Source organism: Peromyscus eremicus, chromosome 5, assembly GCF_949786415.1.
Source record: "Peromyscus eremicus chromosome 5, PerEre_H2_v1, whole genome shotgun sequence".
Taxonomy (NCBI): domain Eukaryota; kingdom Metazoa; phylum Chordata; class Mammalia; order Rodentia; family Cricetidae; genus Peromyscus; species Peromyscus eremicus.
Window position 1 is genome coordinate 26,949,474 of NC_081420.1, and position 1,002,500 is coordinate 27,951,973.

A 1,002,500-nucleotide genomic window follows, 5' to 3' on the forward strand; every position below is an offset into this window, starting at 1 on the left:
TCACGGTGTGCTCACATGATCTCTCCTTTGAGCACACACACAGGGACTGCGAGCAAGGGACCTCAAAGGGTCCCAATTCAGTGTACAACCTGAAGCTGAATCGACTGGGACAAAACACAAGGGAAAGTCTACTTGTTGTTGACCTGAACAATTTTGTCTATCATCCCAGAACACAGAAGGCAAAATAAAAATAGACAAATAGAATTGCATCAAATTAGCAAGCTTCTGCACAGCCGTAGAAACACAAAGGTTGGAACTGAAATGGCCTCCAGAAGGGGGACATTTGCAAAAGGAGTCTGTGTCCAAGCTACTCAAAATTCAAAAGCAAGAAAAAATAACCCAATTCAAACAAGGGCAAAGGAACTAGAAAGATTGCTCAGTGGTTAAGAGCAGTGGTTGCTCTCCCAAAGGAGCCAGGTTCAATTCCCAGCACCACTTAGAGGCTCACAATTATCTATAACTCCAGTTCCAGGGGATCTGACACCATCTTCTGGTCTCTGCAGGTACACACACAAATGGCACACAGACACACATGCAGACAAAACATACCTTCACATAAAAGAAAAAGAAAACTGAAGAGTAATACTTGCTATTCGGTTAAAATAAAAAAACACCATAGACAATTCTCAAAAAAAATGGCAAATAAGGGACTTGAGAGGTGGCTTAGCAGTTAAGAGGATAGATTGCTCTTCCAGAGAACCTGAGTTTGATTTCCTACCAGCCACATGGTAGCTCATAATCTCCTGTAACTCCCAACTCCAGGAGATCTGACACCTCTGACGTCTGTGAGAATCCACACTCATGTGTACATACACCTAGTTAAACACAAAAGAAGCTTTTTTAAATGGCTTACAAAGAGTCAACAAATATACGAAAAAATATTCAGCATTTTCAGAAAAGTTCAAATCAAAACCCCAATGAGATGTTACCTCATCCATCACTCACTGGACTCTAAAAATGTAGTCTTATTCAAAGCAAAGCTTGGCCATGCTGATAGGAAAACTAAGAAAAACAAAACCATTACGCTGGGTGTTCAGCACACGTTTGAGTAACAGAGAGGATGGACACACAAAACCTCACGGTGATATGAACAGCACAAGCAAGGAGGAAGTTGACGCTCTAATCACTTATGGGAAAAGTGACATGAGGAATATTCTTTTGGACTAACCACATAAAAATTTCCACTAAAAGTGATTGAAACTGTGCAGCATACGTTTACCAGATGCAGACCAGCTCAGCAGTTTCTAGAAGGTGGCACTAGAAAAAGCAGAGAAGCACCACCCTCCTTTCCACGTCCTTTGCCCCATACCTCAATTCCATATGGCTGACTATCTTTCGTGGGAAAGAAACAATCATAAATAAATGTCCCTCCCCTGAGTTCTATGAGCCACTCTTGCAAATTTACCAAAATCCCAGGAAGGGAATCAGAGCAACCCTAAATTTATTGGCAGTTGTCAGAAGCACAGTGGATGACCCACCTCTTACTCCTGGCACCTGAAGTGAGGACAGTCGAGTGGGATTGAGCCCCTAACCTGTGGGGTCTGATGCTTTCTCCAGGTAGCTAATGTGAAAATTGAATTGTAGGATGAGTATTTGTGGCTCACTGGAGAATTTTTTGGTGGGTGGAGGAAAAAAAAATCTCACACTTCTGGTCCCAGTAGTTTTGTGTGACTCTGTTAGAGTAGAAATAACAATTCGAGAAATGTCCAAAGGCAATCAAATATCTCACTTAGGAGGGCTATTTTAACATAGATGAAAATAAAACAGACGGTAACAGTCGGTGAGTGTCTAGGCTGTGGGTAGAGGTCATATATAAATGAATAGGCGGTATTGTATTGATGTTGAAATTATGAACATAAACTAGTGGGTTTATATCAATAGCATTTTTACAAAGACTGCCCAGATACAAAAATGGAGATGTGTGCATGTGTGGACTAGGACACCACTGTAATCTCAGAATATTTCTCCACAATAAAAAGGATTCATCAGTTACAAAAGAGGAAACAGTGAATCCAAGGGATGGCTCCACAGATAAAGGTGCCCTCTATCAAAACTGATAACCTGAGTTCAATCAGTTCGGTCTCTCCTTTTAGGGAAAAAACTGACTCCCAAAAGTGTCCCCTGAGCTCCACACTCAAGAGTAAGAGAGGTAAAAAGAAACAGAGAGATGAGGTGGGGGCAGACACCAACCCAAGCTACCATCATTGCTGCAGACCATCAACATGGTTATGAGAGGTACGGAAAACGCAGCTTTGGTGATCTGGGGTGATCCTAATATAATGGCATGATCACAGAATGTTAAAGAGGGAACGTGAGATGAGCCACATGGGGGATTATCCTTGAACCCTCTGGTCTTGAAAACCATCTTGTACCAGGATTTTTCTTCTGGGCCACCAACAAGTTCTCAAATCACAACATGGACATGGAGACTTAGTTTTGAATGCTTAGCCTAGCTAAGGCTCGTTTCTGGCTGGCTCTTTTAACTTAAATTAACCTGTTTCTCTTTATCTACGTTTTGCCTCAGGGCTTTTTACTTTTCTTTCCTTCTGTATGTCCCACTTTCACTGCTTCTCATGTCTGGCTGCCTGGCAGCTGCCTGGCTTCTTGCTCCGGGCATGTCCCTCTCTTTCTCCTCATTCTCTTCTCTCCTCCTAGATTTTTCCTCCTACTTATTCTCTCTGTCTGCCAGCCCTGCCTATCCCTCTCCTGCCTAGCTATTGACCGTTCAGCTTTTTATTAGACCAATCAGGCAACTTAGGCAAGCAAGGTGAAACAAATGCAACACATTTTTACATAATTAAGTAATTATGTAAACAAATGTAGCACATCTTTCCATCATTAACAAAGACAGCAGAAACAAATGTAACACACCTTTACACAGTTAAAGTAATATTCCTTAGCATAAACAAGTATAGCACAACTTTACATAGTTAAATATTCCACAATACCATCTAGGACCTGAAACACATGAGATGCTTTTTTTAAAATGTTAAGCCAGTTTCACAACATTGTTGGATTAAATTGTATGTGCTTTTTCATCCATCATTGTGTATGAGAGGGGTTGCTTTAAAGCAAATGGTTTGGGAGGACTTCTCAAATTCTTGACAACAATTTTTTAGACTTTTGAGATGTTAATTTATTACAACATGTAAAATATCTGAAAAGTACCCAGTATATGACAGCAATTATTTTTTCTTTTTTCTCTTTTTTATTTATTCTTCTCTCATATATTACATCTGACTGCAGTTTTCCTCTGTGTTCCCAGTCCCTTCCCACCCCCCAGATCCACTCATCCTCATTTCGCTACAGAAGAGGGTAGGCCTCCCAGAGATATCAACCAAATATGGCATATCAAGTTATAATAAGCCTAGGCACATCCGCTCATATTCAGGCTGGATGAGGCAACCCAGTGGGGGGAAAAGGGTCCCAGAAACAGGCAAAAGTGTCAGAGACAATCCTTACTCCCACCGTTGGTGGTCCCACAAGACGACCAAGCTACACAGCCAGAACCTATACGCAGAGGATCTAGGAGAGTTCCACACAGGCTCCTGATTGTCAGTTCAGCCTCTGTGAGACCATATGAGTCCTGCTTAGTTGATTCTGGGGTCCATTTTCTTGTGGTGCCCTTGACTCATCTTCCACAGGATACCCAGAACCCTGCCTAATGTCTAACGTGGGTCTCTGCATCTGCTCCCATCAGTTGCTGGATGATGCCTCTCTGATAACGATTATGCTAAACTCTGGTCTACAAGTATAGCAGAGTATCATTAGAAATCATTTCATTGGCTTTTTTTTGCTGCCAGTCATGTTTGGTTCTATCCTAGGTCTCTGGGCTATCCAGACAACAATTATTTATGTATTTTTAACATAATTTTTTATTGATTCTTTGGGAATTTTACACCATGCACCCTAATCCCACTCATTTCCCAGTCCCTCCATATCTGTCCTTTACCCTTGTAGTGTCCCCACAAAGAAAATTTAAAACTAAATAAAAATTAAAATTAAAATTAAAAACATACAAGCAAAAACACAAAAAACAACAAAGCAAAACAAAAACAGACAAACAACAACAACAACAAAAAACTCACGTCACTCCTCTATTTTTCCCACCTCCCATCATCTCTTCCTTCATATTAGTGGCATGGGGAGCTATGGTGTGTCATGTAGTAGACCCTTCTGTCCAAACAGCTTTACTTACAAATGTTCATTGAGTAAGGAGTTGTTGGTGAGGTTCAAAGCCTCTGGCTTCTGGTATACCATAAATACTGGACCCTCTAGGATATCCTGCTGCTGCCCCAAATCATGGAGATTGTGTAGCTGTTGTTCTACTGAACCAGTCCCTTTGAGCACTCCAGCAGGTCATAGATTGGGTAGATGCTGGGGTGTGCCAACTCAAAGCCCTGGATGTGTGTGTGCCTCAGAGGTAGCTGAGTTGGTCAGTACAGGCTGCTGGGATCACCTCCCTCAGACAAGGTTGGGACCATCTTTCTCAAGTGCAGGGGCCCAGCTCTCCTGTGAGGGGCAGGGCCAGCTCTCCCAGGGCCAGTAAGGGCCAGAGCCAGCTCAGCACAGCCCTCAGACGTCAACACGCATGGTTCACATGGGCTCCTGTGTTAACATGGGCAACAGCAGCTGTGTGGTACCCAAACTCCAATATGGCCTCAGGTGGCAGCCCAGCCCCTAAGCATCTGCATGACCTTTAATGGTAACAGGAGCCATGGACATCAACACAGAGCCTGGCTGTGGTAAAGCCACGGACCCAGACATGGTCCTCAGCTGCCGTTTGGGCCTGAACATCACCACGGCACCAGGTGGCAGTACAAGCTACTCAGATCTGTGTGGCCCCAGTGGCAGCATGACCCTGGGATACTAACATGGCTACAGGTGGTAGTCCAGACCCCAGGCATCTGCACAGCTTTTGGTGGTAACAGGAGCCATGAATATCAGTCAACACTGGCTGTGGTAGGGCCACAGACCTAGACTTTACACTCTCTTGGGGCTGGATGACACTATGGCCCCTGATGGCAGCATAGGCCACTCAGATAGGCATGGCCCCAGCTGCAATGGAGCCCTTAGACACCAACCTGGCCCCAATTGGAGTGTGGTCCTCGGACACCAACTTGGCCACAGGTGGTGGCCCAGACCTAGGGCATCCATGTGGCCTTTGGAGGCAACACAGACCATGAACACCAACACAGACCCTGGCTGCTGTAGGACCACAGACCCAGACATGGCCCTAGGCTGCAGCTCAGGCCCGGAAGTCACTATGGCCCCAGGTAATGCAAAGGCCACTCAGATATGAATGGCCTCAGCAGCAGCATGACCCTCAGATACCAACATGGCTTCAGGTGTCAGAGCAGATCCTGGGCATCTGCATGGCTTTTGGTGGTAACAGGAACCATAGATCAACACAGACCTTAGCTGCGGTAGGGCCATCTACCCAGACATGACCCTCGGAAGCGGCTTGGCCTGGATGTCAACATGGCCCTGGATGGCAGCACAGATCACTAGATCAGCATGGCCCTACTAGCAGCATGGCCCTCAGACACTAACATGGCCTCAGGTTTCGACCCAGACCCTGAGCATCTGCACAGCCTTCAGTGTGCAGAACCACTGACATCAACACAGACCCTGGTGGCAGGAGGGTCATGGGCCTAGCCTTCACCATGGCACCGGGCAGCAAACAGGCCACCCACATCAGCCACTTCCTCACTGCCTTTATCTCTTCAGATCTGCCTCTCTCCATAGCACATGAACCGTCCTCTCTCTCTCTCTCTCTCTCTCTCTCTCTCTCTCTCTCTCTCCCCCCCCCCCCATTTCTCCACCATAAATTCACTCACCATAATGGCACACATCTACCCAATGACACAATGCATAAGGCAGGACCGTGGGTGTCGTCTACCTGTCCAGGACTAGTGGCACCAGGCAGGCCTATGGGTGCCCTCCACCCTCCCGGGCCTAGTCTATTTTTATACATTAATCCTTTGAGAATTTCATATAACGCATTTTGATCATGTTCATCTCTTTCCCCTCAACTCCTCCCAGACGTCTTTTCCACATCCACCCAATTTTTGTCTTCAGAAAGAAAGAAGGAAGGAAGGAAGGAAGGAAGGAAGGAAAGAAAGAAAGAAGGAAGAAGGGAGGAAGGGAGGGAAGAAGGGAGTAAGGGAGGGAAGGAGGGAGGGAGGGAGGGAGGGAGGGAGGGAGGGAGGGAGGGAGAGAGAGAGAGAGGGAAGGAGGGGACCCATCAAGTCCAATTGGTACTGCCTGTATACTTGAGTATGGGACCATCCACAGGAGTGCGATTGACCCACCAAGGGCCTCATTCTTAAGGAGAACTGACTCACCCTCTATTGGACATCAAGTGCCAATAGCTTCACAGCTACAGGTGAGATTTCCTGCCCTATCTCTGTCTCCAAGCTGGGTTTGGTCTGGTTTGAGCTTGTGCAAGCCTTCTGTGTGCTCTCACAACCACTCTGAGATCATATGTGCACCTGCCCTGTTGTGTCTGCAGTCATCCACTGCTCTTCTCTCTTACACTCTTCCTTACAAGGATCCCTGAGCTTTGGGAGGAGGGTGTATAATATAAATCTCCCGCATAGGCCTGAGTGTTCTAGTGTGATATTCTATGCATCCCGACCAGCTGCGGGTCTCTGTGTTAATCTCCATCTTGATATCAATTTTTGTGATTGTAATTTGCTTTTTTCATTTTCTTTAAGGTGCTATTGAACAAAAGTCTTCCATTTATTATAATCAGATCAATACTTTTCAGTTCACAGTTTTTAATGTTTTTTAAGGCCTAATCTTCATCTAGCTGAGTGTAGTTGTGCATGCCTATAATCTTAGTGCTCAGGAAATTAAGGCAGGAAAATGGCACATTCAGGACAAATCCAAGCTGCATAGTAAGTTCCAGACAGGCTTGGACTAAATATCAAGATCCTGTCTCAAATCAACAGAGCAAAAAAAAAAAAAACCCTTCATCTTATATGGCAACTTGTATTTCAAAGTTTTTGGATAGTTAAGTCTCTATATTAGTCTATTTATATTACTATAACAAAACACTAAGAATGCTTCTTCTTATAAGCAGAGACTGAATATGGAACAGGGTACCAATGGCAAGAGATAGGGAATTTTGTGTGTGTGTGTGTGTGTGTGTGTGTGTGTGTGTTGAGCATATGGTATGTGGTGTATATGTAGATAGATAGATATGGATATAGATGATATAGATATAGATATAGATATAGATATAGATATAGATATAGATATAGATATAGATATAGATATAGATATAGATATAGATATAGATATAGAAAGAGTCCTCTAGTTGGTCTCTCTATGAAGCTAGCAGTATTCATTCATGAGTCACCATGATGATTTTACCAGATCCCAATCACTTCCCAAAGGCCCAGTCTCTAAACATCATAGTTTCTACTACTCTCTTAATACCTCATTACAGTGATTAAATTTCAATACAGAAACCATTGAGGGACACACTAACTTTATGAAAACTGTAACAAAGGCTTTAATCACCTAGAACTGATTTTTCACTTTTATTAATTTATTTTGAAATAACTTCAAACATTAAAGAAAATAATGCCAGGGGAAAACAGAACTCAAGTCCCCTTTCATTTCCCCAGCTCTTGACATATTACTGTGTTTTTACCATGCTATTTATTTGCCTGTATTCTAGCTGTTCTTTTCTGAATGCTGTGGTCCCTAACACTCCAGGAAACCACCACCCAAGCACACTTTAGTCTACACACAAGTCTCCAATCAAAAATCAGCGCTCACATAACATTGTGTCACTCATGGACCTCATTCAAGTTTTTAACATCTCCTTCTGATCTAGGGATCACACATGGGAATACAAATCACACTTAATCCCCATTTCTCTTCCAGCTGGTCCAGTGTGGAGAGATGTTCACACTGTCACACACCATGCAGATGTCACCATGCAGATGTTCACCTCATCAAACACACAGGAGCTCTGCACAGCCTTGCCTTGTGAGTCATTCTCTACGTACATTCCACAACAATGCTTACTTTTAAGAGGAGAGCATTTACCTCCAGAATCCAAATGTATGCATTAAAACCAAGTTTCCTCGGTCGGCCATATGTTTCAAGTGTAAAGGTTTCATCTAATTTTGGAAAGTTTCATGACCTACAGTGGAAAGCCACCTTACCAAGGAGTAAACACGAGGGTGGAAGAGGCCTCCTAACAGGAATTCTTTCTCTCTCTCTCTCTCTCTCTCTCTCTCTCTCTCTCTCTCTCTCTCTCTCAAAGTTTTTCTTTCACATACAAGACAGTGGTTTTGTTTTACAGATGTAATCATTGTACTTTGCTCATATTCGTTCACCCCACTATTAACCCTTCTTGTCCCTATTCACCGACTCCCTTTTTTCCGGTACATAGACCCCCTCCTTCTGCTTTAATCACACACACACACACACACACACACACACACACACACACACACACTCTTACATTTTACATATGAGAGACAATTTGTAACCTGTGTCATCGCCTCCACACACACACACATTTTCCCCTTCCCACCTTACATGGAGTTTTATTGAGAACTCAAATGAAATAATACCATACACAAATTCACTTTCCTCCTAGCTTAAATATGGAATAGTTATTTCAATGAAAAGAACTAGTAGTACACATTTATATTCATACTTTGATTAAAGGTTTTGGTTGAAGGTTAAAAACAATGACAGATTGAATTTAGGGAGATGTATTGTTAGGTCAATCCATTCTAGTACAACATTGGCTTTTTTTCTGGCCTAGAAGACAGAGATAGAATCTCCCACTGGCCCTGGCAACTGCTCTTGCAAACAATTTCAAGGGGATGTGTCTGGAGATGGCAGCTTCTGGGAAGTCCATGAATGACTGACTAGTAGAGGAAGCTGGGAAATCAACTCAGAAACTGTTCAGCCAAACTGGAGTGGCCCAGCCTGAACTGAGAAAGAACCTGGATGCTTTAAGAAAAAGGAATTCCGTCTGCCTGTCACTTATGCACACCTACTTTAGGTGTTCCCTGTCTAACCTGCAGACCCAAACAGCAACAGGGGCTTTCTTCTTCTTCTTCTTCTTCTTCTTCTTCTTCTTCTTCTTCTTCCTCTTCCTCCTCCTTCTTCCTGAACTGTGTTTGTTTCTCTAACTTGTAGGGAAATTACTAGTTATTTGAAGAAAAAAAAAGCTCTGCCTCTGCTGACCTATGCCAGGCATTCTGGCATGGACCTTATGCTCTGGTGTTATGTGCATCCCCACTTCCAGGCATGTCCACACTATTCTAGAAAAGCTCTGGTTCACAAAAAGTCAAAGCTGAAAATCCTTTGGAGATTAAATCATAGGCACATCCTCCTTGTTTTCAGATTAGGAGAATGCAACCTCAAGCCTTCTAGGGACAGCCACGGTTGCTTGGAGGCCAGGGCTGTATCTGCCCTCCTACATGGCCATCTTTCACGTTAAATAGGACGTGGATAGGCTTTACGAATTAATAAAAGAGGAAATGTCCTCCAATCCAGCCCCAACCATGGATGCTGCCTCTGTGATCTCCATCACCAATGCACATGCTTTGCCATCTTGGCTTTTGTTACCCTTCAATTCAGGAAGTGGGAAAAAACAAAGCCGGTCTGGGCCTAGACTGCAGAAAGACCTGTGTGATTTAAAAGGTTAGAAATTTCAAAAAACGAAAACATCGTTAGCATCTGCTTTCAATTATTCATCCCCCGGATTATTTATGGGCAGTACCTCTGCCAGCCTCTCACTTCACTTTAGCAGAGGGGGCCAGTGTAAAGGAAAGGGCCAGCAGGGGCGTACGCGGAACTACGGAGGCCTGCCCACGCACAGAGGCTTCACTCGGCTTTATTTAGTCTTTCAATTCACCCTCCTCACTCAAACCCTAAAGCCTCAAGTTCCAAGTGAGAAAGGATGTATTGAGTAGGATCCCAGGGCACCCACAGAAAATGTTCTAGAAGGTCCCTATGAGTGAGCAGGAGGAAGGCAAGGACGTTGAGGGCACGAAATGTAAATCCATCGGGTTCCCGGGCTCTGAAACTATGGAGCGGAGAGGGGAAGACTCGACTCAGAGCCACGGACGGGGGTGGAAGAGGGGGAAGCCGGGCGGCCCCGCGCGTGGATCCCTGAAGGGACCGGGGATACGGGGGCGGGCTTCCAACCTTGAGGTCCCGCCCCTAGCCAGCCCCTGCTCTACCATTGGAGGGTGTCGGGGGAGGGTCTGAGGGACGCCCCCCTCTCGCCACCCGTTCTCGCCCCGCCTCCTTTCCGCCCACCTTTTCTGCTTTTCTGGGAGCCTCTGAACACTGGAACAGGAAACCCCCGGCGCCGCCACTGGGACCCTGGAAAGTGCGCCCCCGCCGTCCCGCCCACCCACTGGTGACATCACCACGGGGCGGGGTACGTGGCTCCGCCCCCAGAGCCGAGGCGGCCTGCCTAAGGGGTCTGTGGTTCTGCCCCGCTGCCGACCTGGGTCCCCTCGGTGGGTGCACTTCTTGTTACACCGTGCGGCAGTCAGGACCCCCGCGGTCCTCCTCAATTCCTCTACAGCCAGTCACCTGACTCCAATTTTGCATCTTTCTGTCCCTTTCTCAGTCTGTGTGTCCAGATGGCTGTGTGGGCTCCCAGTGCAGGGGCCTGGAGAGGCAACTACAACGGACGCCCTACCTCCCTAATCCCTTTGCGTTTCTGCTACTAACTTGATAGCCTAACGCGGTCACCCTGCAGTCTTGCAAAATATGAAGGTTATTTTTTTTTAATTTTCTCCTAATTTTCGTTTATCTCTTCGATTGGCTTAAGTAATGAAGTTAGCCAGTGCAGCCTTGGACATTTGATCAAAGACGTTAGAATTCAGGCTGGGGAAGAGGGTGTGGTGCATTGCAGAAAAAGAAGAGAAAACCAAAACTTAATTGCGTTTAGGAAATAGCCCTTTCCATTTTACACGACCCACTACAGGACCTTGCACAAACGCAGCTGAAGAGACATTTCGTTGCTGCACAGTATGTGCTGGATCATCAAAAAACAGCGCAGGTGTGTGGGGGTCCGTTTGTGCGTGTGTGTACGTGATGGACGTGGGTGCGTGTGTGTAAACGTGTGAGTGCAGCCCAACAAATGACCCCAGGAGGCTCCCAGAAAACAGCCTGCACACTGGAGCTTGCACTGGAAATTTCCTAAAGCGCTAAGAGTTTGTAAATCACAAGAATCCGAAAATCGTCTTAGCCAAAGCTCATTGCCCGGTGCTTTCCCCACCCCCTAAAATAGCTGTCTCTGCGTCTGGTGTAGCGGCCCCTCGGGTGGGTGCAAGTCGCCAGTGGCGAGATTCACAAGAGGGCACGCGGAGTCTATTTCTGGGGCCCCAGGTGTGCACGAACCCCTGGGGCCTGGGCGTGTACGCGCGCTCGCGTGCAGTGTGTGCGGGCTGACTCGGGGGCGCTCGGCTCCGTTCCCGGGCGTGCGCGTGTGTGCGGGTGCTGGGGGCCGGGTGTTGTGTTCACGCGCTCCAGGCTTCGCCTAGAGCTCAGCTGAGGGGCTGGAGAAAAAGAGGATAGGCAAGTGTGGGGTCTGCAGGCCGTGGAGGGGGAGGGGTGCGGCGATTGTTTCCCCCCCAGGCCAGAAGCACCTGAAACCTCGCTGCAGGGTTGGAAGTGTCTAGGTTCGTTGTGGCGCCGGTGGAGGAGGGAGCAGGTTGAACAATCGAGTGGGCGCGCCAGGACTCCCCGGCTCCGGGCGGGGAGAGGAGAGGGAGCCCCGATTCTGCGCAGGGAGGGGGCGGGGCTGGGGGCCCCTGGAAAGAGGAGGCGGGGGTGGCCACCGGGATGGGAAGTGGTCACCCCACAGAGGCGAGATTTCGTTGAGATTGCACATTAATTGGAGATAGCTGATTAATTCCAGAGTCTTATGACTATAAATGGCGATTCTCTACCAAGGTGTCTATATTAAAAAAAAAAAAATCAATCCGTGTCATCCCCCACGTCAGGCCTGCTCGTGGGCGTGAGGCTGTACTTCCTCCGCCCCCTCCTAATGGAGTGAACCATTCCCAGCTCTCCCCCCCCCCAAGCCTCTCACTCTCTCGCTCTCTTTCTGTCTCTTCCTCGCTCCCTCTCTTTCTCTCCTCCCTCTGCCTTCCCAGTGCATAAAGTCTCTGTCGCTCCCGGAACTTGTTGGCAATGCCTATTTTTCAGCTTTCCCCCGCGTTCTCTAAACTAACTATTTAAAGGTCTGCGGTCGCAAATGGTTTGACTAAACGTAGGATGGGACTTAAGTTGAACGGCAGATATATTTCACTGATCCTCGCGGTGCAAATAGGTAAGTGGCCGCCCGGTCCGGCATGGTAGGCGACGGGAGATTGCCAGCCCCGGAGGCGCCTAAGGGGACTTGCTGGCCGGCGTCTGCCGCTGCATTCAGAAAACCCTGCAGACACCCGGGGTCGGGGCATTAGCTGTTTGGGACTCTGGAGTCCTGGTTCGGTTTTCCTAAAGTAAGGGACTTGAAGTGTGTGCGGCAGGCTGTTTTCCAAAGGGGTTTTCTCCCTTCTCTCCAAAGCGCACATCCATTTTTACTACCCTTTCCCGGGTTAAAGCAGGGTCGGAGCGCTCGTGGCATGTGGCCCCTGTTATACTGCAAGGTACTATTTTGAGGGGTCGAAATGTGAATGCAGAAATTAGATGGCTAGGCAGCTAGGTCTGAAAAGTTTATTGCAGAAAGCAAAGATATTCCAAGGCTGCCCTCAAACTGCAGCATTTAGAACTTTGTCCTTCCCCCGCCCCTCCCCCATATCCTAGCTGCAGCGTTTGCTCCGGGCACCGCAGACTCCGCCGAGGAGGATAAATCAGCCAAATATGCACCCATACACTTTTCCAGGCTCCCATGTGTCTGTGGCTTTACATATTAGCATCTCTATTATTTTTATATAGGAAGGGGTTTTACGTGTTTGCAATATGTCGTTTCGTGTGTTTGTTATTTTTGTTTGCAGCGGTTTATAGAAGGACTAATTCGGTCCCCATTTTATGTTAAGGAATGTTGAGTCTCAGTTACACTGTCAAAAAGCTTTTTTAAAGTTCATATTTCTCCAACCAAAATGCAAATGTTATAAGTGCTAAAGAATCCGCTTGTCTGATGTCGGATGGGAACACTAATTAATGTAGCCGAAAAGTGAAAGTAAAGCAGCTTATTAATAGAATGGACAAGAGGGAAAAAAATAGAAACTCTCCAATGGGTTTTCTGGAGATGGAAGGAACTGCTGTCATGTCAGGCTGTAGAATTCTTTATGGGCAAATCTTGCAGTATTTCAGGAGTGCGTTAGGGAATTTGTGTGGGACAAGAAAAGGAATGCTTAATATTTTTTTCTTCATAAGAAATGTAGAGGAATCAGTGTTCCCAGGACATTAAAATTGATTCTTTCCATCGGGGTCTATACGCATTTGATATGATTTTGGGGGATTTTTGTCATTTTGCAGAAACTGGGATTTTGCAAAGCAAGGGCCGTGTACGGGGATGTTGGCTTTTCCTTTAATTTTAGGAAATGACTTAATGCTTTGCATCTGATGATTTTGTGCCTTTGACACCAGTTCAAAGAGCTGCAACAATCCTAGGACATAGATTCCCAAGGGCAGCAAATTCTTTACGTGTTGGAAATAAGTGACTGTGGCATTTTGCAGTTAGCCTGCAAACGCTTCTAGATCAGGAAACAGTGATGGTTTTAAGACAGGGGTTTCACCTGGAGGATGTTTGGGGGCTCTGTTTTCCTTGTGGGTGAGAATAGAAAATAATGAAATAGTGATTGCAAGAGGAATGCATTTGATTAACCTCAGCCTGAAAATGACCAAAATACTGGCAGTGGAATTAAAATGTGTATGTTCCCAAATGTCCACCACCACCATCCCCTTTTTTTTGCATCAGAGCCTCAGTCTTTATTAATTCATGGATGGAAGCTGTCCCAAATCACTGACATTTGGCAAGAAAAGTGGGGGTTGCGGAGGGGCGGGGAAGTAGAGGATGGTGAGCGAATAAAGATGCGCCGAGAGGAAGTTTGGAATGAATGAAAGAGGTCCAACGAATGAATGAGCAAATGAAAACCGCACTGGATAGGGATGTTAGAGAAAACAGAGGAGCTGGGGTCGACTGCCTGGGGGTTACAGAAACCAGGTTCTGAAAGAACTCAGACTTGCGCAGAGGCTTGCGCCTGCAACCTCTGTCCCCTGTCCCGTGCACTGCTTCCGTCTCTCCAGTGAAAGCTGGATCTCTAGAAGCCACAATTTCGAAACACAGAAATGTTCCTGAATTCGTATTTTACACACGCTCACACACATGCGCGCTGCAGGATCTGCTCCAGCAACGCCTGGGAAAATAAGGTGACAGGAGCGCTTCCTGCTCCCGGAAAGCCCCAACACCCCTTTTAAAAATCGTCGTGGCATCTTTAACGACTCCGAGTTTGGGGGGTGAGGAAGGCCCCAGGGCCAGGGAAACTAGGTTTCGTTTTGTTTCTTTCCTGCAAAGGCGTGTTTGTAACATGCATTATAGAGGAAGCTGTGTAGGGTTTCTTCCATCGTGACCGAGCCACATTAGAACAAAGATTCGTTTATTCATAGGTCGCGATGTCAGTGTTTAAAATTTGCTTTTGTTATAGTGCCGAGGGCTTTTAAAACTAGGTGTGAAGGAAGCTAGGTTTATGGAAGGTTATGTGTCTGCCCCGGCTGAGGTGGAAGTTAACCTCGGTCCCTTCCGCAGAGCTTCCCGTTCCGGATTAGGAAGCACTAGTCCCGCCTAGCTCTTCCTGCGGCAATCTGCCTGACGCGCAGCCCGCACGGAGGCTGCGTCTGGCTGGGTCACCTTCCCCCGGGTCTGCAGTAGCCTGGCGTTCAGGGACAGGTGGCTGCGGGAGACTGAGGATGCTGAGTGTTCCACCCCTCCGGGATGCTTTCAACAGGGATAGGTGGCAGAAGAGGCCTGCGCCCAAATCCCCTAGAGCCGAAGGCCCCTTTCCCTTCTAGGATTCCCCTTCTAGTATTCACCCTTCCCCGCCCCCACGGTGGAGATTTGATCCTCCCTCGAGCCCTTCGGGTACCTCAGGTGTTTGGGGCCTTTTTGCCCTCTATTTACTGAGCCCCCAACCCGGTTCGTTTGCCACCGGATGGGAAGAAATGGCTGTTGCGCCGCCCTAGTCTGCCTGGAAGCTAGTAGCTCTTAAATCCAGCGCTTCCAGATTTGGTTGGCTTGAGTTTGGGAGCTAGGACCCCAGCGTGGCCTGGAATTTTTCCTTCTCTCTGCTGCCTCTGGCCCAGCTTCTACCTACTTCAACCCCACCCCGCTCCCTAAGAGCCAGAGCCCTAGGCGGCAGCCTATCTGGCGCCTAGCAGGCTGGCTGGCTGCAACCTTGAGAGGAAAGGTCTGATCTCCTGCCTGTTTCCAGGGACATTAAGGGGGAGTGCAGAGGTGAGAGATGCGCAGAAGAAAAGGAAAAGAAACAGGACACACACACACACACACACACACACACACACACACACACCAGCTACTGAGACCAATCCTCACCTCAGGTAGGTCCCAGAGCATTTAAACTGCCCTGCTTTAGAGCGGCAGGGAACTGTGCACCTAAGGGTCTCACAAACAACAGACTTCATGCTGGGCAATCGGTCTTGTGATAAAAAAACATCCCGTCTGCGTGGCCGTTGCGGTCTTCCAAAGACTTTATTCATTCATTCATTCATTAAGCAATATTTGCTGAGCGCCTGACAAAGACCCAGCTGCCCGGTGGTGGCTGCGCTGGGGGTGTGGCGCTTGGTTCAGCCGCGCAACCCCGGACTCCACACCTCTCTGGCCCGCCCGGCCGTTTTGGCCCCCCCAGCACTCTACTTCTCAGACCCCCTCTGTCACCACAAAAATGGAAGATTGCACCGCGAGACGTGACAGGGTTTTTGGTGGAGGAAGTGTTGAGAGACAAGGAGGGAGTGAGGAAAAAAGAGTAATAAAGGAGATGAGGGAGGTGAGAAGAGGGGGCGATGAAAACAGAAAAAGAAATGGAGCTCAGTTGGGGGAGCGAGCTGGAGAAAATAAATGGACTTACCTCCCTGCCACCCATCTGCACTCACCCACGCTCGGATCCCGCCATCTGCACCAGAGGTGGGCCCAATGCAAATAGGTCATTCCTGGGCCACTTCGCTGAATTTTAAGAGAGACCACCCCAAGGGGCCACAGGGTCAGTAGTGGGGCCTGGTGGTGGCAATGCTGACTGGTTCCCTCCTCCCCACAGCTTACCTGGTGCAGGCCGTGAGAGCAGCGGGCAAGTGCGATGCAGTCTTTAAGGGCTTTTCAGACTGTTTGCTCAAGCTGGGTGACAGCATGGCCAACTACCCGCAGGGCCTGGACGACAAGACCAACATCAAGACCGTGTGCACGTAAGTGTCCTCTCTGACCCTGGGTTTCCCTTCTGGGGGCGCTGCTGAGGTCGGAGTTCCATGCCACTCCCCACCCCCACGCTCTGCCCTACCCCCTCCCCTCCTGTGCTTGACATTCTACTAGTGAGGATCTGTCTTTCTGCCTTCTAGCCAAGGCTGCTGACAGGCCCTCTGGCTCTGAGGCCCAGGTCCCTGGTTTAGAATCTGCACTGTCTAAGGGGACTTCATGGCCTGAGGTCGGCTAAGGGAGAGAATTCTCTCACTAACCTAAGTTTTCCAGTCTTAAGGGCCTGCACCCAACAGGCATGGACATTTTAGCAGTTTCTCATTCCACAAAATCTCTGTTTTGAAATGATATCCCGTCTTTCTTCTTGTGAGTAGGTAGCCTGCCTACTACTCTGAACAGTTGACTCCAGTTTAAGAAAAGCTGGGGATAATACGAGATTTAAGAGAAGCCCCCCTCCAAAGCACACTAAGCAAGTGCAGGAAGGGACCACGGGTCTCCTTGTTTCCTAGAGAAAGTCTGAAACAATAGTATGTGTCGGTGACTTTGGGGCTTGGCAGGTTTTGCTAAGTTTGCAGTCCATTCCCAGGTTTGCAGTAGCTACCCTCCTTGCTCCTATCACCCCTTCCCCTTCCCATATCTGTATGATCTCCCCAGATGGGGGCAGCTGCGGGTCCACCGGCGGGCGAAGAGGCCTTCATTGCCAGGCTCAGTGGTGTTTTCTCAGTGGTTGGCTAGAAAGCCTGCTTCTGGCCATAAAGGAGGCGTCCAGCAGAGCCCCACTGCAGTGGACCTCCACATCTTAGCTGCTGGAGGCCTTAGAAATGCTTTCAACTTTGTATTGGACCATTCCCACAAAATGGCCTTGTAATAAAGCTAGGGCAAGAAGCACTCTTTGTTCCCAGAAGTCAAGTGCCCATTTTCCATAGCATATGCATGGTTCTTCTCTTCCTAAATAGGGGAGAAGGGTATTCATTTAAGCAATGATCAAATGGAGGGGTCTATCTTGCTAAAAAAAAAAAAAAAAAAAAAAAAAAAAAAAAAAAAACCACTTTACTAAATACCTCAGCACCCACTAGGAACTCCAACAAGTAAGTGGCTGGTATCTTTCTATCATAAAACAGAAAAAAAATTATTTAATTCCAAACATCTGATAAAAATGAATCTGCAAGGCAAGGCAGGTTTGCATACTTCAAAACCTCCAGCATTTGCTAAAAGCATGGTATATTCCTAGCTACCTTTAATTTTTTTTTAGCAAGACTCAGGTCCTGGAAAACATAGACAAGAGAAGGGCTGCCCTAAGGCTGCAGGCAGCTGGATCCAGAACCTACTGTGTTAATAGTACCCATTGGTCAGCAAGTGGGTGAAGCTAACCTCCCCCAGCCCCGGGTGAACATTTGCTCTTCTCCACACCCCATATCAAAGAAGTGCTCAGTCCCTATCTGGGATACCTTAAGAAAGGAGCAGTCTGTGTGTCCTTTGCTTTCCAGGTGCAATTGCCTTAGAGTCTGCAGGGGAGTTGTCCCTTGGGGCTTGCAGTGTCTGTAAATCTTAGTATCTATTACCAATTGTGGAGCCTGGAAGTCCTGTGCCCAGGTCCCGGAGCCCTAATAATTCAGAGAAAGGAGGAAGTCCTTAGAAGGCAGCCTAAGTTCCAAGAACCCCAACAAGCGTTTATATATAACTCGCTGTGAGCCAGAAGCCAGGTTTGAAGTGGAAGCGAAGGTTAAGCTTGCCTTCAACAAGCTTACAGTCCCGATGCGCGAACAGAAAGGAAAGAGCTGAGAAAAAAAAAAAATGCACCCACACTGCTAAGAGTAACTGCTGACCCTGAGCTCTAGATCTGGGAGCAGTGGGAGCCAGACGTGCAGATCGACCCACCTCCAAAAGGAGACAGAGCCTTAGGAATCGATCACGGCTTGGGATTATATTTAGTTTCGGGATCTATTTTGGGTTTCCACAAGAAAGGGGGACAAATTAAAAAAAAAAAAAAAAAAAAGACAGGTTGGATGAAGGTTGTGGGGGCGGGGCTGAAGCTGAGAGGGAGAAGAGGAAGAGGCTGAGTTAATGTGAGCTGATTTGAGAACTGTCCCGAGGTGGGGGATCTGGAGCCCGGTCCGGGAGGGAACAACATAGGTGTCCATCAAGCCCACTATAGAGAAGTGGGTACAACCTGGAGGTGGTAGGTCATAAACTCCGGGTATTCAAACCTATGAAAAATGCTAGGGAGAAGGTTAGAGGGAGAATCCACCTCGCAGACCTGGAGCCACAGAGGTTTGCAAGAGCTGGAGAAGGCTCCACAGTCTACTCAGGTGCTCAGGCACTTAATACTTACCGACCTGGGAATGGAGAGAAGAGCTGGCGGGGGTCCCCAGACGCCTTTTGGAGGACCGGACTGTAGAAAGGCAGGATGACCTCGGAGGACCAAAGCAAGCGGGAAGCGCGGAAAGGAAGAGAGGGGAAAAAAAGAAAGGGGATATGAGGAAAAACTGGAAACAAAAGGAAGGTGTGGGGGCTGGGTGCAGAGAAAGAAGGAGGGCGAAGGAGAAAGGACCGCGGCGGGGAGAGGAGGGAAACAGAAGGGACGAGGGGGGAGGAGAATGTGAGAAGCCAGGAGGGGTGGGCCTGGCTCAGAGCAAGTCACCCATCTTGCGAGCTAAGAGGCATTAATGGGCCGCAGCTTGCAAGGCTTAGTGCTGTTTTCTTAGCTTTCCCGGAGGAGGGTGAGCAATCTGTTTGCGCAGGCTGTGGTGCCAGTGCCACGCAGCGGGTGCGACCCCGCTCCTGGCTGTCAGGTCCCCTCTTGGCACCGGACTAGGGAAATCAGACAGGGAAAGGAGAGGCCCACACTCTGGGACCCGGTGTTTAGGATGAGCTAAAGATCTGGCCGGTCGTTACCCAGTGCGGAACAGGTCTGGGAAAGGGGAGGCGGGCGGGGAAGAGGCGCTCTGGGAGGTTGGCAAGGGCGCAGTCACCGGGAGCGCAGCTCGGGGGTCCTCCTGCGCCCAAAGTGATCCTGCTTCTTCTGTTTTGTTCTGTTCCTCGCCAGATACTGGGAGGATTTCCACAGCTGCACGGTCACAGCTCTTACGGATTGCCAGGAAGGGGCGAAAGATATGTGGGATAAACTGAGAAAAGAATCGAAAAACCTCAACATCCAAGGCAGCTTATTCGAACTCTGCGGCAGCGGCAACGGGGCGGCGGGGTCCCTGCTCCCGGCGCTTCCTGTGCTCCTGGTGTCTCTCTCGGCAGCTTTAGCGACCTGGCTTTCCTTCTGAGCGCGGGACCAGGTCCCCCCACCCCCACCCCCGGCGCACCCACCCACACTCACTCCATGCTCCCGGAAATCGAGAGGAAGAGCCATTCGTTCTCTGAGGACCTTGTGATTCTCTGTGATGTTAAAAACATTCATATGGGATTGTGGGAAATCCTGTTTCTCTTTTTTATTTCGTTTGATTCCTTGTATTTTATTTGCCAAATGTTACCGATCAGTGAGCGAGCAAGCACAGCCAAAACCGGACCTCAGCTTTAGTCCGTCTTCACACACACAAAAGAAAACGGCAAACTCACCCCCATTTTTAAATTTTTTTATTTTTTGGCAAAAGAATCTCAGGAATGGCCCCTGGGCCACCTACTATATTAATCATGTTGATAACATGAAAAATGATGGGCTCCTCCTAATAGGAAAGCGAGGAGAGGAGAAGGCCAGGGGAATGAATTCAAGAGTGGCGTCCACGTGGGAAGCATCTGGTGAATACTCACACTCACGTCTTTCTTCCACAGTACCTTGTTTTGATCATTTCCACTGCACATTTCTCCTCCAGGAAAGCGAAAACACACAGTGTGGGCTTTGCATTTTAAGGATAAGAGAGAGATGAAAACAGGCTGGGTGTAGTGGGAAAGGTGGTCAGAGGAAATGCTATGGTCACTGAGGGGCTGGCTTCACCTGCTATTGCCGATGCATCTTTCAGGTCCACTGCCTTTATTTTCCCTCTCTCTTGTTTTAGCTGTTACACATACAGTAATACCTGAATCTCCAACGGTATAGATCACAAGGGGGTTAATCAATGTTAAATCTAAAATATAGTTAAAAAAAGATTTTGACATAAAAGAGCCTTGATTTTAAAAAAGAGAGAGATGTAATTTAAAAAGTTTATTATAAATTAAATTCAGCAAAAATTTGCTACAAAGTATAGAGAAGTATAAAATAAAAGTTATTGTTTGAAATGGGGGTGTCATTTTTTTTTCCCCTCCGCCGAGTTCCCAGAATACCTAGAGGAACGCACACGGGAGCCAAGCGATTGTTCACCAAACATCTGGATGTCCTTGTCTTCACGGGAACCCTCATCAGTTAAGACGCTTGGCTATGTCTCTCAGATTCGGCTTATATTTGAAGAAAAAAAGGGGGTCGTTTTCAATTTCATTAGAGAACAGAGGCCTTCACTAAGTGTGCACTGGAGACTTTCACACGCAGATGCAATGACCGTGGTCAGCCCGCTGCCCAGCCCCCAGGTGGGCCTGAGCCCTAACCTAGGTTCCTGCAGGTCAGGCCCTAACTGCCACACACCTCTTCCTCTGCGGTGGCTAGAGGCAGCTTGCAAAGGAACCGCCATTAAGGGCTCTGCAGAGGGGCAGAGAAACTGCTTTCCCAGGCGGGAATCAGGCGAATCCTTTCATAATTAATAAGACGGCTCAGCTGAAATGGCGAGGAGACGGGGCCCTATTGATCTGCCCGTCGATCTGCTTCCACCTCTCCTATTTATAGGCTCCTCATGGCTTTACAGATTAGTAAACAGCCGCAGTGGAGACCCGGGTCCAGGGTCTGCATACATGGTGTAGGCTGGGGGAAGAAGAACTATACGCATAGGCTCTTGGGTTCATTGAAATCAAAATCTGATTTCACTGTAGGTAGGGATGGGAGGGAGTTCGCGGGTGCTCCCTAGGGTACGTGGAGGGGCGGGAGAAGGATGAAGGCTGATCCCGATGCTGAAGCAGGCTCCCACACCCAACAGCCCGCCGCCCGCGGCGGGGAGGGTGTGCCAAAGCTCTGAAATGCAATGTGTAAACAATCGCTAGTGTAACAGTTCATAAATCAAACCCAGTGGGTCGCAGCCCAATCTGTATTCCCCCCACGGATTGAATTCCAGCAACACATGCGTCCTTGCGCCCCGAGCGCTGGAAGCTGCATGGATTCTTAATGGCAGCATACATTACTGGCTCTGGTTCACGCACGCGCCTCGCGGGGCCACTCTGGGGAACAGTTCCACACGCTCCCCGCCCCCAACCCCTCCTCCTCCCTCGATCTGGATCTCAGCCCAAACCGAAGGCGATCCTGCTGCCTGGGCCGGGGTGCTCGCCCGCGCCGGATCGCACATTATTTTGGAAAACAGTTGGAATTTGTTCGTAATTTCATTCTGATGGTATTTTCAAAAAGTGTAAATAGACAAATGACCAACCTAAGCACAACCGCCAGAATTTAAATGAAAACATCTAAGCCTGTCGCAAACATCCATCTATTTAATGGGGTGCGGGTACAAGGAGAAAAAAAAAAAAAAAAAAAAAAAAAAAAAAGGATCTCCTCAGGTCCTGTTTTTTTGTCATAATAGCTTGCTGCCCACGATCTTTTCCCTTTGCGAACTGGGGACGATCCAGTGCCCACCACTGAGTTCCTAGCTTGTGGAAACGAATCCCACTTCGTGTTCTCTGTGGGCTTTGGGGAAAAGGCTGACAGGCAAACTGGAGTGGCTCCTCCCTGCGAGCTTCCCACTAGATCCACCTCCTAGAAGACCTAAGTGGGCGAGGCTGTGGGAGGAGACAGAAGGGATCGGGGGCGGGCTGACTTGTTCACCTAACAGGGTTCCTTTCCAGGAACCCCTTTCTCTGAGTGAGGTTCCAACGGCTCCCCAGGTGGAACTGCTTTACCTAATTCCTCTGGCGTGCCTACTCCAAGCGGTCCCTCGGGAAACAGGAAACACCGGCTTACTGTTTGAAGCTATCTTACTCGGTTAGGGGACCAAGCTCACATGTGCTAGGAGAGATCTCCAGGAACGTAAGGCGAGTCTTTGAAACTCGGGCTTCTGGATCTGGCTCCTCACAGAACGTTTCTTTTGTTTGTGATTGTTTAGATTATCATCGCTCCGTCTCCAACTATCATGTGCTGTTTAATCTCGATGACATCTCCATCTCCATATGTTGGTTGGTGTAACTGTTTTTAAGCTGCAACGCAGAAGTCCGGGTTGCCAGTTCTGGGAGGTGGTATAATTAGGGTGGATCTGTCCTAGCACTGTGGTGAAGTGGTTCCAAGCACTGTGGTGAAGTAGCACCAAGTTCAACACACCTACCGCTCCAGACCTGACCTGTGAGCATCCTCATAGGCTCTCCACACGGTCCACTGGCGCTGGCTCCCAGCACTTGAAGAGGACCTCCTTCACTCTATCCTAGGCAAAGTAGATTCAAGACATGCTAGTTCACTGGAGCATCAACTCCATGTGAAAATGGAGCCCCGGCCTCAGTCAGGAACTTGAGGGCTGGTAGGAGAGGAGGGAGAACGAAGGAGGAGACAGGCCAGAGAAAGGCGCCAGCGTGGGAAGTGGAAAGCTGAGGAAGACAGATCCAGAAAATGAGGGTAACGGCGGGGGGGGGGGGGGGGGGGAGGGGGGCGGAGGCGATTTGTAAAATAAAGAAAGAGCATAATAGGGGAAATTAGAGCGGAAGAGATAAAGCCCGCCTTGGAGAAAAGAAGGCCGGGGTGAAACCCTTAGCTTTCACTTAGGACTCTGGTGAAGCGAATGTTACAAGTGACTACTGGGACTTTCTTCCTGAGGATCCGAAGAGTTTTTCGTTCATTGCGATGAAGAAGATTTTTCACTTCCGATGGCTATGGTGTAGGTACCCGCTGCATCTTTGCTCTGGAGTGCCCATCCCCAGCACTCACAGCTCAAACCTTCAGTGTTGGACTCCTGCCTCCTGGAAAGCAGGCAGAGCGGTTCCCATTTCCAGAGGGCCCCTACAATCCCTGCAGAGGCTTCTGGGAAGGTCCTCCAAGATCCTTTGCTTCTCTTCACACCCATTTCGCCACATGCCAGACTCCCCCCACTCTGGTGATACTCACCTTGTCTGGTCTAGGACGCCGCGGGGGGGCGGGGGAGGGTCAGTTTCTGGAACAGCCGGCACTCTAGCCAATGGGCCCTGGAGGGAAAGACCAAGGTCCCCGCTTGCCCTTGCTCCCTAACACCTACCAAAGAGAATCCACCATCTATGTGCTGATCTCCCCCATCCCTTGCCTCTGACATGGAAACCAGAGTAGGAGCAGGGGTGGGGGTGGAGGTGGGGGGAGCAATGAGTTCACCAGCTGCAGGGGCTGAAAAGGGGCCTTCATTTTGCCCCTTTCCTTGCATCCCAAGTCTTCAAGTTCCTAGGTCAGGGTGTCAGGCAATTTGTAATGACATATGGATCCGGATCCGGTCCCACTTTCCAAACTGAACAGCCTGAGCAAGGTGGTGCAGGGTGTGTGTGAGTGTGTATGGGTGTGTGTGTGTGTGTGTGTGTGTGTGTGTGTGTGTGCAGTCTCTCAATGCCCTTCCCCAACACAGAGAAGGCTCTTCGCCCATCAGCTGGCTGGGGTGTTCCAGTCAGATTTGTACCCTAGAGGGAAGTCACCTTTAGCTTGGCTTCCAGGAACCAGTACTCGGGCACCTCCAGAGCGATACTCCCAGTTGTGACAACCTTAGACACAGTGGCTGAGGCCCTTGCAGCTGCTTCTGAATGTCAGCTGGGCACAGCAACACTCTGTGTCCCAGGATTGTACCTTCCTGCAAGCTGACCATAGCGTTAGTTTTTAATTTAACTTCTTCTTGTTTGGTTTAGGCTTTATCTTCTGGAACTCGCAGAATTCTTCAAAGTAACCTCCAGGGACAACCCCATTCCGCCTTTTAAAATGTCTGGAGAGTTTTTCTATTAGTACTCCTAGAGGTATAGGTGCTCTGTGCTCCTCCATGACCTTTTCCAAGGATAACCTGGACAAAGTCCTTGGAATAAAGTTATCAACTTATGGATGACTTCCCCGAGACCACTCCACCCCACCTGGCTGTGCCCAATCCCTTACTGTCCCAAACCATATGACCAGCTGCATCACTCCTGTCATGTACAGAAAATTCTCCCAACAGTAAAAATGTAAAACAATTATCCTTGTAGCCAACAATGTGATTCAAGGGGACCTAAAGGGAGAAATTTAACCTTGCATTCACTCACAGTGTTTATAGGGTGATGACTGTGTGTCTTTCACAGTGTGCCTATAAACCTGTGCTGACAGATATCCATGGTGAAGGTGAGTTTAGGCTTTTCCCATGGCATGTGTATTTCATTTCAACAAAATCTTTAGATGAACATCTACATACATAGTGCCTTCTTTTAACTAGTCACACACTATTCCACAGAATGCTATACTACAGATTACTGTTTATTTGTTTGTTTGTTTAACATATATTGATGCACATCATAGGTTTTGTTTTCTTTTGTTTATGATGCTCTACAAATGTTACTGTCACAAATATTCTTGTTCAAACAACACTCTGCACTAGATTTTTATTTCTTCAATAGCCTAGAGTTCCCCCACCATCACTCAGATTGGATTGCTGGGCAGAAAAGTCTATATGCTTTTACTATGAAAAGATGCTAATTAATTATCGAAAGGATCCAGACTACCAGTTTTTCTGCATCCTCACCAACACTGGATGTTAACAGTGCTTTGCAGCTTTCGAGGAGGCCACCTTTCCTGGCACTTCACTAGATTTTGTGCATCTCTCTTGGACCCTGAGGACCAGAGCACATGTCTCCAGGGACAGGGAAGCTCCAGCTAGACTTTGGGTCCCTGCTCCAGACTGTGGCAAGAGGCAAATAGTCAATGATTTGATTCAAAGCTGGGAGTAATTAGTCCTGGAAAACCCTGGCTCACCACCCTTAATTTAATCAACAGGCATAGGGAGTCTAGGGCTCCTGAGGGCTTGGTAAGTGATTAGAAGGCTCAGCTGAGGACCCCCTACTGCACCTTCTCTTGTTACCTGGCACTCACCCTGCAGCATGCCAGCTCCCAGTCCCAGCTGAGGCTGTAGTCCCCTGGCCTGGCTGCAGTGGGTGGCAAGCAAAGCACACGGCATGGGACACAGATAAGGAAGGCTGCAGCTGCCCAGTGGGTCCTAGAGGCTCCTACAGGCAGGATCCAAACCACATGAACACCCAGGAGGACTGAACCATCTATAAGGGAGATCACTGTATAGAATAATCTCAATTCTACTCTGCCCTCTCCATCCTTCCTCCATTTACTCTGACCTACTTTAAAAAGTAAAGTCAACTGTCACTGAGTCCTTTCTACAAGTCAAGTGTTATGCCAAAAGGTTGAGTTTCCTTAGTAAGCTCAGTAGATGAATTGCATTATCCCCATTTTACAGATGAGAAGCTGGGGTTTAGAGAGAGGTTAATAATCATTCCAAGGTCAGCAGGTATCAAGAGAGGGAGCTGAACTGGAAAGCCCTGATCTAGCTTAGGAGTCAGTTTTACAGTCACTTCCCTTTGCTTGGTATGTTACTACACTGAACGAAAAGAGTGAACAGAAGTAAAAAGACAACAACAGCAAAGAAATGTAAGTCCCCTGGCAGGCAGAATAAATGGCCTGAGAGATGTCTATCCATTTCCTAATAAAGCTCTGGAACCAGTGAGTTTTGTAGTTGTTGGCAAAGGAGAATTAAGGGTTGCAGATGGGATTCTGCTGCCAATGAGCTGACCTTAAGATGGGGACATTTTTCTGGATTGTCCTGGGGATCAGTGTACTCACAAGGTTCTTAATTCCCAAGAAGAAGGCAGACTAGAACAGAGTTATGGATGGGAGAACTCAGCCCACTTTTGGTTTTGAAGTCCAAGGAAAGAATCTCTGCCAAGGAAGTTGAAATGGCTTCCAGGGAAGACTAAGAAAAAAAAATGTTCTTCAGGGCTTTGGAAGGGAATGTGGCCCAGGGATTTCTGCCCAATAAAATCCATGTCAGATTTCTAACCTACAGAACCTAGCATCAGATAATAAGGTGTTTAATTTACCGTGTTTGTATATTTGGTTATAGCTGTGAAGATTTGAAGAGAATGCTAGTCCAATCATAAATTATATTGTACTGATTTAGTTGAGAAGGCACTTTTTACCAAAAACAAACATACAAAAAAAACCAAAAAACAAAAAACCCAAACCAACCAACCAATCAACAAACAAAAAACATGCCCTTCAGATGTAAACATGCTAGAGATTTTTCTCAGGGCTTCCCTTCATTTACGTGTGTGTTGGAGGAGGTGGCTGATCCATTTCTGCGGATTTTAGGAGGCAGACTATGCATCAGAGAATGTGTTTCTAAGGGACAATACCACTGCTCACTGGTGTCTCAGCACAAAGACTTTCACATGTTCATCCCATTTCTATCCCTTCCATTTGCAAGAGCCTCCTGTTCATCTCCTTTCCAGCCAGTAACTCAGGAACATGCTAGCAGGTATTTTTGGCTCTATAATCCTCATGGGCCTGCCCAGACAAGGAAAGCTCATCATTTGGAGCCATGCATTCATGAAATAGACCACTGTGTTCTTTTTCTCTTGATAATTCACAGGAACTAATATTAGCCACATACTTCATCACCTAGACAAAAATCATATGTTGGACTGATTTGCATGGTGGTAGCATTTCTAACTCTGCACTTTATCCAGACAACATAAGGAAGTGGGTTCCACCTCTAATAGAATATCTGGAGTGATTTGCTTGCTATCAACATCCTAAAAAGGAAGTTCTCTTTTTTTTGGGGGGGGGGGGAACAAAGCAAATTTAGACAGGCCTCTAGTTGTGACTGTCCTCTACACCCAGAGAAAGCTGTTGAAATAGTCCTAACACAGTGAACAGGACAAAGAGAAACATATAGTTACTGATCCTAAAGGACTCGAGGAAAGGATGGCAGGCACAGGCCATTAAATCCAGATTCACTGAAGGTTTGCACTGGTTCCTCAGGCCCACACTGCTATGTCTCTATGTGTCCTCGAGCAGTTGGCAAGCTTAGGTAAGTGACTGTGAAAAAGGCTCAGGGACCCTCATGGTCCTCTGGTCAGCTCATCTGGCTGTCGTTTGATGTACACTGAGTTGAGGTCTCAGTAGATACAGAGAGAAATCTCAATTCAAATGATCAGTTAGCTTTATCCAAACACAAAGTCTTCAACGTAGACCACTTTGAAGTGTACACTAGAGGCTAACACATCAACCAGTGTGTAGGGTGAAGACTCCGAGTTGGGGGTCAGCCAGGTCTCCCCAAAGATTATATCCACCTAGTGAGCTGGTAGGCATGTCTGTGTCACATGTCTGTTCCACCTTTTACACAGCAGTCTTGGAGAAACTTTTGCCATATTATGATATTTTCCATTCTTGAACAGAGACTGCCTCAGTTTCTCTGTATGGAATACTGTCCTGTTCTACTTCTGAACAACCCTTAGACATTTTTACAGAAAACAAAACGACGTGTTCTTGGCCGAAATATTTATCTTCAGATCATTCTATAAGGTCAAGTCTAAGACATACATGTATGGACTCACACAGGTAGTGCAATCATGTATTGTTTAATTAACATTTCCCAGGACACACAGAATCACACAGATTCGTATGTGCACACACCTGCACATACGAATACATCCTTGACCTGTAAACCTCTGTTTGGCTTTTGAAACTTGTCTCCCATCTAGTAGACTATGATCCCTGTTTTGAGTTTCATCCTCCACATGCTCTTCCCTCCCTGTGCTCTTCCCTCCCTGTCTACACTCATCTTCTTTCTGTCCCTGTGACAAACAACTGTGAAGGAAGAAAAGTGACTGGCTCCTGCCACAGAAGTTTTAGCCCACAGCCACTTGTCCCACCATTTTGGGCCCGTGATGGCTCAGTGCATCATGGCAGGAGAACGTGGCACAGGACTCCACCTATATTGTAGAACAGGGGAACAAAGGAAAGAAAGAAAAGAGGGTGAGGTTCCATTTCAGTGGCATGGTGGTGATGACCTAACATTCTCCAGCTGTGCTTCACCTGTACATGGTCCTGTCACTTTCAGATAGTGTCATGAGTTGACGATCAAAACTTTAGACCTTGAACCTTTAGGATAATGTAGGATCCAAAGCATGATATTGTTCATCTTGTGTGTTTCCCTATCATGCCCCAAGAGCAGTAGCCACAGAAGATATATAGTAAATAATAAAGGAAGAATCAGGTCCAGAGATAACAGATGGGTAGTAGAGCACAAGCTTAGCATGGACACAACTCTTGGAAGAAGTGTGGTGTGGTGTGGTGTAGTGGTGGTGGTGGTGTGTGTGTGTGTGTGTCCACATATAGATCAATAAAAATATTAGCATGTGTGACTACATCTATGTGAGATATTAGAGAAGATGGTTTACTCAATAAACACCTGTGCCAGGCATAGTGCTATGTATTGTGGGATACTTGAAAGTGAGGGGCATTTCTTGATTTTAAGGAACTTAGGATTTAGATATTGATAACTTTGTTAACACACGAAGAATGGACAAATATGCATGAATAAAGAGTACATCAGTAACATCTTCATCCATACTACCTGAGTCCATTTCTGTTGCTAATAAATTATAGAGAAAGGTTTGTTTTGTCCATTGTTCTGGTCCAGGGTCAAGACTCTACATCTGGCATGGCCTTCTTGCTGGCGAAATCCCAAGGTTGTACAGCATGTCACATATAGCCTGAGACAGAGATCACACTAAAGATGTAAAACCAGCCTGGCTTTTACACCAGACCCATTTCTGAGATCTATCAATCCATGAGTCCATGTAGAGCATGTATCCCTAAACATCTTTTAAGGGTCCCGCATCCTACTATCTCATGATAGGAAACAATGTAACTTGAGTTTTGGAGGACACAGTCCATAGTCACTCCTCTGCTGACTCCCCTTCTAATCTCCAGAGCCAAGTTCTGTAGACACTGCAATTAGCCCCTTCTCCTCTGCCTCATTTGTGTCTTACCTTTAAAAAAATTTACTTATTCTATTTAAAAATTTTTTTATCAAGAATTCACACGCACACATACATATATACACACACACAGCAAGAAGATTGGAAAGTGCAGGTGATATAAAAGGGAAAATTTAAATAGTTATAATTTCTTCAACCAGAGATAATCATTTTTGACTTAGTGTCTCTTGCATTAATCACCTCCTTTTTGCATGGGTATGATGATACTGTCTCTCTCCTCAAACATATTCTCTCTCTTCCCATGGCTAAATCGTTGCTGAGTGCTTCCCATTGTGGAATATTAGTTAAAGATGTGTTACATTGGTTTATACTGTGGAATATTTGTTTAATGATGCAAAGGTGTGCTGCGTTCTTTTATGTTCTATCTGTTTAACTCTGTAAAGCTGTGTTTCTTTGCTTGCTTAAAACACCTGATTCGTCTAGTAAAAAGCTGAATGGCCAATAGCTAGGCAGGAGAGAGAAACTGGCAGGGCTGGTGGGCAGAGAGAATAAATAGGAGAAATCTAGAGAACAGAGAGAAGAACAAGGAGCGAGAAAAGAAAAAAGAGAGGAGGACACCAGGGGCCAGCCACACATCGAGCCACAGAGTAAGAAGGAAAAAAAAGATATATAGAATAAAGACGGGTTAAAAAGCCTAGAGGCAAAACATAAAGAAATGGGACAATTTAAGTTAGAAAAGCTGACTAGAAACAAGCCAAGCTAAGGCTAGGCATTTATAAGTAAGAGTAAGTCTCCATGTATTTATATGAGAGCTGGGTGGTGAGCTCCCCAAAAGTAAAAACAAAAACAAAAAAAACCAAACCAAAACAAACAAACAAACAAAAAAACCCAAACTACAGCTTTCAACTCCCTGCATAGAGCTCATGACTTACCAAGATCTTGTCCCATCTCATCTCACCAGCCTCTTTTCCACATACAACCCTCTGCATACATCGCAGCCATATTGAATTCCCCGACCCTCTTTGAGCCGACATTGTCTCTTTCACCCAATGCAATCATTTTTCATTATGCATCACTGCTGATCCTATGTGACCAATACGGTAGACTACAACTGAAGTTGCACTGAGTGGCTTCCAAGACAAGGTCACAATGGATATTGCAGCTGCTTTCTCGTTCTCTTGGATTGCTTTCTTCAGCCAGCCGCCTTGCCATGAGGACACGTAAACGCTTGGAAAAAACCCACAGAGAGAGGAAGTGAGGCCTTCCACCATCGGCCAGCACTGTCTTGCCAGACACATGAGTGGCTGGAAAAGCAAAATTCTCTATCCCCTAATAGAATTTCAGATGCCTACCGGACTCAGTTCACCTCTGTCTACAACTTCACGGATTCCTGTGCTAATCTACCCAGTCAACCTGCTTCCAAATTCTTTACCCAGAGAAACACCGATAAATAATAAATGATTTTTTTTGTTTGTTTAAACCAGTTTGAGAATGATGTGTGGAGCAAGCTACTCAACAACAGATTAACAACTGTGTCTGGAATATTTCTTCATTTTATTCTTCCATGTTTGTTAATTTTTCTGTATATGTTCCCATGAATCTGTAAGTCCAAAATACCTTGAGCATCTAAATTTATTAAAGAATGATTTCTGCCAACTATGAAGTCTTTTGGGACTGTATTGCTAAAAACACATACAGGAAAAAAACAGTCTAAATATTTCTAATACAGGTAAATCTATACAGATGATTAGTTAAAGAAGATTAAAAAAAAAAGCAATGTTACCTTAATTAGGAAACCATAGCAAGACATTGGTGTGAGAGCAAATGAGGAAAATGACACTTCTCTGGCCCATTAGCAATTAGCACTGAGCTGCTGCAGCTGCTACAGAGCTGGAGACACCCCAGGAGTCAGAGGGAGAAAGCTAGTCTCCCCTTCTAATCTCCTACAAGGCCTCCCATTGGCCAAGCTGTTAGGAAGAAGTAGACAAAGGAGTCTGGGAAATGTAGTTTGCAGACTTCCTTCCCCGCTATTAAAGAAAAGATATGCGTAGGGAAAGTGAGGCTCTGGGAGCTAATAGAGACAATTCATCATGTGAAACAATAACAGATAATGAAACAATATAAGCGCATATCTGACAGGTCTTTCTTGAAGAAATTAAACAGCCAACATGCATGATCCTCCTCTGACTGGAGAAAATCAAATGTTATTATGTTCAGCTCTAACATCTATCCCAGAGCTCACCAAAATACTGGGCCCCACCATAGGGGCACATCTCATTCAGAAAAGCCTCCACAGTAAAGCCCTAATAAGAAATAACACGCCGAGAGAATGGAATGGAGCAATCTTCTTTTCGACTGTAAACTCATGTGCCTCCCACAGCCCTTCCATGGAGCTGGTCCCGGTGTAGTGTGTTTGACAGGTGAGCCACCTCAGCTGTAAAAAAATCAAGTCACACAGATGGTGAGTGGCAGAAACTGGGTCCAAATACAGTAAATGGGATCTAAAGAATGTGTATTTAACCACTCGACTACTCTGCTTCTTACTCTTTATCACCGTACCTGAAACGTGGGAACTACTGACCACTTGCTGCACCTGTACAGCAAAGATTAAAAGGTACTAACAATGTAAAAAAGCAGGAATAACAGAGCCTGTGGAAACTCAAGCCCTGAGCCACAGGAAAACCTTTGGACTCAGCCTTTCCAACTGTGAGTCTACTGTAGATCAACTCATACATTCTAGAAAGGCCATAGTAGTTGAATTGTCTAGGACATTTCCCCCCCCAAGGCTCTGAATGGACCTTTAAGTCTAGAAATGACCCCCTCTCCCAACCCAAGCATATGGGCAGGTTAACAGCTAGTGCTGGGGAGATCCTGGGGTGTGGCCATGTGTCAGGCCAGTGATGAAAGCCCATACAGAACAGTATATCTGGGCTACTCTTTCTTGCTAACACCAAAGCTGAAGTTGATGATTCTAGTTACTTGCTTAGGCTGTTGATAGAGAGGCAGAGGGGGAAATACTTGGGTCAGTTTTTTTTTTTGTTTGTTTGTTTGTTTTTGTTTTTCGAGACAAGGTTTCTCTGTGTAGCGTTGTGCCTTTCCTGGAACTCACTTGGTAGCCCAGGCTGGCCTCGAACTCACAGAGATCCGCCTGGCTCTGCCTCCCGAGTGCTGGGATTTAAGGCGTGCGCCACCACCGCCCGTCCCAAGATATTTTTTTGAGGCTACTGTGAAGATAATACTTTCTTGCTTTCTTTCTCCATATATTTGTTACTTGTATATAGGAAGGCTACTGATTTTTGTGTGTTAATTTTGCATCCTGCTGCTTTGCTGCAAGTATTTATCATCTGTGTAAGTTTCCTGGTGGAATTTTTATGGTCTTTTATAAATAAAATCATATTGTCTTCAAATAAGGATACTTGGAGCTGGGTGGTGGTGGCATACACCTTTAATCCCAGCACTCGGGAGGCAGAGCCAGGTGGATCTCTGTGAGTTTGAGGCCAGCCTGGTCTACAGAGCAAGATCCAGGACAGGCATCAAAACTACACAGAGAAATCCTGTCTCGAAAAACGAAAACGAAAACCAAACAAACAAACAAAAAAGATACTTGGATTTCTTTTCTATTTGTAGTTCCTTAATCTCCTCCCATTATCTTACTGCTTTCATGAAAACTTCATTTACTGTACTTAACAGGTCTGGAGAGAATGTCTTGTTCCTGATCTTAGTGGGAATGTTGGGGTGCATTGTACAAGTCTAGCCAATGAAGCCCCAGCTTCCCTTTCCTGAGAGGGAAGCCTGAAACAGAATACTAATGTGAAAACAAGAATTATACAGCTGTGGATACATGTATGTTAAGAAGTTGACTTCAATATAATTTATGAAATAATGTTGATTATTTTATAATAATCCACTTACATACTTGCATAATAAGACAATCTGGTTTGCCTTGACAACATTTTATCTAGTTCATGGCCAATGGAGAAAAATTGGGCTACTCAGAATAAAAAGGAAAATGGCCTGTTATTCTGATGACTGGTACCAAGGTGTGGTTGCAGATAAAGGAAATAATTAAAACACAATAGCTTTTCTCAAAATGAATATCTTGTTTTAGAAAATGTGTTTATTTCCTCACAAGTACAGAGCTACTGTAAACAATACTCTGCCAACGTCTTGCAGGACCATTGTGAATGAGCCATCTTCTCTTACTCAGAGGACATGCCACAGTGAGCTCTGCCCCCAAATACCAAACATCCAACTCAGGGATGTGGTATCTCCAAAACTCATACTTCCTTACATACCTAGAGTAGAAATTTTTGGTTCTCTCTCTCTCCCTCCTTTCCCTCCCTCCCTCCCACCCCACCTCCCTCCCACCCCCCACCATCTTTTTCTAACATGGCTCTCATCATGAAGAGAAGGAAGCCAACACCAATAACTCCTAAGGGCACGCTGATCCAAATGGAAGTTTCTGAGCAGGTGCAACATGAAACAAGTAAAGTCAACCAGATCACAAACGTATGTCTGTGAGACGAGGGAGACAAAAGAAGAGCCCAATAGGCAGAGCATCTTCACCTGCTGTATCTTTACCTGCTGCATCTTCACCTGCTGCGTCTTGACCTGCTGCATCTTCACCTGCTGCACCTTCACTTGCTGCACCTTCACCTGCTGCGTCTTCACCTGCTGCATCTTCACCTGCTGCATCTTCCCTTGATGCACCTTCACTTGCTGCATCTTCACCTGCTGCACCTTCACCTGCTGCATCTTCACCTGCTGCATCTTCACTTACTGCATCATCTTCACCTGCTGCATCTTCACCCTGCTGCATCTTCACTTGCTGCATCTTCACTTACTGCATCATCTTCACCTGCTGCATCTTCACCCTGCTGCACCTTCACCTGCTGCGTCTTCACCTTCTACATCTTCACTTGCTGCATCTTTACCTGCTGCACCTTCACCTGCTGCATCTTCACCTGCTACATCTTCACTTGCTGCATCTTCACCTGCTGCACCTTCACCTGCTGCATCTTCACCTGCTGCATCTTCACTTACTGCATCATCTTCACCTGCTGGATCTTCACTTGCTGCATCTTCACCTGCTGCATCTTCACTTACTGCATCATCTTCACCTGCTGGATCTTCACCTGCTACATCTTCACTTGCTGCATCATCTTCACCTGCTGGATCTTCCCTTGCTGCATCTTCACCTGCTGCATCTTCACTTACTGCATCATCTTCACCTGCTGGATCTTCACCTGCTACATCTTCACTTACTGCATCATCTTCACCTGCTGCATCTTCCCTTGCTGCATCTTCACCTGCTACATCTTCACTTGCTGCATCTTCACCTCCTGCATCTTCACCCTGCTTCATCTTCCCTTGCTGCATCTTCACCTGCTGCATCTTCACTTACTGCATCATCTTCACCTGCTGGATCTTCACCTGCTACATCTTCACTTGCTGCATCTTCACTGCTGCATCTTCACCTGCTGCATCTTCACTTGCTGCATCTTCACTTGCTGCCATGCAACTTTTGAAACTGCAATTTCTGAAATGTTCACATTGTCATCTACTTGCTTTGTCGCTGACCTTCCTTCTTTCCAACACGTTCTCTGCCACAGACAGCATAAGTCCCAACACCATTGCACTTAGAGTTTCTCTGCCTTGCATCAAAAATCTTTAAATGGAAGTCTCCTTTCTGTCATTCAGCTTCAACATCCGCATCCTGCATCAGAGTTAGCTTCTCTAGCCCATCCATGAAGCACTGAGAGCCACCATGGCTGGTAACTGCTCCCCAGCAGACAGGCACTGCCTAGTTTTGCTCTGTTCACAGCTCTGACCCCTTGAAGTTTCATAAAATCACTACTTAATGTTGTTGCATCCTCTAATGCACTTGGGTGAAGCTGTGCCCAGCTCTTGATGAACAGACACATTGTGTGTAGTTCTCTGTCTCCTAAAGCCCCTGAGTGGTCCCTGGGCCTCTTCTCAGATCCTTTCTCTGAGTTTTTTTCTTCTGAATCTAAACATCCTGATTTTTTTTCTCCTGCATCACTCGCCTCACATCTTGATGCCTCTTGAACTAATAATGAGCAAATCTCAATAGATCAATATTCATTTTTACCCATGGGGGTATGTTTCAAGAACCCTAGTAGATGCCTGAAACTCTAGATTGTATCCAATCCTATACATACTGTCTCTCCTCACATCTATTGCAAAGGTTGGTATTGATTATCAACTTGACAGGATCTGAAATATCCCCCCAGGCGCAACTGTGAGGGGTTATTTAGCTTAGGCTAACCTACCAGCCCACCTGTGTGAGTGCTCTTGATTAAATTAATTGAGGTGTGAAGACCCACCCTAAAGGGGGGGGGGCATCATTCCCGAGGCTTAGGTCCTGGACTGTTCCAAAAGGAAGAAGCTAGCTAAGTATTCATTGTTCTCTGCTTCCTGACTGTGGCTGGAGAGCGACCAACTTCCTCAAACTCCTTCTGCCAGAACTTTCCAGTTGTGATAGTCTGTACCCTCAAACTATGAGCAAACATAAACTCCCCTACCCCTTGCTCTTGTCTGGATATTTTATAGCAATGACAGGAAAAAATAGAGACCTATGAAAAGAGTCACTGATTTCTGTGGTATGTCCTAATTACCAGCTTCACAGCTCCTGTACTTGGGGGGCCATTAAGTAAATAGTGTTATACATGCACAGGTGGTTGATACTAGGGTATATGCACTGGTTATTTGAATAGCTAATAAGTGGCTAGTGCACTAGTAGCATATACAGTGAGGACACACTGGAGGAAGGGATGAATCCCATCCCAGGTGGGGATGGAGAAAGCATTCACCAAGTTTCTCCAAACAGAATGTATTTTAAAATTCATGAGTTATTTCTGGAATATTTCATTTAGTGTTTTTAAACTGTGTTTGGCCTCAAGCAATTGAAATAATGGAAAACAAAACCAAACATAAGAAAAGACCTGAGTCAGAACAAGTAGCAAGTGCTGGGTGCAATCCAGAGGATCCAGTGTGGCTACTCTTGACCTACATAACCAGGAGATGGTGGGGCTGAGTGAGCTCCGTGCTGGAGACAAAGGTGCTGAGTGTCTGGTGACCACAGGGCTCTGCTGAGTAGATCCTAACCACAGTTAACACTCCAGAAACTGATATCCCACTGCAACAGAGTGGTCCCATGAGATAAAACACCTCTTCATGCCTTATACTGCTTTCATTAGAATGTCTTATCCCAGCAACCAGACAAGTAGCTCCGACAGCTGTGATCAGGTGAGGCCTTGCATGGTTTTCACTTAAAGGAGACACTCTGTGGTGTATCCTGATTGCCAAATTCGTTCTGAGAAGAGACAGGGCTCTGTCTAAACCACTCCCCCTTCAGCTGTCACCTGCACAAACACAGGGGTAGTCAAGGAGACAGTAGCATTTATACATTAATATTCTCTTCCTGGGAAAGCCTACCTGTTTAGAAAGAACTCATATGGTCACCTTTAAATAAATTTCATTCCAATGGTAATGGATTTGTAATATGATACAATATGTAGCAAAATGCCACTTTTCTGAGTAAAACCAAACCCTGGCCCTTCAGAGTTGTCAATGGAGGGATGACCCACCCCTTCCCTTATCCCTCCATTTTTATTTCAAAAGATCGCCACTCTACTGAGGATCTCTGGGTGCTGTTTACACCACTACTAGGCTGGCCTCAGAGGGCACTGGTGCATGCTGTAGGCCTCTTCTCAGTCCTGGATGCAGCTGTTATGGTTTGATTCTGAAATCTCCTCACCAGATTCCTTTTTTAAATACCTAGTCCTCAGCTTGTGGTGATATTTTAGGGCTGTAGAGCCTAGCTGGTAGAAGGCACTAGGTTTTGACTTTTGAAGGTTTTACTGTAGAAGAGCCTTCTTCACAGGCCCCTGCCTCTATGACTTCCCCATCATGATGGACCCAAATCTCTCTAAAACCATAAGGCAAAACACGCCTTTCCTCCCTTAAGGTAGTTCTGTTGGGAATTTGGTCACAGCAAGGCAAAAGTAACTAACTGGTGCCCTCCTTCTCCTTCAGTCTATTGGAGGGAATGTTTTGTTTTGAACTTTCCAAACACCAGAGGTGTGCTCTGGGATCTGACCAGTCCTATCAAATCCAAAGGTCAAGTAGAGGACTTACAAATCTAGTTTTGAAGACTTCACAGATGATTTCCCCCCAGAGTCGGGGCTGTTGCTAAAGTGTAGATGTGCAGACTCTAACCCATCCCCTAATCCACTATTAGGCAGCATATACATTGACAAGAACCATTTGAAAAGACATTATGAAGACTTGGGGAGAGAAAATGCATGGAAACAGTAACACTCAAATATATGAGCGATGTTACACCTTTCTTCTCAGAGGTCCCCAACTGCATCCGCAGAGAAGGAACAGTAACACAGAGAAACTCTGTTAACATTCATAGACAAAAGAAGTCCCCATAGCCAAGGAAGTTTGGGACATGCTAAATACATGCTCCTGGTCCTGACACTCATGGTGCATGCTGCATTTTGAAATCTTTTACAGGAAAAATCTCACTGAGATCTGTTAATCTGCAATTACCTGCACATACATCACCACAGAAATTCTGCTAAGCAGAGATATCTAAGGCACCTCTAAGTATTTGCAAGCTTGCAGTCAAGGCTGTCCTCAAGACACCTCCAGAATTTCTCTTACTCAAGGACCCTCCTCATCTTCTGACCAATTAATCTCTGACTTGAGTTTGCATTACTGTGGTGGAGTGTTTACCTAGCATATATAAGGCTCCGAGTTCCATCCTCAGCACCAAAAAAATAGATATCCCTAAACACAGGGCTGATCCCAGCCACAGGTCAGCATCTGGTACCTTTGGGCTCACTGTATCTATTGGTTCTGTTATTGGATTCAACCAACACAGATTGGAATTTTGGCAGAAAAAAAATTTGCCTTTAGACTGAACATTTACATATCATATTCTTCTTTTTGGTGATGTCTCAAACTCACCATGTAGTCAAAGATAGTCAAAGATAGTCTCGAACTTTAATCCCTTGCTTCCGTCTCCCAGGAGCTAAGACCAAAGGCATGTACTACCATGCCTGGTTTGTGAGATGTTTGGGATTGCACTCAAGGCTCTGTGCATGCTAGGCAAGCACTCTACCAGCTGAGCTGCATCCCTAGTCTATGCACACTTTTTTCTTGGCATTTTCCTCTATACAATAAGTATAAAAACTATACCTAGATTTGTCCTGCGTTGGTAATTTTAAGTCCTCTGGAGATGACTTGAAGTACATGGGAGGGTGTGGTGAGTCCTTTACAAATACTGCCATGAATAGAAGAGACATGAGCATCTAAGAATTTTTTTTTTATATCTTCAAGGGCTGGACTCCATCCCCTGTGGATACTGGGGGACATTTATTCACCAGCACTTGTATTCAAGAGAGACACACACTAAGATAACAAAGAAGACTTTGTTTACATTCAAAAGCATTGCAGGTAATTGTCCAACCAGAAGATGGGAAGCCCATTGACCTAAGCCCTGTTCTTTCTAGCCAGTATTGTGCTTCCAGACTCATGACTGCCCTAATAAACATGAGTGTGCAGCTCTATTTGGACATGACTGAGGGCTGTAGCACGAATCTTAAAAGTTCTTATTAATAAAATCAAACCTGAGCCGGTTATTGGGGTGAACGCTGGAAGATCAGAGAGACAGAATAGGCCACAGCCACCTCACCTTGCCAGTTCCTCAGCAGATCCTGTTTCCTCACACTGGAAGCCTCTGAGTCCTCATCCAGAATGAATCTCAGCTGAACTGCGGCTCCAAAGCCTGAAACCTTAACCAGCTAAAAGCTTCTAGTTTCTGGTCTTCATGCCTTATATACCTTTCTGCTATCTGCCATCACTCCCTGGGATTAAAAGCATGTGTCACCATGCCTGGCTGTTTCCAATGTGGCCTTGAACTCACAGAGATCCAGAGGGATTTCTACCTCTGGAATGCTAGGATTAAAGGTGTGAGTGCCACCATTCTCTGGCCTTTGTATCTCGTGGCTGTTCTGTCTCTGACCCCAGATAAGTTTATTAGGGTTCACAATATTTTGGGGAACACAATACCACCACAGAGGGTAGCCATGCAGGTTCTGACAAAATGATATAGGAGGCAATTTGTTTAGGGGCAACAGCTCTTGATGGTCCCCATTGGTCCACCTGGAGGCTAGGCAAACCTCTCTTGGAATGCAACTCCTTGAGTTCTCTTCCTTCCCCTGCAGAGTAATATGGAGGGAAAGAAAGGGAGTCCATAGCACAGGACTGAGATTAGAAGACAAAGGAGAATGGGAATAAAGGGATAGCTCAATGGGTAAAGTACTTGTACCACTGGCATGAGGGACAGTCTCCAGAAGCTCACGGGTCAAGCTAAGTTAAGAACAAAAGATTTTGGAAGTTGATTGACCAGTATGCTCTTTTCATGAGACAGTGTATTGTAAGCTTTTACTTAGTCAGATGACAGCTGTTCCATGGCTTATCCACAGTAACAACACGATACCTTGATAATTTCCTTGTCAGCACTAAGTGTTAGTATAACAAACCTTTTAATATCTCAATTTGACCCTAACTAGGCTATAAGCTAGGAGAACTTTGCCTGATCTAGAGTAGATGCGAAGTACACATTTGCTGAGTTACTGAATTCAAACAGCTAGCCATCGCCCGGTGATTGAAAGCAGAGTCCTTCTTTCACCCTTAGGTCTACACTCACCTTGCCTGGCCTAGATCTTTGCATCTAGAAAGTACTCACTAACCCCTGAACACATGAATCAGTGACTGCAAACAGATGAATGAACCAACAAGTGGGTAACAGGAACTAGTTTCTCTCTGTCCTGCCATGAGAAGTATTTAAGTATGTATACTATTGTGCTCTGGGAAAAGTTTAGAACATGTGGTGAGATCAGGGGGCTTTTTTGTTCTACACTCCACATTCTCCTCTCTAGAACTTGTTCTTTCACATTTATGGGGAGGAGACACATCTGGCCCTCAGTATGTGTGGACTCTGCCTCTGTAGATCCAAGCTATCTTAGATCAATAATGTGTAATACATTTAAAGAAAACTTTGTTTGTTCTGAGCACATACAGATTTTTGGTTATTTTTCCCTTTAAAGCTGGGAGTGATGGTGCATGCCTTTAAACCCAGCACTTAGGAGGCAGAGGCAGAGACAGGTGGGTCTCTGAGTTTGAGGCCAGTCTGGTCTACATAGTGACAGCAAGAGCTACATAGAAAGTCCCTATTTCTAAACAAACAAACAAACTAATTAATTAATTAATTAATTAATTAATGGAAGGAAGGAAACCACACATATCAATGCATTATATCAAGCATTGGCATCATCTGAGATGATTTTACCATGTACTAACACTTTGGGTTAGCACACAAAGTAATAAGCTTCATCGTAGCATCCTTAGACATGTCATTCTTTGTTCTGCTTCCTCCTCTTCCTCCATCTTCCTCCCCCATTCTCTCTCCAGCTGGTTCCCTGCTTTCTCCTACTGGTCCCCACCTTCTGCTTTCTTACCAATAGAAATGATTTGAAATATCTGGGAAGACACAAGTAGGTTCTATACCCATCATTCTGTATGTTTACATCTGACAATGTGATGCACACAGGGATTTCTGGAAACAATCTTCCATGGATGCTGAGGGACGACTACAGCTTGAATTCTAGGGACAGTGGCTCCTAATTGGATTTTGAACCAAACTGAAAACATCATGTCACCACGACCTCCCAAATCACTTCCCAAGAATGTTTTGATATCTGCCATCAGAGAGTGAATCCTTCAAGCTAGTGACTTGATAGCTTAGAGGGGCCCAAAACAAAGCAAAACAAAAGGTCTTGTTAGACACGTTTCTCCTCCCTGGTCGTTTCCATGAATAACATGTTGGTTTTTATGAGCTATTAGATTTTATAAACTTCCTTTCTAGAGCAATTTGTCAGTGTCAACAGTTATTACTATCCTGCAGTCCCCAAATTCCTCTCTTGTGAGCAATAATTTAGCTTAATTTTTTTCTCTGTGATAAACCTTTACATGATGATCAAGTTTCTAATTAAGGATTATGGTTACCTGGGAGGTCCCTCCAAAGAAACAACCAACAATTTCTGAGTAACAGACCAAACACAAGAGAGAGAAGGCAGTTTTGCAAATTGTCCCTCTGATGTCTCCCACCCCCTCCCCCAACCAGAATCCAATGGAGGATCGTGAGCCTCACACACTTGTCTCAGACACACTTTTTTTTTTTTTTTGGCAGTAATGGTGATTGAACCCAGGACCATGAGTTCTAGCATGCACTCTAATTCCCCAGCTGTACTCCAGAGTTCTTCCTTAGTCCCCATTAATTAAAACAGGTCTTTCCAGAAAGTATCATAAATTAGATGATGCTTGCACTCTCCAGGCATATCAGTTTGATCAATAGGCAAACTTTTAATCATTATCTTAGGACAGAAAATTAAATTTCTGGAAGGAGGGTTCTCAGAGCAGTATTTTGCTTTTAAAATAATAAACATTTTGGTATCCAAATGTCAACAGAAGTTAAACATATTCAATACATGAGGAGGTTGTTAATGCTGTTACATCTAGAGTGCTTCCCTATATTTGAAACAGACTCCACACTTGACACTTTAGCAGGTGGTGTCTTATTGTTTATGTCGCTGTGCTGATTCCACGTGACAGCCTAGCACTCACATGCTTATTGACCAGACACAAGGGCAGCGTTGTCAGAAATGATACTGAGATGGGCATCAATTGTTTTGTTAATAAAGGCTAAACAACAGATTTTGGTTGAGATTGAAGGGCCCTCAGCAGTATTGTCCTATGCATCTCCCATGCTAGCCCCACCCTTCAGCCCATCTTTTTGTCCAACCATACTGAATGGTCACTATACTAGTATTTGCTCCACCCATGACCTTGGGCAGTTCAATTACATTAGGGATCAGGAAGCAGGGAGAAGGGACCTTGTGACTCCTCTCCCTTTCCTTTTAAGAGGTCACTACAATAGCAAGAAGCACCACCTCCTTCAGGCCATATAGCCCAAGGTCATGAGTGGAACAAATACTACTACAGGCCACCTTTATGCAAGCAGAGCACACAACATTCATACATTCAGTTTGGGAGCATGAGAAATTTGACATGCTGTACGAAACTGTGGGTCAGAGGGAGCTGAACATGGGCATACCAATGTTCACCATATCTCCCTTAGGTGGATGATTCTGAGCCACACTCCACATCTTTTACTCAAAGCTCCTAGCATCATAGAGAACTACTCATTCAAGGGGTAAGTTAGCATGTCCAGGATGTTACAACATGTATCACAGACTGGGTGGCTTGTAACAGCAGAAATTTATTTCTTATAGTTTTGGGGACTGGAGATCGAAACCCACAACACCAGCATTCTTCTGCATGCTTACAGAGCAGGAGAGGGCCAGAGAACTCTCTGTGGATTCTTTTTACGAAGTCTCTATTCTTATGGTCTAACAAACTCCAAAAGGCCCCACATTCCAGTTGAATCACCTTGTGAGGTGTGTCAGACATCAGAGTTTTGGGAGAAACACAAACATGTAGTCCATAACAGAGACCAAAAGAATTCACCCTTGCAAGAACCCAGGAAGAAGAGATGGAGAGATGGCTCAACAGTTTGCTGCTCTTATAGAGGACTCAGGTTTGGTTCCCAGCACCCACATGGTGTCTCATGACCGTCTGTGGCTACAGATCTGGGGGACCCAATGCCCTCTTCTGACCTCCACAGGTACCAGTCACACACGCAGACAAAGCACTCACATGCATAAAATAAAATAATAATAATAAAATAATCTGGTTTTTTAAGAAGAAGAACCCAGGAAGAAACAAACGAAAAGTAATAATTAAAAGAAAAATGTGATTTTTATTTATTTGTTTTTGTTTTTTTTTTGGGACAGGGTTTCTCTGTGTGACCTTGGCTGTCCTGAAACTTGCTCTGCAGACCAGGTTGGCCTAGAACTCAAAGATCTGCCTGCCTCTGCCTCCTGAGTGCTGAAATTTAAGGCATGCACTACCACTACCCAGACTGAAAAATGTGACTTTAAAAAGGGGGTGGGGGTGGGGGGCTGCTCAGGTACAGATCACTCCAATCAGAAGAACAAAGACTATCCAATGGACCAAACAAAGGCCATGCTAACTTCCATGTGGGGGACCTGCCCCTACTTTTCCCCCCAGGATACTCTTGGGCAGGGAGAAGTAGAAAATATTTAGATAGAAATATAGAGGAGAGATGGATAGAAACATAGAATAGCCTCGGGAGGGCCTGGATCAAAACCCACCAGCCCAGGACTTTATTCAAGGGAGCTTTTTATAACAATGCCAAGGGATGCGGCAAAAAGACCTCCCCCTGCTAGGTACAACCAAATGTAGGCCCTTCTAAATACCTGGTAACCAGGCCCATGGCCCAATCATTCTCTTATGCAGTCCTGTTGGGTACAGCCACTAGGAATCCTCAGTGGGCTCCAACACTTCCAAAAGTCCAGCTCCCAACTCTGACAGAGACTCTCTGCTGGACCAGAGGTCACAGTGACCCAGAAATACAGACCACAAAGTCCAGAAGACCAAAGAGGAAACAGAAACAAAGATAAAAAAAACACCTATCCAATAAAGACAAACTCAGAAATCAGCACCTAGACCTATAATCATCCCAAACCCAGACACCTACATGCTAGAGTAAGAATACATTCAACAACATCCAGGGCAATATGGCACCCCAAGACCCCAGCTATCCTACTACAGCAACCCATGGATATTCCAACACAGCTGAAGCACAAGAAAACAACCTTAAAATCAATTTTAAGAAGATGATAGAGGTCTTTAAAGAGAAAATGAATAAATCCTTTAAAGAGACCCAGCAAAACACAAACAAACAACTGGAGGAAATGAATAAATCCCTTAAAGAAAGCCAAGAAAAAAACACAAGCAAACAAGTGAAAGAAATGAATAAAAGTGTTCAAGACCTGAAAATGGAAATAGAAGTAATAAAGAAAACACAAACTGAGGGAGATGGAAAATCTAGGTAAGTGAACAGGAACTACAGGCACAAGTATTACATACAGAATACAAGAGAAGAAAGAGAGAATCTTAGGCATAGAAGATACAATAGAAGAAATTGATACATTGGTCAAAGAAAATGTTAAATCTAAAAAATTCCTGATACAAAACATCCAGGAAATCTGGGACAGTATAAAAAGATCAAACCTAAGAATAATAGGAATAGAAGGAGGAGAATCCCAGCTCAAAAACCCAGAAAATATTTTAAATAAAATCATAGAAGAAAAATTTCCTAACTTTAAGAAGGACATGCCTATAAAGGTACAAGAAGCTTACAGAACACCAAATAGATTGGACCAGGAAAGAAAGCCACCCTCATTGCCCACCACATAATAATAAAAATACTAAACATATAGAACAAAGGAAGAATATTAAACACTGCACGGGAAAAGAGCCAAGTAACATATAAAGGCAGACCTATTAGAATTACACCTGAGTTCTCAACAGAGGCTCCAAAAGCCAGAAGGTCCTGGACAGATGTTTTGCAGACACTAAGAGACCATGGAATGCCAGCCCAGAACACTATACCCAGCAAAGCTTTCAATCACCATGGATAGAGAAAACAAGGATATTCCATGACAAAGTCAACTTTAAGTGATATATATCCATAAATCCAGCCCTACAGTAGATATTAGAAGGAAAACTACAACCCAAGGAGGTTAATTCCACCCATGAAAACACAGAAAATAAATAATCTCACATCAACAAAACCAAAAGAAGGGTAGTGCATATACACGCACACACACACACACACACACACACACACACACACACACACACACACACACTACCACCACCACCAACAGTAAAATAACAGGAATCAACAAGTATTGGCCATTGATATCTCTCAATATCAATGGACTCAATTTCCCAATAAAAAGACACAGGCTAACAAAATGGATGCAAAAAGAGGATCCATCCTTATGCTGCATACAAGAAAAACACTTCAACATCAAAGATAGACATTATCTCACAGAAAATGGGTTGGAAAAAGATTTTCCAAGCAAATGGACCTAAGAAGAAAACTGGTTTAGTTATTCTAACATTTAACAAAATAGACTTCAAACCAAAATTAATCAAAAGAGATGGGGAAGGACACTTCATACTCATCAAAGGAAAAACCCACTAGACAACAGGAGGGATCAGGTGGGGAGGGTGGAGGGTAAGAGTACCGGGAGAGAGGGGGGCATTTGGGAGGTGAGGTAGAAACCTAGTGCAATAGAAACTCCCTGGATTCTATAAGGATGACCCTAGCAAAGATTTCTGGTAACGGGAGATACAGAGCCTGAACTGGCCATCTTCTGTAATTAGGTCAGGCTTCCAGGGGAGGGAATGGAACACCAACCCAGCTACAAAACTTTTGACCTATAATCTGTTCTGCCTACAAGATGTACTGGGGTAAAGGTGGTGGAGAACTTTCAGGAGTGTCCAACCAATGACTGGTCCAACTTGAGGCCCATGCCATGAGGGAAAGCCCATGCCTGACACTGCCTGGAGGGCTAGGAACCAGAGGCTGGATGGCCCAGAGACCTAGGATAGAACCAAACATGACTGGTTAAAAAAAAAATAAAAGCCAATGAAACGATTCCTAATGATACTCTTGCTATTCTTGTAGAATGGAACCAAGCATAATCATCATCAGACAGGCTTCATCTATCGACTGATGGGAGCAGATACAGACACCCACAGCCAAACATTAGGCAGAGCTCTGGGGATCCTGCAGAAGGACAGAAAGGATTGTAGGAGCCAGAAGGGTCAAGGACACCACAAGAACATGGCCCACAGAACTAACAAGGCAGGGCTCATAGGGTCTCACTGAACCAACAATCAGGGAGCCTGTATGGGACTGACTGAGGTCCTCAGTTTATGGTTGTGTAGCTTGGTATTCTTGTGGGACTACCAACAGTGGGAGCAAGGGCTGTCTCTGACTCTTTTGCCTACTTTTGGAACCCTTTTCCTTCTACTGGGTTGTCTCATCTAGCCTCGATAGTAGGCATGTGCCTAGTCTTACTGTAACGTGTTATGCCACATCTCAGTTGACACCCCTGGGAGGCCTGCCCTCTTCTGAAGAGAAACAGAGAAAGAGTGGATCTGGGGAGAAGGGATGTGGGGGAACAGTTGCTGGGAGGAGAGGAGGGAGAGGAAACTGGTTGGGATGTAATATATGAGAGAGAAATAAATTTAAAAAGAAAAAAACAAATATCAGAAGACTTGGGGTGCACATATTCCACCATGGACAGTCTAGAGAGGAGGCAGGACAGAGAGTTGAGGAAATAAAAGAAAGTTTCCATCTTAGGAAAAGCGCCATTGTTGTAGTGAAAGTGATTCGTTTAGATAGAACAGATTCTTTTTCTGTGTTTCTGTAGTGCTGGGGGTGGAACCCAAAGCCTGACATACTCTGGGCAAGCCCTCTGACACTGAGCTGTATGCCCAGCACACCACAGTGTGCTAAGCAGTAACATTGTTTTGTGAGAAAGCCACATAGAAAATAATTTGTTTTGCATGGCTATGCATTACCTATATTATTCTAGACTCCCTTCTCTTTCCCAGATCTGATTGTCACCAAGCATCACACAGTATGTTCAACTGATAACACAAAAAGCTCTGTTATAGTCATCAAACCCACCCCCAGAATTACACATTCATGTATACCTCCACATGTGCTTGCTTTTGGCTTTGTGTTTGTTTGCTTTGGCTGGCTTAAGAAGAACTCCAACACTATTTTAGAAAGGGACATAGGAAAGCAAAGAAAGGGAGGAAAAGTAAAAAGGAGGCTTAAATGAAAAGAGAAAGAAAAGAAAGACACATGAAAACTTAGTCGTTGAAAAATAAAACTGGTCACATACTTCACAGGGGAGACAAGTGGCCACAAGATCAGGACGCTGTGCTCCCAACCACTGGTGGTGAAAACCTTCAACAGATCTCTCTGGACGGAGCTCTTTCCACCTATGGCGGTCATGTGGTTGTCCGGATGGGGTCTGCCGTTATCTCAAGTTCAGCCTTCCCACCTTCCAGGCTCCTGAACTAGGTCCTGTCTCCAGGAGAAGACTTCCTCCAGGTTGTGTTTCTCAGAGTTTAACCAGAACCAAACATGGGTGCTGCCTACATCACCCAGCAGACCCGAGAATGCTGACAGCTGGTCCGTTCTGTCTGTGTTAATCACCAGGGCATTGCCCACAGCCCCTCCCTTCTCCTTCGCAGAGCTCTTTCTGAGTGCAGAATCTCTCTGGATTGGCTCTTTGTTGCATGTTTGGGGCTGTAATTTTCTGTGCATGTGTATTATCTGTCTCATACCACTCATTTTCTGTCTTCTTTCTAAGAATTTCTCAGTATTTCTGGTCTTCTGATGATGGCTTCATTTCACATTTTCTCTGATTGTAAATTTATTCCTTTAAAAATATAGTGTTTTTATGTTAATAGACTTACAATTAGAGGGAAGGTGACAGATTGTGTTGTTTGCCATCTTGCTCCAGTATCATTTATATGTGCATATTACACAGGCATACATATATCTGCTTTATACTTTAAATTTGCTTTACAATATAGAAAATTATACTGCAGAATATATAATCATGTTGTATGTATTACTTGTAGTCTCTTTTTCAGTTTCAATCAGAATTACATTTAGAATAATTCTTTATGAAATAATTAATCAAATCTTTCTCAAGTGTAAAGGACAACAGCATTTAACATGTGAACTAGAAATATATAGGACACCAAAATTCAAGATCTGCTAATTAATAAAATACATTTTTTTCTTTATTGATGTTTGATGTTAAAACATCTGGATCTTACCAAACTCAAAGCAGAACAGATTATCAACATATTTTTCAGACAGCTGTTTGGAAACCCCATTGTTTCAGTGTAACTTGTATCTACTTTGCAAGAACTCAGTGATATAAAACAAGACATTTGTCCTGATAGGGTATTTTCAAATCTGTAGCTATACTCTTAGCACAAGGTTGAGATACAATGAAACCCCACAACACATCTCTATTTTAAAACTTCCTAATGGGAAAATCATCATGTGAGGACCATATACAAATCTATAAGTTTAGAGAAATGAAATAGAAGGTGAGTGAAAAGATTTTCTCTTCTTAAGATGCCTCATTGATGATATGGACCCTCTACAATGGACCTGTCTGCAAGAAAGAGAACACACATACTCAAGAAGGAAAAGAAACTTGAATTATACTTGGTGATTTGATAGAAAGGAAAACAAAGAGTATAAAAGATTAAAATAGTATTGATGTTCTGCATAACGTTCACTGGAGACTGATGATGGTGCTCTCTGGGAGTTTACTAAAGTATAGAGTTCTCCAAGAAATGCCACTAAAGTGTTTAGTATCAGGAGTGTATGGCAGAGAATTTGTGTGGATGTCTGTTTGGTTCACAGAAGTGCTTCCTCAGTATACCAAGGAAAAATCTTACAGGTACCCCTCCTATATCAAACGATCATTTTCAGAATAGGCACGGTAATGAACCCCAAGGATGTCTACCATTGAATCCTGAAATATGATAGTTTGCATGGTAAAAAGGACTTTGCAGTTATGAAAGGCAAAAGGACTTCAAGAGAAAGAGAGATTGTCCTGAATTGTTCATATGTGCCAAGTCAATTCACATGAGTCCTTCAGGGTAATGAATATTTCCAGTCATAGCCAAAGAGATTATTCTACACAAGAGGGATTCCATCCAATATTATAGTCTTTAACGTCAGAGAGAGGATACTATGAGTCAAGGAATGCAGTGGCCACCTAGAACTGGATATGGCCCTCCCTCACAACTGCAAAGAAATAAATTCTATCAGCAGTCCCCAAAGTCAGAAAATGGAACCCCAATCTTACTCTCCAAAACCTTTAAAAAGAATGCAACCATCGCCATCTTGGTTTTAGCACAGTGAGATAAACATTGGTCTTCTGACATTCAGATCTGTGCTGTGCTGGTCTCACAAAAGCCACGAAGCTTCAGCTTTGGTTAGCTGTTCTCTACTGAGCAAGCCTAGACAGATAAAACCAAATGCCACTTGGCATCTCCACATGCAAATGCAGATGTTTGTAGCCAAAGCATCACTTCCAACTGCAGAAATTTAATTGTGGGCCAGTTGGTATGGTTGCCCCTTTGACAAAGTCAAGATTGAAAGTCAGAAATGAGGGTGATGCTGGCCCTACTTCTGCTCCAACTTCATAACAAACAAGGACTTCTCTGTGGTCCTCCCACTAGTCCTACATCAGCATGTTCTTCCACCACCTGATTCTACTTCTTGTCTTCTGCCCACACAGAGGTTATATTCTACTTCTCTCTTAAAGAGAAACCAGTCTTCAATGAGAGTAAAATCCCATGTGCTCTGAAGCTGAGTCCATGATATTGCCCAAGGATTCACTACTTGAGGGCAGTTGTGTCACGGTGCTGGAGGAAATGAACAACCACATTCACAAAGCTTAATTGTCTTGACTATTGATCTTTTCTTGTATTTTATCTGTCCCAACCCCCACCCACCCACACATGCACATGCATGATGTATGTAGAGAGATTATAGAGATAGTAAACAGAAAGGCATACTTGTTTGGGTTTTGTTTTTTTATGTAGCCTTAGCTGGTCTTAAATCCATAATCCTCCTGCTTCAGCCTCCCAAGTGCTGGGAATACAGGTGTATTCCATCACACCTGGATGAAATATTTTGATTACCATATTAATTAGACAGTGTCAGTTTAGACCTAATTTCTAAACTGATGTTTCTTTTCATAGAAATTAATACAATTCATAAATTATGCAGATACTATGTGTGTCAATCACGTTCTCATTTTCAGATACTAGTAAACTCAGTGTTGTTGCAACTCGAGCTCAGGATGATAGCTAACAAAACATCCCCACACCCCAGAAGGCTCAACACGGCAACAGAACTCGGTTTAGATTATTATTCTCATCATTCACCTTGTTTCATTGAAAAGATCCTGATATCTAGCACAGGATGGTCTTGAACTTACTATGCTTTCCACTTTAGATTTCAGGTGCTGGGATTACAAGTGTGCACCACCATGCCTCACTCCCTCCTGCCTTTCTTAGTCTACCTTTCTTTCATTACTTACCAGTATTTATTCAGTCTGCACTGCGTTATAGATTGTGTAGGTGCCAGAAATTCAATTAATTCGCGAATCTTATATGGTTTTTGTCCAGGTAGGGTTTAATATGACACCACAATGTTAGTGTCATATTAAATAATAGCACCAGCGTATACGAGCACACTGAAATCAAAGTGTTTAAGTAGAGGACTCAATAGAAGGGTTAGAATGCCTCAGGCTGGTCAGAGAAGGCTCCTGAAAGATGAAACAGCCTGTACTATGAAGACTACGTGGGAGACTCCTAAGTGAGGACAGCTAATGCAAACGTCCTGAGGATAGAGTAAAATGGAGTTCTTGAAACTCCAATAGAGTCGTGGTTAGCAGAGAATGGGAGGAGAGGCCGTGAGTGGATAAGGCCCAAGTCCACATGCCCTCCAGGCCACACTCTGGATTTTCATTGTGATCCAAAATGCAAAGAGAAGACATTGAATTATTTTAAATATAGGAAAAAATAAACTCAGATTTTAGGTTTTGAAAAAAAAAATCTTAGTGACTATAGAGAGTAGACTAGAAAGGCCAGTAGACTGGATGAGAAACAGTGGACTATTGAGGTGGGACTAGTGAATGAGGAACAGGTATGTGCCCAAACTCCCTTCCAGGTCTCAACATTCACATAAGAGGAGCAATGTCAAAGAGAAGGTGTGGGGTCACATTTGGCTATGGTGATTTGGAGATATGAGAGGACGACTGAATACGAGTACTAAGTGTGGAGGGGACATCTAGATTTTTAAGTATCATGAGCAAAGAATGTCAGTGAATGCATGGATGCATTCTAGCATGGCTTGGTCCTAGAATGCTGACTAGAGTATGGAGGGAAAGAAGAAAAGACAAACACATGGATACACAGATCAGACGATGGTAAAGCTTCAGCACACTGGAAGCTCACCGTGTTTGTTACAGATGGTTGAACAGGGAGGCAGGGTTGCTGCATACAGCTGAACATGGAGGTGGGTTTAGCTGATCTCAGGAGGAATAATCTCTGTAGGAGCAGACTTCAGGTTGTAAGCATCAGGGGGAGAAAGCTACGGCGGGCATTTTCTGCACACACTGCCAATATTCACATCAGAAGCAAAGTCCTTGTCATTCCCCCCAGCCTAGCCTGGGGAAGGTTTTGCCATTTTCTCTGTGGGTCTGAAGCTTTGGTTCATGATAGAGCCATGCCTATGTCAACAACTAACATCCGGTCAGGACTTCAGACACTCAGGGTGTCCTCTGCTTCCCACAGATGCAGATGAAATCGACTGAAAAGCAAGGAGGGCTTCCGTGTGGTCTGGGAGTCTAACCCTTTAGAGGCAGAGATAGAGGAGGATGCGCCCTGGCAAAAGAAGCTGGGAAGGAGCAGCTGGAGGTGGGAGGGGAGCAAGGAAAGTAGTGACTCACAAGCCAAAGACAAGAGTGTTTCCATGACAGTGGACCACACATTGAACACCAGAAAGAGGGCTAGGGCTTCTAAGGAAATGACAGAGATTTGGCCAATTATTGCTAGCATATCTAATTAGGATGGTGTGAAATGCTCATTTATCACCTGAAGGTCACTGGTAACTTAGATAGAGACAAGTTTTCTTCATTATGGAGAAGTTACATTACAATGGGTCAAGACATTTATGAGAAATGTGGAAATGGAGGCACTGTATCCCCTCAGCCCCAAGACCTCAATAGGTACTAAATAATTATACTCATAAGTATATTAAAATCATTCCTAGAAGTAGGGCCTAGTGCCAAGGGCCTACAATCCCAGCTACCTGGGCTGAGACAGGAAGACTGCCAGTTCAAGAAGCCTGGGTAACTAGGACCCTATCTCTTCAATCTTCACCACGGGATATATTTCTGAGGAGAAAACGTGTGTGTGTGTGTGTGTGTGTGTGTGTGTGTGTGTGTGTGTGTGTGTGTACATAGGTATGTATATATAACTGTGCATCTCAAATTTTATGTATTGCTTGGGCTACTTTATGGAGAACAGGGCAGAAGATATTAGGCCAGCCTGCTTCAAGCTGATAGAAGGCAGAAATTGGTGGCCCAATTCACTTCCATACATCTTGCATTGTCTAGAACTCAACCAAATAGCTACAGATAGCCACAAACACAGCTAGAGCTCAGAGGCCAGATGCACACCCAGGGAGATGAGAAAACAAGTTCTGTGGACCACTTATCTGTCTCTACCCTAGAAGACCAAGATGTGGCACAAAACTGAGTGGTAATGATGGGAGAATTAAGAAGAGGTTAGATTTGGAGATATTCTGATGACAGAATTGGGATCTATGAAAGGCTGGAGGTGGATCATATGGGAAAATAAAAGGCCAGTGTGCAGACTTCCAAGCATGAGTGACTGTAAGCATGAGGCCATCAAGTAAGATTAAGAAGGAGCAAGTGGAAAACCCTAGGCTCATTAAACACAAGCTCCCCACTCTGCCAATTCCTAATCTCTACTCTGTCTTTTATCTCTATATATCTAACTCTTCTAAGGATTCCATGTATCTAGAGTCACATTGTGTGTGCCCGTTTGTGGCTCTCTTACTAAATTTAACATGAGATTCCTCTGTATCATACCATGTGCCAGAGTTTTTCAAGCTGAGTATGGCATGTGTAGATGACATTTTGCTTATCCATTCATCTCTTTGTGGGTTTATGAATCTCTTACATGCCTTAGCCATTTTTGAATCATGCTGGTATATACAAGGAAATAAATATGTCTTTGAGACCCTGCTGTCCAATATCTGAGTACATACTTGGAAGTGGAATTGCTGGATTTTGTTGCATTTTCAATTTCTTGAAGAACTTCTGTACCATCTACCACTTGGGCATATCATCCCTCAGTCCCATGAACATTGTACAAGGAGTCCAATTTCTCCTAGTCACCAACTTCTGTTTTGTTGCAGAAGCCATTCTGGTGGATGTGAGGGGATATCTTGCGACTTTGTCTTAAACTTACGTAATTACCAGTGATGCTGAGGACTTGTTGGTATTCTTGTTGGCCATTTGTAACCTTTCTTCTGAAAACACATTCAGTTTTAAATTTAAAAAAATTATGTGTCTGAATGTTTTGCCTGCATGTGTATATGTGCACCGTGTGTGTGTCTGGTGCCTGTGGAGGTCAGAAGAGGACATCAGATCTCTTGAAACTGGAGTTACAGATGGTTGTAAGCTGCCATGTGGATTCTGAGAATCAAACCCAGTCCTAAGGAAAAGCAGCCAGTGCTCTTCACTGCTCAGCCATCTTTCCAGCTCCCTAAATAGATATTTTTTAAACTTAGGTATTCTGGATATTAGTTCCTTACCAAACATATGATCTAAAAATCTTTTCTCCCATTCTGTGGGGAACCTTTTTACTATGTTAGTAGTATCTTTCGGTGTTTTTAAACTCTTATGAAAGTATCTGATTTTCATTTTTTTCTTCCTGTCTGCACCTTTGCTCTTGTATCCAAAGCACACATTGTCCAATCCAATGGTCCCTCTTTAGCCATCAGGAAAATGCAATTTAAAATTATAGCAAGATTCCATCTCACCCCAGTCAAAACGGCTGTCATCAAGAACGCAAACAAAAATAAATACTAGTGAGGATGTGGGGGTGGGAATAGAACACGTTACACACTATTAGGGGTGTAAATTAGTGCTATCTCCAAACAAATATATGGAGGTTCTCTCTCCCAAACTAAAATGGTGATATCATGGTATGTTCTGTTATCCCAGGGTGTGTCCCTGGGGGAATCAAAGTCAACATACAAGAGACATGTGTGCACATCTACATTTATTGCGACACTGTCTCAGTTAACAAGTAATAGCCTCAGCCTAGGTGCCTTTTAACAGAGAATCCGATAAAGAAAAAGTGAGATACATATATATGTATACAAACACCCACAATGGAGCATTAGTCCGTTACAAAGAACAAAATTATACCATTTCCAGGAAAATGGGTGGAATGGGGATCAACATGTTAATCAAAACAAGCCAGATTCAGAATGACATTTATCACATCTCCTCCTTTATGTGTAATCTCAGTTTCACAAAGGATGTGAAATGGGGCAGTTTGGGGGAAGCAACTGCAGGGGAGATGGGGGCCTGAGAGGGCAACAGAGGATGAATGTGATCAATACATCTGTGAAAATGTCATGGTAAAACTCATTATTTTGTACAATTAACAAACCCTGAAAAATCCAGTATGTGAAATTTTTATAGTATGTTTGCTTCTAAGAATTTCATGGGTTTAGATTTTATATTTAAGGAATATATACAATAATCCAGTTGTTCTCAGCCTGTGGGTCACAACCTCCAAAAGATCATCGAAAAACACAGTAGCTGTGGTGGTTTGAAAGAAAACAGCCCCCAATGGGAGTGATACTATTAAGGAGGTGTGGCTTTGTTGGAGTGGATGTGGTCTTGTTGGAGGAATGTGTCACTATAGAGACAGGCTTTGAGGGTTGATATATGCTCAAGCCATGCCCACTGAGTCAGACTACTTCCTGTTACCTGCAAGATGTAGGAATCTCAGCTGCTTCTCCAGTGCCATGCCTGCCTACACACCACCGTGTGCCACCATGATGATAATGGACTGAACCTCTGAACTGTAAGCAAACCAGTAAGCAGCACCCTCCATGGCCTTTGCATCAGTTCCTGCCTCCAGGATCCTGCCCTGTTTGAGTTCCTGTCCTGACTTCCTTCAATGATGAACCGTGATGTGGAAGTGTAAGTCAAATAAACTCTTTCCTCCCCAGCTTGCTTTTTGATCATGGTGTTTTATCACAGCAATAGAATCCCTAACTAAGACAGTAGCAAAATTACAGTTATGACATAGCAACAAAGTAATTTTATGGGTCGGGGTCACCACAACAGGAGGAACTGTATTGAAGAGTCATATCATGAAGAAAGTTGAGAACCACTATAAATCGATCAATTAATTATCAGATATAGCTTTAGGTAAGCATTCAACTTCATTCTTTTACATGTTTCCATCTAGTTCTCCCAGAACTATTTGTTGAAAAATTATTTTCTTATTGCTTACATGGTCAAAAACCGTCTGCCCATGTGTACAGTGTTCATTTCCAGGTTATCCACCCCATTCTTTTGGTCTAAAAGTCTGTATGCCAGCACCATGCTATTTTGATGACAGCAGCTTTGAATAATTTTGAAATCAGGATAGAGTGTTTTACCTATTTGGGGATTCTTTGAGGTCCATATAAATTTTAGGAAGGATTTTTCTGTCTCTATCAATTGGGTTTATATTGATCTGATCGGCAGTGGTTTCTTAACAATATTGTCTTCTGGTTTGTGGACATATGTATCTTTCCATTTATTCTTTACCTTCTTCAGAAACAGTAGTTCCCGTTGGACAAGTTTGCATTTCCTTGACTAAGTGAATGTCTAAGATGTTTATGCTATTGTAAATACAATTGTTTTTTCAATTTCCTTTTCAGAGTATTCATTGTCACCTTGTTGGGGCTACAACTGGTATTTGTGTGTGAACATTCTCTCCTGCTACTTTATTGAATTGTTAATTTGTTTTTTTAAAATTTTTGCGTGTGTGTGTGTGTGTGTGTGTGAACACTTTTGTATGAAGAGTGAGCTCATGCCAAATTCAGAAGAGGCCAAAGGTGTCATGCTCTGTCATAATCTACCCTAGACAGTAGACCTCTAGATGAACATGGAGCTAGGCTGCTGACCAGACAGCCACAGCATTCCTCCTGTTTCCATTCCTTCCCTGCTCCCACAAGCACTAGAGTTAGAGGCGCTTCTGACTAATCTTCCAGCCTCAACCTCCTGAATCCTGGGATTGCCACACAGGCTCTGCCATGCCCAACTGACCTTTCTATTAGTTTTGGCAGATGTTTTTGTGGAACATCTAGGTTTTTATACACATATGATCATATCATTTGCAAACACAAATGGTTTTTTAAATATTTAATTTTAAAATTTAAGTGTGTAGGGGAGTAGTAATGTTCCCATGAGTGTGGGTGCCTGCCAAGGTCAAAGGTGTCAGCTCCCCTGTATCTGGAGTTGCAGGCAGTTATAAGCCATCTGACATGGGTGTTGCGAACCACACACAGGCTGCCTGCAGAATTGGTGTGTGCTGTTAACCACTGACCCATCCCAACAGTGATTCTTTTACATCTCCCTTTGGATTTGGGTCCTGCTTACTTCATTCTCTTAACCAACCATTCTAGTTGGGACTTCCAGCACCATGTCAGACACAAATGATGACAACAGCCATTTGTAAGGCTCTCAGTTTCTCTCAGAGGAGAGTTAGCTGCAGGTTTTTCATCCAGGACTTTGGTTATATTGAGGCACTTTCCTTCTCTTCCTCTTTGTTGGGCTTCCTTTCCTTCTAAATCATGCAAGGTATTGAATTTTAGCAAATACTTGTTTCTTCATCAATTCAGATGGCTATGTGAGATTTTAATTTTTAGTTTATGAATGTAACATACTGTTTTCATCAACTTCCCAATGTTATATGATCTTTGCATCCTAAAAATTAGTTTCACTTGGCTTTGGTGCATAATCCCCTTACTATGTGACTGAACATGGCTGCTAACATTTTTGACAATTTTACAACTATGTTTGTAACAAAGACGCTGATCTGTAGTTCTCATCTCTCTTCCTGTCTCTGTTTTTGACACTAGTATGATACTGGTCCTCCCAGAATGAGTTAAGGGCTTTTTGGAAATGTTTGAAGAGTGGTGGACATTTTCTCAATGTTTGCTAGGATTCCCTGGCAAAGCCATTGGATGTAGGGCTTCTCTTAGTTGAGACAGTTTTGATCACTAGCTTCATTTCCATCTACTTACAGGTCTATTCAGTCTTTCTAGGAATCTCTCTGTTTTGTGGAGGTTCTCCAATGTGTGGGCATATGATTGACCATACTACACTCTTATAATGTTTTCTATTTCTGTGAATTATTAATAACGTTTCCACTTTCACTGTAACTTTCCTCATTTGTGTCTCCATTCTCTTTATTTGCAGTCCAGCTAAGCAAAATTCTGTCAGTTTTGTCGGTACTTTAAAGAACCAAGTTTTGTCTTTATTGATTTTCCTCTATTTATTACCTATTTTTATTGATTTCTTCTTTATTTACATGTATATGAGAGAGTGCTTGTGTGCTAACATGTGTATTCAGCGGTCAGAGGATAACCTGTAGGAACTGGTTCTCTCCTTCTTCCACGTGGCCTCCCAGGGATCAGACTCTGACCATCAGGGTTAGTGGCAAGCATCTTTACTTGAAGAGCCTTCTTGCTGGCCCTATGCTAGTCTATATTAAGGAAATATTTTGGGGGATGTAGGCTGAGACCAGGTCTCAGTATGTAGCCCAGGTTGGCCTGAGCTCACTATACAGCCCAGACTGACCTCAAACTCACTATTGTTTTACCATCACCCCTTGAATACTGGGATTACAGATGTTTTAAATGTGAGTGAAATACAAACAACAAACAAAACAGTGTTTTTTTTTCTGATACTAATGAGCCACACAGAAAGGCCAATGTAGCAAGAGAATTTTTGGAAGACTCATTTTCATTTGTTAGACAGCATGCCATTCAGTATGAAATGATGAGAGCCTTTCATAAGAGTGTTCAAGGACATGGGTAAGAAGACTGACCGTGGTTGGCTGAAGGTGGGTCACTCATTGTGGAAGTCATTGTTGATGTAGGAAACTTGTCTCTCCTCTCCTGCCTAGCTCTCTCCATGACTACATCCTAGGGTAAGATAGATAAGAAACAGAATGTAAATTAAGAGACTGGTTTTATTGTTTCTGTGGCTGGGAAAATTCCCAAGATCCACCCAGTAATCTACAAGGGGCTCTGGGTTAATGTGGTAGAATAATGCACATATGGGGTCACTTTCTGACACTGTGATACTCTCATGTGTGGATGTTTATTAAATATACCAAAACCCTAAACACTGATGTGACTACAGTGTATGTTTACAGTTTGGTATTCTCTTCTTTTTATTAAGTGGCCCCAAACCATGGAACTTTCTTATCCTTTTGCCCTCTAAAATCCACTCACATGAGATGCAGCCTTGATTGTCTTTTCCACGATGTATTACACTGCATCGTGATAGAAGCTGAACCAATACCTCACTGACTTGTTACAAAAGTCCTAGAGCTGTACAGGATTGTCAGAGGACAGGCTAGAACCCATGTCCCCTGCCCAAATGCTCCATTCTCTTATACCAATGAGGGACCACTGCCATTTAGCATACCCATCACTTCCTGGATCTGGAACTAGGTTAGATCCAGGCTCTGTCTTAGTTAGGGTTTCTATTGCTGTGAAGAGACAACATGACCATGGCAACTCATATAAAGGAAAACATATAACTGGGGCTGACTTACAGTTCAAAGGTGCCTCTTTCTAAGCAAGGTCCTGTGGACTTTCATTCCACAGCTTTAATAGGTACTGGTGGTCACCATCCAGGTCTGTTCTTTTTTTATTATTTTATTTTATAATTTAATTTAATTTTACATATCAGCCATGGATTCCCTTGTTCTCCCCCTCCCGCTCTCCCCCCCTCCCACCTTCCCCCCAGCCCACCTCCCATTCCTATCTCCTCTAGGGCAAAGACTCCCCTGAGGATTGAGTTCAACCTGGTAGACTCAGTCCAGGCAGGTCCAGTCCCCTCCTCCCAGGCTGAGCCAAGTGTCCCTGTATAAGCCCCAGGTTTCAAACAGCCAACTCATGCACTGAGTACAGGACCCGGTCCCACTGCCTGGATGCCTCCCAAACAGATCAAGCTAATCAACTGTCTCACTTATCCAGAGGGCCTGATCCAGTTGGGGGCTCCTCTGCTATTGGTTCATATGAGTGAGGTAACCCAGACTCGGAAAGACAAACATGGTATGTACTCACTCATAGGAGGATACTAGATGTAAAACAAAGATGACTAGACTGCTACTCATAACTCCAGGGAGGCTACCTAGAAAATAGGACCCCAATAAAGACACAGGGATCGCCCAATGACAGAGAAATGGATGAGATCTACATGAATAACCTAGACGTGAGTTGGGGTAATGAAGGGCGAGGGTCAGGTCTGTTCTTTTAATGAGCTTTGCAAATAGGTGCTTTCCTAACATTCCTCCCCCTTGATTATTTATTGAGATTTTTATTTTATACAAGACTTCTTCTCATTGACTATTTGGTTGTCTAATAAAGTGAGCACAGGTAAGGTGGGGTAAATGCTTTATTCTTTACTTTTATTTGTCCATCTCCAGAATAATGAGTTGGTGCCTTGTAATTTCCAAAGGTAGTTAACCAGTCAACTGTGAAGGGCTATATTGTTTCGTTTTGTTTTACTGTGAGAAAAAAAAAAAAAACTTGTAGTTTTTGTATGCTTGATGTGTTCCCATACATCTTAGTCATTCTTCTTCTTCAAGTTGTCTCATCCTCCATAAGTTCAGGTGGATAGTCTTTCTTTTTTATTTTAATTCCAACAGTACGGTCTTTGTTGCTTTCCTTCTTGTCTCAATTGTACATTTTTTTATTACTATTTTTTTTGCTCCAGGTCTGGAAATGGCCACTCTCCTAAGAAAACCTAATTTCTTTTGATCATAAAGGATGTCTAGAGTGCACAGTCTGTAGATTTTAGAGCCTTTCAGCTTTTTCTCTAGAGTCAGCTTGCTCCCTCACGGATCCAAGGTTGGGCATTGCCAGATTTCCCCCGAAATGTGGGTGGTGTATGTTGTCTCACTCTTAACATTTTCCAACAAGCTTGACTACAGCGAGGATACAGCCCTCCACGTGGGCCTGGAGCTTAAGGATTCCTACACCAGGCTCTGCTCTACTCTCCCCGCAGCTCTGCAGGGACTCCAGGACTGCAAGAGGTAGTCCCAGCTCTTGGAGAAGTTCTTGGGCACCCGCCTTAGTCATCACGGGAGCTGAGCCAGAAGCTCTGCCAGAGCGTGAGTGGTCAGACACACAGGCACCAGGGTTGGTCCTTATCTGCCCTTTACCAGCACTGTGATCCAACACGTCACCTCCACTAAAGGCCCCAGGCTTCCCATGTACCAAAGGAGATGACGGCAACAGCTTCATGGGGTCCTGGGAGGGTTAAAGAGGAAGACGCACAGCACCCAGCCTAGGACTCTAAAAGATGACAAATGAGGGTTCCTTGCCCTTCCCTGGATCACTCACCCTCTGTTATATAATCAGACGGGCCAGATCTAAACATTCTGAGCCCTTCCTGAAGTACTGATGCTATTTTTACCTGTCCTTTCACAAAAAGGTTACAGCCCTGTCCCGTTGTCGGGGAGAGGGCAGCCCTGAGTCACTTCCTCCCTTCCTGGGTTGGTCCTTCTGTGCTAAGCTGGCCCAGGGCCAGGCTGCTCCCCGAGAGCTGCGTAAGCTACTGGGGCTTGTGCTCAGTGACATTCACAAAGATTTAAAAACAAAAAAATCTACCGGCTTTGTGGGGGACTGGGCTGACCTCCCACTTCCTGAATTGATCACGATTTTCACTTTCCAGACATCCTCTTCCTGAAATGGATGAGTGTTCCACCCCACAGCAGCAAACATTAGCAGGTGGCTGATATTCAAACTTAAGGCTGGCAACTTCAGACTCCACACAAGTAACGTGATTCTCTTTTCTCTTAAAATGTTGATGAATTTCTATTTTGCAGTATAGAACCCAGTATAGGTAGAACCCAGAGCCTTGAACTCACTCAATCACCAGGCAGCACTTTGTTTAATGACAAGAGTGAGTTGAGGCTGTTATTTGTAACCCTAGCCATGCCTCAGAATGATGAAAAGAATCAAAAGTGCCAATGGCTTGGGATGCAAGCTGGTATTGAAACAGTTGGTAAATGTTAACGCTGAGCATCCAGTGACAGGTGAGTAGTATTGGCGAATGCCAAGGGAAGTGCAGGCTTCCTGGCCAGAGAGTTCAAGCTGCATTTCCCAAGCATTAAGACTCTCTAGGTCCAGTGTACTGTAAGTGTCATTCACAGAAGGCCTACATCCATACAAGAGGGCTGAACTAGTACCCTGTTGGAGGTTTTCCAGCAGATTGTTGTCTTGACCAGATTGACATAACAAGGAATGTTACCCAGAAGCACTTGGGGAAAAGAACTGGAGTCAGGACGGACAGGTAAGACCAGCAGATCCCAATGTAGGATATTGGGAGTTGGGCAGCCACCAGGAGCAATGCAGAAGGCCAGAGCATGGAAGCCAAGGAGAGGGACTTTGCTGCCTTCCATGGTGCCTGGTCTTGGACTCTCAATCTCTATACTGAGCCCCTTGACATTGGCTCTTGGCTTGTTGGAGATTTCTGATACAGGCTTCCATCTTCTTAATCATAGTAATGACTCATATTTGTTATGCATTTGTTATGCCTCAGGCACATAACTAAGGTTCTCACCTTCCCATTAAGAAAACTGAAGCTTAGAAAGGTTAAGTGAGCTGTCTAAGGCCATACAGCCAGTGGGAAGTAGACTTTAATAGAACTTTTAAATGATCCCATCTCCCATTTCTACCCTAAATGTAACCATGTGGGAAGCCTGTATCCCACCTGGACAAGCATCCATTCAGCTTTGGGTTTACTGAGGCTCACAAAGTATTCATCCTTCTCTCCAGCCTCAGTTTCCTGCTTCCAAATGTAAGATGTCTGAAGTTCTGACCTTACTGTGCTTCTCTGACCAGTTTTCTACTTTGCAAACCCTTGTCCCAGTCTATGGTGTCAATAAGCATCAAGGTCTCATTCATAAAAGTGAAGAACGATCAACTCCATCAGAGGTTGCTGAAGAAAAGGTAGCAATCAGCATGAGCGTTGGATAGCACTGAGAGTCTGAACACTGGGCTTCTCCTGTCACCCTGGGAAGCCAGGCAACCTCCAGGCACCAAGTGTGCTCTTTTGGGGACTCCCATTCATCCATATGGCTTTGTCAGGGCCATGTGCTGGCAAAGTTATTCTTTGAGGTGGTCAAATGTATCCTTAACCCTGGAAATTTCAATCTTATTTCATATTTGAAAAGACTTTTTGGTAATTATTTTGGGAAATCTCAGAACTACTTGATGATGTGAATACATTCCTCAGTTCCTTTGGGGGAATTTTTATGTAACCTGTTATTTGAGTATAGCAGTTCTATGCTTCTGGCAACAGAATGATGCAGCTTCTCTGCTAGAGGGGGACACCTGTGGGCACTAGTCACCCTGCTTAGCTTGATGAACAGATGAGTAAATAAACCAATGCTTACATTCCAGGACCCAAAGAGATCTGAATTCAAAATACATAGCTTTTACCTTAAAGAAATGACTGATTTGCCAGGGTCTCTCCATGTCTCTGTCTCTGTTTCTCTCATGCTGTGCATTTGTACACACACACACACACACACACACACACACACACACACACACACACGTGTGTGTGTGTATCTCATTTATCTTTCAAATGTACTCTGTATTTAATAATTTCTTCTAATACTGAGGAAGGTATGGTAGAAATAGTTATACATGGCCACTGATGATTTCCAGTAGGATTTATGAATAGATAATGTAAAAGATGGTATGTGAACAAAGGCAGGCCATCACAAAGGAGTAAAATAGATCATGAGAATTTTTCTAGTTCGTTTACATAAAACTGAAAGAAGATTCTCTTCTGGTTTTATCATAATGAAGAGATTTGTAAAAGGTTCAGTGTGGTATTTTGCTGGGTTCATTGAAATAATATACTCCAGCACATTTTATAACATCTGAGTAAAAGAATCTCTTCACTGTGGATGTGAATACTTCCATGCCATCTGTACCAACATGCATACATTCTGAGAGGTTTTGGTTAGCAATTTTATCCTCATGTGAACATTATACTGCTCCATGCAGACCTAGATCCCATAGGTCAGTCACTCAATGTGGCTTCGTGATAAGGTCTAGAGATGTGCTTGAAGTAAAATGGATGAGGCTGCCACTGGTATCACAGGGCAAGCCATCTAATAGTATGAGGTAAGAAAAAAAAACAAATATGTAAAACAGGGACCTAGCCATTGCCTCTATCAAGTACTACATATTTTACGTAATTATGTTATCTTTATACAATGAGTAGTACAGTTCACTTGTAACATCAGAATCACCTCAAATCCATGACTAATGTGTGGCAATGTGATCTTATGCAGGCTACAGTGTCACTAGGAAACAGGAATTTTTTTTATCTCTGTTATAATGTAACACCACTGTCCTGTGCATGGTTTATCATTAGCTGAGGTGTTATTCTGTGGTATAAGATTATGTGGAAATGGCTCTCTGAAGTTCAATGAGTTCTTGAATTACCACAATTGATTACCCAGAAGATCTTTCAGGAATCACCCCTGTTTTGTGCAGGATGGACCTAAAGGTGTTTGGGTTTTCCCCTGGGGTGGACAGAAGAAGTACATTTTTAGGATCAATCTATCAGACAGAGCATGATATAGTAGTAGTTTTAAAGCTTAAATATGAGAAGGGATGATATACTGTTTGCACTGACAGCCTGGCATGCCCCCAACTCCTTCTACATAGTGCTGTGTGTTGCTGAAGAAAACTCTGCAATTTTCTTCCCATCACCATTAGAGTTTTCAATAAAGAACAACAACAAAAAAATCTAATGGCATCAGGCAGTTGATAAAATTGGCTGCCGTGTTTGGGGAGTATCTCCCAAATACACACACTGTGGAGGGTAGCTGTTTATTGGAGGCAGCTAGCTGCCCATGGCTTTGAGAAGCTCTTATGAGGGTCTTGTGCTTTGGTGCTCCAAGACAGCTGCAATCTAGCTGGGAGTTTCCCCAAATTTCTGGCTTTTGTAGATTTAGTGAAAGTCGATTCTCTGACCTTGGCTTTCCCTGCCCTACTCAGCCATCATATCCTCTTTGGATTAAATTCTTCCTGCTTGAAATGATGAGTGTCTTTCCCCCTTCCCCCCAGAATGAACCCTCATCGTTCACCATCTTCAGCAACTTCAGTTGCAAATGATCCCAAGTCCAGGGGTCCAACTGGCTTGGAACAGAGGGTTGAGAGGGAGCTCTCTGGTCTGCGAGCAGAAACAGAATTCCTACCTTGGACAGCACCAGCACACAACCCTCAAGGGAATGGAAGGAGAGTGAAAATAGAACTGAGGTGGGGTTGGCCCTAAGAAACATGTAGAAACAGGGCCCAGGAGTTATTAGAATAATTACAAAAAGGGGCAGTCTCCTCTAGGACACTTCTGAGTGGGAAAGTTGGCTGTAGGGGCTGTGGATCAGTTCTCAAGGACATTGCTTTGGCCATGAGTGGGCTTGCATTATAAAGAAGCAGACCCCAAACCAAGAACATACATTGTCCTTTTGGAGAAGCAGCAATGAATCAGGCCAATGCCCTTTACATAACTAAAATACTGTGCTGTAAGTATAAGGGGTGTTAAATTGCCATGCTTCTTCCTTCTTTGTAGCAGCGCTTGACGGTGGCATACAGCCAGGGCATCATGGCATGAAAAAATGTGCTTACACATTCTTTGATTTGGAGCATAGTAATGTGACTTCTTTTGGCTAAAGGGAGAGGAAGTATTAATTAGGAAAGAACCTAAAGGTGTACTCACAAGGTCAGGCTCATTCTCTTCACATTTTCTATCACTATGAAAGACTATATCTTAGATATCTGATGCCTTGTTAGTCTCACACCCATAGGCATGACCCACAGGCTCATTCAAACCCTATTGTTTCCCATTACAATTCCCAGGTGTTTATTATGCAGTAGATTCATGATAATAGCTGCCTGATACAGTTTGTACACACATCACAGATACCTTTCTTTATGAAATAATTTTAAAATTTGAGGGTAGCCTTGATTGTGTTGCTTTTATAACCAACATACCCACATCTGTCTCATACTCAAATGTAGGATGAGATTTTATCAACTGTTTTCAATGATGACTTGATTTTATTCTTGGCTCACAAATGAAAATTCTGCTAGTTTGTGGTAGCTGTGGTCCTGGATGGTTTCTGTAACTATGTGATGAGCAGTTAGGTTTGAAATCGATTTGGACCCACACCTCTACAGCTGCGTGTCTGTAGGAAGTCTTCTTCTCAGCATCTGACACCTCCATTTCCAGATGAGTTTAGATAAGGCTGTTTTCATTCTCCATTTTACATCTCGGTGAAATTTACAAGGCAGACACGTGTCCTTAGGAATGAACCAACTTTTTTTTTTTAAAGGCATGAACAAACTGAGAAATATACATGATCATTCATTTGGCACCATATTCTTGGATTTCACACATCAGGAATAAGCAAAATTAGTATAATTTGCTTCTTAAATTGCTTGCTGACAATGTGAGTGAGGTGCAGAAGAGAATCAATTTCCAAGGGAATGTGACAAGACAATCTTCCCAGGGTCTTTGTGAGTGGAGTGGCTCTGACCCCAGCACTAAGACTCTTACTCAGGAGATCTCACCCACCTGACCCATGCTCCTCTTTGCCCACAAATGCTCAGATTCTGGATGGCCAAGGGGCAATAGTATTTCAGTCATAGAGTTTCTTCACTTGCTTTTTGCTATCTAAATTAAATGTCAATGGTCAGTTACCATTTTGGGAGTAGTTTTCAAGACAAAGCACTCTTTTTATGAGGGTAGAGATTAGGGAACATCATGGTTGTCATGGTTACATACTCCTTTCTTGATCTCAAGTGGTACCTATTGGTACTGCAAACTTTCCATCAGAGAGAGTGAAGAAGTTTCCATAGCCAGTTCTTCACTGTCTAGGTCAAGGGAGGGACTCAAAGCATCCCTAGCATGACTCCCACACGTGCCCTTGTGTCATCCAGCCATGCTTGGTTTTGCTTGTCACTGATCCTCACTTCATTCTCAGGTCTTTCGTGGACACTATTTAGTGTGGAGAGAAGCAGCACAGGACACTCTGGGTCTGAGTTCATGCCTCAATACTTATTGGTTGAGTGCACCAGTCCATCTTGTGTTACCATAGAAAATACCCAAGGCCTAATCATTCATATATATTCATATAAGACTATAGAATTCATGTGTATGTGTGCATGTGTGCATGTATGTATGTATGTATGTATGTATGTATGTATGTATGTATGAATGTATGTACGTATTCTGGAGGAACAAGAGCACATCACCAACATCAGTTTCTTCTAAACATCCCACAGCAGAGAGGACAAATGGTGAGAGATGAAGCACAAGATGGACCCAAGACATACAAGCTGGTTTTATGACCATCTCTTCGGGAAATGAACCCAAGTCCATGAAGAGTCCACTCCCTGAAAAAAAGCATTAATCCCTTTCAAGACTGACATGGACGTTAGGGAGACAAGTCACATTCAAACCACATCATAGAAAACATGGGCAGGAGAGTCCCTTGGTTTAGACTTATCTCATTTGTGGAAAGGAGACAATTGTAGCGCCTACGTTAGGGGAATATTGTGAAAATTAAGTCTTAGAATAATGGGTCAGGATATGCCATCACTGTGTGATCCCTGCTATTTCAGTGAATGATAGTTGGTATCAAAAGAGAAGATACCAGGGAGACTCAGCCATATCTGAGTAGAGTTCCTCTCTCACAACCTCGGCTCACCCCACATCAGCATGTAGAAGCTGCAGATAGGATAGCCATGTTGTCAGAGGATGGGAGTCCAGTACCCTGACCCTTCCCAGGCCTTAGTGGGTTCTTTTACTCTTATCAGAACCAGCAAGCCCAAGCTCTGTGGTGGACAAGGCCAGCACGTGTTCCATAGATCCAGCCAATGTCCCGTTCTACAGGGATGAGACCTGAGGCGGGAATGACATACTCAGCACTCAGAAGCCGATTCGTGATTTGACATCTTATTTCAGATTTTCTGTCACTGCCCCGTGCTCTCGCAGGCTGCTGTCCTCAGTAGTTTGACAAGCATGTCTGTCATCATGTACATGCCATTTGGGGCTTCAGCGACCGGCAGGGCCATGTCAGTCTGAGCCACACAATGACACTGCCTTTAGCAGGCACCACATACAGAAACGTGTGCAACAGTCCTCCCATTTCTGTATTGTGTCCAGCGCCTGCCCCCACATTTTAACACATGACGTATCTACTTTACCACTCTGCTCCCAACTCACTGTTTGAAGGGTTCCTGGTTCCTTGGAAAGTGCTTTGGAAAGTCTCCAGGTCACATGGTGTGTGGACAGAGGTCCAGCAGCTGAGCAGGGAGATTACACCAGTTGCCTCACTTGACTTGGGGAGACAGGCTTGGCTTCCTCACCCAGTACTCACTTTCTCAAACTGGCCTGGAAGTGTATTCACTAATTATTTCATCCCAAGTGGATGGTAGGTACAGGAGTCCCTTCATCCTGCCAATGGATTTACTCCAGGACTCCTGCAGATATCAAACTCCAAATGTTCAAATCCCTTAGATAAAATGGGGTCATATTTGCAGAGAAACTGTTTACAACCCCTTTTATCTCTAGATGACTTATAATCAACACAACGTGCATTCTATGTAGTAGCTGTTTCGTAGTATTTAGAGAATTACAAGGACAGCCACTTGTATATGTTCAGATTTTTAAAAAAATATTTTCAATCATTGGTTGGCTAAATTCACTAATGCACAACACTCAGCCACAAAGGGTAATACTATTGTGACAAATACTAGTGCACACGACCCTGCTCTGGAGTCACTGAGAAAGTGTGCAGGACTCACAGGATGGGGTGCTGTAATGTTGGCTAGGAGCTGTGGTGACGTGGGGATGGAACGGGAAAGGAAAGCAACAGCCAGGAAGTGCCTGAGGTCAGACACGTGGTGGACAAGCAGCCACATGGCTTCAAGGAGAGCTTTAGAGAAAGGGTAAGGAAGTACCTTAGTATTTAGCCCAAAGTACTAGAAGCCTTTAGGTTCTGCTTGTCACCCAACGGGATCTCGTGGCAGCTTATAAGAACTGCTTGGACCAAGCTCTAAAAGAGAAAGAAACAGAAGGAAGGAAGGGTGGGGAAGATGAAGGACAAGAAACTGTGGTGAGGAAGAAACGTAAGAGTGATAAGCAGCTGACACTCCAGGAAAGACCACCTGTCCCCATTCTCAACAACACACATGGCTTGCTGTATATCAGCACTAACCTGCCTCTCTGGTGACTAATTCAAGCCCTCAAGATGCAGCTGACTTTCCAATCCAGTCTCTAGAGAAAGGCACTGATACACTCATGAGGATGGAGCCCTCACGACCAAATGGTCTCTTAAAGGCTTCCCCACCTGTCAACACTTCAAGGCTGAGAATTAAGTCCCAATGGAAGTTTTGGGAGCAAGGTACATCGCAGCCAGAGCACACATACCCTTGATGAGGTTCTGGGAAGAGCGAGGCTGGAAGGGAGGGTTCAAAGTAAGTTCAGATACGGGCATTCCTGATGGGTCTTCAGGGCTTGGGACACCTACTAGGCAACTTCATTAGGATGTGCAAGGTTGTAGATACACAGCTTTGCCTCACTTCTACAGCATCAGCTCCACTCTCTGCTGCAACATTCAACTTACTCATTTTGGCCATGGACTCTGATGACCCTCATGGACTGAGATACTGGCTTATTTACCCATTTAGCAGAAAGGCTTTTTTTTTAATTTTTTTCAAGTGGTATCAATAACAGTTGTCATTTGCTCATGCACCAAGTGTCTTTGGGACGTAGCTTATGCTTAATAACACTTGTCATGTCATTATTAAGTGGCTAGCAATTATGAAAATTCAAATTGGGAAGGGCACTAATCTTACATAGTTTCACTAGGGAGCCCTCTGTGCTTTGTTGATTCATATGAAGCAGACGGTGGAGGGAGGTGAGAAGTATGCCCTCCACAATGCAAATGTCCTCAAGTGCCCCCAGTCCAGTCATGTTCCAATATCTTTTGGGAGGGCCTGGCTCTGCACATGTCTGCTTCTCATTCACAAATCTGTTTCAGAGAAAAGTAAAAATCTCAAGAAAACATCTTTTAGAAATTTTAGCACAATTGTGGACACATTAAAAATCAAACAACAGGCAAATTGACTGAGAGCAAAGAAATATCGTTGGAAATAACTGGGTTTGCATCATGCAATTTTAGCTACAATCTTAAAAAGATTGTCTTTCCCATTTAATAATTAACCTGTGCTTCCTTCTTTAAACGAATTACATAATTCTTGGTTAACAAACTACAAAGTAGTCTGCCTGCTGTGTGGTTTCAAATGGATTGTGTAATCACAGACATTTGGGATTTAACTACTCATTATGGTGCTAAAGTAGGCAAAATGGGGTTATTTATACGATTTTGTTGTTTTGTTTCCAAATGGCCAGGAAAAAGAAAGGGTTATAGATCTTCATCATAAATAATGCACTGTGAGGTAGACTGAAGACATTTAAACAAAGATGGTGTTTACAGGTTTGTCTGCCAGTCTGCCACATAAAAACAGCCGGCTAGATTGTCATCAAGTACACCGGGTATGTTTGGGACAACGTGACAAAATAATGGCTGCCTGGCATGGACTAAATTCCATTTGGACATTTAGGAAGCATTGATGGAGACAAACAGGCATTCTCCTAACCAACACAAACAGGTCAAATTAGAGGAACCTGTGACCAGCCATAAGAAGTGACATATTATATGTTATTAGGATGGACTGAACTGGAAAAATTGAAATGAAGTGATTTTACAGATAAGTCCCAAATCAAAAATCAATGGGACCGATGCACCCTGATGCTGAAGCTAATTTGCAGTGGAAACTGCTTCTCGCCTGGGGATGCAGTGCCGTACTGGGTGACCAGCAGAGCGATTTATTGATTTCATGATTAATCAGGTTCTGCTGTTAGCATGAAGAAGCCCAGCCAGACCCAATAAATCAAAGGCAAACTGGTGAGGAACATCCCTACCTGGCTCCTGTTTAATTTTGTGTATTTTCATATGCTGTAAAGACTTTGGATCAGGAAGATACAATGTCAGATTTCGTGGAACATCTCTTGAGGCGCATGTGCAGAGCGAGCCTAACGTTTATGTCCCTCATTAGCATGTTCTTCGTTACTTTCTTATGCTTCAGACTAACTGGCGCCTGTTGTGAGAGTCGCCGAACAATATCTGACTCAGAATGTAAACGAGTGAAATCCAACAAATCTCTTGGCAATTTAGCCCAGCAGAAATAGGGAGGAGTCATAAGGTTTCTCTGCACTTGAGCAAGCACATGTGTTCCCATGAGATGTGTTCATTTTCTTCTATGGTCTTGAAGACTTGTTTGGATTATTGTTGTTGATTTAATTTATGAGGCTGTGCTGAGTTTATCTGCAATCTGCTGCATGTGCATGCAGATGCCTGTGAAGGCCAGAAGAGGGCATTGAATCTCCTGGAACTGGAGCTAGAGGAGATCGTGAGCTGCCTGATGTGGATGCTGGGAACCAAACCAGGGTTCTCTCCAAAAGCAGTAAGAGCTCTTAACCAATGATTCATCACTCCAGCCCCTCTTCTATGGTCTTAATAACTTGTTTATTTACTTATTCATGTAAGGAATATATTTCACATATCCAAACACTGAAAAGTAAAAACACATTGTAAAAATTCTGCTTCTTACCCTGTCACCTAGTGTCCTTCCTGCCACCAGCTGTGACAATCATGGGATCTCCAGCAAGAGATTTATTATATACATTTAAACAAAAATATACTTGTGATTCCTTTGTTTATTGCATTTAACACATTTTGAAGATCAATCTACATCAGTATAAAAAGAGATGGGTCATTCTCCTTAATGTCTGCACATCAATTTGATTAGGATACCGCTCATAGAGACGTATCCCATGCCTGTTACTGGGATTTTCATGTAACAGCCTATCATTTCTGAAAGCAGGTATTCATGTAGGACATTATCCAAGTAGTGCAATTCTGTTTAAACTCCACTTTTTCTTTGTCTTTGTTAGCTTACCCATCATCAAGTTTCCTTCTGATTTTTTCATACATTTTTAGTTCTAGTTCATCCCCTTCATCATCTTCTGCTAGTCATCATTTTCCTGCTCACCTTTCCTGTTTAACATCCCCTGCAAGATCCAGGACATGGGATTGGTCCAAGGTGACCAAGTCCAAGGACACCTGGAATGATAACCACAGCTTACATGTGTGATGAATTCTATGAGCCAGGCAATGCTCGGGCATTTTTATTATATTGATCATTTAATCCTTACTACCACATAAAGACCTAGAGCCTATTGTTTTCCTGCTCTTATAGATGGGGAAGCTCAGTAAGAACGCTCAGATGTTGAGTGGCAGAACTGGGATTTAACTCAAAAGTCTGCCATTGAGAAGAACTAAAGGAGCCACAGAATTGAGACAAAATGTCACATGTCTGTGAAGCCTTTAAAGTGTTTCCTGCTTAGGCAGGGGCTTATCTCATCTTTTGAGCATCTAGGCAGTAGATGGCCATAACTTGATGAAGAGAAGAGTGATTCAGTCAACAAGTGGGCTTGGGTACAGCCTTCCTTTTGTTTGCATGAAACTCATCCCCAAACTGTAGGTGAGGGACCTGGCCTTGTGCTCTATCAACTTATACTAGTATAATTACAACTATGCATGGGAAAGTTGCTTGTTCTTTTTTGTCTGTGCTAGTGACAGGGAACAAATTGGGCATCGTTCTCCCAGCCAGACACTGTATTACCAGTGGCCACCCACTGTAAGGGCTACTGAAGCATCCTGGTCCCTGCCACCTAGCCTTGGACACTGAAGAAACCTGCCTACTCATGTACCACCAGTACCCTTTTTTAACAACACAATTATCCCTAACCCAGGTTTGCCTTAAACCTGATATTTAGTCAAGGATGCCCTTGAAGTTCTGATCCCTATTTGTCTACACCCCAAAGGTGGGATTCCAGGTGGTCCACCACCACAGCTAGTTTACATGATACTGGGGAATGAACCTAGAGCCCCACGTATACTCGGTAAGCACCCACCACCTGAAGTGCATCCCAGGATTTAGACCTTTAAAATATTTGCTAACAGTGCAGACAACCTCAAAATCGCATCTTCTTTACTATAACACCTCCTCTACCTTTAAGAAAAGGATAGAAAGGAAATGAGTAACCAAAGTATTGTAGAATTCTTTGCCACAACCACAACTGCCTTACTAATGACTAGACAATTCTCATAACAGTCCAGTTAAGACAGGAAGTAAATTCCTTCTGACTTTTTAAAAAAATTATTTATTTTTATTCATTTTACATACCAACCATAGTTGCCTTTCCCTCCCTTCCTCCCGCTCCCCCCACCTCCCCCAACCCACCCCCATCCACTCCTCAGAAAGGGTGAGGCCTCCCATGGGGAGTCAATAGGCCTGGCATGTTCAGTTCAGGCAGGACTAAGCCTCCTCCCACCCCTGCATCAAGGCTGAGCAAGGCATCCCACCATATGCAATGGGCTTCAACAGAATTTGCTCCTTATGAGTTTTTTTTCCATTAGTTTATTCTCCAACACTCTCATACATGTATGTAATACATTCTGGCCATACTCATTTCCCACCCTCTCTTATGCCCCTCCAACACCCACCACCTCACACCTTTCCTCCCAAGACTTTACCCAAGCATCATGTCTTTTTGCTTGTTTTTGCTTTTGCCTTATTTTAACCACTTCTGAGGGCACAGGTACAGAGTTACCCACTGGAGCATGAGGAGGTCACAAGAGACCACATCACTAAAGAAAATGACCTCTGCTCCAGACTCCACAACTACCAATGCATCCCGTGAGCAGGCAGGGCTCCACTAGTCCCCTCCACATCGATGACTGAAAGTTTATTAGCTCAGTCTTGTGGACGCCTTATGCAGGCAACTTCAGCTGTTTTGAGTCCATGGATGTTTGAGCTATGTCATGCCCATAAGACAGTATTTCACAACCCTTTCTCCCATTGTCTGGCTCTTACACTCCTTTTTATCCCTCTCTCATAATGTTCCCTGAGCTTTGGGGAGGGAAATATGGGTGTTCTATTTAATGTCGAACATTCAACAATCACTTGCTCTCAGTACCTTAACCAGTCATGAGTCTGCATTAACAGCTGTTCATGGCAAAGAGGCACTCTTTGATCAAAGCCGAGGACAGTACTAGCCTATGGGTATAAATATTTAACAGCCAGTTGGACAAATGTCTACTTAGCAAAACAGCAGTAATAGGTTCACCCCCAGTGCCTATAGTCTCCACAACATATGGGTCTTGGACCAGGTCTACAGGACCAAGCATGGATCCCTCCTGGGGAGCTGGTCTCTGATCCAATATGAACTCAGTTGATTACCCCCATGTTAGCCATGCCACTGACGCACCAGTAAGCACCTCTTGTTTAGTACGTGGGTGTTTGTAGCATGCAGGGTATAAAGCTAGGGGAGACTACTGCTGACTTCGCTCCTTTGCCACTTACATAGCAACCTGAAGCACTATGAAAACTAGGTAGGAAGCGTCCAGCTTAGTTCTAGCATGGCTTCTCTTTACTCTACAACCAAGGTCTGTGGTGCCCTCAGCAATTAGGTCTTGATGTCCAGTACTTGTAGATGATCAAGGACAATAACCATGATCTCTATAGTTTCGGGAGCCTCTGTGCGCTTTCCAGCCAACAATTCTAGGAAGGCACCCCACATGTGGCACTGAGATTTTCATTTAATAATCCATGGCTTCTGCAATGGCAGTCCCCATCCATGATGGCATGTCTGCTCCAGATGTTTTTAAAAATTTATGTTTTAAAATTAGATTTATAAAGTGATACTAATCTTGTGTTATATGTACTATGGCCAAGATCTTCTCCAATTCTGTGGGCTGCCACTTCCTTAAATTGATTATTTCCTTTTGTAAAGAAACGTTTTTAGTTTCATGAAATCTCATTTGTACACTGCTGGTCTTATTTCCTATGTTCCTGAAATCTATTCAGAAAAGTCCTTAGTTGTGCCTTTATGTTGAAGAGTAATTCCTATTTTTACTTTGAGAGCCTTGATTCATTTGGAGTTCAGTTTTATGCAGGATAAGAGATGAAATTCGAGTCGTATTCTTCTACATGTTGATATCCAGTTCTCTGAGCACTATTTGTTAAAGATGCTTCTTTTTTTAATGTGTAGTTCTTTGCATCCTTGTAAAAATTCAGGTATTTATAGTTGTTCACACTTACATTTTAGATCTCTATTCCATTCCAGTGATCTGTGATCTGTCTGTATGCCAGTCCTATGCTGTGTTTATTCCTATGGTTTTGTAGTATAACCAGAAATCAAGCATGGTGATGCCTCCTGCAGGATTTGTTGTTGTTGTTGTTCAGGATGGCTTTGGCCTCCCTTGAGCTTTTCTGTTTCCACATACATCTTAGAACACGTTTTGTTCTATGTCTAAAAAGAATGACCCTGGGATTTTTATTGAGATTATATTGGATTTGTGGAGTGTTCTTGGTGAAATGGTTTCTGACCCATAAGCATTGGAGCTGGATTATTATTATTATTATTGTTGTTGGTAGTGGTGGTGGTGGTGGTGGTGGTGGTGTCTTCTAGTGTCTTTTTCAATTTATTTCTTCTGTGTCTTATAGTTTTCATTGTAGAGGTCTTTCATTTCTTTGGTTAGATTTATTTCTAGGTATTTTGTTTTATTTCTGTGACTATTGTGGATTTAATTTTTCCCTGATTTTTCAAAAAGCATGTTTGTTGTATATGTACATAGAAAAGCTAATAATAGCTTTAATTTAATTAAAATATAATTACATGATTCCATCCTCCTACCTCTTCAATGCCTGCCACCTGCTCCCTCCCAAATTCACAGCCTCCTCTTCTTTAACCATTGTTATCACACACACACACACACACACACACACACACACACACACACACGCACACGCACACGCACACGTGAATAAACCTGCTGGTTATTGTTCAGTGTTCCCTGTGTGTATATATTTCTAGGGCTGGCCACTTTGTTTCCCTCTGAAATGTCACAACCCTGGGCTCTATTGTCTGCATTTCTCTCAGCATTCTATCTTCCAAGCTCCCACAACAATAGCTTCCTAAGCTATGCACATTCAGCAGCTTCTCCAGCTCAAAGCTCCAACTGCTTATACACTCTTCCTCCAACAGCACACGGTCAGGCTCATCACAGCAACAACATTGCTCCTCTGTCCCAATTTCTGTATTAGTTACTTTTCTATTGCTGTCACAAAACACCCCGTCGGAAGCAACTTAAGGAAGAAGGAGTTTCCTTTGGTTTACTGTTCCAGAGGGCTAGAGGCCATCACAGTAGGGAAGAGATGGCAACAGTCAACAAAAGTGTGGTGGTAGAGGCAAGAAGCAGAGAGAAAGAACGAGAAACAGGGCAAGGCTGCACACCCTCAAACCTACCCCCAGTGATGCATTTCCTCCAACAAGGCTCCACCTCCTAAAGTGTCCATAACCTCCTCACACAGCACTGCCAGCTGAGAACCAAGTATTCAAATGCATGATCCTATGGAGGACAGTGACCATTCACACCACCACAAGCAGCCTGTCTGAAAGTTAGACCAATTGCTTAAATTAGATAATCTGACTATTGTCTACTTCTCCCACACTGAAATATCTACCTCTCCACAGTTTAAGGTAAGCAAGGTAAGCAAGACAGTTGCAGGGTATAAGTCAAGGGCAAAAACACCTAGTTCATTATGAGGAGGGTTGTATCAATAAGCTAGTACCAAAATAATGCCAGGTTTTAAAAATAAAACCTCTTTTGTGGACACGTATAATATGTATTAATTTATTAACACACACACACACACACACACACACACACACACACACACACACACAATTCACTCACATTTGTAGGTCCAAAGCCCAGTTCAGGTAGACACAGTGGTTTGGACTCTGATGAGGCTAGAATAGAATATGATGGAACATCATTGCAAGAACATATATAGAAGCAAAATGGTTACAATTTGAACTGAATGAGAAAGAGAGAGAGAGAGAGAGAGAGAGAGAGAGAGAGAGAGAGAGCAAGTGAGAGACAGTGAGACACGCAGAGAGAAACTAGGGCCCTGCAATTTCTTTCCAGGGCATGCTCCCACTAGGCCCAACTTCCTAAAGGTTCATGGAATCTCCCAACCCTTCATACATGAACTTTTTGGGTCACCAACTAAGTCTATAGCACTCAGAATTTAGTTTCCTGAAAGTATATTTATTCTCCTTGGTCTGTAATTTAATTGGGCAGAATGTCTACACCAGGATCCAACTGTGGGTATAGCTCGATTTAACCGAGTAGCTCTGCTCCAAGTGTATTCAATCAGAACCAAAGAGGTAGGCATCACTTAGAAAAAGATCATCATGCCAGGTGGTGGTGGCTCATGTCTTTAATCCCAGCACTCGGGAGGCAGAGGCAGGCGGATCTCTGTGAGTCCGAGGCCAGCCTGGACTACAGAGTGAATTCCAGGAAAGGTGCAAAGCTACACAGAGAAACCCTGTCTCAAAAAAAAAAAAAAAGAAAGAAAGAAAAGAAAAGAAAGAAAGAAAAAGATCATCACATGGAAATGGCAAAACTAGAGCAATTCCAACCACACATGTGATTCTCACTAGGACCACTTCTCATCTGTGTCATTATATTGTCTACAGCATCTCTCATGGCCAAGCCCCAAAGCCAAGAAAAAGGAAGTATATTTTTCCCATGATGGAGAAGACCAAATGGAAAATAATATTTGTGGATGCTTTTCCCTATGTTTTCCTATAGGGCACATTATTATGGCCTATGAAGTCAGTCAGAGGAACCAAACATTATCTAAAGCACAATTGTTCTGAGATCAAACACTACTAAATTCAACAGAGTATGGAATAAATTTAATCCCACCGAAAACCCTCATCAATAAGTTAGAGGTTAGAAAATGTCCCCTGGAGGGCTTATTATTTCTTTCTGTCTGCTATATCCAAGTCTCCATAGCTGCTTCCAGGTAAGCAGTGATACTTGATTTATGAGTATGTAGACCAAATGGTTAATTGTGCAAATTATAGAAAGGTCAACCATAAAACACGTAATTCAATCATTTATGAGTTTTCTACCAAAGTATAACTCCTTATTCAGTTAGCAATATAAATATTTAACTTCTTGCTATGGAAGAAGTAATTCTGTATTTGGTTTCATCTGTTATTAATAACTATTTAATATAACTCTGGTTTTAACTTCCAGATTGGAGGTTAGAACCTTTTGAGATGAATTTCTGACTCTCAGAGTTGGCACTAGTATTAGGGCTATGGTAGTTTGAATGAGAATGGCCCCCATAGGGTCAGATGTTTAAGTACTTGGTCCCCAATTGGTGGAACTTTGGGGCAAGGATTAGGAGGTGTGGCTTTATTGGAGGAGGTGTATCAATGGGGGAAAGAGCTTTGAGGGTTTTTTTGTGTCGTCCCCATTCCCTATTACTTGTGGATCAAGATGTGATCTCTTAGGTGCTCCTTCCCTGCACCTTTACTTCACCAGCATGGACACTAATCCTGTGAAACCATAAGCCCAGTTAAATGATTTCTTTTATAAGTCACCAAATGGTCATAATGGTTTGACACAGAAATAAGTAACTAAGACCCTTAAGAGTATTAGAAAAGATTTCTCCCCTCTGTTCTTGCCAGTTCCCTGCATTTACAATGTCTTCCTTTTCTCTGTGATAAGGACACCATTCCCAGCTGGGCGCAGCAGTTTACACCTGCAATCCTAGCGCTCAGGAGGCTGAGGCAGAAGGTTTGCCGTGTGTTTGAGCCATACATACTGAGGATACATACTGAATTCCATGCTAGCCTGAGGTAGGTACAGTATGAGATCTCATTTGAAAACAAGCCAACATCAACTTCCCCCATTACCTCATGAAAGTTTCCATGCAGTTATAATCTGCCAGCCTCAGAGATGGTTTGGTTCATTATACCATCACTGTGAGCAAATTACCCAGAGAACAATTTAAGAAGGAAAGAATTACTTTGGCTCCCAGTTTCAGAGGGCTCAGGTCATGGTTTGATCCCAAACTTGGACAGGGCATCATGTCAGAGAGGGTCTTCAAGTCACAGAGGACAGGAAGCAGAGAGAGAGAGAGATATGCAGGAACCAGGAACAAGGGACAGTGTTTATAAGCCTCATTACTCAAGTTTCCAGAGCCTCCCCAAACAGTGCCACCATCTGGAAACTAAGTATTCATTACACAAGGGGACATTTCATATAGAGCAGTGGTTTTCAACCTTCCGAATGCTGTGACCCTTTAATACAGCTCCTCATGCTATGGTAACCCCCAATCATAAAATTATTTTCATTGCTGCTTCATAATTGTAATTTTGCTACTGTTATGAATCGTAATGTAGGTATCTGATATGCAGGATATCAGGTTGAGAACCACTGATATAGAAATTATAGCCATACCTTCAAAACATTTATAAGAGACCTTAGGTGTGCTGCCAATTTTTTAAATAAATGAGATTTCAAGTCAAATTTTAGTTTTCTGGATTTTCTTGAAATGGGAAGGTATCTGGCTAATCCTGATTTTTATTTGCAGATTTGTGGTATCTGGTTGGGACCCAGAAGTGCCTTGGGGAAATCTGGGCACACTCCACAGTTCAGCCCCTGGGTTGGGTCTCTACCACGATAGCTGCTGGCCTGGCCCTGTGGAGCACTTTGGTTTCTTCATCTTTGACCATATTTGTGTGAATAATGGCCTCTCCCTCAGACCTGCAATTCTTCTCTGTGCGCAGCTCCCTCTCTGCCAAGAGAAGTGAAATTGATCTACCTCACCCCTCCATCTCTTCCAAGACTCACCACATCTATCCTCATAGAAGAGAACACTGCTCTCTGTGTCAGCACAAAAAGCCAACGGGGGCCATTTTGTAACCTGAAAAGCATCTCCTGGCCTCTGTCCACCCATCTTACCACCCAACCTTTGCTGTGGCCTCTGAAACTTGGTGTATTTCAGACGACATACCCACATGTCTAAAGAAGGCTGTCTACCCATTTCCAGTTTGTATTAAATAGTTCCTAAATGAGACTTGTTTCTTTAAAGCAAAATTATACAGCCATTTTCTTCCTGTCTACATTGTAAATTGTTTTCTGCCTTCTAAAGTTATCCGCAGACAGCCCTACTGAGCATGTGTGTGCTGAGGGGGTGGGGGGAGGCTACAGTCCTCCTCTGATGACCTTTGGTGGTTTCTTCAAGTTGCAAAAAATTTTAAGCCATCTTTTAACTAATTTTCCAAAATGTTTCAACTCAGTATCCAAATATTTCAAGGAGGATTCAAGGACAAGGACAAATATAGGATGGTGTACCTTGACTGCTCACTAAATGTCTCTTAATCACAAAGCGAAAGACTAGATCAACATAATTCTAAGGGTGGAGGAAAGCAAACAAGTCAAGGCTAGTATTCTGCCTGGTTGGAAATGGAGGCAATCATTTTTATTTTATGGAAGAATTGCATGTGTGTATTGGGCTTCCACTTGTGAACAAACCATGAGCCATTCTAGCAGCCACTGAACCACATTGCTATGGGAAGCCCCAGACTCCTCCCAGGTGAGGCACACTTCTAGTAGAAGAGTCTTAATCTAGTTGTTTAGACACATCTCATGCTCCTGAGGACTCTAAGGCTGGATCTCAGTTTCATTATAAATGTCAGAACATGATATAGTTGTGATTTTAAAAGCACTTTTATCATAACTCCTTCTTAGACACTTGGAGTTTTGTTTTATTTTGTTTGTTTGTTTCAATAAATTGCCCTTTGAGGATGAGACTTCTTCTCATCCTATACGTGTACTGGTATGGAAAGCTTACCAAAATCCAGGCTGCCTTATTTTAAAACCCAGCAGGTGTCCACTGCCAAAGTCAGGGTGAGACCTACTTTGTGTAATCTCAGTATTTATGGTCTCATTTCTGGGCTTCTTATTCATCTAATTAAAAGAAAGCAAATGGATATAAGAGGAAGAGGGAGAAGGAAAGAATTCTGCCTTTGTTATTCTGGTATGCAGGGAGCCTCTGCCTTCCATTCTTCTTCTGCCCCCCCCCCCACACACACATACTGGCACATTTATAACCCAAATGGACACTCCAGCTAGAAGCAGGACAGTGAACGTAGAGGGTGGTGGTCTATACAATCAAAGCCAAAGGAGAGAATCATTTACATTTACAGGTAGCAGGGGATGTCCATGGATGAGAGAGAGAGAGAGAGAGAGAGAGAGAGAGAGAGAGAGAGAGAGAGAGAGAGAGAGAGGATGGAAGGAGAGAGCGGGAGAGGAGAGAGAATGCATGCAGGAAGCAAAGCTGAATTAAAATGCCAGTTCCAGGGAGATGGAGACACTGTCAACATCTCTGGAGTCTGGAATCGTGAGTGGAGTTTGAGGCAATAAAACTGGAACAGAATTCAGACCAGTGAAGTGCTGGTTGTGGGAAGGGCTGCCACGGATCATCACTGGAACTTACCATTATATGTAAAATTTGAGGACATTTTCCAAAGAGTTACCAGCAATGAGAAGAATTTAAGACCCAAAAGAGCTGATTCCAGACATCAGTGTTCATGATCCTGCCATATCAGCTGAAAATGCATGGGCTTGCGTGTCAATGTCCTTAGCAGAACCTGGACATCTCACCTGTCCTGAGTCTAAACTCCCAGTGAGTGCTTGGAGACAAGTGACCTCCTATGTCATTGCCCGGTTATTTAACCATCTTTTTGCTTTGGGAGGAAGACTTTGAAATTCTCTACAAGACAGGCTGCAGACAACTAGTGGTTGATTGCCCTGTAGAAAGTATACAGGGTTGCTGAGTTCTTTGAATTAAGGATGATTTTTTGGTTAAAAACTGGGATGTCTGAGCATCTGGGATGTTGCGCATTCCCCTCAATGAGTGGGTGGAGTAAGTGAGGCTGCAGGGCTCTTGCCTTGCATCACCCCAGGTGCTGTGCAGACCTCCTTACCGCCAGGAGGGAAAAAAATCTTCCTTCCACCCTGGAGGTTCTAATTTCTTCTATATTCTGTCTCCTGCCTTCCCTGCATGTGTGGGTGAATGGTAAATGCCTTTGACACGTTCGAATAGACCTGTGTTAGGAACGAGTCTCCAAGGCTTTTCAAAACCACCCACGAAACAAGTCTTTCTCACCCCAGTAGAAAATTCCCAACTTTTTAATAAGCTATCAAGCAAGGAAAAGGGGGCCACTTTGGGCTTCTCTAGCAATGAATACCCAAGGACTTACTTCCTGTCATATTTGTAATGCTAATAGACCTTCAGGGTCCCTAAACATTCTGTAAAAGATAACTTGCTGGATCTTTGGGGTTCTCACAGGACACAGAGTATTTCAGTTAGAAGGTTCTAAGGCCAAACTAATATAAACAAAGATCACAGAGTCCTGGGCGGGGGGAACATAAGGAAGAGGTTAGCAGGCCAAACTCCCCCATAATCACACCGGCAGTCCTCATTAAAACAAGGATGACTTAGATGGTGTTTGTCTTAGTTAAGGTTTATGTTGCTGCAATAAAACACCATGACCAAAAAGCAAGTTGGGGAGGAAAGGGTTTATTTGACGAGGGAGATAAGCCTACCTGAGAGTCAAAATTCAAGAATGTGGTGTTCAGTATGGAAGAGGGAATGCTGGTCACATAGCACACAGCCATTACTGTTGCAGTAACACCAGGAGTTGGGTGCTGCATTCCAATGCAGAAGATTGGTGTTGCAGAGGCTCCTTGCTCAGGCCTGAGTTTTAACTGCTTCTTAGCAGCTGAAGACTTCTCCTGACCCTTGGTCCTCTGCTACCAGCTCACTTCACAGTTGCATATCTTGGCTATGGTGAAGTTAGAATTCCTCTAGAGCTGTCTTATTTCTGGGCTACCCAGAGGTCACGAGGTCAGCTATAATCAGACTCATCCATTTATTTAAACGAAGTGCTCTCTTCTTTTTCTGCAATGCTGGGAATTGAATTCAGGACCTTCTGCTTGCTAAACTACTCTGCTACTAAGCTATGCCTCAAATCCAAACAAGTATCTCTTGAACAATGTCTGCATTCTAGCTCTGTGGGGAAAGCAATGAATAGGATACAATCCATGTTACATCGCACTTACTGTCTTGCAGACAGTAACTAGCTAACTGGACAATTAGGATTTCTTATACCTATTTGTGATCTAATGAGCTACTAGATTATGAGAAAGTTTTTCAAGTAATGGCCCAGTTTGATTTGGGGCACCAACAAAAGTTGTTCTTGAGAGCTGTTCCACCGATTCTAAGATGCCATCACCTGAAACACACACCATCATTGTATGTGCTACTACAAAAGGAAAAATTCCCTCCAACTAAATATGACACATTGTCTTTTTAGAACTCAGAATATCCCATTTGCTTTATTTGACTTGGATTTTTATTAAATATCATTGTATGCACAACCAGGAGAAATCTTAGGGTGAAAGATCAGTTCTTCAGTTCTTTTTTTTCTTTTATTGAAAATAGATTTTTTTTCATGCAGTGTATTCTGATTATGGTTTCACCTTCCCTGATTCCTCCCAGTTCCTCTCCTCTCCTTCACCATTCGATCCATACCCTATCTGTCTCTCCATAAAAAATGAACAAGCATCTACAGAAGAATAATAAATTAAAGTTAGATAAAACAAAAAAATCAGAATAGAACAAAACAAACAGAAATAAGAGCCAAATAAGAAACACAATAAACACAATCACACACACACACACACACACACACACACACACACACACACACACAGCCACACAGTAGGGGGAATCCCATAAAAAAAACAAATCAGAAGCCGTGATATATACTCAAAGGACCTGAAGGGGCAAGGCAGGGGGAAGGTCCAGACACAGCATTATGAGATGCCAGCCAATGAATTAATTTTGTGTTGTCTGTCTATTGCTGGGAATGAGGCCTGCCCTTAGTGTGATTTGTATACCCAGTAAAACTCTATTAGAGAAAACTAAACTATCCCTTTGCAAGCAGTTACTAGTTGGAGGTAGTTGTTGCATTAGGGATGGAGGTATGTGTCTACTTCTCGCAGCTCTAGGACCTCTTCTAGTATAGACACAAGCAGTCAGTCCCTGTGTATGTTGCTTAAGTCTCCGTGATTTCATTATGTGCATCAGTCCTGTTGTGTTTAGAAAGTCTTGTTTTCTTTTTCTTGCTGTCCTCCATCCCCTCTGACTTTTACACTCTTTCTGCTTCTTCTTCTACAGAGTTCCTTGAGCCCTATGGGGAGGCATTTCATGGAGACCCCATTTAGGGCTGAGTATTTCAAGGTCTCTCACTTTCTGCACACTGTCTGGCTGTCGGTTTCTGTATTTGTCCCCATCTGCTGCAGGAGGAAGCTTCTCTGATAATGGTTGAGCAAGGCACCACGGATCTATGAGTATAGCAGAATGTTGTTAGGAGTCATTTTATTGCTACAGTGCTTTATTAGACCAGTAGTACTTTGGTTTTCCCCTAGGTCAATGGCCTACCTAGTCTCAGGTTCTTGGCCACCCAAGTAGTGTCAAGTATGGATTCCATCTCTTGGACTGGGCCTTAAATCAAATCAGATAGTGGTTAATTACTCCCTAAAACTTTATGCCACCATTGCACCAGTGTGTCTTGTAGGCAGCTCCCCATTGTAAAGGCTTTATAGCTAGGTTGGTGTTTACCTTTCTCCTTTGGTAGCATGCAGAGTACTTTCGAGTACCATGAACGCTAGTCTTTGTGTTCAATGAGTTGTGTAGGTGTTGTCTTCAGTAATAGGACCTTACTATCAGTTTGTAGTGAGCAACCAACAGCCTTGGCCATAGCCTGGATTGCTTGGGGATTCCCATTGGACCCCTTTGGCCAACAACTTGATTAGATGGAACCCATTCTCAGTACTGGAAGTTTCATTTGATAAAAAGAGATGTCCAGCTGAGGCTCTGTCTCCTCCATTACTTGGTGATTTCCTTTAGATCACCTTCATACACGTATATACTTTAAGAAGCTTCTACTGTATTCAGATTTCATACAACCCCTCAAATGGCTCTTAGTTTTAGCTTTTACACTGTATCCCCCTTTCTTATCTCCCCTCTTTCCTCCCCTCCCTGTTTAATCCTCCCATTCCATTCCTACCCCTCCTCATTCATCCATAGCTGTCTATTCTATTTCTCCTTCCTGGGGAGATCTATCCCTCCCCCTTAGTCTCCTACTCTATACCTAACACTGTGGTTACATGAACTGTAGCTTATTTAACCAAGACTTAACAGTTAACGCACAGATATAAGTGAACACCTACCAAATTTTTCTTTCTGGGTCTGGGTTATCCCATTCAGGATGATATTTTCTAGCACCATCCATTTACCTGTAAATTTCATGGAATCATTTATTAATGATTGAGTGATATTCCATTGTGTAAATGTAGCACATTTCCTTTAGCCATTTACAGAAATCTAGGTTGTTTCTAGTTTCTGGCTATTATAAAGCAGAATGAGCATGGTTAAGTAAGTCCCCCTGTAGTAACATGAGTTATTCTCTGGATATATGCCCAAGATATACCTGGATCTTGAGGTAGATTGATTACCAGCTTCCTGAGGAACTGTCACATTGATTTCCACAGTGGCTGTACAAGTTCTGTTTTCTTCATTTCATTCTAATTTTTGCTTATATTTTATAGATTTTTTAAATATTTTTATAGATTTCATTAATAGATTTATTCATATCCTTTTAAAGGACCTATTATGTTCATAATAGCTATTTTGAATTCTTTGTGCTTCAGCTATATTGCATTTTTCCAGGCCTACTATATAGTAGGGTTGCTGGGCTGTAGTGAGGACAGATTGTCCTGGCTGTTACTGGTTGTGTTTTCACGTTGGCATCTAGGCATCAGGGTTTGGGATGCTTGTAATTTTAGGTGCTGCCATTTGGTCTTGTCTTTGCTGGTAATGCCTTTGTGAGTTGGCAGCTGAGACAAAGGGATGGGGTGGTGGAAGTCTGTAGGAGATCTGGGTGATGTGCTGGGAATGGGGTCAGAGAGCATAGATAGGTTCTTAAGGAATTCCTAGAATCTCTTTATACTGAGTGCATCTATTACTTCCATCACAGAATGGTTAATGTTGATGCTTTTTCCACACGATATCGTTTTCTTCACCATTAAGAGCACTGTGATGTGATATTTCTGAACAGAGTCCATAAAAGAACTGAAAGCTATTGGGACTGTGTTGTAAGCCAAATGTGCAATTATGCCCGAATAACCTCTTTCTGACTTTGGCTTGGAGAATGTTGCTTAATAGGTCTGATCCACCACCCCTTACTTCCCCACCACAATCATTTACTTCTCAGGACGTACGAGAGTGAGCCACTGTGTCTTCAGGATTCGCAGGCAAACCGCCAGCCGCATTCTGCATGTTGTGATGAATGCCTCCACAGCTGATGTGGGCATAGACACAAATGAACATGAGCAACAGCATCCCGACAGCTGCCAGATAACAGCCCACACCCATGGATGCACCCGGACTGAGGTACCCCAATTCAGAGTTGTTACCATGTAGACAGTATATTTGAAAACAAAACGTGGTAGCTTCTAAGATGAGATCATGTAGATGAGTAAAAACCAGACAAATGAGAAAGGGAGTGAGAGGGGGTGTTTGGAAGAGAGAGGGACATCACTGCACAGGCCCGAGGTGACAGAGTGTGGTGCCTTCCAGGAGACTTCAAATCTTGGCTCTATATACGTGTTTATTGATGCACTATTTACAGTAGCTAAGAAGTGGAACCAACCTAGACATCCATCAATAGATGAATTAATAAAGGAAACTTGGGGCATAGACACAAAGGGGCTTTATTCAGCCATAAAGAAAAATGAGATTATAACATTTGTCAGAGAATTAACAAAACTAGAAATTATTTTGCTACATGAAATAAGACAGACTACTAATATTGCACATCTTCTCTTAGCTGTGGATCCTGGATTTATAGATATGAAACCAGAAAGAGGACCATTAAAGGGAGAAAGAGATACTAATAGGAGAAGAGTAATAGAATGCATGTGAAATGGAAGCAGAAGAGAGACCACTGGAGTCAGAGTATCACTGGATCTGAGGGATGGAGATGGGTAGAAAGAGGGAACAGAGGAGGAGGTACAAAAACGAATGCCAATTAAAAACATCGCCACATATAAAATTAAAATGTTGGAGCTAATAAAAGGAGTTTATGTGGTCTCCATACATGAATGACAAAAGTCATTTGAGGTAATGGTCATGCTTGTTATATGATATACATATGTTGAAACATCACACTGTACTCTGTAACATATGCATTGTGTGTCAGTTAAAAGCAACAGCAAGAGTTAGAGAGACAACTCATCAATTAAATTTGTGCACTGTTCTAAAGGACTGAGTTCGATTCCAGCAGCCTAATCAGTGGCTCACAACCTCCTGTAACTCAGGCTCCAAGGGATCTGCTGCCCTCTTTTGGCCTCCGTGAGCACCTGCTCTTATATGCATATACCTGCACATAAGACAACCACATATATATGCAATTAAAAAAATAAAACCCAACATCAAAAGTCATTGTGTCTGTCACACAGGAATAGAGTTAAGGCAGCCAGGGATAAGGGTAAGTCTTGTGATGCCTGTGGAATTTTATTCCTGAAGCTTGGAAAGGGCTTTCGGCAAACAGTGACCAAGAAAGAGTGAAGTACAGATCCACTGAACGGTCAGGTCTGGAGAAAGGACTGGGGGAGAGTGAGGAGGGTGGGGTCAGCCAAAGGCTGTGGCAGCCACACACGTAAGCTGTGGAACTGGAACGCATGGCTGGACTGGTGGTGACGGAAAGAGAGAGGCACCGAGCACAGTTGTCTGGAAGGCTTTTACACTCAGGCTCCATGTCCTGAGGCAGCAGACATGGCAGCAAGACCAGAGTTAGACGTGGGTGTTACACGAATTGCTGGTTGATCTTACAGTAAAAAACTCGATACCAGATATTGGGGTAAATGCTGAAAGATCAGAGAGACAAAGAAACAAGCCACTGCCGCATCTCACCTCGCCAACTCTACAAATCCTCTGACTGAAATCCTCTGAGTCCTCACCTGAAAGGCTCCAGCCAAAAAAGCCTCTAGCTGAAAGGGATGCTTCTGCCGAAAAGCCTTTAGTTCCTGTCTCCTCACGCCTTATCTACCTTCTCCACCCAGCCATCACTTCCTGGGATTAAAAACATGTGTGCTTCCCAGTATAGGTACTAAAGGTGTGTGCCACCACTGCCTGGCTCTGTTTTCTCTCCTAGACTGAGTCAATCCCATGTAGTCCAGGGTGGCTTTGAACTCACAGAGATCCTGGATCTCTGCCTCCCGAGTGATAGGATTAAGGGTGTGTGCTACCACTGCCTGGCTCCTATGTCTAATCTAGTGGTTGTTCTGTTCTCTGATCTTCAGGTAAATTTTATTAAGGTGCACAATGTATCACCACACACGAGGACAGCACTATCTCACCTCAGCCAAGTTTCATCTGAGGTTCTGAGACACCTGATGGAGGTGCTTCGTGGAAAGAAAGATGGGCAGGCCTGCAGCTCAGAGCAAAGGTGTGGGATGGAGGAATGCATCTAAATGTTACCAGAGCATACCTGGTAAATGAAGTGAGGTGTGTACAGTTTTTCCAGCACCTCCCTGGGAGATTATCTAGAGGGAGACATACAGAGGCCCAAGGCTCTGTCTTGCTGCAGCACCTAGAGCTGGATGGAGGATGTTAAATCATCGGCAGAGCTGGAAGCAACAGCCACAGAAAGCGAGAAGCCAGAAGAGCAAGGAGTGAACATTGCCTATTGTCTCCCCGGTGGCTCCTCCAGAGTCAGTCCCTGACCCCACAGGAACTCCTTACAAAAATGGCTTCCTTCCCACTCCCATGGCACCCTTTGCCTCCTCTAGAAGGTGTTCTGTTTCTAACAAGATTTATTTCATTTTCCTTCATATGGAAGAATATATGCCCACCCATAACCTCTCAGTTTGAACAGTTTTAACCACGTTTTTGGCAAGGTCATTAATTAGAGTCCTATTTATAATACTACTCAGTGCTCCGGGGGGAAGAAAAAAGGCAACGAGGAAGGGGGTGGGAATAAAGGAAGAGAGAAAAGCAGTCTGCGGAGCCACCTGTCCATGGCATTTCTTGAGGATTTCTGCTCCATGCAATTCAGTGTTTGACAGGAAAGTAAGAGACTCAGAGAGGCTAAATAATTCGGGCAAAGTTACTTAGATAAGGTGTTTTACTCGCAGAGCTCAGGGCTCCCAACTTTGATCTACCTACTGGACATTTCCCTCTGGTCAATCCCTTGCAGGAAGCTCCCAAGTACCTTTGAGACGCAAGCAAATTCTCTGAGAAAGAAGACTCCAGTACTGGTTAACAGCAGAAGCGTAAACATGACCCTGATGGATGACCGCCGTGAATAAATTTGTTCTCTTTTCCTCCTTTAATTATATTGGCAGGTTGGACTCTGGTAGAAATAGCTGTGGCATGATGGATGTATTGGTGGCAATTACGTGTGAGAAGGTTTCTCTGATAGGTCCGTTTTAATGGGAACACCAGGCAGGGACTTTAACAAGGACAGGCCTGTTTGTTTCTCTGCCTCACTTGTTAGCTCTCCTCAGATCAGGAGGAAACTGCTGTCTAGTGTGGCTCAGATTCCCTTCAGAACAAAAACAGGGTCTTCACAAATCTCATTACGGTGCCTCGGGGTAAAGTGTAGGGAACAAGGGCTGCCTGAGGTCACTGAAGAATTGTACCACCCATCTCTGCTACCTGGGGGGAGTGCTGCTCTGTGCTAAACATTCTGGGAATTAATGAATAGCACATATTCCTAAAAGGAGTCCAAGGGAGCCAGTCCCAGGCTGTCTTGCCCACCAGGCAGGGAAGTGTTATGATCAGAGAAGACGGCTTTGGTCCATGAAGCTGCTTTGGGGGAGGGATGGAAGGTAACTTGTTCAGGGTGACATGTTCAGGGCAAAAAGGAACAGCAAGGTTGACTTTCACATAGGTCAACAATACCGAGACTTATTAGACATCTCCAAAATGAGGGTTTTGTTTGTTTTCTGTGGCACCCTTGGCACCACATGACAGGGATTGATATGACAAAATGTGACTTATTTAGAGGTTCTTTTGCCTGTGCTCAATACAGGACCCTTTGGATTTGGAGAGAACGTTTAAAATGAACCTGAGGTGGGCATCACCTAAATGTATCCACTATCTGCATCTGCCTCAGGATTGTTTTTCTTCTGTGTTTGAGACTGAGTGTCAATCATAAGGTCTTTCTGCCCCTGGGATTATAGACATGGGCCACCATCCTTAATCTAGAGACCTCTCAAGACTTTCTACCTCCTTTTTGCATCCCTGTTCTTCCAACAAATCTAGGCATAAACACCAAAACGTTTAAGTTAAGAGGAGAAGCTGATGCAGGAGCCTGGTCTCAACCAAAAGATCCCAACTGTTTGTCACCAATTTGGAAATACTGTGATAGAGAATCTTGATTGTCAACCTGATAGGGGCTAGAGTCATCTAGGGGCCAGTGGCTCTGGGCAGGTCTGTGAGAGAAATTCCAGGAGATTTGATTGATTGAGGGGGAAAGACTCAGTGGCTCAGTACTGCCTTTCTGCTTTTGGCTGCCCTGTGTGTTTATCCTTGTCTTTGATGATGATGATGATGGTGGTGGTGGTGGTGGTGGTGGTGATGATGATGATGATGATGATGATGATGCCACCGCCATCTTTGCTGGCACTAAACATCAGATTCTTTGGCCTTTTCACGTAGACTGAGGACCCAAAGTTCTCCAGGAATCCTCAGCACCAGAAGGGGACTCCTGGGGCATCTAGCTTTGTGGACTGTGATTCTCGTTTTCTTCATTGTATAAATAAACACGGTTAGACTACCTAGCCCTTAGTATATCACCAGGCATTCCAGGGATGCCCCTTTCATTTTACACATGCACATCATTGGTTCTTTTTCTCTAGAGAACCTGCCTAGTACAGGTGCTGAGGTACAGGCTTGAAGTGGGAACTGAGCTAGTTTCTCTTCCTGGGCACATAATCTGTCTTGGAGGAATTCATACCAATGGAAACTGAGCAGGTGTTCTATGCACCTGCCAGTCTGAAGCAGGTGGCTATGACTAGATCATCGTGGGATGTCCCACTATGTCCTCATGGGTCCTTAAATGCAGAAAAGGATTCAGAAGAGCCAGAATGATGTCACGTCAAAAGCACCACCAACACTGTTGGCTGTGGGTGAGAAGACAGGCCAGGAGTCAAGCTGTATGAATAGCCTCCTGAGCCTGGAGAAGACCAGAAAACAGAATCACCTTCAAGCCTCCAGAAGGACTGTAGCCTGGCTGACACTTTGTCCCCCTTTGGCCTCTCGAACTCTGAACCTTGAAGAAGACAATGAATCTGTGCTGTTTGAGGCACTGAGTCTACAGTAATTTGTTATAGCTGCTATATTGGAAAATCGTGTACTTTAGATTCTAAACAAAATAGAGAATACAGGCTACGAACACAGCACATAATTTACTATAAGGAAGGATAGAAAAAGGAGCATTTATTTATTAGTTTTTTTTTTCACTTGTATCTAGTTTTTATACACAAACATCCTCCCTGGTAGAGCCTGGGGCTCCTGTTTCTTTAGTATTCAACACAGAAGGATATTACATAGGGCAGGTGCCCAATAAACAAGAGGTTAGAATTCATGGTGGATGACAATAAATATGCCCTGTATGTGTGGTAGAGTCAAGCCACACCAGGTACTAGCCTGGAGATTTGGGGGGTAAGTTGAGGGGAATGCTAACACATGGAAATAACATGGTTATGTAATCAACTCTCTCTTGTTACTGAGTGGCTTGGGGTCACTGGATCTCAATGGCAGCATCCAGACTTCTGTGGCAGGAAGGACAGAGCTAGCACAGAAAATGCCCAATGACAAGCCTCCTATTAGTCTCTGACTCTCGCCTACCTGGTCTGCGGTGGAGCTGGTAGCAGGTAACCAAACCTGACAGCTTTGAGTTTCTGCTCATCTCCTCTTTGTTTGCAAAGGACAGAGCTATGAGGAAAGGAACACTGAGGGGTGGGCAGGAGAGAGGGGACAGACAGTGACACTAGGCTATTTTAAACTTCTGGTAATTGGTTCCAGAATAGTCGGGAATAGACGTGTATTTTATATAATACCCACATCTAAAGAGGATTATTTTCCAAAGGGGAAGAATTATTAGCAAATGTAAAATGTTATAGATAACTTGAGAAAGAATCTTTTGTCTTTTCCATGCATGACTTCACTAGTGCAGACATTTTCTCCTTCAATGTAGGCTGTATGCAACTCAAACTCACTTGAAGGCATTTGTCTGTTAATAACTTTAACGTTAGCTACCAAATGAAGTCATTGTAAGAATTAATGACATTAGGGATTAAGTGTTTAGGATGGTGCCAAGTCCATAGAAAGCAACACTCAGAAGACAGTGATCATCATAGTTCAGTTGTGATTAACCATCTTACCCAGAATTCCAACAAGAAAAAGGAAGGTGAGCCTTGCCGTCGAGGCAATGGCACCCCAGAATTTAATGGGTGGGAGGAGGTGGGTGGGATCCAAGTTAAGTTTTCACAGCTTCTCAGCAAAGACAGAAGAAACCAAGTGAAGTGTACCCCTCAGGGGATCAGGGTGGAGACAGTCTGATTCCCTGTCCAGATGGTTCCACCAAGCAACCAGTTCAGTCCCTAGTGATGTCAAAGCAGGAAGCCACACAGCTACAGCGTGACTGTCCTGGATCTATCAGCACAAGTCACACAGCCTACAGAGGATGTCCTGATAAAAATTTCTGGATTAAATGAGTGATCTAATGGCCCCCTCTACACACACACACACACACACACACACACACACACACACACACACACAATTCCCATTCTGTAAAGTAAAAGTAATGAGTTTCAATTATCCATACAGAGTATCTCAGGACTGTTGACTATTTGGGGGAGAATCCTCTGAAAATCATTGAAAAATAACACAAAGTCAAGCGTGGTGGCACTCACCTGCAGTTCCAGTGCTCAACATGCTGACACAGGAGAATACTGAGTTCAAGGTCAGCTTTGTCTACATGGATAATTCTAAGCTAGCCTGGACAATACAATAAGACATTAGAAGGAGGAGATGGGAGGGAGGATGGAGGGAGGAGGAGGAAGAGAAGTGAGAAGAAAGGTATTTATAAAGCAAATTGAAACAAGGTCAAGCAAAGAAAGGCCCAGCCACCTATACCACAAACCATGGTCCTTGTGAGAGTTGCCAATCACTGAATCACATGTTACCGTAATCTTAGTAGTTTGTGTACTTACTATCTCCCAGTGTCTAGGGGTTAGTAGCCTAGGCCTGGCCCCCAGATTCTGCCTGTGATGGTGAGTCACTGGACAGCATGCTCATCATGCCAAGAGAGCCAGCCTCTCTTTCAAGAATGTTTACCTCATTAATTCAGCCTCATCCTGTTTATGAAGTTACAGTCGTCAATAAACTAAATTCAGACTTAAATCATGTATGCAAAAACAGACACCCTTTCTGGGTTCCTCAAAGCCCATAGAGGCAGTTAAGGGCCACTACCGCAATAAAAGACAGTGCTACCTAAATCTGTAGCTACTAATAGAGCATCACCCACCCTGTATGTATCAACAGCTGGTTTCTTTGTATTGAAGGATAGCTGCCTTGTCTCCAGTTTAGGGTTACAAGCAGCACAGTACCACAAGCATTTGCAAAGAGGTTTCTGTGTGGACATGTATAGGTGCTGAGGATTGTAGATGGTGAGTGAGTCTTTGCATGTCTGTTTTAAGGAAAATTCTAAACTGCTTTTCCAAAACGGTTGGTGTCTACTTTCCACTAAGACAAATGATAAAGCTGGTGTGCCCTGCTCTAAACCCTGGTGCTTTCACTTCTGTGCATTGTATTTCTGACTATATACCTTGGGCCCAACATCAAATAAAATGTTTGATCTCCCAAATACTATTTTGTGAATTCTATCCCAATATTCCAGGCTTTAAGATCTTTAATATCTAATGTCTCTCACCCAACATATTGAGTATGCTTCTGGCTTCATTTTTTTTCTGTGCACTATATCCATGTTTAGTAAAGATTCCTTAATATGAAGCCCAGGAACAAAACAGGACAAAACCCCAAAGCATTGGAGACAAACTCATCAACTGTAAACAGCTGCCATGCATCTTCTTCCTCGCCTATGTCAGCAGCATTTCCAAAGGCTTTCTCGAGTCCAGGACCTCGTTTACACAGAACTTCCATCTAAATCCATCCTTTAAAAATAGAAACCTTTAGCTTCTTCAATCACACTGCTTCGCTGTGAGCACACTTTACTTCTTAGTGACAGATGTTTTCTTCTCTCCGTTAATAGAGACAGACCAGGATACTAACAAAATCACTTTATCATAGTATCTCACACAATTGATGTAGGGCACCAAGGTTTTTAAAATATGGAAATTACAGGGGGGTGATTGGTGGTGGTGGTGGCGGTGGCGGTGGTGGCGGTGGCGGCGGCAGCGGCGGCAGTAATAGTGTGGTGATAATAGTGATGGTGATGATGATGATCTTATTGCTGCTGATTATGCGATTAATGATACTGGTTTGGTGGTGGTAGTGATGGTAGCAGTGGTGATGGTGGTGATGGTGATGATGATGTTATTGATGGTGGTAGGGAAAGTGGTATTGGTGATAATATTATTGATAGTGATTATGGTAGTAATGGTGATGTTATTGCTGGTGATGGTGGTGGTGGTAGGGGCAGTGGTGATGATGATGTTATTGATGATGATGATGATGGTAGCAGTTCTGGTAATGATGATGATGATGATGGAGGTGGTGGTGATTTCAGTTAACATCAGCAGCACAATGACTATATGTCAAACAATGCTGAGAAACATGACGGCTTCATTTTTATAGTTATATCACTTTGACCAATGTTCATGTTACTCAGTTCACGTATAAACTTGAGGAGTATGGATGTCCTCTTTTGAAACTATGCATAGCAGCCCGACACTTTCATTTCAATCTCTAGTTTGGGTTGTATCTGAACTCTTAAACGAAAGGGAAATTAGATATTATAAAAAAAAATCAAAGCCAAATAAAATTTTTGATTAATTTTATAATTCGTGGGACATTATAAGGCTTGAGAAGTCTGATTATCTTGCTTTAATTTACTGTATATTATATTCTTAGGTCATGTATATTTATGCCCTTTCCCATTTTAGCTAACAAAGTATCATAATTTAAAATAAGAGAATTAAGCGGGGCAATGGTGGTGTATGCCTTTAATCCAAGCACTCAGGAGGCAGAGGCAGGCAGATCTCTGTGAGTTTGAGGCCAGCCTGGACTACGAAATGAGTTACAAGACAGCCAGAGCTGTTACACAGAGAAACCCTTTCTCATAAAACCAAAAACCAAAAACCAAAAAAAAGGAAAGAAAAAGAATTAATATCTAAAATTAAATAAATAAATATTTTTATTTCATGGACAATTGCCTTAGTATTCATTTAATTCTCAAGGAATATTGGGTTTACACTGCACTGTTCAAGAAAGAAATATAGAGTTTAGAGACGTAATTGACTGTTGAGAACACAGAGGTGTGATCCAGTTAGCAATGTTAAGAGGATGGTGCAGCTGAGCTTCAGGAGTCCAGTGGAAGAGAAGGAAGAGGGATTCTATGAGCAAGAGGCATTACGATCATCATGGGGGAACCTACAGAGACAACCAAATCAAGCTAGTGGGAACTCATGAACTTTAGACCAACAGCTGTGGAGCCTCCATGGAACTAGAGTAGGCCCTCTGCATAAACGAGACAGTTGTGTAACTTGGTTTGCTTAAGGGGCCCCTGGCAATAGGATCAGGATCTATCCCTGGTGCCTGAGTTTGATTTTTGGAGCCCATTACCTATGGTGGGACACCTTGCACAGCCTTGATGCAGGGAGAGGGGCTTGGACTTGCCCCAACTGAATGTACCAGGCTTTGCTGACTCCCAATGGGAGGCCTTACCTCTTCAGAGGAGTGAATGGGTGGTGGGTTGTCAGGGTTAAGGCTGGTGGGTAGGGGAGCAGGAGGAGGGAAGAGAGGGGAATCTGTGGTTGGTATGTAAAGTGAATAAAAAAATTCTTAATAAAGAGAAAGAAGAAGATGGTACATGCTGGGAAGATGATTCAGGTAGGTGAAGTGCCTACTGTTCAAGTATGAGGACCCATGTTTGGATCCTTGGTACCTATGTAAAAAGACAGATGTACAAACAATGCTGATATGAACATAGCTGAACAAGTGCTCTTGTGGTGTAGTTGATCATTCCTTGGGTATATGCCCAAGAGTGGTATAGCTGGATCTTGGGGGAGATGGATTCCCAATTTTCTAAGAAAGCGCCATATTGATTTCCAAAGTGGTTGTACAAGCTTGCATTCCCACCAGCAGTGGAGGAGAGTTCCCCTAGCTCCACATCCTCTCCAGCATAAGGTGTCTTCAGTGTTTTTGATCTTAGCCATTCTGACAGGCGTAAGGTGGTATCTCAGAGTTGTTTTGATTTGCATTTCATTGTTTGTAATAGCCAGAACATGGAAACAACCTAGATGCCCTTCAACTGAAGAATGGATAAACAAAATGTGGTACATTTACACAATGGAATACTACTCAGCAGAAAAAAACAATGACATCATGAGGTTTGCAGACAAATGGATGGATCTAGAAAAAATCATCCTGAGTGAGGTAACCCAGACTCAGAAAGACAAACATGGTATGTACTCACTCATAGCAGGATACTAGATGTGGAACAAGGATGACTGGACTGCTACTCACATCACCAGGCAGGCTACCTGGAAAACAGGACCCTAAGAAAGACACGGGGATTGCCCAACGACAGAGAAATGGAATGAGATCTACATGAACAGCCTGGACATGAGTGGGGGTAGTGAAGGGCGAGGGTCGAGGGAAAGAGAGCTTGGGGGAGCGAGAGATCCCAGCTGGATCAACAACAGAGAGGGAGAACAAGGAATAGGAGACCATTGTAAATGAAGACCACATGAGAATAGGAAGAAGCAAAGTGCTAGAGAGGCCCACAGAAATCCACAAAGATACCCCCACAACAGACTGCTGGCAATGGTCGAGAGACAGCCCGAACTGACCTACTCTGGTGATGGGATGGCCAAACACCCTAATTGTCGAGCTAGAAACCTCATCCAACTACTGAGGGATCTGGATTCAGAGATCCATGACTAGGCCCCAGGTGGATCTCTGGGAGTCCAATTAGTGAGAATGAGGAGGGTTTATATGAGCGAGAATTGTTGAGACCAAGGTTGGATAAAGCACAGGGACAAATAGCCAAACGAACGGAAACACATGAAATATGAACCAATGGCTGAGGGGTCACCAACTGGATCAGGCCCTCTGAGTGGGTGAGACAGTTGATAGGCCTGATCTGTTTGGGAGGCATCCAGGCAGTGGGACCGTGTCCTGTGCTCATTGCATGAGTCGGCTGTTTGAAACCTGGGGCCTATGCAGGGTCGCTTGGCTCGGCCTGGGAGGAGGGGACTGGACCTACCTGGACTGAGTCTACCAGGTTGATCTCAGTCTGCAGGGAAGGCTTTGCCCTGGAGAAGATGGGAATGGGGGGCAGGCTGGGGGGAAGGTGAGGGGGGCGGGAGGGGGGAGAACAAGGGAATCCGTGGCTGATATGTAGAACTGAATTGTATTGCAAAATAAAAATTAAAAAAAAAAAAGACAGATGTAGCCATGCACACAGGAGGCAGAAAGGAGGATCCCTGGAGCTCACTTGCCAGTCACTCTAGCAAATCAGTCAACTCCAGCTTGAGTGAGACCCTGACTCAAAAAGTAATGCTAAAAATGATAGAAGAAGAGAATCTTTGGTCTCCACATGTGTGTGCCAGAGTTCATGTAGCTATGTATACACAGGTATACACATACCCCCTACACACACACACACACACACACACACACACACACACACAGAGTGGGAGAAACAACAGCAACATCAATCACAAAGACTCATAATAATGGTTTTCCTAATTTAACTCTTTTATCAGCAAAAAGGTTTTTTAAAAAGATAACAAAGTCTTTTTAAAATGTTGGAATCCAGCCGAACTTTTGGCACCCATTTAAGTAGCCATGGAAGGTGATAGCCTGCATAGTATTAGAAGACAGATGCTGTAAAGTGTAAGATATTCCACTCACATGGAGGAAATAGCCTCAGCTTTAAGCGAGTGCTCATTCCGCCTCACACTGTAATGATATTCCAGAGTCAGATCGAGATATCAGTCCCCAAATGGGATTTCTTAAAAAACAAATCAGTTGTTGGGGGAAGTCATGGTTGAAACATCCATCTACTTCATTAAATGCGAAGAGCATTGTGCTGCCACTATGGAGCCCAAACCTATCGTCACCAGGGAAACACTGTGCTATTTTTGATATGTACCTTCAAAGCAAATGAAGCCAGTAAGTCAGTTTCAGCACAGAGAACAATTGTGAGACAAGGGGATACTCGTGCTTGAGAACTTAAATGCTCTTGTACTTGATTTACCATCACTCTGAAGAACAGTTACTGGTCATGTGACCTTGGGTGAGTTTCCCTAAGCATCTCCAAGACTCATTACCTGGATAAATGACTATAAAATGGCTGCCTCAGAGGGTGTGAGGTGGAAAGCTTCCAGGGCAGGAGGCAGAGTAGCTTTGGGTAACTTTTTGGATTATAATTGATGACTACTCTATATTGAGCATTTATGATGTGGTGAGGATAATTGTTCTCTTTGTGTTAACTTTCCATCACTGTGACGAGATGCTTGAGAAAATCAACCTATAAAAAGGAAAGGTTTATGCTTTGGCTGGGTGCTTTGGCAGTTTAATCTGGTCACTTTGCCATGTTGCTTTGGGCCTGAGGTGGCACAATGCAGCATGGATGGAGCATATGGCCATGGAAGTTACTCACCTGACGGTGAGGTCTAAGGCCACATCCCTGGTTTCCTCTCTCTAGGTACCATCTCCTAAAGGCTCCTCTACTGCCCAACAGCACTGTCAAAGAAGACTGACAACTCAAACTACAGCACAATCAAAACTCTGTGAGGAAAACACCTTATTTTATTTCACTTGCCAGCATGGGAACAAAGACACAGAGACTAAGTGGGTGGTTTGAAAGAAAATGGCCCCACAGGGAGTGGCACTATTAGGAGGGATGGCTTTGTTGGAGTAGATATGGCCTTGTTGGAGGAAGTGTGTCACTGTGGGGGTGGTCTTTGGGATCTCCTATGTCAAGCTACACCCAGTGACACAGTTCACTTCCTGTTGACTATGAGTCAAGATGTAGAACTCTCAGCTCCTTCTCCAGCACCATGTCTGCCTGCATGTTGCCATGTTCTGCCATGATGATAATGGATGAAACCTCTGAAACTGTAAGCCAGCCCCAATTAAACGTTTTCCTTTATAAAAGTTGCCATGGTCATGGTGTCTCAGCAATAGAAACCCTAACAAAGACACTAAGAAAGTTGTCAAATATTAGTGATTGAAAGGGGGCTGATCTCATGTGTAAAGCTGGTCAGTGAGAAGCATGAATTGAGGGCTACATCACCTTTCTCCATCCCCGGCATAATGAGCAACATCCTGGAATAAGTGACTAGGGTACTAATTTCCCCAATTTCAGACTTCTCTAAATTCATTATGTTTTCCTTATTGTAGCAAACAAGTGTTTATTAATATGATGTTATGTCTTATAAATTCCTAGTAGATGTTTTTAAGCACTTGACACATGCCTTGTTTTAAACAGTCACTCTATATGGCCCTGTTGTCTGCCAGGACCCTTTCTAGACAAATGATATACCAGGTAGACCAAAATCTGCCCTCCTGGAATTTTGCATCAGACACCATGGAGCTAGAATTACAGACAATTGTGAGCTGCCCAATGACATGGGTGTTAGAAGTCAAATTCCTAACCTCTAGACAAGTAGGAGGTGCTCTTAATCACCGAGCCACATCTCTAGCCCTAAGGAACTTTCCTAAAACAAAACAAAACAAACAAAACCCACTAACAATGGTAATGATGGTTGACTGTTCTGTCATAAACAAGACCATCCCCTGTAGGTCCCGGGGAACATTGTAGAAGAGGGAGTGGAGAGAATCTATAAGAAGGCAGACTAGAAGAAGGCTATGAAACATAATGTTCTGCATAGACACAACAATTGCAACCAGCTGTGAATACACTGGATCTGCACAGCAGTCAGGCATAGATGAGGAAGGGCCTCAGGGAGGTCTACCCACCCCTCACTGAACAACTGGCTGTGGGTAGATTCTAGAAGAAAAAGAGGAGTTAGTGTCTTTATGTGTCTAACAACCAGTGAGGTCATCAGACTCTAGTAATAACTCCTAATCAATGGTTGCACAGATGACCTTGGTAAAACTCTGTGGGTCATAAAATAAATTTAAAAACATAAAGGGAGTAAAGGTACTTGTTGGTTAAAGGATGTGGTGGTTTAAAGAAAATGGCCCCAATGGGCTCATAGAGAGTGGCATTATAAAGTGGTGTGGCCTTGTTGGAGGAAGTGTGTCACTGGGGGTAGGCTTTGGGGTTTCAGGTGCCCAAGCCAGAGCCAGACTCAGTGTCATGCTCTCTTCCTGCTGCCTACAGATCCAGTTGTAAAACTCTCAGCTACCTCTCCAGCACCATGTGTGCTGTGTGCCACCATGCTTCCCACTGTGATGATAAAGGACTGAAGCTCTGAACTATGAACCAGCCCCAATTAAATGTTTTTTTTCTTTATGAGAGTTGGCATGGTCATGGTGTCCCTTCACAGCAATAAAACCCTAACTAAGACAGAAGTTAGTACTGGGTGTAGGGTATTGTTGTGATAGGACAGTCCATGCTTTTCTTTTGAGGAATATGGAACACTTTGGGCCTTTGGACTAGAAAAGCTGTTGGATTCTTTAAGTGGGGCTTAATGGGCCACCCTAGTAGGAGCATGGAAGACAGTGATGCTGAGTGTGCTTTGAACTGGAGGCCTTACTCAATAGGTTTCAGAGGAGAATAATACTAGTATGTGCCCTAGAGAATGGTCTTGTGATACTTTGGTGAAGATCGTGGCTGCTTTCTTCCCTTATCCCCCCCCCCAAAAAAAATCTATGTGAAGATAAATTGAAGAGTAATGGATTAACATCTTTGGCAGAGGAGGTTTCTAGGCAGCCTAGTACTGACTGTGTTTCTTGCTTATTGGTGGCCAGTATTATGCAGATCTATAATGAAAAGGATCATTAATCTAAGCAAGGGAAAATACAAAATGTACATTTTGAGGAGAAAAAAAGGCCCTAGGGAGTATAAAGAAACTAAGTCCCATGTTCAAGGCTACAAAGATATTAAAAAAAAAGTCTGATGCTAAATGGAATGTAGGGAATAGTGAGCTCAGGGCAAGATCCCACACAGCTAACTAAGCTTCCAACTTGTGAAGAGAAATTAAAGAAAAACTTAGGACTCACTGCAATGCAGCTCACCTTTAATCCCAGCACTAGGGAGGCAGAGGCTGGCATATTTCTGAGTTTAACATCAATCTGGTCTATAGAGTAAGTTCAAGGGTAGCCAAGCTTAGGCAGTGAAGGAAACCATTGAAAACAGAAAGCTGGTGAAGACATATTTGAAAGAGGAGTCCATGCTCCAGCCCCAGCAAGTAGCAGGACTTGGCAGCTTTGGCTACATGGTTTTAGCTTTAGAGTTAAGAATAGAAGAAAGGAGTTATGGGATCTCCCTCTGCAGACTAAGGGAAGCCACTGAGGTCAGGCATGTGTCAGGGGTGTCCCCACATGGAGGCCTAAAAAAGCCATTGTGTGAAGCTGTGAAGGTGAAACCTAGATTGCCTTGGAGACCCCAAGATGTTAGAGATGACAGAGCCATGGGATACCTGTCAAGGAGAGCTGCTAACAGAGAGTGGAATCAGCCCAGGAGAAAGAAGTGTGCTGCCATCAACAAAGCTAAAAAGAGTTAGAGATCTGAAGAGCACTTTGACATCAGACATGGAGATTCAGAGTTCGGAATTTGCCTGGCTGTTTTTTGGTCTTGTTTTTTGGTCCAGTATTTCCTCATATGCTCCCTTTTCTCCATTTTGGAATGGTAATATATGTCCTATGTATGGTATGTTGGAAGTATGTGATTTGCTTTTCAATTTTGAATTTATATGAGATTACAGTTCAGAAGAGACTTTGAGCTTTGGGGTTTTTTTGTGTGTTTGTTTTGTTTTTTGGGTTTTTTTGTTTGTTTGTTTTGGGTTTTTTGGTTTTTTATTGTTTTTGTTTGGTTGGTTGGTTTGGTTTTTCAAGACAGGGTTTCTCTGTGTAGTTTTGGTGCCTGTCCTGGATCTCACTCTGTAGACCAGACTGGCCTCAAACTCACCAAGATCCACCTGCCTCTGCCTCCCGAGTGCTGGGATTAAAGGCATGCGCCACCAGTGCTGAGACAGAGATAGACTACAGGAACTTTTAAAGTTGGACTGAATGCATTTTGCATTATGATATGGCTATAAGCCTATAGGGGCTAGGGAGAAGAATGTGGTGATTTGAAAGAAAATGGTCCCCATAAACTCATAGAGAGTGGCATTACTAATTGGTGTGGCCTTGTTGGAGTAGATGTGGCTTTGTTGGAGGAAGTGTATCACTGGGGATGGGCTTTGGGATTTCAGCAACCCAAGCCAGGTCCAGTGTCATGCTCTCTTCCTGCTGCCTGTGGATCCAGTTGTAGAACTCTCAGCTACTTCTCCAGCACATGTCTACCTGCATGCCACCGTGCTTTCCACCATGATGATAATGGATTAAACCTCTGAACTGTAAGCCAGCCCCAATTAAATGTTTTCCTTTGTAAGAGTTGCCATGGTCATGGTGTCTCTTCATAGCAATAGAAACCCTAACTAAGATAGGGGAGCTTGATAGGGATGAAAGGGAGATAAGAAAGGTTGACAGGGGGAATAATCAGAATGCACTATATACTGTATGAAATTACCAAAGGAAAATTTTAATTAATAAAAAATTAATAAACAAAATCAAGGAAAGAAAGGAGAAAAGGAGAGAGAGAACAAGAGAGAGAGGGAGAGAGAGAGAAAGTAAAAATAGAGTAGCATTGGTTTCAGGTATTTATAATGGAGCCAGGAGGCATTGTTCGATCAGGCCTTGTCTTTGTATACATGACCTTTTGAACTGGGTCTGTTTTCAGATGAACACTGATCTTTGACCTGTGTCAAACCATAGATTTCTCAAACATATTTATTAACCTCTACTTATCTTCTGTTCAATGAATACTTTTCCCAAACAGAGACCAGGACCTCATCCAACTTGCACAACAGTTTAGCTTTCACCAGCACCAACCACAACACCCAACAACAAGTGATGTGATGCCTAACCACACTGTGGTTTAAAGCGGTGACTGTAACTGTCATTTCATGAAACCTCAGAGCACTTATTCTGTACAAACAATTGTGTTTTTCAAGTGGCCACCCTCAGGTTGGGCTCAAATAAATCTTTTGTTTCTATAGTCAGTGTGCTTCAACTTGCCTCTTTAGGCAGCATACATTTATGCACAAGGGTTTTCTTTGGTGGGGGAGGAAATTGGGAGCAATGTGTTTTCTCATCTTTGAAATTTCTGAAAGTAAAATTGTTACTAGAAATTCTACAATGGTAATTCACTGTTCAGCATTTTAAGGAACAGTCATATCATCTCCCAACATGGCTGCATCCTTTTCAGTCCCACTGGTGAAGTGTGAGGGCTGTGGGTTCTCTGCATTATTGACAGCACTTGTTGCTGTGGGTCTTTTGACTACTACCATTCCATAAATCGATGCAGTGTTGGATTGTGACCATTAATTTTGGGACAACTTTTTCTTGTCCTTCTTTGCCATTTATACCTTTGAAAAAATACCTCTTCAAATTTTTTGTCCATTTTAAAATTGGATTGTCTTTTTGCTAAATGCTTTTTATGAACCGTTAGGGTTTGAATGTAAGAAGTGCCCCCAAAGGCTCATGCATTTGAGCAGTAGGTACCCAGCTGCTGGTACTGTTTTGGGTACACCTAGCTAGTGGTTGTCAGCACTAGAGGTGAGCCTTGAGGGTCATAGGCCAACTCCACTTTCCATCTGTCTCTGCTTCATTTCCATTAAGAGGTGAGTATGTCAAAAGCTCCTGCTGCCACAGATTAACCGGCTCTCCCACCATGATGGACCGCAGCCCTATAAACCAAACCATGAGCCAAAATGGCCCTTGCATCCCTGAAGTCACTCTGTCAGGGATTCTGTCACTGCAATGGGAAAGGGAATGACTTTGCGTGTGCTAGATTTGAGCCCTTTGTCAGAAACAGAACTTGCAATCTTAGTCTTTAGTTCTAGAGAGTGCCATCTCACTTCCCTGATGGTACCTTTAGGAATACAGAAGGTTTGTGCTTTCAAACTTGTTTTGAAACGTTTTGTGGATTTACTTACTTACTTGTAAATTGTGCTAAATACATTCAATATGAAATTTATTATTTTAAACATTTTCAAGTGGTTCAATAGTATTAAGTACATTCACATGATTGTATAACTACCTTCTACCATCCATCTCCAGAACATTCTCATTCCAAAACTTAATCCATGTAAATACTAGATAATAATTTCTCCATCTCCTTCATCTTCCAGTCCCGTGAAACTACCATCCTACTTTCTGTCTCTATGAATCTAACTATTTCACATACTTTATGTGAAAATAATCATACAGCCTTTGTCTTTTTATGACTGGTCTGTCTCACTTAACACAATATCAAGATCCTATTAAACTGTAGCATATACCAGAACATTTCTCCTTTTAACACTTAATAATATACCATGATATGAATATACCAACCTTTCTTTAATTCATTTATCCACTGATGGAATTTTTAAATTTAAATAAAGACAATTTATGTATTTTCTTATATGGCTCAGACTTTCAGTAGCATAGCTAAGAAATCACTGCCCAGACAACATCACGAAAACTTACTCAGTTATTTTTCCCAAGAGCTTTGCAGTTCTGTGTGATTTACCTACTTCTTCTTGTTCATTCACTTCAATGCTGAGGACTGAAATTTAGAATCTGTTTTCTGAGTTGCAGTGCATCTCAACCTGGATTCATTGTATTTAATTTTTAGATTGCTGTGAATTGCAAATACTTGATATATGTATGTAGTACAATGTGTTTTATTCCTGTATGTATTAGATACAGACCAATTCAAAGTAATTCACATATCCATTGCCTGAAACTTCTGTAGTTTCTTTATAGAAACTCTTCTCTCCTATGCTGAGACAGAAGAGTGCCACATTCAAGCTCGTTATTGCTGTATTCACCCTGCTGTACCATTTACCTTTAACGACCTATTGGGTCTAGGTCAGTTACCACCTGTTTTGCTGATAAGAATCATGTTTGATACTTTTTAAAATGAAAATTCCCAGATCTGTCTCCTGGTGATTCTGATTCAAGGGGTATTGAGATGGGGTTGGAATCAGCTCCTCCTGCAGTCCTCCTCAGCTTAGCCGGTAGAAGAACACTTATACAGCTGCTTGGGATTCAAAGAAGAGTTCCTCTGCTACAAACCAGAAGTGTCCTTACCCAGATACTCTACTCCAGGCCCTGACCATAGTAGAGGGGGGGGACTGAGAAGCTGAGAAAGAAGGGTACTTTCTGCTGTTTTCCTGTGGGGAAGAAGGGTGCATTTCCTACTGTTTTCCCGTGGCTTCCTGAGTGTTGTTATTCTGTGATTATTGATTACTGTAGCAGCCATAGCATTCCACCACCAGCAATTAAATCAAATTTTCAGTTTTAAATCTATTCTTAGTAATACCTTTGTTAAATTCCCAAATGAAGACACCCAGGCCTACCAGCCAGCACCTCCCTTTGGATATCTGGGTTCCAAGCCCTTGGGGCACTGCTCCAGATTTGGAAATGTGGCACCAATAGAAGCAAGCAAGGCCTCATCGTACATCTAGGTCTGGGCGCCACAGGGCTACTTCTCTAAGTTCCTAAGTTTTTAATCATCTCAGTTTCTTCCCTGTGCTCAACAAACCTTTGGAATGGTTTCTGCTTCCTGCACTTGTCTCTTTCATTATACTTTAGAGTTTTATTTTTAGCCATTAGTTTCTTACACAGTAACTAGTTGGTTATTTTATGCATTAAGTTCTTTCTTTGAGTACACCCATTACAGGAAAGAGCAACTTGCTTGGGAACTGCTCTTTGGTCAAAAAATTGTCATATAATTATAGACCCTGAGAGAATAAAAAAAAATGTAGGGGATGAGGAGAAAGAACAACTCTATAATTGTTCTTATTCTCTACTTGTGGGTAATTTCTACTCCATGGGACAGAGAAGGGAATTCAAGTTAAATCTGATGTTTTCACAAAGATGATGAAGCCATGGCAGATACTTAGAGATCCTGAAGAATTTGCCAAGTACCTGAAAGGAGGTAGCTACAAAGCTCTAGAACCCAAGTAATCCCCCTGAGTCCACTCCTCTGACTGTGTAGGGTGAAATCCACAAAGCCAGGCAAGGAGCTCACAGAGCACTGATCTGCAAATGGAAAACTCTTAGGGTAGGGAACATTCAGGTTCTAATTGACCTAAATGGAGAAAAGCAGTTGAATATCTGTGGCTTTTGTAGAAGGAGCAAACATAACAGCAGAGTTTTATTATCCTCTAAAGCCCTTCTAGATACATGATCGTAAGTATAAAAACAAAGCTAGAAAGGATCAAGACTATCAGCAGGGAACTAGTTGTTAAAAACAGGTACTTTTCAAAGAAGGTAGTTCAGGAGAGGAAATTAGTCAGTAGAAACAGTGTGATCGAGACTGTCCAAGAAGCCAGGACCAAAATAATATTGAATGTGCAAGTATTTTATTAGAAGTGTGTGTATGTGCATGCGCATGTGCGTATGAGAGAGAGAGAGAGAGAGAGAGAGAGAGAGAGAGAGAGAGAGAGAGAGAGAGAGGCAGAGACAGAGACAGAGTATAGAGGAGTACTCTAGTAACCCATGGAATAGCATCAACTGTCCAAGTGTTCTAAGGCATGTATAATTGGTACCTCAAAAGGGTAAATAATGGAGCAACAAGAACAAATGTCTGAAGAAATGGTGGTTCTTTTTTTTTTTTCTATTTTTCTATAAGCCACAGATCTAAGAAGACCAACAAACTCCAATCAATGCACCATAATGAAAAGTATATCAAAACACATCAGAGTCAAATCAATGAGAAACAAAATCTGGAACCAGCCAGAGTAAAGGAACATTACACACAAGTGAACAAAGATATAGACTGAATAGTTTGTGGGTTGTTTGCTTGTTTGTTAGAGACTATGCACACCAGAAGGAAGGGATGATACCTTTGAAACATTGAAACCAAAGTCTTTCAACTGGAACTCTAGAGTGAAAATAGTTTTCAAAAATAAACACAGCAGTTGGTTTTATCACAAAGCAAAAACAAAAACAAAAACAAAAGACAGAACCGCCATCACCAGGAGACCTATGGCACAGGACATGCTAAAGAAAATGTCTCCCTAAGAAGGAAGTTTCTTGTCTTTTCTTTCTTTAATTAGTTCTTGGGGAGAGTTTCATACATTGTGTCTTGATGATATTCACCCTTCTCCCAACTCTTACCAGAGTCACCTCCACTGTCCTGACTTCACCCTTTTGTGTGATTTTAAAAAAGAAAATAAAAACTTACAAGATCAATTTGTATTGCCCACATAGTTTTGGTCTGGTGAAAAGGAACCATTTACAATAAAGTCCTTTAAAAACTGGGAAGCTCACAGTGCCAGAGGATGCTACACAAGTTGTGAAAGAATAATTTGCCAAAAATTCTCTGCAGATGCAGACACCTGTGTGCCACTTGACTAGCCAGCCCAGCAAGAAGTGCCCACTAGTGTAGCAGCAGCGAGTCAGTAATGGGGGTAGCCAACTGTTCTCTGATTGCGTGTGAGGTCCCCCTCCTCTGTAAGGAATCCATATCTAGTACTATGCACCTGTTCAAAAGCCTATGGCTCGGGAAATCATAAGCCCCCAGTGGGGAAAGTACTGATATTGTTTTGCTAAATGTATAAGTTATACCTGTTAATTTCCCTTCCAAATAATACTGCTTATAAGCATATATCAGTGACACCGCTTTGGTAAGAGGTGCTCCTTTTTGGGGTGTCAGTGAAAACTGCAGATCTTCACACCTGGTCAAAGTGCTGAGAGTAAGAGACTACAGAGTACTCAGCCATAAGCAAGAAGCCTGTATCACCCTCCCGGAGGCTCAGAGAGCATGGAAGACCACACACCATGAAGACTCAGAGTCAGAGGAAGGAGTGGAGTAAGAAGAATGCTGTCTCCAGAACACAACATTGTGACTGCATTCTTGATCCCACAGCAGCAGTGATTGACTGGCTAAGTGCAAGACTGGGCCTGCTAACAACTGCCGTGGGGGTTAGGAAGGCCCATGACCCCTTCCCACAAACTGAGGACAGCTAATGGTAATTGTGGGAGTGAGTGAGTGAGGGTCCATGAGTCTTATAGATCCTTGAGGATATGTAGGCTTTTAAAGGTCCCTTTCTATAGGCAACCCTAATGAAATTCATTGGCTCATCAATAAATGAATAAATAAATACAAATATACCATAAAAGTAGAACTTCAATTTGTGTTGCCCACATATTTTTGGCCTAGTAAAAAGGAATCATTTACAATAAAGTCCTTTAAAAACTAGGTAGATCGCTGAGTTCAAGGCTGGCCTGGTCTATAGAGTGAGTTCCAGAACAGCCAGGACTACACAGAGAAACCCTGTCTCAAAAAAAACCAAAATAATAATAATAATAATAATAATAATAATAATAATAATAATAATAAATGAAAAAAGCAATGTACCCAAGAAGATAGAAGACTAGATGGACACTTAGCTCAGCTCTCATAAGGAAAGAAGAATGCAAAAAATGGACAATACAGGTATGGTGGTTTGAAAGAAAATAGCCCCCAAAGGGAGTGGCACTATTAGAAGGTATGGCCTTGTTAGAGTAGGTGTGGACTTGTTAGAGGACGTGTGTCACTATAGGGGTAGGTTTTGAGGTCAGCTATGCTCAAGCTACACCCAGTGAAACCGACCACTTCCTGTTGCCTGCTGGTCAAAGTGTGGGACTCTCAGCTCCTTCTCCAGCACCATGTCTGCCTGTATGCTGCCATGTTCCTCCATGATGATAATAGATTGATCCTCTGAAATTGTAAGCCACTCCATTAAATGTTTTTCCTTTATAAGAGTTTCCATGTTCATGACGTCTTCTCTTCACAGCAATAGAAACCCTAACTAAGGCAACAGGTATATAAAATAAACTTATTTTTTTGTTGTTGTTGTTCTTAAGTTTCTTTAAACTCTGCTCAAATGATTGACATGTTGCCTGTCTCTGGTTTCATTAGGCAAGCCACACCACTTCCTGGTCTCCTGGTATTCTTTGAGCTTGAAGGCTTTTTATTACTATTTCAATCTCCTTGTTATGGGTCTGTTTAGATTGTTGACCTCTTCTTGGCTTAATTTTGGTTGTTTGATTTAATCTAGAAATTCATACATTTCTATTAGGTTTTCCAGCATAACAGAGAAGAAGTTTTTAAAACATTCCCTTATAATATACTGAAATGCTTTGGTGACTGTGGTAACATTCCCTGTTCCATTTTTATTGCTTATTTGGGCCCTCTCTTTATCTTCATTTTTTATTTTATTTTTGGTTAGTTGGACAAAATGTCTGTCAATATTGCTTATTTTCTCAAAGAACCAGCTCTTAGATTCATTGATTCTTTGTATTGTTTTCTTTGTTTTCATTACATTAATTTCTGCCCAGTATTCTTCTCAAAACTATAAAACAAAATGAGACTACTTTTTGTTAACTGCGTTGTACAATCTAACAACTGCTTTTCTCCCAGGATTATCCTGAAATCCAATCCCCTCCCTTCTCTGGCTTGGCCCTATTATCTTCTCCTCCTTCATCCCCTGATCCTGCCTCCTTGCTCTCCTCACAATCATATCAGACTTTTTGGTTCTTCAAATACTTTCAGTTTTTCCCAACTTTGGATCCCTCTTGGTCCTTCCATAGCAGGTTCTTCTCTCAGATGCTTGCATGCCTCACTCCTTCATATTAATGGATCTCTGCTTGAGTATCACTCTGCCAAGAGACATTTCCAGCCTCTGTCTCAAAATGAGCAACCTCGTTGAATCTTGTTTCTCTTTCCCATCAATACAATCACTATTCACTTCTATTCAGTTACTCTGCTCACTTTCCTTCAAAGTACTACTACTGGTCAATGAAATAAATGTTCATTTAAGCCAGGCATGGTGGCTCATGCCTTTATTCTAGCACTCAGGATGTAGATGGCAAATCTCTGTGAATTTGAGGCCATCCTAGTCTACACAAGTTCTGGGAGATCAGGGGCTACATATTGGAACACTGTCTCTGAAAAAAAATTGTTCATTTGTTTCCCCATTAGGTCTTTAGGTCTTTGAGATCTCTGATATATCAAGTAATGGCTTCCTGAGGTGTCCACATTCTAATCCTAAGTCTGTAGTTTCTGAGTGTCATCTTATGGCCAGAGATTATTAAGAACCTTGCCTAGGCAAGGTAGTATGCACCTGTAATACTAGCACTTGTGGGACAAAGGCAGGAGAGTTGCCATGCTTCAAAGCCAGCCTAGATTATACATTAGACCTTGTTCCAAAAAATGATAGTAAAAGTGAAACAACATCAAATGAATTAGGGGTCTTGAGATGATGCACTTATCTTGGATCTTTCAGGTGATGCAATGCAATCATCAGCATCCTTATGGAAGGGAGCCAGGAGGGACACACATATGGATGGTGATGGCACAATGAAAGAAGAGGTACTGAAAAGAGATGTGCTGCTGGAGTCAGGGGCTGGAGTGATGCCCTCTGAAGACAGAGGAAGACCCACAAGCCAAATGATGCAGGTAGCTTGCAGAGTTAGAGATAGTAGAAAGACTGACTGCCCAACTTGGGCAGTGTTTCTTTGCTGGGCCAGTGGCCACACCAGCCACCAGAACTCCTGGTAGGTTGCCTGTCCATGGACCTCTTCCACTCTCTTGGTGCCTGCCCCAGGACTTTATCCCCAATACCTCTTCACCTCCTTATCCCCAACTCAGATGGAGACCTCCTTGCCTGACAAGAGATCACACTGGCCACCAGAAGTCCAGCCTCCAACTTGAGTTGAGACTCCCTGCTCAACCACAAGAAACACTGGCAAGATGACCAGAGAGGAAACAGAAATCATGGAACAAAACACCCATCCAACAACGACAAACCAGGAAATCAGCACCTAGACCTCTAATCACCCCAAACCCAGATGCCTAGGCTTTAGAGTAAGAACACAGTCAAGTACAGTGAGGGTAATATGTCACCACCAAAGCCCAGCTATCCTATGACAACAAGCCTCGAATATCCCAATCTAGCTGAAGCACAAGTAAAATAACTTGAAAGCAATTTTATGAAGATGACAGAGGTCTTTAAAGAGGAAGTAAATAAACTCTTTAAAGAGAGAGAGTAAAAGATAAACAAAAAAAATTGAAGGAAATGAATAAATTCCTTAAAGAAAGCCAAGAAAAAACAGTTGAAGGAAATGAATAAAACTGTTCAAGACCTGAAAATAGAAATAGAAGCAATAAAGAAAACACAAACTGAAGGAATTCTGAAAATGAAAAACCTAGGTAAGCAAACAGAAGCAAGCTTCACCAACAGAACACAAGAGATGGAAGAGAGAATCTCAGGCATTGAAGATATAATAGAACAGCTACATCAGTCAAAGAAAATGATAAATCTAAAAAATTCCTGGCACAAAACATCCAGGAAATCTGGGACACCATGAAAAGACCAAACCTAAGAATAATAGGAATGGAAGGAAAAGAATCCCAGCTCAAAAGCCCAGAAAATATTTTAAACAAAATCATACATGAAAATTTTCCTAACCTAAAGGAGAAAATGCCTATAAAGGTATAAGAAGCATACAGAACACCAAACAGATTTGGACCAGAAAAGAAAGTCCTCTTGCCACATAATAATCAAAACACTTAACACAGAGAATAAAGAATATTAAAATCTGCAAGGGGGAAAAAGCAAGTAACATATAAAGATAGATCTATTAGAATTATACCCAACTTCTCAATGGAGACCCTAAAACCCAGAAGGTCCTGGATAGATGTCCTGCAGACTCTAAGAAACCACAGATGCCAGCCCAGATTACTATACCCAGCAAAACTTTCAATCACCATACATAAAGAAAACAAGATATTTCATGATAAAGTCAAATTTAAACAATATATATCTACAAAACCAGCCCTACAGAAGATACTAGAAGGAAAAACTACAACCCAAGGATGTAGCTAGAGTTTTCTCTCCAGGTCCAGCCAAGCCCCAGCAGTCTGACAGCCCACTTATAAAATAAACACACAGACGCTTATATTATTTACAAACTGTATGGCCATGGCAGGCTTCTTGCTAAATGTTCTTATATCTTAAATAAACCCATTTCTATTAATCTATAAGTTGCCACGTGGCTCGTGGCTTACCGGCATCTTCACATGCCGCTTGTCATAGCGGCAGCTGGCAGTGTCTCCCTGACCCAGCCTTCCACTTCCCAGAATTCTTCTCCTCCTTGTCCTGCCTGGCTACTGGCCAATTGGTGTTTTATTTATTAACCAATCAGAGCAAAACATTTGTCATACAGAACATCCCACAGCACAAGGATGTTAATTACACCCGTGGAAACACAGGAAACAAATAATCTCACATCAGCAAAACCAAAAGAAGGGAAGCACACACACAAATACATACACACACACACACACACACACACACACACACACACACACACACATACACACACACCACCACCACCAACAACAACAACAATAACAAAATAACAAGAATAACCATCACTGGTCATTAACATCTCTCAATAACAATGAACCCATTTCCCCATAAAAAGATACAGGCTAATAGAATGGATCCAAAAACAGAATTCATCCTACTGCTTTATATAAGAAATACACCTCAACATCAAAAATAGACATTACCTCAGAATAAATGGGTTGGAAAAAGATTTTCCAAGCAAATGAATCTAAGAAGTAAGCTGGTGTTGCCATTCTAATATCTAACAAAATAGGCTTCCAACCAAAATTAATCAAAAGAGGTAAGAAAGGATACTTGCTACTCATCAAAGGAAAAATCCACTGGAGAACAGGGGAGACCAGGTGGGAAGGGTTGAGGGTAAGAGTACTGAGAGAGAGGTCTGGAATCAGGGGGCATTTAGGAGATGGTAGAAGCCTAGTGCAACAGGAACTCCCTAAAATCTAAGGATGACCCTAGCAAAGACTCCTAGTAATGGGAGATACAGAGCCTGAACTGGCCATCTTCTGTAACTAGGTCAGGCTTCCAGTGGAGGAATTGGGACACCAACCCATCTACAAAACCTTTGACCTATAATTTGTCCTGCCTGCAAGATGTGCTGGGGTAAAGGTGGTAGAGAACTTTCAAGAGTGGCCAACCAATGACTGTCCAACTTGAGACCCATGCCATTAGACAGAGCCCATGCCTGATACTGCCTGAAGGATCAGGAACCAGAGACCCAGGACAGAACTAAACAAGAATGACATCATGTGTGGGCATGAATGAGTTTGACTTGGAAAGATCTAAGAGAAGAAAGATTAATTCAAATCCTCCCTGCCAGTCTCAACTGAGCAGCTCTTTGGGCAGCTAGCTTAATTAAGCAGCATTATTATGGGGAAAGCCAAACAGAGAAAAATTATCATGATGTCAATTATCTGCCTAGTCACTGAGAGGATACTAAATGAAGTCTGAAGTTTGTTGACATCTCAAAGCATAGGCTGGGGCTGGTCTAGTGGCAGATGTGTGTGTGTGTGTGTGTGTGTGTGTGTGTGTGTGTGTGTGTGTGTGTGTGAGCTGAGACCAATACAAGCACAGGCTTGATCAACTGGTACGAACAATTTCTTTGGATAATGTAGATGACTATCCAGTATAATTTTCTTTTAATGCTCATAAGAGATCAGATCCAAGATACCTCTGGAGTACTGTGGTGGTTTGAATGACAAGGACCCCCAAAGGCTCATAGAGAGTGGCATTACTTGAAAGGATTAGGACATATGGTCCTGTTGGAGTAGATGTGACCTTATTGGAGGAAGTGTGTCACTGGAAGTGGGCTTTGAAGTTTTAGAAGCTCAACCCATGCCCAGTGGCTCACCTTTCTTCCTGCTGCCTATGATTCAGATGTAGAACTCTCAGCTCTTTCTCCAGCACATGTCTTACTGTGCACTGCCATGCTTCCTGCCATGACAATAATGAACTAAACCTCTGAACCTGTAAGCCAGCCCCAGTTGAATGTTTTCATTTATAAGTTTCTGTGATCATGGTGTCTCTTCACAGCAATAGAAACCCTAACTAAAACAGGTACCAAAAATTGAAGATGCTTGGATTCCTTGTATAGTGTTTGAGCATAGCTGGTAGGTATCTTTCTATACACGTGGCTTCACCTCTTGATTACTTATGGTACAGTGATGGTCAATCTTGATTGTCAACTTTATGGGATTTAGAAAGATCTAAGGGACACACCTCTGGGTGTGCCTATGAGGGTGGTTTTCAGAAAGGTTTAACAGAGCAAAGATGACCCACCTTAAATGAGCAGCAACCATTCCATGGGTTGAGTCTGAGACTGAATAGAAAAGGAGAAGTGGGCTGAGAATCACATTCATCTCTCTCAACTCAGAGCATAATGTGGCCAACTGCCTCATGCTGCCACAGGCATGACTTCTCCACCATGCTAGACTGTACCCTCCAACTGAGAGGCAAAATAAATCATTCCTGGGCCTGGAGAGATGGATCAATGGTTAAGAACACACACAACTTTTCAAGAGGGCCCTGGCTCAGTTCTCAGCAACCACTTTGGGAGACACAACCACCTATAAATCTAGCTCCAGGAGACCCAAGGCTTCTGGCCTCCAGGAGAATCCACACACAGGTAACATATACAGTCACAAATACACATGTACACATAATTAAAAGTAATTTTAAAAATTTTAAGTAAAAAAAAAACCCAAAACCTTCATTATCTTGGAAAGTTGCACTGTCAAATATTGTAGCAGATAGTTTTTGTTTGTTTGTTTGTTTGTTTTTGTTTTTATTTTTTTAACTATTTGTCAGTTCACAACTGTTCATAATCCAGCTCAAGGGGATTTGACACCCTCATACAGACATAAATGCAGGCAAAAAATTATTTCTTTCTATGACAGTCTATACCCATTTTCTTTTTTTTCTTAAGCCTACATACATTGCTAAACATACTGTAGAGGTTTTTTTTGTCTGAACCTCTTTTACTGTGTATCCTTTAGGCTTTTTTTGACCATGTGAGCAAATTTTGTTTGTTTTTCTTTCTTCCTTTCTTTCTTCTTCTTCTTCTTCTTCTTCTTATTATTATTATTATTATTATTATTATTATTATTATTTAGTTTTTCAAGACAGAGTTTCTCTGTGTAGTTTTGGTGCCTATCCTGGATCTTGCTCTGTAGACCAGGCTGGCTTCCACCTGGCTCTGCCTCCCAAGTGCTGCAATTAAAGGCATGTGCTACCACTGCCCGGCTCATGTGAGCAAATTTTAAACTGCTAAGCTATAGCTGGGTCCTCCACAGGTCTCTAGTGGCTGGCTCCACCCCTTTCTTGGGTCTGTGAAAGCCAAACCTTAAACTTATGGCCCGGTTTAGAGATGCATTTGATAAGAAACTGCATTCAACCCCCCAATTCTAGGAAGTGAGTGTCCCACACTGTGGCAGGCATTTTTACTTTCCTGTTTTTACTTAGCATGAAAAAGGCTGTTTAAGTGCTCTGTTGTATGGCAGAGTTTCTTAAAGGAGCCATATCTCTTCTTTAATTTTTATTTTTTTCTCTCTCTTTTTTTTCTTTTTCAGCTTTCTCAGGCCCTACATGAAAATAGAGGACCCACATTGGGTGCCAAAATGTAGGGGTTTTGTTTTGTTTTGTTTTTTTGTTTTCCTCTTTGGAAGGCCCACCACTCAGATCACAAATAAATACATAGAAAGTTATTCTTACTTATGAATACCCAGACTTAGCTTGGTTTGTTTCTAGCCAGCTTTTCTAACTTAAATTATCCCATTTCTCTTTAGCTACATTTTGCCGCTGTTTTTTTTTTTTTTTTTTTTTTTTACATTTCTTTATTCTACATATCTTTCTTTCCTTCTTACTCCATGGCTGGCTGTGTTGCTGGGTAGCTAGCCCCTGGAATCCTTCTCCCTTTCTTACTCCTCCCTCTCTTCCCTAAATTTCTCCTCTTATTCTTTCTTCCTGCCAGTCCTGCCTATTTCTCTCTTCTGCCTAGCTATTGGCCATTCAGCCCTTTATTGGACCAATCTGGTGAAAAGTAACATAGCTTTACAGAGTTAAACAAATGCAACATAAAAGAATGCAACACATCTTTGCATCATTAAGTAACACATCTTAAACTAATATTCCACAGCAAGGTATTTTGCATAGCAGAGAGAAAAGTAACTGATACAGATCCACAACACAGTGTGGAAGTAGATGCTGCCTGAATAACTGCATTATATTATACAGGGAAAGATGACAAGACAAAGCCTGCATGTACTCATCACAGCTGAAATTCTTTTCAATCTTTGGTTGGTTGAGACTCCATAGAACACACAGGTATGGGAAGGTGACTGCAGCTGGGGCTCAATACATAGACTGTGGAGTCTGACTGACCCAAGTTCAAAGTCCAGAGCCACCAACTAGCCGCATCCCCTTAAGCGCATACTTGACTGCACTTACTAACAGAGCTACTTTGTTAAGTGCTCGTGAGAATTATGTTGAAATTGAAATGTCTACAGAGTATTTGCTTCTGACATGTAAGAGGCACTCCATAAACAGTCATTCTGGTAATCATCATTCCTTTTTCAAAAAATGGCTTACTCAGCTTTGCTTCTAAAAAGAGTTGTTGGGACCTACAACACAGACCCCATATTCAATTCCCGAGAATTGACCCTCAGACCCTAAACCTGACCAGACTGCTGATATCTAAAAGTGTTCCAACCAGCTACTCATATGAGTACCTAACAGCCTGTACTCAGGATTCATGGCTAAGGGGTGGCACTGGATACCTACCCTGTCACTGATTGTCATGCTGAGTGACAGAACACAGACTATATTCTAGAAAGACATGCTAAGTGGATCCCTAGAAGAAAACTCTTGAATTTTAAGAATGGAATAATATGGCCTGCCAGCTGGAATTTCAACATTGGCATTTTGATTCACAAGGGAAGCTGCATCTGCAGGTGGTTCCACAGGTGTTTTGTTTTCAGCCCTCCATGGCCAAGACTGTAATGTTTAACATGGAGTAGGAGTCAGTTTTGTAAAGTGCAAATCCCAGGCAAAATTGTGCTTTTAGTAAAGTTTTTCAATAACTATTGAGCACACACACCCTGCTATCAGAACACTTACTCTGGTATGAGCAGAAGAGGTTGGCAGCACAACTCAGTTGCCCTCTACTCACTGGTCTTATCTTTACATGGTACTACTATGCTTCATCTGGAGCTAGAGACTCTTGACAGGGAGTTATCAGCTACCAAATGTCTTGCAAAATTTGATGTTATAGAGAAACCCAAGACCTTACCAGCCATTTAGTGAATGTCATCCTTATAAGGAAAGATCACAAAGATATGATATGATCGTCTGAGGGGCCCCAGCATGGCACAGTATTAAGAGGGTGGACTGTGAGCTTAGGAAGAGGGTTGAGAAGGGAAGGATGGAGATGATGGCTGAGAACAGGATGCAGGTGGATAGAAAAACAAATCTAATGCTCTACAGCATGGTAGAATGGCTGTGTTTGAAACGGTTAATTGAATATTTCAAAATAGCTGATGGAGAGGATTTTGAATAATATATTTTGGAGGTACCAATCATACTGGTCACTAAACACTGTATACATATAATGAAACATTGTATATACATACATATGTATACATATAATGTATCCTTACAATGAATATATACATATAGACACACTGTACTCCACAAATATGGACAATCACCATGCATCAATTTAAAGTAAAAATGTATGAATAAAATAAAACCTGAAGAGCCCTTATGGAGCTGTTATCAATTTCTGAGGGGGCTCTTACCTACATGTGAAGAGCTTCCTGTGAACCAGGAACCAGGTGCATAAAATACTCATCTTGCAAGTACCTCAGACTCAAACTGTTGGTGTCCAGAACTCTGAGCAATAAATGTCTGAGGTTTGCAAGCTAAATGAAAGCTGGGGGTATGAAATGTAGCTCTAGTTTTCATTCTCTGTGTGAACGAGGTCACATCACTTAATTTCTTGGCACCTCGATGCCTTTATCTGTCAAATCTGATGAGTGTACCTAATGTGCTCTGTGCTGCTCAGGAGCATTGGCCATCATCACCTAGAGGCTGAGACTTGTCTGAAGAGTCATGATCCAGTTTCTGGACTAGTTTTGGAAAAATACCACTGCCACTTTTAAGGAAAATTAGTCTGAGACAGCTGTCCCTCAGTGTTTATGGGGGAACCTGTGCATATCAAAACCCACAGTCCTCAAATGTAGCATTTGAATGTGACCTAACACATTCTGCCATAGGGAAAGCATCTCTGCATTCTTGTAATGTTGAACACAGTGTAAATGCTACATTAGTTGATATGTTGTTTAGATAATAATGGCTAGGAAAGTCCAGGCATGTTCCCCCCATGTATAAGTTTTCAAACTAATTTGGGTCTGTAGTTGCACAGACACATACTCAAGGGCTTGGGTTGTAGAAGATCCTCTAGCTTCTACCTTAGTTGAGCATTTCTTCCCCACGTTTTTGGGGGGAAATAGTTGTCTGATCTTGAGGACATTCTGGTGACCCTGCAATGAAACCCACACAGTGAGGAGCAGAACCTCCTATGAACAACCACATAGGTGAACATCAAAGCAGGCTCTGCCTCTGACAGCTGGCCTACCCTCCAGAGATACCCTAAGCCAGACTCCCTCAGCCATGGAAGATCTTCAAAACAGGGAGAGAATCCACGTTTGCTGCATGGAGCTGCTGGGATGGGAAAGCCTTTGTCTCTCAGCAGCAGGTGAGTGCTGCAGCCTCTGATGACAATCGGGAGGATGAGATGCTACATGGTGCAGAGAAGCATTGGAAGAGGCTGGTCATGTTTAATGGTCCCATCCACAGAACACACCACTGTGTGTGTGTGTGTACAGGAGGCCCGAGGGGCTGTTTTCCAGGAGCAAGGAAGAAGAAATCCTTCTCATGCAGACCTTCGCTCACCACCACAATCAACCCCTTCCTCTTGTGTCTGTTGCCACCCACCAATTGTAATCATTTTTCCTTTAATTATACAGACAGGATGAAATTCTTCCTACATAGCGTGGAGAATGTCTCAGGCTTCCTCACAGAGTGGAACCCATTCCTCTGGGGGCTTAGAGAGAAGCATGGACACTATGCAACACAAATAAACCTATGGACGACCACAGGTTGAGAAGGTCTGTGTGCAGATCCATGGCAGACGCTGGAGTGGATATACCTTGGCGAGGGTTGATAGTTTGAACTACCCTCCGTCATTTATATACATGGCAGAGCTTCTGTGTGGGAGGCTGAGGAGAGGCTGTGTCTGGAGAAAGGCCAGTAATTCTTAGCAGATAGCAGGGGAGTAGGCAGACGATGGTGACATACCTCAGTGTCCAGGGGCCACTGGCTCCAGGACACTCATGGGTACGAAAGCTGCAGAGGCTCAGGTCTGTCACAGAACGTAGTGTTCGCACAGAGTCCACACACACCCTGCTTGCACTTTAAATCATCCCTAAATGATAGACTACCTAACACAGTTATATGCTGTATAAATAATTGTTATGCTGTATTATTTGGGGAATAAAGACAAGGAAAAAAATCTGTAGTGTGTGTGTTCAGTGCAGATTCAATGTCCCCTGCCACCAGTATTTTCCATTCATGGTTTATCTGTGACTGCGGGCCCTGCAGACAAATAGGGCTGACTGGCGTGCTTTTACCTGCTCTAATGTTTTTAAAGATCTACTCACTTTTATTTTATGTGTATGGGGGCTTTGCCTGCACATATGTCTTGTACCGTATGTGTGCCTGGAGTCCTCGGAGGCCAGAGAGGGCAACTCGTCTCTTGCAACTGGAGTTAGAGACTCTTGTTAGCTGCCGTATGGGTGCTAGGATCAAACCTGGGTCCTCCAGAAGACCAGTGAGTGTCCCTGGCCCCTGAGCATCTCTCCAGCCCCCTACCTGAGATATTTCTGAAGGTCTAAACAGAGTGGACAGGGGACTGTGACAAGACCCCAGAGTACCTGCTGTTCGTGAATGAGAGTCTTGGTCAACAAATTATTAAGGACTTTTATTTTGGGTTTTTGAGATAAAATCTCGGGTATGTAGCCTAAGCTGGCCTTGAATTTACAGTGATCCTCCTGCCTCAGCCTTCTAAGTGCTAAGATTATAGGCATGTGTATACCTGGTTTTATTGTACTTTTTGAGAGTGAAATAGGAAATAAGATTTGAGACAGGTCGCCTGTCTGACCACAGCCCTGACCCCAGGCCTAGCTCCTAGAGGATTAATGCTGCCTGGCTTCCCTGCTGTGAACTAGCTATCAACAAAGGGCTTCCGGGCTGCCACCAGCTCCACAGGGGCTTCAGGAGACCAAGAGGATGTAAGGGTTGTGGGGGAGGGGGAGCTGCCCCAATCGATAGACTGAGTGGTTCAATAACTCATTTTGCTGCGGATGCAGTGAAATAAATAAATAAATACCTGGTTGGACGTTGAAACTGCCCATGCTCTGTGCTTCTCAGAGGCTGACTTGGTAGGCTTTAATAGCTTTGCTCGGCACAGAACACGGGCTGACTGTCCCAGCAGTGTGCCCTCTGTTTCCTAGGTAACCAAACTTGAAATCAGATGATGGCTGGAACTGAGGACCAAATCCATTTGTCCGAGGTACAGATGCGAGAGCGCAGACTTCACATAGCCTGAAGACGGCCGCCTCATTTACTGTCCCTTCAGGTCCTGTGTGACTGCTGCTCCTTTACTTCCCACCCAGCACTGCCAGCCCCTTCGTCTTGACCCCAGAGCCCAGAAGAAAATGCCGGAGTTCCAATTGTGCTGTCGGAATCAATACGAGTGTGCTTCTTTCCAGGTTGCTTGTCAGGAGAGGATCGGATGAAAAGAGCGGGCGATGCGCCTGGGCAAAGCTCTTTTGTGTGATACAAGGCTGAGCAGCGAGTTGCTGCCTGAAGCCAGGATCTTGGACCTGCTGTGCAAATCTGGCACTTGAAATGATTGTTCCAGGACTTTCCTCGAGGGAGGAAGAGTCCCAAGTACTGTAGTAGGTCAATCAGCAATTCTTCGCCTGTGCCTGGCTTCAGCTGAGAGTTACAGTAGTTAGCACTGTGACTCCAAGCAGCTAAGTTCGGAAGACAGGAGGCCCCTTTCCAGCATCTTGCACCGCGCGGGTCCTAGCAATGCTGTTGAAACTACCTAATAATACTCTGTGTTGGTTCTCCTGTTATAGATGGTGTAAACACGAATGGATAAATTTGAATAAATAGATGAGTTTTAATGGAACTAGCGGTGAAAAAAAAATCTCTCTGCTAATGTAGAATGTCTCTTTCCCACATTGAGTCTCTATTCTCCAAAGTTACAAGGGAGAGAAATACTTTCTCCAATCTCTGAACCCCTTGGACCCCAAAGGAAAAGCATCACCCACAAGTCTGACATAAAACTGATAATAAATGCTCTCCGGGTGAGCAGTAATATCATCACGCAACATAATTTGGCCTTATTTTAGAAATAGCTTTGAATTTCTACCTTTTGTATCATCAATGTGGTAATTCAAAAAGCTTTCATTCAAGAAGTTTATCATTCAGTTTATCATTGCAGATAGGCAACGCTTTTCTCTACAGACCCAAATAGTATAAAATGTTATGCTTTCCAGTCCATGCGTTGTCTGTTACAACTATTCGTTGCTGTCAACTGCAGTGTGAAACCTGCTCTAGACAGCATTTGAGCTGGCAAGGCTGTAGTTTAATAAAACTTTATTTACAAAAACAGGTGGAGAGCCAGATCTGGCACATGGACCATAGTCTTCCAACTCATAATCTAGATGAGTCTATAGTATCAGGCACAAGAAATCGAAGAGGGAAACACACTGTAAAGCCAGCCATTTATTCTTTTTCTAGATTGGGTCCTTCATTGTACAGTTTCTCTACTCCACTTAATGACAGTACCATTTCTACATAAGGCTTCAAGTGTTTCTGCAGTGGGAGAAGAGAGGACCAACAATTAAGCACTTGACCCAGACACATCACCTGACACGTCATGGTCCAGAACTCATCACCTGACCACATACCTCTATATTCAAGACTAAGGAGAATTGTAATCTGCAGTCAGACAGGAAGTTAGGAATAGTGGGTCACAATAATGTCTTCCTCATGACATTTCAGTTAGACCTGAGTTCTCTTCAGGAGACAGCTGTTAAAAGGGCCTCTGCTCTACCCCTTGACTGAGACCTCTGCCCTCTGCAGAGACAGCAGGCAGAAGATCACTGGTAAGACTGCCCTTGGCCCTGAACCCTGTCATAAGTTTGAAGCATGGTAATAAACATAAAACACACCACACAACCAGGGAGAAGGGCAGGAACCCCAACTCCTCCCATATGTAATGGGCAATGTAAATTCAGATGACTGTGGTATAGTCAAGTGTTCTTGGGGCCCAAATGGGAAGAATGTGAGCCTTTTGAGGATACGGTGGGAAGCAGCAAACACAGCCTCCCATTGAGCAAAAGGAGAGTGTACATTTAAGATGTAATCGGTTACTTAGACAGCAGGAGACGGCTGCCTAGGCATTGGCTCTGCTTTATCGCACTGTCCACTACATCAGCAACACCAGTGGTCCTCAGTTGAACTTCCCAATAACCCTAGGAGGAAAATAGGAGATGAATTCATTTACTAAAGAGGGGAAACTTGGGATTTGAAAAGCCTGGAGTGAAGCTGGCAGCAGTTGCTAAGAGAAGAGGCAGATGCACCTGATAAGCTGTGCCCTGTGCCATCCTGCCTCCACACCCTGGAGGGATGTAGAAGTCGCAGGCCAGCCTGGTGCAGAAAGAATTCCTGGAGCTGGTGCTGCATGGGGCTTGGGGAATGGGGACCTACTTAATGAAACAATCCATTTTGTCAGTTCTTAGGAATACTTACCTTGTCCCCTGAGACTTCCAAGAACTAATTAATACTAAATGCTTGTCAGGCCCTTTGCCAATGGAAAGGATTTGTTTAACCTGAAAGGCCAGAGTAAGCACAATAGAGGACTTTGGCTTTATTTTATAAACACCCTACGTGATGATGCAAAATGGCCTTGGCATGTGGTGTGGGGATGACCCTTTCCTGTAAAAGGCACAGCAAGATATGCACTCGCCTACTCATGTCCAGATGCTTAATCTGTCTGGAACCACATGATGATGTGTAAAGCTCCAGCATCCAGCTAAAGGCAAGAGCTGTCTCCTCCAAGAATCACCCTCAGTATCTGCAACAGACCTTAACATCATGATGTGTGTCTACCCAGAAGGCAGCAGTAAAGAGGGTTCCGTGCCCATATATGGTACAACCGTTGCTCACGGACCGTTTCAGCATCCACACGTGACAATGCACAGCAAAGCTGATGTCTAGAGTGTTACATGACCAGCTGGATGACCTTTACCTCCAGTACCCTGGAAATCCACCAAGGGCCATCCCATTAACATAAACGTTCAGGGGTGGTGGAGGAGGCTAGCCATGAAAGACAGGCTTTCTTGTTACTGTCACCCAGGGAAGTCTACAGGTTTCAAGATCAGATCACATCTGGAAGCAAGGGACAATAACCACATCTCTGAATAAACCCAAATTCCTTATTATATAGGCTCTGGAGGAAAAGAATAAAGCCCCATTGGATTTCCTTGGGGAGTTTGCTGGGGACAGAGGGATCTAGGCAGTGGTGGACTAAAGGGATTTGCTTATCCTTGGTAGATAAGACAGTGCCCCTATCCTTTCAGGATTGTGTACTATCCCAGAACATGACTCCAGTCCTGGACTTTCTTCTCTTTCCTTTCCACCTATAATCTCACTCATCAATAGCTCAAGAGCTCTTTCAAGCTTCAAACATTTTTTTAATGTGTGACAGTTACACACACACACACACACACACACACACACACACACACACACACACAAATGGCTACAAGCAAAATGGACTCTCATTTGTTGCTAGTGGGAAGCAAGCTGCCACTTTGGAAGACAGCTTGCTTGGTCTCTTTAAACTAAACATTCTATAAACATTCTATTAGCATGTAATCCAGCAATCAATACTGTCCAGCAGCACTGAAACTTATACCTACACAAAAACCTACACATGGGCGCCCAAGAAACTTTATTCACAATTGCCAAAGCTTGGAAGCAGCCAAGGTATCCTTCAACATGTGTCATGACAGATAACCAATTATCACTCATGACTTAAGAGACAAACGCTTTTAAGCCATGGAGGAGCCTTAAGTGCATATTACTACATAAAAGAAGCCAATATAAAAGGTTTGCAGGCTGCCTTATCCCAACTATATGGCACTCTGGGAAAGAAAACTGTGGTGACTGAGTAGGTTCTAGGGGGTTGGGGGAGCAAGGGCTGAACTAGTGGAATGTAAAGGATATAAAGACAGTGAAATGACTCTCTATGAGATAATGATGAACACAGGACACCACAATTTGTACAAACTCACACAACGTAGCATGCCAAGAGCAAGCACCAGGTAAAAACTGAGGTCTTGGAGTTACTGATAAGGAAGAGGAGGCAATGAAGGCTTGTTATGGGGAACAAATAGGTCACTGAGGTACAGAATGTTGTTAATGGGGGATGAGCCCAGGGGTGAAGTGAGGGGTATGTGGGAAATATCTGTGGCTTCTATTCATTTGCTGAGAATTCTAAAAATTTTCTTAAAAGTAAAGCTTCACCAAAAAATAGCTGTAGTGTCCTTGACATCCTTCTTCTGAGAAGTAGGTAGTCCACAAACCCTTCACACTAAATCTGGGTAGGCTTGAGCATGCCTACCTTTTGGGGCTAGGTCAGGAAAGAAATGTCATGCCTTCTTAGTTTCCTAGGGCACTTGCATTTATGACCTTAAGCTACCAAGTAAGGAATGTCACTACCCTGAGACCATCATTTTTGCAGAAGCCCAGGTCACCTGGAGAGCCATGATGAGTATTCCAACCTCAGCCCAAGTTAAGTCCTAACTGACATCCAGCAACATTCTCTGGCCATTGAGTGTGGATGCTTCCAGATGGTTCCAGACAAATCCAGTCAACCCAGCCATGCACCCTTCCTTCTGAGGTCCCACCCATGGTAGAGCATATGCAAGCTGTCCTTGTTATGTTAAGGCCAAATTCTTGGTTCAGTGAATCCTTTTACCCACAATGTCATGGGGTTGCGTGTTGTATATTCTGATAAGTCACTGTTTGGATAGGGAGTACACATGTGCAAAAATCCCTGGCATTGCTCGAAGTTGATATGTGGGGGACTGGTGCTGTCTTATCCTGCTGCTGTTAGAATATCTCAATGCAAGGATTTGGGGAAGCAAATTGGCAAGACATATTGGAAGCCTTAAAAATATATGTCCTGTGCTGAGAATTTGTTCTAAAGCGTAAGTTATGTTTCATCCAAAAGGTTTTATTCTTTCTTTTTATTTTTGGAGAGTGGGAAACCCCCCACATGATCTAATAGAATGAGGATAAAGTAGAAATAAGCAGATGCCAACAAAATACACCATGGTCTATCCAGATGTGGCTGCAATGCTTCAGCCAACCAATGTCAAGCAAGAGCTTGCTGTGTGCCAGGTGCTGCTCCAGATGTGAGAAAGCGAAGCACTGAAGAGGCAGATGTCCTTCCCTTGCAGAGCTCACGCACGTGGGCAATAGACAACCAGTGCCACCCCTGCTCCATACAAACGTGTGTGGTTCCTTGAAGAATGGTATTGGGCTGCAGAGAAACATAAACCAGGGCAGAAAGACAGATCATACTGGGATCATGGAAATACTAGACAGGGTAGATGGGTAAGAGCTGCCTGTGGGATTCAATGCCTTGGATGAGATTGAAGCTACAGAAGACTTCTCTCTATGTTGGTAAAGGGAGAGCCAATGGGATTTGTCACTGTGTTGGGGACAGGGCGTGATGAAAGGACAGAAGTCAGAAGAATGAACTACTCGGAATGATGTGCAAGAGAAAGTGCAGTGGCCTGAGAAAATATTTAGGAACTGTTTCTAAGTGTTAAAGCAGGTTATGAAACAGCATGGCCAAAATGATTTTAATTTTGGAAAGGAAAACACATGTGTGGGCAGACACAGAAAATGTGCTAAAGGTTCTCAACTTAACTGTGGTTCCTTCTCAAACAGGATTTCAGTGACTTTTATTTTCTTGTTTGCCTATCTAGTCACATCCCACAGGATGACATTTTAAGACCCCTAAGATCTTGTCCCCCCATGGTATCATAGTTATCTTCTACAAGCATACTCAATGGTGTTTGCACAATGACAGAAACCACTTTCTAATGTATTTCTCAGAGCATCATCAGGCATTTCCTGACTTGATTTAGTTTCTATTTTTCCCAGAATTGCTTTAAGAAACAGGCTGGCTGTTCTGCCTGCTGGCCTTGAGTTGATAGGCCTGGGGTAGGCTCAGGTGATTTTCCTGCTTCAGTCTCCCAACGCATGCCCCCACAGCCAGAGGCGCTGATTTTCAACTAAGAAAAGTAAACCACTTATACTTGCTTTCCCCTCCCTGTTTTCCAAACTCAAATCTGTCCAACTAGGGCTTTCTAGGATTTCCTTCATTGTGGTTTTCTCTGTTTTATTAGTGGTAATTATGGCTTTAGAACTCCCACTTTTTCTTCTGTTCCAGCTTTAATGGAGACAGAAGACAGAAAACATTTAATAATTCTTGTTTCTAGAATCAATCCAAAGCAGGAGTGGAACTATGACTCAGGAACTCAGGGTATGCAGTAAAAACAGTTTTAGTAGGGGCAAACTGAAATTTCAATTCACACCAAATGATTAAACATCAATGCAGTGTCCAGCCTGGCATCCAGAACAAGGGTGGATCTATTTGGAAGCACCACACTATTGCTGCTATTGAAGGTGTGTTCTTTGCTTTATTCGGTAAGGCATGCATGGAGAAAAGTAAGGAAGTAGACGATGTACTTTACACCATTGAGGTAACAGGTTGGTGGTGGGAGAGTGAGCGGGGAGGATGACTCCAAAAGTTGTGACAGCTGACATCAACCTAAAGGACAAAAAAGGAAGGATAACGGTCCCTACAGAGAAGTGAGAAAGACATTCCAGGTTATAAATGATTCCAGCTTCTTTGGGGGAAGTCCTCGTAGGGACGGACATTCAGCCATGCTCCTCTGAGGCTCCAATACCTCTAGTGGAGTAATCATTCTCCCTGTTCTCTTTACCCATGGAAATTTCCTCTCTGTCTAACGTGAAAGTCCATTATATCTGGGGTCACGTAACTAACCCTCTTCTCAATGAACATCTGAAAGTGAAATCTTTAAGTGGCATGTATGATGATGTGTATGTGTTCAAGAAATTAATTTCTTCAGCACAACATTTTTACATTGCTAGTCTCATAGTTAGTAATTAAATAAATGGCTTCTACTTTGGTATTTAGTAAATATCTCTTTCCATTATCATTTATTCCCTTATGGGAGCCATAAATGGTATCATAAACCCAGATGATAGGTATTTTTGTACCACCATCCCCCCCAGGTTTAATCTGAGCAAAGCATTCCAAGGTGACTCTCAGGAAGGGGATCAGGAGAGAAATCACACGGCATTCTAAAGGGGGTGGTTTACATACCCCGTAGGAGCGTGATGACATGTGTAGGGGTGATGACATGTCCCAAGAAGGGTTCATGCTGTGGTGAGCTTTTGGGCCGGATCTTCAGCCACTACTGCAGAATTGAGTTTTCAGAGGTTTCTCTGAGAGGGCAGGATTTGGAGGAGGAGGAGTGGGGGTGATCTATAGGCACAGGGCAATGCCACATCCTCCCAAACTGGGTGGAACTTGACTTTTGGCGGTTTCTCTGAGAGGGTGGGGTTTGGGGAGGCAGGAATGGGGCTTTCTCAGCTGGGGCGAGCTGTTCCAGTCAAACAGCAGCACAGAGAATGGATCTAAGTTTGTTTTATGCAACAGTTGGTAGAGACTCCCCATAGCATCCATTGGGGGAAATAGTGATTTCTTTCGTTTTTGAAAAAGTCTGTATTCATATAACACACATGAAGTGAGCATCTCACACTCTGGACCTGGGTCTACCTAAGTTCCCGAGATTTAGAAATAGGTGTGAGGACAATTTTCTACCCTTATGCAACTCTAGAGCCCCTGTCATTACCTGCGCAGTGGAAGAAAATCATCCATTGAATAAGACTGAACACCTGACACCCATGAAAGTCTGCATGGATGCATGAACTTGGGGGTTAGTGGGGACCAATGAGCTTCCAGGAATGCCACGGGCTCGGGGTGGCGGGGGAGGCACTGAGTCCAGATGCTTCTCCCTCACTGACCACAGTGTCACCAACAGCAATATTCAGCAAATGGTCCCTGCTCCATACTATAGAAGTGTGCTGTGCTTCATACTCCTTGGGGACACAGAGTTAACTCAGTCACCCATGTCAAGATTTGTGTATAGGAAAGTGGAGACTTCCTCAGTTCCTGTCCCCAACACATGCTTAGTCTCCAGTACCTTCCCTGCCCTAGATTTGGTTCCAAAACACTGCTCACCATCTGTATGAAACAGGGTTCTCTGGAGAAATAGAACTGATGGGTTATATACAGATAGACACAGTGAAGAGGGTAAGAAAAGAAGATACGGCAGTTTGGATGAGAAATGTCCCCCATATATTTGAACATTTCGTCCCCAATTGGTGGCATTACTTGGAGAGGTTGTGGAACTTTGGGGACATGGAGTTTTGCTAAAGGAAGTACTTCACTGTGAGTGAGATTTGAGATTTTATAGACTTACCAGTGCTTAATATCTCTGCTTCCTGTGTGTGGTCAAGATGTGATCTGTCAGCTTCCTGTTCCTGCCACTCTGCCTTCCCTACCATTTTGAACACCTAGCCCTATGAATCCACAAGCCAAAGGAAACTCCTTTTTAAGTTGTCTTTGGAAATTTATCACACTAATAGAAAAGTAACTAATTCAGAAACCAAGAAGCCCCCTGACCTCTCATCTGCAAGTCTGGGAAGCAGGAAGGTGGGTGATATAACTCTGTGTAAATCTCTAAATCTTAAGGCCTGCAAGTATGTCCAGTGGTTTAGGGCCTGGTGCCAAAGGCCTGATGATGAAAGGAAGGTACTTTAAGTACCAGAGTCCAATGGGCCAAGGACCAAAAGCTCTAATGAAATACAGAAAATGGGCATCCTCACTTAAGAAGTGAGAGAAAAGATTTACCAGACCGCTACATTTTTGTTCTATTTAGACCTTTAATGGGCTGGGTGATACCCAACCACATTGGTGAAGCTAGGTCTTGTTTACTCAATTTACCAATTCAAGTGCTAACCTGATACAGAAACATCCTCACAGATATTCCTGGAAATAATATTTTACCAGTTACATGGGAAAGCCTTAGTCTTGTCAATACGACACAAAGAATTAACGATTATGCCATCTGTTTTATTTAAAATCTACCTATGTTATCTTGCTTAATGTCTGTCTTCCTTCCTGACATGCATGCCCCATTAGGGCAAGGACTTTGACTATTTTGTGCAATGTACTTCACCAAGTACACTTTCACTCAATGAACATTCAGTAAGGAATGAATGAACATCATAATGCTGTGCCTAGATAATCACCTTCAGCACAGTAGACATGTCCAGGTGCTCTTCCTGACTGGCAGCCCTTAAACACAAGCCTTGTAATGTTTAAACTAGCGTATAACAATTGGGCAAAAATATGAGTTTCAGTACATTTTCATTCAAGTATATCAGGTGCTCTGACCATCTTTGCCCCTTATTTCGCCTTCACCTCCCCCACCCACCATTCCTTTCTTCTCTTCAAACAATCTCCTTTGCTCTGTGTGTGTGTGTGTGTGTGTGTGTGTGTGTGTGTGTGTGTGTGTCTGTGTGTGGTGTTGTGTTGTGTAAGGGCTGTAAACAAAGCTTTGTACATTTTGTCTCGGGTAAAAATCCCACGTGATAGGAATACACCAACTTTATAGAAAAGGAAAAGGAGACCAAAATGTGTAGTAGTTTGACCAGGGTCATGTGAACAGAGTGAGAAAAAGGCTGGAAAGCTAATGCAATCTAATATAACACAATTATGCCAGCCTAAACAGGACTATTTAATGTGGAATTTGGAAGCAGATCCATTGAGAATGCATAGATTTATTGATATCTACATGTACATTTAATTACAGCTTGTAAACACTAGTGATCCAGAAAGAAAAATGCCTAGGACCTAGTCTAGGTTCTCTTTTGTATTTCTTTACCTGTTTATCCTCAAATGACTTCTGCAACATCAAAATGTGTTTAATAACTATTTATTGAGCCTCAATGATGTGTCAAGCTTGATGCATCAAGATACATTATTGAACACAAATTATCCTGTGCTCATAGGGTCTATAATCTTACAGGGGAAAAAGATAATGAACAATAAATATAAGAGATAAGTACATCATATGTAGAAACATATGATGGAGGTAGGGAGCTGAGAAAGGTGAAGGAGTCCAAGAGTACCAGAAGGAGGAAATGAAGAGGAACTCTAGGCTGAAGGACTTACCCAGAGCAAAGACCTAATTGTAGAAGTATGCTAGTCATGCTTAAGAGTGGCAGGAGACCTGCCAAGGAGTGACCAAAGGAACAGAAGTAAGAGACAGCCAGTGATGTGAAGGTACCCCCAACGGCCCCTGCTTGAAGGATTAGTCACTAGCTGACTGGTGGGAGATAGTAGAACTTTCAAGGGGTGTGCCTAGTGGGAGCTAGGTCACTGGGAATGTGATCTTGAAGGGGATGTTGAAATCACCGATGTTTCACATCTGACCTGTCCCAGGGTAATGCCCAAGTTCTCACTCACAAGGTTGACAGACACAACGCTGTAAGATCGTGCCTTCCTTTCCTGATGGTGTTGTGACCCCATCACTGTGACAAAACACCCAACGTAATAGATTTAAAGGAGAGAAGGCTTGTTTTGACGTCTTCTTTCAAGGGCCACAGCCATGGTCAAGTGGCCTCATAGCTTTTGGGCCTGTGGTGACATAGTGTATCATGGTGGGAGCACCTGGCAAAGGAGGTGACTCATCTCTTAGAAGCTGAGGAATAAAAGCAAGTTGTGAGTCTAAAACAAGCCTGGGTAACCTACTGAGACCCTGCCTCAAAAAAGAGAAAAGAAAAGAAAAGAAAAGAAAGAAAAAGAAGAGAAAAAATGGATGTTCTACATAGATACTATAGACCCTGAACACTCTAGTCAGAATTAGGTATCATCACTGCTGAGTTTGAGGACCTTGAACCAGCCTCCTGCTATCTGCACGCTACCAAAGGTATTCAGCAAATGGGGTCACTTACCAGACAACCCTGTCCTCCACAAGATCCACCTTCCCCTGCTCCTGCAGTCCCCAGACCACTAGAGCTCATTCTCAGCAGAGCCCCAGGGAGAGAAATTCAGTGATGAAAATGATTCATTTAAGGTTTTGAAGGGTTCAGTATGAACCCATGAGAACCAGAGAAACTATAGGAGTGAGCCTTGAGAGGTTTGGACCAGTCAGTGGGTGGCTCACAAGAGTGACTAGGGCATGGTTCACCCACTCTCATCTGTAACTTAGTGTTCTTACAAGGACAAATTTGTCATCCCTAATATGCTGGTCATGGACCACTTAAAGCTTGAACATAAGGACAACGTAATCAGAAAAAGGTCCCATATATGGTTTAACATGGCATTGAGGAAAGTGTCAGAGGTCTAAGAAAGTCCAGGGATAGTTTATACACAATACCAGAGACCTTGAGCTGCTCCTGGGAGACCTGGAGAACACATCCTTTATGGAATAGGAACCTCCCAGGTGAAGGGTCATACATATGGGGCATACATAATAGTAAGTGCCACCACCAGTAAAGAAGGAAGCACTGTGGAGTGCCACAGGCCAGGGAGCAGAGCCCAACACTCAGAGGCAAGTAAATAAAGTGACCATAATGAGCAGCAAGGCCAGAGTGGCTCAGGGCTCTGGACAGAGGTGACAATGGATGGCTCTGTCTCTAGAGGTGATGTGGATGAGCAGACAATAAAGATCTTTCTCTACTCCTATAATCAGAATATTATGGAGAGAAGGTGCACAGAGATCTGATGTCAACTACCAAAGGGAGCTGTTATCTCTCACCACTCATGGCTTGGGGATTGGAGGGAGGCTAGGTTCCCCTGAGAAAAAACTCCACAATATCACAAACCTTCCTGAGGCACTGTGTAACCTCATGCTAGGAAAATGGAAATGCCCCAAGTTTTTAAGCATACAGAATCCAAACTGCCATCGTTACCAATAAAACCCAAGGTGCCGTGATGGCTGTGGTCAGGAAGGGGAGTGCGAAAGTCCCACAATGGATGGGTTTCTTGCAACAGCAGGCTCCACAGTGGACCTGAGGGTCTGCGGATCATCCTGTGGCTATTGCCTCAGTTCCGGATGCATCATTGAGATGGGTGCACTTAGAAGCCTCCTTGACCTCTGGGGTAAGATTGAAGAAGGCTGGAAGGAACGGGTGGACGAGCCAGAAAGTGCTTTTCTTAGCTGAGATGAGAGACAGACAGTACTCCATTCCAGGTGGAATGGCTGATCCCAGCACCACTCTTGAAAAGAAGCAAATGCAGGGGTGGACAATGGCAGCCTTCCCAAAGGGCTCAAACCTCCCACCACATTACTAGGTCACTCTAGCAGATGAACAACCTAGTTAGCACACTACCAAGAATGGAGGAAATATAAACTGAATGAATAATGGATAAGGGTTTTTAGAGCTAGGATTATAGAGCTGCAAACACTTTCAAGAACCATGCGAGGTTGTCCTCTTTATCTGGAGTTTATATAACTTTACTGATCCACAATTCATCAAGACCCAAATTATTAAACGGAAAATTCTAGGAATAAATGACTTATAAGTTTTAAATATGTGTAATCTTCTGAGAAAATGATGAAAGCATATACTGAGTTTTCAGCACACCTTTGTCCAGTGTATCTATGCTGTGTATGCTACCCTCCTGTAAGTTACTGAGTAGCTGTCCTGTTTATCAGATCATCAGTCACAGCATACCTGTACGTGTGTTCAGGTGGCCCTTACACAGTAGCTTAGGGCTGTCATTCACTTCATTCACCATGCCACATCCCATCACATAAGTAATATATCATATCAAACCACTGTGAAATCAAGTGCAGTACAGTAGGATACTGAAAGAGAGGCTACATTTATCTAACTTTATCATTTGTATTTATATTTTAGTATATTGTTATAATTGTTTTATTACTGGTAATTCTCATTAATATCTTACTCCCTGATTAATCTATCCAATGGGAGTGTATGTACTGGGGAAAACAGCACATACATGGTTCACTACCATCTTGGGTTTCAGGGATCCACGGTTTAAGGGTCCTTTGTCCCGTGGACAGTGGGGCATTGAATTACACTTTGAAAATCTGAAATAAGCCAACCGCCGTTTCTAGAAAGTTCTCCACTCAGTCATCTCTAGCAGACAGAGTCCCTCCATTTTTCTACAATACTCTGGGGGGAGGGGGTCACCTACACATAGGACCTTGTAAGGTGTTGTGATGCTGTACCACTTGACAATGCTGTCAATGCTTTCCAGCTGAACATCATTCCTAATCTCAGCAGAACTTGTAAAAGTTGACATGCTTTTATGTAATCCTTTTACAAACCTTAAGCTAACTGGTAGTTCTTAAATTAGATCAGGCTCTTGATTAATAGGAATTAAAAGGAACCAAGGATAGATGCAGTTCTTAATTGCAGTGATTTGTGCATGAAATTTGTGTTTGCTGCTCATGCAGGTTTATAATCTCTACTGTATTTTTCTTTCCGCAAGGAGCTGAATTGTTTGCCTCATGCTCCAAAAAGATGAGGTCTTAACTCCCACTGACTCATAATTTGAATATGTCTGGAAGTGGGACTGTTGCAAAATGAAGATGAGGTGACCCCTAAACCAATGTGACTGGCATCTCTGATGGTGAATGCTTTTGTCAACTTGATGGGATCTGAAGTCAGCTAGAAAGCAAGTTTGCAGACACACCTGTGGGGGGTCGTTTAACATAGACGAGCCCCTAGGCATGTGTTTGAGAAAGTCTCATGATTAGATAAATTGAGGTAGGAAGATACACCCTAAAAGTGGGCCACACCACTTCCTGGGTTTAGGTCCTGAACTGCACAAGTCAGAAGCTAGGTGAGGAAGAGCATTCATGGTTCTCTACTTCCTGACCGTAGATAGGACATGACCAGCTGACATCAGGACTTCCTTACCATGCTGGACTGCATCCTCAAACTGTGAGCCAAAATAATACCTCTCTTTTAAGTAACTTTTATCAGGGTATTTTACTATAGAAACAGAAAAAGTAACTAAGACAGTGTCCTTACAAAAATACAGTGTTTGTGAACACAGACACACATGGGGAAAATGCCAAGTGACTGCATAAGCAGAGACTGAGAAAACAGACTGGAAGATGGAGAGTCAAGGAGACCCCTGCAGCTTTTGGAGAGGGCCAAGCCCTGCCAACACCATGGTCTTGAACGTCAGACCTACAGAACTGGACGTGTTGTTTTAAGGCTTCTGTTACAGCAGCCGAAGAAACAAATACATATGTGTGAATGGTTTATCTCTGATGGAATACCTAAGATATATAGATCAGGATAAAAATGTGTCACTGATTCTCACCCATTTCCTCTCTTTTGAGGGACTATGGAAGTTTCTGAGTTGAGACTACGGCAGAGAATGATGGTACATATTTCCATCTTGGATGTATTTAGTTACAATTATAAAGGAGTAGCACTGCTTACAAACAATCCATCCTTATCCACCTGGGACTCAAAGGCTACCAAACTGAAACAAGCCCCTCCCTCCGAAGGGCTCAATAGATGCCCAGTTTTTTCCAAGAATACAAGAACATCATTATTCTAAAATTAAAATAATCACTAAAGCTGGGCGACAGAATACCTTTATGTGTGGCCTCTGCAGGCTCGGCTGTGCCAAATTTAATTAAGGGGCTTTATCTGCATCAATAAATTATTATCCAAGGTAAAATAAAAGTTATTCGATTTGTTCACACTCAATTTCATTTAGGTGTACAATTAGTGGTTTATGTCTGTTGCAAAATAATTCAACCAAGAAATCAATTTTAGCACCTACAAAAAAGCTCAGCCAAGCTATAATTACAACCTTCCAAATGCTAATTACATACAGTTTTGGATGGAAAAAAATATATGTATGTGTATACGTAATATCACTGTTTACCACCAAAAAAGTCTACTTGCATAAAACATGGGGAAATTATTTACATTATTTATGACTCTCAAAAGATTAAGATATTCCTCTTAGCGTCCCTTTTGGATCAGGCCACATTCATAATTAATTGTTCTCCCTAGCTGTATTTGTGCATGTACTCATCCTGTGCAGTCAGGAGAAAATAGGCTGAGGCAGAGAACTCCATAGTGAGTCAGCAAGAATCGGAGATCCAAGTGGGAACAGGGACGTCAGGAGAGCTCAGGATCCAGGGTTCCTGCTGTCCACAGCATCATCTTTGTTGGGTGGTCACCTCCCAATGCCACCATATTTTGCTTGTGGCTTATCCCTTCCCAAACTCATGTTGACACCATTAGGTTAAAAGGAATTAATGCTGTCTTATGGTAGTTAGTTAACTTAGACAATAGTAAGCTCTCCTGAGTGGGACTGGTTAAAGGTTGCCCTTCATGCACTGTCTCTTCCACTAGTCTTCTGTTTTCCTACCATGGGATGCAGAGGGCAGTTCACACTGGCAGTTCACAGATGGCGCAGCTTATTACTGGACTTCCAGCCTCTGAACCACGAACTAAACAGAAGTCTTTCCTTTAAAACTTACCCAGTTTCAGCTATTCCATAATTCCTAAGACAGATTAGTGACCAATAGACTGACTGATGAAAACAATATTTGGTTCCAAATAGGAAATTATATATGTATTCCAGGAAGTCTATGAATCGACTAGATTTGATGAGGAGCCATGAAAAAGAAAAACCACATTGCACAGGTTGTTCTGGCAGTCTTAATAGCTTCTAGATCATTCTGGGTAAATCATTTGGAGTAACCTAAGAATACAAAGTCAGTACACACTGAGTTTTGTTATTTCAGCTATATTATTTGCCAAAGTCAAATTCACTGTGACAACCCTGACCTGCCCTGGGGTAGCAGGTCACAGTTTTTGAAGATCCAGCACTGGGAGGTAGATTTGCAGGTGGTTGTTCCTTTCATGCTCATTTCAGAGTGGAAGTGATGGAATGAAAAAGGGGGCTGGAGAAGTGACGTGCTTCCTCCAACCCCATACTGCTCCAGTTCAGCCCGAGATACTGCGAGGCTGACATTGACACTTCACAACAGTGTAGTAAGCACCATGCATTATTGCTGTAGACTTGTACATTGGACCTTCTTTCCTAGGCTCTAGAAGGCCCTGCATACCCCCCTTCTGTCCTTCTATGGTGCTGAGAAGAGAGCCCAAGCTCTACACCGTCTCTGAGCTATATCCACAGCCTGAGAGAAATGTTTGAATCTCTTACAGGGAACTGCTGCTTTGAAGATTGGGGAAGTTGCCAATTTACACCTATTTTAATTTTAGAATTTCAGGATTTGGATACTTCAATCCATGAAAATACGAGGTGAGTATTTAAAGTGAACAGCAACAAGTGTCTGTGCTTAAGTACTAGACACTGGTCTAAGCATCTGCAAGTCTCCCAAAACATCCTGTGAGATTCACCACACTGCAAAAGATGAGGCTGAGGCTCAGGCTGTGGAGAAAACTGGCCTGTCGTGGGTAGCTGTTCCAGCTTTGACCAGGAAGTACCACCTTCTTTGAGGCTCCGGTAACTGTCACGCCTACAAGGTGGGGCCAAGAGAGGACCCCTGAAGACACCTGAAGACCCCTGAAGACTCTCTCCCCTGAAGAAATCTGGATGGGCAAGCTCTCTTGGTTCCTGGACCCTGGGCGCTGGAGGTAGACTGAGCAGAGTTCTCCAGAGAACACCGCTGGACTGCGCTACACCTTTTTCCAGACCCTGTAACCTATTCCTTCACTTGTAAGTTACCCCACAAAATAAACCTCCCTTTTAACTACATGGAGTTGCCTTAATATTTAAACCAATACTGGCTCAGCTTCAGAATGGCTTGCCAGGTGTCTGAATAAAATCTGTCCCACAATACTGATACAGTGAACAGTGAGACAGGCATTTAAACCTCAGTTTAATTGATCATAAATAGTCAAGCAATAAAGATGCAGTAAATAAGCAAAGATGTATAATCACTAAAGGACTACTTCTATAATCTGGCCAATGGGTGTGCTTTGGCTGTCACAGTTCTCTGGCTGAAGAACACACAAACCCAGTGTCCTTATAAGTGTCTTTCTTAGTTTCTTACAGATTCACAAGTTCACCTGATACAGCTGCTTACTAAAAAACCAACCTTGGGTACCTCCCTATGAGCTATTTGTCAGGCAGAGTCCAAAGTCCCCCCAGATAGTGCAGGCTGTTGCCATTTCTCTTGGTTGTCCACCAGAACTAGATGGTAAGACCCTATTGACTAAGACACTATACCACATCGGATACAGCACATGGGGAAATGAAATTAGAACTAACCAGAAACTTTCTTCCTGTTGGCTAGCTTTCATAGTGCTGGAAAGTGCTATGTAGCCTACTGGAGGAGAAATGTCATCAATGGTATTATAAAGTGATGGACCCTCGTTGCTACAATACTGACCAGCCAGGCAAGATGGCCCACAGTGCAATAGGGGTATGAAGGTTATGGGAGCAACCAACCACTTCCTGTTTTGACTTGAAACTTGCTCCACTAGAGCAAATGTAGGTGAGTGGGTGAAGTCCTAAGTGAATGTGTATCTCCAATGCCTCAGACCCATGGGAATTGGCAAAGACTTCTCTGGGTGAGACTCAGAGGGTTGACAAAACCTTCCTCTGGTCCAAGTATGAGTGTTTATGAATAACTGACCAATGTGCATAACAGCAGCTTCCTCCTGATGGATGATTGCAACCTGAGTCTATTCCCCTACAGAGAACCCCTAATAAGATTAGCAAGGCCTGCCTCCTTGTTCAGCTTTATACAATAAACCTGCCTTTTTAACTCATATGTATGAGTTATATGTAAACAGGCTGCTGTTGTAGTTGGTGACCTCCATTAGATCTAGACAGCTCACCTGACCCTAGCTTTTCTGTACCTATCCATATGACTTTTCTTTCTTCATTACCCGGTGGCTCCAGTCAGGTCAATCCCTGAAGCCATGCAGATGTTATCAAGAGAATTCATGCTTGACACTGTAAATATGGTCAAAAGCCCATGGAGATCATAGGACCCAGTGGATGGATCAACTACTGTTATTTTGCTAAATGAACATATTGCCAAACTGTCTTCTAAATATTTATGCTTGCACCCATAGATGATCAGTACTCCTCTCAGCCTTGGCTAGAGCAGCTGCTTTACTCAGTGAGTAGCAGTTAATGTAGAGATTTATAAAACTGGTAAGAGTTCTAAGAATAAGTGACAGTTGAGTATTCAGTCCTAAATAGGATCTCTACACCATGCTTCCCTGCTCATCAAGGCTCAGAGACTATCACAGAAAAGGGAGTGGAAAGAATATAAGATGAGGGGATTGGAATGCTTAATGAACATGGCATGGCCATTGGAATCATGAACTCATTGCAGCTGTGGTTATCTATGCAAGACCTATATAAGATCAAGCCAGCAAGGTAAGTCAACGTTCCAAGCTGTACTAACTAATTACCACCACCACTCCCCATAAAAGAATATGGCATTAAGATGGGAAAGCAACATGTTGAAGAGGTGTCTTGGAGAAATGGGAAAGGGATACTAGGGGTAGATAGGATCAAGATGCACCCAATTCTTCAAGAAAGCTCCTTGTGCCTCTCTTCTCTTCCCTTGTGTTCTGTTTGTGGTAAGATCCTTTACCATGAAGTTGATCTTTATTACACATGTAAACTGTGTGCCACAGTATGGCTGACTCCAGGCTCGATGCTATGGGGTAGATCCCGCTAACCAGTCTTCCTGGTGTAATTGAAAGTTCACATTAACTGCACAAAAGCTTCCTGTTGCCTTCTCCCCCACCCCTAGTAGCCACCGTTCCATTGTCTCTTCTGTTCTTGGTGCCTCACGTGACTGAGTCCTTACAGTACTTGTTCTGTGCTTAGCTTCTTTCACTTGGCCTACAATCCTCTGGTTCACCCATCTCGTCTCAACGGTGGTATTTCTTCCTTTTTATTTCTATTTTTATTTATTTATTTATTTATTTTTATAATTGCTTGTTTATGTGCATATATGTCTGTCTGTTTGTCTCTATGTGCACCATATCTGTGCAGTTCCCCTGGAACTGGAGTTACACACGGTTGTGAGCCTCCCCAATTCACTGTAGGTACTAGGAACCAAATCTAGGTTCTCTGCAAGAACAGCAAGTGCTCTTAACCACTGAGCCATCATTTCAGCCCCTGATTTCTTCCTTTCCAAAAGCTGGATAACATTCCATTTTGCAAATGATCTATCTGTTGTTTCTTTCTGTTGTGAACAGTGTTGCTGTGAGCTCGATGGGAGTGCTGAGGCTTCACCACTGTGATTTCAATTCCTTTGGGTTTATACCCCAGAGTAGATTGCGGGACCATGTGGTGCCTCTCTTTTTACCTTTGTGAGGGGCTTCCACGCTGTTTTCTATGGCAGCTGCATCACTTCGCCTTCCCACCAGCAAGAGAGAGGGGTTCTCACTGTGGAATATTCTCCCCCAGCAATGCCCTTCTTCCCCAAACAGCACAGGCCACCTCTATCAGCACCAGCCAGTTTTCAGTCAGTTTAGTATCTGGGAGCTGTTTATCCTCTCAAAGCTCAAGAGCTCCCTTCTAAGGGGGCCTACAGCCAGCATCTCACAGCTGTTCTTCTGTCTGATATTCATTTCTGTAATCCAGCTATTAGATTAAACACAGTTGATTCACTCAAAACAAGAATTCAAAGCAAATCTAATTCTCTTCGTGTATAATTTTGAACAAAAATATACAGCAGGATCAGAACAGGTATAAATAATGAAGCAGGTAAATTGATTATGTGGCCAGCTGCAGGGGTTCATCCCAGGGTTCAGAGGAGGTAGCTCACGTGTTCAAAGAAAGTCAAGTGAAGAAGAACAGGCCATGGCCCCCTGCTGCAGTGGCATCTGACCCAGTTAGGCAAACAGCAGCAGCTATTACAACAGAACATAATATATATGCTAAAGGACCAAAATGAATGTTTCCAGGAACAGATGGAAAAAAATGTAGGTTGGGTAACAGAAGTGTTGGGTGATTCACACATAACTGGTTGAACAAACATACCCAGCAGGGCCTATTAATGAACAAATGTCAACAGATAGTGAGGTCTCTATCAGTTCTGCCCCCTGGTAGGATGCTCCAGCATTGTGATAAACGACCTGGGGAGGAAGAAGGACGGTGTAATTGATCAATCTGTGATAATATGAAACCAGGGACCATTATAAGTCATCAAATAACAGAACCAGAATCCTAGACACCTGTGATATGGTCCCAACTGCCTGAACAGTCCACAGCATGGCATGTCCAGACAACAGGAGGAAATGTGCTTGGCATCACCAGACTGTATGTGTCACACGTATGGCGAGCCTACTAGGACAGTGCTTTCAAATGGGAATTGTAAAGTAGAGCAGATTCTGTAATGGGACCAGTGAATCAGTGTAGCTAATGAAGCATCTGGCAGCTTCATCTCGGGAAAGCTAGCTAGGCACTCAGTGTAGACACACCCATGTGAAAGACACATGAGCTAAGAAAGACTTCATCGGTTGTCCACAGGTATGTGTGCACATGAGGACATAAGCCAGTGTCTTCCTCTACTGATCACCACCTTAGTTTTGGAGACAAGGGTCTCTCACTACACCTGGAGCTCATCAATTGGCTGGGCCATAACAAACCCCAGACATCCACCTATCTCAGCCTCCCTGGTGCTGAGATTCCAGGCATGCATCACCACACCACCTAGCTTCTTGTGTGGATGCTCAGATCCACATGCTTGAGTGTCAAGTACCTCACTGACTTGAAGTATCCCACCAGCCCCTTGACTAAATTTGGAATTACCTTGGAAACACACATATGGGGTTATCTGTGAGAGCATTTCCAGAAAGCTTTAGCTGAAGAAGAAGGGCCAACCCTGAATGTGCCCAACACCATCTACATCTTGATCTGCAGGTAGAAAATGAGACTGGGCCTGTCATGGGCATTTAAAACCTCAAAGCCCACTCCCAGTGACACACTTCCTCCAAAAAGGCCACACCTACTCCAATAAGGCCACACCTCCTAATCCTTCTAACCCAATCAAGCAGTTCCACTCCCTGGTGACTAGGCATTCAAATACATGAGCCTATGGGAGCCATTCTTATTCAAACTGCCACAGGCAGGCTGCTGGCTTAGGATAGCTCCACAGCTGCTTCCTTTTGACAACATCACTGAGATATGTTTCATGTATCACAGAATTTGCCCTCTGAAGTGTATGTTTCAGTGGTTTTCCTGATATTAATAGATGTGTGCAAACATGTTCACAGTCAATACAGGACAATTTCTTATCACCTCAAAAAGAAGTCCTTTAATTCTCTATTACCTCCGCTAGCCCCTAGCAACTACTAATAGACTCTCTGTCTCTTTAAATTTACCTGTTCCAGACATTTCATAGGATAGACTCATCATGCAATATCTGCTCCTTGATGACAAGCTTATTTCCCTGAGTGAAATGTCCCCAGGTTTCATCCATATTGTTTCTTCATTTTATGATTTACTAATACACCATGGTGTGGACAGACCATTCCCTGATTGATGGACATTAGGGTTTCTTTGACCTTCTGCTATCATACATAATGCCATGGTTCTATTCATGTCAAAACTCCCACGAGTTCTTCCTGTATCTCACATAGTAATCTAGATAGCTGACACCTTGGCCTTGGCCTTGTAGGTATTTCTTTCCAGAGCCTCTGCCTCTCTCCCAACCTGACCACAGAGAAGCACAGGGGTCACAGGCAGACCAGGGCTTTAGAAGCAGACCACACTTCCCAGCTGCTGCTGGGTTCAGCCAGGCACAAAACCAGCAGCCCCGCCTGAGAGTTTGGGGAAAGAGTGAGGCCTCTTCTACCTTAGTTGACTGTCAACAGGGAGTCTACTGTGTTTGCACTGTGGTCACACACATCTGCATGATGCCTTTCTCCCTCAGCAGCTACCACTGTGCTGACTTTAGACAATTCAGCCAACCTGGATCAGAAAAGTTTTTAGCAGAGAATACTCCCAGAGCAGCAGAAGAAAAGCACCACCGCCCCGCAGCAGCCATTTTTCCCAAAGCAAGCCCTCTGTCTTAAGGAGATGCCCCTCTACCCTGTGGCAAGCCTCTTTACATTCCTGGGATCTTGAGTTTCATTCTAGAACTGGCTGCTGCCACTGTGACAAATGGCCACAAATGTAAACTTAGATATCCAGAAATCATGCAGGCTCTAGAATTCTAGAGGTCAGGAGCCCCAAAGAGTCTCCCTGGGTTGGAGTCAAAGCTCTGACAAGGCCATGGTCTAGCCTGGAAGCCGTGGAGGAGATGATGGTTTCTGGCTTCCTCTAGCCCCTCACGCTGCCCATGTCCTTAGCTCCAGCTCTGAGGAAAATTGTCTCCTTGAGCAAACGCACCAGGATCCTCTGGGTACTCTCCACAAGGCCTCCTCTTTGGTCTGTAGAGCTGAGAAAACACTACACAGTTGTGACAGCTCAAAGCACCTTTCTAAGATGACCTTCACCCTCTTCTGAAGCACCTGCCTGAGAAAACTCACAGCTGGCCCACATCTCCCAGCCTTGGTTAGAGGAGATCTGCCTCCAGCAATCACACAGCTGTCCTGACGGCTTGTGCACAGATGAACCCTTAGTTATTTTACTTTCCTGTCTCTGTTGAGAGCCCACATGTTCCCCTTCTTCTTGAACCCCTTCATTCTGCCTTTAAAACGCCCGTCCACCTCTACACAAATCAGAGCTGAGTTCCTGGGGCATGTTCCCTTGTTGCGGTTGTTACTGTTGATTTAAATCTGTCCCAAATGCTCTAGTTCACGGTCAGCTCTGTGTATCTTTCTTAGCCCCGTTCCTCCAAGACAGCCACAGCCGCTCCAGTCTTTCTCCTGTCTAATTAGCCTGACTCTCTGAAATTGCTACCACATCCCTGATTCCCTGCTTGCCTGTTCTACTTACAGGGAAGGACCCTTGGGATCTCATGGTCCCCACCCTAAGTAATCACCCCTAGATAATTAGTGCTCCCTGTCAAAGTCTGCTGATTAGCAACTTTAAGTCCACAGGCAACTAATTGACCCTTTTGGAATAATGAGAGCCACAGATCCAGGACTAGAACATGGACACCTTTGATGATCATTTTTCTTCCTATTATATCAGCCCCCAATTTTATTAAGGTGTAGTTGAGGATTAAATATTATACATAGTTAAAGTATACTCCCCAATGATTTGCTCTATGGATACCCATGAAATAGTCACAGCAAAAGCCAGCAAGTACACCCTGCCCCTCATAGTTCTTGTATTTATTGGCATGGTGAAAACCAAGGTCTACCTTCTCAGCAAAGTCAAGCACACAACACAACCCTGCTAGCTATAGTTACAATTGAATTCTGGGATTTACTTTACACAACTAAAACTGTGTACCTCTTGTTCAACATTCCTCCACACCCCTCTCCCTTCTGCATCTGGTAACCCCTTCTACTCTGTTCCTACAAATTTGACACTTTGGGATTCCTCATAGAAATGAGAAGATGTGCTGTTAGTCTTTCTGGTCCTGGCTTATTTCACTCAGCACAACATCACCCATGTTCCATGGTCTGCAGGCTGCAAGAGTTCCTGCTTCTGAGAGACTGACTTTATACATATGAGTTAGTAGATCACAGTGTGTATCCATTTTCTTTATCCATTTGTCTGTGAATGGACACGTGACTTGCTGCTTTTTGTATGGCATGACTACAGGGTAAACTCCTATGGTGAACATGGTATTGCTTCAAGATACCAATTTCCTATCTTTTGGACACATATATACACCTAACAGTAATACTAGATGCCTGGTTCAGGGAGGATTTCCATGTTTTCCAATAATGGTCTTTCGGTTTATATTCTATTAGTAATACAAAGAGTTTCCTTGTCCTCTTACTCTGGCAGCCACCCAGGCCTGCTCAAGGTGTGGTCTCATTGTGGTTTGGAATTCAGCTTGGAGCTCCAGTGACAGCCACATTTGTGTACACAGGTGTTGGCCATTTTTTCATCTTCTTAGGAAAAGTTAACACAGATATTTTGGCCACTTTTAAATCCAGGCATTTTTTTCTATTGAGTTGCATGGGTTCCTTATATGTTTTGGATATTAATCCCTTACTTTGTATATTGTCTGTAGATGTCTCCTTCCAGTTTGCAGGCTGCCCTTTCACTCAGGTGATGACTCCTCTTGTGGTCCAGAATGTGTTCAGTTTGGTGCAGCTTAACCTGTTCATTTGGATTTTGTTACCTCTGTTTTTAATGTCATATCAGTTATTACTGGGGCTGGGGAGAAGGCTCAGTGGGTAAAAGTACTTGCCAGGCAAGTATGAGAATCTATCAAATGTCCAGAACCCACACAAAGCTGAATAAGCACCTATAAATGCTGTGGTGGTTCTGTGGTAAGATGGGAAGTGGAGGCAGGAGAATCCCTGGGAGTTTGTGCACCAGCTAGCCTGATGTGCACTAGAAGTTGTCCTTTGACCTCTACATGTGCATCCCAGCACACTCACACCCTCATACTCATGAAGGAGTGTACGCACACACATACATACCTCAAATGCATATTGCACACACACTTAAACACAAAGATTTAAAATAATTAGTATAAAGTTAAATATATTACCAAGATCAATTTTGGGGAGAGTCTCCCACATGTTTGTTCCAGGAATTAATGTTTTTCAGGCCTTACGATTAAGTCTGTCAGTCATCCTTATGTATGATTTAAAATAAGTATCTAGAGGCTAGAGAAATGGCTCAGCAGTTAAGACCACTAACTGCTCTTCCAGAGCACTCGCAGGGTGTCTCACAACCACCTGCAACTCCAGTTCCAGGGGATCTGATGCCCTCTTCTGGCTTCCATAGACACTGGCATGCATGTGGTACATAGACATATGGAAGGCAAAAAACTTTGTCTTAGTTAGGGTTTCTATTGCTGTGAAGAGACACCATGACTATGGCAAGTCTTAGAAAATAAAACATTTAATTGAGGTGGCAGATTACAGTTTCAGAGGTTTAGTCCATTATCATCATGACAGGGAGCATGGCAGCTTGCAGGCAGACATGGTGCTGGAGAAGTAGCTGAGAGTCCTACATCTTGAAGGCAACAGGAAATGGTCTCAGTGTCACACTGACCAAAGCTTGAGCAAGAGACCTCAAAACCTGCCCCTACAGTGACATACTGCCTCTAACAAGGCCACACTTACTTCAACAAGGCCACACCTCCTAATAGGGCCACTCTCTTTGGGGGCCATTTTCTTTCAATCTACCACACACTCATACACATAAAATAAATCATAATTTTTAATTAAAAAAATGAAATAAGTAGCCAATCAAGTTTGGGGATTTTATTGTTTTTGCATGTGAATATCTAGTTTCCCAGCACTGTTTATGGAAAAGACTATTCTTTTTCTACTGTGTATTCTTAGTGCCTATGCTGACGATTACTTAACCATCTATATGTGTTGATTTCTAGCTGTCCATCCTGTTCTGTCAGGCTGTGTGTCTGTGTCATGCTATTTCAATTAGCATAGCTTCTTAACATACTTTGAAATCAGGAAGTACGATGCTTCCGGCATTGTTCTTGCCTCAAAGTTGTTTGATTTGTGAAGTCTTTTGTGATTCTATTTGAGTTTTAGAATTATTTTATCTGTTTATGTAAAACAAAAAAAATACTGTCAGTATTTTAACTGGTATTGCATTGAATCTTTTGAATAGTATTGACATTTTAATATTAACTCCTCCAAAGGACGTGGTGTGATGGTGTTCTGGTTTGCTTTCTCTTGGTGTGATAAATAATTTTCTAACCAAAAAGCAACTTGGAGAAGAAAGGGTTTATTACATCTTACAGGTTACAGTCCATCATTTGGAAGGAAGCCAATCCAGAGACCTGGAGGCAGGAACTGAAGCAGAGACCATGGAGAAATGCTGTTTACTGGCTTGCTCCCAGGCTCAGCTACCTCTTATGTGCCAAAGTTCACTTCCTTGGGGATGGTACCCCCCACAGTGGGCTGGGCCTTCTCATACCAATTAAAAATCAAGAAAATGACCTACAGACACACCCAGAGCCCAATCTGATAGAGGCAATTCCTCGTTTGAAATTCCCTCTTCCTAGTTTTATTGACAATGAAATTTAGCCCTCACAGATGATTAGTTTTGATGGTTGAGAACAAAAACAAAGTGTAATCGAAAGTTCCTCTCCTACCTGCCAGTTCCCAAATAACCATTCATAGACTCAATATTAATTATAAATGTTTGGCTGATGGCTCAGGCTTATTACTAACTAGCTCTTACACAACTTAAACTAACCCATTTTTGTTAATCTATGTATTGCCATGTAGCCATGGCATTACTGGTCTGCTGGCATCTTGCTCCTTGGGCAGCTGGATGGCATCTTCCCCCAACTCCATCTTTCTTCTCCCTGTATCTTCGCTTGGATCTCCTGCTTGGCTCTGTCCTGCCTTGCCATAGGACAAAGCATCTTTATTTATTAACCAATGAGAGCAACATATATTCACAGCATACAGAAAGATAACCCACATCAATAAAGAATCACTTTTACACTCAGCTCTGGTTGTCTCTTGGCTACTGAGTCTTTCTCAAATGATCCAGTCTTCAGTCCCCAATTTCTGAATGTCCATTTAGTTTATCATCTGTGACTTTTGTTTTACATGTGTTTTATATCAACAATGAAATGTGAAGTCTGTAAAAGTTTGGGCCACATCTCAGCCTCTTGGAGGCAGATGATAGTGTGGCCGGTAGAAAGACAGGGTATTAGGAACTCAAATCTGGAAAACCCAGAACAAGTTCCCCAACACCTTTGATCCTCACTCCTTCTTTACAACAAGGGGTCAATCCATAACTCTAGTCAAAAATAACATTATGTAACAACCATAAACCAAAAAACTCAACTGCAAATGGACAAGGGAATTAAATACACATTCTCTCCAAAGAAGATATACAAATGCCAGCCTCCTATTAAAAGACAGTGACATCACTAGTCATTAGGTAAACACAGTTGCCACCACAGTGCGATATCACTTCTCAGCAGTTATCGCGCCTACGTACAAAGATATTGTGGTTCCAATGTGAAACGGCCCTCATGTGGCTGGGCAATGGCTCTGTAGGTGAAGTGCTTGCCTTGCAAGCATGGGAACCTGAGTCTGATTCCCAGATTCCATGTAAAAAAAACCTGAATGTGGTGGTGAATTTGTAATCTCAAAACTTGGGAGACAGAGCTAAAAGAATCCCTAAGGTTTGCTGGCTAGCTAGACCAGCCTAATTGGCAAGTTCTAGGTTAATGAGAGATCCTGTATCAAAATAATGAAAGATAGATAGAAAAAAGGAAAGAGAGAAAGAAAGAAAGAAAGAAAGAAAGAAAGAAAGAAAGAAAGAAAGAAAGAAAGGAGGAAAGAAAAAAGGGAGGAAGGGAGGAAGGAAAGAAAAAAGGAAGGAAGGAAATAGATAGCATTTGGAGAATGAAAAGCAGTAATCAAGGTTGCCCTCTGACCTCCACATACATGTGTGTACATGTCCATGCACATCTGCATGTGCACACACATGTGCAACACATGCACGCACACATTATCCATACCACATCCCTCATAGGTTTATGCATTTGAAGATTTGGTCCCTAGTTGGTGTGGCTGTTTTGAAGGTTGTAGGATATTACTGAGATGGAGCCTTGCTGGAGAAAGGATGAAATGAGTCCATGGGGTTGGCCTTGAAGTTTTCTGGTCCAACACCATTTCCTCTCTGCTTCATAACTGCTGATGCAGTGTAACCAGCTGCCTCATGTTCCTGGAGTCATGTCTTCCCCACCAAGGTGGATTGTATCCCCTCAAACTGTAAGTCAAAATAAACCAAGGAATTTTTGCCAACAACAATAAATAAAAATAACTAACAAGGAAAGCAAAGTAGAGAACAGTAAATATAGAGGATCATGGGAAAATTAGAGCCCTCACCCCTTGCTAGTGGGAATGTGAAGTGGTGATGTGGATCAGCTGCTGTGGGGAAATTATGGCAGGTTCTAAAACAATTCATAGAATTCTTGTGTAGCCCAGAAGTCCCACTTCAGGTTAGGTGCACAGAAGGACAGGAAGCAGGAGCTTAAGCAGACATCCACACACTCATGTCTGTAGCAGTCTTGGTCATAACAGAAAAAAAATGGAGGAAACTCAGATGTCCATCAGTGAATAGCAGGTAAACAATACCATGTGCTCTTTGCACACAAATATTATTCGGTCTTTCAGGGAAGGAAATACACATGCTACAAGACAGGTCACATGGAAGACATCATGTTAGGTGAAATAAGCCAGTCACAAAAAGTCAAATACTGTGTAACTCTACTCACATGAGTCCCCTATAATTGTCAAAATTACAGAGATACAAGAGCATCATGTTGGCTGAGAGGGGCTGAGAGAGAAATGGGGAGTCAGGATTTATGGAACTGGGGCTCCTGCTGGGAAGAGGAAAGATCCTAGAGCTGGATGGAGTGACAGTTGTACAATCCTGCAGACATTCTCAAAGCTCTAAAACTGTACACTAAGAATGGTCGGGAAGGTCCATTTTATGCTATGTATATTTCGTCACAGCAAAAATAACATTTGTACAATACGAGGTGGCATTATTTCTGATGCTGTCACCTCCCCCTCACACACCTGCCCCTACTCCCATGCATATCCCTGCAAGAAACTGCATCCGGATCTGCAGAACACTGCCTCCATCCTTACTCTTTCCCCTCACATCTGTCAGTGAGCGTAGTAGCTGGCTGTCTGAGCTGCATACACCTTTAAACCATGCCACTGTGAACATTTTTAGTCAGACAAAACATGGAGATGGAGAAAGCCAGGGAGAGAGATGTGTGTGTCTCCCGCATTCATGGGTTTGTATTTATCCCAAGTGATGTTGTTATTTTTAAAGTCTGCTAAAAGCTGGTTCCACCTGCTGGTTTCTTTGGGTGACCCAAATCTGTGTATGCATTCGCCATATGCTTTGGAGTCAGCGAACATGGACTGTGTTGGTCTCCTGGCTGGTTTGATGCAGGAGAGAGGGACCAAACAGAACCCACGACAGGTAGGGCTGGGAGCCCCAAATCCCACACAGCGCTGTGAGCTGTGCGCAGGAGCAGAGGGAAGCAATAAGACCTAATAACCTCCCCCATTCTCCTAATTGCTTCCTTCTCCTCACAAAAGAACCACGCCAGCAGCTCTGGAGGCCCTCAGGGAAATCTCTGCTTGTTATAAGGCCGGTGGGCAATCCTTTCATCACTGTGAAATACTGGCAGTTTGTGTCAACAAATCCAATTTCAGTCAATCAATAGGCAACTGGGCCTCTCAGCCCCATCCTCCCAGCTGGGCAGAGCTGCAGAGCCCACTGCTTCCCTCTGCTAGTGCCCAGGAGCCCAGGAGCCCTGGAGCCCTGGAGGAAGGGCCACTAGCTGGAAGTGCCCCTCCCCACCCAGGGGGGAACATCAGAATGGACATGGCAGAGAGCAACTGACAAGGTTGGTCACATCAACAGAGGGTTGCACAAGATACCCATCTTGGTGCGTAAGATGGAAGGAAGGAAGGAAGGAAGGAAGGAAGGAAGGAAGGAAGGAAGGAAGGAAGGAAGGAAGAAAGGGCCAACTTTGTGCTGTGAGACCTGGGCACAAGATCTGTGTGTGCAAGGTTCAGAGTCTGGCACTGTACTTTGCGGCTTTGAACTCCAGCTTCCCACTTACAAAGCAGGATGCTTCTGCTGCCTGTGGACTGGGAGGGATGGTAAGTGTGCAATGGATGCTGGGCACTCAGCCTTGTCTTCAGTGTGTGCGCGAGCACAAGTGCACATACACATGCACGTGCACACACACACACACACACACACACACACACACACACGGGTGGAGGGCCTTGACGCACTGCTATAGTCATCATCAATGCCATCATCATGTCCTGTTTGCACAGAAAACATCTCAGGACTGTGCCCGTATGGTGGGGAACAGCATGGTGGCCCTGCCAAGGCAGGCTGAGAACCTTCAGCCTCTAGCTCATGAAGGTCAAAGTGCCTGTCAGGTGACATCAATGGGTAACAGAACTTTGCAAACTGCAGCGGCCTCATCAGAGGGCCATGGCCACTGGATGAAGGTCCCTTCCAAGGAGCAGCACTCAGGACTGCACAGCCAAATGAGCAGGAGAAAGGCACTCAGCAGACTCCCCAGGATTTCTGCATCCTTAGGAAGCAAAAACGAAACAAACAAAAGACCACCCCAGAAAATCAGCAGCTCACTGGTTTCTAAGGGAGATCACAGCTTCATGGAGTACAGCTATTCCCCCTTGGGTGCTAGAGGTCCCTACTGGGCAACAAAGAGTTACAGCTAAATCTAGTTCTTGCCTGCAGTTGACATGCCTAATAGATGGAGGTGAGACACAGCATAAGTCTGAGTTCCCAAGATGAAGGCGGCAACAATAACCCTTGAGAAGCTGACAGAGAGGGACAGAACAAAGCGTCAAGATGAACATGCTTGATCCAGGGGCTCCTGGTGTGGGAAGAGCATGGCATTCATGAGCACTGAGGATGCCAATGCTCCTCCAGCAGGCAGCAGGGAAAGGGGCCTCAGAGCACGTTTTTGTGGCTGTTGTTCCTGTGGCTCTGGTTTATTTAATTGGGAAGGGACAGAGAGTAACTCAAGGCAGTTTTCAGGAGCAGAAACCTCTGGTGTTACTGGCTTTCGTGAGAGGCCCCTCCATATTTGTTATTTCTCTTGATTCATCACAGAGGTGGGGGTGTGTGTCTCTTCTGTCCACTGATGCCAAGGTTCAGAGAAAGCCAGAGGCTCAAGGACCTGGCAGCAAGCACCGGCTAGTGGTGGGAGTCTGGCAAAGACTTGTCTGGGGTCACACATCAGGAGGGGGACTAGAGGGGCTGGAGAGATGGCTTCTCTTTTACGAGCAAGGACTGCTCTTGCAGTGGTCCTGAGTTCGGTTCCCAACACCCACATGAGGCAGCTCACAACCACTTGAACTCCAGTTCCAGTGGAATCTGACACGTTTGACTTCTGTGGTCACTTGCAAATACTCTTACACAGAGATACACATATTTTAAAATTATACAAATAAATCATATTTTAAAAGGAGAAGATTTGAGGCCAAGTGGTTCCTAAATCCCTCTGCTTGCTCCATGCCTACATGCTCAGAGTAGGAGACTGAGAAGGCCCTGACTAGGAAGGCGTTTTGGTTCATGGAAGGAAGTTCCAAATGGGGAGAGAGGGAGCTCAGAACAACAGACACACTTTGCTACATATCTCAGACAGATCTTTCTAAACATTCCCTCTCTCAGCTCAGATATCTGGGGGGGGGGATATCCAAAGATTCTGAATTTCAAAGCAAAAACATAAGCCCCAAGCCAGCAGACTACAAATCATGTCGACTATGAACGGCAACTGGGCCTTCATCACATGGGACCTGAGGTCTTCCTAAATCTATCCTAATATAATGGCAGTGATAAAAAGGGAAGAGAGAAAGTAAGAAAGCAAACAAGAAAAGAAGATGGTGAGATGCTCAGCAGATAAAGGTGCCTGCTGCCAGACCTGACCTCTTGAGTTCCATATCCAGGATGGACATGGTATAAGGAAAGAATCAATTCTCAAAAATTGTCCCCTGATCTCTACACACATGTAGTGACACTCATACACACACACACACACACACACACACACACACACACACTATAATAATTTTTTTTTAAAGAAAGGACAGAAAGGAGGGGAAAGGAATGGGGATAGATGGCTACAAATGTTTGGGAAATTTGGGACTAAGACCACAAATGTGGTGGGAAGATTCCTGGCTCCTAATTCTGGATGAATAGGGATATGGAAATCTTTGCTTCTAACCCAACTTGAACTTGACACTAACATGGCAAATGGTCCTAGTGTGATCCCTCTGGAATGTTCCAGGAAGGTAGAAAACAATGCATAAAAACAAATGCATTGTTTGACCTGCACCCATGTTGCCCACAGAGAGCAGTCTGTCACCTTCTTTACTGAGGTTGGCAGCATCACCATTCCCTTGGACTATCACAGGAGTGTCCATCTGACCACTGTGCTGAATCCTCTTGACACCACCAGGGCTCCATGACAGTTTGCTCCTTCAGAGCAACCTCCCTCTCCTTCATAGACCATTGCTTCGAGAGAGCTCTTTCTAAAAGCCATATCTGACCTTAACAACATATGACAGAGATACCTGCACAGTCAACTTTCTTGTAGCACCATTCATAATCATCTTAGATGATGGTCAACAGGTGAATGGGTAAATCTGTGATACACATACACAAGGGAGTTCTAGTCAACCACAAAGATGAATGAAAATGTATCATTTGCAGGAAAGTTGATGAACTGGATTTCAAGGAAAGCCCAACTCAGAGAGTTTCTCTCATAAGCAGAATCTAGAATATAAGACACACACACACACACACACACACACACACACACACACACACACACACAAATGTCTGCCTTCTTATAGAATACCAACAACTTGGGGAACAATTCCCCAACCTGGGGAACCAATGAGTTTATTGGGCTTACTTATAGATCAACAGTAATGAGTTACTTACAGGAGTGTGAGGGACCCCAAGGCATCCACACTTCTAGAAAAATCTCACACTGACATGGATGATGACTTCTTCATAGCTGTGTAGATGGAAATCATAGATGAAACCCTTTCAGTTAACCTTTCACAGGGTATATGGTCTAACACCCTCCAAGACCACAAGGCTGAACGCAATTAAGGCAGAATTACATACAAACGGCCTGGAGGTGCAGGAGGGAGAGACTGAAATCTCAGCTGAGGGTCCAATGGCCTTCCCTAATCCCCCCTTAAATAGAGAATGTCAACAGGCCAGATCTTGGGGTCTTCTGTAAGCAGTCAAAGCTGCTCTCATGATGATGATGGCTGGTATGTTCAGAGTTATAGCACTATAATCATGACATACATGGATGAAATAGCCATAATAAAATGCATTATTTTGTATGTATTCCCCTAAAGGCTTCAGACACACACACACACACCACACACATTCCCAGGTGGCTAGATCTCAAGCCAAGGCGTTTGGCGTTTGCATAGCATGAGAACTTATGCGTTTCTCAAAGATGGACAAGGGCTCCTGTTACGCAGTCTAGACACAAACACCATTGCAATGACTGAGTTTGTGTCAACATTGTTTTCTAGGGCAACCATACAAAGTGCCACAGGCTAGTGTGGCTTGGACAACAGAAATGGTTTCCTCCCAGTTGCAGAGGGCCAGAAGTCAGAGGTCAAAGCAGGTTGGTTGGTTTCTCAGAGGCCTCTCTCCTGGGCTTGCTGCCTCTGCCCAGGCAGCCCAAGCCGCTGTGTGTCTCCAGGTGTTCAAAGTACAGTGGTCAGATCAGATCCAGGTGCATCCTAACAGCTTTGTTAAACTTAGTTCCCACTTTGAAGGCCCTAATTTAAAATAGTCACATTCTGGGACACTGGGATACAGAGGCGAACAAGATTCAGCTCACAGCACCTGAGACATTTTCCCCAAATCCAATTTAGATACATTTGCAGTGTTTCTCCCTCCACAGTATGGGTGGGCCTAGTCCAATCAGTTGGGACCCTAAAAGCCTGGTAAAAGCCTGCCGGCAAACTCCTGAGTAGTGCCTCAATATGCAGATTTCAGAAGTGCCGGCCCCATGATTACATAAGTAAGTAGTCCCTGTGGCAAATACACACACACACACACACACACACACACACACACACACACACACACACACACACGTTTTCCCTGGCTTTATTTTTGTTGTGGGTTTTTTTGGGGGGGAGGCGGGGGGCAAGGTCTCATTTTGCTGCCTTGGCTGGCCTTGAACTCACAGCAATCCTCCTGACTCAACCTCCAAAGCGCTGGGATTACAACAGACATCGGCCAGAATGTCCAGTTTATACCTGGTTGATCACAACTTAGTCATATCTAGTTACGAGGGAACTGGGAATGCAGTCTTCATTCCAGAAACAATATACCCAGCTCAACTCCGAGATGGTGGTTGATGTAACTCTAAAATGCGGCCAGGAGACGCACCACACCACACCACAGCTCTAGAAGCAGGTCCCCAGCAATGGGCGCAGGGACCAAGTGCCTTGGAAGTCTGCAGAAGCCCAGCGCCACACGTCCCCGCAGCCACCACTGGTGAGCGCGGACTCCGCTGCCATCCTGCGGCTGCCCAAGGCTCACGGGGCGCTCGCAAAGCCCCGGGCTCCCAGAGCTCTGGGCTGGAGGCCAAGGGCACGCGCCGGGCATCTCGGGGCGCGCACATAGCGCTGCCCGCACCGGACTCCGCACCGTGGGGAGGAGCGGGGAGCCACATCTCCTCAGGGCAGATAGGCCAATGGGCGGCCTCGCTGATGCTGTAATGCTCCAACTCGGCCTTTCATTGGCCAGCTCCGCTTTGGCCTCGAACTAGTTATTGAGGGTTTTGTTTTGTTTTTCTGTTTGGCTTTTTTTTTTTTTTTCCTCCAGGAAATTCAAATAAGAGGAAACAAAATTCAAAGCAAAAGCGGGGGTCCCTGAGCCCAGATCTCGGGGAGCCAAGGATACCACACCTCTGCGGAGCCTTCTTGGCCCCTCAAGGCCCAGGTACCTGCCAGGCTTTAAGGTCAGAAGACAGAGTGGTTGTAGTTCACGTTTCTTACTGTGGGGTCGTTCAGAGCCAAAGGTACTGGAATAAACTGGCAAGAGGGCAGAGACTTGCAGGGAGCTGTGCAGGCCAAGTTGGCTGATCTCTGAACCGTTTATTCCCAGTGTCCCACGGATCACACTGAAAATGCTCTTGGGAGGACAAGGCACCGCAGTCCTCAGCTGGCTAGCCAAGCCCCACAGGCCTTCACACTGGGCTTTCCAGGCAACACCATGCCAGGATGGAGCCTTGTGACATAACCAGGCTGTTGCTTGTTGCCGGCTCCCCAAACCCTAACTGGGGGTGGGAGGTGGCGGTTGAACAGTTGAGCAGTACCTCCCACCCTCCTCTTTGCACCGGGTTTCTTCTGTCTCAGGTGGTCAGATCCCAGCCAGCCTAGCTTTCAGGACAAAGTCTTTTCAGCACTGGAGATGACAGGTCCTGGACACAGTTCTGCCCAAAGTGACCCCTGAGAGGACCAAGAGACAGAGAAATAAGCAAGTGTGCTGGGTACAAGAGTCAACGGATACCAGGGACGGTGACACCTCTTAAAAGGGGAAATGACAGTCTGTTGAGAGGATCAAAGTAAAGGAGAAGAAATGGCCGCAGAGAGGAAGGACCGGAAGTGCAAAGACTGAGTCAGTGTGGGCTTGTTAAAGGAGCTCATTCCCCTCAGGGAGCTTTGTTTAGGCAAGTGCCACGTGATCAGAGGCCAGCAAGCCCTTCAGGCCCAAGTAGGAAGAAGTAGCTTGCATGGTGGTGGGGCAGGGGTGTCCTTGAAGCTGGGGCCTGTGGCTGAGATGGTAAGAAGAGTCTGGAGGACAAGGATGAAAGAGGTAGGGGGTGGGGAGCATACCTTGATGCAGTCCCAGTACCTGTGGGTATTAGGAGCCCTTCATTCTGGTCCCAGCTTCCCCATCATTGCCGGGGTGACCTTGGGCCAGTCATCTCAGCTGTGGCCTAGTTTCCTCACTTATAAAACAGTCGGGGAGGAGCTTTGATTGATAAAGTCCCCTCCTCTTCGGACTCAGTAAGCATCCTCTGTTTGGGGGAGGCCTAGTCCCCTACTACTTACCTACTGCAGCTGGTACCACGGTTGAGAGGCTGGGCAGATGGCTGCAGATGGCACAGTTGTGCTCATGGGTGGGGTGGGGGTGCTGACACTCAGGGATGACTCAAAAACGGTGCAGCACGAAGCCCTCTCTCCCTTCATCTTTCCATATCTTGCTTGCTGAGACCCCAGGACCCAGTGACTAATGGGACTGTCTCCCCGCTTGGCACAGGACTGTCCTGTGGCAGCCTCTGCAGGCTCCACCTCTCTCTGCTGGCAGCAGGCAAGCAAATTTTAGTAGGAAAAAACTCCTGCTTTCAGGAAGGTGAAGTCAGACTCCGGAGTGAGGCCAGGAGACCAGAGATAGAGAGGTAATTTTCCCAAACGCGGGAAAAGGGGGTTGGGCCGAGGAAGCCCTGCTGTTCCTTCGCCCCACAGACTCCCAAGTGGAAGCCCGGGTCCTTTGCTCTATCTTGCAGCTGTTTCTGTGTTTAGCTAAGAATTTTTTCTTTAAAAAGAAATCTGACGTCAAAGCAAAAACAAGACATTGTCCAATAGCTATTTCTTGAACAAGGCGTGTCGAATGCAACATTAGGACCTGGGTGTAGGCTGGTGGCTCAGACAGACCCAGCCTCTGTTCCATAGACTTTGATTCAGTAGGGGAGGGCCTTTGTAAGCTAGTAAATATTTAATGAACTATTGTGATCAAGGTAATGAAGATGAAGATGCCTTGGAGGATGGCCTTTCATTTGCATGGTCAGGAAGGAGTATTTTGGTCAGGTTGGGATATCCCTGCTTCTAGCTGGGCGCCTTCAATGTGAAAACTGAGTACATGGCCAGATTGGATCCCTGGGAAGCTGAAAGCACCTAGGAGAAATGAGCAGCCAGTATAGGTAGATGAGTCAGTGGTAAAGTGCCTGTTTACCATGTATGAGGCCCTGGATTCAATCCCCAGTACCCCACCCCACCCCCCACCAAAAGTAAATGGGATAGTGAGCTGTCTTCACAGTGGTATGATTGGCGTCCCTCCCCATTCAACTGGAGCAATGGCTTTTGCCCTCTTCCCATAGGCTTGCCAAAGCACAACTGTGATTTCATGTCAGAGACCAAATGCAGAGATTTACACACAACATTAAAGGTTGGTACCCAAACAGGTATCAACAGACACAACAAAAGAATGAATTTATGAGTGAGGAAGCAGCTCATATTCTAATCAGAGCAGAGAGGCTTTAATCCACTTACTTAATATCTTAGAGAAATATGGGAGGGCATCTATGCATCAAACTGTCATGACTCAGAAAACAACTAATTATGAAAAAACAATAACAGATTTTAGAAGTGGGAAACTTGATTATTCAAAAGTCATTCCAGCCACAGTGTAGAGAATGAGCTGCCAAGAGGCAAAGAGTCGTGGCGGCCCAAGAAAGCGAGAGCTGTGACTCTGATGGAAGCAGAGGGCTTGGAAGAGACCGAGCACAACCACACGCAGTCTGCAGGGCTCGCTAACTATCTACGAGACTGTGTGTGAGGTGAGGGGTGGGGAGCACTCAGGAAGGCATCTGCTCCGGGGCTTGAGCATTCCAGCTCCCTGCTGAGACCCCTCTGTGTGCATCAGAATGAGGTGGCCCTGGCCATCACCTCAGCCCCAGCCTGCACTTTGGAGGCCTTGCCCTCTCTCTGTCATTGGGAAAGCGTTTCCCCCAGAGAGCTCGAAAGCAAGAGAGCGCTGAGTGCACACAGGCTGTGGCTGTGTCCCCATTGCTGCCTGCAGGAGTCCAGGCTGTGGAGGAAGGAGAGCATGACTGTTGCAGATCGGGTATCTGAGAAGTAGACTCCCCAATGGAGTGCTTCCTGTATCGTGTTAAGGAATCACCCCTACATCAGTGAAGAGTAACATGCAGAGAAAGACAGAACCAAAGCCACCCTTGTTCAACCCCACTGTGGTGGACCTTGACAGCCCTGATGCCTCTCAGGATTGTTGCAAGCTGGATTGAGATGCTAGATCTTTCTGCACAAATAGCAATCACTAAAATGTGACCTTTCAAAGACTCTTTCTCTACAGCATTCCATGCCATCCCTGTACTTCCCACTAAAGGGACAGAGAGTCCATATTGATGGAGAATCTGCGTGGTACTAAGGGTACAGTTGCCCTGCAGGAGGCTTTAGGCTCAGCCTAGTACATACCTCACTGTGTTTTAAATATGGCTGCCTTAGGGTCATTTGGGGATCTATTTCCAATCTTTGGAAGAAATTCGAAGATCCCAGGCCAGGCCTAAGCAAAAGCAAAGAGACCTACATTGGGATAAAAGAGAAAGGAACGGCTTTCTACATGGTCAGCATCCAGCTGGCAGCAACTCACCTGGGGTAGACTGTGTCATCTCAGCAAGAATCTTTGGAAATGCATCATCTACAGTCCAAATTCTACAAGTTCACAATATGCACCTCCCATCGAGAGAAGCATGTCTGGCTCAGTTGACAGAAATGATCCTCTATGGAGATGTAAATTCTGTTTTCACGTGACCCGTCTGGTCCTGGCTGAACCCAGTCTCTCAGAATGCCTTGATGCACGGGATGTGGGTGGGTGAGCTGACAGAAGACATCTTTGTGTCCACAGGCCACTCAGGCCCCATATCCCAGCAAAGTCTCCCTTTGTGGTCTTTTTTTTTTTTTTCATGGAATAACTAGGGTGGTAGGGAAATAGGAATGCGACCGAAGATGCAGCTCTTCCCTGCAGTCCAACAGGGACAGGAAACTTCAAAAATTCTGATTCTGCTTTGAGGTTGGTACCTCAGAATCTGGCTCTGAGGTGAGGACTCCTGAGAAGTGGCTTTGGGGGCAGGAGTAGTTTATTAAGAAGTATCTCCCGAGGGAAGAGTACAGAATAGAAATGGGAAGAGAAGGAAGCTAAGCAAGGTGGCTGAGCCAGCCAAGGCCTCATGCTTTCAGAGTGACTGGCTTGTCCCATGAGGAGGTCTGGAGACCTACAGCCACTCTACCTACCATCTAAGGATTTCTGTTTGACTATGGCTTGAGTATGTCTCCCGAGGGCTGATGTGTTGAAGGCTTAGTTTTTGGCATGGCAAAGTTGTGAGGTGAAAACTTTGAGTGTCTGTGTCTATTATTAGTTCTTTTGGTGTCACTGTGACCAACATACCTGACAGGAGCGACTTAAGGGAGAAGGGGCTATTTTTGGACACAATTTTAGGGGAGTTTCGGCCCATCATTGTAACAAAGGCATAGTGGAGTTTATGGCAATATGTGTGCGCGGTGGGGCCTCTTCACATGGCAGAAGACCCAGAAGCAGAATATGCGGGTTAAGACTGAGGCTGGCAGAACTTTCATAGGCCTTCTCTCAGTGACCTACTTCCACCAGCTAGGCCCAACTTCCTAAAGTGTTTACAGCTTCCAAAAATAGCACCGCAAGTTAGGGACCAGGGTACAAAACATGAGCATGTGGAGTACATTTCAGATTCAAGCCACAGCAGGGCAGTTGCACTGTGCTCTCAGAAAGGACAAGATTCCAGGCCCCTGCAAAATTTCCTCTCTCTCTCTCTCTCTCTCTCTCTCTCTCTCTCTCTCTCTCTCTCTCTCTTTCTCTCTCTCTTTCTCTCACTACACACACACACACACACACACACACACACACACACACACACACATGAATACATATGTGTTATGTGATATTTTGTTTGTGTTCTGACAAAGTTTGCTTGGAGTCAGAGGGCAGAGCTAGCCACTAGTTAACCATAGAGGTCTGGAGGTCTATACAGAGAGGAAACAGGAAGTGATAAGGTGGGGCAGAGACAGGATTCCAAGAACAGAAGAGGTAGGAAGTCACTGGTGGCTACTCTCTTGCTTTTCTAATCTTTCAGGTTATCACCTGATATCTGACTCCTGATTTTTATTGATAAGATAAATTAGATTTATGCTTCACATGTACTTACATACATAGCCTGGCTCATGTTGACAATATGCCCTCTAATCTCCAGAATTATGATCTGCAAAAACCTCTTTCATTTATAAAGTAAACCCACCTCAGGTATTTTGTTGTAATAATGAAAAACAAACTCACACAAGAGCTATGTCAGAGAGCTGTATGCTCCCAGGCACTTCCCATTTTTACTTCACACAGGCAAAGAAGCTTCCAGAAACTTGAGAAGAGCCCTCAAACAAACAAACAAAAAAAGTATAGGTTCTAGATACTGGGAATGAAAGAAACTGGGAGCTGAGGGGATGAAGATAAGGACACAAGGACGTCAAGGAGAAGATCTGCTGTGAGTATGGTCCACTGTTTCTGAACCAATACCTGCTGCACCAGTACCATGTGTGATATTTCTAGGAAGTCAGACTTCATCACTCTGGTTAGTAACAGACTATTTTCCCTCAACACCTCAAACCACCATGTAGATTCCTGAGCTCCTAGAATGACAGACAATGCTTATGATTTTGAACATCTACAAACTATTAGAAAATTGAGAATGACTGTCTTTTTGAACATACAGTACTATTAATAGTAATAACAATAAAAATAGTGTGCCTGGACTTGCATGGGTTCTCCTCATCGCTACCTGAACATACAGCTAAGTTATCTCTTCCAGTACCCTTGATTCAGATATAATTTGATGAGGTCCTGACTCTCAACCATGAGGCTCTTCCAATACAAGCTAAGCGAGTATGACTATCCTTCAGAAACCTCAGAGATTGTGTAGTTTTTATTTGTTTTAAAGATATACTTTATTTTTAAAGTGTGTGTGTGTGTGTGTGTGTGTGTGTGTGTGTGTGTGTGTGTATGTATGTATGTATGTGTACATCAGTGTAGGTACCCACAGAGTCCAGAAAAGGGTGTATGATATCCCTGAGCTAGAATCCAAACTCCGGTCTTCTGCAAGAGCAACACATGCTCTTAATCTCTCTAACCCAAGACTATATATTGAAGGCAATGGTGCCACAAGATAAAAAAGTAGGATCTTTGAGTCCCTGGAGCCACCTGACCAGAATCATCCACACTGGGACTCAGTATTAGTGAGAAGTAAACATTTATTATTGAGCTACTGAGATTTCAAAGTTGTTGGAAATTACCTCGTCCTAATACAAATAACAATAACCACAGTATCCATGGCCCATTATCAGTGTCCTCATTTGTATTTGAGGAAACTGAGGCCTAAAATAGTTGGAAGATGGAGGCAGAGCTGAGGTTCAGAGTCTGCTTTTTAATCCCTAGTGTGTGCTCACTGGTCATGCAAACTTTATATGGATTATATTTGATGCTTTGATAGAGCAGAGAAGAATATAAGCACATCCTGGGTGTGATGATAAATCTTCATTGTCAGCTTGACTGGATCGATCATCATTGTGGAAACACACATCTAGGTATGTCTTTAAGGATGTTTACAGAGATTTAACCAACAGGAGACTCACCCTGACTGTGGGCAGCACCAGCCCATGCAATAGAGACCTGGACTGAATCAAAAGGAGAATGCAAGCTGAACACCAGCATCCAGTGTTCCCTGCTGCCAGCCTGTGTGTGAAACGTGACCAGTTGTCCCATGCTCCTCTCACTGTGCCTCTCCCTCCCCCCATGATAGACTGTATCCCTTCTTAAATTGCGAGCCAAAATAAAGCCTCCTTCCCCTGGTTGCTTCCTGTCTGGTATTTTGTCACATCGATAAGTAGAATAAATCATATACTCAGTCTCTTGGGCAAGACGTGAGTGGTGAGGAAGGTCACAGAAAGGAAAGACTCCCTATATCAACAGTCAAGTTTAGATACCCTGCAACTTTTCTAAAAGCATTCCTACATGTTTATATGTGCTCTGTCCCCCAATAATCTGAGTGTGATCAGTGTTTACTACATTGTGCTCATTTGTCTGAAATGATTCTGACTGTTTGCTTGCAAGACAAATGAGATGACCAAAGGGTCAGTCTCTAATCCCCAAGACTGTGCCTCTTTAACCTGGTGTGGTGGTTTGAAAGAAAATGGCCCCCAAAGGGAGTGCACAATTTGGAGGTGTGGCCTTGTTGGAGTAGGTGTGGTCTTTCAGAGGAAGTGTGTCACGGTGGAGGCGGGCTTTGAGGTCTCATATATGCTCAAGATACCTCCCAGTGTTTCAGACCACTTCCTGTTGCCAGCAAGATGTAGGACTCTCAGCTACAGCTCTAGCACCATGTCCCAACATGATGATAATGGACTGAACCTCTGAACTATAAGCAAGCCATCCCAATTAAATGTTTTCCTTTTTAAGAGTTGCCATGGTCACAGCAATAGAAACCCTAGCTAGGACACCTGGGCAGAGGAAGCAGACAGCTCTGTGGAGCTTGAAGAGTTGGTTACCTTCACGTTTTCTCCATTTGTTTTCCTGCAACTAGAACTCTACCTTTGTTCATCCTGTCCAAGTTACAAAGTCCTTCATGGAAAGCTAGGCTGTCTGCTTACCTGGGGCTGCGAAATCATGGCCAAATAATGTGGAATCATTTCCTTGGCTAATGACTGGTTTGGGGGCATACACATGGTGTGCAGTTGTCTGAGTCAATGAAACTAAAAGAGATCTGCATGGGAGGATCCTGCAGAGGTTTCTATTGCTAAATAAGTAAGTAAGTAAGTAAGTAAGTAAGTAAGTAAGTAAGTAAATAAATAAATAAATAAATAGTGACTTGAAAGTAAGAATGATACATTTCTGCTTTCATGCTTGAGACCACTGTGCTATTCCTGAAATGCTAGCATCCATCTATTAGCAGAGCAGCGATTAGCATAAGCCAAGTATTTAGGATGGCAGAACAGAAAGATGGGAAGAGCCTGCATCTGGAGCCATCAGGGAGCTGGTGGACTAAACAGTCCTGGAACTGATCCTGCCAGACTTGTTACCATGGGAGAGAGCAAAACAGCTGCTTCTTCTGATTGAAGTGAATAAGGGATTCTATGCCTTGCAGCCAAATGCCTCCCAAATGATTAAAGTGACACTTTGTCAGATGCTCTCAAGACAAGCTTGGGCAGTTCAATATTAGATCATTCCTCTGCTGTGACAGAACACCTGACCAGGACAACTTAAGGAGAGAAGGCTTTGTTTTGGCTCACAGTTCAAGGGCACAGTCCATCATTGTCATGGAAAGTCATGGCAGCAGGAGTCTGAGGCAGCTGGTCACTGTAGGCTGACTTTTCTTTCCCACCCACCAGTTCCCAAATAATCAACATGGAGACTTAATATTAATTATACATGCTTGGACAGCCCATGTCCCCCACCCCCCACCCATCACTGCCTCAGTTGCAGGCCAGCAGGGAAGACTCCTATGGACAGGCTTCCCCACCAACACCCCCTCATCGGACCCTGCAATCTGCAAGACCCACTCCCTACCCCAAATCTACCCATCTCCCTGCAACCTCAGCAGCTTTCTGAGACACAGAATCCACCAACCCCAATTAAACCAAGAGCTGCAATTGGACTAAGAGTGGCCCCCTGAGACACAGACATAGCAAGCACAGATTGGAGCAAGAGCAGGTCCCTCAGACACAGAAATCTCTTGCACCTATTGAGGAAGAGATGGGTAGATGCCAGTGCAAAAATACATACAACAACATAAAGAGCAATATGGCACCACCAGAACCTAGTGATTCTACCACAGCAAGAACTGAACATCACAATGTAGAAGAAGCAGAAGAAAATGGCCTTAAAAATAACTTTATGAAGATGGTAGAGACCTTTAAAGATGAAACGAAAAATTCCCTTGAAGAAATTGAGGAAAAGACAAACAAAAAATTGGAAAAAATCAATAAATTCCTTAAAGAAAACCAAGAAAAAGCAATTAAACAGGTGAAGGAAACAACAGAATATAAGAGATAGAAGAGAGAATCTCTGGCATGAAGGATACAATGGAAGAAATGGATTCATCAGTCAAAGAAAACACTAAAGCCAAAAAAGTCATAACACAAAATGCCCAGGAAACCTGGGATACCATGAAAAGGCCAAATCTAAGAATAATAGGGATCAAGGAAGGGGAATAATACCAACTCAAAGGCACAGAAAATATATTCAACAAAATCATAGAAGAAAACTTTCCCAACTTAAAGAAGGACATACCTATGAGGATACAAGAAGCTTATAGAACACCAAATAGACTAGACCCTCCTCCCAAAAGTCCCCTTGCCACGTAATAATCAAACCACTAAACATACAGAATAAAGAAAAAATATTAAGAGCAGCAAAGGAAAAAGGCCAAGTGACTAATAAAGGCAGACCAATTAGAATAACACCCAACTTCTCAATGGAAATTCTCAAAGCCAGAAGGTCCTGGACAGACATAATGCAGACACTAAGAGACCACAAATGCCATACCCAGAAAAACTTTCAATCACCATAGACAGAGTGCACAAGATATTCAAAGGCAAAACAAGATTTAAACAATACCTACCCACAAATCCAGCTCTACAGAAAGCACTAGAAGGAAAAATCCAACCTAAGGAAGTTAGATGCATCCATGAAAACACAGGCAATAGATAACCACAGCAGCAAATCCCAAAGAAGGGAAATACCCACACACTACCACCAAAAGATAACAGGAATTAACAATCACTAGTCATTAATATCCCTTAATATTAATGAACTCAATTAGCCAAAAAGACACAGGCTAACAGAATGGATATGAAAACAGGATCCATCCTCCTGCTGCATGCAAGAAACACACTGCAACTTCAAAGACAAACACTACCTGAGTAAAAGGCTGGGAAAAGATTTTCTAATCAAATGGACTTAAGAAGCAAGCTGGTGTAGCTATCCTAATATCTAACAAAATAAACTCCAAACTAAAACCAATCAAAACAGATCAGTAAGGACATTACATATTCATCACAGGAAAAATCCACCAAGATGAAGTCTCAATTCTGAACATTTATGCCACAAACACAAGGACACCCACATATGTAAAAGAAACATTACAAAACCTTAAATCACACATCAAACCCCACACACTAGTAGTGGGAGACTTCAACACCCCACTCTAACCATTGAACAAGTATGCTAGACAAAAACTTAACAGAGGAATAAGGGATCTAACAGATGTTATAACTCAGACGGACTTAATAGATCTCTACAAAACATTTCACCCTAACAAAAGAACATACCTTCTTATCAGCACCCCATGGAACCTTCTCTAAAATCAACCACATGCTCCATCACAAAGCAAATCTCAACAGATACCAAAAAATTGGAATAACCTCCTGTATTTTATTGGACCACCAAGGTGTAAAGTTAGATTTCAACAACAAAAATTATAGAAAGCCTATACTCTCATGGAAACTGAATAATGCTCAATTGAATAACCAATGGGTCAAGGAAGAAATAAAGAAAGAAATTAAAGACTTCCTAGATTTCAATGAAAAGGAATGTACAACATACCCAAACTATAGAACACTATGAAAGCAATGCTAAGTGGAAAATTCATAGCACTAAATGCCCACATAAAGAAGTTGGAGAAATCTCTCACTAGTGATTTAACAGCACACCTGAAAGCTCTAGAACAAAAAGAAGCAAACTCACCCAGGAAAAATAGATGCCAGGAAATAATCAAATTGAGGGCTGAAATCAATAAAATAGAAACAAGGAACACAGTACAAAGAATCAATGAAACCAAGAGTTGGTTCTTTGAAAAAAATCAACAAGATAGACAAGCCCTTATTCAAACTAATAAAAAGGCAAAGAGAGAACATCTAAATTAACAATCAGAAATAAAAAAGGGAGATATATCACGACAGTTAGGGTGTTCGGCCATCCAATCACCAGAGTAGGTCAGCTTGGGCTTTCTCTCGACCATTGCTGATGGAAGCAGATGCAGAGATCCATGGCCAAGCCCCAGGTGGAGCTCCAGTAGTCCAATTGGCGAGAGAGGGGAGGGATTATTGAGACCATGAGAGCAAGAGATATTGAGACCATGATTGGAAAAAGTACAGGGACAAATAGCCAAACTAGTGGAAACACATGAACTGTGAACCAATAGCTGAGGAGCTCCCATGGAACTGGATCAGGCCCTCTGGATAAATGAGACAGTTGATTAGCTTGAACTATTTAGGAAGTCCCCAGGCAGTGGGACTGGGACCTGTCCTTAGTGCATGAGTTGGCCTTTGGAACCTAGGGCCTATGCTGAGACATTTTGCTCAGCCTTGGTGCAGGGAGGAGGGGATTGGACCTGCCTCAACTGAATCTACCAGGCTGAGGTGAATCCCCAGGGGAGACTTTGCCTTGGAGGAGGTGGGAATGGGGGGGGTAGATTGGGGGGAAAGCTAGAGGGTGGGAGGAGGGAGGACAGGGGAATCCGTGGCTGATATGTAAAATTAAATTAATTATAAAATGAAATAAAAATAAAATAAAAAAGGGAGATACAGCAATGACAATGAGGAAATCCAGAGAATCATCAGGTCACACTTAAAAAAAAAAAAACCTGTACTCCACAAAATTGGAAAACTAAAAAATGGACAATTTTCTGAATAGGTACCACATACCAAAATTAAATAGAGACCAGATAAACAATTTAAATAGACCTATAACTCCTAAGGAAATAGAAACAGTCATTAAAAGTCTCCCAACCAAAAAAATCCCAGGACCAGATGGTTTCAGCACATAATTCTACCAGAATTTCAAAGAAGAGCTAATGCCAATACTTTTCAAATTGTTCCACACAATAGAAACAGAAGGAACATTACCAAACACTTTTTATCAGGCTACAGTTACCCTGATACCCAAACCACACAAAGATGCAACAAAGAAAGAGAATTACAGACCAATCTCCCTCATGAATATTGATGCAAAAATACTCAATAAAATACTGGCAAACCAAATCCAAGAACACATCAAAAAAATTATCCACCATGACCAAGTAGGCTTCATCCCAGAGATGCAAGGATGGTTCAACATACGAAAATCTGTCAATATAATGCATCATATAAACAAACTGAAAGAAAAAAACCACATGATCATCTCATTAGATGCTTAAAAATGCCTTTGACAGAATCCAACACTACTTCATAATAAAGGTCTTAGAGAGATCAGGAATACAAGGAACATACCTAAACATAAAAAAGCAATTTACAGCAAGCCTACAGCCAACATTAAATTAAATGGAGAGAAACTCAAAATAATTCCACTAAAATCTGGAACAAGACAAGGCTGTCCACTCTCCCCATATCTATTCAATATAGTACTTGAAGTTCTAGCTAGAGCAATAAGACAACAAAAGGAGATGAAGTGGATACAAATTGGAAAGGAAGAAGTCAAACTTTCACTATTTGCAGACGATATGATAGTATACATAAGTGACCCCAAAAATTCTACCATAGAACTCCTACAGCTGATAAACACCTTCAACAATGTGGCAGGATACAAGATTAACTCAAAAAAATCAGTAGCCCTCCTATATACAAATGATAAATGGGCTGAGAAAGAAATCAGAGAAGCATCACCATTTACAATAGCCACAAATTATATGAAATACCTTGGGGTAACTCTAACTAAGCAAGTGAAAGACCTGTATGAAAATAACTTTAAAATAACTCTGAAGAAAGAAATTGAAGAAGATATCAGAAAATGGAAAGATCTCCCATGCTCATGGATAGGAAAGATTAACATAGTGAAAATGACAATCGTAACAAAAGCAATCTACAGATTTGATGCAATCTCCATCAAAATCCTAACACAATTCTTCACAGACCTAGAAAGAACAACACTCAACTTCATATGGAGACACAAAAAACCCAGGATAATGAAAACAATCCTGTACAATAAAGCAACTTCTGGAGGTATCACCATCCCTGACCTCAAGCTCTGTAATAGAGCTATAGTAATAAAAAAAAGCTTGGTATTGGCATAAAAACCAACATGTGGACCAATGGAATTGAATTGAAGACCCTGACATTAATTCACACACCTATGATTTTTGACAAAGAAGTCAAAACTGTACAATGGAAAAAAAGAAAGTATCTTTAACAAATGGTGCTGGCATAACTGGATGTCAACATGTAGAAGATTGCAAATACATCCATATCTATTGCCATGCATAAAGCTCATGCCCAAGTGGATGAAAGACCTCAATATAAATCCAGTTATACTGAACTTGATAGAAGAGAAAGTAGTAAGTAGTCTTGAACACATTGGCACAAGAGATTACTTCCTGAATATAACACCTGTAGCACAGACACTGAGAGAAACAATTAATAAATGGGACTTCCTGAAACTGAGAAGCTTCTGCAAGGCAAAGGACACAGTTAATAAGACAAAATGACAGCCCACAGAATGGGAAAAGATCTTCACCAACCTCACATCTGACAGAGGGCTGATCTCCAAAATATATAAAGAATTCAAGAAAGTCAACATCAAAATACTGTACAATCCAATTAAAAAATGGACTACAGAGCTCAACAGAGAATTCTCAACAGAAGAATCTCAAATGGCCAAAAGACGTTTAAAGAATTGCTCAATATCCTTAGTCATCAGGGAAATGCAAATCAAAACAACTCTGAGATACCGTCTTATACCTGTCAGAATTGCTAAGATCAAAAACACTGATAACAGCTTATGTTGGAGAGGATGTGGAGCAAGGGGCACACTCCTACACTGTTGGTGGGAGTGCAAACATGTATAGCTACTTTGGAAACCAGTATGGTGGCTTCTCAGAAAATTGGGAATCAATGTTCCTCAAGACCCAGCTATACCATTCTTGAGCATATACCCAAGGGATACTCAATCATACCACAAGGATACTTGCTCAACTATATTCATAGCAGCATTATTCATAATAGCCAGAACGTGGAAACAACCTAGATGTCCCTCAACTGAAGAATGGATAAAGAAAATGTGGTACATATAAACAATGGAGTACTACTAAGCAGTAAAAAAAAAAAATGATATCATGAAATTTGCAGGCAAATTGGATGGAACTAGAAAATATCATCCTGAGTGAGGTAACTCAGACTCAGAAGGGCAAACATGGTATGTACTCACTCATAAGTGGATACTAGATGTAAAGCAGTGGATAACCAGACTACAACCCACAGCTCCAGCTCCAGAGAAGCTAGCTAACAAGGAGGACCCTAAGAGGGACACAAGAATCACACTGGGAAGGGGAAATAGATGAGATCTCTATGACTAAACTGGAGGTGAGGGGGAACAATAGAGCATAGGGGGTGGGGGATGAGAACATAAAGGAGTGGGATGGTCAAGCTGGAACAGGGACGGAGTGGGAGAGCAGTGAAAGAGATACCATGATAGAGTGAAACATCATGAGGATATGAAGAAACCAGGTGCTAGGCAAGTTCTTAGGAATCCACAAGGATGACTCCAGGTTAGACTACTTGTAATAGTGGAGAGGCTTACCTCTGTAGTGAACTGGCTTACCCCAGTATTCAGATCGGTGAATACCCTAATTGTCATCATTGGGCCGTCATCCAGTAACTGATGGAAGCAGATGCAGAGATCCACAGTGAAGCACCAGGCCAAGCTCCAGGTGTCCAAATGAAGAGAGGGAAGAGGGATTCTATGAGCAAGGGGGGTCAAGATCATGATGGGGAAATGTACAGAGACAACCAAACCAAGCTATTGGGAACTCATGAACTTTAGACAAACAGCTGTGGAACCACCATGGGATTGGATTAGGTCCTCTGCATAAGTGAGACAGTTGTGTAGCTTAATCTGCTTAAGGGCCACCCATGGCAGTAGGATCAAGATCCATCCCTAGTGCATGAGCTGGCTTTCTGGACCCACTACCTGTAGTGGGACACCTTGCACAGCCTTGATGCAGAGGGAAGGGCTTGGACCTGCCTCATCTGAATGTACCAGGCTCTGTTGATTCCCCATGGAAGGTCTTACCTTTCTGGAGGAGGGAATGGGGGTGGGTTGGGAGGGAAGGCTGGGGAGAGTGGGAGGAGGGAAGAGAGGGGGGTCTGTGGTTGGTATGTAAAATGAATAAAAAAATTTCTTTAAAAAAAAGCAAGAAAAAAAGAAAGTTACAGATACAGTTTAGTATAGACACACACACACACACACACACACACACACACACACACACACACATATATATAAAATTTTTATTGAAAATAAAAATGAATCCATGAAAACACAAAATAATTATAAATGCTTGGCCAATAGCTCAGGCTTGTTGCTAGCTAGTTACTTACAACTTAAATTAACCCATTTCTATTAATCTACATTTTGTCATGTAGCATTACCTCTTTTTCATCTTGTACTTCCTGCTTCCTCTGCGTCTGCTGGTGATTCCTCTGAACATGCTCTCTGCCCTGAAAATTCTGCCTAGCTATTGGCCAATCAACTTTTTACTAACAATGAGAGCAACACATTTTCACAGTGTACAGAAGTATTCCACAGCAGGTCATGTTGTATTTGCAGTTGGGAAGCAATGAATGCTGGTCATCTCTCTTTTCAGTTCAGTCCAGGATCTTAGCCCATGGAATGATGGCATCTACAGTTAGGGTAGATCTTTGCACCTCAACTAACTCAATCCAGAAACTTACTCACAGACACCCAAGGAGGTTTGTCTCCAAGGAAATTCTGGATTCTGTCAAATTGACAACCAGTATTCACCATCATAGTTCCTAACTGCCCCCACCCACCATGGAGTGGCTCACAGATATCTATAGGGATTCTTAGTTTACACCTCTGCTGTTCTCCACCCCTTCCCTCCTTCATGCCTTGACACATCTTAGCCCTTCACATCAGAGGTAATTTTCCCCAAATTCTAGGATAACAAATCTTTGCGTGTATCCTGACCCCTGCTTTCCTGGGTTCCATTCTTAAAGTTTTCAGCATAGATGTTGAAAGCCATGAGCCCAGTTGCTTTGAGAGCCGTTTTCTTAGGTTTCTATAGGTGAGGAACCATGAAGAAAAGCTTGTTTTCATTAGCCTTAATTAACCCACACAAGGTCATTTGTGAATTTTACATTTTAATTAACTTTTATTGAGCTCATGTTCAAAATGAGAAGCAAAAAAAAAATTCATTAATGTAAATCACAAGGCTTTTTGTATAACAGTGTGGCTATTTCAATGAGACAGGAAATTGGAAATCTTTCCCTTCTGCTCAATACACAGTAGTATCTTGTAATTCCTAATTTTCCCCAAACACATCCATCCCTCCTTCAAAGAATAAGTAGAAAAAACACTGAAGTCATTAATTGTCTCAAGATGCCTTTCCCAAAGCATCTCTTCTGGGCCCCCTCTTAGGCCACCTACAAGGACCCCATTCTCTTACTCCACTGTAAATTGGTATGACAACCACCATATTATCTTCAAGTTAACACATTTCTCCCACAGTATTGTGAGCTCCTTGAAGGTAAATTCATGTGTTGTTTATATTTTATCATTTATGATGTTACAATTTACAATACATAGCATACAGCCACCTATTCAGTATAGATGTGTTCAATAGATGAGAGTCAAGAACATTTATCTGGGTTTTGTTTAAGTTTTTCATTAAGAATGAATATGTCTGGCTGATGAGGTGGCTGAGAGAGTAAGGCACTGGCCACCAAGCCTGACAGCTTGAGTTCCATCCCTGGAACCTACATGGTGGAGGGTGTAAACCAACTCCTACAGGTTGTCCTCTGACCTCCAAATGCACACTGTGGCATGTGTGTGCCCACCTCACATACATACATATATACATACATGCATACATAAATAATGTAATATAATATAATAAATATGTCTTATTTCTGTATTTCAGTGTATAAAATGTCTCACAAGAGGAAAATATCCTTTTGTAGTAGCAGCCATGGACAGCAAGACTTGCTTTCATTCTAGATTTAAAGGGCAGTTGGTGAGGAACAGACAATGGCTGGACCACTACCTGAGGTTTGAACTTAAGGCAAATCCAAGTCCTTTGCAGCTAGGGTAAGAGAGGTCCCAGAGCCTTGAGGCATGCCTCCTGGGTGGCTTCCAGAGGCACTCCGATTGCAAGTTTTAGCTCTTCAGATTGTCCTCAAAGTAAACACAGACCTGTCCCAAGCTCTAGTAGTCACTCTTCTACTTCCAACTTTCCCTCCTAGTTTTCACATGCAAGAAAAAGTATGTGGTGTGGTCTTTGTTCTTCTGTGTCTAGTTAGAGTACACACTGTCCCCTCCCCTCTTCCTACTCCAAAGGGATATAGCCCCACAAAGAGAATTCTTCGTCTGAAAGTCCAGGACAGTGAATACCTAAACCACCTAGAGGAAGGATGGATCATGTGGCCTTTGAGGATGGTGCTGGGTGGACTCAGGGTTCTATCTCTAGTGTTTAGGCATCAAACACTGTTGCAGGAGAATTGTCTATACAACCAATCTAATGTGCCAACCTTTAATCTAGGGCAGAGTCAGCAATTTGCTGACTGGGATTACCCATAAAGTTCTTAGAGGACTTTGTAGGGTGGCTAGAGAGGACAAGAAGAGACTCAAAAGGAGTTTGGGGGAATTTGTGGTACTGGAGGTTCTGGAGAACATGGAGAGAGGGTTGACCAATCATTCAGGTCTTTATCTCAATTTTTGACTCCTGAGTTTTTATTGTACTAGAACAAATTAGATAGGTGGTCATTTTGTCTGGCAGCTACAAAACACAAATATTTTCAGTCCTCCACAGAAGCAGAGCATCCATCTCAGCTCAGAGTAATCAGCCAATAAAACATCACCTTCCAGTCAATCTTGAACAAGGGTCAGTGCCTCCCCTCCAAACCCTGCGGTCACCACACCTTGCTCATAGGATAATGTCTATCCTAGTTTATTTTGTCATCTTAACACAAACTGGAGTTATCTGGAAAGAAAACCCTCCACGAAGAAAATGCTTCCTCACATTATGTCTTAGTCAGTGTTCTGCTGCTGTAAAAAGACACCAAGACCAAGGCAACTTTTATAAAGGAAAGTATTTAATCTGGGGCTTGTTTACAGTTTCAGAGGCTTAGTCCATTATCATCATGGTGGAGAGTAGACAGGCATGGTACTGGAGCAGTATCTGACTGCTTTACATCCTGATCCACAGGCAGCAAGCAGAGAAAGAGATACTGGGCCTGGTGTGGGCTTTTAAAACCTAAAATCCCACCCCCAGTGACACACTTCCTCCAAGAAGGCCACACCTCCTAATCATTTCCAAACAATTTTACTAACTGGAAACTAAGCCTTTAAACATATGAGCCATTCTCATTAAATCCACCACAGATTGCCTATAGGCAAGTCTGAAGGACATTTTATTAGTTAATGATTGATATAAGAAAGCCCATCCCTGCTGTGGAATAATCCTGTACACTGTGGAAATGTGTTGCTCTCATTGTTAATAAAAAGTGGATTGTCTAACAGCTAGCCTGGATTTTCAGGGCAGAGAGAATGATGGGAAGAAAAAGGGTAGAGTCAGAGGAGTCACCTGCCAGATGGAAAAGAAACAGGACATGCAAAAGAAGTAAAAGCCTTGAGCCTCAGGGAAACACATAGATTAATAGAAATGGGTTAATTTAAGTTGTAAGAGCTAGTTAGTAATAAGCCTGAGCTACTGGCTGAGCATTTATAATTAATAATAAGTCTCTGAGTGGTTATTTGGGAAGCAGCTGGTGGAACAGAGCTGATCACAGTCTAGATAAAAAACAACTCCACCTTCACATCCCACTGAACAACTCCACCTTCACATCCCACTGTGGGCAGAACCATCCCTGGGTAGGTGGTCCTTGGGTGTATAAGAAAGCAAACTGAAAACTTTGAGGAGCAAGCCAGTAAGCCAAATTCTTCTGTGGTCTGCACTTCAGTTCCTGCCTCCAGGTTATTGTCTTGAGTTCCTGCCTTGGCTTCCCTTGATGGCAAGCTGTAACCTATAAGCTGAAATGAACCCTTTCATCTCTGTGTTGCTCTTGGTTGTGGACTTTATCAAAACAACAGAAAGCGAGCTAAGACAGCATCTGACAAGTAGGATCCACTCATTAATCACAACTGTTTTTCAGTTTTTCTTTCCTAAGACAGGGTCTGACTCTAGTTGAGGCTGGCCCAAAGATCTCTATGTAATCTAGGCTGGACTTGCACTTGACACAATTCTCCAGTCTTGGCCTCCCAAGTGTTGTAATGACAGGCAATTGTGAACCACTATTCCTGACAAATGTTTGTACCCAAATGGTCCTCTAACACTTCAGTAAACTCACATGGATAAAGAAGCAGGGGAGATGTGTGTGTGTTTGTGTGTGTGTGTGTGTGTGTGTGTGTGTGTCTGTGTTTACAAAGCTAATAAGTTCAAGAGGCAGGGATTATACAGGCCAGGGCTAGACACCATTCTGTGGGGCACGAGTTGCCTTGTCACTTGCAACCCTGTCACCACCCCAGGGGATGGAGGATCGGCTCTGGGCTTGCAGTGCTCACAGCCTGACCTGTCCCTCCTCACTTGTGGATCACCTGACTCCTCACATCATCTTAAAGCGACCTCATCATCTATCTGCACATCACGGTATACTGTCCTCAGCTGCTTCTGAAGCATTCAGTGCTTGCATCGAGGTTTCAGTCATTTTCTCCTTGTTTTGACCTCTTCTGAGGCAAATGTTCTCATGAGTCTGTGCTGCTGGTTAGCATTCATTTCAATAGTCACTTAACAGCCGTGGACTGGGAAACATCCCATTCCCACATTAGCCTCCTCAGAGGCGAAACTCTGATTCTTTACCTGCCCCTCCCTGGCCATTTCCCTCTTTCCCCAACCCTCCCAGACAAGTCCTTGTGACCTGAACATTATTTTTTACTTCAAATCATTTCATGAGTACAGAAAGGTCTCCACTCACCCTCTAGACAACAAATGGCCCTCGGGCAACTGCCTAGGAGGAAGCCTTCCTAGGACATAAGGGTTGGTTTCTTGGAAGCCCTGAGCAGGGGACTAACTCTTTGGGAGCTTCATGAACACTTTTGTACTCTGCACTGGGGACATTTGCAGGCTAGGGGACACCAAGACCCACAGGCTCTCACCCGGCACAAGCTGCAGCCAAAGTATGAAAATACCACGTGACAACACAGATAGGCCTAGAGACATCATGAAGTAAGACAGGCACAGGAAGGCACACACTACGTGATCCCACTCATGTGTAGAACCTGGTAAATGGGTCTTGTGCAATTTAAGAGTGGAACGGTGACAGCTCAGACTAGAAAGGTTGGGGAAATGGAGAGGGGTTGGTCAATGAGTTCCAAGTCACAGTCAGGGAAAACAGATCAATTCTGGGTTGTGATTGTACCATTGGGTGATGACTACAGATAATAATGACATACTGAATACATCAAAAAGCTGAGAGAGAAAACTAATATTTTCACTAGCAAAAATAAAGAAATGTTTTTGGAAGTGTATTTACTGAGAATTGCTTTTAATGTTTCCCCCTGTGAGATAGGGTGTCAGAGTCCAGCTCCGACCTGTTGAAGGGTTCTTGGGGGGAGGAGAGAGGAATGAGGAAGTATTAGATAGAAATATAGACCCAGACGACAAGAAAGGCAGAGACACAGGATAGCTTCAGGAGGGCCCTGGGTCAATACCCCAGTTGCCCAGAGTTTTATTCTAATGGGCGTTTTATACAATAACAAGGGGAAAGGCAAAAGACCTCCCCCTTTCAAGATCAAAGCACCATGTACAGCCAAGTTGTAGACCATTCAAAAGACCTGGTAACCACGCCCCTGGCCAAATCATCCCATTGTGCAGCCCTACTGGGTAAAGCAAGCTCAGATTCTCTGACCTTGAGTAAGGCCTTACTAGGGAGCATCTGTGGGCCCACACAATAGTCTGTATATCCTAGACTGTTCCCAGAATCACTATGTAGCCTATGCTTGCCTTGAACTTGCCATGTAGTAGGGTTTGCCTTGAACTTGCTATGTAGCCCAGGCTGACCTCAAACTGACCATCTTCTTCTCTGTCTTCTGAACGTTACAGTTATAGGCATGCACCGCCACACATGGCTTGTGCACCTGTACTGAAGCCTCTCATGGCCTCCCATCATTATGTACAATTTCAAAAACACAAACAGGTTTGTTTCTAGTCTTCAGGTGTCAGGATAAAGGTGCATGTCTGAGGAGGCTGCAATCAGGGGCAGAGCCAGACAGAATGGGTTCATTGAGTTGGAACATGGACTGCACTTTGTACTCCTGACTGGAGAGGATTCCTGGCCATCTCCCTCCAAGATGCAATCTTCACTGGAGCAGCAGTAAAGGGGTCTTAGGCCTGGCCCCTTCTGGAGTCTCCCAAGCTTCCAGGCCCTCTCTTGTTCTGAAGGGCCTGGCTCTCCTGGGCTTACATCTGAGCTTTCTTCAATGAATATTCATGAGACTCTCTCCAGGCTGCTTTCACTTGAGCAGATTCCAATTATTATTATTAAAAAGAAGTACTGCCAGGTAGAGAGCAGCCTCCATTAATGACTCCTGTCCCCCTTGGGTGGGGGGTGGCTGTTATTCTCACCACCAGTCTCTTTTATAAAGAGGAGGAACACGAGCCTAGAGAGGTTCCACAGCATCCCTCAGGTCACTTGGCCCAAAAGACTCAGGAAATCCCTGTCCAACAAAGGAGTTCAGAGCCCTGCCGGTGAAAACCCTGCCAAGAGCCCACCCTGCAGCTTATGGGTCCTTCCACAGCTGCTGGCCTCTGGAGCCAGTTCTAAGCCTGAATAATAAGGGAGCCCAGGAGATCTCCTGGGGACTCCACTCCCTCAGCATAAGTGGGAAGCTATCCTCCTGGGTGGAGTTAGTAAAGTGATGACCACAGAGACACAGCACTGTGTGACATAGAGTCCAGTCAGTAGTCAATGTGTCTTCTGCCCACCCCCCCATGCCCGTGGGTTAGCTGTGGGGTAGAGTCTGAATGGTGAGGTAGGACGGCATGGACAAAGATCCCAAGCTCCCTGGCCCTGGAACACATCCAGATAGCATTCCACTCAAAAGCATGCATACAGAATGGTGACTCTGTCTTCCTCTGAGCTCTCTGCCCTTCTCTCCAGCAGCAAAGCCTCTGAATATGTGTATGGCCTTTCATCAGCAGCACAGAGATGGAGGAAGGCGCCATTGCCTCCTGTCTGTGCTCAAGTGACAGAGACTAGCATGCTTCAGTAGATAGCAGTCTACACAGCCAGGCAACCACAGTAGCACTCATTACCTTGTTACTTTTCCTATTGATGTAATAAAATATCCTGACAAAAGTGGCTTGAGGAACAAAGGGCTTATTTTCACTCAGAACTCAGGAGTACAGTGTATCATGGAAAGAAAGTCATGGTGGCAGGAGTCATAGGCAACTGGTCACACTGTGAGGAAGCAAAGATCCATGAATACTAACCTGTGCTTAGCTCACTTTCCCCTTTTTATATAGTACAGGATTCTAACCTAAGGAATGGTACCACCACAGTGGGCAACTCTTCCCACCTCAGTTAATCCGATCGAGACAGCCCAGAGGCTCTTCTCCCAGGTGATTCTACATCTCATCAAGTTGACAAATGAGGTTATACCAGCACATCTGTCCATCAAATAAGATTCCCTTTTAACCCTAGAGCTGCAGTTCTAAACCTGTGGGTCATGACCCTTTTGGGCACTGAATGATCCTTTCACAGGGGTCACATATCAGGTATTTACATTACAGTTCAGAACAGTAGCAAAATTACAGTTATGAAGTAGCAATGAAAATAATTTCATGGTTGGAGTCATCACAGCATGAGGAACTATATTAAAGGGTCACAGCAATAGGAAGTTGAGAACCACTGATCTAGAGGAAAGAGATTTGGTGATGGGGACAGGGAGTAACAGCCTTCAGGAGAAGGAGGGTTACATCACTTCTCAAGGACGTGCAACCCACTCCCCTGTAAACCCAGGCACAGTCTGGAACAGCCCTCTCCAGAGGGCTTCAGATACAAGCACTAGATGGACTGCAGCTGCAGCAGGTACTTTGCTTATGAGCCTGGCTCTACCCTATTGCAAGTGTGGATTGCAAAACCAAGGGGCTGGGGGCGACAGTAGCGCCCTCCACTACCCATGCTTTCTACTTGCCCCTTCCAGGCCTCTGTCCCTGCCCTTCCTCCCTCATTCCCTCCCTGCCAGAAGTGCAGATGCTCACAGAGGCATGGATGTCCTCACAGAGCGCTGAGCTCACAGTTGCATAATCTAACTTTCCCCAGGCCCTGCCTGTCAGTCTCCACTCCAGCCGCTTAGCTGTGAGGACAGGACAAATTCATTTGCAAAGGACAAGCATAAAACCTCCAGTGAAATGCAATGTACCACAGTAAGTGGGAGCAGCTTTAAAAAAAAAAAAAAAGCACAAAATCCATTGGGGACCCTGTTGCCATAGGAACCAGTGTTATAGCTTGCTTCTGATAATTAATGGAGGGTTTTGCTATCACAGTCTTCTTGAAACTTCACTTTCCCCTGCGCTGAGCTGCAGAATGCAGCATCCACTCCCCATTCATAAATATTTCATGACCACCGGCTGCTGCGTTTCATCACTGTGGATAACACTGGGCCTAAGCCACCCCTTGCCAAATTCCTGCTGTCCTGTCAGAGAGCGGTTTCAGTTTCTTCAATTCTTCCACGGTCTTCATGCATCTGCTTGGAAGTTCTTCACAGTCCCAAAGAACTGTGGCTTTCACGGTGGCTTTGCTCTAGGAAGCTACACATCTGTCTCCTGGGCCTGTCTTGTTCTCCTTAAGGCAGAGCCGCCCTTCCCTGGGGATGTGGCTCTGCTCAGGCCCCTTGGGACACTGACTTTGAAACTCAGTTCTACAAAGTGCTGCCTCAGCCTTGAGTCCCTCACTGCTAAATGGAGAATGGAGATGCCCACAGCCCTGCAGGGCATGGAGGCTAGAAAGAGGCTGTGGGCCACAGAACACTAAGGCCATACCCTCTCTATCTGCCGGCATTGTTGGTGGTTAAAACTCATGGTGCATTGTTCCCACAGATATCTTGTTTCGGTCTAAGTGAGATAACACCCATACTTTTTTAAATTAAAAAATAAAAATTGTATATATTTGGCATGCAGCATAACGTTTTGATACATCCACACGTGGAATGGCTAAATCAAGTTAACATAGACTCTGTGGTAGAATAAGAATGGCCCCCATAGACTCATATGTGTGAATGCTTGGCTCATAGAGAGTGGTATTATTAGAAGGTGTGGCCTTTTGGAGTAGGTGTGGCCTTGTTGGAAGAAGTGTGTACTGTGGGGGTGGGCTTTGAGGTCTCTTATATGCTCAGGCTATGCCCAGTGTGGCACACAGTCTTGTTCTGTTGCCTGTGGATTAAGATATAGAACTTTCTGCTCCTTCTGTAGCTCCGTGCCTGCCTGCATGCTGCCATGCTTCCCACCATGAGGATAACAGACTAAACCTGTGAAACTGTAAGCTGTCACCTCAATTAAATGTTTTCCTTTATTAGAGTTGCCATGGTCATGGTGTCTCTACAAAGCAATAGAAACCCTAAGACAGGCACTTACCTCGCATAGTTCATTTTTGTCATGAGAACCCTTACAGTCTACTCTCAACTAATTTCAAGCCCACCATACACTGTTCCTGGCTACACTCCCTGTGTAATGGTACCCCAGGACTCTTGAACTTCCTTTCTAACTGAAAGCTTTTATCTTTGAGGCAGCATCTTGTTTCTCTTTTCATGGCTCCTGGAGAAAAGGCTATCATTCTAGTTTCAGTATCTGTTAGTTGAACCTTGTAGAATAAACATGTGATCATCATGTGATATTTGTTTTTCTTTACCTGGCTTATTTCACTCACCACCATCTCCTCCACATTCACTTAGATTGTCACAAATGACAAAATTTTCTTTTTGAAGGCTGACTAATATCCCTCCCCCACTGTGTGTGTGTGTGTGTGTATGTGTGTGTGTGTGTGTCAAACATTTTCTTTATCTAATCATCCATTGGTAATTCCATACGTATCTTGGCTATTGTGAACAATCCTATAGTAAACATGCATGTGCAGGCTCCTCTTCCCCATACTGATTTCAACTACTTTGGATATACATGTACACACATGCACACAAGCACGCACAGAGAGACAGACTTGAAGAGTGAGCTGTTTCTGACAGTTGCTGCAAGGGAGAGCTTTGAGGGCATTATCATAGTGAAATTACATGGTCACAGAAGGACCAGCACAGCAGGAGTCCACACACATGAGGTTCCTGGAGTTGTTAAATTTGCAGACAAAAAAAAAAAAAAAAAAAGGACAGGCCTCCAGAAGTCCAGGAAGAAGGAAGCTGCTGTCAGAAAGGTGCAGTTTGGGACTGAGGAATGGAGACTGTAGCATATGCAGAAGAGATAGTTGCCCAGCCACATGAATGTCCTCAATGCCAGGTCCAGGAAGACTCTCCAGACAGTCAGCAAAGTGATGGGGATAGGACAGAAAGCTGGAGGGACAGGAGGAGGATATAAGAGCATCTTCTTTTGTACACATACTCCATCTGCCATCTGTGTCGCTCCAGGAGGAGCCCATCCTACACTCATTGTGTTGAGAAGTTGCCTGCTTAGACACCCTGGTACCTACTTCTCATTTGGGTCTGAATTTGGTGGAGCCAGTTTCCCCTAGAGCAGAGGAAGCTGGTGAGCCCATGTGCCCGGGGCTTAACCTCCAAAAATGCCATCCCCTGGCCCAAGACATTACATGTGCCTACAGGTTCACTCTGCCATCTGAGAGCAGGTACTTCCTGCCTCTGAATGCGTCTGTTTTTCAGAGCTAACCTGGGGCAGAGGACAAGAGCACAAAGGAGGACAGAGATTAGAATGCAAGGGGAAAGGTCACAGTGATGGGCAGTGTAGGGAGTGAGGAACATCACCAGCAGAGCAGATGTGTATTGAAGCTTTATTCATAATTGCCACAACTTGAAAGCTACTGAGATGTCTGACATTAGGTGAATAGTTAAATAAACTGTGATGTGTCTATGTCTATAAATAATGTAATATTATTCTGCACTAAAAGGAAATTAAATTCATATGACTAAGTGAAAGAAGCCAATATAATAGACCTACATACTGTAGATGACACTCTATAAAAGATGAAAAAACATGGAGAGAATTCAGAGATCAGGATCCCAGGGGTTGTGGAGGAGGCACAGAAGAACAGATGAAGCCTAGAGGACCTTTAGGGCATGGAACTGCTTTGTATGATGCTATAATAGTATATCTGTGTTATCCACTAGTTCAAACCCATAGAATATACTACACCAAGGGTAAACCTTAATGTAAACTATAGACTCTGGGTGATGAGGATATGTCTATGTAGCTTCACCAACTGTATTAGTTACTTTGTTCATTAATGTGACAAGAAGCAACTTTAAGGGAGGAATATCTTGGCTCACATTGTGAGGGTATATATAGTCCATCATGGCAGGTGCAGCATACCGGCAGGGGTGTGAGGTGGCTGGTAACATGGTTCCATACTGTAGAAGCAGATAGAGATGAATGCTGACACTTAGCTTACTTTCTTCTTTGTATTCAGTCCCTAGCCCATGGTATGATGCTGTCTGCATTCAAGATGAGTCTTTCTTCTTCAGTTGAGCCTCTCTGGAAATGCATCAGAGACATGTTCAAAGGCATGTTTCCATGGTGATCTTAAATTCAGTCCAGGTGACAATGAAGACTAACCATCACATCACTTGTAACAAATGGACCATTCTTGTAAAGGATATCATAAGTAGGTAGACTGCACACATGTGAAGGCAGGGGTTAGTGTTTGACAGAGATATATCTACATTTTTTTTCCTCGAGGGCAGCTTCATCCCTGATACACCATGAAGTTGGAAGTAAACTGGTCTGGCCAATTGCTGGTCACCAGGACTTCTTTTAACTCTAAGAAAGTGTATGAGATCACCACCAGTGGTCCCTTCACAGACAGACCTCAGCTCCTTATTGTACATGTTCCAGTATGATTCCACCCCCATAAAGTCTAAGACATCATCAATGGAACACCTATCTCCATCCTCTAGGAGCAAGATCCTTCCAGCAGCAAATGGGTGATACTGATGCTATATTGTGAAATTCACTGACATCTTCCATAACTTGAAAAGGCTGGGGCTCACTTCAAGTGAGGAGCCAAAAAGGTCACCATCCCTATTGTGGGATATTTGTTTACATTGTGTAAAGTTGTATTGCTCTGATTGGTTTAGTAAAGAGTTGAATGGCCAATAGCTACACAAGAGAGAATAGGTGGAACTTATAGGCAGAGATAGGAACTCTGGGAGGAAGAAAGGAGGATTCACCAGCAAGACACATAGAAAGTTGGATTACATTATGGAGGAGAGGTAACAGCCATGTGGCAAAAAGAAGATTAATATAAATGGGTTAATTTAAGATATAAGAGCTAGTTGGGAATGAGCCTAAGTTAAGGCCGAACTTTCATAATTAATACATCCGTGTCATTATTTAGGGGCTGTCAGTCCAAAAAAAGTCCTGCAAGAAAGTCCAACTACATTTGTAACCCAACGTGGGGCATGTAACTCCACATAGGGCCTGAGAAAGCTGTTAAGTTCCTGAACATGGAGTTGGATGTGGCTTCCTGGTGACCGCAGTCTCTTGAGTAGGTCCAGTGTTTGCAGCATACAGAGATGCAGCTCCTTTAAGAGGCCTTGCTGTGCAGCCAAGCACTTGAATAACTGGTATTCTACTCAGCCCTAGGTAGCACAGGGTCAGCAAATTGCCAGAGCTGGAGCAGATAAATGTGGCTCCCAGCCTGGGCCCAGGGGCATGAGGCTCAGCTCTCACCAACCTGGGGGGAGAGGGGGAGGCAGAGCCAGCTGCCAGCATCATGTGCTAAGCAGAGCCATGCAGCAGATAGCCTAGCTGCCACCTAGCAGATTAAGGTTTGGCTCACTCTGTCAGAGAATACTGCAGATGTGGTGGGGAAAAAGTCCAGGTCCAGGCCAAAAAAAACCTTCTGAACAAGTACAGTATGCTTTAAAATGTGCTTAGATGCAGAAGAAAGAAAAGAAAATGGGTACAGACAGTCATAGAAAAATAAATAAATAGTTTAAAAATAATGAAGTGAAGTCTTTAAAGAGAATAAAGTAATATAAAAAAGAATAAGCCACATAAGATGGGAAATACACAGGATGTCTGGATCCTGTACAGTGCTTTGTTGACTTTGGATTTTTTTAATGCTGATGAGTGAAGGGCAAATGCTGCCAAAGGGCAAATGCTGCCGAGAGACATTGGATTTAAAAAAAAAAAACTGCTAAATTAAAACAGCTTATATATTTCAAGGATGTTTTAACTTCAGAATGGAAGTAAGGAAATGTGTTGCATAAGGGGAGAGGTTATGCCTTTGTTTCCACAGGAAACAAAAAGCTATGGATTCCTTCAAAGTTAATAGAGATTAGATTTGACCTGGGGAGAACTCTTGAAAATCTTCGCTGCAGACATAAAGGGAGAAACCAAGAAGAACTACAAGACAAGTGATGTATAAGCTGATCTCTCTACAGGGAACAGCTCTGAGACTGGATGAGACATGATAAGTCTTGTTGGCTCCAGAGTCCTCATCCTTTCATATGGCATGGATGGAGATTTATATTACAGTTTGGTTATACAGTCCAAATGGACTTATAAAGTTGACAGATGTCTTTTACCTGCTCAAACATAGAGCAGAGAATCATCTTTAGCTGATTTGTGCACACCACACATTCCATACTTGTGTATGTTACCTTTAAAAGTTTGTGTGTTTACAGAAAAAAAGGGACCAAACACCAATGAAGACAAGTAACCAGGTGATTCAGCCTCTCAGAATGCCTCTATTGAAGTTTCCACAAAAATCTGCATCCAGAACAACTTCAGAGTGGTTAGCTGAGATGATACAGCCTCACAGACTACTCTATCCAGGACTTCAGTTAAGCTCTACACTTTCCCATCAGACAGAAACTGGACAACAAATGACACAGCTCTCCCAGGACTTGACTCTTATCTCAATTTTCTTAGAGTCCCCTCAAGATGTTGTTACCCCCAGACAGCAGGAAGTAATTTTAAGAACATGATGCACACATTCCCAAGAGGTAGGGTGGGTGGTTTTTGTCATTCAGTGGATTATGAATGTTTATAATCATTTGGGGGTTGAAAGATATTATTGGTCATGGTAAGGGAGGAAACTAAGTAAAGAAGGTTAGATTCAGGGATTTCTCTTTAAAAAGATAAAAAGAGGGGATATAAGAATGATAGCATGAAAGGGTAGATTATTCAATCTAGTTTTTAAACTAAAAAGCAACTCATAATCTCAAGTGTTTTACATTGGTATTGATTTTTGTATATTGATACAAATTTAAGATTACTTTCATTACAACATACTATATATACATTTCTATTCTTGTTTAAGGTATTACACCTATGCAGCTAATATAAAAATGTAATGTAAAGTTCTAGTCCTTGGAAGCCATTATTATAAACTATTTAAGATAATTAAGAAATGCAGGTGAGTAGTTAGTCATCTATAACAGTCAAACTTGTAGTCATGTTAGATATGTTTTCAAGGTCAGATAGATATCTTTTAGACAGTTAGATGATCTTTAAACACTTTATTGACCTAAAGAATATGGCATTAAACGATTTAATAACATAAGGCTTTCCATGACAATGAGATATGTCAGCTTCTGGCAGCACCAATATACTTTAGAGAAGATGATGGGCATTGAAGAACCTCCATATGGAGTTTGTTTTCACTGTGACAATGTTACTTGCCGAGCAATTAACTACCCTTGCCTTGACTGCTGACAGTATGCTATCCAATTTGGACAGGCAGGACACAAAAGAAGGTGACTGCCAAACTTTGCCAGGACAAGGTAGGACTGTCCTTTTTGAAGAATAGTTCTTCAAAAATTCCTGATTCACAGAAAAGTCTGTAAGCTATTCTAGACCTATAGGTTAAAGATGGATGCCCCAGTGTTACAGAGGAGCCTTGGATGACTGTTAAAAGTAGCCAGATGTCTCTGTTGTTTCTATAGTTTGGAAAGTTGTTTGCCCTGTACTTCCTGTTTGCTCAGGTAATATTATATCCTTCTCATGTCTCTGAAGGGGTTGAAGACTAGACAGTTACAGCTTTCATTGTTATCAAATTCAGAAAAAAAAAAACCTCACAAAAGAGATGTAAAGTATGTAAGTTTGAGGGACATAAAAACTTAATTTGTTTATATAAGAAAATGTTTTAAGGTCTAAAAAGATATTTCTAAGTTATTAATACAAGTTATGATAGAAAGTGAGTTAAGCACAAAACTTTGAACTCACCAAGATAGGATAGATAATAGAATATTTTCTCCAAATTTGCCAAATACAAATGGTCTGGACATTGTAAATGTAATTCTTACCTGATAATTGTTCTTATTATATATTGTTTTACTGTGTTAGAGTTAAAAACATTTCCTTTTCATTTAGACAAAAAGGGATAAATGTTGCAGGATATTTGTTTACACTGTGTGAAGGTGTAATGCTCTGATTGGTTTAATAAAGAGTTTAGTGGCCAATAGCTAGGCAGGAGAGAACAGGCAGGACTTCCTGGCAAAGATAGGAACTCTAGGAGGAAGAGAAGTGGATTAGACAGTGAGACACATAGAAAGTCAGACATACATTATGAGGGAGAGGTAACAGCCATGTGGCAAAAAGTAGAATATAAATGGGTTAATTTAAGATGTAAGAGTTAGCTGGGAATAAGCCTAAGCTAAAGCCAAGCTTTCATAATTAATAATAAATATCTGTGTCATTATTTGGGAGCTATCAATCCAAAGAAAGTCCAGCAAGAAAGTCCAGCTACACATCCTTACTTTACATCAAGTGTAGACCCAAAAGGTCACTGTCTCTGCCTCTTTTTTGATGTCCTCACATCTGCAGTGACATAAACCATGAGAAGTATTTCAAATTCTTTGAGAGTGTTAGCAATACCTCCTGTACCACCAAACACTTGGGCCCTGGTCTGGCTAGTTTTATGTCAACTTGACACAAGGTAGAGTCATCTGAAAGGAGAGAATCTCAGTTGAAAAACTGCTTCTATAAGATTGGGCTCTAGGCAAGCGTGTAGGGCATTTTCTTAATTAGCGATTGATGTGGGAGGGCCCAGCATATTGTGGGTGGTGCCACCTCTGGGCTGGTGGTCCTGGGTTCTATAAGAAAGCAGATTGAACAAGCCATGAAGAGCAAAACAGTAAACAGCACCCCTCCATGGCATCTGCTTCAGCTCCTGACTCCAGGTTGCAGCCCTGTTTGAGTTCCTGCTTTGGCTTCCCTCAGTGGACAATGATTTAGGATATATAAGCCAAATAAACCCTTTCCTCCCCAACTTGCTTTTTGGTCATTGTGCTTCATGACAGCAATGGTAACCCGAAGACAGACCCCTGGCTAAGGTTGCTGATTGTTGTTAGTTAAGTTTCTCATTGTGACTAAATACCAAGAGTGAACCAAATGTAAACAAACAAACAACCCACACATGTCTACGGGGATTTTTCACATCCAAATTATAACATTGACCATGATTACCATCCCTCTCATTGGTGGCTTCTCTAAGAAACTGATGATGCCCTGGATGTCATCCATTGGCACTACTAAAGCTGTGTCAAGATCATATCATTATTGTGTTGACTAGTGTCCTCACACTCCACATGTGGGTCATAGATCTTTTCAACTGGTGAAAGTTACACCAACAAGGTGACACAGGAATCAGCAGAGGTCTTCCAGCAGAGTGCCCTGGATCATAGTGGGGACTAGGTTGTAACCTACAGCTGTGATGATGACATTATCTTCCCCATTTGATGCTTAACTCTGGCCCCAGAGACCACTTTGTCAAGTAGGCCTAGTGGAGGAAAGTTAGATCACCAGAGGGCATGTCACAGAAGGGGCTATCTGGAGTGCACCCCACTTCATGCCCTTTGAATGCTTTGAGTTGAGCAGGTTTCTTCTACCAAGTGCTCTCCACGTGACATTCTGTGTCCACAGGCCCAAAGCAACAAGACCAAGCGATCATGGACTAAAGTCTCTGAAACCATAAGCCAAACAAGCCTTTCCCTCTTTGTGGTGATTGCCACAGGTGTTTACCACAGCAGCAGAAGGCTGACCAGCACACAGAAAAGTCAAAACTCAAGGCAAATGGTGAGATCACGCATCTAAGCCCATCACTCAAATCACAATTATTTATTGGCTTGAACAATGGAGGTTGTCACAACTTCTGAAATAGCATGTCCTTGGGGATAAATATTTTTTATTTTAAATTTTTTACTTATTATTTTGTGTTATGTGTGTGCAATGATGTATGTGTGCCATAGTGCACACATGGAGGTCAGAGGAAAATTTTGTATGATTGGTTTTCTCCTGTCTTTATGTGTCTTCTAGGGATGGAACGTAAGTTTCCAGGCTTGGCAGCAAGCACCTTTACCCTCTGAGCTCTCTTCTCACCAGGCCTAAAGTTTTAATTTATCACCATCATCATCATCTCCATCATTAGAGAGAGAGGGGAGAAAGAGAGTTTTGTTTGGCACCATTAATTTCAGGCCCTAACGGTCACTTGAAGCTGCTGTCCTGAGGTTAGAATCCTGCACAGATGGAAGCTGCCAGCCTGCACCAGAGGATGCCTGTGAATCCACGATGGAACAGGAACCTGAGGGAAGATGGGTCCCCATGAACATCTCCTTTGGCTTCTGCTTTAGCACCGCTTGGCTCCACAGAAAGCACATGGCAACAAGGCCCCTTATAAATAGACTCCTCCGGATCAGACACTTGTCAGCTTCAAGCAATTCGTTAAAAGATACAGCCAGCACGGCAATGCTGGCAGAAGTCGAGGGCTTTCTTTCTTTTTTCTTTCTTTTTCTCCTTCCCAATTTTAACTGTTAAAATTCGTCTCCGGCATTGCACAAACGGAAGAAATCAACAGCTTCTTATCAGATCCCAAATCTGTCAGCCAGTGTCTACCAGTCGCCTAGAGCCAAGAGCCTCTTAGCACATGTGTGACTTGAGCTGAACAGGGACCGGGACAACAGTGCAGACAGTTTTGTTCTGGCACCCTCGTTCCCAAACATTTGCTCTTTTGGAGGCCAAGAGGAAGCCATGCCTCCGCTGCCTTCCCTCTCCATGCTGTGGGCTTCCAAGCATAGCTCAGCGTCACTCAGAGATGCCTCGGTGTCATCTGTCTGTAAGGACCAGTCTACAGCGGTAGTGACAGTGGCCAACTCTGTTCTTTTCCTACCCTTCTACATATACCCAGGTCTCCAGAGGGTTGGAGGAGCCAAAGCTGGACAGAAGCCACAGTCTTTGGACCAGTTGGGCTGATGGAGTAGAGGAAAAAGCCCTGTCGTCCCTGGGACAGGTCATTCCTACACCTACCTTGAGTTGAGGGCTTCCAGCACTTGGACACATAGCAGGACATGTCTTTAGTGGCTCAGTGGCTGGGTTGGAGCAGCTGCCACTGGGCATCTCACCAAGACAGTGAAAAGGAGACATAGACATGATGGAATGTAGCCTCCTCGAAGCAGGTTTGGGTTAATTCAGCTGTGTATTCCTGGGGTTAGCACACAATGAGTCCCAACAATAATAAGAACCATAAAGCATCTATAATATGCTGGGAACTTTATATGTGTCATCTAGTAGAGGTAGACACATTTATTTTTGCAGAAAGTGAGAGGAAAAGCTAGAAAGCTAAGGACATTTCTTGAAGTAGCAAAAGCAAAAAGCCCCAAGTATTTTCCCTTTATTCTCTTATAGTAGCGATTGATAGAGTGAGTGAGTGAATAAATCCATTAGATAGGGAGAGAACACGACACAAAGGAGAAGTCAGTCTGTCTATCAAAGCAGGGTGCTCCTCTAGTTTTGCTCTAGTGAGAACAGGGGTCTCCAGGTGAGCTCAGGAGGACAGTAGAGGCACCATTACATTTCCTGTAGTTCACAGCACCCTTAGCACTAATGGGATGGACAGCTGGAGCAAGGCCTTTTAGATGCTTTGGCATCCCAGCACAGACAAAGGAAATGCTTAGACCACATTCTGCTGCTATGACAGAATACTTCAGGCTGGATAGTTTGTAAATAGTAGAAGCTTTGTGCTCACAATTCTGGTGGAGGCCTACCTGCCGCATCACAACATGGCAGGACATGCGAGCACACAAGACAGAGAGAAGGAATTAGACTGAATTCATCCATTTAGCAGGAATCTACATCCTCAATGACTGGCCAGCTCTCAAAACCTCAGTGGTACTACACTGGTGAGGGAGAGTCCTCATGACCTCATCACTCCCTAAACGTCCTGCCTCGCCACACTGGTACAATGTCAACTAACCTAACACGCATTTGGGAGGGAGTATTTAAGCCATAGCAAAAGGGAATCTCTTTTTTTTTTTTTTTTTTTGCTAAGGGGAAAAAATGGTGCGTGGCTGTTCACCTCTCTTCAGCACAAGAGGCACTTGATGCTCTGACAGCATCTTCCCCAAAAGATTGCCCCTCACAGAAGAGTAAGCCTGGTTTATCCTCCATAAAATGAAGCAGAGGGAGAGAGGTAGGTGCAGAGGCTGTTGTGATTGGCCCATCAGCTGTCTGCTCCTCCTGGACGACAGTAATTCCTTCCAAAGGGAGAGAGAGCATCCTTGATCTAATCACCAGCCACCAGGCTCTGCCTTTTAAAGATCCACCACCTCACAGTACTTGTCCATCAAGGACCAAGCTTCCTTCACATGAACCTTCAGAGGACACCCCCAAACCACCGTGCCTCATGCTCCCATCTCCTGATTTGGAGCTTAGGCCATGGGATCCCAGCACAAACCCTTGGGGATCTAATGAGGACAGATCTCTAACCCAATGGTGTGGGAGCAGGAAGGCATTTGGTTCTCTTGGTCTTGAACATTCAGAATTTAAATAGGATTCCCTGTCATTGTAACTCTTCACATATTTTCTAGGTGCCTTTATGCATAAAATTAGGTTCACATTTTTCATTATTTTTATTAATTTTTTTGAGAATTTCACAGATGAATACACTATATTTACATTGTTTCCATCTCTCCCTCCCCACTCTCAACCCCTGCTGTCTCTCGCCACCCCCTCTAGAATTCATGGCCTCTTCTTCTATAATTATTGTACACATATCTACAAAAACTACTGAGCCCAATTAGTGATGCTTGTATTTTCCCTCAAAGACTAGGAACTATGTGTACATCCCCAGCTCTGTGGATCCCAAGATGATGTTTTTCTTTCCACCTAGACTCTTAAACAATTCATCTTCATACATCAAAAATAAATCCAGATAATAGTTCCCTTATTGTCTCTTCATTTTGCTACTCATTTCATGGCTAATTCAATATTTATTAGAAAATATTTTGAAATATTTAGCATACACATAATGCATATAGAGATTCAAATTCAAAGAGCTACTAGCCACCCACCCACCCAATGTGAGAAATGAGACATTACAATCTCTCTGAATTTCTCAGCTCCAGTCCCTGGTACATAATGTGTCCTCCACAAATAAATACAGCTCAGAACTAGAGTTTATTGCTGTGGGATGTTCTGTATGGCAAATATGTTAATAAATAAAACACTGATTGGCCAGTAGCAAGACAGGAAGTATAGGCGGGACTAACAGAGAGGAGAATTGAGAGAACAGGAAGGGAAGGGAGAGACTGCCTGGAGTCGCTGCCAGGACAAGGAAGATGTAAGGTACCAGTAAAACACAAGCCATGTGGCAAAGTACAGATTAATAGAAATGGGCTGAATATAAGAGTAAGAGCTAGACAATGATAGGCCTGAGCTAATGACCAAGCAGTTTAAATAATATAAGCGTCTGTATGTTTATTTTATAAGTGGGATAAGGGACTGCTGGGGCTTGGCGGGACCCGGAGAGAAAACTCCAGCTACAGTTGATATAGGCCATGCTTTTCTTTATAGAATTGGTGCATATACTTGCCTCTCCACAGAGTCTACGGCACTCTTTTTCATGTTTTATACGTACCATAAGTGAGTCTTGATATTTGTATTTCAATTAATTATAAACCAATCTTCACATATATTGTTTTGTACCTTGATTTTCTACATCAGCATCACAATTTTGAGATTTATATGTACATATATATATATGTATATATGCACACCTACATATATATGTAGATATGAGGTATGTATATATTTGTATATGTATGTGGCAAAATCATTGGGTCATAGTGATACATTGTCACTGCTGCATAGTACTCCCTTGGATGATTGACTGTATCATGACTCATTTACGTTTTCACTATTCTACTAGTGACCATTTAAACTGCTTTTACTTGTTTTGTTTCTAAATTCAAACAACACTGCTATGAACATTCTAGGGCCTGCCTTCATCACCTTTCAGTATGTCATCTCCATTGAGCAGTATGGTACATTATCTCACCAGCTTTTCCTCAAGTTAAGACATCTTTGGCTTCTTGGGCTAACCCAGCCTAATCATGATGCATTTGTATTTTTATAAACCTCTGAACTTCATTGGAAATGTATCACAGAGACCTGTGGGGACAGGTGGCCTTTTTTGTTAGGAGTTGGGAAAAATCCTTAAAGTCTCATGAAACTTAGGGTGGTTGGGACACCCGTCCCACCCTGCCTGTCCCAGGCCCTCATCCCGAATTTTCCTTTGCTCTCCTCCTTCTCAGAGACACTTCCAACCCCATGATGTTTGCTCACACATGGAGCAGAGAGGGAACCAGGCACAGGGAGCACAGGGAGCACAGGGAGCACAGGGAGTACGGGGAGCACAGTCAGCACGGGGAACACAGGGAGCACAGGCAGCACGGGCAGCACAGGGAGCACAGTCAGCACAGGCAGCACAGTCAGCACAGGGAGCACAGGCAGCACAGGGAGCACAGGCAGCACAGGGAGCACAGGCAGCACAGGGAGCACAGGCAGCACAGGGAGCACAGGGAGCACAGGCAGCACAGGGAGCACAGGGAGCACAGGCAGCACAGGGAACACAGGGAGCACAGGCAGCACAGGGAGCATAGGCAGCACAGGGAGCACAGTCAGCACAGTCAGCACAGTCAGCACAGGAAGCACAGGGAGCACAGGGAGCATAGGCAGCACAGGGAGCACAGAGAGCACAGGCAGCACAGGGAACACAGTCAGCATAGGGAGCACAGGGAGCACAGAGAGCACAGGGAGCACAGGCAGCACAGGGAGCACAGGCAGCACAGGGAGCACAGGGAGCACAGGCAGCACAGGGAGCACAGTCAGCACAGGCAGCACAGAGAGCACAGGGAGCACAGGCAGCACAGGCAGCACAGGGAGCACAGGGAGCACAGGGAGCACAGGGAGCACAGTCAGCACAGGGAGCACAGGGAGCACAGAGAGCACAGGCAGCACAGGGAGCACAGGCAGCACAGGGAGCACAGGCAGCACAGGGAGCACAGGGAGCACAGGCAGCACAGGGAGCACAGGCAGCACAGGCAGCACAGGGAGCACAGGGAGCACAGGGAGCACAGTCAGCACAGGGAGCACAGGCAGCACAGGGAGCACAGGGAGCACAGGGAGCCACCCTTTCCCTTCTCCAGCAGGAGTTAGGCTTGCAGCTCCATCTTCTCTTTCGTACGCTCGAGCCACAAGCACGGTTTAGTGGTAAATTTTGCTGTTCTGTCTCATCAGCCCACATCTGTAGAGGGGGCTGTTCCTGGTTCGTGACTTAGATTGACAGTGACTTGATCAGAACCTCCAACACCCAGAATTGTGCTCTTGCAAAGTCATACTTGATAAACAGCATCCACCTGCCTCGGGATCTCATTCTCAGCCCCCCCCCCCCCCCGGCTAGCTTTCAGGGTGAGAAAAGCCAATGGGGATGTAGAAAATCTAGTAAGAGCAGTGGAGCCTTCCGAGCTCTCTGTGAGCAGTTAAGAGCAATGCCCTGCCAGGTCCCCGAAGTCCCATTGTGGTGACCGGTGGCCATGGAGCCCTGCTGGGATTCAGCATGAGGGGCTGGGCTTCCCTGTTCCTAGTTTCCACAAGGCCTTAATAACCACTCTGCTACTTCACTGTTCCTCATCAGAGCCTGTGAGCTCATGAGGTGGGGATATTTGCCACTCTACGGGCTGTATGTAATTAGACGCATAGAGACACAGGTGGTCCTATCTTATTAAAGTAAAATTAAAACAAATGCAGCTGAGAGGAAAGATCAAACCACGAAGCTGTACAGAAAAAGGAACGGGCCAGAATGTTCTTTGCTGTGTATTTGGTGCCGATCCCTGAGGTTAACAGGTAAAATGTCTTTTAAAGCCATTTTCTCATTTTCTCCCTATGTTGAACTGATTCTATCCAGACACCCAGCACAGATTCAGTACTGTTAACCTGGAAAAGAGGGGAGACAGGGAGGTCTCCTTGGTAACTGTCTGTGCACCGTCTGGAGCTGCTGCCTGAGGTGGATCTGAGCCCAGCGCTTTCCCATCGCTCCTGTTGCTCAGCTCAGCCCTCAGCTCTGCCTGAGGGCATCCAGAAAGGGTTAGAAAAGACAGGCACCCAACAAGCCCAGTTCAGAGGACAGTGTCTGCAGGTGACACAGCCCCTGCTTCTCCCTCGGTGTCACTCATTACCATCTGCTGCAAATCTGTTCATTTTTCTACGTTACCCCCATCCCCATCTCCTTCTGATCATCAGAAACATTTCTGTAAAAATGAAATAGCACCTATTGACTCTGAAACTGCCACCTGGGAATCTAGCTCAAACAAACTAATCCATAAGATGAGACAAGCCTTGTGCATGAAGGGGTTCACTGTGTGTTTTGTCCTGGTGACTGACAGCCACGGCATATAAAACAAAAAGTAGGTGGGCTGATGTAAATTAAGCCATTGAGTAGTCCACAAAGTTATCACTCAGTAGCAACACAAGACAGCATCTCACAGTCTATGGATGAATAGTCCCTCCCCAGAACCTGTGTGTCCAGTGATTATTGGTCTACAGCCTGTGGTATTTGGAAAGCATGGGATCTTTAAGAGGTGGGGGCCTGCCCTTGAAAGGACTATGAAGTCTCTCTCTCTCTCTCTCTCTCTCTCTCTCTCTCTCTCTCTCCCTTCCCCTCTCCTCTCCTTTCCCCCTCCCTCTTCCCTCCCTCCTTCCCTCTACGCCCCCTTCCTGGCCGGCACAAAGCAAATCGCCTCCTCTACTTACTTGCCTTGCCACAGGCCCAAAAGTAACGTGCCAACCAATGGTGAGTCAAATTAAACAAACAAATCAACTGCTTTCCTTCTGTTGCCCTAGCTCACAAGAGCTCCGTAAGTCTTTCTTCTCCTCTTCTGTTCCTTCGGGTAAAATGCCAGTGTTTGTTATCATTTCAAATTTAAAAGATTCTGCTGCTTCCTGTATAGCTTCCGGTTCATTATTATTAATTTCATTATTCCTCAGGTACTTCCAATGGGAACAGAAAACCGACTAGGTATGCAGTAAGTCAAATGTACATTTGCAGTACAAAGGGAAGGAAGGACAACGTAAGACTAGCTGCCCTGTGAGGCCGATGGCTCTAAGCAGGAGCTCCTTTCTGCTTGGGTGACAACATTGGGTACTTTTCCTGCAACCCCAGAAAGGTGGCTTAAGGAAGGACTGGTTTTCTATGGGGCACAGATGGAGCATGTTACAGTCCATCATGGCAAGGTGATCATGGCCGCAGGGACTTGGAGGCATCTACAACCAGGAAGCAGGCAGAAATGGGTGCTTGTACACTCCTCACTTTCTCCTTCCCCCCTTTTTATGCAGTCAAAGACCCCAACCCACCTGATGGTGTCATATGCATTTAGAGTGGCTCTTCTCTCCTCAGTTAAAACTCTCTGGACCCAAGTTTAGTCAAGATGAACTTGATCTAAACTGCAGTTGGGCCCTTCTGCAGCTTCTTCTGGAAGTGCTCCTCTTCTGGAGTGCCCTCTTTGGCCTCTGAGTTCACCTTAGCCAGAGTCTTGGCAAGCTGCTTCAGCAGGAATCCGCTGCTCCTGTCAGGCATGGTCAGATACACAAGCAATCCCAGCACTTGGGAGGCAGAGAAATGGGATCATGAGTTCCAGGCCAGTGTGGAATAGATGGTGACTTCTAGGCTAGCCTGAGCTACAAACAGACTCTCTCATCCAAAGAAAACATCAACTACAGCATGAACCCTTGGGGAATTCTTTTCTTTGTAATATGATGAATAAAGCTGGAGAAGAGAGTGCAAAGTGGAGAGAGCCAGGCACAGAAAGACAATGTGTGGCATTGCTTGTATGTGATGTCTAAAGAAGTTGAACTCGTAGAAACAGAGGGCAAGGTGGCAGCTGAAAGACACTGGGAAGGAGACAGACAATTTGGGAGACACTAGTCAAAGGTAACATTTCAATCAGACAGGAAAAACAATGAAGAGATGCACTGTGCACCACAATGACTATAGTTAATAATCACGTATGACAAAGTTGAAAACTGCTAAGGGAGTAGATCTTAAATGAGCTCATCACATACAGATAATATGTATATACAAAATGAAGGATATGGTAATTAATTTGAATGTGGTAATTATTTCAGAATATAGACATATATTGTAAATATCACAGTGCTTGCTATAAATATATACAATTTATTTTTATCATTTATAAGTAAATAAAGCTTGTGGAGAAAAGATTTAGCTCAAATGACAGATTGTATATACACTTCTTCCTGCTTTTCTTTTCTGCAACAGGGACTCAGGCTGGCCTCCAACTTGTGGTCACCTTGCCTCCATTTCCTGAGTCAAAGTTGAGGTTACAGATGTGTGCCCCACAACTGATATATATATTATGGAGGGGGATACTTTACAGGATGACCAAGAACTCACTAAGTGGCATGGGCTAGCCTCAAACTCACAGTAACCCTCCTGCCTTCTTTTCTTGAGTGTTGGAATTGCAAGTGTGAGCCACCACATTTTTTTTTAATGATAGAACATGAAGTCCTTTTGGGCCATCTGACAGATGAGTGTGCCCAATATTGCTACTAGTTTTAACTAGGAAAAAGAAGTGTGTGGGGATGTATGCTGGTAATTCCAGCTCTAGGGGGACTGAGGCAAGAAGACCATGAGTTCAAGGTCAGTCTGAGACACATAGATAGAGCTCTGAACAAAACAAGATACCCAAACCACTACAAAGAAGACTAAAGCAGTTGATTGAGCTAAGGCAGAGCCAGTGAGTGTAGATACTAGGAGGAGACGATTATGGGTTCTTCCTCCTGTCAGGAGCTGCTCTTCAACATTTGGGTATTATCAAAACACAGGGAGCGAGAAGTGTCCCTACTTGACTCTCTGATCTGGTTTTTTCCAAGTCTTGGCACCTGCTTCAGGGGAAAATACTCCATTCTTTGCTAGATAACACTTGCATTACTATCTCAAAGTGATCAATGTTGAATTGTGGTCCTGGAATTCACATCTTAGAACCAAACACTGTACCTCAGAATGTGACCATATTTGGAAACAGATCAGATGGAACCAGAACACCAGCAGATGAGAGAGAAGATGACAAGTAGACTCAGAGAGAAAGTGGTCATCTATGAGATGTGGAGAAAGACTAAGACAAAACCAAACCTTGTGGACCACAACTGTGAGAAAATGAAGGTGCTGTATAAGCACCCAGGGTTCTGGTTTGAACGTAATAAATAACCCAAGACTTATGTGTGAACACTTTGTCCCCTGCATGTGGCCATGTCAGAAGAGCAGTAGATGACAGTTGACTTCAGGGTGTCAGCCCACCAAGAGGAGAATCCCTGATGGATTAACCTTAGACAGGCAAGGCCCGAGACTCCAGACTCCAGAATGTCTTTTGCTTCTGCTGTACCTTTACATGTTTGCCGCTGCCATCTTTCTCTAGTGTCTGGTATGCTATGAATGGGTGTGGAGAGATCCCCACTGCCTGTAGTGTAGTGTGTTTATCTCATGGAAACATCCCTTTCTACCGGGTATTTTTACCTATAGACTATTATGAAGATAATTTCTTCCTGTCTAATTGATGATAATAATGTTAGTTTAAATAGAGTTTTGATGATAAAAAACAAAACAAGGAAGTGCCACACAGCTAGAACACATGGGTTTCTATTGAGGAGCCATATAAACTGTAGCTTTTATTAATGATTAAGAAAAACAATTAAGTTGCAGTAGACCAGCTAGTTTAAATTCTAAATTCTCTTCACAGGTTTCAGGGTGCAACATAGATGAAACAAAGCTTTGAAAGTAACTTAAAGTTAGACTAAAATGTTTTCGTCAAATAGCTTTGAGGTAAAATACCCAAGAAGATAATCTAAAGTTTTAGAAGGGCACATAGTTGAATGAGGAATTCATTAAGGTCAGGGAACAAGCAAAGCAGCCCAATCATTATTAGCTGACGTATCTTTCTTGCTAGGATTGGTTGATGACCAAAGGTGATAATTAATTCCTTGTACCCATTATTATTATTTTTTTTTTGGTTCTTTGAGACTAAAAATACAGAGTTTCTCTGTATAGTTTTGGTTCCTTGTACCCATTTTTCCCTCAATCTCTTGATATAAAAAACTATTGATGAGTGGATATGTACCCTAAAGATTTAAAGTAGAGCTGACTAATTCTTTTTCATGTGTAAAAGTTTAGGTTTGTGATTCCATTAAGATTCCTTATAAGATTACCTTTCAAGATAAGTAATAAAGTGATTGGTCCTTTCTTTGTAACTATAAAATGCAGTCTGCTGGTAAAAGAATATCTTGCTTGCTTACACTCTGTTAATCTATAACAAGTTGCTTGGGTATGAATGTACATGGGTTCTTGGGATAATTTGTTTTTCACCTGTAATATGTAAAATGTCTAATCATGTAAGGGATATGGAAAACATGCTGTTTTTAATTTATATTCATTGTAATCATTCACTTGAAAAACAGGATGTAATGACATCATAATTTTTATATTGCTTGAAAGATTTTGCTGGGGTATATAGTCTGTAAGAGAAAGAATAAAGATAAAGTTAAAATGAGTTAGAAGGAAAACATCTAGAATGAGAGACTTAGGAGGAGAACATCAAGAGAGTTAGAAGAAGGAAAACATCAAGAGAGAGGGACATTTCTGGATAGAGATAAGAAAAGAAAATAGAACACAGAATGAAGAACACAGAAGAATAAAGAAGCAAACCATCAAGACAGTGTGTGAATGTCTTTTTCCCTAACCCCCTCAGACAAAAAAGTCTAGTACACACCAACTCTGGATTTCTCTTTGAGCCCTATGCTGCTGGAGGCTGGTTCCCCAGGCAACAATAGTCCCCAGTTAGGGACACTATTTGTTTAGGGGGTGGAGTCTAGCTGTGAGAAATATGCTGTTGATGGGGCTGGCCTTGAAGGGTACAGTGTGGTCTTACTTTCTGTCTGAGCTGGCTCTGCTTTCTGACCCATCAAGGGGCAAGAAGCCATGCCACAAGCTCCCATTGCTGCAGACGAAGCCCTTTCTCTGGCACGGTGGACTGTATCCTGTTCAACTGTGAGCCAAGTCTTTCCTCCCTGAAGTTGCGTCTGTCAGATACTGAGTGACAGAGTGAAAAAGGTAATGGATACGCCCAACCCATGGTATTTCCTTACTGCAAACTAACACCTCATCCAATCGAGGTAGACTGTCTTTTCTGAACACTCCTGAACTATGTCAAATATTTAAAGACTGTTTTATATAAACTACAAGGAGGTGTTTCAGCAAAGTTTTCTTCATTATACACTTACATGCCTGTGACTCATTAGCTGACATATTCATGGGTTTAACCATATGCTATTCAGTTCATTTTGTGTGTATCTTTAGTCTCATCTCATGCAATTCTTGAATTATTCACGTTCACTCTAAAAGGACTTCTTTGTGCATCGGTAAGAAGAAACCACGAAATAACAGAGAAATGAACGACTGAATCCAGCTGAAACTGGACATCACTGGGTTGGAGGTCAAGTTTACTATGTTCAGCGTGGTGGTATAAATTGGAGAATGGGACACCACCAAGTTACCTTCCTGGTTATGTACAGGTATGTGAACTGACATATATTCTGGGCTAAAATCATCAGGGCAGTGTGAGTGGAGCAGCATGAGTGGAAGCTGGGGAATCACAAAGTCTGTGTGGAAGGACATTTGTCTTCCTTTCCAGGAAGTGATAGAGAAATCCAGTCTCACTGACCTGAGTTCTCAGAAAGGTCTGACTCCAGAAAAAGAAGGAAGAAATATCAAACAACAGGAAGTCAGGAGGAAAGTCCCCAAATTTTCGTAAGTTCCTTCCTAGCCCTTGACTGGCACATGTGGAGGAGGGGCCAGGAAACCCACAAGGAACACCAGCTGAGGGGATAAAGGCACACAGTACACTGTAAAAGTCTGTCATTTGTGTTCTATGACCACAGTGGGATTAAACATTCTCTACATCCCTAAAAAGCTATAACAGGCATTACAGGGAGCATGGGTGAAGTTGGAAAATGAACTGGTTCAGGTGACTGTGGTGGGTTGAATAAGAATGATAAGAATTGTCCCCATACGTCCATATATTTGAATGCTTAATCACCAGGGAGTGGCATTATTTGAGAAGGATTAGGAGGTGTGGTCTTGTTGGAAGAAGGGTATCACTTGGGGTGGGCTTTGAGGTTTCAAAAGTCCATGTCAGGCCCATTCTCTTTCTCTTTCTCTGCACCTAGATCAAGATGTAGCTCTCAATTACTTCTCCAGCACCATGCCTGCCTGCATGCTGCATGCTCCCTGCCATGATGATAATGGACTAAACCTCTGAAACTGTAAGCAAGCCATCACTTAAATGCTTTCCTATATAAGAACTGCCTTGGTCATGGTGTCTCTTCACAGCAATAGAACAGTGACTAAGGCAGTGAAATACTAGTCAATATCCAGCCTCCAGATTTTGATAATTATCTTGAAATTGTGTGTAGGATTGTTCTTGTTTTGGGGAAATACATATAAGGGAATTTAGGGGCATAATGGCAGGAATCAAGTAGGGTGAGGAAAAGAAGATAAACATTGATACAAAAAACAGAGAATGAGAAAACAAATCAGATACAACTCTAAACTGTTGGTGAACCAGGTAAAGGGTATATGGGAGAGTCTTCTATTTTTGCAGTTTTTCTGAATGTTGAAAATCATAGCAACATAAAACTGGAAAAAAATGTCTCTGATCTTATCCATGTCCTCCTCTTACATTTCTTTCTTGACTCTCTGTGATAAAGATTAGGGGCAAGTCTATCAAAGGTCCAGTGAGTATTAAGTTGGGGACATAGCTCCGGTGTGAAGGGCAGTCTGGGTCCCCACAGCTCCCATCTACTTCTAGACACCATCTCATGGTTATTGGGCATTGTGATAGTTTGAATGAAAATGGCCCCAATGGGCTCATAAGGAATGGCATTATTTGAAAGGATTAAGACATGTGGTCTTGTTGAAGTAGGTGAGGCCTTATTGGAGGAAGTGTGTCACTGGGGGTGGGCTTTGAGGTTTCAGAAGCTGAAGTCAGGCCCAGTGGCTTACTCTTTCTTCTTGCTGCCTGCCATCCTGATGTAGAACTCTTGGATCCCTCTCCAGCATCATGTCTGCCTGCACAATGCCATGCTTCCCTCCATGACAATAATGGACTAAATCTCTGAATGTAAGGCAGCCCCAATTAAATGCTTTTAAAAATAGGAGTTGTCCTGGTAATGGTGTCTCTTCACAGCAATAAAACTCTAGCTAAGACAGGCATCTGAGTGAACAACAGCCAGACTGATAGTCAAATCCCAGAGAGCAAAGGCAAGGGTTAGTGTCCCCTCATCAAATGACCAACTGCTATGATCATCTTGTAAAAAGTTTGGAAGCCTCCCAGGCCCAGATATCACCATGGTGCCAGGTGACTGTGCAGGTCTCTCAGATCAGCATCACCCTGGCTGCAAGATGGCCCTCAAACAATAACATGGCCCTACGTGGTGGCCCAGACCTCGTGCATCTGCACAGCCTTCAATGGCACCAGGAGCCATGGATATCAGGACAGGCCATGGCTTCAGTAGGGCCATGGACCCATACATGGCCCCTGGCTGATGCCACCAGGGCCCAGATGGCAGCACAGTCCACCCCAATCTGTACGGCCCCAGCTTTATCTTGATCCTCCAACACCCATATGGTCTCTGGTGTGTTACCACAGAGGTCCATGTGAACCATGTGTTGAAACATGAGTTGAAGAACAAGGGCCTTGCTGACCTGGTCCTGTCCCTCACTGGCCCTGGAGAGATCCACCTTCCCTCACCGGAGAGCTGACCCCCAACACTTGCCCTGGGATAAAGGACCCAGATGATCCCAGCTTGAGAAAGCCGGTCTTGCCTCTAATAGGAGAGTTGGACCGCCACACTTGGGAAAGATGGCCCCAACCCTCACCATAGGCATGGGAGAGCTGGGCACACCCCTCACCTGAGGGAGTGGTCCCAGTGGCCTAGACTGACCAACTCAGCAGTCATCTACGTACACATTCAGGTCTTTAAGCTGGCATACCTCAACATCACCCCATCTATGACCTGCTGGAGTGTGTGAAGGGCTGGTCCTGCAGAGCCATGGCTGCATGATCTACATGACCCTGGGCAACAGCAGGACGTCAGGGGAGTTTCCATGGGGGTCCAGTGTTGATGGTGTGCTGGAGGTCAGAGGCCTTGAACCTGACCAAAGACACATTACATGATGAACACTTGCAAGGAAAGCTGTGTGGACAAAAGGGTCTACTGTATGACACACAGCAGCTCCCAGTGACACTAAGATGAATGAAAAGGCGGTGGAGAGTCAAAGTTGGAGGAGCAAAGTGTTTGTTTCATTTGGTTTTTTTTCTTGGTTTGTTGGTTTTTTTTTAAGTGAAATTGATACTCTTATTTCTATTTTTTACTTTTTATTTATTTTTATATTTTATTTTATGATTTGTTTTTAAATCCATCTTATTTTTATATTTCTTTGTTGGTTTTACTTTGGAGGGGACATAACAATGGTGAGGGGCAGATGCAGAAGGACTGGAAGTGGGGTGGGGATTGGAGCACATGCTGTGAAATTCCCGAAGAATCAATTAAAAAAAAAAGTTTGGAAGCCTCTAGATTGGAAAGATGAGCCAGCATTGTCTTTGAATGATGGTTTGCATGTGTCAAGTGTTCATATGTTCTAAAGAGGATAACAATGGGAGAGACGGGTGCCTTCTTCTAAGTGTGCTTTGAAGAATAGTATTTGTTGGTGATTCGCTTCTCTCGTACTTCACAGGACCGGCCCATGCCTGCCAGTGTTTCTTGCACATCTGTTGTGTATCAGCACATTAGCTGTGGTCACACTATCTGTGAAGTAGGCATTGTCTCTGAGTGCCCTGGACATCTTAGGCCCCTCCCCTGTAGCCCTTCCCTGGAGAATATTGGACACGGAAGCTGACTGCCAAGTCTTCCTTGAGGTGTGGAGTGGGGCAGGGCTCAGGCTCACCCGGCCAGAAGCATCTTCTCTGACTTCTTTCCTGCACATGGAGCAGCCACAGGGGACAGAACCCTTGGCAGAAGCACAGGTGATGCCTTCACTAGGGCCACTAGGGCCACCAGGGCCTGTAGCATCTGTAGTGACTGCTGCAGGATGGTCCTTGGGATGGGTTTAGGAATGGCTCTTGCTGGAACAACATTCTATGACTTTCAAGCATAATTTGAAAATTTTAAATTATGGCCTCTAATTTTTGTATACAGAGTACTACTGTTTTTATTGTTATGGTAAAATGCCTATAACTTTTATCATTTTAGTATTTTTCAATTGTATAATCCAGTTCTTGGTCACCACAACTGGAAACTCCTGTGTCTACTAAGCAGTGACTTTCCAGTGCTCCTGTCGTCCCCCCGCCTCAGTCTAGGACTCTAGTGTGCACTGTGTTTCTTTGGATTCACCTGTCATGGGTATTTTATATGAGTGGAATGAAACATTCTGTGGTCTTGCTTCTCTCCTTACCATTGACCCACACTATAGCATGGACCAATGCCATATCCTTTCTCATAGGGAAATACTGTTTTGCCGTGTGTATAGACTCCATTTTGTTGATTCCTTCATTGGCCAATGAACACTGAGCTGTTTCTTGCTTTCTGCAGTCATGAAGAGAGCTTATGTGTATGCTGGCACACATGTTATGTTTGAACACCTATTGTCAATTCCTTGTGGCTATGGTTTTGAGTGTGCGGTGTGCCCTGCCCTCCAACCTGTGACACTGGAGAGTCTGTGGAGCCTTTAGGAAGTGGGGAGTTTAGAGGAGGAAGTGGGTTACTAGGGGACAGATTTTAGGGTTTACAGCCCAGGCCTGCTTTCTCAGTCTGAAGTCTTTTTTTTTGCTTCCTGGGGTGATGTGAGCAATCAGCTGCCACACCCCTACCACCCCAGAGCTTCCAGTGGCCATGCCTTCCTTCCCTGCATTAGTGTACTGTATTCCTAACTGAGCCCAAACTCCAAAACCCCCTTCCTCCCTTAGGTTCTTATAGGGTATTTGTCCTTGGTGATAAGAAAAGTAATGGGTAAACTTGTGACTATATACTATAACTGGGACTGTAGGTCACAGGATAAGTTTATATTTCACTTATGGGGAAATGACAATCTCCTGTCTCCAGTAATTTTTTTTTCTTTTTGATGGGGAAATGACAAACTCCTTTCCCGGGTATGGTTTTGTTTGTTTGTTTGTTTTGTTTTTTGTCTTTATGTGTATAGGTGTTTTGTCTGCATGTCTGTGCACCACTTGAGTGCCTGGTGCCCGTGGAGGTCAGAAGAGGACAACACATCTCCGGGAACGAGTGTCCTCTGGAAAAGCATCCAGTGCTCTTAACCACTGAGCCGTCTCTTGAGCCTCATTAGTATCTTTTTAATACAACATTTTCCCTGTCATATCGGTGAAATTTTTTTCAATGAACCCCAGTGAAGATATCTCATTCCCTTTTTACATTTGGGAAAACTGAGGCCCTGGGAGACGAGTAGTTTGTCCTCAGCTCTGGGTTGCTGGGGTTTGATCCTACAATACCCTAAGACAGAGATCTCTTTGTAATTGTGACGTCTCCCAATAGGAGTCCCCAGAGGCCAAAGGCTCTATGAGTTCTCAGGGGTCTGGGAGCTATCTTGATGGTTTGAGAAGCTGTGGTAGATAGTCTGTGTTCCTACATTAAAGCTGCTTGGGGTATCTACTTGCTTCGGGCCAGGGTTAAATCACCCCTGTGGTCATAGACCTACTGCTGCTGCAGGGGACCCTGGCTGGCATGTATACCCCTGACTAGTGTTTGGAGTGGGAAACGAGTAATTGATTATCTGACAGTTGCAGTTGTCTGGTAAATGAGAATCTCTTAAAAGCCAGGATTCTTGGGAAGAGATATTGCTCATTAGTGTCTTGGTGGTAAGAAAACAACAGGTACAATGGGCACAAGTCCTCACCTAGGTGCCTGGGGCTCTGGGTCTGGCCTTGCTTCTGCCACAGACATCTGGGAACTTGCACAACCCGGGTCAAGAGCTGGCACGACTCTGCCAGCCCTTTCCCTCCCACGCCACCGTCTTCCCGCAGCCTGGCCTGAGCCACTAGGAGCTGCGCAGTGTCCTGATGGCTGCTTATTCCACGCTGCAAGCCTCTGGGTCACCCATAATTGCTTTCTTGACATTTAGCTTAAAAAAGTGACAAAGGGCTTAGCATTTTGATTTCTGGCACTAGATCCTGTCCCTGCCAATGGTACTGGAGGCCCTGTAGGGGCTCTGTGTGCAGCTGGACCCATCCCTACACCTCTCTGGGTGGGGAAAAACACTAGAAATGGCAAAAATGTTTCCCATGGACTTCACCTTGAGTTACGGGCATAAATAAATTAGCCTTTGTAAAGAGCTCATAAACACTGCAAGGCAAGGCCCCTGGTGGCATGTACACATCTCTTCAAACTGCCAGCCTCAGAATGCAATGTTTCATGCTGGCCACCACCTTCAACAGACCCAGAAAGAATGTGGGGAAGGCTCGGCCATTAGTTGACTCCTTCCTTGGGCCCCAGGAGTCAACCCTGAAACACTTCTCAACTGTCTGTAGGCCCTGGGACATAGAAGCCAGAAAACCAACCGCCACACTGCTCAGTTTGGACTCAGCCTTGGCTGCCTGAACCTCAGTTCCACCCCCACCCTATGCCCTGCTCAATGAGGACACAGCACAGGGAAGGGGTTGATATTTAAAAATAGTGCCAGGCCCAGAATAGACAAACAGGGCTTGCTTACTCCTAGCCAAACACACTGGCAGGGAAGGGTGAGAGATGTTTTCTATGTGGCGGAAGACACTTGTGAGGAGACGCTAAGATGCCTGGTGCTCTCCCTCCCGGAACACAGAAGGTGTCACATGGGACATGTTGCTTGTGCTCCCCCAGGCCCACTGCAGCCCTGGAGGGCCAACACACCATAGACATCAAAGCTAAAATATGGGGAGAGCCTGGGTCTCAGTGGTAGTGTGGTTCCTCTGACTTTTGGTTCTATGGGATACTAGATTAAGACACTGTAGCTGGGTTGGGCATTTGAGCCTCACAGCCAAACTATTCAAATAATTCAGCCAGCTGTTTTATACCCATGGGCTTTAAGGTGGGGGTGCTGGACGAGTCCTACAGTTTCTTTCGGGTCAGACCTTCTGGTACCACATTTTACAGATGCCTCCCTACCCTTGTAATCCTTCAGTGGGGATGGTGGTCCTCTGGGACTCTGCATCCCTCACTGTCCAATACCAGCAGCTATGGCATGCACTGCCATTTAATTCTTAGGGTGAGATGGGGCCCCTTCCGCAGGTGTGGCTCTGTGCTTGAACCTCCATTTGCCACAGTCCAGTCAGGGTTCTTAGTCCCTTTGTGAACGTCCATCTTGACAATGCACCTTCCATGACCATCAGCCTATTTCCCATCCATGATGCTGCGCTGGACAAAAACTGGAAACATTCCCAGCCCCTCTCCTGGCCCAGGGTGAGTCCCTATAAAACTCAAGCTACAGCTTGCTGGATGGACACAGAAATGGACAGCCATCTGCAGGCTGGGCCCAGCTGGAATGGCACAGCGCGACCTGTCAGAGCTGGTCAGCCTGAGGCGTGAGGCAGGAAAGCCTGTGCTCTTTAGCTTTCGTCTACTGGGGTTCTGTGGTGGCAGAGCTATAAAGACAGAGAAACTCCCTGTACTGCAAAGAGGCCCTGCAGTCTGTGCTCGCCAGGGCATGGAGGTGATTAATGCACAGAGACAAGAGTGGAGCCAGCTGCCCTGGCAGAGGAACCCTGATTTACCAGGTGCTGTTTCTCTCATCAGCGGGTGACAGCAGGACCTGCAGCGCTTCCCTCTGGTGGGAGCTGCAGCTCACATGGCATCCTAAGGGTCTGAATATGCAGGCTAGGGCAGCCTCCAGGGTGACAGCAGGAGACAGGAAAGGGTAGGCAAGAAGAGAGCGGGCGAAGGAGAGACCACATAGAACGGCTGGAGGAAGAGGAGGGAAGGAAGGAAGAAGGAAGGAGAGGCCTGGGGGAGGGAGGGGAGGAAGAGAAGATGGAAGGGAAGGATGGAGAAAGAGTGAAGGGAAGGAGGAGAAGAAAGGCAAGGGAAGGGAGGGAGAGAAGGACAATGTTCTGGCCTCTGGACCAGGGATTTACTTTGAGGGCAGAGAAACAGGAGGCAAAGGAGGTGATCTATCATCCTGACTTTCCTGTGGCAATCAAGACTTCCTTTTCCTTGGCCAGTCAGGGGATGCTATGATGGTGGCAGCTGAGAGAGCTGAGTGATACCAGCTTCACAGGACCCACTGAACCTCTTGTCCAGATTCCTTAGAGCCCTGGGGCCCTGCAGCCCTTGAGGTGTTTCTCACTAAATATTAACCAGGCCCAGTTCTGCTGCACTCCAAGATCAGAGATCAGGCACTTTCAGGAGTATGGCCCCAGACTTTGGACTGGAGATGGAAACCTGGACCTCATGCACTCTAGGAAAGCGCTCTGCCACTGGGCTCCACTGTTTTCACTGTTTCTGTTCGTTGACACTGGGTGGCAAGTTCTTGGAGATTCCAAAGGGGGTGTGTCACCTAACTGTGCAGACACACGTTTGACCATCTGTGAACTGCTCTTCTTGTCATGGGTGTCAAGGATAGTCCATGTTCTTTTGCTACTCATGCGCTAAGATCATCAATAGGCACTACACATGGCCAGGACACTCCTGTCATGGACAGGCCTTCCTTGCTTGGCTGCCTTAGTTCAGTACTTGCAAGTTTGGAGACCCCTCTGAGTCTCAGCTATATGGCCTGGACCTCCAGACAGACCCCTGACCCTTAACTGATGCCCATGCCATATACCTCTCAAGAGACTGCCAGATGAAGGGGTTCGTAGGAATCATGTGACAGCTCAGTGTCTCCTGGCTAGGTTAGCTTTGCAGTCCCATCCCTATGTAGGAGGAGGAATCTTAGGTGTGAACCATTGCAGTGTCTTAATAAGAAAGGGAAGTAGCGGCCCTGTTTTGGGTGATGAATTAGGTTCTAGGGACTGAGATTACAAAGTACCCTGTGGTAGTTTGAATGTAATTGGCCCCACATTGACTCACAGGGAGTGGCACTATTAGGAAGTGTGGCCCTGTTGGAGGAAGTGCTGCCTAAGAATCAAGATGTAGAACTCCCAGCTCCTTCTCCAGCCCCATGTCTGCTTGCATGCCACCTGCCATGATGACAATGGACTAACCCTATTAACTTTAAACCAGCCCCAATTAAATGTTTTCCTTTATAAGAGTTGCCATGGTCATGGTGTCTCTTCATAGCAATAAAACCCTAACTAAGACACATCCCAAACTAAAAATGTACTTTCTCAAAGTTCTGGAGGACAGAAGTCTAATGTCAAGTGTTGAGTAGATCTTTGCACCCCTTTGAAATCATAGGGGATCTTCTCCCCGTCTTCCATGGCTTGTCGACAATCACTGGGAATGCTGAGCTCACAGAGAGCTTTACTGGTATCTCTGCCTTCATGTAGTCCTCTTCTCAGAAGGACAACAGCCCTTTGGAAAAAGGTTCATTCACCCAGTAAGATGTCGTTTTAGCTACTTCTATCTGCAATAAGCCTGTTTCCAAACACAGTCACACTCTGAGCAGCTGATAATGCTTGCTGATTATGGCCACCTCTCATCAAATATTTATCCCAGCACTCAGAGTCTTCCATCAGCCTCCAGCACCTTGTCAGGACTGAAATCTGATTATTAAGGCTGGTCATGAGTGAAGCAGGCAGACTACAAAGTGCAGGACGGAAAGGGGAAGACATCAAAGCCCTGTGCTCTTCCTTAAAGGTCGCCATCCTTCTGGAATTGGAGGCCTCCTGCTGGGAACAACCTGAGGAGGTGGCCCTGTGTGTCTCCCGGACCCAGGGCAATTCTTGCTCCTTTCCTTCCATTGCATGAGGGCAGAAGGCAGGGAAGTCCAAGCTCAGGGCCAATGGGCTGGCCCCTGGCCTTGCATTTATGAAAGCAAACAGCTACCTTGCCTGGCTCAGAGATGTGGCTCTCTCCACTTTCAAGGGAAGCCCTGGCATTTCATCAGTGGCCTCTTTGAAGCCTGCCCTTTGCAAAACAAAGAAAAGAAGGGAGAGAGGATGGCCCAGATTCAAAGGCTTCCTGGACAGGATTGGTTGGGGGGTGATGATCTGGTCCAGACCACTGACAAAGTAAGTTCATCACGTAGCAAGTCACAGGCATCTTTTGGTTTTCCAGCGCATACCGAAGTACAGGCTTACCTGATAACTGTCTCTGTGAGGTGCACAATAGATTTATGTTCAAAAAGCCCATATATTTACCCAATTAAATAAGAACAGTGCCAAGAAAGACTAATGATCATTTGAGTTGAAGGAAAACGGAGGACGACAGGCTTGCTCAACACAGGTTGCCATGAACCTCCAATTTGTCAAAATGCCGGATCTGTGACCTGCAGCCAAGCAAGCACACAAAAACTAGGCATGCCTGTACAATATCCAGTTTCTGAGGCCCTTCTCTGTGGCTTCACTCATTACATGGGTGGAAGAGCCTGTCAGGCGAGAATCATGCCTGGTGCTTAATGGAACCCAGGGACCAATTAACCACGCCGAGAGCCAATGGGCCAAGCATTTCTAAACGGATAGCAGGGAACTCTTATCCCAGTGCCTGCTTTCTCCTTCCCCCAAATAAAAGACAAATGCTATGTCAATGCTTCTCAAAAGTGATCCTTTATTTCCTGAAAGTCCTAAAGCAGACCCATTTATCAAAAGATGACAGATACTCCAGTCCACAAGCGATGTGTTTCCCCTTTTCCAGCGAGTCTTGGAGCTCCATGAGGGCTGCAGCCTGGGTAAAACCAGGGCATCAAAAACGGCCCTCCACACCCAGCAGCTGCACGGCGGCCTCCTGTACAGCCTGGTGGACACTACTGACTTCTCTCTGGGACAGTGTCCGCTCCATGTGGCGGTAGGTGATACGGTAGCAGTGGCTGGTCCTGTGTGTCCTGGAGACGGGGAGAGAATGCAAGTAGGTGAGCGAAAAACACGTCTGCACAAGGATTGAAAGCAGGAGGGCTTATTCTTGTCAAACAGCTGCCATATCACAATGGTATGATATCACCTGCTAAGAGCAGACCTAGTGGGTCAGGATCCAGTATCTGCCATGTATCACCACACAAATACCACTTGCCACTCAGGACCACATCGTTTCAGTGTGTAGGAGGGTAATGGTTAGGGAAACAGTAGCTTGAATAATGGAGAAGCTGGTTCCTTCATGTTGGATGCACCACAGTCTCCAAGGTAGGTGCTCCCCATAGGTTTGATGTCCTGGGCTAAATAGAGAGTTTGATTGCAGGACACAGGACCTGGAGTTCTGAGTTCTTTCTGACTCCCCAGGCATTTCTGACTGTGTAAGTATTGGGAGTCAATGCTAGTGGCCTCCACCTTGCCATGGTATGGAAAAGAACTATGTAGACCACACTGCACCAAACAGTGCCAGAGACAAGGCTGGGAAGTGTCATCCCCAGCACCCCCGTGGGCTGCTGGGTTGACCTCTACTTTACTGCAGCAGTGCTGACCTGCTGGTTTGGGGATCGCTCTGCTCAAGGGGCATGGTAGCAGCAGTATGGTAGTCTCATTGGGAAGACCAAATGGTTACGACTTGTGTCACTGACCCTCTCCTGGGGTGTCTCTCACTGGTTGTGCGGATGGGAAGGGTCTGAACAACCCACTTTGAGAACTTTAATTTCTCTTCTGCATAATGAGAAGCCATGACAACTCCTGTTTTCCAACCCCAGTAGTAGCAGAGCCAACCCTGGGTTCTCAGGCAAAGAAGCTCCAGCAAAGAAAGTGGCCCCCAGGGGGCGCCCCTCCTAACGATGTCACTCATCTGTGAGCCTGACCAGGAGAGGCCACAGTACCTCCAGTAGGTGAGTAAGGGCTGGGCCTTCAGTCATGCAAGAACCGGGGACAAATGGGTTTCAGGTGGGCTGGCACCTTGGGGAGCCCCTTTACGGGAAGACAAAATAATTCCCCTGTGTGGCCACCAGAGCCTAGAGCCTCTGCTTCCAGGGCCTTCATGATGTTCCGGGATCATTCTCCTAAGAGTGCTCTCTCCCTTGTCTCCCACCTGCTGATTTTAGGTCAGACCTGGAAATAGACAGAATATGCTTGGGAAGAGAAGTGTCCGTCTCAGTCCCAGCCTCTGATATCTCCTTGTCTCTTCTTCCAGCTCTCCTTCCACTCCTTCCCCACCTAGCTTCTCCACTTTACTCTGCTTCTCCCCGCCCCCACCTTGAGCCACACTTGGGAAGGGTCAGCTCCTAGGACCCTCTGCCATTCCAAGCCAGGCACAGAGCCCCCATCTGCAAAGAGCAGCAGGAAGGAGTCACCTCCAAGGTGCTCATGTTCAAGGCTAGCTGGCATGTCCCCGTCCTCTTTAGCCTCAGCAGCCTGTTTTAGGCGAGGGAGAACTGGCCTTCCTTCAACCCTGTTACTTTTCCACCATAGCCCAAGTCACGAATTGAGAACAGTCACGAAAAGGAGACCCAGGTCTATTCAGCCCCTGAGATTCGCAGGGCAAACCAAAGGTTCACAGAGCTGTGGCCAACTGCCAAACATGTAAGAAACAGGACTCCGTGAAGGGAGGGATGGCCTTGTGAGGAGCCCAAGGGTTCGGCCCAGAGCTCTTTATTGTATCACACCCTACATGGCAGCCCTGTAGCCTACCTAGTGCTTCCCAGCCTTCCACTGGACACATAAATTCACTCCGACTGACATCTTCACTGAGCAGATAACATCACTGTGCCTGGGATACATCTGTGATCGCAGAAGGCAGAAGGGACTTGTCCAAGTTCAAACAGCAGGACTACGTGACAAGACCAGAATTCCAGCCAAGCAATGTGGTAGGAATATGAAACATATATGCTGCTGTGGAAAGGGTTAGTGGGTTTCCAAACATTAAATGTATTATTACTACATACTCCAGTAATTCCTAGGTATATGCCCCCAGAGAACAGAAGGCTCCCACTTCAAGTCAGACAAAAACTTGCTGCTGAGTCTCTTGATCAGGCCTGTAATCCTGGCTACCTGGGGAAGCTCAGCCAAAAGGATCACAAGTTCAAGGCCTGCTTGGATTACAGAGTGAGTTCGAGGCTAGCCCTAGCAACTTCATGAGACCCTGTCTCAGAATGAAAAGTAAAAGGAGAGCTGGGGCTATAGAGCTCAGTGGTAGAGTATTTGCCAAAGACGTGTGAAGTCACAGGTTCAATCCCCAGCAACACACACACACACACACACACACACACACACACACACACACACACTACACTTTCCTAAAAGCTCTGTTTAGTCATTACCAACTGATGAATGGGTATCAATAAATTTAATATAGCCAGAGAATGGATTACTATTTGGCAAAAAAAGAAAAAAGAAAAGAAAAGGAAAGGAAAGGATAGTTTACTAATACTGATGAGTGGAAACTAGGAGAACTTCAAAACCAAAGTATGTAGACACCACACATATCTGAAACATCCAGACTAGAGAAGTGCCCAAAGGCACTGAACTGTACACTTTCAAAATGACTAATTTCATATTCAGGGAATTTTATTTCAATAGAACAGAAACACACCCTGGCCGATCTGGTTTCAGAACTCAGCCTTAACCACGGCACTCAGGAGCTCTAACAAACACAGCCCTCCCTTTCACATCCAAGCTCTTGCTGTAGTTTGGATCCTGGATCTCACCAAGGGCCCCGGCTACTGGGCGGTTGTAGGGCCTTTAAGATATAGGGTGTAGTTGGGGGGCTGTCTTGAGTTACTGGGGGCAGGTTTTAGAGGGGGATAAGCAGACCTCAGCCCCTTCTTTCACTTTTCCACACCCAGCAACAGGGTAAATGAGTCCCTTTGATCATGTGTTCCCACAGGCTCAAACTAATGAGTCAACTGGTCATGGACTGAAGGCTCTAGACTATGGGCCCAAATAAACACATTATCTTTTCTCAGGTATTTCTCATAGTAACAGAAAGCAAATACATCCAGCTTCCTCTAAGCAGTAATATAGTTTTAAAATAACCAAGAAAGATCCATAGTGATCCCTACCCTGCATTCCTTTCTGTCTCAGAGAGGACACGGCTGGAGGCAAGGATGACCAGGATGCTCTTTGATTGGGACACATAGACCAGGAACATGCTGATAAGGATCTCTCCTACTGTAGTACCATTAAAAGGTGGACAGTCGGCAGCAGGCAGCTGGCTGGGAAAATAGGGCCCAGAGAGCAGGAAAACAAGGCAATCCTGGGGTTTGGGCATCAGGCAGTTGCAATAGCTTTCTATCCAATTCATAGGGCCCAGCATTCAGGACGAGCAGAGTGGGCTATACAATCTGGAGAGTCATAGGTAAATCAAAGTTCACTTTTACATACCTCATAGTTTCCATTCATGAGACAAATAAGCAAGATTATCTATTGTTCAGTTAAGGAAGTCAAATCCCCTTGTTGACAAGATGGAAGAGAATGAAAAATAAAAAACACTTAAAAACTTTCACTACCCTGCAATACTGGCTGACTGTAAAAAGAGCTGGATGCTGGGTAGAACCTCACTTTTTGCTTTTTTTTTTTTTTAACAGAGATTTTGATGTAAGGGTCTTACAGTGTTTTCAACTAGGACTAGTTCATTTATAGACTGCTTCAGTCATTCAACAAACAGCATCTTACAGGCACTGAGCTGGACAGAGGAGCACAGGGAGAGAATGGGCAATCTGCTACGCAGCAGTGGGCCGTGCAGCAGCAGCAGCAGCGGCGGACCGTGCAGCAGCGGCAGACTGTACAGCAGCAGCAGTGGGCCAGCAGGCAGCACGAGAGGCTGCCAGTCACTTGGCAGGGAAGCCGGCTGTGCCACACTCCATACAACAAGAACCTTTGAGTTTCTCCTCTTCAGCAAATGGTATTTCCATGCGTACTGGCATGGTGCTGTTCGTCTAGTTACAGAGTTGAGCACTGTAGAAATCATACAAGAAATCTGGGTCACTATGCCTTTTGACACTGAACACAAGACAGCTACATCTGACTGTCCTCGTCTGCTTCTGAATGACTCACGGTGCTTGTGGTACCAGCGCTGCCACTTTTGTGCTTTTCCCAACCAGCCTGCCATCCAGTCCCCTGTTTCAAGGTCCAGTCCAACTGGGGGAAACCAGAAACATGGCTTACTTTCTCAGGGTCCTGTTCCCTGCTCCACTGTGAACGCCAAGGCTTACCCAATTCCACCGCCTACCCAAGTCCAGATGCTCAGGCAGAAACTGAGAGCTGGGATGGGCAATCCCATATGAGCCCTGGGGAGAGCTGGCAGGACAGTGTGGGACAAGCCAACAGAGAGGGATTCCATTTTAGTGCCTCCTCCTCCCAGACTCCTAACTTTAGACCAAAGATAAAGCTGTGTAGGAGTTAAGAACAGTCAAGTCTGGATCAGTAAAGGACTGTCAAGTCTATGCTTAAACAGGCTTAGCAATCCACTTCTGGGTGTGCATCCAGAAAGTATATGGAAATTTTAACCATTGTGTTGAGAGGATGCCTGTACGTACCCCATGCTCATAGGCACACTATTCATAAAGTCGAGATATGGGATTACCACAAACATCCATCAATGGATGAATGGAAGAAGGCGGCGGCACAGGGAGCACATATTCAATGGAATACTAGTCTGTCTTTAAAAAGATAAGATCCTGTCATTCGCAGCAACATGCATAATCACAGAAGACATTATGCTTAGTGGAATAAGACAGACAGAAAAACACACGCTGTATGTTCTCTTTTATGTGTGGAGCCTGAAGAAGCTGGTCTCACAAAAGAAAGAGGGAGGCTGCCAGGGCTGGGGTCGGGATGATAAGTCGGCAGGGGCAAAGTTATGAAGATGCGAAGAGCAGGCTCTGGTGATCCATGGCAAAGCAGCTGACTATGGCTAGAAATTCTGTTTTGAATATTTTAAATCAGCTATGAGATGATAAATGTTCTTAACACAAAGAGATGGTTGAGGTGACGAATATGCCAAACACTTTATATCATTACACATAGCTAAAAATATTACACTGTACCCCATAAATATGCGTATTTGTATAGCTCTTAATATGAAAAAGCTGAGCAAGAAATATCTTAAAACCAAACACAATAGAAAAAGTGATAAAATGGTCCATTATCAAAAGTACTATGAAGAGTGACTAGTGCTCCTCAGCTCCGAGTATGTCAGTGGGGATTTTTGGAAAGGAGGCAGGGCTATGGAACCTACTGGAAAGAAGGAACCATAATGGGTCAGAGTGCTGGTAAGGGTGGGAAGAGTTCTATTATATAACCACTTGGTTCACCGTGGCAACCAAACTAGCTCTGCACTTGAAATAAAACCCTCCCTCACGTGCAGCCCAAACCTAGCTCCTACAGCATCCATAATAGTATGCGTTTCCATCTGTGATGGAGCAGCTAGTCCATGTTCTTCGATGGTGTGCCTGACACCTCCCAGAATAGAGCAGGTATGACCAGTGGGCACTGCAGACACTGCCTATCCACACAGAGATTACTCAATGGAGAAGAGATGCTGTCCACAGAGCTCCATTAACAAAGTGAGAAAGCTGGGTCCTTGGCTTCATCTTCAACTGGTTCTTGCTTGTTAGGGACACAAGGTCAATCTGAACTCCTGTGTCATTACCACTCTGCTCAATGGAGAGAGTAAGTTCATCCAGTACTTTCATAGGCTTGTTGAACTGGGCAAGAGGCACAGGGAGGGGAGACAGCTCCATGTCACTTCCAAGAATAGAACTGAGAGCTGATGGATGTAGGAGAGTAGAGAAGAACTTGACTTTGCAGTTAAGAGAAACCTGGTTCCAATTCTTACTCTCTTTGCTGTGAGATCTAGGGCAGTTTGTGTGACTTTGTGTGCCTCAGATTCTTTGCCTATGGAGTAAGACCTCCATTTCCTTCTTAGGCTCCCTGAGGACTGGATGGGCACTATACAGCAGTTATTTCAGAGTCTGGCTGTCACAAGTGATGTTCAATACTGCTATCCACTTATTGGAGGGGACACATTCCAAGACCCCCAGTGGTTCCAGAGAGAGGCAACAAACACTACAGATACATTTTCCTAAGTATATATGGTATTGATGTTTGATTTAAAATTTAAGCACATTAAGAGGCTAAACATAGTGAAATAGAACAACTGCAAATATATAACACAAAACTTGCCAGTATCACTACTCAAGCTTTGGGCCATTATCGAGCTAACGTCTACTTGACTCAAGGACTTTAATGTCACACAGCTGATCTGATATATGAGAAAGCTACTGATGATTGATGGGTGGGTATGTTGCATAGGTAGTGTACACAGGATGGCTATGTTGGAGAACAATGGGTGAGGTGGCACAAATTTCATACTGCCAAGCAATGTGAATTAGAACTTATGAATTATTTACTCCTGGAATTTAATATTTTGGATTATAGTTGACTTCATGTAAATACGCTGCTGGAAGTGAAACTAAAATGAGGAGTCCTACTCAGTTGTTCCGTTTTTGTCTTTTCCTCATGTAATTTACTGGAGAAATGACTATAGGGCGCTCTCTCTCTCTCTCTCTCTCTCTCTCTCTCTCTCTCTCTCTCTCTCATGCTTGATCCCAGTTTATCAATTTTTAACCTCCTTTAATGAGTATGGAATCAGACATTGGTCTGAAGATAGCCAGGGCTACTCCTGATAAAACCCAAAGCACAGATTTGGGCCTGGTCTGAATAACTGATCCAGACACTAAGTAAACCAGACTCCTGCTCCCCTCCCTGCTATAAACAAACACAGAGAGGAGATAATGAAGACATTCTGGTAAAAAGACTTGGCGGGTGGGAGGTGGAGCCCAGGCAAGCCTGGGCGAGTGACCTTGCCTGGTCTCATCGTCCTCAGCAGTGAGAGAGGTGGGCTAAGTGGACTTTAGGGTTCTTCTGGCTCTGACAGCCCGAGAGTAAACATGAGGGAAGGGAGATTCCGGAGGACTCTAACAGCTGCATGGAATGAAATGGAAGGGCTGAGGTGGACATGAGCTGCACCCATTCCTGATGTGAGGATACTAGGAGAATGAAGAGCAGTTGGCTGGCTTCATGGGGGTGGGACAGTTATTGCTCACAAGACCAATGAAAAGAGGTATCCTGTAGCCAGTGGGAGGGTCTCCAGCCATCCAGCAGCTACTATGGCCTCCTATTCCCCCATTCCCTGGCCATCCACATCCCCCCTCCTCCTATAGCTGTATTAATCACTTCTGCATAGCCAGAACCAAACAACTGACAGAAGCAATAGAATAAAAATTTGATTGGCTCATGGTTTCAAAGGGTTTGGCCCATGGTTACTTGGCCCTGTGTGATGGGACAGAACATTAGGAGGAGGAGGCTCATATGGTAGCCAGGAAGTAGAGAGAGGAGTTAGAGGAAGGGGCCAGGGTAGCCTGAAGGACATGGCTAATCTCTTGGCTTACATCACCTTCCAATAGTGTCATAATATAAATATATTAATAGATTAAATCCGTGATTAGGTCAGAGCCCTTAGAATACAGTCCTCCAAAAGCCTGGCAATGAAGCCCCCAGTACATGAAGCTCTGGGGGGCATTTCATACCAAACTGTAACAACAGCTAAGAGGTCTGCCACCCTATTTTCCAACCTTTTCTTGACCTGGTGCCCCCTGGAGGCCCTTCTGAGCTGTGCCTCTCTGTAGTTCTCAGCTAGCCAGGGAGCTAGCCTCAGGTAAGTGTCTCACCACCACTGCCAAGCTTGCTAACTCCCAGAGGGATGTCTGCTCCTTGGAGTCAGTCATAAGAAACTGGACCAGCTGGCTCCTCTGACAGTTTCTGCTTGTGGAAAGACAACTCACATGCAGGCTTTCATAGAGGCAGGGCCAGCAGCTGGGAAAGGAACTGAGCTGGGCCACCCCCACTGGCCCACTCCCTGGTCAGCCTCAGTCCGCAACTTAAGAGTGCTATAGAGACACATTTTACAGGCAAGAAGTGCTTTTGAACATCAAACACCTGCCAAGTCCTCTGGGAAGTTCAAAGCACCCCCAGGTTTTTTTTTTCCCTAACACTCCCCATAACTTTTGGTACTCTTGAGCAGTGACTTCTGCCAAGCAGGCACGGGGAGGGAGGTGGAGTGCTGGCCTCCTGCAGGGTGGGGCTGAAGTTCTGGATCTTCATCTGAGTAAAAATGAAAATAACTACTTTGGGAAGTCTTTTAATGGTCTCTCTTACTACTGCTTCTCAGCTAAAGGCTCTGGGGCCAGTTTCTAATTTGACGAGGTTTTTACTCTGCACTATAGACTCGTGGGGATTTTGAAAGGATTGAATGAGACAAACAGACCATTTGTTGGTACATTTCATGCTTACTGTGAACAACTGGTCTTACTGGACCTGCAGGCAGCATGGCAAGGCCTTGCTTTGGCCTATGCAGAGAGGCCCAGGTGACTGCACATGTTACATGTGACAACATGGATGAATGTTCTGAGGACACAGTGCTCAGGGAACAAATGATACACAAAAGACCAGTATTCCATGACTCTGCTGTGCAGGGTGCCTAGAAGTCACACGTACAGACAGACAGCAGGTGAGCACTGAGAGCTGGTTAGAGGGCACCGAGTTGTGGTGTGGGGAAATGAGAAAGTGCTGGAGATGGATAGAGGTGATGGTTACACAGCGGTCATGTGCTTAATGCCTCTGACCTGTACACTGGAAAGACACAGAAGTGGCAAATGCCATGTAAATTCTACCATGAGAAAAAGGGAAATTCAAGGAGTGTTGCCTAAAATAAGCCAGAAGTTAAGAATTCGCGTTCTACTTATCTACTTAAATCAAAACCCAAACAGCAGAGAATGGTTCTGGATTCCAGTTGTGTTCCACTCTGAGCTCTGCCCTGCTCAGTGGAGTGCTTCCAGAATTCCATACAGAACAGCCAGGATGCCCTGCATCTTACAGAGATGATTTTTAAAATCCTCCCTCCACAATACAGCAGGGTTTTTCCCTTATTGGACAATTTTTTTTTCAATTGTTCTACAGTCCTCCAAGCCATCTTTCACTTCTAACAGAGGTGAAGTAACATCCCATTCTGTACAGATTTCCAAAGCTCTATGATTGTCAATTGTGTGGAAGATTTGGAGGTGATTTTAAGTTTCCTCTCTGGCCTAAATCTGCCAAACCCAAGTCAACAAGGCCAGTTTTAACTACGTGCTGCTACAAGGCTGCTTCCTGACAGTACTGACACAGGTCACCAGGTCTGGTTACAAAAGATCTGTGGCAGGCAAAGTGCTAAAGTTCCAGCTCAGCCCATTGATCAGCAATTGTTTATTCTGTGCAGCTGGTTGATCAGCAACTATTTATCCTGTGCTGAGGTATGCACTGTGGGAGATACAGACATGTAAATTAACTGCTTGATCAATACATGAATATTCATACAGTGGCCACTCAGCCTGATACAATGGTAGTGTAGGAATGTCACAAAGCATTAGAAAGAGGGATGCCACTGCATAATGACATGTGGTCAATGACAGACCACACACACAGTAGCACTCCTGGGAGTCTGTATCACATAGTGATGGCACATCCACCTTCATTTATGGGATTAGACTGTATGTTTGTACAATAACAAAACCATCTGATACTCATTTCTTAGAATGCAACCATGACATTTTAGCAGCACACAACTATATTATAATCCATTTGGATGCTAGGACATTGGTACATAAAAAGAAAGCAGGCAAGACATAGTTACTAATACTCAATAGAAAAAATGGCATGAACTATAAACTCAGAGGTCAAAAAAGACTGAGAAGCAATGAGAGTAAATCTAGATCTTAGAGCACAAACGGGATGGTGACAGGTGAAATCAAGGCTCTTGGTCCACCTGGAAAAACCCACGAGTGGTGCTGATAACAACAGGGACGTTAGTGGAATTTTCCCCTCTCATTTTAACTAGGAGAGGCTGAATGTATGCCCCAGGTTTTAGATGGAGCTGTGAGGACCTCCCAGTAGGTCACATGCTTCATCTACTGGGAGAGGACATGTTGCATACACTCACAGACCAAAGCTGGTTAGGTAGGTATAGAGATGGTGGAGCTGCCCAGGAGACTGCAGTGATCTCATGAGCTAACAGAAAGGAGGGCACAAGAGCTGGGCATACGCATAAATGCTGCAGAGGAATGGCCACTTCTGTAAAGCATGCCAATAGTTCAGGAAGTGAGTGTCAGAGTAGCCAGTGTTTGGGACAGAAAGCAGAGTACAGAAATATGTGTGTTGGAGCTGGGGTCACAGAGGTCCGCTCATGTTTCAGGCTCAGAAGCCTCAGACAAAAGTCCATCTTTAAGCCAATCAAAAAGCCTGAGTTCAGACTTGGCTTCTACAGGAACCTTCTAGAAGGGTGGAAAGGTGTTGTGGCCTTGACATGAAATGTCTCTTGTAAGTTTGTGTGTTTGAACACTTGGTCCCAGGCTGGAAATGAGCCCTGAGGTGGGGCCAAGCTAGAGTAAGTGGGTCCCTGGGTGGACCTTAATGCTTCTTACCTAATCCCACTGACAGTGTGACCAGCTCTAGTCACCATGCCTTCCCCACTGTGATGGACTGTGCCCTCTAACCCTGAGCCAAGATCAACCCATCTTCCCGTAGGTTGTTTTGGTCAAGTATTTTGTTATACCAGGTGAAAAGGAACTAAAGTAAAGGCCCTTATTCTGGACAGCTTCATTGCATACAGAGGCTGGCTAACAGCAGCGCTTATCAGGGGCTTTCAGTCCATACAGTTCTACCAGGTGTTAATAGCTACCATTCGAGCATGAGTAGATGTTCCCCATCCCCACTGCTCAGGAGTAGAATGCTATGTTGTACAGCTTTTAAGACTCAGGACCATGTTTGAAAGAATCACACATTAGTAAAAAAAGATTTACAGACTTTTCTAATGACTTTATTTTGCAAATATATTTTGGAAGAGACTCTCTGGGTCTAATCTATAGTGCTACTTCTTCATAAGTAGGAAGTCAGAGATTAAGGGGACAAAATAGGGATGTGCTTGGCAGGACAAGCATCATCAATCTATGATATTCTGGGTTGGAACGATGCAGTGATGGCTTCAGTATTGTGGCACAGTGACACAATTTATGAACTCACCGGCTTGAGGATGACAGACCTCAGAGCTCTTCTGACCCATGCTTGTGTTCTTTCTACAAGCTGTGACTGCTTCAATGGGCAGCCTGTCCAAGGCTTCCACGGTGTACGCTGAGAGGCTGTGCCCTTCACGCAGAGTGGACAAATGTGGCACGTGATTCTCTTTGCTGGTCATGGATATACTCTGGTCTCTTTCTTCTATGGCAGTTGGCTAAACTTCATTACTCAATCCCAGCACTCAGGAGGCAGAGGCAGGTGGATTTCTGTGAATTTGAGGCTGGCCAGGTCTACAGAGTGGGTTCCAGGACAGTCAGGACTATACAGAGGAACTCTGTCTTGAAAAACCAAAAACCAAAACCCAAAACAAACAAAAACAACCCCATAACTCATGACCAGCAGCAAAATGGCGCACTGATCCTGGCTAGGGTATGCAAGGCCCATCAGTGGTTAGAGAGGAAAGAGATCTTGGAGGGAAGGGTGGTCCATGTCATATGCAGCATCACTGCTTCTAGCGTCAGGAATATAGTATTGACCCATCTATCCATCCAATTCATTAATGGACTCACTCAGAAAATGAATAGTGTACACCCAATCCACTCTCTGCCACGCATTCTGCAAAGTGCTGAGAACCTAACAGTGGCATAATCCAAACCAGACTTGAGCATGCCCTTGTGGAGCTCCGAGCCTAGTGCAGGAGATAGGTACTAATCAAAGAATTATGAAAAAATGTAAATTACAACTATGATAAAGGTTATAGAGAAGAAGTACATGGCACTATGAGGCTACATAAAAGGCCCATTAACTTAAAGGTCAGAGAAGGTTCCCTGTGCAAGTATCAGAGCTGAGACCCGAAAGAGGATGGGAGCCAATGAGGTGCTTGAAAGGGGAGTGGCAGGCATGGCCACGGATAAAGGCCATGGGATCTACATGCAAATTCTAATTTCTCCCCTTCTGAGTGACACAGTCCTGCTCAGATCCATCACCTTCTCTCGTCAGTTTCCTTTTGAGGAAAGACTTCTTTCTGCCTGTCACACCGGAAGTTCTATCTAGGCACCACTGCCCCCGGTGTTTAGTTGTTCTTTTTAAGAACCCCAATTTCTGTGCCACATGACAGCCTGAGAGCGTGTATCATCTACACTAACAGTTCGTGTAGCACAGTGGAGGGCAAAGCTGCTCTAGCGATGGTGGCACAGGATCCCACCCATGCCTGTGTTCTTGCTAGGGGTCGCCCCCAGTCAGATTCCAAGGGCTTTACCTACTAATCAGGCTTTCAACACAGAGGAAAGCCAGGCTGACAGAGGCCATGCTTTGCCTGAATTTTTCCCAGAATGTACGAACCTGAGTGAAACATTAAGATGTGACAGGAGCTCATTTTTGGGAATACATTTTTCTAAATAATGAAAGAGGATAATGAGGAATAATGCCATGCATGATCCTGACGTGTGACCACTGTCTCAGTGGCTGATCTGTACTGCTCTCCTCAGGCAATGACAGTCTGGCTTGGCCATGTGTAGAAAACAAGGAACAGCCAGAGAGATGAAGTGACAGGTGAGGCCACAGCTAGAATACAGCCCAGCCTGGACTCTGTCTGCTCCCGTCACTAACCTGCTGTGGCTTGTCCAAGCTCCATTCTGTTCAGCTTATTAATGTCCACAGCTGTTGCTATCAATTGCTTGTAACAGGACTCACATGGTAACAGTTACTTACCAAGCAAATTTCAGGATGTTTCCAGAAATACGACTTTATCCCCAAAGGGAAAAAAATAAATCCAATATGAAATATTACTTAGAACAGAAAGTACAGGGACTGAGAAGAAAAGGCAAAAGAAGAAGAAAATATTTTAAAGGGCAAATGATCTATTATGAATGAAGTTGTAGGTGCTTGAATGACCCTAATTTAGGCTCATAACCAACAGGAAACACAAACAAGGTAAAAAGTCAGAGGAAGAAAAAAAAGAAGGGTGGTGAGGGCAGGAGTCAAGCCTAGAACAACACAGAGTTGCTGGCTCTGCGTTTGGACAGTGCTGAAGCAGGAGAAGGAAGAAGGCTCAACGCACTCCCTGGTTCACTTGCCAGAGAGGAGAAAACAGCAGAGAAATTTAGGGAACTTCTAACATTCTAAAAGAACTTCTTGGGAGGGGGTGTGTGAAACAGAAGCTTATGATTAGTAATGGTGAAGATCTGTGGATCACTTTCTGTTATTGAAACACTAAACTGAATTTACACTCATTAAATCATTTAATTCTTACAACGGTTCTGACATGATGGGTGGTGTATGGGCATGCGAGTGTATGCACAAATGAGTCGTAGATCAGAGAAGTTCAAAGTCCACCCGAATATCAGGTAACAAGTAAGGTGTCCAGGTGCCTTGAAATGCTCTTGTCCTGCATGGGACGTCATGTGATGTCAGTGGCCAGTGTCTCAACCGCATCCCTATTTCAAAGCACCTGCAGCTTTCATAACTCTGTTCCCATGATGAAACTTGAAGGATCAACTTCAAACCCTATCTCAAGATCTTATAAAAAAGCAATTTTGCTTGGTGCAAGGGGGGTGGCTGGGACAGGCTTATTTTTTAGTTGCCTCATCCTTGCTTCTTGGATGAATCTACAGATCTCTCCAGGTCTCAATAAAATAGAAGCAGTGTTATTTGTTCCTAAATATTCCCTCAGTTAGGAAGAATTGAAGTCATGTAAGCAAAGCCTTGTCAGCAACTTGGAACGAAGTGTTAATAAAGTAGAAGTCAGAGTCAATAGAACATCCAACAGTATTATTGACTTGCAGTTGTCCACGTTCAGACTCAGTTAAGAAAAGTGCTCACTTTCTGTATTTTCTTACTTCAAGGAAAGAAACATTTTTTTAAGGCTTAGATTTCCAGTGTATAGGAGAGAAACATGATCAATTTTCTCAACTTGAATTTGTCCATTAAAAGTGTTTTGGAGAAATTCAGGAGGCGTCTCAGGTAAGGGTCCAAGGGCACTGCCACACATCATGGCATGAAGCTCACACTGGTGTCGTCTATGTGTTTATGCCCCTCGATTGAGGCTGAATTTTTCTGGGTCAAGGAATGAGCAAAGATCAGGCAGAGAGACCTGGTAGGACTGCTGGAATGGGTGACTGGAGGATGTGTCTCTTTCCAGTCTCCACCTTCTCTATGCGTGGCACTCAGTTTGACATATGACATGATGACCAGAATAAGATGACTAAAGAACCTATTGCTATGTGCACCCACACGTGCCAGAGTGCATTGAAGGACAGTGACTGTTTTAAGGAAATGACGGAAGAGGTAAGATAACAAGAGAGAAATTCCCAGGTACCAAAATGACAAACAGAAATGGCAGCAGGTGTCTCCAGTGTTTCCATCCCAAAAGTGGAGGACAGTGTCAGTCACCGAAGCCTGGAATTTATTTTTTTATTCACCCTAGAAAAGATCAAGACTGACATGAAATCAGAAGCTATGGATATTTGGAAGATTCCTGCCAAAGTGGATTCTGCAAAGGGTTGGCTTCCCAATGTAGCATACACTAGGAAAACAATATACTCGTGAAGCTTGGATCTGTGTGGATTCTGAGGACGTAGGGAATGAGGCAACCCTGAAAAACCAAACCTCCAAATGCAGCTCATATCTCAAGCTGATTCATGAGCCACCATATATAGTACCTAGGGCTAAAAAGCCAAGCATAAAATTGGTCCTGGAAAGTCTTAACCCTAGGATAACTAGCAAAAGAAAATACAGAAGCTGTCCAAGGAAGAAGGCTAGAACGAGGGATCACCCAGTAAATGGTCCAGTGACTATAACCTCAAAGCCCAAACTTACACACTGCACAGTGGAGGCAAAGGCCAGAGGGTTGCAAGTGTGAGGTCAGCCTGGGCTACATAATAAGGCCCTGCCTCAAAAGACAAAAACAAACTGTGTGTGTGTGTGTGTGTGTGTGTGTGTGTGTGTGTGTGTGTGTGTGTGTAACATTTAGGGGAAAAGATCAGCAAATCTAAAAGAAGATTTACATAAAATATGTAGAAATAAAGTTGTAGTTATGATTTACAAGAAATAGAAGGGTTAAATGACAGATTCAACAAAGAGCAGTGAAGTGGAGGACAGATCTGTGGGACCTGTTTAGAAAGCAGTATGGAGAAGCACGGAAATGAATAATATGAGAGGAGTTAGTGTAGGCCTGAAATTCTAGCACTCAGATGCTGAGGCCGGAGGATCTTGAGCTTGAGGCCAGCCTGGGCTACACAGTGAGCACTCCTCTCAAAAACAAAAAACCAAAACAACAACAAACCAAAAACAAACAAACAAACGAAAATGCATAAAATAACACACGTGCTAGAAGACTACAAAGAAAATAAAGATAAGCAACATCTGAAGAGGGGACGAGATAGTAACTGAGAAGTTTCCAGAATTAACGGAATTCTCAGGAGGCATAGTAAAGTTCTGAATGGGGAGAATTTAAAAAACAAAGTCTTTATTTTCTACCCTGAGCTACAAAGAGATGGCTGAAAATAAGTAGGGATCAAAGGCCTGGAAGGGAAACAGATCTTCCCACATCCACAGAAAGGCCAGGCTATGTGATTGAACACCAGCAGAATGCTTCCATGCTCTGGCCAGCTGAGCTGCCACTCTGGGACAGAAAAACTAAACTATACTCGGGATTCCCATGACTTCAGTGAAAGATTTGTAAAACTATTTCAGGAAGGAGACCGAAACAAGACGGGGAAGCAAGAACGCAGCAACAGCAGTATGATGGCGGAAAAGACAGCAGTGGACGTGCTCGTCCTGTCAGGACTGTTGTCCCGCCATCGTTTCAGAAGCCAGGTAGTCCAGAGACTCTTCCTGAGTTGGCACGAATAGCTGAGGAAATGTTGGTGATCTGCCCTAGTCATTACTCACTGCTCACTGTGTCCCTCTCTGAGAAGCCACAACTGAAGGGCTGAGAGCAGCTGGCAGGCTACAAAGACTAGTTCGCAGCACACAGAAGGTGATTTTGTTTTTTCAAATTACTAAATCTCTTTAAGCCTCAGCTTTGATAATTTTAAACAAAACTAACACAACATACTGTAAAAAGTTGTACATCACTTATTAGTAAGGGTATATCTTGGGAAATGAGTCCTTAAGTGATGGATTTTGCCATTGGTTGAACAACATCATACAAACTAAGATGGCCATGACAGTGCTGAGGGGAGACTTCCTTCACGTGTTAGCCTAACATTCACAGAGACGTGACTATGCAGCAAGTGACTGCATGTGTGTAAGATCTAAACAGTAACTACCACAGAACAGTCAATAAAAGAGAGCACAGTTGGGATGATGGTTATTACAGTCATAAGCTTGATTAATTCACTTGCTTAATTAACAATACATACATTCATTTTGAGAAAAAGATGTGTCCCAGGATTTAGTTACAAAGAAAAACAAAACAGTAAGAGCATTGATATTAACTGAAATTTAGGCACCAGGTGACAAACACTGGACAACTACTTCCCACAGTCCCTCCAAGTAAGCTTTCTAAGCACAGGACAGCTGGGCAGGTCCTCTGTCAGCACCACCATGACTGGTTCATGCTTGCTCCCAGAAAGAGGTGTAGAAGCTACATCCCGGTTGGTGGTGCTCTGTGAATCATTCTCTTTATTAATGTCTAGCCACAGGAAAAACCAAAACAGGGCAGCGGATGAGGGACTAGCCCCATAGTTTCCTTTTCAACAGACAGGACATGATCATGAAATGCAGCTCCTGTTGTATGGGAGTTGATGGATGGCAGATGAAAGACAGGGTTGCTGCCAGCTCCATGCCATGCTAATCACTTCTGCAGTTCAGCAAACCCAGAATTTACCGCTGCCTCCAGGGGCAGATAGAGGCCTGTCCCAACAACAAAGGCAGCAACTTACAAAACACAGGCATGTGTCCAATGAGGCACCGAGCAGAGCTCTACAGCTGGAATAGTAGTTCAAATAATAATCCTGGACCCCCAAACAAAATCATCCAAGAAGGCACCCTTTCTCTCGGTTATCAACCATATACATTGATATTCTAGAGACCCTTCTGGCCACCATTTTTATTCAATGTTTGGAGGGAGTGACTTTGATTCATAATACTTTCCTATAACACAGATGTTCTCTTGTCCACTTTCTTCTCTCACTCTGTGCTTCAAGGCCTCCAAACTATGAAGGGATCTCTAGCCAATGAACATGAGAGTCCTACTCAGTTTGGGGACATGTCTACATAGCTATCTCATATACTCAAATGTTTACCTGTCCTATTACTTTCTTAGTAACAATCAGCAAGCATAACCAGGAAGTGTCCAGTTTACCCACTTGGCCCTGCTAGATGGAAGAGGGTCTGCTGAAGCCCCTCCTTACCGTGTTTATGCTTCCTTGGATGGATCTGGCTCTGGGTGGTAGACACGGGGCACAAGGAAGGAGCAATGCCTGGGGTCAGGAGGCTGGCATTGCAGTGACATGGAAATTCCATTTATGCCATCCTGAGCAGGTAGCTAAGGTTCTGGGCCTCAGTCTTGCACTGGGATTAGATGACCAATCACTGAGACCCCTGGCTCCCCAGTTCGACACTCTCCAATCCCCTCTTAAACTCTGGTAAGCACTGACCAGAAGTTGGCAAGGTGGGGAAAATGTCTTTTCTAACTCAACAAGGGACCCCACATTTGTTCTGTCCCTCCTTGGCAAAGGTCACTGCTGGTAACAAGTGAGAGGGCTATGGCCTGGAAGACCTGGCTGTGAGGGTTCACAGCCAGACTTTGAGCTGCCTTCTCTGAATAAGCAGCCAAAAAGCTGCTAATTGGATTTGGCAAGCTGCTGAGTCACTGTCGTGTAAGATCAAATCGCTGCATGCTGAAGACGAAGCCCACCCTGTCAGCAGCCGAGAACATGTCTTTGTGATTAAGAAGAACGGGGTGCACAAAGGCACACTGGATCAGCTTTCACAATTTATGACGAGTAATTAAAATCTAACAAACCACAATTAGAAAGCACCCACCACAACCTTATTTTGCCATTTGTCTTTTAATTAAACGTTTCCTATGATTTAGCTGTAGCTCTGCACACAGAGCCGGAACCCTGATGTATTGGTTGCAACATCTTGGAGGAGGAGGGCTGAGAGAGGAAGCTTAAGTGTTTCCTTTAAATCACTGATCTTTCCTGTCTTGGGATCTCTGTACATCACAAGGGAGACAGTAAGTGAGGCTGGCCCTTCACAATACCAGGGGATGTGCCCAGGGGAATCCTAAAAGCAGAGCCAGGACAAAGCCAACTGGAGGATGGTTTTTAATTTGCTAACAATGACAAGGTGATAAGTGGAAGAAAGGGACCATTATGTCATAAACAAGGAATATTTAGGAGGACACTCTGGTATAAACTAGGACAGAGGGAATAACTTCTAAGTGTAAAGAAATTCAGAGTCCCCTCCATGTTAGCAAAGGCTTATCAGGAATGAGAAATGCCCTTGTGTTTGCCATGTCCAAGGTCACTATGGAATTAGAGACAGGGTACTTGAGTAAAAGGAGTGATGGTCCTGGGGAGGATATCTTCCTGAGTACAACTTGGAATGCTTTAGGTAGTGCTGGCTTGCTGTGGATATCATTCTGTATAAATAAAACACTGATTGGCCAGTGGCCAGGCAGGAAGTATAGGCGGGACAAGGAGAGAGGAGAATTCTGGGAAGTGGAAGGATGAGTGGGAGAGAGACTGTCAGCCGCTGCCATAACAAGCAGCATGTGAAGATGCCGGTAAGCCACGAGCCACGTGGCAAGGTATAGATTTATAGAAATGGGTTAATTTAAGATATAAGAATAGTTAGCAAGAAGCCTGCCACAGCCATACAGTTTGTAAGCAATATAAGTCTCTGTGTTTACTTGGTTGGGTCTGAGCGGCTGTGGGACTGGCGGGTGACAGAGGTTTGTCCTGACTGTGGGCCAGGCAGGAAAACTCTAGCTACACCGGCTCCCACCAGGCCAACTAGGGAATTGAGGCAGACAGAGGACTGATTATTTAAAGCTGGAAATGGGGGAAAGGTGTTCCACTCTAGAAGATTAGGGAGGGTCTATGCTTAGAATTAGGTTTAAAGGATTTCACACCAGTATAAATGCTGCTTGAGGACAGATGTGAAGGAGGTCAATATGACAGCTCACTATTGAGCTTGCTTTCTGCTTGGCAGGAAGTTATCTGTTGCTTGCTGGGACCAGCTATCAAGTGTCCAGGAAAGCAGCACTCTACTTTTAGGTGAGATGATGCCATTGTCTAGAAAGCTAAAGGCTGCATAGGTCCAAGTGTATTTGCTGGGGCCAACACTGGCCGCCATTGGTTGACTTCCCTAGACTGAGGTCAATGAGTTCAACCTTTACAATTTCCCAAATAACTTAGCACCCAAGGAAGGGTCTTTATGGAGAAACAGGTTCCAAATACCATTTGTAAGACTTGAGTTTGGACCACAGCACATCTAGAAACATGTATGGTCAGGATGTCACCTAGCCCCTCAAAATATACCTAACTCCAAATGTTTGTGGCAGTCATCTCGTTGTTGAAAATTAAGCAACACATTTTTAAGTAATTATTTTTTCCTCATTTATTTTACATACTAACCACAGTTTCCCCTCCCTCCTCCCCTCCCATTCCCTCCCCTGATCTCCCATCTACCCACCCCTCATACATCCCTCCTCCATCTCCATTTAGAAGGGAGCAGGCCTCTCATGGGAGTCAACAAAGCACAGCACATCAAGTTGAGGCCAGACCAAGCTCCTCCCCCTACATCAAGGCTGGGTGAGGTAACCTAGCATGGGGAACAGGCTCCCAAAAGCTAGTGCAAGTGTCAGGGACAGGTCCTGATCCCACTATTAGAGGCCTCACAAATAGACCAAGCTACACAATTGTCACACACATGCAGAGGGCCTAGGTTGGTTCCATGCAGGCTCCCAAGCTGTAGGTCCAGAGTTCTTGAGCTCCCTTGAGCTCAGGTCAGCTGTCTCTTTGGGTTCCTCCATCATGACTTTGATCACCACCCTACCCCCACCCCCCACTTGTACAATCCCTCCTCCCTCTCTTCGACAGGACTCCAGGAGCTCGGCCCGGTGCCTGGCTGTGGATCTCTGCATCTGCCCCCATCATTTATTTACTGGATGAAGAAGCAACACACACAAGAAGCATTACCCAAAATGGTGGCAAAGAAAGGCTGGAGAATCCTACAATAAGACCCCAAATTAACCAACCAACAAGAAAAACAAAGTAGACTTGCCAACAAGGTGCTTTGAGATAACCTAGAAGGTGGAGGGAGCCCATCTTCAACCCATCTTTGAAGATGGCCTTCTTCCAGAATGGAAATTTCATCAATTTCCTGCCAGCAAACTTGCAACTGGCCCTGGAATCACATCTTTTAAAAGTGCATTTGGCCATTACATCCCTCAGCATGCCTCAGATTCTCTGGGAACTTGTCTAACCACATCCTTACTCTCCTTGTGCCTGCCCCTCCTCACTCCTGGGCCCTTTCCTCTCCACAGTGGTATTTTCACAAGCTGGAGTTGAGTCCATCTCAAAGCAACACACTCTCCACTAGGCTTCACCACTCACTGTCCAATTGTCATTTGCCCCTTTCACAGCCAAACTTCACGAAAATGTGTATCCTCAACGTGATCACTACCTTGTGTACTACAATCCCAGCTAACCAAGGGAGAGAAAGGGCTAGAGTCCAGCTGGTGCTGAGTCTGGTCCCCAGGGTAGTCTGCATCCCACAAAAGGGCATCCTGTCAGTGCTCCTACTTGGGCTAGTTCAGGGCTGCTGAGAATGCCATGCTTTTGGGTACTTATAGCTGTACAAATGGGTTTCATTACCACATTTTCACACATGTATGTCATAATTATCTCATATTCACCCCTTCCTTCCCCCGTCTCCCCCCAAATTATTACTTGTATGCTCTCATGTTATATGTATATGTTTACATATGTATTTAAGTTTAGGTCCACATAAAAGAACTTGTGACATAATGTTTTTCTTCTCTCCCTATTTTTCTCTTAACCTCTCCTCCTGTCTTGGACCCCTTCTTCTACTCTCATGTCGCGCGCGCGCGCGTGCGTGCGTGCATGCGTGCGTGCGTGCGTGTGTGTGTGTGTGTGTGTGTGTATACACATCTAGATTCCACATAGGGGAGAACACACATGATATGTCTTTCCGAGTTTGACTTACTTCACTTAGTATGATGATCTCTAGCTCCATTCACTTTCCTACAAATGACAGAATCCTATTCTCTTTATGGCTGAGTGAAACCCCACTGTGTATATACACCACATTTTCTTTGCCCATTCATTTGATGATAGGCTTCTAGACTGATTCCACATCTTGAGAATACTGCTCTCTCTGCCATATGTGCCCCCGCACTCTAGTTCACTAACTTCTGCTCATTCTGCCGCTGCCTACAGAAGAGGTCCCTGTCCCTCTCTCCACGTGCTCCCCTAGTGCCAGCATGTCACTGCGCAGTGATGGCCTGGCACTAACTCCGAGAGGTTAGAGACTGAATCCCTTGTGTGTGCTGTTCTGTCCTCGGTACCCACCATGATGCTCTCCCGACAGGCGCTCAGCAGCTGTGTGCTGGATGGCAGATGAATGCAGACCTTCTTACTCCACAGAAGGCCTGCAATAAGCAAACTCACTGAAGCTCTTCCATCAATGGGGAAATGTGTTTCTTGTTCTGTCAATCACACCTGCACTTCTGCAGGGGCGGGAGGCAGAAGCGGCCCGCACTGCTGTCACAGCCGTGAGATGCTTAGCAAACTGTTAAGATGCCGGAAGGAAGGCATTTCCACAGTGGGGATGGAGCTCCGAACACACTTTCCTTGGGAGCTTTGAGCCCTGAAGGCTCAGGCCCAGGTTGTGGCACATGCTTGAGAGAACTACCTGCTTGATCTCCTCCATGGCTATGTCCATCTCAACCCAGGTTAGGACTTATCCTGCCAACAGCAGGCCACACAGAGGCCCTCACCAGAACCTTCCATCCAGCCTGGCCTGGTGTTCAGTGAGCCACTATGGTCTCCCTTTTTATGATCCTTCCCATCCCTGCAGCTGGCCTTTTCCAACCCACTCTTCCTCCATACCTGGAGGATCTTTGAAAAAAATAAAAATCCGACGACGCCACATCCCTGGTTAAGAAACTTAATTTTCTGCTATGAAGAGAAAGTCCCTGCAGGCCTGGCCTTCATGTGTGATGTGCTGATGTTACCGCAGCTCCTGCCACTTGGAATCAACAGTCTTCTGGCTTCTCCAAGGTGTTCATCATGCTACCCCCGCCCCCAGCCTGAGCTGTTAGAGGGTTAGTCTGGGGAAAGGGAGGAAGAACAGAGAATACTTGGCTCCACCTTCACAGATCTCGGCCTTTCGATGAAGGGCTATCCCTGTCAGGGTAGGTTGGGTACAGATTCCCAGGAAGGCAGCCTCAGGAGCCAGTGAACTCGTTCAGCCTTGTCAGAAATAAAGCTGTACCGTGGCTGTCACTTGTTCCTGTATCTGCTTCTCAGTTACATTCAAACTTGCAAGAGGAAGGGGGGTCATTTGTAATGGACCTCTTAAAACAGTAGCAAACCCAAACGGTCGCCGGTTTAGACTCACCACGTGTAATTAGAAAGCAAAATGCCAGGATCCAGAGAGTCTTTCCCAAGTCAGCACTTAGGCTGTATCTGTTGACTTCAAGAATGGGAAGTACTGCAGACTGGCTCGTGATAGCCGAATTAGATCTTGGTTACCGTTCTAGGCTCTGTCAGTATCAGGTGGTGTTCTGAACAAGTTACCGCTGAGCCTCAGTCATGCTGGATAAAACGACAGTGTGCGACACACTGGCATCCACCAGAAATCAGTGCTGGCCATTTTCATTAGCACTTTTTACTTTTGTCTCTCATGACATGGTGCCTGGCTGCTGCGTGGCTAGCCTTCGATATTCTTGGTGAGGGAAATGGTCAAGATCAGCTGGAGGTGGCCAGGAGTCAGGTGCTGAGATTGCCAAAGCTCTCCACATTATCCCTTCTCACTGTCTCTGCCTTTAAGGGTGCTGGGTCCTTTGTATATCTACTCCATATGAGTCCTGTTTTGTTTTGTTTTTTAGCTTTTGCTCAAACAGGAGGTGCGGTTTCTCCCAACCACGAAGAAAGGGGTCCATTTTTTGGGAAAGGAGTGACAAGGTGGAAGGCCAGAACTTCCAGAGTCAGATGTCAGCCCTGCTGAAATGACAGAGACTGGAAGCTGAAGGCAAGAATGGGTGGGGAGAGTGAAGAAGGGAGCTTTCTGAGGATGGGACTGCTTGACAGGCAGATTTTGAACAATTTTTATGAAATCTTTGTCATAGAAAGACGTAATCTTAAGAAACAGTCTAGAATGAAGCACATAACATTTAAGGAAAGAAAGAGCTGGGAATTGGAGAGAATGGAGAATTTGAATATAGATTTTAAAAATCAACTGATATCTAGTCTCAATAATGAAGAAAGAGGTGTCTTGGGGATCTTAACAATGGGGTGATGACTATTTTAGTAATCAGAAAGGATTGTTTAGCAGCACAGAGAAGGTGAACAGGTGGTTCTCTACCGACTTGGCCATATGACTCTCAGGATGCTGTGTGCCTTCAGCAGGTGACTTACCCACTCTGAGGCTCCCTACCTGACACTGGTGGCCACCTCAAGTGTCCATTCCACTCATACCCACCATAGTATCTGGCCTCTAAGGTGGGTCCAGGACTCCTGCCATGTGGTATCCATGCTCCTGTGGCATTCCTTCCCATGCTGTACCATGACCCTGGCCTATGTAACCATGGAATATCGCAGACATGACAGTAAGTTATTTGTTTACACCCCAATAGGGACAGGTAGTCATAAAAAAGGCATAATCACCATTGATCCTTAGGTGGTGTATGGAAGAGGACAATTAAAAAGCAAGTGGGGGGGGGCAGGTGGTGGTGCCGCACACTTTTAATCCCAGCACTCAGGAGGCAGAGGCAGGCGGATCTCTGTGAGTTCGAAGCCAGCCTGGGCTACAGAGTGAGCTCTAGGAAAGGCTCCAAAGCTACACAGAGATATAATAACCAGAAATAACCAGAAAAAAAAAGCAAGTGGGGTTGGAGAGATGGCTCAGTCAATAAAATAGTGTTGGCCTTACAAGCATGAGACCCTGAGTTTGATCCCTAGGACCCAGCAAAAAACACTGGGAGTGGTGGTACACACTTCTGAATCCAGTGTCTGGAAGATGGAAGCAGACGGATACCTGAGACTTCCTAGCCAGCATGCTCCAGTCTGGTGAGAGACCCTCTCTCCAAAAACAAGAGAGATGGTGTCTGGACAATGACAGCCAAAATTGTCCTCTGGACTCCATATACATGCATACACATGTACATTCATGCTCATAAAGACAGAGTAAGAAAGGTGTGCACATGTATGTGGGTGCCTGTGCCTGTGGGTCCCATCATAATCTAAACACTCCACAGATTACTCGCTGGTTTTATGAATTGCCACTTCCCACTGGGATGTAAGGCTCTGACTTCAAAACACACCCAGGCCTGGCAAGATGGCTCAGGGCAACAGTTTTTAACCTGTGGTCACTGATTCCTTTGACAACCCTCTATCTCCCAAAATACTTACATTATGATTTGTAACAGTAGTAAAATTACAGTTATGAAGCAGCAATGAAAATAATTTTATGGTTGGAGGTCACCACAACTTGAGGATCTGTATTAAAGGGTCATAGCATTAAGAAGGTTGAGAACCACTGAATTTTAGAGTGAAGGGGCCTGATGCCAAACCTGAGGACATGAGCTTGATCCTAAGACCTTGGTGGAAGTAGTAGTGAATCCTGTAAGTTGTTCTCTGACATCCACACTGTGGTACATGGTCGGGGTTGGGCACACACACATTCACATACAAACACACAGGTAAATTATAATGTAATTAATATAATAATATAATATAAATATAATATAATCTTATCTCATCTCATCCCCTCTGTTACTAGCACCTAAGCTTTCACAATCTGCATTTGAATTTCCACAATGATCCATTGTACCTTTGCATTCTGAGTAGGCAAAGCTCTAAGTCATGCTTAGTCATCTCTGCTCTACATCTTGCAAAGCTTTCCCAAACGGTTCAGAGTAAAAGTCAGCCTTTCAAAAAGGCCTACCAGACCCGTGTGATCTAGACCCCATCTGCCATTTCTGACTATCTCCTGTACACATAACCATTTAACTTGCACTAACTAATGTGGGCTTTTGGTTGGTTCCCACTATCTATCCATCCAAGCTTGGGGCTCTCAGCCTTTAAAACTTTCCAACTGCTCTTTCCTCTGCTGGGAATGCCTTTTCTCAGGTCACTCTAGGGATCATTCCTTCATCTCCTGCAAGTATTTACTCAACTGGTACCATCCCTCCACAGCCCTTCTTGATGCCTGGATGGAACCCACACTACTCCCCATCACAATCTAAACAATCTGTGTGCTGCTCATTGATTTTATGCCTGGCCTTTTCCCACTGGGCTGTTAGCTGGGTGCATGCAGTACTTCCTTCTCAGCTCTTCACCACTGCAGTCTCGTTGAGCCTGGCCAAGAACAGGGAATAAACAGTAACAGACAGACATTGATCACTACTGGTATTCAGGAGACAAGGGAGAAGAAGACCTGATGCCGCCCCTGGTCCCCATCTTGTGTAGTTTCATCTTGGCTGGCCCTGGTATCTTCACTAAATCCTGCTTCTGCTCAAAAGCTGGGCTACCTTTTTTCTGAAGCTGCTGGTCTGATCAGGTGTTATTTGCAAAGAACTTTGGTTTGAAAATGCTAGGCACTATGCCAACCTCTGTGGCTGGGGGACTGAGTGGCAGGATCTCAGTGATATGGGGGTGAAAGCCACTGTCTGATTTATCCCCAAAGTGTCCACAGACTATGTCAATCAGGCAAGACCCTGACAATGTCAAGCTTATAAACTACATACCATCAACACTGAAGCTGAGTGTATGCGAGTGTGTGTATAGGCACGTGTGTATATAACACACCCTTTTAACTTTCCCCTTCCATTTAATGCACTGTCTTTGTTCATAAGGGCAGGCACCTAGCAGAAGGCCTGGCTTTGGGCTGGTCTCAGCAGTGTACAAAACTAATTATGTGGTACTTGCCTGGGAATGCTTGGTATCAGACAGATTACCTTAGTAATTAAAAAAATGAAAGGAGTCATCTGGGCTGGAAGATATGTTTTGTTTCTGAAGTTGAAGACCTGAATGAAGAGCTAACATATGAGCAGGCGAGGACATCCTGATTAGCCTTTCTCTCAGGCAGCAGCAGCTGGGGAGGACTTGTCCTACATCATGGGAACTCGGATTTCTGTCACTGGTGCACTTTCCCCAGGGATCTGCCTGTCCCATACAGACCAGGGAGGGCTCACTTTGGTACAAAGGTGCCTCTAAAGGCTCCTGATGTACCTCTTTGCTGGCTTGCATCAAGTGGACATTGTGTGTTATCTTCAAAAAGACTTTTTTATTCTACTGTCTTGAAAAGAGCCAATAAAGGCTCAATGATAAGAGACATACACAGATAGAAATTGGCCCTTACGGACGTGGGATACTTAAGAAAAAGAAAAGATCCTTGAAGCCCAGGCACACAGAGAAGTGTGTCCAATGAAGATGGCCCCTCCACACATTTTGGTGTGCCCTGGCCCTCATAGGAAAGGCCAGGATTATGTTCCAGGCAGAAAGATCAGGGTCAAGAGCAAGAACATGTTGAGAAGGACAGTTATCTCTTTTGCTTAACCATTTAAATGTTATATTTCCTGGAAATCTCTTCAGGGCACATTTCCCCCAAGAACTTAGCATAGTATGAGCCTGCGTGTAGAACAAGGCTAATTAGAGCTCTGCTGCTGCCATTGCCCTTACCAGAAAAGCAGTTTTATGTTTCTAATGGCTCCTTTCCAGAGCATCCCTTTTGTTTTGTAAAGACATAGTCTAATACAGCTTGGGTTGGCTTTGAACTCACTATGTAGTCAAGGCTGGCTTTGAACTGCTGATTTTCTCACCTCTGCCTTTCCAGTGCTGGAATTATAGTTATGTCATCCTGGGAGCCAGGCACTATTTTGTGGGTGTTATCTGTAGATATTCATTATGGTCTCATGTATGGTATAAAAACTACAACTTTCCCTAGAGAGTGCAAATGCTGCAGATACCAGGGCTGGGGAAACACCTGTGACAATCATTTCCACTGATGATATAATTGCCAAATCTAAATAGATTTTGACTGGGGCATTACCTTTATGATGTTCATTATACTGTATATTTTATGCCCCTTTTCTGTAGGTAAGTTATATGTGGTAGTAAAAAGGACTAAAGACTTAATGGGCTGCCTTCTGTGCAGTTCCCATGGCTACACACCAACTACAGGACTACCCTGGAGCTGGGAGGCTCAGGGCAGAAGCTGATGAGCTCCTGTTCTGTGCTCTGGTCTTCCTGTACTTAGGCTCAGAGGCAGAGTGGTACTGTGCTTCCTCTTGCTTCCCAGAAAGTGAGCGCCTTCTGGGTGCATGATGGTCAGGATTCAGGGATGGATGGAGAACCTCAGGGAGGAAGGTTGTGTAGGAATAAGGCAGAATGGGTTTGTACTCAGCTTTGCTAACTACTAGTTCCAGACTCAAGACAGCTGCTGAGCCCCTCAGCTTCCTCCACAGATAAAGGCTGTATGGTACTGATCTCAAAAGAGCCTTATTGATGGGTAGTATGCTCACACACTGATCAGTGTCACTCAGATGTGCTGTTGGTTACTACGGAATCCCAGAATATGACAGCCTCTAAGACTGCAGAGCAGTGTTGGATCACACTTATGCTGGTGAGCAGGGCAGAGAGAACACTGTCTTACAGTGGAGGCCCTGGCTCAGATCCTCTGCTGCTTTTCCAGGTCTGTTTTTTCACACAATGTGGCATGGTCCTCAGATCTGTACCAGTGAGTCCAGGTTCTCACCCACAGGACAACACACTCTTCTGAGCTATTCTTTAGAGGAGGACACAGGCCTAGCTACCAATATCTAATATCTTAGGTCGCCACTCCTTCCTAAGGCAGTTCCTGTCATATCAGAACTGCTGTGCACTGTTGGTTTGGCCCCAGTAGAAAAACAGAAGTCAATGGTTGAAATAATATGGTTGGTATACAATAAATAAGAGAGAGGCTGTTGAGGGGGAATAGACAGTAAGAGTTACACAGACATAGACACACACTCAGTATTCTTAATGTTTAGCTGTCAATGAATGGAAATATGGAAACTTATTACTGTTTAATAGTGTAAGTAATTGACATTTCTGATGCCTGCTGACAGAATACTTTTTTTTTTTTTCCCCTCCGAGACAGGGTTTTTCTGTGTAGCTTTGTGCCTTTCCTGGATCTCACTCTGTAGACCAGGCTGGCCTCGAACTCAAAAAGATCCTCCTGGCTCTGCCTCCCAAGTGCTGGGATTAAAGGCGTGCGCCACCACCGCCTGGCTTTTTTTTTTTTTTTAAACATCCTCCAAGGAACACTGTTACATCCCTAAACACACAAGTTGGTCCCAGACAATGGTGCTACTGGGAGATTATAGAAACTAGAAAAAATGGGGATGAATGGGACACAGGAATCTTTCTTTCTCTTCTGGCTCCAGACATCAGGTGAATGGCTTTACTCCACAATGTACTCCCAACATGATGTTACAGTTGTATGTCTCGTTATACGGTATATATCTTGTTATAGTTCTGAAAGCAGCGGGGCTAAGCTGAGCATGGACCGAAACCTCAAAAACTGTGAACCAAAAGCAACTTTTCCTCTTTATACCTTGATTATCTCAGGTATTTTGCTATCATCTTAGGAAGTTGACTGACATAAGAGTGACATAGCCAACATTTAAACTCAGCATGTTCTCAATGAATACACTTTCTAGGGTATTTACCAATAGTGACCTCTCTTATGAAGCTACCCTAAATGTGAAAACAATTCTCAGTGTGAGCATGAGCCTCCAATACCTGCACTAGTGGGAACATTTTTTTTTCTTAATCTATGTTGCTAGAAACCTACCATGAAACTTTTAGAAGGTCATGATAAAGCATGGATTTCACCTTCTAATATTCAAACCAATATTTTATATAGTGGCAATGAGACAACAAAATTAGAAGCATTGGTCTCAAGTATTCTGAAGACTATAATATGCACAAAGACCTTTCAACTACCATAAGAAAGGTCATGTGAGCTTCTGGCCTGATCTGCTGTTCTTTAGGATGGCAGTGCCAGTGCTTAGGGCTAAGGTGGAGGAAGGAAGGTCTCCATGTTTTCCATTGTGGCATTTTGAAGGACAAAAGTCACCAAGTTAAGGGTCTCATCATGAGATGAGAAAAGTGAAAGGTTTAAACAGAGCTTCAGTTGTCATTTAATATGATATTGGAATCCTTAAAGGAACCATCTCAAGGTTCTTGAGAGGGGTTGGGATTACTGCTCGAAGAAAATTGCAAAACTTCCATCACTAGATATAACCCGTAAGGTACCAAAGATGGATGATGTTATTGATCCACTAGGCCCACATATCCTGCCTTTGCCTCATGATCCTCATACAGTCCTTTTAGATCTACTTCCTAGGCATGGAGTCATACACAGTCAATGAGGTCTGAAATAATACATGGAAAATTCTAGAAATAAATAATTTATGATTTTTGAATAAGTTTCATTACAGTGCATCATTCTATTTGCATTATTAATCTCTTATTTTGCCTGACTTACCCAATTAACTTTGTCACTGATATGCATAGAAAGGAATAAACAGAGCCTGAGTAAAGGGTTCAGTGTGATTCATGATTCATTTACCTGCAGAATTTATAGAATACATGCTTCCCTAAAGGAAGAATCTTTTATTTGCCCCACTCAGACACACACACACACACACACACACACACACACACACACACACACACACACACACCTGGAGGTAACTGGTTGGCCATTGGACAAAAGCACACATTCTCTTGAGTGTTGTGACCCCATTTGTCAGCAGGAATGTGGTTATTTGCTTTGTTTCTATGTTCAGGAGTTCCTTGAAGATTGTTTTTCTATTATAAAGTAACTACTGTGAGATAACGAGTTTGCTTTCTTGAACAATACTACCTGCTTCTCCTCTGGTGACTCTAATACTCTTTAAACGCATCTTCCTCTTTGCAGACATTGAAAATGCAGGGGGCACATGGGGAGGGGAAGTGGTGGTGAGGCTCTGGAAAGGTAGGAAAAAGCAAGCAGGCAACCAAACTAAGGAGGAAAAAGTTCTCACAGAGAAAAAATAAAGGGGAGCTCTGCACTGGTGGGGAAAAAAGTTTAACCAGCAAAATTCTCATTGAGGCCAGAACCTAGAAAGTACTACACATATTGAGGGAAATAAAACAGTTAGCAATCTATTGGAATTCTTATTCCATTAGTGTGTCCATTCATCTTCCTACTTTAATTCTTTAGATGTTGTTCTTTTGTACAAACTATGCTTAGAATGAAAGGGAAGAGATGAAATACACGACGATGGTGACGGAATAAGGGATGGGAAGAAAGAGAGATGATTAAACACAGTTCTGGGAGGGTGAAAACCTCCCAGATTGGATCTATGGGAAGGAGACACCAACAAGTGCCCTAGGAGCCCACTGTATGTGAGCATCCTTGTAGCAAAGGCTAGGAAATGATTTGGGAACCAGCAGACCTAGAGAGACTTTCAAAGAAACTTGGGGGACAGGGCTGGCTGAAGGTACTCATTAATCTTAGACCTGAAAGACTTGGGACTATCTTTCCCAAAGCCTCTTTCTGTCTGGAGCAGAGTAAAGACAGGCTATTGTGGTTGAGTTCACCCAGAATACAGCCCAGAAGCCCGATGAATCTGGAGACTCTTGACACCTACAGAGAAGTCCCCAGAGTAGTCACACAAGGAGGCTGTAGTAGACCCTGGATGCTGGTGAACAGTCACAGGGGTGGTAGATCCATAGTACCTATAGGTACAATGGAAGTACTCATGAGCTGAGCCATGATGCTGGAGATGTTCCCAGCTGTTTGGAATCTCAATCCTGTGCACAGTGTGACTGAATCAGGAGGAAATACAGGAACACAAATGGAATGTGTAGAAGGCTGAGGGGAGGTGATGTACCACAGTTCAAACTGCTGCACCAGTGCTTGCCATTACATTACACATGAATCTCAATCCCCTCACCCCCACCCCACCAGCACAGGGCATCTCTGCTCAATTGGAGGGTAGCCCAGAGGCAAGTGGAAGAGAGAATGTTGAAAGAGGTTCCGTGAACCCTGGTCACAGCGAAGAGGAATGAACATCAAGTATCCTGGTATAAGGATGTGCTTAGAGGTGGTGCAAGTGTCTGCATACTCAGGGCCTTTGGTCTGTTTTTCAGTTTAGACTACAAGGCTCTAGGTGCTTTTAAACATTGTGTCAAGTCTGGTTTTGGTATCTGATCTTGGTAGAGTTTATTTTTCTAAGCCTTAATTGCTTTTCCCATAAAATGGCACGGGTGGCAATTATCTACTTATAGAGATACTGAGAGCACCAAATCAGACAATGCAACAAGTACATTTAACAGACGTTGGGAGGAGGGCTTTGAGGAGAGGGACAGAGGGACTCCAGCCATCACGTGAAAATGCTGTTGGAACAGGCAGCAGGTAGGATTCTTGTCTGATATGTGCAACATCTTGAAGGAATTTCAAGGGAACTATGCAGTGTAGAAAACCCACTGCAGAAGGTTACATGTAGTATGATGACATGCATATCAAACAACAAGGTCACAGAGACAGAAAACAGATGGTGGGTGCATACTAAGTACACTGGGAGAGGGAGTGTGGGGGTAGTAGCCACAAAGGGGCTGTTTCCCCTGATGGACGCTCTGGTACCCAACATTTCTGCTCTGGAGAGGCAGGGCCAGGTGCTACCTGTTGTTAAATACTTTGAATTGAACTTCCCATCTTATAAGCGTTAGTTTTGGATTCTAGAAAAGGAAAACAACAACAACAACAACAACAACTGTTCATTGTCCATGGAAGTTTTCTTTCAGGAGTCCTGAAGCCTCAGCTCTTTTCTTCTAAATGTAGGGTCTGTGATAAGTATTTTGGATTTAACTGTTGGAAAGAAATCCAACTAGCTTCGTGACTTGTAACCAGCTCCTCTTGCTGTTACCATATGGTGTTTCCTTTAATAAAAACATTTTGCAGAAATAATGATAAAATTTACTTTAAGCTTGTATAAAAGTTTGAGGTTTCTGGTGATAACAACACGTAGATAGCTGTGTATCTGGAAAACCTCCACTCCCCTGGCTATTTTCTCTAAGACTCTGGCATTTACTCTTGTGTCATTCAGTCTCGGTGTTCCGACTCTGGTTCACTGACCTCACTGTAGACTGCATCACGTATATTCGGAGCTCCTGCTCTACTCGGGATCCAACTTCTTTTATGAGTTTCAGTAGAACGACACATCCCAGCTCTGCACAGCCTTGGCACACTGCATCATTTCTGATCAGTTCAGTTACATTCAAACAACACAAACACAAAACTGACATGGCTTGAACACATTCAAAATAATCTGGAGGTGCGCAGTCCAAAGAAGCTTTTGTTGTGATGAGGGACCACCTTGAGCATGCACATATGTTCCCTAATGGTTGCAGATGGCCAAAGAGCCACAAATCAGCACTGCACAGATAATAAGCTGCATGGGAAAAGGTCATAGGTGCCTGCCAGACCAAAAGCTCCTAGGACCATGGTTCTCTACTTTCCTAATGCTGCTAGCCTTTAATATAGATCCTCAAGTTATGGTGACTCTAACCATAAAATTGTTTTCATTGCTGCCTCATAACTGTAATATTGCTACTGTTATGAATCATAATATAAATATCTGATATGCAGGATGGTCTTAGGTGGCCCCTGTGAAAAGGTCATTCGATACCCAGGGGCTGTGATCCACCAGCTGAGAACCACTGCCCTAGGGACTCTTCATAGAGACCTCTGCTCATTCTCCTTAGCCAAAACTGAGTCTCCAGGCTATGTCTAGAATGAGGAAAAGGAAGATGTGGGATGAAGTCAGTTCAGTCACATGGTAACATCCTGACTTACCCTAGTCCAAAAACGGAAAGAGGGTGGGTTCCCTTGCCTCCCTGTGGAATGTGAGGTTTGATGATACTTTATTTCTTGTTTTTCCCTATTGCCCTTTAGGAACTCTTGGTGTGGCTCTGAGTTCTGTATAAGGTCTTGGCTGTAACCATGTGGACTTCCTTTATGCTACCTTAGCTATGTTGCTGATGTCTGGATCCTACGATGTTTAATTTCATTCCCTTCCTGGAAGATAAGGGTAATGTGGCAACAAAGTACATTTAAACCACTATCTTCACCCAGAGTCATCTGGCTCAGTGTGGAGGGCAGGCAGGCGGGTGGAGACTCCTGTGTGAATGGGGTGGTAGGGCAGCTAAGAGGCGTGGGCTGAGCGGTGCAGTTTCATAAGCAGCTAGCATAGACTGGCTTGCTAGTATTCAGCCTCTTAGATAACTCGTCCTTCTGGATTAAAAAAAGAAGCGTTCTAGCACCTATGATGGTTTTACATTGAAAACAGAGCTGAATTCTGTGAGTCTATTTAAATATCTGCAGCCATTTCCATGGTAAACAGTGAGGGGACACGCAAGTGAACAAGATCCCTTGAGGTTAAACCACAGACTCGAGTTTCCAGCTTTTATTTTAAAGCTATAATTATCAGTAGAGTGTTTTCCACGAGGCTCCACACAGTGAACTATGCAGATGACCCAGTAAATGTGGAATGAACCTTCTCCAAGGCTTTAGAGCCATTTGGGAGGCACTTCCTAGAGGCAACAATTGGGAAGAGGAGGAAAAGAACCAGTAGGAAGAGCAGGCGAGGGCCAGGACAGCTGTCCAGAGAAAAGACTGTCCCATCTCCACTCTCCATCCCCCTGGGATTCCTGCCATGTGTGGGCTCTCCCACACTACACCAGGACTACTGTGTGGATAGCACAGCAGGGCAGAAAAGATGGTGTGAGATCTCTAAGCTAAGCTATGAGGGAAACCATGGCTTCTGTATTGTATTCTCTCTTTGGTGGCTCCTTTTTGGAAGTCAGTGGCTACCTGACCTGTGGTGAGGAGCTGAGCTCTCCAGAGACTGCACAGCTGAGTGTGAGAGCTTAGAACAGGGTCCTCTGGCCCAGGTGAGCTGTCAGGTACCTTGCTGCCCTTGATGACAACTTAACTAACCTCATGAGACAGAACTAGCCCACCTGGATGCTCGTCTACAATTCCTGGCTATGAGCGCTGTGAAGGATCAGGATGTGCTGAGGGTAAGCCACTCTGTGCTGAGTGACACTTCCCCACAACAACCTTCCCATAGCAATGGGTAACTAGCTACATTTTCCTATCCCAGTGGTTAAAGAGAGCATTTAAATCTTCCTGAGAATAGTTTCCTACCAAAAGATCATCATCAGCTATCAGGACACCTAACCTTCTTGGAAGTTTTTGGAAAGTTAATGTGAAGCCACAGGGTCCCAAGAAGGAGCAGGCACATAAGGTACTCTCTAGCTTTGGGGTAGAGGACACCACCTGACTGTTTATTTGAAGGTTTGGAATATCACCACTACTGGTTATAGCCATTGACAGTGACAAGAGTCAGAATTACACAGTAACATTCCAGATTTCACAGTGTTACAGTATGCTCAACACTCTCGATCCAAAAACCAAATTCTAAACAGTTCTAAAATCGGAAACATTTGACAACGATATAAATTTGGTAATGCCATAAGTCTGATGATTCAATGTAAAAACTTTGTTTCATACACACAATGATTAAGAACACAGGAAGCAGGAGAAATGGAGCAGTTCATAAAGCAAATGCCAGACAAGCGAGAAGACCTGATCAATGTACCTACCTAGAAAGCAAGTGTGGTGACACACGCTTGCAGTCAGTGCTGGGGAGGCTGAGAACGAAGGATTTCCGGGGCTAGTTAGCCAACCAGTTTAACTGAATCGGTGGGTTCCAGATTCAGCGAGAGACCTTGTCTCAAAAAAAATAAGGTGGAGAGCAACTGATGAAGAAACCCACCATTGACCTCCGGCTTCCACACACATGCACATACACACTTGTACACACACATGAATACATATGCACACACAATACTGTATGCTGAATGTAGTAGTTGTACATATCTGTAAGACAGCACCAGGATGCCTGAGGCAGGAAGAGCATGAGTTCAAGGCTAGTTGCAGATACAAAGATTTCTTTTCCAAAACACAAACAAAAACAATATAAAATGTTTTTCAAGCTATGTGGATTATATATATATATATACACACATATATACATATATATATGTATATATAATAACTTAAGTCCCATCTCCCAAATATCTCATTATGTATATATGTAAATAGTCTTAAATTAAAAAAAACCCTAAATCTGAAATATTTCCCATCTTAAGCATTTACAATAAGGGATGTTCAACCTGTCGTAGTCGATGAATAACTACTCCTGGGAGAACAGTATTGTATGATATTTTGTTTGTGTTTTGACAAATAAATCTTGCCTGGAGATCAGAGAAGCAGAGCAGTAGCCACTAGAAACTTCTTACCTCTACAAATCCTCAGACCTAGTGGGGCAGGAGATCCTGTCTCCACCTGCCTTATATTCCTGTCTCCACCTCCCTAGTGCTAGGATTAAAGGTGTACACCACCACTGCCCAGCTCTGTTTCTCTTTTATACTGGTTCAATCTTGTGTAGCCCAGGGTGGTCTTGAACTCCTGATCTTCCTGCTTCCTCCTCCCAAATGCTGGGATTAAAGGTATGTGCTATCACTGCCTGTCTTCTATGGTTAACTAGTGGCCAGTTCTGCCCTCTGATCGCCAGACAAGCTTTATTTGTCAGAACACAAACAAAATATCTTACAACAGAACAGAGCTAGGAGTGTACCTGTGTTACTAAGCACAACCCTGATGATCCTATCTGTGCCATGGAGCTGATGGAGCCAGAAGCTGAGCAGAAGCCACATGCTCTTACCATTGAAATTCTCACATTTCCCTTGGTACAATCTATTGACAAGATCTGGTGATCCACTCATGTCAAGTGAAGTGGAGGATCATGGAAGAAACACTTAGAGATAGATAGAGCCAAATGGTTTGAAATATTGCAGTTTCACCACTAACCAGCTGTATGACCCTGAATAGGTCATTCATAGATAAGTATGAGAAGCAATACTTCTGTGTTATTAAATAATGTGACTGTTAATATTGTTATTAAGATCTAGAATTATCTAGGAGACAAACCTCTGGGCATGTCTGTGAGGGAGTTCTAGCTTGTGTTAATTAAGGTGGGAAGGTCAACCTCAAATGTGAGTGGCACTGTTCTATGGGTGGGTCTTGGGCTGAATAAGAAGGGAGAATGAGAGGTGAGTACCAGCCTTTCTTCCTTTCTGCTCCCTCAGTGCACGTGCAAGGTGACCCAAGCTGTGTCCGTCACGTGTTCCTATTATTGATTACATACAAATCAGGTACTAGAACTTGCCCAGAGGTGATGACTATTGTCTCTGACAGGCTGTTGCAATACCAAGTCCCTCATCATTTTTTGAATCCCATAACTTAATAGTGATCACAGTATCTGGTTTTTCTTCTGGCTTATGACCTAGACTTAATTACATCAATTCATTTAATTCTCAGAATAGTTCTGATGACAAAATTATTCTGAGTCCTATTCAATACAAAAAGTGACAATCAGAGAGGTTTCTTCTTAGAGTTACACAACCAGGAACTAGGCAGGGGTCAAGGGTCCAGGTATTTAGTTTCATAGCTACATACTCCCCTACCCCACAGTAGGGACCATGGTACAGAGCAGCCAGGGGCTCTCCTGGCTTACAGTTATATTCCAAATTGTGGTACAAACCACAATATGGGACAGGCATGGGCTCCTTGGCTTCATCTCCTAATTGAAGAAAAATCTGAAGGGGGAAACAGTGAAGGCTCCATGGTCTGACACACCCAGCTCAGGGCTACAATGCTCCTGAGCAGAGGTGACAAAAGACTGGAGAGTCAGTGTGACTACAAAGATCAGGGCATGGCAATCGTGAGCAGGGAAAACCATTCCTGGGATAGTGAGAGATTTTTGGCATTTAGAAAGAGACAAGAGGGGGAGACACCCCATCATTTTAAAGTACAAATTTTCCTTCTTGGTGATACTGCAAAGATGAATGTTCTGTGTGACCCCAGCTACATCTGAGGTGACTCAGGACCCAACCCGCATGTGAGAGACAGTACTCTAATCTCCTCCACCAAAAACCAAATCCCATTTTCACTTGTGGGTATTTCATTCATCTTTGCTTTTTTGCTTTTTTAATTACATTGCACAAGTGTGACTGTAATTTCCTCTCCATGTCATGACGGCAGCATTCATCAAGAAGCCTTTAATTCTCCACAGCAATCACTTCTTTCCCCAACTCCGATTCAATCTCTGCCCACGCAGAAGGGCAGGGCATTTTGACCCTGAGGTTAATTATCTGCAAATAAGTTAAAATTACACAAACCCTCATCTTGGGAGAAGAGAAGCTATCCAGCCCAAGACTTCCCTGTGGCTTGTCCTCTAAAGGTGGCAGCAGGGAGGAAGGTCGGGCTGGGCAGTCACCCTGTGAGGTTGTTATCTGTTACAGAAAGGAGCTGGGTGAGGGGTGGGCTGTTTTGATGTGGCTGTAGTTTTGCGAACCTAGTATGGCACTTGGCATAATTCCAAACTGTAGGAGTGGCCGCTAACTCGGGGCTGTGAATGAAAGAATGGGGCTTAGAAAAGATAAATGTATGACAATCCTATTTCTGGGGGTGGGGGGTGGGAGAGGAAAGAAGGCAGCAACGGAGGCTTACCAGGGGCCATGAAGGAACTGACTCCTTCTGGCTGCTGGAGGAATCTGCTGCTTCATGGGAAGGGTCTTAGATGTCACAGGACCTGGCCTATCCCTCTGTACACCCCCCTCCTGACAGGACCACCTCCACATCAAGAATGTCTGCTCACCTTTCTGTCTTCTCAGATCCTCTTGTGATGAGCACAGCAGTTATTTACTTGAATTTCATTTACCCACCTCCCCTCCCTGTGTGCATGCAGGAATGCACATAGACATCAGAGGACAGATGCACCAGTTCTGGGCCTTGGTTCTCCCCTTCCACTAGGGACTGAATTCAGATGATCAGGTTTGTGTGGTACGGCCTATTGGAAAGTTTGTAGGGTATTTTATTGATTGACAATCGATGAGAAAGGGCCCAGCTCACTGGGGAGTGTTGCCATCCCTGGCAGGTGATTCTGGAAGGTATAAGCATGTGGCCGAGAACGTCATGGGGAGCAAGCCAGTAGGCAACACTCCTCCATGGCTTCTGCTTCAGTTCCGCTTCGTTCTGCCCTGAGCCCCTTTGATGATGAACATGTGGACATGTAAGTCAAATAAATCCTTTCCCCCTAAGTTGCTTTTGGTCAAGGTGATTTATCTCAGCAATAAAAACCAAATAAAGACATGTAACAAGTGCTTTTACCCACTGAAACGTTTTACTGGCTCTTACTTGCAATTTTGTTACAGTGCCTTTTGAACATTTGACCATATACTTAGTCCTGTCCATGGCCTAATGCTGGAATTCAGAGGGAGAAGAGAATGACAGCTAGCCACTGTCAAATGCCTTCTATGTGCCATGTGTAACTGTTTCCCAAACCTTAACTCATGGAGTCGTTCGCTGTCTTCCTAGGAGGCTGAGCACATAAGGGAGTCTCTGCTCTGAGGAAACTGTGTGTGCCCGGCTCCGGGCCTGCACCATGGGTTGACAGGCCTGTCACTTCTATTGACTGTTCACTGACTTTGGCATGATCAGCATCTAGCATGGTGGCTGGCACATGACAGGACTAAGGCAATGTTTGCTTTACTATTGAAGTGCCTTTAAAACCAGCAAGGATGGGCACATCCGTAAGAAGCAATACAAAGATTCACTCAGGGAGGCTCAGAGGGCAGTTCGGGGTGAGAGAATGATACAAACAGATCCCAAGTCGGCGTGTCTCTGAGATCCTGTCTCTGTGATGGGGTTGACAGGATCCCACAGGAGGTAAGAAGGAGATGAAGAGGTAGAGGCAGGAGGACAAGCCAAGAATCTATCTGGGGGCAGTGCTCTTCCAGATCAGCCTGAGACTCCTGTGGCATGGGCATATAGGACCTTGATGATACATAATGTGGTAAATCACATTAGGACTTTGATCAGGGGAAGGGTACAGCTTCAGGTAACATTCTTTGAGTCCCCAAAAGGGACCGAGGGGCCTATTTTTATGCTCTTCAGTTTTTAATGAGAAAGGATGTTGAAGACAGAGCAAGATCAGAAAGCAGTCATAGCCTAGAATGGAATTCCACTGCAAAGGGGCTTTGAGCTCCAAGTTCACAGTCTGCACAGCTTCTGCCTCCCACGGCACCATAACACTGGTGGCTCCATAAGGGATGCTCGAGAGATCACAGGCTAAGATGGCAAACACTGTTCATTAAAATTGTTATACTCCCACGTGTTAAAAGGCTCAGCTTTGGGCCCTCTGCCTTTTAATGAGCCCATGTGACAAGCATCACGAGGGTCAGTATATCTTACTTTCTGAGGACTGGGATACAGCCCAGCAGAGGTGGTGGGTCTGGAGGGCTCCATGTCTTGAGGAAGAGAAAAGGGAGATGAGACAGAGGAAGGGGGTGTGAGGAGAAGAGGACAACAAGAAAGGAGGCAGAGAAGAAGAGGGAAGGGACTTAATCTTCTGGGTTCCTGGGAAGCTGTCCAATTAACGTGGCCTCCTTCCCCAGTTCCTTCCTACCTCACAAGCCCAATCTCCAGGTTCTCTGAAAAGCCCCAGTTCTGCCACCCTCTCAGATGCTAGTCACATGAGCTGACTTCCCAAGGCTCTTCAGCCATGGTAGCAAAGCAGCGGGTCACGGCATGCACTTCCTAGCTCTCAATCACGTCTCCAGATAGACTAGCTTCTGATCATTTGAGCTAGGCTTTCAGAGCCAGGGGTGTGGGTTTGCAACCCAGCTGTATCACTTGGGAGCTGTGTAATGTCTGCCAAGTTTCTTAACTTTATTGGGCTTCTATTTCCTCATCTTTAAATGGCCACTTAGGACAAAGAGGATCAACAGAGTTGATCCACGTAAAGCTCTTAGTACAGAATTTGGGACAAAATATACACACCCTAAAACCAGCAATTGTCATTACCAATTCCCAGCAATGGGAGGAGGTAGGATCACGGCTAACAGGAGAACCATTCAGAGGAGCAAACAGCTGAAGCTTAGCTCATGGCCCCTGAAAGGTTGCCAACTCTTGCGTAATCTGTCCCTGGTGATAAATATTTTTGTCACTTGGAAGGAGGCTGAATTTCTCTCTTGGTCCTGGGCTTGGACACAGTCACTGATGAAAACATATTACCACCCTTTGATGTCTTCAGAAAAGAATTTCCCCCCAAGCCACAATTCTCGTTGGACAAAGATCCAGTGATAATCTAGTGACTCTTACAGGCTCCTAGGACTGGGGTTAACGGAAGTGCCCATCCCCACCAGACCCGACCCCTCTCTTTCCCACCCTCCTTCCCCACTGGTCTCAGCAGCAGCTGCTGCCGCCTACTTGAGTTTTCCCTGGATTCTGGCTCCTGCCTCTGCTCTGGAAATGGACCCAATCTCCCCTTCTCTGAAGGAAGCTCACATTTCTTATAAATACGTATTTATAAACACATCTAAAGGCTTCTGTCCTGTTTCTCACCTTTTCTAAGCAACTTCTTTAAAAGATACAAGTCTTAATCTCTACCATCTGTAACCAAGGATGGGGCCCCTTTGTACTTTTCCTATAACTACAAGCAGAGACCTTCTGTAAATCTTCAGGGATGTGTTTCTCCCACTTCCCATCTAGATCTTTGGATGTGTGGTGACCCCCAACTTCCTCTTTTGAACCTCTATCTCTCAGCCTCCTGTGGTTTTAGGTTGCTCTGGGATAATGCCAGACCACTGCTTCGTGGGCTCAGCATCCACCTTTGTTTCCAGCCTCTACTCCATTCCCCTGCACAGCTTACCTGGGTGTGAGTGCTGTCAGAACTTGCCTCTGACTCTTTCTTTCCCCCTTTGCTCTAAGTACATGGTTAAGCAGTCACTGTAAGGAGAATGCTACACTGACTATTCCCAGAGCCCACATTTCTAAATGCTGGCAAAACACCTCCAAGAACTTCCTGCCTATAGGGCTCAGATCAACCTGGTTCAAACTCAACCCATTACCTTCCCTCTTGCCTACTGTGTTCCCTGGCTCTATTATTTGATCACAACGTGGACTTTCCCAAGTCACTTGGATGATCTTGTATCTTCCAGCCCCCACCACACCTTGGCATGTCCTCAGTAAACACATGCCAAGCACTGGTTCTTGGCTTGCCTTTGCTCTTCACTTTCTATTCAGAATCTAGGTTTTTCTTTTGTTTGCTGTTTTCTCAAGTATTAGGGGTTGAAGCCAGCTTTTTGGACAAGCTAGATAAGCATTCTGTCACTGACTAACAGCCTGGTGCCCTAATGATCATCTCTGCTTTTGATCTTCCCCTCCATTCCATCTTGTGCCCACAAAGCCCAGTCCAATCACAACCCTGCTCCATTTCCCACTTGGTGGGTATTGCTTCCTCCTCATCTGCAAAAGGTCAAGTAAGGATCAGAGCAGTTAGTCATAGAGGGCAAGTGTCTAGATCCAGTAGACTACTACTGTCCTGTGGTTGGCTGGTTGGTACCATAAACAGACAGGTAGACGAGTGGGTATAGGGAAAAGGGGCCAGCTAGAGAAACCCAACCTGACCCTGGAGCCCAGAATCAGTGAAAGAAACACAGCCTACATCTGGGACCCGAGCCAGAGAAAGGAACACTTTATCCCTGAACCTAGAACCAAAGGAACATGCCCTGACTCTGAAACCAATGCCAAAGAAATATACTTTGTCCCTAGAATCAGAGCCAGTGAAAGAAATAACCCTGGTCTTAGAATTAGAGCCAAAAAAACTAAGAAAGGCCAGTGAAAAGAAACATAGTTTAGCTCTGAAATCAGAGTCATCTCTGCCCTGACCAACAAAACTAACCAATCCCTGAATGGAAAAAACGAACCAATCCCTGGACAGAAAATCTTCTCCCTGGAGAAACTCCGCCCCCAAGAGATCCTATATAAACCACCCTGCCTGTTTAGTTGTGGGCTGTTCTTTTTCAACCTGGTAGAGGCAGCCACTCTCTTGGACTCCTCCTTCTCAAATAAATCTCTTTCTCAAAAGAGTCTTGTGTGTGAAGATCTTCATTTGCTGGCGTAGAGAAGAACCTTGCTAAGACGTCCCTTAGGGGACTGAGCAAGGTGGAGCAGAAAAAGTAACAACTTTACACCGAACTGGAGGAGATTGCTACATTTCTGCAGGGGTTTCCCCTTTAACAGAGTGAAGCAAAAGCAACATCTTGGGCTGGAGAGGAAGTAGAGCTCTGCTGTGAAGCCCCCTTAAGTGGAGGCTGAGCAAAGCCCAGCTGGGGCAGCTCTCCAGGAGAGGAGCAGGACTGCTATATCCTGCGGGGAGACCATCCCCCACTGTACCCCAACTCCAGGCATAGCCTGACTCCTGAACAGTCAGGATACCTTTCCCTCTAGAGCTGAGCTGTCTCATTGCAGCTCCAGCTGTCAGAGCTGCCCTAGCAGCTCAAGGTAGTGCCTGACTCCCAGAACAGTCAGGATACCTCTCCCCCAGAGTTTTACAACCCTCACAGTGGGTATACAGAAGACATAATTGAAGAGACAATGTGGGTCTAGAATGTTCTCCAATGACCATGGCTAAGGCTTGGTCCTCAGCCTGTTATACTATTGAAAGTGCTAAAACCATTAGGAGGTGGGCTAGTTGACCATATCAGGTCTCTGGGGTGACCTTCAAGTGGAACTAGGGATAGTGGCCACTTCTTACCTCTCTTTTTACTTCCCATCTGTGGTGATAGATTGTGTACCCTAATAAACTTTGCCTGAAGATCAGAGAACAGAACAAGCCAAGATAAAACATAGAGGCCAGGCAGTGGTGGCACACACTTTTAATCTTAGCACTTGGAAGGCAGAGATCCATGTGGATCTCTGTGAGTTCAAAGACACCCTGGACTATATATGAGACTGACTCAGTCTAAGAGAGAAACAGAGCCAGATGGTGGTGGCACAGACCTTTAATCCCAATACTTGGGAATCACACACCTTTAACGCCAGCACTTGAGATCTCATGCCTTTGCTTGGGAAGCACACATGTCTTTAATCCCAGGAAGTGATGGCAGGGTGGAAAAAGGTATATAAGGCGTGAGGAGACAGGAACTAGGGGCTTTTTCAGACTGAGGAGTTGATGAGGTAAGAGGTGGTGACTGTGGCTTGTTCCTTTGTCTCTCTGATCTTTCAGCATTTACCCCAATATTCTGGCTCTGGGTTTTTATTAAAAGACAAATTAGAAATTTGTGTTACACCCATCCTCCATAGAGAAATAGACCTCCTCTGACATGCACTCAGCATGTTGTATTGTGTTGATATAGACTCAATGCAGGGCCAAGAGATCATGAACTACAATTGTGAAACTGTGAGCCCAAATTAGTTGATTAAACCCTTCTTGCTTGAAGTTGTTCACATAGCTACTTTGCCATAGTGATGAAGAACTGACTGGTACCTAATGGATGAGTAAGAGCAGCTCATGTACCTTATTCAGGTTGGCTCATTCACAAGGGGTGCACTGCTTTCAGGTGCTCCTGTAGACCAGTGGTTTTTTAACAGAGGAAATGTTTAACAGGGGAAATGTTTTCCTTCGGGGACATTTGGCCCAGAGGCATCTTTTTGTGGTCATAATTGGAGGAGAGGGGATGCTGCTCTTGGCATATAGTTGCTAGGGATCACAGTGTCTGCTGAATACCCTGCAACACACAGGAACACCCTGAATAAAGAACGATTTCCGACATGGCAGTTGTGCTAGGTTAGAAGGACTCAGGAGTCACCCTGGGAAACAGGCAGGGGTTTGGATAAGTGAAGGAACATATTGAGTCATTTTACATTTGGAAATCTCAAAAGCAAACACACTCAAAAGAACATCAAAAGCATTGACACCTGCACAATAAAATGAGGGCACAGGTACTTGTGTTTAAGCAGTATGTCTAACATTCAGCAGGAAAGAGTCTGGGAAGGCCAGAAGCTGAACTCTGAATATAGAAGGGTCCAAAAGTATTTTATGAAATCGTCTAGAAATCTCCGCAAGAAAAGAGCAACATGAGTGCAAACCTCACATCTGACAACACATACCACCAATGCATGCTGCCTTTTCTGAACAAGCTCCCAGCTCTGGCATGTATCTGCACCCTGCTACCCTGCAGCCCCTCCCCAGATCCTTTCCACTGTCTCCACTCCACTCTAGTCTCACTCTAGAAGGCCCTGTCCCAGCATCAGGGGACAGTCTGTTGGTCTAATCAGGTTCTGGGGCCATTTATTAGCACAAACTGTTCATCAGTTACCGAGAGAAGGTAGGTCAGTCAGTGCAGGCTTAAAACCAATGCCAGTGACAGCCGCCGAGGGCCGGGCTCTTTCCTGCAGTGGGAAAACCGATGCTGCCTGAACTAAACGCTTGCTTTGTTTAAGTGTCTCTTTCTGTGAAGTTGTGAGAAATAGAAACAACAGCCATCTGTGGATGAGTGAGCACCACAAATGCCCACAGCCATTGGACCTCACCAGCAGCTTCCTGGGGATGTGATGGCCTGGCAGCCTGCTGGGCAGGCCACTGTCAGAAGCACACCAGACACTGATGGAGACAAGGGACGTTTCCTCCCATGGTCTCCAAAGTCAGTGGGAGAATGGAGAGCTTGGGTAGGGTTTTGAGAGTGGCCCAGCCTCTGCATAGTGGAGGGAGGAAGGGCAGGAGGACAAGGGTAAGGCAGAAACGTCTGCCTCAAGAACAGTTTACCCTGGGGCAAGCACTCGGCTCTTTGCAGGAGAAAGCTCAACTGTGCTTGAGGGTTTTGAGGATTAGCGGGGCCTGCTGTACACCCCCAGCTCACACTGTGATTTAAGCCTATTCGCTACCAGTTACAGCGATCTGCAGCGCACAGTGTTTTTCCTGTCACTTAGTGCAGGCAGGGACTCCAGCGAATATATTCTCAGCTTTGCCAACAGCAAAAATCATTTTGAAGAAGTCATTCTTTCTAGAGGAGCAGAATTATTCCCGTTACCTCCTTGCCCCCCACTCACATGAATAAACAGTGATTTCGGCTACAGAAAACCTCACTTCAAAATAAGCAAAGCCCAAAACAAAAGAATAAAACAAAACAAACAAAAACCCAATAAAGCTGTAATGCTCCGAAATCCATAATTTCCCTCCAAATGTCACCATACAAAAACACCGAGTTCCTTCTAAGCACATTTGCAAAGCCGTATCAGGCCATTCCCAGATGCTGGATTATTCTGAAATACACTCAAATTAATGGGTAGACTCACAAGCCAGGCATAATTCCTCCATTTATGTTGCTCATGAAAGTGTCCTAGGACTGTAAACTCCTGCCCCATCCGCAGTGAACGAAGAAGAATGCAGCCCCACTGCTGAGATGGTGACGGCCAGCGTGCAAGTGTTCCAGTGCCTTCCGGTCATGGCAGGCTCATCAAGGCAGCTTCTGCCCATCTCTCACTTGATTTCATTCTCACTTGATTTAGCCTCCATTAAGTGCCTGGTAGATTCAGCTCTGGGCCACCCTTTGCCCCTGCTCCAGTCCCTCTAACAGTTTCATTCATGGGGTGACCCTCTTAACAGTATGAGCAGACTGACCTCTGCCTCCAGACACACATGTAATTTGGAAAGAACTTTGTTGGAATCCCGTTGCTACATTTCCAAGTGCCAATGTCACATGGCAACAATGTGTGTGAGGGTGGGGTGGGGTGACAGGAACCCCCAGAAGTTCATAGCTGTCACATGCACCAGAGGGAAAGGTACTAAGATCTTGGTGTCCCTAAGTCTGTAAACTCCTCAGACTCCTTGAATCTGCACTTAAGTAATTAGCTGGGGCACTTATTAAATATATAACAAATGCCCACACGGCACTAAACATTGCTTCTCTGGGAGTGGGGAAGATGGAAGGCATTGGATAGAGGACAAAGAAATGAAAGGTTCAGGAAGCAAGTGCTGAGCAGACCTGAGACTCAAGCCAAGTTCTCAGCACAGAGATTCAGGTGAATGTACTTGTTTTATAGCTACATGAGACCTGTTGGCATAGCTCTTCTGGTCTTAACAGAAGCCCCTGACCTGGCCTTTCTATGTCCTGGTTATTTGTCACTCTGCCTCTACCTCTGAAAGTGGTAACAAATATAAAGGACACTGCTGTCATAGGGAAGTAGCAGATGTCAATGGAAGAGGCATGAATATATTGTCTCCAGAGCCCGGATAGGACTGAAGGCACTGGAGAGGAATGGGGTTCAACCTCAAGGAGGAGAATGAAATCGAGCTGCCCAGAATGAAAGTGCTTTAGGAATACCAATGTGACAATACCAACCCTATCCACCTACAGCAGCAGTTGCTGTAGCCTCCCTGTTCACTGAACGGCTTCCTGGGTGCCACCCAACACACTTTTGTCTTTCCTACTAGCAAAGAATCAACGAAGAAGAAATTGTCACTCCACATTACAGATAGCAAAAGTGAGGCTCAGGGAGGCCACACAACTTGCCCAAGGTCCCTCGTTTGTGCATGATAGGTACAGCTGGTCCCAGACATTTTAACTGAGCCCATCAACCCGACAGTCAAAGGAAGCTATTGTCAGTCCATGCTCCCTAGAAGGGTTGTCCATGTGGAAGGGAGGACTCACAGTCTCTGAGGGAAGCCGAGGAGTCACTGAGGAGTCACTGGCTAGGGATTGCTAGTTAGAAGATGGTGTGTTCCAGGGTGACAGAGTACACAGGGGTGCTCAGCTCCGTACACCATGCTGGTTCCTCCACACATGCAGCCCCTCTTTTCTGCTGAAAGTACAGCTGTTTAGCAGAGGGCTTCCTGAGGTCCAGAGGCCTCTTGGTAACACTCTGTCCTTAGTCCTTTCTACCTTTATTTTATTACAAAAATATTAATGGAAAACCATTATTGTGGCTAATCAAGCACCACCTCCTTGACTACCTCCATATGTCTACCATTCCCAATGGGTCGACCTTCAAGGACACCACAGATTCATATTTTTATAGCCACACAATTTTAGGTTTTATCTGACTTGACATTGCAGCCTAAATACTCCCCCTGCTGCTGGACTGTCCTCACTGTCAATGTCTCGCTGGGCCACAGCCATGAAGTGTGCACTTTTAGCACTGAGACTTGCCAGGGCTTGAAACTGCTTCCCAGAGTCACCTGTGGGAAGTGCTTTACTAAATGTGCACATCTTTGTTCCGCATCCTGATGAAGGGTTGTGGCATGTGATTAATCCCAAGTGATGGTTTTGAAAAGGCTTTAGAAAGAAAAAATAGAGTTTCTATTTGTGAGAGGAAACACGGAGCAGGTGCCGTGTGGCGGGCAGGTGCAGCACGTCTAGTCTTTTCACGTGAGGTCCTGAAGTGCTGATGTGTCCCACTGTGACAGTCACTTACCTGCTGGAATTTACCCACCTGTCTTGCAATTAATGTTCCTAAAATAACGACACTGATGATGATGATATTAATAGCAGCTATAGCAATGGAGTCCCCATCACTGTGGCTTGTTCTGTCTCTACTAGTTCTTCTTCTTGGTTGGGGGACCCCAAATCAGTCTATAACTCTTAAGTGTGGCATGTGAGGCACTACTCCCTGGCACACTGGTCTCTGCTGGCTGACAGGCCTGGGTTGGCCCTGCCTTCGGAAAAAGTCTAAACTATTGCTATGGTTTGGATGTGAAAATGTTCCCCACAGGCTCATTTGTTCTAACACTTGGTACCTGGATGTTGGTGCTGTTTTAGAATAGAGGATCACAGCCTTTCCTGCTTCAGGTGCATTTCTGTTTTCTGGCTGGCTGAGCAATGAGCCCCAGACACATGTTCCTGCCACCATTAACTGGCTGTGCTGTCCCCGAAATGGTGGACTGACACTCTGAGTCCAAACTTAACTCCCTCCCTTAAGTTACTTCCTGCCAGGTGTCTGGAGACAGTGATGAAAACAATAACTACTGCAATTATGGAAAGAGACGAATCAGGTAGATTCCAAACCTGCTCGAGAGAAGTACAGCCATGCAGGCTGGGGAGAAGGGCACTAAGAAAGGCCTTGCCTGGAAGAGCTTTCGGGTCCCACCGAGACCCTTTCTCTAGCAGCCCCACTGCTCTGCAGGCTTCTGCACTCTTGGGGGAATGTGCCTGTCACCAGCCGGCTGCTCAGCTGAGGCTGCCCACTGTGGATGCTTCTAAAATTCATTTCCAGCCATATTTTTGGCCCAAAGCCCTGAAGCTTCTTTTCAGGAAGAGAGCATGGAGCCTCCCAATTTCATTTTGCTTTCTTACTGCTTGTTCAAAGAACAATCATCTAAGATAAAAATATCATCCTCAGGCAAAAAGAATTTAATTCAAACATTCTTAAGAACAGATTCAACAACTTTTTTCCTCACAAACAAAGCAAAACAAAACACAACACACAAAGCTGCTTCATTCTTGGTCCCTAGTTACCTTAACAATGAACAACAACAACAAAAGGGTAGAGGGACAGTGTAGTCAGGAGAGACTTTCTACCAACTAGGAGACTCCAGAGTGACAGTGGATAGACTGTATCCCAGAAAATGATCTCAGTAAGTAGTCCTACAAGGGAAATGCCACTAGTCCTCACTGCAGATGACACTGAGGCCTAGGGGGATCAGCAATGTGCCCTAGGTTGCACAGTTGGTCTCAAAGAAAGTCTCAAAAATCAAGCAGCCTTTCCCCAGGACCTATGTTCTGACCCACAACGCTACACTTGGTATTTGCATATTGCTATGATCCAAACAAGCTAGGAAGTTAACTCCTGGTGAACAAGAAGCAAAATGTGTCCGCATCTGACAGCTCTCTTCTCTCTCCTTTCTTTTGTTTTAGTGGGAATGGTGCTGGGGATTGAATCTCAGCTCTGTTCATGCTAAGCACATGACCTGCCGCCAGTGAGCTGCACTCTCCACCCTTCTTATGTTACACCCCACACACTGCCTGTCATGAAGTACAGCTCCCACAGCCAGCTGGTCCACTTCACAGTCTGCTTCCCTTCACTGTTCCTCATGAGATACAAAATACCAGCAAAGTCACTGGATATCACAACTTAAAATTTCTTCCCTCTGGAGTTGCCCCAAGCCATTGTCTGGATGCTTCTCTCTGAAAGTTAACATGGTTCCCTAGACTTTCTTGCTTTTTACCTTACCACAACTACCCATAGTTTATGACTTGGTTTTTATTTTATAAAATAAGTATTGTGCCATATATAACCTTTGGGGATTTTCTTTACACTCTATTTACAGTGTTAGAACTTTGAGTCCAGCTATGGCCACTTGGAGAAGAAAGGAGGTGGAGGGGAGGGAGATACAACCTCTTGCTTTTTTTTTTTTCTGAGGGAGGACTGTTGTCCTATTGTGACAAACTTTCTCAAGAGCCTCCTGGGGCACTTGCAATAACATCAGGCTTTGACTTGGTTTCTGAGCCAGCTCAGGTGGGGCACAGTACCTCACTGCTCTTCCCTCTCCTCACTGGGATCAGAACCAAGCACTCCTTTCTGTGTCCAGAACATCCCAAATGTCCTCTTTCCTTGGCACCTGAGCTAGCTGTTCTGCTCTCTGCTCTTAATTAACTCTCACCTCCCCTGAGAAGCTTCTTATGAGCATTGGGTAAGCAGCTGCTGGGACAATGCTCCCTGCTTTATTCAGCTTGCAGAATGCCTAGCATCTACTGATTTCTAGCTCTCTTACTTTACAAGAAAGACCAGAGGATGTATCTAGTGCCAGACAGCATCCCATAGGCACCAGAGGAGGCCCAAACCTCTTCCTCAGAGATCCTTAAGGTCAACACATTTTCATAGTATTCCACCTGTTTCTCTGTACAGGAGTCACAGGTGGATGAGACTCACATTATGCTACTCCAGAGCAAGGCAATGAGGATACATAGTTACTAGATTTTCTTTTTACTGTTTTCATATTTGTGGGGGGGAAAGTATAATAACAAGTTTCATCCAATAAATCCAATGAAAAAAAGGATTTTTGAAAATTTATCTTAAAAGCAGTGAAAGTTACCTTGATTAAATCTCCCATCTTGGGCATTCATTTTTTCTTAATATTTTGTGTGACTAGATGGGAAAAAAACCACGTTCATGTCTACACAATGACATATCAAGTTGTCTCAAAGAAAACCAAGCTGAGCTAGCAACTATTTTTTTTTTTACTTGAAATGAGTGTTGTGAGGCCCAAGATGGCTGAGACTTCTAATAATGAGTACAATGAGCCTGCTATTCATGCTCAAGTGAAAATGTGAGTTTTGGAAAACATGTATCCACCAATAGTTAGGACACTCCTGGTAGAGTGGTGGTGTGGATAATGAACACATTTTGTTGATCTTGGATAATGGAATCCGTCAGCATTTGGAAGAGACTACAACGGAGGGAACCAGCATTTCCACCTGATAATGCGTTATTTCATGAAATCACACGCTTGTAGAAGGTTGGTTCAATTTCAATAAAGGATAATGGAGTGCAATGTTAAAAGTAAAGTTCACTGACGCTGGTTCAGATTTCCTAGTGCAGTGAACTTCGTGAAAACTACAGGTCAGTGGAAGTATTCCATCAGTGAAGAATAACCAGTCTCCTCAGAAGCCACTGGACACTCTCTCGTTTTAAACAGCATGTTGGCACCACGGCTGGGGTTCTTCATCTACTTCAGCAAGAGCAACTGAGAGCATCAGCCCGAACACAGAAGCAGCTATGTAAGCCAGCGGTCAGCTAGGCCCAGAGACTCATAACTATAATCTCAGCACTCGGGAGGCCAAGAAAAAAGGATTGCCAGGAGTTCAAGAACAGGCTGGGCTATGTGGTTCCAGTTTGGCTCAGAATATAGTATAAAACCATGTTCCCTCCCCACTCCCCAAACAAATAAACAATAATAATAATAAAAAAACCCAAAAGACAACAAACAATCAAACAAAAAAACCCAAGAAAGAAAGAAAAATGATGCCAGCTGGGTTTTTTTTTTTTTTTAAAGGAGACAGACATTAAAGAGGTCTGAAAAACCAATAGATAAATCCTGTATAAAGAGGAAGGACCGAGTAGTTTGAAAGTGCACAGAGCAGAGCAGGAGGCCAGAAACACAGGTGGGAGTTGATGTTCCTTTTTGAGCTAGAATTTCTACAGGAAACCTCCACTTCTGCTCTTTAAGCTCAAACATGACAGGAAGTGGCTCACTGGCACGGCGGAGGTAATTCTCTTAGAGTATACTAATTGTCGATATTAATCACATCTACAAAACACCTGTACAGTGACAGCTACATCAGTGTTTCCAACGCAATGATTGAGTACTACCTTAGCCAAGTGGAAACAGGTCAGAGAAAAGCTGTTGACATGGTTTGATCTGTGTAGATCTGCCTCCCTGAGAAGACACAGAGAGGAATAGAGGAGGCTGAGGGTAGGGCAAAGGGAGGGCGGAAGCTATCTGGTACTTTAATAGCCATCTGTGAGGAAAAGGGTCCCACAGTAATGAATCCTGGGAAACAGGGAGCTAAACAAAATAAAATCAATCATTTTTCTGGCAAAATGAAATGGAAAGGTATTGTGAGCAGGAGAGATGGGGTATTCATAGTTCTCAGGGTACTTGATGAAGTCAGTATGTACAAAGTACACATGGGTTTACATACCTGGACAGAGATGTCCAAGTGGATAGGCTGGCAAGGGACCACTGAGTGGAGGAGACTATAGGCTAGGGATTGTATTCAAAATTCAAGGCATGCTGGGTGGTGGTAGTGCACGCCTTTAATCTCAGCACTTTGAAGGCAGAGGCAGGCAGATCTCTATGAGTTCAAGGTCAGCCTGGTCTACAAAGTGAATTCCAGGACAGCCAGAACTGTTACACAAAGAAACACTATCTCGAAAAACAAACAAACAAACAAACAAACAACAACAACAACAACAAATCCCATTCTTAGAATGGGGGTGTCCTTCTTGAAATAATAATTAAAGGAAGCATCCATGCTACTCCATACAGGATGCTTTGGACTAAAGCCAAGAAGCAGAGAAGCGAGCAAGGATTTGGACGATTACTGATGGACTTCTAAGAAGCAGAGAAGCGAGCAAGGATTTGGATGATTACTGATGGACTTATGGCTACAAATTACCTCAGAACTTGGGTGGGAATAAAATGGAAGCAGGAAAGCCAAGAAATGTTGCAGACAAAGAAATGCTTAGAAGCAAGCAGAAAACAGAAAGTGAAAGAGAGAATTCTGAAGTTGGGAATAATTACAATGCTATTTCATCATAAAGATCTAAGATGTTCATGCAGTCCACCAGACTCCCATCATCAAACAGCTCTTCCGGTCTCAAGAAAACGTGAGAGGCTCTTTATGTGAGAGGTTGAAAGGGCTTCACAAGCCCCATCCATTCCATTGTACCACTGGAGAGCCACTTCTCAGATTAATGTGACAACACAAATCAAGTTGCAGCAGCGTCTCAAGGAAAAACTCAGAATAGAGACGTTCCACAATGGGGTAAAGTAGTGCCATTGGCTGTGCCATTAACTGCCACAGGCTGTGCTAAAAGATGCAAAAAGGGGCTGTCTTTAAATGAATGCCACAATCAATGGGAGGCTACGTATCCCAGTGAGCAAACCATAGAAGGATCCACAGAAGAAGTACAAAGCACATTTGTATCCAGAAAGTTTCCTTCTCCTATCTTGGCAATGACAATATCATAGAACTCCAGGAAGCTGCATCTTTTTCCATCTCATCCGCCAACCACAACACAATCATAAAACTGCATTTCCTCCTATAGCTATTTTTCATGGTTGTATATGCTAATTACCAAAAGCTTCACTGTTAAGTTTAAATGAATTAATGAAACACTAAGAAAAACGATTATGGCTGTAATTTTTCAGGTAGCCATTATCTGCAGCTATAACTTCAGTAAACACAAACTCTTGTGGTCTTCAATTAACTTTTAAGGATATGAAAGAGGGTTGGGTGTAATCCTAGGACTTGGGCTCAGGTGGGAGAATTGTAACTTTGAGGCCAAACTGGCATAGTGAGAGTTACATATGAAAACTGTCACACACACACACATACACACACCACGCACGCAGCAGGAAATAAAAAAGAATGCAAAGGGGACCTAGAGACTCCTAGCTTGGGAACCACAGTTCTACTATTTCCTACTTGCCGAGTACTGGATGAACATTGGACTAAAGATATTTTCTTTGACATATGTCTCCTTTTTGAAACTTCTCTCTTTAACTTACTCTTTGCTTGCTCCCCTTCCTCATGAGTCCTGCAGTTTGAACAAATGCTCACAAATGTAAATAAGACAGACCTCTCCCGCCCCAAATGCAGATACACACTTCAGGATCACCATGAATGTCTGCAGCTATTTTTGTCATCCTTGCTTTTTTCTTAAGTGCCTACGTCAAGACACTAATTTTAAAGCTAAGTTTTACAAGAATATAATGTAATTGCTTTACTGTTCATTACAGTTTTACAGTATTTTTCACTTTCCACATTATGAGTAGAGGGCAAAGAAGCGACAGTATCATTTTATAGGTTCCCTCTCCACAGGGCAGCACATGCCAAGTTTTAAAAGCAACTCTCGAGCTCCTTTCTGGAATAGAAGGGACATTGTAATTGTAGCAATTTCTGTGTAAAACAGAGACTCCACACAGTGTCACACTGCAAGAAAGCCACGCTTAAAGGAAAGCCAACTATGAACTTTCCAAGATTATTTCTGAGTGAGCTGCAGAATTTGAACTTGGAGTTACCTTGTATCAGGGAATGTGCTCTCTCTGTTGGTGAGATATGAATGATGAACCACTGCCAACCTCAGCTCTTGGCGGCCCATCATCAGAACTTCTGTGGATTCCACATAAAGTTCAGCTTTGTGCACAAGCCTGAGAGAATGCTTACATATGGGTACTGAGAATGCACTCACATGGCCTTGCCTGGATTTTACAAAACAGGACCTGTTTCCCAGATGCTGGGTTAGTTAGCATCTAGATGCTGTCTTTAAGGTACAGAGAACTTTGTCTTCAGACAAGTCTAGCAGAATCAGTAGTGAAGGGGGTGAAGCAGACCTCAGACCCTAAGAGGCAAATGTTGATTTGCTTCAGATAGGTTGTAAGCACCAGGAACTAGATAGGCAGTGATTCAGAAAAACCAGACTCAGCATTAACAGGAAAAGTCCCCAGATGTGATTTCCTTGTTGTTTAAAACACACTGGCCTGAACTTGATAATCAGAACTTAATGAAAATTTTCATTTAGATCCAAAACAAGCAACCACAGCCTTAGGCTGAGAGTTGGATTCCTCCAGATGAAGGGGAATAGGTTCTGTCTTCTAAAAGGTATGTGGCCCACAAATTTTCTGGTTTAATTAGATAAAAGAAGTTTTGGTTAAAAAGAAAAAAAAAACCCATAGCCTGCATTCTGAATTGCAGTCTTGGATTTGATGGTCCAAATGTCACTGTGTACATCAGTGTGTGCGGCCCCTGTCACCTGGATTGATATTTACAGGGCACTGGCAAAGTATCCAGAGAGCTACACAAGTTCTAGCACCAAGGCTGCCCAGTTAAAGAGCAGATACAGGAAGGAGTACCCAATCCTCACTCACCAGCCTCTACTAGTGAGCCCTGCCACAATCCAGGCTGAGCAGGAGGTTGAACTGCGGGTCTAGAAGTACACAGCAGATCTGCTGCTGACTCTCCAAAGTTCACAGTCTAGCATGGAAGAGCTGAGTAAAATGACTACATAATTAGCATAAAAAAGAAAATGCTCCTTTAATTATCAATACCTCACCATCCCTGCAATACAAGGGAACTAGCAGTATGGTTGAAAGATCACAGCTGCATTCTCAGGAGGCACCTGGTTGAGACTGATTAGGAAAGCAAGCTTCCCCAGTGAATATCAGGTCTAGGCAATGCTTATGAATGACTGCAAAACTTGCTAACGCAAAAAAAAAAATGGTGGATGGATGTGATGGTTAGTTTTGGTTGTAAAACTGGCTACATGAAAGAATGGATGCCTAGAGAACTGGTTAGGTACACTTTTGGGTATATCTGTGAAAGTTTACAGAGAAAACTAGCATGTAGGCCAGGGATGAATCAGGAAAACCTATTCTCCATGTAGACAACACTATGATGATTACTGTTGACTGAGAACTTGAGAAAAGTTAGAATTACCTGAGAGGTGGGCCTCTGGGCAGGTTTGTGGGAGATTATCTAGATTATTTTGATGGAGGTGGGAGGACTCCCTTTGGGTGGCACTATTCCCTAGGCTAGGGACCTTGGACCAAGTACGGGTGGAAAAAGCTACTTCTGATCATGGATATCACGTGACAAGCTTCTGAGTCCACCTCTTTCCCACCACCAGGGACTATAACATGGAATTATGAGCTACACAAACTGTTTCTCCCTTAAGTTGCTTTGGTCAGAGTATTTTATCACAGCAACAAAGGACAAAAAAAAAAAAAAAAAAGAGTCATGTAATAGGCTGAGGTTGACGGAACAAACAGCTCAAGACAGAAACTATCTTTGACTTGTGTGTGTCCCCTTTGAGTGGTACATTTTCTGCTTCTCATGGACATCGGGTTCCAGGTTCCTCAGTGTTTGGATTTCGATGTGCATCATGGGCTGGCTCCTCAGGGTTTGTACTAATTGCTTTGCTGCTGCTGTGATAAAACACCATGACCAAAGGCAATATGGAAACAATATTTTATTTTGGCTCAATTTTCAGAGGAATGAGTTCATCGTAGTGAGTAGTGATGGCAGCAAGCGGCAGGTGCTGCAGCTGGAGCAGAAGGCCGAGAGCTGGGATCCTTAACTTCGAGCATGAATCCCAGAGAGGGAAGTGGAAGCAGGGTAAGCTATCCAACCTCAAAGTCTGCTGCTTGCCGGTGATGTACTTCCTCTAGCAAGGCTGCACCACTTCAGCCTCCCCAAACAGCCCTACCAAACAGAAACCAAGTGTTCAAATAGCTAAGCCCATGGAGACAATCTCATTCAAACCAACACAGGACAGGTCTTCCAGGTCTTCTGCCTTGGACTGGGACTACATTAATGGTTTTCCTCTGATGCTTCCACCTTCTTTGATTAAGCAGTTTCCCTGGCTCCCTAGCCTGCAGATGGTCACTGTAAGATTATCCAGGGTCTGATCCTATGAGCTAGCCTAACAAATTCCATCTTCTATACATGATGATGGCCTTGCTTCTCTGGAGAACTTGAATACAGGGGGATTTTATAACACACACCTTATACAATACTCTACTTAACTAACTAACCTTTTTTTTTTTTTTTTTTTTGGGGTTTTCGAGACAGGGTTTCTCTGTGTAGCTTTGCGCCTTTCCTGGATCTTGATCCATAGACCAGGCTGGCCTCGAACTCACCAAGATCTGCCTGCCTCTGCCTCCCGAGTGCTGGGATTAAAGGCAAGCGCCACTACCACCCAGCCTTTAACTAACTAACCTTAAAGGCACAAGAGACAGGGATGTATGAGCTCTGATAGACAAAGTCTTGTCAAATACACAAAGTAAGTTAAATCTGATCAATCCTCTAGATTCAACTGCTTGCTTGAAGGAAATCAGAAGACAGAGAGCATGTGAATGACACTACAGGGGATGCACGTGCAGAATTCAGAACTGGAAAACTGTCGAAGTCACACAACCTAACCAATCACCATAGGATTGTGCAGTGGGGAGGGGAGCTTATAGATTAAGAGATCCAACAGACATTAACTGAAGGCAAGTGCTGGCCTTGTTTAAATGATGAAACAAACAAAGAATATTACAGAATCTGATAGTTCAGAGGTTTTTTTGTTGTTTTTTTGTGTTTTTTTGTGGGGGTGGTTTTTTCGAGACAAGGTTTTTCTGTGTAGTTTTGGTGCCTGTTCTATAGACCAGGCTGGCCTTGAACTCACAGAGATCCTCCTGGCTCTGCCTCCCGAGTGCTGGGAATAATTCAGAGATTTGAAAGCATTGACTGCAACGTGGTGGTTGCATAACTTACACATCTAAGGCTCGGAGAACATTGTGGAAGGTCTGCTTGGAAGAGGAAATAGTTTGTCAGTCTCTCAAGTGGTTAAACATGAAATGACCTGATGACCCAGGAATCCATATTCAAGAGAAATGAAAGGCATAGGTCAGCAGAAAACTTTGATAGAAGTGTTCAGAGCATTATTATCATGATAGCTGACATAAATCAGCAAATATAGTATTTATTAAATTATGGTTCAATCAATCACTGGAAATACATACCATGAATATTCAACCATAAATAAAGAATGAAAGGGGAGGGTAAGTGGAGTACGGAGGGGAAATACACTTGAAGTACGTTTTATACTTGCATGAAAATTGCCTTATATAAAACTGAATAATAAAAATGTATATACAATAAGCTATCAACATGCTTTAATATTTATTTTTAAAAAGGACATCCAGATAGATGCCATAAAAATGGACAACCCTAGAGAGTAGTGGACAGGCAGAAGAAGCTACATGTTATAATACTCCTCATATATGAGCTATCCAGAGTAGGCAAACCAATAGCAACAAAAAGTAGACTAGTGGTTACTGGGGTGGAGTAGGATAGGGAAAAACAGGAGGACAGTGATTGATCCAAGGGTTCCCAGATCTTCTGAGAGGCAGTTCAAATGTTCTAAAAGTGATGGTAGTAATGCATCCCTCTAGGAATGGCACTAGAAAGCATGGAATGGCACACTTACCCAGAGAACAAAAAGTACTGAGGAAAGAAGGTAAGGACACCGGTGAGCTACAACAGACCACATGACAATCTGTTTACGTATGAAGCCCTACATCAGGCCCTCTGGGTCAAATCCTGGCTCTGATCCTGACCAACTGTGTGACCTTGAGAACACAAGCATCTTGACTCTCAGTTTCCTCAACTATAAAGTGGGGAAACATACAGATTGTGTGGAAGCCTAGCCAGACTATGGCACCCATGAGAGAGATGCTCCAAGAACACAACGATCATGTCCGATTGTCACCTGGCTCCTACAGGGCTCACTGCCACCATGGGCACACATAGAGGCTCACACAAAGCATCCTGAAGTCTCATGCTAGGTTGGTCTTTTAAAATTGTTATGATCTCTTTACCATGGCATTATTTTCAAAAGGTTCTGAATTGTTGCGACTTAGTTTTCTTTTTAGCTCACACTACAGATGGAGATTTAGGGAGAGTGGAAAAAGATGTAAAGAGACCCTTGGAAGCAATACAAAAATCTCTGCACCAGACAGCTTGGCTATCCTCACCCAATAGGCACGAGTGAACCCCAGGCTCTCTCATTGGGTGGAGAGCTGAGGAGACCAGCTTAACCTAGAAGTGACTGTGTGTTATTAACATCAACAGGCCTGCCTGGATTTGAACGTGGTCTCTTGCCTTGCACTCCATTTTTTTGTACGTCAACAGTGGCCTCCTAAGTTAGCAAAGTGCTCTGATACCTCAATAGCAAAGGCATTATGTACATCTAATCAATGAAACTATGACAAATATCCGGTAAATGACATTCTGAAAGGAGAGTGTACATGTACGTGCGTGTACACACACACACACACACACACACACACACACTACATGCTCACATATGTTCTCAAAACAGAACTGCAGTATTTTATATCATTCAAATTTTCTTCAAAATAGACTTCTTAAATTTTTTTCTTGTATTATGTGTATTAACTGCACAGGGCAATCAGTCAATGAGACATTTAAGCATATGGACTAAATTTCATGGCTTTCGAAAACACAATAGAGCTAGGCAGCAATATGCTCTTCAGCTCTGCATCCTGAGAATGCTACTCTGCTAGGCAAGGGGCATGTGACTCACCTGGCCCAAGTTCACAGCAATGGCTTGTTTAAACATGCCGCACACTGGGGGCACTGGCTAAGAGTGAGGGACTCAGGGATAGGGGCATAGCCCTATGAAAGCTGTTCAAGGAGTGCTGATCAGTACTTCAGAATGCTCCCTCACAAGACCTTCCTATAGATATTCTGGATTGGTAAGGCAATCAGTAAGCTCAGAGGTCAGTGCATGTTTGCATCTGACATGTGACCAGGACAGAGACTTCTATTTAAAGTGAAAAATAAATGTGGTGGTAATTCAGTAGACATTTGTTCCAATTTATAGGTAAGCAGGCATATCCTACTGAAGAAGAGAGCAAAACACCCTTGATTTTTAATAGTTATAATGTACATATTTATATCAGTTGCCAAATGAACAATGTTCTTCCTATTTGCCTGCACAATCTCCTTGGCTCCCTTTGGTAATTGAAACAGAACTGTGAACTGTGTTGCTTTTCAGAGACAACATCAGCACCAATGTTTATAACTGAAATGCACTTCTGCGTGCACAGTGTATCCTTGTGGAGTCTGTAATATAGCATCTGTTCCTGTCCAGCAAAGGTAGAGGCAAAGTTTTAAAAACTACTACCCAGCAGTTCCACCATATGGCACACTGCCATGGCCACTGAAGGCTTATGATGGTTCACTGGAGGCAAAGGGGCATGCCATCTGTTGTCATTTGACCTGTTCTCTAGTTTCCAAGTATCACAGTGAGGACTGAAGATTCTGTCGTACTCATTTTAGATCTTCATTTAGGCTCAGACATAGGAACAGGTACAGGTCTAGGACCAGGTATAGTTAAGGGCATCCTAGTAGATTCAGGACTATGCACTGATAGTAGCAGACTTCTTGGGGCACAGCTATGAGGATGTGTGTCTGCTTAGGGCAGCTGTATGTGGGGTAGCACACCAGAGTACCGGGTTCTTACCCTAGTGCTTGCTAGGCAGGCCAGCACTACAAACCAAGGTCAAGGACTCAGGTTGGTGGGCAGGAAGCTGGGAGAGGCATGTACAGGTTGTGTGGCTCCAACAGTAACATGACCCTTTGAACTTTGACTCTGCCATTTGCTGGCTAAATGAATGGGAGGAATTCACTTGAGCCCCAAATAACTCACAAGAGAAATGGTCCATATTTCAGAGCGAAGATTAAAAAAAGCCAACAGTTTGTGCACAGTATGGCAACAAAGGTTGCAACAGAAAAGTCAGTTACAAAAGCCAGTCCTGTGCTCTCAGTGCCTAGCCTCTCCCTCAGGAGCCTGGGGGGCCCTGCAGGGAACCACGATGGTCCCTGAGACCTCAAGGCTCAAGATTAAAATATGAGTTAGCTTGACTTAGTTTCATAATTGAGTAACTTGGGTTTCTTTAAGCTAATTCTAATATATTGCTAGACCTCTCCAGAGTCACTAACTCAACTGAGATGTGAAGAAAGCCTTTCAGTGATGTGGAGGGGAAAGAGGAAGGACAAGAGATAGCTTCTTCAACTGTGCTGGCTCGTGGGACAACTTAGCTCTAAACTGTACTTAAATGCTACTTAATTGTACATTTGGATAAGCCTTTCTTGATAAACTTTGCATTTGTGAATATTTCAGACTTAGCTGTTACATTGCCACCTCACAGTGTCTCCTGTTATTAAGCTCCCATTAACTGATAAACCAATATCAATCCCTATATACTATTTTCTCTAAAGTCCATCCTTATGAAGATTTTATTTATTTTTCCTTAATGTCTTTTTTTCTCTGCCCAGAATCCTCCCCAACATGCCCACTGAAACTGAGGTGTATGCTTAAGATTTCTAAGAAAAAAGTTAAAACTTGGAAATTTTTACCAAAGCAAAGCAAACTATTTCACTGTGATTTCCCGTCCACTGGAAAGTGAAAATATGGCAAAGGAAACTGTCTCCTGGAGCACACCGGAGTCCCGTTATCAGTAGATGATCTTGTGGTTTGCAATACGGTGATACCAAGATACCTCAAAGAACTATGTGTAGGCTCCATCCCAGATGGGGTGTCCCCGCAGCATCTTTGGCTTCACCCCATCTTCTGTTCCATGCCACACACCCCACACTCGTACCTTAAGACCCAGGCAAGGCAGAAGAAACAAATAGCCCTCCTCAGAGAGGCCGGCATGGGGCTCCTGGCTTCTGACTCAGAGTTCCCTCAAGACTTGTTTACTTCATAGCCAGTGACAAGGGTTCTGTTAAGGCAGATAAGGGCAAGTAGCCGGCTTTTGAGTTATTGATTTGCTGCTTTTTAAAAGGGAAGGGGTGAGGTGCATGTAGGGGTGTCCTGAGCTCATCTGCCACAGGAAGCCTGCCTTGAGCTGGGCCTAGGTTCTCTACTGATGAAGTCAGGGTGCCTCCAGTGTCCAGTATTTCCTTACCCACTCCCAGAAGGCGACCACAGGGGTCCTATCTATAGAGCCCCGCCTCTAGGAGATCACAGAACAAGATGGACCTTAATTAGCACCACTGTTAATGACTAAAGCTGAAAGCTGGGACAGTGGCAGGCCAGCTGACCCCACACTCAGGAATAAGAACAACAGCACCCAGTGCAATAACAATGCATACTGAGGCTCAGAACACGAGGGAATCCCACACCTGGGGCAACTCAACAAAATTAAGCTGATGTTCTCCACACTGATAGCTTATTTCCTCAAGGACAAAGCCCTTCTGCCCCGATCCCCACCAGATTGCTCACTGCTCAAAACACACCCCAGACTCAAGACACTTACTCCCAGGTCTGCACATTTTCATCCTACCCTACCCTACCCTACCCTACCCTACCCTACCCTACCCTACCCTACCCTACCCCTCTGCTGTACCTTGGGAAACACTCATTCCTCAAGGTTCTAGTTCCATGTCACTGTTATGGAATATTACTCAAACTAGGCAGAGATGCGTTATATTTGTTTATGCTACATCTGTTTAATGATGTAAAGATGACTAAGGCACCTGATTGGTCTAATAAAAGTCAAACCACCAATAGCAAGGCAGAGGAGAAATAGGAGGGGCTGGTGGGCGGAGAGACTATAGGAGGAGGAATCTAGGCTCCAGAGAGAAAGAGAGAAGGAGAGAATGAGGGAGAAAAAGAGGAAGACCCTGGGAGCCAGCCAGACATGGAGTAGGACATACAGAATGAAAGAAAGGGAAAAAGCCATCTCTTCATAGATGAAGAGAAACAGGTTAATTTAAGTTATAAGAGCTATTGGGACAAGCATAAGATAAGGCTGAGCATTCACAACTAAAAAATAATAAGTCTCTATGTCATGATTTGGGTGCTGGTTGGTGGCCTAAAAGAAAGCCTGTTACATGTTACCCTCTGTGTGGTTCTCAAATGTCCAATAACACGTATGATGGCAATGCAGAACTAACAGCCAGAGCTTCCCCTACCCAGGTTCCCACAGCTGCACCCTGAGTTCTTGCTAAGCTTTCTTCTGTTTTGGAGTATGAAGTGCTGGGGTAGAGAATATGATTCACAAATCTCTGGGATCCCATGACTAACAGGCATGGTGGGAGCTCCCTGTGATGTGCGCTGGGTATAGACAGGACACGAAGGAAAACGTGCCACTCTGTTGGCAGGTTAATGTTTTAAGGGAGGCTGGCAGATGTTTTGTTGCATATCTGCCCATGGGAGGCAGGACAGGTATTCTCATGGCCCACTCACAGGGAGACTGTGATATCCAAAGCCTTGGTTATCCCACCACGTGCTCTCAGTGACTCAGAGCACATCTACAGGCCTGGCTGGTTACTCACTGTTTCTAACCATGTCTCTGCCTCTCCTTGGGTCATGTGGTCTGACGGTGAAGATTGATCTAGCATCTGGGTTTCCTGATGCTTGGCAGCTCATCGAAGGCCCCGATGCCACTTTATTCTCAGATGCCAAATTTGTGTTTCAAATCTGTGCAGTATTGGAATAATGGTTGTTGCCCAGCTGGCAACAAGAATATGCTTTTATGAGTGATGCATGCATTACCAGCATGGCATGGGGCAGCCCGTGCTGTGGACTGCAGGCGGGACCCACAGGAAACTGCATGGACACACTTGTTTCTTTCAGCAAACATGGCAACAAGGTGATGATATCCAGCAGGCCTCTAATCAAAGGAAGAGGAGAAAGGACACAGAGGAATAGGGGCGAGCAGAGCAAACAAGCACGTACAGGCCCAAGCTGACTGCGCCTCTGCTAAAACAAAAACAAGACATTTTGGTTCAGTGGGACACATGGGGAAAGCTGAGTTGCGTCTGCTTGGGCTTTAAATATGGCTCTGCTCCTGGACACATGAGCTTCGAAAAGGATGCAAAGACTACAACCTTAAATACTACCTCCAAGTCTAATCTAACAAAACCCTTCTCTAAAGGGCTTTCTGGCTATTGCCCCAGCAACATCTGGTAAATGGCAAGGCTGGAGACAAGTCACAGAAGTAACAGGAGTTGCTGAACACATTTCTCTGCTCAAACACGTCTCAATACAGACAGTTAAAATATAGCCTGCAATTACCAACTGGTTTGTAGCTGAAGGACTCACACAGAAGCAAGCTAAACGTCTTCCAAGCTAGTTGGAAAGTCAGCCGTGTATGCAGCCTTGGGGTTAAAGGAAACTTCTGGGGCTGTTACTGTTAGGACTCCTGGCAGGGTCTAATACTAGATGCCAGCCAGCCCTAGGACCTTCAAGTCCCTAAGAGGTCAATATCACTTGATGTGGGCTGGGACAAGCCCTGAAGTGACCATGGCAGAAATGACCAGTGGCCAGCTGTATCATAGAGAGATGATGAGGATCAAGACATAGCCCCTGGCTACCAGAGAGCTGTCATCTAACAGAGAAAAGACCAAGTGTCACTGCTGAACACAGAAGATAAGGATAATGATCGCCAATGGAGTAAACAGCACAGTGCCACTTAGGCCTGGAGACAGGAGTGAGCACAAACAACTGTAAAACTGAGTGGCTGTGGCTGTGGCTGTGGCTGTGGCAGGGACACTCAAGATGGATGAGCTCAGATTTGGGGAGTATGACAGGCATTTAAGAAGTGGGGACATTCTGAATCAGTTATGGAGAAACTATGTATGTAGAAAACAGAAAGAAAGAAATATTATGGGACCACTGGGGTCATGAGCACCGGACCGAGCCATTTGGTTTAGTAAAGAGAATGAGAAGCACTAAGCATTCCCACAGGAGGCACTAGTCCTGCATCCAGGAAGAAGAGCTAGACAGCCACTTACAGGATGGGCCAGAAAACACAAGCCCAGGAAGGCCAGCAGGACGAAGGAGTGGCTCACACAGGGAGGAACTGATCAGGGAAGAAAAGGTGGAGAAATCAGTCGACAGCACGGGAGGGGGGGGGGGACAGTGGGAAGGTGATGTTGAGACCCCATGTCTGGGTTAGACAGAACTCAGGTGGGCACACGGTAAACCCCGGTGTCAGCTGATCAAGGCCAGAGTGGGCAGCAGGCAGCTGAAGATGAGGCTCTAGGGTTAGAAGAGAAGATGGCTTTAGAAACAGATCTAGGAGGTACCCTGGTGGGTATGATGGAGGATGAGGGATGAGGGAAACCAAGGCAAGCATCCCATGAAAATCTACATTCAGGAGGTGGTGGGCAGCAGACAGACACATGGGCACCTGGGTTCCAGGCACACATATCTGTCGGGAAGGATAGTGCCATGGCCAGGTCCCTCAGATGCAGGTCTGAGTGGATCTTTGCCATGTGTGCTGGAGAGCTCCTAACAGGGGAGTGGGCAAGGGGTGTAAGGCACACGGACACAGGAAGGGGTCTTCCTCAAGGGCTTCATTCACTTCAATTTTCTTTTTTTGAGACTGAGTCTTCCTAGGAAGTCTAAGTTGGCCTCAAATTCATCACCTTTCTGTCTCAGTCTCCCAGAAGCTAGGATGACAGGCATGTTCCACACAAGGCTACTTCAACTGTGATAGAAGAAAGAAACTATCTTCTATGATTATCATTTGCTAGCTCCAGCGAACCATGACTTTTGTGACCAGGCTGGAGTTTCTCGGCTTCTAAGGACCAATTGATTGAAGGGCATGTGGTACACACATGAGCTGGTGTTATTCAGTGATTTTTTTAAAGGTGACTACACATTGGATAAGAAAAATGCAGGCATTCATAAAAAACTATCACCTTTGGCTGCCATGAGCAAGGACATTGCAATGAGCTGTCTTGTGGCACAGCTTTCTGGTTAATGGAGTCAGTGTCAAAACACAGCCACAGACCCTGGAGTCTCTGTCACAGTGCATGTCATGGCTTTGTTACCTTGGGCAAGTCATTGAGCTCTCCATGGTTCCATCTTCTCAATTAATGTGCACAGAGATAATTAAACCCACTGTTACAGGAATGTTACCGGGAATGTTCTTGAGGAAGGGGAAACTGAGTCTCAGAGAAGGGTTTGTGTGTAGTGAGATGAGGGCATGCAGTGACAGCTATCACTGTGACTCCCACTGTCAGAAACTCCAATAGTGCTATAAAAAAGCAGCTAGAGCCATGTTTGGCGGCTTTGTTGGAAAGCAATAGTCATAGCCATCCATAGACAGTTCACCGTGAGCCTCCTCAGAGGAAACTACAATGGGAGAAGTCAGATCTTAAGTTCGGAGCAAAAGGTGCCCTATTCCATAGGGAAAAGAGGACTTGCCTCTGAGGACGGCAGTGGTGGGTGGATTCCTGATCCTTCCCTTATTGCCTGTTTCTACAGTGTTTTGTCATGTCCTACAAGTGCTTAGTAACTATGACCTTCCTGATTTCCTCTCAAATGAGCAAAAGGAAACTCCAAGGAAAGATGAAAGTCTTGGGGATCCAGCTGTGTGCACTTCAGTTCAGCTGGCTGGTTGATGTGGATGAAGGCTGTGGTCCTACCCTCTAAGTTAGAGTGTGATGTTACTGTGATAGGTTCAGACTATTCAATACTGAGTTCATCTCTTTATCTTATTAAGTGGGTCCTTGAACTCATGTAAGGGGGTCTCTACTGGCACTAGCACTGTTCCAAAGGACACTACCTTACTTCAGGCTCATGAGGATAATAAATGCAGCTCCACTTCTCTGAAGCTCAAGAACAAGTCAATACCAACAGATGTGTTACAAATCAGGATGCTTGTTGCCTTGGAGTACTGGGTGGCGTGAGAGGATGGATTCCCTCACAGGGAAAGGGCATAAGGGGATTTTCTAGGGTGACTACCTAGATGAGTGCAATTGTTGAGTTCATCCAACTGAACAAGGAAGATTGGTGTGTCTTGTCTCCACAAAAGTTAAAGTATTTAAAAATAAAGAAAATCCATGTGAGTATCCCGTCGTTTCATGGCCATGGGTTCAGGGATAGAATAAGGAAGTGTAGGATCCACTGTCCCTTCTGCATGGGTGCTAGATAGGCCCAACCCACTGCCATCCTTTCTATTTCAACATCTGAAGGGAATCAAGGAATGTCTGGTTGCTCCTCCCCACAGGCCTTGCCAATGGTTTGAGCACAGTCTCTTTCTTCTGAGGAGTTCCTTCCTTCTGGCCATGTTGGATGATCCCTGTATTCCTTCCAAGACAGCATTCCTGGGAAGAAGTCATTTAACAGTTTGGGCGTGAAATAAATACAACAGGTAGTTCCCAGGATCTCACCAGAGGCACCGGCTATGTGGGGAAGTATGTCAGCAGAAGGCAAAGCAGGGTGTCCTAGGGTTTCTACTACTGTGAAGAGACACAGACCACAGCAACTCTTATAAAGGAGAAACATTTAATTGGGGCTGGCTTAGAGTTTCAGAGATTTAGTCCATTATCATCATGGCAAGAAGCATGGTGGCATGCAGGCAGACCTGGTGCTGGAGAAGGAGTTGAGAGTTCTATATCCAGATCTGCAGGCTGCAGGAGGCGACACTGACACACTGGCATGGCTTGAGCATCTGAGACCTCAAAGCCCTCCCTCAATGACACACTTCCTCCAATAATGCCACAACTACTCCAACAAGGCCACATTCCTAAAAGTGCCACTCCCTATTGGCCTATGGGGCATTTTTACTTAAGCCACCACCCAGAGTATCTGCTAACACCACTTACTGGGCTTGCTCTATATACAATCCATATTTTGTGGCCTCTGTGCTATCCCCTAGAACAGGAATTCTGCCAATAGCTCACTCTGCCTTTTCTCTGAGCATAACGTTAAATCAAAACATATGGATTTCCTAATATTGAACCATTCTCATTTTTTAAATGGCAATTTTATGTTTTGAACTATATTTCTTATTTATGATACATGTTGTCAGAATGTAACTTAGGCCAACTTCTGCAACTGTGAGGGACGCTGCTACAGTTTTGTTCATTTCTCTAACATTAGCCATAAAATCTGTCCCTCATGCACCAAGAACACTGTTTTTAAATCTCTAGAACAAAACCAACCCATGGGTTTATAGTTAGCTGTTGATAACACAGACAGCACATGCATGTGTCTACAGCATCTTACCTATATGTATTTCCCTTTTCCTCACAGCGCTCTGAGCACAGGTTTTATTATCAGATGAGTTCCCCAATAGGTAATGGCCAACGGCCAGAGTGGAATGGTTCTCCAGTATCAGGCAGTCTGAAGTGCTTGAACACAGTCCCTATGTATGCTTTTCTTTCTTGACCACTGGTGCAAATGGATCACCCGGTTACATCAGAAGCCTGTTTCAGTTTCATGCCCTATTCCTATGATAAAATACCCTGAGAAAAGCAACAGAGAAGTCAGGTTACAGTCCATTGTGAGGAAGTCAAGGCAGCTGGAAACTGTAGCAACTGGTCTTACCTCATCCAAAATCAAGAAGCAGAGAGGAATGAATTAATACATGCATGTTTGTCTCAGCTCTCATACAGTCCAGGAACTCTTGTCTGGGGATTGTACCTCTCATGGTAGGCAAGTCTTCTCAATTCAATTAATACAATCCCATTCGCTCCCTACAATTATGACCACAGGCCAATCTGACCTAGACAGTCTCTCACTAAGACTCTTCCCAGGGGGCTATAGATTGAGAATAATTGAAAATTAATCAGCACAAAACTTGTTAACTTCACTTGTGTGTTGGATCCATTTCTAGGATTTGAGTATCAATCCCACTTTGTTTTAGATCTCTAGAAGGATTCTGAAGCCCTGATACAGTCCCTGACAGGAAATGGCTAATTGGGCCTAATAGACAGTAGGCACGCAACACAGTGAGAACTGGACTCATGATGTTTGACTCACAGCCATGGCACTGGATGAGGCTTGTCATTCATGTAATGACAGTGTCATAACACATAATCCACTGGACTCCACATATGTATCAGTTTTTTTTTTTTTTTTCGAGACAGGGTTTCTCTGTGTAGCTTTGCGCCTCTCCTGGAACTCACTTGGTAGCCCAGGCTGGCCTTGAACTCACAGAGATCCGCCTGGCTCTGCCTCCCAAGTGCTGGGATTAAAGGCGTGCGCCACCATCGCCCAGCTATGTGTCAGATTTTAACAACTAACTCCATTCTGTTTGTTGAGATTTTGACAGAAAAAAACTTTACTTTCATGAAATCTTGCTTGTGGGAATGTTCAAGAGTGAGCATCTCATTTTCCTTTGAAGCAAGCAACAGGATCTCAGAAAAGCCAATGTCTTTAAATCAAAGCCCGTCTCTCTCTCTGTCTCTGTCTCTCTGTCTCTGTCTCTGTCTCTGTCTCTCTGTGTGTGTGTGTGTGTGTGTGTGTGTGTGTGTGTGTGTGTGTGTGTGTGAGAGAGAGAGAGAGAGAGAGAGAGAGAGAGAGAGCGCTGTGCTGAAGTCCTACCACGGGGGTTCCTCTGCGGTCCCACGGGAGACTGGGAGGTGAGCAGCATCCCAAGCTATGCAGAACGGCAGGTCTGGCTGGTCACCTCTGAACTGCTCATCTGCCCAACCTGGCCAGGGTCCTCCATCCCGTGCCTCCTCTTACTGTCAGCTCAGTATGGACAGGAACACGGCAGTGCACAGGGAACACGGCAGTGCACAGAGGGAACACGGCAGTGCATAGGGAACATGGCAGTGCACAGGGAAAACGGCAGTGCACAGGCAGTGCACAGATCGGAACACGGCAGTGCACAGATCGGAACACGGCAGTGAACAGGGAACACGGCAGTGCACAGAGGGAACACGGCAGTGCACAGAGGGAACACGGCAGTGCACAGGGAACACGGCAGTGTACAGAGGGAACACGGCAGTGCACAGGGAACACGGCAGTGCACAGAGGGAACACGGCAGTGCACAGGGAACACGGCAGTGCACAGAGGGAACACGGCAGTGCACAGAGGGAACACGGCAGTGCACAGGGAACACGGCAGTGCACAGGGAACACAGCAGTGTACAGAGGGAACACAGCAGTGCACAGGGAACACAGCAGTGCACAGGGAACACGGCAGTGCACAGAGGGAACACGGCAGTACACAGGGAACACGGCAGTGCACAGAGGGAACACGGCAGTGCACAGGGAACACGGCAGTGCACAGGGAACATGGCAGTACACAGGGAACACGGCAGTGCACAGAGGGAACACGGCAGTGCACAGGGAACACGGCAGTGCACGGAAGGGAAAGGAAATCCAAACCAAATTCATCAAAAACCTTAATTAACTATAAAACCTCAGCAAACCGTCCCTAGACAAGCTGTATGGCCTTAGCTTCTAAAACTCTGCTGTAATTATTAACCTCCATCAACCCATTAGTGAGTTGTCTTTTTATCACGTTCTGGACACACTGATGACTACAGCACACTCCAAAAGGATTCCTATTACCATAGACTAAAGCTACATTTTATTCGGTCCTTTCAAAGGCACGAAACATGCATCACTATAGGAAGACACCGGCAGGAGACACATCGGCGCCTGCAGCTCAGCACGGTCCCTTCCTACCCTGCTCAAGGCCCCGGGTTAGAGCTCCAGCACCTGGGGACAGTGATGGATGGTCTAGAAATGTAGTTTTCTGATTCACTCTCATTAACTAGGGCTGCTCAGAGCTGACATTATTACCTTTGCAGTCACTGTCCCTGCCCAAGAGTTGCCCCCCTCCCACTACCAAAGAAACTGGCTGAGTATACACTTGGCTAACCAATTACTTTCAGTTCTGGGATTTCAGTCCAGAAGCACAAAACCACTGCTATCAGTGAGAAAAATGCTACTGTTGTTTTCGTTTTGTCTTTGTTTATGTGCTTGCCTTCAAATGAAATATTTAAAAATCATCTCTAGCATTGGCCTTCAAAGCCCTAGCTTTTCAGCTACTGTGCGAACCAAAATTCCAATCTGAGGGTATGTCGAGAGCAACAGTACAATAAAACAGAAGGCAGAGAAAGGCTGGACTGTCCTAAAAATAGCCAGTATAAATCTGAAAAAAGTGTGAAAACACATGTACACAGATTGCTGTATTTTGTATCTGACAAGTCATCCATCTATTTCCACCTACATTACCACTTCCAAGGTCTATTCTAATATTTACCATGTTAATAAAAGTAGTTAATGAAGAGACCTACAACCCACATGCCACAGGCACCCATTAAAGGGCAGTATAATAAGAACTTTGTATTAGAGAACAATGAATTTCAACGAGCCTTCTTATTTACATGATCTGAGTTAACCACACCAGGCTTCTCATTTATTTCCTACTAATGACTGCTCCTCCTTTGTCTCCAGTGTTCTTTTAGGGATTAAGCCAGAGACTATGAAAAACAAAAGGGTTGCAACACTAAAACTGGGGTCCTTGGTGTCAGTGCATACGACAACTGTCTGTGAGACTGCCTGTGTCTGGTTTCTGAGGCTTCATTAGTCTTCAATTCTGCACCTGTCCAAAGATGTGTGCAGCATCCCTGTTCCCAGTAAAAGCCCAGCCCAGAGAGGTACAGTGCAGTCGCATTCACATTCATGTGTCTACCACTGACACCTGCCCCACACCTCCTGGCTGCCCACAGCCAATGACAGTGACAGCCCCGAGGGAGAGATGACAATGTGGCTCCCAGGCACACCGCTAATACCAGTTTTCTGCCTGTGACCAAACAGCTCTTGTGGAGAAAGGCACACGGGACTCTGACTCTGCAGGCTGGGTAATCTGGAAAAGTGGATCCTGTCTCCAGGGACTGGGTCTGCCACAAATGCACACTTGTCACAGGCTGGCAGGTCATTTTTCTGCCATAGCCCACCAAATCCCACAGATCCTGCTGGGTCCTCTGCAATGAGCTCTTTATACCTCGACTCTTATTTAGTGTTCACACAGAACAGCAACTATACGTGGTGTGATCATAAATGTCCCATAGAAAATTAACAGCATATGTGGGTGAAAACATGAAGGAAGCCATTTATTCTCTTCTGAGGCTATTTGGGAAAGAAAAAAAATGTCCCCGTGAGCTCCAGTCTAGCACAGCAGGTGCTGTGGTGACAGAGGGGGCCCCTTCAAGAAAGATGGGGAGCCTGCATGTGGCAACTTCATTATAGTAGGAAAGGTTTAATGAGGTCAAGGATATTTACACCTGTCCCTAAATCTGAATGTCTCTCAAATATGTGTCACTGATCATGAGTTGACAGAGTGAGAGAAATAAATGAAAATGACCACTGCTAGTCTACCTATCCACTTATAAATTTTAAAAGCCTTCTCAGAGTTAATGAGATACAACCAAATACATTATTTATTCCAATTGTCTATGTTATTTGTTTTTGTAGTACTGGGGTTTTAACTCAGGGCCTCCTGAGTTCTAGACAAGCATTCTATCACTGAGTTAGGACCCCAGCCCTACCTAACATAGTTTTGAATGTTCAATCGTGAATAAGACAAGAAACTGTGGTAGTACAATGGGTATCCTTAGGCAATCATCCGGGGAAAATCAAGAGTTAAATTTTATACATCTGGAAAATACTAACAGTACAGTTTAGTAAGTGAATGTATTTGTATCCATGGTACTTGGACCTATAGTATCTTTAAATGTGGCTGTCCTAAGAACTCTTCAGTCTTGGAAAGAGGCATACACTGGAGTGCTGGGGTAGTTTACTATTAGAGTATTCTGTCAGTATGTGTGAGACCCTGGGCTTGATCCGGCACTTAAGAAAGAAAGTATACATATTGTTTTGTGACTTCTGAAAGAAGCTAAAATACTTCCTTTAAAATCAGCACAGAGTGGTTTTGGGGACCAAAGACCAGTTGGTAACACTTGGGAGGGGAGATGGCCCTGGGAGGTCCTGGGCCACAGTAAATGCCTAAAAATGCTGCTTGAGAACAGCAGGGAGTCTCAAATGTTGTAGCCTGACAGTCACCTGAGCTGAGCAAATCTTGGTGGAAGGCCTCACTCCAGACCTGAGGACTGGGTATTTGCAATTTGCATTTTTTTCTCAACTCTCCAGGTAATTAAACATGCTGACAAATTTGAGAACCAGCACTCTGGAGACATAATTTTCAAACTCTAATGTACACACATCTCCTGGGCTATCTGCGCAATGTGATCCAGCAGGCTGCAGTGCGGCTCAAGAAGCTGCATTAAACAGACCCCAGCTAATGCCAAGGTTGCAAATCCATGCACCAGCTTGAGTAACAAAATTAAGAGACAGTAGGAAAACTCCAGATCTGTGTGATGGAGTGATGTTATAAAATTGAGTTTTCCAAAGATCAGCTATGCATCCTTTAGCATGAGGAGGGGATGTATTATGGGGAGGGGATGAGACAATAGACCCCAGGGCTCTAATGAAAAAGGTAAGGCTAGAGAAGCCTGAGTGAATCTAGGAAGCAAGTGAAAGTAAACCTATGCAATATTGCCCGACAAGGGGCTGCTGCTATGGGGTATCTTAAAAAGACCCTCCAGTGGTTGGAAAGTCCCCATACCACTGCAGCCTTTGCTAGGTGTTCTGTGCCAGCAGTCTGAGTCACCACCCAGCAAGGTGCAGTATGGATGCTGGTGTCTGTCAGTTTCTGCCCAAAAGACTTTATCTCCCACATCACTTCCTGTCTCCTTGTAGGCATGGTGGCCAGTGCCTTGCCTTGCCCTCTGTCCTGCAGTTGGGAGGGCCCCTGATTGCTTCTGATCACTGCAGTGTCTTTCTGCTCTGCACTGCAGGATGAAGCAGGAACAGTACAGAATGAAGAGTTTCCATAATCCTGGCATGGAGGGGCCCCAGCCACAGATGCTCATAGCAAGAAATAGACTTACTCTGTTAAATCACCAAACTTTCTACGTTATTTGCCACTCTACCATGTGTCTGGCCAGTCCATGTGACAGACACAGCCACTGACCCTGTGGCTTTAAGACCTCTAGTGTGATTCCAGGAACCCAGAAGATATGACTTGTGGCTCCCAGTGCCTGTATATCCATTGATATGGGGAAGCTGATTGAAGATTCTGACAGTGACTTCCCTGACCTCCAGCCCCTGGGGGAGCTTTACAGGGCCAGAGCTTCCAAAGGGCTGCTAATGATGTCCTTCTCTTCCCGTCCCCTGTAACCACAACTTTACTATGCAGCTTTTGTGTCCACTCTCCACATCAGTCCAGACTCAATTCTCTACAGGCAGAGTTCTAACTAAGGGGCAGGGCATAAATCTGTTAAGATTCAAATACTATCAGATGGCAGTTTTGATTAAAAAAGCAAGTGTTGCTTTTAAGTTGAGAATATAACTTGCTAGTCTCCTCAGACCTTTCACTTTACACCAAACCACAGACAGTTCAGAGGGCGCTAATGCCACTCAGCTCAAATGTACCCTAAAATGAGATGTTTGAAGTCTGCAAATGAATGGAAAACATGTTCTCTTTGAGCAGAGCACTAAAATAATGACACAAAGCCCTTTCAAAGGTGAATCTTCGGTTCTGGTCTTATTTCATGGCTTGTCTTTGTTGAAAGCCAGACCCATGTCTCCAGTGAATACTGAACAATGCTCTAGGAAAGCATGCTTGCATCACACAGTGTCAGGGACTAGGAAGAAGGCTGCACAGCACACTTGTGTTTTTAAATGGAGTCGATAAACTGGACTCACATTTCTCTTTGGTAAAGTAAAGAAGCCAGAACTCTTTTAGTCTCCAAATTCCTATGCGACAATGGTTTAGGAATCCCTTTCAAAGCATTTTGAAAGAATGACTTCAACCCTCTCACACTATTAACTAATTTTAAAATATTTATTTATTCATTTTTGTATATACTCATATGGAGGTCAGAGAACAACTTGTAGGAGTCAGGTCTCTCTTTCCAGCATGTAGGTTGCAGAAATTGAACCCAGGTTATCAGTCTTGGCAGAAAACACCTTTACTCACGGTACCATCTCTCACACCCTCCCCCAGGCCCCTTTATATACTGCCATTCACCATCCTTTTTATGTCTCCTATAACTCAAGTAAAAAAAAAAATCATTCTAATTTATCATCAACTCAGCCATTATAGGTTTTTTTCACTTTTGTTAGGCACACTTTTGTTATCTGTGTCTAAATCTACAGACTGTTAGAAAGAAAACCCAAGAGAACTTACTGTGATTCTCCAACTTCACTTAGGTAAGTAGGAAAAAGAGCTCAGAAAGCATCTTGTCAAAATTCTTGTGTTTTTCTAATATCTACTAGCCTGAAAAAGTCATCAAAGCCAGTTAGCTTTGCTACTTTTCTCCTCTCCTGTATGAAGTCACTACTGTCTGTTTTCCACGGTTGGTGAATTCTGTCTTTTGGCATGCAGTAATCCATTTATGCAGGCTGTTTCCTGCACCCAGGGTCCTGATAAGTGATGGCTCCCATACTGCCTTTGTAAATGAGTGCTTCTTATACAATGTAATGTAGGCATATCATAGTAAAATATTTAAATTGTAAATAGCTCTATTTTCAGAGATAATTGTTAATGATTTCCTTTCTATCCTTTGTTTATGTTCTAACAAGCACAGAATTTGATAATAGTCAATAGCCCGTTGTATAACTGGATTCTTCCAATCAATCTGTCTTTCCCATTTGCTGGTATGTAGAATACATCATACTGACTGCTAGGATCCCATACTATAAACGCTCTAGGATTTACTCAGTTCTCCACTGGCAAGCAGTTTCTGGTACTGTATATACCACTGCAATCAATGTATATACACACATCTTTGAAGGTCTGGGTTAAGATTTGTGGGAAGCAGGTGTGGTGATACACGCCTGTAATATCAGCACTCTAGAAGCTGAGGCATGAAGGATGTTGAGTTCAAGGCTAATCTCAGCTATACAAGGAAACTATCTCAAAAGAATCAAAGTAAATTAACTCTAGTCAAAGAGTAAGTGTAATATGTGTGTGTGTGTGTGTGTGTGTGTGTGTGTGTGTGTGTGTGTGTGAGAGAGAGAGAGAGAGAGAGAGAGAGAGTATATATAATATATGTAGATGTATCAGTCTTATTAAATAAGAAACACAGAGCCAAATACAGAGTTAAAAGCCCGAGAGGTCAGAGTAGTAGCTAAGGGCTGATACTAAAAACCCTTTCTTACCCTTCGCTGCCATCTTTCCCCTCAGAAGAAGACCTACTTCCTGTGTATCTGTTTTTTTATTGACTTTCTGTTCTGCCTTCTCATTGGTTGTAAACCCAACCACATGAACTCCTCGTCACTGCCTGTCTATACAGACCTCCAAGTCTTCTATGGTTGGTATTGAGATTAAAGGTGTGTGTCTCCATGCTGGCTGTATCCTTGAACACACAGAGATTTGCCTCCTAAGTGCTGGGATTAAAAGTGTGCACCACCACCGCCTGGCTTCTCCTATGGCTTGCTATTAGCTCTGACCCCCAGGCAACTTTATTTATTAACATACAAATAAAATCACATTTCAGTACAAATAAAAATATCACCATATTTCCCCTTTTCTATTTTAATAAAAAGAAAAAAGGAAAAAAGTTATAACTAATATAAGAAAAACTATATACAAAAGTACAATAACTATATACCATACATACAAGCAATAAATACCTAAATAATGTCTAGTCCATTTGCATTTGACAAATTCAGAGAAAATAATTCCATTATCTATCCTATTTTGGTAAATCCAAATGTACCTGATTCACTTTCTATCCTAACTTATATTACTACCAGAACTATCTTATAACATCTTTCAAATTTATACACTTACACCTCTTTAGTGAGTTTCTTTTCTATACACACACACACACACACACACACACACACACACACCCACCCACCATGAAACAGCTTTCCAGAAGATTTGTCTGGATTTTCACTTCTACAAATAAACAGGTGAATAGCATTATTCCACACTGACATCACTGAAGTGCAGCCCCTTGAATCTTAGAAGATAGGTTCTATGACGCTCCCCCCAGACACCTAAATCCACAACTATCCATGTCTCTTATATAAAATGGTACAGTATTTGCATAGAACCATGCATAGCTTCCCATATACTTCAAGTCATCTCCAGATGGAGTATTTTCTCTGAATTTGTTAAAGGTTAATGGACTGGACATTGTTAATATAATTCCTGACTATATATATTATATAAACTTATTGTACTTATTATATAGTTTTTGTTATATTAGTTATAACCCTCTTTTATTATTTTAGAAAAAAAGGGGAAATGTTGTGATATTTTGTTGTACTCTAATAAAATTTGCCTGAAGATCAGAGGACAGAGCCAGGCACTAGATTAAACATAGAGGTCAGGCAGTGGTGGCACACACCTTTAATCCTAGCACTCGAGAGGCAGAGATCCATCCGGATCTCTGTGAATTCAAGGCTACATGAGATTGATTCAGTCTAGGAGAGAAAACAGAGCCAGGCAGTGGTGGCACACACCTTTAACCCCAGTACTTGGGAAGCACACATGCCATTAAACCTAGCACTAGGAAGGGTGAGATAAGAAGTAAAACAACTTGGCAGAGAAAGGCCAATAAGGGGTGAGGAGATGGAAACTAGAGACCCTTTGGGCTGAGGACTCAGAGGCATTCAGTCTGAGGATTCATGGAGACAGGATCAGCTGAGAAGTTGGCAAGGTGAGAAGTGACTGTGGCTTGTTCCTTTGTCTCTCTCATCTTCAGGCAAGTTTTATTTCTTAGGAGTACAAATATCATCACAACCCTACCCATTAATATACCATTCACTATCACTCTGTGGGAAGCAGGTTTCCATCCATCCCACCCTCAGTCAGAGCTAAGTGTTGGATTCCTCATGTATCATCAAGCAGCTCCAGGGTCAGCATTAAGAGGGAAGGTCTGCTGAGGGCTTCCCATAAAGGAAAAAAAATATTCAGCCCATCTTGTGAGGGGCTTGTCACATGCTGCAGTTGTTACCATAGGTTCCCCCTAACATTTCACAGTTGTCTCCATGGCTGTGTAAGTGTAAAACCACCTTTCCAGAGGCAGTGCAGGATAACTAACTGTCAGGCATGGTTTGCTATGTGTAAGCTAAACTAATAGGATGTTACTGTGTCAAAACAGCACAGTGATAACTCCTTGTTAATATTTATTCTGCAAAACAGATGAAACACGAGTTCTCTGCTACAAGGCCTAACCCAGAACACTAGGACAGGGAAAAACTTTGACACCAATTAACCTGCATCTGTGAGGATCCTCATTTCTGATGGCAGAAACAAACAAGAAAACATAGACCCATGTACGCACGCCTACACCCATGCATGCATGCACACACCCATGTACACATATGCATGTGCATACCAGGAAGGGGAATAAAGAGCCAGGAGACTAACTTCTAGATTTGGGAAGGTAGGCAGCAATCTAGTGGCCTGGTTACAGAGCCATAGGTATGGCCAATTATGACAGGTTGAACATCAGGACCAGCATGTAAGAAGATGAAAGCATACATGTGTCAGACCCACATAATCATAGGATGGTAAGTTCAACGTATTAGTACAGTATGCGAATAATGTAGTTCATGCCATCACCTACTACAGACATTTTATATATTATAAAATCATTTTATCAGTCCTCTATTAACATTGTTTAGGAATAAAGCTGTTACAATTCCCTTAGAGCAGTGGTTCCCAACCTTCCTAATGCTGTGACCCTTTAATATAGTGACCCCCTAACCATAAAATTATTTCATTGCTGCTTCATAACTGTAATTTTACTACTGTTATGAATTATAATGTAAATATCTGATATGCAAGATATCTAATATCTGGTCCCTTGGGGTTGCAACACACAGGTTGAGAACCACTGCCATAGACTAAGTGGGACAATGTTTGAGCCCAATAACTTATATGTGCATCTGTACTTCAATGTTTTCAATAATCCCATTGTGAAGACCAAGTGTGACTTGCCAGTACCTAGGCCATATGTGGTAGTGGCTGAGTACTTTGATGGTATTTTTGATAGACAAGATTGGAACCTAGATGGCAACAGAGAGTGTACTGCTTGATAAAAGACAGACCTGAGGCTAAATCTAACAGACAGTCAGAGAAGGTCATGGAAGCCAAGCCTGCTACTGTAGATGATGGAACCTGCATGCCTTCTTCAGAAAGCTGAAAGCTCACTCCGGCAAGGAACAGGGGACATAGGAGAAATGAAGACCAGCCTCAGTACTCACCAGTTTCCTGGTTATACATCTGGCTGCTCTATGTTCAGCCCAGGTATCATTCTCTCCATGTCACGTAACATGCTAGTTTCTAACCCTCAGTTCTAACTATAACCTCTTGAATTTATGTGGTCAGTTTCCTCTAGGATGAGGAAAAAGGAAACAGAGCACATGCCTTGATCATGAACATGAGCTGCTGACATGGGCCAACATTTGGCAAAAATCTTAAGAGTGACACTCAAATCTGATGCTCAAGATTTATCAGACCACTGCTGGATTTACTCATGGAGGAGTCTTTCCTCACTGTGGGTTCCTGCAGAGTACTGGGGATGCAGCCCAAGCTAGCCAGGGCTGGCGTGAATCAGGGCCTTTATTTGTATATCTGAGCCAGTTCATCACAGATGGTTCTAAACACAATGTTCACTGCCTGGGACTGAAAGTAATGGTGTCACCACTATGGATCTGCCTCTGGGGGGCAGATGGGCAGACATGCACCAAAACTGCATTGGGAAGGCTTGAGTAGGTGTCTTTGGTCACACTGCTGTGACTGGCAGAGGTGGGCCGGACTAGAATGGCAAGCTCTTTCCATGGAGACTCCCTTTCCATGCCCTGAATATACAGCCACCAACTTCAGGGAAGTAGCAGCTGCTTCCGGGTAGAGCCAGAGATCCCCAAAACTGTCCCTCCATCTCAAAATGCCACCATTTCATCTTCACCATTCCCTTGGCCATCCACTCCAAGTGGGCACCTACCCTATCCCCTGGCTCCTCAGTACCCCTCAGCATATCCTTTCTCCTTGGCCTTTAGCATGACGCTCACTCCTACCCCATCACTCTATCACCTTTACATGGCCAGGCTCTGATTGTATCCTCCACTGCTAACAGGCTCTAGCTGACCCTCCTCTCCCCAAGTCTCTGATAGTCCACTCTCTCTGATGAACCATCTTTGAAATGCCTGAACTTGTTCATGGTGCCGAGGACTTTCCTTATTGTGGCCCACTGAGCCCTATACTTCCCAGCTTTGGCCCAGCTACCTCAGCTCATTTTCTCTAGCAAACACACTAACCCTGCACCCATGCCTCAGGGGTGGTGCCTTTGTACATGTTGTTCCTGCTGCCTTCCTAGACTTTATGTTGCTCTCTCCTTTCTATCTACGCCACCCTAATTTTTTAAAACTTACTTTTATTTTATGTGTATGGGTGTACCATATGTGTGCATGTACCTATGGAGGCCAGAAGAGAGAGTCAGATACCCTGGAACTGGAGTTAGAGATGGCTGTTGGTAACTATGTGTGCTGGGAACTGAACCCGGGGCCTCTGCAAGAGCAGCCAGTGCTCTTAACCTCTGAGTCATTTCTCTAGCCCCTCACTCTCCTTGCAACAGCTCAGCATCCAATGCTCTGCCTCTGTGCTCACTGTTATTCTTGTTCACTGCAGCTGACACTGAGCTCCCAATGAACTTGCCTGCTCATGTAGTGTCTGTTTTCCCCAACATCCTGGAAACCCATCAGGGAACAGATCCTTGCCATCCTAGCTGCTCTATGCTGCCCAACCCCGACAGAACCTGGCACACAGCAGGACTCAGCATCTGTTGAGTGCATGGGTGAAAGAACACCATGGAAGTTAGCAGGCAGATAACCACACTGAGAGCTGCTGACACACCGAACTCCAGCCCAGGCACTGTGCTTGATCCACTGTGCAGGAATGGTGTGTTACAGGTCCTTCTTGGTTGAGTCCCGGCTGCCCTTAGGAGCATAAAGGAATTCCACTACCACACTTTACATTGCTTTAAAATTCAACACAGTAAGAAACTTTGTTAGAAAAGCACACAGTCTATCAAAGTTCCAGGTGAGGTGACTGCTCAATACTTACTACTGAATTACTAACATTTTCCTCTTCCATTAAATTATTTTCATTTCCCATGCTTCCTCCATATCCTTCTAATACAAATGGGCATTTTTACAATGCTTTAATGACAATCAGATATAGTACTTTCGATTTTTCTTTTGTAATGCTTTTTGATGCTGTAACCCACTTCTTATAATTCTTAATGGCTTAGTAGTACTCCACCATGGTGATGTTCTACTGTAGGTTCCTCATACATTCTCTCTTAAACAGTTACCTAACTTAGCTATTGAAAGTTCATGGAGAATAAAAGTGCTGCATAAACCTAGGTAGTATGGGAAGTATCCTTTTAGTAGAACTCAAACCACATTTTAACCAGGCCCAAAAGAAAGGCATGCACAGCCTGTCACTGGCAGTCTTATCTTGCTAGTTTATAAGAACAAATGGTAGGCTGTTGCCAGGAAGCTCTAAATCACCTCACAAATTATTAATGAAAGAATGACTTCAGCTACTGACTGAACGTAGCCACAGACTTAGGAAAAGGCACCAATGGTAGGAAGGAGGAGCAGAAGACAGCAACAGAGGAGGAAGCTGAGGAGACGTTACAGATCCAGGACAGAGCTGTTTTCCTTTCTGGAGGTCTCGAGAACAGTCAGCAGCTTGTGAGTAGATGGGTCGGTGAACCTAAGTCAGAGGGGAGGACAGGGCTTGGGTGTCCTGGGATTCCCCAGCTTGCATTGTAAAGATGTTCCATAAGTGGCTGCAGTTCCTTGTTCATTTCTTAGGACAGAATTTCATGTAGCTCAGGATGCCTCAATCTCCATGGACCCAAGAAGATTGGTTTCCCTACCTCCACCCAAGTATGGTAGTATAGTTGTGTGCCACCACCCCAGTCTTCTTTGGCCTTTCCTATTTTAATTACAGATGGAAAATTGAATCACTACTATTTTAAACTGCATTTTTATGATCACTAATGAGTTTGAACTTTTAAGTTTTGTTTTAAATTTAGATTAAACTGCCTGGTGAAGTATTTTTATTTTACTGCTCATTTTCCTAGTAGAATGAAGTGTGCTTCCATTGATTACTTGAGCTACTGTAACACTACTTGGAAGAAGCAAAACAAACAAACAGCACATGTTTATGCCTAAAAAAAGAAATGGAAATAAGACCAGAGGAAATCCTCTGAAGTGTTAATTATGGGTTAGGTGATGGGAGTGGATACTTGAATTTTCAACAAGTATAATTTAAAAGGTATACCATCTCCCACGTTAGCTCCACATGATGATGATGCACAGAAAATGGAGAGACAGTAGCCCTGTGGAAGATGTTTTCTTTGCCCAACTTTCCATCTCCTTATTCAAGGCCTTCTCTCTGTCTGCCTCTGCAGAGACCCTCTCCTCTCTCATCTGTGGACAGGGCGGTGGCTGCTGCTGCTGACACAGACAACCACACGTGACCCACCACACCTTTTCCCCTGGCTATGAGCACCTTAGCACTTGGACTAAAATAACTGTTTAGTTACTCCACATGCAGGCACTCACTAATGCTGAGAGTACAGTCACCAGGCCTAAGGATTTAATCAAGGCCCCAACTGTCCCAGAGCTACATTGCGACTCAACTTTCCCTCATGTACCAGGAAGGAAAAGTTTTGAAAAAATAACACTTGCTACAGCTGCCCCATTAGGCTAGAGGGTACATTCAGTTGTGGCATGATATCTGCTCTTTAGTTTTGGAAAGTGCTCTAGTTTCTTCCTTAGGGGGACGAAAGCTTTGCAGAGCTGGGCAATTGATGCTAACTGAGCTATATAACTGAGTCCAGGTATCACTGTGCAGTATTGTGAAAGAGAGGGAGTATTGAAGCCTGTGAGTCAGGTCAAAGTCACAGGAATCTCAGAGAGACTAGGCACTCACTTGAGGGGGCAGGAAATTTGAGAATCCTTGCTCTAGCAGGCTGTCGTGGTGTGGCCTTAGCTGTAGGTCAAGGATGGTCTGTGAGTGTCCGTGGTGACAAATCACTGCAAGCTGTCAGATTGCTCTACAGAAACTCCACTGTATATGGTGTCTCTCTTATTGAAACATAGAAAATAACCTTCTGAAAGCCACTGCACTTTTGAGGGGCCCTGGGGAAGTAGGGAGTTGAAGTGATCAGTCCACATTGTGAAGTTAACACCAAGGCAGGGAGGGTTGACACACGGGGATTAATAGATCAAGGAGTCCAGAGGAAAGAGTGAGAGTTGGAGGAACAGAGCACAAGCAGCCACAGGCAGACCAGAAACACTCAGCAGGGATGCTGGTGAAGGAGGGCCTACTGTTTGTGTCTGATTTTAAAGGTAAGAGAAAAGGCTGGAGACTCTAGTGTGCACTGCAGTCACAGATTACACTGCAGTGGCCTATGTGAGCCCTATTAGAAAAATAAATCTGTGAGGCCATTTCCTAGGAACAGGCATCTGGCTGGATGTTCCTAGAGCTTAGCTTGTGATTCTGACCATGGATCAATGTGTTTTGGGCATTCCTTTTGATCAGAGATGCACCAATTCTGGGCGGAGACAGCTTGTGGCCTCATTGATTGGTTTATCAACCATGGTAGGCAAGACTTCAGGGCAGGGTATGGCCAAGAGTGCTTCCTGTCACCTGTAGAACTTTCACAGATGTTCACAAAGCTTGTTAGAAAATTCTGGACAATTGAGGTAGCTGGGCTAAGAGAGCCAATGAGAGGGCAGAAAAGCAAGGCATATAAACCCTGGGTAGACAGGAAGTCACTCCATTTGGAAGCTGCAGAGTTGGTGAGATAAGGTTGGCTGGTGGCTTTTCACATTTCCTTGATTTCTCTAAGGCTTCAACCCAAATTTCTGGCTCTGTGTGTGTGTGTGTGTGTGTGTGTGTGTGTGTGTGTGTGTTCTGTTTTTTTATTTAATAAGACCATTTAGAAATTCAGCTATAGACAATGGGGGAGGGGGCACTGAAATGATCAAATGAATTATTTACCACATTCTCATAGTAACTCACTGTAAATAGGGTTACCATTGCTGTGATGAAATACCATGAAAAAAAAAGAAACTGGGGGAGGAAAGGCTTAATTTCGCTTCAATTTCCACATCACTGTTCATCATAGAAAGAAGTCAGTGTAGAAACTCAGAGCAAGAATCTAGAGTTGGGGGCTGATGCAAAAGCCATAGAGGAATGCTGCTTACTGGCTTATTTCTCCTGATTTCTTACAGCACCTAGGAACACCAGTCCAGCGGTGGCACCACCCACAATGGGCTGGGCCCTCCCACAACACTAATTAAGAAAATGCCCTACTGGATTGCCTACAGCCTTTCTCAGTGGAAAATTTCTCAGCTGAGGTTCCCTTCTCTGTGTTGAGTTGACAGAACACTAGTCTGTACACTCACAGACTTAAGGGTCAGAGGCAGAGCTGTTCCCTCCTCATTTACATGATGCTCAGCTAAGACTACTTTGGTCCTTCAGAAAGAGGTAAGAAGGGGAGATGTCTGAAGCTACAGAGGTTACAAGAGACAACAATGGTGCCCAAGCAAGCAGCCCTGATGATTCAAAACAAAGGGTGCAGCATGAGCCATTAAAGTGCATCTTCTTGGAGTGGATACTGGGTGTCTCTGAGAAACACCAAGGCCTGTGGGATCTACAGTAGGTACAACATGACAAACACATATACAGACAGACACATGTTTTGGCAAAGCATTTATTCTGATTTACAAACTATACTCATCTTTGGTTATATACAAATTAATTATCCTTGATTTATTTAAGACTTAGAATATTTAAATGTTTTCAGTCAAAAAATAAATTTGATGAAACTACTTGGGTGTAAATGTGTGGGCAATATACAGACAGCTGTGAACTCGGGAGTAATAACGATCTCTTGGATGTTCCAGCAATGCCCATACTCTGACATCCTCTAACAGAACTGTGCTTACTCAAGTCTGTCTATATTGACTGGAGGAAGCAGCAAATACCAGGGCAATCCCTGAGCAAGGAAGGGAACAGTGCAGTCACAGGATGGGGCCAAAATTTAAGATGGGCTACAAGATTTTCTTTTTCTAATACAGACCAAAAGTACACACCAAGCCCTATTAAGTTCAAGAGCATTTAACAGATAATTGAACAAAATGAAACTTCCATATTAAGAAATATGACTCCATATAAAATATGCTGAGGCTCTGAGACTCTATCATATGAAATCTGATTGCAATGATGTACTATCACAAGGCAAGGGGCACACACTACTGCAATGTGACATTGTGAATGTCCTTATGCTATCGCTGCTTTCTGCAATGGTCTTATTAAAGTGTTGTTGAGAATTAAAGCAGATCCCAAACTAGGACACCACAGGCATGTGCAATGAAATATATTGTTAGTGTCATGATTTCAAAATGGAAGATCAAATAAACCTGAATTTCTGGATGTAGATCCAGCCTGAGAGGACCAATGTACCTAGCAAGTGCAAAATGCAACTGAAGGCTAGTGCCTAATCTGAGGAGGGAAGAGAGAAAGAACCAAAATAATAAAATCATTACAAAAAGACGTACTCACCTAACACCAGATGAAGTAAATTTCTTACACAGTAAAGCCAACATCTTTAAGAGGCACTAAGAAAGGCTCCGTGCATACCTCAAGGTGCTGTGTTGGACTAAGCCTGTCACAAGCCTGAGTTAGGTTGAGTTGACGGCTACTCATTAGTTTTTATATGAGTCTAACCAGATTTAATATCATTTGTCTTTATTTGAATTCATATTTTAAATGCCACTTTCACCCAGTAAAGTAAAATTTCCATAGGTCTCTCCCCAGAGGTCCATGTGGCACATGGTACAATTATGACCAAGATGCTGTGCAGTACATAGGGAAGGCGATCAGGAGAACACTTCTTGAGATATGAAAAAAAATGTACTCCACCGGTGCTAAACAATGAAAAGCACTATGGGAACAGCACACCATTTGTAGCTTACTTATGGATTAGTTCTGGTTCATTTTATTGTCTTCTCTTAAAGCTTTACTTTGTTTGGATTAAAAACCAGCTTTTCCTGCCATTTACACTGTGCTGCTCTTAAGGTTTCCTAACTTGGCCTTTCCACATGAAATATGATATGAAAAGCTTGGAAGCACTAATCTCTCTCTTCATCTTTCTATTTTATGTATGAGTGTTTTGCCTGAATGTATGTATGAGTACCACACATGTATTGTGCCTAAGGAGACTACAAAAAGGTATTAGTGTCTCAGGAAATGGAGCTACAGACAGTTGTGGTTGTGAGCAGTCATGTGGGTGCTGGGAATTAAATCTAGGTCCTTTTACAAGAGCAGTAAGTACTCAACCACCGAACCATGTCTCTAGCACATTAGGTGACCACTAGTTGAAGTGCTTACACTTGTCCTATGATTGATTCTAATCTGGCAGGGATCTTTTGAAACACTCTACTTGGTAGGCATGGAATAGTAAGGAACATGTTCAGGACTAAACAGTTACTGTAGACAATGCTGCATTGCCATCATGCTGGTGTGCATGGCTTTCACACCACAAATATTCTGGTAAATCATCAATGAAAAGGAGCATAACATATTATGCCTTTCTCCCCAAAACTCGCTGTGCTGACAGAACATGAGCTGTACCTTCCCTGTGTGGTTTTATCTAATCTATCTCTCTATCCATCTGCTGGCCTAACTTGTTTGGCTGTCTAATCCTACGTATTTTATCCTATCATTTTAATCTAGCAGGCAAGCTTTGTATACCCACAAGTTCTTTATCTATCTATCTATCTATCTATCTATCTATCTATCTATCTATCTATCCATCCATCCATCCATCCATCCATCCATGTTTGTGTTACACACATGTTCATAAAACACTTTCTTCTAAAAATGTTTACTGATGATTTGTGCTGTAGGCAGATCCTCTAATCTTTACTTCTTTTCCCTCTAAGAACACAGACTGTGAGACTTTCTTTTTCTTTTCTTTTCTTCTCTCCTCTCCCTCTCCCTCCCTCCCCCCCCCCCCCCCCCTCTCTCTCTCTCTCTCTCTCTCTCTCTCTCTCTCTCTCTCTCTCTCTCTCTCTCTCTTTCCCCCTGTGCTGTGGATTAAACACAGGGCCTTGTGGGAAGCACTTTACCTTGGAATCAAACACCTAGTCTGAAAAGGCTTAAACTGTCTCCTTAACTCCCCATAATTATTTGGAAATCTGAGGTGAGAAGCACTGAGCATCAGAAGTGAAAAAGAAAAGTGGCTTTGGCTTAGCTGTGCTGCTGACCAGACTTGGGTACTTTCCTTGACTGTGTTGGTGTCAAAATTTCCACTTGCATAATGAAGGGACCAGACCAGACAATATCTTAAAAAAAAAAAATCCCAAGTACAAAATACCACAGTTCCAAACATGGAAATGCTTTATAATGGTAGAAACTGGCAAAAATAGTTCTTCCAGAAGAACTGAGCAATACTGATCTGATATAGACTATAAGCATTCCTACATGAGAAGACAAACAACATTTCACACACACTCTCCCCTCTAAGAATCTGAGCCTAAGCAAGTGAAATCAGATGTTCACAGAACTGTAAGTGAAAAAAGAACGAGTGATCATGAACATATGCAAATGTAAAAGACAACTAGTAATCTCGGACTGACAGGGAACAAGAATCCCCAGCTCTAAGACTAGATAGCTTCTGCAGAGCGGAAGCGTCCACACCCTCCTAGTGTCCATTCACCAGGAACCTTTATGTGGTCAACTAGAGTCCCCATCCTCCTAGTGTCCAGTTACTGGTTCCCTTTATGTGTCAGTCAACTAGGGCTAACACCTGAGCAGTAGGGTTTCCTCTTAATTAGGACATTAGCTGTATGAAACTAGCAAGAAATAGAGAAAAGTGGGCTATCCAGGTCTCCCTAATTAGAGGTTTATTAAAATGAGGCAAATTAAAATGAATGGGGTGAATCTATCAACAATTTCTCTGATTTACACCTCCACCTGCCTGCTTTCCTCCCTTCCTTTTCCCCCATCTCTTTCTTCTTCCCCTTCTCTTCTTTCCTTCCTCCTTCATCCCTTCTTTTCTGTCTTTCTTCCTCCAATCCTTTCTTTCTTAAGAGTGCATTGAATGAAAATAGTCACTTTTCTATGGTTTTTCCCATCATGATTCTGACCACAGAAAAGTGACTATTTTCATTCAATGTAGGAGACTCTGGACTGACAGTTGAGGGGCCTGCATGGGACCATGCTAGGCCCTCTGAATGTGGGTGAAACTTGTGTGGTTTGATGTGTTTGTGGGTCCCCTGGTAATGGGACCAGGACTTATCCTGAGTACATGAACTGGCTTTTTAGAGCCCATTCCCTATGGTGGGATGCCTTACTCAGCCTTGATGCAAGGGGGAGGGGCTAGGTCTGGCCCCAATGTGGTATGCCAGCCTGTGTTGACTACCCAAGGGAGGTCTTACCCTCTATGAGGAGGGAATTGGGGTGGGATGGGGTTAGGTGAGGAGGAGCGGGAGAAGGGGAGTGAGGCATAACAGGGGTTGGTACGTAAAAGGAAAGAAAATTTTTTATTAAATAAAAAAATTATAAAAAAAGAAAATAGTCACTTTTAATCTGATAAAAGGAAAAGGAGGATATATCTTCAGGGTGAATGGTTTTAAAGTCAGTATTTCAATACCACACATATATAAATCATTGGCAGAATTGCCCTTTGGTTTCATTTTAACATTCTGCCTAATGTTTTGTTGGGATGAAAAATTATACAATAATTCATATGGATGATTTAAAGTTAAATAAGCAATAAAACTAAAGAAGACCATTGTCCACAGATCCAGAGACGAGCCTGTCCTTCTAGTTTCCTGGGATGATATATACCTCCTAGTTATATGTTCTAGTTTCCTAGGAATATATATCATGTGTTTCTGTATCTCAAATTAATCCCATAACCCAGACAAACCCAGTAGTTCGGAGAGATCACAGTGTAGGCATGCCATGCATGTATGCCTGTGTACTAAATTGCCTGTTGGGATCTCTGCTCTCCACTGTCTGTAAGTCAGTGTTCATCAGAGATAAACACCAGCATGGCAGTGAAACTTCCCATGTTTCTTCTCTCTGCCCCTCATTCCCTCAGAACTAGCATAAATTCAAAAGCATATAGCCAAATTCTGCACAAAAGTCAGGGAGAATTCTTTGCTGCTCAAGTTCCATTTGGAAAAATAAAACCACTCCAACAGTACCCCTGCTAACACAGATACCTACATCATAGTGGAGAGGCCCAAACTTGTGGCTTGTCACTGAAGTCCTCTAGAAGGAGCTGAAACAGTGTCTCAACAGAGACCTCCTGCTGACAGAGATAGGGGAGCCAAGCCTGCAAGCAGTGTCAAGCTCATTTCAGTCCCAAATTCACAATGGATCCTTTAAGTATGTACCAGCAGAATCAGATGTGGTTCTGTCCTTATGATGCAGACCTGGAATTTGGAAATGGACATGGGACCTGCACAGAGCCTCTTTATTTTGATTGGTTTCTCTCATGCTCTCTTAGTATTATTTAGTCATTTGTCCATCTTTATGTAAACCACATTACTAGGACACAGGGAAGATGCATAGATGTGGGGGACTTGATTCCAAGCTGCAGAGGTAGATGGACAAATTTCCTTTGTAGTGACAAGATTCATAGCTCTTACATTATGTTAATAATTCATACCTTCCTCTTATAAATGGCTAGGAACTCTGTATCACATTGGAGCCACCAGAGGGACATATTAATTGTGGTGGATCATCTCACCCCATTATGATCACTACGCAAAGATACTTGCTCTAAAGGTAAAATATGGTGCCTCCAAATTCTGGGGTGAGAGCAAAGAAGAACACATGTTGGCAGTGGCAACCAATCTTAGCTTCTATTACCAACTACTGTGGCCTGATTCTGACAGGTTCAGTTGCAGCCTGGCCTTGAGTCACACTCAGCAATGACTCAGCCACAGGTAACCTTTAGATCAGGGTCAACCTCCCTAATGCTGTGACCCTTTAATACAGTTCTTCATGTTGCAGTGATCTCCCAACCATAAAATAATTTAGTTGCTACTTTATAACTATAATTTTGCTACTGTTACAAGTTGTAATATAAATATGCAAACCCCAAGGGTGACCCACTGTTCTGCATGCTGTTTGTAAGGGTAAGTAGAGGGCTGCATGAAGGGTGGTGGTAGATAAAAAGCTTTGTCTCCCCCTTGAACTTTCTTGAGGTTCAGCTAAATCTCTGTGTTAAACCAGTTACACCCCTGAAATTACATCACCCATAGCATTTAGCATTCACATTGCTCTTGCTGTCAAGGTTGGAAACCACTTTTGTGGCCAAACTGGGCAAGACAGAAAAGAGTTTTCAGAAGAGCCTGGGTCCCAAGGTTTAGAATCAGAACCCCCTGCTGAGGTAAGCTATGCTGTCCTGGGACTGAATATACAGGCTGTTCCCAGGCGCTGTGTGGTAGAGCAGATGCCTCAGCTGGAGTCTCTGGGTGGCCTCTTCAGTGACAGGCACTGTTAGATTTGCTGTGGATTTTATAGATTCAGTGTTCTCCCCCTCTTCCTCTTCTTGTGAATGGGCTTTAAAAAGCTGTTGTAAAAAGCGTGCACTTGAAGACACATGTTGCCCCTTCTTTCGTACTTGTCCTTTTCTGAGATGGAAGCCTAGGAAAAGCTAACACTCAATGGGCTCTACCGTACTGCAAGGAAGGGGCTGAAAGGAGGGAACCCCTAATCTGCTGAAAAGGCGTCCATATCATCCATTTTGGCCATCATGGTCCCTTCGGTGACCACAGTGAACAAGAACTAGGCAGATATATCAACCTAAAGCTGAAATTCCCTCTCATTGGACCATACCAAGCCAATACCTCAATGGGTTATTAGCAAACCATGTGGTGATACTGTGTTCCCCAAAATATTGTGCACCCTAATAAACTTATCTGGGGTCAGAGAACAGAACAGCTACTAGATATAGAGGCCAGAAAATGGTGGCACACACGCCTTTAATCCTAGCATTCCTGAGGCAGAGATCCGCTGGATCTCTGTGAGTTCAAGGCCACACTGGAAACAGCCAAGCATGGTTACTCATGCCTTTAATCCCAGGAAGTGATGGCAGAAAGCAGAAAGGTATTTAAGGCGTGAGGACAAGGAACTAGAGCCTGGTTAAGCTTTTAGGATTTTGAGCAGCACAGTTCAGCTGAGATCCATTTGGATGAGGACTCACGAGGCTTCCAGTCTGAGGAAACAGGATCAGCTGAGGAATTAGCAAGGTGAGGTGGCTGTGGCTGGTTCTGCTTCTCTGATCTTCCAGTATTCACCCCAATTAACTGGCACCGGGTTTGTTTTTATTAATAAGACCTTTTAAGATTCCTGCTACAAAACCACTTTCAGCAACAAACACACCCGGCTGGGGACAGGGAGGACAAGAGGGAGAAAGGCCCACATCATGTTCTGCAAGCTCAGCTGGGCAGCCACATTCTTCTTTCTCAGAACTCACAGCACTGGAACAAACGTTCTCCCGCTCAGCTGTTGGCCAGCAACAGGCTCTAAATTAGCTAAATTTAACTATAATAAACACACTGCAAATGAATTCTATTTAACCCTAGCATCCACCTCAGGGCTTGTCTTCAGATGGAATAATTTTAGTTTATGCTACCCCAAGTCCCCTAACTATGGCAGAGAGTAATTACCCAAGGATTTACCATAATGAGTTCACTGACACTCATTATTTATTATAGTATGGGGACAGTCCAGTCATTACATAGTTAGGAATAGACTTCAGACTTCTGAATATATAGACTTGGATGGGCACTAACAGAGCACTGAAAATAAAGATGTTCCAGGTACTTATGATTTCAGCTAAGACTCACCACGACGAGTCCCCCCTTAGCCTGGCAATGTGAAGGGAACAGGGACTGCCAGAAGCACGAACAGTGCGAATCACATGCCAAGCATTTGGAGAGAACGGACCAAAGGGAAACACAGAGTGTGTGTTAAGAAAGGAAAGAGGGCTGGAGAGACATCCCGGAGATTAAGAGCACAGCAGCTCTTCTGGAGGATGTGGGTTTGATTCTCAGGACCCACACTGCTGCTCAAGGCTGTCTGTGGCTTCAGTTCCAAGGAATCTGAGGTTTTTTTCTGGCCTCCTAGGGTCCCAGTACCCCTATGGTGCACAGACATACATGTGGTGCATAGATACTCACACACAAAAAATAATGAAATAAATCTAAAAATAATTTTTAAAATAAAAAACAGTAAGCAAACTTCAGAGCTGTGCCTGCTAGTGAGGACTAAGGAGCCTTTGGCGAGGACAGTGTCTTTCAGAAGCACCTAGAAGCAATGGCAACTTGTCCAACAGGTCATTTCTTATAAATACTATGACATTTTACATTTCACTATTTTAAAATATATTCCCATTAATATTTAAAAAAAATTCCTTCTCTCCCACCCCTTTATTGAAAATAGTCTTTCTCATACAATATATCCTGATTAGTTTCCCCTTCCTCTACTCTTCACAGTCCCTCCTCACCTCACCTCCCATCTGTCTCTCATTAGAAAAGAAGAGGCTTCTAAGAGATCACAACAAAACATAACAGAACAGAAAATATACTGATATAATAAATATACAATATCATATTATGATTGTTATAATTATATAATATAATAAAATTTATAAAATATAATAAAACCCATCATATCAAAACTGGACAAAGCAAACCAACAAAAGGAACTTAGCCCAAGAGAAGGCACAAGAATCAGAGAACTACTCATTCACACACTCAGGATTTCCCAAAAACACTAAATTGAAGGCTATAATATGTACACAGAGGACCTGATGCAGATCTGTGTAGGCCCTGTGCTTGCTGCTTCAATACTGTGAGTTCCTATGAGCTCTGCGCTGTTGATTTAGAGGGACTTTTTCTCTGGTGTTTATCTAGTCATCTTTTACATATTATTGCACATTAGTTGTGGGTCACATATGGTAAGAATAAAGACTTAGACAAGACATGGGCTCTGTTCTCTGGAGGCTAGAACTTTTGTTGGGACACAGCCCTGTGAATGAGTGATTTCCCAAAGCATGATATCTGCATTCGTTAGTGGTAGATACTGCCTTATGTATATCAATTAATTGGTTGTGATTGATTTATACTGAGTGGAAAAACCTAAATATAACTTGGCCAGTGATCAAATCACCGATGGCCAATCTTGGCCACTGAATGCCCCTTGTGTACTAATGCATAATGCCCAACCTTGGGTGCATATATCATTAACCTGCTGTGTTTGATTTTCATAAAATTATACTTTGTCTCACTTTCAAGGTGATTTAAAGTGGCTAACAAAAGAAAAATATGTAATAAAATAAGGCTTGATGGTAAACAAAGAACCAACTCAAGGGAGTGTCTTTGGCATTTTACTGAAGCCAACTCCCTTCTACCCACTTCTTTCTCGTCCCTTTCAAAGGTCATGAGCCATATAAGCATGTAAAGTCACCTGAAAGTGTAGGCTTAGAAATGGTTCTTAAGCTAGTTCAGTCTCTTCTCTTTCACCAACTCCTTCATTCACTTGAAATTAGAGTCAGGCCTGCGCTCTTGTGGCTGATGAGGAGATCTTCAAAAGCTACTCTGTTTCAACAGACTCAATTCCTGGGAGTTCATAGATGCTGGGGTGACAAGAAAGACGTTAACTTCTTGAGTGGTAACTACAATACTGTTATCAACCTTGCATACAACACATGAGGTCAACATTAGTACTGCTGAGACCAGGGAGAAAAGTAATGCAAATTGCAAGCCTTGAAGGCTGACACAGAATCAGCAGGGTCTCTCCCCAGCAAAAGGGACAGGGAAAACAGGTGCAAAATGCTTAATATTAACTTTACCTGCACCATGAAGAGAGCTAAATTCTCTCACATTGAACTCTTAAGAAATTTCTCACAGAAGGTCTTATAGAGGCTTCCAGTGCTACAAGGGCAAGATCCTGAGCAAGTTTACTAATGAGCCTGTAGTAAGCAACTTCCTCTGTTTTTTTTTTTTTTCCTTCCCTTAGAGGATCTGTTGATAGAAGCCAAGGTGCATAATCCTGGAGAACCATAATACTGTCCATGCTACCAAAGGCTACATTACGACAGCTAGTTTGATGTTAATAAATGACTTGTGACTTTTTCCATCCCAGCATTCCCCTTTCTTCTGAGGAGGAAGATTAAATAGCTGCTGGTATTTGCAGGTACAATGGAAGGTATCTTATTAAACTAGAACCTTCCTGAAAATTCTGTGTAGTATCACCATCATCACCACTGGAAACATTTGAAGCCCAGAGATGTTACACAGCCTGTTAAAGTTTATATACCCATGACAAAGACCGCCAGGATTACACTAGAGATGTCTTCAAAACCATCCATTCAGGCCCTGGATGTTCCCACATGGGAAAAACAAGAAGTGATCTGTCTGAATGAAGCCACGAAAAACATGTAGTAAACATCAATGTGTTCAGTTAATAAATTTTAGTGATCCCATTCACTCTGGTGTCTTTGGTTGTTTGAACCGACAATGGGCCAGCTCCTTTCATGATACGTGTTTATCTGTATAACACCAGAATTGTGCTGGATATCCACCAAGCTTCCAATGGCCATGAAACACTACACTTTCATTTATGTTCCATCTGATAGAGTGAAAATAAATTAAACATTTGCTTATGTGGTTGCTTAGAAAAATACATATGAAACAGAAGACAGCTCACATTACAAAAGCAAGTTATCATCACCGTTTAGAAGTGAAATGCAGCACAACAGAAGCTTTGTGTGCCCAGATCGTCCCTGGGGAAAAGGTAAATTTACACACCTCTCATCTGTTTTCTGAGTTTTTACTGTTGGAGAGCAGAGACTTCTGAAGGGGCCAGACAGAGGAACAACAAGGAAAAGCACTCTGATGGTGGGCATTAAAGGATCGTGGGCTGCTAAGCATCACATGGGAGTGTGTGGAAAGCCTCCGTAGCACAGGAAACCCCCCACGCCACAGACATATCCCACATCAATACTACAAAGTGTTTCTTATGCTCCACGACCTGTCAGCAGCAGCCAAAATATCTTCAGAGAAAACAGCTTGTCTTTCTCAGCCCAGTAATATTGAGGTGCATTTCCACACTACACACACTGCCCAAGAGAAGGGTGGCCAAGTGCCTGCATCCCCACCTGTGAATGACTGATTTGAACAGACTGTTCTAGGGGCTTGTCTTGCTCTGATATTTTGTTATTCTGTGAATTTTAGCTGCTGGCTCTATAGTTGATATTTTATAGGATTTTCTTTTCTTAATGTCAAATGACACTTCTTTTTCATTTCTAAAGTTTGATTTTGTTAGATACAATCTTTATCTTATTCTATTGCCTCTGTCTCTTTGAACTGCACAGTCCTGGTCCATAGAAATCCAGCGTGTCCTCAGTAATGAATTTCTCTTGGCCCTCCAGCTGCCAGGTTTTTTGGCACTCCAAGCACCATACAGGAGAGAAGTCAACGCTGTCCCCGTACAGCCATGCTGGCTACTTCCCTGAAGTGAATTCATGGGGCATTTGGGTGGGACCTCCTCAACTCAAAGTGCACTTGGGGAGCTGCAGTGGTCTTTTGCCAGGAAGTGTTTGCTCTACGCAGTTACAGACTCTGCTCTGTGTAAACTGAAGTACACAAGCAAAGGAAGACTGATGACCTGATTGTGCCTCTTCTTAGTAAGCAGTAAATGTACCAGGTTAAGAGAGTTAGCAAATTCTCTGTACAACCCACCATCCCTAATTCAGGCCACTGTACACAGGAGGACCCCAGAGTATGACAGGGCTAGTTGAATGCAATCAATCAAACTCACAGCCTTTTAAATAAGTGCAGCACTCCAGAGGCCATGAACCTGCCATTCCTCCTTCTAGATTCTACCATGGAGCATTGTGCACTCTGCACACAGGGCTTTCAACACCAACACTTCTAGCAACCCTCTCCAAACTTCTTAGGCTGTAACTACACCAGTTAGTTCTTAACCTCGAAAATGAGGAGAATTCCTTGAGAGAGGAAATAGGAAGCTCTCTCCTGCAGGCTGCTGCCAGGCTTTTTATTTACCCTATCTGAGTTCTGTCAGGGCATTTTGTGAAAAAAACTAGAAAGGCAATATTCTAAGTTAACCCCTGAGAAAATACTTAAAAGAATGACAGAAAACACATCCATGATTTTTCTGAGTAGCACCATGAACTTTCTCTTCTTGGTTGCTACCAGCAGTGTGGTTCTGGCTCACCTTTCCCAAGTGAGGGAAAATGAATTCAGTGGGAGGTCTTAGGAGCAGTCAAGCACCTCAGTCACACATAACCATGCCTCTGTATCTCTGTGTCTTCCCCAAAGCCTTCAGGGATGTGTGCATCAAATCTCTAGAAAATCAAGTGGCATCACAGCTTGTGTGCCCACTCTGCTGGCACCCCTGAAGCAGGGCACTACAGTGAGATGGCAGCCTGGCAGCCTCAGGGATTAAGAAGCCATGGCCTCTATGTAACCTTGTGCACTCTGTCTCCCCATTCTACCATTCTGAACTAAATCTCCAGATGTTGATACCAAAAGGGGATGCCAATGGAAACCATAAGCAACCCAGTCAGCTAAGAACTGGGGTGGGTATCCTCAGGACGATAGCCCGTGAGTGACCACCTGACTGCTTATGTGTTAAGAGTTCTTGCTTTCTTACAAACAACTTCTTCCTAAGTTTTCTCTGAAGTTAAAAGAAACTTTTTGTAATTTTCTTCTTCTGGTCCTAGAAGCCTCCAGCATACTCCTCTTTCATCATGCATTGTCTCTTTAAATAAACTAACAAATGCTTCGCAGTGTAAGAAAAGAAACAGGAAATAACAACTGGTAGGACTAAATGAAAGCAAGCAAACAAAACCAATTAGACATTTCATCCTCTCTTTGTGTGGGTGCCCTGAGGCACTGTATAGCAGACCCATGTAGACCTCCAGAGAGCACAGCCCTAAGTCCCTCAGGTATGTTCAAACAGAGCCCAATCTGAGGAAGCTTCCATGCTGGTGGCCACAGTGCAAAGGTGACTGTGGTGAGGGTCCCATCTCTTGACCTTAGAACCAAGTGCAAACCCCATGCCCTGACTCACACACACAGTCATGGATCGGAGGCCACTCCACGCTGTTGGGAAGATGCTCTGATGCACCAGTAAGCAGAGTCAACACTGAGACTGGAATCTGCAGGGACCTGCTGCAACGAAGGGAAACATCCACACTTGCCAGGCTGAGGCTGGCAAAGGAAGCCTCACCTCCTGAACTCTCCCTGCCCTTGCCCCTGGGGGCAGCCTTGGCTGCTCAGAGGACATTTCTTCAATGGGAAGGAACGGAAGGTTCACTGGATTATCAGTCACTCAGATGGTCTTTGACTCCCAACCCCTTTCTGTCCTCTCTGCATAAGCAGCTTCTGTTTTCAGCATAAATTAGCATAGAGATGAAAGTATTCCGGGGAACTCAGAGTGAATTGACACAGGAGATATTAAGTTTTCCATTTCTAAAATGAAAAAAATTTTTTTTGGTTGAAACCCCACACTGCCACTTAATTTGTGTTCAGATTGTGCTTCCACGGTGAAGCTGTGCTGAGGAAGCATGCTAGGAGGGCTGAAGAGGGATGAGGGCAGAGGAGAAGGGCTGCGTGGAGGGGAGGAGGGGACTGAGGAGAAGGGGTAAAGATGGAGGAGGAAGGCTAGGGGGAAAGGAGGGGTGAAGGCAAAGGAGGAGGGCTGGGGGAGCAGGGAGCTGAAGAGGAGGGCTGAGGCGGGTATGGAGGCAGAGGAGGGCTGAGGGGAAAAAGAGGGATGGAGTAGAGGACAAGGAAAGGAGGAATGGGTGATAAAGGACTGAGAGAGGAAGAAGGGGTAGACAAAGGAGGAGGGCTGATGTGGGGAAGAAGGGTTGGAGATAAAAGAGAGGGATGGGGCAGGTAAAGACGAGGCAGCAGAGCAGGGCTGCAGGGGGGAAGTAGTGAGGGACAGGAAGAAGGCTGAGGAGGGAAGGAGAGTTGGACAGAAGAGGAGGGCTAGGGGGAGGAGGAGGGATGGAGCAAAGATGGGCTGTGGGGGATAATGGGGCTGAGGAGAGCAGGGGTGAGGGAAGCTGGGGACTGACAAGGATTGAGAGACTTGTGTGGAGGTGCCAAAGAGGGAGGAAACTTAGAAGGGCAGAGAAGATGGGGGCCCAGGAGGACAGCGACTGTGGGCATGGACATCTACAGTGGACGATGAAGTGTCCACTGACAGACCATCAGGTGGACTCAGGAGGACAGTGACTGTGGGCATGGACAGGGCCATCTACAGTGGATGATGAAGTGCCCACTGATATGCCATCACGAAGGGGGGGGGGGGCAGTCCATCCTTTGCCTCCCAAGTAAACAAGTGGGTGTGTCTAGGAGCAAGCATTAGAAATGGAGAGAAACTGTCTAGAGGTTTGCTGGGTGGGACTTGCTCCAGCTTAGCTCCATGTCTGTCTTTGGCTCCCTCAAATAATTTCAAAGACACCTTCATTGCTCTTTTGCCAGGATTTCTTACCTCTCTTGCCACTGGGGAAATGTTCTGGGCTGGGAGAGATGACAGATCTGCCCTGTGCTCGCACCAGCTTCCATCTCTTCACAGGGTTTCCACATCCCTCCTCTCAGCTATTTTAAGCTCTCCAGTTCTTTCCACCCGTTCTTCAGTGGATTGCTTCTGCTCTCAGGGGAAAACATTCCCCACCTCATCACTGATAAAAGACTCTATAGAAGGCTGGCTTCTGGATGGCCAGGGGGTAGACCTGTCCAGGGCCAGTATCAGGGCCTTTCAACTAAGGAGGAGCAGGGCAGCTTTGAACAATGCCACATTCCTACAATAAAGGATTCCACCCTAAATCTAAACTTACTATACTAAGAATTTTATTTTTTTAAATTCAAATTTTATTCCATTGTTAAATGGTTAAAATGACTAAAAGCAAGTATGTTTATCAGTGCCAGGCTGGCTGGAAGATGTTCCCCGCGTCAAAGGTGTGTGTGTGTGTGTGTGTGTGTGTGTGTGTGTGTGTGTGTGTGTAAGGCAAAGGAATAAATGCATAGGTAGATAGACACTGTGAAAAACAAGGTCCAATGAACCAACTTTCAGAGCTCTATGTAACAAAACCAAAGAGCATCCTAAGTGAAATGGCCAGCAAATAGTATAGGGACACTGAGGGCCCTGGGAAACCCCAGCACGGTGTCTAAGCAGATACACAGGTAAGATGTTGAAGTGTCCATTATGCTTCAGGTGCTGTTCCACAAGCTCCATTAGAATGAACTCATTTAACCCCATGATCACCAGGTGAGAGGACAAGTATTCTGTGTGTTTTACAGAAAAGAAAACTGGGGTACTATGAAATTATAAATTGTCCATGTTTACAAAGGGCCAGGCAGTGGCTGGCTCATCATCCAAACCCAGGACATGTGACTGGAGGGTCTTTCCTCTGACCAATGCATGTCCAACTGCTACTCACACAAGAGCTTCAAAAGTGACCCCTTGGCATCACTTTCTTAAATATGCAGTTTTGAAAACCAAAGGAAAATTACATTTACAACACCTGAGTGAAATATACACTGCTGCTCCTGAGTTATTCAAAAGCTAGCTGAGGAGTGTGACTTTGGCAAGCAATGTCTCCTTCTAGGGCAGGATGGTGACTTCCCCTAGGCTGGGGCAACTGCAGCTTTGGAAGGGGACAGGATGGGTGGTCACTTCTGGAATGCGGTTTGAATGGAATGCACACACAGCACTGGGGTATTAGGAAGGTTTTGTATCTCCTGAACTGCTTGCTGACATTTACAGAGACATCTCTGCAAAACTAAAGGAACCAAACATTCCACACAGGAAGAACTGCTGCTGGCAATAGGCTGTAAGGGCAGCAAAAGCAGAACAAAGGAAGGATCCAGTTCAGAACAACAAGAGCTGCCAGAGACGAAGACTGGAACAAAACTGTGCAGTGAAAACAGGAGGATAACCCATAGCAAGATAGCAGGGAAAATTAGACTGGCCTAGATCCATGTCAAAGGGAAGTCTGGTAAGAACATAGCACAGTCATGTCCCAAGGCACCAGGGAGGGGTTTGTGCTAGGAGAGATGGAAGGCCCCATGCTCCTCACCAGCACCCAGCTGACCTTTACTCTATGCTGTTTCTCTGCTCACCCTATTTTTCCATGTGCTCCCCAACGATTTCAGATATTCTCCAGTGCCCTCAGCCTCTTCCCATTCTACTGTGGTCCAGTCTTTCATCTATTAATATTGAAGTCTCTGCGTGGACTTCAAGAGAAAATAGAAGCCACCAGGTGGGAACTCCATCCCCTTCCAGTGGCTCAATTGACAGCCCTACAGCTTTGGTTCCTGACTGCTTTGGTTTGAACTTTCTTCAACTCTTAGAGTAAACCGCTTCTACTTTTCTGGAACTTTTTTCTTGCTTTCCCATACACTGAAGCTTTTTTTTCCCCCCAATAACACTTATCTCGATCTGCACATTTACTCCAACTATGATTTCATCTCCTCCTTCCTCAAACTCACTATACAATCTCCAGTTCCTCTACTCCCTCCTTTTCTCTACCTACTCTAAGCTTCTTTCTGTCCCCTAAGAACAAACCTTTCCCACTATAGCTACTGAAGACTCTCACGTTCCTAAGCATGGTGGCTGTCTGCCATTTCATAGTTTCTTGGTAGTTTTTGACGTGTTGGTTACTCTCACCATCTTGAAGTCTACCTGTCCCTGGCTTGTACGGCTCACATGTTTCTAGCCCCACATGCTCCATTCAGGTTCATCATCCTCTATCACCTCTAAATGCTCAGGTTCTTCAATACTCACCCAAGACCCCTTCTTTTTCTCACTCGACACTTCCCAGCACCTTCTCTATGCTTCCAGTCACATATATATTCCAAATGAGGAATACACTAATTTATACATCAATTCTCACGCACCCCTGAGCTCCACGTGACTTGAAATTGCCTTTGCAGCATGTTGACTCAGGATCCATGGACCTGTAGCCCTCCCCCTGGTCCTACAATGTTACTTTTGAAAACCAAAGCTGACCATATCACATCCTGATATAGCCTAAGGGTCCCCCAAAGGCACACATGTTAAAGAGTCAGTTGCTAGGCTGTGGAGCTGTGGGAGGATCTAGCAGTTTAAGTCATTGGGAAAATGCTGTAGAAAGTGATTATGGGACTTTGATCTCTTCCTCTCACTTCCCATGAGGTCAGTACTTCTTCTACCATGTGTTTCTCCTGTGATGGTACATTGCCTTACCACAGAGGAGAAAGATATGGGGACAAGTGACCAGGGACTAAACTCTCTGAAACCATGAGCCAAAACAAGTACTTCTTCTCTATAAGTTCATTATCTCAGTTGTTTTTAGATGACAGTGGCAGAGAGCTAACACACATATCTTTTGCTTTCAACATTTCAGGGGAATCTTTGCCTGGAAAATGTCTCTCCAGCCTCATCACCAAGCTCGCATTTTCCATGACTCAACTTGGCCTTTGTTCTGAGCCTCTGATGCATTGGATTTCCACCCCCCACCCTCCCCAAACCACCTTGCTCCTCATCTGACTGCTCTTCTCTTCCCCACCTCATGCTCAACCTTGGTGTCATTTAACATTTGTGCCTGTTGTTCGATTAAATTTTGTTTTGCTAGAATAGACTCTAGGCTCTTGGAGAACATCAACCATGTCTGTCTTTGCTTTCTGTATTATCTTCAGCACCTGGCACCCAGAAGCCATTCAGATGAATGAACAAACAAAAGAGCTAATGAATGATGTGAGCAAAGGAACACAGGACCCCAGACTTTCCTCAAGCTTCATTCATACTGTCTTCCAGCAGGGCCACTTTTAGAAGCCACACACTCAAGACACACTCTCCAACTTCTGAGGAGAGCAAAGTCTATGTGTGGTAGTGTACACAAAGGACCGACTAAGATCCCCTTTAAAATGGAAATGCTTTGGGGAAGGCACAGTGCAAACTTAACTCTCACACAGGAAGTATCTGTGAAGACCCCAGGAGGATTTAGCAGGAATGAAACTGTGCCTTCCATGTATTGTGCCATATTTATATCATAGATCTTTTAACACATTTCTATATTTTATTCTGTATGTTCCTGCCTCCTTTAGCTAGACTATAAATTACTTGAAGGCAAAGACCAGGATTATGCCCTCAGGCATATGTAAGTAACTCAGGTCCAGCATAGCTCAGGTACTCCTGTATTTTTGATGAATGACTGATAGAAACATGAATGAATAGATAATTAGAGACAGTCATCAAAACACAAAGTGCTTCACTTTACAACAGTGTGGAAGGTCAAGCTGAAAGAGTTACCCACCCAGTGTTTACAACACTCTCCACTGCAATGGAGAACAGAAGCAGTGGCTGGGCACTGGACAACTTGTTATTGTTATCTGCTCACCTGTCATTGTATCCAACGGTGAGTTCCTCAAGCAGTACTTTTTCATTTATTCTTTGAGTTTGCTTCTCTTCCCCCCTAGTTACTAGATGAATTAAAAGTTTAGTCCTAGCTGGTGCACATAGTGTTTGAATTAATCTTGTCTGTAAAATTGTTGTGTTTTTAGGCTTACTATAAAACAATAGGGCCACATAACTTCAAAGATCTTACTCTTGGCTTTAACATGTGATGAATCCTTAACTTACCATTCAAACAAGCAGAAAAGATAGGGGGCCAGACAAGGACTACACAGTAGGTTATCTACGACTCTACAAAACCTTCCAGATTATTAGTCACTCCAGACACTGTTAGTAAGTAAAGAAACAACTAACTCACTATGGGCAGTTTGCATAGAAATCTCCCAATATTCCAAAATGCTACAGAGAACAGTCAGGAGACACAGGAGTGAATGAACATCAGTGTTGGGTAGCCTGGCAGTGAAGGGTTCAGATAAAATGCATTGAAAATGTTAACCTGGCTGAGAATATGCACCAGGTACTTTTACCGTCACTGTCCACAGAAAGGGTGGTTAGACAGTTTGAAGTGGATTTTCAATTACCTTCTAACTTGGTTTTATCATTGAGGAAAACTGCTAAAAATTTTCTCCTCCAAAATTTTTGTGACAGAAATTGAGTTCTATATTTGGCTAAAGATCTATTTCATTCTGGAAAAAAAAAAAAATCAATTCTTGAATAGAAAATTCTTGGTGGCATTCCCCCAACCCAGGGAGGTAATAGCTTTATGACTATGACAATGCAGTTCTGGGCTGCTGTACACTCTTCAAGGAGTGAGGTGTTGTAGCTAAGTACAGCTGGAGAATGAGAGAGAGCATGCTGGAGTGTACCCCAGAACACACTCATCACCACCTGAGATCCCAGGACTCAGTGCACTGAACAGCACAGTGGTCACCCAGATTTACTGAGGATTTAACTCACAGGGACTAAACCCTTGAAAGATCAACTCATGCTTCAAATCTACGACACGGGATAACAATACTATTGTCAAAACCACCAACATAAACTGAACCACTCTGTTGTGCCATGCACTGAGTATGTATCTCACTCACACTCTTTTCAACAACAGAGAACACCATACTTATTATGATTCCCTATTTCACAGAGGACAAAACTGAACTTAAGTGATTTATCTACAGCACCATGGCAGCAAGTCGGTGGGAGTAAGACTTGAACCCAGCCATTCTACTCTGGGCCTCTCTGCTGAGCCATAGTCAGCATTGCTCATTCACAAACAACTCGCCACCACATAAGCCTGGACAGAAACTAAGAGTTACACAACTGAATGTGATTTCTGAAAATGGTCTATCATACCTTCTAGTACTCTGTATGCTTTCAAGAACTGTCAAAGCAATTCAGGCCTCATGTGGCTACACAGTATAAACCCCAAAGGAACATACAAGCCTCTAGGACTATAAAGATGGCTGGCAAACATTCAGGGGATCTGAAGGGGAGACAGGACTAGAACCCTTAGGTAACTAATGTTTTCTAGGCTGTTATTCACAGAGGATATATCAGGATGACATCTTTCTTTTCAGATTAAATATACTAAGCATCAACTCTAGAAACCATTAAAATCGTAATTTAAGTCCTCTGAAGTCATTATTGGCTAATACTAGGAAAGGATGGAAAAAAGCCAGAAGACCCATGGCCTGTCAGGAGGAATCAGGGATGTGTGGCAGGTAGAGTGGTCCAGGTAAGGATGATGCTATCATCCTTTAAGACAGATGACTCTGCTTGACACAGCTGGGCTTGGTATCCCTGCATTCTCAGAAGAGTGCATCTGCCATTCACCTAAAGACTGTGGCTCAAGTCTGACTTAGATCCCATGGTAAATGGTCTGGACTAGAATGTGTACCTTCTATGGATACCACTCACTCCACGAATTATCAGATGGTTTCAGGGAATCCAAGGCATCAGTGTCCATGCTGGCCATGTCTAAGACCACCAAGAAAATGGTCTTGCCATTTTGAAGTTAAATGCTACATGTGCATATAAAACACACAATAGAACAATAGGTCAATAGAACTGAGGTCACGTTAGAGTAAAGGAGATGTAGCCCATTCCTGTCCAATACCCTTACCTGTGCTTCTCTGAAGCCAGAGCTTTGTTTCATTCACAGCCACATCCATATATCCGGAGAGACCCCAACACATACCCGCTTTGCATAGGCATTGAGAGAATGAATGGATGCATGAATATAAGAGCACAGATCCCTAGGAGTCAATTCATTTTCCTCTTCCTGGGCCCTGAAATGATATTTCTTTCCCACCAAGCTCCTAGGACAGTCTAATTATTTCTTTCTTATGCAATTCTGGTGAGACTCCCATTAGTGTCATTCAGCTCTAATGACTGTCCTCTTCCAGATAAGTGCGTAAGGGCTGAAGGGTGAGCCTGCTTCATTCGTCAATGTAACCAGGGAAGGTGGCTCAACGCCTCTCATTCAGTGGGTGATCAATAACTACCAGTAGATTTAAAGGACTGAAACATCTTTTCTCCAATTATTTTTCCGGAGTGGTGGGATTTGCACACACAGGATTCACATGCATTCAGGCTAGCATGAACTTCATACTGAGACCCTGTTCACAAACAAAACACAACAAATCTTTAGGAAACAAAATCATTATGTTGAAAAAGAAAAATATAAAAAGGGTTTATTATTGAACAGAATATTATGAACATACTATTTTTCCAAAACTGACTTTTATAATTAGTCTATAATAGGAAGAGCTATAGGTTGGCCATTTTAAACTGAAAATTCTGAAATGATTTAAATTTTAAAAATTTTAAAGTAGCAATGTGATGTCACAAGTGGAAAATTATACATAAGATGAATTATAATTAAATATATTTATATTAATTTAATTATAAACATAATTATAATTAAAATATAGGTGGACTAAAACTATCACCTAAAATTACCTTCAGGATCTCCACATAAGGTACACATGAGGCAAAAATTAGTTTTTTTTGGGTCTCATCCCTAAGGTATCTCACTATGTGTATGAAAATATTTTGAAATCCAAAACACATTTTGTCTTAAGCATTTCAGGCAAGAATTAACTCAACCTGTGTTTTCAAATACTGGGAGATACTTCAAGAAGACTAGGGTTCACCAAGGCATGAGGTCCAAGAAATTAAAAGTATTTTAAATTGAATTCATCAATATATAAACACTTAAGGTAACACACATATATATGTGTATGTATATAACTTGATTTACTAATTAATATACTTTCCTTGTCTTTGAAGAAGAGATAAAAATAAAATGGCATATTGCATTGAACATGTGGCATATGGCATGCTTTATAAATATGCACACTGAGTCTTCTCTCCTTCCTTCAATACACAAAACCCAGACTGTATCTTATGGACCTGACCTCTTGCTCTAATCCAGAACCCTTGCTCTGGACATCTCTGAGGTTCTGCATGCCATCTTTCCTGCCCGGGGGATCTTATCATTAGCACTAACCAGGAGGGCCCTGCATGCTGGACCCTGAGAATGTGTCCAGATGCCTTCCATCACCACAGAGGTGCCTCTGACCAGATCATAAATCTGGCCATTGTCTGAGTCCCAATCACACACCCAGCAAAGTCCATGGACACTAAGGAGCAGTCATCAGTGTCTGCCCCCAGACCTCCTCATCTCTTCCCTCTTCAGTGGACATGAGCATCTAAGACACGGAAGGGCCAGAGCCACCCGGCAATTCTGACAGTTGTATGTCAGTCAGCCCAGCCTGATGCCCATCCCAAATTCCTGTGTGCAACATGTCCTTGTCCTGGAAAGAAAGAGGAAAGAAGAAGACTAACATTTGCTAAGTCCCCGGGAAGAATAAAAAAAAAGTATTTTATAATGGTACCACCAAGTATTTATTCCTTTCCAAAATTGCTTATCATTTTTTATCAAAATTATATCTGCACACATTTGAAAGGTCAAATATTTCTAGAAATTTATACATACAGAAAGACTGTAGCTTCTGTTCCCTCTTGTCAGTTAACTTCCCAGAGAAACTTGTATTTAGTCCTTCTAGATCATTCTTTTAGAAGTTATCTTTATATAGTCTTATTGTTCCTTTTTTCCCCCCCTAATTTAGACAGTTAAGTGTTGCTTTACTTAATGATGCAGGTACAATTCATAAATATGCTGTCAAGCAGTTTTGCCATTACTAGGTGACATAATCTCGCATCTTCTAAGCAGACTGCTATTGGCTGGAATAATATGCATTCTGACGGTATGCATCCCACAGAGCTTCTCTATTCTAGAAGAATAGGAATTGGCGTTTCACACATCACTCCCTGATCCCATACCATCCCCTGTCCACGTTGTGTCCCACCTTTCTAGTGTGGTCTATAAGATCACCAACCACATCATCACAGGTTCACAGCTGAGCCTCACATGGCCAAAGATTTCTTTCCCTTGTCTGTGCAGCTGCTGACTTCCTCCTGACTCTCCTCTGTCATCTACTTTGTTCCTCAGGTTGTGAGAGACTGGTGGCTGTGGTGTGGGGGTTGTAAGCAGGAACTGTTCGGGTACAAATCCGTTTTGTCACTTACTAGCACATAACGTGCAAGAAATTACTGGGCACTGAGGGCACCAATTTTTTCATTTGTTACATGGAGACAATGACTGTCTACATACAATGCTACTAACAGGAATTGTTGGCACACAGGGGTACTTAGTAGGTCCGAGAGGGGAGGACTACGGCTTGGTACTTAGTGTTTGGTCTTCTGCAGAGTCTTGCCTGCAGTTATCCCTCTGGACTGTGCACCTGCTGCTTTGGGGCAGCCTGTGCTTTTTTTCTTCTGATTGGTGTACTACCTCAAAGGTGCAAGCCTGGCTAACTTCTCAGTGTATCCTCTGCTTAGCTTTCTGCACGGAGGTTTCCAGAATTCTACTAATGAAGGTTTACTTGTCATTGGGGTGAGGGGTCCTTCTGCCGCCCAGAACTGGGGAGAACATCTGAGGTCCTGCTTTGCAAATGCATTTTCCCTGGATTTGCTGGCGTCTATCTCGTTCTACTACAACCTCCACAGGAAGCAAGCCAGCTCATTCCTGGAGCTTTGTGGGGTGGTGGCAGAGGTTCTGGAGGTTAAGCTGGGTTGAGTCTTAGCTTCTTCCACTATCCAAGCCTTTAAGGTGGTCACTACTTTTCCATTAGTGTTTTGGCTTCCAAAACGATGTTGCTGATTCTCCCTTGACTTTCCCTCAGCCCATAATTAATTTATGCCTGGAACACATTACCTCACTTCTTCTATAACAGCAGCTTGAAGGCAACTGAGGTTAATGCTGTGCTCAATCTGCTGTCTTTAATTAACAGTCTATTAACCTTAGTTTTCTCCAGGAAGGAAAGTGAAGGAGAACGTGAATGACTGGATGAAGCTCAGAGAATCTGTTACTAAAGACCTATCCCTTCCACCTCTCTAGGAACACAGATATCTTCCAGGTAGAGTTGCATATCACTTGAAAACTGATGCCAGGATAAATACCTTCAGATCTCTAAGACATGAGCAACATCTCTCAGATTTCTGATGAACCTCCCTGCATTCTGAACGTCCTGGGATTGGGTTTGAAGGGTTTTTTACAGTGAAATGGATGGTCTAACAGAGAGGCCCTTCTTTTTGCTTACTGAATAGCTATACTACTGGTTTCTTTATGTGTTTCTCTGACAAAATACCTGGCAAAATCAACTTGAAAGAAAGACTGTTTTTTTGTTTACAGTTTTAGGACACAGTCCATCATGGTAGAGACGTCATGGTGGCGGGAGCATGAGGCAGCTGGTCCCACTGCATCTGTAGTCAAAAAGTAGAGTCCAGCTGTAATACCTCAATGTTTGCTTCCAGTAACCCATTTCTTCTAGCGATGCTCAAACTCCTAAAAGTTCTACAACCTTCCAAAGGAGTGCCGCCAGCTCAGGACCAAGTACTCACATACATAGAGCATTCGGGGACTTTCACGTGTAAACCACAATGCTTGCCCAATGACATGACTATTACCTGAAAGCCATCTGTGATCACAATACTTGAAAATCTTAGAAGCCCTTTCATGAAAAAGTCTGGGACTCTTCTGACCAAAATGCCAATGGAAGGGATGTTTAGAGGCATTATTCACCAATAACCTAGACCACATGTGCCCAGCTTGTCCTGTGGGTCACTTCAGAACTGCCCTGCCCTGTAGAGTCTAATGGATAAGAAAATGGTCCAGAACCACAGGGGCTAGGGTTCAAGTTCCAGCTTTGTCATTTACTGCTTATATGGACCTTGGGCAAGTTTCTTAGTCTTCTAAACCTTCATGTTATCATCTATAAGATGGTAACAGTGAAGAGATTTATCTTATAGAGTTATCGATTTAAATAAGGTATTATACATTAAGTACCATAATATGTAGGCTGATGCCTGGCAGGTCAACCGCACGGGTGTCCTGTATGGCAATTCTTAGACTGGAGCCTGAGCACCTGCACATACAGTTCTCAGCTTTCATGTCATTCTGGAGTCCAAAGACTTTCCAGGACTGCCCCCAGATACTTACTTCCCATATAAGGCATACTGGGGACAGAAACTTTGGATATGTAAAAGTTAAAAGACTGAAATGATGCAAGCTACTTTAAGGATACCGGAGATAAACGATCTATTTATATTTTTATGGTGAAGACATAAATAGAAAAAAACACAGCACCCGAAGAAATGTTCCTTAAAATATATGTACAGCATGGTTGAGAGATACACGCTGAACACACAGATGCTAAGTAGATACCTTTTCACATCAGCTATAACTTTACAAGACACATTAATTCAAGGAGATTTACCAGGCACTGATATAATTATAAAAATGAACTGTCTGACAAACTGGGGCATGGGGTGCTTCAGTGACTTTTTTAGAAGCCATTATGTAATCAGTCTGTTGGAACAGAATAGTGAGGACTTCCTCAGTCATGGCCTTGATTCCTGACCCACAAATATTATTATTAAGCAAGGACACATGGTTTTATCTAGCATCAATCCAGTCAACAACTGTTTACTAAGTGCCTACTGAGCACCAGCCAGAACCAGCACTCTGGGGAGAGAGGAAGAACAGCAGAGATCCCTGCCTCCATAAGTGACAGAGATAGACATAAAACATGACCACGCTTGCTGAAGTCTTCCATTAAGCAATAAAGCTGTGGGGCTTGCTAGTTGGCCACTCAAGCCAGACCATCTGAGTTTAATCCTGGATCCCAGGGTGAAGGAAAGAACCAATCCCGAAAGTTGTTCTACTGTTCTACACACATGTCCCCTGGTTCTTGTGTGTGTGTGTGTGTGTGTGTGTGTGTGTGTGTGTGTGTGTGTGTGTGAGAGAGAGAGAGAGAGAGAGAGAGAGAGAGAGAGAGAGAGAGAGAGAGAGAGAGAGAGAGAGAGAGAATTTTGATGAAGCTAAGGCAGGAAAATATTCAAATCAAGATACAGCTCAATTTATTTTGCTTATGATTCTAACTGAATAAATCTAAAGTCACATGTCACTCCTGGCTCACAGCCTCGCCCAAATCCTCCTTGGACACTTGGAACACATTCCGGCTGTTTCAATTCTGTCTGCATGCAGGTAAACACACTCTGTCCAGTCCCTAATTTTGTCCCAGAGGCACAATGACTGCCATTTGCTGCTTTAGAGGCAGCTAATATTTACTGATGGATGAAAGCTCTGCAGATGAAGTGTCTAAGAGGAATTTAAGCATCCTTGAAGATAGGGAGGGTAGTACTGTCCTCATTGCTCAGTCAGCCTTTACAGCAAAAATGCTCAATATGCTATAGTCCTGTGGCTTGGTATTACTTCCTCAGACTCACAGAAGCTGGGAATTGAGCAGGTTTTCTATGTCCTGTTAGGAGAGTCCTTAATGATTCTGAGTGCATAGCTATTCCCGTTTGTAAACATCTTCAGAGAGAATGCTATAATAAACTACCAATCATTCTAGCTTCTCTCAGTTTTTTGGAAGAAGGTAAGAAATTTAAAAACTGTACCCTTACCAACTGGGAGGAGAATAAAGGGAGAAGAATAAGTAAGCTGTCGGAGCTGCTGAATTAGAGTGGGCGGATCATGCATAGAGCCTCACAGCCTGGCTCTGGGGAGCATCACCCAGCCTCTCAACAGAATCTCGTGACTAAAGGTGCTGAGTGAGTCTTTAAGACTACACGAGTAGATCTGCTGTCAGTCTGTAAGCTGCTGAGAGAGAATATCAAAGGTACCTGTACATGCTGGAAGTCATGTAAAGGAAGCATGTGTGAGAGTGTCTGTTTGTGTTCAGTGGAGGAAGAAATCCTTTGTCTTAATGACTAGTAAAGGCATCACCTCTACAGGAACATAGCTTAAAGCAGGTGTAGGGGTGTGTGTGTGTATGTGTGTGTGTGTGTGTGTGTGTGTGTGTGTGTGTGTGTGTGCATGTGTGCTCACTCCATTTTTATCCACTGCTCTCAAGAGCTACAAAGCTAGTTCTCACACCAGAGTGAGCACTCTGCCCTCCTCTGTAGAGATCAAGTGGTCTTCACCACCACCATGTTAGAATCAATCCCATTTTCATTCCCTTTTCTAGGATTCTGGTGCCTCTTTTTGATTAGAAAAGCACAGGTATATATAGCTGGGGCTGGTGGCCTGGGGCAGACAGTCTGTGCTTGAAAACTGGCTTCTAACCACAGGGGAGAGGCAACTTCTGTTATAGGGCACAGTTCCCTGGGTGTGCTTGGGTCCCAGGACAGCTCTAAGTCCCACCACATGCCTATCTCTGGCCATTAGGGCAGTATATGCCAACTTACCTTATTATGGCTGCAGATGCTATCAGTGATGCTGAAGACAGGCAGGAAATGTTTACTGGGTAAACACAGGAACACCAGTGCTGCTGTCTGCAACAGCCTTCCCGCTCATTAAATCTCCCCCAGCCTGTGCAGTTGAGCTTCTGCTTGAGAGTTTTCCTTCTTATATCCATTTTATGCTCCTCTGATCTCACATCTTGTTTCTAATCACAGCTCCGAGTGAAACACGTGTAAGGTAATTACTCCTTGGCGTACAGTGGTAGTGCTCATTGATTAGAAATAATTTTCAGAGTGAACACCATAGCAAAGAACTTTGATCAAGCTGGGTTATTATTTCAGTTCTTTTCTCAGTTATATACATCTGCTTCTCCCTGTAAGAAAATGTGTGTGTGTGTGTGTGTGTGTGTGTGTGTGTGTGTGTGTGTGCGCGTGTGCGTGATACCTGCCTGTGTAGACAAATCATGGGGCAGTTAAGAATTGTGCCATCCCCCGACACCACCCCACCACACACCATCCTTCTGCAGGGTCTCATGTAGTACAGGTTGGCCTTAAATTCACAATTAGCTGAAGATGTCCTTGAATTTATGGTCATCCTGTCCCTACTTGTTTTATTTTTATTTAATTAAAATAAAATTATATCTTTCCACCCTCTCTATCTGCCTCCTACTCCTCCCATGTCCACTCCCACCTCACTCTCTTTCAAATCCACAGCCTCCTCTTCTTTAACTATTGTGACCTATAAATTAATAAACCTATAAATACAAACTGCTCCATCTGCTCAGTGTTACCCAAATGCACGTTTCTGGGGCTGACCACTTATTAGATGACCAATTAGGGAGCTCACCCTCTCTCTGTAGTTGCTAATTGCTTACAGTTGTTCATCTAGGGTAAGGGTCTTATGAAATTTACCTCATCTATGTTGGGATGTCAACTGTTGTTGGAACTGTTCATGTCTTGTTAGGCAGCCACCTCAACAACATGGCTGCCTCTACTTCATAACTGTTGGAATTACAGGACATGCCACTAAATTTCACTATTTCCTTTTCTTTTATTTTAGGGGGTGGTGGGTATCACTCTGTAGTCCCAGCTGGCATGAAACTCATGCTGGAGCTTGTGACTACTCTCCTGCATTCTCTCCTAAACTCTGGGATTATAAGTGCAGACCACTAGGCTCCACACTCCAGTAAATATATCTAACAAACAAATCCTGGACTTGTTTCTTCTTCAAGTTCACATTCTGAACCTTTGTGTCATCCTGCTTAGGCTGGTCTCTGAGATGAGCTTGTGTTCAGGTCAAGAGTCAGTATGTTACAGAGCTAGAAAATCTAGACAGTGAGACTCCAACCTCATTAGGACAGTGGGTGCTGGGGTATTAGGTCCCAGTGGGAAAACTTTTGGACTTCACACAGGCTGTCCAGGTTCTGAGGCCTTCCGTAAGGTGGCTTATAGGTCTAATCTTTATGAACTTTCTCTATGAGCAGAATGAACTCTAAAAAGATGAGAATCCACTTTGAGTGGGGCCGTCTTTGCAGGTGTGTATACTGTACATTTTCTCACGGCAGAGCTACATTCGAGGTCCGCAACAGAAGTGGGGGCAAGATATACAGGAAAAAGTTAGAAAGTTCACATATATTATAATATTATATTAGGCTATTATAACATATATTATATATGAACACATATATATTTTAAGAAGTATCTTCCGTTCTTCTTGAAGTTCTGTGTTAAAGTCCACATACAGGGAAAAGGTAGGATGTTCTATAATGTCAACTCCCAGTTCCTGTTTTAGATGGGCAAAGAAAATAAGACATTCTAGAAAGCTTTAAAATTATTTTATTATTACTTAAATTGTGTGTGTGTGTGTGTGTGTGTGTGTGTGTGTGTGTGTGTCTGTCTGTCTGTCTGTGGGTTTGTGCATGTGAGTGCAATGTCTATGGAGGCCAGAAAAGGGTGTCATATCCTCAGAAGCTGGAGTTATAGGCAATTATGACCCAACAGATGTGGATGCTGAAAGTCAAACTTAGGTCTTCTACAAGACCAGCTGAGCCATCTCTCTAGGCAACCCTCCTGCCTTTTGGAGCAACAGTTTTAACCAGGAGGAAACTATCATAAGTTATTAATCCAAGCAGCCAGAAAGCTTAAGCAACAGACAAGAAACTTAAAACAAGTCAATCAGGGATTTTACAATATGCAGAAGAGTACTTGGCCATGATTATCCTGTATCAAAAGAACTATAGCTCTTATTTGTGTACCAGTCTTTACCATTCTAAAGAGTCTATGTAATTATGCAGTGATAAACTAAAATATGTACTATGTATGTGTTATAATACACAGGAATATATTTTCACATCTCTATCTACATGTATACTGGTGTGAAACAGCAATTTTAGTAAATATTGACTGACTGTCCAGTTAAATCAACCGATTTCCTGTCTGCAGGGAGTTTATCATTCAGTGGTTAGTTCATGGACCTATATGCAAGCGAGGAACACCAAACATGGCTGACTCTTTGAAGGACAGGAGTATTAAGGACCATTCTCTAAAGACTGCACCTTCAAGTTACATCTGTCCAGTGGCCTTTGCATGTGAGCACACTGAAAAATCATGACTGGTGAGTGTGGTGACTCACAGATAAGCATGTCTGGTAAATGCACATCTTCTACATTGGCTCCCTGGGCTAATCCTGATGTCAGCAACCTGCTTAGTGGCAGGGAATGCACCTGGGAGAGAGCTGATCACTTACTACCTAGATGATCTTAATCCAGGAAGTCATTTCTAGCCATGCCCTACCATGGTGCTTCACTCATGTGCACACAGAAACATCACACACACACTCTCATACACTCACACACACACGCACACTCATACACTCACACACACACACACACACACACCTGAGAAAAGTTACGTTATATGATATCAGTAAAAAGAGACTTAAAGACAAAGAAATGCTCAACCTTATTATAGGAGTACTTAACCTAACCTCAGATCTTCGATCACCAGAAACTGAGGCAGGAGTACATGTGTTTGCTAGCCTCACTGCATAGTAAGATTTTGTTTCAACAACAAAACCAAAACCAGCTTGGTTCTGTGAAGATGTATGCACATATATTTAATCAAAGGCAGTTTAGCCTGACAAGGGCCCATGTTTCTGGAACCTTCCCCTTTGTGCAGACTGGCCACTCCTGTCAGATTATGAAGCTGTGATTCCAGAAATGGGATGAGTCAGTGTCTGACCTATGTTAGGGATAAAAGCCAGAGGCCATCTTGGCCTAGCCTGTAACCTCAGGACTTGCTAACGGAGGGATGCACTCAGGCTAACACAAGGGTCTCAGGAACAGAAATGGGACTGACCCTCAGGATGTCTCTGCTGCACTCCAAGGGTGTGGACCTTGAACGGATCAAGGCTTAGCATTCCTCCCCAAGACACAGGAATGGGAGGCCTGACTGCTGCTTGGACTCTCCTGACTCCCTTCTCTACTTCCATCTGTCTGCTCCATCCTTTTCAGGTTGCAGCAGAAGGCAAACAAATGATGGGAAATATGCTTCTATGAAAAGAAATATGGAGGGTCAGGAGAGATGGCTCAGCTTGCCGGGCAATCACAAGAACTAGAGTTAAGATCCAGGACCCCTTGGAGGGAATACAGGCATGTGTATAGGCACTTCTGCCCAGACACCCACATGTAAATATGCTCACATAGACACACATACACCTAAAAAAGAAAGAGTGAGGGAAGGAAGATGGAATCTGTGTTATCACTACTTGTTCAGTTCTCTTCTGGAGCCAAGGATCTTAGTCCAATGGGATAATTCAGGGTAGAGGATACTTCAGGGCATAAGATGTCTGTCATGGCCACTGCTTAGTGCCAGACAGGAAAAGGCACTGAGCTGGTTGAGGTCCCCAAATGGTGGTAACCAGACAACCTGTCAGGCCACAGCTGTCAGAGTTCAGAATTCTTTAGTCAATTTATCTCAATCCCATTATCACATGGGTGGCATTTCTTCACAAAGATTTTGACTTCCTTTCAAATGTTATCATGTTACAGCCAGGTGTGGTGGCACAAGGCTATAATATCAGCAGGCAGAAGAGTGCTCTTGAGTTCAAGCCAGTATGGACTATATGGGAAAACACTGTTGCAAATAACCAAATCAAATAAAGAGTTGCCACTGTCTTGGACTTTACCCAGCATTCTAAATTCTAAATGATTTTATATTTGGAATGCTCAAAAGGCTGAAATAAACTAAGGGCCATCTGAGAGGCCATATAGAAAACTACCACAGTAAAAGTTTCTTAATAAATACATGAAGGAAAGAAGTCTAAATGAAATCATGAAAACAGAGACAAAGCCCCAATCAGACATCTCTTGCTACCAGTGCCACAAACACGTTACATTTAATTAAGTTTTGGGGCAAAGGGACCCCATGGAAACCTCCAAACAACTCAGATTTTTGCCAAGGCTATTGGTTGCTTTCCACAAACCGACAGCAAGGCCTATTGCTGACGACAACACCTACATAACTCATTGAACACAGAGAAATTGAGCCATCACCTCTACTGAATAGTGTTCATGGTACTGGAAGGCACTCTGCATGTTACCAAAGGAGAAAGGTAGACATCAATCCAGCTATAAAACCTGTGATCTCCAATGGTGACCTGCATGCATGATATGCTGCTGCAATAGTGGCACAAAAGTTGTAAGAGTTACCAACTACTGTCTGATTAGATTAAGGCTCAGTCCATGAAATGGAACCCATGCCTGACACTGTTTGGGTGGCTAAGAACCTGGGATTAGATAGGCCATGGACTTAGGGGAAAACCAAATACTACTGTTCTGCTAAAGAAGTATGTCAACGTAATGACTGCTAACAACATTACATTCTGTTATACCCGTAGATCAGTGTCTTGCCTGGCTATCATCAGAGACGCTTCCACCTGCAGTAGACAGGGACAAATACAGAGATCCACAACTGGACAATGTGGAGAGAATGAGAAATCTTGGAACTCCCAGTCCTATAGGGGATGTTTCCATAAAATCCCTCCCCACAGTACTCAGAGAACTTTGTGGAGGAAGCAATAAGATTGTAAGAACCAGTGGGGATGGGAACCACCAAGGAAACAAGACCTTCTAAACACAGCATGACTTATGCACATATAAAGTCATAGAGACATTGGCAGCATGCACAGAGTCTGCAAAGGTCCAAGCCAGATGGGGTCCCAGCACTGAGAGGGGGAAGTAGACACACTCTCCCATCCCTAACCAAGAAGCTGTTTCCAAATGACAACTACTTGTAAAGGAAAATTTAGTTTGCTCCAATGGAGTTTCACTGGGTATACAAACCACACTCGAGGGCCCATGTCCAGCAGTAGATGGCTAGCTCAAAATGAACTCAATGGTATTTTGGGAGTGTTGTTGTTGTTTTTTTTTTTTTTTTCTCATAATACTTTGGGCATTTTTTCTTTTGGTTTCTAACTGTACTGGTCTTCTGCTTACATACATTACAGTTTCCAGTTTTGTGTTTTTATGGGTTTTCAGTGTACGTGTGTGCTTCTGCTGCTGTTTTATCTTTGTATTTTTCTGTTTTCTGTTTGTTCTGTTCTGTTTTTTTTTATTTGTCTGTTTGACAGAGAGAAGGAGGGAAGGAGGGAAGGAGAGAGGGAGAGAGGGAAGAAAGGGGAGGGAGGGGGCAGAGAGAGAGAGAGAGAGAGAGAGAGAGAGAGAGAGAGAGAGAGAGGATGTGGAGTTGGAAGGGTCAGGAGGTGGAGAGGATATGGGAGGAGATGAAGGAAAAAAAAACATGATCAGAATATATTGTATGAAAAAAAACTACTTTCAATAAAAAGTACATTAAATTAAAAAAAGAAAGGAAAACAATAATCAGGCATGAGGGCACATGCCTAGCTCTAGGGAGGCTGACAAAGGACCTTAAGTTCCAGGCCAGCCTGGCCTACTTGATGAAGGCTTGTCCCAAATAAGAAACCCAACCCATTACACTTTCTTAAAACCCTATTTCAAAGCATTGCTATTTGTAAGTCAGTATAGCAATACTTTTTAAAATAACTGGCTAGGAGTTGATGTCTGAGAAATCACTTTACCACAAACTATATTTTGGATCACCAATAGGCAATGACAAAATAGTGTCATTTCTTGAGAGTGATTGACAACCCTTGTTCCAGAACAGTGACAGCAGCAACTACTTGGTATTCACTCACATCATCAAACAAACTGCTCACTGAATTCCAAATCTGACCTGCGAGAGCCATGAGTCTGTAGGTCCCTCGGTTAATGAGTCACTATTGGGTAGACATTGGGCCTGAACTAAAACTTGAGAAACAAGGGCCCAGGGCCCATGCTGTGGGTACTCCTCAGCCAAACCTTCCCAATCCCCAGTGGTAGTTCCTTCCTCCCTTCCAGGTCACGCTGCAAGTACCATCAAACACCACTCTGCACAGTGGTGCTGGCCGCAGGGACTGGTTCTGTCCTTGTTTACCAGAGGCACCCAGTGCTTTCCTTCTATTGCATGTACCCTCAAAAGTATGCCACCCACATGGTCACTGTGCTTCAAGAAAGAAACAGGCATGGATTTCCTTATGGTATTACAGAAGTCCGCTCACAGATCTAAGGCCACAGCTTGCGTCTCTCTGTCATTCTCTTGTCCTGCTTTATCCTTTTCTTCTTTCCAAAACAATTATTTCCTGAGAAAGGGACTGTAGCATGTAGAGTGAACTATCAGTGAAGCAAATTGATGCCTATTTTGAATATGAGCTCTATTACAATGATCAGAACTCTGATGTATTTGGAAGGTACTCATCCTGACTTAGAATTCGTTTCTCCCAGAAGAAATTCTCCTGTAGGATTTTACCACTGACATCAGTAGTTAATGTTTCTTGGACACTGGTGTGCCATACATAGCCACAACTGCGTAAATGCCTCTCAGTCCTGAGTGGTAACACCTTTCCTTCCTTCCAGGGCTTAGTAGGATAAGACAGACTACAACAAGGTCCCACAGTGAGGCTATGTGGCCAGGTTAAGTCTATCTATGATGGCAGAATCCCAGGAACTTAGCTGTCCAGTGGGTCAAGGGACAACCAGGTGTTGCCCTCTATCGCCTTTGGCAGCATGGTTGTCTGAACAAAGGGACTAGGGAATTTAATGGGACCACTCTGGTATGAAGTGTGAGTGAGGTGTCTTTTGGCAAAGACTGGAACACATGAAGGCCAAGCCAGAGACAAACCTGCTGTACATACAAGCTGGTGTCTGGGGTAACTTTAAAAATGTTATGTGGAATAATTGGCTTTATGTCTTTTGAAAGAGATTCATTTATTGCAAATGGTTCATCTTATAAGTGGCATCAGGGAAATTGTTTAACTACTTAGGAAAATAGAAGTGTCATATTCACATCTTATGATACAGTGGCAAAGCCAAGATGAAACTGGAAATAAACAGTTTAATAGTAACTTGAGAAAATGTAAAGTGGTATCTACACCATCTTTTAGGAATGAAGGACTTTCCATCTGTAAAAGCAATGGAACGAATGGGTGAAAAACATTACTTGTGATGATATGAAAATATCCCAATGCCTGGAACACTGGAAAGGAAAGGAAAGGTAGGTAAGTACCTGAAAAAGATTGGGAACAAAGATGGAGGCATCAGTCTAGAACTCTGGGCACATATAATAGCTGACAATAGCGGGCATGAGATGCTACTGTTTGTACAACCCCAAGAGAAAAAAAGTGGAGACAAAACACTGGAGGCTAAGACAGGCAGAGAAGGTCCTGTCTAGAGAGACTCTGTTCCAATGCCTCCTGGGGGCTGCTGGTATCTACCTTCCCATTGAATTTTAACCAGCAGAATTTCCAACTTTTCTTTTAAATTGGGAGGTAGGGAGAAAAGCAGTGTTAAAAACATAATCCAAAGACTCCACTGATAAACAAATACAAAGTTTGGGGGAGATGTGGGTCAAGAGGTACCGAGTAGCAAGAGAGCAGGATGGCAGCTGGAACATTCTAGAACGCAGCTTTGGACCCACAGGCGATGCCAGTGCAGTGGGGCAGGGAGGGGAGAGTTCTGAAGAGTAAGTAGACATGCAGCCTGGGAACCACAGGTGATGCCAGTGCAGGGCAGGCGGGGTTCTGAGGAGTGAGTAGACTGCAGCTGCTCAGGGGAGAGATGAGGAGCCAGGTGGATGTGTTCCTTTGTTTCGGGATGGAAACCACTTTAGTATAAATGAATGCCATGATGTGATCCTGCAGATCTAAGGTATACACAGTGAAATGTACTGAAAACAGTGTCAGAATGGTTGACTGCTATCCTTTAAAAACTAGGTAATTATAACTGACTTGTTGGTCTCAAATCACAGCATGAAGTAGAAATAAAACCTAAGTAAAAATATTATTTAAACTAGCAGAAGTGAGTGATGACAGCTCCTCAATGCCTGCCTTGAGCACATCAGCACGTCGCCCTTCTGACCAGCACAGCACATGGCATAGGCGTGTATGGCAGGCCAGTGGTCTAAGATGACAGCCTGGAAGACAGTAATGGCAGGTCAGTAGTCAGGCTTTAAGATAATGACAGCCTGGAAGATGGTCATGGCAGGTCAGTGGTCAGCTCTAAGAGGATGACAGCCTGGAAGACGGTAATGGCAGGACAGTGGTCAGGTTCTAAGATGATGACAGCCTGGAAGACAGTCATGGCAGGACAGTAGTGAGGCTTTAAGATGATGACAGCCTGGAAGACGGTCATGGCAGGCCAGTGGTCAGGTTCTAAGAGGATGACAGCCCGGAAGATGGTCATGGCAAGACAGTGGTCAGCTCTAAGATGATGACAGCCTGGAAGACGGTCATGGCAGGACAGTGGTCAGCTCTAAGATGATGACAGCCTGGAAGATGGTCATGGCAGGACAGTGGTCAAGCTCTAAGAGGATGACAGCCTGGAAGATGGTCATATTCAGAAAGGAGACAGGGCCTAGGCAACTGCTTGGAAGCACCTGGTTCAAATCTCTGAGACATCTGTCCTCCTGAAAGAATCTGGACTCAGCTTTGAAGGTTAGGGGGACCTTGAACTTGAGTTCTGGACTAATGATGAGAATTTTCATCTTGAATATCTATATTGATCTCCTTTACTCATACAGTGCTAAGAATAGCACCTATTCACACCAGTCTTCTCAAGAATTTGATCTGTCTAATATTGCAGGTATATTCCTGCATCAGACATGGTATAACATTATTTCAGATTTAAGCAGGCTCATGAGCAGTAGGAATCCCAAAACTAAGATGTGGGAATCCCAAAACTAAGATGTTCTATGGAGAAATACTCACCACTTCAATCCAGGCTAGAAAAATCTATAATCACCCCTCTTCTTTCTCTCATCTTGGGGAGGCAGTTTTTGGCTGGAGAGGTGAGCAGAGGTCAGGCATAACTTCAAGAACCACATGTACTTTGCATTGTATTTCACTTTGGTTCCCGAGACACGGAGGTGAAAATTCCACACGGCAGGTACACAGACTCCCCTGCCATGTAAGGCAGTTGGGAAGTATGTGCAATTTTAACAAGGTGGGGCTTTTCTTTGTCTCCAATTTTGAGAAATGCTGATCAAAGTATGGTTCAAATTCCATTCATATTTTCATTTGCATGCCATCCTTTTAAGATTAGAGACATAGCTAAGCGTTATGAACTGGGTTTAGTGAATAATGAGACTTGGCTTAGGTGGATCACCTCAGTGCTAGGAAGTCGTTCTCTCTCTCCGTGAGATTCATTTTATTTCATGTAATGAGTGTTTTGCTTACATGTATGTCTGTGCAGTCACGTGTGCCCAGGCGACCAGAGGAAGGCATTGAATCCCCTGGGACTGATACTAGAGTTACAGATGGTTGTAAGTTACCATGTGGGTGCTGGGAATCAAACTCAGGTTGTCTGCAAGAACACTCAGTAGTGCTCTTTTTTTCCCCCTCAGAGACAGGGTTTCTGTGTAGTTTTGGTGCCTGTCCTGGATCTTGATCTGTAGACCAGGCTGGCCTCGAACTCACAGAGATCTGTGTAGCTGGAGAGTTTATGTAACTGGAGAGTTTCTCTCCAGCTCCCAGCAAGCCCTGGCAGTCCCGCAGCCCACTTATAAAATAAACACACAGACTCTTATATTATTTAAACTGTATGGCCTAATGGCTCAGGCTTCTAGCTATCTAGTTCGTACACCTTAATTTAACCCATTTCTATAAACCTATACCTTGTCACATGGCTCGGGGCTTACCAGTATCTTACATGTTGGTACTCATGGCTGCGGCTGGCAGCGTCTCCTGACTCAGCCTTCCTGTTCCCAGAATTCTCTTCTCTGCTTGTCCCGCCTATACTTCCTGCCCGGCTACTGGCCAATCAGCATTTTATTTATTCAGAGCGATATCCACAGCAGATCTGCCTGGCACTGCCTCCCGAGTGCTGGGATTAAAGACATGCGACAGCACCGCCTGGAAGTGCTTTTAACTGCTGAACTGTATCTCCAGCACAAATGTCATCCTTAAAAATTTTTAAACAGGTATTCATTTAGTGTGTGTGTGTGTGTGTGTGTGTGTGTGTGTGTGTGTGTGTATGCACCATGGTGGGCACATTAAGGTCAGAAGACAAGCTGGGGAGTCAGTTCCTGCCTTCCACCAAGTGGGTTCTGGGTACTGAACACAGGTTGTCAAGCTTGGCAGCAAGCACTTTCACCCAGTGAGCCGTCTTGCTGGCCCAGAATCTAATCCAGCATCTGAGTAATTCATGCCCAGAAGGGGACTACAGATCCATCAGCTGTCCTTTCCTGACCTTTGCACGAGCTGTCCAAGGATGGAAATAAAAACAGGAATTACAGGAAAAGGGAAAAGTTCCCACAGCATTCTTTCAAATGACACTCGGGGACATGTAACAAAGAAGAGGTAGGTCTAGTTTCCAGTCAGAATACACTGGCCCACAAAACCCTGGATACATTTATGCATACATACATACATACATACATACATACATACATACATACGACAAGAATCCTCTCATCACTAACACTTGTGTGGAAGTGAAGGCACACCGTGTGGTGTCCCGTCAGAACACTTTCTATCATTAGACTGAGCACAGAGGACCTCAGTGTCAGAGCCTTGCTATCAGCTCTGTACTCTAATGGATCTTGCAAAAAGGCTATCCCCCAGCCTCCATTCCTTCATTCACACTTTCTCTCTACCCTCTGTTCACCTTGATGTTTCCAGAATCCTTCTTCCTTTGGTTTTCCCAGCCAGACACTCACAGGCCCCTGGGTCTTCTCCAGAGGACGAGCTGCTCAGTCAGTATGCCTTATTGACCCTGCCTCTTTCCAGGAGCTCTTGTGGCCACGTCCCTGAATTCAGAAAGTCTGAGATAACCTGGGCATTGTTTCCTCTTCTCTGTCTCCACCTCACTTTCAAACACTGCTCTTGTGGTCACACAATCAGGTGATACTTAGGTCCATCACTTCTATATCTTCCTTGAATGGCTCTCCTTTCCTATGGATTTCATCTAAATATTCTTCCAGTTAGCTTCTTCCACAGGATTTGACCCTGTCTTAGCCCAGACTCTTTTCTCATCCATATTCTTAAAAAAATTGATTTTAATTATATGATGTGTGTGTGTCTCCATGTCAGCATGTGCATGTGAGTGCAATGCCGTGGAAGCCAGAGGACGTTGGTTCCTCTGTAACTGTGGGCGCAGGTGGTTTGTGAACTGCTGATGTGGACACAGGGTACTAAAGTTAGGTGCTCTTGCCAGAATGGTATGTGCTTTTAACTCATAAGCCACCTATCTAGGCACTCACTCAGATTCTTGAGGTGTGCCTCAATCTGGTGTGGTGGTATCTGCTAGTAACTGCAGGAGGACCTCAGTGAGTCTGAGGCCAGTCTGGGCTGTCTAGGGAATGCTTGTCTGAAACAAACAAACAAGCACTAAAGATTAGGTTACCTAATTACTCCAGATTGTGTAAAATGGTGTTTTTTCCAGGTTGCACCTGGCCCCCAAGGGACTCCACTTTACAAGCAGACTTAAAGGAAGGACAGCTCTGCACCAGGGTGGACACACAAGCAGCACCATTTGTTTGGCATGGTACATGACTTATTTCTAGGAGTAAAAAGGGTTCTGTTCTTTTTTTTTATAATGGTGAATTTTAATTTTAGGGGCATACTGGCATATTAAAATCGTATTAGAGAAATCGAGCCCAAGAACTTATCAGATATAACCTGATTGAGGAAAGGACCTAACTCCTTCATAAATTACATAAAAAAGTAGATACCTACCACTAAGAAGACATGGCACCCCAATGACCAATCATCTGACACCCAGTGTATATGTCACAGACCATGTACATCAAGAAGCAGTATGTCAGTCAAGGACCAACACATGGAAAATTAAAGCCCGTCCCTGCTGTTAACACAGCCTACTTAGCCGCTATCTTGCTCGCCCTCCTGATGGCCTATCTGGACCTGCCTTTCATCCAATCACTGGCTGTGGCTTTGAACCTGGCCCTGCCTTTTCACCTCGAGGTTCTCTGCCCAGACTACAGCAGCATGCTTTTTCAGAGAGTTCGTGTGGGTTCCTTATCTTATCAATACAGTTGCAATACATGTCTATCAGTACTCCTGAAATCTCTTAAAACAACAGTTGCATCTTTAGCATATATAAATATATATAAAACATTACAGATATATATCTGTATATATGTATAGTATATGTTATATATCATAGATATGATATATATGTTGCAGAATGAGTACAGAGGGATAAAGAAATATATATGTGTACTGTGTGTCATGTGATAAGAATTAATATTAGAAATTAAGATAGAAATAAAAGATTTTATGTTCACCTTGACCAGATTACCAAAGCAAGTAGGATTATCAGGCAAACTGTTGCCTGTAAGGGCAACTTACATTGTAAATTTGTTATTCAGTACATTCTGACATAAGGGAAAAACACAAGAATGTTATTCTGTTTCTGGAATAGTATACTTAAAACAATAACAAACCGGACAGACAGACAGACATCCCTCTACTTATTTCCCAGCCTCACTTCTTCTTCATGGCCAACATTGTCCCCAAAGGAATGACAGGAAAGCCTTAAAAAATGGCAAATAGAATTAGATCAACAACTTTCCTGATTTTCTACCAGAAAGGCTAACAGTTTTGTAAGGAAAAACAAGTCATCTGCTGTGGTTTGAGTGTATACTCCAAAAGTTCACGTGTTAGAAGCTTATCCTCCATTTCACAGCTGATGGCATCTGGAGGTGGCGTCTCTGGAAAGTATACTGGCTAATCTTGATTGTCAATTTGACACAATTCAAACATTGCCACCACCAGATTGGCTCTGTGGGGGCATTTTCTTGATTGCTAACTCATGGAGGAGGACCTAACCCATTGTGGGTGATGCCACCCTGGGTAGGTGGTTCTGGCTAGAGCAAGCCAGAAAGCAGCATTCCTCCATGGCTTCTGCTTTAAGCATCTACCTTGGATTCTTTGATGATGGACTGTAACCCATAAAATGAAAATAAACCCTTTCCTCCCCCAAGCTGTTTTTGGTCAGTGTTTTATCACAATGACAGAGAGTCAAACTTGGACAGGAAATAATGGTGATCAGAGGAGATGGGGAAGGAGGAGTCCCATAGAGGGATTATGGCTCTGTGAGGAGTCAAGAGACAGCACACTCCTTGTTCCATGTTACAATACAGTGAGAAGGCCCTTGTCAGATGTTGGCACTGTGCTCTTGGACTTTTAGACCTGAGCTGTGTAATAAGTAGATACCCGATCATTATAAATTAACCAGCTATTCCTTTCTAGTAGCAGGAAGGGACAGAGGCAGCCTCTAGCCCTTCTGAGCTTGGAGCTGTTTGCCTGCACATTTCCATGCTTGTGTGATGCTGCTCACATCTCTCTTTCTCTCTCACACATTCTGTTCAGTCCCCTTGGGATTTGGGGGAGGGGGGGGCTCCACTTTAAGCTCCATTTGTCCTCAAGATTCTGCTGACCATGACCTGCAAAAGTCACTTGAGGATTTAAGGTAAAGTAGGTGCCATCCTTCTTGAAACAATGGTGCTTGTTTATTTAAGGCCTTTCCCTTAACTTTCCTGAGAACCAGAGCAGGGCTGAAGGTCATCCTACATAATCCTTTGGACAACACTGATGTGCTACAGAGACCAGGCGCTGAGGGACTAACTTAACTGTTTCAATTTGGCTGATGCTGTGAGCAAAGAGGCCTGCTGTGTGAAGGTAATGTGATGGATCCTTCATTGAATGTTGGAAAGGGGCAGCTTGGGGAAAGAAGGAAGAGAGGTAGAAGCCAGTGTCCACACTAAAAATAGTTCCTTAGACTTGCTTTCCAGGCCATCTGAAGCACAACAAATGTTCCTCGGCCTGCAGCGGCACTGCAGTAGAACACAGAAAAGGAAAGAGGACAGGTGAGTTCAAAGGCAGACCTGCTGCCTCTGGCCATCTCTGTGGTACTGCATGTTGTCATTTTCAAGGGTCACAACTTCTGACAAGCTTTCTGCACCCAGGGCTCTCCTAAGATTATCAGACTGTTTATATTATTACTAGTATTACTATTTTGTTACTATTATTATAATCTTCATAAAAGACTGCCAAGGATTCTTTAAGTTCAGATAGGGCACTCACTCGGTTCCATCACAAGACAAGGAATGACAAGCAAACCAGAGAGCTCATCCCACCTGCCTCTGTCCACAGCATTTGCTCCACCCAGGACCCAGGGAATAGCGACGTGGGTGCACAGCTCTGCTGGCCAGTACTGAGGCCACTTCACAAAGGTGTTCCCCCCCATTTAAAAATCTACTCAAGCTGCAGGGTGAATGCACATCACTGGCTGGACAGTTTTACTCCAAGTCCAGTCCTTCTCACTCCCAGAGCCTACAGTCATATGGACCTGGCTGCCAAACCCAAGACTCACAGCTATACCAGGAGTGTTTAGAAGGTACTGTTTTTGTTTTTGTTTTAAACAAAACAATAACAGCTAATTATCTCAATGTATTTCATATACATAGCTCTATTTTAAAGCAACTACTTGAAGAAAATATCACTTCTAATAGCAGATGAGGAAATGAAAGCTCAGAACAGAATATTAAACACGTGAGTTCAGGACTTGATCTACAGCTTCCAACTACATGTTCTAGGCTGCTTCTACTACATCCCTAGCCTCTGCTTCTATTAAACATGTCATACACTAAGAACTCTTCTGAGAAACAAGATTAATTATCCACTCATCAAGCACGTTGAGTGAGGATAGTAAGGCTCTTGCCACCATTACAAACACTGAGAGAAGACAGAAGTGAGCTATTCTTGCCTTAGTTTATTTTTGCTTTTATAACAAAATACCTTAGGCTGGGCAATTCATAAATAATATGAAGTAATTCCTCACAGTTCTGGGAAGTATGAGATGGAGATGGCAGCAGCTCTGGTGTCTGGTGAAGACTTGGGCTGTTGGTTTTGTAGAGGCTCCTCTTACACACCCTCACAGGGCTGGAGGGACAGCAGGCTATCACGACAAGACTGTGTCCTAACACAATGGATCAGAAGCATAGGGCAGGCACTCAGAATCTTCCTCTAGGAGGGCAGGAAGCTCACGCATGAGGGAAGGCCTCATGACCTGCCCACTTCTCTAAAGGTCCACCTCTCGGTACTAGCGCAGTGGTGATTCAACTCCAGCATTCCAAACATAGCGTCTACTATGCAGTGGCCCTCAAGGAGCGACCAATGTGAAGCAGTCACAGAGTCTGCACATGGACAACCTGGACAGGGAAGGGAGGCAGCGCTTGTGGGTTAGTTTAAAGAAACTATCCTGGCAGCCCTTCAACTTGAAATTGTGCCGGAGAGTACAAAACAGCCGGCTGCTTGATGAGTGGTCCCCAGCAAGCCCAAGACCGGATTCTGGCCTCATCATGGGCACCCACAGACTGTGTAGAGCCCCAGAAGGCAGCCCAATCAAAGCACTCTGCCCCAAGGTGGTAGTACTAAACTCCCCAATTGAGCCACCCTGGAATAATGGAGAAGATTGGCCAGGGAAAGCTGTGGATCATGAGGGAGACAGAGGTTAACATGTATGTATGAAGTGGGGGAGCTGAATACAAGCCTGCTGAGAAAAGGAGGAAAAGTGAGAGTCAAGGTATCCAGATGTGGAGGGTCTCTTCCCTTCAGATCTGTCTCAGTTCCCAACACCCTTGCAGTTAAGATTCAACTAAATCCTTAGATAAACCCCTTCTGTCCAAAGACAGCCAGGCTGCCACCCTGAGGAAGTACTCCTCCCAGAGAAGGCCCCTTCGGAAGCCTGTGAAAATGGCAGTGTTTGGGTATATCCTCTATGACAATTTAGTAAGTGAAATGATAGGTTGCAGAGGCGGGCTATAGTCTCTAGAAAGCTAAGAAGAAACGTGACACTCATCTTGAGTGACTCACAGGACAGGATTTATCCCTCTGGCATCACAGCTCTGACCAACAAGGTTTAGAAGACCCCACAGTGACTACATGAACAGTGGCAGTAGTGCAGTCCCAGAGAGACTTGTGTCCAAGAGCAAAACCGGGGTGGGGACATCAGTGTATCTACTGCAGAGACCTGCAGTTTTACCACCATGCACTTCTTAAGTGTCAACCCAAATACGTAAAAAACAACAAAATTTTAATTCTCTCAAAACACGTCTTAAACTCAACCCAAATCACCCTATTTGAGGTTATTTTACTTTATAATTTATCTCTATAATTCACAATAACCTGCTACCATCTCCAAATAGAGTCTGAGCCTGAAGAAAATGGTCTGGTTTTCCTAGCTTCTCTTTACTCTTTCTCACGCCCCAGGCTAGAAATATTTTGAACAATTGTGTTGCAAGAAAATAAACTTGGCACTATAATTCTTAAAGCTGCATGAACTCAGAGGCTAAAGATGACTGATGCCTCCTAAGGGATCTGAAAGCATACACAAGATGACTTATGATTTGCCTTCATTAGACAGGACATGCCTAGAGAGCAATAATCCACAGAGGCCCGGACAGCGACCCTACCAAGGGGTGGCCACTATGGCATTTGCTGTTAGGTTAAACTTTTGAACTGCAGAGTCCCTTTAGTACATTAAGAGGCCCAAAGAGGAAGTCACAGTGAACCTCTGGAAGAAGGTTCTGAATGACCAGCTAGAACCAAATGCCATTTTCTCCTAAGCCATGCATCCATCTTCCTGCAGGGGACAGACTGTTATCTGTAATTGAGACGAAACTCCTCCATTTGTTGAACATTATGAAATTAACCTCATATTCAGTACATTATGCTTCCCTCAGACATCCTGAGATGTGCTCTTGTTCAAAACACAATATGCAATTTGTTCAACACTTATTTATCTCTGAGAGCAGCCTTTGTGCTTCTTTCATGTTGCTGTGTTTTGGATGTCAGACAGAGAAAGGGTCCATGCTCCTTTGTAGTGTCATCACTTACGTCTGCAGAGAACGCTCAAGGTGGGCACTGGCAAGTTCAGTCTAGGCAGCCCTTTCCTCCCCACCCAGCCAGGGGCCTTCTGATAGGGAGAGGGGTGCAGGATGTTCAAGGGGCCTTCTGATGGGGAGAGGGGGCGGGGTGCAGGATGTTCAAGGGGCTTTCTGATGGGGGGAAGCAGTGGGGTGCAGGATGCTCAAGGGGCCTTCTGATAGGGAGAGGGGGTGGGGTGCAGGATGTTCAAGGGGCCTTCTGATGGGGAGAGGGGACGGGGTGCAGGATGCTCAAAGGGCCTTCTGATGGGGAGAGGGGGCGGGGTACAGGATGCTCAAGGGGCCTTCTGATGGGGAGAGGGGGCAGGGTGCAGGATGCTCAAAGGGCTTTCTGATGGGGGGAAGCAGTGGGGTGCAGGATGCTCAGGAAGGACAACCTCCCAGGCCAGGGCTGCAGACTCAGAGTGGGGTTTTGAGTCAGCAAACTGTAGCCTACAGGCCAAATCTGACTCCCAGGGCAGCCTGAGGCACAGCCAAGCCTGGACTGTGCACACTGTCTATGGCTGGTTTCTCAGTGACAGTCAGGTAGTGTGGAGAGACAAGAAGGCCCACAGAGTGAAAACTCTTAACAGTCTTTATATTTACTGAAGAAAGCATGATGACCTCTGCCTGCAAGACTGCTTGAGAATTACTCCGCAATGAGCAACACGGTTAAAGAGTATCTTTCCTCAGATATGTTCCTCAGCAGTATGCGTTATGTTTAACTTTGGATGTGAACCACAAACACCTGCATTCAATAAGCGGCTTCACTCTCACCTAGGGCTAAGGTGATACGCCCCAGAGCCAGGGTTGGGGCTTCTATGTTACTGCTCTCCTAACAGCTTCACACCTTGTTATAAAAGAGCTGCTAGAGCACCAGACATTGCATCTCAGCCAGGCACCTTAGTCAAGTTAGGAGGCAAGTAGCACGGGTTCCCAAAGTGGAAATCAAGTAGAAAGCAAAAGGATGGAGGAAAGAAACACATACAATAGCTTATCTCAAAAGACCCCAACAAGGAGCTCTGCTTTTATCCGAGAGCTGAGGTTTATAATCTGAGGTGCAAAGGAAGCATCAGTAAATGTCCATCCATTCTGGGATAAATAAGAGTGCATCTGTTTTGAACAAGTATAGAATGGAAGATGAAGCTGGACCAGGCAGTGTAAGTTTGTAATCCTAGCCACTCAGGAGGCCAGGATGGGAAGATCCAAGTTCAAGTTTGCCTGAACCAGAGTGAATTCAAAGTCAGTCTGGGCAACATAATGAGATCTCATCTCAAAAAGCAAAAATAAGTCAGTGGTAGAGTGCAAGGCCTGGGTTCACTCTCCAGTACTGCAAAAAGAGTTGGTTCTTGGGAGTAGAGGGGGAAAGAAGCCGTACTGGTGTAACAAGTTACCATGAAGGAAGACCTGAGTCTCCCCCGGCCAATGCCCAACCTCCCCTGGCAAGCCCGTGCAGGCACTTGGTCTAGGAAACCCAGTGCATTCAAATGAGTGCAAAAAAGGCAATCACACTTCTACCACATGCTCATCAATCAAGACAGAGTGGAAGGATGGGGAAAGTGGTAGAAAAGCTTACTAGCAAGAAATCCTAAGAGGAGACACTGCTGCCTCTGCAGCTCAGACAATTTCTGACTAAGTATTTTGCAGTGACTTGTTAAAACCAAGAGAAGCAATTTCTCTCTTAAGAAAGGTGATAAAGCAGACACAGGGAAGTCGGATGGTGGTGGCGCACGCCTTTAATCCCAGCACTCAGGAGGCAGAGGCAGGCAGGTCTCTGAGTGAGAGGCCAGCCTGGACTACAGTGAGTCCGAGGACAGCCAAGGCTACACAGAGAAATCCTGTCTTGAAAATTCAGAAAAACAAAACAAAACAAATAGGCATAGGGAGGAGATGGTGAGGTTAGAGGAAGAGGATGTGAGCCCTCAGGACATCACACAGGGGCACAGGGAGGAGATGGTGAGGTTAGAGGAAGAGGATGTGAGCTCTCAGGACATCACACAGGGGGAAGCAGTAACTGAAGATGGGTACAGATGTGTGGACAGGAGGGGAGACAGAAAAGATACACCTGGGGCCAGAGAGTATCATGGTAAGGAGGCCTAGCAGGTGAAGTGGAAATAAAGAGCTTTAAAAGATGAGAGAGACAAATGATAGAAACAGAATCAGATAAGGACATTCTCAGAATGAAAATATAAAGATACAATTTAAGAAAACTCCCGCAAAGCAAAAGCAGAGTCAAATCTCATTTCTGAAAGATTGTACATGGGCAAGAGCAGGTTCCCACGGAGGGGTATCCTGGGCAAGCGAGCCAGCTTTTTAGATAACGAAATAATCCTTTAGGAAAAAGTAAAAACAGTCACATGTGGCCTTAGATTTCTCTGTACCAAGTTAAACTCAAGAAGTCAAGAGAGTAACACTATACGTTATGTCTGACCCAAGTGACACTCATTTAGGCATAAACAGACTGCCAGTTTTAAAAACACACAGGGTCATAAGATACTGCTTCCATTACTCTTTGAGCAAACACTGCCCTTGACAACGAATTTTAGGATGTCTAAAGAATGGGGGAAATGAGACAAGAGCTGAAAATGAGAGTACCAAATACCTTCATCTGGGAAAAGAAGAGTTAAAAAAACAAAACAAGAAGCAGAAAGAGGGAACATGTTTAGCAGGGTAGAGAGGAAGGGCAACAACATGGGTGTGACACGAGTGTGAATACCAGGAAGTAGGGAGGGGTGCTAGGCCAGATTCAGTGACCATTCAAGTCTCCAACAGCTGGGACTGAAGACGGGACTTTGCAGAAGGATGAGCCAGGAAGGTGAACATCTTTCCATCTCTCCTGCTCATGAACTTCTGAAGTTTCCATCACAGCTAATGCAAAATCCAAGGCTCAGGCTTTGCACCTTCTGGCCCTGCCTGATCTGTGGATACATCTCTGCCTCAGAGTCACCTCTTCTCATTTACTTCCCCTAGAACTTCTAGTCACATGTCTTTGCTGCCTTCAGCATCTTGCATGTGTCACTGTCCCACTAACAGAGGATTCTACTGATTTCTATTTTGTTTTATGTAGGTTTTTTTTTTTTTTTTAATAGTTTGAGACAGGGTCTCACTCTGTACCCCAGGCTGTCTTTGAACTCAAAGCAATCCTCTTGCCTCAGTTTTCCAAGTGCTATGATTATAGGCATGAGCTATTACACGTAGCTTTCAAGTCTGCTTTCTGGAATGTTCTTTTCCCATTCCTAGACTGCTCACCATACTTTTTTTCTGAGTATTTTCTATGGCACTAGAGATTGAGCCTGGGACTCACACATGCTAGGTAAATGCTCAATCACAGAGCTGCATCCTCAGTCCTTTTTTTTAATTTTTAAAATTTGGGACAGGATCTCATTAAGTTCCCAGCCTGTTCCCAAACTCTATAGCTCAAACTGACTTTGAACTTGCAATCCTCCTGCCTTGGTCTCTGGAGCAGCTGGGATATTATAGGCAGGCACTGCTAGGCCATTGCTCACCATGTTTATCTGCTTACCTTCAATATCTTCAAGAGCTGATCCAATCCCCCATCTGGCACGAGCTCTTTGATTGATTGATAATGTGTTTTCCCTCATCAGACTGCAAGTGTGTGGTTATTTATTTAACATGTGCCTTTCCCACAAGGCAGCAAACTCGGAGAAGACACTGGTAGGAGCACAGTGAGTATGAAGACCCACAGTGGATCTGGGTCACTTCTAAATGCGCACTAAGGTGTGCCTCCCCGACTTTCTTCCCGTCTCATCACCTCTGCCCCTGCAGGGTGGTATGGCTGGGAACCACCTCTCAAACAAAGGACCTTTCAAACATTCTGCTTCATGCACTTCCTTCACCAAGGCAGAAAAGGACAAGGATGCATTTTAGGAAATCTTCTGAGAGGACTGATGCAAGTTTTCACATACAGCCTCCCTTCCAGCACAAATTCAGAAGACATTGTGTCTTGGCACACTGGGTTTCGAAGAAACTCTGTTGTGAGTTTCCAGGTCCCATTTGTCACACAGAGATGGTAAGGGATAAAATCAGAAAGCTTTTCACTTACTTTGGGTGTTCAAACTTGTCTATAAGATCAACCTTTTCCACCAGGTCTCCTCCGACTGTTCGGACGATGTCGTAGAAATCATTCTCTGTGTAATTCTCGGAGGGCAGCCAGAATGAAATGTCATTGAACACAGCAGGGTACTTGCTAAGAGGCTAACAAAAGGAGAGAAGAAAAGACGCACACTTGTTAGTTGCTGAGAATACATCTTTTCATGGAAGATTTCAGTTGGGCAATTAGGAAATACTTATAAAACATTACTTTAGTGTTTGAATTTTCAGAAGCAAAATGAATTTAAAAGACAAAATCAATGTTCAAAATTAGTAAATTCCAGTTTGAATGCTACAGATTCTTACCACATTCATGTATAACACTACCATATATTATATTTACTTTTGTCACTAACGGTCAATTTACTAAAAAGCATTTTGAATGTGTTGTGTTTCAGTTTTTTTATTTGACTACCCCAGAAAAAAAAGAGTTCAAATGTAATTAACATGGGATTCATTAACTTCTTGTGGTACTTTCAGGAACCATCTTAATAGGGAAATAAGGGCTTGTCAAAACTGAGATTTCAATTAGTAAAGCCATTCTTTGTTATAATTTCTAATTATGAAAACTAGGGCCTACGCTGTCATCATTTAGAGATTATTTTTTTAATTATGTTTTAAAAATGTGATAAACACAAATGTGTCATTTCCCCATTTTATTCCACTTATTCTTGCTTTAACAGTTCAGTCATTCATCATATTAAATATTTAAAATTAGCTACACATGCTTTGAAGATGCTGCATTTGTATTCATGCCTTTATGTATGTATAACATAATTATATATATATAGACACACGCATATAGACTTTAGTCTATAAGTAATACCACAATGAGAAACACTGCAGCACGTAACTATGAAATGTTACAGGAATACCTGCTAAGCCTGTATATTTTCTAGATGGGCAGATGTATAAATTGACTTATGCTAAATCTGGTATTACTACAAACCCTTTGGTGAATCATTGATTAGAAGAAATGTAAAATTTTTAAATGGCATAGTCTCTGAAGAATGAAAGACTCATACATAAGTGATTACTGAACCTGAAATGTCAATAAAGTTGTCAAACAAATGAGTCAGTTTGGAACACACATTTCAAACAAGTGTGACAGAGCTGCAGTGTGGCTGCTCTCTGCAGAACACCCTGGATCCCCAGAAGCTCCCTGTGCTTTCTCTCCCTGGAGGGAAGTCAGGATGTTGTAGTCACAACCCAGGGACAAGGAGAGCAGATGGCACTTCTGTGGCTATGCACGAGGCTTTCCCTTTTATTGTCCCCACTCTTAAGAGCCATTGGAATTTAGGGAGACAAGAGACTGAGACTACAAGGACTGCCATAAAATCTTCTCTTCAATGGGTCCAACCTGAGGTACCACCCTTCCTGAGTTCTGATGAGAGGTGAGGTCATAGAGAAATGGGACTAGCAGCCTGTGGATAAGCCAATATAGTGACACGTCAGGAAGAATACCTCCCCCCCACAGATAAGTAAAAAATACAGATTATAATAAATACGGCTTCAAAACTTACCCATTTAAAAGTAACAGCCCACACAACTAACTACTTTGTAATTTATTTTGAAGCTAAGAAACGTAAGTCTAAAGTACAAAATTAACTAAATGGAGTATGAAGATTGGTGCTGCAACTTGACAGAATCTAGAATCACCTGTGAGAAGGGCCTCTGGGCACCTGTGGAGAATTACCTTCACGTGTTAAGTAGGAGGACCTGCTAATGTGGGCAGGACTATTTCTATTCCCTGGCTTTGAGCCTGGGCTGTATAAAATGGAGAAAGGAGCTGTGCACAGTGCTCCTGATTGTGGATTTGATGTTGGCAGCTGCTTGAAGCTTCCTCCACCTTGACTCCCCCTTCATGATGGGCTGTATCCTTGAAGGGTGAGCCCAAACAAACCCTTTTTCCCTTAAGTTGCTTTTGTTAGGGTGTATTATCACAGGAACAGCAAAGGAGACTAAGACAGGGAGTACTTATCTTACTAACTGGCAGGTATCAATGGGACACCTAGTGCTTATCAACAGGAGTTTAGTTCTGCTTTGTAAATAAGGACAATTGCAGAGCCATGATTCCCAAGATGTGGGTCGATCTTCAGGTGCTTAACCACCAAAATACTCGGGTAGGGGTGGTGAGTAGGTCAGTGGTAGAGCACTTGTAAGAATCAGACTCCTTGTGTATTTGTCTCCAGGGGCAGGCAGCCAGTCTGTTTTGAATTTGTTCTGAAGTCTAGCAAAATGTATAAAAGGCTGTCTTTGTGACTGAGAATACTGTTACTTTCCTGTGTCAGTTATGAAAAATACTCTAGTATTATTTCTATTCATCAGAATTATACAGCTTAAACAGAAATCATCTTTCTGACCATCCACAGCTATATGTGTGCCCAGAAGTTGGAATATTTTCTTGAGGACAACACACAAGCAATGGGGAGACTATCCATAGCTGTTATTAGGGAAGAAATGTAGTGACATGAGAGAAATTAGACAGGAACAACTGGTCAGTGACTCCACAGCCTTGCCAGGTGGAGATCTCAATCAGAGAGTTATTTATTCATTGGTGGGTTGACTTGTTACATACTATTTGTAACCTCCTACATACTCCCATGGCCCAAGGCACATGAGGATAATGAACTGGAGTCCACCTAGAGCTGCACAGCAGATACTGTCTCAACAGTGCCTCCCTTCCTACCAAATACAGAGAATCACAAAAGGCTGTAAAGATAGACAGATGAAAAAAACAAAATCAATAAATAGAAAATAATAACAATTATGGTCCTTACTAACCTAAGTATATAAATTAAATATCCTAAACATGATTTAATCACAGAAGGATTGTCAGAGTAGATCAAAATTCAAGGATCAGTTACATGTGGGGCCTACAAGAAACCTACTTTCCATGGTTACTCTCAATTGTCAAACTGATGAGATCTAGAATCACCTGGCATATTCGAGGGAGGTTATCTTGGTCAGGTTAATTGGGGTAGAGGGCTTCATCATCTCAGGCAGCCATACTCCTTGGGTTAGGAATAGCTGAGGAGCCCCCATGGTACTGGACTAGTCCCTCTGGATAAGCGAGACAGTTGTTTAGCTTGAACTGTTTAGGGGGCTCCCAGGCAGTGGTATCGAGACCTGTCCCTAGTGCAAGAGCTGGTGTTTTGGAGCCTAGTGCCTATGGTGAGACACTTTGCACAGCCTTGGTGCAGGGAGGAGGGGCTTCAACCTGCCTCAACTGAATGTACCAGGCTCTGCTGACTACCCATGGGAGACCTTGCCTTGGAGGTAGTGGGAATGGGGGCAGTGGCTTGGGGGGGGAGGCTCGGGGGTGGGAGGAGGGAGGACAGGGGAATCTGTGGTTGGTATGTAAAATGAATAGAAAATCTCTTTATATATATATGTGTGTGTGTGTGTGTGTGTGTGTGTGTGTGTGTGTGTGTGTGTGTGAGAAAAAAAAGAATCAGACTCTGGCTTTGGCTTTCATCATAAAAAGGGGGGGAGGAAGAAAAAAAAGAAAAAAAAAAACACTGGTGGTAGTTCCTAGGATTGAGTCCTAAAAGTTAAAACGATTCCTAAAAGCTTCTACCTATTTGTGGGTTCTCCACATTCGGAACTGTAACAATACATTTTTCAAAAACTTGGATTAAACAGACAATATCTGCTCATGACAGAAAATCCACAACAGCAACTATGGATCAAATGAAGTCATTTTTCAAATCTCCTTACACCAAGAAGTTAGACCGATGGTTCACAGTATGGTTTTATCAGGTGTTTAAGGTAAAAGAACTGCTTTCTGTATATAAAGCATTTCATAAAACCGAAGGAGGTAAGCCGTACATATTTTATGAGGTTTAAAGACAAGATCAGACAAGCACAGTACAATTCCTAAGAAAATTGTCCATCAATTTATGTTGCAGCCTACATGAAGAATCCTGTCTTCCGATTAGTAAATACAGTTAAAATTTATGTTAATATAAAGTTTCAAGATGGCCAAGAAAAGATTATTCTAAAATTACAGGAGTGACTTCAAGCCAAAACCAATTAATATGCAAAGAAAAACAACCCATGATTATTTCATAAGGAGGATGTATTTGATAAATTCATTATTAATTCATTATAAAGGAAAACAATCAACAAATTAGAGACAGAAGGCAACTTCCTTAGCCAAAGTAGGTCTCTTCTACAAACTGGCAGCAGACCCCAGATTGAGCCATATCATTTCAGGAGCATCTCCAAAGGTTAAATGTAAGAGTAAGAAGCTCCCCTCACCACTGCCCTTCACATAGCAGACCACACCCAAGCAGGAAAGAATTAAAACAGGCTGGGGACACGGCTCACTGGCTAAAGCTCCTTCAGTACAAGCATGAAGACAAGAGTCACACAGAAGTGCTGGGAGGGTGTGCTACCCCATAATCTAGCCTGGTGGAGCCAGGGCCCAGAGCAAGCTGGCTAGTAAGGCTAGCCATATTGGAGAGCTCTGGATTTCATTTAAAGGCCCTGACTCAATGAATAAGAGGAAGGAGTGATGGAGGATGATTCTAGACATCAATCTCCAACCTACACATACCAAAACATTCATATACACAACCATATGAAGAACAGAAAATGAAATCAAAGGGTCTAAAAAAAATAATTAAAAGCTATGGCCTGAATTTCAAGAGGCAAAACTGTGTGATCTGGAGTTGGCTTTTTACACAGTGACTTAAAGACTCACACACCAGTATCAGGCATTCATGACACACCACTGCTCATCCTTATTTTATATAATGGCTGCTGCTTATAATGGGCTTGGAACAAAATCCTTCTCATTAGACAATTATTGTTCTGCCAACTATTGGTGCTTAGCACTTCTTCTTGTTTTTTTTTTTTTTTTTTTTTTTTTTTTTTTTTTTTTTTCCAGAGCTGAGGACCGAACCCAGGGCCTTGCGCTTGCTAGGCAAGTGCTCTACCACTGAGCTAAATCCCCAACCCTGGTGCTTAGCACTTCTGAGAATGCTGTTCATCCTTGCTTCATGCAGAGCAGGGAGATTATGGAGTTGTGTGCTTACCTGGCCCACCCTAGGCCTCCGATTTGGTACCTCTTGAGTTCATGTTTCACTCTGTCCTCAGGATACCACGCTTTGCCCATCTGTGCAGCCTAGCACCCTCTGATAAATGCCCCGTCAACTCTATTGGAATCCATTGTGCTATAGGGTGCATGCCCATGTCCCAAGTCTCCCAGTGCAGTTTGGACTCTCGAAGTAGCAGTTCTCCACGCTATCTGGGCTACATGAGCTCAGCTTCTGAAGAGGATGCTGTTTCCCTTCTTGCTTTCTTTGAGACAGCAAAGCCTCAAAACACACTTTCTCAGTAACTTCCACCCCAAGTCTATTTACCTTATTCCAGTTTTTTTCCTCTTTATTAAGGGCTGATTCTTCTAGGGATGCACTCCCCAGATTTGGGGGAGTCAAGAGTTCAATTTCCAGACACCAGGCATTAAATGGAACATAAATGAAAATGTGGGCAGTTTTTTTTTTTTTTAAATCTCAATTATTTCTCTCTCTCTATTTTTAGATAGAGTTTCATCTGTAGCTAGGTAGCTTCAAGCTTGAGCCTCAAGTACAAGCATGCACTAAGTCTGGCTTGATTTCTCTTGTCTTCTTGTTTCATTGGTTTCCATCTGTTCTTTTTCTATGTGAAAGATTAATTCACACCTTTAAAGGCTTTCTTCCCCTTAAATAAGAACATGTCTCTCTAAAACCTCTTTAGATATACTGAACAGCTTAATGTGGTATTTCCATTGTTCAGCTTGAAATATTTTTACTTTATATCACTTTTTTTACTTTACATGGCAATAAATTCTTTTAGTTTTCAAATACATGCATTTAAATATTTACATCTATTATAAAATATTTACCTAAGTATAGATATATTCCTTACTGGGGATCAAATCCCAGCTATCATGGAACTATCCTCCAGTTTTAAAAATAACTGTATTGCTAATTTCAAATTTAGTTGCATTGACATTGAAAAATAGATTGTAATTATTCCTGGTTTTGTTGAAACTTGCTCTATAACAGAACATGGTCAAGTCTGCACATGTTTTCAGTGTGCTTGGAGACTTGACCAGCTTCATTTTCACATGGAGTTTTAGTTTTACACACACACACACACACACACACACACACACACACCCCTCCTCCTCCTCTTTATTGCACAGTTCAAATCTACATCCCTTTCATATTTTATGTGCTGGATTTTTCTTGTTTCCAATAACAGACAATAAAATTACCCACTACTGTCACTGCATGAACTTTTCATGGTAATTCTATCAGTTTTGTTTCATTTTCTTTTCATCTATGCTGTTAGGTATGCAATAGCTCATTCTGTTCTCAGTAGCTGAGAGAACCCAAGTTTGTTTCCCAGCATTCACATAGGGAGTTCATGTTTACCTGCAACTCAGCTCCAGAGATCTACCACCCTCTTCTGTTCACAGGCACCTGCAATCACGTGTACAGAGCCACACACAGACATGTGTATATGAATAAATGAAAATCAAAATCTTTAAAAATAACTCGAGATAAATAACTTGCTTTCTGTGTGTTTCTTAAATAAAACTCAGGACAACTGCCTTAAAGAACACAAGTGTTGGAAAGGGGTTGCTGAAGAAAATGAAGATTTTTGTATTATTTAGGAACCCGAGTAGAAGCACTAAACACCTGTACTTTAGGTTGAATATATAAAAAAATATGAACTCTTTAAGAATTTCATACATGTGTACAATGTATTTTTATCATATTCATCCTCTATGCCTTCCTTATCCACCCCCCCCCCATCTTCCCAACTCTGTGCCCTGTTCCCCCAGGTTGAGTTGCTCATATACTCATGGACACAGGGCCATCCACCAGAGTATGGCCAACCTACCAGGGGTCAAGCCTTAAAGAAAACTAGGAGCTATTAACTATGTATAGCTCTTCAATTTGGGGTAGGACTCATGAACTCCTCTACCCCTATGCCAGAACACTGACTGGCCTGGCCTTGTTCAGGCAGCAGCTGCTGTGAGTTCATGAGAACAGCAAGCCTATCATGTCTAGAAGAGGTTTCATTGCATTCTTCCTAACCTTTGGCTCTTACAATCCTGGCCCCTCTTTCAACAAGCTCCCTAAGTTTGTGGGGAAAGGGACTGAAGCAGATGTCCCATTTGTGGCTGAGCATTTCATAAATACTCTCTGCTCTTTGACTAGCTGTGAGTGTTTGTGTTAACCACTAGCCATTGAACAAACACCTGCACTAATCTCTGTATGGGCAGAAAGACATGAATATCCAGGGCAGCTTGATACATGCCCATATCCATATACACTTCACAGTTTCTTCTGTCCCAGAGGGAAAACTATTAGAATAGTTTTAAATTAATCCAACCAGAAGAAGCTGACAAGGAGAAAATACGAAGGCCCACACTGATCACAGCCTTTCCAGAGTATCATTAAGGAGTAATGGTGTGATACTATCCTCACCAAGGTCTGGTTGTGTGCGTGATGAAGGGATCACACTCATGGCCTCATGCACACCAGACAAGTTAGGCAAGTGCTCTGCCACTGAGCTACACTGCCAGCTTGCATAGCACAGGGCCTTGGTAGATACCTGCAGTTGCTCCTGGGGTGAGATGGGGTGGGAAGAACAGATTTGTTTCCTCAGCAGAATGACAGTGACAGTGTTTGGGAACAAAAGTGGAAGTCTGATAACACTGCCACACCTCAATAATGGAGAGGAAAACAAGTGACCAAAAGTGAACAACTGAAATAGATGATGGTCCCTCAGTGTAAAGGCTTTCATGACCCCGCCCTACAGTTCACTCATGGAGTTAGGGATGGGACAACCAATGGGAGGAGGACACTCCTGCTGCCTCTGCTGAGAGTAAAGGAGTCCTCTGGCCCTGAGGAGCGCGTCCCTGGCATTTGGTTCATGTCCATGAAGCTAACCTGCAAGCCTCTCTAGGTATTGACGCCCTTCTTACCTTTCCCTTCTGTGACATGATAGAAAACGAGGGATGGTTGGCTTTGGCTCATAGTCTCAGAGGTCTCACTACAGGGGTGCTTGGCCCCCTTGTCTTTGGACCCATGAAAGACAGTATGACGTCATGGCAGGAGAAAGTAAAAAAGTAAGCTGCCTACCTCATGGTAGCCAGAGAACAAAGAAACAGGAAGGGCTGGAGTCCCAGTATCTCTTTCAAGGATACTTTCCCAATAACCTAACTTCCTCCCACTAGGTCTGACCTCCTAAAAACTATGTCCCAGTAGATCACAGGATGGGGGCCATATCAGTGACACCTTGGCCTTTTGGCTGTTACCATATAGCAAGCACCTGGTTTTCTCCTTTGCTCTCTTTGATGAATATCCTTGAATAGTTTGGTTGTTATTTTTTTTTAATTGAAAATAAAAGTCCATGGCAGGCAAACCATCCCAGTATTTACATGTCTAAAGGCCCTCACACTTAAGTAATTTGGCAGTGCACAAAACTGTGGGCTTATGGTTGTTTCAGCTCAGCACTTTGAAAGTATTTTCCTGGTACCTATTAGTAATGATGACAAGTCTGCTGTCAGTTAGTGCTATTCCTTCACAGGTAATGTGTCTCTTCTTTTTGACAGTTTGGAAGGCTACGTACGTCTCTTTCCCTTAGGCTCTGCCGTCTGGCTCTGATGAGGTCGAGTATGCATTTATCTTTATTTATTCTGCTCAGTTTGTAGAGGGTGCTCTCAATCACAGAACCTGGGTCTTGTTCTAATTCTGAAAAATTCCAGCCACTATTGCTCAGTCATTCCTTCCATTGTTTTCTGGAACAGCATCATGACTTTCTGTGGAGCTTCTGTGTTTCTCTTCCACTTCAGTTACATGACCATCTGAGGATTTTATCTGTGTCTGCATTGTGGGTGACTTTTTCAACAACAGCATCTTATCTGCGTCTCCTTAACTGAGAATCATAGCACCCATGTACTCTCCCTCTTGGCTTCAATGAATCTATGGCTTGGTTCTGAGATTCCAATCTATTTTCTTCTCTCTACTCCTCATACTTCATTTCTGCATAGTTCTGCCCCCTATTAACACTTTCCTGCTGGTTTATTTGTTTTATAGTTATTGTTCCTCCATCCTTCCTTCCTTTGAAGATATGAGGCATTTGTTTTAAATATTGCTTTTGACTTGACTTCAACGAAAGCCTGGCTGTTGATGTACAAGGCTGACAGGCCAATGTAGGGTATCCTGAGAAATGTGTGACTTGTGTACACAGAGACAGCTCCTAATCTTCTGTCTGTGTTCCTCCACTTGCGACTCTGAGCTGTAAATGGAAATGACCATGGTAGTCGGAGTCTCTGCCAAATGGTCCCTGCTGATGCCACTGTGCCCACTCACATCAACCCTGGTGGAAAAACCTTGTATCTGTTCAACTCTGTTACTGGAGTCAAGGCTCCACGTAAGCTAGACGCCATAGGTGACAGTAGTTCTCATCTTCCCTCCTGTTCAAGCAGAGCACAGGTACTGGAAAAGCAAGCCACACTCAGCCTGCCCAGCCGTGGTGCACATAGGAAGAGCTACGCCACTGCCCATGTGACAGCGCTGGAGCACACATCGTTTTCTGCTTCATACTCTGCTTTGTGTTTGAGTTTGTCTCTGGCCCACAGCAATATGTGATTTTTTAAGTGGGGCTGGGGGACAGTGATTTGACTTTTTAATTTTCTCTTTTTAGATTTTAATCAGTTCTGTGTGTTTGGAGCAGGCAAAGAAGTGCAGCCTATGAAGGAGCATCAATTGGACTATTCCTTTATGCAATCCCTCTGTCTATGGAGTAAGAGGGCACAGGGCTCTGAAAATATGATATGCAGTTTAAGTCCTGCTTCCATAAGGAACTTATTTTCATAATGCAGATGGAAAAGCCCGGTGAGTTTGACAGTTTGGAATAAGAATTAAGTCAATGTGTGCGCTGGTTGGTTTGTCAACTTGACATGAACCTACACTTACATGAGACAAGGGAATCTTTTTTTGGGAAAATGCCTCTATAACACTGGCTTGTAGGCAAGTCTGCAGGGCAATGTCTCGACTAATGGTCAATGTGAGAGGGTCCAGGCCACTGTGGGCAGTGCCATTCCTGGGCAGGTGGTCCTGGGTTGTATAAGAAAGCAGACTAAGCAAGCAAACCAGTAAGCAGCACTCCTTCATGGCTTCTGCTTCAGTTCCTGCATCCAGGTGCCTGTTCTGCTTGAGTTCCTGAGCTAACTTGCCCCAGCAATGGACTGGTTATTTGGAAATATAACATGAAATAAACCCTTTCTTCCCTAAGTTGCTTTAGGTGCTGGTGTTTTATCACAGCAATAGAAACCCTAAGTCAATGTACATAGTCACAACTGAGGCATATCATTGAAATATAGATGTCTGGGATGACTAGATTAAGGGAATGAAAAACTAAACTTCTACTCTACTAACAATCCTATTTCCATGGATACATGTATCTGCTATATAAACAACAGGACCTGAGTTTGAATCCCCAGCACCTACATAAAAGCCATCTATATTAGTTAGGGTTCTCTAAAGGAACAGAACTGACAGAATGAAATAAACAAACAAACAACAAATATATACTGGGGATTTATTAGATTGGCTTAATTCAATATGACTGGTACACATATTAAAGGAGAGATCCTTAGTTTAGACACAGGTACACATGCAGGAAGAATATCATAGGATGATAATAACAGAGATTGGGACCACGTGCCCGAAAGCAAAAGAATGTCACAGATGGCCAGCAAACCATGAGATGCTAGAAGAGAGGCATGGACTAGACCCTCAGAAGTCATCAACCGAGTGATTATATACTTCTAGCTGCCAAACTCTGAGACAATGTGTTTCTGATGTTTAGCCTGCCCTATCTGGTTGCTTGTTATGCTACATCTGTGACAGTTCATCTCAACTGTAAACTTGATGACTGTAAACATTGCTAATCACCTGAGAGACTGCCCTCTTGATTAGGTTAACTGAGGTAGGAAGATGTACCCAGTTTGGGTGGGACCATTACCTGTGATGGATTCCTAGACAGTATAAAAATAAAGAGAGGTGAGCAGAGGCACTCATCACTCCCTGCTTCCTGACTGTGGGTGAATAGCTGCCTAAAGCTCTGGGTACCAGGACTTACCTACCATGTTGGACTTGACTTTACAACTGTGAACAAAAACCAACCCCACCTTCCTCAAGTTGCTTTCCTTAAGATGTTGTATCACAGCAACAGGAACTACAACACACCCATTCACCATACTTGGTTTTGCTGTAGTCCTTTCTGAGAGAATGGGCAGTTTTAGCTTGTCTTTCTCTATGTGTAGGTAAATGAAAACCATCCAAGTCTCCAGGTAGCTGGCTGGGTCCTTTCCTGCCAAATCAAGACCATTCCACAGTGGTACAGACAACCCGAGTGACATCATTCATGAACACACATGCAGTGGCTTTTTGACTAAAATATTGATTGGGCATATAAGTTTCTAGATGTGCATGGGCAGTTAGGAATTTTAACTTTGCCAAAGATGCAATGAAAGGTCTAAAGGTGAAATTCTGTTTAACACTGCTCATCTATACTGCCTGGCATCGGCTTCCAGCTCACCTGCCCTCACATCTAAAATACAAAGGTTACAGAGTCTTCTTAGGTCACAATGCTCAAAGGATCTCCTGTTTTCATTCTATAATAAAATCAGAATCTCCAGCTTCTGTGAATCTGTCACAAGTACTCTCAAAGAGGATCACCTGTGAGGTCAGCTGGTAGCACTGCCTGGTTTGTTTCTACATGGAAACCACCCACTTATCTTATGTCCCTCTCTTTCTTCACTGTTCCAGAGACAGGACAGAGCCCCGCCCTCCACTGTACAGTTTTGCCTGCTCTCGTCAATCATTAAGTCCACCTCCAAATTTTCTTTCATTTAGGCTGAGCTATGAGGCTTGCTTTGGGGTCTAGGGATGGGAATTAACTTTGATCAGCAATCCAACAGAAAAGGGTCTTATTCCCACAACAAGTTCTCCAGAGTTGGGCATCTGTCAAGATGATTTTCAGTTAGCTTTTGACTTTGCCAAAGATGACCCCTTGAATTCTAATGTGATTATATTTTTACCTACCCTTAACATCCCTGGGGTGCTGTGGGCCAAGCAGGTACTTTATTAGCGTTGTCTTATTAATGCACAGTGCAGTCCTCTAAGATAGCCAATACAGCTATTCCAACCATGCTCCTGAGGGACCTGAATCACAGAGACTTAACTACTTTGCCTAAAATCAAACGTCCAGTAAGTGGCAGATCCAAGGTCAAATGCACATCTACCAGAGTTAGGCTGTATTGTTAGCACCTAGGTTGTAAGGCCTTTCATTTAAAACTGAGGGCTCTGTCTTAGCTGTGGCTGCTGAAACCAAAATACCACAGCCTGATAGCCTAAACAACAAACACTTTTTCACAGCTCTGGAAGCACAGTGTGAGGCTGGAAGGCTACCTCTTTTTTCCTTAGCACCCCCTCCTCCTGTGTGTGTGTGTGTGTGTGTGTGTGTGTGTGTGTGTGTGTATGTGTGTGTGTGTCTGTGCGCACGCACGAGAGAGAGAGAGAGAGAGAGAGAGAGAGAGAGAGAGAGAGAGAGAGAGAGAGAGAGAGAGAGAGAGGAGAGACAGACAGACAAACAGACAGACAAGAGAGAGAACAAGAGAGATAGAGATTGAGAGAACACATACCACAAGCACGAAAGCCAAAGCTACCACTCTCTACCCCACTGTTTTGAGACAGTCTTTTACTGAACCTAGAGCTGGGCTGGTGGCCATCAGACCCAAGTGATCTCCCATCTCTCCAGCCCGACCCCACCCCACCAGCCCTGGTGATATAGTGTGTTTGGTCGTGCCAGGAGTTTACATGGGTACTGGGATCCTACCTGAGGTCCTCATGCTTGTGAGTGAGACCTCTTACTCACTGAACCATGTCTGCAGGCCTCCTACTCCCATTTCTGGACCCCCATTTCCAAAAATCATATATGAAGTTAGGATTTTAACCTATGGATTCGGTAAAGACACAAACATTCAGTCTACGACAGGCTCACAGGAAATGGCTCAGTTCCCTCTACTGTTTCCAGAACTCTATTCAGCCTAATTAACAATTATGTAAATAAGACCAAATCTAACATTTATCCCTGTGGTGCCTTCCCTGACATTTCCTTTTCAAATGATTCATGTACCTCTTAGACTAATTATCCTGACATACAAGTACTTCCAGTCTGTTTACTGTCCATGAGACTGTGTTCTTATCCAAAGTAACTTAAAAATCACTTTTAGTTACATAAATAGTATGTGCTATCAATTATTTGCTTTTACATTCAAATGTTTGACAGCCCTTATTTTAACTCCATCTAGTCATTTAGTAATAAAAACTGTTTATTAAATTTGGCTAGCAGGTTTTGTATATTATGAATGTAGACTTTTTAACTCATGACTCTGTTGCCTTGATCTTTACAGATTTTCTTGCTTTGTTCCAATATTTTGGTTTGAATCTGCCTTAATTTCCTTGAGTTCCAGGCACACACTATGGTCAGAGGCAGGCACAGTTCCTACTCAGGCAACTTGGCTTCTGTTTCTTTACCAAGAAACTGCGCTAGGCTCACTGAGTTCTCAACATTCTTTCCAATGTGGGGAGGAAGCTTCTGTATTTATTGTTACCTTGTCAAATAATTTCAGTTCTTTCTGAAGATCACAGAAAATACAGTGTTTCCATTATGGAGTCATGTGGAGCAAATACTGTGTATTCAATTAACTCCCAGAGTATAACACGGTCTCCAATTCTCTAATGAATGCCAAGAAGAGAGCCAGAACTTCAAATCTTTCAGAGCTCTCTCACACTTACTTTAAACCCTGGAAGGCTTTATTTAGAACAAATCATAAAATGCCACCATTTGGAAAGTGAAGATTGGGTGTGCTCCCCTTGGTAAATGCTGTAGATGGGTAGCCCAGGCATCTCAGCACATTTTGCCATAGTCTGTGGGTCTTGGACATCCAATACAAATTTCAAGTTCCTTGTCTGAATGTGAAGCTCTCTAACTTAAGGGAAAACAAAAAATAAAAGAGAAGAAGGCTTAGATACCATTGTTCAAATATCACATACAATTTTAGCTAAAGAAGTAACTGCAGAAGAATAAGGGCCTAGAGCAGAGAGCTCTCATTTGCGGCCTCAGAGCATCCACAAATAAAAATGCCAAAAAAGTTAATATCTTTTGGAGTGATAAAAATGTTCTAAAATTGATAGTAGAGACGTTCATGTATCTCTGTGAACACATAACAACCCCACTGAATCTCAGGCTCCAAAGGGTGAAGCACCGTGGACTGCATCTCAGTACAACTGCTAGGGAAGTGGCACATGAGCAGACATATTAACAGAAGTAATCATGCCCTCCCCAGGAGGGATACCCCTTTTCTTTTCTTTTTTTTTTTTTTTTTTGGTTTTTTGAGACAGGGTTTCTCTGTGTAGCTTTGCGCTTCTCCTGGAACTCACTTGGTAGCCCAGGCTGGCCTCGAACTCACAGAGATCCACCTGGCTCTGCCTCCCGAGTGCTGGGATTAAAGGCGTGCGCCACCACCGCCCGGCCCCCTTTTCTTTTTTATCTCTTTAGATCGACTTTCAGAACTTATCAGATGTTACCCCCTCATTATTTTTAGGTTGAACAATCTAGCTTTTCTAGAGGCAGGACTGTTTCACTCTCATCGAGGTGAAGTAGCTGTGGAAGGTTTGTCTCATTGGTTAAGTCCTCCACCGAATTTCTTGTATGCATCTCAATGGACGTATATCATCATTGTATTTTAGGCAACTCTGCCTCAGTAATCATGCTTACCATGAGACAAGAATGAACCTACCATCTGCTTCCTTTAAAGTGAGTAGAGAAGTTAGGTTTTAAAAGAACAAAAGTAATGGGAAGCTAATCTGTGACCCTCTGCTATGGACTGAACATGGTCTGTCCTTGCTAACACAGTGCTGAAGCTTATCCCCAGCGTAAGAGTATTCGGGGGAGGTGGAATGCCGAGAGCCGGGGCATAGGAGTAGGAAATTTAGTCAGAGGTGCAATCTCACAAGGGATTAGTGACTGTCTCGAGGAGGTGGGTTAGGTTACATGCAACTGGATTAGTTACCAAGAGAGTGAGGTGCACTTTCTTCTGAATCTGGTCACTGCTGCTGCATACACTCCTGCCACGCACAGCCTTTTGCCTTGTGATGCAGCCAGAAGACAATACTAGTACCATTCTGCTCGGACAGCACAGACACCAGAATCACAAGTCAAATGCATTTCTTTTCATTTTAATGTAAACCTTCTCAGGTATTTTGTTACAGCAACCTCAAAGGTTAACACTTGGTTCACATTCTCATTCATATCATTTTACCTCCTTCACATTTACGTCATCCCAGTTCCTACAAAGTCCCAAATTCTGACAGAGACTGTTTCAATCTGGAGGTAGAAATGGGGACTAACTAGGGAAGTTGACTTGAACATGCCTGAATTCATTCAGAGGGGATTTCGCCACTATCCAGTCCTCAGAGAAAAATGAGCAAAACAAACATGAACTAGAGTTTAAGCACAGTTTTCTGTTATAGAATATTTTAAAGCGTGTTATTTTTGTTTAGGTTGCATTTGTTTAACTCTGTGAAGCTGTGTTACTGTGCCTGTCTAAAACACCTGATGGGCTAATAAATAGCTCAATGGCCAATAGCAGAGCAGGAGAAAGGATAGGCGGGGCTGGGAGCTAGAGAGAATAAACAGAGGGAGAACTCTGGGAGAAGGGGTGAGAGAGAACTAGCCAGGGATGGAGGAGGACATCAAGGGCCAGCCACCCAAGCTACACGGCAAGCCACAGAACAGGAAAAGCCCAGAGGCAAAAGGTAGATGGAATAATTTAAGAAAAGCTGGCAAAAAATAAGCCAAGCTGAGGCCAGGCATTCATAATTAAGAATGAGTCTCCATGTGTGATTTATCTGGGAGCTGGGTGGTGGGCCCCCAAAGAGCAAAAACAAACAACACTTTGGCACAGCTCCCCCGCCCCAAAGAGTAAAAAGCATACAACAACAGTTTGCAATGGCTTTTTCAAAGTTGAACTAAAGAAGCAGCTTGCCTTTGGGAGGACTCCCTTGGTCTGACTGCCTCACCCTACCCTCTCTGTATGGGATGAGATCCCTCCACTCGTGTGGACCTTCCTCCTGATGCCCACTCAGTCTCTGAAGAGCCTTGTCTCCACAGCCAACATCTACCCTGAGTCTGTTGGCAGTTTTGTTCTCTATGACAGCTGAAGGCAGATATATGTAGGAAAAAGTCTGTTTAGCTGAATTAATTACTTTTAAAACATTTACTAATTTAACAATTCTAGAATAGTCTAATATCACCTAAAAATTCAAAGAGTAAAAAGGGAGGTGAGACAAAAACTAAACATGAGCACTCAAATTTCTCAAGGAAAATGAACGCCACAGCTGCTCTGGGCAAGGACAGAAGGTCTCGGGATGGAAAAGTGGGTGAGAGGGAAGACAAGACACATGAGGGTAACAGACCTGAGACACTTGTCCTTCTTCACTGGCATCCACTGCACCACAATGCTGTGTGACTTAAATATTTGTATTTTGTAAACAGCAAATATTACATAGAAGAGACAATTACAGGAAAAAGGTATTAATACTTACTCACAACCTAGGAATATTATAAAGTGGTTAGGGAAATTGAGCTGCAGTCTATGCAGCTGGGCTTTCCTTCAAATCACTATTTCTTTACATAGAATTCCAGTTGTTAACATTAGAGTTGGGTCAACAAACAACAACTGTCTTACTTTAGGAACCAATGTGAAGTATGGTTTTCTTTGGTGCCACATTCAAAGAAATCTAACACTTCAGCAAACTTTATAGAAGGTCTTAGTTCAAAGAAGATAAAAGTGAACACAGGGTTTTATGAGGCCCCACCCCTGAGCAGTGCCTTGCCTGTGCTGCTTGCTCTGACCACTCAGATTTCACTCCTACCTCCCAAGAACCAACTGACCAGAGTGAAGGGGACAAAACAAATGCTTGGTGTAAAATGTGATATGTGCAAGATGTGTTCAAGCCCCTCGGGCATAGGCCAGGTTAGCCAGCACTGTAAACGTCACAGTTGCTATTGGTTCTTCGACTTTCTTCTCTGATTTCCAGGGGCAACTGCACCTTCCAGACAGAAAATAAAGTCTCCTTAAGGTAAACTCATTCGAAGCACAAACCTTGGGGACATAGTCAAGAGGATCTGGCCCACAAGACCTGACACTGAGAAAGAAACAGCCAATCTGTTACTTCCAGAAAAAACTGTCCCCATATGGTGCATGGCTCCTTGGTCAGACCTATGTCTTTGACCCACGACAAAACATCAACCCTCTGCACCCAGGGCTTCAGCTGCAAAGGAGGGTGCTCACATGCTTCTGTCCAGTGAAAACTGTCCCAGAGAGTGGCAAGAGGGTACTTGGAGAGTGCCAGCCACTGTCCAGTGTATCTGAGAAGCACTGGGTTAAACAAGTTAGGCAGGAGAAGCCAGATGAAGATTACAAGGAGCTTGTCCTTCCTAAATTTTAAATTGAAAAGGTCAAGTGAAACCCACATTTTAGGCCCCTCTAGATACCTTAGTGCTGCCATCCTGCCTGTCAGAGGACAGAAGAGACATCAACAGGGACATTTGGTGACTACACTAGTCCTGACTTCTAGAGTGCTCTCAGATCTCACTTCTACTAAACCCTATACCTGCCTCTCCAAGGACCCTGAGCTTAGTGACAGTCTCTCTCTCAGTTTTCTTTAACTATTTACAGTTAGGAAACAGCTTTTTAGAGTTCTATCAAATTCTCCGAGGCTCCCAGTAAGCCAGATCATTAACTCAAAGGTGCCATGCCAGGCCCACTAGTGACTAATTTCCCCTCTTCAAAGTGTTCACAATGAGTGTCACGTACCCAGGATCAACCCTGAAGCCACATGTTCAGATTTCGTCTCTCTCAGACTTGCCCAATATGCCGGTTACCTCCATAGGATTCAACTCTCACTTTGCAGCCTCACGGTGCAGCGTGGCAGATGGTGCGATCCAGATTCTGCGGATGGGGAAAGGGAAGCGCGGAAGCCGCCGTGCTCAAGGGTGCATAGGAAGAGTGAGAAGAGAGGGGATCCACACCTAGCATGTGATTCCCCATCCACCCCACATCCATACATCACAGCACACCCCCAATGTGTCCCTCTCCCTGAAGCCCTCCCCAGAGCTGCTGGTCCCACCATGGTTGTGCTGTTTCTTCTGTCTCTCAGGCTCCCTCTATTTCTTTAGATGGAATAAACTTCTTATCAGATTATTATGAAAATCAAATGAAGTAAAATACAGACAGGTATTCTTCTACTTCTAATGAGAGTTACAGCCTGATAAACCCATTATAAATGGAACATATCAGAAGTGGAAAATGTAATTAATTAATACAACAACTGAATATCCAAGCTTATCAACCCAGTGTGTGCAAAGCATCAGTTGTTTCCCTTGGTGACTGAGAAACTGGCTATATGAGTGGATCTTTGCTCAGAAGAACCAGAGGATTGGACAAGATAGTGGTAGAGGGAAAATATACAAATTCCAAATTCAAAGCAGAATTATCATTGAATGCTCACTGTGACAGCTATTAATCATCAGTCCATACTAAAACCCCTAATATATTAGAAAATGCCAAACAAGGTTGGTCTTTCAAGACAGGGTTTGCTCTGTAGACCAGGTTGGCTTCAAACTCACAGAGATCCACCTGTCTCTGTCTCCCTAGTGCTAGGATTAAAGGCGTGTGCAACCATGACCTGGCATAATTGTAAGCTTTGAAAACTGTCCATCTAATCTGATGAACAAGACAATGCCATGCTGCTTACTCTTCACTCTATGCCAGTTTCCTCATTTAATCTTCAGATAGAACACAGGCAGGAAGTCACTAGGCTGTCACAGCTTGCTAGTTTTTTTTTTTTTTTTTTTTTTTAATGACTTTGGGCAGTTCTTCAGTCCCCCATCTGCAGTGGGGATAATCATCCTAGTACTCCTTCACTAGCACTGCCACAGGGTCAGATGTATGAGCATATAGAGACCACATGATGATACATGTTTACTGTTTGCACTCATCCGTAGACTAGCTATGAGGGAACGCAAACCTAGGTACTTCTCCTACCCCTTCATGCTATTCCATTCTCACCATGGTCTATAATCTACAGAGAATGAGTGTGCATGCATGAGTTTGTGCATTTGCGTTCTCTGGACAGGGACCACATTTCATCCTTGTTTCTATTAAACAGTGTGATGCTCACAATATACAAATGGCCAATGCCTACGGAATAGATTTAAAAAGCTGTGTGGCTCTCTCAGCTTCACTAACCTAGATGTAGTGGTGGAATCAGAGACTAGATCTGTGGTGGTAAGGAAACAGGCAGCAGAGAGAACTTACTGGAAAGAGCAAATAATTGGAGGAATAGGCAGGACACATAATACATACCCCCTCCCCCAGTACACCATTAGAGGATTAGGGGATAGCTCTCCCCTAGCAGAGAAATGAAGGGATTAAGAAATTGAAAATTGGAGGGTCTTTGTACTTGTTCTGGAATGTCCAACAGTGAAACACTGAACTGGAGAGCAAGAAGCAGACAAAAAGCTTTATGCTCAGCACAGCTTTGAAGAAAGATATCAGGGTTTGCTTTGAGAATGATGAAGCCAATCATCTGTGGTCCAGGTGCTAACCTCCTACCATACAGATCCAAGCCCACCGATGTTAGAAGTAGTGATGGGCTCTGCAAACCATGTTTCAACTTTGCCAGGGTTGCTATCGGGCTCTGCTAATGGAGCTACAGGATGGACTTAGGCAGAGGAGCCCATTCCTCCCGTTGGCTTCCTATCAAGAGTCCTCAAATACCATATCTGTACAGCATCGAAATCAGTGTGGCCATTAGCAGCAGCTGAACTCACTGTAGTTTTCCTAATTCCTGCAGAACTGACCTCACCTGAGTCAGGTCCCAGGTCGGAGAGTCACTCTGAGGGAGCCTCCTCCAGGATGCTAATGAGATGCATTAATGTCAGCCTCTTCTTTGGTTACCTCATTTCTTTAGAAGAGTATCCTTCTGCACCTGCAGGCCCATGATTCCTAACTTTCTACTTCCTCCCTCACAGGTTGATACACCTTTAGAACAGATTCTTTATACCAAAACCCAGTCATTGATATGGTCTCTGCCATTTGCTTAGACCCCAACTTCCCCAGGAGAAATGGACAGAGGCTAAGTAGGGTCTGTAGTCGCTAGCCTTGTTAGCACAGCTGATTCAAGGCAGCAACAGGAGACTCAGAAAACCCAATTCACAGCACCAATTTAAAGAACAAAATGAAAAAAAAGGCAGTACTGGTAAGTTGTCCAGGGAACGGCCAAGCTCCCTCCAGCACAAATCTTTTGGCCATTTAAAGAAATTTCAAAAATACCAACTCTGAGCCCTCTTAGAACACTAAACACTCTGTAGGTCCAAACCCCGTTTTAAGGTGCCCCACCCCTGCAAAGGAAAAGACCACACCCAAATTTTCTGCTAGACAGAACCAGTGATGTCAGACGCTTCAGGGGGAAAGGGATGCAATGATGAGTAACAGGAGAGCGTGAGGATGGAGTAGGGCTGGAGAAGGTCTCACTTATGCCTGGCAGGTAGAAATAGCTCCTATCCACGGGTCCTCAGCCAGGGATTTGTCCATTGCAAATCCATCTGTCTGCTGCCCGAGAGCCACTGTTAACAGCAGTGACAACATGCAGCCCCACACCCCTATTAGCCCAGGATTCTTCCGCTTCCCCAACCACAGCCTCTTTGCTGCCTGGCAATGTCATGAGAAATTTCGCCTAAGCCTGAATAGAATGGAATCAAATAACTTCCTATAGGCCATTTCTCAGAACCTCCTCCCCAAATAACCCAAGACTCAACATGGTTTGCAGCACTTCACTGTTAGCCCCACTGGACTCTCTGTTCCTAAGCCTGACTCTGATGAGGCTGTTAGGACAAAATTTCTTTTTGGCAGTTTTCCAAGGCCCTTTTATTTTACTCTTGTCTTCTTTTTTCTTTCTCGTTCATTCTTTTTTTGGAGATGGAGGCTGTGGAGGGTGGGGAGAACGGGAGGCAACTGCCTCCTCCTTGCAGTTGTAGAGGCGGTCAGACCTGGCTTTCCTTGCTTCACCTGCCGTCTCAGTCTCGGAGTTAGGAGAATCACTGTGCTGCTGGGCAGAGACCAGGCAGGGCAGAAAGCTGGGTCCTGCCTGGAGGTACCCCAGGGGAAAGTGTTCCCAGAGAAACCAGATGGCACGGGGCTAGAAAGCCTTGGATTTCCTGAGTTGATAAGCTGTCACTTGCTTAGCTGTCCTCTTATGTCGCTTATTTTATGTGCTGTGAAATGAAGCAGAACCATGCCAGTGCTCAGGAATGCTCTGGTTGGCTCACTCTTGGCCTGTAACGAAGAGATGAGGTGGAAAGTTGAGGTGGGAGGAGGGAAAGAGCTTCAAAAGAGAGGCTTGAGAGCTGGGGAAGGGGCAGAGGTATGACAGGCCTGAAGAAAGCAGTGTGATGGACAGTCCTCAGAACGCCAATACCCACTCATGTACCCACTCCACTGTCCTTTCTGGGCTTCTTGGGGACCTGCAGTGGCCTGCCAGGATGCTGACTATTGGGAACAGGGAGCATTTCCTGGCTATGGCAGGTAGGGAAGACACAAGCAGACTGTCAGCATTAGGAATGGTCTGCTCTGCCTCTCACTGGCTCTTCCAAGTGAGTGGCCAAGACACATATGTTCACCTATTGCTGCAATCCCAGCACTGGGAGGTCATGACAGAAAGGTCTCCTGTTGAAGCCAACCTGGAAAAAATGACTAAACACAAACAAACAAACAAACAGTAAAATGCTCTCTTAGCTTGAAGCAAAGGCACTAGAAAAATCTAAAGAATCAAGGTCACATCGAGGGGCTCAGTGAATCTTCCAGGATGGGATCTCATTACAACATTTTCTAACGTATTATTTTTGAGACAAAATCTTTCTAGGTAGCTCTGGCTCGCCTCAAACTCATAACATTTCTGTCTTTGCATCCCAAATGCAGGGATAACAGGCATGCATCATAGCACCCCAATGAATATTAGATACCTTTCAGACTTGAGTCGATAAAAACAAAGTACCATGTTCTAAAAGGCTTGAACGGGGATATAAAAATATAAATATGATTCAATGTGCTTTTCCAAAACACTTTGATGTCAATTAACCCAACTTAGTCTTTCTTATCTTTATTCATCCAAAATGTATTTTTATTTTTATGCAAAGAAATGTGAAAGGCACATAAAAGATAAAAAAAATTAGTAAAATACTCTTGTTCAGAAGAATTACAAACTGATGAGGAGGTAAGCATAGGCTAAATTAATTTAGATGTCAGTTAAATTGGAAGAAGTACAAAAAAACTCAGAATTCAGGAGGAACATGAGTAATTGGGATGCAGGTGAGGAGAAGCTATAGAATCTGAAGAGGAGCCAGGAGAGGGTCCTCAGAGCAAGAATGTCTATCATCAAAAAACAGAAAACCACAGAGGCTCCTTCAAGCACACGGACTGTTGCATAGTTGAACCATGTTCAGTGTGTTGACTTTAAAATACAAACAGGGCAGCCATGTAGACACGGCTAGCCAACACACACAGTGCTTATCCTGAGGGAGATATGAAAAGAGAGCCAAGCTGTGGAGAGCTTAAATCCTGTCTGCCATCCTCAGATTGGTTAATGTAACTTGGAGATACAAGATTTCCTGTCATAGTCAATGATCTGTCAAATATGAGATACTGGTCATGTAGCCCAGGATCTGTCAGTCCCTCTGGTTCCCTCCTCCTGTGGCTTGTGAACCCCTAAACTTCAATTAAGTATCGTATTATCTTTCCTGATTTCAGGAAATGGACCTTTATCACACAAGGTTGAGGGTTTTCTTATCCCAAGTTCAACAGCATGAGCCCCAGAGTCCCTTCATTCATTGGAACGTTTCAGACTGCAGCTGTCCAAGTGTTCTGTTGCGTCTGTGTTTGCTCTCCCTATCTGTGTTGCTACAGACAGGCCCCACTGGGAGAATTTAATGATACCAGAGTAAATTCTCATGGCTGCTATTGATGGCTGGTAAGTCTTTTCACATCAGTAATCCATTTCCCTAGAAATCTCACTCATTTTAGAATTTGCAAAGCAATGTGTTAGCTATGAAAAAAATTTAAAATAGCCGGGCAGTGGCAGCACCTGCCTTTGATCCCAGGACTCAAGAGGCAGAAGCAGGCAGATCTCTATGAGTTCAAGGCCAGTCTAATCTACAGTGAGTTCCAGGACAACCAGGACTACAGAGAAAGCCTGTCTGGAAAAGTCAAAAAAAAAACCAAAAAACAAAAAACAAACAAACAAACAAAAAACAAAAACAAACAAACAAAAAACAAAAGTGAAGCAAAGTCTTCCTTCTTCCAAAATAAAACAAAACAAAAAACATTGACCAGGTCAGTACAATTTATAGAGTTAAGTTACATGGCTGTTGAGTAATAAAACAATGAATAGGATGAGACTTCCATGTAGGGAGTTTAGGGATAAAGATGTGTCTGACCAGTGCATCAGTCCCATCTCCTGTGAGCAAACTGTGTACTGGGAATATTATTCTAAAGGTAGGAGGTGGAAGTGGATTTGAATGCACACTAATGCACCTGGCCTGCCCTTCCTCACCGAAGGGAGATCTCTGTGCTGGAGATGATGGCCCTGACCTAATGAATCCAGAACATGTGCCAGGGCTGAGTTCTTAACTGGCTTGTGTACTTGAGCCCCCAATCTGCTGGATCCATCTTGGAGCAGGGAACATTCAGTATTTGTCTTTTCTGAAAGATGCTCAAGAAACCCCAATGTGTTGGGAGCCAGTGTACAAGGCTAAAGCAGTATGGAATCACACTGTTCATTTGCTTCACATGCATCCGCTCCATCGTCATATCTACCCCACAAGGCCCAGTTATGTAGGACTGTCACTTTTAAATATACTAAGATTTTCTATGCCCTTTCAGTGTGCTAAGTACTCAGCTAAGGAGTCTGGACATACTTTAACACACAGCAAGCAAAATCCACCTTAGGAGAAATCAACTATGGTTTCCTCAGAGTTTACAGAGGAGAAAATAGTGTGGATTGTTTTCACTAAAGTCACACAGCTTCTAGGTGGAGCTGGGCCATGACCCCAGCCTGTCTGACATCAGAATCTGTGCTTCTAACCATTAAGATTTGCCAGCTCCCTTATATCTACAGTATACTCATTTTTTTTCAAATATGTCCTGTATCTCCACACATAGAGCTTTTAAAATCACATTTATCTATAAAATGTAGAAAATAAAATTTCACTTGGAAATGACTTGTCCAAAGGATATATATATGCAGCATCCAGACTGAGAAGAAGCCCACTGGCACTCTCAGACACGGTGTATCCCACGGTGCTTCATCTAAGGCTTACCAGTCACTGCAGGATTGCTGCAGCCTGGCACATCTGCAGAGGTGACCAAAGCCAGCCTACAGATTGAGCAGGCGAGGAAAAACAGGACACTGCTGAGTGAAGCTATAGGAGTTCTTAAATTTGCTGTTTTCAAATTTAAAAATGATTCTTCTATCGTTGTGGTTACTGGCAAAGACAAGCCAGTGCTGCTCAGTATTATATGTTACCGTACAACGATTAATCTCCCAACTAACGAGAGCATTTACTGTGTGCTGACTTTGTGTAACATGCTGTCCACAAAGCCCACCTCAGACCCCCACTATGGATGCTGACATGGAGCAGAGAGGCTGAGGGGCTTGCTAGGATTGCATTCAGGCAGTGCAGAACAGGGCAGGCACTGGGCAAGCCAGCTCCAGTTCTCGGCTCTTCGTATACACACAACCCTATACACATGAGCCCTAACAACATCTTGGAATATATCTGACCTAGAAAGTCATAACTGGCCTCACCAGCTTTACAGAGACTCAGGGCATTAACAGTATATTACAATAAAGTGAATTTTATAATGAATACCTCTCATATATTCATAGATGAGTATTTTGTAAACATGATGAGATTGAAAAATCATAGAACATCTGAAAGATGATGCCAACAACACAGTCCCCAGTAGAGTGTAGGCTGTTTTGACTCATGACTACACAGATCACTAGGGTTGTGATTCCTTGATGCTGCCCAGCATCACAAGAGAGGATCTGAGTGCACACTGCTAGCCTGGGAAGAGATGCAGGGCTGGATATAACTCGATGGTAGAACACTTTGTCTAGCATGTTCCCCGGCATCATGAGAGGCAAAGCAGAACACACACACACACACACACACACACACACACACACACACACACATCACAACTATGGTTTCTGTTTTGTTTTGTTTTGATTTGGGGACAAGTTCTGATTATATTACCCAGGCTGGGCTTAAACTGGCAATCCTACTGCCTTAGCATCCTTAGGGCTGGGATTACATGTGTGTGCCACTACACCCAAACTAAGGCAGTTTCTACTGAATATACATCACTTTTGCAGCACTATGAAGTCAACAATCCTACCCCAAATCACAGTAGTCCAGGAAGGTGTGTTCTGGGCTCTATGATAGCAATGTGACAAAGACAAACACAGCTCATGAAAAAGTTGAGAAATATCCATCACAGTAGACTGCCATCAGGGCCAGCTCTCTGTCTTAGTCTACAGGAAAAACATAGAAAAGGTTAAGCTGGTATGCTATAAAAAAATAGTTTGTCTGATACAGTATCAATTCCTAGGAGAATTAACACACCAAGAACCCATGTCCAAGGTTCGTAAAGACAAAGGTGCACAAAAAGAGACAGATGTGCTCTTAGGACACAGACAGACCTCAGTCAATGTGGTAACCCCTGAAGGTCTTCAAGGTTGCTCAGGGATTACAGTAATAGATTGGTAGATCCTCACAAGGAATTACTAGTAAAAGGATCTAGAAAGTCTGTTATCTACTGACAAATAAATGTTGATTACTGACAAGAGATACTCAGAGTAAAGCCTCCTTAATCACAACCCTAATGATCTGTGTAGTCATGAGTGGAAACAGCCTACACTCTACAGGGGACTGTGTTGCTGGCATCATCTTTCAGATGTTCTATGATTTTTCAATCTCATCATGCTTATAGATATTCATCTATGAATATATATATAAAGAAGTCTAGTAGGCAGAACCAATGGAACATACTGATTTAAAGGTAGAAACAGACTTTCCTTCTAAACAAGGGAAAGGGCAGATGTAAGAGAAAAGACAAACAGGAAAGCTGGCTAGCACCAACAATCTCACCATCAGGGTGCTTTGGTTTTCATACAGAGTTTGATGATTATTTCATGTCACAAGTCATACAGCTATCAGTTAGGCATATATTTTGATTAATTATATTCCTTAGTTATAGTGAGTTTCATGAATATACTAACAACTCTTCTAAACAATGTAGTTTATATAAACTATAACACCAGGATTTTTAACACACCAAGAAGCCACAGTATCAATGGTCATTAATACAGAAATGTTATCAGGCAAACACTTGAAAAAGAATTGTCACCCCTTCCCAAACTCTTCAAAAGTAACCAAAGGTAACCAAAGAACTACTATCAAATTCGTTTTACAAAGCCAGCATTCTCCTCAAAACCTCAAGACAAAATAATAATACTAAAAAATAAATAAAACAAACAAAAAGGATACCACAAAAATAAAAATTATGGGTCTGATACACCGCTAATAAATATGGATTCAAATTTTCTTTAAAAAAAGTACTATCCAGTTCACTTAAATAGCACATAGTAAGAACTGCTGGATTGGTTAAGTAGGGTTTGCTTGGAATACAAAAATGGTTCAACATATGCAAGTGGACCAATGTGGCAGACTGCATTAACAGAATGAAGGATAAAAATCACATTACAGTTTCCAAAGACACTGACAAAATCATCCCTTCAGAGTAAAAAACACTACGATTTAGGCATAGAGTCTAACAGAAGAACTCAGCGTCTTCTTTTCATAATCCTTTCCCTGTTCTTCCCATGAACTAGCTCTTTGGACTTGGTATTCTAACATCTAAAGAGAAGCAGATGTGAAACACACACACACACACACACACACACACACACACAGCTCGAATAAATTGACTTGTAAAAAGTAGTGTGTTAAGGAAACTTCACCTAACTCGAAGAGGTCTGAGTCAACATGACTTTCAAAGAAAAAGTTAAGAGGCTGCATGCTGACAGCTCCAAACAAATCTGCTAATCTATGCTTCAAGTTTCTTGTTTTTGTTTGTTTGTTTTCCAGTACAATGATGAACAGTAGATGATCCATGGTCTGGTAACAAAAGGAATATATCTCAACATATATACTCTTATCATATATGAAAAGTCCACAGCTAATGTTATAATCAACGGTAAAAACATGAAAAATATTCCTCTAAGATGATCTGCAACAAGACAAGGATACCCTCTCTCATCATTCCCCTTCAACAAAGTACTAGAGCTCAAACTAAAGCAATTAAGAAAAAGAAATCAAACATATCCACACTATGGTGTGGAAAGAGGAAGCTGTTTTTATTTGCAGATGACAGTATCTTACATACTAAAAAATCTAAAAGTTTCATTAAAAACTGTTAGAGACAATAAATGAATTAACTCACTGAAGTTGAAGGATATTATATTAGTTGACATTTCTGTTTCTGTGACAAAATTTTTTCAAGGAAACCCATGGAAGAAAGAGTTTATTCGGGTTTGCAGTAGCAGACTGTAAAAGTCAATCATGACAGGGAGGCACAGCTGCAAGTGGCCCACCCACGTGGCAGCAGAAGCAGAGAGCAAACTGGAGGTAGGCTAGGCTTTCCACTCTAAAACCTCACCCCCATGGCCCAGTGATAGACTCCAGCCAGGCTGTACCACTTTAACTCCCCCAACCAGTGCCACAGACTGGGGATCCAATATTCAAATGCCCAAGACTACAGGGGACATTTCTCATTCAAATCACCACAAATACCAAATCAACATACAAAAACTCATTATAGTTCTGTAATAACAATAAATTGCCAAAACTAGAGAGAGAGAGAGAGAGAGAGAGATTGAGAAAAGAAGGGAGGGAAGGAGGGAGGGAGGGAGGAAGGAAGGAAGGGGAAAAGGAAAGAAGGAACAAAGTCCTCTACATAATATCAAAGTAAAATATTTTGAAATTAAATAAACCAAGGAGATGAAAGATATAAAAACTAAAATAAACTGAAGAAGACACAAATAAATGAAAATCTATCCACCCTGTATTCAAGGATTAAAAGAATATTTCAAAACATTCACGGTTGTGAAAATGATCTGTGGAGTCAATGAATTCAATCAAAATTCTAATAGCACTTTTTAAAGAATTAGAAAAAAATACTAAAATTGATATATACACAAAAGAACAGAAGGGCCATATCATTATTGAACCCAAAGAACAAAACTAATGAAATCATACCATCTGTCTTTCATACTACATTATAAAATGATAATAATCTAAACACTATTGTAGCAGCATAGAAACAGAAGAGATGAATGGAACAAACAGAAATCTCAGAAACAATCTTACTTAGATGGGTTACTCTTTGTCAAGGTTTCCAAAAATACACACTAGGGAAAGCACAGGCTTTCAGGTGTTAAGACAACTGAATATCCACATGCAAAGAGAATGAACTTGAAAGTTTATCTTACTTACATCCCATACAAAAATCAACCCCAAATGAATTAAAACCTTTTAAGATTTGAAACCTTAACTTTCTATAGGACAACACAGGAATAAAATTCTCAGATGCAGTTTTATATATATGTATAATATACAACACTAAAATTATAGGTACAAAAACAACAATAAAAATATTGGACTACATCAAAAAGCATGTCACAGCAAAGAAAAAATAACAAAAGGGCAACATATGGATGGTAGAAAATATTTGCAAACTTTTATCAAAGCAAAACTCTACAGATCAAGGAACCTCTGCCAAATAGGCTTATTGAGCCATTACAGATTCATGCCAGGAAATGAATGAATGAATCAATGAATGAACTAATGAATGACTTGGTCCTGGGACAAGATTCTATAAGCTGCCAGAGGCATAAAGCCAAGATTTCTTATAATCAACCTTGGAGGCTGTTTGTAAATTAACTTCCCTTATCCGTTCTTCCCTTTACCCTCTGACCTTTGTAATTTAGGAAATCTCAATTTTTTTTACCATTATATATGCAATAGGGAATTAATATCCAAAATACATTAGGAACTACACAAAAGTAACAATGCTAAATGACTCAGTTTAAAAATTAGGCAAAGGACATTTAATGAATAAGCATTTCTCCAAAGGAAGCATATGAATCTCCAACAGTATTTGAAAGGATGCTCAATGCTAACCATGAAAGGCAATGAGACATCACCTCCCATCTGCTATGATGGCTATGGCAATAGGGAGAAAGGGAAACTTACTTGCTGTGGGTGGGACTGAAATTGGTACAGTCATCATGGAAAGCAGTACAGAGGGGCCTCAGAACTGAAAGAGAGCTACCTTGTGCCCCAGCTATGACATGTCTGTGAACATCCCAATCAGGATCAGAAGTCACAATCTAGAACCCCATCTTCATTCTTACAGCACTACCACAGCAGCCAAGCCATACTACCAACCTAAGTGTCATTAACGAATGAACAGATAAGGAGAATATAGAGTATGTGCATACACACACACACACACACACACACACACACACACACGTACCTCTGAACAGTGGTGGATGTGATAATTTGACTGTGTAATTATTATAGTGAAATCAGCACAGTCTATGCCTTGAATCCATATATTTGTATTTCAATTAAACATTTCTAGATAAAATAATATTAAAAACAGAAGTATAGAAGGTTTTTCATCTACACAAGAGTAAACATTTACCTGAGACAATTCTTTCTTTTTATACACAGTCATTCCTAAAGGTCTCTGGCACTGTTTTGGTATGACACAGACTATAGGACAAAGAATATTACAGCAATAAAATGAAGCATTTTTCTTCCCTGGGCTGCTCCTGTCATTTAGTTTCTGCGTCTCCTAACTCATATTCTGAGCATAAAAGGAAGTGAGAACTGGGGTTGTATTAACCCATCACAGCCCTACTCTCAGCCCAGCATTGCTGTTTCTAATTATGCGTCTCACAGAGGAGCATCCCTGGCTGCTCTCCATGCACAGGATGCATAATGTAGCTTTTGTTTTCAGAGATTTATGGCAAAGATCTCTTCATTAAATGCTGTGGGAGGGCAGATGCATGTCTATGGTAGGTTAAAACAAAGCCCAACATGCTAATAAAATAGTCATCCAGGAACTATGCCAGTGAGAGGTCATAAAGTGGTCCTTCTCCAAAGGGTGCATCACTCACACACACACAGACACACAGACACAGACACAGACAGACAGACACATAGACACACACACACACACACACACACACACACACACACACACACACACACACTGTCATAGGGAGGCAGGGAGAAAAAGAAAGAAGGAAAAGAGGGAAGAGAAGGAGTAGAAGGGCACAAAAAGGAAAGCAAGGATGGGGCGGGGCACTTATGTTTAAAAGGCCTTTAAACCACTTAAAGCATGAGAAACTCATATGCAGAGGGACGATGCCCAGAACCTGGATGGCTGGATTTACAGAGAAGCCCAACCAAGAGCTTTGCTTCATTACTCCTTTGTTTGGAAGGTGGGGAATAGGGAGCTGATGATGCTGTAAAGTGACCAGATGCCTTTCAAGAGTCTGCTGACTTCTGCAGCATCTGTCTGGCAGCTTAGAGGAGTCCTTAACAATAAGGAAGAGGGAGAGTGGAATTCTGATCAAGGAACAGCATCCAGAGCCAAGGGGCAGGGCTGTCTCCAAGCTGCAATGGCACCTAGTGAAGAGGAAGTTGGCCTGACGGGCTAGGGGAGGTCAGAACAGAAACAGGAACATCTGAAATTTTGCAATTTTAGGAACACACACACACACACACACACACACACACACACACACACAACAAAGAAAGAAAGAAAGAAAGAAAGAAAGAAAGAAAGAAAGAAAGAAAGAAGGAAGGAAGGAAGGAAGGAAGGAAGGAAGGAAGGAAGGAAGGAAGGAAAGAAAGAAAGAAAGAAAGAAAGAAAGAAAGAAGAAAGAAAGAAAGAAAGAAAGAAAGAAAGAAAGAAAGAAAGAAAGAAAGAAAGAAAGAAAGAAAAACTGTAACACTGGCCTCACAAAGGAAGAGCCACTTGCCTGAGTGCAGCTAGCAGCTGTGCCAAAGAAAGAAGGGCCTCCTTCTCTCCCATCTTTTCCTCTTTTCCTTCTTTCTTTTTCTCCCTGACAGTGCTCGGAGGAGTACAGACCAGATTAGCTCAACTCCACCCTGACTGCCTGTGGCACTGGACCTGCTTTGTTCCTTGTCTTAGTCTCAGTTTTGTCTTCTGTAAAATGGGACCATTATTACTTCAACATCTAGGCAACCGGCATTTTATGTAACATGTTTACAACACAGCCTGGAAGCAGGACATGAAGAAAGTTCTGGTAAACAATAACTATAGCAGGGCAGGTGATTCCTGCCTTTAATCCTAGCACTGGAAAAGCAGAGGAAGATGGATCTCTAAGTTCTAGGCCAGCTTGGTTTATATAACAAGTTCTAGGACAGGTAGGAATACATAGTGAGACTCTGTCTCAAAGACAACTACAACAACAAACAACAAAAACAACAACAAAATCAAATAATTCTATTTGTAAATACAGAGGGGATGGGATTGCATTTTCTTACTAAATAATGAGTTTATTAGTAATTTCAACAGCATCAATGTTTCTCTGGAAGATTTCAGGATGCCATGTAAACGTAATTACCTAGAAGTGGAGTCACCTTTATTCATTGTATAACTAGGAAAACTAAGGCAGATTTAAGCATGCATGATTCTTCTCCAAGTCTTGCAAACACAGCTCAACTGGCTGTGACCAGAGCAGACCCTCAATAAACAATGGTGGCCCGAGATCTACCTGTGCATTTAACTGACAGAAACATCCTTTTTTGTTCTAATTTCATTCCTGTTACAGAGGCTAAGCAAGAACAGTAATATACTTGGTGTATGGAACCACTCTGTGTTCATAGTACTTTTTAAGCCTGGGACTAATCATCCACTGGTGACATACTAGTTTAGAGTGTGTGGCTGTAATGATAACAGAATGAGGGTTGAAAGCACAAGACCTGCAGCACAGCTTTTTCTTAAGGATCCTCATGTGTTGGCTAAACACTCACAGAGTATGCCTCAAATGGCTCTAGGTCAGTGCTGCCTTGAATACACTCAGTTGTCAAAGAGAAGTCAGCATGGCTCATCGCAGTGTCTGCAAGGCTGAACTCAGTTACATCTGCAATGATTCCAGAAACTTCATTAGTCTTTGTCTCTGACTTTCAACTCATGCAAAAAAGAACTGTCATATTTTTCTGAAAGACAGTGCATTTTTTTAAACTTTGAAAAGGTCATTTTGTTCTTCTGATGAAATACGATTAAATGTTACCCAGTTGTCGAGGGGCACACACAGAAACTTAGTTGTCTAATGGCAAAGGCTCTGCCACAAACCATCAGACTGAATTGTACAGAACTGCTAGTTAGTGACTGTTTTTGGTTCTACCTGAAAGTTGTGTAACTCTGGTCAAATTTCTAAATTCTCCAAAAATCAATTTTGCTGTGTGTAAAATATGGACACTCTTTATATTTACTCTATGGTAAAACTGTAAAAATCACAGAAAGCACCTGGCAAGCAAGTGGCAGTCGTTGTGGGTACTTGAGTACTTAATAAAGGTTAGTGGTTATTCAGAGTAAGGGGACTGGCATCTGGCTCTAAAGCTGACTTGGATGCCTGAGTAGAGAGTGTCTCATTTGGGATCACTTTCAAAAACACGGGAGAAACAGCCTCCTGGACAGGCACTGCTGTGCACAGGCAGGAGGTGCTTGGCCCTTCTTTCTTTGGCACAGCTGCTAGCTGTGGAGGAATCCAGAACTCAAAGCAAAGAATAAGCACAGCACACACCTGGCTGCAAAACTGCCTGTGTGCAGTGCCCAGAGTGATGCTGTCCTGAGGGACCATGTTTAGCAACACACCAGTGGCTTTTTCAGTGGCACTACTTACATGCTAACCAGATGGCTGATTGGGTTTTTAATACAAAGTAAAAAAGAACCTAGCTAAAGAATTTCTGAACCAACTTTCCCCACACCATAGCCTCCTTTCTTTTCTCCATGTGTGTATGTATTCTACTTTTCATTTTGAAGATTTGTGCATGCATGTGTGCGTGCGTGCGTGCGTGCGCGCGTGTGTGTGCGTGTGTGTGTGTGTGTGTGTGTGTGTGTGTGTGTGTGTGTTATACATGGAGGCCAGAAGATGGCATCAGATCCCCTTGAAGTAGAGTTGATAGGTAGTTGTGAGCCACCCAAAGTGATCTCTGGTCCTGCACAAGAGCAGCAAGTACTCTTACACAGCTCTCCAGCCCCTAGTTTTCATTTTAGTAAATTGAAAATGCAGTCTCCTGCACTCCTACCCACAAAATAGATCCTTGGAAAGAGTTTCCAGTGTGCTGATGTCCCCTCAGTTGCAGGGGGTACTCTCAAACGCCAAGCCATTGTGAGTGCTAGGTGCACACAGCCTCTAGGGAACCAGATGGTGAGGAGCAAATGCTGCAACCCACTTGCAGGTGCCCTCGTCACCACAAACACCTTCAAGGCCACAAACTTCCCACACAGCCTTTTCCAGCTTTCTGTGAACTCTGCCACACTTCTGTGAATCCCAAATCCTTAATTCTACAGACTCAGGATGTTCCAGAATAGACTGTTCTCTCAACAGTAATGCTTATCTTTCATAAGTAAAAAAAGTATTTTTTAGCAACCCAAGCTTTTCACTAATCACACATATTGACAGATTTATATCTGCACTGGTAACAGAGCTAAAAGCCAAGACTGCAATGTAGGTATGACAGCTACCTGTAATGGGAAGGTCAAGCCTGGGCTCCCTGACCATCTTCCTATCAAGAATGGTGGTCTCTAGAAGCACAATGATAATTCACTTCTTGATGACAACATCAAATTCTGAACCTGTTCACAAAGTGAGTTCACAGGCAAGGTCTTAATCACTGCTATGATATATGCAGGGGCAGGTGTTAGGTCTACCTCACTGAGCAGCTCTGGCTTAGATGGCTGCAAGGCCACACATGGTGGACCAGTCTGCTACCCTTGTGAGTAGCTGCGCTGTATGAAGAAATACAGCAGTTAGAAAAAGTGTCTTCCGTTTCTGTGTGATTGCCTTTCTGGATGTTGAGTAAATACCCTGGAGCCTTACTTTCTTCAAAGAAAAATCAGAGGTAACACTATCTAGAGAATCAATCATCTTGTTCCATACTCTTGGTATAGGCCCTAGGTTCTACCAAAGAAAGAGTAGATAAAACTATCAAAAGAAAAAGTAGACCAACAAAGGCCAGGATTTTTTGCTTGATCATAAACATGAGAATCTGTCTGTAAAAAGCTATGCTGTGGCAGTAGATTTGCAGGCATATGCCTTGCATCATCAATCAATGAGTGACAGTGTTGTGATGGTAATACCTTATATGTTTAAAAAATAATCAGCAACCATTAGTGATTAAACAGGATAGAAGATGTCAGTCACACACAGGCAGGTGCGAAATTTCATATTTAATGTACAGTACCTTAACGGACAAAAAAAAAATATTAGGTGGGGAAAAAGAATTAGGTTCTTCTACTAACCCCTGAGAGGAGGCATACAAAGACAAGATGGTGGGGAATATCATTATTGTGAAAAAAGCTGGCAAAACACTATTCCATTCATGGACTATTACCTTTAAATTTATATAGCAGTGCTTGTTATTGGACTGTAGGAGAGTTTATGTGCCAACCTCTAACATACCCATTTAAGTATGTGCCAGGTATTTATTTGCTATACTAGCACAGACATTTACAGCTATAATAGTTGAGATTTACATAACACTTTTTATATGTTGGCACTGTGCTAAGGATTTGTATTGTATTTAAGCCCCTTAATCCTCTTAACAACCTTCTCTGACTAGGAGGAATTAATATTTTCCTGCTTTTACAGGTGAGAAAACTTAGACTAAAGCAGTGGCATGGGACTTGAATTCAGATGGTCTGCTCCAGAGCTCACACCTCACTGCAGCCTTACTGTTGCTTCCTCTCCCATACACCAAAGCTTCTTTACAGCTCTCTGCACAAAGTGGGACACACAGGTTGAGGCTATGAAGACAGTTTGGTTGAGGACAGCCTCAACACAGCCCAGAGTCCCCTCCCTAGAGCGGTTATAATTCAAGCCCAGGAAGTGCCAATCCAGATGTGTCATGGGTATGTGAGAGAACAAGGCCTAGTGTCCTGGTAGAGAACTCTTTGTGGGACATAACACTCAGCATGTGTTGAGGAAGAGCCACTGGGAAGGTTCCACAAGACATAACTATCAATCATTCTTACTCAAATGGAATGGAACAGATACAGAATTTCAGGAAACACCACATAAGGTCAATGGAAATAAAGTTATATTTTGGATCCAAACTAGTATTTCATGTTTGCAAGCCCTACTTTTGGGGTCCATACTTACTGGGAGGAGTACACTCTTACTCCCCTGCAGTTTCAGGGAACAGCATAAAGTGAAAGGTCATTAAATTTTATAGATAGTATTGTGACAGGAGAAACAAGAAAATATCAGAGTCACATCAAGTTCAGCACAATATTCCAGGCTTATCACCTTCTGTTTTCCCTCCCTCCCCTTAGATTGAGTCTTCTGAGCAAGGGCCATTCTTCCTCTTAATGGAAAACAGTATTTAGAAATCGAGGTCATCAGGGTTGCTCACTGCTACTGTTCCAGATGATGAAAAAGGGCAGAGCTACAGAGGGCCTATGAACTAACAGACAAACACACATGCGCAAACACTCTATGTTTAAACAAATATATTTTTAAGGTCTGCCTAGACAACTTATCAAGACCCTGTATCAAAAACAAGGTATGAGGGAGGGTGCTAGAGAGATGGCTCAGTGGTTAAGAGCACTTGATGCCCTTGCAAGGACCTCTTGTGGATGTGCTCAGTATCCACATGGCAGCTCATAACTGGCACTCCAGTTTTAGGGGATCTGATACCTCCTAGGGCACTGTATGAACATGGTGCACATCACACAGGCAAGCACACCATTCATATGCATAAAATAAAATACAATTTTATTAAACAAAAAACAAAGGTGAATAATGTTGGGGATACACCTTAGTGGTAGAACACTTGGCAATCATGTACAAACCTAAGGTTCAATCCCCAGCAACACACACACACACACACACACACACACACACACACACACACACACAACCAAATAAACCAACCAAACAATCCAGATTCATATTAATTTCCAGGATTCTAACCTAATAAGGGTTTATTTTTGTCTTTCCTATTGTTGCATCTTATTTATTTATTTACTTATTTATTTACTTATTTATTATTAAGACAGGGTCTCACTATGAGTTCTGGTGGGTCTGGAATTCACTCTGTAGATCAGGCTGACATTGAACTCACAGAGGTATACCTGCATCTGCCTCATGAGTGCTGGGATTAAAATCTTGCACTACCACTATTTCTATATCTATAATTCCTTTTAGAGTTCCATTTCTCAATCTTTTGCTTTTCTAAGTAGGATATAAATCTATATATATAGGAAAGAGCACAGAGCATGAGTGTTCATCTCCATGGTTTTCATAACAGACGTACTCACAAGCCAGCTCCTGTCAAAATACAAAGCATTTCCAGTGACCTCAGAATGTACACCGTGTCTAGGAATCACAGAGACATGCACAAGGACACAGAAGACAGTTGAGCACAAAGTCAGAATCACATCTGACAGTAAGTAGAGAAATGTTGAATCAATGAATCAGTAAATCATTCACTTTAGCAAACATAAGTCTGTGACTGTCAAAAAGTAGGCACAACACATGCTTTCTCACAAGTGTAATCTAGACAAAAAGAGACATGAAAGTAAAGGGGGGGGCATTTTCTGGAACAGAAAGGGTACCTGTGGAGCAGAAAATAGGGGGTGAATATGATCAAAGTACAGTATATGCATGAATGAAAACGTTAGAGTGAAGCCCATTATTCTGTGCAATTAAGATATGCTACTATTAAAAAGAAAGAGTAGGTGTAAGGGAAAGAGAGCAAGAGAAACTGGATAGGAAGGGATAATTAGTGAGCAAACAGCCTGGATAAAATGGTAAAGCATTCTAAGTAATGGGAACTACTGAAAAGGTTAAAACAGAGCAACAGCAGCAGCAGCAGCAGCAGTATATGGGATGGCAGAAACGGGAAGATCCAGACTCAGGGGAAATAGGTGGTTACTATGCCAGTATGACTTGGGGCTTTCAAACTCTGTGCAGCAAGAACCTCAGTTTGTGAGAAAGCAGACTCCTCGAATCCATCACCAAAGGTTCTGACAGAGGACCAAGGATGGATAGAAACTTAAGGAGAAACCAAGAAATGGAGAAGGAAATGGAGGTATGCATATCTAATACCCTTAGTCCCCCCATTCCGGCCCTCATTGAGGAGATGAAATTATTAGTGATGGAGTAGTAGTACCAGGAAGCTGCTAAGCACACTTTGAACTCAAAATAGGAAAGAGCCACTTGTAAAGGGGTTAATTAGCTCTGCCTTATTAGTTTTAGGCATGTTCAACATGGAACAAAAGATCCAAACAGTAAAAAGATTTAACTTTGGTTGACACAGAAGATGCCTGACCAGGCCGGCAGACAGGAAAGAATGACAGCCATGGATGCTGGGGGAGAGAGATGTAGGATCAGGCAATCATGGTCTCTGGCTGGGCTTGATGATCAAGAAGTAAGGCTTGTGGAATGCACACAGAGTACATGGGAGATGGAAGATAAAGTTGAAGACTGAAAACAATGATACAAATGGTCCTGTGGTAGGGGACAGGATGGGTTATGGTACAAGACAGATGGACCTGTGGCTATTCATGGTGGCTCCTATGGGCTAGGTACCTGATGGATATATTTTGTTCTTTCAGGAGATCAAGACGACTGTGGCACTTAAGCACTGTTCTTAGGCTGTGGTGAGAAAGATACATCCAAAGACTATAGATAGCAGGACATGGTGGAGAGGTGACCAGGAGGCAGTAGGTATGGAGGTGTAAGGCGTCACCAATACAAGGCTCAGGAGGAAAGGGGCCACCTCTGAAAACACCACACATAATTTCTCTACACCTTCCTTGCAGCTTTTGCTTTTATTATGTATTTATTTATTATTACTTTTTGCAGTGTTTGGAATGGTTCTCAGAGTCTTGAATATGCTAGGCAAGCATTCTATTACTCAGCCATAGAAGGTTTGTTTTTATTTTTTAGTAACTCTTTTATAAAAGATTAAATCTATCCATCCATCTACCCATCTTTCTTTTGATACTATGGATTAAGCCCAGGGCCTTATATATGCTAAATAGGTACCCTAACAAACATATATAAGGTACTAGACTTAATCCATAGGACCAAAAGGTATAGGGGTGTTGCTCTACTCTTTAACTGACAGATACAAAGTATCTAAACCATTGTGAAATGAAAAATATCATGCCTGTAAGTCACACAGGAGCCATGAAATAGTGAGACCAAGATGAACTCAACATTTGCCTGAATTTTGTTCCATGTTGAACATCCCTAAAACTAATAAGGCAGAGCTAATTTAACCCCTTTACAAGTGGTTCTTTCCTATTTTGAGTTCAAGGTGTGCTTAGCAGCTTCCTGGTACTACTACTCAGACCCCCACCCAGGTTTTCTCATTTCTATAGGCTCCCCTCCAATTACAATAAAACTAATTAGTCAATAAATAATGTTTGAGGCTCTACCTCATTTGTTCGGCATTCAAGTTCAATTTACATACTAATTGTTGTATATTTGCCTTTAATAGATGCAGTGTGTGAAAGTAAGTATAATAAATGAGTATCCATTTTAGTGTAAGGTTACTATGTTCTAATGAAAAATAGGAAAATGGAATAGCCAGTGAATCTTTTTATTTCTCCTCTGGTACAAAATAAAGCTAATGCCAGGATGAGAAGATAAATGGAAATTATTTTGTAGAAGCAACACAATGAATGTTGTTCAGTACCTCCTTGGCAAAGAAATGGGAGGCTCTGATGGGAAGGCCAATTGGTTTGTTCCTGCAGCTTGGAGCTGGCAATGCCTGTAGGTGCTGCTTCTGCTTCCAACCTGCAAGGACCTTTCCTGTTGCTGTTTAGAAACGTGTTGAGCAACCAGCATCTCCCATGATGTGGAGGCTATATCACCAGGGGTACCACAGTTTGAAGCTGAATTTACCTACTAACAAGAATAACAAGAATATGGTTTCCATTTCCTCTCTCTCTTTTTTTAAAATGGAAAAGGGTAAATGGCAGAATATGAGTTCTGTGTAGCAGGTGTAGAGTTAATACGGTGCTAATTGGAAAACTGGCTTAAGAAGGAGGAAAAACAAACCACCCACACAAAACTAGAAATCTGAATCATGGGACAACAAGGACAGAATTACCTCCAGACTATGTCAATGTCATGGTAATGCTAAAGATGCTAATGAAATGTTGAAGAGTGAAATAAGAGGGCATCATGGGTTTTATAATGGCACCAGAATGTACAGGGCAGGCTATGTTGTTTAAGACTGCCAAAGCTCAAGTCAGCAATGTAAGAAAACTTGTACTATCCACTTCTCTTCCCATTTGCTTACAATTCTACCAAAATAAACACCTGAGGAAGATCTTCCAAATAGTCAAATGTACGTAACACCTACTACAATGTTATTCCAGTTTGTTTCCCTTCACTTTTAAGTCTTTGGGTCCAGGAAGAAGTATCTTTTGACTAACATTAAAAAAACAAAACAAAACAAAAACAAAAACAAAAAAAACCCATTTGGGAGATGAACTCACCAAAAGCTTGAGGCTAGTCTTTCATGAGGATTGTTTTATGTAACTGTCCTTAAGCAAGTTCCAGGCTTAGAGCATCTTTGGAGAGTTCAGCAAGCTGAGTAAGCAGTGACAGTGTGGGTGCTGGCCCACAGAACCCTCCTCTGCTCTACCCACCTACACATGTGGCCCTGCTTCCTCCAGGAAGACTCACCCTTGTTGCTGTGGCAGGCTGTCTTCTTTCCAGCAATTTCCCAGCACCATCTATGCTAGTACTTGCTACCAACTGACTCTCCCTTGGTAATTACTGCCAGCCCAACCTAACAAAGGGGCTCAGTTCGAACTTGTTCTCCACAAGAAACATTCTGTTACACCTTCTCATGTCTTGGCCTGGGCTGTCACTTGGTCCCAATCTCATATGCAGCCATATGCCCAGGAGAAGAGCTGACTCTGCCATATAAAAGAAGACAAAGGTGATAACATACCAACTTTTACACTCCTTGGTCAAAATTGGACTCTGCATTTACTTCTCCAGATATTTATCATTTTTATTTTCCTCTTTCCTTTTTTCTACTCTACCCAGTTCCAAAGATACAAACCTAGGAATCATCCTGGATTGTATGTGTGTCTTTACTTTATTATGGTGACTGAAATCCTGGGCTTGTGAAAGTCAGTTAAAGAAGCACCCTGCAGGGGTAGCAGTTACTAGCCACTGTTAGTAACCTCTTAGTAATCTTCTGTTGTTCTCCATGGCAGCCAGGTCTCAATCTAGATAATAAATGAGATGATCACCATACTTCTGTCTTAAATCTTGTCCATGGCCTATGGCCTTTCAGTGTTGTCTTTGATCCCAGAACTGTCTTTCCATCTCTTTCAACTCCTACCTTATTTGTTCTCACATCATTCCTATGGTTGGCCTTATATAGACTCCTAACCTCATGGCGCCAACCCATACTTCTTACTGTCCATTAACACTGGCAACTAAAATGGAAATCTGATCAGGAAGTGAACACTTTACTATTTTCTTTTAGACAAAACGCAAAGACAGGCTTCATCTCCCAATTTTCCTGCCCACATTTCCCACCCTTCTTCAGAACCACCAGTCCTCCCCCGCAAACACCCTAAACTGAGCTGCAGACTGTGGCTGTATCCTGCCACCAGGCTGCTCTCAGGCTTCCTTTTCTCACTATGGCCTGCCCCCTCCTGCCCAGGATAGATTCTCTAGGAAGGCAGCCTGCTTTATCAAAGCCCTTATACATGTTCCTGTCCACTACCGCCAGGAGTTATCAGAGGGCAGGGACTTCTCTGTATCCCAGTGTGCAGTGCAGTGTCTGACACGGAGTAGATGCTCAGAAATGCTTCGGGAATGAATAATTCATCGTGTTCTTGTGTTTGGGAAAAATCCTGTCAGATTTCCCATACATCAACTACAGCCTCAATAAACAACAGGGAAATGACTCCCTTTGTGGATCCCATGAAGCCTGAGACCATTTCTTCCTTGGCGTGCTGACAACCTAACTTGAATCAGAATCACATATTAAGATGGTGACAGTCACAGAGTGAGTGAAAATGTCACCTAGCAAAAACATAGTGAGAAGGACAGAGACACAAAGATGGAAGAACAGGGCGAGGCACAGGGAGAGGTGGAGAGGGAGAGAGGCTGAAGCTCAGCACCATCAGGAAGTCACCAGCCCAGGGCCACAGCCCAGGGCCACAGCCCAGGGCCACAGCCCAGGGCCACAGCCCAGGGCCACAGCCCAGGGCCACAGCATGACCTGAGCTCTTTGGCTACAGAGGCAGCTCCAAGGAAAGAGTGCCACACTGAGAGCATCTTGCTTGTAAGGTGTTCTACAAATAGTTCTAGAGGAAGTGATTGAAATAGTTAAAGATCTGGCCCTCCTAACCCCGTGCCATATGACCAGCCCCTCTTGCCTCTTCATGAACTAAAAACCAAAACTTGTTTTGAGAGTTTTTGTCATCTGGTGTGACCTTTTCAGAAGGATGGGGTCCAGGGACAGCCACGGATTCTATTTGATTCTTTTCCTAACCCCTCACCACTCTCAAGGTGGTGATGGTGGTGGTGGTGGTAAGGCTGGCAAGATTAACTCAAAAGTAATGTAAGAAGTTAAAAATGAAATTTCAGGCAGACAGGAGAGGAGACAAGGAATCCTACTCACTCTCCATGAACAATGAATGACACAATGGGTACGGAGCAGCCCAGATAAAAACAAAAGTCAGTGAGTAACCAAATGGCACTTTCCATCAAGGTTTCCCAATCCCAGGTCAAGTCCACATTCAAACATCATGTTGTAGTGGATCGGGAAAGAACGTCCCACCTGTGTATAAACAGATGCACAATCAGAAAAGACACTGGAATCAATTCTCTACCTTCCAGCTACCACCAGAGATACGCTGATAATAATGTGGCAATACTCAAAAAATACATAGGTAGTTCCAAAGCAAAGAATAAGAAATGGACTTCAAAAAAAAAATATCACCAATAAGCCATAATGATTACCTTGGGGCACCAAAGGTCTAAACATTTTATATAAAAAGATTTTTCATCCATGATGCTCAATATGTGATTTCTATTGCTAAGAATTTGTTTCTAGGAATAAAATGGCAAATTTTGCAAATAATTTCCTTAAACATACATAAAAACAAGTAATTTTATGACAAATTGGGAAAAGGACTTGTACAGACCCATCTCCAAAGACACACTAATAGCCAACAAGAACCTGAAAAGATGTTCAGCATCACTAATCATTAGAGAAATGAAAATCAAAATCACAATAACATCACTTCATACACTATCATGACAACTGAAAGATGTACAATGGAAAAGAGAACTGATAAAGTTTTAACATGTTAATCAATCAATAAAAAAGTATTTAACCACCCAGGATTATAGTAGTATTATTCAGTTATTAGTGACAAATAAATGAGTAAACAAATGAATTACAACATTTAACATTTTACATTTAAAAGGAGGAATTTTTGATATATGCTGTAATATGTATGAACCTCAAAGACACTATCTATGTTAAAAGAAAACAGCCAGTCATCGGAAGTCAGACAGTGTGTGATTTTTCTTCATATGTGGTACCTACAGAAGACAACCTCACAGAATCAGAAAGTAGATAGCAGTTTCCTGGAACTTGGGAGAAGAGGGGCAGAGAATAATTATATGATGATGACAATGGATCAGTTTTCAAAATGATGAGTTCTGGAGATAGCTGAAAGCTATAGAATAATGTAAATGTGCTATTGGCAATGAATTATGAATGTAAAAAATGGTTATGTGCTAAATTTTGTTACATGTAACTAATACAGTTAACACATATGGAAACAAGTTATTACTTTATGAATATTAATTTGACTCTGTTTAAAACTATATACATCTTATCTACATAATTCATAGTTACATAAAAAGATAATATAACCAAGTTTATACATTATATTACATTATATTTTAAGATTAGAATATTGGGTTAACATTTAAAAATGTGAGGAAGAGGGAAAAAGGTAGAATTACTAATAATTCAAAAGCCTGAGTACATACAGAGCAGTGGGCTGTGCCAACTGATGTGAAGTCAAGGAAAAGGCTGACTTAATAAGCACAGATGTAGATCAAGGTTTAGTTCCTAATGAATAACAACTCAACTAAAGATGCTAATGTTAAGGAAATTATTTCCTCAGAGTCTTACGGCAAAAATCTTGATGTGATGCTTCAATGAGCTCATGAACTAAATCATCGCCTTCTTTAAAGGGAGCTATGTGTACAGGGAAAAAGGAATATGCGATGATTTTCATGAGTTATTAGCCCAAGCCCCACTAGCATGGTAACTATATAATGAAGAGGTAAATATTCTAAATGTCATTAGTACACTAGTTCTCAAAAAAAGCACATGAGGGACGAAGTGAAAGCCATGCAAAACCAGCATAGACAAAAATGCAAAAAATTAGCAAAAGTGAGGAGAAACAAATATGTTCAAATGACCTAAAAAGGCTGGATTCAAACACAGAAATATCAGAATGTGAAAAGCACAACCAACTAAATCAATTAAACTGTGAGTCAATTTTAGACAGGGAGCTCCAATATGCACAAATGGAAAATCAGGAAAGGTAAAGTAAGGAATTGTGGAGAAGAGCTATTCAGATTTTCAAGAGTCAATTCTGATACCAAAAGTACATGGCAAATATTCAGTTTGGAATAAACATAAATCCACATCAAGACATAGCACAATAAAATCAGAGGACATCACATGTAAAGAGATATTCTTAAGTATTACCTAAGGCAAAAGGTATTACTATGTACAGAAAAACAAATTGATTACTTCTCCAGAACATGGGCCTGAAGTAGTATCTTCAAAATGCTAAAGCAGAAGGATAGCTGTTCAGGAATTTTATACCTTGCTAAACTAGCATTAGATTATGAGTGCAAAAGAGCTGGTGTGGTGATAATGTGTCCCCCAATATATTGTGCACCTTAATAAACTTATCTGAGGTTAGAGAACAGAACAGCCACTAGATAGACATAAAGGCCAGAAAATGGTGGCACACACACCTTTAATCCTAGCATTGTGGAGGCAGAGATCCATCTGGATCTCTGTGAATTCAAAGCCACACTGGAAACAGCCAGACATGGTGACACATGCCTTTAATCCCAGGAAGTGATGGCAGCAAGCAGAAAAGTATATAAGGCATGAGGACCAGGAACTAGAGTCTGTTAAGCTTTTAGGCTTTTCAGCAGCAGTTCAGCTGAGATCCATTTGGATGAGGACACAGAGGCTTCCAGTTTGAAGAAATGAGATCAGCTGAGGAATTGGTGAGGTGGGGTTAGCTGTGACTGGTTGTTTCTCTGATCTTCCAGCATTCACCCCAATACCTGGCTCCGGGTTTGTTTTTGTTAATAAGACCTTCTAACAATTTGTGCTACAAGCTGGTAGTACAATTCAGTTCACTAGCAGATCATGTGTTTAGCACATGGAAGGCCCTGGGATCAGTCCCCAGCCTAGAAGAGGAAGAGGAAGAGAAGAAGGATGAGGGGAATGAATAAGTCTAGAAGGAGAAGGGGGGAAAACACAGTGGTGCAAAATGTAAAAGAAGGCTTAGTATATAAAAATGGCATCAGCACACATGCTTAATTACTAATTAAAAAATTTGAAATATCAAAATAATCAATGAATATTATAAACAAATTTATGCCAATATATCTGAAAATTTAAATGCAATGGACATTTCCTGAGGAAGAGCATACATTAATCAAACTGATACAAAATAAAACTTAAAATCTGGATAGCCTAAAACCCACAAATTTTAATTTATAATTTAAAACTTCCACAAAGAAAACTTGAGTCACATACAATTTCATTGGTAAATTTGATACAATATTTAAGAAATATCATCACCCACAAAATACACTTCCAGAGAATACAAAAGGGAACTACTTTCACACTAGCTTCATGAAAAAAGCACAATCTGAACCCAAGAGGAATAAAACAGATGGGAAACTACAAGCCTGTAACCCTTGAACAAAGACTTAGAAATCCTAAACAAATATTAGCAAATCAAATCCACAACTAGACAAGGAAGGTAATATAACCAAGTTCATATGTGTTTTTCAAGGATAGAAGACTCGTTTAGCATTAAAAAACTAATCACCATCACTACAGTAAGAGAATAAAGCCCAAAACTCATGAGACTACCTCAGAATACATGGAGGGTGTAATACATTTTAACACTCATTAATGATAAAAATAAAGTCCTCAGCAAATTAGAAATAGAAGGAAATATTCCTAATTTGATAAATGCCTTACCAAAAAACTGCACAGCAACCACTTTAAATAAATAAACATTTCAAACTTTCTAGATCAGATATATAATTAGGTTTTAATTTTACATTACCATAGTTCATTTAGTTCAATCTCCTCAATTCAATTTACTCCAATAAGAATCAAAGAACCACTCATGGTAAAGTGAGTTTTTCAAAGGCTGTAAGCTAATAAATTCCCTTTTGATTTCAGATCTCCAACCTCCACACCCCACCCCAGAACTCATTTATAGCTAATGAGGAATACAGGGTCATTTCTCCTCTTTACCATATAGATACCTAATTAGCCCAGCTGCATCTACACAGACTATTCCTCTTGGCGCTGCTTGGCAGAGTCCATGTTGTCACGAGCATGGTCCTGTGGAGGGAGGTATGTTGTTCAGAGTTCTGGACCCCTAGATACTATAGGGACTGTGAGAGTCCCACAGTTTCTCAAGTCTTACAGATCATTATTTGGGCACTACGGGCTCTCTGCATTATCCTATCAAATTTAGAATTTGTTTTTCCAATTTCTCACCAAGCTTCTCTGGATTTCTCCTTTTTCACTGCCTTTGTCATATGATTAAAACTTCAGAGCAATCGTACAAATCATTTTTGGACATAAAGTGCAGCAATAACAAGACTGAGAAGCGTGGAGATAAAGCAAGCAGGGGCACTGTTGGGGTGAGCACAAGTCACTCACAAGGCAAAAGGGTCTGATCGAATTTCTTCTGTTTTTCCTCTTCAAAGAAACACGGGGCACAGACTCAAAGAGACTGCTGGAAGGAGGCAACAGAGTGACGGGCTTACAGGTGTATATTGTTCTTAGAAATCAAATGGGTAAATACTTGCTTTAGATGTTTCATCATTTAAAAAAGGAATAGAATTCCTTCTAATACAAAATTAACTCTCAAAGAGCAGTTAGGATTAGGCTCAAACTGTGCCAACTGGGCTTTCCCAAAGTCAACCTTCATACCCACTCTCCTTAGCAGTGCATTACATCTTAGAATTATAAACTATGCAAGAGAAGCCCTTGAGAAGATAAATTCTTCCCTTTCATTGAGAGTTTGATTTGTTATTTACCCAAGTGATAGGAGAAATAATTAAGCTATCTACTATATATATTAGTGCTTTCTTTAACCATTTTTGAGATCACAAAATCACATATAAAAATGTCAACATAAATGCACAGTTTGAAAATCTGTCCCACAATTTAACTGCAAAGCAAGTATCATTTCTCTGTCTTAACACGCACAGCTTTTAAATCCCACCATCTCAGATGAATTTAAATTCACCTCTCATCTCTGTACAGGGGCAGGACATGCCTCTGATTGAATCATTGGGGAGATTTGATTGTTCTTATGAACCAAGAAGGAAAGACACGTTAAACTGTACTTACCTTCTCTACTAGTTATTCTTACAGGCAAATTGCTTTAATCTAATTTGGTCCCAGTTCATTAATATGAACTTAGGATTTTCTGCAGCAATTGAGTGATCAACATTTTCACTTCCTTCAAAACTCTGAGAATCGCATTCCTAGGCTGAATGACCTTGAAGTTAGTATTTCAGTCCTTTTTCCTTTGGGCTAATACAGTTAATTTAGTCTAAGGCTCCGAGATGACCCTTACTTTAAACAGAAAATTCCCATATAGCACAATAATCATCTTCCATTTGTTCTGTGAAAGTAAACAGTTCTAGAAAAAATAGTCAGTTCTAGACAAAAGGAACTTTCTGTTCAACCAGAATTCAAAGTAGGAAAGTAAAGGAGACTTCAGGTATTAGTCAGAGAGAAAGATTTTAGGCGGAATCATACTTAGAGACTATTTCATAAATGACAATCTATTAAAAATGGGGTCAGTACAAAGCTTTAGCTTTTCGGATACAGTCTAATTATATGCACTGGTGCTGTTGATTGGACAATCCTGCAAGTGTAAACTTGCAGACAAGAGCATAGTCTACATAGTAGAGAACAGCAGGTGGGCTTTCAGACCACAGCAGCTAACTTGAGATGTGAGGAAAGTGAGATGAGGACCTCTGCAAGGATTTTCCTCATACTCAAAAAAAAGGAACGAAAAGCAGATGCTTTCTTTCCTGTTGTGTGTGGTAACTGCTGATGCTTGATGCTTCTGCTGCCATCTTTCAGGCTTGAGGGGACAACTGTGAGCAAAACCCAACAGATTCACAGTCACTGTTCTCAGCTATGCCGTTTCCAATTGGCTCTTCTCTTGGCTGAACCAAAAGCCTTCCTGTCACTATGATCTTCCTTTGTGCAACAATCTCCTCCCAAATTCATATCTAGGGGAAAAACATGGGCCTGTCCATTACCACCTACATGACATGTTGTCTTTACTCAGGTCAGTTCCTGCCTACTCTGATGATCTCTTTCTAAAATTCTGCCATCAGTTATCAGTGTCCAGTGTAGATGATTCTGCAGAGCACATCATTAGTTCTCTTCCTTCAGTAATAGAAATAAAAGCCTTCAACTAGTCCCACAGATAATTCTTAAATATATTGCTCATTGGTTAGTTTTATAGATTTTTGGCAAGACTTAATGTTTAACATGTTGTCTACCCACAAGAAGCATTTGTATATTCAGTTAAAAGCTAAAAAAAAAAAAAAAAAAAAAGTAGGTCCCACACCTACCTGAGAAACTATAAGCAGTTCATGGTCACCAGGGTAGGGACAGATGTTTTCTTCAGTGGGGTAGCCACTGGTAAGTTGCTGGTGCTCTATAAATAACTTTTCACCCATGCTCCCTTTAATAATCCCAATTAAACTTGCCAGCTTACCCCAAACAAACATGAAAGTAGGAGGGTAAGCTGAGAAGAGGATAGGGATGAACAAGAGTGGGATTGAGCAGGAAAGGGCAGTAGAGGTGAATACAATAAAACAAACACATTATATACACACAGAATCTATCTAGGGCATCACATGTGTATAAATATCACTAAACACACATGTTTGCAATCTATACTACAAAAAACATCATAGCAGATAATGCTGAGATGTGGTGGGGGGCAGTCAGGTCCATGCACACCTGTATGTTTGAAGTGCCTTAACTGAAAAAAAATATGGTTATAATTCTCTAAACATAGAACACAACAAGAGCTGCTAACTTTTACAGTTAAAAAAGCAGTCAAAATCCATATGTCTGTGAGGATAGATTCCAATACAAACACAGAACTTCATATGATAGGATAAAATGGGCTCTGGCCAACGAAACAACCTAGCTCAGGTTGTGGAAAATCAAAGCTGTCACAGGAAGGTGGAGAGAGTAGCTGAGGGCATAAAAGACCAAGAATCACAAGGTTGTGGCCCTCAGAAGAGCCTACATTCTAACAGTGGTGGTAGAGATACGATACGATGCTGAGGAAGACACGAGAAATAGTGTGTATTAAACACAATGAGTGAGAGTCTCTTCTACAGGCTTTATACACAACTCTATAAAGATTCCCCAAATGTGAGGCTCCAGAGATGGCTCAGCAGGCAAAAGCATTTGTTGCTCTTGCAGAGGGCCTAAGTTCAATTCAGAGCGCATATATGGCAACTTATAACCAACCATCTGTAATTCCAGTTCCAGAGGATATGATTCCCTCTTCTGGACTCTGAGGGCACTGTCCACAGTATACAGATATAAATGCAAGCAAAACCCTCATAGATATAAAATAAAATAAATTTGATGAACAAAGGGGCCTGGGTAGAAACAGAATGTGGGTCCTGACCAAAGCTTGGAGGCTGGGAAGGTATGCGTACAGTGCTAGGTGTGAGATCTGGACTCCATCTGAGGATAGGGAGCACGCTGGAGGCTTAGGGGGGACTCATGCTAGGCTGGCACAGGGTATACTGGCATGGATGGACATGAAGAGCAGATATGGTGTGAGCATAATGGGACAAGGTCTGGTGAAGAGAGAGAGGCAACAGGACAGGTCCAGTGTTGTGGGGCGTTTACCCAACCACCCCCACAGTTCCCCAGAGTTTTCTTGAGTGTGAGCAGCAGGAAATATTAGATAGAAGGATTTATTGCGGAGATAAACAGATAGAAAATAAAGGATAGCCTCGAGAGGGCCTGGAACCTATTCCAACGGGCCCCAACTGCCTCTGCCCCAGGGTTTTTATAGAGACGCCAAGGGGTGGAGCAAAAGACCTCCTCCCCCAGCACAGCCAAGTGCAGACCATCTCAGACACCTGCACTCAGGCCCGTGGTCTAATCATCCTCTATGAGGACCTGCTGGGTAAAGCCACGAGGAACCCGAGAACGGGCTCCCACAGGTCCCCCTTTCTTAATATATAAAAAAAATAACTATTAATGGCTTACAGCAATCTCCAAGCTGTTACACCTCCCAATATGGAGTAGAGGATGATATAGATGGCATTTCTCTTTTGAATTAGGTCCAAGGTGACTACAGCAGTCTTAGCTGCCTCAAGCCCTTTCTAAGCCAAAAACTCTTAAGGCGACTACAAACTTAAAGAATCCCTTAGCTTCATCATTACCATTAACAGGTTAACATAAATATTGCTATACATAGTCACAATTCTCTCAATCTTACAACTCAAAGCAAACTCTTAACAGAACCATTTGAATTAGCATATATGGTGCTATATATAGTTAACAATTTTCTCCGTCTTACAACTAACTCTTAATCATTTGAATTTTCTGGCTAACACAACATAGGAAAAACTTTGATGTATTCACATCAAACTTAAATATATCCTTAACTCCACAAAACCAGGGTGCATTAATATCAATAGGATAAACATAATTTCTGCAAACATAATTCAACCTTCATTCACTCATAACTCCTCCTTTTCTTTATAATTTTTTAAACAAAATCTCAAACCTACTTAGAAAAAACACCAAACTTATACAATTCCTACAAACCATTATTGAAAAGCAGTCTTCTCAATCTAACCATGAACACTTTGAAAACTTTTAGCAAAACATCCAAAAGCAGTTTCTTAATAAAACTCTTTACACTTTAGAAGTAGTCTCTTAATATACCCCATTTGCATTTCTTACTAACAAAAACATGACATTAATTCACTCAAACAACATTTGAAATTAGACTAAGGAATATTAACTCTCCCCCTCTTCTTTATAATTTAAGCAAAATCTCAAGCTTAGTTAGAAAACCCAAACTTCTGTTTAAACAGTTCCGTTTGTAACACAAACCAGTTCCATAGTAATTCCATTTTACATAAACAGTTCCACAAAACAATTCATGAATCACCAGTTAATAAAGCATATATGCATACACAAAACTGCATCTTGATTCTAGGTAGAAATAAATTTCTTCATTTAAACAGTTCCATTTTTAACCCAATTCCAGCAAACAGTTCTAGGTCATTACTATGAATAAACTCAAAATTGTCCCATTGCATGAAATCTCTATTGTTCATTTCATTTCTTAAGTCCCAAAATTCAAATGATAAATTCTGGTACGAGCCTTGCAAATATGAAGAAATCCATAACCAAAATCTTTGTAGTTTTATCTCATTTTAAGTTCAAAAAGTTCAAACAAGAAATAAATTCTAGTATCAGGCTTTCACTTCCAAATATGAAGAGATGGTTTTCAACCAAAACTTTTTGCCGTTAACAATTTTACTTCAAACAAGCGTCTCTGCAACTTTTGTTCTCACAGACAGAGACCTTTTTAGGTACAGTAGTAGTCTAAACTGCACCGTTTTTTGATGTTAGCTCAGGTTTTTCTGTGTTGCGTCGATTTTCCACGGATCTCAGCTGCGGATACCTTGTGCTGGTTCTGGCGTCCGCCATTCTTAGCTTCTTAGCGGCTTCTGGAGCTTTTGAAACCATTCAGACTGCCTGCTTTGCAGTCTGCTAGGACACTACCTTCTGTGTGTCTCAGGTTCTTTCACCATATACATTAAGAATAGACTCACACTTAACATATACACTTTTTTACAAACTCACATATAACCTTTTTACAAACTCACATGTAACGTATTAACATCTACTTATTTATACTCCTTAAGGAAACTATAGAACTACTTTAGCAAATATATTTCTTATTACTTCTTATGTACTTACTTAAACTTACATTTACAACTAGCATCTTTACTTATTACAACCTTATTACTACATGTCTTAAGACTACATTAGATACTTCTTGCAAGCTTATATTCTTAAAGGAACTCTGTAGATCTATTTTGCAAACTTATATAGGGCTACCATTAGCATATATATAATTTAGCAAACATCTGAAGATTTCTTTAACACAGATCTAACAAGACAGAATTTTTACAAACTCACATATCTTATTTTCATCTTTTTCTACTTCTTACTCTTAATTATTATCACTATCTCTATTAGAAAGATTTTCTTAACTAGACAGGAAGTACGTACATCATTTCTAAAGTTTAAAGTTTATAGTCAGCTTTGTTATAAAACACTGGGATTTAGTGAGTGTTGTTATAGAATTGTGATAGTTGTTGCTAGGGGACTGTAACCTTCCCAGGATGACGCCACACTCCAAAGTTGCCAGTTCTCTCAGCCGTTCCGGACCGGCAGAGATGCACTGTCAGCGGTAGACGGTTTTTAACTAGAGGCTGTCCCTTCACCCAGATTCATAATAGTTCCCCTAAGTGCTTCAATTCAGACAAATGTTTCTATTACAGCAGTACTCTTGGTTTGTTCTACCGAAAAACTTCCCTTCACGCTGACGGTGAAATTACCGTATTTAGCTGCTGTAAGCTCTTTGCCAAATATCGCACAGTTATTAGGTGATATAAAGTATTTTTCCAAAGGAGCTAGTAAAGCCAAAAGCGGCACAGCTCAGAACTCTATTTCCTCACTGTTTGCATTAACCAGTGACAAAACCTCAGAAACACTAATCGAGCCACTTTCATTCTGGTTCCTTTATAGGAACGTCATTGGAGCTGACTTTTCCTTAGTTCCACGCTTCTTACCAGACGCTCCGGTAAACACCGAGTTTCATTCTCCTCTTGTGAAAAAACACAAACATGTCCTAGACCCCATATTAACACAGGGTTAGTACCCTTCCATAATCCCAAGCAGGGTTCTTTCTATTTCTCATTACCCTCAGCTAAAGGACCAGGAAGATTGGAGTGAACTCTAATATGGCCCACAAAGCATGGCAGCTTTCTTTTGTGGAATAGTGTCTTGGATTTGTTGAAACATTTTGACTGGATTGTTGTTAGTTCCAGTATTTTTACCAAAACTTACTATTCAAAGGAGTTAAGAACATAGATGTTCTTTCATGAAACATATCCTTCATTAGCTTACTCTGAGAAAAAGCATTTTCAGGATTTAGTATTTTCACTTCATTAGCTTTAACTCCTGATATTAGCACCTGTGATATTTAGCATTGATTTCTTATAAGGAACTTTCAGGTGAAGCAACTCTTTTGTAAGACAGCTTTTCTGAAGTTTGTTTCCCATCTATAAAGCAGTCATTTTTTTGAATGCCTGTTTCTTATCCCCTTAATTAGATTTGCAAAGGAATTACTCATTGCAGGCAGTTTGTTCAAAAGGCAAAGAACTTTTTTAATTTCAACATTAGTTTCTTCATATCTAAGACAATGTTCAGTGTATAAACTGCTTTCCCTTGTTTTAAGGATTTTAAGGTAGCTTGTTTGGTCTTATAGGTAGCTTTTTGTCATCCAACTACCATAAAAACTTTGCACAGCTATTAGGGTAAATAAGGCATTTTACCAAGGGAGCCCCAAACCGTGAAGCGCCTAGTTCCATATCCTTTCAATTTTTCATTGGAACTGATATTTAAACTCCTAGACGATTTTCCTTATTCTTTTAAAAGCTGTATTTTCAGTTTACCATGAAAGTATTTTTGAGCTGACAAACGTGTTTCAAGGCAATGTCACCATCTTTAGTGGAAAAACTACCTTTCCCAGAAAGCATTTCCCTTATATCAGTCCATAATAGTATCAGTCCCTTATATCACATCCCTTTTATCGGTCATTTCCCATAGCTCTTTTTGGGTCTGAGAGTCAACTTTTAAGTTCTTTTTTACCAGACTTGCTTACAAATTCTTGCCCGGGAGGTTTGAACAAAGTTTTTTGCTTTTGCAATGGGAGATTTGAACAGGCATTTTACATTTTCAATTATGGGACATTGGGAGGGTTCTGGTCTCTCAGCTGGCTTTAACAGGTGTCTCTCCTTTAATTGACACTGGCCCCCAAATCAGAACTGCACCTGCCTCGTTAGCATTGAGGCTGGCATTTCTGATAGCAACTTTCCTCGGGGCTTGTGTTTGTTTTAGCCAGTCAGTGAAAAACAAGATCATGCACTATAGCTTTTCCATAGCTCTTTCAGAGATTTTCTCCCACTCATTTATCTCATTTTGCTTGTTCCTTCCTTCCCCAGATGCAGAGCTTCAAGTATCTGTCTACAGCTCTGTACCTCTGCTAGCTGCCTTTGGAGGCAGGGCCTTTTTTTTCTCCCCCCCGAATCTGCCTCAAATTCTAGCAGCTTTTTCAGGTCATATTTTTCTGGGGAGGAATCGGTCCCTTCTGTTTCTTTAGAGTCTTTTTCCCAAACAGTTCCCAGTTTGGTCTCAGTTTATCCCCTCTACCCCAGAAACAGTTTCCGACACTACAGTGGCGGCTTTCCCTGCTACTGAAGGTAGAGGCTTTAGTCCGTTTGTTTTCTGGGTCTGTGTGGTTTGCGTACAGACTGAAAATCTAACAAGGGAGGTTTTTGCCATTTCTAAACTCCCATTAGGACAGGCATTTTGTTTCATTAGGCCTTCACCTGGCCCAGTCCCCCAGTGGGTTGTGTTTGTCTGAGTGCTCAAGGACAGAGCTTATGCCAGAGGCAATCACCCCTTAGGGCTACACTCCCTCATCTGATTGGGAGTTAGTTGAAACAAAGCTTTTCTCAAAGAGATGCTTTCTCTGACAGAAAAGAAAGCTTTACTAGTTCTGTTCTGCCCTGGCTGGGCTCTTTCTCCAGACAGCGTTCTGACTCAGCAGCACAACTGCTTCAGACAGTTCAGCTTTACTGTTTTCCCAGAAAGGTCCTTTCTCTGATAGAAAAGCTTTTTTCTCAGATTTCTTTTTGCAGCTGTGGACCTATCAACCTAGGACTTGTAGGAAAAGTGGACAACTCTGCCGTTCCCACCGGCTTTAGTTTTGTTTGTTCATTAGCAATCTTCCCCTGGGTCCTGCACCTTCCTGCCTCAGCTCTGTGCTCCAGGAAGTTTGCAACTGCAGGAACCCTAGTATCCCCGAAATGCACTCCAACTCAGAGACGCTGGCCAGTCGCCTCTGGGTTTTTGGTCAGAAGCGAGGATACAATGCTTCAGGGGATCTTTGCATTAGGACGATTAGGAGACCTTTTCATTCTGAAATGCTCAAACAAAACCCTTGATGCCTCAGCTCAGCTGTAACTGAAAAGCTTGGCTTTTTTGCTTTTCTCAGGTAAAGTTTCTGGCCCTTTTGGGCTCTCTGTAGCTCTTTACCCACACTCTCCCAAGCGTTTCCCTCAGGGTACTCTGACCCACTGTCTTTTACTAGCTTGAAGAGACAGAGCTTAGAAGAGGTTTTTAGGAACTTGTCCCTGCCTCCTGCATTGCAGGGAGGATTGTTAAAGCTTGAAAGAACTTAGGTTTTGCTGTCTTAAGAGGTTTGTTGTTTTCCCTTAGAGCTAATCACAGGTGGTCTCCATATTAATATCTTCAGGTGATTCTAATTTTTGTCCTTTTGAGAAAGTTAAAGGCTTTAGTTTTTAAGTTTAAGAGAGCTTTTAAGATAGAGGCTTTTTAGAGTTTTTTTTCCACCAAATTTTCCAAGAAAAGCTTTATAGTTTGAGAAAGATTTTTTCCCCCCAGGAGAAAGACCAACTTTTCCCAAAACTTCCCAACTTTAAACTTTGACTTCTTACACCCCCATTTTTGCCTCAGGGAGAAATCACTTTCTCCTGCCGCTTGTACTTAGCATTTCAGCTGTCCCCAGGACAAAAGCTTCCATAGGAAACTTACTCTTCCCCATAAGCTCGAAGAAGAGCTTTTTTACTACCCAAATAGCCCAAAGATTTTTTCCCCCAGTTTTCATTCAGAGCCCCCAAGTTAGAAAATTGAAGAGTTTTTCTGTCTAGTTGCCTTACTTGTTTTTTCCTACACAATCTTACACTTCTAAGTTTTTCCTACACTATTTTACTACCCTATGCCTTATACTTATTTTTCACAGATAGAAATTGAGAAAGGGATAGAAGATAGAAAATTTTGACAGAAGAGAATTTCGCTGCAGCATCGGACATCCTTCCAGTCGGCTTTCCTTTTCTCTCGAGGATAAAACCCCTGCCTCTCAAAAATATATATAAAAAATATATATTTTCCATAACACCGGCATGCCTCATCCACTGGCAGGGCTGAACTCAGCACTTTCGCCAAAAACTCTGTAATAAAACTATTATTTTCCTTTATCTTTAGTCCCTATTACTTTGTCTTTAGTCCCTGTTCATTTGTCTTTAGTCCCCCCTTCTTTTTTAGTCCCCCCTTTTTTTCTTTAGTCCCTTTTTTCTTTTTTCTTTAGTCCCTGTTCATGGCGCCATTCTGTGGGGCGTTTACCCAACCACCCCCACAGTTCCCCAGAGTTTTCTTGAGTGTGAGCAGCAGGAAATATTAGATAGAAGGATTTATTGCGGAGATAAACAGATAGAAAATAAAGGATAGCCTCGAGAGGGCCTGGAACCTATTCCAACGGGCCCCAACTGCCTCTGCCCCAGGGTTTTTATAGAGACGCCAAGGGGTGGAGCAAAAGACCTCCTCCCCCAGCACAGCCAAGTGCAGACCATCTCAGACACCTGCACTCAGGCCCGTGGTCTAATCATCCTCTATGAGGACCTGCTGGGTAAAGCCACGAGGAACCCGAGAACGGGCTCCCACACAGTGTTAGTGAGGTCATGATCCTAAAGGCGAACCCACTAGTGACTTTACTAGACTAGCATATTCCTAACTGCATTCTTAACTCTTATACCCACAGACACGTGTGGCTCCACCCCTCATCAAAGCAGCTTCTCTTTGCAGCAGATGGAGATTATTACAGAAATAATGGTCAAATGCAGAGAACAACTGACCATCATGGGGGTGCATAACCCCAATGAGTATCTATAACAAAACCGTTATGCCTAAGGCTTAGGGAACATCTTGGAATAAAGAGTGGAAAGATTTTAAGAGTCAGAGACCAGGAAGTCTGCTGTGACATTATGTCTTCTAGATATGACAGACAAAGCTATACCCCAACAATACGGCTGCCTAAACGAGATCTGAACAAGACAATACCAATAGAAATGCTAATGTGGAAGAGGAGGAATCTCAGATGGCTTCATTTATAGACAAAGAACAACAGGCAACTAATGACTGTTGAGAGAGGGAAACTCTTTCTTCTTCAGAGATGAGATCCTAATACCTTATCCAATATAAAGTGGTCAGAACCAAAATTATATACATACAGACAAGCAACACGAACAGTCTCAGAAGAATGTTTTTATAATATTTTAGCCATATATATATATATATATATATATATATATATATATATAACAAAAATAAAGAAAAGGAGGCTATGAATTTGAAAAGGGTTGGAGGGAGGAAAGGGAAGAGGGGAAATGATACAATTATATTCTAAATTAAAAAATAAAAAGAAACTAGCAACAACAATAAGACAAACTGTTTCCCAAATGTGTCTGTTCTCTTATTGCTGCACTGTCCACATCTATAAGTCAGTTATGCTTACCGAACTTGCACAAAGCCCTTTGCTTTCCCATCTTCCTGATTATTCCTCTGGCCCCTTCTGTAGTGGGTAGCCATTCCAGCTTTGATCTGGAAGTTCCAACCCCCATTGAGACTTTGGCAACTGTCATGCCTACAAGGCGGGGCGCCAAGGGAGGCGCCTGGAGACCTGAGATCTGGATGAGCCAGCACTCTCTGTTCCAGGACCCTGAACGGTGGAGGTGGACCGACCAGAGCTCCAGAGAACACCGCTGGACTGTGATACACCTTCCCCAGACCCCGCAACCTACCTATCCCTTAATTTGTAAGTTACGCCATTAAATAAATCTCCTTTTAACTACGTGGAGTGGCCTTAATAATTTCACCAATATCTGGCGCCCAACATGGGGCATGAACCCACGACCCTGGGATTAAGAGTCCCACTACACCCTTCTTCTTGGATGAGTCATATCTTTTCCAGCAAAAGAAAATGTTTAATTTTGATTGAGTAGGAAAAAATGCATATGGTAGCAGATTAAAAAAAAAAACCTGCAACTCATGAGATTCTCACAACTGATTTATGTGAACAGAATGAGGAAATACTGTGAAATCCTACATTAAATCTCTATCAGATACCATTTATGATAATGACCAGATCTAGAAGCTCTTCCAGGCCAGGAGATTAATACATAATCAGGCGAGAGCCCTGAGACAATTCTGGAGAGACGTGGGAGGATTCAGAGAATTAACTAGCAAGAAAGGATTAAAGAAAGGAAAAAAAAAGTATGACCTCCACACTCACTGGTCAGTAACTATGCATCACCTATGTGTAGTTCCACCACTGCTCTGTTATCTTAGGTGTCTCAGTAAATCTGCTTCTTCCTCTAGATTTGGAACATCTTGGAGTTGGAAAACTGAGAGTTTCACCTTAGGATTTCCATGTCTACTAGTACATTGTTATACGTAAAATAGAGCTTACTAAGTATAAGCAGTTGTGTGGATTTAAGCTTGGCTTAAAATTCTGGCTGTTACTGAGTAGTAGTTACTATGGTTAGGTTTACTTGATGGTACCAAGCCTCACTTTTTCATGCCTACAAAAGATATTCAAAAATATCCATCTAAACCTTTGGGGTACATCAAAGCTGTAAATAGACAAAATATTAATTCATGATTTGCATACAGTATTCAAGTGCCAAGTGTTACAAGGTTTTAATATGATCATGTACAGGACTCAGTGAGAAGGCTCAGTAGGTCAAAGTGATTATAACCCAGTCTGACAACCTGAATTGGAACCTAAGAACTCACAGTGGGAAGAAAGAAGCAACTCTCAAAAGCTGTTCTCTGGACTCCACCTACACAGCGGGTCAAGTATCCCCCCCCACACACTAATAACATATTATGACCACACACAGAGGAATTGTGTATTGAATTATGCCTACTCAACAGTATAGATAAATAAGAGAAAAGAGCCAACACACAATATTCCCTTAAGAAACCTCCCATCTCCAGCTAACACAGAACCCATTGCTGATGACTGCTGCTATTGGAGGCACAGACAGTTTCCCTTGGTGACTAGGGCATAGCTGAATTCTAACAAGACTGAGGCGACACAGGAAACCTTCATAGCTGCCACTTTCTGATGCCTGAATATCAAATTCTTTGTCTTTCATTTCTTCTTTAAAACTCTTATTTCACCATCTCCAGTTGATATTTATTTTGATTTAAATACTAACATCTCTTCACTTTAAGCATAAAGATAAAGAAGGGATGCAAGTACCAATAAAGGGAGAAGAGAGAGGGGAGAATGAGGGAAGGAAAGAATCTTAAGTAGCTCATCAAAAATTTAGAGTGTAAGCCGGCTGGCTGTGAGGGTGCACGCCTTTAATCCCAGCACTCAGGAGGCAGAGCCAGGTGGATCTCTGTGAGTTCGAGGCCAGCCTAGTCTACAGAAAGAGATCCAGGACAGGCACCAAAACTACAAAGAGAAATCCTGTCTCGAAAAAATGAAAAACCAAAAACCAAAAAAAAAAAAAAAAAGAAGAGTGTAAAAGTAACTACTATTTTTAAAAATTAGGGCAAGAAAAAAGGTTCATAGATCTGTTCATGGAAGAGTGCTGTTAAAGTCACAAGGAGAGTGCACCAGAGGAGGAAGGCTCAGAGCCTGGTCAGCAGGTCTGACCTCCTGGAATGGATAAGGCTCCTGTTGCCACCCAGAGAATGTGGCTTGTGGACTTGTGGCACCAGCAACAACAGGCAGGTAGTAAGAAATGTACACTCTCAGTTCCCACATGAAGCAATGAATCTGTGTTTAACAGGGTCCACGGGTGACTCATGTGTACATTAAAGTTTGAGAATCATTAATATATGTGGTTGGCTGTGATTAGATTTAAAAAGGAGGTTAATAAACCTGATGGTTTATATATTTACATATGTGCCATATGCTCTGGCTATGAATAATCCATCTATGAATTTTAAGTCAATTAAGCTTTAAAAGTCCTGACTGAGTAACACACTATGCCAAGGCTGATAATGAAATGGGTTCCATTCCTCATGTATATAATAGGGGATATCAGTATTTAATTCAGATAGTTGTTGAGAAGAAGGTTAAGGCAGCAAAACCTTCTCAGTCATGTCACAGAGCAAGGCCTAGGGGAGCATCACCTAGGCTTAGGAATAGCATAGTATGCAGACAGTGAAGGCAACCTGAAAAGAATCCCTCATATGAGAGAAAAGGAAACAGTCACCAATGCTAAATAATCGGTAAGCTACTATGGACAGACATGTGATTAATGGCATTTAAGAAAGCTATGTAAATAAAATGCATGATGTATTAATACTATGTGTAGGGCTAAATACTGAACGCACAGTCATAGATTGTTTCAAGAATTGTGAAGGATATATAAAAGCTGATTTACTGTGCATTCAATTTAGGGCACTAGCATACAAGTGTGACTTCAAGGGAGTTCAGATAAACAACCCACAAAGGCACATGCACTCAGATGGATGCACACTGGGCCCTGAAGCAGTGGGCAGAGAGCTCTTGTGCAGAGCAAGAGGACACTTGCATGGCAAAGCAACCACATTGCTTGTCCACTTATCTCAAGCACTATCCAGGGGTCTAAAGAGAGCTGTCATAGGCAAAGTCTTTGATCAAAATGTATATGCTGAGGACCAAAAATTAAAAAGGCATAACTCAAGTTTTCTACTTACTAGGTCTAAGAAATGGCTCTCAAGTTATTAGAAGAGTCTCCTAGATAAGGCCTCAGGGTGCTCTAAATCAGAGATTGCCCTAGAAGCCAGAGCACCCTCATAGCTAGGAGTTGATTTACAAGACCACAGAGCCTGCAGAGGATACAACTACTAAGGCCCAGAGAGCTTGGGGCATAAGTTAGGAGAGCCCAAGGGAGGATAAAGGAAACAAATCTTTGCCTCCACACAACAGGATTCTGGAGGCTCCTGGCCAGAGAAGTCATAAGCCAAAGATCACAGCTGCAGAAGGCTTTTCTCAACATTTTTACTCCTCTCATCTGAGCAGGACTATTCTCTAGGATTACAGACAGCTGCTTCTGGGCCAAGAGGCTCTTAGTTCCCTCTTATGAACATAAACATGATGACTCTATGAAAACAGTAAAAGTGCCAATAACAAAATTAGCAGAGTTGATGGCAAGCAACTTTATGTTAAAAGGAGAGAATAGAAGGCAAAATATGCTCCCTAAAGACATCTAGAACCCTGGGACTTGTGAATATGGTCCTGTGCCTTTGCAGAGAAACTAAGAAAGGTCTGGACAGGCTGGGCATTGTGGTGTGTACTTTGAATCTCACTACTTGGAAGGCAGAAGCACATTGCTATCTGGGACTCTGAGGACAGCCTGGTCTACACAGCCACTTCAAAGTAAGCCAGGTCAACATAGTTAGACCAAGTCCAAACAAAACAAACTGACAAACAAACAGGTAGGTAAAAGCATTCCGAACTATGTTGCTAGCACCATGGAATCATGGGAGTCGTTGAAAGAGGAGGTACAAATTCAGAAAAAGTGATGAGATTTCAGGGGGTAAAAAGTCCATGTGGTATGCAGTCATGTTAGGGGTCTGGAGAGCTGGCAGAAGCACAGGAACAGATTGTCCCCGAGAGCCACTCTAAGGAACCACACCTACCGCCACCTTGACTTTGGACAGTATGTACTTTACCTACATACATGAAAGGACACAACTCCATATTGTTCCAGACCTCTGACTTTGTAGTCATGTGTCAAAGCAACAACAGAAACGGATACATACTTTAGTTTCTTGAAGCACGGTAATGTTTATAACAAACAACTTAAAATGTAGAAGTGGTCTAGAGATTAGTTACTGAAGAAATTAAGACGTCATGGTAGGAGCTTCCACATGGAAGGCGGGGGGTGGGTCGGTGGGGAGAACAGTGTTAAAAAGCAGGAAAGAAGAATAATCTTAACAAGGGTTAAATGGGGTTGAGAGTGGGAGAGCAGGATAGAGGGAACACAGGACAACTAACATCAAAGACCTTCTTGTTGTGGAATATTAGTTTAAGATGTGTTACATTCATTTATGCTGTGAAATACTTGTTTAATGATGCAAAGATGTGTTGCATTCTTTTATGTTGCATTTGTTTAACTCTGAAAAGCTGTGTTACTTTGTCTGTCTAAAACACCTGATTGGTCTAATAAAGAGCTGAACAGCCAATAGCTGGGCAGGAGAGAGGGAAAAGTGGGGTTGCCAGGCAGAGAGAATAAGTAGGAAGAGAAATCTAGGCTTAAAAGAAGGGGATAAAGAAAAGGAGAAGGAGAGGAAGATGCCAGGGGCTAGCTACCTAGACACACAGCCAGCCATTGAGTAAGAAGGAAAAAAAAGATATATAAAAAAAAGAAATGTAAAAAGCCCAGAGGCAAAATTTAGTTAAAGAGAAATGGGATAATTTAAGTTAGAAAAGCTGGCTAGAAACAAGCCAAGATAAGGCCAGGTATTCATAAGTAAGAATAAGTTCTGTATTTATTTGGGAGCTGTATTTATTGTGGAGGCCTCCAAAGAGTTAAAAAAAAAAAAAAAAACCAACTAAACCTTCTTAAATACTTGCATGAGAAAACAGCTACTGTAGAAGATTTGCTCTTAATTAGGGTTTCCACTGCTGTGATAAAATACCAAGACCTTCCAGGAGCACTCAGGTGGTCAAGGCAGGTGAATCTCCATAAGTTTGAGGCCAGCCTGGTCTACAAAGCGAGGTCCAGGACAACAAGGGCTATACGGTGAAACCCTGTCTCCAAAACAAATGAGCAAACAAAGAAATGAACAAAAAACCTCCCAAAACAAAACAAAAAGCAACTTTGGAAGAAAAGGATTTATTTCATCTAACAATTCTCAGATCATACTCCATCAATGAGGGGAAGTCAGGGCAGAAACTCAAGGCAGGAACCTGGAGGTAGGCACTGAAGCAGAAACCATGTAGGAATGATGTTTACTCACTTGCTCAGCCTACATTTGTATACACCCCAGGACTACCTACCCAAAGATGGCACTGCCCACAGTAGATAGGACCCTCTCACATCAATCACTTATGATAATAATAATACCATACAGACCTGCCTACAGGCTAATCTTATGGAGTATTTTCTCAATTAGGATTCCTTCTTTTCAGATATATTTAGGTTTGTATCAAGATGAATATATATATATATATATATATATATATAGATATAGATATAGATATAGATATATATATAGAGAGAGAGAGAGAGAAAGAGAGACAGACAGACAGACAGACAGAGGAGAGAGAGAGAGAGAGAGAGAGAGAGAGAGAGAGATATTAAGTGGAGTTACTTTCTAACAGGACAATAATGTCCCTAGAATATACCATAGCCTAACGAATTAAAAGCCCAATGTCAGGAATGGGTTACCTCTTCTGGAGCTGTTGGTCTGTAAGGTCCCATAGACCACCCCATATTACAGGCCTTTGCCATTGCATTTAGTAACCATTCCAAGTTCTGTTGCTGAAGACACACTGAACTATAGAGTACTAGAATATGGAGAAATGAAGCTCATAAGCTCTGGAAGCTTTATCCCTAATGACTAGCTTTCATAGTGTTATGTTGTGTTATGCACACTATTGGATGAAATATTCAGATATGAAATCTGGAAGCTACAATAACAACCTGCCCATCTAGATAAGCCCACCAGTGCTATAATGCCATAAATAACGAGCAATATTTGATTAGATTTAAGGCCTGCTCTACAAGATGGAACCCATATCTGGCACTGTTATAAGAGCTAAAAACCCTGTGGCTAGACAGGACATAGGACCTAGGGAATAATTACAACTTCTCCACTCAAAGGACACGATATTAAAATAACTCCTAATGACTTATCATTATACCTACCTATTACTATACCTCTGAAACCTCATTAGAGAAGCTTTTGATTGTTTTCAATAGATGGTGACCGACAACTGGTCAAGGTGAAGAGAATAAAGCAGTCGAGTGCTTATACCTAAGTGGGGCATCTATAACACACTTTTCTCCTTCCAAGTCTCAGAGGGATCATTGCAAAAGAGGGAGTGGACAGACTGTAAAAGCCATAGGCAGTGGATGACTGCAACAAAACAATTCCTTCTGGACACAATAGAGCAGGTACACACAAGAACTCTCAGAAATTGGGGCAAGACCAATACAAGTTCAAGCCAGACAATGTCCCAGTACAGAGTGGGGGATTGATTATCAAGTTCCTAGCTGAGAAGTTATTGGTAGAGAGCTGGAGGAAGAAGGAGAGTTAGCTTTCTTCAAGGGTGTGCCATCTGGTAGGTGGAATAACACAATGGATGCCCACAAAGCCAGCACTAATTGGACTGTTTTAGTTTATTTACATTTTATTTCTTTTACTGAGAACACAAAGTTGAGAGGGTATAGAATGAGTGGTGGATTTGGGAAGAACTGGGAGAGGAAGTGAATATGATCAAAATATAATTATGAAATTCTTAATAAAAACATGTATTAAACTTATTTTAAAAGGAAGAGTTTATTTTGGTTAAAGATCCAGAGGATACAGCCCACTATGGCAGGGAAGAAAGAGCAGAAGAAGCAAAAGACAGATGGCCATAATCAGCAAGTCCATAGTCAGGGAGGGGAGAGTACGGGGGCTTGTGCAGATTCCTTCTCCTTCTAATTCAGGCAGGACTCCAGCTCTTTGAATGGCACCACTAGCTACATGGAGGGTAGGTTTTCTGATCTTGACCTATGTCTTAGTTAGAGTTTCTATTGCTGTGAAGAGACACCATCGCCACAGCAACTCTTATACAGGAAAACATTTAATTCAGGCTGGCTTAGAGTTTCAGAGGTTTAGTCTGATATCCTCATGGTGGCATGCAGACAGACTTAGTGCTGGAGAAGGAGTTGAGAGTTCTACATCTTGATCCGCATGCAGCAGAAGCAACTGTGTCACTGGGCATGGCTTGAGCATGGCACCACAAAGCCTGGCTCCACAGTGACACATTTCCTCCAATAAAGCCATACATCCTAATAGTGCCATTCTCCCTACGGACCAAGCACTTAAACACCTGAGTCTATGCAGCCACACCTATTCAGACCATCACAACTTAAAGAAACACCCACAGATTTGTTTCCATGATGACCTCAAAACCCATCAAGTTGACGGTAAAGATTGTCACCCTGATTTTTACAATATTATTTAAAAATTCAAGTTTTCAAGTAGAAGATCCTCCTGTATTTTCATGACCATTTTAATCAACATTATCCTAGTTCTTACAATTATCCTACCTGAAACTTGACTGTCTGATTGATGTCTGACAGGCGGAACTGCTTCAGGAAGCGCTCGTCCTCACTCCAGAAGAGGCGGATGTCAGGGATATCATAAAGGATCATAGCCAGTCTTTCTAACCCCAGGCCAAAAGCCCAGCCAATTTGATCTTGAGCACCAGCTGTGATGAGAAACAAAGGAAAAGTCTGTTTAGGAAAGCACCAAGATCACACAGATGCCTGGTGTACTCCGATGAAGACTGGCAATGCCTCTTAGTGGCAGGGCTGAAGAGTACTATGGACTCATCTAAGACAATGTTCAATCGTACTTTTTCCTGTATTCCACACTTATATCTCCAGGAAGCCTTCCGGGATCATACCAGCTGGGGGAGTCTTTAACTTCTCAATAAAGGTCAAAGGGGAGGTTTGTTTATCCATGTTCCTCCTCCCTTCTTCCCTCCCTCCCACACCCTCCATGTATGTGAGAATACATTTGGGTACATTTGTGTGTAAAGGTAAATGTGTTTCTGTTGAGGCCAGAGGTCAACAACAGGTACCTTTCTTAGTCCCTTTTGTACCTTATTTTTTAAAGATTTATTTATTTTTATTTTATGTGTACGGCTGTCTTGCCCGCATGTATGTCTGTGCACTACATGCATATAGTGCTCACAGAGGCTGAAGGAGAGCATTGGAGCCTCCGGACCTGGAGCTCCAGGTGATTGTGAGCTGCTAGATGGGTGCTGGGACCTGACCCTGGGTCCTCTGCAGGAATAAAAAGTGTTCTTAACCATTGCCAGCCTCTATACCTTATTTTGGAAATAGAGTCTCTTAATGAACCTAAAACCCACTGATTCAGTGAGACTGGCTGGCCAGGAAGTCCCAGAGATCCTCCTGTCTTCATTTTCCCAGCATTGGGATGACAAGCATTCGCTGTCATGCCTGGTTTTTCACTTAAGTGCTGGGGATCCAAAGTCAGGTCCTCATGCTAGCATAGCAAATACTTTACCAACAGAGTCATCACCCCAGCTCCATGTCCAAGCCCTGGCTCCTACCTCTGAATTAGGATTTTCTGTAATCTGTGTTTGCTCTGATTCAAACATTAAGTACCCTATATGCAGACGTTAAGAGAAAGGAAGACAAGATCTCTCCCTAAGTAATTTATTAGACAGAGAGAAGTCTTCACAATATGCCACAGCAGATGGCTGACATCCAGAAAACAGTACCAGGCCTTTAAGAACTGGGCACACGCCCCCATCCCTAACCCAGAAGCTATTGCCAATTGATAACCACTTGCAAATGAAAATTGAGTTTTCTCCAAGAGAGTCTTGCTGGGGAAACAAATTACTCTTAAGGGTAGACTGCATGCCAAGCAGTAGATGGTACAGAAAATTAACTCAATGGCATCTTTGTAGATTCCTTGTCTCATAATGTCATACGAAGGCTTTTTTTTTTTCATTAATTCTCTCTCATTCTCTCCCTCTCCCTCCCTCTGTCATAGAGGTCCATTGCAAATATATTATGTCTTCTGGTGTTATGTTTTTATGGCTTTCCCGAGTGTATGAATGAGTGAGTCTCTGCATCTATATCTGTTTCTTGTGCCGTTTTTTGGGGTTTCTTTTTGTTTGTTTGTTTTTTCCTATTGTGATGTGTTTGTTTTTGTTTTATCATTATATTATATTATATCATGTCATATCATATTATAATTCCTTAGAAAACTGTTTGTTTTTTAATGAGAGACAGAAAGGGGGTGGATTTGTATGAGATGGGAGGTGGGGAGGAACTGGGAGGAAGAGAGGGCAGGGAAACTGTAATTAGGGTATGTTATATGAAAAAACTCAATAAAAACTTCACCTTTTTAAAAATATCATATTTTTATCCTTCATAAGCTATCTCAAGAATGTGGGGAGAGAAAGCAAGCAGCTGGGAAATGTGTATCCAAAAGTATTTATTCCAAAGGTAACATGTCCTGTTCAGATTATGATACAGCCATGAATTTTAAGGCTGTATTTCACATATATGAGGCAGAATAAAAAATGATAAAAAGTAAATGATATAAAGTGCTGTGTGGAGGAAGGCATGGGAGCCCTTCATACATCTAGAAAAGCTTATATAAAAGCTCATAAAAGGAATGCCATTCCAAGTGAATACCAGTGATGAACAGGGTCCTATGGCAGTCAGAGGTGGCTCCAAGACCCCCACCTCCATGTACATGTCCTAAAGACAGCCCTCCCTGAGTGTGATAAGGCCCCATAAAGGATGAGATTTCATGCCTGTGATTAGCCTGTTTTATGTAAGATAGCCATATGGTCTTTAAAGCTTCAAGGATCTGCCAGAGGAAATGAGAACCTCATTCCTATTATCCTAAGGAACAAATTACTCCAATACCCTGGTGTGTTGAGAAGTTGGCTTCTGAACTCCAGATGAGTTTTCTGCCAATGCCTATTCCAACATGATTATACTCTTCATTGTCTGGCCAAAAGGCTTTGTCGAGGGGATGGAGAGATGTCTCAGTGGCTAACTGCATGTACTGTCTTTGTAGAGGACTGCAGTTTGATTCCCAGCACCCACATTAGGCAACTCACAACCCTATAACATAAGGGAATCTGACAACTCTATCCTCCCCAGACATATGTAATCACCCCCGCCCCCTCCCCCCACACACCTTCTTTTCAAAAAATATCAAAGCTTGCTTATGTTGTGACACCCAATCATCATGGAAGGTTTCAAGGAAGAGCATGGTTTGTTGAGCTGTAACAAATTTCATTTATAAAACACTTTCTTTTGGTCCCATCTAGACTTATATCTGACATACACTCAGCACTATATCATGGTTCATTAAATTATTAAGACAATGCCAGGAATGTCTGTTAGGGACACTGGTTACCAAACATAGTCTTCTACAAGAGGCTTCAGGAAATAAATAGATCTCAGATCTAAGAAAATGCCTGTGAGTCTTAAGAACAGAAAAGGCTTCCTCCAGAACAACTGGGCTGTTTTTAACTTTGAGGATGCCATGCATTACATAATTGGTCATAATAATTAACTTTTTATTTCACCCTCGTGGAAACTTAGAGCCAAACATGTACATCCACTCAAAAACTGAAAAAAATACCCAGGATGTAAGTCTATGTGACTTCTACCCCAGTTTTATTTTCATATCCTGATTTCCATGTTGCCCTATTTCAACTATTTGTTTTATCCTCTTCTATGTGTTTTACAAGGTGCTTCAAATTATTTGTGGAAGAGAGCAAGCCATAAATAAACAACACTGAAAAACAGTGTCAGTTGAAGTGGGGACAATCTTGGGCTCTTTGGCATACTTGGCTGTAATGGACTGACAGGTGTTCAAGGTGGGACAGAGCTTACAGTAGGATTCCCCCTCATTCTAGAATCATAGACTGCAGGAAGACAGAGTCACCAGAAGAGAGAACTCAATGCAGATGGGCATCCTCACCAACAGAACCCTTGCGCTGAGAGGCACCCAGGCATTCTAATAAATGCCATTCTGCAATGACTGAACATCCTACGAAAGGATGTTTTCATATTTTCATTGTTGCTGAATATCTTTACAAGAAGGCCAGTCACGCAGGAAAGGAAAAGAATGTGTGGGAGTCCCGAGAAGGGGAAGTTAAGGAAAGAGAAGAAGAGTAGGAGCTAGGCAATAGAAGAGAAGACAGCAAGATATGACCACTGTGGAAGTAGAGAAACAAAACTGATCTTATGCTTTTAGATGATTCTAACCCATGGATGAGCCTATGAGATTGCTGGCCCTCCAAGCCCTTGCCTCTACAGCTACTGAGGAGAAGGGATTGAAATACTACCTAGTGCCTATTAGAAGATGATACTTCAGGAGCAGATTTCCCTCCAGAGATTACAACATAAAAACAAAGATTATAAAACTAAGGATAAATTTTAAAGTAAAATATAATTCCAGGGTAGAGGAAGCTAGAAAAAGTGCACAAACTGATACTCCCACTGAACAGTGGGAGATTGCTCCCTTCTTTCCTCAGAAGCAGAGAGGTACTTTACTCTTTCATCTACAATTCTTCATCAATGGCCTATTTAAACCTGGGAGACAGAATAAAATCTTCATTAGGGATATAATTTAGGTCTAAAGAATGGCTCAGTGGGGCATGGGCTGATTTTCCAGAGGCTCTGAATTTGGATCTCAGTACCCATACCCCACACCCAGCAGCTCACACCATCTGTAATACAGCTCCAGGAGATACAGAGTCCTCTTCTGCCTCTGTGGGCATCTTTACTCACATGTACCTGGCAGCCGCATAGTCACATACATACACACAAATAAAGATAAATCTTTCAGAAACTATAATTACTAAAGCTTTCATGGTCTCCTTTTATAGTTTTGCATTCTTAGCCCTTGCCATCCTAACAAATGGTGGTATGCATTCTTGGCTCCTTAAAAAAAAAGTAAAGGAATTCCCAGAAGACAATTTCTTCAGTAGTTATAACATGGGAGTAAAAATTCATTAAAACTAAAGATAATAGAGTTTTAAAGTAAAGTAAAATTTCAGAGGGGCATGCTACTAAATAAACACACACACACACACACACACACACACACACACACACACACACACACACACAAACCAATAGCCCTTATGAACACAAATGCATAAATCCTCAGCAAATTACTAGCAAACTAAATTCAGCAGCATATTAAATGGATTATACACCATGATCAAATGGGATTTGTGCAGGAATGCATGTTAAGGGTAATTCAAAATATAAGACCCATGAAAGTAATATAACCAGCTAGTAGAAAAACGCGGGGAAATGCACACTATTATCATAATTAATGCCAAAAAGCACTTGATAAAATGCAACACTCTTTCATAATTAAATAGATTTCCAATAATTAGATCACAATGGAATTTCTTCCACATGAAAAAGATTGTGGATGAATAACTCATAGCTGACATCATATTGAGTCATGAAGAAGCGACAGGGTGCTAGTTACCCCACTTCTACTCACATAGTACTGACAGTTCTAAACAGAAAAGTAGGCAAGAAGAAGAGATAAAAGATACCCATTTGGAAATTACAAAACATAATTATCTATTTATAGATGACACAATTTTCTGTGTAGAAAATTTTAATGAGTCCATGAAAAAACATGAACTTACAAATTTAGAAAAGTTGAGTAATACATAACCAAAATTGCAAAAATATATAATCAAACTGCAAAAATCAATTACACATCCAAACATCAATAACGAAAAGCTTTAAAACAAAGCTTTATTTACAGGAGCATCAAGAAGAACAAGGTAGTTCGAGCTTGGCAAAACACTGCCTTTGCTTGCTAAGCCATCTTGTCTGCCCCCCACCTGACACTTTATTCAAAACCTAAAATAGGTTGGAAATCTAAATTTAAGGCTTAAAAGCTTAAAACTCTTTAAAAAAAAAAAAAAAAAACCAGGGGAAAAGTATTGTCCCCTGCCTCCAAAAGCACAGGCAAGCAAAGAAAGAAGCCAAGTCACATCAACATTTAGAATAATTTTTTTTTTTACATCAAGACACTTTAGGAATGTGAAAACATAACCCCATAACCTACAGAATGGCAGGAAAGATTTGTCAGGGGTCTGATAAAGGTTGACAGTTTAAGGTAAAAAAGGAGTCCCCACAGCACAACCACAGCAACCCTATTGAAAAAGAGGCAACGATTTTCACAAATCCCTCAATACACAAGTGGTCAACATGGTGAGATGCTTAACATTATTAGTAATTAGGAAGTTCAAATTAAACTACAATGAGAAACTACTTAACACATATAATAATAAAAACAAAAAGTTTTGGTGGCTCCTAAGACGTCACTGAGTTAGGGCTGGCGGGGGGGCAAGAGCTCAGATGTACAGCACTCATCTAGCATGTACAATGTTTGGGGTCGATTCTTAACACAGACAAAAAAATGTTACAGCTTCATAATATGTCACAGTAATGCACTGAGTCTCCCTTCTCTCCAGTTCTCTCTTCCTTCCCTGACTTAACCAATTGCACACTGGTGTTCAGTAGTATTGATCCGAGCCAAATGGTGGAAATAACTAACGTGCATTTCAACAGATGAAGGTTTGAGCAAAATGCATGATTTACATATAACAGAATATGATTTGGCAAGAAAAATAATGATGTTCCGATACATTGCATAGCAATGGTGACTTTTGTAAGTAGTATGTTACACAAAGAAGCCAGGCACAAAATGTATGGTCTCTAGAAAAGACAAAAACTCAGGAAGACAGCAAGCTGATTAGTAGTTCGCAGGATGGGAGGGATGACTGAGTTCTTGCTTGATGGCTAGAGAGCTGCTGATAGGAGGAGATGAAACTATTTTGAAAACAGTGGTGAACTGTACAGTTCAAACAAGCCAACAAGGCAAGCTTTATATATTTACTACATAAAGTATTTTATATTATTAAGAAAAAAACAATTTAAAAATTTTAACAGCTCTGAACTCTATGATATGGTTCACTTTAAAGGACTTAACTGAGGCTCTAATCTAAGTAAATGCTCAACAAAATACAAATTATAGCAGAATGAGTAATTTTAACATTTAACAAAAAAAACTAGACATAAATCTGTCGAGTGTTCTCTCCTGTGGTCTCTGGTCTCCATGAACTTGGAAGGACACAGGTACATCCAACCTTGATGCAACTCATGTGACATCTGCACATATCTCTGTTTGGATGTCCCCTTCTCAGGGAGGCCTCCCCAACTGCACCTGACAAACAGGTGCAGACATGTCCCCCAACACATATGCTAACCCCGGCTGCTTCCTGCTACTTCACAAAATACCACCTCACCCCATCCCTCCTATTGTTCCAAGTCCTTATTTGGCACCAGACTTACAAGATACCTTGGACAGCATCTTAGCCTCCTAATCACTGACACAGCTCTAGGAGCTTCCGGGCATTTGGCATGTAACTAATGCTCAGTAAGAATCAAAAAGAGATAGCAGGATGCGATGAAAGAAAGACATCTCAAAACCTTTTTTCACTTTACTTGCTTCATGGAAATGGATGGTACCACAGAGAATTTCATATTTAACAGCAAGCTTTCAGTTATTTTCTGTTGTTTGCAAGAGATTTTATTGATCATATATACTTTGAGGTGACATTTTAACCAAAGTGACTTAACCTTTTAAAGACAAAGTCTCTCATTGACCAGGCTTGCCTCAAATTCACTATAAAGCCAAGGGATGTTTCTAAACTCCTGGTCTTCCTATCCCTGTAAAGTGGTTGGATTACAGGTGTGAGCTACTATGACTGGCTAGAAGTGAATTTATTTTTTCATTTACTTCTTGTTAAAGGCAGGCCACATCACTGAGTCTCAGCAGCTGGAGCCACACAGATAACCTCAGAGATGCCATTCCAGAGGCGACACCACACAGAAGAGAAGGGAACACTTGGGAGAAGTGTCCAAACTCCTCATTCTCCCAGCTCCCCACGGCTTACAGGCAGGCTGTGACGTGGGCATGCGCACGAGCTTCCCTCCTGCTTTACCTTCTTCCCCAGAAACTGGCTTGTGCAAAGCTAAGCAGCCCTGTTCACTGCTTTCTATACATTGATTATTTTTTTTCACAAGGTCAAGGGCTAAAGGAAAAATTTAAATCATTACATATTAAAATGAGTTTTTGCACTATATTTAGTATGTATCTACGTATTTCCTTTTTTTTTTTTTTTTTTTTGGTCAAAAGGGTAAGAAATCTGGGAAATCTTCAACTTCAGGGAACATGTGCCCTAGATAAATGCCACACAAAACACTGAAACAACAAATCAATTACTATGCATATATTTCATGGAATGCCACCAATTCCAGGGCATTTCATCCATACTGCCTTGATTTTATGCCTCACAACGAAGCCATGGAAACAGCCAGATTGGTATCTAGGCTTTATCAATGCTGGAACTCAGTACAGCTCAAGTACACATCCAGTGGTTGGTTCCCCAGATTCATGTTGAAACTAACTTAGAGGGGCTGCCTAAGGTCTTTCCAAACACCTAAGAGCTACATTCCATCTGTGAGCCTTCTATTTTGGAAGTGCTTGTTTCTAGACTGACTTTGTCATAGTCCATGAAAGTTAGCAAAATGGCTTACAAAGTGCTCAGATGTACCAGGAGACTTCTATGTTGGGTTTGGCTACTCCAAAAATGACCTATATGCTGAATATACACACAGAACTCATCCTGGGTGAGTGAACAGGACTAGTGCTTAGCAGTGGCACTGGATAAAAGCTTTTGCCTCCCTGGATCATTAGTTACAATGATCATCACAGGAAAGGCAAGCAGCACACTGCCCAGAGAGACACTGCACACAGAGGCAGGACTACAAGGGCCTATACAGCAACATTAATTTTCATTTCTCCTCTTCCTACCTAGGATGTGGTCCTTGGCTTCCTCCATTCAGCTACACTTCTTCAACCCGTTCCTTTGGGACAGGCCACTGGATGATTGACTTCTCCAGCTGAGCCTCAAGATCGATCTCCTGCCTGAAAAATTTCTCTAGCTGTATATACCCTTGGCCCCACACACTTCTGTCAATAAGTCCTTCACATGATCCAAAGGCAGACTTTTCTTTAAAAGTTTCTCATAGTCTGGAGCAGACTGTGGACTGGCCATGAAAAGTTTTCCTTAGTACATACTGCACTGTGCACTACTCACAGTGCACAAACACCATCCATCATCTATCTCATGGAACTCACTTTAGCCCAGGCCCTTTCTTTACTGGGTCCAGAATTTGGCTTTCTATTCCTAAAAGAAACATAAGTTTCTGGGGCACATGCCAATCAACAGTACATAAAGCGACTGCCAGAGACTGTCCTTTACAGGCATCCTCGATTTCCCCAAGGGACTTGGAACACAGGAATTTTCACCCTTTTGATCCCTTAGAATTTAATCCAGGTGTAATATGGTTAGCCTTCCCAGCTGCTAGTACACTCTGCAATTTGGATAGTGATGTGCCAACCACCAAGGGCCTGATTTCCTCTTCAAATACCTGGTCTAGGAAAAGACATGGCAATGGTCAGATAGAAAGAGAAAGCTGCTGTGACATTCACAAGCTAGAGTTTATCCTTGGGTAAAGGAGCCTTTGGAACTCTCCTCTTCCGTACCACATTAGCTAATGTCACTTGAGAGTACAATGATGAGAATGTACGAGCCAGCAAGTACAGGAGGCAACAAGCTGGTGGCTGGATGCCAGTGGACTGAGCAGGTTAAGTGTAGAGCCTGGTCCCCACAAAAGAGCCTTGAATCTTCATATTAAATCTGTCTTGAAATGCACAGTGATAAGCCATGTGACTTATTCCACCATTAGCTACAGTTTTGCTTCATGTGAAAGATGTATAAAACCTTAGATGATGAGCAATAGGGAGAAACAATATAGAAAGCTATTTGGATGACAGGTCTTGATAGGGATAAAGGGCAATTTCAATGAATAGACTTCTGTCTGGATACTTTCCCTAAGGACAGCAAATATCAGTTTCTAGTTTTCATCTGTGTCTCAGATTGCCTTCTTCAAAGTCAAAGTATCATTCCCAGGTAGGAGAAGTGCAGAGCCAGAGTCCAGGTCTCAATGACACCAGACATGGAGCTTTGAGTATTAATAATACTATAAACATTCAGTGTAAATACCAATGAAAGTAGATAAAGAAGCATTTAGGGAATTTTGAAAAGAAAGAATAAAAGGGGGGGGGAGACCAACCAAAGAATATTACAGAGACTCATCACGAAAGAATTAAGGCTAATAAATTAATAAATATACCATCAGGCATTCCTGACAGGGAAAGAAGAGACTTGAATCACACACAGTCAACACCCCCCCACGAGGACAGCTATGAACTTTACTCTAGCTGTTTTCTTCAATATGTGCCACAACATAAAAGTATAGCCCCATGGGAATAATGAATACTTATTTCCCTGTGGACTATTATCATCTCAGTCAGGAAAGATGTTAACACTACCATGCCTAGTAACAAACTTCCATAAGGAAGAGACACATAAGCCCAGGTCTCCATCATGTGTTCAATGAGAAGACACAAGAAATCCAATGGGATCAACAAGAAAGAGAGATTAGTTAGAAGTTAAAACAAAAGAAGCCTAATATCACAAATTGTAATCACCCTACAATAGACAGAAGAACAGCAAAGGGGCTCAGAGCCTAGGCACCATAGGCCGAGAACCAGAAACAGTGTTTTTGGTTACAGCTTCACAGAGCTCACATTCAATAGTCATTCTACTGGGGCACACCAAAGTATACAATCTATAGAAATGCAAACGTACTCTGTAAAGACAGCCATGTACAACAACTTCCCTCAGCCAAAAGAGGGTAGCAGTAGCCATATCAGCTACCACTTTATATAGTCTATTGATTTGGTAGATCTAAATGATATATTTGATTCATATTCAATGATAATAACACAAATTTATATTAACACTTATTGACACATCTGTAAATATTCATTGCATACTATAGGAACTATGTAAGCCACCTGAGATTTGCTGCACACAGCATGCTCCTTTAGTCCTTGACATTTGTTGTATATTTTTTAAGCAAGAGATGAAGATTCATATTGCACGACACTCTCACCTAATTTGAAATCTACATTCCATTTTTGTGTCTCAGTCATTATCCCATAGCATTTTTCCCTTTCAGTTGAGGACTATACATTATCCTCATAAAGCATACACAGCCTCTGTTCATCTAGAAACACTCCCAGTTTTCCCTTGTTTTACATGACATGAGAACCCAAGGACAGTTGTTCTGCACAGTATCCTGAACATGGGATTATCTGATATTCTTTTGTAACTAGATTCAGGTTCTGGAACCCAGCACAAACCTACAAGTGACATTGTTCTTTCTCCAGGCATCAAGCTGAGACTCATGGTTCCCATCCCCCATGCTATTATTTCTGACATTTATTTTTCCGCATTTAAAAAAAAAATCACTCCCACAACTTTGTGGTTCATTGAGCTGCAGATCAGTTGATCCTAGGTTCTTTAGTTCCTCACTGGGTTCACTTAAGCGCATGTGCTCAGCTGGACTCACATAGCTGCTACTGGCTGTCTATTGCTGGGACACTTTGGTCCTTTCACATCACCCAGTAAGCCAGTTTGGCTGGGCAGACATATGATTGCAGGGTTCTACTTGCATTAAGAGTGTAAATCTCAGGCTGGAGAGATGGCTCAGAGGTTAAGAGCACTGGCTGCTCTTCCAGAGGTTCTGAGTTCAATTCCCAGCAACCATATGGTGGCTCACAACCATCTATAATGAGATCTGGTGCCCTCTTCTGGCCTGCAGGCATACATGTAGGCAGAACACTGTATACATAATAAATAAATAAATCTTAAAAAAAAAAGAGAGTAAATCTCATTACACAAACACTCTACATGTGTCCTTTTGCTGTTGACCTGATTGACTAAAGCCATAGTGCCAAGCCACATATGAGGAGTGGAAAAAGACTGTCAACTCAGTCACTAGCAAGCCTGTGGGAAGATAAGCTATAGGATCTTAACATGTAAAGTATATGTAAATATTTGATGCTAATATTCATTTATTCTTTCAGCAGATATTTATTATGACTTCTTTTTATTAAAAAAAATCAACGTGGTAGATACTTTCTGATTATCAATACCAAATAAGGTAAGACAAAAGAATAAACAATTACTTGGTATGATAAATCAGAAAATAAGATCTCATTAAATCTGACATCACTATGTGAAGTGACTGTTATTAGCTCTATTTGTTAACAGATGAGAAAGCCAAAGTTTATAGGGCTTAACTAATTTACTCAAGATTATACAACTATTTGGAAATGCTTCTGGTTGTAAAAAGTAGAAAATCCAAGTGAAAATTACATATATCATAGACACTTGACTTCTACAAGGATTCTGGAGGTGGCCATTTCCTGGTTTGGTAAAACAGCTCTAGGATGTCATGGATGATCCTTTTAGTTTCCTGTCCTGCTCTCAGAAATAGTTGCCATAAGTATTGCTGTAGTTACCTGGTGCTGTACAGAGAAAGAAAGCTCTGCTAATTCTCCTTACTTCTTAAAGCCACCCCCTGAGACAGCTTGCTAGGCCACTGAGTTTTAAAGGGTGAAAGAAACATAGATGCCTGGCTTCTCTAAATCTAAAGTGGAAAAGTCTCTAAGGAGAGCTGGCACTGGGGTTAGTTGGCCAACAGTTAGTAAGTGCTTTATCTAGGATGTGAATCCAGGAGCATGGAGCTTGAGAGCTCATGCCCCTAAGGAATACATGCTTTCAAAGCAAAGAGATAAAGAGCTTTAAGCTCTGTGAATGATAAAAATGAGGTTCTTTGGGGCTGCAGAGAAAAAAAGGAGTTACTTTAAAATAGGCTGAACAGGTCTGTTTGGAAAAGTACATCAGAAATGTTCTGAAACGACTGTGGGGTGTTGAAGGTAAGATTACCAACCAGGAGCGAAAATCAGGCAGCCAAACGGAGGCAGAAGAAGGGCATTGGGCCAAGCTGACCAAACTGGACAGAGAAGTGCAGGGAAATTCAGAGCCTTAAAAGACATGAAATATCACACATCATGCCTCGCATAGCTTTTATGAAGAATCACAAGCTAAATATAGATATTCAAGTCAACAAACAAGAGTCCATATCCCACCTCTTAAATGCCTCCCTCAGACTATCCCAAAATACAGTGCCTACATTTTTAGCCTATTTCCTTGAAAATTCATTGTAAAATCCTAGATTTCAAGAGAATTAAATGTTTTTAAAGTAACATGTTGGAAACAAGTTATCTTACAGCAAAAGTCAGACTCCTCATAGTTTTGTTTAATGGCCTTATAGTTACACTAACAATAATATTTTCCATTTCTTTTGATAGAAATTGTGATTTATTTGCTGTTCATTTTTTGTGGCCAGGGTTTCACTAAGTAGTCCAAGCAGGCATTGAACTTTTGCCTCTTGCCCACCCCCACCCCCAATGTTGGGAATACAGGATTGTGCTACCACCTGACCTGAAATGAAGGGTGGCTTTTTGTTGTTGTTGTTTTGAGACATGGTCTCATGCAGCTCATGCTGGCCTCATATTGTGTAGGCAAGGATGACCTCAAAACTTATGATACACCTGTTTCTAGCTTCCCAGGGCTGAGATTACAGGAATGGGTCACCATGCCTGGTTTTATATGGTTCTAGGAACCAAATCCACAAGCATGCTAGGCAAGCAGTGTACCAACTAAGACGGATCTCCAGCCCATTTGTTTGTTATGAGATAGCTCAGGCTAACCTGGAATTATGTAATCCAAGCTTTGATTTCCAGCAACCATACTGCCTCAGTCTCCCAAGTATTGGGATTACAGGAATGAACCACCACAAATATGAGAGGCAGAGGCAGTTTTTATGTTATTACTTATTGTGTTTTGTTTTAAATTGCTTAAATTGCATATAGATATTAAAGTAATAATATACTCTTCCAAATTTGCAGGTGATCCCAAAAGAAAGTTGGTAATACCTAAAGTGCACTAAGGTGATCACTAATCTTCACTTCCAACTAAATGTGGACTCTTTATATGAGGCTTTTCAAAAGGGGAGTGACACCATAAAATGTGCTTCAGAAAACACTTCAAAGCTGCTGCACACACCTGCCAGTGCTGGAAAATGCTTCCACTCACATCTAATGCACCACTAGATTTCTTTATTAACAAGAGTTACCTGCTGTGGGATGTTCTGTATGGCAAATGTGTTGCTAATTAGTCAATAAATAAAACACTGATTGGCCATTGGCTAGGCAGGAAGTGTAGGCGGGACAAGGAGGAGAATAAAGCTGGGAAATGGAAGGCTGAGTCAGAGAGACACTGCCAGCCGCCACGATGACAAACAGCATGTGAAGATACCTGTAAGCCACAAGCCACGTGGCAAGGTACAGACTTATAGAAATGGATTAATTTAAGCTGTAAGAACAGTTAGCAAGAAGCCTGGCACGGCCATACAGTTTGTACCCAATATAAGTCTCTGTGTTTACTTGGTCGGGTCTGAGTGGCTGGGGGACTGGCAGGTGATAGAGATTTGTCCTGACTGTGGACCAGGCAGGAAAACTCTAGCTACAGTTACCAAAATAAGGACACACATCCAATGCATCACTAGATTTCTTTACTAACAAAAGTTACCAAAATAAGGCCACACTCACATCCAATGCATCACTAGATCGCTTTATTAATAAGAGTTACCACAGCAAGGCCATAAGCAGACAACAAAGCAGAAATCAGGGAGTTTACCATATTATAAAAAGTCTTTCAGGACAACAGAGTAGAAATGGAAGGAAGTTCTGGAAATCCCCTGAGCACAGATTATCAGGACACTTTGATTCTAGGAGCCCTGTCTTGGACAACAGGGTGAACATAGTCTTTCTACAGAGACAACAGCCACTTCTTGCTCTGCTGACACTTACCACAAGTATCAAGTCCCACTTGAGAGAGTTACCTGACCCAGCCCTTTGCCGAACAATAAAGATAAGCCCAGGAGCTACCAGGTATAAAACACAACACAGTGGCCTAAATAGAAAATATACACACTTAAAGTACCTATCATCTATTCATCAGTCCACCTAATGTGTACGTGCGACATGTGTGTGTGTGTATGTGTGTGTGTGTATCAACACCCACACACCCACATAATGCATGTTATACACATGTAGGTAACATACACATATCATGTACATATTAAGAATAATGCCCTATACCTTTATGGGTGTGGAAGACATGAAACCATACTAATGTCCCTTTCAAACATTTTAACCCATAGCTAGAATCTTAAAGTATTAAATTAGATACCTTATCTCTTTCTATCGGAAGAGAAAAGAAATGAAAGTTGTTTTCATCTCTCCACTAAAAAAATAGCTTTCCAAAATAAAAGTTAACAGTGCTCTATTTCTTATGACACTGTTGTATTTTTTTTCTAACCAGGAAAGGAACTTAATTTAGAGTAAGTAATGCCACTGCCACTTAAGTCTGTGAATGATGAAAGGAATGTCAGCTGTTCTAATTCCATAATTCCCAAGCACTGACAATTAATGAAACACTCTTTACTAGTGGGAGTTGTTTTAAGCAGCAGATAAAGGAGTCACTGAGCCTTTTAAGATTTATTCTCATAACCAAATTGCATATCTCTTCATCATTATCCAAAATATAATTAAAAGATGACATTTAAAAACAAACCTTAAAAAAAAAAATCAAACTACATCCCACTCCCAATGGAAAAGCAAGTGAGAAACAAGGCTTGTCTTCCAGGAGTGCTGGGAGGGACCACACAGCACAGCCTGACTCCATCATAGTCTCCCTACATGCTGCAGCTGTCACCCCGGGCGTCAATCTCACTTGTCAATACAGGAAATGCAAGATCGTATCATTGAATGCTATTGGACAGATATTAATTGTGCTGTTTCACTGCTGAAGAAATATTCATTGACCTTTCCCAACAGAAAACAAATCAATAGGAGGATCTTATGAAAACTGCTTCCTCTCTGGGTTTGCTCCAGAACTTGGAAATTTACTGAGTTACATATTTGTTAGACTATCTGCTTCATAAGCATCTACACCAAGAGAAAAGGTATCCTTTCATGTTAACCCAAACACAAAATCCAGAGACCTCTATAATTCTTTGACTGGAGTCATGCTAATTATCAAAAGACAGAATTTTTGAGCAAAAGCTGAACAGTTTGACGCTATCTATCCCATGTATCTTAAGGACAGCTGTAAGAATGTGCCTCGTTTTTGGTCTTTCCTCTCTGGTTTTAGCTCTGCTTGACAACACTAAATCAGTTTACTTTGTAGTCTGCATCATCAGAAGGGACATCCTCATAAAGTACGAGGGATTAGGGTCTGGAGAGAGGATCATGACCGTATCATCGTGGGGTTTTCCAGGGCTTGGTCCCCAAAATTGTATGCAAGTATTTATAACAACATCCAAAAATACAGGGAACTTCACTAGAATAACAGTAACAAATTTTTGTCTATTAACATTTCACATATATTAAGCAATACTTTTTAGTTAAAGAATTTGATATAAAAGTTAGAAAAAGTCAACTAACCCCAAGAAGGCCAACCCCTCCATGAACTAAGGGGCTGCAGGTAAGTGATAAATGTCCTTCGACAGGTACATGATCAGAAAACCTGTGATACACATCATGGCACAATACTGTACAAGAAGAGATGAATAGCTGATAAGATACACCAGCCCTCATGGCTCTCCATGGAATTACACTGAATGAAGAAAGCTAAGCTTAATGGCTATATCCTATATGATTCCATTTTTGTGGCAATATGAAATAATAAAATTTGAGAAACGGAGATACCACTAATGGTCAGGGTTAGGCAAAGCACCTGGGGAGAAGGGTAACCACAGTCATGAAAGTCAACAAGGAGGATTCTGGTGGTGAACGAACAGCTTTGCCTTTTGCCTTTAGAAACTCATTAGAGGGGCTGCAGTGATGCAGTTAAGAGCACTGGCTGTTCTTCCAGAAAAAACATGTGGCAGCTCACAACTGTCTGTAATTCCAGGTCTAGGGGATCTGATATCCTCATACAGACATGAACGTAGGCAAACACCAATGCAATAAAATAAAATAAAAAAATCATTAGAACTAAATACACACACAAATGACATCAAGTTGGGATCTTTGATAGATCAATGAATTGTATCACTATCAACTTGGCAGCTTACTTTCCAATTAATACCATAGGGAAATTAGAGAAATTTTCTGTGGCTGTTCATACAACTGCACATGCATCTACAATCTCTACCCCAAAGCAAGTGTAAAATTTTCCACATCTATGAAGAATCTTGCCTATCATACCCTTCAGGGTCTAGTGAAAGTGTTCTAATAAGGGGCCTATGGTTGTCATTCTCCTCTGAACACAGGGAATTCATCTGAAAAGGTCCTGAGTCAAAATTCAGTCATCTCCTTCCTGTCTCATTCTTTCCTTTTTCCTTCCTTTTCCCCTCCCTCCCTCCCCTCCTTCCTTTAAGACAAAGTCTCACTGTGTAGTGTAGCCCTGGCACTCACTTTCTACTCAGGGCTGGCCTCAAACTGACAGAAATCCACCTGTCTCTACCTCCCAAGTACTAGGATTTAAGTCACTCACCACCAGGCCTGGCTACTTCTCTTTCTTTATCCAGGCTCCCCCTTCCCATGACATACTATTCAGATCAGTCCCAACTACTACTCTTTCCTCCTTTTCATACCAAAATGTATCATTAATACAGATACACGTTTAAGAGCAAGGGTCTCACTATATAACCCTGGTTGGCCTAGACTTCACTTTGTAGACCAGGCTGGCCTCAAACTTTCAGAGATCTGCCTGTCTCTGTGTGCTGAGAGTAAAGGAGTGTGCCATCATACCTACCAAATACTCATGAATAGTGTTGACTGGGTTCCCGCAGGAAAACAATGCCATGCCTCCCCCACCCCTGAGACCCCTGTAAACTCAGGCTCCTAGCTTTCTTGGACATTTCTGGGCTTTCAGAGCTAGATTGAGGAGAGGACAGCCTCTCTGAACAAGTGGGCAAGTGAGTTAGTTCTCTTGGGAGTAGGGCAGTTCTACTTGCTTGGAAGAAGGTAGAGTCTGAGCATAGGTAAAACTGTGGGTAGACATAGGCCATGTGCCAGCACCCTTTATCTTCTAGAAATTCCCCAGCAGAGCATGTCCAAGGGAAGGAGGAATTCCAACGCTGCTCTGCTCCAGGAAGGCACATTTGGTGGCCACCTCCTGCTCAGATTCTTACACATGGCAGCATATGCTCTTGAGGGGTGCAAGTATGTAAGGGCCATGGCAGAAAGCTGCTCCCACTTGGGCAGGCCTGGTGTCTACCTCAGGGAAAAGTGGGTTCTAATAAGTCACTGGCTTTTCCCATTCTCTCAGCTTAGGTGTACACTAGTTTAATTCCTGCTACATACATAAAGAATAGAATAGCTAAAAACACTGACCCTGGAGGCAGATAAATCCCAGCTATACCACTTACTAGCAGGTTACCTAGGCAACCTATTAAATCTCTCTCTGAGTCAATGTTTCCATTTGGAAATTGAGGGAGATTAGTAAATTATTAAAGGGAAACGGCTCGGGACAGAACCTAGAAAAAAAGAAAGAACCTTATGGTGATTATCGTGGAGTAGTTCTGGGAAGCTAGGAACATGTCACCTAGCAATGGCCATGCTCCTTTTAAAACCTGGTTTGCCTTGGGTTTCTCTGGGGGCAGAGTTCAGACCACACACTCAGAACTTTTCTCATGTTCACACAGCATCTTATGTGTGGTTCAAAAGAATCTAGAATTCTCTGTAGTTCCCTCTTCCCATGAAACAACAGGCCCCAACTATGAGTCTGTTCTGTGTGTGGAACTCAGTACCCTCCTGATGCCTCTCTTCTACACAAAACTTTGGCCCTGGTCATGAATTACTTATCTTCTTTTGGACTTCCTCTCACATGTGGTCTCACTTTGTGAACTATTTGGTGCGATGTCCAACAGAACACTGCCTATTTGTAGGTACCATTGTGGTTTCAAAGACGTGATTATAGAAAAGAGTGTTCAATGGAACACTTGATAGCATTAGTAAAGTTCCAGTCTAGGAAACACATGCACTGGGGACATATGTTAGGTTTCCATCATCACAGCAAAATGCCCCAGATAACTTATAGGAAAAGGCTTATTTCGGCTCACAGTTTCAGTCGGTCATTATTTGTGCCTCTGAGGATGCAGCAGTATGAACCTGCTTCCTCATGTCTAAGAAGCAAAAGAGAGAGGCAAGAATCCCAGTCCCTTCATGGAAATGTTCTCAATGATCATGTACCGGGCGCTGCTATCTCAAAGCTTTACCATGTTCCAAGAGCAAACCCTAGGGAGCAAGCCTTTGTGGGATATTCAAGATCCAACTGTAAGACAGTGAGACAGGTGTACTCACTCCCACCTCCATGCTGGACGTGTAAAAGCTGAACATTCAGTGTTCCTTGCCAAATGTCCTCCTTTGAGGACTCATTAACTAACTGCCGTCCTCTACCTCCTCAGAAAGAAGGGAAGTAGCTGCCTCATGAAGGAAGTAGGGGAAAATTTAATGACACTTGGAAAAATTCTAAAGGCCAACAACGTAGTGCAAAGGGCCATGAGAGGAGCTGGAGGATGCGTGTCTGTGCTGCATTAACGACCTGTGTATGTGTTGTGGCTGCACGGGCTCCCAAGAGAAAGCAACTCTCCATTGCAGGCAGCTTTACCGTCCTTTCTCTCCTCTCCAGCCCAAAAGGCCTCACTGAGTTCCCTCTTCCTTCCTTCTTCCTCTGTCCCCAGCTTTCCCAATCATGCTTCCGGGTGACAGGCAATCATCCTAATTAGAGCAGCACATGCTAAACTGAGTAGACAGAAGGAAAAGGAAGTAGAATATTGCGAGTTAATGGGTCCTAATTCTCTGGCTGTATTCCTTTTTCTTCCAATGTTAAATTTTAAAATTCTATCGATTTCATAAAGTCACTCTCCCCAAACAAATCCAATGTATCTTTTAGCCATGGATATGGAATATAAGAAGGAAAACAGATGGAGGGGGAACTTAAAAGGACATTGGATAAAAATAAGATATCAGTTGGCAAAGCCAAAAACACACTTCTGCCAATCTGAGCACATGAAACTTCTATAATAATATGTGTTAACCAGGCAGACCGAATAGGCAAAATGTACTCTGTGGAACACAGTGACAATTGTTCCGTTCACCAAGTAACATGGTCAAGTCACACTAACACTAGTACTTAGACTAAAGGCTACTTGAGAGGCACACCTTACAGCACACAGTCACCTTTGCAAACACCTCGAGCCCATTGACTGCAGGTCTGTTATTGATCTCTAAGCAAACAGAGGCCTATTCCTTGGAGACCCTCCAGTTCTCTCTTGCCTTGCTGTAGGGACCATGGTGGTCACATGATCCAGATGTTATGATTATGATGGGAAACTCCACAATAGTCTGAGTGAACAGTAAACATTCAGTGAATTAAGCCATTCAGGTTTAAGGTAAGCTGTTAGTTCAGCAATGGCCTAACCTATCCTGACTATCAGTAAGGCTTCAGATTCTGGTAAATGGAGGAATCTAAAGTCACTGAAGGATGGCATAACCTTGGAGTGGTACCACATTCTTAATAACAATGCCATTTTATCATTTACAAATAATTTTGATAAGTCAGTATAAACTTTTTACTTAGGTTATGGAGGAGATTTACAGAAACACAGCCACTTATAAATAGTTATGAATAAGATATTCCTAAACTGTAAAGATGCATTAAGTAAGCATTTGGCTAAAATGTAAGAAACGAAATCCCTGAAAATCTAAAGAACAATGCAATAAAACAGGCTACCCAAAGGTGCTGTTTAGTCATGATTTCTAGAAGTTTCTATAATGAAGACTGAAAACCCAGTCTTGACTATGTCAGAATTTTAGTTAGCTCCTAGCATCCATGGGTCTTGGTCAGAATACCCAGGAAAGCTTTTCAAACTTTATAATTCTTTGTTCTGGCAGTAGTCTTCTGTTTCAGGTTGAAAATAAAGGGAATTTGGGTGTGCTTTCAGCCAATAGCAATTAAGTGGAAACAGTACACGAGGAACACTACCGTACCATGGGAGATGCAGATTGTTTTAGGTGCTGTGAGGAGACACCATGACCACAGTAACTCTTCTAAAGGAAAACATTTAATTGGGGCTGGCTTACAGGGTCAATGGTTTACTCTATTATCATCATGGTGGGAAACATGACTTGCACACAGGCAGACATGATGCTAGAGAGGTAGCTGAGAGCTCTACATCTGGATTAGTGGGTAGCAGGAAAAGTAAGTGAATCACTGGGTTTGGCTTGAGCTGAAACCTCAAAGCCCACCCCCTATGACAAGGCCACACCTCCTAATATTTCCCTATGGGCCTATGGCAGCCATTTTCATTCAAACCACTACACAGATTTTTCTGGTTCTTCATTGAAAAGATCATAGGCTGAAGGATATTTATATTTTGTTTGGTTTTGTTTTGGTAGGCATAAACATTGCAATATAAACTGAGATGTTATAAAGGGACAATATGCCTCATTTTAAAACATTTTAAATTTTGGTAAAATACAAGCCATGAAATTAATCTTCAAATGCAAAATCCAGTGGAGTAATATTCTTGCTGTGTAGCCACTATGGTGATCTGTTTCCACAACTTTCTCACTGTTACTTCTGGGTTTGGTCTTGGAAATCATGTAATAATTGAAATTTGTATACATCTAACGTTTTTGGGAAAGCAATTAATAAAAGGAAATGAGGCAAAAAAACAAACAAAACAAAACAAAACAAAACAAATAAAAACTGCCAGATATTCTACAGGACACCAAGAGAAGTGACTGACAGACTTTAGGCCTGAAGATGGATGCCCCAACACTGCAGAGGAACTTTGGGTGACTGTCCAGGCAGACAGCTGTCTCTGTCATTCTAGATTTTTGGAAGTTGCTTACAATGCTCTTCTTGTTTACTTAGGTAATATTATATCCTTCTGAGTTCTTTGATGTAGTTGAAGACTAGATAGTCATAATTTTCCTTAGTTATGATACAAGATAAGTTAGATATGAAACCTTAGGCTCACAAATATAGGATAAATAAAATATTTTCTTTGAATTAGCCAAATATAAATAGACTAGATATTGTAACTGTGATTCTTGCTTAATAACTGTTCTATTATATGTAATTTTACTATGTTAAAGTTAAAACGTTACTTTTTGAAAAAAAGAAAAGGGGACGTGCTGTGATGTCTTTCTATATGCTGTGAATATGGGTTGCTCTGATTGGTTGATAAATAAAGCCGTTTGGCCTATGGCAAGTCAGTTTAGAGGCAGGCAGGAAATTCAAACAGATAGACAGGAAGAGAAAGGAGAGGCAAGGTAAACGCTGCGAGCTGCCGCCAGGAGAAGCAAGATGTAAAGGTATTGGTAAGCCACAAGCCATGTGGCAAAGTACAGATTTATACAAATGGGTTAATTTAAGATATAAAACCTAGCTAGCAAGAGGCCTGTCATAGACTATACAGTTTTAATTAATATAAGCCTCTGTGTTTTTACTTGGAGGACACAAAGGGGAGACCCAACTGCAGAAGGCCGGTACACAGGAATTCTTTCCGCTACAACATGCCACACACTGAACATGGCTTTCACCGTCAGTGTCAACTATCAACTGCTATTCTAGATACCAAAGGTCACCAAATACCAATGCAAACAGATCTCTACTTTATGTTGTCACGAAAACCCAAACCATAGATAAAATAGTAGCTCAAAAGAAACCTATGGAACTTCTTTCAGCCTCTAGGATTTGCGCATTTCAGAAATTAATATCTAGAAAAATTCAAGAGAAGCAAGCAAAACAGAAAAACAAAATATTACACAAGAACAGGAAAGACTTCTAAGAAGTCTTGCAAGTATTCAAAAAAGCTTCCAAGAACCAGAGTCCATCATTAGTACTGGCTTTATCCAGAATGAGGCAAGAACTTGGATGTTTCTTGACATTAAATTTGTCCAAAGAAGCCTGACTCTGATTCCTTTGAGGAATCAGGTGGCAGCCAAATCTATCATTCAGTGGCCAATCAAAATCCAACAGTATGTCCAAAATATTCCATTTCACTAACTCAGTACATGTTGATATTCTCTCATTTTCTATTGTAATAAATTTATCATGATTTTTAAATCAATATTTTACTTCTTTGGGGACTGTATTTCTTTGAAAACTCACTTCCATGTGTTATCTATTCTCAGAAACTCCAAGGGTAATTTGAAAAATATAGCTCCATCATTTTTCACTCAACAGGATTGGCACAAACTTCAGTGTGACAATGAAAAACATTAGCAGGAAGGTAGATTAAACAAGACTCATATATTGCTGCCTGGGTAAGGAGGGGAAGGTAGGAGGAATGCTGTATTCCTGTCTGTAACATATTCTCAGAAGTGGTAACTGATTGTCAACCGAATGTGTATGGTATTAGTCTCTGTATCAGTGGGAGTATTTCACATTTTTCTTAACAAGAATTTTAAAAACATATCTTACACAGGGATATAAGGTGAGACAAGTCACTTTCTTTATACCCTGCCAAATACAAAGAAGTGTGCAAACAAGCGTGACTATTAGGACAACAGCTGTAACCACATTTCTACACAAGTGCCTGTTTTGGGCTCTCGTGGTCCTAACATTCATGTTAGTGAGTTTGTTTGTTCCCCATTTGAATAAAGGTCTAACTCAGTAGCTCAGACTGGCCTACCAATCAATATATAGCCCAGACTGTCCTCAAACTCCTGGTAATCCTCCTGTTTCAGTATCCCCAGTGTTGAGATTACAGATGGGACCTACACACAAAACTTAAGCAAACAAACAAACATATATACACCCTCAAGGTCCAGCAAGATGGTAAAGGCTAAGTTTGCTAACCTGAGATGAATTCCTGTAACCCACATGGTAGAGGAAGGATGGAATCAACTCCTGAAAGTTGTCCTCTGACAACTTGTTTAATACACACACACACACACACACACACGCACGCACGCACGCACGCACGCACGATCTTTAAAAATTCATTAAAAAATCAACCCAGATTGAAGCTCTGTCTTTGAACTAGATTTATGATATTCAGGTTTGGCTCACCTTACGAGTCCAGCAGCAGTCTTTGACAGAGTCAAAAGAGTAGTGCCTGGAGTCAAGAAAGAAAACTATTGTTGACTTTCTAAAAAAAAAAAAACAAAAACAAACCAACAACAACAACAAAAAAAAAAAACAGCTACTAGCCTGCCACTGTGGGAACTGGCCAGGTCAGGATTGGACAGCAATTGCAGGAAAATCACAAAAAGTCATAGGCAGAACTGAGCTTGGATGGGAACTACTCATTTGTCTACTCAAAGCAACACTGGGAAGAGCCTCATAATTCACTTTTTCAACAAAGTTCATATTTAGGACTATGCCTGGATCCATCCAATGCAATACAATGGAATGAACACTACAATTGGCACTTGCAACCAGACAATAAAACGTGATAATACCAGAATAGCTTATTTACTTTCATATACTACTACTGCATAGAGTACTGGATTTAGAGAGTTACTGTTTTTAAGAATATTGAGAAAACAAAAAGAATTCTTGAAATAAAGAACTGCTATTTACTTAGAATATCTTCTTTCTTGGCATTGCTGGGAATTATGACTGAAGAAACTAGCAGCATTCTTTCTATTCTATAACCAGGCTTTCCCTGAAAAACTATAAAAATTATGACCACTTCAAAAATATAGCATTTGTATTAGTTACTTTTCTATTGCTGTGATAAGACACTATGACTAAGGCAAGTTATAAACCAAAAACATTTAATTGGGTTTCTGGTTTCAGGAGGTTAAGAGTCGATGATGGCAGAGCACAGGCATGGAGGCAGGAACAGCTGAGAGCCCGTATCTCCAACCACCAAGCAAGAGGTACTGGGACTGGTATGAGACTTTTAAAACCTCAAAGCCTACTTTCAGTGACACAACTCCTCCTAATCCTTCCCAAGCAGTTCCACCAACTGAGAACCAAGTATTCAAGCAATGGGCCTATGGGGGCCATTTTCACCCAAACAACCCTACTCTACTCCCTGGCCCCAATAGGCTCAAAGCCATATCACAATGCAAAATGCATTTAATCCAACCTGAAAAGTTCCCATAGTCTTTCTGTCTCAACACAATTTAAGAGTCCAAAGTTCAAATCTCTTCTAAGACTCAAGGAAATCTCAATTGTAACCCTTATAAACTTAATAAGCAAATTACAGATTTTCAATATACAATGGTGCAAAATATACAATACCATTCCAAAAGGTAGGAAGCAGGGAATAGTGAGAAAATACTGGATCAAAGGAAAATCAAAGGCCTTCAGTGAAAACTACAAATCCTCTAGATCTTCTGTTTCTTAAGGGCTTAGATGGCTCTTCCCTGCCATCTTTGTTGCCTGTAAGATACCATTTGCTCTCTGGCTGGTTCCGCTCCCCATGCAGAGCTCTCTTTGGCAAGCATCCATGGCTCTGGCATCTCCAACAATGCAATCCAGGCTTTGCTTTCACAGTTTCACTCAAAGGTCTCTCAGAGCCTCCATGCAGGGACTCCCCTGACACATCCCTGACCTCAGCAGCTCCCCTTAACCATGGAGGAATATTCTACAACTTCTTTACTAGTGTATCTTTCATGACTGAAGGCAGTGCCACATGGAGAACACTGCCAAGTATAGCTACCAACTGAGGTGAACACTGGACCCCCTGAATCATAACAGTGATGGAGCAGAAAATCTCTTAGACCTTTCCTTTTCACCAAGTGGAAACTTAGCTGGGCAGGGTCTTGCCCTGAGGACACTCCTCCCTTTATTCCAAAGTGTATCAGGCCACTCCTTAATGTCATTCTCTCTTTCAGCACAAGCCTTGCTTTTTTCTTTCCAAACTGTACTTGTTTCATTTCTTTCTACTCTCCATTTGCTCTTTTTCATTGTAGACCTACAAAAGAACAATTACTAATAAGCATGTGACAGAGTCATGTGGCTGTCTTGAAATCACAACCACCAAAGAATTTACCTCATTACTTTCTAAATTAGCCTCAGGCAAATTCTTAGAACAAGGGCAGAAGGCAGCCATATTCTTTGCCAAACCATCACAGGAATGACCTCAAGCTCAGTGGCTGTTAAAGTCTTTGCTTCCTTTTGATGCCTCTTGAGCCTACACAGTCGAAAAATCTCTCAGCACTACTGTCTTCCAAGTTTCTACTACTATGACCCATTAAGCTCTGCCTACAGCATCGAACTGCTTTTCCAGTACAAAGTCCCAAAGCTTTCCATATTCTTCTAAAAAAGCATATGGTCGGGTCTGTCACAGCAACAGTCCACTGCCTTGTACCAACTTCTTAGCTACTTTTTTATTGCTGTGATAAAACACATGACCAAGCCAGGTGGTGGTGGCGCACACCTTTAATCCCAGCACTCGGGAGGCAGAGCCAGGCGGATCTCTGTGAGTTCGAGGCCAGCCTGGGCTACAGAGTGAGTTCCAGGAGAGGCGCAAAGCTACACAGAGAAACCCTGTCTCGAAAAAACCAAAAAAAAAAAAAAAAAAAAAACCACATGACCAAAGCAATTTATAGAACAAAAAGTTTTTTTGGGGATTCCAAAGGAATAACAGCCCATCATCATCATGGTATGGTGCACTGGCAACAGGCAATCAGCAGGTGCAATTGAGAGCCCTCCCTCTGCTCCACAAACAGGAAGCAGAGAGCACAGGGGATTGCAAGAGGCTTTTGAAACCTTAAGCCCACTCCCAGTGTCACACATCCTCCCACAAGGCCATGACTCTGAATCTTTCCCAAATAGCCTCTAACTGGGGACCAAATATTCAAATGCCTGAGACTTATGAGGGACATCTCATTCAAACCACCACAGTATTTCAATTAATTCTTTGAGAAATTCATATACATGTAAGTATATTTTGACAATATTCACACTCCATCCTTTCCCCAATTCTTCACAGATCAACTCCCCAAACACAACTTAGTATTCTGTTTTGTTCTTTTCTTAAATAATTCCATTTGTGATGCCCATATACTCATGGGTATGGGGACATCCACTAAAGCATGGCCAGTCAACTGAAGGTCACAAGCTTAGAGGAAAATGACTCTCCCTCCTCCAGAAGCCAACAACTGTCAATAGCTTCTCCACTAGGGGTTGAGACTGTGTTGCCCCACTCCCTTCCAAGCTGGAATGTTATCTGGCTAGATCTTGTGTGCATGTGAGTTCATGAGTGCAATAGCTTTATCAAGTCAGAAGATATTGTTTCTCTCTGATTCTCCCCAACATCTGGCTCTTACATTCTTTCCACTTCCTCTTACATAATAACAAGAACCTCTTTCTTAAAATAATGAATGTGTTTTAAGCTCTTTAATCATGGCCTAGAAAGATGGCTAAAAAGCAAAGAGCAATAGCTGCTCTTCCAAAAGAGCCAGGTTCAATTCCCATCACCCACATGGTACTTGAACTGTCTATAATTTCAGTCCCAGGAGATCCAATGCTCTCTTCTGGACTCTGCAGACACCAACTACCCATGTGTTATACTGACATACATGTAGACAAAATATCCATACAGATAAAATAAATAAACAAAAACTCTCAAATGGTGACAAACCCTTTGCGATCTTTAAAGCAGTCCCTTGAGCCTAGCTTCAAAAAGTCCACTACTTCTGATACAGACAGCATCATTCTTTTGGTTTTGTCTAGACAATTGTACAGCTCCCACACTCAATATGGACTCATGTAAGATAATCTTCATTGTCAACTTGACCATACTTGGAATAACTTAAAACTCATACCTCTGAGCATGTCTGAGATTATTTCCAGAATGGTTTAACTGAAGAAGGACGACCAACCCAGAATGTGAACAGCCACATCCTATGACCTAGCATTCTACACTGACTGAAAAATGGAATACCAGTATGCCCTCTTCTCTGCTTTGTGGCCTTCCCAGGTACAAAACTCCCTGTCTGCACTCTTTTGCTTTCATGGACTGTACTCTCTTCAACAACAAGCCAAAATAAATCCTTGTTCCCTTAATATGCTTTTGTCAGGTTTACTGACACACCACTGAGAAAAGTAAATAACACAATGCACTAGCAAACTTTCATTTATTCAAGGCAAGAGCCTGGTTACCATCTGTTCAGAGCTTTAGAATGGATTTTCCCATGATTTTTTATATGTACTATGTAATCTCAGGTATTACATTTTAGATGTAAAATTTTACCATGAAATAGACATTCTGCTTTGGTATAAAAATGGTCCCATAAAACACTGCAAGTATTATATCAATCCTTACTAATTAAAAAATCTTCTCAACATTGAAAAAAATTCAAAGTGCTAATGATACATCTGCTATAAAATTTGATTACTTCAGGAACCCTTACATATTATTAGGAATTAGATTTCTTAATAAAAGTAAGAAAATCAAGAATAGTTTTTATTAGGAATTATGATTTATAAGTATTAATATTAAAATTATAAGTAATAAAATATATATTCCTTACTTGATGGAAACAACATTTAAATTACTATTAATAAAAATGCTATCTTTTAATAAGTTATCCTAAAAATTGGTGATCCTGGATGGGTTCCTTCTGGCCCTTCCTTGAGTATGGACCTTCCTCACACAACCATTTCTATTTTCTATATTTTTCCATCATATTCCTTCTTGATAATCATGTAAAATCCTCCTATGTGTAGAATAGTTGCAGGTTTGCCCAGCTCTGACCTCCCTGAGCATCACAGACTTACCTCTAAACTCCTTTGAATATACATCAAGTCATATCAAATTATTGTTTCTCCCAAATGCAAAATGTTTGCAACACAACTATCCACCAGTCACCAAAAACTGAAACCCAAGAGTGAGTTTTCTCCAAATGCCAATCAGATCAGCAGAGCTAGCATCACTGCCCCTTTACAACCCTTCATGTATGCCCACCAGAGATTGCATCCTAGCCTGTGCTCCAGTGACTGGCACTGCATCATCAACTAGATGTACAAACTTCAAAATTCTATAACTGAATGTTCTCCCGTTTAAACAGGTACAGAGCAAATGGCTTAGAAACAACCCCCAAGAATCTCCATGTCCTAGAACTAGCCCCATTCAAGAGCTCAACAGCAATACCTGACCAGTGCCTCTGAGGCTGGACAAGGCATCTTGAACACCAGCAAATACCTGATGGATTTCCACATATATCAACCTTTTACAGGACTTAGTTTTCCTCTTCAGACTGACTCATAATCGTTATCATAGATTCAGCTCAGACAACCCTTCCTAATTCCCTAGCTATGCCATGTCCTGAGAATCATACTCCATCCACCCTCATGTAGAAACCATCATGGTGTCTGACTGAGCATAGGCCGGTTCATACTTCTGTCTCTAACACCACAATTCTAGCATCTCCAGAATGAAATCCTACCACATCTGCTCTTATTTATATTTCAAGCTTCTTACGAAATCTTGTACATAGCAGCAGGCAAACAAATCTGTTTTAAATACAATGGAGTCAGAAAAAATCATGTGCCATTTCTAAATAAACATATCAAAGGTTAATTTAAAAATGTGAAGTTGTATTCTAAACATGCACAGTGCTTTGACAGGTTCTCTTTCAGTTACACATCTGTGATAATATTGTACCTCTAATTCAAGCTTGAATACAATAGATTTAAATTCTGGAGTTTTAAGAGCTCTAGGATCCGATCTACCTTAAGAATAAGGAGAAAACAGGTTAAAAAATTAAGTGATGAATACAAATTTAGTGAACATGTAATGGCACCACCGTTTAGTCACTTAAGGCTTCTATCTCACCACTTGGCTCATATGGTTACAACAACTACCCATGTTAACCAAAAAAAGCCTACAAATTACAGAACATCCACACTACTGAATTTTGTTTGTCAGGACGGTACAGCATAGAACATTCTCAAAGTTCAGAGTGCTACATTCTCTGATCCTCCTAGAGCCGTGTTATATTTCTAGCCCATACAGCAGGTGTGAGAGGACATGGGTCACTTGTGGTGTGAGGCACTTCTGCACTTGTATGCCACCGAAGTGCTTCTTCCATGACCTAGGACCTGGCTGAATGGCACTCTTACAATGTGGAACAGGCCTGCACTGCTGAGTTATCAATTGGTCCCTGCTGACTCATCTAGCATTTTCAAGAGCAGGGTATACACATTTGATGTGCTAAGTGACTGGGATTCTGAGAAGTTTGTGTTTTTCCTGCCATAGCAGCTCATGCTTAATTACCCAGACTAACACAGACAGCAAACTAAATTACATACATAAGGCTGTGCATCTCCAAGTTGAATGCAGTGCCAAATGTAATTAATACCACTGAAGCTACTGAATACAAATCTACTACAGGGTTATTTCGTTTCTATTTTTTATTTTAAAATGGTGCACTAAATTATACATTTAATTTAAAATGCCACAGGTGTGTAAAAATATGAATTCACAAAATTGTCACTGTAGAAAACACACACAAAAACAAATATTCAATCAGGTTTCACTGGCACTCTCCCAAGAGTTGCCAATACCATGCTACGGTCTGAGTCTTTCTTTGCATGTGGGTATTTGACTCCGTGAGGAATTCCCGAGGAGGCCTCACCTGTCCTGAGTACCTCTCTTTCTTATTGTCTATCATTTGCATCCTGAGTAGCACCACCTATGTGTAATAATCACAAAGTTACTATTATTACTCCTGCCAAGGAAATACACAATCTTAAATTGTGTTTTTTTGTTTTTTTTTTTTTTTTGGTTTTTCGAGACAGGGTTTCTCTGTGTAGCTTTGCGCCTTTCCTGGGACTCACTTGGTAGTCCAGGCTGGCCTCGAACTCACAGAGATCCACCTGGCTCTGCCTCCCGAGTGCTGGGATTAAAGGCGTGCGCCACCACCGCCCGGCCACAATCTTAAGTTTTATATCTTGCAAATTATTTCATTCTCACATATATTATAATAAGGAGGACTGACTAATGATGTTCACAGTGCCTCTGGGGACGATCCCCACAGACATGCTGATTATTAGTCTGTACTGGAACCTTTGGTAGGAGTTGGAGGTGGTGTCAGGTAGAGCTGTTCACAGCAAAGTGACTTTGCAACTGAAATTTTCTTTCCTTGTGTTTCAGCAAAAATAGTTTTATCCAACTATTAGGTGATTCCCTAAGCTCAGAATTTCCAAATTAAAAATTGATACTTGAACACATTTAGAGTAAAATTTCATATATGTTTTGAGTTTTCAATGCCACCAAGCCTCTCAGATAAAATTATGCAACCCCCAGTTACTATTACAGAGTGTATAGGACTCAGCTCCCCACATCTGAGAGGAGCAATCTCTGTCTCCTCTCCCTCTTCCCCTCCCCCCTCTCCCCTTTCTCCCTCTCCCCTCCCCTCCCCTCCTGCTCTCTCTCTCCTCTCTCTCTCTCTCTCTCTCTCTCTCTCTCTCTCTCTCTCTCTCTCTCTCTCTCTCTCTCTCTCTGAGAGTTTTATATATATACTGTTCCTTTAGCATGCATTTCCTTCCATTAAAGAATGTGTACTTGGTTGAGAAGAATTTCAGCCATGTAATTTGTTTTAATTAGATGGCTAGCATATTACTTGTGCTTCATTTGAGTTTGGCTGAATATTTTGTGAATTTGCAACACAGAATTATTTCAGAAGTTACAACATATCTGGAACATTCCTAGATTCCATTTATCTTTTATCTTTTTCTGGTCCTGATTTACACATTCACTTTCTGTTTTCCCCCTATGTATTTTGTTTATCTACAATCACTCTCAAACCTTGTATACCATGAAAGTATGCAGATGACCACATGAAGGGATACAACAGCATATTTATTTTGACTAGGATATATTTTAAAAATTGTATTTTATGTGTATGAGTGCTATGGAGTGCATGTCTGAATGTGCACCGTATGTGTTTCTGGTACCTGTGGAGACCATCAAATTCCTGAGAACTTGAGTTACAGGTGGTTATGAGCCATGTAAGTGCTGGGGACCAGACCTGGTGCCTCTGTAAGGGCAGCAAGTGCTAACCACTGTGTCATCTCTCCAGACACTAAACCGTTTTGGGTCTGGGGTTTTTTTTTTAATTAATTTTTTTTCTCAAAAAAAATAGTTTTGAACATTTAGAACGTGTAATAGCACATAAAGCCTTCCACACTCTGGAAACCCAGCAGGTCTCTGTTCAGGACCTAAGTACTGACTGAGACAACAACTTATTCCAAGGACTTAGTGTTCATTTTCTGTGCTTGAGGGCGGCAAAAGAGACTGGTAAACACAACTGGGTAATAAACAGTCGTTACTATGACAATCTCAACCCACTGCCTCCCTAGATACAGAAGAGGTTCTGGAACAGAAGGCCAAGAGGAAAAGCCAGGGAGAGGTTGGGGGAGGCAGCACTGAGAACACAGGTGCATCACGGGTAGCACTTTAGCCACAAATGAACATAATGTATCTTCCTTGGCTAATTTCAAGTCATTCTTCAACCCTCAGCTAAACGGCCTTTCTTGGGGTGTTCTTCAGTGGCCTTCTGGATTAAGGTAGATTCCCATTAACTACTTGTTTTATAATATCTGACAATCAATGCTGTTTATGGAAGCCTTCCTCTGAATCCGGCACCGCTCCAGGTAAATGCAAACGCGAGGAAAAACTCTGCTTCTTTCCCGAGTTCCAGTCTTAGCTACTGATTTCACTGCCCACCCTAGCACCAAGAACTTCCCTGGAATGTACTCCTTCCCTTACTAAATAAACCAATGATTCTACCCCATTCTGACCTCGGTCTCCTGAGCCTAATTCCACAGTAATAGACTACTAGTCTCCATCCTTTTCCAGGAAATATCCCCATAATCTCTGACTTCTGAGCCTCCAGCCCCTGCTCTTGGCAACTACAACCTACATAGCTACATAGAGAACGAAAGCTGGAGAGTGATGATGAGTCAAGCCTTTGAGACCCCCAGTAGAGCTGATGGCTGGACCCAGCTACCCTCTGCATCTTCCCAAGTGATGCTTCTGCCACACTCAACTGTCTGCAGTTCAGCCTCTGCCACACTCAAGTGTCTGTGGTTCAGCCTCTGCCACACTCAAGTGTCTGCGGTTCAGCCTCTGCCACACTCAAGTGTCTGTGGTTCAGCCTCTGCCACATTCAACTGTCTGCGGTTCAGCCTCTGCCACACTCAAGTGTCTGCGGTTCAGCCTCTGCCACACTCAAGTGTCTGCGGTTCAGCCTCTGCCACACTCAAGTGTCTGCGGTTCAGCCTCTGCCACACTCAACTGTCTGCGGTTCAGCCTCTGCCACACTCAAGTGTCTGCGGTTCAGCCTCTGCCACACTCAAGTGTCTGCGGTTCAGCCTCTGCCACACTCAACTGTCTGCGGTTCAGCCTCTGCCACACTCAAGTGTCTGCGGTTCAGCCTCTGCCACACTCAACTGTCTGCAGTTCAGCCTCTGCCACACTCAAGTGTCTGTGGTTCAGCCTCTGCCACACTCAAGTGTCTGCGGTTCAGCCTCTGCCACACTCAAGTGTCTGCAGTTCAGCCTCTGCCACACTCAACTGTCTGCAGTTCAGCCTCTGCCACACTCAACTGTCTGCAGTTCAGCCTCTGCCACACACAACTGTGTGCAGTTCTCCACATCTGGACTACTTTTTTATGCCCAACATTGATGCCTACTATGCCTCCTACTGGCTCCTAGGTGTGAACCTCTTATTTGCTGATGAAAAGAATGAACAAATTCATTCCTTACAAAACCAAATGAAAAGAAACAACACATTTGTTATGTGTCCTGCTTGGCCATCTTTATCTGCAGTTGTGTATCCCTTATATCTGCTTCCCAAATGCCTAGCACAGTATCTATAACCCAGGAGGTACCAAGTCATGTCTTTAGAAAAAAAATGGGTAAAGAAATGAACAAATGGATGGACATCATCAGCTGAAGACACAGTGTGTACAAAGCAATGATCTCCTTCTTCATGAAGGAGCCAAGGGTATTTGCTAGTTTCCTTAAAGAGTGAGGAATGTGCAGGTGCTAAGAGGTAAAATCATCATCTATGACCACTGGGAACCCAAGACGAGGCATGCTCTTGTTCTACTTAGCTTTTAATTCTTCTGATACTGATTGCAATAGTGTAAGGGTAGCACAATATAACAGAGAACTGCCTTGGGAGTGAAAGGACTTGAGGTCAATTCTAACACTCACTCTGCTACTAATTAGCTGTGTGGACTGGATTCAGCTGCATCATAAGCAAGCCAACACCATGGACCTTCTATTTATGAAAGCAATCAAGCCCCACCCCCTTTCACTTTTTACTTCAGTTGGGCTTTTGACTATTAAAACTAAAGAATGTTAATAGCTTACTTTTACTGTCCCTTATGGCAGAATTAGCCTATGGTATCAACACAAAATGAAAAGAGGGCTTTCTGAAACTTGTTAAACCAATAGTTGCAAAGGATTTGATTGATGAATATACATGCTTGCCCACAGATCCCTTGCATTGTATCTGGCCCTGACCTATCCCTATTTTATTTATGGCTCTCAATCAATACTTGAAGAAATGACAACCATGTTTATCTTACTTTTACATCTTAAGGATCTAGAACAAACAGTTAAAATTAACATGTAAGAACAAAGACTTGATGGTCTGCAAAGAGCAAAGAGGACAGACTTAAAATGACAGACAGACAAAAAGTCGATGTAGGCCTCTGAAATGACTCTCTGCCTCAGTCAATCATGCCTTATCTGCCAATTACTTATTTTGTGAGTCAGCTCCCGTGGACAAGAAGGTGGTGGTGGAGCTCAGGTCTGGAACATATCCTGCAATATGAGTGGCCAAACTCCTCTTTGTTTTCCCCTTCTCCTAAAACACACTTGGAAACATTAATGTAGAAAACAAAATCCTTCTGTTTTTCTTTGTAGGTTATAATGAAGTTTCCTGTCTGAGCATATATTTTTATTCTTTTTGGATAGGGCACTATTTCTTAATTGTAACTGTTTCTACAGTTACTTGGGAAAGTTGCCCATAAGTGATTAATTAGCTTTTTGATTATTGTGTGTTTAAGAGCCTTGAGGTTTTTAGACATGTACACCTGAAAATTAAAATTTATCAACATTAGCATAATGAAATAAAACGATTTTATGTAACTATGATTTATATTTATTCAGTAAGTTAGTTAAGCATAATTTATAGGTTATTTTTCATCCCACAACCGCTTTTATTCTCTTCATTTCTTCCTTCAGGGAAATTTCCATATTTCTCAACTCCCTGTTTATATACAAAGTCTTCATCTTGGAATCCATTCTTCTTCTTGTCTGTCCCTCCTTCCCCCATTTTCATTTGTTCTTTGCCTAGAATCCAGGCATTCTGAGGGGGACTGTGGAGCACTTGAACCAGCTGGCTTCTCATTCTCCTGCTCCATCCTGGGTGTGAATGAGCAATGCTAGCTCTGATTTTTATGGCCTCGGTAGCCTTGAGGAAAAATGAACAAGGGAACTATCATATTCCAGCCCAGTGAGGCCTCCAACTCTATGCATCAGCAGAGCCCCACACAGACAAGCCAGTTACCAGACACACACCCAACTCTTAGAAAACAGTCAATCATGTCTCACCTGCCTATTATTTATGTGAATTCAGTTCTGTGGTAGTGTATTCCTCAAAGGACAAGAGGGTGGTGGTGGAACTCAGGCTTGCAACACATACTGGAACACATGGCCAAGGTCCTCTCTTTGTTTTCCTCTTCACATATTGATATGCACATACAGTAAGCAACCCTTCATGTGCTAGGCCCATGGATTACAAAGGCAAGGCTCTGCACTTTGCTCAAAATCCCTTCAGTCCCTAGGCAAGTGTGCCCAAGTGTGCAAGACCCAGGCTACTGGTTTAGTAGCCTTACAGTGCTTACAGATGATGATAAGATAGATCATGCAGTAGTGAAACAGAGAAAGTGCTCTTTGAAGTCAGAAGGGGAGAAACCTGTTCTAGCTCCTTGATGTTAAGGGATTACCTAGATGGAAGATGGACAGGATGTTGTCCTGCAGCAAGAAGCCAAAGGAACCAAGTGGAGTAGCCACTAAGCTACCACCTAACCTATCTGCCTGCCAACTCTCCAGGTAGAGTGACAATCTTCCAATCTACATTCCATCCCAGTCACTGAGTTAAAAAGAAAGGTATCTATGAAGTAAGGTAAAGTATTTTCAACAGGGAGCAACAGGTGCTTCAGAAGTTGACACTCATCAATCTTTACTGAGACACTTGGCCATACTGTGGCCATGGTGTAGAGAGTAGCAAGATCATATACATTCTGTGACATTCTTTGGGGAAAACCCGTTCTTTTCAAAGCCCAACCAAAGTCTGAAAATGTAGAACAATTCCTCATGAAGCCAATTTGGGGCAGACAAGAGGGCTCATTGGGTAAAAGGGAAACCTGACAAGCAGAGTTCCTTCCCCAGCATCCACATAAAGGTAAGAGAAGAGCATCAACCCCACAGAATTGTCCTGTGATCTCTATGTATGTGGCACAACATGTGCAAGGCCCGTCCCCTGCCCCCCACAATGACAAAAGAGTAAAATTAAAAAAGAGAAGCCAATTCTATAAAAAGGTCATTTTGATATACAAGAGAATTGTCAATAGAGAAAAAAAAAAGTAAAAAAAAAAACAACAGTAATTTTCCAGATGAAGTTACAAGTTCAAGTTTTAGAATCATTTTCTGAGAATGTATATATGAATTACTTCTGATTATTCTCTTTATGACCTCTAAGAAATTCAATTTCTACAATTTGTGTGTGTGTGTGTATGTGTGTGTGTGTGTTTGTGTGTGTATACATATAAAAGAACTTACTGTGTAAGCATGAGGATGAGGATGTGAATTCAGATCCTAGCACCCAAATAAAAAGCCTGGTGTAGCCACACATTATCTGTGACCTCTGAGGTATAGCAGATATAGACAGCATGTAGACAGGGCTAGATGGCCACCAGTCTAGATCTAGGGTCAGTGACAGAGCCCATCTTAAAGGAATAATTCAGAGCATGAGAGAGCAAGACAACAGTGTCCCCTTCTAGACCATGTGGGCATACACAGGTGCACACAACACCCACATATATATCACATTCCTACACATATACATTGGAAAATTCTGAAAATATAAGGCTTTGGAATTAAAAAAAAAAAAAGGAAGCAGAACAAGAAAAATGCTAGCAATACCAACTCAATCCAAACAAACAAAAATACCAATTCCAGAGTTTGTTTCCCTTGTAAGAATCTTGCAATCACCACCTCTTCTTCCCATCTATGTAGATGAAAATGGTTTAAATTCTCAGCCCAAGGAACTGAAGATGGCTTTGTGGTTAAGAGCACCCACTGCTGTTGAAAAGAACCCTGGTTCCAGTCACAGGACTCACATCAGACAGCTCACAACTGCCTGTAACTCCAGTTGCAGGGGATCTGAAGCCCTCTTCTGACCTCCCTGGGTACAATCATGGGGTACACATATATCCACTTAGACACACACATGATCATAAAATAAATTTTAATTAGGCATCCCCAGCCCAAGACTGGCAGGTCCATTATAACAGTGAAGTCACCATCAGAGAGAGCTAGCTCCACATTGCTCTAGAAAACAAAATTGGAATTCTGAGTAAAAGAAAACAAAGCAGAAACTATGTGTATATAAACACCCAGAAGAATACATATGTTAAGTACTAGTATATACAGGTATTGTACTAAGGGCAATGCTCTCACCAGTAGCTTGTGTTAAAGGCAGATTACAGAGGGTATCTACAGAAGGAAGGCACCATCTCTGAGCATACTACAGTCCTGATGTTCTATCTCATGACATCCTAGGCTTTCTCTTTCCTGCTCCAAGCTTGATTTGTCTCTTGACATCCTTTTCTCACTCATCAACTATACTCTAAAGAGTAAGGCGCTCAGGAGGCCAGTGCTGTGCACCTCACCCTGCAAGTCCCAGTTTTTCCTGTACCTGCACCCTTTGATCTTGACCCTCATTTTCTGAGCTGAAGCAAGGAAGTAAAACCCAGGACAGACTGGAATTGTCCTCTACCATGAACAGCTCATTTCTTCAATGAGCTGCTGCTGTTGAGAAGAACTTCACTGAAGTTTCTGTGTGACATTTTCCACAGCTACGCAATGTAAATGACAAGGCCACTGTATATCAGACTGGGGTCCAACTGCCTGCACTGAGTTCTATTTAAGGAAGATAAAAACATGTGAGTCGGACCATGTTGGATGTTTATTAAAAGTGTCTGCCACCATTTAAAAGAAAGAGTGGTAACTGCAAGATTCTTCCAAGGGAAATAAAGTCTAGATTGGGTAAAATGAAATTTTGGTTACAAAGTTACCAGTGCGTTACCTAATCTGCACTTTTATTCTCTAAAGCTAAACATGTTTTTGCATCTCTTTTTAGGGGCTGGCAAACCACTGTCCTTCAGTCATGTGTGACCATATGTATTCATATGACTTTGCTGCAATTACCTTCACATTAGGATTATTGGGAGACTGGCCCAAAGAGCTGATGTTTCTGATGAGCCTCAAAAGCTCACACTTTACAGAAAACGTCTGTGGACTTTCACGTTTATCAGGTTACTGTCACATCTTTTCCCAGAAAGCTTCACAAATCGAAATGCCTTCTCCTGTCCAGTGGAAGTGCTACTCACCATAATTTCCAAGGTTTCATTTTGGCTATGGAGGGGCTTCCTCACAGTCCAGCCCATCGTGCCTCCTTCTTCAGGCTCTTTATGGATACACTTGCTGAATCTTCTCCTACTCACACCTAAGGACCTGCAGGCTCTTAGCTGCCATCAAAACAAGGTTTAGAATTTCTCATCCAGGGCCCTAATTCAGACTAGCCTCACTCCCTCTTGCCTTTAGCCCCATCCAGCCAGTGTCGACACAAACCCTAAGTTTCCTCCACCACCACACTGGCTTCTGTGACCCTGCCTGGCTCTAGCCTAGTCTGGCCCCATTTCTACCAGAAGGTCTTGTTTTCCCATCCCATAATTCTCTCTTCACATAGGAATCACCCATTTACTCACTCAACAGCCATTTCCTACCAGATTTTAAGTTCATTTTATAAATTTTGGAGGTAACAAAAATAAAATAAAACAAATGAGACCCAACATTTCAGCAAGGACTCAGCTATGAAGACCTCATTTTAGGGATGATCCTCTTAAATGTGGAAAGTCAACATATTACATTGTAACAGGTGAACCAACTATACACCAATCAATGCACACAGCAATAAGTTTACATCAGACATAACTATATTCAAGATAATTAACATTTTTACTTTTATCTACTCAAATATCTAATTGGTCTCATAACAGAGCAGTGGGTTATTAGAAGAATTAAAATATATCAATGAAATAATGTATACTCCGCTTTTGCAAAAGCTAACATCTTGTTTATTTTCCATATGAGGACACTGTAGCCTCCAGAACTAATCACTATTTTCTCAGTAGACTCTGACATGAAAAGAAACTGAGATCATCAGTCTTTAACATGCTGAACATTTATGAATAAACATCTGGACTTCTAACAAAACAACAAAACTTTGCTGTAGAATCCCTAGCAAGGCAGCCTGGAGGTTTCTGCCCCTGCTGCTGCTCCCTTTTTCTTACTTGCTCTGCTCTCTCTTTGGTGTTCTTGCCATATGCCACCAAAATATGCCTGCTCTGGCTGCAGAGTCAGATCTGCCATCCTGGAGGTCACCAACGGCTAGGCTGAGCCATTGAGAAATGAGCCTGATTTTGAAATCCAGCCCCAGTTATGCTCTCTCTTAAAAGCCATTGCCATCAACAATTAGTGTCCTAGCCCTGTCTTTACAGTCTTAAAACTACCCTGAGCCTTAGCCTTCCACCCTAGCTCACCATTACTCACTCTTGACCGGGAACTTTCACTTTTAACTGCTTTTTCAAACACAAATTGAAGTACTGGAAATTAATAGCTGGAAGGAGATGAAAAAGAATTTGCTTCAAACTCATTTTTAGCCATTACAAGTCAAGAAGTGCTAAATGTCAGACTTAGAGGTGGGGAAAAGCTTCTTTTCCGTGGGCAGGTACAACATATGTAGGAGATAATATCTCAAACCCCAAGTGGTTTGTGAGCATACAAATGTGTGTGCTCATTTCCTAAATAAATGTCAGCTGGCATGGCACATGTAACAATGGCATGGCCAGGCAGGCACAGCAGAGTTAAATACCTGTTACTGTCAACCACAGCGTAAACATGTTAGGAGCCATGCTTTCTACTGCCAAATTCTGAAGCCTCTGTCTTTGAAAGGCTGTAAGCACTGCATTCACAATGAAGGCAGGTGGCATAAAGAGGTTGGTGAGGTTAGATGTTTTTGTGAATCAGTTTTAGAAAGATCTGAAATTCTAGACAGCAGTATGCATGCACTCAAATATGCAAAACTGGGAACAAGTCATCCTCCATTGGAAAATCAAAGCCATGTACAGAATACCCACATCCAGGCCAGGGTCAGTCTTTAAATATATAGTTAGCCTTTTGGCTTCTCTCTGTGAAAAATGTCAGATTGCAAAGAACAATACTGAAGATTTATTGTTATACCCAATTTCCCTGCTAATCAATTGTCTGTAGACTTTCAAAGTGACTTTCTATTTAGCTCTTTTCAGAACTATCTAATGATCAATTACTGCAGCACAGACTCTTCTCACCAGTAGTTAGTCATGTTTATTAGCTAAATCTGCTCCATGCTTCTGAAGCAGATCCATGTGAGAATCAGAGCAGCATTATCAGTGCTAGGAACATTGCTGGATGTCATCTTCAGTATGCTAAGACAATCTAGACTCTTGGGCAGTGGAGAGAGCTGCTAGCAACAAAGTAGAAAGGTATTTACTTATCACAACCAAACCAAGAAAACAATGTTTGTCATTAGACTGATGTACCCTAGTTTTGGACAGGCTGTTCCTGGTCCAACCACACCTATACACTAGCTGTCCATCAGAATATTGGATATCACAGAACTACAGTGGGGTGTTTTCCAGTCCTCAGTCTAGGTCCAGGTATTACAATGGACTTGTGGTGGTACGCTGAAATTTCTTTTTCTGCTGGTCTTGTGTTTTTATATGTAGAGAAAAGTCCAGTACAATGACAAGTTCATATATGCACATACAACGTTTTGGTTATGCCTTCCCCCTCTTCTTCCCTCCCATTCCTGTCAGCCACTCTTCTTCCCTACAAGTCTCCCCAACATTCATGACTTTTGCTTCATGTTGTGCTGTTTAACTCAGGACATAGATGTGACCGACTCTCTACTGGCAGGAAGAATTTATCTCCCCAATTGATATTTCTCCAAGAGGTGGAAATCTTGTATCAAAAGACCTCAAAGCAGGGCAATCTGCTTTTCCTCTATACTCTCCACCTCACGCAGAAGACAGATTATGCCTTTTATACAGACCTCACCACTCCCCCCAGTGAGCAGAAATGGAGAAGGAGATGGGAAAGGAAGTGACAGCCAATCCTCTGGATGCTTACATAAAGCCATGTGGTCCAGCCAGCTTTGGAGAAATAACATTAAGAGAAATGTGGTCAGTTATAATCAGCAGGTTTTATGTGAATGTCGGATGTTAAAGGTTACACAGTCACGCTCAACTTACTGGAGAAACTGTGGAATTCACTTTTTCTTAAAAAAAAAAGTACTCAGAAGATCATTATCCAAAGGGTTTATTAAAACATAATATTCCACTGTGTAACTATACTACATTTTCATTTTCTACCCATCAGCTGAGGAAAATCTAAGGAATTTCCATATTCTGACTATTGTGCGTAGAGCAGTGATGAATATGGATGGATGAACACATAACTCTATAATAAGATTTAGAGTCCTCTGGGTATCCCAAGAGTGATATAGCTGGATCATGTGGCAGATCTATTTTTAGCTGTTTGTGGGACCTCCACATTGATTTCCATAGTGGTTGCATCAGTTTATATTCCCGAGTAGTGAATAAGTGCGCCTCTTTCTTCATATGCACACCAGTATTTGTCATCAATATGTTCTGACAGCAGCACAGGCAAACCTGTGAAACCCCAAACCAGACCAAATTCCAACATGAGACGGGAACTGGCCTATAAACCCATCTCTAGCCATGGGCAGCTGGGAAACGAAGGGTCAGTTTTCTCTACAAGTATAGCTCCTGGTAAACCAAACAGGCTCTCATGAAAGACCATACATCCAAGAATGCAGACATTGGTCTTGAAGGATTTTCTTGTTTTTGTTTTTGTTTGTTTGTTTGTTTTTAGGACACAAAGTTGGGTGGATAGGTAAAAATATGATTTTTTAAAAATCAGTAGTTTCAGTGTATCCTTTAAAATTCAACATCACTCCACTCTCCAAGCACAAATGCTCTGACCTCTTTCATATACACATTTCAACCTGTAATTTGCTACAATCGACTGTCAGTCAGTAGCTCAGGCCTAAAAAGGAATGGTGGTGTCTGGCTGGCTGACATCTGAAAGAGTAACAGTACAAAATACTTCTTTCACACCAGGTAGATCCATGCTACCTATCCCAAGCATGTCTCAGCACAATGTTACTTCCTCTGTGCCTACAAAATCTAGGGCATTGTAAGGAAGGCTCTAGTGAGTAAGAGAGATCTCTCTGCAAAAGCTCTATGTGCACCTGGAGGATGCTCTACAGAGTGGAGTGGATAAAGAAAAGGCCCATCAAGCCCATACTGACTTACTGCAACTCAATCAGGAATAATGATTCTTTAGCCAAAAAGTGAGAAAGCCAAGACAATACTAATTTGGAAGGAATAAAGATAAGAACTGGAATTATTTGGGTAAACTGAGACATGTGACCACCCTCCCTCTTAGTTAATGAGTCTCCTAAAGAAATGTAACAAACTTCTAAGATCACTGGGCTTACTCACTTCAAGGCATACCTGACAGCTTTTCAGGCTTTGTCTTTTTCCATATTTCCAATAGGAAGAACCATACAGTGGGTATTGTTTTTTAATCAGGCTTAGACTTTTTGTTTCATAATATAAAGCTGAGATATTAGAAGTATTGCTCAAAGTCTCTGAAATTTACTCATTTATAAGTATCACATTCCATTATTCCTCTGCCCAACAACATTCACCCTCTGTTTTTATAAGGCTAGCCAAGTTTCCTTTGCATAAAACAATTTCATGTTTGCTAAATATTACATCCCCTCTTCTAATCACACCACACTTAAAAAAGATCGAAACCAAACTGATCATTTCATTCTATGGGAATTGGATCTTGAACAAAATGTCACAAACACAGAAAACATTCAAGGGGGTTTCCTTCAAGTTTCTGTTCTATACAGCAGAGCTACCCTGGTTCTCATGTTTTCTAGGAATAAAGATCACTTTTTGGTGTGTTTGCTTGCTTTACATATATGTATGTTATCTATGTGTTTGTATGGCACATATAGGTAGGTGGGTGCTTGTGAAGGCCAGAAGTGGGCATCAGATCCCCTGGCACTGGAGTTACAAGCAACAGCTGAGTATCACCTGATTGGTGCTGAGACAATAACTTGGGTCCTCTGAAAGAGCAGCAATACTCATAACCGCTAGCCATCTTTGCAGTGCTCAGGCCTCAGTATTAGTCTTACCTCTCTGATCAGTTCAGAGAATTCCTTGGTGTTCCTTCAAGCTACTCCCTCATTTTTCCCAAGGCAGAGTACCCAGACTCAGTTGTTAAGGCTCACAGCCAAAGCACCTGCCTTCCTCAGAAATCCAGACTTGTCTTGACTCTAGAGTTTGTGCCTCAGCTATGGGTATCTTCCTCATCCAGTTCCTGGCACCATAAAGCTTGCACACTGAGTTGCTTTGGAGGAATTCACAGGAAGGAGAGTACTACCTGCTCAGCTGCAAGTTGCCACTGAGGCCCTGTCTTTGCCCCAGGTTCTGCTGGCTTTGATTCCCCAATGTGTTCTCCACTAGAAATACTTTCTTTCTCGGGTCTTATTTGATTCACACTCTGCTTCAGCTAGATCCTAGGCAGCTATCAATAGCTCTGAGACAAGTTGCATTCCCACGAATCCTTCCACAGCCTCCACATTGGGTGGGAAGTCAAGTTCCCATTACCAGAATTTCTCACTATACCATACACACTTTACTAACTGCAGTTTCCTGGAGTTGGGATGAGTGGACATTTGACCAGATCCTCAACGGGTTATTTAAATGATGTTAAGTGGCAAATCTACTGATACAAAGAGTCATGTAGAAGTCATGTCTTCATAATACAACACTTTTTCCAAGGGCACTGCTCTTAGAACAGTTGCCTAAGCTGGCTCCAGCTGCCCCATTTGCTTCTGCCTGAATTTTGGATGGCCTCATATTAATTTATATATAGGGAAGGAAGATGGAACTAAAAAACGAAGCAACTACACAGGGAAAATGGAAAACTAACAGCAAAGGAACAGGAAATGTAGGCCACAGCTAGACCCAAAATTTAAGTAGTTAGTCACTACTATTTGAGTCAGATTCAGTTTTCAAAAGTAAAAGAGCAATACATGAGCTCATCAGATATTCTGGCACACAGAACCGGAGAACTGGTTTTGTACCAGTTTTCTATTTCTGCATATGATGACATCAACAAGCAAAAGGGAAGCAAAACGGAAGAGAATGATCCCAAAGTTACTTTAAACTCTTACAAAAAGTGATAACTTTATGGGCAACTCAGGGGAACTGAGGTTTTAAATGCATACCCTGGGAAGTGGGCATCAGTAGCTCTCAGTCGACTGAACTCCAGTAACATGGATCTGAATGCTGCAGCCCAGAGGATTACATCAAAGTAACAGACGCAGTTAATAAAAATAGTATGTCCATGACTAGAAACCAAGCCCTCTGAATCTATCTTTTTCGTCACAATGCAATCTACTCATGTTGCTGGACTGAAGGATACTACAGTATACCTTTCATCTCACAGACTCGGGGCGGGGAAAAAAAAACCCACAGGACCCCCACCCTCTGTGGGTCTGATATACTTCCCTTTTCTCTACTTCTAAGATACTTCTTCCTAACAAAAGGTTCATATTCCAATCTCTTGGGCTCCTTAGTGTCTTTGGCAGAACCCAGTTTGAAAACCATCTGTGGGTTAATCAGTGCCTACGTCACCCAACCCTCCTTCAGTAAGAAATGGTGCCACTGTCTTCACAGGACGGTTAACCACCTTGTTCCAGTTTGAGCACTCTGGCTCAGGCAGCTGTGGGTTCCTTCAGTTGAATGAATGTTCTTTCTTCCTAACTCAGCAGTCTTGACATTCTCTTCATGCTGTTGTCCCTCTGTGAGTGACAGGTACACAATCCAAACAGTAACTAAATGTGCGGTTGGTAGTTAAAGAGATAACTGCTTTTAGGAAGTCTGAAGAATTTAGTTACAGCCAAGTTAAAGTCAGTTCTATTTTCTGCAAAGCAACAACAACAAAATAACAAACAAAAAATATACGGATCACAAATCTAATAAAACAATCCAAAGTTCAACTGTGCCAACATGTACTGAGTGCCTGGCATGTGTCATCAGAGCTGATGTTGGGGACACAGCAAGGACTGGATTCTTCCTGAAGCAGTCCAAAATCAAGAGGAGACACAGAAGCAAAAAGAGCCAACAGCTACAGCTTAAGAAAAATAACCTCCATCAAACTTCTCTAATCAGAGAGGAGCCTTGGCTCAGCCCATGCCCCTTATCATTTCCTTTCTCTGCCCATGCTCTTCAACAATGACACTAAAAAAGGGAACAGCGAAAGGTTTGGTGAAAAGGACAAGAGAAAAAAATAAAGGTCTTGAAAATTCCATCCCCCAGATAATCATATCTTCAGGAATCAACTGGTTTATCACAGCATCATGTTTCCAATTTAGAACTATGAAATATCAAAAAAATTAATCATTTCCTATTTTTTGAAGCTTTGTCCTAGATTCCATTTAGTGAAACTGTGAGTAGTATAAATTGCCTAACTCAACAAATATGTAAGTCCTAAACACCCCCAGAGAGGCTCCCTATCCCCCCAAGTCACAGCACAGGCAGCAATAGCAAAGCATTTGGGAGGTAGTGTTTATCCCTCTCAGAACTGGCTCTGGAGCTGTATAATTAGCTACAATTGCTAAATTACAGCAGCCTAGGGAGAGAGGACTGTGAACTATTTGTTTATTCACAATGAACGATAATGTAAAACACTTAATTGCTTTCAGATGCCACAGCTCCTGTAAGAAGAAAGGTCAATGAATTACTAATTTAGGGTAGAAGAAAATATATTCAGGAATTACATTTTTCAAAGAGACAAGGTTGAACACTCTACTTAAAATGAAACTGTGGATAACCAAATGACCCACATCCCTAGCTCTCAATCAGAACACTGATAAAACATTTTAAATATATTTAGGGAACTGTAAGAAGCAAGAACTCCCAATGATTAAACTGGTATTCATTTTTCATGTTAATAGCTTTTTGATACTATGATAATAGTTAATACAGGCAAGAACTGAAGGCGTGAAGTGGTGGTGGAACACTGTGATTTCTATTATTAAATGAGATAAACACACAATGTTCTTTGTACTCATTTTTCTGACATTTAATCCATGACAGCCAATCATTTCAGATACCTCTCAACTTGTCCTTCGGCCCACATTTAACACATCATTCTCAGCAGGCCTGGCAAATGAACCCTTCTTCAGATCTGCTCTATCTTCAACAGGGTTGTAAGCACACTGGGCACCTGTCCAGCCAGTTTCTCTGGTACACTAGTAAGAAGCATCAAAATGATACTTTTTCCTAAGGTGAGTCCAGCCCTTTCCAGTGACACTGGGGGTGTCTTAAACTAATCATGACATTCACTACTATGTATTATGTAATTCTAACATGTTCTCATGTAGGGATATGGAGTTTTTTAAAATCTTCACACTCAAGAATTTGAGTCTCAATACCATCCTGAGAAGGTACTTTTCCATTCAATATTGTTCCAAGTTATAGCACTAGAGCTTATTAACTGCCTAGAAATGCTAGCTGTGCTTCCTAAAAGCTCCTATCTTGAAAATCAGTATCTGAGAACGTAACTAAACTAGAAGATGGAACCTTTAAAGAACTAACTCTTTCAAAGAAAGTCAGTAGAGTGAACCATGTAAGAAGTGGTAAGGACAGTGGTATATACAGAGGGAAAACACATGAGGACACCTAAAGAAAGTGCCATCTACAAGCCAAGGAGAGAAGGAAGACTCAGATAAAATCAGCTCTGCAGACGCTATGGTCTCAGGCTTCTAGAGTTCCACATGTCCACAGCACGTTGGAACTGCTGTGGCAGCAGAAGCAGATTAACACATGTATACACCATCTCTTGCCTTTTCTGTAAGAATGCCCCACTATCAGGTAATGCAAATTCAACAGTTTCACCAAAGTCCTCCCTATCATGCTGGCGATACTCTGAAAGCTAAACATCTATAACGTCTCATTTGACTTCATCTTAAACTGACTTCTATAATGCCTGCCACCAGAGTCACCATGTACTAGTGAGTGGCAAGTGACCTTCTCAGAACTGTCTTCTGCCACACAGCAACCACAGAAAGGCACAGGGTTTCAGAAAGCTGGAGTATAACTAAAGCCTCCTTTTCTTCAAGGAAAGGAAAAATATCATTGCATGTGTTCAAAGTAAACTGGAAAGTTACTGGGAGAATCAGGTTGGGGGGTCAGGGAGTAGACATGGGAGACCCTTAGTGGAAAAAATGGGGCATAGTAACTTCATAAGATTTTTTTTGTTTGTTTTTGAGACAGGGTCTCACTTGTAATCCAGGCTGGCCTAAAACTACATAGCCTAGGATGATCTTAAACTCTTGGTAATCTATCTGCTTCAGTTCTGGAATTGTAGACACAAGCCACCATGACCATTCCTGACTTATGATTTTAACAAGGTGACTTTTCTGCCACAGGCAGACCTTAAGGGCTGCTGACTGCTCAGGCATGGCCTCACAGTGCTTGTGATATTCTAAGGATTTTAGTCTGATCCTTAGACTTCTCAGTCCTACACTCTAGGCAACTACTCAGTTAGGGCTAATCTACAGGTTGCAACCTATTTACCACTCCTGTGGAGAACATGTTTAAATAAAAACCTCAAATTCCAAATCATTCTATTAAGGGCAATCTCAAATTCCAAATCATTCTATTAAGGGCCTCTGATTCTCGATTATTTCAGCTGGGAAGATAATTAGTGAGGCTCAAGCCAACCATGCACTTCATGAGCTACCACTTCAGGATTACTGGTTTACCTTCGGATTAAATTTAACTGATGATCTTCTGACCCAAATAAAAGAGCAAATCTGGAGGAGCCAGTCCAGAGGCTCAAGAAGTCGTGTTCCCTTAGGGCCTCATTTACCTGGAAGATCAGGCTTCCATTTTTTCTCACATATCCCCTGAATCTGTTGTTCAAGACCTTTGACGGCTCTATTCGACTAGACCCCAGAAGCATCGGCAGAACAGAAGCAGTGCTCCCATTTCTAATTCACTTTTAATCCCAGAAAACAGTTGGCAAAATATCAAAGGCCCATGTACCAGTTCTGTGGCCCCACTGGGAGCAGAGGGCTCACCAAGAAGAGCAGAGTGGGAGTCCTGTAACAACGCAAAAAAGACAAGATACAACGGAGGTAGGAGCCCACAGCAATGTGCATCTTCCAGCTGGAAGGACCATGGTTGTGAAGCAAAAACTGCATTCTAATTTAAGGTGACTGTGACTTCCCCTAGGATTAGCCAGAGTCACACTGTTGACCTCTACAGTTTCTATAGTTGGAAAATGGTTTTATTATTTGAGTGGGTAGAAAACAAAGGGAATGAGAGGGAGGAAGGGGAAACAACAAAGTTCTCCACTCTGGGTGACCTTCTTCCCCCAGAAGGACAACTCAAGCAGCTAGTCATTTACAGAGTGTGTTCTGAGGAGAAGAGCAATTATTCCTTCCACGGCCAAAATGTGGATTTGTTTAAGAGGGTCAAAAGGAAAGAGTTGCGTCTAAGCTATAAGGAAGCTTATAATAGTTATTTTCCATCACTTTTTCCCTTGATAGTTTTCCTTTGACATTTTAGGCTGCAGGGACACCTTGAATTAGCTCTAGGGGAAAGGAGAGAAAAATGAAAATAATAAGACATGTCTCCATACACACTTGTATCTGAAATTTCATTTAGCAGACACATGAACTCATGCAGGCAATATAGAAGGGGGGATATGGGGAAGTGAGAAAAAGGAGTCAACATGGCAAATATGACAAAGGGCCAACCCAAGAAAAGAATGAGAGGGTGTAGGCAGAGAGATTTGCAGGCCTGGATCTAATGATGAAGGGGATCTATCCTAAGGGGTCCCCACCAACACACCCACCCCCAATGGAGGTGGTAGCCACAAGGCAAACCACAGTATTTTTAGAGCTTGGAAAAAACTAAGAAATGAGAATATGCCAAAGACTCACAATATAATCAAATTTCTAGTCTGTGAAGTATGCCAAGCAGGGGGCAGTATCAAGCCCAGGTGACAGACAAGGATTCCAGCCCCACCAAGGTGCAGCTTCAGCAGATTCCTGGCCTTGTTGTACCTCATTTACCAAGTTCCGAATGGATGAGCAGTAGCATCACTAAGGTGTACACTTCACTTCAAAAACATCATGGATCCTAAAATCTAGGAATTTTCCTTTGTGAAAGTAAACCTGGCTCAGCAGACACTGTGGACCTCATAAAATCTAATTTACCTGTCATTAATTTTTACTGCATTTATAACAATATTGTTAGAAATATCTTTTTAATTTTTGAACAATTATTTAAGAGATGCTCATTCCGTGTGCTTTCTGTAAATCAATTCTTTTGATCCTCAAAATATCTGCATAAATAAGAATAATGTCCCTATTCGACAGATGGGAAACTACGGTTGAGATAGTAAGAGAACTATATCAGGCTCAGAGCTACTTATCATAACCCGAGTCCTGGCTTGGTCCTCTCCCTGGAAACTCTGGTGTATTCCCAAAATAAGGTCGATCTATCACAACTTTGAGCAGACAACACAAGCAAAGACATTTCCTTGATCATCCCTCTTGCGGATCCTTCTTCCACCTCAACAGTATTTCTAAAATGTTCTATACTAAGACACCAAAATCCCTAATTTCAAACATATTAAACTTTGTTAAGAGGTATAAATGAAAACTGAAAGGAACTATGCAACAATTAAATTAGCAAAGAGCAATACAGAACAAACACCCTTTATCAGCAAAGGATGTGTTTGTAGATGCCCATGGATGACTGAAACCATGGACGGTACCTAATCCAATGTACTCTAACCACAAACACCCATGATAAGGCTTAGTAAAGAACAGTAAGAGATTAAAAATGACAATAAGATAGGACAGATATAGAAATACCCTTACTAAAAGAGAGGTCATCACACTTCTCCAAATGGGTACAACTTAGAACTTAGGACCTGTTCAGCTGTGGTTGACTGGGCTAACTGAGACTGCAGAAAGTGAGACCTTGGACATGGGACACATGAAGTGCTGCAGGCAGTTTACTTCCACTTAGGATGTATATGTAACACTGATTGCCTTTGGGACCCACAGAGACCACCTTGTGGGTGAGAGCTAGGCACAGGCACTGAGAGTGTACTGTTACAGCTGAAACCTCCACATGTAGGTGGCTGGTCAGGAACAAGTTCTGCTGAGTCCAACACAGCTCAGCTTGGCTCTGGTCACTAAGCAAATGACATACACACAAGGCTGTGGGGAAAAGAACAAATTAGTTTAATAACACAGACTGGATCAAGTTAATGTGCTTTCTCAGGCTACATCAGTTCGAGCTCTAATTATATAACAAAGATGTAGAAATAATGAAATTACATAGAGACAAATGCATTTGACAATCAGCAAGACTGGAAGGAAATGCACTAATAAAGTTAACCTAAGTAACCTGGGTCAATGCTGAACTACAGCCTAGAGTCCACAAACATAAAGTGGGATATCAGATGCAGTCCAGTCCCACACCAGGCAAAAGGCTTTGTTCCAGCAACACTCAGCCTCCCACAGCATGGAGGCAGGAGCACCAAGAAACCTATGTGCACCAGTTCTCAGAGACTGCTCTGTGTGCTGTGTCCTCCCACTCATTTGGAAATATTCAGAACTAGGGCTATGAGTTGGTCCACCCCAACATCCACCTAATCTATGAACTGTTGGAGCATGTGAAAGGGACAAACCTACAGATCCAAAACAGCAGGATCTCCATGACACAGGATATCCAAGAGGAGTGCCAGTGAGAGCCCATTATTGGTGGTGTAGCAGAAACCAGAGGCCTTGAGCCAGACCAATGACTCGTTGTGGTAATGAACACTTGAAAGCAAAGATGAACAGACTAAAGCGTAAACTGTGTGCCTCAACAGGCCACACTACAGTTTCTATAACAAAATTCTTCTTTTCTTTTTCTTTTTCTTTTGGGGGGTTTTGTTTGGTTTGGTTTTGTGTTTTTCTTTTAAATTTGGTTTTGTTTTGGGAGAGGTTGCAAGGGCAGAGGGCGGTTGCAAGGGCAGGGCAGATGCAAGGGGATAGGGAGATAAGTGGGATCTGAAAGCATGATGTGAAATCCACAAAGAATCAATAAAAGTAAAAAGGAAAAGAAAAACATAATACCATTGAAACATCAAATGTCAACTTCACTTGGAGGCATCTGCTGACTGTCCCATTTTAAACTGAAATATACCCACCCACCCCAACTCCCACACCCAGAACTTCCTATTATCCTTCCCTGCTTCATTTTAAATTGTGTCCTTTAGGTTCTGAAAACACCAGATAACATAACTTACTCATTTAGTTATTAGTTTTCTCTCTGTACCAGACTAAGTTCTAAAAGGCAACGTGCCCGCCTGTATTCATTGTGTGATACCCAGTACCTAGAAAAGTACCTAGTATGCAAGGCCAGGAATACTTAACAAATGAAAACATTACAAGAAGTCAGTCTCTGGAAAGAAAGTGTTAGAGAGTGTGAGTGTGTGTGTATTTAAAAAGATCAAGATGAAATTTCTGTTCATAGTTGGTTACACCAGGTAAGAGATATTCATAGCTAAAGAAGGCCCATGGAATAAAACAGAAATCAGAGTTGTTGATCTTCTAATAGACAACGGCTAAAGCTCTGCAAAGACATGAATCCTAAAGATGGGCCTCCATTTCAACAAGTCCACAACTAAACTCTAAATGTGTCATTATACCCAACCAATATAAATCCATAATACCTCTCCAGTGCTGAACTTACGCAGCTTTATATAAATATCTTTGTATACTGCCAAGTACAATTATAAAGCAAATAATTCTGGCCACAAAATCAGATATATGGAAACATTCAGGTAGGTCCATAGTAGACATTCATATTCCTGCATCCTTAAGCCCTGACAACACTGGGAAAATTCTGGGTCCTTGTACAAAACCTGCCACAGAGCACTGCACCAGGGAAAAGAACTGCAGATTGACTGAAGAAAGCCTGCAGAGGAGTCTCACAAATGGATGTCAGCATTTTCTTCCTGGAAGCTTGAGTTTGGGGGTCACTTTTGTTCAAGGGAAGGTTTGGAACAAATCCAGAAGGACAGAGGTAAACCAAGGGCAGGGGCTTAATGCTAGGACATGAGAAACACATTTGTCTGAGGACAGAGCTGACCAGAACCCCCACTTTCTGCGGAGAAACAATGTCCCAAAGAAAGTATCCTCAAAGAAAGTTGCTTCTTCTGGAAGAGAACAGACCCTAGAATAAGCTGTAGCCCTGCAGACCAGCTGCCCAGTCCCTGCCAACATGAAATAGAGAGAGCCAGTATGCTCATTCTGTATTCATGGAGTCTGACCACATGGTATGCGCCCAGAGGGAGCTCAATTGCTGTAAACAGAACTGTGCAGAAGGAAGGCTGATGAGTCTAGGAATTAAAAAAAAAAAAAAAAAAATCACAGCAAGTCACCAACTGAAAGGACTTTGCAAACGTCTGGTCCAATCACTCATTTTCCAGGAGAGGCTCAGAGCCTGTGTCAGCAGTTGCAGACACAGTGACAGAAGAAAACCCCTCTGTGTGGGCCAGATATCAGGAGCTGCCATCAGACCACCTGGGGTTAAATACAGCTTGCCAACAGTTAACACATGGGGTTTGGGCAAGTTTCCTCCTCTAAGCACTCCATCATCAGTGAAAAGGGAATGGCATAGGAGTGTCAAACAGAAGTGTAACAGGAAACACTGCAGTGCACTTTAGTGTGATACCTGGCATGAGGTTGCAGAGCAATCAGTTGTTACTACGAAGATTGCCGGTGGTTATTAAAGACCAGTTCTTACTAACTCTGTTCCTGGACACGGGATCACGGTTCTCCAGCTAAACTCAACTCCCTCAGCCTGTCTGTCTGGATAGCTTCTTTAAGAACTGTGGACCTAAACAGGTGCCTTTGCACAAGAGGCTGTTCTCCGCCCAACACTTCCCAGACATGGGTTCTTCCACCCCATGCCACTGGGCAGAGTGCACCACCAGCTGACTTGCACCTGGGAAGGGTTGAGTGGGGACCCTCAGTCCCACCCACTTGTAGCTGGAAGTTTTCCTATATCCTGAAGCCACTCGGTCCCAAATAAACATACAGAGGCTTATATTAATTATAAACTGTTTGGTCTATGGCTCAGACTTATAGCTAGCTAGCTCTTTCATCTTAAATTAACTCATTTCTAATAATCTATGTACTGCCACGTATCTTGTGGCTTTACCTGTGTTCCACTAAATCTTGTTCCCCTGGCAGTTCTTAGCATCTGTGTTGACTCCATCTTTCCTCTCCCACCTGGCTATAACCTGTCTTACCATAGACCAAAGCAGCTTTTTTATTAACCAATGGTAGTAACACATATTCACAGTATACAGAAAGACCATCCCACAGCACCCACTCATGATAATAAGAAGTTATCTCCATGGTGAGCCCAGAAGCCATTAACAAAATACCAGCAGTATAAAGCAAACAGCAAAAAACCAGAAATCTTTCTCTGTGTGTAGTGTCACTGCAGCTAAGCACCATCTTTTTACAGATACCAATTTTTGGGATTTATTTCAAATAATCACCTATGAACATGAGCAGTCAACATCTAGTCACCTTCATTTTTTTTTACCTAGTATGCAGCTTATATAGTTATAGATACTGTTATATAGTTATAGATATAGTTATATAGCTTATATAGTCACATGATACAGAAACCATGGAAGGAAGACGAGCAGCACCACACTTACAGGCCTATGGACCTACAAGTTGGTTGGCTAACAACAATCATTACATAGTCAAGAAATCTGTTGCTCAGCAAAAGTGATAACTAGCAGGGCAAGAGGAGCCAATCAATATAGTGTTGGCTTTAATTCTGAATAAGGAAAGGTAAAATGATAATTTACTCTGTAATCCCAATTGCAAAGTATTCTCCGTTGTGAGATAACCTTTATCTCTACCACTAAGCCGAACAAACATTTACTGTAGATTTTTCTCAAAATTACCAGAGTGAGCACTCACCTGGTAGAAGGTTAAATGAAAACAAGTTGTAGAAATGACAGGATGAATAGATCAGTAATCCAGTCAGGGCTTAAAGGAAAACTTCTCTTTCACTGGCTAGTAACTGAAACACAAAGCTACAGCCTGTCACTACACAAATGTCCTGTTAAAAAGGGTGGTGGTGTCCTTTTTATCAAACACAGAGGGTTTTTGTTATTGTTGTTGTTATTATTATTATATTTCAAGCTTTACTACAATTAACAGTAACCAAAATGTGTCTTTGTCCATAATATTAATAGCTAGCATTTACCAAGTTTAAGTGGCCTTGTGTTAAGTAATTTATATTCATTAAATTCTGACCACAGCCTTGAGAGAGGTAAGGTAATAATTTGCACTTTACAGTTGAGGGAACAAAGCCTCAGGAAGAACAAATAACCAGCTCGAATCCACAAGGCTGGTGAGCAGTACAAGATGCAGTGGCCATGGGAGCAGGGCTTCCCAGGCAAACTTCTTCTATGTTCTGGAAATGTTTTCTAACCATGCTGTCAAATGGTGGCTGCCAGCCAGCACAAGTCTACTAGGCACTGGAAGGGTGGTAGGTGTGACTAGAATTGAATTTTCATTTCTGCTTAAGCTGCTTAAGAAGGATTGATTTACATTTACACACCCATGTGTTGCTATTGTCTGCACACTGGACAGGGCACGCTGGGGCAGTAGCTGGCAAACGACAGGCTACCAGCTTACCAGCTCACCATGCTGACTGTGAGCTAGGAGGACATTCATGTTATTAAAGAAAAAGGAGAACCAGAGAGATAGCTCAGTGGTTAAGAGCTTCAGTGGTTAAGAGCTCCTGTTGCTTGTTTAGACATGCGTGCACGCATACACACACACACGCATACACACACACACACACACACACACACACACACACACACACAGAGAGAGAGAGAGAGAGAGAGAGAGAGAGAGAGAGAGAGAGAGAGAGAGAGAGAGAGAATATGTAAAAATTGAAAAGAAGAAGAGCAACAGAGACAGTCAAAAGACTACACAGCCTAAAACATGTCCTGCAGAAGTCTAGGCCACCATAATCATAGCTCCTGGGAAAAAAAGATTAAGCTCCTGTCTTCATTTAAATCTTAATAATGTAAAGATGACAAGAACTATGAGAGCATCTCCCTATTTTCCATTACAGTATTTAAGTGATCTGAGTCTGAACTAAGACAAAAATGCAGACCAAGACATATCCTAGGTATGATCTCCATTTCATGAAGGAGAAAAGTGAGTTGCAGCTCACATCTACACAATGCAGGAAGGACAACTCCAAGTCTACTCATGAACAAGAAACAGATTTCTGAAGAGGTGTAAGAACCTGGTGGTCACAGGACCACCTGGTAGTTTTGACTAGTGCACACAGAATAGCTGAGATCCTGGGCTTTCTCCCTCTAGGAGAAAGAGCCTCAATTGTCACCATCAAGTAAGTGGGCATAGAGGGAGAGGTGGGACAGGACTCCCCCAGGGTACTTCTCATTCACAGAACTCTAGCCACCTCTGCAGAATGTGGTGCCTTTCCAGAGCGGGTGCTGAAGGTCAGTAGCTCAGCTCTGCCACTCTCTCTTGCTGGGAGCGGCAAGGGTTGCTTCCATTTATTTCATTAAGGGCCCACCACTCTCTCAGCAACAACTGAGGCTGCATACACAGGCTGCTCATCAAAGGAAGGAAGAAAGGGGCATGTGCATCCCTACACGCAGTATAACTGAGGACCCCAAGCCTCTGCTCAGGCTTATCCTTTCCAACAGTGAATGGCAGGGTAAGGGGCCCAGGGGCAAGAACCATAACTAGGCACTACAAGCTCTGTATGCCTCATCTTCCTTCATTTAGTTCAACACAGGCCCAGTAGATATAGTCCTAGTTCATCAAATCTGACAGGACACTTATTATAACCACATTATTTTATTTACCATTAGGAAAGAAAATTCTGACAAAATCAATGGAAGATGATGTGGACCAAATGACAAAAGAATCCAGAAATACAAAACTGGGGTAGGCAAGGTGTTTCCAAGATTTTTTGAAATGTGGTATTTGTCAATTGAATTCCAAAAGAAAAATGTCCAGGGTTCCTTGGCTTTGCTCCCTCTCCACTTCATCAAGCTCAGTCGTCACTCTAGAACAACAATTCCCCAATAAAGTCTCTTGATTATTCTTCCATTCCCTTCCCCACCCCCACCCCCACAGCACAGGACAATTCACAGAGGCCTCCAATCCTCAGGGAATGGGTTTGGATAAACTCATGGACTAAATGAGAAATACAGAAGGAAGTTCTCAGGATGCTAAGCATAGCAAAAGCAAGCAACAAAATAAGACAGTATTCTTAGATGTGATGGTGGTAAATTAGCTCCAATTTTTGTTTTAAAGAGTCAGTTTATTGGGTATAAACCCTGGACAGCTAGTGCAACATGGCTAGAAACAGTTTACCCTTCCTCCTTCTCAAGTCTGATAATACAAACTGAGAGGACTCAAAGGATAGGAAGAAGAAAAAGAAACTGTGGTTGTAATTAAACCAGCCCAGTGTCCAACTGACAGCTTTGTAATAAGGCCCATGCCTCTTTATTCCCCCTTCACAACACCATGGACAAGCTTAACTAGCTAATAAATAGGTGGCTGGGGCTTAAACTATGCAGAGCTCCAGCCTGGTGCCTCCCCTCCCCTTCCCTTCTTCTTAGCACATTGGTCTGGCACCATGTATACATCTCCATGTGTCATGCCTCCGGGAGACACATGGAGAGTTCCCCTGGGCTCTGGAGGCAGGTGGTACCCGTTCTGAATCGAGACAAAAGGATACTGGTGCCAAAGTATTTCTTTCCAGGGAGTGAAGGACTGAACAAGGATATAAGACACATAAAAAACTGGCTGCTTTTTCCGGCTTCCAGTGAACACTGCTGAAGTCTAATAGCAAGATGAGTTCTACAAAGCACTTTCATTAACTTTGCAAAATGGATTTGGCCATTATGCATGTGTGTGTGTGTGTGTGTGTGTGTGTGTGTGTGTGTGTGCGCGCGCGCACACACACACACACACACACACACACCATTTGATTTTTTTTAAAGCCCTCAAGGATCCTACAGAGTCCTACTTTCAATTCACCATCATTTCCACGCAGGAGAAAGGAGGTGGGATATATTTCAACTTAGGAGAAAGATGCTGTTTGGTGACCTTGTTGTAGGTCACAGACATAGCAGGGACCTGGAGTGACAGAAAGTCAGGAGGAACAGAGAAAATGGCCTGTCCTGCTTCAGAGTGCTAACTATTTCCCCAAATGTGCTTTGAAATACTAATTTCCATTTCAAGGAATGTGTTTATAAATTACATATTTCAAATTGCAGTTAGAATTTTTTCCTTAACTCATTGAAATACGTATGCCATTCAGTAATCCTACACTGCTGGCACATCTGCAGTAAGGGCGGGGGTGCAGCAGCCCTATGAGCTATGGCTGGTCTTATTTTTCAGGGGCTCCATACGTGCTTCCATATTATTACCTACATTCTTCAGCAGACTTGTCATAAGTTAACTCAAATTGAATTTGTGATAAATTACATCCGCTCCCCACCATGGAGTTGTACAATTAATTTTCTAAACCTAATTTGAAGACTTTATATTTAACTTTACTATTTTTCACTGGGATATTTCGAGTACATTTTAGGCTATCAAGATTTTCTTGACTCAGGACCAAGTCACTAATCATATTAGCTATTCCTCCCAGCCTGGTGCCAACTGCCAATTTGATAAACATGTCTTTATCAAAGTCATTGATAAAAATCATGAACAAGACAAGTCTGAGGACAGGATCCTGAATCATTCTACTAGACTACTTCTTCAGGTTAATATTAAGTCAATAATCTACACTTTGGGAAGATATGTTCAAATAAAGACAAATATAACTAAGTGCAGTCTTCTTCGACCCAAACCACATTCTCTGTGCTGCTCACAAGGGCCTCTGAGGAGATTTTAGGAGACGCCCTTTGGATAATCCCAAGGAAGACACATTACATGGCTTGATTCACTGTTAGACTAATAAGGTTCCGAGCTCAGGTGGAAGGAGAAGGAGAAGACAGACATTTTCAGGTAAGTCTTGGTGGTACCATGGCCATGAGAGCCCAGTGACAGATGCTGCCCATGGTTACAGTAGGTCTCTTATGTATGGAGTCATGTTCCAAAGCTCCTAGGGGATTTCTGAAACTGTGGACAGTGTGGACTCCTATACATGCTGTGCTTTTCTCCTCATACACATATCTATACTAAGGATTATTTTATAAAGTAGGAACAGCAAGAGGTTAACAGTATAAAAAAATTTTAACTATAGCTACATACTACAATACAGGTATACAATTGTGGCCTTTCTAGGTATCTGTTCCAGTTTACTTTTATGTTGCTATGATAACCAGCATGGACAAAAAATAACTTGGGAAAAGACAAGATTTACATGGAGGCAACTCTGCGTTCGATGCTCCTTCTTTCCGCACCTGTCAGGTTGACTACTGAGAATGGCCATCTCAGAATCTTATTGTATTATGGTAGGTCTTCCAGTCAGAATGAGCTGTAATGACAATGGCCCCTGAGGAGATGGCAGGGTAAGAAGATGTAAAGATAGTATGCAAAGTAATGGTTTACATTCCAAGTGGGAGGCCGCAGGCCTGCTCAAGATTCCATCATGGTACAAAGAACAGTACACAACTGCAAACTTAGGACTGGTTTCTACCTAGAATTTTCAATTTAGTATTTTCACTCAGCAGCTGACCCCAGGTAAATGAACCAATGGAGAGGAAAACACATGGGAAGGAGCTCTGTAATTCATGACCACAGTTCTTCCTGGCCCCAAACTACCTCCTCTTCATATCAGAGAACAGAATCATATGGTTAGCAGACTCCCCTAACCATACTGAAGGGCTAAAACATGGAGATCTCATCTTCAGAGATGAGTCACTTAAAACTTACCTTGAAGCAAAGAAACATAAAAGCTGAGCTGTTGCTAATGGCTTCTTCCCTCCATGTTCAAGCTGTTCTCAAGGAAGATGCTGAGGGGCTCGGAAAGATGGCTGATGCTCTGAGTCTACACATCTGATATCTGAATAGAGTTGCTTCAACTGTCTCATCAAAGGAAGAGCCTTTGAGAGGCCCATAGAGAATGGCCTCATTTCTTCTACACAAGCCTCTTCTACACAAGCCTCTTCTCTTACTAAATCAGTCCCTAGTTTTGGCTGGAGAGCTGAGCAACGACCTATGAGGACACAGAAATGTCAAGCGATGTGTATGCAAATGCATATGCCCATGTCTCTGTCTGTAAGGCTACTAGAGTGGGGGAGGTGAAGGAGGGGGAGTCTTCACAGCAGACTGAAAAGGGCCCCTCCCATGGTCCCCCATTCTTCAAAGCATCACACCCTTCCCTTCTCCAAAGGAGCAGAGTGCTGTCTCAGGTAGCTAAAGCAGCATGGCTGGCTGGTGTCTTCCTGAGACACATATGCAGATATGGCTATATGAGCTTATGCTTAGCTCCTTTCAAGTTGTTATTTAGCCTTCAAAAATCAGGCTGGAATACAGTCACAATTATAGTTCAGACCATAGTGATTCTTTTTAACTATTCTTGTGGTGATATTGTGTTCCCCAAAATATTGTGTACCCTAATAAACTTATCTGGGGTCAGAGAACAGAAAAGCCACTAGATACTTAGGATAGGCAGTGGTAGCACACGCCTTTAATCCTAGCATTCCAGAGGCAGAAATCCATGTGTTCAAGGATACAGCCAAGCATGGTGACTCACACCTTTAATCCCAGAATGTGAGCCTTTAATCCCAGGGAGTGGTGGTAGAAAGCAGAAAGGTATATAAGGCATGAGGACCAGAAACTAGAAGCATTTGGCTGGTTAAGCTTTTAGGTTTTGAGCAGCACAGTTCAGCTGAGAGCCATTGGGATGAGGACACAGAAGCTTCCAGTCTGAGGAACAAGACCAGCTGAGGAATTGGCAAGGTGAGGTAGCTGTGGCTTGTTCTGCTTCTCTGATCTTCCAGCGTTCACCCCAATAACTGGCCTCAGGTTTGATTTTATTAATAAGAACTTTTAAGATTCTTGCTATATATGCTCCAAATTTTATTTGTACAATTCCACCTGAACTGGGTCTATACGAGGGTGTTGGCAATTGTTTACATCTGCACAGATTTGTGCTGTAAGCGCATTCAGTATAAGAATATAGTATCTACAGACCTATCAACTACAGATCAGAGTTGATCAACAGTAATACAATTTAAAAGATAAACAACTATGCATTAGAAATAACTTTATCCTGCTGAGAGCCAAGTAAAGATGAATACTTGCAGACCTTCCTTCAGGTTTTTAAGAAAACTCTGCCCCTGGACAAACATAAGAACATCAGAGGGAAGTGGAACTCAATTCTGGCTCCAGACTCCTCAAATACTCTAGGTCATACAGAGTCATTCATGGTGGTATTTGAAATAGGATGCAACCTTTTTTTAATAGAACATAACTATGCCAGCAAGAAAGAGAAGGCAAACCTAACACATTTCATAGGCAACATGCTAAGTGGTCTAGGCCTAGTGAGGATTTTCAAACAAAGGGATCAAGAAAAAGACCTGCATCCAGAAAAATCAATCCAAATGTCCAGGCCTTTCACTTGACCCAAGGCTCCATATGATATGCACCCTGGCCAGGAGGCAAACACAAATGACTTCTTCAAATCATGTAAGTGGCTTTAATATATTTCAAACACTACAAAAAGATGATTTTCATAGTCAAAAAATCATAGAAAGTTTCTAAACACACTTAACTTGAAGCTTATGGGCTCTGTCTTACCCATAGGCCTTAGCACCCTCAACTGTGCTCAGGGGGTGGGGAGAAGGGCAATCTACATGGTCTTCAACAGGAAATAAACAAGCCAGTGTTTTGTTACTCAAAGTAACAAAACTAAGTAACTAAAACATACTAAGATGGCCCAAACTGTCAAATCGTATCAACACTGGGATAACTAGTGAAAGTTCCCTGCCGTGATACTTTACCTCCAAACAGCACCATTTTTACAATGGAGGTTGGTCTGTTGCAAGTTGAGTTGCTCAATCAGCCTGAGAACACCATGGTGGTTTGAACGTTGGTTGCTCACCTAGATTTTGGGCAGAACACTGATAGCACAGGCTAAGAATAAAAGATCAACACTTCCAACTAGGGTCTAGGAAACGGGGGTCTTACATTTTACTCATCCTTTTGCTACTGCTTATCAAGTACTTGATTTTTTCTCTTTGCGGGGACAGGGATAGTACTAAGGCTTGAACTGAGCATCCCATGCAATGCTATGCAAGTATTCTACTAATAAACCACTTATGCAGCCCCAGTTCTTAAGAATTCTTAACCTTTGTGTCTAAGCACCATACCTCATGAATTGAAATGATATTCCTTATACTCCAGGTGAGAATAAGGGCTGATATCAGTGAAAAAACAGTCCATAGAAGTCTCACAGAAATGTTGCACTCATCTAGAAAGTTACATCTATCTCTCACACTCTAGAAGTTTACCTCGAATTGGAAATAGCTTACCAACAGAGACAGGTGGAGCAGTATCGAATTACAAGTGCAGCAGATAAGGAATATTCAGAACCCTCTGTTGCAGCCAACATCAGTGCTTGTGGATCCAATGTCTGCAGGCACTCCTGTGCCAGATCAACATTAATAAGGAAGTTCTTGTGTGCTAAGCACAATGTATTTTAATGAACTTATTCATTTAATCCTTAAAAGATATCAACTAACTACACATGAAACGTAATTACACTATTCAGTAAACTGAATTTTAGAAGGGTCAATTAATAAGACCAAGGTCAACCTCCTGAAAGACAGGGTTCAAATTCAGGCATGCTGACTAGGAGCTCATGTTCCTCATCACTTTGTTCTATGTTTTGAAGATGCTACAGCAAGGCAAATAACATGTTTTCATTGATCAAACAAATAAGTCATGGTTCAGAAAAGTGGGGAGTACTGAGAAGAGAATAAAATGGGTGATGATACAGTGGGTGCCTAAAGCAGCTCAGTGCAGAAGCGCACAGACACATTCTCAGGATTACCACTCCTTGTGAGAACGGACAGTCAAGGTCCTTGTCTTTGTGTGTTCCATTTGTAGTACTGCAGACTGAACATTGGGCCTCCTGCATGGTATGCAAGCTCTCTACCACTAAGCTCTGTCCCCGGCCCTCATACTGTGCTTTATTTTGCAGCAGTCTTACTACATTGCAGAGCATAACCTGAATAACTCTGTAGTCCAGGAAGACACTGGGTTTTTACAATCCCCCTGCCGCCAATCTCTAAGTAGTCAGAATTACAAATCTGTGCCACTAGTCCCAGCCTTGACTGCTTATTTTAACTATGAAATCATATACAAAGTACTGTGACATCATATGCAGTCAAGGTTTGGATATACAAAACTGAACTGGGCATTGTGGTGATATTGTGTTCCTCAAAGTATTGTGCACCCTAATAAACTTATCTGGGGTCAGAGAACAGAACAGCCACTAGATATAGAGGCCAGTAAATGGTGGCACACACACCTTTAATCCTAGCATTCCTAAGGCAGAGATCCATCCAGAAACAGCCAGGCATGGTAAATCACACCTTTAATCCCAGGAAGTGATGGCAGAAAGTAGAAGGTATATAAAAGTGTGAGAACCAGGAACTAGGCTGGTTAAGCTTTTAGGCTTTTGAGTAGCAGTTCAGCTGAGATTCATTCCGGATGAGGAGTCAGAGGCTTCCAGTCTAAGGAGACAGAATCAGCTGAAGAATTGGCAAGGTGAGGAAGCTGTGGCTTGTTCTACTTCTCTGATCTTCCAGCGTTGACCCCAATACCAGGCTTCAGGTTTGATTTTATTAATAAGACTTTTTAAGAATAGTGCTACAGGACATACTTCATATACAATATAGAGTCATACATAAGAGTCAGCAATGCTGGTGACCAGCCCTGATTATAATGAGGGACATTTTCTTCTGTTGTCATCATGCCTAAATTTTCAAGAACAAACATCTAGATCTCCACACTGATAATACTAAGTGGCACTTACTAGTCTACATTTGAAAAATTTACCTCCTTATCCAGAATAGCAAGTGCTCCTCTTCCTATATCCCCCATTTCTCCCAAATACCCTTGGTGCCCCTTCCTTCTCTGGCTGAGAACATCTCTTTTGCCCAGCCCTTTACCAAAGCTACTGCAACTCCAGTGAGCAGGTGCTCACTGCTCTGCAGAACTTCTCTGCAATTACAACCACTTTTCACCAGCCATCTGCAGTGGCCCTGCATAGTATTTCATAAAAGGGTTATATTCACCTCCCTGCTTCACTTCATTCATTTACTTACCCATCCATCCATCCATCCTATAAATTTCTATTGGTCAGCCATTGATGTCTTCATATTGGCTAAGAGTTATGGATTTGACAGTCAACAAGACAGACAAGCCTTTACCTAAATGAAACAAATTCTAGCAAGAGTGACAATAAGTATTAAAATAAACAGGATACTTCATAGATGGCTAATTTCCACCAAGAACATAAAGCTGGGCAATACCAAAAAAATCCCACCAGTGAGAATGCTTTCTGCTCAAACAACAGATTACCTGACAAAGAGCCTTGAGACAGAGACAATTCCTCAGACCTTGAAGACGATTCTCGGCCAACTCCACTGAATCATTACACTTGGAAGTTCTCTGGGGCCTCCTTCTTCCAGGTTCTGGTTAGAGATAGTCAGACTCAGACACTATCCCATTGGCTTCAACTTCCAGAAAATGAAAGGGCACCTCACCCAATGACTCTGTCAGAAGTGAGGACATTTTCTCCCAAAGGCCCTGGTTGACAGCCTCTTAGCTCTCATTGATCCAACTGTGGGTCATGAATTGACCAAACCAGTTATTGGTAAAAGGAAAATGACTTTGGTGCCATTTGGCTCATCAGAATCTACCCTGGATGAGAGATAGGAACACCATTCCCAAAACACCAAAGTGACACAATGAAAAACAAAACAAAACAAAAACAGGAGACCAACTACCAGAGCTCATGACATCAAGACATCTGAGGCTGAGGGGAGAGAAGAAAGGAAAGATACTCTCTGACCTGCGCCTGAACAAAGACAAAAAGGTGTCTATGCAAACCTCCAAAAGAGTGTTCACCCACACTGGGAGAAACAAGGCCAGCCACTTGGGACACAGAAAACAATGAAGGAAGATGCAAAGAGGAGTCAGAGGCCAGCTGTGCAGGACCCCGAAGGCCAGCAGCTTTCTGGGAGCATGTCCTTCACTGGTAGGTCGTTTTACTGTGATTCAATTCACTGACCATAGAATGAAGTCCAGACTCTGACTGCGCCCCTACTGTCCTCCCTATTCTGGACCCACATTGTGCTCACACATGTTCAAATCAACTTTTGGCCCCTTGTCATGGTTGAAGCATTACCACAACTGAATTCTTGTACAATTCATGACTAGTATATGTTTCTTTTCCATCCTGTACAAGCAGTTCAAAATGTGTAAGGACAGAGTGAAAAATCTAGTCTTTTGACCATTGGCTAAGGTGAATTAAAAACCTGTTCAAAGACTGATACCAGAAAACCTTCCAAATGTCTATGGAAAAGTCATTTTTCCTGTATGGAACAATCAAATCCTTTGATCTAGTGTGCTTCTGTAGAAATGCCCATTCACACTTTGCATATAGTTCTCTATACTCTGCCTGCAGCAGAACATCAATGTCTGTGACTTCATTTTCCACTTTTATGTTCACAACATGTGCTAGGCACACTGCCTGGTGTATGTCAAACCGTCTGGTAAATAATAAATAAAAGAAATAACATTTTGACAAACAAGCAAATGGACAGAATTTGCCTGCCAGTACTGGTCATTAAATTTCCAACAAAATGGATGGAAAGAGATGGTATCATTGCTATTACGGAATACTGAGCTGCAATAGTGGTTCAAGAATGGAGTGCCGTTGGAAAGAATGCCATTTCATGAATAAGTGCTTTCCAATCTTCATAATAAGGCTGGTTACATGAGAGCATACCCCTATCATCTATCCACAGGTAGGCTGCTGCTCTTGTTTGATGGTCAAATCAGTGGTACTATCAGTAGTTAGGGACTGACACAATATTCCACAGAGATCTCACAGGGCAGCAAGCCTCTACTTGGGCTGATGTTTTGTTTTTGATTCTACTGTGTTGGAAGACGCTGCTCCCCTCATTACAAACAAATCTTCTTTGTTTATGTATCTGGGAAGGTCATGCTAAAATGTAGATTTAAAAGACAACCCAATTTAGTCTGGGGGAAGAAAAGAGCATTCTCAAATTCAACTTTTAAAAAGCAACAGCCTAAGTAGAAGGAATGCTGCAGGAGAACTGTGTGTAAGCATGGATATACAATTCCTCGGAATTTCCAATGTCTTCGGAATCAGGGGCAAGCAAATAGCACATCCCAGGTGAGGGAGGGAAAAAGCAATATAGGCTTTGCATGTGCTGCTTTGAGTCACAATCTCCTAGGTATTATTTCAGGGCCATGCTTCATAAGCAAACATAGACAACAAAGTATCATCTAAAGAAAGAATAGAGCATGTTGTTAAAAAAAAAAATCACACAACCACAGCTTTGGATGGCAAATATTACCTTGTTAAGCTATAAAAATAATTTGAAGATAAGTAGATCCAACTGTTCTTCTTTGTACACAAAATTTTCTTTGTGATACATATTGAATTTGTGTTACTCTTATTTACCAACATTGGGGGAAGGATCTTATTTCTTCCAAAAAACCAAGCAGATTGACATAACAGGCCCCTTTTGCTTAGGCAGATTATTGAACAAACAAATATTTATTCTGGGTTACTCAGCTGTGATACATGAGGGGATTCACGACATGCTATGTCTGGTGCCTGCTTAGCTCTTACAAGATAATTGCACTTTGGACCACCTAGAACATTGTGTTCAATGGAGAGACAAATTAAAAATTCAAAAACATGGTACGAACAGAATTTAATCAGTCACACCTCCATCAAATTAAGGCAGATATAAATAAATGGGCAATAGAAAGGTGCAATAAAACCAGGATTAATCCAACCGTGATTAATTCAGGATCAGATTAAAAACCAATAGTGCCAGCTGCATCAGATCTATTCTGCGGCATTCACCTCTCCTACTCCTTTTTATCACCACGTTTCCCCATCTTCTCATCCCACTCTGCTCTCACCCCTAGGGCACTTTCCCCGGCTGGATAAACCTGCAGGAGAGTTAATTGTCACATACATGGATTTAATCACATTGTCCATCACATTTGGGGCCCTGCCTTCAGTGATCTGTGACTAATTGTTGTGGTAATTTTTCAATCATTAACAGCAGCACATATGCTGCAGACAAATCCCAAGGTGCCTAGTAAGCCCCAGTGACAAGTGGACCACAGGCTCCAGAAGGGGTGCCACACACCTCACCCCAGCCCCCAACCCCAGTCCTATTAGTCACGCCTCCTTGTTAATACACACTTATCCCAAGGATATGTCAGGCTGCAGAAAGCTCCGAGGGGCTGCAGCATGCCTTATGACATTGCCTTGTTTTCAATCTAGATTCTGAAAAAGGAAGAGGAAAGGAAAGGAAATTAAAACTCCATGTGGGACAAGTAGCTGAGGGCCTATTCTGAATTCCACTTGTTTTTCATTCACTTTCACACAGGCTCCTGAGCTGTGGCAAGTGCCCTTTCTTTGAGTTTCAGCAGTATTAGCAATCTCCATGGCAACCACCAGTGCGCATCTGCTGCACCACACTGCAGCATCTCTGGCTCAATTCTCAAGTTGCCCTGGTGTCAGACAGGGCATGCCATGTGCACTGGTGGGACGAGACCCTGCCTTGGGGAATCTTTCAGCTGATTGAAGCTGGCTCTAATCACCACATAATATGAGCGGACAAGATCACAGGGAATATGATCTGCCTGCACTAGGCAATAGCGTTCCAGGAATGCTATTTATTTTTTCATTTTCTTTTTCTTAAGGGTCTTTGTTGGTTAAAAGCAAAGAGGCACTAGCTATCTAACAAAAAGGATTAATTTTCAAGTAGGTGCTACAATGTTTCAAGTCACTGATTTGTTTAAAGCCTGCATCTCATACACCTTTCATCAAGGAAACTATTCAATAAGAAATGCAAATTCCTGGGGTTTCCATTTGGGTCTTCTAAAGAAAATGGATATTTGGCACATTAGCCAGAATATGGAAAGACAAGAGTAGGATTCATGGAGTTTCACTGAAATTTTTATTCCTCCTGCAGAGTTTCAGGAAATTCCCTATTATACTTAGTTTTCCCAAGATTAAAATAAGACCTACCTTACTCTAAGGCACTTAGGCCCAGATCACGGAATAAGGTCTTAGCAAAACTTAATTAATATGAGCAATTCATGTTTAGCTGCTCAAAAGAGGTAGTTGTTGCAGGTTCCATTCCTGTGAAACGAGGGACGGAGCGCCCTCTGCTGCTGCTTCTAGGTCAGTCTCCCCAAGTCTTGAACCCCATGCTGGGGTTCACTTCTGTTACCATGCACTCTTACAAAACTCTGGCTTCAAAGGCATTTGCTGATTGGTAAGAGGAACAAGAGAGATCAGATAACAATAGACAGGTTGCTAAAAATAACAGTCCTGTAGAAAACCACTCACCGGTACCTTGGTTATTATTAGTAACAGACCAGGAAAGAGCTTGGGAAAATTCAGAGTGCTGACTCCATCATAAACACAAACTAAAGAATTAAAAAAGAAAAAAATGAACTTGCATTTCCACTCACATTCTTTCATGACAAGATGTCTACATGATTTCACTCATTAATATGTTCTAGAACAGTCAGTTGAAAAGAAAAAAATTGTTCTTAGACTTAACTCATAGCACTAATTTTCAGCTTTGTTTCTGAATTTAGTTTGAACAAACACAGATTTGTGTTTACATAGCGTTATACAAAATTCACTTTTGAACCTCTAAGAACCCCATTACTATAAAAAAATACAATTACAGAGGAAAAAATTAAATACACCAAACATTACTTGTAATCCTCTTCTATAAATGATGGCAACCTACATTTACAACTTGAAATACTAGTTCAGCTTAGAGTTCAAATTAACTTGGCTTAGAGCTAGTGATACAGAAATTGTGCTTCTTTACTACAAATCAACTCCTTCCATAACGTCTAAATAAATGATCACAATACACTAGGTAATAATCTATTAAAGTTTAATGCATGGTGTACTCAAATTCCTTATCACAAACTGCTTTGAGAGCTACAGATATCATTCTTCAATTTTCACAACTCTTTAAGATCAGTGCCAATATTATCTCCCATGAATGAAATTAAAATTAATCAAGAATTAATGAATGGACTGGGATTGATGGCACAAGCCTTTAATCCCAGTACTCAGGGGCAAAGGCAAAGCCAGAAGCCAGCTGAGTTCTGTGAGTTTGAGGTCAGATCCCGTCTCAACAAACAAACAAACAACAAAAGAATTAATGAATGGGGACTGGAGAGATGGCTCAGTGGTAAGGAGCGATGCCTTCTCTTAGAAAGAGCTGGGTTCAATTCCCAGCACCTACATATTAGCTTATAACCTCTAACTCCAGTTCCAGGGGATCCGATACCCTTTTCTGGTCTCCACAGGCACCAGGCACCAAAGCAGGGTGCTTACATATCTATGGGCAAAACACCCATACACAGAAAATAAAAACAAAATTTTAAAATAAGAATCAAAGAATTAAGATTGAATTAATGGAAAAATGAGATTAAAGAGATAAATATCTAGTATCATTTAGCTGACAAACAACAAAAGGAGAATCCAAGTTAGAACTATCTATATCTGACTTAGTTACTGAGCTCTGCTGAATAACACTGAATAGAATCACGTCCTGTGAACAGACTCAGAGAAGTGGACTGTGGGATCTAGTTCCTTTGCCAGGGGTGGGAGTGGGGGTGTATTATAAAACCTCTGGTTACCTTGTATGAGTCCTCTTTAAACCCTCAAACCTAAGCCATTTCCATTTTGGAAGCAAGCACCATTTTATTGCATCCCCTCTGGCTTTCTTAATGAAGTATCATGAGTTTAGCCTTGATGTAAGCCAGCATGACTGAAAGAAACCTAGCTCAATGATAGGACACCAAGACCAATGTATGGAATATTCTGGATGACCAAGTTCCACAGCCTGACATATGGCAATTAGCAGGTAGCTGCTAGATTTTAGCTGGTGTATGTTGGGGTAGAGGGGCATGAGGGGGTTTGTCTGTGAGCAATTGTCTATGGAGAAAGCTAGGGAACTACCAGGAGGGATCAGCTACTAATAGCCTTTCCTAGAGTCCCTTCAGCCAGTGACAGTGGGGGATCCACCACAGGGAGCAGAACACCCCACCATGAGCTGCTGTGAGCAGCATGGGTCCTGGGTAGAATACTGCCACTGCTCTGGGTGGAACAGAGTCCTGGGAGGCTCTGGGTGACCACAGGAAGGAAATAACAAAGGATACAAACTGAGCAGGTGGCTGGAGCCTGCCACTTAGGCATACAAATGGTCATAGTAACAGTGGCAAAAGCTAAGGATGGGCCATGACATGTTCTCTAGGGGGCTCATGTAGGACACTTTTCAAGAACCCAGAATCTTGAAATGATAAGAATCCAGAAAACACTGGCAGGAGATTTTCCAGTGTTTCCTGTTAGAAAATATTTGGGGAAGGAAGCTATGAGGTGCCAGAAAAAAAACATTCATCTATATTTACAGGTACAAATTCCAGACGCAGAATTCCCCAACCTCATCACTCTAATAAGCACATGGTCCACATATTACCTTACAAATGAAATTACCACTTTATCTTACTATTACTTTCCTATACAGGACTGGACCTGAAACATCCTAGGCATCCTAGTCACGTGAGCAGTGTGAATAATTTGTTAGCTGTTAGGAAATGAAATGCATTGTTGATTATGCAGACTCTGTAACTTATTCCACAGACACAGAAGAAAGATCAAGCCCTCATACTCAGAATGGAGGCATTCCATTTTATGAATGAATGGCTCTTTGAAGTAGATCTAAAGATTTCTGGTCAAACTGTACTTCAGAAAATAAGTATCCTTTCTATAGTATTAGGGATTCTTTTTAAATAGTTCCTTTTTAAAATACAAAGCACTTGATGAGAATATGAAAAGGATTTGCATTCCTTTAATAAAGTAACAATAGTACTTCACCTGCACAGAAATCCTTTGATTTCATTATATGGCTATTTTTTTTCTCTATCGCCAGTCAAGAAAATATAGCTCTAATTGGCACACCTGAAAATCTTAAACAGACACTGCACTACACATATTTAACTTCCTCACACTTTAAGAGATTATTTTGCAGTGCACTGCAGGATTATAATTGCCACTCAGAGCATCACGGCTTTGATATTGCTGACATAAAGGGCTTCAATGACTTCCTAGTACTTAAAAATAAGTTTACTTGGGTGTGTCTAACATATCACCAAAAAGTTCAGGGTTGAGAAAGCACATGTCTTCTACAAGGGGCAGACAAGATGCCCTCTAACGTCCCGTTTAGCTAATATATTATGACTATGGGCTTAAACTACTAGATTCTGTCTCTCACTAAGGAAAATGGCTAATCACTACTGCATTAAAACATACTCTACCTAGTAAAATTCTGAAGTTAATCACATTAATGAGAACATGAACATCTTGAAACAGAACTCATCAGTCTCTCATGATAATTTTCTAAAGTAAAAAATACCTATAATCAGGGGCTGGAGAGATGGCTCAGTGGTTAAGAGCACTTGCTGCTCTTCCAGAGGACCCGGGTTCAATTCCAAGCACCCACATGGCAGCTAACAACTGTCTGTAACTCCAGTGATCTGACACCCTCACACAGACATATATGCAATATGCATGAAATAAAAATAAATAAATTTTAAAAAAACCTATAATCATACAAATAACTATCCAAAAATCACAGAAACATAAAAACAAAGACATATGGTATCTAAGAAACAAAACTTTAACTCATCCCATTCATTTTACTGATGGAAAAATTCTGAAGTCCACAGAATAATGAGGAGGAGGAGGAGGAGGAGGAGGAAGAAGAAGAGGAGGAAGAGAAGAAGGAGGAGGAGGAGGAGGAGGAAAATGACAAAGTCAGTGACTATTTTATGAAATTAATATTTGCTAAAAGGCAGCTGTGTTCCCCAATTTAAAGCATTTTATATATACAACCATCTATAATTTTTCTGAAGACCTTTAAAAGAGATAAACATTGTATTATTATCTCATTTTTCGTAGACATGGAAGCAGAAAACAAGGTTAAATCATGACTCCACTACTATCTCCATCCAACAGACAGCACATGGCAAAGCAAGGGTTGGAGCCCAGCAATGCAGCACTCACAGGAAGCCGGGAGAAGCACACCTCTTCAAATAAGTAGACCACATCAATACAGTTAAATTAAAATCATCAACTAATGTAAGATTGAATGGGGCTGGCAAGATAGCTAACAGGTAAAAGCATTTCCCATGAAGCTTCATGTCCTGAATTTAATTTCTAGAACCCACATGATGGAAGGAGAGAACCAAATCTCTAAAGTTTTCTTCTGATCTACATGTATACACCCTAACACGTGGGCATCCCTATACATGCAAAATAAAATAAGGTAGAAAACAGTAAAAGATTGAGTGTACATTTCATTTCAGAGATTCCATAGCAATACATTTCAAACATTTTCTGAGCCAGGTACTAGTCATATAAAAAGTTTAAGATGGACACACTAATTTTATGGAAACTATTTTCTTTACCAGGCTTGGGGGACCATGCCTTTAATTCAAGATTCAGGAGGCAAAAGCAAATAAAGATCTGAGCTCTAGGAGAGCCAGTATTACATAGTTTCTTATCTCAAAAGAAGGAGAAAGAGACAAAGACAAGGAAGGAAGGAAGGAAGGAAGGAAGGAAGGAAGGAAGGAAGGAAGGAAGGAACGAACCGAGGAAGGAAAAAAGAATGAAATGAATCAAGCTTAGCAAGGAGTTAAGGACAATGGGCATCTAAAGAAAGAAGCAGCCTGTAAATCCTACAGTTCATGGGAACTAAGCTCACATGAGAGGCATATATTAAAAATTTGGTCAAATCTGGGCCTCCACAGCCATAGCAGTACTTGATAACTGTTCTACAACAGCTCAACCATAGGGAAATCCAGTTCTCTGTGCTTAGGGGGCAGGAAAGAAAGAGCACATCATGTCTAAGTGATACCTGCTGTTTTACAATGAAGACGCCATTCCCTTTCCTATTATATATCACTGAGCCCAGGATACCACAGGAAATGTGTTGCCTCCAAAATAAAACCAGCTCTCATTACCTTATGATGAAAAAACTCAGCCAAGAAGCAGCTAAAGGATTTGTCAGACGCCCTGGAGGGGGGAAGAAGAACCTACTGAAAAAGATGACTACTGTACTGCTAGAGCTTGTCAAAATGGGGGGGGGGGAGCCAATAATACTGAAAGTTGACATTTTAAAGTACATCACAAAGGAATATTTCCCTACTATCTTAGAACCACTGTGTCTTACTTCAGCATATAAGAGTTCTCTGTGGACAAGTATGAGCTTTCGTGTGTAAGGCGTGCAGGGGTCATAATGGGAACTACTTGGGCAAAGGTCAGGAAGACATTCTCAGAAACTAAGCAGACAAAATAGGGGCTTCTGGAGGGTCATGGGTGATGTAAGCTCAGTAAAACATTGTTATCCAATGTTTAAAATATCCAACTAAGGATAGCAACCCAGAAACTGAAGAGTGATTCTTCAATTTACTAAAAACTGCATTACTAGTGTCTCATTGTCCCTTTATGAACCTTCTTTTGTAATTTTTAAGAAGAGATCTGGGACAGATTGAAGACCATGTGGCTCTCTCCATTCTGGCCAAGACAGTCACAGGCTGTGCTTATAGAGAAAGATGTCAGTACAGTATATGACTGTCCATGTGCTCTAGGACTCAAAGAACCCAGAGAGGAGCTAATGCCAGCAGCTGACTCAAGGTGGCCCCATTACCAATGGCAATACTTCTCAAAGCGGGCTTAGCTACGACACGGCATTGGAGATGTCCAGAGTGGCACAGAAATATGAAGACAGGCCTCACTGAAGCCCAGAATGGGAACAGGAATGGAAACAGGGAGGCTGAGCCCAAGTTTGTAAAGATGTGGACGTGAGAAGCAGGCTGCAATTTTACAGATGGGTGAAAACTGAGGGAGAAAAGGACAAGTGGCAGACGGAATGGACTGAGATGCTCTGAGAGACAGAGATGAGGGACATCCAGAGAGCCACACAGTCTCCAAGTTTCTTAAACTCTGTAGGAGCTGTATGGTAGGTGACAGGTTTCAGAAGCTTGTAAGGGTCAGCACGGTGAACAGTTCTGGAGTCTCAGCTACTTGGAGGCTGAGAAAAGACAGCTTCTTGAGCACGGGAACTGACACTGGTCAGGGCAAAAGTGTGAAACCTCATCTCTTAACAGAAAAGAATACATGACTCTAAAAAAGAAGCATGTCTGTCCTGGTAAGTGTTATTTACCATAGGGTTACGGAGATACGTTAAGAACAAAGTTGATTCCTATATAATGAGCATTTTGAAGTCTCAGGACAGGAGCCTTTTTTTTTTTTTTGGAAATGGTTGCGGAGTGTATGTGTATATTTGTATGTGTGCAGGTGTACATGTATGTTTGCCTGCATGCATGCATGTCAATGTCAGGAGCTATCTGCCTTCCTTTTTCTTTTTTTTTTTTTAGGTTTATTTATTTTAGTTTATGTGTATGAATGTTTTGCCAGCCTCAATGTATGTGAACTGCATGTATATGTGGTGCTGAGGGAGTACAGAGGAGACCATTAGAACCTTTGTAACTGGAGTTACGGGTACTTGTGAGACACATGTGGGTGTTGACTACTACACCTGGGACCTCCATAACAGCAACAAGTGCTCTAATCACTGAACCATCTCTTCAACCCATACCTTCATTTTTGAGACAGACTCTCTCATTGGGGCTCAATGATTAAGCTATCTGACTGGCCAGAAAGCTGCAAGGATCTGCCTGCTTCTACCTCCACAATGCTGAGATTACAACAAATGCCGGCATGCATGTCTATGGGCTGTGAGTTCCGAGGCAGACTCAGATCGTCATGTTTGGATGGCAAGCACTTTAGTAATGGAACCATTTCCCTATCCCGTGTGTGTGTGTGTGTGTGTGTGTGTGTGTGTGTGTGTGTGTGTGTATGTGTGTGTGTGTGTGTGTGTGTGAGAAAAGGTGCTTATGACAAACAAGTTAAAAGTAAAAAATAATAATAAAAGGACCTTTTAGACTTATGTGAGAAAAACCTATCTCTCAAGGCTTTCAAAGGATTCTGACAGATCCAGAAGGCTAAAGGCGCTGCTTTCCCACTGGCACTTACAGAGATGTGGGCACAGATGAGGACATGGATGAAGAGTCAGAAGCACGCCCGTCTTTGCAGCTAGAGGGAATAAGACACATAAATGCACTGCCTCCCCAGGGGTCTTTCCAAAGTCAGAAGCAAGAACAAGAAGCCAGCGGGGGGAGGGGCTGAAGCTGCAAGAGAGTTGTACCACCAAGCCTCGGTGCTAGCTCTGGTTTCTGTTAGAAGAAGCCAGTGCGCGCGAACCGCTGAGATGTCCAGGCCCACTTAACTCTCAGTGAGCGTTACAATGAAACAAGGAAGCAAGTATAGAAACGAGGACAGCACTAAGCGCCCAGCAACCCTTCTCCAGAAAGCTTCTACTCTGACACAGGACTCAGGCGTTCTGTAGGACCCTCAACGGGAAGGCTGCATGGTCTGTGTCCCAATAGTGTGAAGGCCCCAAAGTCGTTTCGTTTTGTTTCATTTCCTTTTGTTTTTTAATAAATCAATTTGAAAGATAATCAGTGTCAGAATGGACTTGTCCAAGGATGTTTCACAAATCTACTGCTTTTAAGATGACACTGTTTAAACTATTTCAAAGAGATGACTAAGTACTGAAGATGCTTACAAGTAACATGTACTAGGTACTGAATGTCAGTCTTCCCCATCTTCACAGAGAAGAAAGTCTCCTGGAGTCTAAACTGTGGCCCTCACACAACTATAAAGGATTCTTCTAGTTGTATTTTCAAGAACAATTGAAAAGACACATTCTCTTCAGAGAAAGGTTCCAATTTTGTTATTTTCTGCCTCTTCAGACTATGTCAGCTAAACAGTTACATTGGTGATCTACCTGAAACAAAGTTGTTTTCACTTTTAGAAAAGGTCCTCATTTCTGGCTTAGTGTTAAGATTAATTTTAATTTTTTAAAACATTACAAGATGTTGGCAATTTCTTAGTTACATGAAAATATTTAACATATCTCCATAAAGAAAACAGGTATCTGGTAGGTTGAGAAAGAGCTGTACACTATTAAGAAATGTTTTCATCAATGACAACAAAGGTAAAAAAGAGTATGTTCTAAATCTGGCATAGACAACACAATCTGGCAGGTTTGGGCAAGCTTAACTATGTCGAAGAACCACTCTTCCAAACAGATCCCTAAGTGTGGGGAGGACTCACGGATTTTGAAGCTGGTAGAAGCCCAGGGCTCCTGGTGACAATAGCCAGATTGTCCCACTGGATTTGAAGACCCTGGCCTGAAAGCAGGTCAAGGTTATGACTATTCAACCAGGGAAGCGAGAGGTCAGCACATAAGGGAGCCAGCTGTGGAGGAAGCCAGCTGCTCTGCAGTCACAGCCTCTCTGCAAGGTCAGTAGAGTAGCAGTGTGCAAGACGTTCTGTCTATCCCAAACAGATCCCTTGCCCCCTGTCTATTCGAAACAGATCCCCTGCCCCCTAACAAGACTGAATTTTCTTTGCATATCTATGACACTGCCCCCAGCAGATACTCATTACAAACTGCTGACAAAATGAATACATTGGATAGTAAGTTAATAAAGAAGAACTGGACAATCACTAGGGAAGCAAACCCCAAGACTCCAGGTGCTCTCCCTGGTCCAGGTTACAATCACATTAAAGAAAGATGTAGATAAACAGCACATCAGAGGTTAAGCCTTGGTCACTGTACAGTGCCTGCCCTGAGGTCCCAGTGCCTGGACAATTCCTAAGGGCTCCTCTTGTATCTAAATACATTGGCTTATCATCATCATCATCTTAGCAAAGGCTCTTCTGCTCCTTCCCTTGAATAAGACCTTTCTCAAATGCCATTACTAGGGAGAGGGAAGGAAGGAAGCTAGTGATGTAAAGGAAAAGGAAAAGGGAAGCAGCCTAGGGTTGAAGCCACCAAGAGACAGCACCACCAGAACCAGCCACATGGCTCTGTGCAGAGAAGCAACAGGAAATAGCATGTGTGACTAGCTGTAACCCAGCTAGTTTTAGTTTGTTTTTAGAAAATAAATCTGCTCATAAATAAAAAATGGCTGAGCCAGCTCTGCAAATGCTGCTTATATATTTACACCACAGGCACATTAAATAAAACCTGCAGATAATATGTATTATTAAAGTTTATCACACCTATTATTGTTGTAAATTTTTCCTGAAATATTTTCAGTAGGGGCATGATAATGTAGTAGGGTTCTTTTCTTTTCCTTATAAAACAAAAGAAAAACTACAGAAATCACACAAAACTCAAGAAAGGAATTTTCCAACTATCAGTTTTGAAAGGCTGACAAGTAAATGGGCCCAAGACATGGGTGAAGGAGGACCCACATCAAAGTATCTAACATATGGTCTCCAAACTTTTGAACAGAACTAGGTCCACAAAAACTCTCAGGAGACTTCAAAAACCCTATAGAACTAATCAATAAATTTTGCAAGATAGAGCACAAGATCAAGCTGTAACATTCTATCTATTCTACCTACCAGCAAAGAGTAACTATAAAATACGATTTTAAAAGAAACTTCACTCATAACACCATTAAAAACAGTAGAAACACCTAGAAATACATTTCTCAAGTGAGCACTTGTGGAAACTACAAATACTTTCATTGATAAAATGAAAGCTGATCAAGTCAATGTTAGATTTAGCAGACAAAGTGTTCCTGGAAACAGCCTCACCTTTCTCCACGCTGTTCCAGCTGCAGAACTGGGTTACTGTGACAGGGCTGTGTGGCTCCCAGAAGAAAACATTTACCAGCGCTCTTGTTAAGAGAACATTTACCAACCTCAGAGCCATACATACACACTGTAATGTGAACTCAATATTACTAAGATGAAAATGTCTTTAACATTACCTACACTCAATAACTGGCAAGCTTGGCTTTTTGTTTTTGTTTTTGTTTTCCTTTTTCTAAAACTGGCAAGCTGATTCTATGATCTATACTGAAACAAAACAGTTTCAAACTGCCAAAATAATTTAAAATGAACAACAAATTCTGAGAACTTATATTACCATATTTGTACCAAGCTATAAAGCTGTATAATCAGGACTGAAACTATATATGCTTGGTGTGGGTTTTCCCCAAAAACCTCAAAGCAATCCAGTGGGGGAAGACTATCATTGCAACAAGTAGCACTGTACAAAGGGCATCTACAAAAATAGTTCAGAGCCTTCTCTTACGCCAGTCACAAAATTTACATCAAAATCATCTTATGCCTAAATACAAGAAATAACTATTTCTGGGATCTTACAAAAAGAAAATATAAATAATTAAATATCAGGACAAATAACCCAATGAAAATGAACACAGTAGTTGAACAGACATTTCACCTGAGAAGCTATATAAGTGGCTAAAGAAGATGTAAGAAGATGCTTGCAGTCCTCTTGATGAGAACGTAAGTTACTACTACCTGAGTTTGCCAAAGGCCCGCTGAATGGCTAATAGTAAGAAGTCAGCCGACATCAAATGCTGGTAAAGAAACAGAGAAAGGCACTAAAGTGCTCACATCTTGCAGGTGGGAATCCAGATGTTTTTGTTACTTCTGAAATATTTTTGCAGTTTCTTTAAAAAGCCAAGCATAGCCGGGCGGTGGTGGCGCACGCCTTTAATCCCAGCACTCGGGAGGCAGAGCCAGGCGGATCTCTGTGAGTTCAAGGCCAGCCTGGTCTCCAAAGCGAGTTCCAGGAAAGGCGCAAAGCTACACAGAGAAACCCTGTCTCGAAAAACCACAAAAAAAAAAAAAAAAAAAAAGCCAAGCATAAGCTTACTAAGCAACCAAATAATTTTCTCTAAAGAATTACTAAAGCCGGGCGGTGGTGGCGCACGCCTTTAATCCCAGCACTCGGGAGGCAGAGGCAGGCGGATCTCTGTGAGTTCGAGTTCGAGGCCAGCCTGGACTACCAAGTGAGTTCCAGGAAAGGCGCAAAGCTACACAGAGAAACCCTGTCTCGAAAAACCAAAAAAAAAAAAAAAAAAAAAAAAAAAAAGAATTACTAAAGAGCTAAAATCATATGGCCCTAAAAAATCCAGCCATGACTGTTCACAGCAGAATCATTCATAAAAGACCTAAACTTAAAACAGCCTAAATGCCCATCTCTTGGGAATAAATATAAAAGAAAATAAAATATGCACATATTATCCAATGATATGAAAGAATGACTGAGATATGGTAAGAGGGTGGACCACAACCTCAACTTAGTGCTAAAACTGCACTAAGTGAAAAAATGTCAGAGACATGGTCCCATTTACATACTATGTATAGAAAAGACAGACTAACAGTTACAGAGAGTAGATCAGTTTCTGCCTAGGGTGGGGCATGTGGGGAAAAGAGTAATAATGGCTGACTACAAATGGCCAAGAGGTCACTTTTTGGGATGATAAAATGTTCTGAAACTGGATTGCATTGATGACCACAAACAAAACTCCAAAAATTTAATAAAGAATCTTTAAGTGTATACTGACATACATGTACAGGTATTTGACCTACATGTATGTCTATGTATACTGACATACATGTACAGGTATTTGACCTACATGTATGTCTATGTACTACATGTATGCTTAGTGCCCACAAAAGTCAGAAGAGGGTGTCAGGACTCCTAGACCGGAGTTATAGCTAATTGTGAGCTACTGAGTGGATGCTGGGAATTGTACCTGGGTCCTTTGAAAGAACAGCCAGTCCTTTTAAGTGCTGAGCCATCTCTCCAGTCCATAGTGGGAAAGTTTTATACCTAAAATTATTCTCCAATATTGCTATATGGGGTAGTAACAAATAAATTACCAGAAATTAAAAGTTTTCAGAATTCAAAATGTTACAATGGAATCTCTATAAGAGTTCTAAAGAAGGCAGATTTTCACAACAAAAGCTATATACAGACAGAATAAATGTCTTCCAAACATGCAAGGATCCAAGAAATTTGCACCATATATCCTCTCTCAGAACAGCATGGGGATAAGAACCATAAAGACAAAAGAGTAAACACACACACACGCACGCACGCACGCACGCACGCACGCACTCAGGGGATGGGGAGATGAGAAGTGACAGAGTCCGAAAGTCAGACAGACCAGGTATGATGTCTAGGGTAGTATGGCACTTACTACTCATTCCTATTCCTCTCTGTCCTTCTAAACTGCAGAACTTCCCAATGTCCAGGTTCACTGAGTGACTTAGTTCCCTCCAGTTAAGGACGCTGAACAAGGCAGGAAACAGGAGTGGAAGCCATCCTTGTGCAGCTTTTGCTTTCCCTACTGGTCAGCATGGCACAATGCAGAGTGCTTCTCTAGGGAGGCTGCCCCCTCTCATCACCAAGAGCATGGGTATCAGCACGTTAAAAACCGCCACTGTGCCTATAGCAGAATCTTCTTAAGAGGAACAGCCACAGGGCGACCTCGTGATTTTCTCCAGCACAGTGAGCTATAAGAAGCAATACCTTTGGTGGCTGGCAGCTCTGTGGCTCCCAGTTAATCCAGGACACCTTGGACTTACTCCCTTTTGTCTTCTCCATCTGAAACACTGCAAAGAAAATGAGCTATAAAGAAAGTCACAGGAAACAGTATATCCTCACAAGAGTGCAACAAAAAGTACACCATATGGCAAAAGAGAGACACCAAGATGGCAGCTGAGAGTCAGATGTGGAGATGAACCTGCCTAGGCATGAGCAGGTTCTCAGAATGCTTGGGGAGATATCGGAGATATCTCCAGGACATCAAATAGCCAGAATGGGGGGGGGGGACCACACAGACTGTTTGAAGGGCATGCTTCTGAACGGGTGAAAAACTCACAGAAGAAGAAAATAAACAAACAAAAAAGGCTAAAAAGCTGCAGAGAAGAGAAGAGGCAATCACAGTTTTACCTATGGAGAGTATTCAGTTTAAATACAGGTGTATCCCAATTTAGCCTACAGCTACAGCAAGCCAGTAGAATGAAAGGGACTTTTAAGGTGTTTTAGTGTGAAGAAAGAGCTAAGTATCAGTTACATTCATATTGCACGGTCTTAAGAGAATACTTAAAATGAAAAGAAACCAAGAGGTAGTGGTGTGGGTTGATTAGAGTGGCAGATTACAAAAAGTCTCTGGAAGAATGGAAGCTGGAAGCACCAAGCACAGTGGTTACAACCTGTGGGTCGTAACAAGTGAATGACCCTTTCACAGAGGTCGCCTAAGACCAGTGGAAAACAGATGTATACATTATGATTCATAACAGTAGCAAAATTACAGTTATGAAATAGCAATGAAATAATTTTATGGCTGGGAGTCATCACAAAATGAGGAACTGTATTAAAGCATCAGAGCATTAGGAAGATTGAGAACCACTGTTCTAGGAAATGGGAAGGCATCAAAGGACTGTAGAGGGAGGATTCTGTTAAATCTCACAGAAGTGTCTGACTCTGTACACCAGCCTGAATAAACTGTAACAAAAGGAGAAAAGTCTATAAAAGCAGTGACACGAACCCTCTGAATCATTCTAAGGCCAAGACCACAGTGCTCCGAGTCCAGCTGTTCTTCCTCTCTTAGGTACATCAACGCAGGCAGAATGCAGCTAGGCATATCCCATTCTTGTCTGTAATGGTGGCCCAGCTACTGCCAGCCAGGAAAGAAGCAGAATGATGGGAGAGAGGCTCAAAAACTGTGACTGGGGAAGAACAGGTGCAAAAGGAACATGATCATGTAGTAGGAAAGAGGAATCTCAACTAGAAAAATCATACAGTGGTTTTCACAGATAAACAAAGCATCGAAAATAATTTTAAAGTGATCACTAACAAATGCTTCATATTTAAAACAGTTGTTTAAAAAAAAACATTTTCAGCTGAATTCAAATTTATTCATGAGATATCCAAGAGTCAACACTTCCAGAAATACAGGGAACAAATTTGCTTACTATAGTAAGTAGTGTAGGTCTAGGGCTCAGATCTATGACTGTACTCTAGAGAATCCTGATTCCCTCCATTCTGTCCCCATGGTCCAATGTCACAGTTCTGTTAAACAACACAGGTGATAAGTCAATGTTAAAATTTTACACAGAGGCACATTATGGTAACAGACCCCATATAGTCAACTCAACACGTTTTGTGCATTAATCTTTAAAGCAATCTGAAAGAATAAGGCTAATGTTTCTGTAAGAACAAAGGAAAATAAAAACTCCCACCTCTATCTGCATTAAAATTTATCTTCAGGACAGAATCACACCATTTACACAGGACTGGCCTTTCGCATCACAACAGATAAATTTGCACTTGCCTGAGCAAAATTTCATTCTCCCCACAATCAAATAGCTACCAGCATGTTTTGTGAACACTATAAATCTGCCCATGTTGATTCATGAAATGAAAAATATCAAGGGAAATAAATAATCCTTTACTCCCTGCCATTCCCAGGAATCAGAAGCCACAGACAGACTGAGGAGAGAAAATAAGCAATAAAAGGTTGCCCTTAGCAGGCATCTGGATGGGAGTGGAGCCTCAGCAGTATCCATGTGTACTAGAAGTTATGTAACTGAAGACTCATGGTCTGATTGCTAGGTGGAAAACAGAGTTCTGGTTTTATGTTCTTAATTATTCACTATCATTAGCAACCGTGGGAGGAGCTGATCACCTCTTGTTCTTTCCATTTATGAATTAATGTGCAGTTAGAGAAGCCCTGGATCTGGCTGGCCAAGGAGCCAGAGAACACGCCTCTTCTTGGCCTACAGCATCACTCAGCCCTGAGTAGAAGACCAGCTTCTGCCCACACAGGTTCCCAGCATCCCTGGCCCCAATAAAGCCTCCAGTATTCTAACTACAGCACAACCAGTTCCTGCCCAAAACTTTTTCCCACCAAGTTGAGGATCCATTTCCAAGCTTTGCAGGCCACATTCTAAATAATTACAGAGCATCAAACCTAGACAGATCTAAGGAGCAGAAGGCAGAGGCAGGCTGACTAGAGCCAAGGATATGAGGCCAACGGGATTTGGCCACAGGAGCAGACATACAAGCTGTGCCCTGGAGCTGATCAGAGCACATGATGGGATGGGCAGAGGAACTAGGGCAGCCACACAGAAGCCAAGCCAGAGTTACTCAACCTAAGACTCCTTCTCTCCCCTCAGTCACAGTCCCTACAGATGCCAGGCAAAGCTGCCAGCATGAGGAGGCTTCCACCAAGCAAAGCACAATCCTTACACAGGGTATACATGGACACGTGACAATCCTTACACAGGGTGTGCATGGACACGTGACAATCCTTACACAGAGTGTGCATGGACACGTGACAATCCTTACACAGGGTGTAAATGAACGCTTGACAATCCTTACATGGGGTGTACATGGACACTTGACAATCTTTTTTTTTTTTTGTTTTTTTGTTTTTTTTGTTTTTTTTGTTTTTCGAGACAGGGTTTCTCTGTGTAGCTTTGCGCCTTTCCTGGGACTCACTTGGTAGTCCAGGCTGGCCTCGAACTCACAGAGATCCGCCTGGCTCTGCCTCCCGAGTGCTGGGATTAAAGGCGTGCGCCACCACCGCCCGGCGACACTTGACAATCTTACACAGGGTGTACATGAACGCTTGACAATCCTTACACGGGGTGTACATGGACATGTGACAATCCTTACACAGGGTGTACATGGACACGTGACAATCCTTACACAGGGTGTGCATGGACACATGACAATCCTTACACAGTGTGTGCATGGACACGTGACAATCCTTACACAGGGTGTACATGGACACTTGACAATCTTACACAGGGTGTACATGGACATTTGACAATCCTTATACAGGGTGTGCATGAACACGTGACAATCCTTACACAGTGTATGCATGGACACGTGACAATCCTTACACAGGGTGTACATGAACGCTTGACAATCCTTACACAGAGTGTGCATGGACACTTGACAATCCTTATACAGGGTGTGCATGGACACGACAATCCTTACACAGGGTGTACATGAACGCTTGACAATCCTTACACGGGGTGTACATGGACACTTGACAATCTTACACAGGGTGTACATGGACGTTTGACAATTCTTACACAGTGTGTGCATGGACACGTGACAATCCTTACACAGGGTGTGCATGGACACTTGACAATCCGTACACAGGGTGTGCATGGACACGTGACAATCCTTACACAGGGTGTGCATGGACACGTGACAATCCTTACACAGGGTGTGCATGGACACGTGACAATCCTTACACAGGGTGTGCATGGACACTTGACAATCCTTACACAGGGTGTGCATGGACACATGACAATCCTTACACAGGGTGTGCACGGACACATGACAATCCTTACACAGGGTGTGCATGGACACGTGACAATCCTTACACAGGGTGTGCATGGACACGTGACAATCCTTACACAGGGTGTGCATGGACACATGACAATCCTTACACAGGGTGTGCACGGACACGTGACAATCCTTACACAGGGTGTGCATGGACACATGAAAATGGTTCCATAGGAGGGAGAGATGTGGGAGCTTTTAAGGATTATAATGTTCCTAAACTACCAAATGTTGTTCTCTCAACTATACTCGCCAATGTTTAGTTTTGGCCAAGGCATCAGCCTATCTATATATTCTTTATTTTTCTTAGCCTCAGTCCCCACAAACCCCAAAAGAACCACAAAATGAGAACCATATACTTAAATCCACCCCTCAAATTCAACATTACAAGAATTCCAAGTCTTTTTATTTTAGAACATTAAATATTCATGGAATCTAGGAACTACATGCTTAAAAATACTAAAAAATAAATACCTGTTGTCAAGAAGCTCTTAAAAATGAAGTTTTTAAAATGCTCAATCAAATCAGAGGTAAAGTATAGTCAATATCACAGGAAATTATAGAAAGAGTCCATTTAACAATTTTAGCCATTTGGGAGCAGGACCTTTTAGGTATCCAAGATTTGATCAAGGAAACTACGTCATCTGTGGACAGCACAGGGAGCTATGGAGGCTTAGGGTTGGAAACGACCTCTGATCTCAGGGGTCAAACATCCAGAGGCTTTGGTGGCACTACTGCCCAAGACCCACATCCCTAACTGTGGGGGCTATTGGTAGGCGGATATGACACTGCAGTCTCTAGGGTGACAACATGCACACAATGGCTTGGAGATGGAGAACATGCCTCTTGTATGCTGGGGAAAACTGAGTGACGAGTCTACCCACTCTTGTGAACACATGTAGAGGAAAGAGAGGAGGGTGACTCAGAGCCTTCCTGGAGAACTTTGTCTGGAAGACAGCAATCTTCATGAGCATTTTGTTGCAGTTGAAAGCTCTCTTAATACAAAGACTCTTACTAGACCAAGCAGAAAAACTGCCCCTAACTCCCTCTCTAAAAACAGAGACAGAGACAGGGATGAGTCCATCCTGTCCTCCCGGTGACCCTTCACTGACCCACAAACCCTTCAGTACCAAATTTGCCCAGGAGGGGAGCATACTCACTAGCCACTTTTCAATGCTGCCTACCCATTTCTTCCCTCAACAACTTCTCGAGCCACACTACTTCATTCACAAAGTATTTAATAAACTGGCGTGGATTAAATATCATTAAGCCTTCCAAATGCTCCAAGAATACAAGACAGGAGACAAGAAAATTCACTTGTTTGCATTCTAATGTATCTCAAGGACCTAGGAGAGTACCTAGCATACAGTAGGTATTTAAACAATACTCATTAAATGACTGACAAGGCCTGATGCATGGAGGCGATTGGTATCTGAGAACACAGCAATCCTAAATATCTCCGCGAATTGTTTCCTTTTGTAACTAAGGAACTGGACATGGAGTTGTCAAAAGTTCCCTCTAAGGTCACAGTGCAGCTGTGGAGGTGTTAGTGGGTTTAACTGGGTCCACAACTCCTGATCCTACACAGAATGCTCCTTCTTCAATCCATACTCAGTCCCTTGTACTTTCAATGCCCTATAATTAAGAGCAATGAAATTAGAAAGGAGTTTACAGAACTCCAAACAATTTTATTCTAAAAATGGTTAGAGGCGGTACTACATGGAGTATTAAGGTAATAAAAATAAATATGGAGGATGGGTGAAACCACCTGATTTTGGGTCAATGAAATGAAAGCCTTGCACTCTCTGTTTTACAATGCTGCTGCTTAGAATTCCTGAGATTGCCTCCATTACTCTGCTTTGAAATTGTTCAGTAAACCACATCAGACATTCCTCGACTAACACTCACAGTCTGGCCTTCCCTGCTGGCTCCCTAGAGACTAACACATACCCAAGCTTCAAAAATTCTCCCTTGGCACTAAAAGTGTATATATTTTGAAAGGCAATAAATAGAGGTTTGTGTCATCTTTGGAGTAGCTTTTGGAATCTTCTGCAAAGATTTAAAAATCAAAAAGCTGCTTGGTAGCCATCTGCAGGGTAAAGAACAAGTAACAAATAAGCAGTCCCCAAGACAGTTCTGAATGACGACGGGAAAGGACGGGAACCTCTTGGCAATGGTGACACTGTTGATAAACAGCAACGCAACACCTGCATCTGCAGCACACACTGTGGGCACCGCTGGAGGGGGAGGGGATCAGAGGAGACAAACCAACGTGACCCTTGCCCCTATGGCACTACAGTGTTGGGAAAGGGAGGCTAGAATCAGAGACACTAGTAGAGACATGATCACAACTGTCATTCAATGTTGATGCTTATACAGAGGATAGAGGGGCAGTATGGTGGTGACCCACAGGGTCCTGACTGACACAAGCCGTGCTGGCAAAGAAGATGAAACAAAAAGGCTGTGCAGTAGGAATGCCACATGCCAAGGGGGATGTTGGGCTTGTGAGGCTACATGGCAGTAAGGGCCAGAGCACCACAGACTCTGGGGCACTGACAAGGGCATTGACAAGGGCCTGTGAGCAGTGAGAAGGCAAACATCACGTACCATTATGAGATCATCTCCTGAAAAACAATCCTTTATGTTTGTACAAACAGCTGGAAATGAAGCAAGGTTAATCAGGACGTGAGGATTAGTTGATAGCTTAGTATTTAGGAATAACAACAGAAAATCATGTCCGCAAGTCCAAGGAATGGATGGTAGATGCATTCATTCCAAATGGGACTAACACAACCTAAATCTAAGTATGTGAGCAGAATAATTCTGAAGCTTCCTGTATGAATAATAAGATACATAAAGTAATAACATATAAGTAACAAGATATACGTGTGTGTGTGTGTGTGTGTGTGTGTGTGTGTGTGTGTGTGTATGTATTACTCAATTCTACCTTCCATTTGCTTATGCCTGGGATGGCCACTAGAGCTGTTGGGCAACTCTGGAAAGGTTTACACACTTGGTTCCCTGAGGCACCTGGCAACCTGCCACATACAATACTCACCAAGAACTGACTGACGTAGGTAACAGACAAGTAACAAAGAATTGCAAATGTGGGCTGTAGAGATAGTTCACAATTAATTCCATCATGTGTCACACAGAGAAAATCAAATCCTACCACTCTAGTAAGAAGTGTGGGGAATGTTACGAAGAATGCTCTGAACATCACATCACTTGTATTATAAGATGTTCTGTCTCACAGAGAAGGAAAAAATTTCCCTCAGCTTTCTGTGTCAAGAATGCTATCTTCCCTGAAAGAGTTTTCATCTTGCAGACACTATAGATAGTACCAATGAATTGTTTCCCCCCTTTCCTTTACTATGGGGAGCTGAGGCAAATATATGCCTCTCTGTAGCAATACAGAGAAATGTGTCTCTTTGTTGCAAACTTGTAATAGCTTCATTATTTTCCTATTCTTATTTCCCCTTTATCTCCTGCTTCTCATTTCATCCAGATGTATCTATATTAATAGATGTCACTGCCTCATAGCCTTTATGTATAAAATTGTGTTTAAAGAAACCTGTAAATAACATTTGAGCAAAGAATTCCTTAGAGTCCCACAATTTACTCTGTAGTGCAGTCTTTGGTAGTTGTTTCACAAACCAAGACAGTTAATCCACAATTAAGCTGATTTCCAATCATAATATAAGGGGTGGCCTTCTATGGCCCCCAAGAAAGCACCCAGAGAATGCCATGATCAAACAGCTTCGGAGGTTCTGTTTCCCACTGCTCAACTCCCACAGCCCTTCACAACATCTGTTCACTGCCTGTGTTCCACCAGATCTACTTCCCCAGCTCTCCAGAATATATTTCCTCCTTTGAGTTTCCATTGCCATGGCTGTAATTCAAGCTCTCATCTTTTCTCTCCTAGGCTACTGTGGATGCTCTTGACCAATATCCATCTCCCAGCTCTGCTCTGTACAATCTGTCTTTCAGTCCACAAATGCATCTATCCATCCATTCACTCAATAAATATCTACTGAGAATCTACTAAAGGTTAGGCATGTGTGAAGACTTGATGACAAGGAAATAAAGAAGCCTGATCTCTTCTCTTAAATGTTTTGTGAATAGTGCAAAAGCAAAACAATAAACAAACCAGTACAGTTTGACAAGCAAACACTAGGGAATTCCTAGGGTCCTGCTGGGATGTGATGAACCACAGAAGTGCTGTGAGCTGGGGGAAGAGTCGGGGGGGGGGGTGCATGACAGTGCACCTACAGGTAAGAGAGAGAGGGGAGAGCCCAGTGTGGTGGTCCATGACGGTAAACCTAAGCTACAAAGGCCAATCAGGATGATCCCAACACTCAGATCAACCTAGACAACAGAGCAAATTTGAGGCCACCTTGAAGTATACACTGAGAGCATAATCTCAAAATACAGAAAAGAAAGTGTGTTAAGCAAAGTAAAATGGGTAGAAACTGGGGAGGAAGGACCTAGCAGACCATCCTATTTTGCCATGATTTCTGTCAAAAAACAAACAAACAAACAAACAAACAAACCTCCAACAGTGGTCTATTCCTAATCTTGAAGCATGGATTCTATGCCACCAGCCGCAAAGTCATCACCCTTCCCAGTGCATTCTCAACCCCTGCTCCAGCACCACACCTAGCTCTTTCCTTATAAGGACTCCAAGCAACCTGTATCCATAGCCAAATTCACTATTCCATCAACCAGTGTGTGACACCACCCCACCCACCCGGCCTCTGCACCTCAACACCTAACCCTATTTTCTTCAATGCATTTTACTGTCACAACTACTAATTATGAATTAAGTAAGGTTCCTACCTCCATAGAGGTTGGAGCTTTGTAGAAGAAAAATTCAAAATAGCCATCATATAACTATAAAAGATATGGAAGTGTCACATGACAGGAATGTCTACAAAATAATTACTTCATTGCAATAAAAATATACAGCAGAAGACCAGGTGTTAGGGCCAAGTACAGAATGCTGCAAATGTTTTAAAAGAAAAGCAGCATTTAAACTAATCCTTGTTGGTTAAGTAAGGTCTAACCAATTAGATGAGACAGCCAAGCCCCTCACTGACTACTTCTATTTTCAAACACCACTATGCTTTGTCCACAGAACAAATTAAAAAAATGAAGCATATATAAACATAGTAGATTCCAAAATAAAACATTAACCATGCAAGCATCATCCTTAACTATCTATCAGTCTAAAGAAAAATCTAGGAGGATTTTATATCAGCCCAATGTTATTGAAACTAATGTCCCTATAACCTCAGATGCAGATTAGGATGCCAATGAAACTGCAACTAGCCATTTCTCCATGAACTATAAAACCAAGCAATGTGCTCCAAATCCCCAATTCTTATGACAATTCAAGAACCATCATACTGACTTACTTGAGAATTAAATACTAAGTAGAACATATTTCCTGGAGACAGGAATAATTGAATTTTCATGAAACATAATGCAATATTTGTTCATTCTATGTAAACATATACAGATTGCAAGCAAGGCTAGATTAATTCCTTCAAAGCACACTAGATTTCTACAAACATAATGAAGCTGTCTGAGGTAATAAAGCCTTGGAAGTCAACATTTGATGACTTTTTCATTTATTTCCGTATACCTGAAGTGGCAAGAAAAAATGAGACGAAAATATAGGACTTTTATATGTAAATTAATACAAACTCATCTAGGAAGTACACCAAAAAGCTCAGAATGAAAGCAAACTAGACGTGCATACACAGAGGTGAGCGATGGCCTAAGAAGCCCTGAAGTTCTTATAGCACCCGCCATCAGATCATTAGCCTAAGAAGCCCTGAAGTTCTTATAGCACTCACCATTAGATCATTAGCCTAAGAAGCCCTGAAGTTCTTATAGCACCCGCCATCAGATCAGAACACTTAAGTCACTACCTTTGCAGCCTAACCTTTCCCAAATCTTCCCCGAAAGGAAGATGAGGACAACACAACAATGAGGAAAACCACAGCATCTGCAGAGACAATGACTGAAGACATTGCCAAAACACATGGAACCGCTCTCCATCGTCTGTGCCACACAACACCAAGGTACTGCTGAAGATTGTAAGTGCTACTAACAAGGAGCCCGGGGCACAGCCTCGGCAGTGCTCAACTCGGTAACTGGCCACAGAGCAAGCTAGATTGGTTTTAATTTAATTATGTAATTAAAAAGTCCAGTACTCAAAGAAATGGAGCTGCACACAGACATGTTCAGATCACCTTGGATCATGTGTGCTACTCAGCTAGTGCAGATTACCCACGCACCAGCAACCTTCCAGGAGGCAGACATACCCCAGACAGCCTGTCCAAGGAGAGCCAGAATAATGGTGTGGAAGAGAGAGGAGCCAAGTGGACAATATGTGCTTCAATCAGGGTACACTCAGGTCTTGTGTAGGTCATAGCCAGTGCGATTCAGGAGAACTCTCTATGGGAAGTAAATCCCATGCTGCTTTAGCTGGAACTTGTCTCCTCCAACGACGCCTCCATCTAAAAACAACGCCTCAGCAAAGACAAAGACATTGTGCTTGTTTGTACATTTGGGTGACTTATGAAACAGAATGAGGAAGAAGAGATGTGGAACTTACATGGTTCTAGAGGAGAACACTGCCCAATGACCCTATGTGTTCACAGTTCTTGGGAAAGTCACAATTGGAACTAAATTATCCTTCAATCTATAATTTATTATCATGCCCAGACTGTTGTCAATTGCACTGTCTCCTATAAGACACTGCCACATAGTTTTCCTGTCTGCCCATTATCACTTTCACCCCTGTCCCATCATGTATATTTTAGACTTTCCACTTGGTCTCATACCCTTTGAATAGGTTATTATACTCACACCATAGCAAGGTCAGACTCCCAACATCAAGCTCCTCACACTGTCTCTCTACTTATGTTCTCTCAATGGATGGCTACTACCAGTAGAATGAGATGTATGGACTTTGTTTTGCATGCCAAGCCCTCCAAACACTGATCCAACGGCTGGAGAGATGGCTCAGTGGTTAAGTAAGCACCCACACAGCAGCTCACAACCATTTCTAACTCCAGTCTCAGAGGATTCAATGCCCTCTTTTAACCCCCATGGGCACCATGCTTGCATGCAGTGCGCAGATATTCAGACATTTATACAGGCAAAACACCCATGCACAAGCAATAAGTAAAATTTTTCTTTAAAAAACAAAAATGAAGAACTGATCCTGTTTAGACGCTGCCCTCCTTGACTTACCCCCCACGCCTGTGGGTATATCCTAGCAAGTCCTATGCATCTGTCACCCCAGAATATGTACAACTGACTTCCACTCCTTATAATACTCTTCATAGAGAAAAGATCTGTGTACCAGACCTACATCACCAGTTACTCAACCTTGCTGCTCAGCTAAAGCCTGGAATCCAACAAAAGAGGACTTTGTACAATCTTTCCAGGAACCACTTTCTGTCTCAACTATTATGGCCTATTCCTACAGAACCGTGGACACAATGGCTTCCTCATCATTCTCATTCCTAGACTGTCTATACCTCAAAGGCAGATATTTCCCACTCCCTGTGCCCAGCACCTAGTACAGAGCCTGCCACACAAAAGCTTACTAGAAAGCCGGAGGAATAGAAGGTAACAGAGAAGGGGTCCTAACAGACAGAGGTGTCAAATACACATAACATTTTGAGAGCTTTTCCTTAATACCTTTTAAAGCTTAAACATCGTACTTCCACAGGTACCACATCCAACCTACCAAAGAGGTATTCTGAACTGTATGTGTTGACATTAGACACTTGTTACACTAAGGACATACTTAGAGGTAAAATTTTAAGAGTATCTCATGGTTCATCAGTCCTTTCCCAAAATGAATTTCTATCTTCCCCTTAGTTTACTGTCAACCGCAGCAGCCAATGGAAGAGCATTCCTTAACTCTCCATCTTAGGATGCCTCCCATGAAAGGGTTGTTTATTTTTTGGGGGGTGGGGGGGACGGGCTTGTAGATGGGAGAAATGTGATAGATCCCCTGGGCCAGTAAGCTTAAGAATAGCTGCGTACTCATCTTTCACTTAGGGTAACCTAATTCAGATGTCCTAAAGATGTACTATAGCACAGTGTTTTCAACTCATCATTTCCCACACTAAGAACTAATAAACTTTGCATGTATATGTGTAGAAACACCTAATAATATCCAAATTCTAAAATGTCAACTAAAAATCATAATTTTAAAACATAGCAAAAATTATCCCTGCTGACAATACTTCATATCCTCTCCTAAGCATAACATGGCCATTTCATGATGTCGTTGCTTCTAGCCTAAATTACTGAAATGAATCTTAAAAAAAGAAACAAGAAAATATCTTAATAGATTTTGTTTACCCACACAGTACCATAAATAATTCCTAAACCTCTAAAATTGCCTTTTTGCAGAAGAGAAAATAAAATTTAGCCACTGGGAGCACATCACACCCGCCTGCAGACTGCTAAGATCCCGTAAAGCAAGGGCTCCATAAATACTTTACATACAATTCAATTATACGAGCATTCTAGTTTTTCTATTTTGTTTTATCTCTGAGAATTTCTTTAAAGGGGAAAAAGAAGCCTCCTTCACCAATCATACATAACAAAGCCTTTCTGGTCTACAATTTTCCCCATGATAACACAGAACAGAATGTGAGCCCCGGTTGACATTTAAAACCTCTAGGTTGTTTAGAAAGCCACACTCAAGAACTGGAGTTCTAAAGGAAATTTAGGCCACTCATTTTTCAGTGAAGAAACTGAGACTCACATGACTCGTCCAAGACCTGCAGCCCAGAGAGCAGCCAGGTCCTGATACCAAGGTCCATGTGCTCTCACTAACCATCTTCATTAGCCAGGATCACACACAGCAGCTAAGGGAAGAACAAGCCAAGGGCACACTTGAAAACACAGGTCCCTTTTCTTCCCACTGTTCTGCTTCTATGAACCTGGGGGGGGGGGGGGACCCCTACCGATTACCATGGGGGTGAGAGGCTCCCCTGTGTACCCTGCCATATATTCTGGATTTGTGTACCGGTACTAACTGCTGTGGGATGGTCTGTATGTCAAATGTGTTGCTGATTGGTCAGTAAATAAATCACTGATTGGCCATTGGCTAGGCAGGAAGTATAGGCGGGACAAGGAAAAGAATTCTGGGAAGTGGAAGGCGGAGAGGGAGACACTGCCATCCGCCATCAGGACAAGGAAGATGTAAGGTACCAGTAAGCCATGAGCCATGTGGCAAAGTAAAGATTAATAGAAATGGGCTAAATATAAGAGTAAGAGCTAGACAATAACAGGCCTGAGCTAATGGCCAAGCAGTTTAAATAATGTAAGAGTCTGTGTGTTTATTTTATAAGTGGGCTCTGGGACTGGCGGGACTTGGTGGCGGGAGCTGGAGAGAAATTCTCCAGCAACAACTAACGATGTGCTAAGCACTGACCTGGAACTCAGAACATCACAGTAATCAAAAGCAAAAACTTAACCTGCCCTCATGAAGCAACTATTCTAAAGGTTTCTGAGTCTTCTGTCTGTGACTGTTTAAATTCAATGTCTGAAATTTAATATACCAGAAACACACTATGTTATTCAACGTTTTATCACTGTCACAAAATACTTGATATAATCATATTAGAAAAATTTCTTTTGGCAGCTTGAACTCATGTTTGGTTGGCCATGCTGTCTCTTGAGCCTGTGGTGAGGCATTATCTCCTGGTGGGGTCAATTGTCAAAGAAAGTTGCTGGGGCCCAATATCCTCTTCAAGGGCATGCTCACAGTGACCAGAAACCCCCCCTAGGGTCCACCTCTTCAAAATCCCACCATCTCCTAATTGTACCCTGGTCCTAGTACAGTAGTCTCTGAGGAATACTAACACCAAACCTAGCACAATCCTCCACATTAGCAGCAAGTAAAAATTGTCTGAGTGGGCAACTCTCCAGATAAACTGCACTGCTAACTCCAGCGTGGCTCACAGAATCCACAAGTATACCTCATAGGGAGACAATACTTCAGTGGCTGCTGTACAGTGGAAACAAAGTAGAGAAATTCCCACTCTTTTCAACTATCTTTCACACTAAACTACAGAAGAAAGTAAGGAAGAAATGTCTGAAAAAAAATGAATGAGGTTTCCTGGACTTTCTGTGAAATGAAATTGGAGAAGACAACCTCAAGACCTCGGTCAGCTGAAAATGAACACACAATACAACCACCATGTACATTTTTGTGACTCAGCAATGGCACTGGACAACAAATCAGTACAAAGTCTCAGGGCATGTAACAACCACCAGGCATCTGCAGGGCAGGGCTTTAGGCTTGGCAGCTGGACTAAAAAAACTCTATGAGCCTTTCACTGTTATAAAAACAGCCAGCTGCACAGGGAATATTCCCTTATTACAACAGTAGCAAAACACTAGCCTGTCTTCCTACCTCATCTGCTAATATCCCATTGGTCAAATCAGTCAAGTGGGCAAGCATCAAATCAGGAAGACAGAAATATGCTCCTCCCACAGCAGAAAATGCTTCAAAGCCCTAAGGCAACATGAATAGACAAAGGAAGGAGTAGATGGAATGAAACACAGCTTGGAGCACTCTAGCTGGCCAATATACAGACTTCTTACTTGGTACTTCACAGTCAACCTCATCGGTGTAATCACATGGATGGGAAAGGAGTCAGGAACTGAGAGGTTATTACTTTACACAGTCACCAAATATACAAAATTTTAGGAGATGAAAATAAGAATCCTAGATGAGTTGGTTCTTCTCTCCATTTCCCAAGCATACAGTGTGCAGTAACTCAGCTGCCAACATTGGGCATGCAGTACACAGCAGAACTGCTGCAAAAAAAACCCCGGGAGCAAAGGCAGGCCCCAGTCTGAAGGCAGAGGTGGGGCCTGCCTTTTACACTAGCAAGAGAAACACTGGAGGGGGACAGGATTAGAAGCAGGATTAGGGAGAACTGAACACTCTCCTAGGAAACATATCCAATTCCCTGTAAAAGGCATAATGGAAACCTCAGGCAAGCTCCAAGCTACATTTCCTAATCAAGCAAGAGAACCCTAAAACATACCTTCCCAGCCAAGAGAAACTGTCACAGAAGGTGGGACCAAATCTGACAGAACACTATGAGACAAGAGGTGGATGCCAGAGAGGATTAAATATTTAGAATCCCAGTGTTGAGAATACGAATGATATGACAATAACATGAGAGACATAAAGCTACCAGGGCTAAGCATGACAAGCAGAGGGGTGATCTGCACAGAGCTTGTCGACTTCCACCCACTCACACTTCCTGTAGAAGGAATTTTTTTTAATGGCTGGGATATAAAGAACTATATGTATTTCATATATATACATATATATAGTATGTATATCTATATCTATATGTATTACTTTTATGAACTAAAACTAAAAAGGGAGAAAAGTCACAAACTTGTGACATTATAATACATAAAAATAACAAGTGAATAATATCTGATATAAATGTAAAAAGCCTACCAATAAGTTTAGAAAAAGAAATGGGAAGATAAACCCCAGTTGAAAATGAAGAGACAAACTACAAATGTCAAACAAGCACATAAGAATGAGCTCAGCCATAACACGAATCAGGCAACAAGAACCACAGTGAGCTTTGTTTACTCTCCCCAGACAGGTGAAGCAGAACAAGGTCAAGTGGTGAGGATGACAGTAAGCAACAGGGGCTTTCAATGTGGCCTCAAGGCGATACAAAACAGACAGACTACTTTAGCAAACAATTTGGTGACACCCCCCCAAACACACACACACACACACACACACACACACACACACACACACACGAAAAACCCTGAAGATGCTCGTGAAAACTGACTTTGCAATTAAAACAACGGCCTGTGCACCCCTGGAGGCACAGTGCATTCAGCATGAGCAGTCAAAACAATCAGGTATGCTCTAAGAAGAGACAAACTATGGTATATACACCCAAGTGTGAAACAAATGCACCACAACCACACACAAGTCACACACTTATATACAGTATTACTCCAGGGTTAAAAATGTACAACCAGGTTAACATATTGTGCAGGAGTCTAGGAAATCCAAGGTAGAAACAAAACGCAGAGTAATGCTTGTTGGCAGGAGAGTGAAGAGGAAAGGAGTTAAGACATTGCCACGGAGATCCGGGGATTCTCACAGGGGTGAAAATAAAAGTGTAACCTGAGAAGAGAGACGAAAAGGAAAGCATGAAGATTTCCTAGCACCCTATCAAGAGAACTGCACTAGTGACAAGAAAAAAAGTAAATTAAAATAACATGGGTACAAAATGTCTCTATCATTTTAAGTATGAGAGTAAGCAACTGACCATGTTCAGTGTTGCCCATGAGCGCGGCTGGAACAGAAACGCTGCCAAATACCACAGGTGCTTTTCCTTTGCATGTGTTTGCTGTGTGCATCACAGACAAAAGACTGCAGTTACGTGAGCTTACCCCAGACACATACGAAAGAAGTGCCCAAGGGCACATGACAAAAGATTGCTTTCAACAGCCCACCGATAAGGAAGAGGCCAAAAAGAAATGTTCATACTGCCATGTGATTATTAACAAAGTTCATGCCATGTTCACTCTGAACAAAATAGGTTAATATTCAGGGATTCTACTTTTATGAAACGTGATTCCATATAGAGTCATGTGATAATTACACTTACATATGTGCTTAAGATTTTGACAACTGGTTTAGGTGACCATGAATTAACTTTCAATCTTTTTTTATACTTTATTTTCTCAGTTACTGTAGAATGCTTTTATATGAGAAAAGCTTATTACCTGTTTCAAAAAGGGAGAAACATTATATCCATATCTGCACAGAGCTCTCTAAAAAGGCCGTCTGAAAGCCACAGCGACAAATGAGTGCACACAGGACCGACACATAACTCTGGGCTTTGTGGGAGGGCATCAAGAAGGCTGAGACTCAGAGCCTGAGGAGTCTGAGGGAGGTGAAAGAAAGGGATGGCAGTCAGACTGAGCACAGACAGCCTTCGCTTACTGTGCCTCAGAAGTACACCAGCCTGAATCTTGACTAATAACATCCACAGATTAAATATGCAAGTGGTACCAATATATGTTTCCATAGGACTCACATACTTGTATCACGTAACTGTCCTCTCACCTGAAGCATCAGCACGATTGCACGATCTAACCTACAGGTCACTTCATGTACCTCTCCCTCAGATTAAAAACAAAGGCCCTGGGCATGTAAACAAAACAGCCAGCAGAGGATTCTGGGAAGAGAGCCAGGGGAAAACTATGAAAAATGGTCAAAACCTGACAATATGACCCACAGCAAGCATTTCTTAGTTGTTCATTCATTCATTCATTCATTCATTCATTTATTTATTTATTTTGACTTGTGCTATTTTTGCACGCAGAGCTGAGGGTTAGCGTGAGCTGGACAGAGACTATCCCTCACAGAGGGTCTGGAAGTAGATGCTCTAAGTCTGTATCTGTAGAAAACCCTCATCTCAAGTGTCAGTCAAAAGCCTGAGCAGCACATGCTCAAACCTGTCCAGCAAATGTCGAGCAGACTGAACTGGAACGTGAGCCTCTCTCCCAGGTTTCCGACTCATCTCCAAAGTACTCAGATTAGCACAGCAAAGACACTGAGACATGAACCACTGTGCACAGAAGCACACCCAAGGTTCTTCACCTATTAAAATCCCAACCATCATCACAGGATTATAAGCATACAAGAAGGAACACAAATCCCCTTCACAGTGCCATCACACAATACACAACCAGTATAAAGAAGGAAGGCATGATCCATTCCCGACAGACATCAGTCTCAAGATGGCCCAGGTGTTAAAATAATCAGGTAGGTTCTTTAAATTTTGCTCCAAGAACAATTCATTTGGTAAGAATGAAAATACAGGTATTCTCAGCAGAAAATGGAAACTGTGAAACACATGAAAATGTCAATTACAAAGGAAAAAAATGTTATGGAAAAAGTTATGTGATGACCAGGGCAGCAAAACTGAGATACTAGAGGACACACCCAGTGAACATGAGGTTATTCCATAGGGTTCACCAGATCTGAAAGGCAGAGGAGAAAAGAAAGAGGAGGGAAGAGGAGAGAAGGGGATAGGAAAGGGGAGGGGAGAAGAGGAAGAGGAGGAGAAAGGAGGGGAGGGAAGGGGAGGAGAGGGGAGAAAAGAGGGGAGAGAGGAGGAGAGGGGAGAAGAGGAAGAGGAGGAGAAAGGAGGGGAGGGGAGGGGAGGGGAGGAGAGAGGAGAAGAGAGGAGAGGAGAGGAGAGGAGAGGAGAGGAGAGGAGAGGAGAGGAGAGGAGAGGAGAGGAGAGGAGAGGAGAGGAGGTTAAGAGCACTAACAGTTCACCCAGATTTGATTCCCAGCACCAACATACATGATAGCTCAAGACCATCTTTCATTACAGTTCCAGGGAATCTGACACCCTCTTCTGGCCTCTGCAGACAACAGGCAAGCAACTGATGAACTGATACACATACAAGCAAAACACTCACACATATAAAAACACAATAAATTAATTTTTTACAAAAGGATCTTTGTGGGGGAACAAAGAGGAAAAAAGAGTAGTTAAGTAAATTCAAAGAAAACAGTATCTAAAAAATATGAAAATCACATTTCTGAAAATCAAGAAAGCAAAAGTAAAAATCTGGAAAGTAGCTTTAAAAAATAACAGAAAACACTGTAGAGATAGACAAATAATTAGTAGGTAATTGAAATTATTATGTTTTTTCATATAACCACAGGCACAATACAACATGTTTAAGAGAACAATTGCTAAGAGAAAGGAAAAAGCCACCAAGCTATACTTCTATATTCAATAAAAAATATTCTTCATGATAAAGAAGAAAGGTGTGCTCAGATAAGGCAAGTCTAAGGAATTTATCACCAGCAAACACACACAGGCTGTAAGAAATGCCAAGGGAAAATTTCCACACCAAGGGAAAAAGGCTAGAAAGAATTAAATATATATTGAATTTTGAGGTTTTCAATAGAGCCAGGAATAACAAATGTAAATATAACAATAAAAAACTAAGGAGGAGAAATATACAATATTTTAATATAAATAGGCTTCAAGAAAGAAATATCACAGATGAAAATGTAGATCTCACAAGGATGAAAGGAGCAACTCCTCTGCAAAACACGCCAGATACAGAAATATTTGCACCTAATAACAGTTCCAAAAAACATAAGGAAAAATTGATAGTATTAAAGGACACAGAAGAGAATGCCATAATCACAGTAGAAGACATTTTTTTCCCTCAACACTAAGAGAATACTAAGAGAGGAAACATCAGCAGGCACTGAAAAGGTGAACAACACTAGGCAGTTACTTGGATGTTACTGACACTTACAGAACATTCTATCATGGATTTCTTGTCAAAAACAAAACTATGTCTACCACACAAAGGCTTTTACACAAATATTTATAGCAGCTTCATACTTACTTGCCTGAAACTGGAAGCAATCAAAACACCCACCAAAAAAAAGGAATGGGTAAGCAAACTGAAGTGCATCTACACAATGGGATACTATTCAAAATGAAAGTCAATGAACTGATACAGCAGTGACTGATACTTTAACAGAGGGAAAACTGAAAACTGCTATATACTAAGTGAAAGAAGCCATATATAAAGAATACATAATGACCACATGACAGTATTTACAGAACATACTAGAAAAGGAAGACTAAAGTGGCAGAAGCTATCAGTGGTTACAAGACAAGGTTGGCGGTGGGGCAGATCACAAAAAGGTCAAGAGCAAACATTTTAATGATGAAAACACTGTTTATCTTGACTGTGGTTATGACATCATCTACACCAAAATTAGAGGAATATTCAATTTATCCCAAGCATAGCTTTTTCAAAGCATGGAGGTACTCACAGTTTGGGAGGTATCAGTTCATGGTTGGTTGGCTCAGTGTTTTGGTGTTTTAGACTAGGGTAGAGTAGCACACCATAAGAACATGTAGCTACTCACATCATAGAGGTCAGAAACAGGAAGGAGCCTAAATCTCCTTTAAGGGAATGCCCCTAGTGACCTAACTTCCTTCCAATGCACCCCACATCCAATAGCACCAACCTGGGGACCAATCATTGAACACATGAGCTTTGGGGGATATTCTGGATCCAAACTACTACGTTGTAAGTTTTTACAAGGAAAATGTATGTTTTATTATGTTTGTAACCTCCTGGTCTAATACCCTGTCTAGCATTATTTAAAATGCTAACTATTAAACAGCATGTCTAGTGTACCTAACAAGCCAAGGCTATATCAAGGCTGATGCCCTTTAAAAGGTGATTAACTTAAATCACCAACACTAAACCAAGTAGAGACTGCAGAGACGAGCTATCAAAGAGGGAGAGACAAGAAAAAGCCTCACATTAACACAGGGAAAGCACAATATAAAGACCAACCGGGAAGCAGCAGTGATGACAAAGATAACTCCTGGAAAACAAGAACCTAACATCCTGAGACACATTTCCACATTTCTCTATCATGGCTAGCATGAATGTTCCATCCTGAGTCTTTCCTGATAATCTTTTCTAAGCTTAAGAGGAATCTTCCCTTTCACTGTGCCTACTACTCATCCCTCTGCTAAAAACACCACATGATACTGTTATCATTTTTATGTCTGTGTATTATAATAGTCTCAAAGGGACAATAATGACTCTGTTCTCTATTAGCCTTAGAAAGACTGCAAGAAAATTTTTATACAAAACAGGCAAACAATAATTGTTTAACACTAGATACTGATAATGAATAGATTTACAAAGGTTTTCCAAGAATCCATTTTGCAATTCAATAAGGAGGCAAGGAAATTGCATGTCAGAGTTCTCTAAAGGAATGCAGCTAGTAGAATGAATATGTATACTAAAGTGGGATCTATTAGAGTGGCTTATAGTCTATGATCTGGCCAGTCCAACAATCACTATCTCCTGATAGAAAGGCCAAGAACCTGGTAGTTGTTCAGCCCACTAGACTGGATGTCTCAGCTGGTCTTCAGACTATGCTGGAATCTAGAAGTGGGCTCTAATCCCAGTGAAGGGATAACTCAGCAATGGGATAGCTGAACTTGCCAGTGAGAGAGAGGGCAAGGAGGGAAAAATACAAAGCTTCCTTTTTCCATGTCCTTTGGTGTGGACTGCCACAAGTAGATGTGGCCCAGATGTAGGGTGGGTCTTCTGGCCTCAAATAATCCAGATTTAGGGTGGACCATCCCACCTCAAATGATCCAATCAAGGAAATCTCTCACAGGTGTATCTAACTGCTCAAGTTTTAGTCAATTCCAGATGTGGTCAAGTTGACAACCATGATTAGCCATCAGAGACACAGATACAGTGTTTTAAGCTATTTTCCACCACAGACCTTTCTCTCTGCCTTGGTCTATGTATAATCTTAGGAACCTCAAAAGGGTCAATGAATGATAAATTCCTTCCTGGCACAATCTTATCCAGTCATCATCCCTTGGTGATGGCTTCAGATGTTTGTATCCCATACCCCATACGAATAGACAGAAGCAACCTGAGTCATCCCAGTGGGAAACTGTATAGCATTGGGACATGACTCAATATTGTCCTCAAAGCAGGGAGTGTGAGGTGGTTAGCCAAATCATCAGGAGAACTGAAAAAACTCACATCACAATTACTAAGTCTAGGAGCTTGAAAGTCACAGTGAATATATAGAGCACAAGGAAGAAGAGAAAAGGTACATTCTATGAACCATTTGGAAAAAACATGCTGTAGACATGAAAACATGTATATACAGCAAGGCCAACTCAAGTGCTCATGTAAATTAGCAAGCTCATCTCATGCTTTAAGAATAGGCACTGTAGGCCTACCTGCCATCAGAGACAGTGGCCAGAGGACCGCCTGCTGCCACCAGGCAACGCAGGCGGGGAGTCAATATAATGAGCAAGTGTCTGGTGGAGAAACAGGAGAGAAAGAGAAGCAAGCAGAGCAGTTCATGTGCTGTGGAGAGAGGTGGAACTGAAGACGTGACAGTGCTGAGGAACAGCCTGATGTGAGAGGCCTGCACCACCAACTGAGGCCATGTGATATCTGGACCTGTGTTGCCACTGAGGGCCATGTCTGGGTCCACGGCCCTACTGCAGCTGGGGTCTGTGTTGACGGACCGGGCCCTTGTTACCACCCAAAGCCATGCAGATGCCAGTGGTCTGGACTGCCACCTAAAGCCATGTTGATGTCCTAAGGCCATGATGAACTGGCCTTGGGAGAGCTGGCCACGACCCTCATAGAAGAGATGGCCCCACCCCTCACCTGAGGGGGTGCAGTCCCAGCAGGGGCCCCAGCTGACCAACTCAGCTACCACTCAGGCCTACATCCAGGGTTTTGAGTTGGCCCACCCCAACATCTACCTATCTATGGCATGCTGGAAGGCATGAAGGAACCAGTCCTGCTCAACTATAGCCACAGATCTCCAATACTTGGGACAACAGCAAGGATATCTATCCAAGCAGAGTTTTGTGAGGGTCCAGTATTGACAGTGTACTAGAAGACAGAGGCCATTAACCAGCAAACAATTTATGGCAATGAACATTTGCAATTAAAGCAGATCAGGCAAAAGCATATACTGGGCAACACCACAGCTCCCAAGGTCACTTTGACCAAGGACTATGTAATGGAGAGGGAGGCAAGATGGAGGAGCAAAGTAGGTTGATTTTGTTTATTGGTTTGTTTTGGGTTTTTTTTTGGGGGGGGTTCTTTTATGGGGGAGGATACAAGGGTGGAGGGCAGACATAGAAGGACTGGGAAATGAGTGGAATTGGGATGCGTGATGTAAAATTCCCAAAAGAATCAATAGAAAGATTATGTTTAAAAAAGTGTATGTAAGCCGGGTGGTGGTGGCACACGCCTTTAATCCCAGCACTCGGGAGGCAGAGGCAGGTGGATCTCTGTGAGTTCGAGGCCAGCCTGGGCTACCAAGTGAGTTCCAGGAAAGGCGCAAAGCTACACAGAGAAACCCTGTCTCAAAAAACCAAAAAAAAAAAAAAAAGTGTATGTATTATAACACAGATAACACACAAGGTAGCAAAGCCCTTCTTTTAAAGTAACCAATTATAAAACAAGTGAAGACGTGTGCCCCAATTGTTCCATTGGTTTCCATTCTTATTTCATGTTAGGAAGAATGGGTTGTTAAAAATCAATTTTGACCTCTGCAAAATCATCACTTCACTATTTGGGTAGCATCACCTCATGACTTTCTTAAGTTTAATTTCTATTGCTGTGACAAAAACAAGTTGGAAATAAAAAGTTTATTTCACTTTATAATTTGTAGTCTTTCATAACCAGAAGTCAGGGCAGGAACTCAGGGCAGAAACCTGGAAGCCAGAACTGAAGCAGGGACCATGGAGGAATGGTACCTACTAACTTGTTCCTCTTGGCTTGCTCAGTTTGTTTTCCTATACAAATCGGGACTATCAGTCCAGAGGTGGCACTGCCCCAGTGAACTTGGCCTTCCCATATCAATCATTAATCAAGAAAATGTCTCCACAGACTTGTCTATGGGTCAATTTGATGAACGTATTTTCACAACTGTGATCCCTCTTCCCATACTAGCTGTGTCAAGTTGAAAACTAAGCAATCATGACAATGGTTAACTACTATCAGAAAGAGAGGCAAGTTCCACAAGTCCTAGACAGCTAGTTATTTGATCAGGTTCTCCTGTCTTAGACAAAATGAAAATGGGGATTACAGTAAAATCTACCTCAGAGCTTTGCTAGCATGTTTATGTGGCAAACAGCATAAAAAGCATATGTTCTGAAATCAAGTGCTTAATCAAGGGCTCAGACGTCTGCTAACCATCACTGCCTCACCATTGGCCCCTTTACTATTTGGTTATCTAGACACTCACCCAATCTTCTACAAGATCTAAAACTGGTATTGTATCGCATTGTTTCTAGTTTTCTCTTAAGCTGAACATGGTAGTTCTCACTTGTACTCTCAGCACTGAGAAAATGAGGCAGGAGAAGCAGAAATTCAAAGTCAGTCTTAACTATACAGCAAGTATAAGGATCACATAGGCTACATGAGAACTGATCTTAAAAACACCAAAACAAAACAGAAAGTTCTCTCTTAGGAGAGAAAGGACTGTTGGAGGAATAGAGAGATCAGGAAGAGAAAGCAGAGACCAAGAAAGAAAGAACATGTAGAAGGGGCAGGCAAACAGCATGGTGAAATATAGGGATGCTGTACACACAGCCAATCTCTTCGGGATGCAGATATTCAGAAAATAAAATCACTTGTATTAAGCAAATAATGTCTGTGGTTAGGACTGCCAAGCACACAGTTTAAAATTTCTATCAAAACACATTCAAGTCTAAGAACACTGAAGGAGTTTGTCATCCTAACTTCAAGTCCAAGCAGCAAATCCTACACAGACTTGCTTTTATAGTATCAACTCTCCCTCTCTGTAAAATGCTTAAATTTCATGCATACAACTTTGCAACAACTTGAGCACATCCTATCATCACCACACATCACATTGCTTCATTCTTGTTTGTTACTTTGCCATTACCTTTCAAGGGTATCTGGCAAGGCTCAACTTCCAGATCAGCAGTGTCTCTGGTGGCCATTAATGAATATTCTCAGCCAATTATTGTGGGAGGAAACATCACAAAACACATGAATGAGAGATTCCAAGGAACAACTGATATCACCATCCAATTTGCCATGTTTTATGTCTTAGCTCTGGACCTCTGAAAAGAAACTTGAGGGAAAAAGGCTAGAACTCATTCAAATCTCCTGTAAGGCAAACAGAAGGCCACAGGAACATCTGAAGTCCATCTTTAGACCAGGGTTCTCAATCTGTGAGTCACAACCACCACAGGGGTCACATATCAGATACCTTGCATATGAGATATTTATATTATAATTCATAACAGTAGCAAAATTATAGTTATGAAGTAGCAATGAAAATAATTTTGTATTTGGGGATCACCACAACATGAGGAACGGTATTAAAGGGTTGCAGCATTAGGAAGGTTGAGAACCACTGCATTAGACTTACCATACTTAGAACATTTTGTTCTCTATTGAAAAGCACTGTGTCTACAGGCTTCCTGCCCTTCTTATCTTTCTTTAATTTTCCTCTCATATATATCATCCATTCAAACAAGAATCTGGACACAGAGATTACTATAGATTATGAAGGAAGAAGTTCTGCTGAGTAGGAAATAGACACTGGGACATGGAAGGCAGCTTTTGTAATACTTCCTATTATGGAGTCCCTCTGTTGATAAATGGCTCTAACCATTAGCAAAATTCTGAATGGTGAAACATGGAAAATTAATCTCTACTGAATTGTTACTATATGTCAGATTTTTTGTTAAACACTTTTCACACATTACGTCAACTACTTTTGACAAAAGAACTTTAAAAATGACATTTCTGTGTCCACTTCAACTTCAAGCAAACCAAGGGTCACAGGACATGAATAAAGTACCTCATATATTCAGCTGTTGCAGATCAGAGCTTTAACAATCAGTCTGAGTTTCTAACGACCCAAGGGCCACTCAGGACTTTTACTCTCAGGCTCTATTTCCACACTTCATCCCTAGGGCAGCGTTCCATACATTTGAAAGTTGTCTATGAAGCCTTTGGCTCTGTGCAGAGATCCCCTGCAGAAAGAAAGCCAGGGAAACCTAGACAGATTCTGGGATTCCCCTGGCTTTGCCATTCGCTGTGATCATCATCATCATCATCATCATCATCATCAATCATCAATTATGAGGTCACATATCTACATGGTACAACCATGGGCTTTGTTAACAGTAACATTGTTGAGATGAGGTCACTGCCCTGGTGCTGTGGGATGTCTTTCTGTACGCTATGAATATACGTTGCTATGATTGGTAAATAAAGAAGCTGCTCTGGCCTATGGTAAGTCAGGTTATAGCCAGGCAGGAAATCCGAGAGAGAGAGAGAGAGAGAGAGAGAGAGAGAGAGAGAGAGAGAGAGAGAGAGAGAGAGAGAGAGAAAGGCAGAGGCGAGGGAGACACCAGCACCACCAGGAGAAGCAAGATGTGAAAGTACCAGTAAGCCACAGCCATGTGGCAACTTAAAGATAAATATAAATGGGTTAAGTTATAAGAGCTAGCTAACAAGAAGGCTGCCATAGGCCATACATATTGTAAATAATATTAAGCCTCAGAGTGATTATTTTATAAGCCTCTGTGGGACCATGGGGTCAGGCAGGGCCAGAGAAAACTTACATCTCTACACCCTAGGATATGCTAACTGCTTAATAGCTTTGCTTTACTACAAACAGGTTGAAGATATCAAGCTTTCATTCAGATCTGCACAGGTGTCTGATGAGTGACCTTAGATTTAAAGACTCAAAACTCCACCTTCAGAAAAACCAAACACCAACATTTCCAGAATATGCATCTTTTGAAGAGCCATGAGTACAAATTTCCTGGGCAGCAGACTGATCAGCTCACTCTGCCCTACCCTGTCTTTAATCCCCTTTCCCTTCTTCTCAACCACCCACTTCTTTATCCCATAATACTCTAGAGCCCTATTCTCGCAGAGGCAGATTAGAGATTGGGGCTCCTGCCTCCTCACATATGGCATCTTGGGAATGAATTCTTTTTCTTTTTCAAAGTTCATCATTTTAGTGATTTACTCCAGGTAAAGCGGGCCTCACCAACTAATAAGAAGAAGAAGAGGGAGCGGCATTCAGCCTCTTACACAGAGACAGTTCTAAAACTCATGCTACCTTGTCTCCTGTTTCACTTCACCATGAACTGGTACCGTGCCCTTAATCACAGTCTGTCCAAATGTATTAGTCACCAAGAATGATGTACTCTTGTCTACCCTGAAGCAGAGGGCTCTGCACCCAACTCAAGCTAAAATTGCATTTTAAGATCTGCCCTCTTTTCCAGGGCCAAATGCAGAGGGCAGGGGTAGAGGACAGTGAGCAGACAAAAACCCACATCAGCTCCTCTCTATTTAGTGCTTGGCTGACTAATCTCTCAACGTTCACTAAAAGAACCAGACTCCACAACATATATCTACATACATATACATATTTATTTTGGTGTGTTTGAGGATGTTTTCATGTATCATAGGCTGCTCTTGAACTTACTACATGGCTGAGGATGTCCTTGAACTTCTGATCCTTCTACCTCTACCTCCTGAGTACTGGGATTAGAGACCTACATCACCATGTTGAATTTTATGTAGTGCTGAGGATCAAATCCAGGGCTTTATGCATGTTAGGCAAGCCTTGACTAACTAACCTACATCCCTAGCCCTTAAAAAAAAAAAAAAAAAAAAAAAAACTTTCATAATTAAATTCATATAGTCATATTTTTAAAATGCACAATTCTGAAACCAAGTCTAAATGGTGTCATTTTTATTAGTTAACGGTCCCCTAGGAAAGAGTTGCAAAGAGCTTTCTCAAGTTTGGTTAGAATTTAATTAGCTGCATGTCTGTCCAGGTTCTTTCGCTTGACGGTAATACCTTTGCTGGCAGTGGGGAGCAACTCAGTAACATGGGCCTATGTGGTTTTATTTTATGCCGTAGTGTAGTTATAAAATCTCTCCTGAATTCCGGCTACTGAACTGAATGCAATAAGAACAAAACAGGATTATGTATTAGCTTTATTCTTGAATAGCTGGGAAGACAAACTGCACTCATGTGACACATATATAAATGCCTTTGGGGCAATTACAAAACCCTCCCTAACCCCTCCAATGAGTACAGAATCCTAAGATGCAGATCTAGCTGCCAAGAGCTGACAAGAGGGATCTCCAAAGATAGGACACATTTGCAAAACGAGGAGTGACAAGGCCAGCATCAGAGATGGGTCTCGTGGGCATTCTTGGAGAGGCTGGTGATACTGTCCCTGGGGACACAAGTGTAGGTGATTGTGCAAATGAGGTCACATGAGAATAGACAGGTCCTCTAGGAAACCTGTAAATGTAGTGTGGGGTTCTTTCCTACCTGAATTGACAAGCTGCTGTTCCATCACTCCACAGCCAAGGACTTCAAGCCATTCTCCACGGAAGTTGATCTCCATCTCGAAGGAAGGATGGGTAAAGGGAAAGTAGCAGTCCACCCACCGGACCTCCAGCCCTGCAGGGACCCAGAGGAAAGGTACATTGAGTCATAAGTTGTCTACCCTTGCTTGGCATCAAATTTGTCTTTCAGCTACCCCCGTCAATTACAACATTTTAAATAAATCAAACAGCACACAAACTCATTTGCAATATGCTAGTGCAAGATGATAAATATTAAAACTTATAAAACCCTGGACCTGTCTTTTCAAAAACAAACAAAAAATTCTTGTACCGTTCTGGGACCCTCTAAAAGCAAATCAGTCAGCTGTCAATTCTCTGAAACCATGTGACAGGGAAAGGATTAGACCTAGACCGTGAAAAAGCAGGGGATTCTGGTGGTTTCTGTAAGTGACAGTGGCATGTTTGAGTTAAACAAACTATACTTTCACTAAACTGCCCTCCAAATGTATACATCAATGATGAAATAACAAATTTGGATGTCCTAAGTTCAACTACAAAGGCCTAAGGATGGCATCAAAGCAAACAGAGAGTGATTCAATTCACTAGTGCAGAGGCTCCTTTCTGGGTGTATGCTGAAATTGTTGACTTGAAATCCATCATGCCTGATGCCAGCTCAGTGCTCTTACTAAGCCTAGAGCTGTTGTGGGATATTTGTACACTGTGAAGATACATTGCTGTGATTGTTGTAATAAAAAGCTGAATGGCAAATAGCTAGGCAGGAGAGATAGGTGGACTTCCAGGCAGAGAGAGAATGATAGGAGGAAGAAAGAGGTCGCCAGGCAGACACAGAGGAAGCAGGATGGGCAGTGTATATGGAGATGAGGTAACACCATGTGGGAGAACATAGATTAATATAAAATGGGTTAATCTAAGGCTAGTTGAAACAAGCCTAAGCTAAGGCCAAGCATTCAAAATTAATGTCTCCATGTTGTTATTTGTGAGCTGGCAGCCCAAAGAAAACATATAATTCCCCAATCCAGAGCAGCACTCCTTACAGAATGCCTTCCAATCCCAGGCTCTCTTTATCTGGCATAATGTTTGCCTAATATATAGGTAAGTAGATTCAACATACACAGCTTACACATTCCTCAAATTCCAGTACCAAATTTGCTCTTCGATCTGGCCCAGTAGACCTATTTCTACTAGTTCACTATTCCTGCTGCTAGGATTCTAAAAAACTTATTGGAGAACCTAGACTGTCCTCTGGCTAGGATCTGCAATGAATCAACAAACCCTTGAATTAGATCTCCACCCAGTTTCAGAGTTCTGTTTTCACAAACCACAATGTTTACCTGAGGACGAGATCAACTTTCACTCTCCTATTAGTACATGCTGTTAGTTTTATAAATTATCAACAGCAAACAAGTTAATAAAACAAAGTCTTTCAAATTTAAGCAAAACATTTAAAAATATCAAATATTTTTCCTACAGTAAATGGCAAATATATTTTGTTTAATATCAACAAACAAAAAGCAATACCTGCTAAATGTCAGGATTGATCTTCAATAATCAATCAGAAATATGGTCTTTTTGAGCAATGATATCATTATTTAGCAAAGAAAAAGATTAATGAACTCAAAACAATGATGACTGAGCAGGGTGGAGGTGGCCTGAAAGCAGAGAGAGCAGATAAGAAGTCCCCTAGTGGCTTGATGATCCTGTCAGGCACACAGAAGAAACACAACTCACCTGAGCACCTGTCCCTCCCCAGGATGGGCCTTCTCTTCCTATTTCTGCTAATTCCACAGAAACCAATTCCCTGTAAATTTAAGACACTCTATTTTCTTGCTCAAGACCATCTAACTTTGAGCCCCACAGAAATCGACACATAATTAATGAAAATGTTAGCAATTGCTTCCATCTTCAGAGCATTCACTATGCTTCTACAGTCCTGTTTCCCAGAGAAGGAAAAACTAAAACAGAGAGTCTACCTTGCCCAAAGTCACACAGCTAGGGCAGGTGACTAAACCAAACCCAGGTCTGCCCTGTTCTAAATCCCTAGTCTTGACAATTTGAACAGAATTCCCTGACCATCCACCAAAACTCAAGATAGAAGCTGGCAGTGATGGCACAGGACTGTAAACCTAGCACTTGAGAGATAGGCAGGAGAATTGCCTACAAGTCTGAGACCAGCATGGTCTACACAGCAAGTTTCAGACTAACTAAGGCTATACAGTGAAACCCTGCTTCAAAACAATAATATTAAAATCATATGAAAGCAAGTCATGAGACATGGTGACTTTTCTGTGAAAGTGGAGTTTTCAGTTTGTTCTGTTCAATTTGAAATTTCTTTTTCTAGTTAACTGTTGTCTGTGGCGCTGACTAATTTTTGTTAAAAATGATAATTTATTTCCCCTTCTAGTATATACATGGTATAACAGAAAAACATTCTACTATACATGTAGAAAATACATCAACTGACAGATATTGACAGATGTATACACATAAGAATCTGTAGCCACATTCAAGTTAAAGACAGAGCCAGGAATACAAACACATAACTGTAATCCCAGCAGGAAGATGTCAAGTTCAAAGCCAATGTGGGCAACTTAGCAAGATCCTGTTTCAAAATAATTTTTTTTAAATGCCGGGTGGTGTAGCTTACTGGCAAGAGTGTTTAGCTAGCATGTGAGAGGCCCTGGGTTCAAAACCAGTATTAAAAACCAATAATAACAATAATAAAATATCATATACCCTGGATCCCCACATTCTTAACAATCTCGTCCATCACTCTCAAGGCACTTGCATCCCCTAGGATTTACAAGCATGGCAGCACACAGAATGTATTCTTCTGCTGTAATGGTCAGTTTCAGACTCGTCCACACTGCTGCATGTAACAATAAGCACTCATTTCTAGTGCTGAGTAGATCCAGCCAGACTCTTTCTAATGGGGAAGGAAAGCCTCCCTTTTGTGGGCCACTAGTGAATGTCTACAAGCCATCTGCTATGGCCAGAACTGTTGAGAAGGTACATGTGCCAGCAAGTGTTTATCTTCAGCTGGACTCCAAGAAGGGCTGCGGACACCTGTGCACTTGTCCCAGTGTAAGCCCAACAATCCCTAGAAATATTTCTATTAAAAGGTCAGAAGCCATTCTGCTAGCAAACAGAAGTGTGTGCAGCCTCCAGACAGAAAGCTAGTGGACAAGAAGACAAAAGCATTTATTGTTACTCATAGCAGATAGGCACAGGTGGTGTAATGAAAGCAGTTAATGAAAACAAGATAGATGTTTGTGGCTTTTTATAGCTGGACTGAATTCTACCAAAAACAAAAACAAAACATTCCAGGTTTATATTATGATCCTTAACATATAATTATTATCTAAGAGCCTATAACATGTTAAGAGGATTCTATACAAATCAATTCTATTCTATGGCCTTAAAAAAAAACTGTTTTGATCAGGCTAACTAAACTCCCATTTACAGACTTGGCAATACAAAGTACACCTTAAAAGGAAAAAGAGAAGAGTTTAGTCTTAGGCCAAGTATGAGTGAACACAGCCCAGGAACACGGGTTCAAATGACCTCAAATGCCATGTTCTAATGTGAACACAATTTCATGACATTTTTATAATTACAGAACAAAATCAAGGCACTTTTCAATACACTAGTGAAAACATCAGATAGGCAGTTACAGCAAAGTGTAGAAACCTCCATTATAGGTTGCAGACTCTATCTGATGACACTCTTAGCTTTGAGTTTGGTGGGATTCAGTGATCTATAAAAGTTAATACTTCTTAAAGGTTTTACATGATAGTCAAAGGAAGCTAAGTGAGACACACAGGTGGATAACGTGGCTACTAAAAGGGGCTGAAGATAACCCAATATACTTTGGTTCTAGATTGCAACATTCCAACTCTCCATGCACAAGAACTTTAGCCAGCCTTGCAGAATCTTTAACATGGGTGTGGCTGTACTCTGGGGACCTCAATTCATAAGCTTCATATTTCACACTTCAAATGTCATGGGCTACAACTAAGCTGAGGCAGAAGCTTTAAGGCATCAGTAAGCACTCAAAATAATAGCCAATGCATTCTCTGTAGAATCCCAAGGCAAAAGGGCCTCAGGAGACGGGGCTTGGCTGTGTAGCACGGGTACTATCAGCACAGCAAGGAGGGAGGTCAGAGATCTCTTGCCTACAGGACTCCTCTCATTACAAGGTTTCAGTTTTATCATTTCTTCTACAACTATAAGGGGAAACTTTTAGTTTGGACTGAAAATTTCTGTAATAGTGAACAAATGTTGAGGCTTTTCCACCACTTTATATCTGCTCTTGCTCTTTTAGGCTACAGACCCTAGCCACTATGACCTTCAGTCTCTTTTCCTCAATCACGTGACGGGTGTCTTTTTTTTCAGCAGAAATGTAGGAAACTACTGCACACTGAAGCCTGTCTAGAGCAAAGCACATCCAGACAGGAAAGCTAGCCAAACCTTTCCCAAGCCCACAAGCAAGAATGCTAGTGATGCATATGGCAGAGCCTGTGGGCACAAGAGAAACTTTAGAAGACACTGATGGGTCACAGGTAAGGCTGCAGATCAGGGAGACTTGAAGACATTCACTACCTTGGATCCCCGGAAAGTCCCTCTGACCTTGCCGAGATCACTGGGCCCACATGTCATCCATCTCCTCGGCTCCACCAGCTCTAAGCACTTTCTTGGTCGTTACTTTCCCCTTCTTTGCATAAACAACAGCCCAAATCTTCCAAACCCAACTTTTGAGCAGACTGTGGCTCTATTTCAAACCCAAGCAGTAATTATAAAATTGTATGGTATTAGTTAATATATAATATTGGCAAAAAATATGCCACATCCTCTATATAGTTAAACAATTTAAACTTGTTACTTTGACACATGAACAGTGGTTATTTTTAAACCACTGCTAACAGAACCGTTTATAGAAAACTTAGACATTAACACTGAAACCTATTTTCTTCTTGCTTTTTGTCACACACTTTCTAAACTGTTGGTTAAATGATTTATTGAGTACTTCAGTATTAGCACCAAAATATATTTTTCTTCATTACCTCAAAATTTCTATATTAAACACATCTTGCCATGGTTCCTATATTAACAATATTAACAACTAGCTGAAATTATGGCTTATTTCACATTTCAAGTATCAGAAGTAAAAATGTTTACTAAAAAAAAATGACATATTTGGGGCTAAGTATGCCCAAATTACACAGATCATACTCCCCAATCTCTTAGGAGTGTGCTTGAGGGAAATTTACCTGTATTATAATAAATACAGTCACTGCAAAATCATGTCCAGGTTTTTTTTTTTCATCTTTTTTCTGTCTCTTTTCTTGGCAGAGAGGTATCATAATTTACATTTATAAATAAAGCACAGGGGTTTTCAAATCAGCTTCAAACCTCTGTACATAAAGGCAGTTGTCCAAAAATACACCCTGAACTTCCACTTAGGGCCAACTAGAAAATGGCCATTCCACAATAAATGAAGACTTGAGTTCAAGCCTCCAATTTCTAAGACAGGTTAACTTACACTTGTGGGTCGAGCTGCCATATATCCATGTTGTGTGAGATAGCAGAGGTTGAGGAGAGGACCCCCCCAGGGGGTACCTAGTTCTCTCAAGATAAAAGCTCCTCTGGATAGATGTAGACACCAACTACAAGGAGTAGGGGGTGCTGTGTTATAATAATCCTTGAGTTGGGTACCTATGGAACTGTGAACAGAAATTCCTTTTGGCCAGTGATCTGAGCCAATGGGAAAAGGACCATAAGAACTCCATTTCTTTCTCACCACTGAGAGGCCACACTCATTACCTACCCTACTGCCCCAGGAAACAGAGAACCAGGAAAGGCTAAACCGCAACCCATCCAGGAACCAGCCTCCCAACTGCTACATTCTTGGCAAGACCAAATGGAGATGGAGAGCAGGGGTAGGTGGGGCACTTTTCATCTTCCTTTGCCTCCCATGCAAAGCTCAAGTTTCTAGCACTTTGACAGGCACACTGTGAGTATCAGTACAGTGGTCTTTCTATTCCATCTCCCCTTCACCTTCACAACAGATCTCATACTTAATAAATAATCACAACATTCAACTTCCCTGAGCAAAAGCTAAACAGATTCTCCTACTGGCCCCTAGACCCTTCATATTTCAAATAGGACTCTGCCATAAGAACGCCTTCCATAGACAGTAGAATCTAAATGTGAAGGGCAGTCCAAATGAGAGCATATACAAAGGGATTTCTAAATCATTCCAAGGCCACCCTCCACTGAAGCAAATAATTTTTAAAGCTGACTACACACATGCCATTAATCACCGTGTGTGGCATTAATTTTTCAATAGGTCTTTGCTCAGGTGGTAGCAAGTATAAATAGTAAAATGTAGCAATTTAAAGCAGTGGCTCTGGTTGCTTTCTGAATAGCATGAAGCAGGCATCCACCAGAGTGAAGGAAGGTGGAGAGAACAAAGACAGAGGATGTACTTATTTCTGGCTGGAAATAAGCTCCTAAAAAAGTGGCACTGGGCTCAGCAGGGTAGGGACATGGCCACCAAGTCCAGTGACCTGAGTTTGGGCCTCAGGAACCCCAGGATGGAAGTACATAATGCACCTTCAAGTTGTCCTCTGACCTGCATATATGCACCGTGATACACACATATACCTCCAAATAAATAAATGCAATAAAAGTATTTTTAAATTGGCAGTGTGATAGAAAACTACAGTGTAGCTAGGTAAATAACTCAGTCCCACTGGCAAAGGCACCTGGCAACTCATCTCCCTTACTTCCCAGAAACTCCATAGCCCTTGACCAGAGTGTGCAATAATGAACATGTAGGCTATTGGTGAAATTATTATAGCCACTCCACGTAGTTAAAAGGGAGGTTTATTGTGTGGGGTAACTCACAAGTGAAGGGACAGGTAACAGGGTCTGGGAAAGGTGTGACGCAGCCCAGCAGTGTTCTCTGGAGAACTCTGCTCGGTCTACCTCCAGCATCCAGGGTCCAGGAACCAAGAGAGCCCACGCATCCGGATCTCGGGTCTTCAGGGTCCTCTCACGGCCCCTCCTTGTAGGCGTGACAGTTACCAAAGCCTCAAGGGGGGTTGGAACTGCCAGATCAAAGCTGGAATGGCTACCCACTACAGTAGGCCATGCTTTTCAGACTTCTAAGCAGTGTTCTATTTTAATAATTTTCCTTTTCAAAAAACTCTCTTTTGGGTTAGGTAATACATTGACAGGGTTCAAATCAAAACACCCTAGCAGGATAAATCCAACTATGTATCAGGTCCTCAGTGAGTAGCCTCCCTCACATCTCTGTCTCTGTCTCTTTCGCTCTCCTGAACCTTTACAGTAAACTTATAATTTCCTTTAATTGCCAAGTATAAGCAAATACAAATATCCATTTCAATTTTCCTTTTCCTAGATAAAATACAGAATCCTAGCCACAACATCCCACACATGTGGTCTTCACACTGGTTATATCTGGAGGCCTCTCTGCATGAAGGCAGAGGACTCACTCATTTTCTTCTTGTTCCTTCAAAGTACTGCACATGGCTATCTCGTGTTCAAAGAAGTTCCTGACTGACATGTGCCTGGGGTATAGACAATATGTTGCTATTCAGAGCAATGCTACAACGAAACACCCTGCTGGGCCCAAGAATAAGTGCTTCTAGAACTAGAATAAGCATTGCCTCCTTGTTCTCTACAGATGTTACATAATACTTTACATCAACATTATCTCAATGCTTTTCACAGAAACCAAGAAAGACAACTAATTAGTGGTAGTGTCAAAGTGGTGTTCAGGCTCTGATGAAAACCCAGGGAGCTGCTGATGAAAGACCGCCAGGCTGACCCATCTGAGGCAAGGGATGTATCCTGTGGGATTGTCTGTATGTCAAATGTGTTGCTCTGATTGGTCAAAAAATAAAACACTGATTGGCCAGTAGCCAGAGAGGAAACATAGGCGGGACTAACAGAGAGGAGAATTGAAAGAACAGGAAGGTGGAGGGAGGCACTGCCAGCCGCCGCCATGACAAGCAGCATGTGAAGATGCTGGTAAGCCACGAGCCACGTGGCAAGGCATAGATCTATAGAAATGGATTAATTTAAGATATAAGAACAGTTAGCAAGAAGCCTGCCACGGCCATACAGTTTGTAAGCAACATAAGTCTCTGTGTTTACTTGGTTGGGTCTGAGCGGCTGTGGGACTGGCCGGTGACAGAGATTTGTCCTGACTGTGGGCCAGGCAGGAAAACTCTAGCTACAGATGTAGCCAGTGTGGACAGGATCCCCAGATTCCTGCTGCCTTTCAGCCACTTGCTCTCTGCAGGCAGCCCTTGTCTCTCCCCTAGCAAAGGAAGAGTGTCTTCCAGAATTAGCAACTGCATTGCTAGTGGTTATGAGGAAGAGGAGGCACATTTAATTTCTGAAGCATCCTTGTGGGAATATGAGTGTGAATTCCATTTCCAAAGCAACAAAACTCATTGTGACATACCCTTCATTCCCAACTAGGGCCTCACAAACCTGCTAATGGCCCCACTGTGGCTATTTAGTATACCACATACACCCTCCACATCCACACAGCCACAGTGTTGAAGGGTGCAACCACCACGTGTCATAAAGTTCTTTGGTGTAGATCTCTACAAGCACAAACCAGAAGATAGTGCTGTATCAGCCAGTGAGACTTCTGCTAATCCATGTACAAAATAACAAGGATATCTAAAGTCTGGCAAATTCCCCACCACTGGAGATGGTGTAGCTGATCACATAGTTATTAGTCTCCTTTGTGTTAGGAACTAGCGTTTAAGTAAATTTCCCTGGGAACCCTCTTCATAGGATTCCTTTAGACTGGGGCTAGGATCTGTAAGATGAATTCATTTCTCCACCTCCCCATGAAGACAGAAATGGCCATCAGCAGTTCGAATACTGAGTATGTAGTCAGAGGTGCTAGAACAGATGTCTCACTCTCCAAGGCTGTGTATTAAGCAGAAGAAGGAAGAGCCTAACATCACCCTACTTTGAGGTAAGCACAGGTCCTTTGAGTCCTGACGCTTCTCTACAATGCAGGCTAAAAGGAAATTAACTTCACTCCAGAATGCAAAGCCAATCGCAAAGACTACAGGGGGCACCACAGCTGCCAAGAGCTACCTATGAGTTTCTGGATCCACTGTGTTTGGTACCTTAACATCTTGGTGCCTCAGCTTGTCTAAATAATAGCTTAATGTCAGTTTAGTAAGGAAAGCATGCGGAGAGCATAGCCAGGCCTCTAGTAGACTCCATGGGTGGTTTTAAGTGAAGGCCATCGAAGTAAGGCCCCAGAGTCCCACACCTCCTTATACATTATGAAATGAACATTTCTAAATTGTGTGTCCAAAGGGGAATGGCATTTGTTGCCCAATTCATACATATTAGGCACCGTGTAAGTATCATCTCACATGCCTTCTCTCCCTTACTGCTATACTATAGAAGGCTAGCAACCTCCAAACACAACAAGTATTATTCCCATTTTACAGGTGAAGGAAAGGCTCACACCACTATGAAGTTAAGTTTCCAGCCCAAGATTAGAAGCAAGTATGTTAAACAGCAGCCTCCCACACTGCCCTCCACTAGAACAGTTAGCAAAAAATGACTAGCTCTGCTCCCATCCAAGGGCACTTACAAGGCCAAGTCTATAGGGTGGATCCTTGTTCTAACAACTACAAAAGAGTAACAGATAAAACAAAATGAAAAAAAAAAAAAGACACAGGCTAAGATTAGAGACAAGAGAAACATCTCCAATGGCCAGAAACAAAAGAGAAATGACACTTAGTGAGGGGTCAGACCAAGGTCTGCCCAACTCCAGGTCCAAACAAGGAAGCGCTATTAGCTTGACCTCTGAGGATGACACACTGCTAGCTTTTGACTGGAGAGTGCTAAAATCTTCCTCAAAGGCTACAGCAGGATGAATTCTATGCTGGCACAGAAGGATGAAAAGACTACCACCCAAATACAGCCTGGAGCTGTGGCTCAGAAGAGCTGTAGGTTTAGACAAGGCTAGACACTGGATCTCCTTCACATCTGCATCAATGGATCACCAGGTTCTTAAACCATGTCTAGATTACTGTAATGACAACATGTAAGTACTGTCAACCATTGTTAAGGAGTTGTTTAGAGAGTAATAACAAGAAGAAACCATTTTGTTTAGGGAATAATTCCAAGGAGAAAACATCTGTACATAAAGACTACAGAAGCAACTTTTTACAAAAAAAAAAAAAAAAAAAAAGTTTGGCCCACAGAATGCTGACTCCACAGGTGCATGATCCATGAACATGGAACATGCAGGGCAGACATGCACAAAACAAGGCCATTCACAACACTGGACACCAGGGAACCAGGAAATGCTCTCTGAGAGAAGAGACTTAATTCCTCTCCAGGAAGAAGGCAGCAAGTAGGAAGAGCACAATACCTCCAAGTCAGAGACATCTGGGAGTCTAGACAACTTAGAGAGGCTGGAGTGCAGGGGGCAGAGTGGAGAGGCAAAGAGAGACACATATAGAACAAGCTCTGTGGATCTGCAAAGGAATCCATCTGCAGATAGGAATTGAACTACACAAAAGGATTAAGGGAATGATGCTCCCACAGGACCAAGAATGGTACCAGTTCCCAGCAGCCAAATGAAAAGAATCATAACGCACTGGTTATCATTCACAGTACTCAGAAAGTTCCTGCATCAGTAATAGGGAAAAATAGTCACATTCTAAATACTATTCCAGTCTTGCCTAAGAAAGAGTTAAAAAAAAAAAAGGATCAAAGTGTTTCTAAGTGTTCCCAAACAAAGCTTATGGGCTCTGGTTAGATACAGAATTACCCACTGCATTACAAGGTGATAATTACCAGGCATTCAAAGAAGAAAAACGTTAAGTAGAGAAAAATCAATAGCAACTTACCAAGAAATGACAAGTACAGAATTAGAAAACAAAGACATTAAAACAAATATTATAGCGATACTCAGTAAGTTCAAGAAGCTAAAGCAAAAACTAGATATGTTAAGAAGATGCTTATCACATTATGAATGTGATAAGAAAATGTACAGGACAGCATTAGTAGCAAAGTTGACCCTGCAGAAGAAAAGAGGTAAACTGGAAGACATGGCAATAAGAAGTATCCAACAGAAAACAGAAGAACTAAAACAGGCAAAGACAATGAACAGAAAGGAGAAATTCCAAATGATAAGTATATATAACTAGAGTCTCAAAAGGGAGGAAGTGATAGAAAATATCTGAATGTTGTTCTTTGATTCCCATGGTGATGCCCTATTTCCACTGAGCACTCTGCTGGCAAAATGCAAAGCAGTTCACATCTCCATTGCATAAGGATCCAAAGCCTTGGAAGGCTAAGCACACTGGACAGTTTTAATTTTTAAATACATCTTGCTGTGGATGACAACCAAGCTACAGTGAGCAGTCAAGTGAACACTGCTTGATGCAAAGAATGAGTTGCTATTTCACTGTCTTGAGTATTCAGAAAAAAACTGTAATGGCATGGATGAGAAATGCACCATAGACAAGCAGTTCCCAACCTGTGGGTTGTGACTACTTTGGGGGTCAAATGACCCTTTCACAGGGATCGCATATCCTGCATCTCAGATATTTACATTACGATTCATAACAGCAGCAAAATTACAATTACGAACTAGCAACAAAAAATAATTTTATGGTTGGGGTCACCACAATATGAGTAATTATATTAAAGGGTCACAGCATTAGGAAAGCTGAGAATCATTGCCACAGACTCATGTATTCAAAATACTTGGTGTAGCGCCGGGCGGCGGTGGCGCATGCCTTTAATCCCAGCACTCAGGAGGCAGAGCCAGGCAGATCTTTATGAGTTAGAAGCCAGCCTTGTCTACAGAGCGAGATCCAGGAAAGGCACAAAGCTACACAGAGAAACCCTGTCTCGAAAAAAAAAAAAAAAAAAAAAAACTTGGTGTCTAGCTGAGAGCATTGTTTAGGGAGGTTATGGAATCTCTCGAAGGTTCAGCCTTGCTGGAGAACATTCATCATTGAGTGCAGACTTTGAATGTTTATAACCTCACCCAGCTTCCTGCTCTTGTTCCCTGGTTCCTGTGTGTGGCTGAGATGTGGTCTCTCAGCTTCCTGCTCCTGCCACCATGCCTCCCTGCCATTATGGACATCTAGTGCTCTCGAACTGTAAGCCAAAAAAAACAAAAAAAAAACAAAAAACTCTTTCTTGAGTAGCTTTTGGTCAGACATTTTTATCACAGCAATAGAAAATTAACAATACAACCCTCTCCAATCAGACCTTAACACTCAGCAGACAACAGCAGTTTAAAGACTGTTAATATTAAATGATTAATGTATTTTACACTAAATTCAATTTTAGAAATAAAGTAGAACCCTCACAAACCTAATAGTCTCAATCACTTTAACTTCATTTACACTGACAGGGATTTATGGATAGAGAAAACAAAACAAAATGTTCAAGGCATATTGTCTTTATTACCATTACCTCATAAACTCACTCTGGACCAGGTCACTGGTCACAGCACAGGGAACCTTAGAAGGTTTTGGTTGAATGAGTCTATATATTGGTCCCTATGCAGGTCTAACTGGCAAGTAGGTTATCTGTGGGGACTCAGCACCTGTGGAATGGCAACATGGTAAGGAGGAAGGTAAACACAAGAGGAAAACCACAACCTGCTGTCAGCCTCACAAAGCCTTGCATTTACAGAAGTAGCAATGGCCATCACAACAGCATCATAGAAGACACTCCTGCTAGACTCAAGCTCTGGACATGGGAAGGGATGTCCTCAGGCAAGGGAGCTCCTGGCATCTACAGCTGTCTCCTGAGGTGCTGCTGGCTGGAGGCTCCTTGTATATCAGCAAGGGCATGGTTGGAGATGTGTTCCAAACACCACCAGCAACAGAGAGGCATGCTCCTTTGTGGGGACCAGGTCAGCAGAAGAGCAGCATGGTCCCTCTCTCTCTTAACTTATTCATCTAAACTGCACCATGAGAGAGAGCAACGCTCTACTGGGAAACACCAATGTGTGTCAGACACTGCTCTGGAAAAAGGCTGTAAACACCAAAGGCTACAAAAAGAAATTAAAGTTCTAGGAATCCTAAATCCCTATCTTAGATGATATAAAAGAAATGATTACTAAGCAGGGTACAAAATATACAGAAAGCAGAAGAGATATGGAAAACAATAATGAATTCCATGAGCATAAAAGTAGTCTAAAGCGTTATTTTATTTCTTTCTAATTCTAAAATGATAACCTCTCTTCTAACGGCCTTAGGGTACTGGTACAATTGAAATGTTAGCAGAAAATAATAAACCATATTTGGAGACAGAGAAAAGCTGAACCTAAAGTTGCTATAATAACAACAAACTGTCACAAGGGCAGGATGAGTTCTAATTTTTAATTTTGCTTTCAAGTACAAAGGAATCCAATAATAATAAGCGAGGGGTATCGGCCATATAAATAAATATAAAAAGAGTCTTGAGAAATATGTCTGAGGCTGCAAACTGTGGCCATTAATCAAATATAGAAAGAAAAAAGTTTCAGTTTTTATGTGTCCTTTGATACCCAAAATGTAACTAAACATGTAGCAAATAGAGGGTTGGTGACAGGCTGGCCTAGGACAAGAGGGACAGAAAAAAAAGCCAGAGGGCAGACTGGAGAGGAAGGCTGCTTTCTCCCACTTTAGTTGGATTGTCTGACTTTTTTCTTCCATCATAGATTTCATTTGTCTCAGTCTCAGAAAGAATATTAAAATGACCAATATCTGCGCTTTACTCACCCTCTCCCTCCTTTAACCTTTCCTGAAAGTTTCTCACCTATGTGGTCTTGGGTAACTTTGATCCTGCTGCCTCAGCTACCCAAATTCAGGAATCACTGACCTGCACCACGTGGGTTATTGAAATGGTTAATTTTTATCCTTTCAAAAAAGCTAACCCCTAAACTAGGTTCAGGAGTCCAAATTCTTGGGCTACAACTGGCAGCAGGAAGGAACGATTCCTTCTGCAAGTGCTCCGTGTCAGGATGGACTGCAGCTACCCTCTCTGGGGCCGCTGTCATCGCTCTGACCATTTCCCTGAGCTCCATGACACTCAAGCTTGATGGTACTGATGCAACTGTACTAAGACACTCTCCAGGTTCACTGCAGACTTCAGTTTACATTAACACTATTCTCCAAGAAGACGTTAATTTTTTTACTTTAATTCTATTCTATACCTTTGTGAAGCAGATATTATAAACAAAAGTGACTCTGAAGATGCACAAAAACAGCAATACTGGCCAGGCACGGTGGCTCATGTCTTTAATTTCAGGACTCAGGAGGCAGAGGCAGGTGGATCTCTAAGTTACAGGATAGCTTGGTCTACAGAGTGAGTTTCAAGCCAACCAGAAATATACAGCAAGATTGTATCTCAAAAAAAAAAAACCAGCAATAATGATCTGTTATAAAATATGAACTGAAAAATTCCAAGTCCATAAGACTTTAAAAATCAACAAACAAACATATTCTGGTAATGAGATACTACCTCACTGCTGTTTCAAAACTCAAAATTCTACACTTAGGTATGAGCTTTTGCCTCATTTCAAGACAGGCATCACAGTCAAACAAACAAACAAACAAATGTATTGCAGAAGCAGTCTTAAATAATAAAATTTCACTCCAATATGTGGTTTTGAAAGGCATGCAAATACAAATATTAAATTACTAATACAAAGGTAAGTTCAAGACCAGATTCCCAGGAATAGACATCCTTGGTCTCCATGGAGTCTAGCACAAGACATTCATTCATTTTTTGACAGCAGGTGCCTGCCATAGTACACTGAGGAAATGAGAAGACAACTTCTGAAAGTCAACTCTGTCCTTCCACCATGTGGGCCGTGGGGATAAAGCTCAGGTTGTTAGGGTGGACCCTGGGCATATTTATATGCTGAGCCACCAGTCCAGAACAAAGACGTGTCACAAAGATAAAATGCCAAAGATGATGCAAAGTTATGCTGAGCACCAATGTGATGGGGAAGGAGCATCGCATTCCACTAGCTGCCACCAAGACAAAACAAACCTACCTGTCAATCACTCTGACTATGCCCCACCGACCTCATAGCCATCTTGTGTTTAGTACCTTAACTTCACATCTATTTCTTAGTTTTTTTCATATTTACACTAAATTTAATATTTAAACTTATAAGGTTGTTGTAGAACATTATTTTAAGCTGTGTTACATTTGTTTATGCTGTGGAATATTTGTTTAATGATGCAAAGATGTGTTGTATTCTTTTATTTGCATTTGTTTAACTCTGAGAAGCTGTGTTACTTTGCCTGTCTAAAATACCTGATTGGTCTAATAAAGAGCTGCATGGCTAATAGCAAAGCAAGAAAAAGGATAGGTGGGGCTGGCAGGCAGAGAGAATAAATAGGAGTAAAAATCTGGGAAGAGGGGAATCAAGGAGCAAGAGAAGGAGGAGAAGGGAGGACAGGGGCCATCCACCCAATACAGCCAGCCACAGAGTAAGAAGTAAAGAAAGTTATACAGAAATAAAGATAAAAGCCCTGAGGCAAAATGCAGATGAACAGAAACAGGGTAAATGAAGTCAAAAGTGCTAATGGGACAAGCCCAGGCTAAGGGGGGGAAATTCTGTATGTATTTATTTGGGAGCTGGGTGGTGGCCCCCAAAGAGCAAAAGAGTCAAAGAGTAAAAAAATCAAGAACAAAAGGTATATTTTGCATGTTATATTTCATTTTATTTGTGAAGCAAGTGAAGTGTAAGATATCAAAGAAACTGATAAATAAATTAGGGTTAAAAAGGTAGAGAAGAGACCTGCATGGAAATCCTTAGCAGGCATGGGATTTACTGCCAGCCACATTCCTTCCTCTTTTCTCCTGTCCCTGTGTCGTAGCCTCAGGCATTGTTTTCAGTGTTCTGCACCTATGTCTGCAGACTTGGTTATCATGTGTTCTCTTTTCTCTCCACTGTTTTTTGGTTGTCTGGAGCCTTCCTGCTAATTCTCCCTCATCCTCGGTTGGCTATCCTCCACCAGGTGCCCTCCTGAGTACAGGCTCAATCTTGGATGGAGCTCCTCTTCTGAGTACACACGGACAATGTTACCTTGGTAGAGGATAAAGATGCTTGACTCCTTGAAGACAGAAATTACGTCTAGATTATTTCATACTGTTATATCTACAACCTAGTAAAAATCAAGTTCATAAAATCTCACAAATAGCAATTACAATTATTTGCTTACAGATATGTGTTTAAAAAAAAAACACATAAGGAGGGCCATAAGATTTTTTTTTTTTTTTGTACATAATTTGACAAAGGAAAAAATGCAGATGAAATCCTGGCATGCTGTGTGATGCTGTGTGGTAGAACGTTTCTCCTTAACACTGAGATCCCTTCTTCCCTACCCTGCCTCTTCAATGCTTGAACAATATAATCTATCTCCCTACATTTCAGTGTTAAGTAGACTGTACTACTGCTAAAAATATCACAATTCCTTTATTGTGGAAGTAAAGAGAGGCTAGCTATAATAAGATCTTCATATCAACAATCTTGAACTGAAATCTGTTTCACATTATACCATTTAATATGAAATGCTTCAAGTCTGAAGACAGGAATAGAAAATAGCAACCATCCATGCACCCATTATTCTACTTTATCAAATCATAACATTTTGTCATATTTTACTTCAAACTTTTACAAAATAAAACATCTTTAACACAGATGAAGGCAGTTTCCCACACCCTCCCATTACTATTCCTTACTGCCTAGAAAAGCATAAGTCTGACATCAATGTGCAAATTTAAATAATGTATGCCATATAAAGAATGCAGAGGGCTAGTTAGTGGCTTCTTAAATGTTATATGAATTATGCATCTGATGATATGGAAGTAAAGATATTCCCATAAACCTTGTTAAAACAGAGTAGGAGAGCCTTACTAAATTACAACAGGAGTCATTTTAAACACACACTGGAGTTCATGCGTAAATGGGAGTCTGGAGGAATGAAAGCATACAGGTCAACCCAGATCAGTGAGCTCTGGGATCCAGCTGGGGATGAGGACGGTGGCTCCCACTGCAGGAAGCATCAACAATATTTTCCCCCTTGGAGGAAGATTCAAAGATAAGGATATAGTGAGAACCAAAATCTGAATAATATTGTTTTTCCTATAGAAACTCACATTAATATTTCTGCTATCGATAGTAGTAGTCAGTACATCAAATTATGATTGTACCAGGGGATACTCCATATTGTAAAGAATTTTGTCCATGTGATGTTAGAATACAGAAACAAAACCAAGCTAACCTTATAACAAGCTAGTCCACCATCACTGTTCCTTCTCTAGCTAATTCCATTCTACATCTTCTATATCTCAAGTTGAAAGAACCAAGAAGTCCACAGGCTCCCTCGCATCCATCCACCTATAACTTAGACAAAAACCAAATCAACAACAAAAACGTTAGCTACGGCCTCAATGACCTGCTGCACAATGTTAGTAACTTTTGAATTATTAAGCCTTGAGACAAAAAGATATCTGAGCACTTACCATCTCCAAAAAGATGTGTCATAAGCCTCGTCAGTACTTGTTTAAGGTCAAACTCCACAAGCTTCACAGCCTCCATGGTGTGTGTCTCCTGCTTATGAGCAGAGCGAGAACTTTCTTCAAAGAGCTGCAAGCTTTCTCCATCCTTTACGCCAGCAAATAACTGTAAACCAAAAGGAATAATGAAATATGTTTAAAAACAGAAACAAAAAAGGTCCTAGTTGGCCTCTGTCAAATAGCATAAAAATTCTGGGTATAAGAATTATATCTTACCAAAAATAATTTTTAATTAAAATTTAAAAATAATTAAATATTAGTTAATATGCACATTGAAATTAACAGCACTTTGTACTAACTAGCCAAGCTCTGAGCTACCCAGTGTGGAGGGTCCCTGGGAAATTAAAAGACACTCCTTAGATCTTTGCTGATCTGTTTTACATTTGCCTGAATTTACAGTCATTTCCTTACAAGAGACATTATCCTCAATTTTAATGGAAATGCCAAGCTTTAGACTCTAAAATAGTATCCCTAAGTGTCCCACAGGATCCTCCCAATGTGATCTAAGACTAAGTAAGACAGTACAGTTTAAGAATTAAATCCTATAAAGTCTATGAAGACAGGAAGCCTGCTGGAGTTTTAATACTCTATTTCTAAAACCCATTTCAGAGCTTCACACATATTTCCGTTGCATACTATACACAAAAAGGGGCAAATTAAATGACAGCTAAGCCTCAGCTCATTGACACATAAAATGGGATCATGCTGAATTCACAGATTTATATGGTAAGTAATATACTGAAATACAGAGTGCATGGCACAGCATAACAACTAAACAAAATTTCCTTAGTATCATCATTAACCACAGCTGTCATTAATTATATGCTACTTTTCCAATAAAATAGAATATCTGGGGCTGATGAGATGGCTCAGTCAGTAAGGGCTTGCCACATAACCATGAGGACCTAAATTCAAACCTAGCGACCACACGAGAAGCCAGGCACAGTGACATGCGTACCTGTGCTCCCAGTGCAGAGGGGGCAGAAACAGGAAGCTCTCCAGAGATCACTGGGCAACCAGGCTAAGCAAAGCAGTGAGCTTCAAATTCAGTTAAAGACCCTGTCTCAAAAGCTAAAGTGGAGAGCAATAGAGGAAGTCATTTGATATCTGCCCCTGGCCTGTGTGTACACACATGTATAGACACAGGCATACAGGCACCCCCACACATGAACATATCCAGCCATGGTGACAGAGCAGATCAACTTTACCTATAGGGAGAATGAGTCAAGAAAAAAAATAAAGCCAGGCGATGGTGGCACACGGCTTTAATCCCAGCACTTGGGAGGCAGAGGCAAGTGGATCTCTGTGAGTTCAAGGCCAGCCTGGTCTACAGAGCAAGTTTCAGAACAGCCAGGGCTATACAGAGAAACCATGCCGAGAGAGAGAGAGAGAGAGAGAGAGAGAGAGAGAGAGAGAGAGAGAGAGAGAGAGAGAGAGAGAGAGAGGGAGAGGGAGAGAGAGAGGGAGGAGAGAGAGGAAGGAGCAAATGGCCATCATTGTTTAAACCTGAGCCCCATGGGCAACAATTAATGTTTTACTAAACAAAGGGTTGTCGGTTTTAGTAATGTTATATTGGATGATTAGAACAATCTTCATTAAAAAAATGTGCTAAAGGCACAAAGAAAGTAACAAAGTAGATGGGAATTACGAAGTAAAACTCTACAAAATAGCATGAAACCAGCAAAACATCAGGAAAAACTCACTAAGAATGCCTGCTTTCCCAGCACACTAAGGAAAAGCTGAGTGTATGAGTGACAGCTTGGCACAGCTAGCAAGACAAAAGTGCAAGCCCAGTAGCTGACCAAGCCAGAATGTCTGCTGAACACCACAGAAAGACTCATTCCACCACCCCAACCCACCCCCAAGGAATAAAATCCATGTAAAACACATAAGCCAAAACCTCCAGTCAAGTGCCACACCTCCTAGGCAAAAGGGGAGCTCCAACTGTGATCAAAAACCAAGAAGTCAAGACTGAGGTTTCCTCTAGATGCCCATAAGGTCTTTTCAGAAGGTCTCACTACCCTGGTCCTTAGGTGACTCCCATGAGTGCTGAAAATAACCCACCTGTGTACAATTAATACAGTTCAGGACTCAAGCCTAAGAAATGATACTGCCCACTATTAAGCTGGGTCCTCCTACATTAGTTAATGTAAAGACGACAGTACCCTACAGACATCTTCACAGGCCAACTTAACCCTGAAAAAGCCCTCATTTAGATTCTCTTCCCAGGTGATTCTATACTGAGTGAAGTAGTTGACAAAACTAGCCATCATATTTGTGCATCATATCTGGCATTTTTGAGAATTCAAAATATTAAACATAAAAAAGTTTTGTGCTGAAAAAATAATTGAATAAACTGTGGTCAGTCTAAGTGAGCACTATTTAAGTGCAAAAGAGAATGCAGAAGCCCTCCCTAACTGCAAGAAAGGATTTCCAACACACACAAAAAAGTGAAAAAGAGCTGAGTACAAAGGAGCAAATGCTGGCTTTCCTGTAATATGCAGGAGGACACAGAGACAGTCTTCAGGTACCTGCCAAGGAAGAACTGAAGGAAAAAACACACTGAAGAATGACTGGCCAGGGGGAGGTGGGCAGAAACAAAGATAAGCAGGTGAGTGGGGATCCCATGTGAGGATGGGCAGGGCACAAACAGTGATGATTCTCTAGGCAAAACTTTTGTGCAGTTCTGGATTTGAGAATCAAGTTAATATTTAATCCACTCAAAACATGACAAAGAAAACCAACAGAGAGGTGTGGAGAACACTAAATGTGCTTTCATTTGACTGGCACAGTCACACAGAGGAGAGAAGAGCACTGGCCGCAGTAAATCTTAAAAACAGTGTAAGTCATTTTATAAGGTTAAAAATGTAATTATGAGGACATATGTGGTACACAAGACAGCCATTTTCTCAACAAGACTATACGGTAACAATTCTGAAATCACTTGAAGTTCCTTCTATGGCTTGTTGTGTATTAAATGCATTACTGGTAAGAAGAACAAGATCCTAAGTTACTAGCAAGGGCAATGAAGAGGGCCACAAAGAGCCATTTGGTGCTGGCTTGGGACGGAAGGAATCCACAAATTGAACACCTGTATAGATACATGGCAATATAAAAACAGATGTATATAGATTTCCTGGCCGTGTCTAAGAAGGCCTAGACAAAATGCATTGACTATAACAATAAACATACTCAGGTCTGGGTTTCTAAATACCATTCTCTAATAAAGGAGACGTCCCTAGAGAAATAACTGATTTTAAAAGATGAATCAGGGATACCCTGTTGAACACAAAGTAACAAGAGTCCAGGGCACAGATGACTACCACATGGGCTCTGCATGGCCAAATTCAGATCCAACTGAACAATGTTGAACATGGACTACACCACAGATATAGAAACAAATATACAGAAAGCCATGAAGATATTAAATATTGAATAAATATGTACAGAGAATAAAATTCTAATGAATGCATTTAGAAGAAGAAAGTTGGCAAAAAAAACAGTAATTCAGAAGATGACCAGTGGATTCTAAAGTTAGTGGGAGAAAATATGACAAAGAGGATATTTACAATGGTAAAGTAGATTCCACAGAAACTTCCTAATTATGACAGAAAATTTTAACAACAGAGAAACATACTATCTTTATGAAGTAATCAATCCCAGGGTAACCAAAAACTGTACACATCAACGGCCTATCATCTCTCAAAAACAATGTACTGACAAAGGCAAAGAAAATTTCCCTTTTTTGCCAAAAATATATAACCCAAATCTGATCATGAGAAGATACAATGTCCAAATCATCCTATGAAAAACTTGACAAATGCTATGAAGAGTGTCAAGTCACCCAAGACCAGTGGTTCTCAACCTGTGGTCACAACCTCTGGAGAGATTGAACAACCCCTTCACAGGGATCACCTAAGACCATCAGAAAACACAGATACTTACATTATGATTTGTAACAGTAGCAAAATTACAGTTATGAAGTAGCAACAAAAATAATTTTATGGTTGGGGGGTCACCACCACATGAGGAACTGTATTAAAAGATCGCAGCATAAGGAAGGTTGAGAACCACTGCTCTAGACAAAGAAAGACTGAAAACTGTCGTAGTTTAAGGAAGGTGATAATGACGCATCCACTACACAGAGTATCATTCTGGATGGAATTCTGACTCAAGTGGGGGAAAAGGTTGTAATTCCTGCAAATATGTCTTGCATGTTCTATTTAATTCTTCAGAGCTGCTTGGTTTTTGTTGTTCGTGTTGCTGCTGCTGCTGTGTGTTTCATTTTGTGTGTTCGTGTTTTTAATAAAGACTAATTTTGAAAAGCAGTTTTAGGTTGACAGTAAAAGTGAGAGGAAGGTAGAGCTGTCAATATGCTGTCTGCCATCCATCCCCTCCACACACACACACACACTTCCTGCCTACCACACATATACATACACTTCCCATACTAACAACATCCCCACCAGATGCTACACCTTATGTGACTAATGGACACACACTGACATATTAACAGCCAGCCATAGTCCTTAGTGTACATTAGCTGTGATCACTGCAGCAGAGTTTACATTAGGGATCACTACTGGAGCAATGTGTTCTATGGTTTTTGTAGATGTACAAAGATGTAGCCACTATTTAACACCATACAAAATAGTTTCAGTGCTCTAAATGCTACCTGTGTTCTGACAATTTATCTGTCTCTCCCCAGCAGCCCCTGGTGTCCACTGATCTTTTCACTTCAGTCTAAAGTTTCATCTTTTCCAAAATATCATAATTGGAAGTATGGAATATCCAGACTTTTCCAATTGGCACCTTTCACTGAGCCATATGTACTTAATTTTTCTTTATATCTTCTCTTGGCTTGATAGCTCATGTATGATTGTTTTGAATAAAACATTTTTACTATTTATACAGTTTTTAAGATTTGATTTTTAAAATATTTTATAGTCTACACCTTAGAATTACAATAGCTGAAACAATTGGGGACTATTTTACCAACCCTCCAACAGCACTGTCCAGAAGTGTGTATCTATGTTAGGTGATTTTAGGTCTGTGGATGGAAGGTCACTAGGAAGCCTGAAGGCCTAGTGGAAGGGAGCTTTCAACCTCAAAGAATATATAGCCAGTTCTCAGGTTTGACTCCCCCATCATGTTTAGTCTCCTGGCAGCCCTAAAGAGGAGGACAGAACTGCATGCAGAAAGCCCCAAAATGCACCTGTACCTTCTCTAGACGCTCAGTTCAATGAGAGCCCTCTCCTCAGGAAACTGTCCCATTTCCATAAGCTTTAAATGCAGCAAGGTACGGTGAGATTGTGCAGCTGTTAAAGGAGCACACCACTAAGAGTAACAGCCCGATCAATTCTCAGAACTCCCATGGCGAAATAAGAGAATTGACTCTCATGCTTCCTATGTCTCCAGCAAATAAACAAACAAACAAATAAGGGCAGACAGAAAGACATCCAGACAGACACACAAATAAAAGTGTTAAAATCTGAAGAATATTTTTAATTATAGCAATATTATTTAATGGGTTGCTTACCTTTTCTTTAAACTAGTCCCTTAATCCCTTCTTTTGGCATCTAGTCCACACTTAGGACAAGCTTCTGGAATGTAACTTTGTAAACTACTTTCAGAATCATATTATAAGACTCCCAGAAATTGAATGTCTTTCATATTTTAATCCTGGCTTGTTTGTTTTGTGGAATTGGATAATGAACACAGGGTCATACTATACCTAGTCTTAACTCTCTCTCTCTCTCTCTCTCTCTCTCTCTCTCTCTCTCTCTCTCAGGTTTCACTATGTAGCCCACGTTCTAATTCTGGTTTTGATCACCATGACCAGTCTGGTTCTTAATGCAATGTTACCCAGTTTGATCACTCAAAATTCTAGCCTTCTACCCAAATGACTTTTGACTGTATTCAAAACCCAAATCTCTCAAGCAATATGATCTGTACTTAAGAATATGGTCATCTCAATACCTGATGATGGAGTTCATTGAAGACAACGACAAACAAAAATACTTTTCAGGGCTGGAGAGATGGCTCAGAAGTTAAGCACACTGGCTGCTCTTCCAGAGGAAGAGGGTTTGGTTCCCAGCACTGGCACAGTAGCTCACAACCAGCTATAACTCCAGTTCCATGGGATCTGACATCCTCATCTGGCCTCCAGGGACACCAGGCATACATGTTATACACAGACATATTTGCAGACAATGCACCCACACACATAAAATAAAAGAGAAAGGGCATTGTAAATACTTAGAGCACCTTCAGCATTGTTGCGATGTCCCAGGAGGAAACTAGATGAAAGATACTAATAGCCATTTAATTACTAAAAGATATTAAAAAAAAAAAAAAAAACTACTTCCCAATGTGATTTTTAAGCTTTGGAGGGGAGAACTCTCTGTAGAGATTTAGGTTCATGAACAGCTTTCCTTTAATGGCGAAGAATTTAGTAACTACATTAGATTAGCAAGCAACACCAGTCTTTCTTCATAGGAAAATTTATATGAAATAATGTTATTCCATTACTAGGATGAGGTTGAGCCATAACACAACCATTAAAAATTCAACATTTAAGAGAAAACTGTAACAGTGGAATATTTATTATCTCTCTGTGGTAGGATCACTCAGAATTTTCCCTTTTTCTTGCTGTTTTTATTTATTTTGTATATTTCCCAATAAACAAGATTACATCTGAAGTTATAGAGAATACGACAAACACCATTGGAAGGACAACAAGGAACATGGTGGGAGCTGGAGAGATGGCTCAGTGGGTAAAACACTTGCCTTTGCAGAGAACCTGGGTTTGGTTTCCAGCACCCACATTGTGACTCACATCCATAACTCCAGTACCAGGTGATCCAATGCCTTCCTTGACCTCCCTAGGCAGAAGACATGACCATGGATACATACATATATGCAGGCAAACTCTATACATATAAAGTAATATAAGTCAGTCTAAGAAAGGAGTGAGGGGCATGGAAGAGTCTTTACTCATCAGTACTGTGCACTGCAATTACTACAGTGTGCACCTCTTACTGATACAGCACACAATGTTCTACTGCTCTGTTCAGAAACATAAAGCTAACTGCTCCTATGACTGGAACCACTCCCAGGTCAAGCTAACTAGTGGGAAATATGGAGAGGAGAACTTATGAGGAAAAGCATTTCACTGGTGGTAGAAAGGTGAGGGACTAAGATGCTCTTGGTCAAAATGCAGATAATTGGTACAGAATGTTTTAGATTTCTATGACATTTTCAAGTGTAGTTCACTTCTGTGAATCCTTCTTTCTCCCACATCCCCTTCTCCTTCTTGTACTCTTCTATGTCCAATATTCATATTCATTATTGTCACTTGTGTTCTAGTACCTGCCCCCTTCCTCAACACCTCCTTCTCCCTTATCACTGCCCCCTTCTTGTTACATGACCTCTACACACACATACTCACATATATGTATGTATGTAAACATGTCAAGCCAGGCTCTGTATATGAGAGAGAACATGTGGTACTTGTCTAAAGCTGGGTTACCTTACTTAAAGTAGTATTTTCCAGATTTAACTGTTTCCCCACAAATATCATAATTTCATTTTTCTTTACAGTTGAATGAAATCCCATTGTGCATATGTACCATAGTTACATGATCCATCCATGTACTGATGGACACCTAGCTAGGCTGGTTCCATTGCCTTGCTATTATGAGTAGAGCAACATTAAGCACGGATGGACAAACAGCTGTGAGGTGGGATGCACACAGCACTTCGGGTATTTGACCAGAGGTGGTACAGCTGGGTCACACAACAGCTTTACTTCTTTCAGTTTTTTGATAACCTTCCACACTGATCTCCACACTGACTATCCAGTTCACTCTCCTACCAATAACACACAGGGTTGTCTCTCCCCCATGCTAGCATCTGTTCCTCTTTGTTTCTTGGTGGAAGCCATGCTGAACAAGGTGAGATGGAATCTCAGAGAAGCTTTAATTTGGATTTGTTGACAGCTAAGAATATTAAACACTTTTAAAAAATATTTATTGGCCATTTGAGTTTCTTCTTTGGAGAACTGTCTGTTCATTTCATTCACCAATTTATTGACTGACAGTTCTGATGTTTAACTTTTACAGTTCTTTATATATTCTAGATATTAATACTTTGTCTGGCAAAGATCTTCTCCCATTCTGTGGGCTGTCAACAGAGCAGACAGCCTACATATATATTTTTAATGTACTAATCAACTTCTCTATATTCTTAAGCTTACTTATGTCCCTTCTGTAGCACAAATGTCATTACATTGTTAGCAAAGAAAAACAGAAATTTCTCTTAAATTAGCATTAGACCTGAGAAGAAAAGCCTTCAACTTTAATCCAATGTGACCATTTTCTTGGTTTTCCTGAACCACAGCTGAGGATGGGCACACCAAACAATAAAATCTCAGCCAATAGCTTCACACAATGCTACAAGAAGGCTTTTTCACTCTGCTATATCCTAAAGGATCAGCATGGAAGCCATGACAAAGGAGCCTGGCACAGCTGTCAGTCACTACAAGAGAAAAGTAGCTCTACCTCTGGTGTAACTTCTTCCAAACTCAGAGTACTTCCCTGATAATATTAATGTATACCTCACATTAGCAATAAAGTGTACAGTCCCTTTAAAAACACATGATCCTCCCCTGCACCACATGCAGCTCCTGCCACTGCTGACTCTGCCCCCACACCACCTCTTTACACAGATGGAACCTCCAACTCAAAAGTGTGTCTTCTCCAAGTTCCATGGTTACCAGATAACGCTAGGGGCCAAGTTGTAGCCTATAGAATTCAATTACGGACTGTGGCAAATCACTTCAACAAACAGAAGCACTGGAATGTTTATGTAGGTACACCAAACATGCCAAAAATCTCAGGGGAAGATTTTTTAAGGAAGGAGCAGGAATAGTGTGCATAAGGAAAACTTAAATAACTCCTATTAACAAGGGATATAGGGTCTCATTTAGGGGTTCTTATATCATTAACAAAAGAATTTAAGAATGGACTCCAGTGGAGACACAAGAACAATTTTATTCGAGTTAAAAAGAAATAACACAGAGCAGGCAAACAGCAAAACCTCAGCTGCTGCCTAGAGGAGGAGAATGGAGGAAAGAAGGGAAAAAGCTAAGTCATTTAAGCTGCAGGGCCAGGAAAGCTTTAAAAAAGGGGAAAGAAAGCCAAAATATGTGTGTGTGTGTGTGTGTGTGTGTGTGTGTGTGTGTGTGTGTGTGTGTGTGTGTGTGTTGGGGGTAATTATAAAAGAGACAGAAAGAAGTAAAGGAAAGGGTACTGGTTTACTGAATAGTTCAGAAAAGCAGGCGGACCTAAGACCCCCACGTAGCCATAGTCCTTAAGCTTCTGGGATGGAATAGTACAGTATCTCATTATTCTGAGATTATTATTAATGAATTATAATAATAAATTACTCTATTTCTTTAGCATGGCTTTATATGAGTCCACCTTCCTAGTAGTAACCCTTAATCAAAGAGACTGAACCAGCCCAATTTAAAATGTTGGGACTATTCTATTTCCTTACCCAGGAGTTTTTCTACTCAAGCACTATATTGTAGCTTAGGAAAATGACAATAAAAGCAGTCAAACATCATCAGGTATTTTCAAAACAAGTAAGGGCTACATAGTGAGTTCCAGACCTCTCTGACCCCCAGAGTACATGAGTATAACCAAAATGTATCTGAACATACACAAAACATTAAAGATTGAAAAACACCAAAACAAGGTGAAAGAACAGTGTGAGAGGCCATCTGTACAACATGGCACAGATGAAGAACAAGATAATCTAATCAGAGCCAGCTATTATTTCTAATGGAGTAAAACACTAGGGCAGGAAGAGAGTCTAAGGATTGCCTACGCCCAACTCAGAGAAGGGAAAAGAGCCAGAGGGATGCAGATCCAGGAGGGGAAAGGTCACTTAGACAGAATGGTCTCACCCCAGTCCCAGAGACTTAAAGGGTGGTTTCTCACTTCACCCGGTGACTGAGAGACAGACACCACAGTGTTGATGAAAACTTAACTTTCCATTAAATGCGCAGAATAGCTGTGCCAGCTGGTTTCATATCAGGTCTTTATTTCTGACATGTTCTTAAGTACCCCTATATAAACTCAAATGACCCAAAATACAAACTCTACCCTCACTGCAGAAGCCAGGGGAAGAAGTTCAAATGAGAACAGAAAAGAGAAAAGAAATTAATTCAGATATGGTTTAACAATGAAAGTGGATAACAAAAGCTGATTTTGTTGAAAATTTAGAAAGTAATAAATTCCTAGAGTCCAAGTAAATTTTTAAAAAGACAAATTTTTATAAAGAAAAAAGTCAGAATAATATACAAAATAAAATTTTATACAAAATAAAATAATATACAAAATAAAATTTCCAAATGACCAAATGGAAGAGTCAGATAGATGAAAGCAGGATTCCAGATGGTTAAATGAGTCTGGGCTTTGGGAACCACAGCCCAGACCCTTTCCTATTTGCTCATTTAAATATCCTTTTCTATTTGCTCATTTAAATGTCCAGAGACCACTTGCTCCTTCTGCACTACAAGCCTTGCATGTGAGGGCTAGAGTCTATCTATGATGCCTATTTCTCTAGGTTTCTGTGACAGAGCTCATGACACTCTGCTGCTACTCACAACCATCAGCTGAAGATAACAGGCACTGTCTACCTTGTAAGGTTGTTACCTTGACCACTACATGGTTTCATTTAATGCCTATAACACTTAGCACATCCCAGTTACTCCAGTAAGAACTCAGGGGTTTGAGAGGTTACTGGAGGAGCCCCATTGCACAGTAATTGATAGTGCCTCAATCCCAAGCCCACTCTATGATTGTGATCCAGTCTGGGAGCCAGAGCCCTCTCTCTGACTTCAATACAGAAAGGACCAGACAGACAGGATGAAAATTTGATATAAAACATGAATATAACTGAGCTGCCAGGCCCATATACTTATATTTCCTGAGACACTGTGCATAAAATAATGTGTAGATGTAACCAACCGTCTTATTAAATAAGAAACACAGAGCCGATTCAGAGAAGAAAGCCAAGAGGTCAGAACTAAGAGCCTTACCCTTCCTGCTTCAGCTATCCTGCTTCAGCCAAGAGAGCTCTCCGAAAAAGAGGCCTACTTCCTGTGTGTACGTCTTTAAATACTCTAGATGTTCTGCCTTCTCATTGGTTGTAAACTAAACACGTCACTGCCTTGTCATTGCCTGTATGTACCACCCTCCAGGTCCTTAAAGGCGTGCGCCACCACCGCCACGCACTTGCTATGGCTCTATAACTCTGACCCCCAGGCAACTTTATTTATTAACATACAATTAAAATCACATTTCAGTACAAGTAAAATACCACCACATTTCCCCTTTTCTATTTTAATAAAAAGAAAAAAAAGAAAAAGGTTATAACTAACAAAAGAAAAACTATATACAAAAGTACAATAACTATATACAATATATACAAATAATAAATGTCTAAACAATGTCTAGTTCATTTGTATTTGACAAATTCAGAGATGATAATTTCATTATCCTATTTTGTTAAGTCCAAAATGTATCTAATTCACTTTCTATCCTAATTAATCTTCAACTAACTAACCTTCAACTATAACTAACTAATCTTCAACTCCCTCAGAGACCCAAGAAGGAAATAATATTAGCTAACAAAAATAAAAACAGAAAGTGCATGCAAGCAACTTCCAAAAAATTTGTGAGTTGACAGAAACAGCCAACTGCCTGGACAGTCACCTGAGGTTTCTCCGCAATGCTGGGGCATCATCTTCAGCCTATATAGGCTTAGCATATCTGACAGACTCATTTGTGAAGTAGGATGTACACAAGGTCAACAGTTCAACCTCACATTGGGTGAGAGCAGTCCATGCACCAGAAACACCTGAATTCCACTAATGTCATGTCATGATTCAGGATTTTAAATTCTGGAAAATGTTGATGGTTTTTTTAGTTCAGCTCTCCATTCTTCTTGGCTGTGTACATATGGCTTCATCTCAGCATCCCGTTCTTCTCCACATCTCTCTATCAAATGCCAGTCTACTATTGAGAGGCGTGAGCTTAGTTACTCTTCAAGAATAACTGTTTCAGCTGCTATTCCACAGCACATCAGAAGCCATCGGCCCACTGCCTGTTCAGCTGCCTTCGAAGAAAAGGGCACTGTACCTTTTCCGAGTTGCGAAGGCCACGTCAGGGATGGTGCCATATTGTCCTGGCCTCAGAAGATGCCTTTTGATAAAGCCATAACCACGCTTGTTTAGGCAAGAATCAGTAGTCCTTTGTTTCATGTCCTGTCTGTCCATTTTGTCATCAGTTGATTCGAGGATACTTTGTTGTCCAGTGGCTAACTTTTGGCACAATGAAAGCTAACTCCATACGCAGTTTCTTCAATGCCCATATTTTCTCTGAAGTAGATTGGTACTGCCAGGAGCCGACATGTCTCATAGTCATAACAAAAAAGAAAAATTTTCTAAGTTATTAAAACATTTTAAATGCCATATTCTGTAGATCTCTGAAGGGTTTGAAGATGACCTATCTAAAATATATCTGCTCAATTTTTAAAACATATCTAATATGACTACAAGTTCATTGTAATGTCTAACTACTAACTATCATTTCTTTATATCCTAATGGTAATAATAATATTCAAGGATCAGAAAATTGCATTGTTAAATGAACGATATAAGTACAATTAGAAATATACATATAGCATTTTCTAACAATATCAATTTCAATATATATAATTTGTATACAATATAAAACAATCCAATCCAATGTAAAGTATTTAAAACTAGTAATTGTCTTTTTCTTCTTCTTTCTTTCTCTCTTTTTTTTTTTTAAAATAAGAACCTTAAATCTAATCTGCTTAGTCTTTTTCCTAACCCTTGACAACAACTTGTAACCAACCCCCCTAAACAATGAAAATTATCCCAGACCCAAAACCCATTAAAAAGACCAAAAAACCACCCACCCCACACCACCTCTTTGGGAATGTGGGTGTCGTATTCTTAAAATTGCTTCCTGCTGGGTATGGGCGAAGTTATCTTTATCCTGAAAGAAAAATTTTAGGTTAATTGTCAAATTCTAGGAAAGGTAACTATATCCTTCATTATCCATTCTGTGTATAATGCCAAAGTTCAGGGTTTATCTCAAGTCCTTATTCAAGTAGTCTTTGAGACTGGATCATCTCAGCTAGTCATCTCAAAATTGCTCTGAGCACCTTGTAGTTCAAAGCTGATCTGTAGATGATGTTTGTCAGCTTAGTGATGTTATTATTGTCCACGTGGAATTGTTGTTGTTGTGGGGCCCCAACTTCTTCCTGGAGACTTCAGTTGATGTTAGGCCTGGCCGTGAATTCCTGCAGAAAACTGATAAGAGACTCAAACACAAAGACATATATATGCAGCTAATTGAAGCCTTTTTTTTTTTTTTTAGAATTAATCAGTACTCTATATGACCATTCATATCTTAGCGAAGTTTAAAATGTATATATATATCTATATATCTATATATATTAATCTTGTAAGTTTTGATATAAAATTTATACTTTAAGAAAAGTTTAAAGAATCAGAATAGAATCAAAGAGTTGAGATTAGTAATAGAATAGTCCCTTAATTAATTTGGCTTTTCTCCTGTCTCATAGCAGAAGATGGCTCTTTTATTCTGGCATGATACAGGGAGTTTGCATTTTCCTTTTAACAACATGCTTGAGTTTAAAGAAGGAGAGAGCCATTCTCCAACTCCAAAGTCAGCTTTAAATTTTAATTGGACTGGGACTATTAGAAGACCAATAGTGTTAAATCTTTAGAGAAAAGCAGAAACAAACATTTAGGAAGACATACATTTTTTTAGATAATATATACCCATACGCCATTTTTCACTCTGCTTCCTGGGATAGATGATTTGTCCCTTTTCTTCAGTTGTCTTATTTGTCCAGTGTTCTTCAGATTCCTTAACCTTCATTCTCCTAAAAGACAAAAACAAAAACCTTTCCCCAAGACTAATTTTGGGGATGTTCCTTTTTGGCAAGTTATTATCTGATTAAATGAAAAGACATGTGTTACTGGTATAAGTTAGTTTAAATTGGATGTTCATGTTGGTTGATGAGCTATCACCTCCTCTAATTAAGAGGTTTCTCTTGTTCAAATCGAACCTTTATCAATTTTGATGGTACCCACAACTTATCTTCTCCTGTAGAAACAAAAGCAAAACCTCGTCCCCAATGTAACACATACCCTGGTTTCCATTCTGAGGTCAGCACATCCTTAAAATATATAGGCTGATTTAATTCTGTAGTTTTTTCTATTATCCAATGTCTTTCTGCAGCTGTTGTTCCTTTCTCATTGGCATTAAGAAAATTCAAAGTTAATAGAGCATTATGCAGTCTATTTCTGGGGGTTTTTGTTGCCCCTTTCTGTTTATTTAGCATATCCTTTAGAGTTCTGTTTGATCTTTCTATAACTGCTTGACCTGTAGGATTATGTGGTATGCCTGTAATATGCTTTATATTGTAATAAGCAAAAAACTGTTTCATTTTAACAGAGACATATGATGGAGCATTGTCAGTTTTGATTTGTGCAGGTATACCCATGATGGCCATAACTTCTAGCAAATGAGTGATTACAGAATCAGCTTTTTCAGAACTCAAAGTGCTGTGGGATGGTCTGTATGTCAAGTGTGTTGCTGATTGGTCAGTAAATAAATCACTGATTGGCCATTGGCTAGGCAGGAAGTATAGGCGGGACAAGGAAAAGAATTCTGGGAAGTGGAAGGCTGAGGGGAGAGACACTGCCAGCCGCCATCAGGACAAGGAAGATGTAAGGTACCAGTAAGCCATGAGCCATGTGGCAAAGTAAAGATTAATAGAAATGGGCTAAATATAAGAGTAAGAGGTAGACAATAACAGCCCTGAGCTAATGGCCAAGCAGTTTAAATAATGTAAGACTCTGTGTGTTTATTTTATAAGTGGGCTCTGGGACTGGCGGGACTTGGTGGCGGGAGCTGGAGAGAAATTCTCAAGCAACAATAATGGTAGTTTACTCCAATTAAAACAGGTTTACTATATTAAAGGATCACTAAATTCTATTATTATCATTATGATTATGATTATGATTATGATTATGATTATGATTAATTGGGGTTGGGAGATAGCCCAGTCTATAAAGTGAAGCGTATTGCAAGTATGAGGCCCAGAGCCTACACTAAAAAAAAGTCAGATATGATGCATGTTTATAATCTCAGTGCTAGGAGAGGAGAAAAAAGCAGATCCCTAGGACTCTCTGGCCAGCCAGCCTAGTACAGCTGATGAGTCCCAGTCTTAAGATAAAGTAAACAATTCCTAAAGAACAGCACAAAGGCTGACCTCTGGCCTCTACAAGCACATGCTGCACACACAGACATAATTTAACAACCACCAGTTAAGCTTGCCTTTTGAGTACACTAAATATCTGTGAACTTGCATGCAAGTGGACAGTTTGGGGACCATTCAAGGAGTGCTTTCCACACAGATGGAATGTAGTGGTGCTCCATACTAGCACTACACACAGAAAAATGTGATAAACCATGTGAACTACTGGAGCAATGTAAAATACGAGAGATGGGTGTCCTGGAAGGTCCTGGCTCATTCTGGCATGTCCTGGAACATCCTGGAGTGTCCTGGAGCACCTTTTCTAACCCCTGTGTTTGACTCCAATGATTTCGGCCCTTTCTTCCTAAACTGAGGAAGAGAAGTAACTGAAAGGAGAATAAAAGAAACTAAGGTGAGAAACATCTTAAAGTTGAATAAATCATACACAGAGAGATCATAAGGGATTAGAAACAACTTCTCAAATATGAGACCTGTTCAGATGAATCCCTCCAGAAGGAAGAGGCAGGTCTGTGACATTCTGTATCATGTATAAAACTCTGAAAGATGATGTGTCCAAGAGAATATTCAATCAACCCCTACAGAAGTAGTCTTGGTGGACACAGGCTCAGATGTAAGGGCCCTTCTTGGGCAATCAGCAAGGGTATCTACAGAACCCACCGAATGCATTCTGCATTAACCCAAAAATGCCGACAAAAAACAACCCTGCTGTGGGATGGTCTGTATGTCAAGTGTGTTGCTGATTGGTCAGTAAATAAATCACTGATTGGCCATTGGCTAGGCAGGAAGTGTAGGCGGGACAAGAAAAAGAATTCTGGGAAGTGGAAGGCTGAGAGGGAGACACTGCCAGCCGCCACCATGACAAGCAGCATGGGAAGATCCCGGTAAGCCACGAGCCATGTGGCAAGGTATAGATTAATGGAAATGGATTAATTTAAGATATAAGAACAGTTAGCAAGAAGCCTGCCACGGCCATACAGTTTGTAAGCAATATAAGCCTCTGTGTTTATTTGGTTGGGTCTGAGTGGCTGTGGGACTGGCGGGTGAGAGAGATTTGTCCTGACTGTGGGCCAGGCAGGAAAACTCTAGCTACACAACCCCACTTTCCTGCCAGAGTCCGGGGCCAGGAGATGGTGAGAGGAGGGGACAGTCTTCTCAGCCTCTCGGGGAAAGCAGGCATTAGTGGTCTCTTTGTGAATAGTCTACACATTGTCAGGCATGTGTTAATCTGGCACTCAGAAGACTGAAGCTGTTGAATTATAAGACTGAGGTAGCCTGGGCTACATTGGGAGCATCTCTTTCAAACAAACAAACAATATTTTGGGGGTGGGAAATGTGAATCAAGTTAAACATTTTTAAACTGCAAAATATTTCTAGATTATAACATTAAAATAAATGTGATAAAATCAATTCAATCACATTTGAAAATTACAAAGCCTTTAGTAAAACAGTCAGCCAATATTATAACAGTAATTTGGCTACGTGGAAGCTTATACAGCCATCCCTATCTGAGGTAACACAGCAAGAAGGCTACAGGACTATTGGCATGGCATAAAGTATTTTTGCTCTGCATGATATCGAATGTGAGGAAAAGTGACATGAGGAATGAACAGAACACCATGAATAATTTGAATGGGAACTATGGCTGGGACCTGCAGCCAAGCAAAACAGTGAAGTATTGAAACTGAATGCATGAGAGAAAGAGGGCAGGGCCATGAATCTGGGTTATGCAAATCATTATTTTAATAAGGGAGTGGGCAATGAAAGGAGATGGAAGAGGCAAGAATGTCTTCAAAGACTGGACAAGAGTCATCAAGTGAAACTCTAGCTAACAGCATGCTTCATCCCCATCATGGTGCAATTCTGAAGGTCATTCTATCTAAAGTCTAAAAGCCACAGGACTTTAGTAAAAAGCGCCTAATAGAAGAGACTCAGAGACTCATGGTCAAATTAAGCAGGACAAATAGTTACTTTCTCAATAATATGAGAAGTCTTAGACAAATGGAGGAAATCAGGAGATATTTTGTGACAGACAAAAATAACTAAAGTGCTTGGAAGTGAAAATCCTTGAACTCCATGAAATACAAAACAGTGGCTAAGTATATCCCCATGAAAGTAGAGAACTTGCTACCTTCTTTCTCGCATTTTGCAAGATCCTCAGCCTAGGAAGCAGCTGTCAGAGAATTAAGTTATACACAGAGGAACTATTGGGAATGGCTGCCCACTAACAACTCATAAGGGTACTTGGAGGAAACAGACAGATCCATTATTGATTCCCTGGAATGAGCTTGCTGCAGATTACAGGACACAAATACTGTCTATCTTATAAATTCCCCACCACTCATCCAGGATTGTGCAACAACTGAACACTTTACAGTCACTAACAGAGCTCCCTAATTGTGTGTTCTGCTGAGACAGAAGTGAGTACACAGTGCACAACAACAGAACACACGTAATGCCAGCCTGACAAAGATATTTTCATTCCAAATCCTGCAGCTTAAGCATTGCAGGCCAGCATGAGACCAGTGCCATCTAGAGGAAGAAGACAGGGAGCTGCTCCATTATCACTGGCCAGGCCACAAGATTTGTCATCAAAAAGTATTCTCCTTTATTTTCATTTTCAAAAGAGTAATGTCTAGCAAATTGTATTTATAATACCTTTTAAATTAAAGCCAGACATAACTGATGCCAGAGACTTATTAACTTACTAAAGTGCCAGATGATTTTTTTTCTGTACTTTTTACCCTCAATGGTATCATTTCTGAAAGAGATAAACTAAGTATCAGAAGATAATCCCAAGGAAACAGGTAGACAGGGCTTAGCTCTGCATAGGGAAGTTGCAAACTCCTTCAATGCCAATGATAACCCAAGAGGCTAGAGCAAGAAGGCTTGGAAATAAAAAAAAACAAAAGTGAATACAGGTAGTAATAGAAAGAAATTGGTTTAGGGTGGGCACAGTAGCACACCCCTGTCATCACAGCCAAGAAATGCTGAAGCAGAAGATCCAACTGAGCCAAGAGTCTAACACTTGCTTGGGGACAACAGCAACAAACAGTCTTAAAAGAAAACAAAAACATTTTAAGGTCGACTGCAATGGTTTGGATCTTAAATGTTCCCCAAAGGCTTGTCTGCAAAGGCAGGTCCCCAGCCTGTGGTCACTCCTGAAAAATAGTAAAGGAAGCCCTGTTGTTGAGGCGTGTTCTTAAAGATTATGAAAGCCCAAATGCTTGTTCTCTCTCTTTGCTTCCCATATACCACAAAGTGAGCATTCTGCTGCATTAGAAGTTCTCACCAGGATGGGCTGTGTCACCACAGGCCAAAGTCAACAGGGTCAAGTGACCAGAGACTAAAATAAGCCTTTTTTCAAATGTTGATATACCTTAGGGATTGTTATGGTAATAAAAAACTGGCTACTACCTTAATTGCGATAAATATGCTATACTAATATGTTTTCAATAGTGGGAAAGCTGGTGTTAGGGATTTCAAGAGTTCTTTCTATTGCTGGCAACATTTCTGAAAACCAAAATATATTCTATAATAAAAGTGCTATTAAAATAATGAATATGATGATGATATACTCCTTTAAGTGAAATCAGCATGATACAGAAAGAATTGGAGCCCCAGGAGTCACATCAAACTCTTACTGTGAATTAAGATGAATGACCATGATTTTCCAATAGTTTAAACACTAGCAAAAGTCTGTGAGTGCCACCAAGACCTCCAGAGCAGGAACCATCATCACAATGCCTTCATGCCATCCTTATCAATTACTTGATTAATTTAGAACTATCTCAATAAGCCACATTAAGTAAAGCAGCACATTTCAGGGTTGAAAGTTTTAACTGTTTCATCCAATTTAACATCAAACACTACGCTAAATACACATTCCACTCCTTAGAATATCTATTCCCACCCCTCTATCTTCACTTAGAAAAAAATGTTGGTCCTGCCCTCTTCATGGGGAACAGAAGCCATCCAATATGAAAGCTCCCAGAGTCTAGTCCTCCATCCCCCTCCATAACCATTCTTGTCTTTGATGCAGCCAGGCTTCAATCCTTCACTCTCACTTGACCTTAAAGAAGGTCATTGCTCTTTGAAGAAAACTTGCCCCGGGCAGGCTCTAGCATATCCCTCCTCTGCCTCCTAGACACACTTTATCCCATCAACTGTGTCCTTAAAGTTCTCACTCAGAGCTCAGGAAGTCACTTCTATGGCGGCTATCTCTCGTCTGGCTCTTCATCTCAAAGAATGCATTTATTTCTTTCCTCTAAACAAGTGAACTAAACAAAAGAAAACTGGCTTTCAGGCCAGATCATGCTCCCCAGTCACGTGTTCACAGCGAAGGGGCTCACTCCTTTGCCATCTTCCTCACAGCTTCTCTTTCCTTCTACCCTCACTATGTATTTCTAATTCATAAGCCTCATGCTCAGCTTTCTATACTCTTTCATCTTCATACTGTACCCTAGATGACTGGATTCACCTATAACTCCAGCTTTCAACTATGAGCCAATGACTTTGAGTTTGGATACCACAAGTTCTTATCCAGAAAGCACTCCACCCCAAAAGCTGTGTTGGGACCCAAGTATACACCTGCCTATAGGATGTCTCCATGTGCAAATTCTCCACCTAAATATAGCCTAGGCTCCGTTCTCTTTCCTCTTCCCATCATAAAACATACTTCTCTTGTAACCCTTAATTCTGCAAATGGTACCAAGAAAACAAGGTCAGGGCTCTTACTTGCCCTTTCCTCCCTATATGTAACAATGAAATCCAGTCAATTCTACCTCCTTCAGGTATCTTTGTACCTATGATCTTGCCATCTCCCCGGCCAGGCTTGCACTCAACTAGTCTCTTGGAATGTAACCGTTTTCTCATATGACTCTCTGGCACCAATCTTCCATGGTGGTGCTGCACTCTGCATACTACCCAAAAAGGTCAACTTGATTGTCTCACACTTATTCTTCAAAATTACTGAAGACCTCTGCTTTTTTCTTGTTTTAACTGAAGTTCAAATGCCCAGAAAGTTACACAGGAGGCCCTTCATGAAGTTGTTCACACCTCCCTCTTTACCTTCACCACCTATCATCTCTCCATGTGCCAGGCATTCCATAATACATGGTCTAGGGATGTGTCAAAATTGTCATATTTTGATGTTGTCAAATATGCTACTCCTAATATCTTTTCTGCAACCATACTGTTTTGTTCAAGATTCTCTAAAATACCTTTATTTATTTTTATAACAGAAGTGATTTCTCATTTCTATGTGCTGACCATCTTTCTCAGCATGTTAATTGCATGGTATGCAGCCTATAGCTTGTTTATCTCTCACAAAGCCATGAACAAGGAACAGTGCTTAGTCAAGATATTCTTTTATACCAACCCTGCTTAGGATTAGGTTCCCAAAAACATGTGCCATCTAAACACAAAGGCAAACTATATCCAACTCAGCTCAACTAAAACCTATGGCTAAACAGATGCCTTCTGAGCCCCAGGGCAGGGCAGTCATATAGAGAGTAATAGGTATAGCCTGTAACTCCAGTAAGTAATACTTTATCTATTAATCCTTGGCTCAGAAAGAAATAAGGAAGAATCCCCTTGAAACAGAATCAGATGCACATACCTCACCACAGGAACTCCCAGGCCTTCATATCCCATGAACACAGCAAGCAAATTCAATTATACTATTCAAATCTGACTAAAGCATTTCAGCAAATATTAAGTATTCAAATCACTTTGGAGGAAGGATTGGGATATCTTATATTAAAGGGATAGCAGACTCATCTAAGTGGATTTGAGCTGCTAATTTCCATGGTTTTTAATTTCTTTAAACAACTGGGATCGTCTGCTTCTCATTGGGGAGGACTTGTGTTTGAAAGGGCCAGTTAAACACTGCTCTGTCCTCAGGTCTCTGTGGGAAGTCCATTCTTGCTTCAGCTAATTGATATTGAACCAGCTTTGTCTTTCTTTGGATTTTCTGTAATGCACCACATGCCAATTAATCAAATTACAGAGCTCAGCACAGGGGAGGGAATGCACTGAACCTGTGTATTGCAAGAAACAGACTTCATTCTCGCCCTGCTGCTATCTCATTTCCTCTCCCTGTAATGAGACTTTGTGGCAGTAGAGTAAAGGGGAGAGATCTGAAACAGGCCACATTTGAAGATACTGTAGCTGAGGAACAATGACTGCCAGGAAGCTGAACCAAATGCTGCTTGTCCTGACATCCAACTTCTACTGAGGTATCCAGTTTCCAATGGACACATTCTTCTGGCTTCAGTCTAAGCTCCTTAGGAGAATAGTCATCCTTCATTCAAAGTGGCTTTCACTTCCAAACCCACATGATCTACCCAAATCTTCCAGCTTCTATAATATAAAACTCAACTTGAATAGTCAGATCTCAAGCTAAATAACCCTAAGATGTGTTCCCGAGAAGCCAGATTCAACAAAACCTCTCAGGGAGGCAGGTTCACCCAACATGACTTCATAGAGCTGCTTTCTTGGGATGAGCTGAGGCTGTCCTCCATGATCATCCAGTGTAGCACCATTGGGAGTTCCTGAAGCCCAGGCCTCTCTAGAGATTCTGCTTCCAGGTATTCACAAATGCAATGAGTTGTCCTCCCTGCCTTTACTAATTCTCACATAGACTTTATAGCACCTTTCTTCTCTTATAGATTATCCCAGGGATACAGATGGGAGAATGTTGTTCTAGCCTATGCATAGAAAGCACAAGAAAATTGAATACGTTAAAAAAAGGAAGGAAATTATAGACAGCTGTACACAAGAGCAAGAGATTCTCAATGTGTGGACATGCTGAGATAAAAGGTAAATATGGTGACTGAGGTGACAATTCAGTTGCCCACCTATGCCTAGAATCCCAGTACTAGGGAAGTGGAGACAAGAGGTTCTAGACTGGGGCTTTGCCAGCCAGAGTCTAGACAAATCAGTAAGTATTAGGTTCAATGGGAAACACTGTCTCAAAAATTAAGGTGTAGGGCATCACTGAGAAAGATATCTGATATCCACCTCTGTCTTCCACAAGCACACGCATGCATATTTACATAGACACACATACACAAAGCATACCCCTCTATATGTACATATGCAGAAATAATAAAAATGAAATAAAAAGCAACAATCAACAATGGCAACAACAAAAAACCCACATCCCCATGTGAAATGGGTCTCATGACAACACAGTTTAAAGGAGAAAGGAACATCCATTCTGCTTCCTCCTACAGTAGAGGGAAATAAATATAGAGACTCACAACTTAACAATGCGCAGAGGATGAAAGACCTTGGCACACTCAGTCCTAAATAGGATGTCACATCAATTCTCTCCCCTCGGGAACTCAGAAACTGTGGCAGCATGCACAGGGCCTGCAGAGGTCTGGGCCAGATAGGGTACTAGCACTGAAAGGGGAAGTGGACATATGCCCCCATCCTTAGCCCAGAAGCTACCTCTAATTGATAACCACTTTCAAAAAATTAATTTTAAAATTTTAAAAATTAGTTTTCTCCAACAGCATCTCACTGGGTATACAAACCACACTTAAGGGAAGGCCACCTGCCTAGCAGAAGATAGCCAACTGAACTCAATGGCATTTTTGGAGGTTCTTTGTCTTCTAATTCTTTGTCAGGCCTTTTTTTTTTTTTTTTTAAATCATACATGTCCTTTTTGTACTAGTTATGGTTTCCAGTTTTGTGTTTTTATGGGATTTCTGTGTGTGTAAATGTGTATCTCTGCATCTATATGCATTTCTTTGGCTCTTTTTCTTCTGTTGTTTTGTCTCAGTCTTGATTTATCTTATTACTGTTCTTTTCTGATCCTTGTTTCTATTCTAATGAGAAGCAGCAGCAGTGTGGGTTTGGGTGGATGGGGAAGTGGCAAGGCTCTAGGAGAAGTCAGGGAAGAGAAAACCATATCAGAACATACTATATGAAAAAAGCCTATTTTCAATAAAACAAAGATGTGAGGGAGGGAGGCAGGGAGCAAACCAAAGGACAAGGTGGAGGAATCCTGAGATCACCTGCGCTCCTACAGGTTCTGCTGTTCAGAGAACCACAGTCGGCATAAACTCCTAAGCCTTGAGACACATTCGGAAAGCTAGGATCCCCACAATTCTTCTGAAAGAAACTAGCAGCAAATCTTCAACAATGTCCTGTGTTGGCTGCAGGTTCCAAACACGGATGGAGCATTTCAATAATAAATCACTAGTACAGATGATTCATTGTGGATGAATCTGTTGTAGCTTGCTTGAAAAATCCTATAGTATATATTAACATATGACAGAATCAATATCTAACAATCTGATTCTAGAACGGTATTTTTGGCACCAGAGTTCAACTAATCATTTGTACCACTACTGCCAAAGCAGGTGGATGCATATTCTACAGAGTCCCACCACAAGACCCCCATGAAGAGATGCAGCACATCCTAAAAGGAGAAAGAATCAAGGTGACTCACTCAGTGGGCTTTAACTTTATTTATGAGTCAATACCTTAAAAAACTGAAAATTTAGGATCATCAACCAAGAGAATGTAAACTCATTTTCCCTTAAAATTCATCTTCTCATTCAAGAGTCCTTATGGTAAGAAAGTTCTTTGTATTTGCCTGGCATAATCTTTCTTAAATCCTAAATAACACAAATAACATTATGTAAATTCCAACACTTAAAAGGCCTCCAAGGATCAGTGTGTACTGGTCGTGCTTAACTCTCAGTCCAGTGGGATACAAGTGTCACCACTGCCATGCTAGCCTGAGGCTGACAGGGGAAGCCTCTCACCTACCAACTTCCCAAGCTAAATATGGGAAATGATGCCAGTCCATCCCTGCTAACAGCATCCAGGTATATGTACCACACAAAGAGATGTGGTCCCCATCAAAGTGTGAAGTCTACTGTGCAAGAGTGCAAGAGCACTGTGAATATATTTCTGCCACCTTCACACTTCACTTAGGCAAGTAGAAAAGACATTGTTACTGCATTTATATGGATTCAATAAAACCTAAGGAGGCCTCTTGGCCTTCTGTAGTAGCACAATGTAAATGGCAGCCATTTTCTTGATATCTTGGAGAAATAAGATTAAAGGATGCTAGACTGCTCCTTTTGATGCTATTCCTGGCCCTGGAGCATAGGTGCTCACCATTCAGTACATCTTCTGGTCTATCGTCATTCCATGTACTAAAAAACGGTATTGAGGAAACCTACACACTAATTATACCCAGAAACTTTAAATTAGTATTCACAACAAATATGTTTGTTTCTCTGGGTGTGACTTTTCCATACCAACCCACTTACTGAACAAATAACAGCCTATCTCCCAAAATGTGTCTAAACATTATGGCAAGGGAGTACACCCGCTTTGCCAGTCACTGCTTTATTGCTTCTCCACCATCAAGCTGTCCTTTGTCTGCTCTGAGAACCTGGTGGGCCCTGGAAACACTGTTCTTTCGCCAGCTGACCCAAAGTGAAGCAGTGTTGGTAGAGGCTGCTGGATAGATCCATCATAACTGAAGGAATTCTAAGTCCCTGGTGCTACTTCGCTCTCTGCATTACAGTGAGGGCAAGCAGGGGCATTGGGCTCCAGCAGTGGCTCCCTCAGACCAGCAGCTTCCTCCAGTCCCTCTCTGTCATTTACATAACAATATTTCTTGCAGGCAATGCTCCCAAGACAGCCTTTGTTAAAAGGGTTATTTTCATCAAATTCTTAATAGCACACCTTCTCAGATCAACTTACTGTGTGATTTCTTCCTCAAGGTTGGGCCCTTACTATACTTGCTCCTCGAGGAGGAGAAACAGCTCTAAGAATGTCTGACCAGAAAAGTAGACACATGAACCACCATGTATTTAAATGTGTTAGTCGCCATCTTTTGCAGAGTGCAAACTGACAGTCTGGAGCGAAGGAGACATCCAAGCTCCGTACCTACGAACAATCTCTCCGTTCAGGATTCTTGTCAACAAAGGGGACACAAAGAAGACAGTCTGGCACCCTCAAATGTGGTGGTATTGTGTTTCCCGAAATATTGTACACCCTAATAAACTTATCTGGGGTCAGAGAACAGAAAAGCCACTAGATACTTAGGATAGGCAGTGGTAGCACACGCCTTTAAATCCTAGCATTCCAGAGGCAGAAATCCATGCGTTCAAGGATACAGCCAGGCATGGTGACTCACGGCTTTAATCCCAGAAAGCCAGCCTTTAATCCCAGGGGGTAGTGGTAGAAAGCAGAAAGGTATATAAGGCATGAGGACCAGAAACTAGAAGCATTTGGCTGGTTAAGCATTTGACTGGTTAAGCATTTGGCGGGTTAAGCTTTTAGGTTTTGAGCAGCACAGTTCAGCTGACAGCCATTCAGATATGAGGACACAGAGGCTTCCAGTCTGAGGAAACAAGATCAGCTGAGAAGTTGGCCAGGTGAGGTTAGCTGTGGCCTGTTCTGTCTCTCTGACCTTCCAGCGTTCACCCCAATACCTGGCCTCAGGTTTGATTTTATTAATAAAGACTCTTTAAGATTCATGCTACACTCAAAGAACATATTAATCTGGTGGGGACACCATGGATAAACAAAGGGATATTTCAAGATGGTAAACTACACAATGCAACAGTGAGTATCAAGAGCTCATCTGTAAGGCAGCATGGGTCTCAGGCTAAGGGGCTATAACATCTATCTTACTGCAATCAACAATGCATTATCTGCAAAAGCCTTATGTCATAGAAAAACTGGTCTAATCAAATGTGCCTCCAAATCCCTCTATGTCTTCCAATAATAGGTACTACCCAAATCACATGAGCTATGGATTCCTGTGATCAGTAATTTCACCATCAGAGAAAAAAGTAAGTAAACACCTGGGTAAAGTGGGGAAAAAATGAAGACAAGCTGTTTCTAGTAAGTGTGTCTTTGACAAGAGCCCTGCCTAAAAGATTTTTTAAAAAGAGATTAGAGAAATGTAGTGACTGTAATCTATCAAGGCGAAATTAAAATGCCCTCAATAAAACTCCTCCACATGAGGCTATTAAGGAAACCCAATAACCACACAGTGGAAAATAAATAACCATCATTCACTAAAAGACAGAAAAGTGATTTGGGGCTGAAAGCAGAAATAAAGAAAGCACCTTTGTCTCACAGTAAGAGTGACAGTGGGGAAGCCCAAAGAGAGAAGCTCAAGAATAGGAGGGTTCTAATGAACCATCTGGAAAGAAGGCGACAGTATCACAGGAGGAGAAGAGAAACTAATAATGCCTGCCAGTGGATTCCTACAAGGAATCTATAGTGGAGACCAGACAGGTGTTTAAATGAAGGCTATACACTCCACTATGCTTCAAATAAAGGGTGCACTCCACTTGAAATCATGACAGTCAAGGGATACAACTGAAGGGACAATGCCTTCTACATGCTCCTACCTGCAGAAAATGGTCACTGACAATGATCCCTTTTTAAAAGGTGGTGAGTGGTATATGGACTTAACACACACATCTTGATGAAAGGCCATTTTAATAGATGTGTTCTGGTTAAAATTACATCAAAGCTTTCTTAGTATACCTTCACATATGTCTCCTACAAACACACTTCTTTGTTTCTACATCAATATTCATGATTTATATGCTTATATTAAAATATTTATAACTTCTTCATAAACTGCCTTTATTAAGACCTTAAGTTTTATACTTTACAAAAGAATAAGAATTTCAAAAACATTCTGAGGACTAAGGCAAGCACATCTTTATAAATAAATAACCCTTTATTTGTCAAGTGCATGCATGGATTTAAATACTATTTCTATCATTGATGAAAGAAAGTTACACAGCCCTCAAGAAACTCTGAAAGACAAACACAAGTAAATACAATTTTATGAAACTTGCTGCACTGCTGTCATGGTTTCAGTTTTCCTGTAAAATCACTAATATCTTGTACTATCCATGAAGATGAGAAACAAACAGATGGACATATTATTACATACAGTAATCTTAAATTGTGTACATAAGTGGTTTTTGAAACTAATTAAGACAGAGTGTCAAGTCTCTTCAAATGGGATAAAACTCAGAAGCAGTGACTGCGTATGTGCATGTATGGACAAAACTCCAAGTACACCTCCCTCAGAGCATGCAGGGTGATGCAGACAAGCTCAGGAAACGCAGCCTGTGCAGCCTTGACTGAAGCACAAACTGCAAGATGCCCATCTCCACAACTCCATAGTTCACCAGCACAGACTACCAGTGCAGGCAGCTGGTGAAACTGGACAGAGCATCTTCAAGCACAATGGGAAACAGAACAGCTTGGAGCACTGCTCCAGGTACGCAATTTCATTAATATTTTTAATCAAACTACAATGACACAGGATTCCTACGATGGGCTCTCAAATATATGAAATTTGACAATCTTTACAAAATAGTTTTAAAGCTACAGAACAGTGGTCTCCACATACTCCTTGTCTCAAAATCCTCGCACAATCCTAGGAGTCCTAATACTCTCTCCAAAGTGCAATGACTGTAAGGCTTATCTACACATTCACCCGTTCCTCCTGACGGGTCATCACTGTCCTGATTCTTTGTTTTAGCATGTCCATGAATTTTTTTCATACCTACATCACACAGTTATTTAATTTGAAATCTGTGTCTATGTATAATAAGAGAAAGAACACAAACCACTTTGTAACAGCATGCACTGCTGGGCATAGTCTGAACAGCCATAAAACAGACAGTAGTCTAGTGCATCTCCAGTTGTTGGAATCCTTCAATACAACATCAGCATTAAAGCCTCATCACCATGGACATAGGTAGCCAGTTCATTTTACAAATAAGGCCCATTTTATTTACGATTTCTCTGCTGTGGAACAATTCTCATGTACACTGTAAAGATGTGTCACTGGAATTGGTTTAATAAAACACTGATTGGCCAGTAGTCAGGTGATCAAACTAAGATTCTGGGAAGAAGAAGGAATGAGTCAGGAAGTCACCACCCAGACACAGAGGAAGCAATATAAGAATCCCATACTGAGAAAAGGTACCAAGCCAGGTGTCTAAACACAGATAAGAATTGTGGGTTAATTTAAGTGTAAGAGCTACTTAGTAATAAGCCTGAGCTACCAGCTGAGCACTTATAATATTATGCCTCTGAGTGGTTATTCGGGAACTAGCAGTCAGGAGAGAACCAGCCAATTACATTTCTCTTCTTGATGGACATTTGAAAAATTTGAAAAAAAAAAAAAAAAAGTCAAATTACAGAACATAAAATTGTTATTTTCATAGGAAATGACCAAACTATTCTGTGGAGTAGTGAGAGCTACATGTGCTTCCAAAAGGCTGAGAATCTTATGATTTCACTTAACATTGCCAATCAGCAACATTACTAAATGTACTGATCTGCTTTTCTATTTACATATTTCCTAGTCAAGCTGGTCCTTGCTCACTGGCCAGTCATGGATGATTTTCTTCTATGAGGAGTTCATTATGATGTCTTCCCTTTATTTTTTAAAGCATAGCAAAACATGCATATGAAAGATCAAAATGTATCATTTTAAAGAAGGAAAGCCCTTCTGTGTGCTTGTCATTCATACCCTCTTTTAGCACTGACAATTTGGAAAGCTGTCACACCCATATCTGATCACATTGGGTCATTTCTCAGACGGAAAATAATTAATTTTTTTTAGTTTACCATTCTCTTGTTTTGCTTTGCAACTTCTCAACATATACCTGAGCCCCTATATAATGTATTAGGTAATTATGCTCACTTTTTCAACTTTACACAAATGTAGCCATATTATCAAAGTTTCTGTAGCTTTCTTTTATTTATTACTCAATACTGCTTCTCCTACTCATTACACTGAGAGGGTTATGACAATCATTTCTACAGGTTCATCGTCTTGTAGAATCAAATAAATACTTCCCAATTTAGTTCACAAAATTGGCATTGTTCCAGTTTTCATCTACTTCTAACAGAGTTATAAAAAGTTAGTATCTAGATGAAACACACCCAAGAACATCTCCAAGTGTAAACATGAGAGTAAAAGTTCAGGTGCAGGTTTTACATTCGCACACTAACAGATCCACGGTCCACAGTTACTGACATTCATTGTTGTTGGGCATTTTCATAAAGGAAATGTTTGCCATTGCCAATATTTTAATAAACACACACACACACACACACACACACACACACACACATTTTACATATAAAAACAGCAAGGATTTCAACCAGGCAGGGTTTATCTTTGTCTCTTCAATGTAGTCTATCCATAAGTGGCCATGGACCGAGGTTTCTATGGCAAAGGTTAAGGTAACCAACTTCACCACTTTTTCCTTCCTGGAGGTTTTTTTCCCTCAAAGAATCTCATATTTCAGATACTAAATTCCACCGTGATAAGCAAAATAACCTCCTATATTTTCTTCTACAATTTTTAAAGACTTTCATTTCACAAATGGATTAAGTTACCCAGGAATGAATTTTGTATCCAGTGATAGACCAAGATCAATTTTCCTATGGATAACTGTCACAGAACAATTAAAATAGAATTTATCTTCCCATTTTTGTAACTTCATTCCTATTTTGTAAATTCATAAATATAAGTATGATTATTTCAAAACTCTCCGTTTATAATATATTTATTTATTTTACATCCTAGCCATAGTTTTTCCTCCCTCCTTTCCTCCAAGTCCCTCCCCCCTAAAGCCCCCTCTGTCCCCCTCAATCTACTCCCCCCCTGTTACTGTTTAGGAAAGGGCAGGTCACCCATGAGTATCAACAAAACATGGCATATCTCTATTTTATCAACTGTCTGCCACTCCTAAATTATCTTTACAACCACAAATTATATGTCTTAATATCTAGTAAAGCAAACCCTTTATACTTAACACTGTGTCTTGAATTTTGTGACCAGTCCTCTTTTACAAGACCCAGGAGACATTGTCAGATTTACATAAGACAGAGGAATTACCATCTTCATGGCATTGTTTTCTTACTTGTAAAAATACTTATATATGGCATATCTCTCTTTTATTATATATTTAATAGCATTTAATCCATAACTATCCTGAGTATCTTATGCCATATTTATATACAGGACTTCAAAGTTTTAACTGGTACTGTGAATAGAATCTTTATGCTATTACATTTTCCATTTGTTATTGCTAATGATAAGAAATATTAATGCTCCTACATTTTCCTTGTACCCTTGCTGAATTGTCTTCATAGTCTGAATAAGTCTGGAAATTCTATTAAATGTTTGATATATACTTATACCATATGAAAGAAAACAGCTTTAGCTCCTATTATCCAGTGTTTCTACCTTCTTTTCTCAAAGATTTCTTTTATTTTTTTAACATGTGTGGGTGGATCTGTGTATAGGTATGTGCATTTGAGTACAAAGTGCATGAGGAGGCCAGAGGCACTGGATCCCCCTGGAGCTGGAGTTACAGGTGATTATAAGGCATGGGTGACGGGAATTGAACGCAGATCCTCTGAAAGAACAGTATGCACTCTTAACCACTGAACCATGTCTCGAGCCTTCAGGTTCTCTTTCTTTCTGTTTTTGGGAGACATTTTAACTCAATATGAGCAGAATCAGGGAAGCAGGTGACTCTGAATAAAAGCTGATTTTGATAGAAACATGTACAATGATTCATCATTGTTATGACGGCTGCTGCAAATGCCTGACAGATATCATTTGCAAAGTTCAGGAAGTTTCTTTATATTCTTAGTTTGCTAAAGTTTTTACCATGCATCATTAATGTCATTAAATGTATTTTTAATACTATGATATAATTAAATGTCAAATTATTTTCCACATCTATTGAGATAATCACATGCTTTTTTTCCTCTTTGTATGAGTTAATACAGTAGATTTCAATATATGTAAACGATAATAGAATGGGATGATAGTGAATTGAATTTGTAGATATTTAATTCAATAAATGTTTGTCTGTTCATTGAAACAGAATGAATGGTAACCATAAAGGTGAAATTTCCAAAGTTTCCTTTTAATTTAGCATGACTATAAACAGGTATAACCTCATAAGATAAATTTGATGAATACCTTGTTTTCTCCTTTATAAAACAAACTACATAATTCTTTTACAAGTTTGGTAAAAACTCACATGAAAAAAGGAGAAGCTATCAACTGCAGATTTAATGTTTCTATTGTGTATCATTTATACTCTTTTCTTTAATGTTTCCTGTCTTTAAGAAAGAATTGGGCCGGGTGATGGTGGCGGCGGCGGCGGCGGCGGCGGCGGCGGCGGCGGCGGCGGCGGCGGCGCACGCCTTTAATCCCAGCACTCGGGAGGCAGAGCCAGGAGGATCTCTATGAGTTCGAGGCCAGCCTGGGCTACCAAGTGAGTTCCAGGAAAGGCGCAAAGCTACACAGAGAAACCCTGTCTTGAAAAACCAAAAAAATAAAAAACAAAAAAAATAAAGAAAGAAAGAATTGGTGATCACCTTCCCATAAAAGAATGGGACACCTTAGAGTACATGCTGAGCCAATGTCATTTTGACTACTGGACTCAATATTCTGTGTTTAGATTTATAGGAGATGAATCTAAAGCACATGTAAATACACACCCACAAAAGATGATTCTGCATGCACACAATACTCAAGTAAATTATAATTTACAACCAGTCCTCTTACATCCACCATAATATGCTAAAGCCACTTCCAATATTATTATGAAGAAAATACCAAGTTCTGTATTTTCCATATTGGTGGTTCAATATGCATCCCTAAAATAAAGACTTTATAAAGAGTTTATATTCTCATCACATTTTAAAAGAAAGAAAGAAAGAAAAGAGCTTACTTGCAGGTGTTTCATTAGTATTCAAATCTCCAAACACATTAAACATTGTTTCCCCTATTTTCTACAAAATGTTTTCCCTTGATAGGATCTACCCATTAAGATCAGATGAACCAATCCTTCCCTCATCCCTAAGTTCCATTTCCTAATATTTTGTGTTTCTGGTCATTTGCTTGAGCTGAGTCATTCATTCTTTGAGCGGCACTTCCCAAACTAAAACAAACGGAGAGTCTTAGATTTCCAATGGGTTATGAACAGAGCCATGGGCCAACTGCACACAACTACACACACAGAACTCACAGAAAGCATTTAAGAACACAGGAACCCCTCTACACTCTGTCCAACAAAAGAAGTTATAGGGGACCAGCCCCCACTTTTACGACCAGGGTACTCTTGAGCAGGGAGAAGTAGGAAATAGTTGGAAAGATACCTAGATGACAAGAAGGACAGAAACATAGGATAACCTTGGGTGGGCCTGGGTCAAAATCCACCAGTCCAGAACTTTATTCAAAAGGGTTTTTTATAACAATGCCAGGGGGTGAGACAAAAGACCTCCCCCTGCTAGATACAACCAAGTGTAGACCCTTCCAAACACCTGGTACCCAGGCCCATGGCCCAAACATTGTCTTATGCAGTCCTGCTGAGTAAAGCCACTAGGAAACTTCACTGGGCTCCAACAAGAAGTTCACTGACAACATGGTAGAAAATGATGAGTGCAACTATTGAACAACTCCCATTGCCTAAACATTTTGAAGCACTTGCTTTTGGTTCCCTTCATCTTCATTCTGTAGGTCACACCCTGAGCAGACTTGCTGCCACTCCCCATGGTCAGCTTTGGCACTACTTCTCTGGGCCATACCCTCATATTTGCCTGTCTTCTTTATAGTTCCTATAATATGATAGCTGGACCTGGAGCTTGTTGGTGTTCACATCCAACTGCCATGGCAAGTCTTTAGAGTCAGTGCCATGCCCCCCCCCCATCAGAAGACAGACCATCTCCTTTGTGTATGTAGGGAGGTGCACATGTGTATGCCAGTGTGCACGCACTTTGAGGTCAGAGAATAACCCAGAATATCATTTCTCAGGTACCGTTCACCTTGTTTGTTGAGATCATCTCCCACTGTCCTATGGCTCACCAATTAAGCTAGACTAGCTAACCAATGAGCCCCGGGATCTTGCCTACTCTACCTCACAAGCACTGAGGTTTCAAGTGCATGCTTCCACTTACAGCTTTTGTAAAAAGCTAGTGTAATTGGTGCTGGGGATTGAATCAGGACCTCATGCAGGCATGACAAGCACTTTACAACCTGAGCTCCCTCCTGAGCCCCTGACTGGTACTTTTCTTATGATAGTGGTAATCACTGGCATACAGTCTTATAAGTATGTCATGTCAAAGTGCCACTAGCAAATTTGGTAATCCAAATACTGCTCTCTGAGCAGTTCTGTAGGAAGGTCTCTTTTTTCCAGGCACTACTGTACTCCTCTATAAACTCATTCTCTAACACAGTTCAGAACTTCCAGCTGGTAGAAGTGACTTCCTACACAGGGATGCTCTCAGGAGAACCCTGTTATGTCTGGATTTTTTATAGGTTTTAGTTTTGCAGCTTCAGTGGCTCAGTTTTTCTGCAAAGACTTGGGGATATCCAGAACTGTACACCCATCTACCTTCTTTTTGTTGTTGTTGTTGTTGTTGTTGTTTAGAATAATTTGGCATACTTATAGCATTTTAAAACAAATACTGAATTCATTAATTGTATACAACATGTAAACAGAGACAAAACACGGAATTCTTAAAGATATATCAAGCTTGTTAATAACATTTTCTGACTTCTATACCTTTATTCGTTTTGTCTAGATAATCCACAGGTCTCTGACTAAAATCATTTAATGTCTTTGACCATGATCATGATTTGTCAAACTCGACCTTTAAGTCAGCAGGGTTGCTTCATATATCAAGGTTATAACAGAGGCAGATGAAAGTTCATAATTCAGAAGCTTCTTAGATTACCTATTTCAGGCTTCATCCACATTTATCTTTTCTTCTATAAATTCTTCTGATGTTAATACTGCTGCATCTGACACCTTTGTGGAAATATTTGCCAGAAAAACCTGCCTGTCCTTCACTCCATCCTCTGGGGTGCTTTGGTTTCAGGTTCCCTGAACATCCAACCTGATCACACATTTCTGCACCTGCTAGGCTTAACCAACATTAGTGTGGGAATATTCATGCATTAGAATTGATACTAAACCGATGATTTAGACTCTCTGTCTTTTAATCTTGACTTCTGTTGAACTGAGATCTTTTTTCTACATTACTCCTCTTTCTGAATTTTTCTTTTCTCCCTCCATTGTTGCTGAAGGTATAGATTAAATCCTAATCTTTACTTCAAGAAAGTGTGGGTACTCAGTGTTTCTTTCTATCCTTTCTCTTGTTCAGAGCTTTAGCAGACTTACCTGTTAATTACTCCCCAGAAATTGTTATAGATGTTACTTTCATTTATCTTTCTTCAAAGAACAAAGGGGCTGTTTTTCAATAATTGTTAAATTAACATACTATCATTGCTCATTCATTTCTGAGCAATTATCAATAGTTCACATTCTACTTTTTCTTCTTGAGACAGGGCCTCACTATGTAGCTCAGACTAGCCTCAAACTTGAAATCCTTCTGCCTCAGCCTCTCAAGTGCTGGGATTCCTAGCCCATACACCACACCCAGCACCATTGTTTCTTTTACTCTATAAATCTAATAACTTGTCTTGTGCATATAATAATGAATAGTTTATTAAATATTAGGAAAATAAAACAATATATTGTTTTTAAGTACATATGTACATATGTTTTAAAAAATTTAAAGTATTCATGGGAAAATAAACAACAACAAGAAAAAACACTTTTCTGAGGTTAAGAGTAGAGAAGACAGAGAATCAAAACTTCAATGGAGGACAGGAATTCAGAAGCAACCACTCTCCAGTGCTCTACTGCTGTAACAACCTTGCACTGTCGTAAACAGTGTCACTGACAAGGAGTACCACAGAGATCAGCAGAGCACAGCAGGTGAAGACTGGACTCAGGAGACTCGTCTTCCCATTGAGCTCTGCCGCTGACTAGCTGTGCAAGACCAACTAGGTCACTAGACCTTTCCAGACCTTGGACTCTCTGTGCTGAAGTGAGGTGACCTACCTCATAGGTTTTTTTGTTGTTGTTGTTGTTTTGGTTTGGTTTGGTTTGGTTTGGTTTGGTTTGGCTTTTTCGAGACAGGGTTTCTCTGTGTAGCTTTGTGCCTTTCCTAAAACTCACTTGGTAGCCCAGGCTGGCCTCGAACTCACAGAGATCCACCTGGCTCTGCCTCCCGAGTGCTGGGATTAAAGGCGTGCGCCACCACCACCCGACTCCTCATAGGTTTTTAGTAAGAAGAATAAACGAAGCACTGAAAATTGAAGCACCTTGCAACCTGAAAGGAAGCCAGTTACACATATAGGTGCATAATTCATTAATAAGCCAGAAAGCAGTCACAATATCAGACTAGAGTAGCTACACATGGTGCCTGGAAAATTGGTCTGGATTACAACAAATATAGACAAAGAAGGGTTAATACCATGTATGCATTTCATTTCCTTTTGTAACCTCAGTTTCCCCCCATTAAAATGCCACTGTCGGTCTCTCAGCCTTGACTGTCTCTACCATAACATGCAGGTTTACACATTAGTGTGTTCTTTATTGTGTTAACAAGGTAAGCCAGACTGAACACTTGTCCAATGGCATGCCATGGACACTATCACATCACTCTTATCACTGACTCTCTTGCAGGTGAATGTTAAGTGACATTTTATGACTTTGTCATATTCCAGACTCTGACTTGTCTCTTTTAGTTTCCATTCAGTTCCCTAATGTTTCCATACCCTTTCTAGTGTACCTCTACCTTGCAAAATAACCATATCCCAAATATTAGGAATGTCCATCTAAGCTCCCCAGATCCAGCTCTGAAGCCTGTTTTGAGAAAGGCTAACCTATGTCCCAGATGTAAAGGATAACATTATTCTGACGCAAATAGAAAGAAAAGGAGAGGGTAGTATTTTTCAGTTATTTCCCACCAACTTATTTACTAAAATAATAAAATAATAACTGTTAGTCTAAGGACCCTATTGTAATCGAGTGTTGCAACCCTGGGGAAAAGATATCCTGATTGCTCCAGGAGTCAGGCAATACCTTGAGCTCCCAGGACAGCTCTGGCAGCTGGAGCTGCAATGGAACAGCTCAGCTCTGGAGGGAAAGGTATCCTGACTGTCAGGATATACCTGGAGTTGGGGTGCGGTGGGGGATGGTCTCCCCGCAGGATATAGCAATCCTGCTCCTCTCCTGGAAAGCCTCTACAGCTGAACTTTGCTCAGCCCCCACTTAAGGGGGCTTCTCAGCAGAGCTCCACTTCTACAGCCCAAGATGTTGCTTCTTTTGCTTTACTCTGCTAAAGGGTAACCCGCTGAAGAAATGTAGCAATCTCCTCCAGCTCTGGCCAAAGTTGTTACTTTTTCTGCTCCACCTTGCTCAGTCCCCTAAGGGAGCATCTCTGCAAAGTTTTTTCTGCTCAGTCCCTAAGGGACTTCTTAGCAAGGTTCTTCTCTGCGGCCGTGAATGAAGATCTTCACACCCAAGACTCTTTTTGAGAAAGAGATTTATTGGGAAGGAATCCAGGAGAGTGGCTGCCTCTACCAGGGTGGAAAAGAACAGCCCACAACACTAAGAATTAAGACTTGCCCCACCATCAATGTCAAGCAGGAGGAGAAGGAGCTTAGGAACAAGAGCACAGCTGATGGTCCAACCCAGAGCACCTGCAGTCACCCTCAGCATAGGAGGACATCACTCTCCAGCAGCAGGAGACCAGCACTTAGTTCCACTGACACAAATGGACAACCCAAGCACAGGTTTAGAGTTGTGCCTTCACTCAGCTTGGATTAGGCTGAATTTGAACCACTAACCAACGACTTACCAGTAGTAAACCAGTGTAAAGAAGGTCAGTACTGAGAAAAGGGATGAGAAGAGACAAGTAAAAAAGAAAATTTGTTTTGAAGTTTACAGTTTGCAGTGATGTGAGACAACAATTGTTTGTCTCAAATCAGGCACACTGTAGCTTGGGAGGCCAGTGTGCACAAAAGACATATTGAAAAACGGATGGGTCAGTAAAGGGAACGAAGATCAAGGACAACTCTTTCAAGGTTCGCTGATCACCCATCTTCAGAGACATCAATACAAATGTTCTTCAACAACAAGACACATCTAAAGACTCACCTCATGCTTGGAGAAGAGCCGGACACCCTCCAGCTGGTGGAAAACTGGGTAGTGCTGGGAATCAATCTGGTCCCGCCTGTACACATCTCCTACCACGAGGAAGGCATTAAGTCCCGCATGAAGCAAGTCCCACTGGTGTGCTGACGTGTGTGCTCTCAGCATGTGCACCCGATTCAGGTAATAGTTGTCCCCCTTCTTCCTGCTGGGGTGGTCTGCTGGGATTAGCAGGCTATCAAAGTTCTGCCAGGTGGTGACTACTGGAGGAAGCTGGTCATAGACGGAGAAGAGAGGGGTCCTGGGCCGGGCCATGTACTGCTGGTAGAAATGCTCCTTCACCTTCTCCTTGATCAGCCACAGAGGGTGGTACTTCTGGTTGTGCAGGTTCCTGCCCACCTTGGAAAGGACCTTCTGGGTGAGGTTGGTGTGGTCATCCTGAGGGTAGGATTTTCCCAGCACCTCTACCACACTGCCCGGAGCAGCTTGGGCAACGAACTGGAATGCAGCTGGCCTTGAGCCCCAGGTCCGATGCTGATGGCATCTAAAGACATGATTGACCTTCCTTAGTAGGTAAATGTGTTCATGGGCAGCTCTGATGAAGACTGAACAGACCATTATAGAAGCTTCTCACAAATTCTGGAAGAAACACATAGGAAAAGCACAAGTTTCATTCTGTAGACAACAGGAATGTGTTCTTATGTTCTCTCAATAAGTTCACTACTTTCCTAGTGACATACCTGTGTCCTTGCCATCACATTCACACCACAGAAAGACAATTCAGAAAATCTATTGACAGGCTTCTGTAATTTGAAAGCTCTTCCCGGAATTCATGTTGAAATTTCACTGACATCTAGTAGTATTAAAAAGTGCAAAGCACGTGGGCTCTGCCTCTAGAACACAAGAGTGGGTTATTAGGGTGGGGGTGGGCTTCTCATACAGGGATAAGCTCAAACCCTGTCCTCTCCCTTTTTCCATGAGATAATCTAAGTAAAAAGGTCTGGCTTCATGCCAGTGCCTTGATCTTTAGCCCCAAACTCCAGAGCTGTGAGAAACAAGTTTCCTTTTATTATAAATTACTCAATCTGTGGTATTCTGTTATACCAAGAAAAAAAAAAAATGACTCTAGCATGGTGGTGCACATGCACCTGCAGTCAGGAGACAAAGGCAGGTGGATTTCTGTAAGTTTGAAGTCATCCTGGTCTAGTATAGCAAGTTCCAGGCAGGTCAGGGCTATATAGTAAGATCCTGTCTCAAAATTTTAACTAATAAATTAAATAAAGCAAACAAAACACACTAAGACAAAGCTGTTGAATGATATTTTGTTTGTGTTCTAACAAATAAAGCTTGCCTGGAGATCGGAGGGCAGGGCTAGTGACTAGTTAACCATAGAGGCCAGACAGTGGTGGCTCACTCCTTTAATTCCAGCACTTGGGAGAAGGAAACAAGATCAGGAGTCCAAGGCCACCCTGGGCTATCATGAGATTGAACCAGTCTAAAATAGAAACAGAGCCAGGTGATGGTGGCTCACACCTTTGATCCCAGCACTTGGGAGGCTCACACCTTTAATCCCAGCACTAGGGAAGTGGAAACAGGAATATAAGGAGGTGGAGACAGGGTCTCAGGCCCCATTAGGTCTGAGGGTTTGTAGAGGTAAGAAGTGACTGTGGCTGCTCCTTTGCTCCTCTGATCTTTCAGCTTTCACCCTAATTAATATCTGACTCCAGGTTTTTATTGATAAGACTAATTAGAATTGCACTTCACAAAGCCTTAGTGTTTACTGCACTAAATCAGAAGAACACTGAAGGTGCTTATAGGACACTAATATATAGGTGTCCTCTGTCATTTAAATTATTTGCTCTGTAGAGAAAAAAGCCTTCATCATGTGGCCTTGTTCAAACTTCTCATGAAGGAGAAAACATTCTATGTGACAACTACTTTTACTTTTACTAAACTGTAACACCAAAGGAATCTTTAGAAGGATCACCTAAAAGTTATTAGAGTCCACAGAGCTGGATTCATTCATTACAGAAAGTATCGGCTCACATTAAGGCTTCTGATGGGCAATAAGAGAAAATAGTAAACACCCACACTTTACCTTTCTGCTATCTACCCTCATAACTACAAAGTCCTGTTTCGCTTTTATACAGAGTACCTTCTGCCTTCTGGAATAATTCCCAGAATTGTAAAAAAAAAAAAAAAAAAAAAAGCCATCAATTATATGTTTGAAAAGCCATTTTGAATAGGATCTTGGGAGATGGCTCAGTTGATAAAGTACCAGTCATGCATGTATAAGAGCCCAAGTTTGGATCCCCAGTGCCCATGTAAAAAAGGTGGGCATATCAGCAAGCATCTGTAGAGCCAACATTGGGTCAGGCGCTCATGAGCCAGTCAGCCTAGCTGAACTGATGAGTTCCAAGTTCACTGCCAGACCCTGTCTTGAAAAATTAGGTGGAGAGTATGAGAGGCCCTGTCTCACAAACAAGGTGAAAATGTCTGAGGAAGACATATAATGTTGACTCTGGCTTCCATATGTACCCAAATGCATACATGCACACAACCACATGAACACATACACACCAACATATACACATACATACAGATCTTCTAAATAAAGTTACTACTTTAGATGGTAGAATGTTTCATTCAGTAATTTAAAAAATAAAAATATACTTAATGAAACTTAATACTAAGTAACAGACTATGCCAAGAGTAGGCAGGAATTATATTTGTGAATGTTCAGTCTTCTCTGCTCTTATTAGTCATGACAGAGGGTTTAATGTAAAACCCTCTGCATCATTCCATCAGTGACTATTCCTCCTCACAAAGGACAGCTTCTACTGGAACACACCCACACAGTAAGCCCGACACAAGAGAATTTACTGGAAAGGGGATACAAAGTTGACAGAAGACAGAGGGTTGACCTGGATGTGGGGGAAAAAAAAGAAACAAAGAAAAGAAAAATGCACAGAATTTAGTAAGATTGTAGAATTTCCCAACTAGGAGCCGCCTCAGCAGTCATATGGGATAGGACATTGAATTCTCAAGTAAAATGATAAATATCCAGGAATAAATGCCCAAAATAGATGCCCAAACTCTGTGCCTGTTAGTGGAAAGACTGTGATCTACTAACACTGTTTATACTTTACTTCAACAAAAGCAGTTTTGAACTCCCTCAGGGACCATATTAACAAGGGTAACTAGAGATCAAAGTTGAAAGTTCAAAAATAATCTAAGTTCTTAAACTTAAGTCATTTTTTTTTGAATTTCAAACTTTCATTTGAAATTTTTTGAGATAATTTAAAATACACAACTTGGTTACTTTCTTCAAGACTCATGCAATTCCACCAAGAATGCATAACTCCATGGTCCACAAAAGCCTACCTCACATGGACTCAAAACTGCAAGTAAGAATAACTTCCTAGAAGCCTGTCCCTAGAGCTATCATGATGGAGCAGCTTTCAGAGACACCCAGGAACAGACTAGAGTCACGCACATGGTACTATTTTGTCAGGGTCGCTTCAAGTGGTTTGGGCTGAGCTTCAGCTGAAGCCTGTCTTCCCATCCACACTGTTCAGTAACTTGTCCCTGCAGTAGATACGGATTTCAAATTTGCACATGCAGCCTTACGCATCCCAGCACAAAGCCACACTGATACAGGGCTGCTAGTTACCCAGCTCAGAACTCTTGGCAAACACAAGAAAACATTTCTTTCTTCCACAGCATATGCTGTTATACAAAGTGCAGGACCGCTTAAAAAAAGTGCCTTTATACAGTTATTCATGGTTGCCAACAGTGTTTTACTTTATCAATGTCTTGTTCCACACACAAAAGCCCTTCCAGATTCCCATAGATGAATGCTATCCTAACATCCTGTAATGATCTTCTCACGTGTCAAGCTTGTCCGTAAAAGCGTAATTTTTTTCATTCTCATTTTGTAACTTTTGGTCCATCTGCTCAGCTCTACTTTATGTCCACACTTTCATTCTCCATACTGAAACAGTAATTCATTCTTTCCATTATCATCTCTTTCCAAGCAGGACAAATGTAGGGATTGCTTTTTGGCTGTTATGAATTGGAAGTCTTCCCTCTGCCTCTACCAAATCTCTCCCTAAGAAATACGTCATCTGAAAACACAGGAGGCCTAGGAAGGCATTCTAAGACAGCACTGTTCTACTGGTGCAGTGTACTTGCACATCACCTATCCACAGCACTAGGTAAGAATCATTCATAGCCACTTGCCAAAAAAGAAACGAAAGCCGGTACATATGCAGTAATTTATGCAAATGTCTCTGCCCACCCAGTAAACAAAATTCAGAATCTAAGCAATTTAAGTGCTTTTCAAAGGCCCAAGTCTCTTCAATACAGTTCCTTCCCTTAACTTTAGTTTTACCCAAATTATTTAGGCCAAACATCAGTACATTGAATAATTAAACCAAATAAAATTCATAACCTTCAATGTTAGAAATGAAATAAATATTTAAATAAATGAACAAAACAATCTGAACCAAGGGCCAAATTGGCCCCTGGCTTGATTTTATACACAAAGCTTCCTAAAGCACAGCAAAGGACATTTTTCAGAGTGACATACATACATCCCCCAAGACGCAAATAACCTGCAGCATGACCTGGTCCTTTACAAAAACATTTGCTAGCCCTTACTGTAACGTAACTCACTGAGAAGTTTTTTGCACTGTTAGTAAAATCTCCTGATTTAAAAATATATGTAGACTATACAGACATAGAAAGTAGGAAAAGTATAAATGCATGGACGTATTGACATTAATACAAAGGACAAAGAATGGCATCTGAATGAAAGACAATACAATAAACAGCTGGCAACTTCACAGAAGTATTCCTGTGGTTTAGTCCTTAAATCCTTCTCTTAGGTTCTTTATCATAAAGTAAAAAGATGAAAGAATACATATCTCATAGATAAAGGATTAATCCAGACCCTGTTCAGAAGGTACTTCACTCAATGCCCAATGAATAAGAGCTCAGCTGAAGTAAAACTGACTCAGAGACCTCTAGACATCTGTAACACAAGAAAACAGCCAGACTGAGAACTGAGAATAGATGGAAATCTTGTTTGTTCAGATGATTTTCTGTATGTTGGCAGGATGCAGAGGGACTGCATATGAGCAAATTATAAAAGAACTAGATATGCTACAATTTCTACAAAACAGTAAGAGATGTTGGGCAAAACTGAGGTAAGAGACTGACTCTGCAAAGTAGACCTTGGGGCTAGCAAGATGTCTCAACAAGTAAAGGTACTGTTGCCAAACTGGATAACCTGAACTCCATCCCCAGGAACCACAAGATGAAAGGAGAGAACAGACTCCCAAATGTTGTCCTCTGATTTCTACACAGGCGTCACAGCACAAACATGACCCACAATGCACACACATGCAAATACACTAAAATCAATCAATGTAAAAACGAGGGGACGGGGTGCTGGAGAGATAGCTCAGCAGCTAAGATTGCTTGCTGCTTTTCCAGAGAACCAGAATTCAGTTCCCACTACTCATGCCAGGGAGCATGTAACAGCCTGGAACTCTAACTCCAGGGAATCTGATATCCTCATCTGACCTCCAAAGGTACCCACATATATGTAGCATACATTCACCCAGATACACAAATGAAAATAAATCTTTAATTTCTTAAAATGTAAAACTTGAACACTGCTGGTGAGAAAGTAAATCATGTAGAAACCTAGGAATTCTGTGCACAAAACAATCAAAACTGGTTCTTGGGGGGCATAATGTCAACTCTATATTCCTATCACTCAAGAGGCTAAGGTAGGAGCTTCCCAAGTTAAAGACCCCAGTGATATGAAGCAAGACTATAATAAACTTGCAAAAAACTTTGATTCTTAAAATTGTATCTTAATACATAAACTAGCTTCTATAACAGCATGTGGATTGTAGCCTTCAGATAAATAGAAAAAAATATTCAGTCTGAAAGGTCCTCCAGAAGTCATTCAGTTCAAAGCTCAGATTCTATAAATTAGGACATGCAGGAAACTAGTCAGATAATCTAAGTAGATGATTCTGTGGTAAGCTGATAAAAATGGGCCCCATAGGCTCATATATTTGAATGATTAGACACCAGGGAGTAAAACTCTTTGAAAGGATTAGAAAGATTAGGAGGTGTGGCCTTGTTGGAGGAAATGTCACTAGGGGTGGGTTTTGAGGTTTCAAATAGCTCAAACCAGGCAGCCTGTGGATGAGGATGTAGTTCTCAGCTACAGTTCCAGTGCCATGCTGGTCACCATGCTCCTTGCCTTGATGATAGCGAAATAAATAACCCTTTGAAACCATAAGCTAACCCCCAATTGAATGCTTTCTTTCATAAGAGTTGCCTTGGTCATGGTGTCCCTTCATAGCAACAGAACATAGCAATAGTAACTAAGACAATGACTTATCCCAGTGACCCAATCCCCAGGTAAAAGTATTTTCTATTTCACATTATTACAGTCTCCTTCTTCTGACTTCACTGTTCACAAGCAGAATAATCTTGGTCTTTCATCCTCAGTTAAGAGGATCCTTCAGACCACTGTTAGAATTGAGTGAATTAATACAGAGGACCCTGCAACAGTACCTGGACCATATAAAACTCTCAATAAATGGCAGCTACAACTGCTAATAGTTAACTTACCCCAGTACATTGGACATCTACTCCCTGAATCACCTGGTCCAACACAGGCTAAGACAGCAAGGTCAATAGGAAGTCAAGCCTCCACAAAGGGATGCTAATTACCTCCTTCACACAAAGCTGAGGGAAGGTTTTGTGATTTCAGGCTTACATCAAGAGAATGTATTAGCATCCTTAATATCATCCTCTCAAGTAGCCACTCTTCCTATCTTTTGAGTGATGTGAGTAGAAAGGGACTGGGCACACTCAGGGAATTTCCATATTTAGAAGGGTGAGGCAGAGGGACTATCATGAGTTCAAGGCAAAGCCATCCTGGGCTGCACAGACACACTGCCCTAAAAACACAGGAGGAAGAAGAACCTAAAGCTTCAATTTTATAGCCATTGATTATACCTCAATTTTAAAGGTTGTTTTAGAACGTTGTCCACATTAATAATACTAGAAACTTTCTTTACCACCACAAATCTAGCACAGTGACTAAAAAATAAACTGGTAATTGATGTAAAGTTTATTGGGGACTTATTAGATTTTAGTTATTTTTTAGTTGTGTGTGTGCATGCATGCACTTGAGTATGAATGCATGCACCAAGGGCAGCCAGAAGAGTGTGTCCGATCCCCTGAAGTTGGAGTTACAGGCAGTTGCGAACCACCCAATGTGTGTGCTAGGAACTGAACTTGGGTTCTCCATTAGAATAGTGCATGCCCTTAACAGCTGAACCTTTTCTCTAACCCTAATGTGAAGTTTATAATGGGTCCACAGTCCTCTCTCCACCTCCTTCATTCCTGTTGGAAAACCTAAGCAATTCACAAACTTACCAGAATAATGGTTTCTCTGAACTACAATTGCCTTGCTGAAAAGGATCAGTGGTGAGTAACCATAGTCCACACAAGGTCATCACTATGCAAAAGCCATCAGATATATGCTATAATGACAGATATAATATATAGTCTATATGGTAAAAAAAATATATAATTTGACTATTTTAAAATAAATACATACATTTTACTCTACTAGTTTCCATTTTCACTCAAAAAAGATCACATCAAGAGAGTATGTTTTGCATCCTGCTGACAAGGATAAATAACAAAAAATCTCTAAGCAGGCAGTTTCCTCTATTACCTGTGAGAGAGTTATTGGCACAAGCTTTCTAGAAAGCAATTCAGCACTATCATGAAATTTAATACTGTTCACACTCTTTGGCACAGTGATGAAAGCTATCATAAGAAAAACCAAAATTAAGGCACGACTTAAAAATGCAGTTTTATTTAATGACATTTATATAGGAAAAAGTTAAAAACAGTATGAATATCCCAAAACAAAAGAATAATTAAGCAATTTATACAATAACCACACAATAAAATATCATGTAGTCATTAAATATAACAAATTTTGGAAAGAATCCTAAAGATGAAACAATATACTAGTGTTAATTTAGGTCATATAATTGTGTGCATAAAACCTTACCTATACAAATACATGCTTACTATGTATACCATGTTCTGCACCTGCAGGCCAGAAGAGAGCACCACATCTCATTATAGATGGTTGTGAGACACCATGTGGTTGCTGGGAATTGAACTCAGGACCTCTGAAAGAGCAGCCTGTGTTCTTAACCTATGAGGCATCTCTCCAGGCCCAACTAGCCAGGCAGTGGTGGCTCATGACTTTAATCTCAGTACTTGGGAGGTAAAGGCAGGCAGATCTCCGTGAGTTCCAAGACAGCCTAGTCTACAGAACAAGTTCCAGGATAGCTAAGCTACACTGAGAAACCCTATCTCAAAAAAACCAAACCCCTCCACCTCTACACACACACACACACACACACACACACACACACACACACACACACACACATACACACACCCCAAATATATGTGCTATAACACTATGTGCTAGACATAAAAACCATGGGAAGAATTATGTGAAAAGTTTAATAGCAGTTACCACTGGTTCTTTATTCTATTTTATACTTCTATTAAATTTTCTAAATTCCTGTTTATTGTATTTTAAAGTTTATTTTGAAAACATAGCTATTAAAAGAAAACCTTTCAAATTGTCCAGTTGTGTTCTAGACACTGTATGGCCTGCATTAAAGAAGCGTGTCAGTGCAAATACATCCTTGGCAAGGTAATTGCATATGATGCCCACCTACACCATTACTTCTTATGTGAATAAAAGCAGAATACTTGTGTAGGAAACTTTATACTTGACCAATTTTCTCTGTTCATCCATAAATCAGCTGTCATAAACACGATAGCAGTTACCCAGTGCCACTTCTTGAGGAGCAAATTTTAGGAAACTGGTCCAATTGTAAATACATTTCTTAATTATACTCTTAAAAAAAGCTTTTAATATGTGTGAAACCTCAAAAGCTATATGGCATCTTAGTTAAAGAAGAAAACCTTTCTTACTTGTAAGGAAAAGGTTCACTAAAACCTGGATGAAACTAAGGCAGGCCTGTTAGCCAAGAGGTTCCTTATGCAGGGCTGCTGGGGCACAGTGAGGAAGTAGGTCACAGTCAGAATCCAGCAGGTGCTTTGTGTTTGTTTGTTTGTGTGTTTGTTATTGATATTTTTCAAGACAGGGTTTCTCTGTATAATAACTTCGGCTGTCTTGAACTTGCGTTGTAGACCAGGTTGGCCTTGAACTCACGATATCCAGTGGTTGTTAAAACTGCCTCATTGGGTGGAGCATCAGTAACAGCACAAGCAGCACTGTAAAGGCTGAGTTCTTTCAGAAGGCCTGGGAATGCTAGGAATCAGTAGCAAACCTATCATTTCACTTTGCTTTTCAATCTGTGCAGACCTGTTCCTCAGGAGACTCAGGATTCCTTGCCCACTAGGCTATCTTATAAAGACGTTTCACTGTTGAGAGATCAAATACCAAGACATTACTTTTCACAGTAAGCAGAAAAATGGGCTGAATGAAGAGCTGCCTAAGATCTACTTTCACATTCCCAAGCCCAGCTTAGCTCACTGAGCTCCTACAGAGCACCATTGAAATGATATGCAAATATGCACTCCAGCAGCCTATCGCTTCATATGTAAATAATGAAGCCTAAATAAACATACTCCTTTCAGAAATCTTGATGTGGGTTTTCTGTATCCTCCTCTGTCAACTTTACTTGGTGTGCCTGCAGCACTGGCATAAGCCTATAGTCAACTCCTATAGGACAACCCTTACCTCCCCCTTGACAGTGCATCCTGTATTCTAAGTTGTAATAAACCACTCACTGGACACTTTCAGTTCCTCAAATCCAAACCCTACTAATGCAGCAATCAATCATCTTTCCCTACCAGCTATACAATCCTTTCCTGTTGGTACTGTTCTCGGCAACCACTGGCACTGTACAAAGGCCACAGTTTGCCCATGCTCAGCCGTCTCACTCCAGTGCTGCTGTGCTGAAGACATCTCACGGCCAGTTTGTGAGGACTGTATTCTCTGGGCTGCTGCCGACACACCTTTCCAGGTCCCCTTTTCACTGCTTCCCGTTTGCCAACTCCTTCAACATTTTAATACTGCAATTAAGTTCGAAGTCAGAGAGAGAGAGAGGGAGGGAGGGAGGGAGGGAGGGAGGGAGGGAGGGAGAGAGAGAAGGAAACAGCAGAGATTGCTATGACCTATTCCACACTAAAATTCATAACTCAAATTAGTTCAAATTTTGTACTCAAGTAAGTTTTGGAACCAATTTTTCTTCAGGGCTTTTCTCAGACCTGAGAATTACAAATAAGAGGCCTTGGGCACAAGTTTCCTTGGTTCTAAGTCCACTGCTTGCTGTTAGCCAGGCCCCAAAGAGCCCCTTCTCTAAACTTTAACCTTTTTATTCTAACAATGGAGAAAACATAAGGGCCTTCTAAACACACGTCCACATTGCTTTTCTGCTCGGAAACCTGTCACAGTCCCAATGCTAAGTCAAGACTTCCTGTGGTCCAGTCCCAAGCTACTTTTCTTGCCTCCTCTTGGAATCCTTCCTACAACATGCACCTAGTTTACTACTCTGCACCTATGTACTGAAAAACGAGTCCAGCAGGTTGTCTTTCCATAAACAGTATTTTCAATAATTCTGATGTTTGAATACAGATGTTAAGAGCGGTAATATAATTTTAATTAATAACAAAACTAAAATACCTTGGAGCAGTTTCAGCTCATCTTGCCTGTACTGCCTAGCTCTTGGTCATTTAAGAAGAAGGAACCTCAACTGAGAAAATGCTCCCAAAATATGATCTGTGGGCCTGCCTCTGGGGCATTTTCTTGATTAATGATTGATGAGAGAAGGCAGGCTGAGTGATCCCTGAGGAGCAAACCTGAGGAGGCAACAATGTTCCTGCATGGCTTCTGCATCAGTTCCTGCCCTAACCTCCCTCAGTAATGGAGTATGAGCTGTAAGATGAAATAAACCCTTTCGTATTCAAGATGCTTTGGTCATGGTGTTTATCACAGGAAGAGAAACCTAACAAGATCTAGATTCTCAATGACATTAACCAAAGGAAAATGTAACTCAATATGAGTGCAAAAATAAGATTGATAGCAACGGCATGTGATGGATTTAGGAAAATCAGTTCTAGAATTCATGTCATTTTTAAAGAAAATAAGATCACATGACAAAATGCTTACTTTTCCTCAACCAAAGAACTTAAAAAGTCAAACATACAGCTGAAACTTGGTCAAATATGACAAATGCCAAAAAACTTAAAATGGGGGGGGTGGGGGGGGACTAGAGCAATGGCTCAAAGGTTAAGAGCAGTCTGCTCTTTCTGTGGAGCTAGGTTTGATCCCCAGCATCCATATGGTGGCTCACAACCTTCTCTAAATCTAGTTCCAGGTTATCTAAGGCCCTCTTCTGGCTTTTGAGGGCACTGCATGCACATGGTACAAAGACATACATGCCTGTAAGGCACACATACACACAAAGTAATTAATTAATAAATTTTAAAATTAAAGAAGATTAAAATGCATAAGCCCAGGGCCCTAGCTACCCTGGCCAGAAGAGCTTCTTTCTGAGAGGAGAGAAAGACCACTCGCCACAAAGTCAGTCGTTAGAGACAAAGCCACACAATGATAGCCACATCTCAACCTTGGAGTACACCTCAGGGGTTACACAGGAACAGTTTTGTGCAATGTACCAAGATCACCAAGAAGCCAGTTTCAATGTTCTTAGGAACAGAATTTGATGCATCTATTATTATTATTAACTGAGCACCAAAAAAAACTCATCTTCTATGGGCCTCACTGAAAACAAAACGAATGTTTAAATTGGAAATAATCACACATTACATCAAATGATCCAGTCAGTAATCACTTGTGAACATGGACTTTGCTCCATTAAAAAGTAACAAATTTGGAGCAGAAATAATTCATTTTATTATTTCTGTGAGGTGGGAAAGCCCACAAAGTACCTGTACCAAGAAAGTATTTCTTCAAAACTAATGACTGCAAAAACGAATTAACAACTCCCATTCCACAGTGCTCACAGAACTGTTTCCATGAGCTCAACACGAAACAAGTTGTTCAGCAGGATCATTCACATTCTATATGATCAACAGATGTGTACTTTGAAACTATCACCTTGGAATACCATGAACTACTTAAGAGGACATAGCAATACATGTAAAGTTGTATGGACAGCAGCCCACACACACACTCACTCTCCTTGCATTGTCTATTTAGACAGGTATATTTTTCACAGAATCTCATCCAGCTGAGTCCTAAAAATGGTTACAGGCCCTAACAGTGACCTTCCTTCTATCCCGGGTACTTCAACATCCTTGACAAGCATCTAGTGAATGAATTCTTCTGTAATAACTCATGACCATGTGCTTTCTTGATTGACTCCAGAGCATATATGAGACAATGGAGAAGCTCTCAGGGAAGGCAACTGCAGGTCCCATATATATGAGGGTCTCTAGCTGGTAAACACCAGCTGCCCCTTAGCACATATCAGTGCTCCTGGCTTGCATGTAAGTGTAAGTAATTTTTAGCTCAAATGGTGATTTATTTACCTATCATTGGCTTCAAGGCATATTTAAAGTCAGGATTTATAACCATCAGCAAGAAACTGACACTGGGCAATGCCGCCTGAGGCACATGGCCTCCACTGGTTGGCAAAGGCCCATTACAATATTAATGAGAATGCCATTTGTCAAGACAATTATGAATGAATCTGACAGCTACAGAAAGCAGATAGCCCCGTGAAAGACAGGCCCAGGGCATATGGATCAAATGCCTGAGAAATCCCTTGATACTTCTGTCTTTTGTACTTGTGGCCTTTTGTGTAGATAATGTCTTATTAAAACATTAAGTCTGAGGGAGGAAAAGTAGGGGAGAAGCAAGTATTAACACAAGTATTATCTGTGTGCATAATCCCCTATGCCCATTCAGAAGAATCTTTTCATCAGTATAACTCAGTTGAAAGTGACTACCAATATCAGTCTTTGATAATAAATGCCATGGTTTCAATAATGAGAATTCTGAAAGTGTTTTTCAAACTGGGAATATCTTTATTTATTCAAAAATAAAAGAGCACTCATGAGAAAAGTATCACGTGATGGAAACAAAAACACCAGGACAATATCACTTTGAAAGGTTTTTTCCATTCTTAAACACAAGTTCCAAGAGGAATCAATTTGGATATCTAAAGCCAAAAGGTTAAGATACTCAATTAAATGAATGCATGAAGGATTGACTGCAGACCAATGATTCTACAAATTAATTTGAATGCTGGTTAATAAGTGACATAAGATATCACCGTATTTGGAAGTGATGTGACTCTCAATCACTTTTTCACTATTTTTAACTTTTTAAAGTGTCATGTAAAATTAAGTTCATGTTATCAGTATCTATTAATATGAGTGCTTTCCTAAATATGCCAGAGGAAAGCTCATCATGCACAAGGTACACAACACACACACACACACACACACACACACACACACACACACACCAGTATATACAAATAGCCAAACAAAAATATCTCATGCTCTTACTATCTCAAGAAACCCAAGTGAAATAGCAAACTGATAGTTAATTTCAACATTTATCAGCTTCTTTCTTACCTTATTTGCTACAAAAAAAAAAAAAATTAACTGGACTATAGTTCTATATAGTCCACATTTGGGGAGAAACATTGCAATTATCCACAAACTCTAGCATTTAAAAAAGTTTCATAATAATTTTAGTAATATATATTACTAAATATATACATATATATAAATATATATAACAATTTTAAATTTTTAAATGTTCAGCTAATGAAAGAGAAGATTTTCAGCCAGAAATCATTTAGCAAGCAGAATGGTAATGGCAAATAAAATTAAAAATTGTTTCAAGTAAGCTCATTAATTTCATATTAAAAAACTATTTTAAGGAATTAGAAATATTACTGCTACACAGAAAAGTAAGCTCTGGGTTAAATTTTTTCTCCTAACTATTCTAAATAAGCTGATTTTTAATCTACAATTCTCCAAATAAGTTCACTGCATATAAAATCCTGGGATGCTAGCTCTGGCAGAGAAGAGAATAAGTTACAGCGCATGGGCACATCTAGTCCCAAGGCCCAGGACTTGTGAGCAGAGGCCAACGCGATCCAGTGTACCTTCATACAATTGCAACTGCAGCACCCCCCTCAAAGCCTCCACAGCTCAATTCTTATTCCTTCAAACTTGAAAACAACACAAAGGCCCACCTACTGACAAGATAATGCTACAGTGAAGCACCGGGCCATGATTTGTCCAGGCTGCAGCCCACCATGCAATGCCCACTGCCTGGCCTTGCCAACAAACACCACCTACCATGTTTTCTTCAATATGTTCTCTATACGATTTCTTCCAAAATTGAAGCCAATTTCCCATTAACATGATTCAAAACTCCACTAATGTTTTATCTGCATTAAAAACTGTCTTAACTGGATGTATGCTCCTGTAATTCCAGCACTCAGAAACTGAGGTAGAAAAATTTGAGTTCCAGACCAGCCTGAGTTACACAGCAAGAACCTGTCAATAATAATAAAATAACAATAACAATAATGAGAAGGAAGAGAAGGAGGTCGTGGGTACTGAGCTATCTCATCTTTGTTATAGGTATGTTTCTTCTACACAGGTCGTCCCATGGCTCATGAAAATACTATATCAGTTAAGACTAGTCTGGTCTGTCAGATCTTAAGCCACTTGAGGACAAGGTAAATACTTTGTCATTAAAGAGGGATGTTTTTCCAAGTCAAAAGGAACAACTCTGTTATGAACATCTAAGGTGATAAATTTCCAAATTACTGTTTAGTCAAGAACCCATAACATCCACTCACCTCACAACGACTTTTACATGTCACCATCTACTATCCATAGCAGATCTCAAAAGACAGTAGTAAGAAAAGCCAATGTACAGTCAGCATAGGAAGTCAATTGCAAGCATAGAATCAAACATCACTTTTAATTATTAATTCAAAGATCATTATAATGCACACAGTACATTATATGCCTGAGCATAGCAGAAAGACAGCAGCAGCCTCACCCATCCCCATATACTCTCATTTTCCCCTAAAAATCATCTTATATTGCACTACAACCTCACTGGTTTTTGTAAGGACAACTAATACATGAAGGTGTTTAAATTACCAATATACAGAAGATACTCATGATAGTTAATATTATCTACAAAGCCCCTGTGATTACAGACTTAGCAAATACAGAAGCAGTATGCACATAGAGGAAATACAGGGTTGATTTCCCGGAAGCTCCCAGTCATATTATTGCCACCTGATCAATACATAACCTTGTTCTATGTGTTTCTGTTTAAACGCACTTTATATGGTTAATATATTACATTACCAGTGATTTCATGGCCAATACCTAAATGAAGCTTCTAACATGTGTGATTTCTCAGATGTATCTTCCAAAGTTCCTACACTCAGGTTCTAGAAGAAACTCCAGCACAATGGTTGGCAGTCACTGTAAAAAGTAAAATCAATAATAAAAACAATTATCTGCTGTGAGATGTCCTTCTGTATGCTGTAAATGTGTGTTGCTCTCATTGGTTGATAATAAAGTAGTTTTGGCCAATAGTGAAGCAAGATAAGGTTAGATGATACAATCAAACTGAGGAGAGAGATGAAGAAGGATGGGAGTCAAGGAGACATCAGCCAGCCAGCCTGCCACTGAGGAAGCAAGACGTGTAGAAAATGAAGTAACAAGCCACAAACCACATGGCAAAACAAAGAAATATGGGTTAATTTAAATGTAAGAGCTAGCTGGTAATACGCCTGAGCCATTAGCCAAGCATTTATAATTAATATAAGTCTCTGAATGGTTATTCGAGAACTGGTAGGCAAGAAAGAACCATTGTTTACAATTACCAGTGTCCAAAACATGATACCAAACAGACTAAGAAAAGGTTCCTTGTTTCAGCATGAAAGCTGAAATGTGAAGGCAGAACACTGCCTAGTACAACCTTAGCCGCAGTGTGCATGCGTATCAGCTTGCCCTCACTGCCTCTGCTCCACATGTCAGTCAGTCAGTGCAGTATCTCAAGTCCTGATTTCAGGTACAATTCTGAAGAGTGAGCAAATACAGATACAGAAGACTTGCATGATGCAGACTGAGTGTGAACCAAGACACTGTTAATAGTAGATGGCTCACAGGAAAGGAAACGGGTGGCTAGGCAAAGGAGGGAGAGAAACTTGTGTTTTACTCTAAGCCCTTTTGTCCTTTGAGTTTTGCAGAGAGAGGGAGGAAGAGGAAGAGAGGGACAATGCTCACATGGATGAAGTTTATGATGATATGTGTATATAAGAAAACAGTATTAAACACATTTTAAAAATTTACAAAAATAAATTTTAGCTTTGGGTTCATATGTTAAAAAGGAGACAAAGGAAGAAAAAGTGAAAAGGAAAGTGAAATAAAAATTGAAAGAACCATCTATTTTTTCTACATTGAGGCAACTGTAAACAAACTCTCAGGTGAGGAAACAGCACATAAAAACGACTTAAAAGCAAATAATACTAACATCTTAAGTCCTCAGTTCCCACCAAAAGAGGAGGCCACAGAGAATAGGACACACACAGAAATTGTTATCAATGAATTGCATCAGAAGAATCGCTTTACATTACAGCTATGTTCCCCCAGGAAATTTAAATATAATACTTTATATAACACTTAATAAATTATTCTGTGTAGATCAGTACCTGTTCCAAGACCACCACCACCACCAGCAGCAGCAGCAGCAGCTGTAAGCATGGTTTCACCAATGTTCCTAAACAGATACTGAGAGAGTGGGCAGTCACTACTCTAAAAACCCTCAGGACAGATTCTGAGGTCAACTAAAATTTAGGTCTCATGAAAATAGAAACTATAAGCTATTAGAAACTATAAGCTTTTCCTATTGACAATGATTGATCATTAAAAGGATCTAAGGCTATTTTGTGCAATCACATGAGAGTCACAGATCATATATACTGTCTCAGTCTCTTTATGTAATTAACGTAAAAGAAAAAACAATCTTTGGTGAAAAAATTACACCAATACACTCCTCTGGCAGGCACTGGTAATGAGTAACTGGAAAGGGCCAGAAGGCATTTCTTAACATTGACAATGATGGCCAGGCGGGTGGTGGCGCACGCCTTTAATCCCAGCACTCAGGAAGTAGAGGCAGGCGGATCTCTGTGAGTTCGAGACCAGCCTGGGCTACAGAGTGAGTTCCAGGAAAGGCTCCAAAGCTACACAGAGAAACCCTGTCTCGAAAAACCCAAAAAAAAAAAAAAGAAAAGAAAAGAAAAAAAATTGACAATGATGTTTAATATCTTGATAGATTTGAATTTTACAGGTGCAAATATTTGCCACAAAGTGATGGATAATATACCAATTACCTGTGCATTTCACTGTATGTAGAATTTGTGAGAACGAATCATAGTCATATATGACTAGGAGCTCCAGTTAGGTACTTGTCTGCATTTAAGAGAAAGTCAGCGACTCACTCTGAAAATCCCCCTCAGGAAAAGAAAGATGGGTATATAGATGGAAAGGGGGAAAGTGGATGGATGGCAAAGTATGTATAATACCATGTTTACTGAAGAATGCACGTGGGGCTTTATAGAAATGCACCATGACGCTGTTTCAGCCCAGTCTGTATGCTTGAAACCCTTCAATAAAATATTAACAGGATAAATAGTAGGTACTGGGTTGTACCAAAAGTACCATGGTGTATTCAAGTGTAAGACTCCTACCTATATGCTTGTATTTCAAATCCTAGAACACTGTGACAGTAGCTCAGGCAGTGCAAAGTGACAGGAAAATGACAACACAGAAGATTTACTTCAGAAACTTCCATTTCACAAAAAACAGAGGCTACAATGGCGAAAGCAGTGTGAATACATATACAAGAATATTATCGCTGGCGATAATTAGGAATTCCTACACATGTGTACCATGGGCCTCGGAAAGGAACAACATCACACCTCCTCCTTCTTCAGGACTCTGTGAATAACACACATAGAGCTAGAAGAAAGTTTTTACTAATGCAGCCCAGGCTGGCCTCAAACTCAGAATAAGCTTCCCTTCTCGGGCTCCTAGTGTGCATTACAGGTGTAAAATACCAAGTGTTACCAACACTACCCAACAGCTGGCTTCATATCTTGACTTCACAGATGGCTGACTTTCCAGGACATCAGAATTAGGGTGCATGGGAGCTGAAGGCAGTGCTGGTCTAGAGGCCACAGTTTCACACCACCAAGCCATGAAGCCATTTCCAGCACCCCAAGGTGTCTTTTAATGAGATTTTTCCAGTTATTTTAGTGACAAAACATTTCGGGGGGGGGGGGGGGGAGTCTCTATTCTCTATGATAAAATGCTTCAAAACCAAGAAGTCCGGTTTCTTTTTAACTGCCTATGAAAGATTACAGGCTTATTTTCTGACTTTGACACTCATTTGAAATTCAGATTCTTTAGTATAACATAATATGAGCTGTGGAGATAATTAATATCATGTTAAAATATCTCAGGATAAAGTAAGAGAACAAAGAAAAGGAACATTCTTAAAGTTCAAGCCTCTTTCCTATGCCACTGAACTGAACTGTCTGCTGCTCTCAAAAACACAATCCAAACACTGAGCTGAAATTCTTCCTCTGTACATCCCCACTGCCCTATTCTGCAGGAGAAGGACATGGCCTCATTGTACATGTGCACGTGCGTGTGTGTGTGTGTGTGTGTGTGTGTGTGTGTGTGTGTGTGTCAAGGAATGAGTAGGAAAGCCCCACTTCCAGGAGCTCCAGCTTCAGTTACCTTTCTCTGTAATCAAAATGCTTTTCTTTCTTTCTTTTTTGTTTTTGTTTTTGTTTTTGTTTTTCAAGACAGGGTTTCTCTGCATAGCTTTGGTACCTGTCCTGGAACTCACTCTGTAGCCCAGCCTAGCTTGGAACTCACAGAGATCCTCCTGCCTCTGCCTCCCGCATGCTGGGACTAAAGGCGTGCGCCACCACCGTCCGGCTTAAAATGCTTCTCTAATTTAATTTACTGAGAGGGAGGGAACATCCACACAAACACACTCTGCTGAGTCCAGGTGTGTTGCTGGAAGAAACACCTGAAGTTCAACAGGTTATTGTATTCACAATCCTACAGAATCAAGGTTAGAACTTGAAGACAATCTTCTCATTGAGAAGTCCTGAGGTAACGCAAGTTGTCATTACAGCAGGAGTACCTGTCTCTTCTGAACCTGCGTCTTATAAACCACTGGGATTAATAACTGGATTCCATGTAGTGGGTAGCCATTCCAGTTTTGACCTGGAAGTTCCAACCCCCACTGAGGCTTCGGTAACGGTCACGCCTACAAGGCAAGGCAGAGAGAGGACACTGAAGACCCAAGATCCGGATTCACGGGCTCTCTTGGTTCCTGGACCCTGGATGCTGAAGGTAGACCGAGCAGAGTTCTCCAGAGAATACCGCCGGACTGCACCTTTCCCGGACCCTTCAGCCTATCCCTTCACTTGTAAATTACCCCACAAAATAAACCTCCCTTTTAACTACATGGAGTGGCCTTAATAATTTCACCAATTCCACCCTGATGACCTTGTCTAACCCCAATCTTGTTACAAAAGCCTCACCTCTAAACACCAGAGAATAAAAGTTCCACCTTCCTACTACTTTCCAACGGAGACTCAAGCTGCACCTAATCCCAAGGCCCATCAGCCAATGAGCCTCACACAATATGCAGGCCTAGCAGTCCTTGATATATTTCACTATCACAAGAGTAGCCTGCAAAGAGATTGTTCCCCTCTGCAGCAAAGAATCAAGAGCACAAAAGGCAGTTATTTCCTTACAGTCACCTCCGGCTGAGTCACTAACCATGTAATTCATATATATCATCCTAATTCAAGACCACTACTATTTTCTAGAAGCTGGACAAGGTAACTCACACTTGTAATGTAATAGCACTCAGGAAGTTGAGGCAAGAAGACTGCCATGAGTTCAAGGCTAGCTTGGGTCAAATATAGCAAGACCCTCTTTGCAGGGAGGGAAGAATGAGATGCTGAAGCTACACAGCCAAGGTTGGACTGGCAAGAATCTAAACTCCAGATGCAACTATGAAACTCAGATCATAGTATTTTGGATCAAGGATAAACTTCAGCTACCCAGGCCAAGTCTGCTCACCCTTCGTTCTGTGCTTCTGGCTGATGAGCAGAGCTTATCATTTGGAGTAATGGGTCCTGTAATAAAGTAGTGATTTGGTTCTGGCTCTAACACCGGATCACATTCTCAACAGCCTCCACTGTCAGCAAACTAGAAAGCTGAGGCACATTCAAGTGGTAACTGTGGGAGCCCATAAGTAAGAGTACGCAGCTAGTAGCCCCCATGTATGAGAAAATGGAATTAGAAATCTATCGCAGGGCCAAACACCCACAACCCATTTCCAGGTCTAGGGTATGCATCTGTTAGGTCACTTCCCACGTCTATGTCCGCAAACCCACTCCTGCACAGCAATGGTGTCAAACACTGTGGCAGAGGGCGAGGCATCAGTCCACAGCAGTGGCCAGTTCCTACACATAACCACAGTGGTGTTTCCAATTCACTCTTTAGACTTACATAAACTTAGACCTGAAGGCTACCTGCTTTGAAATGCCACATCAGACACAGTGACTTCTGTGACATTAAGTGGGCTGAAATACATACATGCATTTGGTTGACCACATACTTTGAAACTGAGCATGGAAGGACACAGCAAAGAACCACAGCACACTTCAGATCTGAACAAGGATTGTTCCAACCACTAGAATGAACAAGGGCCAATTCCAAGTGTCTTGAGTATTTGAGCTAACAAATAGCTTTTTATTCCTTAAAGAAACTAGAGGAGTAATTTCACTGTTAGAAGTTTTAACCTGTAAAACTTAAAGTATATACCCACCACAGAGACTTGAGTTTCTGTAAGACAGAATGGCCTTTCTCCCACAGGTCACTCCTCAGATAGGTCCATGTGATACTAGCTCCTAGGAGAGCTTGTCCTTCCATCCACAGAGTCCCTGCCACATTTAGCCACCCACATCCTGGGCATACACAAGCCTATGATGCGGTACAGCTTAAGGATACTTTAGTATAGCTCTACTTTTTCACCTCCTTTCACTTTCACTACACAGTGAGCTAGAGCATGTCATAACTTTTAATCTACAGTAAGTTTCTCTCAATTTCTCCAGTAGGAGAAAGTCAAAACATTAACAGTTACAGCATCTCATATGTACTGGGCTGGGAAAATAAAACAATACAATCATTGATTGTTCAGATGACACCAAAAAGAACGATGCTCAGTTTCAGGACAAGGATGTGAATAGAGATAAGGCAGGTTACTTGATTTATCAAATGAACAATCTACCAAGAAGCTATCACAATTATCAACATACACATGTTGAGAACATGTGTATCCAATTTCATTAAAAAAAAATCTACTGGACATAAACTCCCAATGCACTGATAGTGGGTGACTTCAATACCCCACTCTCACCAACAGACAAGTCATCTGCAAAAAAAAACTGAAGAGACAAACACTGGAGTTAAATGATACCATTAATCAAATGGACCTAACAGGCATCTACAGAACATTTCACCTAAACATAAAAAATACACAGTCTGTTTTGTTTTGTTGGCTTGTTGTTGTTGCTGTTGTTGTTGTTTTTCAAGACAGAGTTTCTCTGTTTAGTCTTTGCTTTCCTGGAACTTACTTTGTAGACCAGGTTGGCCTCGAACTCAGAGATCTGCCTGCCTCTGCCTCCCAAGTGCTGTGATTAAAGATGTGCACTGCCACCGCCAGGCTAAGAATATAAGGTTTTATCAACAGCTCGTATTCTCCAAAATCAACCACATTTTAGGACATAAAACAATTCTCAACAAATATGGGAAAATGAAATAACATCCTGCATTCTACCTGATCATAATAATAAAGCTGGATATCAATAGCAATAGAAACTAAAGTAAGTACACAAACTCATAGAAACTGAACAACACACTTATACTAAATGATAATTGGGTCAAGGGAGATATCAAGGATTATTAAAAATTCCTAGGATTCAATACAAATTAAAACAAAACATACCAAAATCTATGGGACACAATGAAGGTAGTCCTGAGAGGAAAGTTAATAGGACTAAGTATCAACATCAAAATATTTGAGAGAACTCAAATTAATAAACTAAACATGCACCTTGCATGGCTTAGAAAATAAGACTCAAAAACAGTAGATGGGAAGAGAGAATCAAAATCAGGACTGAAAAACTAATAAAATGAAACAAAAAATATATAGGTTAGTTGTTTGCGAGGATTCACAAGATTGACAAAACTTTTGCCAAAATAACCAAAAGAAAAAGAGAAAAGACCCAAATTAATGAGAGTGAAAGGAAGACATTACAACACTGAGAAAATTCAGAAAATCATAAGGACATACTTTAAAATTTTATATTCCACTATAATTGAAAATCTAAAAAAAAAAAAAAAGAAAAAAAAAAAAAAAAGAAAGATTTCTAGATGCAGATGACCTAACAATGTTAAGTACCTTAAACAGACCCATAACAATAAAGGCAGTAATTTTAAAAAGGCCCAGGGCCAGGTGGCTTCAATGAAGAATTCTACCAGACTTTCCAAGAAATAACAGCAATATTCCTCCAATAGTTCCATAAAATAACTGGTACAAAGAGGGAAGCTTCATCCCTCCCTATTGGCTAGCTTTCATAGTGCTGGAAGGCGCTATGTGTGCTGCCTGAAGAAAAAAAATATTAACAGTCTCACCCAGCAGTGAACTCAGTGAGCTACAATAATGACCAGCTCTGCGAGCTACCCCAAGTGCTGCAACAGCAGTACAAATATTATGGGAGTAACCAACCACTTCTTCTTAGACTTCAGAGTCACTCCACAAGACAGAACTTATGTCTGGTGCTGTTAAATGGGCCAAAAACCCATGGCTAGCTAGGTTATAGGTCCTACAGGAATCTACACTACTATTCTGCTAAACAGACATAGTAATAAATTTCTCCTTAAGTTCTTATCTTTATACCCAAAGAATAGTCCATCTCTCATCCCTGGACAAAGAAGCTTTTTTTTTTTTGTTAAAAAAAAATATGGAATGCTTCATGAATTTGTGTGTCATACTTGCGCAGGGGCCATGCTAACCTTCTCTGTATCATTCCAATTTTAGTATATGTGCTGCTGAAGCGAGACAAAGAAGCTTCTTTGTACAAGAGATGGCAATTAATACACAGAACCACAATTTTTCAAGATGCAGAGAATAAGAGAGTGGTGGAAAGCTCCACTCTAAATGTGACAACCATGTCACATCTCCAACTCTTTCCTCAATAAGGCTCAGGGATCATGATGGAAGAGAGGACAGAAAGACTGTAAGAGCCAGAGGCAGCGGGAGGCTGAGCAAAATAGTCTTCTCTGGCTGTAACAGTGGCATTGCACACATGAACTCAACAGTGGCTATGACTGCACCTACAAGACTTGAACATGATAAGCACCAAAGTCCTAGCACGAATATGGGAGGGACTCACGACATCTCAGCCCAGCTAGGGATCCAGCTATTGGCAACTAATGGATGCTGGGATGGGAAAATCAGTTTTCTTCGCAGGTACAGAGAAGCTACCTATCACCTGTGGTTAAAAGAAAGGAAAAAGAGACAGAGCAACTATGCTGAACATGTCTACCAGTGTAAGAAGTTTCCGGTGCAGACTTTAGTATATTTTCTGTATAGAGTCATATCATCTGCAGATAATGATACTTAGGTGTCTTCTTTTCCTATATGCATCCCCTTTATATTCTTCTTGTATTTTATCGCTCTAGCAAAAACTTCATGCACTATGGTACACAGGAGTGTACAGACCCAAACCCAGAAGTATATGGACAGCACAAATGGAAGTTGAGGAACCATTAATTAATTTTTTAAGAGGATATGAAGTGGGGTAGAGAACCAGGGAGAAGTTAAAGGGATAGGTTAGAGCTAAAATATATTGCATGAAATTCTCAAAATTATTTAAAAAGAGAGACTGAGAGAACGATCAAAATGTACTATACAAATTTAAGAAATTCTCAAACAATTAAAAAACAAAAGATCCTATGACAAGCCAGGCATGGTATATATACCTGTAATTCAAACACTTGGAGGATATGGAGAGGAGGATCAGGAGGCCAAGGCCATGCTCAGCTGCTTCTGAGTTTGAAGTCAGCCTGGCCTACATGAGAGCCTAACTCAAACAACAACAAAAAGATCCTAAGTCAAATTTGGTCATCTTAAAAAAGAAGAGAATAAGATCCAGAAAAGATCTGATTTAGTTTAGAATGCAAGCCAGTCTATGCTGTACAGACTGACTTTGTGCAGCCAGTACTTCCAAACACTGAAAGATCACCCTCAAATAACTTTTATGGGCTAACCTAGGCCACCCATGCCTTAGTTGATGAAGAAACACATACTACCGCATCATCCCATGGAAGCTCAATCATCAAGAGCTCCACATTGACAAGCAATGTTAACTTGCACAATGATGTGAAGGTGACACATTTACATTAGTTGGTTAAAACTAGTGGAATTATGAAAATGTGCTGATACTAGTAAGTACACAATCTGAGACAAAAGTGGATATAACAAAGTATGTGAATGTTGTCACCAACAGTCAAGAGGACAAGGGCCCTAAGCTGATCAACTTAGTGTGCTAAGGGAGGAGGAAGAAAAGGGTATACATATCCCCAACACCAAGAAAGACTAAGGTAACTAAAGACTGCCCAAGGAACAAGTGACTAGGCAGGAACCTTAAAAAACACCACTAAAACACAAAGCCAAAACCAGTACGGTAACATCCCGAAAACTGTGGCTCAAACTGCAGTCTCATCTATTAGGAGAAGGTAGGCAGGGTCTCACAAGGAAGAAAACGCAGGACAATGCCCAAATCTACTTCATGCACTCCTATTCTATCCTTTACAAAATGCTTACCAGTGAACCCTTACTTAAAACTGCACTGACAATTTATTTCAGTGATTAGAGCTAGTACTCCTGCTGACAGAAGCAGAATTTGTGCTAAAAAATAACTTGTTTGCAAAATTGTCCAACTTTCCATTTAACACAATTTAATGTTTTTAAAAATCCATTTGTGTTACATAAGTCTTAGGCATGAAAATATGCATTTATAACTAGGAATGTTATACTGCGTTAGTTCTCTAGGAACAGAGAAATCAAGTGTCTAACTTCTGTATATTAAATTGGGGTCATCTTTTTCAGGGCTGGGTGGTGAGTGGAAAAGAGGACAGCATATGATGGCAGCAAAAGGACAGGAGCCAGGATTTGTGCTAAAACATGGCTTGAATTTTCTCTGCAAAGCTAGCTCCTGCTGGGATGACATGGGCTTTGTGACAGCTGGCTACATGGAAGCTGAGGGAGGGTTGTTGTTTTAGCTTCTTCACTTTGAGAATCTCCTATAGCCTACGCTGGTCTGGAATTTAGTGTATAACCAACCAAGAATGAGCTTGAATTCCTGATCCTCCTGTTTCTTCTTTTGGAGTATTAAGATTACTAGTGAATCTCCACAGTCAGTTTTATGATGCATATGGGACAAGCATTCTACCAACTGATTACATCATCAGCTCTAGAAGCTCCTCTTAGTTATGCACAGTTAATGGTGCAGAATTTCCAGATCCCCAAAGAACTCGAATTCTGCCTACCTTGATTTGAGTTTGGGTAGGGAACCTAAGTTCTGGGTAAGCATACAGCCCAAATGACACCTTGAATTCAGCCTTGCAAACTCCTGAAGAGCAAACCCAGTGAGATATAGCTGGACATCTGCAGAAACTATGGAACAGTAAGTAGGTGCTATGTAAGGCTCCTAAGCTTGGGTTAGCTATTACACAATAACAGGATGTACAGTTAACAAATAATGTTAAATAAATGGCTTCCCATTCCTATTACACGCTTTGAATACTAAAAGCTGTATCTATCAAGGTTCCCAAATACACACACACACACACACACACACACACACACACACACACACACACACACACTTTGATGTTCCAACAAATAGGTGACTTTATCTCCGATCCAAAACAGTTGATATGCTATATGCTAAAAAAAATAAATAAATAAAGCCAGGTAGTGAGCATAGTCATTGTAACCAAACAGTGTGTTAAGTAAACATATAAGAAACAATGGGCCGGGCGGTGGTGGTGCATGCCTTTAATCCAAGCACTCAGGAGGCAGGGGCAGGCGGATCTGTGAGTTCGAGGCCAGCCTGGTCTACGGAGTGAGATCCAGCACAGGAACCAAAACTACACAGAGAAACCCTGTCTCAAAAAAAAAACAAAAGAAAAAGAAAAAGAAAAGAGTAGAAACAATGGGAGCTTTAATAGCTTAAATATAAAAGGTCACCCACAAACACCTGTGCTTGAACACTTGGTTCTGAGCTGATGGGGCTTCTGGGGAGGTTTCCCCCACCTTTAGCACATGTGATGTAGCTAACAGAAGTGGGTCACTAAGGGCGCACCTTGAAAGATAGATACCAGACTCTGTCGTTCCCTAGTGTCTGCATTGTGTTCTTGCAGCACCATGAAAGAATTCTTCCACTTCTTGTTCTCAGAGCCACACCTTCTCCACCACCGGTCCCAGCAGTCCTTTCTTTGGGTATTGTGTCAGAGAGATGAGAAAGTCTAGGAAAGCAAAGGCTTGTTTCCTTATCTTTTCTCTTGTACTCTCTGAACATCCCAAATGGTGGCTGCCACCCTAACAACTTTTTAAAACTCCCACTATTTCCAATTACTCAGGCATGATAGCGCCTTGAGATTTTAAAATAATAAGACCACAATGTCTTTGCTCTTCCAGAGAAAGAGGTTGTGTTTCTCAGTTTTTATGACCCTGAACTTACAGCTAAGATTATTGTCTATTCTCAGAGTATTTGTACCAAAAAAGCAATCGTAGCTTTGGATTTATTTTAATCACCCCAACACAAAAGAAAGTATTGCATAAATAAGACTAAAATGTTAAGAGGGGAAACAGCTGAAATCAAATCATTTACCTGTACACCTCTGCAGTTGTTCTGCAAGGCCGGACAAGATCTCTGGGCTAAAGAAGTAGTTCTTTACTTCTTCCAACCTCCAGAAAGGCATCAAGCAAATGGCCAGCACCTCTGAAGTCGCAAGGTCCCAACAATAAAATCTATTCTCATCTCTTCCTTATTTACAAAAAGTCAAACAAATGCCCGGAAGAAGAAAAAGGTAAGTACAGGTATCTGCTATCTGAAACATTTACTGTGCACTGTGACTACATTAAAGCTGATTGTACTGCAGAGAAAATATTAGCCATTTTTCACTTTCCTCTTTGCAAAGTATTATCAGCTGTTTCATCATTACTCATACAACTTCTACAAAAAATTTCACATGCTAAACAACTCAAGATAATTTGGTTTCACCTAACAGCAGTGACAATAGTTTACATTATAACCAATTAGTAGTTGTTCAAAAACATGTTAGTTTCAAACTAAGAATATTTGTTCAAAATAAGCACTCAACAGTTTCTATGTGAATGACATCTGTGCACTTAATTAAAATAATTGTAGATGTCAATACTGGTCAAAAATAACATCAGCACATAAGTACAAGACAAAAAGAATAAAAACACATCTATTAATAGCATTATAAATGCAGTCTATTCATGCATAAGGCTTCCAACATTGAAGGAGAAACACAAAGTACTTGTATAGTGTTAATTGTGGCTTTTCTTCACCTGGCACAGAACTTGCTTCTTATTGCCAGGTCTCAGAAGATCATTTATGTCTCAGTCAGGCCTAAGCTGTCTAACAGATCACAAAAGATCAGAGGGAGACACACATGAAGCAGACAAAGTCTTTGCAATAGATTAACCACTGAAAACAATGAAAATTCCTGAAGTTTGGACATGGATTTAAAAATAGGAACTCAGGGCTATAGCTCTGCAGGGCATGGGTACATATGTCTAGGAAACCTAGCTCTCAAGAACAAATGTTAACAGATGACGACTGGCCTGACAAACCATGTTCACTTCTATTAGCTTCACATAAGTCATCAGATAGATCATCAGATGAAATCACCAAAAGGTAGGACCAGACCCTAATCAATATATATACAAAACCCTTTGCTTCTGAGCTAATATGCCCATAAGACATAGGCAGCATTGACCAAGGTTCCACAAAACCAGAGGGAAACAGGAGTTACCTGTCAAGAATACCAACACTGGCTAGATGCATTCTTTTTCATTTCTTGGCAATATAACCTTTTTGACTAGTTTCCTTAATGTTAAGTGATTTATAATTATTTTACCTTTAAAAACAGTAATAAAATATTACAGAGAACCAAGAAAAACTATGCACAAGAACTGTTAAATATCTCCTACTTTATGCTGTATTCTTTAAGATTACTAACATATCATGCAGGATGGAAGTCACAATTTCTGACTCTAGGGTTTGTTTAGGGTAAAATCTTGTCATCACAATCACCATGACCACAGCCACGTTCCGAACATCATTGGGTACTAGGACTGTAGAAGATCTTCATATGCGTTATCTTATCTTCCAGGATTACAATGACAGTCATGTGGATTTTAATTCTGTCTTATAAATACATAAAAAAATTCATCTTGTCAGGCCTAACAGTATGTTCCTTTAATCCTAGCACTTACAATTGGGAGGCAGAGTCAGGCAGGTCTCTATGAATTTGAGGCCAGCCAAGGCTACAAAATAAATTATTCTCACATATTTCACACATAACACAATGTATGGAAATAAAACTCAAATAAGAAAATTTTAAATGGTAAGTTCACACTGTCCACTATATGTCCTCCCGTGTACTTCATATGTGCACATACATATATATGGACATCCACACATCCTCATACTGAATTTTTAAACAAATCTTAACACACCACTTAGCATCTTTCTAAATTGCATCCAATAGTTATACAGCAATAAGGACAGATCCAGCTTACCATCTAAAAGGGCCAAAACACTGACTCTCTTTTTCTACTGATGATGTGCAGGTTTCTTCAAATACTTTGTTAAAATGAGTAACTCTATGAAAGGTTTACTGTACATGCATGTTTACATATACACAGAAGCATTTTTAGGACAGACTAAAACCTAAGGGTGTGAGGACAGCTTCCAAAATATTGTTTGAATTTCTAAAGGTCTTATAATAAAAAAAATAAAATAAATAAAAAAAAAACAGAGCCTGATACTGGGGTAAATGCTGAAAGATCAGAGAGACAAAGGAACAAACCACCTCCTCTTTCTTACCTTTAGGACTCCTCAGCCTCTAGTCCCTCTCGCGTCATGCCTTACATACCTTTCTCCACCCAGTCATCACTTCCTGAAATTAAAGGTGAGTGTGCTTCCCAAGCAAAGGCATGAGATCTCAAGTGCTGGGATTAAAGGTGTGTACCACCACTGCCTGGCTTCTATGTTTAATCTAGTGGCTTATTCTGTCCTCTCATCTTCAGGCAAATGTTATTAGGGTACACAATGTATCACCACATTATATCACACATATCAAGATGTTCATATATTTTAACTTTTAACAGAGAGGACCAAATGGAAAATGTTAGAGGAAGAGTTCACCTAAGAGACAGTACCAGATAGGCCTCCTTCTAATAGTGTGTGTGAGCCATGTTCCAATGCTCCTCATAAGAACTTATGTGAGGAACCTATGTTTACCTCTACACTGCCAGGTACTTTTTATAAAATAAAACTATGCGAAATGACATAGACAACTCAAAAATAAATGTTACTATGCAAAAATTCCTGTTACTTAAATGATCAGATCTGACATCAAATGCCTGTGTCTGTAGGGCAGCAGTGTTGCTAAAACCTATAAGTGCATTTCTAAGAAGATGTGATTAACAACCAGGCAGTATCCTAGAGATGGGGCACATACAGAGAATGCCTGGAAGACATTCATGGAAGAGGTAAGAGGTGAGGCTCCAACCTTGTATTCAATGAGTCAAGCCTAAAGAGTCCAAAACAAAGAGGAAGATACAGGACAAGATCAGCCTCAGCAGAATTCAAAGTCAGTACAGATGATGACAGGACATGCTCTTGGTCTAACCCAGCTAAAGGATGGACTGGCTAGGGACAGTTGGGCCTTCTCTGACTTATCAAGGGTCTAGTTGAATAACACAAGCTAAAGAGCACAGAAACACAAATAAACCTTTCCAAAAAAAGTGTGTAAAGAACCAGACATACTCAGAGGTAGTGATTCAGAAAGACACTAACCTCTGCTCCATATACACAAATCCTCAGTAGAGGGCTAGTTCCCTAGCAAGCAAGACCTTCTTTAGACACAATCTAGCCTAGAAAACCTCAACTTGAAATGATGGTCAGCAAGAGTAAAAACAAACTTCAACTTTTCCATTCATTATTTTATATTCTGATTGTATCTGCAGATCAATCATTTTGAACCAGAGACAACAGCATGCTCCAGCTAAAGCAAGAGAGATGAGAGCAAACAGGCAGCATCCAGAAATACAGCTCACACACCATGGGTGAATTCCACATACAAGCCTTTCTGCAGCTTACCCATCTCAACCACGGCCAAAATGCTGCACATCATTTAATTTGTCAGCTCTTTTACTTTGCTTTCTGATTTCTCTGATATAACTCAAACAAATCAGTAAAAGGTATTTGAAGATGAAAAATCCAAAGACAATTCAGAAAGCAAAATGGTGTAATAGTGTGTAAACAGAAGTTTCTTGTCCCAACCGCTTGTTTACTAGTAACCACTCCGAGGCTTATATTAATTGTAAATGCTCAGCCAACAGCTCAGGCTTTTACATTTTAAGTTAACCTATATTCCTTATTTACACTCTGCCACATGGCGGTACCTTTATTAGCATGGCACGTTCATCTCCTGCTGCCTCTGCGCCTACTGGCAACTCCTGACTCTGCCCTTCTCCTACTCATCATCCATAGTTTGGTCACTCCACCTATACTTCCTGCCAGGCTACTGGCCAATCAGTGATTTATTAAACCAATTCAAGTAACAAATCTTTACAGTGTACAAAAGGATTATTCCACAGCAATGGTGTACTTTATAGAGGTTAATGACCACACAAATCAATCAATCAATCAATCAATCAATCTCTCTCTCTCTCCCTCTCTGTGTGTGTGTGTGTGTGTGTGTGTGTGTGTGTGTGTGTCTGTGCGCGCGTGTGCACATGTACATTTTTCCTATGTAGGCACATGTGAAAGCCGAAGCTTTTTCTCCACCTTATTTTTTCAGGCAGGGTCTGAGCTTGCCATTTAGGATACACTGGCTGGCCAGAGAACCTCTCAAAGCCTCCCATCTCCTCTTACTAGCTCTGGGACTAAAGATGTATGCCATCACACCTGACATTTAATGTGGGTACTAAGGACAGGAACCTGGGTCCTAGTGCAAGCACTTTCCCCACTGATCTATCTGCTCAGCTCTAAAAGAACATTCAAGGTATGGCCCATATATAAACCTAAGAGTTAACTCCGCTAACCACATCTGTTTTCGTGAATAAAAACAAATTTTACATCTTCTCTATCCCTGAAACTGATCATCGCATGTCTGGATTCTAACGCCCACTGCAGATTGTGGTTCTATCTGTACTTCCACGATCATCAGTAACCCCTTGGGCACAATATTAAATGCACTATAATGACAAGTGGGGCTGAAAAACAGAAGATTTCCCCTGTTTTATGTTTCTCCTATTTGAATCCATAACATAACAAGTTTATACTATCAAATCCACTGAAATTCAGATGGTTTGAGTGAGCACAATTTTAAATAAAGCAACTGGTCTTGACCTGAGTAGATTGGTTATTTCAGTATATTATCAATTATGAAATCAGCCCAAATTGCTAGGACAGCATCTTCAAAGGACATTTATAAATTTGACAGTTTCTTAACAGCACGTTTTCATTTAGCCTTTCTAAAGTTCTGCTCTGTCTTCTTTATAATCATCCACTTCTTTCTATTGACTCCCAACATTTCATACATTGATATCAATCCACTGCCAGCTGAAATAGAGCCATGCATTAATAAAGTGCTCCCATGAAGTCCTTCAAATTAAGAAGACATAAAAGCCATGCATTTGTGCAATGCTTCTGTGAAGTCATTCAAATGAAGACATGTAACAATCCTGCAGTGTGGGTAGTTTAACACTTTCTTCTATTTCCAGAGAGCTGGCTGCACACCTGTCACTCAGTGAATCCTGTTACCACTAAGACCTATAGTTTCCTATCTGAAAAGCACAGATCAGAACTGGTGAGATGGCTCAGTGGGTAAAGGTGTTTGCCACCATGCCAAGAATCAGAACTTGATTCCCCAGGAGAAAACATACTGTCACCACTTGTCCTCTGACCTCCTCAGGCAGCACATGTACAGCCACACATACACACATGCACACAAAATAAATAAATATAATGGAACAAGGAGGAGGAGGAGGAGGTCTATTTCAGAGTTCAAAGCCAGGTTGGGCAACACAGTAAAACCCTGACAATAATCAATCACAGAAACTCCATGAAAACTAAATGAATGTAGTGACATTGAATACCAAATTGAAGATAATATTTACTAAACATGAATATATCTTCACCAGAATTTTCTTATAAATTATACCTTGGTAATATCATGCTATATAGAGGGTACCAATCCCTTTAAAAACTAGTGACTATAAAAGAGGTTGCCTATACTTCCTATGATGCAACAAATACTTTCAGGCATTCACCTTAACGATTACAATATTTCTACACCTTGTATCAGATCCAATTCTGTTCATGTTAATTTCACCCTAATTTTTAGACTCAATGCTAAGTGACCCAAGTTGCAGTCCCAATTGGAGTGAGTCCTGGATAGCTATTTCAGGTCTTCTTACATGTCCTTACTAACCTTTGACTATTGACTATTAGTCCTAACATTACATGGAAACTACAGGTGAATGTGAACAAGATGTCTAATAAGTTCCTTTACATTGTCAAAGATGTCAAATGGGCAAGCCACCCACAGAACACTATAATTTGAGCCCTCTCCTGTGACCAGAGAATCCTAAGTGGCATAACCTGGCTAGCCAGACATTGGGGAGGCTATGTGAGTGACCCCAGAGATGTGATCTCTAGCTCTGGTTTACTCTTTCATCTACACAGCACTTCAAAACTGCAACCCCTTATTCAGGCAAAAACTCTGTGAAGAAAGCAATGCTAAAATGAAAACAACCAAGCAAAATAAGAGAAAATTTAATTTTTAAAACAAAGCTTACCTAAGTATAAGCTTGGAAATATTCTATGAGAAATAAGATTGAAAAAATATATACTGGATAATCAAGAATTACCAAGTTACTATCGACCGGATCACAGCAACACTTACATCCTTTAGAGCATAGTGCACTCAAATGCATGCATATTATGACTACTCAAATCTGCTACCCATCAGAATAGAATAATATACATATACATATATATATATTGAAAAATAGACTTTGCAATAATTCAAAGGATTATGAAATTTGACTGATGGCATTTGCTGATGAGTTTTATCTTCCATAAGATTCCTATTGTTTTCCTAATATGAATAATGTTCCTCCCAAGAGTTGAGTGAAATTAAAGAGCAGTAGACATTTGCCCCATTACCCTGTAAGGAAGGTTTCACACATACACAGTGATCTTAAATGCCCCTGCAACCAAACATAAAACATCTTCCGACTTCAGGACATACATAATACTGAGGCAAAAGGAGCTACTAGGACAGAAGCAGCACAATATATAACTTCTAGCCAAACAGGACGGCAGACACCAGGATCCTGGCACTCTGGAGGCAAAAACAAGAGGATCAATAGTTCAAGCACATTCTGTAGTGAGCCCATGTCTCAATAAACAAAATAAAGCCAAGACATTAAATGGGGGAAAGCCCAGAGGACCTTCACAACCCTACACAAAGAACTACAGGCACTAAAGGAATGCTACGAAGAAATGGTATTCCCTAGGAAGAGCACATCAATTCCTTATCCAATAGCAAAGGTCCTAAAAATATACATACAAAGACCTTTATACAGACTGAGGAGGTTGTATCTTATGTAATTCAACATGACAAATCATGCCAAAAGAGGCCACTAATTTGAATAAAAGCAAAGAGGAGTATATGGGAAGGTTTGGAGGAAGAAAAGGGAAGGGGGAAATGATGTAATTATAATCTCAAAAGATAAAAGAAATATTTTTTGAAAAAACTAAAGACAAAAATCTACACGATCAGTCAGTGCTTGACCAAATTAAGTCCGAAAGAATATTTGCCTGTGTGGTCTACACAAACACCAGGCAGTGTCAGAACTGTCACAACATAGGCAAAGAGGTAAACAATTGGTAGATGGGAGACAAACATTTTGCGTCACAAGCATTATGAAAAAGACAGCTGAGCTGGGCAGTGGTGGTGCACGCCTTTAATCCCAGCACTTGGGAGGCAGAGCCAGGAGGATCTCTGTGAGTTCAAGGCCAGCCTGGTCTACAGAGCAAAATCCAGAACAGGCACCAAAACTACACTGAGAAACCCTATCTCGGGAAGAAAAAAAAAAAAAAAAAAAAAAAAAAGACAGCTGGAAGGCATATCTACCATAGCACAGCAGTAAGCACAGTCAATCCACCTACTGGAAAATTCACTTCCCATTTCAACCATTATCAACAGTGAGAGAAACTCACTAAAATTACAAGACCCACCCTGATGAACTATTCCTAAGTAGACTGTTAGCTATGCATTTTTCCGCAAAAATGATGTTCACCAGAGGACTGCATATCGACTAACCGAAACAGAGGAGTTTCTGAACTGTGTAAGTACCCATCAGAGGAAGGACTGCATCAGAAAGGGAAAGAGACAAAGTTCTCAAGCAGGACACTCAGGTGGTGAACTGCTCCAGGATGCCTTCAAACAGGAAAGGCAGACTGGAGAAGGCATACATGGTCACATCTAGAGACAGGTCCAGGAAAAGATGGGCAGTGTAGAACAAAACCCAGAAAACATGCAATGCTAAATTTTGCCATAACTGGCAGGTTCACAACTGAGATTTTTAATTCCATAGGCTACAGTGGAACAGGTTAAATGGGTGGTTCTTTTTAACATTTCTTTTACTACTTGATTGAGAATTTCATAGGTGATTACAGTATTTGCATCATTTTCATCCCATAAGATCTCACATCCAGATCCTCCATCCACTCCCATTCAATTTCATGACTTAATTATTGCTACGTGTGTGTGTTTATATTCACATATATAAATACATCCTACTGGGTCCATTTAGTATTGCTCATGTGTATATGTGCTTAAGAATGAATAAGCCTATCAGGATTGTGCTGGACAGTTTTATGTCAACTTGATGCAATCTAGAGTTATATGAAAGGAGGGAACCTAAATCCAGCTGTGCTATTCATGGGGAGGGCCCAGCCCGTTCTAGGTGGAGTGACCCCTAGGCTCGTGGTCCTGGTTTCTATAAGAAAGCAGGCTGAACAAGCCATGAAGGAGCAAGCCAGGAAGCAGCACCCTCCATGGTCTCTGCATCAGCTCCTGCTTCCAGGTTCCTGCTTTGTTTGAGTTCCTGTCCTAGCTTCCTTCAACAATGAATTGTGACATGGAAATGTAAGCCAAATAAACCCTTTCTTCCTCAACTTGATTTTTGGTCACGGTATTTCATCAAAGCAATAGAAATCGTAACTAACACAGGAGAAGACTGATTCTCCCTTTTTTTTCAGTAGCTATTAATTGCTTGTAGGTCTTCATCTTAGGGTGAGGCCTTGAAGGAAACCACAGAGTTGGCCTGGAGAGGCATAGTGTTCCAGGTTAGAGTCCATGGCTCCTGGGACACAATGTGCCTTCCAGTTCCTGAGAGACCAATGTACTCCTTCAGGCAGCAAAGCATTCAGACTATATCTGAAATGTACTACAATCCAGAAATGGAGGGCACACTTGAGATCCAGATCTTAAGGCTAGAAGACACACATTTTTGATCCAGATCTTGAGGTGGGAAGAAATATCTTTAATCTGGGCCACACCTTCTGCTGGAAGCCTGTATAAGGACAATGAAAGAAGGAAGGGTTTGTTCAGTCTTCACCTACTTGCCCTCACCTTGTCAGCACATCCATCCCTTCACTAGGGAGCCTACTTCTTTGGGATTCCAGCACATACAAAAGACCAGCTGGGTCACCCAGCCTCATGGGACTAAGCAACTACGATTCTTGCACTTCCCAATCAATGCTAGCCATTGTTGGACTGCAGCCTATAAGTCACTCCAATAAATTCCCATATCTATATGGAAATTTGTATGTCAGTCTGTCTGTCTATATGTATGTGTATAGATAGATAGGTAGATAGCTACATAAGCAGGCAGGCAGGCAGGCAGACAGATATTCATTCCATAAGTTCTGTGACTCTAAAGAACCTTGAATAATACAGGCTGCTTTGTGTTTCTCTGTACATTCCTCTGAAAGTCAAGAAAACCTAGAATCTTGACAGGACAATTGGCGTTAGACATTAATCTTCTGTTTCCTGTATAGTTTGCAAATGTCACTGTATCCCAGCCACTACAACTGTATTGATCCTGGAAACTGACATTAAATTCGGTTTCTGATGAAAGTATAAAAAGTCTGATTGTTCTCAGTTAAACTGTTACAGCCTCAGTTTTACTTTGGCCCTTCCAACCCCAGCCTGGTTTCATTCCTCGTGGCCACATCAGGTGACCTTGGCCCAGTAAGTAAGCGTCCTTACAGGGCATTATGAAATTTCCCATATCCACACTGGGAGTCAACCAATGTCATTGTAGAGGTGTTTAGGCAACCATACTTTATGGGTGTAACTCTCTGTCATATATAAGATGCTATCTCATGAAATGTGGCAGTCCTTTGGCTCTCATAATCTTTCCATCCCCCCTTTGTAATGTTCCCAGAGCCTTGGGTGTATAGGTTGTGTTACAATTTACCAACTGAGGATGTTGTTCTTCAGAATGGATCTTCTTAGAAAGGACTCTTCTTAACTCGACATGTCTCAAAAGAATTCTGTATACCTCGAAAGCCAACAGAGAGGGTATGAACATGGCTCAGTTGGTAGAGTACTCACCTAGCATGAACTTAGGACTGAATTTGATGCCCAGCACCATATATACTAGGCATGATGACACACAGCTGTAATCCCAGCATTAGTAAGGTGAGGAAGAAGGATCCAAAGTTCTAGGTCATCCTAGGCTACATGACCATTTCAAGGCCAGCCTGGAGCATGCAAGAAGCTATTTCAATATTGTTTTTTTTTTTAATTTTTAAAAGCCAACAGAGGAAGAGTAGGAGATGCTAGGACAACAAAAATACACTTCCACCATATTCAATCCTTTACTTCACTATAAAGACACAATAATGAAAATATGTGGCACTTTGATATTTCAAAAACACTACAGACAAGGAGATCAACTGAAAATATGGAAGAAGGTAAGTCCATTGTTTTGAGAGAGTCCTAGGAGCAGATGTGAGCCAGAGCCTGGGGCTCCTTACTCAAACTATTTATCTTCCATGGCTACAACACTGGAAGTGGAAAAACAAATTCAAGGCCCTATTTGTTTTTTAAGAGGGGAAGAAAAGGTCCTATATCTTCATATCTTCCATGCCAGAAATTCATAGAAAAGAGTGTTCTTAAAGAATGTATGCCCTACACCACAAGAAAACCCACACAATCAACTAACCTGGGCTCATAGGGGCTCACAGAAACTGAACTGCCAACCAGACAGCTTGCATGGGACTCACCTAGGTCCTCTGCACATGTTACACTTGTGTAACTTGGTCTTCCTGTGGGACTCCTAACAGTGGGAGCAGGGGCTATCTCTGATTCTGCTACCTGCTTTGGGAGCCCTTCCTTCCTACTGAGTAGCCTCATCCAGCCTTAACAGGAGAGGAGATGCCTAGACTTACTGCAACTTGGTATGCCATGGCTGGCTAATATATACAGAAAGCCTGCCCCTTTCTGAAGAGAAAGGAGGACTGGATGGAGAGGAGGAAAGGGGAGGTTGAAGAGACTGGGAAGAGGGGAGGGAGGGGAAACTGTAATTGGAATGCAAAAAACTAATTAATTAATTAATAATTTAAAAAAGAACGTATGTCCTAGGTGGTTATTTTCAAACGTGGTCCATAGTGAATTTGAGGACACAAAAGTGATGAGAATCAAGACAAACCAGTCTTTGGTTAAAATTAAAATACTTTTTCATGTTGAGAAAAAGAAGGGTGAAAAGATAATATAAAGAATCTGGAAGCCAATTATGAATGCTACCCTGTATTAGAACCCAGTAAAAATAGACATCTCCTTTAACAAAAACAAAGGGTATTCATTTAGTTATTTAAGATCTACTAAAGAGGTTATTTTAAAGTGATCTAAAACAATATCATGAATTTCAAGAATTCTTTATTTCTTATTATGATCTCTGAGAGAGGTAAAATTTCCCCAAAGCTATTGGGTCAGTAGTATGAGCCAATGGCCAATATGCTATTTCAGAAAAGCAAAGGTCACTATCAATGCCAGGGGACTCAACTCAAAGCAAGTGGTAGTAGGGACTTAGCTATCCATTCCCCTGAATTCCTGGTTATATAGTCTAGTTACTTAAGGAGGGAGGATGAGAAAGGAGACAGGAGGAAAAATAAACTCAGAGTGTGGTATGCAGTTATCCAGGAGGTCACTGTAAAACCAAAGGAAATTCCCTCATAATCTACAACGTCAGGTTTTTCTTTATTTCTATTCTTCATAAACTGAACTAGCAATCAAGATTACTTAAAAACAGAATGTGTAATATTACTAGCAGAGTGTCCTTTAAAAAAAATGAAAGATTAAATTTGTGAACTGCTTTTTTCTTATTAATTTATTTTAAGAAAATAGAGTTAATTCAGAAAGAGATATACAGGAATGACTTCCCTGGAATTTGGTAAGTGAGATATCATGCCAGCATAAAGAATTACAGCTAAGAAGCAGCTACTTCCAGCTTCATTTATAAACAGTCTAGGCTGATTTACCATGATCAGGATTTCTACACATCAACTCAATAATTAACGTCTGCCATGCCCTTAATGCAGGGTTGAGCTGAAAACTGGGAATAACTGCACTAATTACTTGGATTGATTGAAGAGAATCTGAAGTCATTGCAAAACAATAGTAAATTAATATAAACTATATATAAACAGATTATAAATGTTGCCAGTGTGATCCACAACACAACCATTATGTACCCCCACATGCCTGTTAAGTGTAACTGAAGGAGGTACCAATCTTGCCGCTTTGTGAATAAGCTTTAGGGCCCCATGTGGACAACAGAGTCAAGCCTGTTGCCCTGGGAACTGGAGCTTCAACAAAGATGGTGAGCAATGAGGAGGAGGAAGTACAGGCCCATCCAGCCCGTCCCTGCTAGAGACTGAGTGGGAGAAACCATCCCCATTCTCCTATATAAGGCCCAGCAAAAGAGTACCATAGCAGCCACCTGGGTTAGCCTTCATCTACTGAGTCACATAAGAGCCATAACAAGATGCGGTTTTCTTATACCCAAGGCTACAACCAACCCCAGCTCCCGAGAGTTACAACATCAGAGGAAAGGGATGCAGAGCACACATCGCACAGACAGGCCAAGGAAATGGTGCTGAACTGAACAATATGAACCAGCCTCCTATGGGCTGTGGCCTGCATGGTAGAGTCAGGAAGGAAGTAGGGAACTGTCACACAGATAAATGTGTATTTCAAATTGTCACCATGTACTGCCAAACAACTTTACACAAAGACTGACCACCAATAATATAAGGAAAGGAACTTTCCAGTTCTTCACAAGCATGGCATTTATGAGGCTTTCTTTTTCCTCCATCTCTGCCAGTTGATGATTAAAAGTACATGCTTTTACAATCTCTCTTAAGAACATTAAAAATGTTTTCACACTTTTAATAAATTTCAATACTTTTTTATTGAGTCCCTATTCTAAGACACTGATTATTTTCTTAGTAATTTGCCCATCAATACCTATAACAAATACTGCAAATGCTGGTCATTTGTGTATTATTCTCCATTCTGGTACTTAACAACTATACACTGGAACTTGTCATCATATAGATGGTATGTTCATAAACAAGACAACCATTTTGTTCATGGCCACTGTGATAACATATACCAACACCTGCTGACGACCCTGTTGCCTGAGCTGCAGGAAGAGTCTGTGATCTGCAGTGGTTGAGTGGTCTGACAGACTAATCTGGCATGGAAGCCACACTCTGCGGAAAGGGACGCCATTCAAGTAAGCACTCAGGTAGGTTCCACAGTGGGTCGGTCCCTTGCTAGGCCCACGCAGTACTGATGGCAGAGAGGGCAGGGTGCTACAGGCATGAGCTAGACTCAGCATTGAAGAGACGTGTTAATATAGCATCCCTTGCTGTGCAACTCGACCTTTCTGGAGACTGGCCTAGAGTGTGAGGGTGGGGGCTCAGGCACACAGTATGCTAGCACTTCCTCTCATTTTTGACTTGAAAAAGGTAACCCATTTGAAAATGTCCATCAGAGCTGCCATCCTGGAAGATGATGAGTATCCAAAAGTGACTGTCATGCTGCACATCTGTGTAGCAATCCTGCCCTGCATTGCTCTAACACTCCTTGTAACTAAAAGACTAGTTTACTTTAAAGAGTGTGTTTTCCAGTGAAAGCCATTTTTGATAAATACTCAAATGTTTCAATATGAAACTGTGAGGTACACAGGAAGTAAAGGAGACAGATGTCTGCCAGTGCTTGCTGGCAGCCTCCTTCCTGCTGCAAGATGGCATGTCTCTCAACAGGATAATCTCAAGAGACAGGTGACAACGGAAGTGTATGATCTGTTCTCTACAGAAAGCCATTTGACTTGCCCTCAAATGCACATCTTCAGGGAAGATGGCAGCTAAGGTTCAGAGAGCCAACTAGATTTCACGTTAGAGACAGCAAAAGCTCCCATCCTAGGCAATTAGCTAATAGCTTTCTATGTAGATGTAAATGTAACTTGAAAGGATGAGGTAAATAGATACAGAAGTACGGGGGGGGGCCTGTCCCCACTTTTTCCCCCAAGGCACTCTTGAGCAGGGAGAAATAAGGAATATGTAAACAGAAATATAGAGAGAGACAAGACAGAAACACAGAATAGCCAATGGGAGGGGCTAAGTCAAAAACCCACCAGCCCTTTCTGTCTCTACTAAAGGGCTTTTAAAGGAATGCCAAGTGGTGGAGCAAAAGGCCTCCCTTGAGCACAGCCAAGTACAGACCATCCTAGACACCTGGTGACCATGAATGTGGTCAAGCCATCCCCTAATGCAGCCCTGTTGTGTAAAGCAAGCTCAGATCTCACTAGGAAACCTTTGTGGGCTCCCACACTGAAATTATGAAGCAAATATAGAGGAAGTAGATACAAGATAGAATAGTACAAAACCTTAGCTACCTGACCACTCTTCACCTCACGCAAGAAACAGTTCCTAACCAATGCTATAAGAAGGAAAGACATCACAAGAACATTTTCATCAACACTACTCAGTCGTGCCTCTACTTGTGTTCAACTCCTACACATCCAGGACATACCAAAAGGCTACTTCTGAAAATAAAATGAGAACAGATGAACAAACTAGATTTTGAGTCTCCCAGCATCATGACAAATGCAGTCAATCAGCTCAATGTAATTAAGCCTGGGATATACATACACAGTAACAAGAGAGAAAATGGGGAAATGATCACCTTGTACATGGGATTCAAAAACAGGGGTTCTGTGGAAGCAGAAGAAAGCCATTCCACTTTTTATTCCCTTCATGTCCACGTGACCCTTGCTCACAGGTACACATGAGATCTGGGTAAGAGATGACTCTGGATAGACCTGGCTACCTGCTGTTACAGGCTTTGTGTCAAACCGAAATCCAAATGCCCAACTTAATATCATTAGGCAGTGGGGCCTTCTAGAAAATGACTAGGTCATGGCACAGAACATCATAAATGAGACCAGTGTCTATGTGAGAAGTAGAGACCTAACTTGCCTATTCCAGATTGTGAGGAAACAAACAAGAAGGTATCATCAAAAAGAAATGAGCCCTCAGGATTCACCTAAACCACATGCTTCAATCGTGGACTTCCGAACTCTAAAGAGTAGCTTAAGCATCTGAAATAAACTGAGACATGCTCTCTGCCCAGGGCACAGGGTGGGTTAAGCACCCTAGTGATATACTTATCTCTACCATTCAACAAATCAAACAGTATTTCCCTACTATTTGATTAGTTATAGGATTTGAATTAATACTCAGGAACACTCCAACTCCCATCTTTGATTCTTAAGGAAAGGTAGAGTATTTCACTCAAACTTACCAGCTATACTGCTATGCAAGAATATGAGGAAGCTTCTCAATAAATATTTATTAGAAAATACTTCTTTCACACATTACACATATATCAAATTCCTAACCTTTCCAAAAATCAAAATATTAGCTACTTAGATAAATTAACATTAACATTCATTTAAAAAGCACTTAAGAGAAGCGAGCTGTTCTGGCCAAGTAAGTCAATTCTAAATGGACAAGCAAGAAGGTATCACTAAACATTTATTCTCTAGATCAGACTTACATGAGACAGGGCACATCAGGAAGCTAGTCTGCCAGCTATCACCCTCATCAGTAGATATGGACCAGAATCTTCCTAAAGCAGTAACACCAGAAACTGTCTACCAAAACTTACAAGTGTGCTGACCCTAAGGCTAACAGGGTTCTATGTACCAGTGTCCCCATCCTCTGCACATGTTTCTTGAACATTCTCATAGCAGAATTTGTGCCTGAGAACCATATCCAGCTCCAGCACAAAGAACTTAGGGAAAATTAATTCACAAAGAATACTGAACAAAAAGCTACTGGGTGCTTCAAGCTCCACTCCCAGAACCCACGGAAGATTACTTACTTAGCTTCTCCAAAGTGCTTTCCTCAAGCAATCAGCATAATCTTCCTGCTTCAAAAACTTGCTGGCTAAAATCTTGCAGGGGTCCTCTGACTCCATAAATTGCTCTAAAAGTAAACTCTAATATCTTTGTATAATGCATAAAATTCTTTACAAATTGGCTCGAAGATTGCCACATATTGACACTCAATGAAATTTGGGAGGTGTTTGTAATTCCCAGTGTTCAGGGTGCACTCCAAACCAATTAGCTAAAGATGCCCAGAGAAGAGAGACAAGCATCTGCATTGTTTTCTTAATTCCAAGGGACTCAAATGTTCAGCAAGCTTTGGGAGCCACACACCCACCATTGCCTCTTCTCTAGATTCACCTATTACCATTTCCACCACAAAACCTACCACACCAGAACCCATTTTTCTTTTTCAACACTTTCTCATGTTGTCTCCTTTGAAGGGTTCTGCTTAGGATATCCCCTCCTTCTGGAATCCTACTCCTCCATTGGATTGGGCAAGTCTACCTCCTAGAATAACTCAATTCCTACAAAAGGGTTCTTTAAATAAAATTACTGGCAGCACCGTGTGAACTCAGTGAGTTTAAAAGGAGAATACATGAAGTTGTGAATAAGAGTGGTGGAGGAGGGATATCAGAGGAGCTCATGGAAGAGGTTATCAAAATATTGTATTCGTGTAGGAAATTCTCAAACAGTACATTTTGAAAAAGGAAAACTAAATGTCTAGCCACGAGAAAACCAACGAAGTTATCAACAAGGAAAACACACATTAAACAGAAATTCAAGCAGGTCTTTGCTCTAAAAATTGTGAGCATGACTTGGGAATCAGATAAAATGAAGAATCCGGCCCTGCTCTCACTTTATCCAGTGCATGTTCATGGATGAGTAGAGAGCAAAGAACCCAGTAAGAATTGAGGAAGCATCAAGAAAACTAGAGCTAGCTGGCAGCAGTCTCCTGCTGAAAGACTCTGGTGGATCCCAACCTGATGACAAGGGGTGTTTATAACAACAAAAGCAGGCGGCATTTGAATATACTGTCATCTGAAGCTTATTTTGAAATGTAAAACTTACATTCACATTGGTGAGACCACAATGTCTGCCACAAAGGAGAGAAAGATTTATTTGCAGCTCCGAGTTTCCGAAGGGTTTACTCTTGGGGTAAAGGTCTGCTAGACTAGCCTAATTCACAACCACAGGAGCATACTGTGAGGGCTCTTCATATCACTGCAGACCAGGAAACTGAGGCCAAGGAAAACCTCTAAAGGCCTGCCTCTATTGACCTGATTCCCAGCTAGGCCCCACTTGCCAAAGATTCCAGAGCTTTCAAAAAGAATTTTCTCAGGTAAGAACTAACATATACAAGATGAGCCTGTGGGGACATATCCAATTCAAACCATAACACGGTGAATGGTTCTTTGCTCTTTACAGATCAGCTTGCCTTGCTTCCCATAACATTTCAAATAGGCACACACCCATTCCAGAATCCTCAAATCCTAGCCACTTGTCACAGTTCTGTACTTCCTAGTAACTTGTACTGCCCTATTAGACCACTGAACACAAGGTGTCCAGGGTGCTCATGCCATGGGACCCCTCCTGAAGGCCCAGGCTCCTATGGAACAAGAACACATGCAGCTTGGTGAGCAGCTGAGAGATTAAGCAAGGGACAGACAGAGTCTATTGTCTGGCACTGGTTCTCCAGTAGCTACTTCAGTACTTTTTGCGCAGAGTGGCCACACTAAATTTTATCTGAACCCCATTTGGACCTCTTAAAATTTATATTTGGAATCATGGCCTTGAAAACCTGAGAGATATTTCTTCAGGTAACAAGAGTACAAAATAGAGGGCAAGAATAGAAGGCTCCACATTTTCTAGTGCATTCTGAGAATAACCCTATTTTTCAAAACCCTCCTCAATGAGCACATTTCCCATGGCTACAGAGACAAGCTTGAAGCTTTGATAGTCCTTTGCTTTTTCTGCTGTCTTACTCTAATATTCTACACCATTGTTAACGTCTTTCCTAGGTTGGCAATATTGTCTCCAAGTATCAAACAATAAGGCCTCAGATAATAAAGGCAATTCCCAGTCGATTTCTCAGAATTGTCATGAAACTTAAAATGAGAATGTATGAAAAAGTCTTCTGAAACAGAAAATATCACACAAATGTAAGTTACAAGACTTATTATGGATTAATAGTAAGCAAAGCCCAGGGGAAATGCTCACTGAAAATGTTATGCTTTAATTTCTGGGGATAAATGAATGTATTATGAAGCTGCCATACTTCTGAATTAAAGATACATTCATAAAAACTGAAGCTTTATTCATAATTTGAATTGCTTCCAGAGGATGGTCCCAAGTTATTTGCTTTTTTCAAAATTACCTACATGTATTAAAAACTGTAGATATATAGAAAGTTCATTAGAAGTCAAGGACGTTTATGTTTCTAAATTTTGTTTGTAGATGAATATTTGTATCATAAAACCCATGAGCATTCAAAGGATTCTATAACATAAGAAAAACTAGTTAAGCTAAATTACAACCCCAATCACATCCACAATGAGTAAATTCACATAGGACCACAATGGATATGCCACAATGAATCAGAAGTGCAGTACAGCTACAAAGCAAAGCAAGCTGGATAACTATTTCCAACTCAATTTTAACAAGGTCAAACAAACCCAAACAGAAACCACTCCTTCCCATTCTTTCAAACTGTTCTAACCCACCCTCTATGCTCATAATTAAAAATGGGTATACAACTTTCTCAGCTAATTAAACCAAGGTCAAAAATTGGGCAAGTCTAAAGCTAAGAACAGTATCATCTACTCCAAAGCCAAGATAATAAGTAAACTTGATGACTGAACAGCAGAGCAGCTAACAAAGATCACTTTGCAGAAATTTTTGACTATACAACATTAAAATTGACTGTTTATGATGCAATGCACAGAAATGAAAAGAAAAGGCCCTGTAATGGCACACTTGGCTGATCTGTTGGGAGGAGCCAAGAGTCAGTGACAGAACACACACCTGACTAGTGCAAGGTCCTAGGTTTGTCTCCACCATAAATAAGCAGACCTTGTTAGTCAGTGTCCCCTGCTTCCCCCAATACATATACCACCACCACCACCACAGAAAACTCCTCTCATTGATGGGTGATGGTGATGTGCATGCTGTGAATGTGTTGTTCCCATTGGTTGATAAATAAAATGCTGATTGGCCAGTAGCCAGGCAGGAAGTATAGGCAGGATAAACAGACAAGGAGAATTCTGGGAAGAGGAAAGCTGAGCCAGGAGTTGCCAACCAGACACAGGAAGCAAGATGTGAAGACAGAACTGAGAAAAGGTACCAAGCCATGTGGCTAAACATAAATAAGAATTATGAGTTAATTTAAGTGTAAGAGCTAGTCAATAATAAGCCTGAGCTAATGGCCGAGCAATTTTAATCAATATAAGCTTCTGAGTGATTATTTTATAAGCGGCTGCGGGGTCTGTGGAGCTGGGCAGGACCAGAGAAAACTTCAGCTACATCCCATAGGCGGGGCGGCAGTTGTGCAAGCCATTAATCGCAGCACTCGGGAGGCAGAGCCCGGAGGATCTCTGTGAGTTCAAGGCCAGCCTGGTCTACAGAGCAAGATCCAGGACAGGTACCAAAACTATACAGAGAAACACTGTCTCAAGGGAAAAAAAGAAAAAAAGCTCCTCTCATAAGAAACCCTAATACCCCTGCCTCATGCTCATTTCCCTGCTGCTTCTCGCTGAGCAGAGGCAGCCACCCTCCTGTGTCTTGTTGTGCCCTGTGACTCTGTAGTATTCCTTGTTCCCAACAGCCAAGATACCTTTCCCTTCAGAGCTGTAACACGTGTATGGGGAGACCTCTCCCCTCAGAACTATAACACTTCCACTGGGGAAACTTTTCCCCTCAGAGCTGTAACCCACACATTTACTGGGGAAGCCTTTCCCTACAGAGCTGTAACACATTTACTGGGGAAGCCTTTCCCCTCAGAGCTGCAACATTCACAGGGAGTAGGACCACTGCTCCTCAGCTCTGTCCACTCTTTCTAAAGAGTGTGTTCTTGATTTCCTTCCTTGATTTAACTAAACACTCCTCTGTGTCATCTAAAACTGTGCCTTGACTTTTGGGAACACAAGAACCTAAATTGATGCTGGGCTAGAGACCAGAGAAAACTGGAGGTTACCCTATAGCAAAGGATTGGTAAGTTTTCATTCATCTTTCATTTCCCCCATATTTTCTATATATTTATTTCATTCTGAAAATATTTCAATCCCTTAAAGACAAAGCAAAGCTAAACAGTACCAAACCTGTACTCTGTGGCAGAACATCTATCAAGAAGAGGGCATTGAGCCTCCAGTTTCTCTACACATACTTACTTGAGCTTTGCTGGATAATCACTATTATCCTTTCTCACCACCAAGTAGAATGTGTTTAGAGATAGTGACTTCAAAAGAAGTGGCTAGAGAGAGGATCCAGAGTGACACAGGCCTAACAATTGTCACTGAATTCCTATGTTACAGGATCAAAATCCAATTCCATAAAAAGTGACAAGTTGGCCATAGGGAACAAAAGAAACCATGTCTAAGTGGAGTCCTGAGTGAATGTGTATTGTTGACACAGAAGTCAGCCATGTCAAGGACTCCAAAACCTGAGACCCATGGGAAAATGACAAAGCTGTTACCCATATGACCCAGGCTAAAGAGCAATGGCAAAGCATTCATCCACTATGAATAATTGATCAGTATGTGCAATGCTGTGGATATCACTCTATGTAAATAAAGCACTGATTGGCCAGTGACCAGGCAGGAAGTATAGGCGGGACAAGGAGAGAGGAAAATTGAGGAAGGAGGAAGGAAGGGGAGACCGGCTGGAGCCACCGCCAAGACAAGGAAGATGTAAAGTATCGGTAAGCCACGAGCCACGTGGCAAAGTAAAGATTAATAGAAATGGGCTGAATATAAGAGTGAGAGCTAGACAATGATAGGCCTGAGCTAATGGCCAAGCAGTTTAAATAATGTAAGAGTCTGTGTGTTTATTTTATAAGTGGGCTCCGGGACTGGTGGGACTTGGCGGTGGGAGCTGGAGAAAAATTCTCCAGCTACAGTGCAAACTAGCTTTATGCTCCCAGATGTTTACAGCCTGGCACTGCTTCCCTACAGAGACCACCCACTGAGACCAGCAAGTCCTCCCCAGGTGCTGTACTGATGAACACACAAAAGTCCCCACTTAGGAGCTTCACTGTGCAGGTGTCTATCTTTTCTTCATTCCCTCACTGCCCCTGCTGTCCCTAATCAGGGTTCCAGCACCCAAGCTGCAAAATGCATGGTACTTGGCATCATCTATGGGTTTACGAAGCAGCTTCTAGTCCAAGTAGCCACAATGCCTATTGTTCACAGAAGGCAGTAGAGTGTGAGTGTCAGACAAGCAGAGAAAGGTGATGCTGTCGGCTAGTCCAGAGTAGGAATAACTGGATCACCTGTGAGCTGTCCCAGAGAGAAAATGCAGACACAGAGAGTATGACACCATGGAAATGGTCTGGGGCTTGTCCACTCTGCATAAAATAAGCTCTTCCATCAAACCAAGGACAAAGTGACAAGAAGGTAGCAAAAGCCCTCTGAAATGTAAACCTCCATGAATTCCAAACCTGAACCTACAGCAGCTGTATCCACTGACAGCTGATCAGGTTACCATCAATTCCCAGGGGCCCAAGACCACCATGGAAGGAGTAAGTTATGGTATCTACAAATTCTTCAACTCCTAAGGCAGACTGATGGGCTGGTAAAAGCTGGTGCACTGATAATTCTCCTTTGTCTCCTAAGTTCCTTCATTTGGCATTCATCATGAATACTCACTTCCTATTAATGTGCTTCTATTCAGAATTTCAATTACACAACTAAATATGCACAATACATCAGGTCAAGGGGGTTATGGAAAGAAAGGAGGAAAACCAACGCATGGCAGAGACAATATTGAAGCTGAGCTTCAGTCACAAGAGAAATCAAGAAGCCCAAAGTTAATGCTCCCTTGACAATCTTACATCACTTCTCGAGGCATGTGGGTCATAATGAGTTTTATTAGGATCACGAGTGTGAAAAACACACATTCAAATCATCAGTCATATTCATCACTGCACATTCTCCCTTAAAAAACAAAACAACAACAACAAAAAAAAAAACACAGTTTTACAATCTCAGAAATAACACTACCTGTAACTCTATATAGAACTGAACTGTGACCCTGCACAATCTATTGGAACTCAACACAAATCTCCAGGCCTGTGCCACTCTGGACACTCTCTAGCAGAGTCCATTGAAGCTGTCATCCTAAACATATTTCTGCTCCATGACAAGAGAACATGTGTGGTCCACACTGAAGCTCAATGTGTATCTGCAGAGACGCTAATCTGGGGATCAGGAGTCCCTCCTTGGAGTTCCCAGACACCCACCACCTGTGTGGCTTCAGAAAAGATATTAATCTTACTGGGCTTGAGGCCACACAGAAGAAGGCAGTCCCACCAGATGTCTTGGAAGACTACCCAGAGGAGGAAGAGGTCAATTCAGGCATCTTTGGTGAAGGCTAATTTTCACTATCAACTTGATTAGACTTAGAATAGTCAAGAAACAAATCTCTGAGTGTGTCTATACAGGTGTGTCCAGAAAAGTTTAATGGAAAAGAGTAAATTCACCCTGAATGTGGGTAACACCATCTCATGTACTGGAGACTGAATGAAAAGGAGGGAGTGAACAAAGCATCTCTCTCTCTCTCTCTCTCTCTCTCTCTCTCTCTCTCTCTCTCTCTCTCTCTCTCTCCCTCCCTCTCCCTCTCCCTCTCCCTCCCCCTCCCCCTCTCCCTCCCCCTCTCCCTCTTCCTCTCCCTCTCCCCCTTCCTGACATGAACACAATGTGATCAGGGCCTCACACTCCTGCTGCCGTGTCTTCCCCACCATGACCAACTGCAGCCCTTCAAACCATAAACTAAAATATATCCTTCCTTCCTTGAGCTGCACCAAGACAGCTGTCATAATTACTGTTCGACTGTAGTGATGAAACAACATGACCAAGGCAACTTATAAAAGGAAAAGTTTAACTGGATGCTTGCTTACATTTTAAGGGGGTTAGTCCATGAACATCATGGTCGGGAGCATAGCAGCAGGCAGGTGGGCATGGTACCAGGGTAGTAGCCAACAGCTCACATCTGATCCACAAGTTGTGGGAAGAAACAAAGACACTGCGTCTGGCATTGGCTTTTGAAACCTCAAAGCCAATCCTGAGCAACACACTTCCTCCAGCAACACCACACCTCTTAATCCTTCAAACAGTTCTAATAACTGGGAATGAAACATTCAAATATGTGAGCCTGCTGGACAGTGGTGGCACATGCCTTTAATCCCTGCAATTGGGAGGCAGAGGCAGGCAGATCTCTGAGTTGGAAACCAGCCTGATCTACACAGCAAGTTCCAGGACAGCCAAGGCTACATAGAGAAACCTTGTCTTGAAAAACAAAAACAACAACAACAACAAAAATCAAATATGTGAGCCTACAGGGGCCATTCTCATTCAAACCACCACAAAAGGTTTTGGTCCATAAATGAAAAAAACATGCCTGTCCTAAATTCTTTTGTAGAAATGTTGTAGTGAAGTGTGCTTTCCCACGTGAGCATGGGAACTACGGGATCTGTTGCTTCATCCCAAGGCTTTGTGCCATCAGGATGAAGAGAACAAAATACTCATTTCCTTTATTCATCCATTCAAGAGACACAAAGTCACTACACACACATCACCCACAACAATGCACTAGACACTCTAGGAAACCAGCATAAATTCATCATTTTAAAGATAACAGTCCCTATTGACATATGTTTATGATCCAACAAGAAAGACAATAAATTGAAGAAAATTTAATTGACAAAGTTCAGAACAAACTGCCAGCCATGCACACAGCAGTCAAACAGTATACAGAGTCCTTACCTGGTAGACAAAGTATATGTGCAGCCCAGGTTAGGCATCCTCCTGAGCATAAGCCCAGGTGTTTCCACTGCCCTCCCCATTCTGGACCAATTCCCTCTGAGCACTACTTGCACGTGCAAGTCATGAGGTAGTCCCAAAAGTAGACCACCAATAGGAACCTAGTACTTATAACTGAGTGTACTTGTTAAGCCATCTTTGTTGACTTAAAAAAAAAATGGCATTTATTTACTCATTGGAGGGGAGGCACTCAAGTGCTAAGATGACTAGGACAGGAGACAATCAGTGGCAGTTGGTTCTCCCCTTCTGCCATGTGGATGCAGGAATCCAACATAGGTTGTCAAGCTTCATACCCAACACTTTTACACACTGAGCCATCTCTCCAGGCCACCCACTGAGCCATTCTGTGAGCCCTGTATTGACTTCTTTCCAGAAAAGCAGGAAACATCTATAATTTGCTCTTTCCTACAACTGGTGCACTGTCCTACAGCTAATATGCTAATGAGATGATGGTGTATTGCGACTGACAAGGATGACACCTGGTAGCATCAGGACTTCAGTCAATAAACAGATAAACTAGTAAGTTACACATACACACATACACACACACACACACACACACACACACACACACACACACACACACATCACTCTCCTTCTGTTCAAAGAAGAAAGGGGCACTTGGCCAGCAGCTTAGAGTGAGCTGGTAAACCCTCAGAGGGCAGGAGACACACTGAAATCCAGCTATTTGCTCAGCTGAACACCTGACATGGAGGAGATGTCCATGGAAATCTCCTAACATTACTTCCTGTTTTTGTAGGTCTATCAACTAAACTGGAATGATACTTGACAAATAACAAAATTATTTCACATTGTCACCCGTGCACTCCCTGTCCTAATACGGACTGAATATCCTTCCATTTCAAAGTCAAAAATGCCCCCAAATTTAAAACTTTTGTGTATGAACATGACACTGGAAGTGGAAACATTCCACGCCTGACCTCTTGAGAGACAGCAGTCAAAATGTAAGTGGACAAAAATACTGTACATTGAGCCTGTGTTTATTGGTTCACCTGAAACTCAATTTATTTGTATGTCAACAAGGGTTGTATGCCAATTATTTCACTATTTGAATATAAAATGTTCATAACCACAAAAATCCAAAACATTGCAGTCCCATCAGGAAAATGACACTCATATAACATTTACACTTACAAACCTATGGTAGACTTAGTGAGTTCAGAACTGACTCCTGTAGAAATGATGCTGTCTTTGAAAAGTCCCAGGAGCTGGCAAGGTGAACATGACATCTCATGCTTAATCCTAACACTTAGGAGGATGAAGTGGAAATCATCAAAAGTTTGAAGCCAGGGTGGTCTGCATAACAAGTTCTGGGCCAGCCAGATCTGCATGGTAAAACCCTGTCTCAAAAACCAAGGAGGGAAAAGCAGGGGGAAGTGGGAGAAAGAACAGGGAAAGGAGGAGGGGGAGGAAGAAAAGATAGACCCAGGAACTTGCTGTAGAAAAAGGGCTGGCAGAATATCTCCAAGAAACCACAGGCTGGGTTTTAAAGAGTATTTGCTGTTGCCTTGTTTCATCTTTATTTCCAATTTCTAGAATATTTTTGTTTTGATTGGTTTTTTGGTTTTGTTTTGTTTTTTTCAAGACAGGGTTTCTCTGTGTAGCCCTGGCTGCCCTGGAACTTGATCTCTAGACCAGGCTGGCCTTGAACTCACAGAGATCCACCTGCCTCTTCTTCAAGAGTGCTGGGATTAAAGGCGTGCGCCGCCACCACCTTCAGGCTAGAATATTTTTAAAAAGACAAAAACAAATTTAAGACATCAGAAAATTAATTTTGTTTCTGTGCCTTGTTTCTCTAGCCTTGGACCATTTCTTAGTGACATATCTAAATAACAAGCCCACAATGGTGGTCAACAATCTAGGAATAACTACAGATAGAAACAGGAAAAATAACTAAGTAGAGCCCAGAGAAGCTATGCCAACTGTTCCAGAAGACACCTGGAAGCCCCTAAAGAGCACAACCTCATTTTCTAAGACTTTGGAGATGACCAGATGTCACAGGCCATTATCTAAATAATCTGTCTCACATCTATCCGTGCCTCTGTCTCACTCGCACCTCTACACATACCTGTCACCTCAGAAATTAACCAAGGGAAGAAATTTGCATAAAGGTTAAAAGAACCATTTCCCAGGTCCCCACACTGCTAAAAGATTTCCTAAACAGAAATGTCATGCCAAACACTGTTTGCACCTCTCTGAAAAGACCACACAAAGTCAGCATCAGGTGTCTCCAATAAATGTCATAGGCCAAAGATGAGAACTTTCATTTCACTCTGAATCAGCAGGTATACAGGGACACAAACAGACCTAACATTCAGATATTTTATAGTGCACACATATGCACATATACATCTAGTTCATGGAGTCTTCATCCATGAGTTCAAACATATGTTGGCCAAAAATAATTAGGACAAAAAAAAAATCCTGCATATGTACTAAACAGATACAGACTGTTTATTGTTATTATTTCCTAACAACAGAGTGTAGCAGTCTTCTGAATAACATTCACAGTGTGTTAGGAGTCATAAATCATCTAGGGATGCATGAGCATATTCAGGAGGATGTGCTCTGGTGATACATAAATAGTATATTGTTATAGGGTATTTATGTACTTTGGTATCTGTAGTGGGTGGAATCAGCTTCCCAGCAGATAGCAGAGACTGTGTATATGAAGGTTTTAACTACATCAAAACTGGTTTTGGAGTGGGTAAGGAAGTATTTGTCCTCAGCTACTCAACTCAGTCATTTTTAGCCATCAGTCAGATCTCTAAGACATACGCTGCAGGAAGACCACAATCAGTCCTGCATTTTTGTTGCTCCAGCTATGAGCAGCACTCACAGAAAAATAGGAAACAAAGTAATGACACCATTATCAAGTATTATACCTAAGCACTTTTTCATTTATTTTTCATTTTTTTGAGACAGTTTCATAGGTGGCCCAGGATGGCCCTGAACTGTTAATCTTTCTGCCTCTACAGGAGTGTGTCCCCATGCCCATCTTAAAACATTCCATTTTAAACAGTCCCGAAACTCTGAGGAAATTTCTACTAAGTACCCTTAAAGTCACAGTCCAACATAGCCACTGTCCTTAGAGAAAGAAGAAATGCAAGAAACACAGCTTCTTCCCTTCTGTTCTCCAAATGTAAGAAGACTGCAATAACTGTGGTCTACTCACACATAAACCCAGATCTTCTACTTTAAAGACAGGCATGGGTGTTTCCAAACAGAGGAAGCAGAAAGAGCTGGAACACTGTGCTTCAGAGGAGGTAAATGTTTAAATTAAAAGCCTTTAGGAACTATCAGAAATAACAGCAAAAGACATCAATCAGTCTTCAGTTTACACAACTAAGTAGCCACCTGAGATGGCTATTCTTGGGTGCCAACTTGACTACATCTGGAATTAACTAATGCCCAAATGTCTAGGCACACCTATGAGAGATTTTTTTCTTTTTCAAATCATTAAGTGGGAAGACCCACTTCTAATTCAGATCTCTGAGGTGGGAACATACACCTTTAATCTACATCTTTTGAAGTGGGAAGATACACCTTTAATCTGGGCCACACCTTCCGCTGGCACCCGGTATAAAAGACAGAGAAGAAAGAATTGATTGCTCTCTCTTTGCCTGCTTGCTCTCGCTCTCAATAGCAAGTCAATTCCTTTACTGGCATTAGAGCCTACTTATTCAGGGTTCCAGTGTATACTGAAGACCAACTGAAACATTCAGCCTCCTGGACTAAACTGGATTCTTGGACCTTCCATTGGTAGACAACCATTGTTGAACTAGTTGGAACACAGCCTGTAAGCCATTCTAATAAATCTCCTTTGTGTGTGTCTGTCTGTCTGTATCTGTCTGTCTGTCTGTGTGTATATACTCACGCATTCACAGAAGTATATACACACACACATACACACAGATTCATTCTGTTCCTCTAGAGAACCCTGACTAATACACCACCAGTGACCTAGAGCTTGTGCTGACATCTAGACAGACAAATCTCTGCCCTTCTTCTGTACTTTGGAGTGCATGGCTCTACAGAGTGAACTAAATCTTTCTGCTATAGCAACCAGCACTAAAGCTGTCAGGAGCAATGTCACTAGCTATTGCAGGCCATGACACAGTTACAGCAGATAGTAATTGATAATTCAGATGTCAACCCACCAGACTAATGATTCCCTGATGGAGGAACACTGCCATGCAAGGCTTGCAAGGCCACCAACTCCGAAACAGTTGTTCCTGTCTGCAATTTCACATGTGCAGAAACAACTGTGCTATCTTCCCAATCCTGCACTAATTTTATATCACATCTATACGTAATCTTTTTTTTTTTTTTAATTTTTTGAGATAGGGTTTCTCTGTGGAAAAGTCCTGGCAGGCTGGCCTCGAACTCAAAGAGATCTGCCTGTCTCTGCCTCCTGAGTGCTGGGATTAAAGGCGTGCGCCTCCACCACCAAGCTGTATGTAATCTCTTGATTGCATCTCAATCTTATGGGCACATATATTTGTGGATGGTCAGGAAGATGACTTCTCATTAAGCTGTATAATTTTGATGAATAGAAATATACTAAAATATGCTTCATAACTAGATCTATTGTCTCACAAGGACTGTAAGACACTAAACGCCTGATTTGTTCCTTTTACTGAGACTAACATAAGAAAACAACAATTTCTCCCCAATCTAAGACAAGCTACATATATTTTGCTGATTTGAAACCTCAGAACAGTTTCAAACTAGACTGAATGACTCTGTCAATGGATCCTAAGTTAAAATCTTTACAAATATGTACAAGGTCAGAGTTGCAGATGTCTAACCAAGGTTACTATCACAAAGCAACCTAAAAAATCATGCCAATTCTTCACTTGCCAAGTCTGGCTGATAAAAGACCGATGTCTCACAGCTTGTCTCACCAGGCACTGTGCCCCTGGCATCTGATCACAGTCTGACACCAGAAACCTTGAAACCTTACACTGCCATGGCAAATGGCTCTGTCCTTATCGTTTACCCAAGGAATGTGCTATGACCAATGAGATACAATTCTTGTAACTTTTTTCTCACTGCTTCAAGCGTCCTGTAAAAAAAATGTATTTAAGCTAGGTGAACAAAGAAGCAAGAGGGAATTGAAGCTGTAGAAAGAAAATTAGAAAATAGAAGAATAGAGAGCAAAAAAATAAAGAATAAAGAGTATGCCCCTCAGGTGGTGTGTGAAGGTATTATAGAAATCTTTCCATCCCTGCTTCTGAGAAGCATTTCTCTGAGTAACCCTGGGTAGTGGCACTGAGGGCTGGACCCCCAAGCTGCTAAATAAAGCAAAGATAGAAGAGTAATTTTGTAGCATAAGTCAAATAATAATAAAAGAGATTCCCTTCCTATGTGAGGAATATACCCCAGCAACTCGGCTAATGAGGATAGCATGGGAAAAGGTATTTTTGTGACTCATCACAGTAAAACATTTAAGTAAGACCTTATGATGGTTTGAATAGAAATGGCCCCCATAGACTCATGTGTTTGAATGCTTGGCCCATAGGGAGTGGCATTATTAGGTGGTATGGTCTTATTAGAGCATGTGTGGCTTTGTTAGAGGAAGTGTGTCACTGAGGGTGGGCTCTGAGGTCTCAGATGCTCAAGACACACCCAGGGTGGCAGTCTTTCCAGCTGCTTGTGGATCCAGATGTAGAACTCTCAGCTTCTTCTCCAGCACATGGCTGCCTGCATGCCCCCAAACTTCCTGCCATGATGATAATGGACTAAGACTCTGAGCCAGTCCCAATTGAGGGACTGGCTTTATAAGAGTTGTGGTGGTGGTGTCTATTCACAGCAATAGAAACCCTAACTGAGACAGACCTAAAGAACTATAAGAAAGAAGTTAAGGACAATATAGCCAAGTCCCCAATACCTTTTTTTTTTGGGGGGGGGGGGGTTCGAGACAGGGTTTCTCTGTGTAGCTTTGCACCTTTCCTGGAACTCGCTTTGGAGAACAGGCTGGCCTCGAACTCACAGAGATCCGCCTAGCTCTGCCTCCCGAGTGCTGGGATTAAATGCGTGTGCCACCACTGCCCAACTAAGTCCCCAATACCTTTACCATATGTTAAAATTGCAAGCATTTTTAGTATGAAACCAGTCAGAGTGGGGATGAGACCCTGGTATCTCTCTGTTTGTTTCTATGTGGTTCTTTGTTTAGTACTGGGATTGCACTCAGCCTCCTGCATGTTAGGAAGTTTTCTGCCATATGTTAAAATTGCAAGCATTTTTAGTATGAAACCAGTCAGAGTGGGGATGAGACCCTGGTATCTCTCTGTTTGTTTCTATGTGGTTCTTTGTTTAGTACTGGGATTGCACTCAGCCTCCTGCATGTTAGGAAGTTTTCTGCCTGAGTAGCATCTCAACAGGATGTGAGCCATGGGCACTGGGATAGGATGTTTTTCTCTCCTCTCAACTCTGTAAGAGAAGCTGAAGACAGAGTACAACCCAGCTTCCTGCTTACAAGTTAGCCCTAATGAGGCCAGCTCTGGGAGACCTCTGGTATCCTCCTTAGTATCAGTGTGAGGTACTGGAGACCCTGTGACATGAACACACCAGCTGAACTGGGCCAGCAACCTAGGCATGGCTCCATTTTTGAAAGGCACATAACCCCATGTGTCCTTTTAGGGAGAGAACCAATATTTTCTTAGCAAAATAAATGCAGAAGAATGAATATGTTTCCTATTTTTCCTCTGTGGATAAAAGCTGTAAGTTCACTTTATCTGAATAAAAAGAAACCCAAGTGTTTACCACTGCTCCCCTCCAGGCTTCCCCAGCTTAAATAGACTTTGAATACTTAGCTTAGTTTTATTTGAAAGCAAACTTCTGACGGAGAGGGATAGAGCAGAGCTATATTTTAAAATTCACTAGAATCAATGCATATTTATTCAAAAGGTTTAAACAAAAAATTTACTCAAGAAAGTCAAAAAGAAAACCAAACACTGCTGACATTTTTTAAGATAATATTTTAAATAAAAGAAACATTTTAAAGTATAAATTCAGAGAGTCGAGGAAAAGGCATATTATGATATTTAAAGATTACTCTATTTTAAATAGCATTTTTAACATAAAGAGTGTAAAGGCTAACAGTAGCTTCCCTCCCAGCTGTGACTCTGAATCCAGGATCTGTTGCTGGGTCTCTGTGCTTTTCACACCTGCGTGTAATGGCACATCATGCTGGAGTCTGGATGGTGAGTGCAAATTCTGATCTACACATATGAATTGACTTCAGCTGTGTGACAGTCACTTAGCTTTTCTCTGTTTCCTTCCTGCTTTCTAACACTGAGGACAATAGTACCTACCTCCTAGGTGGAGACTGGAACCCCTGTGGACTTGCTTGTGGGACTGCAAAATCAGACAGCCACCATAAGGAAACAGTACAGAAGAGCCTGCAAAATTGAACACCATCTTATTATATGGTCCAAAAGTTCCACATTGCATTGTATGAACATAAGGACTAAAAGCAGGGATATAATAAGATACCAGGAATGCATTGTTATGGCCATATTATCTACATAGTTAAAAACAGAAGCATAAGTCCATCAGAAGATGCATGTATTAAATGCATGCAACAAAATGTATTGTATATATAAAATGAAGCATTCACTAGCCTAGAAAGGGAAACTGCGAATACATGCTACAATATGGATGACCTTGAAAATACTATGCCAAATGAAATGAACCACTCATGAAAAGACAAATGCTATATAATTCCACTTAGATAAGGTATTAACATTAGGATGCTTTACTTGGCTATGCTTATGCCAACAATATACATTTCCTTAGGATTTTATCCATTCCCCACACATGTAAGTTGTAAAGTATATGCTACCACACAGCTCAATATCAGCCCCTATCTTACTTGCCTGCCTCTCTGACTCCCTGCAGTCCTTACTGAAGGCTAGGCAAAGACTGATCCTCCACCTCTGAGTTGTATGCCTTCTGTGAGCAGCCACTTCAGCACTCGGCTTCTTTTTCAGGAAAACACCCTTTAGTGTAAACATCCACTGCAGTGGAATGAAGACAAAGAAGCCACACATCTACACACTATAAAGCTAACTAGAGAGAACACAACTGATTGTCATACTTTAATTCCTCAATTGCTTGCTAACAATCATCTCAGAAACAGGCTCAAAGGTTAAAGCTACCATACAGATCTGACAGGAGGAAGGAAAGAAGAAAGTTCCCTGCTCTTGAGAGACTGTGGACACCCACAGAGGTTTCCTAGTGGGCACTTACTCAGGGTCAGAGAATCTGAGCTTGCTTTACCCAGCAGGGCTGCAAACAGGGATGATTTGACCGCGGGTGTGGTTACCACGTGTTTGGAAGGGTCTACACTTGGCTGTGTGATGTGCTCTGATCTAGCAAGGGGGAGGTCTTTTGTCCCTCCCCTTGGCATTGTTATAAAAAGTCCTTTTGAATGAATGGAAAAGGCCATTGGGTACTGACCCAGGTCCTCCAGAAGCTATCCTGTGTTGCTATCTTTCTCCTCTTCACTATCTTTCTTTCTAATATTTCTTATCCCTCTCTCCTCCTCCTATAAATCCTTGAAAAGGTGGGAACTGGCCTCCCACAAGAGACTGTATTCTATTGATTTGTTTTCTCCTCAAGACAGGATTTCTCTGTGTAGCCCAGGCTGTCCTAGAACTCTCTCTGTACATCAGGCTGGCTTTGAATTCAGAAAGATCCTCCTGCCTCTGCCACTGAGTGCTAGGATTAAAGGTATGCACCGCCAACGGCCAGCTTCTATTGATTCTCTTAAAAGTACTTTATTATAAAATTCCCAAGAAAAAAATAAAAATAGGGCTCAAGTAGACCAATCCCCAGGTAGCCAGCAGCACACTGCATTTTTACCCTGTCATTTGTTTTTGCTCTTTTTTGGGGAGCCTGCCACCCAGCTCCCAAATAAATCACACACAGAGTCTTATTATTACTTATGAATGCCTGGCCTCAACTTGGCTTGTTACTTGCCAGCTTTCCTTAACTTAAAATACCCTGTCTACCTTTTGCCTCTGGGCTTTTCCCATTCTCTTATTTCTGTAAATCTTACTCTTACTCTGTGGCTTGCTGTGTAGCTGGTTGGCTGGCCCCTGATGTTCTCCTCCTTCTGTGGCTACTTCCTTCTTTTCTCTCCTAGATTTCTCCTTCTATATATTCTCTCTCTGCCTGCCAGCCCCGCCTATTTCTCTCTCCTGTCTCACTATTGGCCATTCTGGTCTTTATTAGACCATCAGGTGTTTTAGACAGACAAAGTAACACAGCTTCACAGAGTTAAACAAATGCAACATAAACAAAAGTAACACACCTTAAAATAATATTCTACAACATTACCCTTTATGGACTACAAATCTAAACTTTAGAACAAAAATAAATTTAAAATTCGGAAAAACAGATGTATGTGTTCTTCACAGACTACTGCCTCAGCCCACCACCCCACATACCCTTCTCCTCTTTACTCAGTAAATGCTACAATTCTCCTGCCTGCACACTTCCTTCCATCCCCTAACACTTCCTCCTAAACAAGGGACCACAAATCCAAGTGTCTAATCACAAATCTAGTAACCTCAACGACCCCAAATATAAAGACAAATATAGTGAATGGCTAACCTCAAGCACTAGGGTAAGTACCAGTCTCTAAATTAAAAATAAAAACACACTTATCTTGTGCTTGCATATGTTTATAAACATAAAGAACAACTGTGCTTCATATATCTGAATTGTACAATACCAAGTATGCCTTCCTATGTAGGCCATTCATGGGTGTGTGTGTGTGTGTGTGTGTGTGTGTGTGTGTGTGTGTGTAAAACACAAAACTTCCTTTTTGATGACCCTAGAAGTTTTATCTGCTAATCAGATTCATTTCCTTGTAGTACTTCTTACCTGTGGCAAATCTGCCACATCTAATTTGTTTGAAAAGGAATTTTTAATCACCCAATCAATCAAACCCTTGACCTTCAGCCTTCACAGCCACTTTGCTATGGTCAAAATCAGCACTGAGAATTCATGCTGCAAACACTTCTGTTGTCCTCAAGCTCCAAAATGCCCATGACAAGAATATAATTTGAGCAAGCCCTCTGACAGATGAAAAATGGTACATACAGTCTGGAAATGAGCTTTTGCCAAGACTAATAAAAGTAAGGATGTACATTACCATTAAGTAATAACTTTTCCTCCACTGGGGTTTAAAGGATTAGAAACAATTGAAGTTTCTAGACAGTGAAATCTTAAAAAACAGTCTATTTTGAAGCTTAATTCATTTACCTTCTTTACGATAAGGAGTCAGGATCCTTCCCACTCTCATCCCACCCTCTAAGCATGCACTCTTAACCACATGGGTGCCCATTCTTTCCTGCTTCATCCTGTCAGTAGAGGAGGAAGCTGCATTTTGCCTAGGCCAAAGCCTCATGGCTCAGTCACTTCAGCACAACATAGACCCACATTTCTCTCACTAAGCCCAAAAGCACCTCTCTCTTGCCGATCCCATCCAGTAGCAGCTCCCTTCCTTCTCAGGGCTTTATCTCTTTCTTTCTCAAGAAGGAACAGACTTAGTATCTACATGGAGCTTCTTAAACATTTCCACTCACAACCCCTGTGCACCAGAAAAGGTTTACACTGCCCTGGATATGCAGTACATAAAACAGATACACAAATCAAATATTTACTGATAATAAATCATTACAAATGTATTTTAGAACATTTCTTAGTATGTACATAATTTCACTATTTATTTATATGAAGTAAATTTGCATAATAATGAAATGTGTTTATTTTTACATAAAGAATTCAGTCTTGCTTGAAAGTTTAATCATCCTTGACACAGATGCAGAGCATCTTTAATGTTTTCAGAGTTGACTGATATTTTGATTTTATAAGTATCAATACTAGACATGCCACTTCACACAAATATTCAGTAAACAATGGCAGAAGTATGTTTAGCGCCACTTCAGAAATTGCTGAATCTGTCCTAATACCAGGCCAAAATCTATGGAATGATCTTTTATGAAACTTACATTAGCAAATCAAACAATTTTTTAAATCATACATTCTATACACTACAAATGAAAGATAAACTAACTCAATTATGCTGACGAATGAAGGTAGTAAACATTCTTTGTTCCCATAATTAAAACATTTGATATCTATGAGGGCAGAAAAATGTATGCACAGTAAAAACAAGGCAAACAATAACAACAACCAAGCCAGGGCAAACTGCCCATGCTGTGTGCTCAGAACCAAGGAAGCAGTGAAGTCACATGACACAGAGTAGGTGAGTGTAACCAGAAATACTAGCGATTCAGTACTGGTTGGACTTGGCTTTAATTTTTGGTTTCTGTATTTTGAAAAACTATTGCTGTTGCCAAAGCCTTGAGAACTCCCACATGCAGTTACATGACCCGATACGGCATCACAGTTTTCAGGAACTGACACCTGAAGCAGTCACCTCCAATTTCTCATCCAGCTATCTGTCAGCACAGTGAGCACTAGGCCTCCCCTCCACTGTCCTGGAGGACTTTCACGCAGGGGCCAGTGGCTCCCTGTGTTACACAGTAGCCACCTCTGTGCTTACCTCACTTCAACTCTGTTGAATCCCAACAATACCACTTGAACCTTCTTCAAAATCGGGTCTCTGTAAGGGGCTCTCTTCCTACTTTTCTCTCATCTCTCTGACCATTTCAATTCAGTCTCCTTCAAAGACTTGTCCTTCAATCATCCCTCTCAGAATTCCATCACTGTCTATGTTCTAGTCTCTGCTACATCCTTTTGTGGTTTTTGATCTAAACTATCTTCAAATATGATGAGCTTGAGATGCCAATGCTATATGTCAAAGTTCCTCAAGGCTTTCAATTCAGTCCAGCATCCCTTGGAGCTTCAGCTTACATATACATCCACGTGTGGGGCTTCTACATTTGAGTGTCCCTTGGGGATCTTCTACTTGGCAAATCCCCAACCTTATGAACTTACTAAGAATTTACTAACTGGGAGAACATTACTAACAACCGCCTGGGCACTCCACCCTGAAAACTGAGAGGCATCACTAGTCTCCTATTTCTCCTTTCCCTACACCGCTGCTGGCTCAGACCATCATTCTTACCTTGATTACCAGAACATACCACAAATACAGGCCGCTGCTGCCAATCAACACATGTACCCTGACCAGCAATCCAGGCAAAAGTATCTGTGTCACAGGAGCCGATTTCCTACCCAAAACTCTCCAGGAAAAATTAAAGAATTTTAGATTCATAATTTGTTTCCTTAACATCTGATAAACCTCATGTCTTACCATCAACTATCCCTCTCCAAACATCAACCAGCCAGAAGCACAAACCTGTATCAAAAATATCCTCAACCAGGAAAAGCCCACCAATGTCTCCTAGCTAAGTCCTGCTCTCACTAAAACCCTCCAGGAAAAGCTCCCCTCTGCCTGTCTGTAAGGGTGACCCTGCCCTCAGACCTCACATCACCTCCACATCTACAGACTTTTCTGAAGTTGTTGACATTAATCTCTCTCAGTAAAATATCCACTCTTTGGAGGAATAAAATGTGTCTTATTAGACTTTCTATATCTAACTACCACATATTAGTGTAATAAATCAATGATTTTTTTGTAAAGAAACATTATTTCTCAAATATATTAAATATTTAATTCTAAAGGCAACAAAAGTAGTAAATAAATCTCTAACTCATTAATAGTACCAAAGACAACAATTATTTTTCATAAAGCAGGCTTAAAACTCCATTGTACTATAATTAATAAAAGGTGAACAAATTTTTCTTTCTCTCACTGAAGTTGAGCAGTCTAGGGATCTGAAATTACCTGGCCTCTTAGACCATTTGTTCCTTTCCTGCCAACGCTGAGGCACTTCGCCTTCAGAAAAGGGTTCCAAGCAGCAGTAGATTTGAAAATGATGCTTAGAAGTTAGAGGAATAAGTTTATCATTAAAATCTTCATAATAAATAAATAAATGAGGGCTAGGCTAGCAGCTTGCTATGCCAGATAAAACAATGCTCCATGGGCTGGTGAAGTGGCTCAAGGGGGAAAAGGCCTTGTCCCTGACGGCCTGAACTTGATCCCCAGGTCCCATGGAAGAAGGGAACAACTGACTCCTGAATGCTGTCCTTCAGCTTCCGTGTGTGTGCCCTGGTATAACTGCACTAGCACCTGCACTGTCACATACAACAACATACACTAGTAATAAATCAATAGGTCCTGTTCCTTACATTCGAAAAAGTTAACAAGAATAAATTATAAAAAGAAATAAAGACTGATTGTCTTGTGCCTGATGTTCAACACATACCTCACCATGTACATATTTTTATACCTATTTCCACAATGTTTCACAGTAGATCAGCCAGCCTGATCTACAGAGCAAGATCCAGGACAGGCACCAAAACTACACAGAGAAAACTCATGGGGGGGGGGGGAGCAATTAGGTGTTAGGGGGTGTGAAATGTCACAAGTGAATCCAGAGGGTAAAATACTGGGGATGGGGAAAGGCACTGACCATTAGGAAGCTATCAATAAACTGGGGAAAGCTGTTTCATTGAGGAATCAGATATAAATCAGACATTCCTAAATGCTACTTGTTAAAGTCTATGCAAAAATCACAAATAAAATATTGGCAAACAAAACCCTGTTAATTGCTAATAGAAAAGCAGCATGGCAGGGGAATGTGCCATATGGCAGTCATACATAGAATGTGGCAACAATTGTTATTGGAAATTCATTCTTCCAATCATATGCCCCACCCCTCCAGACTCTCTAAAGGCATCTGATAAACGCTGAGTCACTTGTGATTAAAACAAATAAAACTATAATAATAGAGTACAAAGAGATGACTAGTGCCTTCATGTTATTCCAACGTATCAACCAAAACTCCACACGAAAGCACTACAATAGTAAGCGCCTCACAGTCCAGCTTCTGAATGGAAAAATGGGAATCACCAGAGGCAGAAAGTCACCCAAAAGGAATTGCAAATGCCTCTGAAAGTCACTCCATGAAATATCATTCCATTTCACTCTAGAAAAATGCATATTCAAATGATGAGATCATTTTAAATAATCAAAGATTGGGAAAGATCCAATGGTCTAAGAAAAAAGAAATTGCTGATAAAAATTTAATAGGAAACAATTTGGGAATATCCATCTAATTTTTAATTCACATATCCTTTAATCAGCAATCTCATTTGTAGCAATTTGAACCTGTAAATAGACCTATTAAGATGAGGAAATAATTCACAAACAAGGACATTCACTAAGAATGAAAAAAAAAAAAAACTTAATTTGTATGTCTGGGGACTACCTCAGTAAATTAAGAATAGGGCCACTCCTCACATAATAAGCTCCAACCATGAAATGGCTTACAACATGAGCAGAATATTGATGTGTGTGCAGGGTAGTTGACCTTGTGGAAGGAAAGCAAACAGACTTTATGTGCATGCATAGGAAAAGGCATAACAATTAGAGAGAGCTAAAGGACAGACAGGAGGGAGGCTCACTTTATCACACACTCATTACACCTTCAGGACTTCACAAATGCATCACAGCCTAATGTTCCTGACCTGGTGCTCTCTGCATCCCCTACTCTGAACAACTGATAGGGCCTCTAGCCTTACAATCTCAAAGTCACTTTGTCCCTTGCTTTCTCTCTCACTAGAACTGACACAACATAAAGATCCTCAGTACCTTCCTTCTAGATGATTCACCACTGACACCAATCCTAATCTACCTTCAAAATTACAGGTTTATTTAGCTTCCAAAGACCAGTGACTTCCAGGATTGTCAAGTGTTCCACATAGGTTCAAGTCTCCATTTTCTCCCGGGAACTGTATCCAACACTCTAGTTGAACACAACAAACCCTTAGCTTTCCCTAGCACCAAGCCTAACTCTCCTGTTGTCCTCTATCAGGGTTTATCATTCACTCCACGTACGTGACTCCTCCCAGCTGCACTGCTAAAATAGTCTGCAGCCCCCATCACCAACCACAAGGACTCCCACTTACTCAGGAGCCTTTCCCTCGTGCCCACTTGCAAATGCTGCCGGTGTATTTGTATGGCCCTGTCACAGGGCACCTTTCAGGCTACCCATTGCCTCTTTCCCCTACAGACCCAGGCCAGTGTACCTCTTGCTCTGTCCTTGAGTCTACTGAACTCAAGGATGTGCCCACACCAATCTCCAGAGCAAGGCATCTGGGGAAAGGAACACTGTCTTTCAGATTTAAAAAGTTCATGTTGTTCATTAAATGGCCCCAAATCTGTGTTGAATTCACTGATCGAGATGTGCTGCTCTGCAGGGTGGGCCAGTTTATATCTGGAACACACTTTAAAATATGACGTTTCTGTCTTTCTCAGCAGAAACTGGTAAAAAAAAAAAAGTTTGAATATCAAGTATCTACTCAAGAAAGTCACCCTTGACCGGTCTAGTGAATACCCTAACTGTCATCAAAGAGCCTTCATCCAGTGACTGATGGAAGCAGATACAGAGATCCACGGCCAGGCACCAGGCTGAGCTCTGGGAATCCAATCAGTGAGATTGAGGAGGGATTCTGTGGGCAGGGAACATCGAGGTCATGATGGGAAGACGTGCAGAGATGACCAGCCACACTAGTGGAAGCCCATGAACTGTGGACTAATAGCTGTGGAGCCCCCATAGGACTAGACTAGGCCCTCTGGATACGGGAGACAGTTGTTTAGCTTGAACTGTTTGGGGGGCCCCCAGGCAGGGGGATCGGGATCCATCCCTGGTGCATGGGCAGGCTTTTGGGAGCCCAGTGCCTAGGGTATGACACCTTGCACAGCCTTGGTGCAGGGGGGAGGGGCTTGGATCTGCCTCAACTGAGTGTGCCAGGCTCTGCTGACTCCCCATGGGAGACTTTGATTTGGAAAACGTGGGGACTAAGGGTAGGTTGGGGAGAAAGCTGGGGGTGGAAAGAGGGAAGAGGGGGGAATCTGTGGTTGGTATATAAAGTGAATAGAAAATTTCTTAATTTAAAAAAAAGGAAAAAAAGACAAAAAAAAAAAGGAAGTCACCCTTACCACCTGTCACTTAAAGGTAATTTTCAAGAATTATTACTTTCTTCAATGAGAGAAATGATCAGACTCAGAGTGGGATGTAAGGTCAGTGTTGGCCAGAAGCGGTGACTAAATTGGATGGCTCCATGTCCTTTATAAGAAGTGTCTCCCATTTCTCAATGTGAGGCAATTAGTGGGCAACAGTCATTTCAAAAGACATGATCCCTAAAGACAGTCAGGTGTGAGTGCCATATACTGGTCTGTACAATGGCTATGGACACAAGTTTAAAAAGCATGGCCAAACTCTCAGGCAGGAAGTAGAATGATTACCAAGAGCAGGAAGTGGCAGAAACTGGAATTGTATAGGAGAATCAGAACTTTGGTCTGAGATGGTAACAAAAAGTTCTGAAGAAAGCACAGTGGTAAGGTCTACCCCAGAATGTCAGTGGATGAAAGGTCAGTGAACAGTATATATAAAAATGATTAAAGTGGTAAATGACAACAAAAACATCCACTGTGAAACATGGCTATCATGTTTATCGTTAACACAGTTAACCCAGAGGCTTTTTTCATCTCTTCTCTGAAGACTTGAATGAGACAATGTATCCCAACAGCAGCCTGAGACAGATACTTCAAACCCACTGTCACTACACCACACTGCCCTGGGTGTGTCTAACCCTAGCCAATCTAATGAAAGTCTGTTCTGCTGATTCCTCATGAAATCTTACCTTTATTTGCAAAGTACTAACATATTAGTCCAGTTCAATGTGACAATTCTTTTTCAATCCTACTCTTCACTTGAAAACTGGTTATCCTCTAAGATCAACCCATGCTGCTAGTCACAGCCACACCTTAAAGATTATACTCCACACAAAGGAAAGTGCACAACACCTGAATCAGAAGTAACATAACCATAATTTGAAAAGCATAGTCACTCAAACCTAAGCCCAGGATGGCGCCAGTCAAATTAATAAGATACAATTAAAATAATAAAAGCAGTGACTAGAAGAAAATAAAGTAAGACAAAGTCCAAAGTTATTATGAATACTATAAGATCTTCTACAAATTTCAAGTAAAACACACAGCCTAATAACTATGGATAGAAAATGAGTTATACACATAGTACAACCTTTACACGACCATTCTGGCTCCAGAAATTAGTAGTATTTGCTGGCATATAGTCAGTGACAATATTTTAATTGTCAGAAATCAATAAAATTTCATCCTGAAGATATGTGTTATTGAGTACAGTAATCATTAGCCATCTGTGACTAGTTAATTACAATAAAATAAAACACAAAGTCTGTCCCTCTGTTCCAGTCATGCTACCAGCACTCCCGAGACACCTGTGGTGGTGGCAGCATACTAGAGCAAAGTAAGGAACGTGTCCACCATGGACTGTCTGCTGGATACTCCTCCAGCACTGCTCAACACACCTAAGTGCCTTCTTCCTGAAATACACCATTTCCTATTTCCTTCAACGACTGTTTGTAGGGTACCTAGCTGTCTGTGATGAGCACTGTGCTAACTGCAGACCCAGACCAGGAAAGAACGCTGCAATTTAAGAAAGAGAATAATAGAAACCTTAGAGGTGAGACTGGGGAATCACAATTTTAGATAAAAAATGACTGAGGAAGCATAGTTAAGGAAGCAAGGTTTAAGGCAGCATTAGACAGATCTAGACAGATAAGTCTTCAAAAAGACAAGACACAAACCAAGTTTCAAGACCCAGGGGACTGAGTACCTTGGTACTCGGCATGGGAATGGCTAAGCATATTCTAGACACTAAATTTAGTACATTTTGTAGCTGTCTCATTAACTTGAAACACCAAGCAAAGTATTTAACTGACACTCACCTCTATTCCGTGGGGAAAGTTAGAGCACAGACCATACATAACCCAAAGCAGCCCTCCTTCTTCCTCGAAATCACCTGTCTTTTTGCAACCTCATTTCTTGAAGTATCAACTTCTGAGTGGGCATGTACTGAAAGAGCTATTAATTTTGTTGCTTCTTAACAGAGAAAAGAGAGGCTTAAATGAGCTTCTAAATCACTGTGAATTTTAACTGGTTGTGTCTTTCCATGCCACTATTAACATGGGCAATGAGGATATTTTCATCACAGGTTGAGCTCCTTCTATTTAAGGGCATTACCATTATTTTCACCATGGGTGAACAACCGCAGTCTTTAACAGTATCAAGCTGCTTGGAGTAATAAGACAGGGTGAGCAATCCTTCCCAGTTGGCTGCAATGTGGTAGGCCCCTCAGCACAGCCAAAAGTCCTCAGCCTTTAGAAGACTAGGCTGATGGCAAACTTTAAACCCTGCAATCCCTCAGTGCCTATCTGAGGGGGTCCTGCAGGTATCCAGGAAGGAGAGTAAACCCTCGAAGAAATGAGAATGAAAACATGGTGCAGATTTTTGGATCAGACTTCAGAGAGTCTAATGCTAGGTAGGTCATTATCAACACATTTAAAACAGTACAATTAGGGAAAAGGTTTCCGGGCCACAATCAGTTCAATCAGTCCAATTCCAGGTTCACAATAATGCTTAAAGTGTCACTACTTAGAGACTCTTTTACATAGTACATGTAAACCACGAGCTCTAGCTAAAAGGCCTAGAATCTAGTGTGGTCTCTGACCTATAGCATAGAGGTCAGCAGACCATTAAGTACATGTGACATCTCCCCTAAGGATGGGTAATGGTCTTGGGAGGGAAGAGTTTGGGATAATCATATGGGGAATTTGAGTGAGGTCTGCTTCTATAGCAAAAATGGGTGAGGTCTGCCTCCATAGATAGCAAAAAAGCTACCATGTCACTAATAAAATCCATTCTCAGCTTTCTGAATGGAATACAGGTATTTGATTTTTATCTACTCCAAATGAAAAATCAAATGTAAAAAGTGTGCCAAGACAGGCTTTCAGTTTTGTGCTGGCTTGGTTTGGGTTTTTTAGCCTTACTGAATTAAAGACAAAGTAAATTAACAGAACCCAACAGACGGTAAAGAGCCGTAAATGATAATGCTAAAAAATGTACTTTAAATTCACCCATCAAAACATTCACAGGCAGAGACTTTCTGCCTAAACCTATTTTGTTAAGTAAAATTGGGCTTCTTTCAAGTAAAATGCCACTAACATGGACATTCTGAGTAAAGTATCATATTATTCCACTCATGCACTGTTTCGGAAGGTCAAAGGAGAAGAATGAAAGTGTTCTTAACTCTACAGCAGTGGTTCTCAACCTTCCCAGTGCTGTGACCCTTTAATTCAGTTCCTCATGTTGTGGTGACCCCCAACCTTAAAATTAATTTCATTGCTACTTCAAAATTTTGCTACTGTTATGAATCATAATGTAAATATCTATGTTTCCTGGTGGTCTTAGATGATCCCTGCGAAAGGGTCATTCGAACCTCAAAGGGGTCAGAACCCACAGGTTGAGACCATTGTTCTACAGTGCCCCTGAGGGTAAAAAGAGGACTGAGGATTTCACTTTATTTTAGACTGAAGAAAGAAAAGCAGGAGTCAATCTGGCTGCGGCCCACATAAGCTGGGAAGAGCAGGACTCTTGCAGACTTACACGGTCATATTCAGTCCTTCTACATTTCAAGATCATAATGAGGTAACTAAAAATGTCAACAGCTGATGCCTTTGTTTGGGTTATGTTTTGCATTAGGAAGAGATGGACTATAAAGAAAGAAATGCTTTAGATAACTAATGTATAGTTTAAATAGAGCTGGATCAGGACACCAACTCAAATGCTTGTTTTCTCAACACTTCCCTCATTTACTCAAGTAGGAATATTGGGAAAGTAGGAAATGGGCTATGATATTCCTTAAGATAAGAGGTGTGAAGATTGACAAAATGGTGTTAGGATTATATGGGGAAGGATGGAGTGCTGAGCAAGTAAAAAGGGCAACATTCTTCCACTTTATGAATTAAACACCTCACAGACAATCAATGTACCATAAATACCTGCATTCCCTCTAAACCTGGTATTTCTGAAAAAATGCTATACACAAAAACTCAGTTCAACTTTAGTATTTCTAGCACATTTTATGCCCTATGGAGATTAGTTAGGAAATAAAAGCATTTTTAAAAAGCATTTAGGCACAGGCATGCTTAACTTTAACAAGTTCTGCTGCACTCTGATCTGAGCTTGTACCTTTCTTGTAAACAGATGTATTCTTGTAACTTAAAAAGAAAACATATATCTACAATCATTCAGCTGAAACTCTTACCCATTTTCTTTTCTCGAAGCACCACCTCCAAACCTCTGAAGCCAATCCACTTTATTTCCAATGCAAGCCATTCTGGAGTTCTACATGACCACTTTGGTTGGGCTTTGGTTTCTTTCAAATGGTCAAAGGTCTGCACGTGGCTTGTATTGAGTAAAGTCTACACCAAAGCAAATGTCTGCACCTGACTAGTGCCAAAGAAAGTACTGTGAGCCACCAAAGTCTGCAAATGCACAAGCTTTGAATAAAACTCTAAGGCATTCATTTCCTGTGGCTTGATCCCACTCCTACATCACCAAATAATCTAGGAGCAGAGAAAGGCAAAGTTAATTACAGAAAAGCATCCAGCTGATTAAGGCTTCAATACCAGAAGAGGTAAATAATCTCCTTGCACCATAGTAGTCGGAGGTTAGGTAGTGAATATAGTGGGCACAGGTGGACATTATTTCAAGGCATATCAATCAAATCTTGTCCCTGGGCTGCACAGTTTATAGAGATGGGAACACAAAGGTAGAAAGAAACCCTGGTCCTCCCCAGCTAATGGTGTCAAGACATCTCCTTGCCCTGAAGGTCCCAAACCCCTGTCAGCTACCACTTGCATGATGATTCAGCCAGGTTTGAGGCAGATACAACTCTGTTTCAATAGTGGTGCACACCAGTCTATGCTTCATTGGGGAGATACAATCAATATAAACTGAAGCTGGAGTGCTGATGCTCCTTGACTCCTAAGAGGTTTCTATCCCAGTACACTCATGCACAATAACTCATCTGCACTGTCAGCTTGACCTGATGTGGAACTGCCTAGGAGACACACAGCTGACCCTGTCTGTACTGTGTTTCCAGAAAGCTTTAACTGTGGAGGAAAGACCCACCATGAATCTACATGGTGGTACCACTCCATGGGCTGGGATATGGAAATACTAAAAAGAGGAAAGAAGGAAGCAGGCTGAGGACTAGCATTCATCTCTCTCTGCTTCCTGACTATAGATGCAATGTGACCAATTGTCTCTTACTCTAGCTACCATGACTGCTCTGAAAAAAAAAAAAAAAAAAAAAGAACCAAAGAACCACAACCCCTCAATCTATGTGCCAACATAAACCCTTTTTTTAGGGGGTGTCAGGTACTTAATCACAACAATGAAAAAATAACTGATAGACCATAGTAAGCTTAAATTAACAAAATCTGAAAACACATTTAAACCACCTAAGCAACACAGCACACTGTATGTATGGCTCTCTCCTGGTAACTGCAAGGCTGACTGAGAGGAATAGCTCACTGCCAATGCACAGAATCCAAGAGATCTTCCCACACACCCCTGGACCTGCAGATTCAAACTCGAAATTCTAAGTACACATTTCTATGGAATCAATGTGAATGCATATTGCTTTTGTACCATAGTAAATTCCACAAAATCATAATTCATCCATCCTAAGTCATAGACTGCCTATACTTTAAAAGGGATAAAATTCACTGGCAAATATTTTTTCATCACTACCTAACACTGAACTTGGGCCTCCATGCAGGTCAGGCAAGCATTCAACCCTAAGCTACATCCTAGCCCTTTTGTACTTGCCTATTTTGAAACAAGTTTGCTTGTTGCTCTTGCTTATCCAAAATGTGTTACATGGCTCGGGCCAACCTGAAACTGGCAATCCTCCTGCTCCTGCCTCTCATGTACCAAGGATTGCACACATGCACTACTAGACCCATCTTGTTTTGAGATCTTTTACCGTGCATTAAAAAGATGCACACACTAACATCTATTGAGGAAACGGTGAACAGTACAAAAGAGGCTCTAACTTCAAAGATTTACCAGAGCTAGTACTGCAAGGTCCCTAGACCAGGGAGGCATAGGCAATGGCTGTGATTTCAGCAGAGGCTCATATCCTGGGGCAGTACTAAGATCACCAGTTCTCAGCTTTTCCTAAACAGCAGGTTAAGTGGGAAACTATTTTAAAATATTCCTATCAAGGCACAACCTCCAATCACTTTGATCAAAACCTGGGGCACAGGTTTCCTAACAGTAATTTTACAAACACCCAACGACTATAATGTGGAGCCAGGATCAACCACTGATTTCAACTAACAATTTACAAATTTCTAAGAGTATGAAGGCCCAAGATGTCTCAAACTGCTTCTCAAATTGTCCACAGTTGTTTGATTCAGCTTGGGAATTCATGAAATACCTAGGACCCTACTCATAAAATGTGCTGCTGTATATTCCAAATGCTATTTCTGCATTTCAGACTGCAACTAGCACATAACTGCAATTTAGGAGGCCATGCCCACCGTTAGGTTTTTCAAGTGTCTAGATTTCTGTTAGTGTTCTATTCTGTATATCAAGTGTCTAGATTTGTTAGTGTTCTATTCTGTATATCAAGTGTCTAGATTTCTGTTAGTGTTCTATTCTGTATATCAAGTGTCTAGATTTCTGTTAGTGTTCTATTCTGTATATCAAGTGTCTAGATTGGTGTTAGTGTTCTATTGCGGTGAGGAGACACTGTGACTAAGGCAACTCTTAGAATAGAAAGCACTTAACTGGGGCTTGCTTACAGTTGCAGAGGATTAGCTCATTATCATGGAGGCAGGAAACACGCTGGCACACAGATAAGTGTAGTGCTTGAGCAGTAGCTGAGAGCTACACCCTGATCCACAGTGGGGCGTGGGGGGGGGGGCACACTGAGCCTAGTGTGGGCTTTTGAAACTCCCAAGGACACATTTCCTCCAAACAAGACCATCTAATCATTCTATCTTCCAAACAGTTCCAAACAGCATATGGGGGCCATTCTTATTCAAACCACCACAGAAGTGAAAAGCCTGAAGTACTGGCCATTTTCAGAAAGCTCCTAACTTACCTTCACATCTTCTGCATAAAGTCTGGCTAAAGAGTATTTCCCCAGCAAGCGGGGATATAAATCCAGGCTGTTGTACCTGCAACATCTGATTTGGCTGTATAGATTTGCTGCTAAGGAACTGAAAGAATGAGGTACATACATTATGAGAAGACTGGTTAAATTGGGTAGCAAGAAGTCACAGAGCAAGCAATACTCACTGTGACATGTCTTAAGATTAAAGATAAGATCAATCCTAAAAACTGCTTAATAAAAGAAGGAAAGTTCAAGTAAAGGGCTCGCTATGGAGGCCCAGAAAGGTTCCTAGTGAGATCTGAGCTTCCTTTACCAAGCAGAGCTGCATTAATTGACCATGTGTGTGGTTACCAGGTGTTTAGGATGGTCTGCACTTGGCACTGTGTTGTGGGGAGGTCTTTTGTTCCACCCCTTGGCATTCCTTTAAAAAGCCCTTTAGAAGAAACAGAAGGGGCTGGTGGGTTTTGATTCAGGCCCTCCCAAGGCTATCCTGTGTTTCTGTCTCTCTCCCCTCTATATTTCTATCTAAATATTTTTCACTTCTCCCTACTCAAGAATGCCCTGGGGGAAAAAGTGGGAGCGGGTGTCCCACACTCACTCTGCCTTAGAAGTAGCTTCTCTCTCCAATACAAGGGACTCCGTAAGGGAAGTTCTCAGCACACCTGGCCACAGGCATCTGAGCACTGTACCTCAGGCTCTGAAATGTATGCAAGGCATTTGCATCCTCCTCCTGAGTTCAGAGGTTCAATACCATAGGGCTGATAAGAAATGGCACAGGCACACAGGTACAGGGGAATGAACAAACGCAGATGTCTTCTGCCATTTCAAGCAGCTCCTTGGGCCTGCTGACATAATGTCCCTGAAGACTTTTCTTTTTTTAAGATAGGTTCAGTCCATCCTTGGTAGTGAGGCCCCTATCTTCCCTTCTCTATATTTCTGACCTTTGGTACAGGTAGAGCCCAGGTATTGATAGGTTTTTCTTGTCTGCCTAAAAGAACAAGGTAGAAAACCAGCAGAAATAGTTCTGTCAGTTAATAAAGCAAGGCCCTGAAAACTGACAAAAGCAGCATGACCTTCAAGATGACTCAAACCCTTTCTTCTACACAGAAACATGGAAGGAGTACACTTGTGGGGGAGAGAAAGGCTTACAGTCAGACACACTGGAGTTCAAATCCCAGCTTCACTTTCAATTAGCTATGCACCACTGGCTGATGTGTGCATACTTTCAGCTCCCGTTTTCACATATATAAAATAGAACTTAACTATGTTTTGTCAGGGCTTTACCAGGGTGTAAGTAATAAGGAAAAGCCAGGAAAGCAGGTGTTCAAAACTGAGAGCTATGTCAGCCACAAACAAGTTGCTGCCAGTGAAGAGAAGCATGTTTCAGCTCACTATCCCGTGCACAAGAAGTAATCAAGTAAACTGCAAGACTCAACTAATTGCCTATTGGGCAGCAACAATGCTACTTTCTCCAGAGTTCCCATTAGAAATTGAATGTGGGATGTGGGTAAAGTACAGCATAGGTGGATGGCGAGGGAATCTGAATTTACTTCCTCTGCCCTGATTGTGTTTTGGTCTCTAGTCTCCTCTTCATGAGTCAGATATTCTCAAACTCACAAAGCAAAACTTTGGAGGAACCAATCAAAGACACCCGAAAGGCATCTATCTATTCAAAGGGAGTTTCCTTCTTACACAGTTCAAATTAATTTCCTCTTGCAAAATTTGACAGAGAAGAGGACAATAAGCTACTAATGGAGTTGCCGTGGTTGAGGCGTCTCTTCACAGCAATAGAAACCCTAACTAAGACAAACTGTTTCCCTGAAATATTAGCCAGTATAAACCCATTCTTTCTTACGGTGCCTTTATCAAGCATTCTGTCACAGCAACAAGACAAGTAACTGACATAAAGCAGAATCTTAGCTCGGTATGGAGAGAAGAAAAGCTAAGAGGAGGATTCAGCACAGAGCCCACATGGGAAGATGAACAGACCCCAAGTCCTAGTGGAGGGGTGGGAGCACACAGTCTGGTGAAATGCCAGGGCACAGTCAGGAAAATGCTCAAAATAGAGATTTCTGAGGAAGTCTGCTCAATAAAACATGTTTGACTTAAATCCCAGCTGTATCTCTTATTGTGAGGAATATCAAACACAGCACCATAAATGTAAACATAAACACAAAGCCAGCAACTGATGCTGAATAAGCCAAGAGTAGTTTAGTCTCCTTAGTACACAGAGAGCTGATTAGTGTTCAACCAGGAATGCAGAGGTGAAGCAGAGACAGCTGAACTACCCAGACAGAATCACATACATTTCACATAAGCTAAATACAAGAATTCTGCTGAATGAATAAAATCTAAAAACATGGAATACAAGTAAATCATGAAATCACCACGTAAATGGGATCTTGCACTGAATTACTGACCAATTATCAAAGATCTGTGAAGGCCTACACAAATAACTACTTAATCCCATACAAAGTATAGGCAAATAACTAATTTACTTTAATATATATCTCCTAATAAAATATTGTCCAGCACATAAACAAAATTGGAGCTGCATTAAGTGCAAGACAGTTTACTGGTTGGCTCATATTACCAAGGATGGGAGCCAAAGATGGTCTCATCCCTGAAATTAGCATAGAATGAGAGAACATGCCTCTGCCACATTAGTGAAGAGCTAAGAGGAAGCTCTGAAGCCAAGGAAGAGATGGAAATGTGATGGTTTGAAAGAAAATGGCCCACAAAGAGAGTGGCACTATTAGGAGGTGTGGCCTTGTTGGAGTAGGTATGGTCTAGTTGGATGAAGTGTGTCACTGGGGAGGAGGGATTTGAGGTCTCATATACGTTCAAGATACCACCAAGTGTCTCAGTTCACTTCCTATTGCCTGCAAGATGTAGGACTCTCAGCTATTTCTCCAGCACCATGTCTGCCTAAACACTACCATGTCCCATCATGACGATCATGGACTAAACCTCTGAAACTGTAAGCCACCACCTCAATTAAACATTTTCCTTTATAAGAGTTGCCGTAGTCATGGTATCTCTTCACAGCAGTAGAAACCCTAAGACAGGAACTACCTGGTTAATGTAGCTGAGCTGCTCTTCCTTGATTAGGAAGTCACCAAGGGACTCCCAAGCTATTCTAGTATAGTCTAAAAGTAAGCTTTAACTATAAAATAGATCTGCCTCTCTTAAGACCAGATGTGTAATTTCAATAAACAGTATGTAATTCAGCTACATGAAACATTAAGGATCACATCACTATGATACCTGCATGTTTGAAAAATGGGATGACACATATGTGTTAGAAACTGTCAGGTGACACTGGGGGCACACAAAAATTCACATATCCTTCTTGTTGTATTCAGGAAATGATAAAAGTAGTAGAACTTTTCCACAGCTCCCACATAGGCTGGAAACCACAATGGCAACTGACTGAGCTAGCAAGGCCAAGAAACGTTTAAAACTCAGATCAATCTACCTGAAGTTGCAGGACCTAAACATGGCCAGGGGGTGCGATGTGGGAAAGACTGATACCAAAGTGAAAAAAAGAGAGAGAGAGAGAGAGAGAGAGAGAGAGAGAGAGAGAGAGAGAGAGAGAGAGACTGGGAGGGATCCTCACCAAAATACAAAACCACAGCTCCGTTCTCATCCACTACTGAAGGAGCAGACTCACCCCATGCACGCTGTGTGCAGTGATGATCACTCACTATAGTCACTTTCACACACATTCACACCAATGCTAATTTTTCACACACAGAACCAAAGAGAATACAGAATAGCCACCCTAAAACAACAAAGGGATTGGTTATGAATGCTTACCCAGGGTAGAAAGATGCTAATGAAAAAAATAGGCAATAAATGTAAAATATTTCTTAAGTTTCCTAGGTTACTTTTAAAATCCAAACAAAACGAATGTGACATGACAACATATAGAAAATGCAAACATTTCAGAATCAGTCTTCAGCTCAAATATCAAATATAACCTGAACGTGCTACTATTTGAAGGTCCTAAGCTTCAGAGTGGATTTCTGGTTTTATTTTTGTCATCTTGTTCATTTACCTAGTACAAGAGCAAGTCCTTTGTACTCTGGCAATGCCTGGTAAGCAGCTAAAGCTTGGGAAGAAAGGGAATCCTAAGAATTGTCTATGACTGTCAGGAAATGTTCTACGTGAGGCTTCAGGCCATATTTCGCTGACATGTAATCATTTTGCCTTTGTGTTGGGGAGGGAAGGGACCCTGAGGTGGGCACCCTGACTCAACCCAGGAAAGACAATAGTAAGCTTCATCCAAAGCACAGGCTGCAAAGCTACAAGGAAAAAGCTGTGAGAAGTCTCTAAATGTCATGCTGCCAGTGCTGCAGAAATGCTTGGTTACTCTCTAATATTTCTGTCACTGTCGTAGTTAGGGTTTCTATTGTTGTGAAGAGACACCATGATCACGCCAACTCTTATAAGGAAAAACATTTTAATTGGGGCTGGCTTACAGTTCAGAGGGTTAGTTCATAACGTGCAGGCAGACACGGTACTGGAGAAGGAGCTAGAGTTCTACATTTTGATCCACAGGTAGCAGGAAGAGACTGAGACACACTAGGCCTGCCTTGGGCTTTTCAGATCTCAAATCCCACCCCCAAGGGCACACTTCCTCCAACAAAGGCACACCTGTTCCAACAAGGCCACACCTCCCAACAGTGCCAGTCCCTGAGCCTATTGGGCCATTTTCATTCACACTACCACAGTAACAATGTAGTATCTGTCTCACAGAACCCCCAACAATAAGACTGTGATCATACATAATACACATAATACAATGCCTGCATTAAATTAAATGATGGAAGTAGAGTACCCTCCCCCAATACCTCAGTATAACCAGATGATCATGCACAAAGAAATTCAGCCCTAAAGCCAAGAATCCCTTTAACCAGTCTCCCACTGACCACAGAACACAGCAATCTGGAAATCCGAAATATTACAGGTCATCAAAATAACCATACTTAGAAAGACCTTGGATAAGAACTTTCAAGTCTCTAGGCCGAGCATGGCAATGTTGAGGATGCATCATTTTCTGGAGAATTAGAGAAAAGACAAGCCATTTAGACACCAATTCTTAGTTCTTGCAATTTTTCTATCTCTACAAACAAAATAAATTGTGGCTTTGTCTTATGAGAGTAGAGACATGATTTCAGAAGACCCTCAGACATAAGATTAACAGTCTATAACTGTTAACAATCATTCCAGTATCAAACTGTAAAACCACCTCTGTGTCTCTAAGACAGTTGAGGTACATGCCACTGTTACAACATAATTATTAAGGCACTCACTTTCATGGATCTCAAATGTCTTGAGTTAGGAAATGAATAATGTCATCACCCAAATGCTAAGTGAATCACCTAAAACAAAATGAAAAGTCTGCACGGCTGTAAAATATAAAACAAAATTCTAACCCAGTTTTCTTCCTTACTATGACATTTACAGTGTTTATCACAAAAAAACACACAACTCTCCCTGGATACAGTAAAACTAATACCTATCTAAGATCATAGCATGCTGAAACTAAAGAATGTATCTTTAGTATCTCCATTGTGAGTCAGTGACAGTGTTGACAAGTCATGTGACTGCTCTTTCAAAAGCAAACATGATTCCAGATGCAGGTCTAACAGTGTGACCAACACACTCATCTACTAGAGGCTCATTTCCATGCTTCCTGCAGAATCCACAAAAATAAAGTAACCATTTTATTTACCAGAGATTCTTCACTCCAAATTACTAAAATTGTATCAATCAAGCAAGTTTTAAGATAACACAAAATTTAAGAATAAATCACCAAAACAAAAAGTACTTTAAAAAGGCAGTACTATTCTTAAAAGAACATGATGCTTGCCCCACCAATACGCTCAGAGATAATGAAGTGAGCAAACTCTATGATATGGAGAAACACCACATGTTGCCTAAAACTATCAGAAAGATAAGAGATACAGAATCTAAAAACATTCAGTCATTCACTAAATGTTTACTGATCATCTACAAGGTGTTATAATTACAGTGGTAAAGAAAACAGATACAGTCCTTTCCTCATGGAATTCACATACTGATGTAAGAAATTAATAGTAAGCCACTATAAGAATGGACAGATCCAAAACAGAGTTGCTTGTGTCCACCCTAACAACAACAATAAATAAATAAATAGATAGATAGATAAATAAATAAATAAATCTGAAAGGTTTTTAAGGACAGGATCTTGGGCCCATATACCTGGTAACTAGAACTATCTATTACAAGGCATTCAGAACCACAACCTTATACAACAATGGGTGTGCAAAGATTTGTACCCAATAACTGTCTGTTCAACCTTGGACTGGGGTCAACCATACTATTGATTCTCTTCTCCCACCCTCCCACACTACCCCTCACCCCCGGAGCTGAGGACTGAACCCAGGGCCTTGCGCTTGCTCTACCACTGAGCTAAATCCCCAACCCAACACATTTTTTTTTTTTTTTTTTTTTTTTTTGGTTTTTCGAGACGGTTTTTCTCTGTGCAGTTTTGGTGCCTGTCCTGGATTTCGCTGTGTAGACCAGACTGGCCTCGAACTCACAGAGATCCACCTGGCTCTGTCTCCCAAGTGCTGGGATTAAAGGCGTGCGCCACCACCGCCCCATATTATTGATTCTCAAATACCTTTGTAATTAATCTTCTGTAATTAATGTATTATTTTAAAACATCTATAAAATTTTCATTTACCCATAAAATTCTGTGTACTCCTTAAGTTCATCTATTCTCCAATCAAAGTCATCTGCACACCCATCCCTTTTCACATGCTCCTAGCATCCAAGGCACAAATATTCAGCACTACAAAGCTTCCTACTTATTAACAATAAATATAATTATTCTTCAGCAAGTCTCTGTGACACCAATAACCTATCATTATACAGACCTATCCTTTTAGACTGCAGAGTTAAGGGAAAGAATGAGGTATTAGAAGAAGTACTGAAACCATAAGGGTGTGATTTAAAGGACAACCAGGGCGCAGTTCACTCAAGACATGACATTTAATCTAAGTGATCCTGAATCAAGTGAAAACTGTCGGAGAAGAATGATTATTCTAGAGAGAGGCTTTTGTGTACAAACATTCTTAAGTGAAAAGAAGCTTAGTCTATGTGTTTACATAACAGATTTCTGTAAAACAACAAATGCATGAAAATATCCTAAAACTTCCTAAATAGCAAAGACAACTTCAAAATACGCAGCAGTAAATTCTAAACCAAACTTTAGCAAAGCTGAAGCAAGAACAGTCAATTTTATTTTAGGCACTGTTATGTAAAATGTCCCCAGAGGCTCATATGTGGGGACAGCTGGTTCCCAGCTAGTGGCGCTAGTTCCCAGCTAGTGGCACTGTTTAGGGGTTCTGGGGAATGTTTAAGAGGTGAGGGCAAGTGGGAAGAAGTGAGTGACTTGGGGGGGGTGTTGAATTACCATGACTACCTTTAAGACCATTCATTTTCAGGACCTAGGCAGTGGTAAGGAGGAAGGACAGCTCAATTCTATCAAATTCATAATCAACTAAATATCTGTTGAATTCACAGCCAACAATAAGTCGAATTCACTCGATAATTTTCACAGGTGAATCACTTAAGAGTTTAGATTGATTAGTTCATTCAACCATTGATGTTCATTGATCAAATACCATGTGCAAAGCTAAATGCAAAATTTTGGGGAAATGATGGTAATCAGAGACAGTCTCCAACCATTCTCAAATCTTCAGCCTAATAGCCAAGAACAATACTAATCGAATAACCACATAAAGAAGCATGCAACTCTGGCAAGACTACTATAGTGAATTTTGTTGCTTCTTACAATAAACAACCACCCCCCACCCCCAGCTTCACTATCTGCATTTCAATGTATGTAGCCTATACCAATATATTCATCCCCAACTTTCACACTTACCCACTGAGAGGAGCTGTACTCACCTTGCCTCTAAAAGTTAGGCAGGTGACTCAAACTAAATAATCATAACCCTGTCCCTAAGAATGGATTGCCTCAGAGATGGATGAGCATGCGTACAGATGAAGACAATGGATGAAAAGAATGGACTGGTGGGCACCCCTTTTCCACAAGTAGAAACAGGCACCCAAGAATTGTTGGTGGTAAAAACCAAGACAGGTTGCAAACCTAAGGATTCAGCAGACATTGGAAAAGACTTGTTAAGAAAAAGAACAAAACCAGGTCTTTGGCAATGCCACACAAACCAGACAACAGTAAGGCTCCATCTGGACTCTGAGCCCTCATGTCATAGGAGTCAACAAAACCACTGCAAAGGTGTGGATCTGCTTGATTAGGCTGTCTGGGGCAACTGCAGTCACTCTCAGTCGAAAAACACTTCCCAATTCTGAGGCACACTGAAGAGGAAGATCTGCTTCACTTCAAAAAGGTAAGGTCACACAGTATCTCTTAACTGAGAGAAGAAGGACAGCTTGCCAGGTCGCTGAATTAGCTGTGGCACAGGTCCAGAGCAGAGAAGGAAGAAGTTCCAAAGAACCAGACAATCACATATTAAAGTAACAATGGATAGAGCAGGCTGGAGAATCACTTGGCCAGGGACAACAGGACCTTGCAGGCTGTGCTGAGAGTTCAGACTCCATCCCGAAAGTGCTGCAGTGTTTCAGGAGGAGACAGAATGAGATACATGACTGTCTATCGTGTAATAAAAATAATTCATATATATCTAAAGAACAGACCATGGACTGACCCTGTAACAAACAGTTTCTGTTCAAACAGCTTGCAGGGGCACAGAAAAAGATAATGAGGAAACACTACAATCAGTACTTGAGAACACTTCTCAACAAGGTTCAGAGTAGAAGGGCATCCAACCTTGGCTTGGACAAGTCTAGTGGCCCCAGGCAGGCTTACAAATGACAAATCAAAAACTGTTTACTTAGAGCCTTTAAAAAGTTGGGACTTCAGTTGGGGACTTAGCTCAGTGGTAGAGCACTTACCTAGCGAGCACAAGGCCTTGGGTTCAATCCTCAGCTCCAAAAAATAAAAAAGTTGGGACTTCACAGCCTGGTGGTGAAGGCCTGTAATCTCAGTCAATCTGGAGGCTGAGACAAGGTGATCATATGTCCAAGTGCTTCCTGGGCTACAGTGTTATTTCCAGGCAAACATGGACAACTTAACAGACACCTGGCTCAAAAAAAAAAGATATAAAATACAAGTAGATACAATTATTTGTGTGTGTTTATCTGTACAAGTACAAATACATAAATACAAAATAAAATACAAAAAAAAAGCTGATGATAAAACTTAATCTATGCACCTTGAAGGGTACTACACAAGGCCCTGAGTTCATTACTCAGAATTCACACACACACACACACACACACACACACACACACACACAAAGAAGGGACTTGTCCTGGGTGGTTTTCTGGTCAACTTAACAGAAGCTAGAGTCATCCAAGAAGAGGGAATCTTGAGAAAATGCCTCCATAAAACTGGCCTGTAGACAAGTTTGTCTAGCATTTTCTTAATTAATGACTGGTGTGGAAGGGCCCAGTTCACTCTGATTGATACCACCCCTTGGCAGGTTGTCCAGCCATATATAAGAAAGCAGGTTGTGCAAGCCAGGAGGAGCAAGGCAGTAAGCAGCACTCCTCCATGGCCTCTGCACCAGTTCCTGCCTTCAGTCTTGAGTCTATAAACTGTGAACTGAAATATATCCTTTCCTCCCCAAGGGAGGTCTTAGTCTCTATCACAACAAAGGAAACCTCACTCAGACAAAACTACAAGAAGCTCTTCAAACCCAGCTCTATAAAGTAAAGCCACCATCATACTTAGCTCTCAGGACACCCAGAAGCCTATGCAAATGGAATTTGAAAAGGACTTAAGGTTATGAGTGCTCAGGGAAAGGCACTTGTTTTAAAATGCCTGGGAGATTAGAAATAGATAGTTCTGCCTGTCATAGTTTGGATCTGTAATGCCCCACAAAGGTGCATGTGGTAAAAGACTTGGACCTCAGGAAATACTATTGGGAGGTGATTGAACCACTGATGGGTGATGGTGCTCTGCATGCTGTGAATGTGTTGTTCCCATTGGTTGATAAATAAAATGCTGATTGGCCAGTAGCCAGGCAGGAAATATAGGCAGGATAAACAGACAAGGAGAATTCTGGGAAGAATAAGGAGTTGCCAACCAGACACAGAGGAAGCAAGATGTGAAGACAGAACTGAGATAAGGTACGAAGCCACATGGCTAAACATAAATAAGAATTATGGGTTAATTTAAGTGTAAGAGCTAGTCAGTAATAAGCCTGAGCTAATGGCCGAGCAATTTTAATTCTAAGTGATTATTCTGTAAGTGGCTGCAGGACTGCGGACCATGGGAGCCAGGTGGAACCAGGAAAACTTCAGCTACAAACCACAAAGAGGAGCCTAGTGGAAAGTTTTAGGACACTGGGATATGTCTCTAAAAGTATCATGGGATACCAGTCCTCTCCTTCCTTCCTCTCTTTTTTATATTCCACCTTGTGCTTACTGTGCCGGCTAATTTTATGTCAACTTGACCCAACCTAGAGTCATTAGAGAGGAGGGAGCCTCAATTTAGAAAATGCCTCCACAAAATGCTGCTCTAAGCAAGCCTGTGGGGCATTTTCTTAATTAGTGATTGATGGGAGTGGGCCCAACACATGCGAGTTGGGCCACCCCGGTGCTGGTGGTCCTGGGTTCTATAAGAAAGGAGGCTGAGCCATCCATGAGGAACAAGCCAGTAAGCAGCACTCCTCCATGGCCTCTGCAACAGCTCCGGCCTCCAGGCTCCTGCCCTGCTTGAGTTCCTGTCCTGTTTCCTTCAATGATGAACACTGATTTGAAAGCATAAGCCAAATTAATCCTTTTTTCCCCAAGTTGCTTTGATCACGGTGTTTCATCACAGCAATAGTAACCCTAAGACACTGCCACTATGATATGCTTCCAGAGACTTAAAACAAAGTCATTCAGTCATGACTACAATCTCCAAAACTACAATGCAAATGAAACCCTCACTCTTTCTAATTCGATTATTTCGTGTATACCATTTCAGCAACAGAAAGCTGACAGAGAACCCGTGTCTCAGAAACTTCAGGAAGACAGTGTGCTAGATGCTAACCTGTCTCCTACAGCACTACTTCTTAACTTACTTTCCTCAAGAATTATTGTGAAGATAATTTTCCCAATAAAGTTATCCTCATTAACTAAAGCTAACTCTGTAGTACTGTCTGCCAATATTACTGTAATCCATTTCACAAAAAGCAGACAGGCTCTTATTACTCTTAAACATTATTAGTTAACTCAAGCTAACAAGTGCACACACATAACAAGTTTACCAAGCTAAATTGCTTCCATTGTGCTCAGTAAATAAATGTTTGGCTAATAAGTTATGAAATATTAAATCACATAAAAATATTCACTGTGATGGCAAAGACATTATGAACTCTATGTATAGACTCTGGTTAATCAGTCTCTGGTATAATTTCAAAAACATATTATCCTACTGAGAAATCAGTTATTATAATATCACAGACCTACGGGCAAAAGGTGTAGCACCATGATAGAGCACTTGCCTTGAATACCCAGGTCCCTAGGTTTGATCCACAGCAGCAGAAATCATGCAGTGAACTAAGTGTTAAGTACATTAAGACCCTGAGCTAGTATTTCTCCAGGGACTGACAAACAACAACGAAGTCAGCACTACAAATCTCAAGTGTTTTCTGAAAAGAACCAACTGATAGGCACAAACAGGAACTGACAACTCATAGACCTCATTGAAAAGAGCCAATCACAACCTCAAATTTATCTTTAGAAAAATTACCAAAATGAGATGCTGGTAAACTACTTAGCAGGGCTCCAATAAGAGAAAATAAGCCAAATAATTAATAGCTATTATTTTTATCACAATTAGTTTGTTTAATACATCATTCTCAAATGCAAGAAACAAAAAAAAAACATAATAGCTATCCTCCATACGTATTAATAAAAAGGTGACAGTACTCTGTAACAAAGTATTACCACTGTCAAAGAATCTTCACATTGATGGTGACTTTGGGCAAGGAAATATGGTTTCCTTCCAAAAGGAGAAATTAATTGGTTAAAAAATAAGAATCCTGCACAAGTGACTGACAGTTACATTATTGCTGCCCACAAGCCAGTGAACCTAATCACCAAAGAGGACAGGACAGATTTTCTTAAATTTATTTGAGAAGATGCTCTACAGAAATGTCACACACACACACACACACACACACACACACAGAGAGAGAGAGAGAGAGAGAGAGAGAGAGAGAGAGAGAGAGAGAGAGAGAGAGAGACTGAGACTTAAGAAGGCAACAAATTTTTTCTGTTTGAAATGTAAATATATTATAAAATACAAAAAAAAAAAAACCCATACAAATCAACAATTCAGAGTCTCAATACTTACAGATTTCCTTTACAGAGGAGTTAACTTTACAAGTATAAGAGGATCCAACTAAATTTAAATTCAAATGTGACTAAAATTTACCATTATCCAAAAAAAAAAAAATTAATCAGAGTTGGCAAGATGACGAAGTAGGTAAAAGAGCCAGCTGCCAAGTCTGACAACCTAGGCTCAAACCTTGGGACCTACTTGGTAGGAGAGAACCAACTTCTAAATGTTGTCCTCCATCCTTTTGTGCACACCACAGCACACAAGACCACAGAGACACACACATATAATAAATGGAAACAATTTTTCTTTTAAAAAAAAAGAGAGAGAGAGAGAAATCAATTCGATTTCAAATTCCCTAAGCTGGCACAAGAAGATCATCTATATGAAGTAAGGGAGCAAGCAGTATAGCTGGACAGAATACATCCTCAGCCAAAGGCCATTCAGCCCATTTTCTAACAGCCTGGTCCTGGCTAAATCATCTACTCTCCCAGGTTCCCTTTCCTTAGAGGTAAAAGCTGTTCCCTCTGCTCATGGACTAATTGGCTAAGATCACATGAGGGTTCAGATCCTCTAATGTCTTCCCACCGGATCCCCTTACCCTGAGCTCTGGAAAGAACCTATAATTATATGCTCTCTAGCCTCATAATAAAGGCTTATAATTTATATTCCCCAGATAAAGGGAACATTTCCTCCTCTAAGAAGAAACCACCACAACCACACATCCAAATTCTCTGCCCTCAAGGCCCAGCTGAAATCTGAATCCTCCCCAGCCACCCAAACATTACCTCCACCTTAAAGGTCCTAATTCTCAGGGTTCAGTGTTTCCCTACCCCAGCAACATCCCAGGGAATGCAGTCCTAGCTATAGTATAGGCATCGAGGATGGACATGACCTCTCCTTGCATAGACCCAACATCACATAACCAGCACTTCCTTGGCAACCTTTGTGCTTTCTAACCCATAACACAATTACATACAAATGCATTCAAACCATAAATACGATCTGCAGCCCTAAGTCACTACAAGAAGCAGGCTAGTCAGCTTCCTGATAAATATACAGATAAAGAACGAAGCTTGCAGAGCTCCTGGAGTACAGAATTTGAAGTCTCAGGATATGAAGGGTTCTAACAGACCCAGGCATGGGAAACATGGCACCAACAGGTCTTCCAATCCCCCTTCCCCTCTCCCCCTTCCCCAAACCTTGCTAACCCATCAGATTACATTCCTAAAGTGAGCAACTAAGGTCCATTCCACATCTGGTTACTTTCTTATGCTTGACTCATCCCTGAGGCTGAAGACCAAGATCCAACTAGAAAACATTAAGGACCAACAATTAAAATTCAGTATTTGGTTACATTGACTAACGTGTCCAATCAGGACTTACCAACTCATCCTAGCACAGTCTCCCCTTTTCTCCTTAAAAACCACTCCTCCAAAAAACACCTGCTACTGTTTTTGCAAGATCCAGAGGCAGCCACCCCTACCCTCCCACCCCCCAACCCTGTTTGTCCCCCATGGTAATAAAATCTCCTTGGTGCTGAGAATATGGTGTCTGGGTGTGTTCTGGGCTAACTCTGAGGCTCCTTCAGGATAGAACAAGTCGCCAGTACCTTGTTAATGAATTCCACTCCACTGAGTCAGAACATTCTACTTGCTGCTACATAGGGGAAAGAAGTAACTTAATTTGAAAAGAGGAAATATAACTAAAATAAAGCTGATACAGGGCTAATCACTTCTGTAGTCTGACAGGGGAACCCTACTTCCCACCTTCAGCTAGTCCAAACCACAGAAAGGTGGATACACAAATTGTGTCCACCTCCTTCCATGCCTTAATCAGGAACTACAATGTCAAACTTCCCGCACTCACTTTCCAACCGCCTTCTATGATGGTGTCTTCCCTCAGGTCAGGGTCTTAGTTGAGCTAGGTGTGGTGGTGCACACCTGTAATTCTAGCACTCGTGAGGTAGAGACAAGAGAATCTTCACATGTTTAGGGAGAGCCATGTTCTACATAGTGAGGTTCAAACCAGCAAGATTATATGGCAAGACCTTGTTGGGGAAAAAAAAAAAACACCAAAACCAAACAAACAACTGAAGAACACGGATCACAAAGATCTAGCTACACTTCAATGTTAGAAAAAGGCATGGCTGCAGTTTGTAGCAGGCTTTCTTTTGGGCCACCAATCAGCCCCCCAAATCATGACACAGAAACTTATTATTAGTTGTAAATGCTCGGCCTTATCTCACGCTTGTCCCACTAGCTCTCATAACTTAAATTAACCTGTTTCTCTTCATCTACATTTTGCCTCGGGGCTTTTTTACCTTTCTTTCATTCTGTATGTCCTACTCCAAGTCTAGCTGGCTGGTGGCTGCCTGGCTGGTCCCTGGCCTTCTCCCTCTCTTTCTCCTCATTCTCTCTTCTCCCTCTCTCGAGCCCCGATTCTTCCTCCTACTTCTCTCTGTCCACCAGCCCCAGCTATCCCTCTCCTGCCTAGCTAGCTATTGGCTGTTCAGCTCTTTATTAGTCTAAGCAGGTGCCTTAGGCAGACAAGGTGAAAAAACAACGTATCTTTATATAATTAAACAAATGCAACATAAACAAATGTAACACACCTTTATATAGTTAAAGTAATATTCCAGAACAGCAGTTGGTTCAGGAAAGGAGCTAACATGAAATTACCCTTCAGAAATGAGCTCTATTAGAAGGCCAAGGTTGTCATGATCAGGTCTTAAAGGGAGAGCATTAAAAAGGGACCACCCATCATACCACTGACAACATGCTGGGAACTTAAAGGGAAAGAAAGAATTCCCTTTTAAACCTGCAGAGGCAATTCATCAAGAGGAATGACTTAAATAAGAGATCATCATCATGGATGGAATGATGGGGAGGCTAAGAAAATCACCTTCAGAGAAATCCTGGATGAAGAAAAACTGTATTGTTTTTCTATCCTCTCAGAAAGATATCCACTCATCTGACTTAGTCTGGGATAGCATAAGTGAAGAAAAACATGGAGGAGGCAGGTACTGAGTAGGAGCATAAATTAGGGGCTGTGAAGCCACAAAACAGCCTGGATCCTTAACTCTCTGTCAAAGAGAAAGCTGAGGGTGGAGGTCACCTGATTTCTTCAAGCTTATAGCATGAGTGCTTATAGAGACCAGCATCTTAAAGGGGCAGGCCCATGATCTAACAGTATGGAATACAGTAATTCCATATAAGATGACTCTACAATATAAAACTTTCTTTATACATCATTGTTATATTTAATTGTAAAGATAGTAAATGGCTTTACATTGCTTCAAAAAGCAAGAAATATTTACTGTCAAGAATTATGGTATTCTTAACTCAATATTAAAGAAAATGTTTACATTTTGAGGACTAAATGACAGTGGATAGGTATCCAATTGTTTATAGTTACTATCTAATAAAACTTTGTTCTAAAATAGAATGACAGAACACATGAGTAAGGTCCAGTCTCAGCCTCTGGGCCAATTCTACCTAGAATCTCAGTAGAGTTGTTGCATTTAAAAAGTCATTTCTGAAGTGAAGATGAGCAAAACAAAGATTTAGTTTGGGAAAGTGATTTTTTTTAATTAGTCCTTCAAGGCAATGATAGCCAACAAAAGAAAAATCACAAAATAAAGTATGTTTATAAAGACTTGGAATAGCGTTAACAAATGTTAATTGTTACAGCAATTACAGTAGTTTATTTGAATCAGGCAACTCCCAAACCAAAGCAGGTTCTAGAACAGTAACAGTGTGATGATCTGAAAGCATTTACAGAAAATGGAAACAGCACTGAAAATGCCATTGGAGGTAATATAATCAACTAGTCAACAGCTTGCAACTTCATTGCAAGTTACTGAATTGGTTATAGGACCTCTTGAATAATGTTTAATTACTATGATTAAAGTCTACATTAGTCTATTGTGTCCACTGGTGGAACCCAGGCTGTATCCATAGCCTCTGACAAATCTGACCAGTAACACTAAGACGCTATCAATTTCCTGATCTTAACCACTCCTTGAAATGACAGATCTACTACCCAAACTATTTTAACTCTGCAAATTCTGTTAGCTGTATTTGATCACAACAAAGAGATTTAGATGTGCACGTTATCGTGCACATTAGTAACTAATTCCCTTGTAATTAGGCACAAACTTCACACACTTCCAAGATGAAAGTACAATACAGCAGAAATGTATTCCCCACTACTTTTTGACAAGTCAAAACAACTTAAATATTTTTCATTCTCATTCTGGTAATTTTGGATATCTGTAACTTGCAATGTGTAGTTTTTACTGGTGCCCTATATTTTAAATCAATAGCAACCAATAGTTTATTACCTCAAGAGAACACAGCTCTGTTCTCACTCTGTAACAAAGTGAAAACCTTCCTTACGGTCTTCAGCTAGTTAAGAAATTACAAAGAAAAACTCAAGAACATTAATAGATCTCATTAAACCTGAGGCAATGACCTGACCAAACAGCAAGGGAGCAATACTGAGGCACATTCTGTTAATGTTTATTAAAAAATTAAATTTTAAATATTTATTTATTTTATGTAAGTTTTGTCTCATACATAAACGGCCAGCCTGGGCTACAGAGTGAGTTGGAAAGGCGCAAAGCTACACAGAGAAACCCTGTCTTGAAAAACAAAAAAAAAGCAATAAAAAATAAATAAATAAATTTTAAAAGCCTGTTTTGATTAGGAGAAAATGAGAGAGCTTAAAAGTATTTTTTGTTTTTTGTTTTTTGGTTTTTTTTTTTGGTTTTTTTGGTTTTTCGAGACAGTGTTTCTCTGTGTAGCTTTGCGCCTTTCCTGGAACGCACTTTGGAGACCAGGCTGGCCTCGAACTCACAGAGATCCGCCTGCCTCTGCCTCCCGAGTGCTGGGATTAAAGGCGTGCGCCACCACCGCCCGGCTTAAAAGTATTTTTTATAAAAGCACTGTACCGTCAATACTTTTAAATGTCACTGTATCACGACTAATAGGTTTGTTGGTTTGTTTGTTTGTTTTTTAGATTCAAGGACAACAGTTTGCAAGCACACTAAAGAATTCTCTGCCCTAATGTTCCTGAAAATACAAGTTGCTTTGCATAGAGCACACATCATTTCAAAACTAGATACACCAAAACAGATGAGAACGGATGTTAATTTAATCGTAGTCTTATCGTTTAAAATTACTCTTTACTGTTTGGGGGCGGGGAAGACTAAAGAAAAGGCTTGTAGCAACGTCGTTATTATATAAAACCAGATTCGAAAACTAATATCAGGGCTTTCCAAACACAGTAACCAGAACCAGCAGAGGCTTCTCTTCGCACAGCCCTAAGATCAAGGACCAGAACAAAAAACTTTACTACTTTAGCAAGATGGTCTGTAAAATCTGAATTCTGAGGGGGCTGAGGTGGGAAGTAGGGGAGAGACACCATCAAGAGAAAACGTTTTGCCTTGGGTCTAAAATGATGCCTCAGAAATCCCTCAGCCCCAAGGGCTCCCTAATTAATCATGACATCTAAAGTCCAGACTTTTAACGTTTTTGTTTTTGTTTTAAAAACACACTGCAAAACTGTGCGCTTAAAAGTAATAATAATAATAATAATAATAATAATAATAATAACCAAGAATTGCATGGTGTCGCACGTCTGTAATTCCAGCACTCGGAAGGCTTCGAACGAAAGCTCAAAGAACAGTCTGGGCTCCAAAACGAGACCCTGTCTCCAAAAATAAAAGGTAAACAGTACAAAAGTCCGGACCCTCAATGACTATCCCGGAAACGGGATAAAGTCACAGACAAACGCCAAGTGCACAACAAATCGGCGACTTGACACCTCCAAGCTGCAGCAAGGGCAGCACTCACCCAGCATTCGCCGGGGAAACGCAGACCGCGGGCGTTTCGAAGTCAGCAGCGCGACCACACACTCGCTCTGCAATCACTGAGCTCAATCTCTCGCTTAGCATCCACCGTGCACGCTGGGCGCCGCCATCTTGACGGAAAGAGGTCCGGGCCCGAGGTCCCTGCGCCGCTCGCCCAGAGAGAAGCCGGTGATCCAGGAAGTCGCTAGCTGGTCAACTCCGCACCTCTGGAGCTGTGTCCCCCAACCAAGATGACGCCGATTATCTCAGGCTGCCGATCAGGCCCAGGCAAAGCAAACTCACCCTCTCAGTCGCGCACAGCGGGTCAGGCAGCGCTCAAGACAGCCTCACCGGGCAGGGGCGGGGCAGCGGCGCACGCTTCGTAACCCGGGCAACCGGGCCTGGGCAGGTGTAGGGGGCGTGGTGTCCGAAGACGCCAAGGTCTCGGCCCCGCCCCCGAGCGGTTCGGAAGAGCGCAGGCGGAGGAGACTGCCAGCCGCGGAGTTCGAGCCCGTAGGCGTCCTCCCGAGGAGTGTGCCTGGGGCTGGACGGCCGGGCCTCCTGCCGCTGGACCAGCCTGTGAGGAACGCGGAGCCTCCCGGACGCGGGCGCCTCCCCTTAGCTGCCCGCCGCCCTGCCTGCGCCGCCTCCTCGCGCACGGGACTCTTCCCCAGGCCGCGAGCCAGGCCGAGCCGCTGCTTCTGCTTTCCAGCGTGCTTTTTGCATCGTTTGACATTTGGGTGGAGTTAAACCCGGGACCCCCTCGAAGAAGGGCCCGTTGGTTTTTTGTTATTATTTTTTGTTTGTTTCCAACATGGCAGCCTCCAGCCGCGCACAAGTGTTAGATCTGTACCGGGCGATGCTGAGAGAGAGCAAGCATTTCAGCGCCTACAATTACAGGTGACCCGGGTGGGGGAGCGCCGGGAATGGGATGCCCAGGTCTGTCTCTAGGGGTCGCGGAACAGGCGCCCGCAGCTTGGGTTAGTGGCAGGCTCCTCTGCCGTGACGCGCACGTGCAACTGTCCACCCCCAGGTGTGACCCTCGGAGCCCGGGAGGGGAGGAGCCAAGGGCTTGCCCTTCAAGTCCTGGGACATCTTCCCTGAACTGACTGACACCCAAGTTGGTGCTTTAGGACCCTTGGCCAGTGTCTTGTTTCTGCGATACGAAACGATGGGCGTGAAGCCGCCAGTGAGAAAAGTTAGGACAAGCAAACATGTGCTGTACATGAAACTTTCCTTGAGAATACGACTGGAAGCAGTCGCTCAGGACCACGTGGCCGCAAAGCTGAAGGCTTGCTCTAGGTCCCCCTTTCATTTACACTGCTGTTTTAATTTGCGACTTTGGGGCCAGGAACCAGAGCAGCGTTTCTGAACCTGTGGGTCAAGACCCCCTAAAATGACTCTTTCACCAGGGTCGCTTAAGACCATTTGAAAACACATATTTGCATTATGATTCATAGCAGTAACAAAATTACAGTTATGAAGTAGCAACAAATAATTTTATGGAGGGGGGGTCGCCACAACATAGGAACTGTATTAAAGGGTCACAGCATTATGAAGGTTGAGACACTGAATTAGAGGATGAAGGAGAGGGAGGGGGTACTTATACAAGGAGTGTTAAAGGTAAGAGGAGTTGCTAAGCCTTCAGAAACTGAAATGTTAGTTTATCCTACCTCACCAGACTGAGATCTTCCCTCTAGGTCCTAGAGTCTAGGACCTATAACAGCAAGAAAACAAGTGCATCAGTTCTTCAAAAAAGAAATTCAAGTTATACATAAATGCACAAAAATCATGCATTAATGGGGTGCCATGTGTGTACCTCACTTTCATGCAATAAAACATTTACATTTTTAAGCCAGCCCATTTTTTCCATGCCTGGCCCATTCCACTACTTGTATATGAGACTCTTATACTTGTTAGGAAGTTCTCCACCTCAGAGCCCCCACCTTCTCATTTTCTACTTCTTTGGAACTTCTGACCCACCATTTCGGTAGAGCCTTCAGGGTTTTTCTGAGATGTAGTGTCTTACTGACTAATTATCTGAATCCTCTGAGACTGAAGCATACTCCTGAGAACAAGAATCGGATGGAACCAGCTCATTTTTCTTTAATGGGTTACTTATTTACAATTACTTCCCAAGTGTTCAGATTACTTCACAAACTAGTCTTCACTTTTTATCATTTCAGACATTATTGATGCCATACCCTTAGGTAACTGACTAGGCTATGGTGTCCTGGTGTCCGCTAACTCCTGAAACAGACCTGGTTCTAGGTGCACCCTCCTCTAGAAATTGAGCTGCAAGGTCCTGTGATGGGCAGGCCATGCACAACCTCAGTCTGTGGACGGATGCACCAAATATCTCCAGCAGTAATTCATCTTTTAAAAACTTACTGAGAAATTATACTTGTCCTGTCAACTTGAGAACAGCATTGGTTGTGCTAGTGAGCTCATACCCACTAAAGACATGGTTAAGTGAAACATGGTTTTACTTGATGGAAGATAAAGGATATAAACACTAAACCTACAGATGGATGTTCCATAAATACCTACTGCTAAGTACTTACAATTGATGGAATACAGGAAATTTGGAAGTAAATACTTGGAATGTTCCCCACAGTCTAAAAGATGTTCAGTCTCAAGAATAAACATGGAAGGAATAAACAGAGACTAGGTCACACTAGAGGGCACATCTGGGAACAGATTGTATAAAACACAGGAAGCAGCCCTCAACAGAGTTTGTAACCTTGGAGTTTCTCGGCCTCTGAGATTCAGTTTTCTTCATGGCAAAACTAAGTCATTGGACTAGACAGCCTCTTAAGGGCCCTTCATTTCTAAACTTCCATCTGGAAGTGACTTAAAAGCCGATCAATACCCCAAACGTTTTCCAAGTCCCTAGGAGTAAACCAAAAATCCTTGGCTGTGCCTAATAGAAATGTAAAACTGAGCTTCAGCATAAGCAACTATATGCTGATAAGCACTCTGAGAGTAGTCTGTGCCTCACACCAGATGTGTTTTCCACGGAAATCCAGTGGTCACTTTTACCAGATATCATTTACCCAAAACCTGAGAACCCTGCCTGCATTATCATTATGTCCCACAAAAATAAATCTTGCTTCCTATAAAATATGTCTGCTTCTCTAATACCCTGTAGAACTCAAAAATAACTGCTTCCCTCCTCTCTCAACTGAACACTGTTTATCATCATGGCAATCACTGAGAGTATCCGTTGATCACTTCCATGTTTTCTGTTCTTTATGTCTATTAGCACATTTATTTTTGAAAACCTCATGAGGTACTGTTTTTATAAACTAATCAAAACCAAGCACTGGAGACGCTAAGCTATCAAAAGTCACGAAGCTGATGCTAGATAACCAATCCAGAGAGCATTGTTGAGCCAGGACATGGTGGGGCACAACTGTAATCCTGACACTCAGGAGGCAGGAAGATGAGTTCAAGGCCAGCCTGGTCTATACAGCAAGTTCAAGGTCAGCTTGGGTTACATGATCCTCTGTCTCAAAAATGAAAAAAAAGGCAATAGTGAAAAATTTGTAAAGAACCCAAAAGTTTTGATGTCTAAAGTAATCTCAGTGCTGAACTATTTTGTAAGACCTGTACCTAGGCCTCATTTCAATAGCGTGGGCAGGTTTCATCCCATCACCAGCAAGCCTCACTCACACGCCCTATGTTCTTTATTGTTTCTTTCTTTCCTCTCTCTCTCTTTCTCTCTCCACCTCTCTCCTTCCTCCCCCTCTCCCCATGGCTCAAGAGCTGGGATTAAAGGCTTCTACCAAAAGGCAGCCACTTGTCATTTCTTAAATGTACCATGTTCTTCGGTCCTCAGACCTTTGAAAGCCCTCCTCTGTCTAGCATATCCCTTATCACCCCTACCCTGAATGCCTTCTCTTCCTTAAGATATTTTAGTTATGTTATGACCTCTGAACATTCCTTTTCCATTCACTTCATTGCACAGCCTCCACCACAGACAATTCTTTTACCACCACCAAGACATCCAAACAGACTTAGTGCTTCCAGAAAACCTCTGAAGCTTCCTTTCCCCAACACTGAATCAGGCCCCAGAAATACAAAGGTGAGCGCTTTGGACTTGGCAACCCATGAACATGTAGCTAACAGGGAGGTTTTTTGCAGCCTGTTGTGATAGAAGCTTGGGCAGGGTGTAGAATCAGCTGGAGGACCTCCCAGACATTGGCATCAGATCAGCTGTGAGCAGAGTAGCATAAACTCAGGTATCTACAAGCAGAATATTGCAGCTCAGATGACAGACATACCAGGGCTTGTAGTCTCCAATGTGGAACCTGGGTTTTGTCTTAGATGAGAAGCAGCCAAGCCACCCTATTTCGATTTCAAGTTGTTAAGTGACAACCAGATCTGAGGATTAGGTAAGTTCCTTTGGGCAGCAGGATGAGAGTATCTTGATGTAGAAGTAAAGACATTAGTAGGAGTTGATTGTAATAGTGCAGAAGAGAAATTAGAGAACATAAGAAAACAAACTTTTGTAGGAGAGTGTTAGAACTCTGATGATGCAGTCTTAGTCACTATTCTATTGCTGTGAAGACACACCATGACTAAGGCAGTTCTTTAAAAATAAGCATTTAATTGAGGCTTGCTTACAGTTTCAGAGGGCCAGTCCATTATCATCATGGCAGGGAGCATGACAGTGCACAGGCAGACATGGTGCTGGAACAGTAGCTGAAAGTTCTAGATCATGATCCCTTGGCAACAGGGACAGAGAGACTGGGCCTGGCCTTTGAAACCTCAAAGCTCACCTACAAGGCTAACAAGTCTTCCAACAAGGCCACACCTCCTGAGCATTCAAATGTATGAGTCTGTGGAGGCCATTCTTATTCAAACTACTGCAGGCACCAAAATAACATCAACATGGGTCTAGAGTATGGGTCAGGTTAAGCTAAGGCCCAGAAAAGGGGAAACAGATGCCCTGCTATTAACTGACTAAAACAGTAAAGAAATAGCTGGTCTGGAGAGATCTTTCACTAACTTTGGGAATGTCCCCAAGTAGGAATGGAGCCCAGAGCACCCTGCAGAAGCAGGTAATCACAGCCTGCACCTCAGGAGCCTCAGCACCCAAACAGCCTGAGCCACCATATCCTTGTGGCTCTGGGAGAGTCTCCAGCATGCTCTGTCCTGCACTTTGTCTTTTTAAACATTTAAAAATGTAGACTTTAACAAGTGTGATCAGGTCAGCTTGTGGAGAAGCTGACACAGAAAAGTTGGAGATACAAGTGACCATCCAGAGTTTCTATACCTCATTCATTTTGCAGAATATTTGTTAAGGTGGTTTAATGTACAATTTTTTCATTTATTGTTTTGAAAGACCTTTATTGTAAAGTTATGCTTTTATCTGATGAAAAACAGCAGTCACAATAATCATTCTGAACCTTCATCTTAGATAAATTCCATTCCTTCTTGGGACAATGGTTCTCTTTGTATTTCCAAGATACTGTTCTTATTATTTCTGCATTTCTGGTAGCCCCTAATGCATCAGCAAATGTTGGGATATACTTTTGAATGCTGTGATGTTATAGAAGAGGGAGAGGGTAGCCCAGCTTATCTCAAAGCTTCTGAGGCATTGAGTTTAGGATCATCTCTTCAGTCAGGGAACCTTATTAATGGAGCATGTGTCTTAACTACTGGCACAGCCCCACTGGCTGACACCATCTTATGCCTGTCGTGACCCTTATGCCCTGCACTTCTTAATAGATACAGGAATGATTCACTGCCTCCTTTTCTCGTATGCCCACAGATCAAGAACCAGAGTGAATTGGAATGAGCCTATCCGGAGTCATACTAATACCAACCGAACCTTTCTAAAACAAGGATAAGGAGGTGGCTCAGTGCATAAAGTGCTGAGAAAGCATGAGGCTCTGAGTTCAGATCCTAAACACCCAGGAAAAAGTCAGATGCAGTAGCAGACAAATGTAGTCCAAGCACTGGTGAGGTGGAGACAAGAGGGCCCCTAGAATACACGGGTTATCCAGTCTAGCCAGGTGCTAAGCTCCAGGTTAAGTGAGACACTGTTTCAAAAACTGAAAAAAAAACAACTAAAGGAGACCCTGTAACATCAGCCTCTGGCCTGCATACATGACAGAGCAGGAAAAAAAAAAAAAAAAAAGTGAAAAAGAAGGCCTTGATGCCAAATAGTCTTTCCCCCTTAGAACAAACTGAGAAATTCCTAATAGTTCTTCAACTCTGTGTGTGTGTAAGTGTAACTACAGGGCCTGAGAATAGATAGAATCTAAACATAGGATGGCCATGCTAAAAAAGATTGTGGTATGGTTGTGCATAAGGACCACTTCAGAAACTAGCAGAACTAACGGGAAATATGTGCCTGAGTGCTGAACTCTAGCATATAGTGGTTTCCAGGAGACACTTCCTATTGATGATTTGGCTGCCACTTGTTACACTGTTGTAAAAATATGCTTCCATAACACTGTGATGTTCATTTCAACCCTTTGGGCATAACTCAGCTCCATTTTGATCTTAATTCTGTGTATCATTTCTTCCTTATAAACTTATATACACTGCAGTGCCCTTCGTTTCTATAAAGGTATCTTCAGCCCTCCAAGGGTAACCTTGGCCTTATTGCCAAACCACAGCCTCCTGCTACACAGCAGTTGCTAGTAGTGGGAAACTCCATCTTTCTAGTCTTTCTCACCTCTCCCTCCTTGACTGAATTAGAGCTCCCCAGAGCCCACCCAAGTGCCATCAGGTTAGTGAGTATATTGTTCATGGTGTATTCTTGCTCCTGTTGCCTTGTCTGGGTGCTAAGGATCAGACTCAGGGCCTCCACATGTGACAAGCTCACACTCCACCCTGCATTACAGTCCTCACCTCTGATGTGTTCTTACGATTGTTAGGGTTTTTTATCCACTTCAGTTTGAAAAGGGAACTCCCTTTTTTCCCCTCACTTTAAATCTTGAAATAATGCTTTTAAGACATAGGTAAATCATTACTTACTGGAGAAGACGTAAGATTCTCTTTTAAGCAGCCAATTAAAAATTTTACTTTGAAATGCTGAGCAAATCATACATCTTGGTGAAAACTACCTTTTCTGTTGCAAGTTATACAAAAGCATAGTTTTTAAAGAAAACCATTGCTTTATTAAATTTTCTAAGTTCCTTGCAAATTGTGCTTTAATATTTATTCTGAGTTCATGCAGTTGAGCTCATGCATACATAGTCTGTGGCACTTTGTTAAGAAGAATCCTTGTGCTGGCCCTTTTTGTGGTATGCCACAGACAACTGGAGGCAATTCATGTGTGCTTAAAAATGATTGCTTAAATTTGTGAAATATTAATTATAACTAAATGTGGCTGGAGTTTCAAAAACTGATATTTTTTTCTCTTATAGTTGCTAAATTTACCATATTGTGTGGATGTAATTCTGAACAGTTTTATTAAATAAGAAACACAGAGCCAAATGCAGAGTTAAAAGCCCCAGAGGTCAGAGAGCAGTAGCTAAGAGCTGAGACTAAGACCGCCTTCTTACCACCCGCTGCCGCTGCTGTTCTCCCCCTCAGAAAGAGACCTACTTCCTGTGTATCTGTCTTTTTATTGACTTTCTGTTCTGCCTTCTCATTGGTTGTAAACCCAACCACATGACATCCTCATCACTGCCTGACTATACAGACCTCCAGGTCTCTATGGTTGGTATTGAGATTAAAGGCGTGTCTCTCCATGCTGGTGGTGTCCTTGAACACACAAAGATCTGCCTGTCATGTGATCAGGATTACGGTGTGTGCTACCACTGCCAGACTTCTGCTAAATGGCTTGCTATTAGCTCTGACCCCCAGGCAACTTTATTTATTAACATACAAATAAAATCACATTTCAGCACATTGGTTAATGATTTTTGAAAAATAAGTTAAAATTACATAGTTATTTTGGAGGTACTTTGAGAAGATTACATCCATCAGCTAAATTTGGGGATAGAATAAGTGCATTCATTTTTACTCTAGACTAGATGATAGGAGGAAGTAATTTGAAAGTGTTAGAGGTGGAACTGGAGATGTAGCTCAGTTGGTAAAGTTTTCCCAGCATGCACAACACGCTGGTTTTGATCCCCAGCACAACATTCAAAAAAAGTAGAAGGATGCAGTGTGATTCCTTGTAATTTCAACACTTAACATGTGGAGGCAGGAGGATCAGAAGTCCAAGAACTCAGCTACATAGCAGAATTCAAGCCCACATTGGGATACATGAGACCTCCAAAACAAAAGTATTAGATCTATGTGTGTCATTGCTGGGTTTTTTTTGCCTTTGAAAGTATCTCCAAGTTATATTTATTCTATCTATACTTCAACTTAGCGTTTCTTCCCTAATATTAAAAAGCATACTATAAAATGAAAAGTTATTTAAAAATAATAAGTGAAAGAATCAAAGCAAAGAGAAAATGGAGGTAGAGAATAAAGAACAAAAGACTACAATATGCTATTTCAAGTAAATAAGATGCTTGTTAAGTGTCTTAAAGGTATTCTGCATTGTAGTCAAGTAATACCATTTGTTTACAAACCATTCTGTTTGAAAATGACAGTAATGAAGTAATAGGATTTTGACTGCCTCTCACAATCCAACAATAACAAAATACAGATTTCACTAAGGAGGAAGGGTCTTCTATGCCATACCTCTTATCCTGTATGACACTTTTCCTGTCCTTGAACTCCACTCCATTAAGTATAGATTTTTACATTTGTCTTGGCGCTTATTTACTCAATTAACTGGTACCTAGTAAATTTAGTAAAGTTTTACCCATTAGAAACCACAGTAAGTAGTAAAATCAGATAGGGTGCATGAACCAAGCTATGAATTTGTAGATTTGTAGAGCTCAGTTAACAAGAGACCAGTCCTCAGAATATTGTCTGATCAGTAATCAAAATACTGGAACAGGGTTCATGCAACCGGGTCTCCATTGCTTATTTTAAGAAGCAGAATAAGAGTTACCAAGATCATGTTAAAATGGTATTGCTGTGGCATCTTAATATTTGTGCAGCTTGATGAGCCCTCAGAGTTCAAGAGAAATGAAATCATAGCTCAAGATTTTGAATTTGCCTTTACATATTGTTTTTTGGCATTATGATTCAGTACCATGAACGAGGCAGTCTTGGTTATATTTAACATGTAGACACTTTTTCTTGTCATTATTGCCTAATGTAGTGGTTCTCAACCTTTGGGTCATGACACCTTTGGGGGTTGAACAACAACCTATTTAAAGGAGTCACTAAGACCATCAGAAAACACAGATATATTACAATTCATAACAGGAGCAAAATTACAGTTATGAAGCAGCAATAAAAATAATTCATGGTTAGGATTCACCACAACATGAAGAACAAAACAGTATTAAAGGGTCACAGCATTAGGAAGGTTGAGAACCACTGGCTAAAAGGATACAACAACTATTCCACAGCATTTACATTTAATTAACTATCAGGAGCCATCTCGGGATGATTAAAATATGTAGGAGGATATACTTAAGGCCTATGAAATAGTGTACTATTTCATATAAGGAACTTAATGTTCAAGCATTGATGGAATTAGATATGGGAACATGCAAAGTACTACACTGGGATCCTGAAGACACAGGAAGATTCCCTTACATACAAATTGGTGACTATATAGTTATCACTAATAGTGGTAGGCCACCTCTCAAATTTGCCATACTCAGTGGTCTTTCAGCAACTCAGTTAAATCTCTTGCATCGTCTTTTGTATGAAGTGGTTTTGTGTATTTGTTTTTCAATCTAAAAATAGAACTTTGCTAATGTAATTTATAGCTTCATTATGACACTTGACCCTTCATTCACTAACTGATTATTAGGTACCTCCCATTGTCTGGACTCGGCTCCTGGCTGAGGATATAGAGATAAATAAAACTTACTCTTTGCCCCAGAGATGCTCACAGTAAGTTCAGTGTATAGATTGATATGTTCACTGAAAACAGTATGGTAGCATTGGATGAGGGGATGAACTGGTCATTACAGAAACAGAAAGGCAGCACAGCCCAACTTGAAAAGGAATTGAAGTTGGCTGACCCAAGCCGTAGAGGGTTAGCAGGAAGTCACTGGTTAAAAGAGGTGGGAGCAGAGAGGACAAGTGTGAACACCAGTGTCACTGGTGGCAGACCTAAGTCCTGAGAGACATGTCTTGCAAATATCACAGAGTACACTCTGAGAAGCCTGGAGTGCTCCAGGACAGTGACCCCACATGACCTGATGCAGTCACGAGAGCTGGTGAAGTCAAATAGAGGAGGCTGCAGCCAGTGTTAGACAGATTTTTTTTCTTTATGAGGACACTCAAAAATTATCAAAAGGACATATACAAGCCAATGACATGATGGTTTGTTGTAATCAAATGTTGTACAGTAGCGATAATTATATATGCTATACTTTCATACTATTGGCAGTACAGTGGGTGTTCACACCAGCATCACCACAATTATGGGAGTAACATGTGGCAGTACAGTGACATCATTATGGCTACCATGTCAGTAGACCTCAGTATTGTGGAGCTTGGGTATAATCTTGTGGGACCTCAGTGTATATGCAGTTGACATTGACTTGGGTGTCTGATACAGCACTCGTCACTCTTTTGATATGGGTGTTAACTTCATCTTCAGCCCTCTCTACCTTCTCTCACTTTTCTTTCTCTAATTATGCATTATATGTTTGGTGTTATTAATCTGCCTGTTAATGTTCATCAGTTCTCATTAACTTGATTGATCTGTTCTCAGTAATTATTTGTTTTATTTAATAAATGGCTGCTGCCACATTCAGTGCTGTTAATGTATTACCCTTATATTTTAGTCTTTTGTACCTAGGGTAGTTTTTGAAGTGTGTTTAATTCTCCATTTAGCTTGGTTTATTCAGTTGTTTATATTATCAATTCATTATAGATGGTGAACATCACTCTTTACTATGCTCATTTAATGACTTCTTATGGTTTTTTCTGTCTATCCATACAACCATTTTCATTAAATAATTATCTCTCTCCCACATCCAATGGCTAAGTAAGAAACATCCTGTTTTACCAGAAACTACTTCTATAGGCAGAAATGTCTCATCTGAAATTATCTTTACCTTTGACTAATCAAAAGGCAAAATTAAATAAACAAGTATTTCCTTATAGACAGATTGGTAGTAGACACAGCCACTGATCCCAGGGCTGTCCAGTCATCCTTCATTAGTTCAGCAGCTTGTTACTGAGCACTCAAGTGACATGGAGTTTGGAGGGTGGGATCCTTCTCCTGACAGCACAGATGGAGCTGGTGCAGCACAGTGCTACACCTCTAGGCTTGAATACTGACGGACGTAGTGAAGGTGTCGTTGTCTGCTTATTGGCCTTGGGCTTGACCTGGGAAGGAAGGAAAGCCCCAGTAGGTGAACAGTAGCCTAGAGCTCCCCTTTAACTAGCAGCCTTCTGTGAGTAGTGCTCTGCCCACCCACAGTTTTTCAACTGCAGCCAGCCTCTGCATCTGACTTGGTCTTTGAGTCATCCCTGTACCTCCTACCACATCAGACCTGCCACACAAAACTGCTATGAACATTCAGTCATCCAGGACTCGTCCCTAGCCCCAGTTGCTTACTGTCTCCCTGGATCCTTCTCCGGCACATCTTCCTACCCTTGGCTCACCACCTTAGCCATTCCACCCTGACTTCTCACCTAGATATCTGCTCCTGTATGCTGCTATTCATCCCCTATGTACCTGTTCTCCTCTCTGTGAGGTTTCTAAACTGCACTGGCAACCTCTTCATCTGTGTGGTGTACACCTAGCTAAGTGTAGCCACCAGATAATTTCTGTTAAGACCTCATGAGAAGCAGAAGAGATCTGAATTGGAACCCAAAACTCCAGTTCCTCTCCCCTTTATTTAAAAGAATCCATGTAGCTTTTGGAAGTTAATTCATGGAAAATTCTAATGTCACTTGTCTGCCCTCTTTCCTCCTATTCTTCAGTCAGAGCAAACTCCTTGCCTGTTCTTATGGTAATGTTGCCTTTGTGTGATCACATACTGATCCCTACATTTTGTACGTCCTCCTTCCTTTAGCCAATCCCTGACATCACTTAGAATTCTGCTAATAGACCATTTCAGAGGAAGCTCTGCAGCCTCCCACTGCACTCTGCTCCCTTTACTAAAAAGTCATAGCTCTAAGTCTTGTCCTTCCTCTTGGAATAAAGACCCAAACCCTTCCCTACTTAGGTCTGGGCTCCCTGCTTTTCTCCTTTGTGTCATGTCACCTTCCCACTTAAGGATACCTATAACCATGGCCTTTTCTCAGGCTCGTGGCCAGGCTGTTCTTGGTTCTGGACTATGCTGGCTAGTTTTATGTCAACTTGACACAAGAGTCATCTGAGAGGAGAGAACCTCAATTGAAAAAGTGACCCTACCTGATTGTCCTGTGGGCAAGCCTATGGGGCATTTTCTTGATTACTATAGAAGGGCCCAGATCCCTATGGGTGTTGCTACTCCTAGCCTGGTGGTCCTGGGCACCATCAAAAGCAGACTGAGCAAGCCATGAGGAGCAAGCCAATAAGCATGTTCGTTCATTACTTCTGCATCAGCTCCTGCCTCCAAGTTTCTCCCTTGAGTTCCTGCCCTAAGACCCATCAGTGATGGAGTGTGACCTAAGAATTGTAAGGTGGAATAAACCCATTCCTCCCCAACTTGCTTATGGTTGTGGTGTTTTACAACAGTAGCAACCCTTCCCTACTCACCTCTCACTTAGCCTGGCCCAGCAGCAATGTTCATTCCTAGCCCTATGCACTTCTCCATGGGGACACACCAGCTGAGGACTGACATTATCTACATTTCCCTTTCTAGTCTGATGGTAGGTTCAGGATGCCAAGGCCTGGGTGTATGTGTTCACCATCCCCCCAGCATACACAGGTACTTGGGGAACAGACACAGGACATTATAGCAACCTATGAATTCCTCTTATGATGCTGTCCCTGACTTTCAGACACTGTGCAACCTTCTGCCATATTATTTCTCCCTAGCAGTCCCTTTCCACTAGAATATCACCTTTCAGATTGTAAAGACCATGTCAACTTTGAGTTCAGCATCAGCATTTTCTCTGAACTAGCGCGGTGGAGTGTTTAGAGCCCAGGAACATTTTGTATTTCTTCATTATCACTTATCCAAATATAGAGGTATCTCATGGAATTTTAAGATAGGATTCAGATTTCTTTTCCCAGAAGTCCATTTGTTTTATTTTTAAATGATCTTCCTGAAAATGAAGTCAGCATGATTTCTTTGTTATTGGGATTTGTATAATGTGTGTGCAGGTCAGCAAAGTACTAACATATAATCATAGCAATAACAATTTCCAAGCCAGCATTATTGACCTTGGAGGAGACCATTAGTAGGACATGGGTTGTAGCAGAAGGAGAGTGGCTCTTGTGGCCAGCACCACCCCGACACACTCCATCTCCTTAGAGCTGCGTTTCTGTTGCTATGCTCCATGCCATGAAGGCACCACATGGATTCAGTCTGACACATCCTTCACTGCAGCCTGCAGTCAGCACATAATTGTCTTTTGCCCCCTGGTTTGAATGTCTGCCTATGTAAACTGATGGTTTGTGTATGGTGGTAGAGGCACATTCCACTCACCTGTTCATGTGGGGGCCAGAAGTCAACTTTGAGTGCCTTCCTCTAGACTTTCCATCTAATTTTGTGTATTTATTCATTTATTTTGAGGTGGTTGTTTTGAAACAGGATCTCATTGTGTAGCTCTAGCTGGCCTGGAACTCACAGAGATCCAACTGCCTCTGCCTCCCTAGTACTGGTACTAAAGGCACTGACACCACCTTACTAATTAAAATATGGTCTGCCCCTCTCTCTCTCTCTCTCTCTCTCTCTCTCTCTCTCTCTCTCTCTCTCTCTCTCTCTCTCTCTCTCTCTCTCCCTTTCTCTCTCTTTCTCTTCCTCTCTCTGGATTTAGAGCTCATTGTTTTTGCTAGACTGGTTCCAGCAAGTTCCAAGGATCCACCACCAGAAGACCCAGAGCTGGAATTACTGGGACAGGCCACCATGTTTGGCTTTTATGTGGGAGCTGGGGATCTGAACTCAAGTTCATGCTCACACAACAGGCACATTACTGTCTGACCGAGCTCCATAGCCCCATACTGCCAATTTTAACTGTCCATCACATTGCCATTGTCACTGTGGCTTTCTCAGTGCCTCGTGCTACCTAGACATAAGACACTTACTGATTTTCTGCCTGAAGCCAGTACAGAACTGCTCGCCCAGACTGAGGGTCTTGGGCTTGGGACTGAGTCTTCCTGTGTTCTTATTGACACCTGACCAGCTGTCCCAGACAGGTCTCTTTCCCCCTTTCTCAACATTCCTACTGCATACCTTTAGCTTACCTTTCAATGAGTCCTTTAGATTTGGTCTGTCTCCTGAATGAGGGGCAAAAATGGCATGTAAATAGGATTTGTGCTTTAATTAGACTAAATTCAGGAAGTAAGATGTGTTGGAAATATACTTCCTTAGACATCATTTCCTGGAGCTAGAGTGTAGTTTAGTGGTAGGGCCTGTGCTTAGCATGTACAACCCCCTCCCTGGAAAAAATCCTTCTGTTGTAAAAAGTGAAAGTCGGTGGGGGTGGGTGCTGCAGGCTGCAAGAATATGTAATAGAGATTCAGCTGTATATGATAAAACTATACCTAGAAAGGTCAGGAATCCTTCTAGAGAAAGTCAAATATCAAGGAATATTTAGTGTTATTTGACTTTTAATATATCAGCTGTTTCATACTATCAATTTCTTATGCACCCATAACTCCTGGGGGCAGGGCAATGATGGAGAAGAGAATAGCTCAGCCCGAGGAGAAAGCAGGAGGGTTAGAGTAGCTTGGTGGCCTAAGGAGAAAGCAGGAAGGAAAAGTTTTTGCGGATTGTAGACGATTTTGAATCAGGTCAAGAGAATAGAGAGGAAGGAAAGATGGGAGATGGAGGACAGAGATGGACAAAGATGAGATCAATAGCAGAAGAGCTTAGTTAGGGCTATGAGAGGACAGGAAAATAAAATGAAAGAATCTAGTGTACATAGATTCTTTTCCCTCAGATTACCCCATTGCCGGCCGTAGCATCTTCCCTAGGACTCTGGGAGAAACCTTCTCAGGGCAGGCCCCTGGGAAAATTTTGATAGGTGGGGGTATACCCTAAATATTGAGACAGCTCAGATGATGGACAAATCTGATGTGAGAAGATGAGTCCTTGTCCTTCACAGTGTCATACTCTGATGATGGTACACACTTTATTAAGACAATGCCATCTGTTTCCTCGACAGTTTTCAAAGATCAGAAAGATAAGATAAGATAATGTGTGGAAAGATAAGATAAGATAATGTGTGGAAAATATGCTTCCTTCTTGTAATTAATTAGAAAACTGAAATGCAGAAGCTGCTTCTTGTTTCCTAACTGCTATCACACACAGTCACCTGGCAATAGTAGCATTACCATAGTAATTAATGTTAATCTACAACCTCTAGAAAGGGAATTGCTACCCTACAGTCTCCTGACCCTAGGGAGTAAGGATGAATCTAATGCTGCTGTTTGCCTATGTTCTCTATTTTTTTTTCCTCATTTAGAATAGAGGTAAGAGATAACACCTTGCAGTGCAGCCTGTTTGAATTTCATAATTCTATAAATTCATTTGTCAGCCTTGGAAAAAATATGTTTCAGATATTTTCACTTACTCTCTATTCTTTAAGTCATTGCCATGTACAAGACCTGCCTTCCTCTGCCTCTTGGGATGTGTTTCTCTGTGAAAGAGACACACTGACATGGTACCCTGGGTGGATGAGAACAAATTTGAAAAACCCTACTCTGGAGCCATGTTTACTTTCCATGAATTCTTTCTGTGCAGTTTTCCCTGAGTGTTCATGGGTTACATGGACCCATCTTAGAATACCCAAATCTCCAGATGCTCAAGACCCTTATATAATATAAATTGTGTAAATGCTACAGAAATTGGGATCACTACATTTTTGAGGGGATAACAAAGAAACTGTGTACATGTTCGATCCATGCACTATTTTACTTTTGTTTTGTTTGCTTTGTTTTTTGTTTGTTTTTGTTCTTCTCATACAGTTTTGGTAGTGGTTGGTTGAATCTTTGGATATAGAACTTTGCAGATATGGAGGGCTGACCGTACTTATTGCCCCTTGACTTCTAAAGTACAGGTGAGAATTTAGACTCTTCAGTTGTTATTTCCTAAATAATTTTACTTTTTAACCTTACCTTGGCCTTGCTCACAGAGCTAAGACCTATATTGACCATAGAACCACTCCTAGAAGCTCACAGCCCATCTGTGGGAGAGTCAAGCCCCTGCACACTGTCGTCGGGGACATTTCAGCTCTGGATCTTCCCTCCCTAGACAGCTCTTCCTGCATTCACCTTTTTGAGAGGGTAAAGCATAATTAAAAGCTGTCATTTCATAGTTGATATTTTAATAGCTATTGCTCCCAGCTGCTCTTCTGGTGTAAGTTCCTATGTAAATGTTTTGAATTGTGCATGAATACCCTATGGCAATATTATCACAAAGAGTGCACTTTTATAGATTGAAAATAAATTAGCTTGGTTACATTGCCATATTCCAAAATACAAGCAGAGGAATGGGAGTAGTGTTAATGAAAAATATTTCTGCATTTTAGTTGTAATGGGAGACCAAGAAGTGGACAGATAAGGGACAAGATCTTAGCAGAGAAAGAATGAATAAAATGTGTGTGGTTTAGAAAAGCCAGTCAAAGCTGGGAAAGTTATATGCCGGAGGAGGGACATGTTCAGTGGCAGAATACTGGCCACATCTGCCTTGGCAGAACCCTGTGGACTTCTGAAGGGTTATTGCTAGTGGCCCGGTTTTACCTCACTGGAGAGAAGCATTTCTAGACCACTGCCTACAGCCTCCGCGTGACTGGCTCCAACAGTGTGCACTTCCTCTGTACTGAGGTACTGAGCTTCTCTGCAGAATTTCTGTCTACTTGTGCTGGGTTCTGTCTGTATAGGGATGGTAAAGATGTCGCAGAGGAACTGTATCCAAAGAACCTCAGAACAGAAAGCCAGGTTTGGTTGGAACATGGCCTTACTCTCCAAGACCCTCTAGCATTTTAAAAACGTGTATGGCTTATGCTTTGGAGATGCTGGCATGGGATGAGCTCTGCAGCCTCTCCCTTGCTAGTCTCATCCTCCTCACTCCACCACAGTCTGCCTTAACACTCCTCATATTACTTTTGTCTTGGGCTCAATTGGTATAATGTCATCTTCTGGCACTTCCTCATAAGACAAATAGGCCCCCCTGTCTTATGGCCACCCCATGTAATGACTCTTCTCCTCTCCTGCCTTTTTATCTTTGACAACGGAGGCCCAGAATTCCATTTCTACCTTCTAACATTCTCCCACATTCACCTTAGTAACTGTGGCTTCCACCCTGTGTGTTTTGGTGATTCCCACTAGTTAATCCTTATCTCCTGAACTACATCCTGTTCTTTCCAAGGTTCTCCTGGGCATTTCTGGGTGTGTTACCAGCATCTCAAGTTGAGCAGAACTTTATGTTTATCTGAACTTTAATGCTGCAACCCACCTAATCTGTTGCACCTTCCAAGCAAGCTTGACCCTCTTTTCTTCATCATGGTCCAGATATTCATTGCTTAAACTGGAAGTTATATTGATTTCTCCTGACTTTGTGTAAGTCATAAGGTTTTTATTTCCCATGGAATCGCTCTTACATACTCCGTTTACTGGCTGTCTTTGTGTCCTCACAATGGTGGTCTTTGTTAGCCATCAGGTTTTTATCTGGTTTTGTACAATTTCTGTACATCACTCTGTACCAGCTCTTGGTTGTGTCAGGCATCCTCCATGCTGCAACCAAGATGTCTTGCTTTGTCCGCAGTCTGACTGTAAAAAGAAGCATAAAGTTCAGAAGCACAGTTCTCAAAAGAGCTAAAATTTGTCAAGACAATTGAGTAGGCTCTATTTAAATGAATACATGCTGAGGACAAGGCAGCTCCAGTAAATAGCATGGGACTGGAGATAACTTATGTCCAAGATGGTGCTCTGTTTGTCTATAGGAAATATATTGGATTTGCTTATGAAATTTGGAATTCTAATGGATTAGTTTTCTGCTACTAGGAATATTAAGGATTAACCCCAGGCCAAAATTTGAATTTCTTATCTCATAAGAGCTATAGCAAATAAATAGGATCATAAAATTAATGTTGTATTGTTCTTCAAGTATCTGTATTCACCTCACTGCTCTCACTGAATTAAATTACTTAAATTATTTGTTTATAAAGGGGAAAACAAGTCAACTTGGTTGAATAAAATATGGATTATTTACAAAACCCTCGAACTTTCTTTTAAATACTTAAAAATATGCTTGTTGTCTTAACCTATGTATCTCATGTATAGGAGTTTGGAAAATCACTGATGTCTCATTAAACACAAACCCTCTAATAAGGAAAGAATTCTATGCATCCATATAGACTTAGCCTACAGAGTGCATCTTGAGTAGCCTTAGTTTCCCTTAACATTGTCATATGCTATGTTGGAGTAAACTTCCTTGGACCTGGTTTAGAATCTTACCATCATTTCATTTTATTCCAAATTCTCAGCAAGAACTTCCAGGGCTAGGGATATGGTGGTGTGATTTTTATAGCTCTTATGAGGCACTAAATTAAATTCCGTAGCACTGAAAGAGAAAAAAATAAACAAGAAAAATTTGAAACACCCATCTTTTCTCACATAAAACTAGAGTTAATTTTGTTCTTGGTTTATCTTAATTTACTTTTTCTTAAATAAGGAATCTAAACGAGGTATCAGAATTGTATACAAGTATTTTAAATAAAAACATCTAGAAAATAAGGAAAGGAAAGGAAAGGAAACCAAAGACCTGGGATGAGGTTTGCAAGCATGCAGGCTGCTTAGAAGACAGAACAGTTGACACCAGGATCACCATGTCTGGTGTGGCTCAGAGCTTCCCAGGAGCAACTACAAGAAAACAGTGGTGCTTGGTTATGTGAGTTAGTTATTACAATGTGGAAACAGCCAGTTGCTAACAGGAATTGCAACTCTTTCTCCTAGAGTTTTTTCTTTGAAGGTCAACATCCTCAGCAGAAAAATAGCCAGAAGGCGAGTAACAACAGCATGCTTTCTGGGAAATAAGTGAAAAGACAGTTTTATCATCTCACCAACTAAAATGCTGGGATAGCACTGGGGGATACAGTTTTCTGAGACTGCCATCATGCATGAGGTCCCATCATCAACTAAAGCAGCTATTCAGCAGATGACTGGTAGTCTGAAAGGCAGTTTCTTGGTATCCTGTGATATTGGCTAATGGCACACCACAGAAATGAATCAGTTTGCAAGGAACCAAGCTGCAAGCCCCCAGCATAACCCACAGATAAAGCTTGGAGTATGTAGAGGAATGTATAGAGGGTGTGCCTTTTTGGTAGTACTCCACAAATAACATTCTCTTCAGTGTAAATTTTGACATGTTCCAAATAGCAGAGCCTAGACTTAGCTGAAGGCCAATTCTTTACCTTATTCCTGAGAACTTATGGACAGAAGACTAGAGACCTCTAAGGACTGCACACCTTCCAGTTCCATACCATAGAGGTTTTATTTAAGGGACTATTGTAGTAGGCCATCTATAGTGAGGTTTTTGTTTCTTTGTTAACTTAAGTTTTTTCTAATTATTTAAGATCGTGCAGTAAATAAAAAATAAACCCATGTATAACTAAATAGTTTGAGCTAGAGGCCAAGAAGTAAAATTTTTATGGTTATGTCATAATTATTTCATAACCTCATCAAATAGCACCACCAACTAGGGACCAAGTGTTGTGGGATAATCTTCTTGTACCCTGTGAAGATGTGTCTCTGCCAAAGCATCTTCTAATAAAGAGCTGAATGACCAATAGCTAAGCAGAACTTCCGGAGAAGTTCTAAGTATGTGACCTGCCACTGAGCTGAGCACAGCCCCACCCTCAGTATTCAAGAGCTAAGAGAACAGATACCAGCTTGTCCCCTGCAGCCCTTTCAAAGCCAAGACACTGGAGACACTCATCTAGACTTTAACCATACTCTGTAGTCTTCAAACACTCCAGGCCCAGAGCCTGTGTTTACTCTCTGCCATCCTGAAAGTAGATGTGCTTACTATATCCCTGAAGTATTTTGTGCAGATAAGATTTACAGTTTGGCCGGGCGGTGGTGGCGCACGCCTTTAATCCCAGCACTCGGGAGGCAGAGGCAGGCGGATCTCTGTGAGTTTGAGGCCAGCCTGGGCTACCAAGCGAGTTCCAGGAAAGGCGCAAAGCTACACAGAGAAACCCTGTCTTGAAAAAAAAAAAAAAAAAAAAAAAAAGATTTACAGTTTGGTTTATTTGTTTCACTTTTGGAGGTTTCTTTTGTTTTGGATTATGTAGCTAGAGTTTTCCTGCCTGGCCCACAGTCAGGACAAATCTCTATCACCTGCCAGTCCCACAGCCTCAGACTGTAAACACAGAGACTTATATTGGTTACAAACTGTATGGCCATGGCAGGCTTCTTGCTGTTCTTACAGCTTAAATTAATCCATTTCCATTAATCTATACCTTACCACATGGCTCGTGGCTTACCGGCATCTTCACATGCTGTTTCTCATCGTGGCGGCTGGCAGTGTGTCTCTGACTCAGCCTTCCACTTCCCAGCTTTATTCTCCTCTTTCTCCCGCCTACACTTCCTGCCTAGCCAATGGCCAATCAATGTTTTATTTATTGACTAATTAGCAACACATTTGCCATACAGAACATCCCACAGCAGGATTATTCTGCTATTTGGCCTTAAAGAAGGAAGGGGAGGTTTTTTCCTGCATTTTGCCACTGTATAAATTATCCTTGATAATACACTAAGCTTGAGTAGATCACTTACACTCTCCCTTTTTCTCCTTCCTTAGTCATTTCTTATTAGTGCCTGTTGTTGGTGAGTAATAGCAATAAAAAGGACAAAGGGGAAGGCATATCAACTTGATAGGCTATTTTAATGAATTTTTCAAGTTCATTGACCGAGAGAGATTTCCATTGCTCATTACATTGTTTTTCTCTAATAAAGTAGAAACTCCAGAATTCACTGAAGAGTCTGTTGTAGATATTTATTCTCCATAAATTTGAAATACCTTGAAGATCATGTCTTAGGTTGGCTGGCACACACTATATATAATTCTGAAATAAAATATAATATTCTGTAGCCCAAAATTTAGTTCTATTACATAATGAAAGCTTAAGGTTTCTTTTCTGGTACTGTGTCAAGCTCTCTTTTCTTGGAGGTGGAGGTAGAGGCAGGAAATCTCATTCTTAGCCATGGAGCCTTTATGGCAAAATACTTGAAAAAGAAATGCAGCCAATTACTAAAGAAACATGTATGTAGACATAAAGAAATTACCAGAATGTTCTGCTTATTCCCTCACAAGGGCAGCTCACAGGACTCTGCAAATGAAACCTGGGTTCTTTTTTTTTTTTTTTTTTTTTTTTTTTTTGGTTTTTCGAGACAGGGTTTCTCTGTGTAGCTTTGCGCCTTTCCTGGAGCTCACTTGGTAGCCCAGGCTGGCCTCGAACTCACAGAGATCCGCCTGCCTCTGCCTCCCGAGTGCTGGGATTAAAGGCGTGCGCCACCACCGCCCGGCTGAAACCTGGGTTCTTATCTTAGTCTGGGGACACATGACAAGGGAACCATGAATCCTAGCCACAACTACCACCTCTGGGATTACAGCTTTCACAGTACTGTAAGTCTAAACCTCGAGGCAAATGAGACAGGGCCCTGCACCTCTCCACCTGGTCTGTATTCCTGGCTGAAGGCATGGCAAACCCCTTTCGAGGGTAGCCTTTACTGTGATCTCTTGGTTAACATTTTGAGAAATTGTGTTGGCCACAAAGTGTCAGTGACTAATAGTAGACCCAAGTGATAATGAGAAGTTGAAGTTTGAAGAAATTCAGTGCTTTTAAGCATTGTGAAGGATGCCAAGACCTAAATGCACCTCAACTGTTCCCCTAGGGACAAGGATGATCACCTGCTACAAGAGGTGTACTTGCTCATTTTCTGCTAGCCCATTAATTTTTTAAAACATAATGTTAATTTCAAGTATCCCCATAGACCCTTACCCAAAATTTTCAGTTCTAGGAAATTGTTGAGTTATATTGTTCTGAATATACTTTGGTTGGCACATAGTTTTTCATATTTGCTCAACAATTTTATTGTTTCAATAATTTACTTTAACTTTTTAGAGGCTGGGTTTGTTTGCTTGTTCATTTGTTTATTGAATGTTTAGATTAGTACTTGAATCTTCCAGAAGAAACTTGAGTGAATGTGGAGGGGCAACATTCGTAGCTTCATCTCTTGAGCTGTGGAGAGAGTCTCTCCTTTGCCCTGGTGTGGTATCTGCTGTCAAAACTGCATCCAGGTATTACTGTCCTGTTGTAGAGTATTACTTTAAGATGTGTTACGTTTGTTTATACTGTGGAATATTTGCTCTAATGATGCAAAGATGTGTTGCATTCCTTTATGTTGCATTTATTTAACTCTATGAAGCTGTGTTACTGCACCTGGTGGTCTAATAAAGAGCTGAATGACCTTTAGCAATGCAGGAGAAAAGATAGGCGGAGCTGGCAGGCAGAGAGAATATATAGAAGAAGAAATCTGGGAGGAGAAGGAGAAAGAGCAAGAGAACAAGGAAAGGAGGATGCTAGGGGCCAGCCACCCAGCCAGCCACGGAGTAAGAGTGAAAGTAAGATACAGAGAAGAAAAGGAAAAAGCCCAGAGGCAAAAGGTAGACAGGATAATTAGTTAAGAAAAGATGGCAAAAAACAAGCCAAGCTAAGGCCAGGCATTTATAATTAAGAATAAGCCTCTGTGTGTGATTTTTTTATTATTTTTTTTCAACTTATTAAAAAATAAATAATATTTATTATTATTTGGGAGCTGGGTGGCAGGCCCCAAAAGAGCCAAATGAGCAAAACAATCAACAACACTGTCCACCTGTGTTCACCTGTGCAGCTAAACACACCTGCCATTCTCAACAGCCCTTAGCAAGTTCTGAAGTGTATTCACACTGATCCTGAAATAATTATTTTAAGCCTTGTTTTTCAAACCTCCAAACTTCCTGAATTTTTTCCTTGTAATTGTTTTTCCTGATATATAAGCCAGATACTATAGCATCATTTTTAAAATTAAAAACAAAAACAAAAAAACGAAGCTGTCTTAACTAATTTCATCTGACCTTTTTTTTAATTTCTAATTTTAAATAGATTGTTTTCTATTTTCTCATAGGGACGCTACTATTTTGTTTTTTAGAATGTAAGAAAGTACTTAATTTGTTGAATTTAGTATTTTATTAGTAAACATATTTAAGTCATTAATTTTCATGTAAGTATGGCTTTCACTATGTTCCAAAGATTTCACATACTATATTTTTATTGTTGAAGACATTTTCTTAATTGTGTTAATGAATTTCTTTCTAGTCCTAATTGTTATTCATGAATGTGCTGCCAGAGTTAGGGCTTTTGGTACTCTATTTTTACTAGATTGTGATGATGTTGCTTCTATGGATGTCACTGTTAGAAACCCCAGAAATGATCTTATCCACTCTCTAGAAAGATTGCCTTATCTCATGTGCATCTTCTAGCTTTCCACCTGCCTTCTGACACCTCTGTCTCCAATTCTCTTTGTAGATCCTGCCATGTCTGCTCCTCTGTATTGGTAGGACATCTTCAGGGCTCCATCCAAGGCCAGCTTCTCTTTGACATCTACTGTTTTCACTGGGAAAACTCTTCTGGCTCTGTGGTTGCCTCACACTTCGTATCAATAAACTAGATTTACCACCAGCCTATGTCTTATCTAAGCTCTGAAGCCCTATTTTTGGAACCCTGTTGGACACAGTACCTGTTGTCCAAGTGTTTGTAGTGTGTCTAGGATCTTGGACCTCTGGGAAGATTATAAGAAACTGATCATTGATTGCAGATAAAAAGCTGCTTGCCTAAAGGGCCAGAATAGAAAGGAGCGAATTTTCACTTCACACTTTTAGACCTGTGACTTCTTTTGAAAATATTTCTCTCAAAAGCATTGTGTCTTAGTTTATGTAGCCACTTCTACTGTGTTGAACATGTATTTTTTTCTATTTGTAATGCATACATATCTGTAATGAACATTATGCATATAACTTCTTCCAGGTTACTTCCATGGGACAGGTCCGCAAAGGTGGATTTTGCAGGTTAAATTTGAGTTATTACCCATTATTATGCTGCAGTACTAGCTGATATTCCCACCAGAGTGACTAGTTCCTTGACTTTTTCTAAATATGTTGTTAACTGAAGACCAGAAAAGTGGTGCTTTGTTTGAGTGTGTATTTCTTGGATGATGCCTGGGGCTGGCCATTCATATAGCTCTGTCTCTGTAAATTCAGTCTCTGTGTACTCACCTGTACAGTATTGTTCCATGCTTTTACTCATTGATTTACTGTGGTCTTTGTCTTTTGGTTGGCTTAATACATGGTGTTTATTCAAGTAGGATATTAATCCCCTATCATATCTGTTTGTAACTTAGGTCTTTAGAAATGAGTGGAGTTTGCCCCCCACCCAAAAAAAAAACCTCCAGCAAAAGAACACTTCGTATACACAGAGCTAGCTAGCTTCAAACAAAAAACTGATGAAAAGGCATGCCTTCCCACATGGCTGGTGAATGGTCCATATAGAAGGTGCTAGAAGGACTGAAAGAGTGTCCCAGAGTCTTTTAATAAACAATTTGACCCTGATCTCCAGACAGTGGAAAACAATGAGAGAATTCTGAACTGAGAAATAGAGTAGAATTTATTCACAGCTACACCAGAACTCAGAAATTTTGCATTGGTCCCCAAAGTGTATTTTCTTGTGGTAATTTAACCACCTCACTCTACAACCCTTCAGTTGTCATTGCTTCCTTTTGAAACAATTAAACTCAGTTATTTCACTTACTTGTGGTGCTATATCAACAGCTCTTTCCCTCTAAGGCTCTCAGCCACTTGTCTTTGTAGGACAGGCTCAACACTTGAACTGTTTGTAGGAGCACTTGACAGTGTTGAGAGTGAAGATGACCTTTTTAAGCTTTTCCATGCCAGAATGTTTTTGTAAAGCCTTTCAAATGAGTAACAGCTTGGCTTGACTTAGCCAGGCACATATCAAATAGTGGGTAGTTTATTAACCTCAGGTGGCATGACTTAGGATTGAAAGATAATCACCTGAGTTCAGAGCCCAGTGCTGCCACACACTGAGTCAAATCTCTCTGAGTGACAATGTGTGGGGTTTGAATAAGAAAAGGCACATCAGGTGCTCTACACCTCATGATATTGTGCCCCGACTGTTAATGCTTTAGCCTTTTGGACTGTCACGTGAGGAGCAGCAGCCTTTCTCTTTAGGGGTTAAAAATGCGCATCTGAGCACATCTCTGTGTCCCATTCACTATCATCTACTTTGAGTTCTTTCTCCTTTAAATGTATTGTTTTCTCCAACCTTGGAGTTGGGGGTTGAAGTAAATGTCTTAGCATTATCCCCTAGTTGTTAAATCTTGGTGAGTCTTGTCAGGTTTTTACACTCAACTCTGGGACATTCCCTTTCATTATAATTAATTTCCTAAGCAATTTGGTTTGTTCACCCTCAGTATTCGTGTTGTGTTCCTTTGCCTTATTCTGGGGCTATTTTTTTTCTTATGTATTTTTTACTAACTTACTTTGGCCTTAGCGTCCTAAGTGCTGGTATTAAAGGTATGCACCACTACACTCGTCTAAAACTTGTGGTAATTTTTTACATTACAAAAAATAAATGAAAAAGGAGGAAGGGGTAAAAACAGAATGAGGGCTGGGCGGTGGTGGCGCACTCCTTTAATCCCAGCACTCGGGAGGCAGAGCCAGGCGGATCTCTGTGAGTTCAAGGCCAGCCTGGTCTCCAAAGCGAGTTCCAGGAAGGGCGCAAAGCTACACAGAGAAACCCTGTCTCGAAAAACCACAAAAAAAAAAAAAAAAAAAAAACAGAATGAGGCAGGATTAAAATAACTGGTGGTTAGTGGTTAGTCCTCCTACAAAGTGAGGGGCTATCTAGATTGTGTTGACCGTCCCCAAACTGGTCATTTGAAGTTTAGGCACATTACTGGAAAAGAAATTGCCCCTGCAAAAACATCTCTGTGGTTCTGAGCCAGTGAAGTATCTTTTCTTAGAAACAAACAAGAGAAGGATACCATCATGTTGTCGTTTCAAAGGTGTGTCTAGGTGTAGAGCTGAGATTTTTGACTGTGTGTGTGTGTGTGTGTGTGTGTGTGGTATTGAGGAAGGTGGCTCACAAATTCCACAGTGCATGTATGGAGGTCAGAGGGCAACATTGTGGAATTGGTTCTCTCTTTCCACTTTTATGTGAATTCCAGGACTCAAACTCAGATTGCCAGACTTGAATGGCAAATACCTTTACCCACTGAGCCATCTCACCAGCTGGCTTTTGACATGTTGAATTCTGAGATATAGAGCTAAATTTCCTTAGGTAAGGCCTTGGAAAGCTGAGGAGATTTAAAAAAAAAAAAAAAAAAAAAAAAAAAAAAAAAAGTATAGAGCCAAATATTCTAAGCTCAACCTTGAGCTTAATTGATATAAATTATAGAGCACCTTGAGCAACTCTCCTATTTTCTTAAACTTTGGGGAAAAAAATTACATTTATTTCCATTCTGTGTAGTGCTCTTTTTTTAATAAACGGAAGCTTTTCTCTGTCCTGCCCCGTCCCGCAGCCGCTTCCCAAATTATCACACAGAGGCTTATATTAATTATAAATGTTTGGCTGATGGCTCAGGCTTATTACTAATTATTTCTTACATTTAAATTAATCCATTTCTATTAATCTATGCATTACCATATGGCCCATGGCTTACTGGTCCTTTGGCATCTTGCTCCTTGGGCACCTGACTTTCATCTCTCCAAACTCTGCCCTTCTCCTTGTATCTCCATTTGGATTTCCCTACCCAGCCTTATTCTGCCTGGCTATAAACCAAATCAGCTTTTATTATCAACCAGTGAGAGCAACATACATTCATAACGTACAGAAGGGTCCTCCCACAGCACTTTTTCTTTTAGGTATTCTGAACCAGTTACCTGTTCTGGGGGAAAAAAAATAAGGTATTGATGGCTACTATAGGCTGTGGTGTTCTTACACAAGCTTGTGATGAATTGTGAATGAAGAATTAAAGCAATGGATGAGGGATGCAGGCAGAGCTCAGTAGTCAAGCACATGCTTTGCCTGATTTAGAGCACCAGCCACAAGAAAAACATGACACCTGGAAATCAGTCTTGTTACAAATCCACCTTGTTACATGTGGATTGAAATATTAGAATTAAGCTAGGCAGTAATGGCGCATGACTTTAATCCCAGCTCTCGGGAGGCAGAGGCAGGTGGATCTCTGAGTTTGCGGCCAGCCAGGTCTACAGAGCAAGTTCCAAGACAGCTAGGACTACATGGAGAAACCCTGTTGTGAACACACACACACACACCCCAAAAAAAGAAAATTTATTAGAATTAAGCAAAGAATGGTGATACATGCATATAATCTCAACATTCCTGAGGAGGATTGCAAGTTCTAGGCCAGCCAGGCCTACATAGCAAAACCCTGTCTCAAAAAGAAAAGCAGAATTAAAATATTTTATGCCTTTTCTATTTTCCTTATGCATAAAAAAGTAGGTGCTTTGGAGGAGAAAGTTGGTGTGGTAAGGAACAGAGACACTGTCATAAAAGTACACCAGAGATGGCCATGGGCCTGCTTACCCAGCTGTCATCTAATGAGCAGGAATTAGAAGGCTGATCACTGTCCTTGTAGATGCATATGAAATGCATCATTTGTCCTCAGAATTCGTGATTGTCTCTGCACAGTAAAGGTTCAGTTATCTATGTTAATGGAGGGAAGCCAGACATGCGTAACTCCAAAGAGCCAGTGATCTAAGGAGCATTTTAGCAGCAATTTGCCATTTGTATGTAACTTGTTTGGGATAGACTTATTTTCCTAAATCTGCTTGCTTAGCCATCCTAGAACAGACAAGCAAAGATCAAATTGGGTTATCTGTAGGAGAATATTTTACAGTTAATTCTAGAGAAAAAAAAAAAAAAAAAGCTTTAAATTCATTCAAAAGCAGAACCTTATACCTGCTGACATCTTCTCTTTTTTTCTCTGAATTCATTAGAATGTATGCTGTCAGGAGGATAAGAGATGCCTTCCGAGAAAATAAGAATGTAAAGAATCCTGTAGAAATTCAAGCCCTGGTGAATAAAGCCAAAAGAGACCTTGAAATAATCCGTAGACAGGTAAGATGTGTTGGTGACAGACTGCTTTTCATTGTGCATCTTCAGCTTTGACATTCCCTGATTGGACATCACCGCTTTGGTGTTTGTGATTTCCACCGCAGGATGGTAAGGCACTGTCCTCTTTTCTAGTGCAGACATGCCAGGATGAACTATCCTATCACCAGATTCAAGGACATCCTACAGGAGAATACCAGCTTTCCAGGACTTCCAGGGCCTGGTTCATCTGGGAAACAGAGCTCTCCTGTTTTACTAAAGTTGATGCCTTTAGTGTGAGAAACTGGGAGCGGGGGGAACTGCTTTTTAATCCAAGTGTCTTTAAGATGTACATGGCTACGTGACTTATATCAAAGCACAAATATATCCTCCTTTTTCTCGTTTTTCTCACCAGAATTTAAGGTGAATAGAATGGGCTATAAGCATGACCTATGTTACCATGTGGAAGGTGTGTTTACAGATATAGGGTACAGAGCACATCTGTTGACATGCTGACCTGCAGTGGCCCCCGAGAGGTCTTTCTGATTTCATCGTGCTCAGTGTCAGGAGTCACCCTGACTCAGGCTTCTTGTTCTAGAGCTTTGTAAGGCGAGTCTCTCACACATGGAAGCATGGTCTCCTGACTAGTGTGGTAGTGTGAAATGTCCGTCTTCTGAAGTAATTGAAGTGTCAAAGACTGATGTAGTCTTCTATTGATTGGCTTTCTGCCCTAAACTTCCCATTTCACTTTTCTTCAAATTGGCACAGCTCCATTTCTGTTTTTACCTCTTACTGCAAATTTGTTTATGCAGTGTGGAGGGGGTACATTTCCAAAGTTCTGTTGTATTCTGGAACGGGATTTGTGAGCCCCCTACTTAGGAGAGTCCTGCTTGGCCAACATTGCCTCTGATTCAGTATTTCCCTGGCTCTTTTCACAATTGTCTCAAAATAGAATTTAAACAAAAAAAAAAAATGATATTTAAAAAACGAGATTTGCCTTTTGTGTCAAGATTAAACCTGTTTCTGTTGCCTACATAATGGAGCACTCTCTTCAAGAGTAGCATCAAGCCGGGTGGTGGTGGTGGCGGCGGCGGCGGCGGCGGCGGCGGCGGCGGCGGCGGCGCACGCCTTTAATCCCAGCACTTGGGAGGCAGAGCCTGGTGGATCTCTGTGAGTTTGAGGCCAGCCTGGTCTACAGAGCAAGATCCAGGACAGGCACCAAAAACTATACAGAGAAACTCTGTCTCAAAAAAATCAAAAAAAAAAGAATAGCATTAAACTCTGATAATCCTCTGAGTCCCGCACTTGTCTAGTCAGAATAATCGAGCCACATTTGGATGTGCCTAGGAAATGATCGACAGCTAAAGGCTTGAAAAAATAATAAGGTCACCAGGAAAAGGCCCAGTCTGCACATTTACATATATAGGTGAGAACTACAGATACATATGTCACTTGGAAAACTCTAGTGAACTACAGATACATATGGCACTTTCCAGTCTCTGGTGATTGGATCATTTCATGGGATCCTCTAGTGGTAGAATTTCGGAAGATAAGCAGCTTGAGTCTGTATATTATATAAATGCACAATGATTCGGGTCTTTGGCACTTTGTGCAGAAATTGGCAAGCATGATCAGAACACAAACTACATTGGAAAGGGGACCTATAAGTAATCTCTGCCACCATTTCTCATGTCTAATCTTTGTCTGTATTACCTCTTGGTGTGAAATGCTAAAACTATTCTCAAAAGGTAAGCCAAGGCTGGGGTCATGGCTTAACAGTAGAACACTTGCCAAATGTGGGCAGAGCTCTTTAGTTCTAGCCCCAAAACTGCAAAGAGAAAACAAACCAAAATATAAAAAGACTAGACAGACTATGGCTCAGTCAACATTACCAGTAAATTTACACTGAGAACAGGCTGGGACATCAGGAAAAATGGACTGTGAGCAACGTGGTGATGCCCACCTCAGGACAGCCTGGTGACTTAACCTTCCTCCTGAAAGATGCACACTGCCTTCTTCCAAGGTTTCCATGGTAACCTAGTAGAGCCACATGTTCCCATCTTAGAGAGGCCTGACTAAGGCATCATACTCACTGCACTGGAAAACTTAGCCAGTTATACCTGAGCAAGCAGCTAATTCTGTTTACTTCCCTTTCATGTCAAATCTTCCTGTATCCAAGTGCCACATTCACCACAGTAGAGTATTCGCTGAGCCAACTTGCTACAAGTTGTCATAAGCTGGCCTTACAGCAAAGGCCTAAAGTAAGAGAGGAAACTAGATTGTCACACTGTCTGTGCATTAGCCATTGTCACTGCTGTCTCAGTTTCTTTAGTGTGTCCCCTGGGTTCTATTCACACATTAGAGCGGTCTTTTTCTGAAGAAAGGATCAGATTGAGTCACTGTCCTGCTGAATTCCCCCAGAGGCTTCAAAGAAGCAGCTTGACAATAAAACATGAAATTCTCAAGAGATCCTCAGAGGCCCTTCACTGCTGTCATCCCCATCACCTTCACTGTTCACACCATTGCTAGTCCTGGTGCACAACCAGCCTTCACCCCCTCTTCCCAGAGGAATCCAGCCAGACCCCCAAGGTATGGTTTTCCTCTTTAACCACGCTGTTTAAAACAGCTATTTCTCCTTATTCCTCAGAGCACTTATCAATACCTTAAATATTAGTACTCAGAGCCTTATCTGTTTTGTCTCACCCCATGAGGACAGGATCTGACCTGTGTCATAGTCACTGCTTCCACAAGAGCCTATCTGCTTTAAGTCCAGACTTGGCCTACCATGTGTATGACTGAACCCCTCAGTGCCTGGTGGCAAATACAAGTGGGGATAGTGGCGTTGTAGCAAGCATCAAATAAGGTAATTAATATATGAAAAGCCCCTGAAATGATAGTAGTGCATGGCAAGTATGTCCATTCTTTTTTGGTTTTTTTGTTTTGGTTTGGTTTGGTTTGGTTTGGTTTGGTTTTTGGTTTTTGGTTTTTGGAGACAGAGTTTCTCTGTGTAATTTTGGTGCCTGTCCTAGATCTCACTCTGTAGACCAGGCTGGCTCTGCCTCCTGAGTGCTGGGATTAAAGGCGCACACCACCACTACCTAAGTATGTCTATTCTTACCTACCATGTAAAGAACAGGCTCACATAGAACTGACTTCCAGTGTTTGTTAACTAAATGAAAATGTGCAGTTTGTCCCAAGATTACCTCAGGCAAAGGATCTGTGCTATCAAAATGGTGATGTTTTCAACTTGGAACCCAAGACACCTAGAACTTACTTTTAGAAAGCCTGAATTGTGGAAGGATGGGAGAGAGCTCATGAACTGTGGTCGTTTTCCTATCAAGCCCTACTACTGGAGCTGGTGGACCTCAGACACCCACAGGGTGTCTACCAATTCAGTCACACTTCCTCCCAGTTCTTGGAAACAGAAGCCAGGACACCAGCCCAGCTGTCAGATACACTGATTCTAAAGGCAGCACCAAAGCTGAAATTCCCCCACCTTATATGATGTAACCTGCTACCCTACTTGCTAGTCACCCTTCTTGTGACAACTTCCTGTCACCTCAGTCATCCTGGGGGTTATGAGGCCACCAAAGCCCAGTAAGATTTTGCAATTGTTAAAGAATTCTCCCAAACAAAAACGAAGGTTCCAGGACAGCTGAACCTTGTTTTTTCCAAGGACAAAGGGCCAAATGTGAGCTCATATCTTTTCAGTCTTTAGCAAGCTAAGAAATTCAAGGGCATTATTAGCTCTTGAGTCAGTAGAACCTAGTAGATAAAAGTCATATTGCCTTTTTGTTCCAAGAACGATAAGCATATCACTTACCTAGCTCAGCCTCTTCTCAGGTCATTCCCTCTTCCTCCACACTCTTCATGTGTAGGATATTGAATCTTCATTGTGGCAACCCTAAGGGATTCAAGGCAGCACCAGCACTTCTTAACCTCCACACAGCTGTAAGGATCATTCTCTTTTCATTAAGAAATGAGAATTATTTTTCTTTCATGGTGAACAAGTCAGCCTCTTGCTTCTCCATAATTATGGCCCCACCTCTACTTGTTTTGTCCTTAACATTCTTGGGCCAGCATGCTCCCTGAAAATTGTGGTCTGGTGTGCCAGTCTCAAATCTCTTAGCTATATGCACTGTATCGTATCTCAGGGCCAGCAAATACATTCCTCCACCTTCTGCTAAACTACCATTCTAGCCATATAAGATGACACTGGAAAGACACACTGGGCCAAGCAGTACATATTGGCTTCTCTACCAAAAGCAAGTTCTGGAGTAAGCCTCGCTAAACCTGCCTTCCCTGTTTGGTTTTAGGGAAGGTTAGAAATGTTGGGTGAGATTTAGGGTATGCACCAGATAGGGCCAGGCAGTGAAAGTGGACTGTGGATGGGCCAGAGTGAGGAGATCCTAGGAAGCCTGGGCAGCAAAGAATTGCCCACAATTTCTACTTCAGGCAAGGAGCAAGAAAGTCAGCCAGATTCTGTCTTGGGTCTTTCCGTGCTAAAGGGATTCCAGAATTCCTTCTGGTACTACTTATAAGGCATTACTTGCCATTGCTATCACTTAATCATCCCTATTGATTATAGTCTGCAGTTTGCCACACTCATTGGTGGGTTTTCTTGCTTTTGTTGTTCGTTTTTTAGACAGCGTCTCACTATATAGCCCAGGCTAGCTTCAGACTCCCAGATGTTAGAATTATAGGTGTGTGCCACCACACCTAGCTGCCCCTTCTTCTTTTATGGGAACATAATGTGGAGTACCTTGGTATGGGATATTACTTGCCTTGTACTAGCCCTTGCTACTCTGGGTGGCAAAATAACTCCAGCATCTCTAGCACTTGGGGCCTTTTTTACTGTGGCAATCATGGAGAGCATGTGTTCACCAAAGAGGAAATAGTTTCTAAGTATTGTGAATTAAAGTTATGACCTTTATTCTATATCTGGGCAAGACAGAAGAAGAGACTGTTGGGAGTGGACACAGAGATGAGCAGTAAGCCAGGCTTAAGGGTCTATATTGATAATATTCATTTGGACACATGAATACGATCATGATTTCAGGAATTTCCAGCCAAGTCTTGACTGACGGCACCTCTGCTTGAAACTTAGAAAAATGAATTCATCTAAAAAATCATCCCATGGTTTCAGAAATGTTCACCTCAGTCCTAAGAACCTTAACACTTCTGCATGAAAGCAATGTGAAGGAAGCTTGAGTTCTTTTCTACCTATGTCATGCTAACAGGGGTCATTTCCAGCACCTGCATAGATGTTCACAACATATGTTAACTCCAGTGCCAGGGAATCTGATGCCCCCTTCTGGCCCGTGTGGGCACCAGGCATGCACACAGTACAGACATAAATACAGGAAAAACATCCATCCATGTAAAATAAAAATCTTTTTTTTTTTTTTAATCCTACCCTGGCAACACTTTCCCCTATGCCTAGATAGATCAACTGAGATTAGCTCCAAGGATCGATCTTCACTTAAAAAGTGATAATAAAACAGTCAGCAGCAGAGGAGATGGCCACACTCTCTCTTGGACTTCAATAAATAGCCTCACAAATGCAGCATGAATTTATATACAGTGACCAGAATTGCACCCAAAATGAAACCTGTGTCTTTTGGATATATGGAGCTTTACGTATGAATGAAATATTCCTCAGTCCCCTGTTGAAGTTTAAGAAAACAGAGCAATAGGGTTGTTTAGTTTTATAGCTTGCCCTATATAGAACATTCCTTTTTTCCCCCCGTTTGTTCAATATATAGCTGCTCTAAAGCTATAAAAATATCTCTTCAGTGAGAATTTAGACTAATTTTCTGCCTCCCTGCTTTCTGTAGGAATTTCTGGTTAAGCCTGAAGTCTGAGACAATGGTCTTCCCATTCAGCATTCCTGCAAAGGACATGCTTCTCATCTGATTGCAGGTTGCCTGTATGCAAGATTCCTCCAAAGTGGTCATATGTAAAACAAGATTGCCTTTCCAATCTAGAAGAAGCCTGCTTTCTTGTGCAGTGGTAATTCTTTAGCACATTCCACATAGAACTCTATATGGATGCATGTGCTGGTACTGTGTCTCGAAGACTTGGGCAGGAATTTTACTAGGGGATTTTTATAATAATGTCCATCCATCTGCCTCCCATGTAGTCACCAGAGCCATGTTTCCTGGTGTTCCATGAAGGACTGTCCTTGTGTAGGTGTATCCTGAAAGCAGTAGTCAGTGGTGACTATAGCAGACTCATAGGAATCTCAGCTGAGTCATGTACTTTAGGATCTGGAGCAAGGTGCTTGTCTACCACTTTGCTTCATCCATGGAGTGACAGGGTCGTGTTGAAAGATGGTGGTGGGGTGTGTCTGCGGTGCTTCCTTGTGCCACTCTATGCACAGACACCACACAGCTCTTGGGGTACATTGTCTTGGCTTCTCATAAAGCCTTATGAAACAGGCATAGTTATCCTGATGTCTAAGAGGAAAGGTGACTAAGGAGAAAGGGACCCACACATCCATACCATTCTCACTTCTAAGCCAGCCCTCAGGAAGACTCACACTTTAGGTGGCCTTCTCTTTAAAAAAAATAAGAATAATTTATTTTTTCATACAATATATCCCAGCTGCAGCCTCCCTTCCTTCCCTCCTCTTGTCCTCCCTTTTTCCCTGCCTTAGATCCACTGTTCTTCTGTTTCCCTTCAGAAAAGAGCAGGCCTCCCAATAATATCAACTGAACTAGGGCTAAAATATGTATCAACATCCTCTGGAAACAGCAAAGCTGTTGACTAGTGAATAGTGCCACCATAACTAACTCACACTCATTTTCCATCCCACTCTGGCTGAAGATGTGACCATTTCCTCTCAGTTCATGGCCCTGTAGCTCCATAGGGTACAGATGACAAACACACAGACCATCACCTTTAATTCACTCACCTTTACAGAAGAAGGACAGTATTTTGTGAACTCATACATGCCTGAAAATACAGGAAGATACACTAAGTGATGCTTTTCCTAGGTGCTTTGTTTACATAGACTTGATTAGTTTTTTATTGAAATTTACCAAGCAGAAGCTGAATGAGAGCCCTTAAAGTTGAAATCTGGTTATAGCTGTTCAGGGACTACAGAGATAGAGAGGTTCTCTCTCCCCATGTGCCAGTCCTACGGGCATTGTACATTTCACCTATGGTGACCCTTCCTGTAGGACCTTGCCATTTTACAGGTAGACGAACAGGTTTGGAAATCATCTCAGAGAGAAAGCACTTGAGCTATATATCAGTAAAGGTCAAGACCAAGATTTAAGCTGAGGCTTCTGTCACCATTCCATACATAGTAGCTCAAAGTAGGATCATTCAGTTGCTTTAAGGGTTTTGTTGTTCTTTTTTTTTTTTTCCCCCCATCTGTAAATCTTTTTTTTTTTTTAAGATTTTTATTTATTATTTATACAATGTTCTGCCTGCATGTATGCCTGCAAGCCAGAAGAGGGCACCAGATCTCATTACAGATGGTTGTGAGCCACCATGTGGTTGCTGGGAATTGAACTCAGGACCTCTGGAAGAGCAGCCAGTGCTCTTAACCTCTGAGCCATCTTTCCAGCCCGGGTTTTGTTGTTCTATACTGTTGTGCTGTACTGTGCTGTATTGGAACGGTACATATTGGGCAAACTCAATCACTAATATACATTTCAGAACTTTTAATTCCATTTTAATAGAATTTTATACAAACATAGGGTCCAATATACTTTCATAATCTTGCGTAAATAAACCCATAACACCAAGAGTCACACTTTGAGGGAGGTACCCAAAGCCCTATGACTTTTCACTGTTCCTTCTCTGTGGTGGTATTGTGTTCCCCAAAATATTGTGCATGCTAATAAACTTATCTGGGGTCACAAAACAGAGCAGCCACAATATTAAATAGAGGATAGGCAGTGGTAGCACATGCCTTTAATCCTAGCATTCTAGAGGCAGAAATCCCTCTGGATCTCTGTGAGTTCAAGGCCACATTGGAAACAGCCAGGCATGGTGACTCACACCTTTAATCCCAGAAAGTGAGCCTTTAATCCCAGGGAGTAATGGCAGAAAGCAGAAAGATATATAAGGCTTGAAGACGTGAAACTAGAAGCATTTGGCTGGTTAAGCTTTCAGGCTTTCGAGCAGCAGTTCAGCTGAGATTCATTTGGATGAGGACTCAGAGGCATCAGTCTGAGGAAACAGGATCAGCTGAGGAATTGGCAAGGTGAGATAGCTGTGGCTTGTTCTGCTTCTCTGATCTTCCAGCATTCACCCCAATAACTAGCCTCAGGTTTGATTTTATTAATAAGAACTTTTAAGATTCGTGCTACACTTCTCTATGTCCTTGGGCCTTGGGAGGACAGAAGAAATTAGATGCACCTACTTCAAGTACTTGGAATGCTCAGAAGTGCTCAGAAGGTCACTCACTCCCAATGGTATGAGAAAGATGATTCTCTCTGGAGAAATAAATAAATGAAAGAGGTAAGCCAGGCAAGATCCAGAGCTGAACAAAAGGCTACCAAGAGGATCATGTCTGACCAATGAAGTGACCCAATTAAGGTAAATGCAAGTCCTACTTTCCAGAGGACTAGGCAGTGGGTAGCTTGTCTTGATCATGGGACAACCATACAAAATCTCTGGATCTCCAAACTTAAACCTTTGTTTCAGCGATGTTTTTATCCTTTTATGCTTTTATAGTGATTCAGACTCTGTTCAGGTTTTTAGAGATTTAAATAAAAGAAATTCTAACTGAAATTTTCATGTGCTACTTAGTAGGGTAGAGTACACTAGACTGAGAGTTTGTTGCATGGGTGAGTCAGTTCACATTCTTGCTGATAGCAACTGAAGACTTAAACATAGTCCAAGTCTTAGAGAATCTGAAGATTTTTTTTTTTTTCCAAACATGAAAGAACGTGAATCTCTCCCATGCATTTGCACTCCCAGGGCCTGTTAGGCATATGGGACTAGGGCTTGGGCTTCTTCATGCTCCTGTTTTTCCATGATGGAAACAAGAAGCTAACTGAAGACTAGCACATTCTATATCAAATGCCTCCTCTTCTCAGATATTTTATCTCTTACATAAGTAGAATGTTTCACTCTAAAACACTTTATGACATTAGGAAAAAGAAAAAAATAAACATCTCCAAACAACTCTAGTACATTTCTTCCAAAAGAAAGAGAAAAAATTAATCTTAACCTCATAATGTCTTACTGTAATATGCTACAGGATGCTTGACATTTAGTTTAACTTTCTGTTTTGTGCTGTCTTTGTGAGAAGACCAAGGCTATCTGGTCTTTAATGAGAACTTCAAAGACAGGACTCTTCACCTTGCACTGACAGTTCCCAGCCTTGACATTAGAGTCATGTGTGATACTCTGACAAATCCCAATAACCTTGTCATTCTGGAGCAGTTGCATTTGAACTTCTAAGAGTGAAACTGAAGCATCAGCATTTTGGAAGCTCTTCAGGAGAGTGGGGAGTACAGCCACTGTTGGGAAACTGATATCTCTCACTAAGCCTAGAAGGGACCCTGCCTGCCTGGAGTCATCTTGTTAGCACTACTTTCCAAATAACTAGGCAATAAGCAAGTTGCTTTGATGTGATATCATCCTTGATTTCTAGACATCCAAACTAAACCTTATATTCCAGGGTTTCTTTATCCTTTGACACTTTTACAGAAGTTCAGGCTCTGTTTAAGCTTTAGAGTTTAAATAAACTCACTGTAACTAAGAATCTCTGTGCGTTTTTGCTCAGTAGGATAAAGTACACATTTCTTATGACATTCTTTGGAATTGAGGGTGATATTATGAGATAGTGTTCTTTTTATTAGATTTTTATTGATTTATTTTGCATCTATCTATATATGCCACAGCATGCATAGGAAGATCAAGAGGGCAACTTGAGAGAGTCACTTCTCTCCTATCATATGGGTCTTGGAATCTAACTTAAGATACCCAGCTTGGTGGTAGGCACCTTCATCTGCTGAGCCATCTTGACAGCCCACAAGACAGTATTAACAGCCTAGTAGAGTAAATTTAATTTCAGAAGAATAGTGGAGACATGTCTTCAAGATTGGAGCATTCATCCCAGGGAGAACTTTAAGTCTGATGAGAGAGTATTCTTTTCTACATAGAAGTTGTAGTTTTTCCGTCTTGCACATCTGTGAATGGACTGTGGTTCATCAACCAAGAAAATGTCTTACATACTTTCCTACAGGCAGTCTGATGCAGACTTTTTTCTCACTTGAGATTCCTCTTCACAGATAACTCTAGTTTGTTGACAAAATAAAAAGGAGAAGAGAGGGAGGGACAGAGGGAGAGAGGGAAAGAGGGAGGGAAAAGCAAAGCCAACCAGGGCTTTGCCTGGAGTTTATGCTTGTGACTTTCACATAATACATTTTCAGGGTCAATCTATGTTGTAGCATCTTTCATTACTTCATTCCACTTTGTTGCTGGTCGGACTCCACTGTGTGAATACACTTCTGTAAATTTAGTCACTCTTCAGTTATCAGTGAACATTTTGTTGCTCCTTTTTTTCTCTTAAACATTTTGTACAAGTTTCCAGAAGCTATTTCCGACCATATACTTGCATTTCTTTTCAGTAAATACCTAAGAGTGGACTATTCAGAATTTTACTCTGTGACGAACTGCCATGCTATTCTCTAGAGTGTCTACATCACTGCGTATTGTCATCAGCAGTGTTCAAGGATTCTGATTTTGCCACATTATAAATAAGCACTCATTAATACCTATAGTTTATATTGTAGTTTATACCCTTCTATGTATGAGGTGGCATGATGTATAGAATAATGTATACCTTTATTACAACAAACATGGTTTTGACTTAGGTTGACTTTGAGACATCTAAGGAAGGCTAAAATGGGACACAGGGTACAACATAACCTTGGCCCTGACCTTCTTGGTATCTAAACTCCACTCTGAAATTAAAGCCCATTGCTAACTTTACAGTGCTTAAAAGAGAAAATGTGATTGGGGTTATTGGGAAATCCCATGGCATGACTCACCTTGCAGTACTAGATGAGAATCCTGCTTTTCAGTCTCATGTAGCCCTTCCCTGGTACTGATGAAACAGGACGTTCTTCTCAGATGGACAAGACAGTACCTTTTTATACTGCTTCATGGAGTTTTAGAACGTATCAATCGATATGTATATATGGTTTTCGGAAAGCTACCTGCTTCCCTGTACAAATTCAACTGCTACTACAAAGACATAGACCTCCTTATTGCTAGTCCAGTTAGATTTTGAATCCTACTTATTCTATCTAACTGGTAACATTGACTAAATCTCCTTTTTGTAACTTCATCTTTAGTTCTCTTCACTCCAGTTTCCTTGCCTGCTTTATCCTGAATCCCTAGTGTGTGCTGGTTTTCTCTGAGCAGGTCTGCAGTTGAAGTTCTGATAGAGCTTACTCTTGACTCCCTGCTTATCTGTTTGAATAATCTCGTTTTTAATGTGAAAGCATTGTTTCCTGGCAGCCTAATTTCTCTGCATTGGTGGTGACTAGATGTGTATTGATGGGCTTTACTCTCTAACTGCCGCTGTCAGAGCTCTTTGGGAAGCTCGTCAATCTTGTGCTTTTTTAATTGACATCAATAATATGTTTGCATTTATCAATATTTCCTAATTACCAGGTTATAACAGTGAAATGTCTACAATAAATCATATGTACAGATAACTTCAGACATTAGGGCTTTAGATTCCTGCCAATATTTGGTGTGTTGTAAGTTGTTTTCTGAGGAATATTTTGCATGTGAAAGGAACTGTGCAGCAAGACAGAAAACTGAACCCATGTTGCCAAAGGGCTATAAGTTAAAGATCCAGTCATGCCAATTTAAATAACTGTTTCCAGAGCACCACAGTTCATTCCACGAAGTTCAGTCTCTTGCCCTGATGAATGCAAATGTATCTCCCCTGAGAGTGAGGAACTCTGCTGAGGGAGTAAACTAGAGTGTCAGATGGGGAGGAAGCTAAGCGGGCCCTGTTTGCTTAAATGGCTTGCCCAGAGTCAGTGACTTTACAGAACTGGGTTCAAATTGGGCCCATCAGAGTAGACTTGTGATCCTTTAAGACAAGCTTAACCAAATCCAAGAGGTCATTCAGGTATCAGATCAATCGGCGTTGCTGTTGAGGACATAAGGCTCAGTTCTAATCGAGAGCCCGTGCAAGAGTTGAGCATTGCCTTTTGTAGTCATGTCTCTTTAGTCTTAACATGGAATTCTTCTGCAATCTTTTATCAGCGTTCAGGACACAGACATAGGTAGCCCAGAATGTTCTCCTATCTGAGTTTGTCAGGTTGTTCTCTAGTGACACACTCAAAATTAGACCCTTGTCAAGAAAACTGCATAGGTAATATGCTGTTCTTCCCATTGCTTTATATCAGGAAACTTATAATGTCCTTTGTACTATTATTGCTTCACACTTGGTCATTTGTAAGAATGGATTTAACCAGATATTTCCATTGTAAAAATCCTGTTTCTCTGTAATTACTAATCTTTTTATTTTTAATAAATAAATCCCCAACGGCTTTTCATCCAGTGCTTTTTCATTAATGTACCATGTCTGAGTCGGTTCTTACATTAGTGCCTCCAAAATGGTGATGTTTCTCATTCTCTTATCGCCATCTTCTGCATAGCAAAGTGGGCCCACTTTTAACAAGAATAACTCCTGACTTAGAATCAGTTGCATTCCTCAGCCTGTTTTACTCCTCATTCATGGTTGAACAGACTCATGATGTGACCCATTCTGAAGCCTGACCTAGGAGTTGGTGTTCCACTGTTCCTTCTCAGGGGCTGAAGGTCAGTCTGTGTCAAGAGGACTTTGCTTCCCTGAGCTGCCTACGATACCACTGAACCTGCTTGCAGCACTAACATGCCCAGAACAAGAACTAATTCCCCCCTAAATCCCTGTGTGAAGATAACCTGCGTGCTGGGCTTACCACAGCTATGTTTATCTAACATAAGGTGAACATTTTTCATATGACTCAATTTCCTTTTTTAATGGTTTCCAGTATTTTATTTTTTAGATTCCCATGATTTGTTTATCCCTCAAATGTTGAATATTTACTTAGTTTCTGATTTTTTTCTAATTATAATACTGCCATAAATATCTTCGTGTATGTCCCTGATAGCTTTTGTAGGACAAATGTATATCATTAAAAGGACTGGACTGTGTGATTACCATATTCTTTAAGTATATGAGGCAACTTTTTAATATAATACCTTATATAGAATAAATCATTGCACTTTCCTCAGAAATAGCTACACGTGTATGAAGAGGTGATGTTTTGCATACCTTACTGGGGGTTCTTAAAGAAATGGGCTCAGGTTTAGAACTTTTGCTTTTCAAGATTAGGATCTGAAAACTCCCCAACACCACACACACTGCCTCTGAAGCTTCCTTAGACTCACTTGGTTTAAAACATTCTGCAGCTCTGAACAATAGATTTAATTCTAATTAACTAGTTATGAGGCTGTTAGGAGCTTTTCTTGCTCTGTTGGTAAAAAATATATATATATATATATATTACAATTGGCATCTGTCAGATTGTCATTTCTAAAGAGAAGACTTGAGATGTTTTCTATTGGTAATTGATTGTGCGGCATCATTTGTAATGCTGAGGATACAGTGAGTCCCTTGCCTCTTATAATCATTTGCTGCCTATTTGTGCTCTGTGTTGGGTAGTGTAGGGTAATGGCAGTTTTCACATTACACACTGGACTGCTATTTCCCTTACCAGAGTTGCATCAAACCACTTACTCTAATTCAGTTTATTTATAATTTGGAAAACTGATTATAGAATCTTAGACTAGTAGCCAGGCGGTGGTGGCGCACGCCTTTAATCCCAGCACTCGGGAGGCAGAGCCAGGCGAATCTCTGTGAGTTCGAGGCCAGCCTGGGCTACCAAGTGAGTTCCAGGAGAGGCGCAAAGCTACACAGAGAAACCCTGTCTCGAAAAACAAAAAACAAAAAAAAAACAAAAAAAAAACAAAAACAAAAAAAAAGAATCTTAGACTGGTAATTCAAACCACTGCTACATTCTTTCCACTTAAGAGACCATGATAACTAAGACACAGGAACACGGTGGGAACTAGGTTGGCAACACTTGTTCTTCTTTCAGTAGAGACACGTTACCAGTGAATTTCGTGAGGGCGGAGATCATGCTTTTGAGGTCTCTGAAACAAGTACTGTTCTTCCACCTTGCCCCTAAAACACACACTCTGTAACATGAGTTGTCTGCACTTGTCTTTCCAAGTACTCATTTCTGGACAACAGACATAGAACAGAGATGTCTAAATGTACTGTCCCAGGAAAGAGTCTGTAAGCCAAAATGCTTCCCAGATATCAGAGGGAAGATCTGTTTAAGATTCTGGTTCCTAGAATTCAGTGTTGTACGTCACATAAAAGACAGTTGCATTATATCCTGAGTATGTGTGTTTGTGTGTTGCTGCATTTGATAGAGATGATTTTAATCACATACATAGCATCCCATTACATTTTCCGTATCATAGCCTATTAGAGCCATCATATTCAATTTTTTCCTCATTAAAACCTTTAGAACAAATACTACTATAGAATACCACATAAATTTTCTTCTGTATAGGTTTTTTTCTAAGGTAGAGTTATATTGAGCTAAAACTTATCTGTATATAAAGAAAGCATTTTTAATCGCAGCTTTTTTTTTTTAAGTTTAGCCTCCTTGCTCAAGCCAAATTGTGTTTTAAAAACAAAATTTTAAGCCTCAAATGCTTTGAGCCCACTAAGGAATTTACAGAGACAGCAATACTGTCTATTCTACATGCTTAGTGTAATACTTTATTATTCCAGAGTAAACTCAGACTCGATTCTAGCAACATCCTATAAAAAAAATTAACGTGAGGAAAAGATAATTTCTTTGTGTGGGGTTAAGGCAAATTAGAAAGCATGAGACTGAACTCATCTGGTTGAGTCATTAAATCACAGGAGAAACTTGAAAGAGTTCCATAAATGTTCTTTGTTCATTTATTAAATAGAGATGTCCATATTAATCTACTTTGCTATACCAGTAAAGGAATTCTTTGGATCAGATCAACTTTTGTTGTTGACTTATGTTTGGGGATAGCAGGGGTAAAAGCATGTGTTGGCATGTTTTCACAGGTGACTTAACTATCTTTGTTTTTCCTTTTCTGGCTTTTTAATTGTTCATAACAGATATTGCAGGTAACTCATAAGGGTAGGCCCCATGCCCAGCAGTCAATAGCCAACACAAAATAAACTCAGTGGCATCTTTGGGGGTTGTCTCATAATGCTGTGACAGGGCAATTTTTTTTAATCTTACCAGTCCTTTGTGTATATATTTATGGCTTCCAGTTTTGTATTTTTATGACATTTCTCTGTGTGCAAATGTGTTTCTTGTGCTTTTTCTTTGGCTCTTTCTCTTATATTTGTTTTATCCTATTCTGATTTGTTTGTTTGGCTTATTTTATTATTATTCCTTAAGTATTTGTTTGTTTTCTAAGAAGAGACAGAAAGGATGTGGATCTAGATGGGAGAAGAATAAGGGAGGAACTGGGAAGAGTTAGGGGTGGGGGAACCATAATCAGAATATATTTAATCAGACTATATTGTGTGAAAAAAAATCTACTTTCAATAAAAGAAAAACTATCATAAAAAAGAAAGTCATAGTAATTAACAGAATTGGGCTGGAGAGATGACTCAGAGGTTAAGAGCACTGGCTGCTCTTCCAGAGGTCATGAGTTCAATTCCCAGCAGCCACATGGTGGCTCACAACCATCCATAATGAGATCTGGTGCCCTCTTCTGACCTGCAGATGTATATGCAGACAGAACACTGTATACATAATAAATAAATAAATCTTTAAAAAACAATAAATAATCAACAGAATTTAATAAGTGGCTCTTTGCTTTGTCCCAGCTACCATGTGTAGTATTATAGACCTTCATGGTTCCTAATGGCTAAGATACAAGAATCATGCATGTCAGAATTAAAGGGATTGGTGCCTTTATTGATCTTTTCATACTATTATGGTTTGAATACAAACTCCCTACCACATAGTTTTCAACACGTGTTGTCAGCAACAAGGGACTAAGGAGGCTCAAAGGAAGTTCAAAGTTCAGTTAGAGGTGTGGGTGAGGACTTGTCCAGACTTGCACAGCTCCAGTGTTCTGTAGTGTTATATTCATGGGTTATATTCAGTAAATTTTATTTATTTACCAATTTCTGGAATTACCTTATAATTTTTATTAAGAAGCAATTCTTTACATTCAGAACCCAGAACAATACCTGATCTGCATGCAGTAGTTACTCAGGAAGAGTTTGTAGTGTATAAGTGAACATTAGAAAGCAGGATCTGCCAGCAAACCAGTTTACTCGTCCTCAATCCAGAAGCAGGAACTTGGAGCTCATTGTACCCTGTTTTTATTTTCTGTAGAGAATAGGATCCATTTTCTAAATACCAAAGGCTTAAATTAGTCTATTGAAATGTTAATACAATTTATCTGTATTAAGTGTGAACAAATCCTTTTTGTGTTTGTATTATTTTTAATAGCATTTCCACAGAGAATTCTAACCTTGTGGACACATGGCTGTTATAGGTTCCATCTGAGCACCCAGTATTTAGGAACTATTACCTTCCAAGGACAAAAAAAGAATACTTTTTTCCTTGGAAAAATAAAAAAGTTCTTGTGAGGGTGACTGCCTGATTGTAGTAAAGTTCTTTATTGTGAGATCTCAGTGCACACTATCTGTACCTTACTTTTGATTTCTACTTTTGATTTATTTGTTATGACACAGCATCTACAATGTAGACAATTGTGGATAGCTATGTTTAGTATGTTTAAGGGTATGTAACTCACTAGTAGAATGCTTTCCTAGCATGTAGAAGACTTAGGTTCAGTCCCTATTTCCTCAGTAAAAGAAAACATATAAAAATGTCTTTAATGAAAGTAATTTGAAAGATAGAAAAATGGAAAGATTGCCCCATAGTCCCTTACACAGAAGTTTTGAAGCACAAGAAAAAGATACAACCTTTGATCCTTATTTATAATTAACAGATATAAATTGTATGTTTTCAGTGTGGAGTGTGATACATTGCTTTATATGTGTTGTAAGATGATTTTATCAATCTAGCTACCATGCCTATCACTTTTCAGCCTTATTGCATGTATCTGAGTGATCCGTGCGTCTGAGGTCTACTCTCTCAGCAGTTGTTCAGTATACAGAGCACTACCACTGACAGCAGTCCCTGTGGTACATAGTGGATTCTAGCAGGAGCTAGATTCAACGGCCTGGTTAGCTGTCACAGTCTGTGTCCTCCTTTTGGTTACTTTAGCCCTGTCCCCAAAAGATGAGAAATGACCACCTCTACACCAATACTTATTTCCTGGATCTAAGAAGAGGGAGAAGAGTACAGTAGATAAATGAGATTGATGTGGTACTGTAAATAGGAGATTCTGTATGACACATCAGAATTAGTTAATAATAACTTTATTCTCCAGATTTTTTTTTTTTTTTTTTGCCAAATAGAATCTCAGAATTATTGTATTGGTGCGCAGCCCCTTTAGGAAGGACAACCTCACTTACTATAATAACTATCATTTATTGAATTGCCAGATGCTACTGCTGTTTTCACTGACCAGAGATGAATACAAACAATGTTTACCTCTTCAGGCTGCAGAATTAGACATTAAGTATAGAAGAGGTTTTGACTCAGCAGCAAATAGAAGATGTGATGTAGAATTGGAGGGCACAAGGAACCTCTGGTTTATACAGCAAAGAAAAGGACAAACATTGCAATTCAGTACATTTGATTGATTTTCTTTTCCGTGAGCCCTGACTAAGTCAACTAGAGACCCAGTTCCTGAGTGCCTTAAATCATGCCTGTGGGCTTTGGTTAGTCTCTGTACTCATCACCACATGAAGACTAAACTCCTTGGGGTGAGGACAAAAGATAGAAGCAGAAGTCTTTGGTAATTAAATACATGTGCCAAGTACAGTCAAAGTCTAAGATTTGTGCTTCCATTATAGTTTCTCCCACTCTTTATGGTAAATGCTAGATAGTAAAAATAAAGCATGTATACAGATAAAATCTCCCTACAATAAAAGTCTCTGTAATATACAATATTGTTCTCTCTCGGGTTATACCCTCCTTAAAATTGATGCATTTCAACTAAAGAATACAGAAGATCTATCGATCTCAAGCAAAATGAGACACACAGACACAGGTTATTATACTCTCTGCACTGATCAAGGGTGGACGTGAACAGTGATTCCTCAAAGGGGCAGTCCATCAGAGCCACCTTGTTAGAATACACATGTTCAGGCTTGTCGTTGTGAGCACCTGCTCTCCTCTGTAAAGCCATGACCCTAAGCCGTTAAAAAAATAGATGTATAAATGATGTATATTGAACATTGATTGGTTTTTAATAGCCAGAAGGCTATGACCATGTATAGGTACATCACACATAATGACAAGTTTATTAATCTTAGGTATCCAATAAATGAAACTTTAAAATGGATCTTTGGTAAACATTTAAGCATTGACTAAAATCTAATCTATGTTTCTTTAACCAATTTAAAAAGCAGTTGCTCCTCTAATTTAGTTGCTTTTTTTTTTTTTTCAATTCAAACAGCTTAAAGAATAGCTAAAGCAGTACAGAAACGGTCATTACAAAGCCAGTTACTACATTTATACTTGAACCTGTTCTAAAATGTTAACAGCATTGGTTTGACTTTACTTTTCATTATTTCTATACAACCTTGTGGGGTTTCAGAAATGTAATGTTAATTAATACCTGTCTGAGTTTAATAATCTGTAATAGGACCTGGAGGCTACTGATTGCCAGAGTCTGAGCTGCCCCATTAAGAGCAAAGTTGGCTTCTTATACTAGTGTGAGTGTTTGTGGTTCACTCAGTTCGAAGAGTGCTGTTCTCTACAATAGAGAACAAAGGAGAACCAAAGGACAGAAGAAGTCCCGTCAGACTGAGTGCAAGTTGCCAGTTTTTAGGTGCATCCAGCAGGACACAGACCTGCAGCTCAGGCTCCTCGGCGTCTGATGACAGGTACAAGTAGGCTGTGTTGAGTGTAAGAGAGTGAGAAAGAAAAGACAGACAGAATAGCAGGGGTGAGAGAGGGAAGACATGGAAGAACTGCTTGGTAGGAAAGAACAGAGAATGGTTAAGGCAAGTGTTTGAGAGAAAGGGCAGATGGATCCATATGTGAGTGTTTGTGAGGACATGTTGACTAAGAGAACGGAGCAAATACAGAAGTAATCAGTGAAGTCCAATAAAGGATGTAGCAGAACATGGACCTAGAGCTACAGGGGGAAGGCATGCTTCTTGAAATTCCTTTTAAAGAAGGAAAGAAAGGCATACACGATAAATCTGAGGCAGAGGAACTGAACATATTCATATATTCTTTCTTACCTTCTCATTCACCTTTTATCCTGGTTTTGTTTAACATTGTAAACTCAGATTATCAGATAAACCAAGGCTCTCTTTTGTGCTTTTCTTTTTCTTTTTCTTGACAAGAAAATTAATTTTAAATGGTCCTGATCCCTTCAGAGACTCAAGAGTGAAATTCTATGAGTAAAGTCTGGGTTATAGGATTAAGGTATATTGTGTGAGAAAAGTGGAAAGTCTGTAGTGTAGGTATTTGGGAGAAGCGCCTCCTTAAGTACAGATAAGGGAAAGCAGGCAAGGCAGTATTAAAGTTGAAATTGAATCACGTGATTCTTAACAAGACCATCCAGCATTGGTTTGAGGTATTTAGAGCACATAAAGAGATTGACACCTTTTCCCCAAGCTAGAAATAGCAAAGACAAGACAGCAATAGGAGTCATTTGAAGAAGGCCACACTTAAGGACATCACCCTCAGGTTAGCAGAACAGCAAGGCCTTTGAGGCTAGGATAATGGGAAGGACTAAAGAAGCAGAAGTCACAATGAAGAAAAATACCAAGTTCAAGGGTAGCAGGTTGGGAAAAGCAAAAGGCTGATTAAAATCTTGGACATGTTCTAGATGCCAGTGAGATCCAGGTTGCAGCATTAGAGAGGCAAACAAACAACTGAATTTGAACATGCTAGATGTTTTGTATGAGCCAGGGTCTTGGGAAGATCATTAGCATAGATGCTAAAGAGACTACTCATGAAGGCGGAAGAATGAGTACACAGGAATATAGAGCCAGGTACTAGTATCACAGGAGGAATAAAAGCTGCACATTTGAAAAGAGGTGTGAGATTGCACAGGGCACACGTACACTGCCATGTGTGGTAACCCAATAGGACTGTGACATATTGAGTAGCCTGTATATGGGTGTCTAATGAGGCATCTAGGATTCCTTGCTTTTCAGATGTCACTGAGAACAGCTCCTGTGAGATGCCAGCATTCATGGGTTAACCCAAGAAGCAAATAAGTTTACTTAACTGATTCATAATTTATACCTATGTGTTGAGACTTGGCTTACTTCTTTACAGGTAAGAAACTGTGGTGTAAGAGAATATTGATTGACTTGTGTGGCCAACATTAATAAGACACTATCTGCCATAGTCATGTCTTCTCTGATTAAGCACAGTACAGAAGCATTAGAAGCCATGCATGGTAGGCACACCTTTAACCCCCACACCTGGGAGACAGAAGCAGGTAGATCTCTAAGTTTGAGGCTTCATAGTGAGCCCCAGGCCAGCCATAGTTACATAGTATGACCTGTCTCAAAAAAAAAAATTTTTAAACAAAAAAAAATTGGAAAAAAATAGCCATAGCCTAAAATGTATTATAAGGAAGCATAATTATATAAAGCCCAACTGAGGCTACCTCTCTCAGCATTCCCATGTGACCAGTAGCTCCACTTGTGAGTATATTGCCTTAAAGAACTGAAAGCAGAGTGATGAGCAGATACTTGTATGTCTTTATTCATAGCAGTGCATTTGACCATAGCCAAAAATAGATTGTGTTGATAGATGAATGTCTAGATCAGCAACATGCAATAATACAATATCATGGAAAAGCATTCCCCTCTAAAAATAGTAGGAAATTCTGGCATGTGCCACAATATGGATGAACCAAGAAGACATATGCCAAGTGAAATAAAATAATCTCAAAGGACAGTACTTTACCATTACAATTATAGTGGGTACCTGGAGTTGTCACATTCACAGAGATAGTGTAGAACAGTATTGCTAAGGCATGCAGGAAGAGAGGATAAGGAACTGGTATGTAATGAGGGCAGAGCTACAGTTGAGGTGGTGAAGTAGTTCTCTGATAGATGGAAGGGATAATAAGAAGAACAATGTGAATGTACAGAGCTACTGAGTTATATACCTAGTCACAGTTAAAACAGTAATTTTATGAATAATTAATCAAACAGAAGAATGATACATAAAGAAGTCTTCCTATGAAAAAGAATATAAGATGGCTCACTGTGTAAAGGCAAGTGCTGCCTACCTAACTATGTGAGTTCAGTCCCACATTGTAGAAAGAGAAACAGGCTCATACACGGTGTCTTTTTTTTTTTAATCTCATCTGTATTTACCTTTTAAAGTAGAATGTGACCGAGCACTATATTTCCATTCAGAAGACTTGCTGGGTTACAAGACCTAGGGAAGCGTAGGGTTTTGTTCTCAGTACTTTGGAAAACAAGCCACATGGGGAATTCTTCTGTTTTAGCTTGTGTTCTTCTAAGACTAGAACATGCAGAATTACTACAGGGTATGAAAATTTTTAAGATGAAACTTAAGCCATCTTAATTTTTTTCCTTTTAAACATGAAGCTAAATCTCAGAATACTTCCAAGTGACAAATTATTTGGTCTACTAAGGAATCCAGCTTCTCTGAACAGCTAAATACTTCAGACCACAAAGTTAATAGGTTACGTTATGTCTTACAACAAACGTTTTACCAACCGGTTGAATTAAACCTATAGTATCACAGTATCACAAGTAGAAAGAAATTTTATCTTCCCCTTTGTTTACATGCCACACAGATGTTTTAAATGTTAACAAAAATAAACAAAAACCCTGGAAAATGTTATAAGAGAAGGAATGAAAGTAAGCATCAAACATAGTTCTGGTGAAGTTTAGTCTACTTCTTCCATGCTCGATGTGTCGTCATCTCCTTCCAGGGGTGGCATCTCTTCAGTTACAGCAGCACTGGTATCATCCACAGTGGGATCATCTTCATCAATACCTAGACCAAGCTTGATCATCCTGTAGATCCTGTTAGCATGTGTCTGGGGATCTTCCAGACTGAAACCAGAAGACAGGAGTGCAGTTTCATACAGATGACCAGATCCTTCACAGACTTGTCATTCTTGTCAGCCTCCGCCTTTTGCCGTAGGGTTTCAATAATGGAGTGATCAGGGTTTATCTTCAGGTGCTTCTTTGCTGCCATGTAACCCATTGTTGAGTTGTCTCTGAAGGCTTGAGCTTTCATGATTCTCTCCATGTTTGCTGTCCACCCGTATGTGCTCGTGACAAGACAGCATGGGGATGTCACCAATCGGTTTGATACAACCACCTTTTCAACCTTTTTCTCTAAAATATCTTTCATAATTTTGAGGAGGTTTTCAAATTTTGTCTTTTTCTCTTCCTGTTTCTTTTTCTCCTCTTCATCTTCTGTGAGTTCCAGTCCTCCTTTGGTAACCAACACCAAGGTCTTACCCTCAAATTCCTTCAGCTGTTGCACACAATACTCATCAATGGGCTCAATCATATAGATTACTTCTAAGCCATGCTTTCGGAGACGTTCCACAAAGGCCGAGTTAGCAACTTGGTCCTTGGTCTCACCTGTGATAAAGTAGATGCACTTGTGGTTTTCCTTCATTCTGGTGCAACAGTCCTTGAGAGACACCGTCTCATCTCCAGAAGCAGATGTGTAGTATTGCAACAGCTCTGAAAGCTTTATCCGATTTTGAGAGTCTTCATGAATTCCAAGCTTTATATTTTTTGAGAACTGCTCATAAAACTTTTGTAGTTCTCTTTATCTTCTGCCAGTTCAGTAAATAGTTCTAAACATTTCTTGACCAAATTCTTTCTGATAACTTTAAAAATGTTGCTTTGCTGCAACATTTCATGGGAAATATTTAGAGGAAGATCCTCAGAATCCACCACTCCTCTAATGAAATTCAGATACTCAGGAGTTAACTCCTCACAGTTATCCATGATGAAAACTCTGCACACATACGACTTGATGTTGTTCTTTTTCTTTCTGTTTTCAGACAGATCAAAAGGAGCACGTCTTGGGACAAAAAGAAGGGCCCGGAATTCCAATTGTCCTTTAACAGAAAAATGCTTCACTGAAAAAGGTTCTTCCCAGTCCTTGGTTAAGCTCTTGTAAAATTCTCCATATTCTTCATTATTAATGTCATCAGGATTTCTGGACCAAATAGGCTTTGTTTTGTTGAGTTCTTCTTGATCAATGTAATTTTCTCTTATCTTCTTCTTCTTCTTGTCACCATCCTTCTTTCCTTCTTCATCAGAACCAACATCTTCTATTTCAGGCTTATCCTCAGACTCCTTTTCTACTTTTTCTTTCTCTTCCTCTTTATCTTCTTTTTCTTCAGCTTCATCATCACTGACTTCCTTATCACATTCCTTCTCCACGAAGAGAGTAATAGGATAGCCAATAAACTGAGAATGTTTCTTCACAATCTCCTTTATTCTCCATTCCTCCAAATACTCGGTTTGGTCTTCTTTCAGGTGTAAGATAACCTTTGTTCCATGGCCCATTGGTTCACCTGTGTCAGTCCTCACTGTGAATGAGCCCCCTGCTGAGGATTCCCAGGCATACTGCTCATCATCATTATGTTTGGTGATCACAGTCACTTTCTCAGCAACCAAATATGCAGAGTAAAAACCAACACCAAATTGGCCAATCATAGAGATATCTGCACCAGCCTGCAAAGCCTCCATAAAGGCTTTGGTACCAGACTTGGCAATAGTACCAAGGTTATTGATCAGGTCAGCCTTGGTCGTTCCAATTCTGGTATCCACAATAGTAAGGGTTCGATCTTGTTTGTTGGGAATAAGATTAATGTGCAGCTCCTTCCCAGAGTCTAGTTTACTAGGGTCCGTCAGACTCTTCTCATATCTGATCTTGTCCAGAGCATCTGATGAATTTGAAATCAGCTCCCTCAGAAAGATCTCTTTGTTTGAATAGAAAGTATTGATGATCAAGGACATCAACTGAGTGATTTCTGCCTGAAAGGCGAAAGTCTCCACCTCCTTCTCCTCCATTGGTTGGTCTTGGGTCTGGGTTTCCTCAGGCATCTTTCTTTGCTCAGTGACCATGCACAAAACGTGACCAGCTGCACCACCACACTGAAGCAACTATACAAGTTGTCTTTTGACCTCCATGTGCACATCATGGTGAACAACCTGGCCCTAACTTTCAGTTATCAATGGGTGCTTGCTCCTATTGATTTTTTTCACTTGTATATTTCATCGTCTGTAGAAAATCAGTGAGAACATGATCTGTGTATCATTTTCTAATCTTCCAAGAACACATACTTGTACATGCACAAATACTGGCTTTATTTTACATGGAACAGCAATAATAAGTCTTATTAAAGCCATTTCCTTTCTGTTTTCTTTTACTTACTTCGTTGGTTTCAGGAAGGGGCACCCAAGACACTTCATTCACTCCCATGTGTCTTATTAAGCAGTGTCAGTACATCAGAGTATATAAAAGGTCTTGGGATCTGTGACACACTTTCTCACACATGGCATCCAGATGAAGGTCTCTGGTGTTTCCATGGTGGGCCAGTGAACTGAATCTATTACACATACCCTCCATGCATGACAAAGTAGCCATGGGGCCATGCCAACTTATTTCCTTATAGCTGACAACTTCGAAGAGGAAATTCCCGAAACCTGTGTAATGATTTGGCTCTTGAATGCCCTCCAAAGACCCCTGTGTTGAACATTTGGTATCCAGCGTATGCTTTGGTGAAGTGGTTGGGTGAGGCCCAGTGAGAGATAGTGGACCCCTACTCTCTTTCTCATCTTCTAACTTCTAGCAGCATCAGGTGAGTAGATTGCCTACCATGTACTTCCTCCACACTGTGTACCACAGGTCCTGACCACCAGGCTCAACTAGTCATGGACAGCAACCTTCAAAACTGAACCAAAACAAACTATTTTTTTTTCATAAGTTGGAAGCTAACCACACAGTTGCCTTCAACTACTTGGCTAATTTTTTGTTCCTGCTTTGTGGACTTCTCTTTGGCCTGGATTAGAGGCACGTCTTAAGTTCACAAACCTGTGAGATCTTGTCTGTCTTATCAGCAGAGGTGTAGTGCAGGCCAGCCCAGTAGGATGGAAGTAGGATGGTAGTGTGACCACACTACAGAAACTCTGCTTCCCTCTGTAGCCATCCGTGCTTCACCATAGCCTCACAGAAGTCTGGGGACACCATTTTCCTCCTTGGGCCACAAAACAGATATGGTAACACAACTAATACAGGCATCCTTTCTGTTGCCAGAAGTTCCCCAGTTCCCCAGATGTGCCGGATTCTCTTACCATACCCTTCATAACCTGCCTGCCCGTCTACTGGCATTTTAGCTGCAATGCCTGGATAATAGCAGTGTGTGGTTTTAGTTTATGTTTCACTTGCATTTAGGATGTGTGCTCAGAATTTCAACTAGATTCTCCCTATCTTGAATTGTTCCCTCGATAAGCCATGACTCATAAACCAGGATCCTAGAGTCCGTAGGAATTGCCAGCAGAACTCATAAAATCCTTAACTGGCCTGTTTGAGAGTATTGTTTTGAGTCTTTGGAAATAAGTGAGAGGAGCACCATGCTGATAGAGAGACAGTTTTGTCCAGAAGTCCCCTTGCATATAAAGTTCTGACTGAATATGTGTCACTGCTTCTAGAATTTTAAGGGATGGTGGGAGTATCAAGGCATAATAGAGAAGAAATACAGGTCTTCATTAGGCAGCATTAGATAAGCAGCACCATAAAAAGTAAAGGTAGTACAAGACAGTTGTAATTAGAAGCTGTTAGACCTGGCTGAGTGCATATAAAAATGTGCTACATACAGGAGTAGATTCTTGACTGGCTATCTTTAGTGCGGTTAAAATATGGTTCTCTGTTTCAGTGTTAACCAGTTTTCCTTTGCTGTGACAGAACTACCTGGCACAGTCGATTTATGAGGAAGAAAGACATACTTTAGATTATAATTACAGGAGTTTGATTCTGCCTGTGTCACTGGACCCTGTTGTGGCATGCAGAGGGGGAAGGGAGGAAGGGAAGAGAGGGGAGAGCAGAAGTGGGCCGTGAAGGGAAGGAGGGTCTGGAGTCCAGATGTCCCCTACAAGAGCATCACCACCACCCAGTCTCACCTGTCTTCCTTTCGCTGAACCTACCTCCTAAAGGTTCCACCAACCTCCCTTGAGTGTTGCAGGCTAGAGAACAAGTTGCAGCACAGTGGCTTGGAGGAGATATTGAAGATCTAAACTATAAGCCAGGCATGCTGGCACACAGCTGTGGTCCCAGCACTTGGAGATAGAGATAGGATCAGGCATTCAAGGTCACCTTTGGCTACATAGCAAGTTCAAGGCCAGTATGGACTACACAAGATTCTGTCTCAAGAAAACAAAAATCCTAAACTATAGCATGTAACACTAATTCCTAAATGGTTTTGTTAATAAAAAAAAAAAAAAAAAAAACCCAGAGCCAGATATTGGGGTAAAAGCTGAAAGATCAGAGAGGCAGAGCAGCAAGCTACTAGTTCTTACCCCTACAAAGTCCTCCACTAAAAGAGAGAGTTCCTGTTTCCTTATGCATTTTATATATATATATGTGTCCTACCATATTACTTCCTGGGATTAAAAGTGTGTGTCACCACTGCCTGGTTCTGTTTCTCTCATGTAGCCTAGTGTGGACCTTGAACTCACAGAGATCCAGATGGATCACTGCCACCCAAGTGATAGGATTAAAGGTGTGTGCCACCACTGCCTGACCTCTATGTCTAATTTAGTGGCTGGCTCTGTCCTCTGATCCCCAGGTAAGCTTTATTGAGGTACACAATATATCACCACAATAGCAATTAACTATGTAGTTAAGCAGATATGGGTGACCAGATGGGCTTTGAAGTTAATTTTCAGCAACATTTTTTGATTAAATGTAAAGTGTGACTTGCTCTGTGGTGACCACATTGATTTTTCTGTCCCTGTCATTCATAAGAGCCATATAAAATCAATCTGTATTTCTGTATGTGGTCTTTTATTGAAGCTTTTTACTTTCAGCTTCAGTGGAAATCATTAAATTGCTTTGAGGGATTATATTTTATTTAGATTTTTCTCCTCATTCTTGACCTAATTACAAGTGAATTTGGTTTGGTTTGGTTTTTCCACTTTTGGAAGTGTAAGAGAAGGAAAATTGCTTCCTTTAAACAATTAAAAACATAGTTTGGCTCACCTATATAGTGTGTACTTTACCATGCATAAATTATATGTCATTTAACAGGAAGAAGAGGTCTGGGGTAGAGTACTTGCCAGGCCCTGGGAAAAAGGAGGAGGAAGAAAAGGAGATGACTAGTAGATAGATCAGCCTTGCATATACTTCTACTTGAACTAAAAGTAAGCATTGGAGGACTGGAGAGACAGTCCAGTAGTTAAGAGCACTCACTGCTCTTCCAGAAGAGCCAGGTTCAATTCCCAGCATTCACTTGGTGGCTCACAACTGTCTGTAACTCGAGTTCCTGGGAATCCAGTGCCCTCTCCTGGCCCACATAGGCACCAGGCATGCACATAGTATACAGAGATACATGCAGTCAAATCACCCATACACATAAAATACAATAATTGAAATTTTTTAAGTTGTTGTTTAAATACATTAAATATGGCTCAGTTGATTAAAAACTGATGATGTAAAGGGAAGCTAAGTTTCACATCTGATCTGTGATCTATAGATAGTGACACAGAGAAGCATAAGCCAAACAAAGACAGATGCCGGGTCTTTCTAATCATGCCTAGATGGGGTTTTGCTTTTGCTGAGAAGTAAAACAGTAGAAAGGCTATGGCACAAGAAGCCATAAGAGAAGGGAAAGTGTTTGGGCCTTTCACACTGTCACACATGCTAAAATACAAGCCCATCTGTACTTCACTGCCAGGGAACACACATACACACACACAAATGCAGAAATAGAATTTTACTTTTTAAAGTTTTTTTTCTAAGTTACAGAAAGGAATCCCTGAGCAATTGTGCTATTCCTGCATCTAAGTGATGGTCTTTAGTATTTTTGCATGCAAGAACCTGCCAGTTAACTCACTACATTTCCAGAATGGCCTGCCATTCTAGTTTATAGTACATGTAAGAAAACTGCATAGTACCAAGGCCTGTCTCCACAGCTGGTTCTGAATTACATTTGACTGGTTCCAAAAGGCAAAATGACCCTCAGAGGATGAACTGTCAAAGAATAATGTACAAAAGAATATGAATTACCTGCTCAATAAATATTTCCAAGTTCTCAGGAGTTCTGCCAATCGCAACAAATGTAAGATGAAAAGACATCTTCATTCCCTACTCCTACGCTGCTGACAAGAATTTTCACAAGAATTTACAATTTATAGTATTAACTATATACTCTTTATGGGGGTGCCTCACATGAGCATCGTCAGAGCCTTGGGAAGGAACATCTTTCTAGAATGCTTTGACTATAGACAGAAGTATCATCCCTGGGATGCATTTCCATCTCCCCAAGTGATGGTCATGAGGAATGTATGAGGCAAACTGAACAGCTCTCATTTCCTAATAATCACTTCTTGTCTTTGTGTAAATATGTCTAACCTTACTTGTTTGGAGAGTACAGAACAGACACTGCTGCAGGGTGATGATTTGTCCTTTAGCCCCTGGACTGATCAGAGAATACCAATCAGCCCATCTGTGATTCTTGCTGGATTTTCTACTTTTGTTATTGAAGTAACCTACTATCCTAAGGACATATTTGACAACCATAGATAAAAGGATTAGAGAAAAGATTTAAAGATTTCTCAGGTCAGAGCATCAGGACAGAACCAAAAGTCCTCACCAGACAACTTGGGAGAGTGGGTCTGCAGTAGAGGATCTACTGACCTATTTTCAAACAGCCAGCAACCCTAAACAAAATGAATCCAATTGAAATATGTTATCTAGAGTATTGATAGAAATGCATTCTGTGTGCAATAGTGTTTTATATCTTGTGTGATGGACAGCTTGGGGAAAGATACAAGAGAGATCAGAAGTACTATGCACCAGTATAGATAAAGGCTCCCTCTTTAGGAGTTCTAAAATTCACATTCACTGTAACTTTTACTACTATTGCAAAAAAAAACTCTATAGTCAGCCGTCATTAACCTTGTTTCTGTGATGAATAGGAAAACTTCATTTTCAAAAGAAAATGTCAGTTCTTAACATAAGCACACTTTGGTCTTTTAGCCCAAAGAAAGTAACAGGCAAGAAGTATTTCTCAGCCCCAGTGCTTGTGGAAGTACAGTGCAAGAGTTCCCAGGCAACCTTTCTTTTTGTTCCTGATGAGAAGAGAAACACATCGCTGACAGGTTTTCCTGATTAGCTTTAACTATCAACTTGACACATCCTAGAATTATCTGGGAAGGGAATTTAAGTGAAGAATGGCCTATGGGCATGCCTTGACGTGACTGTCTTGAATGTTAATTTATGTAGGAGGGTCCAGCCAGCCCACTCTGGGCAGATCCATTCCCTAGGCAAGTGATCCAGAACTATATAAGAAAGTTAGCTGATTTAGCTGCTTGCCTGGCATGGTGGTACACACCTTTAACCTCAGCTCTTGGCATAGCTATTTCCAGGCCAGCGAGAACTACATAGTGAGAAGCTGCCCCACCCACCCACCGCCCCCCCCCAAAAAAGAATGAAAAGAGAAAGCTAGATGAGTCTATGCCTGCTGCTAGCCAGCAAGAGGCATCCTCCATGATTCTATACTTATTTGGGTATGACATGAGTTCTTGGGTCAGAGGTAATATGTAGAATAGCAAGCAGACCTGCAAGTTCCTTGCCTGGCATTCTTGCCTTGACTTCCCTTGATGAGGGACTGAAACCTAGAATTTTAAGCTGAAATAAACTATCTCCTCCTCTAAATTGCTTTTGGTCAGGCCATTTGTCACAGCAACACAAATTAAACCAGAATACAAGTGAATACTTGCTTTATGTATCTCAAGTAAAGCTTACCTAGCATAGAAGAAAATAACACAAAAGAGACCATTTCAGATACTTTCTTAGTATTGTGCAAACACTGTCAAAGATCTGTTGCTACCAACCCAAAACTAGACTGAGGAAACAGCAGCCATTTTTTATTATGCTCACAGAATGTGGGGATCAGGAATTCTAGCAGTGTGCTCTGTCACTGGTTTATATCTGCTGCAAAATGCCAGCCTCTATTGAAGAGACCATACCATGAAGGAATAACTTTTTTTAAAGATTTATTTATTATGTATACAGTGTTCTGCCTGCATGTATTCCTGCATGCCATAAGAGGGCACCAGATCTCATTATAGATGGTTATGAGCTACCATGTGGTTGCAGGGACTTGAACCCAGGACTCCTGGAAGAGGTGCCAGTGCTCTTAACCTCTGAGCCATCTCTCCAGCCCCAAAGGAATAACCCTTAGGGTTGGGTTTGGCTACGGTCGTATACTAGGCTCAGCAGTGACCGCTACTAAAAGTGTCAATGTCTGGTTTCTTCATGTGGACTTCATCATACTATAGCAACCTCAGGGTACTCAGACTTCCTACATGTAGTCACAAGTCCATTGAGTAAGATTGAACTACATGACCTTTGTGACACAGTCCTGGAGCCATACAGTATTGCTTCTGTGGTATTGTACTGGTCAAAGCTAAGATTCAAGGAATGGGACCATAGACCCCCACCAAGTGGGAGTGACATGGGATTTGTGGCCATGTTTTAAAACCATCAAAGACCTCTTCTCCTGAGTGTTGCATTCTTTGGACTGCCAACTTCCGAATAATGACATAGAGACTTCTTATTAATTATGAAAGCTTGGCCTTAGCTTAGGCTTGTTCCCAACTTGCTCTTAAAACTTAAATTAACCTGTTTATATTAATCTACATTCTGCCACATGGCTCATTACCTCTCCTCAGTACAGTTTGTCCCACTTTCTCTGTGTCTGGCTGGCGAATCCTACCTCTCTTCTTCCAAGAGTTACTATCTCTTCCTGGAAGTCCCGCCTATCCTCTCCTGCCTAGCTGTTGGCCATTCAGCTCTTTATTAAACCAATCAGAAAGGTGCCTTGGCAGAGACACAACATCACAGTGTACAGAAAGATTATCCCAAAAGACATCTGCCTTTTGATCTGGAATCCTCAGAAAATATTTCTTCTTAATTATTCTACTCCATTCTTACCCCATTGCCCATTATACAGTTCAGTGATAAGAGCCAAGGGGCTCACCTGCATCCCATTACCTCTAATCCATGGGTCAAGCAGGAAAGAAAAAGGTGATCTGGACAAGTTTAACAAAGCAAAAATGAAGGGATTGCCCTAGGTTCATGGTCCTGGGTTAGACCCCATTTTAGCCATGGGTGGTGGCATATGACTATAATCTCAGCACTTAGGAGGCTGAGGCAGGAAGACTGCCAGGAGTTTGAGGTCACCCTAGTGACATACATAACAATATCCAATCAAAAATTCAACATATCGCTCTTCTCCTTTCCTCCTCCATCGTGCGGTAGGACTTGGCTTCTCACCATGTCTTCTCACAAGACTTTCAGAATCAAGTGATTCCTGGCCAAGAAACAAAAGCAAAATCGTCCTATTCCTCAGTGGATTCGGATGAAAACTGGTAACAAAATAAGGTACAACTCCAAGAGAAGACACTGGAGGAGAACAAAGCTGGGTCTGTAAGGATTCACACAATGGCAAGACAGTTTATACTGAATTGTGGGTCATCAAGCAATCCTTGATGACTTGGTCGTGTTTTAAGTTGGGGGAGTAGTTTGTCCAGTAATAAAATGTAGAACCTTCCAAAAAAAAAAATTTAACATATCAGTGAATTAGTGGAGTGAGCTGTGTCTAACCGCAGTGTTCATGTGTTTGTTTTAAGGGGAAATATTAGATTGGAATGAGGACTGTTAATTTTATTGTGAAGCTATATTTTTAATTGTTGCTTACTTTGTTTTCTAAAAATATGCTGTGGGCTAAACTTTGGACCCTTGTCTGTGCCTTGGCTCTGAGCCCCTCTGCAAAAGACCTAAGACTAACAAACAAGATACTGTCAAAGAATGTACATATATAATCTCACATTAGAGTCTGGAATGCCCTCACCTTTTAAACACTGCTTGCTTTAACAACTTAACAAAGAAAGTATCTAAGAGTATAAGTTCTAAATAAGTGGCCAGCATCCTTCATGTGCATATGTATGACTGTTGTATTAATTATGTGTATGGAACCAGGTGATGATGGAGCATACCCAGCACTTGAGAGGTTGAGACACAGAAGAACTGTTAGTCTGAGGCCAATCTTGGCAAAATAGCAAGTTCCAAGCCAGCTAGATCTACAGGGTAAAACCTTGTCTTAAAAGAAAAGAAAGAAAGAAAAAACAATACTATGTGTATGATATCTAGATGTCTCTAAGCTTTGATTAAGGAACAGACTTTTTTTGTGGGGGGTGGGGTTCGAGACAGGATTTCTCTGTGTTGTTTTGGTACCTGGATCTTGCTCTGTAGACCAGTCTGGCCTCGAACTCACAGAGATCCGCCTGGCTATGCCTCCCGAGTGCTGGGATTAAAGGCGTGCACCACCGCCGCCCAGGGAAGGAACAGACTCTTAATGGTTAATTGTAGAAAAGCTTCCACTTTGAAGCTAATGCTAGGTTGCATTTTATACTCTGAACTCTTCTCAGTATTTACTAGAATTCATATCAGTTTAGAAACGAAGGGGGATATGACTATCCATATATGCCCCTTAATTTAGCATGAGGCCTTCTAAGGTGACAGTTATAACTGTAAAGATGAATAAAACCTAAACCAAAACAGACAAAATTCACAGTGGATCATGTAGGATATAGAACTCTTTAAGACTTAATTTTGTCTTTCTGCCCTTCTTGACCAAAGCATTAAGTTTGCTCTGAGAAGAAATTCCTACTGATACCTAACAGGATTAGACATAGAAATGATCTTCATTTTCATTTTTGAAATTTGAATCTTTATGAAAAGCTTTCTCCCAATTTTCTTCCCTCCTGTCCTATTCATTATCACTTCTGTAGCATAGCACCTCTGTTGAAGCCAGGAATAGAGAGAGATGGATATGTTCCTCATTCTAACCATAGTAATTGATTTTAAAGGTGATACTCCCCTTAGTAACATGATTGGTGCCCTGTAGGGGTAAAATTAGTTGCTTCCTCTGTGGAGGAAAGACTGTAGTGATTTTTATATTATGTGGAGCTCTCAATGCAAAATTTATTACAAGATCTGAACAGCTGCTTATGGAAGACTCTTGACTCCTTAAGGAATGGGAGAGAGGAAAGGACAGGTGTTTTCAGAGAATCCAGTGAGAAGCTAGGGTCCAGCAACAACAGGAAAGAGCTGCCGAGGAGAAGGTTCCTTGTAGGTTTTGTAATGGATCCCACTCCTGTTTTTCAAATGGTAGAACTCAGGACCAGAAGGGATGATTCCTGTAACTCCCATCTATTCTGGCCTTATAACAGGGTCCTCTCTCTGCCTCTTCCAGGGTCATGTGTACCATCTTATTCCTTAGCACTCAGGTCTGCAGAGATCTCCAGGTGTCTAGAAGACAGCTAGCTTCCTGTTGAGTGCAGCAAAGAAGATTGCAGTAGTGTTTAGATTTGGGGGCAGGGGTGGCTTTGTTTTTTGTTTGTTTGTTTGTTTTTGTTTTTCTGGGTGGGTTTTTTTATGGTTTTTTTCTTTTTGAGTTAGGATCTCACCATACAACCCAAGATGACCTGGAACTACACACATTGTTACTGTATTTTGAAAGTTGGCATATTACTTTGAATTCACATTGTTACTGGATGGAGTCATCTTTTGTGTACATGTTAAACACGAACCCCCTCAGCAAAATTGACCATAAAAGTGACTAGTACTTAATAGATATTCAGTAAACAGTAAGATAAAAAACTGGGAGAAAGGCTGAAATTTTGATATGATATATTCTTGATCACTCTTGTACTCATTGGCCATTTGTTTCAATAACATAATTTGTTGAATTTCAAATGTGTTAAAATAGATACGCTTACTTTACAAGAAAATGATTGTGACTTTACATATTATATTTCTCTTCAGAATATACCATCTTTGGTGGTGTTACTGTTTTTATTCTACAACTGATTGAAACCTTATTCCCTGTGCATCTTGGGAACATACCTGAATATGCTGCTACATGGGTTGTAACCTTTGGCTGAGAGACTGAGACAGAAAGTTCTGGTTCTTCAAGCAATGCCCAGACTAGAGAGGAGCTCCATGATAGTACATGTAGGAGTGTTAGTATTAACAGATGTGTACTGGCACAAAGCAGAAGAAATTTTATCACACCTCTGGCAAATTAATACTGAAAGAAAGAGAGACAGATGGTTGAAAACAGCAATGAAATATCCTGTTACATGTCGGCAGAAGTCATTAGCAGTTAGAGGTATTATTAATGGGTCAGACTCACTTGGGGAGTCATGTTTCTGTAATTCACATAAAGCAATGGTACTTCTGGTATTTTTAATGCAATCCATACCAAAGACAAACATGTCTTTCTGCATAATTAGAAAATAGATTTATTGATAGTAAAGAACTCGCTCTGTAGCTTGATTCTGGATCACTTGTAGAAGTTATTGTTCTTACCACATAGCACCAAAGAGTGAAATATAAGAGAGTGCTATCCACGTAGGTCACTAAAATAGTGTTATATTGTTTCTTTCCTCTATTTTGGAAAGATAGAGAAAGGGTGAAATTGTTCTTTCAAAAAATCCATTTTTAAACAGGCTTGGCTAACCCACTTGTGAACTCTGCAGGAATAATTCCTATCTACCTAGTGCTTTCTTATGTCTCTTTGTAGTTGAAGCCAATCTCAGGGTTTTTATTGTAAGCATAAGAGCAAATTTGGGTGTTTATGTTGCCAAAGGCTCTCAGGATGGTTTTTATCCCTCTAACATTAAACAGGCACTCATCAGATATCTGAGTAGTTCCAAGTGAGAAGTTGTTGGTTTTAGCCTGTATTAACTAGACAAGGCTACCAACAATTTCCTAAAAACAAGTCTTAGCTACTCTCTACCATGGTGCCTATTTATCAGAGTATTTTCTGCCGCTAAGTCAGGCAGAATATAGCACTGCTTATATATGACTTCTAAAAATCAAGTGACGGGCACGCATGAGGGAAGAAGTGAATGTTCATCATGTTTCCCCTCACTACACGTGGTTGATGCCCTGGTGTCACTGGAGTCACCAGGATGCACCTGGAGTCAGTGAGATGTTGGAGAGCTGTTAGGCTACCTGCTGTGGTCTTCACTGCACAGAGGAGACTTGGAGCCCTAAAGGGCCTATAGGTCAGGATCGACACCTCCTGTGTTCTAGGGAGGTGAAGCATACTGCACATGCTAGGAAACAGGCAGCTGACTCAGCCCCCAAGTAAAAAGAACAGCTCCTGGGACCTACATGTACTTCTTGGGTAGTCAGCATTTTGTCTCCCTAAGTTTGCAAATATTGCAAATCTTCTGTCCTCTGCTGGTTCTTTTCCTGAACTTTCTGGAAGTTGTTGCTCATCAGCTAGAACTCTTCCTACAGTAGAGAGCCGTGTTGCAGTGTGCAATCCCAGCATATTAGTGTATACCCATCTTGAGCTGAAACTTGGCTGCAGAGCTCCTTGTAGGAGTTTGGAGAGTTCCTGGTACAGCCTATGGTCCTTATGAGTGGTCTAAGCATTATGCAGCCAAGAGTGCTGTTACAGTACATAGCCATAACCACAGACATAGCAAGCATGTCCACACCTCTGCATGGCTGATGCTGGTGTCACTGATGGGTTTATGGGCTCTGTTCCATGGGAGTGGTGATTTACAGTGTTCTTCGCTAGAAACTGATGAACTCTGAGTAGGTTTACCCCATTCATAATTCTTTCCTTATCCTTTCAACCCAAAAAATAATTTTAAAAAAGTCAATTTAAAGATGCTACATAAATCTGCTATGTTTGATTTTAGTACCTGCAGTGACAGTAGAGGAAAAGCTAACATTTTCCTCAGTGAGTCTCCACCACAGAAAGAGATGCTTTGTCATCACTTTAGACTCTCAAAATGTTTTTGTGGTTGGTTAACAAACACTACGAAATGATAACAACTGCAGATTGGTTCTTTTATCAAGATTGTGGGAAGTTTAAACTTCTTGATTTATTTCTGATTATAACAATATCTTCTGGTATTCTTTTAGCCTACCTACCTACCCCAATCATTCAGGTTTGTTTGACATTTCTGTGTCTTTCTCAGATTAGAGGTATAACTGTGAACAAGAATAGATCATCCAAATACTGCATGCCAAGAGCAATATGATTCATACTGGTTGATGCAGGACTTGAAGGGACAAAAGACTCATGAAACAGTGTTAGTGCTTTACTTGGCAGGATGAGAAAGAAAGGGATATAACGTTGATGGATAGAGAGACATTTTGTTGATATGGGAGGACTAGTGTAAGGGAAATGTTGTCTTTTTTGAATACATAAATAATATACAAATTTTATAATAATATTTAGGAGTAAAAAGAGAAAAACCATGGGGCTACAGAGATTGCTCAGTGTTTATGAGCTGGTACAGCTCTTATAGAAGACTTGAGTTAATTTCCCAGCACCTACATTGGCCAGCTCATAATCACTTCTAACTCCAGATCTAATAAATCCTATGGGTCTGGCCTCTGTGAGCATCAGCACTCACATTCACATATGTGCATGCAGGCACACAGACACAGACACACACACACACACACACACACACACACACACACACAATTAAAAATAAATATTTATAAAGCAAAACTAGTGTTACTCTTTCTGTCATGAAACAATGTCATCTTTATTTCCTTACAGAATGTTACTTCTACAGAGCTGTCTGTCTGTCTTGTCTGTCTATCATTTGATGAACTCTTACTAGTAATTGGTAGCTTATCTAATTTTAATGTCTCTCAAGACAGTAAATAATAAGCCTGCATCATCAATTTAAAGGGAACAAGGGAAGGTGCCACCCAGTGAACTCTCTATCCTTCCTTTATATAGCTGATCTTCTAATGTTGAGCCTTTAGATCACTTCCTGGTTTTGCTGGTATGTATAATGCCATGATGAACATTATTGTTTGAGATATAGATGGCTGTTTGTTTATGATAGATTGCTGAAAATATAATTGACAGACCAAAATTTATACACAGTATGAAAAGATTTTTTAAATGCAAAATTGGAGAGAAAGAAGTGTATATTTGATTTTAATACTTGTGTGCTGCTCCTAAGATTAGATATTGGATGGCATGTTGTAAGGAAAGTAGTTTCCAGACCTATAGTTGTATTGTGAATCAGAATTGTTAAGAATCTAAACATTGGGTGTTCCACTTGAAAACTATGAAAAACATGCATATTTCAAGTGGTTAACTGACTCCTGAACCTAATCTTAGGTCCAGTCAAATCTGAGTTGCAGTTTCTTAATTGGTTATGATTGTGGGGGTGTGTTAATTGTATTGATGTCATGCCCATTAAGAATGGAGAAAGGAATTGACTCAAATGATTATGAAAACAAGCAAGTTCCAAGATATGGAGGGTGAGTAATCAGCAGACACTGTACCCAGGAACAGCCAGTATTTCAGTTTGAGTCTAACAAAGGGCACAAAATATTGGTGCTCCATTTTGAAGGCTGGTAGACAGGAAGAATTCTCTTACCCAGACATCAGTCTGATTGTTCTATGAAGGCCTTCAATTATTGGATGAGGCTTACCTACATCAGGAAACACCATCTGCTCTGCTTAGCTGCCTGGTTTCAGTGTTATTCTTACCCACAAAGAGGATAATGTTTGCCCAATATATGAGCATCCCATGGTACACAGTAAGATGACAAAATTAACCACCATACTCAGCATTTCCACCTACTAAGAGATCCCCAGATGCTGTGAGGCTTACAAAATAATCAGATCAACAACCAGCAGGAAATAAACCAACATAGAACTGTAAGCCAGGATTTACAACCCTAAAAGGAAACATTTTTTTTTCAAGGTTTTAATTTACAAAGAAAATAATGTATGCCATGTCTGCATGAAAATGAGCATGTTTCATATCTGGAAGGGCTGAAGATGTAGCTCAGTGACAGAGCACTTACCTAGCATGCAGGAGGCCCTAGGTTCAATCCCCTGTTCAGGGAGTAGAAGGGCAATGGAACTGAAACAATCTCTGTAGATGCCATGTGGTTTCCAAAATATAACACCAAAAATAAACAGACTAACATTTGTGTCTTAGTTAGGGTTTCTTTTGCTGTGACAAAACACCATGACCAAAGAACAAGTTGGAGAAGAAAGGGTTTATTTGGCTTATGCCTTAGCATTGCTGTTCATCACAAAAGGAAGTCGGGACAGGACACAAACAGAGAAGGATCCCAGAAGCTAATGCAGAGGCCATGGAGGAGAGCTGCTTTACTAGCTTACTTCCCAAGACTTGCTCAGCCCACCTTCTTATAGAACCCAGTACCAGCAGCCCAGGGATGGCACCATCCACCATGGGTTGGGCCCTCCCCCATTGATCACTAAATGAGAAAATGCCTTACAGCTGGATCTCATTGACGCATTTCCTCAACTGAGGCTCCTTCCTCTAATGACTCTAGCTTGTGTCAAGTTGACACACAAAACCAGCCAGTGTATGTCTATTTGTAAATTCCTGATAAGACACTAAAACAGGAAGAGATAATCACTTGAATGGGAAATTAGGCAAACTGAAATTGGGAGGATCTCAACACCCCACCCCATCACCAACACCACCTCAAACTGCGTGCCCCATTGTTTACTTGTTTCTTTGAGACAGGGTTTCATCTCACTCGGTTGCCCTGGCTCTCTTGGAACTCACTATGTGATCAAACTGGCCTCAATTTCACAAAGATTTGCCTGTCTCTGCCTCCTGAATCCTGAAATTGAAAGTATACACCACCATGTCCAGCCCCATTTAGTTTTCATCTAAATAAAAGATAAAGTATTTCCAGGCAGTTGCCTATAAAGAGAATTTAGTATGAATCTTAAAGAGTCTTCTTAATAAAATCAAACCTGATGCCAGGTATTGGGGTAAATGCTGGAAGATCAGAGAACAAGCCACAGGCACCTCACCTTGCCAATTCCTCAGCTGATCCTGTTTCCTCAGACTGGATGCCTCTCAGCTGAACTATGCTGCTCAAAAACCTAAAAGCGTAACCAGGCTTAGTTCCTGGTCCTCACGCCCTATATACCTTTCTGTCATCACTTCCTGGGATTAAAGGCTCTTGTTACCACACCTGGCTGTTTCCAGTGTGGCCTTGAACTCACAGAGATCCAGGAGAATCTCTGCCTCTGGAATGCTAGGATTAAAGGCGTGTGTGCCACCATTTTCTGGCCTCTATATCTAGTGGCTGTTCTGTTCTCTGACCCCAGATAAGTTTATTAGGGTACACAATATTTTGGGGAACATAATATCACTGCAGAGAATGGCATACTGTAATAATATATAATATTCAAAAGTGATTTCATTAAAAACTTTAAACTGATGTCCATTCTGGAAAACCTTTATAGAATTTTTTTGGCTACAAAGTGAAACCTTATTCCAAAAATAAAATGATTGACTCCATTATGACATTTTAATGAATGCATATAATGAACTTTAACTATATTGACATTTCTATGCCTATATATGATATACTTTGATTACATTCACCTTCTCCTGTTCCTGATCCCCTTCTTAGATAGGAAAATTTAAGGGCTAGAGGGATAGTTCTGTCATTAAAGTGTTTGCCTCACAAAAATTAGTACCTGAATTTCATCCCCAGAACACACATTTTAAAAAAAGGCCAAACATGGTGATATGTGATATGTGCTGTAATCCCAGTACTGGAGGGCAGAGACAAGGGGATCCCTGGAGCTCGCTGACCAGCCAGCCTAGATTTATCCCTGAGCTTCAAGACAATCAGAGACCCTGTCTCAAGGTGAATTACATTCTGATATTCCTGATCATGACACCTGAGCTTGGCCTACATACTACACACTCACACATACACATGGACCCACACAGGAACCAATAACACAAACACACATGTTCATCTGTTGAGATTTAAATATGAATTCCGTAAGAACTCATAATGATGAGCACCTTTTAACATATGTATTGCAGGATGGATATTCCCCACTAACATTGTTAATGTTCCCAACACAGCCCTGTCAAATTGCTAACAATTTTTCTGAGACTGAGACACTTACTTGTTCAGGAATTGACATGAAAAATCAAAGGGCCAAAAGTAGCAGAACATTCTTAAAGAAGAGGGGGAGAGCTGTGATTCCTTCACTACCAGATTTCAAAACTATTCTAAACCTCTGGTAATTGAGTCAAGGCTAGGTAGATGATTGAGACTGATTGTAGAACTAAATAGAGGCCAGAAAGACGCCCACTTATGAAAAGCCACCTGGTATGTGGCTGAATGCAGTACATTGGGAATAGCACAGCCATTTTAATAAGTGGGTTCAGCCATTTGGATAAATATTGGGGGAAGAAAGTATCTGGACTTTTTCTCATATCACACAAAAAAATGGATTGTAGACTTACTTAAATGGGAAAGATAAAGTTTTTAGAGAAAAATACCATCTTTCATATTTTGAAATGGCAAATTTTTCTCAAACAGATCACAAATGTAAACCATAAAACCAAAGTGTTAAAGCATTATACTCTGTCAAAGTTAGAGCATCAAGAATACCATTATTAAGAGAGTGGCAAAGCAGAATGGAAGAAGACATATGAGAAAAAACTCTATCCACAGTGTATAATGAACTACAAATTAACTTTTAAAATGGCCACAAGATATCTTTTAAAGATGGGTGAAAGACTTGAGCACTCACTTTACAAAGGCAATATCTAGATGGTCAAATGAGGAATCTTGTCTCTTTCTCATTTTCTCTTGATTTGTGACAGAATATGTATATGTTTTGTTTTGTTTTGTTTTTGAGACAGGGTCTCACTGTGTAACCCTGACTAGCCTGGAACTCGGTTTGTAGACCAGGCTGGCCTTGCACTCACAGAGATCTGCCTGCTTCTGCCCCGGAGTGCTGAAATTATGCTCCCACCCCTGGTTAGAATGTGTGTATAATTTAAACACTCCCCTATGTCTGGCATTATAAATTACTGTGTTTATGAAGAACCAGTATTATGTATGATTCCATTAAAATCCCATGTCCTGTAAATGTTGTTGTTTTAGGCTCATGATGTTTTGATGCCATAGACATATAAACATGCAGGATCTAAAGGATGTGACAGAAGGACTCAACAGATGGCTTCACACATATTTACAACCCTAAGAAAAATACAGTTTTCCCATTACCATGAAACTGATCAGACTAGTTCTCTGCCACCAACATGCATGGCCTGCTCATTCCTTCCCTCTCTCTGATCTCTGAGTCATAGTTGTCTTATCCCACACACACACAGCCACCTAAGGCTCAACCTCGCAGGTTACCAATGCTATCCCTGGAGAAAATAATGAAGGGGCACGTATGTGATAGAATGGATGGAATAAGGAAGCTTCTTATGTAATCTACCTGGGCATTATAGAAAGCTAGAATATGTGATGGCTCAAGGGTTTTGTAAATGAATAAAATAGGTGTCAAAGTGACACAAAAACAAAGTTAAAGCCATCTGTCTGGTTTCTGCACTAGCTGGAATCATTGGTGAGAGCTTTGGTGGCCACTGCATTAGGGCCCAGAGCTAATGCATCTAGTGCATCACTCTGTCTGGCTCATGGGTCCCCTCAGAGTTTAAATATGGGTTTGCCCCATTAAGTGACCTTCAGGGTGTTAGATTTGTGCTTGGTTGGGGAAGAGGGGTCCTTAGTCTTTTTACAGTTCATTTCTAGAGTCTGTCAGCCCTGAGGATGACAAATATGAAGTGATAAAACTATCTTTTCAAGAATAGATGACTTATTCAAAAGAGTTTTCTATCTCCCTCCTTCCCTCCCTCCCTCCTTCCCTCCCTCCCTCCATTCTTCCTTAACCCCAGACACTCAGTGCTATCTGAACTAAGAGCTTCTGGAACCAAAAGGGCCTGAGGGATCAGTACTGTCTGCCTCCTTTTGCCTAGCCTTCTCAGCCCTCCAAACACAGATTAAGAATTCATGGCACTTGCCAAGCAGTGGTGGCGCACACCTTTAGTCCCAGCACTCTGTAGGCAGAGGCAGGAGGATCTCTGTGAGTTCGAGGCCAGCCTGGGCTACAGAGTGAGTTCTAGGAAAGGTGCAAAGCTGCACAAAGAAACCCTGTCTCGAAAAACCAAAAAAAAAAAAAAAAAAAAAAAAAAAAAAAAAAAAAAAAAAAAAAAAAAAAAAAAAAAAAGATTCCATGGCACTCAAGTTTGTACTAATGCATTGAACTCATAAAGGTTTGCCACTTGGTCGAGTGAGAGACATGGTAGCAGTGGCTATCTCTACTTTGGTTCTACGTGCAATTTGAATACAGATGCATTGTAATGAAAACATTGTCTAGTTCATACAACCGCTTCTAACAGCTTTTGTCAGTGACTGAAATAGTTTTATTTACTGTTTCATCTATAACAAAACATTATATGCTATTTTGCTGCGTGTCGTAAGCTGTGCCAAATACTAACCAGAAAGTCTTCCTTATACTCATGTGATAATCTGTGTAAGGTTGTAGCAGGTGACATTGTATCATTGAAGACAATGCAACAAAAAGTTTTTAACTGATGGGGACTTTTCATGTCTTGTATTTTTCTGTTTCTTCATCCATCTCTTTTGCCCAACAAAGAACAAGCTGGAACTAAGATTTTAACTTACAACCTACAGCCTGTTTCTGGCTAACTAGGTGCACTAGATCTGGGTCTCAGTATCTGGCCTCCCGGCAGGTGCAACACCAGCATTGCAGTGCAAATTTCCAGATGAGGAAACATGTTGTTGGTGGCATCTTCAAAGATGGAATAAGTGAGTTTCTCACTTGGGAACTTCCTGAAGGTGGCTACTCTGGGATCAAGATCCAAGATAGAAATGATTGCCTTAGCCACCAGAACACAAATTGTCCTTGACAAGAAAGTATTGGTTAATTCAGGGGTTAAGTACAGTAGTCCAGAAGAGATCTGGCTTCCCCAAGGGGAGTTCAAAACTTTATGCTGAAAATGTGACTCCAATAAGCTGTATACCCCAAGTCAGAGTCTGTTAAAACTCCTAGACTGTGCAAAGGACCTCCTTGAGGTATGCTGTGGTTCACAGTGGCATAGTCAATATCATACTTAAGGTCACTGTATCCAAGGACAGAGGGCTAAATCCATGATGTTGGTCTGATGGTCCACAGTAGAGACCATTAACACTACATTGATGTCACCATATGATCAGACATGGTATGCTAGGAATTAAAATGAATATCATACTCTGGGACTCAAGTGATAAGGCTGTGTCTAAGAAGTGTCATGAAACCCAGAGATGAGATCTGCCCACCATCCTCATCTCAGAACAAAAGCTGGGAAGCCAGAACCACCTGCCATGTTCTAAACAGTTTCCACAGCATCATATTTGTACACAAATATAAAAAATTATCATTATTTAAAGAAGACCTAAATGTTTGTACCATTAATGAAAATTGGAGTATTTTATAATTCTGTAATTTATCAACCTCCTGTCTTCGACAAATTACATATTATCAATGTTAAGTTCTCCACATTTTCAACAGATTAGGACAAAATCAGGATATTAGTCCTTTATCTAGTAAGAAAAGGAAAAGTAGATGCAGAGACCTTAGCCATGACGTTCTGTGTTGTTATCACTGCCATTCCACAAACTCTGTTTTGTTTTTGTTTTTTCAATCTATTTGTTCACTGTGTTGTTATGAACTATTTTTATCTGGTTGAATACAGTCGTCCCCCAACTTGAACCTGCCTCCTGGCAAACCCAATCCAAAAATCTGAAGATGCTCAAGTCCCTTGTATGAATGGCATGTTAATGCATAGGACCAGTGTATACTCTTCCATATAATTTACCACTCTAGACTACTTGTAACACCTGCCATTGTGATGCAGTGTAAATAGTTGTTAAACTGTATTTTCAATGGAATAATGCAGGAAAAGTCTGCATGTAACTTTCTTCAGTACTAATAGAATGTTTTTGTACTGATAGAAATTTTTTGTTTCTATTTCTAGTAAGATGTAATTTTAATAGTATTTTTAATAGTAATTGTTTAGGGTTTATTTTTTATTTGTGTAAATGTTTGTGTCTATGTGAGCATATATAAGCATGTGCAGGTACCTGTGGAGGCCAGAAGAGAGCATCAGAGCTGGAATTAAAGACCATTATGAGTCCCATGGCATGGGTGCTGGTAACTAAACTCAGGTGTCTGGAAGAGCAGCCAGTGCTCTGAATGGCTAAGTATCTCTCTAGCCCCTTACAAGTATTTTTTTAAAGTTTTTGTTTTGTTATTTTTTTTTTTTTAGCATCATGATTGGATATGGAGTTGGAAGGTTGAGAAGCCAGCTGCATATGAGCTAGTTAGCTTGGAGACAGGGGAGAACAAGCAGGAGAAATGAAGTCTAATGTGGTCAGTGAAGGGACCCCAGATCCAGAACTAAACAGGGAACCTTCCCAGGCCCACTCGGTGTTCTGCCCTCCATTCCCAGCCTACCCAGTGGAGGTCAGAGAGGCCAGGGACCAAACATCTGCTAGACTGAAGTGTTTACTTTGCAAGCTGCAAAAATAGAAGTCACTTTCCTAAGATAGAGAGAGAACCAAGAGTCTTCTAGGAGAGGAGTCTCCAGAACTGCTTCTACATAGAGATCACCACAGCCAAAGTTAAGAGAAGTGACTTCAAGAAGAAAAGAAAGAAAAACATTCCTGGACAGGATGATGGCTTCCAATGAGAATGCCATTAACACCGAGTAGTGGGGCTCAGGAGACAGGGCTGGGGAGATAGCTCCGTGGTCAAGAGTGGGTACTGCTCATACTGAGGACCCAAATTTGGTTCCAGCCTCTGGGGGATCTGACACCCCTTCTGGACTCCATGGGCACCTACACTTACTCGCACAGACAGACATGCACACACACACACACACACACACACACACACACACACTTAAAAATAAATCTTGGGAGGAGGGGACTGGACCTACCCGGACTGAGTCTACCAGGTTGATCTCAGTCCACGAGGGAGGCTTTGCCCTGGAGGAGGTGGGAATGGGGGATGGGCTAGGGGGAAGGTGAGGGGGGCGGGAGGGGGGAGAACAAGGGAATCCGTGGCTGATATGCAGAACTGAATTGTATTGCAAAATAAAAATAAAAAAATAAAAAAAAAATTGCCAGGCGGTGGTGGCGCACGCCTTTAATCCCAGCACTCAGGAGGCAGAGCCAGGTGGATCTCTGTGAGTTCAAGGCCAGCCTGGACTACCAAGTGAGTTCCAGGAGAGGCGCAAAGCTACACAGAGAAACCCTGTCTCGAAAAACCAAAAAAATAAATAAATAAATAAAATTAAAAAATTTTTAAAAAAAAGGTAAAATGTACAAACCTGTAAAACAGGAGCAAAACTAAATGGATATAGCAGGTTGTATTTACGTATTTATCCATGTCCATCAATAATTATTAAAGAAAAGGAAGCCATAAACTTGAGATGTACCCAGGAGCACATTAAAGGGGTTGGAAGGAAGGGTGAAAAGGATGGCGATGTAAATACAGTCATATATGAAAATTTATAGTGAATTTAATTAAAACAAAGAAATACAAAAATAAATAAATAAATAAATCTTTTTTTTTTTTTTAAATAAGTCTTAAGAAAAAAAAGCAGATTCCAAGCCAGTGCTCACTGTCTAGTGGATATGGGCTATTTCACAGGTGCTGTAGGTCACATATTCACATAGACATTTTGAAGATATATAGATATAGATACAGATATAGATATATATCAAGAGTCCCCTAGTGCTTTCTAGCAAAGTGTGATTTTGAAGTGGCAACTAAATATGTACTTAGGAAAATAATTGAGCAAAGTATGAGAATGGAAAGATCCAGTACCTAAGCATTCAGAGAGTACAGGACAGGTTTGGAGGGTTCTGTTGTTTGTTTGTTTGTTTGTTTGAAGAGAAAGCTTGAGATGAGTTTAGGATAATTCTCATGGAAACAGTGAAGAACAACTGAAATGTTTTATAAAAATATGACTCATACTAGTCACCAGTACCTTCTTTCTTGTAAATGCAATGCATTAGTTATAATGAAATAATAAATTTTGTCCATCCTTCATCTGTGATCTCTCTTCCCTAGCATATGTGGCCCTCTGCCTTTCTTCTCACGTTCTTGTTCTTTGGGGACTACCAAAGTGATAGTGATACACAAATACACACCTTTTAGACATTTCCTTGAGAACAGCAGCTGTCCCCTCCTCTGGCCCTCACTGGCTGGCTCTTCCCCGACACTAACCTAGTAATGTGTCTTAAGACTGAAACCCCCCATGACTATTCCATGCAGTGGCAATCAAGCTTCTCTGCTTTCTCTCAGGATACCCAGGCCCCATGTGCTCTAGCTGATGCCCTGTTCTGAGTCTGCCTGTACCACAAAGGTGCCAGTCTTTTACAACACATGACAATAATATTATGAATCTTTAAATATTTAAACTAGTAGATGTGTTATTCTTATCAATCTCTTCTGGATTTGTCTTCTGGATACAGGCAGGGGTGGAAACCTCCCATACAACCAGTGTAGCCCCCTCTGTGGCATGTGTCTGGGAGAGAAATATGGCTACATTCAATTTGCATTGCCAATAGGACCTGCCAACTGTTTCTGTTTATATTTGCTTATATGATTTTAAATTCGTTGAAGTACTTGCTTACTATTCATTAGTATGTACATAAGTAAATACATCTACATATGTTATGTATACATACCTAGTTTGCACATGCATGTGTTCATGCACACACATACATAACTGCATGCATATGTATAACTTGTAGTGGGTAGGTGTAGTAATTTGAAAGAAAATGGCCCCCAAAGGGAGTGGCACTGTTAGGAGGTGTGGCCTTGTTGAAGGAAGCGTGTCACTGTGGGGACAGGCTTTGAGTTCCCCTTTTCACAAGCTTCCCTCAGTGTGACAGTCAGTCGACTTCCTGTTGCCTACAAGATGTAGGTCTCTCAGCTACTACAGCACCACATCTGCCTGCACGCCACCATGTACCCCATCATGATAGTAATGGACTGAACCTCTGAAACTGTAAGCAAGCCATCCCAATTCAATGTTTTCTCTGTAAGAGTTGCCGTGATCATGGTGTCTCTTCACAGCCATAGAAACTTAGCTAAGAGAGTAGGATTATTCTTTCTCCCAGCCCTCCCACCCATTTGTCTGAGCCCAGCTCTGAAGCAAACAAAAGAAGTTGTATGTGGTATTGTTGTCTCTCACACACACCCAAAGGCCTGTTTCCTTTCTTCATCACACTTGGACCTGGGTGATAGTGAGGCCCACTGAGATGCCCACAGTGCTGAGGCTGGCCAGCAATTGGCTGAGTAAAAGATCCCACTGCAGTCTTTGCCTACAGGCTTCATTTAAATCCAACTCATGTTGCCTAGCTGTGGCTCAGGCACTGTTAAAATTAAGAGATACATTCAATTTTAAACAAAGAATAAATGAAATCTGTCTTCTAAAGAAAAGTAGGAATGGCCTCCTGTGGCATTTCTGGAAGGGACTAATACGTTGATCTTGGAGAAATTGGGAGCCATCTTTCATGTTTTCATTATTAAGCCAGGTGAAATGAAAACCAAATCTCACTTCTAAATGACTCTTCTGGGAATTCTACTGTGTTGTTTCTATTTTAAAGTAAACTGCACCATTTCTTCTGTAGTTAAGGCATACAGTTGAAAATATTAAATTTCAGTTGTTTAGAGTTTTGTTTTTTGCTTTTTAGCTCTCTTAGTTACTTTTCTGTTGCAGTGACAAAACACCATGACCAAGGCAACTTATTAAAGGAAGCATATAATTTGTGGCCCACAGTTCAGAGGGTTAGAGTCCTTGACCGTCACAGTGGGGCACATTGCAGCAGGCCTGGTGCTGGAGCAGTAGCTGAGAACTTTCTGAACCACAAGCACACAGCAGGGAGAGCTATCTCAGATAGCTCAAAGCCCACCCCCAGTGGCACACCTCCTCCAACAAAGCCACACCTCCTACTTTTTCACAGACAGTTTAACCTACTTGGGACCAAATATTCAAACATATGAGCCTAAGGGGGCCATTCTTGTCCAAACAACAAAGACACCATTTAGTTGCTTCCTTTTCGTAAGCAGAGCTTACACAGAGAACATTTGATAATGTTAGCCAGCTGTAAATATCCAATTGTGTGAGAGGCAGTTTGCTGTGGACCCACCTTCGACAGTGAAAGAAGCTTCCTTGGAACCTGGCTATAAAGCACTGGTTATCAGAGTACTGCATTGGAGTCCACAGCAGGCTTGTAAGTCCTCATTCACACAAATGTGGGCTTCTGAATGAAATTATCAGAGAGAAACTCAACACATTAAATCATGTTTTTTGACCCACTAGGTCATTCTTGATGATCTAGGTGAGAGAGAGGAAGGGATGGGAAGCTTTCACACACTATCTGTTTATAAATCAGCATATATGCTTACAGTTCTAAAAGACTGTAATGATGTTTTTCTTTGTCCTGTCAAAATCCCAACCAAGGAGCCTGAGGTAGTAGCACAAGACTTTAATCCCAGCACAGATCTCTGTGATTTCAAGGCCAGCATGGTTTACAGAGTGTGTTAGAGAACAGCCAGAGCTGTTTGTTACACAGAGAACAAAAACCTTGTCTCAAAATAAAATTTAAAAAAAAAAAGATTGACATAGAATTGTACAAATTTATGACGTAGGGCTTCTAGATTCCTAGAACAATGTGTAGCTTAAGCAAGGAGCCTCAGCAAGTCACTCACCCAGACTAGAAGTCCTTTAAGACATGGCCACAGCTCCAGCCATCCCCCACATACATTTCTTGCTTTTGCATCTCCATACTATCTTGTGCCTCTGTTTCAAATGCTGCTTTAGCAAGGTCATTATGAGCAGTGCACACATACACACATGTTCTTTGGGTACAGTGCCTGTTCCTAGCGCTTAGAGAGACCTGAACCATTAGCAGGTATCTGTGGTCCCATACCTTTCCCAGGACCTGTGTATTCTCCACCTGAAGCTGAGGTCTTAACGTGTAAGAGGCCATCTTTTATCATTCTGTAGAGAAGGAATCATGTTCCTCAGCTCTGGAGATGGCTGCCATTCTTCTTGACTTCTAGCTGTACCATAGTGGTCTTCTTCAGAACTAACAAAATTGTTCCAGTGCCTTAGATATCATAAGGAATTCCTCATGCTTTACCTTTGCCTTCCACAGCAAATATTCTAGAAGGGAGATGGCAGAGTCCCATTGAAGCATTCACAGTTGAGTATGCAAGTTTATAAATCTGCATGGTTACTTCTGGATAATGTCATGTGAAAGTAACAAATTGATCCAGGCTGCCTCCAAACAAATCTCAAGACTTTTCTCTTTGCCTGTTTTTGTTCAATACAGAATTCAAATATGTTCACAGGGATCAAATTATGTGTGACACTTTGGAACATACACAAATCTAAGAACTATAAAATGCCAATTAGGCATTTGCTTGACTTAATGCTGTAAGCCTTTTTAAGTAAGTTCCCATGTATTATCATTATAACCTTCACAGTAGATGGGATAAGCATTTAACTACCTTTTGAAATGAAAAAACAGGTCTGACACTGTGTAAGAATGTAATAGCAGGGCCAGCCTTGAAAGGTAGGATTCCCGCTCATATGCATGATTTACTCACATGCACACACGCACACACACACACACACACACACACACACAGCCATTAAAACACAGTTACTGAAAAATAATAGAATTTGCCGGCATCGGTAATTTCTATTCTGTGTCTGCAATCATGGTAGCTGAGTTCATTATTAGCCTCATAAAGATGAGATCTGGACACGTCCTGTGTTTCAGTAGTATTGGTTTTTGATGACAGTCTTGTGATCCTCACAGCAGGGGATATAGTGATCCTCCACAGAATCAAAGCAAGACTTCTGAATCATCCTTCTTTCCATCTATACATTCAACCAACTATCCTATTAGAATGATGCTGTACATTAAAATCTCAGACCCAGAGTGTGGGGACCTGAACTGTGATGTCTTACTCTTACACAGTCCAACTTTTATTGCATCCTTGTAAACTTGACAGTTTTTAAACAGGTAAAATGAGATTCTGAATTATGTTTTCTCCTTCATCTTTGTCCTGTGTGGTCCTAAGTTTATGCAAGCAATTCTTTGTCAAGTATATTCCTCGCCTTGAGGGTGACTTCTGTCACCCACATAGGGCCAGGGGACTGATGATGAGGTGTAGGTAATATATTAAGACGTCATCCATATATAGACCCAATTTGCAGAGTTTGTATGAAATTCCCTCTGCTGTTTAATTCCACTAAATTGCATTTTTTATGTTAACTTAATAAGCTAATATTTTATGAACTTATAAGATTGAATATGTGGAATGGAATCAATATTTCTGATAATTACTTGATGGGGGTGGAGAAGTTCAATAGAAAGTCATTTAAAATTTCCAGGCTGATATTGATTAAAAATAGTGGCTTTAAGATCTAGAATGTCTAATTTTGCAGGGTTGTTTTTTTTTTCCACTTAGGGTTTATGCTAGGACTTAGGTAAAAAAATAAATAAACAAATAAATAAAATAAAATGTTGCCCCAACATTTATGATAACATTCAAGCAGGTAATTTTCTTTACTAGATTTAGCCAGTAATTTAGAATTGGTGCATTCTATAGACAATGTTCTCAGCTTTATTGCTGCAATTTAGCATATATGTCTGGGATATTGTGCTCCTAAGGGAAAAGCCTTCTACTTCCTGTTTTGAAATTATTAGAATCTTTGTTTCAGCATTCACTGGGTACATGGTCATTTCATTCAAGTGTTCATGAGTGGCTCTAAGCACATCAATAATTTCTTAGATCTGTTGAGTATTGCGCAACAGTGTTCCCCAGCTCTCACTGTACATCAAAATGTATGTGTAGGAAATTACAGGGATGATCTTGATGAGCCCCTTGTTTGAAAGCATAGGTTCCAGTGGGAGTGTTGTCATTGTTCACTTGCTTCTGAACCACCCATGATGACAGAGGCACAGTGTATGCTGTTGGTAATTCCTTTTACAGGGAAGGAAACTGAGGCCCTGGGAGGTTAGGTAAACTTTCTCAAGGTCATACTTCATGGTGCACCTCATCTGTTTGGTTCTAGATGCCCAGTTTCCCTACCAAGGTGGTCAGACACACAGTTGTGACCTGGGCTCTTCACCAAATTTAAGATTATCAATGAAAACAAAACTTTAAAAAAAGTAGTGTATTTGGCCAATTGTGGGGACACAGGGATTCAAAATTAGGTGAATGTTCCATCTAAGGAGCCTGAGAGTCCAGATATCACAAGTAAACATATGAAAGACATACCATCAGTTGTCATAGTCTTGGTCTAGAGATTAGTAATCAGAATCTTCTTATCTTCACCTAGTTCATCAGTACAGATTAGTGAGAGAATGCTAGCCCTCTTGTCATATAAACCAGTTGCCTCACCTGCCTGAGAAGTAGACCCAGCCCCCAGGAGAGTAGACCCAAAAGAGCAGACTTTAGAAAGATAGTCTCCCACATTCAAAGAGCTGAGTAATAAGAGTGTCAGTCCTCGTCTTAGGAAACCATATATAGGAGAAGGCGGGGGTGGGGGGTGATGGTGGGTTATGAGTGGACATCCTAGCCAGAGATGACAAACCAGGCCAGAGATGACAGCCTGATAGTGCCAGGCACACCTAGGTAGAATAAGATAAACTTGCTTTCTTCAACTAGGATAACAGATAATGAGATGACTTTTCTCATTCCTTGCTTCATTTAGGAGGCCATGCAGGGCACTAGAGGCTCAGTGCCTGGCTTGTCAGGTTACAAATTGCTTATTGTCTGTGGATACCTCCCTGAGTGACTTGAGGTATTATGGGAAGGTAACATTTTTCTAAGAAATGCTTCTGGTATCACAAAACGGCCAGCCTTGTCCTATCGCTTAGGAAATGTAGCACAGGATAGACACAGAATTGAGTGCCTTCCACTCTTTACTTGCCATAAGCAAGCCACCTAACTCTCAATAGCATTGTTTCTCCAAAGGCTTGGTTGTCAGACCATGGTGCTATCGAAAGATGGTGGACCCTTTAGGAGGTACAGCCTAGTAGAAGAAAGTTATACCATTGTGGGAGATGTTCTTGAAGGGAGTATTGAAATCCTAGCCCCATCCTGACTCTTTGGATACCAGCCACCAGGAAGTGAACAGATTTCCTCTGCCATGGTGTGTTCTGTTGCCACAAGCCCAGAGGCAACAGAGAAAATCAGGGGTTTCTGAAACTCCTGAAAGCTGGAGCCAAAAAAAAGACTGCTTTTTTAGTTGACTTTCTCAGGTACTGTGTCACAATGACAGAAAAATACATGTGTTTGTAACTTTTCTTTCCCATTTCTGGTAACATGGTAACTGTAGTTTTACTCATGCATTGCATGATTCTTACCTCTGCTAGATGCTAAGGGGCTGTGTGCAGTACAACAGTGAATCCCAAAAAAGGTCTTGTCTTCCTAGATTTTACCATCCAACCGGAATGTGAAAACAGCACAAACAATTCTCACAGAAAGTTCAAAGTGGGAAAAAACCATTCAGAAAGACATGGACAAATAAACAGGTGTGTACTGAGTCTGTCTCAGTGCCCTAAGGCCTTACTTAATGCTTGGTGTACATGTGATCTAATTAGAGGATCCCAAGGAATTATTGTGACTTTACAGGTGAGAAATCAAACCTTCCAAGACTAAGTGATGTGTTCCTGCTGCTGTAGCTCGTACATGAAGGCAGAACTTCAGCTTTATTCCTGTATTAATTGCTGTTGTTAACCCTTCACACCACATTTCAGACAGTGATACAAAGAGTGAGTGACTATGAAAGGGTTAAAGATGGATTCCTAAAAGTTGAGGAATCCAGCTTCAGAGTTGCTGAGGTGCCCAGAGCCTGAAGTGCAGGACCATTAAGGCAAGACATAGTACCAGGTTCAGTGCATAGGTGAATGGACTATCAGAAGCCAAATGGGCCACATCAGGCACTGAGAACATAGTGAGCTTAAGCCCTATGGACAGCCAGAAGTTCTCTGCCTATCAGTGCCTTGACACAGGCACCAGATGGTCAGTTGACAAGTTGGCGGGGGGCTCTCACTATCACAGTATTAGGTACCCCTCTTTCTGTGCTATCCAGGTGAGGGAGTGGCCCTGCTTTGGTCTCGTGGATCTATGCTGATAGAATTTTAATAGCACCAGCACCTGCAAGCTCCCAGTCTACTTCAGGTAGTTCATAGGTAGCACCTTTACTTACATGAAGAAGTTTCTCCTCAATCACTTCCTTGTGGTTCACACTGCACTTGGTGTCTGTGCACAGACAAGGTGCAGAGTCATTCTGCCTCAGCATTTGCAATCAAAATGGAGCCAACTGCTGCTTTGTAAAGTGGAGTCTGCCAGGGTGAGGCACAGCCTAAAAGCCACTGTAAAAAAAGCCACTGTTTCCCACAATACAGACTAGCTTAGAGCAGGGCAATAACTCAGAAAAAGTCACAGCATGATTCCACAGTGGACAAATGATGCCAGGAACATTCACACTGATTCTGGTGCTTTTCTGCAAATTGGTCCAAAATGACTGCGGTCTGCCCTCTCCCTCTCCTCCATCAAATTCCTGATATAAGAATGTTACAGTTTTATATGAGATCAAATCTTGGGATAGTTAATATTGGAGACCTGACAGCTTCAATTTGGCAATATCCATCAGTCAAAACAAAAAGATCTGTAACTCCTGTTTTCTTTTTTATTATCATTTGTTTTAAATGACATGTTATCTAAGTTTTCTTGAGGATACATATTCACCATTAATAATGAGGGCCCCAACACACCAAGGAAGGGTTCTGTCCAAGTCCCACTTAGTGAACCCATGGATTTATTAGGGTTATTTACAGAAGCATGAGTGATATAAGCAGCTATTACACGAAGAAGTCCCCCTGTGTTCTCTGGCAGCAGCTCCTCTGAGTTCAGCTGGCACAGGAAGGAGCCAGACCCAAGTGAGGTCTCCTCACCTGCCCCCTCCTTCCACCAGGAAATGGTAATAGCCTTGTCATTGCTGTGGACCCTACTATCAACTAGGTGGTTCTGCTTATTTCACTGTCGTGCCTGTGGTCAGTCTGTGTTGGTCACCAAAGCAGCGCTGCCCAACCCAGAAGAATCTGCTCCACTATAGCACATAGTAATCATTCTTATTTATGGGGTACAGTGTGACATCTTAATACGTACTTACTGTGTTTAGGTTTTTTAACATGGTTGTGTCCTCTAGAGGAGGATAAAGCTTTTCCAGAGGTCCCAACTGCCCTCTACACTAGTTTTGTTAGCAGTTGTATTGTAGGATTGTGCCCAAGCCATTCCCTGGGCAACCACTCTGATCATATCAGTCAAGACACATGGCTGCACAGACACTGGACTTCCCTGGGGCACAAGGGAGACTGAACACCCTAGTACTTTGAGGGGAAAGAGGAAACAGGACAGCCTGGAATGGGTCGTCAGCAGCAGCATCTACCATAGTGGGTCCATTACAAGGGGTCTGGGAACCTGCATTCAACACATACAGCAGGTATTGCCTGGTGACATTAGTGACACATACATTTGAATTTGGATCCATGGCTCTGTCACCCTGGACAAGACCTCTGCATTTCAGTTTTCACTGATAAAAATGAAGAGCAGTATCTCCTTCAGGATTTTTGAATGATGACTAGTGTCGCTGGCACAGGCCTTCGTTCCCAGTAAAGTCTAATCCTAAGGGCAGGGCTTGATCTTGATAGAGGCAGCCTCGGCGGTGTCACCGGCATTTGTTTACTAGGCCTGAAGAAAGTGCCATTACACTAGCAAGCAGTGACACGGAGGTGGGTAGACACCCTGTGCTCCAGCCCAGCAGGCGGGTCAGAAGACAGTGTTGGAAGCACCACATGCAGTGAGAGGGAGTTAAAATGTTTTAGGTAGTAAAGCAGTAATACAAAATGTGTTAGAACTTGTGGTAATGAGGAAATGTAATTGTAGAGAGTTGATATGGAGGCATGATATCCGGGGAAGACCCAGCGTAAGAGCTGATTTGAGTGCTGGCAGAAAGGGTGCGTGGATGATAGGGACAGTATACACGTTGTTTATGCTGGGTTAGGGGGTCAAGGAATAGTTCTGGCCAGGCAGTCAATGCTGCGAGAGCACTGCTAATGAAGCCATGGGGATAAATGAGACCACAGGTGGTAAATATTTATTAAAGATGTATTGGTGGGTTTCTGGTGTTCTGGAGCATTGCCTATCAATATGCATGAGGAATGAAGGCATGAAATGAATTTTCTGCTCCTTCGCTGTCATCTCTCCTGTGATTTCTTCCCCCACCAATCGCTTCCCCTGTAGATGGAGCTTTTTTTTTTTTAAAAAAAAAAACTCTGGACAAGAAAGCGTTAGCTGTCGCTGAGAAATACCACAGCTATCACCCGCCCTGTCATGGTGATGAAGAACATTGGCAGGAATCAGGAAGACTCTGGGTCTTAGTTCACCCCATTTCAGTCCTGACTCCTAGGTATCAGCTATATGAAATTAAGGCATCTCCAGACCTCAGCTTCCTCTCCTACAAAATGAGGCTAACAGACCAACTGTATAGAACAGTCATACAAGCCACATGCCATGATGCATTAAGACTGGTTGGCGTTCACCTGGTCTAGAGGAAGTGGACAGATGTGAGCTGTTAGCACTGCTAACCATAACTGCATTGTCTTTCCTTTGTGTAAACATAAATATATGTGAGAAGTGAGAGACTCTTGCCTGTCAATTGGCCACATGTTTGAAATAGCAGGTTGGTGTTTCCTGCAGGTATATACCTGGACTTCCTGATTTCTAGATGCTGTCTCCCTGACAGAAGAGAGCCTGTCTTTCTGCCTCTCATTGTTCTAAATAAGATGTCTTTCCTTCTCTGTGGGCCTACCCATCATGCTGAGGCACCACATTGGCCTCATGGCCTGCTCCAGCACCTGTGACGATCACACTTCACATGACGCCAAGTACCAGACTGAGAAGTCATCTGGTGCAGGCCAGTAGGGAAGGCCTTGAGCCTCAGAGTGAGTACCACACTCCAACACCCAGATGAATACCTGCTCCTGCATTTAGACAGTTCTAACTGGGCGTTGTTTGGAACAGTGAAGAGATTTCCCAGCTCCCATGGCTGTGGGCAGCTGGGATTCTCGGGAAAAGATAGAGAAAATCATGAGCCTCATAGAAATCCACTCTTCCTTGTGCAAACTGAGTCAGGCATTCCCTCACCCAGGGCCAGGATGCGAGATGTGCTGAGAAGGCTCAGTCAGAAGGAAATTAGGGAACTGCCAGCATGAGGAGGCCCCACGTGATTTATCCTCAAGGAAACTGCCTGACAGGCATTTGTTTTTCCTCACACGTACTCTGTAAGACCACTCTGACGATATGGTCACACCATATCTCTCTCCCCAGCTCTAAGCATTTCTTTTTCTGGGGTGTGGAGCAGCTCTTCAGGGAAGAAAAGCAATTTGATGTCAGGAGTTCCTTTGAGCCTTGGGAATTAGGCCTCAGAACCTTGGAATTGGAGCTCAGCTGCTGCTGGAAAATACACTGTGAATGTTTTATTCAGTAATGCATATATAACATTGAGCAGAATCCAAATACATAAATCACTTATACAATAGCTGTTAAGAGCTACCTGCCAGCATTCAGAACCGGCTCCTGGAATCACTTCCAAGGTCCTCTACTGCCATCTGCTGGCCAAAAAAAAATTGTTTTCTGTTGGTAAATTCTTTTTTTTTTTTTTTTTTTTGGTTTTTCGAGACAGGGCTTCTCTGTGTAGCTTTGCGCCTGTCCTGGAACTCACTTGGTAGCCCAGGCTGGCCTTGAACTCACAGAGATCCGCCTGCCTCTGCCTCCCGAGTGCTGGGATTAAAGGCGTGCGCCACCACCACCCGGCGATAAATTCTTAACTACTTCATATCTTGGGTGTGCCCTACCACAACCCTGTCCATAGTGTTTTGACACTCAGGTTTTTCTGCGGCAAAACTTTACCCACACTGAAGTTTAATTGCCTGTAGTCAAGGGTTACTGAGAGACATCTCAGCACTCTAAAAGTGTGACAGAAAAGAGAAGGATGACAAAGGCACTTTCTTCTTCTTGGCTTTATTCTAGCTGTGTGCTATTTCTGAGACCTCTAGATTAAGGCCCCATGCCATCCTTCATCTCAAGGTCAAAGACTACTCAGTTTGTCCTTATAAATGGGTCCTGTTGTTGTAACTGTCAACCTCTCAGGGACTTTGAACTGTCATCACCAACATATTACATCAATGAAGCCAGAATCCTGAACATCACCTACCTACAACCAGCCAGCAAAGGTCTGCTTGCAGTGTAGTTCTTGGCCTCTTCAGTATGGCCACTGAAGGCCTTGGTGCACTAACAGATGTCACTTGAGCCTTCTGAAGTGAATCAGAATCACCCCGATGCCAATCTGAACATGAAGTGGCAATATGCTGGTCTTTTCTGTGCTGAAACAATACATGTGGCATCTCAGCTCCTTGGGGGTTCATGAAATAGTAAGCAGGAAATATTCAAGGGAGGAGGGGGGATCTGTGAGTGGTATGTAGAGTGAGTAGAAAATTTCTTAATAAAGAAAAATGAAAAAAAAAGAACTAAAAGAGATTTTACTGTAGGAAATAAAACAATTCAGTTGACCGTATACTTCTTGGATTTGCTCTTAATAAAAAGTATATACTGAAAACAGGGGGGGAAAAAACCTGCCTGTCTGAATTTAGTGGATTGAAATAACAGTCTTCATTTAGTACCACACTTTACTTCGGCAGGTCAGAAATTCAGACATGGCAGAGGTGCCCCATGTTACTCTGGGGTGACCAGAGTCTGCTACAAGACCTGAAAGTTGGGCAACAAAGTCCTCTTATTCCCTTATCTGGCAGCTGTGCTGGCTGGCAGCTGAGGGCCAGGCCAGGGCTTTCATCCAAAACACACAAGCATGGGCTTTCCATGTAGCCTGGGCTTCCTCACAGCATGGCAGCTTCCCGGGTATAGAAATCCAAGAAAGAGCCAGGCAGAAGTCACATTACCTCCAATGTCACGTAGAATCACTTCTGCTGTCAGGGGCATGGGTCAGAGTCACAGGACCTTCCAGGCTGAGTGAAAGTGTCTCCATGAAGGTTAAAGTAACACTGTAAGTGTAAGAGGAGCATACAGGGCACAAGTCTGTCCAGACTTGTTTGTACATTACTGTAGGCTCCTTGCACACGTGGATAACCAAAGAGAACATGCCACTGACCCTCAGTGGGTGATGACTTGGAGCAATGGGGGCAGCTTTAGTTTTGATCCCTCTCTAATTTGCAATCTGATCAAGTACTAGGCACTCTTAGCCTTATTTTCTTCATCCTAGAAAGAAAAAGACTGGGGCCCAGTGAGAAACTGGTGAAGGCACACACCACTAACCCTGTAAGCCCTAGGTTGATGCCTGGAACTCAACATGGTGGAAGGAGAGAGCCAACTTTGGTAATTATCCCTTGAACTCCACACATGCTCCATTGGAAAGAGAGTGGGGAAGTGGAGCTCAGTTAGTGGTGGATCATGTGCCTGTCGGACATGTGCAAGGCTATGTGCATCTCCAGCGTGGAAGGAAGAGAGGGAAAAAAAAAAAAAAAAACCTGAGCTTTGGTCATTATCCTGTCTTTATACTTCACATATGCCCCAGTGGTGGTGCTATGTATAACTTCTGTCAAAGTCTTGGAAAACTTGGAAAAGCCTCCATCAAAGTCTAAGATACCTCCTCCCTCAAATGCCTTCATGATCTCTAAAGTCCCTCCATGTACATTGAGATCGTGGCCATCCTTAGCAGTTCTTAATTTCACTCTCCTACTCTGTAAAATTTAGGAGCCTCTCGTGTCCTATGTCAGTCAGTATGCATTTTCACAGACTGGGGTTCCTTTCTGCAGTTCAATACTGTGGATGCAAGAGCCTGCAAAAGAAGAAATCCCAGATGCAGAGGCTCTTGCCTAGGCTACTTGAGACGTTTTCATATTGGAACTTTAGATGCAGAGTGGCTTTTGTGGTCATCTGGGGCATGTGAAACCATCACACCTGGCATTTTACAGATGAGGAAGGGTATTTGCCCAAAGTCAAGGGACAAGTTAAGTGGCAGAGGAAGCCAAAACTCCGTTCCTGACAGCTGTGCGCTTTACTATTCATGTGATCTCTTTTAACCAAAATGTGTAACCATGAGGACCTGAGCGACATCAGCCCCCTACCTCTCCCTTCTCCTACATTCCCAGGGGTCATCCCAGTGTCCCTGGCAGTGTGTCTGCTCACATGTATTAAGTGCCTTTAATTTTATTAAGTGTAGGTTTTCATACATTAAAAACTCTACATTGGAAGACTAAAAGTCTTCCAACATACTGTAAACAAAGGTAGCCATGATCACACATTGAGGTCCTTGATATGATTTCTATGGATACCAGCAAGTTGAGTATAAAACTAGCTATTTTTAAAGCATGCTGATCAGCTTTTAATCTAAGGAGCTAGTTATGTAGGAAGTAGAAGGTAGCATTAGGAAAGCTTTCCTTCCAGCATATGGTATGAGCAATAAGGAAAGGGTCTGTGTCTACAGTTTAGTTTATCACTCTTTCATTGTTACTTATGCTAAAGCTCACATGACACAGAATCTGACACCTGAATCATCTTGAATTACACATTACATTGTTACCAGACTTTGGGTGAATGAACAAGAATCCCAGGAGCAACCAGGTAGGAGAGGCTGGCCTTCCATGTACACAAGAGCAAGTCAGTGAAGCTAAGTGGCTTTTCTGAGCCCAGTTTGAGGCCTTGGGTGTAGAGTCACCAGCCACAAATGTAAATGTCTATAAAACATGGAGATTTTCTTATCCGTAAAGCCCAGAGCCCACATCCTCTCCTTGTTTGTCTAAGCCTGTATAGCCTATGTATCCTATATATAATATTGTTCTCAGTGCTGACACCAGTGTGCTTTGGGGATATATGTGATATATGTGCATATTTCTTGTCCTCTAGGTAATAAGTTATAAATCCTACCAAATGTCAGTTAAACCTTTAAAAAAAAAGTCATGTGTAATATTAGCTGTGATTGTCATGTGTCAGTCAATACTAGCATCTTAAAACCAGCCAAAGGCATGCTTTTACCTAATCCTCTTCTGTCTCCTGCTCCAGTTGAATTTTTGTAAATTCACGGTCATCTCTGTCATGGGTAGGACCTGATATTCAGTTGACTGATTTTGCAGTCTGCCTTGTCTTGGCCAGCATTTTAGAAACAATCCATTTGCCATGCTTCTGGTGAGGAGAGGGCTTGAACTTTGACTCTTTTTCTCTGTTAAATGAGGTGAAAGTACAATGTGGTGCCTGGGAAGATCATGTGCACTGGGCTAGCAGGCCTATCTGGCCAGTTCTGCTTGTTGCTTACTGTCGTCATTTAGTTAGACCTAGCTATTTACACCTTTGTCTTCCTAGCCCTCCAACACAGAGGTTTTGGTGTTTTGGCTTTTTTTTTTAATTGACAAATAATTATGCATGTTTTCAGGGTACAGTGTGATACTTTTATAGTTGTGTGCAGTATGTAATGATCAAAATAAGCTTTTTGTTAAGAACATTGAGATTCCTGCATATTTTTGAGATATATTGTTATAAACTGTGGTGACTCTACTGTGTGATAGAACAATAGAACTCACTCCTCCTATCAAGGTGTATGCTCATACCCATTATCCAACCCCTCTCTACCTACCCCACCATTCCTAGCTTCTGATACCCACTATGTTGTACTCTACACCACAAGATCAACTCTTAGCCTCAACATATGAATGGAAATACATGGTGTTTTTCTGTCTGTAAATAGCTGGCTTTAGTCAGCAAATGTCCTCCAGTCCTACCCATGTTGCTATGAGTCAGAGAATATCATTCTTTTTATGGATTAATGGTGCCCTGTCGTGTATATATAAATGACCAACAAGTATGTGAAAAATGCTCAACATGAGAAGTCATCAGAAAAAATGTAAATGGAAACCATAGTGAGTTGCTGTCTCATCCCCAGTTAGAGTGGTTATTATAAAAAAGACAAATTCTGATGAAGGTGCAGAGGAAGGACAGTTTCATGCATTGCTAGTAGAAGCCTATAGAAAAGAATATGGAGCTTCCTTCAACAACTAGAAATCAGTCCACCAGATGGCCCAGCTATGCGTCTGTAGGTACAGAACCAAAGTCAGTGAAAACAGCATCTCAAAGAGATGCCTGCGCTCACCTGTTCATTGCAGTACCATTCATAGTAGCCAGCGGGCCAGCCAAGGTGCCCACAGTATATGGATGCACTGGAGTTTGAGTGGGAAATATCTTCCATAGGTTCATGTATTTGGACATGTTGGTGGTGCTGTTTGGGGTGTTGTGTAACTCTTAAGAGGTGCAGCTTTGCTGGGGGAAGTATGTCAATGGGAGTGGACAGCTTTGAGAGTTTAGAGCCCCCACCGACCCATACATCCCACTACCTCTTCCTCTCTTCCTGTTCCCTGTGTGCAGTTAAAATGTGATGAGCCAGATTCCTGTTCTGGACATCTGCTTTCATGCAATACTCACCATTGTGGACTCCCCCTCTGGAACTATAAGCCAAAATAAACTATGAGTTGCTTTGGGTTATGGTATTTTATCACAGCAACAGAAAAATAACTACTACAAAAGAAAATATGGATATACATCGAACATAGAAATTAATAGCTATGGGCTAGAGAGATGACTCAGAGGTTAAGAGCACTGGCTGTTCTTCTAGAGGTCCTGAGTTCAATTCCCAGCAACCACATGGTGGCTCACAGCCATCTGTAATGAGATCTGGTGCCCTCTTCTGGCATGCAGGAATACATGCAGGCAGAACACTACACAATAAATAAATCTTTTTTTAAAAAGACATTAATAGCTATTTCCTATCGTTAAATATTAAAAGACATTACTTCCTGTAATTCAAGTGCCTATCTTAAGTGTCTGGAATGTAGTAGACACTCAGCATTGATATTGTTCTTTTGAGAACCTTCATTTGACTCTTGTATGACCTTATCACTTTAGAGTTCTAGCCTGATTGTGGAGAGCAGACCATGTAGATTCACAGGAGGGATGCTCTAGCTTTCAGCTGTCCTCTGACACCTCTAGCACTTGCTCCTATATGATGTCCCAAAATCTCCTTTCTTTAACTCTGAACTTTCGTTGACTTGTGTTTGTTTTTCTTACTCCATCTCCATCCTAAAGCCCGTGGTCATATCTAGCACAAGCTTGCTTTCTATCACACCTTGGTATTTTCTCTGGAGTTGAGTGGGGTACACAGTAGGGTTCCATACATAATAGATAACCATTACCATATACCATATAAGGTTTTGTGGCAATTTAGAAATTATATATTTTAGAATCATCATTCCTTTAGATAACTGAATATTAAATTAGTACAATAGTTTAATATTGTTTTTCACACAATGAAATACTATTTGGTGATGAAAAAGAGTTAAAAAGATGACCTTTGAAAACATGATGCTGTATGAAAAAAAATCCATAAAGGACTATATACTTATGGTTTTGTTTTTATGAACAGAATAGACAAGAATCGGAAAGATTAGTCATTGGCAGGGCCTGAGAGTATTTGAGAAGTCTGAGGAGTCATGTATTAGTCAGCTTTTCAATAATACAACTAAATTCCTGACTCAGGCTACTTGATATAAATGATGAAAAAGGTATATTTTGGCTCATAGTTCTAGAAATAAACATGGCCCAGGCTCTGACAAAATACTACCCCACCAGGATCACGTCATCAGGAAGGACGTGTGTAGTCACAAGAGCTTCACCCAGTGACATCCAGTCATGACCAAGGCCTTGTATACTGCTGGTAGTGAGATTTGGTTTCCAGCCTTTTGCCAACATTCAGTGAAAAGAATGGGGATTAAAATCTTCCATTTATTTAAGGAAACATATGTATTAAAACTGTAGTAAGATGCCAGGTAACAAGTGTAATGTGTCTGTCAAAGGTAATGAAAATGTTCTAATACTAATTATGGTAATATATGCAAAAGTATAAATATACCCAAAACCGTTGTACTTTAAGTGGATAGAAAAGGTCTTCCTGTGAAGAGTCCTTTAAAATGAGAAAAGGACAGTTGGCCTGGTCTCCCCACAGCACAGGTACTCAGAGCCATGTAGCTGTCCATTAGGAGAGGCTGTGGCAACGACCTTTGGCAGTCACCCCCTAGCCAACACCGAGGGCTGTTGCAAAGAAATGAATCTGTTGAGTGGGGCCACTCATTGAATGCCACCTTCTAGCCACTGGCATTATATAAACACTATCTAACTTCCACGAGACTGGTATTATCTCATTCTGTGTTCTGAGGCTTCAGGGTTAAGTGATTACCCAGCAATTGACAAAAAAAGCCTTGTAATCAGCTTTGCCTCAGACAAAGCCCATCCTTTTCTCTATGATATTATATGACTTTCTCCTCCTTCCCCAGTCCAGCCCCATTCCAGACGGCAGCAGTAAACTTTGAACAGGTTAAATCTAAGAATATGTAAGAGAATTACCATATAATCCCACATCTCCATTTTTATATATACTTCAGGGAACTGAACAAGTGTTCAGAGCAACATCATTCTCAACAGTCTATCAGCAGGTGAATGGAGAACAGTGGTCTGGCAACACAATGAAACGTCTGCCTTCAGAGGGAAAAAATTCTGATACAAGCTACAAGATGAGTGAACCTGAAAATACTATGCCAAGGGAAATACAGCAGTCACAAAGAGCACATACTATGTGAGTCCCCTTATACCTGAGGTTTCTAGAGTAGTAGAACTCGGAAACCAAAAGTAGAATGGTGGCCACAGGGACCTAGGGGAACGTAGTGAGCTCAGTGTTGAAGGGATGCAGTTTCAGTTAGGAAGGGTGACATGCTCTAGAATGCATAGCGCTGATGATGCTGATGACTGGTTACTTTCCTGTTGCTGTAAGAAAATATGCCCTGAGATAGGCAATTTAAGGGAGAAAGTTAACTGTGGCTTGCAGTTCCAGGGAGATGCAGTCCATCGTGGTACAGAAAGCAAGAAGTGCACTGGCCACATTGCATCTGCACTCAGAAAGCAGAGAGGGAGCAGGAAGCACAGCTGAGCTGTGAAGCCTAGGAGTCTGCCCTGCCCCCAGGGATGCCCTTCAGCAGTGAGGCTCTGCTTCCTACCTTCCCAAAGAGCTACCAGCTGAGGACCAAGGAGTTAAACAGGTGAGCCTATGGGGACATGCCACATTTGCCACACAGCTCTGCCCTAGAAATATGTGTGTGTGTGTGTGTGTGTGTGTGTGTGTGTGTGCATATATATATATATATATATGCACATACATATCTTACCACATACAGACACACCCAAAAAGTAGTATCAGGTTTATTTCAAATTCTAAGGGTAAAAAATGCTTTTGAGTGGATTCAGCAGGAAAACTTAAAAGAAATGTCTTGTCTTTGAAGGAAACAAGGCCTGAGGCATGCAGAGTGAGCCCCACCTAGGGAGCTAATTCAATTGATTACCATAAAAATCTTACCTGCAGGGAATCTATACTCTGCAGTGTCCTGGGAACACAGTGAAGGAGGTGAGGATTTCCTGTTCCTTACTTTCCAATAGCTGAGAGTTTGTTTTTTAACTTTCTGTTACTGAAAATTTGAGTATGTACACAAGACAATAATCTAATAAGCCATGTTACCCATCCAGCACCTTTGACAGTTACATGAACAGGGCCACAACTTTTTTTAACCTGTGTATCTGCCAACATCTTCCTGTATCATTTTGAGGAAGGTTTTATCATTCCATTGAAAAATATTTTAGTATGTATGTATCTGGAAATAATATTCTTCTAAAGCATAACTTCAAGAGTATTGCCATTTTAATAAATGTAATAATAGGCAAATGTTTACATTTTTCATTGTACCACAAATATAATTTTTCCTAGTGTGTATTTGAAATAGGATTAAAATAGAGGTCCAGGGCTGGAGAGATGGCTCAGAGGTTAAGAGCACTGGCTGTTCTTCCAGAGGTCCTGAGTTCAATTCCCAGCAACCACATGGTGGCTCACAACCATCTGTAATGAGATCTGGTGCCCTCTTCTGGTGTACAGGCATATTGTATACATAATAAAAAAATCTTTAAAAAAAAAAAAATAGAGGTCCAGATGATAATGTCTTTGAAAGTTTTTAAAAGAAATCTGTAGGCTCCACTTACATTAGTTTAATGTAGTAGTCAGCTTTAGTGTCTGAATTTTGCTGATTTGGTGTTTTGTTTTTTGGAGGGCTTTTTGTTGTTGTTGTTGTTGTTGTTGTTGTTACTTGGGTTATATAAAAATTGATGTTTGTTCTTAATTAACCAACCTGGGTTTGAGTCCTAGCCAGACAGATTCACCTGGAGAGATGTCCCTGTCCTGATGAGTGGGAAACAGCTTGTCACTTTCTGAATAAATTATGCATAGAACTGCTATCTGACCAGCAGGCACACTCCACAAAATATTGAAACAGTTGTTAAGGAAAAAACTTGTGTGTAAATGTTCAGAGCAGTACTATTTACAATGGCCCAAAGATGGAAACCACCCAGGTGTCCATACCATAATCTCAGTCATGAACAGCTGATGCATTCTACAGCCTAAATGAAAGTGACACGTGAATGATTCCATTCATATGAAATGTCCAGAGTGGGGGAATCTATAGAGACAGAAAGTAGGTTATTGGTTATGTGTGTTTTTAAATATCTGATGTGTAGAGAGTACCCAAGATCAAATGAATCTTAGTCTCTTATGTGACCCATGCATCAGAGCAGTCTGAAATCTGTCCTGCATGGGATGGAGGGCTTGGAATCACTGACAGAGGCAGAATGGATGAGGACTTCTTTTTTTTTTTCCTTCTCTTTTCTCTTTTTTTTTTTTTTTTTTTTTCTTCCTCTTTTTAGTGCTAGGAGAGGAAGCAAGGACATTACAAATGCTAGGCAAGTACTCACCACTGAGACACACCTCCAGCCACAGGAGGGCTTCTGAGCCTTCATGGGTCATGGTAGTGCTGTGCTATCTTTAAACCCATGCCAGTCTGGCTGTTGCTTCTAGAAGATTCCCATCCTTGCCTGTTCAGCAACTATCAGACAACGAAGACTATCCAAAATCTGCTGTCCTACTCTTACCCATTTTTTTAAATAAAATTTTGGAAAGCCTGAGTAAGATTAAAATGATCAGTCATCACGAAATGATTGGTGTTTAATATGACAAGAATTTTCTTTTAAGTTTTCCTGCTGAATCCTCACAAAAGCTTTTTTGCCTTTAGAATTTTCAACAATTTGATACTATTTCTATGTGTTTTCTAAATGGTAAGTTACAGACATGGATATAACCCATAAGTGCGGTGGGACTTCCTCAGAAGTGTGGAGGGAAGCAGAGTCAGTGAATGTGATCCTCTCCCACACAGTGCTTCATGTCCAAGCGCTGTGAACATGGCATGTGAACAAAGAGGGTTCAGAAGACATGTTCTTGGCGTGGCTGTGGAGATGAAAAAGAGGATGGAAGCATCGTCTCCAAATCCTCCTTTTTGTGACTGACAGCTCATTCGGAGTGGACCACAAAATCATCACATGATTTCTCTCCCTGCAAAGGCAAAAGTTAAGGGTGGTCATTTTTATCAGCTGTCAGCCAGCCCCATAACCTTGTCACTTTGGCTTTCCTCAAAGGGGATGTGTGTAGCGACTGTCAAATCTGACAGCTTCATTTAGCCTTTAGTGATTGGTGAGCTAGAGACAGGACTCATGTCTATGAGGCCACTGAGTGTCCTGATTCTGCAAGTCCATGACACCCTCAATTTGAGCTAGGAGTATGGCTATGTGAGATGATGGGTGTACTGTTTCCAAGGGGCAGTTCCTTGAACATTGACAGATTCCATAAAATACCCCTTTGCATACAGTGAGAAGCCTACATTTGGGTTCTACTTAATTTTTATTATCCCTAGAGGAGCCCCATTTATCTTACTGAGAGTCAACAACCTCTAGACACTGCTTCCCACTGTATCCCCAGGCTCTCCTCACCAGGTGCTGATTGGTGATACACAGAAAAATGTAAATGGTGTAAATGTCACTTCCCCGGGTTGCATACTGTGCTGTAGTTCTGTTAGAATGTACCACCAGAAGCATAGAAACAGGGCAAGGAGCATAAAGGCCCTCTCCATACTACCTATGTAAACTTCCCATTCACATGTTTGTTTTTCAAAAACAAAAGCCAAAGGGAATATGGTGAATTGCAAAATGATGTAATGTTTAGTTTGCCAATTAAAAAAAAAACTTTTACAAATTAAAAATTAGTTTTAAAAGATATCAAATCTGGACTATCCAAAAGAAATACAATGTGTGGTATAAATTCAAGCCAGCCATGGAGTCTTAAATTACCTAGTTAACAATATTTTTTTTAAATCAGGCAAGCTTAGTTCTAGGATTCTGTTATTTTTAACTCAGTGTATCCAAAACAAATCTTAGAAACTCCATTTGTGTTTTACACTTACAGAGCGTCTCAACTTTGATCAACCATGTTTCAAGTGTCCAACGGCTCCATGTGACAGAGCACAGCACAGTCCAGATGACATTGGAGCAATAACTGCAAAATCACTTAACATGTTTTACATCTTTACTGAGATTCACCGTGCCATAAAGTGTACCCATTGGAAATGCATTCCTGTTTTTAGGGTAGTCTGTGTGTAGCAACCACCAAAATCAATTTTAAAACAATTTAAAACATTTTCAAGCCGGGCGGTGGTGGCGCACGCCTTTAATCCCAGCACTCGGGAGGCAGAGCCAGGCGGATCTCTGTGAGTTCGAGGCCAGCCTGGGCTACCAAGTGAGTTCCAGGAAAGGCGCAAAGCTACACAGAGAAACCCTGTCTCGAAAAACCAAAAAAAAAAAAAAAAAAAAACCATTTTCAGGATACCATACAAGAACCCCACAACCATTCAGTCATTCCTCATTCTCTCCTCTTCTCTATTCATCCTCACACAAATAATCTGTATCCCGTCTGTACAGACTGCATGTTCTAGTTATTTCAGAAGAACAGACTCATCAGATGTATGACTTCTATGTCTGGGTTCTTTCACTTAACATAGTGTTACCCAGGTCATCTATGTTGTAGCATATGTCTAAACTACATTTCTTTTGTGACTGAGTAGTAGTCCATATGAGAATTCTACCTTTACCACCATTCTTCATCTTCTCATGACTAATGTGCATATGGGTTCTTACTGCTTTTTTGTGGCTGTGAATTTTACTGCTGGGAACATCCTTGGACACCTTTTTGTGTGGGCATATGTGTCCATTTCTTTGAGGTTTAATTTTACAAAATCATTCTTACACTGTTTCTTTTACTGTTCCATAGTTATTTTTACATACCTTTCCTTGGGCTGTATCTTTTTGTAATTCACATCCCTTGAATGTGTGAGTATTTATAGCAGCTGCATTTCTGAGCTCTCCATTGTCTTAAAGGATTTGTTTCTAGTCCCTGAGCATTATCAATTGCACTGATGACCTCTCTCTGTCCAGGACACTTCCCGGGGACTAAAGATGTTAGGGGTTCATCTAACACTTTCTTCCAATAGAGAGGAAAAGCTTATATTCTTGCAACTCGGGTGAGCACTGTTTAGCCTTAGCACAATTTAAGATGTTTCTATCAGTAACAACAACAAAAATCATGGATATTAAAAGCAATCATAATACAGTCCCAAAGCTAAGTGATAGGAACATGTCACTCCAGTGGAGAAACTGAGCACAGCAAAGGCTTAGACATCTCTACAAATTACCTTGGAATAAGAACTTGTCACACTAGCAGTCATTATTGTCAGAGTTAGATCCAAGGTCATGGTTTTCTTCCTCTTGCTGCTGAAAGCAGTGGATAACCTACCCTGTGTGAACCAAAACACACCAGACATTTGCCCAGAGGACAGTTGTATATATATCAGGTTGTATTTGAGACTCACAGGTCCAAACAAAAACCCCTGAGCACAGCTTTTGTCACTAAACACACATGTGAAGACTGGGAGTCATCTTCCAGACCCAAAGCTTGTTGGTTCATGAGTGTCCCTACATGTGTGAGAAATGCTTAGAGGAGCAAGCTTGGGGAGGATCTCTCCCTTGCCAGATTCACCTGTTGCTGGTACCCAGTCCACCTTCTGGGTCTTATTCTACCAAGGTCTGCCTGGGATCTTGGACAAGGTCTCCTCTTAGAATTCTTTCCTGCATTCATCAGAGAGGGAGTGAGAACTATGTCAAGCACTGGGAACAGGTTGTGGTCCCTTTGCTATGGGAGCTGTCTGTGGAACTGGCAGAAGAGGAGTATGTATGTTAGTCAGTTTTAGCTTATAAGGAAGAAAGATTTGTATGAGCTAATTCTTTCAGAGGCTTCAGTACTTCATTGGTTAGCTCCTTTGCTTGTGGGGCAATGATGAGGCCACATCTCAGTGTAGACAACCTAGGCTGGAAAAAAGCTGTTCACCTCATAGCAGCCAGGAAGCAAAGAAAGAGAGAAAAAGAGGAGGTCTCATCATCCCCTTCATGGCCACGCTCCCAGAAACATGTCTTCTTCTAGGCCCCACCCCCTAAAGATTCCAAAACCTCCCAGCAGTGCCCCAGGTGATGATCAAGTCTTTGTTATGTGGGCCTTTGGAGACATTAAGGTTCCACCATAACAAGGTGTTTGCCCACCACCTAGGTGCCAGTTCAAACCCAGACCATCCTTTACTTCTAGGCTTGAGAAGAGCTGATTCGGGGCCTGGAGCTAGAATAAAATGAGAAAAGTAAACTGTAGAACCTCTGCAGGTATGCGTGCCAAGAACTGATGTGGCTGGAATATCTCTGAGGGTGGTACCAGCAGTGACAAACAGTGACAAAGACTGACTAACATAGCCTCTAGGGTTGCCCCAGGGACTCGGGCACCTCATACAGCACTGCAGAAGTAGTAAGGGAAGGCTTCCTCCACAGACACCCTCAGTGCCTCATGAAGTCAGCACACTGGGATTCTTGGTGCATTTGAAGTTAAATTGTGTCCTTTCCCTAATTTCCTTGAGGCCATTCTTTCCACCCAGAGGAAGCCTGGTGTGTTAGTTACTTTGCTGTGGCTGTGATCAAATACCATGACTAAAACAATTTAAGGAAGCGAGGTTTATTTGGGCTTACAGGTTCAGAGAGGTGGGCTCCATATAGCAGGAGAGGCAGCAGGACTGGATGCTGGCTGATTATATTCAGCCAGAAGTAAGACAAGGCTGTAAAACCTCAAAGCCAGTGACATGCTTTCTCCAGCAAGTCTCAACCTCCTACGGTTCCAAAACTTTCTCCAATAGTGCCACTAACTGGAAATTGAATGCTCAAATACATGAGCCTGTGGGGGAGATTTCTCATTCCAATCACCACACCTGGGTCTGGAGGAAAAAGAAGTGAAAGAAGAGGCAAAGGACACAAGAATGGTGAAAGTCTTTTGTTGTTTTGTATTTGACTTTGTTGAGATGGCCTCACACTGAAGCCCAGGCTAACCGAGAAGTCCATGTATAGCCCAGACTGACCTCAAAGCTGGGACCCTTCTGCCTCTGCCTCTTATGTGCTGGCTTACAAGCCTGAGTTACCACATCAAACAGTCCTAGAATCATTCACGTTTAGCTGAGGCTGAGACTCCAGCTACTGAGATACAGTGTTTGCCGTGTGGTGATAGAATGCTCACTGTTAAGACAAAACAAACCTTTTACTTCAAAGAAAACAAATAGTTTACCCTATAATCACATGAGTTACCATTGCCCAGGAATGTGAGTTCACATTGCCCCAAATACCATGTTTTATAGTTAAAGAGCAAAAGGAAGTCAAAAATCAAAGCAGTTTGCAAATACATTGGTCAGAATATCACGTAAGCAGGTTGCAAGAGAGTGGGGAAATCTCTGCTGTAGGTTTCAGATGTTGATGGCATTCTTAGCTTTTGGGTTAGTGGTTACTACTTATCTCTTAATACCTCCCAAAAGGTTTTACATGATAGTCACAAGGATGTTAGATCAGATAAATGTCACAGTGAACAGATATTAGTGGGACTAAAAATAGCCTAAGGAAAATTGGTCTGGATCTGCAGCGTTCCAAGGCTCCATAATCAGAGTATTCTGATCAGTCAGCCTTATAGACTCTCCAACATAGGTATGGCAGGCTGGGTTATAACTCAGTGTCAGAACACTGCCTAACATGCTGAAAGCCCTAGGCTCTATTCCCAGCACACATGCACACACACACACACACACACACACACACACACACACACACAATTGTAGTTAGTAACACCAAATAGCATAGCCACATGAAGCTACTGATTTTACCTGGCCATGTAAACCTATCACAGGATTCATATGCAGAGGTAAAAATGGTTTACGGTGATGGGATTGTGGCTCTTTGTTTTTTTAATTTTCTTTTACACAAACTTTTAAATCCATATCATGTTCACAGAATTAACTGGCATTTTGTATGTAGACTAAAGAATTTAAATTTAGAAATAAGCTTCAAGTCAAAGTAATAAGTTTTAACTCCATGAAGCTTGATAAATTTACCTTGTAGACCCTTGATCTCTTTTCCTGTAAAGTAGAGATAATGGCAGTGGCATTGGTAATGATGGTGATTGACTTGATCACTGTTCTATTGCTGTGAAGACACACCATGACCAAGGCAACTCTTACCAAGGAAAGCACTTAATTGGGGACCTGTTTACAGTTTCAGAGGCTTAGTCCATTATCATCATGGCAGGGAGCATGGTGGCACACATGGCGCTGGAGCAGTCTCTGAGAGACAGAGACAGAGAGACAGACTGGACCTGGCATGAGTTTTTTAAACCTGAAAGCCCACCCCCTGTAGCTAGAGTTTTCCTGCCTGGCCCACAGTCAGGGCAAATCTCTCTCACCTGCCAGTCCCGCAGCCGCTCAGACCCGACCAAGTAAACACAGAGACTTATATTGGTTACAAACTGTATGGCCGTGGCAGGCTTCTTGCTAACTGTTCTTACAGATTAAATTAATCCATTTCTATAAATCTATACCTTGCCACGTGACTCGTGGCTTACTGGCATCTTCACATACTGTTTGTCATCCTGGCGGCTGGCAGTGTCTCTCTGACTCAGCCTTCCACTTCCCAGCTTTATTCTCCTCCTTGTCCCGCCTATACTTCCTGCCTAGCCAATGGCCAATCAGTGTTTTATTTATTGACCAATCAGAGCAACACATTTGCCATACAGAATATCCCACAGCAACCCCCAGTGACAGACTTCCTCTGACAAGGCCACAAGTCCTAATCCTTGTCATCCTTTCAGATAGTTCCACTCCCTGGTGACTAAGCATTCAAATATACGAACCTATGGGACCATTCTTACTCAAACCACCACAGTGATGAAGATAATGGTAGTGGTAGTGATGGTAGGATGGTGGTAGTGATAATGTGGTGATGGTGATATCTGCTGCCTATACCTTATAGGAATCAGATGAGCCAATATAGTATATAATACTATGGAAACTTTAAAATGCTGAACAGTATCAGTTGCTTCTATAATTATTATACATGGAAGTATGAAATCATAGTCAATGTGCATCTTAGGATTTTATTGAAGCAAATGAAATTGAAGAAAAGGCCTAGTGATGGCCCTTTTTAAAATCAGCAGTGACAAAACCGTGTCTAGGAGAGGGATGAATTCCCTTGCCTCTGCCCCTTAACAGGTGAAGGTAAGCCCATGTGAAGGGACAGCCCATGGCCTCCAGAGAACAGTTATTCCAAATTGCCTTCTGTGGTCCTTCTGCTTCTGTGGCTGGAAACAGCTTCCTGGGTAGCACAGAGGATAAGGACGGGAGTGGCACTACCATAGTGATAGAGTTTTGAGTTCCACGGTACCTTTCTGAGGCAAGGTAGATGTGTCCCAGAGACTTAGGATGCCAGCAAAAGTCACCCTGAGACAGTGGCATTCCACAGACACTCAGGACCAAGCATGGCAAAAGGAAAATCTATTAAGGAAAATTTTGTGAAGTGTGAGATATTAAAGAAAGTGAGGGGAAGGCCTAAAATTTGTTTCAATTATTTTTATTTTATTATATGTGTATGAGTGTTTTGCCTGTATCTATGTTTATGTATCACGTACTTGCCTAGCAGCCATGGAGGCCAGAAGAGGGTATTGATCCCCTGGAAATGAAGTTGATTATGATCTATGATATGAGTACTGTGAATCAAATCAGGGTCTTCTTCAAAAGCAGCCAGTGCTCTTAACCACTGAGCCGTTTATCCAGCCCTAGGCCTAAGATTTTTAAAGGTTCAACATAAAAAAAAAAACAAAGCTCTTGGCATTGGTGAGAGGGGGTCAAGCAGCTGAACACTGAGGAACCTGGAGTAAAGACTTGTTATGAGAATTATGATGACAGTGGGGCTGAGGCTAAGGTAATTCTATTAGTTAGCCTATTAGAAGGCCCCATTCACTATCCATGCTCCCCTGGCCTAAACAAAAAGATCATGCTCAGTCCATGTCCTTCCTGCCCAGTTAGGGGTGGTTGAGTCCACCTTCACTCGTCCTTTTTAGCTGTTGGTCTTAACTGCTGGTCATTGACCTGCTAGTTGTCTTGGGGCTGTGCTCTCTTTGTTCTCACATTTGGTTTGTGCTTTATCATGGTGGAGAACTGACTTAGCACAGCTGTCCAGATGTAACTACAACTGTTCCTAACCCCCTCATGTTTAACTCTTGGTCCTTTGGGCAATTTGGGTTCTCTCCTGAAATGGATGGAGGCTTTTAGAAACTGTATTTACTTACAATTCAACCTCTTTTAATTAGTTGCTTTAGAAGCAATAATATTTAAAAGAGCAACTTTGTCTAGCATATGTTCCACAGAGGGTCTCCTGGATCCTAGCCAGCAAGCCCGCCAACACTGGCCTTACTTCTCAGAGCCTGTCTCTCTCCTATTAGGTCCACTTGGCTAGCTTATGACCAGCTACAAGCTTCTTTGTTTCTCATGCCCAGTGTTCCTGCCTTTAAAGTTTTAACTTGAACATTTTTTTTTTAAACCTAATGTGTATTCTCACTGAAATATGGGAGCAACTTGTAATTTTCCTCCTCTCCTTACTGCCTGTCATGAACTAACTCCTGCCTCAGTAGAGCAGAGGGATGAGAGCCAGGACCACTTGCCCAGGCAAGGCTGGCCAGGGTCTTGTCATCAGCCCGATCTGTTCTGGGCGAGTGAAAGCAGAAAGGCCCTGTGTCGCCAGCCATTGCAGAGCATTGGTGAAGTGCAGCCACTGTGGGTTTGTGACTCAAGGCGTGGCTCATTCCTTCTGTAGGTTGGTTTTCATTTCATCTGCCAAAGGTAGTGTCCCTCTTGTCCTGTCTCGGGAGTTGTGGCTCACACTGTGGAGCACGAAAGTGGATGGAAGGGAGTACTCAGATGCTGAGGCTGACACTTCTGCTAGGGGCTCCAGGAGGCTTTCGGGTACTGAAAATGCTTCTCGTACTTGGTGTCTTAGTCAGTGTTCTGTTGCTGTGTAGAGACACCATGACCTCAGCAACTCTTAATAAGAAAGGCATTTAACTGCAAGGATTGGCTTACAGTTTCAGAAGTTAGTCTATTGTCAGCATGGTGGGAAACATGGCAACAGACAGGCAGACATGGTGCTGGAGGAGCTGGGAGTTCTACATCCAGATTTGCAGGTGGCTAGAGAGAGGCACTGGGCCTGGCTTGAGCTTTTGAAACCCCAAAGCCCACTCCCAGTGACACACTTCCTCCAACAAGGCCATACCTTTCAATCCTTAGTCAAGTAACACCAGTCCCTAATGCAAACATTCAAATATATGAGCCTATGGGGACCACTTCTATTCATACCACACTTGGTGTCTAATTGGAAGGAATACTCAGTAACAGCTTTGGGGACCTTGGAAAGGCTGTTATTTCCTCCAAAGTCCACAGTGAATTTTCCATATACTAAGTTAGCTCCAGGACCTGGGACTGGGCTTGGGAGAAGAGCTGAGGAGTGCCAGAGAGCCACCACCAGTAGGCTGACTGAAGTAAGCAAAGGCCCTGGTCTCATCAGACCAGGCTAGTGGCATTTCAGGCTCTGCTTTTGGCTTCTCTGCCTGCCCCATCCAGAATAACTTCCCACAGCAAGCTAAGGGCCACATGGTTCTTACTTCCCTTTCTGAGCATTGTGGCCAGAAAGAAGCCTGTCTTCACAAATAGACCCCTTCACAATAGTAGCCTAGACTCTTCGTGAGCCCCTTCCCTAGGGGTGATGTACAGGACATTGTCTTTGAGGCCTGTACATGACCACTTTGAATGAAAGATGGCCAAGCTGGAAAACAGTAAGCGGGCACTAACAAATGAGAACTGTAAGTGTGGGGCATCCAGAAGGAAGGAGACAGAAGAAAAGTTCCCAAATGTGAGGGTCAGGCATCCGGTGTGTTGGGGGGGGGGGTGGCATAAGGAGCAGCTGTTTACTTAGGGATGGTACTATTAGACGTTTTCACAAATCTCCTACAAATAGCCTTGCCCTAGCCCCTGGCCAAGGGCCTTCTTTCCCCCAGACATTCCAAGAAAGGCAAGAATCTTACACATGAACTCAAATGTCTCCTTTACTTTGTTACCTGGGGCTCCTAGGGGAACATTCAGGAAGTAGCACTGTGGGGATGTCTGTGTTAACAGAGGTTATGTCTCTGCCTGTTCTGCCCCCTTGCCTGTGTTGCTGCTGATGCCCCTGGTTCCCTGCACTTCCCTGGCCAGTTTTCTCAATGCTTCCAGCCCAGCTGCTGTCTCCTCACCACTGAGCTGCAGTGAGCTCCCACTTTGACATGGGGCCCCTCTGAGGCCCTGCCAGGCAGTCTGGTTTATACTGATATTTTTCTCCCAGTGACTGTCATGGTGTGTTCTACAGCCTGACTGTTAGAGGGGGAGATATACAGGATCCCAATTAGTCAGAAGTGACCCTGAATTGTAATGTCATTCTTGCCAGCGCTAAAACCCTGGAAGGTAAATGCTGCTGACCACATGCCTTAAAGCCCTTGAATGTCATGTACAACTCCCTGTGGGCCTGTGAGCAAAGGGTCACAATGTAGCCATTACAAACCTGTGGGCCGTGGGGACAAGGGAACCTGTTCTAGATGGCCAACTGAGAACAGCTGTAGGAAAGTGCCCTGAGACTTCCTGCTCATTTATTTCTGTTGTTTCCAAGCCCTTCCAGCATGTGCCTCATTGACGTCAGCTCACGAGGGCACAGAAAGGGTAGCTGCTGGCAGCTGTATCATCCTGTTAGGAATGGTATGAGATAGAATGCACCCAGAAAAACTTCCAGAAAGCATTGAGTGTACAAATGATTGAGCACAACCAGAAAAGAGGACACTCACTGTGAATCCCAGTAAATGAGTGCATTTCATAGACCTAAATTTGAAAATAAGTGTGACCCTGGCTCCTAAGTGGAGTCTTTCAGCACTGACTCTGCTATGAGGCTTTTACCTTGACTCGGGTGCTGCTGTGTTCAGAGCTAAGGAAACCATGACTGTCAGTAATGACTTCTCAATTCTGGAAGCCCACAAATCCAAAACTTAGAATCACATAAAACTATGCAGACATCAGAGCTGTCCAGTGTCTAGCCAGGTAAGGTACTGGGCAGTTATCGACTGGCAGAGATAATAGAGCGAAAGCAGCTGAAGCAGAGGCAGGACAGAGCATCTGCAATGGTGTGAACTAAGCAGGGCTGTCCTTTGTCCTGATCAGCTTCTGAGCCTGCCTTCTCATTTACCCTAATAACAGTGGTCCTAAAGGAGTAAATAGCAAGAGGCAGCCCGCTGTCCCAGTGTTGTAAAAGATACTCCCCAGAGCAGAGGACAGACATAGTCAGGAGTTTGCTCATTCTGGCCTGTAATCTAGGAGGGGTGGTGGGCATTTTCACAGCCTTGCTAATAACTATGTATCAGGGGAGGGCCTATGGGTGAGGTGCTGGTGACCTGAAGTGGTGAGTTCAGGGACTGACGTGTACCAAGCTTAGGTCTCACCCTTGGTGCAGGAGCGTGATCTCTGATGGAACATTGTCTCTGGCAGCTCGCCCAGACTCTGTTGTCACCATGCCTGGCAAAGTACCAAGTTTTACTCTGACGTGATGTTTGGGTCTCAGGTTTTGCTCAGTTCCAGGAAGGGCAGAGTGCCTGAGTTGGGTCTTCTGTTCAGAGGCTATCATTTCACAGAGCCTGTTATGTAATGCCCCACGAGGCTTCTAGGGACTCCCGCTGGGCATCTTTGTGTCCACTGTCCTTGCCTTACCAGTTCTACCCACCCCAGCAGAGGTGGGAGAATATGCTAGAAGAACAAGTGCCTGTCTCCTGTTTTTTAACCACCTCCCCACCTTGAGCAGTGGTCTATACCAGCAGCTGGAAGCATCCACAAGTCCCAGCTCTGGGGAGCAGTGCACAGGCACTAGTATCTTACAGAACACCATAAACTGCACAGTCTCTTCTCCATCTCATTTGCTGTGTGTGACCTTGTCTTCTGGAAGGACTTGGTGGGGAAATGCTCTGCTCCGGGTTTTTGTTTGTTTTTTCAAGTATTCATTCAGTAATAAAAGTAAGAGTAAGTGGTTGGCCCTAATCTCCTTAGATTACACTTCCTGTCATTTATCACCCAAGGATGTCAGTCAAGAGAAAGAGCAGTGGATGGCCTGGCCTTCCCCTCATCCCATGACTTCCCTAATAAGCAACTCAAGTGTTATCCAGACAGTGACTGCCTGGAAAAACTAACCCCCAGGTTAGGGATATGGCCCTTGTTAGGAGTCTCTGCACCCACACTTGCATCCATTCGAAACAGATTCATCCCTGTAGCAAGAACTAAAAACTTGTTGAAATGGGAAGCTTCTGGCAGCCCGTGACTTCAGGCTCCTCGGAGGCCACAGTTCCTTGAGGTCCCTTACAATAGTTTCAATTCCCTACTGGAATGCAAAGAATGGCCCTCACATGGTGGGCTTACTTCTGTGACTGAACATCAGACATCCAGGCAAATAATGAGATGGCCCAGAAAGCTGGTGACAGCAGGGAAGATTCATAACCATGTCACTCCTTGTCCAAACCGGCACACTTGAGAGAATGATCACTGTGTATCACTAATCCTGCAGGGACAGCCAGTGTAAACAGGATGCATGGATATACTAATGAGAGCACACACTCCTGCATCTGCTTTCTCTGTCCCTGAGCACAAGGATAATATTAATTACAAGCTGTGATGTGGGAAGTGAGGAGGGGAGTATATTTGTTCTTTTTTCTTTTTTTCAGTGATGATAATTGCACCTGAAAATTGCCAAGCAGTGAGCTCTACCAGTGAGCTGCACCCCACACCCTGTTCATTACTCTCGCCAGGAGCGAGAACAAGAGAGGAACAAATTTCGTTTCACCACCTCTGTCCTCATTAAGAATGTCCTAGTGTCTCTAAGTCAGGGCTTAACGACAGAATGGACAGCTACAACGAGGCTGCAGTGGTGTCACAGAGAATCACTGATTGCATTGCACAGTTGGAAAAGCTGTCTGGTGTTTGCATAAGCCAGAGACCCTGATGCTGTGCTTGCCCTCCTCAATGCAGGCCAGCGAGAGCAGACAGCTGATCACTTGCCCTGTGAGAAGAGGCCTCAAGCTGGAATTCATAGGAGGTTCATTAATTGATAGCTGAAAGGTGTTTTGTTGTGTTTATTGCCTTTCAAATCCCCTGGTAAGTGTAGCCCCATGTTGAGAAAGTGAGAAATCTTTAAAATGTGCTTCTGAAACTGAGTGTATAGAAACACAGGATAAATTCAGTGTGTCTTCCTAGAAATTCATGATCACCTTGGGAAAAACATTTTTAGATTAAAATATACAGAAATATATTTAGAGCAATATATGCCACATACTTAAGGATCTTCAGAGAAATGTTCTCAGTAACCTATTCAAGTCTAGTCAAATCCCCAAGAGGAGGATTGTGTATCAGCTAATTCATAACAGGGTCCAGTGTGAAAGGCTCTGCTCTGTCAACCTTCCACCTCTGGTGAGCACCATGCTATTTTGGTTGTATCCCAAAAGTGATTTCAGATTTTTATTTTCAAATTGCTCTCTGTCTTTGACATCATTGTCTTTGGTGTTTCATTTGTTTGGTCCTTTGTTTTGTTTTGTCCCTGAATCAGGCCTTGCTTTAGAGCCCAGGCTGGCTTCACATTTATAGACCTCCTACCTTGACCTGATGCTGGGATTGTGAGCATGTATTGTACACTAAGCTTCTATCTCTTTCTTATTAGTCAAATAAATTATGCCTTCCATGAGCATGGCTTGTCTCACATTTCATTATACTCTGTTTTAGATGCTGATCACAATTGCTCACACTTGTAATCCAAGCATTCAGGAGGCTGAAGCAGGATTCCCAGGAGTTTGAGGCCAGCCAGGGACTACAACATAACAAGTTATAAGTTAATCCGGGGCTGTAATGAGAAACCATGCCAGAGAGGAAGCATTCTAAATTTCTAAGTTTGGGCAAGAGGATAATTTTATTTTTTTTTGGCTTTCTATGACGATCTTGCCAGATATGGTGTTGGCCACCCTGAAAACACAGTGTATCCCAGGCTGGTAAACTGGTAGGTGTTCTCCTTCCTTGTGAGAGTGGAGAGAGGAATGAGGAAATGAGGAAATATTAGATAGAAAAATAAAAAGAGACATAAGAAAGACAGAGATACAGGATAGCTTCAGGAGGGCCCTGGGTCAATACCCAGCCATGCTCAGAGCTTTATTCAAAAGGACTTTTTATAACAATGCCAAGGGGAGAGGCAAGGGTTCATGTCTGGATTCATGGCCCTATTGCTGCCATGGTCTGTGTTGATATCCCTGGCTCCTGATAACACCAAAGGCCTAGAGGAATGGCTATACGAAGTTGATTCTGCCCTTCACTGGCTGCAATACTGTGCCTCCCTGTATTTGGACTCTGGGAGCAGCTAGAATGGTTGCTAAATAAATGCTCCCCATACCTATCCTCTAGTTTGACTCTCTGCTACTCCATGAAACAAGCAGGAAGTAGCAGGGGCAGGTTTAGAACTCCTGGCAGGGCAGATTCAGTCCACTGGCAGGTCTCTCTCCCCTCCCCAAGTCCCAGCTGTTGAGTCCAGCTCTTCTGCCCTTGAGTCTCAGATACATTGGAGGGTGATTGCACATCACTTCTGAAGAGTTAGCAGTAAAGACCTCAGAGACTAAGACCTATTCTGTTTTCTTGGATCCTGCTATATCTTTAGCAACCTCTTTGTCTATGTTTCAGTTCCCCCATCTACTCGTAGTTGTATAATCTGTATTTTTCTGATAGACTTTAATGCCAACTCCCAAACTTTATAGAAGAAAAAAAGTGTGATCCATTTTAATGGCCAATTTATGCACAGTAATTGTCTGGCCTGGCTGTGGAAGTCGGTTGTGGATTCTGAGGGGGCTGTAAATTGAGGCTGCTAATTGCACTTCCTTACTTCCCTTAACCTGCAGCCCAATGGCAACATGCTGTGTCATCAGTGCTACAGCCTTAATCCCACTAGCCTCCTGAGTGTGCTGACGACTTGTACAGCCTGAAAAATGCAAAAGGGCAGTTAGATGTACATTTGTGGGCTCAGCTCTAGCACTCATTTAGATAGCTGTTTGGAATTCCCTCCCTGCATGAATTCAGTGTTTCACTTTCTATTCTGTAATTGCTCTGGGTTAATCCCTATAGCCCTGAGTTATGGCATAAAGCCCTCTGCTCAGCCAACTGTTTGGTTCTGTTCAACAGTCAGTGGACATTCTTGTTTCAGGAAACGATCATCCTATTGCTGTTTTTATCAGCTTGCCTTCATTGGGTCTGTATTTCTACACTTAGTCGCAGCAGATCTAGGTTTCACAGTAGCCAGCATAGAGTCTTATGGCCATAGGCTACAAGACACCACCATTTTCAGTTACCAAATAACAGTCGTGCTTCACTACTGATGGGACAGATATGTCTTGAGAAATATGTCATTAGCCCATTTTATTACTGTGGGATCATTGTAGAGTGTGTTTGCACAAACTAATATGGCTACAGTGCCACTAGGAAATACGATCTTATAGGGCCACCATCACATAGGACATGTGTCTTTGATTAGAGCATCATTATATGGTAGGTGGTAGGTGACAGTACTTACTGGACACTGCTCACATGCCTGTCCTATCCTGAGCTGTGGGTATGAGAGCAGCAGTTCAGTAATTCCATCCCCTCTTGCCTTCTCCTTCCATCAGTCACTGAAACAGGCTCATGTGGGGTCAGTGTGTGGGACATGTGAACATCATACAAGTGTTGCCATCTCTGTCATGCACTCTCAGGAAGAGAGCCCCTTCTACAGAGGAGACCAGGGAAGCCTCAACCAGGGAAGCCCAAAGGGTGGGCAGGCTCTGCTGGGGTGGACATCAAGGGAGCCTCTCTTGAAAGGCAGAAAGGCACAGAAGTCAGAGACTTGAAGCCTGATTGCAGTGTGTGAAACATTCACAGACAGAGCCGGTGAGCAGCCGGGGGAGGACTATGTGCAGACAAGATTCGAGACTGGCAGCTCTCATTCGTCTTTGGTTACTTAACACTATTTACATTATCAAGATCTGATTGCATAAACCACAACCCAAGCCATAAAATTACACATCTGAATGATTTTATTTAAGAGTTGGGAGTGTGGCTCAAGGGGAAAGCACTCGTGTAATATAACATACATGTGGCCCTGGGTTCTATCCCAGCACTGAAATTTTAAATGGACTTTAAAAACCTGACTGATACTTGAATCAAAGTGAATTCAGTCTTGTGTCACCGAAGCCTTCAGACAGACCACCAGAGGGAGCATCTATCAGCTGCAAAAACAAGCAAACCTCCTTGAAAGCCATTTGGAAGCTCTTTCAGGCTTCCTAAGAATGCCATACCTACTCCCAGTAACTCTTCTTCTAGAAATTTTCATTAACAAAAAAAAATCAGACACAGACACAGACACACACACACACACACACACACACACACACACACACACACACACACACGAAAGACATATAAGTGGTCATCCTAGTGTTAACCAGAAGCAGTCTGCATGTTCATAATGTGAAACAACTAAACACATATGACATATCTTTATAATGACACATCTTCATACAACTATTAGAGATTTTCGTTCAGGGGCTGGAGAGATGGCTCAGCAGGTAGGAATGCTTTCTGCTTTTGCAGAGGACCTAGAACCCACATTGGGTGGCTCACAATCATCTGTAACTCCAGCTCCTGTGGGCATCTGCACTCATATGTATATACCCACACACAGACACACACACACACACACACACACACACACACACACACGATTAAAAAAAATCTTTTTTGAAAGAGATGTTAGTTCAGAAAAATGGTGAATGATCCTAACATGAAGTTAAGTAGAATGAGCAAGTTACAATTCTCAATTTAAATATCTTGTTTTGTGTATGTGCACACACTTTCTTTAGTTTTGTTGGTTTTTTTTTTTTTTTTTACTTTTTAACGACAGGGTTTCATGTAGCCCAGGTTGGACTTGAAATCAGTATATACCAAAAATGACATTCAACATCTGATCTTCCTCCCTCCACTTCTCAAGTGCTGGATAACAGGTGTGCACCACCACACCTGGTTTATACAGTTCTAGGGATTGTGTACTGGGCTTTGCATGCTGGAAAACACTGTACAAGTGAGCACATTTTTAAACCTATTACAAATTAACTGACTGGGGACAGGGACAAGGGACTAGGAGTGTATTACCTCAGTGATAGAGTGCTTGCATATAATGTACAAGACCCTGAGTCCAACCCTAGGACCGCTTCCCAAAAAATTCCCACCAAAATGTCAACAGCTATGTACCATAATGCAATCCGATGTTTGGGGAGGAAAACTTTCTGAAGTCCCTTCATGATGTCTTTAAACTTGGAACATTGCCATTATCTTAGTGGTACCTCTGTCATAGGGACACTTTCCTTTATTATAAACAGGACAGGGTCTACTTCCTTCTTGACACTGACCTTTTTTTCTCCCTATCAGTCATATACTAATATTCAGTGTATATTCAGTTGGTTTTAGCTGCATAACACAAAATCAAAATAACAATAGCTTTTTAAAACAATGGGTTTCCCCTCCCCCGCCGCCAGGAGGATACCCTAAACAAGCAGGCCGCTCCATGAACATTAGGAATCGGATACTTCCCCTGTACCCTCATTTTTAGTGTGAGACTCCCAGATCTGACTTCTCACACAGTGCCAAATAGCTGCTGGTGTTCCAGCCATCATGTTCGTATTCCAAGGAGAAAGAAGGCCAAATGTCTTAGTTAGGGTTACTATTACTGTGATGAAACACTGCTGTGGGATGTTCTGTATGTCAAATATGTTGCTCTGATTGATTAATAAATAAAACACTGATTGGCCAGTAGCCAGGTAGGAAGTATAAGTGGGACAAGCAGAGAAAAGAATTCTGGGAAGTGGAAGGCTGAGGCAGAGAGACACTGCCAGCCACCGCCTTGACAAGCAGCATGTGAAGATGCTGGTAAGCCATGAGCCACGTGGCAAGGTATAGATTTATAGAAATGGATTAATTTAAGATGTAGAACTAGATAGCTAGAAGCCTGAGCCATTAGGCCAAACAGTTTGAATAATATAAGCATATGAGTGTCTGTGTGTTTATTTTATAAGTGGGCTGTCGGACTGCTGGGGTTTGGTGGGACCTGGAGAGAAAACTCCAGCTACAAAACACCATGACCAAAGCAACTTGGGAAGAATTGCATTTATTTAGCTTAGACTTTCACATCATTGTTCATCATTGAAGGAAGTTAGGACAAGAACTCAAACAGGGAAAGAACCTGGAGGCAGGAGCTGATGCAGAGGCCATGGAGGGTGCTACTTACTGACTTCCCCTGGCTCACACAGCCTGCTTTCTTATAGAACCCAGGACCACTAGTCCAGGGATGGCACCACCCACAATGGGCTGGGCCCTCCTCCAACAATCACTAATTAAGAAAATGACTTACAGCTGGATTTTTTTTCATAAATTATTTATTTTACATCCCAGCCACAGTTTCCCCTCCCTCCTCTCCTCCTATTCCCTGCCCCCACACCCCTTCTGACCCACTTGAGCTGTTAATGTTAAATAAAGTTAAATAAATAAATAATGTATTTAACCTAGCTCACATATGTAGACATTTCAAAAAATAGTGATTTGGTTCTTTGTTTAAAAAATTATTTGTATTTTACTTTTTCTGAAAACTATTTGATAGTGAGTCAATAGGTCTGTTTCATATGAGAATGACCCACAATAGCCATACTTTTGGCTTTGAAGGAGTATGTTTATTAAGTATATAGCAATCAGGAATGAAAAAACAAAACAGCAAAAATACAGTAGGACATCAGATCAGATACAGCATCCAGCAGAAACTGACTGGGGAAGTTCCTACAAGCAAAACAGTCAGCCAGAGTGTGCGCTGGAGGAGAAGGCTCCAGGAGGAATGTTCTCCTGGGGAGACCGGGATTAGCCCTCCACCACAGGCATTTTTATGTTTGTGTCATGGGATAAACAGTAGCAGAGTTGCTTTGAGAAGGTGCCTGAAAATGACTTACCTCCCAGCTGTGTTCAAGGACTTGCGGTTTTGATCCTAACAAGCTGCTCTCCTCTTCTCGAGGACTTGAGATCTTTGCTCTTGGGCTGGCTTCTGTTCTTTTCTGTTTCTCTCAGGGCTGGATAGGTAAGGGGCTGGGAGGACACACTGACATAAACATGCTTGGGTCTGAAATGGGACAGGGGCAACCCAGCCTCCAGAGCTAGCATCTCAGTGAGTTAAAATTGTACCAAACAATTTACTAATATATAAAAGTTTATGAATATGTACTTTCTTACAATTTACAATATTACAAATATACAGGGTTGAGAAAAGCACTGGTTTTTCTCTTAAAACATGATTCAGGACACCAACAGCTATTTCAGGTTGTCAAGGTGGGAACCCCAAATAGCCCTTGGCTCCACTCTCCACTCACTAGGATTGTGATAGGATTAGAAATCCAGAAAATTCATGGATAAATGAGGAAAAAAAAAAACAAAACTCTACCTAATACCAATACCAGACCTGAACAAGGTCCCAGCCATGCTCACCAAAGTGTTCACAGTCCTGCTTCCGAGAAATGCACCTTCCCAGGTCCCATCTATCTGGCATTTTCTGTGTTGATGAGAAGACAAGACCAAAGACACAGAAGCAAGCTTACCACTGTAATTTCATTCAAAATTATTCTAAAGCACTTGTTGCTGACTACAGAAGCACCTGCACTGATACTCATTTCCACACTCTGCACTTAGATAATGTATCTGTTAAGTTTCCTGTGTGGGTGTCTACTCAAGTGCAGACCAAGGATAAGACAAATGTGCAGGAAAACAGGGAAGTCAGGAGAGCCTCTGCAGCAGCCACCATTGGTGGGAGCAAACCACACTGACCATGCTTCTTGCTAACGACACACTCCCTTCTCCTGGGTCCTAGAGCACTAAGGCAGGAAAAGGACCTGTGTAGTGACGCCACCTTTAATCTCAGCACTCGGGCCAGAGGCAGGCGGATCTCTTGAGTTTCAGGACAGCCAGGGCTACACAAAGAAACCCTATCTCGTGGGGCAAGGGGGTTGGGGGAGGGAGAAGAACCCTTGAGAGAGTCTGGATTCTGACACATGACCACTCTGGGTGGTAGCCCTGGCCTTTGGAAGTGTGCTCTTATTTGTCTTTGTAAGGAGCAATTTCTCGCCCCAGATGGTCCATAGAGAGTGTCCCAGTGCTGAGATCCAGACAGACGGCCTAATGCTCAGCACTTTCTTCCCCGGTTTTGTTTGTTCCTTAAAGTATCGCCAAGGAAGTGCCTTTAGTGAGAAACCATGACAACAACTCTTTGTTTTAGAAAAGGGACAGCCCTGCTTTGCCGCTCTAGCATCTGAGGTAGTGGGGGCATTGGGATACCAACAGAGACACTTAATTAAAAAGAACACAACAGAAGAAAAGAGGCAGGAAAGATGGAGCAGGAATAGTGAACACAAACTGACAAGCCCAGCATAGACAGCACAGGCTGCTTGCTCCCTGGAAAGGAAGGAATTCCCATGGGGTAAGAGCTCTGCACATGAATGGCTCTGCCCTCAGCTGGCAACCAGGGAGCCTGGTCGATAGCCTTGCCAGCTCCAGATACCAAGACTGGCCATGGTGACATTTGAGAGAAATGCGGGGTTCTCACTAACCTCCCATAGCAGGGAGCCTGGGAGGGGGATATAAGGGAACTAGCAATAGCACATGGGGATGAACTTTGTCCTGTGGCACAGTTTCCAGAGGCATCAGTCTGCCATGACAGGCACCTGCACGTAGTTGTTAGAAATGAAGCCAGGCTGGTGGCACAGATCTATAATTCCAGCACCTGGGAGGCTAAGTCAGAAGGATGGCCAAATCAAGGCTAGCCTGAATTACATAGCAAGACACTGTCTCAAACCAAAGCTGACAGAGTCCAACAGTTCTTAACCTGTGTCTCTTCTTTGCCTTCAGGTGCATATTGGCCAACTGTATTCGACTGACAAGCTGATCATTGAGAATCAAGAGAAGCCCAGGACATAGGAGCCCAGCACTAGGAAACAGCCTCCAGCAGCAGAATTGACCACCTTCAGCATCCATTCTATATGGTGTGGAACCTCCCATTATGGGCTGAACATAGCCTCTTGCTCTGCCTGCCTTGTAGGAGCTGAGAAACTGGGTTACATTTGCATTCGGTCACAGCCATAATGTGAAGAAATGGCTATGCATTTCAATGCAGGTGTCAGAATGAAGAACTGGAGGTCACTCAGAATAATGCCATGTGTTATTGTGTCTCCTCTCCATCTCACCCATCTTACAGATCACCTATGTATAGAGCTTTTGCAGACTTTGTGTCTTAGTCCTTAAAAATAAACAGAATTATCTCCCTACCCTTTTGTACCAAATAAACCCATTACAGTGAATGTGCATTTATTTCCTGACAAGACAGGAACTGTAAAAGTGGGAACCCAAAAGGAAGGTCCCACCACTATCTGAAGGTTGCCTTTGTGAAGGCAAGTCCAGGCTCCAGTTCAGAGGCAGGCAATAAGGGCCTGGATCAAGATGAGCACAAGGTACAGCCCCATCACTCAAATCTACAAGCTCAGAGTCCCAAGCCCCTCCACAACCTATGCACATTGGAATCTTAGTTCTGGTAATCCCCAGGGGAGGCCGTCACACTAAAGTTCGGGATCTGATTAACACCAGAGACACTGGGAACACCTTATGAGTACGTATACCTTTTGAGTACATCTGTTTAGCACCTTAGAGTCCTCAGGAATGAAGTGCCCAGAGATTGAAATGTTTAAAATACAGTTCTGGTGGGGTGGGGGTGGCTCAGCACTTGGGAGTGTGTTTTGATCTTGTAGAGGACCCAGGTTCTATTCCCAGAACTGGCATGGTGGCTGCCAACCATCTGTAACTCCAGTTCCAGGGATATGACTCCCTCTTCGGGCTGCTGCAGTGACCAGGTATGCACATGATGTATGTACATACATGCAGACAAAATACTCACTGGAAAATTAAACTGTAAAATTGTTTTTTAAAAAATAATAAAAGTAAAATACAGTTCTCTGGGTGACTCTGATGATCAGCCAGTCAGCAGTGGCCATTGACTTGGAGCCTCTCCCAGGTACTGAAGATGTCATTTGTTGTAGAAATTCATTCCTTCCCAACACAAGGCACATACCACGTAACTTGCTTAATTTGTGGGGAGTTTCCGGGGACCTGTCCCACTGGGAGAATTTCTGGTCAGTGTTCAGTAGACTGGATTCATGTCAGAGTTGGAACAGGCATAGAAGTAGTGCAGGTGCTCCAGTAGCTAGACAGGGTATCGCTAATTCTTGTGGCATCCATATGAATTGAATACAAGCCGTCTAACTGTCACCCTGCCATAAACGTCATGGAAGTAGGGATAGGGATGTGAGTCCATCCACAGTAAAGTGTTTGCCACACAGACCTGAGGACCTGAGTTCAGATTCCCAGCACACACATGAAAAGCTGGGCGCACCAGCATGGTAACCCGGAGGGGAAGGGTCAGATAGGTGAATCCTAAGAGCTCACTAGCCAGCCAGTCCAGCCAAATTGGTCCGCTCCAGATTGAGTGACAGACCTTACATCAAACATTAAGGTGAAGAGTGATTGAGGAAGACACCCAGTGACATTGACCTCTGACCTCCACATGCACCATACATACATAAAGTCATGAGTGAGGCAGGTGTAGGGTTGCACATCTGTAATCCTTGCACTTGAAGGCTGAAACGGGAGCACTGAGTTTGAGGCAGTTTGGGCTACATGAAAAGTCTAAGCACAGACTACATAGAGCCTGTCACAGGGGTTCACCCTGGTGCCTGTGCAGTACAGATTCTGTCATGGTAATGTCTGTTTTGCAGTACAGCTTTCTTTTTTTAAACTAGTGTGCAAAGTAATGTGTTTTGTCTTAGTGGTCTGTTGCTGTGAAGAGACAACATGATCACAGCAACTCTTTTTTTTTTTTTTCTGTTGCTTTTTATTCCTCCTCAAAACACGTTTTCTTTGTGTAGCTCTGGCTGTCCTGGAATTCACCCTGTAGACCAAGCTGACCTCAAACAGAGATCCGCCTGCCTCTGCCTCCTGAGTGCTGGGATCAAAGGCATGTGTCAACACATGCTCAACTACATGGAAACTCTTAACAAGAAAAGCATTTAAATGGGGCTTGCTTACAGTTTCAGAAGTTTAGTGCATTGTCATTATGGTGGGGAGCATGGTAGCATGCAGGCAGACATGGTGCTGGAGAAGTAATTGAAATTTCTACAACTGGATCCACAGGCAACCGAAGAAGAAAGACACTGGTACTGGCTTGGGCATTTGAAACCCCAAAACCCACCCCCAGTGACACACTTTTTCCAACAAGACCATACCTAATCCTCCCTGATGACCAAGCATTCAAATATGTGAGCCTATGGGGGCCATTCTCAACTCCAACCACCACAGGTTTCATTATGGAATTTCCATGCCTGTGTACTTGGTTCTCATTCTTCCAGTTGTGCACCTCATGAGCTCAGAATTAAGTCTTATATACCTGTAAGTAGTCTCAAATCTCATACCACTGGATCCACTCCTGGGAGCTGAGGTATTCGAGAAGTAGGGCGTTCAGCCTGAGTGAACAGACATGCTATGGGAAGTGTGCTCTCGCCTTTCAACTGACATGTGGAGCAGTGTTACCCAGCCCTGTGGAGGTGGTACTTACTGTTTATACTGAGCATCAATAAAATATGTGGTCACTCACTATCTAACAGCAATGCTATGGACAGTGCTCCCAATCTAAGTAACTGTATTGTGCAACCTAATTCATCCCCCAAAAGTATCACATTGCAAGCAGAATGGTAGCTCCATGGGTGACTCCCCACAAGATCACTTCCATAGACCATCATGGAGTAAACTTGGCTTGACTTGCAAACCGTTGACAGCTGGCTGCTTTTGTGTTACTTAAACCTCATAAATGGGTTTGGACATGCCCAAGGCTTGATAATATAGAGCTAATTCTTGTAACTTAGATCAAATTAACTCTGTAATTGAGGATCTGTACAAATAACAAAAGAGAATTGAGACAGAAAAGCCCACAAACAGGAGTCGGCTAAGCAGAGCCTCACATTGGGTGTTCCCCAAATGCAGAGGACTTCAACTTGATTCTAGGGCTTCAGAAAAAGTGGAATTTAACTGGTGTTTATAAAATGCAGCCATCTGCCTGCCTAATAGCCCCAACTGTAGAGCTTGGGCCAGGCAATGTGATGGAGAAGCTGTACCACTTGCATGGGCCATCTCAACTTTCCCAGAGTATGCCACTGCTCTGCAGGTGCCAGGGGTCACTCAGTGTCAGCAGCTGCAGGTGAAAAATGCCACCAAAAGTTCACCTCGCCAGAGGCAAAAACCACTTGCCAAGCAGCCGTTTCCTAGACCTGCAGATGGCATTGTGTGGGCTTCTCTGGTTCTCTAACTCTGGTTCTAGAGCAACAGTATGTAGACAGGTGTGAAGCTATGTTGTTCTGATGGCCTTTGTGCTCTAGATGGTGGAGCTAAGAGAGAGCATCCTCAGGCCATGACATAGATGATTTGCATATATGATGTCCTGCAGCAGTCACCTTTGGCCCTTCCCTCCATAGCCACACCCAACACAGAAAGCCTGTTATTTCCAAGGATTGGAAACACTGCTCTTACTTTTTCCAGTGCTGCAGATAACCAACCCTATGTGTGCTAGGGAAGTAAGTGCTCTGCCATGGAGCTACAACCTTGTGTGTATCATGCCATAAAATTGTTTGGAAGACCTTCATAGAGACAGTTTACCTATAGCTCTGTAGAACAGATATGCACCCATAGGGAGAGCTGCCTATAGAGAATGTTTTCTTTTTGATTGATTGTTTGGGTTTTTTGTTGTTTTTATTTTATTTTTCTTCAAGACAGGGTTTATCTATGTAACATCCCTGGCTGTCATGGAACTCCCTTTATAGACCAAGCCGGTCTTGAACTCATAGAGACCCACCTGCCTCTGCCTCCAAGTGCTGGAATTAAAGGCATGTGCCACCACTGCCTGGCTGAGTGTGTAAGTTCTATGCAAATGCAATGCCTTTTTATGTAAGAAAGGAGCATTGCAGATTCTGACCTCCATAGGAGCTCCTGGAATTAGTCCCCTGCAGACAACAGGTGACAGTTGTACTTCATACCAACTGCTATTGCCTTCTAGATTAAAGGACCTCTTAGGTATTGGGCCAGGCTAAAAACAACAAAAGCCAAAGAGAAGATAAGACCCCCCAAAACCAGAAGGTGGAAGTGTCTTATACTCAGGATAATATGCTCTGAATTTGGAAGCTCCTTTTTCTGGGGAAGTTAACTCACAGTCAAGTAGGCCCTTGAGAAATATTACCTGAACCCAGATGACCCCACAAACATACACCCAGCACTGGCGATGAATGCTAGGGTCCTAGGCAAGTACTCTGCTGCTGAGCCATATCCCAGCCCCATGTGATCGAACCTTGACAAGACAACCATAACCCTGTTTGAGGGAAATCTGGAAATGTCTTCTTGTGCCAGCTGCCAAAGTGTAGGTCAGAAGTCATGTGGAGCAGCTGGGTCATTGTAATAAGCACATATGGTAAGGTCACATGATGTAGCTGGCAAAGCTTATTCAGGTACACATTATTCAAAACAAAGGGGGCAGCCAAGAGAAAGCCCTCTGCACATCCTGCCTCACTGCTAGCTCCACTGATAGCCAAGCATTTGCCGGTTGTTATAAAAGGAACTCGGTAGTGGAGACTGTGCTGAACGACAAAGCCGACCTCTCTCCCTCCTGATCTCCAAAAGTTTACCTAGAATCTATGTGGTCAGTGGCTCACCTACACCTGAAAACAATAAGATCTTTCTTTTTCAGTCTTTGCAGCTTTATTAGTACTTCAGGGAGCCATTGATGAAAATTGCTTCTCGATTTGATATCCATGTACGGAGCTGGATGGATGCCTTGCTTTTTGCTCAGGGACTCAGTTTCTAGTCCAAAGACCCTTCAGAGAGAACCAGAAGGAGAACATTCAATGATGAATTTGGCTGTTCCTTACCTGAGAGGACTGTTTTTTACCATTGTGCAAACAGCAATGTCAGTGTCTCAGTCTTGAAACTGGATCACATGAATTGTCAACACTAATAGACCTGGAGTTGCACATGTTGGAGTTTTTGTAACCAGATGGTCTCGACTAAACAAGTCTATGGTGACCACAATGTGGCCCATGTGAATTAGCAGGCATGTGCCTGAACTTCCCCCAGGGACTCAAAGCATCAAGGAAGAGCTGGTTCCACAGGAAACAGCTTCCAAGAAAGATCTGTATCTTCCTACCAGAATGTTAAGCTTTCTCAGAAACTGTCCATAATCAGCCCATCATCCGAAAAGTTACTTTATTTACTTTGTCTCTTAATTGCCTTACATGTTCTTAAAGCATTTCACTAGAACTTCCGATCTATTACTTGAAGAACCCATGTGACTTTGCCTGTCTAATATTAGTGTCAATATAATCAGCTCTTTATTTTGAAGAGTTAATGCACATCTCATTATCTAATATGTAGGACATTCAGGACATATGATCAAGAACTATAATGTAAAAGGTAGGAATCTGATTAATAGTTGCTAATATATTCTTCCACTGAGATTCAAATGTAATATATTTAAGAGTCTTGACTTGCTGGATTTTAGTATGCTTTAAAATATTTCAAGCATAGCCTTACATTTTCTAGCAGCTTTATATAAATAAAAGTATATTCAGCCAGGTGTGGTGGCACATACCCTTAATCCTAGCAGAGGCAAAGAAAAGCAGATTTCAGAGTTCAAGGCCAGTCTAGTCCACATAGTGAGTTCCAGGACAGCCAGAGCTACAAAGTAAGACCTTGTCTTGATAATAAATAAATAAAATAAAAATCTGAGGTACATGACTTTAATCCCAGCACTTAAAAAGCTGAGGCAGACAGATCTCTGAGTTCAATATCAGCCAGGGCTACATAGGAAGTTACACACACACACACACACACACACACACACACACACACACACACACATCTCCAAACCAAAAAAATAAATAAATTATGGGCTAGCAGCAGTTTTCCACCTGTGGGTCTCACCCCTTTAGGGGTCAAACAATCCTTTCACAGCGGTTGCAGATTAGATATGCCGCACATGAGATATTTATATTACAATTCAAACAGTAGCAAAATTGCAGTTATGAAGTAGCAATGAAATAATTTTATAGTTGAGGGTCACTGCAACATTAAAAAGGTTGAGAACCACTGGGCTCTAGAGATGGCTCGGCAGTTAAGAGCACTATCTGCTCTTCCAGAGGACCTGGGTCCAATCCCCAGTACCCACATGGTGGCTCATTCCTGTCTGTGACTCCAGTTCTAGGGGACCCACCTCCCTATTCCGGCCTCCATTGGTACTACAATATGTGGTACACAGACATAGTGTAGGCAAAACACTTGTACGTATAAAAGAAAAAATAGGTAAATCTTTTTTTAAAAAAATCAGAGACAGGGAATAAGGTGTTCTAAGAGTTATGGCAATAGCAGACATGAGCCAGTAACCAGGATAGGATACCCAGATCAAAATGAATGACCTTTGTAAAGAGGCTCTGAGTCCAGGGGGAACACTGGTGCTCTTGCAATCCTAATTACTGGGGCCTCTGCTCCTTCCGTGAAAAGCCTGAGTTTCTAGCTCCTTAAGTCTGCAATTCCACCCCAAAGGAAAGATGCTGCATGAGCTTGAAGGCCCCTAAAATGCCAGTGTTTACAGATATTAGCAGGAAATCCTCAAGGCACACACCAGCAGTGGTGGCCCATCTCCAGGAAAGCTGGGTTCTGTTGGAGACATGCTATAACTATCACCTTGTCATATTGGAAGAGAGTCCACACCTGGAGTCAACTACACAGAGGAACCAGCCATGGCCTCAGCAAAGGAATGGTCCTGTGAGAAGGAGCTTAACTCCTCGGATTTCTCAGTAGGCCCTGGGCCATCATCTAGCCCAGCAAATGCAGTTCTGATCTTTCTAAGGGAGAATCTTCCAGTGTCCGCCGCAGTTACTAGGTATATTTTAGAACTGGTTGGAAAGAAAGAGGAGACTATCTTGCTTTCTCAGTAGCAATTCTTCACTTGCATATCTTCTCAACTGGATTATGATGATAGTTTTGTTTGATTGCTTTGCGGAGCGTTCTTAGCTTGAGACAGGGTCTCACTATGGTAACCCAGGCTAGCCTTGAACTTGCAATCCACTTACCTCAATATCCCGAGTGCTGAACTTAGTGGTAAGTATAGGAATATGGTTTTTAGAAAAGCTCTAAATGCATCACTTTTTCTCTTACTTGCAGAATGTAGAATTAAAACTCTATGTGTGCAGTTCTGAATGATTTGAGAAGTGGGCAGTTGGGTGGAGGCATATTGATTCAACATAACTGGGTCCCTGCCAGAGAGAGCCTGACCTCATTGTTGGTGAGACTAGATAACTCCTAGAAAATGACCAGGTACTGGACAGGCTCTGAGAGCAAGGGAAGGGTGTAGACTGGAAAGAACTCACAGAGATCTGTGAGTCTCCGTGATGCTCAGGAGGGTCACACGTTTGAGCAGAGCACACTGCAAATATCCATCAGAGGCCTATGGGCAGGCCCAGGGGCTGGTGTGCCCTCAAATAGGAGTATATCCCAAATCCAGGTTCTCATTAATAATAAGTGGTGCAGAATCCCCCATTTGTAGACAGCCTGGCCTAGAAAAGTCATCCATCTCTTTCTCTTTCAACCCTGCTCTGTCAGATAGCAAGATTGCATGTGAACATAGTCTCTGAACTCCATAAACTGGAGCTGTATGTCACAGCTAAATGTCACAGCTAAGCCCTGTAAAGTTCCTGTCAAGTTTTAAAATATGTAGCACTAAGTTCTTCCCTGATTTTGATAGGGAGTAAGTTTGTGATAACTACTAACTTCCTTATGTGGAACATTCTAGAAACCTTCAAGGATCCAGACAGGGACTGACATAGGTTCTTCTCTAAATCACATTCAATCCCAAGTGCTGGGATTAAAGCATGCACCACCACACCTGGCCATTAAAATCTTTTAAGTTACTAATTTATAAACAACTATTTTAAGGTAATTGTAAGTACACTTAAGACCTGTAGAGGTTAATCTTATCAGCTTGATAGGAACTGCAATCAACTAAGAGAAACACCTCTGGATAGGTCTGTGAGTAGATTTCCATACAGGACTAAGGGAGAAGACCATCCTCAGATGGAACAGTACCGTATGATGAACGGCCCAAACACAAAGAGCCCAAGGGGACAGCAGTGGTATTGCCTGCTTCTACAAAGTGTCTATCTTTTGTTGTGGACTGTGTCTGTCCCTGTTGTTGTTGTTGTTGTTGACTGTGTCTATCCCTGTTGTTGTTGTTGTTGTGGACTGTGTCTATCCCTGTTGTTGACTATGTTGTTGTTGACAGTGTCTATCCCTGTTGTTGTTATTGTTGTGGACTGTGTCTGTCCCTGTTGTTGACTATGTTGTTGTTGACAATGTCTATCCCTGTTGTTGTTGTTGACTGTGTCTGTCCCTGTTGTTATTGTTGACAGTGTCTATCCCTATTGTTGTTGTTGTTGACAGTGTTTCTCCCTGTTGTTGTTGTTGTTGTTGACAGTGTCTATCCCTGTTGTTGTTGTTGTTGTTGTTGTTGTTGACAGTGTCTATCCCTGTTGTTGTTGTGGACTGTGTCTGTCCCTGTTGTTGTTGTGGACTGTGTCTGTCCCTGTTGTGGACTGTGTCTATCCCTGTTGTTGTTGTTGTGGACTGTGTCTATCCCTGTTGTTGTTGTTGACTGTGTCTATCCCTGCTGTTGTTGTTGACTGTGTCTATCCCTGTTGTTGTTGTTATTGACAGTGTCTATCCCTGCTGTTGTTGTTGACAGTGTCTATCCCTGTTGTTGTTGTTGACTATGTCTATCCCTGTTGTTGACTGTGTCTATCCCTGTTCTTGTAGTTGTTGTTGTTGTTGTTGTTGTTGTTGTTGTTGTGGACTGTGTCTATCCCTGATGTTGTTGTGGACTGTGTCTATCCCTGTTGTTGTTGTGGACTGTGTCTGTCCCTGTTGTTGTTGTGGACTGTGTCTGTCCCTGTTGTGGACTGTGTCTATCCCTGTTGTTGTTGTGTACTGTGTCTATTCCTATTGTTGTTGTTGTTGACAGTGTCTATCCCTGTTGTTGTTGTTGTGGACTGTGTCTATCCCTGTTGTTGTTGTGGACTGTGTCTGTCCCTGTTGTTGTTGTGGACTGTGTCTGTCCCTGTTGTTGACTGTGTCTATCCCTGTTCTTGTAGTTGTTGTTGTTGTTGTTGTTGTTGTGGACAGTGTCTATCCCTGTTGTTGTTGTGGACTGTGTCTATCCCTGTTGTTGTTGTTGACAGTGTCTATCCCTGTTGTTGTTGTTGTTGACAGTGTCTGTCCCTGTTGTTGTTGTGGACAGTGTCTATCCCTGTTGTTGTTGTGGACTGTGTCTGTCCCTGTTGTTGACTGTGTCTATCCCTGTTCTTGTAGTTGTTGTTGTTGTTGTTGTTGTTGTTGTGGACAGTGTCTATCCCTGTTGTTGTTGTGGACTGTGTCTATTCCTGTTGTTGTTGTTGTTGTTGTTGTTGTTGTTGTTGACAGTGTCTGTCCCTATTGTTGTTGTGGACTGTGTCTGTCCCTGTTGTTGTTGTTGTTGTTGTTGACAGTGTCTGTCCCTGTTGTTGTTGTGGACTGTGTCTATCCCTGTTGTTGTTGTGGACTGTGTCTGTCCCTGTTGTTGACTGTGTCTATCCCTGTTGTTGACTGTGTCTATCCCTGTTGTTGTTGTGGACTGTGTCTATCCCTGTTGTTGTTATTGACAGTGTCTATCCCTGTTGTTGTTGTTGACAGTGTCTGTCCCTGTTGTTGTTGTGGACAGTGTCTATCCCTGTTGTTGTTGTGGACTGTGTCTGTCCCTGTTGTGGACTGTGTCTATCCCTGTTGTTGTTGTGGACTGTGTCTATCCCTGTTGTTGTTGTGGACAGTGTCTATCCCTGTTGTTGTTGTTGTTGACAGTGTCTGTCCCTGTTGTTGTTGTGGACAGTGTCTGTCCCTGTTGTTGTTGTGGACTGTGTCTGTCCCTGTTGTTGACTGTGTCTATCCCTGTTCTTGTAGTTGTTGTTGTTGTTGTTGTTGTTGTTGTTGTGGACAGTGTCTATCCCTGTTGTTGTTGTGGACTGTGTCTATTCCTGTTGTTGTTGTTGTTGTTGTTGTTGACAGTGTCTGTCCCTGTTGTTGTTGTGGACTGTGTCTGTCCCTGTTGTTGTTGTGGACTGTGTCTGTCCCTGTTGTTGACTGTGTCTATCCCTGTTCTTGTAGTTGTTGTTGTTGTTGTTGACAGTGTCTATCCCTGTTGTTGTTGTGGACTGTGTCTATCCCTGTTGTTGACTGTGTCTATCCCTGTTGTTGTTGTGGACTGTGTCTATCCCTGTTGTTGTTGTTGACAGTGTCTATCCCTGTTGTTGTTGTTGACAGTGTCTGTCCCTGTTGTTGTTGTGGACAGTGTCTATCCCTGTTGTTGTTGTGGACTGTGTCTGTCCCTGTTGTGGACTGTGTCTATCCCTGTTGTTGTTGTGGACTGTGTCTGTCCCTGTTGTTGTTGTGGACTGTGTCTGTCCCTGTTGTTGTTGTGGACTGTGTCTGTCCCTGTTGTTGTTGTGGACTGTGTCTGTCCCTGTTGTTGACTGTGTCTATCCCTGTTCTTGTAGTTGTTGTTGTTGTTGTTGTTGTTGTTGTTGTGGACAGTGTCTATCCCTGTTGTTGTTGTGGACTGTGTCTATCCCTGTTGTTGTTGTTGACAGTGTCTATCCCTGTTGTTGTTGTTGTTGACAGTGTCTGTCCCTGTTGTTGTTGTGGACAGTGTCTATCCCTGTTGTTGTTGTGGACTGTGTCTGTCCCTGTTGTTGACTGTGTCTATCCCTGTTCTTGTAGTTGTTGTTGTTGTTGTGGACAGTGTCTGTCCCTGTTGTTGTTGTGGACTGTGTCTATCCCTGTTGTTGTTGTTGACAGTGTCTATCCCTGTTGTTGTTGTTGACAGTGTCTGTCCCTGTTGTTGTTGTGGACAGTGTCTATCCCTGTTGTTGTTGTGGACTGTGTCTATTCCTGTTGTTGTTGTTGTTGTTGTTGTTGACAGTGTCTGTCCCTGTTGTTGTTGTGGACTGTGTCTGTCCCTGTTGTTGTTGTGGACTGTGTCTGTCCCTGTTGTGGACTGTGTCTATCCCTGTTCTTGTAGTTGTTGTTGTTGTTGTTGTTGTTGTTGTTGTGGACAGTGTCTATCCCTGTTGTTGTTGTGGACTGTGTCTGTCCCTGTTGTTGACTGTGTCTGTCCCTGTTGTTGTTGCTACTGTCATTCTTTGCTAGCATCAAACTCCAGCTACTTGATCTTTCCCACATAGAGTGAAGATCGGTAACTCTCCAGGAATCTCCCAGGCCTTTGGCATGAAATTGCTACTGCTTGGCATCAAGTCATGTGGGCTGAGGAGCTACTGAGTTCTCAGCCTCTCTGGAATGTGCATGAGCATTGTTTAATTGCCCAACTCCTATAAGGGGGAGCCCCTTTTTGTAACATATATATGCTATCATATATTCTAGTCCCCTAAAGAACCCTGCCTAACAATACCCTACATATGTGTGACTAGAAATGCAGAGAGCTGTGTAACTAAACCATCTAACTATTATGCAGATGTTTACAGAGTTCCAGGCCAGTCAGATGGCTCAGTGGATAAAGGCTCACTAGCTAGGTGAGCTGAGTTCAAATCCCTGAGACCCACATGGTGGAAGGAAAGAACTGACTCCCACATGCACACTATCACTATGTCATGTACACTCACACACACACACACACACACACACACACACACACACACACACTTAAAAATTAACTAATGTATAAAAGAAAAAGGTTTACAGAGTTAAAGGCATGTATGACCAGTGCATACAAAATGACCACCAAGGGTCCTCTTTTATACAATATGCATTGTGTGTGAACCTTCAATGTAAAATTAGCCAACAAAAATCTTTCAACTGCTGCTTGTAATCAGCACCATCAGATGAAAGACTTTCCATTTGGGCAGTTCTATTTAAAACCTATCTATATCCACTTGCCTGGACCAAAGAGGCATTTTCTTATTGTATATATGAGACATACTTGTACATCAGAAAATGAGGATTCTAAATATACATCAAACATGGAGGCTAGATGAACATATAAAGAACTTGTTTGTAGCTATGATGTCAATTGCTGGGGGCTCCTTTGTCTGTAAAATGTGTATGTTCCTCAACTATATAAGCCATCCAAAACACAAAGTGTAGAATTCCTTACCAAGCTGGTATCCTCCCAGCTGCAACAGTTATGGTGATAACCTTTCCCAGGTTGCTCTGTAGATGGACAAAGCCAAGTCACTAAAGTGACCTCAGCTTGTCATCTCCCTGCCCCAAACCTCTATCCCCAATGACTTCAAACAGCTGCACATACCTGATCCTGTGAACCCAGCAGACCCCCTACATCTTGGGGACTGCCCAGGCAAAGGCTGGGACTACCAATATCTCATCACCATTTGTTAACTTGTAGCCAAAGTGCTCTCTCTACCCTACATGCCTACAGGTAGCATGTGTCAGAAATTTGATTCAGTTCCATGATGCCACAGAAAGCAGAGTTTCCACCCTTGTGCTGTTTCTCCCCCTCCTAATAAAGAAGATGTGATGCAGGCATGCTAAGCCAGTGGCCTCAAGGCACAGAACTCAAAAGACACACATGGCTAAGTCAGGAAATGAAAAATCTTATCCTAATCAATTAGACAAAAGCTGTGTGGTTAGAGCTGAAATTTGTGAAATCCATGAAGTGGTGTATGAAAATCCTATAGCTGAGGGGAGAAGGAAAGGTAGAGCAGATCGAGAGACATTAGACTGGAAGCCTACACATGCACACATGTGTGCACACAAACACACAGTATGAGAAAATTCACGGACTTCTGAGCAGAGGTTTGTGGGTAATCTGACAATCACACTCCCAGGCACTCAGGGAAGTCTTCTGAACAGTGACCTTCCCTGCTGCTTCATGGGCTCCCAGAGTACAGTGCCCACTCTCGGAGCGGGAGCATGGCTTCCCAAAGTCTGCAAACCTCGCCGCCCATCTTGCTTCATGAGCATGGAGTTTCCTAGGGAAACATTTTGTTCCGTGCAAATTTTCAGACTTTTGCATAATGTTTTGGAAACTCTTTAGATGGAAATACACTTTCTACCCAGCATACCCTGAATCTCTGATTCAGGGACACCTTGGCCACCAGGAAGCTTCTAGAATCTCCCTTTAATGTAGGAACAGGGTAGTTAAATCACTGGGAAGACGTTAGTCTTTAATGACTAGAGCTAGGTAAGATTTTTAAAGTTATTCCATTTGCAAGCAAAATGACCACACTTCTCCGATAAAGGTGAATATATTCCTGCAAAGGGGCACCAGCTTCATTGTGTAAATTTTGTGTTGAGGGGATGTGCTTCCTTCCCCAGCCCTTCCTTCCTCTTCCCCTCCCTCCTATCCTCTCCCTTTGTTTTGTGGGGCTGGGGATCAAGCTCAGGCCTTCACATATACTAGATCCAATGGTTAGTCAACACTATCCACCTTGACTAGGTTGAGAAACACCATAGAAAACACATCTCTAGGTGTGTCTGTGAGAATGTCTCCAGAAAGGCTTAATTGGGAGTGGAAGACACACCGTCAATGTAGATGGAGCCATGAACGAGCTGCAGGTCTCAGACTGAATAAAAAAAGGAGAAAGTGAGGGCTGGGAGATAGCACCCTTGGTAAAGGGCCTTCCGTGCAGGAGTCAGGACTAGGTAAAAGAACCGTGGGGTGGGAGTCACCCAGCGCTAGAGGGTGGAAGCAGGAAGGTCAGGCTAGCCAAGTGATGGACTTCAAGTTCAGTGAGACCTTGTCTCAAAAAGGATGGAGTAGAGAGCAATAGAAGAAGACATCCGATGTCAACCTCTGGCTTCCACACATACGTGTACAACCACAGGGACACACACACATATACATAGACCACACACGTGCACGAAGAGGGAGCCAGTAAGCCGAGCCCAGCATTCATCTTTTCTGCTTCCTGATTGTAGACACAATGTGATGCAATGTGAGCAGCTGCCTCCCTGAAAAAAGAGAAGTCACTAACACACCAGGCAAGTGCTCTGCCACTGAGCAGCACCCGGATCCCAGTAAACACACTTTTAAATACTGAGTGGCTTTGTTAGTATTAACCTTTCCTTCAAAATAAACATTAATTTTTTTATTTCTCATTTAAGCCAGACTGGCCTTGAAGCTTCTACATGGCCAAAGATAACTTTGAACTCCCGATTCTCTTTCCTCACCTCCTAAGTACTGAGATTTCAGTAGTCAACTATACCACACCCATATTGAAATAACAACAAAAATCCTAACAAAAAAAATTTTAACCAAAGAAAATTCTAACAACGAACAAAAATGTATTTTAACTTCACTTATATTTATAAAATAAAATGTTTCCTGGGGGTTGGAGAGATGGCTCAGCAGTTAACAGCCCTGACTGCCTTGATCTCCAACACCCACATGGTGGTTCATAACCCTCTGTAACTCTGGTTCTAGGGGATCCCATGCCCTCTTCTGGCTTCCGAGGGCACCAGGCACACAGGTGGTGCATGGACACACACGCCAGCAAAACACCCATACTCATAATAAATAAATAAATATTTTTAAGTGTTTCTTATGGGCTAAAAAATAGCTCAGTGTTAGAGATACTGACCAGCTAACCTACAAACCTAATATGTATGAAATGCTGGGTTTCAAAATAAAATAAAATATAAATAAACAACAAATAAATAAACAAATAAAAACCTAGGTTTCATCCCTACAACAACAAAATTGTTTGCTTTTTTTTTTTCTTTTATCTCTTGAGACAAGATCTCTCTGTGGTGACTCCCTGGGTTTTCTGGAACTCACTATGTAGATCAGACTGGCCTAAAAATCACAGTGCTCCCAAGTGCTAGGATTATAGGTGTGTGCCACCACACGCAGCCCTTGTTTGCTGTTTTAAATCATCACTAGGCAATCGTCACTAAACTGTTAACTGTTTTGTGAATTATGATTCTCGGCATATAGCTTTAAAATTAGTAAGCAGGGTTGACACACTTTCTATAAAGGGTCAGAGAGTAAATGGTTTACACTTTGCATCTACTTAACTCTCCTGTAGTACAGAAGAGCATCCATAGAATGAGGCCGTGGCTCTGTTCCAGTAAATATCTGTGGATGATGAAGTTTGAATTCCACGTAATCCTTCATTTGTTGGGTTGGTTTTGTTTTAAACCCAGCTCTCATTCTGCTGGCCTCCAACAAGCTGTGATCATCCAATTTAAGCTTCCAGAGTCCTGGGATTTCAGGGATGAGCCACCATACTCGGCCTTGTTTTTTGCTTGATATAGTTTTTCTAGGCCTCCGAGGCTGGCCTCAAACTCTTGACAATCCTGCTTTAGCCTCCTAAATGCTGGGATTATAGGTGTGCGCCACTATATCTGGCTTTAATATAATTTTCATGGCACAAAATAATAATTCTTGCTGGGCGGTGGTGGCGCAAGCCTTTAACCCCAGCACTTGGGAGGCAGAGACAGGCGGATCTCTGTGAGTTCTAGGCCAGCCTGGGCTACAGAGTGAGTTCCAGGAAAAGCTACACAGAGAAAGCATGTCTCGAAAAAACCAATAATAATAATAATAATAGTAATAATAATTCTTTAACATTAAAATAAAACTTTAAACGTGAATATCATTTATAGGTCTCTGGTTCCATGAAAACACACTTTGGGTCATGTTTGACCTTTGGTAATTGTGCTGACCCATCTGTAGAACCATGAAAACATCTCCCCTTAAATTTAGTCTACTCCAAACTAATTATGCTAGTCACGTGCTAGAAAATAGGACACTTTGAATAATAATTTTCAAAAGAAAGTACATTACCAGGGAAGAGTGGGAAGAAAGGAACTGAGTCTTCACCCAGAGTGCGCCCCCACTCAGACCTGGACACATCTCAGCATATGGGGCCGTCCACAGTGAGTGAAGTTCCCCACACCCGCGCCTAGGGGGTTGCTGTGCAGAGTGCCCCATTTAATTCTGAGCAGCAGGAGCCGAGTGTGCTTTGTTACCATCAAGTTCCCACTCGTCCTCGTGCCTCTGAGAGGAGAAAGAAGCCACCTGTCCAGCCCCCAACCCCTGCACTTGGAGTGCAGCCTGCGAGAGCCCAGCTTCTCTGACTACTAATGGCCCAGAGAGTGAAACGGCTATTACAAGCTCTAACTGCACAAAAGGGTTTGGGACGAATGTGATGGGTTCCTGCAGCTCACAGCCAAGGCCTTGGGCATTTTAATTCGTCCAGCATTTTACTATGACAAGGGACAGAGCACTTTTTGTACATTTTGAAGATTGCTTTTCCCAGTGTGGAGAACTTGGGCTCTTGCACATCAAGAGAAAGCATGTCAATGCTGTCTGTTTCGTCAGCTGAGCACCCCCCGATCGCCAAGGCCTCCCCAAACCCAAACCCCCAGAAGGTGAAACATGAAGCATGGAGCATGTGCACGTGGCCTTTACTTTTTAAAAGGACATTTGTATCCAATCACAGAAGAAAATAGCGCTGTGTCTGGACAGACGTTTCCAGATCCCAGATAAATGGAAAGGCTGATCAGCACCCACGGAGCCTTCTGAGAATCAAACCTTGGTGTGAAGGTTCCCTCCTGGAGGTGGGGTGCCTGTCTTTCCCTACAGATTTTCATCAAGCTGTAAGGACTACATCTCACATTAGAAACAAATCCCCAAGGTCACAGGTCCTGACTCAGGGTTCCACAGCCCCTTTCTTGGAGAGAACCCCTGCTTAGGGGACTGGGGTGTTCCTTAGTCCATTGCAAGCTGGGAATTCTAGAAGGCAAGTAGAAAGGTCAGTCGAAAGAGGGTCAGAGCATTGCCAGACCCTCTGTGCTTGCTGGTGCGTTGATCTGCGCTGAGAGTTGATGGTTTATTTAACGCTTTGCTCCTTTCTCTCCAAGCTTGGTTAATGCGACGCTCAGCTAAGGTTCCTCAAGAGTTCTTGATGGAACTTCGTGTGCTGGTCAACCTCTCTCCATGTCTCAAACAAAGGGCTCAGAGTGGATCTGTGGAGCACACATAGCGCAAGGTGTAGTTGGCCCCCTCGTTGTTATCCCAGTATTCGCCCTGTTCACAGCGGTAACAGACGGCAAAATGGATAGCGACGTTCCATGTGTCAGCGTCCTCCCCTTCTTTGGGTTGCAGACCTGGGGGCAGGCACAGCGAGAAGCAGAAACGCTCGGTGACAGGCTCCTCCTCACTATCCTCAGCCCCTGGTCCAGAGTGCCCCGCTGGCACAGGAGGCAGCTGCTCCGGTGACTCAGGATGCAGCTCGGCTGGCACGTCCAGAAAGGTGCGCCACTCGGTAAAGGTGTAGCGCACCGCCACAGCCCTGGGTCCAGGACAGCTGATCACCCGGCCCGAGCCGGTCACCTCCGCGTGGGGCGGCTGGGAGCATTGCACGCACTCCAGACACACTCGCTGTCGCCGCAGACGCTCCTCCACAGCGCTCAGCCCCGGGAGCTGGAAGAGGGGTCGGAGCTGGATGCGCGGCACCCAGAGGGGCGCGGGCACTTTTGCCACCGTCAGCAGCCCCCCGACCTGCTTCAGGTCCTCGGCGCTCAGCGGGAAGCTGCGGAGACGGGAGAGCACGGCCGGCGGCACCTGAGGCTCCTCCGCCTCGCTGAAGTGCTTCACGCTGGCCAAGCTCAGCCCCAGGGAGTCCGCGAACTGCACGCGCTTCTTGCACTTGGCGCAGCAGTCCACGGCCCGCTCGCCACACTCCGCGCCGGGCTGTCCCTCCAGCTGCTGCTGCTGCAGGAGCTTGGCAGCCTGCAGGATGGGGTCCGCCGGCAAAGAGAAGGAGCGCGCACGAGGACGGCGATATTCCTGCAGCTCCGCCTGCTCCGGGAGAGCCACCTCTTCCTGCGGCGACAGGGGCCTGTCCTGGAGCTGAGCGTCAGGGATCGGGGTCTCCGAGGTGCCACCCTCCACGCAGAGGACCTCGGGGACCGACAGCCGCTCCGTGGGCGGGGGGTCTCCGGAAAGCGTGGAGCTGGGCGCCTCGGAACTTTGCTGCTGCTCCCTGGATGGCTCCATGATACCATCCGGCCCCGGGATTAGTCCCGCAGCAAACGCAGTTCTGGAGACTCGCTGGAAACTTATTTACTCCAGCAGCAGAAGGGACGCATAACGCCGGCTGGGTTCGCCCTTCCTGGCTCAGTCTAGCCAGGCTGGAGAGCAGAAAGCAGATTCAGCCTGGAACCTCCAGCTTTTAGCTGCGGCTGCCCCGGACCGAGAGGGAGGAGGATGCTGGCCTAAGGCTAGATCCCAAGGGGGAGGGTCAGGGGCGGGGAGGCGCGGCCTCCGGAATACCTGGGAACCAGGTCCCGAATGGAAATCAAGACTTTCTGAAGGTCGCGGGCTGGCTGATAGCCTTGATCCTCCCCGTGGCAGTGCTGCGTCTGTCCCACCTCTAGGCAGCTCGCAACTTTCAGAGCCAAGAGTGGAGACAAAGTTTTCCAGTCAGTGAAGTTACTCTTCCAAAGAAGTGTTGTCGCCTCGCGGTGGCATGCCGGCTGCCACCGTCCTAGGAAGTTGGCGATGCAAGCCTGTCATTGAGGCCAGCAAGCTAGCCAAGTGCATCCCTTCTCTTTCAAAGCCTTTCTCCCCCAAAACCTCGGGGGTTCCCGGGTCACATCTGCATCCGTGCAGCTGCCCCTTAGTGCTCCTAAAAGCTGGGAGACGGGCTGCAGCCTCCACCTACCTAGCCGGTGACTTTGCCGGTGGGCTTGTGACGGGATAGAGAAAGAACCCACCAGGAGCTGACACGGCGGCCAGTCAGCTCAGTGCAGCCGGAGGCCATTCGCGCCTGGCGCTAAAGCACGTCTCCGGCCCTCCCCTTGTCCCGCCCGCAGATCTGGGTGGCGAAGAAGGGGCTTGGCACCTCCCTCCGCCGCTGAGCGCCTTCCCACAGCCGGCAATGCATTCTCCTCGCCTGCTGGTACGGCTGGTTTCCTTCCCGAGGACCCCAGACCAGTCTAATACAGCTCAGGCCTTGTGGGGGGGTGGGGCCAAAGCCCAATCGCTGGAAGACGGATGGGGGAGCACTCCATTCTATCCTGGCATTGGAGACTTGCTAAAGTGTTGTGTTGCGCTTTTGTCTTCAGGCCAGTTTGCCTTGATCAAACGTCAACTGATAACCCCATGACCAATCGTCACACTCACCCCTCATCCCCCTACCCTCATATCTGATTCAGGGGGTCCCACGCGGTGCCTGAGAGGATTTCTAACAGGGAGATGCTGAGGCTGGGCTCTGAGAATCACAATTTAGGAATGAATAACTACTTGACATGGTTGTGTCTACAATTACATAAAAAGTTGGGCTGGGCAATGGTGTCGCACACTTTTTATCCCAGTACTTGGGAGGCAGAGGCAGGCAGATCTCTGAGTTCAAGGCCAGTCTGTTCTACAGAGCTAGTTTCAGGACAGCCAAGGCTACACAGAGAAACCCTGTCTGGAAAAACCAAACCAAACAAACAGAAAGAAAGAAAGAAAGAAAGAAAGAAAGAAAGAAAGAAAGAAAGAAAGAAAGAAAGAAAGAAAGAAAGAAAGAAAGAAAGAAAGAAAGAAAGAAAGAAAGAAAAAAAGAAAAAGGAAAAATAAAGTTGGGGGTTCTAGAAACATTGATCAAGGAGGAAAAAGGGGGTGGGGCAAAGCTATCTTACCCAGGTTTTTCAACTGAGGCTTAATCCCTGAGCAGAATGTAATGTTCCCAGGACTTTGGGCATATTAGGAAGAGGGCAAGGGTCATATTCATAGGTAGTATCTACTGAGGGCTCACAGGCTGCCCATCCCTCCCCAGGACTGAGGGTCCTTCCTGTGTGATCTTATACACACAAAACTCTGTGAAGTAGGAATCATAGTGCTCCTACTCTGTATGTAGCACATAAAGGCTAGGAAGGGACTGTCTGTTCAGGCCCCACAGCTGGGCTGTAGTCAGGTTTGACCCCAGGCATTTGAGAAATGCCGTCTATAGACAAGAAACCTGAGCTGGGGAGGTATTTTGAGGAAGGGATCCCGGTGGTCCCTTGGCTGGGATCTTGTGATAATTAAGTGCACAGTGTAGAACTCATAACTACATCTCAACTTGGGCCTGGGGCTCACAAGAAAATCCAGATCCATCTAGAGTGCCCCTCCCCACAAGCATCTTCAAGGTCTAGGACAGAGGGCAATGTTTTTACGTGTAAATTGACATTGTTATGTTGTGATACTTAGTCTTCACAAACTAGTTTAAAGGTGGAATAGGAACTTCAAAGAGATTTTGAGGTTGGAGAGAATTGTGTCGCTATTACAGGGACAGATTGAGTTTGGGCTCTTGCTCACACCAAACAGTGCCTTGTCTAAGGCCAATGCTTTGATTCTCAAATTGGCATCCAACAGTTCAAGACACTGACTACCTGGAGTTAGTGTCAGAGCCACAAATTAAAGGCTCAGTTTAGGAACTTCAGCCTCACTTCCCTTCCTGGAGGTCAGCTTCCAGTCTTTCTGGTTCTTTCTGGTAACCAACTAGTCTGGTTGTCTAGGGGACCCAGTTGAAGTGATCTCATTAGCATAAGCTCAGGTGTTACCAAAAGGAGCTTTTTATAGATATTTGGTTATAACAAACACATAATCAATCTTCACTTAGAGCTGAGTCTTAGGAGGTCTATACTAGCAAGTAGGGGCAAAGAGCAAATGTACCTGCTACTGACCCAGGCCCCTTTGCCCTGGTACAGGATGCTAGTCACTGAAATGATGAGTTTTGCAAAAGAGAGTGTATTCATAGTTTGGGCAGGTCTCAAATTCATCTCCCAGAGGACAGGGTAGCGGGTAGTTATGGCTATGGCAGAGGGATTTAAGATTTGGGGAAAGGTGACTGGAGGTGATATAGTGTATGGTTGATCTTCACGAGACACATACATGTTCAGAATATGAGATATCAGCCTTTTCTGCAAATAGAAATTTTGGTCCTGTAATATCAAGAAATGGCCCATCAAACAATCCCACATAAAAAGTCAATGGTTTCAACAAAAGTGACGTTTTATGCCCTGAAAAATAATGTAGGCAACATGACCTACACATCAGAGGTGTTATCCATAGCAAAGCTAGCAGGAGACTAATATGTTGCTTAGATACCTGACCTCCAAATTTTGTGCCTCTTGAAGTCAACTAAAAGCAAGTGAGGCAAGAGGGGGGATCTCCCCTCAGTTTTGTGCGTTTTCATTATTATACTGCGGTAGGTCTACAGCTCAATAGGTCTGGACTGAGCTTTGAGGAACTCTGATGAGTGTAAGCAGAAGAGTGTAAACTGCGGAGGGGATGGAGATGAGCAGGCCGCAAGAAAGGGCTGTTCCTCAGAAACCAAGCAAAGACCTTAGAAGCAAGGGCAGTGAGCACCTTACTCATCCATCATGGGGACTTGGGGACTCTCCGAAAGACTCAGTCTGTCTCTGGCTTCCACTGTATATCTGTCCTCTGGCAAAGCTGGTGGGACACAGGACATTTTCCTCAGTCTTCCTCTCTGAGACAGGGCCAGGTAATATGTGTGTGCTTTAAAGTTCTGGCTCCCAGAAGTTAAACAGATGCTCTGTAACACAGAGATGGTTCAACTCTTGGTTCTTTTTGGTGGCATGAAAGTGACACATGTTATGGAATAATATTTTTCTGTATTATGAAGATGTGTCTTTGCCAAGGCACCTTCTGCTTGATTTAATAAAAGAGCCAACTGGCTGGTAGCTAGGCAAGTGGGACAACAAGACACAGAGAATGCTGGGAAGAAGGGTGGAGTCAGAGGAGTCGCCAGTGAGACACAGAAAGGAAACAGGAGGTGCAAGATAAAAGAGAGGTGACACCATGTGGCAGAATGCAGATTAATATAAATGGGTTAATTTAAGTTGTAAGAGTTAGCTAGTAACGCCGGGCAGTGGTGGCGCACGCCTTTAATCCCAGCACTCGGGAGACAGAGCCAGGCAGATCTCTGTGAGTTCGAGGCCAGCCTGGGCTATCAAGTGAGTTCCAGGAAAGGTGCAAAGCTACACAGAGAAACCCTGTCTCGAAAAACCAAAAAAAAAAAAAGAGTTAGCTAGTAACAAGACTGAGCCATTGGCCGAACATTTATAATTAATATTAAGCCTCTTTGTGACTATTTAGGAGCAGCTGCCAAGATACAGAAAAACTCCGCCTACAGACACACTTTCAGTAGAAACTATAGTTCAGATTTTGAATTTGGATATTTCCAAAGATTGTTAAGGGAAACAGCAGATGCCCTGTGTAGACAACATTGCTAAAGTGTGCAGTAGATGAAGTATATTCAATTCATTTCCCCCTTACGATATTTCCAGCATATGGTGGAACCAAACCCCAGTGTAAACTGGGGAGCAGCTGTAGTTAAATGATACAACCTGAAAAATAACTTTTTGAATTTAGACTACCTAGCCTATAGATATGTGTTTAAGTCAACCACAAACATTACATGATCACACATCTCAGTTGCTAAAGTATTTACTCCAGGCATTCAGATTCTTAGTTATTTTAATTGTTGTTGTTTTGTTGTTTTGTAAGGGTTAGAGAGTGCTTGCTACATAGTCCAGGCTGGCCTCAAACTTGTAATCCTTCTGCCTCTACCTAAAAGGCTAGAGCTGGGGTCATCTGATCCCCAAGTCTGAGGCCTGGGAAGTCTCAAATGATGCGAGGAAAGTCAATGGAAAAGAAAATTCCCCTTCTCATTTAAAAAAAAAAAAATGATGAGACAGTGTTACAATTCCACACTGTGGTCTGAACCCAAGGCTGGCATCCTCAAACCAAACCACCAAACATTTCAGCTGGGTCAAAGGCCACTACTGTTGTGCAACCTGGGACAGTTCAGCTGCTCACCTGATTAAACGGCCTTACAACAGAAATTACGAGTGAGTAAAGCAAAATTTGGACTGACTTGTTGCAACCGTCCAAGTCAGACTGCAGGCCTATTATGTCAGGTATTTCACAACCTGTTCTGCTCTTCCAAAGTGACAGGGCACATGGAGGACAGAGGCATGCAGACCGAGGCCAATGTGACCATAACAACAGCCTCAAGCAACTCCAACCTGGAGAACAGTGCTTGTCACTCTTTGTCCTTAAGCAGCGCTAGTCATTTAGTGTATATGATGACATCAAGGTAAAAGGAGTGCAACAAAAACAGTCAAGATAACATGCTGGTTACTACACACACACAATGTGTGTGTGTGTGTGTGTGTGTGTGTGTGTGTGTGTGTGTGTGCCTGTGCATGCATGTGCAGAGGCCAGAGGTCAACATCTTCATTGCCTTCTACCTTATTTTTTGAGACAGGGTCTCTCACTGAACTTGAAGCTTGGTGGTTTGCCTGGACTGGCTGGTCCCAAAAACCCTGGGACCCTCCTTATTCTATCTCCCAGTGCTTAGATTATAGACACATGCCACTGTGTCTGGCTGATTATGTGGCACTGGGGATCTGAAATCAAGTCTTCATGCTTTCATAGCTAACTCTTTACCCACTAAAGAGGAGACAGAATGTCTTTGTTGTGATAGGCTGCTGTAGCTAGAGCTTTCCTGCCTGGCCCACAGTCAGGACAAATCTCTCTCACTCACCAGTCCCACAGCCTCTCAGACCCGACCAAGTAAACACAGAGACTTATATTGCTTACAAACTGTATGGCCATGGCAGGCTTCTTGCTAACTGTTCTTACAGCTTAAATTAATCCATTTCTATAAATCTATACCTTGCCACATGGCTCGTGGCTTACTGGCATCTTCACATGCTATTTGTCATTGTGGCAGCTGGCAGTGTCTCTCTGACTCAGCCTTTCACTTCCCAGCTTTATTCTCCTCCTTGTCCCGCCTATACTTCCTGCCTGGCCACTGGCCAATCAGTGACTTATTTATTGACCAATCAGCAACACACTTGACATACAAACCATCCCACAGCACTTCCCCCCTTTTTGAGGTTTTAACCTTAACAAAGTAAAATTACATATAATTTGGGAATTTGGGCGTAGCTTCTCTTACTACTTCCTGCTGGAGGGGGGCGCTGTATCTTATGGGGACACAAAGAAAATTTAAGGATTATGGAATAGTCCATGAGGCTGTATCATCTGAGCCAGTTGCCTTGAAATCATTCTGGATGTTGGATCAGCTGGGACATGGTGTCATCAGAGACCTTTCAGGGGGTCTTGGCTGGTCAAACCTGATGTATCTTAATCTGGAACAAATCCATAGCCTTTGGCTTTCTGTGGGAACAAAAGCAGAGTCTCCTTTCCAAAGCAACATATCCTTATATCCAAATTTTGAAGTCAAGGTACCTTTAAAATATGCATATTGGTTTAACTCAGCTTCCTTTACAATCAAATATCTCTCTGCAGTTAAAAATCCCAAAGACAACACAATCCAGATTCTCTGTGTAATATCCATCTTCATGTGGCTTATTTTTTATATTAATTTTACTGTCTCTTTAAAGACTTTATTTTTTAAAACTATGTATTTGTTTATATAACTGTATATATCACCTTTTTTGTCTCTTTCAAGCCTACGTATATTTTACACACATTGTAAACTATTACATCTGAATCTGTCTTATTGTGAATCTGTTGCTTTAAACTGCAGCAGCTGTGGCTGCTGGCTCCGCCCACCTCAGCTTCCCAACATGGCTACGTTTACCACCAGCTCTGGGAGCTATCGTGGGTCTATGCTTTTATCCAAGCAGTGTGTAGCCCAAAAACCTCTTTTTTTGTTTTGTACTAGCAAAGGCTAAATCCACCATGCAGCTTAATGTGCCACTTGCAGAGGCCTCATTCCTGCCATACTGCAGATAGAGTGCACATGCTAGGAACCCACAAGTAGCTCAACCAGCAGCTGCCGCTCATTTGAGAGAGACAATTAGGAAGCTGTTTTTAGCTCTGTTTTAGAATCTTTTCTCAGGTTTTAGGTGGAAACTCTTGCCACCACGTTGGACGCCATTTGTAGCTAGAGTTTTCCTGCCTGGCCCACAGTCAGGACAAATCTCTGTCACCCACCAGTCCCACAGCCGCTCAGACCAAACCAAGTAAACACAGAGACTTATATTGGTTACAAACTGTATGGCCGTGGCAGGCTTCTTGCTAACTGTTCTTACAGCTTAAATTAATCCATTTCTATAAATCTATACCTTGCCACATGGCTCGTGGCTTACTGGCATCTTCACATGCAGCTTGTCATGGTGGCGGCTGGCAGTGTCTCTCTGACTCAGCCTTCCACTTCCCAGCTTTATTCTCCTCCTTGTCCCGCCTATACTTCCTGCCTGGCCACTGGCCAATCAGTGATTTATTTATTTATTGACCAATCAGCAACACACTTGACATACAGACCATCCCACAGCAGGCTGCCTTAAACATTCTAAATCCTGTAACATCTCTAAATTCGATTTGCAAAATGCTCCTGGCAGTTCCAGGCAATTTGAAAAGCAAACCAGGTAAAAATATTATGTCCTGTATATTTTAGCATGGTCTAAAAAGTCATTTTAAAAGTGAAAAGCTGTGGTAGCATTCATGGTTACTACACCTGGCTTCACTCTTCTGCTTTGTTTCTTCTCTCTTGTTGGCTACCTTCGGCCACACAATCTCATCTCTGTGCCATGTCCATCCTTTCCTATCTGGACCACTGTGGACATCTAGCATGACCCTCCTCAATCCTTCGGGACCCTGATGGAGGAGTCTTACCCACCCTGCTTTGATGCCAATCACATACATGTACCAGGTACGAGCCAAACTCCTGCCCACTTATGCCTGATGTCAAACACATTACCATCCTGTCTGCCTTATGTCATTTCCTGAAAAGCGCCCTAGGAACTTCTGGGCAGATGTGAGCTGAGATAGCAAGGCCCTGGGCCCTGCTCCAACTCTAGCTGAGAATTTGAATTTTTACCTCTTTTACATATTAGAATTTCCTGCGATTTTGCTTGATCAGAGAACTTCACCACAAAACAACCAAAGCACCATCACCGCTGTCACCATCACCACGGCACCATGACCTCAACAAAAATCACAGCTACACCACCACCGCTGTCGCTACCGTCACCACTGGTGGCATCGGCCGTTGTAACTCCCCCAGAGTGTAATATAGGAGGTTTTGTCTGAACTAGAAACCTGGGAGACAGAAGGCCAGAGTTTATACCACAGTGCAACCACGTTTGCAAGTCACATGCCCTCCCCGAGCTGTGCTCTCCTTAGCAGTGAGTGGGAACAATAGCACCTGCTCATGGTACTGTGAACCTGAAAACAAGAAAATGTGTGCAGGTTGCTTCTCAAGAAGCCCTGTGTGGGGCTGCACAGTAACTATTTGTTACTATTACTTTTTAGCATAATGCCTTCGTTAATTTAACATATTGCTTGCCAGCTATGTACAGGCAATAACCACACACACACACACACACACACACACACACACACACACGCGCGCGCACGCGCGCACACACACACACACACACACACACCCCTCCTCCTCCCCCTCTTCTTCCTCCTCCCTCTTTTCACATCAATTTGCAGTAACCCTCCTGACTGCTAGATCACAAACCCAGCTAGAGTGGGGCGGTGGTAACACATGCCTTTAATCCCAGCACTCGGGAGGCCGAGCAAGGTGGATCTCTGTGAGTTCAAGGCCAGCCTGGTCTACAGAGCAAGATCCAGGACAGGCACCAAAACTACACAGAGAAATCCTGTCTGGAAAAACCAAACCAAACCAAAACAAAACAAAACAAAACAAAACAAAAAAAAACAAAAAACAAAAAACAAACAAAAAAAAAAACAAAAAAAAAAACCCACAAACCCAGCTAGAAACATTCCCTTAGGGCTCGGGACTGAGTTGTCAATGAAATAGGCCCAGATCCCTGTCCTTTGTGAGTTCACATCCTGGTGTCTGGGAATGAGATAGAAACAATATATAAACAAGTGCAGAAAATATGGAGCTGAAGCTGGGCAGTGGCGCATGCCTTTAATTCCAGCACTCAGGAGGCAGAGGCAGGCAGACCTCTGTGAGTTTGAGGCCAGCCTGGTCTACAGGACAGCCAGAGCTACACAAAGAAACTCTGTCTCCCCCCCAAAAAAAGAAAGAAGAAGGAAGAAAAGAAAAGGAAAGAGAGAAAGAAAGAAAAGACAAAGAAAAATATGTAGCTGATAACATACATAAAACTTTGCACATAGTAGGTACTCATTAAACTAGGGTTGGTTGAGTGGATCCCCTTACCTTCACCTCCCTGACCTCTCAGTGTCAAACTCCTCCTCTTTCCAGAGTGGTTAATCACAGCCACGGGTTCTGGACACCTGAGACTGTGACTGAGACACCAAGACAGGAACGCAGGGCAACAAAACGGAGCCCAGAAGTCATGGGACATCTGCATCAGAGACATAAACAAGCATTTTGACGTGTGTTTTCTCCTGGCTGATCACACTTTTGTACTCTAAAGTTTGCACTTGCCTGTCATCAATAGTTGTGCACTCTGAAGTCAGGACAGTAAACAGTGGCCCTCGTACTGTTTATGATCCCAGGGCTGTCTCCTTCCTGTCCCAGATGTCTCTGCACTTTTGCTGCTATGGGAACCTTTCACCGAGTTTACCTTTCACTGCTCCCTGGGGGACCATGTTTTCATCATAGTCCAAAACAGACCAGAGCTTCAACTTTGACCTCCTGTGGTGTGAGGGTGCAAAGACTGCAGTACTGTACAGAAAGCATCCAGCACCACAAGCAGCTGCCCCAAATCCCTGGTTCAAAAACAGGTGAACCCAAGCCTAAAATAAATCTGGATGTGGGCATGTGGCAATAGCTGTCTGAAGGAAAAATAAAATGTCAAGGTCTTCTAAGCATGTTTCCCACCCCATATCCAGCACTGTGATAACTGCAGGGTGTTCTTGTAAGGTTTGTACTAAGTGAAAGTTAATTGGTCACTGCAGTCTGCCCATATCCAAGTATTGACAAGTTAGTTCTCACAAAATGTAAATCCTCACATACTATATCATTATATTAATATTCAATGTATAGTGATATTTAATAATTTTACTTTCTATTATTATAATGCTTAAAATTTCTCAACACAAATTGCTACGAACTGCTATGAGATCTATTGTAGCAGAATATTATTTTAAGGTGTGTTACTTTTGCTTATGTTGCATTTTTTATAACTCTGTGAAGCTGTGTTACTGTGTCTGTGTAAAACACCTGATGGTTTAATAAAGAACTGAATGACCAATAGCAAGGCAGGAAAAAAGAGGGCAGGGCTGGCAGGCAGAGAGAATATATAGAAGGGAGAAAAAAGAAAGAGAAGGAGGGCTGGAGAGATGGCTCAGAGGTTAAGAGCACTGACTGTTCTTCCAGAGGTCCTGAGTTCAATTCCCAGCAACCACATGGTGGCTCACAACCATCTGTAACGAGATCTGGTGCCCTCTTCTGGCCTGCAGTCATACATGCTGTATACATAATAAATAGATAAATTTAAAAAAAAAAAAATGAAAGAAAGAGAAGGAGCCAGAGAAGGAGGAGGACTCCAGGGGCCAGCCACCCAGCTACACAGCAAGCCATGGAGTAAGAGTAAGATTTACAGAAGAGAATGGGAAAAGCCCAGAGGCAAAGGGTAGATGGGATAAGTTAAAGTTAAGGAAAGCTGACAAGAAACAAGCCAAGCTAAGGCTGGGCAGTCATAATTAAGAATACACCTCTACGTGTGATTTATTTGGGAGCTGGGTGGCGCCCGCCCCCAAAAAAAGAGCAAAAACAAACAACAACAATCTATTTTGATGTTGTGTGTATCAGTTAAATCTTACTTGGATTAAACCTTTCCCTGTGTTCCTTGTCCCGTCTAGCTGCTTCTCTTCCTTCTCCCAGATAGCTCCCATTTCAGCTTTCATTCATAAAATTCTACTTCTTCTATTCCGACTACCTACCATGACTTCTCCCTATTCCCTTAAGAACTGAGCAAAGTTAGCCGGGCGGTGGTAGCATATGCCTTTAATCCCAGCACTCGGGAGGCAAAGCCAGGCAGATCTCTGTGAGTTCGAGGCCAGCCTGGGCTACCAAGTGAGTTCCAGGAAAGGCGCAAAGCTACACAGAGAAACCTTGTCTCGAAAAACCAAAAAAAAAAAAAAAAAAAAAAGAACTGAGCAAAGTATAATGCCACAGATGTATGTGTCTTAATTGGGGTTTCTGTTGCTGTGAAGAAACACCATGACCATGGCAACTCTTATAAAGGAGCTGGCTTACGGTTCAGACATTTAGTCCATTATCATCATGGTGGGAAGCACAGTGGCATGCAGACAGACAGGCAGTGGCAAGGGAGGGAGCTAGCTGGGCTAAGATAGCCAATGAGAGGGCAGAACAGCAAGGCAATGAAGGCGCGGGTAAGACAGGAAGTAGCTCGCACTTTGGAAGCTGCCATGTGGTGAGGTAAGGCTAGCTTGTGGCTGTTCCGATTCCTCTGATCTCTGTCAGATTTTCACCCCTATTTCTGGCTTCGTGTTTTTTTTTATTTAATAAGACCACTTAGAAATTCGTCTACAGTATGAAAATGTGAAAATGAATTAATTACTTTCTATGAAAAAATGATATACATGCATGACAGTGTTTAACATGGCACTATTCTTAACAGCCCAGGAACCTGTCAATGGATGGATAAAGAAAATGTAGTATGTGTGCACAAACACACACACATACAATGAGATTTTAGCATGAGAGAAGAAGGAAATCATGTCATTTTCAGGAAAATCCAAGGAATTGGACATGATCATGTTAAATAAATCAAGGAAACTCAGAAAAACAAACATTGTGTGTTTTCTCTCATATGTGGAATATATATTTGGTTTTTCGAGACAGGGTTTCTCTGTGTAGCTTTGGCGCCTTTTCTAGAACTCGCTCTATAGACCAGGCTAGCCTCAAACTCTGCCTCCCATGTGCTGGGATTAAAGGTGTGTGCCACCATCAAAATTTCCACAAAAGCCAAAAATCAAACCCATGAATTTCTACATGTACTGGTCATTCTTCCAGACAACCCAAAGCGATTGTTCTCCCTGATATTCACAACCCTCCAGTGACCTGTGCAATCACGAGGAGGTGGTGGAAGTGACAGCTGCCCATGCTGTCACAGAAGACGCTGAGGGTCCTGTCACTCTCCAGGCTCTGTGGCTTCCAGCCCTCCTGTTGTGACACAGGCATCTATATGCCAGTCATGTGAGTGAGCAGTGAGAGTGCTCCCGGGAAATGGTTCTTGAGAAAATGGTCAGGAACACTTTAATTAAACACTTCCAAGTTCCTAGCTCTGCAAAACTGTAAAACATGACATTTTCATTATTTAATCACTAAGTTTCAGACAATTTGTTATAGAGCACTCATAGCTTTTTTTTTAATAGCTCAAGATCAGATTGGCCTGTGAGCATGTCTGTGGGAGAGTGTCTTGATTGTTAATTGATGTAGGAAGGTTCAGTCCACTGTGGGTAGTACCATTCTCTAGGCAGTTGGTCCTGAGCTATATAAAAAAGCTAACTAAGCATGCGCCTGAGCAAGCCAGCAAGCAGAGTAACCCCATTTCTGCTAAGCTTCCTGCCTTGAATTCCTTCCCTGACTTCCCTTCAAGGACAGACTGTGACCTAGAAGTGTAAGCCAAACAAACCCATTCTTCCTAAGTTGTTTTTTCATCAGGGTGTTTCATCACAGCAGCAGAAAGGAAACTAGAATAAAAGGGGACTGTGAGAAGGAAAATGGAAGTTTTGAGGAAGAAGGAGCTTGATTGAATCCACATGCCATGAGAGCAGAAAGTAGACTACTAGGGTGGGACGGCACAAAGGGGACAGAAGAGAAGGAAAGAAATACACATTGTGTATAAAATGGCCAGAATGAAACCACTACTTTGTAGACTAGCAAATAAAGTCTTAAGTCTATAAAGACAGGAAATGTCTAGAAAGAAACCTGTGGGGATGGGGAAGAAGCTGGTCATTAATAAGTCTATGCAAATACATTTCAGAAGGAAATAAAATTAAAGCATGAACCTGTTGTACCCCTGTCCAGAAACCACTGAGCAAGACCACCACAGAGCCGATATCCAATGCAAAACACACAGAGGTTTACTGATTTACAAGCAAGCCCAGGCCCATCTACATTCAAGGTGGCTCCTCTCCTCAGTTTAACATCTGCAGAAACACCTCCCACAGATAGGCCCAGTTTGTCTCCAAGGTGATTCTAAAGTCCATCCAACTGTCAAGTTTAGCTATCATAGAGGTTAACAAGAAAATAAAGTGTGCCAGGCGTGGTGGTCCAAGGCCTTAATCCCAGCACTTGGGAGGCAGAGGCAGGCAGACCTCTGAGTTTGAGGTCAGCCTGGTCTACAGAGCGACAGCCAGAGCTACACAGAGAAACCCTGTCTTGAAAAACAAACAAGCAATAAAAAACCAGAAAAGAAAATGTTCAGAACTGTGTAAGCAGCAAGCTTCTATTGTTACAGTAAGAAATGGGGGGTGTTTGCTTTGTGCACTGAGAACTTGGGGTCACTGCTGTCCCTGGAGAGAGTAAGACACTGGAAAGTCTTGCTTGCTTTTCAATATTTACCCTTCTTATCAGTTTCAATTTCTACCTTATGCTCTTACTTTTCCAATTAAAAGCCCTTAGTTTTTTTTTTTGTTGTTGTTGTTGTTTTAATCAGGAAAAGCAACTTGGAAACAAAAAAGTTGTACCTTAGAGGAATGTGGAGGAAATTAAAATTAAAAATAAAAAAAAGGATCACAAACAGTACACACTGGAACAATTATATATACTTCAGTGGAGTGGAGATCCGGGGCTGAAGAGTGAATAAACCATTGCCAGAATGGGGATGGGGGGGGAGGGCGCAATGGGAATGAAATGTCTGGGAGGAGAAAGGTAGCTATTGGAGACAAAGTGGGTTTCTCTGTGGAGTTCACAGGGTTTCCACTGTCCCCTAGAGAAGCCAGAAGCTGACACACAGCACAGCCTGGGCTCAAAAGGTGAGGTGTGGAGCAGAGAGGGAGAGAGCAAGGGAGAGGGAAAGAGACTAAGCTGTTGGGCGGGTACACACTCCCTCCAGGCCAATTCTCCGGCATGTGGCTGTGATCTGGAAGGGTGGTTGAACATGGCGGGCAGAGAGTGTTAAAGGCTGACCTTGGCCTCTCCTGTTTCTGCCAATGTGGGAGAGCTGGATCTGCCAGGCTGTGGAGTGGGAGAGCTGGCAGAACCCTGCACAGTCCTGCATCTGAATGAAGAAACATCCATGTGGCACACTGCAGACTCATGTTCAGTTGTGATCCCTGTGGCACAGAGGAGTCACAGGAGGCTGTAGTGGCCTCCTTGAACTCATGTTAATTCTTCACCCTGGGCATAGGGAGCTCCCTTTGACTCTGCTCTTGGAAGACGCTGAACCAAGATCAGGGACCCTAGGTCAGTGGGACAATAAAGGAGATGTGGTCACATCAAGAACTTAATGTGGAAGAAGCGTTCAAGAGTAACTGAATAAACTTAAAATCATAAATGACTGAATAAAGATGTGTTGTTACCAATTGTTTCAGACCTCCAATGCAAAGGCTAGCCCTTCAGTCTCCCACATGGTCCTCTTGTGGCCCATAAGAGGTTATAAGGCAGGGCAGGAAGGAAGAAAGCCTTGAGCGCCCCCTATAGGGCAAAACATGGGCAGCTCCTGCAAACACACAAACTAGGACAAGCCTTTCTCATTGTGGTGTCAGTGGGAGGGTGAGGTTGAAGCTGTTTTCCCATTCATCCCGTGCACTATGGACTTCTGGATGTTTGTGCTGGTGGTAAAGAACAGTGGAATGGCGTGTTAAAACCCCACTAAGGTTACTTAAAATCAGTCGGGTGAAACATTGGGAATGATTAAATTAACTAACATCAACCATGAATGCAAGCTTTGAGTACTCTCTGTGAACAGGAGGCACACATGAACCACTTCTCCAAAAGCATGATGGTCGCCTTGAGGACAGTGCCTGGTTACCAAGTGTGAACTGACTGCTTTCTCTTTATTGCAATGAGCGGCAGATAAGCTCGGAGCATTCTCGCATGAGCGTTGGTCGATATTTTCTTGAACAATCCACGTGAGCCTCTAACTTGGATGGAAGCAACTGGAAAACATGTTGCTGGTGTTAAAATCTAAACTTTTTGGGGAAGTGGTAATTTGGGAACATTTTGTGCACCACAGTTTAACGGCCTCCTGGCTTTAAAGAGTTCACCCGGACCTCGACAGGAAAGCAAATGCGAAGTGTGTACTGTAATACAGACATCTGAAAGGTCGCTGTTTTTCAGTGAACCCCGGTTCCTGAATGACGGATGGATGATGTTACAGCATCATGCTTGGTCAGTGCAAGGTCAGCTGGTTGTAACGAGTGTGCAAACCCCATGCGTTTTCATATTCCACACTGTAACTCCCTTAAAGACACTGCATCCGTGCAGGCTCCCACCTGGAAAATGAGCACTCCAGGCCGGAATCGATTCAGGCCTGAGACAGCAGTCAGGAACTTGAAGCCTTCTTTATCTAGCTAAGGGTGTTCAGGGGTGGGGAGTATGAAGTGGTGAGGCCATACAAAGAAATCCACCTAGGGATTCTGGTTGCAGTATCTTGCCTTAGTGAATGTTTATTGTGCCATGGCTCTTTGCCGTCATCTACAGCAAGTTCCTTCCCTCTTTGTCTGCTCCAAATGGGAGGAGCCTTGCCCGTGATGGTTTGGAGAAATCTGATCCCTCTAATATTTTTGGTGCTGCTGTTTTGATGGGAAGTGGCTGCTTGCTTCTTCCGTTTTAGTGTGAGATGTCCAAACAAAGTACCACAGGCTTAGTGCCGATGAACAACAGAAGCCCATTGCTCACAGTGTCAGGGGTGAGAAGTGCGAAGTCATTTACTATGAGTGATTCATGTTTGGTAGGGCCTGATTTTGACCCACAGACAATACTGGCTCACAGTGTCCATGGCAGCAGGGGTGAGCCAGCTCTTTGAAGTCCTGAACATTAATCCAGTTCATGAGGACTCCACCTTAAAGACCTAGTCACCTACAAAAGGCCTCACCCTGCCCAGACCCTTCCTCTCCCGTCTTACCTCTTCTGTTTCTCCCTGTTCCTTCATCCCTCCTCCTCTCTTTGCCCCTTACTCTGCATCTGGGCCTCATTCAGAGTTAAAGATGTTGTCCTGCAGCCAGCCATTCTCATTTTCTGGGTTCTGTGCTCTGCAGAACTGGAGGAAAGGGGGTGTGTGGCTCACTCTCTGGTAAGGAAAGAGAAGGTAATAGTCACAGGAACCCTTCTATCAGAAACTGGTCATCATGACACTTCCTACTTCATACCACTTACCATCCCCACCATGTGCAGCTGGCCCTGGGGGTGACTGCTTGACCGTGTCATACTCCAAACAACTAGTACTTTCTGAGAACCAAACTCTTTACATTATACATAATCAAAATACAACATGTATTTTGCATGGCTCCACAAGATAGAGACAGCAGCTGGTGTGTGTGTGTGTGTGTGTGTGTGTGTGTGTGTGTGTGTGTGTATGTGTGTGTGTGTGTGTGTGTGTGTGTGTGTGTGTGTGTGTGTGTTGAAAACAAAAAGATCATGAGAGGTGAGGAAGAGGGTAACAGAATCTGGACAAACTGGGAGAAGACAGGAAGCCAGCTGAAGGGGGAGGGAATATGTGGGTGGGTAGTGAGGGAGAGGAATAAATTAGAACAAAATATAATGGCACATACTTTGAAGGCACATTACTTTGTAAGCTAACCTCCAAAGTTAATTGGGGGGGGGGCAAAGTCTCACTATGTAATATCCCTAGCCAGGCTGAAAATTAATTTTTAGTGTAAAAGAATTTAAAAAGAATTTCAGGAACCTCTCCATCCAGCTAGATCCTACATTGAAATAAGCACTGAGGAGAACAGAGTATCAAATTTATAATAGCAAACTCTTTACTAGTCATGGATTGGTAGATACTTTTAATAATCTCAAAAACAAAATTATTTTTTCTTCAAAATGCCATGGTGTGATTAGATGTTTTCATTACCTGATGTTGAGATTAGGGGAGCAGCTTATTCTTTATTAAGAAAAACATGCATTTAGAGGAAGTGTAATGAATAAAGAAGTCTAAGGAATATTGAGACTGAAAGTGTATTTTAAAGTCTGCTGAATTATACTAGCATAGGCTCAGTGCATCAATCTCTTACCAAATGGTAGCATTTGTGGAATCATGTTTTACTGTAAATACGTTATAAAGCAATTCGCAGGAGTCTTAATTTTTAATACTATTTAAAACACTTTTCAATTCTCTATTATGTTTACTGACTCTGCCACCTGTTCAGAGTGGCATTTTACGCCCTCTCGTGGACTTTTCATCTCAGTTACTGTACTTTTCAGCTCTGAGATTTTATACAGAATCTTTGGAGTGATAATAGAGGAGACACTTAGAAAGCAGAGTGCCATTTGCCCTAGACACTACAAAAATATTTTCTTATGAAAGTAAAAAGAAGAAACACAAACAAAAGTGTATGGATTCCTGTAGCCCAGCCCATGACTCTCTCCCATTTACATGGCTTTAGCCAGAAAAATAGTTCTGAGTTTTCCAAAGCTTCTAATAGTATCATGTCAAAACTGTGTCAGAGCATCAACTATGTAATACAAATATGTATATTTTTGGATGAAGTTGTCTATTCTATAACAGTCGAACATGATCTGATAAGCTAGGAAAGTATATGTCAGGTGCCGCTGCATTGATACATAAGCAATGGGTGATTGTGGTGGTCACGGTTTGGGACACTCACTGAGATTGTATGGGCAGCTGAAGGACAGAGCAGAGGCACTGGAAGGGGTGGTGCTCTCTTTTGGGTGGTCCTCTCTTTTGGGGGTAGAGGAGTTCACAAACCCGAGACTGATGCCTCCTGCAGAGAGCAATAACCTCCAATCATTTTGGCTGGCACTAATGTCTCTCCCAGTGGCGGAGGATGTGGTGTGCACCCTGAGTTCTAGAAAACAAGAAGAGGTCAGGATCATGAGCTAAACCAATGGTGAACTCAGGACACAAAAGAAAAATAAAAAACAAAAAAACAATGTTCCGTGTCCACTGGATGCTTCAGGAGGCTAACGCCATAGGTGTCCCTGGGTGAGGGTCTTAGAGTCCAGGATGTGGGTGCTCTGTGGCAGGGGGCAGTGTCATCTCCACTAGTGGCTCTGGGCTGGGACAATCCTGTCTGAAGTGATGTCTTTTCCAGCTGTGAGCTCCAAGATGGTGTCCTCTCAGATGTGGGTCTGGGGTACCCTGGAGGAAGGTAGATGCAGTAGAGATCTCTGTGAAGGTTGTATGCACCAACAAAGCTGTTGGCATTTTTCAACAGGCTGCCCAGAAAGGTGTACTGTGTCCCTTTGGAGGTGCCAAAGACAAAGAGTGAATGGGAGAGTATTGAAATACTCACTGACGAGAACACGGAATCAAAATTTACAATAGAAGAATATTTACCAATCATCCGTGGATCAAGATCACTGCTTCCCCTGAGGGCAAGTACTCAGTCTCCACACTGGCCTCTCTGTAATCCTTCCACATGTGGATCAGCAAGCAGGAGTGTGAAGAGTTGAACCCCTCCGTCACCTGCAGCATGCACTTAGAGGGACTGATCAGGCACCAGTCATTTGCTGCATGACCTGACTCTAAAGTTTCAATTTGTTCTGGCAAATGTACACACCACCTGCTCGCCTCACTAAACTGGAATAGCCTCGGAAAAGAAATGTATCCTTGAAGCTTTTTTTTTTTTTTTTTTTTTTTTTTTTTTTTTTTTTGGTTTTTCGAGACAGGGTTTCTCTGTGTAGCTTTGAGCCTTTCCTGGAACTCACTTGGTAGCCCAGGCTGGCCTCGAACTCACAGAGATCCGCCTGCCTCTGCCTCCCGAGTGCTGGGATTAAAGGCGTGCGCCACCACCGCCCGGCTCCTTGAAGCTTTTATCTGCTATCAGCACCAGGTCACAGGACTCGTTACCGAATTTTGACGTCATACTCAAGTTGGCCATTCCTTTGGTGTATGCGCAATACTCCATGCATTATCTTGACTTCAGTCTTTAGTTTGTGTGGCCTGGGGCACTTGGTAGCTGAGGACAGCATGCTATGGAAGAGAACCCCAGCCTGGAGAATTGGTGTGAGTAGAGTACACCGATCTGTGCAGGGTTAAGGACAGAGCCAACCGCCGAGGATTTCTCAAGGCTGGCAGGGGTTCCCAAGCCACTTAGTACTTCCTTCATATCCATCTAATGGGGCAGGAAAGCCTGAGTCTTAGGACCAGTGTTCATTCTTGTGTTTTCCCTCCTGATTGTTGAAGGTGGTTACCTACCTTGACTTGGGAACGTTTGTAATTACATCTGTAAACTTATTTGTCCTTTTGATTTATGTAAGTTTTTCTTTTATACTCAAGTCTTTAAAAAATGACCAATTTTGCTCTTCTACTGTTGGGCAAGAGCATGAGACCCCATCAGGACACCGTGGAAAGAAAAGTAAAGAGCGTCTGAATACCAGAGTGAGGCGAAATGAGATAAACTGCACCGGGCATGGTGGCGCACGTCTTTAATCTCAGCACTGGGGAGGCAGGCAGATCTCTGAGTTCAAGGACAGCCTGATCTACAGAGCAAATTCCAGGGCTACACAGAAAAAGCCTGTCTCCAAAAACAAAGCAAAGCAAAACAAAACGAAACAAAAGTGAGGTAAATCGGCACCCCTGCTGTTTCCTGTTTCATCACAAGCACATCTAAGCTGTCCCATGTTTTCAAGCACTTCCCACCACTCTCACAATGTTCGGGCACACTATCTGTGGTGGTGCACAGGTCAAAGCTGACAATCACAAACCTCCAGGCTTCTTCCCCTGTGCCACCTCCTACAAATGTGCAAATTGATTGCACATCTCAGTGAGCAGACACAAGCCTGGAACGAGGGCTGAGAGCGGCAACTGGCCTTACTCATCTGGTTCAGAAATCCTCCGATGATTTCCCACACGAAGAACGTCGGTTCTGAAGGCTGGGGCTTCGGGTCAAGCGCGAGCTCTGCTTTCCTTGGTGAGGAAATGAGTCTCATACATACCACTGATGGCTCAGTGAACGTGGGCTTTTGCTGTAGGTTCCTTGGCCTCCCAGCATGCATTTTGTCTCCACAGTTCACCCTCCTCAGCTCTGCCAGCCGGACCACACCAGAAATAACTCTCTTCGCAGGACTTGGTTTTTGAGCTCCACAATTCAGTTCCGCCTTTGGGACCGCAGTGCAACATAATCACCAGCAGGTGGCACCCCATTCTCAGCCTGTTTCTGAGGCTTACTAAAACCAGCTGAGCGCCAACTAGCGGCACATTCGAGCCCTAGGCTAAACTAGCCTGCTCACTCTGTCTTACAAAATACAATAGATTGATAGAAGTCTTGAGGTTCGGTAAGGGTAACAGGAGACCTTTTCTTTTCTTTTCTTTCATTTTTCTTCATGGGAGGCATAGAAACAGAGTCTCACTTTATAACCCGGGCTGTCCTCCAACTCATGGTGTTCCTTGTCTACCAGTCTCCTCAAAGAGATGATTCCTGCAAGTTTATCATTCACGGAGTTGGAGCAATGGCTCAGTGGTTAAGAGCACTAGTTGCTTTTGCAGAGGACTCGGGTTTGGTTCCCGACCCCACATGGCAGCTCACTTATGTCTACCACACCAGTTGCTGGGGATCAGAGGCCTTCACCTGACCTCCGCTGGCACTAGGCAGGCACAGGGTGCACATGTGTACATGCAAGCAAAACACTCATGCAATAAAATAAACAAATCTAACAAACAACAAAAAAACTTTTATGGTTCACAGTTCCCAGGCCACACCATGGGGAAACATCAGGGTCACCAGGAAGCAGAGGGACCGAAGAGCTGTGGGCAGAGCTTTTTTGTGGTCCCTGTGGGAAGAAACAGGTAAAACAGGGTGAGTGTATCCACAATGGGAATATTTGAATTGTTTAGAAGACTCTGGGACACAGGGCTGTCCCTAGTTGTCTGATTGTGGGAAGCCAGCTCTCACCTTTTAAACGGTTCCTTATGCTGAGGAAAGAGGAATAAGAAACTTTTGGATAGAAAGATAGTGGAGAAGAGAAAGACAGAAACAAAGGATAGCTTCGGGAGGGCCTGGATCAAAATCCACCAGACCCTTCTGTCTCTTCAAAAGGGCTTTTTATTTAACAATGCCAAGGGGCAGGGCAAAAGACCTCCCCCTTGCTAGATCAAAGCACACCACACAGTCAAGTACAGACCCTTCCAAACACCTGGTAATCACGCCCGTGGTCAAATCATCCCCTTAGGCAGCTCTGCTGGGTAAAACAAGCTCAGGTTCTTGGACCCTGAGTAAGTTCTCACTAGGAAACCTCTGTAAGTGTCTACATCTGATCCCCAGTCTGAGGTGGTGAGGACAGGGGACAAAGTGCCTGAAAGCTCCTGTGAAGGAAGCAACGTTGAGTGCCACAGCCTCTTAGCAATCTACCTGCAGAGAGCATCTAGAGCAGTAATTCTCAACCTGTGGGTCGCGACCCCCCATGGGTCGCATATCAGATATTTACACTACAATTCATGACAGTAACAAAATTACAATTATGAAGTAACAACGAAATAATTTTATGGTTGGCAGTCACCACAGCATGAGGTGTCACAGCATTAGGAAGGTTGAGAACCACTGTTCTACATCCAGAAACTGATGTGCTGGGAGGATTCTGATCAACAGGAAGGATAATGGGATGGGAAGGGGGACAGGTTGGGAAGTACAGCAAACACGCCTTCTGGCTCAGCACAAAGGTTGGTACAGACCAAATGAAGGAGGAACAAAGTTCCATCCACTATCCTGCATATAAAATAATTTTGTACTTTATTTTCCATTAGAAGAAACTTCTTCACTCTTAACACATAGCAGTTACTTCATCTGGGGAGTTTCTTTTCTTCTCCCCTGCCCTCCTTTTCTCAGCTGGCCTGGAGCTCCCTGTGTAGAACCGGCCTCAAATACACAAAGATCTGCCTACATCTGCCTCCGCCTCCCGAGTACGGATTAAAGGCTTGTGCCACCCTGCCAGCTAGGGAGTCCATTTCTAGTCACCCCAAATAGAGAGGACAACAACTTGACAAAGAAATGATTCCATTTAGGTTCAGCTTGGGGTTACCAGTATGTTCCGGGGTTACTCACAGCAGCATGGGTGACTCCAGTCGCAATATCACTGAAAAGTCACCCTAGTGCTGGTGACCACGCATGAAAACGGCATCACCAAACTTCCCAGCACAGCTTGTGGGCAGCGCTGCCCAAGGTTGATTCTTCTCTACTCCATACTATAGAACCTTGAGAAGCAGTCTTCACGACCCCTGTGGGTCTCTTGGAAATTCCATGAGCCTCTGAGCTCCCCGTCCCTCCTCCAGGAAGGAATGTTTCAATGCCAAGGAAACACCCACACAAGCAGCATGTGGACGTGATTTGACTGACTCAGCTCTGTTCTGGTACTAGGACAGAGCCTGGTCTACAGAAAGCATCAGCAAATATTCATTTAAAAAACAACAGGAAAGTTATCACTGTTCACCCTGTTTACTTAATTGAAGTCCCTTGGGTCATAACCTTGATAATAGACTAACAGTTTCAAATGAACGAATCAACATTGTGTTCCTTTAAATATTGTAAACACTTATCCAACCTCCTCTTTTTTTTTTCCCTCTCTCTTTAAATTTGACTGATCTGCAATAAAATTCTGCTGAACAAAATAAGCTTTAGCTTAGACCAAATGGAATAATTAGAAATTTGGAAGAAGCAGTTGGAGTTAATCAGATTCTACCCTGTTCAGAATAATTAGAGAATTTTAGAGCCAGGGAGATCTTAATTTGTGCATGCGTTAATTAAGCTCCTCTGGGTTAGCTAAGGAGGTGGGAGGGGAAATAATGCATCTCACAGGCTGTGTGGGGACAGAAGGAAGGTCACTTGATTCCCAGACAACCTGGATAACAGCATGTAAGGCAACATACGGCACCCTGCTTCTGTGCAGGCCTCAGAACTGTGGATCAAACAGGTTCACTCGCGGTAGGCAAGCGCTTTCCCACTGAGCCCCATTTCCAGCCCTGCCGTTGTCCTTAACATAATTACTCAGTGTTAAAGTTTAAGGTTGTCAGATACCCTTGGCGCTTTCAGTAGGTGGACCTACAACATACTGCTTTTCTCCACTAATGTAAACAACTAACTGACAAATTATGGGTATAAAGCTTATAGACGTTGGTGTTATTTAGAAATCATTAGTGTTGTTGTTGTTGTTATAGTTCTTAAATAACCCAGGCTGGCCTAGAAATTCTCCTTAAACTTCTAATTCTCCTGCCTCCACTTCCCAAGTCCTGAGATTACAACTGTGTAAACTATGTTCAATGTTTTATATTGCTTTATCTTAGAGGGTTCAAGCAATGTGTTCATTTAATTGACACTGAGAACTAATCATTTGCCAGGCATATATTTAAACCCCAAGAATACGACAGTGAAGAAAAAGACATGGCAATGCTTGGACAAGCTACCTGAGATAATCAACTTGAAAGGAGAAAAGGTTAATTAGGGCTCCTGGTTTTGAAGCAATCAGTGGAGACCGCCTCTTGTCTCAAACTGGGTTCCTGTCCTGCTCTCCTCCAAGAAAGGAGTGTGTGGACAGCAAAGAGTACAACCTGGAGGAACTCTCCCTTAAGTGGGATCATACAACTGTAGACGGAAGTTTTTCTGTGTCCTGCCCAGTCCCAAGTAAACACACAGAGGCTTATATTAATTACAAGCTGTATGGCGTATGGCTCAGACTTCCTGCTAGCTAGCTCTTTCATCTTAAACTAGCCCATTTCAGCTGGGCAGTGGTGGCAAATGCCTTTAATCCCAGCACTCAGGAGGCAGAGCCAGGTGGATCTCTGTGATTTCGAGGCCAGCCTGGTCTACAGAGCAAGATCCAGGACAGGCACCAAAACTACACAGAGAAACTCTGTCTCAAAACCAAACAAACAAAAAATTAGCCCATTTCTGTTAACCTATATGTTGCCACATGGCCATGGCACTACCAGTCTGCTAGCATCTTGTTGCTCCTTGGGCAGTGGGGCTGGCATCTCTCCTGACTCCACCCTTCTTCGTGTCCATCTTCAGTTTGAATGTACCACCTAACCTTATTCTGCCTCACCATTGGCCAAACAGCTTTGTTTGTCAACCAATGAGAGCAATACATATTCAAAGTGTACAGAAAGTCATCCCACAGCACACAACTTAAATGAAATTGCCCCGTGGGATATAAATGAAGCAGATTCAAACTGTTGGCTAACAGTAAGATGGTAGCTAGCCAAGAGTCGTTATAGCTCTGAAAGGAGTCAGTATAGCTCAGACAGAACTGGGAACTGTCACAGCTCAGAAGCTCTCCAGGGGCTTTGAGATGCCAACCAAGAACAGTCACTTGCAGACCAAGTCTACAGGTCAGCCAGTGGAGTGGCAGGAACAGCAGGTCTCCCATCTCCAGCAGATCTTAAGGGTTGGGTTTGCAGGTCTGGAGCAGGGTCTTGGAGGTGGAAGCCACTGCAAGAATGCATTTCCATCTGTAGCTAGGTTCAGGGTCTTGGAGGCTGAGGTGGAAATGAGTTCCTCTGCCTGCAGCTTCTGGTTGGTACTGGAGACTGCTCAAGAGAGCTCCCTATCTAGGGCACAAGTCTCAGGCACAGAGCTGACATGTCTGTCCCTGGTGAGTTCTCCTTTTCTGATGGACAAGATGGCTGCGAGCCAGACCTACAGTCTACTTCTGCAGAGAGTAGGAACATTGGAGGCTGGGCTCCCAGTCAAGACTCTGAAGTCTTCTTCATCTGTCAGCTTCTGTGGCTGTTCCATTAGTAAAGATGCAGGGTGTCTGTATTTACAGACATGCCAGGATGCCAGTTGGGCCTTGATTGGCTGAAGGTTGATGTGGTGGTTTGAATGAGAACGGCCCTCATAGACTCGGGATGGAAATGTAGATATAACAGTCTTATTAAATAAGAAACACAGAGCCAAATGCAGAGCTAAAAGCCCAAGAGGTCAGAGCAGTAGCTGAGAGCTGAGACTTAAAACCGCCTTTCTTACCCTTCCTGCTGCTGTCGTCTTCCCCTCAGAAAGAGACCTACTTCCTGTGTGTCTGTCTTTTTATTGACTTTCTGTTCTGCCTTCTCATTGGTTGTAAACCCAGCCACATGACCTCCTCGTCACTGCCTGTCTATACAGACCTCCAGGTCTTCTATGGTTAGTATTGAGATTAAAGGCGTGTGTCTCCATGCTGACTGTATCCTTGAACACACAGAGATCTGCTTGTCATGTGATCGAGATTAAAGGTGTGCAACACTGCCTGGCTTCTGCTATGGCTTGCTATTAGCTCTGACCCCCAGGCAACTTTATTTATTGACATACAAATAAAATCACATTTCAGTACAAATAAAATATCACCATATGGATATTTGAATATCGTGTCCCCAGTGGATAGATCTGTTTCAATAGGTTTAGGAGATGTGACCTTGTTGAAGGAAGTATGTCACTGGGGTCGGGCTTTGAGATCTCAAAAGTCCCATGCCATTCCCATTGCTTGCTTTCTCTCTCTCTCTGTGTCTCTCTCTTTGTCTCTCTGTCTCTCTCTCCCTCTGGTGAGGTTCAGCATGTGAGCCCTCAGCTTCCTGCTCCTGCCATCATGCCTTCACTCCACCATCATGAACTCTAACCCCCTGGGGTGCCATAAGCCCAAATCAACTCTTCTATAAGTTGCCTTGGTCATGGTGTTTTGTCACAGCAGTAGAAAAGTAACTGATACAGTAGGTATGCAAATAGGACCAATCAAAGAAGAGCTGTCAAGCCTAGTGGGGGCGGGGAAGAACTCTGAGCCTACCAAGTTTCTAAAAGTTTCATGATGAGGTCTCCAGGTCTCTGTTTCAACAGCGGCAGAGAAAGTAGGAAGGAAGTTTCTGTCCCTTGCCAGTTGCTACAGGGACCTTTAAAGGCTTCCAGTTGCTTCCCTCCTTCCCTGCTCAGCCAGGGAAGTTCACTAGCCAGGGTTTTGTTTCTTTTCATTCCTTTCTGCTGCTGTAGGAACAGTTATCAGCTCTCTACGGCTGTCACCTCGCTACAGCTCCTTTGCCTCCCGGCTTGAGCCTGCTGACTGTCAGAAACTCCTGTCTGCCTCTCCTCCCAACAGTTTCAGTGGCCTCATCCACTGTGGCTTTCCTCCCACGAGGTTCTACAGCCCCCAATAGCCCCAACTTGTTAGGGTTAAACCCTGGACAATGGCAGAGGTGCCTATGTATCATGTCAAAGCAGACCTGGCTGCCGGAGTTCTCCCAGTATCCCTCACGCCCCAGTGTGTTACAGGGCCCTCTTAACTGCTATACCCTGCAGTCTACCCTGCCCTCTTCAGCCCAGGGGGCTGGGCTGCTCTTCCCTACGTAATCAAACCATTTGATTACCCACCCTTTTTGTACCTTTGGCCCCCTGGCTGCTGCACCTGCTCCCCCTCTCTCCCCTCTTCTTTCCCTCCCCCATCTCCCCACATGGCCCAGCTCAGTCTGGTCATGTCCACTCCGGACTCTCCCAGAGTTCCCTGCTTCTGACTACACTCTCCCACATATCTGTACTAACCTGTCTCCTCCACCATACCTAGGAGCAGTCATGTCCTTCCTTTTCCTTTTTATTTCTGTTTTTCATTCACAACTGAGTACCAAGCCCTTCACACGTGAGCCTTTGCCGGACGGACATCCCAGATGCAGTGACAGCTGTACTCCACGTTCTCAGAGCTTAACCAACAGGTATTGTCAATCAACCGTTTGTCCACTTTATGTTTTAAAACAATGAAGAGTAAGGCGAGGGGAGAACTAAAAGTCTCAGAGGCCTGCATAAGGTTTTCTACTTACAGTATGAGGGAAAGAACCCACGCAGTGATATTAGCAATTTGAAGATTGTAAGTGGCCGTTAACTCCAGCTTTCAGCCAGCTGGGAGTCAGACTGTGCCCAAATACGTTTTTTAAATTATTAACAGAGGTGCTTCCTGCTTCCTTTTTGTCCCATGACTTTCCCATTTTCCCAGACAACTCCAAAAAATAAAAAATAAAAATAAAAAACCAAAGACTCACATGCAATAACCAGCAACTGACTTCTTAATTGTTGGATTACTGTTAAGCTTCCTGAATGCTGCAATGGATGATGGGACTTAGACCCACAGTCCTAGGCAGTTCACAGTTTGTGCCACAGAACATCACATGTAGCCCCAGTCAAGGTCATCTGTGCTTTCCAGGCCCCAGGCAGTGAGGAAAAACCTTGCCCTCCTGCCAACCCTGACTGACTTCCCTCAGCAGATTCACTGAGGCTCCTTACAGAGACATTCCTTTACATTAGCTCCGTTAAAACCCACATCACAGGCAGGAGGAGAGGAGGGTGCTCCCTCCAGCCACTCTCAGCATCAGGGAGGGCATGCTGCCAGCTATGGAGCACCAATCCACGTCTGGAATTCGGGGCAAATAGAACTTGACTTCCGCTGCTCATCTCCTGGACAGCAGTGACTTGAGCATCAGCCTCCAGGTCAACAAGTGAAGAGCACAGCATTTCCAAACCACAAAGGGGCGGAGCCTGAAAGTCTAATGCAGCTCTTGCTGGACAATGTCCACTCACTTTAACTTCATTTCGCTAGAAGTGGGACATGAGCTTGAATCTTTGTGGGGTGCAAGAACACATCTGCATGCTCGGGCAGCAAGACTTCACTGAGCCATCTTCCCAGTCCCGTCCACGACTTCAACGTCATTGCTGTTTCATTGCAGCAGGCTTTCTTTGGGGCCACCAACCGGCCCCCAGATCATTCCAGGGAGACTTATTATTAGTTCTGGATGCTCAGCCTTGTCTTATGCTTGTCCCACTAGCTCTTATAACTTAAATTAACCTGTTTCTCTTCATCTACGTTTTGCCTCAGGGCTTTCTACCTTTCTCTCATTCTGGCTGGCTGGCCCACAGCACCTCCCTCTCGTTCTCCCTTGTTCTCTCCTCGTTCTTGAGCCTAGATTCCTTCTATTTATTCTCTCTGCCTGCCAGCCCCGCCTATCCCTCTACTGCCTAGCTATTGGCCGTTCAGCTTTCTATTAGACCAATTAGCTTTTTATTAGGCAGGCAAAGAACACATCTTTACACCATTAAACAAATGCAGCACCATAAAGAAATGTAGCACACCATTTCATTGCTTTGTTCCTTTTTTAAAAACAGTTTTTATTTGTTGTACTATTATTGTGTAGGCCAGAGGACAGTTTTGGGGAGTTGGTTCTCTCCTGTCGTGGGTTCCGGGGATCACACTCAGGTCATCAGGTGTACACAACAAGTGCTTTTCTCTGCTGTGCCATCCTGTGCACTCAGTTTTGACTCTTTAGATGAGGCTTTACTGTGTAACCCAGCCAGTCTGAGACTCACTATAGAGACTGGGCTGGCCTTAAATTCACAACTGTCCCCCTGCCTCTGACTCCCATGGGCTGGGACTACAAGTGTGTGCTGCCACTTCCAGCTTATGGATTTACATCTTTGAGTGTCACCCAATTCTGCTTTTGTATTTTGAAATGACTTATGACCCCCCTAGGCCCCAGAAGGATATCTATATGTGATTAATAGATACCCAGCCTCCTCCTTCTCCAGGCTGCTCCCAATTGAGACAGTATCATAATCTCAAAAGGTGAGTTGGAGCTCCCCACGTAGGTGCTTCTGAGCTCTGTGTCCCTGGAAGATGGATCCGCAGCCAGATTCACCTGAAAGCCCCCATACCACTACCATTAAGCGCTGGTAGGACAGACAGCTCAGTTTTGACAATGCCTGGAGCACAGGTATGTAAAGAATGTCGTGGGCAGCTTTCTCCTGCCTTTGGAAGAATGGTTGCTGAATTCAGTCTCAGGATAATACTTTTTTTTTTAATGCCGAATGCTGTTTATTCAAGGAGGGAAGAGATCTTAAATACAGGCTTACAGCACAGTGAGAGAAATCCGGAGGGCAGAAGTTCGCTACCGATGTTTTACGATCTTGCATCTAAGTTGTTAATGCCCATTATGCAGGATACACAGACAAGGAACTTCCCTTAAGCATTCAGGAGGGTGGAACCCGGCAGGGAATTAGCATAGGGAGGATATCAAGGTCAAGGTCAGCAAGCAAGGCAACAGTTACCCAAAACGGGGGCCAGGGCCCTACAGAGGATAATACATTTTTATTAAATGAAATTAAGAGATTGGCCTTATTGGTCAGTTTATAAGATTAGCATAGATTTTTAGAAAGGTATGCTTACTTTTATTGTGACAGTTTTCATATTTAAAAGAATAACAATGTCAATTATCATTCAAGGCTGGTGGGTGGTTCTATGGTTTACTGAGAGATAAGCACAAGAGCTCAAAGCCCTTGTCCAGGCCGAGCCTTTAATCCCAGCCCTCAGAAGGCAGAGCCAGGCAGATCTCTGTGAGCTTGAGGTCAGCCTGGCCTACAGAGCAAGATCCAGGACAGGTACCAAAACCACACATAGAAAACCTGTCTCAACAAACAAACAAACAAAAAAACAAGCCTTTGTCCAGATGTTATTTCTGAGGGACCAGGAGAAATGAAGATACTGGTTTATGAGGAATCTGCTTCCTGGCATGGAGTCCCCAGTAACTCACGGTCACATTTCTTCCTCACTGTGATTCTATACATAGAAATCATTTGACTTGATTTCTATTGGTTTGTTTCTTTGAGACAGTCTCACTATGTAGTACTGGCTGGCCTAGAATGTACTATGTAGACCAGGCTGGCTTCAAACTCACAAAGATCTACCTGGCTTTGCCTCCTGAGTGCTGGGACCAAAGGCACAGGACATAGCACCTATCCTTGACCTGTTTTTATTTTGATTTTAAATTTTTATTTATTTTTAAATTGTATTTTAAGTGTATGAGTGTTTTGCCTTCATGTATGTCTGTGCACCCTCTGAGCACCTGGGACCTGTGGGGGCCAGGGAATCAGATCCCCAGGATCTGGAGTTACAGACAGTTGTGTGAGCACCACGTGGGTGCTGGAAATCAAACCGAGTTCTCTCTGGAAAAGCAGCCAGTGCTCTTAACTGCTGAACCATCTTTCCAGCCCTGACTTAATTATTATTTTATAAGGTGATTTAGAAGGTTTTGAATAGGCTTATCTATTTTTTTAAGACGAACATCTAAAATACAACATTTAAAAATATTTTCAAGAAATCTAGGCTCACTGGGGCTATGTCTATAAACCCCTGAGAATTCTGAGAAGCCTGACACAGTTTGTTTCTACAGAAACAATTCGGAACTCCATCTGTTCCTCCCAGGTCTTGGAGACTCCCACAAAAGCGCCAGATTGATCCACCAGCCTTAACGGTGTGGTTATGCTAGCAAATCTGTTGTAATTACTAGTGGCAAACCTCAACTGAAAGAGCCTAATTCTTGTAGAATATGTTTAACATTTAAAAGATTAGGGAACACATTGTCCTCACCTTCTCACAGTTAACAATTGGCTACCCTTGTCTACAAAGCGTTGCAATCACATTACAAGAAATCACAAACGGAGAAAAGAATCAGTGTGAAGATAAGTAAAACTCCAGTTAAAATTAATAGCAAACAGGCAGGGGGACTGTCCCAGCTGCTCAAACTCCACCAGGTCCACTTTGTGTCCTCATGGGTGTGCAGGTGGAGACCATCTTCCCCAGAGACCAGGGCAGCTTCCCAATGTAGGACCAGGCCTTCCAGGAGAATTATACCAGAGTGCTTGAAGATGGAAAGAAATGTGATTTCTCCCCCAGACAGAAACAAGCTCTTCAAGTTTCTGCTAGGCACACAAGAGTTGACCAGAGGATGGGAAGAAGGGGTAGCCTAGATGAGGGTACATCGGAGAGCCACACAGATGATCTCTCTAGGCTATGCCTACAAGGACACTGAGCACCCAAGGGCCATCCCACCACACCCCACTTGGCTTCAATATGGAACTTCCAAAATGGCCTCCTCCCTTAGCTCCCTGCACGTGAATCTACCCTAGAGGATCTCATCTCTAAACATGTGCACATAAATCCATGTGGAGCCTTTCCTGATGCCCCATTCCACTCTTTGTGTGGACATCTACCTGACTGAATGGGTTCCATGGTCAGCTGTGCTTCGGACACCTCCGTGTCTTTTTCCAGTTTCTTCTTGTACGTGTGCTGACCTAACTATATGCCATAAACCTGATGTTATTTATTTTATTTGGGGGTGAAGATCAGTTTTGGTCTTTTGGATGTAGGTTTCTGATTACAAATATTGTCAAGTATTAACAGCACAAGCTATGGGTTAACTTCAGAATAGGAACTGGTGCTGCGGGGGAGAAGTTTCAACAAGTTTTGTTTTTTGGGTGAGATTTTTTTCTTTTTTTGGTTTTTCAAGACAAGGTTTCTCTGTGTAGTTTTGGTGCCTTTCCTGGAACTCGCTCTGTAGACCAGGCTGGCCTCGAACTCACAGAGATCTGCCTGGCTCTGCCTCCTGAGTGCTGGGATTAAAGGCGTGCACCACCACCGCCTGGTTTGGGGTGAGATTTTTATCTATTATGTATTAAGACATTCTTGCTGCTGAACTGCAAAGCTGTGGCAGATTTGACGTCGTGTTAATGGCTGACTTTTTCTCCAATATGAGAGACACTCAAAGCTGTATTTGAACTAAAGTGAGGAGGGAGGAAGGGAGGGAGACTCTGTTTCTCCTAGCCCCTCGCACCCTTCCCTGAAACCCTCTGCCTTTTATAGTAGGTCTCTTTCACTGCAGTGTTGGACACCACAGGTCAGTCCATTTGCTGTCAGGGGCCTCTAAAACCTTCTTGAGACCTGACTTAATTATTTTCATCTATGTTTTTTCAGAACTTTTGTAGTCTTGTTACTATCCAAGTTCTATTTCCTAAATTAAAAAAGAAAGTTTTATCTCTCTCTCTCTCTCTCTCTCTCTCTCTCTCTCTCTCTCTCTCTCTCTCTCTCTCTCTTTCTGTGTGTGTGTGTGTGTGTGTGTGCATGTGTGTGCATGCCAGGTGCTCCCATGTGGGCATATGAGCGTAGAGGTCAGAGGACAACTTTCAGGAGTCAGTTCTTTCCATCTATTATGTGGGTCTTGGGGATTGAACTTAGGTCATTGGGCTTGGCGGTAAGATAACTGTTGAGTTATCTCACCAGTTCCTACCACCTAAATTTTAAGGGCTAAAGCGATGGCTTAGTGGGTAAAAGTGCTTGCAAGACTGGCGTGACAACCTGAGTCTGATTCCCAGAACCCATGTAAAAGTGGAGGGAGAGGACGCCACAAAGTTGTCGTCTGGCCTCTGCCTGCCACAGCATGTGTCCACCCACCCACCCCAAAATAATCCACTGAATAAGTGTGAAGTGTGTTTTTAAAGAACTTTAATTGAAAGTTTAAATAGAAGGTGCTGTATATAGACTTACACCCAGAGAAAGCCCTGCCATCATGACAAATACTTCTGACTAGGAAGTTTTTACCCCATCTTCACAAAGGATAAAACCAAACAAGTGGAAAATCAACAGTTTTTCCTGGTTTGTCAGGAAGTCAGAGTGCATGGAACATTGATGTTCCAAAATTGAAGAGACACGGGTAAGGTGAACACATAGAATTTGGTGTTACTGGAGCCAGATACTAGAGGAGCGCTGCCGTAGGAAAGCTTAAGATTCAGTGGATGAGCTGGAGGCTCACTGTGTGCAAGCTTGAGAATTAAAAATGAAGGGTATAAAGTCCCAATTTCTTAATGGATAAAGCATGGCCTCCTAAAAAAATCAAGGGGCTGGAGAGATGCTTCACCAGTTAAGAGCACTTGCTGAGTGAGTACGAGGACCTGAATTTAGATCCCATCTGTGTAACAAGCCTGGTGTGATCTATTGCATGCCTGTATCCATAGCACTAAGGGGAGGGGCTGAGATGGGAGGACCTGGGCTTCCTGGCGTTCACAGAGAGCCACTTCCTCAAAGGAATGAGGTAGAGAGGAATAGTGGAAAGAGGAAATCTCATTTTCACAAGGCCCAACCATCAGTGACTCTGCCTCCCAAGCTTTGTCAGAGAAAATCTCTGCTGCTGATGGTGCATGCCTTTAATCCCAGCACTCCGGACTGAGGCAGACAGACCTCTGTGATTCTAGGCCAGTGAGTGCTACAGAGTGAGATCTGTCACAGAAATAAATAAATTCTCAAAACCTTGTGTTCTTAATAAAAGGTTGTCCTCAAGGGCATGTCTTTCCCTTGAGACTGACCACTTCGGGTTTTCCTAGAGCCTAAAGGAGGTGAGAGATAAGAAACACTCAACTCCAGCCACTCTTAGATTTTCTGTCTTTCCATGTGGGGTTAGGGGCTGAGAAGTGCTTGGAAGGCCACAGACACACAAGCAACACAACAACAAATGAGCTAAGATGCCTGTACATGTAGGTAGACACAGGAGATTACAAAGTTGAGGCCAGCCTGGACTGCATAGCATGAATATCTCTGTATCTATATATATTTATATTTTTTCACTAATCATTGAGCTACCCAGACAGCACCCATTAGTAATGGCTTGACTTTTAAGTAAATTTCCAAAAGTATTTTATGATGATGCAAAACTAATGCATCTTCACTAAAAAGTATACCTTGATTTTTGAATTCTAGCCTTTTTCTGTGCTGGGATATACAGTATGATTCTTATGATCTGGGGCTGTGGTGTTTTGGACCTCAGTCAGTCATATGAAACACAGGAAAACACCTGAAACAGTGTTTATCATGCTGTCAGTTTTTAGGAATATGGGTAGTCAATAAATTACATGAAAAAATAACATTGCATTATAAAGTAAATTCTGCTTTGGAGTTTAGAAGGTTTTGTTCAACTATAGGTATTGTAAGCCTCTGTGATGACCGTTCTTGGTTGGCAACTTGACAACATCTGAAATGAACTACAATCCAGAACTGGAGGGCACACCTGTAAGATTTTTCTGCTTGGTTTGAAGTGGGTGAATCCACTTCTCGTCTGGACCTTGGAGGTAGGAAGACACATGTCTTTAACTCAGATTTTGAGGCGGAAAGACATACCTTTAATCTGGGTCATACCTTCTGCTGGGAGTCTATATAAGGACATGGAAGAAGGAAGCTTTTGCTCTTTGCCTACTTGTCCTCACCTTGCTAGCAAGTCTATTCCTTCACTGGCTTTAGAGCCTGCTCTTCAAAATTCCAACATCTATGGAAGACCTGCTGAGATATCTAGCCTTGTAGACTGAGCAACTTCTGGATTCTTGGACTTTCTGTTCATAGCCCACCATTATTGGGCTGGATTTTGGTCCATTATTAGTTGGACCATAGCCTATAAGTGATTCTATTTAATCCCATTTATATGTGTGTATGTGTGTGTGTGTGTGTATCAGAGAGAGAGAGAGAGAGAGAGAGAGAGAGAGAGAGAGAGAATAGATTCATTTCATAAGTTCTGCTGCTCTAGAGAACCCAGATGAATACAACTTCTGAGAGTGCTTAAGCTAGTTAGGCTGAGCAATGGTGTTAATGCATTTTCAATCACAACAAGCTGATGGAGACATCATCTAGTGTAAGTCAGGACTCTGGAGTATTAACATTTCATTTCCCTCCCTCCACACCAGCTATCATACCAACTGGGGCTCCTGCTCGATACCAACAGAGGACATTGGGAAGAACTGTGCATGCCCCAGGACTTACTTAAGAAGTCTCTGGAAAAAGTCCAAAGACAAAAGGAGAGAAAATCCAAGGACAACAGAGGATATTTTAACCTCTAACCTCCATAGCCAAGACAGTAGTAAACACAGTTTATCTCATATCCAAGTAAATACAAAACCCCATACTAATCACTCATCTTCCTTAGTTCTCTCTATCAAATTCAGCATGTCCAGCTTTCAGCAAAGTTACAAATACGTCAGTAATGTACAACTAAAGAGACAGGGCAAATAGCAGACCTAGATTCACATACAGCAGAATGTTGGAAATATTAGGTCAGTGTCTTAAAATAACTGTCATTATGGGACATGGTGGTTGGTGTATGCCTGTAATCCCAGCACTTTGGAATTAGAGGCAGGAAGATCTGGAGTTCAAGTGACCAAGTCTTAAGAAAAAAAATAAAAACTAATTATCATTCGCATGCTAATGGAGAAAGTGGGTGACATGAAGGAATAGAAAGATGCATTGTCAGAGAAATGGGAACTCAAAGAAACAAAAGCAAATGCTGCACATGAAAAACACAGCAGCGGAATGAAAATGCCTTTGATGAGTTTATGAGTCAACTGGACATAGTAAATAAAATAATAATAATAATAATAATAATAATAATAATAATAATAGTAAGTGGTGTCCTCTTTTCCCTTGCGGGCCGTTGACCACAGTACACAAGGACAAAGGGGCAGAAGTGATGACAGAGAGCTTTGAAAGGCCTGTGAACACGGCAGAAATAGCTTCCCGGGAGACAGCTTCAGTGAGACAGCTCAACTTTATTCCAGAGCGAGGGGAGATATAAAGGATAGGGAAAGAGGCAGGAGTATCGCCTAATTTGCATTGAACAGTAAGCTCCTATCCTAAGGCTCCTAGTACAAGTCTAATTACCATAAGGTCAGCATGCGGAAAGCTTCTGCAGGGGACTGTGTCAAGGTCACACTAGAGGTAAGTCAGGCATCTGGACCTAGAGACAGTCTCCAGATAAGGCGTGCAGGAAGCTCCCTGCTGTGGGGAGGAAGTACTCCATGTTGCCAAGCTCAGAGAGCTGCCAGGCCACAGTAGACTGCAACCTCTGACCAGCATGGCCTAATAATAATAATAATAATAATAATAATAATAATAATAATAATAATAATGAGCTTGAAGACATATCAACAAAAACTTCCCAAACTGAAAAGCAATGCAAAAGCAGAATCGAAGCTGGAGAGATGGCCCCATGGTTAAGAGCATTTGCTGCTCTTGCAGAGGACCTGGGTTTGGTTCTCACCCACATGGGGGCCCATAGCCATCTGTAATTCTAGTAGCAAGGGATCTGATACCCTCTACTGACCTCCAAGAGCATGGCACACTGCACATACATATATGCAGACAAAGCACTCATATACACACAAAAGTAAACAAATCTAAGAACAATTTAAAAGCAGAATATAAATATCCCAAGCTGAAGAATAGTTTTATAGGGGGAACATATGTCAGTAGGAATGCTAACAACGAGGAAAGGAAGGACCCCAGAAAAAAATGGAAAGTAAACATGGCAGAGAATTTTCCAGAATTAGTAACAGACAAGAAACCTTACCAATTCTAAAAACTCAGAGAATAATAAGCAGATAAATACTGGGGAAAAAAACTATACGCTAGGACATTCAGTAAAACTACAGGAATTCAAAACCAAAGAGAGTCCAAGAAGAAACCAGGAGATCTATAGGAAAGCCTACCCCTAGCTTTTCTAACTTGACTGTAGAGGGACAAGGGTGAGAATTATACCCTTGAAGAAAACAACTAACAGTAAGTGCTGATGAGGGTGGGGAAAAGGGAACCCTTATCCACTGTTGATGGGAGCATAAACCAACGCAGCCACTAGAGAAATAAGCCTGGACATTTCTCAAAAAGCTAACAAATGGAACTATCATGTGATCCAGCTATACTATTCTTGCACACACCCAAAGGACTCTGTGTCCTACTGCATAGATATTTTCACATCCATGTTCATTGGTGCTCTACTCACAACAGCTAGGAAATGGAATCATCACAGATGTTCATCAATTGATGAACAGAAAATGACAATGTGGTACATGTACACAATGTGATTTTATTCGTCTGTAAAAAATGAGATTGTGATGTTTACTGGGAATTCATAGAACTGGAAAATATTATGCTAAGTGAGGTAAACCAAGCCCAGAAGGACACATCTTGGAGTGCCTGCCTGTAGAGTCCAGGGAGCTGGAAAGGAGTCATCAGAAGAGAAGGGTGGTGATGGTGGCAAAAGAGGCCTTGGGGGAGGGAGCAGAGTAGAACACATGATGTGAAAGCAGAAGGAATACTGGAGTGGAAAGGGTTGAGTGTGGATAGGGATGGGGGAGTGAAGAGAGGAAAGGGTAGACGGGAGTGTTATCACAAACTAAAGATGTATGAAAAATCCATAAGGAAATTATTTTAGTTAGTTTCTGTCAGCTTGACACAATCTTGGTAGAGGAAACCTCAGCTGAAGAACTGCCTCCGTCAGACTGACCTTTGGGCATGTCTGTGGGACATTTTGTGGATTAACTGTTGATCTGGGAGAGCCTTGCCCATTGTGGGCAGTGCACTCCTGAGCAGATGGTCCTGGGTTATACGAGAAAATAGAATGAGCAAGCCGTGGAGAACATGTCAATAGGCAGCATTGTAGCTAGAGTTTTCCTGCCTGGCCCATGGTCAGGGCAAATCTCTCTCACCTGCCAGCCCCACAGCCGTTCAAACCCGACCAAGTAAACACAGAGACTTATATTGGTTACAAACTGTATGGCTGTGGCAGGCTTCTTGCTAACTGTTCTTATATCTTAAATTAATCCATTTCTATAAATCTATACCTTGCCACATGGCTCATGGCTTACCGGCATCTTCACATGCTGTTTCTCATCGTGGCGGCTGGCAGTGTCTCTGACTCAGCCTTCCACTTCCCAGCTTTATTCTCCTCCTTGTCCCACCTACACTTCCTGCCTGGCCACTGACCAATCAGTGATTTATTTATTGACCAATCAGCAACACACTTGACATACAGACCATCCCACAGCACAGCATTCTTCCACTGTCTCTACTTTAGTTCCTGCTTCCAGGTTCCTGTCTTGAGTTCCTGCCTTGATTTCCCTCCATGATGGACTACAAGTTGTAAGAGGACATCAACCCTTCCCTCTCCGAGTTGATTTTCAGTCCTGATTTTGATCACAGAAACCAAACTAGGACAGAAACTCTCTGTTTTGTAAGCTACTTGAAAAAATGTAACTTGAGAAGAAGTTTTAAGGGAGGCATCTTTCACAGGTGGATAGTGCTGCCTCTAGAAGCCATAAGTCATTCAACAAAAATCCAAGATGGGGTACCTCTTGTCAAGTGTTGGTCAGGTAGGCCCCAAAACAACACGGGCTGTTGGCATTGCTCTTGGTTATCACCAGAACAAGGTAACAAAACTCTATTGTTTGTAGGACACAGAGAAATCAAGCTGGAACTGAGCTGGAAGTTTCTCCACTTCAGACTATCTTTCACAGTGCCAGAAGTTTCTATAGAGGCTACTGGAGAAGAAAAGCCATCAGTGCTTTGACCTGGCAGTGAACCTGCAAGCTGTAATACCAATCCACCAAGCAAGACGGGCCTATTGGTGCGACCGTGGCATGAATGTTGTGGGGTAACCAACCATCTTTGGATTTGATTGAGTCCTGCTCCGCAGGAGAGAATTCATGCCTGGTACCAGAAACCTTCCCAAACGCCTGTGGCTGGGAAGGTCATAGGCCCTTCTGCGGAATCCAGTACTGTTGTTTTGCTAAATGGACGTGTTATCAAACTGCCTTCTAACTATTTATGTTTATGCGTATAGATTAGTGCTGGTCTCAGCCTTGCTTAGAGAAGCTTTTGTTTGTAGTAGGTAACAGTTAACGGAGAAACTCATAGAGGGTCAAAGTACTGTTGACTGCTCACTCGTAAATGGGGCATCTATATCACCCTTTCTAAGGCTTGATGAACATCATGGGAGAGGGGCAGGAAGAATATATAACAGCCAGAGGATGGGGAGGGGTGCTGTGAAATACCATCTTCTAGACATGGCATGGCTGCACCACCCATGCACTCACAGTGGCAGTGATAACATGACTGGGTCTGTCAATATTCCATCATGGATGGGGTAGTGGCTCAGCAGGCCCACTCCCCGCTATAAATAGTTACTTCTTGTTAGGGGATGTGGAATCAGAATCTTCAGTGGTGTAGCTACTGATAAGTTGTCCTTGCTCCATCAAATAAGCCGCCATCCATGCTCCATCAAACAAGCCACCATCCATGCTCATGCAAGTAACCCCACTTATCTGCAGTGAGCACGCACATAAAAACTGACATGAAGATCAGAGGGAGACTCTGGGAAGGATCAGGGTTTGTTGGGAGAGGATAATGTGAAGGATCTGATCAAAGTGTACTGTGTACATAGGAATCTGTGAAACATTACATAGGTTTTCTTTAAAAAGAGAATTATAGCAGACTTCTTAGGCCATGCAAACAAGCAGAAAAAAAAAACAGAACTGGGTGTGGTGGCGCACACCTTTGATCCCAGCACTCAAGACAGAGAGAGACCCTATCCCCGAAAAGTAATGAGTATATATTAATTGTCCAAAATAAGAGGTTTCATTGTGACTTTTCATACATGCTTATAATATGGTTTGACTGTATTTACCTTCCACTTTGTTCTCTGAGACCCTCTCTCTGGCCTTAAGGAGGATGTTTAATGTATTTAAAATTCATTTGCAGGCTGGGGAGATAGGTCAGTTGGTAAAATGCTTACGTTGCAAGTATGAAGACCTCAGTTCTATCCTCAGAACCCAAGTTAAACAAACATCTGGGCACGGTGGCACCCAATTGTAATTCCAGCAAAGGGGAGGTGGAAAGAGGCTGATCCCTGGGCTTGGTGACCAGCCAGCCTGCTTTCATTCATGAGTTCCAGTTCAGGAAGAGACTTTGTCTCAAGAAAACAAAGCTGGGAAGCAACTGAGGCCCAAGGTTGTCCTCTGGCCTCCACATACTCACATAAATAAATAAAATTCATATTCAATTCCCTTTCTATGAAAGCACAAGTACTGCATATATGATGGTGGTCCCATGAGACTGTAACAGAGCTAAAGAATTCCCATCACCTAGTGACGTCATAGCCATTGTCATGACGCCATATTATTCATGGTTTTTGTGATGACGTGTGTGAAAACACCTACTGTGCAGCCAGATGTATAATGTACCACACGTGAACATAATACTTAGGGATGACACGCACCCATGCTGCTAGTGCATGTATTTACTGCACTATTCTTCTGACCATTAATGTACAGTGTGTTCCTCCTACACATAAAACGAAAGCTCACTTAAATCTCACTGTTGAACAGTCTTCTCTGTCACACCAGAAGCTGCCTCATCCATCTTGTGTTTACTGTGTCTCTTGACTGCATCCTCTTCTCTTGTGCTTAATTTCATCTGATGTAGTTTTGTGCATTGTGGCGTCTGAGCACATACTATCTCCTGTCAGAGTTGACAGAAAGAGACCATGTCCATGGTTGACTGCAAACAAAATAAAAAGTGATTAAGGACCATGAAGACAGAGTCAGCGCTGGTTATTGTTTGTCAGGCGAGCATGGCCCATTCCACCCTGGCTGGGATCTTGACTGAGAATGAAATGATGAAATTAAGAAAGTATTGCTTCTGGGTGAATCATCATCACTGCACACTGATAACACAAGTAATAATGAAACAGAAGATCTGCTTCACTGAAGCCAATGAGATGAACACAATTCAAGGCCCATGTCACATATACATGTTCATTGTGAAGACTGAAGGCCAGATCCATACATGTGCACTTCTCAGCACCATGATGGACACACACACTCATCAGCACCATGATGGACACACACACTCATCAGCACCATGATGGACACACCTGCTCATCAGCACCATGATGATTGTGAGCTATGCAAAAAACAATTGTAGTTTTGAAAGTAAAGGCCAAATCTACTGCTGAATTTCAGGCTAGCTCTGGGTAAGTTCAAAGCCTCAAGAATCGTGACTGGATACCCAGTGCTAACATCAGACAACTGAAGGATTTTCACATAGTTCAGCCAAGTTTGGAGGACAGTACTTTCTAGAGCAAATCTTCAATACAGAAGAATCTGCTCTCACAGTGTTGAAATAGAGACGTGTTTTCCAGAATGACCCTTATTGTTAAGTAATACAGGATTGTAGTTGATAATTTGACTAAGGACAGGTTACAACTGGTTGTACCTATAATGTATATATAGGAAATACATTTGCCTTTTTTGCATGTGTATTTACTGGTATGTGGATGTATATGCATCTTTGATGATTCTTTACTTTGCATATTGAGGCAGGGCCTCTGCCTCCTGTGTGCTGGTGTTACAGGCAGATGCTGGGTGCTGGGGATCCAAACTCTGGTCCTCGTACTAGCTCAACATGTGCTTTGCCCACTGGCCCTTCTCCCCAGCTGTACCAAAGTATTTTTCAAACAAATATATGTATTGGGCAGCTTTTTTGTGTTTGCATGGTGTACAAGCTGCGTGCTTGGGTGAGGATCTGAACATTCAGGAATGCTGTCCTGTCGGCTTCCAACTATATCTGGACCTGCTTAACTGCCCTCCTCTCTTCTACCTTGCATACCTTCACAAATAGATTTAGGATGTCTCAGAACTATTCTCTTATCATGAATGCTTTTGAACGGCCCATCCCTTTGTTATTGAGAGTTGTGGAGATTGCTCTGGGTCAGTTCCCTCTTTGTGCCATGATTCACTCCAGCCTTCCATAATTCCTGTCAAAAAGAGATCACTTTGAAGACATTTCTCACTTAATTAATTAACTAATTAATTAATCAATTTGAGAGATAGAGTCTTGATATATTGCCCTGACTGGCCTCAAATTTCCAGGCTCAATCTTCCTACCTCAGCCACCCAAGTAGCTGGGACTCCAGGCTGCCGTTCAACTTGACCCGTGTGTTGTTATATTTATCAACTTTTTCTGTTTCCAAGGGCTGGAAGGGTGGCTCAGTGGTTAAGAGTACTTACTGCTCTTGCAGAAGAGCCGGGTTCAATTCCCAGCACCCAGAAGGCAGCTCACAACCCTGTAACTCTAGCTCCAGGGGATTTGATGCCTCTTCTGACCTCTGTGAGCACTGCACACACCTGGTGGGCATAGATACTATCAGGCACACACATATACACATAAAATTAAATAGATCTTTAAAATTATGTTTCCAGGCTTTTTGTTTTAAGCATCTACACATTCTTAACTGAGAATTAGAAGAATTTGTTATGAAGGATTTTTAGAGTATGCCAGAAGGCTACAAAAGGCAATCTATTCTTGAACAAATGTGAAAATTCGGGTTGGTTTATTTTTGTTTTTTTATAAATACACTTTTTTCTCTTAAGGAAGTTTTTTCTTTCTCTGTTCTCCACACTTTAATTATATAGCATATGTCTTTCTTTATGCTTGTGGTTTCTTTATGTTCTGTATTTTGAAGACCCACTGGGCCATTTAAGTTGAGACAGTTCTATTGGACTCAAGGTAATAGTGAGTGACTTGGGACTTATTTCCCTCTGTGCACAGAGCTGGTCAGGGCTGGCCTTGTGAAGGCAGGGCTGTTTTCTGTTAGGAATTGAGCAATGCTGAAAAGATCCTAAACTCATGTCTCTCAAAATCACACAATGGAGAGACTTGTGCCTGTCAGTCTTAAAGACTCTGAGTTACTGTTAAAATAGAGATTCTAGGAGGAGAAGCAGCAGCCACCCAGAATCCTCTCTGGGGTTTCCTGTGGGCCTACAGAGAGGCCAGAGCAAAGTGGCTGGGCTTGTTACTGTTAGGCCTACAGAAAGAGGGGAGGGATCTGATTTCCCCAGTGGACGCTGATTCTTCTGCAACAATTCCTCCTGCTGGGGCCTGTGACCATATTGAGATGAGCAGAGGTTATTCACATCCTTCACCTGTGGGGACCGTGTGGCAACATGTTTCTGAGATTTATTTTCTCTTTCCTGATTACGTGATCGGTTAAGCTGCCTTTGTTCCCCTTGCCTGCCAATCACTGCTCTTTTTAGGGACTGTTTCAGGGGAAAGACTGTGATTCTCTATCAAATGCTTGCTAAAATTCCTTTCTACTACAACATGGCTGCATGGAACCTCTTGCTTCTCTCCAACCATCCCTTTCCTTTCTAAGTTCTTAAAAAAATATTTTCCTGTGGTTCCTATGGTCTCTGTTGTATTCGGTGTGTATGTACATGTGCACCTGTGTGCATGTACATGGGTGCTTCCAGAGGCCAGAGGAGGACCTTGGATATACACTGAAACTGGAGCTTGCCACTTCAGCTAGGCTGACCACTGAGCTCCCAGGATCTTCCTGTCCCTGATCCTGAATGTAGGCATGCGCAACAACACCTGACTTTTTTTTTCAAGAGAGTAACTCTTATTTATTCTTTGTTAATTTCACACATGTAAATAACCTATCTTGATTATATCCACCCCCTCTTCTCCCACTCCCCTAGTGCCCCCTACATGTACCTCCTCACACACACTTCATGCCCTCGCCTTTCTTCTTTCTATTTTTTTTAGCCCACTGAGCCCAGTCATTGCTGTCTGCTGGAATATTGACTGCTCATGTCTTTTTGTGCAGGTGACTCCAACTGCTGTGAGGTGGCAGCCATGTCATGTCCAGGAGACAGAGCTTCCCCAGCCTCCGGCTTTCACTTTCTTTCTGTCCCCTCTCTCCTGACACTCCTTGAGCCTCAGTGGGGATTGATACAGATGTCCTGTTTAGGGCTGAGCACTCAATAGCCACTTGCTCTCAGAGCTTTGACCAGCTCTAAGTCTGTATCATTCTGTAACCTGCGTCCCACTAATTCTACCAGTCAGAGCTGCCTTTTTCACTTGTGTGCTGGGAATTCGAACTCAGATCGCAGCCATTTCCTAGCTCCCTTTCTCAGTTCCTGCCCTGCTTCCTTCACGTGCTCTGAACATGGTGAAGGGGCAGTTCTGCCATTTTGTAAAACGAGTTTGCATTGACCAGCGTGTGCAGAGTGCATATCCAAAACCCAAGCAGTATGTGAGAAAATCTGTCTGCTCACTCCCACATTTCAATACACTGAATTCTTTGGCCTTTTCAGCTTGGCTGACAGCCTGTGGTATGACACCCTTCCAGGAAGTCACCATGTCATCTGGCCTTCTACCAAGATTGGGTCATGCATCTCCTTGGTCACCTTTCTGCCTAAGATTGTGTGGAGAGACAAGCCATCTTCCACAGGAAGGCATTTGCTAGCAATGTTGACAATCATCTGCTCCTTGCACTTCCTATGTACCTTGAGCCGCACATTTTGAGCACTTCTAAAAAATGAGTTTCCCTGTTCACAGGTTTTGGTTGATCATTTTAATTTTAAAGGGGCATTTAATGTCTCTTGGCTTCTCCATAAATCCACAGTGCAGTAGTTCCTTTTGAATATCACGTTCCCTACCAAGCCAGCAGCCTGGTGGATGCTTTTCAAATGTGTTTCCTTCTCCTCAGTGGGAATGCAGGGGAACTGCTGGCATACTGCATGCCAGAGCTCTGAAAGGAATTCTACTTCCAGCCTAGGCGGAGCCAGGGAAATTGCCAGGGTGATGCATTATTAACTTTGCTGCCCAATGTTAAGTGAGTCCCACCCCTTCTCTTCCATCCAGTATTAGCAACTACCTGGCATGCCCTTGTTGCTGAACTTGGGTTGGGCTCCTGCCGACCTCCATGGGGCCCATTTCAGCTGTGCACAGTCTTCTCACTTCAGGAGTTCAACAGATCACTCAGGCACCGCAGAGCAGGAGCCTTGAGCATTTGTGCTAGTTCAGTGCAGGATACAGACTCTTCCGGCAGCGCAAACAACGGAGTCCTCAGCAGATTTCTCTACTACTATGTGTATATTACCATGCTAGTTGGGAACAAAATGGTCCGTTTGTTTGTGGAGGTGCCACAATCCATGCTTATGAGGAGAATTTTATAATGATTGTGCTAAATTATGAAGCACATAAGGAATGATTGAATGCGGATGACCAAACATTTGCAACATGTGTGGTGAATAAATTGATGAAAGCAGTTAGCACCCCGGTAGTAAGATAATAAGAAAAGGCAGGGTTTTAAGATTTATTTTTATTATTTTTAATGTATATGTGTGTGTACACATGAGTGCAGGTAATGGATGCCAGAACTACCAGATCCCCAAGGAGCTGGAGTTACAGGTGGCTGTGAACTAACTGATAATAAGTGCTGGGAACTGAACTTGGGTCCTCCATAAGAACAGTATGCCCTCCCAACCACTGAACCATCTCTCCTTCCCCCAAAGGCAGTTTTTAAAAAGAAATATAAAAGTATAATAAAACATGAAAATATTTCAAACATCACTAATAACAGAAAAATTAAAAGCATAGATTCAATCAGGTACAGATCATGAGAAATGGAAAAAAAATCTCACAATTGCTCATGTCAAAATAGAATTAGGAAAGTGCCTTTTCATGCATTGTTGGTGGGAACATTCATAGCGACAGGGTTTATGTAAAGCTGTGTAGCAATACATGATGACAATTTGAAGTTTACATACATTTTCCAACATGATAGTTGCTACTTCGCCCTAACACAACAGAGCAAAGGCCACAGGACTTTGGCCCACATTGTTTAATGCAGCAGCATCTATTTCCTTGGACCATCTGTGGACATCTTGTTCTGTGTCTCTTTCCTCTGATATGTAACTCTCTGGAGTCTAGGCTTAGCTTTACCCCAAGTTCTGTGATAGTGACAGAGAAGTCTCTAGAATACAGTTCCTGACCACAGCTCTGTGATCAGAAAGACGCAGAGCATTTTCCTGAAGCCTATCCTTAAATCTCGCTGGCCATTGCGCAGCTCTGCAGGACCCTTCTGCATATTCTTATATAGAAATGGGTCCTCCCACACACACACACACACACCCACCCCATGACTGGCTCCAACAGGGACAGGCTGGATGGGCCTGGAGCTCCTCCTCCTCTCTGCCCACCATCTTTGTGGAAACTCCCAGTTCCCAGGGCCGCAGGCTTGTCCCCTCCCCTCCCTCTATAAATATGCACCTGGAGCTATTTTTCTGTTGGGAGCCCCCACTGGTGAGAGGTTGCAGTCTACCATAGTTTAGCTCTCCCTGGGCTCAGTTTGCACAATATGGAGGACTCCCCCGACTCCCACCCCACCTCCACCACCTCCCTTGGCAGGGAGCTTCCTGCTTTCCTTATCTCCTTATCTGGAGACTGTTTCTAGGTCTAGATGCCTGACTTATCTCTAGTGTGACCGACCCTGACACAGTCCCCTGCAGAAGCTTACCCCTGCTGACCTTATGGTAATTAGACTTGAACTAGGAGCCTTAGGATAGGAGCATACTGTTCAATGCAAATTAGGCGATACTCCTGCCTCTTTCCCCATCCTTTATATCTCCCCTCGCTCTGGAATAAAGTTGAGCTGTCTCACTGAAGTCATATCCCAGAAAGCTATTTCTGCCATGTTCACAGGCCTTTCAAAGCTCTTCTGCCCCTTTGTCCTTGTGGACTGGTGGCCAACGGACTGTGAGAAAAAAGGGACCCCACAATTATCCAATCCAAAAAAAAAATGTTTAACTGTTCTAAGAGCTTTCTGGTGGAGTCTTTAGAGTCTGTTATGAATAGAAAGGATCATACCATCTGCAAATATGGATACTTTGATTTCTTCACTTCCTTTTTGTCTGCCTTACTGCTGTAGCTAAGACTTCAAGTAGTACATTGAGTAAGAATTGAGAAAGTAGACATCCTTGTCTTGCTCTTGATTTTAGTAAATGCTCTCATGTATTTTCCCATTTAGTATCGTATATTCCCATTTTATTGGCCATAGGTTTGTCATATATAACCTATATTATTTTGAGATATATTTCTTCTATTCTTAGTTTCTTCAGTTATTTTACACTGAGGGAATGTTGGATTTTGTCGAATGCCTTCTCTGAATCTATTAAGATGGTCATGTGATTTCTGCCCCAAGTCTATTTATGTGACATATGTATAGATTTGTTTATGTTGAGCTGTCCCTGGACTTCTGAAATGAAGCCAACTAGATCATAGCAAATGATATTTTTTTATGTGTTCTTGAATGCAGTTGGCAAATATGTTACTGAGAATTTCTGCATCTGTTCATCAGGAAGATTATTTAAAACTTTCTTTTTTGTTGTATCTTTAACTGATTTTGATATGAGGATAATAATAGCTTCATTAAAAGAGTTTGCACTGTTTCTTTTCTTTCTCTCTTATGGACTAGTTGGAAAAGTATCTTAGCCTTTTTTCTATTTCCTAGAAATGAAGCAGGTAGGTTTGCTCTACCACTCATTTTCTGCCATGATGCTCCACCTCAAGGCAAGCTCAGCCCAATATGTCACTCATCATGGACTGGAAACTCTAAAATGTCAGTCAAAATTAACTTCTTCTATCTATAAATACATTACACCAGGCATCTTTGTTATAGTGACAGGAAGCTCACACAAAGGTCTGGAGACTGGATTGAGGTGTAGATGAAAGAAAAATGGCGAATAATTGCTAGGTGTTGAAGTTAGGTGAGATGCCAATGTTATTGTTTTATTCTTCATGTATATCTAAATTTTTATGTAAGAAAGAACAAAGACATAATTAATGTACAATGTTATGTCTTGAGATCTTTGGTTTTGGTTTTTTGAAGGCCAGTGAAATGGCTTAGCAGGTAAAAGTGCTTTCTGCCATAGCCTGGTGACCTGAATTCAGTCCCTGCAACTCATGGCAGGAGACACAACACCTCAAAGTTGTCCTCTGACCTCTGAACACACTTTGTGGCACACATGCACCCACACGCTACACATAACACACCACACACACACACACACACACACACACACACACACACACAAAATGATTTTGAAAAAATCTTTTGTTGTCTTTGAGAGAAGGGAGAAAATGGCTGCCTAGAGAAGTTTTTTTTTTTTTCTATTTCTTAGTTTTATAATTATATGTACTTTGTATTAATTCACCAAGTTTTATAGGATACTTTGTTCAGGTACTGTATGCATCTGTATTAGTTCATTTTTCCTGATGCTATGACAAACTACTGAACAAAAGCAACATATGGGTTTATTCTGGTGGTAGGAGGGTGAGGCTGCTGGTCACACTGTGTCCACAGTCAGGAAGCAGAGAGTGATGAGCACTGATGCTCCACTTCTTTTGACCTTTTTATTCAGTCCAGGACCCCAGCCCATGGATGGTGACACCCACAATCAGCTCTTCTCACCTCAGTTACACCTCTCTCTATGTATGCCATCATAGGCACAGTCACACATGTGTCTCCTAGGTGATCCTAAATCCCACCAAGTTGACAATGAAGATTAACTATCAGAACACACTACATTCCAATGAAACTTTTAGATACTTCATGAGCACTTTCTTTTAAAGTTGCAGACAACTGCTCATGGTATCATGTGAAGGTCACAGTACCTGTCAGTGTCCTGCCCACATACTTGGACTTGTGGGCCTGGAAGACAGGAACAAAATAAGCATCAGATATCTGTCTTCGCAAAGACAGCAGGTAGATACTGTAGGTTAGACTGAAAGGCTACAATTTAATAGCAGATGTTTTATATTCAATTGAAAACAAATTTGTAAGTAAGTCACCAAGACAAGTTGGTTTAAAGTGGCGGTTTCTGTCTTGTCTGTACAACACAATCACTGAGAACTTTAAAAGATACTTAGGCCTGAGTCCCACTCCAAAGAATGCTGATTTAATTGGTTATTCTTTCCTTGGACTTTGGCAACTTGCAAAGCTCTTGGGTTATTGTAAGGAACAGCCCTCCATGAGAAGCGTGGAATCAAGGTTAAGGATATGTTGGCTGCATGCCTTTCCATAGGTGCTGAGGGGATTCAATCCATGCCAGCATCTCAGTTTGGGGTCTTGGGAACCAGGTTTGCCCTGTTAAACCAAAGGCTCAGTTAAGTCGCCTTCAGCTGTTGGGCTGAACTGCAGCAACAGGAGATGTCTTCTCAGCCGTTCGATTTCTGTGACTTGCATCCAGACTATGAAGTTGTTTCAGGCACCATTTAATTTAGCTTGTGACGAAAATCATAAGTGACCTACAAATACCAAAGAGAGATGAAAAGAATTTACAAACATGTGGAATGCATTATACATGTTTTCAGATTTATCCTATGATTAGAAATGAAAATTATATTGCTTGGTCCTTAATTTCTAAACTTCATCCTCAGTTATTTCCTTAAATTATTCCAAGTCCTTGGAAGACATTTCAGCATGCTCTTGGCAAGATTATCCCGGTGGTGAGGAAGACACGACTCATGCTTCTCTTGTAGAAGTAGCTCTCTCCAGAGCCACCTGGGACCCTGCATTAGCAGTGTGGTTGAGTGCAGGGCTTACAGGCTTTGGAGTCAGGCATGGCCAATAGCACCAAGTCCCAGCCCAGGCATCTCCTAGCTGTGAAGCTTCAGACGTCACTTGGAATATTATTTAAGCTTCATCTGCCAAGGACACTTGGTGACCAAAACCAGTATTTCTCCTTCCTCACCTGTACCTGTGCTCTCTGTGATGTGGTTTTACAGCTGTTCCCGTTGCTGGGTAGCATGTGTTTCTCTCACATTGGAACTGAGCTGATTTCTCCTCTGGGCAAACATGAAGCAGATATGACTGTGAGAAGAGGTCTTGAATGCTCCTTGCTCTTTCTTTCCAGAGCTCTGCCTTCTCATCTCCATGGGAAGAAACCCACTATAGCCGGCTGAAGGGTGAGATATCCTCTTTTTTGTTTTTTTGTTTGTTTGAGACAGGGTTTCTCTGTATAATAGCCCCAGCTGTCCAAGCTCTGTAGACCAGGCTGACCTTGAACCCACAGAGATCCACCTACCTTTGCCTCCTGAGTGCTGGGATTAAAGGCGTGCACCACCAATGCCCGCAAAGGGTGAGAAAGTATCCCTGTGGAAAGTATGGCTCAGCCAAGCCTCCACTTAAATGGCTCCCCAGGCCAACCATGAGCTAAATAAGTTTCAGACTAGTTTGTTATACGGCAATAACCAACTAATATAAGCAGGATGGGATCCCAGTATTTGAAGGCATGGTGATTACAAGTTGCTTAGCAAGCAGTGAGTACCCTACAATTACTGCCTTCTTTTTATTTGAAGTCTGGCTTCTTGAATAATGAAGAAATACATGCAGACATGTGTGTTTGTGACTGGAGTGTCAACCACACAGTACCCTATGGGAGGAAACGGGCAACCTCACCTTAACCAGCAGGGCTCCAAGGGTGACTAGTGTGTCAACTACACAGTACCCTATGGGAGGAAACAGGCAACCTCACCTTAGCCAGCAGGGCTCCAAGGGTGACTGGAGTGTCAACCACACAGTACCCTATGGGAGGAAACAGAGAACCTCACCTTAGCCAGCAGGGCTCCAAGGGTGACTGGATTGTCAACCACACAGTACCCTATGGGAGGAAACAGGCAACCTCACCTTAGCCAGCAGGGCTCCTAGGGTGACTGGAGTGTCAACTACACAGTACCCTATGGGAGGAAACAGAGAACCTCACCTTAGCCAGCAGGGCTCCAAGGGTGACTGGAGTGTCAACTACACAGTACCCTATGGGAGGAAACAGGCAACCTCACCTTAACCAGCAGGGCTCCAAGGGTGACTGGATTGTCAACCACACAGTACCCTATGGGAGGAAACAGAGAACCTCACCTTAGCCAGCAGGGCTCCAAGGCCAAGCTGCAAAGTCAGTTTTTCATCTGCTCCCTCTGCATCTAAAATCTAGTGGTAAAGACTAGACACACATGAAGGTGAGGATCCCTCTTGATAGTGCCACTGTTCTTCAGGTCCCTGGGGAAAGAGAGTGGACCATAGCCAGTAGCAAGAGGGAAAGAATGGCTCACCTTTAGAGCCTGTTACTCAGTTCCTCAGGGATGCCGTCTCTGCCCTGTGGGCCCAAGGAAAGATGGGAGGGATGCGCAGGTGATCTCCCTGAAGTGGGTGCAGGTCAGAGCCCCTCAGATCACCTTCCTGTGGCAACCCAGCTAGAAGGGAGATGGAAGAAGACAGCTTTTCCTTTTGCCTGCTTGCCCTCGCTCTGGCTGGCAAGGTCCTCCATCCTGTTGTTACCATGCCTGCATTTCTTTGCTGATGTAAGAACCAGCTTCTTCAGGCTTCCCATGTAGACTGAAGACCGACAGCTCTCCTATGGTACCAGGTTGGAATCGCTGAGATATCCAGCCTCATGTACTGAGCAACTATGAGTTATTGGCCTCTCCAGTGTGAGACAGCCATTGTGAGAATACCTAGACCTCATCATTCAATCAGAATTGCTGTAAAATCTAATGAGCCAAACCAGACAAAACAGGTCTGGCTAACCAGAGACCAATCAGTATGAGTGGGTGACGTCAGTATGTCCATGAGAACCTGCACTACCTGTGCCTGGCACTGTGATGAAATCAGAACGGAGGGAGAAAATCTGTGCTGATATTGTGTTCCCCAATATATTGTGCACCCTAATAAACTTATCTGGGGTCAGAGAACAGAACAGTCACTAGATACAGAGGCCAGAAAATGGTGGCACACACACCTTTAATCCTAGCATTCCAGAGGCAGAGATCCATCTGGATCTCTGTAAGTTCAAAGCCACACTGGAAACAGCAACGCATGGTGACTCACCCCTTTAGTCCCAGGAAGTGATGGCAGAAAGCAGAAAGGTATTTAAGGCATGAGGATCAGGAACTAGAGTCTGGTTAAGCTTTTAGGCTTTTGAGCAGCACAGTTCAGCTGAGAGGCATCCAGTCTGAGGAAACAGGTTCAGCTGAGGAATTGGCAAGGTGAGGTAGCTGTAGCTTGTTCTGGTTCTCTGATCTTTCAGCATTCACCCCAGTGTCTGGCTCCTGGGTTTGTTTTTATTAATAAGACATTTTAAGATTCATGCTAAAAAAATCTGATTGACTAGAATCGCTTTTCTGTTGTTATCATCATGAGGAGGGCCAAAATGGAAATTAAGTTGATTTATAGAAAATGAAATCGTATGTCTTACATTAAAAGATATTGCACAGTTAAATCAATAAGTACTTATAATATCTCATGTCCACTGTAAATGCCACCTTATAAACATGTAAGATCCAATGAGAGTTGAATTCAAAGCAGTTAATTTATCAAGTGTTTCGAGGCTTGGCTGTGAGCCTCTGTATTTCCTTTTCCATAGATTCTCTTCCCTGTGATCAGGGAAAAGGCCAACATTATATCTGCAGCACTCAAAACCCACAGGACTTTTCTTTCCCTGGCATATAGTGTTTTTATTTTCTCACTTCTCAAATACCGATTTCAGACCACAACTGAGAGAAAGAACTTGAGTTGAGGCTGGAGTGAAATTATATGTTATGTTCACACGCACATCCATACTAAAAGCAGGCGTAATTCTCAACAATTCAGCAAGGTCCCAGTACACTTAGTCCACACTGGGTCTTAGATTATGCTCATGTACCACTGAGGGGATTGTGTGCTGAATTCAGAGCAGACAGGCTGAGAAGTTAGAAAGCAAGCAAAACTCCATCGCACACTAAACAAATCATACTCTTGTGGGAGAGCAAGGATGATCGCCGAAGTTAGCTTACTCAAGGGAACTTCCTGCTTCGCTTCTCCAATAAAAATGAAAAAAGAAAAAATAGCATTTTCAGAGAGCGAGGCCCAGTTCAAATATTGGAAGGCTTTGATGACTGCTCCAGAATATGACTGAACTCAAGAGGAATAAATGACCCAAAGCCCCCAAACAATACACCTGCCATGGACATCATTGTGAGCACCAATATCAGAAAATTAGCTTTTTCACTTTCTATTTGGTTTTTATTGTTAACTTTAAAAAGCCAACATCTCTGATACTGCGTTTAATTTTTTTTCATTGTAACAAAATGCACATAATGTAGAAGTTTACCATCTTAACACTTCTTAAGTGTGGAGTTTAGCAGTTAAGAGATTTCCAGAGTTCTGCATTCCCTAAACCTTTTCCAGGCTGCAAAGCTGAAATCTGCCATTCAGAGGCTGCAGCTTTGTAAAAGAAATATGAATATAAAATGCTTCATTTCTTCAATTATTCACCAACAATGATTGTAATTTGCCCATTCTATACAGACTAGACTTCCTGGAACTGCAGTGAGATGGAAAAGAAATAACAAATATTGTTCTCATGAGATGGTAAGCGCTCTAAAACAGGAACGGGATGATATCTATCACATCTTGATGCTTTGCATTGTGTTTATCCCACGACAAGCTCCTCGGGGAGAGGCTGTTGGTTAAAACAAAATGAATACTTCCAGTGGACATGAAGGACATGAGAGTTTTTTCCTGCTGCACCCTGGAGCTGAGGGCTTGCAGGCATCTGCAGACACACCTGTCCACTGACTTCCTCCTGAGACTTCGCCTCTGACTCTTCCCAGGCCCAGCTCCAGTCTCCGTTTTTCCCCCATCCCATCCTTCCCCTCAAGCCTGCACTAAGCTATCCTTGGCCCTTTCCGGCTGCCTTTCCCTGATCAGTCTACAACAGGAACTGCCTTCCCTCTATTCCTCCATCCTCTGCTGTAGCTCTTTAGTCATTTTTTATGCCCCTTTCCACAGTAAAATGAGTATTTTCCTACTCCCTGCCACAGTCGGTGTCACTAGGAACCAAAAATCCACGCTACAGCTTAGAATCCCCGGTTTGGGAAGTCACTGAAGTCCCTTTGGGATCTGGGAAGAAACCTCTGTCTTTCTCACCTCCTTCTATTTTTCCTCAAACACAGGATAAAAATTCACAAAAGCCAAAACCATTGCGGCAGTCATAAACAGACACGAAGTACTGATGCATGCTAATGATATGCTGATCACCTCCACAGCACAGCTAAGGGAAGGAGTCACAAGAACCCTTGTGCTATGTGTCATGTTCAGAAAAGACAATCTTCCGAGGAGATTAGTGGTTGTTTACTGCTGGGGGATCGTGTGGAGGGGAGAGCTAAAGAGGTGGAGCTCCTTTGAGGTACCAACAACGTCCTCAGGGGCACTACAGTGTGGGCTGCATGTCTGTGACTATACTAAAAACACTGACTTCACACTTCAAAGGAGGAAGGACGCCATCTCCCATTATCTTTAACAATTAAAAAATATGAACGATTTTAAACACACAAAGTTAGGTGTATGTGAAATACATGCGGTAGAAATAAATCTATCACCTTTTTAATAAATATGACTTTGCCACAAGCTCTTCACAAATGGTCCTTGCCACTCCCAGTGGAGGAACTGTGATACTAACCCAGACACAAAACCTCTGACCTACAACTTGTCCTGCCTACAAGATGCACTGTGGTAAAAGTGGTACAGAAATTGTGGGAGTGACCAGCCAAGGACTGATCCAGCTTGAGAGCCATGCCACAAGAGAGAGCCCATCCTAACACTGCCTGGAGGGCCAGGAACCAGAGGCTGGATAGCCCAGAGACCTAGGATAGAACCAAACATGACTGGCAATAAAAAGTCAATGAAATGATTCCTAATGATATTCTGCTATACTCGTAGACAGGAGCCTCACATAGTCGTCATCATAGAGGCTTCAACCAGCAACTGATAGAAACAGATGCAGATACCCACAGCCAAACATCAGGCGGAACTTGGAGAATCCTGCAGAAGAGGGAGAGGAAGGACTGTAGAAGTCAGAGGAGTCAAGGACATCACAAGGAAGGAAACCCACAGAATCAACTAACTTGGGCTAACAGGGGCTCACGGAGACTGAACCAACAGCCAGGGAGACTGCATAAGACTAGCCTAGGTCCTCTGCTGTATGGTTGTATAGCTTGGTCTTCCTGTGGAACTCCTAACAGTAGGAGCAGGGGCTGCCTCTGACTCTTTTGCCTGCTTCTGGGACCCTTTACCTCCAACTGGGTTGCCTCATCCAGCCTTAATATGAGGCGAGATTCCTAGTCTTATTGTAATTTGATATGTCATGTTTGGTTGATATCCCTGGACCTTTTCTGACGAGAAAAGGAGGAGGAGTGGATGGGCGTAAGGTGGAGAGGTAGGGAGGTGGTGGTGGCAGTGGAGGATGCTGGGAGAAGAGGGAGGGGTGTGAAATATTCCTTTACACTGTGTGAATATACGTTGCTGTGATTGGTTTAATAAAGAAGCTGACTGGTCAATAGCTGAACGGGATAAAGTTAGGCAGGAGAGCCAAACGGAGAATGATGGGAAGAAGGAGGGCAGAGTCTTAAAGTCGTGAATAGACACAGAGAGAAGCAAGATGGGCATTTGGTACTGAGAAAAGGTACCAAGCCACGTGGCAAAGTGTAAATAAGAAATATGGGTTAATTTAAATGTAAGAGTCAGCTAGTAACAAGCCTGAACTATCGACTGAGCATTTACAATCAAAATTAAGCTTCTGAGTGGTTATTTGGGAGCAGCTGCAGGACAGAAGCTTCTACCTACAGAGGGGAAACCATAATTGGGATGTCATATATGACAGAAGATAAATTTTAATAAATAAATAAATAAATAAATGGTCCTTGCCAAATCTAGACTTTTGCCTTCCCACACAGAAGAACAATTCAGCTGAGGCTTTCTATAAAAAAAAAATCTATTTGACTTACATAATACTTTCATTAATTAATATCACTAACTAAAATGGTTAATTATTATTCATAAAACACTGTTTAACTTATAAGTTTTTCAGTTTTTTTTCTCTTTTTTCAAATTTTATTTACTATTTGTGTGTGTGTGTGTGTGTGTATGCATGGATGTGCACATGCCATGGCATGAATGTGGACATTAGAGGACAACTTTTGGGAGTCAATTTTCTCTTCCCACTGTAGGATCTAGAGATCAAATTCAAGACAGCAGATGTGCAGGCAAGCAAGCCATCTCACTGGCCCATGTTCATTTGGGCTGTAACAGAACACCATAGACTGGAGACCTTACAAACAACAGAAATGTATTCCTGATGGTTCTGAAGGCCAAGTCTCTTTCTTGTCATAGTGTATTCTGTGTCCTCACAGGGTGGAAGGCTGTCATGTCCCAAAGGTCCTCATCTCCATACCATTACACTGGGAACTTACAACACCCTGATCAATCACAGCAGCGATTGGTTCCACGGCAGATGTCAGGCTGGGGCCACTCTGCTGCAGGAGGGCAGTTGGGGTCTAATCCCAAAGGTGGTTTGCAGCAGGGCCTGGAGTCTGTTGCTGGAAAAGTGTGTGATGTGATGTTCAGGCTCAGGCTCTGTAATTTCTGCAGGAACTACATACCCCTGCACCGCTGGGCCTATTTGTAGTAAAATGGTGTTGAGACCCCAGTGCAGTACCAGTGTCTAATTAGCATAACCTGGTCCTTTTCAGTGCTTTTGAGTCAGAGAACTCTCTCACAAACACCACACATCTATGGATATATTTGCCAAAATGTATAGTCAAGCATTATGATTTTGAGTTTCTGATTTTAACTTTGGCCCAGGATTAATTTATTTAAAACAGTATTTTTAGTACTTTCCAGGAGTTGAGTATCTTTCAATTCTGTTTTGGTTGTTTGCAATCTTATTGCACATGGCCCAAAAATATGATGTGTAAATTGTTTAGTATTTTATATTTACTAGGTATACACTTTTGTTCTGGGAATATGATCAAAGGTATTTCTATTTCTCTGCAAACCTCTTGGCTTGGATTTATTAGTTTACTACCACATTCTTTGGGGAATACAAATACAGAACAACTATACTTTCATGTATTTGAATGCTTTTTAAATTTTGGTTATATATATATATATATATATATATATATATCATTCTTATTTATTTGGGGGTGGGAGGATTGAGACAGCATTTTATTATGTAGCCAAACTGGTCTGGAACTCAGCCAACCAGGCTGTAACCCAGGTTGGCCCTGAATTCATAGTAATACCCCTGCTGCAGCCTATCAAATGCTGGGATTATAGACATGAAGTCACTGTGCCTGATTATTTTTAATATTTTTTTAGGTCTAAAACAATAATTTTAAAAGTCAAATTTTAAAGTTAGCATGCAAATTAATGGGTTCCATTATGGCATTTCTACAGCATTTGTCATGAAACTGTTTTTCATTCATTCCTTCCCTGACTGCAAAGCCCCCTGCCCCTCCCTCTCCCCCTCCCGTTGGTCCCCTCCCCCACGCCCCACAGTCTCCCTCTGCATTCTTGTCACGTGTTCCATTCCTTTCTGATTCCACCTCCCACCTCAGGAGCTTCTCCTTCTCTCTTCCGGTCCTCTTTCTGGTTTCATGACCTTTCTACGTTTGAATACATACATATTCAAATCCAGCTTCCAGGAATGAGAGAAAACATGCTGTTTTTCCGAGTCTGAGCTATTTCTCTTAAAATAATGATCTCCAGTTCCATCTAGTCTCTGGAAATGTCATGGCTTAAAAAAATCCCACTGTGTACACACGCCCTGTTTTCTTTTTCTATTCTTTTTTTTTTTTTTTTTTTTTTTGAGCCAGGGTCTCACTTTGTAATCTAGTCAGGCCTGTAACTCCCTAGCTAGACCAGGGTGGCCTTGAACTCTTAGCAAACCTCCTGCCTGTAGTATCATACTCAGCACATTTTCTTTATGTATTCAGATTGATGGGCAACTAATCAGGTTATTTATTTTGGTTATTGTGATCAGTACAGTAATACACATGAGTGTGCAACCATCCTCTGCAAGGTACTGAATTAGACTTCTTCAGGTATGTACATACCCGGGAGTTGTGCAGCTGGTTCATACAGCAGCTCCATTTTTAGTTGTTTGGAGGCACCTCCACACTGATTTCCATAGTGGCTACGCTAATTTACATCTCCAACAGCAGTGTCTAAGGGTCCGTCTTCCCTGAACCAGCATTGTTTGTTTTCGTGATGACAGTTGTTCTGACAGATGTGAGCTGGAATCTCAGTGTAGTTTTTTTATTGGGGGTTTTCTAATGGTGAAAGTTGAGGAATACTTTTCCACATATTTACTGGCAATCTATTTTCTCCTTTTAAGAACTGTCTGTCTGATTCATTTGCACATTTATACACTGGATGTTTTTGGTGTTTAATTTTTGGAGTTCTTTATAGGTTCTAGATAGTAATCCCCTGTCTGATGTGTATTTGGCAGAGATTTTCTCCCATTCTGCCAGCTGTGCCTTCACTGTGCTGAGCATTTCATTTGCTATTCAGAAGGTTTTAAGTCTTGGTCAATATTTAGGATCACTCTTTTCAGAAGTCCATGCCTGAGCCTGTGTCTTGAGGCACTCTACCTGTGTTTTTCTGCAGCAGTTTCAGACTTTGATTTTACACTGTCTGTCTTAGCTACATTTTTGCTGCTGTGAGAAACTACCTTCCAGCAAGGCTCCACCTCCTAAAGTTCCCATGACCTTCTCAAACAGCACCACCATCTGGGGGCCAAGTGCTCAGCGCACCGAGCTTAGGGGGCATTTCTCATTCAAACCACACATTCTGCTCCTGGTCCCTGCAGGCTTGTGGCATACAATGCTCATGATGTAAAATGCATTTAGTCCAACTTCAAAAGTCCCCATAGTCTGTAACAGTCTCAACACTGTTCAAAAGTCCAAAGTCACTTCTGAGACTCAAGGCAATCTCTTAACTGTAACCTCCTGTAAAACAAAAAAGCAAATTACATACTTCCAGCATACTATGGCATAGAATAAATATTCCATTTTCCAAAGGGAGGAATCAGGCATAGTGAGGAAAAATCTCTCTCTCTCTCTCTCTCTCTCTCTCTCTCTCTCTCTCTCTCTCTCAGTTCCATTCTCTGCATAGCTAATTCCTCTAATTTTGTTGGCTGGTTTTTTGTCCTGGGTTACTGTTTGCCCTCTTCTTTCTCGCCACATCAGCATAAGGGGATTACATGATGGATTCCTTCCTAGTTTTTCTTCACTCACATTCTTCTCATGGTTTATTCTTTCTGCATTCTCGTGACTCCCTTAAGCTTCTCTGTTAAATGCTGGCTTGGTGGTCATGAACTGTCTTTGTTTTTACTTGTCTTGAGATGTTCCTATTTCACCAATGTTTATTTTATTTGTTTGTTTGTTTGTTTGTTTATTTGGCTTTTCGAGGCAGGGTTTCTCTGTGTAGCTTTGACACCTTTACTGGAACTCACTCTGTAGAACAGGCTGGCCTGAAACTCACAAAGATCCACCTGGCTCTGCCTCCTGAGTGCTGGGATTAAAGGTGTGCGCCACCACCGCCTGGCTTCACCAATGTTTAAATTAAACCAATGCACTTAATTTTTTGATAGGGGTCTTATGTAGCTCTGGCTGACTTCAAATTGCTACATTGCCATGATGACCTTGAGCTCCTGATCTTCCTGCCCTCACCTTCTTATTGCTGGTACTAGAGGCATTTGCCACTGTGCCAGGTTTATGTGGTCCTGGGGACAGAACCCAGGGATTTGTGCACATTAGACAAGAAGCTTACCAACTGAGCTACATCCTTGGCCTCAGCACTGATTTTAAAAGATAGTTGTGCTGGATAGAGCAATCTTGGTTAGAGTTATTTATTTTTAGGTCTTGTTATATATTGTTCCACACCTTCTTAGCTTTTAGGGCTGCTGCTGAAAGTTATGATATTATTCTTCTATGTCCACCTTTGTCGCTGAGTGAGTGCTTTTTTTCCCCTTACTGCTTTTAATATTGTTTCTTTGCTTTATATTTTTTACTTCCTCACTGTGTCATGGAGAGAATCTGGCCATGCTTATTTGAAGTTGTAAATGTCTCTTGTGTTTGGATGTTCATTTCCTTCTCTAAATTTGGGGCTTTTTTCCTGCTATAATTTCACGAATAGATTCTCTATGCCTTTAGTTTTGATCTCAGCTCCTTTCTGTCTCATAGATTCTTAACTTTGGTCTCTTGATCATAACCCAGAGTTCTTGAACATTGTTGTCCTGTTCATTATTTTCTTTATTGATATTTGAATGTATGGTTTTCTCAACCTTGTCATATACTCTTTCTTCTGCTTGGCCACATCAATTGGTAATATTTTACACTTTGATTTTTATTTGACTTTTTTTCATTTCCATGATTTCTATTTGTGTATTTTTGTCAAAATTTCAGTGTCTTTACATAATTATTTTTCAGCTACAGAGTCTAAGAACTCTGAAGCTCCAGCAGACTGCCTGATGTTCACAGCTGCATATTGAAAAGCACAAGACAAGCTCTGTCTATACACTCAGTGCTCTGGTGTTTTAGAATATTATTTTAAGGTGTGTTACTTTTGTTTATGTTGCATTTGTTTAACTCTGTGAAGCTGAGTTACTGTGCCTATCTAAAACACCTGATGGGCTAATAAAGAGCTGAACGGCCAATAGTGAGGCAGGAGAGAGAAATAGGCAGGGCTGGTAGACAGAGAGGATAAATAGAAGGAGAAATCTGGAAGAAGGAATGAGAGAGGAGTAGCCAGAAAAGGAGGAGGACTCCAGGGGCCAGCCACCCAGCTACACAGCAAGCCATAGAGCAAGAGTAAGATTTATAGAAGTAAGAGAACGGGAAAATCCCAGAGGCAAAAGGTAGATGGAATAATTTAAGAAAAGCTGGCTAGAAATAAGCCAGACATTTATAATTAATAGTAAGACTCCATGTGTGATTTATTTGGGAGCTGGGTGGCAGGCCCCCCCAAAAAGCCAAAATACCAACACCACCACTCTGGTTACTTTCCTCCTTCTCAAAGCACTGAGGAGACAATCCTTAGCTAGACCATTAGCACCCCAGGGACTATGATCTGGAGAATCTCAGGAGAATGGGAGAACTTGAACCACCAACTGAAAAGCTACGTGTGGTCAGCAGAGGTTCCTGATGAACAAAGTAAAGCTACTAAGATAAAGACATCACTCCCCCAAAGTCCCCCAATTTCAGTCATCTCCAGAAACCTAGTGCAGTGGAAACTCCCTGGAATCTGCAAGAGTGACCCTAGTGAAGTCTCCTAGTAATGGGGGATAAGGAGCCCAAACTGGCCATCTTCTATAACCAACTCTTAACAGTTGGACTGGGACATCAACCCAGCCACAAAACCTTCCTGCCTGCAAGATGTGCTGGGGCAATGGTGGCACAGAACTTGTGGGAGTGGTCAACCCATGACTGTTACAACTTGTGGACCACATCACACCACACTCTGAGAGGGAGCCCATGCCTGACACTGCCTGGATGGCCAGAGACCAGAGGCAGGACAACCCAGAGACCCAGGATAGAGACAAACTTGACTGGCAAAACCAAAAACAACAACAACAAAAGTCAGCTGGGCAGTGGTGGTACATGTCTTTAATCACAGCACTCAGGAGGCAGAGACATGCAGATCTCTGTGAGTTCAAGGCCAGCCTGGTCTACATGGTGAGTTCCAGGACAGCCAGGACTACACAGTGAAACCCTATCTCAAAAAAACAAAAGAAAAAAAAAGTCAATGAAATGATTCCTAATGATATTCTGTTATGCTCATAGATCAGTGCCCCGCCCAATTGTCATCAGAGGGCATCATCCAGCAACTGATGGGAGCAGATGCAGAGATCCACCACCACTAGGTAGAGCCAGGGGAACCCAGCAGAAGAAGGGAAGGAAGGATTGTAGGAACCAGAGGGGTTGGGGACACCATGAGAACTTGGGCCACAGAATCAACTAAGCAGGGCTCATAGGGACTCACAGACTCTCAATAGATAAACATGGATCCTGTATGGATGGGTCTGAGCTAGGCCCTTTGCACCTATGTTATGGTTATATAGCTTGGTGTTCTTGTGGGACTCTCAACAATGGGAGTGGGGTGTGTGTCTATGACTCTTTTGCCTGCACTTGGGATCCTTTTCTCATAAGGGGTTGCCATATCCAGCCCTGATATGAGGATTTGTGCCCAATCTTATCTTGTTAGGCCAGTTCAGTGGATATCACTGGGAAGCCTGCTCTTTTTATTTTTTATTTTTATCTTTTGAAGGAAAACAGAAGTTGATCGGGGGGAGGGGGAAGTGGGGGAGGGGAAAGGAGGAGTGGACCGAAGGGAAACTGGTCAAAATGAGAAAAGAATAAAAGTTTTTTTTTAAAAAAAGATGTCAAAGGGAACACACACACACACACACACACACACACACACACACACACACAAAACCAAAAACAAAGTAAAGACAGCTTGTGGTGATATTTTATTTGTGCTCTAACAAATAAAGCTTGCCTGGAGATCAGAGGTCAAAGCCAGCCACTATATTAAACATAGAGGTCAGGCAGTGGTAGCACATGCCTTTAATCCTAGCATTCGGGAGGCAGAGATTCATCTGGATCTCTGTGAGTTCAAGGCCACACTGGGAACAGAGCCAGGCATGGTGGCACATGCCTTTAATCCCAGTGCTAGTTAACCATAGAGGTCTGGAGGTCTGTACAGACACACAGGCAGTGACAGAGCTGGGCAAAGAGAGGAAGTAAGATGGCAGGGCACAGAAAGGTATATAAGGCTTGAGTATATAGGAAATAGCTCCCTTGGGCTGAGGATTTCCTAGGGGTAAGAACTTGTGGCTGGCTTGTTCTATTCCTCTTCTTTCAGCTTTCACTCTAATAAGGCTCCGGGATTTTTATTAATAAGACCATTTAGCAATTCGTGTTATAACAGCTCTGGAGGACACATGACACTGTTCAATACAGGCTCAAGACAAGAGTCCACAAGTTCAACAACACCCCTCTTCTGGGCAATTCCAAACACCCTGAACGAGGCTGCTTTCACATTGCATCTTTCTCCTTTCTTTTACTTTTCCCCTTTGTTCTTCTTAGTACGCTGTTAGTGTTTTCACTTTATTGAAGTCTTTAGAAACTTTTTAATTCCCTCTCACGTATTTTCACGTGTTTTACATCTCATACATAAGTTTATTTTATATTATTTATATTGTTTATTACTTGGCACTCTTTTTCTTCCTTTTGTACCTTTTAAAAAATTGCATATTTTTATCTTTTATCCCATTTATGTTTATATAATTCATTATTCAAGCTTTTTTATCAGTGGGATTTTCCCTCTTCTTTTCTTTTCGTTTTTACTTTTTTCTAAACCCTTTCTCTCTTCACTTCCCCATCCATGACATACTTTCCCATTCCTCTTTTTCTTCCTTTTTTTTTTTTTTTTTTTTTTTTTTGGTTTTTCGAGACAGGGTTTCTCTGTGTAGCTTTGTGCCTTTCCTGGAACTCACTTGGTAGCCCAGGCTGGCCTCGAACTCACAGAGATCCGCCTGGCTCTGCCTCCCGAGTGCTGGGATTAAAGGCGTGCGCCACCACCGCCCGGCTGTCTCTTTTTCTTCCTTTTATTGGAGCTTGCTTTTCTTCTTTCTCCTTTCTGCACTTCATATTCATGCTACTTTCACACTTACCCTACATAATCTTAAGGTTCACAGCATCCTCTACATTAGTGTTGGAAATCTGTCCCTTGGTTATTGGTCATACATTGCTGAACGCAGTCACTGGGAGTGTGTTTCTATGTCTTCCTTTGCTGCATCTCAGCACTTGGTTTCTCCTCTAGAAGTGTGGTGCTGGGGACTGAGCCTTGGAGAGTTAGGGCGCTAGGTCAGAATAACAGCAAGTAAGCCAGTAAGACACCTTTAAATCAATAGATACCAAAACTACACACAGAAATGCAAGAAACAAGAAAGAACATGACAACTCCTCCAAACAACAACAACAATAACAAAACAACTATCCAGGAGTGGTGGTGCACACCTTTCATCCCAGCTATTGGCCAAGTTTTCAAAATTAATAATAAGTCTCCAAGTCATTATTTGGGAGCTGACTGGAGGGACAGAGAAAGAGTCGCTATGGAGTCTCAGGTCATTCAGGATATATAATGAGACCCTGTCTCAAAACCAAACAGTTTCTGGATTCAAAGATCCTGAAACAGGTAAAATGCTGGGTGACTTCAGAAGTTTACTAGTAAAAATACTTTAAGACCTCAAAAAAGATTCAAACAAAAAGATTAATTCAGTCAAGGGCCTGGAGAGGAAAGTCAGCTGCACACATATGCTTAGCAAAATAGACGAGAAAAATCAACAATATGGCTTTTTAAAGAAATCGGCTACATGGAAGTACAATTCAGCTGAGATTTTTGGGGAAAATCACACAAATAGAAATGTTGTAAATGAAAAAATAAACAATCAAAAAGCAAAGCAAATGAGTCCTATTGGATATAAAAATTAGCTAAAATACCATATTTTCTTCCCTCGCAATTTCCTATACCTTTTGGGATGGCTCAGTGGGAACTTAGGGGTCTGTGGGGGGTGTGCATTAGGAACTAGACCATGTGAGGAGTCAGGAAAATAGAATGTGTGCCCAAAGCAGGTGAATTTCCTGACTGTACTGGACCTTCCCTCTGTCTTATCATCCTCTCTGAGTCCTGCTCAGGTACGCACTGTTCTTCCCTGAAGAAACTCTGTGGGATGGAATGGATGTGTCAGGTTCTCAAGAACCTTCGGAGAAGCTTCCGAGTTCTTTACAAATATAAGGAACCCTCACTCTACTCCTACCCAAATCTCCTAGGAACTGACAGCAGAGGGGAAGGAAAGAAGGGTTAAGGGCGTGGCGGAGGGAGGGGCGTGGCATCAGAAAGGGGCAAATGGTACAGTGAGGGGCGGTCCGGGAGGCGGGGCGGTCCGGGAGGCGGGGCGGTCCGGGAGGCGGGGCGGTCCGGGAGGCGGGGCGGTCCGGGAGGCGGGGCGGTCCGGGAGGCGGGGCGGTCCGGGAGGCGGGGCGGTCCGGGAGGCGGGGCGGTCCGGGAAGCGGGGCGCGCCTAGACTCGTGCTTAACATGGCCACGCTGCGCAGACTGCAAGAGGCTCCCCGGCACTTACTGGTCTGTGAGAAATCCAACTTCGGCCACGACAAGTCTCGCCATAAACATCTCGTGGAGACGCACTATCATAATTACAGGGTGAGTCAGGTTCACCCGGCCTCCTTGGGCTGGAGAGGTTTAGGGGAGAGCTTCTCTGGTCTTCCCCAGCGGGACCTCCTCGCCTTGCGGGGGCGGGCAGAGTCCGTCGCCAGGCATGCTGGGAAGTGTAGTTTCTTCAGTTTGCCGAGCACTTTTCTTGGAGGGGTGTAGGACTACAACTCCCAGGTGCGCCGGACACGGAGCGGTACTCCGCCCTTCAGAACAGTGGAGTTTTGGTGTTCATTTTCTGAGTTCGGCTGGTTAATGCCGGGTTCCGGATTGAGTCTCCCACGGCCCGCGGTAGCTAGGTGAAGGGTTGGGCAGGCACGGAGGAGTTAGAAGTGTGACCTGAATAACGTGAAGCTGCCTTTCGCCCTAAATTTGGGCTAGTCTCTCCGTAGCTCAGCTTGTGCCTCTTTCCAAAGCATCACGGGGTTTGACAACTAAGGAACTCAAAAAAAAAAACTACCTCAAGACGACAAGGGCTTAAGCATTTTACACCTTAAATATCGGCTTGATATGTTTCTCAGAGACATTAACTGGCGTGCTTGCCCCTCAGGCACAGGCTGCTTGTTGGAGCTTTTCAGGACGGACTTTAGATGTGCCCTTGGGGATCATTTGAAATCCGCGCTGATTTTACGTCTCTGCTTTGTTTGAAATCTCATCCCTGCGGTCAGGGGTGTATCGCTTATCTTGTCTGGCCCGTTATGTTCGTCTAGGAAATGGAAACGTCCAGGAGCACTTCTGTTTCTGTGTAGCTTCTTACCAATGGAATGTCCCTAAACTCCCTGTGCTCCCAGGAGCAGTTCCTTTGGTTTCAGTGACTCCAGGGTAAACAAATCAAGACATGTTGAATTATACTATACTTCCTTGAATATAAAGTGTGAAGGACATAGCATGTGTTGTTTATGTGCAAACGATAAACTTCAAGCAAGACTTCCATTACATTTCTGCTTAGTCTCTTGTCTCACATTGCAATGCAGAAAGGAAAAAAACCTGAGTAATCAAATGTGTTTGCCTGAGATTGATAGCTTAAAAGATTTGTTATCTAGCAGGGTAGTGCATACCTTTAATCCCAGGCAGAGGTGGGCAGATCGCTGAGTTTGAGGCAAGCCTGACATACAATTTCTTTATGAGAAAAAACCTTGTCTCAGAAAATAATTTAAAGAAGATTTGTGTGTTTGTATGTCCTGGTAAAACCTGTAAAGGAATAACTAACAATTTTCATATTTCACTTCTAAAAACATAGTGTTAATCTTCATAAAATATAACTTTGTTTGTACTTCTACGTTCCAATAGGTTTCATTTCTTATTCCTGAATGTGGGCTGTTATCAAAAGAACTGAAAAACGTGGTCATGGAAATTGGGCCCTATTACTCTGTGAAGAACTTACCACTTCATGAATTAATTACACATGAGTTCATCCACACCTTTGTAAAGAAAGGTAAGAAAAAGCATTTAGTGCCTCATATGAACAAGGCAAGATGAAGAGCTATAGGAAGGCCATACCAAAATACTGGGGTTCTTCAGTTGTTTTCAAAAGGACCTGTAGAGACTAGACCATGTGGTTAGCTGCATGCATCACTTCTTCATCTATCAGAATTGTTTGTTCTCCTCTTTCCTGTGTCCTCTTTAGGTGATGGCTACAGATCTTACAAATTTAATTAGCCCTTCCAACAATTCAAGTGAAGTAGGTTGAATCTCTACTTAGCAGATGAGGAAGATTAAGTACCTTTTGATTATTAACTTGGTTGAGTAGTTTCTGACTCGTAATTTAGAACTTTGCCTCAAAGATTTGTCCCCTTGCATCTTCTACTGTACACTGTTCTTTCTGCTAGAATCCCCAAGGTTGTGGGTTCTATTCTGAGTCCATTCTCAGCCTGTTGATAGTAAACTTGCACAGAAAGACCCTGCCTGTATGGGTCTAGCTGGAACTTAGCATGTGTATGTTCCAACTTATCCCTGGTCTGTATTGGGTTTATTGAGTGGCTTAGAATAGTACTAGCTACTGACTATTACCTACCTGGAAAATTTGTTGTCATGTTAAAATAATTCATTAGCAAACATTGCAGGGTTGAGTTAATTCTTTTTCTTGAATTTCTCTTACAGGTTCATTTTCTGCATTAACATACAATACAAGTATTGATGAAGATAATACTGTTGCCCTCCTACCAAATGGTGACAACATTCATTTTTTTTAACTTATTTTTTTTTCAATTATAAAAGAAATCTGTATGGTTAGAAAAAACAAAATAAAAAAAAATTTAAAAAAAAAACAAACTCTAGGGTGTAGAGAGATGACTTAGCAGTTAGGATTACTGGCTGCTCTTCCAAAGGACCAGAGTTCAGTTTCTAGCACTCACTTGGTAGCTCACAACTGTCTGTAGTTCCAGTTCCAGGGGATCCAGTGCCCTTCCTTGTCTGGCCTCCACAGGCATTAGGCACATACATGATGCACATGTGGGCAAAACGCCCATACACATCAAAATGTAACATAATAATTTTTTCTTTCTTTTTTTTTTTTTTTTGGTTTTTTTTTGTTTTTTTCGAGACAGGGTTTCTCTGTGTAGCTTTGCGCCTTTCCTGGAACTTGCTTTGGAGACCAGGCTGGCCTCGAACTCACAGAGATCCGCCTGCCTCTGCCTCCCAAGTGCTGGGATTAAAGGCGTGTGCCACCACCGCCCGGCCAACATAATAATTTTTAAAAAGTCAAATCATGCAGTTTTAAACAGAGTAAAATGAAGCTCCTCCTTGAGCTCTAGACTTCCTTCTTAGATGGAGCAGTTTTCCAAAATTTCCTATGAATTTATAGCATAACATTTTTAACGTTGGTTATATTACCTTGTTTCTCAGTAGTCTTATTTCCCAAGCTGTATGGCATAGACATGTTCCTTCATCAGTGCAAATAGTTGAGACTTAGAACTTTTTGTTTTGTTTTGTTTGGAGATGGGTTCTTACCATTTAGCCTAGGTTGGTCTCAGATTTTCATTCCCATCTGCCTTAGCTTTCCAAGTGCTGAGATCACAAACATGACCCAGCACATCTCTACTTAGCTCTAACATAGTTTTTAAATGACTTGAAGATACTTGAAGTAGGGGCTGGAGAAATGGCTCAGCAGCTAGGAGTGCTTACTGCCATTGCAGAGGACCCAGGTTCAGTTCCCAGTACCCACATGGCAGCTCACAGCTCCAGTTCCAGGAGATCTGACACCCTCTTCTGACCTCCACAGGCTCTTTGGTGTACTTACACACACCCAGGCACACAAATACATATAACATTAAATTAAATTTAGATTTAAAGAAGAAGGTATTTGAAATTGATGTACAGACCAGAGTTTGGTGGTTTCTTCCTTAATACAAATATAATTATTTCTAGTTTCACAACTGTAATATCTACATATGTATATATGATAGATAATATCACCAAGCATGGTGTCTCACCTCTGTAATCCCTGTATTTGGAAGGCTGAGGCAGGATGATTGCCACCCATATGAGGTCAGCCTCAGCTACACAGCAAGTTCCAGGCCAGTCAAGTACATGGCTAGATAAATCTGATGTGTTACGAATAAGTTCTTCATATGTGCTTACACTGCTGTGTCATTGCCCAGTGTTCTACCTTCCTTAGAGAATATCAGCCATATTTTAACATCTCTCATATGGGAATTATTATTTGATTTATAGGGAAATTAATTTTATCACTGGATAAAGATACTTATGAAGAAACTGGACTTCAAGGTCGTCCATCTCGGTATTCTGGCAGAAAAACTATGAAGTTTAGTAAGTATTTTGTGTGCTCCGCTGGTGTCTGGCAAGTCAGTTTTCTTGTAATAAATGATAAGTGTTTGCCACACCTCTCATCTCTGTTCAGAAAAGGTGGGGCTCTTTCTTGCCTTTGAAATCCTGACTCAAGGAGCTGGTGGTTGGGCGTCCCAGAGGATCAGTTGGCATGGTTAAATTGTTTCTCTTAGCTGTACACTGCGTTTAATAAGGGTTATAGAACTGGACTGGCCCCTTGCATGCAGTGGAGAGCAGCAACTTAGTGTGCTTAGCACACAGTTTCTTTATGATTCCTAGTAGGAATTCACTCACAAGTAAAGGGGTGGTTTTGATGGCACTGTCTGGTGGGAGCATCAGTAGCCAAGGCTGCCACATATACACAAGATTGAATTGATCCCCTGAAGACCTCTGCCCTTGGTCTTTGACCTAGGAAGACTTAAAGTATTTAAAACAACTGTAGCTGGCAGCTCTCAACACTAGAAATAGCCCACTGAGGGATATGTTTTTCATGAGGCAAAAGGGATGAAGAACAAAATAATCTGTACTATTTATAAACTTAACAAAAATTCTGATGTTTCTCTACAGTGTAAGCTATGTATACTTTGAATGAAAAATGTATTCCTTTTTCTACTTTAAGTTATTTCCATTGATTTAATGGATTTATCCCTTAACCTGGATTCTAAGAAGTATGAAAGAATATCTTGGTCCTTCAAAGAAAAGAAGCCTTTGAAGTTTGATTTTCTTTTGGCTTGGCATCATACAGGTATGAAGTATAAATTTTATAATGATACAATGATTTTGACATCTTATTGTTGGAGAGGTGTAATGGAAGGTTGAGTTGTGATGTATCACTGTGGTCAAGGAATATTGTTTATATAGGTGTGTGGCATTGTGAAGGAGCTGTTCTAGCTTTATAGATGTCCGAAGCACCTTTGGTCGGGGAAACCTAGTTCTGGAGCAATCTGTCCCAGTCTTGTTGGGTTTTCTGCAGATGTAGAGATGCACAGTGGCTTCAGAACAGCTAACCTGTATCTACTGTCTTCTTTCCCTCCCATATACCAGACATGGCTAGAATATTTTAAAGCAGCATCAGTTATATGAGTGTGATATGTTTATCATTATTGTAGGATAGTACCCCACACAGGCTATTAAATGTCTGATAGCATTTGTTGTGACTTTTAATTGATTAGAATACTGAATTTAGTGCCAGCTTTAATGTTTATCAAATATATTACAACTTCCACATGTATTGCTCCTTTTAGAAGTCTATCTTTGGCCCATTACCAGATTGTAACAAATCAGATCATTGGGAATTATGGTGGTGTGTTATCACCTTTAGAAGACAGGGAAACAATCCTTTTTGGAACTCTACCCATCTGTCTGCTCCTCATAGAAAGTTCCTGGACTCTGTCGACCCTGGATGACTCCTGTCTGTCCAAATTTCATAATGCTTGATGCCTGTTCTCCTTTTGCGTGTGGTAAATATACAAGAGGAGAAAGATATTTGCTCATGTTTCTGTCACTTGGCAACTTCTCTGAGGATTGTCCGTGCAGTGGGTTCTGTATAGCTATTAATTACTTCCAGAGAAACTAAGAATGGACTGAGATTTTACCCTGCCTACCAACCAGCGAAGTCAGCCACAAGTGCCGTGGGCCAAAGACAGAGGATTTGATTCATCACAGTGGTAGCAGCTGACCAGTCTAGAAGCCCTGCTGGCAAGCTAATAGTGTCACTCTCAGGATAAACCAAAGGCCTGAGAACCCGGAGCCTGATATCCAGGAGCAGGAGAAGCTGGGTCTCTCAGCTCCAGGAGACAGCGTGAATTTACCTTGCCTCTGCCTCTTTGTTCTGTCTGGGCCCTGGCTGTTGGAATAACTCACATGTTTACCACCCTAAAAGTGGGGCTCTCCTACTCAGTCCGTGAACTCACATGCCAGTCTCCTTTTGAAACGTCCTCACAGACACACCTAGAAATGAGCTTTACCACTAATCCAGTTTGACACCTAGAATTAATCAACACATAAGAGAATTGACATTTGCATAAGCTCACCAAATCCCAGTTGGCATGGAGTGTCACAGAGTTGTTTTAGTAATGCTGGCATGTGCAGTGGGTTGCATTGCAGAACAGGAGCATAGAGCCCAAGGAACCCCGTTGTTTTATAGTGGGAGTAAGCCTATATGCTCTGCCCACAGATGGGGGGCGGTGTCATTATTTCTCTCTTATTGGACAGTAAGCCAGCCTGCCCTATGCTTTGGAGGAGGAGGTGTGTTTCTGTCTTCCAAGGTGGTTGGGTGCACAGACTTCTCTGAAAATATAGTGGATTTTCCTGGGTCTTCAAAGGGATAGTTAGCATGAGATTCTACTGTCATTCAGTTCCTCCGCTGTTTCCTATTAGAGTGCACAAATAAACTCCTTTCTGTAGAGTTCACTAACCTCCCTATGTAAGGAATACTTTGAGGTTTATATATGAAGTGGAAATTTTCTTGTTAGAGCAAATGAAACAAATGTGAGCCTGAGCTGAAGGTGTCATGTATTTTCCAGGAAGAGTGGAAAAGGTCATTGTTTATAATACTTTAGCATAAGCAGCTGAAAGCAACTTTAAGTTGCTTTAATTGTAATTAGGATGCAGCTTTGCCTAGCTTCCATGTTACTTAATCTTACCAGTTCCCTGTAACTCAAAAGGGAATCGGAAATGTGTTGGGCATGGTGACACATACGGTGAAGGGAAGGGAGGTAGGCAGGAGGATCCTGCATTTGAAGCCAGCTACATACTAGACCCTGTCCCAAAAATACACAGGAGAAGACAAGGGAATGGAGTTACACCCAGTTATAACAACGCTGACTTAGCCTTATTTGGTGTGTTTTAAGGTGCACAGGAATCAACAGTGATGTCATACTTCTCCAAATACCGAATTCAGGAGCATCAGCCCCAAGTGGCAGTGAGCACTGTGAGAGAGCTGCAGTGCCCAGTGCTGCAGAGCAGCCGGATTGCAGGAGAGCCGGAGGAGGCCTGCAGTGCACCGGAGCTCTTTGACTGGCTTGGCGCTGTCTTCTGCAATGCGGATCTGTGGGTATATGAGCTCTGGAGTTTGTTGCTTGTCTTCAGTAAGTGTTCAGTACTTTGGATGTGGTTATGTAGTGATGGTAAATACGTTTTCTTTCCTTTTTATGGCAGAAATAACCAACCTTATAATTTCATATCAACCTACTGCTGTCCCCAGCCAAGCACAGTGATAGCCCAAGCTTGTCTGTGTACAATCACAGGTTTCATACTGCCAGAGAAGATACACGTCCTTCTGGAACAGCTGTGGTGAGTATAGACTGTGTCTCTCATTTGTTGGTGCTGCATTGGGCTGTTAAGGACTTTTGTTAGTATGGTACAAGGCAGAGCCCCTCACACACATTTATCCCGTTTTTCATTACTTGGACTCAAAAGTATAGTAACATTTTAAATGTCGTAAGTATTCATTAAAAACAGCAACAGAAAAAGACAACTATCTTTCTTTAAGATTTGTTTTATTTATGTGCACATGTGTGAGTGCCAGTGAAGACCAGAAGAGGGTTTCAGATTCCCTGAGGCTGGAGTTATAGACAGTTGTGAGTCTACCTATGTGGGTGCTGGGAAGCAAACTTGGGGTCTCTGAAAGTAAGTGCTTTTAACTACTGGGCCATCTCTCCGGCCCTGGCATATTATTCTTCCTGACAGAGAAAATGCTATTTGGAAATACTTAACCCTTGTGGAAAGAGAAAGCAGAGCCTCAGTAGGCCTCTTGAAACAAGCTGCTCAATTTCCTGGTTATGTTTTGAGCCATTTTGATAAATAAATAAATGCACACACTACTTGAAAACACTTCAGTATTCTATGGGACAAATTATGATCTATGTTAAGTTAAAGAATTCTGCAGATCTTTCATTCAGAATTAGGCGGGAACTTGGCATGGTGGTGCACACCTTTAATCCCAGCAGTTGGGAGGCAGAGGCAGACGGATCTGAGTTCAATGCCACCTGCTCTACATTGTGAGTTCTAGAACACCTAGGGCTACATAGAGAAACCCTAGATTTTTTTTTTTTTTCCTTCCATGCTAGGAATCAAACTCAAGGCCTTGAGCATGGTAGACAAGTGTTAAGCACTAAGTCCCCACCCGGCAAGATTATTACTCTTCGTGGGAGACAGGCCAGCAGGATAGCTCAGTGGGAAAGGACACATGAGCCAAAACTGAGTTTGGTTCTCAGGATCCACAGAGGACCTCACAGGTGTCTTCTGACCCCAACACAGGCATACACACATTTAAAACAAACCAACAAAACCCTGCCTAAATAGGAGGGAAACTATTATGTAACTTGGGTGGGGTAGAGGTTGTTCTCTTGGTCTTAACTGGATTTTCCAGGCTGTAAGAGCTGCTGAAGTTGTTTTCTGACTGTTATGTTAGTTAATCTTTATGGAATTCATAATATAGCACCAAGTATTTAATTCACATAGCCTGGTTTTTATGAATCAACATAGAGTCTCAGCTTAATTAGATCATCAGAAATACCCCTAGTCCAGGATAATTTCTTTAATGTGGACATTCCTGACCTCTTATAAGAATTTTCTCTTTTTCAGTCACTACTTTGATGAACCAAAGTTAGCCCCATGGGTCACCTTGTCAGTTCAAGGCTTTGCAGACAGCCCTGTCTCATGGAAAGAGAATGAACATGGCTTCCAAAAAGGAGGAGAGCATTTATACAACTTTGTGGTTTTCAGCAATCAGGACTATTGGCTTCAGATGGCTGTTGGAGCATTTGATGACTGTCCACCATAAGAAAATGCAAAAGTTAAAACTATGTTTGTTTGTTTGTTGTCAGTAAAACTATGTTTGTTTGTTTGTTGTCAGTATTTCCTCATTGTGGAAGGGTTATGTCATAATAATTCACTTCTCAGATCAGCATTTGCTTGCTGTCTGCAGTGGCTCCTGGGCACTGGCTGCTTGTCCAGGGAATAGCTCTGAGCTGACTTTTCTCTTGAGCACAGGGTGTTGCTTACTCCAGAGTAGGGTATACTGGAAGATAGGGACCGATAGAATTGGACCAGTTGGTGAATTTTTAGGTAAAAAAGGAATCCTTATCCTTGGCAGGCCCTGTAGCTAGAGTTTTCCTGCCTGACCCACAGTCAGGACAAATCTCTGTCACCCGCCAGTCCCACAGCCACTCAGACCCAACCAAGTAAACACAGAGACTTATATTGCTTACAAACTGTATGGCCGTGGCAGGCTTCTTGCTTACTATTTTTATATCTTAAATTAATCCATTTCTATAAATCTATACCTTGCCACGTGGCTCATGGCTTACCAGCATCTTCACATGCTGCTTGTCGTGGCGGTGGCTAGCAGTGTCTCTTCCCACCTTCCTGTTCTCTCAATTCTCTCTGTTAGTCCTGCCTCTATTTCCTGCCTGGCCACTGGCCAATCAGTTGTTTATTTATTGACCAATCAGAGCATTTGACATACTAGACCATCCCACAGCAAGGCCCAGTCCCTATCATGGGCGCTATTCATACATTAACTGATCTAGTTTGATTTTCTTTTGACCAGAAGCAACTTCTGGAAGGATAGAACAGGTTACAGTTCATCAGCAAAGGAAGTTCAGGCAGAAACTTAGAGACAAGAACTGAAGCAGAGACCACGGAAGAATGCTACTTTCTGGCTTACTTGCCTAGCTTTTTTATATAGCCCAGGACCACCTGCTTAGGAGAGGCATTTCCTACTGTGGGCTGGGCCATCTTCCATCAACCAGCAATCAAGAAAGTATCTCATCGACATGCTCATGGGCCGGCTGATGGAGGCAGTTCCTCAGGTATAAGCATCTGGCTTGTACCTGACACAGTCACTGTGGGGTTGGCAGGACAGTGGGAATGGGCTTCGCTCTTGGCGGGGAGGACATTCGGGAGGATATTTAGGCCTACTTCAGTCTCACTGGTTCACGCTGATAGTCCTATCTGAAGTCCAAGCTGGTGTCCTGGGGCACAGCAAGAATGTAGGAAGGGCTGGAACGTGGAAAGAAGGACCTTTCCCCTGTGGAGAAAAGCCACCAGGGAACTTCTTCAACACAGGACTGATTTGTCCACCCTCCAGCCCACACCTGGGATCCTTAGTGTACAAGTTTGGGAAGGCATTTCTCAGCAGGACACCAGCTAGCCAGCCCAAGCTTCTTAGGCGCTCTCTTCCTCTAAGGGTGAATAGAAGGTGTGTGTCAGGACAGTGCACTGCTTTATGGAAACAACTTCTTCCTTGATGATGACCCTATTAACAGAACTGAGCGTTTTGTGCACTGTCTTATTTTAAGATGGGGGTGGGGGGCTCAAAGGTTGAATTAACACAGGAGACAACACAAAGGCATGGACTTTGTGAGGTGTGGTTCATTAAGCACCATCAAAGCAATGCCTACCATAGGCTGTGTGGATGATAGTGTCCGTATGGCTTAGAAACACCCTTTTTTCCCTTAAGCTTGCCTGCTGGAGTTTAAAATTGAGCCTATGGATCTTTGCCTATAAGTTTTCTTCCTTTCTTTTTCAGTCTCATGTGTCATGAATTCATCCATTTGGCTGAACTTACTATCCCTTTTCTATCCATTAAAATCCACACTGGGCTGGGGGAGGGGGGTAGGAAAAAGTGGCAACAGCAAGCTGAGTGAGCATTACTGCAGAAATCTACTAGCCTTGTACATGCCATCTGCAGGGGGCACCTGAGAGAAAGCAGCTAAGTGAGGGCATTCAGACAGGATCATCAGTCCATTGATACTGTGCACTCGTTCTGGGGAGAAACCAGGTATTTTAGGGGTGGGGGCGGATCCTGCCTACCTTCTTTGCTTCCCTCACCTGATGAAAGTTAGGGCTTTCCCTTGATTTAGGAAGAGTTCACCTCTGGCTTTAATTTCTGATCACAGTTGGCAGCCTGGGACAGCATGTTCTGCTAATCCCAGGGACTCTGGGCTCTTAGGCCTTGATGCTAATGCCGTCACCCGGGTGAGAGATCCAGGTTAGACTCAGAGGCTAGGATGTATGGCTGTCTCTCGGTCTGTGAGCAGCCAGGATTTGTCCTGTGCATCTTAGGCCTCTGACAGGCCTCCATCTCTTTGTTGCTGTGAGAAAGTTTTGAGCATAATGCCTTCTGAACTTCCAGAATGTTCTCCTTTCTCTCAATTGATAAACTTTGCCCCTGTTCCATTTTTAAATCCATTCAAAATTTCTCAGAACAAAAGCAAAGCCAATACATTTGATTGAGTAATAACAATGGCTGACATTTCTGGGCAGTCATTGAGTATTCACGCAAGCCAAACATTTTAAACACATTCCACCAGTTAATGCCCATGAAAGTCCTTCGGAACAGATATGACTCACATTTTACAGATAGACCCCACCATGGCCCCAGGGTGAAGTAGGCAGTCAAGCCAGAATGGCTCATTAAGTTTTATTCTATACCTGGAGATTTAAAAATTAAGATTTATAGCCAAGTGTGGTGGTGCACTCCTTTAATTTCAGCACTTGGGAGGTGATGGCAGGTAGATCTATGGTTTTGAGACCAGCCTGTTCTATGTAGTGAGTTCCAGACCAGCCAGAACTGTAGAGTGACACCCACATCTGAAAAAAACCAATACGGTGTTTTTAATCCTTCATAAATACCTTTATTCATTGTTAGATAACAAATTTACCCCAAATTTAATCACTTTAAACAATAATTTGTTATTTTTCATGGTACTGCTTATTAATCAGAAGGTTGTTGTGTCTGGCACGATGGTGGATTAGCTGGTCTTAAGTGGCTCACTCCCACACTGGGAGGGTGGTTCTGGTGGCAGGTTTGGTGGTCACTTGAGACTAATGACCAGAGACCTCATTGCTCTTTTTTTTTTTTTTAAAGATTTATTTATTATATATACAGTATTCTGCCTACATGTATCCCTGCAGGCCAGAAGAGGGCACCAGATCTCATTATAGATGGTTGTGAGCCACCATGTGGGTGCTGGGAATTGAACTCAGGACCTCTGGAAGAACAGCAAGTGCACCTAACCTCTGAGCCATCTCCCATTGCTCTTCTGTGTGGGCTTTTTGGTAGCTGTTTGTGCTTTTTCACATCATGGTGGGCACTAGTAAGGAAAATTACAGAAAGATAAGGCCTATTGTGAAAGTACTTAAGGATCCAGTTGAAATATTGTTGTTTATGACTCACTGACCAAAGTTACTCTCATGGCCAAGTGTGGTGGTATTTTACTTGTACTGAAATGTGATTTTAATTGTACGTTAATAAATAAAGTTGCCTGGGGGTCAGAGCTATTAGAGCCATAGCAAGTGCGTGGCGGTGGTGGCGCACGCCTTTAAGGACCTGGAGGGTGGTACATACAGGCAGTGACGAGGCAGTCACGTGTTTGGGTTTACAACCAATGAGAAGGCAGAACAGCTAGACTATATAAAGACATGCACACAGGAAGTAGGTCTCTTTCAGAGAGCTCTCTTGGCTGAAGAGGATCGCTGAATCAGGAAGGGTGAGGCTCTTAGCTCTGACCTCTTGGCTTTCTTCTCTGAATCAGCTCTGTGTTTCTTATTTAATAAGACGGTTGGTTACATCTACAGCCAAGGGTTGAATTGACAGGAGATTATACAAGGGCATGAATCTTGGGAGGTGGTTCATTGGGCACCACCAGAGCAACAGTTTACCATAGGCTGTATGGATGATATTCTATATGGCTGAGAAACATCTTTCTTTTCCTTATAAACTCACCAGTTGGACTTCAAAATTGAGCTTATGAATCTTTGCCTAATTCTCCTCTTTTCCCCTAGACAGAGTCTCATGTGTCCCAGCCAGACTGGCCTTGAACTTCCTATGTAGCTGAGTATGTCCTTGAACTTCTGATCCTCCTGCCTCTACCTTTTGAGGGCTGGGATTATAGGCCTGTGCCACCATGCTGGTTTTTATGCAGTGTTGGTGATTGAAACCAGAGCTTCCTTCATGCTAGGTAAACACTTGACCAACTAAGCTACATCTCCAGGTCCTACATATACAACATTCAAAACTTTGGTGATATTCAGAATGCTGAACTGATCAGTAAGTGGCTAGCTCATTTGTAAATTTAATATTCTCTGCTTTCAGTTTAATAAGAAAGATGGATGGCTGTCCTAGTTAGCCTCAACAGTCAACTGGACGTGGCCTAGAGTCATCTGAAGGAGTCTCTATTGAGAAATTACCTAAGTCAGATTGATCTATTGCCATGTCTGTGAGAAATTGTCTTGATTGATCACTGATGTCAGAGGGCCTAGCTCACTGTGGGCAGCATCATCCTTAGGCAGATGGATTTGGACAGTGTGGTGGTTTGAATAGGTATGGCTCCATAGACTCTTGTGTTTAAATGCTTGGCCCATAGGGAGTGGCACTATTAGAAGGTATGACATTGTTGGGGGGAAGTGTGTCACTGTGGAGGCAGGCTTTGAGGTCTCATATATGCTCAAGCTATGCCCAGTGTGGTACTCAGTTCACTTCCTGTTGCCTGTGGATCAAGATATAGAACTCTTAGCTCCTTCTCCAGCACTGTATCTGCTTGCATGCTGCCATGCTTCTCACCAAGATGATAATGACTAAACTTCCGAAACTGTAAGCAAGCCCCGATGAAATAAATGTTTTCCTTTATAAGAGATGCTATGGTCATGGTGTCTCTTCATAGCAATAGAGACCCTAAGACAGACAGTGTAAGACTTAGCTGAGCATGAACCTGTGAGCAAGCCAGTGAGAGAACTCCAGCTACATGAGCCAGTAAGCAGTGTTCCTCCATGGTTTCTTCATGAGTTCCTGCCCTGACTTCCCTCAATGATGGACTGTGACCTGGAAGTATAAGCCAGATAAACCCTTTCCTACCTAAGGTAGTTTGAATAAGAATGGCCCCCATATGCTCATATGTTTGACTGCTTACTCACCGGGGAGTGAAACTCTTTAAAAGGATTAGAAGGGGGCTGGAGAGATAGCTCAGAGGTTAAGAGTACTGACTGCTCTTCTAGAGGTCCTGAGTTCAATTCCCAGCAACCACATGGTGGCTCACAACCATCTGTAATGAGATCTGGTGCCCTCTTCTGGCCTGCAGTCATACATGCTGTATACATAATAAATAAATAAATTTAAAAAAAAAAGGATTAGAAGGATTAAGAGGTATATCCTTGTTGGAGGAAGTATATCACTGGAGGATGAGCGTTGAGGCTTCAAATGCCCACGCCAGGCTCAATCTCTCTCTCTCTCTTGGCCTCAAAAAGATGAGCTCTCAGCTGCTGCTTCAGCACCATGGCTTCCTGAAAGCTGTCATGCTCCTTGCCATGTTAATAATGGACGACTAAACCTCTGAAACTGTAAGCAAGCCCCCAATTAAATGCTTTCTTTTATAATAGTTTCCACGGTCATGGTGTCTCTTCACAGCAACGGAACACTAAGACACTACCTTAAGTTGCTTTTTGTCAGAGTGTTTTATCACATCAACAGAATGAAACTAGAATAGTGACTATCCACTGAAGTTAGCCAGCTGGATAGAAGGACAGTCAGAATGTCAGCATGTCCCTGGGATTTCCACCCCATCACTAGGCTAAAAGGTCTGTCTCTGTGGCCTCTTCTTTCTACCCTGTCATGTCATTTTTCTCCAGACAAAGAAGCAACTAAAAGTTCCTCAGACACCAAGCTATCTCAGACACTTGCTGTCCTTCCTGATGAGGAGCACCCCTGTCCTCCTTCCACAGGCTGCAGTCAGCAGTCCACACGTGCATTTCACCTGGCCACTCTTGGGAGTCAGCATTGGGGTCAGCCCTCAGGGGATTCTTCTCAGAGACCCTTGATAAGGTCGGTGCCCCCCATGGGGGGTCTGGGCTCCACACATCCTGAGGTCTCTGTGTTGTACAGCTTCCACCCTGCATGAAATGGTCAGTTCTAAGACTGCATCCTTCCCACTCTGAAGTAAGATTCCCCTGTAGGCTGGAACCACAGTTTGGCAATCCTTTTTCCTTTCTTTTTTGCTTGTTTAATTGTGGTAAACTTATAAAATGGACTGAGATAACTGTATTCAGTATAGAACCCAGTGGTGGTGTTCACATTTACACAGTGCAACCACTGCCACTCTCCACTTCTGGAACTTTTTCAAACCCCAGGCAGAAACTCCGTTCCTAGTACATAGTAACTGTGTCACCTTGTCCCAGGCTCTGGAAACCTCTGTTCCCGAGTGTGCTTGTTGTGTAAGTGGGACGATGCAGCACTTGTCTTCTGGTGATTGGCTTCTCAGTATGATGTCCTCAAAGTTCATTTGTGTTTCCAGCCTGTGTCAGAATCCCCTTCCTTTTTAAGAAATATATACTAGTAAATCCCACCTTACAGACATTTCCCTGTTTCCTGTTCACTCTGGGCGTTTTTACTGCAGATGCGATGTGACCAGCCAACCTCCTGCTCCTGCCCCAGTGCCTTCCCTGTTATGGTGGAACATGTCTCCTAGAGCTATAAGCCAGAATGACCTTCTCCTCCCTTAAATTGTTTCTTGTCTCACATTTAGTCACAGCAATGAGACTAAGTCAATATGGTGGATGATGGAATGATGATGATATACAGAAGCTGAGAGTAAGTGACCAGCATAAATACTCAGTGACCCATGTTCACAAGTGAAAAAATCAACATTTCTCCCCTGATGTTATTAGAAGCATAAACAAATTCCCCTTAGTGGAATATGATCTCAAAACCAAAACAAAATGCCTGTGTTTCCCCAACGGCTGTGCTTCAGGCCGCTGAGGGGAAACTGGGTAGAGGGTGTCCTTAGTCTACGGTAACTCTTTGCGTGTCTTCCTTAGTGGGTGTAGTTTGCATTCCTCTGATGGCTGGTGACGTTGGACTCTTTTTCACATACTTGTTGGCCATTTCTATGTTTTTGTTGTTGTTTTGTTTTGTTTGCAAATGTCTCTTCAGGTTCTTTGCCAATGTTGCAAATAGCTTATTATAGAGACAGAAAGGCCCAAAAAAAAGAGCTCACAGTAAGAATTGAAATCGGTGTTGAAAATAAGCTGTGTCTGACTCTTAAGCTGCTCTGCTGCGCAGTAGAGTAGTAAAATAGTGTTGTTGTTGTTTTGCAGGCTGTGCTTTGCCTGAGAGACTACTTTACAAGGAGCCTTTTTACTCCATTTTGAGGGAAAGGGATGGGTCTAAGCCCTGGGTAGAGCCACAAACTACACCATCAACTGCAAACTGCACTGGTCTAGCATAGACTGATAACTGGCACTCCTGGAAGTAGAAAGGAATTGCCTTGTACATTTATCAGGGTGCATTGAGACTGAAGGGGCCCATGGGTGTGTCACAATCATATCAGAGAAACCAGGCCCAAGAACTTAACAGACACACCAGACAGGAAGGGTGCCGGACACCTAACACTGTGGTGATGATGCCCCACCAATCTAGCATGTGAGAGCCGGTATATGCATCAGAGGTTGGAGAGTGGAGGACTCCCAACTGTCCCTGAAGCTTCCGTTTATCTTCTTTGTCCCATTGTCGTTGTGGTTTGGGACTACCAGCTCTTCTAACTTTTTACTCATCTAGACCTGGACCTGAACTCGCCATTTCCTGCTCTTGGACCCCAGTTCAACTTTTCACCCTTGAGCTTCATTCCACAGCTTCGCTCTCCAACAGCTGTTTCCTGATCCTAGTCTCCTTGCTGTCTTCCCAGTACAGATTCCCTCAGCCCAGTTCTGAAACCTTTCCAATGCTGATGGTCTCTTTATCTTGCATTTGTCCTATAAACGACGTATGTGCACAGAGATGGATTTGCCGTGTGCTGTGTGCTATGAGAGTTAATAACTGAGACTGAAATGTAGGAACCGGAGTTCACCTCAGCCAGACAAGCAGGGTGGGGGTGATGATCTGGCACATTGCTGCCGCTGAAACTGATGGGCCCTGTGGATTTTACTGTTGTTACTCAGTGAATGCTGACACCGTGGAATGATGTAAATGTGCCTGTCTTTCTCTGTACCCACACCCTTACCCCACTCTCCAGCGATCAGGTCCCTCACTGTGTGCAACCTGACCCAGGGACTTGTGCTGTCCTATAGAGATCATTAAAGCCTAACTTTGTGATCCCTGGTGTCTCCGTTGGCCATTCTCAGGAGGGGTAAGTGGTGTTTAAAATCTACCTTCCTGATCCAACACAAATAGCTCAGGAAGCAAGGCCAGGAAACTTCTCTTAACTGCTATAAAAGGTCCCCTTTCCCTCTCAGGGGGTACAATGCTCTGTCTGAGAATTCACTTTCTGTTTCTTTCCATAGTATCTACCCTTTATGAAAACCTCAGTTCTGGTGTGAGGTAAATACTTTTCTGTGTCTTGGGCTCATCATTCCTCATGTAACAGGTGTTACTGTTATTTTCACTGTTTAGGTTTGAGTTTACTATGAACTTTATACTAACCACTCAGCAGCTGAGATGCTCACAAATAGCCTCTCTGGTTTTGTAGCTTGTCTCTTATTTGCTGCACAGAAGTTTTTGAGTTTGGTATTTTAGCGTCTGCCTGTGTTTTGAGATCATATCTAAGAAACTGTTCACATAACCCTGTTGCTGAATTTGCCCCTGTGTTTTCTATGGTTTTATAACCTTGGGCCTCACATCAATGCCTTCAATCCACTTGAGCTGATTTTTCTGTACGGTATGGTGGAGTTCGAATCTCATTCTTTTGCATGTAGCTATCTGGCTTTCCCAGAATGCTTTGCTGGGGATTCCTTTCCCTTTTGTGTATCTCAGTGTCATTTTGAAGAGTCAACTGATTAAAAGTGCTTGGGTTTATTCCTGACCCTTTTCATGTCATTGATCTGCCAAACTGTTTTATGTCAGTAATGTGACATTCTCATTACTGGAGGCTTATGATAGATTTGGAAATCAAAGAGTGTGATCCACTGGGTGGTAATAGAGCATGCCTTTACTCCCAGCACTTGGGAGAAAGAAGCAGGTGGATCTCTGAGTTTGAGGAAAACCTGGTGTACAGAGTGAGTTCCAAGAAAGCCAGTGCTACACAGAGAATCCCTGTCTCAAGCAACAACAACAACAACAACAACAACAACAGCGATCCTTCTGGCTTCATTCTTTGCCTGTTTTTTGGGTATTTGTTTATTATTTGTGTGTGTGTGTGTGTGTGTGTGTGTGTGTGTGTGTGTGTTGTTTCTTTAAAATGGGAGGATTGTTTTCTCTATTCTTGTTGGGTTGGATTTGTGTTTGAACTGGGATTGTATTAATTTGTAGATAGTTTCGGATTCTGTGAACATTTCATCCATATAGGTTCTTCCAGTCCATGTACATGGGGTGTTTTTCCATTTGTTTGTGTCTTCCTCAAGTCTCCCTCCACCCTCTAAGAAGACACAGCAGGTTTATTGTGTGTTCTTCAGGGGCAGGATGCAGGCAGAACAGGAGTCCTGCCACACCCCTCTCTCTAGTTCTTTCATCAGTAGCTCATTGTCCGTGAACACTTCTTTCACCTCCTTAGTCAAATTTTTTCCTAAATGTTTTAATTTTGTAGCTGTTATGAAAAAAAAAGTCTTCATCACTTTTGGGGAGAGATAGTTCCTCGTTCATGTATAGAAATGCAACTGATTTCCCATGTTAACTTTATATCCTGGAGTTGCTTATTAAGTTCTAACAGTTCTACGTGTTTCAGGTGTCCCCTGTGCAAGGACATGTTTGCAGACAGAGGCTTGTGGCTTCGTCCCTTGTGGTTTGTATACTTGTCTTTCTTTCTCTTGCCTGGTCACTCTGCTTAGGGCTTCCACTGCCACACTGAGCAGAAGTGGTGGGATGAGCAGCCTTGCTTCGCTCCTGACTATAGAGAAGAGTTTAATCTTTCACGGTCAAGTATGATTTGGGGGATGGATTTGTAACATTATCAGGGTTAAGCCAGGGTCTATAGGCCACACAAACCTGTAGCAGTCTCTTTCTCTCTTTCCCCTTCCAGCTGCTCTAAAAGACGTGGCTGGCACCGTACTGTGACTGAGTCTGGAGCCTTCACTTACCCTGTCAAACATGTAAGTTATTAGAGGCCACCAGTGGCATAGTCTGTAAATGGCCACATGTTAACTAAAGGGCTGACACTTTCCCCTCCTCTGCCCCTAGGAATCAAACACAACCAGACTGGAAGCTACTCATCAACTACATGACATGAAACACCCGCCTCTGAAACCACTAAGAAGGGCCCTCCTAACCCTGAGTGCTTAAGCTCTCCACGGGAACCCTTATTCCCCATGGCTGTCTTCTTTGATGATACCATGAATCCTGGAGCAGATGTCACTACCAGACTCTGGTGTGCTCCAGGAAATTTGACATTTTGTTTAGGGACAGCTGTCTTTCTCTACTGTGAGACTGCAAAGGAATTATTTTCACACAGCACATTTGCTCCCAGTCTAAAGGTTGTGGATTTCTTGGAAGGGCTGAATGGGGACTCTGCTGTCCCCTGGACCAGAGCGAAACGTGAAGCAGTGGCAGGCAGCCCTGATTCTAGGTCTGAGCACAGCCCTTAGACCTTTAAACTCCTCAATCTGGAACTGCCCTGGCAAGCTGGGCAGTAGTAGCGCACACCTTTAATCCCAGCACTCCGAGAGGCAGAGGCAGGTGAATCTCTGTGAGTTTTAGGCCAGCCTGGTCTACAGAGTGAGTTCCAGGACAGCCAAGGCTATACAAAGAAACACTGTCTTGAAAAATAAAAAACAAAAGAAGACACAATTCTGTTAGATTAAGGGTAAATACTTTTAACCCCGTGTCTTAGGCTCATCATTCCTGGCGTAACAGATGTGCCATGTCATTGACTGATGCAGGGCTAGGAAGAGGAGAGGAGAAAGGAGCTTACAGGAGAGCGCACACCTGGGTGAAAGCATGCTGAGGGCAAGCTTGGCTGCGACATGCGCCCTCTGCAGGGCAGTAGCAGAAACACATGGCATGGTGGGCAGAGAGGCAAGGGCTTGTCCTGGATAACATCCTGAGGGAAAAATGTCCCACCAGCTTTGCCAAGGGACACAGAGAGATGTCAGCTCCAAGGCTTCCTGGAAGCCCACAAGAGTGGATTGCTGGATCCTTGCACTTCCTACAAAGGCTGTTCCAAGTGTCACTGAATGCTGGCCTTAGCAGCAAGCAGCCAGGGGTGTAGGTTCAGCTCTTGGCCAGGGGCCAGGGCAGTATGCGAGAAAAGAGCTTCACATTTCTTCAGGCTTTCTTTAGAAGTGCCGGGAGGAAGCTGGACACGATGGCACACAGATGAGATCTCAGTGCTTGGGAGGCAGAAACAGGATGATCTGGAGTTCAAAGTCATTCTCAGATGCATAGCAAGTTTCAGGACTGTTGTCTAGGTTACATGAGACCTGTCTCAAAATAAATTAAATAAAACAGAATGGATGAAGGAATAGGTGCCTTGTAAAATATTTATAAATGTCTCAGTTTAATTTATGTGTTAAAAAAAAGTGTTTCACAAAATTCTGCTTCTCAAAAGGACGAAGATTACTTGCATCACAATGACTATCTCAGAGCCTTTCTTCCTCTTCTTTTTTCCCATTTAGCCCAGGAGCTGAAAAAGAAGTGTGGGGGGCTGGAGAGATGGCTCAGAGGTTAAGAGCACTGGCTGCTCTTCCAGAGGTCCTGAGTTCAATTCCCAGCAACTACATGCCAGCTCACAACCATCCGTAATGAGATCTGGTGCCCTCTTCTGGCCAAAAGAACATTGTATGAGAGAGAGAGAGAGAGAGAGAGAGAGAGAGAGAGAGAGAGAGAGAGAGAGAGAGAGAGAGAGAGAGAGAGAAGTGAACAAATTTACCTTGTTTCTTCTTTTTGAAGGATAACAGATGCTAGTTGCTGCTTGGCATAAACCCCAAACCTCGTGATTAAATAACAAAACCATGTGCAGCCAGCAGACAAATGAATCGGTTTCCTCACAACCACACTTCAGCCAGAAAGGTGAGCTGGGATGACCTGTTCCCTCTCTACGGCCTGGCAGCAATCTGTGAACTCTTGGGTGCAGCCCCACATGGTCTGTGGTGTCATCAAGAAGACCACACTTTAAAAGAAGTCCAGATCTTATATGAAAATAAACGTGTGGCTAGGCTGAACGGGGCCCTGCCAGAGAGGAAAAGCATTCATTTAAATATCTGATTTGTATCCAAATCCATTCCATCAAAGACCTGACTCTGCAAGAGTTTGCCAACTCGCTGGCGGAACAGCACAGACATTTCTGCTGTGCCTGTAAAGTGGCCTCAACTTCCCATGCCACCAGAGCCAAAAGCCATAATTGGCTCTGAGGGCCGGTGTCAGGTTACTGGTCCCAGGATAACACGTGGTCCAGTTCAGCTGAAACTGGAGCTGCCCCAAGGTCGCTCTCTGCCAGCTCTGGGCCTACACTTCCTCAGTCACAGCCAGATGGGGCCAGAGGCTGTGAACAGGGCTGGAGCTGGGGACGCTGGGAGAACTGGGATCCAGTTGCTTGGCTCATCAACACTTCCTCCCACCCTGTCCCCCTCCCTGTCCCCCTCCTGACTGTCTGCTGCTCTTTTTGTATCCTTAAGTGGCAGATTTTCTAGTGTTCCTGCCAGAACCCAAGACAGACACTCAACAATGAGCTGCTATGAGCAATCCATTCTGGCTTGCAACTGTTGTTTTCATTCAGAATTTTCTAGAATCTTAGCTCCCTTTCAATCTCCCCGCTACGTGGTCTTTGCTAGGCTTTTGGACCTCTGAGGCAAACCTGTGAGAATGACTTTAGGCCACTTCCCCACAAGGAAAAGACAAGATACAGGGACCTGAAGGTGGAAGATGGAGTGTTGGTGGCTTCCTCAGGCGAAGGGCACACCCGGGATTATAGACCGCTCTCCCCTTAGCTGTGTGTCTGTGACACCAGATATCACCCGTGAAAAGGCAAAACAGGAACATATGCAAAACAATAATACAAACAAGTCCTGTCCGCATGCCTGGCACGCAGTGGGTCCCAGGTCAGTAGAATAGACCATTGCCTCACTGATGAGCAAATCCTTCACTTTGTTCTGCTTTGAAAAGGTCAAGTCCCTTGTACTGCAGAGTCTGCTCTGGGCAGGGCTCCTCTTGATGGGTTAAACACACACACACACACACACACACACACGCACACGCACACGCACACGCACACGCACACGCACACACACACACACGTACTATACTACTTTGTTGATCAAGAATATCAGAAGCCGGGCGGTGGTGGCGCACGCCTTTAATCCCAGCACTCGGGAGGCAGAGCCAGGCGGATCTCTGTGAGTTCGAGGCCAGCCTGGGCTACCAAGTGAGTTCCAGGAAAGGCGCAAAGCTACACAGAGAAACACTGTCTCGAAAAACCAAAAAAAAAAAAGAATATTAGAAACATTTTGTCTTCAGGATTCAAACACTCACATCAAGGAGGTAAACAAATTCTGTGGAACCTTATTTATTTATTTATTTATTTATTTATGTATGTATGTATGTATGTATGTATGTATTTATTTATTTATTTATTTATTTATTTATTTATTTATTTATTTATTTATTTATTTGAGATATGATCTCTTTATTCCGTAGCTCTGGCTGTCCTGGAACTCACTGTGTAGATCAGGGTGGCCTCGACCTCACAGAGATCCCTCTGTCTTTGCCATTGAGTACTGGGATTAAAGATGTGCAATAACCTTTTAAAAACTATTTGCTTATGTTAAATCATGGTAAAACACACAGCATGAAGTTTATAATCTTACCAGCTTTAAGCACGTAGTTCCGCATGACTAGATATATTCACAGGGCTGGAGGTGTAGTTCAGGGTTGGAACACTTGCCTGGCATGTTCAAGGCCCTGGGTTCATCCTTAGGACCACAAAGCTGCACAAAGAAGTCTGTGAAATACAAAGAGGCAAACAAATGTATGTATGTATGCATGTGTGTGTGTGTGTGTGTGTGTGTGTGTGTGTGTGTGCACGTTTCCAAGGTTGTACAGACATTGCCACCACCTCTAGAACTTGGTTGTCTTCCCAATCTAGCCTCTATATCTGTTAACATTTGCACCAGGGCTCCCACACCCACACCCAAATCCTGCAATGACCAGCCCCATCTCTGTCTCATATAAGTGAGAGGGAAAATTGCTTTGTTTTTTAATTTAGAAAATACTTTATGACCAAAGAGGTAATAATTTTTTGACTCATAGAATTGAAATTTCGGTTAATGGAGTCACAGGCACAAAAGCTCATGGTGCCCACCTCCATTACCACAATCAGCTATTTTGCAGGAGGGGGTTCTGAGCAAGTCACCATTCCTGAGAAGGTGGCTCGAAGCAAGAATCTGGACACAAGGCAGAAGATTCTGGCTGACAGAGCTTCCCCCTTGGCTTGGGACAGACAAACCAACAGAGCCTCCCCCTTGACTTGAGACCGACAAGGACTCTGGCCCTGACTCTCTCACCTTTTCTTCCCTGAAGCCTTGTTTCGCTCACCTGTTATAAACGTTTTTGTTTCTATCAGAGGTCGTTCTTCCTTACCAGCTTTTATAAAGAACTTACTCTTTTTCCTGAATTAACTTCTTTTGCTATTTATCATGATAATGTATGTCACAGAGTCTATCACTCATATGTGTTCATGCTCACAGTCAGCGGCATGGGTGCCCTTGTGTTCTTTTGCACTTGTCATCCAGACTGGCATCTGTCTGTTGATTTCTTTGGCCCATTTTCCCCTGCTTTTTTCTTAGTAACTTACAGCAATTCTTCATTCATTATAGATAAGAATTCTTGCCTAGTACATAAATTATAAACACATTTCCCCATCTGTGACTCCTGTTTTTGGATCTTAAATGTCCCCCAAATGCCCATGTGTTAAAGGCTTGGTGCTATTGTGAGCTGATGTAAGAGGGAGGGTGTGAGGCCTTTAGGTCATAGAGGGCATTCCCTTGAATGCTGGTGGCTTGGCCATGTCAGAGGAGCAGCAGGTAGCAATTGAAGTTCAAGGTGTCAGCCCACCAGGAGGCAACTCCCTGGTGGATGAATCTTGGATCTGCAAGGCCCCAAGACCATAGACCCCAGAATGTCTTTTGCTTCTGTTGTGCTTTTGTATGTTTGCTGCCGCCATCTTTTTCTAGTATCTGGCATGGTGTGAACGGGTGTAGAGAGATCCCCACTGCCTGTAATGTAGTGAGTTTATCTCATGGAAACATCCAGTTCTACTGGGCATTTTTACCTGTGGATTATTATGAAGATAATTTCTAAGCTGTATTGTCTAAATGATAATAATAATAATGTTAGTTTAAATAGAGTTTTAATGATTAAAATATAAACAAGGAAGTGTCACACTGCTAAAACATTTGAGTTTCTATTGAGGAGCCATATAGACTGTGGCTTAGGTTAATGATTAAGAAAAACAATTGGGGCTGGGGATTTAGCTCAGTGGTAGAGTGCTTGCCTAGCAAGCACAAGGCCCTGGGTCCAATCTTCAGCTCAAAAAAAAAAAAAAAAAAAAAAAAAAAGAAAGAAAGAAAAGAAAAAGAAAAACATTTGAGTCCCAGTAGCCCAGCTATCTTAAATTCTTCTAATGTTAATGTTGGGAGATGTGTTCACAGGTTTCCATGTGCATCATTGGCTGAAATAAAGTCTTAAAATAATTTCAGGTTAGATCAGATGTTTTGATAATAACTTTGGAATGGAAAACCCAGGAAAACAATCTAAAGTTCATAAGGACACATAGCTGAGGTCAAAAACACAAAGCAGCCCAGTTGTTACTACAAAGCAGCCCAGTTGTTACTAGCTGATATACTTTCCTTGCTATGGTTGGTTGATGATCAAAGCTGATGGTTAATTCCTTATACCCATTTCTGTCCTCAGTCTCCTGATATAAAAGCTATTAATGAGTGGGTATGCACCCTAAAGATATAAAGTAGAGCTGACTGATTGTTTTTCATACATAAAAGTTTAGGTTTGTGATTCCTTTAAGATTCCTTAAAAGATTACCCTTCAAGATAAATAATAAAATGATTGATTCTTTCTTTGTAGCTGCACTATGCAGCCTGCCAACAAGAGTTGACTGAGAGAAAAACAAAACAAAACAAAACAAAATGTTCCTTGCTTGCTCATGTTCTGTTAATCTGTAACAAGTTACTTAGATGTAAATGTCTGTGGGTTATTGGGGTGCCTTTGTTTTTAATCATGTAAGGGAGATGAAAAACATGTTTTTACCTGTATTCATTATAACCATTCACTTGAAAAATAGAATGTAACCACATTGTAATTCCTACATTGCCTGGAAAACTTTGTTGGGGTACATAAGCTGTAGGAAAAAAAAGTATGCAGTAGAAAGAACACAGAAAGAACACAAAAGAACACAGAAGAATAGAGATTGAAGTGGGAAATCATCAAGAGAGAGTGTGAGTACCTTTTTTCTCTAATTCCCTCAGATAAAAAAAAAGTCATAGTAGGTGCCAGCTCCCTCTGTGGCTTCTCTTTGAGCCCTGAGCTGCTGGAGGCTGGTCCCCCAGGCAGTGGTACTTGAAGGGGTGGTGGGCCCTGGCTTCTCTTCCTCTTTCCCTCCCCTGCCATGAAGTCAGCCATCTGCTCTGCTGCCATGTTTCCTCACCACAGGCCCACAGCAACAGTTAGCATGGACGGGGACTTCTGAACTCAAACTAACACCTTCCTCTTTACAAGTCAGTTCACGTGAGGTGTTGCTCCCAGGGCTAGGAAGCTGACTACAGGTGACCTGCCTTTCCAATGATGATGGGGATTTCTTAATTTTACTATCATATAATTTATGATATTTTCCTTCTGGGTTAGTGGCTTCCAAGTCTGCATCCTCCTCCTGTGGAGTTTTACTTATTATTTTAAAAAAATGTATGCTGGGGATTGAATTTAGAGCCTGACATTGTTAGGCAGGTACATTAGAGCAATACCTTTCCTCCTTTATATTTTTACTATTTTATTTTTTGTTTGGCTTTACTTTTATTTGCATATAGCCATTTCACAGAGTAATTAGCTGCCTTGCAGCATTTCCATACATACGGAATAAGGTCCTTTGATCTAATTTACATCCTCTGTACATTTTATTTTGAGACAGAATCTTTCTAAGTTGTACAGCTTGAACTCATTGGATAGCCTCAACTAGAACTTGAATTTGTGACCCTCATGTGTCAGTGTGATGTGATCATCACACGTCAGCTCAGGAGTATCTGGGACGACAGCTCTGCCCTCCCAGGGCCAGCTGTTAAGTTTCAAGACAGCTAAGATGCCTATTTAACATATTACAGCAGACCTGGCTGCTAGTTCTCCCAGCATCCCTCAGTCCCTACCTGCTACAGAGTATGGATCACAGCATAAACCTCGCCCTTAAACCTGAACTTTCCAGCCCAGGGGCTGGGCTGCCCTTCCCCCAGGGATTTTCTCTATATAATCCCGAATTTTGGTTCCTCCTCCCTTCTTATACCTTTGGCCTCCTGGCTGCTGCACCTGCTCCCCCTCTCTCCCCTCTTCTTTCCCTCCCCCGTCCCCACATGGCCCAGCTCAGTCTGGTCATGTCCACTAGGGACTCTCCCAGAGCTCCCTGCCTCTGACTATGCTTTCCCACATACCTACAATAAACTTTCTCCCCCACCATTCTTAGGAGCAGTCATGTCCTTTGCTTTCCTTTTTATTTGTTTCTTTTTTCCCCATTCATCAGCATCCCACAGAATGTCCAAAAGCCCCATCTACTCAGTAAGCGCCACTGTTTTGATGCCCATTTTGAGGCACAAAATGAAGCTGGCACTTTGCACAGACTCGATCTTCTAGTCTGTGTGAAGCCTATACTGTTCATGTCATTTTCCCAGAGTGTATGAAGGATGATTTTCATAGTTTCCTGACATTTGAACACCAGTCCTGCACTGGAAATATGCAGGGCCTGAGACAGGCATGGGGGCCATTCTCAGCACTACTGGCATCCCAGTGGTGTAGGACCTGATGAGTGGAGGGGCGGCATTTTTGGAAAGAGCCAGCTCAGACAGGTAGTGATGAGAACAGAGAGTATGGAAGAGTCTGCAGCTCCAGCGGCACTACAGCATGCAGGACAGAGCTGATGGGGAAGACTCCATGAGCACAGCAGACTAAAGGGAAGAAGCTCTGGCAGGGAGACCTGACGCCCCCTGAGTTTGTAGTTCTATGGCACGTGGAAGAGAGGCAAGGCTGTGGCAAATGGTTTCATGCACCACACCTCTGGTACCCAGTGTTTGGTACTGACCACAGACTGTATAGAGCCTGCCTGCCCTGGACAAGAAATGTAAAGAGGGGTGTCATAGAACGTGTGGGGGGCAGGGCAAGTGCTGGCATGTGGGGGCTAGGGCTCCGAGGCACTCAAAGTTAGGGCAAGGTGTCCTAAGAAGGAATGGTACCCGCTCTCCCTCCCTCCTCCTCCCTCCCTCTTCCCCTGCCTCCCTGAGTTGAGGCTTTGAAGCACACAATATAAAGCTCGGTCTGCACTGTGACTCAGAGCCCTTCTGTGCATTGCTTGGGGTGGGAGACGGTAGAGAAGGTCCCAAGAGAGGGGTGTCCAAGAGGCACAGGAAAGCCTTTGGAGGTGACAGACACTCAGAGTGTCTTGACTATGGGGATTATTCCATGGCGTCCATATTTGTTGAAACTTGTCAAATTGTATACTTTAAATGTGTGATGTTAGCCTTCAGGTGAGGCTGGGCACTCTTGCTGTTTGTCTTGAATTGATTCAAATTTGTTTTTTTAATTAGCTTGTCATGCCCCAAACCCACCCAATGGAGGCAGGCTGCAAACATCGCTTCAAGTTTGATGTTCTTGTGCCCATAATATCCCCAGCTGAGGACAGAATCTTCAAGGTGGAGAGTAGCAGAGTCTCTGCCTGATCATGAAGGGGATGCACCTTGTCTGATGGTCCTCAGGACAGAGCTGAGGACTTTACTATTTTGGGGAATGTTAATTATACCCTTTGTGGGATAAAGATTACAGATATTTTTTCCTCCAAATAGTGTGTTTGTGCAGATTTCTTATTGTAGGAGGGCTTAAAGCTTCATAGACTATCTCTAGTAATAAAAAAGAAAAAAAACAATTAGTGGTGACTGTCACAACAGGTTGTTGCTATTAGCAAAATTTACAATGAGATATGAAGACCAACAGTCTTCTGTTTTTCCTTTTATTAATACCCAAATGATGCCTGATTAGGGATGCAGTATTTAGGCAGTAGTCTAACTACTCCAAGCCTGTACCTCCCCCAGGAGTGTCACTCTGCCTTAACCGAGGCTGGACCTGGTGGCTTGTTTCCAGTCTTGAGCTCAGCAAAAGCAGTGGGATGCCACTTTTGTGTCACAGACCTGGGCTCACTCTAACACACACAGCTGCTCTTCTGGGAGGCTCCTAAGGAGAGGCCCAGGAGCCCAGAATGGAGGGTAACCTCCTTTACCTAGCCAGTGCCCCTCAGTACAATGGCCCATAGGAACCCCATCTTGCCAGAGCTCATGGGAGCTGAGGCCAGAATTCTTGTCCAATCGAGTTGTGAGGCAGCTGCGGGATGGTCAAACCAGGCCCACTTCAGCGACCTTGTTCTCCTGGAAGGAGTATGCACACTGTCACTCACTGACATGTGCCCAGAGTTCCCTTTATGGTTTTGTACATATTTTTTTAAACAGAGCTATCAATTTTGTATATTTTTTCATGTTATGTAATTAGATCACATTTCATTTTCATTGTCCTTCTAAAGAACCCAGTCTATCTGCTGCTTGGAGGAATTCTTGCATTCTGTTAATAGCCCAGGCACTCCGCGTCTTGTGGGTTAACATTTGCACAAGGTATATTTTCCACCTTTGAACTTCCAACTTCTCAGTTTTAGGGATATTTTTGTAAACAGCTTGTATGAATATATTGCATGAGTGTTTTGCCTGCTGTATATTTATGCAGGGCCCACAGAGGTCAGAAGAGGGCTTCAGATCTGCTAGCTGGAGGTATGGATGATTGTGAGCCACCATACGGACGCTGGGAACTGAACTCTGGTCCTTTGCAAGAACAAGTGCTCTTAACCACTGAGCCATCACTCCAGCCCTGTCTATGTATTTTAAATGTAGCCAGAAAAGTTTTGCATTTTCATACAAGAACTTCTCCCAGTTTCAAAGTCTGTGGCCATTTGTGTCTGTTTTTTTCTCCCTCACAGCATCTGACAAGGTTTAGCTTTGTGGCGATACATACTTACACACTTGCGCTTCATTTTTATTTACGGCCACACGACATCCCATTGGCTTCACCAAGCATTGTCTGTGCATTTATCACTTGATGTCGATTGAGTGGTTTCTGCTTTTAGGCCACTGTGGAAAATGCTGCCACAAACACTCATGTGCAGGAACTTACTTGAATGAATGCTTGTTTTCAACTCTTGTGGATATCTAACCAGGGGTGGAACTGTAGGGTAATAAAATCACCATTGTTTGGGAACCTGTCAACCTGTTTTCTGCAGCAATGTGGGGGATTCTGATTGTCCATGTCTGTATCAATCTTGGTTATTTTCTTCTTTTTCTTCTAACCATCCTATTGGGAGAAAGTGATGTCTCATTTTGATTTGCAATTCCCTCATGACGCATCTCTTTATATGCTTATTGGCCGGCCACTTGTATAACTTCTCTGAAGCAATCTACTCAGTTAGCCTATTTAAAAAACACGGTTGTGGGGCTGGAGAGAGGACTCAGAGGTTAAGAGCACTGGCTGCTCTTCTAGAGGACTCAGGTTTGATCCCCAGCACCCACATGGTGACTCACAACCATCTGTAACTCCAGTCTCAGGGGATCTGATGTCTCTTATGACCTGAGGGCTCCTGCACACATGTGATGCACATACATGCAAACGCCCATACACTAAGTTAAAAACAAACCGGGTTGTCTATTGTTGATGAGTTTCAAGACCTCTTTAGAGGGGCTGGGACACAGCTCAGTGGTGGAACGTTTGCTAAGCATGCCTAAGGCTCTGCTCTCAATCAGCACCAGCACTGACAGAAAGCCCCAAACAACCTTATGTGTATGTTTAATACATTCCAGACACCAGACCCTAACCATGCATGAAATTTGCAATTCCTTCTCCATTGAGTTGCTTTTCCATGTACTTGGTAGTGTCATCAGAAGCATAAGACCTCAACACTTGATAAAACTCTTTGCTGTTTGTTTGTATTTTAGAAAATACTGAATCTGAGATTATGCACTTACATTAGTCTTTGTGGACAAATCTCTTAAATTTTTTTTTTAACCCACTTAAGGTTAATCCTTGTATATAGCATGAGGTAAGGACCAAATTCATTTTTTTCCCCCACGTGGGCATCCAGTTGTTGAAGGTAACTCTCTGGTGAATGGCATTAGCATACTTATTGAAGATGGATTACAAGTGAATGCTTACTTCTGGACTCTTAGCTCTAGTCCATTGCTTAAGAACAGAGAAAAAACAGCTTTGTTGAAGTGTTCCCTTACTTTTTGGAAGAAATTTGTGAAGAACTGCTATCATTCCTAAAATTTTTGTTAAGATTTGTAAGTGTCCTGGGCAAGTGTTTTTTAATTTTATTGTTATTTTACAGATTTGATCTTTTAATCTATTTAGGTTTCTTTTGAGTCGGCTTCTGTAGTCTTCTCAGGAACTTACTGATTTCATTAGCTTATTAATTTTTTGACAATCTTATTACTTAGCCCATGAACTCATGATTGTCCTGCCTCCATCTCACAAGAGCTGGGATTAGGGGCTTGGAACCCTAGGCCCAGCTCCTCAGCTTCCTTATTTTGTGGTTTGAATAAGAGTGACCCCCACGGGTTCATATATTTGAATGCTTAGGGAGTAGCACTATTTGAAAGGATTAGGAGGTGTGGCCTTGTTGGAAGTGTGTCACTGGGGGTAGGCTTTGTGGTTTCAAAAGCTGAAGCCAGGCCCTGTGGCTCTTCTCTGCTGCCTGCGGATCTGGATGTAGAATTCTCAGCTCCTTCTCCAGCACCTTTTCTACCTGCATGCCACCATGTTTCCCGCCGTGCTGATAATGGACTAAACCTCTGAACTGTAAGCCAGCCCCAATGAAGGGCTTCCCTTTATAAGAGTTACCATGGTCACGGTGTCTCTTCTCAGCAATAGAACTTGTTTACTATGATGTATTCTTATCCCTTTCTGCATTCCTGCTTTTAGTAATTTAAAATATTTTCCCCTATTTCCTCAGTCAGTATTGATAGAAGCTTGTCACTTTTGTTGACCTTTTCAAAGAACCAACTTTGGGTTTCACTGGTTTTTTGGATTTTTTTTTTTTATCACTTGTTTCTGCTTTCATCTTTTGTTTCTTTCCCTCTATTTTCTACGGGTTTTCTGGTTTCTAGTTTCCTAAATTGCAAGGTTAGGTTACTGACTTGCTATCTTTCAAACATTTTTAACAAAAAAACTGTGAGCCAGAGACAGGGCTCAGCAGTCGCTTGCTGTTCTTCCAGAATACACACCAGCACACTTTAGAAAATATCTAGGAGCTTATTATATAACTTACTGTGCAAGTTCTGTTATGTTTCAATTTTACTTCATTATATACTACCTTTTTAAATGATTTATTTTTATTTTATGTGCATTGATGTTTTTCCTGCATGGGGTGTCAGATACCCTGGAACTAGAGCTACAAACAGTTGTGAGCTTTCATGTGGTTGCTGGGAATTGAACCCAGGTCGTCTGGAAGAGTGGCCAGTGCTCTTAACTGCTCAGCCATCTCTCTAGCCCCTCATTTCAAATTACTTTCTAATTACTCTGTAGTTTCTTCTTTGGACAACTGAGTAAGTCAGGAAGGTGTTGATTTTGCAATGTTTTGGTAATTGGTCTCCTTTTATCCTATTGTGAAGGGCACAAGGTTTTTGTACTGTCTTTGGTTGGGGATTGCTCTAATGTGCTAGGTCAATGTTTTAGAATATGTAAGTCTCTGCCCTTGTTATCTCCTATCCTAACATGTTTAATACAGGAGATGCATTTATTTTTGCCCAGTTCTAGAATGCAGCGTGAACTTTACAAAAATAGAAATGTTAAACCTTACTAAATCTATGATTTTATTTCTACCCCAAAGTAACTATATAGTCCTTGCTGGCCTGGACTTGTAGACTGAGAGGTCTTGAACCTAGACCTGATCCTCTTCTGGAAACACAGGATGGTGCTCCATCATACCCAGCTTGCTTGAGAGTTGGTGGAGTGGTTCCCGTAACATTTGGGACTCCTGTTTTCTCTGGGCTAAAACTGAAGATAATATAAAGCACCTAGTAAATGAAGACTGAGGGGCATATAAAACTCAGCTGAGCACTGCCCCATCTCTGACTGGTGGGGGCTTTCGTTGGTTACCTGGAAGGTGCTTCCAAGAGCCCTGGCATAGAGAGGTGGCAGACCTTCCCTTTGGCAGTATCCCTTGCATCCTGGGGGCTAGAGTTGAAGGACAGAAGCAGGCACAAGTGCATCTCTAGGAACAGGTATTCCCATTTTTTGTTTTTATTTATGCTTTTCTTCTCTTAGGTTGGATCCTTGAATCACAGAGCGGCCAAGATGTTTTAAGTCTATATTAAAATCACCCATTGCCCTTTTCACCAAAGCAGATAGTTGCTAGATCTTTCAGAGACACCGTTTAGAACACTGTCTACAGGGCCAGGGCCAGGGCCTCCTGGGGTGGAGCTGGCTAGGTAACTTAGTGAAGGCCACTTTCGAATGCTTGGCTGCTACAGCTTCCAACGATGCAGAAATAGCTTGTGGACAGACCACCATAATTTTCTTATTCAGCTCAATGCTTTTCTTAGTTTTTAATTTTGAATCCAACTAGGCCTCAACCCACTCACCCTGCCCCATCTCTTCTACCCAGAGTTGTTTGCTCAAAGGGTGCCAAGAAGGGCCATTCTTCCCCCATGTTGGAGTACAAACTGACTGTACCGGGCCATTCTTCCCCCATGCCTAGCCAGCTAGCTTTGTGTGGGCAGGGTATTCGTTTTTGTTTTTGTTTTTTTTTTTTAAAAGCTACTTAGACAATTAAAAAATACAGCCTAAAGAGAATCCATTTTCATCTTGACAGGAGCTCTCGAAGTATACTTTTCCTGGGGCCTGGCCACCAAGAGGCTGAAAAATGATGCTGCCCAGTGCCCCTGGGTTCCATTTTCTTACAATGACTTGGATGACAAACAAGTGTGTGTGATCAGTGTCTGCTCTCTCAAGTCCTGGGTAGCACCACAGGATGGCAGTATCCAACGGCCCCAGGCCTCTCCTCTCCCTTCCTCTTCTGGACTCCCCATCATATCCCACAGTCTCTGCTCAGGCACACCTTCCCACACATTTGCTAGGGCACAAACCCAGGGCTGTCTCACAAGCTTCAGATGATTCACCCCTTGGGACAGGAAAGTCATGGGCTAGATCAAGTTGTCCATGAAAGAATACAGTAAGAGAAGCCATGAGGCAGGCAGGAGAGGCAGTGGCAGACCCAGCTGACGGGGCTCAGGGCCCTTTAAAGCGTCACTGTTTTGTAGGTGCCAATTTGGTGAAATACACTTTCCTTCCTTTGGAGCAGTCACACTATCCATCCAGGAGAACGTGAGAAGTAGCCGTGGACAGTGGGCTGCACCCTCTGTGCCAAACATCAATGTTTATGTACATTTGTGAGCCTCATAGAAAACCCCAGAGAAAATGCCCCCACAGGAAATCTGGCAAGGGAAGAATTCATTGAGAAACATTCCCATTTGTTAAGAAATATTAGTTTTATTTAACCAGTTTTCACAGCTGAATATTTATTCTATAAAAACTTTACAGATTGTACAGTTTATATATAGTTCAAACTACTGAACAAAAGAGTAGGTCCCACAGATGCAAAAATACTGTACCAACCCATCCACGGTAAAGGCAGATTTACACACTGCACAGCGCTCCTCACGGCTGGGAGGCGTCAGTTCTGAGTATAAACTTCAAAACTGTACAAAAATAAGGTTTCGATTTTATTTCAATCTTCATACATTCAATATGATTGCAAGCCCAGAAGCCTAAGTAGTCATAGGCGCCTGTAGTCAGGAATCAGTCCCCACTCCACGGGGTACTCGTGAACACGATACTGTGCACAGTATACGGCAGACATCAAAGCAGAGACCGCAAACGATAAATGTCCAATATAAGGTAGTTCTTTTCTGGTTTGAAAGGAGTTTCTGTGTTTAATAGTGTGCCAAGAGAATTTTAAATTAAATAAAATATATTCTAAGTGAACCTAAAAATTACACTTTATAAACATAAAAATACTTTTTTTGGTGTAATACATCAATCATATCTGCAGATAGACAAACAAAACTATGCAAAGTAGTATTTCTCACCCAGCCACAAGAAGCACTTACGTAGTTATTTTTTGAAAGAGTCAGGAAAACTATTTAAACCCACTAGTGCTAATTCATAACTTAGCAAGTAGCACTCAAGCTATGGAGGGATTCACGGACACTGAACCATTCGATTTCCTCCACAGACACTGATTGCTTCATGTTAGCTGGGTAAGAACAGAACACATTAAGAAAGGGAGAATTGGTGGTCATCTCAGCATGAACCCATAGTTCATGTAGGATTTTCCATCAATGATGCTTTTCCTACAAAACTGGTTTTAATTTTGATCAGAATTTTTTCAGCACTGAGGTACTTGTACTGCCCCTGCCCCATCCTCCTAGATGCAGGGGCATGTTTCAGATATTTCTGTATCTGTTTAGGTAGAGGGAGGGGGATGAGGCTGGCTTGCACTCTTTAGGGTCTGTGATCTAGGTTAAAAAAAAAAAAAAACCAAAACCAAATGAGTAAAACAAACGTTATTGCAAACTCTTCTGTCACCCAAAATGAAAACATAATTCCTTTAAAAAACACAACAAAAACCCCACAACTAGCTTCCAAGAAAATCAGAGCTTCTAAGAGCAGCCTGGTGCTCAATTACATTTTTATACTGTGTATACATGAGTATAAAATAACGACATTTGGACAAAGAAGCTTTGTAGTTATTTTAAAGTTACAGTACTTAAAAACTCCTCGGTAATAAATAGCTTGGGTGTTTCCAGTCCTGCTTCCAAGCATGAGCTACTGGTGAGGATGACTGTGGCAACGGGGAGCCACTGATGTCCTGCTCAGTCTGCCAATCAAAACTCATCAATTTTTCTCTGCAAGTACTTCAACATGGAGTCCATGCCCTGGGCGGAGCCCCAGATCTTCTTCAGCACTTCACATTCCCTCTCGTTGGCCTGCTCCAGCTCCACCTTCATGTTACAGCGGACCAAGGCTTTGGATTCCTCCAGGACCTGCAGCAGTGATGAACGAGAAAGGAGGTTGGTTGTTCATAGGCACTAAACCTTTCCTCACACGCAGGATAGCAACCATTAAATCTTTACGTGTCAGTTCACTCATAGCTTAGTACAGTTAGCCCTGCATACTCGTGAGTTCCATATCTCTGGGACTCAATCAACCTTGGACTGAAAATATGCAAAAAAACAAAAACAAAAACGTTTAACCAAATACACACTTTCCTATCTCAAAATCCAGGAGAGCCCTTACTCACAAAGCAATGAATGCGCTGTAACAAGCACTGTGTGTCATCTAGAGATGACTGAAGTATATGCAGAGGTGCATGTGGTATAGAGGATTTCAACTCTAGTGGATTCAGGTATCCATGACAGAGCAACGGATCATGGGTACAGAGGGATGCTGGGATATGTAACATTGGATACTGAAATTTGAAATGGCTCAAGCTATGGGATGGTGTGGAGCCCTGAGTGGATATCTACTCTACTGAAGCTCAATGAAATTTCCCAGAGTGACCGTGGATGGAATTTTCTAAACAAAACACAGCTTACTTTTAACTATGATAGTTGCTCGTCTATCTGCATGAGCTTAGAAGAGTTGGATTGATCACTTGAAATATTTCACACACTGCACCACTAAATGCAGTGTTGTTAGGAGACTCAGTATTCAGCACATTTACTAAACAAAACCCGTAGGCCTCCATGTATGTGTACCTAAGCACGTGATGAAGTGTAAGGACTTTGCAGACAGTAAGAAATGGTTAACACTGGATAGGCTATGGGAAGTACTGAGTTTCACACTGGCGTCCATTTCTATAATGGAGACCAGGCAAACAGATCTGGAACATGGTACAAGTCTAATTTAATCTGTGAAGGAAAAGGTTCTCTTTATTTAAAAACAAACAGAAAACAAACAAGTAAAAAAACTATTTTGACGTACAACTGGGTTACACGAGGCCAGCTCCTTGATGCGAACCATGACTTCCTGGGTGAAGGTCCCTGGCCAAAACACCTGGGAGACCAGGCCCTTGCCACACGCCTCCTGAGCCGTCAGCTTACGCCCACTGAGCAGCATTTCATTTGCCTACAATGAAAAAGAGTAGACGTGATGTGAAACATGAGGGGAGGTGGACGGAGAAGATGTCTTGGAAATTCAACCCTCAGAAATCCAAGCTGAGGATGGGTTTTTGAAGATGTTAGAATCTGCCTCATGTCCTTTAGTGCCCACTAAGCACAGACCATGGACAAAGCATGACCAAGTGGCTGGACTGAAGAGTAACACCCCGGGCCAGTTAAAAAAAAAGAAAAGAAAAAGGCCTGCTTCACAATGTAATTCGGAGTCACGTGGACTTGGATGAAATCCAAGTTAGAGGCTTTTTTGTGGTAAACTTGAGGACGGTGGTGTAACTTCCTCTTTTATACGAGATTCTTCTCTTGATGCTGGCCTTTCCCACACAAGTGAACTCATTTAAAATTCAACCTGGGTACCTGAGTCAGTAATTCATGTTCTAAAGGAACCGAACCCAATATGAAACTTCATTTTCCTGCGGATTCCTTTCTCAACAGAGTCACACTTCAGAAGTCACACTGTCATACAGATACCAACTATCCAGGAGGACTGAGTGTACCTCAGTTGCTGCCACCCATCTTAAGAGGTTCTGAGTTACTTTATAAGGTTTACTTGAGAAAACCAATGTAACTTTGCTTTTAAAAACAAGAGAGGTATATACTGGATTAGAGGCCACTGTTCCCATCCTGGCATTAGGTGTATGGACCTGGCATCATCAACAACAGCCTCACAGTTGCCCTGGCAGGCTAAGGAGGTCTGCCTAGCAGCTGATGTGACCATGTCCCACCTGTGGGTTGTCTTGCACAGATAATTTTGCTGAGACTCCAATGGTCTTGATGAGGCCCAGATAAATATAGTCTAGATGCTCCTTTCTTGAGAGGCAAAAATTACACAGAGGCTCTCCAGTGACCAAATGCAACCCTCATTTGAGGGCATCATCCAAGTGTAGATGGCCATTTCAGCTCAGTTATGAACACACTCACAAGCCTGCAACTTTCTCTGATGAACAGTCCTCTCAGTGAAGAGATGATCCATAAACATCTAAAAAAAAAACCCTGATTTGACTTTATTTGGGTAGTTAACTTTCCCCACAGGAATACTCTAGGGAGGTGAGAAAGGGTGAGAGAGGGCCCCGATGTCACAGGCAGTAGGAAGAGCTCTAGAGCACCCAGAATGTTCTTTCTTTGGAGATGACACCACCAGTCAGGTAAGTTAAACGTGTCCTCAATACAGGAGATACTAATGAACTTGCCAGGCCAAGGAAGCCCATCTTGATCATTTCTTCCCAGGCTTTCCCTTGGGCCCATCTGTCCTTAGTCATTCCCTCCTCCCCACCTTGGAGACACAGACCAGACCAGCCTTGTACTCATGCTCCTTTGGCTCCAGCCTCCCAACAAACCCTACTTCATACACGCACTTGCTGCCTCTGGAAGACAACTCACAGCCCGGGCACAGCTCACTTCCTGCGTCCATCTCTTTTCCTTGTGTTGTCTGTTTGGGCCAATCACAACTGCCTTCGCTCTGGCCTATACACTGTCTTGGCACCTCGTCCCCCTTCTCTTGGCTTGCATGGCTCTACATCCATTTGTTACTAGACAGTTTTTACGGTCTGTTGTCCCCCCACCCCCTTTTCACATGGGTAGGATGTGCAGGACAATAAAAGGAATTTTAATTTACCCAAGAGTATAAAACAGGACTGATTCAAGGCTGTGAATGCATCCCATGTAAAGAGCAGTGAGTCAGTTTAAAATAGAGGCATGAAGAACCAACAAATCACAATAACCTACAACCCAAATCCAACCACCACCACCAAACAAAAACCCATTAAGAAAACCCATTTCCTTGGTCAGACTATATAGACTGAGTCCCACCCCGCCACTCTGCAGTAGTCTTAAAATAGGAAGTTAGTTAGGAGGCGCGGGGAAGAAGACGTCAGTTCAGACTGCTTCAAGGTGTAAGAGGATAATCAAGAATGCTCTTGTGGGTGAACAAGGGGTTAGGAATCAGCTCTTAGCTTGGCACACAGAGGAGGATCTGGTAGGAAAAGGTGCACAGATGGGGGCCTGTGTCTGAGCCTGGACCATCCTTCCTGTTCTCCTTAGCAAAGCCTACCTAAAACACCAATACTGCCTGGCCCTGAGTATTTCCCGAGCATACAGGGGTGGGGATTATTAAGAGGGGACTGTGAAAGGTGTAAGGTGCACAGTAGGTACTTCATGGATGTCTGCTGGGGGTGGTGGTGGTAGACCGCAGAGCAACACACTCCTAGGCTAAAGCCACACCCACCAGCAGCTAGGCAGGCAAGTGTCTGGTCCCCATGGGACACACTGAGGAAGGCTCACACAACTTGTCTCATTGTATGCCATTTTCTTCTGACAATGGTATTCCTTCAGTTAATCCTCCTGGCAGAATTTGTACACACCAAGTAGGGAAAGCCAAACTTGACCCACGCTCAAAATTCAAATGTACCAAAATGCCACAAAAGAAAGTGTATCATTTTAGGAGTCACTTTCAACAAGAGTTGTTACCAATACAAGTCACCTCAATAGTAATGGGTTACTTGTTGCATAGGCGTTAGTCAAACGCTGTTCACAAGGTGGGGATTTACACTGTATGGGGATGGCTCTCTGCTGCTTCAGGAGGGCTTCCCCAGGCTCTAGGGGATATCCTGGACTCCAGCGAGTGTTTGGGGTAGTCCTGTTTTGGAGGATGAGGAGTGCCAACACTGACTTCTAATGACTAGGATCTTCAATTGTAGAATCCTGAAATGTCTCCAGCCATGGCTATATGCCATACCTAACCAGAGTGGAGTATAGCTATACCATCAGATTCCAAGTTGAGGCAAAGAGCAATTATTGGTCAGGACTCATCTACCAAGGACACTGCCCACAAAGGAGTAGGTATTCAAATGGACTGATTTAAGCCATCCTTCGGGAAATGTTCCAAGGCTAGTGAATTCTTTAAATTTTAAAATTATATTTATTTGGTGTGTGTGTGTGTGTGTGTGTGTGTGTGTGTGTGTGTGTGAGAGAGAGAGAGAGAGAGAGAGAGAGAGAGAGAGAGAGAGAGAGAGGGAGAGGGAGAGGGAGAGGGAGAGGGAGAGAGGGAGAGAGGGAGAGAGAAACAGAGAGAGAATGCACGTTGCCATTCATTTGTGGAAAGCAGAGGACAGCTTGTAGGAGTTGGCTTTCTCCTTCCATCATGTGAATCCCAAGCATTGAACTCAGGCACACCTGCCGAGCCATCTCACTGGCCCAAAGCTAGTGAACTCTTGAAGTCTCCACATGGCTAGCATTTGGTTCGAGGGATCCAATTCTAAAAATGTACCTGCTCAGTGGTATATGCGTGTCTAAGATCATTCATCTCCTCCAGATGAGCCCGCTGTGTGCACCTTTACCCATTACTCATGTACAAAGAGCCTACAACATAGGGAGAACACACTACCAGATTTTCAAATTTAGCCCTTAACAATGGTTTTCAATCTGCCTAACGCTGTGACCCTTTAATAGTATTTCTCATGTTGTGTGACCCCAATCATAAAATTATTTTCATTGCTACTTCATAACTGTAATTTTGCTACTGTTATGGCTCAGAATGTAAATATCTGTGTTTTCTGATGGTCTTAGGTGACCCCTGTGAAGGAGTCATTTGGTCATGAGGTTGAGAACTGCTGGCTTAATAGGTGATAAGAACTTTTTATTGCCAGAACTGGAAATAACTGTTGTCAAATGATTTACTTTAGCAACAGCTCACAACAAACCTAAAACTGACTTTACTGGTAATGAATGACCTATGATTAATCTTGGCTGTCAACTCGATGGGATATAGAATCATTATGGAAACCAATGTCTACAAGGGATTTGCTAGTTTAAGTCAAGAAAGGTCAGAAGATCCACCTTAAATGTGGGTGACACTACTCCCTGGGATGGGGTCCTGCAGTAAATAAAAGTGAGAAAAGGAGCTGAATAGTAGCATTCTTCTCTCTCTGCTCTTTGACTGTGAACACAATATGGCTGGTATCTGAAGCTCCCCTGCCATGATGCACGCCCCAACTGTGAACCAAAACAAACCCTTCAAGCTGTTTTGTTAGATATTTCGTTCCAGTAATACAGAAAATGAACCCTTGGGATCAGAAGTGGGTTTGTTACTGAGATAACCCTGATCATGTGGTTAGACTTTTGAACCAGACAATCCTTAGGATGCTGTAAAAAGGGCTTAGTTATTCTGGTAGAGTTTAGAAGACCAGAGTGCTGAGAGAACAGGGACAGTGGAGACCTGGCTCCCGGGGCTGCTGAGATCAACAAGAACTCTATAGAGAACTGGGCGAAAGGCCATTCATGTAATACTCTAGCCAATAATCTGGATGCACTTCCCTCCGGTCCTAAAACTTGAGTGAGGCTGAATACAGAATAGACTCATCTGCTTGGTGGAGGAGCTACCAAGACAGGACAGCACTCTGGCGGGTGGTAATGCCACAACTCACCGCTCCCACCCAGGTTCACAGTGTGAGAGCAGGAAGAGGAGCAGAAACATCATGAAAAACCCAGAGTTTAATGAGGTAAAGGACACAAGTGAGTTTAAAGCCAACACACAAGGCAGATGTAATTGTTACAGGGATCAAAGAGAAACCTAGCACTCTGCTCTGAGACATCAGGAACGGTGCCCTGTAGGAAAGACTACTTGAAGGCTCTAACTTCTAAGACGTCAGATTCATTTGAAAGGAGAGCCTGAGGTGAGAATGCTGAAGAATGGTTTCCCTGCTCAAAAACAATTGCCATGGAAAGTACTTTTTGTGTATACCATACAGCCAAGGCACAGATGCCTCTAGAGCAGTGGTTCTTAATCGGTGGGTCATGGCCCTTTGGGAAAACCTCTGTCTCCAAAAACAGTTGCACTGCAATTCATAACAGTAGTAAAAGTACAGTTATGAAGTAGTGACAAAAATAGTTTTATGGTTGGGGTCACCACAATATGAGGAAGTGTATTAAAGGGTCGCAGCATTAGGAAGGTTGAGAACCATTGCTGTTGAGCTTTGGTTCATTGGGACCAGTTTCTACCCACCCAGGGCTGGTAGCAGAACTTGTCCATATGGTACTTAAAAGTAAAGATGTACATCTGTAAAAATGCAAGATAGATAGGTTCATGGAGTTTCTTCTGTCGTTTCAGAGACAATGTTAGGCAAGACTCAACTCCTCCACTACATGAATCTGAAGATGATGTCTAAGTTGTAATAGTGATTCTTGGATGTTGGAGATGGAAGGATCTTGAGACTATATGTAATGCAGGCAGCAGAGTTTGGGGGTCAGATAATCCCCCCAATCCCTTTAAAGCCCAGACAATTTCATTATCAGTTGCAGATGACAGATGTGGGACAGATAGAGGATTTGGTGTTTGATCTACTAAATTTGGTTCAATCATATGGCTCCACCCTTCCTCATAGAATGTGAATATTTATTCTGTACTATTGTGTATTGGAAGTGAGAGTTTCTGACTTAATAGCATAAGACTGCCTTGAATTTCAGATTAGACTTGGACTTTGGACTTTTAAAGTACTGGACTATTAAAAAACTATGCATTATGAGATAGCCATGAACCATGGAGTGGAAGGTTATAGTTTAACAGTGATGTTTCCTTGTCAAGTTGGCAGGGAGTAGGCTCATGATGATTAATGTTGATTGTCAATGGGGCTTAGAATCACCATGAAAAATCCCCTGGTTAAGTCTGTGAGGGATAGTCTAGATTAGGTTAATCAAGTCCAAAGACCACCTTAAATGTGGGCTGCATCATTCCATACCCCCTTTGCGGGGGTGTCATCCTAGAGAGGAAGCGACCAGCAGCATTCATTTCTCTCCACTCCCTGACAGCAAGTGCAATGAGACTAGCTGGCTCACACCCCTGCTGTCACAACTGGCCAACTGTGAGCCATGTAATTGCTTCTGTAAACTGCTTTGTCAGTTATTTTTATCCCAGCAACCCATAAAGGAATGCTAGGTGTATAGAGGCTGCAGGAAGACTGTGGTACCACTGATTTGGGAATTCTCCTAGGATGCAATTTTAATCCCTGGCAAACTCCCCGGGGAAGTCTTCCCTTGCTCTTTGGATGTCTCCAAGGAGGGGAAAGTGGGCCCAGGCTGAATGAAGGTGGCAGACCAAGACTGCTATTGGTGACCATGGAAGAAGGGACAAGATGCCATGTAGGCTTCTGGTGAAAGTCAGGGAAGCTGTACTTCAGCTCTGGTGTTCTGGACAAGAATGGGGCCATTCTTAGCAGCAAAGGATGCCATCAAATGATTACATTGGCAATGTCCACCAGGCCCATATACGAAATGCCTACAAATGTGGGGTGTGCCTGGTCACAGTGAGTGAGTGACATAAAATAAGCAAGTCTAGGTTAGGCTAATAAAGACTTGTAGCAGACATTTGGCCTTGATGAATGGCCAGGGGCCTGAAGATGGTGACAAAGTGTGTAGGGTAGAGGTGTGTAGAGAAAAGGAGGAATGTGGGAAAGAACGCATCCTTGGAATGGACACTTGGCTGCTTGGCCAGGGTGATCTCGGCATCGTAGTCATATAATCTGAGGGATGGGGCATCTCACCAGTGACTCCAAAATATGATGTGACTTTGCTATTGTTGCTTGACTGTCCTGTCAGTGGGAGACAGCAAAGCTGAGACACTATCATGGAATCATTCCCAAGGATTATCAGCCTGGTAGTTCCTAGTGGTGGCCTGACTGTTCCAGTGAGAACTGATGCTGTCAGCCTGTTGCGGCCCATAGGTCCTCTGGTTTTATCAGGCTTGGGAGTCTGGAGTACCAGGGTGTGCACTGGCCAGGAGACCCTTCACAGCAGAGGACACACCAAGGTGATAAGACCACAGGGCGCCTAACGAGTGTAGAATGTGTGTATGTGTCTGAGGTACGGTGAGTAGGTGCTGTTTTCTCACTGGTAGTACATACAGTACCCCAAAGACCTTTAAGTTGCATCATATCTTCAGCAGGAACAAGGCATGGCCAGGCACTTGAGTGAAACAGGAGGCTCTTAGTTTTCTCCTGTCCGATGGTAGCCATTCTGACAGTGATGGGGGCTGCAGCCCTTGGAAACAAGTATCCCAGCAGATTGAATATTAAGGCTAGCAAAAGGGGAGCTGTGGAAAGGCATGTGTGGATTGAGACCAGACAGGCTGTGGAGATGGGTTTGTTCTACTAGCCTTGGCTTTTCTCATTTCAAAAAAAAATATTTTGGTATCTGAAATAAGTTCGACTTACGGAAAAGTCTTGAAAGTTTATATAAGAGTTCCCCTTCCCCTACGTCTTTCAAGTTGCATTCTTGATAGGCTGCATGTTAAAATGTTAAAGCCCAGAAAATTACCACTGATTTCTCATTCTTTACTAGACTATATACATGGTACTGATCTTGCCAGCTTCCTCCCCGATGTCTTTTCTGTGACCCAGGAGCCCACGTGGAGCCCTGTCGCATCCTTCACTGCCTCCTACACATCCTGCTGTCCTGCTGCTTCTGAGGAACACTGTTCAACAAGTACAGCATGGATCTGTCTGAGGGTTTCTTGTTTACTAGACTGAGTGGTGTTCCTTGGCAGGGGGTCCTCAGTGCAGAGGCTGCAGTATCTCTGCATCTTCTGGAGGTGTTCTGAGGTCCATGTGCCTTGTTTACAGGTTGACTGCTGTAAGGGAGCATCTGCTACGCTTCTCCAAACAGCAAGAGGAGGCAAATAGCCTTTCCCGTCTTTGTAATTCTTGGGTGGTTTTGATAGAAACTTCTTATTGTCAATTGTCCTTCTTCAAAGTTTCTCTCAGGAAGAGGCACTTGAGGATTAGAACAGATGGCCCCTCCCTAAAATGTGCAGAAGGGCCAGGCAGTGGTGGCGCACGCCTTTAATCCCAGCACTCGGGAGGCAGAGCCAGGCGGATCTCTGTGAGTTCAAGGCCAGCCTGGGCTACAGAGTGAGTTCCAGGAAAGGCGCAAAGCTACACAGAGAAACCCTGTCTCGAAAAACAAACAAAACAAAACAAAGTACAAAAGGTGGGTCTCAGTGGCATGGGAATGCATTATGGTGGACAGAGACAAGCGGCTGAGGTCCCTTCCAAGAGAAATCTATTGCCCCATTTGGGAGTGGTGCTGGTGGCAGACGGCTATCAGCTCCTCAGGGAAGACATTAATTAGTTCCATTACAGTGTTAATGGGCAACATTCTTCTTGTGAGGTCCACTCACGGTGATGATGGACATGAAGCAGCCATTCAAGTCCATGGGGGAGGATATACTTCAGAGCCGTGTGTGTGTGTGTGTGTGTGTGTGTGTGTGTGTGTGTGTGTGTGTCCGTCCACGGCTGCATCACAGCCTGATGTCCCCTCTGTCCTGTGTGACTGTCTTACCAGCTCTTCAGCAGGTATTCACTGCCCAAGACTCTTCCTGCCCAAGTCTCTTGAGTTCTGCCTTTGGAGAACCTCGTGTCATTACTTTTTGCCCCAGTTCAAGGACTAAGGAACAAGGTGTCCGTAGTTGCTTGTCAAAACACAAGCTACAATATTAGCATGAACTATTACAGATGAATTTGTTTAAACATTTAAAAAAAAAAACGAAACCACAGAAGTAGTGGGGAAACCCTTTCTTATCCTATGCACACTTCCCCTTTTTAGTGAAGGATTTTTCGAGTGTCAATATGGATAGTGGATACCAGTGTTACCTATGGGGATGGTGCACAATAATACATAGTTCACAGCATTCCATGAACCAAACCAAACTGTTTGTATAGCTGGTATGGTAAGTCCCCACAGAATGGCACACTATATACACCGAGTATAACAATAACAAGCTAGATCTCCTCAGGATGTCTTCTAGAATGATTTTGTTTTAAATGGTACTCACAGACGCTCCTCCCATAATCTTGGGAAACATAACGGTAGAGCAGCCATCTGGACTCTGTCCGAAGGTGGTATAGGGTGTTTGAAACCAAGCCTTTTCGTTAGCCCAAACCACATCACAAAGAGGCAATATGGATGCTCCTAGTCCAATGGCTGGGCCATTAACAGCTACAATAATAGGCTTCTTAAACTGAATGAAAGTATTCACGAAGTTTCTAAAATGAAAAATAAATGGGGAATTACTGAAAACATTGCATATTTGAGCAGATGAAAAAAGTCTATCATGGAATTCAATTTACCAAGACGTAAAACTCTATGGAAATCATTAAGGGATGAATGAGATTTGCTTAAGGTGTTCTCTCTGAAGCTGTGGACCATGGGTTTATTTGCTGTATGTTGTATGTAAGGCTTAAAGACAGTCTGGCCATCACATGGGGAAAGGTGTTGCCACAAGTTCCATGCTAGCAGTGGGTGCCTGGGCTTTCTAGCCAGTGTATCTTAGTCCTCAGCCCCAGAAGATCCAGGAGCCCACTCACATTACAGGAGTCATGGCCAACCAAGGAATGACCCTGATGAAGCTTGGTTCGGGACAAACCAAGAATGTCTGACGCCAAGTGAACAATGGTGGGTCAGGTACCAGAGAGCACAGGGTCAGATCCAGCCTTGTATGTGACTTCTGACAGCTGTCATCTGGAGAAAGCCTGGTTTTATGCTGAACTAGACTGACTGACTTCCAGGAGATAGACATGGGCTGGCTTGAGACACTGGCATACTCCAAGGCTTGCGCCTGCAGCCGACCAAATGCTGCGGGATCCCATCGCAGCAGAAGCTCAAAGGACTTCAATGCAAGGAGCAGGGCAGCTCTCACAGGGATAGCCAATGCTATCCTGGGGCTTGCTCAGGGGTCCGGCTGAAAAAGCAGGTCACTTTTGGGGATGGGGAAGGTCAGTGTCACACCACATTGAGGATCCCTCTCCCACCTCTGGAAGCCAGCTGTGTATTCAGAGATGGCTCCATGTTATGATTTAACATAGTGAGGCAAAGAGAAAGAAGAAAAATACACAGACCGGAGTCCCTCACAGGTAGAATGAGCTACAGGTCAGAATGCAGAGCAAGCAGAGCGTTTTGTGACTGGTTTCTAAATCTGGGCCTACTCTTAGCGCTGAAAAGGGCCAACAAGATGCTTTTCCTAAGTCACCGGTTTAAATGCTGCAGTGGTGAGCCTGCATCTCTGGAAATCACGTCCCAGCAGTTTAGGTTGTCCCTAGCCCCTGACCTGCAGAACGGGCCACAGGACTTTTGGGAGGGGACAGCTTAGTAAGGTGACCAATGAGGACTGCAGAGCTCAGCAGCTTATTGACCAGGCTGACTCAAGCCTGAGTAGAAGGCCTCCGAAGTTTGTGGGATTTGTGACTAGACAAGATGAACTCATTCAAATGAGTGGTCTGCACTAAGACTTCCTAAATGAGAAAGTCCGAGGCACCAGTGTATCATACGGTACGAGGAGAGCCACACAAGCTTCGGAGCAACTTTGGAAGCAAACCCAGTCTTACTGCCTTCTGCGGGTTAGGGATCACTAACTTGGGATGGGACTACATATCCTATGCTGTCTCTGGCACCTTTTGGAAAGGTAACTGCTAAAATGGTGGTCTCCATGACAGGAGCAGATATTCCCAAAATAAGTGCTCCATGTACCCAGAGTGGCTGGTACAGTGCTGAGATCTAGAAACCACAACAGGATGGTAAATTAATGTGAAATTGATCATAATGCTAAAATAATTCTACATAGAAATAATAAAAGGATTTATAATTTATTTAACACTGCTATACCAGTTTACATGTCTGCATAAAAAATATGTTTTTAAAGTCTTGGGGGGGGGAAGGGGGGAATCAAAACTTGGACTTTATTGTTATTGTTGCTCAGAGTAACTTCAGCTGGCTCTTTCTGGGAAGCATCAGAATTCCAGTCTGGAACAAAGGTCTCCCATTTTAAGCAGGAACTGACCACTGATGTGTGAACCTAGATTAACAGATAAAGACAAGGGCCACATAGAAAATCCCAAAATTCTAACAGCATCCTGTCTAGCAGGAACTTCCCAGGGCCATGAAGGCTCAGTCTTGGGTGCATCTAGCCTGGGGTGGAGTGTCCCCTGGCCTTAGGCTGGAGCCCTGAAGAGCCAGCATCAGAGGAAGGAGCTGTCTATTGCTTTTGATGAGAAAGGCTTGGTATTAAGCAAAATCTCTACTGGAAAAACATTTACTAACTTAAATATCAAAATGTTAGCCAATCACATGAAAATCTAGGGATTGTTTGGGGGAAAATGAAGCAACGAGGGTCCAGAGCTCTCACCAGCCAGCTTGCTGCCTTTCTCAGCCGAGTTAAATAGGACCGGGAGGAGGAGGAGGAGGGAGAGGAGGAGGGAGGAGGAGGGAGGAGGGAGGAGAGGGAGGAGGAGGAGGCGGCAGGGTAGGGTCAGGCTTGAGGGTTAGCAGAGCCACCTTCCACACAGGAGCGTCTAGGTGGCTGCTCTAGTCCTGGTCCACAGACTTCAGAAGCCAAGTGCCGTGACTAGGTTCCTGTCCTTATGTCTTACCACCAATGCCCTGGACATTTTATTATAATCAATCTGCAAAGTGGCTACTAACGGGTCTGACAATGGAACAACCTAGTGTTTAACTCAACCTTCCTTTCTGACTTTCAGAAACTCAAGACAATGAAGTCCCTCTGCCTCAAAGTTTTAAGGGGTTTGAGATGAGGGATACCACAGATACAAACACAAATGAGTGAGAGAGAGGCTAATAGAATCTGATGTGACTTACTGTTTACCTGACCTGTTAAAGTGTATCAGAAAAGCTCCTATCAACAAGAATGCGTTTGCTTAAAGAAACAGGTTTTGCTGAAGCAGGATTTGGCTGTTTGCCAGAACACTAATCCAGCTTTATGACCAATGTGGGGAGGCTGGGAAAAGACATGAAGAAAATATACATTTAAAACTACCTAAAAGTTCAATAAATGAGACTATGTGAATCTGTCTTGATTTTTTTTGGGGGGGGGGGTTCTGTTTTCCTAATTCCAACACCACTGGTCTCTGGTGCCACCCAGAGTAACTTATCACTGGAGGGAGGGGAAGGGGTGAGCCTCAGAAAGATTCATAAGTGGAGCTCAAGGAAAGCAGACCTGGGAAAAGGAGACAAACTTTGAGACATTGGCTGGCGAACCCTATTATTTTAATTTTGTTTTATCTATCTGTCTGTCTGTCTGTCTGTCCGTCCATCCGTCCATCCCTAGCCCAGGGCTATCAGAACACACACTTTTCCGTGTGGCACATGGAAAACATGCAAAGCTGTCACAGGGGTAGGACGATTCGGATAAAAATGATTCCGCCCTTGGTCCTGACGGGGGGTGGGGGGGGAGTATGGGGAATGGCTAAGGTCGTCTTGGATAGGAGCTGGGTGGCACCTACTGGGTAAGTGTGTAGTCCTACTATAAAGCTGTTTCACGGGTACTGACAATCTGCCAGGGCACGTTGACCAAGCAATTTAATTTCCAACTGAAACAGAAGAGTGTGCCATCTACTAGTTTACCACAAGTCTGAAATTATGTAGGAAACCAGAAATAACAATTATGAATAATATTTAGTAAAATTATACAACTTAAAAATTCTTGGAAAAAAACGATCAAGTTATGATCACACTCAGAAAGATACCCAGCAGGCACAGTCCATCTTTTGAACACGATATTGTCATGTGCAAGTTTCATGCCTCAGAACTATGCAATCAAGTTATTAAAAACAATTAAGTTTTAAGCTTATGATTTTGTGTTGGGTTGCCTTCATAGCTATCCTTGGCTGTGCATGGACCATGGGTTGGACACATTTGGAACAGATGGTGGATAATCTCCTAAATCCCTATGTCTATTAATTTTGAAAATGATGAAATATGTTTGTTGTGTAAGGCCAAGGCAATGCCTCATAACTCTAAGGTGTGGGGCTCCAGGGCCTGTAGACAGCATCTCTGAGAGCCACTTGGGGGAATCTATCAAAGACATGATCTGCCACACCTCAGACCCACCAACACAGAAACACCAACAGAAACCCATCCCTATCCTGCTCTGTGCCTCCAGGTGGCTTCCAGGGGACCAGGAAGCCCAGTACTACAGTGACAATACTTAGCAACTTGGAGCCCATTAACTCTCAGAATCTCAACTCTAGCTCTACAGGGACCTGGCAGTTCAGGAGAAGATCCAAACTACTTTCTTGCACTTCCAAGCCTGCAAGTCTTTGGATTTTCAATCTGCTACAAATGAGAAGGAAAACACAAAAGGGTCCAAAGGGGGCACCTGAGGATAATGTCCTTCTAGAGAGGTAGGCGGGGAAATATAGACCATCTTCCTGGTAGGTGAACTGGCTTTGTTCACTTTAACTAAAACTCACCTCTGAAAAATTAAGACACTTTTACTTATACCTGCAGTGATTAGCACAGTAAAGGAGACATGCTTACAGGAGGATCTGGAAGTTCTAGGGAAGGTGTCTCAACTATCAGGACACAGCAGTGAAAAAAACCAACCAGAGGGGAAATGGACGTGTCTTCAGGTTGGTAATGTTACATGGAGAAGGTGAGCTGCCAAGTAGTAGTATAACTTACATACTTAACAGAACTCAAACTAAATCTTTATTACCTGTGTGTGTGTGTGTGTGTGTGTGTGTGTGTGTGTGTGTGTGTATAAAACGCTTATATTGGGAAGGGCATGTTGACTCTAACTAAAAACATACTGTAGACTTGAAAACTGTTAAGAAAGTAGATTTCAAGCTGGGCATGGTAGTGGCCTGGACATAATCCCAGGAATTGGAAAGCTGAGGTAGGAGGATTGTAAGTTCAAGGTCAGATTGTCTATGCAGCAAGACCCTGTCTCAAAAAAACAGGGGTGGGGGAGAGAAGAAAGAAATGTATTCAATGTTCTTATCACAGCAGAAGTGTGAGGGCCAACTTAAGTGAGTTAGCCATTTTACAATGTACATGTCTCAAAATGCAGTTTTTAATCATTTCAAAAATTTAAAAATATATTTAGAAAAGACTAGGAAGACATACAAATAAATCATCTATTTTCTGGGATGAGCGTGAGAAAACGGGACTTTTAACAGCATTATTTACTTCTCTGTTAGAAGGGAGTTGGGGCAAACAAGGTGTACTACTTATACTTAAAGAAAAAAAAAATCAAGAACCACACCCATTATGTGACCTTACGGATTGTCACAAAGCCTGGACAACTTAGAGGGAAGAGAATACACAGCACAAATACACAGAAGGCTAACGCACCACAATGCTCCCAGAATGCCCTGCGCTTAAGCCAACCCTGAAATCAGTGATCTGCCCAAGGCAAGTAGTAATTTATGCTGGGGCCATAGAGAAGGCAGAGGATTTAATTAATCATGCTACCAGTGCCTTTTAGAGAAGATGTGCACTTTATTCCTGAGGCTTATACAGGCTTATTCTCTGAAAGACTGGTACCCTGCAAAACCCCCAGGGCTCAGCTGAAAACCCCCGTTTGTACTTACCTGATAGCATCTGCCATCTTAGTGCTTTCTCTCTTTCTGTCGTCCGTGAGACGCCGTATAAAATAAATAAAGTCCAGACCACAACAGAAGACACTGCCCACAGCGCTGAGCAGCACCAGCTTGCTGTCGTCGGCTGCAGCCGTGCTCAGGGCACTCTGGACTTCTTTCATCACCTGGAAGTCACCACAAGTCCAAGTGGTCAAGAGCACTCTGGGTTCAGAATCCTACAAAGCACTGTCTAACGGGACAGTTGAGGTCTATAGAAAAGGCACCTCCAGTCTGACGGGGGTTCACTTCAGCCACCATCACTGTATGCACTCTGCAAGCTTTATATCGTCTAAGCAGAGGTCAGAGTGCTAGGGATGGAGTGGAACTATAACTTCATGGCGGATTAGAAACACCGGTGGAAAGGCATGTGGATCTACACCACTCGGTTCTTCTACAGGCACCGTGGCTCTCAGCAGACCAGGCAAGCCACACAGAAAGCTATGGGAATTTCTAGTTTGGACAGCAGGTGGCACATTCAGCCAGTTTCAAGAAGTGAGTTAAGTTCTAGGGGTTTTGGCTGTTTCGTACCTGAGCACACCAGGGACAGGAGTCTAAGTCATTTGCTGCGTCAGTGCACTGAGTAGGGGTGCACCAGTGTGGGAGGGCACACACCACCTGAAACCACCTCCAAGAAGCATTTGCAAGTAACTAAAAAAGGTACCCTGGAGTCTAAAAGTGGACCAAGGACCAGCCCTGTTTTGTGACTCTGGCCAGATACCCACTTGCCCAAGATGTGCACAATGGCAGTCAAGCAACCGCCAGAACTCAAAACTCTGGTAAAGTACAAGTTCAAACACATTGGATTCTACAGCCTTCATGGAACTGGTTTCCAAACTCTGCAAACACATTACTCTGGGTCACTGAAAGGTCCCTTCTACTAGGTACTACTGACAAGGACATGTGTCTGCCACAATGCTAATAGCATCTGTGCAGCAGGATGACAGTCAGATTCTTTAAAGGGACTAAGACCCAGGGGACCTTTGTCTGAACAAAGAACCCATCAAGATTCTGATGAAGGCTAAAGCAAAGCCCATGTGTACACATTTCCACATGACTTTAGGGAGGCCACAGGGTCATCGAGCCCTATGATCTACAGATGACTTTGGGGGAGGGGGATGAAGAGGGGAAGGATGCAGCTACTACGCCCACTTCAAAGCCATAGTTCCCACAGCAGAGAACGGAGTGGCTGCTTAGCACCCTCCTCCTGTGAGGTGTCACTGTGGCCAAAAGTGTGAGGAGAAGCCAAGCTGTTACTTTCCCCAGAAGGGTTAGAAAGATCACAAAGAGTGCCACTCAGCAAAGCAGGCCGGGACACCAGGGGCACAGAGAAGCATGAAGCCACAGCCTGGGGCGTGTCTCTCACCTCTGGGTTTAGTGAGTTATTCTCTGATGATTTTGTGGATAACAAGATGTGGGTGAAGCCATCTTGCTTCCTGACGACAATATCTCTGTATCTGTAGGCACTCTCTGTCTGCCTCACACTGAAACGCAACCGCTTGTCAAAAGGCTGGTCTCTTCTGTCGTCAATAAATTTCCTTTTCCCGGCTGTCACTCCTGTAACAGACGTCTGTATGGTGGCTGTTCCATTGGCTGTTAGCGCATCCATGAACGGAGATGTACCTGCCAAGAGTTGGAAATCACAGTGGTCTGTGATGTCCTACCATCAATCAGTTTCCAGTGTTGCCTCTGATTTAGACCAAGATGCCCATCACAAACCCAGGACTTGGCTATTAAAGGACAACACAAATTAGAAGCTTGCCCAAGTTTACTTTTACTTTTAAAGACATCACCTTCTTCTTGTCTACCTAGTGTTCAAAAAGAAAAACGCTGGCCATGTACCCACTGAAAGGAAGAGCCAAAGTCTGAGCCTTGTCAAGTCTGAGACTGGGTCTCAAGGAGAACAACACGCTCCAATTTAAAAAGTAAAGTGAGACTGACTGATGAAGACCTGAAGAGCTGAGACTGTCTCCCATCTAAATTCAGGAAGAACCACGAGAGATGTAGAGATGAAGCCATGTGTCTTAGCAGGCCTATGGAGAAGTGGCCACTGTTCCCTGTGGATATTACAGACAGCAAAGACTTCTTCTTTCTCATGTTGCCCCAGAAGATGCCTAGGAGGTTTATCTCCTGGACCCATAATATTTTACCAAGTCTTTTTTTGTTGAGACAAGGTCACACTATGTAAGTTCTGGCTATCCTGGAACTCACTATATAGACAAGGCTGGCCTTGAACTCACAGAGATCCCCCTGCCCCTGCCTCCCAAGTGCTGGAAGAATTAAAGGCATGTGTCACTATGGCTGGCTTCCATGTTGTTCTTAAACTTAGCACAGGTTCTGAGCAGAGGTTGGGGAGATCTATTGAAGATAGCTCTCCTTTCCCTCAGCACAGCCCCATCACGCACCACTGCTCCTCAGCATCAAAATGGATGCTGTTTTTCAACCAGCCTTGGCACATGATTCCTCAACTTTTCTTTCTCAGTGCAAGCGATCAAACTCAGGGCCTCATGCATGCTGGGTACATGCTCTACCATTAAGCTAGTCTCTGACCTGCAACAATTTATTATAATAAAGTGGACAGTAATGTACCATGACCATCACAACAGGAGGAAATAATACCACCTGCTTTAATTTTTGCAATAAAAACCCTTCAAACTTAATCTTTTGACAGATCTAAGCAGGATATAAATGCACACATTTTAAGAATCTAAAAACAGAGGCTAAAAGAGATGTCTTAGTGGTTAAGAACACTTGTTGGTCTCCCAGAGAACTCGAGTTCAGTTCCCAGCACCCACATAGCAGCTAACAACCACTTGTGACTCCAATTCCAGATGATCTTATACTCTTCCAGAGTCTTCAGGCATTGCATACACATGGTACAAAGACATACGTGCCGATAAAAACACTCATACACATAAAACAATTTAAATATCTAAAAATAAGCTGAGTGTAGTGACACACACTGGCCACCCTGGCATCAGGAGGCAGAGACAGGCATACTGTAGACCTGAGGTCAGTCTAGGCTTCTCCCTCCCCTAATCTAAAGCTATGGCAAGATAGGTATTAAAAAGCCTTCCACCCCACTGATGAACTCCAGGCCAGGTTTTCCAAGGTGCCCTTCCAGACTCTTTATATGGAAAGAAACAGGAGCATCTGTCCATCCTCCCTGTTAAAGAACAGGTGCTGGGACACCATCCCATCCGCAGGGGCGTACACACACACTGTTACTTTTACTTGTGGAATGGTTCCTTGGCATTCACTCGCTGTCAGGACACTATCTAGTGTGAGGCACACTAGAATTTATTTTCCCAATCCACACTGGAATAACCACTAATGTTCAATGGGCTAATTCTATCAGCAGTGGCCTGTATGACTCCCATACAGGCAAACCCAGACTGCATGATTCTAGAGGATCTGTGACTTCGAGTTTTTCATTCCTGAAAAGAACACCCAATGGCACCTGTCAGGCAGGATGTTGTCGAATCTTTCTGAAAGCTTTTAAGCTTCATTTTCTTTTCTGCCAAATCCTTCCCAACTGGTGCTCAAACCCTGCACCAACGGCTTCTACCCAAAGCTCTCCGCTCTGCTTCTCAGCACCACAGCATCCCTGGTCTGCACTAGCCCCACATCCTCCTTGGCCCTCCATTCCCGGACTCAATTCAGAGTCAACATGGCCAGGTAATTCCTTGAGTACAGAGACATGGACCATGTGTGATTCTGAACTACTGAGCTCATTCATATGGGGAATTGAGAGTTAGAGACACTGGCTTTACCCAGGGTGAGCACATTCACTGGAACATGCTACACAGCTCAGAAGAGGGGCTGGGGCATCCTGGGTTGGAGGTCAGAATATGGGAACTGATGTCCAAGATGATGCTGAGGTGGTCCCTCCACAGGGAAGAGCAACGGTCTGTAGCAAGGTTGGGAATAACGCAGTGGGTTAACATGATCAAGTACATCACATGCATGTATAGCAATGTCATAAGGAAACCCACTATTTTCTACAATTGGTACACACTACTCATTTAAAGTACAACCCTTAAAGCTAAAAATGTAAAATGACCGAAGGCTGGACATGGTGGCACATGCCTTTAATCCCAGCACTTAGGAGGCAGAGGCAGAGGCAGAGGCAGGAAGATTTCTTTGAGTTCAAGCTAGTTAGGGCTACACAGTGAGACCCTGTTTTAACAAACAAACAAGCAAGCAAGCAAGCAAGCAAGCAAGCAATTAAGTAACCAGTAACTTCTGGCTCACTGTGCTAGAGAACCATGATGATTCCAGATTCTGGGGACGCTAATATCTACTCGTGAATAGCATGAGGCACGCAGCCATGCACTAGATAGTAAGTGCTCATATGAGGCTGACCTTGACATCACATACCATCGGCACCACTTTAAGTCCCTGCCTATCCTGACTGCCTACAGCATCTGTGCTCTGCTCCTGTCACTCTGGACAGTCAGCCATGTGTTCTCACACCATCCAGGTGTGTGCCCACTACAGCATCTGTGCCCTGTTGCTGCCACTCTGGACAGTCAGCCATGTGTTCTCACACCATCCAGGTGTGTGCTCACTACAGGACCTCTGGACACACTATTCCTCTGCCTAGAATACCGTGTCCTAGAACTTCAAATAGCCAGATTCTTCTGCTCACCCGGGCATCACCTGCAAGTCTTTCTGGACCTCATCACCCCATGGTGCCCCCTCGTCATTACCACCTACACCCCCTTTATTGGGCCCCTAAAAGCAGTTTTTTCTCATTGCCCTTTCATACATAATATTTACTACTGGTATACTCCATGAAGGCCTGTGAGGGCACGGTCACTATTGTATCATTTACCTCTGCAGCCCCAGTGCTCACAAACTCAAAAGGCCTTCATTTCTTCAAAAGTTAGTTACAAAGTCCAGTTGTCACACAGCTAATCCAGTTCAACACTTGGGAGCAGGACTGCGCTGTAACAAGATCTTCCACACTGCAATACTCCCTTTTAGAAGAAGGTGCCTTAGAAATCAGGAAGTAGGCAAACTCCCCAAGTCTCAGAAAGCTTCACCAAACTTTTCGGTTTCACAAGGCCCCCAGCCCCGAGGTGAAATAAGCAATACCAAGGCTGAGGAGAGGACACGGAGCTGTGGTGCTGCCTCAAGCAGTAGAGTGAAGCCCAGGAACATGGCTTTCCAGTGATGCTGCTGCTCCTGGAGTAACCCCAGTAAACTCCCCCGGCTTCTGTATGGTGGGTGGACGCCTCACGCTGACGCTCTTTGTTCACAGCACTCCAGTCAAACCACACACCCGTAATCAACTGCCAATGACTGGAGGCCCAGGAAATACTATTCTTTACACCATAAACAGAAAATCCAGGGACTCACAGGGTGGCATTTAGGAAAACACAGGCGTCAAAGTTGCCTCTGAGAATTAACCGGGTACACTCCTGACCAATGTCTTCCCTTAAGTCAGGAGCATAAAATCTGTCAAGCAAAGAAACATTTCTTTTTGAATACTTGCTTTTTCTTTTACTGACTGAAGAGAGTTAAAGATACTTTCAAACATGGGTGCTTAACCTGCTTACTATCCCGACTTTAATGGGGGCAGGTGTCTAAGAATGCCTGAAATCTGTTTCCAACCTAGAAAGGTGTTGTGCTTTCTTGTCTCTGGTAGTGACTAGTATTATGGTCTGAATTTAAAAATGTCCCCCAGCGCACATGTTTTTGAGCATTGGGAGACTGTGCAATCTTTACGAGGGGAGACCATACCCAGAATGGGTGGTAGGGCACTTGGGCAAACCTTACTAGGTTGGACTTGTCCCTGGGTTCTGGGAAGTTCTCTTAATTTTTTGGCTTGCCAAGATGTAAGTAGGCTTCTCCTGCCACCATGAACTGAGTGGTTCCCCACGCCTTTCTATTGTGATGACCGAGATCCTTCAGAAACTGTGAGCCAAACCTCCATCCCTTCCTGAAGCTGTTCGGACCACAGCTAACAAAGGCAACCCGAACAACTAGCAACTATACATCAATATTCAAGTATCTATCTCCAGACTCTGGATAGCAGGCAGGGAGGGCAGTGTACCGGTCTAACAGCTTTCTACCCAAGGGTAGAGGAAATCACTGATGTGCATACAGATGTTGTGAGGCAGCATACAGGGAGAGGAAGTTCCAGGACTTGTTCGGGATTCCTTTGAGTCTTGGCCCAATACCCGTCTGGATATACACAGGGGAAAATCATATTAAGTCTGGTAGGGAACAACATGAGGATAGATCAACTCCTAGAGACATAAACTGGGTAATTTTCAGAGTTTACACAGGGCTGGGAGCCCTCAGAAGCCCTGATGAGAGATGTTACATGTGGAGCAAGGCACAGGCACACGTCGGCAGTAAATCTACACTGGTCTAAGATAAAAGATGCTCAGAACCGCACAAAAGTTACAGTGAGCCAGAACAAGCTAACACTTCTAAAACTATATAAAGGGATTGGGGAGATGGTTAGTGGTTAAGAGGGCATTCTGTTCCACATCGGGTGGCTCATAAGTGCCTGGAACTCCGGCTCTAGGTAACTGGATGCCTCTGGCCTCCACTGGCACCTGCATCCCCATGCACATACTCACACACATACATGTAATTTTAAAAACACACACAAATCTTTAAATATGAATGATAAAACCCAACACCCTAAATTGTAAAAGCCACGGTATCCAGCAAGCCACCCGAGCCAAGGCTGACAGAGTAGAAAAATAAGGCTGATGTCCAAGACTGAATCACTGAATAGGAAGAGACCCCAAAATAAGAAGTGATGAAAGTAACAGAAAAAGACATTTCAAGACTAATTGTCATCCATGAGTAAAGAGAGGACGAAGATCTACAAAGGGGAAAAGGCAGCAAAGTCCTGCTCCACATAGTACTCCAGGACTGTTCAACAAGGGTCCACATAGAAACAGTTAACATGTTTTTGTTTCTAAATCCTAGACATGTCATAGTTAGCGTCAGCTGTCAACTTGACATACCTGGGAGGCGGGAACCTCACTCAAGACACAGTCTTGATCAGGCTTGTGGGTATGTCAGGAGGTGGGGTGGGGAGGCGGATTTTCTTGAGTGCTGATTTATGTACGAGGGCTTAGGCTTTTTTTTTGGGGGGGGGGCAGCTAGTAAGCGGCATTTCTCTCTGCCTCAGCTCCTGCCTCCAGATTCCTGCCTCGGATGCTGGCGCCGGCTTTCCTTGATGGTGTGAGCCGTAAGCCAAACACACGCTCTCTTCTCCAATTTGCTTTTGGTTACAGTGCTCATCGCAATGACAGAAACCAAACCAGTACAATGTAGTTGTCGAAATATGTTTCTTATTATGCCTATTTCTTACAGAGTTAGATCTAAGCTGGGCGGTGGTGGCGCACGCCTTTAATCCCAGCACTTGGGAGGCAGAGCCAGGCGGATCTCTGTGAGTTCGAGGCCAGCCTGGGCTACCAAGTGAGTTCCAGGAAAGGCGCAAAGCTACACAGAGAAACCCTGTCTCGAAAAACCAAAAAAACAAAACAAACAAACAGAGTTAGATCTAAAAGAGAAAAGAACTGTATTTTTAAAAGAATGAGTTCTAAGATCAGATTTTTTTTTTTTTTAAAATCACATCTGAGGCTCAGGACAGATGTAAATACATGATACTTTAGAAAGAATAGCTCATATTTTATGTATTTCAAGAAAGCCAGAAAGATGCCTGAGGACCCAGGACAAATAACAAAGACGAGGCAGGATGCATGTGCATCACTTGTGTGCGCAGACACAGGCAGATCATAAATCTGAAAACCCGGGGGTGGGCCGATACCGCAGACAGAACCACTCTGCTTGTCTTTAGAAGTCTTCGAGAGAAAACGGTGCCTATAACTAAAGCAGCAAACAGTAACCACTGGACTCATCACAAGGAAAAAGGTCCATCTGCCCCTTACTTCCTTGTACCAACAACAAAAATGAGCAAAAATCACTTAGAATATACTGGAAATAAGAATATCTCCAAAAAGTGTAGTGGTTGGAAAAAATACTATTTCTCAAGACAGATCTCTGAGTACAAGAAAGACAGACAAAAAGTAACCAAGAAAGGATAAAAGCAACAACAACAACAACAACAGCAACAACAAAGCACCAGCAGCTACCTCAGGAGCACTTCTGTTCAGATCAGCATTCTGTGGCTACAGCAATAAAGAGCAAATAAATAAATAATAAAATAAAGACCAGAGCCAGACGAGCATGCACGGGCCTGTGCTCCGTTCTCAGCACACGGATGGCAGAAAGGTTTATTTTGGCTCATGGTTATGGATGCTTCAGTGTAGTGGGTGGTTGTCTGTGCCATGCCCTGAAGCACCACCCCTAATGAGGCAGCAGGTATCTGCCCCTTGGGCATGGCTGCCAGGGACCCTTAAGACCTGGGATGCACTTACGTGTGCTCTCTTCTCTTCCCTATCTCGTGGTCTTGGATGCTGGTGTGGATCAAGGCCCGCAGTGGACCGTGCCCCACCCCTCCAGGATTCTTTGACCAACTCCTTTACTCTGGTTGTGAAGTAGTCCCCAACTAAATTCCTTTGGTCATTAAATAGACTCTGTGGATTTATCGCATTACTTCAATCCATGATCAATTGGCCCTGTGTCTGGGGGCCGTGGCAGGGCTGCACACCTAGGCAAGAGCACATGGAGCAGGCAGTGCTCACCTCACAGCCAGGAAGCAAAAAGAGAAAGCAAGAGATGAGATTCCCATGCATCTTGAGGCCACGCCCCCAATGGCCTCAACCTTCCACCAGGCTGGAGGCCTAAAGGTCCCCAACAACACATGAGACTCGAGGGAAGGGACACTGCAGCTCCATATTGCAGCAACTTCATAAAAACCAGTTTAGGGTTAAGCAGGCTAAGGACAGCCATCCGTAACAAAGGCTTTGGCACACAGCAGACAGGAGGAAACCTACAACTCACTTGTGACAGATGACAGAACACAGCTACACTCTGTCTGGTTCTGTGGCACACACCTGTGGCAGCACAATCCTGTTTCACTAACAGTTGTGTGAGGGCAAGAAAAACAAACATCCAACCCACATTCTAGTCAATGGAAAACACACAGTAAGATGTGTCTATAATAGGAAGTAAATTTTGGAACAAACCCAATCTTCAAGAATACGCTGAATAAGGCCAGGTATGGTAGCACATGCTTTCGTCACAGCACTCGGGGCAGCGGAAGCAGCAGACAGGTCTCTGGGAGTTCCAGGCCAGCCTGGTCTGCACAGCTGAGTTCAGGCCTGCCAGGGCCACATAGTAAATGAAACCCTGCCTCAAAAACAAAATAACCAGAATGAATAGTTGCCATCAAAATTTTATCAAAGAATATTACAAAAGAAAAAAGAAAATGGTATTATTCTGGAGAACACTGAATACTTTTTAAAACATCTTCTAATTGAAGTTCTAATAGTCTTCAAATCAGTATTTCTAATAAAGACCTAATAGGAAGACACTATGATTTTTCAGAGAAATTAAATATGCCTTACTAGTTACGTAAAACTACATATAGTACATGAATTCTAGTGCAAGAAAATGGAACCAGCTTAGATCAGGAAGCAAGCATTATAAACCGCTTAGATTACCCTGGACCATGCAATAAATGTGAATGAAAAAAGATGTTCGATTGTTAAAAAAAACAAACAAACCAAAAAACAAAAAAACTATTTAACAAACAAAAAAATAATGCAACATGGTAGCATGATTTCTTTCTCTGTGTATCTTTGGAGCCTGTCCTGGAACTCACTATGTAGACCTGGCTGGCCTCAAACTCAGAGAGCTGTCTGCCTCCCGAGGGCTGGATTAAAGGCATGCGCCACCACCGCCTGGTGCAGCATGGTTTCTATGTATGTAGAAAAGAATGTTAGAGGATAGAAAACTCAGGTACACTACACTCAGGGCTGCACATGGGAAGTCAGTACTGTGCTCAACACTGAAGCATGAATGCGAACCGAGTTAAGTGAAAAGAAAGAAACAGACCACACAGACCACACAGTCACAGACACAGACCACACAGTCACAGAGCACACACAGTCGCACAGACACAGACCACACAGTCACACAGACCACACACAGTCGCAGACACAGACCACACAGTCGCAGACACAGACCACACACAGTCGCACAGACACAGACCACACAGTTGCAGACACAGACCACACACACAGTCACACAGACACAGACCACACACAGTCGCAGACACAGACCACACAGTCGCACAGACACAGACCACACAGTCGCACAGACACAGAGCACACACACAGTCACACAGACACAGACACACACAGTCGCACAGACACAGACCACACACAGTCACACACACAGACCACAGTCACACACATACAGATCACACAGTCACAGACACAGACCACACAGTCACACAGACACAGACCACACAGTCACAGACCACAGTCACAGACCACACAGTCACACAGACACAGACCACACACAGTCACACAGATACAGACCACACAGTCACACAGACACAGACCACACACAGTCACAGACCACACACAGTCACAGACACAGACCACACAGTCACACAGACACAGACCACACACAGTCACGCAGACACAGACCATATACAGTCACAGACACAGACCACACACAATCACACAGACACAGACCACAGTCACAGACCACACAGTCACACAGACACAGACCACACACAGTCACACAGACAGACCACACAGTCACAGACCACACAGTCACACAGACACAGACCACACAGACAGTCACAGACACAGACCACACAGACACAGACCACACAGACAGTCACAGACACAGACCACACAGTCACACAGACACAGACCACACACAGTCACAGACACAGACCACACACAGTCACACAGACACAGGAGGTATCTCAAATTCAAAGCAAGGGATGAAACCACCAAAATATGAAAGTGATCACATGGGCAGAAAAATGGAACTACCATTTCTACCTTTACAGTAGCAAAGGTTTAAATGTTGCAATAAAGCCAGGGCTGGTGACGGTATACATCCACCAACTGAAAAAAATCTCTAAGCAGTAAGATGGCCCATCAACTTCTGCTCCAATAATTCCATTTTTAGAGGTCTACTCTGTGACAAAGGAATAGACACTATGTAAGGACATGTATTTTACATACGTGATGAATTTAAATACCTCTATTTCTAAAATGGAAAAAGTTATAAAGCATGCATATATGACATTATATGGCCTTTTTATACGACCTCAACAAACACCAAAGACAATGTGCTGGGTGGTTTATGTCAATCTGACACAAACCTAGACATGTATGAAAAGGGGACTGTCAGGTGTCAATTAGGGACAAATGGCTGAGGTGCCTACCTAACATATCCAATGGACCTGGACGCCAGGTTCTCTACCCTCAGTCCCTATCTGTTACATACAAGGCTCTCCTGGCGGCCATACCATGCCCCCAGCTGCCCTTCCCTCTACAATCCAACCATTTTGGTTACCTGCTCTTTTTGTCTACCCTTTTGGGCCTCCTGGCTGCTGCACATTGTTCCCCTCGACCCTCTCCTTACATGGCTCAGAGTCATGTGCACTCTGGACTCTGCCTCCCTCATATCTATAATAAACTTTCTCCTCTACCGTACCTAGGAGCAGTCATGTCCTTTCTGTTTTCTTTCCTCATTTAGGGAGCATAATTGAAAATCTGCCTCTAACAGATAGGCCTATGGGCAAGTCTGTGGGGGTACTATCTTGATTAATGATTTTTATGAGAGGGCTTAGCTCACTGTGGGTGGGGCCACCCCTGAGTAGGTGGGTCCTCAGTTGTATCAGAAAGCAGGCTGAGCAAGTCACTAAGCAGCATTCCTCCACGGCTTCTGCTTCAGTTCCTGCCTTCTGATTCCTGCCCTGACTTCTCTCAGTGACAGAGAGTTACCTGAATGTTGTAAGATGAAAAGAAGTTGCTTTTGATCATGGCGTTGTATCACAGCAATAGAAAAGTAACTAAGAGAGAAATCAAAAGGAGCATGTGGACAGACCATGATATTTCATGTGATTTTATTAAGAATATAACTGCACAAATGCTAATAGTGGCTCTGAGCGATACGGATGGATACAGAATACTTTCTATAGCTCAGCCACTCTGTACATTACTTTAACACTATACAATTCTGATACAACCAGGGAAACAATAAACACACGCTGAACCCAAACTCTAGGATGTTAATTTCCATTCCTCACGGGTTTCCTTCTTACTAACTGTATTTGAGTTTAAGTCAAGGCCAGAGTTTAAAACTGATTTTAACTATCTCAGATATCCACAGCCTCTGTTTTCTCTGAAATTAGAGAGCAAGGCCAATGTTATCTACAGAATAACCCATGTTTATAGGGTTTAACATTTGAAATTGTTATTCACACCTAACTCAATCCTATTGAAACCTACAATCTTACTCAGTTTATGCAATCTGAAACAAATTTACTGAGGAAAATATTTTCATTTGAACATGTTAGTAAGTAAAGGTAGCCTTGGAGCATTAGTATTTATTTTATAATAATACAAAGGACACAAAAGTCCCCTTTGCTCCTCTTCCTTCAATTATAAGTTCCATCTACAGGGATCTGAGTTTCCTAGGGGTAAATGCTCCTCAGTCATCTGCAAGGGAAGACACTGTTGGTACAACTGTTTGGAGGACGTTCATGAATGAACAGCACCCAGCTGAATTTAGCTCCTTGGGAACACAAAGCTCAAATGTGCTGCAGACCATCACTAAAGAAACCTTATTATTATTAAGGAGCAGCCTGCCCAAACTCTTGAATAAACCCACTCCCTGTCACTGCTTATTCCCAGAGCTTGGCTCTACATGTAGATGACCCCCTCTGCTCCAGCTGAGCATTCTAGGCACTCAGGGTTCTGGACACGGGCCCACACCACAGGGGCAGCACAGAGAGCAGGAAGACCAGCCTGACTACGGTGAGCTTCACTAGCCAGCTGCCTGGCCAGACACTCGAGACTGGAACACCCTTCATGCTCTGGCTGGTAGCTGCTAGTTTTCATACTGGGGCAAGGGCAGGGGGAATTCTTTTAGCCATCACTGCAGTGCGGCTAACAGTCTGTGATCCTGGAGTACTGGGGTAACAGGTGAGAGATACTGTATTCTCTCCAGGGAGGCCATCCCCTGCCCCACACATCAGTACTTGTAACGCTCTGGGATGCAAAGGCAGTTTCATGGCCACCAGTAAGTATTTGTTTCAGACAGAACTGTGAGAAACTAGAGATCACAGTATATCCACATAGTGGCCTGTCCTTCATGATGGGTCATGTGGGGAGTCTGAGAATGCTGCTTCCATGCCAGCACCTGCAGGTTAAGTTTATCTCACAAGAGGCTCCAGCTGTGTTGCCAGACAGCACCACCCAAATCATCCAGGCCCTGAGAGGGGATCTTCTACTTCAAGGGTTCTCAATTTATGGGGTGCCACCCCTCAGGTATTGCATATCAGGTATCTTGTATATCAGATTATTCACACAGCAATTCATGACAGTAGCAAAATCACAGTTATGAAGTAGCTACGGTTGGGGGTCACCACAACTTGAGGAATTATATTAGAGGGTCACAGCATTAGGAAGGTTGAGGACCACTGCTCTGATACACTTGACAGACCCAAAGGCCTGAACAGTGTGGCTTAAATGAGAATGGCTCCCTTGGCTCATATATTTGACTGCTCAGTCCTTAGCTGGTGAACTGTTCGAGAAGGGTTAGAGGATTAGGAGGTGCGGCCTTGCTGGAGTAGGTGTGGACTTGTTGGAAGAAGTGTGTCACCATGGGCTTTGAGGTTTCAAAAGCCCACGCCAGGCCCAGTGGCCTGCTACCTGTGGATTTGGATGTCGCTCTCCAGTACCATGACTTCCTGCCACCATGCTTCCTATCATGATGATAATGGACTAACCCTATGAAACTGTAAGCAAACTCCCAATTAAATGCTTTGTTTTCTAAGTGTTGCCTTGGTCAAGATGTTTTTTCACAGCAGTAGAACAGTGACTAAGACAGCCTCCCTGCCCCTCTCCCCACTGGCTCATTGCCATCCTGGAAGACAGGTGATTGGCTGGGCAGAATGCCAGGTCTCTGTCCTGACTCTACAGTAACCGCAGGGGAGGTCACAGGCCTTTGGCTGTGGAAAGGGATGGGCATAACATCAGCTGATCTGCCCCAGCTCTTCCCACATGTAACCCCAGCTCCCTCCTCCGCTCTGCCGGCCTTCTGATCTGCTTGACTCTCAAGCATTTCACTCTTTGAACCACTTTTATCCTCCTACACAATGACACCATCAAGTTCCCTTGGCTACTGAAACTTTTCTCAAAACTTTCTCAAAATATTATTATTTATTTATGTGCTTGTGTATGTGTATGCATGTGCTTCTGTCTGAGAAATTCAGAGGGTTGTCAAGATTCCCCAGAGCTAGAGTTACCGGCAGTTGTGAGCTGCCTGAGTGGGTTCTGGGGGTCGAACTTGGGTCTTCTGCCAGAATAATATGCACTCTTTACTACCCGGCCATCTCTCTAGACACCCCCTTAAACTTTTCATTCAACAATTTTCTCTACAAATTAAGAACCAATAATATAAACATTATTAAACTTAAACATAGTTGAATTGTACAGGATTTCTGTAACACTGGTCTCTCATACCTCTGATGCTCTTGTGATAATGACTCAGTTTCCAGCCTGGAGCACACATGAGTACCCAGCTCTCAGTCAAGGCCAGGGAGGGGCCATGACACCTGTGTCATTCAACTATGGTACAGTGTCAGCAGTGAGCATAATACTGCACCAGATTCATTCCTTAAAGAGCAAAGGGAACCCACAAGCGGCAACTGTGAGCATCATTGTAGTCCACAAAGTACACAAGTAATTCATTCAAACTGCAAAATAACTCAGGAATGCCAGAAACAGACAAAAAGTAGATGAATGAAAAATTGCAAATGAAAACATTAAAAACTCAACAGCACACAGCTCAGGAACCATAAAAGCTGTGGTTTCTTCAATTAAAGTGATTTGCTTTAATAGCTAACTATTCAGTGCGAACTAATCTAAAAATATTAAGTACACAAAGCAGTAAGGAGAGTTAAGTTGAAAAATACTACGTTGAGACAAAAAAGAACTACCAATTAATGAGAGGCTATGCAACTTTAAATCAACTCCAAATAGTTAATTATGCCTTCTTAAACCTAAATAAGACCGGTCTAATTAAATCAAGGGATATACAATAATGATGTATTTGACATGTCCAGTGCGGTGTGCTGTTACCAGCAGCAGGAGGGCTTCTCACCCTGACTCACCTCAGACTCCCAGGGAGCTCAGTGAAAGTGCTTTTGGGCCACACTGCCAGCCACCTGCAGCTCCTGGGTAGAACACAGACCCTTGCAAAGTTGATGTGGAAAAGCACCCGTGAAGAGCTGATGTGTTTGATACCTACCAGGAATGGAGCATACTCAAAGTCTAAATAGCCCCAAATGTAAAATATATGGGGGCAGAAGGGAGGTCACAGAAGCCAGGACATTTCCTTCACACCAGAAGAATCACGAACTCCCAACAATTAAAGTTAGGTAACAGAAGAAACAGGGAGACAGCTGCCCAGGATCGTAGAAACCAGCAGGGGGCTGTGGAGTGTGGGTCAACACCAAGACCACCTGCTTCCTCGTTTCCTCAGGAGACACATGACTAGTTCTGTGATGGCCCCCAAGGCAGAGACAGAGGATTGGTTGGTTGTGGCATAGTTTCATATTCAGGCAATTGAAATGTTCATATTCTGATCAACCATCTTCCCTCCAAATCAAAGGGCAAGTGTGGTTTCTTGGAGTAAAATGAAGACAGGTGGCTGGACAGGGCAAAGTCTGGCTCCTAACACTGAGTGACGGCCCGTCGATGCTCTCCTGGGGATACCCCGGCACCTCATTCAATCTCTTTACCAGAGGAAAACCTAAGGTCTACTGTGCTTACTTTCCCACCTGAGATCAACCAGTGGGTGTTAAGCTCATATCACACCCACCAGCCTCCCACAGTGGCAGCCATGCACGCACAAGAAAAGTAAATCAGCAAAAGGTAAATATTGGAAAAAAATTAATGGATGAGAAATCTCCATATACTTTTGGGTTGAGACTTGATGGGATTGAGATTTCAATGGCTCTCAAGTGCTGTGCACACTGTAGGTACTCAGTGGGTATCTGCTGAATGCAACTGTTAACAGGTAGAATCTGGCACATTAGGATACCATGCCAATTAGCAAAGAAATGGAATGTCCATGTATGCCAGATTCAGGAACACAAAGAGAAAGTTTACCACAAATAGCCAAGATGGAAAAGAACAGATTGGAACCAGCCTTCTGAGGGTTAAACAGCACATTAAATAATTATAGGCATAACAGTGGAGGCAGTGGAGGGATTAAATGATCAACAACTCACCCACCTGCCAGCAACAACTGACAATGGAACCCAGGGAGGCAGGAATGCTTGAGATCATCCAGGGAATGGGAAATGTGTTCTAGCCAGTTAGAAAAAAACCCTGAGGGCTGATGTAACTCCCAATGCATGTCTCATAGCTTATTAAAATTTAAGGGCTCCATACCAGGGTTGTTTTTATTACCTCTGGCATTGACCCGAGCGAAGAGGGACTGCTTTTTACAAACGGGGAGAAAACCACTGTTGGGATGTATATCCAGTGACTGGGAAGAAATGGCTGATTCTCAGGCATGCTACCATTTCCCTTCCTTGGTTCAATTTGAGAGGAAACACACTAAGGCCACATGGCAGCATTCTCTCTTTGTGCTTAACACGCTCACCTCCCAGCCTCGCTTGTCCTAAATAAAGAACTATTATTTATCAGTAGGGCCTGAAAACAACACCCAGAACCACTGCTATTTAGGGAACAGCTCATGCTAGGAGATTATTAAAAAATACACACAGACACAGACACACACAGACACATACACACAATTCTAACAGGGGAGTTAGGGAGCTGGCTCAGTGGCTAACGAGACTGCCACGCAAGCCTGAGAACCTGAGTTTGAACCCCCAGGACCCATTTCAATGCCGGACAGTTATGGTGGCCTACCTGTAATCACAGCACTTAGAAGACAGACAGCATCCCCAGGCAAGCAGGCTAGTTGGATTAGCGAGCTGGTGAGCTCTGGGTTTAAAGGAGAGAACATGCCTCAATATGTACTTCAATAATACCTCAAATGCAAGGCGGTAAGTGACCGAGGAGGACACGTGAGTCAACCTTTGGCCTTCACACATGCATGAACACCTGCACAAATATGTGTGCCCACACAAACACAAACATACATAAACGCAAAACGCCTCATTGACACCACAGACGAACAGGATTAATATGCTGTTCTGATGGTTCACTCTCACGGTTCCCACCTTCGCCCCTCACACCCACTGCATGGAGCTTCTGTTATGCTGTGAAAAGCTTCCCTGCGGTGTATACCAGTGTTCGCAGGGACACCCAGGATCAAGCAGTGGCACCCACACTCAAGAATCTATGGATTCTGTTCTTGGAGTAATGACAGTAAGTCCCCAGTAGAGATTAGCAAACAGCTGGGTGATATCATAGCATACAGTAGTTCAGCACCATCAAAGACATTTACAGCGGCATGCACCATCCCTGATAAACACTAACTTCTTTGTCCCATCTCCTTCATGTTCACGGATCTGTCTCCTTTGGGGACTGACTCCTCCTGTATGGACACACATCTGTCCTATGTGACTGGCTTGCTTACTCAGAACAATGTCCTTAAGGCACAGCCCTGATGTAGCACACACAGAAAGGACTTCTTTCTTCTAAGGCCCGGTGACCCTGTTGTGTGGACAGACCCTAGTCCATGTATCTGTCCACTAGCCAATGGACTGCTGGAATTTTTCACCTTTTGGCTTTCATTAGCCCTCTCTCTTCCAGACCCTGCTTTTCATCCTCTGAACACACTCCTAGAAATGGAATTGCTGGATCTTCTGGTAAATCTATGCTAAAGTTTTTCCTACATTATCCCAGAATGTGTTTAACGAGTAGCTACAGCCAAGCTCTGGGGAAACAGTTAAATTATGGCTGTGCCCACTCCACTTCCTTGTTAAATGTCTTCGTTTTGGTCTCCTTGGGATGGGCAGGGGAGACAAGGCTGTAAGAGCCAAGAGGATGAAGGCTAATGATCACTAAAGCACACAAGAAGCCATGCAATTCTGAGGCTATGCTAGTCTAGAGACAAGGAAGTTCTTTGCTTATCTGTTTATGGCCAGGAGCTGCTGCCTCCAGAGCTATCTTAGAGTACAGACACACAGAGGCAGCAGACACCTCCGTATTCTGCCTTACTAAGCTTGGGCCTCTGGTGCTAAGTTTCAAGACATTCAGAGCTTGCTGAAAGACCTTTAACCATACGATTTCACCATGCAAAGTTCTTAGCCCAAGGACAGCCAAGAGCCCTTGTCTATGTGTTTGAAGTTTTGTGGCACACAGGTCAGTGCTCTGTGGATTACCCTGTGCCTAAGAACCCTCTGCCAGCTTTTGTCTTCACTGGGAGTTTGCTGAGCTCCTCAGAGAGCATTAATCCCTAAGGAGATTTGGATCCCTAAATCTAGAAATGGAGCCTTTAGTAGCTTGCTTTACAAAGGAAGTCTGAAACCCCACATTTACTGAGTCCTTCACAACACAGACTCCATGAAGCAAGTATAAATCTGTCGGCGATAATCAACACTTTAGAGTCAAGGGTAGAACATTAAGGAAACTAGAACCCTTAAATGTGAATATTTGAAAGTCAAAGGAAACTATTCAAGTCAGAATGGTCTTTAATGACAAGCGCAAACTCCATGGAGGAAGTTTAGTTTTACTCTCAGAAAATGGAAACAAGAAGATGGACAATTATTAGGAACACTGATTCCCTCCAGGCCAAGTGGACCCTGCTGGTTTCTAAAGTAAATCCAGTAGGGCAGGTGCAACTGCAAATGAATTGTATTTCACTCCGATAGTTTTACAAACAGTTCCATACTGGAAGTGGGAAAAGGGTCCAACATCCCACGCATTGCAATGTCCCCTTAAAGTACTGTAAAATGAGCAGAACACCCAAAGACCCGCCATCCCCTTTAGTGTGGACAACAGAGTCAAAGGAGGAACACAGGGGCACAGAAAACATGGGCAGGATATCAAAGACTGGAGGCGGAGCTCAGTGTGTGTGGTGTGATCAGAAAGGGGCCCCATAGGCCCCTTTGAATGCTTGGTCACTAGGGAGTGGCACTACTTGACAGGAATTAGGAGGTGTGGCCTTGTTGGAGGAAGTGTGTCACTAGGGGTGGGCTTTGGGGTTTTCAAATGCTCAAGCCAGGCCCAGTGTCTCTCTCCTGCTGCCTGTGGATCCAGATTCTTTTATATGGTGTAGTTCTGCAGCAGGGCAGTCTTATTATTGATCACAGCTATAAAAGATTTATCCCTGCACAACGACTCTACTTTCTCATGAGATCCATTTCTCGACACCTTCCTTTACATTCATTTTGACTTTTAGAATTAACCAGTTTTTGCAACTACAATTTTAGTAAGACAACTAATGAACAGCAGTCCAGTTTCCCTAGTTCATTAGTAGTGCATGGTCATTAATTTCAAATCCTACCTATTACAGGGAGGCACCGTCTTAGTTATACTCAAGCTTCTTCAAAGACAGTAAGTTTACAATATATACTTACTGTCTCCAGTATATTCTAGGCTAACATGTTCTGAACTCATTTTTCACCTCTACTGCAAAGACAACCTCACAGAGTTAAAACTTCAAACACCTCTGGAAAGTATATGATTATCTAGAGCCACACTGTCACGTTGCTTGCTGACATTCACACTGAAGTTTATCAGCCTTCTACCTACAATAGCAATGGCAGCAGGCTCAGTGAAAACTGTCCTCTTTTCTGAGGGAGATCATTTTGGCAACTTCTTTAGCAGTCAAACAGAGCACACCACAGGACAACATTAACCTTTCCCTCCGAACCTCATTGCCTCTCTAAATCAAAAATATTTAAACTGGAATGGTGTCTGCCTTAATCCTGATTGTGTTCTCAAATGCTGTCCGATTAAGCTCTGTAGTAGCATGTTATAGATCCTGAAGGGTGAAAGATGCCTTTATTAAAGCCACAGAGGCTACAGTCTTGTTTCAGGGGTATGTACAGCAACTCCATTTTTTAAAATACGCTTAAGATAAAAGAAATCTATGACTTAAGACAAGCTGGTACTTCTAAAATCTAAGAGAAACTTCTCCCCAGCGTTTCTGAAAGACAAAGCCAACATACTCAGCCACCCACTGAAGTCCAAAGGAAAAATAAACATAAAAACAGATCTCCGCCTGACATGATAGGTCAAATTCAAGAGAAGGTTCCTTAGCATTTCCCAAACCCACAAGGATAGCTTCTCCCCTCTAAACAAATGGAACCTCAAATACAAAGTGCTCTGGGGATGGGTCCCTGCTAGTTCCAGGGCTGGCTTGCTAGACAGGGATACTGAGCAGGGTTGGTGGCTGAGCCGCTCTGTCTGCTCAAAAAATGGAGAAACCAAACTTCTTTGGATTTGTGAAGTACTGTAAGACTTGCATTTAGTATGAAACAGGCTGTGAGGGGAGGAGAATGTCCTCATTGGACCCAGTCATTTGCCAGAGTGGCTGAAGGGGTCAAGAGGTCTGGAGAACAGAAATACCAGCTCCATCTGGTTACCTTCAAGATATCCTATGACCTTCCAAGCATCTTCCAGACCACAGGCCTAGATCCAAAATGAACTTGGAAGAATTGTTTCACAGTATTTGTTGCATTCAGTCTGTCTTTAATTTTAGTGTTTATAGTCAGTATTTCTCCACCTTATGACTACTTAAAAGGAAATTTGCTCACAGGAACACAGATTTTATATAAAGAATATGCTCAAATTAAAAAAAAATGGTACAAAAACTGGGAATGATAACAAATACCTGTAATCCCAGCTACCTGGGAAACAGAGGCAGGAAACTTACAAGTTTGACTTAGCACTTAGAAAGACCCTACCTTACAACAAAACTTAAAAGGCCTGGAGATATTGTTGTAGAATATTATTTTAAGGTGTGTTACCTTTGTTTATGTTGCATTTGTTTAACTCTGTGAAGCTGTGTTACTGTGCCTGTCTAACACACCTGATGAGCTAATAAAGAGCTGAGCGGCCAATAGTGAGGCAGGAGAAAGGAAAGGTGGGGCTGACAGGCAGAGAATATATAGAGGGAGAAATCTAAGAGGAGAAAAAGAAGAGAGAGCCAGAGAAGGAGGAGGACATCAGAGGCCAGCCACCCAGCTACACGGCAAGCCACGGAGTAAGAGTAAGATTTTCATAAGCAAGAGAACAGGAAAAGCCCGGAGTCAAAAGGTAGACAGGATAATTTAAGGAAAACTGGCTAGAAATAAGCCAAGCTAAGATAATGCATTTACAAGAAAGAATAAGCCTCTGTGTGTGATTTATTTGGGAGCTGGATGGCAGCCCCACCCCCCAAAAAGAGCAAAAAAATAGTAACAACAAAATGTAGCTCAGTAGTAGAGCACTTGCCTAGCCCTGGGCTTATTTCCCAGAAAAAGGGGGGGGGGGAGATTGGTATAAAGTATTATCCTCTTAGAAGGGCAGAAGTGTAGACAGTTTGTATCCAAGAGGGTCACTCAAGACAGATCTTGCAGCTTTACTTGCTTAATAAGATTTACGGTTCATTTCTGCCCATTGAAAATGCAAGGCAAACTAATCACTGGAACACTCAAAGGAACACTCAAGTTTAGCAAACGTTTGATATGTTAAGTCACCTAACACCAGAACCGTTAAAAGTGTGCACACCCAAAAGCAGAGTGGCCAAATGCTGGAGAACCTGTGTCAGATACTCAATAAAAGACACCACAAACCCCCTCATCTAGAATTTATCCTGAAGATTTCCATTAAGATGTAACAGAAGGATGTGCCCTGTGGTGTGTGTCTGAGCAGAGGAGCATCTGCTGTATGTAATTAAAGACTACGTGGTTATGCCTAACAAAACAGAGAACCAGCCATTTATGCTGAGGAACCACAAGTGTGTAAGGAGTTCTCGGACAAAAGAAGCACAGGGAGATGGGGATGTGAGGATGAGGACCAGAGCCAGACCTTCCAGACTTCCCAGATCTAAAGCTGGTGGTCATGTTCTCTTACCCATCCTCACTTGCAGATCCATTCTTGACCTCACAGGAGTGAGGTCTACCCACTGCCTGCCTCTATCTACCTGTTTATTGCTATGGAATACTCCTTTTGTACACTGTGAAGATTTGTCATTGTGATTGGTTTACTAAAGAAGCTGACTGGCCAATAGCTGAACAGGATAAAATAAGGTGGGAAAGCCAAATTGAGAATGCTGGGAAGGAGAGTCAGAGGGTTGCCAGCCAGATGCAGAGGGAGGAGATGAACGTGCAGTGCTAATAAAGGTGGCATAGTGTAAATAAGGAATATGGGTCAACTTAAAATGTAAGAGCTAGTTAGTAATAAGCCTGTGCTACTGGCCGAGCATTTATAAATAATATTAAGCCTCTGTGTCAGTTATTTGGGAGCAGGCAGTCAGGACAGGAAACATCCACCTACAGTCAGTTTATCATCTGTCTGTCTGTCTATCCATCCATCGTCTATCATCCACTTATCCATCTCTGTGAGGGACATTGGCCAAGGTGGAACCAAGTCACTTGGATCCAGAGCTGGCAACAAGGGGATGACATTGAAGACTCTGCAAATGCTGTACTTACTGCAAAGAAAGGCCATCAAGGAAAGAGACAGACAGTTCAGAATGAGCAGCAGACCTGCCATGGTTTAAGTACCGGATAAACTACAAAATACAACAGGAACACTTGCAGGAATAGATGGAGAATTCTAGCAACAATAAATGTAATGGCAGAAATAAAAACCATCCAGGGCCAGATGATGATGGAACATGCCTTTAATCCCAGCACTTGGGAGGCAGAGGCAGGCAGATCTCTGTGAGTTTGAGGCCAGCCTGGTCTACAAAGCTAGTTCCAGAACAGCCAGGACTGTTACACAGAGAAACTCTGTCTAGAGCATGGGAGGGGAGGGGAGAGGAGATAACAACAACAACAACCATATGGGGGAGAAAATGAGATGTATCAGTGGTCTTATCCAGCTGAGAATACTCCAAACTACATAACCCACTAGGCAAGATGTGCCCATTGTTGCAACAGTGGCATGACTCTTAGGGGGCAACTAAGCGCTCTTTGGTTGGTTCTGTGGCCTATTCTACAAGAAAAAATCCTTACCGCCTACGTAAATCTGGTGAAAACCCACAGCTGAGGAAAAGGTGTCTGACACCAGGGGATAATTCATTACTGTTCAGCTAAACTGACAGTGCACCAACTGCTTCTAAAAACTTGTTTGTGCCCACAGACAAATGCTGCCCTTAGTCTCAACCAGAAAAACTACAATGAAATGCAGTAAATGCAGATACTCATAAATGTTCAAAACACTGAGTGTAAGTGATGGCTGATTGCTCAGCCCTTAACAGAACATTCATGCCACCCCAAGCCCCAAGGCTCAGAGAACACCGTAGAAGAAAAGTGGAAAGAATGCAAGAGCTGGAAGCCAGGAGAGCTGTGAAACGCCATCCTGTGGGCATCCCATTACCAATGCAATCAACTGGATACACAGGTCAACTGGTTAAACCAGTGGGTCCGAAAACAAAGACAGGAATGTGGAAAAGGGACCTGTGTAAGTGCATGCAAGAGGGTTAACAGAGGTGTGGGGGGTGGCGGGGTGCGGGTATCAGAAGGCACTATATATATGTGTGTGTATCAAAGTGTTGAAAGAGCAGTGAGAACCAACAACAACAACAAAATCATGGTGTCAGGGGTTAAGAAGGCTTCCACAGGCTCATCAATAAACAATTCCACAAGCTGAGTAAAGACCAATGCTTTCCTGCTCTCCAAACCTGCAAAAAAGCAAAACCAAACACACAAAGAAACCAGAACAGAGGATATAAGGGACTTGGGGAACGCTAGGAATTTTAAAAAATTTACTCTTAGTGTAAAAATTCAGACTAGACCAAAACAGAAAACACACATTACATTGAGAATGTCTACCAATTTTCTCCTCAGAAATGACTCAGAAGATGGAGCAATAGCTTAAAATAATGAGAACTGTCATTTGAATAATCTGCAGCTAGTAAATAAGGATTTCAAACCCAAAGAGATTCTCTGGAGACATGTCAACTTGCTAAAAGCCAAAGACAGAACCTTCAAAGTGGTGAGAAAGAGGTAAAAGTGATTTCGGGGTTCAAGGGTCCCCCATAGATTAACAGCTCCCTTCTGAACAGAAACCAGGGGACAAACCGCACGATGGGTCCAGCGCTAAGGAGGACTGTGAACCAGAAGTTCCACACTGAGTATAATTACCTTCCAACAATGGGGGGGGGGGGGACTACAAATAAGATAATTCACCATCAACTAAAATGCTCTGCAACTGAAAACCAAAAAGACATTTTGAGGTTGAAATGAGGACACTAGATTGCACCCCAAGTCCTCACAAAGAAATGAGCACTGACAAGGAGAACTACTCAGGAAACTGTAAAATGCAGGACAAATGTATTCTGGTTTGCAAGTCTTCTCAGTTCTGATTTAAAAGACATCTAATACAAAGCAATAATTACACATCTGGACCAGGCATATAATTTGTATGACAGTCGCTGTAAAAGGAGGGAGGACAGAATGGAGTTATATAGGAATAAAGCTATTTTTAAAAGTATTATTGAATGTAAATTGGTATTAATTCAAACTATATTTTCATCAATCAGCATTTAACTAAAACCTCCAGGGAAATTAATGAAAACTGCTGAAACTGTACAGCACATGCAGTACATAATAAAACAGAAGGGAATAAAAGTGGTAACACCAGAACATATTTAACCCAAAAGAAGTAATGGAAGAATGGGGTGGGGCCTAAAATATGGAAACAGCTTTCCATAAGCACAGGTGATCTGTGTTCCATACATTGAGGCTGTATGGAACAGCCTCTTCTTTCTAGGATACAAACCTCAACAGCGTGTTACTGTGAGTACATGTGTCTCTGAAAGCATCTCTGGGCTTGGAGTATGGCTCAGTAGTTATACCCTTGAGTGGCATGTGTGAAGCTCTGGGTTGCTCCTTAACATCTCAAATAAACATGTCCCAAACCACAAAACAACTGAAGAGGCACAGGCACAGAAAAACAGTATAAAAGAAAACAAACTAACAAAGGTGGTCCACTTCTTTAGGGCATTTAAACATGAATGGATCTGGCAAGACTAGAAGTTGGTCCAGCAGAATAAGTGAGTGGTGAGTGAGACAAAGGCTTGGGATATTCAGGCCCTTGCACTCCTGCAGACTTTACACACTGTACAGCCAGGCTACACTACATTTATAAAACAATCTTTAATCTATAAATTAATCTTTAGATTATCAACAATTTTAAATGTTTCTTTATTTAGATTAAAATAAAACCTATTTGTAATGACCCTGTCTAGTCAGTCAACTAGTTAACTGTCAACTTGAATCTCAACTGAAGGATTGTTCTTATCAGACCAGCCTATGGGGTATCTGTTGGGGGAATTATCTCAACTGTTAATTGACATGGGAGAGACCACCCCACTGTGGGCAGTACCATTCCCCAAGCAAGTAGTTTTGGGCAGGAGAAGAAAACTAAGTGTGCATGGGTCTGTAAGCACGTAGTGGTCCAGGCTGCTGTGGAGTTTCCTGACAGAAAGTAGAAATGTTGTGCAGAACAGCAAGCATGCCTTCTTGAGTTCCTGGCCCGACTTCCTTCAACGACGGACTGTGACTTGTGAGCCATTCTTCCGTCGTGCAGCTTTTGGTCACGGTGTTTGTCACACCAACAAAATGCAACTTTTAAAAGACCCCTATCTTAAAACTCTAATTCGTGATAAGCAATGGGAATTTTTTGATCTATTATAATCGATGGGGCCATTGTTATACATGTGGGCTCATCAGTGACTGAACACTGTCATGTGTCAGTGCATAATGAACCTACTTTTCAGTGTAACGAAACAGTAGATACTCCGTTTAAATGTCAAGAGATTGATAAAAGGAATGAAAAAGCATGATAAGTATAAGCTGTAAACAGAACAATGAAAAAAGACAAAGTAATAACCAGACTGGAGTTGGAATTGCTAAACCAGTGTCAGATGGAATAAAGCAAAAGCTGGGGAGGAGGCTCAGCAAGTAAGATGCTTGCTGTTGTACCAGGACACAGCAGTGCAGATCCCTGTACCCACTTAAAACCCAGGGGAGTGTGGCGGTCTGCTTGTAATTCCAAGGCAGGGATGGCATCTTGGGAGAAAGCTGGCTAGCCAGACAGCTGTAACAGTAAGTTCCAGGTTCAGAGACCCTGCCTCAATACATAAGGTGATGGGTGACGCAGGACGACACTTGACGTCAATCTCAGCCTCCATATACTCCGTGTTCGGGAGAGAAGAAGTACAAGAAAAATTGTTACTAGAGGGAGAGAAGAGGGACGTGTGTGTGTGTGTGTGTGTGTGTGTGTGTGTGTGTGAGAGAGAGAGAGAGAGAGAGAGAGAGGAGAGAGAGAGAGAGAGAGAGAGAGAGAGCGAGCGCGAGCGCTAGAATACTTGCCTAGGAATATGTGATGCTTTGGGTTTAATTCCCAGAACTTAAAAATAACAAATATAGGTGGGAAGGGGAGGCAAGAGTACATTCTGTAACCAAAGGTTAATCTACAAAGAAGAGACAACCAAGTCACATGTCCAAGTAACAACAGAGTCCTGTAATGGAGTAAAACCAGACACATGAAACGAGAAAACAGATAACCCATTTCAGGTAACTGAAAATTTCAATATGGACACATCAGAAGGAACAGAGTCAGATAGAAGATTTGTGTAACGAAGGCCATGTAGACCTAGCAGAGCACCACAGAGCAATCCAGCCCAAACAACAAGACACTCCCATCCTGGGCACATCAAAGACTGCAGGGCAGAGAACAAATATGGCCATAAAGTCTGACAAAACTTCAGAAAGACTGAGAACGTGGGAAGCATGAATTCTGAACTCAGTGAATGAAATCAGAAATCAGTTAACAAAGGACAATTTGCAAACCATTTTTATTGTTTTTTTGGAGACAGGGTCTCACTCTGCAGTAGCTGGCTTGGAACTTATCCACCAACCTCTGTCTCCCGGTGCTGGGATCACACCAGCCCACCTGGAATAACTACTAGCCTAACCATCCAAGAAGTAAGACTAAGTAAAACGAAGTTGTTTTTTTAAAAGCTCAACAAAGTTAAACTTTTATTTAGACTTGGCCAAGAGAAAAAGAGCATTCATAAATATTACAATTGGGAGCGAATGGGGGATTCCATCAGCAACCTTGCAGAATAAAAGGACCACTGTGAGAATACTGTTCTTCTGAATAAGGCAACTTGATACAATGGAATACTCCTAGGAAGATACAAACCACCAACATTGAGTATAGAACAAACAGAAATGTGAACAACCTATGACAAGAGATTACATTAGTAATCCAAACGTTTCCCACCAAGAAGAGCCAGGATTACATGGATTCCCAAACATTAAAGACAACACTAGCCCATCAAATACTCTTAGGAGAAACAGAAAAGGAAGTATTTCTACATTCATCCCATGGGGCCAACACTGCTTTGATACCAAAATCAAAGACGTTTCATAAACCACAGTCCATTAGAAACACCATTCATTATGAACACAAATCCCAAATCCTCCACAAACCATAGCAAGCTGAATGCAGCAGCAGTGAAAATGATCACATACCTCCAACAACTTAATCTGTCTTAGGAGTGCAAGATTGGCTTAACATACACTAATAAATGCAGCAGTATTTGTGACCAGCAACTAGAACTACACAATTATACTAATATTTAATTAGTGTGAAAGTAATTGTGGTTTTCACATTGCTGAAGCTTGCCATTTGTGATTGGATTACATTCCTAATAAGTATGCTTAGGTTATACTTCATTTGATGCATACTTGATTCTTTGGGTTTTTTTTGTTTTTTGTGCTAATGATTTATTATTTGTTTATTTTACACGATGGAGATGTTAGACAAAAAGCAAATTAGACAAATTTTCTTATGAGTTCAAAAAGGGTCCTAAAGCAGTGGAGGTGATGTGCAACGTGAACGTTGGATTTGGCCCAGGGATGAGTCAGTGCAGTGTGGCTCACGGGGCTTTACGAAGGGGCGGAGAGGCTTGAAGAGCAATCATCAGGGCTACACCAGAAGCTGCCAGAGAACTCGCCATGAATGACTCAACAGTTGCTCTGTACTTGGGAGCAGACTGTAAAAAGGGGGAAGGCTTGACAAGTGAGTGTCTCCTAAGAGGACTGAAAAAAAAATTCAAGGAAATAATTCTGAATTGTCTTCCTTTCATTGGATGAAAAACAATGAACTATTTCCTAGTCAGACTGTGACAATGTGACAAACAAACAAACAAACAAACAAAAGGATTATATTTGACAGCTAGTAATGGCCTACTTAGTAGCTGGATTGAGGAGTGCCAAAGCATTTCCCAAAGCCAGACTTGGACCAAAAAAAAAAAAAAAAAAAAAAAAAGATAGTCTTAGCACCAGTCTCATTTATTTTATGTTCTGAATCCTGGCACAACCATTACAGCTGAGAAGTATGCTCAACAAAATGATGGAATGCACCCAAACCTGCATTACCGCAGTGGGCACTGGTCAGAAGGAAGCAATGGATCCCCTCCATCTGGAGGGAGTTATAGATGGTTGCGAACCACCATATGGGTGCTGAGAACCAAACTTGAGTCCTGTGCAAGAGCAACAAGTGCTTCTAACTCCCAAGTCACCCATCCCACTCTGGAGGTTATTTAAGATCAAAACTTTAATATAGACTCTCAAGACGGGGTCTCGGTGAGTAGCTCAGGCTAGCTGGGAACCCAAACTCATCCTACCCCAGCTTCCCAAGTGTGGAGATTACAGACACGCACCAATGCACAAAGCAAGCTCCACATACTTCCAATGGTGTCTGCAGTGTTCTGTAGGCGATAATATCCTCTTCCTCATTCTTACTGTATTTCTTGATGCCATCAAGAGATCACACAGAGGATATTACAGCATCAAGGCTGTAAGTAAGCCCTAGAGTGTTCACACAATGGTAAGTTGCCTATGTATTTCTCAGGATATACCAGTTAGTGATGCTTAATTATTGTTCTTTAGGGATGAACAGTCTTCAGTTCAGTAGGTAACTCACTCATATGTAAGCTGACATGATACTGTATGTGTACTTTGCACACGTGTCTTAGGGCTGGGTACAGAGTCCTTGCTACAAACATACTTCAGTCTCTTTCAACAGTGGAATCCTTTGTGAATTATTCTATTTCTCATTCATCTAAACAACCACCACCTCAGCCCAGGATCCCTGTTGCTATACTTTCTATTGTATCTGACACTTTAAAATGAGTATGATTGAAACAAATAGTAATTTTAGGTAATAAAAAAAAACCAATATGAATATGTAATATTCAAATATGGACTCTAATCTCATTAGCATGAACACGGAATCTGGTTGTTTTTCTACAAACTTAAACCATAACCTCCACTCCCCAACATGTCCATAAATCTGTCCTTTTCCCACATTGTATCTGTCCTCAGAGTTCCCGCACGGTATGTGTCCCCTCCAACAATCTTTTCATTCACAGTACGGCTTCAAGTACTTTTTGTGCACACAGAGATATAAGACAAACAGATATAAGACAAACCAAATCAACACTTGCCATCTCTTCGAAGTAACAGGCACCTCATCTTTCAAGATGTAGACCCAGCACCTTAGGAAACCCCAAGTGTCTGGTGCCCAGGGATCTAACAGAGGCTTGTCACAAAGACACATCAAAATAACTCACTGGGGCAGCACAGGCCCTTTGACTGAGTTTTTTTGTTTTTAAATCAACAATTCTGAGACATTTCTATCTTTGACTGTGTGATATAAAAAGCCGACATAAGATGTGTATTTTCATAGAAGACATTTTCATTGAAAACACTCAATGTGAACATTTAAGAACTCTGGTCAGCCCAACTTTCAAGTTACTTTCAGTCCACCAACTTTCAGCCCCAAAGCAGGTCTACCAGCCAGCAAACATTTGTTTACATCCCAAAGGCTCACTCAAAGCTTCTCCTCCCCAAAGAATAATCCTTCATTTATGTTACACTTGGGAAAGAGTTGTTTCATTTCTATAATATAGTTCTCCCAAAACTAAAGTAGGACTTAAAAAAAAATCATGAATGTAGATGAAGTGGGTAGCTGTTCCAGCTCTGACCTTGAAGCTAGTGAAGCAGCAGGTAACTGCTACACCTGCCTAGGACCCTGAAGTACCTGCTCCTGGGGTGTGGTTGCTGGGGACCCTTAAGACCCGAGATGCACATACCTGGCAGCTCCTGTTTTGTCTAGTGAGTTTTCTTTCATAATAAATTCCTTTGCCCTTAAAGTAGACTCCATGGATTTCTCCCATTATCTGGCACCCAACATGGGACTCAAACCCACGACCTTAAGAGTCTCCTGAGCTGTGTACTTGCATCCCAGGTCTTAAGGGTCCCCAGCAGCCATACCCCAGGGGCAAGTACTTCAAGGTCATAGGCAGGTATAGCAGTTACCTGCTGCTTCACTGGGGCAGTGCTTCAACAGTTACCCACTACATCTAGGATTTAAACAGTGCTGGAACAGTTACCCACTACATATAGGATTTAAAAGAAAGTCATGAAACTAACTTTGCAATTGTAAAAAAAGTTTACATATATCTCTGTGTGTGTGTGTGTGTGTGTATATATGTGTGTGTGTGTATGTATATATATATAGATAGATACACACACACACTAGAACACAGGGACTTACACACCAGGTATGTGTTCTACCCTAAAGCCACACACCCCAGCTGCTGTGATATCTGCAGTACCAGGAACTGGGCTGGATGAAGAAAGGTCTGAAAATGAGAAAATGAAGACTAGGCTTGGCTGCCCCACCCTACTTCCCATTCACACAGGATCAGGCCTGGCTGTACTGAAACATACCATTTCAGATCTTTGCCGGGCATCTACTGAGTGTATGTCTGATGAGGTTCTTTTCCTTGTGCCCCCCCCCCCCCCCACTTCAAGGCTTACTCCATCAGGGTGACCTTGGGAAGCCCTAGGCTCTGGCCTCCCAGTCTTACTTGTCTCGTGATAACCCGGTAACGGCAGCTGCTCCTCTCCCGGGTATAAGGTTCCACGGATTTTCTAGGGACTGGCAGGGTGAAGGCTCTAGATGCTGTATCGGGGAAAACAAAACCTCCCTGCCCTTTCCCCAAGGTTGTTCCTTCCATGTGTCTGCCTTTCTCGCTCTTTACCTGGAAGCAGGCAGACACATTTCTCTATCTAGGGGGTGTAGTAGGTACAGGCAATGTCCTGCCAATAGTACTTTCTTTCCTCCAGGGAGTAGCTGCCAAGAGCCCTATAATCAGAAGAGCTCCATGCAGCCCCTTCCTGCTCCCTACAAACACAATTAAAGGGCTTTGGAAATGGTCTCTGAACACTACCCAATCTAATCAAATTACCTTTCCACACAGATCTCTATGGATACTCTTAAGTCTAAAGTGGTCTGCTGGGGGATGTCTTTCTGTACTCTGTGAATATATGTTGTTCCCATTGGTTAATAAGTAAGCTGCTTTGGCCTATGGCAAGGCAGCTTAGAGGCAGGCAGGAAATCCAAGGAGAGAGACAGGAGAGAGAAAGGCAGAGTCTGGAGAAATGCCAGCCTCCATGGAAGGAGCAGCAAGATGCCAGCAGACCGGTAAAGCCACGGAATGTGTAGCAACACACAGATTAATAGAAATGGGTTAATTTAAGATAGAGCTAGCTAGCAAGAGGCCTGCCATAGGCCATACAGTTTGTAAATAATATTAAGCCTCTGAGTGATTATTTTATAAGCAGCTGTGGGACCCTGCGGGACCAGAAAAACTACACTACAGTGATCACTGCATGCAGTCCACTCATTCATTCTTCACTCATGACCTTCTGGCTAGGAACACAGAAACAAAACCATGAAGTCTGCTCAAAGAACTTAAGCTGGCAGGAAGAGCAAGCCAAGAAAATTAGTGCCAGCTTACTGTCCCTATGCAGGTAATCACCACTGTCACTGTCCCAGTGCTGACCCCACTCAGGGGTTCATTAACATATGAGGTTCCTGGTGTCCTGTAACAGACAAATAAACAAAGATGCTGTGAAGCTTCACAGTTTAGGTGGCAGAGGACAGGAGGCTGGTGGAGACCAGAGGTGGCTTCCACAAGTGCCAGCCAGGCTGAGATCAGGAGCATATGGAGTCAACCAGACTAAAAAGGAAGGAAAGGGAACACATGCACAAATCCAGTGAGAGAGAAACCGGCCAACTTCAGACGGAGGAAGTATGCCACTGAAGCAAGACTGGCCAGCCCCAGGTTCCACAGACCACAGTGTAGATCTCCAGTGTTTTAGGAAGTTGGGAGCCTAAAGCAAGACAGCGAATCACGATTCACATCTACGGCAGAGCCTTCAGTGGCCAGAAGAAACACCATTGAAAAGGGGCAATACCAAAGATGCCTACCGCTTGGCCTCGGTGTTGGCAATGATGAGAGGCCCTGTCAGCACAGGTCAGGTGACAAACTGGATGCTAAAGGTGTGGGAGAAGGGAAGGACGGCTCTTGGCCTGAGCTAAACCGATGAAAGCAGCACCTACTGAAACGGAGAGGCTGACAGAGCTGGTCAGTAATGAGCTTTTTCAATGATCTTGTTTCCAATGCCTGTGGTGAAATGTATTAAATAACTGCACGTTAGTAGAACTTTTCTCCTAATAAACTCATTCCCTAACCCTGTCACTGAATATTCACAGGACACATCTTAAGAGCACAACCACATGCTTGTGCAGACATTATCTTAACTCTTTGTGAGAGCACAGGGATTCTGAAGGCCTGTCTATGTACACACAAAACCTTTAGTGTACATGCAAAGATCTGGGTTACAAGTTGGTCCAATGAAAATTAAAGTTACACATGCTGTTTACACCAACTGCGAGAGAAACCTCTGCAATTGTACAATGCTGTCCTCTAGGAAAGGACAAGTCCTGGGAGCTGCCAGGAAGGGGTCCTCACGATGCTAGCCTCACTTACAGCCAGCACTAAACACTTCTTGTGCCCCTTTTAAAATCACACACTTAGCTTAGTCTGCCCGGGTCCCTAATGATGCCAGATGAGCCCAAGAAGTTACACTGTTTCAAGTGCACTGCACCCTGGTCATGACTGCAAAGGCTGCCCAGCCTCCAGCTGCCCAGATTCTTTCCTTAGCACCAAACAGGGAACTGCCAAGAACTTACAGCTGTGACACTTATCCAGCACCACTGCTAACTGCTGAGGAGGGACCAACAGACTGCCTCACACCTGAGGACTAAAGCCACTCAGAAACCAAGCCCGAGACAGAGTCCTGCGTCAGACACAGAACATAAAGTAAAAAGCTGAGAGCCACACTCACCAGACATCCCACACAAACAAGGGCACTTCAGACAACTTAGAAATCCAGTTTTGAGATTCATTTTAACCATTTAAAAACTGTGCTAGAGCTTTTCTTTCTTTCTGACAGTTCCTCCATTTATGTTAAAATGCCAGACCCTGCAAACTTTAGCGCCCATCTTATTTTCCTTTCCTTGTTACTGTGACCAATGTCGACAGCAAAAGCACTTCAGAGGAGAAAGGTTTATTTGGCTCACAATTCCAGATAACAACAGTCCATCACACCAGAGAAGTCAAGGCAGCCATACCACCCTGAATGCACCCGATCTTGTGGACTTCTCTTGCAGTTCTCATGGACCAAGGAAATGCTATGCTGCGGCAGCATGGCCATCGTCTGCTCACCCACCTCCCCTGTCCTCTGCAGAAGACACCGCAGTGGCGCCCAGTGCTCTCACTAACCCAGCCCTCCAGCCCCCCCAATGCATGCATCTGGCGTCAAGGAGAAGTGGTTCTAACGCAGTTGTTTAAACAGTGACACCAAAGCTCTGAAGACTGTGGAAAGGGGCCACCCGAGGCTGTCACAGCAGCCCAGAGACTACGTAAGCGGAAGACCCAATGTGTAACGGCTTCTTAAGTGCACCAGAGAATCCCTTTGTGAAAACTGGGGAATGCAAGAATTAGGTCACATGCCACGGTCCTTCCAAATGGCCAGAACTGTCTTCTGAAATATTACGAAATATGTTTAGACCACCTGGTGGGAACGTTACCAAAATTTGGCATGGGGAATCGCTTCCCCTAGATAAAACCAAACCAAAACAGAACTCAAGGACTATTTAAATCCCCCTTCTCCACTTGTTGCGAGGCTGTGCCAATGCGGGCAGCTCTGAGAATAGCTTCCTCTAACTATGAAGTCCTTTGTTCCAGTTAAACTGTGAAAAGTCAAAGTTTACGACAGGGAACAGGAGAAACAGCTTTCTACTTCACCTTTAGGTCCACAAGATACAGGCTCAAATCTCGAAACTCTAACCAGACGCCCAGTGTCGCACTCTGTGGGAAGCACTCCTGTGCAGCCGTCACACGGCACTGTCACAGGACGGACCCAGAGGCAGCCCGTGCAGCACAGGTGATTAAACGCTTGCTCTTCCCTATCACGTGGAGAATGCTCACGTTGTATTTTCACAGCATTGCTACAAAACCAAAATGGCATTTAGGGTCTAGAGGTAATACCAAGGATGGAAGGACTCCCACGCTTTGCTGAAGTGTACCATCCAGAGGAGAAAACACCAGTTACAGTGCTATCAAGGGACATATCACTCAAGCACCAGCATGACGAAAAATAATCTCTACCTAGTTCCTTACGAGTTTCAGGCAATAATGCATGTTATATCCAATAAAAGTCACAGCACCCATCCTTGGGATAGGCACGTTCCTTACCAGACAAAAACACACTCCTCCCATTACTAATAACAGTACTTAATTAAAACCGTAGGCACCTGCCTCATAAACCATACTGTCTTACTATATAATTTTAAGATTTTACTAGGACTAAGTCATTTTCTTTCAAGTCTCCAATTGCCATAGCAACACAGGAGTTTCCACTGGACTGGAGCTGACAATGGAACTGGTCTAAAAAATGGACTCTAGGGGCTGCAGAGACGGCTCAGTGGTGAAGAGCACTGCTCTTCACGAGATGTGAAACTGGCCTCCCTAAACTCAGGTGGCTCAAAACCCCCAGCTCCAGGGGAATCCGATACCCTCTTTTGGATTCCTCAGGAACCTCACACAGACACTTAATTAAAAAAAAAAAAAAAAAAAAAAAGGTTCTAACAGCCCAATTTCTGTTACTATAATGAGTGCCTGAGGACAGATAACTTCGTAATGAGGGTCACTTAGTTCTAAGTTCTGCAGATTCCAGTGTCCGATGCCCTGGTAAGAACCCATGGCAGGAGTATGATGGAGAGAGGGATATACCCATTCCCCATGGTCTCACTGGGGCACCACAAGTACTATCCTCATCTTTCAGAGGTGGCCCCCACATCTAACCAACCACCTTCCACATCACCACTTTGAAAGCTAAGCTTCTAGCAGACCAAGCCTTTAGGGAACAGACCTATCTAAACAACAACACAAAGACATGAGATCCAAACTATAAGGTATCTGATGCATAAGCAGCAGTTCTGGGGAATTTCTGCCTCTGGTTCTCCCTCAGATGGAACAGATCAATTACCCACAGCTTCTCACATATTGTTTCTCACACACTTCTTCTAAACACGTTGGTCAATCCTCTAAAGTATTAACCATACGACCTCAGAAAAAGTGTGGCCTCTCTGGTGACAGAATATTTCTAAAACTGCAAGCAGTCTGCACTATAGTGCAGGTGTATCTCAAGGGAACAGAGGCCAGCTGGGCTAGCTCAGCATGATCTACTTTTGGGGTCTAACATTCTCACTAGTTTAGTGGGGAGCTAAGAGCACTTGCCAGCTTCTTTGGAGGCAACCTACCATTTGCCAGTGCCAGTGAGAATGCAATATACAACCATTTCAATCCCATGTTACCTGGCCTACTACTGTGGGGGGCCATCCCACCCCCACTTTCCCCCAGGGTACTCTTGAGCAGGAGCAACAGGAAATATTAGATAGAAATATAGCTGGAGAGAGCGACAGACAGAAACAGAAGAGCCTCGGGAGGGCCTGGATCCTTATCCATTGGGCCCTGACTGTATCTGCCAAAGGGCTTTTAAAGGAATGCCAAGGGGAGGAACAAAATACTCCCCCCCACCCCCCAGCACAGCCAAGTGCAGACCCTTCCAATCACCTGGTAACCACGCCCGTGGTCAAATTATCCCCTCTGCAGCTCTGCTGTGTCAGGCAAATTCAGATCTCACGAGGAAACTTCTGTGGGCTCCCACATACTATCTACTATATCATAAGTCAGGTTCTTTTTTAATTCAGAACATGCTAGGGAGGGGGACAACCAGACCGGCCTTTTTATGGAGGCCACAGGGGGGGCTCACAACCTTATCTCCATCTCCAGGGGATCCGATGTCTCCTTCTGGCCTCCATGGTTACCCATACACATGGCATGTATGCACACATGCACACACACACACACACACACACACACACACACACACACACACTTTTAAAAATTATACATAGTAACTTAGATAACACAGTGCGAGATGGACCAGATAATAAATCAACCTGATTATATAGCATTGCCTTCCCAGCATGCGCAGAGGAGGAGACATGATGAATGGAAGACATGATGAATGAAGATGGGAAGTAATCCCATGTGTAAGCTCAGGAAAAAAACAACAAATGTGAGGTAACGAATCCTTTGGAGGTAAGCTTTGTGTTTCTTAACATTTCTACTCTGAATGCAACATGGAGCCTATTTATGGCCTTAAAAGAGGGTAGTCAGACCTGTGTCACTGGGGAAGATGGGCACTTACCGCATTGGGGTAGTTTCATTTTATAGAGCTAGTTTATCTCATTAGATGTCACCACTCTGGGAAGCGTGGATCTGTTCAGTTCCTTCATGACAATCTCCTCAACAATGGTCCAGCATGCTGCTCTTGCCTTAAGGAATGCTGCCCACAACTGCAGAATTTTACTTTTAGTACTACTGAGGGAGAGCTTCCGTCAGCACAGTGTGGATGGATCAACTACACAGCCACGGAGCGGGGCCCTGTGTTCAGAAGATACTGCCTGTGCGCTGAACACCGGGAACTCCTAGAAGCAGGGGCATAGTTTCCGAGGTGTGAATTAGGCACACAACAGAGTGAGCACATGGTGGCTGGTGTGCCCTGGAGGGACTCAGGGCTTCTGGAGACTCTCCTGTCAGTGTCTGGCATGCGACACGATCAATTTGAAACTGAAAAGCCACAAGACAGCTGAAGGTGAGCTAAACCCAAGTCTATGTATATAGCTCAAGCACAAGGTCAGAGCCACCATGAACAGGAGCAAGAGGAAGGCCTGAGCTCTGCTAGGACCACAGTCTCTCCGCAAGGGCATCAGTGGCAGGAGATGGTAAGATGGCTCATGGTCAGATGGGTGGCTCCATATAATTCCACTTGTTGAAGTTCAATGACTCTTTTACCTAGACTGTGCCCACACACAACATTACAGTATTAATTTTCAAAACAGGGTAAATTGAAGGTGAACATTGAAGGTGAACCACGAAAGAAAATACTTCATTCACTTTCATACCTGTGTGGCTCCTGCCCTGCAGCAGGGAGTAGAACAATAAGCAATCTTGGTTTTTCCTGTTATCGAGTCCCTGGTACACTGGGGACAGCTGTAAAATTTTTATTAACTTCATTTAAAAGACATGCAAATGTGAGAGGGGAGGCATGGCTGCAATCCCAGCACACTGGAGGCAAAGGCAGAAGGAGTACACGTTCAAGGCCAGCCTCTCCCCACTCCAGTAATAAAGGACGTATAATCAGAAAGAGGTTCCCCACTATTTAAGTCAAGGTTGTGGGTGACCTGGGGCAAGAAGAACCCCACACGGATGGCTTGGCTCCCAATGGATGCTGTTAGTGTCTTTTTCAAGGTCCAGCGCACCCGACAGCCACTGTACGGATGCCGTAGCAAGCCGTGTCTTAAGGACTGTCACACTAACAGGTGGTGGGCCAGCTCACAGGCCAGTGGAGGAGAAACAGCTAGGGAGGTCAAAGATAGAGGTGGTGAGGATGTGGAGAAACGGGAGCCCCCTAAGATGGTACAGCTGAAAAGGAAACTAGTCGGGAGAGGATCCCAAACTTTCATAAAATCAGCAATTCTACTTCTGCTATTTATCCAGAAGAAGCAAACGCAGGGACTTGCAGGAATGTTTCTAGACGCCTGAATTCAGCAGTGACATTTGCAACAGCTGGAAGGCAGAAACTCCAGGGACTATGGGTGACCAAAGGAGAAAGAGGGCAGGGCTGTAACAGTGGGGCACCCAGCTTAACAAGAAGGAAATGGACACATGCAGGGATACGGATGAGCCTTGAGGACACTGTGCTGAGCGAAACAAGCCAGGTTCAAAAGGACACTTTTTAGAGAAACTGAAGAGTAAACTCAGACACACAGAGCCAAAGGGGACTTCCAGAGGCTGTGTGGGGTGGGGGACAGACAGGACCTTACCGAGTACTGGGGACCGAACTTCTCCTTTGGGACAGGAAGAGTCCAAGGCACTATGTTAAACCATGTGACTTCATAGAACACTACCAAACAGTGAATTTAGTACCACATAACGCAAAGCTAGCACTGTGTTTGGTAATGCAGTTGAAAACCGCAAATGTGATAAAGCATGTTAAGCGTGGCTGGGGATACAGGCTCTGGTGGACCTAGGCTGAAGATTCAACATCTTGGCACTGATCATGCGCAGAGCAGTCAAGGTAACACCCAGACTGCAGAATGTCCAAGGAAAAGAGCCAGCCAGCAATGGTGGGCGTGCTTCCAGAAATGCAGAGAAGAATTCCAGGTAGAAACTTGAAGCAAAGGGGCTGACGGAACAGGAAGCTTGCTAATGGGCCAGGAGCAGGGACCAGCTAAGGGACACTCATCTTCAAACCTGGTTTTTACTTTTGAAAAAAGAAGACACTGTCACCTTTAGGGTGACAATCTCCTCCTCGGCAGGAGACTCAGACACAGACGGTGTGACTTTCAGCTGTAGCACTGGTGTCTTACAGTAAGGGGCAGCCAATCACCAACGCTGCAGTGACGACAGGTCTTGCTGTCCTGAGCCTCGAACGCTGCAAGCGCACCATGCACACAGCTACTAGAGGGAGAGGAGTGGGCTCCCCTCAGGCGCCCCATCTTAGGTGACAGGCAGAGATGAGTGAGAAGGAAGGCCCTGACAGGAGAGCCTGTAACTCTGAGTAAAGCCGGAAGACCAAAGGCTGGCTCAAGCCAACAGTCACGAGGAGGGGGCAGGTACCACAACACAGGCTTTGGTGAGGAAGTGGCATCCTTGGAGCACTGTGGGAGGAGTACTCTGCTCCAGAGGGCCATGAGAAGGGCAGGTAGGAGGTTTAGGGGAGGACAGGAATGTGTGAGAACGCTCACAAGGGTCAGCATTAGGACATTAGATGCAAGCTCAGCAGTCCCAGCAGGAGTGTCCCCAGCTGGGAGGCAGATGACAAGGGACAGAAGGCAGCTGAAGAAGAGAAAAGTCAGAGACGGCATCAGGGTCAGGAGGAGGAAACAGCCAGAGCACACCGGGTTATCTCCTTCTCTAAAATCAAGTTGAGGGGCTGAAGCTCACTGTGGAAACTACGCTCTGTTGGCGAATAACTCTAGTGGGGTCTACATAGGACCCAGCACGCTGCAGCCTAGGTATGTCTGCAGAAGGCAACGTGACTCACTGGCACTGAAGTGCAGGTAGGTGCCTGTGAGCACGGAACCGAACCCTGCCTCTTGCTGCCTTGTGATGGCTCCAGCCACCTGTCAAATCACTCCCCACGCATCTTCTCACAAGACAGGCAGTAATGGCAGATGCAGCAGTGATAAAATTCCTCCAATAACTTATTCATGCACCTAGAAACATCTGCTAAGCACTACTCTTATGTGTAAACAACTGGACTAAACAATGTAGGAGAATCTCAAATTGTTAAACTGTTTACGGTGTTGCCTTCCCATTCCCATAACCTTAAATGCTGATGGATTTATTCGTCCTTCTGGATCTTTCTCCAAGACTTTTCTGTAGGGATCCAACTTACCCTGACAGCAGTCACCTTGAGGTTTAACTGGCCTGATGGTTAACTAATTAACCAGAGTTAACTAACTCTGGTCTGCTTTCCACACAGTCCCCAGTACATCAGAAACAAACCCTCAATAGTGGTGTGTAAGGCCTTATGAACAGACTTTGGAGCCAAGCACACGAGGAAGGTGCTTGACATCGTTGGTACCAGTATAAACCAGGCACACACTAGCATGAGCAGAACCACTTTTGTTCTGGCTAGCATAAGAGCCCCTTCCTCTGACTCAATCTGCAGGAACCCTCTGTTCTTGTTATCACTTATGACATACCCAGGAATCCCCATAGCTCAGCCTGTGGTGACCCCGATCTACTACCTTCTTGGGACTCCTATGCCTTTTGCTAGCAGCAGCCAGTTCTTTTACACCAGATTTTCCAAGATCCTTTTCCATCATTTATTTTTTTTCAGATTCCTCTTGGAAATCCGCTCTCATCCGAGCCCTCAATCCAGGTATCAAACTACTTTAAGATGTCACTATCCAAGCTAAACAATCGTGGGGATTTACTTAATGGTGTTTCAACATGGGCCCTTATTTCCACGCTGGGCTTAAGAAACCTGAGGGGGGAAAAGAGAAGGGGTATACGGCTCCTTTAAGAGCTTCAGCCAGACAGTTTCTGCCTGTTAGTAAGTCCTTGAACAGCTAGTACATTAAGTAGGAACAAAAAACTAAGTAAAAACTCCTGCCACAGTGCAAGCACCGGCATTCTAGTTTAAGAAGGTTCAATGCAGTTCCTGGTCAGACAAACCTCGGATGGCTGTGAGTTTTATGCTTGGCTTTCACGACCTGAGAAGTGGGTGGAGCCAGCAGAGGGCAGCGTGCTCAGAGGATCCAGGTGTACATTAGCAGTCTAAAGTTGGATCATGCGGTCAAAAAAGACAAGAGATCCAGATGGAAAAACCTCTAAACAGGTTACAATATGTTTAACAATGTGTGTAGGCTTAAGAAAAGGAAAAGGGTATAGTCATTTAAAAAAAAGGCTATAAAATAGTCTTTAAAGAGAGAACAAAAGAAAAAAGCCATGTAAGATGGGAAATACACAGGTAATCGGGATCCTGTATGTTACTGTGCTGATTTTAAATTTTTTGATTGTTGAATAGCAAAGGACAGCTGCAAAGAGACCTAAGATTAAAAAGACTATTGAAATAAATTAGCCTATATATTTTAGGAATTCCTTAACTTTTAAAAAGTTAAAAAATGTATTTGTCAAATGGAAATCAAAAATGCTTTGGAGTTTTGTTCGCACAGGAGAAGAGAGGCTGTGGATTCCTTCAGTGTTAATATGGAGCAGATTTGATCAGGCGAGACCTCCTGACTCTTGACAGATGGTATCTATCAACAAAGATTACTGCTGGTCTTCCCAGGACTTGGTCATTATCTCAAGTTTTCTCTCTGGGACCCTAAAGATAATTTGTCCACAGGCAGCAAAAGAAGTATGGAGAAAACTATGGCCACATTCACAAGAGTTGGGGATGCGGATGGTTTTTGGTTATTTGGTGGGTTATGGATGATAAATGATAATAAACATCCAATATAAAATATTGATACAAATTTAGAGTTATTTTTGTTACACTGTATGTTCCTACTCTTGCTTAAAGGATTTTTATATATTGATAAAAATTTAAGGTTATTTTTGTTACGACATATTATATATGTTTCTACTCTTGTTGAAGGTATTGTACCTATGCAATTCATTTAAAAATATAAGGTAAAATTCTAGTTTTTGAAAACTATTATTATAAGCTATTTTGAATAATCAAAAAACATAGGTTAGTAGTTAGTCATTTATAATAATCAAATTTGTAGATATATTAGGTATACTTTCCAGATCATATAGAGATATAGTTTAGGTAGACAGATGGTCTTCAAACCTTTCAAAGATCGACAAAATATGGCCTTTAAAATGTTTTGTTAACAAAGTTTTTCATTACAATGAAACACATCTGTTCCTGGAAGCACCAATTTACTTCAGAGACGATGGGCACTGAAGAAACTCCTTGTGGAGTTTGCTTTCATTATGGCAAGGTTAGTCACTGGGCAAAAAAACTGTTCTTGCCTTTGACTGCTGACAGTGTGCTGTGCAGACTGGACCTACAGGACACAGGAAAAAGAACTGTTGAACTATGCCAAAATAAGGAAGGACAGTCCTACTTTGCCAAAGAGTCTGCCACATATTCTTTAGAGCACAGAGGAAAGTGACTAATGAACTTTGCCACAACAAGGCAGGACAGTCCAAAATTTCTGCTTCATAGAAGTTCTAGGCCTGTAGGCTAAAGATGGATGCCTCAACACTGCAAAGGAACTTTGGGTGACTGTTCAGGCATCCAAATGTCTCTGTTGTTAGGTAATATTACATCCTTCTGGGTCTTTGATGGAGTTAAAGACTAAGTAGGTATAGTTTCTATTATAATTAAGAAGAATTGCAAGTAAATTAGATGTAAAATTTTAGATTCACTAAGATAGGATAGATAATGCATTATATTCTCTGAATATGCTAACTACAAATGGACAGAAAATTGTGAATGTAATCCTTACTTGATAATTGTTATTGTATATAGTCTTACTATGTTTAAGTTAAAACCTTTTCATTTTTATTTAGACAAAAAGAGGGAAATGTAGTAGAATATTATTTTAAGGCGTGTTACTTTTGTTATGTTGCATTTGTTTAACTCTGTGAAGCTGTGTCACTGTGTCTGTGTGAAACACCTGATGGTCTATTAGAGAACTAGCCAATAGCAAGGCAGGAGAAAGGACAAGTGGGGCTGGCAGGCAGAGAAGATATAGAGGGAGAAATCTTGGAGGAAAGGAGAAGGATCTAGCAGCCAGGAGGAGGAGGAGGACTCTAGGGGCCAGCCCCCCAGCCACACACACAGAAAGCCACGGAGTAAGATACAGAAGTAAGAGTACGGGAAAAGCCCAGAGGCAAAAGGTAGATGGATGGGAAAAGTCAAATTAAGGAAAGCTGGCTAGAAACTAAGCCAAGCTAAGGCTGGGCATTCACAAGTAAGAACAAGACTCTGTGTGTGATTTAATTGGGAACTGGATGGTGGTCCTCACAAAAGAGTAAAATACCTGCAACAACATTTACTCTCTAGCATCTTCTTTCCAGGGATCACTGACACTATATTTAAAACCCTTACTTATGAAGGCCAGTGTATATAAGGTTACACATAGGAAGGAAGTGAAGGCAGAGTATATCCTCCACAGATGGGACAAGAACAGTCAATACGGATCCAAATATAGTGAATGAATGGCTAGAGCATGGTCTACCAGGAGCAGAGTCCAGCTATATTGGGAGGACTAGGCTGTGTGAGTCAGCTGGCTAAACACTGAAATATAACATAACTTGAAAGCATTACTCAAATGATTAATTTTTAACTTCATGATAATCTTGTCCCTTGCAAAATACTGTATATAAATGGTGTGGGAGCCCACAACAGCTTCCTAGTGAGATCGGAGCTGCATTAGGAGATGGCTCGACCATGTGCATGGTTACCAGGTGTTTGGGATGGTCTGCACTTGGCTGTGCTGGTTGTTCTACCCCTTGGCATTCCTTTAAAAGCCCTTTAGAAGAGACAGATGGGGCTGGTGGGTTTTGACGCAGGCCCTCTCGAGGCTATCCTGTGTTTCTAACTGTCTCCTCTATATTTCTATCTAAAATCTCTTATTTAGGTCCTTATTGAGGACCTCACTCCTCAAGAGTCCCTGGGGTAAATAAATGTGGGAGCTGGCCTCCACCAAAATGCACTTGGTGATTTTAATTGTTTCAAGACTATTCACTGCTACAGTTCAGGTTTGCCCTGTTTCTAGCTCCAAATTCCCTTGGAAACCACTCTAGCCCCCCGCTAGGTCAGGGCACCAACCACTGTACCATGGTGGTTCCTTCCTCGTGGGAGGTCAGGGCTTGTCTGAATGTGGCAAACAGAGCCCAGAGAGGACAGCTAAGGTCTGGTAACTCTTCTGGCCCTGTGTCCAGCTGTTGCGGATCTGACTACATGGCCAACACATAACATCTTTATGGTTTGCTTTGAGTATTTACACTTATTTGAGACAGGCAAGGAAAAAAAAAAAGCAGAAGTCTTGACTAACATAATATCTACTGAAAGCATAAATTAGGCTTATAAAAACTTACCTGTCACTCACTTGACAGAACAGAGTGGAAGCCAGAAGTAGGTTCTAATATAGACCCTACTTTCCTACCAACTCTGGGGAGTCACTTTAATCAAGTCACCTTTTCCACACTCAGACTGCTTGTAACAGGAAGACAGTCTGAGCTGGAAGCACAATGCTGGAGGAATTTAAGCAGCACAATGGCAACAGAGTAGCATGCTGGAGGACAGCTGGGGATCCAGTCATCCTCACCCTGAGACAGAAGAATGCCATTGCAGGACTGCTGCGGCAAGACTTAGCACATGCTGCAGAAGGCAGACAGAAAACAGGAAGACACAAGATTCAAATGGGACTGAGGACAGGTGATCAGCTCTCATGTTCTAAGAGCAAATAATACAGCATCAGGAAAATACCATAGGCAAGGGAAGTTAACTTGAATGCATACCCCGCCCTTTCCCACCCCCCACCCCGCTCCAGCACAGGGAAGAGACAGAGACGGCTGACTCCGGAGGAAGGGCGCGCACGTGCCTGCGACCACATCCAAAACTGCTAACCACCACTAGGAAAACAGTTGAGGAGTATAAGGTGAAGAACAGAAAAAAATACCCAAATAGTCACAGTTTTCCCCATTTTAAAATTCAAACCGTGAGATGCTGTTTTCTGCCTCCCCTGGCAAATATTGTGAAGTGGATTGAAATGTTCCTTAAGAACAGGTAAACAGGCAGTCACAATCCTGACAGCTTTTTCAGACAGCATTATGGCAACATCAAATTCCTCAATCAATTATGGCCCCACTGTTTACAACAGCAAGTTGCCAAATCACAGACAGCTGAAGAAATGTGCCTGCACACGTGTACATAATTATATACAACCACGGACATAAGAAAAGGCAGGAGAATAAAACAAGGCAAGATGTGCCCTAGGCAATCTGGGTAAAGAGTATGCAAGGCATTTCCTACACTGGTCTAGCAACTTCCATTACTATGACATTCAATTTATATAAAGTTTAAAACTTCTGAAGAAATATTTGGAGTAGCAACACAGAAAAGTCCTTTAAGACACATGTTAATAATGCTTGTAGTAAACAGTTCCCTGACTCAGCGGTCAAGAGCATTGGCTGTTCTTTCAGAGAACCCAGGTTTGACTCCCAGCACCCACATAGCATCTCACAACTATCTGTAAATTCCAGTTCCCGGGGATTCAATTTCCTCTTTCAGCCTTGGAGTGCACCAGGTATACACATGGTACTCATACATAAATGCAGGCAAATACCCATGCACACCAATATAATCTAATTTTTTTTAACTTCACATCTGGTCAGTTTCTGACCAGCAACAAGAGTACTAAAGTTGGATCACCGGGAAAGCACTGCCCAGTGTCCTGAGTCTCCCTGAAGATACTAGAATACACTCAGCAGGGAGAAACACTCCCATAGAGCCCGCTTCCCTGAGCAGGTGGAGGTGGTCGGCAGTCAGGACTGGTGCGTCATCTGTGCTGGGCAAGGTCTTTCCATGAGTGCCTGACAGCGAGTCCATGCAGGGCATACTCCTACTGTGCCCTGCCCTTTCGGTACCAAGAAGCAACAGGTCTCACTGGAGAGATGGAACCCAGGCAAGTGCGCACAAACCAGCCTTATCACAGCAGCCTCACTCTGCACACAGGTCTACCTCCTCACACCTCTGCCACCACCCCTGGAAGCTCATCTTTCCCTTGTGTCACCTTCTCCACAATTTACCGTCCTTTGGTCAAACAGTACGTAAGTTCTTACATCTAATTCTTCCTTGGGCTACTTCCTTGTTTCTGTGGCATGTGCAGAAAATTAGTTAAATGGCCTACAGACCTTTCCTTCAGTTCAGTTGTCTCAGAGGCTCAACTAAAGAGGAAAACATAAGTAGTTCAGTTAGCCTAACTCACACAGGAGAGGAAAAAAATGGGATTTCAAAAAGCATTATTTAATACTTCAATAAAACTACACCACATGCTTTGGGAAGACTTGGCTAAATATACCTGTCCAAATAGATGTGAGAAAATGAGAATATAAAGAAAAAAGCAAACCAAAGCCTAGGAATATGTTAGTATATGTTCTTGGCTTACTGTAAAGAAATTCAAACTAGGTGAAATAGTGATACAATACAGTGTGCTTTTCAAGAAACAGCCCTACATTCACACTCAAAGGCTTTCACTCCTCCAAGTAGCAAATGGAACTATTCTCTTTGTGTATACACGCATGCATGGTACAGACCAAGCCCAGTCAGTGGCTTGCGTAAGTTAGGCAAATGCTCAAAGGGTCTTAGCTACACATCACTGATTGGCAAATACCTGCATATTTATAAGTTTTAAAACAAAGTGATTATACTTTGAAGACTTCTTGGGGATAACCAAGAATGGCTAGAACTTGTATTAGAGTTCTAAAGCACACTAAACTCACCACAAAGACCCCATCTCCTACTGAGCATCACATGTCCTGCTTGAGGGCATCAATTATCAAGAGGTCTGGGAGCTGTTCAAGTACTTGCTCCCAATGTTTGCACAGGAGGCTCTAATAAATGCCCGCTGGGTGCACACACCTACCACACGCACACACTACATGATGTGTGTTGCAGGCACAAGCATGTGTTGAGGTCAGAGGACAATCCTGGAATGCTGGTCCTGGCCTTCCCTGTCGTCCTCTCGGTTGCTGCACCTGCGGGGTTAGCTGGCCCAGAGGGCCTTGGTAACATCTCCTTACACCATAGTGCCTGGCTTTTAGGTGGGTTCTGGGGATTCAAACTCAGGTTCTCACACTTGCGTGACAGGCATTTTAACCTACAAAACTCTTTTAACCAATAAACCATCTCCCCAGCTTTCAACCTCATTTTATGAGGAAGGCTTCCACTGAATCTGGTACTCATTGATTCTTGTCTCTGCTTCCCCAGCATTGAAATTTCAGGCAGGTGGGTGCTGGAATACAGTATCGGGTCTTCACGCATGTGTAGCAAGCAAATTACTGAGACATCTCTCTGGCCCCTACAAGTAATCTTTTCTTAAAAATCCAACTTATTGCTATTTTATATGTGTGTGTGTTTGCCTGCTTGTCTATATGTATACCATGCGCATACAGGTGCCTACAAAGGCTAGAAAAGGGTGTCTGAACCCATGGAACGGAAATTACCCAGTTGTAAGCCACCCAATGTGGGTGCTGGGAACCCCATGGTCCTCTGGACGAGCAGCAAGCGCTTTCACTCATGAAGTCACCTCTCCACTCTCCAATCAATCAAATGTTTGCACATACATTTTCACTTGTGTGTCTCCTCTCACTTCAGTTTTTCTGGTTTTACTCTGTGGTGCTCTATGCCCCCGAACTTACTATGTAGCCCAGGCTAGTCTCAATTTCACAGCAATCCTTCCACTTCAGCCTCTTGGGGACTGGGATTATGGGCACGTTCCACTATACCCCGCCCACTGCCCCTTCTTTGCAAGTACACACTTCCTCGTGGTCCAGCAGTGGGGTGCCAGTCTTCCGACTTCATCTTACCTGCGTCATTAGCCCTATGGGACTAAAAAGGAGCTGTTAACATGAAACTCAACACTTCCCTGAAAAGAAGAGGAAAGCAAACCAGGCCACAAGTCCACATCCTTGGGGAGATGAATGCAGGCAAGCTAAGGCCTTTCAGGCACTTTCCCAGGACAGTGGATGGCTTTGACTTGAATAATAGCCAGCTCCATGTGCTAAAAATGGGAGAGAGGCCCCCTGCGGGGGTGAGGCTAGTTTCCTGACAATATTGTCTCATTATTTCCTACTTGAATTTGTGTACAGAAAAAAAGTTATAACAACAGCTTTCAAAAGAAACTGTTTTTTATAAAATTAATTCAGTAGGTAATTAGAGAAAGGAATGACCTTTGACCTCCTAGTGGAGGAGTAGGAAAACACCTTATCTACATTAATGAGAGAAGCTATGAATCTACCTTCTAAGCATTTACTTTTAAAATAGTTAAAAACCAAATGTGCATATGAGTATGTACAAAAGTATTTGTGTATTAATGGCCCAAAACTTTCATTCTGATTCAGACCCTCTAAGCTGTTTTCAGTGGTAAATACATGCCTTGAACATATGATTAATGTTTTGAACAGAAAGATGGTTCATTTCCCAATGACTCAACCAGTATCTGCTTCAATTAGTTTTAGAAAAACAAATCCGTTTTCTTACACAGCTCTAAAATTAATCTGCAAAGCAAAAACAAACAACTGCTTAAAGGATCTATGCACGTGGACCAACAGTTGAGCAGAGCCTCGGCCTTATGGCTCATCACTGAGGACAGAGAATGCTTGGCTCTCTGGAAGACTTGTCCGAGTCTCTCCTGGGCCAGAGAGGCCACAAGCACCCACCTTCTGTGAGCATGTGTTCTACTGCAGCCCACCCACAAGCATGTCTCAAGAACCAGCCCCAGGGCAGACACTGCTCTGATAAGTCTCGCCCCTGTCCCCACTGGCCTCCATGCTACTGCAGTGGACAGGAAAAACCTCTCCCAGCCTCAGAAGAAAGAGGTACTGGCACACCTGAGTCTTGTCTAGCTGCTTTGGCATCTCACTTGTTCAGAAAGGACTTGCCAATGGGGTGGAGGACCTAGGCAGGGAGGTACTCAATTTACCAATCTGCAAGTCTGGATTCGACATAGGCTGCCAGAAGAGATTGGTCCCCACTGGCCTAAAAATATTCCCAAGTGGCTTTTATCTGACCCCTCAGTGGAGACTGTTCTCATCCAGTACTCCAGCACAGCACTCTACCTGACCAACAAGCAGAAAGGGGAGCATGGACTGTGAAGGAACAGGGGCTGAGAACTAAGTCTCAGGGTGTTACTCTCACACCGACCCACCGAGCGCCACAGCAAGATTAAAAGCTGAAGAGCTCAGGCTCACATAACCTTTGCAGCCAGTATGAGAACTTTTTAATGGGAAGCCACCAAATCCTGAAACTGGAGCCAGTAACCACCTTACACAAGGACCAGAGGCTTTTGGCTGAGGGCGGGATTTTGCAGATTGTGGAAACGTAAGAGAGGCACAGTCCATGTTGGGTCACTTGAGGGATCAAGAGAAAGACAGCATGGGAACCTACCAAAGCTGGCCTTCTTGGTTTAGAGTAGCTCACTGGCGTTCTCAGCCTTGCTGAGTCCAAGGTTTGAGTATCATCAGGTTCCCTCCCACTAACAATACACAAACTTTCGAGAATGACAAGAGGGTCACAGTTCTTCTGAAGCCTTTGTGTTCTACTCAAAAGCTAAAAGCAAAGGCCTAAAAAAAAAATGATGACTTCCTGTTGCAGGGACTAGTAAACTTTAAGCCACATGGGCCGTATTAGGACTCAGCTCTGTCCCTGTAGCAGACACAACCATGGATATAGTCCATACATATGTGAACACAGCGGTATTCTGGTCAGACTCTTTACACAGACACACAATGTTGCTCTGTTGTAGTTTCACATCAATAGTCCTCTTGGTTTCTAAGTCATTAGGAAAAGTGAAGCCCATTCTTCGCTGACATGCCATAAAAAACCAGGTGGTGAGTGGGGTCTACTACTTCACAGGCTGGGTCGCTTTGCCAACCACTGTGCTAGTCCTTGTCTGTGCCCAAGGCTGAGCACAGTGCCTGGCCTCAAGTCATCAACCCAGAACAGATGCCCCTTGACTAGTACAGGCACTATGAGGAGAACACAGGAGATGAACTGAAACATTTGCTTTGATCCCTTCTGTGTGTATCTCTTTTTATGAACTTTCACTTTCTCTGGATTTGAATTCCCTACACGGGAAACAGAGCTCACAAGCAGGTATTTAATAGTCTCCTCCACCTCTGAAAGTCTATGATCCTCCTGGCTACAGAATGTCATCATACTCATAAATGAGTGCTCATCCCATGTGAGGCTGACTTGCAGCCAGCGGAGCAGGACCTTGGGTCTAGTATGTATCTGGAAAAAGCTGGTGAGACACCAGATTTTATTTACTAGCCTGCCGAGGGACCACACAAGGGCCAAGGCCAAGAGGAAAACTTGCTGCACACACTATGACAGGATTGACAGTAATGCTCCTGTGATTCTCACCTGCGGAGCTAAGTAGCTTCCCCAGCAACCCCACACCACTGTGTGCCACATTAGTCTACGAAACTGGAGTGGGGTGCACACATAGCGACCACTGTAAGATGGCCAGGAGAAGGGGCCCAGGAGGTGGAGCCTGCAATCCAACTGGAGCTCAGGAGGCAGATGAGAAAGACAGGCCAGGGTACACTATCATGATGCCTGCACAGGTTGGGGCAGTGGCCCAGGAACATTCAGAAGTGTTCTTGCTACTTAAGTGAGAAGACTCACTAGCTTGGTCCATATTCTGTCCAAGTACGTGAAATGGATCGGAGGTGTCAAAAGGCAAGAAACAGGAGAGCTGTGGAAAGCTGTGGTGAAGCTGGGACTGGCCTTCAATACTACAGCGCCTACATGGTCAGCATGAGGCTCTGGGCTTCGTCAGCAGTCCCTCACACAGAGTCAATTCTGAGGAAGCTGTGGCAAGAAGACAGGCTCAAGACTTAAAAGACCAGAATGGGGTCTGGATGAGTAACCCTGAAAAACGGGCAGCCAGTAAGGGGTAGATTAGCGAGGGGAAGAATGTAGCACAAATTGTTAACACAGTATCACCACAGAAGGAGCCACTGCAAGGCTATCTTTGGAAATGGGCAGGTCACAGATGAGAGGAAGCAAGGAGATGGTAACAGATTGGCACTGTGCTGGGTGAGCTCCGACTCCCAAACAAGATGTACCAGGAGCTGACCAGCTGCACAACAGAGCAAACTCCCGAAGACACCCTCACTGGAAGCACATCTGGTGATTCACATGGGCAAACCAAGAGTATGGTCTCTGAATCTATGCGGGCCACATGAGAAACCACAGGTAGATTCTTAACAAAAGTGTGTGTGAGAGACATAGGAAGGCAGCTGGCTTCATGAAGCTTGCTATAAAAAAACAAATCAAAACAATCATAGACTGTTTAGGGAGAGACCCTGTACAGAGCAGTGAGAAGTGATGACCCAGCTGTGGGCGGCAAAGGGAGAGCCAGTGCTGATGGGAGATGCATGCCAAAGGCTTTGAGGAAAGAAAGAAGCTGTCAAGATCTCCCAAAGGCCTGGGAGATAGCTGTGTGGCCCTCTCCCGCCAGGAGGATGTGAGAAGAACCTTTCTAGAGAAGGACATATGCCCTCTAGAGTCGTTGCTCAGCATGTGAGCAAAGCTCATCACAGCCCACCTAGACACTCACCTTTTCCATTAACAGCTAAGCCCGTGGCCATGGCAGCAGTCACAGGGCCAGAAACCTGAGGCACTAGTGGATGTATTCGGGGCCTGCTCCCCATCCTGGCTCGTTCTGCACCAGGGCCCAGCAAAGCTCCAATGGGCTTCTCTGCAGTCACCTCTGGTGCTATGGTGTCCTCGGGACCCTGCTCCACAGGGTCCAGCTTCTCGGGGCTCTCCCCCTGAAAGCCGTCCACCGAGGTCCTGCCCTTTACAGGGCTCTTAGGCACGAGAATCTTGATCCCTGACTTGGCGAGGTCCATGTTCTTGCGGTTTGCAAGAGACGGGGCTGTGTTTTTCCTGAACTTCTGGCTGGTAGCCAACAGCTGGCTGTTTTTAGACTCATGATCTCTGCCTACCACAAGTGCTTTGGGGGTGGTCTTAGGGAGGTTGCTGTGAGTGGACCTGGAGATCTGCTTCCGGGCGTTGCTGGGGGAGGCTCTGTTGGCACGGGCCAGGCTACCCTCCTTCTGCCTCTCGCTGTGGCGCCGGTTGAAGTCATGGATGTATTCCTCACAGTTCACCAGGTGCTGCTCCGGTTCCCACGTATCATCCTCGCTGTCATAGCCTTTCCAACGCACCAGATACTCTGTCTTTCCTTTCTTGTTTTTCCTTTTGTCAACAATCCTTTCCACCTATGTATGAGAGAAAGGTTAAAAAACAAACCTCATTACTTGAGAAAGCTATAAGTTTAACAAGGAAACATTCATTATCATCATCATGACCATGACTGACCACTACAATCACCGCTACCATAGGCCATAAAGTTGATCTTTTCTTTCCTGCCTCAATCAGGGGGAAGGAAGAAAAAAAAGGGGGGGGGGGAATAGAGTGGTAATGTCCTTGCCATGAGCTCAAACTACATGCTTATACTTTATACTCAAAATGTATGAATATACAGAAATCAAAATGTTATGTGGCACCCCATTAACATGTGAATTTTTTTATGATGTTAATATCAGTTAATTTATTTTTATAAAAAAATCCATACATACAACAAACTAAAACAGAACTGATACAGCCTTATAAAGATTGGGGCTAATGCAGAAGGACTGTTGCCATTTCAAGGCCAGCCAGGGCTATACAGAAGAACCCTGCCTTAAAACACCAGTTGTGTTTTAACCACAAGAAATATTGCTAATTTCAGAAGTGTATCTTCCATTTTAAGTATAAACTGGAAATACACTTGTACCTATAAAAACAAAAAGATATCCACAGCTGTGCATGAGGTAGTTAGTTTATGATTCAAAGGGGCTTTTAATTTTGACCCTCGGCCCCACCACCTGAGCTGGATCTACTCCTCACAGCTGGGGCAGTATGTGCCGCCATCTGCAGTCAGCGCTGGCCATCCTTAGGTGGATGCAGCACGCAGTAAGCTATGAACAGCAAGGGCTTTCTGTGGTGCACAGCTGCCTGGAGTAAAGGAGTTTGGTAAACGTGACTTTGAAGTGCTTACTGACACCAGGGCCAGTCCTCTTAATGAAATGCTCGAGGACAGTCAGGCTATTGTCCCTCCAATCTTGGTTTTAATTTTTATGCTAACAGCTTTAAAAGAAGGTGATGCTGATCTAGTGATGACTGGTATGTTGTGTATTAAATTTACGCACACCCCTGGCTTTGTATGTAGATGTATTCTATTACTTTGACACTCCAAGTGTACAAGGAAGACTTATAATTCAGATGACGGAAAATATTTAACATCAATGCCCACATTATTGCAGAAATACCCATAATCTGTTATGATACCCACACTTAACGTAAAAGCCACCCGACTGTTCCACAGTGGTCAGGTGTGGTTTTTGTGTCATGTCTGGCAGGCAGAAGCTCGTATCAGCTAACAGCTCTTTAATTAAGGCCACAAAGGTCTAAGCCCACCAATTCTCAAAACATCAGTTTGTTTCTTTCAAAGTTTCAGGTTAGAAGAAAGACCCAGTGCATGCCAAGTTCTGTAATACTCCAAATGAATGCAGGCTGACTGGCTGTACAAGTGGAAACACCCAATCTTTATCTTAAGATATTCTTTATTCTTAAAAAAAGAAAGACAAATTCTCCAACATATTTACTTAAGATACAGACACGATTAAAGCCCTTAGCTGTAGAACAGCCTCAATTTAAACATTCCTTATTGCTTCTATGTCAGGAGGGTTAAGAACAGAAAGACTAGTCTCCATGGGAGGCAGATTTCACAACCAACAGAGCGCCTGAGTGAAGAATTGCTGTCGGGAAGGTGTGAGCTGGTCTGCAGAGCTGGTAACACAGAGAGGAGAGGTCTGCAAGGGTACTGCCATGCTCCTTTGCTTGGGAATAGTTATGCACACAGATGCAAGCCTTTCAATGGATGTAAAAGGGGCATTTCTGGAAAATTTCACAAAAATCAATTTCATGGCAGCTGTAGTTAAAAAGTTTTAAATGTTCATGGGAAAGAGATTATGTCTTAAGGGGAAACTGTTTTATGCTGGTTTTGTTCCCCTAAATCCATTTCTACCCCAGTAAGTGTGCACTCAACCAGAACAACCTCTTTTCCTCACTTAAAGCTGAGGTGAGGATGTGGGGACACAGAATGCTTTCTTTCTCTCCTTTATTCTGAATGCTGGCTTTTCTCCTCTGGGCCCCCAGGACCCTGCCCTCTTCTTTGCCAAAGGAGACGCAGTATAGGAAGCAGCCTCAGCAGTTAACTGGGTACACATGTGGGCTTCCCAAATGCTCAGGACTGGACTCTTCAGAGATGCCAAGAGAAGATGCTACTAAGCCTTATGGACATTGCTAAAGAACACCAGTTTAACTCTTCAGGCCCACATGCTCTTCCAACCACTCAACTCTCTGAGGCAAGGGGGCAGAATCAAAATCAGTGACATCTAAAAAAGCTAAAAGTGGAGAATCTTGCAGCTTCTTGGGCTATTAAATCACCATTTTATTTACTAGGCTATTTAAAATATAAGCCCCATTGTTTGAGTCTACCATGATCTGTAGTCGCTAGCCCCTCAGATTGTGGGGAGCAAACAGGCACTCAGGTGCAGACTTGCAACTAAAACCTGTGAAGGGTTTAGCATGTAAGTTGACACAACATAGTGACGAGGAACAATAAGCCCTGGAGCTGGAGAGGTGGAGATACAGGAGACTCTTTACAGACTGCACACAAGGTACCAAATACAAACCACACAACCGGGGGCCTGAGTGTGGTCCTGCCCCCACTGGCGGACATTGTCTCCTTTGACACGGCAAACTGCTGTGGGTTGACCACGTATCTGAGCAGCCAACATTAATTAATCTGCAAACAGGCGTCACTTACATTCAACAGTGTTGGAGGAGTAAACCTAAAATTACTTCCCAAGTCCTTTCACAGTGGTGAGGGAGAAAACTGTCACAGATGAGCACAAAAATTCCCCTTTCTTCATTCAAACCTCAGACTCTTTCTGAGCGTCTACACCCCAGATAACTATTTCCACAATCTCGTAGGACGTGCCTTTCTCGTGGTATGTATAAAGGCACAGCTCCAGTGATACAAGGTCAATACCAAGAATCTCATACAAAATAATTCTCTGTGGAAGGAGCTAACACGCAGGCAGGCCCACAGAAGAGCTCTAAGATTATTAAAACCATGACTCAGTGAAGGAAGAAGGCATGAAAATCCCACCCAAATCACTATCTTTACAACTGTTACCCAGAGTCACACATGAAATGAATGAAAAATGTAAACATGAAATTCAAACCCTATGCCCTTGTTTGTCTATACAGTAAGTCAACTCAAGTTCACTGAGTTAGGATTTTCTTCTAAAATTTAATCTAAAAGTCAAAATATTGAGACAAGTGAACTCCAACCTTCTGTAATATTACAGACCCCCGCTAATGACTCGCAAAGCTATGAAATTAATTGCCAAGGAGCAGCTGACTACCCAAGCATCTCTTTTGAACCACAGTCTGGGGTCCCCAGGTTCAGCGATGTGTACCAAGGTGCTCAGGACTGCAGAAGACAGAATGGAACACATGGCAGAAAGGCTCAGGAGGGATGCAACCAAAGGAATACAACTGTTACCGCTGCACTTTAAGAAAAACCAGCCCAAGGCAAGCAAAATGCCACTGCCAGTTGCAAAGCTGGGACAGCAGAACTCTGGCACACCACGTCACTGTCCACACCATCCCTGTGGAAGCAGGTTTGCCCAGGAGCATGAGAGCTTCCTTGGACCAGCATGAAGCCACAAACAATGCCGAGTGGAGAGAATAGCATATTAAATAAAACCCTGCTTATAGAAAAAGAACTTTGGTAATCCGTAAGATGCACAAGATGAAGACGACATGCCAGCCAGCCACTGAAAAAAAGCTGTCATTACTGTGAAGAACAAGAAAAAGATCATTTTTATGTAACGGCCTGACACACTTTCCAGCTTTATCCTGGCATGAAAGCAATGTAGATTCCGTAGAAACTGTACTTCAAACTTGGAATCCTGGCCTTCTAGGCTACTGGGAACACAGCTGGACCCTGCTGTGCTGCACAGCTGCAGCGGCAGTCACCGGGGGAAACAGCTCTCTATGGGGTGAGGAGCTGTGGAGTGCTCCTTGGGTACCATGTGAACCACATTTTTTGACATTTTCAAATTCTAACCGGTGTATCGGGAGGTAATCCCATCAGAAGCTGAGCATCTATAGTACAAAAAGAGCGTTCTACAGCTGAAATGAGGAAGAATTTAAACACAGCTACCTGAAGACACTATAAGGAAACCCCAAAAGAAAGCAGAGGGGAGGGATGAGGTCATGCTTTAGCTGGTAGGACTCAGAGAGCAGAGAGCGGGCAAACCTGGGTTGAAAGTAAGATAGAGATCTAGGTAGGTGGCAGACAGGACCCATCACAGAAGCATGAGGACCAAACCAACTCATTAACCCCTTCAAGCCCCGGGCAAATTCCTGAGTAACAATGTGTCCCAGGACCCCTGAAACCAGTCAGCGAGTGACTCACCAATGGCTATGGCTCATTACAGAGGAAGAACACTGAAAATCAGCAAAATAAGGTACATGGGTGACATGTGTATGGTGCTGGGCAGGCTAAGTTTGAAAGATACCTTCTCTATGGAGCCACACAGGTCATACACTTGCATAACCCTGAAGCAAAGAGCTGCCATCTCAGGACCCAGATCTGAAAACGCCTAAAGAGCAAAGGGCACAGTAGACATCACCCCTCTAAAGTAGCAAAGCTGTTTTGTTTTGAAGTCTCTGAATAAATAAAGCGAAGATGTAAATTCCCTGATGAGAGGGAGCGAAAGGTCAAGTGGAATGAGCTGCAAAGATCAGAGGTTACACCTGAGTAGTGGTTCAGACATCTTTGTCCCAGGAGAGTCAATCTATAAGACCCCCTAGACCACATTTGGCTAGCTGCACAGTGTGGGGAACCCCCAGCAAAAGTGCCCTTGAATAAAAGACCAAAAGGCTAAGTCAGAAGACACCGTTGTCAGCAGACACGATGTACCAATGGGGGAAAAAATGACTGAGCCCTTAAGGATTTGTAGAGACCCACAGAGGTTTCCTAGTGAGAACTTAACTCAGGGTCCAAGAACCACAGCGTAGCAGAGAGCAGGAAAAGAGACAGTTTCTTTATGAGTAGCATATGCAACCAGAAAATGCAACGAATTACAAGTGGGATGACTCCAGACACATCCAAGCTATCATTCTGCAAACAAAGGCAAAGAAATGACTCCGGAAGAGAGAATTCCAGTAATGCTCCCAACTGACTTCTCATCAGGAATAACGGACAGCAGAACCAAGTGGTACAGCACATTCAAGGTACTGGCTTTAAATCGTCAAGTCTTTTCAGAGGGGGACAACACATCTTCTATTTAAACCCTAATCGGGTCCTCTGTTATTGGTGATGCCACTTTCCCTGCCATGTTTTGTTGTTTGGGGGTGTCGTTGTGGGCTTCACGTATTACACTGCTCTATTTGTGGGCACATTGACTGAAACATACTACACTTCTGTGTGCTATAGACATAATAAGACAATTACACACGAGTCTATACTTACTGTATGTATTTATGAATCCAGAAATATGAAGTTCTATAATGGGTAGAGCTACAGATATTAGTGGGGGGAAGAAGCCAGAGCATGTCAGCATCTGGGAAGGGGGTGGGAGTAGGGGGGGATGAACTAGTATAGAACTTCAGAAACCACTCTATCTGACACCACAATGGGCTGCCTTGCTAGTATACTGCCAGACAGAATGCTGGCCCTCAGCTATGGGCTGTCTGAATGCACATCTATGACTTTCAACAATGTACCACTTTGCTGTAGTCTGCTGATAAAGGAGGAAGGAGGCTGCAGTCCCTTTCCAAGCCCTGTATGGAACATCTCTACTCTCTCCTCAAAACAACTGTCTGTACTTCTTGTTGTGAACATGAGACTGTGCTACAAATTTCCAGATAAAGGCAGAGTCTGTTAATGGGGATCTTCTATACAAGAAATACTGAGGAATTTCTTCAGACTGGAAAAACCCAAATGAAAATTAGAATCCACCCAAAAAAACATGCCTCTTAATTGTGTCTGACGGGCTGCATAAAGATCTCAAGTAGCAGGGAAACAGGATTCATTCACTCAGCTGACATTTATTTTTGGCTGCTTTAGTGTTACCAAGGACCCTGTTGTGGCCTGAATGAGGAAATACAAAGTGTTCTGTCATAAAACCCTGGCCAGCATGTCAAGGTTGACAGAGTATCTTCCAGGGACAAGGTCATTTCAAAAGGGGTACAGGAGGAAGATCCTGCCACTCTGTGAACGTGAACATGAACATCCAGGGCTCATGCAGGGTGAGGGCCCATAGGAAGCTAATGCACAGCCATGTCAATGATCCCTCCAGAGCTGATCCAATTACCAATGGAATTTCATTTTGGAGAGATTCTCACTGCATCACGAAGGCTGCATGGTCTTCTGATAACATCTCTGTGAGCAGCTGAGGCTCTAGTCTCAACCCTAAGATGAAAGTCATCACACTCTGAGAGGGAGATGAGCTAACACCTGGCCTTCACACAGGAGGTACAGCCCAAGCATGCACACTGGCTCTGGGAGGCACTGTGTCACTGAGACCCACGCTGACTGCCCCCAACAGTGCTTCTGCACCGCTTACGATAAACGGTTTGTTTCAAATTATGGGAGCTCGTTCCTTATTTGGAGGGGCTGTCTGGCAACAGTCCCCTTCTCCGGTTGTCCACCGGACCTGCCAGGTGGCACCATCCTTTCTCTGGGGTGACTAAACGCTAGTTGTAAATGGATGGCATTTCCAGGTGTCCATGGTCAGTTCTGTGTAGTAGGGCAGAAGGGAAGCCACTTGGCCATTCTGTCAGTCTCTGCAGCACTGAGGCCCAGAGCAGCTTGGTCCTGACCTGGGACATCCATGAGTGACCCCAACAACTCTACAAGCTGAAAGAAGTGTGACTTTACACTGCCATCTGTGGTTTTCTAAGCAACAGAACAAAAGATGGCCAACTGTAGAGACTAGCTCAAATGCAACAAGATTCACAAGAGAGAACTGTGAGGATCCTTGACTTCCGTCCAAGAGCAGAAGAGCCATGTTCTATTTGTATTCGATGGCTGTGCTGGCTATTCTTGGTTATAAACTTGATTATATGTGGAATGAACTGCAATCCAGAAATGGAGGCCACACCTGTGATCTGGATCTTGAGGCTGGAAGACACAGGCCTTTAAACCAGACCTTGAGGTAGGAAGACACACCTTCAATCTGGGCTATATCTGCTGAATGCCTATGTAAGGACATGGAAGAAGGAACGTTTTATTCTTTGCCTGCTTGCCTGTGGCTTATGAGCACATCCATTACTTCACTGGCATTGGATTCCAGTGTATACAGAAGACCGGCTGAGACATCCAGCCTCATGAGACTGAGCAACTACTAGATTCTTGGGCTTTCCATTCAAAGCTACAGCTAGCCATTGTTGGATTATTTGGACTGCAGCCTGTAATTCATTCCAATAAATTCCACATATATATGAAATTTATATCTATATCTTTTTATATCTATATCTCTATCTATAAGTCTAATCTTTCTATCGAGAGAGAGAGAGAGAGAGAGAGAGAGAGAGAGAGAGAGAGAGAGAGGCCTGACTAATACAATGGCTATGAAGCTACAGAGAAGCAGCTAGGAAACACCACAGTTTGCAGCTTACCTAAACCATCGGCAACCCAGGCAAGGGCACTGTGGACTGGGCCCTCACCTCCCCCCCCCACCCCCCACCTCCCCCCCACCCCCCACGCGCAGCTCTGCTTAGGTGTGCCACTTTGTCACATAAAGGCAGGATGCTACTAGGGCCAGCTACCCAGGTCTTCAGTGTGGCACTTCCCACTGAGCCCCAGAGGCTCCCCTACACTCTTTCCATCTGAGTCAGCTGTCCATTCCAAACTGGCTACTCCAAAGAGGGAAGGCGGGTCCGAGGATCACAACACCTGGGAGATTTGGAGTAGAGAGACAGCAATATCAGATAGACAGGTGGCTGGGTAATAATAGTTATCCTGCCAAGGGAGTGTGGGGATAACAGTCACGGTCAGTGAAATGTAAGGGAATGTAATGGGAAAGACACCCATCCACACAGACACACACTGATTCTGCTGATTATAAAGGCCTTCATAACCCACTTGATCAAACTTTCTTGATAAATGGGACTGGGAGACCTGGAACAAAGCTTAGTTGGTAGAGTGCTTGCTAGCATGCACCGAGCCCTGGATCTAATCCTCAGCCACCATAAAGCTGGCCTGTAATCCCAGAACCCAGGAGAAGGAGGCAAGAGAGTAAGAAGTTTATCTTCAGTTACATGTTTTGTTCCTCCAAGGCCAGCCTGGGCTACATGAGACCCTGTAACCACAAAATGAAAAGATACCAGAATATTGGATATATCCATTTGCTAAAAAAAATAAAATAAAATGGAGCCACAAACCTCGTTATCAAGTTAGTAAAAAATACATTGTAGGCCAGTAATAAAATCTAAAACATGAAGCATTTAGACCAAACACGAGAAACCATCCTTGTGGTGTGGGAAGAGATAAAGGTCTCTTGAGTCACAAAAAGCATAGTCATGAAAGGAAGAAGAAAATAGATTCTTCATCAAAATTTAAAAGTCTCACAAGCACAAGGTGGGGGGAACAGATGTAAAACACTGAGCTCAATACCAACCTGTGTTTGCCTGTTTGGGGCTGCTTATACTATTTATGAACAATAGAACTTTACTGTTCACAGTCAAGGTGCAAGCAGACTGAAGTGTCTAATGGGGAGCAATCCTCCCAGATGGGAATGTTTGTGTGATCTCAGAGTAGAAGGTACTGGCAAACTCTGGGGCCTTTTATGAAGTCACAAGTCACCTGGTAGAGCCCCCATGACCTCCAATACTGACTAACAGTACTGGCATGGGGATTATGTTTCAATGTCTGAAGGGGGGTGGGGGACAAGAACCCTGATACAAACACAGTATGACACCACCAGACCCTCTCTGAGAAATGTCAATGAAATGCACTGTCTTTTCTAGCAAAGCGTTAAACAAGACAAAGTTAGTTCTGTCTTTATAAAGAAACGTGTAAAGGGGCTTAACAATTATGCCACTAAACATGTTTTACAGGCTTAGTCGCCTGCTAGTGGGAGGTAGTAGTAGCAACTGTACAAGGTGAACTCTAGCTGGTAGGAGTAAGTGAAGTCATTGAGAGTATGTCCTTGAAGGGGACATTGAGAAGCCCAGCCTGTTCTAATCTCTGCTTCCAGGACGCGATGAGGTGACCTCCGTTACCTGCTCCTACCTCCACTGCCTGCCTCCACTACAGGCTCAAAGGCAATGGAGTCAAGCAACATGGGCTTAAATCTCTGAAACCCTTAACCAAAACCAATCTTTCTTCCCAGTAAGTTGATTGACTGTGGGTGTTTGTTAAGAGCACAGGACTCCTACTGACTCATGACAAGATTGAGACTAAAACTTGTCTGTTCAGCAGTGAAATGCTACATGACAGAATTGATATGAACCAAGAAGATGGACAAAGCTGGTGTGTGGCGGAGGCAATGAAAGGACACAAGCGAGTTAGTTTCATGGGTGGAAATGGTCCCTGTGTCTAGCAGAGGGGAGTTATACAGGTGCCTACATCTGTTAAGATTCTATACATCTAAGATCTATGTGTTTTCAACTGTATCTCATATAGCCCACTGCACAACAGAAGATCATCTACATGGTTCTTGGCAGAAGAAGAGCTTCTGGCCAATAGAAGCTAAAATGGCCGCTGGGTGCACAGCAGCCCACAGCTGCGCAACAGGGCTTCCCGTGAGGAAGCCAGCATAACAGTTCCAAAGGCCTAAGTGCTGGAGAAGCAGAGCCTACCGATCCCAATGCCGACACTAAACATGTGCGCACACACACAAAAGAGCCACCACAAAATCAGACAGAGATGCTGTGCATAAGAAGAAAATTCATACTACGTGATTTTATCTTCCACATCAATAGGGCCAACGCTACAAACTGAGTGTGGGACAAGTTCTAAGCAATTCATAAAAGAAAACAAACCACCAGTAAGCATGAATACCATTTAATCTCACCCAGTGTAAGGCTTACCAGGGTGTGAGGGAACATCTTTGACTGTGGAGGCTGCCTGAGTTGCATATTTTACAGAGTGCTGCAATCTTACTGGGAGCATGAAAGGCTTTAAAGCAGCCTTCTTTGTTAGGGGGACTCAGCTAAGGAATCTAAGGAGTAACTGGAAGACACCCACATGCGCACAGGTTCAGTCAGGTGAGAGAGCAGGACAGTGAGTGAGCAGGTGAGAGAAGAACTCTACATGGCTGTGCTGCAGGTGACTGCATCCCCTGTCTGTTCCCACTCAACCATCTCGACCCAGGCTCTTACAAGCACCACAACGCACCTCATCTGTTACTTCCTGATAACAGGATTCTGTACTAGTGGTATCCACCCAGTCTATTCTTAAAGCAGATTGGCAGAATTAAGGCAGAAGTTTACTAGCCGTATTTTCCCAAGTGTTGAATATTAAGGTAGCTTTCACAACAAAGACAAAGGAGAAAGTTTAAAGCTTAAGTTATTAGCACTGCTCATCACAGTGCTGTCTAATCATACTTCTCCCCTGCCATGCAAGCACTAGATGGACAGCAATAAAATGATTACTCAGAACACGCAAGAGAGGACATGAGGACACTATACATTGTAGTTCTCTCCATCTCAGAAAGATCAAGAATTCTCTATGAATAAAGAGATTAAGTAGATCTTTCTTGCTAACGTTCTGACACTTGTTTTATTATTATCTACCCATTTTAAAACTCAAACTCGGGCTGTCTGTCATAGTTGGCAGCAAATGAGTTTACCCATTGAACTATCCTGCCAGCCCTATTCACTTTTTCTTAAGAGGTTTACCCACATCAAAATGAGTTTTAAAAGATTTTAAAATCAACGTTGCTGAAAAGAAGTTGCTAATAAGCTACTTTTCCAGGGGTTTTTGTTCTGAATACATGCAGAATGGGCCAAACGAACGTGTTTGCTGCTCACATACTCGCCAGAGCCCAAACTGAATCAAATCTGTATGTGTGTATTGTACACATGGGGGGAAACAGAACTTCTCCACACAGCACAACTGTCAGAACAACTATGCAAACTCACTTCACGACTGTATTCCTCTTCAGAGGCCTGAGAACAGAATAATGCATTTGCTATTTCTCACAGGCCACACAAACCAAACCTGCTAAATGGGAAGCTTGGAGAAGTCATATAAAGAAATTCCTGTTGTGAAACTGAATGACTGGTACTGTGCTGTACAGCCTGGCTTTATTAAATGGATAGAGACAAAGATGAACTGTGGGGGTGCTAAAAATAGACAAATAGGAATTCTGAGGCTGAGAATTTTCTGTTTAGTTCTATTTTCACAAGACCACTGAAAAGTTAGAAACTACAGTTTATCTGAATTTGTCTTAAATTTGTTAAACTCTTACTAAAATACTCACTTTTAAACCTCATGTTTCATCAGCAAAACATCTAGCCCTGTAATGACTTGGACATAAAAGTCATGGACAGGCTCATGTGTTTGGACCAGCTGGTGGCTGAGGGAGTCAGCTTTAAGGCTTATACCCAAGCCCTACTTCCTGAACTGCAGAACTCTGAGCAGGTTCCCTCTGCCACAGCAATAAGTAGCTCCCCACGCCTCCTTGTCCTGACTGACTGTGTTCTGTTAAACTGTGAGTCCCAGTCAATCTCCTCTAAGGTGCTTTAGCCAAGTATTTTACATTTTGTAATTTACAGCAATTAAAAAAAAAAAAAACAGCAAAGAATATAATACAAATCCCTAAGCACACCCAAACTAAACCAAGTACAGAATATACCAGGCACAAGGTAGGCTCTTCATAGAAGAAACATTTGTAGATCTCACCCATTGGGTTTAATTAAAAATGTTCTCATCAATTATAAGCTGTTAGTTTGTTGTTTAAGAACCCAATCTTCTGCTAACAGGAATGAACACATCCACCAGAGGAATAACTAAAACTCACTCCTGTGTGAAATGCAGCAAGGCTGTTGTACAGTCCACAAAACCCAAGCGGACACAGCATGCACATTTATGACTGAAGTCAAAATTTCCACAACTTCTGCACAGACGTTTCAGACACTGGCAGGGAAGCAAGCGCCTTCTCTAGCATCAGCCTCACGAGGCTGACCCTACTGGGCTCAAAGGTCTGCTCTGTGTACTCATTTGGGCAGACTCCATTCCCAGATATCCCCTTGTATTTCTGCATGCTCTTCCGGTCAGTTACTGCTCATTTCCACCGTTCTTTCCCAAGTACAGTCAGTTTTTAACGAATACATATTCCTTAATCTATCATCATCTACCCAACTTGACAGAGCCCTGTAATGGCTGATTTCAGCAACGCTGCTTCATATTATCCCCCAAAACCCAGTACAAAGGACTTCCCAACTTACTCCTCCATATACCCAAAGTCCTGCCCTCCCAGTTCTAATGTGGCCTGGTGGATGCCACTCTCTTGGTTCTCCGCTGCCACTCATTCCTTCTCTGTAGCCCCTATTGTGTCTCTCTTCTTGTTCTCTTTAAACATGTGGATCTGGTACAACCAGCCTTCAGCTGTCGTCATCAGACTTTGTTCTGTCGTGGTGGTGAGTAACAGCCTCCAGCCAGCAAGGTGATGAAGAAAGCAAGCCGGAAGGTGGCTCTCTACCTTCGCAGAACTCAGTGGGTGGTACCCAGAGTGGTAGCTGCTCCACTTTAGGGTATTTTCAAGTTACAATAAATAGGTTAGTCAAAACAAGCTAAAAACCATCTGAAGAACTAACAGATTTTGCTTTAAAACACACGCCAAACAACAAACTAAACCACCAAGAAAAGCTGTGAGATCACAGATGAGATACAAAATGACAACGTATGTGACTGTTAGCATGAGATGACTGTGTGGGTGTGAGTACATTTACTGTTCTATTTGTGATACAAATTTTGTTATTAGTCTGAAAATGGAAGAGAAATGGTGAAATCTGGGTGATTCGCTCTTTGGAATGAGGAGAAGACACCAGTGAACTCTGTGGGTCTGGAGGCGTGTGGTGTGTGGGTGTGCAGGCATGGAGGTCGTGTCCGTGAACTGCCATGTTGACTTTGATGGAGACAGACACGAACTCCTTCTCCTTCCCAATGTGTAGCCCAACTCTCTCGCCCTCCACTTCTTTCTTAAAGGGGCAAGTTTTAGTTCGTATCTTCTCAACTGGATCTATGCTTTCATTTTCTAATACTATTCTCTGTTCTTATTTTTGGAACCCTTTTTTTCTTTGACTTTCCCGATGCTCTTCCTCTAATTTGTAATTCAAACACAAGGCTAACAGTGACTCAGTTCTAGGTGTTCTCCAATTCCCTTGTGAGTTCCTCAACAGCTCACAGATAATGAGTTCAAATTTCCAGAACGCTTAATTAAACATTCATTTCCAATCTAGTAACTAACAATCAGAGAACATAGTAGGAATTTCGTCTTTCTTGGTGTCTGCTGCTTTGTGGCTAGTACAAGGACAAATTAAGAACGTACTTGTCAGGCATGGTGCCACACACCTTTAATTCCAGCACTTAGGAGGAAGAGGTGGGTGTTTCTCTGTGAGTTCGAGGTCAGCCAGGGCTACAGAGTGAGACCCCATCTAAGAAAGAGAAAAAAGAAAGAAAAAAAAAGGAGAGAAGAGAGAAGGAGAGGAAGGGAGGGGAGGAGGAGAATTTCTTGAAAATCTACTTACTCGAGGTAGAGCTCTCTACAACCCCCTGCTCAGACTGTAGTTATGCCCACTGTCTAATTTTGTAATTTCTCACTGAGCAATCTTCTAAATACTTAAGAAGTCTTTGAACATTTCCCACCAACTATAGAACTGAACTTATGTCAACTTGGCTTTCTGTATTTTGAAGCAATGCAGCCAGAGGCAGCAAGGTTAAAATAACCTCATCTTCATGGAGAAATGTGCTCACGCCCACTAAACAATGAACACCTTTTGTCTTCTCGTCTTTAAAATTCTATTTCATGTATCTGACACTCTGGCATTAGTTATTGTGATTAAGTTATCTGCATTTATTTTGATGATCTGATTCTATTTACTCTTGTATATTTCTTTCTCCCTTTTCACAATTTGCACGCTTTTAAGTGGTTGCCCTTAAATCTTCTAATATGCTTGTGACAATCTCAATTGTCAAGGTGAGATTGAGAATCATCTAGGAAGTGGGCCTGTGGATATGCCTGTGGCTGATTATCTTGATTAGCTTCACTGAGGTGGGAAGATAGATCTGCCCACTGTGGGTGGCACCATTCCCTGGGCTAGGATCCTCAACTGTATGAAAAAGAGAAAGTGAACTGAGTACAAGCATTCACTGTTCTGTTTCCTAATTATGGGTTTGATGTGAACAGTTGCTTCCAGTTCCCACTACCTTGATATTCCGGCCACAATGGACTGCATCCTGAGACTTAGCCACAATACATCCTTTCATCAGCAAGCAACAGAAAAGTAACTAAGATAATGCTTGTCGGTTATTACATCTAAATGTACTTCCTCCTATCCAAATAAAAGATTATTCTTGTGATTCTTCCTGATGCTATAAAACTTTTCATTTAAATTTTATTTCATCAACATTAATGTTGGCTGTTCAAACATTGCTGCCGCCTCTTTCTTGGCTTACTAGTCATCCTTTGTATCTCACATCTTTCTGGCTCTGGTTTCCTCTTTTTCTCTTCTTTCTCTCTCTCAAATATCCTTTGATGATCCGGTTTTCAGTATTCATCTATCAGTGGTAAACATTCCCAGTACTTGTGTGGAGGTTATTTTACCTGGATCCCATCAGCTCTCAGCTAACTAACTCTTCCATTAGGAAGGTGTCCAGAAGCTTTGTGCTTCGGATTGCTGCTGAGACTCAACACTCAGTGCCCCACTGCTGGTCCTTCTCAGGAGATTCTCTTCCTCCTGGGCTGCCAAGCAAGATCTTCTAGCTCAGCTTTGATATTCTAAGCTTTGTACTAATAGCATTTGGGTCCAGATTACATTGGTTTGGGTTTCAGTATATTTCAATTTGAGAATATAAAAAAAAAAAAAAAAATCCACAATGGTATCTTCTTAGCCACTGTCATTTTCAAATCTTTTCACTGGACCCTGTCTTTTCTTTTCAGGAATACACAAGCAAGCTGTCCCTGCTTGTGCCTTAGCAAACTGTATGGAATTCCACAAGAGGCAGAAAGCACTAAGGTCAGTTTCTGCCCTGAATACCTGCTTTACAGATCTACAAAAATCTGAGAAAAGTGGTTTATTTTCTTGATTGCTTTTGATACGTTTGTAGAAAACAACGGCTTACTTGGAGAAACTTGACATCACTCAGCCTCATGGGAAACACCATCTTGCAACAGGAACCAAGTGCATCAAAGTGGGGCTAGCGTAGAGAAGGGTGAGACAGAACGCAAACGACAAGGAAGCCTCCTGGTTAGCTGGTGAGGCCTCTGAGAATTCCTCCGTTTGAGCATGAAAGGACCTCATTTCTGCTCCAGGGAACAAGAAATCATGTACTGCTTTTCTCTTTTAACCAGGAAGTGGGGCAGGAGATGGTCTACCTGCAAAAAGACATGCTGAAGAGCAGCCAGGAAGGAACTGCCAGGTTTTCAGGTCAACTGATGAGACCTTTCCTATACAAGCTCGAGAATAAACACCATCTCTTTAAGCTATTTATGAGGAAACAGCTTTGGAGTTTCAAACTAAAGATGAACAAATTAAAGAGCTATCATGATATTTTCTCTATCATCACAGATGTAGCTCACACTGTTATCCACAGCAGGCCTTTACATTTATTAAACAAGCTGCCCCAAAGGTAGAGGTTTGAGTTCAATTTGTTTCCTTGTTAAATCAAGTATAGTTATTTCACAGGGCAGCTGTAAAGAACACTGTTTCCCAGAATACTAAGGGTTCTAAGTGCAAGCAAGGATGACTTTCTTCTAGAAAATAAAAGCTGGAGGAATCAGTTGTCACCTGCTGATACCTTATTCACAGACTTAAAGCCCATTTCATAGCCTCAAACCAGACAGTAAGCTCAAACAAACAAACGAAAAAACCAGCAGAATTCCCTTGAGTCTTTCAGAGCTAAAACCTTCATTCTGGCTGTATGCCAGGTGGAGGACCTCTTAGTTTGCATCCTGGAGAGTTCTGTTTGTCCACACGAACTATTAGAAAACTAAAGTCAGTGCCCACAAAGGCATCCACAGTAACTCAAGAAAAGGGAAGCAATACTCTTGACAGCTATCTTGTTTCTGGATTCTAGAGAGTGGAGTTGGGAATCTCTTTAAACTCATGACCAGGGCTACGCATGTACGTGGATGGGCAACTGTGACTTAATAGAGAATGCATACTTTATGTTAGAAGCTGGTTTTTATTGGTCATGGATCTTTACAACCTGGCCAGAATCAGACCCTTGTAACCAAGGAATTTCAGGTATACTGAGTAAAACTACAGAACAAATCGGCTTGTACCCAGCAGCATTAAAGGCATAGGTTAAAACAGTACTAGGGTGAGGGTAGCTTCTAGGGGTACCAATAAGCAAATCTCTAACTCACTCCATTAAAGAGTAACCTCACAAAGGTAACATACCTTCATACAGTTGACAAAGTGACAGTTTTGCTATGGAAACAGATCCTCAGACAACATATGATGTATCAGGAGGTGTGGCAACTTTCTAAGAAGTCTAGGAACTCTCAATCCCCTGGCCTCAGTGTCCCAAGTGTTAGAGTTACACAGGTCTCTGCCACCATGCCTGACGCATGCTAAGTTTCTAAATGTGATCATTTTAAGTGCTGTTTTCCCTACCTCCACAGAAAGGCAGGCATCACATATTGCTCACATGATCTAACAGGAGCAGAGTGCAACCTGGCCAAAGCTGTATCTCCTCCAGCCTGGCTATATATACACGACCACCGCTCTATCCACAGCCCGCCACAGGCTTTGCTTTGTTGTCTTTCAGGCCCAAGAGGCTCTCCTAGAGGGCTAACCTAGGTGTCACCATATGAACCAAATATACACACCTAGAAAAAGCACTTTATGAACAAATAATTTGTTCTCAGTACCACACTTTACACTGACATTTTGATTGTGCTACATCTCTCAGCCTTTGCTGCATGAAAGAAATAAATGATCTCTAATTACCGTCTATATTGTTCTTACAGGTACTAAACTCCTAGTCAGAGAGCTACCACCCAAAAGGTAACATCGTGGTGGCTGTTATACCACCAGGGTCACTATGAGTGAGGAGGGCATGGTTGGCACGCAGTAGTGATAACTTTAAGCATATACATGTGGAACGCAACACTCAAATCACAATTCAAAACAGCTGAAAACATAAGCTTGATCTTATAACAGTGTGCCCACAAAGGTCAAACCATTGGCCCAACCATGCAAGTGCTATACACCAAGAGTGGTGACTCCATGACTAATACCTGAGATTGCCAGAAACGTCCTGTAAATGGAATCTGTAATGTAAACATAATTATCTAATGCCAAAGCTCACAGTAAAGATGTTCATTTGTGTAAATGGCCACAGGAAAGTAGCCACCTCCGACCAAGACTTGAAAATGTGTAGTATACAGTTCCAGGGACCAACCTGGGGTCTGCTAGGGGAAAGCACCACCATCTCCCCATCTGTAAAGCAAGGGTAACCAGTTTCAAGGCTGAAGAAGTTGAATGAAAAAGCCCACATCAAACACATTTGGCGGTCTGCTAAAGTCAGTAGCAAGCAGAAAGTGATGAGCAGTAACCAGTCCCGGGGGAAAAAAAAAAACCAAGGAGACACACACAGCTCACAAACAGGTTTTGATTTAACCCCTCGGATTAAAATCCCCGCTGCTGTAATCAAAGGACAGATTTGTCCACGGACCACAGAAGTCCCATGTTTCACTGCAAACCTCACAGAATCGGAACTATTTCAGAAAGCTTACTAGGGATGCCAGCTTCAACAGACAGACCTCACAGTGAGCAAAAACCAATGGGGCAAATGTGCACAAGTCTGATCAGTCGGTCCAGGAGCGCCTGGAATGAACAAAGGACATGGCAGGTACCTGACATTCGACACAGCTGATTACCATTTCTGAGCGCTTATTTGGCAATCACCGCTTTGGGTTCTTTATGTATTAACTCATTGAATTCCTGCAAAACCCTCGGTGACAAACCTTACCTGTCTTTCCCTTTCTACAGAGGAGAAAGTCAGATACAGGACGGTTAAGGCCTTTGACAAAGGAGTAGTCAGTAGAAGGGCCAGCATTCCAACCTGGCAAGTCTAATTTCGAAGTCCACTCTTTTCTAAGTCAAGAGCCTTCAATCCTAATAGACACAAAGACATGGAAAACTATGGCATATGCTTGAATTAGAAAACAAGACAAAGGTGGGTAATAAGAAAAATATGTGTGATGAGGTTGGGGAGCAGGAGAGCTAGGCATTGCCTGAGTTTACATCTGCCTGGCTCTGACAGGGTTCCAGACTCTGGATTGTTCTCTGTGTAACTAGGCAACATTGGCACAAGGTGAACGCTCTTTACTAAAATGCTTGGGGGCCAGATGTGCTTAAACAAGCAGCCGGGGGCTTGGCACTCAGTATGGCTGCACTTATGTTAACCACTACTGCATATGGAGGAGGAGACAACATGGAAGAATGACTAAGGAGATGGGCTCTCTGCTACATGCTAAAGTGTTTTTCACACCTGTCCTGGGACCACAAAAGCAGCACGCTTGCTAAGATAGTAAGAGCCCCTATGGTAGTTTGAATGGAATCAGTCCCCATAGTAAGATCTTAGGGAGTGGCTGATGGAGGTGTGGCCTTGTTGGAGGAAGTATATCACTGTGGGGTGGGCTTTGAGGTCTCATATATGCTCAAGCCACACCTAGTGTTTCAGTTCATTTCCTGCTGCCTGTGGATCAAAAGATGTAGAATTCTCAGCTCCTTCTCCAGCACCATGCCTGTCTGCACACTGCCATGCTCCATCATGATGATAATGAACCTCTGGAACTGTAAGGCACCCCAATTAGAAGTTTTCCTTTATAAGAGTTACCATGGTCATGGTGTCTCTTCACAGCAAAGGAACCCCTAACTAAGACCGCCCCCTACAGCACATGAACAGTGTAGGTCAGATCTCAGTAGTTTAATGTACCAGAAATTAAATCAAGTCTCCTTGACTGCCGGAGGTTGAGCATACAGCCAGGTCTAAGCTGCTCTCCTTAGCAACAAACAGAAAAAAACCTAAGAACCACGTCTGGACACCAGACACTGCATGACCATGACAAAAGCCAACGTTCAAAAACCTGGCCTGCCAGGCAGTGGTGGAGCACTTGGGAGGCAGAGGCAGGCGGGTCTCTGTGAGTTTGAGGCCAACTTTGTCTACAGAGCTAGTTCCAGGACAGCTAGGCTGTTACACAGAGAAACCCTGTCTTGAAAAAACAAAAACCAAAACAAAAGAAAAAAAAAAAAGGAAATTAAAAAAACCTGGCTCCTTTGTACACCAAGAATTACCCGTCTAATGGCAGGTACAGACCTCTAAGCGCTATTAAGTCATTCTTAATGATGGCTTTTCTTAAAAGAACCAAAGTGGAGGCCAGGCAGTGGTGGTGCACACCTTTAATCCCAGCACTCAGGAGGCAGAGGCAAGTGGATCTCTGTGAGTTCAAGGCCAGTCTGGCCTACAGAACAAGATCCAGGACAGGCACCAAAACTACACAGAGAAACCCTGTCTCAAAAAACAAACAAACAAACAACAAAAACCCAAAGTGGAGCATTCTGCATAGCAAGGCTGGTGCTCATGGACCCTTCACGATATGTACTAATAGTTCTGTACCGTGGGGCTGAGACATTTACAATTCCACCTCTGTGTTGAAAGTCTGCCCCCCTCTCCCTTTCTTCTTTTTGAAAGCAGATCCCACAAAGCGCTCAGGGCTTAAACGGGTGAAAAACTGCTAATACAAACAAGGGTGTTTCACTTCAAGTCAGAGTCCACCCCCGAGCTTTCACGTGAGCCTGTACAACCGATGTGCCATTTCCCATAAACCACCATTTGACCCAGACAGCCATTCTAAATCCTACGGTCACTCTGTGGAACAGTTCTTCCCTCTTATCCTGAAGCAACTTTGCAGAGACACAGACAGGTCTAGAACTCCAGCAACTGATGAATAAGCTCATGTGTACCTTAGATAGACACACACACACACACACACACACACACACACACACACACACACACCTTATCAAATGGCAGCTAGGTCTGGTTGAGCCTAACCTTAGCTCTACTAGATCTCACTACGGTCTTAGCTGACAGCCACAGGGAGACTTTATGTCACCTAATGTAACAGCTCTGTACACTTCTAAGGCAAGTGGTCACGAGTTCTGGCCAACCCCAAGTCTGGGGCAATTTAGGGCTCCTGGCCACATCCCTGGAGTGGGTAGAACTAAGCCTCTCATAAACTGCCAGTCGGCTGGAACTTACCTGTGAGGCACAATGGCTCTCTGACCTGGCAGTCTTAGAACCACACTTCTAGGCCAAGAGTCACTTTGGTATTTCATCCACTTGCTGTATCAGAAGATGCAGCACAGAACACACACACATAGGCACACACACAGACACACACACGGCTACCAGGTACCAAAGATCATGCCACTTGACCCACCAAAATACTCACTAAAGCCTTCACAGTTTGCAGGCTTTGGGTATTGGAAACATCCCAAATTCTAACTCTGACCTGCTGGGAACAAATCCATGACTAAATGTCAATTGTTTTTTGTCAATGTATAATGTCTCATATAACGAGTTAACTGTGAGAGCTGGCTCTTCAGAAACCTGGGCTGAGGAAGAACATCCTAATAATCCACACCTGTGTAGACTGAGAGGCCCGCAGCAAGGCCAGGTGAAGGCTCACATACGCAGTGTACTGTACTCCAAGAGATCCGTGTACGTGGAATTTGCACTTCAGCAGGCTCACCAGGAACGGGAACACTTTTGCCTGGAGAGCCAGACAAAACAATCCCCAGAGATGCCGGAACCCTGAGCGCTTGGGAAAACTAAGATGTTTACAGTGGAGAGACAGAGGAAGAAGAAAGGCATGCTGGGGCACGGGTGACATGCAAGCTGTCCTGGACTGCTGGACAGCTGGGAGGAGAAGCCTGGGGTGGGCTTGAAGACAATGTGTCACACAGGGGGCTGGCTCCATCTTGTGCACAGAGTGGTGGCTGCTCTTTGTGGAGGGGAGGTGAGGAGAGGGGAGGAGAAAGGGGAAAGGGAACGGGGAAGGAAATGACAAGACCCTTCTGGCTAGAGCATTCCAGGGGAAGAAAGACAAGAGGCAGAGCCCTAACCTACAAGAGGGGCCGGCAGGTCAAGCCAGAAGGTGGTGCCACCTTAAGAGGATTTTGCGCTATCCTTGGTACTAAACAAGAGATGGAGGGTGGGGCAGGGAGATGGCCACAGCGAACTATGATCAGCACCTCAGGGAGCTTGGGAGCTTCTGGCTGAACTCTTTCAGTCCCAGTATCTCTCCACCCCTACTCCCCACCCCCAACACGAACTTAACAGCTCGGCTTTCCCCATTTCTCTGAGCTTTGCCAGCCTTGTTTTACTGGAAAACGGAAGTTCCCATTCTCAGGGTTAGGGCGAGGGTTGTCTTACTTGGTTTCTGTTGCTGTGATCAATGCTATTACCAAAAGCAGCTTGGAGGAAAGAAGGGCTTGTTTTATCTTAAGAGTTTAGAGATCACCATACAGTCAGTCAGGATAGGAACTCAGACAGACATCATGAGGAATGCTGCTCACCAGCTTGTGCCTTGTGCCTTATTCAGACGGTTTCTTTATAAAAGCCCAGGACCACCAGCCCAGAGATGCCACTGCTTACTGTAAGCTGGGCTGGGCCCTTCCACATTAATCATCAATCAAGAAAATGCCTCCACAGATTTTCCCACAACGCCAGGGCCTCGATTGAAGTTTCCTCTGGTCCAGAGGACTCTAACCTGTGTCTAGTTGAAAAAAAGTCTAACGAGCGTTAAGATCAAATGTATCTACACACTTAAGTGCTCAGTGGTGAGCAGGCAGATGCTGCCTTCACCAGGGACGCACCACCTTAAGTGACAGGTGGTGTCAGAAGAATCAAAGACCCCCAGAAAGGTTCCCACAGCTCAATGTTCAAGGACAACAAACAGCAGACCCACACCCACTACAGTGTAAGCCCACAGTGGTGCACACGGAGAAATTTAAATCCTTATTCACCAATCAACTTCTTAGGAACTTTGAAAACTGGTTTAAAAGTAGCCCTACGTGCTGAGGAAGAACCGCAGAGGACCTCAGTAGTTGAGAGAAACTTAATTTCCCTATTAAATCTAGAAAGAACCAACAGAAAACCATCGTATCTCAACAGCCACTGGAGACACACGTTCAACAGCCACTGGAGACACATGTTCGGGGGAAACGAGATTTCTGCCCGGTCGGTGCCCGGGTGTCACTCAAGGGAAACAACCCTTCACAACAGACTGCACCCGCCAGTAAAATCATCTGCCTCTGGTCTGGCAGCAGTGCCACCTCATGCCGAAAGGTCAACAGGAATCTGTCACATCAAGCCTTTCAACTCGACTCCTGATTCTCAGAAATACAAAAGACTGAATGAATTTCATAACACCAGGAACATCGGGAAACAACCAGATGAGTCCAGGCGATGAGACACAGACCTAGAAATTGACCCCGCCAGGACGAAAGTCAATGAGAATGAATGAACGAAGCAACTATTGCAGAAAAGGGAACGAGATGCTGCACTGTGACCAGCACGTTGGTACCACAGCTTGCTTGAATCTGGTCTCTTAGCGTCCCCCTCGCCTCAGTTCACTAGTCACCAAGGACTGAAGACACATACTGGAAGGCATGTACTTCCAATGACTTAAGGCTGGTAGAGTCTGAACGCATGCCTGGCTGCAGCGATCCCAGCTATCCAGAAGCAGGTGGGTGAAGCATACCAGCGGGCCTACAGGAAAGGCAGTACTGGGCTTGTTTCTAGCTCCTCTGCCTGGATGCATCTGACAGCTCCCCCATGAAAGGGAAGGAGAGATGGGGGCAGACTCATTTCCTTTCTGAAAGCACCTCTAACTGCAGGCGACGCCCAGGCTCCACTTCCTGCTCATCTCCAGGGACAGCTAGCCGAACATTCCCTGCATGAATAGCTCTAGAGCAGCAAGCAGCAAGTGGTGCTCACATCTCTGTGAGAACAGCTCTCGGATGATCTCTGTCCAGGCTCTGAGATAAGTAAGGTCTAAGACACATCACAGCTTGATTTTCACCACTTTGGTTACCATCCATTTCACAGACAGAAAACTAGAAGTAACCAGCCAGCTGTTTCTAACCAAATGCATCTCTGGCTCTGAAGTACCGGGTAGCAAGCTCCAACTGTAAAGACCAGTCTGTGTTGCCAAGTAGGTGCTGATGTCGCCCTCACAGCTGTTACTACAAAACTAAATCATGAGTCAATCAGTAGACAGTGCTAGCTGTCACAGGATAAACCACAGTCTTGATGCTCAGTCTCTGCCACCTGGATACCTGCCCTTCCAAATCAAAAGCTTTTTAAAAACATCATCCCCTGCTGTGGGATGTATGGCAAATGTGTTGCTTATTAATCAATAAAACACTGATTGGCCGTTGGCTAGGCAGGAAGTATAGGCAGGGCAAGGAGGAGAATAAAGCTGGGAAGTGGAAGGCTGAGTCAGAGAGTCAGAGAGACACTGCCAGCCGCCACGATGAGAAACAGCTTGTGAAGATGCCGGTAAGCCACGAGCCATGTGGCAAGGTATAGATTAAAGGAAATGGATTAATTTAAGCTATAAGAACAGTTAGCAAGAAGCCTGCCACGGCCATACAGTTTGAAAGCAACATAAGTCTCTGTGTTTACTTGGTCGGGTCTGAGAGGCTGTGGGACTGGCAGGTGAAAGAGATTTGCCCTGACTGTGGGCAAGGCAGGAAAACTCCAGCTACAATCCCCCCCCCCTTTCACTTCAATTATGGGCTTTAATCAGTCAATAATGTAGAGCACACCCCTACAATAATACTTTAATTTCTTCACATTTTACAAGAAGCTTTATTAATTGTGCAGCAGGAGATGTGCACCCTGGAGCGTGTGAAGGTCAGAGAAGGAGTATGAGGACTTGGTTCTCTTTCAACTTGTACATGGGTTCCGGGGATCGAACTCAGGCCATCGGGTTTGCAAAGCACACACTGAGCCATCTTGCCAGCCCTCAGAATTATTTCAGCCCTCCACTTACTCTAAGTAGAGAACAATTTCTCTCATCATTCACCCAGCATCACTGTTAACTTAGCTAAATTCCAGCGTGTGGTTTTCACTATTGTATTCGATGGCCGCAATGGCGTGTTTTCTTCCTGCTTCCTAATGTACACCAACATTACAAAGTTTATTATACTCGGTGTCCTTAGTGAGCACCATTATGAATGTTAGGGCTACTGTACAATTCTTAGAAGGAAAGGAACACCACCATTTTAAACTTAAGATGCTTATGGAATGAAAAAGATTGCTCTTTTAAATAGTTCTGAGAGTAAGGAGTGGGAAAACCACAATCTCCTATTACAAGCTTTAATAAAATATAAACCTTTCCAGCTAACTGCCAAAAGCCACAAAAATTGAACCATTTAATAAAATACATAAAAATGTGAATGATACAAATCACAGCTCCATCAGAGTGAAGACAGAGATCCCTGTCTATCTAAACCTGTGTTGTAACACTGGAGACTAGCATCTCTGTGCTCAATAAATATTTGCTGAACTTGTCAAGGAATGAACTGCACATCTAGCCCATGGCTTGCAGCTTTATGGTGGAACTTCAGCATGCCAACCCTGAGTATCAGCATGCCCTGAGTAAAGATGAGCTATTGACAGTATCTGCACATGTAACATCTTTTTACTAATACTCTCCCTCTTAGCTACACAGCCCATTTTTTAAAAATTTTATTTTATGTACATTAGTGTGAAGGCATCAGATCCCCTGGAACTGGAGTTACAGACAGTTTGTAAGCTGCCACGTGGTTGCTGGGAATTGAACCCGGGTCCTCTGGAAGAGCAGCCTGTGCTCTTAACCGCAGAGCCATCTCTCCAGCCTGCCCATTTTTATTATTACCTATGTATTCAGGAGACAACGGATCCTATGTTAAATAACCGACCTGAAGTCATTCGGCTAACACACCCAGTGTAGAGGCAGCCAGGGCTTGCCTCTTCTGTCCCTGTCTAGGTTACTTCTGCTTTGACTCATCATTTTTATGGTTGTGACAGTCAAGCTGCATTGTCAACTTGACTGGATTCGGAATCACTTGGGAAAGACATCTATGAGTGTGTCTCTGAGGGTGTTTCCAGAGGTTTATCTTAGGACAGATGACCCACCCTGAGTGTGGCTGGCACCAGGAGTCCTGGGCTGAATAACAGAAAAAGAGAAAGTGAAGTGAGAAGCACCATTCATTCCTCTCTGCTTCCTGTCTGCTGACCTCCTGTAACCAGCCACCTCATGTTCCTCTGCCATGCCTTCTGCTGCTAGACTGTATTGCAGTCAAATTGGTTAGACTGTATCCGCTCAAATTACTAAGTACTTGTCACAACCAAAAAGTAACTAATGGCCGGGCGGTGGGTCGTGGCCCATGCCTTTAATCCCAGCACTTGGGAGGCAGAGTCAGGTGGATCTCTGCGAGTTCGAGGCCAGCCTGGGCTACAGAGTGAGTTCTAGGAAAGGCACAAAGCTACACAGAGAAATCTTGTCTCGGGGGGGGGGGGGGGGGGGGGGAGGTAACTAATGCAATAGTTTCCAGCCGGGTGGTGGTGGTGCATGCCTTTAATCCCAACACTCAGGAGACAGAGGCAGGCAGACCTCTAGGAGTTCGAACCCAGCTTTGGCCTACAGAACAAGTTCCAGGACAGCCAAGGCTACCCACAGAAACCCTGTTTCGGAAAAAGAAACAAAAAACCCCCAATAGTTTCCATACATTATGAGGCCCATGAGTGCAGGTCTAGTGGGTAATAGACACAGAATAGTAAGAATTACTTAAATTACTTAACCTGAACTGTGGAGAGGAATAATAGCTTAATCAGTTTTACAGTCTGGGAGATTTTAATAAAAATAAAAATTAAAAGGACAACGTTCTGCACACAGTGATGTTTAGGCACAAAAGCACCAGAGAAAGACAATTAAGAACAACTTTTAAATAACAATCCTCAATTAATTCCTAACAAAGCACACAGAAGAGAATAGTAAGAGTATTAGGAATCTTGGAAGACAGCACACCATATAAACACATTGTTTGCGGCTTCCTGCTTATAATTCTTCTAACCTCAAAAGCACTTGTACTTGGCAGGTAGCTGCTGATGTATGCTGCCACAAAGGCACACTGTGCCAAATCAGCATTATCTGTTTTTGTAATTGGCTCGTCACTCCATGGTTTCAAGAGGCTTCAACATTATGAAATCCCTGTACCATAGAATGGTGCTTCACAATCTTGAATGCCATTATTTTATAATCCTTGCCTTTGAGACAGTTTCACTGACGATGCCCCCAGATAGTCAGAATGCTCTTGAACAGGCCACCATTAAGGCAAACAGGATTAATCCTACAGTTGATCAATAATAACAGTATCAGCCCTGACAACTGGTACCTGATGTATTATTACAGCTCTCTTTTAGTTTGCTTAGTTACTCACTGGTGAGTGTTTAAGGAAACTGATCAAGTATTTTCAACAAGGTCAAGAGAAGCTGCAAACACCTGGGACATACAATGAAGGATCTTCAACCCCCTGACTCTTCACAGAAGCCCAAGGTGGCCACTGCCAAGAGTCTCAGCTGGCTGCAGAGAGGCCAGTGGCACTTTCTACCCTACTGAGGTATAAGACCCTCGACACTCAGTATGTCCTAAACCCAAATACGGGGTAAGCACAGGCAGAAGACAGGTGCTAATAGTCCCTAGAAAAAGTTCCTTTCCTGGCCAACCAGCTTGCTTTTTACCATACTGGATGTTCAGGGCAGCTGGTCTGACTCCTGCCCGTGAAGACCTTTGCTGCTGACACTCCAAATAAGCTGTGTGCTATTCCCATATGACTGCTTGTTTATGCATTTGTCAAAAAAGGGCATTCCCACTCTGTGAAAAGAGGCACCGTTGACTCTTGTACAAGCAACTATTTTCAAACCAACTAGTGGGAGAGAGGCTATTATCAGTAATCCTGACTAATTTTTAATTGTCGTAACAGAACCTTCCAATTTCTGTGAAATGTTATGCAAAAACAATTTAAATCACTAGAAAATAGAACTGGTGTCTGGAAAGCTTTACCATGTTTGACCATTTGTTCTTCTGACGAACGCTGTCAGATCATATTTATCAGGCACTGTTGCAGAGTTCAGGATAGGAAACAAGAGATACCCCCCCACACACACACCACATCACACCACCATGCCCCCACCCCTGCCAACCACCCACACCACCACCAAAGACTCACTGCCTGACAGAGACTCGCTGCCTCACAGAGCCAACCTTGAAAACAGTTTCTGACTGTCTACCCTGAAGAGCTAGAGGCTTGATTTGAGGCACCCTACCCTTTCTTTACAGGCCAAGAGGACCTTGCTTGGTTTAACACACAACCAAACCTGTTAGTATTTAGAGGACATTTTAGAGGACTTCCTCCCCACCCCTGCTCAAATGCAAATTTGAAATGAAAAGTCACCATATTTCCAAGGCAGAACTAGAGCCATACAGTGAGCCACACAAAGAGACAACACGGGCTCAGATGCACCTGCACAAGTTCCAATCAGTGACCAGAGGGGCAATGGGGAGACTGCTGCCTTGAGCAGCACAGGCAATCCTCGATCAATCAACACTCCCAAGTTTCAGGGAGAGTATAAGGAACACAGACATGATCTGAGAGTAGACCCTGCTACATCACAGAAAGCCCAGAGAGAAACAGAATCAAAACAGCAAACCCAATTTCAATAGGAAAGTCTATTCAGCTGAAGGACAGATGTGGTGAAAAATCAGGTAACCCCACTTGACAACAGTGGGGGCCACGGCAGCTGCATGCAGCACACTGGAGAATGGCGGGCAGTCAGATAAAAGACACCAGTGGCGCTGGAGCAATGGCTCATGGGTGAAGAATGCTTGCTGCTCTTTCCGGGGAACTGAGTTCAATTTCCAGCGCCCATAGTGGGTGGCTCACAACTGCCTGTAACTCTAGCTAGCTCCAGGGGATCCATCTGATGCTTTCTTCTGGCCTCTTGCACATGGGAAATACACAGTCCGTCTGTCTAGATGCCTACCTACCTACTACCATCTATCATCTATGTATCTATTTAAAACAGATGGGCTGAATTTCTGATGTGCCAGCATTTACTGAACCTAAGTCTGAGACAGGAACCAGAAACTCAGCTCCTCTCACATGCCAAGGAAACCGGTGCAGAATGCAGGTGATAACCCTTACTCACACCTATGGGCAGTCCATGCTGGGTTTTAAATAAGGAACATTCGATTGTACCCGAGTCTTAGTGGCTTAAACTGCAAGGTGGCACTGACGCAGTGTGTACGCCATACCAGAGAGAGCGTGCTAATGGCATCTGAGACAGTTGCAGGATCCAGATTATTTTGTTGACCAAACTGAAACAAGGGAAGAAACCATTCAAGCTACAGGAGAGTTTGATTTCATGGATTTAAATGGGCGAACCACATGTCTTAGTTTGCTGAGAACAGTCTTGGCTTACACCTGTTGTCTCATTATCCAAACTGGTTAGGCCTTTGTATTTTTCCATGTTAAATTACATATTAGGACTCATTGTTGCATTGAAAGAAACTAGTGTGGATTTAGTCCATGCCTAGTTTGTCTTGCATTTGTCACAATCTTGTCTGTAGCATGTTTCACACGTGCAGTGGACAGAGCTTGAATATGCTGCTGCAGTCTACCAGCAATAAACCACCTATTTCTGGGCCTTTTCCAGACCCCACATGCCTCAGGCACATGGGGCACTCACTTTCCAATAGAAAAGGAGCACGTGACAGCTGACTCTTGTTCGGGGAGTGCTGGGAACTCAAGCAAAGAGACTGGACCCTCATGTCTCTTGTTTAGGGTCTAAATCATTCTTTGTTTTCATTAATTTAATTTTGTAATGGGCTACTGTAGTAGCAATGAACTAAAACATTAAACACGGACCTAGTGAATAAGAATTATACTTTCATTGCTCAACCAAATTAATAATGACCATGTAATCTGCACATCTGTCCATATGTGCCATGGTGGACCCAGGAAAATCAGACTCTAAACTAGTGTCAAAACTCACTTTTTAAGAAGGAAATACTCAAAAATAATAACTACAGTCGGGAAGTTTACATCTTTACAATCACAGCATTTTGTATGCTTGTGAAGTCCAACTTTCCATTTACGCCAATGAGTGTTCTGATTCATTGTGTCTGCTTTCTCCAGAAATGTTCTGCCATTACATGATGGCCCCCGCAGCCATGGAAGACATCTGCTAGACTGTTCCAGTTTTCTAAGAGAAAATCAACTGCATTACTGAGTCTACATTTTTCACCTAACTCACAGGACAAGGGTCAACAATAGTAACCTGTGAGCCAAATCCACCTGCCTCCTGCTTTGGGACAGCCCATTGTGTAAAAATGCTCTGTACCAGCTTTCAGTGGCTGGAACAAGACCAAAAATGGAAATTATAATTTGTTACGCATAAAGATTATTTAAAAATTCATACCCTGGTGTCAGTAGAAGAATGTTTACCATTTCCCAGTGCACACTCACACACGCATTTGCACACTGTCTGCAGCTACCTTTGGGCTACCACAGAAGATGAGTACGTGTGACACTGAGCATAACATATCACTAGCCCTTGAGAGAAGCTTTTCTGAATCCTGTCCTTCAAGGTAAAAATCTCACAGTATTAAACATTCAATGTTGCCAGGCGGTGGTGATACACGCCTTTAATCCAGCACTCAGGTAGGCAGAGGCAGATGGATCTCTGTGAGTTAGAGGCCAGTCAGGTCTACAGAGTGAGTTCCAGGACAGCCAGAGCTACACAGAGAAACACTGTCTCAAAAACCCAAAAAATGTTTCAATGTATAACATTATTGTTTTTTGTGATTTTCACACACACACAAATTTTCTCACATGTACATAGATAGGTAGAGAGGTGGGTGGTAGGTAGATATGAGTAGGTACGAATATATGTATATGTGTGAATGAGAATGAACAACTAATTTATCTAGGTTAAAAGTACAGCATCTTAACATTATGTAGTCTCTTCATGCTGCATACCCAGGTAGACCTTCAAAAGACTACTGTGAAAAATCAATCCAAGTATCACAAAATGACCTGGACCCTTTCACATTAGATGTTTAAAACCTGGGCTGCTTTTTATTAAAAACAGTGGGAAAATCTATCAAAATTTTCAAGTCAACAATTCCTAGAATACACACACACCCCCCACTTGTACTTTCCGAAGCTTTTGGCAAATGGACAATTACTGAAATCAAAATTTATAAGTAAACTGTGAAATTAACAGAAAACCAAGTGATGAGCTGAAGAAATGGATTTTAAAGTCCCTGAAAGCCAGAGTGTTCTTGAAACATTGCAAGCTGTGGAAAGAACTGGTTTTGAGCTCCTATTTTTAATTGGAGAAAGGCTAAATTTTACAGCATCTAAATATAGCCAAACATTCAAAAGGATGAAAGAGGCAATTTATTTGACAACGTTTTGTTAAACTATCTGTTGAACAAAGGTATTCTAAATGGAGGGTTAAAAAAAAGTTCTTGTGAAAATATTTGTGCTGAAACAGGCCATATTGCAATTAAAACAAAAAATATCCCGAAAATATTTTCCCTTTGTTAGAAATTACTCTGATCATACTACTTATCAAGAAAGTATTTTTTCAACAGGAAAGTATGAGGTGTATGTAATGTCAACAACATCACTTGTACTGATTGGAAGAACTTTAAAGAAGTAAATCTGAGTGAGAGTGTGTAGCGACAGAACCTAATCCTTGTTTACAAACTAGGATGGCTGTGTCTGGATGGCCTTCAGTAATCACTGCATTCTCCAGTGGTGTTTGTTCAAAGCACCTGCCAAAGAGGGATTCCAGGCGCATGTGACCCACGGTAAGCACAGGCAGAACTCTGCAGTTAGACCAGGATATGCACCTTGCTAATGGTGAATCCGGCTCTCTCTCGTCCGTACCGCTAGGAAACGTTTTGCTTAATGTGAGGCAATCTTAACAGATGGATAATAATGGTTCACTTTTCCACACTGAATGGCAGCTAGTGTTTCGTCCAGAGGTGCACAACCTGTGGGTCACTGACCCCGCTGGAGATCAAGCGACCCTTTCACAGGAGGCACATATCACATCTTTACATTACAGTTCATAACAGTAGTTATGAAAATAGCAACGAAGTAATTTTATGGTTGGGGGGGGGTCACCACAACATGAGAAACTGTATTTAAAGGGTCCCAGCATTAGGAAGGCTGAGAACCACTGGTCTAGAGGACTGATCTCTCATCACACTGTCAGATATAAACCCCACGATTCTGGACAACGGCTTCTGAGGACTCCTTGAAACCAGAGTGATCTGTATTGAACATTAAATTTTTTGGTAACCAAACTCAAAAAAATTGCTGGTCACCTTTTGTATTGGGGGGGGGGGTGGCGCATTAACATAGTTAGTCATCAATCAATAAACACTACTGACATTTCAGTGAAACGAGCCTCGTCTCTTCATGCTTTTCATACATCTACTTCAGCTGGGTGGTATTTCATTATTCCACCCTAATTCTAGAGTTTACTTTTAAAGGGAGAGGTTAAAAAAGTTGGTTTACTTTTTAAATAAGGAAACAACACAGGTGGTAGGTAGTGTGGTTTGAATGAAAATGTCCAGCACAGCTTTATCATAGAATCCTTGATCCCAGTTGGTAGCCCTGTTTGGGCAGGGTGTGGAAACTTGCTGGAAGAGGTATGTCACTGGGGATAGGCTTTGGGGTATTATGTTATGTTATTATATATATAAAAACATCCAACTTTGCTGGGCGGTGGTGGCGCACGCCTTTAATCCCAGCACTTGGGAGGCAGAGCCAGGCGGATCTCTGTGAGTTCGAGGCCAGCCTGGACTACCAAGTGAGTTCCAGGAAAGGCGCAAAGCTACACAGAGAAACCCTGTCTCGAAAAAACCAAAAAAACCCAAAAAAAACAAACAAACAAACAAAAAAATCCAACTTCCTCATTGCTCTTTCCTGTGTACAGCTGAGATGTGACCAGCTGGCTTCTTTCTCCCGCTGCTCTCTGCCATGCCTTCCTTGCCATTGTGGTCTCCAAGGCTCAGGTTTGAATACTTTCCCCCCCAACTGGTGGAACTGTTGGGGAAGGATTGGGAGGTGTGGCCTTATTGGAAGAGGTGTGTCACTGGAAATGGACTTTGCAGTTTTAGAAGACTCCTGCCATTTCCAGTGGGCTCTCGACTTCCTGCTTCAAGATCAAGATCAAGGTGTAAGGTCTCAGTTGTTCCCGTCAACATGCCATCATGGGTTCTAACCCTCTGAAACCATAAGGCCGATGACACGCTTTCTTTTATAAGCTGCCTTGGTTGTGGTGTTTTATTGCAGCTATAGAAAAGTAACTAATACAGATTCTCTGTCTGGAACTGTAAGCCAAAATAAACTTCCTTCTTAAATTGCTTTGGGTCATGGTATTTCATCACAGCAACAGAAAAGTAACAATGTGGGGTGGGCGATTTAGGTTAGTGGTAGAGCGCTTGAGTGCAAGGCCCTGGGTTCACACCTCAGCTCTGGGGGAAAAAAAAGTAACAGTGTTGCAACAACTGAAATTTGGGTTATGACTCAATCAAAATGAAGTCAAATCATGGTTGACTATGATTACGCAACAGACAATGTAAATTCATTTTAATCACAAAGGCATATGCGTTAAATTTTCTAAACCACAAATGTTAAGACCACAGGGAAAGCTGGAGCACTCTGAAGAATTCCCATCCGGTACTGATAATTACCACCCTCTGGCTTACATTTCATGTCTCTGACCTGCTGCTTGGACCACGAAATCTGACAGCAGTAAGGCGAAGAGGTGAAAATGAGATTAACAGTTGTGAGGTGAGGTGAGAGTCTATGTCACATCACTAAGATCAATAGGATTTAGTGCAAGACTAGGAATACAAACAAGCTGTCCCCACTGCTATTCACATCCAATACTCGGTCTATGCCGAGAATGGGTAAGATTTACGTGAGTTCTGACTCTACATTTCATTCTGGATGTGAGGCAAAGCCTTGAGTTTGTTACAGATTTCAGAAGCCTTATTACAGCATTCAGTCCATTGTGGGCAACCACTGTAACTCACTACCTACTGTGTTTATAGCGTTGAAGGACTGTTTCTACCCATACGAGGAAGATATCGGAGACACTTGTGGACATCGTTTTCAGTCACTTCCCAATGCACTCACCCAACACACTGTTTCCTTTTACACAGCTCTGCAAAATGTCCATGTCTATCATGTCTCTTCTTAAATTCACATGAAACCAAAACAGATAGGGGCCCATTTCCCCTCAGAGAAGTGGCTGGTGTTACATATCGTTGGCTGGTGTTACATATCGTTGGCTGGTGTTACATATCATTACAAATCAGTATTAACAGGTATCAGCAAAACATGTCAGAGGGTGGGGCAAGCGGACTCTCTGATAGCTGTGAGACACTTTCCTGGCATTCTAGCTCCCTAGAGCACAGGACTCCAGTCAAGCAGCACCTTCTACTTTGACTAGACACCTTGGGGAAACGACGAAGACCGCAGTCACTTGCTCTAACTCCTGAAAGTGCAGCTCCAGCCACAACTCTTTCCAACAGTCTGCACCAGCCTTTGTGCTCTGATCCTTCAATGGTTATTTCCGCCCAAGTCAGAGGGGAGCACTCTCCTGCTGGCCCAGCAGACTGCTGTGACTGCAGAAAGGACAATGACAGGACTGGTGCGAAGACAGGCCTTCATTTCCATGAAGGGTTTGCGGCAACTGCTGCAGGCATGCCTTCTCTGGCTCTGGAAGCAGGCTGCTCTCACCATGAGTTAGGCTGAGGGCAGACACCCTCCGGTGCTGCCTCTTCCATTTCAACATCCGCACCAACACAAAGGATGCTCTCCAGTGGCCCCTCACTCTAACGAAGCAGAGCAGCAGTGAGGGCAGGGCTGAGCAACAGCCAGCAATTCAGAGTGCACAAGGCAGGGCTGGGGCCAGGAGTGGCGTCCCAGCGAATGAGCTAGGGGTCCTGCCAAGAGCTCTGTCGGAAACCCTGCAGCCTTGACAGTGGTAAGAGGTGGAGCTGCACCGGCAGACCGGAGTAACAGCAGTGGCAGGGATGGTCGTAGAGAGGTCCTTAAGGGCTGATATGGAAATCTGCACCACTAGAGGGAGCCACCTGCTGCTCCTGCCCGCCTGCTGTCAAAGGTTCAGGCATGCAAAAGCTGCCGGGGACAGCACTGAAGATTCTCAGTGTCCACCCAAACTTCAATCTGGGCAGACAGAAGAAGGGAGCACTGCTCAAGGGAGTGTCCAGTGTGGTGAGTATGGGGTTACTTTATTTACTGAAGACACCAGACAAGGTGTACTAGGATCCTTAAGAACTTGATGATGAACAAGGAGCAGATTCCTGCCACCAAGGGAACTCATGGCATAGCCTGGTTCAGCTGGTTACTAACAACTAACCCGATGAACAGCAGGCACAAACAGCACCAAACTGTGGAAGTTAACACTAAACAAGACACCCACTTTGGGTGAAACTTCATTTTTTATTTTTAAAAAGCTTTATTTAACATCTTTTGTTTGGCCCTACAAGAGTATTAAATGGGGTATGCGGGTATATTCAGTAACCACTTTCAAGTCACAGAAGTGTACTCAGAGCCCTGAAACAGGGAAAGGCTACAAAGATATGATACAGCTGTGAGACCACGCCTGTCTATCTGCCTACTGGAGCACTTAATGTTTGTTCTCTCATGAAAAACCCAGATCTCTCCACGGTTAGCTGTGGTTCGAGATGATGTTTATCTGTGTGGCCTAAGGACCAATCACCATAGACAACACAGAAGGGAGAGGTGGCAGATTAGTCTATAATCTATATCACCATTCTGGCATGGTGTACACGTACGTGTACACACACACACACACACACACACACACACACACACACACACACACCCCTTTGGAATGAAGGAGAAATCAAACTCCAAATCACAGGCAGAAAAATGCGAACAATGAACAATGTTTTGATACGTGGTCCAGGAGATGCTGCCAAAGGGACATGCACTCCACTGTCACCCTCACTCTACCTGGATTAGGAGAAAGCACCATTCCCAAGGATCCAACTTCTTAGAATGGACTCTACATGCTCTCCTTGACAAGCTGACAGGAATGGCACCCGGCACATCTGCCAGAGCTATCTATCCCCAGCCCTAGCTTTGGCTAACAGGAAATCCCCACGGTGAAGCCCCTCCTCTCGGTCTGACTCTACACAGACGCCATAAGACAGTGAACCCTATTCAACTTCGACCTCTAGTTGGTGCAAGTCAGTGACTTAGTCTGTCCAGGGCTGGAAAGGGCTCACTCAGAGGTGAAAGCACTTGGTGTTCTTGAAGAAGACTGGGGTTTAGTTCCTAGTACCCCACATGGTGGCTCACAGCCATCCGTAACTCACAGCCATCCGTAGTTCCAATGGACCCTTTTCTGACCTTCCGGGGTACCAGGTACACACACAGTACACATCCATACATGCAGGCACACACACACACACACACACACAGAGTACATAAGACTTTTTAAAAATCAACTAAATATAAAAACAGTAGTTTATAAAATGTTCCGTAAAAGTCACTCCACTATTCTTAGGAAACATTTTTTTTCTCTATAGTTTGCTAGAACGTAGAAGTTAAAAATAACTAGAATGTACAGTTTCATTTGAAACACAAAATATGTCAACAAATCTGTTTACTATGAGTCTGAGAAAGAAACTCTGGGAAATTTCTACCAAAAACATCACGAAACAAGCAATAAGACTCCAATAACCACCACTAAAACAACACCAGAAGGTTGCAGAAACACACACACAAACACATGGGTCAATCTCATTACAGGAGAAAGCTGAACTTCCTAAACAAACAGTGTAGCAAATGAATCCTTTGGTGACCCAAAAAAAAAAAAAAATGGCCCCTCCTTCTACAAAGCTTCCCAGGCCCACCCAAGAGCTGTGGTTCTAGGAAATCTATCACCAGATATATAGATTACCTAACCCAGCAGGGAGCTGCAAATGCATACATACCATCAGAGTCCAACCCACTCATCCCTCTCCAGGCAGTAACAACCTCTTCACCAGCAAATATGGACAGAAGAGTATTTGCCAGGCATTTGGAGGCCACTCACACTTAATTGTGAAACACTGGAACACTCCCAGTACCTAGTGAAGGCTGCAATGTTATCTACCAAGCCTATCTGAACAGCCGTTCCTGGAAATCCCCAGCCTAGCAGACAAGATGCAATGGATATAAAACTCCAAGAAGAAGGTGTTAACACAAAGTAGATTAAAGTACAACACAGCATATACAGGTGTAAACATTACATACATATGTACCTAGCTACAAATGTCACCAAAGGGCTTAAAAACAAGTTCAGAGACACACCATCTGTTTGGGAATGAGGATGAGGAGGCTCAGTAGTCAAACAAGACTGTTCATTCACTCAAAATGATGCCGAAATTCAATGCAATCTCCTGCCATGAAAACCCCAGAAGGTTCCATAGACCCCAGCAGGATGAGCTTACAGCATTCCTACACAAGAACACATTTCCTAAAAAGCCAAAAGAACTTTTATAGCAGGGAGAGAGTTAGACAATGAGATGAAAAGTTATAAGGTTGCACTAATTAAATCAATGTTATACACAATAAAAAACATACAATCATAATCACAGAAACAAACAACATTCAAACTGACCCCACACTTGGGCAGGCCCTTTAATACACACCCTTCCATCTGACCACTTCCTGGTACTCGTCCATTGGATACATCCTTGGAGTTTAATGCCACACTGGACCTCTAAGAGGGGAAAGGGGGTGGGGGTGGGGTACAGAAAGGAAGCTAGGGAACAGTAAGGAAAGGATAAGGCATATCTACTCACAGCAACATGAAGAGCATCCGGCTGATGGGAAAAGCTGCAGTATTAGACCCTTCATGTGAACTCTAAACACAGTTGCACTTTGTGTGTGTGCAAATACACAGGCATATTCAAGTATGTTGTAGCCAGAGAGCAACCTTAGCTGTTGGTTATGAAACACCCCCCCCATCCCACTCCTTCTTCATGCTTCCTGGACACGCCCCTTCCCCAAACAACCAATCACATCACATTGTGAAGTGAAGCTTCCACCAATGAGATGAGACAAAGTCATCACCTACATAAGCAATTAAAGAACGAAGCCATGTTGGCCCTAGTGTGCTGCTAGACTGGTCTGGGATCTGGGACATTGCTTTTACAAAAAGAATTACCTTGCCAAGACACTTTTGCCTTGTTTGTGTTTCTTTATTCAACGCCACGGTTTATTCTTTCTAACAGTTTTCAAGGGTCTATCTACTTTTCCTTTTTTGAAGACAGGGTCTGCCAGTGGCTTACACTGAACCCCAGGGACCACCAGCAAGAGAATTACAGGCATGCACCATGTCCTACTTTGCCCATTTTTTTTTTTAAAAAACATGGGTTCTTGGGACGGAGCACACACAGGTCCTTCTTGGGATGGAGCACACACAGGTCCTTGTACAGGACCGTCTGAGCACTTTCTATGTCTAAATGATGTGTCTACCAAGCATGCTAACATGAATCTTGCTAACACGCACATTCCAATTCAATGTGTCTGGGTGATCCCGAGTCGCTGCACAGCATCTTGTCACCTCCATGGGTCACCCCACACGGCAAACGTGCTATTTGTGTTCTTGAAAACTCCACAGGAGACAGAAGCAAGAGTGACTCACGTGAGGAACAGCCTGGCAGGAGAGTGAAGTCACAGGCAGGAGCCAAAAGTGGTGTCAGGCTCATTTTTGTTTTATTTTCCAAGAATAATGTAATTGAGTATGTGTATAGTAAAAAGATAGTCTTTAAAAACTCAGAAAACTTAAGAACATAGTTAGTAAAATCTAAGACTCTCACAATACTGAGAAGTACAAAGATAGGGTCTGTTAATGCTGGCCAGCTCTGCTCTTCAATCAAGAATCGGCCACTAGACCAGAAAATAACAGTGATGGAGGGGAATCGGTCCATATGCTTGTGGCAACAGACCACAACTGTTGCAGAGGTACTTACAAATGAATGAATGAATGAACACGCACCAATTTACGTCAAATGCCCTATTTTTATTCAAATTGACTGAGTCCACCAAGTTTTTATATTTGTTTTACCTATTATTTCTACCATAGTAGAATGTTTAACAGTTAATCTTGATTGTCAATTTGATGGAATTTAGAAAAGACCAAGGAAACACACCACACCCCAGAGGGTGTCTATGAGGTGTTTCCAGAAAGGCTTCATTGAAGAGGAAAGACCCACCCTGACTGTGGGTAGCACTACCCTTGGGGCTGGGGCCCAGGGCTAAATAAAAAGGAGAAAGCAGGGGCTATAGAGACAACAGCTCAGCCATTAAGAGCACTTGGTTTCCCAAAGGACCTGAGTTAGCTTCCTAGCACTCCAATCTCTCTTCATTCCTGACTGTGGACTCCGCCCACCATGTTTTACCCACCATGGATTCCACACCCTCTGAAATGTGAGCTCAAATAAACCCTTCCTTCCTTTAATGACACTTGTGTATTTGATCATAGCAAGGAGAAAAGTAATACATTTTGTAGCAGGAATGTTTTTACATATCCTCTGTTTTACCCCCTTCATACTCTTATTACTCTTTCCAGAAGAAATTCAGGCCTCATGAGCTGGATGTCTCCCAAGTCTCCAGGGTTGGTCCTTGGTGAGGGCACCTGACCCTGAAGCATTATCAGCCTCCAGTGTGCAGGTCTCTCTATGGGTGACCAGCTACATCAGCAGGCACTTGTTCCCTTTTATTTCACTAAGTACAAAGAGGCTCTGGCAGGAACTGAATGGGCATGAATGACTACTTACTGTGGTGGCAATGTTGCCCACCAAATTTCATAGGATGAATATGATAGCAGCAGAAGGTGAGAGCTTTTGAACGTAATGAGGTCAG

General features: G+C 42.8%; 7 protein-coding genes, 2 long non-coding RNA genes, 1 other non-coding gene and 1 pseudogene across 19 annotated transcripts in view; 6 read left to right on the forward strand and 5 right to left on the reverse strand.

The window, feature by feature from the left end:
• Nucleotides 1–12,180: 12,180 nt before the first annotated feature.
• Nrn1 (neuritin 1) lies at nucleotides 12,181–19,730 on the forward strand. Of its 2 annotated transcripts, XM_059262308.1 has the most exons (4): nucleotides 15,906–15,986; nucleotide 16,220; nucleotides 16,275–16,419; nucleotides 19,473–19,730. In XM_059262308.1, the coding sequence occupies exons 1-4, from the start codon at nucleotides 15,906–15,908 to the stop codon at nucleotides 19,699–19,701; spliced, it is 456 nt and encodes a 151-aa protein (XP_059118291.1). In that variant the 3' UTR covers nucleotides 19,702–19,730. The 2 variants fall into 2 exon arrangements, with proteins under 2 accessions (XP_059118293.1, XP_059118291.1); XM_059262310.1 differs by lacking the exons at nucleotides 15,906–15,986; nucleotide 16,220 and adding an exon at nucleotides 12,181–12,331.
• A 189,176-nt stretch (nucleotides 19,731–208,906) lies between these two features.
• On the reverse strand, nucleotides 208,907–662,893 carry Fars2 (phenylalanyl-tRNA synthetase 2, mitochondrial). 6 transcript variants are annotated; one of them, XM_059263160.1, is made up of 8 exons: nucleotides 662,558–662,893; nucleotides 628,164–628,250; nucleotides 569,719–570,351; nucleotides 532,193–532,352; nucleotides 514,593–514,724; nucleotides 406,854–407,014; nucleotides 341,486–341,637; nucleotides 208,907–209,200 (listed from the first exon to the last, which is right to left on the reverse strand). In XM_059263160.1, exons 3-8 carry the CDS (start codon nucleotides 570,328–570,330, stop codon nucleotides 209,062–209,064), a joined length of 1,356 nt encoding a protein of 451 aa, XP_059119143.1. In that variant the 5' UTR covers nucleotides 570,331–570,351; nucleotides 628,164–628,250; nucleotides 662,558–662,893; the 3' UTR covers nucleotides 208,907–209,061. The 6 variants fall into 6 exon arrangements, with proteins under 6 accessions (XP_059119143.1, XP_059119142.1, XP_059119146.1 ...); XM_059263159.1 differs by lacking the exon at nucleotides 662,558–662,893 and adding an exon at nucleotides 662,259–662,551; XM_059263163.1 differs by lacking the exons at nucleotides 628,164–628,250; nucleotides 662,558–662,893 and adding exons at nucleotides 595,873–595,933; nucleotides 596,880–596,979.
• On the forward strand, nucleotides 438,761–440,172 carry LOC131911213 (uncharacterized). The gene is made up of 2 exons (XR_009379298.1): nucleotides 438,761–439,033; nucleotides 439,239–440,172. It is a non-coding gene; the product is annotated as an uncharacterized LOC131911213 (long non-coding RNA).
• LOC131912181 (U6 spliceosomal RNA) lies at nucleotides 592,938–593,040 on the reverse strand. Its single transcript, XR_009379578.1, has one exon. It is a non-coding gene; the product is annotated as a U6 spliceosomal RNA (small nuclear RNA).
• Nucleotides 662,633–778,001, forward strand: Lyrm4 (LYR motif containing 4). Of its 2 annotated transcripts, XM_059263166.1 has the most exons (4): nucleotides 662,633–663,154; nucleotides 690,490–690,610; nucleotides 754,564–754,754; nucleotides 777,553–778,001. In XM_059263166.1, the coding sequence occupies exons 1-4, from the start codon at nucleotides 663,069–663,071 to the stop codon at nucleotides 777,587–777,589; spliced, it is 435 nt and encodes a 144-aa protein (XP_059119149.1). In that variant the 5' UTR covers nucleotides 662,633–663,068; the 3' UTR covers nucleotides 777,590–778,001. The 2 variants fall into 2 exon arrangements, with proteins under 2 accessions (XP_059119149.1, XP_059119150.1); XM_059263167.1 differs by lacking the exon at nucleotides 754,564–754,754 and having other exon boundaries at nucleotides 662,644–663,154.
• LOC131911209 (heat shock protein HSP 90-alpha-like) lies at nucleotides 712,447–714,854 on the reverse strand. Its single transcript, XM_059263158.1, is given in 3 exon segments — nucleotides 712,447–712,869; nucleotides 712,872–713,555; nucleotides 713,558–714,854. Coding segments are annotated over 3 exon segments (2,187 nt in total). The 3' UTR covers nucleotides 712,447–712,663.
• Nucleotides 722,309–722,512, forward strand: LOC131911212 (large ribosomal subunit protein eL39-like; annotated as a pseudogene).
• A 16,199-nt stretch (nucleotides 778,002–794,200) lies between the features above and the next one.
• Ppp1r3g (protein phosphatase 1 regulatory subunit 3G) lies at nucleotides 794,201–795,889 on the reverse strand. The gene has a single exon (XM_059262311.1). It carries the CDS (start codon nucleotides 795,845–795,847, stop codon nucleotides 794,804–794,806), a length of 1,044 nt encoding a protein of 347 aa, XP_059118294.1. The 5' UTR covers nucleotides 795,848–795,889; the 3' UTR covers nucleotides 794,201–794,803.
• Nucleotides 795,890–860,276: 64,387 nt separating this feature from the next.
• On the forward strand, nucleotides 860,277–869,047 carry Rpp40 (ribonuclease P/MRP subunit p40). The gene is made up of 8 exons (XM_059262312.1): nucleotides 860,277–860,444; nucleotides 861,744–861,888; nucleotides 862,554–862,622; nucleotides 864,126–864,221; nucleotides 864,859–864,984; nucleotides 867,092–867,290; nucleotides 867,399–867,533; nucleotides 868,827–869,047. The coding sequence occupies exons 1-8, from the start codon at nucleotides 860,322–860,324 to the stop codon at nucleotides 869,023–869,025; spliced, it is 1,092 nt and encodes a 363-aa protein (XP_059118295.1). The 5' UTR covers nucleotides 860,277–860,321; the 3' UTR covers nucleotides 869,026–869,047.
• Nucleotides 869,048–895,180: 26,133 nt separating this feature from the next.
• Cdyl (chromodomain Y like) overlaps nucleotides 895,181–1,002,500 on the reverse strand; it is a 145,133-nt gene continuing 37,813 nt past the window's right edge. The window contains exons 1-7 of one of the 2 annotated variants that reach the window (XM_059263169.1): nucleotides 981,418–981,695; nucleotides 962,698–963,364; nucleotides 912,414–912,670; nucleotides 911,003–911,175; nucleotides 905,452–905,662; nucleotides 896,440–896,583; nucleotides 895,181–895,499 (exon numbers count right to left, since the gene is read on the reverse strand). In XM_059263169.1, coding sequence (XP_059119152.1) covers nucleotides 895,341–895,499; nucleotides 896,440–896,583; nucleotides 905,452–905,662; nucleotides 911,003–911,175; nucleotides 912,414–912,670; nucleotides 962,698–963,364; nucleotides 981,418–981,504 — 1,698 coding nt within the window. In that variant the 5' untranslated portion in view covers nucleotides 981,505–981,695 and the 3' untranslated portion in view covers nucleotides 895,181–895,340. Of the gene's footprint in view, nucleotides 895,500–896,439; nucleotides 896,584–905,451; nucleotides 905,663–911,002; nucleotides 911,176–912,413; nucleotides 912,671–962,697; nucleotides 963,365–981,417; nucleotides 981,696–1,002,500 lie in introns of those variants that run through there. The other variant, XM_059263170.1, reaches the window with a different exon arrangement.
• On the forward strand, nucleotides 968,405–979,071 carry LOC131911215 (uncharacterized). 2 transcript variants are annotated; one of them, XR_009379300.1, is made up of 4 exons: nucleotides 968,405–968,501; nucleotides 978,380–978,455; nucleotides 978,547–978,694; nucleotides 978,791–979,071. It is a non-coding gene; the product is annotated as an uncharacterized LOC131911215 (long non-coding RNA). The 2 variants fall into 2 exon arrangements; XR_009379299.1 differs by having other exon boundaries at nucleotides 968,406–968,501; nucleotides 978,547–979,071.

Excerpts from the sequence above, each read along its gene's own strand:
- Lyrm4 (XM_059263166.1), top strand. The coding sequence starts at position 663,069 with ATGGCAGCCTCCAGCCGCGCACAAGTGTTAGATCTGTACCGGGCGATG. Across the intron at positions 690,611-754,563 it reads TTGAAATAATCCGTAGACAG|GGAACTGAACAAGTGTTCAG; the intron begins GTAAGATGTGTT and ends TATATACTTCAG. Across the intron at positions 754,755-777,552 it reads TCACAAAGAGCACATACTAT|GTGCATATTGGCCAACTGTA; the intron begins GTGAGTCCCCTT and ends CTTTGCCTTCAG.
- Rpp40 (XM_059262312.1), top strand. The coding sequence starts at position 860,322 with ATGGCCACGCTGCGCAGACTGCAAGAGGCTCCCCGGCACTTACTGGTC. Across the intron at positions 861,889-862,553 it reads CCACACCTTTGTAAAGAAAG|GTTCATTTTCTGCATTAACA; the intron begins GTAAGAAAAAGC and ends TTTCTCTTACAG. Across the intron at positions 867,534-868,826 it reads GTCCTTCTGGAACAGCTGTG|TCACTACTTTGATGAACCAA; the intron begins GTGAGTATAGAC and ends TCTCTTTTTCAG.
- Ppp1r3g (XM_059262311.1), bottom strand. The coding sequence starts at position 795,847 with ATGGAGCCATCCAGGGAGCAGCAGCAAAGTTCCGAGGCGCCCAGCTCC.
- Fars2 (XM_059263160.1), bottom strand. The coding sequence starts at position 570,330 with ATGGTCTGTTCAGTCTTCATCAGAGCTGCCCATGAACACATTTACCTA. Across the intron at positions 341,638-406,853 it reads ATCAGACAGTCAAGTTTCAG|CCTCTTAGCAAGTACCCTGC; the intron begins GTAGGATAATTG and ends TCCTTTTGTTAG. Across the intron at positions 209,201-341,485 it reads GACAAGTTTGAACACCCAAA|GACACACAGGACCAGCCACT; the intron begins GTAAGTGAAAAG and ends CCCCGTCTCCAG.
- Nrn1 (XM_059262308.1), top strand. The coding sequence starts at position 15,906 with ATGGAAGATTGCACCGCGAGACGTGACAGGGTTTTTGGTGGAGGAAGT. Across the intron at positions 16,420-19,472 it reads AACATCAAGACCGTGTGCAC|ATACTGGGAGGATTTCCACA; the intron begins GTAAGTGTCCTC and ends GTTCCTCGCCAG.